Raw genomic sequence first — 1,153,433 nt, 5'->3', positions numbered from 1 at the left:
GAGCAGTGGGTGAAAAATAACAACTATAGTTAAATTGAGAATCTCTGAGTCCTTTTCTTGTTTATTATCTAAGTTTGGTGGAGGAACTCTTTAAGTCATCCTGCTTGGCCCCAGATACTTTTGACCCTGTCAGAAGCTTTAATTGTGTTTAACCATAAAATACCATTGAATGCTCTTGTGAATGGTTCTTACAGATATATTTTAGGAAATAGAATATTAGTCATTTTTCACAGAGAGCACACATTTCCAAAGATTCCATTGTAAGACCTCAATAAAGCATAGTATAAATAATTTGTTTAGAGTCTGTCATGTTTAGTGTTGCATTAAGTAGAAGATAGTTTTAAATAGTTTTAATGATTTATAAAGTGTTTCAATCAATGTAATCAAGTTGCTAAAAAATAGTTTTGAACTAAGGTTAAGGTATTGCAGCAAAAAAAAAAAGCAGAAAACAAAAAACCAACAACACAAAATCCATAAAGATAAGTAGATTGCATTAATGCTAAGCTTCACCACCTATGACATTTTTATAGCCTTATATTTTTCCCAATCATTAATAAACTTAAAAGCAAAATGAGTTAAAGTTTGTTCATCATAAGTTAAATAAGCCTGTATTTAATTGGAAATTCAAAACATTTAGCTAGAAATGTTAAGATTTTTATAAAAATATTAATAGAATGTCATATTTTACTCAGTGTTTTTGTCTGCCAGGATTTCAGGGTTGGATAATACAATATTTCAGACATACTTTAAAATTGTTGTTCACTTAGTCTTATTTCATTAATGAATATAATATGCTTTGAATACAAAAAGTGTTCTGGTTAAACAAATTTAACATTATGACCTTCAGTCTAATATTAAAATATGCAAGTTCTCAGGTAGAAATATTAATAGGTTCACTTTTATTTTTAACTAAATGAGGAGAAGCCTCCAGTTAAGATAAACAAAACCTCCTATCAGATGCATGTGGTATAGTTGGCAATAGTCTTGTCTGTTATCAACATCCCACAGATTTACTTTTCATTTACAAAAAATGTACTCAATGCCTCTGAGCATATCTAAAAAACAGCAAACAAAGACAAATAAATGTTTATTTTTAAAGAAATTTGTATCAAATTTTAGTTTCTTTGCAAATTTGGCTAAAAGATAATCATCTTAATTTAGGCTATTAAGAGAAGGAGAGGAAAGAGTTTCCTGTTGTACCAAAGGATGGAGTACAAAACTTCAACTCTGCGCCTGGAAAATAGTTATATATATTTAATATATATTAAAGACAACCAATTAATATTACTTTATACTAAAAGCCAGCTAATTTCCAATAACATATATTATATATAATATATATTTGACCCAATGAACCCAATGAACATTTTATCTTTGAAACTGTGGGGGCAGGAAGTAGAACTGACACCATCTGGACTTAATTATTGTTACTAGGAAGGAACCATTTAAGAGGTTGAAGTGGGAGGGGCGCCTGGGTGACTCAGTGATTGAACATCTGCCTTTGGCTCAGGTCATGATCCAGGTGTTCTCAGATTGAGTCCTACATCAGGCTCCCCATGGGGAGACTGCCTCTCCCTCTCCCTCTCCATATGTCACTGCTTCTATCTCTGTGTTTCTTATTAATAAATAAATAAAATCTTTTAAAAAAAGAAGTTGAAGTGGTTTGGACTCTAGAGAAAGTAACTGTGACTTCTTAGAATTAATAATAAGGAAAGAGTACTGAAATGTGACTGAAAAATTATTTTGACTGAAAAATTATTTTGGAGAGAAAGAAAAAGAGACAAATAAGTACATTGACAGAATTTATGAACAAATTCTTCTCAAAACAGCTGAAAGCTCAAGAAATACCATCTTGGAAAACAATACTGATGAAGTGGAGAGACATGCCCAGAAAACTATGTGAATGGTCAGGAAAATTTCTAGTGACTGGACAGCATGGGCATAGCACTGACTTTCACGCCTTTTGAATGCCCAGAGCCTAGTACAGCATGAACAGTATAGGTGCCCCGTAAATATGTTTGAGGAAAAATTAAGAAGAGGACAATGATTCTCACCATGTATCATGACTGACTTGTTTCTCATATGTCCTGACTGATTGTCTACTTGGACTTTGCCATTCTTTGATCATTTTGCAATTCAAATTCACTCCACTAGAGGGAAAAATAGAAAGAGGTACACAGTGAATCTTAAATCAGTCATTATGGCCGTAAATAAGCACTTATCAAATATGTAACTACAGAGAGGATTTCTGGATGAAGTAAATATCAGAATGTATAATACTGTACTAATTCTAATTTATCTGATTCACGCAATTCCTGTTTCTTATCACCATACAATGAGAAGGTTTATGTTCATTTTAATCACACAAATAAGAGGTACAATACTAGAGTGTCAAGGCAAAGCACTTGCAGTAAGAAAAGAAGAGGCACTTCCTTTTATTCCTGCTAATCAATTATCAGACTATTCTTTTAGTTAAAATTTTTATTTTTTTCTATATGTAGTATAATCCTGTTTACCTGCTTCTATCAAAGGCCAATGGGAATATGTGACTTAATATATAAATTAATGGGGATTGTTTCATTAAAAGAGTGTGTATTTATAGGAAAACTGAGCCCTTGTTGCTGCATGTTGGGAGATACCAAACAGTATGTGTTCTCTGCTTCTGTAGATATTACTATCTTAGAAAGCTAGGGCCTACATATATGATAAAAAAGAACTGTGAGACTGTAACAAAAAATTAAGCAGCCTAGGTGTATTAACTGAAAGTACTGAAAGAGGTAAAAAGAGAAGCATTTATTTGGGTGAATGTAAGAAATATTTAATTCATTGTAGAAGGTTTTATAAATTGATAGTCAATATCCTGGTAATTAATCAGACATCAATATATCTAAAAATACACTGAGAGTTTTGTACGGAATTTTGTGTGTCAAGAAAAAAATGGTTGCATGTCAGCTTTGCTGATAAAATTCTTACTCCTAAAAGGAGGAGGGAAGGAAGGAAGGAAGGAAGGAAGGAAGGAAGGAAGGAAGGAAGGAAGGAAGGGAGGGAGGGAGGGGAAGCAAAGGAAAGGAAAGTAAAAGAGAAGAAAAGAGTCTCAAGTAATACTTTGTAGAATCTTGGAAACCACTTGAACTATTTCCACCTTGAAAGAGAGAGCATGCATTAGTGCCTGGATTATACATCCTCCCAGATTAATTCCACTTTCTTCTTCAGAATGGGTGCTGCACATCGACAACTTTTATTTCCCTGGTTCCCACTTTAGTATTCTGTCTACTGCTTTAGTTTTCTGTTGCTGCTATAACAAATTATCACAAACCCTATGGTATAAAATATGTGTACTATTTTAAATTTCTGTAAATCAGCAGTCTGAAATGTGTCTTACTGGGCTAAAATCAAGGAATCTGCAAGGCAGATTTTGGAAATTCTAGGAGAAAATATATTTCCTTGTCTTTTCCAGCTTCTAGAGGCTACTGCATTCTTTGGCTCATGGCCTCATTCTTCCATCTTCAAGATCAGCAACAGCAGGTCAAATCCACCTCATATTGCATCACTCGATCTCTTCCACTTTTTTCAAGGACGATTGTGATTCCATTGGGCCAGTCAGATAATACAGGACAATATACCAATCATAAAGTCAGGTGATTAGCAACCTTAATTTTGTCTGCATCTTACTGCCCTTTTGTCACATAATGCAACATATTCATAAGTACCAGGGATTAGTACCTTAATGTTTTGTTTCGGAGGGGTCTATTATTCTCCTTAGCTCATTTACCTTCTGTGATATGTTCTATTTTGTTAATACTACTCACCAAGCTTCAGCCCTAGAAGCCCTTCCGATTGGCATTAGAGATATTTTGTTTCTCAAATTATGTGGCTTATTTAGTTAAATCCTGGTACGTCTCTATTTTCTATTAGAATTCACAGAAACAATTTCCAAATATCTAATACTATAATGGTAATCATAAATATCAATCTCTCATGAGAAGTAATTATTTCTATCTTATGTTTTTATGATATATAAACCATGTTGCACAATACTAATTTCTATTATAGAAGTTCAGATGTTTTGGTCCACCCAAGACTTAGTGAATCAGAATATCTGGAGACAGAAACTGGATAATTTTTTAAATGTTCAAAATGTAGTTCTATTACACAGCAAGGTCTAGATCTCTGTATTATTTATGCAGATATATCTTCAAATTAGAGTCTCTCCCTTCCTCATACTTGATTGAAATTTTACCAAAGATTACTGTGTCTAGAGACTTCTCACCCTCATAATATGTTCTACATATTTCCAAATAAGCTGTCTCATATTTAGACTTATCAGTAAACGAATCTTATTTTTATAAATATCACCAATACTCCTAACTCAAATATCCAAAAACATTTTTAAAAGGATGATTAATAAAATCCCAATAGACAAAACAATTTCAAAAGTCCACAAACAACTATACAATTTGGTATAGCATAAGGTTGATATATATTGACAGTAAAATATGGGATCAAGAGTGTTTTCATTATGTGTTTGCTGAATAGCTTTTCATTACCATGTGGCAGGTTTTGAATGTAACAGTTGGGATAACATCATAAATGGTCATTGTAGAAAGAACTTAATGTTCTCATGACCTAAATTAAACCTTTTGTTGGACTGAATTTAGGAGCACTATTCTTTAGGCTGCATTTGTAAGACAAGCATGGTTGTATTACATCAAACCTATATTTTCCAGGGAGTGCTGAGCTTCAAAGTTGGATTATTTCAAATGTACTTTTATTTGCAATTATAAAATAAATGATTTATAGAGTACATTTTATTTTTAAAAGGTCAGTCAAATAATATTTCAACTCAGATACAATTTGAATTGCTAAGGTTATCTTTTTAAGCTAATTTTAATAACCATAATTAATATCATATGATACAATAGGAAAAAAAGCAACAACAATTACATTCCCTACACATTCACATGCTGAGTAACCTATAATAAAGTGCCTACGTTTTCTTCTTTAATTTGTCAAGCTAAAGTATTGTAGATTTTTTTACTGTGATAACAGAAAAAATATCATTGATGAGTTACAAGATCTTTCTGAGGGCATAGTTATATCTGACAATGTCTAAGTAGAATGAGGAAGAAACCACAATTTATATTGATTTTGATGAAAGGGCAAGCATAGTAATTTTTCATATGAAATGTTATGCTTTTCCACTGGCTATTACAAAGAAAATTAGGAGAATTGAGAAAGCTCAAGGGATAGAATAGCAAACAGAGGAGAGATATACAAATAGTTTAGGTGTAGATTATAATATGTCAAGAGATCTAAAAAGATTATTCAGAAATATGGGGCACTTTGAGGGTTTCTTTTAAAAAGCAAGTAATAACAATTTGGATAGACCTGTTAACATTTGTTGGACAAATAAAGCACTTTTATATCTCAGAGTTTATTCTTAACAAGAGGTCCATACTGCTTTCAGAAATGTGAAAGACAAAAATTTACATTTATAGACAAATAGATTAAGTGAGAATACTTTGTATTACAGTAGAACTACTGCAAGGTTTTATAAATAGGTACTTCACAAGTCTGGTTAAGTGTTTATGTATAAATCAATATCTACTTGAATGAGAGTCTGATCCTGAGGGGAAGAAGAGTCTAAACCTGAAATATTTGAAATCCCCACTTACTGAAAATGATTTGAAATTAGAGGAATTAAAGTATTATAATATATTCAATGGGAAATATTTATTTCATATCCACTGACAAAATTCTGATGCCTCTGGATATGGACTTTGATTATTTTATGAATCTTACTGATAAAGTTGATATTGTGCATTAAGAACAATAAACAAAAAGAAAAGAGAACTTAAAACATACTGTCATAAAACTTGATAATTTCCTCTTGTCTTGAATGATATGTTCAGTTCAACCTGAAGATCTGTATAGATACTCAAGTATGCCATTGTAATTTGGAAAGTAAAAATAATTAAGAATTATACTTTATTTTTAAATATATATGGAAATATAAAACTGCCTTATATTAGTAAAGATTAAGTTGATCACCATATTTAATCTAGAATCACTTCCTCAGTATTAACAATTAGTGTTAAAATTATATTAAAAATAAGAAATCTGTTTTATTTTAGAAATAATTTGTGATCAGATAATTGATTTTGAGAAACTAAATAATCCATGAAAAAGATCCTCATCCTCACCTGGAACCCATATATACATATATACACTAAGGTATATATCTATCTTTTAATAGATATGAGTAAAGCCAACTCAAAGTGATACCCAAGTGAAAAATTTGACCATAACCTAATCAATATTCTAAATGTTCTAAAAAGCATTCTGCTTATTAGATTTGGACTTGCTAGAAACAGAAAATTAGAAATGGAGAATAACATACCTAACCAATTGTAATGTGCTCCAGGGTAGAGCTTCTTTGAATTATTGACATAATACCTAGGAGAATGGTATCAGAATACTTGGATTCAAATCCTGTCTCTTGCACAGAATTGCAGTGTTGTAGGCTTGCTTATAAGAGGGCTCTAACCATGTCCCTCTCCTGGTAGTCATGGTCTATGTAAGCCCTTTCTCTGGAGTTTGGATTGGATTTACTGACTTGCATCTAACCAATACAATACAGTGAAGGTGATGAGATGTCATTTCCATGATTAGATTACAAGAGATTATCATTTCAATTTTGCTAGCAGACCTTGTTTATTGCCTTCTCAACTTGCATGCTTTCATGAAGCAAGTTGCCATGTGGAAGAGGCCCACGTGGCAAGGAACTGAGGCTGGCTTTCAGCTGACTGCAGCCTGCAAGGAACTATATTGCCGTCAACAACTGAATAAATGTAAAAGCAGGTATTTCTCCATTTGAGCCTTCAAATGACATTACAGTCTTCAGGCCAACACCTTCATTGCAGCTTTTTGAGATACCCTGAAAAGAGGACCTAGCTAAGGTGTGGCTAGATTCCTGACCTGCAGAAACTGTGCATTGATAAATTGGTGTTGTGTTAAACCACTAAGTTTTAGAGTAATTTGTTACACAGCTATAGATATCTAATACATGTAATGTAACCATTAACAAAATTCTGTTTTTTAAAAGATTTTATTTATTTATTCATGAGAGATACAGAGAGAGAGGCAGAGACATAGACAGAAAGAGAAGCAGATTCCCTGGGAGAAACCTGGTGTGGGACTCGATCCCAGGACTCCAGGATCATGACCTGAGCCAAAGGCAGATGCTTTACCACTGACTACCCAGGTGCCCTGAAAAATTTCTTAGTTTCTCAAGACTTCAGTATTCACATCAATAAAATGATGACAATAAGAGTAATCATCTCTTCTATGAAAAGCACTTCAGCATTTAGTAGATATCCTATGAATGGTGCGCTGTCTCAAGGATTATAGCAGGGCCCAATAAATAATGCATTTCTTCTCTGACTTAATTCTGAAATGATTTAGAAATAAGGCAGGGAAAGGCAGATATGGGGGCGGGGAGTCTTACAATGGACAAAGCTGAATCTGAAGCATTATGGCTTATATATATATGTAAGTAGACTTAAAAATATTGACAGATTTAGACAGAATTTTGCAACCAGTAATAATAGCATCAGATCTAGTAAGTCTTCTTCATATGAGAGGCTTCCTTCTGTAAAAATTATTTCATGGAAAACAAAGCAGTATTTGTGTTGCCTACATATAGAGCTCCCAAGAAAGAGAAGAGAGGACAAGGTTGATCTGGGTGTGTTAGATTTTTCCTTCTAAACCCATTAATCAGATAGTCACTCCAGTACAGCAATAGAATACATGAGAAGACAGAAGACAAGGAGGGGCCTCAAGGATTATGTCAATGAACATCCTTTCATGGAAACATCAAGAATAGCTAGTAGAAGTAGTAACGTAGAGATGTAGTAGTGGTGGTGGTGGTAGTAGTAGTAGCAGTAGTAGTAGTAGTAGTAGTAGTAGTAGTAGTAGTGTTACCAGTATCTACTTGATGGGGTTTGTAGAACCTGCCAGTGGAAATACGCATTTCAGCATTTTTGTAGACAAAATGTACTAAAAGTGAACATTTCATCTTTTCCCTTAGAAAATTCCACATATATTAATAAACCATATGATTGTAATTTGAATTACTGCATAGATATGTCAATGAACAAAGTATAGGCAGTGACCATCAATCCAATAAACACTGGTTGTAAAATATTTATTAAGATAATAAATTGATATTATGATTTTTATGCATGTCTTGTAGCTATTGAGTTTGTTGCCTCAGGCTGCACTAAGGGAGTCCAATTTCTAAGATTAACAGATGCTCATTACAAAAGCAGATCATGCTGCATAGTGATAATACCTACATGCTGCCCTCTGTGGAGACCTGCCTAAGTAACCAACTGGATATCCCTCTGACATGCTTTCTTCAAACTTCAATAAATTTACTGTTAAAAATTAATATTAAAAATAAGAGGGCAGCCCAGGTGGCTTAGCAGTTTAGCACCGCCTTCAGTCCAGGGCCTGATCCTGGAGACCTGGGATTGAGTCCCACATCAGGCTCCCTGCATGGAGCCTGCTTCTCCCTCTGCCTGTGTCTCTGCCTCTCTCTCTCTATATATATATGTGTGTGTTTCTCACGAATAAATAAATAAAATATTAAAAATAAGAAATCTGTTTTATTTTAGAAATAATTTGTGATCAAATAATTAATTTTGAGAAACTAAATAATCCAGGAAAAAGATCTCCATCCTCATCTGGGAGCATGTATGTATCATATGTATACATAATATATACAGGATGCATATATAGTAATCCACATAAGTCACCTAGATTACACTGAGAGTATTTATAAGTAGTATTGTTGTCTTTAATTTATATATTTGCTTTGTTTCACTTAAACCATTCAACTATACTGAACTTACACTTAAACATTAGCTCTAGTGACAGAAGAACAGAAATTTCAGGACATTAGTATGAAATCAAGTAGCCCAGAGGATAGAATATCAAGGCAATCTAAATACTAGAAAATGATGGGAAGATTTTACTCAGACGATAGTGATTAACTAGAATCAGTAGGAGAGTAATATTGTTTCATAGAAGTCAATCTCATGTTGACAGATGCTTATGATATTTTCCATCCATTATAGATATGGTCATTGACCTTAAAGATTTATTTTAAACACCTTGAAAAAAGGTCTATGGGGGCACCTGGGTGGCTCAGTGGTTGAGCATCTGCCTTTGGCTCAGGTAATGATCCTGGGATGCTGGGATGGAGTCTTGCATCAGGTTCCCCACAGGGTGCCTGCTTCTCCCTCTGCCTATGTCTCTGCCTCTCTCTGTGTCTCTCATGAATAAATACATAAAATCTTTGAAAAAAAGAGATAAAAGAGAAAATGTCTATGAATTATCTTATATTTTTGTGGATTCTAAATGGAGGTTCATTAATAATAGTGATGATCCAGATGCAAACAAAATTTTCAGACTATAAGGTTTAAAAGATGCAGAAATTACCAAATCCACAGAAAAAAATATAGCAGTTTAAGTAAGATGCAATAATGTACAAGAAAAACTAGCGTTTTAGTATGCCATTTATTATATTTTTCCTGCAATACAATTAAAACAAAATCTCCAGTAAATGGAAGCATCTTGACTGTAGTAAGCCCTGTGTTTTCCCCTCTTGGTATCTCTCATCACCTGTAGAATTATATGGGTTAAAATGATAAGTGATAAATGATATGCTTTCTTAATATGACCTTAGCATAGAATGTTGTTTCATTTTTCTTTTCAGACATCTTTTGCCTAGCTAGTTGTGACACATATAACTCTAAAATACAAAAAAATATTTAATAAGGAAATTATTTATTTTTAAAATCTTCCCTTTAAAAATTGTATTAACTTCCAAAATAAGAAAATAATAAGGTTGATACAGCTGAAGTAGAAATAGAGAATTTGGGGCAGCCCCAGTGGCGCAACAGTTTAGCGCCACCTGCAGCCCAGGGTGTGATCCTGGAGTCCCAGGATCGAGTCCCACCTCAGGCTCCCTACATGGAGCCTGCTTCTCCCTCTGCCTGTGTCTCTGCCTCTCTCTCTCTCTGTCTCTCATGAATAAATAAATAAATAAAATCTTAAAAATAATAAATAGAAAATTCAGACACAGGATAAAAGGTATGAAAAACTTGAAAACGTTGGGCAGGAAGCTGCCACAGTGAATAACTTTTGGAAAACATAGCAAATGCAAAAAAGTTTTAAAAACTGACCATTTTAACCAACCTAAAACAAAGAAAGCACAGTTTTCCTCTCCAATTTCCTTTTCCAGTTACTTCACTAATTCCCATTCTCAAAGAATTTACTGAAGAAAAAAATTCACCCTGAGAGAATAAGAAGAAAATGTTTACGATGAAGAAAAAAGGACTTAAGTTTCCTGAACAGGAAAAATCAATCAATTATAGGGGAGAAGTAAAGTAAGGAGAAGATGAGTCTGACCTATGGTGAAACTAAGACTAGCTCCCTTTAGAAAGTAAGACCAGCTCCTTCGTACTCAGGTATGAGGCTTAACATTACCACTTCTAAAGGAGTCTTATGGACAGAAAGATCACTGACAAAACAATCAAACAAGTTTCAGTATCTGATAAAGCTTTGAGTGTCAGCTGTGTTGGTATTGATATAAGAGCCCAGCTTGTACATTGGTACAGATTGACACTAAGAGGAGAGAAAGGAGGGCTTTTCAGGTGCTTTCCAGGAGTTTAAATGGATAACTAAAGTTGAAGGATGAAGACAGTCTTAGGAACAGTCACATGCATTAGGAACCTGATTAAGATAAGGATGGGATAGATGGCTGCTATTCAAAGGGAGTGAAAGCCCACTCTTAGAGAATATCACATGCCCTACCTATTAGTAAAGGATTCCTAAATTTGTCTACACTGGGTTTCCGGTGATTAGGTGGACTTGACAAGGCTGCATACAAAGATAGTTCTTTAGCATCAGTAAGAGGAGGCAGAGTCTGACACAGACTCACATCAGGAAATTCATCTCAAACATCTTCCTCTGAAATTCTCTGAAATAACTGTATCTTAGTAATTTAGTGAAACATTAGACTAAGTCCTCATATCCACTTTTTATAGTCTAATATGAGGGCACTAGTGCTCAGAATCATGGTAACAACACTGAGGAAACAATGTCTTTTTATTTCCCTTTTGTTTAATATCCTTTTTTTTAAAGCAAGATAGGGAATCCCAAAGGATACATTCAAAAGTAGTTCCAAATTAATTATAGTTAACCCAAAACTAGCTACAACATTATTTTTAATTGGTGGAGTTTACAGTAAAGTCTATCATGTTACTTAATATTTAGAAGATAATTGTAGAATCTTACAGATAGACTTTAAAGTGGGATTTTTGTTTCAAGTACAGAAGAAAACAGATTATATCAAAATTTTCAGCCTTGTTTTTGTGATGTAATATGGATTATAATTCATTATAGTTTAAATAATGTAATTTATGCTAAGTAGATTAAAAAACATTGTTTTCCTCTTTATCAACTTCAAAAGGGATTTCCTTTTCATATATCCTATGCCAATTCTATTTATGGATAGAGGTGATAGATCCTATAGCTATCAATTTTCCTATAAAATAAATTGAAATTCTTTTTTCAACTGCAAATTCTCAAACATACAATTTATTCATTTAAATGGATGCACATACCTGAGATGAAAAATATCTGGAATGAAACATTCATTAAAATTCAGTGGACTAACTTGATTTAAGAACTAAAGAACAGACTGCACTTCATCCTGTTATAATGTTTACAAAGTGTTTCTTTAAAACTCAATAGCATCTGTTGAGTGATTATGAGGCTTTTCATATCTTTCCTAAGAATTATAGCAAAAAAAGCAATATATTTTATTTTTGTGGAAGTTTTTTGGCAGTATATATCGATAGATAAGTACATAGAAGGTACATTATAAGCTTCTGCAAAGATGAATTTGTCAGTGTTCTTGGGTTCAAACAACTGAAACTGATGTCGGTTACTGGGACCAGGAAAAAAAAATAATTGGAAAGCTACCAGAAGGAAGACAGAATCATCCAAAATACTGGAAAACTCTGCCTGTACTGAGACTTCTACTAGATTGTGGCTATAACTGTAATAAATTCTAACCTATTCCCTAATTCTTTGTGTCATTGAACCAGTTAAAATCCAGGCAGTGGAACTGAATTGCCATAGTTTGGTTAATTATCCAACACTCTAAGTACTACAGACTAGACAAAACCAGTAGATATTTTTTCCAGCCTGTAGTGGAAGCTAGAATCTTGCATGTCATGGGACTTACAGAATAGGCATGTTAGCTCAAAAATTCAGTTCTCAGTAGATTTCCACTCAGTAGTTTACTGCTCCAGCTTTGACAAGGGTCTCAGATACCGTATTGTCCCTCAAAAGAAATATGGCTACTGAAATATATAAGGTTGAAACTACGAATGAATGTGAATTACAAATGTATGTATATACACATATATGTATACACTACAACTTATAAAGAAATGAATGTTATTTTTCAACAGAATCTCCTAATAGGCTATCTTTACAAAAAATTTGCTTGCAACTTATACAGAGTTTTATAACATAGTGTATCGAAACATATGTGCATCTGTGTCTTCACATTTTATGTTTCACTGGCTGTAGATTAATTGGATACTTTCAGTTCCTAGATCATTTATTGAATAAATTTTAATGGTCTCTTTGGGCCCATTATTGTTTCTGTGTTTTATTTTAATAGTTATGTGATAGATAAGATGGAAAAATATACAACAATTTTTTTTAAATAGATTCTGTGCCTTGATGTTGGTTATTGGCAGTTTTAATGGTTAAAGTATTTAAACTTTAAAACTACCAAGGATTATCTAAAACGAGGTAAAATTTTCTTTGGAGCCTGATTTACTGTTAAAATTACCCTCAAAGTTATGTTCTTTCTGCAGAAGACCTATTTTCTGAGTGAGAAATGATATTCAGTGCTATAATAAAGAAATAATATTAGTCTTAAAACAATATGCACAATAAAGGAATTGTCGAAACTGGCATTGACATTGTTATTACTAGTATAGATAATGTTATATTGTACTAACAAATTGACCCCTAGAATTTCTCTGGCTTATCAGAACAGTTGTCTTTGCTTATGCTACAGGCTAATGTGGTGATTGTGTGGTTTTGCAGGGGGAGTCTGTGCTTTCTATAGTTTCACAGGAGCTCAGACTGACAGAAACTTCGTCATCTATGGCTGTATTTATTGCACTATGTTACCTCTTTAGTTGCCACAAAAGAGGTAAACAGGACTGTGGAATTGTGAATAAGTTTAGTACTGCTTCATCCTACAAATGACATTAAGTTTCATTGGTCAGCACAATCATGTGGCTCTGTAAGTAGGGATGGGAAATAGAGGAGTAGATGGCCATGTGGTGAATATTTTTGTCTCTGCCACACACAATTTTATATTGCCTTTATCATGTGATGTTATCTTTTTTGACTTTTAAATGGCAATAAATTTGATTTCCCCTAAACTGGATGCCTTTAAGGCATATGTTTAATGCCATTAGAGGGAAACATTTAGTAGCACAGATTTTAGCTCTCTAATAATTATTTCAACCTATATTTGGATAAGTGTTCTTTTCAACCCACTAGTATAGTTCAAAGGAATTGTGTACAAGATTTAAAAAAAGACTATAGAATACAAAGGGGGAACATTATCATCTGTTTTCAGATAATAATAATTCCATAAATTAAATATTTTTACTTTATAATTAATATTAATTACTGCATTCTCTTAATCATTTGTTTTAATTTCTCAGTTTATATAATTATATACGTCTATCTAAGATGCATATATTAGAAAAAATAGGCAATGAGAAAAGTAGCATAATAAATTCAGAATACATATACACAAAAAATCAAAAAAGCAATATTTTAAAACTGGAGACCTTTGCTTGATGGCTCTCTTTCCTTCCCCCTCATTTTCACACAGTCTGTTCTTTTCTAATTATATACACTATAAATCAAAACTTGGACATACAGAAAAAGCATAATTTTTCATGAAGAACATAAATGCCTGTTGAAAGTGATCATAATACATTAGAAAGTGGGAAAAGACACTCAAATAAATAAATAAATTAGATGTAAATAGATTGACTTCAGCTTAAAAAATACTCCCAAACTTGGATAGATATACACATGTATGTGGTGCATACCTGCACACTTGTGTATGGAGGGAGAGAGAGAAAGAGAGGTTGATTTTCGATGTTTCTGAAACATTTTTAAGCTTCTAAGTTCTTTAGAAAATACATAATATCCAAAAGAAGCAAAATTTAAAATGTAAGATCGCTAGTGTTTTTAAGACCACTACTATACATTGTGGTGTAACACACATACACACACATACATAAAAATATAAATATACACACACCATATTTTTTCAAATTATTTATGATCCAATATAATTAATAAATAAAGCTTATAAGATTTGTATGGAAAATAATTGACTTTGCCTCCTAAAAGAGCAAATAAAAGTGTACAAGTGAATAATTCTATTTTCTTCAATTCTATTTGACTTGTACACAGATTACTTCCGAGTGATTTGTTTCTGTTAAAAAAAAATGGGGCTCCATAAAAGAAGGAATTGCTTGCTACAATTAAGCAGAAACCTCATGGAAGTTCATATGGAGGAAGACAGGGAGATTTATGTGACATTCTCTATGAGACTCATAATGATCCTGCAATGAGCTATTGATGTAGCCTAGACAAAAACACTGAAGGTTTGATCAACTTTATAGCATTGCCAATGGAAACAAGATAATGGTAAGGAGAAATAGCCATCAATAGAATAAACAACAAGACAACTGAAGTGTGAGAGAATCAGGATGCTTTATTTTTCATGACTAAGTAGCTGGGAATGCTGAGCACAAAGGGCAGTAATAAGAAAGTGAAACTCTTGGGGGTAGGGATATGTGGATAGAAGGAGGAAATTGTAGGGGAGATAGTGCAATTGAGTTCAGATTTAAATCAGTCTATCTGGTAAAGGCAGTTGACATTATAAAAGATGATGTTTTCAGAGAATAGAACTTAATTAGGAGACAGAAGAGACTAAAATGAAATCATAGGAAATGCCATAACATGTAGAATATAAGAAAAAATAATCCTTAAAGAAGCAGTTAACTTGGGGAAGTGACATAGGTTCTATGAGCCTCATTTTCTTAAACTGTAATAGTGAATAATTTCTAACCTGAAAGACTGTCATTAGGACTAAATGTACTAAAGATGTAGAGATCCTAGCAGTCACTAGCACACAATATATTATGGCTATTATTTTCATAAGGAAAAATAAATTATGTGTAGCAGAAGTCAGAATATAATAATGTTTTAAGAAATTGGAGAGAATCATATAAATAAGTGTGACTGAATAAAAAGTATATTTAAATGTATAAATATGGAAGAATTAATGACCTTGCAAAGAACATTTTATAAAAGGAGTAGAAGTAGATGCCAGATAGCAAGGGATTAAAAAGAAAGTCGTTTCTGAGACAGTGAAAGCCATAAATATAAATTATTTTCAAGTAGGCAATGAAGGGAGGAAGGGATTAGATTGTGGTGAAAGTATAAAGTAGTTTTGAAGAAAGGTATTTTCTTGTTTTTTTAGGTTATTCATTATGCAAGACAAAAACATGTTTACCTTTAAAATAGTTGATTTTTCTGCCAGTACCATACTGTTTGGATCACCAAGCTCTCAAATATAACTTGAAGCCTAGAATTGTGATATCTTCAGTTATGTTTTTATTTTTCAGGATTGCTTTGATATTCAAGGTCTTTTGTGGTTCCATACAAATTTTAGAATTGTTTGTTTTAGTTCTGCAAAAACTGCTGTTGGTATTTGATAGGGATTGCATTAAATATGTAGATCATTTTGGGTAGTATAGACATTTTAACAATGTTTGTTCTTCTGATCCATGAGCATGGAATGTCTTCTCTTTCTTTGTGTCATCTCTAATTTCTTTCAATGTTTTATGGTTTCAGAGCACAGTTCTTTCCCCTCTTTGATTAAATTTATTCCTAAGTATCTTACTTTTGTGTAATTATAAATGGATTTTTCTTACTTTCTCTTTCTTCTGCTTCATTATTAGTGTACAGAAATACGATATATGGACTGTATCCTATGACTTTCTTGAATTCATTCATGAGTTCTAGTAGTTTTTTTGGTAGAGTCTTTAGGGTCTTCTATATATAGTACCATGTTATCTGCAGGCAGTGAAAGTTTACTTCTTCCGATTTGGACGCTTTTTATTCCTTTGTCTTGTCTGATTGCTATGGCTAGGCTTTCAGTACTATGCTGAATAAAATTGGTGAGAATGGATATCCTTCTTCCTGACCTTAGGGAAAGGCTCTCTATTTTTCCCTATTGAGTATGACATTCACTGTGGGGTTTTCATATAAGGCCTTTAATATGTTAATATGTTGAGGTATCTTTCCTCTAAACCTGCTTTGTTGAGGGTTTTTATCATGAATGGATGTTGTACTTTGTCAAATGCTTTCTCTGCGTCTATTGAAATTATATGGGCCAGCCTGGGCGGCTTAGCGGTTTAGCGCCTGTTTCAGCCCAGGGCGTGATCCTGGAGACCTGGGATCGAGTCCCATGTCGGGCTCTCTGCATGGAGCCTGCTTCTCCTTCTGCCTGTGTCTCTGCCTTTCTCTGTGTGTGTGTGTGTCTCTCATGAATAAATAAATAAAATCTTTTTAAAAAATTATCATATTTTTTATCCTTTCTCGTATTGATGTGATGTGCTATGTTGATCAATTTGTGAATATTGAACCATACTTGCATTCTAGGAATAAATTTCACTTGACAATGATAAGTAACTTTTTAAATGTATGGTTGGATTCAGTTTACTAGCATGTTTTTGGGATTTTTGCACACATGTTCATCAGGAATATTGACCTATAGTTCTCTTTTTTTACATTTTTAAAAACTATGCTATGTATGCATGCATGTATGTATTTATTTGAGAGAGAGAAAGTATGAGTGGGGAGGAGGCTGGTGGACAAGCAGACTCCCCACTGAGAATGGAGCCCAATGTGGAGCTCTACCTGGGGCTCTACATGGGGTTCCATCCCAGGATCCTGAGATCATGACCTGAGCTAAAGTCAGATGTTCAACTGACTGAGCCATCCAGATGCCCTGGTGATGTGCACTTTTTTTCTGGTAAATTTATTTCAGGATAATTCTTGCTTCATAGAATGAATTTGGAAGTTTTTTTCTTCTTTTCCATTTTTATTAATAGTTTGAGAAGAATAAGTTTTAACTTTTTAAATGTTTGGTAGAATTCACCTGTGAAGCCATCTGGTCCTGGACTTTTTTAGGGGGGTGGGCTTTTTGATTACTGATTCAATTCAATTGTGAGTAATCAATCTGTTCAAATTTTCTATTTCTTCCTGCCTTGGTTTTGATAGATTATATGTTTCTAGGACTTCATCCGTTTATTCTAGGTTGTCCAGTTTGTTGGCATACGATTTTTTCATAATATTCTCTTACAATCATTTGTATTTCTGTGGTGTCCATTGTTCTTTCTCCTCTTTTATTTGTGATTTTGTTTGTTTGAGCCCCCGCCTGCCCCTCCTTAATGATTCTGGCTAGAGGTTTATCATTTTGGTGGATCTTGTCAAAGAACCAGTACCTGGTTTCATTGATCTGTATTACTGTTTTTTTTTATTATTATTATTCTGTATCATTTGTTTCTGTTCTAATCTTTATTATTTCCTTCCTTCTACTGGTTTTGGGTTTTATTTCTTGTCCTTTTTCTAGCTCCTTTAGCTGTAAGTTTAGGTTGTATGTTTAAGATTTTTCTTACTTCTTGAGGTAGGCCTGTATTGTTATAAACTTCCCTCTTGAAACCAATTTTACTGCATCCCAAAGATTTTGGACCATTACATTTTCATTTTAATTTCTCTCCATGTAATTTTTAAACTTCTTCTTTGATTTCTTGGTTGACTTGTTCATTATTTAGTGCCATGTTATTTAATCTCCATGTTTTTGTGCTCTTTCTAAGTTTTTTCTTGTGGTTGATTTCTAGTTTCATGGTGTCATCATCAGAAAAGATGCATGGTATAAATTCAGTATTTTTAATTTGTTAAGACTTCTTTTGAGGCCTAATATATGATATGTTCTGGAGAAAGCACTATGTGCATTTGAAAAAAAAAAGTGTATTCTGTTTTAGAATGGAATGTTTTGAATATATCTGTTAAACACATATGGTGCAATATCTCATTCAAATCCACTGTTCCCTTATGGATTTTCTGTGTGGATGCTCTGGCCATTGATATAAATGGAATGGCAAAGTCTCCTACTATTATTGTAATGATATCAATTAGTTCTTTTATGATTGTTATTGTTTTATATATTTGAATGCTTCCATGTTGGTTGCCTAAATATTTACAATAGATCAATTGAACTTAATTGGAATCCCTGAAATAAACCCACCATTATATGGTCATTTGCAGAGGCAAAAAGGATATGCAGTAGGAAAAGACAATCTTTTCATCAAATAATTTTAGGAAAACTGGACAGCACATACAATAATGAAACTGGACCATTTTCTTTCACCATACACAAAAATAAATTCAAAATGGATTAAGGACCTAAATATGATACCTGAAACCACAAAAATCCTAGGAGAGAGTAAAAGCAGTAATGTCACTGACATTGGTTGTAACAATGTCTTTCTAGATATGTCTCCTGAAGCAAGAGAAATAAAGGTAAAAATAAGCTATCAGGACTACCTCAAAATGAAAAGTTTCTGCATAGCAAAGAAAACAACCTACAATACTAAAACAGCTGACTTAATGGGAGAAGAGATTTGCAAATGACATATCTGACAAAGAGTTAGTGTCCAAAATACATTAAGAACTTATAAAGCACAACACCCCCAAAACAAACAATTCAATAAAAATGCAGAAGACATAAATAGGTATTTCTTCATAGGAGATTTACAGATGGACAACAGACATGTGGAAAGAAGCTCAACATCACTCATCATCAGGGAAACACAATCAAAACAAAAATAAGATATCACCTCACACTTGTCAGAATGGCTAAAGTAAAAACTCAAGAAACAACAAGTGGTGGCAAGGATGTGAAGAAAAAAGGAACCCCCGTGTCTTATTGGTGGGAATGCAAACTGGTGCAGCCACTGTGGATGACAGTATGGAATTTCCTCAAAAAATTAAAAGTAGACCTGCCCCTATGATCCAGTAATTTTACTACTGGGTTTTGCCCAAAGAATACAAAAACACTAATTCAAAAATATATATCCACCCCTATGTTTATTGCAGCATTATTTACAATAGCCAAATTATGGAAGTAGCCCAAGTATCAATCAACAGAGGAATGGATAAAGAAGTGATATACAGAATATTATTTAGCTATAAAAAGAATGGGTCTTGCCATTTGCAACCACACGAATGGAACTAGAGGGAGTTATGCTATGCAAAATAACCCAGTCAGAGAAAGTCTAATACCATATGACTTCACTCATAGGTGAAGTTTAAGAAACAAAACAAATGAACAAAGGGAGGAAAAGAGAGAGAAAACAAAAAGCAGACTCAACTATAGAGAACAAATATGGTTATCAAAGGAGAGGTGGGTGGGGAAGGTGGGTGAAATATTTGAAGGGGATTAAAAGTGTACTTATCTTGATGATAACTCAGTAATATGAAACTGTTGCATCACTATATTGTACATTTGAAACTAATATAACACTGTACATTAACCACACTAGAATTAATTTTTTAATTAAAAAGTAGTTGAGGATGGGCTTTCAATGTAGTTAGGAAAAATTAAAACTTGAAAAAGTAGGTGCTTAAGAAGACAGAAACAGGTGTCAGCACACTGGCAGAAAGACACTTGGCCTTGGCAAAAATAAGCTGTGCTTCTTGGAAAGCAGCATGGATATTGGCATCAGACAGACCTAAGTTACAATCCATACTTTTTTATTAACTCAATATGAGAGATCTTCAGCAAGTCACTTGAATTCTCTTGGCCAAATATTCTCATCCATAAGATGGGAGAATGATGCTAATATTCATGAATCTTTGGAACACTGTGATAACAGTAGGCTTTCAACAAATCCATCTCTTCCTTCTCTAATCCTCCAGAGAAGCTGAGAAATAACCTACATCTCCTGGTAAAAGTAAATTTGGGTATATAAGGTAAGTGGAGAGGGCGCTGAACAACTTTCATGGAGAATGTGGTGGCAAAGCAAAAAAAAAAAAAAAATAGAGAGAGAGAGAGAGAGAGATGAATAAAAATAATGTGTCCAGATTTTGTGAGAGTGCAGTTGAAATTGGAAAACTTGTACATTCACTGAGACAATTGCTTACTAAAACCAAGCCTGGATACTGTCTTATTAATGTCACCTTTACTGCGATAAGTAGATACTTAGTTCCCTGTAGAGTTAAAAATGTGTAAAACTTAGGAGTAAGTAGCCTAGACCCTGGAATATTCCTGCTCACAGAGTGCATAACCAACAGTATACTGCTTTCTGTGAACTATTATAGATAGGCCCTCCAGTAACCCTTAGGGATCCAAGTTCTATTTCAGATCATGAATTTTAAATCATTCATCATTTCTCAAAGGAACAAGTGGCATCTCCCTGACCAGTGAGTCACTTACACACTTACAGCTGGTTGACAGCACTTTGTATCTGAGTGTAAGAAATAAATACCCTTCAGAAAGAAAATATGACTTCTATTTTCTCTCTTTAATGCTTAAAAATATTAGATTTCCAGGGAAAATATTATTTAGGTATCCATAATTGAATGTGAGAGGAATGTTCCCCATGTTTAATGAGGAGATGTAGTGCAGACCATGAAGACAAAGTTTGGGCTGCTTAGGCCCCAATTGTTTCATTAATATTAACCAAGGTTTGCAAACCTCCTCAGGCAAGCATGTGTTGTAACTTGGAGAAGAGAAGCACATAATAACTCAGAGTCTACAAACTTATCTTTAGAAGTTAGAGGAATAATGGGGGCAGAGAAGAAGTAGTTTGGCAGGTAAGGGAGAGGCTTTCTGCCACTGGGAAAATATTGCTACTCTTTAGAGGAAAAATGTGGCTGTATTTACAATTGTGTAGCATTGACACAGAGTTAAATTTGTGGCATACATTTCTTGTCCTAGGGGTTTATTTTATTTAAAGGTAAGCAATGCAACATATGGCATTAGAAATTAAGTGAATAAAAAATTTTATTTTAATTTTATATAATGTGTTCATCATTTTAAAACAAAGACCATGTTTAGCTATATGCTGCTAACAGGATGACATTGGACTAATAATTTGAATATCTAGCATGTATTCTGCTACTCATTTAATTTGTTATGTCATTTCATCCTTACAACAACCTATGGGATGGGTTGGTTTCTGTATTTTAAAGATGAAGGAAGTGAGGGCAATAAGGCAAGTAAATTAACTTCCTCATAATAAAAGTCAGTGGAGACTAGAGCCAAATTCAAAGGCCTGCTCTCAACATATATTATTTGGCATATATATATATATATATCAAGCACTTTTAATGTTTATGTCAAATAGAGTGAAACAAATGTATACCAACATTTTACAATATTATATGACCTACTTTCCATTTGCTAATCCCAAAATTTCATTTTCTCTACCATGATCATATGTTTTAAAGTTGGTGGAAATAAAATGAATACACTATCAAAAGGAATATCTTGTCCTTTTGGCAAGATAGGTATGGAAACTATTTTAAAGGACAGAATTAAAAATATTTGGAATGTACAGTTTTAACACTTTGGAAATGTTCCATTTAACTGGAAGCAAGTTAAAAGGTAAGCTTGTATTGACTTAAAATATGTTTATTTTTAAGGAATTAAATTTAGCTCTATTGTTGTCTCCTCTCTAAACAAAACTTGATCTCTCTTCAGAATTCTGCTTTCAATAAACCAGTAGATATTTCAGCTAGACTATGAAATTCTTCTATGGACAATCACAATTATTTCTTACCAAATTTGTACTGATTTTATTCATCTTGCATAGTGTATATCAATAACACCATTAATGATGATGAATTAAAAATGACTAGACTTGATTCACATTCACTAAAAGTACAGGAATTTGATACACTACCAAACACATTGTACTTTATGTTGATGCTTTTATCTAACTAAAGAATCAGGATGGTGGGATCCCTGGGTGGCGCAGCGGTTTAGCGCCTGCCTTTGGCCCAGGGCGCGATCCTGGAGACCGGGGATCGAATCCCACATCGGGCTCCTGGCGCATGGAGCCTGCTTCTCCCTCTGCCTGTCTCTGCCTCTCTCTCTCTCTCTGTGACTATCATACATAAATAAATTTAAAAAAAATTAAAAAAAAAAAAAAGAATCAGGATGTTTATGCCAACTTCTTAGTGCCTGTGCTTTGCATCTCTTAAAAGACTGCGTGGGGGAAAGGGCACCTGTATGGTGTGGTCAGTGAAGCATCTGCCTTTGGCGTTCTGGGATTGGAGCTCCATGGGCGGATCCCAGCTCAGTGCGGAGTCTGCTTCTCCCTCTCCCTCTGCCCCTGCCCGCTGCTCATGCTCTCTCTTGCTCACTTTCTCAAATAAATAAATAAAATCATTTTTTAAGACTACATGGGGAAATTAAACTACTAATAATTTCATTAAAAATTTATTAAATATTTTATCCATTCTAATATATGTGGCTTGAAAGGTTTAAATTTGAACAAATTAATGGAATTAGTTCGTGTCAGTTTGCAAACTTGGGGGTTTCACAGATGAAATCTAAAAGTGGCTTCCATTCAGGGTGGGCAAAAACAGACAGAAGAAAGAGGTAGACCGGGCAGCCTCGGTGACTTAGTGGTTTAGCGCCACCTTCAGCCCAGGGTGTGATCCTGGAGACCCCAGATCGAGTCCCATGTTGGGTTCCTTGCATGGAGCCTGCTTCTCCCTCTGCCTGTCTCTGTCTCTGTCTCTCTGTGTGTGTGTGTCTCTAATGAATAAATAAAATCTTTTAAAACTCTAAAAAATAAAAAAAATAAAAAAAAAAAAGAGGCAGACCACTCCAGACGGTGGGTGGCAGATTTAATAAACAAAGAGAACTTAGATATGAAGCTTCTCTAGGGTGGCTACCAGAAGAGAAGATCCTGCACCAGCCATCCAAGGTCTTAAAAGTTTATCTGGAGAACCTAACTGGGCTCATTTGTATATACCACTCCATTCTTTTCAACAACATGGCTTTTTCAAGGATTCGTCCTTGAAAATGGCTCCCACAATGCAAACAGTGAACAGAAGATACATTCCAAGGACAGGGAGAGGGTGAGAAGCATTGATTGTTCTAGGTCTAGCTTTCAGGTCAATCAGCAGTCATATCCTCTGAATGACCTTCTTCAACATTTCAATAGAGACTTATCTAACAACTTTATATAGAACTTCTATGTACTAAGAACTTATATTTCTGATATTTATTATCTCACTTCAGAGTATTGAATTCTTGGGGCACCTGGGTGGCTCAGTCAGTTAAGCATCTGAGCTTCAGCTCAGGTCATGATCTCAGGATCCTGGGATCAATCCCCATATCTAGCTCCTTGCTCAGCAGGGAGTCTGCTTCTCCCTCTCCCTCTGCCTGCTGCTGTGACTGCTTGTGTGCTCGCTCTCTCTCTCTCTGTCAAATAAATAGATAAAATCTTAAAGAAAAGAATCTTAAATTCTTTAGTTTTCTTTCATATTGCTTTACATTGTCATTATGTATTCCTAGGCACAGGTATTTACAAAACTCTAGACTTTATCTGGGAGATACCTCAAACTCAACCTCAACCTCATTAGCTACACACTTACAAGTTGTTATTTAAGGTAGTTATTTTATTTCCTGAACATGTTTGGTTTCATCTATTAAAAAGTTTTTTTTTTTTTTTTTAATTTTAACTGAATCTTAAGAGAACTTCCATTTCATTTCAGCCCCAGATTCTGGGTATATCTTTGTAAAACCAACATGTTTTGCTGTTTGTGAATGAATATGCCTATTTCTTTTTCTACAATTAAGAGTTTAAAATTACTCCACAATGAATGAGGCAAGTGTATCAAGATTTGAATGCAAAACAGGGATTTTTGAAGATAATCTGTGTTTTATATTGGTATATAGTATATAGTTTAGGCATCATGACACTTGAAAAAAATCTATTTATAGACTTAAGCCCCAGGAATTTGATATTTAGAAAGTATTTTTATTAAAAATAGAAGAATTATGAAGTCTCACTGTTGCTCTACATTTGGTGATCTTTTATATTAAAATATCATTTTCTTTAAGAGTATTGCCCTTTTTTTAGAAGTAGATGCCCTGCTAATTGATGGCAATTTTATTTTTCCTTTATACACAATAATTTGTTACTCATGGATATTATAAGGCAAATAATTTTGCTGGAAAATGTTCAACTAAAAGTTCAATTATGTCAAGGAGATGTATGAACTAGTTGGTTGGAATCATGCAGACATAAACTGCACCCTGATAAAGGTGACTTAAGTCCCTCCCTTTCCTGGCTCTATGCAAGGCTCTAGAGGTACAGCATAATTCAGTATAAATAGGTTACAATCTCCGGGGAAGGGGGGGGTCAGATAATAAATAAGTTTTAAAGTAAATTAATCTTAAATATGTCAGCACAATAAAAAAAGATAGAATATTATGAATAGAGAATTACTTAGCAGGTTTGAGAATAGCAGGGTTTAGTTTAAAAACATAAAGAGCAGCACACAGGTTCAGTATGCTGAGGAACAGAAAGCTAGGCAGTTTGCTGGTTAACAAGTTTTAATTCTCTATGTCACAGAACAAACTACCATAAACCTAACATACTAAAATATTATATAACTTATGGTTCCTGTGAATTGGGAGAAATGCTTATCTGAATCATCTGTGAGATTGCAATAATGGTTTTATCTATGGCTGAATTTTCATCTGAGGGCTCAAGTAGAGAAGAGCCTATGAACAAGCTCACTCAGATTGTTGGCAGAATTCATCTTCTTGCAGCTGTAAGATTTACTGCAGCTTCCTTCCTCAAAACCACCAAGCATAAAAAGACTTTAGAGTGAGTAGGCTAACACAATGGATCCTTATTTAGCATAACATTTTTGTCATATTCTATTGGCTGGAAGGAAGTCACCAATCTTGCCAACACTCAAGGACAGGTGGGGAGGTGGAGATCATGGAGCACAGACATCCAATGTCTGTCTGCCACACAGAAGTTGAAAAATATAATGGCTTTGAAGTAATGGTTTGAAGATGAATATATTGAGCTATGACAGCAATAGCAAAATGTTTTTTCTGTATTTTAATTAGACTTCGCAAGGTATTTGGCAGGATATTAGCACAATCTGATTGATCTTTTAAAAGATAACTTTATGATATGTAAAACTGGTAATTGAACAGTTCACTATATCTCCCCCTCGTGCATGATGAGAAAAAGCAATTCCTAGTTCGATTATTGGAGTATTTATACAAGGACAAGCAGGGAGGAATCTCGTGAGTAATGAATACTTAATAGGAGTCAGGCCCTATGTACACACTCTTTTATTTTGTACCCACAGTAAACCTATAAACTAAATACTATTATGTCTTATTATATGTAAGTTAATTGGAGCAGAAAAAAAATCATTTTACCTAGTATTATAAGGTTAGTGACTAGCCACGCCTAGATTTGAATATAAATTCATATTCCTCTCTCTGGTACCATGCTGTTTCCAGGGAATCAAATTTGTCTTTTTTAATAAACATTGTATATAGTTAAAATGTACAACGTGGTGATTTGATATACATATACACATAGTGAAATGATTACCACAGTCAAGCTAATCAACCTATCTTCTTCTCACATAGTTACCACTTCGTGTGTGTGATCAAAGTACATGAAATCTGCTCTCTAGCAAATTTCCAGTGTTCAACACAGAATTATTCATTATAGCTAACATACTGTACCTTATATCTCTAGGCTTATTTATCCTACATAACTGTAACTTTGTATCATTTGGCCAACATTTTCCAATTTCCTGCAGCTGCCTACCCAGGTAATCACCATTATTTCTGCTTTTATGTATTTGACTTTTTAGATTCCACATATGAGTGAGATACTATAGGGGCTTTTATCTGTTTGTTTTATTTTGTTTTGTCTTTTTTTTCTGTGTCTGGCTTATTTCACTAAAGATAACTTCTCCCAGGTTTATCTATGCTGTTGCAAATGGCAAAATCACCTTTTTTAATTAATTAATTTTGAGGGGGTCACTTTATGGAACTTTATTTTCTTCATCACTCGAGGCAAACCTCATACACAAACCCTTCCAGGTATAGAAAAAAAAAAAAAAAAAGGGAACACTACCCAACTCATTTGATAAAATGACAAAAGCAGCACAAGAAATTAGAAGTGAGAGGACTTCCCCAAAGCCACACATTTAGAAACAGCAAGTCAAGATCCAACTCCAAATTTTCTTTTTCTTTTTTTAATTTAAATTCAAGCTAGTTAACATATAGTGTAGTATTGGTTTTGGGAGTAGAATTTAGTGATTCATCACTTAAATATAACACCCAGTGCTCATCACAAGTATCCTCCTCATTGTCCATCACCCATTTAACCCAATCTCCTCCCCACTCACCTTCCCTCCAGCAATACTCAGTTTGTTCTCTATACTTAAGAGTCATTTATGGTTTGTCTCCCTCTTTGTTCTTTTTTATTTTTCCTTCCCTTCCCCTATGTTCATCTGTTTTGTTTCTTAAATTCCACATATGAGTGAAATCATGATATTTGTCTTTCTTGGATGGACTTATTTTGCTCAGCATAATATATTCTAGTTCCATAGTTCCATTCATGTCGTCGCAAATGGCAAGATTTCATTCTTTTTGAAGACTGAGTAATATTTCAGTGTGTATGAGTGTGTGTGTGTGTGTGTGTGTGTGTGTGTGTGTGTATGCCCCAGGTTCTTTACCCATTTATCAGCAGATGGCCATCTGGGTTCTTTCTAATTTGGCTATTGTTGGTAATGTTGCTATAAATATCAGGATGCATGTGCCCCTTCAAGTCAGCATTTTGTATCCTCTGGATAAATATCCAGTAGTGCAACTGCTGAGTCATAGGGTAGTTCTATTGAGGTATCTCCATACTATTTTCCAGAATGGCTATATCAGTTTTCATTCCCACTAACAGTGTAAGAGGGTTCACCTTTCTCCACATCCTTGCCAAAATCTGTTATTTCCTGAGTTGTTAACTTTAGCCATTCTGACAGGTGTGAGGTGGTATATCTTTGTGGCTTTAATTTGTATTTCTCTGATGATGAGTGATGCTGAGCATTTTTTCGTATGTCTGTTGGCCATTTGTAAGGATCATCTGTGTTTTTAAGGCTGAAATTATTCTGTTGTATGTATATACTATATTTTTTTATTCATTCATCCATCGCAGATTGTTTCCATATCTTGGTTATTGTGAATAATGCTGCAATGGACATGGAAGTGCAGATACCTCTTTGAGGTATTGATTTTATTTCCTTTGGGAATATATCCAGAAGAAGGATTTGGGGATCATGCAATGCTTTTTTTTTTTTTTTTTATGATAGTCACACAGAGAGAGAGAGAGAGGCAGAGACACAGGCAGAGGGAGAAGCAGGCTCCATGCACCAGGAGCCCGACGTGGGATTCAATCCCAGGTCTCCAGGATCGCGCCCTGGGCCAAAGGCAGGCGCCAAACCGCTGTGCCACCCAGGGATCCCATTCAATACTTCTATATTAGGTGTTTGATTAGTCTCTATACTGTTTTTCAAAATGGTTGTACCAATTTACAACAGGGTAACAATAGTGTACAAAGATTTCCTTTTTCTCTGCATCTTTGCCAACATATATCTTTTAAAAAGATGGAATAAAGCTTTTCATTTTTTTCCCTTTTTTTGAAAGATATTATTTATTTATTTATTTATTTATTTATTTATTTATTTATTTGAAAAGGAGAAAGAGAGAGCAAGAGTAAGAGGCAGAGGCAGAGAGCTCAATCTTAGGACTCTGAGATCATGACCTGAGCCAATGGCAGATGCTTAACTGACTGAGCCACCCAAGTGCCCTGAATAAAGCTTTTCATATCAATTAGCTCTCAGAGCTTTCATAATCAATGTTTTTACTTCCCCCCAAACAAAAAAAGTATATAGAGAAAGATTTTTTAAAATACTGTGCAGTCTGGAAGAAGAAGAGGTGAGACGACCCCCGGACCGGCCAAAGCCCATGAACCACTGCATTCCCGCCTCCAGTGCTTACGTCCCACCACCGTCACCACCATGCCCAAGAGAAAGGCGGAAAGGGATGCTAAAGGAGATAAAGCCAAGGTGAAGGATGAGCCACAGAGATCTGCAAGTTTATCTGCTAAACCTGCTCCTCCAAAGCCAGAGCCCAAGCTTAAAAAGGCCCCTGCAAAGAAGGGAGAGAAGGTACCCAAAGGGAAAAAAGGGAAAGCTGATGCTGGCAAGGATGGGAATAACCCTGCAGAAAATGGAGATGCCAAAACACACCAGGCACAGAAAGCTGAAGGTGCTGGAGATGCCAAGTGAAGTGTGTGCATTTTTTATAACTGTGTACTTCTGGTGACTGTACAGTTTTGAAATACTATTTTTTATCAAGTTTTATAAAAATGCAGAATTTTGTTTTACTTTTTTTTTAAGCTATGTTGTTAGCACACAGAACATTTCATTGTTTTGGGGGAAGGGCATATGTCACTAATAGAGTATCTCCGAAGGTAGATTGATAACAAGGGGAAAAAAAACCTTTCCCTTCTAGTTTTGAGAAACTTCCTCTTGAGCCACCTTGGTGGTGTGGAAAAAATAAACTTCATTTTTTATGTCCTCTTTTCCCTCTCTGCCTTCAACATAGACTTGACTCCCTTAAACCCAGAGACCTGTTGGAACCTGACCCCATGAAATGGTTCCCAGTATGTCAGGCAATCTGGACTTTACAGTGTCACCACTGAGATGGTGTCCCTCAAAAGAGTTCCTTTTTTAGTTTGTGGATCTTCAGATTGATCATTCTGCCATTTTCATTTCATTTCCTGAAAGTCAGGGTTGGCTTGTGAAAAGTTGTTAAACAGCATGCTAAATGTGAACTGTCAACCCTCACTCTAAACTTTCCCTGTGCAGAGCATCACATGAATACTTCATTGGGTTTTATAGGGGCTTTCTGATTTTGGCAGTCTATTGAAGAAGGGAGTTTGAAAGTTGTTGTATACTGTTAACAATCCTCTGTCCATGTCCTGCCTGAAATACCATGATTGTTTATGAAAATAAAGATGGATACAGTTTGGCTTGGAAAAAAAATACTGCACAGTCTTAAGTGCATAACTATATAACTGTGTCCATTTATTCAAAATATATTGAAATCTTTAAAAAGTTGATCATTTATAAACATCTATGATACTGTGCCTATTTCAGTCTCAGCATCTTGCTAATTGAAAATATACAATATATTTTGAATGATAGTGACTTATTGAAATTATACTTTTAATAATTTTAGCAATATTTAGGCACTTGTTAGGTCACCTATCAGAATGCACTATTTTTTAACAATAGAACATATGTAGAAATATTATTTATTCCCATTTAAAACACTGAATTTAATATAAATCATGAAAAAGACAATTTAGGAAATTTTTCTGACTTTTTTAGAGGTAATTACATTATACTAAATATTAATTTTTTAAACTTATGAAAATATATTTTCATTAACATATATAATGTTAATGGAAAGAATGATTATATATATATATATATAATGGTCAGTGCAATTATCTTCCACACACACATAAATTGTTGATGTATAATCAATATAGTGGAAATAATAATTACTAACATCCATTGAGGCTTTATTATGTGAGATAATATGTTAATCATGTTTCATGTATCTCATATTAAATTCTCATAACCACCATAGGAATAAGTTACTATAATGGCTAAATTGTTTAACTAAGTCAGCCTAAGGCACATTGCTGTTAAGGGATTGAATTAAAACATCATTCCTAGGTTTCTTAAGTATTACATATGCAGCATCTACATAGTCTTCAAGATGGATCATTAATAGTATGTCATTAATAGTATGATTATTTCTATAACCTTTTTTGATTTAGGGCTCTATACTATTTAAGAAAAATATGCTTAGGAGCTCCGAGCAGTCTAAATCCAAAAAAGCAAATATAGCCTGCTATGTACACTCCTGCTATCTCCTCCCACAGCTGACACCACTGATCCACTAAAACTTGTTCACACTGGATCAGAATGGAGTTTTAAACTCCTTCTAAATACAGTAACACAGAATTTCAATCTCTGAACTAGATCAGGGCTGGCAAATGCAAGAGAACTTACTGGCCATTCTTGGATCAAACTGCAACTAAGTATCTTTCTCCCCTATCAGTACAAAGTCATTGAAATCAGAGGAACTGTTAAAACTCACAGAAACATACAAAAACCTCTCTATGGGAAAGACAAATCTCAGTGGGGAAGGAAGGTCTTATCTTTTCCAAGCCTTATTCTAATTTTCTCTCATAGATTTGGAAATTATTGGATATTGAAGTTAACAACTGATGAAAGGCAATTTCATTTGTTTTCAGATACAGTGCAGTTACAAAGTGACTTAAACACTTTTGAAAAAGAATTAAAAACAACCTATAGCAATATAATACATATTTTTACCCTTGGAGAGAGTGACGTTTCAATTATCCAATTCATAATTAACATAGTTACAGCTTCTCCATATGCCTATATATTATCAAACATAGCATAGCGCACAGGAATCACTTGTATATATGTACATATTTTCACTGTCTTCATGATTTAAATATTTTTAATGTAAAAGCTACTAACAATTGTCCAACATGTTTTCAAAAATTTACATTTTATGACTTGGATATCTTCTGTTATTTGTGTTTTTAACAGTGAACTTGTATCTTTAAATTTAAAAAAATCAAGTGCCAAGTAATTTTATTCACGTTAATTTGATTTGTTTCTGATTCACCAATTATTAAACTTTTGTTGCATCCCAAATTTCTGACAGCTTGAAATAATAGAATTGAAGTTAAAATCTAAATTATGTTAATTCCTCTACTTTTAATGTGAACCCAACCACTGAATGCTGCTGTTTTCTTCTGTCCTTAATTAAACATGTAGGGAAGGAAAAAAAAAAAAAAAAAAACATGTAGGGAAGGCATAGAATTTCTGTCTAGTTCTAACCTACACAAATCAAAAAGTACACAAAATATGTATAGATGAGAGCTTTGAAAATGCTTTTCATCTATCCAATACAAGTGATGCTAAGTTCTAATAAATTTTAATCAACATAAAATAGATCCATTTAAATTTAATCTTCTTTTTTTTATATGATGGAATAATCCCTATTTCTAATATTTTTTTTTAGCCTTTAAACTCATGAAATCTTCCTAGTCAAAGAACTTGCTACAAAAGACTGCCATTGCTTAATGCCATGTGCCCTCATGTGCTTGGCTTATGAAATGCATGGCTTGAAGTCATCCAATCAAATACATATCATGAGGGGATCTCTGGGTGTCTCAGCGGTTTAGTGCCTGCCTTCAGCCCAGGGCGTGATTCTGGAGTCCGGGGATCGAGTCCCACGTCGGGCTCCCTGCATGGAGCCTGCTTCTCCCTCTGCCTGTGTCTCTGCCTCTCTCTCTCTCTGTGTCTCTCATGAATAAATAAATAAATCTTAAAACAAAACAAATACATATCATGAGGTCACATTCTAATACAAAACAAAAGTCAACATCCAAAAATAAATAAATAAATATGATTACAATCCAATTATATTTGAATAATATAGACATATAGACATACGAAGGAGAATATTTTATTTTTATATAAGCTTATATTTACATAATATACATACTTATGGATATATGCATATAAAATATACATACTACATAGTATATATTCATATAAAATAGTTTTATACATACATATATGTTTTACATATTATAGTATATATAAAAATATAGTTATGCACACACGTGCATTCTACTCACATCACTCCTTTCTGTGGTTTGTTTATTTATTTATTTATTTATTCATTTTATTTTATTTTTTTCTTTCTGTGGTTTAAATAACAAATCACAGTCAAAAATTAAAAATGATATTTCAATAATTTTGTAAGTTTTCATAATTGAGAACTATCAACTGGATGGAGATTGGCCACTGGTTTCTGTCTCTGTGGATATGTTGTATAATTGAGGTAGCAAACACAATACAGATGGCTATGGAAACTTTTCCTAAGAGCACTTTTTATTTTACTGATTCAGTTTTTATTTAACAGATCTAAACCAATACAATGAGCTTGATAAGGCGATGTAAAAAAATCACTATAAAATCATTCCAATTTGATCAATAAGGCTATAAATCCAAAAATATAACAGTATTCATTTTCCATCCTCCAAAAATAGGAAACTCCTTAGAAAAGTTTATTGTCGGGGATCCCTCGGTGGCTCAACGGTTTGGAGCCCACCTTCGCCCCCAGGGCATGATCCTGGAGACCCGGGATCGAGCCCCATGTTGGGCTCCTTGCATGGAGCCTGCTTCTCCCTCTGCCTGTGTCTCTGCCTCTCTCTCATGAATAAATAAAATCCTAAAAAAAAAAAAAGAAGAAAAGGTTTATTATCTGTTGGTGACTTTCATTATCTGTTTTGAATTCAAATTATACTTAAGAACTGAATAACTATTGAATTTATATTCTCCCTTTTGCTATTTATTTAGAATAAGAAAAATCTCTAAGTCACACTGTGCTTTCAAGCTAGCTTGGGAATGAGAAATCTACTAATAATTAGCTCACAATAGTAACAAAAATAAATAATAGCTATCTTCCTGAAAAGATGTGTTTATATAATTCTAAATGATGAAATTGATATGATGATGATGATGATGATAGAAAGAATGTAAAAATAATTACATTTTTTGAGGGTGTACTATGTACTGGTCACTTTATAAATCATTTCTCATGCATTGTCACTGAAGCTTCACAACAATGAGATATGTAGTGTTATTATCTGCATTTTACAGATGAAAAATAAACTTCAGAGAGGTTAATTTACTCAAGATCCCTGAGATAAAATCCTGCTGAAAGTATTTCAGGCCTAATTCCAGAAGTTTAAAATTACTGTTTCTTTCTTTCTCTTTCTTTCTTTCTTTCTTTCTTTCTTTCTTTCTTTCTTTCTTTCTTTCTTTCTTTCTTTCTTTCTTCTTTTTCTTTCTTTCTTCCTTTCTTTCTTTCTTTCTTTCTTTCTTTCTTTCTTTCTTTTTTTCTTTCTTTCTTTCTCTCTCTCTTTCTTCCTTTCTTTTCTTTCTTTCTTTCTTTCTTTCTTTCTTTCTTTCTTTCTTTCTCTTTCTTTCCTTCTTCTTTCTTCTTTCTTTGTTTCTTTCTTCTTTTCTTTCTTTCCGATTGTATTTATTTATTTGAGAGATGATCTAGAGAGAGAGAGAAAGTGAGAGCACAAGTGGGAGCAGGGGCTGAGGGAGAAGCAGACTCCTCATTACAGGGAGCTAGACATGGGGTTCCATCCCAGGACTCTGGGATTATGACCTGAGCCAAAGGCAGAGGCTCCGCCAACTGATTGAGCCACCCAGGTGCCCCCAAATTACTCTATATTTAAACTATTTTTTCATGGTTAGCTGCACCACATCTTGTGAAAGAGAACATAATCATTATCAGAGAATGCTTCTTTGTGACAAAAGTCTTGTAATGGAAATATAATTTTCAGGCTGGAGCTTGTGTTGAGGATAATGTGTTTTTGTTTTTTTCACTCTGGATTTCATAACAGAAAAGAATTATTGTGTTGTTTTTAAGAGTGTATCCTCAGCTGCATTCGCATCTTGCTTTTGTAACTTTTAAACTGAGGTCTTAGGTCAGTGACATATTCTGGTTCTTCACATCTTGGTATATGAATTACACAATTTGTAAAACCTGGTTTACAGAATGCCTTGATTATTAAGTGGAAAGTTCTTAGCATAGTACCAGAAATATAGTAAATGATCACGTTAGCTATTTTTGTTGTTACTTTTTAGTAATTTTCTCATCAATAAACTTTAGATTGAGATTTATTCGTATTCAGCTCTTGTCTGTTTTTATTTTTTCTTTCTACATCCTAAGACTTTGTTGATGCTAATCAATAGCTAGAGGCTGGAATTAGAATAATGAAATAAAGAAACAAATCAATATTACTTTATATCAAACAGAAAAAAGATCCAATTACCTGCCATCATTGGCACACAGAAGACAGCAATGATATAAGAAAGAGATTGATATCGGGATCAGTTGTGTTTTCTACTCCATGAATTCTTAATTGTGACATTTAATGATTTGAAGAAAATGATGGAAGAAGAGTTATTAGCTACACATACTATTTAGAAAATGTGGGTAATCAACCATTCCCATTTCAAAAATTAATGTAAAATAGCAAAAACTCAATCAAAGATTAATCATACCAGTTATTCTAAATTAAAACTAATTATACTTCACAATAGGCATCTATCCTTTCAGCAGTTAAATTGCAAAACTACAGTTTTTAATAATAATGAGAATCTTGATTTGTCTTAATGAACAAAACAGATTAAAAAATCTCCTCTCCCAAATTTAAGTGAGATCCTCAAATAGCCTTAGTACTTATGTCTTAGATTGGCAAAAAAATGTATATTCCCCTATGACAATAATGAGCCACATTCTAATACGACCATGTAACATCTCTCTAGAATACTCTCCTATTTCTCTATAAATTCTGTATTTCTTCAGCTCTTTTTTTTGTTTGTTTGTTTGTTTTTTTCTTCAGCTCTTTTTGTTGCTGTTGTTAACTTTGTTTCTTTTAATTTTTTGGATAAATAAAATTATCATATATTTAAAGTGTACAACATGATGATTTTATATATGTATACATTGTGGAATGGTTCCCATAATCAAGCTAATTAACATATCCATTGCCTTACATAATTTTTTTGTTTTGCTTTGTTTTGTTTTTGGTGAGAATGCTTATAATCTTTCTTAGCAAATTTCAAATATACAAACAGTGATATTAAGTATAGACACCATGCTGTACATTAGATCCCCAGAAATTATTCATATATAATTGAAAGTTTCTTCTATTTGATCAACCTCTTCCCATTTTACCTACCCCCAACTCTTGGAAACCACAATTCTACTCCTTTTTTATGAGTTCTACCTTTTTTTTAAGTTTCCACATATAAGTGGTACCATACAGTATTTGTCTTTCTCTGCCTAATTTATTCCATTTAGCATAATGCCCTATAAGTCCATCCATATTTTTGCAAATGGCAGGATTTCTTTCCTTTTAAAGGCTAAAAAATTTTACATGATATATCTACATTATATATATATATATATATATATATATACACAAAATTTTCTTTATTTATTATCTTTATTTATTCATCCATGATCACTTAGATTGTGTCCATACCTTGGATAATACAAATAATGCTACACTGAACATGAGAGTACTGATATCTCTTTAAGATAATGATTTTGCTTTCTTTGGATATATAGCCATAAGTGGGATTGTTGGATCATATGGGAGTTCTGTTTTTAATTTTTTTTTGAAAACTCCATGCTGTTTCCCATAATGACTGTACCAATTTACATTTCTACCAACACTGTTCATGGATTTCCTTTTCTCTACATCCTCACCTATACTATCTATCATTTGTCTTTTTGATAATAGGCATCCTTAAAGGTGTGAAGTGTATCCTACAGTTTTCATTTTCATATCCCTCCTTGATGATTAGTGAAGTTGAGCATCTTTTTATATACCTATTGGCTACTTGTTGGCTTCTTTTGTCTATTCAGGTCTGTTGACTATTTTTAATTGGGTAATTTATTTATTATTGCTATGGAGTTGTATGAATTCATTATAGAAACCCCTTATCATGGTTTGCAGAGATTTTCTCCCATTTCAATCTTGCATTTATGCTGTGTTCCTGCAGTGCTAAGTCACAAACCTTCTTTGTTGAAGACAAATACTTCTCACAATTTAATCGTGTTGTTTCTGATGGCTGAAATAATTATCCATCTCCATTTTATTTTTTTATCATGCATTTTTTGTGTAGCCACTGGACAATTATTGTGCACATCTCAGGGGAGGATATTTTTTTGTTTGTTACTATTGAGACACAAGCCATATCTTTTTTATTTGTATTCCCTGAAACCTATATGGCATACACAGTGTAGTACAAATCATCATTTCTGCTATTAAACGGATATCCCGGCTCTTTACCTTTCAGACACATGTGAAGTTTGCATTCCTTGGCCCTCTTTTATTTGGATGGGGACATGTTACCAGTTAAGGTCAATGAGTTGTGAACAAAAATACTTATGTTATATCTTGGGATGATCATAACTGAAGAGAGATTCTTCACAGCACTATTATCATTTCTATACTAACAATGCTCTAAATGGTGGCTGATCCTTTAGCTTGAATTCAGTATGAGAAAAACATGGATCAGAGACAGCAAGTCTCTGAGATGGATATGTAGCATGAGTGAAAAAAAACTCTGATGTTTTAAGCCACTAAAAGTTTGGGATAACTTTTTATGAAGTATTATCCAGCCTATCCTGACTAATATTAATTTAGATTCTCAGTAAATTTTAATTGAATATATAAATAAACTAATAGATATATTATAAATCTATTAATGTCATTTTAAAATATCTGAAAATACGATTCTGTTAAATAATAATACATTATGGTTCAATTCTTTTTTAGTTTACATGGCTACAGTCCATGTATGAATTGATATGCTCTAGGGACACTGTTTTAAATGGGGGGGGTGTCCCAAATAAGAACCACAAAACTACTCTGACATTTAAGTTTATTTGATTATATAGAAATCAATATGTTGTATGTTGAGTGTAATATATATTATTTGATTAATTAAAGGAATTTCATTTAAATTGATAATATTAAAATATATTTATTAATATATTAATTATTTTTGTGAGGTGAACATTAACTGAGTGTCATGGCATAAATTAAGGGTAATAAAATATATTTTGCCTATGATAGGAAAATAATATAGTTCTCTTTCGATTGTCTTGTGCTATGCTTAGCAGTTTACAAAAATTTTCACCATCATCAGTATATTTTATTTTTTCATTTAGTACAGAAATGAGTATTAGTATTTTCCTTATCTCTATATTGCAATGTGTAAATAGAGGCAAGGAGAAATTATCTTGCCTCAGGTCCCATACACAAGCTCCAGGAAATAATGTAAGTCTTAGAGTCCAAATGCTTGTTACTTTATAAAGACTGCTTTCCAAATATTTGATTTTAAGGTGCAGCTTATTGAAATTAGTGTTCACGCTAACCATAATGCTAAAAAATTTAACAAATAGGTCTATTTTAAATTTAAGAAATTTTTTTTATTAAAGTAAACCACTAAGAGAGAATAAAAAGGACTAAAGGGTGAAAAAAATATTTGCCACACATAAATTCAACAAAAGATAAAAAGAGCTTCTATAAATCTATGTGAAAAGGACATTGAAGATAATAAAAAATGGACAGAAAACCTGAACAGACTCTTCATAAGAAAGGATACCCAAATGGCCAGTCAACATATAAAAAAGCACTTTATTAAAACATCATTAATCATCAGAGAAATGCAACTTAGAATAACAATGTATCCCTGTTCCACTCTTCAAGATAGCTATTATTATTATATAATCATAATAAAATAATAATAATAAGAAGAAAATATGCAGAAGATCATAGGAGAAGGGAGGGTAAATTGAATGTGAAGAAATCAGAGAGGGAGACAAACCATGAGAGACTCTTAACTATAGGAAACAACCTGAGGGTTGCTGGAGGAGAGGGGATTGGAGTGATGAGCATTAAGGAGGGCACGTGATGTGAAGAGCATGAGTGTTTATGCAACTGATGAATTACTGAACTGTATATGTGAAACTAAAGAGGTACTATATATTGGCTAATTGAATTTTAAAATAATAATAATAATAATGTGGTAACAAGTGTTAGCAACAATGTGGAGAAATCATTGGTTTTTCATTTACTGCTTGTAGGTGAGTAAATTGGTCAAACATCTTTGGAAAATGTTTAATTGTAAATACTAAAATTAAATATATAAATAAATTATAACCCAGAAATTCCACTCTAGGGCAGACACCTACCAGAAATATGTATATGTTCATAATGGAATGATTTATAATAGCCAAAAATTAGAAATTTTGTATACAATGTCTATTGATAATAACATGGAAAAATGTTTTGTAGTATATGTAAATAATAGCATATTGTACAACAAAAAGAATCTACAACTACATGCAACAATATTGATGTCTCAACATAATATGGAGTAACAAAAACAAAAGAATACATGCTATATGATTTCATTTATATGAAATTCAAAACAAGCAAAAATAATCTATTGTGTTTAAAGTCATGATTATGGTTAATTTGGGGGGAGGTGAATAGTAACTGGGATGAGTCATGGAGAGATGGGTCTTATGTTTTGATCATAATATTCTATTTTGTAACCTTTATAATATTCTATTTGTAACCTTGATGCCTTTTACACAGTTATGTAAAGTCTGTGAAAAAATGTGAATATTAATTTCACTCATTTTATATGTGAATGTATATGTGTATTATATTTCAATAAAAACCTAAAAAATTAAGCTCAATCATCTAAAAGTGACTTATTTTCTAGTATTCCTATTCACTTTATATTTCCATTTTAAGGAAGATTGGTAAGGGCAATAATTGTCTTTATTCCACAACATGATTTTCCCATAAATAACGTAAAGAAAAGCAGATAACTTAGCATTGTGCATTTTGAGCAGCCACATTTAAGAATAAAGAGAATCCAATGCAGTAGTACATGAAATTAAAATGTGGCAAAAACATATACTCAATATGGGAAAATATAGAGGTTCTGTTCACAATTCTAAACTGTAAAGTCTATTTGGACAATATCATTTACTTAATAGCCAATTGATACTGTAATTGTCTTCTAAGCAAATGCATGACACCAATTATAAAAATTACATTATAATTATTATAGTCCATTTGTTCTTTCAGCAAATTACAAGAGGTCTTAGAATAAAAGAAACCTAGAGCTGACAAGTACAACTTTACTGGGGGGAAAATATTGCATTCATAAAAATTACTTAAAAATATTATTTGTTTGTAGAGGTTTTATAATTCTTGTGCTCCTAAAAATGAGTTAAGGAAAAAATGTTGGGTTGTATTACTAATTTGAAAACAATTATTATTTAGTGTCTTTATGTGCCAGTACTAAATGTATATTTGGCTAGCACATTTTAGTGAGCCTGACAGTTTTATGTTCTGAGACACACTGACAAGGTAATATAAGATAATCATAGTATCATCCAATCTCATGGTTGCAGGAAAGAAATAAAAGCACATGACTTAACATTTAGCATATTTACTATTGCATAGAAAGACAGAATATGTGAAGTTTAATTTTACTTCAACAAATGTTTACTGAATATTATACGAGCCAGTCACAGTGGGCTTTTTGTTGCTGTTTTTGTGGGGTTTTGTTTGCTTTTGTTTGGTCGTTTGTTTGATTTTTACAACACTAAGTAAGAAATACATGGTCTGTGTTCTTACAGAGCTTTCAGTTTGTTAAAGAAGACAGATAAACATTGCCACTATGATATATTCTAACAAGATCTAACATATGGAAAGTAGGGGAGCTCTTAGAACACAAAAAAGGGCACTTAATCAAGACTTCTGAGAAGGGGAAAATGAATGGCTTTTGAAAGAAGTGAATCCTAGGTAGGAACCTGAAACGTGTGGAGGTGCAGGCCCAGGTACAGCAGAAACAGAATGGGGAGAAATGAAAGTTTATCTTACATAAGAAGGACAGTTTTATGGGCTAGAGAGAGTAAGTCAAGTTGAAGAAAAATAAATGGTTGATATGTCAAGGATTTTTTTAATAAATTAATTTTTATTGGTGTTCAATTTACCAACATACAGAATAACACCCAGTGCTCATCCCGTCAAGTGCCCCCCTCAGTGCTTGTTACCCACTCACCCCCACCCCCCCCCCCCCCCCCCGCCCTCCTCCCCTTCCACCACCCCTAGTTCGTTTCCCAGAGTTAGGAGTCTTTACGTTCTGTCTCCCTTTCTGATATTTCCCACACATTTCTTCTCCCTTCCCTTATATTCCCTTTCACTATTATTTATATTCCCCAAATGAATGAGAACATACACTGTCCTTCTCCGATGGACTTACTTCACTCAGCATAATACCCTCCAGTTCCATCCACGTTGAAGCAAATGGTGGGTATTTGTCATTTCTAATGGCTGAGTAATATTCCATTGTATACATAAACCACATCTTCTTTATCCATTCATCTTTCGGTGGACACCGAGGCTCCTTCCACAGTTTGGCTATTGTGGCCATTGCTGCTAGAAACATCGGGGTGCAGGTGTCCCGGCGTTTCATTGCATCTGAATCTTTGGGGTAAATCCCCAACAGTGCAATTGCTGGGTCGTAGGATTTAAGAGTCTGAGGAGGGGAACAGCAAGGTATGAGGCTTCAGGGATAAGGAAGGTCAAAGTGAAAAGACTTTGGATTTCTTCCAAGGAGCAAGAAATCCCCCCAAATTTTTGGAGCAATAGAATACTATCATCAGATATGCATTACAGTGAAATAATATTGGCTTCAATGAGAAAAACAGACTGGAGACCAAGAAAGAAAAAAGGGGAATATGAGCATTTAGAATTTGTTGTGGTACATAAGGCCAGAGAGGGGCTATGGGGATGACAATGTGAATGAATTGGAAAGAAGTTTAAGAAATAAAATCAGTAAGACAAGACAAATAAATATTAGGCTCTAAGGGAAGAGGCAAAGATTAAAATAAGGTTTCTTTCTCCAGCACTAGGCAGGTGATAATGATTCGCACCAGCACTGTGAACATAGGAGGATGTGTACTTTGGCAGTGGTGTTGGTGTTGAGATCTTGGTTTTTGTGTTGGGTGAATTCAGTGATACACTAAAAGTTTTAGCGCTCCATATGGTCAAGCTTTTGTGTTAAATCATTTTCATAGATTCGCAGATGTGAAACCATGTGTAATTAAAAAGGACTTTCTATCTTTATTGATATCTCTGGAAGAATTTTAGAGATTATTTAATTCATTACCAGAAGTAACATTTTCAAAATCACTTTTCAATACCTCTCCAATTTCATTTACTTGATGAGGCTTCTGGAGATTTTCGTTAAAAACTCCCTTGTATCCAATCCGCAAAGATGTTCTCATTTTTCTTTATTGAAGCTGCCCTTTAGTTCTTTTTAAAATGATTTTATTTATTTATTCATGAGCCACAGAGAGAGAGAGATAGAGAGAGAGGCAGAGGCATAGGCAGAGGGAGAAATAGGCTCCATGCAGGGAGCCCAATGTGGGACTCGATATTGGGACTTCAGGATCATGACCTAAGCCGAAGGCAGACGTTTAACCACTCAGCCACCCAGGCATCCCCCTTTAGTTTTTTATTATCTAGATAATTTCTTTCCTCTCTTTCTTTTTTCAGTGTTTTTTTTTTTTCTTCTTTGTACTTTACATGGATTTTCCACAACAAGGAAAGCATGGAACTGACATTACTCTCTAAAACCTTTTCATGAATCTCATATCTCCCCAGGAGAGATCCATGACTACAGAGTACAGTTAGGAACAGAAGCCATAACAACAAACATTAAAATGAAACTACTTAGTTGAAGACTGTTCTATTGTTTTGTGGTAAATTTCTATTACCATATGAACCTTAGCAAAAAGAAATGAATCTAAATGAATTCCACATGCTGGAAATCCTGGTGACATCTTTGTAACATCCAAGTAAGGCCGTAATTTGGTTCATTGAACTTAAGTAATGTCAGTTTCCTGGTTCTGATCATTTACTGTAGTTAATGGAAGTTGTTTTCTTTAGGAAAAGCAAGATATCAAGTATAAGGACTGCTCAGTACTACCTTTTCAGCTTCTTGTTTGTCAAAAATAATTTCAAAATAAAATTAGGAAGAAGGAAGAGAATGCAAGCTAATATAATGACAGAAGCCATATGGGTTTTGTGTTTGAGTGAAATGGAGTAGAGGAGGGGAGGCAGGAAGTATAAATACTTACAAATATTTTATAAACATATAAATATATACATATTCATTGTCTTGACTGCATTGGTGGTTTCACAGATATATATCACATGTCAAAATATATCCAATTTTGTAATTTTAGTATGTACTATTTATTGTATGTCAAACTTACATAAAAATATTTTTAATAATTGCATTTAGGATCAATATTAGGAAGTGTACATATAAGATGGTTTGGAAGCATGACCTGAGGGAACTTAAACTAGCTGTGGAACAAAAAGTTTCCTTAAATGATTCCTATGGGTGGGGGGGGGGGGACAGGGAGGATGGAAGGGGAAGGGAAGAAGAGATTAGATTGATATCTACAAACTGCAGGGGTAACCCAGGTGAAGAAGAAAGGGAGGAAAGAATGTCAGAAGATCATGCAAGGCCAACAGCCAAAGAAGTAGAACAAGGCATAAAGGAGTATGTTTGTTTTGTTAATGAAATCGAAAGCTATTGAGTGGCTAGAAGACAGTACACTGAGAGATAAAATGGAAAACCCTGAGATTGAAGACATACTCACCAGGAATATCTTAGTAAATGTGGAGTCTATTCCAAAAGTAAATTAAAATCTACAAAATTAAGTTCTTGCATTCTCTGAAATTTCTAGGCTTCTTTTCTTTCAGTGAAATAAAAGACACCACTGTGTCAAATTTATAAAAATGTTGTATTTATTATACAGTCAGATTATGGGCAAATTGCTAAAGGAAGGAAGCATGATTCTCATCTATTTTTCTCCCTTCTCTCTCTCTCTGATGGCTTCTCATTCTCTCACTGTGGCTTCTTTATGAAATTAATGTTATCAACAAAGCCACAGCTATTCTGGGCTGTTTCATTTAGAGTGGGTGGGCCCTGGAAGTACACTTGAAGAGAGCTAGACAAGCAGAAGCTGAAGAGAGCTAGGAGGAAGAACTTAGAAGCATTCTTTCTGCAAATGTGCAAAATGTTTCAGAAAATAATTCAGGCTTCCTGTTCTCAGCTAATGTCATCAGTCCATGCTGTTCTTTTCCAGCAAGCCAAGCAGAGATAATCTCCAATTTGATATATTTTGTCCCTGTAGTGGATACCTCTTTGTTGTCTGTAACCCATTTCCTCTCCTTCATGGTAATAGCATTTTGTATTTCTTTTGGTGAATCACCCCACCTCCATTCCTAACCATGTAAATCGGACTTGGAGCTCACTCAGTACAGGAACAACTTATATATTTTTAGACAATCTGTAACAAAGTTTCCCTGGACCATCTGAATCAGTTCAAAATGGATTTGCCAAAGATACTCACAATAGGTGCACAGGAAATTCAGAGTGGTCAAAAATGATCCAGAGAAGCCCTTCCTTTACCTTTGTTATTAGGTAGGTGTAGAGGATGTTAGAAAGTAGATTTAAACCAGCCTGGCAAGGTAGTGGTAGCAGAAAGGTAAGGGACATGTAAAACTTACTGATAGGGAACTAAATTTATATTTTAGTGGATATTAAAGGGAAATGAGATTAAAAAGAAAAAAAGAACATAGCAAGAACCAAACTTCTTGCAAGTTTGTATTCTTCCCCATGGCAAGGAAAGAAACATTAAGCTTCATTGAAGATGAATGACAGAAACATTTAACAATCTATAGAGTTTCACATTTCAGTTACTTTGTGTTCCCACTTATATCTCTATATGAAGGAAACTGTCTGCAACTATTAAGAATCTGTGTCCTTCATATATCTACTCCATGGGCCAGTTACAGACTCTTAGACCAGAAATTAAGGAGCCAAATCACTTAAGGTCAGAGTTGCACTGTTACGAAAGGAAAAAAAAATAAATAAATAAAAATAAGGTAAATACTAGGTAATCAGCAGGGAGAAGAAAAGAAGCATGCAAGTTCCCTTCTGACTAGCAATACCATCCAAGATGACAATTAGTAAATAGTAAAGCTTAGAAAATTATATATGCATATATGTATACATGCATGTATGCAAATACATTTAATTTTTTTCATACAGTTGGAATATTCCGTATGTTTGAGCCAGAAAGGGAACCTACTGGTAATGCTGGGAAGCTAATGCCATCTTGAGAAATCTTTCTAGACAAGAGACTGAAGTCAAACTGACTTTATGAGAATATAGGGTTTACCAGAACTATTTTCCCCTGAGTTCAGAGACTGGACTAGGAAAAAAGTGGGAGGAAAAGTCAATGAAGTATATATGTTATTAATAAAGGGTATATATGCTGAGATATTTCAAAAAACAATCATCATTAGGTAAATTCAAGTCAGAGTAAGCACTATGGGGACATAAGAAGGACTGCCTGTAAGATACCACTTAGATGATTTCATGAGGATACAATGTTTAAGAAGCTGATATTTGAACTGAGATGTGAATGTTAAAAAAAAAAAAAAATCTAGTCAAGTGGAAATGTGGGGAAGAGCATTTCAGGCACAGAAGATAGTATAAATATAAAGTTCAGAGGTGAGAAATTAACGTGGCTTGTTGAATTGCACAAAAAAGGCCAGTATACATGGGGTATTTTGAATGAGTTAAGAGTAACACAAGATTTATTGAAAGACATAGGCAAAATAAGATCATGGAAGGCTTTCTAGGTCATTGTTCATGCATGCTCAGGTGTATAAATCTACATATATGCTTGTTATTGCTTTAGACTTCTTATCTAAAAACATCTCTTTAGATTTTCTGCTGTGTAGAAACACCTGTAAAGAGGAGTGGATTAGTTGCTAGGAGTCTATTCAAGTAAAATGGGACTAAAGTGTGAGAAGTGAAGATAATTTAATATAATCAGATATATGATGACCGTAAAACCAACTGGTTTTGCCAAGGGATTTGATGTGTGGGAAATAAGGGATGACTTCCATGTTTTAGATTAGTGACTTGGTAGGTTAGGTAGTGTTGTCATTACCTAAAATGGGGAAAATTGACTATTAAACATTATGCTCTGAATGTGCTCAGTTTGGGATCCTCAGATGAAGGTTAAGTAGCAACACACAAGTAAATCTGAAGCTTAAGAGATATGCTAGCACCAGACATGAGACTTCTCCTAAAGAGAAAATATTTCAGTAGAAAAAAAGAAAAAGACAGATAGAAATTGAACCTTGCAGGCTTCTACTGTTTAGAGGTCAGTCAAAAGAAGAGGGGCCAACAAAGAAAACTAAGAATTGACAACCAACAGAAAGATGAAAACAATAAAAAGACCATTCTTAACAATAAAGGATTTTCATAAAAGTGAAAATTGCTCCTGATAAAAATTGACTGCTGTGAAAAAAAAAAAAAAAAAAAAAAAAAAAACAAAAAACAGTTTATTAGAGCCAGGCAAGACATGCCAAAGGCACATAAAGGCTTGTATGTATTTACAATATTTGGACAGGAGTTGGTAAAACTTCTATTCCTAGAAATTACCATTGTGAAATTTTCCTGGCAAAACCTAGTCAGAAAGATGCTTTACAATTTTACAAAGAGCTTTAAATGTGTAAATACTGCTTAACCCTGGCTTATGTCCCTAAGAAAATAATCTGAAATATGACAAATTCTCTATACAAATGTCATCATTATGACATTATTTATAATAATGAAACACTGTAAATAATTTCAGTGTCAATCACGATGTGAAAAGGATAGGCAAAGTAGCACATCTACATAATAAAATATTAAAAAATATTATTGAAGAATTTATAATGTGAAAATATAAATATTTACAGTCAAATTAAAAACATGATTATGTACATAATGCTGCAACTTTATCAATGTTACTAATTCTTTCAAAGAACCAGCTTATTTTTGTTGATCTGTTCTACTGTTTTTTGTTTGTTTCTATATCATTTATTTCTGTTCTCCTTTTTATTTCCCTTCTTTGCTGGCTTTAGGCTTTATTTGCTGTTCTTTTCTAGTTCCCTTAGGTGTAAGGCTAGGTTATGTATTTGAGATTTTTTTTCTTCTTGAAGTAGGCCTGTATTTTAATGTACTCTTCTCTTAGGACACCTTTGTCACATCCCAAAGGATTGTCTGTTTTGGACTTTCGTGTTTTCATTTTCATTTGCTTCCATGTATTTTTTTTCTTTAGATGCAGAAAAAGCATTTGATAAAGTACAACAGCCATTCATGATAAAACCCTCAACCAAGTAGGTTGAGAGGGAACATACCTCAACATAATAAAGGCCTTGTATGAAAAACCCACAGCTATCATACTCAATGGGAAAAAACTGAGAGCTTTTCCCCTAAGATCAGGAACAAGAAAAAGATGCCCATCTCACCACTTTTATTCAACATACTACTGAAAATCTTAACCATACAATCAGACAAGACAAAGGAATAAAAGACACCCAAATTGGTAAGGAAGAAGGTAAACTTTCACTATTTGCAGATGACATGATACTATATATAGAAGACTTAATGACACCATCGAAATACTATTAGAACACATAAATTAATTCAGTAAGGTTGCAGGGTACAAAATCAATGTGCAGAAATCCATTGCATTTCTATACACTAATAATAAAACAGTAGAAAGAAAAATTAAGAAAACAATCACATTTACTACTATACCAAAAATCACAAATTACCTAGGAATAAAGTTAACCAAAGAAGTAAAAGAACTGTACTCTGAAAACTATAAAACTTTAAAAAGAAATTGAAGACAACACAAAGAAATGGAAACATATTCCATGCTCATGGATTAGAAGAACAAATATTATTAAAATGTCTATACTACCCAAAACAATCTACACACTAAATGTAATTGCTATCAAAATACGAACAACATTTTTTCATAGAACTAGAAAAAACAATCTTAAAATTTCTATGGAACCACAGAAGACTCCTAATAGCCAAATCAATCTTTAAGAAGAAAGGCAAAACTGTAAGTATCACAATTCCAGACTTCAGGTTATAATTACAAAGCTATAATAATCAAAACAGCATGGTATGTGCACAAAAATAGACACATAGATCAATGAATCAGAATAAGAAGCCTAGAAATAAACCCACAACTATGTAGTCAGTTAATCTTTGACAAAGGAGGAAAGACTATGTAATGGAAAAATAATATTTCTTCAACAAACACGTTGGGAAAACTGGACAGTTACACTCAAAATGAAACTGGACCACTTTCTTACACCACACACAAAAATAAATTCAAAATGGATTAAGAACCTAAGTATGAGACCTCAAATCGAAAAAATCCTAGAAGAGAGAAAAGATGGTGATTTCTCTGACAAACAAAACTAAAAGACAACCTACTGAATGGGTGAAGATATTTGCAAAAGACATATCTGATAACGGATTAGTATCCAAAATATATAGATAACTTATGCAACTCAAGACCAAAAAAATAAATAATTCAAATTAAAAAATGGGCAGAATGCATGAACAGAATGTTTTCCAAAGAAGACATATGAATGACCAACAGACAAATGAGAAGATGCTTAAAATTATTCATCATCAGAGAAATTCAAATCAAAACTACAATGAGGTATCACCTAACATTTGTCAGAATAGCTGAAATAAAAACCCAAGAAGCAACAAGTGTTGATGAGAATGGAGAGAAAAAGGAACTCTCAGGCATTGTTGGTATGAATGTAAACTGGTGCAGCCACTGTGGAAGAAAGTATGGAGGTTTCTCAAAAAATTAAAAATAGAGCTACCCTACAATCAGTAATCACACTAGTGGGTATTTGCCCAAAGAATGCAAAAACATTAATTTAAAGGGATGAATTCAATAAAGTTGCAGGATACAAATATCTCTATGTCTATTGCAGCTTTATTGACAATAGCCAAACTGTGAAAGCAGCCCAGCTATCTATTAATAGATGAATTGGAAAAGTAGTTGTATGGATAGAGAATGGAATATTATTCAATCATAAAAAGAATGAAGTCTTGCCATTTCCAACAGCATGGATGGATATAGTGAGCATAATGCTAAGAGAAATAAGCCAGAGTAAGAGTAAGGCAGAGTAAGACAGATATCATATGATTTCATTTGTATATGGAATTTAAGAAACAAAACAAGCTAAGAAAAAAAGACAGAAAGAGAGACCAAAAAACAGATTCTTAGTGACAGAGAATAAACAGATGGTTATTAGAGAAGAGGTGAGCTGGGGGTGGGGGGGGTGTGAAATAGGTGAAGGGAATTAAGAGTGCACTTATCTTGATGAAGACTCAGTAACATATGGAATTGTTGAAACACTATATTGTCTATCTGAAACTAATATAGCACTGCATGTTAACTACCTTGGAACTAAAATTAAAAAAAACTACCCACAGGACTTCATAAAATTAATATGATTTCAACAGGAATTGCAAGTGTCTGAATTACAAATCAATTCAAGAACTTAAAATGTGCCTATTCTTTCTACCTATACTTCCATTTTAAGAAATGTATATGAAAGAAATAATTACCGAAATTTGCAGAGGCATCTATACGAGGATTATTTTCAGAACTTTTTATAGTAGACTATTTAGAAATAAACTCAGTGTTCACAAAGGGGCTTGCAGTATAGAATGGAATGTGACATACCTCTTAAGCAAAAAGGAAAATCTGTATGTACATAAAAGCAGTAGTCCTTAATATATTGTAGAGTTGACTAATGGTAGATCACATGCACTTTTTTTTATTTTTTCATTTTATTTATTTTTTTTACTTTCTTCTTATTGAATATTAACTGATAAACATTTCCCAGCTAATTAACCTTAGAAAATATTTTAATGACAAATAATTAAATATTTTCTTTTGATCAATGCACTGCAATTTATCTAAGCATTCTCCAGTTATGGGTCAGTTAAAGGGAAATAAACACACAAAAAAGCCCCTATGTATAAATTCTTCATTAACTTTACTGTAGAGTTGCATGATTATAAGAGAACACATTATATAATCTCCCATTACTAAAATAAGCCCTTAGATTATTACAGGAAAAAAAAGCACATACTTATCACTGGAAATATGAAAGATTTGCAACATTATCGTTTAATGTAAGGTAAGACTTCTTAATTATGCAGCAGATTCTAAAATTTAAAATTCTTTCTTTAAGTAATTGTCTTGGATCACAACTTTTTACCATCTATTAGCAGAATATTATGATATTGATCAAATAAAGGAAAGTAGAATTACTATAAATACGCAAACTTTCGGTTACAAGATAAAGTTCTAGAGATGTAATGTACACCTTGATGACTATAGAAAGAAATATATATACACATTTATATATTATTTATGTATTATTCACCAAACATAGCATTCAAAAATTTTTGTGAATAGCCATACACTAAGTATGGAATAATTATATAATAACTATAATTATATTTAATTATGTAATTTGACATTAATGCAAATCCTTTTAATTCATGGTTATATAACATCAGAGATTTTAGAGTTTTAATTTATTAGCATAAAATATAATTTAAAAGTATATTTTATCACCACCAGATAGAAGCCAAAATCTGAAAATTGATATTTTTCTTAAACTAAGAATACTAAAAACACAACTTCTTCTTTTCTGATTAAATTATAAATGATAAAATGTTTTATTTGGTAAATAAAAAGTTTGTTACATATAAGAGACATTATTTATCTTATTTGTAATATTGTTTAGAAATAGGACCTTAAGATGGGGATAAAATTAAAATGTGATTAACATTTCAATAATTCAGGTTAGATTTTCTTATCACTTTTTCTGCCAATTTCTTAATCCATTATCAGCTTTAAGTATTAGTAAGATTCAAGATGTAAATGAATGAATTTGAATATTGAAGATACATCTAACAGCCTCAAATGCATGAAAAAAATTATAAACATGTGATTAAAATTACTGATGGAAAATATTCTAAACCCTTTTGGTTTTAAATATGCATCTGGACAAATGTTCTCTGATTCTGTCTCGTAGTTTGTACTTCATTACCCATCAATGTTTAATTTATTTCTTGAAATATAACAGAATCAAAGGTGAGGACATCAGTAAATAAAGAATGAAAATGCCAATTGCATATTTTCTGCCCTAAAAATCGACTAGAATATACTTATTGGATTACTTATATGTATCTCAAGAGTGTCCATTCCCTAATTGTATTCCACGAAGAATGTTGTAGCCTTATCAGGTATTTTGTTTTTTGTTTTTGTTTTTGTTTTTGTTTTAAGATTTCATCTACAAGGGCAGCCCCGGTGGCTCAGCAGTTTAGCGCCGCCTTCAGCCCAGGGCCTGATCCTGAAGACTCAGGATCGAGTCCCACGTCGGGCTCCCTGCATAGAGCCTGCTTCTCCCTCTGCCTGTGTCTCTGCCTCTCTCTCTCTCTCTCTCTCTGTCATGAATAAATGAATAAAGTCTTTAAAAAAAAGATTTTTCATCTATAAGATTTTATCTATTTATTCATAGGAGACACAGAGAGAGAGGCAGAGACACAAGCAGAGGGAGAAGCAGGCTCCCTGAGGGGAGCCTGACGCAAAACTCCATCCCAGGATCCCAGGATCACGACCTGAGCCAAAGCAGATGCTCAACCCCTGAGCCACCCAGGTGTTCAGCTTATCAGTTTCTATAGATTTATCTTAATGTGGGACACCAGTGACTACCAAGTAATCTTCAGATTTTTTTTTAAAGATTTTATTTATGTATTCATGAGAGAGAGAGACAGACGGAGGCAGAGCAGACTCCATGCAGGGAGCCCGATGTGGGATCAGGCCCTGGGCTGAAGGCGACGCCAAACCACGGAGCCACCCCGGCTGCCCGTAATCTTCACATTTTGAAACCCGACTTGGCAATGCCTCAATATACATTTGCTTTGCTTTGCTTGCAGTCGCTCAAGGCTTTCAGAAACTTAATTACAGATAAGTGATCAGGTCGGCTCCATGGTTGTTACAGAGAATCTAATGCTCATGCAGGCCTTGGCCCCTGGTAATCGAGAATCCACAACTAAAACAGAAGTATGTGTTAGGTACCATTTATAGTGCCTTCGTGTATGAAGATGTCCCATAGTACATGACATGTCTCCATGATGTGGCTACACAGCAGAAAGCTATTTATTAGCCCATCATAGTCTGAACTCAAAACATACCTGAAAATGCCATGCTAGAAATACAGGATAAATAATTTAGAGCTCAGAATATAGAAAATATAGAATGGAGGACATTGCAGGCCACAGGGTCTCCCGGGACTATTCCATGTATCAATCAAATAATTTAAACTAAAGCACAAATGGTTGTTCTTTTGCTGGACTTTTTTTCTCTGTAAATAAGAATGTTTTATTTCAGTATAAGATTATTGTAGAAATAAATGGATTTTGGTAAAGTGCTTTGAAGTTTGACGTTTATCACATAAAGCCATATATAGCTTGCAATGACAATTATTAAAATTAAAATTGGTTAAAATTCAGAATCACTAAAATACAAGTTTTGTTAAAAAATTGTCAAATTCATATACATTTTCAGAGTTGGGGCAAATCACCCAATACATGTGTATATGTATCTATGTAGACACTTGGGTGGGTAGAATTGTCATGGAATTGGAGTAAGATAAGCAGTACAGTAATTTAGTAAGATTTTCGAAGAGGCAATTTCACTAGTCAGAATTTGAAGCCTTTAAAAGTGCATATTTTAAGTTATATGATGGGATAAGCACTGGGTGTTATATGCAACTGATGATTTATAGAAAACTACATCTGCAACTAATGATGTGCTATATGTTGGCTAATTGAATTTAAATTTAAGAAAGGAAAAATAAATTATTCCTAAAAATAAAAGGTGCATGTTTTACCTGAGAGAAGTCTAAAGATATTAATTATTACTAATATCATGAGGTATCTGGCATTTTGGTTTTCCTTTCCTTACATTATATGTAATGTTCTTCATCACAGTGGAAGCAGCTGGTAGTCTGTGGAATTCAATATATTCAAGGCATGAGATTTTGTGGCATTTAGCCTCTCTGAATCTTGGTTTCCTAAACTGTAAAAAAGAAAATAACAGTAACTATTCTGTTTGATTGTCATGACAATTAACATAGTAGTGTTTCTCTACTGTGATATTCAGGTGTTATTTTTATGAAAATAGAAAATTAATGAAATTCTTAAATTAAGTCTTTTTGGGGTGCCTCAGTGGCAAAGTTGGTTAAGCTTCTGACTTTTGGTTTTGGCTCAGGTCATGATCTAGGGTTACGAGATGGAGCCTAGTGTTGGTCGTGCTCTATGTGCTCTGCACAGAGTTTGCAAAAGAGACTCTTTCCCTCCCCATGCCCAGGCCCTCCCTGCTATGCTCATTCTCTCTCTCTAAAATAAATAAGTAAATCTTTAAAAAATTAAATGCTTTAAACTAAATATATTGATTCACATTCCATACTCCACTCTCCTTTCAAAGAAAGTTATAATGTGATAACACTCTTCCTCTATTTTGAGACTATCTTCCAACATTCCCCTGTTTCTAGAAATACAGGTTGCCTTACAGAACTGAGGGTTGCCATTTAAAAGATGTATTTTAATATAATATTCTTTATTACATTATAATAATTGTGCTATATCTCATCACTTGTGAAATAACATGGGGCATTTTAATTCCAACCTTTGTCATTATAAAATAAATTTCTCATAATTTTCAGTATAAAAAGGAGCCAAGAACTAGCTAATATTCCAATGTTTACAATGGTTTTGTACACTCCTAGCTGCAGTCTCATTCTAAAGGTTAAAAACTAACGTACGAGGCATCAGTAAATTAAGGGGTAGGTACAAGGGAATATAATTTGCTTTGTCTTTATTTTTGTCTCCTAGACTTGAAGAAATTCAATCCTAGTTGATGTTTCCAAGCCCACGAGGGCTTAAGAATAAACTCAAGAAAATAAATGTGTATCAAAGAGATTGGAGTGCAGGGAGAGAGGTGTTGTTTAAATGTGACAGGATCTCCATTCCATCTGTGTGTATATGTACCAGAAGGTACTATATAGGACCAGAAGAAATAGTTTCTGTCATCTCCAGATGTAGAGAATGATTGCCCAGCAGGGCTTTTCATGTTCTCGAAGAGTCTAGTGCATCCATACTGCCTCCTCCATAAAACAGCCACATCATTTCATCTCTGTGAAAACCAGAGACATGATCTTTTTTTTTTTTTTTCTAAAACATCCTTTTCTAGCAGCAACCTTTCACAACCAAGGGAAAGAGAGCTGTATTTTCAATTCAGAGAGAATTAGAACACATGCTAGAAGCATCAAATAGAAGATGCTAGCTCTCATAAATTGATAATATATAAATTAGCCTCTAAGCTTTGTATATTTGATGATAATATACCAAGAAAAAAATCATATAATGAGCATTTACAACCTCGTTTATCCTTTATAAAATTCACAATAGGAATGTAGCCTTAAGGGAGCCCAAATATCAGGGAAAGTTAAAAATATATTTCAAAAAAGGTACTTCGATATAGCAACAATAATCTGTTGTTGCAATGAGATACTGAGATTCTTTGAATTATTCATAGTGAAACAATAATTTATTGAAAATTAAAATTCAAGAAAACTGTTCAATTCTTGTGTATAAATAAAAAACATTTCTTGATCTTTAGGAACTACTACTTACACTCAAAATATCATGTGGTTCTATCATCTTAGCCATATTAGATTATTATTTTTAACTACTATGTAGCTACTTCTCTATCTACCACCAGGTCAAATTATATTGGCATAACACTAGGGAAACCATAAGCAATGCTACTGGGACAAGTGTGTGCTAAAAAGTAATTTATAATACAGTATATGCTTTCAGTGTTCATGAGTAGAAAGACTCGATGTGAGGACTAGATCTTATATTCAGAAGTGTGAATTTGGGATCCCTGGGTGGCGCAGCGGTTTGGCGCCTGCCTTTGGCCCAGGGCGCGGTCCTGGAGACCTGGGATCGAATCCCACGTCGGGCTCCCGGTGCATGGAGCCTGCTTCTCCCTCTGCCTGTGTCTCTGCCTCTCTCTCTCTCACTGTGTGCCTATCATAAATAAATAAAAGCTTAAAAAAAATTTAAAAAAAAAAAAAAAAAAAAGAGGGATCCCTGGGTGGCGCAGCGGTTTAGCGCCTGCCTTTGGCCCAGGGCGCGATCCTGGAGACCCGGGATCGAATCCCACATCAGTCTCCTGGTGCATGGAGCCTGCTTCTCCCTCTGCCTGTGTCTCTGCCTCTCTCTCTCTGCGACTATCATAAAAAAATAAAAAAAAATTAAAAAAAAAAAAAAAAAAAGAAGTGTGAATTCAAAATCATAAATATAAGATTGTGTTGTGAATATATTTAGTTTCATAAAACCTTCAGATGACATGTTTAATTCTTTTTTCTTTATCTTGTTTTTTTTTTAGGATGATACAGTTTTGTTATTTTTTTTAAATCCCAGTTAGTTAACATACAGTGTAATATTAGTTTCAGGTATACACTATAATGATTCATACTTCCATACAACTCCTGGTGCTCACCACAACAAGTATACTCTTTAATCCCTATTTCATCCATCCCCCCACACACCTCCCCTCTGGCAACTATCAGTTTATTCTCTACAGTTAAGTATCTCTTTAAGAAACAAACAAAGAGGGACAGCTGGGTGGCTCAGCAGTTGGGCTTCTGCCTTTGGCTCAGGGCAGGATTCCAGAGTCCTGGAATCGAGTTCTGGGATCGAGTCCTGCATTGGGCTTCCTGCATGGAGCCTGCTTCTCCCTCTGCCTATGTCTCTGCTTTTCTCTCTCTCTCCCTATGTCTCTCATGAATAAATACATAAAATCTTTAAAAAGGGGGGGAGGAGGGAAGAGATATGGGGTCTTAATTCTTACAAAATGTAAAATCCCATCATTCTTTCATTGATAAAATATAAAACAGCAGAAATTGGACAAAGATTTCATCGCCAAGTAAGTCATCGTTTGTTACCACACATGAAAACCATCCCGTACCAGAACTTCAGAGGGATGATACATACGTAGAAAGGATAGTTATCCTGCTCTTAGAATATATGATAAGGAGCTTTATTTTCCAGCACAATGTTGCTTGCTACTGTCATATCGATCTCTACAATATTTTAATAAAACAAACATAAGATTGCTCATATGTATTATAACTCATTTCTCAAATATGAAGCTCTAAAGACCAAACAAGGATCAGAGACAGATCATTAGTGAGTGATTGATAACCTCAAAATGAGCTCTATGGCTTAGGAGTGTTCCAGCATGATTCTCTGTATCACTGTGCTTGCTGAGAAGGATGGGGATACCAAGTCTATGCTGTGCTTGCTGATTGACAGTGACCCTTCATAGAACTGTGTATGTCATGGTATTCACTCCATTAGACAAGAGGCTCCTCCACAGATCTTTCATAGATAAGCTCATCTCTATTTTTGGGTTTTCCTGGTGTGGCTGAAAGGATCTGAGACACACGCTTGAAGTTTTCAGTCTTTTGTGTGAAAGTAACATTCTAAACTTTTGCTCTTTTTTGAGGTATTAGCTAAAGGTTGCCCAGCCACACCCTTGACTTTTTTCTAGAGTCTACATTTCCAATAGTGAATCTCTTAATTTCAGCATCTTTTGCAATCTGAATGCTGAGATTTCCCCAAAGCAATCAGTAAGTTTCTTTTTTGTTTAATATTTCTTCCCTCAATTTATATCCTATCTTTCATTTTACTCTAAGCACCAAAAAGAAACTAAGAGGCCATTTCAACACTTGGAAATTTCTCAGTTAATGTTCAATTCCATCATTGACAAATTCTACAATCTACCTAGTAGCAGGACCAAATATGCTAAGGTTCTGCCACTATAGAATGCAGATCTCCTTTTTTCCAGGTTCCAATAACATGTTCCCATTTCCTTTAGAGACTTTGCCAGTAACACCTATAATATTATTTACTATCAGTCTATTAATGACAATTTAGAGATTCTCTAAGGTTATAAATGCTTTCTCTACCATACTATTCACTTCCTTCTGTTTTCCCTAACAGAGTTATTAACATCCACATTTTTACTAACAATCTGTTCCAAGAAATCAGGGCATTTTCTATCATGCTCCCCCAAGTTTTCCTAGCCTTTTCCTATTGCCTAATTAAAAAGCCACTTCCACATTTTTAGATATTACAACACCTCAGTTTCAGGAATTAAAATATATACAGTTTTACATTATTCTTATACTAAACAGTTACTTTGTGGCTTAACACAAATTTATGATTCTATAGTTCTGAAGGTCAGAATTCTTTTTTAAATTAAATTTAATTATTTAATTTAATTTTGCTTTATTTTATTTATCCATGAGAAATACATACAGAGGCAGAGACATAGGCAGAGAAGAAGCAGGACCCTGGGACCATGGGATCACGCCTGCGCCAAAGGCAGACGCTCAACCACTGAGCCACACAGGCATCCCTGAAGGTCAGAATTCTAACATAGGTCTCATCAGGCTAAAATAAAGTGTTAGTATGGCTATCTTTTCCATAGCCTCTGAGTAGGAACAGTTTCCTGGTCTTTTCTGGCTTCAAAAGGCCACCATTTTCTTAAGCTGGCTTGGGACACCGTTTTTTTTTTTATCTTCAAAAGCAGTAACATCAGGCCAAGTTGTTCCCATGCTACTATCTCTCTGGTTCTCTCTTCTAGTTCTCCTTTCTACTTTTAAATATACAGGTGATAATATTAGTTTCACCCAAATAAATCCAGGATAACTTCCCTATGTTAAGGTAAAACTGCTAGCAACTTTAATTTTTAACTGCAACCTGATTCCCATTTTGCCTTGTAACTAATATAATACCAAATTCCTTCTATTGGAATGTAGACATCTGTGTGGAATGCCACTATTCTGTTGTGTTACATGTAGTGCCATTAGTTTAAAAATCTCCAGACCACAAAGACCTATAGCATTCACTAATGTTTTCTCAAGCACATATAGATTGTATCTGGCCTGGGGCTCTATGAGAAATTGATAGGCAGCTGGGACATGGGGACTATGCCCAGATCTTATGTAACTCCTAGCAGCACTTCTATCTTGACCCTTCAGTAAGTTCAAGCATGACAGTTTGTCTGGAGGACAATCTTTTTTTTTTTTTTTGGCTGCGTAGTAGGTAGGGAATATTCAGCCCATTCTGGCCAAATTCCCACAATTTTAGAATGCAGTAGAATAAGATATGAATCAGATAATTTCAGATCTATAAATATTCTATAAAACATGAAATACTATGAGAAATACTTACCAGTGGTCTAATTGCCTTGTACTAGTGAATATAAATAAAACAGACCCAACTTAATTGAGACTTCCAGTTGCTTTATCCATCATAAGACCAAACATAGACAATAGTGACAGGCACACTTAGAAAATTTATCCGGGGCTATATCAGCACATTCTGTAGCACTATAATCCGCACAATCATTTATTATTGACTGATTTTATTTAAATGTGCCCACCAATACATTTTTTTCCCTTCCAGTATTTCTGGAAATACAGTTACTATCTAGCTATATTAAGATGTTTAATGACTGAAAAACACATCATCTTCATACAATGTTAGAGACACAGAACATAGAGACACAGAGAAACTCTGAGTGATTTTAGAATGCAAATCCTCTCCACATTTTTGGAAAACCTGCAGGAATAATGTAAGTATGGCTCAGGCTTTAGCTCCTCCACTTTTACACAATTCCACTAAATTCAAACTTCTATCCTCTTCACAACCCACTCACAAGCATCTTGTTTACTGCATGTTTCTCACCCCATTCCCTAGTAGAAGTATGAAGCAAGTCATGGAGCTGGGCATAAAAATATTTTTTTGTTTTTAAGATTTATTTCTTTATTTGAGAGAGAGAGTATGAGCAAGGGGAAGGGGCAGAGGGAGAGGAAGAGAAATATGAAGCAGCCTCCATGCTGAGTGTAGAGCCAATGTGGTGCTCAATCCCTTGACCCTGAGATCATGACCCAAGCAGAAATCAAGGGTCAGAAGCTTAACTGACTGAGCCATTCAGGCACCCCAAGGCATAAAACTTTTCTAAGAACTATACATGATAGTGACCAGTCCTTAAAAGTGCTTGCCTTGAAACATGCTGCAGTCTTCCCAGTTCTTGATGCTATAAACTATGGAAAGTTTTTACCTGTAACTCAACTGACTCTAAATTCAATTAATGGATAAGAAGATGTTCTACTGGTTATTTCATTTTCTGCTATTCTTTTGTTGAACTAAGCATAGAATGATTAAAATATCATAAATTTATAGTTTTCCAAAATCTCTCCTACAGATTTTCCCCAACTTGAAGTGAAAGTAATACACTTAAATCTTATAAACTGGGAAGCAGACAGGAAGAATGCATGGAAATAATCAAATGCTATTTGTATTTCATTAATGTCAATTATAACTGTCCATTTGACCATATTTAACTAAAGTTCTTAAGCATTATTATTAAATTAATAATAGCAATTTTGATTTTGACAGTCTAATTTCTCAGCATAAGGTAAATTAATCCATTTTTGTCAGTAAATACTGCTTTTATTCTTGGATAATAAGTTGGTAAGGGAAAACTGAGATATATATATATACATACATATATATATTTGACTTTATAATTGGGGATACATGAAATCTATTTATAAATGATAGTAATATTCATTTAGAGAAAAAAACGAGGTTCATGCTATTACTAAGGAATCTCTGAGAGTAGATGTACTTAGTAGTTTTTTGAACTCACAATATATAAAGTCTGAAATTATCTGCTATTTTCTGATATATTTATAAATAGTGAAAATCTCTAAGGTCAATATTAACTTCAGTTGGAATAGAAGCAAACTGACGATGTAATATCAAGTATTTTAGCAAAAATAAATGAATTGAAATCAGGATTTTGACTTCCTTCTTCAGTGCCAAATTTAAAGATTAAAGTTCTTTTAGATCAGCTTTACAAATGGTCTGAAAATTAGTTTAAAACTTTCAAGCATAAAGAGAGTCAAAATGAGAAGCAGATGGGCCTATACTTCTTTAGAGAACTGTCTGTTTCTCCTTATGATCAACAGAAACACAAGAAAGAGTTTGGGATAGAATACTCAAGATTTCACACACATTGCTACACATTGCCATATATTCATTAGATAGCCAAATATATTCATATTAGAACATTCATTCTTATTCAATATGTTCATAGCATCATGTTTGAGTGCTTAATTTTTTATATTCAATTAAAGTTGGGTATTTTACACTTAAATTATCTAGGATAGATATTAATCTAAATTTCACTTTCATCTAAGATTTACGATATTCTTCTAGAATTTGGAGATATTGGAAGTCTTGGTTTACTTTTCTTACATTATTTCAACTGTGATGTATACTCTTGCAGTCTGTATTGTGATAAACATAAAAGAGCTCAAATAAAGATACCTCAAAGGCATACTCACCTCATCTAAATGGTTAGTTTTACCTTATTCTAATCCTAATAAAAGTTATGAAACATTATGTTTATTATGATAATCACTAATGCCCCAAATTCTCAGCTCTTTAGTATTGTAGAAACATCAAATTATTGTCAAGATTGATGAAAACCTTTGGGTAATAACATCCAAATTGAGAGAATTTGATGTTAAGAAAAGTAAATAAATAAATAAGAGAATGACCAAGAACACAATTTTAGGTTTCTAAATTCTTTGTCCTTCAAATACTGCTAACATCCATGAAAGTGTTAAAAATAGAAAGAACCAATAAAGACTTGTTTCTTCACTCTCTGTTACACATGTTGCAGAAATACACTGCGCTATCATCTTCTAGTTCCCAGTGCATTGCCAGCACATTATTTCTCGGATCACATTTCTGCCACATCTTCCTTGTTCAGGCTGACAGTTTACATGATTTTCTCAATCTCATCCTGGTGTGCTACCCCACTGACAAAATACATATGTTCTCAAGACATTTATAAAACACATTTATGTCAAAAATTGAACTTTTAATACCAAATTATATTACGATCAAATGTTCTTATGAGGGAAATAATTTTATTTCAAGCTAAAATATTTGCTTTATATTATCACTATTTCATGTCAAGAGACTTTGAAAACTTAATAGGCATTTGTCTTTCTCCATTTCAAAATCAAGCATCTTTCACAAGGCTTTGATGATCTCATTTGGATAGGTAAGCACTCCCATATAATATCCCCTATTCTCTTTTGCAGTAATCTGGGCTTTATTACCTATATAAGAATAATTCTTTTCTATTATATTACCCATAAATTTTCTCATTCTAACTTTAAAATATATCTCAAATCCATTATTTTTTCTTTTGCTCCGCTAACATCAATTTGCTTAGAACTCATGATCTCCTTTTTGGACTGGAGAAATAGCCCGATAACTGGTTTCTGGCCTTTGGTCACTCCAAGTTCCCAATTTAATATAACTACTAAAATGAAATTTTGAAACATGAAAAGTACATTGATATGATTCCATATTTAAAGCTTTCTACGAAGTCCATAACATTGTCTTTCATATTGTGTTCCATGAATATGAATTGAAATCCAAAATAGGGCTGGGGTATAAAAACAAAAGTTATTTGGACAAATAAGCTTAGGAAATTGTGGTTGCAACTGTTTTTATTATTATAGGCTTCTCAGAGTATTTTGATGTTATAGACATTTTTAAAATATAAGAATATAGAATAGTATTCAGTATTTCCTGAATCTATTTATTCATCAGTTCTGAGGCCTAGAGAAGGAAAGACCATGAATGTTTATGAAGACAATTTGATAAATGCTGGTTTATAGAATAATTTCAGACTTGTGTGTGGCACTATTAGAGTGCTTTTAATCTTGCCTGCTTCTGATACCTGCTCATATCAACTCTGCTTTTGCTTGTGATTCCTGTCACACCTCCACTGGTGGTCAGACCCACTAGTATGTTTGCCTAATAAGCTCTCTTTTAGGAATATACTTGCCCCATTCTCAAAAATATCCTCAAGAATCTTTTTCTTTAATTCAATATTTTCCCCCAACTATCTTTTCTTTAGAATCATCTGAGAAGTCTCTGATTCTCTAGGATGTTCATTTACTTACATGTTTTGTCATTAAATCAGGTTAAATAAATAAATAAATCAGGTCTAGTAATATTGATGTTTGTATGTCTGCATATGATTACTACTCTGATACAGGATAAGTATTCAGGAAGTATGTACTACTAACTTTTTTTTTTTTAATTGGTCTAGAGGCAACTGGGTAGCTCAGTTAGTTGAGCATCTGTCTGACACTAGGTTTCAGCTCAGGTCATGATCTCCAAATCGTGGGTTCAAGTCCCCCCTCAGGCTCTGCACACAACACAGAGTCAGCTTGAGATTCTCTCTCTCTCCCTCTGCCCCTCCCTCTGAACTCTCTCTCTCTCTCTCTCTCTAAAATAAATAAATTCTAAAAAATCTTTTGTAAAGTTGGTTTAAAATTGGGTTTTAAAGGGTGCCTGGGTGGCTCAGTGGTTGAGTGTCTGCCTTTTGCTCAGGGCATCATCCTGGGGTCCTGAGATCAAGTCTTGCACAGCGCTCCCCACAGGGAGTCTGCTTCTCCCTCTGCCTATGTTTCTGCCTCTCTCTCTCTGTGTCTCTCGTGAATAAATAAATAAAATCTTTTTTAAAAACTAAATAAATAAATAAATAAAATTGGATTTTAAGATCCTGTAGATATGGGCATTTTTATAAATGTTTATTATTTAGCCTTAACATTAAGAAAGGTGAAAAAAACCCACATCTTCATAGAATTGTTATCATTATGAACATAAGATTATCTAACACAGGAAAATTAAAAAGAAAACATCATTTGGGGAATCATTTAAGTAGAAATGTTATCTTCTTATGTTTGAGGAATAGACTGTAAAGAAAAAAACCTGAGAGGTCTAAATTAATAATTATAATTATTGAAATATTATAAATCATTAGAGCTTTGGAAAGATGGATTATACAGAAACTCAACAAGCTTATAGTGGTATTCATCTTTAGCATAATGAGATGAAAACTATTATATGGAAGAGTACATGTGAAATAAAATATTTGTTTTGCAGAGTAAAGTATAAGTTTAAGGGGAAAGCTATTAACATAATTGGCCTGGAAAAATAATAGTCATTGCAATAAAGAAGAAAACTGACTCTATATGTAAAAAATGTGCATGAAGATCACCCATCAATATTTGGAGCAGCACTCTTAAAAATCTAGTTAAACATAGCAATAGCAGAAACCAATCAAGAACATTCAAGTAAAAATAAAATCTCAAGCATAACAATTCAAAATAAAATTAAGGCATTAATACATAGATCATCAGATTTTTTTAAAAACAGCCTTTTAGATGGAATGTCTGGGTGGCTTAGTCAGCTAAGTATCTGACTCTTGATTTTGGCTCAGGTCATGATCTCAGGGCTCTAAGATCAAGCCCCACATCCAACACACGTGCTGGGCATAGAGTCTGCTTAAAATTCCCTCTCTTCCTCTCCCTCCGCCCCTCTCTGTCTCTGAAAGAAAAATAAATAAACAAATAAAAAATCTTCCTAGAGGGTTTATAACCCAGTCCAACTGTGAAAAAAGTTTGTTGCCTATTTAAAACACATCATTTTCTTCTTCCTTGGTAACAAAATCATGGTTTTACTGGGGCGGCATTGAGTCCAGCTATAGAACGTTATGTTTCCAGTTTTTTTTTTTTTTTAGAAAGATCAATTTGTGGCCAGTGAGATATGAGTAGAAGTATTGCGTGAGGCTTTTGGGAAGCTGAATTCAATGGGCAGGATTCTAAAGCCCTTTTGCCTCGGAGACATGGAGGCTAGAGCTATAGTGACTACCAATGGAGGCTAGAGCTATAGTGACTACCAATGACAATGAGATCCTCAAGGATGAAAGTCACAAAGAACGAATGGTGCCAATGATAGCCTGTGGTGTTATGGCATCATGAAGTCACCACGTCTACCCCAGAATATGAACTTTCGGGCCTTTGTACTTGATATTACTAAGCTCGTTTTTCTTATGTCTGTTGCTGGTAACCATATACAATACCAAATTGGTAGACCATGCTATATCTTGAACAACTCCATTTAACAAGTGTTATTTAGTGCTTACCCTAGCGGCATATGGCTAAATATCTGCTGTAGATATGCGAAAGGGGAGCCCAAAGGGATGGAAATAATCAGTATTTGGCTTTTCTGAAGGTCCTGTCTGGTCTCCTGGATGAGTACGGATAGCCATACTTTTAAAGAACTCAACCACTACCCATGAGTAGCATATGATATATACATAAAGTTCCCTTCCACTGTAGTAAATGTTACTCTGTGATACATTAATTAGGGAGCTTCAAAATGTAGAATAAGCATTATCGTCACCACATTTGTCTAAATCATTTGATTTGAGACATTCTTTATGCACCTGTAATCTGATCAAAGTGACCTAAGAATGCTCTTAGGGAGGCTTGACTGCATTTGACTGTAACTAAGGTAACACATATTGAAATAATTATATTTAGCTGTGTTGAAAGAGCCTGAAAAAAATATGAAGAGAAGGGAGATAGACTTAAAAAAGTAAAGGACTAAAAGACAAAATGTGGTAATGTCTCTTGCATTAGTCAGAAGAGAATGTGCCTTATTTAAATAAATAAATTTGTATTCTCTGTGAGCTTCATTAGCATGAATCCAATTCTGACAGTTAAGCTGTAATGAATTCACCAAAATAGCGCCACCCTGTTGGGATGTGTTTGATTGGCCAGCTGCTATTCTTCAAGTGATTTCTCTCCCAGTCACGAGCATGCAGTGTCCTCAAACACAACACCCCTAAGGAGTGTGGCTTTGTCCAATACCCTCCATTAAACAGTTTTATTCAGACTATAACCTAGTTATTCCAAAACCCCTGTGAGGAATACCATATATAGAAAGAAGAGGAATGTTTGGGTGTTCTTATTTTTATTTCTATAAAATCTCTGCTCTGATTGCACTTTTTCTTTTATCTGGTTGCATTTTCTCTATCTCTTATAAAATGCAACCATTTCCCATTTCCCTAAGTTTCAATCTTTCTTCTCATGCTTCAATTTTTACTCAAGTGGATAATGTCTTTCAGCATACAAACATCTTCCATATACACATACATGTACACATACATACATATATATGTATATACACATAATATCCCCTAAGAGCCACAGCTTCATTTCACTACTCCCCTTTGCAGTAAAATTCCTCCAGAATTGCTGCACTTGTTTTCTTCAGTCCTTCTCTCATTTTCTGTTTAATCTACTCCAATCCAACTTTTGCACTGATAGCTCCATGAAACTGCTGAGTAAATGTCATCAATGCCCCTCATCTTACTAAATCCAAAAGTCAATGCTCTGTCTTCATTTTCCTTGATCTATCAGCAGAATTCCACACATTGATTTCTCCCTCTTCATCAGTACTCATTAGTCTCTCATTTTCCAGAACTCAAACTTCGGATGTCACTTATAAGTCACTGGTTGTTCCTTCTTAGGTCCTTCTCATTGGTGTGCTCAGGGCTAAATCTTACTTACCCTTTTTTATCCCAAATATCTGCATCTCTGTCTTCAAGTATTTACTCAAATGTCAGCTTTTAAAGCAAATCTAATTTCACTACTCTATGTAAATTGCAATGACCAACTCCTCAATGCTCTCAATTCTCAATACTCCCTTTTTTTCAACAAAGCACTTATCACTTTCTATGAAAATATAAAATTAACTATGTATTATCTTTTTTGTTGTTTCTCTTTGAGTATCTTCTCCCACTGGCCTGCAAAATCCATCAGTAGGAAGAATCTTTGTAATTCTATTCTTTTTTTTAATAAAGATGTTTATTCAGTTATTCATGAGAGACACATAGAGAGATAGATTGGCAGAGACACAGGCAGAGGGAGAAGCAGGCTCCACGCAGAGAGCCAGATGTGGGACTCGATCCCAGGTCTCCAGGATCACACCCTGGGCTTAAGGCAGTGCTAAACTACTGAGCCACCCGGACAGCCCTCATTCTATTCTTGACAGTAGACTAGTATCTCTAACTGATCATGGTAGACTGGCTGCTTAGTAAATATTTGCTGAATAAATTATGTTGACCATGCCTCTGTTTTTTTAAATAAATTTTTATTCATTTATTTAAGAGAGTGCATGAGTGAGGGGAGGGACAGAGAGAGAAGGAGAAGCATACTCCCTGCTGAGCAGAGAGCACAAAATGGGGATCCATCCAGGATCCTCAGATCATGACCTGAGCTGAGCAGACCTTTGACTGAGGCACCCAGGCACGCCTGGATGGTGAGAATTCTTGAAAAGAAGAGAACAATCATTGACTAAGACATGGACTAAGACATGGACATAGTGGCATAAGCAGGGATGATAATCGATATAATTAACAATACAAATAGCATAGGGGCTGATCATGAGAATATCTTGTCAGGTATGCAGGTGCATTCCTATTGAATACTATCCCTGAGTGTAGGACATTTTTAGAGAATCAAGAAAGATCAAGAGCTTCAGAGAGAAAGATGAAAGAAGAAATGAGAAATTAATATCAAGTCATTTTAAGAATAACTAGAAGTTTAAAACCAATAAGATCTGGAAGGGAGAAATACCAAATTCTCTGGCTTATTAGCCCTTTAAAAATATTTTGTGATTCACAGGCTGTCTTAGTCTATTCAGGCAGCTATGACAAAATACTACAGATTAAATAGCTTAGAAACAATGAAAATTTATTTCTCACACTTCTGATTGCTGGAAATCCAAGGTCAGGCTGCCAGCATGGTTAAGTGAGGGCCTTCCTCCAGGTCAAGGATTTCTCACTGTGTCCTCACATGTTGGAAGGGGCAAAGAATCTCTCTGGAGTCTTTTATAAGAAACGAGTCCTATTCATGATGAGTTTACTGTAATGACTTAAATACCTCCCAAAGGCCTCACCTACTAATACCATCACATTGGGCATTATAATTTCAACACATGAATTATGGGAACACAAATGATTGTTTATTCAGACCATAGCACAGCCCATCCTATATTCTGCTACTCTGATCACCAAGCTGGTGATCTAACTTCTTTAAAGATGACTATACCTTGAGACTATAACTAACAGGAAACTGAAGATACTTCAGTAGAAGGATTTGTTTTCATCACTCAGGATTAGAAAACCTATTTTGATCTCAGTAGAAATGAATTTACTCTTGGAACTTCATTAAATTCTGCAGATTTATTTTTCTGGTAATATAACTCTAGTGAGGCAGAGGCCTCTTAGATCTGCCTCCTGTCTCTCATTTCTACTCCCTTGCACTATAAAGTAGTAGCAGCTTGAGTACTCTGAGCCCCTCAACAGCTGATGCTCCCATACTCTCTCTGCCACTTGGCTACCGGCTGCTGGCAGCTCACACTGGCAAACATGGTCCCCACTGTTTCTAGGCTCAGAGGAGCAAATGCACATAGCACAGCAAATGCACAGTAGTTAAAAACACAGGCTTTAGTGCCAGGTTGCTAGGATTCAAATCTTTACTCAACACTCACTAGATGTATGACTTTGGGCAAGATACTTCGTGCCTCAAGTTTCCTTATCTGTAAAATCAGGATAATAATAGTATCTTAGTCATACAATTGCACACTGTGATTTATTATTAAGCTTCATTTAATTTATTAATGCTAAACTATTTCATTGAAATCTGAGTCTGCTTTTGAAGTCTTCTTGTTTATTCTAGAAACAAATCCTTTTTAAAAATCACCAATATACTATGAATAAAGATGAGACCAGTATTTAAAAAATACATATGGTATAATTTATAATTATTCAATATACTGTTCTTTTAACTAGCAGCCTCCACATTTTCAATGATTCTTATGATTTTGCAGGATTGTGGTTGCAACTGAACACATACACAATTGAAACCTTACCCTCAATATATTACCTTTAAAATTGTAAAACTGCTCAAAATACAATGATATTGTATTTTTCTATACACATTTTAGAAATAAACCTTTCAATGACTGGCATTAATAATATTCAGCTGCAACTGTCGTATTTAAGAAAAATGAGCTTTAAGAATGCATCAGTTACATGGAAGTATGCCAAGGTAACTAAACCGATTTTTCATGACACTAAGGTAATTTCTGACCCCTAAACCTACAATGGAATAAAAAAAAAAAAGAACAGGGACAACTAACTTTGACACTCTCTGGGACATTCATCATTTCAATGAGGGAGGAAAGACAAGGTGGTCACCCTAGAAGCTGATTATCTTCTTCTAGTCATTACACTTATAATCCCAGTGGCTGCCAATACAAAGCCAATTTTGTCAGTTTAAAGATATGGACAATATTTCTTAAAGTCTTGTGTTTTAAAAGGCATTCTTAGGAGCTGGGATAAAAAAGCAAAGCAGTGGGACATTTTCATGGTCAGAATATTGATAGATTTCCTCCTTGAAAATTTAAGTAAAGTTTAGGATCAGGCTGTGAATATATTTAGCTCCAAATGTATTATGAATCAAAGCTTTTTTTTATACTGGTCAGCAAAACCAAGAGGCCAGAGAAATGTCCTAATCTAATCTATTAGGTACGATTCTCTAAGTAAGTTAAAGTAGATACAGTTAAATCAGTGAATCAATATTAATTAACCTTGCCCCACCCCACACACTTTCTTTGGCAGAGGCTTTAGACAAGAGAGACCAATGAAGTCTAAGCTCTACTTTGCTACCACAGCCTTTGGAGAAAAAAATAGTAAATGTTGATCCTATTCTGATTGGTTGGAGCTGAGGGAATATTTTGAAATGACTGGGTCACAGACCAAGACTACTTGAATTAGATCATCCATGTAATAGGAACTAAGATCCATTTATAAGCCTCCAACTTATTACTGGGGTCCTGGGATCAAGCCCAGTGTCCCCCTCCTTGCTCAGTGTGGAGTCTGCTCCTCCCTATCTCTTTGCCTCACTCAAACCCATCCTGCTCATGCTCTCTCTCTCTGAAATGAATAAATAAATCTTTAATAAATAAATAAATACATGTTGTTAAAATGTGCTTACTTTAGTTGAACCTTTATGAATAGCTTAGGAAGATTTGAAACTCAGTATTATAAACTGAGACAGTCCGAAAAAGATTACCTTGGCCCAATTAACAGATCTTTTCCATTATATATATATATATATATATATATATATAAAATACATATACACACACATAATTTTACATATATGATTTTATATAATTACATATAATTTTACATACGTAAACATAATTTTATGTAATTATGTATACACATATATGTATATATATACATATAATTTTTGGTAAGCTATATTATACTTATTAAAATAACTGCAGGGATTTCCACTGCCAGTTTCTTGGGAAAGGTCTCATTACTTTTCAATAGGCTATTTCAATATTATTGCAACTGGCTTGTTTTCTTTGCTGTCTTTCTAGTCTTCACATGTGTTTCAGAGTGACTTCCATGATAATTCTTCTGTGTTATACTTAGAATCTGACACAGTGACTGGACTAGTGGAGAAACTAAGAAAACTGGTAATGAATTAATAAATAAACCCCCAAACAGAGCTCTGAAAATATTAATTCCCTGTTTAAAAATTCTATTGGATTCACATGACCTACGACAGAGTTTATACTTCTAAACTTAATATCTTTTACAACCTAGCCCCCAATTTTTGTTCCAAAAATACCTAATGCAATACCTAAAAAAGTGTATATTCCAGTTAGACTAGTCTCTCCATCCAGTTAAAATGGATCATTCTCAGAACACAGCTTGCATCTAGATGTCTTTGCACAATACTGTTACCTCAGCCTAGGAACCCTTTCCCTCTTTGTCCTTTCAAGTCATATCCATACTTAAAATACCAGTTGAGGGCAGCCCGTGTGGCTCAGCGCTTTAGCACCGCCTTCAGCCCAGGGCGTGATCCCGGAGACCAGGAATCAAGTCCCCCACGTCAGGCTCCCTGCATGGAGTCTGCTTCTCCCTCTGCCTGTGTCTCTGTGTCTGTCTGTCTGTCTGTCTGTCTGTCTCTGTGTGTGTCTCTATGAATAAATAAATAAGATCTTTAAAAAATAAAAATAATAAAATAATAAAATAAAACACCAGTTCAATTTTCACCTAACTTGTAAGTGATTCTCCAAGTGGAAAAAATTCCTCTGAGTTTACAAGCTCTTCAGCTACTTGTGTTTTCATCAAATAGTTTTTGCAAACTTCTTTGTATGAGGAAGCAAGCTAAGTGATGAGGATCTGTCAGTGAAACAGTATTTGCCCATGAGACATATAGGCTAGTAGGAAATCCAGACATCCAAGCAGATCGCAATGATGGTGGTCCTTTAGTAGTTATAAGTATGGGATCCTAGACAACCCATAAGGGAAGCATTCAACCCATGTTCTTGGGGTATCAGGAAAGAATGTCTGGAAAAAGTAAAATTTACTGTGCCTGAGCATCATGAATCATTTTTTTGAAATATTGAATGGATCTCAAATTAAAAGTCTGATTATGTGAATTCCCTTCTCAAAAATTTTCGAAGTCTCTTTATTGTCTACATAATAGAGATCATGCTGCTAGGCACTTATAGCTATGTAGGAGTTATTCAAAAGAATGGAAGCCCAAGAGAGGAGAGGAGAGGAAAAATAAAATATATTTTTATATATTTGCAGCATATAAAAAGATTTGAAGGAGAGAGAGCATAGCACACTGGGTAATTTCCATACTTTCTCATTCTCTGACCCCCATGTTTTTTCTTAATCAATGAACTGCAAAACAGGTCTCATGTGTTGTAGTGTAACAGCACTACAGTGTAGTGTAACTGGAGCTTTTTTTAAAAATCTTCACCCCAAGATCCTAAGTCCTTTATTTGAGAGAATTTGTCTTATATTCTCCAAAATGTCATTCACACAAACAGGGTCACTAATCAACTAAACATGTTGAATGCAGTTAAATATGATAATAACAGTCAAAGGAGAGAGGATCAGTGTGAAGGAAAACCAGGTGTTTTCTCTTTATATACTGTCAAATGCTTTTAATTATTAATTAATATTGATTAGCTTCTGTCTTTTCCAGAAATTGCTTTAACTTACTCTTCATTCTAATGCTTCGTGTTTATTCACAGCCAACTCAAATTGCATTTCCTCCTACTTGTCAGAGCTTTCCACTTAAGATGTCAAAAGTTGATGTAAAGTTTTATGCCTGAGGCATCAAAAATCTTTCATCTTTCTTGACTATACTGAGCTAGAGCTTTATTTCTCTTTTTTTTTTTCCTTAGGACTCTATTTTGTTTACCTGCCTAGATTTCTTTCACAGTTAGAGCAAGAAAGTGATTCACTTTTCCTATAGTTTGCAACATGAACTAAAACTAGAAAAACATGTAATGATCACAAAGCAAACATTGCCATGCTCTTATCCCTTTCCCTCACAATGACATTGATACATCTTCCATAATTCCACTCATAAGCTTCTTTTTCTTATTAGTTCTACTTTCTTTTTGAAAGAATAGCACAAATAACTTGTTTTGCCCTGAACCAAAGAGTAAGTTGAGGATTTGATATCCTCTCCCTTCTAAATTTCTTAGTGTATAAATCCTGAAAAGAACATTATTTAAAAAAAAAATAAAAAATAAAAAAAAAAAAAAAAAAAAAGAACATTATTTAACACAACCAAATAGGTCCACCAAAATCAGGAATTTAACACTGATTTGTTCACACCATCTGTTAAAGGCTCAATTTTATCCACTTAAAATTCATATGTTGAAGTCCCAAACCTTGATGCTTTAGAACATGACTGTATTTGGAGACAGGGCCTTTAAAGAGGTGATTAAAATGAGGCCAGTAGGATGGATTCCAGTCTAATCTGACTGGTGCCCTATAAGAAGAGATAATTTGAACACATGAAGAGATACCAGGGATATATATACATTGTGGTACCACCATGTGAAGAGGCAGCAAGGGGGCAACTGTCTACAAACTGAAGAGCGAGGTCTATAAAGAAATCAACCTGATAACACCTTTATCTCAGACTTTCGGCCTCCAGAACTATGAGAAAACAAACATCTATTGTTTATGACACCTAGTTTGTTTTACTTTGTTATAGTAGCCCTAGTAAACTAACACTATCTAATCCACAAATCCCATTCAAATTTTTTACAATTGTCTAACAATAAAATGTATTGTGAAATATCCAAACAAGAATAGTCAATTGCATGTAGTTATCATGTCTCTTTTTTCTCCTTACTCTGAATGGTTCCTCATTCTTCCATTGACTGTCATAGTCTTAATGCAAGGGCATATGTATCTGCAGAGTTATTTTTTATAATGACATTCAATTTGTCATATATTTTCTCATGATTAGACCCAGTCAGTACATGCTGTGCTTTATTTCATTGAATGTTATTTTGGACTTCATCCCAAAGCTGGTGATGTTAACTTGATCACTTGACTGGAGTCATGTCTGCTGTGATTTTCCATTTAAAACAGTCTTTTTTTTTTTCCTTTTAAAATTAAGTTTGTTGTTGTTTACTTGTTGTATGTAGAGATATTATAAGATTTTTAAAAAATATACTGATTATCATTAAAATTTCACCTAGTATTTTTAGCACCATAGATGATTCTAGGCTGTGTCAATTACTATGATATTTACCAAGTGGTGAATTTTTAATTCTTTCTTCATACATTACATAGATTTATACTATAAGGAAAGATTTGTCTTCTTTTCATTTGTTCATTTTTTATAGAATTTATATATTTAAGTTTTTATTTGAATTCTAGTTAGTTAACATACAGTGAAATATTAGTTTCAAGTGTAAAATATAGTGATTCAATGCTTCCATACAATACCCAATGCTCATCACAAGAGCTCTCTTTAATCTCCTTTAACTAATTCACGCATTTACCCATCCCTTTCCCTCTGGTAACCAGCAGTTTGTTCTCTATAGTTAAGAGTCTGTTTCTTGGTTGCCTCTCTCTTTCTTCCCTTGGCTCATTTGTTCTGTTTATTAAATTCCACATATGAGTGAAATCATATGGTATTTGTCTTTCTCTGACTGACCTATTTTACTTAGCATAACACTCTCTAGGTCTTCCCTCTTGGAGGCTGCGAAAAGTATTTACCATGAACGGGCATCTTTTGGATAACTCCAAGGATCTGTAAGACAACCACTTTTATGTTGCAGCAGGACTGGAGACCTTCAAGTATTTCACTTACTGGAAATCCTCAAAGGTGCCCAGTGAGGTCCAACAAAAGTATACAGACATGGAGAAGTGCTCACGAAGAAAGAAAATAGAGGATTCCCAAGGAAAAGAACCTCATAAGTACGACAACGCTTCCCATAAGGAACAGGATTCTGTGTTTTATGCCAAAGAGGGAAAGAATAAAATGCTGGTAGAATCTTTAATCCCAAACGGCGCAGACAGAGACGTGTACGAAGCCCAGACTCCTAGCATGGAAACCCAGGGATCGCGGGAAGTCAGAGAAGACAAGGACGTGCAGGTGGAGATGCCCATGGACCAGACACCAGCTGAGATAGTTAAGGAAGATTAAGACTTCCACGATAACCCCCTGATCTTGAAAGCAACAAGCATCTCTCAAGAACCTCAGCAAGAGGGATCCCTGGGTGGCGCAGCGGTTTGGCGCCTGCCTTTGGCCAAGGGCGCGATCCTGGAGACCCGGGATCGAATCCCACGTCGGGCTCCCGGTGCATGGAGCCTGCTTCTCCCTCTGCCTGCTTCTCCCTCTGCCTGTGTCTCTGCCTCTCTCTCTATGTGACTATCATAAAAAAAAAAAAAAAAAAAAATTAAAAGAACCTCAGCAAGAATAATAAAAGTGGTTCCTTTCCTGATGACCAGGGAGTGGAAACAAACAAACAAATCACCTTTATATCTACTTGATATCAGTTTTCCTTCAATCACCCTGCTTCCATCTCACATACGGACATTTTAGCAGCAAGAAAAATCGCATCTGGATTGAAATAAGCCCATACGCTCTGTCTTCTCAAAAGCTAAAAAGGAGAATTTTTGAACGGATTCCATACTGTTCTAATTCCTTTTCTTGATGGTATTTCTTTTTAGTAAACATTTAAAAGAATGTCATTGCAAATAGCAAGATTTCATTCTTTTATATGGCTGAGTAATATGCCATTGTATATGTATAAACACCACATCTTCTTTATCCATTGATCAGTCGATGGACACTTGGATTGTTTCCATAATTTGTTTGTGATAGATAATACTGCTATAAACATCATGGTGCATGCATCCCTTTGAAATAGTGTATTTGTGTTATTTTGATAAATAATGCAATTCTCAGATAATAGGGTAGTTCTATTTTTAACTTTTTGAGGAAATTTCATACGGTTTTCCAGAGTGGCTGTACCAGTTTGCAGTCCCACCAATAGTGTAAGAGGGTCCTTTTTTCTCCACATCATTGCTAACATTACTCTGATACTGAAACTATATAAAAATAACATATAAAAAAAGAAAAGTATAAGTCAATATCCCTAATGAATGCAGATACAAAAATTCTCAATTAAATACTAAAAAAAGAATAAGAATAAGAACCGTATGATCATTTCAATAAATAAAAAGCATTTGACAAAGTATATCATCTATTCATGATAAAAACACTCAGCAAAGTAGACTTAGAGGGAACATACTTCAACATAATAAAGGCCCTATATGAAAAACCCACTGCTAATATTATCCTTAATGAGCAAAAACTCTGAGCTTTTCCTCTACAGTAAGGAACAAGACAGGGATGTTCACTCTCACCAGTTTTTCGACATAGTACCAGAAGTCCTAACCACGGCAATCAGACAATAAAAAGGAAGAAGAAAGAAGGAAAGAAAGAGAGAGAGAGGGAGAAAGAAAGAAAGAAAGAAAGAAAGAAAGAAAGAAAGAAAGAAAGAAAGAAAAGGAAAAAGGAAAAAGAAAGGAAAGGAAAGGAAAGGAAAGGAAAGGAAAGGAAAGGAAAGGAAAGGAAAGGAAAGGAAAGGAAAGGAAAGGAAAGGAATCCATATCAGCAAGGAAGAATTCAAACTCCCTACTCGCAGGTGACATGTTATTCTATATAAAAAACCCAAAGACTCCACAAAAAAACCTTCTAGAACTAATAAATAAATTCGGTAAAGTCACAAATACAAAATATCTGTAACATTTCTATGCACAATAATGAAGCAATAGAAAGAGAAATTAGGATATCAATCTCATAATTGCACCAAAACCAGGAAGATACCTAGGAGTAACCTCACCAAAGAGGTGAAAGACCTGTACTCTGAAAGCTATAAAATTTTGATGAAAACAAATTTAGGATGAGAGAAAGAAATGAAAAACATTCCATGTCCATGGATTGGAAGAAAAAATATTGTTAAAATGTCTATATCACCCAAAGCAATCTGCACATTTAATGAAATCCTTATCAAAATACCAATAGCATTTTTCACAGAGCTAGAACAAACAATCCTAAAATTTTTATGGAACTAAAAAAGACCCTGAATAGACAAAGTAATCTTGAAAGAGAAAAGCAAAGCTAGATACATCACAATTCTGCATTAAGTTATATTACAGAGCTATAGTAATCAAAAGAGTATGGTACTGGCACAAGAATAGACATAAAGGGTGGCGCGGGTGGCTCAGTGGTTTAGCGCTGCCTTCAGTCCAGGGCCTGATCCTGCAGACCCAGGATCAAGTCCCACATCAGGCTCCCTGTAGGGAGCCTGCTTCTCCCTCTGCCTGTGTCTCTGTCTCTGTCTCTCTCTCCCTCTCGCTCTCTCCCTCCCTGTCCCCGTCTCTCATGAATAAATAAATAAGATCTTTAAAACAAACAAACAAACAAACAAAAAAGAATAGACATAAAGATCAATGGGACAGAATAGAAAACCTAGAAATGACCCACAACTCCGTAGTCAATTAATCTTTGACAAAGGAAGAAAGAATATTGGATAGGAAAAAGTCTCTTCATTTTTGCTTTTGTTTCTTTTGCCTTCGTGGATGTATCTTGCAAGAAGTTACTGTGGCTGAGTTCAGAAAGGGTGTTGCCTGTGTTCTCCTCTAGGATTTTGATGGAATCTTGTCTCACATTTAGATCTTTCATCCATTTTGAGTTTATCTTTGTGTATGGTGCAAGAGAGTGGTCTAGTTTCATTCTTCTGCATGTGGATGTCCAATTTTCCCAGCACCATTTATTGAAGAGACTGTCTTGCTTCCAATGGATAGTCTTTCCTCCTCACAGAGGAAGGCATAGACATGGCCAACATGCACATGAGAAAAAGCTCCGCATCACTTGCCATCAGGGAAATACAAATCAAAACCACAATGAGATACCACCTCACACCAGTGAGAATGGGGAAAATTAACAAGACAGGAAACCACAAATGTTGGAGAGGATGCGGAGAAAAGGGAACCCTCTGCACTGCTGGTGGGAATGTGAACTGGTGCAGCCACTCTGGAGGCTGTGGCTGTGTGGAGGTTCCTCAAACAGTTAAAAATAGACCTGCCCTTCGACCTAGCAATTGCACTGTTGGGGATTTACCCCAAAGATCAGATGCAATGAAACGCCGGGACACCTGCACCCCGATGTTTAGAGCAGCAATGGCCACAATAGCCAAACTGCGGAAGGAGCCTCGGTGTCAATCGAAAGATGAATGGATAAAGAAGATGTGGTTTATGTATACAATGGAATATTACTCAGCCAGTAGAAACGACAAATACCCACCATTTGCTTCAACGTGGATGGAACTGGAGGGTATTATGCTGAGTGAAGGAAGTCAGTCGGAGAAGGACAAACATTATATGTTCTCATTCATTTGGGGAATATAAATAATAGTGAAAGGGAATATAAGGGAAAGGAGAAGAAATGTGTGGGAAATATCAGAAAGGGAGACAGAACATAAAGACTCCTAACTCTGGGAAACGGACTAGGGGTGGTGGAAGGGGAGGAGCGTGGGGAGTGGGGGTGAATGGGTGACGGGCACTGAGGGGGGCACTTGACAGGATGAGCACTGGGTGTTATTCTGTATGTTGGCAAATTGAACACCAATAAAAAATAAATTTATTATAAAAAAAAGGAAAAAGTCTCTTCAACAAATGGAAAACTGGAGAGCAACATGCAAAGGAATAAAACTTGACCACTTTCTTACACCATACACAAACCTAAATTCAAATGGATTAAAGTCCCAAATATGAGGCCTGAAAACATAAAAATCCTAGAACAGAGGCAGTAACGTCTTTGATACTGGTCATAGCAACTTCTTTCTAGATATGTCTCCTGAGGTAAGGGGGTAAAAAAAAACAAAACTAAATTGTTGGGACTACATCACAATATTTATTTATTTATTTATTTATTTATTTATTTATTTATTTATGTTTATTTATTTATATTTATTTATGTGCTTAAATCATCCCTAATTTACAATGGGAGCCTCCTCCAGCTCAATTCTTGTTCTTTTGAGATGTTCCCAACATTCTCTGAGTACTTTCTTCATAAGATATTTCAGGCTCATTTTACATATTTACCCATCCTTTCCTGGAGTTAGCCACTTCTTCAAGAAGCCATTGTTCCTCTTCGTGACAATAGTATTTTGAAGCCAAGATATAGGGAATAAATTATCTCCTTAATATGGAGGTGTCACTGCTCCCAGGCTCTTCCAGTGAACAAAGTGGACACATAAACAGACACAGATATGAGTTCACATTGATAATCCAATTCTGATCCAACATCATAACAAGATTTATTGGGGTTTTCTTCATTTCTATATTTACACGTCCATTCTCTGACAGTGAAAAAAATGGCTCCTAAATAATATTTGCCAGTGTAAATGGGCTCAGTCCCCATTTAGGTAACCAATCTATTGTTATTACTCTCAAGTAGGCACCCTCCCCTCCTTTCTAAAACTTTGACATTGCATGCCTGGCCACTCTCATCACCCCCTGTTCAATCACCCTCTGCCTCCACCCCAGCATTGCATGACTAAATTGCTCTCATTCCATGTTGAATTTAGGAAGAAAGGAAGCAAGCAAACTATTTTTTTTTTAAAGATAAATGTTTCATCTAGCTGTAGAAGTAAAACTAGATGTTTCAGGTCTTATCAAAATGTGAGTAAAAATTATTCCCAAATTACAAAAGACCCTTCTCCTGCAGGTGTTCAGTTAGACAATCCTATGTATTTCAGGTCTTCCAATGAGAGTGAGCTACTGGGTAAGCACTTTAATTCTTTCTCGTTTTGGTTTTCTAGTATTGAAAGCAGTTGTGTCCACCTAACTGAACAAAGATCAAGGAACATTTAAAACCCACTGATGTATTTATCCTACTGATGCACAATTAAATCACAAACTCTGGTGTAAGGCCCAATCATGAGCATATTCTAAAATTCTCCATGTATTTTTCTTTTCCATTCACCATTGACTTAAAGTGTTTTTTTTCCTCCTTCCTAAAGATTTACTTGTCATTTTAAGAACATATGACTTAATCTTACTGTGAAAGGCAAATATTAACATGGAATCTATGGTCTACTTACTCAACCTTACATCCCCACCTATGTACTCTCTTCTCCTTGAGTGTGAGAGGAACATGCATGCATCTAACCAATACAATGTGGCAGAGGTGAAAGGATTTTGCAGATATAACCCAGGTTCCAAGCCAGTTGATTTGGAACTAATGAAAAAGGAGATCATCTCAGGTGGGCCTGATTTAATTAGTTGAAAATCTTTAAAAGAAGAGAGAGGGATAGGAAGGGGAGGTGCTGTCCCTGATGAGGTCTTCCCCTCCCCTCCCCTCCCCTCCCTTCCCCTCCCCTCCCCTCCCCTCCCCATCTCCATCTCCCCCTCTCCTCCTCTTCCTCTCCCCTCCTTCCCTACTCCCCCCTACTCCCCTACCCCCCTTGTAAAAAAATAAGCTGCTAGGTTGTGAAAATGGAGACGTTAATAAAGCGAGGGATGGAGCAGCTTCTAGGAGGTGAGGGTGGCTCCTGGGTGATGGCAGAGAAGAAAGGTGACCTCAGCCTCACAATGCAGGGAGGTAAACTTTTTCCACAACCAGAGGGATCCTGGAAGATGGTCTTTCCCTCAGTTGATCCTCTAGATGAGAATACATCTGACCAGTACCTAAATTGTAGCCTTGTGAAATCCTGAACAGAGAACCCAGGTATGTTCTGTCCCGATTCCTGACCCACAGAAATGTGAAATAGCTAATGTATGTTGTTGTAAGCTGCTATTGGTATGATCATTCGTTATGCAGTAATGCAAAATTAATAGAGTTATGAACATCTTTTTGGTTACCAGAGTTTCCATTTGTTACAGGTTAAGGATCTTATTTGGATCTGAAGATGGGCAAAAACAAAATAAAAACTAGAGCATTGAACAGAGAGTAGGTGACTAGTAAATAATTTTGACTCTATTTCAGTCTTCCAGAGAATATTTAAACTTTCAAGGAGTGCTTTTTTTGTATATGTTTTAATTGGAGTTCAATTTGCCAACATATAGTATAACATCCAGTGCTCATCCCGTCAAGTGCCCACCTCAGTGCCCATCACCCAGTCACCCCATCCCCCTGCCCACCTCCCCTTCCACTACCCTTTGTTTGTTTCCCAGAGTTAGGTCCTTAAGACAAGAATACTATGAGGTTTTCAGAATAAAGTCCTAAAAGGAATTTTCTTAACTCTATTTCAAGAAATATCTAGTAGATGTTAATTATCTGTGATTAAAAATGATTTTGGATCAAGTGATTTGGACAAATATGGACTTGAAGAAAATTAAACAACAAAAAGTTCTTAATATTAGGGCTTCTTAGAACTTCATTATAAAGCTACAAGAAGTAGGGTCATAGAATCTGCAGAATTCCCATAGCTTTTAAATTTTGAACTTTTTTTAACCTAAATTCTTAAATTCCTAAAGTGTGACTTACAGACCAAGAACTTCAGTGTCACCATCCTGGGTATTTGTTAAAATGCAAATTCTTAGACCCTACACCAGACCTACTAACTCAGAAATTGTGGGGAAGGAGAGCAGTAGTGTTTTAACATGCTTCCATGCCACTAAATACTCATACACTCTGCAGTTTGAGATATGTTACTTTATTCCACATACACTCATTCCACAGATCCCAACTCAACCATTTTCAGAGCAGGTATTTACTGTACAGATATTTTTAAAGAGTAAAAGTATTAACATTGGGAATTATGTAACCACTGACATTGGGAACACAATTTCTCCCTGTGGAGTTTTTAAGCACTTAGCGAGAGTAATTGAATAGACATGAACAATGTTTAACAGCTCTGAAAGTCTTCACTAAAGACATTGACTCTAAAATCAAAGGTGTTTAATTGATAGGAAAAATATAGATATTTTCCTTCTCTCCAGTCTGTCACTCTGATAATTTACAGCCTAAGACATTTTTTTTTCAAATGAACATCCAAGAAATAAATGTGTTAAACATTAACATCTGTTCTGAAATAATTCGTTAAGTATTGCCATACACAGATGAGGTGAAACTTTCTTAAATACCCATTTAAGCCATTTAAAATTGCATGTGTTAGTAATGAATATTAGGTATTCAACTTCTGAAATCCCAGTGAATATGGTAGTATATCACAACTTTATAGTTATTAATAAAAATAGTTATGTAATACCAAAAGGTGGTAAAATTGAAAAGAAGGGGATTGGTTTCTATTTGTACTGCATGGAAAGAAACAATAACAAAATTTGCGCTAGTGGATTGGATTGTACCTTGTTTAGACTATTTACTGTCACTTAAATTTTTAGGCTGACAAAATAGATCCTTTTGGATCTATCAGAGATTTAGGCCAGAGCTAAAATACAAGAGCAGTTATCCATTTCATTAGATTACCTAGTTACCCATTGATTCTAGGGTGCTTGCTGCTTCATCTCTATTAATCTTAATTAATTGTAGTGTGGGAGAAGATCCACTACAAAACATACTGGTATTATATTTATAATAGCCTTTTTTGCCAAAAATTGTTCACCACATATTTCAGTCAGATTATAACAGATAGATTAATGGGTTTGTGGAATCAGGTAGCATATAAGTAAAGGAAACTTTAAAAAATGCTGACAGTGTCAAAACTGTCAATTCTTTTTAATTACTCTCATCTTAATATGAAAAACATGCATAATGTGAGCTAAATTCTTACCAATTATTTACTTGAGTTATTTATTGCCATTTTATTTTTTTCAACATACATTACTCATTTCCATTCCTCAATTTCTGGGTAGCTATGTACAGAAATAATGTTAGCTTTTTTTTTTACTAATTGTTTGATTATGTACATAACAGGGCTTATATACACTGTGAGGTGACAGAGGTGATAAGGCATCTTTTAGCTCTCATAAGTGTCCAACATAATTGTTTATAGTGATGAGGCACTAATGCTCAGTGTACTATCCAAAATACCCTGTATATACTACCCAATGGAAACATAGGAATCTGAGAGTATTAATTAGCTCTACTAAAACTGGGGGAAATTCACTTAGTAGTTCATGTGTGATTAAAATATTTTCTTTGGTGATCTTTTTGCAGTGAGATTAAAAGAGAATTAAACTTTGAATTCAATTGTAATTCACCTCTAATAACTAAACATTATCACCATTTGATGTCTATCAATTCTAAATCATTTATCAATATTTTCATCTAATAGCCCAGTATACAACCTGTTAATAGAAATTGCAAACAAATACAGTATTAACCTTCTCTCTTAACTCTTTTTTAGCCTGTTTTCCTCCAAAAACAAATGAAGATACAGCTACATATTTGAATGAAGACTTTCTGAAAATTTAAATCAACTATGTAAAGTGTTCAATCTAGTCTCTGGTACATAATTAAAACTCAATTTATGATTTTTGTGAGAGCAATCATTATTTAGCTGATAGATTAAGTAGTGACTATTTGATTAAGTTATTATATATATGTATATACACACATATATGTAGAAAATGTATACATATATTTCAGGGTTGTCATTTTTAAAAATTTATTTTATCAGCATATAGGAATATACTAGAGATCAATTATCAAAGGGAATGTGAATGAACACTCATCTTGCAGAGAAAAGATGGTTTAATGGTTACATTCAGTAGTCACCTTGAAAAATGATTTCTTTCTCTTCAATGCAAAGGCAACATGAGCTTTCAGGTTTTCCCTATCCTCTCACTCTCCCTGAGAGATTTCATCTCTTCTGTAGCTTCACCACCCACCTATGCACTAATGAGACCCAAGTCTTTCTCTCTTTTTTTAAAGATTTTATTTATTTATTCATGAGAGAAATAGAGAAAGAGAGGCAGAGACATAGACAGAGGGAGAAGCAGGCTCCTCGCAGGAGCCCAATGTGGGACTCAGTCCCTGGACATGGGGATCACACCCTCACCCTGAGACAAAAGCGGAAGCTCAACTGCTGAGCCACCCAGGTGTCCCCGGAGTCTTTATTTCTAATCTAAATATCATTCCTGAGACCCAGGCTCACATATCTCTGTACTCTCTAGATGTCTTTTTATTCTTGTTACTCCACAGATACATCAAATTCAACATAACCAAACCAGACCCCCTCCCTCAATTAGAGAAAAATAGTACCTATTTCTCTTTCAGTGTAAAATACTTGAATAAATGACTAACACCCACGGAACCAGACTCCAACTTGAAAAATCATCCTTTACTCCTCCATTCACTAAAACCATCCAAAATGACTCATGAACAGACTCTGCCCTTAGCTCCTTTCCTGCCACTCCCACCCTCAGGCTCTACTGTTAAGCTTCCTTCTTTCTCTTTGTCTTTGTCTCAGAGGCTCTTTCCATGTTCTGCCTTCTGACTTGGTCAGATCATCACTATTCCCAAATCTTAGACCATTCATAAGGACTATGGTTTGCTCACTGGCTTTTGCTTAAGATGTGTCAGTTTTGAAACTTATGTAATATAATTTATACACACACACACACATAGACACACACAAATATCTTTTTTTTTTCCTCATGACTGAAAGCATTTTATCTTATGCTGTCTCATAGAATGTGTCTTAGTTTTTTTTTTTTCAGAGCCCCTTGCCTAGGGAATTAGATTAGGTGGAAATCTCAGAGGTGGAGCTCTGCCTTTGGTTCTGGGCACAATCCCAGAACTCAGGGATCTGATCCTACATTGGGCTCTCCGAGGGGATCCTGCTTCTCCCTCTGCCTGTGTCTTCTGCTTCTCTCTGTGTCTCTCATGAATAAATAAATAATTAAAAAAAAGATTAGTTGGAGATGGTGAGTAATACCAATTTAAGCTTTTTAAAAACTGTGTTGGCTGAAAAAAATTGTAGAAGTTATCTTCAAGACTATGGTTGGGCAATGAAAGCTTGAGTAGAGAAAAGCAGATGTGAGCCATTCTAGAAAGATTGAGATTCTTCAGGGTGGTGGTCTCTGGGATGTTCTCTGTGTGTGATGGAGACAAAGCCCCCATCTGGAAACAATGCCTCATTTTGGAGCTTCTGCGGAAATTAGTAGAGACTTGTATACTACAGATGGCAGACTAAGGAACAGATTGAAAGGTCATTGTGGGCAAGTTGTGGCGAGTGTAGTGTCACTTGCATCTATAATAGGCCTTAGTGCTGTTTACCAAATATATTTGTTTCTCTCTGTGTGCATGGTGAAATTTTATTTTGTTGACCTTTAGGATTTTGGGGTACCCTTGTAACTTTGCTTTGGCTAATGTTAAATATGAAAGAAAGTAGCATTTCAATTTCTGGTAGAAGCTTTAAGAGTCAATGAGGGACTCCTGATGGTTTTTCTTTCCCTCTGTCACAGTGCCTGGAAACATTTTGTTATCCTGGGTCCCAGAGTGTTCACAATGCACAGCAGAGCCCTCCAGCTAATGTGAAATGAACATGCAGCATGAGCAACAGAAAAGATTATAGAGTTTCTGGGGTTTGTTGCTATGACAGTGTAATTTGACCAATAAAATATTCTTGAATCTACTGTGAATATTGTCCTTGAATATGATTTGAAGACCATCTCTTGTCTTCATACTGGATAGCAGAGGAATGCAAGGAAATAATGTCATAATTTTGGATTAAGGGCCTGGCTTCTGCCTTAGATTTTTGGCTCCGGAGGAGGGTGAGCACGCCAGGTCCCACACAACCAAGTCTTTCCCTCAGGTTGCGGGGCCAGGATGCAAACAAACATACAGAGCCAAGGGCAGCCCCAAGAGTTTTGTGGCATCTTTCAGGGGAAGGAAGCCACAAGGGGGAAAGAGCCCCAGTGGTTCCTGAATCTGAAATCCTCACATGGGTAGAGGCCTTGATACAGTTTTAGTATGAAATATATCTGAAGTTTGTGCACTAAAATTGACACCAGTTATATATGCTTGTGTCTAGAAATTTCTATAGCCTCGTGTAAAAGTCCTGCTCCATCAACTACAAAGTTTAGTCCTGACTTCTGAAACCAAAACTTGAGCTAATGCTCCATGTCCTGCCTCCCAAGAAAGCTGTTAAGCATTGATTTTGCAAGTAAATATAACCATATCACTAACTTATCAAATACTTAAAAATGTGCTAAGCAAAATGTTAAATATTTTATATAGATTATCACATTTATTTCAAGAATTCTGTGAAGTTTTACCCTTATTTACCATTTTAAGAACTTGAAAGTTAGAGAGGTTAAAAACTAGCCCTAAGCCACACAGCTGGTGGATGGCTAGGTGGCAGAGCCAGAATGATAGTGCAGATCTGCTTGTTGCCAATGCCATTGCTCTGCAAAGCCCTCATTAATCACCTCTCACCTAGGTTGTTGGAACAATTGTCTAACTTATGTTTCTGGTTCTTGTCTGTCTTTCTTCTTTAACTCTCTCTCATTCTAGGTAGAGTTGTAAATAAGTAATATAAATCTGATCCTGGAGTTTTTTTAAAATAAAATTTTACTGGCTTCCAATGCTTTTTATATGTAATCTAAACTCCATATCGTGCCATATGAGGCCCTCAAGGACAAGGCCCCAGGCTACTTCTCAGCATAATCTTCAACCACTTCTATCTTTCTACCCTATGATCAAATACCAGATCACTTTTTCTGTATTGATGCTACTGACAGTCACTTTGCTATGTGTATAGTAAGTTACATGCAGTCTCTTGTATATACAGTGCCCTCCAGGAGAAGACCCATGTACTCTTTTCCCTAAATCCAGCTATACTTAGTAAGACAATATGGTATGACTTGCTTCACGAAACCTTCCAATATTCCAGTCTGGAATCAGGCATTGCCATTTTCTCATATTACTTTATACAGCCCATTATCATTTTAGAGACAATATACTTTTAGTACACGAACCTTGGAATCAGAGAGTCAGGTTCAAATATCAACTCTTCCACTCTCCGATTATATATATGCTTAACAAGTTATTTAGCCTCTCAAGACCTCAGTTTTTTAGTCAATAAAAATATAAGCATAGAATATCCTTGGACAGACTTTCATCATGCTTTTTTAAAGAATTAAATGATTTTAATACAATGCCTGGCTGTAGTCAGAGTTCAATACAATATTTGTTGATTTTCTTATTTCTCTCACCACATTACAGAATGATTATATAAATATAAGTTTGTGAACTCCTTAAAGTCAAAGCTCACTTTTTTTCCCTCTTTAAGTCCATTGTCTGATATAGTAGGTTCTGAGTAAATGTTTGCTGATTGAATGGATTATTTTTAAAAATTAGGAGAATGCCATTTAAAATGCTTAAATTTAAAGGCATTAAAATGTATTTAGGACTCCTCAGGCTAACAGAAAATGACATAAAAAATATAGTTGTTCATTTTAGACCATTCGATCCCATTCCATTCCAGAGATCATATGAAAGAATGAAGAAAAAAATGAGGAATGCTAAGATAATGAAAGGTATCCATAATTGTCCCAAAACACTCAGTGAAGTAAGAGTTGCTCTGAGATCAAGGAGGAAAAATTGGAAGCTTATGGGCTGGAGAGATTTGGAACATTTCTGAGAGCGATGAGCCAAGGAGTCAATGAGGGAGAAATATTAGGCGTGCTGAAAAGTGGTCAGGGCCAGGTTGCAGCTGGTTGGTATAAACATTGAGAAGGCCAGGTCTATTTGGCTATCCTTTCTCTAACACAGATAGGAGCATATAAAAGGTGGTCCTAATGATGGATCCCATGAAAAAGATCATCAAAGGCAACACAAAGATTAAGTAGGCGAATATAGAATTTTACTATAATCTTTGTGAACCAATTGAAGTTGGTACATATTAAATTTTTCATAAATATTGAAAAAAAACTTAGTGATATGAATGAACAGGAGAGTTATTTCTGGATCCTATATTTCATAGATATATCCTGAAAGAACTACCAGTATTACTTTCCAATAGTAATATTCCTCGTGAGGAGAAAGGATTTCGTGGTTTAGTTATCAAATTCCTGGATTTCACTTTCTAAAGTATACTTAGAACAAGATTAATAGAAATAAGTAAACTACTCCACAACTAATGTCAAACAGCCTTCTCTTGCTTGGTTATTCTTTTTTTTTTTAAGATTTTATTTATTTATTCATAGAGACATAGAGAAAGGCAGAGACACAGACAGAGGGAGAAGCAGGCCCCATGCAGGGAACCCAATGTGGGACTCGATCCCAGATCTCCAGGATCACACCCTGGGCTGCAGGCAGCGCTAAACCACTGCACCACCAGGGCTGCCCTTGCTTGGTTATTCTTAAAAAGGATTAAATTTAGAGGGTAGTGAGTGGTTCATAGTAAAATGAATCATCACTTGGATTTTACTTAGAGTCACAATAAACACAATAGAGATAATGAATTCAAATCAAGTTACAGAATTAACTTCTATAAACATGATATATTTTGATATGATTAAAATGGACAGACTCTACAATAACTTAATAGAGACAGAATTTTTTCCTGACTTCACTTTTCCTGATATATGGTTTTAATAGCATAATGATAAAGGATATGATGAAGGAAGAGGTGATGAAGAGGCATTAAGAGAGGGAAGCAGTAAGCAAAACTGAATTTCGGACATTTATGCTTAGAAATGGAAGAGGAAAATAAACTGTATCTTTTCAACTATTGGTTTTGACTCTCCTGAAATCATTAGTGCCTCTATTAATTATCTATAGTGGTACCATGAGACACTATGACAGAAATAGATCATAGGAAGAAGCAACAGGGTGCATGGATGGCCAGGCTTGGGGGAATTAAACACTTAAAAGCACTTAACTCTTCCTCTACTTACACTTTCACAGATTAAAAAAAAGTAAATTTAATTCCCATGTGACTCCAGAAACTTTGGACACATTAAAAAAAATTACAAAGCTCATTGGTTTCAATAACAGGTCTGTAAATATATATTAAAATATACAGTGCAAGGAGGTTTTTTGGTGCCCGTAAAATGCATCTCTTTTCATATCCTTGCAAATCCTACAAAAGTGAGATCTGATTTTTTCTCCTGATAAGTAAAGTTCCCCAAGGTAGAGCTGTTGCCCCCACACAGCTCTACCATGACCATGCCTCTCAAGTGGACCAAGACACAATGTACTTGTGTACAACCACTTTCCTAAGTAGCATTCTGCCTACTTACCCCAGAGAAGATAGGCACAAAACACACAGCTGGAAGTATCAGCACTTTTTTAAAACCAAAATGCCTCCTAGAGAAATAAAAAATAAGGAATCTGATGACCCCATCTAAGTCATGTATTTATCTCAAAGAAGGGAGAGATGGATCAAGTTTCTATATGAGTCCTGGAAGGATAATCTGTGGGAATCCTCTCTGCCTCGACCTCTTGTTACATCTCTTCTTCATTCTTCTCTATTATTTCCATAGTTTCTCTTGGTCTGCCCATCTGGTGTATTTTCATCAACCTGACTCAGAAACTGCACTCTACCATCAATGCAGAATTCATAGGATTCTTCATGGTTTGTGTTCTAGTACCTGTACACTCAGGCAGATGTTCATAGGGGCTTTCATTTTCTCAGGAAAAGGATTAGGCTAGGCTCTGGCATAAAAACTGTTTTAAAGATTCTGAAGGCAAAGGAGAAGTTATACTGAGAGCATACATGAGAAAGACTTCCTTATTTTGAGATGTCAGGGATACTTTTAGTGAAGACTTCTTGAGCTGAGATGTGAGGATACTACAACTGTGGCAGAGAATGGGGACAAGAAGGTGGCAAGAACGGAGAAAAGCACACATTAAATAGTGCTTTGCCTTCATGGTAACGTTTAAATATTATTTCTATTAAATATAGATATACAAGGGACAGTACCATTTTTATTTGCTGAATATTGTATATTGATGTAAAATATATGAGAATTTTCATATCACTTGTTTTTAAACAATATTCCATATATATCTTTAAATTAAAATTTGGATTTTCCTTTCTTCAAAACAAATCTGATAACATTTTAGGATAAGTAAACAGCTATTAAGGAATTATTGTATGTTCTAATACATAACAAAAAGTATTTCTTGCATATATTAAGGATGAGTTAAATAATGATAAATTGACCTTGAATTATATTTCCCCAAGTGGCATGATCATTACAGTGGATGTAATTATATTTTTATTTGCATTTGATAATATAAATTAAATTTCTTTTCACTGACAGAGAGTAAAACCATTTTTAAAATTCATGTAACCTGTTCTTAACGAGAGAATATGGTGATAAGGAAGATTCTTCATTTTAACTAAATTGGCCAGCTGGTTTGTGATACCCAATTATACTTCTCACATTTCAAATTCAATCTGGCCTGTGTCCATATGCTGGACCAGTAGGAAGTACCCAAAGGGAGGACTCACTGCTCCTTCACCTTAAATATCAGACAGATACACACATGCAGAAATGTACATAGTTATCCAGTAATCCTATTATCTTTTTCACTGGAAAGGAACAATTCATACTTCAATTACACATGGTAAGAAAGCTAGAAAATCTATTTAGATAACATACCTCTACTTTGAGCTTACATTGTTTTTGTTTTGGTGGCAAAGTATTATTTTTGATACTAGTCCCATATGCCCTGTTGGAAACTCCATCTATTTCTGTGAACCTACCCTTGATCATCCAGATTCCTAGCCAGACTGCATTGTCTGTTCATAGAAGGGCAGTCCCACTTTCCATTCTCCTACTATAATCACTGAGCTCTGCATAACATGGTATATTTCAAGCCATGAAAAAATTGCATATGTATTGCAGTGTTTTTATTTTATTATAGTATCTTGCAAGTGCCAGTAAGTGATAAACTAATGGGAAATACAGAATTCATGCAAAACCCACATGGTTTTGAATTATAGATAAACAAAGAAGTCAGGTGGAAATAGAAGAAAGCATGTAAGGGATACATGCGCTCAGTTTATCTGGAAATATTTTCTGTCTAGTTATTCTACATGTCTAATTTCTCAAGTGGTCCAATCCCTTTTTCCTCTGTTTCTTCACCCTGTCAATTGAAAAATATCAGTGTTGCCATTAAAAATTAGTGCTTTAGACTGTTTCAAAGTGATTTATAAGGAAAAAAACTGCTCAATTAGTACCACATTGCCAATAATGCTAGTGATTACAAGCATACTTCAGAGAGATTTAGATTTGCTTCCGGACCACCACAATAAAGCAAATATTGCAATAAAGCAGGCCAATTATTTTTTTGTTTCCTAGTGCACATAAAAATCATGTTTATATTACATTGTACTCTATTAAGTGTGCAATAGCATTACATCTTTTTAAAAAAGCATTGTCTTAAAAACAATGTACATAACTTATTAAAAAACACTTTATTGCTAAACAATACTAATCATCATCTGAGCTTTCAATGAGTTGAGTCATAATCTTTCTGCAGGTGAAAGTTTTGCCTCAATGTTGATGGCTGCTAACTGATCATGGTGGAGGTTGCTGAAGGTTGGGGTGACTGACAATTTCTTAAAATATGGCAATGAAGATTGCCACACTGACTGACCCTTCCTTTCACAATTTCCCTGTAGCATGTGATGCTGTTTGATAGTATTTTATCCATAATAGAACTTCTTTGAATACTGGAGTCAATCTTTTCAAATCCTGCCACTGGTTATCAACTAAGTTTATGTAATATTCTAAATCCTTTGTTGTCATTTCAACATCTTGAAAATCATCTTCACCAGTAGTAGATTCCATCTCAGGCAACCACCTTCTTTGCTCTTCCATAAGAGGCAATTCCTCATTCAAAGTTCAAGAAACTTTCCTTTACATTAACAACTTGGCTAATTGTTGGGCACAAGAAGACTAGATTTTGGCCTATCTTGGCTTTTAACATACCTTCCTCACTAAACATAATCACTTCTAGATTTAGAGGGAGAGATGTGTGACTCTTCTTATCACTTGAACACTTAAAGACCATTGTAGTATTATTAATGGGCCTAATTTTAATATTGTTGTCTCAGGGAATAGAATGGATTTGAGAAGAGAGAGACGGGAAGGATTGGTCAGTGGAGCAGTAAGAATACATAACACATATATTCATTACATTTTGCTATCTTATATGGGTGTAGTTTTTGACATCCACAAATAATTACAATAGAAATAAAGATCACTGATAGATCACTGTAGCAATATAATAATAATGGAAAAGTTTGAATCATTGTGAGAATTACCAAAATATGACAGAGATATGAAGTTAGCAAATGCTGCTGGAAAAATGGTGGTTAGATGGATAGACTTACCTGACACAGGGTTGCCATAAACTTCAACTTACAAAAAGTGCAGTACAGATATACATTTTATGAATCTATTGATGGATACTTAGGTTACATCGTGTCTTGGCTATTTAAATAATGCTGCAATAAACATAGGGTTACATATACTTTTTCAAATAAGTGTTTTCTGAATTTTCCTTGGGTATATACTCAGTAGTGGAATTGCTGGATCACATGGTAATTCTATTTTTTTTTTATTTTTTAAGGAATCCCCATATTATTTTCCACAGTGGCTGTACTAATTTACATTCCCAAAACAGTGCAGAAGGGTTCCTTTTTCTCTACCTCCAAACACTTATTTTTCATCTTTTTGATACTAGCCATCCTGTGTGTGTGTGTGCATGTGCCTGTGCATATATGTACATTGTATATTTTTGTCCTGTATATATTTTGGTATTAATCTTTATTGAATATGTTATTTGCAAATATATTCACTCACTCAATATATTACCTTTTGTTTTGTTGATGGTTTCCTTAACTGTGCAAAAGGTTTTTATTTTGATGTCTTAATAGTTTATTTTTCCATTTTTCTCCACTTGCCTGAGGAGATATATCTAGGAAACTACTGTTACAGCCAATGTCAAGTTACTGCCTGTGTTCTCTTCCAGCATTTTTATGGTTTCAGGTTTCACATTTAGGTATTTAATCCATTTATAGCTTATTTTTAAATATACTGTTAGAAAATGCTTCGGTTTCATTCCCCCCCCCCCGTAGCTGTCCAGTGTTCTTAACACCATTTATTGAAGAGAATTTCACTTCCCAATGCTATATTCTTGCCTCCTTTGTCCTAGATAAATTCACCATGTAAGTATGGGTTTATCTCTGGGTTTTCTATTTTGTCCCATTGATTTTTGTGTCTATTTTTGTGCCAGTGCCATATTGTTTTGATATGCAGCAACTTTGCAGCATATCTTGAAAACTGGAATGGTGTTATCTCCAGCTTTGTTTTTATCCCCAAGATGATTTTGGTTATTCAGAGTCTTTTGTGGTACATATAAATTTTGATATTTTTTCTAGTTCTGTGAAAAATGTTGTTGGTATTTGGCATGGATTGCATTGAATCTCTAGATTGCTTTGGGTAGTATGAACATTTTAACAATATTTGTTTTTGTAATCCAGGAATATAGAACATCTTTCCATTTGTTTATTTCATCCTCAATTTCTTTCCTCACTGCTTTGTAGTTTTCAGAATACAGGTCTTTTGCCTTTTTGGTTAAATTTATTCCTAGGTATTTTATTCTTTGGGATATAGTATAAATGAAATTGTTAATTTTTCATTCTGCTACTTTTTTTTATTAGTATTAGAAATGCTACCAGTTTCTGGGTATTAAGTTTGTATCCTGCAACTTTACTGAATTCTTGTTATTTATAATAGTTTTTGATGGATTCTTTAGAGTTTTCTATAAATATTATCATGTCACCTGTGAATAGTGACTTTAACTGCTTCCATACCAATAAGCATGCTTTTTATTTCTTGTCTGGTCATTGTGTCTAGGACTTTTAATAGTATGTTGAAAAAAGTGATGAGACTGGACATCCTTGTCTCAATCCTGATTTTAATAGAAAATCTTTCAGTTTATACTACTGACTATGATGTTAGCTGTGGATTTTTCATACATGGCCTTTATTTTGGTGAAGCATGTCAAGGACAAATAGAATCAAGATTGGCTGTTAGGTAATAAATTACCATAAACTTAGTGGCTGAAAACAATACACATTTATTATCTCACCTATCCTGTGGATCAGGAACCAGGGCATAATTTAATTGGAGTCTCTGCTAAACCTGCTTTGTTCAGAGCTTGTGTCATGAAAGACTATTGAATTTTGTCAAATGCATTTTCTGCATCTAGTGAGAAGATTATATGATATTATGCTCCATTTTTTGATATAATATACCTCCCTGTATTGTGAATATTGAACCATCCTTGCATACCTGGAATCAATCCCACTTGATCTTGGTAGATGATCCCTTTAATGTATTGTTGAGTGCAGTTTGGTAATATTTTGTTAAGGATTTTTGCATTTATCAGGAATATTGGCCCGTATTTTTCTTTTTCTATGATGTCTTTGTCTGATTTTGGTATTGGAGTAATGCTGACTTTGTACAATGTATTTCGAAGCTTCCTTTCCAGTCTTTGGGATAATTTCAGAAGAACAGGTATTCAGAAGAATACCTATTCTATAGGTATTTCAGAAGAATAGGTGTTAACTCTTCCTTAAATATTTCATAGATTTCACCTGTGAATCCATCTGGTCTTGGACTTTTATTTTTGGTAACTTTTTTATTATTAATGCCTGTATGCCTCTTTAAAATGAAGATAGTGTTAGAGTTGAAAATCAATTGAATGAAGGTATTCAGATTTTCTTCCTTTTCTCTTGGGAATGCTTCATTAGTTCTTCCATATATATTTCATGTTGTGGCTATTGAATCAGTCAACTTTATAGATTCTAAAGAAAAATATTAATATGATATAAAACTGTTTTTTAAAGATTTTATTCATCTATTCATGAGAGACACAGAGAGAGTGACAGAGACAAAGGCAGAGGGAGAAGCAGGCTCCATGCAGGGAGCCTGACATGAGACTCAAACGAGAATGCCAGAATCACACCCTGAGCCAAAGGCAGATGCTCAACCGCTGAGCCACCCAGGCATCCCGAGACCTGGTTTTTCAAAACACTAAATCTGGAAAGGCAGACAAGTATGTTAATCACATACAACTTTGTAGGTGCCTTAAAAAGGCAATGATAGAGTATCAAAGGAGCACAGGGACCAAAATAACTAACTCAGAAAATCTACTTGGTAACCTTCAGACAAAAGATACCATTTAATTTGTGCTTTGGATGATAATAGTAAAGAAGATAGGACCTGTACTATGGTGATAACTGAATCCAGAACATAGGAGATATATATATGTAGAAGCTATTTTTATAGTATAAATTAACAAAAATTGATCAAGTACATGGGAGGAATGTGAAAGAGAAACAAGTCAACTTGAGGTATACTTAGGAATGTCACATTGGATGTTTTGATATGTAATAAGGAATGTCTTTAAATCATTCATGTCCTAGTCTCTTTTTACTTTTGCCAATAACTGATCTTTGATCTATTCTATCATAGAATCCATAAGCATGAAATAGACTTAGATTTGTTGCTGAAGAAGTGCAACATGAATTACTGTTCAGATTATCCATGCTAGGCTATCTTATTAGAATCCCCAAATTTATTTTCATTTGTAACCAATCAAATAAAATAAATAGTTTACTTTAGGCAACATCTAATGTATTTTCATAGAAATCCAGCAGCAAACTAAATGTTTTATCATCTGATTAGTGTATGGCACAGGGTGAACACTTAATAATTACTTTTGTATGACTGAATAAAGAAAGGATATGACATTTAAAGGGAACGTCACCTCAAAGACTTTAATGGAGGGACCAATCCTGCTAAGAAAGCCAGTCTATCTACAGTAAAATTAGTTCTGGGAAAGTATAGAAGATGAGGTTAAGGAATTCATCAGAACTTGAAGGCTTTTGCAAGACAAGTTAAACAATTTGAAACATATCCTGAAAGGGATCTAATGCTTTTGAATTTTGCACTGAGAGGTTGGTGCATGGATGTATCACATAAAATGATTGTGTGTTTTTTTTAATTTCATTCTATCTATTGGGCAGCGATTATAAAATAAATGTGAATGAATATAAGAATTAGAAGGTATTTAAGTATTCTGTCCTGGTTGGAGGTAGTTATGGGACAGGTCATAAGCAGTGGTTACATTTTAAAGGTAAACAAAATAAGAATTGTGGACAAATTGTTTGTGGCATGTCAAGGACAAATAGAATCAAGATTGGATCTTAGGTAATAAATTACCATAAACTTAATGGCTGAAAACAACACACATTTATTATCTTACATATCCTGTGGATCAGAAACCAGGGCATAGTTTAATTGGGGCCTCTGCTTACAGTTTCCCAAGGCTGCAATTAAGGTGTTAGACTATGTCCTCATTCAGAGGCTCTGCTGGGAAAGAATGTGCTGCCACTCTCACTCAAGTTGTCAGTAGAATTCATTTCTTGTGGTTGTAGGATAGAGGACATGGCTCCCAGAGGTTACCCTCAGCTTCTTGACATGGGGGACTCCAAAACATGGAGTTAGCTTTTTTGAAAGCTAAGAGGGAGAGTTTCTAAAGTAAGTCAGCTATCAAGATTATATACCATAAAGAAGTAACATCTTGTCACCTTTGCCATATTCTACTGCTTAGAACCCAGTTACATGTCATGCCCACACCCCAGGGGAAAAGATTATACAAAGACATGAATACTGGAAGTCAGGGATCATGTGGGTTCATGCTATAATCTGTTCACTACAGATTGAAAGTGGCTAGGTCTATAATGATCTTGTGCAGCTGAACTAACCCTGAAATCATGTACTTCAGAGCTTTTTCATGAGGCCATAAAAGTCCCTATTATCTAAAACCACTTTTTGTAAGGGGTTACACTACTTCCAGGTAAAAATATCCTGTCTGGCATACAGAAATATTAAGAACTACTCAGAAATATTAAGACAAGAAATATTAAGAACTACTCAGCTGAGAGCCTCTATTTTTTCTTTGAATTAGATAGGGATGATAGATTTGGGGGATGATATTTATTTTTACAGTGAGTGAAGGTTGAACACAGCAACTGTAGCAAGTAGGAAAGCAGGCTGACTAGATCACACACAAGGAATTTCAAATAGTGTTTAGGAGCCAGATGAGATTAGAAAGTCTGATATTGAATCTCTACAATCTGCAACCTGAATTTTTCCTCACTCTGCTAAACAGTCTAGACCTAGGGGGATCCCTGGGTGGCTCAGCGTTAGTGCCTGCCTTCGGCCCAGGGTGTGATCCTGGGGTCCTGGGATCAAGTCCCACATCTGGCTCCTTGCATGGAGCCTGCTTCTCCCTCTGCCTGTGTCTCTGCCTCTCTCTCTGTGTCTCTCATGAATAAATAAATAAAAGTTAAAAAAACAGTCTAGATCTAAGAGTGGAGAAAGTAGAAAGTGAATTATCCAGATGAAAACTGGCTAAGAAAGGAAGTTTGGGAAATGAGAGAGCTGGCGAGAGAATGGGTGAATTTATGAGTAACATGATCTGACTAGATGGAATAAGACACAAAGAAAATTTTCCTGGTAAGCTGGAAAAAACAAGGTAGTCAAAGATAGGATCTCTAAATGTAGTCAGGAAACAGATGTAAAGGGATATAGGAGTGAACAACTTGATGAATAAATAGCTAGGGAGTGGTATATAAGATTCCAAAAGTAAAAAATATTGTCACAAATACCCATTCAAGAGTGTGAAAGATGTGGGAGTAACTGTGGAATGAGAAAGTCTAAGAAATTGAGGCAAAGAAATAGGAAGTCACAATGCTCTAACACTTGCCCATGTGGACTCCAGAATAATGGCAAGGCTTTAACACATAGGATAAAACTATAAACCAGGGTCCAAGACTCTAAGGAGGATTATGGGAGTGGGGTACTAACAAGTTGGTGGGTAGATGGTAGAGAATGAAAAAAAGATCAAGATGATAAAGCTAAATATCATGAGCATCAAAATAAAATAAATATTTCCATGGATTTGGGGTCATAATGGCTTAGAAAGAGCAGCAAGAACAAAAAATTGTTAAAGTACCCTTCACATTCTGCATTGCATGATCTTCGGGAAAATAAGAAAACTCCTCTTGAGAAACTGGAGATGAAACTATCCTCTTAGGAAAGAACCAGGTGTTAGAGAAAAGAGCATTCTATATCATGGTAAGGGGATTGTGTATATGAGATTGGTGTTCCTGCATGGAGTGCAAAGGTTGTGGGTGGAGTTGGTGGATGGGTCTGTTTGGAAGAATGCTGAGACATATGGGGATGACATTAATGAAGAGAACACATTAGCTACCACTACTGAATTTATCAGATTTGTTGCTTTTAGCAAAACAAGACTTCCAGCAGATGTCCAGACATTTGAAGTCCCACACTACTACTATATCCTGCTTCTGTGACAGTTTCATGGTCTGTATTAGGGAAGCATCTGCTGGGCTGAATGAGCTGTCATCTACTTCCACAGCAACATCAATTATGGTTTTCTTTACTTTTATCCTGTCCCAAATGTTCTTTAGTGTGATCCACCCTCAGATCCATGGATTCCCATTCAATTACACACCTCCTTGGCATACAGGAATACTCCTCCACCACTTCTGTTCTATCTTTTTTTTATTAACAAAACAATCCAGCTCTGGGCTCCTTCCTCAAAAAAAAAAAAAAAAAAAAAAGTTCCATGTTACATATAAAGTGATATTAAGTGACTATGCTAATGTATTTCTTCCATATTTTATATTACCTGTTCTCAGTATTTTATATCCATATCTAAGGCCCTTAGTGTGGTTACTGAAAGATTCATTTACTAAATATGACATACTAGAATTTAGCTCTTTTTTCATTGTTTTCTTTCTTGCCTTTTGTTTTCTGTAATATTCCACTTTTCAAATACTTTATTGAGTAGTAATCATTCAAATTTTTAAGATGACTTTTGTATAGATTTATTTAACTCCTGAAAAGTTTATTTTTCCTAGGTCTCAGAAGATGCTCTCTTTTTCATTTCCAACAGCACTTGCTGTTATTAAAGATGTTTTTATTTAAATCCCCCTTGGTATATTCTGGAGAAGAGTTTATATAGTGTATATATAATGCATATATACATATATATGTATAGCATATATATGCTATATATAGCATATGTATATACGTATCTCATATATATGCATATATAGATATGCTAAATATCTTTGATGATGAGAACTCCTCCTGCAGTCACCAAATATGCTGGGTCCTATGTACCCAACAAATCTTCCTGCTCTGGATACAGCTCCAGAACACCTGAACTTGCCCTGCATATGACTGTCAAACCGTTGCAGGTTAGACTCGGGCCAATCAGATTTACCCCCTGCTTAGAAATTGGTGTCTAAAGAGAGAGATACAGACAGGAATCTCAGAAGAGTTGAGGCAACCTGATGATAATTCTTTGGTTATTATATCTAGGAATCTCTTATTCCTGGAGCTGTTCTGGCACCTGTTCTTCCACAGGCTTTGCTTCTCTCCTATTTCATTGCCTTTTGACTATCATGCAACTTTATAATAATACTCCTTTGTATTTAAATAGACCAAGGTCCATTGTTTTCTATTGCATTTACCCCAAATAAACTTACCAGCTACAGCAAACTTGTTATTTTCTTTGTCCACAGACGTAACATTTATTTATTTTAATTCCAGTGTAGTTAATGTATAATGTTATATCAGTTTCAAGTATACTATATGGTGATTCTTTGGTTCTATATATTACTCAGTGCTCATCAAGTGAGTAAACTCTTAATCCCCTTCACTTATTTCACCCATCCTCCTACCCACCTTCCCCTCTCGTAACCATCAATTTGTTCTCTACAAACTGATTTTAAGAAAAAAAAAATAGATTCTTTTTTTCCCTCCTTTATTCATTTGTTTTGTTAAATTACACATATGAATGAAATCACATAGTATTTGTCTTTCTCTGACTTGCTTATTTCACTTAGCATTATATTTTCTAATTTCACTTAACATTATACACTCTAGATCCATCCATATTGTTGCAAATGACAAGATTTTGTTTTTTATGACTGGATAATATTCCATATTGTATATATACACACTCACACATGGGCTCCTTCCATAATTTATTTATTATAAATAATGCTGCTATAAATACTAGGGTGCATCTATTCTTTGTATTAGTGTTTTTATATTCTTTGGGTAAACTCCCAATAGTGTGATTATTGGATCATAGATAGAGTGGCTTTATTTTTATTTTTTTGAGGCATCTCCATACTGCTACAACATCACATTTAAAGGTAACTAGATAGTTCTTAAAAATCTGTACCATGAAAAAAGGGGCGGCAGTCCAGGTAGCTCAGTGGTTTAGCGCCGCCTTTGGCTCAGGGCCTGATCCTGGAGACCTGGGATCAAGTCCCACGTAGGGCTCCCTGCATGGAGCCTGCTTCTCCCTCTGCCTGTGTCTCTGCCTCTCTCTCTCTCTCTCTCTCTCTCTCTGTCTCTCATGAATAAATAAATAAAATCTTTAAAAAAAATTTTTACCATGAAATGAAATTGAATTTGGACCAAAAAATATATAGGTGAATCAGTGAAAGTGAATTATCTCTTCCAGAAAAGAAAAAAAAAAAAAAAAAAAGAATCATTCTAAAGGTGGATTATAACCTAAAAGCATACTTCAGGTATGTTATAAGTATGGATTTTAATTACAGAATTACAGAGGGTTATTACTCAATTCTTAAATGTGTCATAGAAATTAGTTCGTTGCTAGTTACATGTTTATCATTTATGAACAGAATTTTTATGTGCTGCACTTCTGTGGCAATTTCTTTTTGTGCAATTTACCAAGAAAGAAAATGAAGGGAGATAAGATTAATCCATCTCTTATATGTACTCCAGTTCACTCTATAAAATAAAGTGAAGGTGGTTGGAGAAGGCAATTATAAGATTTAGTTTTCTCTCTAAGAAGCTCAAAGTACTTATCTGTCGTTATTCAATTGATTTTGTAGGATCCCCTTGAGAGTTGTAGGAAACAGCTATTTTATAACCAGAGAAATTAATGCAGAAAGGCCACATGCTGTGTTAACTATAAGAACAGTATTAGGAATCACAACCCCTGAGTTTATGAAATGTTGTTAGGCCATTAAATTATGCTGGGCCCATCCCAGTGCTTATAGTTTCCTCCTCCTAACAGTGCTTCCAATACAGCAATGAAGTAAATGGCTAAACATTTTATGAACCTTCTGGTTTAAGGTGAAAGAAATCATTTAGTATCAATTAACTCCATTCATGGATCAACCTCTGTCTTTACAATTCTCTATGAAAGCATGTGAATCACTGTTAAAATGCTGTGTGCATAATGATTAGGCAAACCATTTTAGAAGTTACAGTCACTCTTTTTAGCCTTCTATTAAGTGTCTTAGCAGAGGTTTTCTGTGTATATCTATCATGCCTTTCAGTGTTGTCTGCTTTTGATTTACCATTCACTTTAGCCAAACTGTTTTATTCCCTATGAGGTGAACATTATTGTTCTTTCCTAATTCCTTTCCTTACATTTTTTTTATTATATATGCTTAAGTCACGCTGTCTCTCCCCACATAATGCCATGTCCTTCCCCTAACTTTACCTAAATCTACTTATCCTACCTTCTCTATAGAGTCTTTTCTAGAATTTCAAATTAAGCTATCATCTACTTTTAAATTCAGGTTGTATTTCTGTCTCTGTTATTAGGGATGTTAGTGCTGTTTATTTCACTACTTCCTCTTCTTTTGCATATTTAATTCTTATTTTGTAACTTCCTGTATTATGTCTCTTCTTTCCAAAGAAATAAAAATCTTCCAAAGACAAGAACAATTTACCTTATTCTAGCTCAGATGACATCTAGCACAGTGTTTTGCACTTATCAAGTGTTTTACAAATGGACACTGCAATGTTAATTTACTAGCATGTTTAAGTGAATGAGGGTACTCTGGAAAGCAGAGGGAATTTTTGCATGCTTAATTTATACCTATTAATAATCTAACATGGGAGAGTTAACTCCAAAATTTGTGAAATGAAGAATGGTTCACAAAAATATGATATTTGCTTATAATTTCCTTACACTGAATTATATGCCACTAGATAGTTTAGTTTACATATAGTCAGCTAAACAGCACAATTACTAGAAACCTCTTTAGGTCAGTATTAGTCTTGATAGTCTCATAGCCTAAAGTAAGATAACATTTTTGTTTATTGGGCATTTTATTCTGCTGTCTATTCAGGTACTCATTGACTTCTGTATAAAGATCTAAGGGCTATCCCCAAACCAACTTTGAAGAATTATTCTCTGCTTGCTGTTTTGATCACATCCATCCAAAATTGTTATAACCTATTGCCCCTTTATTGTGTAGTTGATAACTCAAAGAATTCATGGTTTTTAACCTTTGTATATAAGTACTTACTCCCAAGTATCCTAGACCACCTCTTTTCTCTCAGATCCTTTTACATTTCACTCTATTGCTCTACACAGAAACCCACTCATTCAATGAAACACATATCTCTTGAGTTCTTATTAGCAGCAGGATTCTGGGCTAGCTATTGCCAGTGAATGTACTGCTATGTCAAAATATTTAAGAATTATTAAGATGTTAATCACTTGTTCAAGCTATTCCTCTCTAGGATTATATCATGAGGAAACAATCAGAATTAGGCAATAATTGGGCAGCCCAGGTGGCTCAGCAGTTTAGCGCCACCTTCAGTCCAGGGCGTAATCCTGGAGACCCAGGATCAAGTTCCACGTCAGGCTTCCTGCATGAGGCCTGCTTCTCCTTCTGCCTGTGTCTCTGCCCCCCACCCCGCCCCGTCTCTATGAATAAATAAACAAAATTTTTAAAAAAAGAATTAGGCAATAACATTCATGTACAGAGTTGTTTATTATAACATTATTTGAAATGTCAAAATACTTTAAATCAAAGCAAGGAAAATATTGTACTTTCATAAACAGAAAACTATGTATAAATATTAAGGAATATTAGGAAAGGATATTCCATGACAAGAATAAATGGTCACCACATATTGTGATATGACATAATTTATTAAATCATCTATTCAAGTGTATTTATGATTTATGATTACATGTAATATGTCACACATAATTCAAGGCATTGGTTATGTGGCCATATACAAATAAACCCCTGCCCATATGAAGCTTATATTCTTGTGATGAAAATAAATAATAAAAAGGTAAGCAAATAACTACATAGTGTCAGGTATGTGTTTCTGTCTCTGTTGTCAGGGATGTTAGTGCTGTTTATTTCACTGCTTTTTTGAAAAGTTTTATTGAAATGTAATTGATGATATATATCATTATATAAGTTTAAGGGGTATACAGCATAATGGTTTATGACTGCTGCAGTAATTCTTGTTAGTATCCATCATCTCATATAGATATAATACAAAGAAAAATAAAAAAAGGAAAAATAATTTTTTCTTATAATGAGAACTCTTAGCGTTCACTCTTTTATCAACTTTCACATACATTCTATATTAGTGTTAACTATAGTTATCATGATGTACATTGCATCCATAGTATTTATATTTATAACTGAAAACTTGTATCTTTAGAGAACCTTTCTTAATTACCCCTCCATCTGCCCCCTGCCTCTGATCTTTCTGAGGAGTTTTGTTTTAGATTCCACATAAAAGTGATATCTTATAGTATTTGTCTTTTTCTAATTTCATTTATCATAATGCCCTCAAAGTCTATCCATGTGGCTGCAAATGGCAAAATTTCCTTGTATTTTATGGCTAAATAGCATCTCATTGTATATGAGATGAATAATATTCCATTACATTTATATTTCACAGCTTATTTATCCATTCATCAATCATTGTATGGGTAGGTTGTTTCCATGTCTTTGTTATTGTACATAATGCTGCTATGAACAAGAGTATATATATGATTTTGAATAATTATTTTTGTTTATTTTGGATATATTCCCAGAAATTGTTGAATCATATGGTAATTCTATTTTTATTTTTTGAGGATTCTCCATACTGTTTTTCAGTGATATATCAGTTTTCAATCCCAGCTACAGTGCACATGAGCTCCTCTTTCTTCATATCCTCATGAGCACTTCTTTATCTCTTGCCTTTTTCTTGAAAGACATTCAACAGGCATGAGGTAATATCTCACTAGTATCTCATGATATATCATGGTTTGATTTGCATTTCATTAATGACTAATGATATTGAGCAGCTTTTCATGTATCTGTTGGCCATTTATATATCTTCAAAAAATATTCAGATCTTTTGCTCATTTTTAAATTGGACTATTTGTGGATTTTTGCTACTAATTTGAAAGAATCATTTATATATTTTAGGTATTAACTCCTTATTGGACGAATGGTTTGCAAAGATTTTCTCCCATTCAGCCAGTTGTCTTTTCATTTTGTTGATTATTTCCTTTGCTGTGTGGGAGCTTTTAAATTTGATGTAGTTGCACTTGCTTATTTTTTTATTTTGTTGCTTGTGCTTTAGATGTTATATCCATAAACCATTTCCAAACCCTTTGTCAAGGAGCTTTTTTCCTATGCCTTCTAGGGTTTTTATGATTTCAGGTCTTACATTTAAGTATTTAATCTATATTGAGTTAAGTTTTGTTAGTAGTATAAGATAGTGGTCAAGTTTCATTTTTTTTCATGTAAACATCTTATTTTCCAGCACAATTTATTAAAGAGACCATCTTTTCTCCACTGAGTGTTCTTGCCTCCCTTGTCAAACATTAGTTGACTATATACACTTGGGTTCATATTTGGGCTCTCAATTCTGGTATGCTGCTTTATTTGTCTGTTTTAATTCTAGTACCACACTGTTTTTATTATGATAGCTTAATAGTATAGCTTGAAATCACTCAGTGTGATGTCTCCCACTTTTCTTCTTTCTCATGATTTCTTTGGCTTTTCTAGGTCTTTTGTGGTCCCATATATATTTTAGGGTTTTTTTCCTAATTGTGTAAAAAAAAAAAAAAGGCCATTGTAATCTTGACAAAGATTGCAATAATTTATAGATGTCTTTTGGTAGTATGGACATTTTAACAATATTGTAATCTGAACACAGTATACCTTTCCATTTATTTGAGTCTTTTTTATATTTCATCAGTGTCTTATAATTTTCAAAGTAAAGATCTTTCACTTCCTTGGTTAAGTGTATTCCTAAATATTTTATTTTTTATACTATTGCAAATCAAATCATTTTTTTTGGTGGGGAGGGTAATTCATTTTTGGTGTCTAGAAATACAAGAGTTTTTTTGGTGTATTAATTTTGTATCCTGCAACCTTACTATATTTTTTGACCAGATCCAAAAGCTTTTGGTGGAACTTCTATGTATAAGAACTTGCCATCTTCAAATAGAGATAAAAAAAATAGAGATAATTTTACTTCTTTCTTTTCAATTTGAATCTTTTGTTTCTTCTCCTTTTTTGATTGCTCTGGCAAGGATTTCTAGTACTATATTGAATGGCAGTGGGGAGAGTGGACATCCTTATCTTATTCCTGATCTCAGAGGAAAACTTTCAGTCTTTCACCATTGAGTAGGATGTTGTGGGCTTGAGTATTATCTATGGGATTATCACATCGACCTTTATTATACTGGGGTATGTTGCTTCTATATCTAATTTGTTAAGAGGTTTTTTTTTTATTATGAACAGATGTCAAATTTTGTCAAATGCTTTATTTGTTTTCGCATCTAAGATAACCATGACTTTTTTTCCTTCTCTTAAATTGGTGTATCACGTTGATTTGCATATGTTGAACTGTACTTGCTTCCAGGTATAAATCCCACTTGATCTCCGTGAATGATCCTGTCAATGTGCTGCAGAATTCAGTTTGTTAGCATTACATTGATACTATTTGCACCCATATTTATCAGAAATGTAATGGCCTCTAGTTTTTTTTTTTTTTTTTTTTTTTTCTGGTAGAGTCTTTTTCTGGTTTTAGTATGGACGATACTGACATTGCAAAATAAATTTGGAAGTTTTCTCTCTTTGATTTTTTTAAAACACTTGAGAAATATTGGTGTTAATTCTTCTGTAGATGTTCGGTAAGATTCACTGGTGAAGCCATCTGGACCTGGGCTTTTCTTGGAAATAATTTCAATTACTGATTCAAACTCCTTACTAGTAATTAATCTATTCAGACTATCCATTTCTTCCTGATTCAATGTTGGTTGTTTATATATTCTAAGAATTATTAGATTTATTCTAAGTTGTCCAGTTTGTTGGCATATAGTTGTTAATAGTAACCTCTTATGATCCTTTATATTTCTGTGGTATCCAGTGTAATATCTCCTTTTTCATTTATGATTTTGTTCATTTGGATCCCCTTTTTTCCTTGAATAGCCTAACTAAAAGTTTGTAAATTTTATTTATCATTTCAAAGAACCAACTCTTAGTTTGCTTAATCTTTCCTATTGTTTTTCGGTTCTCTATTTTATTTATTCCTGCTCTAATTTTGTTATTTCCTTCTTTCTGCTAACTTTGGGCTCAGTTTTTTCTTTTACTAATTACTTAAGGTATAGAATTAGGTTATTCCTGTAGGTTCCTTCTTCCTAATATAGGTGTTTATTTCTATGAACTCCCCTCTTAGAACTGCTTTTGCTGCATCCCATGTTCCATGTTTTGGTATGTTGTATTTTCATTTTTGTTTGTCTCAAGATAGTTATTATTTCCTTTTTTACTTCTTTGACCCATTTGTTCAGGAGAGTATAATTTTCCATATATTCATAATTGGTTTTAGTTTTCCTCTTGTTCTTGATTTCTAGTTTCTTAATATTGTGGTCAGAGAAAATAACTTGGTATGATTCAATCTTCTTGAATTTGCTAAGGCTAGTTTTGTGGCCCAGCATATGGTATATCCTAGAAAATATTCCATGTGCAATTGAAAAGAGAGTGTATTCTACTGTTATTGATAGAATGTTGTATGTATATCTGTTAAGCTCATTTCATCTATACTATTGTTCACATCTCCTCCTCCCCTTATTGATTCTGTCTGGATGGTCTAACCATTGTTGAGAATGGGATACTAAAGTCCCCAACTATTATTGTATTGGTATTTATTTCTCCTTTTTTGCTATGTTTTTGCTTTATTTAGGTGCTCCAATGCTGGACATATGAAGGTTTACAATTATTATATCTTCTTGATGAATTGATTCCTTTATCACTATATAATTATCTCCTTTGTTTCTTTTTACTTTAGTTGAAAGTCTATTTTGTCTGATGTAAATATAATTACCTCTGCTTTTCTGGGGTTACCATATGCTTGAAATATCTTTTTCTATCCTTCAGTTTTAGTCTATGTGTGTTTTTAAGGTTAACATGAATCTCTTGTAGGCAGCATGCCATTGGATCTTGTTTTTTCTTTTATACATTCAGCCATTTATGCCTTTTCATTGGGAAATTTAATGTTTATGTTTAAATAAATATTTATATTTCCATTTTTTTCTGTTTTTTTAAATAGATCTATTGTTCCTTATTTATTATCCTGCTGTCTTTTTGTGTGTTAATATCTTTTGGTATCAATATGCTTTGGCTGTGTTTGCAAAAAAAATATGCTTTGGCAATAATCTTAGTTACACAATCTAAAAATATATAAATTGGAAGATTAAACATCTAAGATATGAGGGGGAGGGAGAATTAGAAATGTATCTCAGGAATTCTTTTTAAATTGCTATTAGTTTAGAATAGGGTTTTTAAATTTTAACATATTTTATGTAAGCCTTATGGGAATCACAAGTGAAAAATCTGTAGGGATTACACAAAAAAACATATTGTTCAAGCATACTAACACTAAAAAAGCCAAAGCATACTGGCTTTGTCTATATATTTACAATTACCAATGAGTTTTATGTTACCTTTTTATATTTATTTGATATTGATATCCTTTTATTTCCACTCACAGGCCTCCTTTTAGCATTTCTTATTATGTAGGTCTAGTAGTGATGAATTGTCTCAGGTTTGTATGGAAAAGCATTCCTCCTTCATTTCTAAAGGACAGCTTTGCCAGGTATAGTACTCTTGGTTGAAATTTCTTTTCTCTCAATATTTTGAATATGTTCTAACATTCTCTCCTGAAACCTTAAAAGTTTCTGTTAAGAAATCTACCAATAAGGATACTTGGGTGACTCAGTCAGCTGAGTGTTTTTGGCTCAGGTCCTGATCCTGAGGTCATGGGATCGAGCCACACATGGGGTCCCCTGATCAGTCAGGAGCATGCTTCTCCCTCTCCCTATGTGCACATACTCTCTCTCAAACAAATATGAATAAAATCTTTTTTTAAAAAAAGATATCCACCAATAGTCTTGGGGAAGTGATTTTCCCTTGTATATAACTCCTCTTTGCTGTTAATTCTTTCATAATTTTTTATTTGTCTGACTTCTGAAAATTTACTCATAATGTGTTTTGTTCAGTTTCAAACTATTTGGGGTCCTTTGGGCCTCTTGGATATGGATGTTTCTCTCTAGGTTTGGGATATTTTCAGCTATTATAACTTTAAATACACTTTTTATTCCTTTCTCTTTCTCCTTTTTTTCTGGAATTCCCATAATGTAAATATTTTTTCTTTTCATTATATCTCGTAAACCCTGTAGGCTTTCTTCAATCTTTCTCAGTCTTTTTTTTCCTTTTTTTTCTTTTTATTCCTCTAACTGAATAATCTCAAATATCCTATCTTCTAGGTTGCTGATTCTTTATTCTGCATGTTTGAATCTGCTTTTGAAGTTTTCTGTTGAATTCTCTTTTTTTAAGATTTTATTTATTTATTTGAAGAGTGAGAGAAGGAGAGTGAGTGAGCAGGGGGGTAGGGGCAGAGGGAGAAGCAGGCTCTTCACTGAGCAGGGAGCCCAATGCAGGACTCAATCCCAGGACCCAGGGATCGTGACCTGAGCTGAAGGCAGACATTTAGCCAACTGAGCCACCCAAGCACCCCCATGAAGTTCCCTATTGAATTATTTGGTTCAGTTGTGTTTTTCAGTTATAGGATTTCTGAGTTGTGTGTTTCTGTTTCTGTGTTGAACTTCTCATTCTGTTCATGCATTGACTCAATTTGTTTAGTTGTCTATGTATTCTTTATTTCACTAGACTTCTTTAAGAATATTGTTCTGAATTTGTTGTCTGACAGTTTGAATCTCTGTTCTTTAGGGTCAGTCATTAAAGATTTATTAGTTTCATTTGGTGGTGTTATATTTACCCAATGTGTCTGTGTTGTGCATGCTTATACTTGTGCATTTGAATAAGCGTTCTCTTCTTCCAGGTTTTACAGGTTTCTTTTGGCAGACACTATTCTTCACCAGTCAGCTCAGTTTGGATTTCTGGATGTGTCTCCTGGTAATATCCTTGGGCAGGTGGGGCCTGCTATTAAGGTCTATTTTAGGTGAAACAATAGTTTGAGAGATTGAGGGTAAGGGGGAGTATGCTACTGTCTGATAACAGCTAGATAGAATTTCTGACTTGGTTCCATGCCTAAGTGAGTCTGTGATGGACTTCATGGTTGCTTGCATTCTCTCAGTCTTTATGATAATCATGACAGGGTACTATACTAAGTAGTACGTGGTTACAAATTAGCTTTTCTGACCTGATGTGGTAGTAGGACAGGCCCAAGAACCTGCATGGGTCACTGCTTAGTGAACTGAATCAGGCAAGAGCATGCACCTAATATCCTGCTCAAATGAAGCTACCAGTTTTTCTCTGTATACAGAAAAAGCCATGGGCTGTGCTTTCTATTCAAGTACCACTGTACATCGGGCTAGTTGGAAAGCTACTCAGCTTCCTATATGCTTTTTTAAGTTTCCCAGGTCAGATGGGCTGTAGGAAGTATTAAGCAATAAGTGAAGCTATTAATTATTTTCCTGCCTGGGCTCAGTAGGAGAAACAGCTCCAAGGCCAGAAAGAATTTTTGAGGTTTTAACTCAAGTCAACCTATGCCATAAGTTTTCTGGCCTAACAGAGCCACTGGCTTTGATCTGGTGGCAATTAGCTTTACCTATCTACTTTTCATCTCAAGCACTGCAAGGTTATATAGCAGTTTCAAAGTGTTCTTGCCAGCCCTCCCTGTCAGATAGGGTGGGAACCCTGTTCTTTAATAGGTGGGACCATAATTCAACTCCCCTTCCTGGGTAGTACAGGGATGACCCACTTTAGGAAGAGCCCAAATTTTCCTGAACAGCCTTTAAAAATTTTTCTATTTATTTATTCAGAGAGATACACAGAGAGAGAGAGACAGAGACAAAGAGAGGCAGAGACACAGGCAGAGGGAGAAGCAGGCTCCATGCAGAGAGCCTGACGTGGAACTCTATCCCGGGTCTCCAGGATCATGCCCTGGGCTGAAGGCAGCACTAAATCGCTGAGCCACCTGGGCTGCCCCTGAACAGCCTTTTTAGTTGTAAGAGGTCATGAGCCAATTTGCCACACAGTGAGTGGAGCTATGATTCAGCTCTTTGGCCTGGGTGCAAGCAGACTAGACTCCAGGGCCAGAAAAACTCCTCATTTAAGGACCCAAATCAAGCAGGCCTGCACCTTGCTGAGTTCCCTGGTCAGATAGCACCACTGAGTTGGTTCTACAGATGAGCAAAGCTGCTAGTGATGACTATTTTGGGCTCTTCACATAGGAATCTGGTCTGCCAACAACACAGTAGTGTTTGTCATAAAGCCTCCCCACACCTTTTCTGTCACAATGAATTTCCCAGTGGTTGAGCCCCAAATGTTCCCCTGCAATCCCAATGGGGCAAGACCAGAGTAGGGGCTCCCACAAAATACTCCACAACACTGTGAGTAGGATGGGATTTCACCCTGGGCTCTCTTCCCACTAGAACAACTTTAGGTTCAGAGGAAACCTCTTCATGATGTGCTGTGCCAGCCTGGGGGAGGGAAGTCAGCCTAGACCTGTTCCTCTTATTTACCTAATGAAGTCTATCTTGGTCTCTCTAGTTGCAGGGAGGTCTTTAACCTCACTCCTATGTTCAGGGATTCTCTCAGTGGTGCCTTTCCATAGATAATTGTTGCTCATTTTGTGAAGGGGAGTAAAGTCAAGAATGATCCATGTTTTTATCTTTTGGAGTTTGTGTATTTGTTTTGTATTCAACATCAAAAACTATAATGCATTTTTTATATCATGTAGTTTATTTTGCTAAGAAAGGAATTGAACCTGCATTCTACCTCTTAGAATTTCACTTGGTTCATTAGCATAGTAGAAGCTCTAGGATTATCTAAAAATAATTATGGTAATTATGGTACCTCTGTACCAAGCATTATACTAGACCCTGGGTTATAAGCATGCGCAACACAGACACAGCCATCATTTTCAGAAAGCTTATTATTCAGCTGGGAAGACAAATCACAATCAAATATATAAATATTTTAAACTTTGTTTTATGCAACAACTTTAAATATTATTTAACTGTATAACATTGTTATATCACTTTTAACAGCACTTGAAATATACTTTAAGAAATACTATCCTATTTAACTGAAATAACTGTCACTAAGAAAAATATAGAACAAAAGAAACAGAAGAAAATAGATTTATTTTATACTTAATACCTACTCCCTAAAAAATGAAGAAGCTTTAGCTCCAGATGACTTTTTCAACCCAGGACCCAGTTCTTCATTGATATTATATAGAATGAAGACTGAATGAGATTATTAAACATATGACTGAGTAAATAGCTAATAAATATGAGAGCTATTGTAATTTTTATTAACATATCTTTTTTAAAGATTTTATTTATTCATGATAGAAATAGAAAGAGAGAGAGAGAGAGAGAGAGAGAGGCAGAGACACAGGCAGAGGGAGAAGCAGGCTCCATGCCGGGAGCCTGATGCGGGACTCGATCCAGGGACTCCAGGATTGCGCCCTGGGCCAAAGGCAGGCGCTAAACCACTGAGCCACCCAGGGATCCCCCTATTATAAACATACCCTAAGTAAAAGATGCAGATAAATCTAAATGCATAGTATAAAACATGGTGTTTGATTCCAAGATGTATGTACCTCAGGGGAGAGTGCTACACATGCATACCAGTTACTGGTAAAAGGTAATAATAGATACTGTGATTGGATTAATCAACTTCTATTGAAATTATTTTTTCTGTAGTCACTATTTTTTAGTGAAATTGGTTGACAAGTGGCCACATAATCCAGTTTTGTCCAGGGCAGTAATAATAATTGGAAGCACTGGGTAGAGCTTTCAGAAAGCCTTTTCAAAAGAAAGAAGGTTGGCAGAAATGCCTCTTTTGCCCCTTACCATTTCTTCTTCCCTTTCTAGTATATATACATAAGCACAAGAGCAATCTTGAAACTTCAAGGAAAACCATATCTAATAAATGGCACACAGAACCCTGGTTCCTGATGGCATCATTGAGACAGTACACCAGCTCTAGTCTGCTTATCACCAGACATCCTATTAAGGGCGAAAAATAAATCCATATGTGTTAGTTGGTTTTCTGTTATTTGCAATAAAATACATTCCTGACAAGTAAGAGGGAAAATGAAGACTATAAGAAAAAAATTTTATACAGGCACATGTTACAGGAAAAGCCAGGCTAATATAAAAAGTAAAAATAAACATAGCCATAACCTAATCGATCATGATAAAAAATACAATCTTAACATAAAACATGTGAGCATAATACTCTTTATGCATAATATGTCAACCTTGGCTTAGGACGAAGGGTGATTTTTATTGAATTTCCCATAAAACAATGATAGTTCTGAAACATTGAGTGGCAGAAACAACATATAACTACCGATTTTTAATGGGTTAATACACTTAATTTATCCACATTCAATCTTAAGAGATAACCTAGCTACTTGGAATTTGGTTTAAAAAATGCCATTCACTTGTGTCAAGTTTTTTTTTTTTAATTGATCCCATGAACAGATCACCTAGATATTACATCCTTCCTACTGAAAGAATGCCAGGTGATTGCTCAGAGTATTATTCTCCTCCCCAAAACTGCAAGGTCCTGGGACACAAAACAACTGTGATTTATTGATTTAGAAAACAAGCACTTATTGAATAGCTATTCACTTTGTTGAATGCTGGGGAAAAAAAAAGAATACGGAGATGATTAATATATTGTAACCATATATATAATGCAGACCAGTCCATTACAGGAGCCAGATATTTTCATAAATTATATACAAACATGCTGTAAAGGAGGTCAGAGTACTGAATGAAGTGAAGGCTTAATAATCCAAGCACCATTTTCAAATTATTCTAGCTTTGGGGGTGATGGTAGAGTGCTATAGAAGGTCCATCCAGAATCAATGGTGCTGCTTCTCAATCCCAGAATCACTGGTGCCAAGAAAGGATATTTCAAAATACATCTCCTCCTCATATCCCATCCCTATACAATAGCTATAAAAACTTTTTTAAGGGGGAAGGGAAGTGAGGATTGGACTTGAAGGCCTTGGAAGTGTCTTCTAGTTCTCTTTACCTGCATCAGCCTTCTCTCAATTACAAGGGAGCCATTGTTGACTCCACAAAGTAGATGTCATAAGAGGAATAATTCTCTCTTTTTCCCACCTGCAGAATAGTCCTTTAAGACACGGAGTACTTTGATCTTACTTCTGCATACTTGCCTTTTAATCCTCTCTGTATTGATTCTTATCCTCAAAGTTTTTGTAGAATTCTTCAAACTAGTGGCTAGAATGAAACATTATCTTCCCTGTAGTTCTCTGTGTGGAAGGCAACTCTCTCATTCTCCATATACTTAAGGTTTTAGATATGGAACATTCATTTCTGTACCTATTTTAAATTTTTAGTTTTCCATCTGCAAGCAGTGCTTTCTACCACCACCTTTGATATTTATGCCTAGTCACTTTACCTACCTTTACTTCTTCTTTCTCAGTGGGACCATGGCATTGGACTTACAGTTCTCACTTCTACTGTCATGACAGCCTGAGAGCTTTGGTGGAAGGGAGATAAATGGTGCTTCAAAATCTATGTAAAGAATTACCTTATATCTTAGACAACAGTCACTTGTTGTGATTTTTCCTCCCACATTTTTAAAGATTTTTCTATATTTATTTGACAGACACAGAATGAGAGAGCACAAGCAGTAAGAGTAGCAGAGGAAGAGGGAGAAGCAGGCTCCGTATCAAGCAGGGATCCCGATAGAGGGCTCCATCCCAGGACTCTGGAATCATGCCCTGACCCAAAGGCAGCTCTTAACCCGTGGAGCCATCCATGTACCCCTCCTCCCACAGTTTTGACCTTTACTTAGCAATTCATTCTCCAGAGAGTGCCAAATCCCAGACTCCTCAACATCAAATATTTTGAAACCCAACATATATTTTTGGATTATGATCCTAAATAGCTATATGCTTTCATTCTATATTGCCTATAAAGATGTTCTTCAGTCTCATCAATCTCTATACTTTCTTGAATACTGTATTTTCTTTGTATTTATTAATCTTTAAATTTCACTAGTATTCCAATACAGCAGAGTTACCCAACCAACCAAAGACACATTAGGGAAATTAGTTTCTAGTTTTACCCAACAGTCTCAACATTCTTAGTGACTTATCTTTTTTCTAATCGTAGCTCACTATAACATAATTTCTGAATTTTCTATTTCTAAACCTGGGCTGTTCAAACTTACTGGGGGTAAACTGTATACTGCCTAGTACTAAGGTATCTTACTAGTTACCCACGCCCAACTCATTTATCAGTAGTTTCTCTGAATCTCTGAGTATTTACTTTATCATCTCCCATAGTTATTCCAAAAATAATTTTTAAAATTTCCTAATATTCCTATTCTGTGCTAACCCCAACTTCTATATCAGAAGAGTTTGCCTTCTACTCCTGGGAGAAAGTTGAAGTAATCAGTATTGACTTCTGTTTAACCACCTGCAAATTTATTATCTGCATGCACTGTATTTTCTTACCTTTAGTCTCAAGGGAAACAATCTCTCTGCTTATGTGACACTAAACCAAAGGTTATTAGAGCTCCTCAAAATTTAACATGCTAATGAAGCACCCAAATATCCTGCTTAATGCAGATTCTCATTCAGTAGGTCTGGAATAGAGACTGTAGTTCTAAAAATACCTGGCAATGTTCATGCTCCTGGACCACAAATTACAATATTAATAATATTCTCAACTACTATACCCTCTCTTCTCCTCTGAGACCTTGATCTATCAATTATATTTTCACTGTCTTCTGGAGTTTCAAGCTATTTCTCTATACCAGATGCTTAAACTATGCAAATATATATTTTTAAAATGAAAGTCATGGAAAACAATACAACTCTCAACCCTTGTGTTGTTCTCCTTATCACATAAGTCCTTGCCTTATCTTCATAGCCATGCTACATAGAAAATTCTAGTTGACAATACTGACACTACCTCTTCATGACATATGTATTCTTCAACATCTGCAATGTAATATCTGTGCCCTTTTTGTGAAATGTACTCTGTCAAAGATGACCAATGATGTATCTAATCCAAGAGTATATTGTGTATCCTTTATTTGACAAATGCAACATTTAACACTGTGACCTCTCTTCGTTTATGTACTCTTTAATCATTTCTTCCAGGTTTTTTTTATGTCCTCCGATCTCTTAATGTGACCATAATAGTCCCTTCTCTCTGGTTGTACCTTTTCTGTCTTGTCGTGCATCAATTAGCTCCTTAATGTTTGCATTTTATCAAGTTCATCCCGAGACCTAGTATTTTTCATCCTAAATATTATCCATGATAAGCTCATCTGAACCTACAGCTCTGGTTACCCTGCATATAGTACTTAGTTACAGTTTAAACATTACCCATAGACTTGGATTTATTGAATTTGTTCAACTCAACATCCACAAGACACTTCAAACCAATGATGTTCTGAACTTAGCTTACCATTTTCTCCTTTAAACCTGTTTTTTTTTCTCTCTCTTATATTCTTTATGATCCATGTCCACATCTATTCCAATTAGGGCTGACTTATCTAAAATGACAACAGACACAGTGCCTAAGGCCGATAATACTTAAAAATCTGAAAAAAAAAAACAATAACTTTTTAGGTCAAATAAAGTGCTTTAATAGATAATATTGGCATATTTTCTAAGCCAACATAGTCATAAAACAAATTTTTAACAACCCCCACCAGGGGAAGTGGCTCATGAAAGCAAAAGTATCTGGGGACCAGAAATGTCATAATGTAACTCCAAATCTAGCCTCCCAAGCAATCTGCTGGGCACCATTTTGCTTCATTTCTCACTTTCAATCAGTGACTGAGTGCTTATAATTATATCATTTTGGAGACATTGTCTTAATTCTGGTTCTTTTGTGGGCTGCTGGGTAATTCTGCTTCCTATCTTGTCCTCATGACACTACATTGCCTAGTGATTTCTCTAAAATGAAATGCTGATTATCATTCTGTTTAAAAATCCTGCCGTGCTTTGAGTATCCCATAGAGAAAAGATTGAATGCTCTCTCTTTCATGACCTATGCTTTGCAGATCTTACTAGTTTCATTTTCTCTTATTTATCCAGTGCTCCCTCTAGGCTAAATTACTGGCAGTTCTTTTTGCCTGATATCCTCTTTATATCTGCAGGTAGTTGCTTCTGACTGGGAAAACTTCTCCCTAGTTAGCAGAATAAATTCCTATTCACCTTAAATGCCTCCTCATCTACACACACACACACACACACACGTAAATACATGTAATTGCTTACATAATAATCATCCCCATAGTAAGTACACAATTCAGAAACACAAAACTCACCACATTTGTTTGTATATTTTTCTTTTTCCCTTTTGTGTCTTGCTTTAGACTATGAGCTCATCGAAAGTAGGAATTTTGTCTTATCAATCCATATGTCTTCTGTACCTGGAATAGAAAGATATTCAACAAATATATGTTGGGTGATTGAATAAATAAGTGAACTATTAAATGCATACTTTAGATATCCATTTCATTAAAACTGCAAATAGTAGCAACCGTACTTAAAAGTGACATGCTTTCAGCCTAAATCTCATATCTGTTTCTGATTATCTAGTTGCAATCTGTCTCTCTACCTCTGAATAATCAAAAGCAACATATAAATAATTTGATATTAGAACTCTTAATTTTTAAATATATTTATAGCATATTCCAATGCATGCAACACATGATTTTATATAATATTAATGCAAAAATATAAAGTAATAGAAAATGTTCATTTACTTAAAAATTGCATGGTTAATAGATCTCAAGAATTTCCTTAGCTCTGTCCTACTTTGGTAACCTATTTTTTTTAATACCCAAAGGCTCAGAGAGATTCAACTCAACATTTAAAAAATCTTCACATAGGTTCTCTGAAAACTGAAATGTTTTTAAATGAAGTGAAATGGGGGATAGAGAAAGCATTGTGACAATCTTTTTACTGCTTTTCTGTGACCACAATTGGACAGTCTAAGCTAATTAAGGTGTTCTTTAATCTGTCTAGTATCTGCTATAACATAAAAAAGCATACCATAAACATGTTTCAAATATATTCATCAATTTTCTTCACTATAATTTGATTGTATTTATTCATGAATTCAACAAATGCTTACTTAATACCTATTATATACCTGACACTTTACTAGGTGTGGGACATTTTGCAATTTATCAAACAAAATTAAATATTGATGAGTATTACAGATTGAATGTTCTTTTTCTCTTAAAATTTATGTTGAAGCCCAACTCCCCAGTGTGACTATTTTTTTAGAGATACACATAAGTAAGGTTAAATGAGGTCATAAGGATGTGACCCTGGTCCATTAAGATTAGTGTCCTTATAAGAAAAGACAAAAGACAGAAAATTCTGTATGTTAGTAAATTGAACACCAATAAAAAAAAAAAAAAAAAAAGGAATCTATAAAAAAAAAAAAAAAAAAAAAAGAAAATTCTCTCTTCTGTCATGTGAAGATACAGTGAGAAGGTGGCCATCTGCCAGCCAAGAAGAAAATTCTTACTAGAAAGTGACCCTGCTGGACATTGATCCAGCAGGATCAATGATTCTAGCCTCCAAAACTGTGAGAGAAAAAAAAAAACTTCCATTGTTAACCTACCAGAGATCTCTGCTCCTTTGTTTCAGTAGTCTGAAAAGACAAACAAAATAAGTTAAAGGATATGAAAAGAGAAGGATGCTTGGGTGGCTCAGTGGTTGAGCATCTGCCTTTAGTTCAGGTCGTGATCCCAGGGTCCTGGGATTGAGTCCCACATCAGGCTCCACACAGGGAGCCCACTTCTCCCTCTTGACTATGTCTCTGCCTCTTTATGTGTGTCTCTCATGAATAAATATAGTCTTTTTAAAAAAGGATATGAAAGAGAGGTCTGTGAAATAACTTTTAACAAAAGTACCAAGACAATTCGGTGGGAAAAAGTCTTCAACAAAGTAGTGCTGAGAAAATTGGATATCCACATGCAAAAAAATGAAAACTGGACCCTTAGCTCACATCATCTATAAAATTAACTCGAACTGAATCCAAGAACTAATATCAAAGACAAACTTTAAATGTTTTAGAATAAAACATAAATTTTATAAATAAATTTTATAACTCATTGTTACTTTGAGTTAGGCAATAGTTTCTTAGATATAGCATCTAAAGCAAAAGCAACAAAAGAAAAAAGGGTTAATTAGACTACATAAAATTTGGCACTGCCAAAATGTAGGTAAGAAAGCAGAGAAGATTGCACTAGGGAAATGGCACTGGTATTGGAAAAAATACTGCAGAAAGTATTAAGAACACAGTGTCTAAAGAATAAGGATTGCTAGAGAAAACTTCAATGTTTATGTCAGGTAGGAAAACTATGTATTCTATGTCCAGCCTTCAGAAATAATCACTATTCCAGAAAGATTCTTGTAATGGTCTCTAAATTTAACTTTGAATTATGAAAAAAATAATTTTATACACATGCTTCTTTCCCACCTCCTACAATCCGAGTCTTTAAAACTCCTGAGCTTCAGTTTTAAATGCTCACTAAGCAAGGAACAATAAGTAATTTTTATAACAAAATAAAGGAATACATACACATAAGTATATAATAACATACTTGTTAAATGTTAGAGAAATTTTATTCAAAACAATAATTTAAATCAACCTATATATATAAAAGGTTGCCTATTATATATATGATGCCTTTTCTAATGATAAAGTTTTAAGTATGTAAGATTGATCTCAAGGAGGAAATTTAATATCAATTGGCTATGAAATATTATTAATTAATTTTGAAAGCTTACCATATTATGAGCCATGTTGTTTTTTTTTTCCCCCCCACATTCAGATATTGAAGTCCTAACTTTTGGTACTTCAGAATGTGACTGTAAAGACAGATCATTAAAGAGGTAATTAAGTTAAAATGACATCATCAAGGTGGGTTCTATTCTAATACAGGTGTCCTTATAAGAAGAGGAAATTAAGACACAGACACGCATAGAGGGAAAACTATGTGAAAATAAGAAGAATATGGCTATCTACAGGCCAAAGAGAGAAGGCACAGAAGAAACCACCTCTGCCAACACTTTGATCTTGCACAACTAGTCCCCACGATTGTGAGTGAATTTTTGTTATTTAAACCATACAACCTATGATATTTTGTTATGGCAGTCCTAGAAAGCTAACAAAATGTATTTGCTTCTTCTGTTTCTCATTTTAAGTCCAAATAGTTTCACACACACACATTTAAAATGTACAGACAATCCCCATATTCCATTTATCCAGATCCCCCAGTTGTAATTGCTTTAATATATTTGCCTCATAATTAATTTGCATGACTGTACATATTTTTATTTTCCTAAGTCATTTGAGAGTACATTGTACACATGTTGCCTGTTTACTCCTAGATATTTCACTATGTATTTACTAAAACAGGCTTTTATTAATACAGTACAACTACCAAAATCAAAAAGTTATAGTTGATTAAAAACTATTAGTTATTCTACAGGTCTTAGTAACTTTTGCCTAAATAATCTTTAGAGCAAAAAAGTATTTCTTAAAATTCTATAAAGCATTACATACACACACACACACCCCACATATATGCATATGTAGTAGTAGGTCTGTCCATTATTGGTGATGTTAATTAACTTTTATAATTTGGTTAAGATGATATATACAATATTTTCACATTGTAAGGTTACTAGTTTTCCATTTTAATTGAGTATTTTGTGGGGGAGATACTTTAAGACTATGTAGATATCCTATAATTCATCAAATTTCGGCCACTAATTTTGTACATTGTTAATTCTGGTGGTGTTTTTTTTTTTTTTTAAGATTTTAATTATTCATAGAGACATGGAGACAGAAAGACAGAGAGAGAGAAAGAGAGAGAGAGGCAGAGACACAGGCAGAGGGAGAAGCAGGCTCCATGCAGGGAGCCAAGCGCGGGAGTCGATCTCAGGTCTCCAGGATCACAGCTCAGGCTGCAGGCAGCGCTAAACCGCTGCGCCACTAGGACTGCGCCCCCCTCCCCCCCACTCCCAGTGTTGTTGTTGTTGTTGTTTTTAAGATTTTATTTATTCATGAGAGACACACAGAGAGAGAGAGGCACAGACATAGGCAAAGGGAGGAGCAGGCTTCATGCAGGGAGCCCGATGTGGGACTCAATCCTGGGACTCCAGGATCACTACCTGAGCTGAAGGCAGGCACTTAACTGCTGAGCCACCCATTGTTAATTCTTACCTAATCATTTATTACTGTGGTGGTTGTCAAAGGGTGATTTTCTTAATTTCATCATTCTTTATTCAGTGTTTGGTAACCTACTTTAGAGCTTGCAGTTCTCCATGACTATAGAACTAACAGATACTTATTTAGTAGGAAAAATCCATTACTGTCTTTATGTATGTTGATACTCATATTGTCCCAGATTCAATTAGTAAGGGCTGCTTTAGTTTCATTCTGTGTCCTTTTTCCCCCCACATATCCTTCATTCTCTGCACACTTTTTAAGTTTCAGACCCAGTGAGATATCAGGCTCACCTTGTACATTTCCTGCCCTACACCTGGAAACAATGATTTCTCCAAAAACGGAATTCCTTATAGTGGAGAAAAGATAAGTCCTACACCTGAGTTATCCTCCTCTTCAGAGACTGGAGCCAAAAGACTCCATGGGAAGGGGATGGTCTTTTCTCTAATGACACAAATTCCAGGCTGAATAATGAAGATTCTAGTCCTGTTTACACCAGTGCTGCTAGATTCGAGTCACAAACTATGTCACTTATCAAAGACTTTGTTGGTACATTGGGGGATAAGGACATGTGGAATTTTTTAGTTTCAGAGAAAATGCTAAATTAGAGTAGAAGAAGCCTGTTATGACAAGTTATACCTTCTTTGAAAGGGTGAGAAATTCTCCATAGATTAGGCAACTCCAAACTAGGATGTCAGTTTGACATTTAACCTTCTATGCGGTAAAATGAGGAGTTTTAGTATTATTTTGTGTTGTTTTTAATCTTCTCATTAACCACTCAAGGAGAGACTTAGAGGAATATTTCACTAGGATCATTATTTTTTTCTTACAAGGGCCATAAAGGGGGGAAACTATATAATTTTGACACATGACCCCTCAATTGTGATTCTATGTTTGGAAAGATAAGGTATAGGGAGGCTATAAAAGTTCTTATGAACCATGATGAAATGTTGAGCTAGGATGGTTATTAATTAAACCTTAAAATCAGAGATGTAAAGAGTAATTCACAAATTGCTAGATGGGCAATAACATCCTGCAAGCACCATGACAGTATACTTAGAAAATTATCCCAATGGGATCTCCTTTCAATACAAATTAGACCTATAAAATGCCAGTATTGTTTGTCTCCTTCCCATCTGCTTGCACATTGATATACCATATTCTAATAATAGAAAGGAAGCCAGTAGTGTTATGAACAGCATAGCTTTGAACTCAGGCAGACCGTCATAAAAAATGGTGGTTCTATAACTCAAGACTTCTTCTCTGACTCTGGACAATAAATGGCAATCCCTTCCTTGTCCAGTCATCTGCTGTGTTATGAGATGCTGTCTGATGACATTCAAGGCTGAATGAGAATAAAAAAGAAGAAAAGGTTACCAGGATCAAAACTTCAAATAATACAATGTGCCAATAAGATGTACTGTCACAGTGGATCAAGCAGGCCAGATGCAGCCAATATAACATGGGCAGTGGATTAGAGTATGAGGCCCTGGGACCAATAAAGCAAAGCTGATAAGCCATTTATATTAGTCACAGTACCAATAAGAAACAGATGAAACTTTAAATTAGGATAATTTGAGGTCAATTTGACAGAGAAAATATGTGTGAAAGTGTGGATAGACTGTTAGGGATCTATAAAGAATGTAGCAGCACTCATAGTGAAGAATAGAGAACTATTAGCATTCCTAGACCTTAAGAGGTAAGGGAAGAAAAGTTTTCAAAACCTGGAAGCAGAGAATCTTGTGGAGAAGCCAGGAGTAACCTAGAGGAATGCAGTCCAAATGATCATGCAAGGTAGTAGCCAGGAGGATATATAACCTGACTTTAAACTCCTTTATCCCATAATCTTCTGGGCTCTCCATTAGTACAAATCAAATGGAAGCCTGAGGGCATGAGGTCTGTTGAGATAGTCTAAACAAAGTTAACAGCCCAGGCAGACAGAAGGCTACACAAGGGTAGAGAACAAATTTGAAAGGGAAAATGAGTGATAACCAGCAAAGCAGGTTTTACTACCCATAAACCACATTAACTAACCAGGGAAGCATCTGTCAGTAGGCTGATTGAGTCCCCAAAAGTCTAGGCTCCAGAATATTGCTTCAATGGATCAAGATTTCATCAATATAGTAACAGTGCTTTCCTGGATAGTAAGAATAAAAAGAACTTATCCTTGTTTCTTTTTTTCTCATAACCAAAATATATTCTAAAAAGTTCATGATTCCATAGCCCTCTTCACAAATAGATATAGATAACTCCTATGGTTTTATCTGTCATTTCAGCAAGACTGTTCCATAATATGAAGGGCAGAGATATATGTTCATAGTCATATATATTTATGCTAAGATGGTTCTCTTATTATGTGCATGTTAGCTATTTTTGTGCTTAGAAATAAGACAATGAGAATAAATCTGTATAAGTACTTTGAGATATTCATTAATATTCATAAGGATATACATTTATAAAATAATCCAATGTCCAGGTATGTGAAACAATTATGTTTCTTTTTTATATGCCTGAAATTACCCTTAATGATACATTCTTGTAGGCGGGAGGAAAAACATGTCTCCATATCTTTAATAAACAAAGCCAGAGTTCCTGCTGAGAATATTGCCAGGCTTTTGAGATTAATTCAACCTTATTTATTAAGAATGTATATGCTATATATTTTAAACAGAATGGAAGGAAACTTACAGTAAGATTGAATTTAATGCAAAATATGGCTGTTTGGAATATATAACAGAATAAAAATCATGTAAAGTAAACAGAGGCACCTGAGCTGTGCTTATTTTACTCTGAATTTAATCCTATACTTATAAAAATGTATGTTCAAATTTTAAGATATAAATGTGTAACTTACCATATATTTCAGAATACACACATAAACACAAACTAGCCTAAGGAGGAAACAATTTGTTTTTCATAGAATTTTACTAAAGTAGAAAATTTATCATATGTCTTATTTGTGTTGTAATGGTCGACACTATAGATGATGTCTCATTTTCTAAAAGACGCAAAATATTATTCACATAGGTTAGCTATGCAAAAGGTTTTTGTGAAGACTAAATTAATATATATAAAGATCTTTGATCTGCGCCTGGCACATACTAAATATAACTCAGTATATAATTATAATTATGAAAACTAAGGGAATAACCTTAATGAAAACATTATTTTAATGACGAGAAAATATATCTAGTTATTTGATTTCTGGTGATCTATCTTAGTACTGGAACTTACAGACATAAGAACAGATAGTTAATGCATCTGTTGAACTCTCTTTCTCTTTGAAATTTCACAAGTCTTGAGCCAACCCTTGGCAGTTTCTAGATTTTAGTCAATTAACTGAAATTTTTAAATAGAATTCTAATGTAAAATTTCTGTTGTTGGTTAAAGTGAGACCCATATGCTTTAAATACTAAATGTGAGAAGTAAAAAGTTATATCTCTATTTTGAAATTATAGGAGTTGTCCTTGATTCTCATTTATATGGAATGCTAATATGGCAGTAGAACTGCCTAAAAATATAATTCATATTCTTCTCAAAAATTTGATTTTAATGTAATGAGATTATTTTTATGTCATAATACACAGATAAACTGGCTCCCAACCAACTAGAATACCAAAATCTCCAAATTAAGAAAGACTTGATAAGATGATATCATTGAATAAAATGACTTGCAAATTAATTATTGGGAATTTGAACATTTATAATCTTCTTTCAGAACATGCAGGGTATTTTCTCTTTGTCCCTCTAGAAACACTCTCAATTTTCCTCAGAAGGCTGACTTGTTGAGAGTGTGTATCAAGAGATTCCTTTGCCCTTTGGCTTTCAGTTGGATTTAGTCAACATGAACACTGGGATAAAACGGAAGAAGATTAGTGAATTTCAGGTGTTTATTCCCTGCTTCCTCCTTCATTGTTTGGATAGGCTGCCTGCCTCACTCAACTGAAAATCAACTCTACTATTAAGCTGCCCTCTGCACATAGCTTTTTCTCATTGCAGGGTCTAGTACTGCTGTATTCTTTTGATATAATATCATTACCCTTGCTCAAATGACCATCAGAAATAGCCTGGGTTGGAGTACAAATAGAAGATGATATTAAAATATCTTGTAGATTTGGCACTTAGTCATTATGATGACAAGAGTGATCATAAGGTAACAGGGATAGCTTACTTGCTCTGATGATCCTAAAAAGCTTAGATACAGAGAAGGAGAAACTGAAAGCTATATATATCATATCCAAAGTGGGAGCAATCAGACAGCTCTGACAGCTTTAAAAGAGTTTCCATCTCCTGTAATTGCAATGCAGAGATCTATGCCTAGAGGACAAAAGAGTTACATAGTTGCAATGCCAAACAAATATTAAAACTATATGATCTTTTGCCAAAACAAGGGCACTGGAGGAAAGTATTGAGATCAGAATCATGCATAGGACATTTAGGAGATAGATACAAAACTGACAAATTTGAACTAAACCCCCTTGAATTTTCCTTGCCACAAGAAATAGACCTCCATCTTCACTTCCCCAACCATTAAGAGCTTTCTGCTTCACCATAAAACAATAGTAAAGGATTTCACTTGGAGAAGCTGCTTCACAAGTGATTGGTCCCACCAACACTAGATTTTTATTAGCCCTGAGTTCTTAATGAGAATTAGATTCCAATTCAACTTTTAAAAGTAATTTTTCCAGGCAGAAATGGGCTGTGCAATCTGAAGTCATATATATATATATATATATATATATATATATATATATATATATGGTTTCAGTCTGAGAATCCTGAATGGAAATATATTGTTAGACCAAAAATGATGGGATATAAATTTGATCATGTTAAATTTATAGACATGGGCGCATTCATTTATGATTAAAATTGAATGTGTTCAGTTAAGCATATATGGGTAGCAATAAAAGTCTGTTTAATAAAATTCAAGCTTCAAGTCAAAGATAGCTTACATATGTGTGGCTGAAATGTTTGAATTCCCTGATACACAGTAGAAGAAGGAGTCTGAAAACTCAAAGCTGGAAATATTGAAATGGCTATGTTTTTTACATCTTTCTTGGTCAACCCCCAATCATATTTCCAAAGACGGTCTTAAAGGCATTGAAGATTAAGAAATGTATTTGTAAGGAGACACTGGCATCCTTAAAATTTTCAATGGTGCCTGCCTTCTTTAGACCAGTGGTAGTGGTAGCAGGTGTTGCAATTCTTTGATATCAATGAGATGATGGGATCCAAGAATGTTAGATGCTAGAGTGATGATGCTTTCAGCAGCAGTTACCAGAGTAAACCACAAGAATGGAATAATAGAATGTTTTGACCTGTGATATGTGATGAGGACTTAGAATATCTAAATATCTAGATTTTTTTAAGTACCCTATAGGAGGGGTTAAAATGGTAGAGTAGGAGGAGGACTTTATGCTTGCCTCATCCCTTGAACATAGCTAGATAGTTATCAAATCATTGTGAATACCCAGGAAATTGATCTGAAGATTGAGAGAGAAAACACTGTACAACTAGAGGGAGAAAGAAGCCACATTGTGGAAGGTAGAAGGTACAGAGACATGATTTGAGGGAGAGAAGAATTATAGGTGCTGCAGAGAAGAGAGAGCCTTGATCATGGAGTGAAGGGATAGAGAAAGAAAGAAGGAAAGATAAAGCAGCACACAGGGATTGCACAAGAAAACACTTCCCCTAAACCATTGATGGGAAATCAAGAGAGGCTGATTATCACACAGTTTTACAAGCAGTGGAGCTGAAAGTCTGAGGTTTTAGAAGTCCACAACATTGCCAACATTGAGCCTGGCAGGCATAGTGGTGCTTCTGTGGAGAAGGAGGGCAGAGGCCCAGAAGTGGACAGCTTGTTCTGAGGATTCCATGGGTCACACTGGAAGAGACAGTTCCCCTCATAGAGTGCTTTTGAGAGAGGTGGCACTGCCTCCCAGGGCACAAAAAGCCTGTGGGCACTATCAAGCTGTCCCATTCATTAACATACCAGCAGATACACCCGCAGAAGGCAACTAACCTGGATACTGGCTTTTGCTATGCTTTACCATAAAATCCAAGCACCTATGCAGTTGTGCAACTTCTTTTATGGGACAAACTGGTAATAGCCACATAGTGGTGACATCCTCCGCTGGAGGAAAACCAATATCTGTTCCACCCTGGCCCCCTAAATTTTGGAACTTTTGAACCCAACCAAGTAACTGAAATAAAACACAGGAGCATTGCACAGCATGTAGGCAAACTCAAACATTGACAAGTTGAAGGTAATGATCTAACACAAGCCTGGGACAAAAGAAGGGATATTGTTCACTCTTCTATGAGGGCTTCCTAAACAGTGGTAGGTGCAAAGGCCATTCTCAGGGAGTAGAGGTGGTCCATCCCACTTTTCACCTCTCTCATCAGTACAGACAGACCTCAGGGAGAAGTTTAGTACATAGTGGAGGCTTGAGCCTCTTACACCAAACCTTCCCTGTGCTCCATACTCTGAAGGTGCCTTTTTAAACTTATTAGGTAAGTGTGAGTGAGAGCCAGAGCACCAGGAGGAACCACTCACAGAAGATGAACACAAACCCCCAACATGCACCAGGTCTACTGATCAGAGAGTGCTTCAAAACTTCAGCTCCAGTGTAAATAGGACCAGGCACAAACTTTCCTAACACACAATAGACAAAGTCATAGGCAAAATGCCAAGATGGAGGAATTCATCCCAAAAGAAAGAACAAGAATAGGTCATAGCCAGGGAGCTAATCAAAATAGATATAAGTAATATACATAAACCAGAATTTATTTTTTTATTTTTATTTTTATTATTTAATTTCAATTTGCCAACATATAGTATAATACCCAGTGCTCATCCCATCAAGTGCCCTCCTTAGTGCCTGTCCTCCAATAGATGAATGGACAAAGATGATGTGATATATATAGATAGATAGATAGATAGATAGATAGATATAGATGTGTGATGTGATATATATATAAATATATATATATATAAATTCTGAGATATATACCTGATATATATATATGACAAGAATAAAAGCATCCTGCAGAACAAATATGTCCAGTGTTCTGTTAGAGCCGAAGTTCGTCATCTCCGGAGGGTCCTATGTCACCGCTTAATGCTAAATCCCCAGCATGTACAGCTCCTTTTTGACAATAAAGTTCTCCCAGATCACATGACCATGAAGCAGATATGGCTCTCCCGCTGGTTCGGCAAGCCATCCCCTTTGCTTTTACAATACAGTGTGAAAGAGAAGAGGAGGTAGGGGCCAAGCCCCCACCATATCCCCGTCCCCTTCCCTCCCCAGATATTTATGTGAAATTAACTGTGCCTTTATTTTTTGAAATAAAAACTCTAAAAAAGCAAAAAAAAAAAAATATATATATATATATATATATCAGAATTTAAAAGAACAATCATAAGGATATGATCTGGGCTCCAGAAAAGCATAGAAGAAACAAGAGAGACCCTGCTACACAGATAGAAGACCTAGAAACTAGTCAGGTCAAAATAAAAAAATGCTATAACCAAGATGCAAATCTGAGTGGATGTAATGGCCACAAGCATAGAAGAAGCAGAGGAACAAATAAGTGATGTACAAGATGGAAATAATGAAGCTGAAAAGAAGGACAGAAAAGTATTGGATCATGAATGTAGATTTAGGGAACTTAGTGGCCATAAAGCATAATAACATTCACATCATAGGAGCCCCAGAGGAAGAAAAGAGGGGAAAGGGGCAGAAGGTTTGTGTGAACATTACCAACACCAAGACATCATAGTAAAATTTGCAAAATACAGAGATAAGGAAAAAATCCTGAAAGCAGCTAGAAAAAAGAAATCACTAAACTATAAGAGATGACAAAACAGGCTAGCAGCAGATCTTTGCACAGAAATGTGGCAGGCCAGAAGAGAGTGGCATAATATATTCAAAGTGCTGAGTGGGAAAAATATGCAGCCAAGAATATTCTGTCCAGAAAGACTGTCATTCAGATTAGGAAAGATTAAGAGTTTCCCAGACAAACAAAAACTAAATGATTCTGTCATCATTAAACCAGTCTTGCAAGAAATATTAAATGGGACTCTTCGGGAAAGAAAGACCAAAAGCAACAAAGACTAGAAAGGAACAGAGAAAATCTTCAGAAACAATGACTTTATAGAGAACACACTGGCACTAAATTCATATCTATCAATTATCACCCTGAATGTAAATGGACTAAATCCTCCGATTTGGTATCAGAATATATATAAAAAATAAACAAGACTCATCTAGATGCTGCCTAAAAGAGACTGACTGTAGGCCTAAAGACACCTGCAGATTGAAAGTGAGGACATGGAGAACCATCTATTATGCCAATGGACATTAAAAGAAAGCCAGAGCAGCTATGCTTATATCAAAGTACATTTTAAACCAAAGACAGTAAGTAATGAGAGATAAAGAAAAGCTCTCACTAATAACAAGGGGATCTATCCAGTAAGAAAATCTAACAATTGTAAATATTTATGTCCCAACTTGAGAGGACCCAAAAATATATAAATAAATTAATAACAAACATAAACTCATAATAATAATAATACAGTAATAATAGGGGACTTTAATACACCACTTACAGCAATGGACAGATAATCAAAGCAGAAAATCAAGAAGGAAACAATGAGTTGAATGACACACTGGACCAGATGGACTTAATATGTACATTCAGAACAGAATAGAAAATCCAGAATTAGACCCACTACTATATAGACAAATAATCTTTGATAAAGCAGAAGAGAATATCCAATGTAAAAAAAGTCTCTTTCAACAAATGCTGTTGAGCAACCTGTACAGCAACATGCAGACACATGAAACTGGACCACTTTATTACACCATACACAAAAATAAATTCAAAATTAATGAAATACCTGAATATGAGGCAGGGAACCATTAAAATCCTAGAGGAGAATATAGGCAGCAACCTCTTTGACCTCAACCATAGCAACTTCTTCTTTTTAAACATTTTTTTATATTTTATTTATTTATGATAGGCACACAGTGAGAGAGAGAGAGGCAGAGACACAGGCAGAGGGAGAAGCAGGCTCCATGCACCGGGAGCCTGACGTGGGATTTGATCCCGGATCTCCAGGATCGCGCCCTGGGCCAAAGGCAGGCACTAAACTGCTGTGCCACCCAGGGATCCCTTAAACATTTTATTTATTCATGAGAGACACACAGAGAGAGGCAGAGACACAGGCAGAGGGAAAAGCAGGCTCTATGCAGGGAGCCCGATGTGGGACTTGATCCCAGGACCCCAGAATCATGATCTGAGCCAAAGGCAGATGCTCAACCACTGAGCTGCCCAGGCACTCCAACCATAACAACTTCCTACTAAACATGTTTCCTTTTGCAAGAGAAACAAAAGCAAAAATGAACTATTAAGACCTCAGCAAGATAAAAGTTTCTTCACAGAAAAGGAAGCAATAAAACTAAAAGGGAGTCTAGAGAGTGGGGGAAGATATTTGTAGATGACATATCTGATAAGGGTTAGTATCCACAATCTATAAAGAATTTATCAAACAACACACCCCCCAAAAAACAAATAATCCAGTTAAGAAATGGGTAGAAGATATGAATAGACATTTTTCCAAGAAGACATCCAGATGGCTAATAGACACATGTTCAACATCATTCATGATCAGGGAAATACAAATCAAAACCACAATGAGATTTTATCTCACACCTGTCAGAATGGCTAAAATTAACAATTTGAGAAATAATAGATGTTGGTAAGGGTGTGGAGAAGGGAACCCTTTTACATTGCTGGTGGAAATGCAAACTGGAGAAACCACTCTGGAAAACAGTATGGAGGTTCTTCAACAAGTTAAAAACAGAACTACCCTCAACCCAGCAATTGTACTAGTAGGTATTTACCCAAAGGATAAAAAAAATACTGATTTGAGGGGCATGTGCACCCCAAAGTATATAGCAGCATCAACAATGTCAAATTATGGAAAGAGCCCAAATGTTCATCAACTGATGAATGGATAAAGAGGATATAATGTATACACACACACACATACACACACACATACACACACACACACACACTGGAATATTGCTCAGCCATCAAAATAGAATGAAATCTTGCCATTTGCAGGATGGAACTGGAGTGTGTTATGCTAGGTGAAATAAGTCCATCAGAGAAAGACCAATACCGTATGATTTCATACATGGAATTTAAGAAACAAAACAGATGACATAGGGGAAGGGAAAAGAAAGAGAGGGAAGCAAACCATAAGATAACTCTTTTAAAAAAATTATTTTAGAGAGAGAGAGAGCAGGAAGAGGAGCAGAGGGAGAGTGATAAGCAGACTCCACAGTGAACACTTGGGCCTGGATCTCACAACCCAAGATCATGACCTAAGCTGAAATCAAGAGTCAAATACTCAACTGACTGAGTCAGTCAGGCATCCCAACCATAAGATACTCTAACTATAGAGAAAAAATGAGGGTTGCTGGAGGGGAGTAGAGTTGGGAATTGGCTAAATGGGTAATGGGTATTAAGGAGGCGGATTATTAAGCACTGAGTGTTACGTGTAAATGATGAATCACTAAATTCCACTCCTGAAACAAATTTTAAAAATGTTTAAAAAGTACCCTGCCTAGGTGTTCAATTTGTTAAACTATTACACTGAGATAGAACTAGAGACAGATAAATATAAAATAAATGGGAATAGAAATACACACATTTTTCCTAGGCTTTGTGAGTAGAAACTTTACTTACCATTGTAAGGTTCATTGCCACCTACCTAAATATAAGCCTGCTTTTAGTCCTAGAGCCCTTTTTAGCTAAGTATGTGGTAGAAGGAAGGATTTTGAAGAAAAAAATTATATTCAATCGAAATGACACACAATTATCAGAGAGGTTAAAATACCCACTTTATATTTGATAGAGCTATATCAGAAAATATGGCCTGCACCTGAAATTAAATTGGACTTCCATAACCTTCTATATCCTATATTTGACTTACAAACCCAGTTGTAGGCTAAGCAGCTAGACAATTGTACACTTCCTATACAGAGACAGGGCCTACTTACAATAATTTCTCGAGATTGATGACGGTAGACCACATTCAAATTATTATGGATAATACAGCACCCCAAAAGAATCCAAACTTAGCTGAACTATACTTGGTTCATTCCCTCAGTATCACCAATCAAAAGTAAACCGCTTCTTCTATTGGAAAGAGTAAGAGGTTTAAACACTAGTGTCAATTTTTCAGGGTTTGTAGAAAGTATAATGACCTTTGTTACAGGATTAAATAAGAACAATAGAAAGAGGTTACAGTCATTATCCCTATAGTTATGTCTTCTTTTATACTTAAGATGCAATTGTGTGTTTTCTTTCTCCTTGATCATATTTTAAAATTTGTCTCTTTTAATTTTAACCATTTTTTTTTCATTTCTGATATTGATATTGGCCATGCGGTATTAAATTTAAGCGCTTGAAAACTACTTGTTTGAACTACCACATTTTCAACTTTTGTAAATGCTCCATGTTTGTTTGGAAAGAATGTATATTCTCTGTTTTCAGTTATGTGAATATATTTGTAAACAATCTAGACAGTTAATGTTTTCTATTCAGATTTTCTGTACCCGGTTATACTCTGTTACTGAATATGGTTCCCAACAGAGTTAACTTAAATTCTTACATTGTGATTATGGATATGTCAATTTCTCATTGTTCTATCAGTTTTGCTACATATGATTTGGAATGATGTAATTAGGAACATAAAGGATTTTAAATGTCATATCTTCTTCATGACCTTTTATTTTACTTTGTTTTAAATCATTATTATCCTCTTTTATTCATTTGAGTGTTTTTCACGTAATTAACTTTTAAAAACCTGTTCAAGGGGATCCCTGGGTGGCTCAGCGGTTTGGCACCTGCCTTTGGCCCAGGTTGTGATCCTGGAGTCCCGGGATCGAGTCCCTCATCGGGCTCCCTGCATGGAGCCTGCTTCTCCCTCTGCCTGTGTCTCTGCCTCTCTCTCTCTCTCTCTCTCTCTCTGTTTCTCTCATGAATAAATGAATAAAATCTTTAAAAAAACCTGTTCAAATTAGTCTAGGGTATTTTTTTTAATCTTAGCAATTGCTTTATTTTGTTATGATGGTATATTATATGAATCAATTTTTAATATAAAACCATTCTTGTATCCCTAGAATAAATCCAACTGAATCTTGATGAAAAAAAATTTTTTTTGAAAAAAATTTTAAACCAGAGTTAGTTGTTAATATTTACTTTAACTATAATCATGTTTTATATTTGCTATCAAATGGCCTATAATTCCCCTATCTCATAATACTCTTTTTCAATTATAATTATAAAATGCATTAAAAACACCTCTTCTTTTTCAGTTTTCTAATATAGTCTCTATTTGAAAATACTTCATCTTTAATGATTTTTAAACTTGGTTCTAAAACTATATGGATCTAGTGGCTTTCTGGTTGAAAGATGTTTGAGAAGTAATTCTATTATTAAAAAGTATAAACCTATTCACATATCTTGTTTTATCTTGATTCTGATTAGGTAAGTTACAACAAATTAGTCAATAGTTTATGTCTAAGTTCTTGTATTTAGTGGCACAAACTTTTTTTATTGTATCATTGCTTTTTAAGGTCCTTTATATTTATTTGTAGCTATGTCCACATTTGTGCTGGTTTTCCTAAAGTTTGCCTTTTATCATTTTGTTTTATTTTAACTAAGGTGTGTATATTTTGTTAGAATTTTTAAGGAAAAATTTTTTACTCTTAGTCCTCTAAACTCCTTAGTTTTAGTCTTAATCATTTCCTTCTTGCTACTTTTTTTTATCCTGCAGCTCTTTTTTTTCTAGATCTTGACCTTATTTTTACTTAATTATTAGTATTTTAAAAATATGATCATGTATGACTATAACATATATAAAGTCCTGCTTTAGCTATTATCTGTGCATGTGTGTCCATATTTGTATATTTATAAACTTCTATGTTCATTGTATTGCAGCAAAAAACTGAGGTTTCATGACATAAAGTTTCTAAAAGTTCTTGAGGTTTTCTATACAAATTATCTAATACCTGGGCAAATTTTGTAACTATTCCCTAAATGTTTATAAATGTTGTGTATTATCCATTCTTTCCATTATATCAAACATTAATTTTGTGGCAAATGTTCTCTGCCTTTGTTCTTCCATTTCAATTTCTAAGAGAAATGTGCTAAAAAATCCTTTTTGTGATAAAAATTTATCAAATACTCCTTGTAATTCTATTTATGAGACTATATTTTTGAGTATTTCAGGTTAGTATTCTCATGTTTTGTGTATATTAAAGAGAAAAGAAAATTCACAAATCGCATCATCAGTATAAAAGAAGGACATCACTATAAGGAAAAATTCCCCATCTCTTATTCATTGTTCTTATTTAATTCCATACAGACTATGTGTTTTTGTTCTTCATTGAATCGTCATATAAGGGTCACTTTTTTTTTTTTTAATGAATAAGAATGAGTACTGATTTACTAAAGGATTTCTAAATGTTAAGTGTTTTGTTGTTTTTTTTAATACATTTATTTTTTATTGGTGTTCAATTTACCAACATACAGAATAACACCCAGTGCTCACCCCGTCAAGTGCCGCCCTCAGTGCCTGTCACCCATTCACCCCCACCCCCTGCCCTCCTCCCCTTCCATCACCCCTACTTCGTTTCCCAGAGTTAGGAGTCTTTATTTTCTGTCTCCCTTTCTCATATTTCCCACAGATTTCTTCTCCCTTCCCTTATATTCCCTTTCACTATTATCTATATTCCCCAAATGAATGAGAACATATAAGGGTCACTTTTATCCCCAATATTGCCTTTTACCTTAATTACAATTTTGTTTAATAGCTCTATTGTTCTACATTGCTTTTAGGCATAATTGCCTCATTTTCTTTCAGTTTCAGTATTTCTGTGTATTTGTATTTTAGGATCCTTATAAGTTACATGTGTTGATTTTGTTTCTAAATGAAACCTGACAACCTTATATTCTACTAGTGATTTTGTGCACTTGCATACATACCATATACTTCCATATTCATTTTTTTTCCTACAATCTTTGAAATTAAAAACACCTTCCCAACTTTTTTACTCTGCTTTTGTGTTTTCTATTTTTTTCTGCCTTCTTTGGGGATAGTTAAGATTTTAAAAATTCAATTATTCCCCAACTATTACCCTGAAAACTATGTATTCTATTTCTGTTCTTTTAGTAGTAATTCTTATATTTTGAACAAATAATTGTTACAACAGAGAATAATAAAGTGTTATAATATCTCCATTTTGACTTAAATAATACAAGATTCTTTGAGTCAATTCTATTCAATCTATTCTATTCTATACTGTAATAACTGAATGTTACATGTCATTGTGGTTCTTGTGCTATATCCTCAAATGAGTAATTTTATTGTTTTATTTTTAATTTGTATAAAAATGTGGGGTTTTTTTACTTGCTTTTACTTTCTTACTTTTATTTATTCTTTTTGTCTGATTTCATTTTCTTCTTTTTGATTGGCATGCATTAGTACTTTGTTTTTATTTATTTTTAAAGGTTTATTTGTTTATTTTAGAGAGAATGTGTGCATGGGAGGGGAGGGGAGAAGGACACAGAGAGATAATCTCAAGCAGACTCTTTGCTGAGCACAGAGTCTGAGGCAAGGCTCCATCTCATAACTCTGAGATCTTGACCTGAGTTGAAATCAAGAGGCGTTTGCTTAACTGACAGAGCCATCCAGGTGCCTCATGGTTTAGTAATTTAGTAAAACATTCATCAGGGGCCTGTGAGTGGTAAGCTCTTCCAGTCTTTGCCAAAAGAAAAAGAAAATAAGGTCTTTATTTGTTTTGATATTTTAGATGATAATTTAACTGAGTATCATATTCAGTGTTGACAATTCTCTTAGGACTTTGCAGAGAGTATTTCTTGAATTCTAGCTTATATTGCTGCTGGTAATAACAATACAAGTATTTCTTCTTTGGAGATGATCTCTTGCTCATTTTTATGAACTTCACTTTGATTTTGGAGCTCTATGGTTGTCCTGTATCTCTATTTATGGATTTCTTGTGTGACTGTCTTCTTTCCCTCCTTCTTTCCTTCACTTGTATGTTGCTTGATATCTTCCATTTCTAGATATGAGGATTAACGTCTTTTTAAAATCCTAATAATTGTTGGGGTTTTTGAGTGGCTCAATCAGTTAAGTGTCTGACTTTTGGTTTTAGCTCAGGTCATGATCTCAGGGTTGTAAGATCAAGCCCAGCATCAGGATCTGTGCTCAAGGGGAGTCGGCTTGAGATTCTCTTACTCTCACTCCTTCTGCCCCTCCCCACCACATATGCCCACTCTCTCTCTTTTTCTAATGTGTATGAATAAATCTTTAAAAGCAAATAAAATAAAATTCTGGAAATTTCAAAATATTGATTCTTTTCTATTATCTCTACTCTTACCTTTCAATTTCATGCTTGTATTTTAAGATAACTTTTATTTCTTCTCCTGGGTTACATTTTCTTAATGTCTAAACATCTTCAACAAACATATTCAATAATCTCTAATAGTTTTGCTATATAAATTTCTTAAACTCAAATAATGCTATTTGTTATGTCTGGCTGTCAATTCGTGGTAACTTGTTTTCTAGTGTATTTTGTAATTACAAAATATAAATATCATTTTAGTAATACTTAGTGGTAAATCTTTTTTAGCTTGGATTGAACTCCTATCCCTCTCAAAAGATTTGACATTTCTTCATGCCAGGCACTTTAGTGGTATCTCTAAACCTAGGACAATGTTTATCACTGCTTTTGCTAATTTCTTAGACTAGAACTTCCTGGACTATGAAAGTAATGTAAATTTGTACCACAAACTCAGATGTGATATGCTTATTTGAAAAACCTTACATTTTTAAAAAACATTTTCGTGGTGAGATCAAGATAGAAAAACTTTGCTCACTTACTGTGATGATGAGTTTTATTTTTTCTACTGTGTACATTTGACTTAGAGTATAACATTTTAAGGGTTCTATATTTAGTCAAATCACTTCCAACTACCCATACTGCAAAGGTCCAAGGATTTCTTTCCCCACTGCTCACATGGTAAATGCTTACTGGGAACTCAGCAGCACCAGTGCATGTGCTTATGGCTCTGCTTTTCAGTCCCATCTCTATTTGAGATCCCAAGGTTTTTCCAAACTTTTTTGTGGGTATATCTATGTAGTATTTAAAGAGTGTGGGTTTTGTTTTTTCATTATTTCTAGGTATCTTGAAACAGGAAGTTATTTTGGTTGTCTAATCCACCCCACTGTTTTTTATTTGTTTGTTTTTCATAAGGCATTCTCTTTGATTTTATTAAAGTTACCCTTAAGGAATGATACTTGATGCCATGCCTGGAATTATCTTCCCATCTACTTACACCTCAGAACACAGACTTACTCCTCAGAACACAGATTTGTTTTATATAGTGAAAACTCCCCCTTCTAAAAAAAATGCAACCTTGTTTTTATATAGAAACCTAATAGTTCAATTATGAGAAAGATTAAGACCATGCTTTCTTTTTTTATTGAAGTATAATTGACATATAACATTAGTTTCAGTGTACACTATAATGATTTCATATTTATATACATTGTGAAATAAACACCATGATAAGTCTAGTTAACATTAATCACTGTAAATAGCTATTTTTTCATTCACTGAGAACGTTTAAGATCTACTCTCTTAGCAACTTTCAAATATGTACTACAGTATCATTAACTGTAGTCACTGACATGCTGTACTTCACATCCCCATGACTTCCTTATTTTATTACTAGAAGCATGTACCTTTTGATCCCCTTCATCCATTTCTTCTAACCACCCTGCTCTGCCTCTGGAAGTCATCAATATATTCTCTGTATCTATGAGCTTAGTATTTTTTTTTTACATTCCACATATAAGAGAACATATTATATTTATCTTTCTTTGACTTATGTAACTTAGATTATTGCTCAAGGCCCATCCATGTTGTCACTAATAGCAAGACTTGCTTCTTTTCTATAGCTGAATAATACTGTGTATGTGTGTGTGTGTGTGTGTGTGTGTGTACACATTCATCCATTCATGGACGTTTATATTGCATCCACATATTTGCTCTTTGGCAATGAAAATGAGGAATTTTTCTAGTGCTTTTATTTTCTTTGGATAAATACCCAGAAATTAATTAATGGATTGTATAACAGTTCTATTTTGAAATTTTAAAGGAACCTCCATACTGTTTTCCATAGTGACAGTGCCAATTTACATTCCTTCCAACAGTACACATGTGTTCTTTATTTCTCCACATCTTCACCACCACTTGCTAATTCTTACATTTTTGGTATTGGCCATCCTATCTGGTGTGAGATAAATAACTCAATATGGTTTTGATTTGTATTATCACATCTTCTTTATCCATTCACCTATTGATGGACACTTAGGCTGCTTCCATATCTTAGCTATTGTAAATAATATTGCAATAAACATGGATATGCATTTTTCTTCTCAAATTAGTGGGTGTTTTGTTTGTTTGTTTTCTTTGGGTTAATACTCAGTAGTGGGATTATTTGGCTATATCATAGTTCTATTTTTAATTTTTTGAGAAACCTTCATACTCTTTTCCACAGTGGAGGTACCAGTTTGCATTCTCACTAACAATTCGCAAAGGTTCCTTCTTCTCTACATCCTTAGCAACAATTACGGTTCTTGTGTCTTAGATTTTAGATATTCTGACTAGTGAAAAGGTGATATATCACCTTTGTTCTGACTTGCATTTCTCTGATGATTATTGGTATTGAGCATCTTTTTATGTGTCTGTTGGCCATCTTAATGTTTTCCTTGAGAAAATGTCTATTCATGTATTCTGCTCATTTTTAATTGGCTTATTCATTTTGGGGTGTTAATCTTTATAAGTTATTTCTATATATTGGACACTAACCTTTCATTAGATTTGTCATTTACAAATATCTTCTCCCATTCTATAGGTTGCATTTTAGTTTTGTTGATTGTATCTTTCAATCAGAAGCTTTTTTATTTTGTTGTAGTCCCGATAGTTTATTTTTGATTTGGTTTCCCTGGCCTCAGGAGGCATATCTAGAAAAAAAAAAAAGAAGTTGTTATGGCCAATGTCAAAGGATTTACTGCTTGTGTTCCCTTCTTGGATTTTTATCGTTTTAGGTCTCACATTTAGGTCTGTAATCCATTTTGAATTTATTTTGTCTATGGTGTAAGAAAGTGGTCCAGTTTCTTTCTTTTACATGCAGCTGTCTAGTTTTCTCAGCATTTGTTGAAGAGACATTTTTTCCCAATATAAATTTTAGTATTGTTTATACTCTAGTTCTGTGAAAAATACTGTTGGTATTTTGGTAGGAATTGGATTAAATGTGTAGATTGCTTTGGGTTGCATAGACATTTTAATATTTGTTCTTTCAATCAATGAACATGGGATATACTTCCATTTCTTTGTGTCATCTTCAATTTCTTTCATTGGTATTTTATTTTTAAAAGATTTATTTATTTTATTATATATATAGAGAGAGCACGAGCAGAGGGAGAGGCAGAGGGTGGGGGAAGAATCTCAAGCAGACTCCTCACAACACAGGGCTCTATCCTACAATCTTGAGATCATGACTTGAGCCAAAATCAAGAGTCAGATGCTCAACTGACTGCACTACCAAGAAGCCCCCTTTCATCAGTGTTTTATAGCTGGCAGAGTACAGGTAATTTACCTCTTTAGTTAGGTTTATTCCTAGGTATTTAATAATTTGGGGGACAATTGTAAATGAGATTGGCTTCTTAATTTCTTTCTGCTGCTACATTTTTGGTGTGTAAAAATGCAACAGATTTCTGTACATTGACTTGTATCCTGCAACCTCATTGAATTTGTTTTTTTTAAACATTTTATTTATTCATTCATGAGAGACACAGAGGCACAGGCAGAGGCAGAAGCAGGCTCCATGCAGGGAGCCCAATGCGGGACTTGATCCCAGATCCCAGGATCATGACCTGAGCCGAAGGCAGACGCTCAAACCGCTGAGCCACCCAGGTGTCTCACTTCATTGAATTTGTATATCACTTTGAGCAGCTTTTGAATGGAGTCTTTCAGGTTTTCTATGTATAATATTATGTCATCTGCAAATAGTGAAAGTTTGACATCATCCTTACCAACTTGGATGATTTTTGTTTCTTTTTGTTGTCTAATGACTGTGGCTAGGACTTCTAATACTGTGTTGAATAAAAGTGATGAGGGTAGACATCCTTGTCTTGTTCCTGACCTTAAGGGAAAAGCTCTAAGATTTCCCCATTAAGGATGAAGTTAGATGTGAGTTATTCATATACAGGCTTCATCATGTTGAGGTATGTTCCCTCTAAACCTACTTTGTTGAGGGCTTTTATTGTGAATGGACAGTATACTTAATTAAATTCTCTTTCTGCATCTACTGAAATTATCATCTGGCTTCTATCCTTTCTCTTGCTGATGTGATGCATCACATTGATTGATTTGCAAGTATTGAGCCACCCCTGCAACCCAGGAATAAATTCCACCTGATCATGGTGAATGACTTTTAATGTATTGTTTGATTTGGTTTCCAAGTACTTTGCTGAGGATTTTTGCATCCATATTCATCATGGATACTGGCCTGTAAGTCTTTTTATTGTGATGTCTTTATCTGGTTTTGGTATCAGAATAATTTTGGCCTCATAGAACAAATTTGGAAGTTTTCTTTCCCTTTCTATTTTTTGGAATAGTTTAAGAATACGTATTCTCAAACATTCTTTAAAGGTTTCATAGAATTTACTTGTGGTACTTGTTTGTTGGGAGGTTTTTTTTATTACTAAGTCTTTTTTTTTTTCTGGTAATTTGTATGTTCAAATGTTCTATTTCTCCCTGTTTCCATTTTAGTAAGTTATATATTACTAGGAACTTATCCATTTATTCTAGGTTGTCCAATTTTTCACATGTAGTTTTTCATAATATTCTCTTATAATTGTGTATATTTCTGTGGTGTTGATTGTTATTTCTCCTCTCTCATTTGTGATTTTATTATTTAAGTTCTTTTTTTTACTTGATTAGCATGTCTATGAGTTTATGACTCTTATTAATTTTTTTCCCCAAGGAACTAGTTCCTTTTTCATTGATCTATTCTATTATTTTAGTTTCTACATCATTTATTTCTTCTCTAATTTTTATTATTTCCTTCCTTCTGCTGGTTTTAGGTTTTGTTTGGTTTCTCCTAGGTCCATTTGGTGTACACAAGGTTATTTGAGATTTTTCTTGATTTTTGAGGTAGATTTGGATTTCTATAACTTCCCTTTTTGAACCACCTTCACTGCACCATAAATATTTTTGACTTGGTGTTGATTTTTGAGGGGTTCTCTATGCATCCCAGATCTGGTATCTGTTTTCTTCCTCAGATTAGGGTAGTTTTCTGCCACTGCCTATTCAAATAAATTTTCTTTTCCCTGTTTACTCTTCTTCTTTGGGGACTCCTGCAGTGTGAATGTTATTGTGTTTTATGGAGTTACTGAGCTCCTTAAATCTATTTTCATTTTGTATAATTCTTATTTCTCTTTTTTGTTCATCTTGATTATTACTTTCTATTACTCTGTCTTCTGGGTCTTTAATTCCTTCCTTTGATTATTCTAGTCTCCTGTTCATTGCATCAAGCATGTTTCTAGTTTCATTTATTTCAGTCTTCATCTCTGGTTTGTTCTTTTTAAACTCTGTGTTAAGGGTCTCACTGATATGTTCCATTTACTTCCCAAATTTAGGGAGTATCCTTATGATCATTACTTTATTTTTTTTTTTTTTGATCATTACTTTAAATACTCTATCAGGCATGTTACTATGTTTGTTTCACTTAGATTCCCTTGTCCTGATCTTTCATTTGGGATAAATTTCTCCGTCTTCTCATTTTGTCTAAGTTTCTGCGTCTGTTTGTGTAAGCTATGATATTCAGCTACATCCCCTGTTCTGAAGGGTAATGGCCTTACGAAGAGCAGATCCTGTAGTATCCTGCCATGTGGTATACCCTATTCTCTAGGGCCTGGTACTTCTGAGAGTGTCTCCAATGTGTATTGTGTGTGCCTTGCTGTTTTGTCCTGGCTGCTTTATTCTTCAGGCCAGTCATATGCAGAGGCTCTCTCTCTGCCTATTGAGGACAGTGTTTTGTCTTTGGCCTGCATGTGGCATATTTTAACTAGGTGCGCTTTGGTCTGCTTGTGAAATGATACCTGCCAACATTGCCACTGGAACTGAGTCCCTGACCAACTCCCAGGTCAGAAGATCTGGCAAGCTTGATAGGAAAGGGCCTCCAGTGTGGTAGACTCCTTTCCCCAGAACAGTGGCCCAAACAACTGTCAACACCATGGTTTCCTTTTTGGTTTTCTGTTTGTATATCTTATCTGCTAATGTAAGTGGAATGTTAAAATCCCTTACTATTATTGTATTACTATTGATTATTTCTTTATGTTTGTTGTTAGCTACTTTATATATTTGGATGCTTACATGGATACATATTTATAATTGTTATATCTTCCTGTTGAATTGCTCCCTTCATTTAGTATTCTTCTTTTCTCTTATTACAGTTTTTAAAGTTTATTTTGTCTGATATAAGTATTGCTACTCGGGCTTTTCTTTCAGTTTCATTTGTACAATAAGTGCATTTCATCCCTTTGCTTCCAACTTGCACGTGTCTTTTAAAGTTCTCAAATGAGTCTTTTGTAGGCAACACATAGATGGATCTTGCTTTTTTCATACATTCCAGTACCCTATGTCTTTTGATTGAAGTGTTTAATCCATTTACATTCAAAGTAGTTATTGATAAGTGTGTACTTATGCCCTTTCTTACTTAACTTTTTTTTTTTTTTTTTTGTAGTTCTTCACAGTTCCGTTCTTTTCTTGCTCTCTTCTCTCATGGTTTCCTAGTCTTTAGTGATAGTTTCTTCCTTTCTCTTTATTTGTGGCATGTCACTGTTTTGTTTTTATTTTTGGTTATTTTATGGCTATATTAAGTTTACAGTTACTTAAGGTCGAATCCCTTCTTTACCTCCCTCCATGTATTATGTATATGGTCATACCTCATTTTATTTTGTGAATCTCTTGACTGATTTTTATAAATATACATATTTTTACCATTATCATGCTTCCTACTTTTCTTATTTCTGCTTATGTTCTTTCCTTTCCATTCAAAGAGTCCCCTTTAACATTTATTGTCAGGCTGGGTTAGTGGTCATCAATTCCTTTACCTTGGGAAACTATCTCTTCTATTTTCAATGATAATCTTGCTGAATAGAATATTCTTGGCTACAGGTTTTCTTTCTATTGACATTTTGAACATGTTCTATCCTTTTATGGCCTTCAATATTTCTGCTTAAAAATCAGCTGATAGCCTTTGGGGGTTTCCCTTGTATATAACTGTTTTCTTTCTTCTTGTTTCTTTAAAATTCTCTTTTCCTAATACTTTTACCATTTTAATTATTATATGTCTTAGTGTGGACCTCCTTGAGTCAGCTTTGTTGGAACTCTCTGCCTCCTGCATCTAGATTTCTCTTTCTTTTCCCAGATTTGTGATGCTTTCATTATTTCTTTACATAAAATTCTGCCCCCATTTTTTCTCTTTTCCTTCCAAAATCTCAATAATGTTATTGTTCTTATACTTGATGGTGTTACTAAATTCTCTCACTCTATTTTCATTTTTTTAATTATTTTTTCTCTCTCCTGCTCAGCTTGACTGTTTTCTATTTCTCTGTTCTGCAGGTTACTAACCTATTCTTCTGCTTCTTCTAGTCTACTCTTTATTTAAGCTAATGTATTTTTCATTTCAGTTACTGAGTTATTCATGCCTGATTGTTGTTGTTTTTTAATTTCCTATCTCTTTGTTGAGGGTGTTATTGAGGTCTTCCACTCTTTTCTCAAGTACATTATCTTTATGACCATTACTTTAAATTATCTATCAGGGATATCACCTATCTCCATTCATTTAGCTCTGTTGCTGTGATTTTTATCCTGTTCTTTCATTTGGGATATATTTATCTGTGTCCTCATTCTGTCTAATTCTCTGTTACTATATGTTAGGAAAGTCAGCTAATTCTCCTGTTCTTGAAAAGAGTGGCCTTATGAAGATGAGGCCCTATAATGCCCTGCAGTGCAATGGCCCCTGTTCATCAGAACCTGGAGCTTTAGAGGTGTCTTCTATGTGTCTTGGTGGGGTGTGTAGCCATAGTGTTGTGGCTGAGCTTCATTGTCTTCTGTCCAATTATCTGCAAGAGCCGTCTTTATCTGTTGTACTTAGGTTTTGACTCTACATTATTAGTGAGCCGGTCTGTGGCCACCTTGGAGTTGAGTTGATTCAGACCAGTTGCTTACCAGAGATACAGTAGCACTGAACTTCAGAGCACTTTCCCTGTGTTGTCCTTTGAGAAACTTTAAATCTGGTAAAACCAGATTCTGCACACAGCCCACAGTTGGGGCCTTAGTTGGACTGGTGTGTGTGGTTATCCTCCTTTACTTCTATGGCAGGAGTCACTTTGGAAGTGGTGCTAGCCCCTATCAGCTGCTTCCACATTGCAGGGCTTGTGGAACCACTTTGAATGGGCTCTGGCCAAGGGAAAATGGGAGGGTGCAGGTCCATAGGAGAATTTGGACACAGAGTACTCATGAATGTTAGCAAAGATTTAGCAGGTCTGCTGTGGGACAGAACCTGGAGTTGTTTTAGAAAATTATTGCTGGTGGCCAACTTAGGAGGATAGCTAAGACTTGTGTGGCTAGAGGCCTGGGGCTCACTAAGGCAGTAAGTCAGCTTAGGCTATTGAACTCTGCTTCAGTCTGTGCTATCAAGATGGAGAGGGCACATAAACACTGGTACTTACCCTTCTGGCCCTCAAAAGAGGTGAGGACAGCACCTTTCTGGCCATTTACAGATGCTCCGGGGATTTTTTTTCCCCTAGTTGTAAACCTGTGGCTTGTTTTACATGCCATAGGGTAGTTAAATCCTCTCCCAATCCCTCAGTACAATCTTTTCTGCCTGTAGGACACAGTATGGGATTAGGATTTCTGTTATTATTGTATCTATCTCTTCTACCATTCTCTATGTGGTCTTTCAATTCTCTGCTAGGTAAAATCTGTCCAGTCAGCCCGTCAGTTCTTCTTTAGGAGAAGTTTAGGGTCTTCCTACATTGCCATCTTCTCACTAAGTCCTCTTTTTTTATCTTGGGGAGTCTAGCTAAAGTTTTGTAAACTTTGTCTTTTTAAAAGAACTGGATCTTAGTTTTGTTGATGTTTCTATTTTCTTTTCAGTGTCTATTTCATTTATTTCTAATCTGATCTTTGTTATTTTCTACCTTCTACTAACTTAGGCTTCATTTGTTCTTTCATTTTTCTATCTACTTGATGTATCAAATTAGGTGTTATTTTGAGATTTTTAAAATTTGTTCCTTGAAGTAGGCATTTATCACTATGAACTTCCCTCTTAGAACTGCTTTTGTTGCATTTCATAAGCTTTGGTGTGTCACATTTCCATTTGTCTCAAGGTATTTTTAAAAATTTATCTTTTGATTTCTTTTATCCTTTAGTTCAATAACATACTGTTAATTTTCACATTTTGTAAATTTCTAGTTTTCTACTTTTAATTGATTTCTGTTTTTATTACACTATGTTCAAAAATATATTAATATGATTTCAGTCTTCTTAAATTTCTTAAGGGTTATTTTGAGGCCTAACATATAATGTATCATGGAGAATATTCCATTCACAGTTGGGAAGAATGTATATTCTGTACTTTAGATGGAATGTTCTGCATATATTTGTTAAGTCCCTATGTATATATCTGTTAAATGTAATCTAAATCCAATATTTCTGGGATGCCTGGGTGGCTCAGCAGTTGAGCGTCTGCCTTCTGCTCAGGGCATGATCCTGGGGTCCCAGGATCAATTCCCACATCAGGCTCCCTACATGGAGTCTGCTTCTCCCTCTACCTATGTCTCTGCCTTCTCTCTGTGTCTCTCATGAATAAATGAATAAATATTTAAAAATAAAAATAAATAAAAAATAAATAAATCCAATATTTCCTTTTGATTTTCTGTTTGGATAATCAATTTATTAATGAAAGTGAGGTATTAAAGTCTACTACTATTATTTGTATTGCTCTTAATATTTCTCTTTAAGTCTATTATGTCTGCCTTATATATTTAGGTTCCTATGATAGGTGCATAAATATTTTATTTCTTTTTTTTTTTTTAATTTTATTTATTTATGATAGAGAGAGAGAGGCAGAGGGAGAAGCAGGCTCCATGCACCGGGAGCCCGACGTGGGATTCGATCCCGGGTCTCCAGGATCGCGCCCTGGGCCAAAGGCAGGTGCTAAACCGCTGCGCCACCCAGGGATCCCCGCATAAATATTTTAAAATGTTATTTCCTCTTTTTAACATCAATATTTAATTTTTAAATTTATTGTACAAATAAATAGAATAGGAAAACTATATTCATTGAGAGCATATTTTAGCATGAATGTTTCCTTAATTCTAAGAATCTGCAGCTCATCTGTAAGGATTTTATCTCCACCCAGAGACATAGACATGAAGACATATGTAAGTTTAGGAAAACATTTTATTGGGGATAATTTGTTCTAAGTAACAAGAACACAGTATTCCTTGTTTTCCAGGCTGTCTTTTTTGATTTAGTGACTCTATTTTCCACAATGTAGTAGAAGTAAAACAATAAAATTTTGTTGACTGATAGGGTTGTGGAAGTTTAAGCAAGTGATAACATTTTATCATCAGAGAATAAATCACAAAAATGGCAATGTTGGAGACCCCAGGGTGCATGCCTCCAAAAGATCAACAATTAAACAACTATCCACAAACAAAATCAGCTCCAAGAGAGTTCTTGAATCTACTTAAGAAACTTCAACATGATGAAACATACAACCTGAGAGTAACTGCATGAGTGGAAAAGAAAGTTTCATTTTGTCTGCATCATCTCATCCCCAAGCCAGTATTGCTCAATGCCAGCTAGAAGGAGTTCTCTTAGCCAGGAAAGGAAAATCTGAGTGAAAGGCTAGCTTTTCCAGTCTTTTATGGCAATACACAAAGGTCTTCCTTTGGTTTCAACTCACCCAAAACATCAAAACAAATGTACAGATGTAGCTAGGAACAAGTAAAAATATCAGGAGTTATTAATAGCATCCATGAAGCAGAAGGAATTGCATTGACCTACTCTGTAGATGAACCCAGAATTTGCCAGTGAATAGGCTAAAGTCCAGCACAGCTGCTACAGACCTCTGTATATTTCACCAACATTCTCCGCTACTGCATCTATATTCCTTGACAAAGCCACTTCAAGTCGGATCACTATATATATGAATGCATGTAAGACCTCAACCTAGATGCCTGTGGATAACCCCCACCACTGTGTATGCATTCAAAGCTAGCATCTCCAGCTGTACGTTTGCATGCTGCTAGCTTGACATAGTCACTGGCCTCCACTGAAGTGTACAAACTTGGGAGACAGTGAGCACTTTGTCAGCCAGGGCCACTATAGCTCTTGCAGGCCTGGGTCAGGCATTTTATACCTACAAGACCAAGGCCCAACACCTATCAACAGCCTTCACTGCAGCATCACCCCCTTAGGGAGGGTGGAGATCATGCAGTCACAAACAAGCACATCAATAGTCAGGGACCCCATAGCTAACCCAATAGTTAGCCCTAGCCCTTGCTGCTTATCCTCACCCAAACCATGAAATTTGTGTCTGCAATTGACCCCAAAACTAAAAGGAAGCTGCAGTTGACCCCAGGAACCAAGTCTGTACACACAACTGAACCCAGACACTACTGCTTCCTGTCCTGGTCCCATTCCACTGAACCTGGAATTATTGCTAAGAACACCAACAGCCTTTGAAGCCACTTCAGACACCTGTAGTACTCACCAGGAACGACAGAGTACTTGATACTATGACTGCAGTAGTCTGAGCCAGGGACATCGTGTTTTCCTGAACCTGTTGCTTCCATATGCCCCCACACTTGGTGCCTTGTACCACTAGAACCCTGTACCATATGACGTATGTTGCAGCAAGCTCCCACTTGCAAATTTAAGATTTCCCTTGCTAAAGATAAAGTCTGCAAGAGATGACTGCTTCTTGAAATGCACAAACATTGGTGTGAGGCTACAGAAATTATGAAGAATCAGGGAAAAATTACTCCAATGAAGGAATATTATCCCCATAGAAATGGAAATCCAGGAATTGCCTAACAAAATCTTCAAAATAATTGTGGTGCTGAGGATGCTCAGACGGCTGTAAGAGAATGTGAACAAGTGATTTAGCAATATGAGGAAAACAACACAAAAACAGAAGAAGCTCAACAAATAAATGGAGAATGTAAACAAACCAAACTTTGGAGCAGATGAACACGATGACTAAACTGAGGAATACAGTAGAGAACTTCAAAGGCAGACTTGCCCAAGCATAAGGAAATTAAATTAGGAAAAACATCAATTTCAATTAATCAGAGGAGCAAAAAGGAAAAAAAATGAAAAAAAAGATAAAGCCTACATGATTTATGAAACACCATTAAGAGAAACAATATATGTACTATTGGTGTCCCAGAAGGGTAAGAGAGGGAGAATGGAAATGCTTATTAAAAGGAATAATAGCTGAGAACTTTCGAGATAAGGGGAGAGATTTGGACATCCAACTTCATGAAGCTAATGCATAACAACAAAATTTTAATCTAAAGTAATTTATAACAATAAACATTATAATAAAAATATTTAAAATCAAAGGGAGAATTTTTAAAAGTAGTAAGAGAAAAGGTAAATCCTCCATTCAAGTGAACTCATAAGAAAATTAGCAGATTTTTCAGCAGAAATCTTGCAATATAATTGAGATGCTAAAAGAAAAGAACTGCCAACCCAAAATACTTTATCCAGGAAAGTTTTTCCTACAGAAATGAAGGAAGAGGTAAATACTTTCCCTAATAAACAAATCTGAGGAAATTAATCACCACTAAATCTGCCTTAAAAATGCATACCTCAGAGATATTGTGGATTTAGTTCCAGACCACTGTGGTAGAGCAGACATTTCCAAAAAAAAAAAAACAAAAACAAAAACAAAAACAAAAACAAAAAACAAAAACAAAAAAAAACAAACAAAAAAAACAAAAAAAAAAAGTCAATGATATTTTTTAGTATTTTAGTACATATAAAAGTTATGCTTACATATACAGTAGTCTATTCAGTGTTCAATAGCATTGTGACTTTTTAAAGATGTACATTCCTTAATTTAAAAATACTTTGCTCAAAATACTAACCATCATCTAAATTTTCAGTGGAAATGGAGAGTATTGCCTCAATGTTTATGACTGCTGATCCATCAGAAATGGTTGCTGAAGTTTGGAGTGGCTGTCACAATTTCTTCCAATAAGTCAACAATAAAGTTTGCCATACTGATTATTTCATGAAGGATTCCTTTGTAACATGCAATGCTGTTTGGTAGCATTTTACCCACAGTTGAATTTCTTTCAAAATTGAAGTCAATTCTCGAATCCTGCTGCTGCTTTATCAATTAAATTTATGTAATATTCTAAATTCTTTGTTGTTATTTCATCAACCTCCACAGCCTCTTCAAAAGTAATAGATTGTGTCCCAAGGAACTATTTCTTTGTCCATCCATAAGAAATAACTCCTCATCCTTTCAAATTTTATCATGAGATTATAGCAATTCAGTTTAACATCTTTAAATTAATTCCACTTAATTCCACTTCTATGTCTAGTTCTTTTTCTATTTTCACCTCATCTGAAACTACTTTCTGCACTAATGTCTTGAAACTTCAATTTATAAAAACTACAGTATCTCTGAAGCACAATAAAGTGAAGTGCAATAAAATGGAGGTGTAACTGTATATATCAAGTACAATTAAGCAGAGCAAGTACTACTACATTGAAAGGAGTTCTTTAAGCTGATATTAAAAGATGCTAATTAGTACCATGAAAATATAAAATTATACAACCCACTGATAAAGGTAATCATATTGTCATATTCAAAATGCTCTACTGCAATATGAGAAGATGTTAACTATTCTAGTATAGTGGTAAAGAACAAAAATATTAAAAATGGCCATAGCTGCAATAATTTGTTGATGGTTACACATTTGTATGTACTTTTTATTAAATTATTATCAGCATAAAATAGACTGTTATGTCAAATATTTTAAGTACTCCTCATGGTAATCACAGAGCTAAAATTTACAGTAGATACACAATTTTTAAAGACCAGGAAATCAAAATATACCATTATAGAAAATCATCAATTTACAAAGGAAGGGATATAGAGGAGCAAAGGAACTAAACACAACCAGAAAACACTATTAGAATGGCATTAGTATGTCCTCACCTGTTAAAAATTACATTAAACATGAATCAGTTGAATTCCCCAATCAAAACACATAAAATATTTGGATAGATTTTTAAAAAGCAATAATAACTAAGGAGATTTAATCAGTAATCAAAATCTCCCAACGCAGAAAACTCTAAGACCCAGATGGGTTCACTGGTGAATTCCATCAAATATTCAAAGAAGAATTAATGCCAATTCTTTTCAAATTTTCTCAAAAAATTGAAGTGTGAATACTTCCAAACTGATTTAATAATGCTAGTATCAGTCTGACACCAAAACTAGATAAAGACACTACAAGAAAATGAAATTATAGAGCAGTATTCTTATTTAATAAAAATATAAAAATTCTCTACCAAATATTAGCAAACAAAATTAACAATATAGCAAAAGAATTATTTACTACAATCAACTGGGATTTATTCCTGGTATGCAAGGATGATTCAACATATGCATATGAATAAATGTGATATACCACCTTAATATAATGCAATAAAAATTATATGATCATCTCAAGAGATGCAGAAAAAACAATTGATTGAATACACATTTCACGATTAAACACTCAGTAAACTGGGTATAGGGGAATATACCTCAACAAAATAAAGGCGATATATGAAACACCCACAGCTAACATTACAATAAATCATGAAAAATTGAAAGTTTTTTTTTTCTTAGAATAGGAATAAGACCAAGGTGTCCACTCTCATTACTCTTGTGTAATATAGTACTTCTAAGTCAGAGGTACAGCAGTTAGGAAAGACAAAGAAATAAAAGGTATCGAAATCAGAAAACAATTAAAATGTTTATTTGCGATGATATGATGATATGTAAAACCCTGAAATCAACTAAAAAGCTGTTTGAACTTATTAATGAAATTGGTAAAATTTCAGAATATAAACTCAACATAAAGAAGTCAGTTCTGTTTCTATGCAATAGCAATCAAACATCTAAAAAAAATCCCACTGTGAATAAAATAAAAAACAACCAAATACTTAGGAATAAGTTTAATCAAAGAAGTGAAAGATGTATACAATAAAAAGTATGGGACTTTGATGAGAGAAATTGAAGAAAACTCAAACGGAAGACTATCCTATGTTCATGAATATTTTTAAATATTCATACTACCTAAAACCACCCATAAATTCAATGTAATCACTGTCATAATTCTAATTGTATTTTTCACAGAAATAGCAAAAAAAAAGTCTACAATTTGTAAAGAATCACAAAAAAATTCTGAATTCTGAAAGCAAACATGAGAAAAGAAAAGCCAAAGGAATCATGGTTTCAGATTCCAAATTACTTTACAACCAATGGTAATTACAATGATATGGTACTACCATAAAAACAGACACATAGACAAATGGAGATTAGAAAGTCCAAAAATAAACCCCTACATTTATGGTCAAGTAATACTTGACAAAGGAGCCAAGACTTCTCAATAGGGAAAGGATAGTTTCTTCAACAAATGGTGTTGGGAGAACTGGATAACCATTCGATAAAAATGAAATTGAACCCCTATCTTGAATTACTTAAAGAAATTAACTCATGCAAAAAAAAAAAAAAACTCTCAGAATGGTTTAAAGGATTTCACATAAGATATGATATTATAGAATTCCTAGGGAAAAATAGGGAAAAAAAGTTTCTTGGCATTGGTTGGCAATGATGTTTTTAACATATGACACCAAAAGCAACAAGCAACAAAAGCAAAAATCAATAAATAGGACTACATCAAGCTAAACTTTTGCACTTAGCAAAAGAAGTGATTTATAAAACTGAAAATGAAAGCTACAAAATGGAGAAAATATTTGAAAAATCACATGTCAGATAATGGATTAATATCCAAAATGCATAAAGAACTCAATAGCTAATAATAATAAATACAATTAAAGAACTAGCAGAACTAAATAAATGTTTTTCCAAAGAAGATATTCATGTGGCCAAAGAGTACAAGAAAAGATAATTGAAAGCACTAATCAAGAAAATGCAAATAGAAACTGCAATGAGATATCACCTCACACCTGCCGAAATAAGTATCATCAAGAAGACAAAAGATAGTATACATTGGCAAGGAAGTGGAACAAATCGAGCCCTTCTGCATTATTGGTGGAAATAAAAATTGGTTCAATCACTATGGAAAGGAATATAGAGGTTTCTCAAAACAATTAAATATAAAACTACCGTATGATTCATCAATTCCAGTCCTGGGTGTATATATCCAAAGAAAATTAAAACATGATATCTAAGAAGATATATGGACTCCCATGTTTATTGCAGCATTATTCACAATACCCAAGATATGGAAACAAACTGTTAATCAAGGCATGGATGTGTAAAGACGACATTGTGTATATATACATAATGAATTGTTTTTCAGCCATGAGAAGGAAGAAAATCCTGCTAGTTATTACAATGTGGATGGATCTTGAAATCATTATGCTAAGTGAGAAAAGTCAAAGAAAGGCAAATGTGGTTTGATGCCACTTATATTTGAAATGTTAAGCCAAATTCTGAAAAAATGAGTAGAATGGTAATAACCAAGGGTGGGGATTTGGGAGAATTGGGGAGTTATTGTTTCAAAATATAAATTGCAAGTTTCAGAATATAAATTGCAACCAGTAAGTAAATAAGTTGTGGTGATATCATGCACAGCATAGCAATTATAGATATTGCATTATAAACTTCAAACTTGCTGAGCCTATATTTTTCCTTCATCATTGAAGTATAATTAACATACAGTATCATGTTAGTTTCAGGTGTACACTTGATCTGCTTTATCTACTTTACCCCTCCTCCCACCCACCTCTCTTCTGGCAACCACTAATTTTTCTATCTATTTGAGTCTGTTTTGTTGTGGTGGTTATTATTTTCTCTTTTTTACCTTTGTTCATTTTTGTTTGTTTCTCAAATTCCACATATGAGTAAAATTATGTGGTATGTGTCTTTCTCTGATTGACTTATTTCAATTAGCATTATAATGTTAGTTCTATCCGTATTGTTGCAAATGGTAAGATCTTACTTTTCTTTATGGATGAGTGGTATCCCATTGTATATACATACCATATCTTTATACATTTATTTATGGATGGACGTTTGGGTTGCTCCATATCTTGGCTATAGTAAATAATGCTGCATTGAATGCCAGGATGCATATATCTTTTCAAATTATTGTGTTCATTCTTCTTTCATAAATACCCAGTAGTGGAATTACTGGATCAAATACTCCTTAGGAAATTACTGGATTATTTTTTATTTTTTGAGGAAACTCCATACTGTTTCATTATCACTAACAGTGCACAAGCAAGCATTCCCTTAACTTCATATTCTCACCAACATATATTATCTGTGATCTTTATGATTTTGGTCATTCTGACACGTGAGAGATGATTTCTTATTGTGCTTTTGATTTACATTTTCCCGATGATTAGCAATGTTGAACATCTTTTCATGTGTCCATTGGCCATCTGTATGTTTTCTTTGGGGAAAAAATGTCTGTTCAGGTCCTCTGTCCATTTTTAATTGGATTAGTTGGGGGTTATTTTGGTGTGAGTTGTAGAAGATTATATATTTTGTAAAATAACACTTTATTGAATATATCACTTGCAAATACCTTCTCCCATTCAGTAGTTTGCCTTGTCATTTTGTTAATGTTTTCCTTCACTATGCAAAAGCTTTGTTTGGGGTGGGGGGTGTACTCCAAATAGTTTAGTTGTGGTTTTCCCCCTCTTCCTTGGGCAGACCTATCTAGAAAATGTTTCTGTGGCTGATGTTAAATACATTACAGCCTATGTTTTCTTCTCAGAGTTTTGCAGTTTCTAGGGGTTTTATGGCATCAGGACTCATCTTTAGGTTTTAAATCCATTTTTAGTTCATTTTTGTGTATAGTATTAGAAGGTAAGTGCTCCAATTTCATTATTTTCATGAAGCTGTATAGTTTTACCAGCACAATTTGTCTTTTGCTATTATAGATTTTGCCTCCTTTTTCATACATTAATTGACCATATAAGTGTTATGTTTATTTCTGAGCTCTCTATTCTGTTCCATTGATCTATGTGTCTATTTTTGTGTCAGCACCATACTGTCTTGATTACTATAGCTTGGTAGTGTATTTTGAAATGTGGAATCGTGATACCTCCTGCTTTGCTCTTTTTAAGATTGCTTTGGCTATTCAGAGGTTTTTTTGTTGTGTGTATGTGGTTTTGTGTGTGTGTGTGTGTGTGTGTGTGTGTGTATATATATATATATATATATATAGTCCCATTAAATATTAGTATTATTTGTTCTAGTTGTGTGAAAAAAAGTTAGCATTTTGATAAGGATTGCATGGAATATGTAGATTGCCCTGGGTAGTATGGACATTTGAACATTTGTTCTCCCAATCTATGAGCATGGAATATCTTTCCATTTACCTTTTTATTTTTAATTTACTTCCTTGATGTTTTATAGTTTTCAGAGTGTTTTTCACCTTTACTTCCTTGGTTGAGGGTTTTTTTATTATGTATTTATTTGGGGTGCATGGGTGGATGCACTCAGAATGTGATCCCGTGGTCCCAGGATCAAGTCCCACATTGGGCTCCCTGCATGGAGCCTACTTCCCCCCTCTTTCTCCGTCTCTGTGTCTCTCTATGTGTGTGTGTGTCTCTCATGTGCCTCTTATTTAGAGGGAGAGTGAGCACAAGTAGGAAGAAGGGTAGGAAAAAGGGAGAGAGAGACACTCTCAAGCAGACTCTACCCTGAGCATGGAACTGAGGCTTGATCTCACAACTCCAAGATGATGATCTGAGCTGAATCAAGTGTCAGACAGCTAACTGGCTGGGCTACCCAAGTACCATTTATTTTTTTTATTTTATTCTTTTTTTTGTATAATTATAAATGGGAATGCTTTCTTACATTCTGTTTCTGCTACTTCATTATTAGTGTACAGAAATGCAACAGATTTCTGTATATCAAATTTGTATCCTTAAACTTCACTGAATTCATTTATCATTTCTGGTAGTTTTTTATGGAGTCTTTAGGGTTTTCTATGTATAGTAGCATGTTTTCTGCAAATAGTGAAAGTTTTACTTCTTCCTTTACAATTTAGATGCCTTTTATTTATTTCTGTTTGATTGCTTTGGCTAGGACTTCTAGTACTATGTTGAATAAAAGTAGTGAGTGGACATCCTTGTCTGTTCCTGATCTTGAAGGAAAGATCTCAGTTTTTCCACCATTGAGTATGATGTTAGCTGTGGGATCTTCATATATGTCCTTTTTGAGGCTGAGGTATGTTCCCTCTAAACATAGTTTTTTGAGAGTTTTAATCACAAAAGGATGTTGTACTTTGTCAAATGATTTTTTTAAAAGGTCATATGACTTTCATCCTTTCTCTAGTCACTGTAATGTGTCATGTTGATTGATTTATGAATTTTAAATCATCCTTGCATCCCTGGAAAAAATCTTTCTTGATCATGGTGAATTATTTTTTAATGTATTCTGATTTGTTTTGTTAAAATTATATTAAGGATTTTTGCATGTGTTTTCACCAAAGTTATTAGGGGGGAAAATAATAATATTCAAAGTGACTCAGGATTTCTATAGTATAGTGTATTGAAAAACTATAAATATATATTGGGTAAAGCTACATACTCTTCAATTCCCTATTATAAAAAAATCAGTATTTAAAGATATTATCATTATTAATTTTAGAGGAATAAAGCCTTGGGAGAAACATGCACATAGTCTTCTATAAAACAGAAAAGAAAATGGAAGTATAAAAAAATTAAAAGTGTTTGTATATATAGTACAAATAAAACAGACACTCAGTTTATAATTAAAATTAAAACAGGAAATCAAAATAGTTTATTTTTTAGAAGTTATCTTAAGTCTTTCATTTAATGAGTGAGAATCACACTGAATTCTCACCATTAAGTAAAAGGTTATAGGTTGATTTTCAGTTGTTTAGAAAATTGTTAATTGCACAAGGTTATGTATCTAATTGTATGAAGCAATTAGCTTTGCATGAAAAAAAAATCAACATCAACAACAAAGCTGTTCTACCAACACAAATCGCTCCATTAAGTGCGGTCAGCCATCCCAGGAAAGCAAGGCAATGGTCCCAATGGGATGGGTGCAACATATTTTCTCTCCTGGAAGAACAATTAAATACACATTTCCAGCTGTTGGCAGTTCAGCAGTGGCATCTTAATTTAGGAAGACATCTTTGAAAGAGCAGTAGCTAAGGGGGGATAATCTGTGATGAAACAGCAGGCATGAAAGCCAAATTAAACAAGACAAAATGTATAGAGTCACAACCATCCACTACTTACAGACCTCAATAATGTGAAAGTTCTGGACTTCCAGTCAATCCCAGAGCTTTGTTGACTCGCAGCAGTCTTCTGGAATTCAGAAAGCATTGTATCAGTTCTGTCCTGCTACCTATAGCAAGCAAACCAAGTAAGCATACCAAGAAATGCCATTGTATTTATTTGTAACAGTAGGTATACCAAGTCTTAGCATCAGGACATTTCACTAGTTGTTCAATTCCCCTCCAGGATTATTTTTATTTGTACATCCAGATCTACTCTTTATATATGCTTTTATCTGAAAATCTGACCCCTTTGAACTATACTACTCACTGCTCCTTTCAAAGTAAGTTCCTACTGAGTATAGCAAATAAGTAACACAGATCAGAGAGGAGGAGAGTAAGGTTTTAGTGTTTCTGCTCTTTTCCCTGTGCTCTGAGGCACAAAATATGTGCAAATAATATGCAAGTTCCTATGCTCTGGAAGCACTGCCTTGCTTGTCCAGGTGGACCTCAGAGATAAGACTGAGAAGGTGAATAAAGTTGCTCAATTTCCTTTCTTCCATATGCATTGATCTAATGTCATTTTCATTCTTCTCCTGTTCTTGCCTCTTGTTTCGACATATATCCATTTATGTTCTTTTTTTCTTCCTGGTATACTTACAGAATTATAAATTTAAAAGTCTATTTCATTAAAATTTTCATTGAAGAAATTCACATATAGAAAATTGCACAAATTATCTAAGTATTCAATCAGATGAATGTTCACAAAATAAACACATGCATGTAACCATATTACCATAATCTGGAAATAGAACATTCCCTAGTGTCACAGAGGCCTCCTTGTGTCCCCACCATGTCACTACCTCCAAGGGTAAATAATATCCTGGTTTTTTAAGGCAAGAGGTTGGTTTATTATATTTGAATTTATAGAAAAGGAATCATATAGTATATATCATTTGTGTAAGGCTTCTTGCACTCAATATTATATTTCTGACATTCATCACCTTTCCTCATCCTATTTCATTGCCTCCCTCTCTCTTGTAAAATGAAAAATATCATTAAAAACCTAGAAGTTTTTTTCCATTCTCTTTCTGCTGAGTGGTCACAGCACAGAATATTCTTCATTGTTGTATTTTATTAAAGTAACTTTTCCAAAATTTGTAGCCAGTTATTTGCAGACACAGATATCCATTTTTCTTTCAGTATAAGCACTACCTCAAGATCACTTTCTCTAAATATGAATATTATCTGAGTGATTTCATTATTACGGACTTTCCACACAATATTCAAGCCAGAATTCAAAATTATCCTCTCTGGCACGTTTTGTATCTCTGTGCTTCACTTAACTCCATTAAAAAACATGACAATTTTTAAAAACTGAAGTAGAATTGACATACCACATTATAGTAGTTTTAGGTGTACAACACAGTGATTTGACATTTATATACATTATGAAATGATGACCACAATAAGTCTAGTCACCATCTGTCTCCATATAAAGTTATTACAATATCATTGACTATATCCCCTAGGCTGTACTTTATATCCATATGACACTTATTTTATAACTGGGAAGTTTATACATATTAATCCTCTTCATCTGTTTCACCTGTTCCTAACCCCGCCTTCTTCTGGTAACTACCAATTTTCTGTACTTATGACTCTTTTTCTGTTTTGTTTGCTTGTTTCATTTTTTTAGGTTCTACATAAAGTTAAATCATGGCACTTGTCTTTCTTTGTCTGATTTATTTCATTAAGCATAATACCCTGTACATTCATCCATATTTTGATAAATGGCAAGATTTCATCCTTTGTTATGGCTAATATTCCACTGTGTGTTTGTGTGTGCCAATTATATGGGATTCAAGTATCGTAAGGAATAAAATATTCCTCTCTGTGTGTGCATCTTTTTGAGGTATTCATCTAACAATGGACACTTAGGTTGCTTCCCTACCTTGGCTGTTGTAAATAATACTGTAATAAACATAGGGGTGCATATATCTTTTCAAATTAGTGTTTATGTTTTCTTCAGATAAGTGCCAAAAGTAAAATTGCTGGATCATATGGTATTTCTATTTTTAATTTTTTGAGGGACTTCCGTACTGTTTTCCACAGTGGCTAAGCCAATTTATTCTTACCAACAGTGCATGGGGGTTCCTTTTTTCCATATCTTTGCCAATATATGTTATTTCTTCTCTTTTTAGTGTTAGCCATTCTGACAGATGTGAAGGAAAATCTCATTGTGGTTTTGATTTGTACTTTCTTGATTATCAGTGATGTTGAGCATCTTTCATGTGTCTCTTGCTCACCTGTATGTCTTCTTTAGGAAAATGTCTATGGATCCCTCTGTATATTTTCAAATAATATTGTTTTTTGTTGTTGAGCTATGAATTATTTACATATTTTGGATATTAACACCATATCAGATACATCATGTGCAAAATATCTTCTCCCATACAGTAGGGTGCCCTTTCATTTTGTTGATGGTTTCCTTCACTGTGAAAAGATTATTTTGGTTTGATGTAGTCCCATTTGCATATTTGTTTTTGTTGTCCTTGCCTGAAGAAACAGATCCAAAACAATTATCGCTAGGGCCAATATCCAAGTTTACAACTTGTTTTCTTTTAGGAGTTTTATGGTTTTAGATGTTACATTTAGGTTTTATATCCATTTTCATATATGGTTTGAGAAAGTGGTCTAGTTTCAGACTTTTGCATGTGGCTGTCCAATTTTCCTAACACCATTTATTGAAGTGACTCTCTTTTCCCCATTGTATAATTTTACTTCATTTGTTATATGTTGATTATATAAGTATAGACTATTTCTGGGTACTTTATTCTGTTCCTTTGATTTATGTGTCTATTTCTGTGCCAATACCATACTGTTCTGTTTACTATAACTTTGTAGTATAGTTATCAATCAGGGAGCATGTTACCACCAGCTTTGTTCTTCTTTCTCAAGATTGCTTTGGCTACTTGGGATCATTTGTGGTTTTCAACAAGTTTTAGAATCATTTGTTCTAGTTCTGTGAACAATGCCGTTGGTATTTGATAGGGATTGCATTGAATCTGTATTTTCCTTGGGTAGTGTGGACATTTACCAATACTAATTCTTCCATTCCACTGGTATTATCAGAGGTAGAGGTCAGTGATTCATCAGTCTTATATAATACCCTGTGCTCATTACATCACATGCCCTTTTTTAAATTTTTTTTAAAATTTTATTTATTTATGATAGAGAGAGAGAGAGAGAGAGAGAGAGGCAGAGACATAGGCAGAGGGAGAAGCAGGCTCCATGCACCAGGAGCCAATGTGGGATTTGATCCCGGTTCTCCAGGATCACGCCCTGGGCCAAAGGCAGGCGCTAAACCGCTGCACCACCCAGGGATCCCCACATGCCCTTTTTTAATGTCCATCACCTAGGTACTCCATCCCCCTATGCCTAACCCTCTGGCAATCCTCAGTTTGTTTCCTATGATTAAGAGTATCTTAGGTTTGCCTCCCTCTCTGATTTCATCTTGTTTTATTTTTTCCTCTCTTCCCCTGTGATCCTGTTTTGTTTCTCTAAATTCCACATATATGTGATATCATAGGATAATTGTCTTTCTTTTATTGACTTATTTTGTTAGCATAATATGCTCTAGTTCCATCCATGGTTTTGTAAATGTCAAGATTTCATTTTTGATGGCTGAGTAGTATTCCTTTGTAGATATATATCACGTCTTTTTTATCCATTCATCTGTCAATGGACATCTGGGCTCTTTCCATAGTTTAGCTATTGTGGACATTGTTTCTATAAAAATTGGCGTGCAAGTGCCCTTCAGATCACTATATTTGTATCTTTGGGGTAAATGCTTACTAAGTACAATTGCGGGGTTGTAGGGTAGTTCTATTTTTAACTTCTTGAGGAACCTCTATACTGTTTTCCAGAGCAGCTTGCATTCCCACCAAAAGTGCAAGAAGATTCCCCTTTCTCTGCATCCTTGCCAAAATCTATCATTTCCTGAATTATTCATTTTAGCCATTCTGACTGGTATGGAGTGGTATCTCTTTGTGGATTTGATTTGTATTTCCTGATGCTGAGTGATGTTGAGCATTTTTTCATGTGTCTGTTGGCCATTTCTATGGGTCTTCTTTGAAGAAATATCTGTTCATGTCTTCTGCCTATTTCTTAATTGGATTATTTGTTTGGGGACATTGAGTTTGATAGTTCTTTACAGATTTTGGATACTAGCTCTTTATCTGAAATGTCATTTGCAAATACCTTATCTCATTCCATAGGTTGTGTTTTGGCTTTGTTGACTGTTTTCTTTGTTTGCAAAAGTTTTTATCTTGGTGAAGTCTCAATAGTTCATTTTTGTCTTTGTTTCCCTTGCCTTTGAAGAGTGTTTAGTAAGAAGTTGCTGTAGCCAAGGTCACAAAGATTGCTGCCTGTGTTCTCCTTTAGGGTTTTGATGAATTCCTGTCTCACATTAGGTCTTTCATCTATTTTGAGTCTATTTTTGTGTGTGGTACAATGAAATGATCCAGTTTTATTCTTCTGCAAGTGGCTATCCAATTTTCCCAACACCATTTGTTGAAGAGACTCTCTTTTTGCCATTGGATATTCTTTTCTGCTATGACAAGGATTAGTTGACCATAGAGTCGAAGTTCTGGGCTTCAAGCTCTGTTATAAAGCTGTAATCATCAAGACAGTGTGGTATTGGCACAAAACAGACACATAGATCAATGGTACAGAATACAGAACCCAGTCTTTCTTAGCGAGACTTGCCTCAAGGTTTAGCAATTTTATTTATATTTTCAAAGATTCAGCTATTGATTTTATTCTCTAATATTTTGTCATTCTCAAATTCACTTATTTGTACTCTGATGTTTATTATTTCCCTCTTTCTAATTTTTTTTTCAAATTTATTTAGGTGTAATATTAATTTTTAGTTTGATATTTCCTTTTTTGTGGAAGTAATTCTATATTTCTGTAACTTTCCCTCTTAGGACTGCTTTTGTTTGGTTCCATAAATTTTAGAACATTGTGTTTCCATTTTGGTCTCCATGTAATTTTTTATTTTCTTTTTAATGTGGTGTGTGTGTGTGTGTTTTATCCATCAGTTGTTTATTAGTATGTTATTTAGCTTTCTTTCATGTGTTCATGTATTTTTTAAATTTTTTCTCATAATTGATTTCTAATTTCATATTGTTATGGTCAGCAGAAATGCTTCATATGTTTCAATCTTTTTAAATTTATTGAGACATGTTTTTTGGCCTAATTTGTTGTGTCTTGGAGAATGTTCCATGTACATTGATAAGCTTGTGTATTCCTTCTTTTTTTGAATGGAATGATCTGTATTTATCTATTTATTCCATCTGGAATGTCATTTAACGTGTCATTTAACGCCCTGGTTTTCTTTATTCTCTGTCTGGGTGAACTATACATTGATAGAAATAGGGTGTTAAAGTCCCCTAGTATTTTTGTATTCATTTCAATTTCTCCTTTTATGTTTGTTAATATTTACTATACTAATTTAGATCTCCTTATATTGGTTGCACATATATTTACAATTGCTGTATCATCTTGTTGAGTTGCCCCTTTTATCATTATGTAATGCCCTTCTTTGTCTTTTGTTACTTTGTTTTAAAGTCTATTTATTTGATATAAGTACTACTAGTCTATTTCCTTCATTTCCATTTGCATAGAATATATTTTTCCATAATTTCACTTTCAATCTGTACTTGTCTTTGGTCTGAAGTGAGTCACTTGTAGGCAACATAATAGTAGGTCTTTTTTTTTTTAATTTTAATCCATTCAGCTACCCAGCTACCCTATGTCTTTTATTGGAGAATTTAGTCCATTTACATTTAAAATAATGATGGGCATGTACTTATTGACATTTCATTATTTTTTTTGGTTGTTTTGTAGTTCTTCTCTTGCTTTCTTCCTTCGTGTTATGATTACTTTTTTTGGTGTTATGTTTAGATTCTTTCTTTTATAACTATTTGTATCTATTATAGGTTTTGGTTCATGGTTCATGCAGTTCATATATAAAATTCTGTGTATGTAGCAGATTATTTTAAGTTGATGATTGCTTAAATTGAAACACATTCTGAGGGGGTGAGGCAAGATGGTGGAGGAGTAGGGTACCCAAGTCACCTGTCCCCACCAATTTACCTAGATAACTTTCAAAATCATCCTGAAAACCTATGAATTCCACCTGAGATTTAAAGAGAGAACAGCTGGAACACTACAGAGAAAAGAGTTTGTGCTTCTAACATGGTAGGAAGATGGAAAAAATAAAATAAAAAAGAATAAAGTGGGGGAGGGGTCCCTGCAAGGGGCCAGCTAAGGCCGAGTGGTGAGAGCCTCCAGGCAGGAAAGCCCAGCCCCAGTGAAGCAGGAACTTTAAAAATCCTTGCTGGATTCTTCCAAGATGGAAAAGTACTTAGCAGGGAAATAGGCAGAACCACAGGGGGGGACAGTGGAGCCTCCAGGTTCCCTGGGTCACTAACAGAGGAAGTGTGCCCAGGGGAGAGCACACCACACACTGCGGGCCGATATTGTTAAAGGGCTGGAGTGTGCCCGGCAGGGCCTTGGGAAGAAGCTCAGGCCGCGACTCCGGACAGAGAGGGCTACACCCTGCTGCCTTCAGGAGCCATGGCCCTGGGAGCCCGATTCCAGCAGCACAGGCCCCAGATCATAGGTACCAGGAAACAGCCCAGGATCCTGCAGCCCCCTACCCCCGACAGAAGGAGGCAGGGAGGGCACAGGATGGCAAGGATGCTTCTGCCGCGGGTGCCCCCAAGCAGTGCAGGACAGTGCCCTCTGCCCCAGGAACATCCAGGCCAGTGCAGACTGGGAGACTGCAGTAGTTACTGCGGGAGCTGACTCCAGGGCTACAGAACTGGCTGCAGCCACTTTTGTTGTCCCTCCTGGTGTCACTCTTGGCCTGGAACAGACTGGGGCTGCCAGGGAACAGAGGCTTCACAGGATAAACAGCTCCCACTGTGCCATGCACCTGGCAGGGGGCAGGGCTTCTCCCTAGGTGCACACACCTGAGAATCAGGATAGCAGGCCCCTCCCTCAGGAAACCAGCTGGAAGAACGGGAAGACCAAGTTCTTGATGGAGCAGCCCTGGAAAGATCCAGGGGAAGTCAAAGGATTTACAGTTTATAGAACCAGAGGATAACCCTCCTTGTTTTCTTTTCTTGTTTTGTTCTTTTCTTTCCTTTTTCTTTTTTTTTCTTCCTTTTTCCAGTACAACTAATTTTTAGCCACTCTGCACTAAGCAAAAAGACTAGAAAGAAGAAATCACCACAAAAGAAAGAATCAGAAACAATACTCTCTCCCACAGAGTTACAGAATTTGGATTACAATTCGACGTCAGAAAACCAATTCAAAAGCACAATTATAAAGTTACAAGTGGCTCTGGAAAAAAGCAAAAGAGGATTCAAGAGACTTCATGACTACAGAATTTAGATCTAATCAGGCTGAAATTAAAAATCAATTCAATGAGATGCAATCCAAACTGGAGGTTCTAATGACCAGTGTTAATGAGGTAGAAGAAAGAGTAAGTGACATAGAAGACAAGTTGATGGCAAGGAAGGAAGCTGAGGAAAAAAAAAAAAAAGGCCATGAGGAAAGGTTAAGGGAAATAAATGACAGCCTCAAAAGGAAAAAAAAAATCTATGTTTAATTGGGATTCCAGAGGGCGCCAAAAGGGTCAGAGGACCAGAAAGTGTATTTGAACAAATTATAGCTGAGAACTTCCCTAACTTGGAGAGGGAACCAGGCATTCAGATCCAGGAGATAGAGAGAGAGATCCCCCTTCTAAAATCAATAAAAACCATTCAACACCTCCACATTTAATAGTGAAACTTGCAAATTCCAAAGATAAAGATAAATTTCTTAAAGCAGCAAGAGACAAGAGATTCTTAACTTATATGGGGAGAAATATTAGATTAACAGCAGACCTCTCCACAGAGACCTGGCATGCCAGAAAGGGCTGACAAGGTGTATTCAGGGTCCTAAATGAGAAGAACGTGCATCCAAGAATACTTTATCCAGCAAAGCTCTCATTCAGAATAGAAGGAGAGATAAAGAGCTTCCAAGATAGGCAGAAACTGAAAGAATATGTAACTACCAAACCAACTCTGCAAGAAATATTAAGGGGGACTTTGTAAGAGAAAGAGGAAGCCCAAAGAAATAAGCCACAAAAGCAGGGACTAAATAGGTATTATGATGACACTAAATTCATGTCTTTCAATAGTAACTCTGAAGGTGAATGGGCTTCATGATCCCATCAAAAGACACAGGGTTTCAGACTGGATAAAAAAGCAAGACCCATTTATCTGCTATCTACAAGAGACTCATTTTAGACCTAAAAACACCTACAGCCTGAAAATGAAAGGTTGGAGAACCATTTACCATTCAAATAGTCCTCAAAAGAAAACAGGGGTAGCAATCCTCATGTCAGATAAATTAAAGTTTATCCCAAAGACTGTAGTGAGAGATGAAGAGGGACAATATATCATACTTAAAGGATCTATCCAACAAGAGGACCTAACAATCATGAATATTTATGCCCCTAATATGGGAGCTGCCAAGTATATCAATCAATTAATAACCAAAGTTAAGACATACTCAGATAATAATAAGCTAATACTGGGAGACTTCAACATGGCACTTACTGCAAATGACAGTTATTCTAAGAATAACATCTCCAAAGAAACAAGGGCTTTAAATGATACACTGTACCAGATGGATTTCACACATATTTACAGAACTTTACATCCAAACACAACTAAATACACGTTCTTCTCAAGTGCACATGGAACTTTCTCCAGCATAGACCACATACTGGGTCACAAATCAGGTCTTAACTGATACCAAAAGATTGGGATTGCCCCCTGCATATTTTCAGACCATAGTGCTTTGAAACTTGAACTCAATCACAAGAAGAAATTTGGAAGAAATTCAAACATGTGGAGGTTAAAGACCATCCTGCTAAAAGATGAAAGGTCAACCAGAAAATTAGAGAAGAATTCAAAAGATTCATGGAGACTGGTGAGAATGAAGATGCAACTGTTCAAAATCTTTAGGATACAGCAATAGCAGTCCTGAGAGGGAAATACATTCCAATACAAGTATCCCTCAAAAAAATTGGAAAAAAACTCAAATACACAAGCTAACCTTGCACCTAAAGGAACTGGAGAAAGAACAGAAAGAACAGCAAATAAAACCTACACCCAGCAGAAGAAGAGAGTTAATAAAGACTCAAGCAGAACTCAATGAAATAGAAACCAGAATTGTAGAACAGATCAACAAAATCAGGAGTTGGTTCTTTGAAAGAATTAATAAGATAGATAAACCATTAGCCAGCCTTATTAAAAACAAAAGAGAGAAAAACTCTAATAAAATCATGAATGCAAAAGGAGAGATCACTACTAATACCAAAGAAATACAAATTATTTTAAAAACATATTATGAGCAGCTATAAGCCAATAAATTAGGCAATCTAGAAGAAATGGATTCATTTCTGGAGCCACAAATTACCAAAACTGGGACAGGAAGAAATAGACAACCTGAACAGACCAATAACCAGAGAGGATATTGAAGCAGTCATCAAAAACCTCCCAAGACACAAAAGTCCAGGGCCAGATGGCTTCCCAGGGGAATTCTATCAAACATTTAAAGAAGAAACAATAACTATTCTACTAAAGCTGTTCTGAAAGATAGAAAGGGATGGAATACTTCCAAACTTGTTCTATGTGGCCAACATCACCTTAATTCTAAAACCAAAGACTCCATCAAAAAGGAGAATTATAGACCAATATCTCTGATGAATATAGATGCAAACATTCTCACCAAAATACTAGCCAATAGAATCCAACAGTACATTAAGATTATTCACCATGACCAAGTGGGATTTATCACTAGGATGCAAGGCTTGTTCAACACTAGTTAAGCAATCAACGTAATAGATCATACCAACAAGAGAAAAAACAAGAACCATAGGATCCTCTTAATAGCTGCAGATAAAGCATTTGACAAAATACAGCATCCATTCCTGATCAAAATTCTTCAGAGTGTAGGGTTAGAGGGAACACTCCTCAGCATCTTAAAAGACATCTACAAAAATCCCACAGCAAATATCACTATCAATGGGGAAACACTGGGATTTGTCTAAGATCAGGAACATGACAAGGATGTCCACCCTCACCACTGCTATTCAACATAGTACTAGAAGTCCTAGAAGCAATCAGGCAACAAAAAGAAATAAAAGGCATTCAACATGGCAAAGAAGAAATCAAATTCCCCCTCTTTGCAGATGACATGATACTGTACATAGAAAACCCAAAAGTCTCCACCCCAAGATTGCTAGAACTCATACAGCAATTCGGCAGTGTGGCAGGATACAAAATCAATGCCCAGAAATCAGTGGCATTTCTATACACTAAACATGAGACTGAGGAAAGAGAAATTAAGGAGTCAATCCCATTTATAATTGCACCCAAAAGCATAAGATACCTAGGAATAAACCTAACCAAAGAGATAAAGGATCTATACCCTAAAAACTAAAGAATACTATGAAAGAAATTGAGAAAGACTCAAAGAGATGGAAAAATATTCCATGCTCATGGATTAGAAGAATTAATATTGTGAAAATGTCAATGCTACCCAGGGCAATTTACACATTTAATTCAACCCCTATCAAAATACCATGGACTTTCTTCAGAGAGTTGGAACAAATCATCTTAAGATTTGTGTGGAATCAGAAAAGACCCCGAATAGCCAGGGGAATATTAAAAACGAAAACCAGAGCCAGGGGAATCAAAATGCCAGATTTCAGGTTGTACTACAAAGCTGTGGTCATCAAGACAGTATGGTACTAGCAAAAAAAGACACATAGATCACTGGAAGAGAATAAAGAATCCAGAAATGGCCCCTCAACTCTATGTTCAACCAATATTCGACAAAGCAGGAAAGACTACCCAGTGGAAAAAGGACAGTCTCTTCAATAAATGGTGCTGGGAAAATTGGATGGACATGTGCAGAAGAATGAAACTAGACCACTCTCTTACACCATACACAAAGATAAACTCAAAATGGATGAAAGATCTAAATGTGAGACAAGATTCCATCAAAATCCTATAGGAGAACACAGGCAACACCCTTTTTGAACTTGGCCACAGAAACTTCTTGCAAGATACATCTATGAAGGCAAAGGAAACAAAAGAAAAAATGAATTACTGGGGCTTAAGGTAAAGAGCTTCTGCACAGCAAAAGAAACAGTCAACGAAACTAAAAGTCAACCTACAGAATGGAAGAAAATATTTGCAAATAACCTATCAGATAAAAGGCTAGTATCCAAGATCTATGAAAAACTTATTAAACTCAGCACAAAGAAACAAACAATCCAATCATGAAATGGCCAAAAGACATGAATAGAAATCTCACAGAGGAAGACATAGACATGGCCAACAAGCCCATGAGAAAATGCTCTGCATCACTTGCCATCAGGGAAATACAAATCAAAACCACAATGAAATACCACCTCACACCAGTGAGAATGGTGAAAATTGATAAGACAGGAAACAACAAATGTTGGAGTGGATGTGGAGAAGGGGGAACCCTCTGCACTGTTGGTGGGAATGTGAACTGGTACAGCCACTCTGGAAAACTGTGTGGAGGTTCCTCAAAGAGTAAAAAATAGAGCTGCCTTACAACTCAGCAATTGCACTGCTGGGGATTTACCCCAAAGATACAGATGCAGTGAAACGCCGGGACACCTGCACCCCGATGTTTATAGCAGCAATGTCCACAGTAGCCAAACTGTGGAAGGAGCCACAGTGCCCACTGAAAGATGGATGGATAAAGAAGATGTGGTCTATGTATACAGTGGAATATTACTCAGCCATTAGAAACCACAAATACCCACCATTTGCTTTAACATGGATGGAACTGGAGGGTATTATGCTGAGTGTAGTAAGTCAATCGGAGAAGGACAAACATTTTATGGTCTCATTCATTTGGGGAATATAATACATAGTGAAAGGGAATAAAAGGGAAAGGAGAGAAAATGAGTGGGAAATATCAATGGGGTTGACAGAACATGAGAGACTCCTAACTGGGAAACAAACAAGGGGTGGTGGAATGGGAGGTGGGTGGGGAATGGGGTGACTGGGTGATGGGCACTGAGGGGGGCACTTGATAGGATGAGCATTGGGTGTTATGCTATATGTTGGCAAATTGTACTCCAATAAAAAATATACAAAAAATAAGAAACACATTTTGAAAGTGCTTATTTTTACCCTTCCCCAGTTATTCTGTTTTTGATGTTATATTTTTACATCTTTTAGGTTTTGTGTAATTCTTAATAATCATGGTAGAAATTGCTTTTATTACTTTTGTCTTTTAAACTCCATACTAGCTTTATCTACTACCTTTACTATATGTTTGCTTTTACCTGTGAGATTTTTTTCTTTCATAAGCTTCTAATTATGGCCTCTTTTCTATTTCTGTCTCTTCAACATCTTTTGTCAGGTAGATTTTATTTGTGTGGTAAACTTTCCTTCAATTCTGAGACATAAACTTGCTGGTAAAATAGTCTTGGTTGTAGCTTTCTCTTTTTCAACTCTTTGAATATATCTTGCAATTCCCTTCTGTCCTACAATTTTTGCTAAAAAATCATCTTCTAGCATTATGGGGTTTATCTCGTATGTATCTAGTTTTTTTTTTCACTAGTTTGTTATGGATATCTCTCTATCTTTAATTTTTGATTATTTAATTATTTTGTGTCTTGGTGTAGACCTCTTTGGGTACATTTTGGTTGTGACTCTGCTTCCTGGACACATATATCTGTTTCCTTCTCCAGCTTAAGGGATTTTTCAGCCTTTATTTCTTTAAGTAAGTTTTTTGCCACTTTTTAAAAATCTTTTTCTGAGACCCCTTCAATGCAAGTACTAGTACAATTGATATTGTCAAGAGGTCTCTTAATATAGCCTCATGTTTTAAAATGATTGTTTTTATTTTTGCTGTTCATTTTAGAGACTTATCCTGCCCTGTTTTCCAAATTGTTTATGTATTCTTCTGTGTAATAAGCTATCAATTCCCCCAGTCTATTATTCATTTCAGTCATTTTAATCTTCAGCTGTGATTGCTTCTTTTTTTGTTGTTTTCTCAATTTGTTTATCTTTTCATCAATACCTCTGTAAGGATCTTTATCAAGGTTACTTTCAGTTTTTGTCAGACAGCTTACCTCAATTTCATTTAATTGCTTTGTGAAACAGTGTTTTGTTTTGTTTTAATTTGGAACATAGTCCTCTATCTCCTTACTATGTCTAACTCTCTTTGTTTGCTTTTATGTGTTGGGAAGCTCAGCTATGTCTCCTGGTCTTAAGGGAACTGGCTTCATATAGAGTTTCCTGTCAGCTCCAGAACTGAAAACCTCCCTGGTAACTAGACCCAGATGCTCCAGTGGTATCCCCTGTGTAGGCTACATGCAATTTCATGAAATTGTAGCTAAACCACAACTACTATGCTTGTGCTGGTAGGTGGGGCTGGCCTTCAGTGCAGCTGGTTACGAGGCCAAGCCACAGTTGTTGGGGGAATGTTGGGTGGGTGGATCTTGCCCTTATGGGCAGGAACCACTTTGGTGGTTTGGTGTAGTGTTGACACTAAACCACTGAGCCACCAAGACATCCCACGATACAAACTTTTTAAAAAATCAAAAGATTTTTTCCAGTGACTCTATCAATCACTCTCCATCAATCCCTGTCTGGATAACTAATACATAAAGAAAACTGTTGTGGTGGTTAGCACAAAAATACCAACGGTATTAGAATATAGCTTTGGTTTCCTTATTGAACTATCCACTCTTGGACTTGTTTTTATTATTATTATTATCTTGGACCTTGTTATTATTATTATTATTATTATTATTATTATTATATGTACAAAATAAGTGAAAAGGAAGGAGAGAGGGTCAAATGTTTAAATTTAAATTTTAAGAGGCACTTGGGTAATACTGTTGGTTAGGTATCTGACTCTTGGTATTTTTTGTTGTTGTTTTGTTGTTTTGTTTTTTAATTTATTTTTTATTGGTGTTCAATTTACCAACATACAGAATAACCCCCAGTGCCCGTCACCCATTCACTCTCACCCCCCGCCCTCCTCCCCTTCTACCACCCCTAGTTCATTTCCCAGAGTTAGCAGTCTTTATGTTCTGTCTCCCTTTCTGATATTTCCCACACATTTCTTCTCCCTTTCCTTATATTCCCTTTCACTATTATTTATATTCCCCACATGAATGAGAACATATAATGTTTGTCTTTCTCCGACTGACTTACTTCACTCAGTATAATACCCTCCAGTTCCATCCACGTTGTAGCAAATGGTGGGTATTTGTCATTTCTAATAGCTGAGTAATATTCCATTGTATACATAAACCACATCTTCTTTATCCACTCATCTTTCGATGGACACCGAGGCTCCTTCCACAGTTTGGCTATTGTGGCTGTGGGATTGAGCGCTGCATCAGGCCCCATGCTCATTGCAGAGTCTGCTGGAGATTATCTCTCCCTCTCCCTCTGCCCCTCCTGGTCATGCTCTCTCTTTCTCTCCCCCGCACTCTCAAATAAATAAATCCTTACAAATAAATAAATTTGAATTTTAAACTCATTACAGTCAATGACAAGATACAGGGTATATCTAGAAAGTGAGTGTGTGACAAATGTAGGATGGAAGGAAAGGCTGATAATGCTCAGAGGATAAATAAACAAGAGACCAAGGTAGTCATCCATTTGGGTGGCCAAGACATAGGGGATATAAGTAGAAAGGAAGGCAGTGAACCAGAAACCAAGTTGCTCAGTGAATAATAAATGAGGGTGACTGGGAGGTTACTTGGTGGAAGCAACAATCAGAATTTTGGTTCAGGTCATGATCTTAGGGTTGTGAAATCAAACTCCCTATTGGTCTCTGCATTCAGTGGAGAGTCTTCTTGGGATTCTTTCCTTTTCCCTCTCCCTCTACCACTCCCCCTGCTCATGCTCTCTCTCTCTCTTTCTCAAATAAATGAATCTGAAAAAAGTTACATCACATAAAAAGTTAAAAACTTGGATTTAAATCACTGCATTTTCGTTATTTGATTGTTTAGTCTATGACAAATTATTTAACGTCTCTAATCCTCTCTCCATTTCTTTATTTGTAAAACTGGGAAGAATAACACTTATTTCATTAGGCTTTTAGGACAATTAAATGAAATAATGAATATGAAGTACCCGACACATACTAGATTCTTAAGGCATGTTAGCTACTTATTGATTATGTGATTAATGTATTGACATGAATTTTGGACTAGAAACACTTGCAACTAGCTTAGGCAGAAAAGGAAAAAATAATTGAAAGACTAAGTATTGGATATTTATTTTATCTATTGGCCTATGAACTTTTTATTATTGGGCATATGTCATTGTGTGACTTATGGTGAGAGATGGGATTTACCTCTGAGATCAAAAATTTGTTCTCCTCAAGTCTTGGTAACCAATATGCACATCTATGTCCTATATGGGCAGTCAGACAGTTTCATTTGGGATTTTAGTCTGGATAAGTAAGGAAAACAAACTGACAGTTGAGAGTTCTAGTGGGAACAGCAGGCCACAGTAGGTGATAGAGGTGTTTGAGATGACATCTAATGTCCAAGTGAATCTTTTATCAGACTCTTTATGGTTTGGTTAGGCTTCTCTTGACAGTCTTCACATTTTCAAGCCCAGGTTCCCAGAACAAGGATGCTACCAAGTCTCTCCCTTTTACATATTTACTTCAGTCTTTTGGCTTTATTTTCTCATACTGTCTTTATACAAATGGCAGAAAATATAACCAGATCATCTATTGATGATATGTCCATATTTGTCCATATTTGTCAGTGGAGAAGGTTTAGTATTTCCTTTCTTTGGTTATAAGTCCAAAACTGGGGAAAGATGGCAGTAGTCCCAGTTTGTGACAAGGTCTATTCTTTGATCAGTTAACCATGGCTATAGTGATGAATAAAAACAATTAACTTAGATTAGATCAGATATTAAATTCTAAACTAAATGACACAAAGTCAAGGATATAGAACGTCTCTTTTAAAAGACTGTGTGTGCTATAACAAACATGATTAGAATTGAGGGTAGGGGAAAAGACAAGGAAGAAAGAAAAAAGCATGTAAGGGATAAGAAAGTTAGAAACATCAACTACAATTTAAGGAGGCACTAAGCAGTAAGACATTAACATAACTGAGATTGTACTTTATAAATGGAGGAGGACCTTTAAATAATTAACACAACTTATATATTCCAGACAATGTTTGGAATATCATTTAATCACAGGGTATCAAAGAAATGGTAAGAGAGACTGAGGAAAGGATTCTGTTAGAAAGGAAAATATTTTGAAAGCTCTTTTGAGGACCTAAACTAAGGGAAAGTCAATAGAATATAAACATAGGGCTAAATTAAATACTATTTTGAAAAGAATATGTAAAACTTGATAGATAATTGATTCAATTTGGTAAAGGTGATCTCAAAGCTGATGCCAAATATATTTGTAATATTGATCAGCAACTTGTAACAGAAATAGGGAATTTGTTTATATATATATTTGGGGGTAGGGGGGTTCATCTCATGGGAATGGGAGAAGAAAATAAAAAAATATTTTCAATGAATTTCTCAAGAATGTCTACGATACTAATGCAAAGATTTTACTTTATTATCTCTTGTGTTCATTTCTACTTTTCCCAAAATTGTGTAAGTGGAAATCAGTACACAAATGAATATATAAATATATGGCAACATTTCTAGTTTCCTGAGAGACTTTCCTATGATACACAAGTAAGTTTAACCTATAATTTGGGAAATTATTGCCTAATGCAACAAAAATATATTTGAAATAAAAAACACTCATTTTTCCAGTGAGCAAGCTGCTACCTGCAGGCAAATTAGGTACTTTTAGACATTGCATCAAACAATAATTTAAGGCCATGGGAGTAAAGTAATGCTTCTGATACTAAATGTATTCTCATATTCTATAAGAATTGATTTGCCTTTCAAAAGCACCTGACACTTTGGAAGTAGTTTACTTACTGTAAAAATCAGGTACTGGGTATATCCTCATGCTTTTGACCTTCTTCAAGATGACTAGCTTCTTGATATTCGTTTAGCATTGGTAAGAAATCAGAAATATGTGGGGAAGTCTTTACCTTTTCCTATTGAAACACATAGATATAGTAGCTACTTAATGTGGTTATTCCTTTATAGGGAAATATATGTAAAATGACTGTACAGGGAGTTCAAATAGAAGATTTTTGTTTAATACATAAAGGCTTTGTAATTATGTTTTTAGAACCATTTGACAAAAATTTGTCATATTAGTTGAAGTATCTCCAGTGAGTTGGACTCAGTGACTTGCTTCTAAGTAACAGAGTATAGAAACGTAAAAATAGTACCAATACAGTGAAGAAACTTGAAAAACACACTCCTTAACCAAGTTAAACACCAGCGATAAGTTAATATTTTGTGTACTGGTAATATAATTTTCACCTCAGTGGCATTCTTCCTCAAAATCCATAATTCCAGTCTAATTATTAAAAAAAGGATACCCATATTGACGTATATTCTATAAAATACTTGATTAGTGTTCTTCAGAGGTGCAAAGGTCTTGAGAAAGCTCCTGCATGGAGCTTGCTTCTCCCTCTGCCTGTGTCTCTGCCTCTCTCTCTCTCTCTCAGTGTGTCTCTATGAGTAAATAAATAAAATCTTAAAAAAAAGAATATACAAGAACTCTTAACTATCTTTGCATTTTCTGTAAATCTAGACATATTTAAAGATTTCTTACAATATCAAAAATTATAAATTATTTTTCATATTCTAGTAAATCTAGACATATTTAAAGATTTCTTACAATATCAAAAATTATAAATTATTTTTCATATTCTAATTATTTCAGAAAGTAAATGAATAAATTATTATGTATAAACTCTTCCAAACCAATTTCTATTTTCAGAATCAATAATTACTTCCTTTTAGACAGAAATTAATATAATTAATTCACATGTGTGTCTTAACCACATGTAGTTTGTTATGAGCCGAAGTTTCTTTTACATTCTTGCTTATTTTAATATGTGATCTAAGACAATTTGCGAAGACTCAAAAAAGTTTTGTAATTGGAAGAGACCATGGAGATCAATGAATTCAAATTTGCATTTAGAGATGAAGAAGTTGTGGAAAAGACCCTGAGACCCTCTCAATATCATAGTTAACAGGAGATAGATCAGAACCGGAATTTCCTGACTCATGATATAGCATTCTTTCCTTTTATGCACTCCACTAACTGGGGGCACCTAGGTGGCTCAGTTGGTTAAGTATCCCACTCTTGATTTCAATTTGGGTCGTGATCTCAGGATTGTGAGATGAAGGCCACATCAGGCTCAGCACTGGGAATGGAGCCTGCTTAAAATTCTCTCTCTTTCTCTCCCTCTGCCCCTCCCCACCCCTACTTATGCCTGTGTTCTCTCTCTCTCAAAATAAAAATGTATTCGCTCTAATAAATGTTTAAATAGCTTAGTATTACTTTATGCTTCTGTGTTTGTTTGTACTTGTTTCAATTTTTGAAATCACATGCTTAAACTTGCCTTTGTGTATAGTGTTTCTCAAATGGTGGTACAAGAACCTCTAATATAGTCGAGTGCCATCTCAGTATTTGAGTTTGAAACACAATGTTGTAAGCTATATTTTATAAGGGAATTTATTAATTAAGCATTGTCATTATTAATTAGGTTTCTTTGTATTCCACTTGCCATTATGAATATTAACTTATCACTGGTGTTTAATTTGGTTACATTCTTACATTAGTTTTAGGTGTACAGTATACTGATTCAACAGTTCTATACTAAGTGCTAATCAGAAATGCATTCTTAATCTTGTATACCTATTTTACCCATCCTCCACCCAGCTCCCCTCTGGTAACCTTCAGTTTGTTCTCTACAATTAAGTCTTTTTGTGGTAGGTTTTTTGCAGATTTTTGTCTTCACGTGTTTATTTAAATTCCAGTTAGTTAACATAAAGTGTAATATTAGTTTCAGATGTACAAATTCAATACTTACATAAAACATATGGTGCTCATCACAAGTACATGCCTTAATCCCCATCACCTATTTAACCCATCTCCCTACCAACCTCCCCTCTAGTAACCATCAGTTAGTTCTTCATAGTTGAGTCTATTTCTTGGTTTGCCTCTCTCTCTCTTTTTTCCCCATGCTTCTTTGTTTTGTTTCTTAAATTCCACATAAGTTAAATTGTATTTGTCTTTCTCTGATTGATAAGTATTTTCATATCCTGTGGGTAAATAGACAATAGCAGAATTATTGGATCATATGGTAATCCTATTTTTTGAGGAAATTCCATACTGTTTTCCACAATAGCTGCACCAGTTTGCATTCTCACCAATAGTATGGAAGTGCTCCTTTTTTCTCCACATCCTTGCCAACACTTGTTTCTTGTGCTGTTGACTGTAGTCATTCTGACAGGTGTGAAGTGATATCTCATTGTGGTTTTGACTTGCTTTTCCCTCATGATCAGTGATATTGAGCTCTTTTTGTGTGTTTGTCAGCCATCTGTATATCTTCATCAGAGAAATGTCTGTTCATGTCTTTGCCCATTTTTTAAATTGACTTACTTGTTTTTTTTTTTTTTAGTGTTGACATATAAGTTCTAATATATTCTGAATGCTAACACACTCAGATATGTCATTTGCAAATCTTCTCCCGTTTAGTAGGTTGTCTTTTAGTTTTGTTGGTTGTTTTCTTTGCTGCACAGATTTTTATTTTGATATAGTCTCAATAGCTTATTTTTGCTTTTGTTTCTCTTGTCTCAGGAGACATATCCAAAATAAAATGTTGCTATGGCCACTGTCAGAGAAATTACTGCCTGTGCTCTCTTCTAAAGCTTTTCTGGTTTCAGGTCTCATGTTTAGGTACCTAATCTATTGGAGGTTATTTTTTTGTGTGTAAGAAGGGGGCCCATTTTCACTGTTTTGCAGGTAGCTTTCTATATTTCCCAGTACTATTTATTGGAAAGATTGTTTTTCCCATTGCATATTCTTTCTCCTTTTGTCAAAGATTAATTGAGCATATAATCATGGGTTTATTTCCAGGTTCTCTATTCTTTTCTGTTGATCAATGTGTCTATTTTTGTTCCAGTAGCATACTGTTTGGAACACTACAGCTTTGTAGGATATCTTGAAGTCTGTGATTGTGATACCTCTAGTTTTGTTCCTTTTCAAGTTTGCTCTAGCTATTTGGGATCCTTTATGGTTCCATACATATTTTAGCATTATTTGTTATAGTTCTGTGAAGAGTACTGCTGATATTTTGATAGAGATTGCTGAATCTGTAGATTTCTCTGGGAAGTATGGACATTTTGACATTAATTCTCCTAATCCATAAGCATGAAATATCTTTTCATTTGTATTGTTTTCTATTTCTTTCATCAATGTTTTATAGTTTTCAGAGTACATGTTCCTTAAATATCCTGTAACATTCCCTTAAATGTCATGTTCTCTACCTCATACATGCCCAATTATCTTTCAAGTTTGTATGTCCCAACATGCTGTTGTTCTGTAACCAGTATCTTTGCACATTAAATGAGCAATATGGCAATGTGAGTAATGCAGTTATTTCTTATTTTACTGTGTAGCAATTACTTTACCTCATAGAAACAGGCATAAGGAATCTGAGTATTTTAGTCTAGTCAATTGATATATCTAGGCAGTTGCCCAATAGCTTTTTATTTCCTTGAGTGACATTTAATTGCTGAGAAATTACAGTGTCAATTTATATCTAATGACTTCATATATATATAAGATTGTTTTCATAGCTAAAAGTTCTTCTATTTTTAAGTATTCACTTATAATGTTTTATTAAAATAATCATTTTGTTGACAATATAATACAATTATCCACTCCTGTTTGGCTTGGAGATGCATTTTATTGCTTAGAAGATTTCTTTTTAGAGTTATTTCTAATGGGTTACTGATAGGAAATGTAGATAGTTATTAAACTATTAAACTATTGAAAATGTCTAAATCTTCTATAAGTTTTTTTAAGTATCTCAGATATATTCCAGAATAAGCATAATTTTCTCTGATTCTACTTTATTATTTTCTTAATGGCATAAAAGTAGTCTACAAATTTGTATTCTTACACTTAACCTATTAATTCTATTTGTTGACTCTGTGTATTTGCTTTAGAGTATTTGTTTTTGTGCTTCAGATTTCTTTAAATCCCATTTGCCTTCATTGTTGTTGTGTATGCATAGAGAAAGTTCTTACATACAAATTGGAATTCATTTAGCAAGTTTCTACATAGATATTTCTTTTCAAATTAAATCTCAAAGGGGAAGTCTAAGGAGAATGTGAACATATTTATGTAAAATATAGGTTAGCCTTATCTTTTTCATCGAGATCATCTCCTTTTATATACAAATCATGTGAAAATTGAAAAGGAAACCTCATTTTATGCATATTTCTTAGTAAATGGATGCAAACTTTGCTATTGCCCTTTCTCAGTAGAAAATATTAGTATGTTTAGAATTTTTCAATTCTATATCTGTAGGTAAGAAAATTTATGTACAGGATGTTAGGCAGTAGTTTACTATTTTTGAAAGATATATTTTACGTTATATACTGAGCTAATTTATAAACTCTTGCAAAAGGCAGAACTAAAAGATTTGAATTTTGAAATAAAATGAAAATATCTCCTGAGGTCACTCAGGCTCTCTGATATCAATGTTCTTTTCATAGCATGAATTAGTTTGCCTTCATGGATTTTATATTAACCTAATAAACTATAATTATTAAAGTTGCCCTATTTTAAATTTTATAATATTTTGATTTGGTCAATAAATGCATTATAAATAGAGAGTCATAGGCTAAAAAAAAATGATCTATCCAAGGTAAGAAGAATGAAAAAAATCAGTAATAGTAACAACAACAATAAAAACTACAGACCAAAAGGCAATAAGATTTGAAATTTTAATTGGATATGTTTCTGTAGTTCGTAGATATATTTCAGAAAACTTTGCCTTAAAGAATACATTGCTCTAATCAACACTGATATGTCACATTAATAAAAGGCTAAAAATTATATCTCAATAGATGGAGAAGAAATATTTGATAAAGTACCACATTCATTCATAATAAAAACACTCAACCTAGTAGGCTGAGAGGGAACATACCTCAATATAATAAAGGCCTTATATGAAAACTCAGAGCTAACAACATACTAAATGATAAAAAACTAGAGCTTTTCCTCTAAGATCAAAGGCAAGACAAGCGTGTCCACTCTCACCCCTTCTATTCAACATATTACTGGAAGTCTTAGTCCCAGCAGCCAGACAAGTAAAAGAATTAATAGGTGTTTATATTGATAGGCAATAAGTAAAACTTTTACTATTTGCAGATGATATGATACCATATATAGAAAACCCTGAAGACTCCACACAAAATCTATCAGAACTGATAAATGAAAATGAATTCAATAAAGTCATAGGATACAAAAATCTGTTGTATTTCTTTACATTAATATTAAAGAGCAGAAAACAATTAAGAAAACAATCTAATTTACAATTGCACCAAAAAGAAAATATCTAAAAATAAACTTAACCAAGAAGGTGAAAGACCTATACTCTGAAAATTTTTTTAAAATTTTTTTTATTTATTTATGATAGTCACACAGAGAGAGAGAGAGGCAGAGACATAGGCAGAGGGAGAAGCAGGCTCCATGCACGGGAGCCCGACGTGGGATTCGATCCCGGGTCTCCAGGATCGCGCCCTGGGCCAAAGGCAGGCGCCAAACCGCTGCGCCACCCAGGGATCCCCCTATATTCTGAAAATTTTAAAACACTGATAAAATAAATTGAAGATGATACAAACAAATGGACAGATATTCCATTCTCATGAATTGGAAGAACTAGTATTGCTAAAATGTTCATACTATTCAGAGCAATCTATGGATTTAATGCAATCTCTATCAAAATACCAATAACACTTTTCACAGAACTAGAAAAAATAGAATAAAAATTGTACAGAAACACAAAAGACCCCAAATAGCCAAAGCAATCTTGAAAAAGAACAAAACTGGAGGTATCAAAATTCCACATTTCAAGATATCCTACAAAGCTATAGTGATCAAAACAGTATGATACTGGCACAAAATAGACACATAGATCAATAGAACAGAACAGAGAATGCAGAAATAAATCCCATTTTTATGGTCAATTAATATATGACAAAGGAGCAAGAACATACAGTGGGGAAAAGACAGTCTCCTTAACAAATGGTGCTGGAAAAACTGGACAGCTACATCCAAAAGAATGAACCACTTTTTTATACCATACTAAAGAAAGAAAAATGGATTAAAGACTTCAATGTGAGGCCTGAAATTATAAAGCTACAAGAAGAATACATGGGCTGTATTTTCTTTTGTATTAGCACTAGCAACATTTTTCTAGATCTGTGTTTGGAAACAAAACAAAATTAAATGATTTGAACTCCACAAAATATAATGCTTTTGCACAGAAACCATCAACAAAAGAACAAGGCAACTTACTAAATGGGAGATGATATTTGTAAGTGATATATCCAATAAGGGTTAATATGTAAATGTGTATAAATATTTGTACAGGGGATCCCTGGGTGGCTCAGCGGTTCAGCGCCTGCCTTCCACCCGGGGCATGATCCTGGAGTCCCGGGATCGAATTCCGCGTGGGCTCCCTGCGTGGAGCCTGCTTCTCCCTCTGCCTGTGTCTCTGCCTCTCTCTCTATCTCTCTATCATGAATAAATAAATAAAATATTTAGAAAAGACTTGTACAATTCAACATTAATAAAATCCCATTTAAAAATTGACAAAAGATCTAAATAGACATTTTTCCAAAGAATATATGCAGATGGCCAACAGATGCATGAAAAGATGCTCAACATCATTGATCATCAGAAAAATACAAATCAAAATCACAATGAAATATTACCTCACACCATCCAGAGTGGCTAGTATTAAAAAGTCCAGAAATAAATATTGACAAGTAGGTGGAGCAAAAGAAATCCTCATGCACTACTGGTATGGATGCAAAATGGTGCAGCCATTGTGAAAAACAGTATGGAGGTTACTCAGCATTTAAAAATAGAGTTACCATATAATCTAGTAATTCAACTACAAGTATTTACCTAAATAATACAAAGATACTAATTCAAAAAGATATATGCATCCCTATATTTATTTCAATATTATTTAAAACAGCCAAATTATGGAAGCAATCCAAGTGTCCACTGAAAGATGAATGGATAACTAATGTATCCCTACGACAGGATATTGCTCAGCCATAAAAAGAATGAAATCCTGCCAATTGCAACAACACAAATAGACCTAAAGGGTATGTATAATTCTAAGTGAAATAAGTTAGAGAAAGACAAATACCATACGATTTCACTTACGTGTAGAATTAAAGAAAAAGAGACGATAAAACAGACCTTTTTTTCAAAATTTTTATTTAAATTCTAGTTAACATATAGTATAATGTTGGTTTCAGGAGTAGAATTTAGTGATTCATCCCACCCAGTGCTCAACACAATTGCCCTCCTTCATACCCGTTACCCATTTAGCCTATCCCCACTCTCCTCCCTTCCATTAACCCTCAGTTTGTTCTCTCTTACAGTTTGCTTCCCTCTCTTTTTTCCCCTTCCCCTATGTTCATCTGTTTTGTTTCTTAAGCAAGTTCCACGCTCAAGATGGAGCCTGTTGTGGGGCTCAGTCCCACAACCCCAAGATCATGACCTGAGCTGAAATCAATAGTCAGACACTTAACTAATGAGCCACCTAGGTGCTTTTGGGTGTTTTACATAGAGTTACATGTTGTCTGCAAAGGGTGGAAGCTTGACTTCTTCCTTGCCAATTTTGTTTGCCTTTTAATTTTATTTATTTTTGTGTTGTTGTCTGATTGCTGAGGCTAAGACTTCTAGTACTATGTTAAATAGCAATAAGAGTGGACATCTCTGTCTTGTTCCTGACCATAGAGAATGATATTATCTGCACATCTTTTTTTATATGGCCTTTATGATGTTCTGGCATGTTCTCTCCATCCTTACTTTGCTGAGGGTTTTTATCAAAAATGCATGCTATATTTTGTCAAACGATTTTCTGTATCTATTGAGAGGATTATATGGTTCTTAGCCTTTCTTTTATTAATGTGGTATATCATGCTGATTGATTTGCAAATATTGAACCACACTTGTAGCCCCAGAATAAATCCCACTTGATCATGGGGAATGATTCTTTTAATAAACTTTTGGATTTACCTTGCTAGTATCTGTTGAGAATTTTTGCATCCATTTTCATCAGGGATATTCATCTGTAATTCTCCTATTTAGTGAAGTCTTTGGTTTGGGAATCAAGGTAATGCTTGTCTTATAGGAGGAGTTTGGAAGTGTTCCTTCCATTTCTATTTTTTGGAATAGTTTCAGAAGAATAGGTATTAATTATTCATGAAACTATTGTGCTACCCACTATGCTAAGAAGGTATACTCTTTTTTAAATGTCTTGTAGAACTCCTCTGGGAAGCCATGTGGCCCTGTACTTTTGTCTGTTGGGAGATTTTTACTGCTGATTCCATTTCTTTACTGGTTATGAGTCTGATCAAATTTTCTATTTCTTCCCATTTCAGTTTGGGCATTTGCATGTTTCTAGGAATTTATTCATTTATCCCAGATTGCCCAATTTGTTGGCATATAATTTTTCATAATATTTTCTTATAATTGTTTGTATTTCTGTTGTATTGGTTTTGACCTCTCCTCTTTCATTTGTGATTTTATTTTTTGGGGTTCTATCTCTTTTCTTTTTGATAAATCTGGCTCAGAGTTTATCATTTTTTAAATTCTTTCAAAGAAACAGTTTTTAGTTTTGTTGATCTGTATTTTTTGTTTCTGTATCATTTATTTCTTCTTTCATCTCATTATTTCCCTTCTTCTAGTTTTAGGTCTTAATTGCTATTTCTGTCTCCTTTAGGTGTAAGGTTAGACTGTGTATTTAAGACTTTTTTCTTCTTGAGGTAGGCCTATATTGCTATATACTTCCCTCTCATTACTACTTTTGCTATACAATACAAAGGTTCTAGACTATTTCATTTTCATTTTCATTTGCTTCCATGTATTATTTTTTATTTCTTCTTTAATTTCTTGGTTAACCCATTCATTCTTTGGTAGGATATTCTTAAACCTCCATGCATTTGTGGTCTTTCCATATTTTTTTCCTTGTGGTTGAATTCAAATATCATATTATTGTGATCAAAAAAGATGCATGGTACGATCCTAGTCTTTTTATACTGGTTGAGGCCTGATTTGTGACCTAGCATGTGATTGATTCTGGGGAATGTTCCACGTACACTCAAAAAGAATGTGTATTCTGTTGCTTTGGGTTGAAATGCTCTGAATATAATTATTAACTCCATCTGGTTCAGTGTGTCATTCAAACCCATTGTTTCCTTCTTGATTCTCTGCTTTGATGATATGTCCATTGCTGTAAATCCAGTGTCAAAGTCCCCTACTATTATTTTATTATTATCTATGAGTTTATTCATGTTTGATATTAATTGATTTATATATTTGGGAGCTCCCAAGTTTGGGGTATAAATACTGACACTTGTTGGACCTTCTTGTTGGATAGATGCCTTTATTATGATATAATAGCCTTCTTTGTCTTCTGTCTTTAGTTTAAAATCTAGTTTGTATGATATAAGTATGGCTACTCAGGATTCCTTTTGATATCTATTAGCATGATGGATGGTTTTCCATCCCTCACTTTCAATCTGTAGGTATCTTTAGGTCTAAAATGAGTCTCTTTAAGGCAATATATGGATGGGTCTTTTTTTTTTTTAATCCATTCTGATTCTGTATGTCTTTCGATTGGAGCACTTAATCCATTTTCATTCAGAGTGATTATTGATAGGTATGAATTTATTGCCATTGTATTCCCTATACAGTCATTATTTCTGGAGATTTTTCTCTGTTCCTTTCTAGTCTTTGTTGCTTTTGGTCTTCCCCACTTAAAGAGTCCCCTTTAATATTTCTTGCAAAGCTGGTTTAGTGGTCACAAATTCAATTAGTTTTTGTCTGGGAAACTCTTCACTTATCCTATTCTGAATGATAGACTTGCTGGATAAAGTATTCTTGGCTGCATATTTTTGCCACTCAGCACTTTGAATATATCATGCCACTCTCTTCTGGCCTGGCACATTTCTCTGGATAGATCTGCTGCTAGCCTGATTTGCCATCCTTTGTAGATTAGGGATTTCTTTTTTCCTAGCTGCTTTTAGGGCTCTTTATTTATCTCTGTATTTTACAAATTTTACTATAATATGTCTTGGTCAGTTTTGTTCGTTTTGATGGGAGTCCTCTGTGCCTCCTGGATTTAGATGTCTGTTTCTCTCCCTAGACTGGGGAAGTTTTCAGCTCTAATTTGTTCAAATAAACCTTCTCTCCCTTTCCCTTCTTTTCTTCCTCAGAGGCTCCTATGATGTAAATGTTATTATGCTTTATGAGCCACTAAGTTCCCTAAGTCTATATTCATGATACAATACTTTTATTTCCTTCTTCTTTTCAGCTTCATTATTTTCTGTAATTTTATCTTGTATGTCACTTATTTGTTCCTCTGCTTCTTCCATGCTTGTGGTCCTTATATCCACTCAGTTTTGCATCTCAGTTATAGCATTTTTAATTTCCAGTTATAGCATTTTTAATTTCAGCTTAACTAGTTTTTAGGTCTTTTGTCTTTGTAGTAAGAGTTTCTCTGGTTTCTTCTATATTTTTCTCAAGCCCAGATCATATCCTTATGATTGTTCTTTTAAATTCTGGTTCATGCACATTACTTACATCTATTTTGATTAGCTCTTTTGCTCTGACCTCTTCTTGTTCTTTCTTTTGGAATGAATTCCTCTATCTTGGCATTTTGTCTATGATTTTGTCTTTTGTGTGTTAGAAAAGTTTGCACCTGGTCCTTTTTCCACTAGAGCTGAAGCTTTGCAGTACTCTATGATCAGTAGATCTTGCGCATGTGGGAGGTTTGTGCTGGTCTTCTGGGGGCAGTGCCCACTGCTGCTACTGAGAGGTGCCACTCTAGATCACAATTACAATTACACTTGTAACAAAGGCACCTATAGAGCACATTGGGGCAGGACTTGAGGTAAATATTCAAGTCTCAGTTGTGTGTATTGTGCTGCTCCTTGAATTCTGTCTCTGCTGATGGGAGGGGTTTAAAATGGCATGAGTCAGGCCTCTTCCCTAGAGAGGGGAGTTTGTTTCTGCCACTGTTCATGAAACCCTCACAGAAGAGCCAACAATCTGCCCTCTTTTGTCCCAGGCTTCTGTTAGATCTCTGCCTTCACCCTATCTGTGCGAGTTGTCTGCCTGCCTAGTGCTCCTGTGTTTTACCTCAGGTATATGGCTGGGTTTCAAAACTGCAAATTTTGGCATGGATCAGTGCTGTCCTCTGGGGGAGGGTCTTGCTGTACTTTGGTTGGTACTGGTTTGTTCCAGAAAGGCAGTCACACAATAGTGTAGAGGTTTGGATTTTATGGTAAAGTATCCTAGGAAGTTGGAATCCAGGTTAGTTGCCCTCAGCAGGCATCTCTGCTCATATGCTAATGAATGGGACAGCTCAATGGCATCTGCCAGCTATTTTGTTCCCAAGAGGCTCTAAGAAGAGGAATTGTCTCTATGTTCCCAAATGCGCTCTATGAAGAGGAATTTTCTCTCCCAGTATGACCCAGGGGATCATCATAGCACTGTGTTCTGCTATGCCTCTGCCATTCTCCACAAGAAAATTTCTACATCTGCCAGCCTCCTACCTGTCGATGATGAGGATTTCTAAAACTTTAGTCTTTGAGCTCCATTGCTTATAAAAACTCATGAGAAGCAGAGCCTTTCATTTTCTCCATCAATGGTTTTAGGCAAATGCTTTTCTTGTGCAACACCCCTGCATGCAATTTTATCCTTCTCTTTCTTTCTCCATGATCAGAGATCCCTCCCTCTGTAGCACCTGTGATTCTTTTCTACCCCAAGTCACATCACTGTATCTCCTACTGGATGTGGCCTCCTTTCTCCCTCTAGTTTTGCAATTTGTTCTCTCTGTCCTCAGATAAATTTTCTGGGTGTTCAGATGATTTGATAATTATTTAGCTGTGTTCCAGGAATAAGGCAAGTATGAAGTCCTCATACTACTCCAGCATCTTAACTCCTTCACAGATTCTTAAATATAGAGAATGAACTGTTGGTTGCAGGAAAGGAGATATGTGGGAACCAGTGAAATAGATAAAGGGGATTAAGTGTACACTTAACATAATGAGCACTATGTGGTACATAAAATTGTTGAATCTTAATATTATACACCTGAAACTAACATAACACTTTATTTTAATTGTATAAAAAATTGCTCTAAACAGTAAAAGCATAATAAAGAAAATTCATTTCAGACTTGTCCCAACAGGTCTAGTTTAACAAGGGTGACCTGCTTTGGAAAATAATCTGTCAACACATAATAAATAAGACATTTAGGATAGAAACAGGCAGATTTAAACTAACTTGATTTTCAAAATAAAAATTTTATTGACCCTGTGAAATAAATTAAACATGCTTTATTATATTTATGTAAATTAACATATTATCATTTTTCTTTTTAAAACCAAATTATCAGTTTAAGTATATTTTTGTTTTATTATAAAAGTATAATTATGAATATGCCTTAGTTACTACTTTTACTAATATAGGAAATATTTATTTTCAAGAACTAATCAGACAGAAAATTATACAGAACTTTGGCAATAAAATAGATAGCCATTTTATTATGCAAGCACCTGTATTTTCTAATTCTTCTTATAATTTCATTAAAATAAAAAGTATACTAAAAAGACAAGAATAACCTTATAGCCATTCCATCCCCCCGAGTTATGAATCTTAAAATTGTGAAGAATTTTAGAAGATGTAATGTATATAGGATCATAGGAGGGTGAATTGAAATAGAACTAAAGAATTTACAAACCCATTTATCAAGAGAAATTTCAAAATCTATTTCTTAAAAACACTAAAACTATATTATTATGTTATAGGTATTACTGGATGGTAAAAGGAGAAAGTATAAAGCAGGTAGCTGAGTAATTAGAATATTTTTAAAGGGTTGTGGAAACTGGTATTTGCATCCAGGATAAAATAACAAATAAAGCTCTAAACCATAGTTACATAATATTACACTACACAGAACTGAATGCATAGGAAACTGATAAACCTAGACATTCATACACTTAACCTCTCCTTTCCTCCCACTCGCCCCCCTCCCCCATCAAATTATTGGTCCAGGCACCTGAAATTAGAATTGTTATCATCACAAGACATTTCAACAGTAGCTGCAGGAAGGTAAAATTAACCCCTAAAGGACAGGCAAATTGATGAACAAATAAGCATTACAATCATCATATAGATAAATTTTATGGGGGGAGAAACCATGAAATATAAACTATGATAAAAGAAATTAAATTTACCCTGGGATTTAAAAACAAGCTGCCGCCACCACCACTACCACTACCACCACCACCAACAATGAATGATTTGGAACCAGAGAGACTGAATTACATTTCCCTCCATATCTCTGCTTGGGATAAATGGAGAGGTGCTCTGTGGAGAGATAATGCCTGCTATTGAAAATAAAGACCTCCCCCTTTTTAAATGTCTTGCACATATGTAATAGTGGTTATTGTTGGTGCTCTGTTCACATCTATTTACCTAACTAGTACACAGATCTCCTTGATGCTCTGACTGCCAGCTGTGAATAGCCCATAGCTCAGCCTAGTCTCCTAATTCTTCACTCTACTTCTCCTGAGAACATTCCCTTAGTAAACCATATGGACATGTATCTCTCACGTAAATTCTGCTTCTAGGAAATCTGACCTAAGACAACATCTAAGTCTCTGTGTGTCAATTTTTCTCCTACATTTATATGTGGCCATGTTTTTAGATATTGGGGATCAAGTGATCCCTGTGAACTTGGTATGAAATTATGTATTTGAAGGCAATAAATTTTATGAGCAATAATTCTTTTCTTTTTCTTTTAAAGATTTTATTTATTTATTTATTTATTAGAGAGAGAGAGAGAGAGAGGCAGAGACACAGGCAGAGGGAGAAGCAGGCTCCATGCAGGGAGCCCGATGTGGGACTCTATCCTGGGACTCCAGGATCACGCCCTGGGCCAAAGACAGGCGCTAAACCGCTGAGCCACCCAGGGATCCCTATGAGCAATAATTCTAATACTCAATCACAGACCCTAAGTGTTAGAAGCTATTTTTTTTCTGGAACTTATTTATAGTGAACAGCCCAAAGAGTGTTTAGCTAGAGAATGAAATTATTCTAACTTTGCCTAATTGTCCAAATCTCTCTTATGAATCTCTAACATCAAACAAATGATGTCCCATATTGGGTAAGTTGATATTTTCTCAAAATGAAGAAAATGATAACTAAAATCAACGTGACAACCCTGTGGGGAATTCAGAGTAGATAAGGTAGTACCTGTCATGACAGCATTAGCTCCATTTCTTCCTATCCTAGTCCTAATAACATGCCCCATATGAAAACAACATTTCTATTAAAAATTTAGAATTATGTAAGTTTATTAGGAATAGAGTCTCTATTGTTTAGAGGGAAAAGGAATTACTTTTCATTTGCATTCAAGAAAAAATAATACTATGTCCCCTGCACTGTAGCCTATGGCAGAACATTTTGACATATGTCTGCTAAAATAGAATATGATTTTTTTGCTTGAATCCACCATGGCATACACCCTACAGACATGTGTCTTCCTGCTTCATGTTCACTTTAGGTGAACTCAAGTATCTATGTCTTTTAGGAGTCCATTAAGATAATCTAAGTCCATTAAGAAAAATAAAGCTGGGGATCCCTGGGTGGCTCAGTGGTTTAGCTCCTGCCTTTGGCCCAGGGCATGATCTTGGAGTCAGGGGATTGAGTCCCGCATCAGGCTCCCTCCATGGAGCCTGCGTCTCTCTCTCTGTCTCTCTCTCTGTCTCTGTCTATCTCTGTCTCTCTCTTTCTCTGTCTCTCATGAATAAATAAAATCTTTAAAAAAAAAGAAAAAGAAAGCTGCTTAAGTCATTCAAATATATGATAAAACACATAAAAGGAGATTAAATCTAAGGGTGGATTTTTAAAATTAAATTTGAAATGGGCATGAAAAAGCAAATATAAAGTTTTTAAATTTGGAAAACAATAAAAACAAAAGAACATACATTCTGGCTATAAGGAGACAATTGTTTAAAGGCACATGTGTAAACAATGGAAACAGATACAGCAAAAAGGCATATACTGAATATAAAAGACAAAACATACCTAAGCATCAAATAGAAAGTAATCAGAGAATATTAACAATAGCCAGTGAAAAATAGAAGATGTCTTTGGAAGATTAATATAAGAATTTCTAAGTTACACTACTTAAAAAAATCAGTAATTTTATACTGGGGAGAGAGGTTCAGTTTGTATTTTTAATTTTTTCACATTTTTGTTACCATGTCCTAATTTAAAATATAATTTGTAGTATCCTATTACACTTTGGTTTTTAAGAATGACTTGTGCCTTATGAAACACTGATTTGGAGATATACTACTTGAGTAATTATTTTAATCTGGCACTTTTCAACAAACGACAGTATTAACCCTGATATGCTACCGTTATATGATCTCAAAACTAGTGTGTATATATTTGTATACCAGTATTAACCCTTATTAACAATGCAATAACACTTGGAAACATGTTTTTTCCTCTCCTAAGCAGGAACATTAATTTTGTTAAAGAATAGCAGTGCTGTGCATGCACTCATTTGCCTAGTAATCTTAGAGAACAGGTTAGCAAAGTTACTATTAGTTGCATTGTTTGTGCAATCAAAGGTTGTATTTTAAGAGTCTGTATTTTTTTAATTGCTGAATATTTCAAAAGTCCAGTAAATGAACAACCATGAGAAAAAGAGAAAAATATGACTGGATAGGGAATTTTAAATGAGAATTTAAAGAAATCAGATTAGGTCAGTAAGTAGTTTGTTATTAACATTAGGAAGTGGAAAGGGAAAAGAAATAACGCTGAGTTGAAGGACAAAATACCATGCTCTTCCACTTGAAAAAAAAAATCTGAAATTAGAGTATGCAATCAGAGAAGGATAGAGTAAGTGTCTATTCAAACGCTCATTGCACCAGAGCTTTGAAGTGACTGGCTCTGTAAAGTAACACCAACAGCCAAAGTAAAAAGTAATTGTACCAGTATGACTTAAACAAACAAACACAAAACTTTAAGACCATCATTTTGAGAGTGAATAGGCGAATGAAATTATATGAAGTGTGGTAAATAGGACATTAGTAGAATAGAGGGACGCCTGGGTGGCTCAGAGGTTGGTCTGCCTTCAGCCCTGGAATGATCCTGAAGTCCCGGGATCAAGTCCCACATGGGGCTTGCTGCATAGAGCCTGCTTCTCTCTCTGCCTATGTCTCAGCGCCTCCCCCATGAGTAAATAGATAAAATATTTTTAAAAAGGACATTAGTAGAATAGAAATAAGAGCACAAATTAGAGTGCCTTTTAAAATGTGCAAGATAAAAATAATGACAAATATCTATACATTATTCTCAAAATAAAGCTATAGCATTTCTGCTAATAGTCCTTCTAGACTGGTCATTGAAGAGAAGACAGAAAGTATATTTTTCAATTAATATTCTTATCAGGAAACACTGAGATATTTTATCCAAACTGCATTTTTTCTTTGCATAGCGTAAGAGGAATATAATTTGACATGACTTTTCCACAACATTTACATTATTATAAAAAGATAGCTACTGGAGTTGACATTTTATTATGTTTTGTCTTCTAGGATAATTTTAATTTACTCTCTCAAGTAGAAGGAAATTAATTCTAAAATGTAATGAAATTAAATGATAGAAACCTACTTGTTTTTCATTTCTCAAAGTATATTCACTTTAATAAACCCAAGTATTTATGTAATTACCCACTTCCATTATGTTATTGATTATATACCCAGTCCCTGAATTGAAAAGTACGTGTATATGAATGAGAGATTGAGAGGCATAGCACCATACAAAGTTATAATATTTATTATCATACTTTTGATGCAGTACACTAGATCCCTATGACTTACTTTTTTGATAAGTGAAAGTTTGTACTTCTTAATCCTCTTTACCTGTTTCCCTGCCTCCAAACTCTGCCCCCTCAGGTAACCAGCAGTATGTTTCCTATATCTATGAGTCTATTTCTGTTTTGTTTGTTTGATTTTAATTTTTTAGATTCCACATATAAGTGAAATTATCTGGCATTTTCTTTATCTGACTTATTTCACTTGGTATGATAACTTCTGATCCCTTCATGTTGTCACAAATAGCAATATTTCAATTTCTATGGCTAAGTAATATTCCACTGTGTAGGTATACCCCTTTTCTTTATCTATTCATCTATTGACTCACACTTAGATTGCTTCTATATCTTGGGTATTGCAACTACTGCAATGAATGTAGAGTTGCATATATTTCTTCAGATTGGTGTTTTTGTTTACTTCAGATAAATAACAAGTAGAATTGCCAGATTTTGTGACATTTTTGTTTTTAATGTTTTGGGGAACCTAGTGTTTTTGGTAGTGGCTGTACCAATTTACATTCCCAACCTTTTCTTCACATACTACCCAATTCTTTTTATTTTTGATTTTGATAATCACCAGTGTGACAGATATGAAGTGATACCTCATTTTGATTTTGATTTGCATTTCCCTAATGAGTAGTGACACTGAACATCTTTTCATATGCCTGTTGGCCATCTGTATGTTTTTTTTGAAAAAAAATTATATTCAAGTCCTTTGCCCATTTTAAAAATGATTATTTGAAAAAAATTTTAAAAATAAAAGATTATTTGACTTTTTTATATTAAGCTGTGTAAATGTTTTACATATTTTGGATATTAATTCTTATTGGATGTATGATTTACAAATCTCTTCCCATTCAGTAGATGGACTCCATTTTGTTGATTATTTCTTTTTCTTACAAAGCATATTTGTATGATGTAATTCCATTTATTTATTTATATTTTTGTTTCCATTGCCTATGGAGAACAATCCAAAAACATATTGCTAAGATCAATTCAAAAGTGCACTACCTGGGGATCCCTGGGTGGCTCAGCTGTTTAGAGCCTGCCTTTGGCCCAGGGTGTGATCCTGGAGTCCGGGGATCCAGTGCCACATCCAGCTCCCTGTATGGAGTCTGCTGCTCCCTCTGCCTGTGTCTCTACCTCTGTGTGAGTGTGTGTGTGTGCGTGCCTCTCATGAATAAATGAGTAAAATCTTAAAAAAAAAAAAAGTGCACTTCCTGTGGTTTCTTTTAGTAGTTATGATTTCAGATCCTACAATTCAAGCCTTTAATTCATTTTGAATTTATTTTTGTATATGGCATAGAATAGTAGAACAGTTTCATTTTTTTGCAAATAGCTATCTAGTTTTCCAAACACCATCTATTGTAAAAAATAAATTTTCCATGTTGAATATTCTTGCTTATTTTGTCATAGACTATTGACCATATATGTATAGACTTTTTTTCTAGATCCTCTATTCCATTTCATTGATTTATATGCCAGTACATATTATACTTACTATAGCTTTATAGTATAGTTTGAAATCAGGGATCACAATACCATTGGCTTTATTCTTCTTTCTCTATTCTTCTTTATCAAGATTATTTAGCTATTAGTGGTCTTTTGTGCTTATGTACAAATTTTAAGATTATTTGCTCTAGTTTTATGAAAAATGACATTGGTATTTTGATAGAGATTGCATGGAATTTGTAGATTTCTCTGGGTATCACAGACATCTTAATAACGTTTCTTCTTCCAATCTATGAACATGGTATATGATTCCATTTGTTTGTGTCTACTTCAATTTATTTTATTAGTGTCTTATTGTTTTCAGAGTACAGGGATTTCACCTCCTCGGTTAAATATATTTCTAGGTATTTTTATGCAAATGTAAATGGAATTATTGTCTTAATTTCTCCTTCTGATAGCTCATTGTTAGTATAAAGAAACAATTTCTGTATGTTAATTTTATATCATGAGATTTTACTGAATTTATTTATTCTAAATAAATGTCTCTCTATATATATATCTATATATAAATATCTATATATCTGTATATCTATCTATATGTATGTATGTGTATATATATATATATATATATAGAGAGAGAGAGAGAGAGAGAGAGAATAGAGTCTAGAGAATAGAATAGAGTCAAATATATTTATATATAATCATATTACCTGCAAGTAATGACAGTCTTACTTCTTCCTTTCCAATTTGGATGACTTTTATTTCTTTCCCAATTGCTATGGATAGAACTTCCAATAATATGTTGAATGAAAGCAGCAAGAATGCATATCCCTGTTTTGTGTTTGATGTTACAGAAAAAGCTTTCAGCTTTTCACCACTGAGTACAATATTAGCTATGGGTTTGTCATATATGGCCTTTTTATGTAGAGGCACATTCCTTTAAACCCACTTTGTTGAGATGTTTATTAAAAATGAGTGTTGAATTTTGTCAAATGCTTTTTCTGCATCTATTGAGATAATTGTATGATTCTTATTTTTTATTTTGTTAATATAGTTTACTATTATTATTATATAGTTTATTATTATTATTATGTTGACTGATTTTCCTTTGAGCCATCCTTGAATCCCTGGAACAAATCCTACCTTCTCATGGTATATGATTCTTTTAATGTATTGTTGAATTTTGTTTGCCAATATTTTATTAAGGAGTTTTGAATCTATTTTTTTTTATTGGTGTTCAATTTACTAACATACAGAATAACCCCCAGTGCCCGTCACCCATTCACTCCCACCCCCCGGCCCTCCTCCCCTTCTACCACCCCTAGTTCATTTCCCAGAGTTAGCAGTCTTTACGTTCTGTCTCCCTTTCTGATATTTCCCACACATTTCTTCTCCCTTCCCTTATATTCATTCCCTTTCACTATTATTTATATTCCCCAAATGAATGAGAACATATAATGTTTGTCCTTCTCCGACTGACTTACTTCACTCAGCTATTATCAGGAATAGTGGCCTGTAAATTTCTTTTATGTATGGTGTGTGTGTGTGTGTGTGTGTGTGTGTTTTAATTTCAGGATCAGAATTTTGCTGTCTTAGTAAAATGGGTTTAAAGCCTTCTTTCCCCTTGAGTTTTTAGAGTAATTTGAGAAGGATAGGTACTAAATTTTCCCTAAATGTTTGGTAGAATTCGTGTATGAAGCCATCTGGTCCTGGACTTTATATGGGGGGAGTTTTGAAATCACTGTTTCTATTTCATTACTTATGATTGTTCTGTTCAGATTTCCTATTTTTTCATGATTCAGGCAAAGAAGATTGTATGTTTATGGGAATTTATCTTTTTCTTTCCTTTCTTGTCCAATTTGTTAGTATATCATTCTTTATAGTGATTTCTTATGACTCTATTTCTGTGGTGTCATGTTAGGTTGTTTATTTGGGATTTTTCTTGCTTCTTGTAGTAGGCCTGTATTACTACGTACTTCTCTCTTAAAACTGCTTTTTCTACATCACATAGATTTTGGACCACTGTGTTTCCATTTTTACTTGTCTCAAGGTATAACTTGGTTTCCTTTTTTTTATTTCTTTTTTGACCCACTGATTGTTTAGAAACATTTAGTTTCCACATTTGTGAGTTATTTTTAAAATTTTTCTTTTTAGAATAGTTTTCTAGTTTCCTATAATTGTGATTGGAAAGGTACCTGCTATGATTTTAACTATCTTGAATTTATTAAGACTTGTTTTGTTGCCTAGCATGTGATCCATCCTACAGAATGTTTTATGTACAATTGAAAAGAATTTGTGTTCTGTTGCTTTTTGATGCAATGTTCTGTATTTATCCATCTAATATGATATGTCATATAAGGCCAACATTTCCTTATTGATTTTCTGGAATGACCTCTTTATCATTATAATGTCCTTTTTTTTTTTTTTTACAGTCTTTGTCTTAAAGACTAATTTGTGTGATATAAATATTGCTACTCCATCTTTCTTCTGGTTCCCATATGCATGCAATATTTACCTGTCTGGATCTGAAGTGATCCAGGTGGGCACCCCTGGTAGCTTAGCAGTTTAGCACCGCCTTCAGCCTGAGGCCTGATCCTGGAGACCCGGGGTTGAGTCCCACGTTGGGCTCCCTGCTTGGAGCCTGCTTCTCCTTCTGCCTGTGTCTCTGCCTCTCTTTCTCTCTCTCTCTTTCTCTTTGTGTGTCTCTCATGAATAAATAAATAAAATCTTTTAAAACATGAAGTGATCCAGGCTGCATATATATGGGTCTTTTATTTAATCCATGCAGCCTTTCTATGTCTGTTAATTGGAACTTTTAGTCCATTTTAATTTAAAGTAATTTTTTTAAAGATTTTATTTATTTATTTGAGAGAGAGCACAAGAAAGGGAAACGGCGGTAGAGAGAAAGGGAGGAGCAGACTCCCCTGCTGAGTAGGGAGACTGATGCAGGGCTCAATCCCAGGAACCTGAGATTGCAACCTGAGCTGAAAGCAGCTGCTTAACCAACTGAGCCATCCAGGCACCCCTAAAGTAATTATTGATAAGTATGTAGTTATTTCTATTATGTTCAGTTTTCTGGTTGTTTTGTTCATCTCTCTTTTTCTCTTGGCTTATTTCCTTGTAATTTGATTATTTTATTTTGTATTATTCTTGGGTTCTTTCCTTTTTTAATGATCTATCTATTGTATGATTTTGCTATTTGGTTACACGTAGTTCACGTGTATTGATCTCTATATATACTCATCTTTTTTAAGCTTATAGTTGCTCAACTTGGAACACATTCTAAAAGAACTACAATTTTATTTCTCCACCCACATTTTAGGTTTTTGATGTCTTATTGGCACTTTTTAATTTTGCATATGCCTTAACTATGTATCATAGTTGTAGTTGATATTACTACTTTTGTCTTCTAATCTCATTCTAACTTTTTAAGTGTCTAAATTTACTGTCTTTCTTATATATTTTTATTTACTAGTGATATTTTTCTTTCATATATTTTCTTTTTTCTAGGTATAGTAATTTATTTTCCACTTGAAGAAGACTATTCAACATTTCTTGTAAGGCTAGTTCAGTGATAACAAACTCTTAGCTTTTACTTATCTGAGAAACGATCTCACTTTTAATTCTGAATTAAAACCTTGCTAGGTAGAGTATTCTTGCTTGCAAAGTTTTGGGTTGTTTGTTTGTTTGTTTTGGGGGGTATTTTTGTTTTTGTTCTTACCATTTTAAATATATTTTTCTATTCCCTCTGGCATGAAAAGTTTCTGCTGAAAAATTAGTTGAGAGTCTTATGAGGTTTCCCTTGTGTGCGATTCTATTTCTCTTGCTACCTTTCAGAGTTTCTCTTTGTCTTTAACTTGTACAATTTTAATTATATAATAGGCCTTAGAGTGGATATTATTGGATACTACTTGTTTGGGTCTGTTTGTGCTTCCTAGATCTGGAGGTCTATTTATTTTCCCCAGGAAAAATTTGCTAAAATTTTCAGCTATTTGCTAAAATAAAAATTTTCAGCTATTAAAAAAATAAGTTTTCTGCCCCTTTTGATCTGTCTTCTCTTTCTGGAATCCCTATAATGCAAATGTTAGTATGCTTGATGTTGTCCCAGAAGTCCTTTAATCTATTCTCATTTTTAAAATCCTTTCTTTTTGCTGTTCATCTTGGGTGCTTTCCAATATCTTGTCTTTTAGATTTATGATTCATCTGCATTGTCTAAAGTGCTGCTAATTCCCTCTAGTGTGTCTTCATTTCAGTTATTCTATTCTTCAGCTCTGACTGGTTCTTTTTAAAATATTTTCTATGTCTTTGTTGAAGTTCTTTCTGCGCTCATCCATCCTCATCTCAAGACCAGTGAGTATCTATGACCATTACTTTAAATCTTAATCAGGTAGATTGTTTATCTCTGTTTCATTAAGTTTTTTTTCCTGATATTTTTGTTATTCTTTTGTTTAAGACACTTTCTTATGTATCCTCATTTTGTTTGACTTTCTGCATTTTTTTCTATGAGTTAGTTGGAATAGCTAATTCTCCCACTGTTGAAGGAGTGGCTTAGTATAGGAAAATCATCTATGTTTATGGTATGGGCTTGGTTTCTTTGGCTGTTTGGAGCTTAAATGGGTTTGGACAAGGTGACCCAGGGCCTCTGCACAGGGGGCATCCTTGTGGGATAAGTAGAGTTGAAATGGGCATGGTTGGGGGTTCCCATTGTGCTTTGTGCTAGAGTTGCCCTGGTATGATGGCTGGAGCTGGAATAGACATATGCTGAAGAGTTCTGGGGTTACTTTTATTGGTACCACCTTGGCAGGATAGCTGGAGCTATAAAGCAAGCATAGTCCAGATCTTGGGGTATTCTTTACCAGCCCTGGTCTCACAGAACTGCTGGAAATGGAGTGGGCTCAGCCTAGGGGTTCTCAGGCACTCTATGCTGGTTACTCTGGGGCTAGATCTGGGGCAAGAGTAAGTGCATTCCAGGGCTCCTGGGCACTCCCTTTTGTAGCTACCTTGGTGGGATGGCTAGAGCTAGATGGGGTGCCAACAACATAGGTCACCTTGATAATAGCTTCAGTGGACATGGGCTAGGTACCAGGTCACACTGTGCTGGGACCACCTTGGTGGGGCAACTGGTAGGGCAGTCATGGAGAGTGGACTGCCTTAGGGGATGTCTGGAGGGGATGGGGGCTAGGGACCGAAGGCTTGCTGAAGTGGCCCTAGTAGGCTAACTAGAGAGCCTGGAGCCTGCCATCTGTGGAATCAAGGTGGAGGGAGGTCATAAACATTTGCTTGCCAATACCCTTGACTCCAGAGAGAGTTGCAGCAGTTCTCCCACAATTCGGCAGATGCTCTGGTGTTGTTAAAAAAATTTTCCTTTACTTATAATCTAGTTGCCCTTTAAACTGCTAGAACTTCTGTTTTGTTTTTGTTTTTTTTGGGGGGGGGGAGGAGTTGCCTTTTTTGCTGTGCCTCAGGCCTTCCTACACTTCATTGATATCCCTCCCTACTGCACGTCCTAGCATCAGAGGGTAGAGTTCCCATCCTTGCCATATCTCTATCTCTCCTACAATTCTGTTTGGTTTTTGTATTTTTTTTGATGTGTAGAAGCAATTTAATTAGCCCTCAGTTCTTCTTCATAAGGAATTGTTCTATATGTAAGTGTAGATTCAGTGTGCCCACAGGAGAAGGTGAGTTAGGGTCTTCTTACACCGCCATCTTGGACCACCTCCTCTGTCAAAGCAGAAGATTAATGTTAGCATAACAAAAGCTATTTGTATGTAATTTTGAGGTTTTGCCATAAATTTACCACAAAAATTATATTTTATATAAACTTCATATTTGTGCTTTAAATTTTGTAGGCATTTAAAAGGTTCAGAAATATGGGTCACAAGGGAAGTAAGAAATAAAAATCTGTTGTTCTACAAAGACCATATACATGTGAATAACTCTGTGTGGTCTACATTTCACTGAAGAAAAGTATCGTTGAAGTTTCCTTTATCACCTGCAAGTTTTAGCAGTTATTCTTTTTCTAATTTGAGAGTTCTAAACACGAAATGTAAAACAGGAATTATGTGTGGCTTATAAATAATTGAATATTAAAACCTGGATACTGGTATATAATAGGGATAAGCTAATAGTTATATGACAGATATCTTTGTACTTTTGCTCTCATTATTAAAGTTTCCCCATTCCATGCTTCTCTCCACCTTCTTTTGAGGTTCCCAAGGAACACTTTTTAAAAAATGTTAATTGGAGGGGGACACTGACTCTTAAGAGCTTAAACATTGACTTAAGATTTGATATTTGGCAGCCTGCAAGTTCCAGTCATTTATTACAGACTTGGAATAGTTTAGTCCTTTTACCTGCAACTTGACTTAGTAAATTAAGTCATTTAACAAAACACTTATTGACTACTTAATTTGATCCAAACTTTCTTATAGACATTAGAACTACTGTGGGGATGAAGACAAGATATCTACTGTTACAGAACCTAATACTCTAGGAGGAAGCATTAGATTTTCACAAATAATTCATCATATAACTTTAGAGAGTATTAAGTAGTGAAGGAAATTTTAAAAGAATAAGTTAAATGGAGAGAAATATATTAGAAGCTAATTTCAGTTGACTGGTGGGTAGTCCTTCCTGGTGAGATTTTTTTCTAAAACCAGTCCTGGAGAAATTAGCCATATGAAGCAACATGGTACTGAAAGCCAATATAGGGTCAAGGACAAAGGCCCAAATGCAAGAATGAAGTCAGTGTGTTCTTGTAATGAAAAAAGGCCAACATGTTTGCAATGTGGTGAGCTAATGACACAGAGGTGCCAAATAGAGAGAAGTCAATATGGGAACACGTTTTTTGTTTTGTTTTGTTTTTGCTTTCTCAAAATCATCTGTAAATGCTTCCTTTTTTTAATGGAATTTTTTAAAAATTTTATTTGTTTATGAGAGAGAGAGAGAGAAAGAGAGAGAGAGAGGCAGAGACACAAGCAGAGAGAGAAGCAGGCTTCATGCAGAGAGCCTGACCTGGGACTTGATCCCGGGTCTCCAGGATCACGCTCTGGGCTGAAGGCGGCGCTAAATCGCTGAGGCACCCGGGCTGCCCAATGCTTCCTAAACGTAGTAGATCCTATAAAAGAATTATCTTATAAGCATATACTTTATAATCTAAATCTCTGTGAACTTAAGAGTCATTACTTCCATTCTTGGTTCCATAAAACAAAAACATCATATTCTGTCAAGGGATTTTCAGTACTCCAGAAGTTCCCTGTGGCCTAAGAACATGATACCACAGTGTTAAGGCAGAGTAAAGCAGCATTGCTAAAATAGCACAGCATATGGATGATGAAATTATTAAGGTAAATAATTTTTTACAATCCTGATTATTTTTATCTTGATGAAGTCCCAATAGTTCATTTTTACTTTTTTTTCCCTTGCTTCTGGTAACATGTCTAGTAAAAAAGTTGCAATGGCTGAGGCCAGAGAAGTTGCTGGCTGTGTTTTCTAGGATTTTGATGGTTTCCTGTCTCATATTTAGGTTTTTCATTCATTTTGTTTTTTCTCTCATTCATTTTGAATTTATTTTTATGCATGGTGTAAGAAAGTGATCTAGTTTCCTTCTTCTGCATTTTGCTGTCCAGTTTTCCCAATACTGTTTGTTAAGGAGAATTTTTCCATTGAATATTCTTCCCTGCTTTGTCAAAGATTAGCTGACCTTAGAGTTGTGGTCCATTTCTAGATTTTCTATTCTTTCCATAAAATCATTATTTTTTAAAATAGTATTCAAGATTGTATTAGTCTATCTCATTTAGAATATGTAGAGTATGTGGTTTTCAGTGTAAACATAGTTTATATAGACTCAATAGATAAATATAGACACATTAAAATTATAGTGAATATACACATGTATTTCCCGCTTGTGTCATAAATTGATAACATTTTCTAAATGCTGGGGCGATATACTCAAATTCATAAATTTAATTCCAAGTGTTTTATCAAGCTATAAATTACAGAAGTCTGTAAATTTTTTAATACATTGAATAGTTGAAATTATTGTAAGTCCTACATTAAAGGCTTTAAATTTACTTTTGTTTATGCAAATGAAATAATGTAAAGTAACAAATACTACAAAGAGAGAATTGACACTAAGTGCTATGTTCTTAAACATAGACACAGTCTTTGTCATTGTGGAATTTCTAGTAGATTCTCACTAAATTATTCAACTGAGAAAAAAATTAAGAAAAAGAGGAAGTGAAACTACAAGGTCCATATGATATTGAGGCAAACCCTGGTGTCTTGCTGGGAGAACCTTAGTATTTTATATTCTTCTGGGAGAAAAGAATACAAAATAGTTTAAAACCATTGGAAATACTGCCTAGTGACCTAGCATCCCAGGAATTCACTGATATTGTTCTATTGATCTAGAGAAACCATAAAAAGAAATTCAAAATGCAAGTCCAGATCCAAGAGTTCACCACAAAGCCATTAAATATGAGCTATTAGAACACACAGACTACAGAATCAAATGTGCTTTGGGTAGGCCACTCCAAATATAGCATTTGTGGATATGTGAAGAAATTAAATTTTCAAATTTTTTTTAAATTTTCAAGTGGATAATAGATGGAATCTACAAATATGTATATTTAGTATAAATAGAAATATTAATCAAAAATAGAATTATTAGGAAACAGTATTTTATAAGCAGGTGAGAATAAATGCACTAGATGATGTGAATTTTAATACACAGACTTCTTTGTTCAAATTCTAGAGGGACCACTAAAAATGCCAATTGAGAGGCATTAGTGTGAAATGCAAAAGTAGATGAGGAAAACAAAACATCCCAGAAATATATGTTATAACATTCATTAATGGTTGCACTAATTTAATTTAGAACAAAAGCTATGGAGAACTTGTACACATAAGAAAGAGTAATTTGTTGCACAAACATGTTAGGGCAAAGGCTATCTATATGAGTATGAGTAAGTGTTCTTCCAATAGATGCCACATTTTCCAGAAAAGATACTAATTATATTTTATTTACTAACTTTTACAGCAATCCTGTCTTGTTTTCATAAGGCACTTTTTTCAAAATATTTTATATACTACTGTTCTTAAAAAATGAATAGAAAAGCAAACACTATTTTTTAAACTATATGCAAGTGGTTGAAATGGAATTCTAGAAAAAAAGGTTTGTCTGCATATTTTATAGATATATAATTTCATAAAACCACTCCACCTTTGAATGTAACTTATAACCTAATCTAACATGCATATTAAATTGCCAAGAGTATTTTGATCTTAGCATAATTAAAATAGGAAAATGAATGTTATAGTGGAAGAACCAATCTAATATTTTATGATAGTTCTGGTGGTGTAATGCTATTATGTTAAGATGAAATTCTGTAGATTTTAGGCCTTAATTCGTAAGGCCCAAGAATAAGGTAACACGATAAAACACAGTCTTTCAGGGGATCCCTGGGTAGTTCAGCGGTTTGGCGCCTGCCTTTGGTCCAGGGTGTGATCCTGGAGTCCCAGGATCAAGTCATGTGTCAGGCTCCTGGCATGGAGCCTGCTTGTGTCTCTGCCTCTCTCTCTGTCTATCATGAATGAATGAATAAATCTTAAAAAGAAAAAAAAAACCCACAGTCTTTCACCATCTTTTTACACTAAGTTCAAAGTCTCAGGTTCTAAAGGATTTAAAGTTATTTTAAGTTCATTATAATAAAAGCTCACCCATGGGTAGTATTCTCAAACACCTTAGATAAGAAGTAAGAAAACAGGAAGTTTTATCCAGCCTTGAAAATCATTCTTTTTGAATAAAAATATATAATAATTAATGTTTAACATCTGCACATATAATTTCTCTTCCAAGAAATTTATTGTTTTGTGACTAACCAATATGAAAAAAGCAGGTTCTTTTACCTTAAAAAAATTCATAGAATGGCTGGGCATGGCTTTCAGTGACTCTTTATTTCTAGAAGTCCTAGTGGAATATTTTTTTTCTTCCCATTTATTACTATAATTAATAATATTTGAAACCTTTATAAAGTATTTCTTCAGGGGAATATAAAATGTGTTAGTATTTTTCATTTCTACTCCTTGAAGCAGAAATATTTCATTAATACTTAAAAAAATTAATCACATACAACATATCCTTTATTCAAGGTTAGCAGGATGAATCAGTGTTTAAAAACCAGGATTAGAACCAAGATTTGCCATGACATGTCTCTTCATAATGCATACAACTGCATCACATTTTCTTCTCATTGAACTCTACAAAGGAATGCAGGAAATCTTATGAATGGAAGAACTGGCATTATAATATTGTGACCTTGAAAGCATTATTTTATTCTATTGGAAAAGGAAAGTAAAATCAAACTCTTGTCACATATTATAGGGTCATTACAAAATATAGAAGTAAAATGAACTGAAACCCCTGAGTATATTTATTGAAAATGTTTTAATTTAGCTTCTATACCTATTCCCAATGAGCAGTGAGGCTTTGAATTGGAATCAGAGTCTAGCAAGAGGGACTGGAAACAGACACAAAGCCCCACTTTCCTTCTATGTGTTCTATTTCCAGTTAAATCAGGCATTTCTGCTAACACCAAAAGAACAAGAACAATCAGTGCAGAGATCATTCTCTGTTATCTTTGTTATCTGTATTACTTGTATGAACTCTGAAGCCCAATTTGTGGGAAGAGAAAGGAAATACTAATTCTTACACTTAATCATCCCCAGATAAAAAGCAACTAGAGGCTAGATCTAACCTTTTAGTTGATGAATCTAGGCTGAGAAGCATGAGCAATTGTTCATAAATTGCCAATCATGATCATCAGCATAATACAGAAATGATATATTCAAATAACTGTATGTCTATTTTTGCTTTTAGTGATTTGTAAATGACCCCACAGAAATTTTTTCATTGAGGGGACGCCTGAGTGGCTCAGCAGTTGAGTGACTGCCTTCAGCTCAAGGAGTGATCCCGGGTCCAGGGATCAAGTCCCACATCCAGCTCCCTGCGAGAAGCCTGCTTCTCCCTCTAAGTCTCTGCCTCTCTCTCTGTCTCTCATGAATAAATAAATAAAATATTTTTTTAAAAAGAAAGTTTTCCATTGAGATTTCTCAGGTTACCTGATTATTCAACCTAAATTGTAAAAAAAAAAAAAAAAAAAATCAGACAAGTATGGGTAATTTATTATACTGTTAGCAGTATTAAAGGATTTAAAGGGCTAGTGACAGCTGAAATAGTTTTAATTAGAATGACTTTATAATAACTTACATAGAAACAACATATAAGTAACAGAATAAATTAAAAATGCAGAATTCTATTTATCAAAGCCGCTGCTTCTATTACAAGTGCCGGTAAAGGTATAGTGCTTAGAAGTAAATTCCACAATTAAAACTCAAGGGGAGGGGTGCTTGGGTGTCTCAGTCAGTTAAGGGACCCACTCTTGATTTCACCTCAGGTCATGATCTCGGGGTTTTGAGATCAGCCTGGTATCACTCCACACTGAGTGTGGAGCTTGCTTAAAATTCTCTCTCCCTCTCCTGCCCCTCCTCATCTCCTGATGGGTCTCTTGCACTCTCTCAACAACAAAAAAAAATCTAAAAAACAAAGCAAAACCTCAAGGGGACAATTATATTTTTATAACCATCCCATTCTGCAGGAGTGTAGACAAATAAGTCTAAAAAGGAAATAGCTTGAGAAATATTAAGTGCAATAGAATAGTGAAATACATTAGCCCAAACAATTTAGACAACAACAAAAAAGTAAATTTGAGTGCTCCTCTGGTGATCACAAAGTTTCAAAGAACCATTATTTTCAAAGTGCTTTGTCAGCTGAATAATATGCTTGTCTTTTCATTGTTGAATGAAAAATCCATGTTGCCCTTTGTCTCTTATCCCATTATTATGTTTTCAAAGATTAGAATCATGTGGATTTCAGATTGTAATATCAGAATGGAGTAAGTATTAGCATTTCTAAATTTGCACTCTCAAATTTTGAGCAGCTGATCACCATTTAACAAAACATGCACCATCCTTGATTGCTTCACCATAAATCCTAATGCCAGGCAAAAGATGTATGAGGCTGCTTTGTCACATAACCAGACATCCTCCCCCCTCCACAGGAAAAGTGTCCATACATTGTTATAACAGGTGACCTACATGCACAGTTTGGTTTATACATAAGACTTGCCCTAACAGCAGCATTTGCAAATTTTTCTGTGAACTAAAATCAACAAAATAAATAATTAAATTACTCATGGCATAGAAGTAGGAAAAGAGCTATTGACCTTATAGAATTCCAGTGTCTAGACAATGTCACATTTTTGATAATGAATTTACTATATTACAAATTTTACCTAATACTTAATGTTATCTTATATGTTGATCCAGTAATCAAAAATAGTTGTTTGAAATTTCTTCCTATAGCGTTTAAAATAATTGTCTGAGACAAATAACATATATATGTATAATATCTATATGCATATATGTATATAAAGCACAATACATTACTTAAATTCTTATGATATTTCAAAGCTTTTTAAAAATAAGACCACCTGTAAATACAATTTTAATATAATTTCTAAAAGTTGGTATACACACTATCTTTAGTATGTTTGTATATATATAGTATCTAAATTATATTTATTTCTATATCTTTTGTGTTTTAGTCTGTTTTCTTTAAGATTTTATTTATTTTAGAGAGAGAAAGAGAGAGTGCATGCATGCATGCACTGGAAAGGGGCAGAGGGGGAGAGAACCTCAAGCAGACTCCCCACTGAGTGCAAAGCCCATCCTGGGGCTAGATCCCACAACCCTGGGGCTAGATCTCACAATCCCAAGAGTTGGACACTTGACAGACTGAGCCCCCCATGTGTTCCTCAATCTCTGTTTTGTACCTCCATTTCTAGTTTCCAGCAAGACCTCTCAAGTTGGTCATGTACTTACTTATATTTAATGTAAGTAGTTAAAATTTATAAATTAAAATATACATATAGCCTCATGGTTATATGACAGATGGTTAGAGTACATGGTTAATAGAAAGTGGTTAATAGTACATGGTTAATAGTACATGGTTAATAGAAATAGAAAGCAAACATATATACTACATTGAAAAAATTACGTATTTTCCAATATAAATAAAAATCTATATACAGATATTCAGATAAAACTCATTATTTTAGGATGCTGAAGTAATGATACAAAAATCATTTGTGTATCCATTGCAAATTAAATATTATATATGTGTATACATGTTACACACACACATAGAATTGAATATACCTTATAATTGCTACAAACTAGGAGAATTTTATATTATTCACTGATAATATAGAATTGAGTAGACATACACAAAGAATTGAGTATACCTTATAATTCCTACAAACTAGGAGAATTTTATATTATTCACTGATGATTTATTACCTTCTGTGTTTTTGACAAAAACTTTGCCCATATTTGGCTTCCTCAATTGGGAATACACTTGAGTTATTTTGACTTTTAAGCTTCTTCTATAATAAGTCAAACAGAGAAATCATTATACTTTTGTGCTAATGGTTCTCTTTAGCACATTTCTGAAGCTTCATAACAGGAGAAAATCTATACCCTATGTCCCCCAAGAAATGCAACATTAATTAGTTAGGATTTTCTATTGTACAGGTTTATTATTTACATCTGTCACATTTTAGTATGTTTTAGTTCAGATGTTCAGCCTTAGTGGGCATTTTTAGAAGTCTTTATTCTTGCATCTTCTATTATTTTAATTTCATTTTTATTTGAAGTGATATCTTTTTTACGTCTCCTTTTTATTGGTTTAGTTTATTTGTTAATTTAGACAGATGAAAAAAAAAACAGAATATACTCATACTCTGATTATGCATGCTGGGCAATTTTCCTCCCTTTTTAGCTCCTCACAAAACCTTCCAACATGACTAAAAGCCCCACATCTGAACGCAAAGCATATGATTTTCTGCCTAATTTCAGATTTAAATTATTTCCTGTAAATACAGTACAACTTCCTCTAAAGTAAATTTAGGAGTGCTAAAGAAAATCTTTATTTTTTTCATATTCAGAGCTACCATTTTAGTATTAAAAAATAAAAATAATATTATCAATTTATACAATTATTTTACGCCACTCTTTCTACACTTTCACTTATAGTCCCCAGGACTTGAGGAGATAACAATATCTAGGGAAATCTAGCTAAATGCATGCATTTTCTCCAACTAAAGGTATCCTTAAACTGTTTTCCAATGACTAAACAAAGTTGGAAATGTCAGAGAATTCAAAAGCAAATTTAGAGCTATAAGTCATATACACTCTTTATGTGTAATATTCATTGTATAAAGAGACCTGACTTGCTATCTAAATATTTGTGAAACTAAGTTTTCAGTATTTTTAGGAGTAAGATGCCTATAAAGTGGAATTTTCTCTTGCTATATAGAATGTTAATGGATGTGACAAGTTTCAGAATAAAAGGGTGAGGAATTTTCTGTGTAACAACTTTTTAAATTGCTATTATTGTTTTTATCAAGTAACTACGTAGTGGTGGAATTACTGGATCATGCAGTATTTTTATATTAAAATGTTTGAGGCACTTTCATACTGTTTCTCACAGTGACTATAGGATTTTGCATTTCTACCAACAGTGTATGAGGGTTCCTTTTTCTCTATATCCTTGCCAACACTTGTTAATTTTTTTTTTATTTTAGCCATTTAGACAAGTGTAAGGTGATTCTCATTTTTGTTTTGATTTGTTTTTTTCCTAATGACTAGTGATGTTGAGCATCTTTTCATGTGTCTGTTGGCCATCTATATGCCTCCTTTGGAAAAATGTCTACTCAAGTCTTCAACCCATTTTTAAAAAATATTTTATTTATTTATTCGAGAAACAGAGAGAGAGAGAGAGAGAGAGAGGCAGAGACACAGGCAGAGGGAGAAGCAGGCTCCATGCAGGAAGCCCGACTGGGGTCTCGATTCCTGGGTCTCCAGGATCACACCCGGGCCGAAGTCCGCGCTAAACCGCTGAGCCACCTGGGCTGCCCTCTTCAGCCCATTCTTAAACCTGATTATTTATTTCTTCAGTGTTTAGTTGTATAAATTCTTTATATATTTTTGACACTTACCCTTTATTAAATACTTTGCAAATATTGTCTCCTTTTCAGTAGGTTGCCTTTTCATTTTGTTGTTAGTTTCCTTTTGCTATGAAAAAGTTTTTTTTTTTTTTTTTAAGATTGATTTATTTATTATAGAGCATGAGCAGGAGAGGAAGAGAGAATATCTGAAGCAGACTCAATGCTAAGCATGTAGTCTTCTGATTGGGGGCTTGATCACATGGCCCTGAGATCACAACCTGAACCAAAACCAAGATTTTGACCCGTAACCCACTATTCCACCCAGGCACTCCTGCTTTGAAAAAGTTTTATATGTTGGTGTAGTTCCAATACCTTAGTTTTGCTTTTGTTTCCCTTCCATAAAGAGATAGTTCTAGAAAAATTGTGATAATACCAATGTCTAGGAGTTTACCACCAATGTTTTCTTTTATAAGTTTTATTGTTTCAGATCTCACATTTAGGTCTCTAATCCATTGAGTTTTTTTGTGTGGTGTAAGAAAGTGATCCAGTTTCATTATTTTGCATATTTCTGTCCAATTTTCTCATTTATTTAAGAGATTGTTTTCCCCATTGTATATTTTTATCTCCTGTGTTGCAAATTAATTGACCATTTAAGCCTGGGTTTATTTCTGGGATCTCTACTCTATTCTATGTGTCCATTTTTGTACCACAACTATCCTGTTTTGATTACTATAGATTTGAAGCATGTATCTCAAATCTGGGGTTGTATCTCCAGCTTTATTCTTCTTTCTCAAGGTTATTTGGTTATTCAAGTCTTTTGTAGTTCTATACAGATTTTATGATTATTTGTTCTAGTTCTATGAAAAATGCTGTTGGGATTTTTATTGGGACTCTACTGAATAGTAGTATGGACATTTTAATTATATTAATTCTTCCAATCTGCGAGCATCATATATCTTTCTATTTTATTGTGTCATCTTTAATTTGTTTCATCTATAGTTTATAGTTTTCAGAGTGTAAGCCTTTCATTTTCTTGGTTAAGTTTATTCCTATGTATTTTATTATTTTTGGTACAATTATAAATAGGATTTTCTTAATTTATAAATTAATTTAATTTATAAATAGGATTTTCTTTCATTATAAATAGGATTTTTTCTTAATTTCTCTTTCTGCTACTTAATTATTAGTATATATAAACACATTAGATTTCTGTATATTAATCTTGTATCCTGCCAATTTAAAAAATTCATTTCTTGGGATCCCTGGGTGGCGCAGCGGTTTGGCGCCTGCCTTGGCCCAGGGCGCGATCCTGGAGACCCGGGATCGAATCCCACATCGGGCATCCCGGTGCATGGAGCCTGCTTATCCCTCTGCCTATGTCTCTGCCTCTCTCTCTCTCTCTATCATAAATAAGTGAAATTGAAAAAAAAAGACTAAAAAAAAAAAAAAAAAAAAAAAAATTCATTTCTTATTTCTAACAGTTTTTTGTGGAGTCTTTAGAGTTTTGACATATAATAATGAAAATATCTGAAAATAGTGACATTTTAACTTAATTCCCTATTTAGATGCCTTTTGTTGCTTCTCCTTATTTGATTGCTGAGACTAGACCTAGAGAGGTGGTAAAAGTGGACATTCCTATCTTATTCCTGATCTTAGAGAAAAAGCTCTCAGTTTTTCACCAGTTAGTATGACATTAGCTGTGGGCTTTTCAAGTGTGACCTTTAATATATTGAAGTATGTTTCCTCTAAACCCACTTCATTGAGAGTTTTTATCATGAAATGTCTTAGCTACATCTAATGAAATGATTGCATTATTTTTATCCATTGTTTCATTACTGTGATGTATCACATTGGTTGATTTGTGAATATTGAACTATCTTTGCATCCCAGAATAAAGCCCACTTGATCATAGTGAATGATCATCTTAATGTATTGTTGAGTATGATTTGCTATATTTTGTTGAAAATTTTTACATCTCTGTTCATCAGGGTTGTTGGCCTATAGTTTTCTTTTTTTTTTCTTTTTTAATGTTTTTGTCTGGTTTTGGTATCAAGGTAATTCTACCCTCATAGAATATTTTTGGAAGCTGCCCTTCTATTTTTCAATAGTTTAAGGAAAATAGGTATTAACTTTTGTTTAAATGTTTGGTAGAATTCACCTGTGAATCCATCTAGTCTTGGACTTCTGTTAGTTGGGAGTTTTCTGATTATCAGTTCAATTTTCTAATTGGTCCTTTCGGATTTTTTTCTTTCTTTCCGATTCAATTTGGGACATCATATGTTTCTAGATATTTGTTCATTTCTTCTAGGTTGTCTAATTTGTTGGCATATAATTATAATTCTCTATTTTGGTGCTGTCGGTTGTTACTTATTTTTTCTGTTTTTATTTATTTCTCTTTTTTTCTTGATGAGCCTGGCTAAAGGTTTATCCATTTTGTTTATTTTTTCAAAAAAAAAATAGCTCTTGGTTTCATTGATCTTCTCTGAGACTTTTTCATCTCTATTTTATTTATTTCCACTCTGATCTTTATTATTTCCTTGTTTTTACTAACTTTGGCCTTTGTTCTTCTTTTTCTCTGCCCTTAGATATAAGGTTAGATTGTTTATTTGAGATTTTTTCTTATTTTTTAAGGTAGTCCTGTATAACTATAGTTTTTCTTTTTAGAATTGCTTTTGGTGCATTCCAAAGATTTGTATTTTCTTTTCATTTGACTCCTAGTATTTTTTTTTTATTTCTCCTGAGATTTCTTCATAGACCCATTGGCTACTTAGTAGCATATATTTAGCCTCCACATGTCTGTTTTTTCCAGGTTTTGTGCATGTGATTGTTTTCTAGTTTTATACCATTGTGGTCAGAAAAAGATATATGATATGATTTCAATCTTTTTAAATACATTGAGACTTGCTTTGTGGACTAACATGGTATATTCTGGAAAATGTTGCATGTGCACATGTAAAGAATGTGTGTTCTGTTGTGTTTGGATGGGATGTTCTCTGTATAGCTGTTAAATCATCTATAGTCTAATGTGTCATTCAAAGACAATCTAATTTTCTGCCTGGATGATGTAAGTGGGGTGTTAATGTCTTTCACTGTATTACTTTCAATTTCTCCTCTTATTTCTGTTAATATTAACTTAATGTATTTAGGTGCATCAATGTCGGGTACATTGATATTTACAATTCTTGTTGGAATATTTTTATCATTATGTAATGCTCTTCTCTGTCTCTTTTTATAATCTTTTAAATTCTATATTGTCTAATAAAAGTACTGCTATCCCAGCTTTTTTTAATTTCCATTTTCATGGAATTTCTTTTTTCATCCATTCACTTTTAGTATTTGTCTTTAGTCTAAAGTAAGTCTCTTTTAGGTCACCCAAGGATGTGTCCTGTTTTTTTATCCAGTCCTCCACTCTATGTCTTTTGATTGAAATACATGAGCCATTGACATTTAAACTAATCATTAATAGGTATATACTTACTGTCATTTTAATTGTCTTCTGGTTATTTTGTAGTTCTCTGTTTCTTTCTTTTCCTCTTGCTCTCTTCCCTTGTGATGGATGACTTTTTGTAGTGTTATGCTTGTTTCTTTATCTTTTGGTGTATCTATTATAGATTTTTGGCCAGTGGTTACCATAAGATTTATATATAACATTCTAAGTATATAGCAGTCTATATTAAGTTGATGCTCACTTAAGTTCAAGTACATTCTAAAAGAACTTCATTTTCACTCATCTCTCCATGTTTTATGTATATGTTGTCATATTTTACATCATTTTATTATAATTTTGTTACTTATAATTATGGCCTTTACTTTTCCATTTAAAGAAGTCCTTTTAAACATTTCTTATTAGGCTACCTTAGTAGTGCTACATTCTTGAAACTTTTGTTTTTCTGGGAAACTCTTTATTTCTCCTCCAATTTTGAATGGTGATCTTGCTGGGTACAGTATAATTGGTTGTAGGTTTTTTCCTTTCAGTTCTTTGAATGTATCATGCCAATCCCCTCTGGCCTGCAATGTTGCTGCTGAAAAGTCAACCAATAGACTTATGGGGTTTCCCTTGTATGCAACTTGTTGCTTCTTGCTGCTTTTAAATTTTTCATTTTTTCCTCCAAGTTTTTATTGACATTCTAGTTAGTTAATATATAGTGTAATATTACTTTCAGTTGTAGAATTTAGTGATTCAACATTTACATACAACATACAGTTTGTATCACAAGTACACTCCTTAATCTCCATTGCCTATTTAATCCACCCCCCACCTAAGTCCCCTCTGGTAATAATCAGTTTGTTCTCTATAGTTAAGAGTCTGTTTCTTGGCTTGCTTCCCTCTCTCTTTTTTACATTTTATCTCTTCATTGAAGTACTCTCTGAGTTCTTCCACTTTTCTCTCCAGGCCAGTAAACATTTTTATGATCATCACTTTAAATTCTTTATCAATCATATTACTTATCTCCATTTCTTCATTTCATTTCATTATTTCATTCTTTTTCTAGATTTTTGTTTTGTTCTTAATCTTGTTCTTTCATTTGGAACATATTTCTCTGTCTCTTCATTTTACTTCTTCCTATATTTGTTTCTATGAATTATGTGGAATAGTTACTTCTCCTAAACTTGAAGAAATAATCTTATATATGGTCATTCCCTATATACTCTGTATGTGCCTGATGATCTGGGTGACTGCAATTGTGGCTGGTATGGGCTGGGGATCCTGAGGTACTCTGTGCTGGGCTGTACTGGTGTAATGGCCAGAGCTGAAGTACTCATGGCCTGAAGCAGTCTGGGATTTTTCACACAGAGAGTGCCCTAGCAAAACAAATGAAGTTGAAGTGGGTACAATCCATGGGGTGCCAAGGCTCTTTGCACAGTGGGTACTTTGGCAGAACAGCTAAAGCTGAAGTGGGCATGGGCTAGGGCAGTCTCTGGGCTCTCTGCACAGCAGATATCATTGGCAGAACAGCTGAAGCTAAAGAGGGGTTTCAAATAAGACTGTCCCTGGGCTATCTACTCAGATGGTGCCCTGGCAGGATTTCTGAAGCTGAAGTGGGTGCAGGCTTGTGTGTCCTGCAGTGCCTAGTATAGAGGGTGACATGGTGGAGTAGCTGGGGCTCAAGGCTGGTTGACAGCCAGGGTGTCATGGGGTGCTCTACACATGGTTTCCCTGGCAGGACAGTTGGAGCTAAGGCAGGCAAAGGCTGGGGTTCCTGGGGGTAATCTGTGCAGGGGCCACCCTGGTGAGATGGGAGGAGCTGAAGCAGGCATGAAACAGATGTTCCAGAGTGATCTGAGCTGGGACTGCCCTAGCTAGCCATCTGGAGCTAAAGTGGTGTGGGCCTGAAGTGTCCCAGGGTGCTTTGCAGCCTTGTCACTTTGATGTGATTGTTGGAGCTAAAGTGAGTGCTAACCAGGGGTTCCCCAATGTGCATCATGCTGGGAACACCGCAGTGGAAAAGCTGGCTTCAGCCCTGGGGTTCACTGAGGCAATAATGCAACTAGGGCACACAGACCCTCCTCTCATGTGTGCTGTCAAAGTGGATGGGGAATGTAAACCATGGCACTCACCAGCCCCTCAGGCCTGGAAAGAGTTCTAGCAGCTTCCTCGCTATTTGTCAGAATTCTAGAGCTTATTCTTTTTTATATATATTCCAGTGGTCTTTTAAACCACAGATTGTTTTTTTCTGTGCCCTAGGAAAGATGCATCTGCTCATGGTCCCTCAGTACTATTTTTCACCACCGCAGTTCACGGCATCAGGAGTGGGGGTTCCCTTTGTTATCATGTCTCCATCTTTCTTACCTTTCTTGATGTGGTCTATCTTTTGTTGCGTGGAAGCTGTTCAGTCAGCTCTCAGTTCTTACTCAGGAGGAATTGTTCTATAAATAGATGAGGATCGAAAGATGGTATGTGACCACCTTTATAAGAAACTGATAAATTGTTCCAAAGTGGTTGTACCATTTTGCCTTTCCATAAACAATGTATGAAAGCCCCAGATGCTGCATATCTTTACCCATATTTGGTGTTGTTGATCTTAATTTGAGCCATTCTAAAAAACCTATAATTTTATCTCATTGAAATTTTAATTTTTTAAAGATTATTTATTTATTTGACAGAGAGAGAGTGTGTGTGTGTGTGCACGCACGCATGCTCACAAGCAGGGGGACTAGGAGAGGGTGAAGCAGGCTTCCTGTTGAGCAGAGACCCCCCCCAAAATGTGGGGCTCAGTCCCAGGACCCCAGGATCATGACCTGAGCCAAAGGCGATGGTTAACTGACTAAGCCACCTAGGTGCCCTGAATTTGAATTTCCTTGATGATTAATAATGTCAAGCATATTTTCACATGCTATGGTTTATTTGAATATCTTCTCTTATGAAGAGTCTAATTGTTGTGCCCATCATAGATATGTAATATGTAATATTTATTTATACATTTAAGATACAAGTTATTTTGTTAGATACATATACTGGAAATATATAAAGAGCCTTTTAATTTTCTTAATCTCTTTCAAATTCTAAATATGTTTAACATGAGTATTGAATTTTACTTCAGTTTCATTCTTTACTCTGTAATGTGGTAAATTTGTTTTCAAATGTTACACAAACTATGCATTCCTGTGTTAAACACCACTTGATTAATATATCATTTGTGATAACTTTATTGATATGCCAAATTGGCTAGGTCAGAGTCTAATTTTTCAGTCAAACAATAATCTAGGTGTTGCTGTGAATGTATTTTACAAGTAAAATTCTGCTAATCAGTTGACATTAAAAGTGAGGGGGATTATGTTAAATATAATTTTCCCTTGGTGGTACTGACTGAATTCATTAGGCAGCCTTAAAATCTGAGTTTAGGTTTCCTGTGAAGAGAAAAGAAATTCTGTAGATGCTGCTTTAGCCTATGCCCAGGATATTCTATCCTGCTCATTATCTTCCCTGTCTTCCAGACCACTGCTGAATTTCTCATTTACTTAGCCGGCTCTGGCAAATCGTATAAGCCAATTAACAGTATCTATCTATCTACTATCTATCTATCTATCTATCTATCTATCTATCTAACTATTATCTATCATCCTACTAGTGTCCTACTGGTTCTTTTTCTCTGTTTGAACTCTGATTGATATAAATATGTACTTTATATGTTGGTAAATTGAATGTGCTGTTATCTTGTATAGAATTTTTACATTTATGTTTCTGAGTTGTTAGTCTTTAATTTTCTTGTGTTAACTTTGTCAAGGTTTAGTATAGGGTTTATGCTGCCCTCTTATAATTCTAAAAAGGTTTTGAATAATTGGTCTTATTTCTCATTTGAACATTTCATAGTATTCTTGAGTAAAAAACCATTTGGTTCTGGAATTTGCTTTGTAAAAAAAATGGTTATGACAAATTTAAAGGCTTTTTTAGATACAGGCAGAGCTTTCCAGATTTTCTATTTTCCCTTGTACAACTTTTGATAAGTTAAATGTTGCAATAAATTTGTCCTTTTTATCAAAGTTGTCATATTAGCATAAAATTGCTCACATATCTTTATTACTACTGTAATGCCTACAGAACCTAGAGTGATGTGTCTTTTTTTTTTCTTGATCAAACTCAGTAGGTGTTTGTCAAATTTTAATAATATTTTTAAAGAATAAAGTTTGGGCTTTAAGATTTTTCTCTATTGTTTTTCTTTTTGGTTGATTTTTAAAATCTATATTCCTTTATTTTTTCCCTCTTTTCTAGGTTCCTTAGATCAATGAAAGTAAAACTTTATTTCTTAAGCATTATTTCCTTCCACAAATGTTGGTATTTGTTTTCAATATAATTCAGTTCAAGACATTTTGTAATTTCTATCCATTATGTACAAGTATATTTAAAGAGTATACACAATTGTTAGATGGAGTGGTCTATAAATATTAAGTTGCTTGAGAGTATTGTGAAAACGTATTTTATTTTTACAGGCTTTTTTTACTCGTTTTTTGTTTTGTTAATTTCTCCGGGAGAGGATTGACAATTTCCCACTACATTGTACATTTCTAAATGCCTCACTTTATTTCTACCCATGTTTGCATTGTTAGGAAATGCTGTTATTAGTTTTGTACAACTTTATAATATTATGTCTTCATGATAAACTGCCTCTTTCATCATTCTTTATTATATTTGATAGTACTGCTTGTCTTGAAGGCTACTCTGGTTGATATTAATACAGCTATTCAGCTTTCTTATATTTACTTATATTTGTATAGCATATCCTGTTTACATTCTTTTGTTTTCAACCTATTTCCGTCTTTGTGTTTAATGGATTCCTGTGGATAGAACACAGTTTGGTCTTGTTTTTCTAACCTATCTGATAAAGCACCTTCCAATTAAAGTCTTTAGTTCATTTACTTTAACTAATTTATTGATGTGATTGGTACAAATATTTTATGATATACTTAATTTCCTCAATTTACTTTTTAATTATATTCCTTTATATTCTTTTTTCAGCTTAGTTCTTCACACAGAGATATGCATTCTCCTTTTTAATGCTGGGCATTAAACAAACTAATATTTTTGTTTTATTTATTAAATATCATTCAAACAATCAAAGCATTTACAATCTTTTTCAATTATCACTTTTCTTCAATTACTTTATGTCTGAAAATATAAGAACAAAGGGAACAAAAGAAAGAAAATATAAAACAAAGAGTAATAGGGCATCTCATATACAATTCAATATGAATAGCATCCAGTAAAAGACAAGAAATTCTACCAACTTATAAATGATTAAACAATAGTTAAATTAATCAAAGTTTTATGTTGTCCTTATTCAAAACAAAATAATTTCCTCCCATCTGTGTTCCATTTGGTTATTTTTGTGTTGTCTCAATGCTGCTAAATCTGGATCTTTATGGAGAGAGTGAACATCTTATTCTCCTTTGTCCCCACAATAGGACACACAGGGCATGTTGTTAAGGCTCAGCATATCATTTGTTGAATTAATAAAGTTTGAAATTCAATTTTTCCTGAGCATCACTTTCAGGCTGGGTCACAATGAAGATAAACACGGTTTTATTTTGCACCATCTCTCTGAAGAGTAGTAAAAAGATTTATACTTTAATGTTTTTTACATATAATGTCCCAGTTACCATCTTACTGTGAGACATCAATGTCTCTATTTTAGGAACTCAGAAAAAAAAAAATTATGGATAGATTAACTCTTACTTGTCTCCTTTATATCAAGCTCGCCTTTGAAATATTGGGTAATTATAGTAGTAACCTACAAAAACATCATTTTGCATTTTTATGAAATTTTAAGTTTTAAAACATTTCACATATTGTTTTATTCAACCTTCATTACAGCATTATAGCATCATTGCTATTAAGAAAATATGAAAAACTTGGAAATAAGAAAGAAGTGTGATTATATTTGTTTTCAATATTACTTTGGAGCATTGTTAATAGTCTTATCCAAGAATTACTGAAATCTTTAGTGTATAGAACCTTTTTTTGACATATTCCTTATTATATTCAGAGTCCAAACTTTCTTTAACAAATTTTTTTTATTATTTATTTATGATAGTCACAGAGAGAGAGAGAGAGAGGCAGAGACAGAAGCAGGCTCTTTGCACCGGGACCCCGACGTGGGACTCGATCCCGGGTCTCCAGGATTGCGCCCTGGGCCAAAGGCAGGCGCTAAACCGCTGTGCCACCTAGGGATCCCCCAGAGTCCAAACTTTCTAATGTTATATGTTACCTTGTAGATTTTTTCTGGTAGAGATACAAATACTTTCTGTTGGGTTTAAATTATAATCAAAGGGTATGGATTATTATCCTTTAGGGTGTTACTCGGGATTGTACATAGCCTAAAATTCTAACATTTTTTGTTAAGTGCACATCAGCGCTCAGTTCTTCAAATGCCCTTTGAATCGTTTACCACCTTGCTTCCTATATAATGAGTTAAATAAATCTCTGACATACACTTATTTTTTATTTGTATAATAGCCATTTTTAATTGTCCTTGGAAAACTATTCTTTAATATCATTATTCTTACTTTCAATTTGCTTCATTGGGTTGATCACAAAGAAAAAAACACAGAAGAGCTATTATATACAAAAATGAACCAGCACATAATGATCAATTGAATCAGTGTGTCCTAATAATTCTTGGAAGACAACTATTGACAGGGCACAGAGTTCTGAAAAAGCTAAAAATGAAACTACCCAGCATTTGCTTGTGGGAAAACGAATAAGTAGTGCCAGTCTCATACTGTGAAATGGAAAAAGGAGAGAAGGAAAAAGAGATGTCAACCACACATTTCATTCATTTCATCTTTCCTCTACAAGTTTAAAAATGCAACATATGTTATATGGACACCTTATGTAAAGACAAAGAAATTACAGCCCATTTATGAAACAGGGGCATCAACAATTTATTTAAATAGACAACAAATCAAAAGTAAAATTCACTTCTGGTGAGAATGGGTCACTTCACGTTGAAACTTGATTCTATTATATGTTGTCTTAAGTTTGTTTTTAAGGTATAATTGGCATATAACATTATGTCTAGATTCAGGTGTAAAACATAATGATTTAAGATTTATATATATTATGAAATGATCACCTCAATGGTCTTAATTAACATGCTTTGCCATAGTTACAAATTTTTTTTCTTGTAATGAGAACTTTTAAGATTGCTATCTTAGAAATTTTGAAATATTCAACAGAGTATTATTAAATATAGTCACCATGCTGTGTATTACATCCACATTATTTATTTTATAACTAGAAGTTTGTACCTTTTGACCTTCTTCACCTACTTCTGTCACTTACCACTCTCACCCCTGATCAATTGCCAAACTGCAGTCTGTATCTATGAACATGTTGTCGCTTTTGTTTTTGTTTTAGATTCTATATACAAGTTAAAACAAATAGTATTTGTTTTTCTCTGTCTCACCAAATTTACTTAGCATAATGACCTCAAGATCCATACATGTTGTCACAAATGGCAAGATTATCTTCTTTTACATGGCTGAACAGTATTCCACTGTATGTGTGTATACACACATACTCACATACATGCATACCATAGTGTGAGATTATTTCAACACATTTCTTCAACCATTTATCTATTGTGGACATTTAGGTTGTTTCCATGTCTTAGCAAGAGTAAACAATGTTGTAATAAACATGAGGGTGCATATATATTTTCAAATCAACGTTTTCAATTTCTTCAGATAAACACCCAAAAGTGGAATTTCTGGATCACATGATTGTTCTATATTGAATTCTCTGAGTAACTCCACACTATTTTCCACAGTGGCTGTACCAATCTACATTTCTACCAACAGAACACAGTGGTTCCCCCTTTCTCCACACCCTTACCAACATTTCTTATCTTTTTGATAATAGTTTCTTTCTTTCTTTCTTTCTTTCTTTCTTTCTTTCTTTCTTTCTTTCTTTCTTTCCTTTCTTTCTTCTTTCTTTCTTTCTTTCTTTCTCTTTCTTTGTCTCTTTCTCTTTCTTTCTTTCTCTCTCTCTCTCTCTCTCTGTCTCTCTCTCTGTGTGTGTGTGTGTCTCTCTATTTCTCTTTCTCTCTTTCTCCTGCCCTGTCTTTCTGTCTTTCTTTCTTTAGGTCAGGGAAGGGGAGAGGGAGAGGGAAACTTAAAAGACCCCATGCTGAGTGAGGAGCCTGATGAGGAGCTCAATCTAAAGACCCTTAGATCATGACCTGTGCTGAAACTGAGAGTTGGATGCTCAGCCTACTCTGCCATCCAGGCACCCTTAATAACAGCGTTTCTAACAGGTATGAGTTAATATCTCATTGTAGTTTGGAATTGCATTTCTCTGATTAGAGATGTTGCATACTTTTTCATGTATATATTGGACATCTATATTATTTGGTAAAATGTCTATAGAGATCCTCTGCTCATTTTTAATTGGATTTTTTTTTTTTGGCTGAGCTGCATTAGTTCTTTATATATTTTGGATGTTAACCTCTTACCAGATATATCATTTGCAAGTATTTTCTCCTATTCTCCTTTTCATTTTTTTTGTTTTCTTTGTTGTATAGAGCTTTTTAGTTTTTTGCAGTTCCATTTGTTTGTTTTTGCTCTTGTTGCCTTAGATTTTGGTGTCAAATCCAAAAAAAATTATTGCCAAGACTAAAGTCAAGGAGTTTATCATGAATGTTTCCTTCTAGGAGTTTTAGAGTTTCAGGTTTTACATTTAAACTGTTAATCCATTTGAAGTTAACTTTTGTGTATGGTGTTTGATAGTGATCCAATTTCATTCTTTTGCAAGTGGCTGTTCAGTTTTCTCAGCACTATTGAATAGACTGTCTTTTCCCCTGCTATATATTCTTGCCTACTTTGTTATACAATTAATTGATAAGGCATGCATATTTTTGTCTGGGCTCTCTATTTTATTTCACCAAACTGTGTGTCTGCTTTCCTGCAAGTACCATACTATTTTTATTACTATATTTTTGTGGTATAGTTTGAAATCAGGGAGCATGATAGTTTTCTTTTGTAATTGAGTTCTAGTTTCATATCATTGTGGTTGGAAAAGATGCCCAATATGATTTCAGAATTCTTAAATTTATTAACACTTTTTTTGTGGCCTAACAAATAGTTGATCCTGGAGATTTTCCATGTGCACTTAAATATATCTATTCTGTTGCTTTTGAATGGAATGATGTATATATATCTGTTAAGTCCATCTAGTCTAATGTGTCATTTAAGGTAATATTTCCTTATTGATTTTATGTCTGGATGATGTATCCATTGAAGAAAATGGGGTATTGAAGTCCCCTACTATTATTGTATTATTGTCCGTTTCTCCCTTTAGGTTTGTTAATATTTGTTTTATATATTTAGCTGTTCCTATGTTGGATGCATAAATACTTTTTAAAGATTATTTTAGAGTGTGTGTGTGTGTGTGTGTGTGTGTGTGTGTGAGCAATCGGAGGAGGAGAAACAAAGAGAGAAGGGAAGAGAGAATCTTCAAGCAGACTCCCTGCTGAGCATGGATCCCCATGTGGGGCTTAATCCCACCTGAGCTGAAACCAAGAATCAGATGCTTAACTAACTGAGCCACCCGGGGTCCCCTGGGTATATAAGTAATTATAAATACTATATTATCTTGTTGAATTGATCTCTTTATCATTATGTAATCCCCATTTTTGTGTCTTACTACATCTTTTTTTTTTTTTTTACATCTTATTTTAAAGTATATTTCACCTGATAAAAGAATAGGTAACCCTGGTTTTTTATTTGCTTTCTATTTTCATGGAGTGTTTTTCTGTTTCTCCACTTTCAGTCTGTGTGTGTTGTCCTTATCTGAAGTAAATCTCTAACGTGTATCATATAGATAGGTTATGGTTTTTATCCATTTTCTACTCTGTCTTTGATTGGAGAATTTAGGACATTATATTTAAAGCAATTATTGGTAGGTACATACTTGTTGCCATTTGCATATTGTTGTCTTGCTATTTTGTAGCTCCTGTGTTTCTTTTTCCTTCTCTTAGTCTCCTCTGTTATTTTATGATTTTCTGTAGTGGCATGCTTAGATTTCTTTCTCTCTATCCTTTGCATGTATACCATAGATTTCCAGGAAACTTACATATGACAACTTATAATAGTATGTTTTAAGTTACAATCTCAGTCTGAGTGCATCCTAAAGCTCTACATTTTTAGTTCTCCCCAATGTTTTATGTTTGTTGATGTCATATTTTACATTTTGATCTTGTATATCCCTTAACTTTTATACTTGTTTTTACTACTTTTGTCTTTTAACATTTATACCAGCTTTATAACATCTATACCATCACTTTTACATTAGATTATTCTAAATTTTACCATATATTTACCATTAACAATGAGATTTATGCTTTTATGTCTTCCTTGCAGTAAATAGCACCTTTTCTTTCATTTTGTAGAAATTCCCTTAACATTTCCTATAATGCTGGTTTTGTGGTGATGAACTCCTTTAGCTTTTGTTTGCTCTCCTTCAATTCTTAATGATGACTGCCAGAGCATATTTAATTGGAGTTATTGTGTTTGTTTTAGTACTTTAAATATGTCAATCCACTACCTTCTCACCCACAGTTTCTGTTGAAGCATTTGTAAGTAGTCTTACTTATGGAAGTTCCTCATACACATCAAGTGATTTTTCCTCTTGCTGCTTTTAAGATTATCTACTTTGATTTTGACATTTTAATTTTAATGTCTCACTGTGGGTTTCTTTGGTTTCATCTTATTTGGAACTCTGTATTCCTAGATATGGATCTTTTTTTCCTTCCCCAGACTAGAGAAGTTTTCAGCTATTACTTCTTCAAGTTTTCTACTCCTTTCTCTCTCTCCTACTTTGAGAACTCCTATAATGCAAGTGTTAATCCTTTTTAAAAAAATATATTTATTTACCTGAGAAAGAGAGAGCACATACACAAGTGGGGAAGGGAAATAAGCTCCTAAGGGATATAAAGGAGATAGAAGGAAAGGGAGAAGCAGACTACCCACTGAGCAGGGAGCCTGATGTGGGGCTCAATTCCAGGATCCTGGGATTATGACCTGAGCTGAAGGAAAATCCTTAGCCAACTAAGCCACCCAGGTGCCCCATGCAAGTGTTAATCTGCGTAATGTTTTTCTGTAAGTCCCTTAAGCTATACTTCATATTTTTGTTATTGTTGTTATCTTTTGATGCCCTGATTGGGTGAGTTATACTGTACTGTGTTCGAGTTTACTCATCCTTTCTTCTGCTTCATATAGTCTTCTTCTGAACACCTCTAGTGTATTTTTCAATTCAGTCATTTTTTTTTCAGATATGTTACTTCTCTTTGTCTCTTTTTTTATATTTTGTATTGCTTTGTTAAAATTCTCACTGTGTTTACCCATTTTTCTCCTTAGTTTAATAAGCACCATTATGACCATTATTTTGAAATATCTATCAGATAAATTACCTATCTCCATTCATTTAGGACTTTTTCTAGAATGTTATCTTGTTTTTCCATATGAAATATAGTTCTCTGTTTCTTCACTTTTGTTGAATCTATTTGATGCTTTCTGTGAATTAGTTGAAACAGCCACCCCTCCCAGTTTTGAGGGCGTGGACTCCTAACAGAAGATAAATGATATTGCTCTACACTGCCTTAGCTGTTAGGTCTCTTGCAAATCTTTGTGATTTTCCAAGCAGCCTATTGTATTTTTTAACACCTCCCAATAGTGGAGGGTGTGCCAAAACCTGTCAGTGTCCCAAAGGGGAGGATGTCAATCAATACTGAGATTCAGGCTGATTTGAAGCCAGATACTCAAACAGCAGCATCTTTTGAAGTGTATGTGTGTCGTATTCTTGTATGTGGGCACACACACACACAGTCCCATGGGGCTGCAAGCATAAATTTCACTGGCCACCAGAGCCAGTTGATCTAAAGGTGTCCACCAAAGCAATCACAAACACAAGGGTGTCAGATAAGTATACAAGTTTCTTTCCAGGAGATACTGGCAAGCTATAGTGAAGTGGAGAGGAAAAGCAAACTTAGTGCCCACTGACCAGAGTAAGGTCAAGGAAGACTACAAATGTAGTGGCTAAAACCTTCCATTCCTGAAAAGTATCCCAGCAGGTTGCTAGGTGTTTAAATTGGATGCCTACCCCTCAGGCCAATGCATTAATATAAGCAAATAAGCCTTCTTTATATAACAACTGGATGCCTTTTTCACATGAAGTCTGGACACCTCTCAACTGGCTGCCTTGATATTGGTCCTAGATATGAGTAAATTCAAATGTGTGAACCCTTTAAGAAGCACTTCTCAGTTTTCTGTAGCCCTGTGAGTCTTTTGGATGTGAATCCCATTGACTTTTAAAACTAGACATTTTAGAGGCTTTCTCTTAGGTGTAGATCTTAAAGTTGGGATACCCAATATGGTTTCAAACCCTATGTTCCTCAGGGAGAATCTCTGTGTTTTACTTCCCTCCCAGTTGTGAATTGTAGCTAGTTTTTGTATTGTCTTGTTTCACCCCACCCCACCCCGCCCCGAGGAAATTGTTGCATGTTTAGCTATAGATTCAATGTGTCCATGAGGAGGAAGTAAGTTTAGGATCTTTCTACATCACAGTATGAACCAGAATTTCTGTATTATTAACTGCTTGCTCCAAGGTTTACAATATAAACTATCAAATTATCACACTCCTCTTAGAATTGATATTATACCCCTTCAATTAATTTTTTTAAGATTTTATTTATTTATTCAGGAGAGACACACACAAAGATAGAGGCAGAGACATAGGCAGAGGGAGAAAGAAGCAGGCTCCACTCGGGGAGCCTGATATGGGACTCGATCCTGGGACTCCAGGATCACACCCTGGGCAGAAGGCAGGTGCTAAACCACTGAGCCATGCAGGCGTCCCCCTTCAATTAAATTGTAAACAAAATTGTATTTTATGTCTAAAACTTCATGAAAGTGCAAACAATTCTGTTTAAACCCCCCATTTTGTGTGATTAGTTTTCAAATATTATATATATATATGTATATATATATATATACATATATATATACATATATATATATATATATATCTGTCATTAACACCAAAATACAATTTTGTAATTTGTTCTCTTAAGTAGCCAATTGACATTAAGAAAAAACCATGGAAATAACAAGATAATATTTTGTATTTAACCACTCATTTTCCATTTCCAGTCTGTTTTATTCTTTCTTAAAGATCTAAGTTCCTTCTGATTTCATTTCCCTTCAACTAAAGAATTTCCTTTAGTGTTTGATATAGTACAAGTTTTCTGGTAGTTCAGCTTTAATTTTTCTAAAAAATTATTTCATTTTACCATTAAATTTGAAGAATATTTTTCTTGGATGTGGAAGTTAATATTGCCAGGTTTTGTTTTATTTCTTTCAACATGTTAATGTTTCATTGTCTTCCAGGTTTTATTGTTTCTTATATGTTCACCATCATCTGTATCATCATTCCTCTGTAAGCAATGCACCATTCTTATGTAGATAGTTTCAATACTTTTTTTTTTTTTGTCTTTGGGCTTCAGAAATTTGACTTTTTATGTATCTTGTTTTTAATTTTTTCATATTTATGGATTTTTAAATTGATATTTTTCACCAAACTTGTGAAATTTTAACCAGTATTTCTTCAATTACTATTTCTATTTCTCTTCTACTTTTTTGGATTCAAATTACATATATATTACACAGCCTAATATCATTATACTTGTCACAAAAACTCTGTTTTATCACTTCTCCTCTTCTTTAGGTTGGATAGTTTCTATTGGCTTTCCCCAATTTCATTGATTGTTATTATATTACCTCTAATCTGAGGTTAAACTCGTGCCACAAATTTTTAATTATCTATATTGCAATTTAGTTATAGAATTTCCATTTAGTTCTACTTTATAGTTTATGTTTTTTCACTGAAGTACTCATTTCTCAATAATTATGACTGTGTTTCTTTTTAAGTACTTAAGCTTATTTTAGCTGGTTATCTGTGCATCCTAACATTTATATTGTTCCATGTTCTATTTTACCTAACAGCTTTTTTTTTTTTTTTACAAGGTTTACATTGTGCTACTTTCATCTGTCTGGTAATTCTTTGTAATTAGACATTGGACATTGTAGATTATACATTTTACAAAGACCTTGACTTTGAAATGTATTGATTTCATTTTTAACAGGGAATTAAGTTACTCTGCTCTCTTTAAGGTTTTCATGTTATTATTAAAAGATTTTATTTATTTATTTATGAGAGAGACAGAGAGAGAGGCAGAGACATAGGCAGAATAAGAAGCAGGCTCCATGCAGGGAGCCCAATGTGGGACTTGATCCTGGCAGATGCTCAACTATTGAGCCACCCAGGTATCCCTCATGTTATTATTTTTTAAAGGTAGTTCCGTAGAAGGCATAAAATATTAATAAATCTATCTTACTTGGCAAGACTTTAATACCAAAGTCTGTTTTCATTATGATGGACAGTAAGTAGGAAAATCTCTCTCCTCAGATTTGACCCTTCCAGCTACTATTTTTCACAGGCTACCTTGAAATTTCTTTTTTTCTTTTCTCTTTTTTTTTTCTTTCTTTCTTTGTTTTATACATTTATTCTTTCAGTCAATATTTATTGATTGCCTTTCTTTCTTTCTTTCTTCTTTCTTTTCTTTCTTTCTTTCTTTCTTTCTTTCTTTCTTTCTTTCTTTCTTCCTTCCTTCCTTCCTTCCTTCCTTCCTTCCTTCCTTCCTTCCTTCTTTCTTTCTTTCTTTCTTTCTTTCTTTCTTTCTTTCTTTCTTTCTTTCAAAGGGGCCGAGGGAAAAGGAGAGAGAGTCTTAAGCAGGCTCCATGTCCAGTGCTGAGCCTGGCACAGGGCTTGTCTCACAACCGTGATCATGACCCGAGCTGAAATTAAAGTTGCATGATTATGTGAAGCTCAATGATCAAAGCTTGATTTAATTATAGCTTAGATGCAGATATTGAGATGCTTCAAGCTATCTATCTTTCCTTTCACTTCCTCCTCCCCTCTTAATGTGTAGCTACTCTGGCAGCCCTATACCCTGTCTCTGACATTTTGGTATAAGAATAATTTTGATTTATACTTGTGTTCTATTATTCTCTTCCCCTTTTAGTAGGCTGAAGGGATATGTCCTCTAATAAAAACCACTTAAAATAAGACCTCATATAGTGTTCAATCCTTCTTTCAGGAGCTGCATCTGTTTAACTTTCTACATACTTTTGTTTACTCATCAGTGCTTTCAAACAGAGATTTTGTATTTTCTCCAGTGTTTATATAGTAGTCTGCAGTATGGCTTCTCTATTTCAAGTAGCTCTGACCTTACTGTAATTGGAAACTTTGTCAGATTTATTTTCATTTTACTTTTCTGTTCAGTTTGTTTTATTTTAAATTAAATACATGTAATAATAGAAGAAAGTAAGTAAGAGAATGGATAGAGTGACAAAAGAGTTTTCAGGGCAAACTATTTTTGGCTGAGGCATGTAGGATATGACCACCCTTTAGGAACAATTTCTTTAGAACAATCCATTTAACTTAAATCATTGGAATATATTTGGATTTGCATAAATAATAAACATGGAGACTCAATGCAATTTTACCTAATACTACAGGGAAGAGTGTGTAAGATGACATTGTTATTATATATTTTGAAAAATACTGAGGCAGGCAGAAGGCCAGGCTATCCAAGTTAACAATTTTGGCTAGTTATGACATCATTGTAGATATAGAACTTGAGTGTCTTAAACAAACATAAGGCAAGCCATCAATACTACAGGAACAAACAAACTACAACTTGTATAATTGGGAAGAATGTATGTGCCAACATTTACACGATGATCACAAACTACCCAATCAAAAGGTTAATTTAGTAGATATTTTGCATTATTTTTTGCTGATAAATTATCCTAATGGTGTCTTGTGGATATAACTCTAAGATTTATAAATAACACAATATAAGCAATTATGTAATTGTTATAGACAAAAAATAAATTATCATTTGCCCTAAAAATTAAAGTGTCATAGTAGTCAACCTTTCTCTACTAATGCCAAAGAATTACAGAATCTAACCCAAGTACTTTAGAATTGCTTAATAAGACTCAAAGGTTATATATAATGGGGAATATAAGCTCCATGTAAAGATATTTCTACTAAAGCGGACTTTTTTCTTAAGTAAGAAAATGAGTACGGCCTCTGAAAATTTAAAACAAATTATCTTACTACTTCATGTCTAATAGTCTAAACATATGATTTTCTCTCACAGCAGTACAGTATGCAGCTCAGGGTAGTGATTAAAAGTATGAATTTTGGAGCCAAAATCTATCAGTTTGAATCCTGGCTCCACCATTTCCTAGCAGTCTAAGATTGGGCATATAAATTATCCTCTATGGGCCTTGGTTTCCCATATACAAAGGGGTGAGTACAATAGTATCTACATCATAAGGTTAATGTGATGAATAAATAATTTAATGAATATAATAATTTAGAATAATCACTGGTACATAAAAGACACTACACAAATATTACCATCATTATAATTTTGTGAAATATTTTAAATAGTAACTGATTCTACTTCACTCTCTTTCAAAGACTTAGAAAGTCATGAGACATGTCATGGCCATTTTAAGTATTTATCCATTTATAATATCCAAGGTCTATTTGATAGAAAATTAATAGTAAATATTTTCATAGCTCCTCAAAAAGTGTATCTTTGCTGAGGAAAAGAATGTTTTATACATTTATTCTTTCAGTCAATATTTATTGATTGCCTATTCATTGGCAGGAAAAAAAAAAGGACCCCGTATATCTACCTCATGGATTTTGCATTGTAATAGGAATCCAGAAAATAAATAAGATAAGCAAATTATACTGCAATGTGTGCTAAGAAATAAAAAAAAAAAAGAGGGAAAGGATAAAGGAAGTATTGGGAATAAGTAATTTCAATTTTAGATCACCAAGCTGATGAAGAAATATATCTATTTTACTAGTGCTTTTATGTCATTTGCCATCCATTCTACTTTGCTATATATGGGTTCATAAAGTAAATTATTTTGTGAGTAACAGTACATTCCTTAAATCAAATTTGGATAGTAATTAGTTACAAGGTCTGTAAACTATTAAGTATATCATTTCTATAATTACTTAATTTCTCTAGGTTCAGTTTCTCCATCTTCCAAAGAAGGAATAAATCTACCACATACAGCTATTGTAACAACCAAATCAAATAGAAATAGAAAAATTGCTTGGAGACCTCTAACAGCATGTATAGCAATCTGCCTTGGACAACCCCAACACTTTCCTCTTGACAACAGCCTCCTTATTTATTTAACAAACCCCTTATATTTCATTAACTCTTTGACAGAGAATATTCTAAGTACTCTAAAGATAATTCATTCAATCTTTATAATCACCCAATTAAGCATTTATTATTATTCTCATTTTAGAGATGAGGAAACTAAGGCACAGTAAAATTAACTGTCTTGTCCAAGGTAACAGGACTAGTAAGTAGGAAGAAAACTATTCCCTAATAAGTTATCTTAACTGTTCCACTATTCTGAACAATTAGGGAAAATACATACTTTTTCTTGGTTTTGGCAGACCAATTAAGAAAAGGCATCACACTTTTCCTGCTGACAATCCTGTGCCTGGGCATGTAATATATTGAATGGAGCTTAAATGGGATTTCAGTTCCTAGTCAAGTTTCTCTTGATTTACGTATTCTGTTGATCCTTAGGAAAATTTTACACAGTCCTAAATCACCACCCCTCATCACCTGTATGTAATGATTTTTTTCTTCTTGTGAGAGACATGAATAGCATCACACTTGATCCTAAACAAAGTATGCCAAATGTCAATGCATCCTGTAATTTTTGTCCTTTCTTATTTGGAACAAGAGCTATATTTGGACTTGAGGAAGAATGAATAACAGTTGCAAATTCTATGCTTAAAGTTCCTTGTGTTTAAGCATTTTGTTGGTTTATCCTTTTGAATCTATATCTCCTGTATTTAGGAAGAGACTTCCTCTTGCATGTAAGCTGAAATAAAGTCAACTGAGTGGGAAATTATATGTCTTTGCCTAAACAATATCTAGTAGGAATAAGCTTGGGGGAGAGTTGAACACCATATTCTCTCTTTGTCTTTTCTGCTGAAGAGAAAAATGTTTTAAAAGATCTTATTTCTCCTCCTCCTAAAACAGAGACCCTGAACTCTGCTTACATATTGCCATACTATGGAATACTTTTCTTTGTTATGATAAGCACCATAATATTTAAATGGAAATACTGGGGATGTGGCCCAAGTATGATTTTTTTTAAGTTTCCATATGATCCAGTAATACCACTATTGGATGTTTACCCAAAGAAAATGAAAACACTAATTTGAAAAGATAATGCACCCCTATGTTTATTGCAGTATTACTTACAGTAGTCAACATATGGAAGCAGCCCAAGTACCATCCACAGATGGATTAAAAAATAAGATATGGTATGTGTAAAAAATGAAATACTACTCAGCCATAAAAAAATAAAATCTTGCCATTTGCAGCAAGATGAATAGAACTAGAGAGTACAATGCTAAGTGAAATAAGATAAATATCATGGGATTTTGCTCATATGTGGAATTTAAGAAATAAAACAGAAAAAGACATAACAAATAGACTCAAAAATATAGAGAACAAACTGGTGGTTGCCAGAGGGGAAGTAGTTTGGGGGATAAATGAAATAAGTAGATTAAGAGAATGATGAACACTGAGTAATGTACAGAATTGCTGAATCATTATATTATACACCTGAAACTAGTATAATACTGTGTGTTAATTATACTTGAGTAAAAAAGTTACCCAGGTGACACTATACTTCAATCAAAGATATGAATTACTGATCCAGGATGTAAGAGCTGGAAATTTTGTTACAATTCTTCACTGCAGTCCTCTTAAACAGAAGCCTCAATGACAAAAGCATAGGCAGTTTAGGGAATATCAACATATTCATTGAGAATTGCTTATTAGGGAGTAAAACATTTGCTGAAATCCTTTGACCACTGTCCCCTAATGTCCTGAAATTCCAGCCCATAGTTATTAAAAGGATCAAAATACCATCTGGTCCAGTTAGGGGACCATCATTAATTTCTTCTCACAAAGTTCTCAGTGCAATACTTGGCGCATAGTATGCCTACAATAAACAGTGGTAGTTATTAACAGTTCTGCAGAAAATTTTTGTCAAATATATGTGCTTTCTATTAAACAATGATGACTATAAAACATCTATAACTCCTTTAGGGATGCCTGGGTGGTGCAGTTGAGTGGCTGACTCTTGGTTTAGACTCATGTCATGATGCCTCAGGTTATGATCTTAGTGTTGTGAGATCAAGCTCCATTGGGGTCTTCATTCAGTGTGGAGTCTGCTTTGGATTCCTACTCCCTCCCCCTCTGCCCCTCCAACTCATGCTTGCTTGTTTTCTCTCTCTCTCAAATATGTAAATAAATCTTTAAAAATTGTAAATCCTTTATGTCTTATTTGAAAAACTAAGAGAAAAATTTTAGGGGGCCAATTACATTTATCCTTTATGTCCATTGTAGGATGTCCTGTTTCTTTACATAGTTTATATGCTTATTCATATCATGGTTGATTTTAGCACAAATATCATACTGTCAAATATTTATTAAAGTTAAAATCATGTAGGGACAATGGTTAGAACTGGATGAAGTTTACAAAGTGGTTTCCTATGGGTATATTTTTGTGGAGGGGCAGTTTAATAGCCACTGGAAGAGGCTTTGTTGTTTTCTAATTTTTAAAAAATTTTATGAACCAAAGTTTCATTATCCAAGTCATAACAATTAATGATCATATCTGGTAGTTTGGAAGATAGCATTAATAGAGCTCAAAAGGCAAAAAAAAAAAAATCAGAACATATCACACTTTACGTCACATTTCAGACTACAGCCTAACATAAAAAAAAATGTTTTATGAATATTATCACCATTGCAACATTTGCTTACTGGAATTTAATTTAAAAATGTGGTGGGGGGTGCCTGAGTGGCTCAGTCATTTAAGCATCTGACTGTTGATTTCAGCTCAGGTCATGATCTCAAGGTTGTGAGATAGAGCCCTTAGGCAAGGAATCCACTTGAAATTTCTCTCCTTATATACTTCTGCCCCTTTCCTCTGTCTCTAATAAACAAATAAATCTTAAAAAAATAAAAATATGGATATTCCCCTAAATCAGAGTAATAATGAAAATAAACCTTACCATACTAAAAACGTTTTAAAGTATGTATATTAGGATTCTATTTCTAATTTATTTCGCTTATCATAATACCCTCTAAGTTAATCCACGTTGTCATAAATGGCAAGATTTAATGCCTTATATGGCTGAGTAGTCTATTGTTTATAGACTTTATATATTGTTTATAGACCCCATCTTCTTTAACCCTTCACCTATCAATGGACATTTAAGTTGCTACTATATCTTTGCTATTGTAAATAATGATACAATGAACATGTGCATATATATTTTTGAATTACTATTTTGTTTTATTTAAGTAAATAAATAATGCCACAGTGGAATTACTGGTATATATGGCATTTCTATTTTTAATTTTTTAAAGTAATTCCCATATTGTTTTCCACTGTGGCTGCATCAACCACCAACAGTGCACACATGTTCTCTTTTCTACACTTTCTCACTAACATTTTTTCTTTTTGGTACTATCTTTTTGGTATTTTTTATCATTTTGACTGGTATAGGTGATACATGATTATGGTTTTGATTTGCATTTCCTTGATAATTATTTGTGTTGGATATCTTTTCATATATCCATGGTTCACCTACATGTCTCCGTTAAAAAAAAATCTATTTAAGCCCTCCACCCATATTTTGATCAGTTTGTGTGGCCTTTGGTTTATATTGGTTTTTGGTGTTGAGGTTTAGGAATTCTTTATATATTTTGGATTATCCAATATATTATTTGCAAATATTTTCTCCCATTCAATAAGTTGTATTCATTTTGTTGATCATTTCCTTCATTGTCCAAAAGCTTTTTAAATTGATGTAGTCCCAATTGATTATTTTTTGCTTTTGTTTCCCTTGCATGAGAAGACATATCCTAAAATACTGGGCTAACACTGATATCTAAGAGTTTACTGCTTATGTTTTGCTTTAGGAGTTGTCTAGTTTCAGGTCTCACATATAGGTTTAATCCAATTTTAGTTATTTTTGTATGTGGTGTAAGAAAGCAGTCCAGTTTTCCAACACCATTTATTGAAGCGATTACATTTCCCCCATTGTATATTCATGCCTCCTTCATCATAGATTAATTGCCATATAAATGTGGGTTTATTTTTGGGCCCTCTCTTCTGTTTTACTGATCTGTGTCTATTTTTCTGCCAGTATCATACTGTCTTGATTACAACAAACTTGCAGGATATCTTGTAACCTAGGATTGTAGTAACTCCAGCTTTGTTTTTCTTTCTCAAATTATTTGGATATTCAGGATCTTATCTGGTTCCATACAAATTTTAGGATTATTTTGGCAGATAAATTACTGCCTTTGCTCTCTTCTAGAATTTTTATAGTTTCAGGTCTCACATTTATGATCTTAAATCATTTCGAATTTATCTTTTTGTATGGTATAAGACAATGGTCCAGTTTCATCCTTTTGCATGTAGCTGTTTTTCCCAACACAATTTGTTGAAGAGGCTTTTTCCCATTGCATATTCTTGCCTTCTTTGTCAAAGATCAACTGACCATATAAATATGGGTTTATTTCTAAGTTTCCTATTGTATTCTATTGATCTATGTGCCTAGTTTTGTGCCAGTACAATGATTTGATTACTACAGCTTTGTAGTATAACTTGAAATCTGGAATTGCTTTATCTGTTCCAAGATTGTCTTGGTTATTCAGGATTTTCCATTGTTCCATACAAATTTTAGTATTATCTGTTCTAGTTTTGTGAAAAGTGTGGTTGGCTTTTTGATAGGAATTGCAATCTGTAGATTGCTTTGGGTAGTGTGGATATTTTAACAATATTTGTTCTTCTAATCCATGAGCATGGGGTATCTTTCCATTCGTGTTATCATCAATGTTTTATAGTCTTCTTTTATTTCTGGAGTAGTTTGAGAAGAATAGGTATTAAGTCTTTAAGTATTTGGTAGGATTCCCCTGTGAAGCCATCCACCCTGGACTTTTGTTTGTTAGGAGATTTTTGATTACTCATTCAACTTTACTGCTAGTAATTAGTCTGTTTAAATTTTCTATTTGTTCCTGATTCAATTTGGGGAGGTTATATATTTCTAGGAATTCATCTATTTCTTCTAGTTTGTCCCAATTTGTTGGCATACAATTTTTAATAATCTCTTAAAAATCTGTATTTCTGTGGTGTTGGTTATTCTTCCCTTTTCATTTCTGATTTGAGTCCTCTCCTCTCTCTTTCTCTCTTTTATGAATCTAGCTAGAGACTTATCAATTTTGTTGATATTTTCAAAGAATCAGCTGCTGGTTTCATTGATCTATTTTTTTTAATTTCTATTTTGGGACAGCCCAGGTGGCTCAGCGGTTTAGCACCACCTTCAGCCCAGGGCATGATCCTGGAGACCCGTGATCCAGTCCCACATCCAGCTCCCCACATGGACCTCTGCCTGTGTCTCTGCCTCTCTCTGTGTGTGCCTCTCATGAATAAATAAATAAAATAAAAATAAGTTTAAAAAAATTTCTATTTTGTTTATTTCTGTTCTAATCTTTATTATTTCCTTCCTTCTACTGGTTTGGGTTTTGTTTATTGTTATTTTTCTAGTTCCTCTCTATGTAAAAGTATATTGTTTATTTAGAATTCTTCTTTAGGTAGGCTATATTCCTATACACTTCCCTCTTAGGACATCTTTTGCTGTATTCCCCAAATTTTGGACCATTGTATCTTCATTTTCATTTGTCTCCAGGAATTTTTTTTATTTTGTCTTTGATTTCTTGGTTGACTCATTCATTGTTTAGTAGCATGTTATTTAATGTTCTATGCATTTGTGTGCTCTCCAGGTTTTTTCTTTTTTTTCTTTTTTTTTTAATTTTTTAAATGTATTTATGATAGGCACACACAGTGAGAGAGAGAGGCAGAGACACAGGCAGAGGGAGAAGCAGGCTCCACGCACCGAGAGCCCGACGTGGGATTCGATCCCGGGTCTCCAGGATCGCGCCCTGGGCCAAAGACAGGCGCTAAACCGCTGCGCCACCCAGGGATCCCTCTCCAGGTTTTTTCTTGTGTTTGATGTCTTGTTTTATAGTGTTCTTGTCAGAAAAGGTGCATGGTATAACTTCAGTCTTTTTTTTAATTTGTTGAGAATTATGACCTAATATGTGATCTATCCTGAAGAATGATTCAAGTCACTTGAAAATAATGTGTATTCTGCTGTTTTAAGATGGAATGTTCTAAATGTATCTGTTAGATCCATCTGGTCCCATGTTACTCAAAGCCACTGTTTCCTTGTTTCCTTTGTTTTAAAGTTTATTTGTCCAATATAAGTATTGCCATTCCAGTTTTCTTTTCACTTCCATTTTCATGATAAATGTTTCTCCATCCTTTCACTTTTAATGTGCATGTACCTTAGGTGTGAAACAAGTCTCTTGTAGGCAGCATATAGGTGGGTCTTCTTTTTTAATCCTTCTGTAATCTTATGTTGTGATTGGAGAATTTAGTCCATTTACATTTGAAGTAATTACTGATATATGTGTATTTATTGCCATTTTGCTACTTGTTTAATGGTTGTTTTTGTAATTCTCTTTTCCTTTCTCTCTTCTCTCATTATTAGTTGGCTTTCTTTAGTGAAATACTTTGATTCTTACACTTTATTTTTGCATATCAATTACTGTTTTTGATTGGTAGTCACCATTCAGTTTATATATAACATCTTCTGCATTCAGCAGTCTATACTAAGCTGATGTTTGCTTAATTTTGAATTCTTTTTTTTAAAAGATTTTGTTTATTTAATCCTAAGAGACACAGAGGGAGAGGCAGAAACATAGGCAGAGAGAGAAGCAGGCTTCCTGTGGGGAACCCGATGCAGGACTCAGTTACAGGACCCCAGGATCATACCCCAAGCTGAAGGCAGATGTTCAACCACTGAAATACTCAGGCATCCCGTTTGTTGAATTAATTCTTATTCCTCTCCCTTCTACCTTTCAGACGTTTAGTGTTCTATTTTATAGCCTTTTGTGTTTTTCTTGATAGATTTTTACGGATATATCTATCCTTTTTCATTTTTGTGTTTTTTCCTCTTATTTATGGTTTTCATTTCTTTTTAAAGATTGATTGATTGATTGATTTTAGGGGGGAGGGGCATAGGGAGAGGGAAAGAGAATCTTAGGCAGGAGCCACATCTAGCACTGAGCCTAACAGCTTGATCTCACATCCCTGAGCTTATGACCTGAGCCAAAATCAAGAGTTGGGCACTTAACCAACTGAGCCACCCAGGTGCCCCAATTTTTTCTTTTCCACTCACAGAATCCCCCTTAACATTTATTGTAGGGCTGGTTTTGTGGCAATAAATTCTTCTAACCTTTTTTTTTTTTTTTTAAATCTAGGAAAACTCTTTGTCTCTTCTTCTATTCTGAATGATAGCCTTGCTGAATAGAGTATTCCTGGCTTCAGATTTTTCCTTTTCAACACTTTGAATATGTCATGCCACTCCCTTCTGGCCTGCCAAGTCTTTGCTGAAAAACTAGCTGATAGCCTTATGGGGTTTCCTTTTTGTATAACTGTTTTATTTTCTCTTGCAATCTTTAAAATTCTTTCTTTTTTTTTTTTTCTATTTTAGTTAGTACGTGTGCTGGTGTGGATTCCCTTTGGTTGAATTTGTTGGAGGGGGTCTCTGTGCCTCTTGAATATGGATCTCTCTTTCACCTCCAGATTTAGGAATTTTTCAACTATTATTCTTTCAAATATATTTTCTACCCCTTTCCTCTTTCTTCTCCTTGTGGAATCCCTATAATATGAATGGTATTATACATGATGGTATTACTGAGTTATCTAAGTCTATTATTATATGGTATTTGTCTCTCATCTGTTCAGCTTCATTGCTTTCCATTACTCTATCCTCAATATCACTGATATGTTCCTCTGCCTCCGGTATCCTATTTATTCCATCTATTGTATTTCTAATATCATTCATTGAGTTCTTCATCTGTGATGTGTTATCTTTGTCTTAGGTCTTGCTGATTTCATCTACCCCTTGCTGAAGTCCAGTGAGTATCTTTACGATCATTACTTTAAATTCTCTATTACACACATTACTTGTTTCACTTATATCTCTTGCTGTGATGTTTGTCCTTTTCTTTCATTTGAGACATTTTCTTCTATCTCCTCAATTTGTCTATCTCTCTGTATCTTTTTCTTTGTGTTAGGAAAGTCAGCTACATCTTCAGCTCTTAACGTAGTGACTTTACAAAGAAGTCCTATAGTGTTGCATTCCTAGGCCAGATGCCCTGAAATGTGATGGCTGACAGGGCATAATGATGCTGACTGCAGCTGCCCAGCATCTGTGTGTGTAGCAGCTAGCCATGGCACGTGATGTCTATGCATACAGTGGCTGGGTGGAGCATGTGAGGTGTTAACAAAATTTGTTTTGAGCCCAGGGCAATGAGGCTAGCAGACTTGCAATAGGCATTTCCTCAGGAGAATTTATGGATGGGGCACATGTATCTATGCAGCACTGCCTCCCATAGTTGCCTATGTGTTTATGATGGAGGGTGGGGGAGGAAATTGGGACCTGTCAGCCCAGCTCCTTTGTTCTCTGAGAAGTCACCCAACATGCTCTGAAATCCCTATGAAACAGATCTCCTTCCAATTGCCCCAGGCATTGTGGCAACTATTGCTTCTATGTTGCCTCTCAGAAGGCTATCCTCTCTCTAAGTGTAAGAACCCAGCTATCACTGGCTCTATTGACTCACACAGTGCTTAGTCACCTGACTTAAAGCTCGAGGCTCCAAGTTCTGTTGGTCATACAAACTCACAGAATTCAGCCCCTTTGGCTTTCAAAACTGGAGGTAATGGGAATTTGTACTCCCCGTGTGGCCTCTCTGGTGCTTAGAGACTACTTCTTTCCCCTCTTGACACCTGCAGCTCTTTTCTTCCTGTGAGCAGTTCCAGACTAACATTTTTCCTCTTCTAGAGACTCACAGATGTGGCTTTTTCTCTGCATTTTGTTGTGGAGTTTGTTCTGCCAGTTTTTAGATTGCTCTCCAGATTCTTTACTCAATGTAAGTGATATCTAGTTGTAAATGTGGGCTTAGAGTCCTTCTCCTCTGCCATCTATCAAGCTCCCTTCATTTATTGTTTTGTTTTTTTTCGTTGTTAATCCCTACTTCATTTATTTCTGCCCTGGTCTTTACCATCTACTAATCTTAGGACTTGTTTATTCTTTTTTAAGTCCCTTTAGATTGCTTCAGAGTTTTCTTGTTTCTTGATGTAGGTCTGTATCTCCATAAACTTCCCTCTTAGAACTATTTTGCTGCATCACAAAGATTTTGAACCATTCTATTTCCATTTTCATTGTTTTCCACTTTTTTTCCTCTCTCTGATTTCTTCATGACACACTGGTTATTTTATACCAGGTTGTTGAATCTCCATGTGTTTGTGTTTTTTCCATATTTGTTTGAAATTAATTTTTAGTGTCCTACCATTTTATTCAGAAGAGATGCTTGATATGATTTCAACCTTCTTAAATTTATTAAGACTTGTTTTGTGGCCTAATGTGATCTATCCTGGAGAATGTTCCATGTGTACTTGAAAAGATTGTATATTTTGCTTCTTTTGTGTGTATTCTGTATATATCTGTTAAGTCCATCTGGACCAATGTATCATTCAAAAACACTGGTTCCTTATTGATTTTCTGTCTAGATGATATAACCACTGACATAAATGGTGTGTTAAAGTTCCCTATTATTATGTCACTGTCAGTTTATCTCTTTATGTCTGATAATACTTGATTTATATATTTAGGTGCATCTATATTGAGTGCATAGATACTTATATTTTTTATATCCTCTTGCGGTGATCCTTTTTCATTATGCAATGCTCTTCTTTGTCTCCACAATATTTGTTTTAATATCTATATTTTTTATAGGAAATTTGCTACCCCATCTTTTTTTTACTTCTATTTGCATGGGATATCTTTTTCCATCCCTTCACTTTTAGTCTGTATGTGTCTTTTGCTCTGAAATGAGTCTCCTATAGGCAGCATATAGATAGATCTTGTTTTTTTATTCAGTCACCCAATGATTTTTTTCTATTAGAACATTAAATCCATTTTTGTTTAAAGCAATTATTGATAGGTATGTACTTACTGCCATTTTCTTAATTGTTCTCTGGTTATTTTTATAGTTCTCTGTTCCTCTCTTATCCTTTCCTTCTAATTGCTAACTTTTTAAACATTACGTCTAAATTTCTTTCTTTTTAGTTTATATCTATTATAGTTGTTTGGTTTCTGGTTACCTTAATTTCATCCATAATATCCTATGTTCATCATAGTGTATATTATGTTTATGATCACTTATGCTGAACACATTCTAAAAGCACTATATTTTTAGTCCTCTCATTCCAGTTTATGTATAGGATATCACATTTTATATCTGTTTATATTGTGTATCCTTTGCTAATTTTCATAGACATAATGAATTTTACTGCTTTTTCTCTTAAACTTCATACTAGTTTTAGAAGAGACTGATCTACCACCTTTACTGTATGTTTAGTTTTACTAGCAAAATTTTTTACTTTCAGAATTTTCTTCTAATCATGGCCTTAACTTTCCCACTTAAAGAAGTTCCTTTAAAATTTTTATAAGGTCTGTTTAGTGGTGATGAACTATTTTAGCTGTAGTTTGTCTAGGAAACTGTATATCTCTTCTTCAGTTCTGACTGATAAACTTGCCATGCAGAGTATTCTTTATTAAAAGGTTTGTTTGCTTGTTGTTTGTTTGTTTGTTTTGTTTTGTTTTGGCATTTAGAATGTACCATGTCAGTCTGTTCTATCCTGCAAAGTTTCTGTTGAAAATCCATCTGATAGCCTTATGGGGGCTCCCTTGTATGTAACTGTTTGCTTTTCTCTTTCTGCTCTTAGTTCTCTTCTGTTATCTTTAAATTTATCATTTTAATTATGTATCTTGGTGTAGACCACCTTGGGTTCTTCTTGTTTGGGGCTGTGTATCCTGAACCTAAATATCTGTTTCTTTTCCCCAGTTAGGAGAGTTTTCAACTATTATTTCTTCAAATGAGTTTTCTGCCCATTTTTCTTCTTCTGGTATCCTTCTAATATAATCTTACTAGGATTAATATTGTTGTTAGAGATCCCTTAACCTAATCTTCTTCTTCTTTTTTTCTTATTGTTGCTGTTCACCTTGGTTGCTTTCCACTACTGCGTTTTAAAATTGCTGATCCTTTCCTTTACATCTTCTAACCTGCTGTTGATTCTCCCAAGTGTATTTTTTTTTAATTCCAGTTATTGTATTCTTCAGCTATAAAAGGGTATTTTTATATTTTCTATCTCTTTGTTGAAGTTGTCAGTCCATCCCCTTTTCTCTCAAGTCCTATGAGTATCTTTATGACCATTACTTTGAACTCAAAGAGGTAGGTGATTTGTCTCCATTTCAGTTAGCTTTTTCTGGAGGTTAAATTTTGCTTTTAAAAAATGTATTTCTCGGTCTTTTCTTTTTGTCTGTCTCTGTATCTGTTTCTATGTATTCAGTAGAACAACTATGTCTCATTGTATTGAAAGTAGTGGCCTTATGCAGTAGGTATTCTGTGGTGCCCAGTAGTGCAACACCCCCCAACAAATGGTCACCGGGACCAGGTGCTTCAAGGGTGTCTCCTCTGTGAGCTGGATGTGCCCTCCTATTATGGATGGCCCACAATGCTATAAGTGCATTGGTAGACAGAGCATGCCCTCGGCCTTGTTTTCTGCAATGACTAGACATGAATTCTACTGATGTACTAGTTGTTCCCAGAGTGGGTGGCTGAGAGGTCTAGCTACAGCCACTGCAATATGCTGGTGTTAGGGTTATCTCCCCTTTCCTTGGGGTAGAAATCACTCTGGAGGTTCAGTAGTCCTGAAGAGTGGAAGCTGCTTTGGAAGGGCATCTGCTTGGGAAGGTGGATTGGGTGGGGCCAGTTTACAAGAGAATGCCAGAGCAAGGCAAACAGTGCTAGCAAAGTAGATAGAGGGTGTCAGAACTGGCTTCTGCAAGTGTATGGCCAGCCAGGCAGAAGGAGGTCAGAAAAATGGCTTCTGCCAGCACTTCCACTCCCAGAGAAAGTTTCTGCAGACCCCTTCCCTTCTGGCACACATCTTACAATTAGTCAATAAATCTTCACATACAACTCAGGTGCTTTTCAAATTGTTGTTTCCATGCTGAGTCTCAGATAGTAATATAGCATGCTTGCCCTTTAAGAGTAAAGATTTAGTTTCCTCTGGGTCCTCTGAAGTTAAGTATCACTGATTTTCAAAGCCAGTTGTTATGGGGGACCATCCATCTGGTGCAGGTTCTCAGGGCTAAAGGTGGCTGGGATCTAGCTTGTTCCCCTTGTTCCTCCATGCCTATCTCTTCTGTTGTGGGTCACTGCAAAGGTTTTTTGTTGCATGAGTGCATTTCTGCCCTTCTTACCCTTCTTGATGTTGGTTTCTCTTTACACCTTTAGCTTTGGAAGATTTGTTCTATTAGTCTTCATGTTTTTAGAGTGAGTTGCAATACATGTAGTTGTTGCCTCTGTGTCTGTGAGAAGAGGTGAGCTCAGGATCCTCTTACTCTGCCAGCTTTCTCTCTCACCTCAGTCTTTTTTTTTTATTTATTGAAGCTTTCAACTGATTCTTCTTTGTTCATTCTACCAATTTAAATACTAATCTCATCCAGAAACACCTTCATAGAAACATCCAGAATAAGATTTGAGCAAATATCTGGGCCTACCATGGCCCAGTTGAGTTTACACATAAAATCAGCCATTATAATATGTTTACATAATGTGCTATAAAATATTGAAAATATGAGACAATTGTTGTATTTGTAGACAAGAGTGTATGGAAGATTATTGGTGCGATCATAAATTCAGATGACTTTCTAACTCTGAGTCTACTTCCTCTCCTGTCAGTCCCTTCTTAATACAGACAATACCACCACCTCTAATTCTGTTGGGATTTTGTTTAGTCAGCATCCATATGATGTACTACTAATCCTTAAGTTACCTGCATGTTTGTAGAAATGCTGCCCAAATTTTCCATCCCAAATAGCTTCATTTGTAGGGAGATAATTAAATTCCATAACCCCCAAATCCTATGTTCTTTATAATCTCTAAAGGAAGATATAGGTGTCACCTTTTATTTACCATGAGAGCTATTATGGGTAGAAAAAACAACTAAAAGGATAATGGATTTTTACTCTACCCTTACTAGTTTATTGTTCATAAGAATATTACGTGGCCAAGTTACTTAATATCTATAATCTATTTTTCTTTGTGCACAAAGTAGAAAAAAACAGCCTACTTTACAAAGCATAGAAATTAATTAAAATAATATATAAAACATTCCTAGCATAGGGCCTAGCATGTAATAGAAGTATTGACTATGTAAATAAATTTTAATGGGAGACTATGAGGCCTGTCTTTTTAAAACTATACTCCAGATTTTTCTCATTTTAATATATATCTGAAAATATAGACCCCACAATAATATTAAATTATAATTTCTTCAACTCCTCAGAGTTAAATAATTTTATAGTTATGAAAACAAATGCTAAAAAATATTTTTTACTTCATTTTTGTGTTTTCATTCAATACAACCAATTGTCAAACTCAGAAGATAATGACTAAGATTTCAGGTTATAATAATATCTCAGGGAATAGTATAGGCTTTGCACATGTTTTAAATCTCTTGGTTTCTTGAGCAAACAGATATTAAATCTGTCACTAGACTCAAAATCAAGTCGTCAGCTATTGGCCCCAGTCCAGTATATAATGGAACAAGTTCCAAACCTCTCCCAGAGTAATTCTTATTTGCAGTCCAGAGACATAAAGCTGCTGTAGTTAGATGTTAATAAAAGATCTCAATGCAGTCAAGCAAAATACAGTAGAAGCAAGTCTTTTATAAAGCAAATGGGCCAGTGATCTGTCATCTGGCTACTGTAAGGAGAAACAGCAGAGAATACAATTATAAAGCATGGTTATACTTGCAGATTACAGATAAAATTTTGCACTTTTTCAGAGGATTTTAGGAAAACTGTAGTTAGAAACAATTATAATGTATAAATTATATAAAAATGAAAGAAATTGAATTCAAGAATATTGTGAAAATTCTGTTATCTCAAAACAATTATCCACGTTTTCTTTAATGAATTTATAACTTCTATCATTTATTATTTCCATTAAAAGAGGAGTCTGATCTGATTAGCTCAACATATAATTTAAGTCTCTAAATTGAATACTTATATTACATGGTTACTCAAGCCAAGTGTATGTTGAAGTGAGGAATAGCATATAGAAGATAATAGGCATCATTATTTGAACTAATTTCCCCAGAGTAATTGTATTGGTAACCACAGGGTTGAGGTAATGTTTATTGTTTGGAGTGGCCAACTAAATTAACTAAATGCAATTATTTTCTAATTTGAACAATTTCATTCAGGATTAATGTTAATTTTTTCTAGATTAAACTGTTGTATCAGGAAAATATGGATAAAATATCAAATTTTATTAAGTTAAAAAATAAACTAATGAGAAAACTCAAATCTCTGTGCATTAACTTTGAGAATATTTATATATTCATTTTCATAATTGGTTATGTAGGAATGCATAGTCCAAATTTTATATCTACCAAGACAGACTTTTGTTTAAATTTTAAAGGTAAATAAGAAAATGTTCTTGGAGAAATACTAATGGACACAAGATTGTATCACTGTCATTCTCCATAGTGCTTGAATATTTATAGATGACTAAAATTGGTATTTACCCATTCCAAAAGTGTAGATCATTGTGGAAATGGCTCATATCTAGGGGGTCTATACCAGCGTATTAAACCTAATATCAATGAAAAGAAGTAAAACAAGCAGTTAATTATGGAAAGTGTGAACAATATAAAGAAATTTTATGTCAAAAAGGTAAATGATATTTCATAAATGAAAAACACATTTATGCAAAAGAGAAATAGAAACAGAATTCAATTCCTATTTAAGATCTAGAGCTCAATATATGTTGGTAAACATTAACAATAAAGAAATGTGTGGATAAGAATATTTTCTACAGAAAAGACATTATAAAATATGGCAGAGTACTATTCAAGGAACCAATCTCTCCACTGAAACAATTTCAAAGTGACAAAGATTGACAGATTTAAAATCTTTGGAACTCTACAGTATAATCCAAAACTTTCATCAACCAAAGGATTGCTTAATGAAGAAAAAGGCTGCTGATTTTTAGTAAGAGATTGTTGTGGCATTTTTACTCAATGGTCTACCGTCTACCATTCAGTGGCATGATAGTGCCTGAGATGGAGGCAATGTTTCTTCCTGGTGCAGAATGCTGGTTCCAGAAGGCTAATATGGACCTTATTAAAATATTATAATTGTTCATTTTGATATGTCTTTAGTTCCCTCAGGAACTAGCACAGAGGCTGGCTTTGTTTTGCATACACTCATCCCACCCTACTCAGATGGGAGTGGAATTTCAGGGAGCCACATATGTTGAAACAGTTTAAGATATATACTATCCATGCCCACATGCCATAGAAGACAGCAAACACTGAAAGTGATAGAAAGCCCCTAAAGCTCTAGAAAAAAGAAGGTAGGGGAAAAAGTCTCTTGAGGAAATAAGAGTTCACAGAGCCTCCACATATATTGGGGTAAGAGGGAGTACAAAGCACACACACACTCAAAAAAAAATAATAAAGATATGGAAGCAACCTGTGCTTGCACCTTTGGTGGAGCTATGGGATCCATAAAAGAATAAGGGGAAGACAGAGCTGTAGGCTAATCATTGAAGAAGTGCCCAGCTCATGGATGAGTTGTAAAGACCAGGTAAAGTGGTCTCTTACTTGGCTCAAGACATTTAAGGAAATTCCTGTCAGGTCACTAGCTGACCCCTGAGATAAAACAACAGAGACTTCATGGCCACACATGACAAGAAATACAGCTTTAAAAAAAGCTTTAAGAAAAAAGATGTGAACAAAGAACTAAAGGAAAATAGAAAAACAATTTATGAACCAAAGAGGATTATCAATAAAAAATAGAAATTATAAAAAGGAGACAATAGATGCTCTGGAACTTAAAAGTATAATAACTGATTTTTTTTAAAAAATCAGAAAATTTCTACAGTAGATTTAAACAAAATAATCAATAAACTTAAAGATCAGAACTTGAGCAGAAAAAAAGAAAAAAGAAAAAAAAAAAAAAAACAGAGCCAAAGGACATATGGGAAGTGTTTCAGCATATATATTATAGGAGCCCCAGAAGAAGTGACATACAGATATATTTTACTTTATATAATTTTATGCTATGTGAACCTGTCAGGTAAAAAGAGTATTTTGCATAGATGCTATGTTCCAGAATAACTGGCCAATGGCATCTAATTTTGAAGAAAATACAAACCAAAATTGAAGGATTTTCTATAAAATACTTGACATGTAAACTTCAAAAATGCCAAGATCTTGAAAATTAAGGAAAAATGGAGGAATTCTTCCAACTGAAGGAGACTAAAGAGACATAACAAATAAATTTAATGTATCATTCTGGACTGAAACCTTTGTTATAAATGACATTATTAAAACAATTGGTTATTTTCAAATAAAGTTTGTGGATTAGGTGATTTTAGTCTATCAGTATTAATACCTTTATTTTGATTGTGGTACTCTGGTTATGTAGTTGTGTTCTTTTAAATGCATATTAAATTTTCTAAGGATAATGGAACAAAATGTCAGCCTGTAAGACACAGAGAGAAAGAATGTTGTAAAATGCTAACAAAAATGAAGCCTAGATGAAGAGAATAAAGGGTGTTATTTGTATTATCCTTCCCCTACCAACTTAGGATGTCTTATATTTCCCTGACCTAGCCAGGATATTCTATGTCCAATGAATTAGTTTATGTTCAGCCTGTGCTCCCTTAGCACATGTATTTGTATTTATTAATTTTTGCAAGTTTTATGCCTGGCATCATTCTAGACTTATTTGTAATTCATACTATTGTATACAACCTACTTCTATGATAATGCCACTCATACTTCTATTCTGATATCATAGTATTTAAAATATTATATTGAAATATTTGTTAAGTAGAGACATAGTATTATATTGAAAATGAGGTCCTAAGTCATTATCTAACATCTAATAGATGTTAAACATTTTTAAACATCTGAAACAACTGCCTTTTAAAATAAACAAAATACTATGTTGGTTATAAATGAATCATTAATATTAGATGATAATTTCTTGAAAGTTCAAAGGTTTGGGCTAGAAGTAATATTAAGCATCTTTTTTTTTTTAGTTTTATTTATTCATTAATGAAAGACATAGAGAGAGAGACAGAGACATAGGCAGAGGGAGAAGCAGCGTCCATGCAGGAAGCCTGATGTGGGATTCGATCCCTGAACCCGAGGATCACGCCCTGACCCAAAGGCAGATGCTCAACCGCTGAGCCACACAGGTGTACCAAACATTTTTTTTCCCCATCCAAACATTCTATCAACACAGCAGGCATGTACATCCTTAGAAATATTCAATAAAAATATCCTACACAATTTGCTACATGCATTACAGAATTAGTATGACTCTCTTTCACAACAACAGTTATTTCCGTTAGTAAAAGGGTACCCATTCTATAATGCCTGAAGTTCAGGTATAATAAGGATGTTAGCAATGAAGGTATTTCTAGCAAAATGATTTATTTGCAAGCAATATTAAGCATCTTTTGATATAACGATCTATCATTTAAAATCAGAGATATCATCCACTCTCAGATGGATAAAGGAAAAACTTAAATTACTGAGAATGTAAAAAGAAACAAGTGGGACTATATCACACTAAAAAGTTTTTTTTGTTTTTTTGCTTTTTTGTTTTTTTAAAGAATTGATTGATTGAGAGACACCTGGGTGGCTCAGTGGTTGGGCATCTGCCTTTGGCTCAGGGGTGATACTGGAATCTGGATCCAGATTGAAGTCCCACATTGAGTTCCCTGCAGGGAGCCTGCTTCTCCCTCTGACTATATCTATGCCTCTCTCTGTGTGTGTCTTTCATGAATAAATAAATCTTTTTGAAAAATTGATTGATTGATTGGGGGGGTGCAGAGGGAGAGAATCTCAAGCCGACTCCGCACTGAATGTGGAGCCCAATGTGGGATTGAATGCCATGACCCTGAGATCATGACCTAAGACAGAATCAAGTGTCAGATGCTGAACTACCTGAGCCACCCAGGCACCCCAGAAGCTTCTTTACAGCAAGGGAAACCATCCCTTGAAAGACAGCCTACTGAAAACAGAAAACACTTGCAAATCACATATCTAGTGAGGACTTAATATCCAAAATATATAAGGAATACCTACAACTCAATAACAAAACCCAGAAGTGGACCCTGAACTTTATGGTCAACTAATATTCGATAAAGGAGGAAAGATTATCCATTGGAAGAAAGACAGTCTCTTCAATAAATGGTGCTGGGAAAATTGGACATCCACATGCAGAAGAATGAAACTAGACCACTCTCTTGCACCATACACAAAGATAAACTCAAAATGGATGAAAGATCTAAATGTGAGACAAGATTCCATCAAAATCCTAGAGGAGAACACAGGCAACACCCTTTCTGAACTCGGCCACAGTAACTTCTTGCAAGATACATCCACGAAGGCAAAAGAAACAAAAGCAAAAATGAACTATTGGGACTTCATCAAGATAAGAAGCTTTTGCACAGCAAAGGATACAGTCAACAAAACTAAAAGACAACCTACAGAATGGGAGAAGATATTTGCAAATGGCATATCAGATAAAGGGCTAGTTTCCAAGATCTATAAAGAACTTATTAAACTCAACACCAAAGAAACAAACAATCCAATCATGAAATGGGCAAAAGACATGAAGAGAAATCTCACAGAGGAAGACATAGACATGGCCAACATGCACATGAGAAAATGCTCTGCATCACTTGCCATCAGGGAAATACAAATCAAAACCACAATGAGATACCACCTCACACCAGTGAGAATGGGGAAAATTAACAAGGCAGGAAACCACAAATGTTGGAGAAGATGGGAGAAAAGGGAACCCTCTTACACCGTTGGTGGGAATGTGAACTGGTGCAGCCACTCTGGAAAACTGTGTGGAGTTCCCTCAAAGAGTTAAAAATAGACCTGCCCTACGACCCAGCAATTGCACTGTTGGGGATTTACCCCAAAGATACAGATGCAATGAAACGCAGGGACACCTGCACCCCGATGTTTATAGCAGCAATGGCCACAATAGCCAAACTGTGGAAGGAGCCTTGGTGTCCATCGAAAGATGAGTGGATAAAGATGTGGTTTATGTATACAATGGAATATTACTCAGCTATTAGAAATGACAAATACCAACCATTTGCTTCAACGTGGATGGAACTGGAGGGTATTATGCTGAGTGAAGTAAGTCAGTCGGAGAAGGACAAACATTATATGTTCTCATTCATTTGGGGAATATAAATAATAGTGAAAGGGAATATAAGGGAAGGGAGAAGAAATGTGTGGGAAATATCAGAAAGGGAGACAGAAGGTAAAGACTGCTAACTCTGGGAAACGAACTAGGGGTGGTAGAAGGGGAGGAGGGTGGGGGGTGGGAGTGAATGGGTGACGGGCACTGGGTGTTATTCTGTATGTTGGTAAATTGAACACCAATAAAAAATAAATTAAAAAAATAATAAAACAATAAAAAATAACAAAACAAAAAACAACAACAAAACAATCTGTTTAAAAAGTGGGCAGAAGACCTGAATGGACATTTTTCAAAAAAGACAAATAACCAATATATAAAAGATATACGATATCTCTAGTCATCACAGAAATGGAAATCAAAACCACAAATGTATGTTACCCACAGGTGTTAGTATTGCTATTATCACAGAGACAAGAAATAGTAAGTAAGTAGAGGATGTGGAGAAAAGGACCACTTGTGCATTGTTTGTGGGAATGTAGTTAGTTGCAGACACTGTGGGAAACAGTATGGAGTTTCTCAGAGCATTGAAAATAGAACCACCATATAATTTAGCAATTCCACTTTTGGATGTTCATCCAAAGAAAACAAAAACACTAATTCAAAAAGACAAATACACCCCCAAGTTCATCACCTTTACAATAGCCAAGGCATAGAAAAACCTAAGTGTCTGCTGATGAATGAATGATAAAGGAATTGGGGGGGGGGGATGTGGAATGTTTTTCAGCCATGAAAAAGAATATAATCATGCAATTTGTCATAATATGGATGACCCTTGAGAATGTATACTAAGTGAAATAAGTTAGAGAAAAGACATATGATATCACTTATATGTGGAATCTTAAAAAGAAACCTGAACTTCTAAATAGAGAGAACAGAGTGATTATTCCCAGTGGTGGGGGGTGAGGAGAGATGAAATGTGTGAAGGCAGTTTAAATTCCAGTTATAAAATGAATAAGTCAAAATTCCAACTATAAAATGAGTAAGTCATGGGGATATGACATACAGCATAGTGATATAATTAATAATCTGTATTACATATTTGAAAGTTATAAAAGTTGCTAAGAAAATAAATCTTAAAAGTTCTTACCATGGGGATCCCTGGGTGGCCCAGCGGTTTAGTGCCTGCCTTCAGCCCAGGGTGTGATCCTGGAGTCCCGGGAATCGAGTCCCACACTGGGCTCCCTACATGGAGCCTGCTTCTCCCTCTGCCCATGTCTCTGACTCTCTCTCTCTCTCTCTCTCTCATAAATAAATAAATAAATAAAATTCTTTAAAAAAGTTCTTATCACAAGAAAAAATGTTTTATCTATGGTAATTGATGTTAACTAGACTTACTATGATCATTTTACAATATATAAAAATATTAAGTCATTATGTTATATGCCTAAAAATAATATAATGTATATTAATTATACTTCAATTTTAAAAAGTTCCCTAACCCAAAATTGTTTGTAAAAAAAAAAAGTCTATATATTTCTGAGTGAGTTACTAGGAAATCTGTCCAATACATTGCCAATAAAGCGTTATAATTTGAAAAATAAAACTATTTTTGGAGAGGTAGATAATAGTAACTATTAGAAAGCCTATTAAAGAAGTATATTTTTCTTCATGGAGTAATAAAAATAGAACTTCAAACAGAGAAAAATGGGAATTAAGCCAACCACATGTGACAATGCGAGGAATATACAATGAAGGAAAACATTTATTATCCACATTAGCAATATTTAATTCATCCATTCACCAAACATTTATAGACAGCCAATACTGTAGTGACAGACCATACTGTAGTGACACAATAATTAAGACAGTACTTCTCCATTGATATCTACTGGTGATTGCTACATATTACTAAGAGTAGAAATGAAGTTATTTTCCTAAAACTTGGAATGATAATCTAATTCTATTGTATAAAAAATACAATTTATATATATAGATTTATATTTACAAATATATATATATTTTTTTTTCATACATTCCACTCTGGAAAAATGGTCGGCATAGGCATTCATTTACGTATCCCAATATGTTGAAGGCACTGAGCATTTAGATACACAGTATGATCTAAATACAAGCAATCTGGTCAAAACAAAACAAAACAAAACAAAAAATAACAGAAACAAGGTATGACTCTTCCTCTCAGAATAAATTGTTGTTGGTATCCATGTTGATATGAATTTTTTTTCAACTGTAAAAGGTAAGGAACATCCATATTTTACACCATTTGGTTCTTTCTAATTCATCAGAAACAAAATGGTGGCATTACATAATATTGCTTTTATTTATATATGTACTCTCTTTTATTATATATGTACTCTCAAACAGATCTTTCAGATATAACTGAAAATGTACTCAAAACCCAAAGGCTTAAGTTTTGTAAAATATTGGATATAGAGATTTTAACAATTAATTTGATGATAAGACTGAGTTCCATTGCTCTAATATTTTTTAGTTATGTGAATTTAGGCAACTTATTAAGCCTCTCTAAGCTCAATTTATCCATTTTCTTATTATCTTTTTTAAAGATTTTATTTATTTATTTGACAGAGAGAGAAAGCAAACAGGGGGAGTGGTAGGCAGAGGGAGAAGGAGAAGCAGGCTCCCTGCTGAGCAGGCTGCCCAATGTGAGGCTCAGTCCCTAAACCCTGGGATCATGACCTGAGCCAAAGGCAGACACTTAACCAACTGAGTCACTCAGGAGCCCCTGAATTTATCCATTTTAGACAAGAGAAGTAATATTTCCTAACTTACAGGACTATGGTAAGATTCAGTATGATGATTTATGTACAATCCTTAGACTGAAGCATAATAACTAGCCTCAACAAATGCCAGCTATTATTATTAGTGTCTTCTTAGTCTGTTTTTAGCAGAAGGTATCTTTCTAATAGTAGGGGTAACACCTTAATTATGAAGTGGTAATTATGTATCATAATTAAAAACATACCTGCTTTCAAAAAACTTGCTCTCTAAAACATTATTGAAAGCAAAATAAATACTCCATGTAGCTAAAACCAAGGAAACATGGAGGCTTGAGGAAATTTTTCAAAAATTATTTTAAAGGGGAGATGTCACTAAGATGGTGAAGTAAGAGATTCATCCTCCATTTTCCCAAAAAGATCAAGAGTTAGACAACAATCCAAAAGCCAGAACAGCTATGTGTAACATCAGGAGTCTACTTTAAAATCTTCAACACAGTAGAATAAAAAAAATAAAAATAAAAATAAAAAACATAAGAATAACTGCACAAAAAGGGAAGAGAAAACTTCTTCATTTTGCCTAAATCATCCCACCCCTAAGTGGGCATGACTGAGTGCCAAGAGGGATTTCCTAAGCTTAAAAGAGTTTCTCTCATCAGGAAAGGGAGAATGGGGTTTCCCCAGCCTTTTAGGGCACCACATGAAAGACCTACTTTTTTTCCCCATTCAGAGATGAGTAAAGCTCAGATGCACAGATACAGGAACAAGAAAAAAGAACATAGGGCTACCAATATCAGCCATGCAGTAGGAATAACTACAGTTCCCAATGACCTATTATCAGAGAACCCCAAAGCTTTCAACACTGAAGGCACAAATGACTACCACAGCTGATTCAGAGCCCCATACAGATTTCATGGGTTTACCCCACAGACATTCACATTCCAGACATTAGCCACCTTCATCCCTTCCCCCCATCCCACCCAGCCAATTATCCACACCTATAGTCAGCCAAGGCCTCTGTAAATATATGAGTGCAAAACTCCAGCCCATATCCTCATAGCTGCCCCCATCCATATGGGTACATGCCTGGAGCTATCCCCTCTGTGTACTTGCATGCCACTAATTTCATTCTCATAATCAGCTACTACTGCTGTGTGCATGCTAGGAACAAGATGTTATAGCTATTGAAGTGCATGCTGACAGCCAAGGCCTCCACAGCTGCTTGTAAGCCTGGATTTGGCCCTAATCTCTAGCCTGTACCCTTAGGCTTACATATAACCAGCACCTCCAACTATGCACCTGCCCAACTTTGGCCCAAACTGTACCAGTAGCTTTCACTGTTATGTGCCCATGGCCAGACATTGCAGTTACAATAAGTAGATGCCAACAGTCAGAGCACCCACAGCTCTTTATTGGCCTGTACTTATCCTCTCTCTCATCCTAGAACTATTCCACTGGGCTTACCTGTAGCTAGCCCCTCCAGCTGTGCACATGCACACCCCTAGTCTTTCTCCTTTTATTAGCCTCCATTGATGGGCATACATCCATGGGGAGACCTTGCAGCAACAAGAGAGCATGCCAACAGCCAGCATCCCTTCAGCTATTTATGACTAGGCTCTGGCCCAGTCACCTGTCAGTTGCCTGTACTACTGGCCTATCTTACAACTAGTGCCTCTGAGCTGTGCATGTGCACCCCATTTGCCTTATACCCATCACTGGCTTCCACTGTCATGCATGTGGGTTGAGACCCTGCAGTCACAAGAATGCATACAACATCCTGGGCCCTTGCATCTGACAATTCATTCTCAGTTGGTTCTAGCCCTTGCTGTTGGCCCCAGCCCCCACTACTATGTGTGCATCAGCTACCAGCCCCTGCCACTATACAAATGCTGACCTTTGCAGTTGTGTGTGTGTACCCACTGCAGCACTACTGTTGCCTGTTCTGCTCAGTAACCACTAGACCTAGAAGTTGCCACCCAGGATCCCAATAGCACTAGCAGTCACGGAAGATCCCTCACAGTGCTCACCAAATACCATGCAGTTGTTGATGTTGTGGATTTCAATGGTCTGAACTAATGAGATATTAAGCTCCTCTGGACCTGGCTCCAGGTCCAGAGGAGCTTGTACTTGGCATCCTTGTCCCACTAGGCCTGGATTCAAATTATGCTCCAATGTGGCCCTCACTACAGGGGAAGGTATCTCCTTACCAAACTCAGTCCATAATGTCTGGAAGAGGTTGCCACTCCATATGTACAGAAATTTATGCAAGGATGCAGGGATCACAAAGAAGCAGAAAGACATGACACCATCAGAGCAATACACAACACTTCCAATAAATAATCCTAATGAAATGGAGATAGAGGAATTATCTGACATTGAATTCAAACTAATTATTCTAAAGATACTCAAGAAGCTAAAAGAGAGCATAAATAGTTTAATGAAATCAGGAAAACAATACAAAGAAAAAAAAGAAGTTCAACAAAGATAGTAAACATAAAAAGAACAAAATAAATTTTGGAGCTGGATAATACAGTAACTGAACTGAATAATTCAATAGAAACTTTCAACATCAAAACAAGACAAAATAAAACAAAAACCTCAATATCAGACAGGACCAAATAGAAGTATTTAACAGTGGGCTCAAACACAAATCATTTGACATTATCCAGCAGTAGAGCAAAAAGATAAATGAATGAAAAGAAATGAAGATAGTCTATGGGAATTATACCATTAAAAGAAGCAATCTATGTATCTTTGGAGTCCTAGAAAAAGAGAAGAACAAAGTAGCAAAAGTCATATTCAAAGAAATAATAAGTAAGAACTTCTCAAACTGCTGGAGAGATTTGGATACTCAAGTTCATGAAACTAATACGTAATTCCATAATTTCAATCCAAAATGATCCTCTCCATAAATATCATAACAGAAATCAAAGACCAAAAGAGAATTTTAAGAGCAGCAAGAGAAACGCTATCTCACTTAAGGAAGCCCCCATAGGGTTATCATATTTCTCAGCACTAATTTTAATGGCCAAGAGAGAATGATATAAAGTGCTAAAAGAGGGGCACCTGGGTGGCTCAGTCATCCAACTCTTGATTTTGGCTCAGGGCATGATCTCAGGGTCATAAGATTGGGTATGCATTGGCTTCTACACTGGGCATGAAGCCTGTTTATGATTTTTTCTCTCTCTGCCCCTACCCCTCCTCTGTCTAATAAAAAAGAAAGAAAGAAAGAAGGAAAGAAAGAAAGAAAGAAAGAAAGAAAGAAAGAAAGAAAGAAAGAAAGAAAAGAAAAGAAAAGAAAAGAAAAGAAAAGAAAAGAAAAGAAAAGAAAAGAAAAGAAAAGAAAAGAAAGAAAAAGAAAAATGTGCTGAAAGAAAAATACTGTCAACCAAGAAAACTTCACTTAGCAAAGATGTCCTTCAGCTGAAGGCAAAATAAAGACTTTCAAAGCAAAAGTTGAAGGAGTTCAGCACTAGATCTGCCTTACAAAAAATGCTGAAAGAATTCCCTCAAGCTGAAACAAAAGGACACAAATAGTAACATGAAAATATATGAAAATATACAACAAATAGGTAAAGATAACTATATATGGAGTCAGATGTCAAATACTCTAATATAATATGGTGGTGTGTTAACCACTTAAATATGGTATAAGGTTAAAGAACAAAAGTTTTAAAATAGAGATAGCTTACAAGTATTTGTTAATAGATACACAATATAAAAATATTGTGTATATCAAAAGCAGGTTTTATATGCAAAGTTAAGTAGATATTAGCTTAATATAGACTGTTATGTCAAGAAGAAATATCAAGTAAACTTCAGATTAACTTCAAAACAAAAACCTATATTAAATACAAACATGATAAAAAGAACAAAATACAACTACAGAAAATCATCAATTTACAAAGGTAGGTAGTAACAAATCAACTACAAAATAGCCAAAAAATAATAAGATGGCATTAGTAAGTTCTTATGTATCAATAATTACTTTAAATGTAAATGGTTTAATCTCTAATCAAAAGACATAAAATGGATAAATGGATTAAAAAACAAAGAACCACTTTATGCTGTTTAAAAGAGACTCATTTCATTTTTAATGACACACATGGGCTCCAAGTTAAGAAATGGAAAAGTATATTCCATGAAAATTGCTATCAAGAGAGTGCAGGGGATACTACATTTATATAAAAGAGACTATAATCTAAAATTTGTAATGAGATAAAGAGGCCCTTATATAATGACAAAGAGGTTAATCCATCAAGAAGACATAACAATTGTATATGCACCCTACATTGGAACACCTAAATGTATTAATCAAATACTAAAAGGGCTGAAGGAAGTAATAGACAAGAAAATGTCTTTCAACATTTCACTTTGTTCAACATTTCACTTTGAACAATGGTTAGATTGGACAGAAAATCAACAAGGAAACACTGGACTTGACCTATAATTTAGACCAAATGGACCTAACAGAAGTATACAACACATGCCATCCAACATCAGAGTATATGTTCTTATGTGAACACGGAACATTCTCTAGGATACATCATATGTTAGGTCACAAAACAAGTATTAGCAATTTTTCAAAGATTGAATCATATAGCAGATATTTTTTTTCTAACAACAATAATTCAAAAGCAAATATCAACAACAGGAGAAATCTGGGAATACCACAAAGATGTGAAATTAGACAATACACTTCTGAACAACCAAGTGTCAAAGATGATATCAAGAGATTTTTTTTTAAATCAAGAAAGATAAAAAAGTACAATCTACCAAAATTCAGTAAGCAGGACTCAGAGGGAAGGATAGAAAGGCCTTCACAAGGAAACATCTTAAATAATAACCAAAATTTATAACTCGAGGAATTGGAAAAACAAGACCAAACTAAGCCTAAAGTTAGCAGAAGACTTTTCTCTAAAGAAGACATTGAAAAAAAAAAAAAAAAAAAAGAAGACATTGTCAGTCGGTGAAGGACAAACATTATATGTTCTCATTCATTTGGGGAATATAAATAATAGTGAAAGGGAATATAAGGGAAGGGAGAAGAAATGTGTGGGAAATATCAGAAAGGGAGACAGAACGTAAAGACTGCTAACTCTGGGAAACGAACTAGGGGTGGTGGAAGGGGAGAAGGGTGGGGGGTGGGAGTGAATGGGTGACGGGCACTGGGGGTTATTCTGTATGTTAGTAAATTGAACACCAATAAAAAATAAATTAAAAAAAATAAAGAAGACATACAAATGGCCAACAAGTACACAAAAAATATTCAATATTGCTAATCATCTCACAACTGTTAGAATGGCCATTATTAAAAAGACAAGAGATAGCAAATGCTAATGTGGAGAAAAAGAAATCCTGGTGCAGTGTCAGCAGGAATGTAAATTGCTATAGCCACTATGAAATACTATATAGAGATTCTTTTAAAAAATTAAAAACAGAATTACCATGAGATAAAACAATCTTACTTTTAGTATATATCCAAATAAGTTGAAATCATAACTTGAAGCGAACTCTGTGTTCCTATACCATTGCCTCATTTATTCACAAATGCCAAGATGTGAAAACAACACATACACAGTAGAATATTTTTCAACGATAAAAAAGAAGGAGATCCTGCCATTTATGAGAGCAATGAATGGAACTTGAGGGCATTATGCTAAGTAAAATAAGTCAGACAATGACCAATACTGGATGACTTCATTTATATATGGAATCTAAAAACGTGGACTCAGAAATAGAGTAGAATATTAATTGTGAAATACCGAGGGGTGCAGGAGATGGGTAGATGTTTGTCAAAGAGCAGAAACTTTCAGTTTAAAAAAAGAATAGATTCTGGGGACCTAAGGTTAAAGTATGGGGACTACAGTCAACAACACTGTATTATATACTTGAAAGTTGCTTTGAGAGCAGAGCTTTAATGTTCTCAGCATAGCAACTAAAATAATAACAATGTGAAATGAAGGATGTTTTAACTAACCTTATTGTGGTAAATATTTCATAATATATTTGTGTATCAAATCAGCACATGTACACCTAAATTATATAATGTTATATGTCAACTATATCTCAATAAAGCTAGAAAAATCAAAAATTAATTTAGATTAACTGGATTTTTGTTTTATTTTACCTTGCTTTTCCTTCAGAAATCTATTAATCCAGCAATCTTATATTGTTTATTTGACATCTGTTTGCTTACATTTTTCTTCTAGAAGAAATATTTCTTTGTCTAAACCTGACAGTTGTATTCTCTTCTTCCTATATAGAGATATCCTTCAACAATTCAAATTTAGAAGGTAGATCACATGCCCAATGAATATTTGGAAAAATTTAACTTCCAATAATTAACATATGGTTTAGTCAGTAAAAAATGACCAAAGTATGAGTAGTAAAATGGAAATTTTTACTTTAAAAATGCGGCAAAAACATTATCAACTTGCATATTTATGTCCTGTAATCTCATGTATATTAAATGATGTAATATTAATGTAGAATACCTCTAATAGGCTAACAGGGGAAGAGTGACCAAAACAAACTTTGAGAGCTTTTTAATAAAAAATCCACAGTTGACATGAATTTTCCTTAACTCCATTTCCAACAAAAATATCACACAAGAGAGAAGAAGAGCAATGACTTATTTGAAAAGCTCTTAATTTAGGGCTATCTGTGGCAATAATCAATTTTAAAATATTTCTTTTTTATAATTCCTAATCTCTACCACTCAAAACTAAATTATGATTTCAATAAACATTATATATTTATAAATTGATTCTCATTTATGATCATCCTATATAACTATGTCTAATTTGAGACATATTAAACAGGATGCTTTCTGAAAATTAAAATAAGCTAAGCTACTAAAATAAAGTAAAAATCAAGAACAATCTGATTTAATTGACTCAGTTCAAACAACTTTAAAGACTTAAAGGAAAATAGAGATTGAATTCCCCCACTAAAACATATTATGTAATTTTAGAATAAGACATGCAAACACTGTCAGCACTATTATTTAAAATGTCTCGTATAATTCTCATAATACCCATACTCTAATATTATGCATGCCTTTATCTTAAGAGGGAAAAACTGAAATCTACCATCGATGGACGTCATCTACTTCAAATTATTCTTTTACAGTAGTTACAACAGAGGTTACAAAATCAATGTGACATGAATAACATAAACATTGGTTAGGTTGTAGGGATAAAAAGATTTTGCTATCTGTTTGTATTTTTAGCTCATCTTTTTTAACTTCTGTTTTTATTTGTTTTATATTATCAAACTTTTTGTAATATGGTGCATTGATATAATGTATAAATATGCATACATTTAGAAGATGTACACTAAAAATATAATTGATAGGAATGCATGCTTTGAAATTTTAGGAGGCCCCTGGACTGAATAATTATACATTCATTTCCAGAAGAAACTTTGTTTTTTTAAAAAAGGTGGAAGGTCATGTTTTGTTCCCTCTGTATCTCAGTTTAATCCCACTTTCCTCTAACTCCCAGCTGATGCTAATATTCTACATCTCAGAGGACTGAGCAATCTCTCTAGTAGAGAAACCAAGCATTACTTTATTGAGCTATGTTCTACAGTTCAAACTGACTTGTCAAACTTTTAACATTCCTATCTATATTTTAATACACTTTTTGTTTAGAGACTTCATCCATTTTAGATTAGTGATTAACCTCTGAAGCTATGTTTTAGTTCAATGACTTATTCTTTGTAGGAAGTAGAGATGTTTTAGACAAGAAGAGATGCCTTTATAATTGTTTTTCCAATTTATTAGTAGATATTCAGCAGGTAATTTAGGGAGATGGAAGAACAGTGGCAGGGAGGCACTTCTATTTCCTACTAACATTTTTAACCAAAGCTGATCCACTTTTATTCAATATTAAGAACATCAAGTAAGATTATGTTTTTAAAAATGATATCACAGTAAAAACCAATAATATTGTAGTTACCCTAGTTTTACAAAACAGAGCTTTACTCGAATAGGCAACTCTAACTTGGCTCTATATTTATTATATTTTTCTTTCTTTCTATTTCATAAAGTAATATATTTTCTAAATTTATATCACATATTATTCTTTCATTTTAACACTAAAATTGTCCTTATGCATTCTAAAAGTGTATTTTCTAATTTAAAAAATATGCTATTAATATGTGTAAATCTAGCCCACATTTTGGATGGTTTATATGGATCAAATATAGTCAAATGTTTTACCTGTCTACAGTTAACCTAACTTTCTTATATCTGTGACTGATAACCTTGGAAGTAGTAAAATGCACATGATGCATTTCTTCATGCAAAATAATAATTTTAGTATATAATTACCCAACAAAATTGGAGATGTGCATATCATACTAGCAATTTTTGAGTGCCATAAATAAGCTATTCTCAAAGTCCTCTAGAAAATGTGTGTTCTTTTTCTTATAATATGTTTAAAATTCAAGGCCAAAAAAAATAGGGTAAATTCTAGAAACAAAAAATCTTTTTCTGTGTTTTACATTATGAAAATATTAAAATAGAACTATTCTAATTATCACAGAAATGATCCATCTTCAGAAACCATGTTTTCAATATTTATATGTATTTTCTTGTTGCTAATGAACCTTGGCCACCTTTTCTAAGAGGAAAAACTATATAACCTTGTGGGACTGCTCTTGTTATCCCTGTTTTATAGATTAGCAAACTCAGGAACCAATAATGAGATGAAGTTCTGATATTCAAATCCAGGTTATCCGTTTAATAACAGAAATAACTTTCTACTATGACAAGCTGACCCATATATTTATAGTTCCAAAAAGTGTTTATATTCTTAATTACCTAGTATGTATTTTCCTACCATATACCTACAACTACATGATATTTTCAGATAACAATATTCAGTAAAAATGTTATTATATTTGAAAATATTAGTGAGAGATATGTGTAGCTCTGAAGTCTGAGTCCCTAGAAAATATGATAATATTTTATATAGTAAAGGTGTCAGATTTCTGAAAGACTATACTGGAAATTATGCAGGCTTATGGATGTGTTCTACATTTGTCTTCATTGTCTTTAAAAAGTAATATTATGAAATGTACCTACAAAGAGTATATACAAAATAAATATATAATTAAGAGTATCAAGCAAAGAAGACTCAAGACTGTATCATAGAAAGAATTAGAGTAAAAAAAAAAAGAATTAGAGTTCTGTCAATACCTTTGAAAACCTTTTTATATTTCATCCTATGAGATTTCTATTTCTCCCCACACAGTGGATTGTTATTCTAAGTTTCTTCTTTGTTTGAATTTCTTTTACATATACCAACTATGTACATAATCCTAAATAATGTTTTTATTTATGTATAAGTCGGTACTTATATAAATCGAATACTACTATATAACTTTTCTAATCACTTTATTCATTTGACAGATTTTTTTGAGAATAAGATCTGTTTGTGTGTATTGCTGTACTTCATATTGCATTCTTTTATACCTTATTTTATTTAATATTCCCTTCCTAGTAGTGATTTAAGTTGCTTTCATTATTTTTGTAATTTAAAACAATGCATTATGAATGTTTCTAAATATCTCCTGGTGTACAGGAAAGGGTCTCGATTACATATCTTGCAATAGAATTGCTAGTTTGTTGGTATGCACATTTCCAATTTTGTTAGGTAATGTCAAACTGTTTCCAAAGTAATTATGCCAGTTTATCCTCACATTAGCAGCAGTTGAGTATTCGTGTTGGTCCAATGTTCAATTAAATTTGGTAATATTAAGCTTTTTTATCTTTTGCTAATCTTGTAGGTTTATATATTACCTCATTATGACTTTAGGTTGCATTTTCCAACTATTAAGATGCTTAACAGCGTTTCTATTAACTGGCCATTAATGTTTTATCTACTATGAAATACCTACTTATATCTTTTATCATTTTCTTTTTAGCATCTTTATCCAATTCTTAATGATTGCTTTTTAAAGGAATTTTTACTTTTTAAAGGAATTTTTCCAATATTTTAGATAATAAACTCTTACCAGATATATGAGTTGAAAATATCTTCTCACACTTGTCTTATGGTATCCTTTGAAAGAAATTGAATTGAATTCAATTGAATTGAAGATTACACAGACAAATGGAAAGATATTCCATGCTCTGGAATGTTGTTAAAATGTCTGTACTACCCAAAGATATCTACATATTCAATGCAATCCTTATGAAAATATCGACAACATTTTTGAAGAATTATAACAAATAATCCTAAAATTTTAAAATAAATTTAGGATTAAGTCCACAAAAGACCCCAAGTAGCCAAAGCAATCCTGAGAAAGAAAAGATACAGATGCAGTCAAACGCCGGGACACCTGCACCCCAATGTTAATAACAGCAATGTCCACAATAGCCAAACTGTGGAAGGAGCCTCGGTGTCCATCGAAAGATGAATGGATAAAGATGTGGTCTCTGTATACAATGGATTATCACTCAGCCATTAGAAACAACTAATACCAACCATTTGCTTCAACATGGATGGAACTGGAGGGTATTATGCTGAGCTAAGTAAGTCAATCAGAGAAGGACAAACATTATATGTTTTCACTTATATGGGGAATATAAAAAATAGTGAAAGGGATCATAGGGGAAAGAAGAGAAAATGAGTGAGGAAAAATCAGAGAGGATGACAAAACATGAGAGACTCCTAACTCTGGGAAACGAACAAGGAGTAGTGGAAGGGGAGGTGGGTGGAGGAGTTGGGGTAAATGAGTGATGGGCACTGAGAGGAACATGTGATGGGATGAGCACTGGGTGTTATACTATATGTTGGCAAATCAAACTCGAATAAAAATTTTTTAAAAAAAGAAAAAGAAAAAGAAAAACAAAACTAGAGGTATCACAACATCGGATTTCAAGATTTACTACAAAGCTGTAGTGATCAAACCATATGGTACTGGCACAAAAATAAACACATAAATTAATAGAACAGGATAGAGGGACCAGAAATAAACCCACATTTATATAGTCAATCTATGACAAAGAAGGGAAGAATATACAATAGGGAAAAAGTCTTTCAATAAATGGTGCTGGAAAAACTGGACAGCTACATGCAAAATAAACCTGAAGCACTTTCTTACACCATATACAAATTTAAATTCTAAATGGATTAAAGACCGAAATATGAGGCCTGAAAACATAAAAATCCTTAAAACATAAACAATGATCTCTTAGACATCAGCCATAGAAACATTTTTCTAAATACATCACTTTGGGCAACAGAAATAAAAGCAAAAGTAAACCATTGGTATTGTGTCAAAATAAAAAGCTTTTTGCACAGTGAAGAAAACCATCAACAAAATGAGAAGACAAACTACTAAATAGGAGAAGAATAGATTCAAAAAGTACACCAAATTATTCTACTTATGGAAAATTCCAGGAAAGGAAAAATTAATTTATAATTACATAAAAGAGATCAGATATGCTCAATGCTGAGACTGAATTTAACCACAAAAGGACTGGAAAGAATTTTGGGGGAAGTGGAAATATTTTGTATCTTTATTGCAGTGATGTCTATCAAAACTCATTGAAAATACACACCTAAAATTGGTAGATTTATAATATGTAAGCTATACCTCAATAGAGTTGACTTCAGAGAAAAATTTGTACATTTGTGCTGATGTTCTTTGTAACTTTTCAGGTGGTGCTGTAAGTTGTTTCAATCTTAAAACCCTTGGCTGAAGGCTACAATTACTTCAATGTGTTCATATTTTCTCATCAAGTCTGAAGCTAGAGTTCAAGTCATGTGCTCAATATCTGAGTCAACCAAGTACTTTTTTATGGTTAGAAGTGGTAACTTTTCAGTTCAGCTAATTGGGGGACTCACTGCCTCCTCAAACCCTGCATCATTCAGATGCTTGCTCTCAAAAGCAAGTGACAGACTTAACTGAAACTAAAAGATAAAATATTTTAGGTTAAGAGACACTAAGAAATTTAAATAATGAAGTTGTATAAAGGATAGGGACACAACTGGCACTTAGGAATGCCTAGAAGTACAATTTCCAGAACTCTTTCATCATTGACTTGTGTGTGTGTGTGTGTGTGTGTGTGTGTGTGTGTGTGTGTGAGAGAGAGAGAGAGAGAGTGTGAGAGAGAGAGAGAGAGGGAGAGAAAGAGAGAGAGAGCTGTAGTATTTGTTTTTTTAGTTTTTTTTTTGCCAAAATAATATGGAAAAACTTCTAAAACTATGCTGAGAAAATTACAAGCATAATAATGAAATATTTGAATATATTTTACATATTTAACATAAAATTAATATTTCTAAGTAAAATTTTAAAATAAGAAAATCCAAATTTTAATATTAGTATTGAAAGAATGAGCAATTTAAAATAATATAAAAATAACATTCTGGGAGAGAGAGTTTTAGGGTAAGTAGAAGTAACTGAAGGAACTATTCCAGCATGAACACTGGATTAGAAAAAATTAAGAGAAGTAAGATCTAGTCTTAACTCAACAATTGGTTACTTGTTCTTCCATGCCTTTAATCTCTGGTTATGTTTCCTATTTTATAGACTAAAGAACTTGGAGTGGATGACATTCAGGATTCCTATTATTGAGATGCTTTGAGTTGTCCTTTTGCCATATTATCCTTCCCTCATATAAGTAAGGATACAAAATAGAATGTAGTTGGGGTTATTTCTGAAGACCCCTACTAATGTACTGAAACAGATTAAAACAGAATATTTTTATTAGATGTTCTCTGATAAACAGAAAGAGGCAATATCAAATTTCCATAATAAAATACTGTTTGATGCCTATATTACCATAACTCACTTTTCCTTAGCTTTTCTATATTCCCTACATCACTTATTGCTCTGAGTCATAGAATTGGTCTATCACTTTCATAGAGTACTATTCTGCACAACTAAAACAATCAGAAAATCTCTCATCAGTAAACCTTTATTATTTTTTAATATTTCAGTAATATTTTTGCATTGCTTAAGTTAAATGACTGGTATTTTATCACTTAACTAACTGCTCCATACCATTATTCTTTTAGTAAGTAGTGAATATGAGAAAAGTGCTTTTATTATAACTATAATAATAATTTGAGATGTTGGAAAATTTTTGCTAAATAATTGATAATGCTATTATTTTAAACTCTGTCCCTTTGGGCAAAAAAAATCCATTAGAGATATATTTCTGTAATTTTTGTTTTTTATTTGTTCCTTGAAGTAGCTCTATGAAAACATGATCCAAAGAAATTTAAGACAAGTGTATTCTTTTTAGCAGCAATGTATTTTTGGTATATTTACATATTCATATCCTTTCTGGAATGTGAGAGGATACAGTAAATATATGCTAACTATATACAAATCATATATTTTGGCATTTAAAGAGAAGTTACTTGTTTTCTAAATATATATGTAATTTCAAAATATTTTGATTCTAATTTAAAGAATGGAAACCCCATAGTTTTAAATAAATGCCATGTGAGTCTTTATTTTTGTCGTTCTTTTCAATCTTGATCTTACACCAGCTAAAATAAAGCTTTGAATCATATTTTTAAAACACATTAAAGTATAATGTTTTATGACTTTAAATCTTTCATCAAGTCCATGAATACAATTTTGATTTCATATATTTAATTCTACATAAGTTTGGATTAATCATAAAGAAGATTATCAATTTTTATTCTCCATTGCCTAGAATTAGTTTTTGTCATTCAATCAAATTTTACCAATTATTTCAAACAGCATTCACCTAAGTTAAGCATTTTTGCAAAGAATAGTAATTTTTAAAATAATCAATATTGAAAATATTAGTGTAGTTGGTGATCCTTAAATCATTATATTATATATGTTTGTTTAATTTACTTCCCCTTCATGTTTCCAGCATAACATAGTATTTTGAAAAAGACTGCAGTGAAAAATGAATTGGTCAGCAACTTTTGGTCATGAACAGCTCCCCAATAAGAAAGTTATAATCGGGGGTACCTGGGTGGCTCAGTAGATAAGGCATCTGACTTTGGGTCAGATCCTGATCTCAGGGTCCTGGAATCAAGCTTGGAGCCAGACTCCTCACTCAGTGGGGAGTCTGCTTGTGCCTCTGCCCTTACCCTACCTCTACTTAAACTCTCTCTCAAATAAATAAAATCCTTAAAAAAAAGAAAAGAAACTTATGCTCAGGAAAACACAACAACCTTTAAATAAATGGCTAAAAATAGAAAGCAGTGTTTCTACATTGTTACACTGCTCTTTGAGGGGCATATTCCTCCTATTGCCTTAAGTCAGGAAGTTTGCTCTTAGCTAATATGACTAATTATGTCCTCAGAGTTGGAAGGAAACCTTTTAAATCACATGGTAAATTTCTTTGGCAGCATCTTTCAGTATTTATGGATGGTACTTTAACATTAAATTTTAAATATCTGATTACCCAGAAATTACTACTACCTAGAATAAACAAAGCACATAACAATTCATGTAAAGATTTGGATGTTTAGATCAGTGTTCTATGATATAGGAGTTTAGAGTATAGCATCATAGTAATTAAGCATTAGTGCTGTAATCACAGAAAATCCAGGACTCTTTGATCTTCCAATAAGCAATAATTTGCATAGCAATTTACATAGCTAAATGGTGAAAATCTTTCTTTGAAGTTGGTAACTAAATACCTGGACAAAAGTTTGTTTCCTTATTTATTATACCCAGTTTTACCAGTTAGATTTGGTGATATATAGCAAATAAATAAAATAAAAGTATAGTAAATTAATGATAGTTTAATTTTCTCTTACACAAAGGAAAACTAGAAGGATGTAGCCCAAGAAAAACACTTCTGAGTAGTTATCTTTCTGCTTTATAGCCAAAAAGGCCTGAGTTTAATTCTAAAGATCACTACATATTCCAAGATGGATGCTAAAGATCCAGTCATTGAATGAAAAGTTTGCAAGTGGACAACTCCATTCTCAATGGGGAAGCACTGGGAGCCTTTCCCCTAACTTCAGGAACAAGACAGGGATGTCCACTCTCATCACTGCTATTCAACATAGTACTGGAAGTCCTAGCCTCAGCAATCAGACAACAAAAAGACATTAAAGCCATTCAAAATGGCAAAGAAATCAAATTCTCCCTCTTCACCCATGACATGATACTCTACATAGAAAACCCAAAAGCCTCCACCCCAAGATTGCTAGAACTCCTACAGCAATTTGGTAGCGTGGCAGGATACAAAATCAATGCCCAGAAATCAATGGCATTTCTATACACTAACAATGAGACTGAAGAAAGAGAAATTAAGGAGTCAATCCCATTTACAATTGCACCCAAAAGCATAAGATACCTAGGAATAAACCTAACCAAAGAGGTAAAGGATCTATACCCTAAAAACCATAGAACACTTCTGAAAGAAATTGAGGAAGACACAAAGAGATGGAAAAATATTCCATGCTCATGGATTGGCAGAATTAATATTGTGAAAATGTCAATGTTACCCAGGGCAATTTATACGTTTAATGCAATCCCTATCAAAATACCATGGACTTTCTTCAGAGAGTTAGAACAAATTATTTTAAGATTTGTGTGGAATCAGAAAAGACCCCGAATAGCCAGGGGAATTTTAAAAAAGAAAACCAGAGCTGGGGGCGTCACAATGCCGGATTTCAGGTTGTACTACAAAGCTGTGGTCATTAAGACAGTGTGGTACTGGCACAAAAGCAGACACATAGATCAATGGAACAGAATAGAGAACCCAGAAGTGGACCCTGAACTTTATGGTCAACTAATATTCAATAAAGGAGGAAAGACTATCCATTGGAAGAAAGACAGTCTCTTCAATAAATGGTGCTGGGAAAATTGGACATCCACATGCAGAAGAATGAAACTAGACCACTCTCTTTCACCATACACAAAGATAAACTCAAAATGGATGAAAGATCTAAATGTGAGACAAGATTCCATCAAAATCCTAGAGGAGAACACAGGCAACACCCTTTTTGAACTCAGCCACAGTAATTTCTTGCAAGATACATCTACGAAGGCAAAAGAAACAAAAGCAAAAATGAACTATTGGGACTTCATCAAGATAAGAAGCTTTTGCACAGCAAAGGATACAGTCAACAAAACTAAAAGACAACCTACAGGATGGGAGAAGATATTTGCAAATGGCGTTATCAGATAAAGGGCTAGTTTCCAAGATCTATAAAGAACTTATTAAACTCAACAGCAAAGAAACAAACAATCCGATCATGAAATGGGCAAAAGACATGAACAGAAATCTCACAGAGGAAGACATAGACATGGCCAACATGCACATGAGAAAATGCTCTGCATCACTTGCCATCAGGGAAATACAAATCAAAACCACAATGAGATACCACCTCACACCAGTGAGAATGGGGAAAATTAACAAGGCAGGAAACCACAAATGTTGGAGAGAATGCAGAGAAAAGGGAACCCTCTTACACCGTTGGTGGGAATGGGAACTGGTGCAGCCACTCTGGAAAACTGTGTGGAGTTTCCTCAAAGAGTTAAAAATAGACCTGCCCTACGACCCAGCAATTGCACTGTTGGGGATTTACCCCAAAGATTCAGATGCAATGAAACGCCGGGACACCTGCACCCCGATGTTTCTAGCAGCAATGGCCACGATAGCCAAACTGTGGAAGGAGCCTCGGTGTCCATCGAAAGATGAATGGATAAAGAAGATGTGGTTTATGTATACAATGGAATATTCCTCAGCCAGTGGAAACGACAAATACCCACCATTTGCTTCAACGTGGATGGAACTGGAGGGTATTATGCTGAGTGAAGTAAGTCCATCGGAGAAGGACAAACATTGTATGTTCTCATTCATTTGGGGAATATAAATAATAGTGAAAGGGAATATAAGGGAAGGGAGAAGAAATGTGTGGGAAATATCAGAAAGGAAGACAGAACATAGAGACTCCTAGCTCTGGGAAACGAACTAGGGGTGGTGAAAGGGGAGGAGGGCGGGGGGTGGGGGTGAATGTGTGATGGGCACTGAGGGGGGCACTTGACGGGATGAGCACTGGGTGTTATTCTGTATGTTGGCAAATTGAACACCAATAAAAAATAAATTTATTATTAAAAAAAAAACAAAACAAGTGGAGATCTCCAAGTTGAGCTGGCTCCCTAAAGCCCCTTTTCTGGGAACTTCCCATAATACTTCTTTAATTTTTTTCTTAAAATTACCTGTTCTAGATTAAATTTTTCTCTTGCAGGACTTGGTTGAAACCAGCAAAACACAGTCCATTTGTGATGATATAATGACCTACAAAAGCCTCTAGCACCACAGAATTGATGGCCATACATATGAAGATTGTTTTCTTCACAATGATATAAAAATAACAATTTTTCTGTATCAAATAATTACATCACAATTTGACTCATTATCTTCTAATATCCTGTATTAAAGACTAAACTCATCTTTATTTCCTTCATAGTAAATTTTTTTATTTTTATGCCTGGTGATTTAATAAGATGTTATTTTTACCATTATAAAACAAATGTCTGTGGAATGACCATATCTTGGCTGGCATGTCATGAGCCATTTTAATCTATAACTTCAAGCCTTACTTCATGAAAATTGTCATGTCTTTTATGAATTATAATATATAGTTTATATTTTGTTTTTTGTGTTCTCACTTGATCTTGGTGAACTGAGATTATTAGTTTGGAACTTTATCCAAGCAGTGAAATTCAGCTCAATTTCTGCGGCAGTGAATTTAGTTCAAATGAAAAGATTTTCATTGTCTACCTCTGTTTTTGTCACCTATAGTAACTTTATTGCTCCCCCTAAAATGAGTGATGAAATTCTGACAGTTGTTTTTCTATTTACCTAACATGATACCATCATTCTTGAAAGAGAATTTCTGAAATTGCCTACATTATTGTGCTTAAATTTTGCTCTATTTGCTCTCAATTTATCAGAAATACCTGGAAATTTGGTCTTTAGATTCATCATGGTTTCATTCATTTACAGTGAAAGTATAAGAATTCTATTTTTATATTTTTAAATAACCTTTTCAGGTGGGTTTTCAAAATGATGGTTAAACACTTGTGCTAAAGTTTTTATCTTGCTGGAAAAATCAAACCTGTATTTGGTATTTCATGTAAAACAAGAATGAAATTCTCTTAGTTTTATTATCCTGACATGTTTATTAGCAATCTCAGAATATGAAAAAGCTTATACTAATTTATTTTTAATTATTTTCTTATGATACATATGGTCTATTTCTGGCCTCAATATAGTTCAGTTGATCTATTTTTCTATTCTTAATCCAAAATCATACCTAAATTGACTATTGCAGCTTTACAATAAGTTTTGACAAGTAGTATACATAATTTAAATTTGTTTTTATTTTTTTCAAAATGGTTTTACTATTTTAGAACCTTTGCATTTTCATATAAATTTTAGAATCATCTTGTCAATTTATGTCAAAATATCTTGCTGGTATTTTTCTAAATTTTAAATCCAGTTTAGTTAACATAGACTGTTCTATAAATTTTAGGTATACAATACAGTGATTCAAAAATTCTAAACATCACTCAGTGATCATCATGATAAAAGTACTCTTAATTACCTTTATCTATTTCCCCCATCCACCCATGCCCCTCCCCTCTGGTAATTAGCAGTTTGTTCTTTAGAATCAAGTCTGGTTTTTTGCTTGTCTCTTCTCTTTGTTCTGTTTCTTAAATTCCATACATAAGTGAAATAATATGGTACTTATCTTTCTCCGATTAACTTATTTCACTTAGCATTATACTACCTAGATCATCTGTGTTATTGCAAATGACAAGATTTTATTTTTTTATGACCGAGTAATATTCCATTGTATATATATTTATATACCACAACTTGTTTATCCACTCATCAGTTGATAGACATTTGGGCTACTTCCACAATTTGGCTATTGTAAATAATGCTGCAATGAGCCTAAAGGTACATAAATCTTTTTGAATTAGTGTTTTCATATTCTTTAGATAAATATCCAGTAGAAGAATTGCTGGATCATATGGGTAATTTTGTTTTTAATTTTTTGAGGAATCTCCATACTATTTTCCACAGTAGCTGCACCAGTATACATTCCCACCAACAGTGCAAGATGGTTCTTTCTCCAAATCCTTGCCAACACTTGTTGTTTCTTATGTTTTGGGGTTAGGCATTATGGTAGGTGTCAAATGATGTCTCACTGTGGTTTTGATTTACATTTCCTTGATGATCAGTGATGCTGAGCATCTTTTCATGTGTCCATTGGCCATTTCCAAGGTCTTCCTTGGAAAAATGTATGTTGATATCTTCTGCACATTTTTAAATTGGATTATTTGAGGTTTTTTGGTGTTGCATTGTATAAATGCTTTATATATATTTTGGATGCCAACCCTTTACTAGATATGTCATTTGCAAATATATTCTCTCATTGAGTATGTAGTCTTTTAGTGTTGTCAATTGTATCATTTGCTGTCCAAAGCTTTTAATTTTGATCTCACCCCAATAGTTAATGTTTGCTTTTGTTTCTAGGCCTTAGAAGATTTGTATAGAAAAATCTTGGCCAGTGCCCAAGAAATTACTGCCTATGCTCTCTTCTAGGATCTTTATGGTTTCAGGTTTCACATTTAGGTCTTTACTCCATTTTAAGTTTATTTTTGTGAATGATATAAGGAAGTAGTCCTGTTTCATTCTTTTGCATGTATATGTCCAGTTTTCCCAACACCATTTGTTGAAGAGATGATCTTTTTCCCATTGGATATTCTTTCCTGCTTTGTTGAAGATTAATTGATGATATAATTATGGGCTTATGTCTGGGATTTCTATTTTGCTCCATTTATCTATGTGTCTATTTTTATTTTAGTATTATATTGTTTTGATTACTAAAGCTTTGTAGTATATTTTGATCACTGGTATTATGATACCTCCAGTTTTGTTATTTTTCAAGATTTCTTTGGTTATTAGGAGTCTTCCATAGTTCCATACAAATTTAAGGATTACTTTTGCCAGTTCTATGAAAAATATTTGGTGTTTTGATAGCAATTGCATTAAATCTATAGATGATTTGGGTGGTATGGCCATTTTAACAATATTTATTCTTCCAACCCTGAACATTGCACATCTTTCCATTTGTTTGTATCATCTTCAATGTCTTTCATCAATGTTTTATATTTTTTGTAGTATGCATTTTTTTACCTAAGTATTGTATTATTTTTGATTCAAGTGTATATGCGATTGTTTTCTTAATTTCTTTCTCTTGCTTCATTATTCATGGATAGAAATGTGATAGATTTCTATTCATTGATTTGTATTCTGTGACTTTCCTGAATTCACTTATCAGTAGTGTTTATTGAAGTCTTTTGGGTTTTGAGTATATGTATCATGTCATCTGCAAATAGTGAAAGTTTAACTTCTTCCTTATCAATTTGGAGGAGCTTCATTTATTTTTCTTGTCTGATTGCTGTAGCTGGGACTTATTCATTAATTCTGAATTAATTAAAACCCCTGTTTTCATCTTGATCTTAGAGGAAAAACCCTCAGTTTTTCCTCACTGACTATATTAGCTGTGGGTTTTTCATACATGGTCTTTATTACGTTAAATAATTTTCCCTCTAAACCTACCTTGCTGAGTGTTATTTTTTCATGACTGGATGTTGTACTTTGTCAAATGCTTTTTCTGCATCTATTTAAATGATCATATGGTTTTTATCCTTTCTCTTATTGATGTATTATAGCATGATTGAATTGCAAATATTGTACCTCCTTTATAACCCCAGAATAAATCCCACTTACTTATGATGAATTATTTTTTTAATGTTATTGGATTCAGTTTGCTAGTATTTTGTTGAGAATTTTGGCATCTATATTCATCAGAGATATTAGCCTATAGTTTTGTTTTGTTTTGTTTTTGTAGTATGTTTATCTGATTTGGGTATCAGGGTAATGTTGGCCTCATAGCATGAACTTTGAAACTTTCCTTCTATTTTTTGGAATAGTTTGAAAAAATATGTATTCTCTTCTTTAAATTTTATTTTTTTATTCATTTGTCTTCATGTATTGTTTTGATTTCTTCCTTGATTTATTGGTTGATCCTTTTATTGTTTAGTAGAATATTAATGAACTTCCATGTATTTGTGGCCTTGCCAAATTTTTTCTTGTGGGTGTTTTCATTGTGGTCAGAAAAGATGCATGGTATAACTTCCATTTTTTTAATTGTTGAGACTTGTTTTATGATATGATCATGTGATCTATTATAGAGAATATTCCATGTACACTTTAAAATGTGTATTCCATTGTTGTAGGATGGAATGTTCTGCATATTCCTGTTAGATACATCTGGCCCAGTGTGTCAATGAAAGCCTCTGCTACCTTTTTAATATTCTGTTTTTATGATCCCTTGATATAAGTGGAGTATATGTCAAGGGATATGTACCTCCTCTACTATTATCATATTACTATCAGTTACTTCCTTTATGTTATTAGCTGCTTTATGTATTTTGGATGGTCCCATATTGGGTACATAAATATTTATAATTATTATATCTTCTTATTGGATTGTCCCCTTTATGATTAATAGTGTACTTCATCTTTTACTACAATCTTTTTTTTAGTCTATTTTGTTTGATGTAGGTTCTGCTATCCCAGCTTTCTTTTCACTTCTGTTTTCATGATAAATGCTTTTCCATCCCTTCACTTTCAAACAGCATATTTCTTTAGGTCTAAAAACAGCCCCATGTAAGCAACATAGAGAAGTGTTTTGCTGTTTATCCATTCCATCACCCAATGTCTTGATCGGTGTGTTAGTCTATTTACATTCAGAACAGTTATTAATAGGTATGTCCTTTTGCCAGCTTGCTACTTTTTTGTGGGGGGTTTTGTATAGTTCTCTGTTCTCACAGTTTGCTGGCTTTCTTAGTAATATTCTTAGATTTCTTGCTCTTTATTTTCTGCATACCTATCACTGGTTATTGATTTATAGTTACCATTAGGTTTGTATATACTATCCTATTCATACATCAGCCTATATTAAGTTGATGGCCACTTATGTTTGAACCCACTTTTTATTAGTGTCCCCAGCATGTTTAGGTTTATAATGTCATATTTTACATCTTTTTATTTTGTGAATCCCTTGACTGGTTTCTATAGCTATACCTAATTGTACTGCTTTTGTACATCCTACATCCCTACTCCAGCTAATGATCTTTCCTCTCCACTCAGTCTCTTTCAACACTTTTTTGTAGAGCTTGTTTAGTGGTCACAAATGCCTTTAACTTGTATTTGTCTAGGAAACTATCTTTCCTTCTATTTTGAATGATAACCTTGCTGGCTAAGGTATTCATGGCTGATTTTTTTTTCTTTCTTCCATTTGTCTATGCCATTTTTCTCTGGCTTGCAAAGTTTCTGCTGAAAAATAAGCCAATAATCTGTTTTCTCTTTGGGGTGCCTAAGTGGTATAGTCAGTTAAGCATCTGACTCTTGGTTTCCTTTCAGGCCACAATCTCAGGGTCATAAGATCAAACCATGTGTGAGGCTTCACACCCAGCACAGAATATCCTTATGATTCTCTCTCCTTTCCCTCTGAACCTCCCTCCCTTCTCATATCAATCCTTAAAAAACAAAATAAACGTCTTTTAAAAATATATCTTTATTGTTACCTTTTGCCATTTAATTACTATGTGTTTTGGTGCAGGCTTCCTTGGATTGACTTTGTTGGCAGCTGTCTGTGCCTCCTGGATCTAGATTTCTGTTTCCTTTTCTAGATATGGGATATTTTCAGCTATTATTTCTTCACATAAATTTTCTGCTCCCTTCTCTCTCATCTCTTTCTGTTCCCTGAGAAGCTTTTGTTGGGGATGCCTACAATCAGACCAGATATCTGCCCTGAGCCCACTGCTGGAGCCATAGTCAGAATGGTATACGTGGTTAATCATCCCTTTTCCTCTAGGCAGAAGTCAGTTTGGAATGCTGGTGGCCCCTGTCAGGCTGCTTGCACACTGCCTGCCTTGTGAGCACTTTGCATGGGCTCCAACCCAGGGCATATTGGAGGGGCAGGGCTACAGGACAATATAGGGGCAAAGGCATGATATTAGCAAGATTTGTGAGGATCTGCTTTGACAGGGAACATGGAGTAGAGGCCTGGCTGAAGGCGGTGGGTTTTCAGGAAAATGCAGCATCAGAGTATGCTGTCTGCAAGTTAGGTAGAGAATGTTGGCACTGTGTTCTTGGAGAAGCCTCCAAGGATCTCTGCCCCTCTAGCACAAGCTCTGAGATTAGTAAACAACTCTCCTTCCAGTATACTATTTCCATGCTGCATCTCAGTGAGGCTGCTTGTTGTGCTCTCTCTTTAAGGGCAGGGATTCCACTCTCATGGCTCTTCCAGAGGTGATCCCACTAATTTTTTTTAATTCCAGGTGTTAAGCCCCACTGATTGTTGGGCCCATCTGGTTTTCAAAGCTAAATGTTACAGGGATTCACTCTCCTGTGTGGATTCCCTCTAGGCAGGATGCCTCGATGAAAGTCTGTTTCTTTCCCCTGTTTGCACCTTCATAATCCCTCCCTTCAGTGGATAGTCCCAAGGTTTGTTTAGCTTCGGACCATATCTCTGTCCTTCTTACCCTCTATGATGTGGCCTCTTCTCCACATTTAGCTGTGGAGAGTCTGTTCTGCCACTCTTTGGATCATTTTCTGGGTTATGTACACTGATGTGGGTGTTTTCTAGTTGTATCCATGGGATAAGGTGAGTTTAGGTTCTTTCTACTCTGCCATCTTCCCTGAAAGTCTCTTAATGGTATTTTAATTGTGATAAGTATCTTAAATCTATAGATCCTTTTATACATAACTACTATTATAAACATTATTGACCATTCCAAATTATGACTTAGGGTTTCTCCCTATTTATTTAGGTATTTAATTTCTATTTGCAGTATTTCATATATCTTGATGTAAGCACCTTACATATCTATGGCTAAATTTATTCTCACATGTTTTATATGTAATTGTTAAAATATTGTACTGTAATTTTATTCTCCATTTGTTTATTGCTAATGTAAGAAAATAAATTTAACATTTATATTGAATGTGTATTTTTAAATCATTAAGTTCATTTATGAATTATATTTTAAAAATTTTTATGCATCTTTGTACATATAAATCACATTTCTGTGAATAAAAATGTTAAAGCTTTCCTTTCCAAGATTTATTTCTTTTATTTTATTTTGCGTCTTTTTCTTGTTTTATTGAACTATTGAACTGACTAGGACCTGAACTATAGTTTTTAATAGAATATGTGGAAACAGGCATCTTTGCCATAGTCCCAGTCTTGTGGGAAAGCAATCATAGATCAGAACCAAGTATACTCTTAGCTGTGGGATTTTAGTACCCTCTATCAGATTATAATAATTATTTTCTATACTTTTTTGAGTATTTTTAATAAAAATGGGTGTTAAATTTTGTCACATATTTACTTCTTTGTCTATTGAGGTGGTAATATAGTTTTCCTCTTCATAATTTTAGGGATGTAAATTATATTGTTTGACTTTAAGATGTTAGAATAGCCACTCATTCTTGTGATTAACCATACTTGGTGATATATATATATATATATATATATAGAGAGAGAGAGAGAGAGAGAGAGAGAGAGAGAGAGATTATATAGATTATATAGATTGTTTAGATATATATAATTAATTTGCTTATTTTATAAGATACGTATTTTATAAAGATATATATTATGAAGGCTATTTGCTGTCATTAAAATTTCTTTATAAAATTATAATTTGAGTACCAAGGTTATAATTTCATCACAAAATAGTCATAAAGTTCCCCTCTTCTTCTATTTTTCAAAGAAGGATTGTTAAATATTATTATTTATTCTTTTGATGTTTGGCAGGATTTACCAATGAAGCAATCTGTTGCTGAAGTTTTCTTTATGAAAAGAGATTTTCTTTTCTTTTAATGTTGAAATAATTACAGATGCACAGAAAGTAGCAAAAATAGTAGGGAGGTCCCATATACTTTTTATATAATTTCCCCCATAGGATAAGGGTTACATAACTATAGTGCAATATAAAAGACAGAAAAATGACATTGGCATAATGTTTATATATGGTTCTATGCCATTTTATCACATCTTTGTATACATATACACAGAAAATGACCATTGCAATCCAGATACAAGCTTATTTCATTACCACAAAGATATCCCTTCTGCTACTTTATTAAAAAACCCACCCCCCCAAAAAAAACCCAACCACCCAATTACCCCACCACCAACATTCATAACCCCTATAAAACACCAATCATCTTTACAAGTCTAAAATTTTATTATTTTTTTACATTTTAAAAGTTTCTTTTTTTATAATAAATTTACTTTTTATTGGTGTTCAATTTGCCAACATACAGAATAACACCCAGTGCTCACCCCATCAAGTGCCCCACTCAGTGCCCGTCACACATTCACCCCCACCCCCCACACTCCTCCCCTTCCACCACCCCTAGTTCGTTTCCCAGAGCTAGGAGTCTCTATGTTCTGTCTTCCTTTCTGATATTTCCCACACATTTCTTCTCCCTTCCCTTATATTCCCTTTCACTATTATTTATATACCCCAAATGAATGAGAACATACAATGTTTGTCCTTCTCCGATGGACTTACTTCACTCAGCATAATACCCTCCAGTTCCATCCACATTGAAGCAAATGGTGGGTATTTGTCGTTTCCACTGGCTGAGGAATATTCCATTGTATACATAAACCACATCTTCTTCATCCACTCATCTTTTGATGGACACCGAGGTTCTTTCCACAGTTTGGCTATTGTGGCCATTGCTGCTATAATCATCGGGGTGCAGGTGTCCCGGCGTTTCATTGCATCTGAATCTTTGGGGTAAATCCCCAACAGTGCAATTGCTGGGTCGTAGGGCAGGTCTATTTTTAACTCTTTGAGGAACCTCCACACAGTTTTCCAGAGTGGCTGCACCACTTCACATTCCCACCAACAGTGCAAGAGGGTTCCCTTTTCTCTGCATCCTCTCCAACATTTGTGGTTTCCTGCCTTGTTAATTTTCCCCATCTCACTGGTGTGAGGTGGTATCTCATTGTGGTTTTGATTTGTATTTCCCTGATGGCAAGTGATGCGGAGCATTTCCTCATGTGCTGTTGGCCATGTCTATGTCTTCCTCTGTGAGATTTCTCTTCATGTCTTTTGCCCATTTCATGATCGGATTGATTGTTTCTTTGCTGTTGAGTTTAATAAGTTCTTTATAGATCTTGGAAACTAGCCCATTATCTGATAACGCCATTTGCAAATATCTTCTCCCATCCTGTAGGTTGTCTTTTAGTTTTGTTGACTGTATCCTTTGCTGTGCAAAAGCTTCTTATCTTGATGAAGTCCCAATAGTTCATTTTTGCTTTTGTTTCTTTTGCCTTCGTGGATGTATCTTGCAAGAAATTACTGTGGCTGAGTTCAAAAAGGGTGTTGCCTGTGTTCTCCTCTAGGATTTTGATGGAATCTTGTCTCACATTTAGATCTTTCATCCATTTTGAGTTTATCTTTGTGTATGGTGCAAGAGAGTGGTCTAGTTTCATTCTTCTGCATGGGGATGTCCAATTTTCCCAGCACCATCTATTGAAGAGACTGTCTTTCTTCCAGTGGATAGTCTTTCCTCCTTTATTGAATATTAGTTGACCATAAAGTTCAGGGTCCACCTCTGGGTTCTCTATTCTGTTCCACTGATCTATGTGTCTGTTTTTGTGCCAGTACCACACTGTCTTAATGACCACAGCTTTGTAGTACACCTGAAATCTGGCATTGTGATGCCCCCAGCTCTGGTTTTCTTTTTTAAAATTCTCCTGGCTATTCGGGGTCTTTTCTGATTCCACCCAAATCTTAAAATAATTTGTTCTAACTCTCTGAAGAAAGTCCATGGTATTTTGATAGGGATTACATTAAATGTGTAAATTGCTATGGAAACATTGACATTTTCACAATATTAATTCTGCCAATCCATGAGCATGGAATATTTTTCCATCTCTTTGTGTCTTCCTCAATTTCTTTCAGAAGTGTTCTATGGTTTTTAGGGTATAGATCCTTTACCTCTTTGGTTAGGTTTATTCCTAGGTATCTTATGCTTTTGGGTGCAATTGTAAATGGGATTGACTCCTTAATTTCTCTTTCTTCAGTCTCATTGTTAGTGTATAGAAATGCCACTGATTTCTGGGCATTGATTTTGTATCCTGCCACGCTACCAAATTGCTGTAGGAGTTCTAGCAATCTAGGGGTGGAGGCTTTTAGGTTTTCTATGTAGAGTATCATGTCATCGGCGAAGAGGGAGAGTTTGACTTCTTCTTTGCCAATTTGAATGCCTTTTATGTCTTTTTGTTGTCTGATTGCTGAGGCTAGGACTTCCAGTACTATGTTGAATACCAGTGGTGAGAGTGGACATCCCTGTCTTGTTCCTGATCTTAAGGGAAAGGCTCCCAGTGCTTCCGCATTGAGAATGATATTTGCTGTGGGCTTTTCGTAGATTGCTTTTAAGATATTGAGGAATGTTCCCTATCCCTACACTCTGAAGAGTTTTGATCAGGAATGGATGCTGTATTTTGTCAAATGCTTTCTCTGCATCTAATGAGAGGATCATATGGTTCTTGGTTTTTCTCTTGCTGATATGATGAATCACATTGATTGTTTTACGAGTGTTGAACCAGCCTTGTGGCCCCGGGGATAAATCCTACTTGGTCATGGTGAATAATTTTCTTAATGTACTGTTGGATCCTATTGGCTAGTATCTTGTTGAGAATTTTTGCATCCATGTTCATCAGGGATATTGGTCTGTAATTCTCCTTTTTGGTGGGGTATTTGTCTGGTTTTGGAATTAAGGTGATGCTGGCCTCATAGAACGAATTTGGAAGTACTCCATCTCTTTCTATCTTTCCAAACTTTCCAAGCTTTAGGAGAATAGGTATGGTTTCTTCTTTAAACGTTTCATAGAATTCCCCTGGGAAGCCATCTGGCCCTGAACTTTTGTGTCTTGGGAGGTTTTTGATGACTGCTTCAATTTCCTCCCTGGTTATTGGCCTGTTCACGTTTTCTATTTCATCCTGTTCCAGTTTTGGTAATTTGTGGCTTTCCAGGAATGTGTCCATTTCTTCTAGATTGCCTAATTTATTGGCGTATAGCTGTTCATAATATCTTTTTAAAATTGTTTGTATTTCCTTGGTGTTGGTAGTGATCTCTCCTTTCTCATTCATGATTTTATTAATTTGAGTCTTCTCTCTCTTCTTTTTAATAAGGCTGCCTAATGGTTTATCTATCTTATTAATTCTTTCAAAGAACCAACTCCTGGTGTTGTTGATCTGTTCCACAGTTTTTCTGGTCTCGATTTCGTTGAGTTCTGCTCGAATCTTTATTAACTCTCGTCTTCTGCTGGGTGTAGGACCTATTTGCTGTTTTTTCTCTAACTCCTTTATGTGTAAGGTTAGCTTTTGTATTTGAGTTCTTTCCAGTTTTTTGAATGGATGCTTGTATTGCGATGTATTTCCCCCTTAGGACTGCTTTTGCTGCATCCCAAAGATTTTGAATGGTTGTATCTTCATTCTCATTAGTTTCCATGATTTTTTTTAATTCTTCCTTAATTTCCTGGTTGACCCTTTCATCTTTTAGCAGGATGGTCCTTAACCTCCACGTGTTTGAGTTCCTTCCAAACTCTTGTTGTGATTTAGTTCTAATTTCAAGGCATTATGGTCTGAGAATATGCAGGGGACGATCCCAATCTTTTGGTATCGGTTCAGATCTGATTTGTGACCCAGTATGTGGTCTATTCTGGAGAAAGTTCCATGTGCACTTGAGAAGAATGTGTATTCAGTTGAGTTTGGATGTAAAGTTCTGTAGATATCTGTGAAATCCATCTGGTCTAGTGTAAAAAGCTCTCGTTTCTTTGGAGATGTTGTGCTTAGAAGACCTATCGAGTATAGAAAGCGCTAGATTGAAGTCACCAAGTATAAGTGTATTATTATCTAAGTATTTCTTCACTTTGGTTATTAATTGATTGATATATTTGTAAAAGATTTTAAATAATTAATTAATTTGAGAGAGAGGGCACTCATGCAAGTGGGAAGGAGGGCAGTAAGGGAGGGAGTGGTAGATGTAGAGAATCTCCAGCAGACTTTACCCTGAACATGGAACCTGACATGGGGCTTGATTCCACTATGCTGAGATCATGGCTTGAGCCAAAACCAGAGTCAGATGCTTAATTGTCTGAACCACCCAGGTGTCCCTATAATTTTGTTGTTTCAATAATGTTATGTAAATAGAATCATACAGTATGTGACATTTTCAGATTGACCTTTGTTTAATCAGCATAATGCCCTTGAGAGTCACAAATTACCACATGAATCAGAAGTTTGTTCTTTTTGTTGCTAAGGAGTATTTCATCAAAGGGAATCAAAGTGAGCCCTGTGATTCCCCCCAAATATTTTCCCAGAGTCAATTCAGGCTAAATTGTTAAGAGTAGAAATCCAAAGACAGAAGTCTCATGGAATAGAGAATAAGATATTGGAGTTTAGAGAGGCTGAGGTGTCCAGAATTTATAGTAGAGCACAAAATCAGCACAAGAGTCATGTCTAATCTTTTTTTTTTTTTTTTTTAAATTTTTTTTTTTTATTTATTTATGATAGGCACACAGAGAGAGAGAGAGAGGCAGAGACACAGGCAGAGGGAGAAGCAGGCTCCATGCACCGGGAGCCCGACGTGGGATTCGATCCCGGGTCTCCAGGATCGCGCCCTGGGCCAAAGGCAGGCGCCAAACCGCTGCGCCACCCAGGGATCCCCATGTCTAATCTTTGGATGAGTAATGAATGTGTATGCTTAATATTATCTATGTATAGAGAAATAGACTAAAAAATTCCCAGACTTTACATACTTTTAATAGTACTTTTGGTCCCATTAGATAGAAGGAGAAGGCTCATTATACAGGACATTGTGTAAAGTTTTAAAGGGGCTACAACTCAGTAGGTAAGAAGGCTAAATTAGAGCCTGAACAATAGTTAATATGAACCTAAATCAGCAAACAAAACTTCAACTCAAGCTTTAAAAAGAGATGAAATTTACTCCCAAAAAGTTAAATGATGGCCAGAACAAAATCCAAATATCTTTTTATTTTATTTTATTTTTTTAATAATACATTTATTTTTTGAGAGGGAGGAGCAAGATGGCGAAAGAGTAGGGTCTCCAAATCACCTGTCCCCACCAAATTACCTAGAAAACCTTCAAATTATACTGAAAATCTATGAATTCGGCCTGAGATTTAAAGAGAGAACACCTGGAATGCTACAGTGAGAAGAGTTTGCGCTTCTATCCAGGTAGGAAGACGGGGAAAAAGAAATAAAGGAACAAAGGCTTCCAAGGGGGAGAGGCCCCGTGAGGAGCCGGGCTGAGGCCAGGGCAAGTGTCCCCAGGACAGGAGAGCCCCGTCCCGGAGGAGCAGGAGCTGCACCAACCTTCCCGGGTGGAAAGGGGCTCACAGGGAGGTGGAGCAGGACCCAGGAGGGCGGGGATGCCCTCGGGCTCCGGGGACACTAACAGACACCTGCGCCCCGGGAGAGTGCGCCGAGCTCCCTAAGGGCTGCAGCGCGCACGGCGGGACCCGGAGCAGCTCGGGGGGCTCGGGGGCGGCTCCGCGGAGGGGGCTGCGGGGCGGGAGCAGCTCGGGGAGCTCGGGGGCGGCTCGCGGAGGGGGCTGCGGGGCAGGAGCAGCTCGGGGGGGCCTCGGGGGCGGCTCCGCGGAGGGGGCTGCGGGGCGGGAGCGCGAATCCAACAGCGCTGGCTCCGGAGCACAGGGCGCCCGACACAGCCCAGGATCCGGCCTCCCCCCCGGACAGGCAGAGGCCGGGAGGGCCCAGGACAGCGAGGACGCTCCTGCCCGGAGCTGAGCAGATCAGCGGCCTCGCCCCGGAGCCTCCAGGCCCTGCAGACGGAGAGCTCCGGAGTTCCTGTGTGAGCTGACTCCAGGGCTCCAGAGCTGGCCCCGCCACTGCGGTTGTTCCTCCTGGGGCCTCACGGGGTAAACAACCCCCACTGAGCCCTGCACCAGGCAGGGGCACAGCAGCTCCCCCAAGTGCTAACACCTGAAAATCAGCACAACAGGCCCCTCCCCCAGAAGACCAGCTGACGGACAAGTTCCAGGGGAAGTCAAGGGACTTAAAGTATACAGAATCAGAAGATAATCCCCTGTGGGGTTTTTTTTTTGTTTTTTTTTTTGTTTTTGTTTTGTTTTGCTTTTTGATTTGTTTGCTTCCCCCACCTTTTTTTCCCTTTCTTTCTCTTTTTCTTCTTTTTTTCTTTTTTTCTTCCTTTTTTTTCCTCTTTCTCTTTTATTTCCTTCTTTCTCTCCTCTCTTTTTCTCCTTTTCCCAATACAACTTGCTTTTTGGCCACTCTGCACTGAGCAAAATGACTAGAAGGAAAACCTCACCTCAAAAGAAAGAATCAGAAACAGTCCTCTCTCCCACAGAGTTACAAAATCTGGATTACAATTCAATGTCAGAAAGCCAATTCAGAAGCACTATTATACAGCTACTGGTGGCTCTAGAAAAAAGCATAAAGGACTCAAGAGACTTCATGACTGCAGAATTTAGAGCTAATCAGGCAGAAATTAAAAATCAATTAAATGAGATGCAATCCAAACTAGAAGTCCTAACGATGAGGGTTAACGAGGTGGACGAACGAGTGAGTGACATAGAAGACAAGTTGATGGCAAAGAGAGAAACCGAGGAAAAAAGAGACAAACAATTAAAAGACCATGAAGATAGATTAAGGGAAATAAACGACAGCCTGAGGAAGAAAAACCTACATTTAATTGGTGTTCCCGAGGGCGCCAAAAGGGCCAGAGGGCCAGAATATGTATTTGAACAAATCCTAGCTGAAAACTTTCCTAATCTGGGAAGGGAAACAGGCATTCAGATCCAGGAAATAGAGAGATCCCCCCTAAAATCAATAAAAACCGTTCAACACCTCGACATTTAATAGTGAAGCTTGCAAATTCCAAAGATAGGGAGAGGATCCTTAAAGCAGCAAGAGACAAGAAATCCCTGACTTTTATGGGGAGGAGTATTAGGGTAACAGCACACCTCTCCACAGAGACCTAGCAGGCCAGAAAGGGCTGGCAGGATATATTCAGGGTCCTAAATGAGAAGAACATGCAACCAAGAATACTATATCCAGCAAGGCTCTCATTCAAAATGGAAGGAGAGATAAAGAGCTTCCAAGACAGGCAGGAACTGAAAGAATATGTGACCTCCAAACCAGCTCTGCAAGAAATTTTAAGGGGGACTCTTAAAATTCCCCTTTAAGAAGAAGTTCAGTGGAACAATCCACAAAAACAAGGACTGAATAGATATCATGATGACACTAAACTCATATCTCTCAAAAGTAACTCTGAACGTGAACGGGCTTAATGACCCCATCAAAAGGTGCAGGGTTTCAGAATGGATAAAAAAGCAGGACCCATCTATTTGCTGTCTACAAGAGACTCATTTTAGACAGAAGGACACCTACAGCCTGAAAATAAAAGGTTGGAGAACCATTTACCATTCGAATGGTCCTCAAAAGAAAGCAGGGGTAGCCATCCTTATATCAGATAAACTAAAATTTACCCCGAAGACTGTAGTGAGAGATGAAGAGGGACACTATCTCATACTTAAAGGATCTATCCAACAAGAGGACTTAACAATCCTCAATATATATGCCCCAAATGTGGGAGCTCCCAAATATATAAATCAATTAATAACCAAAGTGAAGAAATACTTAGATAACAATGCACTTATACTTGGTGACTTCAATCTAGCTCTTTCTATACTCGATAGGTCTTCTAAGCACAACATCTCCAAAGAAACGAGAGCTTTAAATGATACACTGGACCAGATGGATTTCACAGATATCTACAGAACTTTACATCCAAACTAAACTGAATACACATTCTTCTCAAGTGCACATGGAACTTTCTCCAGAATAGACCACATACTGGGTCACAAATCGGGTCTGAACCGATACCAAAAGATTGGGATCGTCCCCTGCATATTCTCAGACCATAATGCCTTGAAATTAGAACTAAATCACAACAAGAAGTTTGGAAGGACCTCAAACACGTGGAGGTTAAGGACCATCCTGCTAAAAGATGAAAGGGTCAACCAGGAAATTAAGGAAGAATTAAAAAAATTCATGGAAACTAATGAGAATGAAGATACAACCATTCAAAATCTTTGGGATGCAGCAAAAGCAGTCCTAAGGGGGAAATACATCGCAATACAAGCATCCATTCAAAAAACTGGAAAGAACTCAAATACAAAAGCTAACCTTACACATAAAGGAGCTAGAGAAAAAAACAGCAAATAGATCCTACACCCAGCAGAAGACGAGAGTTAATAAAGATTCGAGAGAACTCAACGAAATCGAGACCAGAAAAACTGTGGAACAGATCAACAACACCAGGAGTTGGTTCTTTGAAAGAATTAATAAGATAGATAAACCATTAGGCAGCCTTATTAAAAAGAAGAGAGAGAAGACTCAAATTAATAAAATCATGAATGAGAAAGGAGAGATCACTACCAACACCAAGGAAATACAAACAATTTTAAAAAGATATTATGAACAGCTATACGCCAATAAATTAGGCAATCTAGAAGAAATGGACACATTCCTGGAAAGCCACAAATTACCAAAACTGGAACAGGATGAAATAGAAAACGTGAACAGGCCAATAACCAGGGAGGAAATTGAAGCAGTCATCAAAAACCTCCCAAGACACAAAAGTTCAGGGCCAGATGGCTTCCCAGGGGAATTCTATGAAACGTTTAAAGAAGAAACCATACCTATTCTCCTAAAGCTTGGAAAGTTTGGAAAGATAGAAAGAGATGGAGTACTTCCAAATTCGTTCTATGAGGCCAGCATCACCTTAATTCCAAAACCAGACAAAGACTCAACCAAAAAGGAGAATTACAGACCAATATCCCTGATGAACATGGATGCAAAAATTCTCAACAAGATACTGGCCAATAGGATCCAACAATAAATTAAGAAAATTATTCACCATGACCAAGTAGGATTTATCCCTGGGACAAAAGTCTGGTTCAACACCCGTAAAACAATCAATGTGATTCGTCATATCAGCAAGAGAAAAACCAAGAACCATATGATCCTCTCATTAGATGCAGAGAAAGCATTTGACAAAATACAGCATCCATTTCTGATCAAAACTCTTCAGAGTGTAGGGATAGAGGGAACATTCCTCAACATCTTAAAAGCCATCTACGAAAAACCCACAGCAAATATCATTCTCAATGGGGAAGCACTGGGAGCCTTTCCCCTAAGATCAGGAACAAGACAGGAATGTCCACTCTCACCACTGGTATTCAACATAGTACTGGAAGTCCTAGCCTCAGCAGTCAGACAACAAAAAGACATAAAAGGCATTCAAATTGGCAAAGAAGAAGTCAAACTCTCCCTCTTCGCCGATGACATGATACTCTACAGAGAAAACCCAAAGCCTCCATCCCAAGATTGCTAGAACTCATACAGCAATTTGGTAGCGTGATAGGATACAAAATCAATGCCCAGAAATCAATGGCATTTCTATACACTAACAATGAGACTGAAGAAAGAGGAATTAAGGAGTCAATCCCATTTACAATTGCACCCAAAAGCATAAGATACCTAGGAATAAACCTAACCAAAGAGGTAAAGGATCTATACCCTAAAAACTATAGAACACTTCTGAAAGAAATTGAGGAAGACACAAAGAGATGGAAAAATATTCCATGCTCATGGATTGGCAGAATTAATATTGTGAAAATGTCAATGTTTCCATAGCAATTTACACATTTAATGTAATCCCTATCAAAATACCATGGACTTTCTTCAGAGAGTTAGAACCAATTATTTTATGATTTGGGTGGAATCAGAAAAGACCCCGAATAGCCAGGAGAATTTTAAAAAAGAAAGCCATATCTGGGGGCATCACAATGCCAGATTTCAGGTTGTACTACAAAGCTGTGGTCATCAAGACAGTGTGGTTTTGGCACAAAAACAGATACATAGATCAATGGAACAGAATAGAGAACCCAGAAGTGGACCCTGAACTTTATGGTCAATATTCGATAAAGTAGGAAAGACTATCCATTGGAAGAAAGACAGTCTCTTCAATAGATGGTGCTGGGAAAATTGGACATCCACATGCAGAAGAATGAAACTAGACCACTCTCTTGCACCATACACAAAGATAAACTCAAAATGGATGAAAGATCTAAACGTGAGACAAGATTCCATCAAAATCCTAGAGAAGAACACAGGCAACACCCTTTTTGAACTTGGCCACAGTAACTTCTTGCAAGATACATCCACGAAGGCAAAAGAAACAAAAGCAAAAATGAACTATTGGGACTTCATCAAGATAAGAAGCTTTTGCACAGCAAAGGATACAGTCAACAAAACTAAAAGACAACCTACAGGATGGGAGAAGATATTTGCAAATGACGTATCAGATAAAGGGCTAGTTTCCAAGATCTATAAAGAACTTATTAAACTCAACAGCAAAGAAACAAACAATCTGATCATGAAATGGGCAAAAGACATGAAGAGAAATCTCACAGAGGAAGACATAGACATGGCCAACATGCACATGAGAAAATGCTCTGCATCACTTGCCATCAGGGAAGTACACATCAAAACCACAATGAGATACCACCTCACACCAGTGAGAATGGGGAAAATTAACAAGGCAGGAAACCACAAATGTTGGAGAGGATGCAGAGAAAAGGGAACCCTCTTACACTGTTGGTGGGAATGTGAACTGGGCAGCCACTCTGGAAAACTGTGTGGAGGTTCCTCAAAGAGTTAAAAATAGACCTGCCCTACGACCCAGCAATTGCACTGTTGGGGATTTACCCCAAAGATTCAGATGCAATGAAACACCAGGACACCTGCACCCTGATGTTTATAACAGCAATGGCCACAATAGCCAAGCTGTGGAAGGAGCCTCGGTGTCCATCGAAAGATGAATGGATAAAGAAGATGTAGTTTATGTATACAATGGAATATTACTCAGCTATTAGAAATGAGAAATACCTACCATTTGCTTCAACGTGGATGGAACTGAAGGGTATTATGCTGTGTGAAATAAGTCAGTCGGAGAAGGACAAACATTGTATGTTCTCATTCATTTGGGGAATATAAATAATAGTGAAAGGGAATATAAGGGAAGGGAGAAGAAATGTGTGGGAAATATCAGAAAGGGACACAGAACGTAAAGACTCCTAACTCTGGGAAACGAACTAGGGGTGGTAGAAGGGGAGGAGGGTGGGGGGTGGGAGTGAATGGGTGACAGGCACTGGGGGTTATTCTGTATGTTGGCAAATTGAACCCCAATAAAAAATAAATTAAAAAATAAATAAATACATTTATTTTTTATTGGTGTTCAATTTGCCAACATACAGAATAACACCCAGTGCTCATCCCGTCAAGTACCCCCCTCAGTGCCCGCCAACCAGTCACCCCCACCCCCTGCCCTCCTCCCCTTCCACCACCCCTAGTTCGTTTCCCAGAGTTAGGAGTCTTCCATGTTCTGTCTCCCTTTTTGATATCAAATATCTTTTTAAAAATATATTTTAAAAAAGAAAACCCAGTTTTCAGACATAAATATTTAACAGAGAAAGAACTCAAATCAGATATGAAAGAGACATTACAACTCATACCACAGGTACATAAAGGATTGTAAGAGACTATTATAAATAAATATACATGTCAAATTTGTAAACAAAGAATAAAAAATTTCCTAGAAGTATATAGCCTATAAAAACTGAATCATAAATTTAAAATTTCAATAAATGAATTATTAGAAAAGAGATAAATCATTATACAAAAATCTCCCTATAAACAAAAGTCCATGACTAGATAGATTTAACTGAATTATACTAGCCTCTCAGAAAAATTACTACCAATTCTCCTCAAACTGTTCTATAAAAGAAGAGGAAACCTACTTGAAGAATTCTTTTGGGATGCCTGGGTGGCTTAGCAGTTGAGCGTCTGCCTTTGGCTCAGGGTGTGATCTTGGGGTCCTGGGATCAAGTCCCCACTGGGGTTCCCTGCAGGGAGCCTGCTTCTCCCTCTGCCTATGTCTTTGCCTCTCTCTATGTCTCTCATGAATAAATAAATAAAATCTTTTAAAAAAGGAATTCTTTTAAGAGGCCAGCATTATCTTGATGCCAAAACCAGAGAAGGATATCACACACACACACAAAAAAAAGAAAACTACCAGCCAATGTCCTTAATAAACATAGATGTGAAACACTCAACAAAATGTTGGCAAACCATAATATCAAAAGCAATCTAAAAATTTAATGTAATCCCTATCAAAATATTGAAGGCTATTTTTTATAGCACTAGAACAATTAAACCTAAAATTTGTATGAAACAACAAAAGGCCCTAAACAGGAAAAGAGTGTTGAGAAGTACAAAGCTGGAGGTACCACAATCCCAGATTTCAAGATAGAGCACAAAGCTATACTAATCAAAACAGTATAATATTGGCGCATGAATAGATACATACATAGGTGGAAAAGAGAGACAAAAAATAAACTCATGCTTATATGACTAATTATGGCAAAGGACAAAAAAATATACAATGAGGCAAAGATAGTCTCTTCAACACATGGTGCTGGGAAAACTAGGCTGCTATCACTTTCTTATACCAGACACAAAAATAAATTCAAAATGGATTAGAGACCTAAATATGAGATACGAAACCATAAAACCCCAATAAGAAATGGTAGGCAGTGATTTCTTTGACATCATATATTTTTTATATATTACGTATGTCTTCTTTAGGAAGGGTGGAAAAGCAAACTTTAAATTATTGGGACTTCACCAAATGGTATATCTGATAATAAGTTAATTTTCAAAATATGTAAAGACTTCATACAACTTAATTACTAAAAATTAAAAAATAGTATAAAAAAGAACCAAACAGAATGAAGCACTCAATAACTGAAATTAAAATATACTAGATGGAACAAATAGTAGATTAGAGGAAGAAGAAGAGTGGATCACCAGGCTAGAAGACAGAATAGGAAAGCAACCAAGCTCAACAAAAAGAAGAAAAGGAATAATAAAAACTGAAAATAGGTTAAGGGAACTTAGTGACATCATTGAGCATAATAACAGATATCTATATCTAGGAGGCAAAGAGATTTCTCAACAGAATCAACACAAGAAGGTCCATTTCAAAATGCATAATAATTAAAATGGCAAAAGTAGTGACAAAGAGAGAATTTTTAAAGCAGCAAGAGGAAAGGAAACAGGTACATACAAGGTAAACCCAATAAAGCTATCAGCTGACTTTTCAGCAGAAATTTTGTAAGAAAGAGAGTGGCATGATATATTCAATGTGCTAAAGGAATATATCTGCAACAAATATTCTATCCAGAAACCCTATCATTCAGAATACAAGGACATAGTTTTCCAGATGAACAAAAATAAAAGGAACTCATCACCACTAAACCAGCCTTATGAGAAATGTGAAAGGAAATTATTTGAGTGGGAAGAAAAGGCCATAATAAAGACTAATAATACTAGGAAAGGAAAAAAATTCACAGGTACACAGAAACATAATAAAAGTAGTAGGTTAATTCCTTATAAAATCATTATGGAGCAAGCACAAAAGCAGTAAAATCAATTATACCTATAAAAGTCAGTCAAGGGATTCATAAAATAGAAGTATAACATCATATATAAAATAAGGGGGGGTAAATTTAGTGCTTTCAGAATGGGCACACTTGAGTGACCATTAACCTCATATAGATTTTTAATACATAGGATGATACATATAAATCTAAGGGTAACTTAAAATCAAAAACCTTCAAAAGATGTGCAAAAATAAAAAGAAAGAATTCCAAGTATATTATTAAAGAAAGCCATCAAACCAAAAGGGAAGAGGTCAAGAGAAGAAAGGAACAAGAGGTACAAAAATAATGATAAAACAGGTAAGAAAATGGCAATATGTCCATACTTATCAATAATTACTTTAAATGTAATGGATTAACTGTTCCAATCGAAAGATATAGGATGACTTAATGGATAAAAAAGCAAGACTCATTTATATGCTACCTACAAGAAACTCATTTCAGACCTAAAGATACATGCAGATTGATAGTGAAGGAATGAATAAACATTTATCATGTAAATGGAGGCAAAAAGAGAGCTAAGGTAGCAATATTTGTATTAGACAAAATAGACTTTATTATTTTTGACAAGATAGAGTTTAAAACAAAGACTATAACAAGAGACATAAAGGAATTCTACATGAGTATAAAGGTAACAATCCAGAAAGACAGAACATTCCAAATATTTATGCATACATTATGAGAGCACCCAAATACATAAACTATTAAAAGAAACTATTAAAAGACATTAAGAAGTCAACACTAATACTGTAATAGCAGAGCAATTGGACATCCCAGTTATGTTGAAGGATAAATCATAAAAGCAGAAAATTAAAAAGGTAAAAGAGGCCCAATGTTCTTTGAAAGACACATTGGACCAGATGGATTTAACAGATATATTCAGAACATTCTATCCTAAAACAATGGAATATGCATTTTCAAGTGCACACCGAATGTTCTTCAGGACATGTGAGCTGTTAAAAAATGTCTCAACAAATTCTAAAAGTTCAAATCACATCATAGATCTTATCCAACTACAACACTATGAAACTAGAAATCTCCACAAGAAAAAATCTTGCAAGAACACAAATACATGGAAATTCACAAACACCCTGGTAAACATTGAATAGATCAACCAGGAAAACAAAGAAGAAATCAAAGAAGTACATGGAGAAAAATTAAAATGAAAACAAAATAGTCCAAAATCTTTGAGATGCAGCAAAAGCTATTCTAAAAGAGAAGTTATAGCAATACAGGCCTACCTCAAGAATCAAGAAAAATCTAGAATAAACGACCTAACCTTACTACCAAAGGACCTAGAAAAAGGAAAACAAACAACATCCCAATTTCAGAAGGAAGGAAATAAATATCAGAGCAGAAATAAATAACAGAAATTTTTAAAAAGTAATAAACAGATCGGTGACATCAGGAGCTGGTTCTTTGAAAAGAACAAAATTGATAAGCATTTAGCCAGACTCAGAGAGAGAGAGAGAGAGAGAGAACTCAAGTAAATAAAATTAGAAACAAAAGAAGAGAGATGACAACTGACATCACAGAAATACAAAAGAGTATAAGAAAATATTATGAAAAGGTATATGACAGCAAACTGGACAACCTAGAAGAAACAGATAAATTACTAGAAACATATAATTTCCCAAAATTCAGTCAAGAAGAAATAGAAAATTTGAAAAGACCAAGTAGTAGCAATTAAATTGAACCGATAATCAAAAAGCTCCCAACAAATATAAGGGAAGGGAGAAAGAAGTGTGTAAAGGGAGACAGAACAGAAAGACTCCTAACTCTGGGAAACGAACTAGGGGTGGTAGAAGGGGAGGAGGGCGGGGGGTGGGGGTGAATGGGTGACGGGTACTGAGGGGGGCACTTGATGGGATGAGCACTGGTTGTTATTCTGTATGTTGGCAAATTGAACACCAATAAAAAATAAATTTATTATAAAAAAAAACTCCCAACAAACAAAGGCCCAGGATCAGATAGATTCATATGCAAATTCTACCAAATATTTAATGAAGAATTAATGCCTGTTTTTCTCAAACTATTCTAAAAAAAAAAAAAATAGAAGAGGAGGAGCACCTAGGTGGCTCAGTGGTTGAGCATCTGCTTTTGGCTCAGGTCATGATCCTGGGGTCCTAGCACTGAATTCCATATCAGGCTCCCCACAGGGAGTCTGCTTCTTCCTCTGCCCATATCTCTGCCTCTCTGTGTGTCTCTCATGAATAAATAAATAAAATCTTTACACAAAATTGAAGAAGAAGGAAAACTTCCAAATTCATTCTATGAGGCCAGCATTACCCTAATACTAAACCAGATAAAGAAACTACAAGGAAGAAGAAGGTGAAGGAGAAGGAGAAGGAAGAGGAAGAGGAAGAGAAAGAGGAAGAGGAAGAGGAAGGGAAAGAGAAAGAGAAAGAGGAGAAAGAGAAAGAAAGAGAAAGAGAAAAAAGAGAAGGAGGAGGAGGAGGAAGAGGAGGAGGAGAAGAAGAAGAAAGAAGAAGAAGAAGGAGGAGGAGGAGGAGGAGGAGATTTATTATTATTATTATTATTATTATTATTATTATTATTATTACAGGCTAATATCTGATTAACATAGATGGAAAACTCTTCAACAAAATATTAGCAAACTACCTCACACCAGTCAGAATGGGGAACATTAACAAGGCAGGAAACCACAAATGTTGGAGAGGATGAGGAGAAAGGGGAACCCTCTTCCACTGTTGGTGGGAATGTGAACTGGTGCAGCCACTCTGGAAAACTGTGGAGGTTCCTCAAAGAGTTAAAAATAGACCTGCCCTACGACCCCGCATTTGCACTGTTGGGGATTTACCCCAAAGATTCAGATGCAATGAAACGCTGGGACACCTGCACCCCAATGTTTATAGCAGCAATGTCCACAATAGCCAAACTGCGGAAGGAGCCTCGGTGTCCATCGAAAGATGAATGGATAAAGACGTGGTTTATGTATACAATGGAATATTACTCAGCCAGTAGAAACGACAAATACCCACCATTTGCTTCAACGTAGATGGAACTGGAGGGTATTATGCTGAGTGAAGTAAGTCAATTGGAGAAGGACAAACATTATATGTTCTCATTCATTTGGGGAATATAAATAATAGTGAAAGGGAATATAAGGGAAGGGAGAAGAAATGTGTGGGAAATATCAGAAAGGGAGACAGAACATAGTGACTCCTAACTCTGGGAAATGAACTAGGGGTGGTGGAAGGGGAGGAGGGCGGGGGTGGGGGTGAATGGGTGACGGGCACTGAGTGGGGCACTTGATGGGATGAGCACTGGGTGTTATTCTGTATGTTGGCAAATTGAACACCAATAAAAAATAAATTTATTATTAAAAAAACATTAAAAAATATTAGCAAACTGAATCCAAGTATACACTTAAAAAATCATTCACCACTGTCAAGTGGGATTTATTCCTGGTATACAAAGGTGGTTCAAATTTGCAACTCAACCATTGTGATAAATTATAATAACAAGAATAAAAATCCTATGATAATTTCAATAGGTGCAGAAAAAGCATTTGACAAAGTATAATATCCATTCATGTTAAAAACTCTCAACAAATTAGATTTAGAGTACTCATACATTAACATAATAAAGGCCATATATGAAAAACCCACAGCTAACATCATACTAAATGATGTAAAAGAGAGCTTTCCTCTAAGATTAGGATGAAGACAAAGATGTCCACTCTAACCACTTTCATTCAACACAGTACTGGAAGTCCTAGCCACAGCAACCAGATGAAAAAAAAAATGAAATAAAAGGACTGCAAGTCCTTTTATTCCTGCAATAAAAGGGAGAAGTAAAACTTTCATTATTTGCAAACGATTTGATAGTGTATATAGAAAACCCAAAAGATGCACAAAAAACTACTAGAACTGATAAATAAATTCAGTAAAGTTGCAGGATGCAAAATCACTATACAGAAATTTGTTGTGTTCCTATTCCTGAATAATGAAATAGCTGAAAGAAGAATTAAGAAAAAAATTCTATTTATATATACACCAAAAATAATAAAATTAAATACCTAGGAATAATTTCAACCAAGAAGATGAAAGATTTATATTCCAAAAACTAGAAAAATTTGTATGGAACCAAAAAAAGACCCTGAATAACCAAATAATCTTGTAAAAGAAGAACAAAACTAGAAGTATAACAATCCCAGATTCCAAGGTATACAACCAATCTGTAGTAATGAAAACAGTATGGTACTGGCACAAAATTAGACACATAGAACAAGCTCCCTACTCAACGAGGAATCTGCTTCTTCTTCTCCCTCCCGCCCCCTGCTCATGCTTTCTCTCTCTCAGATGAATAAGTAAAATATTTTTAAAAAGTCATGTGAAGATATAAAAGTACTTAAAAACTTTATCAACTGACTTGTCCTTAATGACATTTACATAATATGTTCCTTTCTAGAGCACATATATCATTAATCAAGATAGACAGTAATCTAAGCCACAAAATGAGTCTCAATATATGTATTTTGAGTCTCAATATACTTTAAAGGATTTAAATAATATAAAATAGATGCATACCTTAGGGATATTATGGGTGTGAATTTAGACCCCCACAATAAACCTCAACAAAGCAAGTCAAATAAATTTTTTTTGTTTCCCAATGAATTTAAAAGTTATACTTATGCTACACTGCAGTCTATTAAGTATGAAGCCTTGTTATGTCTAAAAACACAACATACAGGGTGCCTAGGTGGCTCAGTGATTGAACCACCTGCCTTTGGCTCAGGTCGTGATCCTGGGGTCCTAGGATTGAGTCCCACATCAGGCTCCCCGCAGGGAGCCTGCTTCTCTCTCTTCCTATGTCTCTGCCTCTCTCTGTCTCTCATGAATAAATAAAATCTTAAACACAGACACAGTGTACATACCTTAACTAAAAATTACTGCTAAAAAATGCTAGCCATCATCTGGGCTTTCAGTGAGTTATAGTCTTTCTATTGGTTTTGCCTCGATGGATACTGACTGATGAGAGTGGTAGTTGCTCAAATTGGGGAGGCTGTGGCAATTTCTTAAAGACAACAATGAATTTTTCTACATTAATTAACTCTTCTTTCATGAATGATTTTCTGTAGCATGCAATGTCATTTGATGAAATCTTACCCATAGAACTTCCTTAAATGTTGAAAGCAAGCCTCTCAAACTCTGACACTGCTTTATCTACTAAGTTTATATAATATCCTAAATCCTTTGTTATCATTTCAGTAATCTTCAGCATCTTCACCAGGAATAGTTTCTATCTCAAGAAACTGCTTTGTTTGCCATCCATAAAAAGCAACTCCTTGGGGTGCCTGGGTGGCTTAGTCAGTTGGGCTCAAACTTTTGTTTTTAGCTCAGGTCATGATCTCAGGGTTGAGAGACTGAGCCTCCTCAGTCACATTTTCAGGCTCCATGTCTAATTCTAGTTCATTTGCTATTTCCACTATATCTACAGTTACATTCTACACTGAAGTCTTGAATCTCTCACAGTCATTATAAGTGTTGGGATCAACTTCCTCCAAACTCTTGTTAATGTTGCAAATAGCAACCTCTTTCCATGAATCACACATGTTCGAAATGGCATCTTGAATGGTGATTCCTTTCCAGAAATTTTCCAATGTACTTTACCCTGATATATCAGAGGAATCATCTATGGAAGCTATAGCCTTACAAAATGTGTTTCTTAAATAATGATTTGAAAATTGAAATTACTTCTTGATCCATGGGTTACAGAATGAATGTTGTATTAACAGGCATGAAAACAACATTCATCTTTATATATCTCTATACACAAGATATATCTATCAGATATATCTCTATCAGAGCTTTTGGTGCACTGTCAATAAACAATAGTATTTTGAAATAAATCTTTCTCCTTTTTCTGAGTGATAGTTCTCAACCGTGGGCTTAAAATATTCAGTAAACCATGTTGTAAATGGATGTGCTGTCATCCGGACTTTATAGGTTCGTTTATAGAGCACAGGCAGAGTAGATTTAACATGACAATTTTCAGAATAGTAAATGAACATTATCTTCAACTTAAAGTAACCAGCTGCATTAGCCTCTAACAAGGAAATCAGCCTATCTTTTGAAGCTCTGAAACTAGGCAGTGAATTTCCCTCTTTAGATATGAAAGTTCTACGTGGCCTCTCCTTCCAATGAAAGCTGTTTCATCTACATTGAAAATCTGTTGGTTAGTGCAGCCATGTTTGTTAAATATCTTAGCTCGATCTGGATCACTTACTGCGGCTTCTACATCAGCACTTGCTGTTTCACCTTGAGCTTTTATGTTATACAGTGTCTTTCCTTAAACCTCATGAACCAACCTCTGCGAACTTCAAACATTTCTTCTGCACCTACCTCACCTCTTTCAACTTTCATAGAATTGAAAGAAAGTTAAGGCCTTGCTCTGAATTAGGCTTTGGCTGAAGGGAATGTTGTGGCTGCTTTGATCTTCTATCCAGATTTCTAAAACTTTCTTCATATCAGCAATAAGGCTATTTTGCTTCCTTGTCATTCATGTGTTCACTGGAGTAGCTCTTTTAATTTACTTCAAGAACTTTTCCTTTGCATTCACAATTTGGCTAACTGGAGCAAAAGGCCTGGCTTTTGGCCTATCTTGGCTTTTGGCATGCTTTCGGCATGCTTTCCTCTCTAAGCTTAATTATTGCTAGCTTTTGACTTTAAGAGAGAGACGTAAGACTCTTCCTTTCACTTGAACACTTAGAAGTCATTGTAGAGTTATTAATTAGCCTAATTTCAATACTGATGTATATCATGGAATATGGAAGGCCCATGCAGAGGAAGAGGAATGGGTGAAAGGCTAGTCAGTGGAGCAGTCAGAACCACATACAACATTTATCAACTAAGTTAACTGTCTTATACGAGTATGGTTTGTGGGGCTCTAAAACACAACAGTAACATTCAGGATCACTAATTAAAGGTCAACATAGCAAATACAATAGTAATGAAGAAGTTTGAAATATTGCATGATTTACCAAAATGTGACACAGAGACAAACAAAGTGGGCAACTGCTGTTGAAAAATGATGCTGATAGATTCACTGGACACACAGTTGCCACAAACCTTCAATTAAAAAAAAAAAAAAGCAGTATCTGCAAAATGCAATAAACTGAAATAGGATACAATGAGGTAACCCTGTATTGTTTCTCTGATTGCAATAGGATTAAAGTGAAAATCAATGCCAGGAATATATAAGAAAAATATATAAACAAGAATTTGGAATTTAAACAACACACCTCTAAATAACTCATTTCAAAAAAAATCACAAGAAAATTAGAAAATATTTTAAACTGAATTAACATAAAAATAGAACATATCAAAATGTGTGTGAATAAATGAAGTCATGCTTGGAAATTTATAGCAATCAATATTTGTCTTAAAAAATAGAGCTAAAAATCAATGATTTCAGCATCTACCTTGAGAAATAAGAAAAAGAAGAGCAATTATACAAAAAGCGAACAGATGGAAGGAAATAATAAAAACAGGAGCAGAAATTAGTAGAAAAGAGAAAATCAATGGAGAAAAATCAATGAAAACAAAAGCTATTTGTTTGAAAAGATTAATAAAATTGATAAGCTTCTAGATAGTCTTATCAAACATACAAAACAATTTTCCCAGTTGTGTGACCTGAATGTAGCTAATTGACTGAAGGTCATATATATTTGGTTTTACATAAATTGACTAGGTAATTTAATAAGCCTATCTTCCATCCAGTATACCATATTTTGTGAAATAAATGTAAGAACTGGTTTGGATAGGTATAAAATCATCAGCAACCAAATAGTTGCTGATATTGGTAGTTTTGCACACCATTTGATATTATTTTGTGGTATTCTTGCACTTACATTACAACTTTTATAAATACCATAACCCCAAGGGGAGAACAATTATTTATTTATATTTCCCACAGCATCCATACCTGACAAAGAATTACAGTTTGTGATAAAAGATTTATTAAGCAATGGATCACTATTGCTATTAGATGGAAAAGAAGGGAGAAAGGGGGAGAGAGAGGGAGGAAAGGAGGAAAGAGGAAAGGAAGGAATTAAAAAATACAATAATTTGACAGATACTCAGCTATCCTCAACAGAAAAGTCCAAGCAAAGCTGAATGACTTTCCTTTTGATTTGTCATTAAGGTTATAGGAGTCAACGGAATGTTATCAGTCTGTGTTCACAAACTGTATTGTGGAAAGCATTGCTACTTAAAATCTGATCCCTGCATGGTTGCCAGTCAACACCTGTGTGTTTTCAGAATCTGATGAGATGAAGTACAGAAAAGGAGAGTAAGCATGTAAGAGTACTTCTAGTAACTATGTAGGTTAATTGTATGACTTTTGGATCTAATTATAAATAATGGGACTTCATATTTTATATGTCTTTATTTTTATTGTATTTTACAAAAGTATAAGTCCATACAAAATAGTTTTTTTCTGCTATAGGACAAAATAGTCTCCCCAAAATATTTTGTCTCATAAGTATTCCGTGATAAAATGGGTTCAGGAAATGTTTCACTGTGTTTTTTTTTTTTACAGTCTGCAGGGCACTTTGAAATGTTAAAGCCTACAAAAGCTAAAGCTGCCTCTTTAATTTTGTTAAGCCATTATTTTTCAAGACTTTTTGAACTCAGAATTATTTTCATAATAGTACTGTTGAGATCCTGGGGAAAGAATATGCAGAGAAACACACTTAGAATTATAGGATATAAGAGTTATGAGGAAGTTTCCAAATTTGTGACATTTTAGTGATCATGTCAAAATGTTAACTCTCAAATTTCTAATTGTATTGAAAAGTTTTTCAGTTATTTATGAGAAATCAGTTGATGTGTAATTAGCTGGGGATTCTATCAATTTTCTATTGTCAGAAATCAACTGATTCTCCTTTCAAACAATAAAGTTGAATATCATATACACTTAAATTACTTGTCATACATTTTGAATGGCAAGTGTAAATTGAGATAATAGGTTTAAATAATAATCACTTTAAAAATTACAAATAGAAAATACAATTGACCCCTGAAGAACACCAGGGTTTGGAGTGTCTAACTCTAATTTAAGTATAAGTTTTGACTCCCCAAAAACTTAACCGCTAATAGCCTACTGTGGATAGGAATCCTTACCAATAATAATGTCATATAGCATATGTTTTGTGTTATTTGTATCAAATACTGTATTCTAACAATAAAGTAACCTAGAGAAAATAAATGTTATTAGGAAAATCCTAAGGGAAAGAAAATACATTTATAGTACTATACTGTATTTATTGAAAAAAAAATCCATTTATAAGTGGACCCGTGTAGTTCAAATCCCTGTTGTTCAAGGGTCAGCTGTAGTTTATTGCTTCTTAAATATATTTAACTAGATAATAAATTCAAAATAGAAACTTTGTAATAATTAGCTATATTTTATCATTTATAACTTTTAAATATAAATTCTTCATTTCTAAATATATTTTATTATACTTATATTTTTAAATTATTTTAAATTGTCATCATTCAGCTTTCATATGAAATAATTTTTCTAATTTCCTTTGATAAACCATTTTCTTAATATCTTTGCTAGCAAAAATTATAATGTCTCCCTGAGGAGAGCATTATAATTTATCTGGTGACTTTTATTCTATATGTTCTAGAAAACTTATGAATGTCTATTTTTCAATGTCAATTTCTTCCAAGATCATTTATGTATACAATTAGAGAAGAAGGTCAAAAGTATAACATATAGTCTTCCATAACTCCTGAAATATCCAAAATGTAAAACTATTAGAAAACTGCTTTATCTTCACAATTTTCTTTTCTTTCATGAGATAAACTTTAAAATAACAGCTATAAAGCCTATTGGAAAATTGCCACGTACAATTAATTAGTAGTGGTAGATGTTAGATAATTGAAAATAATACTTTAATTTGACCCAATAATCAAACAAAAAGTTTCTTAGTCTCATCTTTTATATTACATGTAAAATTATCCTTTGTACAGATATTTTATTTCCTGTTCGTATTTACTTGACCTGGTAAATGCATTAGGAAAGAGAAATTTTCAGCATAAAATGTGTAATGCTTATAAAATATTCTGTGGTCACTTATGAATTTTAAGATTCATTAAAATTGGGCTTGGCATTCTGTATATAATATTGCAATTTCAGAAGCAATGACTTATGCCAAATGGATCAAATAATCCTGGTCAAATTTTGATATTTGACCAAGGAAGGGAAATACTTCAGACCCTTGGAATTTAAAATAATTTTAACATTTTTAACTCAGTCTTTATTTTTTAAGAAGAGAAAAACAAAAATAAGAATTATTCTCATTCTTATTTTCTGTGAGCCACTTTTGAAAGGAGATATTGACAAATAGGTAGATATCTATGTAGTATCTGTGTTCAAGATAAAGAAAAAGGAGACACAATTGTTTTAGAATATTTGCAGTGTTAGATTTACTCTATAGAGTTATAAATCTAGAGCCAGTGAATATACACTAAAAAATAGATCCCATGATTTGGTTAAATATTGTCAAAGCTCTAGTAAATTCTTGAGAACTGGAGGTCATTTTCACATCATAATAGAAAATATAACATCTTGGTAAATTGATACCTACATTTCCATCTATTAACAAATAAATCAGATGTACATTTTATGTTCCTAACTTATTAAAACATTTTATTACTAAACTTAAAATGAAAAAAAATAGAGATTTTGTAATTACTACCAATTCTTAGGGAGCTATTTATTTAAATCATCCTTTGGTCACTGGATTTGATAGTAGAGGTGCTTATACAGTTATTCTGAATAATAAATTTAGTATGATATTTACATTATTGCTTCATAATTGAATAAAATGGTTTTTTTTCCTTCCCTGGAATCCAAAATACCAAAAGGAATATTTCCCCCCCCACCTCTGTAATAGAAACATAGTTTGTCCTGTGAGAAATACAAGATGTAGATACAATTTTTTTTTTCTTTTTCAAATCTTAGGAAATAAGTCACATTCTATAGAATTATGTCATTGGACCACAATTTGCATTAATCGGAAATGTTAAGAAACTGTAGGCCATAGTAGTTACCTGCACAGAATTTGGACTCAGACTTAAATTCTGGTTCTAGGAGCCATTGTAAAAAGTGTAAAAGTTGTAATAGTTAATTACAGAATTCATGAAGATAATACCAATTACAGATATTGGACATTCCTTACTGATAGTCTTAATATAAAGGTAAAATTAGATAATGTATATAAAACACTGTACAAATCATAATTTGTATGAAATTAACCTCATTGTACCATTATTTTAATATTGATATTCACCAATATTGTGCTAAAGGCCTTATGTGTGCTTATCGTTTAAGCACCCCATTATGCTACACAGCAAAATTTATTTCCATGTTATGTGTGCCTTGTATATAAATATATAAAATCTGGATATCTCTTATGTAAAAGAATGCATTTGAGTATTTGAGGGCCTGCTGCATTTTAATGTTAATTATTTTGCTTTATTTGCATTTCCCATAGTTGTATACTACTGGTTTTGAAATGGAGTTAACTCAATATTAGCTATTATTTCAATAAAATATTATTTTACATGATTTTTGGAAAGTGCACATGTGATGATCATCAAGTTAATTACCATACCCATCACCTTACATAGGTACCTTGTGTGTTTGTGTGTGTATGTGTGTGTGAAAGAGAAACTTAAGAACTACTTTTAGCAAGTTTCTAGTACACAATATTAACTATGATCACCATTCTGCTCCAATAGGTCCCCTGAAACTATTCAGCTTATAACTGAAAAACTGTATCCTTCAGCAACATCTCTTCACTTCCCCTTATTCCCAGCTCTGGGCAACTACTATTCTCCCTGATTCTATGAGTTTTATTTTTTTATTTTACCTATAAATGAGAATTTACAAATGAATATTTGTTTTTCTATGTCTGACATATTCCACTTGATATAATATCTTCTAGGTCCATGGAAATGGCAGGATTTCCTTCCAATTTACACTAATACTCCATCACATATGACGTTGTCTTATCCATTCATCATCTATCAATGGTTGTTTCTATATCTTGGCTATTGTGAGTACAGATCTCCTTTTGAGACATTGATTTCATTTCCTTTGGCTATATACCCAGAAATGGGATTGCTGGACCATCTGGGAGTTTCATTTTTAACTTTTTATGAATCCCCATACGTTTTCCATGATGGCTTTACCAATTTACATTTCCACCAATAGTGTACAAGGGTTTTATTTTGCAGTAGAGTAGCCTTCTAGTTTGATGCAATCCCACTTGTTTATTTTTGCTTTTGTTTCTTATGCTTTTGGTGTGAAATCCAATCATTGCCAAGCCTAAGGTCAAGGAGCTTTTCCCCTGTTTTCTTCTAGAAGTTTCATGGTTTCAGGTCTTGTATTTAAGTCTTTAATCCATTTTCAGTATGGTGTAATCCATTTTCTGTATGGCATAAGATAAGGTGTTTAATTTTGCTATTTGTATGTGGATATTCAATTTTCCTAACACTATTTTTTGAAAAGAATACCATTGCTTTGTTTATTCTTAGCATCCTTGCCAAATGTGAAATATGCATGGGTTTATTTCTAGGCTTTTAGTTCTGTTCCCTAGGTCTCTATGTGTCTGCTTTTATGCCAGTGCCATACTGTTTTGATTAGTATAGCTTTATAACACAGTTTGAAATCAGGAAGTATAATGCTTCCAGCTTTCTTATTCTTTCTCAAGATTGCTTTGGCTATTTGAGATTTTTTTGTGGTTCCATATTGATTTTAGGATTATTTTTTCTATTTACATGAAAAAGGCCACTGCGATTTTGATAGGGATTGCATTGAATGTGTAGGTTACTTTAGGTAGTGTGGATATTTTACTGATAATAGTTCTTTTAAACCATGAACACAGTATTTTTCCATTTGTGTCTTTTCAATCTCTTTTATCAACATTTTATAATTTTCAGTGTACAGAACTTTCTCCTTCTTGGTTAAATCTCTCCCTTAGTATTTTATTCTTTTCAATGTTATTGCAAATTTTCTTAATTTCTTTTTTGAATTGTTCAATATTTATAGAAATGCAACTGATCTTATATACTGATTTTATATCCTGAAAGTTTATTTCGGTTTTAACCACTCTTTGATGGTGTGTTTAGTGTTTTCTTATGTAAGATCATATCATCTGTAAAAAAGAGACAAATTTAACTTCTTCCTTTCCTGATTTAGATAAATTTATTTCTTTCCTTGCCAAATTTCTCTGGCTAGACTTCCAATATTATACTGAATAGAAATGGTGAGAATGGATACCCTTCTTTTATTCTTGATCTTAGAGGAAAAACTTTCAGCCTCCTACCATTGATTAGTAGGTTAGCTGTTGGCTGATCATACATAGGCTTTATTACGTTAAGGTGCATACCTTCTATACTAATTTGTTTAGTTTTTCTCATGAGTGGATGTTGAGTTTGTCAAGTTTCTTTCTCACATTTATTGAAATGGTTATATGGTTTTTAACCTTTATTCTGTTGATACGGTATATAATGTTTATTGATTTCCATATATTTAACCATCCTTGCATCCCACGGATAAATTCCACTTCACATTGTGTATGAGTTTTTTAATGTGCTGTTGAATTTGGTTTAATAGCATTTTGTTGAGAATTTTTGCATATTAGTCTGGAATGTTATTTTCTTAAAGGTCTCTTGACTAGCTTTGATATGAGGTAATACTGGCCTCATAAAATTAATTTGAAAGTATTTATACCTCTTTGATTTTTTTTTGGAACAGTTTGAAAAGTATAGACAAATCTTTAGGCAATAGAACTCACTCATGAAGGTATCTTGTTCTGGTTTTTCTTTCTTGGGAGCTTTTGATTACTGCTTCGATCTTCTTAATCATTTTTGGTCTGTTAATGTTTTCTATTTTTTCATGATTCAGTCTTGGAAACTTGTAGGCTTTCAGGAATTTATCAATTCCTTTTGGGTTTTCTAATTTATTGGCATATAACTGTTCATATAGTCTCTTATAATCTTTTGCATTTGTAGTATCAATTATAATATCTTCTCTTTCATTTATAATTCATTCCTTTTATTTCTGGCAGTCTTGCTAAAGATTTGTCAATATGTTTATCTTTTCAAGAAACCAACTATTAGTTTTGCTGTTCTTTTCTATTATCTTTCTAGTCTCAATTCATGTATTTCAGCTCTAACCTTTATTATTTCCTTCTTTCTGCTAAATTTGGGCTTAATATTTTGTTTTTTTTCTAGATCCTTGGAATAAGCTTGTTTGTAGCTTTTCTTTTTGTTAATGTAGGCATTTGTGACTATAATGCTCCCTTATAGATCTGCTCCTTTTGCATCCCATAAGATCTGGCATTTATATTTCATTTTTCTCTATCTCAAAACTTTTTTATTTCCCTTCTGACTTCTTCCTTGATTCATTAATTGTTTGGGAGTGTGAAGTTTAGTTTCCTCTTGTTCGTGAATTTTTTAATTTTGCTGTTACTGATTTATAGCTTTATACAATACTGGACAGAAAAAAATGCTTGATATTATTTCAAACTTAAATTTGTTAAGATTTGTTCTGTGGTCCAACATATAGTCTTTCTTGCAGGATGCTTGTGTGTACTTGAAAATAATGTGTATTCTGCTGTGTTGGATGAACTGTTCTATATATGTCTGATAGGTCTGTAAAGTTATTGAAGTCCAATGCTTTCTTATTGATTTTCTGTTGGGAAGATCCATTCATTTATGAAAGTGCAATACTGAACTTACCTATTATTGTATTGCTGTCTATTTCTCCCTTCAGTTCTGATAACATAGACAGGATATTGTTGTATACTTTTTTTTTTTCATCCATTAAGTCACTCTGTGGAGTTTAAAGCATGCATGTAACCAGGTTTGCCAGACAGGTGTAGCTTCCCCTGGGTCCCTAGAAGAGTTCCAAAGAGGTCATTGGGGGAAACCTGGAAAGGCAGTATTGGTCCCAGACTGTAGTTCAGAGTGGAACCAAGTCACAGGGTTGCTTTATTATCTGCACTCAGACCAAAGCCAGTAATCCTACCTCCAAAGGCTCAGATAAAATGTGTTTTCTTATGAATTTCTGAGCAGGCAGGACCACTTCCAGACTGTAGCTGGTAGAGGATGGAGTTGAATTATAGGGCCATTTCTGAATCTGCAATTTGATTGGACCAAGGCCAGAAGACGTACCTTAGAGCTCAGACAGGTATGTCTCCTACATGATTTTGGACTGGCAAACTAGAAGCTAAGAGGGGCTAGAACTGTGTTACAGATCACCTTAGGCCAAGAACCAGGTCTTGGCCTGTTACCCATGGCAGGACCAAAGCCAAATGGGGTTGTAGCCTAGTCCATAGAGTTACAGAGCTGGATGTCTTTATCTGGGTCTGTAGTCAGTGAATCTCTCACCTGGGCTGAGGTCTGCTTCCTCAAAAGAGACCTTCTTGGTCTGGCTCCCCCAGAATTTCACAATCTCCTACCTTGATCCTAAACTTGCCACAAAGACACTTTTGTCTGTGGATGGCTGCCAAATTATTGTTGCTAAGGGGATTTACAAGCAGAGATCTCTTACTCTGCCATTTTGTTGCTGTCACTGTCTCAAATGCTTTCTAAGTATTTGTTTTCAAGCTGATAATAGAAATTGGAAAAAGTTACAGTGTGATCCAAGTCAATACACAATAAGTTCCAAAATTCTGTAGTCACAATTAATGAGCTTTTAAGTAAGTAGAGTATTCATGGACAAAATGGAACTTTATTCTTATTGAAATATTTAGTTCATATAATGAAAATCCTTTTTTTATTTCTTCTCTCTTCTTACTCTTTTCTCTTTAGATAGCTAATAAAACTGTCAGCAACAGATGTAGCTTTTAGCCATAAAATCATGTATTTTTGCAAAAAGGTAGGTAGATATTTCAACTTTGTGGCTTTAGCAGCCAAACGAAGTGTCAAAAAAATCTGTTTTCACTAGATGTAAACAGATTTAATTAATTAAGCATATATGCTTCCCTGGATAGCCCAACCAAGGTATCTGGATCTTCTACTAAAATGGTATTGCCATTTGAAGCAGGTAGGTTCTGCTAATCAATGGAACAGAATAGAGATTCCAGAAATGGCCCCTCACTCAATGGTCAACTAATATTTGACAAAGCAGGAAAGACTATACACTGGAAAAAGGACAGTCTCTTCAATAAATGGTGCTGGGAAAATTGGACAGCCACATGCAGAAGAATGAAACTAGACCACTCTCTTGCACCATACACAAAGATAAAATCAAAATGGATGAAAGATCTAAATGTGAGACAAGAATCCATCAAAATCCTAGAGAAGAACACAGGCAACACCCTTTTTGAACTTGGCCACAGCAACTTCTTGCAAGATACATCTATGAAGGCAAGGGAAACAAACCAAAAATGAATTATTGGGACTTAATCAAGATAAAGAACTTCTGCACAGCAAAAGAAACAGTCAACAAAACTAAAAGACAACCTACAGAATGGAGAAGATATTTGCAAATGACACATCAGAAAAAGGGCTAGTATCCAAGATCTATAAAAAAACTTATTAAACTCAACATTAAATAAAGAAACAATACAATCATGAAATGGGCAAACAACATGAACAGAAATTTCACAAAGGAAGACAGACACAGCCAACAAACACATGAGAAAATGCTCTGCATCACTTGCCATCAGGGAAATACAAATCAAAACCACAATGAGATCCCACCTCACACCAGTGAGAATGGTGAAAATTAACAAGACAGGAAACAACAAATGTTGGAGAGGATGTGGAGAAAGGGGAACCCTCTTGCACTGTTTTGTGGGAATGTGAACTGGTACAGCCACTCTGGAAAAATGTGTGGAGGTTCCTCAAAGAGTTAAAAATACAACTGCCCTATGACCCAGCAATTGCACTGCTGGGGATTTACCCCAAAGATACAGATGCAGTGAAATGGCAGGACACCTGCATCCCAATGTTTATTGCAGCAATGTCCACAATAACCAAACTGTGGAAGGAGCCTTGGTGTCCATTGAAAGATGAATGGATAAAGAAGATGTGGTTTATGTATACAATGGAATATTACTCAGCCATTAGAAATGACAAATACCCACCATTTGCTTCAACGTGGATGGAACTGGAGGGTATTATGCTGAGTGAGGTAAGTCAATTGGAGAAGGACAAACATTATATGGTCTCATTCATTTGGGGAATATAAAAAATAGTGAAAGGGAATAAAGGGGAAAGGAGAGAAAATGAGTGGGAAATATCAGTGAGGGTGACAGAACATGAGAGACACTTAACTTTGGGAAATGAACAAAGGGTGGTAGAAAAGGAGGTGGGCGGGGAATGGGGTGTCTAGGTGATGGGCACTGAGTGGGGCACTTGATGGGATGAGCACTGGGTGTTATGTTGGCAAATTGAACTCCAATTTAAAAAAATTTAAAAAATAAAAATAAAATAAAATAAAATAAAGAATTTTTAAAATTAAAAAAAAAGTGAAGTGATAAAAAAAAATTCCAGCAAATAGAAATGGAAAATAAAAGGTGGCATAGAATATACATTAAGGAAACGATAATCTCTTTAACAAAAGTGCTGGAAAAACTGGACAGTTACATGCATGAGTATAAAACTGGACCACTTTCTTACACTATACACAAAAATAAGTTTAAAATGGATTAAAGAACAAAATTTGAAACCTGAAACTATAAAATTCCTAGAACGCATAAGCAGCAATCTCTTGGACAATAATTTGACCAGTATTTTTCTGGTATGTCTACTCAGGCCAGTTCAACAAAAATAAAAATAAACAATCTGAACCATATCAGACTGAAAAATCTTTGCACAATGAAGAAAACCATCAACAAAACAAAAAGGCAACCAAGTGGGAAAAGATATTTGCAAATGATATCAGATAAAAAAATTAATGTCCAAACTATAAAGAACTCATATAACTCAACACCAAAAATTAAATAAATAAACTAATTAAAAAATGAGCAGAGGACCTGAACAGATATTTTTCCAAAAAAAGACATATAGGATGGCCAACAGATGCCAATAAAATATGCTCAATTCACTTATCAGCAGGGAAATGCTAATTGATACTACAATGAAATGTCACCTCACATCGGTCATAATGGCTAATATCAAAATGGACAAGAAATATCAAGAATTAAAAAAAAAAAACAAAGAACAAGAATTGGCAATGATTTAGAGAAAAGGGAACTCTCATATGCTGTTGGTGAAATGTAAATTGGTGCAGAAACTATATGGAAATATAATATGGAAATTACTCACAAAATTAAAAGTAGAAATACCATACTAATTAGTAATTTTATGGCTGGGTTTTTATCCAAGGAAAATTTTAAAAAACTAATTCTAAACTAGATAAACTAGATATGCACCCCTATGATTAATGCAACATAATTGACAATAGCCAAGATACATTGGCAACCTATATGTCTATCAATAGATGAATGGATAATTAAGATATGTATACATAATAAATTTTATGCAGGGCAGCCCCCGTGGCGCAGCGGTTTAGCACCACCTGCAGCCCAGGGTATGATCCTGGGGACCCAGGATCAAGTCCCACATCAGGCTCCTTGCATGGAGCCTGCTTCTCCCTCTGCCTGTGTCTCAGCCTCTGTGTGTGTGTGTGAATAATGAATATTCACATGAATAAATAAGTAAATCTCATGAATAAATAAGTAAAATCTTAAAAACAAGACTTTAAAAATAAATCAATAAATCAATCAATAAATAAATTTTATGCAGCCACCAAAAAAAAAAAGAACTTTTGCCATTTGTGACAACATGGATGGGTCTACAGATTATTACACTAAGTGAAGAAAGTCAGAGAAATAAATATCATATGACTTTACTAAGCTTGAATTAAAGAAAAACAACCAAACAAGAAACAGACTAATAACTACAAAGACCAAAACTAGTAGTGGCCAGGGAAGTGGGGGTTCGTGGGGAGTAGTGGTTGGAATAGGTGAAATAAGTGAAGGATATTAAGAGGTACAAGCTTTCACTTATAAAATAACTAAATCATGCAGATAAAAATACAGCATCGGGGATATAGTTAATAATATATTAATAACAGCATAGAGTGACAGAGAGGAACTACCATGATGAGCTTATCATGATGAGCATACCTAATGTACTGAATTATCAAATCATTATCTTGTACTCCTGAAATTAACACTGTATATCAACTATACATCAGTAAAATAAAAACTAAAGATCATACCAACAATATTTTTAAAAGATAGTCACAGCTAAAATAAAAACTGAAATAGAACTCTGCACAGACAGAACACATTTTAAATATCTATGTTTATTTTTAGAACAAAATTGCTCATTTTTTCTCAAGAGAGATGTAGCAATGTAGATTACCAGCTAGATAAGTTATGGGTTTTGTGTAATATTTGTCAGTTGCCCCTTTAATGGTTACCGTACATTAATTTAGTCACATAGCTACAGATCACCACATTAACTTCAGGTGTAATATGCTGTATTGAAATTAAAAATTTCTGCACTCCAAATGCTAAGTGTATGAAAAATAAAAGTTAAAATACAAAATTGGAGAAATATTTTCAAAACATATCTGATAAAAGACTTATATCCAGAAAATAAACGTTTACAACTCAATTATAAAATGACAAGCTAATGTCAAAATGAAAAAAAAGATTTGAAAAAAATCAATACTTTTCCAAAGAATATCTATGGATAACAAATATGCACATGGAGAGAGGCTAATCATTTTTGTCATTAAGGAAATACAAATAAAATACTCTCATAGAGGAAATAAAATATATTATGATCACTTTGGAAACAGTTAAAGAGTTTCTTTAAAATTACCACATGAGAAAAATAGTAACTTACAATGGAGAAAACTGACAAACACTGCCTCAGCCATGTGACCAAAATTAACATTATCAGTGCTAAAGTATATTGAGAACATATATCATGGATATGAATGTGTTAAGAATGGCACTTTAGTTGTGTTGCATTTCACCCAAGACATAGTTCCTGTCTCATCATGAGCAAAGCACCAGAAAGACCCAAACTGAAAGACATTCTACAAAATACCTGACCAGTATGCCTAAAGACTGTGAAGGTCATCAAATCAAGAAGTCTAAAATATTGCCACAGACTAGACAAGCTTAAGGAGAGTGATAACTAAATGTAATGTGATATCCTTGATAGAATTATAGAAAAGAATATTAGATAAAAACCAAGGAAATTAAAATAAAGCATTTACTTTAGTAAATAACAGCATGTATTCTTCATTCTTTGTGACAAGAATACCATAGTTTATGTATTTCAAGAGCAATAAAGAAAAGTAAATGAAGCGTACATAGGAATCCTCTCTACTATCTCTTCGTATTTTCCATAACTCTAAAACTATTCTAAAATATTTTTTTAAATTTAAAAGTTAGCATAAGACCTAGCTTTCTCTCTTCTTGGTAGTTACCAAAAAGAAATAAAGCATATATCTAAAGAAGGCCATTAGATGAATATTCACCAAATACTAATCAAAAAGCAAAATATAAAAATATTGTATTATATTTATACAAAGGACTACTACTCAGTAATACAAAGGAATGAAACCAATGTTTTATGTAACATGAATCCAGACCAACCAGAAAAGAACACATATTGCATAATTCCATTTTTTTAATTCTAGAAAGTTCAAAATAATCTATGACATCAAGCAAATCATTTTTTAGTATGAGCAGGGGATGAGGGACAGAATACATAGGGTAACAACAAAACTTTTCAGGATGATGCAAACGTTTATCACCTCAATAGTGTTGTTTTCACTGATGTATATATGCCAAAATTCAACAAAGTACACAATATATGAGCAGTTTATTATACTTCAATTATACCTCCATAAAGCTATAAATAATAAAAAAGGCAATAAGTGTTCATTATTTTATCCTTATATGTCTACACTCATTCTTTTGCTGAGTGTAGTAGACTAAATAATGATTCCACCCCAATAAAGATAGTAAGTCCTGGGAATGTTACTTTATTTTAAAACGGTTTTGCAGATGTTATTAAATAAATATATTAAATAAATATCTTGAGATGGAAGTTATCTTATTTAACTCTTTTGAGCCCTAAATACAATCACATATAACCATCTATAAGGAAGGGAGATGTAGATTTCAGAGACAGAAGAGGACGATGCAATGTGAACATGAAGGCAGTCATCTAAATGATGGAGCTTCAAGCCTAAGCATGAGAAGCTGAAACACGATATGAAGCATCCATTAGCCTCCAGAGGGAAAGAACATGCTTTGATATAGATTCAGACACTGATTTTGAAGGGGGTGGGGAAAGGAAAGGAAAGGAAAGAAAAGGAGAAAATAAACTGATTTTGGAATTCTGGTATCCAGAATTGTGAGAATAATTTTCTGTTATTAAAGCTATGAAGTTTGTGACAATTTGTTACAGCAGCCAAAAGAAACTCATAGTTGCTCACTTTCAAAGATTTAAATACAATTTCCATTCAGAATTTTTTTTGTTTCTATTTTTGTTGTTGACTCTTTTTTACCTCAATTTTTAATTTAAATTCTAGTTAGTTAACATATACGGTAACATTGGTTTCAGGTATAGAGTTTAGTGATCCAGTATTTTCATATAGCACCCAGTGCATCACAACAAGTGCCCTCCTTAATACTCATATTCCATTTAGCCCATCCTCTGCAACTTTCCCAGCCTTCTTTTCAGAAGTTAAACTATGAAATTCAGTTGCCAATGACATTTTCCCTTGGAAAATTTCAGTATTTTTTTAAAAATATCTTATTTATTTATTTGAGAGAGAGTAAGAAAGAAACAGCATGAGCGGGCAGGAGGGGCAGAGGGAGAAGCAGACTTCCCAATGAGGGAGGAGCCCTAGGTGGGGTCTATCCAGGACTTCAAGATCATGACCTCAGCTGGAGCTAGATGCTTAACTGACTGAGTCACCCAGGTGCCCAAAAGAATTTCAGTATTTCCAAAGCTGGACATCTTCTGCCAAAACCCTGTCCCACCACACAGACTTTCCTAATTCATTTGATACCAAATCCATTGATCCTTTTACTTAAGCCAAAATTTTTACCAACATCCTAAACTCTTTTCCCCTGCTCACAAGCAACACTCAATGTGGAGGGGACTCTAGTTAGATCTACCTTCAAAGATCCAGAATGTGACCACATATTACTATATCTACCACTACTAATATTTTTGGTTCATCACCAATGTCTCTCACTAGGATTAGTAAAATATCCTACAGCTTTTTTGTGCTTCTAACCTTATTCCTCTCTAGTCACTCAGAAAACAGTAAACTTTAAAAATATGAATAAGATCAAGTCATTAATCTGCTTAAAATGTTTCTCAATTTCCCTAAAAGGAAAAACAAGGTCTTTACCATGGCTTCCCTAGCAGGTCCTACTTGATCTGGCCCTACAGCAATTTTTCTAACCTCCTCTTCACTGTTCTTCTCTCTTTTATTAAATCCCAGCCACTCTGACCTCTTAGCTGACTTCAAATACCTTGCCTTAGAACCTTTGCTCTATTTCATTTATTTGGAATGCTCTTTACCTTCATAGACTTCCAAGTCTGTGCTCAAATTTCAAATTCACAATGCAATCTTTCCAGACCCACTCTACTTTATAAAATAAACACCCCAGAGGTGCCATACCTAATTCCCCTTACCTTACTCTTATGGTTCTTTTCCCAAAACACTTCCCATAACACTTTTTTTTAAGACCTTATTTATTTATTCATGAGAGACACAGTCAGAGAGAATGAGGCAGAGACACAGGCAGAGGGAGAAGCAGGCTCCATGCAGGGAGCCCCATGCGGGACTCGATCCAGGGTCTCCAGGATCACTCCCTGGGCTGGAGGTGGCGCTAAACCGCTGAGCCACCCGGGCTGCCCTCCCATAACAGTTTTATAAACTTTCTAATTTTACTTATTTATTGCATTTATTGCTCAGTGTCTCCCTGATATTGGAAAGCAAGCTCCTTGAATATAGGATTTTTTGGTCTTTTTTTCCACTGATGTATCCCAAGTGAACAATGGATACAGCATACTAGGCACTCAAATACTTATTGAGTGAGTAACTTAATAAATAAGTGAATTAACATTAGAGTTAAATCTAGTTCTCTAGAATGTATTCTTCTTTGAATAACGTATTATGACAAATGCAGGATCTGACAATATTTCTTGCTTGATCTCTGAATTTGTATGAAATTAATTTTACTATAGTTCTAGTCTGTTTATATATAAAATGCACTAGCTTATTACTCAATACAGTGCTATTTGTATGGATGTCACCTCAAATTATGTTGAAAAAAGAAAAAAATATTATTCTGTTGTTTGAACATTTGGATCCAAATTCTCTTCAAACATTTCTAAAATATGTCACATTAGTAAAATTGTTCATTTTTTCAAGTCAAAAAACTGGAGCCGGAACTTGTCAAACAATAGTGTGAAGATGTGAAACAACCAGTAAAGTTCCAAAAAGTTTCTTTTCACTGAAAGAAGTACCCTAAAATATTAGAAACTCTGCTGACCTCACTTTCTTATACTATACACAAAAATAAACTCAAAATGGATTATGAACCTAAATGTGAGACCTGGAATAAAAAAAATTCTAGAAGAGAGCACAGGCAGTAATTTTTCTAATATTGGCCATTGTATGATTTTTCTAGATGTCTTCTGAAGCAAGGGAAACAAAAGCAAAAATAAACTATTAGGACTACATCAAAATCACTGAATGGAAGAAGATGTTTACAAATGACATATCCAATAAAGGGTTAGTATCAAAAATATATAAAGAACTTATACAACCCAATACCCTCCCAAAACAAATAATCCAATTAAAAAATTGGTAGATGATATCAACAGACATTTCTCTAAAGACATATAGATAACCAACAAATACATGACAAGATGCTCAACATCACTATTCACCAGGGAAAGCACATCAAAACTACAATGAGATAGTACCTCACAGCTGTCAGAATGGCTAAAATCAAAACCACAAGAAACAAGTGTTGATGAGGATGTGGAGAAAAAGGAACTCTCTTGCACTACTGGCGGAAATGCATACTGGTTGCAACCACTGTGGAAAAGAGTATGGAGTTTCCTAAAAAAAATTAAAAATAGAATCGCCATATGATATGGCAATTGCACTACTTTTTACCCTATTTACCCAAAGAATACAAAACACTAATTCGAAAAAATATACGCACACCCCTTTGGTTCAGAAACAAAACAAATGAACAAAGAAAAAAAGAAATGAAACCAATAACACACTCTTTTTATTTCTTTTATTTATTTATGATAGTCACACAGAGAGAAAGAGATAGGCAGAGAGAGAAGCAGGCTCCATGCACTGGGAGCCCGACATGGGATTTGATCCCAGGTCTTCAGGATCGCGCCCTGGGCCAAAGGCAGGTGCCAAATCGCTGCACCACTCAGGGATCCCCAATAACAGACTCTTAACTTTGAAGAACAAACTGATGGTTACCAAAGGGGAAGTGAGTAGGAGAATGGGTGAAATAGGTAAAGGGGCTTATGAGTACATTTATCATGATGAGCACTGAGTAATATACAGAATTGTTAAATCACTATATTGTACAGCTGAAACTAATATAACGATATATGTTAGTTACACTGTAATTAAAATAAAAAATTTAAATTTTAAAAAATTAAAATAAAGAAAATCTGCTGACCTCTTAAAAAATTATAAGACTACCTTGTCAATACAATTACACTACTAAAATTTAAATTCCCCCAAGGAGAACAATTGGAATTAAATAAGTGTGTTTCATGACAGGTAGAAATTGTTCTTAGTGTTCTGACAAGTACATTTGTAACAAAGACAGACAGCAGAATACAGTACAGCTCACTTTAAAATTCTATAGTAACTCAATATGAAATTATTAAACATTTATCAATATTGTCCTACTTGTGAAATAAGACATAATTAAAAGTTGTGGGATTGAATGACATGATACTTTCCATTGCCTTTTCATATCTTAGGTTTTCTTTATGTAATTCTTAAAAAATGTTTTTAAAATGTTTTAAAAAGGACAACAAAGACATTATAAACCTTTATAATTCAAGTTGCTATCACTGGAAATTCTAGGATACAAAAGTTTCCTCAAGGTTTTGGACTGAGAATATAAACCATATCTGTTCTTCTATCTGCATGGCATAGCACTGACATAGAGCTAATACGTGGTTGATATTTAATAAATATTTATTAAATAACAAATGAGCAATGATAGTTATTTTGACATATTCCTGAATTTCTTAACCTTAATAATACCTCACATGAATTCTTGAAACATGAGGTTTTTTCCAAATAGCTGCTTTTTAAGTGCCTATTGCTTTAGGGCAGTTCTACTGAAGCTACTATTCACATCAGCACACTGATTAATCCCATTAACACTCCATCTATCCTTTTGCCCAAATTGTATCTCTCTTTTATCAAACATATAAGGGCAATTACAGTAAATGGCTCTATCCATTTATATCAATGATTTTATACATTGTTCAACCCATATTAAATACGGTACCATCTCAATATTTAAGATTTCAATAAATTTTAGGACAAATAGACTTACTGTAACTTGAAAGTAGAAGTGAAATCTCTTGATATTTAATCATATAATCTTCAATTCAAGGTCTTTTTTCCTAAGATGAGATTTATAAAAAAGAGAGAGAGAGAGAGAGATAAGCCTCGCTTAATGCACTGAATTGAGCCATATCCACCAAAACTTCATGTTCTTCCTGGAATCTTAGAATAATAGCTTATTTGGAAATAAAACCATTGATTATGTAATTAATTCAGTTAACACAAGATTACCCTGGAGTAAGGTAGGCCTCTATCAATGTGACTACTGTCCAATGTCATTATAAGAAGGTGAAGAGAGACACTAAAATAGATGCACAAGGGAGAAAGCTATGTGAAGACAGAGGGATGCATCCACAAGCCAAAGAGCAAGAATTGCCTGCAAATACCAGAAGCTAGGATGAAACAAGAAAGCCTCCTCCCCTAAAGCCTCAGAAAATGACTGACTACACCTTTGTTTTTGGACTTCTAGACTCCAGAATCAAGAAAATAAATTTCTTTTGCTTTAAACAACCCAGTTTGTGGTGCCTTGTTATGGAAGCCTTAGGAGACTAATACATTTAGTTTTTGCTTAACCAATTTATGTGTAATATGAAAATTTATAATTTACATGATCACCTCATCCCCTCCTACAACCCTCAAGGCACTAAACTATTCAGTAAGAAACTAGACATTTTAATGCCTTCTATTTCAAGAAGCATGGCATACATTTGGATATGACTGTGACTACATTTCAGTGATTAGTCACTTCAAGCCTGAGGCACTGAGGAAATTTATTAAAAAAAATCTATAAATGTTTACATAGAAATGCTTTCATATATACATATTTATATATAAAACAATTGAAATTGAAATTAAAAAACAAGATGAAACAAAAAAATTAAAAAACAAAAATATTTGAAAATTAAACTTTTCTTTTTGAGGACTTATGAGTCACAGGAAAGGAGACCCTCTGATGGTAATCCATTGACAATAAGTGGCTTAAAAATTGATCTGGATCTAGGTTATAAGGCAATATTTTACACAACATATAGGTTCTCATACTAAGAAATGAACATGTAACTGTATGCTGTTTTCATATTTTTCAAATTTTATATGATCCATCCACTGCAAATGATGCAGTCTCCCCAGTGAAAGTCACTTTCCTCCCCAAAAAAACTATATCTTCAGCCTAGAAATTTAGCTTTAAAAAGGGTGGGCAAGATATGTTGCCAGACATTATTTTTGCCATGAAAATATCTTCTCTATATATTCACTCTATAAAAAATAGGGGAAAATGAATTATACTATAATAAGATAAACTATTTTTGAAAGAAACATTGAACAAAAAGTTTACTCTATTTAAAAAGACCAGAAATAATGATTTTACATTGCTCAACCCAGAAGATACACTACTACTGGAGAATTTAGAGGCCACAGAGGGGAAACTAGATGATTATAGCTCTACTACCATTTGCATTGTATTATTAATGGATAATTACTAATTTCTTACAAAGTTACCTCTAGTTATGCAGGAAATCATGTTTCTGTTGTCCTTCCTTATCCAATAACTAGGTATTTTGAATTGCTCTGTGATTCATACATTAAAAAAGCATTTGTGTAACCTTGTGGGGTTTTTTTGTCCTAAGAGTACACATCTCTGCTACTTCTCTGAAGTCTAGACAAAAAAAGTGATAGAATATGCTAAGAAGAAAAAAAAAAAAGAAAAAAAAAAAAAAAAAAGAATATGCTAAGAAGTATGGTGAAAGAGTGAGTTGGTGGAGACTAGCACTAGAACCCCTGGTGGGCTTAGAGAAGAAAGACATTCAGGTTCTTATCCTATAATCATTTTTCTTTGTTATATTTTACCCATGAATATATTCATCGAATATTCCGAAACATTTTTATAAGTTTTTTTTAAGATTTTATTTATTAATTCACAACAGACACAGAGAGAGAGAGGCAGAGACACAGGCAGAGAGAGAAGCAGGCTCCATGCAGGGAGCCCGACTTGGGACTCCATCCGGGGTCTCCAGGATCACACCCAGGGCTGAAGGCGGCGCTAAACCCTTGGGCCACAGGGTCTGCCCCGAAACATTTTTTTTAACTTTCAACACTAGAATTCTATAGTTTCAACACCACTATTTCTATGTGCAATCTTATATCCTGACCTTAAATCATTTTTAAGCAATTTTAAAGCAGGTTGAATATTGAGTTGTAGTCGACTATGTCTTTTGTTGTCCATATTGGCAAAATGTCTGTAGACATGTAATGAGTAACTCATGGTCACATCATTCATGCTTTTCTGGGTTGTCTGATTATGACTTGTTCCCTTTTCATAACTCTTCTAAAACAACCCTGAAATTAAACTAATGCTATATATAATACCCTTTTATAGGATACCTTCTACAGAAAAAAAATATTAAACTGAATTATGATTTTATTTTAGGTACAAATTTGAAATTAGAAATACATTAAGTGAACTAATATATGAGAAAGTGCTCTGTGTATTTTAAAGTGCTATTTTAAAAGCTGGTTGTAATAATGATTGCAAACACAAAGTATATTAAACCTAGAGTCTAAAAAAAATAGTCTTTGTGATGTGTTGGTTCATCAGTAATTTTAAATATCTGATTTTCATAACCATTAATTAATGAGTTTATGGACATATGTCATAATTTTCAAATAAATAAAAACTTGTCTGTTGAATATGTATGTGCTTTTTCTGAGCTTTGTTTTAGTTGAGGATAAGCATTTCATTGGATATCCTGTCTTTGTAAAGCCTACTATAAGTCTGCAGCAATACTTTCTACAGAAATGTTTTGTTGTTAATCTTGAACTGCCCCTACCTCTCTTGTCCAATGGAACTTAAGCCTTTACGTATTAAGAAAATTTTAGAGAGGATATTTGGTAAGTGCTGAATATAGTATTCTGTATCTTTAGATTCTGTTGCTATCAAACACAGATTCACTTTAAGGGTGCCTTTCTTTATGCTGGAAGCATAGAATAAATATTGTAAGTTGAAGATTTCACCTAGTGAAAAATTACACTTCTCATAATATAATTGTCTCTAGGGCAGCCCGGGTGGCTCAGCGGTTTAGCGCCGCCTTCAGCCCAGGGTGTGATCCGAAGTCCAGGGATCAAGTCCCACGCCAGGCTCCCTGCATGGAGCCTGCTTCTCCCTCTGCCTGTGTCTCTGCCTCTCTGCCTCTCTCTCTCTCTCTCTCTTCTCTCTCTCTCAGGAATAAATAAAAAAATCTTAAAATATATATATATATATATATAATTGTATATATACAATTTATATATACAAATTGAGGACTGGAATTTATATATACAATATATACAAATTGTATATATACAGTATATATATATATAAATTCAAGTCACTGATTTTTTACTAATCAGTCTAGGAATTGTAAAACTCAGCGACTTAATGACAATAAATGGCAAATATATATGGCAACTGTGCATCTAACCATTTCTGGCTCTTCATAACCTTAGAACACAAAGCGATAGCATATTATCAAAGAAATCTCCAACTATGCTATATTTGGAGGTCCCAAACATATTATTTACTTAGCCACGATTCTTTTTTTTTTTAAGATTTTATTTATTTATGAGAGAGACACAGAGAGAGAGGCAGAGACATAGGCAGAGGGAGAAGCAGGTTCCCTGAGGGGAGCTCAATGTGGGACTTGATCCTAGGACCCCGAGATCACACCCTGAGCCAAAGGCAGACACTCAACCACTGAGCCACTCAGGTGTCCCAAGCCACATGATTCTTAAAATATATTGTAAATATACCATAAGTGGCTGTGATCAGTACTTGAGTAGCCAGGAGAAATTTAATTATTCCATTTTAAGTAAGGAATCATTAATGGATATTTTAGGAGATAAAGTTTATGTGTTAAAATTTTAGTAATTGAAGGAGATGTTAGACTTAAAAAGGATAACGGTGTTTTGTAAAATGTGCAATAAAATCTCTCAATTTAACAGTTCTAACAGTTCTCTTTTTGCCTCAAACAGCCCATGAATGAATGCTTTTAGAATACTCATCATGTTTATTTAGATGGGATCAACCTCAACAGTTTCTTCTTTGGCAATGATAAACATAAAGCATCCAATTATCATAAAATGAAAAATTCCAGGAGATAGTTTTGTAATTTTGAGAAAAATATATTCATGTAAATTTGATTTCTAAAGAACATGTTTTAAGTATATATATATGTATATATATATATACTTAAAACATATATATGTAAATGTATATATACATATATATGTGTATATATATATATACATTTACTTCAAGACTATACAATTTAGGACTTAATCAGTACATGATTAAATTAAACTTTACATTGCAGGTTTACTTGATGGAAAACTTAGTGTTATAAAATTTTAGATTTCACAAACTAAAAGATTTGACTATTTTATAAGAAGTTGGGATTCCTCCAAAGAAAAAGTAGTGTCTAGAACAAGCCCATTTTTATACATCAGGCTCTAGCCATTAATCTCCTACAAAGCTGACTTTAGCAGTTCTCATTAGATTTCCTCCCTATCCCATGGACATGATAATTTGCAAAGGTTAAATTGAATCACAAGCCCTAGCCCACAGTTTCATCAAATCTGCTCCTTTACTGTCACAACAGCGTCTTTTCCAACTAATTAGGTCACTTCTCTGCTTCCTATTTTTAATTTGTGGATAGTATCCAGCCTTTCCTTGGCAAGTTATATATCTTTCCCAGTATTAATGCCTTCTCTCCCTATACGTGGAGATGTCTTACCTCCACTAGCTGACCCAGACTCCTATGGATTTCTAACCTGATATCAACTCTATGTTTAGATATGGAGTTACTATATACTTTTATACTTGCTCTTACTGTACATTTTAAATATCAGTGCTTATACATTTGAACTCTAAACTTGATTTCCACTGGGCCAATCAAATTTCCCTTCAAATCTGCTCCACCTCTAGAAATTCTTATCTGTGCAAATGCAGTAACATATACACATTATGCAAGCCAGGAACTGGGATTTATCATTATGGCATCTCTCTCACTTTTCTCTATATTCAACCCAATTTCCAGGCCCTGTCTATTCTATCTGTTTGCTATTTATTGAAGGCATGCTCTTCTCTTGATTCCTCTTAAGGGTAACTTTGAGTCATATAAAATTTCTCTGAATTACTACTGTAAGGGATATCTTATTTTCTAGGTTAGACCAATCTTTTTACCATACTACTTCTAGATGGATTTTTTGAAAAGTAAAATATTTGTAGTATTTTCCTATTTTTTGTCTTTTTTTTTAATTTATGATAGTCACACACACAGAGAGAGAGAGAGAAGAGAGAGAGAGAGAGAGGCAGAGACACAGGCAGAGGGAGAAGCAGGCTCCATGCACTGGGAGCCCGACGTGGGATTCGATCCCGGGTCTCCAGGATCGCGCCCTGGGCCAAAGGCAGGCGCCAAACCGCTGGGCCACCCAGGGATCCCTATTTTTATGTCTTAAATAGTTCCACATTGCTAGTAGAAAATTCTTCAAAATGGGGATAATATCCTTTGTAATCATATATAGATTCATCTCCCCTGGCACTTACACTTTACCTTATGTTATTCCTCCATCCATGGCAGAATTTTAAAGGTTTTAATGTATCACTTAAAATGCAATTCCTTCCAGTCCTCAAAAATACTGATCCTTCAAGCTTAGATAAATGCAACTGTTTCAAAAAGACTTTCGCATTCCCTGTAGAGTGAGTGAGAGATAATTCTAAAAGCTACCATCTTGTACTTATTTCCAACATAAAATTAATTGTATTAAAATTTAATTTCTTGTTTACTTAATCATCTCTTATTTAGAACATAGGCTCATTGAGGGAGGGGATATCTCTTGTTCATCATTAAAACTTCAGTACATAGCAATACATTGCTGAACAAAAAAATCTTGAAAAGTTTGATGATTGAATGAATTAAATAAAAAATATTCAAACTTAAGATGCAGATAGAATCAGTGCCTACTTTTTCTACCAACTTTTCATTAAAATACTCACAAAGGATTGATTCAGTATGGGGTCTAATTGAGATACCACTTAGATGCCCATTCACACAAAGGATGAGAAAAAACAAAAAAATATATGTACACTAAATATAGAAATATATATATTTATATTTGTAGATATATGTAGATATATATATGTAGTTATAGATGTAGATATATACATATATAAGGCATGGAAATAGAGAGTTATATAAATATACACATATATATAATAAAATTGATCAATTTATAGAAGATACATTATAAATGAGATTGCATTTTGCAAAAATTTTTAAAAAACCACCACCTGGGGTCAGTTCACAAAAGGTTATATACATGAAAATAAAAAAAAAATTACTATAACCCTAGAACATTACCTAGTCTGAGAGGGCACATGTTGGAGGGTGGGTCAAGTGTTTACATTAAAGACATCATGTTCTCTCTTAATTTTGGTTATTGTGTTTTTCAGTTATAGAATTTCTATCTGGTTTTTATTATATTCTCTAATTATCTGCTGAAAATCTCAACGTTGCTTGTATTTCATTGTGCATATTAAGCACAATTATTTTAATGTCTTTTTTCTGAAAACTTCATTATCTGGGTCTCCTGTGGTTCTGTTTCAATTATCTATTGTTTGTTACGGTTTAGAATCATATTGTCTTATTTCTTGATGTGTCTGGTTAGTTTTGATTGAGTGGTGGATATTGCATATAAAAATTACAGAAATAATTCCAGGCCTAGAATAATGTTATTTTATTACAATCCAATTCAGGGATTGAGATGATATAAAGCTAAACTATAGTTCCTGTTAGATTATTACTACTTCTGGTTCACACTTATTCCTAGGGTACAACCTCTGTCTCCATCCACAGAAAGTATGTTCATTAACATATTACTTGGCAGGTCCTTGACTTTAACATCTGACCCCTAGCAATATGAGATTGCCAAAATTGCTCCCCAGATGTTCAGATCAGGTCAGTATCTTTCAAAATGGACAAATGTCTCCAGAATAAAAGCAGACCCAAATGATGTGCTCAAGTCCCTACATCTCTAGCCTCTTCTAGATCCTGACCCAGTATTTCCTATATTGGTATTTCCCCATGCTTTAATGAAGCTATGGCCATAGCAATGTCTAGTTTAGGTCTAGATTTAGATCTATATTTATTCGACTTTTCCATTTGTTCTTAGCAAAGGATTAGTGTAATTAGCAAGTTCACCATTACTGGGATAAAAATCCTTGAGTTAATCTTAAATAAAAATTTCTCTATGGAAATCCTTTAATAAGTGAGTTGTCTCTGTTTTCCTGTAGAGCATCTTTACATTTTTTACCACATGCTTCTTGATTTGGGATATATTTTCATCTTAAGTTCTCAACCTGTTGCTTTCTGGTGCACACAGATAGTATAAATTTTCAATCCAAACAATTTGAGATTTAGGCTCTTGGTCACAAATTCATAGGTAAAAATGTTTTTCTAACCTAGAGTCTAAACAGAAATATAGAAAAGTCTTACTGTGCTACTGGTGGTAAATTCCTAGTGCTTTAAGGTTTTGATTCCCTCCCATTACCTTCTATACAATCAAACAAGGTCCTATTTTATCTCTCAAGGATGACATTAAAAACCAAACCCCTTAGTTATCAAACTGAAAATCCTCCAGAATGGCCTATGGTCAATTTAAGCATTCAACTGCTCTTATTTTGGTTTCATGGTTTTTCTTTTCTTAAGACTCAGAGTTTTGCTTGCTTTGGGGATGCTCAAATGATCACTTAAATTATAGGTGATGAATTTTATCTAAGATCTATCCATATTTTATAACAGCTTCTCAGATTAAGTTGTCTGATTCATTGCTAGGACTGAAGCCTATTAAAAATGTTTATGTATAATATAGTTTTATTATAAAACAGCAATTAAATGTTAATATGAATAGCTGCAAAAAGTTTTAAAAATCAAAATAGCACTGAAAGACCAGAACATTAGTTAACATACTTTCAACAAGAAATGTTATTGAAAAGTTAATATTGATCAATGGATGCTTTGACCAATCAACCAGATTTACAGAATCAAACATGAATCCTGTTAGGGTCAGATTGACCCCAACTGTCTAAGATTCACCACTACAAAATCTCAGAGATTGTCAATTCAGAAACTTCATATTCACTCTTTACTCTGTGGAAATTTCTGAGAGGAGTCCACTCTTTGCCACCCTAATCCCATGCTAATGATGCCACTTCTCACACTACCCAATTACCATAGATATATCTATCCCTTCATCAATTTAAAGAGATAACCTCTAGGGTTTTACTAACTCATCAACTAAGTAAGCCTATCAGACAAGGAATTCTCTTTTTTCTTTGGCTTCGGAATAAAAGATGGTATTAGAAGTGAAATCTGGGATCCCTGGGTGGCGCAGCGGTTTAGCGCCTGCCTTTGGCCCAGGGCGCGATCCTGGAGACCCGGGATCGAATCCCACGTCGGGCTCCCGGTGCATGGAGCCTGCTTCTCCCTCTGCCTGTGTCTCTGCCTCTCTCTCTCTCACTGTGTGCCTATCATAAATAAAAAATAAAAAAAAAAATTAAAAAAGATTTAAAAAAAAAAATAGAAGTGAAATCTGAGAGTGTCCTGGATACAGCTTCCATAAATTGTGTGTGTGTGTGTGTGTGTGTGTGTGTGTTATGTTTTAATGTATACCTCTTGGTCAAAAAAGAAGGACTAATTACATTTTATTATAGAGGAATACATTTTTTTCCCACAGAGATAACCAGTCAACGGGAGTAGGAAAAAGTTCTTTCTTAGCCACTAAAGTTGTTTTGTGCAAATGCTACAAGGTCATGGGAATTTGTGAGTGGGTGTACATCTAGACAGTACACTTGGAAACTGCAAAGGACCCTGCCAATGCTCAGCTAATCATTAATGTGCATTCAAAAGAATTCACATCTTCTCTGTTGGTAAACATCAATTTTATATAGAATTATTCTAGTTTAAGATGAATAAATCATCAGCAACAATAGAGAAAGGGATAGAATATTCTGCAATGTAAGAGATAGGAGAACTTCTCCAAAGATTGCCAGACAAATTACACATTTTTAAGTTTTTTTCTAGGAAACTAAGTATTTGGAAAGCATCTACTTTGTACAACTGTAATACAAATACAAGATGTACCTACTGTGAAACATGATATAAAGATTAGATTAAAAGACAATGGACTGAATGACTCAGGGTTCAGAAGTAAAAAGGGATTCCAATAAAAACAGAAAAACAAAATGAAAAGTATCTAAAATATCGGAATTGTTTCCTAGTAAGAGTCCCTAGAAAGGAGAATCAACACTCTAAAGAAAAGTGACAAAATGAAAAAAGCTTCCTAAGAACCCAGGGAAAATGAAATATAGATGGAAGTTAAATATATGATAAATGAGGAGGGCAGAGAATGGAGGCCCAATCCATGATTTACAGGTGCTGCTGAGGAAGAAAGGCAAACAAACAGAAGTAATGAGCATAAGTATAATCATAAAAAAAAAAAAAAACTTTCTGTGGAAGAAAATCTGTCTGCAGTTCTTTTTGTTCTGAATATTATGAGAAAGAAACAAATTTAACCCATGACTAAGTTTATACAGAACTAGAGATGCTTTAAAAATAAACTATTGGTAATTTTTTGAAATGGAAAAAGAAGCTATCACAGAAAATATAAATACTTAATTCATTGATAAGGAAAATTAAAGTGAAATAAAAACCTTAGCATGTATATGTCTCATTATTTTCTAAGCACTTTACATATCTCAGTTGTTAATAAGAATTTGTATAAAGTTGACCCTTGAACAATACAGGTTTGAACTGCACAGGTCCATTAAAATGAAGATCTCTTTTTATTTTAATCCAACATACTTAATATACAGTGTTATATTAGTTTCAGTTATACCATATAGTGATTCAATGATTCTATAAATCACTCAGTGCTCATCCTGATAAGTGTACTCTCTTATTCCCCTTACCTATTTCACCCATATACCTACTCACTTTTCCTCCGGTAACTATCAGTTTGTTCATCATTAAGAGTATGTTTTTTTGTTTATATCATTTTTGTTGTTCATTTGTTTTGTTTCTTAAATTCCACATATGAGTGAAATCATATGGTATTTGTCTTTCAATGAGTTCTTTCACTCAGCATTGTACTCACTCTCTCGATAAATCCTTATTGCTATACATGGTAAGATTTCCTTTTTATGGCTGGGTTATTCAACTATGCATAAAAAAAACATATATTCATATATCAATGGATACTTGAACTGCTTCCATAATTTGACTATTGCAAATGCTGCAATAAATGCAGGAATGCATATATCTTCTTTAACTATCATTTTTGTATGGTTTGTATAATAGCCAGTAGTGGAATTACTGGACTACATAGTAATTCTATTTTCAATTTTTGGAGGAACCCCATACTGTTTTCCACAGAGGCTGCACCGGTTTCCATTGCCCCAACAGTGCATAAGGGTTCCTTTTTCTCCACACCCTCATCACACTTGTTCTTTTTTTTTTTAATTTTAGTCATTCTGGCAGGTATGAGAGATATCTCATTATGATTTTGATTTACACTTCCCTAATGATGAGTGATATTGAATACCTCTTCATGTATCTGTTGGACATCTATGCTTTCTTTAGAGAAATGTCTGTTCATTTCTTCTCATTTTTAATTTGAATTGTTTTGGGGGTATTGAGTTGTGTAACTTCTTTATATATTTTGGATGCTAACCCTTTAACAGTATTGCACTATCAGATATATCATATGCAAATATCTTCTCCCATTCAGTAGGCTTTTAGTTCTGTTGATTCTTTCCTTTACTGTGCAGGAGCCTTTTATTTTGATTTAGTCCTAATAGCTTATTTTTGCTTTTGCCCTTGCCTCAGAAGACATATCTAGAAAGATGTTAGCATGGTCAATGTCAGAGAAATTACTACCTGTATTTTCTTCTAGGGTTTTTCTGGTTTCAGGTCTCACATTTAGATCCTTCACCCATTTTGAGTTTATTTTTGTGACTGGTATAAGAAAGTGATCTAGTATGCGTCTTTTGCAAGTAGCTGCCCAGTTTTCCAAACATCATTTGAAAATACTGGTTCTTTCCATTGCATATCCATACCTTCTTTGTCAAAGATTAATTGACCATATAACTGTGGGTTTATTTCTGGGTTTTCTATTCTGTGCCATTGATATATGGGTCTATCTTTGTGCTGCAACCATCCTGTTTTCACTACTACAGTTTCATAGTATATCTTAAAATCTGGGATTGTGATACTTCCAGTTTTATTCTTTTTCAAGATTGCTTTGTCTATTTGGCATCTTTTGTGGCTTCATATAACCTATAGGATTATTCTAATTTTGTGAAAAATGCTGTTGGTATTTTGATAGAGATTAAACTTGTAGATTGCTTTGGATAGTATGTATGTTTTAACAATATTTGTTCTTCCAATTCAGGAGCATGGGGTATCTTTCCATTTGTTAAATGTCATCTTCAATTTCTCTCATTGATGTTTTATAGTTTTCAGAGTAGAAGTCTTTCACCTGCTTGGTTAAGATTATTCCTAGGTATTTTATTATTTTTGGTACACTTATAAATAGAATTGCTTAATTTCTCCTTATGCTACTTCATTTTTAGTTGATAGAAGTGCAACCAATTTCTGTATGTTGATTTTGTATCCTGCAACTTTACTGAATTCATTTATCAGTTCTAGTCATTTCTTGGTAGAGTCTTTAGGGTTTTCTATATACACTATCATGTGATTTGCAAATAGTGAAAATTTTACTTCTTACCAGTTTGGATGGTAAGAAGTATTTTATTTTTATTTTTTTTCTTGTCAGATTGCCATGGCTAAGAGTTCCAGTATTATGGTGAATAAAAATGGTGAGAGTGGATACTTCTGCCTTATTCTTGATCTCAGGGGAAAAGCTCAGTTTTTCCCTGAATGTTAACTGTGGGTTTTTCATATATGGCCTTTATTGCATTGAGATATATTCCTTAAAAACATTAAATAGAGTAGGTTTACACCATGAACAAATATTGTCCTTTGTCAAATGCTTTTTCTGCATCTGTTAAAATGATGAAATGGTTTCATTCTTTCTCTTGTTGATGTGATATATCACACTGAGAAATTTATCAACAGTATTGCACTACCTGTGCATCCCAGGAATAAATCCCACTTGATTGTGGTAAATGTTCTTGTTTTTTTCAAGATAATCTCAGATTTTGATTTGCTAATATTTTGTTGAGGATTTTGCATCTCTGTTTAGAGATATTGACCTATAAGTTCTCTTTTTGTAATCTTTTTCTGGTTTTGGAATCAGGGTAACATTGGCTTGATGGAATGAATTTAGAAGCTTTCCTTCCTCTTCTATTTTTTGGAATAGTTTGAGAAGAAGAGTTTTTAAATGCTGGTTTTCAAAAATTAAAATATTGGAAAACTTTTGAAGATTTGTAACAATTTGAAAAAAACAGATATGAATAAGCTAGAAATATTGACAAAATTAAGAGAAAGGTAGGTATATCATGAATATATATTGTATGTAAATATTAGTCTATTTTATCATTTACTATCATGGAATATACACAAATACACCTTAAAAAAGTTAAAATATATCATAACTTATGCACACAAACCATACAAGGTACCATTTACAGTCAAGAGAAATGTAAAGAAACATGAAGTATTAAATAACTGCATAAAACTAACTGTAATACATACTATACTACCATAATAACTTCTTAGCTACCTCCTGTTGCTATTGCAGTGAGCTTAAGTGTCATAAGTTCCTGCTTAAAACACTGTGTGATGTTAATAATTTCCGTGTGAGCAGTTCATCTCCTCAGTAAATTCTGTATAACAGTAAAAAGTTGGGATCCCTGGGTGGTGCAGCGGTTTAGCGCCTGCCTTTGGCCCAGGGCACGATCCTGGAGACCCGGGATCGAATCCCACATCAGGCTCCCGGTGCATGGAGCCTGCTTCTCCCTCTGCCTGTGTCTCTGCCTCTCTCTCTCTCTCTGTGACTATCATAAAAAAATAAAATAAAAGTTAAAAAAAAAACAGTAAAAAGTTATTTCTCATGGCTCTTGTGTATTTTTCATCATGTTTAGTACAATACCTTAAAACTGGAAAAACATCATGAGACCCCATACAAAGTGTCCACTAGTGATGCTGGAAGTGCTCTCAGGAAGCAGAGAAAAGTCATGTCATTACAAGAAAAAGCTGAATTGCTTGACATATACGATAGGTTGAGGACTGTTGCTGTGGTTGCCCACCATTTCAAGATAAACTAATCCAGCATAAGGATGATTTCATAAAACAAAATTTATGAAGCTATCATTGCAGCTATACTAGCAGGCCTGAAAACCTTGCATTATCTCATATTAAAAACGCAGCTTTTATGTAAGTATAGGATTGCTCTAAGAAAGGCATACCTATAGATTTTAATATGATTCCAAAAGAAGCATGAAGAGGGAAAAAGATCTAATCTGGAGAACTGAATGCCAGCACAGGATGGTTTGATAATTTTGGAAAGAGAATTGGCTTTAAAAGAAAAAAGTCAAAATAACAGAAGAAGCAACTTCTGCCCACAAACAAGCAGATGTTAGTTCCCAGACACCACTAAGGAAATCATTGAGAAGAAAGGATATCTCTGACTAAACAATTTTTAATGCAAATAAAAGTGCCCTATTCGGGGTGGGGGGCAGCAGTAGGGAGGAAATGCCACAAAAGACACTTAATAAGAAAAAACAGCAAGCACTAAGATTTAAGTCAGTAAGGGATAGGCTAACTGCTGTTTTGTACAAGTAGAATCAGGTTTATGATAAGAACTACTCTTATCTATAAAGCTGCTAACCTCCCACCTTTGAAGGGAAATGATAGAAACCAGCCAGTTTTTTGTTGTACAACAAGAAGGTCTAAACAATACACACTTTTTTCTGAATTGGTTCCATAAATGTTTTGTCCCTGAAGTCAGGAAGTTTTGTAGAAGTTAAAAGTTCTATATGGATTATTTCCACTGCCCAGGATGTTTGCACCCCTATCCCTTGCATTTTTCAAGGGTTAGCTGTAATTTTATTTCTCACAAGAACCTTAGAATATAAGTATCATTTCCCTTACTGTATAGAAGTGAATTAACTTAGTGCCAATTTGCACAGAACCAGGAAGCCAGAATTGAAACTAAGCAAAATACTTCCAGAAACTGTGCACTTAAAACATTTAGATGCTATGCCACGGTGGTTAAGTATCTTGAGAGATATTGAAAACAAATTATAATTACAAAATATTAACAAATGTTTATTAAAAAGTAAACATAAAAAGGACTCAGATTGAGATTTAAATATATATATATATATATGTGTGTGTAACTGCATATTTCTATTTTAGTGAGGACTCTTGTCTTCTAGCAGCAGAAATCTAACTCAACATATAAAATTTATTGGCATATTAATAATGTATTTATCTTCACTTTGTTTTAACTTTGTTTTCAGGGGATCCTTGGGTGGCTGGGGATCCTTGGGTGGCTTAGCGGTTTGGCGCCTGCCTTCCGCCCAGGTAGAATCCTGGAGTCCTGGGATCGAATCCCACATTGGGCTCCCCGCATGGAGCCTGCTTCTCCCTCCCTCTCTCTCTCTCTCTCTCTGTCTCTCTCTCCCTCTCTCTGTCTCTCATGAATAAATAAATAAAATCTTAAAAAAAAAACAACTTTGCTTTCAAAGGATTATCTTTCCATACGGGATGTCTCTCATGTAATTGGAGAATCTGCATATCAGCCTATCATCAAAGGTAAGTGATTTTTTAATGTAACAATGTTACAGTTTTTAATGTAACAATTGGGAAGTACAGAGATGCAAGTCGTTTCAGATATGATAGAAATCAGTGTCTCAAAAGAGCCTTTTGAGGGCTCTAGGGCTCTCCATCTTTCACTTCATTTTCCTGTTCTGACTTGATTCACTGGAGAGTTTTCTCCATGTGGTGACCAAGATGTAAACAAGCCAAAACTATAAACTTAAGAAGTATTAGTGATGAGTGATTCACAGAAGAAGAAAGGACACTGATTGGCCCAATTGCAGCCACAAATTCTTTTCTGAGCCAATTACTGTGTGGGAATCACAGAGCCAGCCCTGTGGCAGCAAAAGTAGAGTATGTAATAGCCTCCAGGAGCAAAGCAGAAAGGTTTAACAAAGGGAAGGAAAGAATAGCAAATAAAAACAGTAAAAGATGTCCACCACAACAGCTCATAAGAGTACCAAAATGATATTTTTAAAGAATCTTAAAAATTATGAGCAAAACTCATAGAAAATAAAGTAAAATTGGAATATTAACATTAAACACAAATGTAGCCAACATTTATACTGATGAAGGTTAAATTCACAATGAAAATATAACATATACAGGACTCTGTTAAGTAATACATCAAGAAAAATATAGATTGGAAGACCAGTTGGGGGAAAAATGACAAATGAGAGAAATGCAATTGAAATGTAAAAACTAAAATCACAGTAATCATCCTATGACAGAACAGGTAGAAAGATAAAAGCCAGGATGATAGTACAATATACCCAGTAAGGAAACATGTTAATAGGCATTTTGAGCTTCTTTACCTAACATAGAAAGTAGGTCTTTAATTTTTCAGAAGACATTTTCAGAAATTGGTCATAAGCTGGAACACACAAATAAAAGCAATCTCCACATGTCCAAAACATAAATTTTACAGGCTAGAATTAGACATTCATGACAAATACATTTGAATAGTTTCAAATATTTGAAAGTTCAAAAAAAATCCTCCTAAATTAATTATTTGGCAAAATAAGATAAAGATTGCCTCTAACTCCAAGTGTCTAGGGCTTGATGATTTGAAAAATAGTAATAGAAGTATATTAAGTCAATGAGGCCCATTATTTTTAAGTTAAGTGAAATTGTTTGTTTATTCACATTTAAAATTAACAACCAACTCAATAGGTAAAAATGTTAAATGATTGCTTTGAACTTAATCTATTTTAATAAATTTAATTGTGTATTTTTAAAGACCCAACTCCTTTTATCCCTCATCATGACTTCCAATATGTAAAATAACCTATTTCTTCATATTTAACTCTTTCAAAAGAATTGATGTTCATTAGAAGGTATCACTCGTTCAAAAAGGGTGTTGCCTGTGTTGGTCTCTAGGATTTTGATGGAATCTTGTCTCACATTTAGATCTTTCATCCATTTTGAGTTTATCTTTGTGTATGGTGAAAGAGAGTGGTCTAGTTTCATTCTTCTGCATGTGGATGTCCAATTTTCCCAGCACCATTTATTGAAGAGACTGTCTTTCTTCCAATGGATAGTCTTTCCTTCTTTATCGAATATTAGTTGCCCATAAAGTTCAGGGTCCACTTCTGGATTCTCTATTCTGTTCCATTGATCTATGTGTCTGTTTTTGTGCCAGTACCACACTGTCTTGATGACCACAGCTTTGTAGTACAACCTGAAATCTGGCATTGTGATGCCCCCAGATATGGTTTTCTTTTTTAAAATTCCCCTGGCTATTCGGGGTCTTTTCTGATTCCACACAAATCTTAAAATAATTTGTTCTAACTCTCTGAAGAAAGTATTCATGGTATTTTGATAGGGATTGCATTAAACGTGTATATTGCCCTGGGTAACATTGACATTTTCACAATATTAATTCTGCCAATCCATGAGCATGGAATATTTTTCCATCTCTTTGTGTCTTCCTCAATTTCTTTCAGAAGTGTTCTATAGTTTTGAGGGTATAGATCCTTTACCTCTTTGGTTAGGTTTATTCCTAGGTATCTTATGCTTTTGGGTGCAATTGTAAATGGGATTGACTCCTTAATTTCTCTTTCTTCAGTCTCATTGTTAGTGTATAGAAAGGCCACTGACTTCTGGGCATTGATTTTGTATCCTGCCACGCTACCGAATTGCTGTATGAGTTCTAGCAATCTTGGGGTGGAGACTTTTGGGTTTTCTATGTAGAGTATCATGTCATCGGCGAAGAGGAGAGTTTTTGAACTCGGCCATAGTAACTTCTTGCAAGATACATCCACGAAGGCAAAAGAAACAAAAGCAAAAATGAACTATTGGGACTTCATCAAGATAAGAAGCTTTTGCACAGCAAAGGATACAGTCAACAAAACTCAAAGACAACCTACAGAATGGGAGAAGATATTTGCAAATGACATATCAGATAAAGGGCTAGTTTCCAAGATCTATAAAGAACTTACTAAACTCAACACCAAAGAAACAAACAATCCAATCATGAAATGGGCAAAAGACATGAAGAGAAATCTCACAGAGGAAGACATAGACATGGCCAACATGCACATGAGAAAATGCTCTGCATCACTTGCCATCAGGGAAATACAAATCAAAACCACAATGAGATACCACCTCACACCAGTGAGAATGGGGAAAATTAACAAGGCAGGAAACAACAAATGTTGGAGAGGATGCGGAGAAAAGGGAACTCTCATACACTGTTGGTGGGAATGTGAACTGGTGCAGCCACTCTGGAAAACTGTGTGGAGGTTCCTCAAACAGTTAAAAATAGACCTGCCCTATGACCCAGCAATTGCACTGTTGGGGATTTACCCCAAAGATACAAATGCAATGAAACGCCGGGACACCTGCACCCCGATGTTTATAGCAGCAATGGCCACGATAGCCAAACTGTGGAAGGAGCCTCGGTGTCCATCGAAAGATGAATGGATAAAGAAGATGTGGTCTATGTATACAATGGAATATTACTCAGCTATTAGAAATGACAAATACCCACCATTTGCTTCAACGTGGATGGAACTGGAAGGTATTATGCTGAGTGAAGTAAGTCAGTCGGAGAAGGACAAACATTATATGTTCTCATTCATTTGGGGAATATAAATAATAGTGAAAGGGAATATAAGGGAAGGGAGAAGAAATGTGTGGGAAATATCAGAAAGGGAGACAGAACATAAAGACTGCTAACTCTGGGAAACGAACTAGGGGTGGTAGAAGGGGAGGAGGGCGGGGGGTGGGAGTGAATGGGTGACAGGCACTGGGGGTTATTCTGTATGTTAGTAAATTGAACACCAATAAAAAATAAACTAAAAAAAAGAGAAGGTATCACTCGTGATGAAAAGGTCAATAAAGTTTGATTAAAAAGGATGCATCCTTTTTGTATTCTAATTGAATTTTATGGTAATAATAAGAAGATGGGAAATTTTTTTGTCGTATTTCTAGCTTTAACACTTTTAAGTTAATTTATTCTTAGATACTGATGCTGCTTTTTTCTCAGATAGCTCTAAATTCCTAAATCCAATTTATTTCCCAAATGAATTTGACAAACCCTGTAACTACTAGAGGGCAGTAAAGTCTTTTACATGCCCAGGAGATTACCAGTACAATTAATCTCTTGCAAAACCACATGGGGTAAGTGTATGATGCAATGCTCAGCTTTATTTATGCTTAGTAGTGAAGTCTATCTGAGAAATAAATTTGGTTCCAATATTTGCACTTTCAACAAAACCCAATCACTTGATCTATCCAATCAATAAATAATTAGCAAGCTAACCAATGTAATTAGGTTACAAATTGTTTAAAGTGGTATATTCCTTTCTAAGCATCAGATAGTAACACTCTTCCTGTAAAATTCTCTACTCAAATTGTTTTAGAACTTTCTTTAAAATGGTCATTGGGAAGTAAACAATTGCCTCATTTAAGATGTCATGACAAATATTTACTATAAAATTATGTATATAGCAAACTTTTCAACATTTAATTACTCATAGGAGAGAAAAGCCCAAAATAGAATTTTGGTGCTCTAAGGAATATATGTAAAAATGATTTAGTTGCCTAGCAACACCCAAAAAAATAGGAGAGGAGAAACTTTGTATACTGTTTAGTCATTTTTTTAAAAAATGTTATTCTTGTCGTGCAGTATATTACATCACCGTGCCTTGTGAACAGGATTTTAACAGTCAGGAGATGTGACTGTGTTTAAGATTCCTTTTTCCAGTCACTAGTTCATTGTCAGCGGCAGCTACAGAGCAGCTTTATGTGCATTCAGAGACCGCCAGGAAATTAGTTCTGCATGACTGAGTCAGCACTGTAGCTAAGAGAACAAGGATCACCCATTTCCTTAAGCAATTGTTTATTCCTTGTTGTGATAACAATATTAAATATTACAATTCCCATGTAAAAAAATCACATCATTATAATTCATGTAAAAACCAAGTCAACCCTAAAAAAGTGACCCACACTATAGACTTGAGGTTTAAATGTAATTTGCTGGGTTTTTCTTTGCTTTTTGTTGCATTCCAATGTGCTTGATAGCTTATTTTGTGTCTTCAAAACTTCTAAACTACATGAGGCAGTGAAGTAAAATGTCAGTGAAATGAATTCAGGGAAAATGCACATTTAGAACCAGAAGTACCTAAAATTAAACTGATCTTTAAAATTAAGACAAATGTTTTTGTTTCTATGGTTTTTAAGAAAAAAAATAGCATGGCATTAAGATTATCCTGCCTGTACTAATTAGTCAGGAGGCTATATTCCAAAGTAAGTTTACTTCTTCCATTGTGCTTCCCTACTGGCCCTTTTCTGTCCACATGTACCCTGCACATGTCCAATCATTTCTGCTCTTTCTGTAACAAGGCATTATAAAACATTCCTACACTCAGTCCTGTAGATGAGATAGTTTCCAAATTAAACTCCAGCTTGTTTACCAAAATAATGCTTTTATAAATTCTTTAAGATTGGGAAGTATTCTTTTATCCATTACCACACACTATACATACAAATGCAAGTCTTCAAATAGTTTGAGTTTTTTAAATACATTTCCTAATCCTACATAAAATAGGACATATATAATATCAAAATATACACACCTGCATGTGCACACACATGACTTTGAGTTTGGACAAAATATCCTTGCCTGAACCTAAAGGCATATCTCATTCAGAATTTAAGGCATAAGAGGTTTTTTTGGAAGAAATTTCTAGTTATTGTAGGGCAGGATTCCTATTTTAGGTTCCTCGGTGTAGACCAAATCTATATAAATTTTAAGGATTTCAACAAAATTAATAGCTGTCACTTTTTAGACCTAAGAAACTGGTCTGAAACTATAATCTATAAAATGGCTAAGAAATTCAATTCAACTTTTATTAAGCACTTACTCTATGGTTGGAACTTTTGCCGTGGTAAAAATACAGAAGTGCATGACACGTTTCTTATACTGGACCTTGTTCCTTTAACAATATGAAAGATACCACTTTACTCATCTGTCATAATTTTTAGTTGGAAAATATAAGAATATGTCAAGCAAAACCAATTTGTAAGATTTTGTAACAGCATGAAAAATAGAACAGAACTTCTGCATAACCATATTTTTCAAATTGATCAAATTCTATCTTTTTTGGGGTCAAATTCTATCTTATGATGGAATGACAGGCTTCCTAACTCAGGGGAATCAAGAGATGTAATATATTGATTATGCATAGTTACAAATACTAGCAAAAAATGAAGAATATGGTTTACTATGCACTGTTTGCACTGTTAGAAATGGAGCAGTCTTAGAAATAAATGTTAAATAATATATGAGCCCAAGGAAGACAGAAAATTCCTACTAAGGTCAGTTGCTTAATTTGAACTTGATAAATGACAAAGTAGCATGAAGCTATTGCATAGCAATCACAAGTTGCAGCCAACATCAAACTAAGGAACTAGGAGAGATTAGTGAGCAACAATCAAAATCAGACAAACCGATAAGGTTATATAATGAGTAAAAATCAGAGGCAATACAGCTTTGCAATTTGTGCCACTTTCTAAAGAGCTGAGTCCCAATTTTTGTATCATGCTCTGAGAGTATCTAAAAGACACTACCCAGAAATGAAGTTAAATTTTGAAAAACTAAATGGCATCAAAATTCACCTAGTGAAAAATAATGAACTGGTTTGAAAACTTTAGGGAAGTCCACAAAAGAATTCAAATTAAAAAAAAAAAAACCTGGTAAGTCAAATGAGCCAAGCTTGTGATAATAGTGTCAGTATATATAAAAAGGAATGATACCATCAAGATTATTCCACATTTAAAAAAAAAAAGATTATCCCACATTTTATCTAGAATATCTGCTTATAAATATAAAGCTAGAATGTGAAGCTAGGAAGGAAATACTTCTGATATTCTTTAACTCCTAACACATGCACAGCAATGATCTAAAAATATCATCATCAGGGATGTTCTTAATAGGTATATTGGCCATGTCCTGCATAAGGACACTTGTCGGAGTGGGTGATTGTGGACTGAAATTCATCTTTTATTCTGCTTTTGAATGTATGAATCCTGACATGGCACTGTATTGGCCTGGAAGGAAAGGATACTGTTTTTAAACATATTTTGTTCAATTCTCAGTTTGTTCTCAATTTAGACAGAAGCCTTTGTTCAATTTTTTTCTGCTCACTGTTGTTTTCTTGGCCCTTCCTTCCATTATGTAATAAAGAGATAAGTATTTTGTACTAAGGTACATTTTTTATGTGTTGCTGTCATTTATTATAAGAGAAGGCATTGATACATAATTTGTCCTTTTATAATTGTTCAATTTATTCTCTTTAACGTTGAAGTTTTTTTTTTCTTTTTAAAGCAAAATCTGTTTAATTAGCTCTAACACAATAATTTATACTTAAAGAATTGTATCTTTCTAACAATAAAAGTTTGGCTCTACTTTATATCTTTAATAAGCAAATAAATACTTTGATCTTTACCTTATTTTAAAGTTAATATTTTTACCTTTTTTTTAAAAAAAAAAACTAGTCAAATTATAAGAATAAAGATTTCCATATTAGCTACAACATCTTGTTTTCTGGGTAAGACTTACATAATTCTTGGAAAAGGGAAAGAAAAATATCAGTTAATGCATGCAATATAATGGAGTGTTATTTCATATCACCAGCCAGTTGATGTACTAAATAGAGGCATTATGCTAAGAACTGTTCACAATTTCAACTTTAAAATGGCTCTAAGCTCATTAGAAACTGACAATCTGTTGTCATAAGTAATCTCTACAAGGCAACTGTGTGACAAGACTTTCAAACATATTTACTTCCAAAAACATAATGCAAATTATAAGATTTTGGAGCCCTGCCTGAGAATGTAAAGATTCTAGGGATAGTAAGATGGGAATTTTATTGGGAGAAAGGTAAAGCAAATGGTTCCAGGAGTCTGCAACAAGTGGAGGTTGAAGATTATGAGTTGAATTCTTAAAGACAGATGAGACAGTAAAAGATGAAAAAAGAAGAGAAAAGCATCTTCACCTACACCAGTAGACAAAAAAAAAAAAAAAAAAAAAAAAAAAGTCCCCTTTTCTCACTTGAGTGCTATTTTAACTTAATTGTGTTTCATCTCTAGTTATTCTTCTCCACCAACATCTGTTACAGGAAGGCTCAGCAGATAATGACTTACAATTCTACCCTGACCCTTAACAATGCTTTGGTTGAGTCTCTCACACAAAGAGGACCCATACCTAGGGACTCACTCATGTACCTCTTGTCTTTCTAGGAGCAAGAACTGTTAATAGGGCCAGTCCTTATTAGGTGTCACTTCCTGATTCCTCCTACATCAATCTATCCTGCTCCTGACTTCTAGAGGATGGGGTCAAGAAGTCCACAAAAGATTGTTCATGAGAGCAATGAAAATTCACATGTGCTAGGATCTCCAGGAAGTTTACTATCTGTAGGAGACTTACGTTTTGGCCCACAACAACTACTGTGGCCATTTGACTTTGTTACAATATTGTATAATGCAACAGCTACTACACAGTAATAACATATATTTCTTTTTTTTTAAGGTTTTATTATTTATTCATGAGAGACACACACACAGAGAGAGAGAGAGAGAGAGAGAGAGGCGCAGAGACACAGGCAGAGAGAGAAGCAGGCTCCACGCAGGGAGCCCGACATGGGACTCGATCCCGGGTCTCCAGGATCAGGCCCTGGGCTGAAGGCGGCGCTAAACCGCTGAGCCACCTGGGCTACCCCATATATTTAATTTACAATAAGAACACATAATACCCTGAGAGAACATACACAAATACAGCATGTAGAAAATGCGCCTGATATTGAATTATGAAAAAAGGAAAGACTCCTTGATCTCTAACTATAAAATATAAAGAATATACTGATGTTACCATGCTTATTCATAAAAAGGAAAAACTAAATGGACAATTTCACTTAAGATAGCATGTTGGATGTATTTGGAAGTGTTGTTTGAATCTGGTCAAATAGAAATCAGTGGGTTTATTAGAATTTATGTATCTATAGGATTATGCTTTTGGTAGATTTGTTATAAAATGAGGTATTCCATGGATGGATATTTACTTGCTTGATTTATATTTGTAAAGATCTACTGTTATTCCAAATTGGAGATCTGGTTGTATAGATCTGTAACAGTAGAAGCCAATAAAATAATATTAAACAAATGAAGTGAGACTTTTAATAGATCTTCAAGTGTATAAAATCCTTAAAGGTTTTTAGTAACCATCTCAGTTTTGACAGACCGTATCTCATACAGTTTGTTCATATTGTTTTAGAAGTTGAGGGACTAACAAAATCCTATATTACCCAGTAATTTTGCTGTCTTTTAGGTTTCTAAATGTTCAAAATCAAAACTTTTTTTTTCCCCAGCATAATCTTGATATTCTATCTGGAAATTCTTGTGAGTTTTCATCCATTATCTGAATGAACTGTGGAAATAACTCCTTGTTTTGTCTTTGGTAGGTGCACTAATGGACATGTGATAGACTCATAACCCTTGAAGGTAATGGTGTGAAACTGCTCCACAACTGGCTAGAGAAATAGAGATCCCATTTCAGCTCTGATCTCTTGATGGTTGCAAATCATATGCTTTTCCTATGACAGTGAAACAGTCCTTAAAAGAATATTCCTTAGTTTTCACTCTAAAAAACTTTGAAATATCATATTTTTAGAAAAGTAACTTTCTAGCCAAATATTTTGTATGCATAACTGCTCAAATCTAATTATTGAGTTATCATGAGCCAGAATTTTTATCCCAATCATAAAACTTCCAGATAATTATAATAGCAATAGGTAACTTAACACACACACAGGATCTCACTAAGCACTATGCAATGTGTTTTACATATATTTCAATGCCCTCTCAAATAAGCAAGCAAATTTGGCGTTCTTATTGTATCTCTACTTTAGATACATATAAAATTACTACCTTGCTAATAGATTCAGTCAAAGTATATGCTCCATCTGTGGAAACCTTTATTGTTTGAATTGCATAGTGACTTCATATCATGTTTTTGCCTTCACTGTAGTTGTATTAAGCTTGAAGAAAGTCTAATTATTAGCATGGACTGATTCTTATGGAACAATAAGTTGCTGTTCTTTAATTACAAAATTCTTTGATTTATCATCATTTAAATTACTTCCTTTGTGAGAGGTTAGTTGAAGAAAACTTAAGTGGCAGATTCCACAGTGTGTGTTTTCTGCATATCCAGGGAAAATCTGATTTCTTTCTCACCCTAGCAATTACAACTTAATGGGCTTTTTTTACATTACTGTATCCAATAACTGTTATATTTGTTTTCAAAACAGCCACATTTTATTTTTAATTATTTGTTTTCTAAGGGCTATACAGGGATCTCACTACTGTATCTGTGATCTAACTACTATTTCACTCTCTCATGAGATGAATTGAAGGAACGTGTTGTATCCATCAAAAAACTGCCGACTAGCAAAAGAACACAAAGATAGTATTTCTCTATGAGCCTGAACGATTTCAAACGACTGGAGATATTATAGTACATCTCTATTTTCTTAGAGCCTCTCTCATTTATCCTCATAACACTAACCTTTACAGAGTTAAAAATATGAAGGCATTGAAAAATGATTAGAATAAATGATAAAAAGATGACTTTTTAAAGCCCTTTGGTGAAACAAAATATTATACCCTGGCCTAAGAAACAGAAAAATGAAGTTAAAATGAGAGGGGGCAGTGTTAAGTCTACAGAAGAATGGGTGCAAGAGAAAAGATAAAGACTCTGGAAAGTGGATAAATTATTAGCAGGAACTTTCATAGCACATCCCCAACTCTACAATAAGATTCAAAAAAAAAAAAAGTGGAATAAAAATCATAAGAGGTTGTTGAGGTACCTAAGGAACTTTTATATGAAGCCTATATTTTTCAGCTATTAATTCCAGCTATGTCAGAGAATGAGCAACTCAAATATTCAAATCAGAAATACTTATGGAGTTAATTATATAATAAATTGTTTCCAGGTATTACAATTAAAAAGGCCTATTTTGAGGGAGACAAATATGGGTTTGAATCTTAGTAACACGCTCAAACTACTTCAGCCTTCTGAACCCAGTTTTCTTATCTTAAAATGGAGGCAATAATATTTACCTTGTGAATGTCATCACAAATTGAATAATTAAATAGAAAATACCAAGTAAATTATAGTCCAAAGAAAAAACTAAGAGCAAAGCCAATATCCCTCACCATCTTACTCCCTGTGTGGTACAGTCATCCATCCTTTTATTCAATATTTTTCTCCCTTGTGAACATCTGCTATGATAAGACATCAACTCTGAGTCCTCTCATGAGGACTTCATGGGCAGCCAGTATTCATGAACCTGCTCACACTGTGTAAAAGTAAGTAGGGGGAGGTACTGAAGAGAATGAGTAGGTCTGATGGATAGGTCATCTGTGGCTATTGGGCATCCAGGGAGATCTACTGACATGACAAAGTATAACATGTGATGATGACATAAGGACATGACAAAGGAAAGTGCAAACAAGAAGTTTGAGATACAGCTGAGTACTGACTTGGTGAAAAGTCAAGGAACAATAGAAGTGAAGGTAGAACAGGGAGGATGGTCATAAATAGCCTGAGATTTTGGAAAGAAAGTCAGGAATGAATTTTGTTACTATTAAATATATAGCAACACTGCAATTATGAAACCATATAAACTACTCCCTCCAAAAATGGATACTGGGCAGCCCGGGTGACCCAGTGGTTTAGCGCCACCTTCAGTCCAGGGAGTGATCCTGGAGCCTTGGGATCCAGTCCCATGTCAGGCTCCCTGCATGGAGCCTGCTTCTCCCTCTGCCTGTGTCTCTGCCTCTCTCTCTCTCTCTCTCTGTGTGTGTGTATGTGTCTCTCATGAATAAATAAATAAAATCTCTTTTAAAAATGGATACTGTTTGCTGTGGGGACTTATTAGGAAATAACATGGTACTGGACAAACATCCATCTTTGCTCTCAGTCGAGAAAATATAATACATACATAAATGAACTATTTCTACATTGAGAACAAGGGCATCCATATCTATAGTTACCAGACATAAAGCATAAAGAAGACAAGAAAAGGCAGAAGTGAAAAAAATCTAATACAGGAGAGGTACTTTAAATGATCATTTTAAAAGGGAGAGAAGTGAACATATGACAATTCTGCTTTAAAATTAAAGTGATTATTGAGGAGTCTTGAGTGACCCATCATTTCTGTAATATTATAAAGACAATTTTCATCTCAGCAACACAACCTATGTACTCCTGTATTGGCCTATACAAAGTCATATGAAGTGAACAAACAGACTCAACTCAAATTTATTCTCCCCATTTTCATCTGAGTAATCTAGTGCTTTTTTATTTCCTACCAAAGTTTGGTCTTTTGATCCGTATTGAAAACCACGTAAAATGTCACTCCTTATGAGCTTTGAAATAAGAGGGATCAAAGCCTGGTTTGAGGTCAAGCTCCCTAGAAGAGCCTGAGACAGAGATTCTTACACCTGTGATGTATAGAGGACTTATTCTCAGGAACAGAGAGAGTGTGAATGGAGCTGCATCAATAGAGGGGAAGAGTGAAGGAAGGATGTAGTTTCAGGGGAAATCTAGCCTTAACCTGATCCCACTGCTGCTCTAGAACATAAGTTGTATTACAGAATCTGTTTCCCATGAGGTAAGGGCCCTTGTGGCCCAGTCAATTTCTGGCCTCCTAGTAAGTCAACAGCTCCAGAAGCCAAAGACAGTGCTCCAGGGAAGGCTGCAGAAAGTTAAACTCATAGGAAAGCTTTCAGCTGTATTAAAAAGGATCCCCACAAATCTGGATGAGAATCTAATCAGTGTCAGCTAGAGCCATTATCAAAATAATCTAAAAAATTATCAAAAGAGATTCTTAGAGACACTTTAAAATTAAAATGAAACAATCTTTGTGTGGCTTAGAAAGGGGGAAAATATGAGAAGAGGGAAAAGAAGCATTTTTCCAGTGTCTTGAAAGTCATTTTTCCAGGTTCTAATCTTGACTTCTCAATGACTTGACAGTGTTTGCTAAACATTTGGCCGTCGAAACAAAGAAAAGGGGGCTAGTCTTCCTATTTTCTGACTTATCTGGCCCTTTTCTATGTGGATTATTTTTCAAGTTTCTGCATAGAGACATAGATAATATGTTTTAAATAATAGATATTATTCTTGAATCCCTAACAATCCTGAGTGGCATAAATATTTATTATAAATATACAAACCAAGATCTAGAAAAGCCATAGTCTAATGCTATCCACACATTTCGAAGTGGAAATTTCAAAACCTGAACCTACATTCTTCTACATTTGTAATTAATTCAGTGTTCTTCCCATGTTGTTACAACCTCCATTTCAAAGATGTTTCAACTTTCCAAATCATGTATTTTTTTTAATGTTCTGTTCTGTTCTGTTGTCTAAACATGTCAAAAAATGATCCTTTTAAATAGTACCTTGAGATAACTCTAGTGAAATAAAGGGACAAAACACCTAGAATCAAATGAACAACATTCAAAATCTATATTTACTATTAAATGGCTATTAATTAATTCTCAGTTTTAGTTTTTTCCACTGAAAAATTACAGGTAGAAATAACATCTATGCCCAAGGTTGGTTGAGCTATAATTGCAAGAGATAAAATATTTGCATATTGTAAAATACTATAAGGTATTATCATCAACATTATATGGAAAAAAAAACAGATAATTTTGTCAGACATAGTTACTTCCAGATCACCACCATTATACCAAGCCTTTAGATCTTGTATTATTCAGAAGACTTTAAGATTCAAAGATAATAAGACTCCAGACCTTGGTTTACGATCAGATAATATCAGATAATATGGATAATATCCATCCTAATGGTAGCAAAAGAGGATTCTTTCATTATCTGGGGCTTAAGACTACATTGATGCTAGACAACACACTGAGGTCCAAAGTATGTGCTGAACTTTCTTGACGAATTTTCCTTTTTTTTTTTTTTTTTTTTTTGTGAGATAAGTGCATCATTTGCTGCCTAAATAGCATGGTTTGGTGGTGCCATTTAGCTCCATTTTTCTAAAGAAAATGTTCACATTCTGCTGCTTCACTTTCCCTGTGACCTCAATTAAAACTGAAAATAGAACTTATAACCATAGTTTTTGGTCATAAAATATGGATTCCTATCAGAGTTTTTCTTTAAAATAAAAAGAATAAATTCCGAGGCTTTTAAAATGCATAAAGCCATATTTACAATGCATGCCTAGTATAAATTATTTTTCCCCTATGATAGTGAGTTAGAGATTTTAAAAACTAGATTAGATAGTGTGACACTTCCCCCTTAATCTCTCCATCAGTAGCTCTAGAGATTAATGAATAGTTATTCCAGCATTCTGAGCTGTTTCTAATCATTATCACAAGCCATCATTGGCTCTAAAAATTCTTAAGTGTGTTAATACATTTAAAATACAGAAATATATTTTGACAGGTTGTCACATTCATAAAGTATTTGAATTCAAACACAGTATTCTATTTAAAAGTTATCTAAAGCAACCATATCTCATTTTATTTTAGTCAAAATAAAATGTATGTTTTGGCTTAAAGAAAGTAACAAAAATAGTCAAATATCAGATTATATAGTTGGTAGTGAAGGAAATATTTACCCCCACAAATATAAAAATAAGCACTTAAAATATGCATAATCTCTATTGTTTCCTTATTTGCCTGAAAGGGACCCAGCAGTGGGTGGCTGTGCAATAATGTAAATGACTAAAGATGGCTGAAGTGTCTACCATCTTATATTTTATGAATAATGATTCAAACTGCAATGTAATACATCACTCAGCTTTAATGAAAGAGAGGCAGAAACAGGCAGGGATGCACAAACAGTAGGGGAGAGAGATGCAGAGAGATGGAGAGAGAGAGACAGAGAGACAGAGAGAAACACAGAGACAGCAAGGCACAGACACACAGACTCCCGTGTGCATGTGTGCACACACCTGCTGGGAGAGAGACACCAGCACAGAGACAGACTCACAGAAAGCCAGAGACTTTCAAGCCAATCACATAATCATTTTGTCACAATATTTTAGTACTCAAATTCCTGATGGACTAATTCTAAATTTTGCAGCAAGGAGACTAATTCTGTGGAATTTTATAATGACTTTTAAATATTTAAAGATCAATGCCACTCTCTGATCTCTTCAAACAAATGGCTCTTATAAGTCAAGCATTTTGTTTTGACATTGGTATAATCTTCAAAATAAACAAATTTCATATATTTAAGTCAGAGTTAGTAAAACCAGTGCTTCCTAACTCTCAGAATTTAACCTTCATCCTCCTCATCCATACCTGAGGCAAGGATTTAAGAATGCAGTTATATTAGTTTGTTAAATCCCAAAGACAACACAAAGTTATCCTAGTGATCTTAGACTCTTCTTTTCTGCTCCTAGTTTTTCAGACCTCCTTGTTTATCCTAGCTTGAGGGGAAAATAATACTGTCCATACAGTCTAAACCAAGCCCTTTGTTCTAATGCACAGAACAAGAATTCTATATGAGATCAGGATTATATTGGCATAGTAGCATATTTTTTCTTTTTTTAAAAAAAAAATTTACCAACATACAGAATAACACCCAGTGCTCATCCTGTCAAGTCCCCCCCCCCAGTGCCCGTCACCCATTCACCCCGACCCCCCGCCCTCCTCCCCTTCCACCACCCCTAGTTCGTTTCCCAGTTAGGAGTCTTTATGTTCTGTCTCCCTTTCTGATATTTCCCACACATTTCTTCTCCCTTCCCTTATATTCCCTTTCACTGTCATTTATATTCCCCAAATGAATGAGAACATATAATGTTTGTCCTTCTCCAATTGACTTACTTCACTCAGCATAATACCCTCCAGTTCCATCCACGTTGAAGCAAAATGGATAAAGAAGATATGGTTTATGTATACAGTGGAATATTACTCAGCCATTAGAAATGGCAAATACCCACCAGTAGCATATTTTTTCAAGTATCATGTAAAACCATAGGATAAAAAATAGCACATTGGGTCAAGCAGAGAATTTTTATCTCTACCCAATTATTTGAGCACAGGCTCTTATCTCTCTGTAGTCATGGAATTGGATAATTATTCCTTTTGTTTTTCTAACATGCAATGATCACACAATCAGGTGTATTTTAGCCTTGCTAAGGTCCAAGTTGACTCTTAATAAGAACAGTATACTAGAGCAACTATTTAATGATGTAGTTGTTTCCATCATCAAGACATGCTTTAAACCTATAAAATCCCTAGTGGATATTGTTAATTGGTTTGCAGGTCTCATTATATATTTTGATTATTTCCATAAATCAGCAGTAAGACAAATTTCAAATGACATGACAACTATTAACTCCTCTAGTGGCCTTTAATAAAACAACAAAAATGTTAATTCTTCTAAATTAAAAGTTAAATGAATATAATAGCATCACAGGTGGAATACCTAGACAGGAAGAGAGAAAACGCTTGGTACTCAATTATTTTTTTTTCTGTGTCGAAGAAATTATTAGTAACATTCCCCCATCATATTCTCCTTCAATCAGCGTTCATCTAATAAAGGAAATTTTTCATATCTACTATATTAATTATAATTAGCATACTGTATATTCATGGAGGTAGTCCCCCCTTACCAGGTAATAATACTATTCATACAAATGGCACATAAAAGTTTTAAAAAAATATTTTAATTACAGTGTGTTCAACATGGAGGTACCATTCCACTTTGTTTTGACTTGTATTTGGGGAAATGCAGTTTCATACCAATTATAAATCCATACTTTATCTTCCTATGGGAGATTAATTCAAACTTCTCCCTCACACTATATCTCAATTGGCTTTTGGGCAACACATTTCCAGCATAAATTTTGGAGATTTATGTAACATATGTCAAATTTTTCATGTTTTTTAAGATAGATTATAAATATTTTGACAGATCATGGCTTAGTTTGCAATTCTACCAAGCAGAATAACTCTTAATCCCTTTTTTAAAATTAATTCCTCATACTTAAGGCTCTGTTCTGTTTTGTAAAAGCTATAAAATAATCACCTATCCACAGTCATTTGATTTAGGGATTGTGTTTATGCCATATTTTGTTATTGAAACATCAAAAAGGGTGCCTGGGTACTCAGTTGGTTTAAGCATCTGCCTTCAGCTCCGGTCATGATCCCTGGGGCTCTGAAATCAGGTCCCACATTGGGCTCCCCCCTCAGCAGGGAGTCTGCTTATCCCTCTCTCAAATAAATAAAATCTGGAACACCTGGGTGGCTCAGTGGTTGAGCGTCTCTGCCTTTGGCTTAAGGCATGATTCTGGGGCCCCAGGATCAAGTCCCACATCAGGCTCCCTGCATGGAACCTGCTTCTCCCTCTGCCTGTGTCTCTGCCTCTCTTTCTGTGTCTCTTATGAATAAATAAAATATAAAAAAATAAAATAAGCTAATTTTAAAAAACAAATAAAATATTTTTAAAAAGAAAATATTAAAGGAGCTCTTACTTGGTGGCTCTTAATTGATCATTAAGGTTCACTGTAAATCACACAGTTGTATAGGGATTATTTACCCTTAAAAAGTTATTTATTATCTGTACTCTTCAACTTCTCTGTATGGGCAAACATTTAATCTTTTGTCTGCATGTGTTTTTATAACATATGCTATTGTTTTGTAGGTTTGTATTTTTAATTTTTTAAAGATTTTTTTTCATTTATTCATGAGAGACACAGAGAGAGAGGGTAAAGACAGGCAGAGCGAGAAGCAGCCTCCCTGCTGGGGGGTGGGCGGGGAGCCTGATTCCAGACTCCATCCCCAGGATTCCAGGATTATGACCTGAGCCAAAGGCAGATGCTCAACTACTGAACCACCCAGATGCCCCTCTGTTTTTAATTTTTATGCAGACTAGTATGTTATATCTAATTCTTTCTCAGCTTTTTCATCAAGCACTATGTTTTTAAGATCTGCCTGTGTTGACATGTGGACTTCAAATCATTTGCTTCTAATGCAGTACAATATGGCATGTATCAGGCACATTTTACTTATTTATTCCCTTGTAATGGACATCCAAAATACTTTCAACTGCTAACTTCTACAAATAACTTGCTGCAAGTAACATACACATACATAATCCCCAATGGATCTGTATAAAAATTATTCTGAGACTTATATTCAGGAACGCAACTGATGAATAAGCAATCGCACACTTTTCTACAGAATGGCTACACCAATCTACAATTTCACCAGAGAGACCTGATCATTCCCAAAATGTATATAAATCATATTTCTTTCCACTTTTGGTTAGGCTAAGAGTGGTATAGTGAAATCACACTTTTTTTTTTAAGTTTTCATTTAAGTTCTAGTTAGTTAATATACAGTGTAATATTAATTTCAGATATGTAATATAATGGTTCAATACTTCCATACAACCCCTGTGCTCATCACAAGTGCCTCCTTAATCCCCATCACCTATTTAACCATCCCCCGACCCAAGTTTGTTTTAATTTGCATTTATATGATTATAATAACATTGAAATTTCCTCATACACTAATGAAATTTGGTGGTTACTTTATCGTTCATTGTTTTTTCATAATCATTTGCTCAGTTTCTATTTTGGATGCTTTCTTCATTTTAGAAAAGGAATGATTAGTATATTCAAGATATACAACATAATCTTAGTTATCAACAATGTTTTGTCCCATTCTAGCATCTATAGTCTCTTTCACTGCATAAAAATCATCAATTTTAAATAATCTCAATAGTCAGATTTTTCCCTTATGATGAGATGTGTGCTATCGAAGATTAATATTTCCTTCTACATTGGTCAGAAAGATATTCCATATATAGTTATTTAAGTCACCTAGAGTAATCTTTTATGTAAGCAATTTTGTTTATAACATATAGTGCATACAATTGTTCAAAAGAGTAGATAGATATAAAAGTGGAGATGCCTGGGTGATGAAAATTAAGGAAGGAACGTGACATAATGAGTACTGGATATTATATAAGACTGATGAATCACTGACCTCTACTTCAGAAACCAATACATTAATACATTAACAATAATACATAATACTTAATTGAATTTAAATAAGATTTTTAAAAAGAATACATTGAAGACTTAAAAAAAAAGAATAAATCATTAAAAGGGAACGACAGGAACCTGAATATTTACCTGTACCTAGTATCCTTCTGAAACATACCTGGGCTTGAACCTGGTGAGTTCCAAAGAGTGTGTGGTTAGGAGCATCCTCTCCTGCATATGACCAGTTTGTCAGTGACCCTCTTAAAATTTGCTTCAAAGACAATAAAATTCATTATACCCATAAAAAAGAAAAATGAAGATGCAACATTAAGAAAATACAGATGAAGAGGATTAAAGAGCATTCTTACCCTGATGAGCACTAAGTAATATACAGAATTGTTGAATCCCTATATTATACACCTGAAACAGATTTAACACTATGTTAACTATATTGGAAATTAAAAGAATATAAGAGAAATTTACAATAACTGACAGTATATAAATTTTAGAAGAAAACAAGTTGGTGAGAGAATTATTTTTAATAATTCCACTTTCTAAAGTAAGTTTATTTTCAGATTTTTGCAGATGTATTCTAAAACAATCACAACGATAAAGACATTTTGCAAAGTACTGTGCATGAATTCAAACATATTTCATCCAGTATTGTGGTGACAATATTATACAGAAAGCTGACTCATCATTAGAGCAATGTGTATATTTCTTAATATGAACAAGGAACTCAAATTCTTTTCTTTTTAAGATTTTATTTATTCATGAGAGAGAGAGAGGCAGAGACACAGGCAGAGGGAGAAGCAGGCTCCATGCAGGGAGCCGGATGTGGGACTCGATCCTGGGACCCCAGGATCACACCCTGGGCCAAGGCAGGCATTAAACCGCTGAGCCACCCAGGGATCCCCAAGGAACTCAAATTCTATGTTGCCCTTCTCCACTAAGGTTTTCCTCTACTCCTTCTTTTCCCTAAAAAATACACTTAATATGGATGAGAAATTAATATTAGCATAAAAGAATTATGTATAACTTGCTTTAATCATTGCTCTAATAGTGAAATAAAATAGATTTTTCAAAAAAATTGTAAGTATCATAGCCAAGTCATTATTTAAGCCTTGACATAATAAGTGAATAATAGTTTATCTTTGGAAAATAACAAGCTACATATTTCATCAGATCAAACTTTCAGCATTGGCACGTAATTAATAATGACATTTAAAATTCTATAGGAGCAATAAATAAGGATAAAATCCTAAATTGGCTGAATATACAAAAAATAATTAAAGGAATAGTATTGAATATAAGAAATATCATGATTATTAAATATTCCAAAGTAACTTTAATAACATTTTATTAAAAGCTAAAATGCTTTTATACACCCTCAAATTTTCAGTTTATTTTTTTAATTTATTCATTTTTTTTACATTTTTTTAATTGGAGTTCAATTTGCCAACATATAGCATAACACCCAGTGCTCATCCCGTCAAGTGCCCCGCTCAGTGGCCGTCACCCAGTCACCCCCACCCCCCGCCCATCTCCCTTTCCACTACCCCTTGTTCGTTTCCCAGAGTTAGGAGTCTCTCATGTTCTGTCTCCCTTTCTGATATTTCCCACTCATTTTCTCTCCTTTCCCCTTTATTCCCTTTCACTATTTTTTATATTCCCCAAATGAATGAGACCATATAATGTTTGTCCTTCTCCAATTGACTTATTTCACTCAGCATAATACCCTCCAGTTCCATCCACTTTGAAGCAAGTGGTGGGTGTTTGTCGTTTCTAATGGCTGAGTAATATTCCATTGTATACATAAACCACATCTTCTTTATCCATTCATCTTTTGATGGACATTGAGGCTCCTTCCACAGTTTGGCTATTGTGGACATTGCTGCTAAAAACACTGGGGTGCAGGTGTCCTGGCATTTCACTGCATCTGTATCTTTGGGGTAAATCCCCAGCAGTGCAATTGCTGGGTCATAGGGCAGGTCTATTTTTAACTCTTTGAGGAACCTCCACACATTTTTCCAGAGTGGCTGCACCAGTACACATTTCCACCAACAGTGCAAGAGGGAGTTTATTTCATTTCTATCTGTGCATGTAGGAAGGCAAATTGAAGATTGTCATGAGTGTTGAAAGTTGCAAAACCAGTTTAAGTTATTTTAGAAGAAACTATCCAAAAGTTAAATTAAGTTTAAAAATTTAAATAAATTTTATAATTGTGAAAAAGTATAAAGGCAATTTATAATAACTGGGCATATAATTTTCTCTTATTTTGTTTTCTATTCAGTTCAGAAGGAGGATTAAGACAGCTTTATAAACACAGGAAAAATAAAGGCTCTACTTTAAGAATGAAACATTTCTTTAAAACAGTTATTATTTCTTTTCATTCCTAATTCCAAGCTATGTTAATCACCAATCACAACCTTATTCTTATACCAGATATTTTGAAATGCTTTCTGTGATTTTATGCTTCTTTGTCTATACTTGAAAATTAGTTTTTATTAACCAAGAAAAAATCTAAGCAAGTAAATTGATAATTTCTAAGTTTTGCATGTATGTTTTTCAGGTTTCTGTAAGCTCAAGTTGTGTGTGTGTGGTGTTTTGTTGTCATTTGCTTTTGTAACCTTTGAATCATTTTTCTGGTTATATTTGAATTTAATGGAAAGATGCACTTTGTACTATCTCTGGCTTATTACAAGTCCAAGACACAGCAGCCAGCATAGAAGAAAAAGCTGTCATTTGAAACTCAGTGTGATGAAAATAGGACTCCCACTTGTTCGTGGGGTTAGTTAATTGAAGACACATATGAGAGTTACCTTCTTCTGCCATCACAACTGCATGCATGTATTGTTTTCTCTAACACTAACTATTTCATCAAGGATAGTGGCTTTTACAGGTAAAGGCAGACTTGCTTGTTGGTCAAGGGACGATCAGCAGTTGCAACTCCCTAATAGAATTTTTAAGCAAATTTAAGAAAACAGCCGGCACCAGCAATCAGATAAAATCAATTGAACCAAATAACCTACTATATTAGTTTCCCATTGCTGCTTTAACAAATTACCACAAACTTAGCAGACTGGATAGCACAAATTTATTACCTTATCTCTTAGGAGGTCAGAAATCTGACAGATGTCTCGCTGAGCTAAAATCAAGGCAACTTCAGCACTACATCAGGGCTTCATTTCTTTATAAAGGCTTTTGATATGTTTCTTTGCCTTTTCTAGCATTTAGAGGATGCCTGCATTCCTTGATTTGTGGGACCCTTCCTCCATCTTCAGAGCCAGCAAAGGTGAATGGAGTCCTTCTTACACACAATCACTCCTTACACACAATCACTCCAACCTCCTCCAGAGTCACATCTCCTCTGACTTGACTGCCTTCTTCTTCCACTCTTAAGTATCCTTCTGTTTCATTGGGCCCACATGATAACTCAAGCTAATCTTCCCATCTCAAGTTCAGCTGATAAGCATCCTTCATTCCACTGCAACCTTAATTCCATCTTGACATGTAACCTAACATATTCACAGAACCTGTGGACTAGGACATGGACATCTTTGGAATGTCACTATTCTGCCTCTCATACCTGTTATATATCTGAAGTTGCTATTTCACAGTCTGTAGCACCTGCTACAAAATATTGTTGATCCTCATCAATATTCATTAATTCAGCAAATTTTATTTTAGACTATTAAGTGGTGAGTACTTGATATGCAGCACAAAGCAAAATAAACATGCTCTTTTCCCAGCCTCTTGAATCTATCGCCTACAACAATTCTCTACCAAAACAAAACAAAACAAAATTGTATAAATGACTGATCATGGATTGATTATTCTCTCTGGTATATATCTTTGCATATAATTTCAAAGAATGCCTGATATTAAATTTATAATTGGTAAATACTACTTAAATAGTAAACTTCTTTTAATAAACTATATTTCTTCATTTATGAGACTACAGACTACAGATAATAGAGATTTTTCTCTATATTTCAACCAAGAAGATCTAAAGACACCTTATAGATTTTAAATGGATACTATATTTTGTTAGAAAAGCTGTATCTCCTTGAGCTTTCTAAAATCTGTTTTGAATTCTTAAGTTTTAGTACTTCTATTGGTAAATTGGAAATAAATTCTATAATTCAGTACTTGGAAACAACCTGTATTCTCGTTCTGAAATTTAAAGGTAGCATTTAATTTTATTCAACTATGATTTTTCCACAGAGATCCCTTTCCTTATTACAATACCAACACATGACAAACTCTTTCAGTGAAGCTTCTAAGAATTTCTTTTAGCATGCATAGCCCATTAGACTAGGTAGGGAGGGGAAGAAGATAAATATAACAAAAATAATTTAAATTGCTCCAAAATGAAAAGTTATATTATCAACCACAAAATCTCAATGACATACAGAAACAAGTATTTATTTCTCATACATCTGAAAATCCATTTTAAGCTATGATTTCAGATGGGTTGGCTGCTCGCAGCCTACTCATCTCTCCTTTACTTAATATGTTTCCTGCGGAGACCTGGGATGAAAGAGTGGCAACTACATAGGGGATACTCTTCTCATGAGAATGACAGAAAAACAAGATGCAACCCTCACTGGGCATCACATTCCAAATTTTGCTTGCATCACAACTGCAATAATCCTTTGGTCACAGCAAGTCACGTGGACAAACCCAGAGTCAAGGGGTACATTCAACCTATCATGGAGCCAAATAGACACGTGACCAAATCCAACACATGCTGAGACAGGAGCACATTCCACTCAAAGGGGGAGTAGGAGAAAAGTAAATATTCTCCAAACCATAATTCAAACTATTAAAGATTATGAGGGCAGTCCCAGTGGTGCAGCGGTTTCGTGCCGCCTGCAGCCCAGGGTGTGATCCTGGAGACGCGGGATCGAGTCCCACATCAGCCTCCTTGCATGGAGCCTGCTTCTCCCTCTGCCTCTCTCTCTCTCTCTCTCTCTCTCTCTCTCTGTCTCATGAATAAATAAGTAAAATCTTTAAAAAATATAAAGATTTTGAAACAAATACTCAGAAACATCATTCTTACATGCTTTACTAGGCACAGGAAAATGAAGGCATGTATTTATCACTGGAAATATAAAAGGTCTGTGACATAATTCTTTAATAAAAGATAATATTGATTATGCAGAAATATTTGTTTTAATTTGTTTGGTTGCCATAACAAAATATCATAAGCTGGAATTACTGGATCATATTGTAATTATATTTTTAATTATTTACGGAACTTCCATACTGTCTTCCACAATGGTTGCACCAATTTGAACTCCCTTCAACAGGGCATGAGGCTTTTTCCACATTGTCACCAAAACTTGTTATTTCTTATGTTTTTTTATTTCACCCAAAGAATAAAGCACTAATTTGAAAAGACATATGCACCTCTATATTTATTGCAGCATTATTTACAATAGCTAAGATATGGAAGTAATCCAAATTTCTATCCATAGGTGAAAACATAAAAAAGATTTGATATATAGGGGTACCTAGCTAGCTAAGTTAGTAGAGCATGCAACTCTTGATCTCAGAGTTGTAAGTCTGAGCTCCATATTGAATATAAAGATTACTTAAAATAAATATCTTTTAAAAAGGAAGAAGTGATACACAGATACAGATATATAATGGAATATTGCTTGATTATTAAAAAGAACAAGATTTTGCCATTTGCAACAACATGGATGGCCTTAAGTAAAGGGTATAATGCCAAGGGCAATAAATTAGAGAAAGACAAACACTATGTGATTCCACCCACATGTGGAACTTAAAAAACAAAATAAGTGGACAAAAAAGAAGAAAGACACACACACACACGCACACACACACAAGCAGATAAATACAGATAACTGATAGTTGTCAGAGGGTGGTAATTTAGAGGATGGGTGAAATAGATAAAGGAGAGTGAGAGTAGACCTGTCTTGATGAGCACTGAGTAATGTATAGAATTGCTGAATCATTATATTGTACATCTATAACACTGTGTGTTCATTATACTTCAATTTAAAAAAGAATGAAAAAAATAAATATCATTAGCTGGGTAGCTTAAACAACAGAAATTTATTTTCTCATTGTTCTGGAGGCAGGAGGTTGCAGAATAGAAGCAAGCATAGTCAGGTTCTGGTGAAGGGTCTCCTCCTGGCTTGCAGATGGCTTTTTACTTGCTCTGTCCTCCCATGAAGGAGCAAAAACAAGTTCTGATATGCTTCCCTTCTTATAAGGACACTAATTCCATTATGAGAGCCCCATGATCATGACCTCATCTAAACCTAATTATTCTCAAAGGCCTCACTGCAAATACCATCACATTCGGGTTAAGGATTCAATATATGAATCTGGTGGAGAGGACACATTTAGTCCATAGCAAGCTCTAAGGAGAGAACTCTAAAAAGACACGTATCCTCTGCTTTCCAAAAGTTCACATTAGGCCACTTCACTTTTAAGAAAGACTTACATTAGCTTTTGCTAGTCAAAAGAAATCTGAAGAGGATTTTTCGCTTCTATTTTTTAAAAAAGTTACTGTACTAATGTAAGTCTTTTGTAATACAAAATGCCCTAATGGAGAAAAATGTAGCTAAGAAAACTACATATGCATTTCTCCTTTGACCCAGCGATCCTACTTCTAAGTATTCATCCATGGAAATACATCTCCATCTTTGTTGTGAAAAGTCACAAAACAAGATTATTTGTTGTGGCATTATCTGTAATAGCAAATATTGGAAATAATCTCAATGCCAATTGATTAAATAAACAGTGATATTCATGCAATTAGGTACTGTGTAGATATTAAAAGAATGAGTAGTACTCCTTGTATATATATATATATATATATATACCATATCTTCTTTATATATATTCATAAAAGAAGAATGAAATCTTGCCATTTGCATTGACATGGGTAGAACTACAGAGTATTACCCTAAGTGATATAAGTCAGAGAAAGAAATATATCACATGATTTAATAAACATATGTGAAATTTAATAAACAAAACAAGAGTAAAAAGAAAGGGCAAACCAGAGAACAGTAACTATAGAGAACAAACTGAGGGTTATAGGAGGGAAGGTGAGTGGGAGATGGGTTAAATGGGCAATTGACATTAAGAAGGGCATTTGTTTTGATGATAACTGGGTGTTGTATGTAAAGGATGAAATACTAAATTCTCCACCTGAAACTAATATTACACTGTATGTTAACTAATTGAAATTTAAATTAAAACTTGGAAAAAAAGAATAAGGAAGAGCTCTATGAAGTAATATAGTGATATCCTAGATATCTGGAATCATTATTTAAAAAAAAAAAAAAAAGCCAAATTGAAAAGTGTTTATATAGTGTGTTGCCTTTTGTGTAACAAAGAAAGAGAAATGAGATTATATGTGCCCATTTGCTTAACTTTCAAAAAGAAATAGAGGAAGGATAAATCAGAAATCAGTGTAATTGGTTACAGCATAGGCAATTTGTGAGAATGAAATAGAAGGGACAGGAAAAAGAATGAAACAACTTTGAATTTGACTCATTATATAGTGACTTTTTAACCATGTCAAAATTTTATATGTTAAAAAAATAAAATCAGCAAAGATGGGGGTAAACATTTAAAATTCAAAGAATCAAAGCCAAATGAACACAACTGCATATAAATTTACAACATATGTAGAAGTAATTTTGTACAAGTACAGATTTTCTATGGGGTTACATCCTGATAAACCCATTGTAAATTGAAAATTCATTTAATATATCTAGCCTACTGTACATCATAGCTAAGCATAGCCTATCTTAAATGTATTCAGAACACTTAGGTTAGTGGGCAATTGGACAAGATAACACAAAACCTAACTTATAATAAAGTGTTGAGTATGTTATGTAATTTATTGAATGCTATAATAAAAGTGAAAAAACAGAAGAGTTGTATGGGTACAGAATGGTTCTAATTGTATTAGTTGTTTACACTTGTGGTCACATGGCTGACTGGGAGCTGTTGCTCACCGCCACTGACCAGCATCGTGAAAAGTATCTCCCTATATGCCACTGGTCTGGGAAAAGATCAAAATTCAAATTTCAACTTTAAGTTTCTATTGAATGCATAGTGCTTATGCAGTATTATTAGGTTGAAAAATTATAAGTTGAACTCTCATAAGTCTGAGACCATATGTAATGTGAACAAATAATTTTGGCCACAATTCTCTTACTAAACAGGTTAAAAAAAACTCATCTAAGGACAAAATGAACTATAGAAATATCTGAACCATACTGGGTGAGGGGGCTGTTGTGTTTTAATTCTAAAACCACTTTGTATGAAACTGGAATGAATGAATAAATATGTTAATATTGTTCAGAACAAAGGTTCTCAAAAAGAAGAAAGGTGTAAATACGAAGTGTGGGAAGGAGAGAAGAAACCCAGTAACTGGCTTTGGATTTGGAAATATCAACATGAGTAATCACTTTGCCAGTTCTAATCACTGAAAGGGTCTAGAAACAATCATCTCTCAATAGCAATAAACATATCCAGTGCCCATATTTTGCTTACTAAATGTCTTTCACCAAGAGAAAAAGAGAGAGAGAGACAGAGAGAGAGTGAGGGAGGGGAGAGGGAAGGATTACTGGAGCAATGGCAGATTCCAGGACTGGGTTGTGAAAAGTCCAAGTCCAGTAAGTCTGGGCTTTTTATGTTTTGTTTTTTGTTTTTTGCTATGTCGAGAGTAAGTAAGTACTCAAAACCTGAAGAGGATATATTAGAAGACAGAAGCTAGCTTGAAACTGTTTCTACTTAAAACACTTTGAGTATCAAAAATAATGACAGTAATGGAGTGTCACAGACCAAATATGTGTGTCTCCTCTGTGTTGAGTCATTGGAGATAGTCAAAAATACAATGGAGGGGGTAAAGAGAAACTGTTCTTTACAGAAAAATGATGAATAATAAAATTAGAAGGAATGGCAGATTAAAAATTCCTCTAGAAACCATTAAAATAGGGGATCCCTAGGTGGCTCAGCGGTTTGGAGGCTGCCTTTGACCCAGGGTGCGACCCTGGAGTCCCGGGATCAAGTCCCGTGTCGGTCTCCCAGCATGGAACCTGCTTCTCCTTCTGCCTGTGTCTCTGCCTCTCTCTCTCTCTCTCTCTCTCTCTCTATCTATAATGAATAAATTTAAAAAAAATCTTTAAAAAAAGAAACCATTAAAAAAATAAATGATACAGAAAGGAATCATCAGTTGATACTAAAACCATTAGGTGAATGATTGCTGGGAAATAGGATATTCACATCATCTCAAAGATTTCATATCAATATACAACTTATTAATTATAAGAGAAAAGGACACCTTAGCAATAAAAAAACTTATCAGACATCTCAATCAAGCTGTTGAAATTAAAACTTTCAATAATAGAACATACTGACATTGTGTGCCTCCTGCTGTGATATACTGAGAAGAACACATTACCTATTTAATGTTACTTCCAAAGAATATTTAATTTGAATATCATAAGGTACTCATCAGACAAATTCATATTGAGGAACATTCTATAAAACAACTGGTTTGATTTTTTAAAAAATACCAACATCGTGAAAGGCACAAAAGGAAGGGAATGACTCTTCTAGACAGAAAGAGGTTTTACAACTAAACTCAAACTACTTAAACTACTAAACTACTTTAAATTACATTGGATTCTAGATATTATTTTAAAGTTGTAAAAAATATTATCAGAAAATGTAAGTTTTTTAAAATAAAAGGTATGTTAGACTGCCATATCAATGTTAAATATTTTCTTCTGGTAAAGTGGTGATGTTATATGATAATTTCCCATCATTAATAAATATCACATATTACATATAATACAAAGGATATGAATTATTAAAGTCTTGGTAATGACTGAATGCAATCAATAAATAGCATTTTTAGGGTCTTTTATATATCAAGTAAATAATTGTCAAAAGAGAATACGGAGGTGTGTGAAAACCTCTATACTTTACAGTTAAGAAATTAACTAGTCAGGGAAACAATAGGCAATAATATTGATAATATTTTAAAAAGTCAAAGTCCATGGTACAAACCACTGGTTCTTAAAAATTTTATGTACCTATAAATCACCAAAAATCTTATTAAAAGACAACCTATAATTAAGTATTTCTAAAGTGGGGTCTAAGATCCTGTATCTCTAGTAAACCTTGCCTTTGGATCACAATTTAAATAGTACTATATACTATATACTATACTTTTGTCTTCTTCTTCTAAAGAAGACAAAAGTTATTAGGAATTAGAGAAAATTAAAGAGGATTCTTGGAGGAAATAAATCCTAATATCAACTCTTTTTCAAAAAATGAAGGGCAAAAGGAAAGATAGGATAGGGTATTTATAATGGTACTACTCATTTATTCTCTCCTTACCTTTGGTATTTTCTCAGCATCTGGTATGTAAAGGACACTGTATGCAGCAGTGAGGGCAGTATTTGGATCATTTTAGCATCTCTCCCAGTGTCTTATGTAGAGGAGCTCAGTGAATATATTTATTAAACTTAATTTAATTTATGGCTGAAAAAGACCCTGAAAAAAGAATTGGAGAGAGAAATTATGAGGAAATTTTGGGCTGGTAAAAGAAGTAGTTCTGACAAGAGAAGCATAACTGAACCTGTGTGGATAGTAAAGAAAGATTATGGATCATCTTAAAAGACTAGCAGAAAAGAGTACATTCGATATAGTTAAAATTTTCTGAATTGGAGAATGATATACTAAAAATAATGCTTTAGGACAATTAGTCTGGCAACAAAAGTAATCTTTTCTTCTTCTTCTTCTGAGATTTTATTTAAATTCAAGTTATTGGTTTAAGAAGTAGAATTTAGTGTTTCATCACTTACATGTAACACCCAGAGCTCATCACAAGTGCCCTCCTTAATACCCATCACCCACTCACCTCCCTCCATCAACCTTCAGTTTGTTCTCTATAGTTAAGAGTCTCTCATGGCTTGCCTCCATCTCTGTTTTTATCTTATTTTATTTTTGCTTCCCTTCCCCTATATTCATCTGTTTTGTTTTTTTAAATCCCACATGAGTGAAGCCATATGGTGTTTGTCGTTCTCTGACTGACATATCTCGCTTAGCAAAATACATACTAGTTCCATCCACATCATTGCAAACAGCAAGATTGCATTCTTTTTGCTGGCTGAGTAATATTCCATTACACACACACGCACACACACACATCTTCATTAGTCATTGTCAGTCAGTGGACATCATTTGGGCTCTTTCCATAATTTGGTTATTGTTGATACTGTTGCTATGAATACCGGGTTTCATATGACCTTTTGAATCAGTATTTTTTAGCCTTTGAATAAATAACTAGTATTGCAATTGCTGGGTCATAGGATAGTTCTATTTTTAACTTTTTGAAGAACCTCCACACTATTTTTCAGAGTGGCTACACTGGTCTGCATTCCCACCAACAGTATAAGAGAGTTCCCCCTTTCTTCACATCCTTACCAACATCTGTTTTTTCCCCGAGTTGTTAATTTTAGCCATTCTGACAGGTGTAAGATGGTATCTCATTGTTGTTTTGATTTGTATTTCCCTGATGTTGCATGATGCTGAGCATTTTTCGTGCATCCATTAGCCATTTTATATCTTCTCTGGAGAAATATCAATTCATGTCTTCTGCCCATTTCTTAAACACATTATTTATTTTTTAAGTGTTGAGTTTGATAAGTTCTTTATAGATTTTGGATACTAGCCCATTATCCCATATGTCATTTGCAAATATCTTATCCCATTCTGTAGTTTGTCTTTTGGTTTCGTTGACTGTTTCCTTCGCTGTGCAAAAGTTTTTTATCTTGAAGTCCCAGTAGTTCATTATTGCTCTTGTTTGCCTTGCGTTTGGAGACATGTCTAGCAAGTATTTGCTGTAGTAGAGGTCAAAGACTTACTGCTGGTATTCTTCTCTGGGATTTTGATGGATTGTTATCTCAATTTAGGTCTTTAATCCATTTTGAATTTATTTTTGTGTATGGTGTAAGAAAGTGGTCCAGTTTCATACTTCTGCAGGTGGCTGTTGAGTTTTCCCAACACTATTTGTTTTTTGTTTGTTTTTAAAGATTTACTTATTTATTTCAGAGAGAGAGAGTGAAGACAAGCAGTGGGGGGAGGGGGAGCACAGAGAAGGGGAAGGGCTGGGGGAAGGAGAAGCTGACTCTCTGCTGAACAGGAAGCCAGATGTGGAACTCCAACCCAAGACCCTGAGCCAAAGACAGACACTTAACCAACTGAGCCACATAGGTGTCCCCAAACACCATTTGTTGAAGACACTATCCTTTTTCCATTGGATAGTCTTTGACAATATAGTTGGAGGTCCATTTGTGGTTTCTCTATTCTGTTCCTTTGATCTATGTATCTGTTTTTGTGCCAGCATCATACTAGTTGATGATTACAGCTCTTTAATACAGCTTGAAGAATTGTGATGCCTATGGCTTTGGTTTTCTTTTTCGACATTTCTTTGGCTATTCAGGATCTTTTGTGGTACTATATAGATTTTAAAATTGTTTTTTCTAGCTCTGTGAAAAATACTGGTGTTATTTTGGTATAGATTGCATTAAATCTATAGATTGCTTTGAGTAGTATAATTATTTTAACAATGTTATTCTTCCAATTCATGAACATGGAATGTTTCACCATTTCTTTGTATCTTCTTTAATTTCTTTCATAGGCGTTCTATATTTCAGAGTACAGTAAAGCTCTTTGGTTAGATTTATTCATAAGGTATCTTATTTATTCATAAGGTATCTTATGATTGTTGGTGCAATTGTAATTGGGATCGATTCCTCGATTTCTCTTTCTGCTGCTTCATTATTGTATAAACATGCAACAGATTTCTGTATGTTGATTTTATATCCTGCAACTCTGCTGTTCTAGTAATTTTTTTTGGTGGAGTCTTTTGGGTTTTCTACTTAGAGTATCATATCATCTGTGAAGAGTGAAAGTTTGACTACTTCCTTGCTGATTTGGATGTCTTTTATTTCTTTGTCCAATTGATAAGACTAGGATCTACAGTACTATGTTGAACAACAGTGGTGAGAGTAGATATCCCTGTTGTGTTCCTGACATTAGAGGAAAAGCTCTCAGTTTATTCCCATTGACTATGATACTAACTGTGGGTCTTTCGTATATGACCTCTATAATGTTGAGCTATGTTCCTTCTATACCTACTTTGTTAAGGGTTTTTATCAAGAAAGGATGCTGTATATTATCAAATGCTTTTTCTACATCTCCTGAAAGGATCATATGGTTCTGATCCTTTCTTTTATTAATGTGGTGCTTCACTTTGATTTATTTGTGGATATTGAACCAACTCTGCAGCCCAGGAATAAATCCCACGTGACCATGTGTGTCATTCAAACCCGTTGTTTCCTTCTGCTTGGATGATATATCCACTGCTATGAGTGGAATGTTAAATTCTACCATTATTATATTATTATCAATGAGTTTCTTTAAGTTTGTTATTAATTGATTTATATATATTTGGCTGCTCCCAAGTTGGGGACATAAATATCTGAAATTATTAGATCTTCTTGTTGAATAGACACTTTTATTATGATAGAGTGCACTTCTTCATCTCATACTACAGTCTTTGATTTAAAATCTAGTTGTCTAAGGGACACCTGGGGGGCTTAGTTGGTTAAGCATCCAACTCTTGATTTTGGCTCAGGTCATGATCCCAGGGTTGTGAGATCCAGCCTTGCACTGGGCTCTATGATGGGTGTGGAGCTTGCTTAAGATTCTGTTCTTCACCCTTTGCCCCTCCCCATCTCTCTCTCTTCCTCTATTAAAAAAAAATCTAGTTTGTCTGATATAAGTATGGCTACTCCAGCTTTCTTTTGATATCTATTAGCATGATAGATGATCCTACACTCCCTGAATTTCAATCTGGAGGAGTCTTTGGGTCCAAAAAGAGTCTCATGTAAGTGACATATTTATGGGTTGTTGTTTTTATCTTATTCTGATACCATATGTCTTTTGATTGGAGCATTTTGTCCATTTATATTCAGAGTAATTATTGATAGATATAATTATAGTGCCATTGTATGACCAGTAAAGTCACTGTTCCTATTGATTTTCTCTGTTCTTTTTCTAGCCTTTGTTGCTTTTGGTCTCTTTCCCACTCAAAGTGTCCCCTTTAATATTTCTTGCAGAATTTGTCTAGTTTTCTTGAACTCCTTCAGTTTTTGCTTCTGTTGGAAACTCTTAAATCACCTACTATTCTGAATGAGACCTCTGCTGGATAAGGTATTCTTGGCTACATATTTTTACCATTTGGCATGTCGAATATATCATGCCACTTTCTTCTGGCCTGTGAGGTTTCTGTGGACAGATCTGCTAACTTTCTGTGTCTACTTTTGTAAATTAAAGACTTTTGGTCTCTAACTGCTTTCAGAATTCCTTTTTTTTTTTTTCAGAATTCTTTATTTATCTCTGCATTTCCAAGTTTCACTATATGTCTTGGTGTTGAACTATTTTGTTGGCTTTGATGGGAGTTCTCTATGCATCCTAGACTTGAATGCCTGTTTCCTTCCCCAGATTAGGGAAATTCTCAGCTATAATTTATTCAAATAAACCTTTGCCACCTTTTCCCACTCTTTTTTTTCTAGTACTGCTATGATATAGATATCATTGTGCTTTATGGAATCGCCGAGTTTCCTAGAGCTATATTTGTGATCTTGTAGTTTTCTTTCCATCTTCTTCTCAGCTTCATTATTTTCCATAATTTTAGCTTCTATATCACCTATTCATTCTTCTGATTCTTCCATCCAGTCCATTTGCATGTCAGTTATAACACTTTTTTATTTTGGCCTGAAAAGTTCTTAGATCTTTTATCTCTGTGCAAGAGTTTCCTTAGTGTTTTCTATGATTTTTCAAGCCCAGCTAGTATGCTTATGACTGATGTCCTAAATTCTTGTTCAGATATACTGTTTATATCTGTTTTTTTTTTTTTTTTTTTTTTTTTTTTTTTTTTTTAAATTTTTTTTTTTTTAATTTTTATTTATTTATGATAGTCACAGAGAGAGAGAGAGAGAGGCAGAGACACAGGCAGAGGGAGAAGCAGGCTCCATGCACCGGGAGCCTGACGTGGGATTCGATCCCGGGTCTCCAGGATCGCGCCCTGGGCCAAAGGCAGGCGCTAAACCACTGCGCCACCCAGGGATCCCTGTTTATATCTGTTTTGAGCAAATCCCTGCCTAGGATTTCTTTTTGATCTTTCTTTTGGGGAAAATACCTCTATCTTGTTATTTTGTCTAGGTTTCTGTCTTTTGCATATTATGAAAGCTTCTTATATTTCCTGCCCCTGAGAATAATGCTATATTAAGAATGCATCATACACTGTCCACAGCCTAGAGTTTCAGGAAGTGTTTCTGATATATTCTGTGTGCACTCTGATGTTGTGTTTTGGCTGTGTTTCCCACAGGTTAGTACCCTGCAGAGTTCCTCCTTGCTTGCAATGGTGAGTTTTGGACTTTTAACTAGGTGTGCTCTGATTTTTTTTGTTAAAATAAGCCTGATTTAAAAAGAAAACAAAAAGTTTGATCCAAAAAGAAAAAGAAGAAGAAGAAGAGGAGGAGGAAAGAAACAACAACAAGAAAAGCAAACAAAAAGATAAACAAAAAACTATAAGTCTGATTCCAAAGAAAAAGAAAGAAAGAAAAAAGAAAAAAAAAGAAAAAGAAAGAAATAAAAGGCGGGGGGGGGGGAAGCTGATCCAAAAAGCAAGGAAAGGTACCAAAAAAAAACAAATCAAGAAACCAACAAAAAACTGTAAGCCTAATTCCAAAGAAAAAAGGAAAAAAAAAAGAAAGAAGGAAAGAAAAAAAGAAAAGAAAGGAAAGGATAGGAAAAGAAAAAAAAAAGAAAAGAAAAGAAAAAAAGGAAAGGAAAGGGAGAGGGGAGGAGAGGAGAGGAGAGAGAGGAGAGGAGAGGAGAGGAGAGGAGAGGAGAGGAGAGGAGAGGAGAGGAGAGGAGAGGAGAGGAGAGGAGAGGAAGGAAAGGAAAGGAAAGGAAAGGAAAGGAAAGGAAAGGAAAGGAAAGGAAAGAAAGCCTGGTTCTATTTCTCTCAGAACTGAAGCTAAAGCTTTGGAACACTTTATGCTTGGTAGACTTGGTGAATGCAGTTGGTCCCTGGGGAGAGGTCCCCTGAGCTGGTTCAGTCAGATCTACCCTAGTAAAGATGCCCCTGCAGGGCACAGGGGGATGGAATTTGGTGTAAGTAGTTCTAGCCTCCACTGATGGTACTGTGTTGTTCACTGTAGTCTGACTCTGCTGGTGGGTAGGGTGAGGAATGGAAGATTGTATCACCCTACCCTCTTGTCCCCAGGGAGGGAAACTCACATCTGCTGCTGTTTAGGAAGCCCTCACAGAAAAGCAAAACAATCTCCCTTCCTGTACCAGGCTTCTGTCAGATGCCCTCTTTCTACCTGTCTGTGCCCCAGGCCACCAGCACATTGGGTGCCACAGTTTTCCTGTGTCACAGTTCTTAGGCACTTGGTTAGGAATCAAAACTCCAAATCCTAAAGGAGGCAACAAGGCACAGACTCTCTTCCCTCCCTCAGAGGAGATCCTCACAGTGCTATGCCCAGCAGTGTTCTGTCCCAGAAAAGCAGTCACATGGCCACACAGGTGCCTGACATCTATGGTGAAACTCAGCAAGCAAAAAGCTGCAACCAGGTTGTCTGCCCTCTGCATGCACCTTTGTCTCCTTCTACTGCTCAATGACACCTGCCATGTCCCTTGTCCTTGGAGAGGCAATTTAACCTCTTCCAAATGTACTGCAGGAAGGAGAATGTTCTCTCCCAGTGTGACTCAGGGGATGCCCACACCACACTGTTCACCACCTGCTCCTTAGCCTTCTCCCTCCCTCTCACCAAGAGCAGCACTGTCCACCCAACTTGATTCCAGTGAATGGTACAGACTTCTAAAACCTCAAAATTTGACCTCCACTGTTTGCAAAAAACTTGCCATAGTTAGTTCCTCTTGATTCCCCAGTCAATGGGCTTGAGGGATTGTTTATTGGCATAAACCAAATGCACTACTTTCTCTCTCCCTTTTTGCCTCTCTCCCTATCTTCTCTCTACTAACAAAAGGTAGTCTTGATTGGAGAAGGGCCAATCAAGTGGAGTGGAGGCCAGTTGGAAACTTGCATAATCCAGAGCAATCATTTCTCTTTCTAATTTATTATTCTTTTCCTGGCTTCAATCATTTCCCTTACCATTTTCTTTTTTTGTACATATCAGAGATTGGGGAAACAAAGTTATTCTAACTTCAGGACAATATGGTATTTGTGAAGGTGAGTACCTGATTATCACTTCATTTCCCATGTCAAAGTTCTTATATCACAAGTGAGTTTTTTTTAAAGATTTTATTTATTTATTAATGAGAGACACACACAGAGAGGCAGACACAGGCAGAGGGAGAAGCAGGCTCCACGCCGGAAGCCTGACGCGGGACTCGATCCCGGGACTCCAGGATCACGCCCTGGGCCAAAGGCAGGCGCTGAACCGCTGAGCCACCCAGGGATCCCCACAAGTGAGTTTTTTTTTTTTAATGTTTAAGACATTTCTTTTTAAGTTGACTTAAAAAAAAAAACTTTATGTCAAAGCTAAACCACCATGTTAATCATTTTAATCTGGTTCTTTCTTGAATCATTGATAAACTTTAATTAGCTATACAATTATTGACGTTTGCTTGATAGGTACAAACATTTAAAGGCCTCTGTATTACACTTAAACCTGTTAGTAAATATTCACATATATATCGTAAATAATTTATCTCCAACTATGTCTTTTATTTTCATTTTTTTTACTGCTATCTTTGGATAAATAAGTTTCTCAATCCTTAAGAATAATGCCCCACTTTTTCATCTATACTTAGTAAACTTGAAAATTGTCCAGGAAGTTCTGGAAAACAAATGAAAAGGTGAAATTTTAATTACCAGAGTAAAATCATATTATAAAGTCAAACTGTTTAAACATATTGGTTCTTCCAAGAGATTCAAGAGTATATAAATATTTAGAAATAGAAATGTGGCATTTTAGGTATCCAGAATCCATGCATAGTCCTGGAAATAAGTAATATTAGTTATGTTACTATATAACAAATTGTCACAAATTGGATGGCTTTAAAAAAACATGAATAAATTATTTCAGTTTCCATGAGTGAGGAGTCTGCTCACATCTGAGCACATTTATTGGGTTCTATGTTCAGGATCTCACAAACACAAACTCATGCTGCAGCCCAGACTACTATCTTTACTAATATTCACAGCCATCTTTCAAGTTCACTAGTTGTTGCAGAATTCAATGCCTTGCAGTTATTGGAAGGAGGTTGTTCAGTTGTTGTCCCTGAATTATATCCCTCTTCACAAGATAACAGATTGCCAACCAACAGGCAATAGAATAACTCCTCTTCTCTTTGAGTCTCTCTGGCTTTTCCCATTTCTGACCTCCAGACTATTTCAAAGGGCTCACGTGAGTCAGATTCACCTAGGATAATCTTGATTAACTTAATTGATAAGAATCCTAATTATGTCTGCAAAATACCTTTATCTTATCTATGACCTAATGGAGTGTTTTTCATCATATTCATAGAGGTTACCCACAATCAAGTGTTGGGATTGTGTAGAACATGCACATGAGGGAGGTGTGTGAGGAGATGGGGAAATCAAATCCTTAAAAAGTTAGAAGAAAATAATGAAGAACATTTCCTCCATTCTCTTGTGGAGAAAAACTTCTCCTGAACATAAAAATAAAGTGGGGAAGGATAATTTAATAAAGAAGATAATAGGGACTCCTGGGTGCCATGATCAGTTAAGCATCTGACTCTTGGTTTCAGCTCAGGTTATGATCTCAGAGTCGTGAGATTGAGCCCTGCCTTGGGGCACTCAGTGTGGAGTCTGCTTGAGATTCTGTCTCTCTTTCCCTCTGCCTCTGATATTCATACTCTCTCTCCCTTTCTTTAAAATAAATAATTTTTTTTTAAAAAAGAAGATAATAGATTTGTTTACAAAATTATTCTTAATTATGTGAATTAAAATAATAAAAATATGACAAAATTTGAAAAACTAGGAAAATATTTTTACATTTATAATCTAAATTGTTCATGTCCAAATATCTCTTACAAACAAAAAAATAATTTAAATAGAAAAATGGAATGATTATATGAACAAGAATCTTAAAACATGATTCTAGCTCCTATTCATATTGATTTAACTCTGTTACATTCTTTGCTAAGTACATGCGACCAATCTTCACAATGAGTTTATGATGAGATAATACTATTATACTAGGCATAAGTTGAATTGTGTCCCCTCCAAAAAGATGTGTTGGAGTTCTAACCCCCTATACTTAAGAATGTAAGCTTATTTGGAAATATGATCTTTATAAACTTAAGTTAAAATTAATTCATTAAGGCAGACCCTAATCAAATATGACTAGTGGACTTATAAAAAGGGAACATTGGCAAAGATAGACACACATAAAAGGGAAAAATGTGAATAAACACAGAGAAAACAGCCATCTATAAGTCAAAATGAGAGTCATCTATAAATCAAAGGGAGGCTTCAAATAGATTCTTCCCTTATGATTTCTTAAAATGACTAAATTCTTCTGACACTTTGACTTCAGAACTTTAGCCTTCAGAATGTAAGAAGATAAATTTCTGTTTGTAAGCTAACCATTTGTGGTACTTTGTTACAACAGTCTTAGCAAATAAGTACAATACCTTTTATGCATAAAGGAAAGAAAATGAGGAGACACAGAAATATGTCCCAAATGAAAAATAAGACAAAATTACAGCAAAGACATAAGTGAAATAGAGGTAAGCAATATGCCTGATGGAGAAATTAAAGGATTTATGATAAATATTCTCACTAGACTTGAGAAAAAAAGTAAAGGGCATCAGTGATATCCTTAACAATAAGATAAGAATAATAATCAGAGATGAAGAACATAATACATGCAATTAAAAATGAATTACATCGAATAAATAGTAGACTGAATGAGGCAGAAGAAAGAGTCCATGACCTGGAGGACAGAATAATGGAAAGTAATCAACCTGAGCAGGTGAAGGAAAAAAAAAAAACATGCAAAATGAGAATAGACTTAGGGAAATCAGCAACATCATCAAATGTAGTAATATTCACATTGTAAGGAATCCCAGGAGGAGAAGCAAGAGAAAAGTGGCAGAAAATTTATTTGAAGAAACAATGGCTGAAAACTTCCCTAATCTGGGGAAGGAAACATAAATCCAGAACCAGGATGCACAGAGACCGCCCCCCCAACAAAATAATGCAGAAGAGATCCACACAAGACACCTAACAATAAAGAAACTAAAAGTAGAAATAACAATAAAATGTTTAAAGCAGCAAGAGAAATGAAAGAAGTTAACATACAAGGGAAACCTCATAAGGATATCAGCAGATTTTTCAGCAGAAGTTTTCCATGCCATAAGAAAGTGACATGATATATTCAAAGTGCTGAAAGGAAAGAATTTACAGCCAAATATACTCTATCCAGCAAGGCTAACATTTGAAATAGAAGGAGAAATAAAGAGTTTCCCAGATAAACAAAAGTTAAAGTAGTTCATGGCCACTAAATTAGCCCTATAGAAATGTTAAAGGGGGCTATTTTAGGAGAGAGGAAAGACTTTAAGCAAGAGTAATGAAAGAAAGAGGCACAAAAGTAGTAAAAATAAATATATCTATAAAATCAGTCAATGGACTTACAAAATAAAGGAATGGAAACACCTATCATGCGGAAAGGAGAAGGGTAAAGAAAACTTAAGACACCATCAACTTAATATAGATGACTATACACAGAATATGTTATATACAAACCTGATGGTAGCCACAAATCAATAACCAATAACAAATACACAAATATAAAGAGAAAGGAGTCCAAGTATGTTACTATAGAAAGCCAAACATTCAGGAGAGAGGAGACCAAGAGACAACAAGATCAGAAGAAAACTACAAAAGCAACCATAAGATAAGGAATAAAATAGCAATAAATGCATAGCTATCAATAATTAGATTGCATGTAAACAGTCCAATAAAAAGATATAGGGTGGTTAAAGTTGGATTAAAAAAAAAATAAACAGGGATGCCTGGATGGCTCAGCAGTTCAGTGCCTGCCTTTGGCCCAGGGCATGATCCTGGAGCCCCAGTATCAAGTCCCACATTGGGCTCCCTGCATGGAGCCTGCTTCTCTCTCTGCCTATGTCTCTGCCTCTGTGTTTGTGTGTGTGTGTCGTGAATAAACAAATAAAATCTAAAAAAAAAATTTAAAAAAAAGCCCATCTATATGCTGCCAACAAAAGATACTTCAGAGCTAAAGCCAGGTTCAGATTGAAAGCAAAGAGATGGAGAAGCATTTATCATGCAGATAGATGTAAAAAGAAAGCTGTTGTAGCAACACTTACATTGGACAAAATGAACTTCAAAATAAAGACTATTAACAAGAGACAAGGAAGGACACTATTTAATCATAAGGAGAACAATCCAAAAGATGACATAAGAACTGTAAATACTTATACACTTACAATGGAAGCACCCAAATACTTCAAGTAGTTAATAACAAACATAAAGGAAGTAATAAATAGTAATATAATAATAGTAGGGGAATTTAACATCTCACTTACATCAACAGACAAATAATCCAAACAGAAAATCAATAAGGAAATAGTGGCTTGAATGACATACTGAACCAGATAGATTTATTCATAACATTTCACCCTAAAGTAGTAGAATACACATTCTTTTCAAGTGTACATGGAACATATATTCCACAATAGATCACATGTTAGGCCACACAACAAGTCTCAACAAAAAATCTGTTGCATTTCTATACACTATTAATGAAGCAGCAGAAGAAATTAAGAAAGCCAGCCTATTTATAACTGTACCAAAAATAATAAAATACCTAGGAAAAAACTTGACCAAGCATATGAAAGAAAGACCCATACTCTGAAAACCATCAAACACTGATTAGAAACATTAAATACAATACAAACAAATGGAAAGATATTCCATGTTCATTAACTGAAAGAACCAATATTGTTAAGATGTCCGTACTACTCAGAGCATTCTACAAATTTAATGCAATCTCTATCAAAATATCAGCAACAGTTTTTACAAAACCAGAACAAATAAAGTAAAACTTGTATGGAAACACAAAAGACCCTGGATAACCAAAGCAGTCTTGATAAAGAAGAACAAAGCTAGAGGTATCACAATTCCAAATTTCAAGACATACTACAGAGTTACAAACAATATGGTACTGGAACAATAGAGAGGACATTAAACAACACACTCTTAACCAATAGGTTAAAGATGAAATCAAAAGGAAATCAGAAAATGTCTTGAAAAGCCAAAATAGAAATACAACTTACCAACACTTAGGAAAGCAGTTTTAAAAGGGAAGTTTATAGTGACAAATATTTATATTAAAAATATATATGTATATCATACACCTAACTTTACACCTCAAGGAACTGTAAAATGAAGAACACACTAATCCCAAATTTAGCAAAAAGAAGGAATTAACAAATATCAGAGTAGAAGGAAATGGAATGGAAACTAGAAAAACAATAGAAAAGATCAACAAAACTCAGAGCTATTTTTTTGAAAAGGTAAATAAAATTGACAAAACTTTAGCTAGACTAAGAGAAAAAGAGAAAAGACTCAAACAAAATCACAAATAAAACTGGAAATACACAGAAATACAAAAGGTCATAAGAGACTACTTTCAACGATTATACACCAACAAATTGGATAACCTAGAAGAAATGGGTAAAATCCTAGAATATAGACCAAGACTGAAACATGATGAGTAGAAATTGTAAATAGACAATAAGGAGTAAAGAGATTGAATCTGTAAACAAAATTCTCCCAACAAAGGGAAACCCAGACCAAGTACCTTCACTGATGAGTTCTACCAAAAATTAACATCAATTCTTCTCAGACTCTTCCAAGAAATTGAAGAGTAGAGAATTCTTCTATACTCATTTTATGATGCCAATATTATCTTGGTATCAAAGCCAGACTAACACACTACAAAAAATTATAGCCAAATATCACTGATGAATATAAATGCAAAAGTCCTCAACAAAATACAAGCACACTGAATTCAGTAGCACATTAAAAGATCATACATCATAATCATGTGGTATTTATGCCTGAGATGTAGGGATGGCTTAGTATAATGCAGAACAATCAATCTGATACACATTAACAAAATGAAGGATATAAATCATATAATTATCTCGACTGATGCAGAGTAAGCATTTGACAAAATGCAACATTCTTTTATGATAAAATCTCTCAACAGATTGATATAAAGGAGTGTATCTCAATTTAATAAAGGCCAAATGTGACAAGTTCATGGCTAATGTACTCAACAGTGAAATGCTGAAAGCTTTTTAAGATCAACAATGAGACAAAGATGCCAATTCTTGTCACTTTTATTCCACATTGTATTCAAAGTCCGAGACAGAGCAATTAAGCAAGAAAATAAATAAATAAAAATTTTCCAAACTGGAAAGAGTGTAATTGTGTGTTTGCAGGTGATCTGATCTTATTTAGAGAAAAATTTAAAGGCTCTAACAAAGAACTATCAGAACTAAAAATTCAGTAAAGTTGCAGGATACAGAATCAATATATAAATTTTTATTACATTTCTACACACTGACGATGATGTAACAGAATGAGAAATTAAGAAAGCAATCTTATTTTCAATAGTATTAAAAATAAAAGGGGCACCTGGGTGGCTCAGTTGGTTAAGCGTCTGCCTTTGGCCTACGTCATGATCCCAGGGTCCTGGAATTAAGCCCCACATTGGGCTCTTTGCTCAACAGGGAGCCTGCTTCTCCCTTTCTCTCTGCCTACCACTTTCCTGCTTATGTTCTCTCTCTCTCTGTCAAATAAATAAATAAAATATTTTTAAAAATAATGAAATACTGACTAAAAAATTTAACCAATAAGTTGAAAGGCCTGTATGCTGAAAATTATAAAATATTAATGAAATAAATTGAAGAAGACATTAATAAATTGAAAGATGTCCCATATTTATGGATTGAAAGAACTAAAACTGCTAAAATGTCTATACTACCTAAAACGATCTGCAGATTTAATGCAATGTCTACAAAAAATCCTGATTTTTTTTTACAAAAATAGAAAAAGAAATCCTAAAATTCACATGCAACCAAAAAAAAAAAAATACTGCAAATAGCCAAAACAATATTGAGAAAGAAGTACAAAGCTGGAGACATTACACTTACTTATTTCAAACCAATCTACAAATCTATAGTAATTAAAACATTATGGTACTAGCATAAAAACAGAATGAGGACCGCTGTAGTGGCTCAGCGGTTTAGCGCCGCCTTCAGCCCAGGGCCTGATCCTGGAGACCCGGGATCGAGTCCCACGTCGGGCTCCCTGCATGGAGCCTGCTTCTCCCTCTGCCTGTGTCTCTGCCTCTCTCTCTCTCTCTCTCTCTCTCTGTGTGTGTGTCTCTCAGGAATAAATATTTTTTTAAAAAACAGAATGATATAGTCAAATTTAGTAATGTTAAGTTTTTGCAACCTATTTCACAGATTATTTTATAAAGAAATAAAACCTAACAGATGGTTTTAAAACACTTTTATTACTATCCTTTTTCTTTACTCCTTACCTAAGTTAACCCCTATTGTGAAATTTTTATGTTTTCTTATGTGCTGTTTACTTTTATTATTCTGTGCACCACATATTATGGGATTTAAAATGTCTCTAACTTTACATAAACGGTTTCATTTAGTAGCATGGGTTTTCCACTTCATTTCTTTGACATTTGAAAAGTAAAATGTATCCTTTAACACTATTCCCTTTATTATTTAAAAAATATATTTTTAATTTTAAAATATATTTTTAATTTTAAAAGGTACATTAAAAATGTTATATACAGGATGATACAATTGTGTATAAGTATTTAAATGGACTTATGCATAGGCAACAATGTGGATAAATATAAATACAAATCTTACTGTGTTAAGTTCTGAATATTTTTTTCTCGAACTTCACATTTTTAATAAAGGAAATGATATATATTATTTACATATGCAAATAATTTGTATATCCAATCTGCTAGTGACATTAGGTCTAAATTGAGTCTCTTGTAGGCAGCATATAGATGGGTCTAGATTTTATTCATTCTGACACTCTAGGTCTTTTGACTGGAGTGTTTAGTCCATTTAAATTCAAAGTAATTATTGACAGATATGTATTTATTGCCATTTTATTACTAGTTTTGTTGTTGTTTCTGGAGATTTTCTGATCCTTTCTTGTCTTTGTTATTTTGGGTCTCTCCTTGTGCTCAAAGAGTTCCTTTAATATCTCTTGTAGGGCTGGTTTAGTTGTTATAGCCTCCTTTAGTTTTTGTTTATTTGGAAAACTCTTTATCTCTCTTTTTATTCTGAATGGTGACCTTGCTTGATAGAGTATTCTTAGCTATAGATTTTTCCAAATCAGCACTTTGACTATATCTTGCCACTTTTCTTCTGGCTTGCCAAGTTTCTCTTGATAAATTTCCATGCTGGCCTTATGGATTTTCCTTTGTAAGTTAAGGACTTCTTTTGCCTTGTTGCTTTTAAGATTTATTCTTTATCACTATATTTTGCAAATTTAATTAAAATATGTCTTACTGTTGGCCTGATTTTATTGATTCTGTTGGGAGTAGTCTGTACCTCCTGGATCTGGATGTTATTTCCTTCCCCAGGTTACAGAAGTTTTCCGCATTTATTTCCTCAAATAAATTTTCTGCCCTCCTTTCTTTCTCTTCTTCTGAGATTTCCATAATAACAAATGTTACTACATTTGATGGAGTCCCTAAGTCTATTCTCATGTTGCATAATTCTTTCTACTTTTTTTCAGCTTCATTATTTTCCATTATTTTGTCTTCTAGGTCACTAATTTGTTCCTCTGCTTCTTCCAGCCTCCTAATTATTGTTAACAAGCCTGTTTCCAATCTTGTTTATTGCACATACGAAAAAAATAAAATATCCATAAATCAGTAAACATATGTAAACTGAGGGACTTATTTATTTATTAGTATAACATAGGTGAGATGGGATCTAAAACTTTTAACCTCTTATAAAGAGTTACAGGGAAAGAAAATATGTGCATAAATATAAAGAAGCAATGGGTGAACAAAAAATGTAACTTATGGACAAGAAAAAAATGACATTGAAATACCTGACCTTTATTGGTAAGGCAGTAAAATCCCTTGAAATTGTCAAGCCATGAACAGAGATTGGAAAAGGAAAGTAAAATGTGCTTAATTATCATGATATTTGTTAAAATGACATAGTGAGTGCTATGATAAAAATTCAGATACCTATTATTAGTACAATAAAACCCATAACCATGACCAGAGGACAGCTCCCAAGAGCTCAAAGAAGACTAGAAAGCAGCTTTTAGAGCAGAATGTGTAGTAGTGCCCTGAAGTACTGAATATTTGTATTTGTTTGTTTGGAACCTCAATGTTGGTTTGCACAGTTCTCTCTGACTTTATCTTTCCTCAACAAACCCTTTCACTTAAGCTTCCTTCTCTGTGGATGCTTCATCTATGAAGAATATATAGCATAAACACACTACTCCATTTTTATTTGATTAATATGAAAATGTGGGAATTTATTGTAAAGAGAAATAAGATTGATGATACAAAATTAAGAGTATATTATATGACACACTTTTTTACAGTGCTGCCTTAGAGAAATAGAATGTTCTGAAATGGAATTCCATCAAGAGTCCTAAGAGATGATGCTATCCATTTAAATAGATTTTAATTCATTCTAAATTATAATTGAAATACAAAGCACATGAGATGACCACATTAAAGAGTCATTGTTGAGCAAGACGGAGCTTGATGGCAGTTTTGCTGTCTGCTTGGGAATGCAGAGCAAAGACAATGGCACTTTTGCTAGGAAATTTGGAAGAGCACATTTTATGGACATCTCTGAGGAGCAATTAAATTAACTGAATTCAATTAAAAATTGGCTTGGAATCAAGAGGATATGAACTTAGCCAGGAGAACAGAGCTGTGTATTAAAATTTTTTCTTAAACCCTAGACTTTGAGGTAAGAGATCATTGCACTGATTCTTTCAGATGCTATCTAGAATAATATTGTGTTGTTGCTATAATTACAAATAATTTTAATAAGCAAGGACATTTAAGAACATTTCTAGGTCACTACCACAAAGGCCAAACTAAGTAACTGAGTATGAACCTAGCCAAAGTATTTGGTTAGAAATCTCTTGTATACCACTAATTTGTTCTGTTTATAATTTGTTTGATGCAGCTAGATATGCCTTAATCTACCTTTGTGATATATATGCTTTTCTAAGTTAATCATTTTGATCTAGTTTACTATCATGATTTTTGTATTTTTTCTACTTTACTGCTCTGTTAGCCTCATGGAAACACACACACATGTGTGCACACACACACACAAACACACATATACAGGAAATGGTAATCTATGAAGACTATACCAAGAAGATTGTCATTCTATTTTAAACATCTAAGTGAGTAGATAACAAGGATGACAGACTATCTTCTTTTCTTAATGTAAAATTTACTACTAAGTAATTATTTGGACACCAAGGACTATGAAATGTAGAGTGTCTCTTCCTAGGTATTTTTATATTTATCTATCAAATATACGCTAATGTTTGAGTTTGATTTATGGACCAAATAGAAAGGCTTGTTTATAGTGTAGATAATAATAAAATATCTGATTTAATATTGTGTGTAAAATATATTATTAAAATAATATAAATGAATAAATACAAGTGAGTAATTATAATTGTTGGATATATTAAATATATATTATGTATAGAAAAATGATACTGAGTTACCATTACTATTAGCATAGCAATAAAATATATTGCTCACCACCGTATGCCATGTGCTATTTACTGTACTAAGCATTTTTGTTGCATCTTTTTACTTTTACCTCACAATAACTTTATGAAACAGGTATCATTACTATCTCTACTTTATATTTGAGGAACTGGGGATAACTCAGTATTTAACTCTCCTGACCAGTAATCCTACAACAAATCTATTAGGTGAACATTATTCTCTCCATTTTTTACTGATAAGGAAACAGGTTCAGAAGTTAAGAAACTCAAATAAGTAGTAGTACCACAAATTAAATCCAGTATTCTGATTCCAGAATTCACCCTCTTAGCCAATACAATATGAAAAATATGATCAATCATATCAATATCAATGCTGACACTGATTTACCTAATAAGATTGAAATTATCTTTACAGCTGGTACTAAAACATTGCTTAGGGAGGAAGTATTTTTTTTTTTTTTTGAAAACTACATTGATGAGTTGCTTGGAGGTAGTATTTCAATACAGAGGTACATGATAAGACTGAAAACAAGAAAAACTTTTTTAAGATTTTATTTATTCATGAGAGACATAGAGAAAGGTCAAGACAAAGGCAGAGAGAGAAGCAGGCTCCCTGAAGGGAGCCCAATGTGAGACTCAATCCCGCTCCAGGATCACTCCCTGGGCCGAAGGCAGACACTGAACCGCTGAGCCACCCAAGCATCCCAAGAAAATTTTTCAATCATGTTTCTGGAGAGGAGGAGAAAAAGATAGAAGAGGAATATTACTATATAATTAAATGGAATTTTAATGTAAATATCTAATGTATGGTGTCAAATTATGTTTTGGGTGGCTGTTGGGTTTTTAAAGTATTTTTAAAAATATTTTATCTATTGATTTGTGAGAGAGAGGGATAGCATGAGCAGGGGGTAGGAGGGGTAGGGAGAGGCAGAGGGAATGGAAGAAGTAGACTCCATGCTGAGCAAGGAGGCAGCCAGGTTGGGGTGTGGGGCTCCAGGTGGGGCTCAATGAGGGGGAGGGCTTGATCCCAGGACCCTGGGATCATGACCTGAGCCAAAGGCTGACAATCAACTGGTCCACCTAGGCACCTCTAAAGCATTCTTATAAGACTTAAGAGACATAGAAGATTCCTAGTGACATCAGATCTATTGATCCATCCATCTATCCGTCTATCTATATGATAGAAGCTATTATAATAAAGACCCCCTAATTTTCTAAGCAAATGACCTAAATTGGTTGGCTCATTTTCATTACTAGGGGCATCATTCAAATATTTCCTTCTCCTGCACAGGTTTTGAATATTTTTAAAAATCTTATCTGATAACAGTATCTCTCATATAAATTTATAACTGAACAGATTGAGAAGAGATGGGAATGTGTTAAAAAGAAAGAATAAGGGACACCTAGGTGGCTCAGCGGTTGAGTGCCTGCCTTCAGCTCAAGGCCTGATCCTGGAGTTTCCTGATCGAATCCTACATTGGGCTCCCTGCATGGTGCCTGCTTCACCCTCTGCCTATGTCTCTGCCTATGTCTCTGCCTCTCTCTTTCTGTGTCTCTCACAAATAAATAAATAAAATCTTTAAAAAAAAGAAAGAGTAAATTAAAATACCAAAAATGTCAAACATATGATGTAGGAATTTGATCAAAATTTAGATTTGTTAAATTTAAAATCTGGCTCTATTCCACATTTGAATGGACATGAGAATATACAAAGAGGAATGAAACTTCTTTTGATATATTATTCTGGATCTGATACACTATACAGGTTTCAACATTAATTTTCTTTGCATAACAGAGGAGATAACTTGATTCTAAAAGTCTTATTGAATTTCAATGGAATTCTAAGATTTTATGAACTCCATGGGCATTGATATGAGGATTTGCTATCGTGGCTATATAGTGATTATTTCTAGAAGCTCAGAAGTATAAAAACTGTCTGACAATTTGTATAATGTCCTCTTCAAAAGTTTTCATGAGTCTTTTTCTCATTTTGCATTAATAAACTTAATAATTTTTTTTTAAATAGAAATATTAGTATTGTGTCAAAATAACTCTTATAGCCAGTAATTGTTTGGAAGGAGTGTTGCAATTTAGTAACACATAATAAAGGTCCCAAAACACTACTTAATCTTTTTAAATGTCAATAACTAATAACAGCCAGTATTTAATATTAAATGTAAACTCATATGAACTGTTTTCAATGATTATTACAATCTGCTTTTTACTGTAAACACATGGCAGAAATTTAACTTTCCAATTATTTGGGTTTTATTATGGAAGCATTCAATTATACTGTCAAAGTCATATTCTTTGAATGTTTTTCAGAAGATTATAAGTAATTTGACATTAGCTAGAAATATTTGTCTCAGAATAAAACTTTATATTCAAAGTCTCATCTAGCAAATTTTTTAATTACATGGGTTGAAAAAAACATGAAAATTATTAGCATAGGTCTTGGATTCATTCTTGTGCAACCCTTGAAAATAAGACAATTATTAAGTAATCAAAAATGGAAAATAAGTTTAAAGATTATAGTTCCATTGTCTTATTGTCTTATATGTAGGAAAATTTAAATAGATATCTTGATAGTTTACTATTTCTCCCATTGTCATTGCAATAAGACTATATTTGAGTTTAAAATGCTAACATTGTTCCTGAACTTATTATTAATTTAACCCACTTTGATTATATAAAACTATTCAACATAATTAGGAATATATCTGAATATATTGTGTGACATTATATGTCACTAATAAATATATGCTATAGTCACAAATGAGAACAAATTTATGTACAGATATTTACTACTTAAAAAACCCATATCCTGTCCTACAAGTAATATTTTTGAAAAGAATTTAAATATGTTCATAATTTACTAATAACCAGTAAGTCTCCAAAGTTTATTGCATAAATGTTACTATCTCTAGAAAACTGTATAATTCAAATATTTTTCTATAGTTGTTTTTTTCATTTCTTCTTTCTTTTTGTTTTTCGTGGGAAAAAAATCATATATAACCAAATAAGGTTAAATAATTACATTTTAACAGTTAAGCCATAACACAGAGTAGGTGTATGCATATTAGCCCTTTTGAACTTTTTTCTGCAGGGTGCTAGGAGTCTTTGATACAGCAAGTAGTGTCTAATCTAAATTAAGTACAAGTAAATGACCATTATGATGTTAGATGTGGAGTCCTTTTTTCTTCTCTCTGCTCAGTACTATTTCCACTCCTCCAAGTCAAACCATTTCTTTGCCTTGAGAGCTGAAAATTCCTGTATTTGTCCTTATATCACCAATGCTTGACTCAGAGTCATTATAAATATTCTTGTAGACAGTGCCAAGAATTACCAGTCATTGAGGTCCTTCTTACTCTCTCCATCAAATTTGGCACTTCTCACGTTATGCCTACTCTTCATGACAGTGATATGAAGTAAGTGGTATAGTCTTAATAAATAATTTTTTTAAATACTGAGACTCAAATGTGAAGTGACTTAGCCATGTCTACACAGTCATTAGAAGGCCAACGCAGAATTCAAATTTTAGTCTGTCTCAAAATCTATCCTGTAGCACTAACAAATTTTGGTTATCTTTGCACTGTGGGCCTTCTTTGAATTATTTAAAATAGGCACACATGCTTCTGGTACAAAGGCACAATAGACATTCTTCTTAAATGTTTGCATTAATAAAATTTTATTAGTTCTATGAATAGTCCTCCTGTACTTCCATGAATTTCATCCACAATTTTAGTTAATTAATTTCAAAGTGTACCCATCAAAACTTTCAGCAGTTAAGCATTTTTTTAGAGTAAACATTTTTAATTTATCAAGGTCCAGACAAAATGGGTCAACCAGCATAACTTCACATTGTGTGAAAGTTGCCAACTCTCAGCAGCTATAATGCAAGTCCCAGTGCAGAAAGATAAACAATGCCTAGGTTTTATCATCAAGTAAGAGAAGATAATGCTATGTATTTTTGTTGATGTAATCTGATCCAATAATAAAAACATGTACTTTGGAGAATTAGAAAAATAATTATCTCATTTAAAAATTAAGATAAAAATATCAAAATAGAAATCATTTTGAAAATGGTAAGCCTAGACCATAAAAACTTAGCATTTCATCTCAGCTCTGGCTAGGTAACATTGGACAATTCAACTGTTGATGCCTGTGTCTATTTCCTTATCTGTAAAATGAGGACCTTGAACTGTACCACTCCTTTCCAAACTTGTATGATTATAAGATTCACTTGGGGTCATAGTTACAAATATACCCTGGAAAGCCAAGAGAATCAGAATCTTTGAGGAATGAGCTTAGGGGTGTGTATTTTAATGAACACCCCTGTTGCCACTGATGATGGGACAAGTTTCAGAAACAAAGAAGTGAAGCATTTCTAGTGTTGCTTACAGTTAGGAAGATCCATAATTCAGTTTTATAAATCTGTGACAATGTTTTATGTGGAAAAATGGAGAGTAGATAAACCAAATGATTTACCATTACCAATATTTGTGCTTAATCTAGATTTTCTTCCAGTTTTTAAGTTACTTTCTTGAAGAAAATAAAATATAGTTTCATGTATATTCTGTTGTTCCTGGAGGCCCTAAATTAGAACAGCATGAAGAATGAAATTTTGTATAAAATAAAGTTGCATGTGTGAAGCATGAAATTCTTTCTATGTTTAATGTCTTCGGTTATTCAGAAGATAACATTTGTTCAATAAGGATGCTTCATTTTTAGCCTATAGGGAAACTGAATACGCTGATATGGATCTGCATTTTTATATCTTAATGGTAGATTAAAGTGAAGTTTTTACTAGTTCTCATTCAGTTTGATTCAAGAGAGGCACAGAGGGAAAAGATTAATAAAATCCATGCTGAATCCCCTTCTCTTTCCTATAAAGAAAATATCTTCTTTTTCTTAAAAAGAAAATATGAAGATGCATTTAGATAATTGATATCAAATTAACAGTTTGTTTTTCCTTTTAAGTCACTGAATAGTTTCTTTATAGTTAATGTTCTAAGGATAAGAATATTGTGCCTACAATCTGGACAGCATCAACTCCAGAGCAATACTGTGAAGACTCTGGGATATAGAGAAATTATTTCAGATGTTGACACTGAAAGAGTCAATTAAGGTGTTTAGGTGACTTTTTAAAAAATAACTTTATAAGAATTGTTTATCAATTTTTCCCTTCGTAGAGCAACTAAGATCATAGAAAGAGAGTGTTGATATGGAAATGGCAATTTTTCCTGAGATTTAACCTCCATAACAAAATCAAAAGATGACCTATTTTTAAAAATTCCTCTTCTATTAATTGAACCTGTCAAATTCTTCAAGGTATTAAAAATCAGAATACATAGAAGAATGTTTAGTAAGCAAATTTCCATCCAAAAATCTTTGAAATTCTTTACAGATCATTTTATCTTTAAGGAAAAATATTTTTAAATTATTAAAATGGATAATCTACATAACTCCTATTAATTAAGGCCTAAATTCTGGGAGACAGTTGCATCACTATAGACTCTCAAACATATATAAAATTTTTTAAGGATATTAAAAAGAGAGAAAAATGTCCACATAAAGAAAGGTAAAACAAAAAAGTTTAAATATGTAATAATAACAGGAAATCTGAAGAAGACTATGTTCGTGGCACAGAATGTTTAGGATAAAGAATACAGAGAGAAAGTCACTTTATTCAGTATCTATTTTTACTTCATCTTCTACCAGAAAAATGAATGATCTTTCACTTTAAAAGTATGGTTCAGTAATGTTTGAGAGAGATGATACTCAAGAAATCAAGAAAAGACTAAAAGTACCTTTAGACATTTTATATTGATTCAAATGTCCTCATCTAGAAAAATTACATCACAGTATATGTAAAAAAAAAAAGTATAAAAGTTCTTAGGAAAGCATTTTTGAAGAAATCTTGTTTTGAAAGATTTTCAAATAAAGTTTTGAAAAATCTTGCAAAGGACGTGGGCACAGGAAAAAGAAAGTTTTAGATAGTAGATATTGACTTTATTTTAAAAGGGAAAAAACTTATTTTTAGAAATTATAATTTAATGAATTCAATACTGATCCCTGGATAAATTATTTAATATGTGGTTTGTGAATATATAAAAACCAAAATGGTGATAAGTAGGAACCATCCTGGATATGCTAAGCTCTGCTGGGGACGTTACAAGAGAAGAATGTTGTAGGCAAAATGCAAGTGCTTCTTATTCCAAAATATTTGATATAATCTGGCATATTAAAGGGAGGATTAACATGGGTTCTTTAGTTAAACAGCACTCTGTAACAAGAATATCAATTAGTGTGCTATCCAATAAATATATATTGGTTGCTGTCCCAAAGGCTAATTTGTGGTATCATAAGACAATATTCCAGCCCTCTAAAAATGTATACTCTAATAAAGATTCTAGTGGTATGTTACTGGACACTGTATTTAAAATGGATTTATTTAACATTGTCCACTAGCTTGGATAAGCACACCAGATATGCAGATGTCATTGATTATAGAATAATACTTAACCTTTGAAGTGAAATAATCCACTAAGAAGATGTCCATAAACAGGATGTGCATCATGTATCACACATTCTTTAACATTCCTTTCGTTGACAGAGGTAATTGCATCATAGACTAGAGACTTTCTTTCTAAATGCTCCTCTTCTTCCACAAGCTCTTTGAATCTGGGCAAGCTTAGTGACTGCTTTGACTAATAGGATAATGTCAGATGTGATGCTATGCCAATTTCCAGACATAGGCCTTAATATACTGGCAGTTGTCTTTTCCTGAACACTGACTCATGGAAAGCAGTTGCAATGCCATGTGGAAGACCAAGTAGGCCTTTGGAGAGGCTGATGTGAAGTGGTACAACTCCTGCTGGGCCCTCAGCCAGCACAAAATGTCAGTCATGTGAATAAGCCTTCTTGGAAGTGGATTTTTCAGATACAGTTGAACTATCTATCCCAAACAATATTATAAGGCACAGAGACAAGCTTTCCCACCAGCGGAAAGTTGCATATTTATGACAAAAGCAAAGGGTTGTTATTATTTCAAGTTATTTTTAAGTTATCATGTTCTTGGAAAGTTCTCTCTCTCTCTTTTCTCTCTCTTTCTTTCTCTCACACACATGCATAGGATCAAAAATTCAATTGTATGTATATATGTATATATGAATAAATAAATAAAAACAATCCATAAATAAATAACTAACTCCAGCAAAGTATTATAACTGACTGTCACTTTGGTATGAGGCCGCAGTATGCAGATTCACTGCTAGATGTCCTTATCCAAATTCAGCCATCCTTCCTATATCAAACCATTGACAAATTCTATTGATTTTACCTCTAAATGTCTTTTGGATACTCTTCTCCATCTCCATTAATGCCATCATTGTCACTTACATAATTGCCACTCTCTTGTTTCTTCACATCCATTCTTACCTTCCTCAAGCCACTCCTCAGTCTAAAGTGAGAATGAATTGTCAAAAATGTAAATCTGAGTGATTGACTTCTCTGTTTGTAATCCTTCAATTGCTGTTGAGATAAAGACCCATTGATTTTATCCTAATCTTTATCAACAAATTCATCAATTGTCACTGACTCCTTTATTCTTTTTATTCCTCTCAGGTTTTCTTTTCTGTTCTAGAAAGTATTCTGTTCCCTCCTGCCTCAATAACTTTGTACTCTCTGTTTCCCTTGCCTGGAATGATTTGTAATCTATTATTGTCCTTTAGATCTCTGATCAAATGTCAGTTCTTCAAGCAAATGCTCTCTGTCCTCTCACACCAGGTCTCACATTTCCCTTCTTCACCACACACACTCCACACCTATCATAACATCATATCTTTATCCTCTGAGACATTTGACACATTTGCAAGTTATAATTAAGTAGTGGCTAGCTGTTAATTAGCTATCTCTACCAATAGAGGCAATCATCACAAAGGCAGGAATTATTCCTGTTGCCTCTCAAACATCTTGCAACATGACTTATGTGGAATATATGCTCAGTAATTATGTGTTAAATACATCAATGATTAATTCATTCCTGGGAGTTGAAAGCCCTTTGTCCTCACATGGAAGATCATCAGATATTCATCCTTATAACTACAGAGTCTGGCCAAGTAGATACTCAATGAATGTTTAACTGAACAAATAGAATTTTTTGTTTTTACACTTTCAACAATTATGGCATCAAAGAGCTATGACAAACTGAGACAAATTCAATGGAAAGGAGCCATAAAGATTAGAGACTCTAGAGACCATGTCACGTGAGAAATGTTTGAAGGAAATAAAGTGTTTGGTCCAGAAAAGAGAGAATTGTAGTTGTGATACAAATATCTGTTACATAGTTATTAAAATTACAAAGTTACATAAAATGACTCCAATGGGCAAAGTTATACCAATATGTGGAATTTACCATGTTGCAAATATCAACCAACTCCATCACTAAATATCTATTAAGAACTTAAAATGTGCCTTCATCTATGTTAGGCAAGAGTATATTGTAATGGAGTTACAGGCCAATGAGGAAAACAAAGAACAATTAAAAACTAAAAATTAGCAAGTACATAAAACAGACAAATAATTATCTTGAAAGAGAATAAAAGAGAAAAGGCCATACATTGGGTGGTTTAAAAAAAAATAAAAAGAAAGCTTCCTTAAAGAGAGAATTTTCATTGATGGGAATGCAAACTGGTGCAGCCATTTGGAAAACAGTATGGAGGTTCCTCAAAAAGTTAAGAATAGAATTACCAAATGACCCAGCTATTAGTCACACTATTAGTTAACTATCCAAAGGATATAAAATACTGATTTGAAAGGGCACATGTACCCCAATGTTTATAGAAGCACTATCAACAATAACGAAATTATGGAAAGGCCCAAATATCCATTGATTGATGAACGGATAAAGAAATATTACTCAGTGATCAAAAGAATGAAATCTTCCCTTTTGCAACAATGTGGATGGAACTAAAGTGTATTATGCTAAGTGAAATAAGTAAGTCAGAGAAAAATAAATACTATATGAGTTCACTCATATGTAGAATTTAAGAAACAAATCAAACCAAACCAACAAACAAAAAGAAACAAAACAGATGAACATAAGGGAAAGGAAAAACAAAAGAGAGGGATGCCATAAGAGACTCTTAACTATAGAGAACAAATTGAAGGTTGATGGAGAGAGGTGGACAGGAGATGAGCTAAATGGGTGATGAGTATTAAGGAGGCCACTTGTGTTGATCACTGGGTGTTATATGTAAGTGATGAATCACTAAATTGTAGTACTGAAACCATATTACATTTTATGTTAACTAACTTGAATCTAAATACAAAGTTTAAAAAGAAAAAATAATTTTCAAAATGAGATCTGAAGGATGAGAGAAGAGCAGCCAATGAATGTTATCCCAACAGCATGAGAAAGAAAGTTCATTCCTTGTGTAGGAAGGCTATAAGAAAGGGGGGAAAATGGTATGTTTAAGATACCGAAAAAAATTGTCACAGAGCATTATGAGTAAGCAGAAGGGTGGCTTAGGATGAAAGGGAAACAGGAATCACATGATGTAGCATACTATGGGACATGACTAAGGAGTTGGATTTATTTATTTATTTTAGAATATTTTATTTATTTATTTATGAGAGACACAGAGAGAGACAGAGACATAGGCAGAGGGAGAAGCAGGTTCCTTGCAAGAAGCCCAATGTGGGACTTGATTCCAGGATCCCAGTATCACACCCTGAGCCAAAGGTAGATGCTCAACCACTGAGCCACCTGGATACCCCAAGGTAGATACATTATATGCGCCACTGGTAATAGGGTCAAAAAAATGAAACAAAAATATTTTCAACTTTTTTTGAAAGGGCACATTTTTTGCCTTGAGCAAAATTGACTGGGAATAAATTAACAAAGAGTATTTAACACCAGTTAGGAGATTATTATATTGAGCTAGGCAAAAACCACATGCTTAGGAAAAGAAAGATGTCAGTGAAAAGGGATAGAATGTTAGAATTGAGATATATTATATTTGTGGTGTGTTATAGGTTTAGTTTTATCCCCTCTGAATTCATATGTTGACTCTCTACCTTTAGTATCCCAAAATGTGATCATCTTTGGATATAAGATCCTTAAAAAGGCAATTAAATTAAAATGAGGTCTGGGCCCCCATCCAACCTAGCTGATGCCCTTATTAAAAAAAAAAAAAAGTTCAGGACATACAGAGGCACCAGAGGTACAGCATACATACTGGGACCACCATAGGAAAAAATAGCAAGAGTGTGGTCCCTACAAGCCATGAAGAGATCTCAGAGAAAATCAACTATGCTGCACTTTGATCTTGGACTCATAGTCTCCAGAACTGTGAGAAAATAGATGTCTGTTGTTTAAGATATCCAGGCTGTGAAATTTTGTTAGGGAAGTTCTGGCAAACTAATACAAAGTGGAACAGACAGCACTTACAAGGGATTGAACATGAGACTGATAGAAAATTAGGCAGCAAACAATATTCCCATGCTTATAGGATAAATAATTGGGTGGATAGTGGTGCCACTTCCTGTGATGATAAAGCTGAGGAAGAATACATTTCTTTGGAGTAATCAGTTTTGTTTTGATTACCTTAAATCTAAGATGACTGTGAGATTGAGAGACTATGAAACTTTGAGACATCAATTAGGCAACTGACTACATAAAAATCTAGAGCTTAGAAGACAATTCCTAGCTAAAGAAATATATGTGTGTGATTATATGTTTGTATGTAAGAATGTATGCACATATACATTTTTGTCATTTTATTTATTTATTTATTTATTTATTTATTTATTTATATTTTACTTCTAGTATACTAAACATAGAACGTTATATTAGTTTCAGGTATATACTATAGTGATTCAACAATTCTATGTGTTACTCAGTGCCCATCATGATAACTTTACTCTTTAATCCCCTTTACCTATTTCACTCATCCCTCACCTACTTCCCTTCTGATAACCACCAGTTTGTTCTCTAGAGTAGCATTTGTTTTTTGGTTATTTCTTTTTTTTTCTTTGTTCATTTATTTTCTTAAATTTCACCTATGAGTGAAATTATGTGGTGTTTATCTTTCTCCAATTGACTCACTTCACTTAACTTTATACTCTCTAGAGTCATTCATGTTTTACAAATGGCAAGATTGCATTCCTTTTATGGCTGAGTAATATTCCATCTCCAAGAAGACATACAGATGTACAAGAGACACATGAAAAGGTGCTCAACATCATTCATCATCAGGGAAATGCAAATTAAAACTACAATAAGATATATCACCTCATATTTGTAAGACTGGCTAAAATAAAAAACAAGTATTGACAAGGATATGGACAAAAAGAAACCTTCATGCACTGTTTTACAAAGCAAATTGGTACATCCATTATGGAAAACATGATGGAGGATCCTCAGAAAATGAAAAGTAGAATTACTGTATGATCCAGTAATTCCATACTGGGTTTATTTACCCAAAGAATATGGAAACACTAATTCAAATAAGATATATTCACCTCTATGTTTAGTTTATTGCAGCCTTATTTACAATAGTCAAATTATGGAAGCAACCCAAGTATCTATGGGTAGATGGTTAAAGAAAAAATGGAATTTTACTCATATATATATATATATATATATATATATATATTCTTTTAGTGATATTTAGTATTAGAGGATGTATTAGATCACCAAGGAGATATGGTAGAGAAATGAGGGAATTAGATTTAACAGTTATCAATAAGGAACTGGAATTTCAAGTTTGTACAGGAAAAAAGGAAAAACAGCAAGTGACTGGGAAGTCAGTGAGGTCTAGGAAGGTATGATAAAATAAATCAAGATGGAAAGAAGTGGCTTTAAAAATGTATGGAATAGCAAGCAAAATGGTGCTAAAAGTCGGAGTAAAATGAAAAAATATATATCTATTAACTTGGCAACATGGAAGGCCCTTAGGGACCTTGGTCAGAACTTTTTCAGTGGAACAGTGAGGCTGGAAGCCAATTAAAATGAATCAACAAATGAGAAGAAGTGATGGAACAAAGGGAATGTGATAGACTACTTTTTAAAGATTAGTTATAAAGGGGAAATAAAAAATAGGGACCGTTAATTAAAAATTGTTTTAGGATGGCCATACTGCTTTAAAATATCTGCATACTGTTAGAAATGATCCCAGAATGGGGAGAGGTTTTTGGTGGGGTGAAGAAGGTCTGAGATACGTATGGAAGGGATAGCTTTTGAGATAAGAGCAGTATCTCCATAGACACTGGAAGAAAGGAGAAAATAGGTGAAGACTCACGTTTAATGAATTCATTATGTAAGATGAGGGTGTTCCCATACTATAATATCTGTTTTATCAATGAAGAATAAAGAAAGTTATCAGTTAGAATTGAAGAGTTGAAGATAAGTTTTAAGCTTTAATGATCAAGTAAAAGTTACAAAACATTCATAGGGTATAATAGGAGAGTGAGCTTATAAGTGAAAGTTATGAGCGACAGCCTTTGTGATGAGGCCATGTGAACTTGGTGATTATGAATGCATAGAGACTTCAGATTGCCTAAGGGTGTGAATTTCTTCACCAGTGTACTGCTTCACGGGTGCTGGCTCAGAGAGAGCAGTTGTACAATACAGTATGCATGGCGATTCAGCCATAAAAATGTAATAGAAAGTTGAAAGTTATAAGTAAACTATTATAATAATAGGCATAGAATCCTTGGGATGTGCATTAGTTACCTATTGTTGCATGATAGGTTATCCCCAAACTTAGCAATTGGAAACAAAAAACATTTGATATCATATAGTTTCCATAGATCAGGAAGCCAGGAGCAGCTTAGCTGATTGGTTCTCATTCAAGGTATCTCACAAGGCTACTACCAAGATGTTGGCCAGGAGGACGTCTCAGACCTGACTGGGAAAATGCCCACTTCTAAACTCATTCATGTAGCTGTTGACAGGCGTGGAAGATATGCTTCTAATCAAACTCACATGAGCCTCTCCATAGGACAGTGTCACAGCAGGACAAGTGGTTTACCTCAGAGTGAGTGCTATAAGGGAGAATGAAAGAGCTCCCAAGATGGAAGACAGTCATTTTATACCCGAAACTTGGAAGTGACATACTATCACTGCTGCCTACTCACTAGAAGCAAGTTTCTAAATCTAGCTCACACTCAAGAGGAGTTGATTACACCTTTGTGTAATGGCAGGAACGACAGGAAGTAGGGATCACTGAAGGACACGTTACAGGTCGTCTACCACAGGCTCTAATAAGGAAAGGAAAGATAGGAAAGGAATGGATTAAAGATCTGAATTTCGTGGGAGGAAAATACAGAAATGGGTCTGAGAAGACAGTGTGCCATCTAAGCCATCTACATGGATGTTGAAAACATGAGAAGACTGGAAACTGGATGGAGAGGAAAACTGAGCCAGCAGCGAAAGACTACATGAATGAAAAGTAAAATTTGGAAGGCAGTTAGAAGATAGCAAAGAGTAAGAAGTGAGGCTGCCAAAGGAAAAGTACATAACTTCCAAGAAAAAAAAGGATATAAGAGTGAAATGAGAAGTAAATATTCAAAACCAGCAATAGACAGCAAGGACATTGATCCTTTTTACCCATAAGCACTTATTAATCACAATATGGAAGAAAGACGCATGTTCCACTTGACACGGTTCCAAGAGATGCCATGTCTTCACAAAATAGCAGGTTTTAGTCAATGGAAGATAGAGAACATTCTGCATAAAAGTGTGTTGGAATAGAAGACCAAGGAGATCTAAAAGGCCAAGTGGGAGAATCTGGCTGAGAGAGAAATAATAGGAATGAGTAAGTCAGGATTAGTAAGGAGCAGACCTGGAGAGACACAAGCTTTCAGAAATAATAGGTAATCAATGGACCTCAATCTCTGATGTTAAGGTCAACAGATACACTGGTCCTCACAACTTTACTTCTAGTCATCATTATTGGTAGGGTTGGAATTCAATCCGAGAGAAAACAATTGATCACAGTGTGGGAAAAAAAAGGATGTAATGGGTTGTCTTTACATTAGCAGATGGTGGTCAGGAAGGAAGGGCAAAGCTGATAAAGCTAGCGAGGTCTTAAAAATTAAGATAGAGTAGAACATTTCCAACATTTGAGCAGAACAGTTTTGATTCTTCTTAGCCTAGGATTTTGTCGCATTTGTCTCTCACTGCTTCCCTGTATTGTGAGATACCTTGTTTTATTTAGAAGCTATCAAGAGAAACTATAGAAATTACTTAGTCAAGCCCTTTCCTGTAAGGAAACCAAAGTCCAGAGAGTGCACAACTTCTTATCCATAACCAGGTATATAATTAGTGTCAGGTTCAGGGGTAAAAATGAAGAATCTTCATTTCTAGTTCATTTGAAATCATAAGAATGAAAGATAGTGGCATATATATAGCAACTTTATATTTTAAAAAGTAGATATAAATAAATGACAAGGGAAGAATTTGGGAGTGAATTCACATTTAACTACAAACATATGCTTTTGAGCTTTTAAAGTCCATGTTTTCCAAGACACTTCTACAACACACAAATGTGACATTATGTGTTACCTTACCCATGGGGTTTCCTGAATCCCAAGTGAAACCTTGGGGATTAGTGGCCAAAAACTTTTTACCAATTTAAGTGTTTTACATGTGTCATTGTAGAGAGAAAGAATGGTAAAAATGGAAATTTGATGTGAATGCCTCTTTGGATAAAAACTACTCTGACCATGTCTAGATGAGGCAAGTTTGGACTAAATAGCCCAGGATAACCATCATTTCATATGCCCCTTTGTTGTGATATACCCTTCAACCATTTAATACTTTTGTCATGTACTGTCTGTTTTGGGGTGCCCAATTAGAAAATGGCCAATTTGTTTTTAGACAAAGAAACAAGAATCAGTTTAGTTCCTGAGAAACTTCATAATAAGAAGAAAGAAGGGGAGGAAGAGGAGTAAGGGGAGGGAGAGAAAGAGAAGAATAAAAAGGAGTTCTTTCTATTCATAGTAAATATGCTAATTTTAAGTGTAGGGTAAGTCCTCGCCAATTTAATCACGTAATCTTTTGATTATTTTATTAACACAAAATATTAATATATTAATTGATTATAGTAAATAATAGTTAAACTTCGTGTCTCTGAGGTTGTTACATTAATTTCCTTTTTTTGTGGAACTAGTGGTTTACAAAAGTTTTGTGTGTATGTGTACTGGAGACATTAAGTATTGAAAAATTAAAGCATATTGAAAAAGAATAGTCTACAAATTTATTTCTGCTTCTTTTTTTACACCTTTAAAATTTATTTTTTATTTATCTCACGACCCTGAGATCAAGACCTGAGCTGAGATCAAGAGTCAGATGCTTAACTGACTGAGCCGCCCAGGTGCCCCTGCTTGTGCTTCTTAAAGCCTTTAGTGAAGAAAGGTTCTAAAACTTGAAAGTGGTAATATAGTAAAACCACAAGGACTATGAGAGAAAGCAGTGGGGAGGAAGAAAACTAGGTAAGCATATTCAAAACATATTCTTACCATTTAAGTCTGAGAATTGTATAGGTGATACTGAATTTAGCAATGATCCTGGAGGATCTTTGGGTTCTTTTCGTTTTTTTTTTCTTCAAAGATTGAAGGACTAAACAGAAAAAAACTAAAAAGGCAATAGAGGGAAAAGATTATGTTTGGGAATCTCAATTTTCTGAAGTAATCTTTAAAAATGCATAAATAATAGAAGAGATACATTTGAAAGACTTCTTAGCTTTACATGTCTGGGCCAATTTAAAATACAAGTTTATATTCTGATATGTTAACACTGGTTTCTTAATAGTTCTTTCAAAAGCTGGCAAGGAAACTTAAATGAAAATTAGTTTATAAAATTAATCTGATAGTTTTGGTGTGAGAATACTTTATTACTAAAGAGAAATACAAAAGAGCTTAATGAAACCATGCTCCCAAATACGTGTAATAACTGAAATACATATAAGCATATGAACGTATGCATATATACACACATATATTATGTGTTAAATATAGATCTGTGTCTGTATACATACAGACATACATACACAGATACACGTGGGCACTTGTGAGAGGCAAATGAAGGCTGATAATTATAATCGGAAATGGTGATTTTTAAAACATATTAAAGCATTAAAACAGACCAGTCTCAATAGGGAGGAAAGGACACGGAGAGCCTACCGTGTGTAAACTGCTGCTCTTTTTATTGTTGGGTCAATATGTCAGCAGTGTTTTCACATGGAACATAGTGCAGACATGAATCAGGGTGGCTCTTCCTTGGTTTGCCTTTGGATTGTGCTGTTGTCAGGGTCCAGAGACCAGATTCTCCATATATGGTTCTTTTGTGATTCTTGATTATGACCCCCTGAGGAAGTCAGACCAGCCTGGGGTTACTGGAGATGGTGCCTTGCTTGGCATATTTATCATCCACAAATCATCTGCTATAAATATACCTCAGCAGGATCATCATCAGGCTGGCTCAGTAGCCTGCAATTTATGAAGGTTATGGGAAACAGTGTGAAGGGTGAAGTGCTTTATTAAGGGTGGCTTTCTCCCTGACCCAGCCCTGTGTTCTACTTGAATATAAATGACCCTGGGAATGAGTACTTCTTTCCATTTAGGATTAAGTCTTTTTAAATTGTCCCTTTCAGCTGTTATTCTTATGTCGCTATGTCATGACGTTGAGATTTTCTAAGAAACATCAAAATCACAGTGTTTGAAGATAACGTGAGAAATTACTAGATGCAAGATAGCTCTATATCTAAACCCCACATTGTTTCCTCTCCTTTTTTTTTTCCATTCTATAGCATCTGTCATTAATATCCATTTTTGCTTTTGGCAAAATAACAGAACTGACCAAATGTCTTACAAAAATCATAATTAAAATCTCTATGGAAGTTGAAATAAAGGAAATGTAACTCTCCTTTGTACTGCTGAATGTTGTTTGTGTTTAAAAGAGAACATGTTTGCTTAAGACACAGTGTTTTGGATTATGCCCTGGACAGAAACCTTATTTTCCTTTCGCATTCCCTTAAATGATTAAAAAACATTGTAATGAACCGAAAATGACAAGAAACCAACACGCCACACAGGCTGCTCTCTCAGCCCGTGAATGTTCCTGGAACATGGTTAAAGCTTGTTGGTTGGGGAATGATTAACTGTTTCCCTTACAGGATGTTATTCTGAACACTTGTCCTAGAAGAGAAAGCCTTGAAGAGGGTCACCCTATTAATATGTATTAAGAAGTAAAGGGCCAATTTTAATGTTTCAAACAACTCCAGGGAATAAAAGATCATTGGCATCTCTCTGTTTTCACCACAGTCCTCTTCTAAAACGGTGTTCTCGGCTCTCCATTTGCCCCAGGGGAGAGGAACAAAAAAGAGGAAGAAAAATGTCGAAAGTGTACGGAGAGAAAATGATGGAAATTTGTTTTATTCCACTTCACCTGCCCCTCAAGCCACTCACCCTTAGGAAGACTCCGACACTATATGAATCACCCACTGTGGTCTCCCCCACCACATCACCACACTATTTTGCCACTTGTTTTGCAAACCACCAACTGCGTTTACAAGTAGAGACATAATCAGTAGGCGAATGACCTTTTGCAGCATTGTATCTGAAGCCAGTTCATCAAATACTTGTCAGCCAACGTCCTGGGGGCTAAATAAATAAATACATAAATAAATAAAAAGTAAAGGTGGGGAGTGATAGAAATTCGTCTTTTTTTTTTTTTTTTTTTTTGCTGCTAAATCGAGAATCTGGTAGCTCTTCCTCCCCCTTTCTCTCGTTCTTTCCCCCCACCCCCCCCCACCCCTGGCCACAAACCTGTTACTAGGGAAACTTGAAAAAGAATCAGATACATTAAGAACACAAAAGTTTAGACCCCACGACCACGATCCCATTGCCATGCAGAGAGCAATGCAAGACGCCCAACCTCGGTCGCCGCACCGCGGTCCGGACAAAGCCTGTATCTAGCCCAGAACAAATAAGATGTTAATTGCAGCCTCGCTGAGAAAAACTAGTATTGTTCCAGCCAGAGAGGGACACGCAGCGTTTCGGGAGCTGAGATGTGCCCCCTTCGCGGAGGACTGGATCAATTCATCGGGATCCCGGTGATGAAATGACAGCTCCTGGGCTGCGACAGGGTCCGCGCTGAAAGAAAGAAAAGACGATCAAGTCCAGGGTGTACTTCCCACCCGCCAGAGTCGCCTTCCAGCCCTCCGCACCCCCCTAGCCTCGCCTCCCAGGGAGTCGCTCTTCCAGTTGGTCGCCGCCAGCCCCAGCGGTGGGAACTGAGGATGCAAAACCCTCCCAGACGCAGAAAATACTGCTTTCGGGACGTGCTTGGTTTTGAGTAGCCGTGACGTGCAGGCTCCCCGCGGCTCCGCGCCTCTTCCCTCGCGCACACCCGCCCGCGCCCTCGGGAGCAGAACTCCGGGAGGGCGCAGCAGCGGCGGTGGCGCGGCGCTCGTCGAGCTTCGGGGCCGGCCGCGCGGGCGGGGGGGGGGGGGCGCGGCGGGCGGGGGGGGGGGGGGGCGCACGCGCACGCGCGCGAGCACGCGCGCGAGCACGCGGGGGACGGGCGCGCGCGCGCACCCCGGGGACGCGCACCGCCCCCCTCCTTCGCGCGCGGCCCGGGGAGAGCCGGCGCGCACACCCGAGACAGAGCTTTACTATCTCGCTCCCTCTCGCGCCCCTCCTCGCTGGGCATTCAAACAGCTTTCCGACATCACCAGCCAAGGATTTTTTTTTTTTTCCTCCCCCCCCCCCCCCTTAGTCGCGGTCCGTCCATCAGTACCTGCGGGGGGAGGAGGAGGAGGGAGGAAAGCGGAAAGAGGAAAAAGCATGAGCTTGAGCCTTCCGATCCGACCACGACTACTCCCGTAATAAACCCACCGCCCCGACAAACCCGCCTGAGCAGCCGCTGCTGCCGCCGCTCACTTCTCGTCTCAGCGCTTTCTTTGCTTCTTGGCTAATCGGTTTGCTGGGGGCAGAATTGATAACCAACAAATCCTCGCTTTGAAGCCACTTGCATATTTTTTCGTTGTTGTTGGTTTCCTTAGAGTGTCTCCACGGGGGGCTTCTTTCCCCCACCCCCACCCCCACCCCCCACCTCGGCTGCAGGTTGGTATCAGTTGGATCCGGCGTCAGGCTCTGTCTGGGGTCTTGGGGGCTTCTTTTTTTTTTTTTTTTTTTTCCTCCTACCCCTCCCCTTTTGGATTTTTTTTTTCTTTTTTACTCCAATCTTTTGATTCTCTTAAGTGTGCATTTAAAAAAAAAAAATAAATAAATCCTGATTTTCGAAGCTGAGCCGGGGAAAATGGGCAACGGTGACTGGGACCGAAGGGGAGCCTCTCCGTCACTGTTGCTGGGACGCGTGCCTGTGCTGGTGTCTTAGAGCAGGAGCCTCCGTGAGCTGTCGGAGCGGAAGGTAAGCAAGGGGTCCAGGGGTCACCTTCCCTCGGCCTGGGGTCGCCACCGAGGAGCTCCCGCCCAGGTGTCGGCGGAGGGAGGGCAGGGAAAGGAAAGGCTGTTGGCGGCAGGTGGAGGGGCTGCGAGCAAACCCGACTGTCTGCGTTTACTTCAACGCCGCAGTTGAAAAGTTAGAGAAGTCTTTTTTTCTTTTTTTCTTTTTTTTTTTTCCAAGAGCTTGTGCTGGGTCGGAAGGAAGGAATGGGCAGGGAGACCTAGAAGACCTGACGGTTGTATGTGATTGGGGTGATTTTATGGGGCGAAATTTTTAGGTTAGAACGAAGTTAAGAGAAGGGGAGGCAGTGGGTCTTCTATTGGGGAAAAAATTTAGTGGAGTGATGGCGCCGTCTATGTTCGACTAAACTAAAGTGTCACCCAGAAAAATCAGTTTTGAGAATAGCTAAACTAAATGCCGGTTTGCTTCTCAGCAGGAGATAAATAAATAAATAAATAAATAAATAAATAAATAAATAAATAATAAATGCAACATCCTTGAGACCTTGGTAGCCATCCCTTAGTCACCCCCAGCCCCATTCTTTCTTTCTTAAAGAGGGAAATACAATTGTTTGAACTGGCCCTGCAGTCGGGGGCGGGGGTGGGGTGGGGGGGGGAGGCAGAGTTCAATGATTCATTTTCGATTCTTTAGAATAAAACAAGGATCCGCACACCATGGCTTAAGGATTAAAATAAAGAGCATTATATTGAGGGGGCTCTCTTGAGCAAGCTTGGAAGTGAAATCAGAGCTATTTCCTCACTCTTTCTAATCCTGATGAGCACAGCAATGCAGACATGTACTGTCATAAATGGAAGCAAAAGTACTGGATATCATTAGGAAAAGAAATACGACCTCTTTTTGAGGTACCTATTATAAAATGAAGCCCCCTTTCATGGATGGAATTCCTAATTTAGACACTTATTGTCACATTGGCTCTCAACGCCTACACTCTACCCTGAAGAACACTGCGCAGACCTGCATTGCCTGCAAAGTGCTACAGCAAAAAAAAAAAAAAAAAAAAGGAAATAATTTCCAGAATTTCCTGCAACTTTCCCAGTTTTTTAACCTTTAAATGCTCATTGGCTTTATTTTCTCCGAAGAAAATGCATTATTCATTGATCTGTATGCTTGAAACGGAGAACGCTGTTTTGATAGTCCCAGCAGTTCTGATGTTATTTTAAACTGCTGCTATATAGAGATTTAGAGTTGGGGCTGTTTTCTCCTATATCAAGACATAGAACTTGAATTATAATCTGGAAAATGCAGATCTATCTTCAGGGACTTCGGTCACTGGTATTTGTGTGCATGCGTTGGTGTGTGTTATGCAATGGGAAGGAAGAGCGTTTTGTTAAAACCTTTGGTTCAGAGAGGACCCAGGCAAAGACACGAAAACTCTTAACTGTCTATATGTCTGTATGTCTGTCTCTGTTTACAGAACAGTGGAAGAGACTGCAGCCTAAAGACTTTTATAATTAACTTGGCATCACTTTTCTCAGCTCAAAGGCTAAACAAAAAAGCAGTGTCATTTATTCTAAGAAATAACTTCTTAAAGGTTAAAGCTGAAAAAATTCAAGTTATTTTTGGATAACAACTTACAGAGGTAAATATACCCAAGGATTACTTTGTTATGCAAGACCAGGTTGAAAAACATAAAGAAAAGGAGCTTTGGAGCTCCTATTGGAAAGGGAGCAATTCAGTAATGAAATCTGCTAGAAAGAAGATGCTAATGTCTTTTATCTACCATGTGTAAATCTTAAATTACAGTAGATAACTCTAGATAAAATAGCCCTGATTAAAAAAAAATTAAAAGACTGAAGCCAGCTCAATTACTGTGGTTCTGGGATTTTTCACTGATATAGCCTTTGGATACAGATACAGTGATCCACTTTGTGTATCCCAAGAGGGCATGTCACATTGAAATGACTGCTTTAAATCCTAGTTCTCAGTGGTAATGTTGAACAACAAGTCTTTCCTATGTATCTACCCATCTATGCCCTTTCTCAGATGATGGTTTTAAAATTCTGTTGATCCACATGAATGCCGGTGTTTTTGCACAGGAATTCTCATCAGTTCACACGGTGGTCCCTGCAAAGACAAGTATGGGCATTTGGGAGATGATGTTTCATCTGCAACAAATTGTCATTCGTGTGTTTAAAATTGTGGCTATCCTTTATCGAGATTGCGTTTCATATTTAAGATAAAATAAGTAATGTGATGACAGCTGTTCCCAGATTATCAGATTAGAGTTTGTGTGATGATGTTTACTGCAGGCTGAGAGAAAAGGTATTGGTTGCTTAAAAATATTTCAAAAATTAAAATTTAGGTTATGATATTTTTTAAAAAATCTGTTTTCCTCTTCTTTCAATGGAATCATAGTGTACTTGGAGGAAATCCTGGTAGGTAAATTAGAGCATTCCTGTTAATCATCTATTAAATATTATTTTTAAATTGAATGTGGAGAATTTGGCCATTGTGAGTGACCACGTGAGGGCGCTGTTCACACAGCAACAGATAATTTCCTAGCGTTATAAAATAAAAAATTACCTGCCCTTCTTTTAAAAAGGGTTTTTTTTTTTTTTTTAACTGAAGTCTTGAAAACAGCTGGCTGTAATATTGGAAGGAGTTTCTTTTTTCAATGCGCATAGACTCCTACTTGCATTTTACTTTCATTGCCATTTTTACAGGCCAAATGACATAGGATGAAGGCTGTTCGTAACCTGCTGATTTATATATTTTCCACCTATCTCCTGGTTATGTTTGGATTTAATGCTGCCCAAGACTTCTGGTGTTCAACTTTGGTGAAGGGAGTCATTTATGGATCGTATTCTGTAAGTGAAATGTTTCCCAAAAACTTTACAAACTGCACTTGGACGCTGGAAAATCCAGATCCAACCAAATATAGCATTTACCTGAAATTTTCCAAAAAGGACCTTAGCTGCTCTAACTTTTCCCTCTTGGCTTATCAGTTTGATCATTTTTCCCATGAAAAAATAAAGGATCTTTTAAGAAAGAATCATTCTATAATGCAACTCTGCGATTCCAAGAATGCTTTCGTTTTTCTACAATATGATAAAAATTTTATTCAAATACGTCGGGTGTTTCCAACTGATTTCCCAGGATTACAGAAAAAAGGGGAAGAAGATCAGAAATCTTTTTTTGAGTTTTTGGTATTGAACAAGGTGAGCCCAAGCCAGTTTGGTTGCCATGTATTATGCACTTGGTTGGAGAGCTGCTTAAAATCAGAAAATGGGAGAACAGAATCATGTGGGATCATGTATACAAAATGCACCTGCCCTCAGCATTTGGGAGAGTGGGGGATCGACGACCAGTCGCTGGTTTTGTTAAATAACGTGGTGTTACCCCTGAATGAGCAGACCGAGGGCTGTCTGACCCAGGAGCTGCAAACCACCCAGGTCTGCAATCTTACCAGGGAGGCCAAGCGACCGCCCAAAGAAGGTAAGTGCCCAGTAGAGAGGGGGAGATGGGAAGGAGGGGTGTTGGGAGATGGCATTAAGATGTTCTGTTTCAACACAAGGGCTTAATCATTGCTCTTTAACTTTATCATCTTTGGAGTCATTTGATTTGTGATCTTCACTAATATAGGCCTCTTAAGCTAATTTTGGGTTTCAAGATTTTAGAGATGGGGCAGTGAGGATTGGGTAGCTCTCATCAACATGCTCTGTTAATATATGTGGAATATTCAGGAGAAAAGAGAGGCAAAAATGTGGAGCCAGTTTGCGATGGAGGTTGGGGAGGGGGGGTCTTTATTGGGCTGCAGCCCCTTGTGGAGACCTACCTCTACACATGTGCTCTCTTTCTCACACACACTCCTGTGAAGTGGATTTGTAGGATTTCTACTTTATGCTGTAGCCCTGTAAAAAGTACTCTTTACTTCCTCTCTCCTTTGCCCTCTCTATCTCAGTGTCTCAACCAAGAGACCCCTTTAGTTGTGCTGCCCCAAGTTGTGGAAGCAGGACAAAGAAGTGACACAAACTCAATAGCAAGCCTGTTTTGACCAAATGACTTTCTGACACCTGAAGACAAGGGTGTCTCCCCTCCCCCAGAGGCCGGATAATTTTTAAAAAATGCTTTGCACAATAAATCCTGCGTGCTTGCTCTTTTGTGGGTCAAGGAAACCCCACTGGAAGCGTAAACTCTGGGGTCTTCTGGCTGTGAAGCCACTTGGAGGCAGGGGTGAAGGGTAGAATTAAAACACAGGCTGATCCTGTAAAACCTGATAGCCCTCTTGTGGGATTTTTGCTCTTCTTGGTCCCCTGTTGATATACACGAGGAGAGTGAGAGCGTGTCAGAGACGAGCTAGATGGAAAAAATAGTGCAACGGAAATGCAGAGGAAAAAGGAGAAAGTACAGGAGTGATTTATAGCTTTCACCCAATCCCCAGTGGGGGAGCTACCAGAGGATTTCAGATTTTGGATTATGTTTAATAATGCAAGAAAGCTGACATATTTTGTGAAAATGACTTTCCTGTTTGGAAGGTTAACGGATGCGTTTCCATTCCTTTGAGGACACGGTTGATACGCATTCGTTCTCGCTCCCCAACCCTGAAACTAGAGAGGGTGTTGATTTTTTATGCAGGAAATGTTTTCTGATCGCCACAAAGATCCCTGTCTGTGGAAAGGGACAGCCAAGCTCCAGTCCCTCTTTCCTCCCCCTCCCCCAACAGAAGTTGTCTTTGTGGCCAATATAAAATTGACACGTTGTTGGAGAATTTTCTTTAAGAGTGGCCAAGGCTTTGTAAGGGGAGTGGGGAGGGAAAGAGAGAGGAGGGCTTAACTAGCTAAATGCGGTTTCTCCACTGAAAGCAATTTGGGGGATGGGGATTATGGAAGAGCAATGGTACATGGAGAGAAGATGTGTAAGAAAATAAATGCAGACTAATGGCAATGAGAGAGGGTTGAAAACCTTTCCGATTTCTACAGGTCAGTGTTTCGCTAACAGCTGTGGCTGAAGAAAACAAAGTGGTTTTAAATTACAGGAGTTCTTTTCTCTAGTAAAAATCCCAGAGAAGCACTTGCAACTGCAGGGATGGTATTTAACACCATTTAAAACTAATTAGTGTCCCCTAGAATAAGAAGCTACAGTACACACAGAAAATGTGATGCTACAAGCTGGCTAATAAGACAATTAACATCAGAACTAGTATTTGTCTGTTTTATTGTTGTTTTAATAAAATCTAGAGAATCTGTTTTTTCAATGGGTAAAATTCCATCATGAAATTGTCTGCGGATGAGGAGTGGGACTTGAAACTAGTTTTGGAAGCTTTTTTTTTTTTTTTCTTTTTTTGTGAATGGTAGCAAGTGACAAAAACAAAATTGTGTGCATATTAAGCATGATATTCAAAGGTTTTGCAGGTCACGATCATGAGATGTGGGTTGAGACAGTGCTAGGATTTATAGAAGTTGGACTAGATAGCCTTTTGTTTTGTAAATGAGTAAGAATATGAGTGATTTTAGGCATTCGATGTATATATCACAGTCACGTGGGATCACATCTTTTTCTTTTGGCTAGTTAGCCGGGAAAATGAGAGAGGAACAGTTCCACAGACAAATAAGTGATTATGTGAAAATTGTTACTATGAACTGAACTAGGAAAACTTTATATAATAGGGGAAGAATATATACTGTATCAGTAAAATTGCACAGCCTGTATTCTCCTTATTCTAAATTTGTGTTGATTAATTGTTTAGGTATTCTGAGTCAGAAATGTAAGGATAAGTAAGTCCTGATGACATAATTGTAGCTGATGCATTTATAAGTAATTCTTATAAAATATATACAGCATTCCTTACCTCATTCAAAGAAGACCTTTTTGGCTGTGTTGTGTTGTAGGAAAGGAATGTGCAAATCTGCAGACTCTTAGTACAATTTATGCAAAGTATATTAAATCTTAAATATTTTATATAAATGATACTTAAAATCTTATGAAAGAATTATTTAATACCATTTCAAATAAACTGCCATATAATGATATTCACGAGGTTAGAGGTTAATAATTACATATAGTTGTGCTACTCATATCTAATTTTATTTCAAAACGTCTTTACTTTATATGGTAACATGTAATCCCAAGTTTTAAAATAACGCTTTAAAAATTCTACTTCATTTTACATTAATATATGATTTCTATTTTCTATAGAAAAATAGACTATCCTGTAAGTTATCAAGAGAATAAATAACAAAATTATTCTCCACAGCTTTTTTTTTAATTTTTGTTTTATTTGTTGTAATAAGTACCGAAAACCTTGAGTGGAAATAGTTTCTATGTTCATTACATCGTAGAAGTGGCACAAATTGGATAGACGACTCTTTACATGCAATAAATACAGTTCTAGGTTGTTTTGTGCGGTGCTGATGGTGATGGCACGGGTGTACCAAATTCTGAATATTTTGAATGTATCCATTGAAATCATAAAATCATATTTAGTTAATATTTGAGGAAACTATAGGCTTCCATGACTGGGATGTTGGTTTTGTTGATTTAGGCCTTCTACTATAATGTTTGCTAATAATACATTCACATACCGAAGAATTTCATAGCCAGAAAACAGCAAAGAAGAAAACTATCACTGTTGGTAGTGATGACATCAACAATTATAAATGTTATCTTGAATACATTACAAAAGTACATAATTGGACTGATGCCTTATTAAAGTGTTAAGCGTTAGTACATTTAAGTATCTTTTTTTAAAAATCATGTTTGACATATTTGAAGGTGATACATCATTATAAAAACTTAGTTGCCATTCCCCAATTTTTATGTGAAAATTTGAAATCCAAGTAAATCAATATAATGAAGACTCTTAAAAATAACGATGTCTTATTTCAGGCAGTATTTTTTTAAAAACTGTCTACACTTAATGTATATAACCTGTTTTTAAAAAGGAACTCAAATGACATTGCTGTTTACTTGGTTTTCAGATGTAAGTCTGGGGAGGTACTGGCATGTATTCATGAGGTCTTTGCTACGTTTTATAGGACACTTTTTTTTCTACCATAGATGATTCTGGACTATATAGCTAAAAATGTAAGATGTGATTACATTTTATCTTATTAAGATAAGATCTTAATTATCAGTACTTCACCTAAAATAAGCAACTGAAACAGTTTGGGCAGAAAAATTCTACCAGGGTATCTAAATCACATAATAAGCCTTAATGGAACCTTTGTTTCCTACTTATATCAATGGTGCTACTTATGTGAAGGGAAATTGGGATCCCTGTATAGATTCCAGGAAATCTGAACACACATACTCATTTGTCTTTTCACTCTGCCTGTACTAATCCTTGATACTCTGTCACTCGAGGGAAGTCTCACTATGTGCCTGTGTAAAAGTGAGCCTGGGTTGTGTGTGTGTTTGTAGTTCTAGATACCTATTTTGTCATCTAGAGCAATTTGTGTCTCTCTCAGTGTTTTTATTTCTTTCTACTCTTGCTCTTTTTGCCCTCAGAACTGTTCAACAGCCTTTCACCTTGCTCTTTATGGTCATTGAGTCTTACTTCCTTTGTAAATAACTACCATGATCCTGCACTCTATCGAGATATAGAAAGGTTCGTGAGTCTGTTGTTCCTTGAAGATGCAAAGCCTGAGAGTTTGGTCTGCCCCTTGGCTGCATCCCATGGTGCTCTGCATGTACTGTACTTCTGTTCTAGCACTTATAAGATTGCTGTGTATTTCCCATTTATATTTCCATTTCCCTCCACTAGACCTGGGAATTCTTCATGCATGAAGACTGAGTCATCAGTTGTCTATGACAATAGAGTTTTAGTAAATATTGAATGTTAAATGAACAAAACAAAAAAGATCTCAGTAGGAAAGATAGTAATACCTTGGTTACAATCAAAAGAATAAAACTACGTCATTTGGGGAAAGGGGCCACCTTTTACTTTCTGGTTTATTTAGGGAAAGATAGCTATCATTTATATAATTTCCAATTCCATTAATGTATTACTTATGCCAGCTTCTGATCTCAACATATTAGTTAATAACACTTTTTAACAAGAAGAATAGAATCATTAAGAAATATTCTTAGTTTTATATACATGTTATATATATATATATGTATATATAAAGATTATGATCCATATAACTTTCTACATATGGCTACCCACCAAAACCTAGTAAGAAAATTTGCTAATTTCTGCTTAACTATCTTTTTAAACACTTTTAAAAAGATTTATTTATTTGTGATAGAGAGAGAGAGAGAATAAGTGGTGAGGGCAGAGGGAGAGGAAGGAAGAAGGGGGCTCCATCCCAGGACCCCAGAACCCGGTTCATGACCTGAGCTGAAGGCATATGCTTAACTAACTGAGCCACCCAAGCACCCCTGTTTAACTGTCTTCCTTTCTCTTTATGTTTCTCTCTTCTGGCTCTAGCATTACTTCGACAGTAATGACATTTCCCAAATCCTCTCTTGCATAGTTTGAAGACAAACATGCAAACTCTTTCCAAGAAAGAGGAAAATAATATCTGCATGTCAAGTTCAGCACCTCTGTTATTCACTCTTGTTTAATAATTTATAAGCGTAGTAATAGAATATTATTAAAATTGTAGGCCTGATCAAGTAAAGTGCAAAGTGCCATAATTTTTACTTTTGTCATTTTAGAATTTTGATAATTTAAGATGTCATATATATGTGTGTGTGTGTGTATTTATATATAATATTTAGTGAAACAAAATTCCGTTATGTGTCAACACATTTTTTGTGGGTGATAAAATATTAACATGAACATTTATGTGTGTACACCTATGTCCCATACATGCACACATTTGCCAAGATGTGTCAGTGGGTTTTTATGATAGCTGTAAATAAATGTACTGTAGGTAGTTTCCTTCCAAAATTGACAAGAAAGTTTTACTTGAGTTCAGCTTCGTGCATTACCTTATTGACTTCATTCTTAAAAGAAGCAATTTTATAGTTAAACTGAATAGTTTTATAAAACATAGTATTCTTTAGAATCACTCTGGTATATATTACCTAAAGTCACATGGCTCTTGGATCTCAAATCAGTGTTCATTTAAAAATAAACTTGTCTTACTTTTTCAAAAAATCATTGCTGGCTTTAAAATCCTGAACCAGAAAAATAAAAAAATAAAAATAAAAAATAAAAAAATAAAATCCTGAACCAGAAAGAGCTGAGTTTGAATCTTCTCTTCCACATCATAACTGTTACTCTGTATTACTACTTTCCCCTTCTCAGATTAGGTTGGTAATGCTTATGTCTCAGGGTACAGGAGAACAGGAAATGACATCATGTACTGAATTTTAAAAGCCTAATAAAATTAATGGCCTGGAATATTTTAGTTCCTGTCAGCCCTGTGGAGATTTTTTCCCAAATCAATTAACTAATAAAAATCAGAGAGGTATGCAATTTTTCTAAGTATATCACTTCATTGAAATGAAAGGTATTTTGTTGTAAGGTACACTTGAGTCCCCAGAGTGACTCAGCCTCCTAGTAGCATCTGACAAGTGACTGAGCTTGACTCATCAATCTTTGGTAGTAGAGTGTTGAATTAAATGAGATTGGACATGTAAAACACAAGTCCATTGCTGAAGTTACATTAGGCTCTCAATTCAGTTTTTGAATGTCTTTTTTATTCTTATCTTTTGGCTATAAATAATAGAGAATTGATAATAAATAATGAAGCAGATTGTCATTTAATTATTTGAACTTGCTTATGAACTTAGGGAATTTAACAAAGGATCATTAAGCATCTTAAATGTATGTCTATTTTGTAATAGATACAGAAAAGGTAGCATCTCAGAACCTATGTGTTGATGGAGGCATGACTAATATATCAAATAGATCAAGCTAGTGGTGTGTGAGTCACCCTGGGCCTGGAAAGATGTCCTTTGGATATCATTGTGGATAGCCTGCAAATCCATTTAAATTAAACAGTACCATGAGTATTTTACTCTTTTCTGCAGTACACAAAATTAAGCTCATGTTTTGAAATGTATTTTGAAAAGGAATTATCTTGAAATACTAGTCCATATTAAACCATTTGGAAAAAAATGTAGGACTATCTTGTATGTTTTTCACTGGATTGTAATCACATACCAGTAAGCCCCAGGATTCCCCAAAGGCTTATACATTCAGATATTGAAAACAAAATTTTTTTACTACTCATTTGAAGATTCTGATGTTTTCTTGAAGGAAAATTAACAAAATGTGATCTCTAAGACCCCATGAAAAGCTACATGTTCGGGATCCCTGGGTGGTGCAGCAGTTTGGCGCCTGCCTTTGGCCCAGGGCGTGATCCTGGAGACCCGGGATCGAATCCCACGTTGGGCTCCCGGTGCCTGGAGCCTGCTTCTCCCTCTGCCTATGTCTCTGCCTCTCTCTCTCTCTCTCTCTCTGTGACTATCATAAATAAATCAAAATCAAAAAAAAAAAAAAGCTACATGCTCTATGTTCATTATCTTTCAACTGTCATTCAGGAATCTTGCTCACTTGCAGAGAATGACCTAGCTATCTGTATGTTAAAGGTTAATAAGAAAAGTATTTCTACTATAAACAGAAAGACAATAAGTAACAAATTCATAATGAGTACATTAGTATGGAGTTGTTTCTCTCAAAATTAATTAAGTGAATAGGAGTCTTTTCTGAAATCTGAAATGTTTGCTGATACGCATTTTCACCATATCCACGCCCATCACCATCACATAATCATTAATGCTTGGAAAATATTATAAAATATGAAGGTAAAATGATTACTGTTTGGTTTCCACTGTGTTAAATGAAATAATTTACCTGCAAACCTAATCCTGGATATTATATTCTCTAATTATTTCTTCTGGATAATAAGTTTCTTTGGGGAATATTCTGTTGTTTGGGAAAACAGAAAAGAATATGTGCATGGAAAAGATATTAGAATACTGATACAACCAGATTTTAAAACAGTTGACCCTTGAACATCTGGGGAGCTATGGACACAGTTGGAAATCTGTATACTATTTTTGACACCCCCCAAATTTAATTTCTAATAGGCCACTAATGACAGGAAGCCTTATCAATTCTATAAATTGTGTGTGTGTGTATACACATATATACATATATATATTCTGTTCTTGTAGCAAGCTAGAGAAAAGAAATGTTATTAAGAAAATCATAAGAGAAAATACATTTATAATATTGTATTTATTTTTAAAAATGTATGTTTAAGTGGACTTGTGCAACTCAAGCCTATGTTGTTCAAGGACCACCTGATTTAGAATATGACTTAAATACACTTAAACAGAATAAAAAGCATTAAAACAGTTGGAGAATCAAAAAGAGAAGGCTACCTTGATGAAATTACTTTTTAGCAATAAATATGTTAAGTTGATAGAAATTTCACAGAAATATTATCTCTTCTAGGTAATTCATATCTCTCCCAGGTATTACACAGTATTTCTTTCATGACATTTCTACCAGTGTTTCTTCCTGGTAATTTTAAGTTTTGATAATTTTTAAAAAATTGATTTCTATGCTTGCATATCCAAACAATAATTTGTTCTCCAATAAATATATATTTTTTAAGATTTTATTTATTTATTCATGAGAGACATGGGGGGGTGGGGGCCGCAGAGACAGGCAGAGGGAGAAGCAGGCTCCATGCAGGGAGCCCGATGCGGGACTCAATCCCGGGTCTCCAGGATCACGCCCCAGGCCGAAGGTGGCGCTAAACCGTTGAGCCACCTGGGCTGCCCTCCAATAAATATTTTTAAGGAGAAGCTTCATCTAATATCGCTCCTGAAAGTATAAGGGAGTAAAGCATTATAATAAACATTTTATAAATTTAAAGAATATAATAAAACCTAACATTGAGAAAATGTTTTCCAGTTTGCCAGGCTCTGTTGCATATATTATTTTATTTGGGGAATAATTGTGTGAAACACATATTATTTGTCCCATTGACGTGTGCTGAATATATAGAATACCCTAAAGACTGTGGTTTTCCTTTCTCTAAAAATTTAATACAAATTGGTTCAAATGAAAAACTAGAGAATTTCAGAACTTGGGGTTTTCTCACTGATTTTGGAGTGCTTGAAGCTGAATCACAAATTCTCAGATACATGACGGATATTAGGTGTTACGTAGTCCAAATATTACCCGGTTAATGGATTCCCAATCTGCAAACATGATGGGAACATTATTTCAGCTGAATTTAAGTCTTTTGGGGATTTATATTAATACCATTTGTATAACATGAAAGAGGCACAGTCACTTAATATTGTTTGATAGTTCTTCTGTTTAATTAAAAAAAAATTTAGGGGCGCCTGAGTGGTTCGGTGGTTGAGCATCTGCCTTTGGCTCAGGTAGTGATCCTGGGGTCCTGGGATCGAGTTTTGCATCAGGCTCCTCAAGGGCAGCAGCCTGCTTCTCCCTCTGCCTATGTCTCTGCCTCTATCTCTGTTTCTCATGAATAATTAAATAAAAAATTTTTAAAAAAATCTGGTATCTAGCCAGGACAATAATCAGAGTATACTTCACTATACTACTTACAGTATCTTTACAAATTAAAGCTTTCATCTATTAGATTTTTGTTCTATTTAGTATATATTATTTAAACACTGTGATGTCAGTCTCAAAAAGCAATATTCAGTCTAAGCTCATTAAATTTAAAGAGCAGTGTATTTCAAATTCAGAGTCTGTGTAGACTAAGATGATTTAGCAACACCTATCTAGGATCTCCTTTCACTATCATTTTCTAGGGAAATCTGTGTTTCGAAGAAATAGGATGTCTTACATTGTTTATTCTATGGTACATTGAGAAATAGTGGGGACGGGGGGAGAGGTCTGGGTTCTCTCCTTCACTGACAGTCCCAGCTTCAAGCAGGTGGGCTTACCCTTTGAGCTCTGGCAGCCACTCTCTCCTCCCACCTGTGGGTAGTAGTGCTCTGCTGTTTCTTTAAAGATTTTATTTATTTATTAGAGACAGAGAGAGAGAGAGAGAGAGGCAGAGATACAGGCAGAGGGAAAAGCAGACTCCATGCAGGGAGCCGATGTGGAACTTGATCCCCGGTCTCCAGGATCACGCACTGGGTTGAAGGCAGGGCTCAACTGCCAAGCCACCCCAGCTGCCCCTCTCTGCTGTTTCTAACCCTGAGTGCTATGTGCTCTCTCCTTGGTTTCACCAAGCACTATCCATGCCTAGATTTTTTTCTCAAATTATCTTATTTGAGGACACCATCTGTTTCTTACTGGGACCCTGACTAGTAGAGGGGTGTATAATTTTGGTGGTGACATGATTTCTGATTTCTTATAAGACTGGCTTGAAACCCACATTTTAAATTTTGATCCTTTCCTTTAATGTGCTGAAGGTCTCATGTAAGTATTAGCCCTTTTGCAGATAGACCAGCCCAGAAATTTTTACTTGGGCTCAAAGAAATAAGAATTTAAAGAATTGAGTTAATGAAAATTAAAATCAGTTGGCCTATTTTTTTTTAGCTTAGTAGAAATGATATTTTTTTACACTTAATTCTCTCTCAGAATTGATGTGTTCATCTTTAAAATTCCATTGAATTTAATCCCTATAAGTATTTTTGTAGATTTACTTGTTGGTTTGTTGATTATTTAGCTAATTCTTAAATTATATATATATATATATATATATATATACACATTCATATACAGCATATATACATTTTCAGCATTGATGTGACCCCAGAACATTTAAACTGGCCTGGATATTCAAAAAAAAATTTGTGAATTGATCCTTAAAAACAAATGACTTCAAGGTTCCCATATAAGATTTAAAAAATACTGACTAGATTAAGATTTTGTTGTTATTTTATATCATTATAATGTAAATGGAAGTGGAAATGATGGAAAATGTAAAATGAAAATAGAATTTCAGTTTCATTTTGCTTATTGATTTCACTGTGTCTCTCAAAGCAAAACAAGAAGAAGACACACAAAAAGCATTTCTTCTTTCTTTGTTTCATTACAAAAACCAAATCGAGGCAGCTAAGTTTGCCTTTGAAGTTTCATCATAAAAATTACAGTTTTTAAATTTTTTCTCTGTGTTAGTCTGTTTGTTGCCTCTCACATCAAGGAAGGATCTCAAGAGGAAAAAAAAACAAGTAATTTCCAAAAATTATGTGCACACAATTATGTTGAAACAGAGCTTTATGATTTTTCTGAATCAGTAATACATAACAACTATTTATTGTATACTGGTTGCTTTCGGAAATGTTTCTTCTTATGTAGCTACTCATAACAATTGTAGTGTGGAAAAGAGGGCGCCTTGGGAAGATAAAAATCTGTTTACTTTATGTAATCTTTCTACATAAATCTGGCAAACTTTCAAAGATCTGCTTCTGCACTGTAGACTGAGAAATTTGAGTTTACTTTGGCTTCTCAGAGAGAGGTCAGCTTTCTTTATAGATATGTCAGGCTGTGGTCAGCTTTCTTTGGCTGGCCTTGGTTTTTGTCATTTGTAGGGCAAACAGTATGTATTTTTTAATACACGTGCCTGTGAAATTAATCAAGCACAACTGCTTTTTAAACAAAATTTTCAGTAGGTTGTTTTACTTTCAAGCATGATGAAGTAAATAACTGTGGAGCATCATTGTTCCATTTGCACAGCAGAGAGTATTTTAACCCCATCATTTGTAATATATTAAAATCTGCTGTCTTAAAAACCTATGGCTTTTATCTGTTTTAGTGATTTCTCATTGAAATTTTCTGATGGAATTTTCTCATGACCATGTTTTGGTGTTCAATTGGTGATAAGGGCACAATTGAGTTCCAGGCATAATAAATATTATGTGTGCTTGCCTCAGGCTTCTGCATCCGGAGACCACAGAAACCACAGAAATGGAACAGAGAGAGTTTGGAAGCAGAATAGAGGTTGAGCCATTAAGTAGTAAGAACTGATTAAGGTGAAAGAAATAAGTACATGTAGAATGTGAATTAATACGGCTTTTTTTTTTCTCAGCACTGGAACATTTTTTTCTAAATGAAAGCCAATATATAAACAAGATTTAAAAAAACGGAGCTGTTTCGGTTGAAGTGGGCAGGGGGCCTAGAACCCTGCCTAATCAGTCTCCTTTCTTCCTGTGTGGGCTCCAGAGGTAACTCTGGTTGCAAAACCACTGCAGAACTGTAAATCTTAGAAGCCTCCATATGAAGCCACATAGGAAAAATTAATGGCAAAAAATTTTTGCCATTTAGTTTTTCTTCCTCTGAGAAACTAAAATTTTTAGCATCTTGATCACCAAGAATGTATAAGAACTGCCATTTTGTTTTTGCTGCATTTTGCTTAGAACAAAATTCCTAATTTGTTTGGGATCCATGTCTATGGCCCATTTATCTGTGCTTAATTTTTCTCCATCCCCTGCTCCTTCCCATTCAACAGGCTAAAGTTTGCCTGGGTTTAACTCCCAAAGCTCAGGCAAGCCCTCAGCCTATTCCATCATGCCTTTCAGGCACCTCTGATGCCTTGTGGGGATGTCCGTAAGTTGACTCTGTTACTTTTCTGCCATGTCTCATCCAATTTGTTGGTCACTTGCTATCTTCTGCCTGCCATTAGTGTTTCTGCCTTTGCTCTACAGAGATCTAGTGTAATGAAGCCATGCTGTGTTTACGCTAAAGGTGCGATCCCCATGCCTTCTCTTTTTTCTGTCACACTCATTGTATAAGACATGTTTATGACCCATTTTCAGTGGCTGTCATGTAAACATTTCTTTCAGACTTTGTCCAGAATCAGCTCGTCCTGTGGCTGAATGTGGTTCCTCAGGATGAATGCCACAATACTTCATTTTTCCTTCCAGTCATCTGCATCCCAAACCTCTTCTTAGGTTTCCATCCCTCCTGCACATTTGCATATTCCAGTTATGCCTCTGGCTCACATTCTAGTTTGCCTAGGTAAAAATGAATATTATTTTAGAATTCTTTTATTTAGAAAAATGAATATTATATTTAAAATCCTTTAACTTTAGTTGATAAATACAAAAGCCCCAATTTTAAATCTTTATAAATGTAATATATTTGGTGCTGTCCATTTTGATACTCTTCTGTGTGGTTTTGTTAATCCCCAAATAGTTCAGTTGCAAACTGTCAAACTTCTTGGAATGAACTAAAGATGATAGGATAGTGAAAATTATTTTGAGTTCCTTTGATTATTCACATATAATGGATATCCATAACTGAAAACTTATTAAAACAACAACAAAAAGTTTATTAGCTTTGGTGTTCTGTAGGTATGAGTGGGTAATTGAGGTGTTATGAAGGCTCTTCATATTTCCAGCCTTCTACCATTCTGGGTATGTGGAGGAATTGTGTTCCTGGCCCACTAATGGTTGGGTGGACGAAAGCATTAAAGTTTCTTTACCTCTGGCATCGAGACCTGTACTTGAGGAGAAGGGGCACCTTGGTCATCCTGAGTCCTTGAATGTCTAAAATGAGAGAAGGCTCCTGTCTCATGCCTTTACTGACCCATGATAGTTGGGAAGCATGAGCAAGGAAGAACTTTTTTCTGTTTTGAGACCCTGGGAATTTTGGGTTTGCCTTTGTTACTATAGCCTAACCTAGCATATATAACTGATACAATGTCCAATTAGGGAGGTGGGGAGTAGTTGTGCTGATTGGTGTTGCTAAAAGGTGATTAGGTGCATTGGTAACATATGTTGTAATTCAAATATAATGACATGCTGGCCATGTCAGTCAATGATATTTTGGGAGGAAGAACTCACCCGCATAGTCCATAATGTCCTCTGGGCAGCTGTGTTTGAATTTATTGCTGGCAACACTATGGAACTTGTTTTAGGTATTATTTATCAATATGTTAGTAATTTATGTCTTAGCCTAATTAAAATTAATACTAAAATAGCTACAGTAATTGTACATTTATATTACAAGAGACCATTCTTTTCGTATTTATTCAAAAAGTTGTTAGGTTTTTCGGCATTCTCAACCTTACTCAGATTGGAGAGGGTATTGTGGTAGTCTTTTGCTGAGTCATAATTATCACAGAACTAAGTAGAAAAAATTCATTTTAGCATGGTAGTTCTTACTGAAAGGTAAAACTTGTCCTGCTGTTTCCCTTCTCTCTTCCTTCCCTCCCTGTTTTTCTTCCTTTTATGTTACTTTTTTTTTTCTTTGTAGATACATAGGTTTGATTTATATATGTTGATCTAGATTCCTCACTAAAATGATTTGTGCAAAATCTCTTATCAGTATATGTGTTGGTGTTTTTGGTAAAGAGATATTTCTGTGGTAGTTCATGGAGAGCTTGTAATCACTTAGTAAGCACTGCTTCATTAATCTTAACAATTTTCTTGCAAGTTTAATTATGGAGCAATAATTAACCTTCCCTTTGAGTAGGTGGGTTTTTGTCACGTTGAGAAGTATTCTTAACCTCCCATGAGAGACAGGCGGGAGGAAAAGTAGGCTGCTATGAACTATAAACAAGCCTGTGTGGGTTTCTGAGGGGGGAGTGAAGTATTCTTCCCAATGTTAGTGTACACTAGCAGGTTTTGCTCTACTGGGCTGTGCCTTCAATTATTGTTCTGGCTTTCTCATGCTCAAGAAGTTTGGATTATGGTATGCTCATTAATTATAAGAGACATACCTCAGGATTCAAAGAGGGGTACAGAACCATTAAGCAACTGAGAAATTAAAACAGAAACCAAAGCTTTTTTTCTTTTTCTTTTCAATTTTGTATTGTATTCTGAAGAAAATCCAAGGGTGGAGTGAACTGTCAATTCACTTCCCACATGTTTATATTGATATGTACCACATACACATACAAGTACTCATTTATATATGGATTTATGACATTAAATGATCACAGGTATTATATATGATTTGAAAAGATAGACATTTATCACTTTTAAGGATATATTCAGTGTTAAGCTGCGCTTATTAACTAAATATGCGCTAAATATAAATCTAACTAGCTAGAGTGACTTATAAGATGATCATAGGAATGATAAAGAATAAAAATACTTTTTGTAACAGTGAAGCTTGAAGTTAATCTATTCAAAAATTCACTTGGAGTGTTTTTAATAAAAAATTCAGAGCAGTATTCTGTGGATCTTGAATATCAGAAATTGAAGTTTTCCTTAGGATTTAAGAGTAAATCATTTGCCAAGCAGATTTCTAAAAGTTATAAACAAATATTAGTTTCAAAAGTAGGGTGGCCCTGTCAGTTAAGTATCTAACTCTTCTTGATCTCTGATCTTGATCACAGGATCTTGAGTTCAAGTCTCACGTTGGGCTCCACACTGGGTGTGGAACCTACTTAATTAAAAAAAAAAAAAAAGTAAGCAATTTGCTTTTAAGTTGCTGAAAAATTCATATATATCAAGTTACAACAAATTAAGACTCTTTTAAATTCTCTTTATTCATGGATTATTTTCGTTCTTTGGCACTTAGGTACTTACTAGGTCCCACCCATCACACAGCTGTTCACACAGCTTATAAATTCAGTTTCAGATTTTAGATATTTCCTCATAAAAGGTAATTTTATAGTAGTTGAGTCAGACTTCCTGAGTTCAGATCCCATTTTCTCTGTTTTTGACTTTATGGCCCTGGGAATTATTACACTTTTGTCACCCTTGGCTTCTTTGTCTGTGAAGAGATGATTATTATAGTGAGGTAACTAAGAGATTGAATGAAATAATTAATGTAAAATACTTAGCATGATTTTTGGACTGTATAGTAGAGACTCAGTTCATGTTAACTTGCATTAATTGGATAATTCTGGAACCCTTACTGCATTAGGGTTTTTTTTTTATTTTTTTTTAATATTTTTTATTTATTTATGACAGTCACACAGAGAGAGAGAGAGAGAGAGGCAGAGACATAGGCAGAGGGAGAAGCAGGCTCCATGCACCAGGAGCCCGACGTGGGATTCGATCCCGGGTCTCCAGGATCGCGCCCTGGGCCAAAGGCAGGCGCTTAAACCGCTGCGCCACCCAGGGATCCCGCATTAGGGTTTTTTAATACATCAAATAAAATTTTGATTCATGATAAAAAGTAATCAATTTATTTCATTGACCTCAGAAATTAAAATGCCTCTGGATCACCTAGTCTATAGAAATACACTGTATCTTTAATCCCCTTTTCCTTCTGAATGCTCATGTTTCTGAGAAAAACAGTCTGAGTTAAGCTACTGTGTCTATTCTCATTACTCCTCATTTCAAAAATGAACCACCATGTTCACAACATCATCACTTTTCCTCTTAAAATGGACAGGTCAGTGATATTTATGGATTGTTTGACAAAGGATGATTGCCCCAACTGACTTTTTCCTGAAGACCCGGATCCCCTTGAATCAACAAGTGGTGTTTATTTTTGTCCTCCTAAGCAACTTCATCTTCTGGGTATTTTCCAGAAAATTTTTATGTCCCTTTTGTCTAATCATTTCTCCATAATATTGTGGTTTAAATAAGTAAGCCAATATGAATTTATTGGTTAAATCAAATTAAAGTCTATATCCTGATTTTTTTCCTAAGGATTGATATACATGTTAAAATGAAACAAACTATAATGTATGTCTTGGCCTGCAGTGAATCCCTTTTTCGTTCGGAGCAGAGTCAGATCTCCTGGAAAAATGTCTTGCTTGCTGCCTGCTTTTTAATCATTTAAGACTCGATGTAAGAAAATGTCAATAAAATATAAATCCATATTATATTTTTCAAAAGATCATAAAAACATAAATCTATATTATATTTTTCAAAAGATCATACATTTTTTACTTTCAGTTTTATAAAGGTTTATTTATTTATTTAAGGGACAGATAGAACATTTGAGTGCAGTTTGGTGGGGAGAGAGAGCCAACTCTGTGTTAAGCGTGGAGCCCATTTGGGGCTCAGTCTCATGACCCTGAGATCATTACCTGAGCTGAAATCAAGAGTCAGAGATGCTTCACCACCTGAGCCACCCAGATGCCCCTTTGCTTTCAATTTTTATCAAACTTTTATTTTTGTCATCCTAAACAAGAGAATTGGCAATGTGACATTAGATTTTTAACTCTCTATAGTCCTTTGTATTTGAAGGGCACTTAGATTGGAAGACTGAATGACTGCCTTTTGGATGAAATTTGCCACTACTGTCTGAATAATGTCAGACAAGTCATGTCACCTCTGAGCTAGAGCTTCAGTTTGCTCAGATGTAAAAATAGTAATGGCTGTCTGAAACTCCTATGGTTGCATGGAGAATCAAACTGTACTATACATGTAGGCCATTTACAAAAGGGGAAGCAGCATCCAAAAATGTTCTTACTGTTGCCCACAGTAACTTGCAAATTTGATTAGTTTTATTAATTTAGTTCATTGGCATATATGCATGTGAAATAATGGTCTTGTCTTATGATGCTCAGTATCACAAATTGTTGGATGGATTGTTGGGCTTTATATTTTTAGGTAAGACTCTGATCATCTGTCCTTGGGAAAACAGTCTATTCCCTTCGTTTTTCTTGTTATTTTCTAAATCAGTAGAAGCGATAACAGTTTGAGCTTCACATTCAAACATTTCAGTTTGATTTTTCAGCTCTGCTTTCCACTAGCTTTGTGACCTTTGGCAGTTTGCTTCATGTTTGAGAATTACATTTTCTGTGTCTGTAAAAGAGACATCATCTCTATGCCATTTTTTAAAATGTAGTCTGTACAAAAAACAACATTAAGACTAACAAGGTGAATAAGGTGGAAGTGGTCAATTCTCTTAATTCGGCTTAAGTGATGGAAAACCTTAAATTTTAGGCTGCCCAAAATAAAGTATGACTTCAGTTGTATTCAGCTCTAGCTTTCCTCATCTGCAGAGGAAGATTGGAAATATGGTGAATCACTTCATTGTGAGATTATATTCTTAGGTCAATCAGAAAAAAAGAGTTTGAAAATAAACACATCTTTTCTTCCCTTTGTTTCTTTGGAAAATCAAGCGTTACCATTAGAGGAGAATGAGTACAGATAAATGCTGACCAAGAAGAAACTGGGAGAAGTTGTAATCTTACAGAACTACTTATTTTCCTCTAGGGGGCAAAGGCTACATGTAAATAAGCAAGGTTTTCTGTGTCATAGCAAGTAATGAAAACTAAGTGTATTTATCTTTAAGGAGTACAAAATAGGTAAATTTTGCATCATGTAAGTTTAAGTATTGAAACTGACTGAAATATAGAAACATGTTAATAGAGCTTCATAATTTCATGGAGTATTTTTGTATCCATTCTAAAAAGACTACAGATTGAAACCGGTCCCTTACAGGTCACAGGTGGGAATGTTTCAGAGGACAAATGTGTTGTAGCAGCTAGCCATGCAATTGTTTTAATGGGATTACTCATTGGTTTTAGTAGATAAAATGCTTGCAGATACTTTTTACTTAAAAATTCATCAACTTGTTGGTTTTGGCAAACCTAATACTTGGGGAACACTTTTTAGAAATACTCAGTTTTGTGCTTTTCATCAAGTATAGCAAACTTAATAGATGGAACTATATACAGATCTTTTAAACAAACCTTGTTTCATTTAGGTTGTATCAGCCTAAATATTTATTTCGACTTGTAGCTTTCTAAACTGGCATCAAACAACTTTGACCTCCAGTGTCATAAGCTTTTCTGTTAACTTGACATGGGTGGGGAATGGCTACTTTAGAAATCCGTTAATAGAAATTGACCACAGATAGTAGACATTGCTGTGAGCAATTGTATAAGCAAGTCCCTTAGGAAGGGAGGCCCAGTATCACACTGAAAAGGGGAGGAGCTGAATTTGATTCCTTTTCTTAATCCTTAACAATATACAGCCAAACCATAAAGATAAATACGATCTAATATTTTTCCGTAGTTCAAATGGTGCTTAACTCATGCAATACTTTGTAACTATAAGATGCCTTAAAATACTGTAAAGTTTTATCTTAAACTCTCCAAAATACATTTCCTTGTATGTATTTAGTAGTCTCCAGTGTGTTAATGCTCCTTCTGAATCTTAGTCTTTTCCAAACTGTAGCCTGTGTGTAGATCCTCACTAATAAAGATGATTTCTTCTTTTCTTTTCTTTTTTTTTTTTAAGATTTTATTTATTTATTCATGAAAGACACAGAAAGAGAGAGAGAGAGAAGCAGAACACAGGGAGAGGGAGAAGCAGGCTCCATTCCATTCAGAAAGCCTGATGTGGGACTTGATCCCGGGTCTCCAGGACCACACCCCGGGCTGAAGCCAGCACTGAACCGCTGAGCCACCTGGGCTGCCCCAGAAGCTTTCTTCTTTAGCAAAGTCCATTATTTAAGACTTCTTCAATATGATCTCTCCCAAGGAATTTCCAAGTGATTAAAATAGCAATATTGATTTTGAACTACTCGGAGACATACACAATGCTTATAAAAAACACTTTTTACTCATAAATACACATTTTTTAAAATTTTTACATCGGCAATTAATGTAAATATTCATTTAGATAAGTGTAGCTGTTTTCTTTTTCTCCTATAAAAATAGGAATTTCTAAGGTTTCAAGAGTATAGATGGTAAAGACTTTGGTTTAATTACCTTGAACTTCACTTAGCACCACATTAACACAATGAGGTGCTTAATCTTTCCTGTAATTACCATCATAGAAGATCAAAATAAAATTAGAATTACAATGATCTTTTCTTGTTTAAGTTAATGATTTTAGGTTGGTAAGATGCCATTTACATTAGATAAAAATAGTTTATAGTTAGATTAAGCATCTCTAATACTAGAAAATACAGCACACTTATAAAAAGAAACAGAGGTGAAAAGTTCATCCTCTACTTTAGGGAATATTTTATTTAATCTTTGTCTTTAAATTATTTTTGATAAGTTCTTTTTAAATTCTCAACTTTTATTTGCTTGGGCATTGAAAATGAATACTACCCAACTGGGAAAAAGAATAAATCCTGATCTGTTCTGACTAAAATCATTCTTTGGATTTTTTTTTACTTGTGATAACACTCAAAATACTGAAAATCAAGCTGATGCCAACTTTTCTTTTTGAATGTTAGAGATTCAATGTTTTGGAAATTTAAGGGTTTCTTGAGAGGAAGTAATCAAAACAAAATTACTTTTCTTCATAAAAAGAACAGCTATACCATTTATTCTAAGAAGGGGAATTTAGAGACTTTATGTAGGTCAATGTCAGTCATAAAACAAAAAGAGGAAAAGATAACTGAAAAATAGTTATCTGAAAAGTGCACATATATTAGAAGATATAGGACTTATTTCCATTTTCTCTTCATGTATTTTATATTTTCTTGAATTTCTTTCACATTTACATGTGCTAGGAAAACATATTCTTCAATAAATAGAATTTTAGTCTGTGTTTCTCATTTTTTATACATACTACATTTTTATTACAACACAAATATATCTCATATTCTGTCACCACATAATTATTTTTATACTTTATAATTTTAAAAAGTATTGTATTTGAATTATTCCAGAATTCTTATGTCCTACTAATTTTGTAGCAGAACTTTAGGTACATGATTAAAATATTCTAGCATTTGCATAATTTAACAGATTAAGAAGAAGAATTTAGAAAAACATTCCCAGGCAATTCATTTGCCTTGAACATCTGGTTAACAGCTGTAGTAATGAAAGTTAACCCAGCAGTAACCATCTTTACTCTGATCCCCCATGCACACACAAACACTAGGAAGGATTAACTACTATTAATTCTTGCTTTCATTTGCTATAAGGATTGGCTTAAGAAAAGAAGATTTGAGAGTCCTTAATTGTACAGTATCAACTGATATTTATATGCAAAATGTAAATAGCTGATTAAAATGAGATTTCAATGTCATTAATATAAATTGAGAAAAGAAAGCTAACTTTTGATAGTTGACACAGGTAGTTACGATAGAATTTCTTTGTAATTCACATAAACACATTTAAGGAAATAAACAGTATCATAGTAAAAGCCACTGTCATATTTAGTACAACCTTAGTGTTGAATTGATTAGTAGATAAGGACTGAGCACACACCTTTAAAGATGTTTAATGTATTTGTTAAATTACAAATTTTGTGTGTATAGTATGTAGGTATCTAAAGCATGTTTTAATACTATAAGTGTTTACTTTTTCAAATGGACCTATTTTTATGTATTCATTCTTTTCTTTTTTAGATTTTATTTATTTATTTGAAAGAGAGTGCTAGGAAGAGAGTGAAAGAGCATGAATGGGGGGAGGGGCAGAGGGAGAGGCAGAAGCAGACTTAAGGCTGAGCAGGGGCTTGGTGGGATCATGAGCTGATCTGAAGATCCCCAGGCACACTATGTATTAATTATTCTATTTCCATTTATTATGTTGATAACTTTAAAATGCTTTCAGTTAAAAATATGAAGAAGTGAGCTTGCATGCTCAGATCCCAGTGAAAAAATTAATTTTCTAATTTAAATTAAAAAAATAAATGATTATTATACTCTTATTTGAAAACATCAGAGTTGGTGAATTATCCTTTCAAGTTCCTCAAAATCACTCAAATTGATACCCTTCCGTTTAAAATTTTACTCCTGTATAATATCTAAATCTCTAGCTGTATGTAGAACATGGTTAATAGAGTGAAAATAATTAAAGTTAAAGTTGGAGTTTGTGTAAAATAAAGCATAATGGATTTCTTTTAAAATGTCTCATCTCTTGTCAAATTGAATTTAAATTTTAAAAATGTAAAAAAACAAAAACAAAAAATAAAGAAAATCTTCAAAAAATAAAAAATATAAAATAAAATGTCTCATCTCTAAATGCTTCGGTAGCATAGCAAGATATATTGTTTTCATAGTTACTCTTATGGCAATAGTAATTCTAGTTTTTAAACTTTTGTCAAGGAATAGGATTGAGTTTTGCCAGGTGCTGCTTCTCTTTAGCAAAAAGTTAATTTAGTTCATGCCATATAGTGGTTGTAGAGGCATATACATAATTTATATGAGATAGGTTGAATAATTGGCTGAAAGAAAATCATGATTCTTGGTGTTGTCCTTTTTCTTTGAGATCCTTTTGCAAATCATATGAAGATGAACTTTTATATAATAGTTCACAAATACATAACCACTAGAATACACATAGTGCCTCAGGGTTTTGTAGTATACTGAGTACAATTGTTTTACATACAAAAATGCTTGTTTTAGAACTTTGTTTTCCAAGAAGGGTCTCTAGGTATGCCGTGACATGAGCTAGAAATGGCAAGTCAGTTGCATATGTTATGTTCTTGACTTCGAAATTAGATTCATATAATAGAAATCAAGAATATATTTAACATATACCCAAGTGAGAAGAATATTTAAGATTTCTGCAATTATTGGAAGAAGTAAGCACTATAGGTAGTTAAAAATGAAAGGTCAATATGGTCCATGGCCATTAGGATTTAGATTGGGCTTTCAAAGTTTGGCAAGAATATAACTTAGATGAAGGAAATAGCTTTAACACATAGGAAATGGTTACGGACTATTCTTGAAAGATGTATAGGTTAATTATAAGAGGTATGGGTGCACTCAGACTTAGGTACAGATCAGAGGGTTCTTTATTTAGGCTAGATATCTTGGATTTTGATCTGAGTACAATGGGGAAGCTTTAGAAGGAATTTGATGATGGTGTGGTAGGAGGCAGGCAAGAAGTTGTTAGGAAGAAGGTAGAGGTTAAATGAAGTGTAAGCTAATGGAATTAGAGTATCTGGGAAAGGATCTAGGGTACCAGACATCTCGAAGGGACTGGTGATGGCACTTACGCAGTAATCCAAAGATAATATGACTAAAATAGTAGTAATTGGAAAACAATAATGAAAAGGATTTTGATCACTTTGAGATATTTAAAATGTCATGAGGTGATACATTTTTAAATGAAGCACCAGAAGGGAAAAAGAAAAGATATGAATTAGGATGATTGTGGTTTTGGCCCAAGATCGGAATTTGCAAAGAGGAGCTGGTTTAAATTGAATACAGTATGATTCAGAAATGATGAGTCTGAGGTTTTGGCAGATAATTAAATTGGCAATGTCCTGTGAAAAAGCAAATAGACTTCCATATTATAGTTTTGTCGCTTAATGGCTATGGGACTTGCCACATAAACAATTAAGTGTATGGAGTTTAGTATAGTCCTTTTCATGTAATGCATGTTTAATAATTTTGGAGAAAAATAGTAAATAATTGTAGAAAGTAGCCAAAGTTAATTTTCAGGGGAATAATTTGTTTCATATGATCAAAAATGCTAATTACCTGAGAGAGAGAGAGAATTGAGGTCTACAGGATATGGCAAGATCATTGGGAGCCCTCAAGAGTATTCAGTTGATAAGAGGTAAAAATGGGATCTTGAGGTTTTAGAATTTTTGGTGAGGACTTTAAAGCTGTCATCATAGGACATAAATTTTAGAAGTTGTATGTTTTCCAAAAGCATTATAAAATCTAATATTGGGAGTCAAAATAGTGCTATGTAGGCAAAAAAGAAAGCCAAGAAGAGTCAAAATATGAAGCTGTTATATATTATATCATATATGTGTTACATGTAATGTTAGAATATAAAATCTACTTGTTATAGAAAATTTTTACCACAATGTATAATTTATAAGAATACTGTTTTACTCCTGTTAAAAATCTATTATCTATGAGGCAACTGAGTGGCTCAGTTGGTTGAGTGTCGGACTCTTGGTTTGGCTTAGGTCATGATCTCAGGCTGGTGGGATTGAGCCCTACTCAGCAAGGAGTCTGCTTGAGATTCTCCCTCTACATCTCCCTGGGCCACTCTCTCTTTCTCTCTCTCTGTAAAATAAATAAATAGTTTTTTTAAAAATCTAGTATATATATATACATTAATGTATCACAAGGTAATCATGAAAATAGTGCTTGTTGTCTTTATTAACTCAGTTCCACAAATTAGCAATAAGATCCCTATCCTAGACCTATTCACTTATAGGAGAAAATGAAAAGAGAAAAAAAAATTAACACTTGACACTTTAAGAATTAATATTATTTATATTATGAAATAAAGTTGCATTTCTTTTCAGATATGGTATAATCTTGTCAGAGAGATGATATTCAATGTATCTAGTTCATCAATTTTTAGCAAGTTACACAAAATAAAAACTAAAATAGATAAAAAAATTTAAACAACTTATATTTTCTTTTAACTTATATCTGTTATTCTAATTCATTTTTCTAAAGTTTCATAAGTAAGAAGACCATTTAGAGTTTAAAGATAATTTTGATGGCTTTTTGTAAATAGCTTATAGTTTATGAATATCTACATAGAACTGTAACTATCATGTCCCCATCAGCTCTATTTTGAAAAGATGTTGGAAGTAGTGCTTGATTTTGGAATCAAAATTTTTTCTTCTAAGAATTTTAAAATGTATGCTTTACCAAAAATTTACATAATGAGTTTTGTAGAAACACAAATCACACTTTAGTATTTGAAGAAAAAAAAAACTTTATATTGATGAATCATTTTAGCAGTTTTTCAACTTGAGATTGATAGGATTAAATTATCATCCAAGACCATGCAACCATTTTTCTGCCTTTTAAATTGGCTGTGTTTGCAGAGATTTGCCATTAATATCCATATATGTTCTGCCCATAGAAGGAAGTGCATTGTAGGAATTCAAGGTTATGAAAGAAACATTTTGCCTTTAAATAAGATAGAATTCAGAATTGCTTGCTTGAAATTTTTGCTTTCATTTTCTGGAAGTCATTAATGGCTTTGAATAGCAATAATTTTAAAATAGAAATTCTGCAGCTATCAATGAGCAAATTGCCTTGATTTCAACATGAATTAAATATGAAGAGCTGAACAGGGTATCTGGCCTGCCACCATTTCTTCTTCATCTAGAAACTTCATTATTATATATGTAAAAGCCAAAGATGATTCAAATATTTTAGTATATTACAGATGTGATCTTTAGAGTTAACATTATCTATAAATTACAAGTAGCCTAACTAAAACATCTGCAGTGTGGCAGTTTCTGTGCAATTTAATTTTCACTAAAAGCATGAGAGTCAGTAGGAAAATCACCCAGTCAGCAGAATGAACATAGAAATACTATTCATGGGATAAAAGGGTTATTTTAAAATGGAGCAAAATATACTGAATGATATTTGTCCTTTTGTTAATTATCATTTGTCCTAATTTATTTTATTTCCCCTGTGCTCTACATTTGTAAAATAGAATAGATAATCACAGTTTTAAATATCTTATGATATTGTTACTACATAAAGCTGATGGGCCATCATTCTTAAAATCTGCGTCTTTTGAGCAATGTGAAAATCTTTGAGGTATGTTTGATATTTAGGAAATATCTTCTCCCATTGTCCTTATGCTGTTCTGGCCCAAATGAGGAAGCTGAGAGCAAGAATTTCTGTGAATTGTCAAGGACTTCGAGTAGCAGAATGGTGGTGATCTTCTCAGAGGCAGTCTACCTCCAGAACACATTGCCCTTCACTATTGCATTTGTCTGCCTCTACATATTTGTTAAAAAATTACATAGGAAGACGGCATGTGAGGAAGTATTTTAGGGGTGGAGAGAGTGTGGTTGCTAATGAATAAGTTGGAGCAGCTTCCATCAGAATTTATAGTTTTCCACACATACTTACTATATATATTTTTTTAAATTCCTTTCTGGTGGTTGCCTGAGGTCATGTCTCTTAGTTTTTGGTGTTTGCATGCCTAGTGTGCAGATCACATTGGATCCCTTAAGTCAAGGGATTGCTTCCCCTTTCACATTTACCAGGTAGGTATCACCTCTGCCCTCTCGACTGGCCAGGATACTTTAGGGAACTCTCTATCTTGTGTGTGAGGTGAGTATGAAGTACCCCCTCTGTACTAACACTTTTTCATTCCATGATGTTTATAAGTTCTCTATAGTTGGTGTTTAGAGGCTTATGGTGAAAATGTAGAGTATTTCCCTTTATGTGTGTTTTATTGTGCCCGTTGGGTTTCAGAGATTAAGAAGAGTTAAGAAAAATGGTTATCCTCTGTAGTCTTTAACTGTAGGCCAAAATATTTTTCTCAAAAGCATTTTATCTAGATTAATATTATAAGATCTTAGTATGACTTGTATATTTCTGAGGATAAAAACAAAAAAGTATCTGCTACACAGAATTGTGTTGAAGTTTAATGAAGCAGACAGACATGTATGTGCAAAGTGTTTAACCAAGTACCACATATCATCATAATTACCTGATAATGTTTAGCAGTCATGTATATCGTTATCATCACATAGTTCGGGGTTTTGATGAGGGGGAGCTGATAGTAGAAATCTATTTTTTGTTTGAGTTTCAACTTAAATTTTGAATGATTTCAAATTAAGAACTCAATAAATACTTTGTTCTGAATGTAATACTTGGTGAAATAATTTCAGCAATTTAATCTTTAAAGTGGAATTTACTATCAGTATATTCATGTAGTAAACTTTGACATTATTATAAGCTGTAGGCATATGGATATAAATTTATATCACAGAAGTATCAATATGCTACTGTCTAATTTCTGTATTTTCAAATATAGCAATGCAACAAGATCTCTTAAAAGTTTATCTAACACAGGGGCACCTAGTCAGTGGTTGAGCATCTGCCTTTGGTTCAGGTCATGATCCCAGGGTCCTGAGATCAAGTCCTGCATCAGGCTCCCTGCGGGGAGCTTGCCTCTCCCTCTGCCTATGTCTCTGCATCTCTCCCTGGGTCATGAATAAATAAATAAATAAATAATGAGTAAATAAAAGTTTACATCAACTGATGTAACACCAACTGATAACGCCAACTATGATAAATAGACATGTTCTTAGGTTTAATGTAGTGTCATTTGATTATTGATGGATGTATCCCAGACTAGCTGTAATATACTCATAGGTCTTTATGACCTTAGACACTTTCTGTGAGTCTCATGTTCTGCGTTAAAATCTTTTACAGGTGAGTTTTAAAACCATCAATGAGCAGACCTGAATCTGCCTGGAGAAGTGTTATGATGTATCAGTGTAGTGTTTAAAGCATTTCTTAATTGAAATGTTTTCAGTCAGGGCAAGGGACCAGCTCTCATCAGACTCTGCCCCTTAGTATGAGTTTATGCATAGCAACTTCATATATTTATGTGAAGTGTGTGAGTGCTAAAGGAATTTGGAGTTTTTACTCTTAGACATATATCTTCAATCTCTTCCAGCTTTAAGTTTCTGTATATCCATGAGATTGTTCCTCCGTAGTAGAGTTGAAGAACCACCTGCCCCACCATTATACTCTTTCATGGAACCTGTAACTGTCATATTTGTTTGGGGGTGAATGGTTTTTTCTATTTTGATACAAGTCTCAGAGGATAATGTATTATACTTTTTTAAAATGCTTGATATTTTGCAGTCTGTAAAGATATTTCAAGAAAAAAATAATGTATATTATTAATGCACTATTAAGAAAGTGGCAAATGTCAATTTTATCTTATATTTTCAATGTTATCATTTGCTAATTTCATTCTACTGTGTAGCATAAGCTCCTTTCATTTTCTCTTAGAATAATTTTGAACACTTGTGAATGTCAAAACTCTAAGTATTTTGAACTTCATAAGCATAATTGGATGATTAACCCCCCCCAAAAAATAATGCTGAATAAAAAAATCTTGGCACAAAAGTTATGGTATTTGGGTTATCCAATGATCAGGATAATTAGGTAATTTGAAGGGAAGTGGCCTATACTTTTCAAAAAAAAGTATATTAGGTCCAAATTAATATTATTACTTTTACTATTTTATAAATATAAAGTTGACCAGCTACTATCAGTAGGTCTGTTTGGAACCGATTAGAGTTGTGGTTCATAACCAATGACAGGCTTTTGTACATAAATCGTCCTTTGTTTTGTTTTGTTATGTTTTTTAATTAGGGAGAAAAAGTAATACAACTGATATATGAAGACTAAACTTGATCTCATTAGCTAGGATCATTTTATAGTCTTAGAATGACTAAGAATATACTTATTACTTGAAAGGGGGGGCTTTGATAAGGTTTAACTTGATCATCTGCTCATAGTACAATAATACTAAAAATTTACTATTGCAAATTTAAAGATTTTATTTATTTATTTGAAAGAGAGCAAAAGAGCGTGACCGGGGGAGAAGCAGATTACCTGCTGAGCAGTGAGCCTTATGCGGGGCTCCATCTCAGGACCCTGGGATCATGACCTGAGCCAAAGGCAGACACTTAACCAACTGAGCTACCCAGGCGCCCCTATTACAAATGAAAGTAAAGCACATCAAACTACTTGATGATTTCTGTGTCTACTAAAACAGGATTTGCATGTGAAAATACGAATTCATAGATCATTCTGTGCTTAGAGCCAGCAGTTCTGTGTCCTCTGTTTAAACCAAGGCAATAGGGGCACCAGGGTGGCTCAATGGTTGAGCATCTGCCTTTGGCTCAGGGCATGATCCCAGGGTCCTGGGATCCAGTCCCACATCAGGCTCCCCGCAGGGAACCTGCTTCTCCCTCCACCTATGTCTCTTCCTCTCTCTGTCTCTCATGAATAAATAAATAAAAAGTCAAAAATAAAAAATATAAACTAAGGCAATAGACTCAAAAATAAACTTTAGGAAACCTATCAATATGAATTTAGATTGTAGAACTTTAGAGAGTCAGCCAAACAATTCTTAGAATTAATATGTATTCCAGATATATATTTAAATCAATATGATAAAAATTCTTTTCACAATGGAACAATAGCAAAATTTTATAACTGTAGCTACAGACAACCTTAATAAAAGTGTATTAGCAATAATTGAAAAAAGGTACAACACTTTGGTAAAGAATGCAATTTTTTTAAGAATGCATTTTTTAATGGAGAAATATGGTATTTTTTGAGAGGATATGTCTAATAATTATAAAAATGTTAATTTTTTCAAAGTCAGTATTTCAGTGGATTTTTTTTTTTTTTTTTTTTTTTTTTTGCGAGGAAAGGGGCAAGAGAAAGAGAAAGAAGTGGGGAAGGGCAGAGAGAGAGAGAGAGAATCTTAAGCATGCTCCACGCCCAACAGTGAGCCCAATAAGGGGCTTGATCCTACAATCTTGAGATCATGACCTGAGCTGAAATCAACAGTTGGATACTTAGTAGACTGAGCCTTCCAGGCACCCAATCATTTCAGTGGATTATCTAAATAGAAAGTCTTGAAAATTTAATTCTAGTAATTTTTTTTCAGTAAGAGCTTTGAAGAGAACTCAATTATTAAGTGATTATAAAGCTATAAGTAAAAAGTATCAGTATTTATCCAAGAAAATGACACGACAGGGAAATTTAATATAAAGCCCAGTATAAATTGGAACTTAATATTTGGTAAGTATCACAAACAAATACAGTTGAAATTAACTATTCAACACATAAAATTAGAGGGCCATTTGGAAAACTTAACCCAAGTTTAAATTCTCCTCCCAAATCTTATGCTGAAAGGAAAAAAAAGTCTGGATGGGTAAAATGGATCATTGTGTTAAATGTGAATGTGTAATTATAAAATTTGGAAGAAAATATTGACATTTAAATAATTTCAGGATTTTAACCTTAAGGAAAAAAATAGATGAAATACAAAATAAATTCTTGATAAAATTAACTACCAAAAATGCAAAAAAGAAAAAACAATACATATTAGAAAATGTTATAAACAAACCTTAAAAGCCAAATTTCCAAGTGGAAAAAATATTTACAAAACAATTTCCAATAATAGATTGATATCATGGGTGCCTTTTGTTAGACTACTGTTGGTAAAAAAAAAAAAAAAAGAAAAGAAAAAAAACATAAAAATATATAGTAATTCTGCATTCTAAGAATACAACTGAATGTTCAGAGAAATCTTTATGTGCTCTTCTTTCATAATTTTTACATCTATCAGTATTTGGGAAAAATCCATGTGCCTGATAATAAGTAAATGATTAATTAATTAATGATATGTTTTTTATGAAATAATATGAATATTGAAATTCATAGTTTTGAATATTTGGTAACATAGAAAAAGACCATGATATAATGTTAAGTGAAAAAAAAGAAAAATTGTGAATGTATAAGCCAAAGTTTTGTTTTAATTTTAATTTTTTAAGAGGTTTTATTTATTTATTTCTTTTTAGAGAAAGTGAACAGAAGTGGAGGGAGTGGCAGGCAGAAGGAGAGAGAGAAGGAGGCTCCCTGCTCAACAGGGAGAGCTCGATCCCAGGACTCTGGGATCATGACTTGAGCAGAAGGCAGACGCTTAACCAACTGAGCCACCTAGGTGCCCCCAAAGTTTGGCTTTAAATTATGTATTTGTCTGTAGACTATGTGGAAATGCACCTAAATGTCAACAGCCTTACCTCTTGTAGGACTATGGATTGATTTCATTTGCTTCCCAATGTTGATTTCTAATATTTTTTACAGTGAGCGTAAAGAACATATAGGAAAGTACTATATAATCATATTATGATTTTCCAATCTCAGAAGATATTATATTTATTGCTGTAATACATTATAATAAATATTGCAATAAGTCAAAGTTCAGTTACGAATCACAGAAATCACTGTAGCTATTTAAGCACAAAAGGCTTGTTAGGAGTACATGTTCATACAGTTGAAGGACACTGCAGCACAGCAGCCCATGTTGCTCCTCTCCTTTGATACCCTGTTGGGGCTCAAGTCTCTAAGGTGGCTTTACTCACAACAGCTGGACATGATGGCTTTCCTCCATGTGTCCTCGATCTCTGGTAGGTTAGATTGGGTTTTTTTCACAGCATGGTTGTCTCAGAGTTCCAAAAAAGCAAGAGCAAAAACTGCAAGTCTTCTTCATGCCTAGAATTCTAAGCTGTGTTGTTATTTCTACCACATTTTATTTGTCAAAATAAATAACAAGGCTAGCTCAGATTCAAGAGGTGGGGAAACAGACACTTGATGGGGAGAGCTGCAAAATATTGTTGCCATGTTTTCAGTCAACTGTACTGTGTCTGAAAAACACAGTACAGTTGCTTTGGCTAATGGGAATTGAAAAATGCTTGCAATTAGAACTTGCCTCCTGGAAACTGAGAGACCACAGGAGAGATGACCCAGCAATTTTAGGTATCCCAGTTGTACCCAGTCATCCTCACCAACCCAGCCATGGCCCCACATATGTCATCACCTAGTCTGAGGCTAAGATCAGGAGAACCACCCAAACAATCCACATAATCAAGAGATTATAAATGTTTATGGTTTTAAGTTACTAAATACTATGTAATATAAACAAACTGATGATTCCTTTTGCTACACAATTCAGAGAACAGGAAATTACCAGGTCAATATTGGCTTGAAACTGTTCTGCTGTTGCTAAAGGCAAAAACTGAAGCCCTATCTTTCGACGACCATTTTTAAAAAAGATTTTATTTACTTATTTGAGAGAGAGAGAGAGCACAAGCAGGGGGAGGGGAAGAGGGATAGGGATAAGCAGACACCCCACTGAGCATGAAGCCAGACATTGGGCTCCATCCTAGGACCTGGAAATCAGGACCTGAGCTGAAGTTAGGTGCTTAATGGACTGAGCCACCCAGGTACCCTTGACAACCATCATTAATAAACCAATGCCCTCATAGACAAGATGCTTTAATGGGCATCCTTATGGCAGATATCATCTCTCTACCAAATCTTATAAGACCGTGTCTAATAAGCTGAAACAAAGTTACATCAAGAACCCTACTTATAAGGGATGCCTGGTTGGCTGAGCAGTTGAGTGCCTGCCTTCAGCCCAGGGCCTAATCCTGGAGTTCCGGGATTGAGTCCCACATTGGGCTCCCTGTATTGAGCCTGTTTCTCCCTCTGCCTGTGTCTCTGCCTCTCTTTCTGTGTCTCTCATGAATAAATAAATAAAATCTTTAAAAAAAAAAACCTACTTATAAGAAAGTCTGACAAATGTTGATTTTAGTAATCCAAAATCATTAGTACAGGAACTTATATTAGGAAGGTGCATATTGTGATTTATAAGAAATATATTTTTGGTCTTCTACACTGTCTTTTGTTATGTAGTCCTTAGGTAACATAAGGATGGAGGCTGCCTGCCAGGTGAACTGGTGATGTGATTAGAAGGTTGGAACTTTAAGTAACCGTGCACTCTCCTTTCCAACCTCAGGGGAGGAGAGATTTGTTCTATCCTGCCTGTATAATGAAGCCTTCCTAAAAGTCCAAAAGGAAGAGTTCAGAGAGCTTCCAAGTTGGTGAACATGTAGAGGTGCTGGTAGATTGGAGTGCCTAAAGGGGATCTAGAAACCCTCTTCCCCATACCTTGCCCTATGTGTTTCTTCAATCTCGCTGTTCCTGAGTTATATCCTTTCATAATAAACCAGTAATCTAGGGACGCCTGGGTGGCTCAGTGGTTGAACGCCTGCCTTCAGCTCAGGGAGTGATCCTGGAGTCCTAGGATCCAGTCCCACCTCAGGCTCCCCACAGGGAACCTGCTTCTCCCTCTGCCTATGTCTCTGCCTCTCTTTGTATGTCTCATGAATGAATAAATAGAATCTTTAAAAAAACTCAGAAACCTAGTAAGTGAAATGCTTCTGAGTTCTGTGAGCCACTCTAGCAAATTATCAAACCTGAGGAGGGGGTCTTGGGAACCTCTCATTTATAGCCAGTTTGTTAGAAGTACAGGTAACAACCTGGGCTTGTGATTGGCATCTCACATTTGTGTATCAGGGGCAATCTTGTGAGGCAGAACCTTTAACTTACGGGATCTGTTGCTGTCTCTGGGTAAATAGTGTCAGAATTGAGTCAAATTGTAGGACACCTAGCTGCTGTCCAGAGAATTGCTTGTTGGTGTGAGGAAACAGTGTCCCCCACTCCACCCTCACCACAGTTTTCTTAAATTTGAAACCGTAAGAAAGGCTCATTTTTACTCAGTCTTTATTCCCACCATCTGCCTAGGTGACTATTACTAAACTCCTTTATATATCTCAGGGTGCACATGTAAGCTCTTTCTTCTATTAGGATTTCTAGTTTCCCTTCTCCCTATGCTTAAAGTATAATTAATATATACTCATCCTTCAGTTCCCGGCCTAAATATCACTTTCCGAGGGAGGCTTTCCTTTACATCCTGAACTTTGGCAGGGTCCCTTGTTACAGTTTGCATGATAATCCCTTATGCTCTGGTGGGAAAAAAGGGCAGGTCCATTAATTTTAGACAAGAAGTATGTACCAAAGGGGCTAGCACTGAGAAAGTATTTAATAAAATTGAGCTGAATGAATGGATGAGGCCTGTTTGTATTCTGAGGAGCTGCAATTTTCCTACCTGCCTTTGTTGGTGAAGGACTCAGCTGTCTGGTACACAAGAACATGGGGTTTCTGAGTTGAGTTTGCCGTGAAATGGGGTTACTGCTTGTGCATTAGGGACTGTGATAATTAATAGTATGAGTCAACTTGGCTAGGCAGTGGTCCCCAGTTTTTGGTCAAACATCTGTCTCTGTGTTGCTAGAAAGGTGTTTTTTAGATGTGATTAATATTTAAATCACAAATTACTCTCCATGATGTGGCTGTCCCTGCTCCAAGCAGTTAGGGCAGAAGATTGAGGTCTCTGAGGAAGAAGGAATTCTGCCTCCAGATCATCCTCAGAATGGAGATGCAACATCACCTCTTCGTGGTGCTCCAGCTGCAGGCATGCCCTGCAGATTTCACACCTGCCAACTCCACAATCCTGTTAACTAATTCCTTAAACAGAATCTCTTAATCTCTTTTCCTCTCCTTCCGCACACACATGCACATCTTACTGTTCTGTTTCTCTGGAGAACCCCAACTAATACAGAAAGAGCAAATGGAGGGAAGCAAGGGAACTTTTGCTTGGGTTTCTACTTCCTATTAGCTATTTTAATTCCCATAGAAACCCTGGGAAGTGAGTTTAATTATTATTGCTATTTAGCAGAAGAAAAACTCGGTCCCATAGAAGGGAAGATATGCAGTAGTATGCAGCATAGAGACATCCTGAGAACCCAGCTGTATCAGTCTTCAGACACTGTATTCTCAGATTCTCTTGCTGCCTGCTCTCCCTGGGAGGAATTGACTGTGGGCCCTTGATTAGCCAGAGAGGGCAGTTGTCCTAAAATAAGAGAGGCTCTGGGAATAGAAGAGGGCAAAGGATAAACTCTTAAATGTTATTGGGAACCTAACATGATTGTCGCTTGGGTTTTACTAGCAGTCTTTTTTTCTGTTACTCCCCTGGGTTTCAGAGATGACAAAACAATTTCCTTGATTAAAAAAAAAAAAAAAAAGGTAGTATTTTTCTAGACTTTTTTTTAACCCATCGGTGAATTGGGAAAGGTTTTCTCTTCTTTCTTTCTTTCTTTCTTTCTTTCTTTCTTTCTTTTCTTTTCTTTTCTTTTCTTTTCTTTTCTTTTCTTTTCTTTTCTTTTCTTTTCTTTTCTTTTCTTTTCTTTTCTTTTCTTTTCTTTTCTTTTCTTTTCTTTTCTTTTCTTTTCTTTTTTCCCCTTGCTTTCAAATGTATTGTCTCATTCCCCAAGGCAGGTCCCACACTGATATTTCATGTAGGCTGGCCTACAACAAATCTTTACACTCCAAACTGAGGGTGTTTAGGAATTTTCTACTTCCTGTTCTACTCTGCCATTAGTAGTAACAACTGCTTGAAGGGTTGCCAAAGCCATAGTAGCCTTGGGGAAGGAAATGTAAAATAACTGGACTCTTTATACTCTAAAATAAGGGACAAAGTTCAAAGCCAAAGTTATTTCTGAATATCTCCATTATCTTGAAGTTTCCTGGAAAGCATCTTACATCTATTTTTAGGACCATTCAAAAATCATGACTGCAAGATACTGCACTAGAGGCCGAATCTCTTAGGATGTCTGGGGAGTTGACATCATATATATATATATATATATATATATATATATATATATATGAAGGGTTTTCTGATATTCATGTGCTTTCTTTCATTTTTGTGTGTGATTCTGTCAAATACTTTAGATGGAAATATGCACCAGGTGCAGTGTAATGTGATTATAAAAGCAAATAACTCTAGAAGATGTGAGACATAAAAGATTTGGTAGAAAGGACTGCATTTTTTTCCTCCTGAAATAGCTATAAACAAAAACAAGTAGCTATAAATTTAAAACCACCATTATACTAGATATGTACAAATCGATACTTGGTGTCACAAAAGGAATTCAAGTAAAAATCTTATTTTTGTGTTTTTGAAAAGTTTACCATCTATTAGGGATGAAAAAGCAAATACAAAGGACTAGCATTTAAATGCATCTTGAAAAAAAAAATAAATGCATCTTGAGAGAGCCATGATCATGATGCAGCTCTTGGTTTATCATACAAGGGGATAAATGACTTCACGTTTAGGTGATGTGTGAGCTAGAGCTTGACCAGTTAATCAAAAAAGGCAACATTAAAAGCCAAGTGTCTTTAGTTTCTAAAAACATGTTCTTCCAAAACCCTTTTGATCGAGCGGAGGAACATGCTCAAGGTTCATAGGATTAGGTTTTGTCTAGGACAGATAATATGGATCAAGAGTAAGAGATAAATTCAGTTTGAAGTTGAGGTTTAGGACTCTATCAGAGGATGTTCTCATTCTGGTTAATTTTGCAAATACTGAAATTTAATATATATCAGTCCTAACTTTAATGTTGTTTAGTTGTGAGTATTTGATATTGTCAGGTCAAACTTATGAACCCATGGTTAGAAGATACTAGGGTAGCTAGGAAAAAGATAATGCCCATCCTCCTTAGTCTGACACACTGACAGTCCCTCTTCCAAGCTAATATCTTAAAGCTAGTAGTCTCTTCAAAAGAGAAAATAATGGATGTAAATAATTGATTGATTATTGCTATAAAAATTTTTTCAAAGGATTTTATTTATTTATTCATGAGAAACACACAGACAGAGGCAGAGACATAGGCAGAGGGAGAAGCAGGTTTCCTGCAAGGGGCCCGATGCAGGACTTGATCTCACAACCCTAGGATCACAACCTGAGCCAAAGGCAGACACTCAACCACTGAGCCACCCAGGTGCCTCTATTGCTATGGAATTTGAGTTTAGGCTTAAGACCAGTAACCAAAATAAAATATAATAAAGGAAACAGGTCCACAAAAGATTTAAGACAAGAGATATAAAAGATCAAAAGTAAAGAGAAAAAGAAAAATGACAATTGGGATTAGAATCCAAGATACTGTATTTAAGGGTGCCTGGATGGTTCAGGCAGTAGAGCATGCTGATCTCGTTCAGGGTTGTGAGGTTAAGCCCGACGTTGGGCTGAGAGCTTACTTTAAAAAAAAATATAGTAGAGCTAAGAAATAAAGTTGAAAATAAAAATAAAAATAAAAATCAAAGTGAATTTAGAGGCTAAAACATGCATTTAAGGTAGAGAGTGGAAAACAACTCACAGAAAAAGCTGAAAACCTAGTGGAAGTGAGATTAGGATTAGGAACAGAAAGGAACCACAGGAGAAAAGGGATGGAGACAAAAGATTTGCAGATACCGAAACTGTGGGTTTTCCTCTGCCCCTCTGTCACCTCTTCTGCAGGTGCACCCAGAGACCATCCTTGTGGAAGAGCCCTTGATGACCTAGCCCCTTACCCTGAATCCATTTCTTCCTAAAGGAGGAGCTTTAGGCAAGGCTTTAGTCACTTTGTAATTTGGAAAATTTTCTAGTGACCCAAACCCAGAAAAAGAAGCAATTGAAGAACCTGTTGTTTTTTAAAAGTCAGTGCTGCTCTGGGATGATTTTCTTCTTTTCTAATTAGATTCATCCTGTCTTAAAAATTTTATAGAAATATGAAAAGGTCCGTTCTCTTTGCCAGTTCACCTTTTTGTTTTCCACTGACCAAAACATGTTTATTTCCTTTCTCCCACTATGAAAAGGTCCGTTCTCTTTGCCAGTTCACCTTTTTGTTTTCCACTGACCAAAACATGTTTATTTCCTTTCTCCCACTTTAGCATTTGTATAAAAATACTTTGTACATATTTATTCAAAATGTTTTGACCTAAAGAGTACCCCTCCTTTAAAATTATTTTCCAATATTTTGTTGTTTGTTCCCTCAATGAAACTGTACCATTTTTATGGACGGTGTTATCTTTCTATAATGCTAATGCTGTAATGAAAGTGTAATAAAACTAACTCATAGCCAAAGAACTGCTATTTAAGCACCTACCTATGTTGTGAATTTCTTTCAGGTACATTATTATTCACTTTTTTGTTTGTTTGCTTTCTATTTCTATGGTCTTTCATTCCTAGCTTGACTGTGAAATCCCCCAGGACAGGGATAGTATCTTACTACTTTTATGTCTTCCATAGCTCTTGGTATAGTGCTGAGTACAATGTGCTTTTTTATGTATGTATATTGAATTAATGGCATTGTGCTTATGAACATATAACTTCAGACATGTGACAGCTCTAAGTTATTAAGAATTCTGGGTTTAGTAAACCTGCACATAAATGGAAATAGCTTCCTCAAAAGGACAAGTTTTCTCTAAATTCTGATGATTTCTAATTCAATTTGAAAAAGTGATGCAGTTACTTGGGAGCCAACCATTTCAGGATATTGTTTATTCTGATTACATTTTTCTGTTTGATTCTAGAAATCTTAAATGAATCCTATTTAGTATGCTTTTCTTTTTTTGGCAAAGAGTACACAGAGTAAGTACTCCATACATTACATTTTGGCAAGAATGCTTACTTTATGTTGGCAAGGCTCTGTTGTTTCTTTTATTTAGATATTTGTATTTCTTAAAAGCCTCACAACAAACCAAAACAGTGTGTGTATTTTGTGAAACTGAAAGTTTATTTTTATGCTGTATATAGATTTCTTAAATAATAAAAGATATGCTGTCTTCAGTACATTTTTTCTGGCTTTGGTTCAGTACGAATCTTTGATAACTTAGTTTTCTTAAGAATTATTTTTTAAGTTATTTTCTTCTTGTCTACAGGTTTAGCTGAGAATTTCTTTCATGAGACATCACTACTCTTTACCCTTTATGTCTTTTTCCTCACCTGAATGTTTCAAGGGAACATTTAGAATTTATTAGTATAAATGGGCTACATAAAAAGAAGCATCCAAGGTTTTTTTTTTCCTTATACACTTAAATAAAAATTAAAAGAAAATGTGATGGCATCAGGTATAGTACTGGAAAAAATAATATTGATAATCTATCCATCATTAATAAAACAATAATAGAAAAAGGCATCTTGTCTCCTTACGTTGTGCTGAATCAAAAGGAGGGCCAAAGTATCCTTGCTTCTGAATGATTTTTGCTTTTTGTTTTCTTCACCAATTTAAAATACCCTCAGTTATTTTCATATAGGTAGAATCTTTAGCACACAGGGCAGGGCTGTGTCCACAGTATATTTTGTTTGCCTCCCAGTGTCTCAAAATTAAGTTAATTTCACATATAGCTCTGAGTTGTTAAGTTTTCTGGAAAAAAAAAATCGAAAGATTCAGAAACACTAGACCAACATTCCCACAAGGCTTTGCCTAGAGCCTGGAGAATGTGCTCCCTTTAGAGGGGCCATCCTCTCCCCCACTGCATAACAAGCCCACCACTCTCAGTAAATAGAACCCTAGGTGTGGCTACTCGGTGTCCCCTATGATCCCTGCTATAGAACATGTAAAAGTTAGTATGTAGAATAAAAAACTGTGGTTTAAATAAAGAAAGGTTGAATTCATTTGGAGTGTGGGCGTGCTCAGAGGAAGGTCAAGTGGAGTAAAAGAAAGGAGATTGGGGTATAAGTCCAGTGTTGGACCATTATTTTCAGGATTCCAGCCTGTTGCGATCTAACAAGTTTTGACTCTATCCTTTTTATGAATTTCTAATTTCATTAATTTTATGATTTTTAATATGCAAGGTTGTTAGTATTACAAGAATTTTAAAACTCCATTAATTCCAGGATTCAGTTAAAGTCTACAATTGGCAAATTAAAATAATAATGCTAGCAATTCTAATAACAAAATCAGGGGAACATTATAATAATCAAAATTTCAAAAGGGTATTATTCCAAGTTGTCCAGCGACTTACCCAGCAGGTGTTTTGGTGTTAGGCACACAAATGCAAGTAATAGCTTTTCCTATCTCCATTTCTTTTAAATTTAAATCCCAGGTTAATTCATTTCTTAGAGTTTTACGTTTTCCATGAACCTTCTTTAAATATTTATCCTAGGATTCTCTAACTTTCAAATCGTATAGGAGACACTTGTATAAAATCAAATATTTGTTAGATTACTATGAAAATATTCAAGTCTAGACAAAGAAATCCCTGAGATTGATCAGAGAATAGTTTGAGTAACATTTGTGTTGAAACAACTCCAAAGTTTTAGTGGCTGAACATACAGAATTCTATTTTTTGCTCATGTAACAGTTCAGTGAAGGGGTTCCTGGTTTGTGGGTGTCCTTCTTTCAGGAGGTGATACTAGGATTCAGATTCCCTCCTTTAAGGCCCTGCATCCCTTTGGAATATGGTGCCTTTTGCATCCAACCAGAGAAAGGGGAAAGCTTGCAGAGCAATCACACCTGCTTTGTATGGACTAGAATTGCCACTTCTGCTCTCATACTTATTGGCAAAAGTTAGTCAGTGCTATCTTCCAGTGCTAATGAATCCTTCCATTTGAGACCTAAGTCTGTACTGATCACATTGGCTCTGATAAGCAAGAAGTCAACATTATTTTCAATAGGGAAACTAGTAAAAACAACTTGAGAAATACATTCGAAAGAAAAGTATCATCAAAACACTTAAATACTATGACAAATAATGAAAAATATTCTTGATAGGTATATTGTCAGTTCAGTATAGGAGGAGGAAAACAGAATGCAACAAAAAGAAAAATCTGAGATGCCTCGGTGGCTCAGTGGTTGAGCATCTGCCTTCAGCTCAGGGCATGATCCCATGGTCCTGGGATCGAATTCAGCATCAGGCTCCCCACAGGGAACCTGCTTCTCCCTCTGCCTATGTCTCTGCCTCTCTCTCTGTGTCTCTCATGAATAAATAAATAAAATATTTAAAAAGAAGAAAAAAGAAAAATCCTTTCATGTACCTAGTAGCATTGGTATGTTTTCTTTGTATAAACCTCTATTCGGGTTCTTAGCCCATTTTTTAATTTAGTTATTGATTGATTGACTGATGTTGAGTTATTTGAGTTCCTTATGTATTTTGGAGATTGAGTCCTTATCAGATACATAGTTTGCAAATATTTTCTCCCATTTTGTTGGTTGCCTTTTCACTCCATTGATTGTTTCCTTTGGTGTGCTTATCAGTTTGATTCAGTCTCACTTATCTATTTTTGCTTTTGTTGCCTCTGCTTTGGGTGTCATATCTAAAAGAGTCATTGCCCAACCAACATCAAGAAGCTTTCCCTTCTTTTCTTGTATTGGTTTACGGTTTCAGATCTTGTATTTAAGTTTTTACTCCATTTTGAGTTGATTTTTATATATCGTGTGAGATAAGGGTCCAATTTCATTCTTTTGCATGTAGTTATTCAGTTTTCCCAACACTATTTATTGAAGGGTATATCCTTTCCCCATTATGTATTCTTGGTACCCTTGTCTAAGACCCATTGACTGTAGATGTGTATATTATTTTCTGGGCTTCCTATTCTGTCCATTTGGTCAATATATCTGCTTTTATGCCAGTGCCATACTTGTTTAATTACTGTGACTTTGTAATATATTTGGAAATGAGGAAGTGTGATGCTTCTAGCTCTGTTCTTCTTCAAGATTGCTTTGGCTCCTCTGGGTCTTTTGTGACTCCATATGAATTTTAAGTTTTTTTTTTATATATTTCTGTAAAGGATGCCATTGAGATTTTGATATGGCTTATATTGAATCTGTAGAGCACTGTATGTAGTATGGACATTTTAACAAATATTCTTTCAATTCATGAACATGAGATACATTTACATTTATCTATGTCTCCTTTAATTTCTTTTATTAATATTTTATAATTTTCAGTATATAAGTCATTCAACTCTTTGAGTTGCTGTTGTTGTTGTTTGTTGAGTTTATTGATCTTACTTAAGTGTGGGATCTGAAAAAGTGGAACTCCTAAAAGCAGAGGGTAGAATGGTGGTTGCCAGATGGGGGACATGGAGGGGAATGATGGGAGTTGTTAAAGAGTACAAAATTTCAGTTATTTAGGATGAATAGTTTCCATAATTCTAAAGGGAAAACTGGGTCATTCTAGAAGTAAGCAACTTCCTAAATTACACAGATGGATCTGAACTTAGAACCAAGGATTGTCTGCACCCAGAACCTAAACTCTTCTGATGATACTACTCTAATTCCTAGTCTCAGAACAATAGTCACATTGCAAATCAGTTCATTATTGGGTGAGCAAAATGATGACCCTAAGTAAGAAGGAAGTATCTATGATATATTTTACATGCAAAGTTCTAAAAACAAATATGTTCCCAAAGAACTTTTTGAAGAACATATTTTAAGTACAGTATACTCTATTGACACTTGAGTGAGAAAATTCCACTTTCTTGGAACATTTATATAGATGGAAAAACACGTTTCATGACTGCTACATTTATAACCACAGAATCAAGGACTCTGTCAGAAAAGAAAACAACGATGCATTTTCTCTAGGTTATTTTTTAATAAACTTTCAGGTTGAGTTATTATTCACTCTATTAGTCTGGGTTCTCCAGAGAAACAGAAGCAATAAAATATATAACCTAATATATATATATATATATATATATATATATATATATATATATATATAGAACCAGTAGAATATATATAATAAGGAATTGGCTCATGTAGTTCTGGAAGTTGAGAAGTCCCAGCATCTGCAGTCAGTAAGCAAAAGAGCAGATGGTGTAAGTACCAGTTGGAGTCTGAGTCCAAGAGCAGGAGGGGAAAATGTCCCAGTTTGGAGACAGTAAGGCAGAGAGAACAAATTGTGTTGTTGGTTTTTGTTTTTGTTTTTGTTTTTGTTTTTGTTTTTGTTTTTTCTATTTAGGTTTTCTATGGATTGGATGAAACCCATTAAGATTAGAGAGGACAATCTGCTTCACTTATTCTACTGATTCAAATGTTACTCTCATCTAGAAACACCTTCACAGACACACCCAGAACAGTGTTTAACTAAATATCTGGACACTCTGTGGCCCAGTCAAGTTGACACTTAAAGTTAACCATCAACATTTCTAGGAAAATTTGAATCAGGCCATGAGCCACAAAACAAAGATGGTTTCAAAAACTTTTATTGACATGGTAGATTTGTTTGCATCATCATTATTATTCAGTTTCAAAAAGCAGAATAACAAAAAGATATGTGCACTAAAAACCAGTGTGGTGATTACTTTCGATTGTGGAATTATGAATATATTTTTCTTTTAAATATTTTTTTTTATTTTTGAAGTTTTCCACAGTGACTTTCCATCACTTCATATGAAATACATGTTTATATTAAGACATGTTTACATTAAGATTATTGAGTGAGTCACTGGACTCGATTAATTTTGTGGCTTGGTGGCTGGGGTTGTATTGACATTGCAGGGCCTTCAATTTCCACTCAGAGTGAGATTTGGCACCAATGGAGGCTTGTGAGCAGAAGAGTGATATTACCTGACTTATAAACACTTGCTAACACTTCCCTGCATTTAACCTTTAAGGTGATGTCATCATTCTGTCTGTGAAAATACCTCATACCAGGCACAGAAAATGCAACAACCTGGACATACTGCAAGCACAACACTGGGTAGAAGGTGCCAGGTATAAGTGGGAGGGAGTGCCTACACTGTAGGAGCAGTGAGGACATCAGTAAAGTGTCTCGAGGGGACATCTGCTCCCTGTCTCCAAATGAGTGCTGTCGTTTGGAAATGGGGCAAGCCTTACTCGATCTCACACAGTATGAAGAAAAACTCAAAATCTAGATTTTCATATGAATTAACATTTCCACAACATGTGGCAATACAGACACAACATAAGTCCAGCTCTACAATGCTAGTTTTTCAGTCTTGGTCTTACTCTCATTCTTAGAATAATTTGAAATGTTAGAATAATCTGTGTCTTAAAATAATTTGTAATGTTCTTAGAATAATTTGTAATATTCCAGTTCTGTTTCTTATAGCCCTCATGTCTGCCCTCCAGTTTTCTCTGTCACTCTGGCTTTACTCTACATCATTGATCTACCTATCTTATTTATTTATATGGTTTGTTCCTGAGCCCTTATAAAACGCCTTTCCTGGCTCTTTGCTTCTTAATTTTAATTCTGCTGCATTGCTTGTTATAGTTCATGTTAAGTCGGTTACAAAAAAAGAGAAAGAAAAAGAAAGCTTAATTAGTATTTTTATAATCTTATTAGCTCAGAAGCAAAAGAAAAAGTTTAAAAAAAAGATGTATATTTTAGACTCTCAACAGCCTCAAATAAAGAGTATGCCTATTTCTTAAGATTTGATCTTCTATTTCATAATGGGGTCACTGAAATCTGAATTGAGATGTTTGGCCTACTTTTAATTAGGCCCTTTCTTTTAATAGAGCCTTTATTAAGAGGGACTTGATTTCCATTGGGAGAAAAATGAGAGCAATATGATGTAAATTGAAATATTAAGAAATTCTAGTGTGAATATGGGGGAATTTTCCAGAAAAAAAAATTGAGGATATGTTTACAGTAGATAAGAGACTAGTTATACATAAATAGATTATTTTTGGAGTAGAGCTGATGCCATATACTATATAGCCATATAGTTTAATTTTAAGTTTATATTTATCATTAAAATCACCATAAAATTCTCTTTAATAATCAGTCTTTTTAAATAGAAGCCTGTAGTTTAAAAAGTATACAGTACACTTAAAAAATATAGAAGCGTCGGACCAAGGAATGTTCGGACCTGGCTCCCACAGTGATAGGAGGCTGGGATGACATGTTGGATAAATAGGGGATGAAAATATGTGAAGAAAGAGACCATGCTTCACTCTTTTACTTCACTTGAACGCAAATATTGGTACCACTTACATGCTCCAGAGAAAGAATGAATAAAAACTGAACTCAGATCAAAGACCTTCTTCACATACTTGAATGTTGACTGTCTCCAGTCTAAAGTTGGATTTGTATTTCTGTGAATCCCATTAATTGGACACTCCCTGTATAAACAGGCAGTGTTGAGTCAATTTATTCAGTGCTTTACTTCATAAGTTAAGGAAAACCTCCAATATTAAGAACCCAAAGGAAATGAAGAATGTCAAGAACAAAAGAAAACACTTTTAAAAAGCTGTAAATTATTATTATGGAAGAAATAAAAGAATATATTGCATCTCTGAAACAAAATGAGAAATATAAAAAAATTCAACAAACGAGAAAGAACTCTTAGGAATTAAAAACTTGAGAAGCAAAATAAAATTTTGGTATTTGAAGTTGAAATATAAAATTAAAGGTGATAGAAATTGAAAAAGTACAAGTAGGGATACAGTGAAAAAAATTAAAAATATGTAGAAGCAATCTATAAGATGCAATGTCTGAGAGCAGTTCCAAAAATAGAAAAATATCATGGAAAAAAAGAGCAATTATTATTTTTTTTTAAGAAATTAGGAGTAAAGGACATGGTATCCAGATTTGGTTCTGGTTTCCCAGAACAATAAATTGGCGGGTCTGGATGACAGACACATCATTATTAATTTCTAAACTTTGTGAGCGAAGGAAGATCTTAAAAGTTTCCAGAAAAACAAAACGGAAAAATAGTATATACACAGTAGGGATATTAGGGACTTATAATGTCATTTCATGGAGATATTATGAGCTAGATATAAAATGAATTCCTTCAAATTCAGGTATAATGATTTTTTCATCAAGAATTCTATACCCAACTACACAATAATCTAATACAGGGGCACCTGGGTGGTTCAGTTGGTTAATCATTTCCCTTTGGCTTAGGTCATGATCCCAGGTTCCTGCATCTGGCTGCCTGTTCCACAGGGAGCCGGCTTCTCCATCTCCTCTGCAACTTAACTTGTATTGTATTCTCTGTTGCTATCTCTGTCTCTCTCAAGTAAATAAAATTTTTAAAAATAATCCAATATAAAGGTTGACTATTGATACATTAAGTCCAAAACACTGCAAAAGTTTGTCTCCCAGGGGCATTTGGATGGCTCAGTTTCCTAAATGTACGACTCTTGATTTCCGCTCAGGTCACGATCTCAGGGTTGTGAGATTGAGCCCCACATAGGCTCTATGCTGGGTGTGGAGCCTGGTTGGGAGTCTCTCTTGCTTCTCCCTATCTCTCTTTCTCAGTATTCTTTCCTACAAGGATTGAGGTGGTATAGAGTAAAATGGGGTGTAAACCAAGAAAGAGGAAGATAAGAGATTCAGAAAACAGAATTCAGGGATGGGTAAAGAGATTTTCCAGACTAATGATAAAGGGGAGTGCTATATAGTAATCTGTATCACAAGCCTAGCATTTCCATGCCCCTAATTGTAAGGATAAAGAATTTTTTGAAAAAGTGTTTTGATGAAATGGATTGTTGTGGAAGATTGTGGGATTTCTCACTCTGTATGTCTTTGAAATAACGTATTTTCAGCCATGTATGTTTGTGAGAAGTTGTGCCTAAGCAATGGATGTGAGCTAGCTAACTTCTTGTCAAAGAAAAAAATTATGCGGCGATGCTTGTTTCTATATTGTTAGTGAAATTCTGCACATTATTAACCAGCATTCGTTCATTGATTCATGAATAATCAACAAATGCATACTGTATTGTGTAATTAGTATATACTACGCCCCATGAATTGTGTATTTCAGAGAAGATTTGAGTATGTAACTTATAAGAATCAATATATAAGCAGCAATTTCGATAAATTCTGTGTGAGAGAGAGTGCTATGAGAATGCAGATGTGGGACACCTGGGTGCCTCAGCAGTTGAGCCTTTGGCTCAGGGTGTGATCCCAGTCTGGGGATTGAATCCCACATCCAGCTCCCTGTGAGGAGCCTGCTTCTCCCTCTGCCTATGTCTCTGCATCTCTCTCTCTGTGTCTCATGACTAAATAAATAAAATATATTTTTAAAAAAGAGAATGCAGATGGTCTTTCATTTGCTTGATTTTCACGTGTAGAATATCTGGAAGTTCCTAAGTTCATTTTCCCCCTGTACTAGCATTTATAAAGTGGCGTTTTTGAGGTACATTGTTCACTAAGGTACTCAAATTTTAGTGTAAGAACAATATAATTTTTCACCATTCCTGCCAAATACATGCAGAAAGAGAGAACTATATTGTTATCTCTATTTGTCCCTTGGGGAAGTTGAATCAAGGTCAGATTGAGTAACTTGTCAAAGAAAACTAAGTCGTGGAACACCTGAGTGGCACAGTGGTGGAGCATCTGCCTTCAGCTAAGGTCGTGATCCCAGGGTCTTGGGATGGAGTCCCATATCCGGCTCCCCACAGGGAGCCTGCTTCTCCCTCTGCCTATCTCTCTCTCTCTCTCTCTCTCTCTCTCTCTCTCTGTATGTCTCTCATGAATAAATAAATAAAATATTTTAAAAAATAAAGAAAACTAAATCATGAAAGCTGGAGCTCTTAACATTTGGGCACTACTCATAGAACCAAGTTATTAGGCTTGGCTTAGAGAAAGAATCTAAGAAATTCAACTCCAACCTCATCATTTTGCAGATGATAAAATGTAGATCAATGAACATGATCATTATCAGGAAACTGCAGGAGCTTAACTAGTATGCAGGGGATGACTCTAAACCTTATGTTGCCATTACTCCCTGACCTTATGCTCTGATCAATAAGGTTAACTATATATTTTTTATTTTTTTAAAGATTTTATTTATTTTTACTTTTTAAAGATTTGTTTATCTTTTTGAGGGAGGGGAGTGGCAGAGGGAGAAGGAGAAAGAGAATCTGAAGCAGACTGTCCCCTGAACACAGAGCCTGTACGTAGATGGGGCTCCATCTCAGAACCCTGAGATCATACCCTGAGCCAAAATCAAAAGACAGATGCTTTATTGACTGAGCCACCCAGGGACCCCTGAAGATTTTATTTTTAAGCAATCTCTACATCCAGTTTGGGGCTTGAATTTATAACCCAGAGATAAAGAGCCGCAGGCTCCACTGACTGAGCCAGCCATGCATTCCAATAAGGTTAAATTGGATTAAGTCTAATTTTTTTAAAGTTTTACTTTCTCTTTAAATTTAAAAATTTCATACTCTAAGATACTATGATTTTCTCTTCACTTACCTATGCTTAATTGGGTCGAATACTTGATATTCACCCAAACATGAAAGATCTCAAAAGGTCAAATCCCTAAGATATTTAGTTTGAGTCATGATTTTATCTTTTTCTTCATGCTGGGATTTCTATTAGAGAGAAAGAGCACACAGAACTCCACCTATTCCAATTTGTTCTTTCCAAAACGCCAAGATATTTCATACTCACTTAAGTTTATAGCTTATATTATCCATTCCACTGATTTTTATGCAATCACATGCTTCCCAGTATGATTATAATAGTACATCTTGTGTTTCTGTTTTGATTTTCTATGAAGGGCCTGTTCTAAATTTATGTCCCTAGTAATCCCAATAAAGTAAACTATACAGTGTGTGTTTACATAGAGAGGATGCTCTGAATGTAGTAAGCATTATGTGTTTAACTTCTTGAAAAACTTTCTCTCCCACGTATTATGTATTTAAAATTTTAGAAACATAATTGTTATTACTCATCTAAATTTTATATTATTTTATTAGCACATTGTTAGCTGTGGGTTAGACATGAGTACAAGGAAATATATACTACTTCATCGTAACAGAAATATATATTTTGTTAATACGAGGGCTAATGTTCTTCCAGTTAGTGATCTCTACTTGACCACTAGCAGGGAAACATAAGAAAAGAAAAAGAAAAACAAAACAAAAACAGGTTTTGTGGGATCTTAACAGGTCCTTTTTATAAAGAACGAGTATAGAAATATAAATATAAAGCAAACATTTAAGACAAGGAAACATTCATAAGAAGATGCAAATTTTAAAAACAAATGCTGTAAACATTATGAAACACAAAATAATACTTTAAAAATTTTAGTAAAGTGACTGAGATAACTCTTTAAAACATGTTTTTCCCTAAAGTTTGCATACTTTTTAATCACTTCTTCATAACATATCAACTTTACATTTTTTCCTCTTAAGGAAAATAGAAAATTAATTCAGTCTTCCCTCTAGCACATACTTTATTACTCATAGTTGAGATTAATACATACAACTTGCACAAAAACATATTTGCTGTTTGTGATACTTGTATAGTTTTTTTTTTTTTTTTACTGGAAAAACTCAAATGTTCTGATAGATTCTATTTCATACAATTCCCAACCATAAGAGAGTATGGTATTTTTATCAGGTAAGTGTATTGCCAGTAACAGAGAACTTCTGTTTTGACTAGGCATTGATGAGAACCAGATCTCCCCTTAGAGTTTAATATAGACCTGATGACTGGAATTCCCTAGTTCCCATAGAACTCACTTCATGCTCTGTACCTTTCCTAGCCTTTTTCTCCTCTACTACTCATGCTTCCACTGCTGGGCATGGTAGGAGATATTCTTATTGTGATAAAACCTTCATATCACGAAGCTGGAACTTAACCAGTAGGAGGGTTCCAGGAATCCATCCTTACTTTAGGAAGGATAGCAATAATGGATAACATACAGAAATGACTATGACTACATAAATTGATTCCATAAACCCAAACTAAGTGGATCCATCACCCATCTTTACCATTGCTGGATCTCAAATTGCCCATGGCCATTGACACTCAACAGAGGGGACAATATGATAGAGATAAAGTTGTCTTGGAAAGAGACAATGGTCTTAATTGATTGCAATCAAATATCTTATGTATGCAAATTTTACAAAATTAAATTACCATATAAACTTGTTGCTAGATTCCCTCACAGGGCCTTACTAGATCCCTGCAAATGAGCGGCCCTGAAGCTTAAGATTCTCTGAGTTCACTGCACTCATCTCTGGCCTCTGAAAGCTTAGAATCAAATTTGCCATCTACCTTTACCAGTAGAAGGACCTGATTCGAATATGTTTCTGAAATCTGGTCTTTTCTCTGGCATTATTTAATCCTTCCATTAATGATTTTCCATTGTCATGATTGTTGCTTATTTTGTCACAATTTATATATTTTTTCCAAAGAAGCTTTGTATTGGAGTTCTAGCAAAATACAATGCTTTCTGAGCGTTTCCTTGAGTAAAGTTTAAGGAAGGGCTATTCACAGAAACGTGGTCAAAAGTTCAGGGATACAAATGGTACTGGCAACGGTGGGAAGTTGTCAACTAGTCCACGCCTGACAGGGAAAATGGAGGAAGTTGAACTTTAAAGCCTGAAAGAGTTCAAGCCTTAGGTTTTCGGGAGGTGCTTTCCCAGCTGACTGCTGCAAACAGAAAGCTAAGAGGAAAGGGACTCTGGGTGTTGCAATTCATAGGGCACAAAGCAGAGCAGACAATGAATATAGTGGGGGGAATAAACCAAGATTAACCAACACAGGTCCTAAATACCTTTACAAGAAGATCTGGAATTATGTAGATTACTATTTGATTACCTGAAAGTATGTTTATATGAATTTCTAACATTATGAGAAATCTCTCTTACCACTAATGAAAACTACATGAAAAAGAAAGGAAAACTGCTTGAGGGTTTTGTTTGTTCCATTGGTTTTGTTGCTTGTTCTCTTGTTTGATAATTGGGGTTAAAAGAAATAGAACAAATAAAAAAGTTTATAAGGTGCTCTGAAATCATAGTCATGTGATACTTAGGGATTTATTGCTAAACATGTTTGTGAAAAGTGCATATTATCAAAGGGGGGGGTGAATTGTAATTTAAGCACAAAATCAATCATTCTGCAAACAAAAGTTCAGAGCAGTTTCCTTGCCTGCACTATCTCCAAGCCTGCTGATAACTTTCACCTGCCTCTTGTATGTATTTTACTATTCTTAATCGTTATCCTTACAATCCCTGTATCAGTGACTTCCTGCAATCACTACTTGGACTTCTTGGCGTAGTATACCTTGTCTGGCGTGTCCGTGGTGACAGTTTAAGAGGATGTGACAGGGAGGCCTTTCCTAGGAAGTGAGAGGCAGCCTGAGTTCAAGAATCCTGCAGTCTGAAATGAAGTGAGCAATTAACGAGGTTATAAATTATAGCATTTAGGAGTTAGTGAACTGACAGAAGCAACTGGTGGTGCAGCTGTTGCAACTCTGGTGTGCCGGAAAGGTCTGTACCTAAAGCTATGTGGAAATAGTACTGTGTCCCTTTGTTGATCTGTGTGTTTTGAGGCATGAAAGCCCAACCTAAATGTATATTTAGAGGCTACAAGTTTTCTCCTCTCAAAATTGAAATTGCAAAAGGAACAACTCCTTTTTTTTTTTCAAGTATTTTATTTATTTATTCATGAGAGACACAGTGAGAGAGGCAGAGACACAGGCAGAGGGAGAAGCAGGCTCCATGCAGGGAGCTCGATGTGGGACTCGATCCCAGGACTCCAGGATCACACCTTGGGCCGAAGGCAAACACTCAACCACTGAGCCACCCAGGCATCCCAGAATAACTCCTTTTTGTGTGATGTGATAGTAGGCTTGTTGCTGTCAGGATGAGCATTTCTGCCTACCGGTATGTTCTGCATAAATGGGATCAAATTCCTTTATATATTAAATATACAAAAAAATTAAGAAGAAAAATTTGCATTCATAATTCCTGAATGATTCTTTTCTTTAATTTTTAACATTTTTAAAATTTATTCATGAGAGACACAGAGAGAGGTAGAAACATAGGCAGAAGGAGAAGGTGGGACTCGATTCTGGGACCCTGGGATCATGACCTAAGCCAAAGGCAGATGCTCAACCTCTGAGGCACTTCAGGTGCTCCACTCCTGAATGATTCAAATTTATCTATTTTCATGAAGTTACAGATAGAAGGTAGATTCTTTATTTAGAAAAGCTTGGTTTGATTCACTTTACAAGTTTTGTGAAATTAAGTTTAACCTGGAAGTCTGTTTCCTCATTCATAATATGAGGCTGAATAAGGGCTGCCTAGTATAAGGGATAAAAACAATTTACAGAGGTTAAACTATTCTGATTTGGTATTCTAACATATGTTTGGCACTCCGAATATAATAACTCCCTTCTTTCATCTTTTTTCCGTGCTTTATTATTTTATTTTTATTTTCTTATTTACTTTATAGAGAACCCACTCTGAAAAAAAAAAAAAGAGAGAACCCACTCTGGGTTACATTTTTCTTAAAGAAGAATTATCCAAATAAATTTTAAAAATACCAATAATCATCTCTTAAGATGAATAGGATATTCCTTTCAAACAACTAGTTACTTTACTCAACAATGCCACATAATTTTACACATCTTAGGAACTTCATACATGTGTGCCAGAAATTCTTTTCACTGATTTTATCTCATTTGTTATTACTGCAGACTTTAGGATAAAGAAGATTAAAATACATACAGGTTTAGGTATCATCCCATGCTTATTTTAGTTCTAGGGGCATCAGTCAAGTATTTGGATCTTAACAAAACTGAATGCGTTTTATAGAGGACATGACTTTTTTCCTTAATTAACTGCCCGAATTGTGGTAGACATGGTGGTAGGTTTCTCATCATGTTTTCTTTCTTCTTTCTGAAAATAGCTGTTGGCTTTGTAAGAGTGCTAAGTCACAGCTGCATGAACATACCAAAGCCTTGCAACAAGGACCTGGCATTTGGTCGATTGATAGATGAATGTGCAGTGTCTGAGTTTTATCCCTCTCAGGGAAATTTTAAAATTGATGTGGCTATGGCTAACAGCAATTTACACACACTATTGGAAGCTTCTTTATTACCGAGTATCTGACTGAATTAGTGGACTCCCCAGATTGAAGACATTTACATTTATTTAAATTTATAATTTATCATACACCCACCTAAGTGTAAATTATTTTAAATGCATTGATTCTTTATTTTTTATTTTTTTGTATTGATTCTTTAATTGCCACTCTCTTATCAAATGATTTTAAGTACTATGGCAGTCATTGGAAAGACATTAATGTAGTCTTATTTAATTCATATTTTCACATCATTAAAATAAATGTATACACTGAAGTATACACTTCAGATTACAGATTATTTCAGTACATAGCTAGTTACAATAGGTGTTAATGTTGACACCCAATAATAATAGTAAGCACTTGAAGTGCCAACTTCTATTTCTATCCAGCTTGAGAGTACTATACTAAGCCTTAATTAAAATAACCATGATTTACAAATATCTAAATAAATTTAGCTTCCATTTAAAAAATTACACATGTAGTTTGCTTATAAATTTCAAATGTATTACCTTTTCCTAACAGATATGAATGAGTTCAATAAAAGAAGCTAAATCTTAATTTACAAACATATTATTAGAGTTTTGGATTGACAAAAGAATGACTATATTTACACAATTATGCAGCTATGTATATACACATTCATATACAGAAAATCTATGATGAACTAATTTCAATATATAGGACCATATTACATGTATGAAAGAAGGAATATTTAATATCTATTCCCCAAAATAATATCAGATTTATACTTAGGAAATTTAAAACATTATAAAATTTTCTAACATTTGAAGTAACTGCAAAATCTCTTGAAATCAGTTTTTAGAGTCCATTAACTTTGATGTCATTTAAAATGCTGTTTATATATGGAATAACTACTTTGATTATTCTCTAGGAAGTTCATATGGTGTTTAAAGCAATGAAATCTCTCTCTTCCAAATTTAAAATTACAGATGGAAAAAAAGAATAGCAATACAGCAAGCTAGGATACTGAAAATGTGTGGCTCAAAGTATGTGCTCCTTCCTTCCTTCCTTCCCTCCTTCCTTCATTTAAGAACTGAGGCAATACTTTTAAATACTACCTATATTATACTATTTCTGTACCTTGGTTTTAAAAAAAAAAAAGTAAAATATACCATGGGTTACTTAAACCTGTACTCTAGCTACCCAAAAACCCATGAAATACTCATTCACCAGCAATAGTCCTTAACTAATGCCAAAATCAAACTAGCAAAGGAAGCTTTAGGGATATTTTTGAAGTGGTTGTTTGAGACTGATATTGTCTGCTGGAGGTCACTGAACATTTCATTGCTGTGTTGTGTTAGTACAATTTTGAAATTGATAGAATTTTGAAATACGATATCACTGTTTTAAAAAGTTTGCCTTTTGACTCTTCTACTTTGAGCTGTGGGAAAGATTTTTCCTACTGCTTAGAGGGTTGTAAAGAGAAGTGAAAGTGGTAGGTATTAGTGCAGAGAGAATTGCCTCCTTAAAAATGTCAATAATGAAATAATGTTTTTAAAAGAGCTCTTAAAATCACACACTTAAAAACATACTGAAAAAAAAAGTCATTGGGATTTCTATGACTCCTCAGCTCTGTAGAATCAATTTAAGGAAACAGAGAAGCTGAAAACAGACGGCATGTTCAATTTTAAAGGTAGTGGGAATACCAATAGTGGGAAAATGCTTGAAGTAAAATTTTTCCTAATAGAAATCTCTATTCTGGTGAATTTAGTGAATGATACAGTTCAGTGACCACATTTTTCTCAATATGTCCCTATTATTCCAACTGCAAGTTTTAGGCTTATGAAAATTAATTGCACAACAAAGAGAGTGAATAAAATGAATTGTCAGACTTGGGATATGGCCATCTATTGAAACATACCCAAGTGTATCATGAGTCTAGTAAAGTGAACATTGTACTCCTATATATTTTAGACATGATCTTCCACATTGAAGAAATTTTAAATTATTAGAAAGATTTTGCTAGAAACCTCCATGTTATATAACATAAACCAGTTAACTGGAACATGGTATATCACTTTTCCCTGATTCCTTAGGAAGAATTTTAGAATTGCTTAGAAGTAAGTAATTCATGATATCTTATATTCTTAATGTTTCTTTTCTCTGATATGAATTGCTGTTTGATTTTCATGCATATTTATGCCTATGAATTACCAAAATATTTTTTTCATCTTGAACTTATGATATCAGCAGGACGGGATGTTCTATACTAATTGACAAATTAGATGGGTATTAATTACCAGGAACACATGGCATCTACCCCTAAATTTGGAAAGTACTCAAAAGTGTCATTTGCAAATTTAGGATGGTTGACAAAATGGACAGTTTTTCTCTGCACAAGGCAAGATGCCAGGGACCTAGTGAATTGACATACTGAACCCTATTTATAAAAAAGTATAAAGGACATGAATATCATTCCTAACTTGGGTGGTAAGACATATACATCCATTTGGAATCACCATCTAGTAGCATGGCAGAAACCTAATTTCAGTGAATCTTTGATACAATCTTTCTCTCTCAGTTGCTTGAGATTTATCCAAGTTTAGGGGCAACCAGTATCAAAGCACTGTCATGGATATAGGGAGGAGGAAAATGTATGTGGGAGAACTAATCCGTCTTGTTTTCAAGTTCTCTTTCTAGGCATGGATGTCTGCTGGGATGTCCATCATCCTCTGTGGCCCTCAATTATTTTTCCTATAGGTAACCTGAGAAACATGCTGTGTTCTTGTCAGATTGGTCTCTTAAGCTCTGGTGCCCTCGCTCTTTTCATGGTTGGCAATAATTTTGTTGTTTCCAGGCTACATCAGGGCAAAGGAAATGGGTACTTTGTGCTTTCCAAAATCCCAACAACTGCTCTTTTCTCCTATCTCTGGAGTCTATCCCTTAACGACTATCTCCTTGCTTCCCAGGCCAGAGTTCCGGTCTTTGAAGCTTCAGTCTATTAAACTCTATTCATCCAACCTGGGTTTATGCCCTTGATTCCTCTGTATATCTAAAAGCCAAGTTTAAACTTTTAGAAACCAAAGACAGTAATGCTCCTTCCTTTTCTGTGTTGGGCTATTTTATATCTCTTGTTATGAGGCAATAGAAACACTGAAGTCTATTGTCAGTGCAGTCCAATAAAACTCATGATGATGGAAATATTTTGTATCTCTGTTGTTCAACATGGTAGCTACTAGCCACATGTGGCTATGGAGCTCTTGGAATGCAGCTAGTGTGACTGAGAAACTGAAGTTTTAATTTTATTCAGTTTTAATGAATTTAAACTTAAATTGCTCCATGCGGCTAATGGCTACTGTATTGAATAGCACAAGTAGCTGCTTAAAAGTAGAGAAATGACAAAGGGGATAAATATGAGGCTTCTGAAAAATGGCTATAGTTGCAAATTGTCATGAAGTCCTAAAATCATATCTGGGAAGTACTGGATGGCATGTTGAACTTGAATTTTACTCATAGTAACTCAGATTGCCTACAAGAAAAAAAAGGAAAAAAAAAACTAAACTTTCAGGGAAAGATTTTTTCTGAATAAATTTTCAGTCTTTCATAGACGCTTTCACCTTCTCTTTCCAAGATGGCATCAGATTACAAAAGAAAGCCCATGGATGAATATGCCTTCTGGTGATAGGTAAGGGACCCCTTGATTGCATACCATTCTCTGAGTCTCTTTTGGTCTTCTAAAGACTGGGGTTGGGTGGGTATGATGTTTGGGCAATGGCTTCACCCCTGCTATTACAGTCCAGATAAGTAGGACTCATGGTCTGTTTTTAATGGCTCTTACTTTGGGTGTCCCCTCCTGGTTTGACCATAATGCTGACAGGATCAAACTGCTGGCTCTGACAAAGATCTCTGAGAGTCCAGATAGTTTCTGCATAATTTCTAAGTGGTTTGGATTCTAGAGATGCAAAATAGATACCAGTGCCGCATTAAATGTGGTGAGGAAAAGGAGCCAAATGCTTGCATGTTCTTGGATTCTCCATTTGCACATCTGGAATTTGCACATCTGGAATTTCTGGATTTTCTCAGTCCCTTGCTGTATTTATTTGGATGAGGCCCAAAGCAGTAGTCTCTTTTCAGGTTCTGTTTATCTGAATCTCCTCTACCTCCCCACTGAAGGCTTTCCATTCCTCTGCCTGCCTGGGCAAAACTACTCTTAAATCCTGTTATCCATGGTTCACAGTAAGCTTTTATGATCCAAATTAGCCAAGCTTGAATCTCAATATTTAGAAGGGAACTTAGAATTTATCATTTTCTCTTTAAGCAAAGCCTGGCTTTCATGATTATTGTGTCACTTTGGAATCAACTGCCTGTTTTTGAAATTAAAAAGTCAATATTGATTTTTTCCCCTGCATTAAAAATACGTGGATATATACAATAATGTTAATAATGCCATCTATGAGTTTGAGGTTTTAAATTTTTATATGTTGCTGTGTTTTTGAAAATTGACATTTGTCAGTTTTATATCCTAAAAAATCTAAAAAGGGAAATTAGGAAATTTTCCACAGTCTTGTTTAAAAGTAAAATACAAATCAAAACTGAATTAATGGATAAAGAAACTCTTGGGTATATTTTTGTTCTGACAGAACAAATACTCCCCTTGAACTTCTTTTAAAGACATTTAAATTTATAACAAGAGTATAATATTTCACATTATATGAAAAATTCTGATTATAAACACTTATGTAATATTTGTCTTAATGATAAGTAATTAAGGGGCAGTTTCCAATCTGATTCCAAATAGTTGAACATTAAATTGTTTTAGAGATTGTAAAGTGTATAGGTCCCTTAACTCTAGAAAATCAGCCATTATTTGTATATTATAGAAGATCAACACGAAGCAAATTTAGTCAAATTGAAGTTAACGTTGCTTATGCATTTGCTTTCAAGGAAGCCTAGAAAACCACAGATCCTTTTGATTAGTCAAAGAGATCTTTCATTCTCCTGTAAATTTATTCCATTGTGTAAATCTCTTGTAGTACAGTTCTTTTTACTCCTAGAGAATTATTACCTATTCACTTTAGTCAGATTAGTTAGTAGGAGGAAAATGAAGACCACAACTGACCACAAACAATTCTGTGAAGTTACTCTCTGAGGGCCTGAGTGAAGGATGGATCAAATCCTGAGATCAAATTGTTCAACCATGGGGCAGCCCGGGTGGCTCAGCAGTTTAGCACTGACTTCAGCCCAAGGCCTGATCCTGGAGACCCGGGATCCGAGTCCCATGTCAGGCTCCCTGCATGGAGCCTGCTGAAAATAAATTGTTCAACCATGATTTTAAGTTTAAAAAAAATACAGCTTTTAACATCTCAAAATTAACACCATTCTTTTTTGGTGGGACACCATTCTTGAGTTTATATTGACAAAGATAAATTTCATAAAATCGCTGTTCCGTTTTAATTAACCAGTTGCTTCATGGTTCATTTTAGAATGGACCTCTTAAAAAAAGGATTCAGATGTTTTTAAAGTTAGGAATTTTGACATATGGTCTGCTTTTGAGCATCTTTTATTGATACCCTTGTTTATCCTAATCTAAGTGACAGCTGACTGACTTTTTCTCTTTGAGCGTATAAACTGCCATTCATTCATTCACATTATTCTTTTAAAAATACATGAAATACCTTTCCATGCTGGTTTGCTTTTTTCTCTCATCTATTTTTGGTTTAGGAAGCTAAGTCGTTCATAATAACATTCTTTGGTGTTGATTATATATTTTTTTAATCAGTTTTTAAAATTTTTTTAGAGCAGCTTTAGGTTCGCAACAACATTGAGAGGGAGATATAAAGGTCTCTTATTAATCCACTTCCCCCAGACATGCAAAGCCTCCCCCAATGTCAACATCCCTGACAAGATTGATATATTTGCTACAGTTGCTGAACCTACATTGATACATCATAAATGTCCAAAGTCCATTGTTTACATTAGGATTCACTCTTGGTATTGTACCTTCTATGGGTTTTATCAAAGGTATGATGACATGTATCCATTATTATGGAATCATGGAGACTATTTTTACTGGGCTAAAAATCTCCTGTGTTCTTCTGCCTATTCATTTCAACCCTTGCCAACCCTGACAACCGCCAATCTTTCTACTGTTTCCATAGTTTTTCCTTTTCTAGACTGTCATATAGTTGGAGGAGTCATATGGGATGTAGCTTTGTCAGATTGTCTTCTTTCACTTAATGCATTTAAGTTTTATCCACGTCTTTTCATGGCATGATAGCTCATTTTTTTCAGTGCTGAATAATATTCCATTATCTGAATGAAACATGCTTCATTTATCTATTCATGCACTGGAGGATATCTTGGTTGCTTCCAACTTTTGGCAGTTATGAATAAAGCTGCTACAAATATCACGTACAGGTCTTTGTGGGGACTTAAGTTTTCAATCTCTTTGGGTAAATACCAAGGAGTACAATTTTTGAATTGTATGGTAAGAGTATGTTTAGTTTTATAAGAAACTTCCAAACTGTGTTCTGAAGTTGCTGAATCATTTTACGTTTCCTGTTTTTTTTTAAAGATTTTATTTATTTATTTATTCATGAGAGACACAGTGAGAGAGAGAGGCAGAGACACAGGCAGAGGAAGAAGCAGGCTCCATGCAGGAAGCCTGATGTGGGACTCGATCCTGGACTCCAGGGTCACGCCCTGGGCCAAAGGCAGGCACTAAACCACTGAGCCACCCAGGGATTCCCTCATTTTACATTTCCACTGGCAGTGAATGAGAGTTCTTGTTGCTCTGCGTCCTCATTGGTATTTGGTGTTGTGAGTGTTCTGGATTTTGGCCCTCCTAAAAGGTGCCTAATGGTTATTTTATTAATAATTTCAATCATTCTAATGCAGTGACTTAGCTATTTATTTCAGCATAATGGTGATCACTGTTCAGAAAGCAAGGATTCCATCATCCTTTGTGTTCCTTGTCTTCTGTTCAGTGAAAAATATTGTGTAGCATGGTTACTCATTCTTCTAATGGGCAGTGCCATTGTTTGCCACCTGTCATTTATTTTTTTAATATATTTTTAAAGATTTTATTTATTCATGAGACACAGAGAGAAAGAGAGAGAGAGCAGCAGAGACACAGGCAGAGGGAGAAGCAGGCTCCGTGCAGGGAGCCCAACATGAGACTCGATCTTGGGTCTCCAGGATCATGCCCTGGGCTGAAGGCGGCACTAATCCGTGAGCCATGGGGGCTGCCCAACCACCTGTCATTTAATCTTCAGCATTTGATAAGACAGACATCTTTCAGCATTTTCCATATTGTCCTGGTTCCTAGACACATGACTGGTTCTTTGCTATTGAATATTTTCAATGGCCATATGATTTGCAGATAGAGGAACTTGAGGTTGAATTCTGGCTCTACCAATCAATATTCAAATATTGTGCAGATTAGTTATAATATAAACTTAAATTTATTTTTCTTTATCTGTAAATTGGATTAATAGTATAATACCTACTATTTATAGTTGTCACAAAGATCAAATGGATATATAGTATACATAAATATGAATATAGATATGGATAGGTTGATATAAATTACTAAGCATAAAATATTATAGCTATTCTAAAACTTTATAATGCTTGTCATTTGTGTTGAATTTGTAACTAACAAATGGATTAATAGTTATATTTTAATTTTAGTGAATTGTTTTCCAATTTAGAACAGTTTTATTATTTATTTATTTATTTATTTTAGAACAGTTTTAAATTGAATGCTTATTTGGTTGATGGTGAGCAAAACTGGGAAAGCTCAGTAAATCAAAGAAAAGCAAGTCTTAGAGAAAGTTTAAATGAGGCAGTAATCATTTAAGAATGTGAAAGATTATAACACAAAGAATAGAAACCACTGAGAAAAGACCAGAAAGATCTTAAATTACACCATGAAGGATTGAAATGATTTTTTCACAATAAATAGAAAACTTCCATTCATAGATAAAATTGTCTATTAATTGCTCTATTTTGTTTATTTAATCATCTTAGCTCATTTGCTTCATTTATTTCATTCATTTTTAAATCTTCTTATTTCAGCTGACATCATTGTCTTACCATGTGACAGACATAAAGCATCATTTTTGCCTTTCTGAAGATTAGTGATGGGCACGGGGCATTAAGAAAAACCTGGTAATAAGAAGAAATGGGTTGAAAATATGTTCGAGAGAGGATGCTAGGAAAGAAAATAGGAGAGGTGTTTTGGGTTTAGGTAAGGTTCATTGAGGAGATGGTGATGTAATCTGCCTTTGTGATGTCCAGGTAAAACCAAGCAAGAGAGACACAGGTAACTGGCATAGGATCAAAGATGTTATTTCAGACTTGTTGAATCAGAATCTTGCATAGGTAGGTCTGTATTACTTGTGCAAAGCTTCCCAGGGGATTCTAATGTCCATCTGGTGTTCTTTTCACTTAAAGAAAAGTCTCTAACTTTCCTGTAGTTTTTTTCTCTAGAAAAATGAATATAAAAATATTGTTTTAAAAGAAGCATTTATTTATAATAAAAACATTTCTTTACACACTATGTATTTTGGACCACAAATCCTGAAAAGTTGAGTCCTATAACATGAAGAGACATAAGTTTTTCCATATTTAACAGTAACTGGGGAAACTTATTCTGTGAATGAAGAGTTTCCAATTTGTAGATACTTCAGGCTAATAAATCTTATCAGGTTGGTATATCTATTTGTATAAATTACTGCTTAGAGAGAAAAAGCCCAACCATGTAAACGAGATAATTCTTAGAGTAAATCCAACCAATTTGTTCCTAGAAATTTTCGGAGACCTGTATTTCAAAAATCTATATAAAGCCAAATAGATATTCTTGGGATGTAATGATTTATTTTGAATACTGGCATAAGGGAATGAATCTTCATAGTTTGGCTGATGAGAGTTTTATTATGTGAGATCATTTTAGAAGAAGCTGAAAATGTATTGTCTGTAATAGCTAGTGGTATTAGATCACATTTGCTTCTAATCAGAGAATCTCTTCTCTTAACATCCCATAAGTTCCTTTGAATTGAATGGGCATCTTTCATTTGGATACCTAAATCAGGCCTGCTGGCATGGACTCAATCACAAAATAATGCAAACTCCCATAGCTGTCCATTAGAGTGAAAAAATAAGAAAAGGAAAGAAAATGATTGCATATCACCAGCCAGAGCAGTTGAGCAAGACAGTATAGCCTCCTACCCGGTGCCCATCTTTAAGCTGTCTTCCCAGCTGTGGGGACATGGACAAATAAACAGAGGACACCAGAGTCCCCCTCTGCAGAGGGAAGTGGAGTTATTGTTTCCAGCACAGGTCAGTCTTAAGCATTTGCACATGTGGGTTGCCTCTTGTTTTCAAAGGCACTCTTAGCCTGTTACTTAAATTGTTCCTTCATTACTTATGGAGATGTCTACTAGCCATTATTAGGAAATCTGTAAAATGCACAACTGCACACATATATAAACAAACCAGGGGTCAGAGGAGATGAAGAGGTAAAACAGAAAATAAATGAACATGGTATGATCACTGTAATGCAGAGTCAGATATTTATATAAATAACACAAAGCCTATACAGGTGTGTGGGTCAGAGAGCAGGGACAGAGCATGGTCCTGAATGTAGGCTTTATTGTAGAGGCCCAGCAAAAGTTACAAGTTCAAAATAATTGTGCTGAGAGCAAATTTTCAAGTAGACATTTCATAAGTACACTACCAAATAGTTAATACTTCAAGGCAAATGATACATTTTTTTTTCCTCAGGTAAATCTATTTTCGAAACAGAAAATTCCTGTCTTTCTGCTTTTAACTGTAGTTAATATAAGAAGAGATTAAAAAGAAAATCTATGCTGAGTTGGATTCAATTTAGTGTTTCTAGTCATAGGAAAGTATAAAAGATCTAGTGTAATGTTTCTCCTTTAACTTCTTCCATTAAAACAAATACAGAATTAAGGTCAATGTTACTTTGGTTTTGTTTTGAATATGTTTGTTTTTTCCCCAACCACCAACATCCTAAGAGTTTCAGTAAAAGAAAAACAAATAAAAAACCCTTTTATAAACCAATTGTTGATTATCATGAAATTGGGAAGCCTTTGGATCTTTTCCTTCTTTGTAACTAAGATAAGTAGTTTTAACAGTTTTTAGATTTAGTCCAGGAATTCTGTAAATCAGATCACATGAAAGGAATAGGCACCCTAATTGATATCTTATATTATACTGAAGAAGCATGAAAAGCATTTTGAAATAATTGGAATAACCAATGGAACTTGCCATTATGAAACTGTCATTTATTGTTTTGTCAGCAAAAATATGGCCTCTGAAATAAATCTTACAGTCTTAAGAAGGATACAGTATTAAAGCCAAGAAATCATTTCTATCACTTTAATATTTCACAGCCAATGACTAAGAGGTAATTTCAGAGTAACGCATTGGTAAAGGATGACAAAGAAATATGAATCTCTGCTTATTCCTTGTAGCCTTTCTAACCGCCATTGATCTCTACTCAGGAGTTCCTCCCCACCTGGCCCAAATGAGGACCCGTGCTCATACTCAGTAGAGGGATCCAGGCTGAACTGGCACATCGGATGAAACCTATTCAGCCTCCTCATATTTTTATATGTATATAAATATTCTATATCCGTCTATATGTCTATAAAATACTATATATACATATATAGAGAGTAAAATAATTAGAGAAAAAAGCCTTTTGTATATGCAAGGTGTTCAGGACTATGATTATAACTCTGCATCATCTCAAATTAACAGAATATCTCCTTGAAACGTGTTTATTTTATTTAATGATCTCATTTTTTACCACATCTTGTTTCAGGACTCTTGATTGACAGCTTGCAAAATAACAATTTTTCTCCTGTGCTTTGAAAGCCATTTATATAGGCTATTCATTTTTGTTGTTCTGCCTCAAAAAAGGAAATCAGAAGTTTCCCAGATCAAATGCCACAGACACATGACAATAGGACACTCCTCTTTCACATTTCTTCATTGACCCAATTTCTCCTTAAAGATAGACATAATGTTCATAAACACTTGAGGTTTGTGTTATTTTTAGTTTGTGTTTGTGTTATTTTTTTCTGAATTTGCCGGAAGCAAAAAAACATTAGGGAAATTTGATTCTGCCTTCACAAATTGATAAATAGTCTTAGAGTCTCAAAATTTAATTTTAGATATAGTCCTTAAGTGAATTTATTCAATTTATCAAATTATATTTAAACTTCTTGATGATTTGAGTGTTGGTAAGGTAGTTTGCAGTCCCTCTGCCCCCCGGAATAGAGCAGGAGCAGCCTAGGAAGGGATCTGAGGCTAAGAAGCAAACCAATGAACTGCTTTTTGCCGAATGTTGTGCCTTCTTACTATTTTAATTTCATTAATAAGAATGCATATCAAACTGGGATAATTGTAATCAGCCAAGATAAAAGAACCAATACATATCTCATGGTAATATTTTGGTATTTTGGAACCTCTTAGAATGGTTTCTGTCTTCCTAATTTTACTCTGGTGGATGCCCTTGACTGAATTATAAAATATGTAGGATTTACTTCTATTTTCTGGATACATTTATATGGGATTAGAACATATTGCCATTTGTATCACTTTTGGCCGTTATTTCACAGAGTGTTTAATTAAGATAGACCTATGATTTTCAAATATTTTAAACTTGGGCTTTTAGCAGTATTATTGAAAATCTTTTTAAGTAACCATAAAGTTTTTAGAAATAATTCAAATAATTGAATAAATGAGGTAAACAGATTTATAAGTATTGTCAATATTTATTTATTTATTTATTTATTTGAAAGAGAGAGAGCATGGGGGAGGGGAGGAACAGAGGGGAAGGAGAAGTAATCTTAAGCAGACTCCACACTGAGTGCTCAAAGCCCTATGCAGGGTTCAATTTCATGATCCTGAAATCGTGACCTGATTGGAAACCAAGGGTTGGATGCTTAACTGACTGCATTACCCAAGCACCCCAATGTATTTTTGAATGCGTCAAATATAATACGGATTGATGATTGGTTAGAAAGATTAATAGTAGATAGATAATTAGAAAGTAATAGTAAAACATTAATACTAGAATCAAGGTAGTAGGTATGAAATTGTTTACTGTAGTATTCTTTCAACTTTGCTATAGGTTTGAAAATGTTCCAGATAAAATTTTGGAAAAATAGAAAATTTTGTGGATTTCAAAACAATTTTTGTGGCATCAGAATCAATGGTTTAGAGTTCTCAGTATTTTTGCTCTTACTAATTTGGTAAAAATTAACAAGAAGCATTAAATTAACAAGTAACATTTAAATAGTGTCACAAACTGTCATTATTTGTGGGTCATCAAGGACTATAACGGTGGGATTTTAGGAGCATCATCTTATAGTAAAGGGCCAAATTCAAACATGAAATGTAAAAAGATCATTATTATTAACTTCACTACTTTTCTAAAATAATTTAGGACTAAGTCAGGAACCTTTCCTGTTGCAAAGATTTAACTGATATTTCAACAAAATTCCTAAAATATTAAATACAGGGAGCCTCATTCATTAAGATTAGTATATTGCCCTTGAAATACTCCATTAAAGGAAGCCTTTGCATGCAGCTCACAAGTATTGTCATTATATAAGTCCCTAATACCTGTTAACAACCTATCTTACTATTGAATAATGTTTCATTATTTTAAGTGAAAATTATTATAAAGCAGTGTTTGCATTTACTTTTTTAAAATTGGTGTACAATTGACATATTGTGTAAGTTTAAGGTGCAGGACATACTGATATGATCCATTTATATTGCAATATGGTTGCCATTGTGGAGTTAGCTAATACTCTATAGTATCACATGATTATTAATTTTTCTAGTGGTGGGACACTTAAGATCTAGTCACTTAGCAAGTTTAATGTTTATAATGCATTATAAATGTAATGTATATAATGTACTGTGTAGTAGATCTCCAGGACTTATCAAATTTTAACCATTCATCCATTGATGATACTTAGGTTGTTTCCATGTGTTGACTATTGTGAATAGTGCTACAATGAACATGAGAGTACTGATACCTCTTTGATATCCTATTTTCATTTCCTTTGGATATATATATTCAGAAGTTGGATTACTGGATCATATGGTAGTTCTATTTTTTATTTTTTTGAGGAAGCTTCATACTGTTCTCTATATGTCTGCACTTAATTTAAAGGTATTCCAAATTTTTTTGTTTGTTTTAACAAAATGTAAGAAAGAGACTCCCTGAAATATTGAGGTAAGTATAGTATTAGTAAAGTATCAAGGCTATTAACCTCATATGTCTTTGTTGTAGAAGTTTTGCTCTGTTTTTAGATTTGGGGCATTTAGAGAATAATGCCAACCTGATTATCATTCTCAAGTGAGCTTTCAAGAGTTCATTAAAAGTTAAGAAGAGAACAGCATGCTCTAGGAAGCAGCTATTTTTAACAGCACCAAATTTGAATTCACCTACTTTAAAGCTTTTCACTGTTTTTAGAAAATATTTTCTATCAATAATTTTTAGATTACAAGTCTATTGAAGTCGTAATTTTTAGTCTCACATTGCAATGATCTGACATTTTTGTCTCCTGAAAGAATTCATGAGGAACAAATTATTTCATTTCAAGAGCAGCCTAAATAGAGAAGCTGAGTATACAGGTTTGCTCTAAACAAACAAGCAAAAAAATCAAAATGTTCAGTTTAGTTGGGAGTCCACAAGTATGTATACTTATGCATTGATTTGATAAATGTCTGCTAAGTATTTTTGCCACGTAAAAACATCACTTGATTAAAAGTGAGTGTATAGAGGCACCTGAGTGTCTCAGTTGGTTAAGTGTCCAACTAACTCTTGATCTCAGCTCAGGTCTTGGTCTCATGGCCATAAGTTTAATCCCTGCATTGAATTCCACACTGGGCATTGAGGCTACTTTAAAAAAAAAATAAATTAGTTAAAAAAGAGGTGAAATTTAAAATTCCATTAAAAAATGAAATCCTATAACATAAGGTGTAATCTGGTTTTAAATTTAAGTGAAAAAAAATTTAAAAAGGGTCTTAAAAGATATCACATCTTCTCAGTAATTAGCTGTATCATAAACTTAATATATTTTTAAATATATGTACAACTCTAATTACATTAGTATAAATTAGAGAAACACTGGAAAGATATTTTTATTATCACAAACGCATTTAAGAATAGTTACCAGACAGAATAATGCTACATTTTTTATATGTCTGGAACAGATCACAGATCTCTCAGCTATTGTTTACCTTTTCTAGAATATTCTTGCCTCTCTTACTTGCCTAGTTACTCTTCACTTCTTGGTACCAGCTTAGTTGAACCACTTCCCTGTACCTCAAGACTGGCTTAGCTATGTTCCTCCCACCCTAGGTATAGCAGAAAAATTGGTCTGTGGAAAGATAGACACAGCAGTCCGGAGGTTGAGGCCTAATAGAGCAGAGGATTCAGAGGTTCCTGACTATAGTTTGATAAAGGAGAGAGAACCTGTCATTAGCAACAGAGAAGCTGTTGCTATCCCTAGACCATGAGGGGCAAAAGGAAGGGAAATTGTAGGAGCTAGGGTTTACAAAATGCAGCCATTGCTAAAGTTGTGACCAAGTAAGGAGGGAGCTGGACATGAGGAGAATTGGGCAGTGAAGAATAAATACCCCAATTGGTCAACCCAATAGAAGGCCAGTAAGCAAGGGAGCCCAAGTAAAGGGATCAGTCCCCCAGCATAGAGCAAGACAGAGGAAGGGTAAGTGGAGACTGCAAGGGGTCAGTGGAGAATAATCAGTACAGGTTTTAACTAGCAGGTGTCTTTAGACAAGTTATTCATTTTCTCTTAACTTCTTTTCTCATCAATAAAATGTGAAAAACAAAACCTAATTCCTAAGTACAAGATTAAAGGGAAGAAAAGATATAAGTCACATTATATTATGTTAGTATGTTGGTCCCTGTAATTTCCTTGTTCCTGGTATTCTGGGTATGGACCCCCCCAAAAAACAAAACAAAACAAAAACAAAAACAAAACACTGTATCTCACGTTCCTAAACTCTGAACTTTCTTCTGATTTGAGAGTTAATATATAAATTGAATATATCAAGAATGAGCTGAAGAAGTAAAAGATATGGCAATGTAGTTAAAGCAGAAAAAATTTACTTTGGTATATATAAAATTTTGCTATACCTAGCCTATGAGGAAGAGAAGCTTGTTGTGAATAATGGAGGTGACCGTATGTGTACAGCATGTATGTTTATCTTTATGTTTGTGTGGCAGCAGTGTTTGAATATATGCTGTGAGGCTGGCAATGATCATATTTTGGCTCCGCCATTCACTGGCTTTATGACCGTGGGCAAGTTACTTAATATCTCTGTGTATTAATTTCCACATCTGTGTAATGGATAACGATATTGTTTGTTGTGGAATAATATCGAGATACATGAATTAAGTTCTGAGAACAAGTCTTGGGACATAATAAGCACTTACTAAAAGTTAATATTACAACAGGGATTTTTTTAATGCATATACAATGTTACATCCACTCATATTTTAGTTACAATTATAATTATGTTGAAGAAAGGTTGACAGTGACTGTTCTAGTGACAAAAAGCTCATCAGTTTTTATATAGCCTGTTTGATCTGGTCATTTGTTAGATTTTATTTTACTTGGTCTTGAAATAAAGCTGAAATAGATTTTAAGTCACATCTTGAATTGATTGTGTTCTGTAGATATTTTCCTTTCTAGTTCCATGTCTGTCTTCTATAGCCATATAATTTAAGAAACTACTTTAGTTAAATATCTTCTGTTAGAGTGAGGTGAAATCATTTGTGTATGTCTATCTGTATGTGTGTGTGTATTTGGAATAAAAAATATTTTAAATTTATATAATTTATTATTATAAAAAAATCATAGTGAAAAAACAAATGAGTTTACTTTTACCCATGTATCAGTTTCTTCCAATTTGAGTGTTCAATTAATATAGCCAATCAAATGGGCTAAAGATTAAAATATAATTTCATGTAAGTATGAGATAAATTGAGTAATTATACTTATAAATTATTGAGAAATAATCTTTGTTCTCATTCAAAATAAATTCATCAAGTCATTATAATTACATTAACTAGTACAGTAAATGGAAAAGTAAAATGGGGTGAGTTATTTTTAGGAAGAACCCCAGCAACGTAAAACTATGAGATTATTCTGATCCTCCCACCCCCAACCCCACCTCTGCCCTGTTAGAGAATAGGACTGCCCAGGGCCTCAAGAGGGGTGACCAAAGGATGGGGTTGACACCAGGTAGGTCAACCAGATTAAGTCAGTTATCTCTGGAGATCTGAATGGGAAGGTTAGGAAGCCTCAGGGGCAAAGAATCTGTGCAAGTGGAGGGTTGTGCGGAGATGCAGGAAAGTCAAGTCACAGAGAGAAGCAGAGATAAAGAGCCAAGGTAAATTTGGGGATTGAGAAAGGGCCAAAGAGACAGAGAATATCTGGAGATTTTCTAGTTAGTTTGAGACCAAGGTACCTTCTATACTTGAGATACATGAGATTTTTACATAAATCTCCAGGGCTGATTTATATCTTATATATTTATTTATTTATTTATTTATTTATTTATTTATTTATTTATTTATATCTTTTTTGTCCTGAGTCATATTTGACTACCCATCTCTCTTACTTTTTAATCCCATTAAAGGGTAAGGGAACTATCCTCTTACTTTCCTTCTTCCCCTGGAGAGATAGCTAGAGGAAAGAGATAGAGAACCTCATTTTTCTCCTTCTGATTATATAAGAAGTTAAAACATTTTCTTTGGCTTAGAAGCCATGTGCCTAACCTTTTGGCCAGTGGCAAAGTCCACCCTGACCTGAGCTTCTTCAGTATATTCCTGTCTCGTATCTTCCTATCCCTACCAAAGAAAATGACGTTCTCCAATGAGATTTCTAAAAGGCTCAGTTCATGGATACATACAATCTGTAAAATTAATAGAAGTTTGGATCATCTTACATTGTTAGGTCTTTAAAACACACAAACTAAAGATTCTTCTAATTAAACAGGTCTAGAATTTAAAAGATCCTAACCACTGACATCTGTGCTGAATATTAAAAAAAAAATATTTTGAATTATTTCAAGAATGGCTAATTAAGAGCAAGATAATGGCTTGCTGTTGATATAGATCAGATTTGAAGCTTCATTTGATTTCATTTTTTAAACAGTTTTGTCTTACAGAAAATTAAGTGAATATTTCATACTTGCAAATGGTATCTTATGAACTTCTGAAAGTGAGCTTTTTTTGGAGCTTGATTAATGTCAATGCCTATTATCAATCTGTACCTAATGTCATTTTCCTGCTTAATAGCATTGAAATCAGAAAAAAAAAATCATTATACCTCATTCGTTGGCACATACACTGGGGTTTTGGTGAAAGGAAATCCATTTCGCATGCACTGTTTTAGTAAGGATTTGTTTAAAATGTAGGTTGTTCTACTTTAAAGCTCAACGCTCTGGACATTTTGAACCCTTTGCTTCATTAACTACATTCATTCTAAAATACCTTTCCATTTAAAAGAGGAGATAATTGTAATACCTTGAAGCAAATGAGATGTTATTGCAATAATTAAATCCAAAATGAGATGCAGATACTTTAGACCTGCTGCTGTTTCAGCTAGTTAATAGCAAATAACATTTCCATTGGTCACACTGATTTCTTTCTTTTCCAGTTGAGGTGGAGTACTGCATACTAATCGTATTCTAATGCGTTTTACAAGAGGTAAAATGTGTATTAAGCTCTATCACACTATTTCAAATTAATTTAACTTGACAAAAATTATAATAATTATATGACATGATGCTTTCATCCCATACAAATATGCACCAGATCTAAGAAAATAATTTTACATAACAATAAGATTACTTGAATACTAAGTGCATGTTTTCCATTAATGAATCTGTTGGTCCAATCAGGGGGCTTTTTATTAGTCCTCTAAAGCTTCAGAAACTTCCAGTGTTTAAGATGTGTCCCGGCACTTCAGCTGGAGGTGTGGAGCCTGTGGACATGGTGGGATGTGTGGATGGGTGTGTGAAGAGGAGAGAGCAGCTCTTTTCTATGAATAGTGTGATTTGGGGAGGGCAGAGGCATATCCTTTCCATCAAGGACACAACTATGTTAAAATATTAAACTGGGATACATTATTTGTGTCAAACCACATATGCAATGGGAAGTTTCTGTTTATAGAAATGACCTAAATATACAATTTCTCTTAAAGAAATACTTCAGGTAGATGGATTTCTCTCTCGGTGAAGATTATTATGCTTTTTTGGTGTCTGAGAAATGAAAATCACTATGTTCTTCCTGCCTTTCATTTTGGTCCTTACTTATGCTATTCTTAATGTTTTCTCTATCTTTTGTCTAACTTTTACTTTAAAATAATCATAATCATAATAACTGACATGTTTAGCATGTATTGAACACTTAATGGGTGCTGGACACTGTGCTTAATGCTTTGAAAGATTACTGTACTCAATCCTCACAATAAACATATAAAATGGATGATCTTATCTGTAATTTTAAGCAAAAAAAAAAGTGTAAATAGTGTCTTTTAAAAAGTATTCTGAATCTACCTTTTAACCTACACTCTTATCAGAAAAACCAGGGAAACCTCATTTCCCGGAAGCCCCTTTCTTTACCTGATTCTCTGTGAATGCTATTATTTTTTTCAAGACTTTATTTATTCATGAGAGACATAACAGAGAGAGGTAGAGACACAGGCAAAGGGAGAAGCAGGCTCCCTGTGGGGCCCCTGCTGCGGAACTTGATTCCAGGACTCCAGGATCATGACCGGAGCCAAAGGCAGACGCTCAGCCACTGAACCACCCAGGCGTCCCTGCGAATGTTTTTAAGTGCTGCTGCTCCAAAGCTGGTGCTCTGAGCTTCCATTTTCTTGCCCTCTGGCTCACCATACTTGTACCTGTACTGCCACCTCTTTTATTCTGGGTGGTTCTTAGTATTTTGCTCTTTCTTTTATTACTAACTTTTCTACTGAGTTTGGCATTTTTTAGTGATGAGTTATTTGAGTTTATCTGATCCCTTTCCCCATTGCTAGTGTGCTGTTATTGGGTGTTTAAAGAAGAACCAGCTCCTGTTCCCATCTACAATATTTTTTATAATATTTCTGTTTTCATTTTTTTAATTTATTTTTTTATTGGTGTTCAATTTGCCAACATACAGAATAACACCCAGTGCTCATCCCATCAAGTGACCCCCTCAGTGCCCATCACCCAGTCACCCCCATCCCCTGCCCACCTCCCTTTCTACCACCCCTTGTTCATTTCCCAGAGTTAGGAGTCTCTCATGTTCTGTTTTAAGGCAGAACCTTCTCTCCTCCGGCCACAAGGAACTTGAGGGGATGCCTGGGAAACCATCCCAGTGCACCATCCAGACCCCTACAGTTTGCCTCTCCACTGACCTTCTTCAAGGCGATTCCTGTGCGGAAACCACTCCAGATTAAAGTGCTACCCTGGGGCACTGAGTGGTTCAGTGGTTGGGCGTCTGCTCAGGGCAGGATCCTGGAGATCAGAGTCCTGCATTGGGCTCCCCAGAGGGAGCCTGCTTCTCTCTCTGTCTGTTTCTCTAGCTCTCTCCGTGTGTTTTTCATGAATAAATAAATAAAATCTTGAAAAAAAAGGGTCTCCCTGGCTCCCCTAATTTCAGAGCCTTCGACTTGGGAGTGACTCTTCGTCCATTGTTTCTCCTCATTAGGTTAGGCTCAGCAGAGTGGTCTGTAGGGAAACTGAAACCCTGAAGGTTTGCACATTAGTTTTCTTTCTGAGGGTTTGCCTCCTACAGTAATTTTTTGGAAGTAGAGACCCCTTTCCTTCCTTCTCCCTTTCCATTTCTTGAACTAAATAAAATATTTTGGTGGGGAAAGGAAAACTATCCTAGTTTCCATTATCCCCGTCCATCCCTTAAACTGCTATGAATTGAACCCTAGTAAGTCCATATGTGGTTTATGTATACAATGGAATATTACTCAGCCATTAGAAATGACAAATACCCACCATTTGCTTCAACGTGGATGGAACTGGAGGGTATTATGCTGAGTGAAGTAAGTCAATCGGAGAAGGACAAACATTATATGTTCTCATTCATTTGGGGAATATAAATAATAGTGAAAGGGAATATAAGAGAAGGGAGAAGAAATGTGTGGGAAATATCAGAAAGGGAGACAGAACATAAAGACTCCTAACTCGGGAAACGAACTAGGGGTGGTGGAAGGAGAGGAGGGTGGGGTTGGGGGTGAATGGGTGATGGGCACTGAGGGGGGCACTTGATGGGATGAGCACTGGGTGTTATTCTGTATGTTGGCAAATTGAACACCAATAAAAAATAAATTTATTATAAAAAAAAAGTCTCCATATGTGTCTCTACATTCTTTGCTTTTCTACCCAGGTCAGTCTCTCCATCCTCATGCAATGAGGGCAAATGATGCTATCTTTATCTTTTTAGATCCCAGATCCATAACTCAAGACCTTATTTCTTTCCTGGTGCCAAGAGTGTGACCTACTTACATTTCCCTCTCTCTCTCTCTTCTTTCACCTTTTATGACATTGTGTTTGTCTTGAACTCTTATCCCCTTCAGAACTCTGGTAAACTGTAATTTCTAATCCATCTTTGACAATGCAGTTTTCAAAAATAGCACATAAAATAATGTCTTCTTTATATGAGTTTTTATGGTTAGTTCTTAGTAAGCAGAATGTACAAAATTAGCAAATAATGACAGTTATGGAAATGCTAGTCCTCTGAATGCTTAATTCAAAATGAAATGGGAGCTAAATGTGCTTTCTAATATCCCTGAGATTGCCTTTTGACTTTCTGCATGGGTGTTCCCCTGCCAGTGTTCGATTTTTATGGGGTCTCAGTCAGCCCAGCAAAACAATGAGATTTCGACTCCAGGAAAAGTGAAGTTGACTTGACTGCTGGGTCAGCTCTTAGCCCACCTGGTCCAGAGAATGCTTGCCGGCCCACCTTCCATTCTCTGTAGCCACTGTAATTGATTAATTCACATTCATGGCTTCAATCACCATGAACTTCTGTCCACATAGTTACTCATCACATGACCCAAAGAAGCATGTTTCTTGCCCCTTAGTAGGTTAAACCTCATTAGCGTGATTTATTTATTTATTTATTTATTATTATTATTATTATTATTTTTTATTTTTTATTTTTTTTAGCTAAAGTACCATGAAAATGCCTTTCCTACCTAGGATGAGATAGGTTTGGAAGGAGTGACTTTTAGGGGAACATAATTTGTTGGAAGGCATAGTTTTAATGTGACTGTATCTTAAAGGTTCCATCCTTGGCTTGAAATATGCTATGAAAACAAAGACAACTTGAGGGAGAATATTTTTAAAAAGTAAGAATCGAAATTCAAAAATAATGACTGAGGCCAAAAGTATTATTAATAAATGTATTGACTTCCAAAGTACACTGAAATTTTTATGAAACAGAAGTTAACCAATGGCTTAATTTATGTGGGGAACATCATTATTTTGCAACTTATCTGAGTTCAGCAGAGATAAAAATCCTTTAATAAATAAATAGGCAGCAATTTTTGGTAACTATGAATAAAAAGGCAAAGGGCATAGCTATATTAGCAATTTTGGTCTTGATCTACACCACAGGCATTTCAATAGCTACTATTTCAAATTCATTTTAAACTCTTTTTAAAAAGTTGTTTGCATTTTAATAGCTTTGCTTCTAACACTAGAATGCAAATGTGAATTTTTGCCTGTAGCATATTTTATTCTTACCTTGTCAAAATCACTAGGAATCTACATTCTGATAATAATACCCTGCACTTTTCAGAGATCAGAGGAAGAAGGAATGTAGGGGTAAAAGTGAGAGTTGGTAAGAAAAGGAATCTTGGGAAAATGAGGAGAGTTAGAAACAAAGAAATAGAAATACAGGAGGAAGGATTTGGAAATAAGGAGACCCTGGAGAGAGACAAGGAAAAACAGATTGAAAAGCATGAAAGAGAAATTCAGTAAATTATGACTTTTGGTGTTTAGACCAGTTGATTGGGTTTTACTTTTTTCCATTTACTTGGATAATAGACCTTTCTCAACTTCTATCATTACCATTTGGAATGCTCACTGCATAACAGTTAAGAGCACTCCCTTCTTCGGTGGAGGTGGCTTACCACCTTTAATTTTCAGAGTTCAAAATTTTGATGTTTTTAAAATACTCTTATTGAATACTGATGGTTTTGCTAATGGATGGAAGAATTTTTTTGTATAACTTTATTATGGAATTTTACAGATTTTGGTCTGTTACATGTGCTTAAATACCTTTTTGACATTCAAACACTGGCAGAAAATCTTTTTTTGTTTTGTTTTGGTTTTGATTTGGATTATTAAGGCTTTCTTATACTAAAGTAGTTGAAGGTTATACTTTGAATCAGCAGATATTTTGTACTTCTCAGCCTTTTTTTTCAATTCAAACTCAGGTTTATGGTCTAATTAGGGATGACATATGGTATGAACAACAACAAAATGACACCTTGGTGGAACAAAAAGGTAAATGGATTAGGCACTTTCCCACAGTTTTCAATTGTTGTGAGCAAATCATTCAAAGAATGTTCTGAGTCAAATAATCAGAGTGCTACCATTTTCTACCTGCTCCCATTGTAGACACTGTCAACCTCCTATTTGAAAGATTCCAATTTCCTTTTCACTGGTGTCCTGGAGTTCATGTTTTTCAATTCTTAGGCATATTTTATATGATAGCAAAATCATTCTGGAGCAGTTTTGTCCAGTAGGTCTTGACCTCTGCTCTGTGTCTGCCTTTTGGTTTCTCTAACTGTCCATTGCTTTCTGAATCAAATAGAAATTTTTAACTCTGCCTTAACATTTTTATTTGTTTTGCTAACTTCATTTCTACTTTCATTTCCCACTGTGATTCTTTCATATCTACCATTCTTGTTAACAGATTGCCTTCTTTTTACCTGTATGTTATAACTTCCTGTCTAGTATCTTTTCTTCAGCCTGAACACTCCAAGAGAAGCAAAAGGCAGTTCCTCTTGTAGTTACTCACATAGCTCTCTACCTTTTTTTTTTTTTTTTTTTTTTTTTTTGGTAATGTGAAAGAGATATGGGAAAAATAAAGTGCAGTCATGAAGTCCTTGAGGAGACAAGAGAGAATGGCGTTCAACAGGAAACGGGTTGGCCTCAGGGATATATCTCTTTTTTTTTTAAGATTTTATTTATTCATGAAAGATACACAAAGAGAGAGAGAGAAAGAGAGAGAGAGAGAGAGGCAGAGACACAGGCAGAGGGAGAAGCAAGCTCCATGCAGGGAGCCTGATGTGGGACTCGATCCCTGGTCTTGAAGATCAGGTCCTGGGGCTGAAGGCAGTGCTAAACCACTGAGCCACCCGGGATGTCCACATATCTCTATCTTAATGTTAAAATTTTATTTTTACTCCTAGAAAGTTGAAATAAATACTTTTTTCCCCAGATGATTTATCTATATGTCTATTATATATATATATATGTATAGATGATATATAAATATATATATAAATACATATATAGTTAATAATATATACTATCTAATTATTACATGGGCATTAATAGGTTTATTATAAAATTTGTATTATAATGATTTCTTTTTTTTTTTATATAATGATTTCTTAATTAAAAATGTATATATATTCTACAGTTAAAATATAAATAATATATTTTATATGGAAGGATCATTATGGAATAATTTTTATTAATTAAAAGGGTGATAAATACTTGCCAGCTGATGTTTTAAAATGTGGTTTTTTGGCAACATACAATCTAAACAATATATACATGTGTTCTTTTCTATAAAATATAAACAGTTGCCTGGGAATTTCCATGAAATACTTGCATGCCTTGGTTGTTTCAATTTGTACTTCAGACTCTAATTTCTGATATAGTCTTTTGAATTGAAAAAAATTATTAATTATATATTATTTTCAAAATTTATTAAGCACTCATCATTGTAGACCGTGGGTACCCTAGGCAATATTTTTCATTTCAAAAGATAAGAAAATGTAAGGGAAAGCATATCTAAACAATTAAGAAGTTATTCAATTATGCTGAGAGTTTTTTGTCAAAACATTATTGCACATATTATATTTTTCATTTCTTTCAAGTCATATGGTGCTATTGACAATGTTTACAAAAGTTTTGTCACCATATGGCTGGTAGTCAGATGGCTGATGCACAGGTGTGCACTAACCACACCGAGGTTCATTTGTTTATTTTACCTCATGGATAATATGGAAAAAAAATGATGACAAATATTGGCAAGGTAGGAAAACACAGCTTGATTGAATGTTCTGTGTACCACAGTACTATTGGCATGATGAAAAATTGTTTTGAAGGTGTTTCAATGTAAAATGTACATGTGGGGCACCTGAGTGGCTAAGTTATTAGTAAGCGCCCACTTTTGGCTCAGGTCATGATCCCAGGGTCCTGAGGTGGAGCGCCCCATAGGGCTCCCTGCTCAGCTGGAGCCTGCTTCTCTCTCTCCCTCTGCCTGCTGCCCCTCCCTCTACTTGTGTTCTTTCTATCAAATAAATAAATAAAATCTTTTTTTCTTTTAAATATACATGTTACCAGAATCAAGGGGAAAATACTGAAAAGTTTATAAAATGGCAGGCTTGTGAGAATATCAGTTTTATAGTTTATATGGTTTGCTTAGGAATAACAATGAAGGGCAGCCCGGTGGCTCAGCGGTTTAGCGCCGCCTTCAGCCCAGGGCATGATCCTGGGGTCCTGGGATCGAGTCCCACATTAGGCTCCCTGCATGGAGCCTGCTTCTCCCTCTGCCTGTGTCTCTGCCTCTCTCTTTCTCTCTCTCTCTCTCTCTCTCTCTGTGTGTGTCTCTCATGGGGAAAGAAATAAAATCTTTAAAAAAAAAAGAATAACAATGAATCATTTCAGGAAGATGGGGGAAATATGAAAACATTGGGGGTTGTTTTTGAGTCTTAAATATCTCCTGTTATGATGCAGTGACAGTTTGAAAATGTATAGACTTTGAAATTAGATCTGAATTTTCTTCTTCCTGACACTCCCAGCTTTGTAACCCTTGGAGAGTTAATTCTCAGAAATTGAGTTTTCTCATCTCTAAAACAAAGTTGATATGACCCATGTCACATTTGAGGATATGAGGAAAATCAAATGAATCAATGTATACAAAGTGTATTAGAAAGTGCACAATGCAATAGCTATCTTTGTCATCAATATAGTTTTGCAAAATAATTTGTTTTAAGGGGTGCCTGGGTGGCTCAGTTGATTACTGACTCTTGATTTCAGCTCAGGTCATGATCTCATGCATCTTGGGATTGAGCCCCTTGTTGGGATTGGTGCTGAGCGAGGAGTCTGCTTCAAGAATCTCTTCCTCTGCCCCTCCCCACACTTGTGTGGCTCTCTCTCTCTCTCTCTCTCTCAAATAAATAAATAAATAAATAAATAAATAAATAAATAAATATTAAAAAAATAATTCCCCTTTATTTATTACAAAATATAAAAGACCTTGAACTTTTTATTACATGGCAAAGAGTGAGCACTAGGATGAAACTGTAGTCTTTTAAAAAAATAATTGGGAAGTACTTTAATAACAATTATACCTCTGTACACTGAAATTTCTTTTTTTTTTTTTTTTTTTTTTTTTTTTTTTTTTTTTTTTTTTTTTTTTTTTTTTTTTTTTTTTTTTTTTTTTTTTTTAATTTTTATTTATTTATGATAGTCACAGAGAGAGAGAGAGAGGCAGAGACATAGGCAGAGGGAGAAGCAGGCTCCATGCACCGGGAGCCTGATGTGGGATTCGATCCTGGGTCTCCAGGATCGCGCCCTGGGCCAAAGGCAGGCGCCAAACCGCTGCGCCACCCAGGGATCCCTGTACACTGAAATTTCATGAGAGACTCCAATGGATTTCCGGAAAGTGTAATAGTGTATAGTTTTATAATCCTCTAGTTGATAGCTATGCAGATTCTTTAGGACATGTCTGTTTATTTTATCCTGGTTCTATATTCCTTCTATGTAGGGGCTTGTGAAGAAAACACATTTACTGATGTTTATCAAGCATCAATTGTCTGTGTAATCTTTTCACTTACTTTTTCTTGGTTACTTCTCACAATAATATTTTCCAGTTGGCAATATTAGGCCCTTTTAAATAAATGGACAACTGAGGGATTGGAGAAGGTTCAGAGTCCAAAGACTGGGGTTTACTCCAGTCATAGGACTAATGAATGGTGTATTTGTCCTGGAGCTCGTTCTCACTGCATAGCTCATTCTTCCATTAATCTTGCATGTTATTTCAAAAATTACTATTAATTTATCCTTCTAAATTTATAAAAGGAGGAGAAGAAATGACTTAGTAACTGTGTGGGCAGCTAGTGTACTTTGTATCAAGCATTCCACTTGGTGCTTTACATATATCATGTTAAATCTCACAGAGATTATGTCAGCCTTGTTATTTCCATTGGTATCCATTAGGACACTCTTGGCTACAATTAGCAGAAAGTAACTGAGCTAAAAATTGTATAAGTTATTCATAATAATATGTCCAAAAGTAAGAAGAGGAATGGGTCTTGGATTGACAACCTACAGGATCAACTGTTCTTTTATGGATAGTTTTTGTTGGGGGGATGTTGACAGAGTTTGGGATTTATTTATTTATTTATTTATTTATGTATTTATTTATTTATTTTAATTTTATTTATTTATTCAAGATAGACATAGAGATAGAAACAGGCAGAGGGAAAAGCAGGCTCTATGCAGGGAGCCCGACGCGGGACTCAATCCCGGGACTCCAGGATCACACCCCGGGCCAAAGGCAGGCGCCAAACCACTGAGCCACCCAGGGATCCCCGAGTTTGGAGTTTGGGATTTGAACCATTATGAGCTCCAACTAAGTGCCAAGCATTTTCCCATCAGGATTGGTATTATCTAGATTAATAAATAAACTGAGGTTCAGCCAAGCCAAAAGTAGTTAAAGGTTATATAAATTGTAATTGGTAATCTGGGCATCCAAATCAGGTTTTTGTTTTTGTTTTTGTTTTAATCTGTACTTTTTTTCTGGTGAATACACCACTGGAATATCTAGAGTTGATCTATTCATCTGTTTCCATTAATCTATAGAGTAGATTTTGACTTGCTGATGTACATATTATCTCATTTTATGTGATGATATGGCATTATGATATAGATATATTAAATACATTATGATAGGGATATCTCTATAGATATAGATATCAACATAGATATACTATAGTCTACTTGAGTAGATTTGAAATCTTATTATCCTACCTGATCCACTGCAACTCCTTAGTATGTCCGTGTTCATCATGAAAGAACCATGAAGACAATAAAAATCTAAAGATGTGGACCCAGTTACACTGGTCCTGTAAGTCAGATTGCTTTTTCATATTTATTTGTACATGGTAAAATCTGTATCACAGCTTAGTTTTAGTTTTTTTTTTTTTTTTTTTTTTTTCTGAAGGTATACTGGAGCCACTCCTACCAGCTCAGAGAGCTAGCATTTTTTCCCAAGTACACTTTCAGAGACATCGCATCAGTAGCTTGAAGTCACACATAGTAGGAGTATCTATACCACAAAATTGGCAAACACTACGTATTAGAGCTTCCACTTTTCTTTCTTACCCATCTCCCATCTTCTGCTGCCCTAGGAGAACCGGCTGTTAAGCATTTTCAAACTTGTCACTGCTTTTAACTCTTAAACTAGGAAGTCTGCTGAAGTATTTGAGAGATTTGTGAAGAGTCTGCTTCTAAGCAAAATATTTTACCCTCCTGTTCCCTAGAGATAAGCTCTGACTTTTGCAAGTTATTTACTTTCTCTGAGCCTGTAAACTTAAGATTTAAATATTTTTCTTTATTGTAGGATTTATTAATTTTCTCATGTTCTTTATTTCCGTGAAGAGACCTTGTGATAGAGTGGCTTTCTTCATTTCTCACTTAGGTGCTTATCTCTCTACATGGGATATTCAGCAGTCTTCAAGTTCTACCCAAGAATGTTTTGTTTGAAAAGGCCCTCTTTTTCAAGAACTGCCAATGTATTTTTTAACATATTTATAAATAAATTGCTTCAATTTGCCTTGAACAACATTTCAATAAAGGACAATCTTAAAGGGAAATTTTCATTTTTGCCATATCAACAATTTTAAATGTTAAGTATGCACAGCTCTTAAGGAAGTCCTTATAGCAATAGATCTATACATAATTCACAGCATTTTATAATAATTCCAAATTTAGAGCCCCTATTATATGTGCTATTATCAGCAATTTAAATTATACTCAATAAAAGCCTTCACATTAAAAAATGTAGTTTATAATACTTTTTCATAACAAATTCTGGTGTGCAAATATCTTAGATTTTCAAAGTGATGAAAATAAAGGTTATTTTATAGAAGGTCTGAATGGGTAAGAGAAATAATGAGTTTCAGAGTACATAAGTGAAACCCAAGGTAGTTTGGTTAGGAATGAGTGTTTCTACTGGTAACTCACTTAGGCCTAAGAGAGCTCTTGTAGTGGGAAAGGACTGGAGACATCCAGTTTTTTTGTTTTGTTTTTTGTCGTTTTTCTAAAAAATTTATTTAATTATTCATTTTTAAGTAGGTTCCATGCCCAAGGTGGAACCCAACGTAGGGCTTGAACTCATGACCCTGAGATCAAGACCTGAGCTTTGATCAAGACCTGAGCTGAGATCAAGAGTTGGACACTTGAGGCACCTGGGCAGCTCAGTCATTTAGGGTCTGCCTTTGTCTCAGGTCCTGGGATTGGGCCCCACATTGGGTTCCCTACTCATCAAGGAATCTGCTTGTCCCTCTTCATCTGCCCACCCCACCCCCACTTGAACTCTCCCTCAAGTAAATAAACAAAATATTAAAAAAAAAATTGGATGCTAAACTAACTGAGCCACCTGGTTTTTGACTTTTTAAAGTAATTGATACATTTCTTTTGATTAGAGAGGCCTTCATTCAAAGGTATTAAAAGTAGCCTCAATTTTTTCTTATGACTTTATAAATTATTAAAGCCAACGTGTCTGCCATGTTATGTAAACTTCATTGATGTCTCAAGAAGAAGTATGGAGAAATTCCATTGGACAGATGATTTGATCAAGAAAATGTGAAACGAGGAATGGATGTGAGTGAGAATAATTGTAAGGAGTTATATATTTCATTCCATTTCATTCCAGAGACCTGGAAAAGGGAATAACTGAGGTATAAAAATTCATCAATGAAATGATATGCTAAACCCAGATTTGTTCAATGAATTGAAATGAGTTAGAATGAGAAGGAACTTATTCAACCACTTGTAACAGTGAATAGTAAACTTTTGGAAACTTTTCCTTGAAGAGAAGATGAAGGCAGAAAACAGGCTCAATAAAAATTCTAAGACAATTCAGCTGTTTTAAGTGTTTAGCTTGTTTTAAATGTTAAAACTCTTCAGCGTGTCTAAAATGATTAAGGAAATGTGTTTAGAGATAGTTTAACTAACTACATATGTCAACAGTTCTCAGTGTTCATGTGCCTCAGAATCACAGCAGCACTTGCTCAGAATGGAGATTTCTAAGTAGTACCACAAATCAGAAGTGGAACTTCTGGTGATTGAGGCCTGGAAATCTAAATTTTAACAAACACCAGAGATGGTGCAGTTGTGTATGTGTATCTCAATTAGAGAAATTCTGCTTTCCGTTGATGTGTGGAAAGAATATGCTAGTACATTTTTCAAAAGAATCATGGCCTCCAACCAATATGTGTTCTGGTGCCTCTGTCAGCTCCAGTTACAATGATCTACCATTGACTCATTGAACAAGTCCTATGGTGTTAAGCCTTTTGTCTTTTCTTTCGTTGTTCCCTCTTGGAGAAGTTCTCTTCTCTCTGTATTTACTTACTGAGGTCAAATTACTGAGGTCAAATCTTTTAAGACCCACTTCAATTTTCCCTTCCTCTAGTAAATTTACCTCATTTCACTCAGTCAAAATCTATCTCTCAACCATGGGTTTCCATAAGACATTGAACATATAGAGCATTTATCACAGTTATCTTACATCTATATAAAGTTCTTTACCCATTATGTAGGTGCTTATCTATCAAGTAGAGCAGAGGTTGGCAAATTATGGTCTGCAGGCAAATTCTGGCCCATAGCCTGTTTTGTAAATAGTGTCTTAGGGGAACACAGTCATGTCTATTTGACTATACATTGTTTAAGACTGCTTTTGTGCTATAACAGCAGAGTTGAGTAGTGGTAGCAAGGATGATGGTTTTCAAAGGATGAATGATTTTCAAAGCCTAATATATTTACCTTCTTGTTCTTTAGAGTTTGCCAAACCCTGAACTAGAATGTGTGCTGTATTTTTAAAAATTTTTTTAAAAATTTTATTTATTTATTCATGAGAGACACAGAGAGAGAGGCAGAGATATAGGCAGAGGGAGAAGCAGACTCCCTGCAGGGAGCCTGGTATGGGACTCGATCCCAGGACCCGGGGATCACAACCTGAGCCAAAGGCAGATGCTCAACCACTGAACCACCCAGGTGCCCTGTGTGATATATTAATATACTAATTATATATTAGCATTTTAATGAATTATTTTGTAGAGATTTGGTACCTGTAAATTATATAAAACAATTGATGAAAGAATGGATAGTTGGTAAATATACAAATAAAGGAAAATAAAGGAAATATAAACTCTTCCCCCTTCTTGCCTTTGTTTTTAAGTCCCTGTTCTTGATATTATTCAGTGCTCCAATAGAACTTCATGAGATGATGGAAAGTGTTCTCTTTTTATGCTCAATTGCAGTAGCCACTAGACCACATCACTTTTGAGCACTTGACATGTAACTTGTGTGTCCAGACAACTGAATTTTAATTTAATTTTAATTAATATAAAATTAAAATATAATAGCTAGTGTATATCATATTGGAGAATTTAGTTAGAGGAAAAAATAGACATATTTATAAATTATTCCACTTAAACACAAATAGCACGAAATGAGAGTGAGAGGAAGAGAAAAAAATTGTTTAATAAAATCTGTAAGGGAGCTCTGATGCCTCTATTTGGTTAATAGTTATACATTGGAAAGATATGTAATCCTTCATATTTTGGCTAAGCATTCTGAGGCTTGAATGTAACAAATTAGAATCCAATTCCAAAAGTGTGAATAAAATTTTTACAGATACAAGCTCTCTAGCTTCCATTTTTTCTCATGGTTTTCCTGTATTTGCAGTGATTACTTAGCATTAATTGAAAGAGTAAATCATGGGGAGCCTGGGTAGCTTACTCAGTTGAGAGACCTACTCTTGATTTCGGCTCAGATCATGATCTCAGGGTCCTGGGATTGAGTCCTTTGATGGGCTCTGCAGTTGGCAGGGAATTTGCTTAGGATTCTCTGTCTTCCTATCCTTCTGCCCCTCCACCCACTTGCTGCGTTTGTGCGTTTTTTCTCTCTCTCTCTCTCTCTCTCTCTCACTCTCTGAAATAAATAAATCTTTAAAATAAGAAAAAGGAGTAAATGGTGCCAAAATACAAGTGAATGAAGAATGAGAAACATATCAATTCAACATGTGGGCTTGTTTGCTTAATGCTGAGGCTGGGCATGGAGTAGCTGTAAGGGACAGAGCAGATGTAAGGGACAAAGGGAGGGAGAGACTGGCTAGGGGCTTTGGATGCATTATCATTAGGAGTGAAGCAATAGAGGGCTTTGGTGTTTCCCCAACTTATTTGTGTAGTTACCACGGCTCCACTTGTGTTTACTGAACTTTAATTAAACTTCTTGTGTATATGCACATATTTGATAAGAATCCCACAGCTGTGGAAGAGTGCAAATTGAAGGAATTGTGAATTGATGTGTTTAAACCTATACACCTGCTTTGGGGTAGAGACAAGAGACGTATCCAGCATATGATGAAATGGAGTAGGGGGGTGGAAGGAAGTCATTTCTGTTGTTATCTTGCAGAGTCTGAGAGCAGTAAAACACTCATTGAATATTCTCTCCAAAATGGGTGATGCATCCACTTAAATTATCACCTCCATCTCAGTATATCTATGTATCAATATAGATATTATATGTATCATATACATAGATATCTATATCATTTGATATGTGTGTATACACACATATATACTTAAAAATATATATATATATTTAAATTTCTATTTATTTATTCATGAGACAGAGAGAGGCAGAGACATAGGCAGAGGGAGAAGCAGGCTCCGTGTAGGGAGCCTGATGCAGGACTCAATTAGGATCATGCCCTGAGCTGAAGGCAGAAGCTCAACCACTGAACCACCCAGACATCCCATATTTAAAATATATTTATGTATATATTTAAAATAAAGTGCTCTGCTCTCCTCTAAATTTCCTAGGCAGAACAGAGGAAGGGAAGACCATATTTTATTATTTTTTTTAAATGCTAAGATTATATTTTAAATGGATCTATGTACCTGAGGAGGTAGCAACCCCTAATATTAGGTGAATTCTCCTTTTCCAATGTGAAGATCTTTAAATTAGGGAGGAGAGAAAAAGACAACTGAATAAACTTTTAGAAACAGAGTAAGCTTCTCTTTAACTTATGATATTTACTTTATTAATATAATTACACAATAAAATTTTATCAGATATTTTTCTTTACTCTCATTTATGAAATCACTTTCTTCATTCTATTCATATGCATTTGTTCAGTTGTGATGATATAATCACCAGGGTTATTTTTTTTGAGTTATATAATGCAGATGTACAATATTATCACTTCCTACCGAATTATTTGAAATACAGCATTCTTTGAATCCATGTGTGATTTTTTTTCCCAAGCCACAAGTATTCATTTCCAGAAAGTAAAGATTTAAAATATTGATCATGAAATTCATAGATGCTACAAACTATTGATATTTAAAAGATGAGGTTATACTGCCTTGAATAATGAATGAAATTGTGTTATAAAATTTTTTTTCCCTTTTTTTTAGCAGACTCTTATCAGATTACTTCTGTATCCCAAACCATCATTGCCTGAGGCCATTTCAGGCTGATGTATATTTCCAAAGAGGACTTTATTTTGAAAAATAAAGTGACTAGTGATTGCCCTGTAATATGAGGCACTGTGTAAAGGCTCAAATATCAATCAACTCTTTTTTCCTAGAGGATTATTTTAGAGAGAGACCCTCCTCCCATCTTCTCTACATTTAGTTGTTACATATGGTGAGGTTCATTTAGAAATGAAGCCATGAAAACAAACAAAAATGACAAGGAAAAAAATCTAAGAAGTTCCACAGAGAAAACTGTATGCATCAAAAGGCTTCTGAAGGCGGGTGGTCTCTGGAAGGCTACTCTGAGGTCTTTCAAGACTCCCATATAGCAGCATTCTTTTGGTGAATTTTTGCCAATGGACACAGCTGTATTCACATGACAGTGCTTGGGGATATTAAACATTCTGCCATATAACCAACTTGCATTTTTCTGATTTTACGCTTAGCTAGCAAATTTCTGATAACTTGGCTTCCTGCATAGTTTGCTTATGAAAATATAATATGAAGATTTGACTTGTGAAAAGATAACATGTTACATGGTGTCAGTATTTTCAATGATTAGACCTGACATTTGCCTCCATGAATTTCCCTCTTGTCTGTCTTTCCCAGATTGAGCAGCTATCCATTAACTGGTTTACTATCTTCAGATGTTAATACATTTAGTGAAGTTACAACCAAGATCTGCTAAGCTCGGAGACATTTGACCCCTTCAGGATGACTTTTTATGGCTTCTGTCTTATATGTTAGGTGATAGATTCAGATAAAAAAACTTTAGCAGTTTAACACTCAGAAAGTAGTCTTATTTTCCACTTGGACTAGACATTTGTAATCCCTGAAGAGGTATGATTAGAAATTGTGTTTCCTTTCACATAAAAAATTGTGGAACTTGCCAATAAGGAAGTCAGACGATGTTGGTTTTCTACATTCATTCAGGAGCATCCTCCATCAGTACTTATGAACTGGAAATACCTTAGAATTAAGACATGAAATTGTAGGATTTCTGAGATAGACTACAACATGTACTCTTCAATATCAACACTAATTTTTCAGGAAACATATATTGAATATCTACTGTGTGCCAGATGAGGTGCTATGTGGTGAATATATAAAGAAATACAAACCAAGTTGCTCACCATCTGTAGCCGAGTGGTTCTCAACTGGAGGTTATTTAGAAATGAGACCAGGGCATCTGGGTGGCTCATTCAATTGGGCATGATTATTATCCAAAGGATTATTATCCAATCCTTTGCCTTGGATTGTGATCCCAGGGTTCTGGGATGGAGCCCTGCATTGGCTCCCTGCTCAGTGGGGAGCCTGCTTCTCCCTCTCCTCCCTGCTCATGTGCTCTCTCACTATCTGTCTCTCTCTCAGATAAATTAATAAAATATTTTTAAAAAATGTTTGGAGACATGTTTGGATGTCACATCTCAGGGGAGGTAGTGACCTCTAGTGTCATCTCATACCATTTAGGGATGTTGCTAAACATTCCACAATGCACAGGACAGCCCTCCATATCAAAGAAATACCCAGTCCAGTAGTGCCAACGTTGAGAAATTTTGACCTAGATGTTAAAATGAATGTAAGTAATTTTTTTGCATGACGTGTTAGTGTATCTAACAGAAGTACATGTGGCATATTAAGGGAGCAGCCTCAGCAGAAATGTTTTTATCCAATTGATATTTATTTTATATGTTGCTTATTACATACTACTCCAGGAAATGTTGAAGTCTCCGCAATAGTACTTTCACGATTCATATAGATATCATGTTATTACTTGATAAAACTTGATTAAAAGTCCAGTTTCCATACATTGATTCCTTTTAGCTTTTATTGCACAGATTCCAAATCCCTGACTAGAAACAGATTTTCACTGTCACATAGAGAATATGAAAGTAATTTAGAGGTTCAGTGAGCTTTTACTGACTTTTGGGAATAGGCAAAATGTAGATCAACTATAGGTCGGTTCTTTAAGTCTCAGTAGTTTATTGCCCAGGAAGTATGTAATTTAATAAAGTATTGCTTATGGTGAAAATAAGATTTTCTACCTTCTGGACACTAGCAACATCTTTTAAAATAAAATAAAATAATAATAATAATAATAATAATAATAATAATAATAATAAAAGAAATCCACATGCAAAAATTCCCACAAAACTGTATTAGATGTAAGCAAAAATAAATAACATTAAATTTTTAATCTGAAATTTAATTTTAATTTAATTTTACTGTGTCAAATAAGATAATTGATTACTGACTTTGTGTGTCCTTTTGTTTTCTGGATTTATGATCTTGGCATATCCAGCCTAATGCATATAACAAGCAGATATAAACAAGAGTGAATTGTCTGTAAAAATTCATGTCTCTTGATGAGTTGTTATGAAGAGGCTTTCTCATTCTTCTCTATTTCCTTAGCTTTTGTCATTAGAGAGAAAAATATCTTAGAACGATATACTTAATTCATCAAGAAAGTGCTTAAGCAGTTTGTCAGGAATGAGGAATACAGACAAGGGCAAGACATGATCTGTGCATGTGCATTTAATAGAAATACAATTATAAGTGGTATAACAAAGGCACCCATATAGCCACCATACATGCCAGAATTTCTTTTTTTTTTTTCATGCCAGAATTTCTAATGCTGTCTTAATGCTTAATGATCTGACCCATAGTGTCCACAAATGCATTTGTATTTGTCAGGCCTCGTGACTGTGCTACTGGGAGTCAGAGAATTGTGCTGTCAATCACCTTTAGGAGCAAAAGAAATCTTAATAGATTAGGCAGGGGTTGGGATATTCTAGGCGGAAGGGATGGGACGTTGAAGGGCATTGCAGTATGAACATACATCACAAGTTTATCAAGAGACAGTCTGTGCCCTGAGGCAAAAGTGGGGTTTCAATCTAGGATTTGAAATATGCTACAGGATGTATTGAGAATTTTAGGATTTATCCAATATGCAATTTAGATTCTTGAGTTTTTAAAGAAATGGGAATGATGTGATCATATTTGCTTTAGAAAAGATAATTCAGACAGAAGTTCATTTGATGGATTGGATAGAAGAAACATAGAATGATGGAAATTAATTAGGGGGCTAATCTGGTAGACTACATGCCAAAGATCCAAACTAAGCTGGAAGATGATTTTTACCCAGAAGGGTGTGTTTTCCAACAGTGTTTACACCACAAATTGGATGGAATTGATGATGGCCAATTCGATGTCAGAAGAAGAAAAAACAAGAACTTGAGAATGGTGCTGTGGTTCTAACCTGGGTGGCATGGAGAATGTAGACTGCAGAACTGTTTTGAGAGTAAGGATGGTTTTTAGTTGCCTATGTCACATTAAGAAAGCAGTTGAGAAAATTGATCTGACCTTAGGAGAAAAGATAAAGTGGGAGATTAGGATTTAAGATTCCTTAGCAAATGTGGTTCTGTTTCTGAGAGGGGAAGAGGCTGCACAGCACAGGGTGCAGTGAAAAAGGGGACAATTGACAGAAGTTAAAAGGGAGAGCTGAGGAAAGGAGCCAAGAGCTCAGAATTAATTCAATTAATTAAAGAAATATAGATTCTGGGAGAGTGTTTTCATAGTAGTTAAAAAGAAAACAGGAAAGCTGGAGAATTAACAAAGATGTTAAATTTTGCATCAAGTACAAGAAAGATAAAGACTATGAAGAGCGCCTATCAATTTGGCAACTATGAAACTGTTAATAATATTGGCTATAAATTTTTCCATAATATTTGTGGATAAGATCTAGAGTGTGGGGTTGCGGTAAGTGTTGTAGGGTTGGTGTTTATTTTGATTAGTCCTGGTGAAGATTATTTATCAAATATTATATGTGATCGAACATTATTTTTTCTTCCCTGACTTTTTTTAATCATCTTAGATAATTTTTCTCATCCAAAAGTATGTACAGACACATAAAAGAAAGAAGAGGGATATGGAAAAGGAATTTGTAGATTATTTTTATTGGCTTACTCAATTTAGAGAGAAGGAAATTAGAATCAAAAAGGTTAAGTGTCTTGCCCAATATGTGCACACAGTCAGTTGTAAAACAGTCTGGGATTGGTCTCCTGATTCCTGGTCTGGTATATTATCCATTACTGCATGAACAGAAAGATAGAGGTCATTTCTATGCAGAGAAAAACAAATGAGCTGTGTCATTGAAGAAATGTTCTGCATGGTTTGCAGCCATCTGTCTTAAAGCTCAATCTGTACTCCCAGGAATTGAAACTGCTGAGCTGCATTTAGATGGACCATGTGACAGGACATGGAAAATATTTTATTTGGAGGGTTTGGTTATTTCCATATATGGAACATGGGAGATATTCCCATATTCAGGACAAGATGAAGACCCTAGAACTATGGAATTCTTGAGAATTGACCTTGATTTCCTGTTATGTAAGATTTCTGGCCCTGTATGTCTTCTTGTTAGACCTGCTGCATTTTATGCATGTTCAAATGCTTTTGGAATAAAATAATAGACATTGCATTTAGAGGGAAAATGATAAAAGAGAGCAGGCACTAGGATGGAAGTCGGATAACCTAGACTTTACCCCAAGTGCAATACTTTGTGCCTCTGGATACTTCACACTTTCTGAGCCTCAGTTTCCTTATTGGGCTAGGTCAGGATTTGAAACTGGAGGTCTTTGAAGTTCCGTGAAGACTTATTTGGTCAAGCTCAGGCAACTTTTAAAGTTTTAATGTCCTCAATCGGAAATGCTTTCTCTAGGATACCTTAAGTTCTCTTGTACTATGCCATGACCTCCGTAAGCATTTGGCTCTGTGAACCCTGATGTCTACCTCTCTTTCAGTTTGGCCATTCAATGATTCTACAATAGAGGGATTCAGAATTAGCAACTTTGTGGAGCCAAGTTCTCAAAGTATTAATTTACTATATCGAAACTACCGAAACAAATGCACTGACACTATATCTATGCAACAACAACAAAATAAATTAATAAACCTATAATTGTTTCCAGGCTTCTTATTTGGTGCCCATAATGACATACTTGCAAACTCCTGGGGAAAAAATTAACCTTAGGTTAAAGAAATATATATAATTGAATGTAATCAAGGTTATTCAAAGATTATCAGAAGAGTAGCACCAAGATGTGATCAATAGGATGTTCTTTCTTAGTTGATTGTGTTTAAACAGCGTTTCCAAATTACTTTCAGTAGGATTAGGTAAACTTGGGAGAAAAAGCAGAAGTGGTATACATGGAAATCTGTGGTGGTGCATTGTTATTAGCTCACTTTTTCCATAAAGTTACCTTTTAGACTAAGACAGGATTTTCGTTATAAGGAGTTACTGCAATTATATGTTTTCTTTCACAGGGGCTTTCTCAATTTAATTTTAAAGGGCTCATAAGATTTGTCCTATATATGGAACATTGGAGCTTTATATTCTATACAGGCATTCCTTGAAAATCCAAATATCACATGAAAAATTAGAAATTTGGTGCTAGGTATAATTTACGTGAAGTTACTTAAGTGTACTGCATCCAGCCAGTTGCGCTGGGTCTTTCTGGATGATAAAGTGGTTGTCATCTCAGTCAGATGATAAAAAACAATTCTCCAGAGTCCATCTGAACTCCTTCACCAAAGAGGACTGTTGAACTTTTAATAGTTTTGGAAAATGAAATAATCAGGCATTTATTTGTCAGAAGCTTAATATAAATTTATTTCATTTGATTTTATCTGGGCATTTTTATTGAATCTTACTTGATTTGATTTTTCTGACTCTTCTATGAGAATGGCTTTTTGCTTGTAAGTTTCACTCAAATTGACATTTCGATGGTTTAACACATTAATGAAATTCCTAGAAGGTAGGCTACGTTCTTTGAAAAATAAAATATTGACAGAGAACACTAAAGGGACATTTTTAAAGTACATTTTTATTTCCTTTGCAGCTTGATAACATATTTGCTGCTGTTTGGTAGTTCCCTAAGCCATACTTTCCACTACATGTCCAGATGATATTTGACAATGTTGCAGTACATCTTTCTGTATCTAGATTTATGTATGCAGATTGAGTTCTTGGCAATCTGTGAATGCCACAAAACCCTCATCTCCCAGTCTAGCAATATGGGAACAAAAGAAAGTACTTTCTGAAACCATGAAGGATCTTTTCCATAACCACTGAATCTTCCAGACCACATAAAATATCTAATTAGCTTCACAAAATTGTTTATTTTATATATAAAAAACCCAAACCCCACAAATGCACATATTGATACTGTCAGAGTACTATGTGCCAGGCACTCTTCTAAATTATATATATATATATATATATATATATATATATATATATATATATATAATTCATTTCATTTGTTCTAGATAAGATCCCTATGATATAGGGTCTATTATTAGACCTGTTTTACAGATGAGGAAATTGAGGCACAAAGTCACACAGCCAGCAAGAGACAGAGCCAAGGTTCAAAAAAATGGCTTGCACTCAGGGTTGCTAAACCTAACCAATAAACAGTGCTGTACAGCTCTGACATAAATGGGAAAAATACTCTGTAGGAGTGTAGTTCTCAGGCAGACAGTAGACTTATCAGAAGTTCATACTCAAGCCAGAATTCTGCAACGTACTATTTTTTTTCCCATTAAGAAGACATACATAAGCTCTTTCCCTTTTCACGAGTGAGTAGCAGATTAAGCTAAGCCACTCTGAAATAGGCAAGAAATTTAGAGAATGCAAGGATAGGATAATTCAAACTTGAACTAGTAAGTAAATTGAGAAAAAAAATTTTGCATTGTAATCAGGTAAAACAAAACAAAACCAGTATTAACAGTGTGGTATTAAGTCTGCCCACAGGAGTTCTTGTCACTCTGCCTGGTTGCCCTGCTCTGAGCCATGCTCTTGGATGGCAGAGCTGCTGTGAAAGCTCTTCTTGTTAGCTTTGTTGGTGTCACTGATGCTAAATCTAGAGGTCAGTACCCAGAGGAAAACCTTTGAATAAGTAATCAGGAAAATATGGAGTCCCTTTGGAAAGTGTAATACTGAATTTAAAAAACCTTTCAAAATGCTCAAGTTGTCTTGAAAAGTATTATCTAAGTATCAAAAAGCTTCTGTTATTAATGTAAGACATTGTTTATATTTTTAATTACCTTGATTATAATAAGGAAATCATACGCCATGTGATCTCTCATCCAGATTACCAGACATTCAGAGGGCTGTCTAGAGTTGGAGAGCACGATGGACAACTGTGGATAAAAGGCCAGAGCAGGAAGATTCCAAATGACCAGTAGTACGCAGCAGATCCTGGAGGGATTTCTCTGGCTCTTACAGATCTATAGCCTGGATTTTGTATGGGGTTTTTGTGCTCTAGGACAGGCAGTTAAGGGCACTGAGCCAGGTTGGGGTCATGAAGAATCCCTGAGAATCTCTTTCCCATGCTAACTACTTACAGAATCAGAGCCAAAGTTTCAATTATTGTTGTGTGGTTGTTGCAATTACTGTTGCTATTATGGTGGCACTTTTCAGAACAGTTAACATCAGTGCTGTGCTGAGGGAAGCATAGTCGGATAATGGCTTTTCTCCTTGCTTTATTGATTCTGCATTTACAAATACACATTTTTCCCTATATTCTTACAGTATGGATCTACTTCTAGAAGCCAAATACCTATTGTGCCAAGTTATAAACTGGTAAAGCACTGTTCTCAGCTCTGGGAATACAAAGATGAATAAGAAACTGCCTTTGCCTTAGCGTTTAGAATCTGATAGCAAAAGAATGTTTGAAATACAAGGCAATTGGTATTTGAAAATAAGACTGCATTTTATTCCATTTGTTTGTCTGTCTCTATGATTAACTAGTGAAAAATGGGAAAATGGGGCTAATGTCCTATTCATCTTAATATGTCCAGGGCCTGGCACATTTACAAGCTTTTCCAAAACTGAATCAGATGAACATCTAAGTTCCTATGTTCAATTAAATGTGCGATAAATCAACATTTAAAATTTTAGTAAATTGTTAGCCACACACAATCATGTGACCTTACACAAGGCTTTTGGTTCTCTGAACTTCTTGAAACATCTATCAGGGGAGGTCAATGTACCATCATAAGACAGAGAATGAAATTAATCCCCTAAAAGAAGTAATCTTTTATTTATGTATAATAGCTTCAGTGCTTACACAGAATTTACATACCATCATGTCTCTTTCCTATAGAAATTTGCATTTTTAAAATATTTTATTTATTCATGATAGAGACAGAGAGAGAGAGAAACAGAGAGAGACAGAGAGAGAGAGAGAGAGGCAGAGACACAGGCAGAGGGAGAAGCAAGCTCCATGCAGGGAGCGCAATGGGGGACTCGATCCTGGAACCCCAGGATCACACCCTGGGCTGAAGGTGGCACAAACCGCTGAGCCACCCAGGCTGCCGAAATTTGCATTTTAAGATGGAATTATGACACACATCCAGCAAATATCCAATATAGATGATGACTCAGACACTGTGGACCTAGAAGGAAGAATTAGAAAATATGGAGACATGAATATTGAGATGATCTACATGGACGAAATTCACATGCAATCGACTCTTAGCTATTAAAGGATTGTGAATTATAGAGTTATCTTTTATTCTCCCCAGTTTACTTCTTGTTTTTGGCCATTGTTCAGCTTACCCTTCTAGTGGGTAATCAGGAAAGAAGGAGGTAAGCCTTTAACACAATCCAATAATTTCCAAAAACTCAGTTATAAAGAGAAGTAATATCAGAAATTGCTAAAACTAATGGTTTAAATGAACTTTTAAATTATATATAGCTTTATTGATGCATAAGTATTCTTGTTTTCAGTTAATCATAAGTCTATGGGTAGCTTTTATTCTAGATGTTAATCTATAGATTGACAGTACATTGCTCTCTAGCTCTACTGCTTGCTCTGATATCATTCACAGGCCTCCAGGTTATGTCAGAAGACAGAAAAAAATTTTAATTTTGCAGAAAAACAAGGAAAAACTTCTTTAGGGAGAAAACAAGAAGGAGTTAATGATTTATCTGAACTATAGGCTAAAGACTAGTAAGTCAGTGCATTGTTTCAGCAAGTTACTACAAGTCTATTACATGTTGCATTTTTCTTATAAAAAAGAAATTTAATTCCGTTGGGGTTTGATTTAAATTATTTATATTTGAGTTTTATGCAGGCATATAAATGATACTTTGATGTAATAACATAAACCATAATATAGTTATACTTCAATGCATACCTAAGCTCCATTTCAAGATGTCATGATGCATACAAACCAAATTACACAAAAAGAACTTCTGAAAAAACAAAAGCTTAAAATTTTAATCTACGACATTAGAATATGATCTAAAATGCGAGCACATATTAGAAAGCTTAAAATTTAGAACATAAATGTTTTTAAAGATTATATCCTTCAAATAAATATATTTTGTATATTTTAATATGTATCATTAATGTTCAAACTCATAATTTTACACACATTTTGGATTACTGAGATTTTAGATACATAATTTAAAATATACACTGACATATGCCTAAACCACATTATTTTTATTTGTAGTAGGACAATGAATCATATTATCTTACTTTTACAATCTAAAATCATATTTAATTTCAGGGATAAAAGAAATGAGATATATTTGTATATTACTAATATTTAGACATGTGGATTACATCATCACTATGTACCAAAATTGATCACTGTTTATAAACATAATGGGCTTGATTAAATTAAATAGTATTCCTTAACAATTTTAATATATGTGTATAACATATATATGTGTAGATAAGTAGATAGGTAAATGAGTACATACATATATCTATTCAGTGCCTTCAGATGGTTATTCTATAATTTTTGTTGTTTAATGAAGTGAAAAAACATGAATAGTACCCACATGGATATATTTAGCTTATCTACTCATGAACATACTGTATTTTTATAAGTCAGTTTAATTTTATTGTTACTCCTTGTAATAGTGAAATAATTGCTCATGAAATAATCTGTCATTTGAAAACATTTTCTAGTCTTACAGTTTTGTCCAATTCAATTACTTAAGACATTTTAGTAGTAACTATTTTTTTTTTTTTAGTAGTAACTATTTTTAAAAGAAAGTTGTTTCTAGGTATAAAAGCTGTAACAGGGCAGCCCGGTGGTGCAGCGGTTTAGCGCTGCCTTCAGTTCAGGACGTGATCTTGGGGACCTGGGATCGAGTCCCATGTCGGACTCCCTGCATGGAGCCTGCTTCTCCCTCTGCCTGTGTCTCTGCCTCTCTCTCATCTCATTCTCTTTCTCTCTCTCTCTCTCTCTCTCTCTCTCTCTCTCTCTCGTCTCTCTGTCATGAATAAATAAATAAAACCTTTTTAAAAATAAAAAATAAAAAATAAAAAATAAAAAATAAAAAATAAAATGTAACAACTTGAAATTTAGAAATGAGTAAAGAGGATAAAAACCCATGCTTTCCATCATATGCCCAATGATAAAATTGTGGTGTGGTGCTGGAGAGATGATGAGCAACCCGAGAACTGAGATGAGGTCTGAGGAATTGGAAAGTAAGAGGTTTGGAATGACTTTGCAGAGCATTCCACTGAGGGAGATCAGGAAGCAAATTTGAAGTGCAGGAGATCTGTGTGAGAGGTGAGGGAGACTGTGAGATTTTCCACTTTCACTTTGTATCAGATTTTTATAAACCAAGGGCTCCCACCAAGAGATTTTATTCACATGATAGGTGGTGGGGTCCTACATAGGCATTATTTAAAAGCCCCCAGATATTTTTTAATGTGCATCAGGATTAAGAAAAATTATTCATAGTTTTCAAACTTTGGAAGCATCAAAATCACTTGGAAAGCTGGCTAAAATTAGCTCAGCCAAAAATCAGCTAAAGCCAAAAACAGGTTACTGGACCCCACCCTAGAGTTTCTGATTCATTTAGGCTGATGCTGGACCAGGATTTTACATTTTCTGATACCATCTCAAGTTTTTGTGATGCTGTTGGTCTGGGAACCCCACTCTGAGAACCACTACTCACTATCCCTATTGGTTTTAAGATGTAAAAGAGTATTGTTCAGTAATTAGAAAGGGTATTTTCTCAAATCCTCCATCAAAGAAGTTGGTATCAGAAATAGATATATAAACACACACACACTTCAAAATGAAGTTTATGGAAATAGTTTTGTGCTAGAAAATAGTTAAGGGAAAGTAAGATATGCAAAAGTGTCTCATGGGATTTGAGGATGAAGAAACTATTAATGGTGCTGTGTATCAGAGGAATATAAAACATGGGTAGAAAGGAGCAAAGATATCTCCCATACCTTCCCCAGACAGCGGTTTGAAGCATTTCATTTTTGAATATTACTTTTCTAATTTCCCTTTTTGAGCACTGCCAACCCACAGATTATCTTCTGTCGGGTTTTTTTTTTTTAAGATTTTATTTATTTATTCATGATAGTCACACAGAGAGAGATGGAGAGGCAGAGAAACAGGCAGAGGGAGAAGCAGGCTCCATGCAGGGAGCCCGACGTGGGATTCGATCCTGGGTCTCCAGGATCACGCCCCGGGCCAAAGGCAGGCGCCAAACCGCTGCACCACCCAGGGATCCCTCTTATGTCGGGTTCTTACTCCCAATTCATAGGTAGGCATTCACATTCAAAAATTACATTTTGCCCCTTTATCTTGACTAGACTTAATCCATGCTGGGGATAGCCTTTGGCAAAGATAATAGGTGGTGATATTTTAACTTATCAAAAAGACCAAGGGAAAAAAAAAAAAAAGACCAAGGAAGTCAAGGATGTGTGGAGTTCTGTGGTTTTTGAAAACCCATGGGGTAAAGGATCAAAACACTGGGGTGAGTGACAGGAAATTATTCCTCCTACCATAACAATGTGGGTTAAGTCTTGGGCATGTGTGGAATGAGAAAATACAAGAAAACATTGAATTTGAGGTCATGAAGTTTTGAAAGGGCCATCCATATCGGATATTAAAAGTCTATCTAGATTGGATATTAAAAGTTTATCTAGGGTGATGCTAAATGTAGAAAAAAAACAGATTCTGTAAAAACATTGAGAAGTGGCCTGCATACCGGGGGATGGTAATGAAAATGGGTGGAGATGGATAAGAAGACAAGAACATTCAAGGCTTTAAAAGGGGGCTACTAGGCAATCTGTCTAGATAGTGTATATCTGTCTTGCAGAGACAACAGGAAGAATGAAGAGACTCCTGGACTGCTGTTTTAAAAAGATATTTGGAAGAATGCTCAATTCTTAGAGTTGAAAGAATATATTGTAATGTGGTATGGGAAAATCTGGGTTCAGGTTCAGAGTAGGTCTGTTTATAGAAAATTGGAGGTCAGTTTATCAGGCCACCTGCAAGTCCTCCTATTTCTATCGAATTGATAAAGTCTTCTGCTAGGAAATTCAGTCCTTGAATGAGTAGAATGAGTGATTAAAATGTAAAGATCACACATGGTCAATACTACTTATGAAAATGACCAATACTGATACAAAGATTTAAGAGAAATTTCAAAAATTGTGATAGATTATATCACTGACCATATCACTCTGAATTCAGTATCTTTAGTTTCTCGTTGAAAGGAAAAAAATAAAATTAAAGAAGTAAATCTTTGTATCTCCAACCTCATCTTGTTCAGCTCCTTCCTCATTCACCATCCTGTACCAAGCCTTCTGGGGCTCATTTTAGTAACTAAAAATTCACCTTGACTTTTCCTGCCTCATGATCTTTGTTCTGTCTGCTTTTAATACTCCCCCCGTGTCACCATTCTCCCAGACTCTCTTTAGCTAGGATCATTGGCTATTAACTCCATGACTATCTCCTTTACAAAACTTACACCTGACATTATTTGTCCAGTATTTTTTCCCCTTCTAGCCTGCTACCTCCAAGAGGCAGTTGAGTCTGTCTTATTCACTGCTCTTATGGCATGTCTAGTATATATATACCATGTGATAAAAATGTTAGTTGAATGAATGATCAAGTTCTAGAATCAAATTCTAGAATTAAGGTTATTAAATAAAATGTGGAATATAGATAGTAAAATCTCAGGCATGTCTGACATGAAAAAATAGGTTTATCCCAATTTCAGAAAGCTTATTCAGTGCTCAGAACTCAGCACTTTTCTGTGATAGAAGATAAAATGCTGGTCTGATGGGATCCAAGAAAAATTAGACTGTATTACATTTATAAGCTGTATAAATATATGTAATAGAGAAGAAAACAGGAAAACATAGTGTTACAGATTAGTGATAGAAAATACATATATTACTTTATTAAACAAATGTTTGTAAAGTACCAAGGAGGTTGTGATGATCCTGCAATACAATTATGCCTTTATCAAAATACTTTGGAAACTAAATATTTGTCTAATAAAATTGATTACAAATTTTGGATCTTTGTACCATGCTCAGTGTTGAGATTGTAACAAAATGAGGAGGGATAAATTTTACCTTCAAGCTTATTCTCTGAAAAAGGTTTGAACCTAGATACTAGAGATTACCCTGTTACCATGCCTTTCATGAAACTGTTATTCAGTGGTGGGTTAAGACATTAGACTGATTTAATTTATAGAGAAGAAGATTGCATAAGTCCATATTAGGGGCAAATTCTTAAAAAATACTTTTGTTTTTTTTTTTTTTCAAGTTTCTGTCTTAAAACAGAGATGAATGCTTCAGTTTTGGTGAAAGGTTTTGAGTGAAAGATTTTTAATCCACGTAACACAGCAACCACTGAATTCTCCTCTTCCCCTAAAAAGTATTTTATTATAATTGTTTTCCTTGAATTTTGTATTTTGGGTAGAGAATGATGGGTTTCAAAGAGCTTATCAGTGTTTTATAGTGGAATAGACCTATTTAAACTTGAAATCATTATTATGATAATAACAAGATTACTGGAATCATTATTGTCCTTCTTATCAGAGTCACAGGAAGTTGAAATAGAACTTCTTAAAAATTTACCATCTAAATAAATGTGAATATTTCCATGAAAATAAAAATATATTAAATTGTATTAATATGAGCCCCACTTATCTCTAATTGCTTATGTCCATTGATAGCAAGATTTGCTTCCCTGTAATTTGAGTGGCTGTGCTAGTTGAGCCTTATTAATTGCATATATATTACTGTTCTGTGTAAATACTGTTAAGATTAATTTAATACTGACCCTCAGGTAAGGACCTCTGGATGGATAAGTAACAGGGTGGGCCTGGAACAGGGAGACTTGACTATGATGCTTTGTAGAAGTTTTGGGCACTTACATGACTAAGGAAGAATAAAGCTTGAATTATGTGAAAATAAAAGACTGGATATCAAATAATTTTAGTTGCTTAATTAATATAGCATCTTTGAATTTATCTACATTCCTAAAGGGAGTAGGCAAATATTTAAAAACTACTATTAGTGTAATAATTTTTCGTAGTATTTTTAATAGCAATAGTAATTGTAATTTTCATAATGCTAATGTTAGAGTAGTCCCAACACCCAGAGGCACTCATTGGCAATAGTTGTTATATTTTGTCAGTCAATGTCTCTATTTTTAACACATTCTTAAGTTATTCATGTTTAGCATTTTAATACCCCATACCTTTAGATAAGAATATTTTAACTAGGGGCCCTGGATAGCTCAGCCAGTTAAGTATTTGCCTTCAGCTCGGGTCATGATTTCAGGGTCCTGGAATCGAGCCCCACATCAGACTCCCTGCTCAGTGGGGAGTCTGCTTCTCCCTCTGTGTGTTCTTGGGCGTTCTCTCTCTCTCTCAAATAAATCTTTGAAAAGAGAAAAAATATTTTCCATGATACAATATAATAAGCACTTTCCTACATAATAGGAAATACTACACATGACTATAATATACTCTAGCATCTGAACAAACCATATTTTGCTTAATATTTTAAAGAATGGTCATTTTTTAATGTTTCAGTATAACATGTGAATATGAGTACCTTCATGGTTAAATATTTATGTGCACCTCAGATTATTATTGCTCATAACTAGAATTACTGTATGAAGAGTTATTAATACTCTTATAGGAGTTGTATCAAATAATTTTCCCTTCACCAGTAACCAGCTCTCCAGAACCTTCATAGCACAGAGTATTTTGTAACATGTTATATAGTAGTGAAAAATTTATATCAATAGTGATTTGCATTTATTTTATTAGTGATGTAGCACACTTTTTAGATGTTTAAAAGTCATTTATTTTTCAATGGGATTTTGTTGTTACTTGTTTATAAATCTCCATTTGAAAAGTAAGGGTGCTGTTTCTTAATAATTCTTTAGCTCCTTAAGGCTAGCATCAGGATTTGAATTTGGGTATTCAGGTTTGAAAAATAGAAGTTCCTGGGGCAGCCCGGGTGGCCCAGCGATTTAGCACCGCCTTTGGCCCAGGGTGTGATCCTGGAGACCGGGGATCAAGTCCCATGTCAGGTTCCCAGCATGGAGCCTGCTTCTCCCTCTGCCTGTGTCTCTGCCTCTCTCTCTCTCTCTGTGCCTCTCATGAATAAATAAATAAAATCTTAAAAAAAAAAAAGTTCCTGCCACTTCCCCCCCCCCCCCATATGCAACATGGATGTTACTGTCAGGCATTAGATAAGAAGGCAGGAGTGGTGGGGGGTCCGTGGAGATCCATGCTAGGAAACTGAGGCCAGAGAAACTGAGGTTTCAAACAGAGACTATCTCTCCTCCCTTGATGATCTGGTAGTAAACTTAGTGGTCAAAAATAAGCTGAACTTCCCACCCATAAAAGATTCTTTCAAACTAAAGCTAAGAAATACCAAACTGGAAGTCTCCGACAATAAATATTTATTGAACACTTCCTATGGGCCACGCACCACTGTAGGGGTTAATGATACAATAGTACACAAGGTACACAAGAAATAATGGGAATCCATATTTTAGTGGGTAAGAGTATACAATAAACACATTCTCCGTTACTTATATAATCTGCCAGGTGGATGGAGAAAAATAAAAGAGAAAAGGAACAGTGTTGCTGTGGAGAATGGAATAAAGTTCTAATAGAGTGTTCAGTAGGGCCTCAGTAAGAAAATGACATGTGAGCAAGGATCAGAAGGGGTATAGGAGTGTACCATGCTGCTATTTTGAGGAATCAGTTAGCATCAGAAGAAATAGTAAATGGAAAGACATAAAACAAGAGGATTGCTGGCAGTTTAGAAGAAGAGCGTCAGGCCACTTTGGCTTGTACATACTGAAGAAGGGAGGGAATAGTACCAGATGAAGTCTGAGGGGAAAGGAGAGAGCCAGAGCTAATATTATCACACATACCATTATGAGAACTTTGGTTTCTCTGAGTTAGATGTGAAATCATCAGAGGATTCTGTGTAGAGGAGTGACATTTTCTGATAGTTGTTATAAACGGATCACCATAGTCCTCAGATAAGAATAGTTGGAGGACAACATTGGAAGCTGGGAGACCACTTAGGAGGGAGATAGTTAGGAGAGCATTCCTGAAAGACACGAGAGAAAACAATTGTACCTGTGCTGAATGAGGGTGGTAATTGTGGTAGTTGGGAGAAGGTAGTGGAGATGGTGACAAATTGTTAGAGTCTGGCCGTTTTCAGGGAAGAGCCAACAGGATTTCATGAATGCTTAGACATAAAATATGAAAATAAGAGGGTAATCAGCAGGGCCTATCAGAGGTTTTGGGCCATAGCAACTTATTTACTGAGATGAGGAAGACCATGGGAGAAGAAGGTTTTATAGGAAGGGTACTAGTTTAGTTTGGCTCATTATAAACCTGAGATGTGTATTTCACATCCACATAAATGCACTGTCCATGCTACTCTGGAGTTCAAGAGAGGTCCAAGGTGTGATAAAAGAGATAGAGGTTGTCAATGGATATTTAAAATTAATAAAAATTGTATTTCTTACCTAGAAAAGTGATTCTAGATAGAGAAGAGAGAGGTTTGAGGACTAGGACTTGAAGAGATCTGGTTACTTCAACATTAACCTTTGGAGACACGAAGAGGATTCAGCAGAGACTGGGATGGACTGATCAGTAAGATAGAAAACTAAGAGTGTGGTGTCCTGTACTCTAGTTCAAAAAAGCGGAATGGGCATAAGCAAATGTTTCAAATTATGCTGTCAGGCAAGTAAAGGAAGACAGACCACTGACTGATGACTTAGCAACATGGTGGTCACTGATGACCTTGCTGAAAGTTCTTCACTTCTGTGCAGTTTTAAAGGGCAAAAATCTGCATGACATAAATGGATTAAGATTGGGGCACCTGGGTGGCTCAGTCAGTGAAGCGTCCAACTCTTGATTTCCACACAAGTTATGATCTCAGAGTCTTGGGATCAACCCCCACGTCGGGCTCTACACTCAACTCAGAGTCTTCTTGTCCCTCTCCCTCTGCATCTCTCCTGCTCATGCTCTCTCTCTCTCTCTCTAATAAACAAATAAATAAAATCTTTAAAATATGTATTAAAATGGATTAGGTTTAAGAGTAAATGAGGAGAGAGTGATTGGAAGCGATAAATAAAGACATCTCTTCCAGCATTGGAGAGTCGAGCAGACAAATGAATTGAATATTGGGAAGTTATGTGTGGTCTGGCGGGAGTTTTGATTTGTTTTTAAGGTGGGGAAAAAGTTTAATGTGTTTTAGTATACTGACAATAATTATACTGAAGACAGGAAAAAATTGATGACATAAGGAGCCAAGAGGATAAAAACTTGCCCTTAAGTAGATGAGAGAGGGATGGTTTTTGATGCACAACTGGAGAAACTTTCTTCAGATAGGAGCATGGAGGGAGAGGAAGGAAACCAGAATCTACAGGTACAGATGCAGGTAAATGATACATATGTGAACTTGATAGTACTTGGAAACACTTTCCTGCTTGTTTCACTTTGTAACTATAAACTCAGCTGTGAGTGGGGATGGGTGGTGTTGAAAGTCAAGAAGGAAAGGAGCTACAGATTAGTTGACGAATCTGTAGGAAGATAGGAAAGTAAAGTAAGGAAAGTAAATTTTCCTTCCTTAACCCTGACTTAGTTTTTAAAAATCCATACTACTAAATACAATTTACATAATGTTCACATGCTAAATTGTAGGGTTGATTAATGGACATCAAGCCATCCCTTGTAGTTCATTGTATTTTAAGCTATCAGAAGTCATTCAGTTTCATTTTCTCACCTACTCAGTATAACTGAGTAACTTTCTTTGCTTTGGTTCAACTTTCTGTATTAGTGATCGTAAAAGATAGTAGCCTGTAAAGGAAGATGTTCAATAGGCATTTTCAAGTCAACAACAATATTCATCAACACAGGCAAAATCGTAGGAGATTAATGCCAATTACAGACAAATGTTTTATTATTGTCCTTCACTTTATTGCGCTTTGCAAATATTATGTATTTTACCAGTTGAGGTTTGTACATACCTCAATACATACTGGCAACCTAGTATGGAGCAAATCTATCAGTGTCATTTTTCCAACAACATTCACTCACTTTGTGTCACTGTATCACATTATGGTAATTCTCCCAATATTTCAAACCTTTTCATTAGTAGTATATTTGTTGTGGTGACCTGTGATTAAGGATCTTTAATGTTACTATTGTAATTGTTTTGCGGCACCATGAACTGCCCTCATATCATATGGTGAACTTACTTAGTAAGTATTCTCTGTTTTGTGCCTGCTCCACTGTCTGCCAGTTCCTTGTCTCTTTCCCTTTCTTCTGGCCTCCCTATTCTCTGACACAAAACAATATTGCAATTAGGCCAATAACCTGCAAAGGCCTCTCAGTGTTCCAGTCAAAGGAAGAGTGCATATCTTTCACTTTAAACCAAAAGCTGGAAATGATTAAGCTTAGTGAGGAAGGTATGTCAAAAGTTGAGATAGGCTGAAAGCTAAGCCTCTTGCAGCAGATACTAGCCAAATTGTGAAGGCAAAGGAAAAGTTCTCAAAGGAAACCAAAAATGGTACTCCAGTGAACATAAGAGTAATAAGAAAGTGAAATTGCCTTGTTGCTGATATGGAGAAAGTTTTAGTGGTCTAGATAGATCAAAGCAGCCACAACATTCCCTTAAGCCAAAGCCTAATTAAGAGCAAGGCCCTGCCTCTTCAATTTTTTGAAGTCTGAGAGAAGTGAGGAAAATTCAGAAGAAAAATTTGAAGCAAGTAGATAGATGTTGGATCATGAGGTTTAAGGAAAGAAGCCATCTCCAAAACATCAAAGTAGAAGATGATGCAATCAAATGTTGATGTAGAAGCTGCAGCCAGTTATCCAGAAGATCTAACTGAAATAATTAACAGAGGTGGCTACTCTAAACAACAGATTTTCAATGTAGACAAAACAGCCTTCTATTGAAAGAAGATGCCATCCAGGACTTCCATAGCTGGTGAGGAGAAGTCAATGTCTGGCTTCAAAGGACAGAGTGACTCTTTTGTTAGGGGTTAATTCAGCTGTGACTTTAAGTTGAAGGCAGTGTTCATTTGCCCTTCTGAAAACGTAGGGTCTGTAAGAGTTATACTAAATCTACTCTGCATGTGCTCTATAAATGAAATAACAATGCCTGAGTGATAGCATGCCTGTTTATAATACACTTTCACTAAATATTTTAAGCCCACTGTTGAGAACTACTGTTCAGAAAAAAGAATCCTGTCAAAATATGACTGCACATTGACAATGCGTGTGGTGTCCGAAGAGCTCTGATGGAGATATTCAGTGAAATTAATGTTTTCTTGCCTGTTAAAACAACATCCATTCTGCAGCCCATGGATCAAGGAGTGATTGGGACACAACTTTTTCTTTCATTTCTATCCTCATAAAAAGATTGAGTTTGTGGGAACTGAAACATAGAGGCCAAGTAAATCCTTTACATGACTCCACCTCTGCTCCTAATTGTCATGAAAATTATGATCTACGTTTTAGCTGAAGGAATCAGGAAGTTGATCTGGATTATTACAAAAAATAAGAAATATTTTGGTTTTCTAGGAAATACTGTTTTATCCACACCATACAGATTATGAAACTGAGGCAGAAGAGTCCAAGCCACCACCCCGGGGGTTCCACAGCTAGCAGGTGGTGGTGTTGGTATTTGAGCACAAGCAGCCTGGCTTTCTTTACTACTAGATCACACTGGCTTTTCCATCCAGATATGTGGAAAGGTAATCTAATAAAAAACTGGCTTATTGAGGGAGCATGTTGAATTCATGTTGTTAACTCCTTAGAGCCTAAAAAATTTTTAAATATGTATTTCTGAGGATGTGTTTTTTACATATTCTTTTCCGTCTTCCATTTTCTAAAAATTGTTTTCCTTATAATATTTTAGCTGTGTGTGAAAATTCTCTTATTCATCACTCAGAAGTGATAATGTTCCATTAGTAAGAGGGGAACATGAGAAAGTTCTTAAAAATTTTAAGCCCAAACTCCTTTGTCAGAAGTTCAATTAAAAACTGAATATGCATCTATCTAATATGAAGAATTTAGCCTAAAGTTGAAGAAAGCTACATAGCAACACTTTTTCTGAAATAAGAGTTGTAAGAAAAAAAAATAGTTGTAAGAGTAAGTGATGTCTTTCACAGACTACTATTGCCTTGCAACTTTTGGAGAAATCCTAGAAAATAAACTGCTTGTGTGTTATTTTTTTCAGTCTTAACATAAATCATTTCTAATGAGAAGCTTCTTCGTGTTATAAAATAGTTTAAATTCAGCATACATTGTAGATTTTCCAACTCCTATTTAAACATACTGTCTATATAGTGTATCACAACATAAATGTCTGAATGAAGAGTTGAGCCTTTCTGATAACAGGTGATATACGTTTAAATATAAATGACAGTTTTCCTACTTCCTCTGGTAAGAGGAGACAGAGAAAAATAAAAACACTATCTGTACCCTTCATTCTGAGAAATAAGGTTTTCTTTGAAAAATGAGTTGGTATAGTTGAAAGAGAACGGAGAAAAAGAGTAGTTATTGTTTAATGGCTATTGATTTTTCAGAATTCAAAGATGAAAATGTTCTAGAGATGTTTCACAACAGTATAAACATATTCAATACTACTCAACTATACACTTAAACAGTTAAGAAGGTAAATGTTATGCATGTCTTCACAACAATAAGAAAGTATTAAAAAAAATCCATATCCTTCTATGCTTTCACAGGAATTTTGTGCATCACATACATATACGTCACTTATATATTTATCTTGTATCATATATTTGTATCTATATATATTTAGAAATGAATTTAGAATATACCTAGTAATAATATAGTATAAACATATCTAGTTTTTGTTTTCCCCCAATGAGATCTTATTATTTATTGTGTGCCGCACCTGGCCTTTTGCACTTCACAATGTAACACATCTTTCCTTCTGTGTCTTTTTTTTATAGTTTGTAATAAAGGTGATGTTGATCATAATGTCCGTTATTGACAGCACAGCATTTGTCAGTCACTGTTTGCCATTCTTCTATTGATGACCATTTTTATTGCAAAAAATGCTGCAGTGAATGACTCTGTACAAATTTTCTTACAGAAGCACTCCTGTAATTGGAATTCTCAATCATAGATATGGATATTTATGTTTTCCCATTTTTAAAAAACTTAGTGCTGCAAATTAACCTTCATAATACTTAAGAATATCCTTTCTGATAACTGCCTTGCCAACACTGGGTAATATCAATTTAAATAATTTATCTAAAAAATTAACAATATTTGCTAATGTAATTTAATGATCATATTATTGTTTCAATTTACTTTCATTACTATGAGATAAGAAATTTTTAATGTTTATTAGTGATTTACATTTTTTCTAGGTATCTCTTCTTCATATCCCTAGACAACTTCTCCCTCTTTGTTATGATATTTGTATCTTCTTATTAATTTATAAAAACCATCCTGTAATTTGTTAAGGAAGAATCTCACTATAGAATTGGCTATAATTTTTATATAATCAGATAAATTAATGGAGCTCAGGCCGTAGTGCCCTCTGACATGAGTTCTCTCACTGGCCCTCTAGCATTCTCTTTCTTTGGTTGCAAAACTGTTCTGCTTTTTCATTCTTCTTTTCTCATAGAGCATTTTACTATTTATCCTTGGGTTTTCTGTCTTTTATTTATTTTTTCTTCTGTTGGTGTTCTAGACTCTTCAAAAGCATTCATTTAGTTTCTTTTGTAATTTTTTGGCTCTCTAATCCTTTTAAACTAACATTTAAATTTTATTTAATACTCTTTGAAGATAATTTGATTTTCATATACTCTAATATATTATATTTACTCTATTTTCTTAGTCCCAGAGTCCACTTGTTTTCCCTAGGGATTTTTGAACTTGCCATTATTGGGTTGTTGTGTCTTTTAGACAGAATATATCTGTCAAAAAAACAACAGGCTCAGAGCCATCGTCAGCTTCTATAAGTCACTGCCTTGTTAAGGCTGCATATACTAGTGATGGTTCATGCAAGGTTCAGGTAGGCATGACAAGAGGCAGTGAGCCCCTCAGGAAATAGGAAATTAAATTTTCTTCTGTGAATTAAATTATATAATTACATGTAATATGTAAGTTTATGTATGTATATGTTTATACATGTATATGAAAAACCGCTGCAGATATGAAAACAGTCTATCTGAAGACTCTGGTTGTGTGGACAGAAAAATAGGCTCATGTACATGTGATGCTCAGTATTGCTTCTCAGAGAGCAGTAAGTCATCTGTATATGCATGGTGTGCAGCACAAGTAGTGAAATCATTCAAAGGCAAACATTTATATAACATTCATATTCATGCCAGAGTTTGTGGTAATGGAGCAATTGATTAAGAACTCCTTGCTGCGGGAGATAAAATTTTTAACATGAAAGGTTATTAAAACTGCCAGATTCTATTGCAAAATAAACAAGATTATTGTCAATAGACCGGTGGAAGCTGAAATAGAGCACTTTAAACCTAGACCCTTTGTTGGTATCATGTTCTGAATCTCTACCCTGATGGGCTTTTGAAATAACAGTGGAACAGCACAGATTCTTTTGAATTCAAAACAAGGCTCAGGCCTCAGACATTTTGATTTTAGGTTCTAAAAGCACAACTAAAGGATCTGGCACAGGAACCCCAAAGACTTCACTTTCCTGAACTGCGTCTACAGAATCAGGATTTCTTGAGAGAAATCATTTTCGACAGAGACAGAGCATAAGAAAAAGCTTCAAACTGATAACAGAGTAATTGCTAGAAAACACCTTCTTTCCCTTAGCACTGAGGACGTGCTGGACAAAAAGTATTTTTAAAACAGAACATTTAGGGGCACCTGGGTGGCTCCGTGGTTGAGTGCTGCCTTTGGCTCAGGTTGTGATCCCAGGGTCTCAGGATTGAGTCTTGGATCGGACTCCCCTCAGAGAGCCTGCTTGTCCTTCTGCCTATGTCTCTCTCTCTTTCTCATGAATAAACAAATAAAATCTTTTAAATAATAAAATAAAACAATATTTAAATATAATCACTAATGAAATGTAAATTTTAAATAAGTGCCTGTCATACAATCATCACTATTCTCCATGCTTGTGAATTCATTCCTGCCCCTTATTTCTCTTCCAAATGCTCACTTTACTCTTTTTTTTTTTTTTTAAGGTGACTGTCTATCACTGAATTAAATTTAAACCTTTAGAGAATGGAAGCTGGTGCCATATATCTTTCTTTTCATACAACCTCTAGTGAATTAAATTTTTAAATCTTATTTGGCTTTCCAATCCAGTTAGAAGTAACTTTATTTTAAATAAAAGAGGAATTTACTTATCCTAAAAGAAAAAAAAAAAAAAGGACCTTCTTGTTGCGGTCTGCAGTCAAATGGCATGCTTTTTCATCAGTTATTCTTTTTATCGATTTGAATCTATAGAATCCTTTTTCAAGCAACAGAAGGAATCTTCTAGAATTGACTCAGAATCTAAATATACCATTTCCATATACTTCAACATAGACTTATGTTTCCGAACTGTGTATAAAATCATTTTAAAAATTTCATTTGCAAATTTAATATTATAAAGGAGTAGGGAAGAAGGTTGATATGAAAATGTGAAATGGCCCACCATTTGCTTCAACGTGGATGGAACTGGAGGGTATTATGCTGAGTGAAATGAGTCAATCAGAGAAGGACAAACATTATATGTTCTCATTCATTTGGGGAATATAAATAATAGTGAAAGGGAATAGAAGGGAAGGGAGAAGAAATGGGTGGGAGATATCAGAAAGGGAGACAGAATATAAAGACTCCTAACTCTGGGAAATGAACTAGGGGTGGTGGAAGGGGAGGAGAGCGGGGGTGGGAGTGAATGGGTGACGGGCACTGACGGGGGCACTTGACGGGATGAGCACTGGGTGTTATTCTGTATGTTGGCAAATTGAACACCAATAAAAAGTAAATTTATTATTTAAAAAAAAAACAAAAAATAACAAAAAAATAAAAATATAAATATAAAAAAGAAAATGTGAAATGGAAGAACCCTTGAATAATTTATAGGAGATTATGAAACCTAGAAATAGAATTATCTAATTGAAAGTTTTCTTGGCAACAAAATGCCCACAGGCTTCATATTCCCATTTGAGAAAAATTGTCATTAGCAGTATTACTGTTTCATGGGCAATATTGCATATAAATTAGTCCCATATTGTAATGTTGAATAGAAGTGGTTTCAAATAACTACACCACGGTGAAGTTTTATGTCAGTGTGAATCTGTCCAATGACACCGGTTGTCAGGAAAAAAAAAAGTGTTGTTACATTTCATAAATCATGGAATATTTTTCCATCTCTTTGTGTCTTCCTCAATTTCTTTCAGAAGTGTTCTATAGTTTTGAGGGTATAGATCCTTTACATCTTTGGTTAGGTTTATTCCTAGGTATCTTATGCTTTTGGGTGCAATTGTAAATGGGATTGACTCCTTAATTTCTCTTTCTTCAGTCTCATTGTTAGTGTATAGAAATGCCACTGATTTCTGGGCATTGATTTTGTATCCTGCCACGCTACCGAATTGCTGTATGAGTTCTAGCAATCTTGGGGTGGAGACTTTTGGGTTTTCTATGTAGAGTATCATGTCATCGGCGAAGAGGGAGAGTTTGACTTCTTCTTTGCCAATTTGAATGCCTTTAATGTCTTTTTGTTGTCTGATTGCTGAGGCTAGGACTTCCAGTACTATGCTGAATAGCAGTGGTGAGAGTGGACATCCCTGTCTTGTTCCTGATTTTAGGGGAAAGGCTCCCAGTGCTTCCCCATTGAGAATGATATTTGCTGTGGGCTTTTCATAGATGGCTTTTTAAGATGTCGAAGAATGTTCCCTCTATCCCTACACTCTGAAGAGTTTGATCAGGAATGGATGCTGTATTTTGTCAAATGCTTTCTCTGCATCTAATGAGAGGATCATATGGTTCTTGGTTTTCCATGCTCATGGATTGGCAGAATTAATATTGTGAAAATGTCAATGTTACCCAGGGCAATATACATGTTTAATGCAATCCCTATCAAAATACCATGGACTTTCTTCAGAGAGTTAGAACAAATTATTTTAAGATTTGTGTGGAATCAGAAAAGACCCCGAATAGCCAGGGGAATTTTAAAAAAGAAAACCATATCTGGGGGCATCACAATGCCAGATTTCAGGTTGTACTACAAAGCTGTGGTCATCAAGACAGTGTGGTACTGGCACAAAAACAGACACATAGATCAGTGGAACAGAATAGAGAACCCAGAAGTGGACCCTCAACTTTATGGTCAACTAATATTCAATAAAGGAGGAAAGACTATCCATTGGGAGAAAGACAGTCTCTTCAATAAATGGTGCTGGGAAAGTTGGACATCCACATGCAGAAGAATGAAACTAGACCACTCTCTTTCACCATACACAAAGATAAACTCAAAATGGATGAAAGATCTAAATGTGAGACAAGATTCCATCAAAATCCTAGAGAAGAACACAGGCAACACCCTTTTTGAACTCGGCCACAGTAACTTCTTGCAAGATACATCCACGAAGGCAAAAGAAACAAAAGCAAAAATGAACTATTGGGACTTCATCAAGATAAGAAGCTTTTGCACAGCAAAGGATACAGTCAACAAAACTCAAAGACAACCTACAGAATGGGAGAAGATATTTGCAAATGACGTATCAGATAAAGGGCTAGTTTCCAAGATCTATAAAGAACTTATTAAACTCAACACCAAAGAAACAAACAATCCAATCATGAAATGGGCAAAAGACATGAAGAGAAATCTCACAGAGGAAGACATAGACATGGCCAACATGCATATGAGAAAATGCTCTGCATCACTTGCCATCAGGGAAATACAAATCAAAACCACAATGAGATACCACCTCACACCAGTGAGAATGGGGCAAATTAACAAGGCAGGAAACAACAAATGTTGGAGAGGATGCGGAGAAAAGGGAACCCTCTTACACTGTTGGTGGGAATGTGAACTGGTGCAGCCACTCTGGAAAACTGTGTGGAGGTTCCTCAAAGAGTTAAAAATAGACCTGCCCTACGACCCAGCAATTGCACTATTGGGGATTTACCCCAAAGATACAGATGCAGTGAAACGCCGGGACACCTGCACCCCGATGTTTCTAGCAGCAATGGCCACAATAGCCAAACTGTGGAAGGAGCCTTGGTGTCCAACGAAAGATGAATGGATAAAGAAGATGTGGTTTATGTATACAATGGAATATTACTCAGCTATTAGAAATGACAAATACCCACCATTTGCTTCAACGTGGATGGAACTGGAGGGTATTATGCTGAGTGAAGTAAGTCAGTCGGAGAAGGACAAACATTATATGTTCTCATTCATTTGGGGAATATAAATAATAGTGAAAGGGAATATAAGGGAAGGGAGAAGAAATGTGTGGGAGATATCAGAAAGGGAGACAGAACGTAAAGACTGCTAACTCTGGGAAACGAACTAGGGGTGGTGGAAGGGGAGGAGGGCGGGGGGTGGGAGTGAATGGGTGACGGGCACTGGGGGTTATTCTGTATGTTAGTAAATTGAACACCAATAAAAAAATTAAAAAAAAAAAACATTTCATAAATCATCATGGTTTAATCCCTGTGGTTACCTATTCTAACATTTCTGCAGCAGCAGCCATGGAATAGTTGCAAGATACACATGCAAAAAAAGACTCTGGTATTCAGAATCAAGGATTATGACTACTGATGAATAAGTGATAATAGTCAAACATAGGTAACACCTTCTGACCTGGTGCACTAGGCAGCATGTTTACATAGCTGTAAGGATATTGGTGGACATGTATGATCCTATTATAGCACAAGCTCCTGAACACAATCTGAATCAATAAAAAATTAGATTGTTTATAACAAATGAGGAATTAACTATTTTAATGTACTCAAATTCTTGGATACTTGGTGACCCACATCATACAACATCTTTATGCAAACCAGGAAATTTGATTAATGAGCATCTATCTTGTGACCATTCTGGATAATTAAAACAAATTACATTAAAATTTCAGCAGCTATATTATAAAACTGGGTTTATTGAAAGTCATCAATTAACATTGCTGTCATAAACATCAGTATCCACATATTTTGTGGTTAGAGTAAAAAATATTGGTCTAAAGAGAAGTAACAATTTGTAGAATATTTTATATTTGAGTGAGCATTAAAGTCTTGCATGAAACATCGGGATTTCTTGTAATTGCTGAATTGTAAAAGCTTTTTTATGTTTCTGAACTATACAATATTGAGTACATGGTTTCAATCTATGTGACTTGAGGGGAGGATGGATTTGTGGGAGAGAGTAAGTAAAAATTGGGCATATGCGTTATTGACTACACAAGAACAGTGTTTTTGTATTCCTATTCTTTAAAGCCTGTGAATAAATTAATCCATAAATTAGAATGCATTAGCCCTTATTTTTCCATATTAACAAATGTACTTCTTCTATGTATTTGCACTGAAGCAAAATATTAACAAGAAACTGGTCAATTAATTTTTAATTTTATCTTGCTTACAGCTTTGTTCATAACACTTTTTTTTTCCTTTCGCATTTAACAACAGTTTCTTTATACTGCAAGACACCCATTCATTTCTGCTTTATTTTTATTTTATTTTTTAAAGATTTTATTTATTTATTCATGAGAGACACACACACACAGAGAGAGAGGCAGAGACACAGGCAGAGGGAGAAGCAGGCTCCATGCAGGGAGCCCCACGTGGGACTCGATCCCGGGTCTCCAGGATCACACCCTGGGCTGAAGGCGGTGGTAAACCGCTGAGCCACCTGGGCTGCCCTCTGCCTTATTTTTAACAATCTCTTTTGCTGTGTGTTTTAAAACCTACCATTGACCAGCAGATGGAATGGGGGTAGAGGCGCTGTTTGCGGAGGGGACGTATAGATTGATGGAAGATGTGTTTAATAGGGGTCAGATAAACAGCACAGTTTTAAAGCATTTAACTGAAATGTTACAGATATCAGACATCAGCTTTTAATGCCCAAAACAGCCATTTGTCTAGACTGCAGCATGCCCAACTGCAAGAAGTGTGTCCTTTTCCAGGCTCCTTTTTCCATGTATTTTTGGGAGTCCCAAGGAACTCTTACTTTTTCCACTCATCTGCCTTGGGTTACTGAGACTGCTGTCCTGCTTTTCTGGGGTTGTTTCTTGCCCCTCAAGGGCAGCTTCCATCTCCTAGGATGGCTTTTCTTCCACCTGGACAAACTGCCTGTCCCTCAGAGAGCATAGCTAAATCCAAGCTTGACTATCTCACAGTACTTATTGGAAATGCCACACACAGGCAAGAATGACCACAACTCAGTTCTACGTACAACTGCTCTCACGTTCCATAAGACAAGACGTCCCTCGTTGAGCAAGGGTCCTTTGCTTTGCCTTCAGCCACGTTTTATAGGTCAGTTTACCTCCCCCCCTCAATAAGACTGTCCTTAACTAGGTCACTCCCAAACAATTAGGACCACTTATCCGTCCACTGCATCCCACTGCCCTTAATATGCCCAAGCTTAGCAGAGGAAAGCAAGTTTCTACCTCATCTCCCTTTTGCCCAGTCAGACCAGCCTTCATATTCAAATAAAATAAAATAAAACAAAGTGGCAGAGTTATAAATTCAGGGAGACAGGAAGAAACCTATTTAAAAATATATCATTATGCAAAATAGTTGTCTCCTAGGTATTATAACACATTTACATAACCAAAAAGCGTATTAAATTTTCTCTCATATCGAGGAAGCATTTTGCAGGCAAATAATTCAAAATGCAACCTGTTAGAGAAATAAGAAAAACTGATGGTTTAAAAAGAACAACATAAATATATCCTATCCTCACTCCCCTGTTTGCAGCCATGGTCAAAATTGGAGTCCATTCACTGCTAGAAAATCCTATTTCATATGTAGAAAGACTAAATGCAGGAAGACATACCTCAATTACTTTAAGTATTAAGTATATATGATTATTTATAGAGCACAAACTTTGTGTGTGACACCACTGTAAATCCTCTGTCTACAATAACATAAAGTGCCCTGAGGATGTAATGTAGTAAGATGAATGACTGAGAACTAATTATATATTTCCTGTAATTCTGTGTTAATTCAATTCAATTATCATTAGCGGACTACCACATCAGCCCATGCCAGATACTGTCAAAAATACAGACATTTATAATAAAGGTTCTAGCTGTTCAGGAATCTGTGATCGAAATGGATAAAAATTTGTGCTTGAAAATTTGAAGTGATAAAATAAGTGATGTATAAATAAATCACAAGGTAATCCATTATAAGTATTATAAGAAATTTAAACTGGGATTTGGGATCAGCTTAGTAAGAGATTATAGGAACTGGTTTAGCCCCCCAAAAAGTAATGGCTTTTCAGTTATGGTAAATATTCCTGAACATGAAGGCATGAATTAGCAAGTATTAGAAATATAAAGACTAAATAAAGGAAATATGTGAAATGAGAAGACGGGTCCAGTTGATAGATAATTTTTTTAAAGATTTTATTTATTCATGAGAGGCAAAGAGAGAGAGGCAGAGACATAGGTAGAGGGAGAAGCAGGCTCCCTGTGGGGACCCTGATGCAGGACTCGATCCCAGGACCTGGGATCATGACCTGAGCCAAAGTCAGAGGCTCAACCACTGAGCCACCCAGATGTTCCTGACAGACACTTTTTAAGTGTCATACTGAACTGCTGGGTTTGAGATCAAGAGGCAACTTTGAAGTTCTTACTCCAGAGGGTGCAGACACATACATTCCATGTTTGATTCATTATTTTTGGTTGATCAAATCATATTTTAGTGAGTAAATCTGGTATAGATCTGTGAAATATTTTAATGATGGGAGAAACTAGAAGCAAAGTCACCTCAAAGATTTAGGTAGACCTTGGGCTATAAAAGTATGGAGCTGGCTTTGGAAATCTTTAAGTGGCTGCTAATGGAAAGTTAAAGAGTTGTATTCACTTTTAACAGAGGTAGCATTTGAGGTAGAACACAAGAAACAGAGGTACCTGTGACCTGTGAACGATGTTAACAGAGTAAGCCTGAATATATGACCACACATTATCAACATTTTCATCAAAACCAGGAAGAAAAAAAAAAAAAAAACAGGAAGAGTTACTATGGGAAAGGCACAACCCTAGATGATAGGATACAGTGTGGTATAATACACTATGCATGATTTACAGGGAGAACAGTTTGTGCACAAAAATACCAGTGACAGTGTAAGGGTAGGGTAGTGAAAATAAAGAAAAATCATTTTCCTAACCTGGTACATTTTTAAAATGGTATGTCATTGACAAAAATAATGTAGCCTGGTGCTGGTTGGAGGGGCTGGTGAATCCCTAAGTCAACATGACAAATTTGGTTTGAGGTCTTGGAAGGGTACCAATTTGGAAATTTTTGCTAGACTGTTAGAGATGCAATTTTTAAAAAGCACAAGGTCATTTTAAAGTGGGATTTAGAAATTAAATCACCTTAAATAGAAGGACTTTGGGAATCAGAGAGGCTATATCATTCTGAGGTAACAGCTAAAAATATGAAGTGAAAATAAATCCAGAGGAAATGTGAGTTCTATAAAAGAGCAGGTCCCTGGGGGGAAATCTTAATGTCACATTGTGGTTTGGGTCACTCATTCAGCTAGAAAGCAAGTTTAACTCTTCTCTGGAAGTCAAAGATTAAAGCTAAGGATAAAAAATGTATAAACTTCTTTCAAGTACAGTGTGTGTTTGATCCTCATTTTAATCATGAGACAGTGTTATCACCATAACACTGGAATTAGGAAAATTAGACTTTCGTTGGTCTGTGAACACTTTCCTTCTCTGCCAACCCTCTGGCCGGAGGAGAAGGATCTTGAAGACCAGGAAATGAGAAAGGCAGGGAATTTGGATAAAGGTGGTCGATCATTAAGTGTAATGGAGAATCCTGGAGGTGGAAGTGAAGCCTTTCTCTTTTGCGGTCCACTCCCATGGTATGCTGCGCTTCTACTGCTACACCATTCACAGCTCTGTGCCTATGCTGGCAGACTCTGAAAACAAGCACTGGGTTTTATTTGTATTCTTTACTTCTCAGCATTTAACATAGCACCTGATGGAAGATCAGTAAATTTTCATTGTATGCTCACTATCTGCAAATTATTGTTCCAGGGGAATTGAAAGATAAGAAGTGTATAAAATAGAAAATATGGTTCCTAAGCTCAAGTATCTCATAATCTAAATCTAGATGAGACTCTCTTCATCTGATATTAGGAATGCTTATATATGGGATGTTACTTGTGAGTAGAGAATAAGGAAGCAGAGGGAAATTTGAAAAAACAACATTTGAGAAGTTGTGGATATGAACATGGATGCTGTCACTGAGATGCAGAGCAGAAGTTTGAGGACTGAATCCTGAGCAGTATCCTTTTTTAATTTTTTTTAAGGTTTATTTATTCATGGGCAGCCCGGGTGGCTCAGCGGTTTAGCGCCACGTTTAGTCCAGGGTGTGATCCTGGGAACCCGGGATCAAGTCCCATGTCTGGCTCCCTGCATGGAGCCTGCTCCTCCCTCTGCCTGTGTCTCTGCCTCTCTCTCTCTGTGTCTCTCATGAATAAATGAATAAAATCTATGTCTCTCATGAATAAATAAAATCTTTTTTTTTTATTCATGAGAGACACAGAGAGAGAGAGGCAGAGAGACATAGGCAGAGGGAGAGAAGCAGGCTCCCTGTGGGGAGCCCAATTTGGGACTCGATCCCAAGACCCTGGGATCATGCCCTGAGCTGAAGGCAGACGCTCAACCGCTGAGACACCCAGGTGCTCCCCCTGAGCAGTATTCTTGACTTTGACCCAGTGCTCCCCTCTGAGCAGTATTCATACTTTGTATGGAAGGTGTTGGAAAAAAAACTAGGCAAGTTGAATATAACAATGTCAAGCAGAAAGAACCCTAAGACCATGGGATGTATGCATGCATGTCTGTCCATAAGAGTTTTTGTGTGTGAGTGTGGCTGCATATGTTGTGGCTGAATGGATCTATAAACATGTTTGTAGATGACACAAATGAGTGGAGCAGAAGCCAGTTTGAAGGCACTAAAGAGAGAAAAACTGAGTCTCAGAATGGCTACATGAATGAGCATTAAAGTCAAGTACATTTTGATGGTAGAAGATGATTCTTCATCCAGATTATTTGTAGATATGAGTATGTTTAAAGACATGAAGGAAGGAAACAGACAAATGAGACAATATATATGCTACCTTTGATGAGGATAAGTGAGAGGCCACCTCAGAAGGAGTAGATGTTGGTCAGGTGTCTGGGACGTTTGGCCTGACCGGGAAGGGTGGGATGTCTCCATTTTTTAACTTGGAAAGAAGGATAAGAGATAGAATAGGGTAAAGATAGGATGAGGAAAATTATTGGTGGAAGTAGAGGGCAGCTCTAGGACTAAGCTCATGATAGATTTGGTGGTCTCTCTGTATTTTTCTTGGAGAATTAGATGGTGAAGCCACCTGCCAAGGTTGAGGTTGATGTGAACCTAAAGGAAAGAAAGGACAGTTGAAAACAGCTGCGCTGTGAGAGGTGATCAATGAAAGATGAACAAAGAGAACAGGAGTTTGAAGGGAGCAGAGTTCTGCCCAGGGAAAATTGAACCTTCAGTATTTGAAGGAAGGAGGGAAGAAACCACAAGGTGAGAGAGAAATTCAAAATATTTATGATAGAAGACAGAAGAGAAGAAACTGAATGCTTTGTTTGTCAGGCAGTGGAAAGGTTGCAGGCAGGAGAAATATTTTTCTGAAGAATTCACTCAGGGCATTTGCTTTGTAACATTGCACCTAAGACTTTCCATTTTCTGATAAACAGTGTTTTGTTGCTTTGTGTCAGCCCTCTGATTTAGACATGGTCCATTTGTTTAGCTTTCCACTAGAATAAAATTCTTTTAAAAAATAAGCACTTTAAAGGAAAGATAATTCTCAGGTAGAGGAAAAACCCTCCTGCCTTTTTCCAGGCTCTTTCAAAAAGAGCTTTTAGAAAACATTGATATATGTGTTCTCTAAGTCTAGAGTTCCGATTAATGGGCATGTTGGCATGTTTCCGCTTCCTTCACCTGCTGACTAACTCAGCTCTGGGAAATCTCTTCAGGTCAAATTAAGGGTAGAGGACAGAGTACTAATGCCCCAGGAGATGGCTGTATATAACTTCCATTTAAATGCCACCAATGAAAAAATTGCTTTGGTATAATTTAAAACATTTGGTTAAGGAGAGAGTTACTTTATAATTAAATAACACTGCTTCCTTCCTATCTACCCCATGGGTATGAGAGTTAAGAACTAAAACAATTTAATAAGATAATATTTCAAGTGCATACAGTACTTCCCTTTCCCTATGCAGAGCACTTTAAATCCAAGGGGAATGATGTGTGCAGAGCAATATAGAAAGCTAGGCTTGTGGAAGAAAGCGATTGCCTAAATAAATATGGAAAGTAACAAATAAAAGCACAGTCTCCTTGTTTTCAAAATCTGTTTGATAAAATGGCCATGGCTTATTTTCCTGTAGTGCAGGTGCTCACTTTACTGCAGGCCATATTCGATATAAAAAAAAAAAAATCACTAAGGGTATACACAGGCTGCCCATGCTACACAGAGACCAGATGGGAGCTTGGGGTTGTTTTGTTTATCATATGGCCTCTAATGTTGGAGGAAGTTGCCTCAAGGAGCAGGGACTGTTTAATTCCAAAGCCCTTGGTATTCTAGTAGTTGCAGATACACTGCTTCTGCACAGAACACATTTTTACGTTTATGGAGTGATTAAAATTGTTTGGGTATATTTTTTTCACAGTGTGATAATGGACATTTAATCACATAACATGTGCCGTCACATAACATTGTGAAATATCCTGTAGCATTCAGCCAAGTTCATGGGATTGGTCCCAGCTCCATTTCTCATATCTGTAGCATGCCTTAATATCCCCAAAATGGCTGTTACATATCTTCTGATTCTTCTCACACCTTTATACTCTCTTCTCCACCCTGCCAGATTCCTACCAACTGAGAAGTTAGAAAACATTTGTTGAGGATTACTTCAACTTCCTTCTAGTTTGGTCATCTGTGTAGTTTTCACAATCATTCCTCCCTTTATTCTTTATCAAAGAAGTATGCAAACCCTTTCAGAGCATAATCTCTTTTGACCAGGACCCTGTCCTGGTCTTAAAGTCTTCTTTCTCCACCTGCCCAGATGTGTGAGTTTTATCTCTCCTGATTTCCCTGTTGCTGTTTTGTTCACCTCTCTCAACTTTATATGAACTCTTTATCTGTCTGCACTTTGAAAAATGATTTCATCCTTGGACACTGCCTTTTTCTAAGCAGAGCCTCTGAATTTAGTGCCTGAATCTTGGCAGTTCCCTTATTTCTACCCCACTACTGTAACTAATTCTTAGTCTAAGATTTATTCTCTACCTCATCATTTATTTGAAAATAAAATGCCTCTAGTTTCTAAATCTGTGACTTTGGCCAACTTAATTACCAGTGTTTTAATCACACACAGTTTCATTTCCCTAGTGCTATGCCCCTTCATTTTCCCATATACTCCTGAAATTTTTTTCTCACCTCTTACAGTTTTTTTTTTTTTTTTTTGTAAGCCCTGAAGATGCTTGAGACCTTCCTGTTGTAATAAGCACAAGGGAAAAAAAAAAAAAAAAAACATCTTTTAATATTGCCTTCTTCCTTCAAATAACACCGTGTCTCTCCTTATATCCCTAAAAACTCCTGGATACTTACCACCAGTGTTTCAGTTCCTTATAGTCCAGCTTCCATGGTTACTACATAGGGAAACTGTTCTCTGACATCACCAGTGACCTCTAAAATGACTGATTTTAGTATATGTTTATCATATTTGTATACTTGTTACTTGATTCTTTTTGAAGCTTTGACAGAAACTCCTCATTATATCCTCTGGTTTTTAAATTGTGTGCCCTTTCCTATCACAAATGGGAATCACCATGGTGACAGTCTAAATATATGGGCTATTGATTAGAAGGGTGTTTATGGCAGCATTATCAACAATAGCCAAAACTGAAGAATAAAGAAGATATGAGATAGATAGGTAGGTAGATAGATAATGGAATATTACTCAGTCATCAAAAAGAGCAAAATCTTGCCATTTGCAATGATGTGGGATGAAGCTAGAACATATTATGTTAAGCAAAATAAGTCTCTCAGAGAAAGACAAATACCATATGATTTCACTCATACATGGAGTTAAAGAAACAAAACAGGTGAATATAGGGGAAAGGGAAAAAAAGAGAGAGGCAAACCATAAGAAACTCTTAAATATGGAGAACAAACTGAGAGTTGATGGAGGGAGGTGGATGAGGGATGGGCTAAATGGGTGATGAGTATTAAGGAGGGCCCTTATAATGAGCACTGGGTGTTGTATTTAAGTGATAAATCACTAAATTCTACTTCTAAAACTAATATTGCACTGTATGTTAACTAACTAGAATTAAATAAAACTTTGAAACACGGAAAAAAAAATATGGACTGTGGAGCCTTACAGACCTACTTTCCATTCTGGCTGCTGATACTATGTGACCTTAGCAGAGCTATTTAATTCTTCTAAGGCTTATTAATCTCCTGGAGACAAACTGTTCTCAGAGATTTGCTATTAACATTAGAGGTAAAGGAGGCAAAAAAAAAAAAAAAATAACGATGATGGGTTTAACTTTTGGCAAATTCATGATCTGTGGGAAGAATTCAGTAAGCAGTCACTGCCACACTTGTTCCTGACATCACTAACTCCACCATCACCATCACTATCACCATCATACTCCACCATCACTGCTGTCACCATCACCATATAACCATTATCATCACTTTAGTTGTCAGACATCCAAGGTTCTCTGTAGTCATGTTTTCACTCAGTTATTCTTTTCTTGACACATCATCTGCTTCCACCAACAGTAGCACAACAAGTGTAACAAGCAGTGTTGAAAATAGCTTCACTGTATCACTTCCTTTGTTAAAACAAACTTACAGTTGAAACCCATTGGTCAGTAATATGTCATTTATGTCAGCTATTATTTTGTCCTACCTTCTAAAATACTATTCTGTACATCTCATGTTTCAGCCACAGGACATCACATACTTTCAGTTTTCTGCACCTTAGTTTTTATTGTCCTTTTGGTCCAAAATGTTATTAATCTCTGCTTCCTGCACATGCTGTCCAGCTGAATTATTATTCTCCTTCTTAAAGCAATTTTTACAGCCCCTCATTTGGGAATGAATGATTAAATATTCCTACTGTTATGTTTATTGAGAACTCTTTACAGCTTTATGGTATATATGTTGTCTGCTTTGTAGTATAAGTTATTTATATGTCTATTTGACCACTCTTAATTCCTGTTCTGAAAGCTGCTTAAGATATCTACATTGTTTCATTCATTTTTTAATTACAGCCAGCTTGACCCTCAAATAGGTCATTTCTGAGACTGACAGTTTTATATATACCTGCCTGCGTATAATTTATACACATAATTTCAAGAGTATTTAAGTATATACACACAATTTCAAGGGTATTTAAATATACTAAGTGTCCAGAATATGAAATTCTGGCCATGGACTCTTGTGGGCGTGAAGAATCTGAGAGAGCATTCCATTGGAAGAAGCACCCATGATAAAATATCATAAAACAAGTAGCCTACTTTGACATTTTCCTTACCTGCTGAGAAAATAATAGATACAGAATTATAGAAGATCTAGATAGTTTAAATACATGTTAATACTTAATGATTTGTGGTCTGCTGTTGTGATATTGAATACATAGCTATTCACAGCCAATAAAAAACCTTTATTTTTCTGTATATTTGAGGCAAAATGAAAATATAATTGATATAGTCTAAAATATTTAAATTAATTTACTATTTCTTTATGAGTAAAAAAATTATACATTACTGTGAATTTTTTTTGGTTTTAATTATTTTATTCAGTTCTTGAAAGATAATTCACATATCTCTACCTAATAATCCTTATTCTTACCTTATTTTTTATATCAAATGGTGCTCATGAAATCTTTACATCGAATTGATTCATTTGTTTCCAAGATATTTCCAAAAAAAGTATTTCCTTGATGTATATATTCTTTAAACACAATGCAATTTAAATATGGAATATTTCTTCTATTAATGAAAATCCTCTTAATATGTAAAAAATAACTTTTCCTTCCAGAAAAGTCCAGGAAACTAGGTCAATTGAGAGATGAAAATGAGGGCTGTGGCTGAAGAAAATGAATGTTAATAGCATAAATTATTTCATTACACTACCATATATTATAAAATTTAACCTAAGAAAATTTCACAAATTTTTATTCATTAAGTAAAAGAATTTCTTAATTGTCTGAAATTATTTATTTTACTTTAGTTTGGGTACTATACCTTTGATTTCATTCTAGTCAAAATGTTTTTACGTTGGAAAGTTACACTTAATGACAATTTGCTAGTTAGGGGTTTTTTTTTTTTTTTTTTACTAAATCTTGATTAAAAGTGCAAGATATAAGCAGAAACAAGCAATTTAGTACATTTGAGCATCATATAATGTATATGTATAGCATTTCATAATGAAGTCATTTATTGGTTGAAAATTATGCCATTTCCTTATGTGGTCAAGGTTGAAGGAAAAAAATAGGTATTTGAGTTGTTTCTGAGAATGGCAGTTACACACACATATCTCAAGGACATTTCTCCCCTAGAAGTGGTTGGCATATCCTTCAGTAATGGAGGAGATTAAATTCCTAGTAGTTAGTCGGATAGGTCTTTTTCTAACAGAGAAGCTAAAATATATTTAAAGCTAATTAGGAGTGTATAGAAGGTTAATTTTCCATGCTAATAAAATAAGTAATTTATAAAGTATCAAAAAATTGTTTTGGATAAAACTAAATATAATGATGCTACCAAGTATTGTTTCCTATAAATAAAATAGGAGCTAGAAAAAGCAAATGAAGGCAAAAATCTTAAGTCCAGCTCATCTTGCTTTTTGTCAGAAGGAAAACAACAAGCATAATGTCCACACAACTCTATTAAATAGTGGCTGCTGGCAAAGAATCTGTGAAGTAGCAGCTGTCCATGCAGGTGGACTGCATCCCTTTTAGAATTCTAGCTAGAAAAAATCATGCCATTTGCCAGGATAAATTTTCCCTCAGCAAAACGTAACTGGGTATGAATTCTAGCTAGATTCAGTGTCCAATTACTGAGCCTACCACAGGACACTATAATAGCAGTATGTCCAGTCCTCTGAATAAATTTGTCAGCTGCATTCAACATGCAATTTAGATATATGGCATATAGTAGAAACCAAGAGGAAATATTCAAATACTATAATTTTTCTTTTTGCCAAACTTATAATTTCTAAAATATCCTTTTTAATTTTGCTTCAAGCTAAATAATTTGGGTTATTTCTATGCTGGAAAAATAAAGTTGATTCCATTGACATCTTTTCCCACTACCTCCTACAGTGGGTGTTCTCACTCCTTGGTGGTCCCCAAGGACAGAGCAGCTGCGTCTGGCAGCAAACATCAGTGTAATTCCTGCAGTACCAGGCAGCAAACAGCAATGCAATTCCTGCAGTCCCAGTTCAGCTCACAGGCCCTGTCAGGCCAGTGAATTCCCCATCTCCCAGGCTCCAAGTGAGAGGCAGCAGGGAGAGAGGAAACAAGAGGCCAGCAGTGCCTCTTGAGTTTGAGAACATTTGGAAATGCTTTGTTTACATATTTATACAAATGTCCTAAACCCTTTTGTTTGTTTGTTTCCTTCTTTTGACTCGACCCACGTTCTCAGGTAGTAACTCCTCATGGACAGTTTCTGGCATGCTCATTCAGTCCCGCAGTGCTGGCTCCTTGGCTTCTTAATCAGACTTTTCTGTCTGCTGGTGTTTCTTACACGTGCCAGTGAAACACAGGTTGCACTTTGGCATCCTTGGTAGCCAAGTTCAGTCCCTGTGTGGGCTTTGCTTGGTGTTCTTCAGTGGTCCACATTATGTAGGAGCCGTTTATTTTCTCTTATCATATAGGCTATAATTGCTGTCATATTGGCCTGTTTCTCATCCCTCTTTTCTTTCGGTTTCTTTTCTTTTAAGATTTTATTTATTCACGAGAGACACATAGAGTGAGGCAGAGACATAGGCAGAGGGAGAAACAGGCTCCCCACAGGGAGCCTGATGCAGGACTCTATCCTAGGACTCCAGGATCACACCCTGAGCCGAAGGCAGATGGCTCAACCACTGAGCTACCCAGTGCCCCCTTCTTTAGATTCTGTTATGTTTTAGGGGATTGCAAACTTGTTTTTCCTTAGATTAAGATTTTAAAATATGAAAATGCTAATATATTTTACTGGCAGATTTTCTCCTCATCATTATATATATTCCTGTCTTCCAAATGATAGTTGAAAATGGAAAATGTTCTTGTGATGCTGATTAGATAATGCTTGTGTCAAGTTTGCATTTATTTGGGAGATACTGTAACGTTATATCACATATTTTTATATAAGAATGACAGATTTTCATTATCATTCATATAGTGACTTAAACTATGACACAACACTGAAAGGCTACTTTAATGTAAAATGTCCACCTAGTAAATATATAAAAACATATAAACATTGTAGAGATTTACCATATCCATGGGTGGTAAAACTGGGTAATGTAAATACACCACCGTTTTCCAAACTACTTTTTAGGTTGGATGTAGTCTTTTTAAGGTTGACTTTTTCCCCTCTCATCTCCTCTCTGCTTTAATCCCATCTCCTCTTCCCCTTTCCTTCTTCTCCTTTAGCTTCTCTTCTCTTTTTCCTCCTTCTTCTTTTCCTTTTCCTACCCACTTTCTAAGAGCTTTGAAAAATAATACAGGTGTATGTGGAAGGGCAAACGGGTGAGAAATAGCATATGCTTTTTTTAAAAAAAAGGTGAGTAATAATGAACAATTTGATCTACTATGTGCTAAACCTCATTGTGAACTCATAATTATTAGCATTGTACAGATAAAGCATTGAGATAAGGGAAAATTAATTACCCTTGCATAAACCCAAGTATGAATAAAATATAGAGTGATAAAAGTGACCAAATAAATTGATAAATCAAAGATTTGTTCCATAAATAGGACTAGTAAATTAATTATTTGAAAAGTAAAGGAAAAAAATGTAACAAAGGAAAGATTGCTTTCTCATCATTCACCAAAACATGAAAGCAATGAAATAAATCATAAACATATTTGCGTAAATTTTAAGTGCTATAGTATATATTTAAAGACATCCACATGCAGAAGAATGAAACTAGACCACTCTCTTTCACCATACACAAAGATAAACTCAAAATGGATGAAAGATCTAAATGTGAGACAAGATTCCATCAAAATCCTAGAGGAGAACACAGGCAACACCCTTTTTGAACTCGGCCACAGTAACTTTTTGCAAGATACATCCACGAAGGCAAAAGAAACAAAAGCAAAAATGAACTATTGGGACTTCATCAAGATAAGAAGCTTTTGCACAGCAAAGGATACAGTCAACAAAACTCAAAGACAACCTATAGAATGGGAGAAGATATTTGCAAATGACGTATCAGATAAAGGGCTAGTTTCCAAGATCTATAAAGAACTTATTAAACTCAACACCAAAGAAACAAACAATCCAATCATGAAATGGGCAAAAGACATGAAGAGAAATCTCACAGAGGAAGACATAGACATGGCCAACATGCATATGAGAAAATGCTCTGCATCACTTGCCATCAGGGAAATACAAATCAAAACCACAATGAGATACCACCTCACACCGGTGAGAATGGGGCAAATTAACAAGGCAGGAAACCACAAATGTTGGAGAGGATGCGGAGAAAAGGGAACCCTCTTACACTGTTGGTGGGAATGTGAACTGGTGCAGCCACTCTGGAAAACTGTGTGGAGGTTCCTCAAACAGTTAAAAATAGACCTGCCCTATGACCCAGCAATTGCACTGTTGGGGATTTACCCCAAAGATACAGATGCAATGAAACGCCGGGACACCTGCACCCCGATGTTTATAGCAGCAATGGCCACGATAGCCAAACTGTGGAAGGAGCCTCGGTGTCCAACGAAAGACGAATGGATAAAGAAGATGTGGTTTATGTATACAATGGAATATTACTCAGCTATTAGAAATGACAAATACCCACCATTTGCTTCAACGTGGTTGGAACTGGAGGGTATTATGCTGAGTGAAGTAAGTCAGTCAGTGAAGGACAAACATTATATGTTCTCATTCATGTGGGGAATATAAATAATAGTGAAGGGGAATATAAGGGAAGGGAGAAGAAATGTGTGGGAGATATCAGAAAGGGAGACAGAACGTAAAGGCTGCTAACTCTGGGAAACGAACTGGGGGTGGTGGAAGGGGAGAAGGGCGGGGGGTGGGAGTGAATGGGTGACAGGCACTGGGGGTTATTCTGTATGTTAGTAAATTGAACACCAATAAAAAAGAAATTAAAAAAATAAAAAAATAAAGTTAAATAATATTATCATTTGGTAACTGATAATTGGAACCCAGATAAAATTTTCAAAGAATTAGACTTATAAATAATAAAATGAGAATTATGGTAATAGTAATAATAATAAAATAGTACGAATATAATGTATTAATAGCATATACTTTTATAATAATATATTAATAAAATTATATATATAGTCCTATCATTTGCTGAGACCTTAAATTATGTCAAGAACTCTGATAAGTGTTTTACTTATATCACATTTAATCCTTTATGAATCATGCTTTATAATCTTTATAATCTTCATGAGAAGGGCATTGGGTTTAGACTTCAGGTACCTCAGTAAACTCTAAGTCATAATTTATTTTTATTTTATTTTTTTAAAGATTTTATTTATTCATAAGAGACAGAGAGAGAGAGAGAGGCAGAGATATAGGCAGAGGGAGGGGAAGCAGACTCCACACAGGTAGCCTGAAACTCCAGGATCATGCCCTGAGCCAAAGGCAGATGCTCAACCACTGAGCCACTCAGGCATTCCTGAGTCATAATTTAAACCTTAACCTGACTCCTTACATTTGTTGAAAACACTAAGTATGTAGTCACTTAGGTTGGTTTCACTTTAATGCAGTTATGTGAGCTTCATGATACACACATTTGCACACACATGTGCTTATTAAGAAATATCAATTTAAATATTGTGTTTTAACCATTCAAAAGAATAAAGTACTCTCATTTTATTCATGTAATGTCATATTGGTAGACATTTATATTGCTTGTTGATTCTTCCCTTTACAAATAAATTAGCATGATAATTTTCTTATTCCTCTCTTTTGAAACATATTGAAGGATTTCTTCCTTCTAGTAAAATTACTGGATGATATGGAGTGCACATTTTATTTTATTTTTAAAGATTTTATTTATTTATTCATGAGAGACACAGAGAGAGAAGCAGAGACACAGGCAGAGGGAGAAGTAGGCTCCCCACAGGTAACCCGATGTGGGACTCTATCCCGGGACCAGGATCACACCCTGAGTCAAAGGCAGATGCTCAACCACTGAGCCACCCAGGCATCCCTGGAATGTACATTTTAAATGTTAACTAGATGTTATTAGAAATATCAGGTACTCATATATTGTTCTTGATCTTAATACATTCTTTTTTACTTTAATGGAAGTACAACTGAACATTGACCATTAACCTCACTTTAGATTTTTTTGTTTTGAAGGAGGTTTTTTTTTTTTTAGTTAAGGAGATTGTTTTTATTCTTAAAAAAAAAAAAAACTAGCATTTTTAGGGGCACCTGGGTGGCTCAATTCATTAAGCCTCCAACTCCTGGTTTCAACTCAGGTTGTGATCTCAGGGTCATGGTGTCCAGCTCTTATACCCAGCTCAGAGTCTGCTTGAGAATCTCTCTCTCCCTCTGCCCCCCTCCTCTAATAAATAAATAAACCTTTTTAAAAAGTTAATGTTTTTGCATGCAAACAGGCATTGGCTCTATAAAATGTTTCACCCAATTGTTCTCTCATATAATTCTTACAATCAGTACTTAATGCTAATGCAAAACCTTTTTGACAAAAGATCTTCTAGTTCTGTTAAATGAAGTTCTGGAGCAAGTAAAAGAACATGTCAGAATTTTGGAGTAAATCAAGATTTAGTTAGAAAAATATATGAAGATTGTGGTAACTGAGCTGTAACATCTCAGGATACCACACATGTTATGACTATTATTCAAAATGAGGGTGAAAAGAATAAAGAAGTACATATAACTCCTGTCAGGTGTATAAAGGCAAAATCAACCAAGCAAAAGATTAACAGAAGACAAAGAAGAGTGATAGCTTCAGCAAGGGTTGACAGGATATCAGATTGCTGAGGCTCATTCTGAAAGTGATTATAAAATTCCAGGACCAGAATCAAATGAAGATGAGGTCACCAAGAAGAGTCAAAACAGCAGCATTAGAAAAAACTAAATGAATTTTGTACATGTTTCCAATGAAGAGTAAGAGCCAGGATGTTGGAGATGAACTCCTTTTAAAAATATCTTCTAATATACAGAAATCTGTTGCATCTGTACACTAATAATGAGACAGCAAAAGAAATTAAGAAAACAACCCCATTTACAATTGCAGCATAAAGAATAAAAGGTGTAGCAATAAATTTAACCAAGGAAGTAAAAGACCTATACTCTAAAACGTATAAGACATTGATAAAAAAAATGACATAAACTAATGGAAAGATATATATATATATATATAATGCTCATAGTATTTGTTTTTAAGATTGTATTTATTTATTCATGAGAGACGAGAGACTCTGGGAGAAAGGGAGAGACATAGGCATAGGGAGAAGCAGGCTCCCTCCAAGGAGCCTGACATGGGACTTGATCCTAGAACCCCGAGATCACGACCTGAGCCAAAGAGAGACACTCAGCCACTGAGTCACCAAGGTGCTGCTATGCTCATAGTATTGATGAGAATTAATATTGTTAAAATATCCATACTACCCAAAGCAATCTACAGATTCAAAATTTCAACAAAATTTTATAGGTAAAAATACCAGTAGTATTTTTTCACAGAACTAGAACTAAATAATACTAAAGTTTGTATGGAACCACAAAACCCCCAAATAGCTAAATCAATCTTGAGAAAGAACAAAGCTGATGGGGGTATCACAATTCCAGATATACTACAAATCTATAGTAATTAAAAATATATTTCTGGCATAAAAGTAGACCCATATATCAATGGAACAGGATAGCCCGGAAACAAACCCACACTTATATGGTCAATTAATTTGTAACAAAAGAGCAGTAATGTACAGTAGTGAAGAAAGTCTCTTCAATAAATGGTGCTGAGAATACTGGACAACTTACATGTAAAAGAATGAAACTGAGGGTGCTTGGATGGCTCAGCTGGTTAAGCATCTGCCTTTGGCTCAGGTCATGATCTCAGGTCATGATCAGGGTCATGGGATCAAACCCCTAGTGTCCCTGGAATCAAGCCCTCCCTTAAGTGGGGATCGTGCTTCTCCCTCTCCCTCTGCTTCTAACTGTCCGCTGCCACTTGCGCTCACTCTAATAAATAAATAAATAAATAAATAAATAAATAAATAAATAAATAAATACATCTTGTTAAAAAAAGAATAAAACTGGACCACTTTCTTACTCCATACACAAAAATAAAATTAAAATAGATTAAATACCTAAATGTAAGACCTGAAACCATAAAACTCCTTTAAAAAATTGTGTCTCCTCAGGCAAGGGAAACAAAATAGCACATAGGTTATTGGGGCTCTACCAAAATAAAAAGCTTTTGCACATTGAAGGAAGCCATCAAAAAAATGCAAAGGTAACCTACTGAATGGGAGAAGATATTTGTAAATGATACTGATAAGGGGGTAATATAATACCCCAAATATATAAAGAACTTACACAACTCAATACCAAAAAAAAAAAAGAAAGAAAGAAAAAACAAATGATTTAACTAAAAAAAATTTTTAAAAAGGCAGAAGACTTGAATAGACATTTTTTTTCCCAAAGAAGACATACAGATGGCCAACAGACACATGAAGAAATGCTCAGTATCACTAAACATTAGGGAAATGCAAATCAACAGCACAATGAGATAGCACCTCACACCAGTCAGAATGGCTAATATCAGAAAGACAAGCAATAACAAGTGGTGGTGAGGATGCGGAGGAAAGAGAACCCTCATGCACTGTTAGTTGGAATGTAAATTAGGGCAACCATTATGGAAAACAAAATGGAGGTTTCTCAAAAAAATAAAAAATAGAAATACCATTTGACCTAGTAATTCTCCTACTGGGTATTTCCCCAAAGAAAACAAAACATCATTCAAAAAGATATAAGCACCCTTTTGTTAATTTCAGCATTATTTACTATAGCAAGCTATAGCAGCAACCTTAGTGTCCATTGATAGATGAATAGATAAAAATGTGGTCTATTTTTAAAATGGAATAATTCTCAGCCATAAAAAAAGAATGAATTTTGTCATTTCTGACCCCAGAGATGAACCTAAAGGATATAAATGCTAAGTGAAATAAGTAAGACAGAGCAAGACAAATTTCACTTATATGTGCAATCTGAAGAACAAAACAAATGAATAAACAAAACAGAGTCCTAAGACAGGGAACAAACTGGTGGTTGTAGGGGGTTTTTGGGGTAGAGGATGAGGGATGGGGATAGGTGAAATAGTGAAGGGGATTAAGAGGTACAGACTTCTAATTATAAAGTCAGTCATAAAATGAAAAGTACATGTTAAAAAAAAGAAAAGTAAATGTTGCATGGTGACAGATGGTAACTACACTTATCATGGTGAGCGTTGTACCATGTATAGAATTGTCTAATCACTATGCTGTACATCTGAAACTAATATAATTTTGCATGTTAACTATACTTCAGTAATACAGATTTTTGAAAAATCTGTGCTTTAAAATTATGTTCCATTCTTTGCTTTAATAGCATTATCTTTATATCACAAAAATGCTCTTCCAATAATTCCTGATGAGATTTTGATTAAGATTGAATTCATTGATTAATATAGGGCAATTAACATCTTTAAATATTTTAACACATTACATTGCCTCATTTATTCATGTCTTTTTTTATGCCTTTTAATAAAAATGTATAATTTCATTTGCAAAATGTTTCACATTTTGGTAAGCTTTATTCCAGTATATTTTATAAAATTTTATTCCTCAACTTTACTAAAATTTATATTCAATTACTGCTGTTTTAATAGAATATCATTAAATTTAACATGCTGACCTTTTATCCAGCAACTTTTTGAACTCTCTCATTATTCTAATAGTATCTGTATAGATTCTCTGCATTCACATAATGATTATAAATGTCTATTTTCTGCAAATGTGTTAGTTTTGACTCAATTTTATGATTCTTATACACTTTCTTTACTTTTAAAACTATTTTTGCTCTGGTTAAACTTCTAGTATAATGTTGAAAAGCAGAAGTAAGAGCAGGTGTTTGTGCATTGATTCTTATGGAATGTTGTAAAGTTATCCCATTAAAATATCATATTTAAAAAAAAGATCATATTTATTTTAAATGTGTCTGTTTTGGGAATAGGGAAAACTATTTTTAATAGATTAAAGAAGTTACTTTCTACTCTGGTTTTTTATAATGCATTTAGTCATTTATATTTGTGATAAATTTACATTGGTAGGTTTTCTAAATGTGGACTGTCATTGAGAAAACCCTTCTTGTCTGTGATATATAAATATTTTAAATATACAACTGGAGCAGAAGGTTGGTTAATTATGCTCCATAGTTCACAGTGTGTTATCATTATTGATCCCTGCAAGATTCTTGTCTTATTTAATTCATCTTTATTTATAAGGTTGACAAGCTTATAATTTTATTTACACATGATGCCTTGTATAGTCCTAAGATCAAGGTTATACTAGTTTATACAAGTTTCATAAAATGGGATACTTTTGGATTTTTTTCTATATATGTATATAAGGATTATCTATTTATTTCAATTATGGGAAAAAAAGTTCTTGCCAAACCTTCTGGACCAGGCACCTGTTTCTATTCTTTAGTCAGTTTCTGGTGATTTGTATATTTCTTATATGCTTACAAATTTCTTGAAAAGTATTGTTTCTTTTAGGTTTTTAAAACTAGTGACATATTTTAATCACAGTTTTCAAATTTTAAAATCACAAATTTATATGTGATTATATCCACTTATATTTTTATATTATATGAGCTTTTATTTTATATTTGTTTAGTTTTGACAGGTATTTTGGGAATTCTTTAAAAAAAAACGGAAATTATTTTTATTGAACACATCAATCACGTTTTTTGTTGTTAGTTTCTATTCCATTTTTACACATTTTTCTCTTATTTTCTTTCCCGTACATTTCTTATGTTTAATATATTTTTCCTTTTTAGCTTATTCCATTGAATGCTCAGATTATTTATTTCCAGTTTTTTATGTTTCCTGTTAAATTATTCTTTGGTTAAACATTCTTTTTTTGGAGGTACTATTAGTATAGTAGCTGCTTCCTCCATAGTATGAGCTTTTTAAGGGAACATATGCATATTGATCATTATCTTACAGACATCCTGCCAATTTATATATACAACAGTTCCACCTATGAAAGCACATGGTTTTTGGTACCACATCATTTCTAGACTACACATAGTTATATTTCCTAATGCCAGGTGAAGTAGATTCTTTCTATATTATCTATTTTCTCTATAACTTTAGACTTTCTTTAAAATGTAAACTTGTTTAAAGGCTCAGTATTTTTAACTCCTTAATTGTATGTTTCTACATACAATCAATTATTGTATCAATTATTTGTTTTAGTATCTACACATCACTGACATCGAAATAATCAGAGTAGGTTGGCCTATTTTTCACACTTTATGAATTAGAATAAATAACATTACAGTACTGTTGTAGTTAAATTAGGAAATTACCACTTAAGATATTTAGGAGCAAAATTGTACATAATTAATTGCTCCCTTGAAAATAACAGTATAACTTTTTGTTGAAAAACAAGTTTTAAGTTTTAATTAAAAATTTTAAACTTAATTTTTATACTGTTAACATTTATAATCAGAATAAATGGCTGTTATGTTTTATATGTCAATATATCCTAGACGTTGACAATAAAGAGGATAAAATTGGAAAATATTAGTAAATCAGCAGATCCATCACGAAGCATATAACACTGAATAAAATAATAGGTATTAAAATATCGTGCTTGTTATATTTTAGAATTTCTACCTCACACTAAATTATTTTTCTAGAGGTAATGGTTGAATTTGTTCTAGAATTTTTCAAATCATTTTTTAGTTATTTTATGTAAATATCCTTTAGGTTAAAGAGGGTAAAAAAGAAAGATGTGTATTCATTGTCAACACTTAAAAAACTTCATCTAGGGGCACTTGGGTGGCTCAGTCGGTTAAGTGTCTGACTTTGGCTCAGGTCATGATCTCTGGGTCCTGGGATGGAGTTCTGAGTAGGGCTCCCTGGTCAGCGGGGAGTCTGCTTGTCCCTCTCCCTTTTCCTCTGCCCCCTCTTGCTTGTATTCTCTCTCTCTCTCTCAAATAGATAAAATGTTAAAAAAGAAAGTTTAATCTAATTAAACTAAAAACGAATATGTAAAACACACATGCCAGTTTTTTGTCCCTATTCTAATTGCAAGCATTTGTATGTAAATAAAGTAAATTAATTTAGTATGCTGCATAAATAAGCTTACTGAAGATATTCCAGCCTATATTAAGAACTTTAGAATAAAGGTTCATAAATCATTTCTATAAAATTGATGAGAATTTTGATCTAATCATAGCATTATTGTTTTTGAGAATATTAAGTATTAAAAATAATACTTATTTTTAATACTTAAAATAAGTTTCTTTAAGTTTCTTTTGCTGTATTAAGGAAAGGAAGCTCTGATTAAAAAATTTTAAATTGTATTCATAAAAAAACATTTAACAGAAGCAATGCTATCAGTCAGGTAAAACTTATTTCTAGACGTTTTCCCCTCTTACTCAAGATAGAAGAAACCGAGAATTCACCATTGAGAGAATGTCCTAAATTTTTCATAATTTCCTATTGAAATTAACTGAGGCTGAAACATTAAAAACATGGCATATCTTTAGGCTTTTGGTAGTTTGAATTACTCTGGCTCTTATTCATTTTCAACTGACAATCACTGTCTTTACCATCCTAATAGGATGAGAAAAAGAAATCTGCATACTTTGTTTTCTGCTGTTTTATACACAAACCTCAGTAATTGAATTCTGCGACTCCATGCTCATTTTTATCCCAGGGCTCTTATTGATTATTTGGCCAGTAAAACAGGCACTCTGGAAGGAATACATTAAAGGAACAACAGTGTCTGATAAGTGGTTGCCAAAATCACTGATGTTGTAATTTTGGTAATGAACATCCCTGCCTTGAGTTATAAAGTCAAGAAGATGTGGACCCTTTTTCTATCACTTTATGTCTTATCTGTTGCCTTTTTGCCTCGTATTAGCATCTGCAATGTATTGTGTACCTAAAAAGAATTAAAAATAACCGAAAAGAACTAAAAATTTTTGATAAAACTATTGGTAGACTTTTATATTTTTATACTTGATCCATACCTGATAACATCATACCCATAAGCAATGTAGATGAAATAATTAACTTTCTCTCCATGTGGGAACTTGTTAGTAAACTGGTCTGGTGGTTATTTGCAAGGAGGACTTATATTCTGTTCTTCCTATCATGCAGACTTACCTTCATTTTGTTTCTAAAAGAGTATATAAAGATTTGTTCTCAGTTTTAAGGATATAATGTAGCGTTATTCTTTAGATCTCATTATAATTAGAAGAGTATTTATCAAATGTTGCCAGCCTGTTAATTATAAATAAGAAGAAACTGAAGTTCCAAGAAGTTGAGGTTAGAGGTAAGGCTAGTGCTGGAACCCATATGTTGTGATCCCTGAGAGTGGGCATGGGGTAGTGGTTCCTTGGGGGAGAGCTGAGTCCTTCCTGCAGTCAGACACACCTGGCTTCATATCCTTGATTCATTGCTTTGTGACATTGGGGACTTTATTCCTTCAGCAAATATTTGTGCAAGAGTTCCTTATTAGGCATTAAAAAATTAGTTACTCCTTCTGAGCTCCCTATTAGCATTCATATAAATTTAGAGAGGGGTAGGTACAGTGTGACTAGCCTAGCATGGGTGGTCAGTAAATGCAATTTATTTCTCTTAGACCACAAACACTAAGTAAAGGTTCTTTTATATTGATCAAGTGAAGAGTACAGCCATTAGTAGATCACAGTAAATTATCTTGAATTTCTTTTACATTTTTGTTTTATAAACTTTTACTTTGATTATGGAAATATTTCAGTTTTCATGTGTCAGATTTTGGTGATTTCAGAAACAAAGTAACTGAGCACAGAAAGGTTTTTCTTTATCCCCCTAAGTAACTGAGAAGTGAGCAGTAATAAAAATCAAATACCCAATATATGCATATAATTTAATTTGATTCACCATTTTTGAACATCTCTAGAGAGTCAGAGATCATGCTGGAGTTCTAAAGGGGATATAAAAAAGACGTGTGACTATGCTCATATGTAGATTATATTCTAATTGAAGAGATTTAAATGTACATATCTGATTGTATTTTAAAGGCTAATATGATAACAATCCTATTCATCCATTTCCCCAATAAATACTATTTTGGTCCTTCATCTGAGTCTACGTTCTGACAATACAATAGTAAATGAAACAAAGTCCCTGTGCTCAATGAGCTTATATTCTAACAAGGAAACACAGACAATAAACAAGTAAGCAAGTTAATAACATCGCACAGTTTTAAGTGTCCCTAAAAAACCACAGCAGAATAAAGAGATTGAGAATGGCATTTCCTGGGTGTGCTAGGTTAGATAGGATAAGTAAGGAAGGAGCTCTCTGATCACCTTGACATCTAGCTAGCTAGGGGAAGGGGAGATTGTAGGACAGGAAAAAAAAAAAAAAAAAAAGTAGAACTTGAGGGAGAAGAGGTTATTTCCCAGCCACAGTTGATCAAACTGTATGGGGTTTTGAGTTGTTGATAAAGGAGTTTGGCCTTCAAAGGGAGTGGGAAGCCCTTAATGGCTCTGTTTATTGCTTGCTACTATTTATAAGCAGAGGACCACTGTGAGGAGAGTGGTACTTAGGAATGGAATATTGCTCCATGGGTGCTTTGCGGGAGGAATCAGAATAGCAAAGAACCCAGCTCAGGTAAACCAGTTAAGAAGCTTTAGCAACTCCCCAGGCAAATGAGTAGTGAAATTGTAATAGAGAAGACTGATGTGAATCATTGCAGAAGCAAAACTGAAAATGCTCACAACATAATGTTGTGCAAGAGGGGGTAGGTGATAGGGATAAAGGCTGAGAGGACTGCAGTTTCTTCTGAAGTTTTGAACCAGGGTAAGTAAAGCTATGGTTGGGACAGGCAATTTCAGATTTGGATTTTTGAGGAAATGGTAGGGCTCTTTATTTGAGATATCCAGGAATCTCATGCAACTAGGCCAAATTTTGGAAGAAAGCATGAAATTCAAGATGCAGATTTGGGAATGGAGATGTTCAGCATAAAAAAAAAAAAAAAGGCCTATCTGGAACATGTGATTTTAAAAAATGCCAGTAATTAATTATCATACTAGTAATCAGTTCTGAGAGATCTGTAATTCTGTCAGTTACTCTAATGAGAAAAGTCAAGATACTTCAAACAGAATAAAAATCAAAAATAAAAAGACAGCTTGGTAGTGTTGGCAAAAATAGCTCTAACAAGTTAACGATAGTAATTACACACCATGTAAGTAGTTCTTTATGAGTTGTTAAAAGAAAAAGTTTTGCAGAGGGTGCCAGGGTGGTTCAGTCGGTTAAGCATCTGCCTTTGGCTGGGGTCCTGATCCTGGGGTCTTGAGATACAGCCCTGCATCAGACTCCCCAGTAAGTGGGGAGCCTCCTTCTCCCTCTCCTCTGCTGTTCCTCCCACTTTGTTCTCTGGCTATCTCTGTGTCAAATAAATAAAATCTTTAATAAAAAAACCATTTTCATACCTTATCTCATTTTTTCCTCAACAACAGCCTGTAGGTTCAATATCACTATGATTCTCATTTAACAGAGAAGGAAGTTGAGGCTTAGAGAAACTAAGTAATTTTCCCAAAGTTGCCCAGTCGGTACATGGCAGACTCCAGTCTGGCTCCCCCTGCTACTATTCAACAGTTACAAAAATGCAGGTTCTATTTTCTACCCTGTGCTATGCTCTATTTTCTACCCTGTGCTATGCTCACAGAATTAATATTGTTCTAAACACTCCCAACCCTGAATCTAGAGACACTGATGAAACTGATAGCTAACTGTTTGTAGTGCTGTGCAGTTCATGAACCTTGACAGGACCCATTATTAGTGCACAGTGAGTTAAGTCATTTTTGTTCACTAATGCATCCATTCATTCAACAAATATTTACCTCTGCTGGATGCTGGGCACCGTACTAACTCTAGAGCTTAAAAATATGAGTGGGAAGTGAATCTTTCCCTCATTTGCTTGGTTTTCATGAAGGGTACAGAAAAGTAAGCAGGCAGTTATGAATATTGTGTGACAACTTATGCTCTGGGAAGTCCATGTGCTATGAGAACTCAGCAAGCACCTGTAGTCCAGATTGGAGGTTCAAGGGAGACTTTGTGTGGGAAGTGATGCTTAAAAGTAAAACCAGAGGTGTGACCTGGGATGAACTGGGTTCATTGAGACAGCAAGGCATGACGATCTAGATGTGAGAAAGGCAAAGAAAGGCTGATAGAAAGAGATATATAATGTTTTGGAACATAAATGGTAAGGTGGGTGGTTCATATGTAAACTCAAAGAGGTAAGGAGGGGAAGACAATTTATATCTAAACTACACACACACACACACAAAAAAAAACCCCATAAAATTACATGCAGTGGGTTATCTATAAAGAAGATAGAGTGATGCCAAATACATTTCAGGTTTCTATCATTTTTTTAAGTTTGTAAAGCTTATTGTTAAGTTTTTATTTTTATGGACTATTACTTTGTGTGATTTGTGTGAACTAAGGATTTCCTGAATAAGTGAGGGAACCCTGTGATTCTTTAAATGATGGTCTGTTAAGCAGAGAGATCAGGGTTAAGAGTTGAATTCCATAATTCTGATAATCTATTTTTGTGTAGCTTGGAGTCTTTTTTGGTATAATAAGGCTGAATTTCCACTTTGCCTCCTTTTCTTTTGGGGAGGACAAAATCACTGAGTTTTGAGTGAATTTATTTACTTTTTTTTCTAAGATTTTATTTTTAAGTAAACTCTACATCCAGGGTAAAAGTGGAGCTCACACTCACAACCCTGAGATCAAGCCTCCTATGCTCCACCAACTGAGCCAGCCAGGCACCCCTTGAGCAGATTTATTTTAGTATGAATCTCCTCAGAATAGTTTCCAGGAATAAATGAATTTAGTTTTAACAACCCCAAAATTAAAGTAGATTAATCACCCCCCCCAGTTTTGTTTTTAAAGTTATACACACTTTTAGATATTTTAATTGCAAGAGAAAGATCGTGGGCACTGGGCATGCAGTGGCATGCAGCCTAATGTTTATTGCTGTTTTATTTTTTACTGATACTTCTGTTCAGGAAAAGGTAGTGGTTCAGTAACCTTTGTTCCTGAGAAACATTTCTCAAGATTGGAAATACAATAGGAGGCCTAGAAATCCATCCCAGTTGGCCCCCAAAATATGTTATTTGGAAGCAAACAGAAATTACAATAGTAACATTTTATCAACAAGTCTATTTGTCACAGGAGCAAATACACTTTTAGCAAAAACCTGTTCAGGATTCAACAAATACATTCCAGACACTAAGCAAAATCTTGACCTATAAATGTGCCCTCATCCTATAAGGAGAAGAGTTCTAGAAGAGAGCATATTTTTAATAGGCAAGAGGCATTTCAGCTTTTTAAGAGAATAATTGAGCAAAAGACATGGAAGTCTAGGAGATGGGGAGAAGCTCATGACTACTGCCTCACCTGTAAAATGAGAATAAGAGAATTTACTTGTGAGGATTAATTAAGTCACATTAATCCTTACTTAGAAATCTGTCACAACAAATTGCTTTGGGGGGGGGGGGTGTGGAGAAAGTGTTGGTTTCCTTACCTGGACCCATTATCAACTCCACTCTACTTCTCAGTGGTTCCTGACAGGTGGTGGGACTGGGGATGATCAGCAGGTGAAATGAGTAAGGAACCAGACAGGGGGAGTTAGTGCCCTCTTGCATTTCTTAGACTTGAGAGAATGGAATGTGGCTGCCTCTGTTTCAGGTGCCATTTGTGGGCCTCTAACCTCTGCAGGTTGCTGGATATGGCCTTGGGGAGTGAAAGGCAAACTGCCTTTTTTTTAGGGAGAAGAGAGGAAGATTAAGGTAGGAACTTCAACTCCTTTGTGCTAAATTCCCATCAGACAGCATCTGGCCAGGGAAAACTTGATGCCATATTCTTTAACAGTAGCCCCCAAGTCTTAACACTTACCCTTGATGTGCAAGGTTGAATGAATTAATATTTATAAAACAGAACAATGATTGACATGCAGTAGGAACCATGTAACTGTTTCAAATAAAATAAAAATAAAGACTTCCAAGATTTCAACAATAACACATAAAAATAGCAATACTCTGTTTTGTGCCTTACATCTTCTTTTATATGGGCTGCCACAGATTTCTCTACTTTAGCCACTACCAATTATGACCTAACCATGAGAACCATCCTCTCTTCTGTTCCTCAGTTCATTTTGAATCCAGGCAGCCTCTCTGCCAAAAGAGTTTTTCATTTACTTTTCTTTTTTTTTTTTTAAAGAAATCCTGATTTATTAGAAAACCAGTGTATCCATACAGTATTTATTAAATAATAGATTGTTATTTTGTTGTGTTGAGTGGTATTACAAGTAAGAATTTGGAGGTCATGTAGAGTCGTGCTGTGTCACTCCAGCATTCATTAATGTGGCCAAGTATTTTTCTTACATGCATTAGTGCTTAGAGTACGTATTCAGTGATGATTCAGAAGTTGAGACAAACACAGACTCTCTATGACTGTGATAGCTTCTGTTTATCCCACTACCCCCTTTACTGGCTATCTCACTGCTTAAGAGTATCTCAATTTTAGTTGGATACAAAAAATAAGGGGCTGACACTTGCCATTTTATTTCTGGTCAGAAACTCTATGAAGAAGCTTAGTGCAAAAAGTCATGCAAAGAAAAAAATTGCTTGCAAAATTAAGTCAGTGATGCTCTTCTTAACCCTCAGCGATAGACAACTGAAGAGGGATTACATATAATGATTTTTAAAAGTAGGATATAGTTTCACCTGCCTGGAGTGGCTTCAAAATAGACTAGGAACTTGAAGGCTGGGCATGGATGGAGTAGTTGACCTCTCTGGCTTCCTTTCAAGTCCCTTGATTCCGTAATTTGAATGCATAATTTCACATGCATTTATTCAGAAATATGTGCACCCAGACTACTTTCTGCTAAATGCAGACTCCCACTCTTAAACATTGGAGAGAGAAGCCTGTTAACTGACATTTGCAATTTCAGGATGGCACCGTGTGGGAGAGAGAACTGCCAATCATTTCTGCCAACACCATTCTCAAGGGGAGTCTAAACGAAGCTAGCTTGGTCCAATTAAAAGAAGCAATTATGAATAATGGAAAGTAAACAAATCTAAGAAAAATGATAGTGCCAATTATAGTGGGTACTCACAATAAAAGGCTATGGTCTAAGTGTCAACATTTGTTTCTAAAGCTATTAATCTACTTTGATTTTTTTTAAAGATTTTTATATGAAATGATCAAAAAGAAATTTTTAATCTTCATTTTATAACTAAGTAAAATTCACAGTAGTGGAAAAGTTAAAAACCTCTTTGCAGAGCTTTAATTAGGTCAAATTTCTACATGGCCTTTGGGTTAGGAAAAATATATAAAGTGTTACATCGTGACCCATTTAGATGCTTGATTATAAAAAAATATTGCAAAACAGCCTAGAAGACCTACATACCTTTTTCTTTTTGCCAAGGTTAAATATAATATGTGAAATCTGCTTTTGTGCTGTAATGCAATCCAACTATCATAAAATGTAGATTTTGATAAGCTGCATCATTATGTTTTCCCCTATGTGCAGGGGAAATTGAACTTTCCATTGTAATGGCTTGTAACTGTGTCTTCTTATCTCTGAAAGCATAATGGTATTTTTACCATTGTCAACAAACTTTGTGTTAAATTCACTGACCTTAGTTCACTTGCACAATGATGCAATTAACAAATGTCTGCAGACATAGACATTTTGATTGTATTTCCTGAATAGAAAAATAAGCCTGCCCCTATGTTTTGGTAGGAATGCAAAAATATTTTTTTTCAAATTGTTTTCCTTCTGTGAATATCTTTATAGTTGGGTCATGCAAGATAAATTTATATTAGGGAGCCAAGTACAAATTCATCCTCCAGTGAAAACCGGAATGACCAGTGATAAAAGGCACAGGAACAAGAGGAAAATGTGTTTGGACGCATGGAGATGGTGGCAAGTGACTGAAAAAGAAGAAACTCAAGACTTTTTAATACTAGAAAATTGCTGATGGAACTGAAGGTAATAGGGAACAGAATAGAGAATAGGGAGCAGAATTGGGAATGGAGGTCAATTAATTGATCTCTCCGGGAACAAAAAAAATGACTAAAGGTAGGAATGATTTGCTAACATGTATATATGGAGAAGATTGTGAACTATCTCTTAAAGGTGTTTACAGCTGACTCCCAACGGAGAGGAGGTGAAGGTCCAGAAGATTTGTGCGCAGAAATGTACATTATCTGCTTCAAAAAATTCTAAATTGAAAGCTGAAGCTAAATTTTGATTTAGCTGATATCAGGAGCATGCTGAAAAGTGCTATGTTGATAAGCAATGTAAAGCAAAATCATCCTGATCTAGTTAGTATAAAGCTAACACATCCTTAAAGCAATAAAGCAACAAAGCCTGTTGATGCCAGTTTCAGTAGTTAAAAGGCTACAAGTGTAGGTCTACCCATTCTTGTCTATGGAACTGGCCATTTAGCCCGTCATGGCCGTCACATGAGGCATCCTGAAGTAGATGCTATTTCATTAGCTTGACTTACTGCCAGCAAATGACATAGTCTTGGAGCATAGCCAAGCTACTGTCATGAGAGTTGTGTGAGTGTTTCTGGACTGACCGAATTTCCCTAGGGAATGGGTGAAAGCTACCTAGTCTGGTATTTGGTGAGAGATGTTATGAGAGACAGATGAAAAAGCTTCACACACCCCATGTTTTTGGGCAAAACAAAGTGTTTCTGAGTCCCTTTATTACCACAGTAAGACAATTCCTTGAAGCTTGTTCATGTGTGTGCATGCTAACTTAATTCTAACAGCAATGCATTGTCATGCACACTTTCCAAATGAAAAAGTTGAGGCAATCTGTAACTTTGAAGCTGAGGTATATTTAGAATACATCCATGTGCAGATAGTGACTATAACCACAGACTTGCACACATTCTATGATTTGTGAGTTTGTTTTCAACTCTTGCAATGTCATGTAGCAGAGCTTAGGTAGTCATCCAAATATTTTTAATTCAGGCAGTTTCAATTGTTTGCTTTTTTATTTTTGCATAACAGTTGTGATGAGTTTGTACAAAACACCTACATTTCATTTCTTACTAACCAACCTGTGTATTTGTCAGTTTTTTCCATAGCATAGCAGAAAATATCAAAATTACATACTTCTATATCCAAAATACTACCACCACCACCCCCCCGCCCCCATCCCTTTTTTCTGTCCTGATGCGGGACTGCCATCTGGTGGAACAGGGAAGGCACTTCTGGTTGGGACCTAGCAAAATTGTATAATCATGGTTTCTCTATTAGGTTTCCAAAGGATCAGTATAGCAAATGGGAACCCTATTTCTGATCTCAAATGGAGATAAGCTTACAGTGAAGAAAGAAGACACTGATGATTATTATAGCAGCTGATAGTCTTGGAGCTGCACTGATTATAATGGGCAATGAATTGGCAAGAAGAGATCACTCAATTTTATTAGTCAAGAATTTTTTTAAAAACGTGTATATGGGGATGCCTGGGTGGCTCAGCGGTTGAGTGTCTGCCTTCAGCCCAGGGCCTGATCCCAGAGTCCCGGGATCAAGTCCCACATTGGGCTCTCTGCGAGGAGCCTGCTTCTCCCTCTGCCTGTCTCTGCCTCTCTCTAAAAAAAACAAAACAAAACAAAAAAAACAAACAAAAAGAAACGTGTATATGTATATTTATTCACAAAGAATGCATGCATTATATATATGTACATTATGGGCGCATATATATGTATATGTATGTGTGTGTATTAGACTAGGTAAAGAAGAATCACAGCAGAAAAAAAGTGGCCCTGAAAGTTAAAGCAGATATGATAGAACTACCTTTCTCCCTTTCCCCTTCCTCAGTCGTGTACATCTCATGCCCACCCCCTAGAATCCCTAAAAGGGTCACACACAGCCCATGAGATGCTGCCTGGGCAATGTTGGGTCTCTAGAGATTTAGAAGCTTCAATTCTTACTATGCTGCTGCCTTATCATCCTTAGCAATAATGTCTCCTTTGGAGAAGACTTACTCTGACAAACCATGAAGTACTACTGGAGGGAATATTTATCAATATTTGGCATACCTGCCTTTGAAATAAAAAGTCAGTGTGAATCATCAGTGGGAAGAAAGAGCCAATGCCCAGGTATTTTTCTGAATTATATGCCTACCTCTGGCTTTTTAGTTTTCAGGAAGCGGGCTTCTCATGTGCCAAAAACTGTGACAAATTCATGTAAGCTAATCACAGACATTAGACATAAGATACTTTATTTTTTATACGAGTAACAGAGAGGCTAAGAACTTTCTCAGACAGCATTCATTTATGCCACAGATGGTGCATTCCAGGTAACTTTTTACACAAGAAGGAAGAAATAAGAGGAACAGTCTATTGTCTTTTTACTTCCCTTACTTCTTATTCAAGCTGTGCTGGTGTGACAGAAGTGACATTTTAGAAAGAAATAATGTCCCAGGACAGACTATAGAGCAGTTTTCTTATGAGTTTGCTTCATTGAAAGGAATATCTTTGAAGGTAACAAATTTCATCGTCTCAGAGAAAAGTATGTATATATATTTTTCACCTGGAGGAAAGTCAAAATTGTGTGAAATTACATAGTCGTACTCACTATTAGAGCTGGGGTTCAGGGGTCTTCCTGAGTCTGTAGGAATCCCTAGACTCGGAATGGATATCCCTAAGATATCTACAAGCCCAGTCTCAAACATCTGCAGAGTAAGAATACAACTGTTCTATTTGTCCAGATGTTTCTTCTACTTCTAGTACTCAGACTGAGAGGTAAATATCACGAGGAACTGATCAGAGTCTCTTGTTTGACTGATAGTTATATGGCCTGTTTGTCATTTTGAAAAGTGAGCTGTGGAGAATTTGGTGACTTGTTGTCCTTGGGTGTTCATGGGGGATGACTAGAGCTCAAGCAGAGGAGCTTAAATTACTTGGAACCCATGGCCAAATGAAAGATGGATCAGAAAAAAAAAGAACATCACTTAAATGATAAAAGACATCAAGAGGAAAATGTGACAGCATATCCAGTGCATAATGGCTTGACAGTACATATTTGTGGAGTGATTTTTAAAATGCATCAGTATATTAGTTATGTAGCAGAGTAAGAACTGCATTTCTAATTTCATGCAAAAAGTCCTTTTAAGGCTTCAAAATTTGCACTTCAACTTTTTAATGGATTTTTTTCTGATATATTATACATCCTCTTGACATACTAAGCACAGTATTTTTTTAAATTATTTTGAAATAGTTTTGGATTCACACGAAGTTGCAAAAATAGTACAGAAGAGTTCCTAGCTTCCCCCAATGATAAAATCTTATATAACCAGAATACATTATCAAAACAAGGAAACTTACATTGGTTCACTAATAACTTGTAGACTTATTTGTATTTCACAATTATACAGTTTTTTAAAAAATATTATTTAACATGTCTTAGGTTTTAATTGTCATCTTAATTATCTCATTGTGATTAATAATCTAATTATTTTATTGATTTATTTCAGATAGCTGTTCTGTAATATGTCTTTATTCAGAACTCAAAAATTTACTTGAAAGTTGGAATTTCTTAAGCCAAGCAAAGCCTTACTATCTGCATTTGTGTTTTGCTTTTGTTTTTATTTGTGTTGTTTTCAACTAAATGGGTAATATAACTTGCCATTGTATGAATTCTTGTGGAGTTTAATGTGGTTGCTCATCTGAAAAATTAAGACTTGGAGGAAAGTCTAAGGTGGCTGTTGTCCAAGTAGTTACTTGTCTTCAGTAAAATCATAATTTTCACTGTTTCCATCAGTGTCTTCTGACTTATGAGCTCATAAATTTCTGCTATGCCGAAGTCAGTTATCTTTTGGACTTTGTCCTCCCCTTTATTCAACCGTGTAAGTTACAGGCATGGTGTCTTTGGAAGACATCAGGATCGCTTAGAACATCACTGCTATAGATCAGTGAAGCTAACTTGTCCCTTCTCAATCAAAAATATTAAGAGCAAAATGTTGTATTTGTACAACAATTTATATTTTCAAAGTACTTAAATGTCCAAAATTTTCTTTGATCCCATGCAACGGCTCTGTGAAATACAGCAATATATTATCTCCACTTAAACTTTGCTGGTCACTAAGACTAAAAGTCAGATCCAAAAAAAAAAAAAAAAAAAATTCCTGGTTCAGCTAGAAAGACATATTTCTGCCAGATAAATCAATAGAGGGAATTTAATGTGGAGAATTTAATATGGTAGTTAGAATGAGATAGAAGAGGTGAAGAACAAGTACAGGAATGCGAAGCCATCCTAAGATTAATGATCACCACATGCTGTCTCCATGCCTCACTCAGGAGGGACAGAGAAGAGGTACAGTTGCTGAATCCCTGCGAGCAGAGGCACCTTGTTAGACCAGCGCCACCCACTGGCCAAACCTACCTGGAAGCATACCAGCGAGGAAGCCAGGGAAACCGTTGCATACCCACAGGTGTCCCAAGCAGAAGAAGGGAAGTGTGAGGAATTGAGCTCAGAGCAAATATACCAAATAGTGTTGTGCTGGGCATACTCATTGTTAATAGAAATACGACGTGATGGCATGTTGCAGAGCACAAAGGGTAAAGAGGAAATGGGCATTCTCTCTGCTGTGAAGAAATTTTCACTTTTATAAGGGGAGATGATCATGTAAACAAAAACCACTCTCAATATTACTGCTGCTAACTCTTGTTGAGTACTATTTATATGTCAGGAACTCTAATGAATGATTTAAATACAGCTTCTTGTTTCACTCTTTGAATTCATTCCATTTTACAGATGATAAAATTGAGACTTTAAGAGGTCAAGAGTCACAAGACTGAATAGCCATGATTCTGATGCAGACTCTCTGACTCTAAAATCCATGCTCCTTGTCATGCTCTATATTGCATCCCTAGGTATAATAAGTTTTCAAAGTTCTAGGATAGGTACCAAAGAAGAAGTGACCAATTTGCCTGGGAGGCAAGCTTCAGAGGACACCAGACACTCAAGTTGAACTGGAATAGGAGTGAGGATTTCTCTAGGTGGACCAACAGGCAAGCACAGCAGCATTATCAATCATACTGCATCACATTTTCTAAGAGCCTGGCAAACACGGCTACTGGCGGATTAATACAGAACTGTTGAGGCACAGTTTAGCAGGAGGAATTTGGGAAAGATAAAAGGCAAGGGAAATAAGAATCATTCAGAAGCTGTATCATACTCTGGAGACACTACATTGACAAGGAAGAGGGAAATTGTTGATGGCTGTGTGCCAGTTTTGTTTTCGGACTACTATCCTGCCTGCAGAGTTAGGTGCCTATCATGAACTGCATGTATAGCACGTGGTCACTGTTTAGGCCACTGAGTGAATATTAGAAGGATGCCCTGAAAAAATGGATTTGAGTTTAAATGTTACCCATGCCACCAGCTCCATCCAACCATTCTTTCTCAATTTCTCAGTGCTTGAAAATCCATGTTCTAGATAAGAAGTTGGAGATATTTGGACAGGTTTCAGCTATAAAGGCTTGATTGGGCCCTTTATTAATTTAATTTAAAATTAAAACAATAGTATCAATAAATGGAGCTATAGAGCTTTATATTTTACCACAGAACTTTCACATGTAGTCCTCAGATAATTGAGTTTAGTATCATAGCTGTATTTGCTACAATTTGAAGATGAAAAATGTGAAGAGCAGCAAGGTGAAATTTTTGCCACAGACCTACTGAATAGCACAGCCAACACCATCAACTGGCATATTTGTTCAAGCCAGTGTTACTTTTTGTGTATTTTCACAGTTTTCTTGGTAATTCAAATTATCTCTCATTATTCTGAAATAATTATGCTATGTGTATGTTTAAAGGAATTAAACTACTATATAACTCCCCAATTTTTCTATATGGTGTGCTTTCCCTTCATATCTATATACCATTTATTGCTTCTCAGTAAGAGACTTTGTGATGGATTTAATTTTTTTTCCCCTGGCAATCGTCTACCTCTCAGAAATGTCACCTGTCAAGTATATCAATTTCTTCAGTAAATAGAAAGCTATTTAATACTTTTATATGAGCCTTAAACTTAGCTTCACCTGTTTTCCATTATGTTGCAAGGTGCTTTAGAGGTAGAAACGTGTTTTTGGTCTGCTCACTAACAGGTGAAAAATTATTTTCTTGCTTTCTTCGATCTTACTTTCTTGTAGGCACTCATTTGAGTTATACATCATCTGTATTAAATGGAGCTAACTTTGTATCAGCAGAGCAGAAGGAATTCTTAATACTGGAATAGTCCATGTCCTCTTCTTGTTTTCTTTTCCTTTGCAGCATTTAATAGTATTCTTTTTTTAAGATTTTATTTATTTATTCATGAGAGAGAGAGAGAGAATGAGAGAGAGAAGCAGGCTCCATGCAGGGAGCCTGCAGGGAGCCCCGATGTGGGACTCGACCCCGGGACTCCAGGATCACGCCCTAGGCTGAAGGCGGTGCTAAACCGCTGAGCCACCCAGGCTGCCTGTGTTCATTATTTTTACTTGAATGTCAAAATTCTCTAGATTATTGCCATGTTTTGTGATTAAAGCAGTTTAGATAAATGGAAAAGAGTAGAGAAGCGAATGAATTTAATTATGGCTAATAAGCACATGATGAAGGGATGGAGAACTCTCTGGTTCTCCTACAGCTTCATCACCACTACTTATTGAACAAAAAAATTTAATATTGATGAGCTTATATTGGAATTGACTTATGCTTGATGAAAGAAAAATAATCTGAGAGCCTTAAATGACAATGTAGTTTCCTTAGTAATATCTTCTAACTTGCCAATAGGCTTCATTCAGAGGAAAGAGTTAAAATTGTCAGTATCATGATTCTAAAATGAATATTCATTTATGTGTTTCCACACGATGGTCACATGTATATGTATTCCCAGAGTGATTCATGACTGTGCAGGTAATGATAAGAGTTTTTTCTCGGGATCCCTGGGTGGCCCAGCGGTTTAGTGCCTGCCTTTGGCCCAGGGCGCGATCCTGGAGACCCGGGATCGAATCCCACATCAGGCTCCCGGTGCATGGAGCCTGCTTCTCCCTCTGCCTATGTCTCTGCCTCTCTCTCTCTCTCTGTGACTATCATAAATAAATAAAAATTAAAAAAAAAAAGTTTTTTCTCTTAAAAGGAGTAAAAAGATTGTGTGCATATCTGTGTGTATGTGAAATACAAATCTATGCAATATTAGTGTGATGAAGATATACAATATAAAATGCTGAAGAAATAAGTTGATGATTTTTATTCCTTTTTTTTACTCCTTTGGCTGATATTGTTTCAATGGAAATTGACTATTTAGGAAAATTCAGTTTCCTACTGTGGAAAATTAAATGCTGGGCAGTGTACAGACACTGCAGATTCTTTAGTTAGAAGATTTGAGCTTCACTTCTAGCTGTGCCATTAGAGAGCTGCTGGCTTCGAATGACAAAACTATGACTCATTCTCCACATATATAAGAGTATGAGCATGTCTTCCCAATCTGAACTGGTTTCCTGAAAAAAAAAAAATTAAAATAGAGCCCGCAAGAGATTTTGATGAAAAAGGGAAAAGTATTATTCAAATTATAGGTTGGAAATGATTTTTTAAATGTTTAAATCAGTTAATGTAGAAGTCAGTTAAATTGTACAATATATCTGTTAGCCAAGCCACGGATATTAAAATAATGTTCATGAACAAATCTAAATGATAGTTTGGAAGATCCAGAAAGGCAAGTTCTAGGAGTGAAATCAGAGTCCAAAGTCTGAAGATCACTATAAGAATGGACAGATGGTCAACCAGAGCAGTGTTAATATAACCTAGAGCTTAGCCAGAGAAATAATCTTTGCTACGAAAAAAATTTGGTTAAAAGATGAATATTGCTTTCCTTCTTTTACCACCTGTAGGCTTAGAATCTTGACTAGAAGAGTTACATAAGGCATTCCTGAGCCAAGTATCTCTAAAAATAATTTTACAAAAATTATTTTAAAATTCTGTGTATTGGCGAGAGGGATTGACTGAATTCCACACTCAGTAATGATGCGGGAGTACAGCTTATTGATTGTGAATCTGTGTGTGCCTTCCTCCCTGAGGAGCTAGCATAAACAAACAGCAGACATGACTTCTGGTTCATTGAAGATCCTTACCAGTGATCAGCAGTGCTCCTGTCCCGAGAACTAGAATGTTCGGTCTTATTTCACAGCCCTTATTGCTAAGTTATAGGAGGTGCCTAGCTTTTTTAAGTGGTCTTTAAATTCTGAGTAAGGTCTTGCTTTTCTTTCCCTGTGATCTAAAGTGACTGTTGCCCTGTGGTTCTGCAGCCCTCCATCTCTCTGACCTGAATTCTTTCACGTCTGTGTCAATGCTGTCCTGGCAGCTTTATTTGCTCTGCACAATCAACATTTCCTCTCACTGTTAAGAGCCCTGGCATTTTATACCCCTTTTGGCAGAGGCAGTTTAAGCTTGGAGTCTGCACTGTAAATATATCTCTTGTTGGGCAGAAACAAGGATACTCTGATGCTTCTTTTCCATCAACAGTCAACAACCCCCCTCCATACAAACCCCGCCCCTGCCCCACCACACTCCCACTCTTCACCCTTGCAGTAGCTCAGATGGATCACAGTTGAAGTACTCTTGCTCTCTGCTCTCCTTTTATGCCTCCATGTCATTTAGGAGGACAAGTCAGATTTTCAAATGTTCCACATGAAGCTCCATGACGACTAGTGTGGGGAGGATTGAAATAAATACGAAAATACCTCACTGAATAGTCCATTGTAAGGATCCCTACATGCTCTTACCTAGGCCTATGCCTGCTATCCTGTTCTAGTGTACTTCTCATCTTCTCCCTCTGTTTAGACCCAGAACCTCCAAAAACCCTTTTCCTGGTATTAAAATGTTAGTACAGGAGAGCTGCACAGAATACTCTCTTATATTAATAACTAGGATACTTAGTACCCCAGCTAGAAGTGTTTGCATTCAGATACCTGAGAAAATGCCTAGACTTACCCCATGGACAATGTGTGATGCCTACATCACAGAGAAGACCCAGCAAAATAATCCTTGCACAAATATAATTCTCTACCTCCAGGAAGCATATTTCTAGATATTCTAGATAACAGCTTCTTCTCATGTTTATTTTTGTCCCCTTATTTCTTAGTATCAGCATTCAGAATTATTTCTGGTAATTTTTTTTGTTTTCTTTAAAATATTTGCTTTATGGTTCAATGGAGGACCCCTAATAAGCCTAAAGCAAGACTGCATGGGTACTTAGTTGTAACTAAGTAGAGGGAGATGGCACAAGTTCTTGTGTAGTAGGTCTTCTAGGCTGTTTGTATATTGCAGGGCTGTGCTGCTGAAGCATGCCACCCCTGTGGGGAGATAGCTGGATTTTGATCTTTAAAATTACTCTATCTTTTGAATTCTTTGTATGAGTGTATGTGCATTATATACACTATTTATAGCCATAGATTATCCATTTAACTACATAGTACAGTGTGAATTACTATCTTAGCTCTATGTGTGCATTTGTTCTTAGGACATCCATAATTTTCTTCAAGGTTATACTCTGTCTTTAAAATTTTTAATTGGATAAAATTATCACCCTATTTACAAATTAGTTTATATGAGTTACCATCGCATTCATCATTGAAATAATCCTTCATATTTTAAATCTGGAAACTAGGTACAGTTAGTATTATTTACTGCCCTTCCATCCACGACAGAGTAAGCCTTTCCACTACTGCTTTCTCAAGATGCATGTAAAGCTGTCTCATTAGAACTCTAAGTGTTAAAAATTGCCTGTGCTGTTTGGGACTTGTATGTGAGAAGCAGTATTTCAGCTTAAATATCTTGTTTCTTACTTTCTACAGTATAACCAAACCAACATCAGGACTCCTAGATGGTAAAACTGCTTATGTATACTAGCAAATTTTATGTGTCCTTTAAATTTGGAAATGATTCAAAGAGATAGCCAAAGCAAATGTGGATATCAAATTATAATCCCTTAAGGGAGAATCATGTGACATTAACCCATCTTAATATTTTGATAGTGTATGCTTATGCATGTGTGTCCTATTTCATACTAATCCATAAATATAGGTTAATAAAATATAAGAATTATTAAAGCTATGCAATCAGTGTGAAATGCAAGCCAACTCATTTTATTCTATAAAATGAGATGCAATGTGGAGTAGAAATTTATGCTGTGGTAATAGCTGCAGCATATTGAGCTCATATCATGTATCACTTTATACGCTCATCTACTTAGTATTCACAACAACCCTATAAAGCAAGCACTATTATTATTCCCACTTTACATATAAGGTGAGGCCTAAAGAAATGAAATAGTTTACCCAAGATGTGACAATTAGCACATCTACAACCTGGTGGTCTCTTTTAGTGGCTTTATTTCCTTTGTAGTTTTGAAGTAAATGAGAGCTACAGTGATGCACTATATGCCTGTTAGAAATACAATTCAGTAAGAGTCTGAATCAAGGATTGGAAGCTCTTCTTCATTAATCCTCCCTGAGAGATCTGTGTGCAGAAAGGATCACAAAGGTATTGGAGTTCTGTCGCTTAAATCCAGCTTGATCTTGTCCTCTATGTGACTGTTAACTGTACTCAGATAATTTGAAAGTTTTAATGCCAGGCATTATTGGAGTCCTAAGATAGTAGAATATCGTATTTCCTCCTTCAGTTGACATAGATCAACCAGAATGTTCTTGATTTCCTGGGGAAATTCTATGAAAATTTTCATAAATTGTTATTCTTAACCAAAATTATTTTTGCTAATTTTGAGATAACATAAAATACTGACGAAAGCCATAGGTAGACAGGTGGAGCCAAGTAATGGGGATTTTTGGTAACATGCTCATGAAAGTGAAAGTGAAGTTATGTATAGCCATTAAAACTTCAGGGCCCCTGGACTGTAAGGTGTGTTCGTTGTTACTGTTAGCCATTCTTTCATGAATATGCCATTGGAAACTCATGACTTTAACAATCACACATCTTTAGTTCTGCAACCAGCCAGACATTTCAAAAGAAGGCAGATAAAAATAGGAAGTTAAAATTATCTTTTATAAACTAATGGTAAATTAAATTATCCTGGAGGAAAAACATATAACTTGAAATAAAATATATAGTATAGAAAGGCACAGAGGTCCAAAACAAAGGAAATATATTCTTTCCAAAGATTGATAAGACATTCAAGAAACTAAAGGTTACTATGAAAAACAGGAGTAATTATATATTTCTTCTTAAAATAATCAGATGCAAGGATACAGTGATAAAAATGCAAATCATAAGATGCTCTTAGCTAGCTAGAGGTCAAATCAATGTTTTTCCTCAAATCAAAACATCAGAATTTTTCCTCAGTCAAGTTTTAATTTTTAAAGGTTGAATATGTATGGGGAATCTAAAAGCTAAAATTGTCACAAGTCCTTGGAAAAAGGTTAAGATTTAAGTATTAAGTAAACATGAAATGTTCATGAATGAGCTTGAAGGTGTCCATGAACACCTTGAATTAAAACGCAAAGCATTCTAAAGAAAAGTTTGTACCTTTCATCGAATTTCCAACAGTCCAAAATTTCTTAATAATTATTTTTCTAGAGCAGTATTTTTCTTTTTCTTTTCTTTTTTTAAAAGACCTATCGATGAACTAGACACACTTTCAGGCTTCATACTTAAAGTGTGTTAATGGCTTTATATAATGTTGTAGAATGTTTGATTCGTAGAATTTCAGTCTCCATCCTCGTGAATCTCTTCTGGTTTTGCTGCCAAGTAAATGATAAGCCTGTGCTTAAGAATCACGGGTGTGAAAAGTGTAAAAAAAGAAGCCTTGGAGCCAGGGAGATTTGAGTTCAAAGCTTCCTTTGCTACTTGGTCAGGTTTCATAAGCTTCTTGAATCCTACTGTTCTGCACCTGTAATAACGATAATTATAAATTATAGGGTTATAGTGAATTAAATGAAGAAGTATATATGTGTTTGTATATACCACTTGGCATCTACCTAGAACTCAGTATTAGTCCAAGATATTTCATTCTGTGTGTTACCACTTACTAGCTAATTCTTATGTATACAACATTATTGACTGGAATCTGCCTAGATGTAATTTTCCTTTAGTTCTTTGAAGGCCTGTATTCATACAAATCTAAATGCTACTCTGCCTGACAACTCCTCCATTCTTTGTATTCTCATTATCTTTGCCATTCTTTTGAGAATTATTCATATGTTTCATACCAGAGTAACTATAGTAATTCTGCTCCCAGACTTTCCAAGTGATTTCTGAGAAATTCCTATTTTGTCTGAAAGCTCCAGTTAAGCACTTTATGAATTCACATCTTCTGGGACTATGTTTGCCCCATCTTTGAGGTTCACTGCATAAGTCTCAGGTTGTCTTGGTGACAGTTCTACTATTATGACCCAAATTCAGAAAACTGTGAAATGAAATGTTTGCTTCTATAACTTCTGATACAATCAGTCCAGGTGATAGCTTTGCCCATTCATAACAATTTAGGCACAATTCTTTCTGTAAATCAAATAAAACAGAATGAATTGCCAGACATGAGGGTGAGATTTCTTAAGTGCCTATTTGTAGGTAGCCTCTGTGAGGAAAAAATAGTATAGAAGAAAAAGAGAAAAACTCATAACTTTTATGCATACTTACATCTGTGCTACATATGCTCCTTTGTAAAATTAAGAGAAAAGAATGTCACAGGTGATATAAAAGCTATTTGAAAAATATTTCCAGAGACCTAAAGTGTATCTGTTTCCCTAAGTTCCTAGGGGTTTTGGGGGGGGAAAACATTCTATGACTAGAATGTCTACTTCTCTTTATCTCAAGGCCTATCTAGGAGCTAAAGTAAGTCAGTATGCAAAAATGAATGAGCCATGATAATAATCCCTTATATTTGTCATTTCTGTATTTATTCCACAAGTATGCATTAAGTGTCTAGCATCAGTCAAACATCATAATAGAAGCATCTGGTACATAGGGGAGGAAAACATGACTCCTACTCTCTCACTGCCTAGTAAGAGGAGACAGACATATGAACAAATGAGTTGTGGAAAACAAACCATGTGCAGAAATGTTCAGTGCTTCCTGGAGCTGTAAAGGAAAGCTTTCTGAAAATATTTTTCATTTGAGTTTCAGCAGCTGAAGAACGGGCCAAGGTAGGGCATTTCAAGCAGAAAAAGCTGCCCTTGCGGAAGTGAAGAGAGATGCCTGCACACACTGAAACCCTAGAAGCATTCTGGACCCACTGATGGGCAGGGCCCTTGGTCCTTAGGAATCATTTTCCCATTTTACAGAAGTGAGAATGGAGACTCAGAGTACTTAAGGGCTTGGCATGGAGGCTCCAATTTATTAAATTAAATCACTGACTTGAACTGGAGGCTTCCAGCTCCCAGTCTACCAAATGCTTCTGCTTGGTTTGGCTATCTGGAGACAAGGCATCCTTCCTTTCCTCAAGTCCTACTCCTCAGATCGGGATTTGGATTTTTCTAATGTCCTTTATGCTTTCACCTCTGTTTGGACAGTAGACGTTAAATAGGGAAGCTGAAATCACATAATATTTTTGCTTTATTAGTAAACCATGTAAAAGCATTTCAGTTTGACTGATACATTCACCTGGGTGAATGTACCTAGGTGCCTTTTCTATTCTTATCATGCTTTCTGTCTTCCTACTTGTACTTTCTTATTGTGGTGTTCCCATTGTTCTGATTTCTAGTGTGAAGCAATTCTCTACAAGATGCACTTTGAAATTAAAGAACTTCTTCCTGCCCCCCTCTCCTTAGTGACAGACTTACTTTGCAAGCCGAGGGATGAGATGTTTAAATAAAATTTAAAATAAACTCATTAAAATGGATGATTTATTGAAAAACAACTAACACATACATAAGTTTATGGAAGTGTATATTCATAGAGTTCAGCAAATATTCATGTATTCAAAAGCCTTCTGTGCTTCAAGTCTGTTCTAGGTCTTCATCTAGACGTTAAGAAGATGAATAAAACATTGTTCTCACCTCTAAAGAGTTCTCAGGTTAGTAGGAGAGGCAAACATTTAAGGTAATGATTTGGAACACCAAATACAGAGTGCAACAGTAGAAGCACATTTAAAATACAGAAGTGGTACTGAAGAAAGAGATTCAGTCCAGAGACTAAGAAAACATTTCTTGGAGAAAGGAACTTCAAAATTGCATTTTTAAAACGGCAAGAGTTTTCTAGGAGGAGGAAGATAATGGGAGCAGGATATTCGAAGTAGAAAAAATATTTTGTACAAATATGTTGATGGTTGAAATGTCCTGTGTGGCTCAGGAATGCTAAGTCCATCAGCTTTCAAATTCTAGCGTGAGAGCACCGGAGGTGGTAAGGGGGGATTTAAAGAGAAATCCTGGTCAGGCTAGGAGTTAAAAGTTTTGGATATCCACTGATTCCTCAGACATCCTCCTCTGGTCTATCAGAAGACAGTGGAGGGTTTAGAGCAAGAAAGATAATTGAACACACTCACAACATAGAAAAAATAATTTTTCAGTTTAAAGAACGTAGTGATGGGTAAAAGGAGGAGAAAGGAGTGCAGATGTAGATTAGGGAGACCAGTGAGGAAATTGTTACAAAATCCAAATACAGGTAATAAAATATTAAAACAGAAACACAAACTCACAAGCCTAGTTGCCATTACACTAGGGCAGTGCCATAGAGAAGGGAAGAGATTATTTAGGAGGGAGAATCTTACCAGTAACTAGTGGCTCATTGGATTTCAGCAGTGAGGAAGACAAGCCAAACGTTCCTTCTAGGTTTCATACCCTGGAGGAAGAATAAGAAGTGGTACTACTCACAAGACAGGGAATGTACAATAAAGAGGTTTTGGGGAAAATAGTTATTCATTAATTTAAGAAATATAATTGAATAATTACTATATGTCAATAATGCTGTAGGTGCTCTATATATAAATAAAATATTGATTTTCTGTTCTTAGGTAGTTTACATTTACAGAGGAAACAGTGTGCAAAAAAAACCTATATAATTCTAGATAGTCATAAATTCTATAAAGAAGACTAAAGCAGGTAAGCAAATAGAGGGAGGATGTCCACTGGAAATTCTATTTGAGATAAGATGGTTAGAAAAAGGCCTCTCTGAGAAGGTGATATTTAATTGGAAAAATGAATGAAGCAGACACCTGTTTGAAGATCTGGAAAAAAAACATTTTAAGCAGAGTGACCAGTGACTACAAACATCATGAAACAGAAATAGTTTTGGCATGGGATGGAGAGAGTCAAAGTGGGGAGTAGGGAAAGAAATGAATTTTGGAAAGATAGGAAGTGACCTTGTAGTAGAGAAGAGTTTGGACTTTATGCCAGTTGAAAAGGAAATCCTGAAGGGTTTGACCATCACATTAATAAGCTTTGATTTGTGTCTTTAAAAGATCATGCTGGCTGCTGGGCATAGAAAATTGATTGCAAGAGGCAAGAGTAGGTGCAGAGAAACTAGTGAGAAAGCTCCCTCGGCACTTTAGGAGGGATATCATGGTGTCTTGGAGCAGGGAGATGGTGAGGAATTAAGGGGTGTTTAGATTCAGTGTGTATATCAATATATTGATATATGGACAGATTCAGTCATTGTGTGGGAAAAAAAGATCAAGAAGGAATACTAGATTTTGGCCTGAGCAGTTAAGATGTGGGAAGAACAAAGTTTGGGGGAAATATGGAGAGGGAAAATTAAGAGTTCTTTTTTGGGTATGTTTAGCTTGTGATGCATTTTGTACATTTACAAAGGGCAGTTAGGTGCGTGGTTGGTCATCTTCCTCAGGAGTTTGGAGAGAGATCCAACTGGAGATAAGGTAGGACTCATCAGCATATCTGCTATTGAGAACACTTAGACTAGAGGACCATGGGGGGCAGAAAAGGCAGACAGGTATTGAGCCTGGAGGCATGCTACACCAATCAGAATCAGGGCACTAGCAAGGAGAGTCAGAAGAAACAGGGAGAGATTTGGGGGATCCTAGATGTTAATTTCAGTCATAAACATTTTACTAGAAAGAGGGCATGGGCTAACTATGTCCATTGCTACTGATATGTCAGAGAAGTTAAACATTGTTAGTACAGAGTTGTAAAAATTAACAATTCTGCCTTTGAACTAGCTCAAAAATTACTAATTTTTGTATGAAATTATTGTACAGAAGGAAGAATATCATTATGGGTGCAAATAGCTATTGTGGGACCACAGAGACAGATGTGTGTCTAAATGGGAGAGGGAAGAGGGAAGAACAAGCGGCTGACTTCAGAGCCAGAAATGCCTTTGGCCAAGTAGGCTTGCTTACTTACTTACCCCACAAACCATGTAATATAAATACTTTATTCTGAGACAGAAGCAAAAAGGATTCTGTGCTGCTGATGAGATCATGACCAAATTTAATTTCAGTTTTCTCTAGCTCCACTGGTCCGTGTGTATAGGCTTAATTAATATGTATAGCATTAATTTAATTATTTTGCTTGTTTGTTGCCCATGTGTGTAATGGAAAAACTTAGTCTGGTCCTCTGCCCTGTGTTATTTCTCGGAGTTTCCAGGGCATGGGTTCATCAAACTTTCTGGTCTTAAAAGAAATGTTTCTCTTCCCTACTCAGTGTCATGCTTTTTTCTCAGAGGCTGTAAGCACCACTCTCCTTCAATTTGGGACTTCAAATAGATTTCAAACTCAGCAAAAAGAGAGTCACTATCCTTTCCATTTTTGATCTTCCCTATAATTATTAACCAAGAGCACAGTGCTCACCCTTTCTTTGTTAAGCCAAAGAAGGATACTCACATGGAATGCATAAATCCACTCCTCTTCAGTCTGTCCCATTAGTTTGACAAATGTGTCCAGACATGTCTGAATCACAGCAGAGGACACAGCCTACGATTAAGCTGACCGAACCTTTTGCCACATAGATTATGGGATTTGCAAGACATTGAAAACACACAATAATGAATTAGATTTTTAAAAAATGAGTAGTATTTTAGAGCCTCAGGCAAGGAAAGGAAATAATCCAGTTCCTTTATTTTTCACTTGAAGAAATTGAAATACAATAAATTTAACTGATACAATGAAGGACACAAAACTGAATTTTGTAGAACTCATACATGTACCCAAATCTCCAAATCTCAGACTATTTCTCTTTCCAGTTAAGCAACACACACACGCGCGCACACACACACACACACACACACACAAATGCCACAGTAACTGAATATTGAATACAGTCTAAATACATTGAGTAGATGGATTAATTTTACTATGCTCTTGGAAATGAGAGCACTATTTGAGATGGGAAGCAAACATGGCAGTATGTCAATGTGTCACATTATGGATGTGGAAAGAAAAGTGGATGCTTGGTTAACTTTTTGTGTTCCAAGCTTCACATTGTATTCAATTGTAACATGGAAGCAATAATTTTGACCAGTTCTGCTTAGAGAATGGAGAACTCAAAAAACGTTGATAAGGAATGTAAAATCTTAATATTTAATTTCTGAACGTTCATGAACTTGTGGAAAATAGCATAGTATAGCAAAAAGTTCATACTGATGTGTATTTACTGAAACAACTGGTCAGCTGAAATACAAATCTAATTGAACTAATTATTTGATTAATGAATCAACTCAATCAGTTAAGCTGAGTAAGTTTTTAGAATTTATTAGTGCAAATAGCTGGGAATTAGATTTTCTAGGTAGATGGTTCCATAAATACAGTCTCCATCAATCTAATCTGGGTTCCACATTCCTGCCAGAGTTACCTTTTTAAAATCCTCTGTTTAGTTCAATTCCCTTATTAATAACTTTTCCCCTATTTGCCGCAGAATGAGTTTCAGGTTTCTTTTTATGGCAGTCAGGGTCCTCTCCATTGACTTCAATTTATCTTTCTAGTGGTGTTCTTTTTTTTTTTAAGATTTTATTTATTTATTCATGAGAGACACACAGAGAGAGATAGAGGCAGAGACACAGGTAGAGGGAGAAGCAGGGTCCATGTAGGGAGCCCAACGTGGGACTTGATCCTGGGTCTCCAGGATCACACCCTGGGCTGAAGGCAGCGCTAAACTGCTGAGCCACCAGGGCTGCCCTAGTGGTGTTCTTATTCTCCTTTCTAGCCATAATCTTATTTACCTTCTTTTTAATATTCTACTCTATATCTTTTATTGGACAACTGCCCCCCAAATTATTTTGCCAAGAAACCTCACATACTTTGTCACCTCTGGGCCTGTATGTTTATCTCTCTTATGGAAATGCCCTTGTCATCTTTCTTTACTTATTGAAATCCTATCTCTTCTTCAAAGACTCAGATCAAATGTCAATTTATCTGAGAATCCAGTAACTACTTATTGACTCCAATACAACTCATAATCTCTGTCTTCATAGGACCTTTCCAGGATACTTTGCTGTCCCTTTTCCTATCCAGAATGACATACATTTTTCATTCCCCACAGCAGCCAATTCAAATCTCACTACTTTTTTCAACCCTTCAATCCTACTACTGTTACCATTGAGTTAACTCACTGAAAAACCCACTGTTAGGTGTGAACTCTACCAATTATATCCCTCAAGCTCCAAACATACTCATGTTCTCACTCCAGCTTCTCTCTCTCTCCCATGAATAGTGTCCCCTTCCAAATCTTACACCTGTGTTCTCAGTTGCTTTCTGGGATTTTGCCATATTTCTCTCTCATACCTTTGATATTTTCCTTTCCACTGTCTCCTTCCTGTCATCCTACAGTATACTTGTTTTTGCTCTTATTCATTTTAAACAACAGTGTCTTTCAGTATTTCTGCCTCTTTTTCAAACAACTGCCACATTGCTCATGGCTTGTTTTTTTATTTGATGAACAGATGTATGTAAATTTTAGTTGATTCAGATGACCTTGCTTTACTTCTGTTTATTCTTCAATTCCATGAACTCAGGTTTTCACTTCCACTGCACTGGTGGTGCTGGAGTACAGATCAGTGGTCTTCATCTGTGTTCTCATGTTTTTCACTGTTCTCCAGCATTTGATACCATCAAGCACCTGTTCTTTCATGAAATACTAACAACTTTTAGCTTTCAGAGTATGGATCTTCCAGTATCGCTCCTGTTTTTCTTTTTTTCTTTGTGTGTGTTAGAAGCTCAAGTTCTAGGACAGGCCTGATCATTCACACCCTTCATGAAATATCATCAGTGGCTCCCTATTGTCTTTGTAACAAACATCATACATAGCCTTTCCCAGTCCTAATACGATCTAACTTTCATGCATCCTTTTTAGCAGCCACACCAAAAGGCCTCCAAAATATCACACACCTTCAGGCCTTGGACTATGCTGTTGCTTTCTGTCTAGAATGCTGTTCACACTTTTCAACTTGAAAAAGTCATGCTTATCTTGCAAATTATCTCCCAAATATCTTTCCCATGGTGCCACTTGCTTCCTCTGATTATTACATGGAAAATTAGTAACTGCCTCTGTGTTGCCTTATACTATTTATGTATGTACATTACAATTTGGAAGTACTTAGGAAACTTTTTCTGTTTCCCATTATACTATTCCCTCAATTACGTTAGGGTTTATATTAATCTCTGAACTCACTGTGCTTAGCACAGTGTAAGTCATCACTAAGTATCGGTTTATTTGCCGATAGTCTTTCCTCCATCAAAGCTTTTGATGAGGGGAACTCTATAATATTCTTTCATATGACATATATCCATAAAAAAATTAGTGACAGAAATTGAATTTAAAAGTTTCTCTGCAATTGAAATGGTGAATTGGCTATAATTAGGGGAAATTATTTATCCTCATAATTACTACAACCAAATTAAATATTTTAAATCAATATTTTAAAGTATAATATTTCTCAGTGTTTATTTTGCATGTTAGTTCATCCCAGTTCAATTAATACTAGCTGTAGCTCTTGTTTTTTTCATCTTTAATGATTTGTCTTGTCTGACTTTTCTCTGATTTCTTATTCTATTTTAATATGTAGACCATGTTCTGAAAAACTGCCATCTTAAAATGAGTCGATACTCTGAACGCACACTCAACAAGGTAGAGTGTGAACATTTTACAAATTCTTAATCTCCCCAAAACATTGATCACTCATCTGATAGCTTACTTCTTTACTCAGTCTGATTTTACTTCATTTACTTTCTTGAACTCCATCCTGCTAATGAGTGTAATTAAATGTTTAAGAAAGCCTCATATGGGACAAATGCCATCTTATTTTACATTAACCCATGAAAGAACCTCCCATCCCACAAGGAGCAGTCTGAAATTCTCATCCACTGAGAAGCCAGAAATAAAAATTCCTGTTGCCTATGGCCATTGAACTGTGGGAGAACCAGATTATACTGTTCAATCAGCAGGAACTATGTCTCAGGTGACTGAATAAGGAACTTATGTGCCAGAGCCTAGTACAATGGTTGTGTATTATGGATGTTTGTAAATGAAATAATGATGGCTATGGTAATTATTTTCCACACTTAAACTCATTATGTGATAATTCCCGTGTATTTTTAGAATTTTAAGAGTTTTTGCATTTTCAATGTTTATGATCGATACAATTAAGGTATTAAGTGAAGATGGATTACTTTTCAACTCCTGGGATTTGCTTTTGTCCTTTTAAAAATATGCAGACATCATGCCATTACCTACAAGCAAATATAAATATCCATATTATTACACTTGTTAGCTTTTTAATCTAAATACTTAGACTCATGTAGTCACTACCTACATTCTAGTTTTATAGTCAGTAAGGACCTTACCAATTTACCAGATGTTCAGAAATAAATAACTACTGAATGTGTGAACTTCAAGATAGGATTTTAATATTTATAGATTATGATTTTGGATGTACATACCTGAGCTCAGACTTTTTTTTTCAAACAACTTTGTAATAGCATTAACATTTAAAATGTTAAGGAAAAAAAAAGCTCATAATTCCAGAACTTAGTACTAAATCATTGGCATCAGTGTCCTATGTTCCATTACAGATTAGTTTTATAATACGTTGGAATCTTAGCAGGATACAATTTTGTGTATTCATGTATTGCCAAACAGAATTGTTTATGTTTCTAAAATCTTTTAAATTTTTATTTTAATTGTGGTAGTATAGTCTAGAGATTTGATGTTCTAAAATTTACACAATCCTCACAAGATTGTTTATTTACAAATACTCATATTTATTGTAGAGATACATTTCAGCAAGCAGCCTGAAATAAGAAGACAAATTCCATTTCCCAGAGACAGTAACTGTTAATACATAGAATATGTCTTGAATATTTTAAATATCTGGCTATCTTCCTTTCCAACTATGTCTACAAATATGCATATAAAATATTATGTGTATTTTTTTAAATGTGAGCATCTAATAAATAATAAGAGTACACAAATTAGGGATCCCTGGGTGGCGCAGCGGTTTGGCACCTGCCTTTGGCCCAGGGCGCGATCCTGGAGACCCGGGATCGAATCCCACGTCGGGCTCCCGGTGCATGGAGCCTGCTTCTCCCTCTGCCTATGTCGCATGGAGTCTGCTTCTCCCTCTGCCTATGTCTCTGCCTCTCTCTCTCTCTCTCTCTGTGACTATCATAAATAAATAAAAAAATTAAAAAAAAGAGTACACAAATTATAATCAGAAATTTTATAACATTACATTTTGACCAATCTTCACATCTATAAATCAGACTTATCTGCATAGTGTTTCCTTTTTGGAATATATCATAGTTTTTTTTTTTTTTTAAGATTTTATTTATTTACTCATGAGAGACAGAGAGAGAGAGAGGCAGAGACACAGGCAGAGGAAGAAGCAGGCTCCATGCAGGGAGCCCAATGTGGGACTTGATCCTGGGTCTCCAGGATCACGCCCTGGGCTGAAGGTGGCGCTAAACCACTGAGCCAGCCAGGCTGCCCCTCAAGTGATAGTTTAGTGATTCAACACTTAAATACAACACCCATCACAAGTGCACTCCTTTATCCAGTTTAACTCATCCCCCACTCACCTCCCCTCTAGTAACCATCAGTTTGTTCTCTATAGTTAAGAGTCTGTTTCTTGGTTTGTCTCTCTCTTATCTTTCTCAATGATTGTTTGCTTTGTTTCTTAAGTTCCACATATAAGTGAAATCATATGGTATTTTCTTTGACTTATTTTGCTTAGCATAATACTCTCCAGCTCAATCACATCATTGCAAAGGGAAAGATTCAATTCTTTTTTATGACTGAATAATATTCCTTTTGTGTGTTTGTGTGTGTACCACATCTTCTTAATCCATTCATCAGTTGATGGACGCTTGGGCTATTTCCATAATTTGGCTGTTGTTGATAGTGCTGCTATAAATATTAGGGTGCATGTATCCCTTCGAATTAGTATTTTTGTATTCTTTGGGTAAATACCTACTAGTGCAGTCGCTGGATAGTAGGGTAGTTCTATTTTGAACTTTTTGAGGAACCTCCATACTGTTTTCCAGAGTGGCTGCTCCAGTTTGCACTCCCACCGTGGTTCCCCTTTATCCACATCTTCACCAACACCTGTTGTTTTCTGTGTTGTCGATTTTAGCCATTCTGACAGGTATGAGGTGGTATATCAGTAAAAACAGAAACCAAAAAACTCTTTAGCTCAAGTTGCTGAATTTGCTTAAACACATAAAATATCTCAAATAAAACCGTTTTAGTTATAAACATTTTGAGATAATGGTTATATTGAAAATATACCTTTCATATCACATTGAAATGGTTATAATTTATCTTAGCATGACAGTGACTAGTGATATATTTGTCACTTGATCATAAATTTCAAAATAAAAGTAGAAACAGTGTGATAATGATGCACAGGCAACAGCATCCTAAGTATCAGTAGCTTATAGACAAAATTCTTTCAGATTAAGGCATTTAAAAAGTGTTTATGTAGATTTCACATAAGTGAGGGTTCAGAAATCTGTGAAATGTTAAGAAAAGCAAAAAACCTAGAGTTTTTTTTTTTTCTAGGAGATTCTGTTCTACTTTATAAGTGGAACCACTGAGAATAGCTCAGTGAGTAAATTTATCATTAGTTAATAGTTGAGTTTCATGGACTGAGAGTTATGAAAACATTTATTAAGTATGCTACTTCCCATTTACTCTTCCTGACTTTAAAATCTAGTCACAATAACTTTGTTGTGCTTTTAAGAAAGCTGTAAAATATTTGTAAAATTAGTTCTGTAAGAATATTTCAAGGCCAGATGGATCTAATTTCCTTTTTATCCCTGGAAAAATAAAGCCAAGTAAAATTAAATCAGGCCCCATGTTTTCCAGTATGGTAGTTTCTGACCTGGCATTTAGTGGTGTCAAAAGTACAATCAAAGGCAGAAGTGCTTGTTTCGTTGATGTCCTTTATCACCTTGTCAGCTGGATACAAAGTAGAGATTTGGCTTCTAGTTCAGATAATGTTATTGGAATAGTTCTCAGGCTGACAGGCTTGTTACCCATATACTCTGGTAAGAGAAAAATGCATCACATTTCAAGACCTTTCATTTGCTACCCCTAACTCGCAAGTACATTTAAGACTTTTTCTAATTTAGTTCTTTTCTTTTCTTTTTTTTTAGTTCTTTTCAATACTATCCCGAGTGTATCTTTTTTTATCCTCCAAACAGTCTCAATTAAAAAAAAAAAGATTTTATTTATTTATTTGAGAGAGAGTGAGTGAGAGAGAGAGAGAGAGCACGAGAGTGGGGAGGGTCAGAGGGAGAAGCAGGCCCCCTGCTGAGCAGAGAGCCACTTGTCAGGCCTCCATCCCTGACTCCAGGACTCAGATCAAGACCTGAGCTGAAGGCAGACGCTTAACTGCCTGAGCAGTTTAGGCACCACTCTCAACAGTCTTTATTTTGCACATAGTACTGTATGCTATGAATGGATAAAATAGAATGTCTAGTTAAACTTCAGATGTAATAACTGTATATGTTATGATATCCCTCAGCATGCATTAACATCCAAGAGATACTATAAAAGATAACTTATGTAAAGGACATTTTGTATCTATTCAGTGGAGACTATCATCAGGGAGGAAGAAGGGGCTGGAAGGATGAAAAAGAAGAAATGGGAAGGAGACAAAGAGGAGGAGATACCATGAGTCCTTAGTGAAGAACAGAAAGTCCTTGCATAGGCTGTTAGCAGAGAATTAACTACAGCAGGATTTTTCCAAGGGTGTTCTGAAGACAACCTGGAAAGAATAACACTGTGTGCTTGTTAAAAGTTGAGCTTCCCCTATGCTACTCTGTGTTGCTAAGTTAGATTCCCTTGGGATGAGGCTCAAGGATCTGTATTTTTCATGAGCACTAGAAATGATCTTGTGGCCACTGAAATTTGAAATCTATCGAATTAAAATGTAAAGTTAATTGAAAATTCTGACCCATGGCCTGATCAAAAAAAAAAATTGTATTGGCTTAGAAAATCTATTAATAGATTATGACTTGTCCTTAAGCATTAAGAAGGGCATAGAACACTGAACGAACCTAAGAAAATAAAGTTTTTGTGGGGAACACACTGGAAAGCAGAAACTGCTGTGGACTTACTCACCCTGCTCTGTTCACTGCTCTTGGAGGGTGCATTCTTTAAACGCCAGCAGGAGAATTTTAGGACAAGATGACTTTTTACTTACAGAGTGATTTTATTTCAAGAGAATCTACATGATGAGTGTAATTAATGTTTAAGTAACACAATAATTAAGCCGCATAGCTACAGCCTCTCTCTGAATTTCTGAAACATAAAAATTATTTTAAGAATTTGGATACCAACACTGTTTGCATACCAACATATCTACTATAAGTCTATTGATGTTGAAACATATTTTGTTCAGGAAAATATTATAAATACAATCTGAATAATAGATAATGGCTGGAGTTTGATCTTTGTTAATAGTGATTTTCCTTAAATTAAAAAAAATACATTTGGGGGCATATTTTAATTATGACTTCTGAGAGTATAATCCTGTTTCTCTATATAATTAAATAAAATTTCTCATAGATTAGCATAAAAAAACAAGAGATGAATTCACAGTCCAAAAGGTCAAATGCTAATTTTGGACTTCCTTCATTTAAAAAAATATTACCAATATCAGTGTTGAAAATATTGATTATTAATGAAAAAACACATTTCCTATGGAACTCTTTTTGACAGGTACATTTTAATCTGTTAAAAACATATTAATCTCTGCCTCTTTTCCCTCTAATGTTTGAAGTTGAATTGCAACACAAGGATATTATGCAAATCAAGACAATTCTTTTCAAAGCTTTGAAAATTTAATGTCAAAAAATACATATTTTAGCATATATTATTTAGTGAAAAGTTCATTTTTATTTTTTCTGCAAAAGTGCTCTAAGCTTTGGAGTAAGAGAATTTTGTGGGTGCCTGGTTATACCATATGTTTTAGAAGTTTTAGCTTCCTCATGAGGATCCAAAGATTATTAATATTTGACTATTTTCTGGCATTTCACCAATTTCATTTTCATTCTGTCATTATTGTTGTCTCATGTAGAGGTGTAAGTGGAAAATCACTCAAGGGATCAGTGATCGACAACCATCTTACTGTGGTCAGTAACTTGGGCTGTATTGGGAAGACTGTGATTCCTATGAGGAGTAAGGCATGTCAGAACTGTTAGGATGGAAAAGAATAAGGTTGTCTGCAGCTGAAATGTCCTATAAAATGTAGTGTGCCAATTATATTTCAGTGAAAAAAAAGAGTCACATAAATGCTTTTGAAAAAATCACCACCACCATCACCAACCCCAGCCCATTGAGAATCATTGCCCTGAACACTACAGCAATGACAAGATCTTTAGTTACTTATGGACATGGCATGAAGTAGGTGCTTATCCAAAAATGCCTGAGTTGTTGATATTTGGGGCTGAGTGGGCACATGATGCAGTAAAAAGACCAGTAGTAGAAGTTAGGAGACTGATGTCCAGCTATCACTGTCACTAACAATTTGACTCAGAGAAAATCAACTTATCTTTCCAGGCTTCAGTTTTCTCCTTTGAAGAGAAGTGGTTTGGGGTAGGAGATTGTGAATGTTTTCTCTGGTTGCACAATACACACATGGTGATAAGAAAAACACAACATGTGGTGATGAGATAGATAATGATTAGATCACAATGAAGTTAAATGGAAGAATATTAAAAAAGGATAATTAGAAAAATTTTATGAAAAAAGCCTAAATATGAAACCTGTTTGGGACAGAAATAAAATAGAGTAAGAACAATTAAAAAAAGAATTATGAAAGTATTTTTAAAACAGGAAGGAGGGGCACCTGGGCTCAGTCAGTTAAGCATCTGTTTTTGGTTCAGGTCGTGATCCTGGGATGGAGACCCGCAAAAGGCTCCCTGCTAAACAGACGACAACCTGCTTCTCTGTCTGCCTCTCTCTTTCTCTCTCATAAATAAATAAATAAATAAAAATCTTAAATAAAAGTAGGAAGGAAATAGACAATGGTAAAAGGATCAGGTAAAAAAGAAAGAATAGCAGTATTTTTCTCTAAACTTGTGGGTAGTTAGAAAGCAAATTGATAAAATGGTATTTTAAAATGTGCTTTTCAGTACACCTGCTTTAGGAATTTTAACCATGTTTTTAAAATTATTTGAGAAAAATAACAACATGTATTCATTCTGTAGTTTCTCACCCTTTCCTTTTTATGAGGACTACTTTAAATATAAAAATATCTTCCAAAATTGATAAAAAGCAAAACTCCATTTAACCTCACATGGTCAATAGATTTTAATGCCTGAATATATTACTATACTGTACTTTTTTTTTAAGAGTTTATTTACTTATTCATGGGAGACACACAGAGAGAGAGGCAAAGACACAGGCAGAGGGAGAAGCAGGCTCCATGCAGGGTGCCTGACGTGGGATTCGATCCTGGGCCTCCAGGATCAGGTCCTGGGCTAAAGGTGGAAATGAACCACTGAGCCACTGGGGCTGCCCTACTATACTGTACTTTAATATAAAATTAGCACTTATGTCTGCTTCCATTCTTTGAACTACACTCTTTTATTTATATAATAATAATAATCTGGGATAATTTTAATTCCTAGGCTCTTGCATTTTCTGTGTATTGGAAACCTGTTGCGTTTTCTGTATCTATATATGAACAGACAAAATTACCTAAGTTCATATATGGCATAAACCTATATGATATGGATCTGACTAGGATTTGTATTTCATATTTATTAATACTGTTGGACTTTTCATCATGCCACATCATTTTTTAAACAGTTGCTTATGGAACATCAGAATGAATAAGGCACTTTTCTGTATACTATTGCATAAATGGGATATAACATAGATATAGAGATAGATAAATGATGGTAGAAAAATAGACAAATAGACATACAAAAAACATTGTAGTATTAAAAATCTAAATATTGTTTGAGTGATCAGGTCAGTGAATATGAATTTAGCTAGAAAGAGATCATTTTTAGCTGTAGTAGATAAGGAAAGATTATAATGGTAAAGTTAGAGTTGTTTGGCTCATACTTTTATGGCTTGTGGGGTTTCAGCAGATGCAAGAGGTGCAGAGGGAAAGGCATGAGTAAAAAGTGTCAGTTTGCAATGTATAAAGTGGTTTTGGGGACATTGAATAACTTATCAGACTAACCTATTTTTGATTTAACTTTTAAAAAAGAATATATATATATGTTGTAGATAAGTATATTTCAGAGAGTTTAAATATTTCTGTATATTAAATTATTTTATTAAGTGCCAATGGCAATAGAAGCATTTGAAGTACTTTAATAGTACTTTATAGATAATAGTATCACTGTCATAGTTACTTATCCTTCGTATCTTGCCTAATGTGACCAGGTCCTTTGGGAATGACTATACAAGACAGTGGCCTTATATATTACAATAAGGCTTATTCTCATCACAGTCCTTTAGTAGGTGCTGAATTATGAATGTTGCTCCCACCAGGCAGTATACCAGGCAGCTACATAGGGAATTTTTTTTTTTTTGTTTACAAATTGAGTCCAGGGAATCTAAATGTTTTTAGTATCCGCAATATAGCACACCACTTTTGTGCCATATAATTCACGAGGCTCAATTGTGTTTGATGTAGTATGAGCTAAATATGTTACATAGTCACAGGTACAAACAGGCTTCCAAACATAACAGATACTAGATCTGATAATACAATGTAGCAAGTATGTAAGCTCACATTAACTCAGTTCGTGCAGGAAACAAACAGTGAAAAGAATTTGATTTGCCATGAATAATGGAATGTTTTGTTTCACATCTGTTAGCCTATCCTTCAGGCCACTTTACTCAAATGCTCTGACTGTTCCATACAGAGTTTGAGTTAGAACTTAAATTTCAGTTCATCTTTTCCTTTGTTTATTATGTTCACAAACTAAATACTGAATCTCAACACATGGGCCTTAGTTGTAAATCCTTCTATCAGGTAATTAGAGCATTGATCTAATTAGCCAACAGGCTAAATTTATCAAAGTATACTGAACTTCCTAATATTTATGAAAGAAGCAAACAGCATTCTCTGTAATTTTATTGATTTAGGAGATCCTTCTTATCAATTTCCCAAAGAGAATATTTCATTTCTTAGTATTGTTTTTATTAATTCAGAAATACTTTTAGTACTGAAGAGTCATCTTTCAAAACACCTGCATATGACTGATTTGATTATCAAGAATACCTATATATGTGTGTGTATATATATATATGTGTGTGTGTGTGTGTGTGTGTGTGTGTATAGTCCCAGTTAGATAGAGTAGGTCCATGAAAACTCTTCCTGAATTATGAAATTCAGCCAAAGAAAAAAATTCATGGGCCTTAAACATAACATGAATGTATACTTGCAAAAAATAAACCTATGTTGAAGATATACAAATGGAAATCCTCCACAGAATTTTAATATTTGCATTGCTTTACATATTTCCTAAAACAATGTAATAATTTGGTTATGTTAAAGCTATATTCTGACACTTTAAAAAATATAATAATGACCATATATATCATACTCAAATTTATAGATAATATTCACCAGACTCTTAAAATAATTTTACATACTGTCTTTAGAGCGTTATTAAAGTTTTCAGCTGAAAAATGTTATCCTCCTCAAAATAAGGAACTTCCAAAGTGTTTTTGCAGTTTTCTCTAACATAATAATGTCCCACTATGTCATAATTTTAGACTATAAAAATACTTTGGAACAAAATATTTTTAAAAAAGAATATGGTAAAAGGAGAAAATTACCTTTTGAAATTGAAGTTTATCTGATAGAATTAAGGAGCCTTTAAAATAGGATCAATTTATGTTTTTCAGCTTTCTTTTCTATTTGTTGGAACATATGTGCTTTGGTTTTAATCTGATTATGATAAAACTGTATATCTTGAAAGAAAATCTTTGATAGTGTAGGCGGATATGGGGAGGAAGTCTTTCCGCATCCTTTCTTCTTTTTTTAGCTTTGAAAGGTCCCAGAGAAATCAATCAAGGATCCATCCCTGGAAGATGAATAAAATTTTTAAAAAGATCAAATAAAGTTAAATACAGTGGACAAAAGTTTCCATTTGAAAGTACAAAACATCAGTTGACATTATATGAGAGGAAAATAATGTTATTTCATTGATTTTAAAATGCAAACTAAATTAAATTGACTCTGAATAACTAATTTAGGTACTCTTTAATATACCAAGATGTATTAAATCTGAAATAAACCTAGAAATTTTAGTTTAGAACAAATAGCCAATGCTTATTAAAATAAAATTATGATTATTTATTATCATGGAAATGATTAAGAATCTGTGCTGAGTTATGACACCGTTGAATGGAGAGTTATTAGAAAACATAACAGAGTATTAATATCTAATTATAGAAAATTGATTTGTAATTAGCTCTACAGGAGTGCAAAAATAATTCTGCAGTATTAATGACAACCAGATTAAAGAGGAAAGCTCTTTCCTCCTCACTCTAATTAGTTTGGTTTACAAATTCTTATTTATGAAATAAATTTGTTACTTATTTTCCTCTGAATGTTTATGGCTCTCAAGCTACCTCTCCTACTACATGAAAGCAGGTCTGTTCTCCTTACTTTGCCTTAAAGTTATTAATTTAATCACACCAAAAGAATGACTAGTGAGAAGAAGAAAGGGCAAAAAACCAGGCCAAACCCTAAACCAATGTGTGAATTATTTCCAAATGTTGTTTGGTGCTTCCTTTATTTCCTTTAATTATGAATCCCAATCCCCTTCCAGTGTTGGGAGACTTCGGGGGCACCGTCAGCATCAGTACCACCTCTCCCACTGCACCCAGCCTACCCTCCTCAGCCGAGATCTGGGTTTTGCTTCTCCTGACTCCCGTGCTTCACTAAAACTCTGCTCTGTTGGATATTATTCCACTATGTCTTTCTAAATTTCATGTTGGCAATTCACTACTCTGATATGAAACTGCTAAATGCTGTTCTCTCAAATATTATTTGGGAAATATGTAGAGAAAATTTCCTAACCCAAAGAGACCTGTTAAGATATTCCTTGGCTTTGATCTTCACAACACCCAAGATCTTGTATATGTTTGTATTCCATGCCTTTCTTTCCTGCTAGATTATAATTTCTGAAGGTAGAACATCTGTTTTACTCACCTTTGTATTCTTTAGAGGCTAACCCAGTAGCAGTGCCATGTGCTTGGCCACTGTTGGCATTTTATAACTATGTGTTGAATAAATGAGGAAAAGAAAAACTCACTATCTAGTATCAGTATTTCAGTAACTTGAGATAATTGCCACTAGCAAGGGTTTATTCAATTATGAGGTAACTAATGGCACAAAGGGCTTATTATTTCTATTCGTCCTTATATGTATGAAATTTGTGACTCTGTATTCCTTCCCTTTAAGGCATTAGTTTTACTCCTCTAACTAGCTTCTCCTCTCCCACATCTGAAAACGTTTTCCAGCTGCTACCCCTGTACAGTATAAAAAGACTGTTTAATGTAGAGATGCTACCAGAATGGTAAAAGAGTACTTATCAGTGAAAGCATTACAAACACTGTATGTAAAAAATACGTAGGGAAACACCCAGCAACATCCAAAATGCTTCTTGTAAAGTAGGCCTTCTAATAATTCTTAAGATGGCTATAAATTTTAGTGAAAATGTTTATGTGGTATATGGGATAGTGCCTGGCTTCCATGGTAAGTCCTAAATAAATTGTAACTGATTGTATTTCATGCTGATTTTCAAGCCATATGCATTTGTGAGTAGCAGAGAGACAATTAAAAAGAATGGTTATGATACATGTAGGAAAGTTGTATGAGGGAACTTTGAGGGGGAAAATGATCTGGTTTCATAATTTTTGTTGTCATGTGCCTACTTTGGTAGTTTACATGTATAGTGTCATGACTGGTGTCTTTGGCTGGAGGTGAAAGGAAGGAGAAGAGATGAGTGACTGAATTACTCTTTCTCACTCTTTTTCTTTTCTAAAGCAGCCAAACTGAAGGAATAAAATAGCTTTTTGTAACTGGGACCAATTCCTTCTCCTTTGCTATGTTAGGTAAGAGGCTCACAGACCAGAGGATTTAGAGAAAAATAATTCAAATCACATGTGTGGCCCTCAGCCTTCTCCATCCAGACACTCTCCTTGCAGTCTGGGTGGATAAAAGCACAGACTTGGGAATTAGATACAGTTTGTTGGCTCACATCTTTAGTGTCACCACACCTTCATGTGGAACCGGAAACTCTGTGCCCACCTCCTTTACTGAGGATTGAAGGAGCCCGGGACTCATAAACATCCAGCAGCATGCCTGGACTGTGGCAGATCCTCAAATCCCTCCTCCCTTTTCTTTCCTTTGCTAATGCTGGGTCCAAGATGTTGTGATGTGTGAAAATGCTGTTGGAGAAATGAAACAACTTGCAACACTGAGAGAGGGAATTTTAACTTAAAGTCCGTGGCATAACTAGTGTGAAAGCTTTACTGGAAAGGAGTAAAAGGTTCAAGTCTTGGCTATGTCCCACCAGCTATGTAATCTTGGGCCCTCAAAACTTTTTTGGACCTAATTTTTCTCCCATAAAAATACAAGTTTAATTATTTATCACCTGCAGCTCTCATTATCTGCTGTTCCAGAATGAATTATCAAGTCTTCTTGTCCTCAGGCAGATGAACCCAAGAAACGTTATGATATTTTGCTAATGTAAAAATTTGAAATACAGAAAATTCAAGGACAGGAAAGCCACTTCATTCTTTAATCTTCCAGACTTTCTTTCTTTCAAATTCTTAAAGAAAACCAACTCCCTGAGGAGAGATAAATTCCAAGGAAATCTACAGTGTTTCTATAAAAGATTGATAAGTACATGTTTCAGTATATAAAACATTTGACTTAAAAGGAACAGTGCACATGGCAGATGCTTCTTTATCTAGAAATTTCACAGCTGTCGTCTGTTGTAGCAATGATGATTGAATGAGTGGGATATTGTTTATTCCATTATGGAAATTATCCAGTCTTCAGTATATATTTCATATTTCTCACCTTCATATCTGAAAGCAATGGAACACACCTATCTTCGTTTGTAACCGGCTGTGTATTTGCCAGTTAGATGTGCTCCCTGTGATACACACCCTTAAAAATCTAGCTTTGGGGGGACCTAGGTGGCTCAGTGGTTGAACATCTGCCTTTGGCTCAGGTCATGATCCTGGGGTCCTGGGGTCGAGTCCCACATTAGGCTACCCACAGGAAGGCTGCTTCTCCCTCTGCCTGTGTCTCCGCCTCTCTCTCTCTGTCTCTCATGAAATAAAATCTTTAAAAAAAAGTCTGGCTTTCACTCATTTCGCTCCATTAAAGCTGCTCATTACCATTGCAGTGACCATCTAACTGCCTGGCGATTTTCACTCTCCCCTCCTCAAAGTCTACGCTATTTGGTGCTTTCTCTGGCGTTCTTCCACTATATGTGCTCCTTTGAAGTCTTCTGCACCATCCTGCATGTATCCCCTATTCATTGTCTTCTTTATTAGCCTGCCTTCTTCTGTCTGCAACTACATGGCACCTTCAGAAGACTGCTCTTTGTGTAACTCTTTGGCATATCACTCACTCTCATAAATTGTGTTTGTTTAGTCAGCACCTCTAGGGCCATGACTCCCAAATCTCTGTGTGTCGTGCTGACATCTTCCATGTATGTGCAGCTCCTGATGGGTATTTCTGCCTGGAGGTAACATAGGGTCCTGCAAAGTCCGAAGTCCCAAGGCAAAACTCACTGCCCATGGCAAGTTATTTCTTCTTTATTTCTTTGTTAGTAAATATCAGCTTTGAAATTATAAAGCAAAACTTGACTCTCTGATTCCCTTTTGCTTCTTGTTTGTTTTGTGCTGTAGAATTTCCCTTCATGTCTTTTTGCAAAATCACTGTGTACTTTTTCCCCCACTATCACTCTCCAACTATTATTACCTCTATGGTTAGCCTGAGCTGTTTCAATCTCCGTATCATCTCTCTTCTTGCCCCAATCCATCTACATCTCTCTTGGGATAGGGTTATTGAATATTCTCACTGATTGTATAATTTTTCTTCAAAAGTTTCCATTGACATTTGCGTTGACCTGGCATGTAAGGCCTTACACAGAGGAGCTGATCTATCTTTATACCTAGTACTCTCCCTCCTGTTAATTTAATTGAACGCAATCAATTCTATTGCAACTGTATACATCTCTATACCTTGCTCATGTTTTTCTTTTTTATAAAACTCTTCTTTCTTCCCATTATAATAGGTTATTAAAATAATTATCTCCCTCTTTTCCTTCATTCCTCCCTCACTCTTTTCCTTCCTGTTTCTTCCTCTTCTCTTTTTCTTTATTCAGGTGCCTGTCCTTTTATTTACTCCTATGTCCACCTATTTGACAAAAACTTTTTGTGCATTTATTGTGTGGCTGGCACAGTTTAGGATTTTGGGAATAGAATGTTAGTGTTCTAACATTCTTTTTTTTTAAAGTTTTTAAATTGTTTTAAATGCTGCTTGGTTCCTCCACGAGCAACCACTCTTAAACCACAGGCACATTTTGTTAAAGTTGTTCTTTAAAACAGGTAGAAGTGTTTTGATTGCAGCTTTCATCTGAGAGGCAGCAGTTGGAGATCTGGGGTGGTGGGCACTGGGAAGAAGAAGAGTGAGCCAAGGCAACTGAATATGTCCAGAACACTACTTTCTGATAACTTGGGAACTACCAGCCTAAATGCTTTCTTGAAATCTTCCAAAATTAAATACCCATGATACTGCCTCTAAAAGCTATGAAAATGTGTCTTACTTCATTCCAATGAAGTTGGACTTCCTTCTTTTTTCTTACAATACTTAAAAACTCCTCAAGCAATATATCAGAAGTATTTGGATTTACTAAAGACATCACAGAATCAACAAAGACTGTACCCTATTGTCTCCTACATTTGAGACAAAGACACAGATGATGCCTAAATAGTCACCTACATTGTGTTCAGTACTGAGGATATGAAGGATAATAAAGAGTGTGGAGCTGTCCTTTAGCAGCCTGCTCTGTTGTTCCAGACTCCTTTTAAATATCATCTTTTTGAGGAATTTCTTCCTAATTACTTGACCAGGATATACATTTTTTTTATTTTTATTTATTTATGATAGTCACAGAGAGAGAGAGAGAGAGGCAGAGACACAGGCAGAGGGAGAAGCAGGCTCCATGTACCGGGAGCCCGATGTGGGATTTGATCCCGGGTCTCCAGGATCGCGCCCTGGGCCAAAGGCAGGCGCCAAACTGCTGCGCCACCCAGGGATCCCAGGATATACATTTTGTATACCTGTAAGAATACAGGCTTCATTAAGACAAGGATTTTTTCCCCCATTTTTAATTTAATTTTTATATTCTAAGCACCTTAAGAAGAAGTCATAGTGAATGTTCTATAAATATTAATCAAATGAATAAATGATTGAAGCTCCCAGTTCTTTGTTTTTACCTTGTCCTGGAACACTTGTATTATCATGCTTTATGCCATGTTTATTTGTACATTAACTTTACTTTCCTTTGTCTGTAAGCACCAAAAAGTCAGGGACTACATTTTACTTAGAAACTACATTTATTATCAGAAGGGGAGACAGAACATGGGAAACTCCTAACTCTGGGAAACGAACTAGGAGTGGTGGAAGGGGTGGTGGGCGGGGGATAGGGGTGACTGGGTGACAGGCACTGAGATGGGCACTTGACGGCATGAGCACTGCGTGTTATTCTATATGTTGGCAAATTGAACACCAATAAAAAATAAATTTACAAAAATAAAAAAAAAAACTACATTTACTTAGAAAACTAACCTTGCAGTGGCTGGCCCAATGTGCAATACTCTGAAATATTTACTGAGTTGAATAAACACTATTCATTCAAAACCATCTTAATTGATATATTACTTAAATACAAACGTTAGTCAAATACTCTTGCCATGTATTGACAGTGGTCTCATTTTGCCATTTGATAACATATTTTTCAATGGCATGACTTCACAGCCTCACCTATTTATTTATTTCTATAAAAATTTTAAATGTTGAGTAAAATGGTCCATATATATAATCTGCATTTTATTTTTCTAAAATATTTACAAAATTTAGCATAGCATCATATAAATTGAAAAGGCTAGGAAAAGAATTGCTAATGTTAATACATTCAAATGACAGCAAGATTGCATCATTGTATTTAAACTTTTGTTGCATGAGTGAAGTTATTTTTTTGTATATTTTTTAATTGGAGTTCGATTTGCCAACATATAGATAACATCCAGGGCCCATCCCGTCAGGTGTCCCCCTCAGTGCCTGTCACCCAGTCACCCCAACCCCCTGCCCACCTCCCCTTCCATTACCCCTTGTTTGTTTCCCAGAGTTAGGAGTCTCTCATGTTCTGTCACCCTCTCTGATATTTCCCACTTATTTTCTCTCCTTTCCCATTTAATCCCTTTCACTATTTTTTATATTCCCCAAGTGAATGAAACCATATAATGTTTGTCCTTCTCTGATCATGAATGAAGTTATTTATAAATTCTTGACATGTATCTTAATAAGAAACAAAAGAATTTAGTTCCATGATGCAACTGGATATTTGAAAAGCTGCAGATAATACTCATATTATGTATGCTCCTGATACTCTTCTTAAGATAGACATTAATCCATTTAATATTTTACAACAGTCATGGGAAAGGGCACTGTTATTATTTACATTTATAGATGGAGAAGCTGAAGCACCCAAGAGTTTATGTAAATTGTCCAACATCAGAGAGCTAGTGAATTCTGTGAGTCTGACTTCAGATTCTGTGCCCTGAAGGCTGTTGCTGCACTGGCTCTCCTAGATATGTATGTGCCTATGAGATGAGAAAAAGGAATGCTGAAGGCATTTAGAAAATAAAGAGAAGAGAGACTGATCTCAAATATGTTCCTAAATATGTTAAATGCAGCTTAACAGTTTCTTAAATAACCAATCCCATCATCCCCAAAATAATGAATATGAAAATTAAGGAGAAGATATAAAAAGAGGAAATTAAGGGAGAAATGGAATAATTATTTGTGATTAGATGCATACAATTTTATAATTTATCAGAACACAACGATCGAAAGCAGCCTGGTGAGATCATTATTTTTTTAATATTTCATTTATTTATTTGAGAGAGAGCATAAGCAGGGATAGGGGCACAGGGAGAGAGAGAGGAAGAAGCAGACTCCCCGTTGAGCCCAGAACCTGACACAGTTCAATACCAGGACTCTGAGATCATGACCTGAGCTGAAGTCAGACACTTAACTGACTGAGCCACCCAGACGTTCCAAGATCTTTTTGATATTGGAGAATATCATTCCTTTTTTTACTATTCTCATATTCTCCTATTTTTTACTTTTCTCGTATTTTGTTCCATTTATAATACCCATTATTTATTATATTTGAGTTGCATTATCTTAAGGAAATTTGTTTAAAAGCTTTCTTTAACTATTTTTATATTCCCCAAATGAATGAGATCATATAATGTTTGTCCTTCTCCAATTGACTTATTTCACTCAGCAGTGAAGGGAATAAAGGGGAAAGGAGAAAAAATGAGTGGGAAATATCAGAAAGGAAGACAGAACATGAGAGACTCTGGGAAACGAACAAGGGGTGGTGGAAAGGGAGGTGGGCGGGGGGTAGGGGGTGACTGGGTGACGGCCACTGAGGGGGGCACTTGATGGGATGAGCACTGGGTGTTATGCTATATGTTTTGCAAATTGAACTCCAATAACAAAAAGCTTTCTTCAAATAGAGTTATTGTGTCCTCTAAAGGTCAAAATTCCTATTGTTTTTCTTTTCCTTAAGATTTTTATTTGAGAGAGAGAGAGTGAGGGGGAGGGGGCACAAGCTGGAGGAGAGGCAAAGGGAGAGGAAAAAGCAGACTCCCCACTAAGCAGGGAGCCAGATGCGGGGCTCGATCCCAGGACCCTGGGATCATGACCTAAGCTGAAGGTAGACCTTAACTGACTGAGCCACCCAGGCCCTCTTTACACATTGTGTGTGTGTGTCTGTGTGTGTGTTTTAAGCTTTTATTTATTTATTCATGAGAGACAGAGAGAGGCAGAGACACAGGCAAAGGGAGAAGCAGACTCCATGCAGGGAGCCCAACGTGGACTCCATCCCGGGACTCCAGGATCACGCCCTGGGCCAAAGACAGGCACTAAATTGCTGAGCCACCCAGGGATCCCCACACATTGTTTTTTTTTTTTTTTAATACAAATTTAAAAACTGCCATTCAATATCCATCTGGTGTTTTTTTGAACTACCAGATCTCATCATGAAGGAATAGCTCATCACACAGATTTAAAATACATAATACATATATATATATGTGTGTGTATATATATATGTGTGTGTGTGTGTGTGTGTGTATATATATATATATATATGTCTATTTTATAATATTGCAGTTTAGATCCTTGGACTATACCTTGAGAAACTGTATAGTGATCTTCAGAAGTAAGAATTGTCATCCAAGCATTTTATGAGGCACTTCATTTTAGACTCTGGATTAAATGACTCTCTGGTGATTAAAGTTAGTGATAATTTGAAGAGGCTGCACTGCCACTAAGTTAAAAGTCTTTGGAAGCATCATTTCCTTTCATATCCTACAAGAAGGCCATATGGCTTCCCAAGCTAAAGAATATGCCATTCCACTTGTCAGAATCTGACTGGAAGATAGAAACATAAAGCATAAACAGTTTTAGGCACAAAGATGATGACCACTGTCAAGTAATTTACAGCAACTGAAGAGGCCATCTACAGGAGCAAAGGCAGAATTTGTTTATCCAGTGTGGAGCATTATGTGGCCAATAAAAGGTGCTTGGTAAGGGTGCTATTCATCTTAGTTGAGAGGATTAGAACACAAAATTCTAGAGTCAATATGATCATAATTCTGAAAAGTTGTGCATAGGGAAAAATAGAGCACGTCAAATATGGATATTTTTATATTTAATTTTTTACATTTTGAGTGAGAAATTATTGCTTTTGCAATAAAAAAAATGAAGTTACTACACAATGGTTTAGCAAGTTCTTCCATCTTACTGTTTAAGAGTTTACAGGCTAGATAGAGATAGAGAGGAAGATAAATAGATACTAATATTCTGAGATTTATTTAATAGTGGAAATGCTTATTACAGTAATGCAAAAGAAAGTATATTTTCCTTTGTATGCTCTTGTCTTTATTTTATTTGAGACCTTTATAATAAATAATGATGAGCATTGTTTTTCCTGTCATGGTTATTATTTCTAGTTGTACATGGGGTGATTTTTCTTAGAACTACTCATATTTTGGCTAATCTTGAAGCAAAACCTTTCAGGCTTGGTGTGGTCTGTAAGATGATGCAAGTAAAAGTTTGAAAAGATCTTTGGAATACAGGAGTCATATTATGAAACAGGAACTAGAATTTAGTTGCTTTATGAAACTAAGTAATTATTATTTCTTGCATAGCACTCTTTCTCACACTTAGAAGTTCCTTCAGCGAGTTTCTGTTAGTGATAAACTTTCTTAGATTTCATATAAAAATGTCATAGTAATTCCTTCATTCTGGTGTAATTATTTATGTAGGTATTCGATTCTATGTTATTTTCTCTGAAAACTAAAGATTTTACTACATAACCTTCTGATTTCTCTTGTTTCTGTCTTGTCTAATAGCTATTCCCTTATGGTGTTTTTTTTTTTTCTGACAGCTTTTAATATTCTTCTCATTGCCATGGCATGAAGTTTTACTGCTATATGCCTAGCTGTGGAATCTTTGTATTTGACTGCTATAGGTTATGCCTTCTACATCTGAGGTCTTTCATTAACTATGAGAAATTTTATCCATTTTCACTTTGGACATGTCCCATCCTGCATTGTATTAGTTTTCTCATTGTGCATCTCTGTTGGATGTAAGCGAGACCCACCTATTCTCCATGTCTCTTACTTTCTCTTTCCTATTTCCTTTCTTTATATTTCTATGAGGAATTTTGAGTCGTTCTTCAGCTTTATCTTCTAAGTCACTTTTTTTCGTATCATCATTAACCTACTGCTTACACCATCCTTTGCATCTTTCTTTTCATTTTTTAAAAAGATTTTATTTATTTATTCATGAGAGACAGAAAGAGAGAGGCAGAGACATAGACAGAGGGAGAAGCAGGCTCCCTGTGGGGAGCCCCATGGGGGACTCGATCCCAGGACCCAAGGATTGCAACCTGAGCCAAAGGCAGATGCTCAACCACTGAGCCACCCAGGTGCCCCTGCATCTTTATTTTCAATGATTATGTTTTTTCTTTCTATAACATCCTTTAAAATCACCTTTATTGATTATAATTTACATAAAATAAACTTTACTGATTCAAGTGTACAATTCATTAGGTTTAGATACATCTGTATTGTCATGCAACCACTACCATAATGAAAACATTTCTTTCAGTCCTTTTTGTTTTACTTCCTAATATTTCCCATCTTTTTTTGATAGTATATTATTGCTTTCACATGTTTTTGTTCATTATTTGTGTCTTTAGTCATTTAAATGTGCTTATCTTATGATATGCATTCAGTTAGTTTATAATCTGAACCTCTTGTGGTCTAATTATGGTTTTAATTTTTGGTTTGTTTTGTTTTTGGTAAACTGTGCTTATGGTAGCTTTGCTTCCTATATGTTTAATAAATATGCAGTGTGAGTGAATATTTTTGCACATTTTCATCTGATGATGAAATGACCTTTATTGTATATTCTTCAAGGGGAGATTTGCATTTGCTTTTTCTAGGTGCTCCGCAGGTATCCAAGATTACTTAAAATTTTTATTGTATAATATTTCACATTTAAGCCGAACTTTCATCCATATATACATATATATGTCATATGTAAATAAAACAAAATAATGAAATTAGTATAGTTTTTCACTCTCCATAGAATAAGAAACATAACTTCATAATACCACTTTTTATAATAATTTCTTGGGACCCTAATATTTGCCATGGTCAGTTTTCTTACTGTTTTTGTACCAGAAAATTTTCCTTAAGAGGGAACCATTCATTTATATTTTCAACAAATAGTTGATGTCCACTATGTACCAGATATAGTCTTCAGTGTTGGGAATGCATGAGTTGACAAAACAGACAAAATCCTCTCCCCTTAGAGAGTTCACATTCTAGTGTAAACATGACAATAATTAAAAAGAATAACACACATTATATATCTGATGGCAATAAATGCTATAGAGGAAAAAACTGTGAAAAGAGTTATAGAGAGTGTTAGTGGGGGCAGGACTTATACTTTGAAAAAGGAAGTCAGGGAGGGCCTCTCTGAGAAGAAAGACCTAAAGAAGCTGAGGAAATGAGTAGTGAAGTTATGTGAAAGAATGATGGAGGTAGAGGGAGCAGTAAAAAACAAAAGCCCTAATGGCAGGATATGCACAAGGAAAGGCAACAGAGTCAGTTTGGCTAGAGCAGAGCAGTTATGGAGATACAGATAAATTTGGAGCTGTAACAGGGGCCAGACTGTGTAGATATTAGAAGAAACTTGGCTTCAGTTCCAAGTGGAACTGGGAGCTTTTGGAGGATTTTGCGAAGAAAAATGATGTCCTTTGATTTGTTTTAGTGGGATCTGCCCCATTGCTGTGTTGAGATATATTGGAATTGCTCAAAGATAAAGCAGGAAGATCTTCCACGAGGCTGTTGTAGTAACCCAGATGACCAGTGGTGGTACTTTCGATCAGAGTGATGTATGTGGAGATGGTGATATGTGGTCAGATTCTAGAGGTATGTTTAAGATACAGCCTACAAGATTTGTTGATGGACTGGTTGTGGGGTATGAAAGAGAAGAGTCAAGAATGTTTTTTGGTCTGAACAATTGCAAGGATTACAATGGGGAAGCTGCAATGGGGAAGATAGAATTTGGAGGAGAAGGTCAGTTTGGGGGATGTTAGGTTGGAGATGCTTATTAGACATCCTAGTGGAAATTTCAAATGGAACAGTAGCTTAGAAGAGAGGTCAGAACTGGAGCGATACATTTGGGTGGCATCAATATATTGATTCTGTTTAAAGTCCTGACATTTGATGGACTCCTGGAGCTCCTTAATGTAGTAAGGGTAGGAAAAAGGTAAATTCTAGGGATTGAGTCTTGGGGAGCTCCATGTTGTGATTCTGGGAGATGAAGAGAAATGAGAAAAGTAGATTGAAATTGATCAGGCCATTTACTAGATGAGAAAGCAGGTGAGTGTAGTGTTTTAGAAATCAGTGAAGGAGTGATCAAATGTGCCAAGTGGTGTTGACAATATCACAGTGACGACTGTGATTTAACCATAAAACTTGGCACTTGAAGGGCAAGTTTGAGGCTGATTGGAGTGAGTTCAAGAGAGAATAAGAAGAAAGAGAAGTGATTTTTTTTTCAGGAAAGCAAGAAAATGGGGTCATAACTAGAAAGAAAAGAAAAGTTGGATAAAAGGGTATTTTTTAGCTTGTGAAAAAAACAGCATATTTGTAGAGGGGGAAATTGCTGATGTAGGAGAAAAACAGGCAACTCCTGGGGGTTTGCTCTGAAATAGATGAGAAGGCATGAATTTAATGCAGCATAATTGGAGTTGGCCTTTGCTAAGTGCCCAGAGAGCCTCTGGTTTAAAAGGATGTTTGTTTTAAGGTGTTTCATGGATAGTTTCTTTTTTTTCTTATAAGTCTCCAAGATTGTCAGAAATATCCATATATTGTTACAAATGCAGGGCATCATCTTTGTCAAGGTAGCATAAAATGCCCCACATGCTCTGGTCCCTTTCTTCATGGCCCAGCCACAATGGCCTTTCAGTTTCTGAAAGTGTCTTGCTTCCCTTTGCCACAGAGCCTTTGCACATGTTATTACACCTGCCTCTAGGTCACCCTATTCCTGGTTTCATTCAGTCCTTCAGAGCACTTTTCACAGCTATACTTTTAACATCAGCCTTTACCATTAGGATTTAATCAGTCTTCACCATTAAGCTTCAATGGCACCATTAAGCTTCACCATTAAGCTGGGATCACATCTCTTAAAATGTATAAAGATCATGTAGGATACTGAGTAGCAAACAATAACATTCATTATTTATGGACTGACAAACATGTTATAAAATAAATATTTTTATTCCAAAAATGCACTTATTTTACAATTATATGACACAAAGTAAGTAATACAGGTGCTTCTGTTATTCAGTTTAGGTGGTATAAAGACAAAGTAGATAATTTTCATCATTGTCATTAGTTCTGTGCTGTCTCAATAACATAATTTAGTGAGGAAAATAGAGCAACTATTGAGAGCATCATCTCAATAGAGCAAGAAGTAGTTTTACATTGAAAGATGATCTTCTAGCACTTTCTTCAAAAGAACAGGAAGATTCATAGAGAAAATGATATTTGGCCATCCAAAACTTTGCTTACATTTGAGAACCTTTAACTATGCTTATGCAACTTAGAGACAGCACTGCTTTCAACGTGTATAATATTTGCTCACTAAAATAAAAGGTTCATTGGTCTCTAAAAGTGAGTTTTTAGTGGGGTGTGTTGATGTTGAATTTGAAGTTTGAGTAGGACTATGGGAACAGAGGGTTGGCAATCAAAATCTACACAAAATAAGATTGAATCAGTGGCTCCATTGTAGATTCAAATGCATATACAATTGAGAAAACAAGGAGTAAAACTATGTAGCTAAAATATTTTATTGACACTCAACAATCAAAAGACTTGCGACAATATTTAAAGCCTAGTACTATAAACTATTGCATCAAACGAGGAATCAAATAAAGTAAGTGTTTGGTTCTGACTTTTACTACTTCTGTGATTAGCAGTGGAGTTTAGGGAATACAGACCTCAGTTCTGTAATCGAGCAAGGGAGACGGCTGCATTGCTCTACGTGTGTGTACTGGATGGTCAGTTTACAAGATAACAATGGAAATTACAAGTATGGAGTTCCACAGGAGATTGCCTACTATTACCCTGTAATTTTAAAAAGTTTCCATCAATAAATGGGCAGCTTCAAGGCCCATAGTATCTTTTTTGTTGATGTCCTAAGTATCTCATGCTTCAAGTAGAACGGACAAGTTTGATGTAACCTCTAAAATAAACTGTTAAAAGGTCACTGCTGCAGTACCGAAACAAAATTCAGCCCTGCAAGTTTCTGGCATAAAATGACTGGAGAATTTTATGCAAAGTCAAGGGAATGAAGAAATTAAGGTGGGATGAAGTACTATATAAAATTGCTTGCATCTTTAATGCAATACTCTGCATTATTTTAGCATTAATAGAGAGAGGGAAAGAAAAGATGGTATTCTTGTACTTGGAGCAATATAGAATTAATTTAATATTTTAGAAACAATTTTATCGGGCAGCCCGGGTGGCTCAGCGGTTTAGTGCCACCTTCAGCCAAGGGCCTGATACTGGAGTCCTGGGATCAAGTCCTACGTAGGGCTCCCTGCATGGAGCCTGCTTCTCCCTCTGCCTGTGTCTCTGCCTCTCTCTCTCTGTGTGTGTGTCTCTCATGAATAAATAAATAAAATCTTAGAAAAAAAAGAAATAATTTTATCTTTTTTCAAAGAGTTGTGAATTTTGGCAAGTTGAATGTTGAGGTGGGTTATGTGCCAGGTTTAATTCTTAGACTTGGATTGACTCAAAGTGAAGAGCACCAAAATTCCCAAGTCACCTTGCTTAGTTGGGACTTCTTGTTGGAAAAGAAGTTAATAAACCGTGAGGATGAGAAAATATAAATCATTTAGCATGCTTTTGATAGAGCTGTATTAATACCCAATATCCTATTTCTGATTAATATAAAATAGGAAAAAATTTTATTGACAAATACATTTAGTAATGTCAGGTATTTCTTTCTTAGGATCTGCTTTTGAATTGAAGGGTAATCAAAAGAGCTCACTTAAAAGTCAAATGATTCAGGTTAATTGTTATTAATTTTCCCACATTCATATTTAAATGACTATCACATAACAGAAGTCCTATTTTGCACATTGATTAAAATAGAAGATAATGTTCTGAATGGAATTTACTATTATTAGATGATGAAACGAGATCATCTCATATAAAATAGAACATAATGAGAAGAATGAATATTTGAAATAGAGAGCTACATCTGCTTTTCAGACTTACTGAGTTTATAAAATTATCAGTGAGTAGAATTATTATACATTGTTCAAGAGAAGCAAGAAACTAAGATCTTACTCTCAACAGAAGATGTAATAAGAGCTGTCTAAACTTCCACCTTCAAACAGAATAGTGGTAGATAAGGCTCATTTTAAAGCAAATCTTGATTTCTTGCATATCACAAGTATTTCCATAATCAGAGCCAGTTAACAGTCTCTACTAACAAGTATTATTTTTGACATTTTCAGATCTATGATGGTATAGGAACTGAAAATACCTTGCCCTTTACTGTTACATGGACCAAAAAAATGCTAGATAAAAAAAGAAAAAAGGAGAGAAATTCAAAGTAAGCAAAGGTTCAGATTCAGAATTGGAATTTGTAATGTGAACCAACTTTTCTTATAACCTAATGTTTCAGTTCCAACTGCAATTTCATTGTCTAAAGGAACGTCCATTCTACTTCTCTCAGGTATATGTTATTTGCTTTAAGAAATGTCTTAAAGCAATAATGTCTTTCAGTTTAAATTAAAACAACTGGCGTCTTAAATTTTAGAGGAGTAAGGTAAATCCTCTTACTGAATTTAATTTCTTTGACAATTTTTATGCCCAGGTGGCCAGAAATTGTATATGCAAAAATACCATACCAGCTCAAAATGTCAGGAATTGACAGGAAATGAGTATTAGAGAAGGAACACTTTTGTAAATGTTTATAGAGATATGATAGGAAAAATGTTAATGAACTAAATATCAGTGTAAAAAGGACAAAGATGCCCAAGATGATCACAAAGCTTCTTTCTCATTTACTCAACCAGCAAATGATGAATGTTACAGTAGAGAAGACGAAGGAAAGACTGGTTTTAAAGATTTTAAGTATGTTGTATTTGAAGCATTCTATATTTTTATGGAGTTTTTAGGTGCAAGGTCATTCAGCAGTTGAAAAAAAATGAGTATAATACAGTATAAAAATAGAGTATATTTATAAATGGGTGTATGTGGGCTAAGGCATGAAGACAATCAAGTGTGGAACACTGAGGAAACCATTAGCTAGAAAAGTCATCAGATTGCTAAGAAGAGAACACGGAGAAAAGGAAACATGGAAGTGAAGGGGGAAGTAAGTTTTAAGAATAGTCAAAAGAATCAGATTCTTCAGGAAGCCAAATGAAATGAAAAATAAATTGTGCCCTAAAGATTGGGGAAAGTAATTATCCTACTTATATCCTAAATTACATCTTCTTGCCTCATATGGAAAGTCCATCCATTCATCATTAGAGTGCCAGACTCTCTTTCAGACCACACATAAATTTTAACTTCCACCATATTTAACTCTTTGACTCACTCTACAGGATCTGAGCCCAAAGCGACTTAATGGACTTACAGAGCCAATGATGACATTGCTGACAGGATCATGGGCAATGATTAAGTATGAACTTAGCAGCTGCCTTTTTTTTTTTAAGTTCCAGTATTAAGAAATTCAAATCAGAATATTTCATTTTTAATTGTCTGAACATTAAAACATATATTCTAAATTGGACTTGGTATCCAAAGAATACAGAAATCAACTAGGATTAAACAAAATTAACATAAAATCCTTAAATGTATTTGGCATAAACATATTTGGTAAAAAAACCTGAAATATTCTGAAAGTATTTTTTTCAAGTATAATTAATATACAGTGTTATATTAGTTTCACATATATAATAATTCAATAATTTTGTACTTCTCTCAGTGCTCATCAATGTAAGTGTACTCTCAATACCATTTACCTATTTTGCTCATCCTCTCCACCACTCCTCTTACAACCATTAGTTCATTCTCTATATTTAAGAGTATGTTTTTTATCTTTTTTTCTTAGTTCATTTGTTTTGTCTCTTAAATTCCACATATGAGTGAAATGATATTTGTCTTTCTCTGACTGGCCTATTTCACTTGGCTTCATATTCCTTAGATCCATCCATGTTTTTTCAAATGGCCAGATTTCATTCTTTCTTCTGGCTAAGTAATATACCATTGTATAAATGTACTGTATCTTCTTTATCCACTGATCTACTAAGGGGCACTAGAGTTACTTTCATATTTTGGCCATTGTAAATGATGCTATAGTAAACATATATCATGCATATATCTTTTCAGGTTAGTGTTTTCATTTCCTTTGGCCAAATACTCAGTAGTGGAATTACTAGATCATAAAGTAATTCCATTTTTCATTTTTCGGAGAAACCTCTATAATGTTCTTCACAGTGGCTGCACCTATTTGTATTCCCACCTACAGTGAACAAAAATCCCCTTTTCTCCACATGGTCCCCAACATTTATTTCATGTGGTTTTGATTTTACCCATTTTGACAGATGTAAAGTGATATCTCATTGTGTACTTAATTTGCATTTCCCTGATTATTAATGATGTTGATCTTTTCATGTGTCTGTTGGCCATCTGGAGAAATGTCTGTACAGGTACTCTGCCATTTTTAATCAGATTACTTATTCTTATTATTTATTTTTTTCTTTTTTGGTGTTGAGTTGTATAAGTTCTTTATTTTGTATATTAACCTTTTATTGGATATATCATTTGCAGGTATCTTCTCCCATTTAGTAAGTTGTCTTTTCATTTTGTTGATGGTTTCTGTCACTGCGCAAAAGCTTTTTATTTGGTATAGTCTCAATAGGTTAATTTTGATTTTGTTTCCCTCGCCTGAGGAGACATATCTAAAAAAATGTTTCTAAGGCTATTGACAAAGAAATTACTATCTATGTTTTCTTCTAGGAATTTATGGCTTCAGGACTCACATTTAGGGCTTTAATCTATTTTGTTTCTGTGTATGGTGTAAGAAAGGGGTCCAATTTCATTCTTTTGGACACAGCCGTCCAGCTTCCGAACAAGCTAGTGGAGAGACTGTGTATTTTTGCCTCCTTTGTCATAGATGAATTGGCCATTAAAGTGTGGGTTTATTTCTGGACTCTGTTCTTTTGATGTCTGTGTCTGTTTTTATGTCAGTGCCATACTGTTTTGATTACTACAGCTTTTTAGTATATCTTAAAATGTGGGATTGTGATACCTTGGTTTTGTTCTTTTTTAAAGACTGGTTAGCTGTTTGGGGTATTTTATGGTTCCATGCAAATTTTAGGATTATTTTTTCTAGTTCTGTGAAAAATGCTGTTGGTATTTTGATAAGGATTGCTTTGGGTGGTATGGGCAGTTCAACAATATTTGTTCTTTCAAGCTATGAGGATGGAATATATTTCCATTTGTTTGTGCTGTCTTCAGTTTCTTTCATCAATGTTTTAGAATTTTCAAAATACATATCTTTCACTTTCTTGGTTAAGTTTATCAAAGGTATTTCATTCTTTTTGGGTGCAGTTGTAAGTGGGTTTTCTGGACTTCTCTTTCTGCTACTTCATTATTAGTGTATAAAAACCCAACTGATTTCTATATATTGATTTCCTATCCTGTGACCCTATTGAATTCATTTATCAGTTCTAGTAGTTTTTTGATGGAGTCCTTAGAGTTTTTTATAGTGTCAAGTCATCTGCAAATAATGAATATTTTACTTCTTCCTTGCCAGTTTGCATGCCTTTTGTCTAATGGCTGCAGCGAGGACTTGAGTCTGGTACTATGTTGAATAAAAGTGGTGAGAGTGGACATCCTTGTCTCGTTCCTGATCTTAGAGGAAAACCTCTGAGTTTTTTTGTTTTTGTTTCTCGTTGAGTGTGATATTATCTGTGGATTTTTCACATATGGCCTTTAGTATCTTGAGGTCTGTTCTCTTTAAACCTACTTTGAGAGTTTTTATTATGAATGGATATTGTACCTTGTCCAGTGATTTTTCTGCTTCTCTTGGTATGATCATATGGCTTTATCCTTTCTCTTATTAATGTGATTTATCACATTGATTGATCTGTAACTATTGAAGCACTCTTGTATCTCTAGAACAATCCCACCTGATTGTGGTAAATGATTATCTTTTATTTTTTTAATTATTAATTAATTAATTAATTGGGAGAGAGAGGGATGAGGAGGGGCAGAGGAAGAGGGAGAGAGAGAATCTTAACTAGGTTTCACACCCAGCATGGAGCCTGACATGGGGCTCAGTTTCACAACCCTGCGATCATGACCTGAGCCAAAATCAAGAGTCAGATGCTTTAACCAACTGAGCCACTCAGTCACCCTGTGACTGATTTTTAAAAAAAAAAAATATTGTTAGATTCAATTTACTAATATTTTGTTGAGGAATGTCGCATCTATGTTCATCAGAGATATTGGCCAGTAGTTTTCTTTTTTGTTCGTGTCTTTATCTGGTTTGGATATCAAGGTAATGCTGGCCTTACAGAATGAATTTGGAAGATTTCATTCTTGTTTTACTTTTTGGAATAGTTTGAGAAGAAGAGATATTAACTCTTTTTTAAATGTTTGGTAGAATTCACCTGAGAGGGCAACTGCTCCTGGACTTTTATTTCTTGGGGACTTTTTGATAAATGATTCAATTTCATTGGTAGTAATCAATCTGTTCAAATTTTCTATTTCTTCCTTTTTCCATTTGGAAGTGTATGTTTCTAGGAATTTATCCATTCCTTCTAGGTTGCCCAGTTTGTTGGCTTATAATTTATCAGAGTATTCTTTTTATAATCTTTTGTATTTCTGTGGTGTTTGTCATTATTTTCCACCTTCATTTCTGATTCTAATTACTTGAGTCCTCTCTTTTCTTTTTATAATGTGTCTGGCTAGAGGTTCCTCAGTTTTGTTGTTCTTTTCAAAGAATCAGTTCCTGGCTTCTTTGATATATTCTGTTTTTATTTTTTAGTCTCTATTTTGTTAATTTCTGCTCTAGTCTTTTTTTTTTTTTTTCTAGTCTTTATTATTTCCTTCCTTCTACCGGCTTTGGGCTTTGTTTATTCTCTTTCCAGCTCTTTTAGGTGTGAAGTTAGATTTTTTATTTCAGATATTTCTTGCTTCTTGAAGTAATCTTATACTGCTATAATCTTCCCTCTTAGAACAGCTTTTGCTACCTCCCAAACATTTTGGACTGATTTGTTTTCATTTCCATTTGTTTCCGTGAATTTTTTTTTATTTCCTCTTTGATTCTTGGTTGACCTATACATTGTTTAGTAGCACGTTCTCTAACATCCATGTATTTGTGTTTCTTTCAGATTTTTTCTTATGAATTATTTCTAGTTTTATACCATTATGGTTGAAAAATATGCATGATTTTATCTCAGTCTTTTTAAATTTATTGAGACTTGTTTTGTGACTTAATATGTAGTCAATTCTGGAGAATGTAACATGAGCACTTGAAACGAATGTATTTCACTGCTTTTGGATGGAATGTGCTGAATATATGTTAGGTCTTTTGATTAGAGCATTTAGTCCATTTACATTCAAAGTAATTATCAAAAGGTGTGTATTCATTGCCATTTTGTTACTTTTGTTTTTGTAGTTCTTCTCTGCCACTTTCTTCTCTTGCTCTCTTCCCTTATGGTTTGTTGGCTGTTTTTAGTGATATGCTTTTATTTTTTTTCTCTTTATTTTTTGTATATCTATTACAGATTTTTGATTTGTAGTTACCATTAGGCTTATATATAATATCTTACAAATATAGCAGTCTATATTAGGTTGATGATTGCTTAAATTTGAACCCAATCTAAAAGTGCTAAGTTTTTAGACTTAAAAACTTAAAACCCCTCACGTTTTATGTGCATGATGTCATACCTTAATTTATTTTGTGAATCCCTTGACTGATTTTTACAGATAAAATTGATTTTACTGCTTTTGTGCTTTAACTTCCATACTGGTTTAATAAGTGATTAATCTCCTACTTTTATTATGTTTCTATTTACCTGTGAAATGTTTTCATTTCTTAATTTCTCACTCTTGATTATGGTCTTACCTTTTCACTCAACGAATTCCCTTTAATGTTTCTTGTAAGGCTGGCTTAGTGAAGATGAACTCCATTAACTTTTGTCCAGGGAAACTCTGTATCTTCCCTTGTATTCTGAATGATAACCTTGCTGGATAGAGCATCTTGGTTGTAGGTTATTTTCCTTTCAGAGCTTTAACTATATCATACTGCTGTCTTCTGACCTGCAGTTTCTCCTGAAAAATCAGCTGATAGCTGATGGATTTCTCTTGTATGTAACTGTTTTCTTCCTCTTGCTGCTTTTAAAATTCTCTCTTTATCACTACTTTTTGCCTTTTTTAATATTATGTCTTGGTATGGCCTTTTTGGGTTGATTTTGTAGAAAGATTATATTTGAGTGGTGTTAGCAGTCAGACCAGATACCTGTTCACTGGGCTGCTGGGGCTGCAGTTAATTGATATGTGTGGTTATTTTCCCCTATTCCCAGGGCAAGCATCACTGTGGTGTAATCCTTGCAGGATAAGACTGGGCAGGAGAAGTTTAGAGGGACTCTGGCCAAGTGGAGCATGTTGAATGAGATGGATCCGCAGGAGAACACAGGGGTGAAGTTCACCAAGTTAGCAAGGTAGCTGGATAGTGTTTGTGCTCGTTCCCCCAAGGGCCTAGCTATCTAGATGGTGCAGAGGGGAGAGAAATGGCACCTGTCATCGCTTTTGTTCTTGGGAAGTCTCCTGAAGATCCCTGCCTCTGCAGCACATGCTCTGAGGTTAGTAAGTAATCTCCTTTGTGCACACACTAGGCACTTTTCAAACTGCTGCTTTTATATGTCAGGGAAGGGACTAGTTTCCTATGGCTCTCCCAGCTCCTCCAGAGCTAAGCCTGCTGATTTTTTTTTTAAAGTACTTGGAGTTAAGTCCCATTGGTTTTTAACAACTCATAAAGCAAAGCCCCCCCTGATTTTCAGGGCAAATGTCATGAGAACTTGTCCTTCCAGTCCAGGTCCCTCCATGTCTGGGATGCCTGGTATGATGTCTACTTTCTCTTCCTTCTCTGTGCTGGTGGTGTCCCTCCTATTTATAGTTAGTCTTGCTGGGATTTGGGTTCCTGACTGCATCTCTGCCCCTCCTACCCTTAACGATGTGTCCTCCTCTCTATGATTAATTCTGGAAAGTCTATTCTGCTAGTCTTTGAGTCATTTTCTGGATTGGTTGTGCTGATGTGGCTGTTATCTAGGTGTGTCCATGAAACAAGGGGAGCTTAGAATCCTCCTACTGTGTTATCTTCTCCAGCAATCCTAGGAAATATTTCAAAATAATAATGATGCATTTAAATCTAGCTTATTTATTAAAAGAACTATTTATGCTTCTATAAACATGAATAAAGTGTAGTACCAATTATGTTTGCATTTGTTTTAAAGTCTTTATCATTATAATCTCAGTAAAGACATTTGTTTACTTTGTTTTATAATTATTTGGTAGCTATTTCAACTCTTCAACTAATCTCTTAATATACCTGTTGAGAGGACTCCTCTCTGACTCATTGTTGAATTTCTCATATTGCTTTGCTTCCAGATCCAAAGTACAAAATTAGAGATCTAGTAAAATATTTTCTCAATATATCATATCAACAAAAATGATATACCGCATGTCTGGTTTGATGAGATTAATTTGGCGTACTACCTCAATTATAACAGCTCATGCTGTGTTTTACAGTTCTTCAAATTATCTTGTTTAATCTAATTTTCTCATTATGTCATTAACTAATTATTAGATTGGTTAGAGTATGATACCAACAGGATTTACTAAGGGCTCGAATTTTATCTCACACCTTTAGCTGCCTTTCTCAGAGCCACAAGTTCACTCTTAATCTTGGACACATTTACAGCTATGCAATATTGGTTAAAAATAAAGGGGCAGTAGGTGGACAGAAGTGGGGAAATCGTTACAAATCCATTTATATCCTTAGAAAATGAATTCGAAGAACGTTATCTATTCTGTCTAAATCAGTAATATGTTTGTTCTCAGGGACAGCACATTTCTTTGCCCTGCCCTAAGATCTGAATCTCCTGTATTGATGATCCTCTAATATTGACCTGTTAGGTTCTGGCCACAGTGTGTACCTTCCTATGTGTTGTTACCAGTGGAGTGCTCAGAAATACAATCAGCTCACACTTCAGGAAGGAAGATAAACCTGTCTCAGGAAGACTTTCAAAAGACATGTTTATTTCTATGGCGTATGATTTTAAACAAAATAGCCACCGACCACATACATAGGTAATTTAAAAATCCAAGATACCCTCCTGTTTTTTGTTTCCATTTTATACTTGTAACTGTTTATGCTGAATTATTTCAAGAAAACTGTTTTATAAATAAAAGAAATCACTAGATAGGATGCAAATTTTTTTCATTAAAAATTGGTTTTAATATAGTATCTTCAAAACAATCTAAAAATTAATGAGTATGGAAGAGGAGCTTGAAAATATTATAGTTATTCACTTTATACTATTACTGGTATACTATTACTATAAAGGCCTTTCAGTGTCAGGTCATTCAGTTTGTGGCTTTAGTCAATCTAAAAGTTGAAAATCTAATTGTTGAACTAAAATTTTTTTACATTGTATTTTCAAGTAGTTAAAATAAAAAAAAAATCTCTATTTTAACTTGGTAAGTATTCTTATCTTTTAAGATGAAAAAATATTTATATAATTTTTAAAATTAAAAAAAATTTTTTTTAGAGAGAGTGGAGCAGAGGGAGAGGGAGATAGAATCTTAAGCAGGCTCCATGCCCAGTATTTGAGCCCCATGTGGGGCTCAGTCTCCCAACCCTGAGATCATGACTTGAGCTGAAATCAAGAGTTGGACATTTAATAGACTGAGCACCTGGGCTCCCCAGGATAAAAAAGTATTTTTAAACTTGAATCCTTATTATCTTTCTATTTTCCTGAAATTAGTGAATAAATTAGCTAAATATTATTAAACTTACTAAAAGAATAGAAATTCATTAATATTTGTTCACATTTATTTTCAAAATAGATAACTTTTCTTAACATTTAGTCTTTAAAAAGCAATTTGGAAATCATAAATAATTGAACTCCAGTATTACTGGAAAAAATTCATATTCATTACCCCCCAAAATTTAAAGTAAGTATTTTTCTGGAATCAGAAAAGATAAAAAAATAAAAAGAAAATGTTAATTTGTTTGATAGGATAACCAAGTCAAGAGAAAAATATTTTCCTTTATATAAGACAGTAAGCTCTAGGCAGACAAGGATTTTTTTTCTGCCTGATCTCTTAGCACCAATAACAGTGCTTATTTATACACATATTTGACATGAATTGTTAAATGAAGAAAAAGTGAATGATAGTCTGGAAACCAATTCCTATTTACAAATCAACATAATTGTGCTATACAAAGGGGAAAAAAAATTAGTCAGTCTACAGAGTAAACTCTTTGGTACCATTTTGCACAACTCTGGTCAATATTCTAGTCTGTATAATACCCAAAGTCATATGCCTTTACAACAGTATCTTGAGGTCCTCAATGTCCTGCTTTCTTTAATTCTTAATATATAGACACCAAAGTTGTACCAAGTGAAGTATGTGTGGATGAGTACAAAATGAATAACAAATTCACATATATTTTGTATGTATAACGGCTAATAATATACATATACACATATGCTGAGTTCAGAATTATAGAGCAAAGCAACCTGAAAAAACAACTATGTAATGTGAAAAATCAGGAATTTGAAAGATTGCAGCCAAACTGAAATTCTTCAGGAGAACATTTGAACCTGATATTTCCACAGTCTTTTATATCCTGATTTAGGTTTGCTGAATTTATTCATGGATGATCCATCTGTTCAGTGTAGAGAGAGTCTAGAAGAATATGTCTATGGGTGGCCTCTCCTTCCAATCATTAAAGCAAGAAAGTACTATGATCATGCCCAAATTGAGTAGGGTATGTGAAATACTGTTTAAAAAATAAAGTTCAAGACTGTATTTTAAAGAAACTAGGTCAGACCTTGAGCCTTTAAGTTTTGGACAAATCAGGCATAAATATTTTTTCTTGAACTAAAAACTATTACTTAGTTAAATTGAAAATATATGAGTTGAGAAAACCAAAATCTAGATCATTTAAAAACTATCAAACTTATTTATTTCTGGAATCTGAACCCTTAAAATATTTGACATACCCTATTAGAGGAGATTGTAAGAGAAAGTGAAAAAATTACTGTCAACTCCTAAACAAAAATAGAGGTAGTAATCTCTTAGACATTGGCCTTAACAGTATTTTTCTGGATCTGTTTCCTCAGACAAGGGAAACAAAACCAAAGGTCAACTATTGGGATCACACCAAAATAAAACACTTTTGCACAGCAAAGGAAACTATCAACAGAATGAAAAGGGCACCAACTGAATTGAAGAAGATATTTGCAAATGATAAATAATTAATATACAAGTTATATAAGAACTTCTGCAACTCAATGCCAAAAAACCCCAAATAATCTGATTTAAAAATGAGCAGAGGACCTGAGTAGACATTTTTCCAAAGAAGACACACAGATGGCAGATGCATGAAAATATGCTCAATATCAGTAGTCATCAGGGAAATGCAAATCAAAACCACAATGAGATATCACCTCACACCTGTCAGAATGATTGGTATCATAAAGACAAGGAATGGGGCACCTGGGTGGCTCATTTGGTGGGGCTCTGATTTCAGCTCAGGTCAGATCTTGGGGTCCTAAGATGGAATGGTTGGGCTTCTGACCACCATGATCTTGGTGGTCTGGGGAATGATACCCCCACCCCCACCCCGTTTGGCTCTGTACTCAGCAGGAAATCTGGTTCCGCCTTCCCCACCCCCTCCCCTGCTGCTCTCTGTCTATTTCTATCTCAAATAAATAAAATCTTTTTAAAAAGGATAAGAATAACAAGTATTGGCAAGAATGTAGAGAAAAGGGAACCCTTGTACATAGTTACTGGGTATGTAAATTGGTGCAATCACTATGGAAAACAATATGGAAGTTCCTGAAAAATTTGAAGCAGAGGGACACCTGGGTGGCTCAGCTGTTGAGCTCCTCCCTTCTGCCCGGAGCATGGTCTGGAGTCCTGGGATAGAGTCCCACATTGGGCTCCTTGCATGGAGCCTGCTTCTCTCTCTGCCTATGTCTCTGCCTCTCTCTCTTGGTATCTCTCATGAATAAATAAATAAAATCTTTAAAAAAAATTTAAAGCAGAAATATTGTATGATCCAGCAATTTCACAAGTGGGTATTTAGCCAAAGAAAACAAAACACTAATTTGAAAAGATATGTGCACTCCTATGCTTATTGCAGCTTTATTTATTATGGCCAAGATATGGAAACAACTTGTTTCCATGAATAGGTGAATGGATAAAAAGGATGTGATATATAAATATATATATATATATATATATATATATATATATATATATATACACACACACACACACACACACACACACACAATGGAATCTTAGTGAGCCATAAAAGAATGGGATCTTGCTATTTGTGACAACATGAATGGACTAGAGGGTATTACACTAAGTGAAATAAATAAAGACAAATAACATATTTCATTTATATGTGGAATCTAAAAAACCAAAGTAAGCAAACAAAGAAAAGCAGAAACAAACTCATAAATGCAGAGAACAAACTGGTGGGTAGATGAAATAGATGAAGAGAATTAAGAAATACAAATGCCTAGTTATAAATTAAATAAGTTATGGGGACGAAAAGTTCAGCCCATACAGTCCACCATATTCTAATAACATATGGTGACAGATGGTAACTATACTTACCTTGGTGAGCATTGCATAATATATGGAATTGTCTAATCATTTTGCTCTATACCTGAAATGAATATAACATTTTATATCAACTATACTTCAATAATAAAATTTTTAAAAATTGCTAATATCAGAACACTAAACCCTGACCTTCTATAGTGGGACTTCAAGATAAGGTGTTTGGTGTCAGTCTGCTAAATAAGGAGATATTATCTTAAACTCTTTCCATGTATTCACATACTGCTTTCTGGTGCATAGACATTGCCAGACGGCACAGAGGGCCAGCAATTTGGTCATCATGGACTGACACAATTTTCCTGATTCAGCTTGAATTTATATCACTGGCACATTTGAAGAGTTTGATCTTCTGTGATTTGAGGTGACCAAATTTCTAGAGTTTATATTTAAACAAAATATTTGCAAATGATGTGTGGTGCTTCCTTATTCTTATTTTATATGGAAGTATGTGTTATGTTTCTTTTTCAGTTTTCTATCCTAAATGTAAGTGAAAATAGTCTAGATGAATTATTAAAGAACCAAACTGCATCCCAAATCTATATAAACATAAGCTATGATCCTATTATCTTTCTTTTTCCCTTTTTCATTTTTATTCTGGCTTTTCCAGCTCAAATTTCATCTATGGTACATGTATTAAAGAAGTCACAATTTTGGCAATTTCTTAGGTTTCAAGGACTTTTTATAGTTTCTTGTCTGTTTTACAACATAATTTTTCTGCTATAGACTTTTTATTTGCCATTATTTTTCATGTCATTTTCTCTACGTGTGGGGGTGCTTTTTTTTGGTTTGGTTTGGTTTTGATTAAAATTGGTTTTCTTCCTGAATACTGCTCATCATTCTTTTTACTGGCCCAGCACTTTTGTGAGTGTAACATGGATAGATGAGCTGGAGGGTAGTAATAGTTGATTGCTTCTGGGCCTGGACCTTCTTAGCCCTCCACCCTGCAAGGAGACTGCCTCTGTTCTTGGCTGGTGGGTTCACTGGGTTAACAGTGACTTATGCTTGCATTTCACCATCCTCAGGTATTGCATGCTCCTTTTCTCTCATACACCAAAAACACAGCTGCTTCAGTGACAAACCAAAAGCCCAAGCAGCATTGAAGATTCCATGAATGTATGTTTTCTCATTTGGCTTCACCCTCCCTGCAGACCTTTAAGGAGAGGCTCACCTGCCCACACCCCTAGATCTTGTCTTTCTAGATAAGGGACACTGACTGGCTTGGCACTGAAGGTTATAAACTGCCTGAGAGCTGCAGTGGAATGGGTTCATTTTTTTCTTCCCTGGAGTAGGTCCAATTTTCACGACTCTTGGCAACCTGCCTTCCTAGATAAGGATTCAGGTTTGTGGCATTTTCTAGTTTCACCCAAGATATGTTTTTCTTTCCCGTTTTTGTATTCTTATTGGTTAGCTTCAGAAAGAAGAATCAGCCTGGGACAGCCTCACTTCAGTATTGTAAACTGGAAATTTCAACATTTAAATATGGCCAGGTTCCTTTGACATTCTTATGAACTTCTTGCTGCAGGGGCCCATAGATGTTTAATCTCCCTGGAAAAAATGATTTTTCTCAGTTTGTTGTGAACAACACTGTGTAATTTCTTACCTTAGCTTCATGTACTGTATTTTAAGGGTCTAATGTCTGTGAAAGTGGATGTGTGAAATGAAGGTAAAAATCATACGTGGAAATATGGTGCACATGAGTTCAAACTTTATTTTCATTTGATAGTACATTCAGTTTATTAAAAGTCTTTCCTTCTTCAAAAAAAAAAAAAGTCACCTTCCTTTTGAGGATCCTAATTTAGAGAAATTGAAAAACTGTTTAGTTTTCCTCTTCTGCAACTCTCCATTCATCAATCCAGCTATCAACATTCCCCACCAGCTCTTTCATAGTCAGAGCCTTTGATGGAAAGAAATGCATGACTTTGTAGAGTCATATATCGTATACACTAAACCCAGGAATTGGATGAAAAATACTTTTCTCTCTATGTAACTAACTTGCTGACTATTTTTCTGGGGTACGGGAATTAATTAAGGATCTTGATTCATAAGGTTGATCTTTTTGACACTTGCAAACATCATGAGATGGGTAAGAATATAACATTAATCAAAGATATTGGTAATTCAAACTATGAAAATAAGTGCAAAAATGTGTAAAAGTCAGTAATAGTTGATACATTTTGCATTAAAATGAACTTTTGTATAATGAATTTGTTTTGCAATTAGCATTGACTAAAATATGTTATTTGCCCAACTATTCAAATAATCTTATAAAAATAGGGTAAAATTACTGTGTAATTTGTATGGCATGAGGTTGAGAAATGCAATAATTTCTGTAAAGTGCCTGTTCTTTAAAGAAGAAAGGCTTGTCAGTAAAAAGTGTTGTTTGCTCTTTTTGAAGACTTCAGAAATGATGGAAACATATCATTGAGGGATAGTTTATGGCCCTAGCCTGAGAAATAGATATGGGCTTAAAGGTAGCCTTTCCAAGATGGGATTATAGCTTCTCATTTGAAAAATTGGTTTGGTGACCTGGGCTCTATTGCATAGCTTGTGAAGGCCAAGTTTCCCTCTGAGTGGATTTATCATTTAGAAAGCTACCTGTGCACTTGGACTCCCACTCACTCTCTTCAAAGAGAATACTGCTGTCTGAGGATTTAACCAGATTTAAAATCTATTTGTAGTAGCAACTACAGAGCAGTCTCTCAAACTGAACTAGGAGAGCAAATCAAAATTAACTTCCATGGCTCTTCTGATAATCATTGCCTTGATTCTGGATCTTAAATTTTCAATATCTAAGTTTTGCTTTCATGTGAAAAATATAGTCAGAAGGAAAAAGCAGTGTTCAGAAAGAAAGAAAGAAAAAAAAAAAAAAAGCTGTGTCGGGAAATACCAGCCTGGAAAATGATGGATAAGAAATCCCAGGAACTCTACAGTTGTTAGCCTGGATACCAGAATCTGGCTTTAGAAACCAGTCAGTAGAAGCTTGCTGTAAAAGGACTTTACAGAACCTTCATGTATTATCAGGGCTCATCTCCCAAAGTCTCCTTAAAACCACAGCATTAGCATTGGCTCTGCCCATGACAGTTTCCTTTCAAAACAGATTAGAAGGACATTCTGAACTGATTAGATGTGCCTGCTCTAACCCTGGTCCCCTCTCCCCTTGTTGCTCATCTATTAACCACGACATTTGCAGAAATATAACTCTGAGGACATGTGCAGTAATTTGCCTCACATTCTTTTGTCCCTTGTAACCCAGTATTAAAGGAAACAAGCAATAGCAAAAACGGGCTTTTACTCCTGAGCTGAACTGACTTTACTTCATTTCTCTTTTTCTCTCCTGATTCCGTAATACCTTCTTTTCCAAATGTTACCAACTTAGTTCAGATGCAACAGCAAGTAATAATATATTTATTGTATTTGATAAAGTATTTTGTTAGCAAAATTAAAATCACTGCTGTATACTGCTAGTGTACTCTTGCATGCACTCACACTTGCTCTCTAATCAATAAATTAAAAAAAAAAAAAAAATGAGTGCAGAGATGCCTGAGTCCCGAGCCAGAGGCCTGGCTCTCAACCACTCAACCACTGAGCCACCCAGGTCCCCAAAAGCTAGATTTTTAAAGGGGTGCGTATTAAAGAGAACACATCTAACTGGCAAATACACAGCTCAGGTTGTGATCCTGGGGTCCTGGGATCGAGTCCTGCATCGGGGTCCCCACAGGAGCCTGCTTCTTCCTCTGACTGTGTCTCTACCTCTCTGTGTCACTCATGAATAAATAAAATCTTTAAAAGAAAAATTTGAGTACAGACACATTGAAGAAACAATATCCTAGCAGATGAGAGTCACATACAAACAAGATAATGGAAAGAACATTGGTTTAAGCAGGACTCAAGATTGTAAGTTTAGAATTCTAGAACTGTTACTTACATACCCATCTGATTTGTATGAGTAGCTTTCCTTCTCCATGCCTGGTATGCTTATTTGAAAAGTGGCTATGCTGTTTCAACTAATTCAAAGGTTTTTTTTGCCAATTATCTCATGTCTCTGTGTGTTTATTTGTTCACCCGATTTAGCCCAAAATGGGCATACAGAGGCATATAAAATATGAACAGATAATTAAAATTATGTTAAAGCAAAAACTAGACCTAATGTAAGACTGAATTGGCTTTTAGTTCCTAGAAGTCGAAACAAGAAGAAAAACTGAAATGGGTACATGATCTGAAATATTCTCTCCCCCCCTTGCTATAACTAGTCATGAACAGAATGGTTCAAATTTAAAACATGGCCTTTATTTGTGAGCTACTATAGAAAAACAAGTATGACTTCTATCATTTTTTCTTAGGAATTTCAACACCATCTAGCTTCTCACAAAGTCAGGTAAAGTGGTATTATCCTGCTGTCCTGCTCTAGTGTCACAGCATATTTTAGTCAAAGTTTATCTGAAACCATGAACTTCAGAACATACAGCTTCTTATATGATGACTTGATTACAGAGAATGTCAAAAGACAGCACTACTCTAAAAGGTCAGGTTTACCATTTCCATGTGAACAGCCCTTATTGTCCTGGGAATGTTTGCGCTGTCATTCTTTCATGGCATTCAGGAGTAAGACTTTCTGATGAACTAACTTTGGATAGATGCTACCTTCTATCGAGAGAGTTCCAGTCTCCTGTTGGTGGTTTGGAATTGGCTCTATTCATAGCCTTACACTCCTGCTCCCTACTGGCCACAGTTAAAGCATATGAAATCAAAAGATGTAATTAAATAAAAGCCATCCTAAAAGGAATTAGTAAAAAAAAAAAAAAAAAAAAAAGGAATTAGTAGAGAGTTACATTTGCAAAAGAAGAAAAAAAATGATGTAAAAATTTGGGAACTTGAATTATATATCTGAGAAATTAAGTCCAAAAAAGATATCAACATAAAATAGTATTTAACCATGTGAGAGATTTAAATGAGGAAAAGTTAAAATTTATTACCATATTGTAAAATTAAGTAACATGTCACTGAATAAAAATGAAAAAAAAGTTTATAAATTGGGAGGACTAGAACACTTAAAACAAAGAATTATGGAGTGATAAATATTAAAAACAACATTAAAAAGAGCAATAAAGGGAGGTGTTAAAAAACGAAATTCAACTGAATAAATTGAAAGGTCATAGTGGCTTTATTCAGTGATTCATGAACGAGGCAGCATTCCATCCGGCAGATAAAAAGGTGCTCTACAGAAAGCTGTACAAGATGGGAGATTTAACTGGCAAGGGGGTGCGGGGACCAGGAAAGAGCAGATGACCTCATCTTTCTTTAGGGCGGGTGGGAGAGTGCCGTGAGGGAGTCACAGCAGAGATCAGTGTCTGTTGGATGGCTTACCCCACCAGTGCTGACCAGGAAATTCCAGACTTAATGGTTTAAGATTACATTACTGGGAGGGGTTAAAACTGCATTTAGGTAAGGTATTATTATTGGTTTGTTAATAATGGGATTTAGCACAAAGTGACTGGGTTTAAGGCCTGTTGTCTCTCTTTTTTAACAGAGGTGAGAGCAAAAGTATAAATCTTCTATGCTAGATAATAAATACTCTCTTCACTTTACCTTGCACTTTGGTAAATACTATATAAATAAAAGACATTTTATTTATTGCTATTAATAATAACAACAATAAAAACTTTCTTCTAAAAAACAGAGGGGAAAATGCTGATCTTCACTCCTAAGAAATACTAAGAAGACAGGTGGAAACTTAAGTTTTAAATGTTTTCATTTAAAATTAGCTTTACCCAGTGAATATGTTGAGTCTTGGGAGTAAGATATTATTTTTTATAAACAGTACTATTTACATGAACAATATAGTGGCTATTCTTTTGCATTGATCTAAGATACTAGCTGCCAAATACTTATATATATATTTTTCCAAATACTTATATTTTTAAAGGGTCTTTTCTTTCTCAGGTTCATGAGATTTTTTTCTACCAAGATTTATATAGTTTTACTAAAATCTATTTAGGGTTTTAATGTGTCTTACTAAATCTCAACTTCAAAATCAATAGGTAAAGGAAAAATTCTGAATAAGGAACAAAAGCATGAAAGCCATGTTTTTGTTTGTTTTACCAAATTGGTTTCAACTTGAAAGTTATTATTCTCTCAATGATCAATCCTGTCAACATTTAATAAAACGTAACCATTTCAAGTGAACTAACATAAAAACTTTCTCCTCAGATAGGATTAGCATTCTATGAATTGTCCATTGACTTTGAACACTGACAGTTTAAAGACTAACCCACTTTTTGTTGTACCTTCCTAGTGAAGAGAAAGGCCACACTTGCACTTTGCTAGAGAAAGACAGATGCTCTCCCAGGTTGATTACTTTTTTAAAAAGTGTTAATGCTCATTCAGACTTGTGATAAGTGAAACGTTTGAGTTGTTTATCAGAAAGGTTTTGAAACAAATTAATACCTGCTTTGATCTTGAATCGTGATTCTTGAATCATGAAAAAAGGCTATTGGAAAATATCAATGTCCTTAAATTAAATCTTTCCCAGGGGGAATATTTTGATATATTTTTATTAACGTCATTTTTAAATCTGTATCTGGAGATTTTGTAGAAAAGTCTAAAGAATGACCAGAATGCAGAGACTGACATCTAAATTAAAAAGACTGAATGAGGGACACCTGAGCAGCTCAGTGGTTGAGCATCTTTCTTAGGCTCAGGGCATGATCTGGGTCAAGGATCCAGTCCCTCATCGGGCTCCCTGCATGGAGCCTGCTTCTCCCTCTGCCTATGTCTCTGCCTCTCTCTCTCTCTGCATCTCTCATGAATAAGTAAAATCTTTAAAACAACAACAAAAGATTAGCTGAACACCATCCCATACATGTCTCGATGCACCAGTTCCCTTCTGTCTGTGCAGAAACACACCCAGAGATATGAATGCATGGGTGGGTAGATGGATGGATAAATGCATGGAGATAATTTATAATATGGACATCATAGTATAGATGTGTTTCTAAATTAAAAATCAACTAGGGTTTTATTTGAATTTCGTAGAAGAAAAGTGACATGAAAATGAAGAAAATTTCTGTCAAGTAAATGATTCTTCAGTCAATATAGTACTTCTAAAAAGTTTGCATCTAAGGTTAAAGGGTAAGGGGAGTGTAAAAGAGGGGAGGAAAGAATATCAAAAGGCAACGGAGAAGAGGACAGGTTAGGATTGAGAAGAAATTATAAACTTCTTTTTAAGATTAGAGTCATTTTCAAAACTACCCATTTCAGTTTTAACTCCATTGATTCCCTGTTTGAAAGAATACATTAGCACTTTCACATCTTTTCATTTTGGTAAAGTATATTATTACTACATGATATGTAAGAATATGATAATGTCCATATTCTGTTCTGTAACCTCAGATACCCTGAAATTTCATTAACAGTTCTGTCTGTAACTCATTTCAGTGTGCCCCAACAGTTCCTTCTCCCATAGATTCTCAACTCTTCAGTGTTTATTTTCATTTATCTCTTAATTGGATGAATTGATCGTTTACTTTTTTTTGTTTTTTTGTTTTGTTTTGTTTTGTTTTGTTTGTTTTTTTTTTTGTCTTCGTGAAAACGGCTTCTGGGTATTGCAGTATCTTAATTTGCCCCTGTTTGAGAATACCTGCCAGGTGCCTTTACACATGAGTAACATCTTAAGTGGTTATGGAGCTCTTGGATTACACTACTGTTCTCCTAGACCATTGGAGGCATTGGTTTATTAATTATAAAGAGCTGAATGTTGGAAACATCTGCTGCTAGCCTAATGTTTTCCATCCTGTGAAGTAATATTTTTGAGGAGGATAGGGAATCTGGGGAGTGAGTAGGTTGACTAGATCACGTCCTGGCATGGACTGTTTTGTACTACATTTATTTGAAATACAGTATATTCTTCAATGTTTAGGTTCAGGTTTTGTTTTGTTTTTAATTTGAAGGAATTATAGATTTAAAATGCATCTTCTCTTGCATTTGTTGGGCTCTGTACTTCACAGACACAAATTTATGCTTGATTCCCTTTGTCTTGCTTCTATATTTGTTTTGTTCTAATCATTTTAATCTCTTACACTAAAAAAAATCAGCATTCACTATGTAAGCCTCAATGTTTCTTCAATGTCCTTATTTGATTTTTCATCAAATCAACTTTGTTTCTGCTGTTTCTTAATTATGTGTTGTTATATAATGGTGGAATTTTGATCTTCAGTTTGTTCCTCTCTCTTCTCTCCTTCCTTCCTCCTTCCCTCTTTCTTTGTTTCTTTGTGTCTTTCTTTTTTTTTCTTTCTCTTTCTCTCTCTCTTTCTGAGTATAGTTGACATGAAATGTTACATTTGTTTCAGATGTACAACATAGTGATTTGACAACTCTATACATTATGCTGTGCTTACCACTAGTGTAGCTCCCATCTGTGCCCTGTCCCCATACAACACAATTTCAGCATAATTGATTATATTCCCTATGTTGTACCTTTTATTTCTGTGAGTTATTCATTCCATAACTGGAAGTTTGTATCCCCTACTCTCCTTCACCTATTTTGTCCATCCCTTCCCCTCTGGCAGCCATCAGTTTGTTCTCTGTTTATGTCTGATCCTGCTTTCTGATAGTCTCTTTTCCATTTGTTTTTTTTTTAGGTTCCTCATATGAGTGAAATCATATAGTATTTGTCTTTCTCAATCTGGCTTATTTCATTTAGCATAATACCCTCTAGGACAACCAAGAATACCTGACAAGGTTATCATTCAGATTTGAAGAAGAGCTAAATAATTTCCCAGACAAACAAAAGTTAAAGGAGTTTATCCCCACTTACCCAGACTTACAAGAAATGTTAAAAAGACTTATTTAAGTGGGAAAAAAGTCATAATTAGATATAAGAAAATTACAAATTAAGAGATGTAAAACATGGCAGCATTGGGCCTGCCTGGGTGGTGCAGTTGGTTGAGCATCCACCTCTTGGTTTCAACTCAGGTTGTGATCTCAGGGTCCTGAGATTGAATTCTGTGCCCAATGTGGAGTCTACTTGAAAGACTCCCTCTCCCTCTGCTCCTTCACACCCCATGCTCTCTTTCTCTCCTTCTCTCTCTCTAAAATAAATAAATAGATGTTTGAGATGAAAAAACATGACAGCACATACATGAAACCTGGAGGGGGGCGCAAAAAACTTCGCTAGAATATAGTTGACATGTTTACTCTTCCCATTGTCTCTGAGACCACAGTTAGTTTTTCTTTCAAAGCTGTAGACTGAAGGCTGTGCATTTGCTTTTTTATCCATACTATCTATAGCAGGAGGTAACGGCAGATGAACATATGGGGAAGGCTAAACTGGGGTGGTACGTAGTCATTGTTAGATTTTTTTTTCTCCATCTGAAATTTTATCAAATGCTCAATTCTGGATTCATTCCCTCTAACTTTGGGGATAAGGGGTATATATGATTTCCAACCCTTGGACTTTGAGCCCACCCTCCAATTTATTTCCTATCTCCAGAGTCTTCACTTATGCTCTGTTTTACTAATATGGATACGTGCTTGGGTTACTTTTAAGCACTATTAGTGAGGACTGTCAAGATTTGTGATTCTGCAATGTGGACTGTGGAAGCAGAATTAGATGCCAGTTGTACTGCTGTCAGCAACACCACACCAGGGAGCATGTGTCTGGTCAATGGTTTGTCTGTCCATTTGTCTCTCCCCCTCCTCTTCTCCCTCTTACTTCTCTTCTTCTTTTTCCAAGTCTTCCTCCACGTCATTCCTTTCTCCCTGTCTTGCTTATTAGTTTTGGAAGATTATCGTATTATGTTAGCCTATTTTGCTTGTCTCAATACCCTGGGTAATTTTTTATACAACCATTTGTTGTTCATTTTATTAAGGATCAGTGGAGAAAATTTCCATAAAGATATTTTAGCCGTCTTAACTCAGAAGTCCCTATTTAATCTCTAAACTTCAACAAATACTTTGTGAAATGATTTTCCAAACACCAAATATAATCTTTGATGATCATTATATTTCTGAAGCAATTGTGCTACATGAACTGTGGCATTTTTAAAATATCTTGCATAAAAATATTTGTCGTTAATGACAGAAAGTTTATCATAATGTTTTGGAATGGTTCTTAAGTATATCCTGGCTTTATTCCCCTGATGATTTTAGGTAGGTAAAATGACTTTTGAAGAGTTTCAGCATGGTAAATAGAAGTTGCCTTAAACATACAATTTTCATGGAGATAGTTTTTTTTCTCTTTTGGTATGGTCAACTGATTCATAAACACATTAGCTATTAATTTACATTGAGCAATGAACCAAGCTTTCTTTTCTTATATGAGCAAGATACAAGCACATGTTCAAAATTTCTATGAATTATTAATCTCAACATTGACTATTACAATCTATTGTAGTAGATTTTTAAGTCTTTCCACTTTAATCCAGTGGTAACTTTGTCACTTCCTTAATAAATTGACAGTTTACATTTCTTCTATTTTAAAACCAAGAGCTTAGAAGTCATGTATCAAATGCCAGGTACTTACTTACAAATATGTTCTAATCATGAGTGTCCAGATTTATCTATTTATTTTGTAATAGCATTGAACTCTGTATTAAAAAATTATATTTGTACTTTGTCTTTTATTTTTAATTAGTAAGAGCTCCACAGATAAAAGCATTTTTGTAAAGAGGTTCAGGAGTCTTTAAGTAGCTAAATTAGTCACATTGAATATATTAAGTGAAACTAATATAGGGAAATAAAAGAAATGTGGTAATAGATCTCTGATTAAAATACTCAAATTATCTGTATAAGTAGTAGAAAACTGAATTAGTATGTACCTAATAACTTGTGTGTCTTTAGACTATAGATAAACACCTCAATTATTGTCAAAAAGTTAATAAAGGCCATAGATTTCTTCCAGAGGTAAATAAATGCATTTTGGCTTCATTAAACATTTGGTTATAAAAAGAGATCCACCTTTTGGATTTATACCACACTCAGTGGTACCTTTTTTAATAGTGTCCCCGGGAAGGGCGGGGGGGGGATCTACATAAGCAAGATCTACTGTGTTTTTTCAGTTTTAAGCATATATTTTTCATTGTATAAAACCATGTAGCTTTCAATGCTGTACACTGTAACAATGCAGCCTGTCAAAGTCTGGAGAACTAATTTAGCTAGAAATGAATTAATGCCATCCTCATCTCACATTAATTTTGTTAGAATTGTGTCTCAAGTAGAAAATGTTGGCTCTGAGTATGGAATAATGAGTTAGTTCTTTAGGCTCAATGGACTAAAATGCCAGGAATGGAAACCATGTCACCTTTGTGACTAGAATACTAAATGATGAGCTACGTGTATTGCTCAGCAGCAGAAATCTCCTTAATGCAGATTGGCCGGCCAAGTTTGATATTTAAATTAATTCCTGAAATAATATATAGTTTGCATTGTATACATTCTATAGCCCAGATATTTTTTTCTGATGGAACTCTTATTCATTAGTATATATAATTTATTTTTACCCATGGGTAAACTTTTAATCTTTTATGCAATCATGACAAGCCAAAGCAGAACCAATTATGATATATCATTGTACAATAGTATCTGACAGAAATTGCCCAGAGTAAATATGAAGAAAAATTTCATCTGGGAATAAAGCAATTAACTTATGTTATAATTGAGTGGAGATTTCATAATCTATATTGTTTTCAAAAGATTTTAAAGATTGATATTTAATAATCATATGTTTGAAGTAAATGAACATTTTCATTCATCTTTTGGCAAAACATTTTATAGTGTTTTCCATTCTGTAGTGATTCTTATCCTTCTAAGTAAAAAACAAAAATTCGGGATCCCTGGGTGGCGCAGCGGTTTAGCGCCTGCCTTTGGCCCAGGGCGTGATCCTGGAGACCCGGGATCGAATCCCATATCAGGCTCCCGGTGCATGGAGCCTGCTTCTCCCTCTGCCTGTGTCTCTGCCTCTCTCTCTCTCTCTCTCTGTGACTATCATACATAAATAAATAAATATTTAAAAAAAATAAAAAAAAATTCATTATTGGAGAAAATAGGAAATCTGAAATGTTATTAGATGGAGAAAAGACACATGGGCAATGGGGAAAACAACTAAAGTCTTAAATATCCCTGTTAATATTTTGGGCAAAAAATGTAATTATAAAGGACTTGCTTTGTTAAACATAGCTCTATAAGGAGTGCAGCACTCCTTATCTGCTCAGCCTGGGAATATTCTCAGCATTTGTCAGCTTGGGATCTATCTGTTCCAAATATCTTCATTTAACACTAACTGAAGAGGTTCTTCTAACGTGGACTTGCAGAATACAGCCTAAATGATGTGAGAATGGCTGAAATCACACATGGAATACAATATTTATGATTTATTAGACAGTTCACTGAAACATGAATAAGAATCAGATGGATAGCACATGATGTTTCCTTCCAGTCTCTCAGAACTGCGGAAGTACTGAAATCCTTAGCTACATGTGTGCAAAGAGAATTTTCTTCAACCGTGTGTTCTGCAGACCTTTTATTAATCATCCTAGTTCTTAATTCTGCACCACCTGCTCATTTCTGGCTGTGTTTGTTTTGTAGTGATCTATACAAGGATGGCTACTTCCTCCTATCAAGACATATTCTAAAGGTTTTCTGTCTTTGCTTAATCAAAGGTTCTGTGTGCACAGTCTGTCTACTGTCCCACTATAGCACTGATTATTTCCTTTTTTTGTGCAATCTTTGCAGATCTCAGGCTGTGGCTGCCAGTTTTCTGGAAATAGTTTTTCTCTATTTAGTTTACATCTTTGCAGGTTCAAGGGCTCAGCTTTTCGAGCTCTGCTGGGTGGTGCAGAGAGGTGATCAGCCTGGATGAGGCTATCCTCATCCCTACAAAGGGTTTGGCTGTGGAGAAAAAAAAATGACCTGCTGGTGCCAGCTTTTTCAGATTTAGAGACTGAACTGCCAGATCTTATCCACTGCATATTAAGCTTCTTTCTCTTCAACTCTGAAGCTCAGCCACACTCCTCTCTGTGTTTTTGTTGCTTTGCCCTTCTGATTTGAACTTGACCCAGTTTCTGCCCTCTTCTGCACCCCACCCCTCCCGCCATTGCTGCAGAGCTCAAGGTCTTTCTCAGCTTCTCAGCTTGCCGTCCTCACCTCTCCTTGGGGCAGGAACATTCATGGAGAATATCCAGCTCTTTCTGGACCCTGCTCCTGCATGGAGCTTCTCATCTCTCCTTGTCTCTGCCTAAGGAGCTAGACCCAGGCAAGACAGCTCTGGTCAAAAAGGAAACTGCTTCCAAACTTATTTTGACCTAAAAGAGCATCCCCCCCTGTGCCTCAGGTCTTTGGCTGTCCACTGTATTATTAAATATAACCTTAATGAAAGTTTGAGTTCTCTGTTTTACTGTTTTATGCCTTCCTCTTATTAGATATAAACTTTTAATATTTTTGAATATCTATAGCCAAGAGGATTGTGGATTAAACTTTTTTAAAGAGAACAGGAACTTTAATTTTAAATACAAATAGCAAGTTGAGCTTTAATTTATACTGTCTTCAAAGTTTTATGCCCATTGTTGATATGAAAATCTGCCACAATAGGAACTTCATGATCCATACAATTAATTAATTTCAATATTTTAGGGAAAACAAAACAAAATTAACAGCATTTGTAATTATTAGTTAAATAACTTGATATTATTAGTGATTTCTTAACAGTATCACACTAAAAGAATACCCTTTTTTCCTTGGATATTATATAGATTGCTCTTCCACTTGAGATGATCAGATACTTGTTTTTTTTTTTTTTTAAAGATTTTATTTATTTCTTTATTCATGAGAGACACAAAGAGAGACAGGAAGAGACACAGGCAGAGGGAGAAGCAGGCTCCATGCAGGGAGCCTGATGTGGGACTTGATCCAGGCACTCCAGGATCAAACCCTGAGCTGAAAGCAGACTTTCAACCACTGAGCCACCCAGGCATCAGGATCAGATACCTTTTTTATTTCCCAGTAGGTGCTATAATCAAACAAAACAATTTCTAAGAGTATGCTAGATTATTACAAACTCTACTGTGCAAAACACAATAGAAAATAACATTGTAACTCAGAGACTTCATTGTATTACCAAATATTAAGAGTGTACTGGATTAGTAACAATTCCACAGAGTTTATACAGTTAAGTAACATAGTCATTTAGAGCCCTTACATGTAGAATGACATACTTTTAAGTTGCAATTAAAAATAATTTTTTTTAAAGATTAAAAAGACAAAACAAAACCTTGTACCTGTTATTAACAAAATGAAGGGTGGAAGTACTGGTCTTTATTGAGAAGCTAATATGGGCCGATTTTTCCCAAACTTTTTGGACTCAGAACTACTTTTCATCCTTAAAAATTACTAAGGATCCCCTCAACTTTTTGTTTATGTTGGTTATATCCATTAATTGAAATAAAACTGAGGAGAATTAAAAATGCATTAATCCATTTAGAAACAAAGATACTACATTTGTGACATTTTAAAAGCAATAAAATCTTTTATGAAAAGTAACTGTATTTTCTAAAACAAAGCAAAAAGTAGTGAGAAGAGTGGCATTGTTTGTTTTGCAAATATCTTTAATGTCTAGGGATATAGAAGATAGTTGGATTTCCATATGTCTGCATTCAGTATGTATACAATTTTGACTGTGTATATGCTGTATGACTATGATGATATCACTATGTATGTAGCATATAACCTATGTGTAGTCATATATATGTCATAGTCTATATATATTAGACTGTGTGTGTATAGATATGCTGTTTTGACTATATATAAGAAGAAAATCAGTCCTCACGCAAGTAGTTAGAAAAAAGTCTCTAATATCCGTTTCAATAATTATAGGGAGTTTTTAGTAATACCCTAAAGTTCAACATTGCACATCACTTATACCAAAAACCATTCCTCTGTTTTGTGCTTCAAATGGATCTTTTACCTATGTATGATTTTTACCTCATGGACCCCTGAAAATGTTCTGGGTGTCCCATGGAATTCCTGGGCCATACTTTGAGAACCACTTTGCTAGTCTTTGCTTTTTCAAAGGAAAAACTCAATATTAAATAAATCCTGTTATCCTCTATTTGCACATTATGAATCTGAGTACAGTGAACTTTATATTTCAGTTGTCCTGGGTTTGCAGCCCAATTCCACTAATTACCAGTTCTCTGACTAAAATATTCCATGTACTTCTCAGTATACCACAGCCATAGAAATATACAAATACATAGTATTTCATTTTCAAAGAGATCATATGAAAATTAGCCCCCCTCGGTTTTCTTATTAGCAAGTTACTTTATTTTGATTGAACCCCATTGTAAGTGATAATTAACCCCATATAATTTTGAAACCCATGGGCTCTTGGAGACAAATTTTCTCATTTTAAACCCAAGTAATATCATTTTCTATCTGTGTAACTTTTGGATTCCTCGTGCACTTTATGAAGTTGTGAGAATTAAATAAGATAATATATATTAAGTGCTTAGAACAGTGTCTGGAATGTTGTAAAGGCTATATTAATGCATGTTAATTTTTTTTTAACTATTATTCCCATCATCATAATATCCTACAGCCTTTGGCCACTCTTGCTTCTTCAGAAGTGAATCAGCCACTGCCCTCCCAAACACAGATAATTTATTTCAAGCTCTCTAATGTATCCTGTTACACTCTGCACCCCCATCATTAGTTTTGAGGAGAAGGAGAAGAGACTCTCACTCTAGCAATACTTTTCTTTAGAATGGGGACTACTATGACACTTTCCAGATAAAGGTCTTCACAATCCCCTCTGCTTCACATCCTAAGCAGATATCCTTGATATCAAGCATCTTTGATATCCTTGATCTGTCCAAAAGTTAGGATATTGGTTTTCAACCGTTTCTTTATAAAATCTGTCTTGGGGATATTTATCTCACTCATTTCAGTGTCTGCTATCTATTCTATAGATGCCATGGATGAAATAGAAACAGAAAGTGGCCCATCCTAATATTCCATTACACAAATAATAATAATGCAGGAGAAAGCAGAAAGGGACTAAGATACTTTGTGCTTACCGTAAAGCAAACAGTGTTAACACTATACAAACGTTTTCATCGTGAATCTGTGAAAAAGATAGCCCATTTTACAAAGGTGCAGTTAGGACACCAAAGCTCAGAGAGACTGAGTAACTTGATGCAAGTCACAAAATGTATCAGAATGTGGGACACCTGAGTGACTCAGGTGAGATGCTTACCTGAGGCAGTGCCGGGTAAGCATCTGCCTTCAGCTCAGGTCATGATCTCAGGGTCCTGGGATAAAGTCCCTTATCTGGCTCCCTGTTCAGTGGGGAATCTGCTCTTCCCTCTCCCATTGCCCCTTCCCCTGCTTGTGGCCTCTCTCTCTCTTTCTCAAAAAACAGAATCTTAAAAAATAATAAAATGGCTATGAATCCTAGTTACTAATATTCAGTAAAATTTATAGTCCTCTTAAGTGAAATGCAATCAATTTATAGTCTCATACATTTAAAAAATCTGTATATACAAGGATATGGAAGTTGTTTATTGATGAACACACTTAGGAATATGAAATTAAACTCTCAACTATCTAGCTTATCTACAGAATGGGTTGTCTGGATAGCTGAGTTTTCCAAATGCCTGATGATTATTGCCTGTAAGCATAAAAATTAGCTCAGCTTATCCATGCCAAAACTGGATTACATTTAACCCTGCCTTCCTTAAAGGATCATAACCTTTTGAAAGTTTTCTTTATTATCTCTTCTACTCTTTCTTATATTGGTTACTTCTTTTTAACTGTGAGCTTTATACCCTGTAATCAAAATTGTTTAATCAGGGTAAAAACCGATAGGCAGATATGAAAGGTTCTTGTGTGAATAAAGTACACCAAACTTAGTGCGTGGAGTTATAATATTATTTGGACCACCCATAATACATGTATTCCCAAATTCCTAGCTATGACTGTATCTATGTAGAGTTCAGCTTGCCATAAAATGATGTATTAACAACTGCTAGTTGCTGATTGTTGTTAGTTGCTCTATATATTCTCTCCTACAATAATAGAACTTTCACTCTCATCTGGGGCCATAGGGGCCAAGAAGGAGCCACTTTGTGACTGAGTTCTGGGCAATGAGACAGAGAGAAAGTGCACCATCTCCAGGACGCGGCCTTAAAGGAAGCAGTGAGGCTTTTATGCCCCTCTCTCCATCTAGCTGCTTAGAGCTCAGAACTCCCTCCTGGACCAGAAGAGGGTAAGAGTCACACTCTAGAGATGGTGGAGAGAAAGTCAACAATGAGGCCACTGAAGTAAGAGCAAAATAAACTACTTATCTTTTGTTTAAGCTGCTGTTATTTGGAGTTGATGTTATGTTTCTGCTCATTAATCCTAATTAGTATTAGTGAATAGTTAATTGTGTGAAGACAGCATCTTCTCTGCTTAGGGTAGTGGAGGAACTGGCCAGTTCATTTGTTTTGGGAGCCCTTGGGTTCAGTTAAGACCTTGATACATTTTATTTAAATCCACCTACTCAGGCCCTGAAGTTTGAAATACTAGTTTTCTGAAGATAGTTGGTTGTCTTGAGGTTATTAATTTGTAAGGTAAATAAGAAAGCAAGTATGGCCTGAGTGAGGTGTTGATTAGACGCAGGACTCCTTTTTTTAAAGGTTTTATTTATTTATTCATGAGAGACACAGAGAGAGAGAGAAAGAGACATAGGCAGAGGGAGAAGCAGGCTTCTCATGGAGATGTGGGACTTATTCCGGAACTCTGGGATCACTCCCTGAGCTGAAGGCAGATGGTCAACCACTGAGCCACCCAGGCGTCCCTAGAACAGAACTCTTATTCTCAGTCTTCATAGGCTCTAACTCCAATGGAAAAATGAAACATAATATCCTAAATTCTCTTTATTTTGGCCTGTTGAAGGATTTGAAGGAATGATGAATTTGCCTGTCATCTATTCTGGTGGCTAAATCTTGGTCTGCATTAATCTTGCATTAATCTTGGTCTGGTTAATTGTACCACTGGTTTCAGCTACCTTTTCTTCAAATATACACTCAAAAAATCAAATAAACAGACCAATGCTAACCTGACTCTTGATGTAACCCATCTTTATTGGGGTTAACTCAGGAAGGTGTTTAAATATGAAACAGTATTTTGTCCCTTCAATCTTTCATTTGTCTTCAGACCCTTTCCTATCCCCTCACAGGATTTTGAATATATTGCTCAGTTTTCCTGTGAATATGGTTTTTAAAACCCTTGTTCAGGTAAACACTTTATTTCCAACCTAATTAAACTGTTATTTTCTCTTCTTTCCCAAGCCCAGACTTGACCGTGAGTGAGAGGAAAGTGGTAAGGGATGAGAAAGATCTGTCTGTTCAGGCCTCATCTTGTTCTTTAGGGCTTACTTTGTCTATGATGAGAGGATGGAGTGCTGGTTCTCTTGTGAGACACATAAGTACATGCTGTGGAGGATCCTGCAGGGCTTCCTGCTGCTCAGTTCCCTAGGTGCGAGGAAGAATCCTTCTGGAACATGACCCTTTAGCCCTCTTACCCTCACCATGGGTGGAACACTTACACCCTCTAAATGCAGAAGTCCCTTCATCTAGTGAGTAGATGGACTACTGGCAGAGTAAAACGTCCTCTGCCCTCTTCAGTATCCCTAAACTGACACATCTTTCCATACCAGATGCTGAGCATGAAGGTGGTCCAGGCCTGCCCTTTTGTGTACCCTCCTTGCTGTCACCCCTCCAATTCTCTGTTGCCCAGAGGCCTGAGTCAGATGAGCTCGATCTATTGTGTGAGCAGATACTCAGCCAGGCAACACCATGGTAGGCCTTCCTCCTTCTTTCCCCCACAGAGAGGAGAGGCAATTGCCTCTGACCCATAACATAAAATTGTTCAGAAGGACTCTTACTTTACCTCTGTTCTTTTTTTCATCTATTTATGAGATAGGAAAGGAGTGAGGAGGGTTCAATGCCTGTAATTCTTGATTCTTAGAGATCAAGGGGAGAGAGTTCTGGTACCAGTTGTAGGCACTTCTCTTCAGAAGGTGGGTTACCTAAAAAAAAAAATCTTTGTGTCCGACTTTGGCACTAGTGCTGGTCAGCATGCTGTTAGTTCTAGGAGGACATTCTTAGTGGGGACCACAGATCATTTCATACAGAATAAAACAGTTTTTTAACTGAAACACAAAACTGGCTTTAACAATAATATGAGAGTTTCCCAACACACATTTAAAACAAACATTTATTTTCCCTTGATCCCAAAATGCCTTTTTTAAGAGAATATAAAATGCTGCTATTTTTAGGTTTTATTTTGGAAAATCTAGCTAAGGGAATTGTCATAACCTTGATAACTATTATTATCTTTCTCTGAGATGTTTTGAATAAATATTATGATACACATTTGTGTGATTTCTGTGTAGGCATATGCCAGATGTGTGATGACGTGTAGCCTTGCAATACAATAATACAAACTCCTGGAAGAATACTGAGAAGTATTTTATATACTGAATATATAACCCTAGAGACAAGACTTGCAGATAGGTGTGTGCATGTGTTTGTGTGTGTGTGTGTGTGTGTGTGTGTGAGAGAGAGAGAGAGAGAGAGGGAACTTCATCTCAATATCCCATCCAGCTCTAAAATTCTGTGCTTTGGTTTGCTGATGTCCTCTTAACGCACAATGAATCCCTTCCAGAAGATCCCAAAGAAACTAATGAGTTTAACCTCAAAGATTTTATCCTTCTCAGCAGTCTGAAAGGTAAAGTACATCCAAGAGAAACTAATTACAAATTGCTTGCATTTCAATTATTCTGCATTTATCATTGCAATTACTAATTCCATCTATCTTTCACTTGCTAAATATGGGAAAATGAAAAACAAAGACTCCTAATCTCATAAGGCCTTCAGAAATGTAAATAGTTGATACACACAGTTCTTTATATATGTATCACTTTAGCTATGACTACAACTATCGTTAACACTATTTAGAGAAATTTTCTGCAGTAAAAAATTCAAGGATATCTGTAATGGTTTTGAGTGTGCCGAATGCATGGTTCAAATTTAGAGTGCATCTATGAAAGCTTACATTTTCTAGACTGGAAAACTGAGAGTGAAATCATGCAAGAAAATCAAAGATCAATTTGTGCATTTTTGATGCAAAGAATAAAAGCTAATAGTAAAATCTAATAAATAGTATTTGTAGAATCAAATCAGAACTTTCAATTCACAAATACGATGTAAAAGCAAATGTAACGTAAAGAATCTGAGAAAACAATTTATGTTTCAATCCTACTTTATGTAGGGGACACATACACACATAGCTTTGCATAAAAGGTAATATTCCTGTGCTGTAGAAGGCAAACTCATCCTTTTAATATGGTTAGCCACATGGTTTTCACTGGATGACCATGGTTCAAAACCAGTGGCATCATTTTCTTAGGTTTTCCTGAGAAATGGCATTAAATATATGGCCAGGTTGGTATTATGGATGAGTTTTAGGGCATTGGCTCTGGAAGAAATCATAGAACTCTGCTGGTTGAGAAACTACCAACTAGTGGCTCACAGGAAGCATTCAACCACAGTTGTTCTTGGCCTATTTAGTATTTTTAACATTTGGAACTTTCATAAGCTTGAGTCTCAGCTTGTTCTGAAAATACACTGGGCTTATCTAGCCATTAAGTGAATCTCAGTTAACTAGTTTCTTTAGAAGAAACACATGTCCTCCAGGTTTCTACAGTTCTCATCATCCCTAGTATCCTATCAACAGTATACTCCACTATTTAATGTCTGTATAACCTCCAAAGACATTTAAAATTTTGACCCCCGAGCTAACCCATCCTTCACAGGTGAAAACATTGACATCTCATTGATCTCCTGAGTTTTCTAAATAATGAATGCAATGGGTAGGTAAGATTAGCATCTCTGGAGTTAATGTGCATGGCCTCGAATCCCAGCTCAGCACTTTTATCAACTCTGTGACCTTGAGCATGTTACTGAACATTTCTGGGGCTTAGTTTCCTCATCTCTAAAGTAAGAGGGAAAATAATACCTGCCTCATTGTGTTTTGGGAGTCTAGATCAGTAAATATATGTGGTTTACTTGCAATAAAGCCTGGTGCATTTTATATTCTAGGTGTTTGATATTGTTATTAAATCACTCTATCAAAGTCAAGGCCAATATAGCCTGCTCAAAAGGATAAATCCAGGTGTCAAATTTAAGTACTGCTTATATAGTCCTATCCATTTTATTCTTACTTTTGGTCCGTAGTATTCCAGCTGAGTATTTAAGGGAAGGTTTATGCATCATTGGTGTTTATGATCTTCCACTACTCTTGGACAATGTGACTTTGAATATGAAAAAAGTACTACGTTTGGGAGAAAAGCCAGTTCAACATATAAAAGATAAGGGACAAAAGCGCTGAAGAAGAATTAAGTATTAATTAATTAATTAATTAAGACATTTATAAGTACTGCCTATTTTTAATTTCAAGGAAGAAAAAGAATTACCTTTTTTTTCCATTTTTATTTAATAAATGCATTATTTATATTAATGTTTTCAAAAGCTAGATACAGATCACTCATTGAAGAGGGAAAGGGGACTGGGCAGGAAGACTTACATTCCTTCTCTTGCAAAATGATCTTTAACTTGGTTAGATGAATTTAAATGATTTTTTTTTTTTTTTAGAATTGTATTGATTGTATTGAGGGGGAAAAGATCTTTTTTTTTCTGACTGCATACTATCAATTTTTTACTCAATAAAGAATAATGTTATTTTGAACAGATATTTATAGTGCATCATAAGTGTTTTTCTTGTTGAAAGAGTTGTTCGTGTCAGAGTATTAAAATATGTGCTCCCAAATGTCCTTTTCCTATATTGTGTATTTGGGGATGACTTCTGAACATCAATGTGGAGGTTCTGTTCTTCTAAAATGTTCTTCTTTAAGTAAATGATAAAAGGTTAAGTTTTTTGCATGCATTAGTGTATTCACTGATAAAAAATCCTTGATAGTCTTTCATATAAAATTTTGTGTGTTTTTATTTTTTATGTAAATTATAGTTAGTTAATATATAGTGTAATATTGGTATCAGGAGTAGAATTCAGTGATTCATCACTTAAATATAACACCCAGTGCTCATCACAACAAGTGCCCTCCTTAATGTTCAACACCCATCTAGCCCATCCCCTGCCCCCTCCCTTCCAGCAACCCTCAGTTTGTTCTCTGTAGTTGAGTCTCTTATGGTTTGCTTCCCTCTCTCTCTTTTTAATGTTTTTCTAAAGGGAAGTTTCTTGTATGCAACAGATATATATTGGACATACGTCATACTCCTCAACATGTGAGACCTCCATTACCCTCCAGTTCAATTAAATTTGTTTTATTATTCCAGAATCAAGAGAGAACCTTTTTATGGAGTAATATTTCACTAGAGTTAAGTCTGTTCTTCTTTACATTAGATCTGTTTCTTAGTAAGATCATTTATGCTGCTTAAACTTGTGCTAAGATTTTCTACAGCAGATTAAATTATTTTTCACTGATTACAAATGATTTTTATGATTTTAATTAAATTTTATGAATTAACTTTCTCTTGCTGTACTTTTCATATAAATAAAATATGTAGATACCCATATTTTAAGGCTCTGACATTTGAACAGTGTTTGGAAAGCATACTATAATTCAGTTAAGGAAATATTTACAATATTTGTAAGTTAAGGATTTTTGTTAAATTGCAGGAAATGAGAATCTCTTAGAAGATAAGACTGTGCCAGTCTTAGGTAGCATTTGTTTGCCTGTGGAAGTACTGTGTGATGACTTAGCCACCTGTTATTTCTTTTACACAATTCAATAGCTAGGTTGTTATTAATAGGAGAAAAAGAAAGTATGGGGAAAGCGAAAATAGCAATTGTTAGGAACATATGATTTGAACAGAAGAAATACGGATAAAAACTATTTTTAATAGGAAATGTATGGAAGAGAAAGTAAATAATAGAAGTAAATAATAGAAATAGAATAATAGAATAATAGAATTTGTCAGATAGAAAGTGTGTTGTGTTTTTTAAGCTTCATTTTTCTTTAATTGCCTTAAGTAATACCATTACCATATTCCTCAGATTCCCCAGATTATGCTTTTCTAGTGTTTAGTGTATGGTATGTAATATCCCAAAAAGATTGGTAAGAGGACTTTGGAAAGGAACACTTGAGTAATCCTGGGCTTTATTTTACCTTATCATTTGAATTAAGGATACAATTCTTAAAATACCATACCCATAAAAACTATAGTACAAGCTGATTTATGGTTATACTTACTCTTAAGTGTAACCCAAAGTATGACTTCAAATGGACTTTTTTAGTGCATAACTGCTCTGAACAGGAAAAACATGGTAGTTCTCCATTGGTGACCTATTTGGAGACACCTTGACAAATGCTAGGTATCATAGAATTTTAACATATTTTATGGTTGTTTGAGCAAGCTCAAACATTCTCGGATCATTTATATACGTGTATCTCTGTGTGTATATGTATGTATATATATATAGATATGTGTGGATGTATGTGTATATGTATACATAATACATACACACACACACACACACACACACACACACACATACACAGGTGTCCCCTGCTATTTGAAAGCAGATTGTTCCTATAAAATCTTCATAAGCCAAAATAAAGTGAAGAAGCAATTAACATTAATTTATATGGAAAAATATTTTAGCATTCTCAGACCCCAAAATAACCTCTCTTAGACTTTTCTGATACCTTAGGATACATGTTGCTAACGGATGCACACAGTAAGTGAAGATCAAGCACAGAGCTGCCTGATGCTGAGCTGCTGAGGAAGGAGTGTGGTGGGGCCACCCTTGCTGCTCAGGATGCCAGATGCCTCTGTAATGGTTCACTGCAAAACGAGCACTGAACACTATTTTTTATTTTCACCTTCTTTGGAAAAGTGAAAATTTTCTTTGGATCTCTTTCAGCTAGTGAAAACAGGTACTAATGTAGGTCTTCCTTAAAAGCAAAATGGTGCAACTTTCAAAAAGCAGAGTATAACTGTATGTATATGTATGTACACACACACACACACACACACACACACACACACACTCATACACACATCTCCAAAAGAAAGGTTTGGAAAGACATGTATTGAATATTTGGGTGTTTGTACTCAGAAATGGAGTTACCAAATGGCTATAGACTCTTTCCCTGGTTTCCACAAACTCAAGACCAAATGTGTTTCTCTCTGTCCTTAGCTACTAGAAGACATGCTGACTTTTGGAAAACATCACTACTGAAAATCAAAAGAACTGAGATACCTATTTTTAAATTAAAGATTGCAATTACTAAAATTGTGATAAATCCTCCAACATGTCTGAAAAAATATAGTATTAACATGTGGTATGATAAGCTTTGTATTTAAAAAAATGTTGAAAATCATTTCTTAACAGCAAGTGAATATATTATGATTTTAGGTTTGGCTACTTACTCTAAGATTATGGTTTGGATTACAACCAGGTTTCATGCATTTTTTTTCTCTGAAAGCTAATGAAAATCCCCTAGATGTAATGCCATTAATCCCTGGAGCAGAAATAACTGGGACAGCATTTAGTAGAACAGATGTGATTGCTAAGTGCCAGTGATAAGATAACCATCAGTTTATTCACAGTAAGGATCAAATAAGAAAAGTTGAGAAATGGTGAGTAAAGGTTCTTGACCCAAGGGAAATTCTATGACAAAGCAATGCCTTCAATTGTTATTTTCAATAATGTAAAAGTAATAATGCATAAGATTCAACCTTAAATTATTGACTATGAATTCCAACAGTGAAAAGTATAAGATGCCATTACAAGATCTAAGGTTCTTCACCAAAGAAGCAATATTAATAAAATATTCACTCTTAGGGAGGGAAATGAGAGGAAAGTAAAATTATGATAACTTCATTATACTAGGAACTTTATTAAATATTCAAAAACCCGATATTACTTTTCTCTAAAGGTAATTCAGTATGTTTCGAAGGACATTTTTATTTTATAAAAATTTAGCATATATTCTCTCTTTATACCAAATTACTTAACATAACTCAGAAAATTCTAAATATTAAATGAAAACTCTAAAAATTATATTGGTTGTTAAATAATAAAATTATAATGATTCATTACTTAACATTTCTGGACGTTAATATTCTGCTCATCACAATATGTGCCAACTCTGAAATTTGACTTTCAGCTTTGCTGGCTCTGTATATTTCGTGTGCCATGTGACATTGTTGATAGTGTTAGGATTTTCTAATATGATGGGATAATATTCCCTGTAAAAAATGCTATCATTTACAAGTGTGATTTTGGCAAGCATAAAAATGTATGATTTCACATAAATGCCACTGTCACTGTTTTCTTAAAACACGACTTTCTGGGAAATAACATGTTACACTCATGATTTATTATTACATTTCCAAGTAACACCTCAAGTTTCTATGCCTAACTCTTCTGACTATAAATTCTACAAATATATGTATTATGAATTATGAACTATACACTGTTCAATAATACTTTTAAAAATTGCTACCTCAAGGACCATTTAGTCTGGGTAACACCCTGCCTGTCCTCTTAGAAAGTTAATAGTAAATAAAACTTTCTGTTTCCTGAATTAGCTTTATAGGAATCAGTACATTAAACTTCATATTTAGGCAAACTTGAAAACACTATTTATATACTTTAAACAAAAACCATATAATTTTAGGAAGATTGAGAAGGCAAATATTAGTATTTTAGTAATTCAAATGGATAAAGCCATATCCTAGCATAATTCCATATATGAAATTCAAATAAAGCCTCTGTTAATTAATTATTAACATTGATGACTGTGTATTAAATAACTATTAGGGACTTCCGTGGAATTTACAACTAAATTGTTCAATTCATCAGTCTATATATGAATGTGTCCTCATAACTTTGTGATCATGATTCACGTAATACATTTGTTGATGTTGGCTCCTCAAAATTTTGAATTTAAAGAGTCATAATCAAAGTATGATTTTGACTGAACATTATACAGTGAGGAGCACAGGTATAAACTAAAAGCAGATTTGATCCTGCAATGCCTAATGTTACCAGCCAAAACTCATATGTGTTAGGGTAAGTGCTTCTGATGCAGATGGTAGGCACTTCCTGTTCCTTCAGAGCCCTGATGATGGCTCACTGCAAGAATCAGTGTGGGTAGACATGAAGTATTTTCTTTTATTCTTTTTTTTCTTTTTTCTCATAAGCAAAACAGTAAAGAGAACATTGGGTCTTAGCTTTCTTTCTTATCGATACTTGCTTGAATCTGCTGATAAATTTGCTGGGGATAAATGGGAAGCTTGAAAGTGAGCTATTGCACAGAAAATAATGGGCAGTCCTGGATGGCTCGGTGGTTTAGCGCCGCCTTCAGCCCAGGGAGTGATCCTGGAGACCTGGGTTCGAGTCCCATGTCGGGCTCCCTTCATGGAGCCTGCTTCTCCCTCTGCCTGTGTCTCTGCCTCTCTCTGTGTGTCTCTCATGAATAAATAAACAAAATCTTAAAAAAAAAAAAATAAACAGTTTCCCCAAGCTAATGACGTGGTCATAGGATCACATCTAGCAAAAAATGTACATAGAATTGTAAGAAATAGCTTGATTTAATTAACAAGCTTCTTCAAGAACTCTTCCTGACATATGTCTGTCATTTATTGAAATTTTGCTTCAATCACTGTTGTGCTGACATGATGTTCCTATGAGGGTGTGGGTATTATTATTGCTATTTTAAGGATTAAGAAAACTGTTTTACTTGAGATATACAAAAAGGTGGGATTGGAGTCCCAAGTGTTAAGAATATTTTAGACGTTAATGATGTTAATAGTTGATACTATTTTAATCACATTAAGAAATAAATATAAACAAATTACTTTATTTCAAGTAAATGGTTTTGGTTTTAAGAAGAGAACATTTTCCTGAAAATATTTTATTAGACAAGCAGTTTTGAGGTTTTCCTTTTAAATTTTTTTTTTTTTAATTTTTATTTATTTATGATAGTCACAGAGAGAGAGAGAGAGAGAGGCAGAGACACAGGCAGAGGGAGAAGCAGGCTCCATGCACCGGGAGCCTGATGTGGGATTCGATCCTGGGTCTCCAGGATCGCGCCCTGGGCCAAAGGCAGGCGCCAAACCGCTGCGCCACCCAGGGATCCCTCCTTTTAATTCAAATAGGAAGAATAAGAAAATGCAAACTTATTAGTATATACCAATTTACCCAATAAAATTACAAGTCTGTACATTGTGTGCTGAAATTAACTTGTTAATGTCTCCTAATCGATGCGAAAGCATAAACTAGAATGAAGTACAAGTTATGTTGGATGCAAATTTTAAAAATTTTATATTTGAAACATTTCTATTCATATCTAATTTCATAAGCAACTATATAATCTTAATTTTTAAGTATAAAAGATTCATTTATTCGTTCACTTGATCTTAGCCAAAAGGCTGAGAAGCGATCATTTATTCATTCAATAAATAAATATATATTGAGTATACCAGGCATTGAGCTTAGAAGTTAAATGAACCATGGAGCTTCCTGTCCAGTGATTGCTATATACAGCCACAAGATGAATTACAGCTAAAAAGATATCAAACCAACAAGTGACCTGCTATTTAGTGAAGGACTCCCTACATTAACTGTGGGCTCTGCAGAGTCTTCCTTGTGAGTTCTGAAACCGAACCTTATCAGTCTACCGAGAGATGTTCAGGTTTTGATAAACACATCCATCTTAACTAATCTCATAAGAAAAGGATATAAACATCAAAGCAATACGTTATTTATTTCTGCAAGATAATGACTTCATAGGAAGTGCTTGGGACTTGAACTTATTACTAGAAGGTTTTGGTAAATATATAGTCATTAGTGAAGGGATTGAGATAATGTCATCAGATGGATAACCACATTTTCTTCTAGGGTATTGGCTCTAGCCTCTTCCTAGAATACTTTTTACTTGGCCAAAATACTTATCTTTATAGACAGTGATGAATAGACACTGAAAATGCTTATTGTTCATTTTTGTTTTTGTGTATAATTTATTTAATTGTAAATTATATAATTTAATTTGTCCAGTTTATTGAGATATAAATTACATATGGCATTATGGCGTTGTGTGAATTTAAGAATATTGTATTGTGCATTCTTTTTATGGGTTACTAAAAGCACCATTACAAAAACATTAAGTTAGCTAATAGTTGCATTTAAGTATTGTCTTTCTGTGGATATACCCTAACCATCTGATTTAGACCTGGACATTTGCCTCTAGCAGAATATTTGCAGACTGAGTGTATTCAATATTTTTGTATATGGCTAAGTTTGCTTTTTATCGATAATTTTAACTAGTTTGAATTAATGACTTCTATTGACCTTTTCTCTAAATTGGAAATATCCTTTTGTATCTAGCCCATAATGCATTGACTAAATGGGTTCCATGTAACTGTATCTTAATCTGAAATGTTTGATCAGCAAATAAGTACTTCAAACCTTTTTTTTTTAATTTATTTTTTATTGGTGTTCAATTTACTAACATACAGAATAACACCCAGTGCCCGTCACCCATTCACTCCCACCCCCCGCCCTCCTCCCCTTCTACCACCCCTAGTTCGTTTCCCAGAGTTAGCAGTCTTTACGTTCTGTCTCCCTTTCTGATATTTCCCACACATTTCTTCCCCCTTCCCTTATATTCCCTTTCACTATTATTTATATTCCCCAAATGAATGAGAACATATAATGTTTGTCCTTCTCCGACTGACTTACTTCACTCAGCATAATACCCTCCAGTTCCATCCACGTTGAAGCAAATGGTGGGTATTTGTCATTTCTAATAGCTGAGTAATATTCCATTGTATACATAAACCACATCTTCTTTATCCATTCATCTTTCGTTGGACACCGAGGCTCCTTCCACAGTTTGGCTATCGTGGCCATTGCTGCTATAAACATCGGGGTGCAGGTGTCCCGGCGTTTCATTGCATCTGTATCTTTGGGGTAAATCCCCAACAGTGCAATTGCTGGGTCGTAGGGCAGGTATATTTTTAACTGTTTGAGGAACCTCCACACAGTTTTCCAGAGTGGCTGCACCAGTTCACATTCCCACCAACAGTGTAAGAGGGTTCCCTTTTCTCCGCATCCTCTCCAACATTTGTTGTTTCCTGCCTTGTTAATTTTCCCCATTCTCACTGGTGTGAGGTGGTATCTCATTGTAGTTTTGATTTGTATTTCCCTGATGGCAAGTGATGCAGAACATTTTCTCATATGCATGTTGGCCATGTCTATGTCTTCCTCTGTGAGATTTCTGTTCATGTCTTTTGCCCATTTCATGATTGGATTGTTTGTTTCTTTGGTGTTGAGTTTAATAAGTTCTTTATAGATCTTGGAAACTAGCCCTTTATCTGATACGTCATTTGCAAATATCTTCTCCCATTCTGTAGGTTGTCTTTGAGTTTTGTTGACTGTATCCTTTGCTGTGCAAAAGCTTCTTATCTTGATGAAGTCCCAATAGTTCATTTTTGCTTTTGTTTCTTTTGCCTTCGTGGATGTATCTTGCAAGAAGTTACTATGGCCGAGTTCAAAAAGGGTGTTGCCTGTGTTCTTCTCTAGGATTTTGATGGAATCTTGTCTCACATTTAGATCTTTCATCCATTTTGAGTTTATCTTTGTGTATGGTGAAAGAGAGTGGTCTAGTTTCATTCTTCTGCATGTGGATGTCCAATTTTCCCAGCACCATTTATTGAAGAGACTGTCTTTCTTCCAATGGATAGTCTTTCCTCCTTTATCGAATATTAGTTGCCCATAAAGTTCAGGGTCCACTTCTGGATTCTCTATTCTGTTCCACTGATCTATGTGTCTGTTTTTGTGCCAGTACCACACTGTCTTGATGACCACAGCTTTGTAGTACAACCTGAAATCTGGCATTGTGATGCCCCCAGATATGGTTTTCTTTTTTAAAAATTCTCAACAAGATACTGGCCAATAGGATCCAACAGTACATTAAGAAAATTATTCACCATGACCAAGTAGGATTTATCCCTGGGACACAAGGCTGGTTCAACACCCGTAAAACAATCAATGTGATTCATCATATCAGCAAGAGAAAAACCAAGAACCATATGATCCTCTCATTGGATGCAGAGAAAGCATTTGACAAAATACAGCATCCATTCCTGATCAAAACTCTTCAGAGTGTAGGGATAGAGGGAACATTCCTCGACATCTTAAAAGCCATCTATGAAAAGCCCACAGCAAATATCATTCTCAATGGGGAAGCACTAGGAGCCCTTCCCCTAAGATCAGGAACAAGACAGGGATGTCCACTCTCACCACTGCTGTTCAACATAGTACTGGAAGTCCTAGCCTCAGCAATCAGACAACAAAAAGACATTAAAGGCATTCAAATTGGCAAAGAAGAAGTCAAACTCTCCCTCTTCGCCGATGACATGATACTCTACATAGAAAACCCAAAAGTCTCCACCCCAAGATTGCTAGAACTCATACAGCAATTCGGTAGCGTGGCAGGATACAAAGTCAATGCCCAGAAGTCAGTGGCATTTCTATACACTAACAATGAGACTGAAGAAAGAGAAATTAAGGAGTCAATCCCATTTACAATTGCACCCAAAAGCATAAGATACCTAGGAATAAACCTAACCAAAGAGGTAAAGGATCTATACCCTCAAAACTATAGAACACTTCTGAAAGAAATTGAGGAAGACACAAAGAGATGGAAAAATATTCCATGCTCATGGATTGGCAGAATTAATATTGTGAAAATGTCAATGTTACCCAGGGCAATATACACGTTTAATGCAATCCCTATCAAAATACCATGGACTTTCTTCAGAGAGTTAGAACAAATTATTTTAAGATTTGTGTGGAATCAGAAAAGACCCCGAATAGCCAGGGGAATTTTAAAAAAGTACTTCAAACCTTTTAATCTGGGCAGTCTTGGTGGCTCAGCGGTTTAGCGCCGCCTTCAGCCCAGGGTGTGATCCTGGAGACTCAGGATCAAATCCCATGAGGGGCTCCCTGTGTGGAGCCTGCTTCTCCCTCTGCCAGTGTATCTGCCTCTCTCTCTGTCTCTCATGAATGAATGAATAAAATCTTAAAAAAAAAAAAACTTTTAATCTGTAAACTGATCTATATAACATCTTTTTAATTTTTATTAGTCATAGTATTATTAGTATTATTTCGATACATATTTAAGTCATTCTTGGTTTATTTACTTTTTTTGCTAAAGTCATTGATAAAATTTTATTAATAATTTAAAAGTTTAGATTTATCTTCAGAAAAATTCATATAAATGAATGTATATGTGAATTGATGTTTGGGTGTAATGAGATAACTGGATTTTTGTATATCTTCAGATATTGTACTTTTATTTCTAGACAATATTAGTCTGTACCCAACTTTAACCTTTAGGTGGCAGCATTTGAGAACAGTTATATATAGAAAGTTGGCACCATTTAGAAAAATATGATGAAAAATAATAGTACATATGTTCAAAAGAAGCAATTTAGGATTTATCATACTTTTTTATTTAGATCAAAGACAATCCCCTATCAAGAGATAGCTCAGGATCATAATTTGGTACATCAAAAAGTACTTGCCTATCCACATAAAAATACTTTATTCCCATAAAAAGCCCATCATGTTTTTCACTGATGTTTATTCACTGCTTATGCTTTATTGAAGGCAGAGGTACTTAGGCCTCAAAATATCTCCTATCTTAATGAATCTTGGCTAATTAAGCATATCTGAAAATTCCTTCTGAAGTTATCGAAGATAAAAAGAAATCTTCCTGCTTCTACTTCATCTGTTTAAAAAAATTTTACACTGATGTGTAATAGGAGATAAAAGGGGAAAATATGGTAGAAAATAATTTATATCAAGGATTTTGGTAAATAATACACCTTAGTTACTAACTAGAATAATCATCATAAAAGGTAAATTTTTTTGCATAATTGACGACTCAGTTGATCTGATCTGTAACTCAAATCTTTGTTTTCTTTTTCAAAAATTTGGGGCAAGTAATTTTATTTCACTATTCAAGTATCTAATCAAGATTAGGCCATTCATGACTAACTTCATTAAGAGACCAAATAGGGGCTTTTCGGTGGCTCAGTTGGTTAAGTGGCCAGCTCTTAATTTTAGCTCAAGTCATGATCTCAGAGTCCTAGAATCCAGCCCCCAAGTCTGGCTCCATGCTCAGCATGGAGTCTGCATGAGTTCCTGTCTCTCTCTCCCTCTGCCTCTCCTCCTGCTTGTGCTCTCTTTTTCTTTCTCTCTCTCTCAAATAAATAAATAAAAATATTTTTGAAAAAGAGATAAAATGACTAGAATCTACGATATTTAGTTGAATTTGTGTTTTTAATTTTTATAGGGGATCATGTCATTTTCCCACAGACTATAATTCTTGTTGCTGTAAGAATTTTCATTTAGCAATTGAGCCTGGGATTGAGCCTCACATTGGGCTCCCTGCTTAATGGGAGTCTGCTTGTCCCTCTGTCCCTCTCTCCATTCATGCTCTCTCTCCCTTCTCTCTCAAATAAGTAAATAAAAAATCTTAAAAAAAAAATAAAACCCAAAATTTATTTGATTTTATTGTATTTAGATTTTGATACATTCAAGAAAACCTTTTAGGATAACTTTTTATATAGTCATTCTTTTTCCTTTGATCCTTATGCTTTATTGGAAAATGTTCTAATGTTTTTGTTCTGGTTTAATTTCAGAAGATTTTATTAAAAGATTATTTCATTATTATAGAAAGACATAAAATTTCAAGTAACTTCATTAAAAGCCAAATTTATATAGCTGGTCCAGAAGGTTAAATAATGTACATCTTTTTATTTTGTTTGTCTAAAAAATTTAATAATTTTGCTGAGAGTACAGTGTTTGCAGTGATCTCCATTGATTTATGGCAATCACCCAGTAATTATCTAAAAAAAAATATAGACATAATCTAAACTATAAAAATGCTTCATGTTTTAGGTGTTCATTTCTGTGCTACTTGTATTAATGAAAATTTGGAGGGAACCTAATGATCTATGTGTGGGAGAATGGATAATCTGTTAATTTATATTATGAGATATATGCAGTCTTGATGAATATAGGATATAAAAGTGTATGCATTCTTTGACAACTTCAGCTCTTTTTGGGATTCTTTCCTTTGCGTAAGTTACTCAAAATGGCTCAAGCAAGAGAAAGGGTTTATTGACCCTATGGAATGAAATTTCCCTGGGGCTTGAAGGACAGGATCTAGGTGCTCAAACAATAATGTCAGAAATCTGACTCTTCATCTCTTCCCTTTGTTTTTCTTTTGGTTGGCTTCATTCTCAGTAAATATCTTCCAGCAAAGTTTTCCACCACTCTTGACTGGCATCCTTGGCAGAAAAAGCTTAGGTTTGTCTTCCCAGTGTGCTAATGAAAGTTCCAGAGAGGGTTTTCATTATTGCAACCTGAGTTATACTCTCATCCCTGAGATTATCATCATGAGTAGGTAAACTCTGATTGGATGGGCTAGGTCCCAAGTCTTCTTAAGAAGAGAACATGGTTAGCATTAGCCCCATCAAACTACATGGACTAAAGCAGGAGTAAATGTGGTTCTCCAGAGGAAAAATGAGAATCTTTACTAGAAGAATGAGTGTGTGTGTGTGTGTGTGTGTGTGTACATACATATGTATATGCCAGAGAACCAAAATAATAGATACCTACCACAGTACCGTAAAAATTAAGTAAGACTATTTTGTACCTTGAGAGAGAAAGAGAAAGGAAGAAAGAAGCAGGGAATGAGAGAGAGAGGAGAGTGACAGAAATAAAAATAAGGAAATAAAAATAAGATGGGTGGATTAAGTGTTCTTGAACCTATTTAGGATCACATAGTCAGTACATAATCAAATATTGATGACTAAAGTCAGTTACAGGAGCAAGCCAATTAACTGAAATCAAACAGAGTACAGTGCAGATTTTGCACATAACATTTTATTTCTAAAAATTCTGAAGTTGTTATTCTACCATCTTTAAACAGTTTTATAATAAAACCTTTGTAACAGTTGTCAGCTGTGTGTATTGGTATAATGAAAGGCATAGCTCGGATTTTTTTAAAAGATACGTCACATAGGAATTCTAAGCAAATTGCGATAAAGGGAAATGATGACAGAATCAATCTCAAAATTGGGGTAATTTGAGGTAGAATATTTACATTTACTCTGGATCTACTTTAATTGTAATTGCTATAGAGCTGCAATGTTTGGTATAAAACTGTTTCCTATTCAGCAAGATGAGGATATAATAATACATCACTTTTATAAAGATTGAATTGATTTCAGCACAGAAACTCACACATTGAGGATTTTCACCCAATGGTCATGATATAAATAAAACTTCTGTGATAAAAAGTATTAAAATTATTACCTACCTTCTAAGACTCAGTGACAGAAAAAGTAAAATTAGGATTCAATATATTCTTTTTTTTCTTCTCTTTTTTTCTAACTTTATTCCCCATGACTTACTTATTTTATACCTGGAAGTTTTAAAATAGTTTGTACCTCTTAATACCCTTCACCTATTTCACCATTTATCCCCCGGCAACCACCAATCTGTTCTTTGTATTTATAAGTCTGTTTTGTTTTGTTAGTTTATTTGTTTTGTTTTTTAGATTTTACACATAAGTGAAATCAGAAAGTATTTGTCTTTGACTTATTTTGCTTAGCATAATACACTGTAGGCACATCCTGTTGTTGCAAATAACAAGATTCCTATTTTTGTGTCTGAGTAACATTCCAAGGTGTGTATATATCTTATCTCCTTTATCCATTCATCTATCAATGTAACAAAGGTTATTCTTATATGTTGGCTACTGTAAATAAAGCTGCAATGAGCATAAGGATCCCTGTATCTTTTCAGATTGGTGATTTTAATTTTCTTTGGGAAGATATCCAGAAATAGAATTGCTAGATCATATGGTATTTTGGTTTTCTAATTCTTTGAGAAACCTACATCCTGTTTTCTATAGTGGCTGCACCAGTTCACATTCCCACCAACAGTGTGCAAGCATTCTCTTTTCTCTACATCCTCACTAATACTTGTTATTTCTGGTCTTTTTGATACTAGTCCTTCTGACTGGTATGAGGTGATACCTAATTGTGGTTTTGATTTGCATTTTCCTGATGATTAGTGATATGGAGCATCTTTTCATGTGTTTGTTGGCCATCTGTATGCTTTCTTTGGAAGGATATTTATTTAGGTATTCTGCCCATATTTTATCAGATTGTTTGTTTGGTTTTCAGTTATATAAGTTCTTTATATATTTTGGAAAGTAACCCCTTATTGGGTATGTCATTTGCAAATATCTTCTCCCATTCAGTAGTTTATCTTTTTGTTTTGTTGATGGTTTCCTTTGTTGTACAAAAGCTTTTTTAGTTTGAGGTAGTCACACTTTATTTATTTTTGCTTTTGTTGCCCTTACCTGTGAAGACAGAGACAAAAAATATATTGCTGAGGCTTATGTCCAAAAATTTGCTACCCATGCTCTCTTTTAGAAGTTTTACAGTTTGGGATCTTACATTTAGCTCTTCAGTCCACTTTGAATTTATTTATTTATTTATTTTAGTGAAGTAGTTCCCATTTCATTCTTTAATGTGTAGCTATCCAGTTTTTCTAACACCATTTATTGAAAAGACTATCTTTCCCCCATTGTATATGCTTATTTCCTTCATCATAGATTAATTATGTAAGCATAGGTTAATTTCTGGGCTCTCTATTTTGTTCCATTGATTTATGTGTCTGTTTTTGTGCTAGTACAATACCATTTTGATTACTATAGCTTTGTAGTATAGTTTTAAATCAGGGCGTGTGATACCTCCAACTTTGTTCTTTCTCAAGATTGCTGTGGCTATTTGAGGTCCCTTGTGGTTCCATACTAATTTTAGGATTCTTTGTTCTAGTCTGTGAAAAATGCCATTGACATTTTGATAGGGATTCCATTGAATCTGTAGAGTGCTTTTGGTAGTATGGATATTTTAACAATATTATTTTTTTCAATCCATGAGCATGGTACATCTTTCCATTTTTTGTGTGTTGTCTTCAATTTCTTTCATCAATGTCTTACATTTTCATGATACAGGTCTTTCACTTCCTTGGTTAAGTTTGTTCCTAGGTATTTTATTCTTTTTGGTATAGTTGTAAATGGAATTGTTCTCTGAATTTTGCTTTATGATGGTTTATTATTGATGTATAAAAACTGCAGATTTCTGTATATTAATTTTGTATACTGCACCTTTTATAAATTCATTTACTAGTTTTAAAAAGTATTTTTTGGGGGGGGGGTTGGTAGGATTTTCTTTATTTAGCATAATGTCATCTGCATATAGTGAGAGTTTTACTTCTTCCTTACCAGTTTGAATGTCTTTTATTTCTTTTTCTTTCCTGATTTGCTGTGGCTAGAACTTCTAGTATGTTAAATAAAAGCTATGAGAATAGGCATCCTTCTCTTGTTCCTGATCTTAGAGGCAAAGCTTTCAGCATTTCACTTTTGAGTATGATGTGAGCTGTGGGTTTGTCATATATGCTCTTTATTATATTGAAGTATATTCCCTTTATACCCACTTTGTTGAGAGTTTTTTTTTTATCAAAAATGGATGTTGAATTTTGTCAAATGATTTTTCTGTAATCTTTAAAAAATGATTTTATCTTTCTTTTTGTTAATGTAGTGTATCACATTGATTCAATATATTATTTAAAATATAAACCTATCAGAACTTTTTTATGCACAACTAAATTAAATCCCTTAGTTTTCATTTTCTAGTTGCCTTGTTTAGAATAAAGTCAACATTACAGTGTGTCAGGTAGGGTGGAGGAGTTGGGAGAAATAGAGGGAGGGAGAGAGAGAATGTGCATGGGAACACACCTAGGTGGATGTTACTCTTTCTCAATGATCTTGTCATTCAATTACTTGCTTCCCTGTGATTATATTTCCTATTCTGTATCTAAGAGTCTACTATCTCCAAATTTAAAATAGCCATATCTGAAAACATTTGGTTTTGTGTAGTATGTTATATATTTAAGTAGTGAAAAATATGAACAAAATGAGATAATTAATCAACAGTTTAATTATGCATGTTTCCTGAATTCACTCTGTGATTAGACTTTTACATAAATTTTAGATCATGCACTGCCCAAGTCATTTTGGGGCATCAGTTGATCTTTATGTTGAATAAAAGTTGAAACAAATGAGCCAAAGCAGATATTGAGTCTTTTCACATTCTTTCAACTGGCACTTTGCATTTAAAGCATGTCTACCTGACAGCTTAACAAATTGTTGATTACAAACCAGTTTCAATAAAATGGAATTGTGTGTGTTGTAACACTTTTATAATAGTAGCTAGGTATGATCAGACTGCTTGAATCTCTATAAAGCAGGGAGATTCCTAAATCAGGGGACATTGTTATATTACCAAAAGGTTTGGTATGCCAAAGATGCTGTTTTTTGACTTCCAAATTAGCACAGCCACTGCTTAGGGACACGGGGAGAATGTGATGGGGTACTGGCTCATAGCTCAACATCATGAAATGTTAAGTATAGGCTGCCCTATCTGATAATAACTTCTACAGTCAATGTGAAGCATGGCAATAAGTTTTAGTGTCAGAGATGGCTTGCATCATCTGTACCACATGAATAGTGTCCTGTTTTCCTATACAATTACATAATGTTATCACTTTAACAAAGGACATGTAAGTCAAAATGTTTCCTAAAGTGTAAAAATTCTTACACAGTCAAGGCTTCTGTTGCATTAAATTATCTTTTTTTCTGCCTCATCGTCCTAAGCATCTCTTTCCACTCCATCTAACAACACTTTTATTTCAAGCTTGCTAGATATTCTGTGAATACAGAGGACACCACAAAATTCTCCTAATTCATAGTACAGTATAAATAACTACGAAGTCAGTTCTCCTCCAAAGGGTTTGTATTTTCATAAGGAAGACTTTCAAAGGAGACACCAGAGAGGACTTTGCAATTAAAATTCAGGGTGAGACACTTTTAGTAGACCACCTACAGGAAAAAGAAAATCAAAAAAGCCATGATCAAATTAATATAGTTTATTCGTATTTTTATTCTACAAATATTTGGCTGCCTATAATATCTAGGCATGAGAGAGATATTTTTTACTTTCTTAATTGGATTTTTGGTGATTGGAAACTATGAGCAGAAATATATATATATATATATATATATATATATATTTTTTTTTTTTTTTTTTTTTTTTTTAACCAGGAAAATGCCATATACTAGGAGGGTTAATTGGATGGCACTCTATTGCAAGTTGAGTGGGTCTGGGGCAAGGAGTTTAATAATATGATAGTCCAATTTTTAAACTACCATTCTTCCTGAAGCTATTTAAAAGAAATACTAAAAAAGTATGTGTTGAATATTTTTATATATTTAGGGTCAACTCCACAATTTAGAGCCTGATAAATCACAAATCTTGCTTCCTTGCATCTTTCTGTATGTTGCAGGGTCATCTCTCTCAAAAGCTAACTTATTTATTATTGTGTGCCTTCTCTACTCTTCAACCTTCACTATCTGCCTCTTGTTCTTAGGACAGGTTCGCTTGTGTGTTCTACAAGTCTCTATCATTTTATCCAAGGCCATCCCTCCAGCCTCATCAGAGACTGTTTCCTCTTTATTCCTATATGTTGTTATTTTGGATACTTTTTAATTCAACTAACACAGCATGGTAACATTTTTATTAAGCACCCCACCTTTACCTGCCTACATCCTTCTCATTCATCAGGGCTCACTTTGTCTTAATGTCTTCCTTCAAAAGGCTTCCCTATGTAATAATTCACCATCCAGCATCCCATGGCATGCTCTTTTCATGTATCAGAGCACCTTGCACACATTATTGCAGTTGCTTTATTACTCACTGTCAAGCATTTAACTCCATGAGGGTAAGGGCTATATTTGTTTTGTTTAGTGCTTAACACAATGCTAGCCCATAGTAGATTCTCAATTAGTGTATGTTTAACAGGTGAACTATGTTCAGTTTACTATATACAGTTGATCCTTGAACAATACGGGTTTTGAACTGTGCAGGTCCACTTATAAATGGATTTTTTAAAAATAAATACAGTGCAGCACTATAAATGTACTCTTCCTTGTGATTTTCTAAATAACATTTTCTTTTCTCTACCTTATTATAAGATATAGTATATAATGTACATGTAGTTTACAAATATGTGTTAATCGACTATGTTATTAGTAAGGCTTCTAATCAACAGTAGGCTTCTAGTAGTTAACTTTTTGGAGAGTCAAAAGTTCCACATGGATTTTCAACTGTGTAGGAGGTGGGATGGTCAAATGCCTCTAACCCCTTGCATTGTTTGAGGGTCAACTGTATTTCCAGAGGGAGCATTGGTATGTAAGGCACTATTCTGTGCAACATAAAGGTGACTAAGACACATTCTTTCTCTTCATGTAGCATTCTGTTTAGTACCTTTGGGTGCTTGAGGATAAGTCATGACAGAAATCCTGTTAAAAGGGAGTATCACTAGGGCCAGAAAAAGTCATAAACAAATGGTTACAGGGATTTAGTCTCAGAGATCAGAGGTCATGGAATCTCTTGAAGATTAGACTTCATTGTGGAACAGTTTGGTTAGTGTTTTGCAAGGTAGCCCTTTCTTTGAAGAGCTAGCTTTTTTTTTTTTTTTAAGATTTTGTTTATTTATTCATGAGAGAGAGAGAGGCAGAAACACAGGGAGAGGGAGAAGCAGTCTGCATGCAGGGAGCCCAACACGGGACTCAATCCCGGGTCTCCAGGATCACGCCCTGGGCTGAAGGCAGTGGCAAACCGCTGAGCCACCGGGGCTGCCCGAAGAGCTAGCTTTTAATTAGCTTTTTTGATAAATGAGTAAAACATGGCTTTATTTCCTTTATATTTCAGTTTAAAAGAGTAAAAATTATTATGATATTCATCTGTTTCATACTGAGGTCAACAAAATATTTGATGCATATTTAAGTATTGTTGTAATTACAGTTTTTATTTTGTTAGGCAAGTTGTATCCAGATTTTGTGTACGCAGGTCTGTGATTATAATAATCCATTTCTAATTGCTTCTGTGAAATCTATGAATCCTTTTTTTGTACACTGTTGTATCCTCCTAGGTGCTGATAAACTAGGTCCATTAGCAATCATTAATGTTCTCTTAAGGTTATTTGACTTTGACTTAGAAATGTTACATTCCTATTCGTTTCATGAATATTCCTCTAATGCTTTTTCTAAACCTGGCACATAATATGGATCTTATTTCCACAGAAAATTATGGATATTATCAGTAATTGCTCTATTACCACAAGAAAAAAATATATTTAGATGTAGAGTCTCAAGGTATTTCAAAAGATCTTTTGAAGCAGTGATTCAATATTGGAAATATAGTAGTTTGCATACAAATAATAGTTATTATACTTTCATGTATAACATTTAAGCTACAGGATACTGAAGTTCTCATTTCCTGTTGGAAGTTTTCCATGTAAATGTAGGACTGTTCTTTTATCTGAAGAGCTACAAATTTCCATTTTATTGGAAGCATACAGTGGAATGATAATGTTTTGGTGTGATTTTTAAGAAAATTATTATTTTGAAGGTCTTAAAAGAAGGCTATGTTTCTTTCACATTGCATCATCTTACTCTATTCTGTATTAATACCCTTTATAATTGTCTCTCTAAATTGAATTTTGCTCTGTGGATGGGCTCACCCTCTTTCTTTTTAGTGGCCCATAGACTCCTCCTTTATCCCATTAGCTGCCACTTCTATTATGGGTTTTGTAGTCCAATGTGAGGAACCAGCCTGCAGATCAAGAAAATGTTCATGATGGCAAATTTGCTTTCTCAGGTGCTCTGTGAAACTGCTCGTACAGAAAGGCACATAAGAAGAATCAATTTTCTTATGTATCTCATTATCCTTACTTCTTAATTGACCATATTATAATTTTTAATCTTTCTGGGGCACCTAGCGACTTAGTCAGTTCTGGGCATCTGGCTTTGGCTCAGGTCATGATCCTGGGGTACCAGGATGGAGCCCCACATGGGGCTTCCTTCTCAGCAGAGAGTCTGATACTCCCTCTCTCTCTGCTCCCCACCCTACTCGTGTTCTCTTTCTCTCTATCTCTCTCTCAAATAAATAAAATCTTTAAAAAATATATTTATCTTTCTTTCTTTTAGGTAAATGATTAAAAGAAAGATCAAGACTCTTCAAAATACTAAAGTGAAAAAAATTAGCTATTTTGTAATGTGTTTTCTGATATACTCACTAAGCTGCTTTTCATGAACCATCATGTTTTATAGATGGAAATACTGAGGCTAGATAGCTTTAAACTATAGACATCTTATTTATTTAATTAAAATGAGATTTAGTGAGGCTTGAACTCAAACAAGAAGTTAGGCATATGCCTAGACTGACATTATGTCCATGGATATTTGTTTAATCATATATTATGATCAAGAATGGAAGAATTCAAAAAGACTTTGACAGGAATGCAAAGTGCATATTAGTGCCTGCTTTGTCTCTCATTTAATGTGGGACCCAAGCTCCCCCTCCATGTCTAACATGAGATCACTGCTTTGGTTTCCAGCATTTCCAAAATTCATCTAAGTTTTAAATAGATTTCATTTTTGGAATCAACACAGACCTTTATATATTCTCTTACTTTTTCAGCAGATAGTTTCTCAGTACTGTCTTTATGCCAGGCACCTTGCTAGGCACAGGGATGGAGTAGTTCCCATGCGGTGGGGTTCTGGGTCTGGGAGGAGACAAACATTGCATAATCACACAAATAAGGAGCCAAGTAGCAATTGTGATAAGTGCTGCAAAGATGTCATAGAGGGTGTCCAGGGAGGCAATACTAGAATAAACCTAAATTAAATTGTGAGTTGGGACTTGTTTCTGTAAGAGAGCAAGAGCTTAAAGCTGAAGCCCAAAGAGTGAGTGAGGAAGCCGTAGCCAGGTGAAGAGGGTAGCCAGTGTTCCAGGTGGAAGAGAGAGCTCATAGAAAAGCTCTGAGGTGTGAAATTGTCCACAGGTCCAGCACATGGTCTGAGATGAAGTTGGAGAGAGGGCAGAGTGTACATCATGGGAAGCCTGAGGCATGAGTAGGGCTTTCAACTTAAATACAATAAAGATCTGAGAGTGACAGATTGAGAGGGGAGGTAGGTGTGGAAGAAAGGTGTGTGCAATGCACTGAAGATAAGATTCTGGATGGGTGAGAGGTGTGTCTTCTTTCCCCTTTGTTTTAGAAATGATTTGCCTTTTTTCTAAAGGCTCAGTTTTCAAGGAGATAGTTTCAGGCAAGAGTACAATGGAATTTAGGAATCTTAAAATGTTACTGAAAAGACTTCCTGTGCCTCCTGAGAGTATTCATACCCAAACTTGAAGATTACTGATATAAAACACAATGTCTGCTCTCAGAGAGTTTGTAATCCAGTTTAATTGAAAAGATATGAACATATGGAAAGTTAATTAATCATAAAAGATTTAAATAACAGTACAGAACAATAATAGAGGAACAATAATAAGCAAGCCACGTACAATTACTTAGTTAGTTGTCAGAAGCCCATGATGCTCAGGGAGTTCTTTTCGGATCTTGAAAAATGGAAAGAATTTGAATGATTTGAGAAGAGGATTTATGACATCTCAGGACTAGCAGTAATGGAGATGATAGAAAAAAAAGTGGAAGATACTTTGAGGTGATTGAGATTTGGTGGAATAACCAGAAGTCAGGCAATCCGATTGTGAGAAATATGGAATGCTAGCCTTCAGATTTTGTACTTTATTGTATATGTCGAAGGACCATTGTAGGCTTTGGAGTGGGGGAATGCTAGAATCAAAATGATATATCCAAAGTATCTAGAGAGTCTTAACAAAGAGATTGGAAAGAATAAATGATCATTTAGAAATTTAGAAGCCTTGAGTCAAAATCCTGGCCTGAGTCAGTATAAGGCTGGAGTGGTAGAGTGATGGATATGAAAATAGGAAGGAAGAAGTATTTTTGAGAGATCAAATGAAAGCAAAAAACAAACAAACAAACAAAAAACAACTCAACAACAACAACAGCAACAAACAGAAAAGACAGGACTGGGTAATTGTTTGGATATGGAACTCAAGGAAAAAGTGAGGTGTACTAAAAGGCAGAAATTCGTATCTCATAAATTTGGGGAATGGTTTCTATGATCATTTAATCAACTGGGATGTTTGATAAACTATATAATTCATTAAGTTAACATTTTCCAATAAGCTATATATCTTACACACCAACTGAATATACTATTTGTAGCCTACATTTCACTTGCTTGTTATGATGGTAGATGAAAGCATCTGTATTTTCAAGGTTGTCAAACTCTGGTATTTTGGCCTCCTAATATAGCAAGCTGGTGTTTACCTTATTTGCCATTATTTACTCACCCCCTCCCTAACTAATGTTTCTTGTAAACCGGAAAGTACAACGATCATTACTTATTGGCCATATTTCATTAATGTGACTCCTCACATGGCTGTCTTCCAATAGCACAGTTCAGGCCATCATGACCATAAGTAACTGTTTCTGTAATTTTTCTCTGCCCAGAAAGTAAAAGTGTAACACTTGTCAGAAATAGAGATTGTCTCACATATATTCTCTCTTTGTCTTTGTTCAGTAATAGGCTTTCAAAAATCATAGTTTGACCTAACCATAGTTCATTTCCAAACAATGAGTTATGATTTAATATACTGCCTAAAACCAAAATATCTTATTTATTATTAGGAAATGGTTCAAAGTGCTTTTTAAAATAAATATTTTGATAAAATTATTCCTAATTAAGAAAATTAGAATTTAAATCAGCCATATTCATACCATCCAGAGATAACTACTGTTAATGTTAGCCTAAATTCACCTCAGTTTATTTCTTCTGCATATACTTAAAATATACTTCTGTTAAAGAAATGTGATTCATATTTTATATACAGAAGATGTGATCATTCTGTATGTACTGTTGTGTGACCTGCTTTTCTGAATTCATATTAGTTTGAATGTCTTTTCAGTGACTAGCTGTAATCAGTATCATTCCTATAGCCTCTTTGAAATTTTGTTTCATAAATTTCTTGTTTTGTATGCTTAAATGGTTCTCAATACTTTCTACTATAAATACAGTTGCAAAAATATGCAGTCACACATATAGATTTAGGAATATTTTATTACAACACTGTTTTAATATATATATGAATGTACATACACATACATACTTGTATATGTATGTGTGTGTGTGCATATTCACACACTTGTCTGATTATTTTTTAAAGTGACATCATTCCTAAAAGTGACACTGTTGGGGTCAAAGTTGTACAAATTTAAGACTTGTCATATGTAATTTCAAACTGTCTTATATCCCCAAGAGAATGTGTGAATAGCCATTTCCACAACAATAAATCAATGACCAGTCTATTAGCAAGAACATATATCTTAGTTTGCATTTGAGGGGTGACCTATATGTGAACATTATATTTTTCTGTTATTGCTCATTTGTGTTTTTCCTATTCAAACTGCCTATTGATATTCTTTGCCCATTTTTCCATGAGTATTCAAATCAAGTTCTTAAATATGCTTTATGATCATCAACCAACACAACCAGTTTTAAAAGAATATTAAAATAATTAGATTTTTTATGTATGTCCTTACATTGCAAAATAGTTTTCTGTGCCATAGCAAAAAAATACTGAATATGGCAAGACGCTAAACAACTGGTCTTGTTTAACATTAATAATTTAATGCTAATTGTAATAGTGATTTAGTGCTAATTTTGCTAAGCTCTTTATTCAAAATCAGTTTTAATTAAAATTAATAAGGGCAGCCCGGGTGGCTCAGTGGTTTAGCGCCAGCCTTCAGCCCAGGGCCAGATCCTGGAGACCTGGCTCCCTGCATGGAGCCTGCTTCTCCCTCTGCCTGTGACTCTACCTCTCTCTCTCTCTCTCTCTCTCTCTGTGTCTCTCATGAATAAATAAATACAATCTTTTTAAAAACTTAATAAAAGTAGTGGCATTTGCCAACATTACCTTATATAAGTTAATTTTATTCTTTTATGAGGACTCTCTTCATAAATGCACCCAAACATACCAAAGTGATATATCTTGTAAAAGTTAAAAAGTTAAGTAGTAGCCCCACACCACCACTTAGGATGAATCTTATTTTCACCAATAGAGGAGTAGGCAGCATAATGCAGAAAATTTCAAAGTTAGTTAACATGAATAGTCATAAGAATTAAAATCTTCACTCACACACCTGAGGGGCAAAAGGGAGTGAGTTCTTACTCTTCTCACATTAGTACTTCTTCCCAAGTGTTGTTTGCTGTTTGCCAAGATAATGCCTTTCAGTTTCTGACACAAAATATTAGTTAAATAAAGAGTAAGAGAATTTAGTCTTCACACAGCTAGAATTATAGGTGGAAATTTAGAGATATGGGAACAAGTTGAAATTGTGGGAGATCAGATTGCGATGGTGTTCATGGACCCATCAGGTGAGAGCAGAGCAGACAAGGGAGGGTAAGAAAAAAACACTGCAGTGTGTGCAACCACATTTCTCAAGTATTCACAGGAAATACAGTGACAGGTATGGCTTATTAATGCAGATTAATCATCTTTTGTGTATTAATAAGAAGAGATGTAATAGTATGAAGTTTATTCCATAATTAATTTATTTATGAATATAGATTTCCTATGTGATTAGGAAGAACCCCTATCATGGGTCTCTAAGCATTTGATCATGAAGTCTTGAATTGTCATATATAAATTATTTGGTCTCATTATTTATTCAATTGATGCTTATTTATCAGGTGTCAAACACATTTTAGAGCATTGGATACACAACAAAGAACAAAGCTCCTGCCCTCCCTTTACATTTTTAATTGAGAAATTGATAGCAAACACTTATGAAATGTAATGAGGGTAATGATATTTTTCTCTAAAGTAAAATAAAGCACAATAAGGGGATAGAAAGAAGTTGAGGCTCCTATTTTTATATGGATGGTCAGTAATGATTACTTTGAGGTAATGATGTTTGAGCATTTAGAGTAAAGAGCATTTAAGACTGAGGGAATAGCAAATGGGAAGGCCCTGGGACAGGCATATGATTGGTTCTTAGCATCTTCAATAATTATTTGGAAATTTTGTATTACTTCCTCATTTTCTTATTGAATTAATGTTTCTAGAATTATATTCTGAAATGGTAAATATAAATGATTTAATAATTAACATCAAATCCATTTATAGGTCCAAATAGATATAAAATAGGAAATATAAAATTGCTTTTAGGCACACTGATCTTTTAGTTTTATTTTTGATGTAAGAAGTGATTCACAGATAAAGGTTCATTGATGTCAATATCAGAGGAAAGATAGGATCAATTAGGATAGGTAGGATACTTGGACAAACATATAATTTGTTAGTGTATAAATTTTAGCAGAAATATTTTAGTGGTGTAACTAATGACCTGTAATCACTAAATGCATTAACACTGTTCTGCTTATCCAAATATTGAAACTGAGATCTTACTTCAGCTCAGCATCTTGATCTACATGATTTAAGTTATAACAACAGCAACAACAAAAAGTAGCATCTTAGAGCAGTAACCTTTCTAAAAATTATATCCACATTTGGTTCTGGGATTTTCACTGATGGCTAATCAGCCTGAGAATATAAGCATATACAGTGGGCACCTAATGAAACCGGTTATATATGATATCTATTTTCTAGACCTATGCTGTTTGTTGCTCCAGACTAACATCAAATAACTAACTATTCCTGATGTCTAAATGAAAGGCAATGGCCATGGAGCATGGAGGTTGGCAATAGCACTTGCAGATTAATCCAAAATTATGGAATACAGTTTCCATATTCCTTTGTATTTCCATACGTGTTTTGGATATATAGCTATATATAATCAGTATTAAATATATAGAGATATGAATAATGAGAAGTAATGTTGTGAAACTCTGTACGTGACCATCAAGTAATTATGAATTGATATATAGCTATATATAATCAGTATTAATATATAGAGATATGAATAATGAGAAGTAATGTGAAACTCTGTACGTGACCATCAAGTAATTATGAATTTCAAAATATTTCAAATGATTTCTACGAAAGTATATGCAAATAATAACACCTCAGTGATGTTTTCTGTACAATTTGTGATTTAAACAAAGGCACTTTTTAGTTGAAATCATTTCATTTAATAAACCCCTAAGGAAACAATAAGGGAATTAGTTAATCAAGATGTCAGCCTATCTATTTTTCATTGGGTGTACCGCCCATCAAGAGAACTGTGCTAAGAGTCCAAGAGCAAATCATGACTTTTACATTCTCAGGCATTCATCTTGGGCTAAATAATTTGGGAATTGAAATCTTGGCAAAGGTTGACTTACAGGTAAGTACAATCACTTGATAATTTCACATATGATTTTCAATTTATCCTTAGCAAACACTTTTGCCCTGACGAAACAGAACATTTTATGCTTCTTTTCACAGGTAAGAACAATCCATCTGAGTGACTACCAAAGTGACTGCAGCCTTCAGTTCTCACTCCCAAACTTTTTTAAAGGAACATTGTTACACTAGAAAAATCTTTATAAAGACATTTGACTTATTTTCATACTTTGATAAATCAAGGCAGAATATTTCTTTACAGCCACAGTAAAATCTGTAATGAACTTGAGGATGTTTGTATACTCTATTTAATTCAATCAAATAACAATAGTAGGTGCTGCCTGGGAGATAAATATGTATATGCTATTCTTACTGTCAGAGATTATAAGATATAGTACATTATTAAATTCTGTAATGCAAGATGGGAAACTTCAAGTCAAGAAAAAAAGACATTTAAAAATTGTACTGGGAATCAATCTGAGTAAAGATCAGGTTTTAAATCTAACAACAACTTCAGAGAGCAAACAGCATTTACAATGGGTATTAAATAAAGGAAAGTTTGGACAATCATAAATGGGAGTGGTGTCTCGCAGACAGGGTAACAGGAACAAAGTTTGAGGGTGAAATGCATAGGGCAGGTTTCTGAAACAGCAAACAAGCTATGGAAAAAAGTAGAAAACTATAAAGTTAGAAATCCAACATTTTTTATAGCAGTACTTGGAGAACATTATGTTTCTTTGAACAATATTTCTCTTTGAAGACCTTGGTTCAAACTTTACAAAGATTTAGCTGCAGATGCTGATTTGGAACTAATTTTATCAGAAATTTATAACTATAGCCTAGGCAAGAATTAATTAGGCAGTTTTGGAATTAAAAGCATGCAAGAGGCATTATGAAGGTAGATTATTTATGATTTAGAGACTGAGTGAATGCTTGCTTGAATGGGAAAGGAGGACAGATGATTTGAGACTGGTGGCACCCCAATAAAAAATACAGGAGGAAGGACGAGGTCATGGTCTTCCTAAAAAACAATATGTTTATGAACATGGAGAAATTAAGTTGCCAACGTAAGAGCCCTATGAAGCTGTACAACAGGCTGTGTCTGGAACAGAGGAAGAGAAAAGGCAGAAGCTGATGAGGAAAGAGGCATAGAGATAACCATAGAAATAGAAGAGACAGGAATATGAGAAATGAAGATGAGGAAGCTAAGTGTAACCTTACAGCTAGCAGATTCTGTAGAGAGGTGGATAAACTGAAGAATGGAGACCATGAAGATAAGGATAATATTCCTGAGCAGAAATGCCTGGAAAGATGTCCCTGTACTGATGGAAATGTGTCTATCTGTGCTGTCCAGTATGCTGGCCAGCAAGCACGTATGACTCCCAAGAAGCTGAATCTTGCTTAATTTTAATTAATTTAAATTTATATAGTCATATGTAGCTAGTGACCACTAAATTGATAAGCACCATTATAGAGACTTAAAACAACTTGTCTTAGTACACTCAATTTTCCACTCAGCCACCAGGTGACATCCCTGAAATATAAATTGGGACATATCCTTCCCCTGCTTAAATTGTCCAGTGGTTCTGGAGTCTGGGAATAACATTCAAACCACTGAATCACAGCTAAAGAAGAGGTCTCCAACTTCACTCTCCCAAACCAAAGCTCTAGTTACAACAGCCAAGTTCCCCAAATTGACTGATCCTTTTCCAGGTCAATGCCTTTGTCCTTGTTTCTCTAATGCTTCCTGCTATTTCCACTACTCACTTCTTTTAGTAGTTTATATCTCCATTCAAGTGTCAGTCCTCAGAGAGGTCTTCCTAGAGTCCCTTATCCAAATTAGCCAGATTGCCTCTATTATGCTCCCACTCAGCACTCAATTTACTTCCTTTATGCCACAGATTGTAATTTGTACGCATTTACTTCTTTATTCCCTCAGCCTCCCTGCTGGATTGTAAACCTCTTAAGGGCAGAGATCATGTGTGTCTTACATCTCTCATTGCCTATCAGAGTGCCTGGCCTATGGTATGTGAGCAGTAATTATTAGTGGAGTGTTGATCATGTATCAAAAAAAAGACTGCCTGATAATGAAAGAATAGGTGACTACTAAACACAAGTTTCCATCAATATTTTTTTGTTATTGTTGAATGAGTGCATTTCAGTAAATGAAAGCTCAGAGAAACTTACACAAGTTGGTAAAATATATATCTCAAAGTTTCTATTTAAACAGAAGAAACTAAAATGATACCAGATGAAAGATACAATTTGGATAGTACTTAGTAGATAAGGAATTTGCATAACTTTTATACTTTATAAAGCCTCAAGTCTAGAATTGTTAGCCTCTCTAGTTCTGCACAGTTTCTTCCTACCTTAGAGGAAGATTGTGTTTCTTAGCTACACACCTAATGCCTGCCTCTGATTTATTCTTTGAACTTCTGTGACCCTTGAAAACACTGGAAATTTTTTGCTCAGGGTATTTTCTGGAATTGTCAATGATAATGGAAGATAGATACTACTGTTACTACTATGTAAAAAAACAAAATAAAATAAAACCCATGGTTCTCAGATTGGCAGTTTATTAGAGAAAGAGAAAGGACCGTTATTGCTTGGAAATGTATGAGAAATAAGGACCAATTTATCACCCAGAAAAACAAGTTGTTTACTTTCATTGTATGAGTGAAATAAAGCAGCTGGCCTGTTGAACTGCTTCCATTACTTGAGTAATCAGGGAATAATACTTTCAATACAATTATATATCACTAGGAATGAAATTGATGGGGCAACATTTTAAAGTTTTTAAAATAAAAGACCTTTGTCTAAGATATATCCTTTAAAAGGTAAATATAAAAAGAATTATATATACAAAAATCAGTATTTTTACTTAGCATTGAAAATGAGGGTTTATAAAATTAAAAAATAATAATAAGTAAATAAAATAAGGGTTCATATCTACTAATAATGAAAAAAAGAAACTCTGTCTCCAGGGCAACCAGCTGATTTTTTTTTTCAGTATTATGTTTCCTGTTCCACTGCTATCAAGAGTTTAAAAATAAAAATGAAAAAAAAAAAAAAAAAGAAAAGAGAAAGAAAGAGAAAGAAAGTGAAAGAAGGAAAAAAGAAAGGAACAGTATAACCCAATAGTTAGAATGAAGTGGGCAAGTTTTCAACCCCAAAGTATGAGTCGAATAAATGCTTAATATATTTCCAAATCGAAGTTAAAATTTAAATCCCATGTATTTAATTTTTTATGCAATGTATAGTCTTTATGAATACTAAGGGTCTAGGAAATAAAGTTGGATTCTTTTTTTTTTTTAAAGTTCGGATTCTAAGAATAGATTCTAACTTTAAATTTATCCAAATACTTATAGATCTTCCTTCATTGAGGCTTAGTCCCATAACCAAATGGGTAACTACAGGAGTCAGTTGGAAAAACATAAAATTTCTTAAGTGAGCATAGATAATATAAGTATAGACAACATATGTGATTTACTTTTAAATGATATTTTAATAATATAAAATTAAGCTTCAATTATAAAAAGAGAAGGCCAGTTATAATTGTCCCCAAATTGTAGATAATCTTATGAATAATACTATAAAATATCTTTTCTTTTGAAATCTCTTTTCTAATTCTTTCATTTTTTTATTGAATTAAATATAGTCACCCTGTGACCCATTACTTAGCAGGCTGTGTCTGTTAAATTAGATAATCATAAAACTTCCACACATGGAAATAACTGCACTTCCCTGCTAATGTCCTACATTAAAAAATGAAAGGAAAATGGGCTTTTGTTTTAGCAATCTGATAACTTGGGACATAAAAATGGGACATATTGTTTGAGCTATGAAAGGTTTTTCTGATATAATTGTTGAACTTCCAAAATGTCTATTCTGGGAAAGGAGTCTTATATTATGTGAGTTAGAAAGTTTATGTCGTTAATTTGTTGCTTAAGTATGCCTCCTATGGTAAAGAATTTGAGAACATAAAAACAGATGACTCTCAAGTGGTGAAATTTACAGCATGAGTCCTCAAGAGACTATGTGCTTCCTTTATTTGCCTCCCTTGCCCAAAGGGGCATGTAAGAAAGTAGATAATTACCTTGTGAACTCATGTTGTATACACAGATGGATTGGTAAGAATGAAAAAAAAAATTGCATTAATGGCCTGTGAAATGCAAATGAAGTAATTATTTAGATAGCTACGTCAAAACACTAACTCATTCTGAACTCAAAAATTTAAATGAGTCTAAGGAACATGTGGTGTGCCCCAGTAATTTTGACATAAACATTTCACTTCAAATCATGAGTTAAGACACAAGCGTAATTTGTTACTTCAAATAACTATTAATCCACTTGCTATGTGAATTAACATATTTTTATATCAATGTTCAGTGTGTATAATCAGATGAAATTCCATTTATCATTTTGTAATCCCTAACCAACTGCATGCTTTAGCTTATCAAAAGCATCACTTTTGGAAAAACAAAAACAAAAACAAAAAAAACAACTCACTGTTGTCAAAATCAAGATCTCATAGGTAAAGGGAATTAGTGGAAAAAATATTTGGTGTGGTATTATATATATATATATATATATATATATATATATATATATATATATATATATCCACAGGAGACAAAAAGTCTGGATGACATCCTCTTCTGCAACAGATCATATTTATTAGCATAATCCTTCCCCAGAGGTTTCTCTACTTTGGCATCTTCTTTTCCGTAGTTCAGAAAATATTCCATTGGCTTCACAAGCTGCTGAATCTGATAACTCTGATTTTTTTTTTTCTTAGTTCAATGTTGTGCAGACTATGCTTCTGGAAGTGTCAAATTATTTGAAATAAGCCATACTGACTTGAAATATAATGTCCTTTACACATGCATTTTCCTTTGTTTTAATTTTGCAAGTCTTGTGGAATGGATACTTACTGTCTAGGATTTTGCAAATTTTTGTATTACTTAAGAAAACATCATTCTGAGTTTGGCATTCTACAATGCACCAACAAAGTAGAATTGAACAAATTGGTCCATACAATACTCTGTAGCTGTATTGTGCATTCTACAGGAAAGGAGGTATACACAGTGTATGCTCTTACTTAAGAAGAATAAGTTGAATCTCCCTCACATTAAAATATTTCACATCTTAAAACATGAGCATATAAAGTCTTGCTGTCTTGAAATTTGATACTGATAAAGGATTAATATACTACGTAGCATGTCAATTATTCAGATTAATGTCTCTAAGCATTTCCTGAGATTTAAAGTCAAGAAATTTGCCAAAAATAAAGAAATAAATACATATATATATGCATACATATATGTGTGTGTGTGTGTGTGTGTGTGTGTATATATATATATATATATATATATATATATATATATACACCAAGGTAATATTGGTGTGGTATTTTATATATATATATATATACCAATATTTATAAATAAATAAATATTTAATCTAATAAATTAGAATAAAAGTAATTCTCTTATCTGAGAACCAGTGTGTATATATAGATAGATAGATAGATAGATAGATAGATACACACACACACACACCAAGACCCACAGCAGATCAATGAAATCTAAATGCCTAAGGGTGGGGACCTGGGAATTTAAGTGATAACGTTTTTCTGTTGAATGGTTATCAACTTATATATTCTTGAAGAGACAGTTTATGTTATTAACAAATCTTATCTATACTAATACACAGAAAAAACAACAAAGAGTCAAGGTAATAATTTTTACAAATAAAATACATGATTATTTTTTATTAAAAGAAATTCTGGAACCATGGGCAAGAGGCAAAACAAATAACAATGTTATATCTTTGTGTGGGCAACAATTTCATGTGGATAACTTAAAGTTCTGATACAAAGACAGAGTCAAAAACAAGATTAGTACAGCCTTTTTTGTGGATTTAAGTGATTGGAACTGGAAGCTTCCTTTAAAAGGAACATGTACATTTAATGATGAACAAGAGTAAGATAGGAATTAGAGTGTAAGTAATCCTTGAAAGCTATTCTTCTCTTAGAACTTGTTGATCTGACAGCTAATAATCAGTTAGTTTTAAAAAAAAAAGTGTATAAAAGAATTGAAGAATTTATAATAGTTTCTGAATGTCCTCTGTGTCCTGGTACATGCTATATGGAGGGAATACCAGATGAAAAATCCAAATTACCTTGGGATCATGGTCGGAGATTGCCATGAAGGGATACAACAGTCTCTCTTTTCTGTGCTCATCCTATAATTGCTCTCAGCTAGTTTAAAAAAAAAAAAAAAGACACAGAGAGATATAAATAATTAACTTTTTTCCCCAAAATGACAATTTTAAAGTTAAATAGCAAGCAGAAATTCTGAGAAGAATTTTGCTTTAGTCAAGAACCAGTTTTTTTCTTTTTAATTGACTACAACTTCTCCAAACTATTGCCTTCCTGCCTTAATTAATCGTATTTGTAAAGGTAAAATTTCATAGGGGTATGAGTTTCACAATCAGAAATCTGTTCCTTCAATAGCAAACACAAAATATGTGGGTAAAGAGAGAATCATTTAAGAGGAATGAGAATGGATATGGGGATTTGAACATCTGATATCTCATTGAGAATTTTAAAGAGAAATAATACTCAAAATTCTCAACTGATCCAATGTTATCAGGGATAAAAATCCCTGTCTACTAGGTGCTTGGTTCTGTTGCCACCCTCACTAACATTCTTGCTAAGGAAAAGTGGTTTCTAACACTTGATTTGTGGAATCAGAACCTATTACTTTAAACAAAGCAAAAAACTAATTCTCTTGTTTGAAAATCAGTAAATCTCTTGGTCCCTGGCCACACCCCACAGCCACTTGAGGTAGCTCTTCTAGGTTACAAGATCAACCTTAGACTTTATTTTTCCCAGCATTTTTGAAGTATTAGACTTTAATATCAGTCCTGCTTTACCCAGGCTAAGACACATTTAGCCATAAGCCAACCAATTGATCTAAATTGGTGTGAGTAGCTGTGGGAGAGTGATTAGATAATGGAAAGAGGATTGCAGAAAGAAGAGCTGGAGGTAATTTTATTGTGAAATATCAACACTTCAGGTTTAATATGTCTACTACAAGAAATGTAAAGACACACTTTGGCAAAACTTCAGAGTATTTGCTTTGAGACAAGTTATTTCTGGCACTATTTTAAAATAGTGGAAATAGAGCATGACTCTCCACCTATCAGATGCAGACTACAGATAGTGAGTTCCTGTCAAAGAGTACACTATGGAAAGAGGGGAAAAATAACTTTACTGTGGAGAAACCAGTGAAGCACTACCTCAGACAGGTGATCAGGGTCAACAACAACAGTGATAAGTCAAGTTGATAGCATCTACCCTTGATATGATTTGATGAGAATGGCACTTTACCTCTGTGACCTTCCTCCGCAAATCCCATAACTTCAGTCAAATCATGAGGAAAAAAGCAGGCAAACTCCAATTGAGGGACATTCTACATAAGACCTAACCAATACTCTTCACAACTGTTAATGTCATCAAAAACAAGGACAGTCTTTGAAATTATCACAGCTGAAGAGGAGCCTTAGGAGTCATGATGACCAAATCTAATGTGGTGTCCTGGCTGGGATCTTGGAAGAGAAAAAGGACATTAAAATCTAAGGAAATCTAAAAAATATGGACTGTGGTAATAAATTGAAGATTTTTTTACAAGTTTTTAAATTTTCATTCCAGTGCAGTTTAATGTATAATATTATATTGTTTCGGATGTACAATCTGGTAAACAATGATTATAATCATTATTCAGTGCTTATTGTGATAAAGTGTACTTTTTAATCCCCATCACCAATTTCACCCATCCCCCTACCCACCTTCCCTATGATAACCATCAGTTTGTTCTCTATAGGTAAGATTCTGTTTCTGGTTTGTCTGTCTCTCTCTTTCTTTTTCTGTTTTGTTTCTTAAATTCCACATATGAGTGAAATGATACAGTATTGATTTTTTTTATTTATTTTGCTTAGCATTATACTCTCTAGATCAATCCATGTTGTTGCAAATGGCAAGATTTCATTCATTTTATGGCTGAATATATATAGTATACATATAGATGTATAATAGTATACATATACTATGTACATATATATAATGCAATACTATTATATATATAATTACATATATAAAGGAATACTATTATATGTATGTGTAATAGGTATATGTATATTATATATGTAATAATATATATTATTACATATACATTATATATTACACATATAATGTGTATGTTATATGTATATGTAATAATATGTATATATTATATATGTACATATATACATATATAATGCAGCCTTATCTGAAGAATCAACTGATGATGTAGTGGGGAGGGTGATTCTCCTTCCAGGCTTGCTCACGTGGTTATTTGCAGACTTTAGTTTATTACTACATGGGCCTTTCCATGACCCTCACAACACAGTGGATGGCTTCCTCCAGGACAAATGATCTAAGAGAATGTGAGTTCATACTCAATAGAAGAATCCACAACCTTTTTCTTTTTTTTTCACAATCTTTTTCTATCCCAGTTTAGGAAATGGCATCCCACTACATCTACTATTTGCCTTCCTTTCTTGCCTTCCTTTCATCTAATACTGAATGTCCAGTGTACTAGCAACAAAACCTAACACCGAGTCTGTGATGTGCCATGATTCTCTAAGAGGCTCAACCAGTCGGACTACTTCCATTATGCAAGGGGCAGTACTTATTCTTACTAAAATAGACACTTACTCTGGACATCTACTATACTCTCCTTGGGGGGACTACATAAGGGTGAAGGGTGTGAATGCTATGAGGTCGAGGTTATTGAGAACCATTTTAGACACACACTAAGTAAATAAAAATGTTTAAAATGTAGATATCATGTTAAATGTACTTACTACAATAAAATTTTAAAAAATGAAGATAATATTTTTAAAATGCCCTTTTTATCATGACTTATATATTACTGCTATGAAATTTTAACAACTTAAATGCCAAGCAATAGGACAACAAAATCATACATTAAAATGCAAGTTAAAAAAAAAAAAAACTTAGAATAATCATGTACGCCACACAGTGTGATGGAAAATTCTTGTAAAGTGATCTTAAACAGAAACACAGAAAACAAAATTATCCAAATATATATAAGGACAAAGCTTAGAAAGAAAGCTGCATAAAGCAAAACAAGGGGTACCTGGTTGGTTCCGTAGGTAGAGCATGTGACTTTTGGTTTCAGGATTGTAAATTCAAGCCCTGCACTGGGAATGGAGCCTACTTAAAATAAAAATTAAAAATTAAATAAAAAATTAAAAAGCAAAACAATGTACTGAGTTAGACTGGTAATATTTTTATGGTTAAGGGTTTTCTCTAAAAATGTTTAATATTGTTAAAAGTATTTTTACATATTTTTAAATGAGAGAAATGGTACTATATTGGTAATGTTTATGTTAATTTTTTACTTCGTATCTGTAAGAAACATATTCATAATACATAAATTAATCTTAGGAAGTATAAGAAAATGGGCATGACTAAGAGTATGGATGACTCACTGCAAACCTTTTATCACTCATGGCATTAGGTTTTTAGTAACATCATTCTAGTGTGAGTAGAATCCACAATTTTGTACCATGTGTTTTCTTATCTATATTCTGAAAGTGGTCTCCCCATAATTAGGCATTATTCATACTGCTACCTCGCATTCAAAATGGCAGGTATAGCCATACATATTTTATTATTTAAACCACTGAAGACTATGTCTACTATCCCACCAAAAGATGTACTAACAAAAAGTGGGTTTGTTCCCTGCAACCTTTTTAGGACACTAAATCAAACCATCTGTAGTAATGTTTGGGGTTTTTTTTTTTTTTTTCTGCTTGGGAAATGATTGCTAACATATGGCAGTGTCAAATGACTTTAATTTATCTTTCATTAAGCAAGAAACAGCATGTCATCTCTTCGGTAGCTTGGAGATTGTTTGCCTTTTTCATTATGAATCACTAATCAAAGAATATTGCCCACTACTCTTCCCCATATGATATCAGAACAATTCAGAAATTCAGACTTGAGATAAACATCTGCACCATTCTAAAAGCCAGGGCAGTGTTGTGGAGGTGTTCAGTGACTTTTCACTATAGTTTCCTATTGTGAGAATCCCTTTCTTGGTCACAGTTCCCTAATTCTCATCTTTTAAATAACCAATTCCCTATAGGTGCCAGCAAAACCAGAACCACCTCGTTTATAGCCGCCTGTAAGGTATACAATCTCCTCTTACATTTATGTAGACTTACAAGGGTTAGGACCTTTCTTAATTTTCCTCTACTTGACTGATTTTTTTTATAAGCCATAGACTTTTAACAAAAACTGTTCAGTGCCCATTTTTAAACTTTTATGACCCTAGCTGATACATGAATATATTTATGCTCATTGTAAAACCCCAAAGAGTACAAGAGTACTCTTGTACTATTTCTTCAACATCCCCCATCTGACTTTGCTACAGATAGCCAATACACTGTTCATGTGTCTTCTGAGGCATTTATGTGTGCACCCACGCAGACACACACACACACACACACACACACACACACACACACACACACACATTTTGGTGAAAATCTGAATAAATGGAATCAAGTGTAGTTAATCTGACACACAACAATGTGCCTTGGAGTTCCCTCCAAGCTAATACACATAGATCTGCTTACTTTATTGCTTGCAAAATATTCTATATTTTGGCTACATCCTAATTTATGTAATTCTTGCTTATTGATAGACATTTAAGATGTTTCTGTGGACATACTTTCAGCTATGGAGGTCCAGGAGCTCTCTGTTCTGACTTACATCCTTCCCGTGGTCCTGTTTATAATACTGAAACTAATTTCCAATGTGATTCCTTCCTCAAGCACCCAATCTAATGAAGTTTTATTGTGATTTCTATTACTGCAGCAATGTTAGGACTATTAAGAATGTCAGTCTTTCTAACCTCTTAATTTAAAATGAGGCATGTTTATAAAATTGATGATGTTACATGGGAATTGAATTTTACCCCATTTATAAAGATGGACATGACCACTGTTTATAGACCACAGATATGGGACTCAAATTGGATGACATCCAAATGAAGAAAATGAATGTTGAGGTTGTTGAGACTTTCTCCCATATTTTATATCATCTGGCCAATGTATAGCATCATTATACAAGAAACATATCTTTATTAATAGTCCCCAATAGGTCCAAGACTATGTTGTGGTTTTTGGAGCTCTATTCCTAAAGATGAACAACATATCATTTAGGATACACATAAGGGTTTTGTAATTCATCCTCAGGTCTACTTTGTTAATGCTGCTCTTATCCTTTCCCCAGTTGACATAAACTCCACAAAGCCTCTTCCTCAGCCTCTAGCTTTCAGAAAAATTAATAGTAAGTTAACCCTGTTCTCTATGACGTCTCTTACTTTCCTGTCCGTGAGAATTGAGCAAAAACTCTTTATTGTGGACCAAAACTATAAGGCTACTTGGGAATAGATGTATTTTGCAGCAATATATGCTGTGGTCTCTTGATCACAATAGCAATGACAACTCTAGCAGGCTTCCCTTTCTGCTTGATTGGCCAAGCAGACAGTTACAGGTGTCCCACTTGAGAGACTACCTGCTGCAGGCTGGTCCATGACCTCCATCTTCAGCCTCATCATTCCACAGCACTGAGCAGAAATGGTGATCACCCCCATGTCTGCTTCACAGCGGTTCTTTGATTGTCTTCAAATGAGTTTTGCAAATTAGGTTAAAAAGTTTCCCAAATATTCAAACTCTAGTCTTCCCTCTGGCTATTGTCCCAATTGACTCCTTTCTTTTCAGTTACAGAATGAATGAAATTGATCACCGTATTCATTTCCTCACTACCTACTCTCCTTAAATACACAAATTTAGTTCCCCCCCCAATTTAGAGAAACTGATAAACATCAACTTTTAAAAATGTTCCTTTAATGACTTTTTTAAATATTCTATAATCATTGTGGATAACCTACAAAGAACAATGAATTATAAAGATACAACTATAAAGATATGAAAATTTTTCTAATCTCACAAAAACAAATACTGTGGGCCTCTTTATTTTTTTCTTTTTAGATTTTATGTTTGATTTTGTTTCTGTTTTTACTGTTTATAAATGTAACAAGAACATTTTCCTTTGCCATTAAAATTTCTTAGAAAGTGGATTTCAAGTGCTGCATTAATTTCATTATTTACTAGTTCTTCCTTAGTTTTTAATTTTTTGATATTACGGGTGATTCTGCAATATACATTTGATCATGCATGTTTGACCACATCTCTATGATTTCCAATCAGATACATTTAAGAAACAATTTCTGAATCAAAGGATATTGACAATTTTAAAGTTCCTAGTAAAAACTGCCAAAATGCAAAAGACTAAGTTTTGAAATAGTTTGAATTCCAGTAGCATTCTTTGACCACTTATTTCATGATGCTCTGAAAAGTACTGTCTAACTTTTAATTTTTGCTAATCTCATAGATTAAAATAATTATTCTTGGGGCACCTGAATGGCTCAGTCAGTTTAATGTCCTACTCTTGATTTCAGCTCTTGTCATGATTGCAGGGTAGTGAGATCCAGCACTGCTTTGGGCTTTGGTCTGGGTTTGGGGCCTACTTGGGAGAATCTGTCTTAATGCCCCGAGCCCCCCGTCCCACCTCATGCTGTCTCTTTGTCAAAAAAATGTTGTTATTATTATTATTGTAGTTCATCTTATTTGGGTTACTAGTGGAGTGAGCATGTTTATTGTTATTATCGTTTTGGTTTTGGTCTGTTAATGATATGTGCAGGCAACATTGCCACAGATATCTTCCCTGTTTTGTTATTCAATCTTAGATTATGATGTTTCTGATAAAAATCTCTTATTATGTACAGTACATCTCTCACAGCAGAGTCTATCACATCGCTGAATATTTGCCTGTGCCATCACCACTTCCTCTCCCTCTTTCCTTCCTATTTTCCTTCCCTCATTCATCCTCCCTCAGCCACTTCGCTGTGAGACATCAGACAAGTTTTACGTCTTTCCATGCTTCAAAGGAACATGAAATGTAAACAAAAGATAATTGTAAGGAATAAATAAGATAATATGGTGAAGCACTAGGCAGCATCTGACACACTCAGTAATTCCGATTAAAATTTGTTTTGCTTCATATGGCTTCTGAATATTTAGTGTTAAATTAATTGCTTGTTTCACACTTTGTTTTTAGTATGTTTTTAGAAATTATTTGTAATTTACATTGATGTAACAAAGCTATTAATTTGAATATTTGTATCACATATTTAGGCATAATGAACTCTTATTAATTCCACCAATTTTAAAATTGGCCTTTCTAGCTAAGTAATTCTGTTGCCTGCAAATACAATTTGTTTCTTTTCCCATTGTTGCATGTTGTATAAATGCTTTGAGTCTAATTGTGGTGAATTGACTTCCAAACCAGTATGAAATCATTATTGTTGTTATGAGTATCCTTATTTTGTACTTATTACTTATGAGGATGTCTCCAGAGTTTCATTACTAGGTATGATAGGACTATTGATTTGAGGCTTGTTATATTTCCTAACCATATTAAGGATTTCTACTTTTAAATAATCCTAATTAGGAAAAGTTGGCAAATTTGAGGCTTCTCTAGACCTATTTAAATGTATTTTTCTCCAAGATTTCTTGATATTAGCATGTTTTCCTCAAATAGACCCTACTTAGTTGTGAGAGGTGTTTTTTCCCTTTCATGCACTATTAATTCCATTCTAGTATTTTATTTAGGATTTTCACATAAATCATTTTGCTTTATGGTTTTTAATTCTAACCATCTTTGTCATATTTTGCTATCCATGCTTTCCTAATTTTATAAAACAAATTAGGTAGCTTTTCATTATTTTCAAGTCCTATAATTTTTTGTATATATCAGAAAATAACTTTGTTATAAAAGTTTAAGAGTAAAGTCCACCCCAATGTATATGAGTCTGGTCCTTATTTACATTTAGTTCTTTAACCACATTTTCTGTCTCCTTGATTTATTGGACAACTAAATATTTCTCTTGCTTCTTAAATTGTTATTGCTAATTTTTCTGCAAATTATTAATTTCAAAGAAATCCTAATAAGAATATTTATAAATATGTTCTCTTTAATATTAAAATCAATACATTCTGTAGTTATTTATTGTCTGTTTAATTTTACTTGTATTTTTATTTCCTCATTGGATTTTTAGAGCCTCAAAAAGACACATATATTGAATTAATTGATCAATGATCAATTCTAAGGCTTTTGTGTTTCTAATCAACTTACTTCATTTTTATCTTTTTTGGAAATCATTTGATTCTTGTGGGTCAGCAATGACTACCTAATTTCCAAATCTCATAACCTGAATCCCCAAGAGTATCTCTTCTATTCACTCAATGTGTCTTGGCTGGAATTCTCCAATGAAACACTCCTAAGTTTTTGGTCCGCTTTCACTATTCCTCTTCATCTTACATCAAAGTTCTACTTTCCTCTCTCTCTCTTTCTTTTTTTTTTATAAGATTTTATTTATTTATTCATGAGACACACAAAGAGAGGCATAAACATAGGCAGAGGGAGAAGCAGGCTCCCTGCAAGGAGCATGATGTGGGACTCAATCCTAGGACCCCAGGATCACAACCTACTCCAAAGACAGACACTCAACCTAAGAGTGTAACATTTGTTACTTCTAAATCTTTTTGTCTTTAAATCCTGAAGTTTTCCAAAACCTCATCCCTTTTCCTCAGCTGCAGAAACTAATCCTCTCCTGTATTTGTAGTTGACATGGCCTCATAAAAACTCTTCCACTGGTGTTCTCTCTTCTTTATCTGACAGCACCTGAGATAGCAAGCAAGCCTGGTGATTTAAGTGCATGTCCAAGCAAGAAATGTTTTATTTTCCGTTATATTTACCAGTGATTCTCTAAGGACCTCCTCCTTTTCTTCTTTTTTGGGAAAAACAAAAACAAAAACGGAAACAAAAAATTGCCAGTAGTCTTACCTTGGGATGACTCTCAATGGTAAAGGCTGACCTTATGTCCCTGAGATACTTTGAATATTTTAATTCAGTAAATGTGTTCCTAACAGTGAAATCTTTGTGCTGTTAACTCCTGGCTTAAGTTCTCAGAAAAACATCATAACATCTTACTACATATGCAACCCTCCCCCGCAAAATGAATCTAGAACTTAAAAAATAATGGTAGTAAGAATTTTTGGTAGTGGAGTAGAGATACACATAATATATCTTTTTTTCTGATGTCTTTATTTTCTACAAGGAATTTGAATTACTTTTGTATGGGGAAAGGATACCCTGCCTTTGTGTATTTACATTTAGTATTGTAGAACAAAAAACTGGCCTCAAACACAGACACACCTAATTTTAAAATTCAGCTCTTCTATTTGTAGCCTAGTGATATTATTACATGTTACTTCATTTCTTCACTTCTACAGTGGGTGGTAAAGTAAGAATTCTTATTTTCACAGAAAAATAAATGAGGCAGCAAATCCCTTCTGTCAAACAGTAATGACACAGTAGGTGCTAATGAAATGTTTGTATCAAAAGAAGAAGAAAAGAAGGATAGAAGAAGAAGAAGAAGAAGAAGAAGAAGAAGAAGAAGAAGAAGAAGAAAAAGAAAAGAAAGAAATGTTTTTGTCCTCACGCACACAAAAAAAGGAAATACTGACACACGTTTATGTAGACTCTCAGCTTAATTTCATAGGACCACTTTATGTTACCTTGTTAGTGTTATTTGCTGAATATCACTTACTGATTGGTCCCAGGGTAGGATTTAAATGGTTCCGACCATGCTTTTTCAAATAATCTGCTGCTTAAAGCCAGGAGATTGTTTTCTTTATAGAATCAATATGATATTTGGAGGGCAAAAACTTGCGGTCAAGGGACAGCAAATCATGTCTTTAGGTGTCTAAGTCACTAAATTTAATGAAACACAGGATGCCAGGATAATCTCTCCATCCATAGAGGAGGCTGCAAGAGAAAAAGGTTTAGAAATTAAAAAGAAAACATACATTCAGTAGAGTTATAAAAACTGATTCAGCAGTATGGAAAAATGATGTGAGAATTGATGGAGGATTTTTTCTTAATCTGGACATTTAACTTCAGTAATTTCAATGGTGTTTGCAAAAAAGAAAAGCTTTATGGCTAGTAATTACTTCTTTAGCTGGTGATGTATTTTCATTTGCAAATTGTTTCTGGGAAAGTTTGAATGCTGGCTTTTTGGAAAATGACTTTATTTGCTACACAAAGGTCATTCTTAAATGTCAAATATCATTTGGTAGTTGTTCATGTTTCATTTTTTAATGTCTGGAAGGATATTTTTTCCAGACTTGTTTTGAGGTCAACCTAGTGTTTTGAGGTAGTGGGAAACTCTGGTTCTCTGAAACCATAGGGTTTGAGAAAAAACATAGAGTACTGTTACACAGAAAAATTAAATTCTTGTGTGATTCAGTTCTGACCTTTATGAGTAATTAACAGATTGCTTGTCTGGTAAAGGAGTTCAGTTCTTTCTCAGCCATTTACTAAGAAGAATTGAGTAGTGTTGTGAGAATTTTATTCTTTTATTAGAATTGGAATCAGAAAACCTTTACAATCTGTAGAGGACATAAAAATTAATGCCTTTTTAGTTTCAGCAAGTTAAGGATTGAATATATAAATTTATATGCATGTCCTCCAGAATGAATATAATATAGCCTGCTATTCACACTTTTAAATCCTTCATTGAAAATATAAATATACCTTCTTATTTAGGCTTAATAAAGAAAATTTTAATGGAGGCAAAATTAAAAAGACATCTGTTGCCAGGGGTGAAAACATTAAGGAAGAAACCATTTGATACATTACTCACCATTAACATATTTCCATTATATCCAACCTCATGTTAATGACGCTGTAAGATTTTGCTCTTTTTTTAAGGATTCTTAATATCAATTCACATTGTGAAGCTCTTAATTTAGCATATTTTTCTTCCCATAGAGTACCAAGGAAAACTTACAAAGCAGTTGGAAGGGACCTGCCACTGAGACTATAAAAACTCTGAGCATGTATTTACCTGATTCTATATCCCACTATGATTAATACCATTAAAACCACATATCCCAATTTAGGGACGTAAACCATGCAAAGTGCAAGGATAAAGATTAATTTTAATGTTGAAAAGGGTTCTAGTGGTCCTATTAGCTATATGGCCTTACACATGAGAACATGGCTTGGGCAACAATTAGATGTGATTTTTTGAGTCCCAGGACCAATACATCTTAGCTGCATAATGATTGATAAGTACCATAACCTCTTAAAACCTCGTATTTTCAGTATCGAAAATGGATTTAATAACAGAATCTAACTCATGAGGAAGATAGCACCTAATTATAGTGCCTAACTCATTGTAAAAAAAAAAATTAGCAACAGGGCAGGATGAGCTAATGTCGATGGATCCCAGATCTGCTAGAAACTCATAGAAAGGCTGGATAAAATGTCAAGACAGAAAAATAAGCCAAGCTGAAAAGGGAAATGTATATAGGTGCCCATAAGACATACAGCATCAATAAAAGATAAAAGATACAATATTAAGGGTAAGCTGGGGGCTTTTGCACAGTTATAAGTTCCAAATGGGTAAGAATAAGAATTTCAGTGCTACTTCCAAGAGAGGAGAGTGTCCTTGCTCTATGTAGGTTTAGGGAACTAAATCAATCAAACTACATATAGCCTGGAGCCTCAAAGACTATCCTTTGTTTCAAAGGAATTCTAGAGAAACATCACTCAATAGCCCTGGGACACAGTGGAAAGGAAGCTTGCTCCTCAAAAAAGAAACAAATCCTAGCACATACCATGTAGGGGTACCGTGTGAATTTATATTCTTTTGATGTAGCAACATAAAACCAAGAAATTTACTGCTGTAGAAGGACACCTTTATTTTTTATTTTTATTTTTTTTTTTTTTATTCATGAGACACACAGAGGGAGAGAGGCAGAGACACAGGCAGAGGGAGTAGCAGGCTCCTTGCAGGGAGCCCGATGTGGGACTCGATCCCAGGTCTCCATCCCAGGTCTCGATCCCAGGTCTCGATCCCAGGTCTTGATCCCAGGTCTCCAGGATCACACCCTGGCCTAAAGGCAGCACTAAACCGCTGAGCCACCCAGGCTGCCCTGGAAAGACACTTTTACACTGAGGCCATATAGTAGCTTCACAGGGGAAATACTGTGTAAGATGAACTTTCAATAGAAATAAAGTAAGATAGAAACAAGATGAACTACAGGAGAAAACAAAGACCAGGAAGGAGAATCTGCGGACACAATGCAAGGAGCACACTAAAAACTGGGAGGGGTGGGGGGAATCTTTAATGAAACTATAAAAAGAATAATAAAGAATACATATAGAACAACATAGAAGAAAATACATTTGGAAAAACTAGAATTACCGAAAGTAAAACAGAGTCACCAAAATTAAAAATTGATTAGATGACTTAAGCACTCCCTTGGATGTGCCAAGGGACGTGCTTGTGAATTGAAAGATAAATCTGAGGAATGCAATGAGTAAGATTAAGAACATGATGTCACTTAATAATAATAATGTCTCCCTTTTTTCTCTCTCTCTCTTTTCCCTCTCTTTCTCCATTCCAAAGCATTTTTTTAACCAGTTAGCAAGGTACAAGATACAGTGATGGTCAAGACACACAAGACTCTTACTCTTATAAAGATCACATTTAGTGGGTTGCTGGATACTATTATTAAACAAATAACTAAACAAAACCCTAAAACAAGTATTGATACAACCTGTGCAGAGAATTTCAATCAGGTCTTAGAAAATAACTATATAGGTACTTTGCATTTGGTGGTCAATGAGAGCCTCTTGAATTCAGAAAGTAAAATTTTAGCTTAGATAAAAATGACAAGAATGAATCAGCTATGCAAATGTCAACAGAGTTTCCCAGTTAAAGATATAAATTAGTGTAGAGAAGTGAGCTATGTGTATTTAAGAAGCTAAAAAGAAGGCCAGTGTGGCTAGAACATGGTGAGTAATGGGGAGAAGGATGAGATGATGCTGGAGAAGTCAAGTAGTAGGCTGTGGCTGGCTTTTCGTAAAAGCCAGGATAAGGAGTGTGAATTTTATTCTAAGAATTGGGAATATATAAGAGGACTTTAAGAAGAGGTCTTACATTATCTGTTTTGTTATTTATTTATTTATTTATTTATTTATTTATTTATTTAGATTTTATTTATTTTAGGGGGTTAAGGGAGAGGGAGAAGTAGAGAGAATCTGAAGCAGACTTTACACTGAGCTCAGAGCCTGACCTGGGGCTCAATACCACAACCATGAGATGGCGACCTGTGCTGAAACTAAGAGTCTAATGCTTGGTGTCAGCTCAGGCACCCCCTGTTCTACCTTTGAAAAGACCTATCTGTGTGCTATGTGGAGAAAGTATTTAAGCAGGGGAAATGATGATAGGGGTAAGCATCGGACACTTAGGAGATGACTGCAATGGTCCAAGTGCTGGGGGTAGCTGGGAGAGTGGTAGTGGTGGGGATGAAGAGACATTGACATATTTGGAACATGCTTTGGATGGAGATATGATAAGAGTTAAAAAAATTTGAGAGAATATGGGGTTCAAGGAAAGAGAAATGTCACAAACTCTAGGAATCAGGGATAGATCCATGCGGGAATGGTCTCTACAATATTCATTAGTCACACAATCACTGCTTAAGCACTCCCTGTGATCAAAAGCCTGATACTTCATATGGCCATCCATTCTTTTTATGCACCACAAATTGTTACAAAGTCCTTCCTATGGATTTGAGTTCTTAATAAACAGCGTAGCTACTTTATTTATAATCCATCTGCTACATGACAGGTTTCCAAGTAATCAAAGAAAATTACCACTTATTCTTTTATCCAAATTTAATATTTTTATTCTGATAAGAATTTATTTGTATGGCACTTAACACATTTATAAGTCTATACTAAAGTTTGATTCTTTAAGCTTTCGTCTATGGCCATACCACCCTGAACGTGCCCTATCTCATCTGATTATTTAAGCTTTCCCTAATTTTTCTACTAGATTTGATTCTCTAAAGTGTCTTATCATTGGGTCCTCAAAAATTTATTTCTGAAATAAGCCTGACAATAAACTATAATTTTTTAAGACCATCCTCACCAGTTGTCACACTTCCACACCTGAGCACTCTTCTTCCCACAGATTTTTCCTTTATCAATACTCTTCTTTTTAAAATAATGATAACCACAACCAAGTGTTAAGTATTCCATACTTTTCAAAATGCAACCAAAGTTTAGGTTGATATTTGGCACAACTATTTTACGATGTTGACTCATTAAACTTTAATCATCGAAAACCAGTATATCCATTTTAAAGTACCTTGTTAAGTTAGATATGTCCCAGCTGGGAACACACACTCTGACACAAACTTCTGGCAAAGAAATAATAATATACAGAATACAGAGATTTGAGGAGAGATTATAATTGACTGGAAACAACAGCTAAAACATTAAAAAAGTAAAAACTGCCACACAAAAGAGACATTATTTTCCTTCAGAGAAGCAAAATCTTGTTTCACCCACTTAAGTCTTGGTGGGAAAGTTCACTACAAGTGAGTAATCAGAGCTAGTGTTGCCTGTGAAAGTTAGGGTGGAGGAGGAAGAAAACTCCAAAACTGAAATAAGGAAGGATTTTAGCATGTAAGAAATGCCATTCTTAACTCCTTTTGCCTGTCTTTGGCCATTTGGCCACAGGCCCATAGAAACCTAACCTATGATAATGAGGAAACAACTTTAAACTCATTGCTAAATTATGTTAGCATTAACATATAATGCCAAAAGTATAAAAGCAGCAGAAGGACCATGTTTAATCTACGTTACCAATATGAGCTTCCCAGACACCAGTTTAAGAATGTCAACTCATGGGCAGCCCTGGTGGCCCAGCGGTTTAGCGCAGCTTTGGCCCGGGGTGTGATCCTGGAGACCCGGGATTGAGTCCCACGTCGGGCTCCCTGCATGAAGCCTACTTCTCCCTCTGCCTGTGTCTCTGCCTCTCTCTCTCCCTCTTTCTCTCTCTCTTTCTCTGTGTCTGTCATGAATAAATAAATAAATAAATCTTAAAAAAAAAGAATGTCAACTCATAATCCTAGAGTTGTTATCAGTGTGCTCCCAAATTCTCCAGCCTTCTGAAGGCTATCTTTATTATAATTTTCAAAGGAATGCTTGGTGTGATCTGCCACATAATTTAGAACTAGAAATTTAATATCTCCCTATTATTCCTAAAGATTCTTTGAGAGATGGGTCACATGTATTTCTTACATATTTTCCTATTCACTCTTACATATATATTTAGCTCTATTATCAACCATTGCTTTGTAGTTGTTTCTGGGGCCATCCTTTCTATTCTGCCCCTTATAAATCTTAATATGAAATTAATCTTCTTTTTCTTTTATCATTTTAACAATCTCTAATACTGGTTAGGTAAGCTTTTAATAAAAGTTGACTCTAGTGGAAAGGTGTTTCACCTTGTCATAGTATATACATTAAACCTTAATATCACTGCTATTAAATTTGCTTCTGATGGTCCTTCCTCAGGGAATTTCCAATTTCTCTTCTGGTCTTATCCTCCCACCACTTTTATGGATAACTCTCTGTTCATTCCTCTCCCAAGATCTGTTAACCTCACCTGTCCTTTTTCTGATGTCCCTAATAAGACTCACCTTCTGTCCCTGGCAGCCTCTGTAAATTTCAAACTATTACTTTGTTATGTTATGCACCTTTCAGATCAGGCCCTAGGGTCTATCTTCACATAAGCTAACTGGCCCATCAAGATATTTTGATGCATCTAAAACAATTTTCTGCATTATTTCTGGTTAGCTTTTAGTTTTATTTTGCTATTTATTCATTCGTGAACTGTTTATTTTGAGCACTGTGTATTTATTAAAGATACATTTGAAATGCATAGCTAGGAGCCGCTCTCATCAGGGAAGTGATTAACTTGTTTCCATAAATGCTAAGTTTGCCAGCAAAATATCTAGGGGGCATGGTAGTGCTAGTGCAAGTGGTCTGTAAGATGTAGATCAGCCCAGAAGATTAAGGGCTGCTGATAATTGTTGGCCAGAAAGTGATACCTTAGTCTAGGAATGGTTGGAACTTCTGAGAGAAAGAATGTTAAGGCAGGAGCTGTGGGAAAATTCACATTAGAGAATGAACAGTCACGAAGGCAAATAAAGGAGGCAGAAAAGCAGTCAGGAGGAGGAAGAGATTCAAAGTGTCAGCTTTGAAAGCCAAGGGAGGTGAGCATTTTAAGAAAAGTTATGGGATAGGGGAGGGTGGGAGGGTGTCAAATGCTGAAAGGATCAAGATGAATGTGACAGTTTTTAAGAGGCAGCTGACTTTCAAGAGAGCAGTTTCATTCAAGGAAGAAGTTGAAGTCAGATTGCCTGCCATAGTTGGGTGAGTGGGAAGTGAGGAACTAGAGGGACTCCTTGGAAAGGTTTCTGTAAGTAGGAAAAAGAAGTGTTAAGAGAACGAAATGGAAAAGTAATATGTTGTGCACTTAACTCTTTAAAAAATCAGAAATGGGGGGTTCAGTTTTCCCAGAGAAGTTCTTAGTGAATCTGTAGGGGATTGACATGAAAGCAGAGTGTAGCTTGCAGAAACTCCCAAACTCCCCAATGAACATGGAAGAAAATGAGCAAGAGGGAAAGTTGGCTCAGGAAAAACCACATTCATTCAGCGTACTCAGCTAGAATGTCCTCGTGTTGGAAGGGGCCATGGAGTACCAAGCAAACTGAATGGAAAAGACCAAGGTCTAGACACATACTGGTAAAATTTCAGAACTCCAAAGATAAAAAGAAAAATGCTGGAAAAGCTACCAGAAAGAAAAGAAGACTCCCTTACTAAAAGACATCTGAACGGATACCAGGATTCAGTGTGAAAGGTATCTTAAGAATTTAGTGAGGAAAAAAACCCTTTTTAACCTTAAATTTTTAGGCCTAACCAAATGAAAATTCAAGTGTGAGGGCAGGATGAATCAATTTTAGACCTTCTCTGTTTAAGAATATACCGTAGCAAAACTAAAAACAAGTCGAAGACAAAAAAAAAAAAAAAAACAAGTCGAAGAAAGAAGATCGACAAGGAAATTAACACAACTAATGGTTAAGTCTAAATTATTGAAGCAGTATGTAAATACAGCAAGTTGGGAAATAAATGACATATGAGTGTCAAAGCAAAGGACAAGTGACCGTACACCCAAATGCTTGTGTTGGTTTGGGAAAGAATATAGATACTGATTCACTAACGATATTGATAGATTTAGAACTACATTTCAGTATGTGTGACAAAATTAGTATATAATGTTTGAATAATTGAAGTAAGAGATCTAGAGGACAAAAAAATTCCTGTCAATCCAAAAATATTAAGAAAGGGGAAAAAGGAAGAAAAAACAAGATACTTGGTTAAGAGAAACCCTAGATTAAGATGCAATAAATAAGTTTTACATTTTAGTAAGTTTAATAAATGTCAGTGGGTTTAGTTTCCTAGTAAAAGGAAGAGGATGAGATGGGATTTTATATGTTACATATATAAGTAACTATATATGTTACATATATAAGACTCACACTTAAAAACCAACTGGAATGTAATGAATACCTCTTTAATGTTTGTTGAATGACCTGAATTCATTCATTTCCAAATACCTTTGGAAACATATATAATCTTCTTAAAAAAAAAAAAAATCCCCCTCCAGTGTAGATGCTAGCTACAGCATAGATGTATATGTTTAAATAAGTATTAGACCACTTGAGACCTCTCATTCAAAGTAAACCTCCATTTAGTGCTCAGACATGGGTCAAGTTAACTGTTCAACATTGCTTGAAGTAAGAAAATGTTTAGAAGCAAATACCGCTCTGTTTTACTTAGATTCTAGTGCATGTATGTCTGAGTACAGACCCATCAGTCAAGCTTGGTCAGGTCCTATAGGCCTCTTTGTTGCTGAGAGATAGTACATATGTTCCTGGACCAATTTCTGACCTGAGGGGAAAAAAGTGTATTGTAAAACTTAAAAGACTTTAGGAATCATGTTCCCAGAATTGCCTTTTGCAAGAAGAGCAAACTGGCCAAGAGAACTTAAGGCTTGATTCTCTGAAATAAGAGCTGTACCTGCTGGTTGCCCATTTATTTGTCCACCTTCTACATTCAACAGAATGTAGCCTACAGTTCAGTTAAAATAGTCTTTAGGTAATATGAAGCACTGCTGTGAAGAGGCCAAACATTTTTAGTTCTCTGTAGGATGCCATGTGTGCTTTAATACTAATAATGATAACTTATGGAAATAAGTTTGAATATATGTTCTTTGATTTTAAGGATAATTAATATCCAAGAAAAATACTGAAAATATTTTACATGTATCTTCATTTGTCCCTGATAAATAAGCTAAAATATTAAGGAAATAGGATGGAATTATAGTTATTTATAGAAATTATAAATGTTATATGTATGTTTTAGTAAGATCATGTTCATTAAGAAAGTCGGTTTTGATATTTCTTTCAGAAAATATGTAAGCAGTGATACTGCTTTAAGCTAAAAAAAATCTGCAATAACTATAAAAATATAGCAGTAAATGGTAAAACATGACCAGAAGCATTTACTTTAAAAAAAATGTTTTAATTCAATTTAGTTAACATATACTCTAATATTAATTTCAGGGATAGAATTTAGAGATTCATCAATTGCATACAATACCCAATGCTCATGACATCAAGTGCCCTCCTTAATACCCATCCTTAATACCCATCCTTAATACCCTCCTTAATACCCAGTTACCCCACCCTCCCACCTACCTCCCCTCCAACAACCCTTAGTTTGTTTCCTGTAGTTAAGAATCTCTTTAGAACATTTAATTTGATATTTATAAATTCTCTAAAGTAATTCTGCATGAACATAATGGATAAGTAAAAGTATAAAATAACGAGGTACTTCTCTCTTATCTCCAGGTAAACCTTTAGTAAACCTTGAGACCATGAGACTCAGTTGAATATAAATGCATATAAGGATTTGTCAGAATTATCTGGATGCCAGTGCCTTACATAAAGAGCAGGCATTTCATGAATTACCTATTGTTCATATATTGAAATGTTTTGGCCAAGCAACTTATCTAATCTTTTAACTTTCAACTGGAGTGTAGAATGTATGAATTATTTTTATGGACTATCTTATTAAATTATTTCTCTCAGTAAATATTGATACATGATATTGCTTTAAGTTAAATTTTTTCTGTACTATACTGTGATAGTAAATGAGAATGAACTTTGGCAAGTTGAAAAGTACCATATGAGTATGAGCTTTCATTTAAAAATTAGATGGGAGGGACTCCTGGGTGGCTCAGTGGTTGAGCACCTGCCTTCGGCCCAGGGTTTGATCCTGGAGACCGAGGATGAAGTCCCACATCAGGCTCCCTGCATGGAGCCTGCTTTTCTCTCTGCCTATGTCTCTGCCTCTCTCTCTCTCTCTCTGTCTCTCATGAATAAATAAAATCTTTAAAAAAAAACTAGATGGGAATAATTTTTCTTAAAAATTCTAAATAAATACATGATATATATAGAATATAATATGCATAATATATACAAAGGTAATATCTATCAAAGGTATACTTAAAAAATGTCACTTTTTTTAAGCAAAGACTTCCTTACAAAACACTTTTCCTGTAAACTTTTGGGGGCACTGAGAATTGCTCTAGTTGTCAACAATTTACCCAATGGTCCAAAGATGTACTCAGTCCGCAGGAAGTTCGGACTGCCCAGTGTTCTGTGTGTGGTTCTGATTCTTTATCTAGTGGGGGTACCCCCATCCACCTGCTAACGCAAGCTAAGAGCTGTTAGTAAGCTCTCCATCAAACCTTGTCCTCCACCCAATTACAAATAGTCTTACATGGGTGATTACAATACCTTCCACATAGTTTATTCTGCCCTAATTTTGTTTCCCCGTAGTCTGCTATCTGCTCCGCAATTACTCTATCTAAAATTCAAATTAAACCATGATTTCTTGCTCATTGCTTCTTAAACCCCTACAAAGGTTTCACATTTAATCAAATAGAGATACATTCCAAGGTTCTTAGTAAGGCATGAGAGAGCTTTCTGATTCCCTCCCCACCAATCCCTTCAGGAATATCTCTTGGCCGTATTCTTTACCCTTTATCTTCTATTAATAATAGCAACTTGTGGTACTAAACCCTGAATATCTTACTGCTTCAGTTCTCCATATCCTCTACCACACATTTCTTAAGTTCTTAGATCACTGTTAGGGCCTTTCTGTTTCCCTTCAAAAGAATTTGGCTTCCCATCCCTAGATGACTCATTCATTTTTGTCCTTCCACGGAAGCCTGAAAGACAAGTCTTTTCACTCCCAAAGCAGCAGCATTCCCCTCCATTTGGAAATCTCTAGAGTCTACTTGGCCCACAGAGGATCACTCTGCATGTCAGAAAGCTTGGCAGGAAATCAACCAAGCCCTGTTCTTATTAGGAATATATAGAATTATTTATCCAGAGACAATTTAGTGTACTTTCTTATATTTTTTTTTTTATTTCCTAGGGCCTTAGGGGACCACTTTAGCAATAAGATTATTCAAATCTTATGGTGTAAGAGTTTTAGTCCTCTGCCAGAAGGTGTTGAAGCTTATAGTAAAGCATCTTATTTTGCCACTGATATGCAAGTGTGCTAAATTAAATTCTAACACAGGTCAACAAGAAAAGACATTCAGCTACTAGTTTACTGTTAGAAGTAGAATTGCATTTATTATTTATGTGTTTCTGCATTTATTTTCCTTATTGCAAACAAATAAAATACTTTTCAAGCAAACCATTACTGGTAGTTTATAAAAATTCAATAGTTATCTCAAAAAGAGATGAGATCATAAAATGCAATTATCTAATGTATAAGAAATATTAACAAATAATTCCTACATGATTACACACATTGATGATTTCTTATATGGAATGGTGCATCCAATTTACTAACATTTCCCAGAAGGATGACAAGAATAAAAATGATGATTTAAGGGTTAAACCCTAAATTTCCTGGAATTATTCTAAATGAGTTGTTTTATTATATAATTTTCACATACATATTTGAGGATAACTAAAAATAAATCCATCATTATATGTAATTATTTCAAAGTTCCTATTTTGAATAAAGATAAATTAAAATATAACACCATTGTCAAAGAAAATATGTGTAAGTATATACTAAGTATATGTGATAATTACTTCTACAAAATATATTATGTTTCACAATTTAACAACTTAATTGAAAACTGAAAACTCCTCAACATTTAAAATTTTTCTGTAAACATATTAGCAGTGTGTCCTTTGACCATTCTCTGTTTTGTCCTTTTTTAGAAGTGGCATAAAATTGCCTATCTACTTAACAGAGTCATGGCCAATTACCTAAAAAAATAATTTCTGTAGGAATATTTTGAAAAGTGAGGTTCTACTTTGTTATTGTGAGAAATAGCATCTTGGTTCCTACAACCAGGTATCTAACTATGGCAATGGAACTGAGAAAGGAAAGAATATCCATTATCCTCTTAAATTTTATTTTTTATTTTTATTTATTTTATTTATTTTATTTTTTTTTTATTTTTTTATTTTTTTTTATTTTTTTATCCTCTTAAATTTTAATGATGGATTTCTCCGATTTATAATATTTCTTAATGTGTCTTAATTTTTACCTTATGTTAAATACTTCTTAATTATTAATTCCATTTTCCCCAAAATTATTTTAAATATTTACTAGAATTTCTTAATTTATTATCTAACTCTAATATTTGAATTCTTTGGAAATTCTCTTTTATCCAAATATTCTATTCCTGTTTGATTCTTGGGGAAAATGAAAATAATATATTTATAACCAATAGTATTTTTAACCAATGTCCTTCATGATTTCAGTTAATAATGAGGATTTCAGTTAATAATGTCTAATTTTAACATTCCTTGTTTCTAACATTCATGCCAGTTAGAAATGTCTTTGATAATACATACTGCAGTCTTTTCCCCAACATTTCTATCTTTTCAGAAAGCACCTAACTATGTAGGCACTAAAATAGTTGTTGAGTGAAAAATATAATTTCGAAGTCTGACCATTGTTAAAAAACATTTTTTAAAAACCTCAGAAAACAGATAGATATCATAATGACTAATAATTTGGACTGCTCTTCACTATCTAAATACCTCCCAGCTCTAATGTACACACAAAAAAAAATGTGCATGCAAAATAATTGTGACAAATTTATTTCCAAAAATTGTAAAAATGAACACATTTAGTAACTCGTGCTTCTGACAAAATACAAACTTAGAATGCATTAAATATAATAATCATATTTCAGAAAATGTCTGGTTGCATCTTTACAGAATTTGTCTATATCACCATAATCCAGCTAGATGTTAGAATCTTCTTCTGCTAGCAAGTTATACATTTAATATCCTTGTTAAATACTTGTTATGCTGTGACAAATGAAATGTCACTTCAGATGTCCAGTTGCATGGCTTAAAAAAATCTATTTTTCTCTTTAGAGACACACTAGCAAGTTATTCTAGTTAAGGGTGATATTCTATTTAGGAAATTAATATAGAAAGTGGGCTATGAATACAGCTTCATTTTTTGATTAAAATAAAAAAGTTTACGTATACCAAAGGTTCAGCTCATGTTTAGAGGACTTCTGTGGGCTAGGAGCTTCGGAATGTGAGAGCCTATTTTTCATTTATCTTTGTAACTTTAGTGTCTAACACATAAGTTATTAATAAATGTTTACTGACAGAAATTAAGCTTTGTTTTTAAGGCATTAAACTTTGTTTTACGTCCCTGACATTTAAGTTTTAAAAAAGTAATATTAAAAAAATTAAATTAAATTAAAAAGTAATATTGCAATTATTTAAATTATAACCTCAATATATTTATGGATAACTTACATTGTTGGCAGAAGAAATGTTGACCTTCATGATCATACATAACTAACTTTCAAGTACTTTCCTAAAAATTTTATTTCTTTCCCATCAAACAATTCACCAAGCAAGCTAACAAAAGGGTTCTAGACATCTAGAATCTGACATTTTGGAGAATCAACTCTTAACATGAAATGTATTTACAAAATAACTAAATAATGAACCCCAGCTATATGCAAAGTAGGAAGTGATTTTGAAACTCATAAACCATATTTCCTTCTCATAGAAGTTTATAATCTAGTATGCAGAATAAGACAATCTGAAAATTCAAATGAAAGTCAAATTATTGCTACAACATAAAATTGAAGTTTAGAAAGACAGAGTCTGATAGTGATTGGGTGATTAGGAAATAGTTCATGGGGGCACCTGAATGGCTCAGTCGGTTAAGCATCTGCCTTCAGCTCAGGTCATAATCCTAGGGTCCTGGGACTGAGCCTGGCATAGGGCTCCCTGCCTATCCAGGGGGTCTGCTTCTCCTTCTCATTCTACCCCTCCCCCAGCTTGCTCTTTCTGTCTGTCTGTCTGTCTCTCTCTCTCATGCATGCTTGGGCTTTCTCAGATGAATTAATTAATTTGTAAGAAAGAAACAGTTGATAGAGGTAGTGGCATTGGAGTTGGATAGTTTGATCATAAAATATAAGTAAGACATAACTTTGAGAGTTTGTTGAGAAACAACTGTGACCTGGCTGGGATGGTTTCTGTGGAAATGCAAAGGAAAGATAGTTAACAAATAACGTTCACATTTATACTGCAAAATAGATTGCAGTAATAACTTAGCAACTAATCTGATAGCTCCACTTGCCTACACATTGAAAATGTAAAGATTTGATAAAATAACAAATGGATGTGTGTGTGTTTACACTTAGTGATGACTGCAATTTCACATTATTTGAGCCTTTGATTTCGAGACAAAAAACTTCACAACTAACAATTGACCATCAAGGGTCAGTTTTCAGGTCTCTTTGTTTCTTCATGATCCTTGTATATATGAGGGAGGAGAAGACATAAAACTAATCTTAAGAACAATAAATTTTCGAAACCTTTCTTTCATGTAGCTTGGAGTATGTCTTCCAGAGACTACTGCTTTTTATCTAGAAGCATATTGAAAGATTGTGTGAGAAATGTGCCTAAATATGAAAGTCATCTCCAGTCATTTGAGTTTTATACATGCATAGTTATTTACCCACCACTTCATTGATACCATCAATATAAAGATGTAGGAAATAACCCTGTGTTTCCATAAGCCATGTACCGTATATACATACACAATATTCTGCATATTACTTCATTGGATTTCATAACTTGCTTTTCATCGCTTACACAAAGCAGATCATCTTTTTATTTGGTTATGCTATTTTTCCTTGTGTAACTAATGTAGTATATTATCTTTGCCAACTCAGAATCATATGAATATAATTCAACAATCCATGTAGAACTTTTATTATTCAGAGTGTAAATGTTAAAAGTTTACCTCAACTCACATTCACCACATAAGAAAATAATAGCAAAACTAATAGCTTATTTTTTTTTCTAAGTTTGGATGATTCAACTGGCCTTTATTTTCATTAGACGTGAAGAAGATCAAATCATCATTAAAAGGAACACACATTTTTTGAAAATATCCCATTGTGAGATATGGATAGAACCATTGACAACAACCCTCAAACAAAGATATATTTTTTTTCAAACATTTGGCATATAAACATTGGTAAAAGAAACTCACTTGGTTAGATAATTGTTTACACAATTCATTTACAAATTCAGATTGTTTTAGGTCTGAAAGAATAGGTCTGGAACATTAAAAAAAATACCACCATAGTGTTGTTTTTTCCACCTGAGAAAAAGAAATAAATTGTTAGTATGTCTTCCATTTTACAGGGAACTTAGTTATATCAAGCCATCCTATTCTCAGTTTTTAAAAGTGGTTTTTCAGATAAATTGTATTGACAGAAATAATCAAAATTTCCATTTGAAACCTTTAGTTATCAAAATATATATATATTCAAGTTCATAGATGATTAAAGAATTTCTTCTTCAATACTGTGCCCAGTACTAAATATCCCAGTGTTAGGTGTCAGCCCTAAGCTCACATAACATTGATGACTGAAGATAAGTAGAATTGAGTAGAAGTGATCGTAGTGAAGAAAATTGAAACTTAATTTGTGTTATATCTCTGTTTGAGAGATTTAAATCACATTCCAATTAAAAATATGAAATAGTTCCCACAGATGCTGTTTTTAAAGATAAGTACTTTATTCGTGTTTAAACTTCAGAAATCATTAAAAATTTAATATGACACTTTTAAAATTCTTTCAGCAATGTCCACCAACACACTCAGACCTATAAACTTCAAGATTCTAGTTCTTGTACAAATAATCCACTTAGAATATAGATTGTAAGCAATTCTCATGCTACCACTGAAGAATTGTTTTCTTCTAGAACAGGTAACAAAGTTACTTACTAAAAGAAGTTGTAAGGGGGCCGGGGGGGGGGGTGGCGGGGGGAAAGAAAAGAGGAAGCAGCAGAAGAAGAAAAAGTGGTAGGCATGGAAAAATTTCTTTTGGTATCCTTTTCCCTCCGAGTGCCAAAATGACCTTAATGTGACCATCAAAGCCTGCACCTTATTTATGCATACGTATATCCTGACTTAAATGTTCTCAGTGATACAGACACACATACACAATTTAAATGATCAGTTCAAGAGGACAGAAGGTAAAGTATAATGTTAGTAAAAATTACTATTGAACTTCTTTTGCTGTTTCAGACCCAGAAAATTTCCAATTACACATGATATTTAAAAATACTGGGTAGTACATAAAAGTCTAGATATAACTTCTTAAGTAGCCAGTTTCCAGAATCATTAAACAATAAGTGATTAGATACTTATTAGCATAATAAACATAGTTTAGACAGCACATACTGAATACATAAATGAATGGAATGAGAGGGTGTTGACAGCAGTGGAAAATAATGATGAATTTTACAAGATTAAGCCAACTGACATTTTATGAAGATTTCCATTTCCTGCCTTAGATTTTATCTAAACTGACAAAAACAAACACACATTTAGATTTCTCAGATTTCTCTTGGGATGTTCTCTGGGGTAGAATATCTGGAAAGAATTTCTGACAAATCAATCTGTCAAGTGTCAAACATTCATATTTATGTGGGAATTTGCCAGAATGTACAAAAATGTGTGCCAGTCTTTTCTCCTTACATAAAATAAAAATGTAGGTAAAATTAGTGCTTACAAAACGCAGTGCTCAATTGCACAAAGTAAGTTGTAATATTTTAGCAAAAGATTAAAGATTAATTGGAAAAAATAAAATTATACATTCTCAAATTTTGACATTGGTTCTGGCAATATATCTGCACTAACAGTAGAACATGTTTTACTCAATCATCTTTGTCCTGTATTAATTAAAGTCCTGGTCTTAAGGGCCCAACAATTGTCTCGATGTAACAGAAACACCATGAGAGCCAGCCCTTTAGGAATCCCCTTCTCCTACCCACCCTCTGCTGAGCCAGAATCAACAACTCTTCCATAAATTTGGCTTTTGTTTTATTAAAATTATTTGAAAGTAACAGTGCCAGAAGCATGGAACTCTTGCAGAATTCCAAACATATGAATTTTTCAAAAATATATTACATGAAGTCTGTCTTTTATTCAACTTATTTTTTTCTCTTCCCCATTATCACCGAGTTGGGCCCAGATTTTTTTTTGCCTTTCCTAGGAGGTACAACATTAAAAGATTAAATAAAATAACAGAAACATGGAGCATCTCTTTTATAAACGTAACTTTTAAAAGAGAAAACACTGCCTTACATATGGTTAGAAAAGGGATGAGCAACTATTTGGGGGCAGAGCAGGAGAGAATAAGAATTACTTCAACCACCATGTATTTAATTAGCTTTCAAAGGACGCTAAAGGCAACCCCATCTTTGGACAAATACTCCATTAAGTGAATGTTTACCTTAGGAAAGCCAGGTTACAGGAATATTGATTCCACAGGAAAAGTGCTGAAAAACTTGGGGGGTACTTACTACTCAGCAGAACAATGGCTGTCATACAGTCAGGATTTTCTCTCTGAAAAACAACAGTTAACACTGTGGTTGTATTTTTTCTGATGTATTGCTTGGAAACATTATCAGAAAAGCGTACACTATTTGTTCATTAAGCTAACTTAAAACCTGATGTGTCATTCTACCGACTGTTACTGTTTCTTGAAACCTTGCTCTTGTTTATAGATTTTTTTGACTATATGTTTAGAAATATTCCAAGTAGTTTAGAAATATTCCAAGTAGATTCAGCCTTGCAAATTTAGAATTGTAAATTTAATCAGTAACTTCTAGGTATACGCAGGAACATATTGCATGAGACAGTAATGTAATTTGTGAGAAATGTCTACACACAAGCTTTCATATACCTTTATTCTGTCTTTAGAATTTGGAATGATGGGAGATCATACAATTAAAAGTCAGCGACCTCGATCTGTTCATGAAAAAAGGGTCCCTCAGGAGCAAGCTGATGCTGCTAAATTTATGGCACAAACTGGTAATACGTTAGTTACATTTTTCTATTTATTGTTGTTAATTTAATGAAACCACTGCATGTTTTCATAATCTTTTGCTGCACATTTGTCAGTTTTTGGAGCTGATATTTTTTTGAGCCATTTTTTTTTTTCTGTCACCAGTTAAAGTCCATAAATGAAGTAGCTTTGAGTTGAAAAGTGCACAAAAAAATGTGTAAGATTTATTTTGCTTTCAGTATGGGACATTAAGGATTTACCTATTATTATTTACTCATATCAATTAACTGCTTGAACTGTATCATTAAACTTTTAAAGTTAACAGAGTTATTCCATCAATAATTGGCTATTATAGGACATTTTAGAATTAGAATTTTAAATAGGTCTTTAAATGATGAAAATTAACTTAGCAATAAGATGTCGAACATTTTTTTCAAATGTCATACATCATATAAATATTAAATGTTAAAATGTATGGAAATTAGAAACATTTTTCAGAATTTATTTTTTTTATTTGAAAAGAGAGTTCTGCTCAATAAGCTAAATAATAAAAAAAAATGGTCAGTGTTTATTAGTAAGCTATAATGCATTCCAAACAATTAAATATCAACAAAAATCACTTTCTGGTTTGCAAAATTTTTAATCCTAAACTAATTAGATTACTTTCAAATACCTCCCTCAAAAAATTTATTTGTTTATATACATATAGTACAATTAATTGCATTCATATGTTGGTTCATCATAATAAATGGGCTATAATTCCATCTGTTTACATTGCATGGAGTACATTTTAGATGAAAATGTATTTAAACTGTGTTATGAACATTTTCAGAAAATTGCAAACTAACAGTTTTATGTATGTCTTTATAAAGTTTGATATATTCCAGTCTGGATTATCTGTTTTACCATTAATAATGAAGTGTCAAGTACTTGATCAGCTTTTGACATGACATTGACTGATTTTGGTGAAATTCTCTTGAATGAATATTTCTTTTAGTTTATATTTTCTTAGGATATTTATTCTGAACCTTAGATTTGAATCTACAATTTAAAAATGCAAATATTCTTAATGGATTGTGCTCTTGGTAATGGGTGAGTAGTAGAGTTTAACACATTAGCTGTAAATAGGTCAAAGAATGCTTGCAAAAGGAAGGATGCTTACAATAAATTTTACATTAAGGACATATTTTTAGCTTTTTAAATGTATATGTTGCAACCAGACCCTAAAACTGAAGAAAACTTGCTTATCTGGGTTGCTTTTTGTGCAACTTCTTATTTAATAAAGGTGATATATTTTTACTATTTGCTTGAACAGGTCCAAAAGTGCATTGCCAGGGTCAAGTAAATTTTCAAATTGTTAAATGTATTTTTCTCCTTGCACAGAGCAAAAGGTCCCAACCACTGACCAGAAATTGGGAAATATTTGACTCTAAAGAGAGGCATAGGGCATGGGCTGATGACTCAGCCTCCTTTGGGTGTCATCTCACAGGGGCCTTTCTGCAAGATCAGAGATGTTCTTCCTTTTTGTAAAAGAGATGTCAGTCATTGGGTTACTGAAACTTCTTAAAAGTGGGGTCTCTGGGAGTGAAATGGTGAGCTATAGTTTTAAGTTCCCAATATTGTAGTAAAGTTAGTTGATGCATAAATATTATAAAAATTGGCCAAGAGACTTTATATAAATTCACTTTTTATATTTGCCTATGACATAAACTAAGAGAATTCAGTTTTAAGCCAAAACCTTTTTTACAAAGTCAAATCACAAGGAACATTATGTTTTCTTAGTGAGAAATTACTAATTTCTGTTTTCATTTACTGGTTCTTTTTCAAGCATTGTTTTGTATCTAAAATATGATACATGAGGGCAGCCCCGGTGGCACAGCGGTTTAGCGCTGCCTGCAGCCTGGGGTTTGATCCTGGGGACCCTGAATAGAGTCCCACGTCAGGCTCCCTCCATGGAGCCTGCTTCTCCCTTTGCCTGTTCCTCTGCCCCTCTCTCTCTCTCTCTGTGTCTCTATGAATAAATAAATAAAATCTCTAAAAAAAAAATAAAATAAAATATGATACATGATTTGGTAGAGTAGATTAAACACTTATTAAATAGATCCATGAGGAGCATTAAAACCATTTCCGTATATTGTTAACAATAATTCAGAGAAGGCAATGAAAACTTAAATTCTGAAAACATTGATTGGCTGCTTGAATTGATGCACAATAAATATTTATTATTTTATTTTAAAGCACAAACAGTATAGGTAAATGTATAATACTTATTTTTAATTTAAATCACTACAATACTGATAAAAGACTGGAAAACTGCATTATTTTAAATAGTTTTTAAAATGTCATTTGATATGTAGCAATTATAAAGTTAGAAAGAGAGAGGCTGTTTTTCCCTTCAATATTTTCTGAGATTATACTCTCTGTAGGTGTGAAGGTAGTTAGTCTGATTGAATACATCTAAGTGTCACACAACCAAATCTTACAAAAATTAGGGTTTACTTATAAAACTTTTCTATTGGTCTTTCAAACCAGGAAATTTGTGTTACATATAAACAGTGATAAACATTTGTTAACATAGTTTGAGAATGAAGAAAAATACAATAGAGGTAAAACTGAATGATAAAAGACATTATTATTATGTATTTTATATTAGTCATGGGGGAAAACAAAGTAAAAGCTATAAGCCTTTATAATTAAGAATTACTTCTCAAAATGATAACCTGGCTTCTTCAACCAATATGATCAGTAAACCCTGTATCTGAAAAGTAAGCTTCGATAGAGCAATAACATGAGTGGAAATTGTTTTTAAAAGAGTAACATTTGGTAAAGTAATATTACTTTATCAAAATAACTTGATCATTTTGGTCAGTCCAGTAATTGAGATAGACTAGTTTAAATATAAGTGATCAGTGCTCCAAAAGCACAATTTATATTTATGGTAAGGAGAAATAAAACGAAGTAATGAGATACAGATATTCAATATAGGCATCTAAATTAAATGCCAGAAGATGGCTTAAGACAATTTAATTGCACTTACTGGTGCTTTTTAACATCGTACTCATCAAAAGCTCTTACAAGCATGTTTTAAAAGTGGCCCTGTATTCCAGCAGAGAAAAGTGTCTCTATTAGTAATGTAGAGAATGTTATCTAAAACGGAAATACAAAAATAAAAGTATGTTTCTAATTTAATGATTTTAACATACTAGCAAAACATACTAGCATTTGATAATAATATTTTGTCTATAATTTAAAATCCACTTTTATCTATGATCTGCTTTGTTCCTCACACATACAGTTTCAGGTAGATGTATTACCCATTTTATTGAAAGCTTCAGAGAAATAAAGTGACTTTCTCAAGGTCACAGAACTAATTTTCAGGAGTTTCCTGTCAAACACAGGTCTTCTGACTTTGATTGCAGTGTTCTTTTCAGTCCCCTTTCATGGTTTGTGTCAGGATAAAGAGCCCTAATAGCGCCTTAGATACTGAAGCCATCTCCATGCTGTTTAATGTGCTTTTCTGTTACAAGTTAAGGAACCAGAGAAGTTTGTGCTATCTTCAAAGACACACATATTAAAAATAGTATATTTTGTATCAAACTTCACTATTTTAATGTCAGCAAGTTTTAAAAATATAGGTATGTATATATATATATATATACACATATATATATATATCTTTCTCATAAAGTATATGAGCTGTTTCTCACAGTCATCCAAAGTGGTTGACTAGAATAGTCTTTTCAGAATGAAGTGGCAGCATGGAAATCATAACTCTTTAGTGGAAATGTCACTGGAAACTATACCATTGGATATATAATGAGGTCATTTTGGTAGGTAGGCTGGTATTTGAGTGACAAAATTTGATTCGTAATTTGAAAGCCAATATATATTTTACTCATTTATTTATTTTGTTTCTGATCAACAAAATGAACCATAAATTTGAGTGAGTGAAGAAGGCAAATTCTGAGCACTAATTACCAATCTCTTATGATCTACGCATCACTGCTTAGTCTGTTCAACATCATTATGGCATACATTCAGGAGCAACCCAGATTTTTAAATATTTGTACAAAAATATATTTAAAAATAGATATTGATCCTGATGCATTGCTCAGTTTGATTAAAACATTTTTACTGCCGGCATAACAATGCAAGGGTAAGAGGGCTGCTTTTGTGGAAAAATGTAACTAATATTATTCATAATCTTTATCATTTTACTTTTGGAATTCATATTGTTCAAGGTTTTCTTGCTGTTAATTAATAAGATACAGCCATAATATTTCTACGTCACTTACTCTCATCACAACACAGGTTGAAATACCGAAAAAAAGCTTTGCATTATATTTTTCTGAATTTTACACTTAAATTTTTCATCCCTAAATATATATATTCATACATACATATATGTGTGGATATGTTTTAACCATTAACATATTATTGGGTTCTAGAATAATCATTTTTAATGTTTAGAGTATTCTTTACCATAATAGAAAAAATTATGAGGCTTGCTTTTAAATATTATTCAGATGATCATCCAATAACATTTTTATGAAGTAGTTAAATATAAATTGGTGAAGGGAAAAAAAAGACTTAAATAATCAAGGGTAATCTATAGAGTACTTTCAGGACAAACACTGATCCAACGCTGAAAAAAAGTCCTATTTAATGAAATGCATCATCCCAGTTACCACTGTCTGTGCCCTTATGATATATAGCTAGTCATAAATGCCTTTAATCTATGCCTCTGGGTACATAATGCAGACCAATTTAAGCACAAATCTTTACAATGGTGCTACCCAAATTGTGGTTGGTGGACCTATGCTTATCTGCAAACCAGTTTTTAATGGGCCCCTGAGGAGATAAGAAGCTTATACCAGAATGTAAATTCAACTACTTTATCAAGCACATGTTTTATTTCAGCTGACTTTTTTGTTTGTTTGTTTGGAAAAAAGAAATTCTCAGTGCAGAATTTCAATTCAGCAAGTTGAGTTACATTCTGGTTCATCCTTCTTCTGTCCTGGAGTACCAGTCTAAGGACCAGCTGCATTGAGTAGCACTGCAAGTAATTTCCAAGTCATTTACTAACCTTTCTAAAAAAAAAAAAAAACAAAACAAAAAAACAAAAAAACAAGATGGACAAATAGATTATCATATTCTTTTTTAAAAATTCTTTTCCAAAGGCAAATTCTAAACAGAACTTGTAAACTATACATTGTTCCTTGGTTTATATAATCGGTGATACAAAATATTCAGAATTACTTCACCTGCAAACCTTTCTCACAACTAAATAATTTAAATTCTTCCTGCTGGCAGGTAAATGCCCCAATTTTGTATTTGGGGAAAGCAACTGCAAGTTTTCAAATCAGTGTTAAAAATCTATCCTGAACATGATATCAGAATAGAATCAGAAGCCCATTGTGATGGTCTTAGAAATTCTTGACTTTAAGTCTTTTTGGGACATGACTTACATAATAATAGAAACTAGACATAATTTTAGTGGGATGCTTACTCTAAGAAAATTAATGAATACAGACATCCATTGGCTTTTTAGGGCCCTATTTTGAATAAATTAATAGAAATCATAGGAGAAATCTTCCTTTATTTTAATAAAACTCACTCCTCTACACTAGATCATGAGGAAAATTGTGAGCAGAAGGTTTTTAAACAAATTATCACAAAATAAATAGCTGTCATAGGATAGAAAAGTAAGAATTGCTCTAGGAATAAACTATAAATAAGAGTCAGTATTTAACACAATAAAAATTAGATATGCCCAAATTCCCAGGGCTCCACCTCATCCAGCATTAGAAAGGAGGCTACCCAAAAAGGATTAGGGGAAAATATATACATCAATATACCCCTGCTCACGAAAGCCAGAGTAAGTTTAGCAATACATTTTACTTCCTCTCCCATCCAAAGGACAAAGCCTTAGATTGGCTCTAAAAGAATCCCTTCAGCAATCATTGTTTTTGAAAAATGCTAACTGGTCCCTTCATAGTATCGGTAGCACAGTGTCTTTGTGAAGAGTAGTTTTGCTAACAAGGTTATAACAAACTTGGACCTTGCATCAGTGTAATATGTATCTCTCTTTACATGTATTTTCTCTGAAATGTTTCCTTGTACCTTTTGATGTAGTGTCACATTTTTACATTTAAATTATTCTTGCATGTCATAATGTCAGCTTGGTATGATGCTTAGTAGATAAATATTCAAAACAGTATTTCATGTTTATTTGTTGTCTTGCACACAGGTGAATCTGGTGTGGAAGAGTGGTCCCAGTGGAGCACATGCTCAGTTACTTGTGGTCAAGGGTCGCAGGTGCGAACCAGAACTTGTGTATCACCTTACGGGACACACTGCAGCGGCCCATTAAGAGAATCAAGGGTTTGCAATAACACTGCCCTCTGTCCAGGTAGTGTTAGCAGCAACTACAACTGTGGATGTTATTGAATTGTGTCATGCTACGCATTTGGAAAGATTTGTTATTTTCATATGAACTGGGTATAGACTTTTTAATTAGAGTGGATAAGTTTAATTCTTATTCAACTGCAAAATTTTGTTATATATGTAATTACTTCTGCTTTCAGAGCAGTCAGGAAACTACATAAGTGACTCCCTCTCCACTGTAACTATATGCTTAAAATTTCTGTATCTGTTTCTAATAATACTTGAGATTATAATAACTTTCCTTATTCCAGGTGGTAAAAGCGTCCAGTTGAATGTTTGAGGCATTGCAGGCATACTGGAAATGTCATTGTTTTAGGCAGTGGTTGATACAATCTTTAAAGCAGTCAGCTGTTTAGGAAAACATCACTTATTGGCTCTATCAGAGAAAGTAATTCCCTTGACCCAAAGGACATTCTGTTAATTTATTCCATTCTAGTGACTGTCCTCATCTGAGCCATCCACTGCATTGTAAACCTTTAGCCATAAAGGGGGGGGAGGGGATCCTCAATGTTAAATGGAGCACATCACAGTAACTTGTCCACATAGGGTGAGATTTTCCGTGTTACATCAACATTTTGTTCTCATTTGAGGCCTACGTGCATATGACAAGCATTCCTCCTTCTTAAATTACTGACTTTCATGTAAAAATAAGTACTAAAAGGAATTTGGGATTTCCTTCAATAATTCCAAAGCACATGATATTATGAATCCCCAGGTTTGTATTTTTATTCAACTATTTGGTGAATGGGTGATGCAAATTTATTGACCATTGCAGCTGACACAGAATTTGCATTCACAGCCTTTCCAGTAGCCTCCAAAAGGTGTGGGCATAAAGAGAGGGACCAGCACTGCAGCAGCTTTTCATCTGTTAAATTGTGTGTAAAAGTTTCTGATGAGTTCCATTTCCAGAAATGGCTGATTTTGCAGTTGCTAAAAGCAAAAGTAGAGAGTGGGTGGCATGGGGGAAAGACAGGGATAATCCCAATTTCCTAGCAGAATGAGCAAGGGCAACCCATTACAAGACAGTCTGGAGGAGTTGTTTTTTAATGGGTACAAGGTTTTGATTTGCAAAATGAGTAAGTTCTGGAGACTGTTTTACAACAATGGGAATATATTTAACACTGCTGAATTGTACACTTAAAAATAGTCTAGATGATAAATTTTCTGTTATGTATTTTTTTTGTCACAATAAAAGAAAAGACAATCTGGAAGAAACAAAAGAGAAAGGAAGTGGTGGGCAGAATGTGGAGGAGAGCTGATGCATGAGATGGGAAATCCCTTTATAATGGAATGAAGAGATTCAAAGCCACAGATGAAGGAAGAAGTAAAAGCTAAACAGGGCAGGAAACTATGAGGAAGGCAAGACAGAATAAGCAGGAAGCAGCAATAATTTCCACTGAAAGCAAGAAAAATCAATGAGAGTCAGTGGGAATTAAACTAGATGAGAAGGAACATCAAGTGAAAAAAAAAATCAGAGGGAAAAAGTGCTTATGGAGGTCATGGAAGGGGAGAACAATGAAAAGACACAAAACCAAAGGTCAGAGAACAAACAAATTCTAGGTCTGTTTGGCAAGAGAAGGAAAATGACCTGGGGGTTTCCAGAATTATCAAATTTCTAAATTTTATACCTTAAAGGACCCCATGAGTAAATGCTTATGGATTTTCAGCTGGGTGTGGGTAGAGTACGTTGCTGGCTCCTATTTACAGGGCTTATGTTAAAGGTTGCAGGATCAAGCTTCCTATCCTGGGCAATGACAAAAGTGTCAATAGAGAATTAAGCTGTGCTTGATATATACATTTATCTTGTCAGCATCCTTCTGAAAAGTCAAATTCCCTTCAACATACAAGGGGGTAGAGTCTAATGGCAAATGGGTCCCCAAGTGGAAATCTGAGAGGGTGTTAAAGTGTTCACAATTCTCCATACAGTGCTTACTTTCCAACCACTTGTCATGCACATTCATATGGTTGACATATGGAAACCTCCATCTTTCTGCCAGAGACTGCTGATTAATCCCTTCACTGGGCAAAGAGAGCATCTGTAGTGGGACCAGAGTGCTTTCCCTTTCACTCTGTGTCTGACGTTTAGAAAACTGAATTATATTCTGATTGTACATTTTTTCCCAATTTCTTAACCTCCTACCATTTACTGAAGAAATACATACTAATCATTAGTTACTCTTCACCTTCATATACTATAGACTTTTCTTTCTAAATCTGGTTAAATAGTACTGACAATAAGAAGAATGTATCTTTTAATCATTGTGATAGTTCAGATGTTGAATTTAAGAGAATGGAAAGTTTCATTGATTTCTTTAATTTTCTAAAACTGAGCACTAATTTAGCAACTTTGTTATTTTAAAAATATAGAATAAGTATTTCACTATAGGAAATTGGGATATCTTTTAGATGGTTATTATATTTGTTATGAAATATGTTGTGTTCAATATTTTGTTCAGTTACTTGCTATGCTGGTAAATATGCACTTTTTTTGATATAATATATCATGAAAACAAAAACCGAAAGTGAATTTAAAAACTTAAATAGTACCTAAACGATGGAAGTATCTTTCTAAAATAATACTTTAAATTCCCAAAAGAAAATTAGTTCAGGAATCAATAACCTAGTTGTTACACTGTGGATATTCAAGTGTTTGGCATTTAATTAATGAAAATGACACAAGGACAAAATGAATGTCAAAGCCACTTTCCATAAAATATGTGTAATAATAGAATTTGAGCTTGTATTTATTTGCATTGCTAAAGCCTAATCCATAGTGTTATAAATTAGTTCCCTTTCACCCATATTATTCTAATTTCAAAGAAGAGTTTTCTTAATTAAATTGCAGTATAATGTGTTACTTCTAATAGGATCCTAAGGCACCCAGCCTTTTGCACATTGTTACTTTGACATTATAGGCTCTTCAAAAATTCTTATTACTCAGCACAAAAATTTCTCTGGACGTTGCTAAATGTCCCCTGCGGGGCAAAATTACCCCTGGTTGAGAACCACTGGTCTACCCAATATGTCTTCTAATCCTTTAGAAGTTTATTTGGGCTGAGGAATGGTTTCAATGTTTTGTTTTTTTTTGTTTTTTTTTTTTTTTTTTTTGGTAAATGTCACAGTATCCACATCTATATATTTCTGAAGGAAAAAACTTTTCACTTAAAGGAATTATTTTATATGTATCAATGTAAATTATAAGTTAATTTGTATGCTTATTTCGAAATCTGGTAGTAATATAATTTATATATTGTATATTCCTCATTTCACCTCTAGATAGCACAGAGTAGGGATGTGATAATATAGCTAGTGTCTAAGTAAAGAAGAAAACTATAAATATGGATTAATCTAAGTTTCTTGATTTTATTAAGCATATTATCCAAATGAATAGATTATTTACAGATTTTCATACTTTACTGAAAGGTAAAAGAATTTATATAATAATTTGCCTCTAATATAAAAATATCTTTATTCCTTAACATAAATATTATGAATAGCATCTATAAAATTATGATATGTGTTATAATTTCTGACTAATTCAATAGTATCTAAAATAAAAAATATATTAATGATTTTTTTTCCTTTTCAAATAAAAAAAGTATTTTTTGATTTTTTAAAAATGTTGTGGAGGAGCCATGAAGTTTCACCATGGGACAATAAAGATTGTTAAACAGTAGGAAGTAACATACTTTTCAAAGGATTCCAGCTTCATGATTTAACTAAACCATCAAGATTAATCAACATTTCTTTGAGGTTAATAGAGAAAAATCTTCCAATTTAGCACTTTTTTTTTCAGGCTTTGTTCAAGGAATACAGGGCAGTGTGATTTGATTGAGGAGAAAATTAACAGGATCAGCAATATGAATACGATATGGTCTGTTAACATTTAAAACACTTCTATTATATAGATAATAGGGGTAGAAAGGATTGTTTATAAATTGAGAAATCTTGGTAATTAAAAGTAACAAACAATTAATTAAAGATATATGTTTTATATGACAAAATACATTCACATATAATATTTTTAAAATATTTTGCTATCGTTGATCATATATAACCTATATATAAATATATGTATATGTGCATTTTTTGCCTTAGAGTTAAATACAGATTCATTATTTATTCTTATGACAATGGATACAAAGTGCTTTGGTTTTCCAAACTTAAATGAGAAAAATGTAAATATATTAATTTCTTTTACTATCTTACTTTTTTCTATGTAATATTTAAAAAATATATTTTCCAGCAAATTTCTCAGAAACTTGAAGAATTTTTCACTATTACACAAATTTGGCTTTTTCAACATTGCAATATATTTTCATAACCAGTTGGGGCAACTCAATAGCATAAATAGAAGAATTAAGGTATTATGTATGTGTTTTTAAAGTAATAACTTTAAAACACGTATTATATATGTGTTTTTAAAGTAATAACTTGGTTAGTATATATATGTGAAATATTCTAGATATACTATATTTACTCGCATAACTCCTCTGACACTTTATATTGATTCTGCTTACCCCCACCGATGTTGAGAGAAGGTGATTTTTTTTTCATCACTCATTATAAATTTCTACTTCCCCTCCTAATTCTAGTTGGTGTCATATCAAACTTATGTTTATGAACTCCTAAGAGCATACTAAGACCAGAGGCTCAACATCAAGACAGGAGCTTTTGAACCAAAGAGCACATTTTCCCCAGCTTCTTTTTATTTGTATTACCCACAGAGTGCTATTCCTTACTATTCTAAATATTAAAAATTGGGATGAAATTGGTGATTTGATCATGACAAAGAAGGGTCTAAACTTAGAACTCTAATGGACTTCTTGCAAAAGATGTCAATATGTATTCACAGTGGCTATTATGGAGGAACACAAATTATGTTAATATTTCTTACTAATTTGAATTCATTGTAATGGCATAATTGAAGTATTGATGTATGTATACTTATGTTAGGAATAATCCTAATTAGATCATTTGCTTTCTCTAGAAATTTTTGTTTATTAGCAGGATTTCCAGCATATCAAATTATTGCAAAAAGGAAGAAATCTTCATATTTGCCAGTCAATTTAAAAGAGGGCAAAGACGAGAATCTTATGCGAGCAGATACAGTTTTTGAAATTTCCCTCTTATTCAAAGACAGTGACTTTAAATACTCACGTTTTTTTTAAATGGAAAAAATACATTTATTTTCTAAAATATGAAGCTAATAAGCTATTTAAAATATGTATCATTAACTGTCAGATTTTTTTTTCATTTTTGACACCATCAGTCATGAATCCTGAAATTTTGTAGTTGTTGGAAGAATTAAGTTGGCCCTTTTATACTTATATGCAAATATAACTCTGGAAGATCATATCTGTTATAAGAAATTTAGTTTTCTATACTACCTTATAAGTTTATATTACTCTTTTTTAAAAATAATTCATGACCACTCTACTATGAAAGAGAGAGGTGCATTTACATTAAAAAAGAAAATATTTAAATTTAAGACATAAATAACTGTTCAAGTACAGAAACAAAGTACATGCCATCTTGCATTATTTTAATGAATTTTCAAATTAACTTTTGCGGGGTTTTGGCATTAAGAATGTTAACTGAGCTTTTAGAATATCTTCATACTTATCTACTTGATGATTTTTTTTCTTTCATAATTAAGAAAAAAAATCTTGGACTTTATCTCTCTGCTTTTGTTGTTGAAGCTTCTTTGCTTTATTACAGTACATGGAGTATGGGAGGAGTGGTCACCATGGAGTTTATGTTCATTTACATGTGGTCGAGGCCAAAGAACAAGAACAAGGTCGTGCACACCTCCTCAGTATGGAGGAAGGCCGTGTGAAGGACCTGAAACACATCATAAGCCTTGTAATATTGCTCTGTGCCCAGGTGAGCATATTCTGTATTTGGCGCTTTGTATTTGTGTACTTTGTATGTAGCCCCTAGTGTACATAGAAAATATTACAACTTTTATTCCATCACATTGGAAAATGTGTCCTTTGGTTACTGTTTCTTGCCTGAAACTGAGTTCTTTCCTTGATTCTGTCATATGCAATGGCTTTTAATATTTCCTTGACTGAGTACCAAAGCTCACCTTTCTTCAATTTCTATAAATATGTATATTAATTCTATCCACTCAGATTTTATTTATACTCAGCTTTTCCCTCCTGGAAAAATTACAAGGAGTCCTAAAGGCTTAAGACTGACTGTTGCCGTGATACTATAACTGGAGAGACGGTTTTAAAGGCAGTTTTTCCCATGTCATTGTTTTGTATTCATTCAGTTAAGGAGTAGGGATTCATCACTGACCATGTGTGAAAATGATAGTATTTGTTAGGAAAGCAGACTTTATAGATTTACTGCTAGATGCATAACATGGTTAGTTTACAAATGACTCCATGTGATTATGAAGACTGTATAGTCTGTTCATAGAGTATATTTGTAATCCTAAATTTTAGTTCCTTTAAAATGTTTCAATGCTTTTTTACCTGTACTTAATAATTTCACCCATTTTTCAGAGAGAAGTCCTTATAATGCTGTTATTTAGTTTGTTGAAACATTCAAACAAAAAACAAATACCTAAAAAATGAAAAAGATTGATTGCAAAAGATTGCACTCAAGGGGCTTACAACTTATGAGAGAAAATACAGACATAGAAATGATAGAATCTCCCAGGAACTAGCCAATACATATTTTAGAAGAAGAGAGACATGAGTGGCAAATGGCAAAAGCTATAATGGCAAAGACCAATATAAATAACCATTTATCTACTCCTGGGAGACTTTTTCATTGGCCATTCTGCATGCAAGCAACATAGCTGAGATCCTGGGAATGTGCTCCAAACATATTATCCAGCTCACCTTCCATCCCATTTGTACTCTCAATTCCCCAAGGTAATATCTTGTATTGAGGATATCCTGTAATGAGGCAGTGATACAGTTCCTCTGGAAATTTTAACTATCTAAAACATCTTGAGACTGTGAAAGTCCCCCAAAATGTACATAAGCAACAGTCATCTCACAAGCTTGTTCCCTTTTACTTTAGAGAAAGACAACTAGGTTCCTGTATCAGGAATATCCATTTAAATATGTAGTAGTTATATTTACTCCTAGAACTTAATGAGTTCTATAAATTATGAATATAACTTGTACAATTCAATATTAATGTAATTATGAATATTAGGGAGTCAAAATTGTGATTCCTTATTTGCAAATCACTCCCAGAAAATCTATTTATGAAATCAGTTATGTTCTGTTATTTCTATCTCTCTATAAACATACAGACTAGTACATAGACATGCACACACACACACACACACACACAAACACACACACATAAATGCCCTGTCTTTTTTCCAAAGATTTGAGCAAGCTTATACAAATTTTAGATTTTTTTTTTTTACTGCTGAGCTGTGACACTTACAGAGAGTCAAATATAGTTCATTCTTATTTGTCCATCGAGTGTGAAAAAAATACATAATATGGGGAAACTAAAAGTGATAACTAACTATAGAATTTCTTTTAATATATTAGTTTTTATTACTTCTTTTACCTTGGTTAATCCCCATCAGTATAAAGATAAAAATGGCACTGATCAGCTAAAATGTTATCAACCATTTTTCTCATAGTCTACTTTTCATGAACTTTCAAGGAGTAAAGTGCTTGGAGGTCAAGAAATAGGAATGCTAAACTATTAGAATTCATATAAGAAAACTCATTTTTCTAATTTGACATAATTTTTTATCACTGAAATGGTAACCACATGTGTTTTAAAGCTAGTTTTGTTTTAAAGTATTATACTGTCACTGGAATCACTTTAAGACCATTAGAATTTTGTCTTTCTTTTGTGTAGGTCTTTAAATTTGGGAAATTATGTTTATATTATTTGTAGCTGGCCTAGCTCATATTCTCCCATGGATCTATATTGGGTACTTTATAAATTTATTATGTGTTGTTTCTATTATTTCCATTCTTGAATTTACTTATATCATAAAAAATGTAAAACTCTTACCATATTGTATCCCAATTTCTTTTCTATTTCAAAGGGAATTCGAATAGCTATGATTTTTTTAAAAAAATATTTTATATTTAACCAAACATATTGACATTATGCTTTTGAAATATATAAGATTTATTCAGTGTAAACATTTGGAATTCTTAAAACTAACTGTCTCATAGCTAAATTCAGGTGCCTTCACTTTATATAAAAGCATCATCATATGTCAGCAAGATGTAAGGCACTACTGAGAAGACTATAGAGTCCCTGATCTCAAGAAATTTGTGATCTCTTCAAAGGATTCAGACATAAGCACGTGAAAAGTTAAATGCAGCTCTGATAAACACATATAAAGATTCCACTTCAGTGGAGAGAGGGGATAATTTGATAACTCAGTGATTTCAGCCTACATTTCTTGTAGACATCCAACCTGAGATCCTGGAGACATCTTAAGGTATAAAACTGTGATAGACAGTATATCATTAATAAATAAAACAGGCCAAGACCTATACACTTGATTCCCTTTGGCTAGGGAATTGCCAAAGAACCAGAGAACAGAGGAAACAATTGAAACAGAACAATTGAAACAACAAATTGGGTACCAACTCACCAACTCTGCAAGACCTGACCATGTGGCTTGTGGTAAAGGGCAATGATATTTTAGTGTGGGATCACGTCAGAATGGCATTCCAGCATCATGCTTTTAAGAAATACATATTATTACCATAATGAAGTGGATGCTATGTAGGGCCGATGTGTATTGTCCATATCAAACAATGAAATATGTTTTATTTATACAAATTCTGACATCAACTTTAAGGTAGATGACATCCTGTTTTCATCAGGTACTTTCCTTAGTCAATGTCCAACTTTCTCCCACTTCTTTTGAGGTGAGGGAAACCTATCTGCCTGGGATCCAAATAAGGAGAGAGGAAAGAAAGGAAAGGGTTTCTATGGTATTTTCTAGTATGAATTATCAGTTATTAATGTGTACCATGTCCAAGAACAGATACCATTGTTGATGGAGGGAGGTGGGTGAGAGATAAAAGCGAACAACAAAAAGTATTTACTATGACTCATTCCTTGACTATAAACATAATGTTACCCCATGTTCCTCCCTTTCTTATCTATACTAATAGTTAAATGTGATATTATGGAAGGGTGTGTGTATGTATGTGTATGTCCAATGGTCTTTGTGGTCTGTTTTTATCTCACAAAATGTATAATTTCTGGCAGTCCATATTTTCTCTTTTCTCTGAATTTTCATTTCAATCCCTAATCAAACATCAAATTCATAGTTATATAAATTAGTATATATGAGGAAATTTTCTTTCATTGCCTGTTTATCTCTCTGTGCAACTTTGTACTGGTAGCATCGAATACATTACTATTGAATGGATTTTCTTGATGGGCATATCCAAATTTTTAGTTATCATCCCCTCCAAGAATTACAGAACATTTTCTGGGTATGTATTTAATAAAACATTGACGTAATGTGGCAGAACTTGGACTTTCACAAGAGAACACTTACTTAAATTTAAGTGTCATCTTTTAATATCTGTGTTAATCCTCTGATTCTTAATCTCTTCATCTATAAAATGGGGACGATAGCATACCCATTTTACAGAACTTGTAAGATGCTGTAAGAATCTGAACAGCAAATCGTATATAAGTTTCAGTATTATTATTGTGTCGGTACCCTATAGTCAAATACCATCTGGATGACACTTGTACTTAGGCAAGTTGGACTCACTATGCTTGGCATTGAGGGAAAATGAACATAGGCAATGGTGGAGCATCTCATTAAGAGAGTGTTAGAAAGATTTATTAAGAGTTTGCGCTTGCTTGGGGTGATTTTAAGGAGGGTTTTAGGAAGTGGGACTTTGTTCTGGATTTAAGAATGTCTGAAAAAAAAAAAGAATGTCTGGATGGGGGAAAAATCTGTTATTAGGTATCTTAATGAATTATCCAGGAGGAGGGAAAACTTGCTTTAATTCGTGAAGAAGTGGCAGTCACTCATATTAGCTGAGAGAAGATAATGTTTGGAACTCTGGGTTAAGCTGTGACCTTGTTTCATTTCATCTCACTTTATCAGGGTCTCAGAGTGACCTTGTTTGCTCTTAATGTTCTCTGTGATGGTTTTAGATCCAACAGGAGATAACACAGCCTTGCTATGAGCACCAAGCAAGCAGCTAACAACATTGAGTCTAGCTGTAAGTGTCAGACCAGTTCCTGGATGTCACTTTAATAGTGATTCCTCCTCTAGGGTGATTTAATCATGTTACCTGCTTTTGTTTTAATGTTTTTGATTTTTATTAATATTATTAAATGGAGAAAGAAAAGTGTTAGAGATAATGGAATGCTTACATTTTCCTAGGGAGACCCTCTTAAAATTATATAGATGTGTATCCCCAAAATAAAATTGATATAGCCTTTTACAAAATTAAATACTTTAGGGAAAATAAAATCTCAAAATCTTAGTTCAAGGCCTCAAGGTTTATAGTAATTTTCTTTGTAGTGTGTTACTTTTCTTCCCCCTATAGTTGAAAGATGGAAGGAACCAGTGATTCAAATTTGGTCCTCTTTGTTTCAGTTTTGACAGTTCTTATTTTGATATAATTTGTGTAGTAAAGTACAAATAATATAGAATATAGGGATCAGTAATAATTGAATAACAGATTGAAGGCTGAAAGAAATGAAAGAATTATTGACAAATTAGTTTTCATTTATAGGCTGAAAGAAGTAGAAATGAATTTAATTAAATGATTCAGTGGCAAACACAGTGGTCTGGAATTCACAAGACATGGATTAATGTTCAGTCTCAGTCTTTAATTATAAATATTTACTTAAGCAACATATTCATCTTCTCTGTACCTCAATTTTCTCATTTGCAAAATGGAGCCAGAATTCATTACCCTGCTATATCAGAGGATTGTCACATGATTAAAAATAGGTGACTGATTCTTGAAAAGTATAAAACCACATAAAGTGGAGGATGTTTATCTTGATTTTCATGATAATATTACTTGAACAGTAAAGGATTTGGAAAAAATAGGTAAAATTAATTCAGGATATTATGATAGATTTTGAGCTCTGTTTCTTATGGACAGCCTTAATCATAGACTCAAAGAGATTTGTAGAAGAGGGCTTTAAATTTTTCCCTTCTACCCTTCAAAGACTTCTATCTAGTTGAAGAATCAAAAACTCAAAGTTTTATTACAAGTGCACAGTGGTCCAATTGTGAAATTGAGACCTAAAGAAATAACCCAGGCAGGCAGTTTTGATACTTTTAGACAGACAATAAATCTGTAAGGAATTAGCAGAACATAGAAAACTTAATTTTAGGAGCTTCAATTAATAAGGAATTCTAAACAGAATTTGGGCCAAGGTAGTGAATTAGAAAAAGTAACAAAAGTTATTTACATAGTCTTCTAGGCTCTAAAGTTCCTATCCCTGGTGATAAGGAGGTCTCTTTACCCCCTAGCATAGGGAGCGTACCTTGCACATGGGAGATTTTGCTTCTCACTTTCTGGATACAAAGGACAGGGGCATTGGCTGTTTCTTAAGTAATCTTTATTTAAAATAATCAATAGATCAGAGTGGTACATTTGTGAGTGGCCTGACTTTGGCCCATACAGATTACTTCTACATCGTTTATACACTAGGGAGAAGTACATATATAAGGGCTTATGCCAGTCTGTGGGGCTGAGCTGTGCCACACTGTTGAGTCCTGCATTTGAGAAATGTGTTCCTGTGAATCCAGAACCTTGAGAGAGATCCTGTCAGGTTGTATTTTTTCAGGTATATTCATAGTCTCTTACAAAACCTAAGAAGAATGAAAGAATAACCCAAAGATGGGCCTCAGGAACACAGCTGGACCCAAACTCCTTGTTATCCAAAGTAAGAGGCTTCAGTCTCCTGTGGACCTAAAATTTGATTCCTCAGCAAGTAGGAGGGGGTGATGTCCCCACAGTCCCTCTGCGGGAACCCTTCCTGTGAGGACCATGAACAGGAAGATGCTAAACATTTGCCTGACCTTGGTTCAAAAGTCTCTGGTTGTCTCTGCATGAGAATGTTAGAATTTGAAACTCAAATACTGCCTCATTAACCTGTTCTTTAATTAATTTGCATTTTGTCTTCTTAACTTTCTGGTCTACTGTACTAATGGTCTAATGTCACTTTGTGTCATTTCAGATTTTTAGCATTGTTCTGGTGATCTTTCAGTGTTTAGTTTATATGATTTTTAAAAAATTGTATCTTTATTAATCCTGGCTTGCTTTCTTTTACTATTTGATATTTTTTTCTCTAGCAAATTTTGTCTTAACTTACTTTCCAACTATTTATTCTTCTTAGCCTTATCACAATGACTTGCCTCTATTTTAAATTCTAATTTTTTAAATGATATTTCATTTTGATTTTTCCCCTTTCGTGATTTATTTTAAAATGACAAATGCCCGTCTTGGCATATGCCCAAAGCCAAGAGGTTGACTTTTGACATTTCAGTGTTAATACCATCAAGAGATCTTTCCAGTTCCCTGAGTAACTCTCAACTCAGTAAAAATTTGAGCTTTCCAAATTTGCCATCACTAAATCAGATAGCCTCCATACCACAGGACAGAACTCTTCTCCTCAAACCCTCTACCCGCCACTGGTAGCCTTATCAGTCAGCAATAATCAACCCAAAAGAGTTGCCAAAATGATAGTTTTATTATCCAAAATATTCATGGCTTTATCTTGTGGCTATTGTTCTCCATCTGATTCTGTATTGTCATAGTTATTGCTAAAGATGTGAAAATTGACTGAAACACAGTATTTTCATTAAAACATATTTGAATTTAATTAGGCCTCTGTACATGGAAGACAGGTGAACACAATTGTAACTCTATATATGGCAGGAGAAAGTTCATATAACAAAGTAAACCCCAGGAATCTAGCAATTTAGCCTTTACAATTTTAATTATTCTGGATCCAGAAAATCTAGTAATGTGTCACATTGCTGAAGTGAAACTTTAACTGTCCCCAGGGTTACATTGTGGTATAAGGAAACACATTACGTGATGGTAAGACGGGCTAATCTCTCAGCATTCTCCTGGCTTCAAAACACAGCCTTATTATTCTCTATTCTTAGTCACCTTTGTAGGCTGGTTCATAAAGTAATAGACATTTGGAGTTTCTAGATTGAAAAATGACACTATAAAAAATCCAACTGGAAATTCTTATGATGGAAACGCAAAGAAATTGAAAAAGTCTAAGAAGGTGTTAACCTAGCTGCACATTATAGAAGAAATTATGTACTTTAATGCAATATTAACAAGCAGTGTTCCAGAAAAGGGGGTGAAAAAAGGAAAAGAGAAGAGGGATGATTGCATTTCAAATACATTTGGGAGGTATAGTTTCAAACGAAGTTAATTTAATGTAGGACTTCCAGCATTATGATCATGTCATCACAAATTCAATGTGTTCAAAATAGACATTTTGATTTCAGGGCTATAAAATCCCTGACCTATTTGAATCCAATTCTAGCCCAGTTCAGTAAAAGGGTCCACCATTTACCTGTTTTAGTAAGCCAGAAACCTAAAAGTTAACCTTGATTCTCTGGTTTTCTATACCTTTCTACCAACCTATCAGCTCTATGTTTGGAAAATAACGCAAATTCAACCACTTCTTTCTATGTCGATTGATGATACCATAATCTATCATACTATCACCTTTGTCTGGGCTACCATATAGTCCCCTAACAAGTCCTGGCCTTTTCTCTTTTTTGGAAGACTCAAAACTTTCTTGACCTGAGGACTGCTCTTGTGTGAAGATTTTCCAGATCTTCATACTTCTGGCTCCTGTTAGTGACTCGGGACTTGGCTCTCATGTGTTTTTTCCGGAGAGCCGTGGATGAGCATACCCTATCACATTGCTCTCTTTAATTACATTGTCTTTTTAACAGTTCTGGCAGAAACTCTCTTGTTCATTCATTTATTTACTTGTTTACCATCTGTCTCCACCACCCCCTCAGAGTATATGTTCCATGAGAACAGAGCTTGGCGAGTCTTTATCACCACAGTTGTCCCAGAGTCTAGTAGAGTCACAGTGTAGCTTCTTTGTCATTCTTTACCTACAAGTGCATTAGAAGAGGTTCGGAGTGTTTCCATTTTCCCAAATTATTGGTAATGCTTTTCTGACCAAATAACAAAAGGTTAATTATCTTCAATAGGAACACAGTTTTAGAAAGAAAGCTTTGAAGTATTTTCAAATTTTTTGATTTGCAATGATTCTGGGGTATATCTCTTACATATGATGGAAGTCTGTAGTATACAGGGATGGGTAGATGGTAGGGAGGAGGGTTGATTTTCTCTGTTGTCTCCATACCCAGCCAAGTGAAGAGCAAACCTGAATGCAAGGGCTGAAGGATTCCCAGTTAAGCATCCAATAAACAAACAAAAAAAGCAGTCTCTTTATTCCTCGTAGTACTTAGATAAGTGGTTATAAAAATGTATATTAAGCAGATCATGTGATGAATAGTTTTTATTTTTAAATATCTCAGCATTTATACCTGAAATATAATGCATATGTTCTTCTTGGAAATGCTTAATTTATAATATTCCATTGATTCACTAGCCTTCTCTTGTTTGTCTGGCAAATGGACTACACAGCCAATAAGAATTGTATCAAATACTTTTAATAAAGTGAAATGCTAAAATTACATGAATGGGATGATTAAATTGACATTTTGTGATTTTTTAATCTCACAAAGGGTTTATTAAGTAGATCTAGATACCTATTAAACAATCTTCTTTCTTAATAGCTACTTTCAAAGCCTGAAATTAGGCTGACAGCACTTACACATATTCTGCTAAGCTTTTTGGTTTGTTTGGATGGGTGGATAGGTTTTCACAGCAGTATCATCTTATGTTGGAACTTTGGATTTATGATGAATTCTTTTTCACTATAATGAAACTAAGAACCATGGAATGACATGGGGAAAAGTAGACAGTCATATATGAGTGCATTTATAACACTTATATTCTAGTTTATGCATTCTAAATTGGGTAAATATTTTTGCCTGATTCCTTTGCATACTTACATTTTGTGGCCTATGGGATTATGCCTTTGTGAATGCTGTCTCTGTTGTCTAAATTATCCAAATCTTACCATATTAATCTAACATAATTATCCCTAAGTAGTTATGATGTGCCATCTGAAAGGCTTTATGTACCATATTAAGATGTTACTGCTTTTAACCTTTTATTTACTTATTTGTCTGCATAATGTATTCTTCTACTAAATTACAAGATTTTTGAGGGTGGGATTCATAATCTTTTAATTTCTGTATTTCTCATAACATTTATTACATTATCCCTTATTATTCTTCAAGGCTTGTCTGAAAATTTGCTTTGTCAAGGAAGACTCCCCAGGCCCTCCAAGCTCTTAAAATGTCTTTAAATTATCCTTTGAAGCAGCACTATATAATTAATTTAACATGTTATTAAGTGCTTAACTCGTTATAGGGGTTTCTTCTTTAAAACATGAGCTCTATGAGTTATTGGTCAGTATTTATTTCATTCACTGCTCTGTGTACTTGCCTCCTAGCCCAAGGTCTTGCATTATTGACTAATCAATACGTATTTTGAAGCAATAAGTGGCTCAAAAGAGATATTGGATACATAAAAGGAAATAGAAGTGAGAAAATAAGGTAATAGTAGTTTGGGGGGTAGGGTAGTAAAAGAATCTAGTGCCAGTATGATTTTCCATTGTATTCACTGAGAGTCCCTTGGTTGGGACTCATCTCCAAGGTTAATTTTACTTGTACTTTCTCTACAGCCTTCTCTATTGGAATATCTCCTTACAGTGTCTCTCTATCTGCTTTGGCAGTTGATGGACAGTGGCAAGAGTGGAGTCCATGGAGTCAGTGCTCAGTGACATGCTCGAATGGGACCCAGCAGAGAAGCAGGCAGTGTACTGCAGCAGCTCATGGGGGCTCTGAATGCAGAGGGCCATGGGCAGAAAGCAGAGAGTGCTATAACCCTGAGTGTACAGGTGAGGCCTGATCACTACATTTAAAGAATGCCTGCCATTTATAAAATGTGACAGAACCATGTGAGGCAGTCATGGAATAATTAGATAATTATGTAATTCTGGTAAATGAAATCAATTGTACTAGAGCTCATTCTACTATATGTCACAGTAATAAAGCAACAAAATTCTGGAGATTCTTAGATTAAATCTAGATTAAGTTGATCCAGGTCAGCACTGAACTTGCACTTTTTACAAATAAGTTTCAGTGTCCATTTGAAGATTCTGACAAACTTATATAAACTTGTGACACTCACAGTGCTCTATCTTTGACTAGCAAGTCAAATGTTTGAATAGGGCTTATTCATCGTGGTAGACTAATAAAAACTAAACAAACAATAATGGTCCTCAGATTTTCAAATTCCTAAAACAGTTGCAGTAGGCTACTGCCATTGACCATGACACATTTCTTTCAGCAAATGGTCAGTGGAATCAGTGGGGTCATTGGAGCGGATGTTCCAAATCCTGTGATGGCGGCTGGGAAAGGCGAATGAGGACTTGTCAAGGTGCTGCAGTAACAGGGCAGCAATGTGAAGGCACAGGTGAAGAAGTGAGAAGATGCAGTGAGCAACGTTGTCCTGGTGAGAATGAACTGAGATGATCCTAATGGAAATATTCTGTTATTAAAAAAAAAAAAGGGAGTAAAATAAAACTATCATCATTAAGGGCAACATTTCCTCAGTTGGAGGACTGCTAACAATAAGTGGCAATTTATTTGTTTCCATAACCTATGAGGTTTCCTCTGTTTATGTGTCATAGACTATTTCTTCCATGGGTTTTTAAATTATTTGCTGCAAAATCACGTTGAAAAATGTAACAATACGAAGGAAGCCACATTGAACAATAACATACCTAGATAGGATTTAAATTGGTTTGGGGAACAATTTTTTTCACTATGTTCATGAAATATTTGTTTACTGAGAACACAAAACCAGTTGCCTTAGATTATTCATAGTAGAAATAGAAAGACGTGGTAGATAGCTAAGTGAGAAAATAAAGGGATGCTTTTGAAATTTAGAAACTTTTAAAATCTGCTGTTAATCCAGCTCCACGTAGGACTTTGGACATCCCTATTTCCTTGCCCTTGTGCCATTTTCTACTACAAGGCACACATTTTAAAATGAAAATCTAAGGTCTTAATTAGTAGTGAAAGAATGGAAATACTGCTACAATAAAGGATCTTACATATAAGCATAGAAAAAAAAAGGCAAGGTCAAAAACTGCCCAGATTATTGATCATCTATTATTTAAAAAATCATTAATGATAAATTCCTTCCAAATTGTGCATACATTCCATAAGTATTATTGATCTATTGAGAACTCAAATAAATGAAAATTAGGATTTTAGAATGATATCATAGGCAAAATTGTTATAAACATGCTAGAAAGATGATAGGGTGAAATTTCTAAGTTTCACTGCTGGGTATAAAGCAAGTGCTGAACTGAAAGCATTTGAAGACCCTGTTAGAGTCCATGTGCTGCAAGTAATGCTTTGTAGGCAGGCTAGCTTCTCTCCTCTGACTGTGTGGTTCCAGTAGGTATGGAAAGAACAGGTATTTGAGGTTCCTTTTCAGTTCAGAAAGCAGTGGATTTCTGTCTCTACCAAACGTGACTACATCAATTTAGAGAACAACAACAACAACAACAACAACAAAACAAGTCATTCTAAGTGATATCCCTGAGTCAAAACTTTGTATTTCTCCATAGTCAGAATTCAGTCAGTCCATACTGGACTCTAACAGTAACAATATGTCAAGAGGATTTTTTTAGAGCTTAGAAAAGATCTAAAATTAGCTTTGTTAATTCTTAAGGCCAAATCATTCAAAACTATAAGAAGGAACCAACAAATAGGATTTTGTTGAGGAGACCTACCAAAGGTAAGTACTGTGAAATTCCTCCTGGGGTGCATAAGAATTAAGTATTAAACAACAACATTATATGACCAGGAAGAAATTCCATTAGGACAGTAGTCATAATTAAATAAGACCCTTTTAATACTTGAAGGTATCTAAACTAGTGTAAGCATACCAATGTTCATAACTGGTCTTTTAAAACTGTCTTTCATCTGTGTACATAGAGTTAAAATGGTGTTGCTGCAGTCATATTTACAAAGATTGCCACCTGCTGTTTAAAAAACATTTTACGTATCTATTTACTAAAAGGATATTATACCTTATATGCTAGGTTTGTTTGCTGGCTTTCATGATTTAAGGCAGTTTGAAAAACCGTCATATAAAGCTATAATTATTTTATATTTTATGTATGTTATATATTGGTGGTGTATATTGTGGTATATATACATTTGGTATTAACCTTAACATTTTCATTTTACTCTTTTCAATAATATTTGAAATCTTTTAAAACTACCAAGTATATAAATAACATTTTCAAACTAAAATGAATTATTGAATCAGCTAAATAATTTACAAACTAGTGCTTATACAGGAATAGAGTGAATTAATATATTACCAAGCTTTTGAAAATATCCTAAACCGGTACCTGTATATGAATCAGCATTATCCATCAAAAATTATTCATTTCAAATATGTCCCTGCCTCTGTATAGAGTGTTTTTTACCAAGATAAAGATTTCTTTTCTGTTTATCCTCTATCTTTTCTACGTGCAGTCATCTCATTCCCACATTATTTTGTCAAGAGAGCAGGATTTATAAATAACTCCGTTTTCCATAGTGGATTTGATTTATATATTGGCATTCCAACTCTGCACAATCACTTCTCTGTGGTCAATATATATTATTTTTGTGTCCAGTGTACTGGACTCTGAGAGTAATGACATGTCAGTAGGATTTTTCAGACCTTAAAAAAGATCTAAAATTAGTTTTGTTAATTCTTAAGGCCATGTGAACTCAAAATGATAAGAAGCAATCCTAATTTCCACATTATATTGCTCCAAATTCTCATATTGACAATATAAATTGAGAAGACTTTTAAATTTTTTCAATAGTTACTAAGGCATTTTTCTATTTTTGTCACTGACAAAGCCTGAAAAAATGTTTCTTTTAAAACGATGTGTTTTTTTCCTAGTATTATTTTTCATACTGTTTATTCTTAATTTTTCTTCAGATTGCTGGAAACTACAGTATTTATTTTTATGCTTCACTTAATTTGGATGCAAAACAAATTAATCAAGTTTGCCAAGAGATCCTCTGTTGTCAGGAAGGAGAAATATAATATACGCACATCTTTGTCTGGATAATTAATGACAATAATGATTAATCATCTGGATTTAATCAAAAGCTGTTACGATGTGTACTAAAAATGGAAAATGAAAAATATTTTTCCCAAAATAAGATTTTTTTGCTGGTAAATAGATAAAGTATACTTATTAAAAAGAGCTTCATTACCAAAAATATGATGTTTTGTCTTCATAAGAAAAGAGAATTAGAGGAATGAAAAAGTTATATATGTATATTTTAAATAGTTTGTTGAAGAATAGAGTAGCTACAAGAGAGAAAAATGCCTAATTTTTTAATTGTCCAAATTCACCAAATAATGATTTCATTGATTTCAATCTCATTGTTCATCTAGACTTTGAAGGTTAAAATAGTAGAAAGGTAATAGCTTCTCAGAATTTGTGTTGCTAAAGTTTGAAAACATACTATTTTTAGGCTCTGTATTTTTTCCCAAATATTTCCCTGGTTAATATCCTTCAGAAGGCAAATGCTACTGATATGGATTGGCCTATGTAACCTTGCAGGCTTCCTGGGAACCTCCTTGCTCTGTTCCCAGGAGAGGGGCTGACTATTCATATAGCACCAATTCTTGGATCTACTATTCTTTAGTCATTAGGAGTAATGCTAGTTGGGATGTACCATTCATGGGTAGAATTTAATCTTAATTTATACATAAAATGTCCTTTTGGAGTTACAGTTGCTTTACTGCATGCAAATGGTGAATGAATATTTTCACAGGTTGAATGTGCTGAGAAATACTTGGGAAATAAGAGATCCATATCATAATATATACAGTAATAGCAACTTAGACAAGAGATGTAGCAATGATTGTGATATTTAACTCTTTAGTATTCATACCAAAGCTAGTCAACGGTAATGTTTGTAATCCCAAACTTGTCTTAAATATTGTACTGCATTCATATTGGAATTTGTGCCCTGTGATAGGGTGACTATAAGCCCCCTCCCCACTTAGGAGAAATGCCATTCTGAGACTGACTGTTCCTTATCTCTGTAAGGTTGCTGTCCAATGGGATTATGTCTTCTCTGAAGACCAAGAGAGATTTCATTTAGTTTCTGATTGATTTTCTTTTAATTTAGCTTTGGTAGGAAGAATCACAAAGCTTGCTTATTTTGAGCTCATGTCGTCTTTGAATGCCTCTACTCATTGTCTGAACTTGTGCTTTCAAATTTTAGCACACCTAAGAATCACCCAGAGAGCTTGTTAAAACACAGGTTCCTAAAACCAAACCCCCGAGATTCTGATTCAGTAGGTCCAGTATGGGCCTTCAAATTTGCATTTCTAACAAACTCACATGTGATGTTGATGATACTGCAGATTACCCTTTGCAGATTAACCTTTGGGTTGCAGTGGCCTATAGTAAAAACAAATAAGTAAATAAATAAATAAATAAGTAAAAATTAGGTGATAAAATTAACAAAAAGGTGGAAAACAGTCCTCCACCTCAGCTACACTGGTCAAAATTGAGATCTCTACTAAACAAGATTGTAGAATTTTATTTTGTCATACCATTTCACAAATAATGAGGGATTGTTCCTGTAGTAAATTAATACAGGCAATCTGTTTCAAGTATCCCTAACCAACTCATTCTTCAACCAAAGTAAGATCTCTTTATAGTTGTTACTTAAAAATAATAATAATAATAATAATAATAATAATAATAATAATAAATTCGGCTATTGATTAGTTGTTGTGGACCAAAAGAGATGATTTAGTCATTTTCAGATTTTCAGTTTCCAGTTCTTATTGCTCCTGTTCCGTGGAGAGCAGAAGAAACAACGTGGGTATCATTGGAACATGTTTGAAATAGAGCTGTACACTACCAGGACACTAGATATTCGTAGTCCTGCCATCTCTAGCAGCTCTCTTCCTCACTGCCTCTTATCCTCCAGGCTATTAGCTACTATATACTTACACAGGTTTATAATATTTGGAGGGGGGCAAGTGTCAGAGAGCAGAATGAGGTCTTAGCTCTGATTGGCTTATTCTTTCCTCAGTTCCCAGTTGGAGGAGTGGTGAATTAATCACCATCACTATGTTTGTCTTTGATAGAGATGAGTTTAACTAGTTAATAAGTCAGCATTATAAATCTTGTGGATTTAGCATTTTAAAGCTAAACGTAATCATTATTAGAAACCCCAATATGTGAGTGTAAAATTTACTTTTTTTAAGGGGAAAAAATGTATACTACTCTATATTGAAATATTCACATACAAATTGGCACCTGCTCTACCTCTTTCATTCCAAACCACAAGAGTAATCACTAATAGTGCTTTTAAGAAGCTCCTACTCCATTGGGATTTTTATTATTTTTCTATCAAACATTATGTGTTTACCCTCTAAGGAATTACATTATTACTTATTCAGTTTCTAAAGGTTAAGGCAGATGTTTTCACTGAAGATTTTTGAACATAGCAAACAATGTTGCACCCAAGTGTTCACACCAGTGATTTGCCTAAAACCAACTACTTAGTTCAGTGTTGAGAGTAGGTGGCACTTGGTATTGACTTCTTTCATCTAAATGTTCTATTTACTCATGCCAAGGCACCTCAGATACATTCTAAAAAATAGGAAAATAAATTAGAACTTGAAGATACTCCATAAGCAAGAGAGAGCACCTATTGTTTAATAAATATCTAAGAAAGTATCTGATCCTCCTCAAAAACATGGGTTTTATTACCTACTCCAGGCTGCAGTTCTGCAACAAATCAGCTTAATTTTATAGGCAGAATTAAGGAAGAACCACTGGAGTCTAAAATATTCCATGTGTATACCAGATAGTACTATATGTCCAGTATTCAAACCTGTTGCTATGGAGATAATTATTGTCATAATTTGTCTTATCAGGTTGCTCATCAGTTGAGACTTTGGGAAAAAGTCTCACAGCTTCTGTCACAGCAGAAACCTAAATAACAATTTATTTTAATCTTATATTACCCTACCTGGTCCAATTTAGAAATATTGGGCAATATGCTGATCATTCTCAATTCAAAACAGAAAATTTAAGCAGCACTTTTTACTATCCTTTATTTCTTCATTTCACCTGACATTGCTTTTATAACAAAAAGAAACCTATTTTAGGAACCACTTCATTATTTCTAAATTACTAAAATTAAAAATTAATGCAATTAGTGAAACTACTCTTTGGGTTTAAAGTTTACAAGACACTAAACTTTAGTATTAGTCCTTAATGTTTATCATCCTCACTTATATCCCACTCTTTGTATGTCCTGACTTGTGAACAAACCTAAGATCCTGCCCTGGTGCTCTTTGGTTGCTCTCTCTCCTCCTCTTTCTCTTCAACTATCACTTGTGAACAGTGCCCACAAATCTGCATCTTTATGCCTCATCCATTGCAAACATGTGATAAAGCTTTCCACCTGGGATAGCCCATCATCCTCAGTGTCAGCAGGAGAGCTTTTCTGTCTGACTGCCAAATCTGTCTTGTCAGCTAAAGTTATTTCTAATTCTTACCTTTCCTCATGATGGATTCCACCTCCATGAAATCTTTCTTTAGTGGGCCTGCTTTCTCTTCCTCTGGACACTGCCTGCTAGTGGGGAGGGGCAGTGCGACATAAAGAGCCTGGGATATGGAGTCAAAGTTCGGCTTTGGACCTCAGTGTCCTCATATGCAAAATGGGGATAATAATATGTGCTCGGGATCATTTCAAGTATGAAATTATAAAATGCTATAGGTAATTATAATTATTAAATAATTCCAGTCTAGGGCCTCTTTGTCCAATACCCATATTATTGCAAAAGCCACCTTTTCTAGTCTCTTCCAGATAAGTTTATCTGATTATCCTCCCCTTTTTGTGACCTTCATCATGGACTCTCTCGTTCAAAGAGAAAAAAAAAAAAAAAAAGTGCTGTGGCTCCTTATGACTCGCCCGATTCACTGCATACTGGAATACCTGGGATTCTAGTATCCCCATCTATCAGTTGATTTCCTTTCTAGGGTCATCACTCTCTTCTCATTTACAGATAAAACATATACATAGCATAATGGATCCCATCCCTGGTGACTGGGTATGGAAGCACATATTCTGTCCTTACTCTCTGTTGCTTGCACTGTTATTCACCTGGGCTCCCAAGTATCCCAGTCCTGCTTCCCTCTTCGCCTGGTAACATGGAAGCATCTTGGGAGGTCGGCCCATTAAAAGTGTCTCTTCCTTTAATCATTTTTATTTCTCCCACTATTTCATAGCTGCTTTCTTCTTTGAACCCCTATAGATTTTCTTTGTGCTTCCCATATTATATATTGCTATATTTTATTATTATATATCATTATATCTCTTAACTGGAATTCCAGCCCATTACAGATGAGTTATCTATTTTCAGATTCCCAAAACACCTCTGCATTGAACCTAGTTGAATGTAGGCCATTAGGCATATCATATGCTCTTTTGAATGTTTTTATTCCATATCATAAACATTGTGATTGGACCATTTGTATAAAGTACAATATACAATAGAAAATACAATGATTTGTGTAAAAGTATGTGAATACAAATTTCAAAATGACTATGATAGTAATGCCTTACATTTTATAATCATTTTACTCTTTCAAAATGCTATTAGTTTACCTAAGTAGAATTTGAATAGTCATTTTTAGCACAATATGCTATTTTTATTTTGTAGTTGCAATTTGTGTCATGAACCTTCCTTCTTTAGAAATAAGTCATTGAGATGTTGGAGGTAAGAAAAATATGTATTTTTATAGTAAGTTACTCAATTTCCCTAAATCTCAGCCCCATATTTAGATCAGAGCTCCTCAAGGCTGTCACATAGCCACCTGTCAGGCTAGGATTGGTCTCAGGTATACGCAAATAGAGATTTTGAAGACCTCAGGGCAGCTGGCAAGACAGGAGGCTGTGGCCTGCGGCCTCCAGCCTAGAGTAGTCTTGCCCGTTACCCTAGTGTGCCTCCAAATGTTACCATTTTCTACATGTTCCATGACCTGGAAAAGGTGATGATGCACAGTTATCCTCAACAGTTCCTACGCTAATATAAAAAGGCAAATAAATGCAATTCTCTAGCAGAAACACCAAGTGTACCCCAATATAAAACTGTCTCACATTAAGTTAGCAAATTGTTATTTAGAACTATTCCTCATATTAAAAAAAGAAAGAACTATTCCTCACAATTAGTGTTAGCTATCTTTAAAAAAAAAAATTAATCTTGTTGACAGGTTGGAACTACAGTGACCTTGTCTGCTTAAATTGCAATACAAGATTAAAACTAGGTTAATCAGATTTTTTCCACGGTGTGTATGTAAAAAACACTATCTAATCCTCAAACAGGCAATGCAACACACATTGTCTCCTAATGAATTTAAAGTTTATGGTTTGCTACCTTTGAGACTTAGAGACAAATTCTTGCAAAATATATAAATGCCTTGTTAACCACTACAACAAATCTTGCTGAGAGTGTAAGATTCTCAGAGAATGGACTGAGAGACTTGTTTGATTGACAAGGGTCTACGGACCACCTCCTCGTGGAGTGATTTCTCTATGCTTTAGTCTCTTCGTGTTTAAAAAGAGATTTAATAATTGTATCTACTTCATTCTTATGAGAATGAGATGAATTTAAAAATGTAATGCACTTGAAAGAGTGCCTAAGTCATAGTGATACATGCATATTGCTGTTATAATTGTACATTCTTTCAACCTGACACTGATAAAAACCATTTCTATGTGAGAAATGTTATTACAAAACACGTTCGATAAGCGCCCTTCTTTTCCCCTAAGACCTAAGCAGCACCATGAATTCTTTACATGAGTGTGTTCCCTGCTGAAATTAGAGCTGTAAGCTGTGTGAGCACATAGACTATCTCATTCACCTCTGTGTCCCTCAGCATAGGGAATTCCCAAAACATAAGAATTAATGAATTGCCAGCCAGTGAAATCTGAAATTGGGGTCATGGGTAGTGCATTTTTTTTTTATTTTTTCTTTCTCTTTTTCTTTCTTTTTTTCCCTTGCATGCCAACTCTACAGTGTAGAATCAATTTCTCTTTAATGCTGAAATTCTAGCATAGGGGTGAAAACTAATTTTCCACATCAAATTGATTTAAGCCCTGTATAATTTTTGCTATTTTTAAGAGACAGAAAATCAGTTTGAATAGACAGATTAACAGCTAATCACTAAGTAATTGCTACCTTGTTTTAAGACAGCATGCTAACTACATACTTGTGACTTCAAGTACCGTTGTATCTTACAAATGGGTTTTTATAATCTTCGCACTAGTGATAGCAAACAGTGGCATCTTTCAGCTGATGAACAGAGTTGCTGTTCCATTTTGCTAAGGCTTAAAAAATAAGCCCTTCATATTACCCTACAATAATATGCTTTTATTTTGAGCATAGGGATGTAAGCTAATTATGTATTTTCTAATTTACAAAATATACATAGTATTGAAGAAGAAACAACAGCACAAATCTGTCTCTTTAGCTTACGTTTTTGTCTTGAGCATTAGCTCTGTAACCAACTGCCTTTTCGATAATATCAAGAGTTGCTCATATACCTCAAACTCAAAACTATTTTCAGCATATTCCCTCCCAACTGGTATCTTCCTCACCCGCTCTAACTGAAGCTGGATGGAGCACAGCCAGCCCTTTTCCTGGAAACCCAACTTTCATCTTTTATTTCTCTCTCTTCTTCACCCTCTATGTGCAGCCATGGAGCTGAGCGCATTTTCTGTACTAGATATTTTTTAATTCACCCCCTTCCAGTTGCCACTTCCTGTGATACCATGCCCCTTCCCTAACTATCCCATTTAGGTTGTCATAGGACCCCCTGACTTTAGTCTCACTTTCTTTCAATCCATTCCCCAAACTGCATGTATAGCATTCAACACATTGTAACAAATTTTGCTTGCCCTTATATTCAAACTCCTAGTTTATCTTATCATTTATCACCCCTCCGACTCCCATAATTACCCACCTCTACTTATCCCCAAATTTGTCCTCTAGCCATTCTGAAGTTTTCCCAATTTTTTGGACATACCAGGTTCTCCTTGCTGCCTGGGTCTTCCCACATGTGGTTCCCAAGGCACACTTTTCCCTTCCTCACTGGCCAACTCCTACTTATCCTTTACACTTCAACTTGGAAATTTCTTTTGGAAATCTTCCAATGACATACTTTCCCCTAAAGTATTCCTAGAGCAGCCAGGACTTCTCAGATCACAGTGGGCATCCCACTGTATTATAATTTCTCCCCTTATTGTCTCCATCACCATCATGGAAGTTGAGAGACCTTGACTATTCTTGTTTGTTTTCTTCCCATGCAGTATCTTATAAAGTAATTGGCACATTATGGGTGCTTAGTAAATATCTGTGGAATGAATGAATTCCACAAGTGGCACTTTTGAGAGCCCAAAAAGTTTCCTCCTGGGGGCTTCACAAGCCTAAGATGGAAGAAAATAAAATTGTATTATAATATATGGGCTGTTTTGCTTTTGGTATGAGCACAAGTACACTTATTTTCTGGAGTAAACTTTTTATGAATATAATCTTCAATGGATGCCAAATCACCTTTGTCAAAATATTTAAAGCAGAAGTGGGATTTGACATTGCTACTAAAAAGCTGAAAATCCTGCAAATTTGCAAATTTGAATCTATGCTTCCCTGTCATCTTCCTTTCTTAGTATTTGTGTACTGTGTCTCTCCATCTACAATGGAGAGAAGCACAATGAATCCAAAGCTTTATGAATTGATGGTGGAGAAAAACAAAGTTTGTTGACCTCTTTAAGTTTAAAAAATTACTGTGATTTTGTTTGTTTGCTAGTTTTGTGTTTTGGTCTGGGTGAGGGAGACCATACTGACTGTCATTAGGTAAATAGGAATTAATAATTGAGTACTGTGGTTGGATATATACAGATCACACTAGAGAATTCTGGCCAAGATTCCATGGACTCTTGCCAAGTCAGTCATAGCCCTATGAAAGTCAACTTTTGTCAATACCTGGTACCCTGGAAAACCCATTTTTGCTAATTTTTTAAGAAAACTATAGTAGTTCAACTCCCTCTCTTACTTTTCCTAAGTGAACATTCCTACCTATGCTGCTACTTACACACACACATACACTTACACACACTGTCCACTGTTCCTTGCAGAATCATCCTCATTCTCTGTCATCTTAAGTACTGAGGTAATGGAAAAAGAGATTTTTTAGGAAATATTTGGTAATTGTTAGTTTAAAATATATGTCTATAGTTAATCCATCTATCATTTACTAGACTTGTAAGTACTATGTGCTCTAGGAGTGAAACAAAACAGAAAAACTATTGTCTTCATGGTGCACATTCTAGCAGGAGAAAGCAATAAACAAACACATAATAATTATGCAAAATAAGAAAATTAGAAAAAAAGGTGTATGAGTTATAAGGTTAACAGGCATTTTGGATGAAAATAAAACAGAAGGTATGTGAGTTTTTGAGAGAAGTCAGGAAATCCCTGAAAAGGCAAGATTTCACCAAAGATTAAAGGCAGTGCAGACACAAACCATGCAGACATTTGGGCAAGAGAGGGAGGGACATCCTGGAAAGAAAGAGCAAGTGTACAAGCTCTGAGGTTGAAGCCTTCCTGGAGTATCAGAGAAGCATCAAAGGGGTCAGTGTATGGGGGCAGGGGTGCTGAATGTGGAGAGGATGGAAGTTAAGATGTCTGATTGAAAGGCCTTGTAAGTGAGGCTGGTTTTGTCACTAAACGTCGTACTTACTGGAAAAGAAGAAATTTTCTTTTTTCCCAAGTACTGTACCTTTAAATATATATATTATATATTATAATTATAATATATATTTAATATATATTATAATATAAAAATATATATATATTAAAAAGGCGCTGACCCATATATTCCCCAGCTGACAATTACTACTTCTGCCCACCTTAATTTTGAACTTCATCAGTTTCAGCTGCGAGCCCGGTAAACATTTCACCCTGTTGGCCCACCTGTGCCATCTAGTGGTTAACGCTTGCAATTACCAGAGCTTCTGACCAGCCAGCCGACGGTGGGGGAAGGGCGCAGGGAAGGAGGCTGATTTTTGGCAGAATAACAATAGGTGTGAAGAGTTTTCTGAACCCACAACAGAGGAATGAGGAAGTTTAGGGTGCAAATAGTTTCTTCATTGGTTTGGGTCAAGATTAAATCAGAAAGAAAAATGAATGCTCTGGCAACTCTTTTTATGAAATGTTTTTCAAATTTCATCATGGAACTAAAGAAAATTGTAGTTTAAAAACATTGACAAACGGAATAAAATACAAGTGAAGTGAAAGTGAAGGATTACAAATAAAGTTTTAAGGAGAAAGATATTGAACAGAAGGTGGATGTGTAGATGGAACAAAAAAAAAGAATAATTAAGTGTAAAGTTTCTAATAGCTTAATTAATGGTGTACCTTTATTAAAAATAGACTAGCTGTTTTACATAGAATTCAATTATGTCATAAACTATGTATAATGTAGTTTGTGAGTTTTAACATTTATTATGATTTTCCTCTTTTTCGTATTCTAAAGTAGTTTTGGTTCACATTTATGGAAACACAGGAGAATGTGTGACCTGGTGTGGAATATTTGGAGGATGAGAATTAATTCTGTGCGGCTGATGTATAGGAGTATAAATATGAACCATAACCAGAATGCTAGCTTAGAGCTTGCTAGAAGGGCCTTTATTTATCACAGAGAGCATAGTTATCTTTATCCTGTCAGTATTGGAGAACCATGGAAAGGGTTTAAGCAGCAAGTTATGGGATTAAGCTTCATTTTGGAGATTACTTTGTTAATATGGCATGAAAATTGGATTAAAGGTAGAAGATACTAGAGAATAAATAGTTCCACTTTATGCCCAGTTCTCCAGCTCAGAAATCAGGCAATATTCTTCATTCCCCACATCATTTAGTCTACTACTTTCTAAATTTATCTGTGCCTACCCTTTCTTTTTTTTTTTTTTTTTAAGATTTTATTTATTTATTCATGAGAGAGAGATAGAGAGAGGCAGAGGGAGAAGCAGGCTCCATGCAGGGAGCCTGACATGGGACTCGATCCTGGGTCTCCAGGATCATCCCCTGGGCCAAAGGCAGGCACTTAACCACTGAGCCACCCAGGGATCCTCCCCTTTCTTCATCTGTAGTCTAAAGATCCTACCTAAAGCCACCATCGTCTCAGCACTGAAGGACTGCATTAACCTCTTCAATTGTCTTGCCCTACCTACTACTCTCCCATCCCTTTTGCCCAGAGAAAGCAAGCTGATCTTTTTTTTTTTTTTGCTTTAATTTTTTTAATTTAAATTTATTTTTTTATTTTTTTTAATTTTATCTATTTATTCATGAGACACACACACGCACACACACACACACATACACACACGCACAGAGGCAGAGACACAGGCAGAGGGACAAGCAGGCTCCCCACAGGGAGCCTGATGTGAGACTCGATCCAAGGTCTCCAGGAACAGGCCCTGGGCCGAAGGCGGCGCTAAACCGCTGACCCACTCAGGCTGCCCTAATTTATTTATTTATTTATTTATTTATTTATTTATTTATTTATTTATTTATTTAAGATTTTATTTATTTATTTATTCATGAAAGACTGAGAGACAGAGAGAGAGAGAGGCAGAGACACAGGCAGAGGGAGAAGCAGGCTCCATGCACCGAGAGCCCGATGTGGGATTCGATCCCAGGTCTCCAGGATCGCGCCCTGGGCCAAAGGCAGGCGCTAAACCGCTGCGCCACCCAGGGATCCCAGGCTGCCCTAATTTAAATTTAATAAATTAACATATGATGTACTATTGGTTTCAGTAGTAGAGGTCAGTGATTCATCAGACTTATATAACACCTAGTACTCATTACGTCACGTGCTCTCCTTAATGTCCATCACCCAAACCGATCTTCTTAAAATTAAAAATTGAATTATGTTGATATTTTGTTTAACCCTTAGTAGCTGCCTGTAGGTCCCTGCAGGCACTACTGTTAGCCTGTCCACCAGCCCATCACTCCATACTCCTAAAATTCTTCCCTCCAACTCCACTGCTCTGAGGCCCCAACCTCTTCTCTGCTCCAGGCCTTTGTACATACAGTTCACTCTGCCTACAGCACTTGCTGCACTCCAGGCAGCCAGCCAGTCACAGTAAAGTGTCACTTCCTCCAAGAAGCCTTTCTCCGTTCTTCAAATTTTAGATTGAAATAACATTCTGTAGTTCCTATTTGCAGAGCTTATCATAATTGTCCTCATGTAATGGTATGTTCAATTGCTTGACCTTCTGCCTCCTCCCTTTGACTGGAAGCTCCAAGAGGCTGAGAGTGCTGCTCTCATACACCACTGACTCTCCCTAGAACAGAGCATAGCACAGGTCAGGTAAATGCTGAGTGAACCAATGAGGTTCTCCCCCCTCACTAAGACCTCCTGCCCCCATCATAGCCTGGATAAGTTGAAGAGGTCAGAAGGGCACACTTGGCTCCTGAAGGGGGAGGGGTGGTGATGATGCCCCCCATCCCTCTCCTCCTCCATTCATCCACTCCTTTACTTAGTTTTTCCTCTAGAACCAACACATAATAAAAAGAATGTTTAGAATCTTAAATAATAATAATATCATGATTAATCTTAAATAATAATAGTTATATAACTATATATAATTATATTAATTATATAATAATAATTATTATTATTATTATTTATCTCTCTGTTGCCTATTTCCCCATGTGGTAAAGGAGACTACTAATCTCTACCTCATAAGATTATTGGGGAAGGTTAAATGAGTCCATGCATGTAAGACTTTTAATACTCACTATTATTACTATTACTATTACTATTATTAATACATTGACATTATCTAAGGAAAGCATTTAACAAAGGAAAAAATTGGGCATGGATGATTCTGCAAAGGACATAGGGGCCAAGGACCAAGAAAGAACTGTCCAAGTGTCTGGAGGAGCCCTGAGAGAGAATAATAGCTTTTTAGAACCCCAAAGAAAGTATTCTCAAGGAGGAGGGAGAAGTCAGAGTATAAAGCACTGTGGTGACAGTCCAGTGAGTGATGACTGAGATGAGTGCATTAGGTGTGGCCCTTAGGAGATCACTGGTGGGGTAAAGTGGAAATATATTGTGAAAATGGGGCTGGCAAAGGTTGAATTATCTGCTAAACCATCCACCAAACGAAGATTCCCTAAATTGGAAACTGTTCCTAAATATTTTAATGGGCACCTAGATGATATATATATATATATATATAAACTCAGCATGAGAACAATTACCTTGAATAATTGCAAGTAGCAAAGAAGATATGCAGGAAGTCAAAGCAAAGGCTACTGAGGAGTTAGGATTCTAGACTCTAGTCCTGTTGATTCCTCCACCAGCTCAGTCGCCTTGAACAAGCCTCTTTAGGGCCTTGGTGCCCTCATCTGTAAAGAAGGAAATGGAATAGGTGATTTTCAGTGTCACTTTCAGTTCTAAAATGCCCACATGTTTAAACCATTCATCTTATCTTGTCTTACGTGTCCAGGCTGTGACAGGGGACAGGAGAGCTCAGGCTGGCCTGGCCCTTTCCCAGGACCCAAGAGCATGATTTGCCATGGAGTCTGCTGGGCCTACAACTAGTGATGATTAATAGAGGTGGAGTTATCATAAATCAAAAATCAAAAATTATAAAATGTTTAAAAATCACACACAAAAATAACTCACATGAAGGTAGGGACAGCCCCTCCAATATGGCAAGAATAGAAATAGCAGAAGAATAAATGAAGGGTTGCATCAGCTACCACCAGCCAAACACCTGTAACCACCCCCTTCCACACTGACCATGGAGATTAGCAAGCTGAGAACCCCTCTGCCCATTTTGTCTGATCCCCACTCCCACGAAGAGCAAATGTTTCTGCCCCTGCTACCCCAGATTAAAAAAAATATTATTTCAAGATTATAATTTCTTAAATTGTATTCTTGCCCACTAATAATTATAATATATCCTAATGATCTCATAAATTTGGAAGTAGAATCAGTGCCTGTTGATTATGATCAGCATGGATTAAATCATATATTGTCCTCAAAGGAAGAAATCTCTCCCAGGAAGTCACACTCATGTATATACCTATGAGGTACTTATTTTTTTGGTCCTTATTTACTTATTAAAGGTTTTGATATATTCAAATATTGATTCATTTGTTTATTCAATTTTGAACAACTTCTATGTGCCAGACAAACCTTTAGGTGCAGGATACAAAGATGAGAAGACAAGATGCCAAGCAAGTAGGGAAAACAAATATGTGAACACATCCATGACTGTTCTGTGTGAAAAGCACAAGAGTAGGTGTCTAGAGAAAGGAGTATGTTCTATCCAGGAGCAAATTGTATTGACAGCAAGATGTTTAGACCCGGTATAGACAGACTTTACAAAGCCTTTGGCTTCCTATTAAAATATTTCTGGTAAACGTCTGTTATTCTTGAAATTCCCTTTAACTTTATCATCTCAGTAATTAAATTGAATTTTTGAAAATATGAAGGCCAAAAGATCAAATCAGTTTATTTTTATATGATGTAGTCTGATTGACATCATTGCTCTTGGAGGAAGAATAAAAAGTTACATATTTTTGCCCTTTATGTTTACTTGTCTTAACACTTAGAGTTAATAATTCTAATATGGCTTTCAGTTTATTGGAAATCATTTTATTGCACAATATTTCAAAACATTATGAATATTGGAAAGATTTTTGATTTATATGCTTGAATGTAATGTTCAATTTATAAGCAAATTCAAATGTCTTTTTAAAAAAGTCTCCACAGTATGCACTTTGAAAAGAAAAGAACATTTTTGTGAAGATTTTGAAGATAATGAAATGAAACCTGGTGGTTTTTTTGTTTATAAAGACATCACTAAGATTTCAGCAAATGATACACGTTAAGGAAAATAAAAGAGCTCTGCAGATAGAGAGATGCATTTGAGGACCGTTTATTGCCAATATTTACAAAAACAAACACTGCTGGCATTTGAATCCCTCTGTTTTAAATTGCAGCACCTTATGAAATATGCCCAGAGGATTATCTGATGTCGATGGTGTGGAAAAGGACCCCGGCAGGTGACTTGGCATTCAATCAGTGCCCGCTGAATGCCACAGGTAAAGTATGACGACCCACCCAAACCTACCCGATGATCACCATCCACGAACAGCATGCTATGGTTGCTTATGAAGTCATGCTTTTGTCCTCTATGCAAGATAAATCTGCCCAATAAGCAATTCATAAAGTAATTTTAGTAAAGTGCTTCATAGATGGAGCCAATGAAGAGACCTAGAAATTATTGCTAATGCAATGGTTTCTCTGTGTGATTCACATGGGCTATAAAAATCATCAGCGTAATATTTTCATATGCATGTTTTTTTAAGGCAACAGAATGTACAAACCCAATGCTTTTAGCCTGCCTCCCAATGATATGATGCCTTCTAGCATCTCTGTTATAAAGCTTCTCTCTGTTCTTTGTGACTCTCAGGCACCACTAGCAGACGCTGCTCTCTCAGCCTTCATGGAGTGGCCTTCTGGGAACAGCCGAGCTTTGCAAGATGCATATCAAATGAGTACAGACACTTGCAGCATTCAGTAGGTGCAAAGCCAGCTTTAGTACTTGCTCTGTTTCTCTTTTTTCTCATGATCGCTGTGTGAGAATTTAACCTTCTGCTTTCTAATCAAATCAGCCAAAATCTCTGAAAAAATGCCTGAAGGAAAAAGTGATGTGACAGAAAGCTGATTTTTAGAAGTCAGTGCTAAACTCTTTCATTCCTAGGATTTGGCTTTTTACGGATCCTGCTATTTAAATGAAAGAATTCCTTTTCGAGTGGGGACAAGGCCTGACCAAAATTTATTATTCAGTTTTATCTATAGGAGTTACACTGTATAACATGATCAGCGTAACTGTGTATGAAATAGCATATAAGAGTGACTTCAAAATACCATACATTTTTAAATTATGTTCCTTAACATTTTAGTACTTGGGAAATGATAAGCTGTGTCACTTAGGTATCAAATTTCTTCCTGCATTTTGACATTAAGACATTGAAAGAATGACAATGTGATTGCACCAATTAATTACTTGCAAAAGATTAAGTGGGCCAAATTTCTCAAAAATAGCCCCTCTGTTCCCACACATCATTGAATTATTCAAAAAATATAATGTATGAATATTTTGAGCACAGATAAATTTTGCTTGATTATTTATTGCAAGTCATTGTCATTATTGGAGACTATTGTCATTTCATCCTGACAATCAGGAGGAACTCCATCAATGTATAAAAACTGAATAAACATTGTGGGGTTTATAACAGATATGATCATGAACCCCTGGAAAGGTGAACATTGACAAGGATGATGTTTAATTTTAAAAACTTTAAGTTTTGTTGAGATTATGTTTTCTTTTAACTTTTTTACTGTCACCCACATATATACACAATTCTTTTTTTTTTTTTAGAAAAATCTAAAGAAGATTCTTCCTTGTAGATGGAGATTTAGCTCATACAATAATTACTCATACTGATGAAGTAAATATACTTGATTATTAAAAAAACAAAAAAATCACATTAAAAAATCCAAAAACAAAATGCTAATATGTTTACTTACCAAATCAGTAATAGTAATTGAATTGATAATTATGTAACTACTCAGAACCTTATTCCTATTATTAATACATATATAGATGTACACATACGTATACATATGGGTGTTACACAGAAATACTGACCTACTACATGTCAATATATGCTGGATACACACAAATACCTATATTTAATAATATATATTTATGTGTATATCAGTAATTGACATTTGGCTTCACTGAGCCTTATTTCTGTCAAAATTGAAATGTGTGTGTATATGTATGTATACACATACATACACATGTATACACATACACATACATATACACACATATATATACACATATATACACAGAGAATATAATATGTAGCTTTGTTTTATGATATAAAATGTAAGAATATGAAATGTAAAATTTCTTTTACTAATAACTGTCAATACTCAGACCAATATATTTAAGAATTAAGATTAACCAAAAATGTCCTTATGAATTTAATTTTTCTCTAATTATAGACATTCAACTTTGTCTATTTAATCCTAATAATATCCATATTCAACTCTTGTTAATCCAGTAATGAATGGAAATAATTGCATATATTAAGTAAATCATAAATCAATTCTTATAAATTTGTTAATAAGAAATATCGCTTGCAGAAAGTTTTTACTTTCTAAATTCAGTGCTTTATATAGTAATATTTATTTGCTTTTTTAACATTTTATTTATTTATTCATGAGAGACAGAGAGAGGGGGAGGCAGAGGTAGAGGGCAGAGGTAGAGGGAGGCAGAGCAGGGAGTCTGATGTAGGGCTCCATCCTAGGATCCCGGGATCATGACCTGAGCCGAAGGTAGATGCTCAACTGACTGAGCCACCCAGGCACCTCTAAATAGTAATATTTAAATGAGTTTGCAGTCTGTGAGTACAGATCAACTGATAATGAACAGAAACAGAAACACTCTGTGAAATAGAAGAATTGATCTCAAATTGTGAATTCCATAGAAATCATTCAATCAATAATTTGACAGCCAATGCATCTATGCCTTTGCTGACTGGCATACATAAATCAAATGCATGATATTGTAGAATAAAAAGTAGTGTGTGTATTCAGCTCCTACAAAGTACTAGACAGGCACCAGGGCACTTTGATGAACCAATTCCAATGCTCAAAATACACAAGGTGGATATCCCTGCATTGGCTTATTTACAAAGAATCTGAAAATCTACAGGAGAACAATCCAGTTTTGTGAGGCAAAGAATGAAAGTTGTGGAGGTACAATTGTTCCAAAGCTTAACATCTTTTCTAGAGGCCATGCTACCTCCTGAACTTTTGATTTGAAACCATCTGCCCTAAATTCTGGTAGTGGGGGCAGATTCAGGTTTTGTGTTTTTCAGAAAAGTCCTGTGATCTCAAGTCTTGGTTTATTTGCAAAATGAAGCTGGTAGCATCATCTTAACATCTCTGGAGATTTTAGAGAAAAGCAAATGATATACCATATATGTGAAATGCTTACAGATTCTAAAAGATCTTTGTAACCAGGAGGTATTAATATCTACATGTACGGAAAATACATCGAATTAAAATATTATCTCAAAAAGAGTAAAATTTTAGAACTGAACATATTATTAATGTGAACTGTACATGTGGAAAAATATAAATAGATACAGATGGAGGAGTAGATAGGAAGGCAGATAGATGAGTGGTTAGAAGATGGGTATATAAGATTGATGTTACACGTATTATCACAAATGAATTATGGTTATATACACATACAGAAATATACACACACTTTCATATGCATACATACACACATCTAGTACTTGCCTATGGGTCATGATTTTCTTTACATATTTAGGGAAGTATAGGACAAATCTGTGCCTTAAATGATACTTACCTGATACATCAACTTAATCATGTGTATTCTAATAAGTCAACTGGAGATGGAAATAAAGCCAACTTCGCTTCATACTCTTACTCCTGTTGCTTCTCATGCTTTGTCTGAGTAGCAAAGCTAGATAGTACTTGTGATAAAAAATAGTTCTGATGCCATAAAGTCTAAAATTACTTTGAAGTCTCTGTATCTTCTCCTTTAGTAGAATATTATTTCACAATTTAATTGTTCTATTTTCTTTAAGAGATTTCATTTTTGCCCCCTTTCTACTTATAAAACTCATTAAATGTTGTTACCTACTACAGAGAATTACTTTAAATAGGTAGATGTTTTCCAACTCTTTTACATGTGCATATGCACATGTACAATACATGTACATATCCACATAGATTACAATATTTTAAATACCCATTTTACAAAATTATATGTAATAAACTAAGTTTGAAAGGACATTTTTTCATCGGTGAAAACATTAGTTCAGTATGTTCTGTGAACTCTCATAATTATAACCCAATTGAGGTAAACAGATGAAGTTGTTAATCAGTTTAATATATAAAATCACTAATCCGTCACACTGAACATTTAGTTTGAATTCCTTGAGGACAGAAACCATGTTTTTTTTTTAATCTTTATTTCTCTACCAACGAACACAATGCTAAGCATATACTAGATATTCCGTAGATGCTTATAAAGAATGACTCTGCCACTTTTCTAATCAGTAGGAGCATAGTGGCAGCTGGAGGGTTCTCAGGTGATACACCAGACTTAATGTTCATGAATTTTAACCACATGAAATTAATAAGTATTATCCCTCATGTGGAATTTTCCTAGCCCAAAAGTATCTAGAAATGTGGAGTGATTGATGACATTATTTTATGAAATTATCTGGCCATTGCAGAGGAATTTCAATAAGCTAATAATCAGGAAGTTGTTGGAAACCTTATAAGATATAAAATTAAACATGATCCAACTGTTATTTATAAAAAAAAAACAAATCACAAATGAATGCACAAAATTTTGAAACATTGAGAGTAGAATAAACTGTAATAGGATTCTTGAAAGTCCTGTATTAGCATAATACTTCCTTTCAAATTCTGGGATATTTTCTGAATTTTATACCGTACAAAGTAGAAATAATTTTAGAATCCACTGAGAAACAGGTAGAGGAGTCGGACAAACTGAGAAAACTATTTTTTGTTACTCATAAAGCTCTTTGAAGAAGAATGAATATTGTGGGCGAAGCGGGGCAGGCAGTCTCTCCCTGGATTAAATAAACAGATCCCACTGTGTCTGGTATACCTGGGGAATCACAGACAACCTCTTCCTATCTCTCCTTTCTCTCTCTCTGAGAGAGAGTTTTTCTTGTTCTCTCTCTCCCTCCTCTCTTTTACACGCATACAAATACACATACATACATGCACACACACATGCACATACACATACACTCCCCTACACTTGAACTGACAGACTCCATAGAACTGGCAGGATATATATTTCTGCATGTAGAGAGTTCTAAAATAAAAGTTGAACCAAATGTACCAATGCCTTTTCCTAAATTCATTAGGCATATGCCATTCCTCTTTCCTTGGAAGTGAGTGATAGAAGATTGAGAAAGGTCAAAGACATTGCTCTAGTGGAAGCCTTCCATATGGAAATATGAAGAGTTAGGTATAAATGTTCCCTTTTAAGTCATTGTCCCTTAAAACTCTTACTTTTCAAACCTTCATTTAACAAACAAATAAATATGGAAGTAGGAGCAGTAGTCTATCATCAAAAGGTTGACTTTGTGGAAGGGGATGTCAAAGAGCTTGAGTCCTAGTTTGAGAACTTGTTTCTCCTGTGGGTGGTTTATTAGGATAGAGAGATAGAAATAGAGATATCTTCCCTTAGGGGAGGCTTGAAGGAAGAAGGAAATACAGAGAGGGAAAGAGACCTAAAGAGACAAAGACAAAGAGAGAGACAGAGAATAGATGTACTGCTTTTTTTTTTTTTTTTGTATATTTTCTACCTTCCAGGTGAATTTTGCTCCATTGTAATAAAACTCTTCACATATAACAATTTTTGTACAATACCTCATTGCATAAATACCTAGCACACTGTCTAAAAGGATAATACTTTTTTCTTTTTTTTTTTTACTTTACTTTATTTTTCTTTATTTTTTTTCTTTACTTTATTTTAATTCCAGTGTAGTTAACAGACAGTGTTATATTAGTCTTAAGAATACAATATAGAGGGCAGCCTGGGTTGCTCAGCGGTTTAGTGCCGCCTTCAGCCCAAGGCCTGATCCTGGAGACCCGGGATTGAGTCCCGCAATGGAGCCTGCTTCTCCCTCTGACTCTCTGTGTCTCTTGCGAGTAAATAAATAAAATCTTTAAAAAATATAAAAAATTAAAAAAGAGTACAATATAGTGATTCAATGAGGATAATAAATTTTATTACTGCAGCTTATTTAGAGGAAAGACAATAGCCACTACAGTTTTTGCTTACAACAGATATTTATTGAGTCAAAAAATATGTAAGTCTTGTTTTTTTTTAAAGAGCAATTAAGAAACAAAGATCCCAATACTATGTCCCAGCCAGCCAGGAGAACTAGCAGATGATTTTTGTGTTCAAATAGTCATTAATTAAGTGGAAGTAAGTGAACCTGAGATACAGGACTTACTTGATCTGACAGTTTTTTGTGATATAATATGGCTGGAACACAGCAGATGATGGTGAAAGCAGGGAGAAGAAGCTAAATCAGAGGTTTCTCAATCCTGGGTGAACATTATGATTGCATGGGAATTCTTTAAAAACATCAATAGTGGGGTCACCCAGGACCAATTAAATGGAACTGTTACCATAGTACACATTCAGTAAGTGTGAACTATTATTATTACTAGTTGCAACATTATTTGGGCATTCATATACACATACCTCTAATTACATGACCCCCTCCTGGAAGAGTGTAGACACCCTTGTTAAGTTCTCATGACAAGCACTGGATGCCTCTTTGTTCTTGTTGCCAAATTTCAAGTTTGTCAGAGCCCTCACTCCCAGAGCTCAGATAATTATTGAAAAACTCAACAATACCAAGGAAAAGTTGAAGAACGTTATTTTCTTTAAAATGGAGAGAAGCCTCTTATTTTCATTCAGGAGCACAAGTTAAAGTTTTAGGATCTGAGTTCAAGCTCACAATTCCAAACTATCTAACTATGTGGTCCCGAATAAAATTCTGAGTTCACAGAGTATTCAGCAAATAACAATAACTCACATTTATTGAATGCTATCTACCCTAAAGAAGTTGATGGGGGAAAAAAAAGAGGTAAGATGTTAACTAAATATTGGAGTTCTAAGCAATTCATATGTTAAAGTTCACAGTATATTTCAAGAAGAAGACAGTGCATATTTTAGACTTTATATCCTGTACAGTCTCCATTCTAACTATTCAACTCTGCTGTCATAGCACAAGAATAGCCATAAACAATAAGTAAACATGATAATGGTCCATTAAAACTTTTTTTTTTTTTCCATTAAAACTTTGTACAACAACAGGCAATGGGCTAGATTTGACCCACAGGCTAAAGTTCACTAACTTCTGTTCTAAAATATACATTTTAAATGGTTTTTGTTTGTTTTGTCTTGTTTTTTAAGATTTCAACTCTTGTAGAATTCTCCATCAAAGAATTGACAGAGACTATTTTGTCCTTTTTTCTTCTCTATTATCTTTAATAATTTAACCATAGTCATTTTAAATTACTTACCAATGAAATCTAATATCTGGATAACTTGTGAATGGGCTTATATTATTAATCACATCAACTGGCATATATACTCATTTTTATTAAGTGCCAGACATTGTGTAAAAGCACATGTAGGGTTTAGATAAGGTCAGTGTCCACTAAAAGCATTCCTCCTTTTCTTTGTTATTCATATACAGTGAGGAGCTGATACTTCAGTGCAATCAACTTTTGATCTGGGTTGAGGATGATTTGCAGTTTTAGTAAGACTATTTCTGTTTAGTCCTCCTTTCTCCACTGTGTATGTTAAAGGCTTTGGATGGAGAGCCTATGTTTGCCTATCCCATCAGCACTGAGAAATTGGATTCAGTTCTGCCCTTCAAAAGGTACCAGCTCAGTGCTTTCTGCCCAAGCAACTTCAAATTTGTTTCCAAATGCATACTTAACAAGGATGGAGAAAATTATACTCTGCATTTTAGAAGTTTTCATCTTAATTTCTCAGCTTCCTACACATTTCAAAAACTTACAAATGTCTCATGGAGAAAAATTCCAGTAAGATTTTTAGGGATCTTCAAATTTCTAATACATTTCCCTAACCCTGGGCAACTGAAAAACATTAATTTCTCTTTCTTCACTAGAGCTCCTCTTCCAGAGTTACACCTGTCCCTCATTTCTTATCCAGATTTAACAAACCCCCACACCCATGACTAAAATTGTTGGTTACCTTAGAAAGGATCTCCTTTTTCTGGAAATTTAATTTATTTCATCCATAGCTCTCTGATGGTCTAAGGAGTATGATTTCTGTAATTTATATAGAGTTTTTCTAGTTTTAGTGGCAAAAGCATCAGCCTTAAAGGAATTACTATACTAAACCAATAAATTTCAATTGTATTATAAAAAAGAAAAAAATTAAATACATATAATAATGTTTCCTAGGAAATTTTAAAGGAATCCATTTTATAGATATATAATGAAATACTTTTCAAGGTATATTTTACATCCTTTTTTAAAACTGAAAATGTATTACTAATTATATCTATAAAAACCTAGGAGAATTTTAAGATTCTCCTAAATTATGGATTTAGTGTGACTTGGAGAAGAAATATTAGGGTTAGTTTTAGCCATTGAAATTCATGGACTTGAAACTTATTCATAGGATGATTTAATAGAATATACTTTATAGAGAATTAGGCTAATGTCAAAGGAAAAAAATCTTTATAAAAGAAAATGTACCCTATTATTCAATCATTCATCTATCCATTCAATTACCAATTAACTTATTTTAAAAATATCCACTGACCTTTATGTGCAACAGAGTGCAGGGGCCTGAAGATGAAACTTGAATGTGACACATACAAATAAAGTAGACAGGAAAAGATATATAACTACACATTGTGATATGTTGAGGAAATTAACAAAGTATCAAGGTAGGAGATAAAGTTTGGGGACTGCTTTAGATAAGAAAGTCAGGGCAGCCCCGGTGGCGCAGTGGTTTGGTGCCACCTACAGCCTGGGGTGTGATCCTGGAGACCTGGGATCGAGTCCCATGTCGGGCTCCCTGCATGGAGCCTGCTTCTCCCTCTGCCTGTGTCTCTGCCTCTCAGTCTTTCTCTCTCTCTCTCTCTCTCTGAATAAAATAAATAAATCTTAAAAAAAAAAAAGATAAAGAAAGGTCTCTATGAGGAGATAACATTTAAAACTGTGCCCTGAAAAATGAGATGGATCTAGACATGCAAAGAGTGAAGAGAATGAGTGCATCAAAGAATAAGAATACATTCTATTTGAGGGACTAATATTTGGAAAAACTTTGAAGTCTTTGAGGAAGAGAAAGATGATCTAGTGGCCAGAGGTAGTGAGCAAGAAGAGAATGTCATGAGATGAAGTTGGAGAACTAAGTAGGGAAAAAATAATTCTATGCTTTGAAGACCTTTGCTAGGAGTTTGAATTTTATTCTAAATACAACAGGAAGCCTTTAATAGTAAGGAATGCTGTAATTCATTATAATTAAAGATCGTCATCTGATATTCTCTAAGAATAGACTACAGGATAGCAAGACTGGAACCTGTCAAGCCTACTGCAGTAATCCAGATGAGAGATGAAGTTATCCTTCATTAAGGTTGAGTGAGCACATTTGGCTGATGGTAATGTCATTTTCGGAAATGAGGAAGGCAGGACAATAAAGAATAGTTTGAGGCAGGTGTGCTTAGGGTTTGCCAAAAGTTGTATTGTACTGAGGTTTGAAATAAAGAACTTAGAGTGCAGCTAGTCAGTTTAGTTGTGATTTTTCTCTAGCACAGTTGAGCTACTTGGACGCAGGTGCAGAGAAGGCATTTGTTGGAGCCAAAATGTTTTCCAAAGACCAGAAATATCAGCAAGCAGCACCTGGGAACTTGTTAGAAATGTAGAATTTGAAACCATATCCCAGACCTTCTCAATCAGAATTTGCATTTTGAAAAGCTCCTCCTGTGATTCATATGTACAATAAAGTTTAAGAAGCACAGTGGTAGATTTTATCTAAGGTTGAAGTTTTGTCAGAAGAATGCAAAGAAGTAAAATGGTAAACAATGTAAAAAGAAAAGTAAAACGTAAAAAAGGTAAAATTTTGGTGGATGAATGCAAAGAAATTAAATGATTGCTGGCCAGTTCCATACCATCACAAGACATAACTGTGTTAAGGGATATCTAATTTTCCTCCATGTGGGAGGATTGTGTTACTTCATTCCTTGAAGTTAGGTATATACATGTGACTAGAATGGGCTGTGTATGAAAGTGGCCTTTGTCATGTTGCGCCTGGAAATGTTGCCAATGCAAAATCTTTCAACCTCAATCACCCTAAGCCCCTGATTGACTATGATGAACAAAGCCTTACTGAGGACCTCAGTTCATATGTAGTATGAGTGAGAAATAAATTTTTCTTTTTAGACATTGATATTTTAAAGTTGTTTATTATCACAGCATAACCTATCTCATTCTGACTGATACAATATCACAAGAACTAGGAAATTTAAGTAATGGAAATATAATTGAAAAAAACATAGAGAAATATTGGGTTACTTAATGCTCTGTCTCCCATTGAGGTGGTTCCTGGAAATTTGGGTCTCAGTCTATGATTACTATACTGCTTTGAACTCATAGCACATGCTCTAATTCTATTTCCCAGGTCAGAATATTAATAAGAGCTTCTAGACTAAAAAAAAAAAAAAAAAAAGACTGATTTGGTATTGAGAAAAGAAATCTGATCTACCCATGTTCTTTGCTCAGGAATTGTACTTTTGACTAATTCTAGCCAAAAATTAAGGCTAATGCTAGTGTGTGTGTGTGTGTGTGTGTGTGTGTGTGTGTGTGTGTTTCCTGTTAGGTAAATTTACTATGCTCTTATTCTTTAGAAATTTACAGGTTTTACAGGGAGTTATGCATAGTGTATCCCTAATACACTTTTCTTCATCAGTTTTCTTCATGATTCAATTTATTCTTATAACAATAAATTGGAAGCCTCATAATCATGGCATACTATCTCTCACTTCAGGAACTCCTGGGGCAAGAAATTGTGATACCAAATACCCACTGGCCAAAGGTTGTTTATCCTGGATTCTTTGCAACACATACATAATTTATGCAGAAGGATTCTAGACTAAATCTCTCCATCAAATTGTCTCCAGATAAGAATTGTCTTTTCAAATTTGAACTCCTAACCCTAAGACAACTCTAAGATGAATACAACAAGCTATTTGTATCAAATACAGGCAGAATTAAGAACCATTCGTAGAGTAGAACAAAAAGTACGCTTTCTTTTCCATGCAAGATGATCTCTCTTTCCTGGAGACACCAGATAGATCTGTAAATAATTTGATACCATCATCTAATGAATGACTTTGATCTTAGAAGAATGATAGCTATGAACCAAAGCAAAGGTGTATATTTAGATTATTGTTTTACGAAAAGTTTCATGTATAATTATCTTTTAATTGAAGCCACTTAGAGCTGTGAGAACCTTTAATATACCTTACAGATGGATTGTAGGAGTTGACGCTGAAAATAATATATAAATAAATGATGTTTAAAGTGTGTCATTTGCACAAAATGACTACGATAAACCTTTTTTTAGAATTCACACAATAGAGACAACTGTGGCTGGCAGTAGGAGGCATAGAGTGAAAAGAATAGGTTATTTCAGAAACACATCTACTCTTTAAACTATGAGCCTCACTGTATCTGTCTATATAAAGAACAAGGAGGCTTAATCCAGAACTATGAAAAGCAACTATTTTTAGACTTCAGGTTTTTTTTTCCTTTCCTTTCACTGTTGATCTTGTCAACAGTATTAAATGTGAATGACACAGAAACTTTTAAGACTTGCCCTTTAGAACAAAGATGCTCACAGAGTGCTACGGTGTGAGCAGACTAAATTACTGATAATTACAATTTTTAAAGGAAATATTAAAATTATAAACTTGAACTACTTCAATGACTAAAGTAAAAAGAAAATTAGAAAATACAACCTAAGGGAAAAAGAATCCTTGATATATCCATGGGAGAATTTTGTCTCCACTTGAATAACACTATTTACAAAGTCTTTTACAGATATTGGCAAATAGCTTTAGAACGTTTACACATTACATCCCAAAATAATGACCATTACTCAAATAATTGGCAGTACCTCAACAGCCTGGCAAGTTGCTTCAAGTCTCTTCCTTCTTGTATTCTTTTTTTCATATGAAAAAAACTATTTAGTGTCTCCTTGAAACAAACGTGATTGAGAATGATTATTTTTAAAGATTTTATTAATTTATTTATGAGAGATACACAGAGAGAGAGAGAGACAGACAGACAGACAGAGGTAGAGACACAGGCAGAGACGCAGGCAGAGGGAGAAGCAGGCTCCATGCAGGGAGCCTGAGGTGGGACTCGATCCTGGGTCTCTAGGATCAGGCCCTGGGCTGAAGGTGGAGCTAAACCACTGAGCCACCAGGGCTGCCTGAGAATGATTTTTAAATATTTAAACATTTGACTGTTTCTAACAGTTAAGCATGTAGTGGTTAAAAGTAGAAACTCCAGGGATCCCTGGGTGGCGCAGCGGTTTAGCGCCAGCCTTTGGCCCAGGGCGCGATCCTGGAGACCCGGGATCGAATCCCACGTCAGGCTCCCGGTGCATGGAGCCTGCTTCTCCCTCTGCCTCTCTCTCTCTCTCTCTCTGTGTGTGACTATCATAAAAAGAAAAAAAAAAAAAGTAGAAACTCTGAAATCCACTGCCTGAGCTTAAATCTTAGTACAATTCAAAAGCTAAATAATCCTGAGGAATGCAGTTCACAAACTAAGTCAATACTCTTTTCTGTAAAGTGTGAATAATCATGGAACCTGCAATAGTTTTTTTAAAAGTCAAATGAGGTAACTCATGTAAAACATTTTGCCTCATGCTTGTCATATTAGAGGTTCTCAGTAAGTGTTTTATCACTCTTGTAATTGTTATTCTGTTTCAAAAGGTAGCAGTTATATAACTATATCTGTAGATGTTTAAAATTTCTGAAAACATTTGCCTGTTTATATTAATTAGATATCTTTTAAAAGGTAATTGTGTCAGGGAATGTGAAAGTTCCCCATTATTGCATATTTCATTGTTTTGAATAATCTTGGACTGCTATGTTTTTATCTTGTCAACTAGTGAAGTTGATGGTTACAGAAGGGAAAATCCTTCTGTAGTTTCAGTTTCATTTAGCAAGCCCTTTGAGCAGATACCTTTGTGTGCAGACAATAAGCTAGAAATTACAGGGGACACATACATGAATAAGAAACTGTAAGCCCTTTAGGAATTTATGGTCTAGTACAATAGATAAGATAAGAACACAAACACTATAATAATATAAAATAGAGCAAGAGTACTTCTATGAGTTTTGAAAGCAGAGATCATATCGTGATTGCAGTTATCTGAGAATTCAGGAAAGAGAAAGATAACAATTTGACAAATGGATTTGGAGGGAACATTTAAAGTTATAGAAAAGCCTAAGTCAGGTAGCAAAGGCAGGATCCATGGACTTTCTTTGGGAAATGGTAACTAGGTCATTCTGGTTGTTATTAAGAACCTGTAGCACTAGTAGAACAGTGGGACAGACCAAGTTGACACTTTACAGATGATACTGACTTTTGTATAAACCTTAGCAAGAATATATTTGCAAATATTGCATTGTAGCTGGGCTCAAAAGAAAAATAGGGAGATCTTTAGATACCAGAAACTTAGAAGAAGGGAAAAAAGTCTAACTAGAGCTTTTAGGGAAAATTGATGATTCCGCAACCTATGAGAATTTCAGATAATGTATGAGTCCTAGGTGCTGGAGGCTAAGATTCTAAAGCCCTTTGGAGATAACTGACAAGACCCCCTCCCACACAAACAGTGATACTATACCTTATCCCTGCAGTGAGCTGGCACTATTTTCACTGCTCTGGCCTCCCATGAGGCCTAAAAAACCTATAGGTCTAGGATGTGTCTAAGAAATATGTAGTTTATATGAGGTTTTTAGAAGTAAGAGGAAACAAATCAGATCACTTTTCAAAAACTGAAACTTGGGATCCCTGGGTGGCTCAGCAGTTTAGCTCCTGCCTTCAACCCAGGGCATGATCCTGGGGTCCCGGGATCGGGTGCCACAACAGGCTCCCTGTATGGAGGTCTGCTTCTCCCTCTGCCTGTGTCTCTACCCCTCTCTCTCTCTGTGTGTCTTAAATAAATAAATAAATAAATAAATAAATAAATAAATAAAATCTTTAAAAAAACCCTGAAACTCCTAGTCTGACCTATAAACACAAGGAATTAATATGAAAATTAGCATAAGATGATTCATCATGATTGACTTGCCTCAGGGCCCCACACTAAGAGGAACACACTCAAAACTAGTTTGTAACAACTCTTTCACAAACCAGCAGCTTGGCCTCCCAAACAATAAATGCATCTCAATAAATATGAGTTGACAATAATGACAAATATCATTAGGGAGAATCAGCAAATCAAGATCATTAGCAATGTAAGAAGTAAAAATCATAGAAAATATGAAAGGAATGATAACATTTGTTTAAACTAATATAAGAGTTTTTAAAAAAGAACAGAAAGCACAGTTAAAGAATGGAAGAATATGAAAAAGATTAAATAGAACTTCTATAAATGGAAAACATTGTCATTACAGTTAATGAAGAGAATAAATAGCCAATTAGACACAATTGAAGAAAGAACTAATAATCTGGAATTTAAGCCAGAAAGAAATCACTCAGAAGCCAGAACAGATTTATAAAAGAAAAATATGAAAGATAACTTATAAAATCAAGACAAGAACAAGAAAGTTTAGTAAGCATTTAATAGAAATGTATTCCAAAAAGAGACCACAAAGAATTGTGGGAGAGGCAGCATTCTATGAGTGAGTATATAACAATTTGATTTTTAATTGAAGACTGATAAGATACTCAGATTGAAAAAGTCCTAAATTAATAAAAGCCAATTCAAATATATGTAATCTGCATTATACTAAAGACAAAAAGAAAAAAATTAAAGCTACCACAAAAAAGGAAGGGGGTTGGTAATTTACAAAAGATCAGCTATCTATATAAGAGACTTTGCACTTGCAACAAATAGGACACTAAAATCATATTATGAAAATGCTATGGAGAAAATAAAAGCATCGTTATCTAAAAGATCAATTGAAAGTGAGTATAACTTTTAAAAAAAGGTAAGACTAAGATTGAAAGAGTTACCATTTACAGAACCCTATCAAAATAATCACTTAAAGATTAGAAAAAAAAAGGAAAATACACTCTGAAAGAAGAAAATCCAAGAGGCAATTGTTAAGAAGCAACTGTGAATAAATAGACTGGTTAAAAAGTATTGCTAGTTTTTAAAAATCAATAAAAAACAATAATAATAATAAACATTAATCTGAAGAATTCAAAGCAGAGTGGATTAAGTTACTAAGTAACAATAAAAATGGAAGAGTAAGACTGAAATACTCACTGACTTACTAGAAATAATGGGTGAATAGGGTTGGGTGGATACAGTGAGATAGATAAAATATTAGAATTTTAGGTTAAGGTTATATTTGGATGGCCTTGTAAATCAAACAATTGAGAGTATATTTGACTTAATATGAAAAACGATGGATTTTGAGGGGGCAATTATTTTTGTGTTTTTTGAGCAGAGAAGTGACATGTTCAGAGATGCAAAAGTAGGATAGCTCAACATGGTAGACTCAGTGATACCATTAGGAGACTATTGTAATGAGGGTGATGTGGTACTGAAGACCTGGACTGGCATGCATCTCTTGCCTATACATAAAAAGGCTGGATGTAAGAAACTGTACATAGCTAATATTCAGAGGACTTAGAAATTGAAGATGGGAAGATAAGAAAGGGTAACAGTCACTGAGTATCTACTTTTATCCTCTATCTTTGTATTAATCTGTCATAACAACCATATAATGACATTGTTTCTTTTCACAGAAAAATCAAATAATACTAGGGAAACAATTTGTCCAGTTTCCCATGTAGTAAACAGTACAACCACAATTTAAATCCAGGTTTTGTGATTCCAGCTATTCTTGAAATGTAATATACTAGTAAGATGTCCAGAGACAATGCTTAATTAGCAGGTAATTGTTGAGTTTAATTTGTAACTTAAAGAATTCTAGGTTTCAAATAAGATTCCATACTTCTGATTTTGATTTTGAAGAGAAACAGAAAGAAGACAGTAGTTGAAAGGAAAGGTGCAGTATTTAAAATAAGATATTCTATGCAGGCTATATTTTTGTGAGAGGGAAAGATTGAGGAGGACTGGATGGGATTCAAAATCAGAGATAACCATAGTGTTCATTCATAAAATCATAGAGATAAAAGCAAAAGAAGAGAGGTGGAGTGCAAGTGAAGGACAATTTGAAATAGAGAATACGGAAGGTGAGCAAGCTCAATCTGAACTCTACTTCTTCATGATCCAGAAAAGAGAAAAACTGTCCAGCCGATAAACATGGATTGGTCATTCTGGAAGTGGGTAGCAAAAGAGTAGGCTTAAAGTAAGGAGAGAAACCTCCACAGTATACTTGTGTTGTGGAAGGAAGATTGAGAACTTGGAATTATTTTTCAACTAAATATGTTCTGGATGGAAATCTGCCTTATCTGAACACTCTTTATACCCTTTATAAATGCTGCCAACAGTCTACACTCATGTGGACAAATATTACAAGATATTTGTTCTGGGTGCTTTTCACAGACAATGCCAGGAAGGATACTAATTAGTGCCAATTGTGAGAGCTGGTGTTGTAATCGGGGCACCTGTCTGCAAAGAGCTGGACTGAGAACAACTCATTTCACATAAGCCTGCTAAGCAGCTGTCAGATGGCAAAGATGTTAATTTACTACTGACTTGGGCTGCATTTGATGCTGACCCAGACATGAAAGACTGCCTTTCCTAGCTCTGATTAGTTGAGCCATCCACTGCCTTCTGTACTATTTTTATTGCAAAAAGAATACATGTCTAAATGTTTTATTCCTGAAGATGTAAGTCAGTGTTATGATGTTTTTGTTTGAAGGGAAGGATGCATTAGATGGGTGTGAGTAAAATCCCTCACAGACAGCAATAGGGGCTGCCAAAATAATAGAGCTGATCTGAAGTAGTTAGATGATGTTTACCTTGGCAACTGTTGCTGCATTTTATTTCTAATGGAGAACATTCAAGTTATCTGCAGCTTTGAGTATCACAGCTGTAATTTGCACTGCTAGCACAAAACTGAAGTCTGAGTTTTATTAGGTAGACCCTAATGATTTCATGTCTCTTTGAAACTTTTCTCACACTGTATCTACTGAACATGACACTTTTCAGGCAGAAGCTGCATTGTCTCTTTAAGTCAGGAAGTTTATTTATTCCATGCTGTTTGATGTCACCGTTTCCTATGTTTTCAGTGTTTTCTGTGTTGATAAATAAGCTAGGACAGCTTTCAGGTGTGCCTAACTTAATCTTAATACCTAACATAAACATAGAAGGAAACTGACATATTCATTTGTTCATTTAATTCATTTGTTCAATATACTGAGCAAGTCCTCTAGGTGCAGGGAATATAACAGTAAAAAAAGACAAGACTTCTTTCTTCATTAGGCTTATATTTCCCATGGGAGATGCAGAAAAACAAATAATCCAAGAGACAGACACACAATGGTTGGTAAGTTTGAGCACAGTAAAGGGTAGTTGATTGAGAATGAGAAGGATACCATTTTATACTGGGAGTCAGGTAACACCTGAGGAATTGACAAAAAGCAAATGAACAAACAAAACACATGTGAATCTCTGTGGGAAGACTACTCCAAGCCAAAAGAAAAGCAAGTTCATGGGTCCTAAGGTGGGCATGTACTTAATGTTGTATAATGAATGAGGGGAAAAGTGCATCAACACAGGCTACGGTAAGGTATGAGGGTGAAATATTCAGTGTAAAAACATGAAGTTATGGCATACGTGACCTGAACAGAAAATTGCAAATAGTTATCAATAGCAGAACTGAAGTTCAACTTGGTAGTACATATCTTTTTGGCAAACCAGCTGCCTTTTACTCTGAGGATCAATTTCCTTTCTGATTGGCCAATGCTATGTCTGTATCACGGTTTAATATGTTAATTCACTCCAGAGCAAGGCCCGTTAAGATTTTATAGAGATGTAAGGGCTAGATCATTATGACATCCAATCCTTTGGGCTTTAGTCAGTAGCCAATAGCTGCCACTGAGGAGAGATGGGAAGAGTAATGAAAGAAGAAAATAGGAAGAAATACAACATCTAAATATGTTACATTTTTTAGCATAACACAATGGAAATAGAGTATGTCTCCGAAGATGTTTATTTTATCAAAATATTTTTATTTTATTTGTTTTAAGATTTTATTTATTTATTCATGAGAAACACAGAGAGAGAGAAAGAAAGGGAGGCAGAGACACAGACAGAGGGAGAAGCAGGCTCAACACAGGGAGCCTGATGTGGGACTTGATCCTGGGTCTCCAGGATCATGCCCTGGGCCGAAGGCGGCACTAAACCACTGAGCCACCGGGGCTGCCCAATCAAAATATTTTTAGACAGAGTTTTAGAGTCTGAAGAAAGTATCATCTGGAGTGTCAAGATAATTTGTAACATATGTTTTTTTCAGAAAATCATAACTTTTGGATTAGTTCAGATTGATTGCATACTTTAAAAGATTTGTTGGCACATTTCTTAATGGGAAATTGATAATTACAGTTATTATACATTAACCTTACTATTTCGATAATTTCTGGTGTGTTAGTTCTTTATTGTTACATACCCTTTTGAAAATTTAATTTTATCACAAATTTAGCCATAGGATGATCAAGATTGACCTTTTAGTAAACAAGTAAAAGTATAATGGACAATTGCTATCTTTTTACCTTTTCTTAATTTGCTCTTATACCACATTATAAGATGTTCTTCCCTTGACCTGTGAGATAAGCAAATATAAAAATTGGTGGCAGATTTCTCTGTCCATCAAACTAGTTTAAGTCTTGCATCCTAATTGTTTATTCTGCTGCTAAGTATCTTGTTGACATATCTTGTGCATTTTTTATTTCATTTACTGAATTCTTCATCTCTGATTGGTTCTTTTTTGTTTTCTATTTTTTTGATAAATGTCTGACTGAGGTTTTACACTCTTTTCTCAAGTCTCATGAGTATCTTTATGGCATTACTTTAAATTCTCTATAAGCATATTACTTATCTCTATTTCATTTGGGTTTCTTGCTTTGATTTTTGTCCTGTTGCTTTTTAGGGGGGATATATTCCTCTGTCTTGTCATTTTGTCTAATGCTTTGTGTCTGTTTCTGTGTGTTGGGAAAGTTAACTACTTCTACTCTTGAAAGTAGTGGCCTTATGTTGAAGAGGGCTTATAGTGCCCTGGAGTGCAATGTCCCCTGTTCACCAGAACCTGGAGCTTCAGAGGTATCTCCTATGTGTTGCATGTGCCCTACTGTTGTGGCTGAGCCACTTTTGCCTCAGTCCTGTCATCAGCAATAGCTCTCTTGCCTGTTGTGGGCAAGTTTGATCCCTGTGTTGTTAGTGGGCCAGTCTGGGGCTGCCTTGGACTTAAGTTGGTTCAGATCAAGCACTTACCAGAGATGAAGTAGCACTGAACTGCAGGAGAATGTGGGGGCAGGGCATGTGGTGCCAGCTGGTTTTGTGCTAGTGGGAGATAACTTAAACCTGTTGAGGACCAAGGCAGGCTGGGTTGGAGGTGGTGTATCTACAGAAGTGTGCTGACCGAATGCCTAGTGGCAAACCTGCAAGGTTTGTGGGGTTCTGCTATGGGAGGGAACCTGCAGTGGGGGCCTGGCTGGAGGGGGCGTGTCTGCAGGAGAATTGATGGCTGTGGTGTACCTTTAGCAAGTTGGGTAATGAGCGTTGGCCTGGAGCTGTTTCCTGAAGGTGAGTGTATGTTTAGGTTGGGCAGGGGAGGGAAATGGAGCCTGCCAGTTCCTTTGTTCCTGGAGAAGACTTCCAGTTATACCTACCCCTCAAGCACAAGATTAGTATACAAATGCTTTTCCCTCCCATATATCCCAGGCATTTTTCAAACTGCTGCTTCTGTGCTGTCTCCATGGGGCTGTTTGTCGAGTTATCTCCTTAAGGACAGGAACTCAGTTTCCTCTCACCCCCCTGGCTCTCCTGCCCATGTAAAAAACTCAGGAAATTTGGCCCTTCTGGCTTTCAAAGCCAAATATTATGGGGATTCGTCTTCTATTATGTGTGCTCCCTGGTGTGACAGTCTGTTTCTCCCTTCAACACCAGCTCCCTCCCCACTACCAATAGTCCCATTTCTCTATCCTTTCTATCCTCTTTGATGTCACCTCTTCTCTACAGTTAGCTGTGGAGTTTGTTCTGCCAGTCTTTGGGTCATTTTCTCAGCTATTTACACTGATGTGGGTGTTAGCTGGCTGTTTTTGAGTGACAAGGTGAGCTTAGGGTCCTCCTACTCCACCATCTTTCCTGGAAGTTAGAAAAATGGATACTTTTTTTTTTTTTTTTGAAAAATGGATACTTTGAAATGCTTATAATCTCCTGTCTCTGATCACACCTTGCTGAATTATCTCACTTGTTTATAATATACAAATGTATGTTTTTAAATTTTTACCTCAATTAAAAATCCAAATTAGTACAAACGTTTCCCAATGTGTTCAATTGTGTATTCTGAGTACTAGAAAAGGCAAGTCTGTCATGCCTGCCAAAGTGTATACACTCGTTAGTTTTTGCATGCTGGTTGCTTATCCATCTGAGTGTGGGATACACAAAATTTACAGTTTTGCAATGCTATTTTAAAGTTAATTCTGCAATTTTAAATAAATTTGTTTGATGGAAATATGTAGATTAATAGCAATGAAGATTCTGATGTTTGTTCTGTTCTTTTGACCATCACAGATCAAAGAACACCTTGCTAAGGGGCAACGAGTATTAGCAGGTGATGGAATGTCCCAGGTGACCAAGACACTGTTGGATTTAACTCAGAGGAAAAATTTCTATGCAGGTGATCTTCTGATGTCTGTGGAAATTCTCAGAAATGTAACAGACACATTTAAAAGGGCAAATTACACCCCTGCGTCTGATGGTGTCCAGGTAAGAGAGACAGTCCCCTGAAGGAAAAGACTCAGGTTTTGCCCTGAGAATCCAGTACTGCAGCCACTTTTGAGGTCTTCTGACCTGGAGGGACAGAGTGCTCACTCCTGCAGAGGACATATTCAGGTTGTGCTTAGTGTGAGCTCTGGAAATAACCTCAATTCCCTTAGTCATTGTACACCTCAGTGTCCTCAACTATAAAATGCACATAATACACCTCAAGGAGATGCTGAATGAGAACGTGTGTAAAGTGTTTTGAGCCCTCAGATAAAAGGCACTATAGCAAATTCAAGGTTGTATCATGGATATTTTATTTCCACATTTAATATCACCATCTTGCCATAAGAGACTATTAAAAGCGCATTAAGCATAATGAAAGCACATTAACTATAACATGCAAAGGAGACATAGTTTAAGTTTTGTTTGGGGTTTTGCTATCAGAAGCAGGAAGGCCATATTTAATTTTGTGTAATCATTGCCTGAAAATATTGGGCAAATAGAGAATTGTTCTGGATAGAAAAATAAGAAATTCAGTAACTCTTCACAGTATTTTTTTCTTGTCATGGAAGACTTCTAGAGCAACATTATTTCCATAATAAAGTTTAAGTACTCACCCAATTTCAGTATTGCCTTTGCCATTAAAACAAAGCTTGTTGAATGGCAAACAAAGCACATTTAATGCAACTCCTGTTTGCATTTCAAAATTAACTCCTTTTGTGCTATAGGCTAAAATGTACTGCTGCCAAGAATGCTGAGTTGATTTCTGCATTTCCAGCATAATGTTCTTCCTGTATCTCCCCATAAAGTTCATGAAAATAAGGGTTTGGCAAAACTCCCAGGTCAGGTAGTTTTCTTTCAGCAGACTCTTCATTTGGGAGTTTTATTTGCATTTCACTTGGAGAATGCAGAGGGTTTTTTCTTGTTTTGTTTGGTTTGGTTTGTTTTAATCAGCTATTGAGGAAAAGAGGAAAAGAAGATTTTTTGAAATCATGGAATCATTCATAAGTAATATTGATCCCCTGATTTATATAGAGGTACATATGACACTTAAATTATATTCATATGCTGCTGAAAGTAACTGAAATGAGAATTATTAGTGCTGAGTTTTATATTTTATCAGTGTCCAAGAATACAATTTTAATTGTAAAAATATGGGGGTTGGAAGGTTATTGTCATTTAAACATTTCCAGCATTTTTTTTACAAAGAATGGAAGTTTTCAAACTTGAAAAACACGATAAAGTAAGCCAAGTCAGTATTTTCCCTGTAGTACTGAAATAGTTCTATCCATTAGAATTTACATTAAAAACTAACATCTGACGTCCCTGATGCAAAATAAAGTTGTAATTTCAAAAAACATTAGATATAGTTGAAACATCAGGTAGAATGGTAAACTAAATAATCTGTAGTACCACCTTTAACCTTCAATAGTGTAAGGCTTTAAGATTTTTAGATGCTGAAACTGAAGAAATCAAGATTACCAGGTTATACTGGGAACATATTTTGATTGAGTTACTCATTAGAGTGCATTGGCTGAATGAACAATTAGTTTAACTAGTCATGAGGACATTAGCTGGTTTGACTTAGAGCAATTCTGCTTTTTATTTTGTTTTCATTTTGGCATAGTCAGAAATTTCCATCCCCCTCTCTTATTAATCCTCCACATTACCCAAAATTCTCAGCATGTTGGTGTCCTAACCATCTCTTCACAAACAGGAGCTGAATTTTTCTATTTCATTGTCTTTGCTGGTGTCTTTTCAGGCTTCTGGAATGCCCTCCTGTTCTAGAATTCCTTCTTCCATCCCTGTCTGTCAGAATCTTAGCCTAGATCTAACAAGTCTTTCTGAATGCCGGACCAGCAAGCCCCAAACTCCATCTGAAAATGATCCTTCAATTTTCTGAAGTCCCAGACAACTTTGGACCTCTTTTGTTCTACTTTCCACCATTTTATAGAAATATTATATATATTTATCATATTTGCTTGATTATAAACTCTCATTTATAGCCTTACTCAACATCGCTTGTACCTTAATTAAACTTCAGTCCCTCTGTTTCCAAGGGCTCTGGGCATTTCTGATTGGCTAGCACATCAGGATTAATATGCCATAAAGTAAGCTTATCTTGAATTGCAAGTTTTCTTGCATATTCTACTTCTCTTTGTAGAATTAGTGCTCTTTAGGCTGGAATTATAATTTTATGTTGACTTTTCCTACTTTTCCTTTTTTATAGGATATGCCTACACAGTATCTTTTCTATCCATTCTTTCCTCTCTTTTCCCACTGCTGCTTTCCTAATTTAGCCTTTAATTGCCTCAGCCTACATTATTTCCATGGTCTCTTTCCTTTAATCTTCCCTCAGATCTTTACCTACATCTCTATTCATCGTGTACATCATAGTCCTATTAGTTCTCCTAGGACAGCTCTGATTATGTCACTTCTTAGATCAGAAACCTTCACTGGAGCTCCAAGGCCCCCTGAATGACAACGCAAATCCTTTATGTCATCTTCTAGTACACTCCACAGGATGTAGGTTACCTATCTTTATAGCCAAATGCATGAGGTACTTTTCCTCTTCACAGACTTGTTGCCAAATGAACTACTTTGTGCTTCTTCTTCCTTTTTTTTATTAATTTATTTATTTTAGAGGGTGAGAAGGGGCAGAGGGAAAGAATCTTCCAAGCAGATTCTCTGCTGAGCATAGAGCCCAATATAGAGCTCAAGCCTATGACCCTGAGATCATGGCCTGAGCTGAAGCGAAGAGTTGGACGCTTAACTGACTGAGATACCCAGGTGGTCCATCACTTCCTGCTTCTTGATTGTACTATATGTTCTTAACTCTTGGTCTTTGCCTCCTCTGTGCCCTCAGGCTGACTTGGTCTGTCTTAGTCTTTTATTTTTTTTTAAGATTTTATTTATTTATTCATGATAGAGAGAAAGAGAGAGGCAGAGACACAGGCAGAGGGAGAAGCAGGCTCCATGCTGGAGCCGACGCGGGACTCGATCCCAGGACTCCAGGATCGCGCCCTGGGCCAAAGGCAAGCGCTAAACTGCTGAGCCACCCAGGTATCCCTGTCTTAGTCTTTTAAAGCAAATTTTTGGTATTCTGAGCCTCTGAATTCCAATAGCACTTTCTCTCCTGTATCTCTTTATATCTCACATTATTAGCAAATCTTGAAAAAGACATTTTTCTGATCCATATTTGTATCCCAGACAAGCTCCAGGATTCCTCTCTCCTCAAACAAGATATAGCATAGAATCTTAACAATAAAATTAGTAATTACATAAGTATCACTGAGTTTTTTTATTTTTTTAAAACTGTGAATAAAAAAAGATTAAGCAAAATTATTTAAAGAGAATGCATTATTTTCAATGTAGTTATGTGTAATGCATTTTAGTTAAAATGCCTAGTAATGCTGGATTTACTAAAAGATTGATTTGATGCATCAATAAAACTGAGCTAGGATGGCTACAACCTACTAAAGTTGGAGAAAAAATAAAGTGTGGTTGTATGTCTTAGAATGATAAAGCATAGTAATAGTTTCGTTTTTAGAAACTGGTAGAAAAGATATTCTAAAAGTCTTTTCCCTTCTGATAGTCTTTTCCAAACCCTGGGGCTTTGTCATATTTCTAAGTCTATTTTAGTTCTCTATGTAGTTTATCCTTCCTGTTTCCAATCTGATACAAGTTCCTTCCAGATCCAGCACAAAAATCCCTCCTACTCAAAAGTCTCTTCATCAAATCCCAAGCAGAATTCAAATTATTCTTAATTGTCTGGCCTTTTGAAACCATGTAAATATTTCTACTTCTAGCATTTTTCTTACATAACATTGTAACATCTCTGATAATAATCAAATTATTTGTTTCTAGGTCTGTTTTCAGCAGTAGATTTTAAGACTGTTGAGAAATGATTATGTCTTGAAGGATAGTAGATACTCCAATTATTTGTTGAAATAATTAATAAATGGATATGAACAACATGGTAATTTGGGGGAAATTTACATTGTTCACACACACTCACAAATAAAACTCTGAATATCCAATTTAGAGAGAAAGAGAGAAAAACATGTTCATTTACTTATTTTTTAGCCCCTGGGAAAATTTGTAGTGAAACTCATTCTATCAGTAGAGGATTGAGTTTGCAATACACACACTGGAACTTTAAATCAGATGTATGGAAGTTGAAATTCTAACTTGTCTAATAACTATCCTGGTATCTTCAAACACATTCCTTAATATTTCTCTACCTTATTTCTTCATATCTAAATAAGTAATAAAGGAGATATAGTAGTATGGTCCATTCTCGTTATACATGGTAGTTATATAAAGTTGCAGCAAACACTAAATTAATGAATACTGAACCATTTACTCCTAGGGAAAATACAGGATGAGTTTCCTTTGAGAATCTCTTCATACCATGTTCATCAACCAATTAATACAGGACCTTGTTTTATGTGTGTAACTGTTAAAAGACATCGTTTTCAAGGTATATTGTTAATCATTAACATTGAATTTACAGCCAAGACATTATAACTCATGCCAGAGAAGGTTTTCCTGATACATATGTTTTCTCTGTAATGCACATGACAGTCTTTTGAGTTTAAGAAAACTAGGTAGTCTTTCAGCACTGTGCTGAAATATGGGACATTTTAAACAGTGAAATCACCAATAAAAAGCACACACACAAAAAGAAACAAACAAACAAAAAACAACCTGGGCATTAAATTAGCCATGGAAAAAAATTTTAAAAAATGAATTAGCCATGGAAAGGAACTTCTTTACACTATGTAAGCTGAAACAAAATGTCAGAGCATTGCCATGTTTGGCCTCAGCTGGGTATATGTATGTGCATTGTGTGACTCAATTTTTTTCCACTCTGCACGTGTCCATGACTGATTGTAAAAGCACTGAGTTTTGATTTGGGGGTTACAAATAGATTTTTGCAAGTAGTCAGTTTGCAAATATGGAATCCACAAAAAACAAAGATTGACAGTAACTGTTTTTCAGGGCTGTTGTGAAGCTTAGCAATAATATAAGTTAAATACATAATCTATGCATAATAATATTTGTGAAGTTTCTGGCACCTAATTGGGTACTCCATAATTCCATTATTGCTAATATTGTAGTTCTTAACATAACAGTAAAAGATGGGCTTGTTCTCAAGCCACTTGCAATATAAAGAAAGAGGAAAAATCCAATTTATGGATGAGGGTAAACTGTGGTAATGAGGAAGAGAGATAAAGTATAGTACGCCTCACTTCTAGGAATTCTAGAAACACAGAAAGCTGAAGGGCACCAGTAAGAAAAGAATTCATGGGAGAGTTAGGACTTGAGACACAATCTGGAGAAATAAGCTGGGCACAGATACAGTAGTCAAACTGTGCAACCAAAGACATAGAAGTGATATGAGCATGGTACATTCAAGAGACTAAGGCTCATAGAAAATGGGATATATGTTGGAAGATGTAGATAGATCATAAAGACAGGAGAGTCAAGGCCGGAGAAGAGTTTGGACTTGATTCTCTATCAATGGGGTTACTGAAATGTAAATGGTATTTTTAGAAAGATGGTCTGGCAGAGGAAGATAATGAGGATTAGTGAGTAAAGGAAGATTGGGGGAAAGAACCCCATGGAGAGGCTATAGAAGTGGTCTAGAGGTGAAGAGAGAAGAAAGCATGCTTTCATGATAGTGGATCAGCAAAGGAGGAATAATCTTTTAATGGAATGAAAGAGAGACCCTTGAGATAGTTTATATTTGAGGAGTAAAGAAAGAAAACATTGGAAAGCATACACACATGGAGTATACACAAAGACTCATCATGTGTTGTACCCCTCAAACTCTCTGGAAGCAGAGACTGATCTCTGTTCAGGCATTTCTCTGTTTCCTGATAAAACTTCTGTTGATCTAACTCAATATTTTGCAAATGCTTTGGATGTGATCCACTGTAGGAGACAAAATTTACATCTGTATATAATTGAAAACTGGGGGCACCGGGTTGAGTGTTCTGCCTTTGGCTCAGGTTGTGATCCCGAGGTCTCAGAATCAAGTTTCACATCAGGCGTCTCGCAGAAAGCCTACCTCTGCCTATGTCTCTGCCTCTCTCTGTGTGTCTTTTATAAACAGATAAATAAAATCTTAAAAACTATAGTTGAAAACTTCAGTGTGTTTGATACACTCAGGTATTTTCTATTCCTTTCTATTTTGTTATGAAAAGTTGATCATGACCCTCTATCAGGTGACCACCTAACATTTGAAAGTCATTTGTTCATCTAAACATTCCCTAAGCGGGATCCCTGGGTGGTGCAGCGGTTTAGCGCCTGCCTTTGGCCCAGGGCGCGATCCTGGAGACCCGGGATTGAATCCCACGTCAGGCTCCCGGTGCATGGGGCCTGCTTCTCCCTCTGCCTATGTCTCTGTCTCTGTCTCTCTCTCTCTCTCACTGTGTGCCTATCATAAAAAAAAAAAAAAAAAAAAAAAAAAAACATTCCCTAAGCTTTAGTAATTTATTTCTCAACCATGGAGGTTCAACAGAAAGCTCAAACCTCAGCTTCCAGTCTCTTTTTAAAATGCAAACCATATTCTAAATAAAATTTTCAAAGTTAACTGACCAAGGAATTAAATCTAAAGTAGAGTTAGTGATTTCAGATAAGTCAAGTGTCTTTTCCCCTAAAACTCTTAATGAACAAACATACATGCTACACTGTGGACCTCCTTCATGCTGCTGCACATCGATTGTGGCAGGTCACCCAGGGAGAATATTGGGCGTTATTTTTCCTGTGGTTTTAGTATAAGACACTTTTACTTTTTGCATACAAAAGACTAGATTGATAAATGTGGAAGCAATTATTACTATGATAATATAATGCTATCATGTACTGATAAGCCTCATCTGTTCAAATAATCTAATTCTTTAGACTAAATAAGATCCAGTAAGGACTCTTGGGGTTGGAATTATGACACAGTGTTAGCATTCAAGACACAACCTGATACCTTGAAATCCTTTGCTTAAAGAACACTGTGCAACCAGGAAGATTAATAATTTCCTTGAACATAAGTAGAAGAGTTAGGGAAGGCAGTAGAGTGTGATGATTAAGAATGCCTGCTCTGAGCCTCAGGTCACATCTCTGACACTTACCAGCTATGGAATGCTAGACAAGTTACTTGACCTCTCTATGACTCAATTTTCTCTTCCATTATATGGGGTAATAGCACCTACCTCATAGTTAAATTATCTATGTAAAATTTACACAATACACGGAGCATAGTAAAAGCTCAAGAAATGTAGCTGTTCTGATTATCTGAGAAGCTGAAATTCTGATGGAGCAAAAACCTGAAGCATCTGGATCAGTCACCTGCTGCCAATGCACATATGTACTTTGGTATCTCTCCTTCAAGAAAGGAAGGTCAGATGTTCCTCATGGCACCGCCTAAGGTGGTATGGGCACTTTTTTTTCTTTTTTTAATTAATCACTTATTACAGAGGAGAAGGACAAAGAATGTGTCAAGGAAAATAGGAGTCAGAAAAGAAGCATTAGTCTTTAAGGTTGACACTGCAAGGCCATTTTAAAGATAGAAAGGAAGTGGATGTAGAGAATAGCTGACACCAATAACCAGGATTTCTAGCTCAGTGAGAACCAAGTTGTGAACAGGACCACAACTCCCAGCTGGCAATCACTCCCAGTCATAAGCGGCTACTATTTTCAATGCTTACCAGGCTGAGAGTATTTCCCACGGTTTCTCTGTGGCAGAGAGCCCTGCACAACTAACAGCTCTTTCTAGGTAGTATTTAAACCTCACCCTTATTATAAAGGTGAAAATAAGAAATTCGGCACCAAATAATGTCCTTAAATGGATGAGATATTAAGCAATGAATTTTGCTTCACAAATCAATATGATTAAGTCCTACCAAGAACAAACTTTAGAAGATGACTGCTAGCCGAGGGAAACTCACAGTCTCCAGAGGACATTGCAAAGTATGTGCAACAATCAGGTGGGAAGCGGAAGGGAGGCAAAAAAAAGTTTTTAGAATATGTGTAGTACCACTTATCAACTGGTAAATGCCATATAATGTAAATAACTTATTTAGGTTGGGTTTAAAAGAATACAATAAAAACAGTTTTGTCCTTTCAGAATTACTAGTTATTTCCTGTGTAGTCAAGGAAATACTGGGATTTGCATTAGCAAAATATACAGGTAGTTTTCTGTTGTGATCCCACTTATCATCTAAGATTTTTCTTTTTCTTTCTTTCTTTCTTTCTTTCTTTCTTTCTTTCTTTCTTTCTTTCTTTCTTCTTTCTTTCTTTCTTTCTTTCTTTCTTTCTTTCTTTCTTTCTTCTTTCTTTCTTTCTTTCTTTCTTCTTTCTTTCTTCTTTCTTTCTTCTTTTTAAAGATTTATTTATTTTAGAGAAAGAGAATGTATGAGCAGCAGAGAGGCAGAAGGAGAGGGAGAGAGAGAATCTCAAGCAGACTCCCTACTGAGCATAGTGTCTAACATGGGGCTCAATACCACGGCCCTGAGATCATGACCTTAGCCAAAATCAAGAGTGGGATGCTTAACCAACTGAGCCACCCAGGCTCCCCTCGAAGATTCTTCTTTTAAAAAATTATTAGGGAATGCATTATTTTGCTAGAGCTGCCATAACAAATACCCCAGAGTGGGTGGCTTAACCAGTGGAACTTTATTTTCTCACAATTCTGAAGGTAGCAGTCTAAGATTAAGAGGTCAGCAGGTTTGGCTTCTCCAGAACTATCTCCTTAGCTTGCATCTGGCTGCCTTCTCACCGTGTCCTCACAGAGCCTTTTTATCCATGTGTGCATGATCCTGGTATCTCTGTGTCCTGATTTCCTCTTCTTATAAGGACTCTTACCAGATTGAATTAGGCTCCACCCAAACAGCCTCATTATAACTTAATTACCTCTTGAAATGTTCTGTCTCTAAATATAGCCACATTCTGAGGCACTGGGGGGCTGGGGGTTAGGGCTTCAGCATTCATATCTGGAGTAGACACAATCAGCCCATGATGGCAAATCTTGAAGGACTATGAGAATTTCCTGTTAGCAAAGAGGCATGTGCAAGGCGTCTTACACCAGGACAGGACCTACTATGGCCACTGCCTTTAGTGTTGCCAGGTAAACTTGTGATGTGTGCATGCTTCTTGCAGATGCTGGCTCTTCGATGTATCAGCCAGGACTGCCCAAACTTTGGTAATAGATTGTTATATCATTCCTTGCTTAAGAAGCAGCCTCCCTGGGTGGCTCAGTTGGTTTAAGCATCTGCCTTCAGTGCAGGTCATGATCCCAGGATTCTGGGGTGTCTGCTTCTCCCTCTCCCTCTGCTCCTCCCTGCCTTGCTTGTGCAGATGAGCTCTCTCTCTCTCTCTCTCTCTTTCACTCAAATAAAGAAATAGAATGTAAAAAGAGAGAGAGAAGAAGAAAGAAGAAGAAGAAGAAGAAGAAGAAGAAGAAGAAGAAGAAGCAGCAGCAGCCGCCTCTGTCTGGATTTTTTTTTTCTCTGTCTGGATTTGAGGCTGATTTTGCCACACTGAGTTATGTTTGTATAATTTTGGCTGCTCTGCCAGGCTACCTCTGGTTAATAATCCTTAGTATATTTAATCATTTAAGTATCACTAACTTTTTCACCTTTCCTTTTTAAACAAGGGCTCTCGAATAGTGCCTATCTCATGCCTGAAAGCACTGAAGGTTGGATGGCTTTTTTTTTTTCCCCTTAGCCTCAAAGCACACCCTCTTTGCTACCTTCTGCTAGAGCCCTTGGTCCTGAACTTAGCCTGGCAGACTGGTAGCATTGAGTAAAAAATTGCCCATCTGAGCGATTCAGAAACTCTACAGGTCAAATTGTCTTACATCATGGCAGAGCAATGAGATTAGTGTGAAAGACAGCCAGTGTTCCCGGAACGATGTTCTGATGTAGTTCTCAAAATGAGTCAGAGTTTCTGTGAGATTTGTGATCAGATGAAGAAGAAAAAACCTTCCCTTTATATCTTTGTCCCAGAACCTGCCAGGGGGGAATCCTGGATTATAGTTTCCTGACCTCCTGAACCTTGATAGTTTCTCATTGCCAATGGCTAGTTCATGTGCTGTTTGGGTAGATATATTAGATAAAAGATTTAAACCACAGTATCATGATTCTATGTCTTAATTTGTTGTGAAGTATTTTGTCTGTTCACTTCTTATAAAAAAAATTAAGTTCAGGTATTCTTTAGGGGTGGTTAGTTTAAAAAAATACTTTAGGACAAACCCAAGATTATTTGTATGGTGATATTTCTCAATTTCACTTCTGTATGCTTCTTTGAATAGAAGACTAAGAAGTAGAGTCACAGTCAGATCAGAGGAGGTTGAACATATGTCATCTATGTCTTCATCTGTAATCTGGGTGTGTTCATGGTTTTGTATATTCCACATGCATATGTCGTTGGCCAAGTGCCTAGAGGCCGAAAAAATACATGAGATTTACTGTACTACACCTTGAACCCTCTTTGGGTTTTTACGTTTGTTAAATGCTTAGTCTACCTCCTCTTGATTAATCTCCCTAGTGGAGTGTCTTGTTTCTGAATTAATTTTATTCTGTCACCTTTTAATCCTGTTTCTCTTCCTACCTTCTTATCTCCCATCTCTCTTACTTATTCTTCTTCCTATCTAGTCTGTCACCAGTGCTTTAACTTTGACTTCATCCCATTCAGCTCTATTCCTGAATTATCTTTTTTTAACCCCCCCAAAGGCTCCAGTTTTCTTTTTCTTTTTTTTAAGATTTTATTTATTTATTCATGAGAGACACAGAGAGAGAGAGAGAGGCTGAGACACAGGCAGAGGGAGAAGCAGGCTCCATGCAAGGAGCCTGATGTGGGACTTGATCCTGGATCCCCAGGATCACACCCTGGGCTGCAGGCGGCGCTAAACCACTGCGCCACCGGGGCTGCCCTCCAGTTTTCAACTAGAACTAATGATTCACAAATGTTCACCTTTTAAGCTTCCAGCCTGTAGTTAAAATGGCCTGCTGGGCCTCTTCTCTTAGATATATTATGCACTCTTCATCCTCAGACTGAACAAAATGAAACTGTCTTCTTTTGCAACACTGCTATTTCCTCTTTGGTATTTAGCATAGCTAACTACATCATCATTCTAAATTGCCTGAGCTGGGAGCCAAAGACTGATCTTTGATGCTGTACTCTCTCTTCTGTGCAGTCTGTCACCATGTCATATTGTTTCCCTAAACCAAGCTACCATCATCTCCGGCTTCAATAAGCAAGACAGACTACTTTCTGACCTCCTTGTTTTCCCTCTCACTCTTCTGCACTTTGTTTTCCACTTAGCAGCCAGAGGCAGATCTTTTATTTCTAATGAAACTCATGCCATATAACTATAGCCTGGGATCAAGGCCCTTTATCTGAGCTCTTGCCTATCTTTTCTATCCTGTGTTCATATTCTCTCCTCCTCCTGCACATCCACTCCCTGTTTTAGACCACTACAGCTACCCTGGCTTTCTCTCAATTTTTTTTTTAAACTTATCTATACCATCCCCTTTACCCTGGGAAATTGTACTTTTTCTTCCCATTTTTCCTGGAACTCTCTTCCTTAGGTCTTTCCACAGATGCCTCTTTCTTTCCATTCTGTTCTCTGCTTAAATGTCACCTCATTAGAAAGATGTTTCCTGCTGAACATTCAACCCAGAGCAGTCTTGCATAAATGTGCACACACTCCTCCCAACCCATCAGTCTTTTCCCATAAACTGTTTTTTTTTTCTTTTGTATCATGACCTGAAATCATCTTATTTATTTGCTTATTTATTGCTTTCTACTTATCCACTACAGTGTAGGCTCCATGAGAGTAGGAACCCTCCTGTGTCTTCCTTATTCACTGTGGTATTCTCAGCACTTACAACACTACTAGGTACTTAACAGGTGTGCAATAGATAGATAGATACATTCATGCTTCTGTAGTATTTTCCATGTCTTCCCTCACCTTCACATTCTCATATCCACTGTTCTCCTTTGTGTCTTCATAATTGCTCTTTTGAGCTATTGAAAAACTTACCTACTGATGTTCCTTTCTCCAGTCTTCTTCCTTGCCAAAGCCCATGATGCTTTGCTGACTTGGTTATATTTTTATAACTTTCTTTATGCTGCTCTTTTGTTAAACAAAGTGTCCATTCTATGACCAAATTTATTCTGCCAGGGGTGGGACAGTGGTAATTATAGTAGTAGGGAGGGCTTGCTGTGTTTGCCAAAGAGTGAGCTGTGTTTTTGGAAGAGGAGGCCTTCTTTATTAGTTGTTGCTGGATTTAAACCTGAGGACCAGAGTCAAATATCCACAGCTGCTTACAATCCATTATTTAAGCCCTACAACTTCTATTCCAAGAAATATGTGTCTATGCTTAGGGTGGCCTCAAGACTTCAGTATGCCATTTTAAATAGGAAGGATTTGATCTCATATTCATTCAACATAGTCAATTTTCTTATCTGTAAAAGTAATCTCCTCTCCTGGACATAGTGAGGATCCTGCTGGCATTGATACATGGCTGAAGAGGGTATTGAATTTGAAAGGAGGCAGATAATTAAGTGGAGGCCATTTATTGATTTTTAAAAAATTCTTTCAGTGCCTAGCCCATTGTCTTCTGCACAGTAGGCATGTAGTTAATCACTTTGAAATATTTGAGTATTTACATTTTCCTTGCCTTATGCTATACTAGGGCATAAGGGTGAACAAAACCAGATTATAGGATGGTAGAGGGAAAACTGGCCCTAAACTGACCATCATACAAGTATATCATAATTTAAAAAATGATGATATAATTGAAAAGAAGCCTATACAATTCAACTATAAGTCAGCATGTTTGTCACCTTTTAAGTGGGTGCTATACAGCTGGGTGGCTGCCTGCATCACTATCTTTTCTTTTATGTTAGGGTAAAGTGCAATTGTTCATCCTTGAGTCACGGCATGGTAGTTTTGATGAGTTGCTTATGCAGGGATGTAGAGATGGAGTGGAGCCAGAGATGCATATTAATTCATCCTGTCTTGGGAGAAACCAACTATCAGGAGAGAGCACAAGATCCCCTTATATAACCACTTCCTTTACATCATATTTTTATGGTTGATTACTTCTGTGAACTGAAAGTTTCCTTTGTCCATGGATTTTTCTTTTTTGTCAATTTTAAATGATGAGATATTGGTAAATGAAAAATAACATTGTTCACTGATTATAATCAGGATATGCAGACCCTATAAACTTAGGATTGTTGTGGTAGTGATCTGATAAGGTTCTTCTGAGGGAGTTGCATGTAAATGTAGATGTGAAGAATAAGAAAGAGTTATTTGAGCAAAGAACAGGAAGTAAAACAGTCAAAGAAAGGTAACATCATTTTATAGGTCCAGAGGCTAAACAGAAGAGTGGGATGAATGGAGAAGTCTGATGAACCTGCAATATAGACTGGGGCAGGATAGCTTAAGATAGAATTGGAGCAATAAGAAGGGGCTAGATCATGCATGACCTTGCAGCTCTCAACTGCTGCAGACTGGGTAATCAATGGCCTGTCCTGGTCTGTGCAACCTTATCCTAATGGCTTGTCCCTGCCTCTTTGTTTAGCCTTAATGCCTTTTTATGGTCCTCCTGTGTTTCTAGTCAGGACCACCATGATTCCTTAAAGACTATCATGATCCCTTACAACTTTTAGTTCTACATTATTAAATCTATTCCTTAGGGCTTATCTTTGTCTCTCAGTGCCCAAACATCTTGCTGATGGGTTAAGAGGAAGAGCTCAGCTCTTTCCTGGAGCTCGGATATCTCAAATCACTAGCTTAATCTACAGCTCTGTTCCCACAAGGAATTCAGTAAAAGCTAAATGTTCAGATATTCTTTAGTATATTTATAGAAAATTTTATATAGTATGTGAGAAATTTATCAAGCAGAAGCCAGTAAGATGTAAAACAAATAATTAAAAAAAAAATTTAAAAAAAAATAAAAAATAAAACAAATAATTCGTTACCAGTTCGCATAAAATAGAGTGGCCTTTTAGTCTCATATGGCTAAATGTGGCAGAAACACTTATGGCTTTTCTTTATAACATTTACTACACGGAATCTCATAATACTTCCTACAAAGAATAAGTGAAGAGTCATACCCCTCTGACCTTTGTGTCCAACAAATGTTTTTGCAATGCCTCTCACCTAATGGGTATCCAATAATAACCACATTGAAAACCCTCCCGGCAGAGTACATTTCTTAGGAAGGACAATTGTCTCCTCAACAAATGACAGGTTCTGAAGTTAGTGGTGAATAAGCTCTGTGTTCTACATACTGCTTAGAGAGGAAGAGGCAATAAAAGAGGAAGGAGAGTGAACCCCTGGCTGTGAAAGTCTATAGCAGCATTATAGGCACATATTCACCATAATGTGACCATAAATACAAATCATGCCACCAGTCATAAAAAAGATAATATGAAGGGAATAAAATCATAAAGCCACCATATATTGAGCACTTACCACGTGTCAGATACTGTGCTAAGAATTAGCCCTAAGCTTCACAATGGCTCTGGTAGGCAGCCATTATCTATCATTTCTATCTTATGGGTTAGAGAAGGAAGGCATAGGTGAGTAACGTTAGCCTAGAACCACACAGTTAATGAATATTGGGGAAATTTTAAACCAGGTCTGCCCTGTTCCAGTGCTAAACTCAGACTTGACCAAGGATATAATTTTTCAGAACAGTCTAGATCACAGAAATCAGGACTGATAAAAACAAAAAACAAAAGCCTCTAGACAGTTGCAACTCAGGGGCTGACATAAGTGACCTGACCCATAAGTCATCAAAAGAGAGATACTACCAGAATTAGCAGAGTTCCTGAAGAACTCTAGGGAGCAGTGCATCTGCTGCCATGGAAGTTGGTTCATACTTTCCTCAAAAATTCAATCAAGTGGCCTAAAATGTTATATGTCCCCTTCTCAAAAAAATACTACTCTGTTTGATTCTACTCTGTTCTCAGTCTGATCTTTGAGCAAATGTCAAAGTGAATTGGTACAGGGATGAGAGCAGGGTCAGCTTAAAGAATGGGGTTTGAGTTTTATACGAGAGTCTGCTGTGTAGTGGCTGTGTGACTTCATTATTTCCTTTAAGTGAGAACTCTATTAAATACCTGCCAAGGACAAGGCATTGTGTGTACTGAGGATATGCTGATGAATAAGGAAGACAGTCTCCCCATAAGTGCTGCCCTCCCCCTCACTGGATTTTCAGCCTTAGCTCACTGTGGCCTGCATGGTCTTAGAGCAGATCATTCCCACTCCAATCCACAGGGACAAGGAAGAACTTTAATCTGTACTACTTCCCAACCCTGGTTTAGTAAAGTCTGACTTATTGCCTTGGAAGGTGATACAAGAACATTTCTTATACTCTCTGCTTAGTTGAATGTATATTTTAGTAATTTATGTTTTTTGTATATGCCCATTGGCAATTTAAGGAGAAAAATTGAACTCTGAATGTATCATTTTGATCAAGGAATTGTGTGTGCTCTCTGGCCGTCATGTATAGCGCAGAGTCACTGACCCACTATTGGTAAAACATGCTTTGTGAAATGTTTTCTCAGAAACAGAGATGCATTTGCACAAATTGCTTCTCATTCTCTTGGTGTCTCTCGTTAGTGGCGGCATGCATTTGTATGAAAGCTGGCAGGGGTTAGGATGCAGACCGCGGTCATGGACCTCAGCACAGCTAACTGGCATGTAGGAGGATGAAATCTGCAACTTTTGCCTCATTAACACCATGTCCCCTACTGAGTTAACCAGCCATAGGCAATTGGAGAACTCTGAAGGTTAATTCTTTCTGCCCATAGGTAGAATTACAGCTCAATGGACTAAGCCCTTAAAATGTTATCACTCCAACCAGGAAATTTTAAGTGGAAAAAATGGCTGGTAGTACGAAAAGGTTAAACCAACTGAAAACAGGTCTAAAAAGGACTTGCAGTTTTTTTCAAGAGTTGCAGAAAATATTCTGTGACTTTTGCAAAGGCTGTGACTTGAAACATGTTTCAACCATGTGATTACCAGGAATTATGAAAATAAATAGTACAAATAGGGCAATTAAATATAGATATTCACAGCTTCAAAACACAAGAGAAGAGAAAATGGAGGAGCTTTGTTTTTCTTCACCCAGGTGACTTTCTTTGGGATTTGAATAAAGATCCTTTTTCTTAATTATTAAAGATTTTATTTATTTATTCATGAGAGACACAGAGAGGCAGAGATATAGGCAGTGGGAGAAGTAGGCTCCCTGTGGGGAACCTGATGTGGGACTTAATCCCAGGATCATGACCTGAGCCAAAGGCAGACGCTCAACCACTGAGCCACCCAGATGCCCCAAATAAGACCTTTTTTTGAAAAGCTAGATAGGGAGGAAGGCTGATGAGTCTAAAAAAATTGTGATTATTTTTCCCTCAGGGAGCTCCTGTCCTGAGCTGATGTATCAGTAGGAGGCAGTGCTCCTGGTACATTACTTACAAACCAAGCAGAAGAGATGGGCTTTGAGGACACAACCAAAGGACCCCTGTCCATGTAGCTTAAGATAAATGTCATGGCTTCACTTTGCACTTCGCAGGTCACCTGTGACCCCCAGTCACTATTAGTTTTCAACAGGCACTCTGGTCTCTTCTCCTGGCTCCTGCGTTTTGAAGACACAGTATAGTATGGGAGGACAAGAAGGTCTCTGTCTGGTAAAGACCCCTCGTGTGTGAAATGGGAGGTTGCATGGATGAACAGAACTGAGTGTCTTCCCTGTGTAGGTGGGAAAGGAAACATGAGTGCCCAAACACACCTATTTGCACAGAAAGGGAAAACCAAACACTAAAGCCAATAGGTCTTGAGCAGTTAGGCCATAAGGATGAGGATGAGGATTTGGCACTTGAATAGGGACATGCTACTATGTCTATTCATCCCTCTCCATTTTGGCTGGCTGGCAAAAGACAGAATAAAGAATAATTATTTGAGGGGCACCTGGGTGGTTCAGTGGGTTAAGCATCTGTCTTCATCTCAGGTCATGACCCAGAGTACTGGGATCCAGCCCCACATTGGGCTCCCTCCCTCAGTGGGGAGTCTGCTTCCCCCTCTGCCCCTGATCCTGCTCATGCTCTCCTGCTCACCTTCTTTCTCATATAAATAAATAAAATATTAAAAAAAGAATAATTATTTGAAATAGCTAGGATTTATTGAGCGCTTACCATGTGCTTTATGTCAGGTACTTGGAAAAGCCCATGTCATCTTTGCAATAGGTAGTTGGAAAAGTTAAAGAAAAATAATAGCCAGGAAGTACAGACCCAGGATCCAACTGAGGAAGTCTGTCACATGCCGCATCCTTACCCACAGTCTATGTCTTCACTACAGTGTTCTTCAGAACAGCAGTGTAACTGGCAATCATGGTTCATAATTAACTGGATAACTTGTAATTAGACATATACAAGGGATTTTCAGTATTCAAGGAAGAAAACTTATTTGTAAGGAATAATTATAAGATAGTGTAACAGAACACAATATAGAGACTATAATGAAACCTATAATTGTAAGCAAACATAAGTATTTTACCTATTCTGATGTTTTCTGAGGTATATATGTGAAGGTATAGAGAAATCCCAGAAGTATGGTGCTGAGAGAGGGCCCTCAGATATCTTCTAGAGTAATATTTTAGGGTCAGAAAGCAATATGGCAAACTGTTTATACCATTACCACACAATCAGTTCAAATGAATGTTTTTGTAAAGTATATCCCCTCATGTAACATTAAGTCTTTTATCTAATTTAATTTGCAGAACTTCTTTCAAATAGTTAGCAACCTTCTAGATGAAGAAAACAAGGAAAAATGGGAGGATGCACAACAGGTAAGATTGGAGCTGCTTCAATACTTAAAATGAAATTGGCTAAGTAAGGCTTAAAAAATCTGTGAAAAATTAATGGCTTACTGTTTCAAGAACATAAAAGGAGACTTTGAAAAGTCATCCTAGATTATGTTATACTAATTTTAGAGAAAATAAGTGATCTCTTTTATCCTCACGATCAGTGGACTGAAAGATATTATAAATGTGAAAAAAACTAAACAGGTTTAAGTAATTCATAACTTTGAGGTATCAATGTATAGTAACTATATGCCTTACCAACCAGTTTTCTTTCCTGCCTACAGACTATGGGAGAAACAACAAATCCAAAAGCACATATTACAAACCTAACTGTGGGGTGATAACAAGTAAAATCATTTGCATTTACTACCACACTATGTATAATCTGGATCACATATGCAGATGTGCATTTGGATTCAAAGCCAAGAGTTGTAAAAATGAGTTCTCATAAGAAAATTTGAATTCTGCTTTTTTTTCTCTTTCTGGTCTACATGATCAGTATAGCAGGTGCCCTTGTTGATTTAATTATTGTTTTAAAATACCTTTCACTGCAATTTGTGCTATACTGACATAAGTATGGTTAATAACACTTTTTTTTTAATTACAGAAAAAGAGGGTTAACGTCTAAGAAAGGGAGAATAAGCATGCTTTTAAAAATCCTGTGGAAGTTTAATTTAACTGTGTATTAAAATTCTTTAAGTTTTCTACTTGACCATTGCTAATTCCAGGAGAACAATGCAATCTTGAAAATAAGAATATTTTCTGAGGTTTAAATGAACTATCTGTCCCTTTTCCCCTTATAATCATGTTCTCGGCCTTCAGGAGCAAAGCATGCCCTTTATTCCTGTTATGCTGGAGATCTAAAAATAGTCCAGTGTGGATCTACCTCATTATAAGGTACAAATTCTGTGCTTCTGGCCATAGCAAGAAAAAAAGATCACTCCTTAGTGTAAGACCCTAAATCTATCTTTTTCTGCTAGCTTGAATTATATATTTGTCCTTGGCTTTTTTCTAGAGGAGAGCCTCATTCATTCACTGTAAGGAAATTGTGTCTTTCCCTAGAATACAGCTGCAGAGGCTAAGTACATCTTTCCAGAATGCAGGAGACTATTAATTATGGATATATTTAGAACAAATGTATAATACTCTTTTTAAAACAAGACTGTAGTTCATCAGATGGTATTATTTACTGTGAGGTCCCAACTTGAATGAACAGTGAGTAGTGGTACAACTTATTGTCAATGGAAAATCCTGAATCCCTAATCCATCTATTTATTTGTGATTTTGATTTAGCTATATTCTTATCTTTTAAATATTTTTCAGTACTGATAGTCCTTAATAGCTTTTTAAAGATAACTACTTGGATATAAATAAAGATGACTACTCAAAGTTAAAAAAATAAACAACTATTTTGTAGCTTTTACTAAAAGATTTTGTTATAAATGCAGCCACATGGTAAATGAGTCTCCCAGTTTGTGGCAGAAAGGGTGAATTCCATTTGCCACACAGAGTTCATCTTAAATTCACCTGGCAATGGGGTGACCAGTTGTTAGTTAACTGGCTTTATTTAAAAAAAAAAGTGATTTCTATCTTCATGAAGGTAGTTCTGCGACTTAGAGCAAGGTGCCTGCTGAAGTTAGCACTCCTCCCATAGAAAATGAGAGATCAAGGCCCTGTTCCCCTTGTTATTACCTCTTTCTCTCTCTGAAAGGCATCCCTGGGTCTTTAAGCTGGGGAGAGTCTACTTAGCTTTTTAAAAAGATTTACATACATTGCGCAGAGACAGAGAAAGAACAATTACTAGCTTTCAAAAGTAAATGCTTTAAGAAAAAGGGTAAAGGATGTGGGGCTGGGAGAGGGAGTCTCTCATTTTCAGCAGAGAGAATTAAGCCTCTTATTTTTAATTTGTATTTACCCTTGCACGACACATACTCATATACACCTACACAAAAACAGTAGAAAAAAATACAGCAGTAGCAGAAAGCTTGGAGCTGTTGGAAATTTCATGCAGATTTTTGGAATGGTGATGATGAACTCTCAGAATTCATATCTAATGACTGGAAACTAGGTAAGAAATAACATCTCTCCCCAAATTTTCCTCAAATTAAAAAATTTACAGGTATCCATGCCACACATCTCTGAATATAATAGCCATTATTCATGTCTTCAAATTTATGTAACTATATTATGCATTCTCAGGGTCTTAATTTTAGCAGGGCACAGCCACAATCTCCTGTAAACTTGACACATTGCACCTGCTGTCTGCCCTGCCCAACATGTCTCCCTCTTATTCTGGTTCCCTTCCAGCTCTGATTGTGTACTTTTCTGCTGATGAGACTGTCTCTTCCCCTATGCACTAGCCTTTGTAAAGATAAAGCCACTACAATTGTAATCTACTTAATTTTTTAAATGGCTACAAGGGGCAGTAGGGCTGAATAGCTAAAAGAAATGAACCTAACTTCAAAAGACTTTCTGCTTTAATGTAGTTATATAATGCAGGCTGACTTTAGAAGCATTATAGGTTACACATAGCAACACTCATATGACCTTCTAAATGGCCCTCACTTCCCACACACTATGAACTATAGCCAATATCAGGTTGTCTTTAAGCAAAAACTCCTCCGTTTGCAGTGTATGAGGTGGCATGGTGTTGGATCTGCTGTGTATATGTACATGTGAAGCACCCACACCAGAGCTATTGTCATGATCCTGAAATTGTTGCTAAAAGTATTATTCATTCAATAGCTATTACAGTTATAAAAGTAAAAGTTTCTCCTAAGATACAAAAGTTACTTTGTGGTGAACTTAATAGTTTGTAAATATCTTCATGATGACAATTAATGTGGTTTTATTTTCCAGTGGCCATTATATAGGTAAGTAAAAATTATAAAAAGCCCCCAAATTTCAGTATTTGTACTGTTATTTAAGCGAGGGAAGGATCCTATAAAAAGTAAAGATGGGCAATTTCAAGTATACAATCTGTTAGATATTTTTAGTTTCCTTAAATTTATGGAGGATTAATCACTGCAGCATTTCACCTTCAGAGTTCTTGCTGTATGACACCTGGTATCATTCTCAACTGTTGGTTCAAAGATACAACTGCTGCCAGTTGCAGAAATGTCTTCACAGAAATCTGAGCTCATTTGTGACCTCATTATGTAGTTTTTGTTATTCCAGTTATATATTCTATCATATAGGCTTTTCATTCCTTCTAATTTTTGCTTGTTTTTGTAGATTTATCCTGGCTCAATAGAGTTAATGCAGGTGATTGAAGATTTTATACACATTGTTGGAATAGGGATGATGGACTTTCAGAATTCATACTTAATGACTGGAAATGTAGGTAAGAAATGGGATTTTTTTCCTCCAAATCATACTGAATTAAAAAAAAATTGCAAGTATTTTCGCCATACATTTCTAAGTGTAATAGTCATTGCTCGTCCTCAAGAATATGTAAGTAATGTATTATGAATAATTCGTGTCTGATTTTTAAATAGGCCCAATCACATATACATTACACACACACAAACACACACACACATACATGCATTTGTATGGATTCCTAGTGTTTATCTCCCCTATGTCTGCACATGTATATGTAAAGGAGAATATGCACTGCTTTTTCCATTTGCCAAATGTTCATTGCTATCTGACCTAATGTTGAAAATATGTAATATATATCTTTGTGTGTTTTTTTTTAAATGAGTCTTCATGTTCCATATATTATTCATGAGGATGCCAAGTTAGTTTCTGGGTAGGTGTCCCAAAGATGTGCTGAATCAGCATAGGTTGTAGAATGTTTCAGAATAGCTGTAAGGGTCATGGTCATGGTGCTATTGCTGCTGGTGCAGTTTTCCTGAGTAACTTCCAGGGCACAGTGGATTCCTCTGAGCCCTCTGTGGTGGATTCTGTATTGTCAGAGCACATAAAGTGAAGACTTTATGTCTATTATATTTCTTCCTTTAGTTGGCTTTAAAGCTCTCTCTAATATGGAGGAATTATACAGAGAAGCAAAACCTACACACACTTTAACGGTGCCACAATCACATTGAGCCAACAGCAGCAATGTTAACCAAATGGCAGATTACTCTTTGTAGTAAAAAAACATGGCAAGAGCAAAGAAATAGTCTCCTTAAATATTGATATATTGAGTTGATATAGATTTTTTTAATATTTAAAAAAATAAATTTATTCATTCATGAGAGACAGAGAGAAAGAGAGAGAGAGAGAGAGAGAGAGAGAGAGAGGCAGAAACATAGGCAGAGGGAGAAGCAGGCTCCATGCAGGGAGCCCGATGTGGGACTTGATCCTGGGACTCCAGGATCATGCCCTGGGCCCAAGGCAGGTGCTAAACTGATGAGCCTCTCAAGGATCCCCGTGAGTTGATATAGATTTACAGTTTCTCATTTCTTTAAAAGTTTCTTCTCAAATGTTGCTGTGATTCAAGTTTTCTGTCATTTGTCATGCCTGAGTAGTCTTCCCCTGAAGACCACTGAACTATAGAGAAACATGGCTTGCCTCAGTATGTTTAAGCTTTAATTTCTGGATCAGCAAGAAACCTAACTTGGTGGAGTGTTTGACTAGAGGCATTCAACTAGTACAGAACACACAAACATGGGATATATGGGATATACGACAGATATAGATAAATGATTAAGACTTCTGCTGGTTCACTTTATGCTTGACTTCTTCTGAAGGTATTGGAGTACTAAAGGAACTCATGTGATTGATCCTAAGATATCTTCCATCAGAATGACCTCAAATTGCAATGGGTAATACCTAATTGCTGATAATATTCTTTAGTTGAGGAAGATCTATGCAGTGCAGTTCTTAAATGGGGGCATTTCCATGCCACTCTACTATCTTCATGCATCATAAGGCCTTCCAGTTAGATTTATGTTTTAATCCACCTTCTGAGGAAGTTTGAAGGCCCAGACTTTCCCTTTGAGTGGGTGTTTAGCAGCTTGTGCTGGTTCAGAAATGGAGTGTACTGTCTCTTGCTCTAAGCAATGAGTGATGAGAAGAAAAGGTGACCAAAAATAGTATCTTTGTCAAAGAATAAACTCAGAAATCAGAGAAAATCCAAATTAAATGTCCATTCTAAAAAATGGCTAGGCAAAGAGAAGTAAGATCAACTCTGTAGAAAAAGGGATAGTATATTGGGCTATGCATTTTCCAGCTCAGGGAAGGAAGAACCTAGAGAGATCCTTGGGATGCTGGTTATTCAAGCTGGAACAACTCTCTGAAGGGCTTTATGACTTCTATGGTGAGGAGGACCCACGAAGGCTGCTGTGCCAGATTAGTCCATTCACAAAATAATTTACAAGGAAGACTAAGGGGAAAACACACAGAGGTATTGTTTCTTTGATTCTTTTTTGTAAATGTTAACATCTAATTCTAAAAGCCATTGCTAATCAAAAGTACCAGATTGAAGGGTGCCCAGGTGGCACAGTCAGTTGAATGTCCAACTCCTGATTTCTGCTCAGGTCTTGATCTCAGGGTTGTGAGATTGAGCCCCACGTCTGTCTCCATGTTCAGCACTGAGTCTGCTTAAGGCTCTCTCTCCCTCTCCCTCTGCCCTCCCCCTCCCCCCCCATTCTCTCTCTCTCTCATAAATAAATAATGAAAAAATCTTTTTAAAAAAGTATCATATTGATACATGGCATTTATTCAGTTTAGAAAAAAACTGTAAAAAAAGAAATGTCAATCTCAGAGTCTAGTAAACTTAAATTTAGATTTAAGTACATTGTTTGAATAACAGTAATAAAATCCTCTATAGTCTAGTATAATTTACTACGAAAATCCCATAAATTATGAACATTTATTACTCTTTATCTTTCTTTTGACTTACTAAAATTACGTATTTGAAAACTTCGTGCATTTTTTGCATTAAGATTCTGTTTTCTAGGTTTGCCTACTTCCTTTATCATCGCTAAACTTTAAAAAGTATATTAGATATAGTAACTCAAGGCAATTTAGTGCTGCAAATAAAGCCAGTATTGTCTATACTGTTTTCAGTCTTGTGTAAAGACAGTGTGATTTGGCCTTCTGATCACTTATTTATAAATAATTTTGTTTTTTAAAGAGGTTATATTCTGTGAATAAATATCCCAAACATTATTGTACAACCTAAAAGAGATTTTATTTATTGTTGATTTCCTTCTAATACTAGCCCAGAGACTGACTTACAGTTTAATGTCTAGAAGTAGATTAGGTTATTCTCGATAATATTTTGGACTTTTCCAAAGTATATCAATATATTAGGTTCTCTAGAGAAACAGAACCAATAAGACATAAGTAGATATATAGGAAGAGATTTATTTTGGAATATTGGCTCATGAAATTATGGAAGCTGAGAAGACCCACCATCTGTTGTATGTAAGCTAGCGTCCAGGAAAGCTGATCAAGTAGTTCCCAGTCTAAACCTGAAGGCCTGAGAACCAGAAGCACCAATGTCTGAGGGCAGGAGATGAATGCCCCAGCTCAAGGAGAGAGCAAATGTGCCCTTTGCCTTTGTGTTTTATTTGGCTCTCAGATCATGCCCACTTGCATCAGTGAGGGAGATCTTCTTTACTTAGTTTAACTGATTCATGGGCTAATGTCTTCCAGTAATATCCTCATAGATACACTCTGAAATAATGTTTTACCAGTTATCTGGGCAACCCTTAGCCTAGTCAAATTGACACATGTAATTAATCATCATAATCTACTGGTATCAAATTAGATAATATAAATAATAATTACTATTCATATTCTTCGTATTATACAATTTGGTGCTAGTGTATATAAAACATTATATTGTTTTAGCTGATATTTCCAAAGTTTTTGGACAAGGACACACACAGAATAGTTTATAGTAGCAAATTGTGAAATATGTGAGTTGTCATTCATTTGTCTTACATTCTTTGTCCAAATATTAATTAACCAACATTAAGCTCATTATACTAAGCATACACACACACACACAGACATATGCATGCATGTGCACATGTGTGCTCATGTATGCCCATGTAAACACACATATGCACACAGTTTATGAATAATAAGTAGAGACTAGGTAACTAAAGAAAGCTTGCTTATTCTTTATACTCATTTTCTTCAGGGAGTGTTGGATTAAGACTACTTAAAGAACCACAAGAGGTCATCATGTCTTTTAGTAGATTAATTTTTTTTTTTCCCACAAAGCCTGTATGCATTACCACCTCACTTTTCTGGGATACAGTTGATAGCCAAAAATAAATATTATAAAGACCATAAAGTGTAATAAGAATCTCAGAACCTTACTGATAGACTATTTTATTTCAACTTTAAATATGGTTTCAGGATTTCTGTTTTTTGGTTCCTGGTTTAGATAGAATGAGTTGGAAGCAGAGATAGTGCTGTAAAAAACACACATATAGCAAATATAATAGCTGAAATGCTGAAACAATAGGGACAAAGCTGTACTGAAAGAATATAGCAGAGTATGGAGCCCATTCTGTAGGAACAACCAACTCATGGCTAACCTTTGAGAACATTAATTCTAAGACTTAAGATCACAATTTATATCTAAAAATCATGGCCTTGGGATCCCTGGGTGGCGCAGCGGTTTAGCGCCTACCTTTGGCCCAGGGTGCGATCCTGGAGACCTGGGATCGAATCCCACGTCGGGCTCCCGGTGCATGGAGCCTGCTTCTCCCTCTGCCTATGTCTCTGCCTCTCTCTCTCTCTCTCTGTGACTATCATAAATAAATAATTTTTTAAAAAAATTTAAAAAATTAAAATAAAAAAATAAAAATCATGGCCTTTATTCCTCAAGATAAAAGTGCCTATAATTTGATTAAGATGACAAGAAAATAAGTGACATATCTTAGAAAGATTTTCTTCAAGTAAATTGAATGAAAAGTTTTGAAGTATCTTTTTTCTAAAAAATGCCCCTACCTGTATCAGCTTCTGATAAATGAAATGTTATTATATGCTAAAAAAATCTGTTCATGTTTTGGTATAATTGCATGCATGTTCATTTTTGGAGGGGGAGGGTCCATAGCTTTGATCAGTTTCTCAAAAGACTTATGGTCTTAAAAAGTTAATGCAAAGCTTGAAAAAAAATATTCTATGAACAAAGATGTTAAACAAGCTAATGCATTTATAAAATGATTGAACTTAAATAGAATACTTATTTTTCATATTCACATATAAATATGACATTCAAAATAGACACATGATAATTATAATAAATGAAAGTTAATGAGCACTTACTAAAAACTAAACACTAAGTAGCTTATATAATTACTGAATAAATGAATGAACATGAAAAATTGATATGGTACAGAGAGATTCCAATTTGCAGTATGTCTCAGTTTATTGCAAAATTGCATTCTAAATGTTCTAAATATAAAATAAATAAATAAATAAATGTTCTAAATATGCTGAGTAGGTTAAGTGGTTTTTGTCTTAGTACAATATGTGAATTTTTCAATGTATTTTTAAAAATATTATTTTTATCAATTAGGTCAGGGAGACTATAAATATTATTTAATATGAGTTAAAGTTGTTTTTCTTCAACAAGAATATTCTTTGAAGAGTTGTTTAAACTTACTTTCTGTTCTTTCTCTGTGAACATTTTCTCTTCAATCCCTTGCAGCCCAGTGTTTTCCTCATCACTTCTCTGAAACTCTTCCTAGAAAAGCTTTCTGGAACCTCCCGACTGTCAAATTAAATCTCCTCCCATATTTCAACCTTCATGTCCCTTGTGTCTTGCTAACCATTCTCTCTTTCTTGAAACTGTTCATTCTTTTACCATTTTAATATTTATTACAGTATAAAGTAGAATCAAAGGATAACAATTAGACTCATGATTCAAAAATATTTAGATTTTTTTGGAGGCAATAACATAAAGCAAGGAAAGTGAGACACTGAAAGGGAAAAAAAAAAAAAAACATTATTTGAGAACCAGTGATTTGCCATTCAAAGACAGACTAGAATGTATGAGATCTTACATGACGAGAGCCATGAGGCATGTGCATGGATTTCCATTGTTCTAAGGATTTGTCTAAACCTTTAACAGAATGTTTTATAGTTTTTATTATGGTTTTAGCCATCAATTTTCCACTGTAATTTCAAGTAGCATTTATATTTACTTTATTTATTGGTAAGAATAGACCTTTAGAATTTAAGTATTTTAGTTTCGGACTTATAACTTGAATTGTATTCATCAAACTGAATTCAAGGAAGATAATGATGTTTTATGTGTTGCTAGCCCACTGACTCTGTTCAGTTAAAATCAAAGAAAATTATCTCTTCCTATAAGCAAAACCTTTCCTGTTATTCAAGTCATTAAAATAAATGACTAATCTTCTCTACAAGAGGATATTGTGGACATAAAAGAATTATATAAGTAGGGGTGCCTGGGTGGCTCAGTGACTGAGTGTCTGACTTTGGCTCAAGTCATGATCCCGGGATCCTGAAATCGAGTACTGTATTGGGCTCCCCATAGGGAGCCTACTCCTCCCTCTGCCTGTGTCTCTCTGCCTCTCTCTCTGTGTCTCTCATAAAATAAATAAATAAATAAATAAATAAATAAATAAATAAATAAATAAATAAAATCTTATTTAAAAAAATAATTATATAAGTAAATAAAATACACTTTGGTGTGTATAATATAAACCAAATGCACAGAGATTCCTTACAAGAGATGTTGTTCTGTGGTTAGGATCTAGAAAACTTCTCAAAGAAGGAAACATTTAGTGTAAATTTCGAGGGATGACTGAATTGTTGACAGTTCAATATGAAGAGAATGAGTGGCAAGGAGATGGTTACACTCCAGAACAGTCTTTTAACAAAAACAGTATAGAGTTGTCAAAGTTGAGATTGTGTTTAGCAGATAAGTGGTTTATTTTGATAAAAACGTGTATGTGCAGAAGTAAAGAAAAATGAAATAAAATTGGAGAAGTATGCTGAGGCATGGTGTCGGATGGTTCTGAATTCTGAAGACAATAGGGAGTTACCAAATCTTGACCTGATGAGAGCTGTCCTTGGTAAGATTTTATATTAGAGCAGAAATAGAATTTTTTTTTAATTGAGAAAGATTTAAACATGGAAACTGGAAGGCCTTTTACAATCCATGGAAATAAGGAAGATTTGAATTAGTGGTAGTAAGAATAGAAACCAAATCATGGCTATGAATTTGAGATCTGAGGTAGAAATGATAATATTTTATAACTTAGGGTATCAGAAAGAAAGTATTAATTATGATTATATTTATTCAACAAACATTTAAGAGTGTTTCTCACATATTAATGTTTCGATGCAAGTGTAACCCTTAAGTGAAAAAATGAAGTGTAGTCTTGGGCTTTAGTAGAGAAGTCAAATTTATCATATATATTTGATAATCAACTGCGTAAAAGTGATATCTGAAGTCATAAAAGGTTTCTTTTTTTCAACTACCAGGACAGTAATAAGAAAGAAAAGATGTAAGATGATGTCCTTACTAAAAAGAAAAAAATTGTAAATACATGTGATAATGGATGTTAACTAGACTTATCATAGTGATCCTTTCATAATATACAAATATCAAATAATTATATTATATACCTGAAACTAATATAATGTTTTATGTCAATTATATATGAATTAAAATTCTGTATATATGTCTGTGGAGAGATCTCTAGGTACAGCAAAAAACTAGATTAATGTATTTTGTGTTTAAATAAAATTTAGATGTTATACTAGATGAAGGTTTATATGTTACAGAATAAAAATCAATGCTGAGGGGGAAAAACAAAACATAAAAACATGGCAGATGTCAGAGTCAGAATAGTTGGAGGTAGTAGGTATAAAGAATCCCAGAACAGGGCAGAATAAGATCAGTGATGTGTAATTAGTAGAAGAGAGAGAATATTTCAAAATGAATACTTTGGCTAATATCAATTGCTAATAAAGATTAGGTTACTAAGAATTAAGAAAAATTTTATGTGACTGCTGATGATATAACTTAAAAGTTCTCCAGGAAAAGTGCAGACACAATGAACAGGATCTAAATTTCTGAACTCTTTAGCTGCTTTCAATGGATTACATCCTTGGCTTTTTGATGCAATTATCTCCAAGGATTTAGTTGGCATAAATGAATGTTGATACACCCCTAACTACTGTCTCATAACTATTCCTTAGGAACTATTCAAAGTTGACAATATCAGATAAGAAGGTAATATTTTTAAACTAATAATATTTCGAAATACAGAATATTACAGTTATTAACTGTAAGGAATTTTTTTTTAATTTTTATTTATTTATGATAGTCACAGAGAGAGAGAGAGAGAGAGAGAGAGAGAGGCAGAGACACAGGCAGAGGGAGAAGCATGCTCCATGCACCGGGAGCCTGATGTGGGATTCGATCCCGGGTCTCCAGGATCGCGCCCTGGGCCAAAGGCAGGCGCTAAACCGCTGCGCCACCCAGAGATCCCTAACTGTAAGGAATTTTATTTTTTTTCTTTGAATGCCAAGTGTCTTCTGTACTTTCTTTTATTATCGTCATAGCCTTTGCATCAAGATACATAGCAATGATAGCAGGTTTCTTTTTAAAGCTTAGTATTAAATATTAAATATCTTTCCCCATTTTAATTTTACATTACTCTGCCAAGAAAAAAAAAATTAAAAATCAAGTTACTTGAAGCCTGGACACACTTCCATGATTAGCCGGGCTATGTAAAAGTTGGTGGCTTTGTTCTTCCTGCTGTAAAAGCAGATCCGGGCCCAAGAAAGATGGGACCAGGTTCTAATTGTTTTTGAAAAGTGTGCTACAAAAATGGATGGCCTGTTATAAGCCAGGTTACAAAGTAAGGATGGGGGTAAGGGAGGAATATTTTTCTCCAGAAACAGAATTTCTGAAGAGTCTCAGTTGTAAGGAATTTTAAAAGTTGTCCTTATGTATAAACCCTAAGAGATATGATTCTGGAAAGTATAGTTTCAGTTCTTCTCCAGTAATCCAGTAAGGCCAGTGTCTTGAAAACATTAAAGTTGAGATATTTTTCTTTGCCAAGCTAAATATCACTGTCTATTTTGGTTTAGAAATAGGAAACACTAGGCTTTTCAGAATGAACATTCATACTTGATATTTTTCTGAAATTGAATCCAAATTCAATCTGAAGAATGACATAATACAATTTTGACATCTCTTTTCTCTCCACAATGCTGTCTCATCAACATCACATCTATGTTATTTCTTACACCTACTGATAAATTTAATCATTTCTTTGGTAGAATATCTTGTTCTTCGATTGAGAAACCAACCTTCAATCTGATGATGTAATTATAAAATAAAGTGGCTTCTCTTTTCGAGGCTTATCTTCTTTCCATCATTGCTTACTTTTGTGGTTCATATATCCCATCTCTAGCTTTCTTTCTTTAAAAATCAGACACTTGTAGTCACTTGACACCAACCTTGAGGAATACACAATTTATCATCTTTTTTTGTTTATCTGTAGCACCTGACGTTGGTTCAGTCTGCTAGACTTGAGTCGGGAAGTGTCAGATTCTTCTTCCTCTTAATGGCTCACTACTGCTCTTTCTTGCTAGACACGTGAAGCAAGTGGTGTGTCCTTATGTAGATCACAAATGAAAAACTAAAAATACCTGTTTGTTCCTCGTTTTTGTTTTCTTTCCTTTTCTTTTTTTTTTCTTCTTTTCCTTTCTGTTCTTTTCTTTTTAAACAAGTACTATCTTGAGAAAATAAATAGTTTAAACGTAGTTTTAAACTATGAGTTGGGATGGTATGCAGCACTATGAGTTCTTTGATTACTTCTCATTGAATAGAAGGTATCTGATAGTATTTCCTAGGATCTGCTATTTCAAATGGCAGGGCACTGGAAGGAGGGAGAAGCCCTGGAGAGGTTATTGACAAAGGCTATCTTAGACCCCTCTAGTGGCAAGCAAGACATACTACTCAGGGGCTCTCTTCCACTCAACTGAGACCTCTATTTTAGGGGTTCCTTAGTGTCATTATAATAGATTGATAATGATATATGGATTTTTTTGCTTTAAAAGGATTTAGACATTTATTCAATAAATACGTGGCATTCTATAAATATGTGCTATTCTATGTTCTGAGAATTTCTCAGGGAACAAATCTGACAACACTCTTGCTCTCATGGAACTTATGTTTTGTAGCAGACAGACATCAAACAAGTACCATCTAACATGTCCAGGGGTTATAAGAGATATGAAAAGAAATAAAGCAATCCATCATGGTAAGGGGGTAGACAATGAAGAGGAAACTGTCATTTTAGGCTGGATAGTCATGGAAGACTTCTAATCAAAGTAGTGATACTTGAATATGGACCTGAAAGCCTTGAGAGCATGAGGCACAGTGATAAGTGGGGACAGAATAATTCAAGCAGAAAGAAAGATAAGTGCAAGAGTCATAAGGCATCCTTCTGCCTGATATAGTAGAGGCACTAAAGGAGGTGAAGATGGAGTAGTTGAGGGTGGTGTGGAGTTGAGGGGGTGGGAGAAGAAATGAAGTCAGAAAGGGAAGAGGGAGCCAGCCTGTGGAAGGCATATGACTATAGGTCTGAAGGAGATGCAAAACCATTGAAAGATGTAAGGGTAGAAACATGACTTAATCTGATTAAGTCCTAATCTAATAATTCTTGCTCTTTCTTTCTCAAATAAATAAATCTTAAAAAAATAAAAGTTACTAAGACAGAAGGTTTATTTATTTATTTATTTATTTATTTATTTATGATATAGAGAGAGAGCTCCAAAGTCAGGGCAGGGATGTGGAAACAGAGATAGACAAAGAGAGAATCACACGCAGGTTCCACACTCAGCTCAGAGGCTGATGCAGGGCTCAGTCCCACAATCCTGAGGTTATGACTGGAGCTGAAATGAAGAGTCCAACACTCAACCAACTGAGCAGGTGCCCCATAACAGATCATATCTTAAAATCTCTCATTGCAAGAAAAAAAATTGTAACTAAATGTAGTGATAAATATTAATGTTTTGTATCATCATTTCCTAATATATACAAATATCAAATCATTATGTTATACACCTAAAACTAATACAATGTTATATCTCAATGACATCTTAATAAAAATTTTAGAAAGAATAAGGAAAGAAAAAAAATAAATAAAATAAGACAGGCTTGCTTTGGAACCTAAACTTTAGAGACATTTAAATGTTTGCCAAAGTAGGTTTTTGACTTTTCTTTAGAGGATACAGATTTAGACATAAAACTGTCTTATTTTTGTAGTTGAGTTCTTGGAAATGTACTGGAGACATTTTCTTGAGTCCTCTATTCTTTTCACATCCTGTTTTAACCATTAGTAAACTCTGTAAGATCAAGCTTTAAAATGTCTCCAGGTCTGACCTCTTCTCACTCTTACCACTGGCATCTGGTCTAAACCAATGAGCTTTCACATCTGGACCAATAAGAATTATCATATCACTATATGCCTGTATCCCTCAGCCTACATCCTACATGGTTCCCCTTTTTTAAAGACTTTATTTGTTTATTTATTTGAAAGAGAGAGCACAGAGGTAGAGCAGGAGGGAGAAGCAGAGGGAGAGAGAAGCAGGCTCCCTGCTGAGCAGAGAGTCTGATGTGGGACCTGACCTCAGGACCCTGAGATCATGACCTGAGCTAAAAGCAGGCACTTAATTGACTGAGCCACCAAGGTGCCCCTCTCAGTAACTTTTAAATATATAATACAGTATTAGTAACTATAGTCACAGCAGTTTTTGTTTTATATATTCTTGTTTCTGAGTCCAGGAGACAGCATTGCTCCACAGTATAAGCAATTTTATACTGTGAAGCCATCAGCCTTCTGTCATCATTCCACCATCTGAATTCCTGGGCAAAAGCTAGAATGAAATCACTCCTTAAAATGACTTTTTAAAGCTCTAACTCAGATTGAGCTTCTAGTTATCAGATGAAATGAATTCTACTTTGCCTATCATTTTAATGTTCCTTCTTCTATTTATCAAGTCATGGAAGCTCAAGAATGGAAAAATGTTTAGGGGTCAACCAATTCCAGCCATAAACTGGTCAGCTCTATTCTACTTAAACTATTTTGTAGTTTCTTTTTAAACAGAAGTATGTTTTTAATAAAAAAATACATTAAAGTACCTAAGTTGGAAATGTCTCTGCAAAGCACCTTTATCTCTATAGCTTAAGATATGTTATCTGAAGTCGTACTAGTATCATGGTTATAACTTGGACCGTAAGCAGAAAATATATATCATATTACAGTGTTTCAAATAATCAGTGCCATGTTCCTTTAGAGGGTACTGAAGTGAAAATAGTTACATAATATTTTTAGGCTTATCTAATCTATTTTATACAGCCTATTCGAGACACAATTATTCATGTAGTCATTAAATAATGATTCTTGTCCTAAAAAACTCAAACGAGAAAGCATCATTAATAGCCATTATTTCCCATTTCAAGTAACCCAGATGCCTTAAACTTTTCCTCCATTATTCCTGTATTATGCCATTTCCTAGCTCTTATTCTAACTACTTCTCTGCTGTGAATTTCTCATTTGGTCTCCAGATCTTTAACAGCATTTGCTTCTTATCCCAGTTTAAATATAGTTAAGAATAGAGTCTACATTTTGCTGTGTTAGAAGGCCTTTTATCTTACTTCCTTACATATACATTATTTGAGTGTACATTGTAATGAAAATTCCCTAGTGTCGGACAGTGGCTATTATTCTAAGGAACTCTTTTCAGAAGTACCATTTGAGTACAACATATAGGAAAATGTCTTTGTTTTTTTTTTCTTTTACTTGTCATGCTTTCAAAAAAAAATAATTTGGTAAGGTATCCCTTATATTAATTATACAGCATTTCCCAAATTAACACTTTCCCAAATATTCAAGATACTACTTACTCCTAATAACCTTGCTTCCATGGTGTTAAGGTCACTCACACAATTTGTCCTACATCAGTGCTTCCCATTCAGAGTCAATGCATTTTTATCCCTTTGCATCTTAGTAATTGAAAGTTAAAGATTTGTTTCATTATCTTGTTCAGCCAACCACACTCTAACCTACTTCTATTATATAAAGAACTTCACTGTAGTTTTAATATGACTCTGGGGAAATCTTACTCATGTATTCTGTATTTTTACATCAAGGTAAAATGACCCCTGACCTTTATTTTCTTTTGTAGTGGTATTTTTCATATATATCTACTTTATTATGAGTTTTGAAATTGTTTCCTGGCCAATTACACATTTTTAAAGAATATTTGATTACCTTTAAGGAAACTTTTATAACATTTCTTAGCCAATGAAAATTTTGTGAACTTGTTACTCGTTCAGTCTCTGTTCCTTCAATAGCTGTCTAGTGGAGAATGGATAAAGACCAAATCTTCAGCTTTAAAGCCTATTATTTGTTTTGGATTTTATATTTACTGGGAAAATGAACGTGGTCTGAAGAAAACTAATGAGGTCACAGGACTTTCATTTAGAAATGTACAACATAGAATACACAGTAATGCTCAGCAACACTGGGACAGGAATGGGAAAATGCAGAGGAAACATTGACCCCTCCCTAGCTATGTATACCTATAAGAAAGAGTTCAAAGCCTAAAGGACAAAATGCATGTAACATAGATGGTGAAGATAGATGCTTTGGTGGTACATCTTGGTGTATTATTGGACATGGCTTGTGAAAGCTGTTCTGAATCAAGAAACACAATTTCAAAACTTCAAAATTTCTAATGAAAATATAGACAGAATTCATGTCTTTTTTTTCACATGTTGACACATAAATCTAATAACAAACATTTTGGGGTTGAGTTTTCTGTAATTATTCTCTATGAAGAACAGGGATTGTTTTTTGTTTGTTTTTTTAAGATTGTATTTATTTATTTTTAGAGAGAGAGAGCAGCTGGGAGGAGTAGAGGGAGAGGGAGAATCCCAAGCAGAGTCCATGCTGAGCTTGGAGCCTGATGGGGTGCTCAATCTCAACTGAGACACCCAGGTGCCCCAAAGAACACAAGCTTTTGCAAAAAAGTTGCTCATGCCTTCTGTGCCCTATTGAAGCTATGAAAAGAAGTTTTGCGTAAAGGGATCAGTGTTTTGCCTCCATTCAAGAGATCCTGAAGAGGAAGAGGATTCCAACTAGGAAAAGGCTTTTAGAGATGGGATTAGAATAAGGGCCAAGTGACTTCCTAGTTCTCTGGAGACGTTGTATCTAAAACATGTTGGAATGATAGATCTTCCCCAGTGTGCCTACATTCTTCTGTTAGAGGTTAATTCCTTCAGGATCTGGTAGACACTTACAGGCCAGAATAGAAACATAAAATCTAAAGCCAATTGAAAACAAAATTTGAATGTTATAAAATAATACCTCTGGTCTCTGTTGGTTTATACAATAAAGATGTGAAATTACTAAAATTAGCATTCTGTATGCCATCTTTCCAGTTTTGCTATAAAGTGAATTAGAAGGAGGTTGCTGTGAGTTTGTGTGAATATGAAAAACAATTCCATTTTAACTGTCTCTATAGCAATAATTGCTTTTCTCTATGGCAATGGTGGTCTGCCTCTGTAATAATAAGTGAAGAGAAAAGAGACACTGATTCCTTTTTAACAAATTTTAATTTTTTTCTCCTTTTATGGCTTCACCTTTTAAAAACTCTTAATTTATTTGGTTATACCAGAATTCAATGCTAAGTTATTCCTCTTTTCCATTGCTTCTTTTGCCAAATTCCAATTAAATAAGTTTTCCTCTGAATTTGACAACTGAAAAATATGACTCAGATTAAAGACTGGTGCTCTTATGTAAATGCTAACAGGGATGCCATTTTGCATCTAGGAAAGCATGTTGACTTTGGAGCTAGATTTAGCTGCAAACCTTGACTATACCACAACAAGCTGAGCTTCTACAGTTATTTCATTTCTAAATCTGTCAGTTGGCTCCTTTCTAAAGTATAGATAATAATGTCTTCCTTAAATTATAAATATATATAATTCTCCTTGTTGGTGGGTTTTTATCTGGTTTTGGAACTAAGGTGATGAAGGCCTCATAAAATAAGTTTGGAAGTATTCTGTCCCTTTCTATCTTTCAAAACTATTTTAGTAGAATAGGTATTGTTTCTTTTTTAAACGTTTGATAGAATTCCCCTGGGAAGCCATCTGGCCCTGGACTTTTGTGTCTTGGGAGGTTTTTGATGACTGCTTCAATTTCCTCCCTGGTTATTGGCCTGTTCAGGTTTTCTGTTTCTTCCTGTTCCAGTTTTGGTAGTTTGTGGTTTTCCAGAAATGCGTCCATTTCTTCTAGATTGCCTAATTTATTGGCGTATTGCTGCTCATAATATGTTTTTAAAATCTTTTGTATTTCCTTGGTATTGGTTGTGATCTCTCCTTTTTCATTCATGATTTTATTAATTTGAGTCTTTTCTCTTTTGTTTTTATTAAGACTGGCTAATGGTTTATCTAATTAATTATTTCAAAGAACCAACTCCTGGTTTTGTTGATCTGTTCTACAGTTCTTCTTGTCTCTATTTCATTCAGTTCTGCTTGAATCTTTATTAACTCTCTTCTACTGCTTGTTGTAGGTTTTATTTGCTGTTCTTTCTCCAGTTCCTTTTGGTGAGAGGTTAGCATGTGTATTTGATTTTTTTCCAAATTTTTGAGGGATGCTTGTGTTGCAATGTATTTCCCTCTTAGGACTCCTTCTGCTGTATTCCCAAAGATTTTGAATGGTTGTATCTTCCTTTTTATTAGTTTCCATGAATTTTTTAAATTCTTCTCTAATTTCCTGGTTGACCCATTCATTTTTTAGCAGTATCTCCAAGTGTTTGAGTTTCTTCCAAATTTCTTCTTGTGATTGAGTTCAAGTTTCAAACCATTATGGTCTGAAAATATGCAGGGGGCAATCCCAATATTTTGGTATCAGTTAAGACCTGATTTGTGACCCAGTATATGGTCTATTCTGGAGAAAGTTCCATGTGCACTTGAGAAGAATGTGTATTCAGTTGCATTTGGATGCAAAGTTCTGTAAATATCTGTGAAATCCATCTGGTCCAGTGTATCATTTAAAGCACTTGTTTCTTTCTTTCTTTTTTTTTTTTTTTAAGATTTTATTTATTTATTCATGAGAGACACAGAGAGAGAGAAGTGCAGAAACACAGGCAGAGAGAGAGCAGGCTCCATGCAGGGAGCCCGATGTGGACTTGATCCTGGGTCTCCAGGATCACACCCTGGGCCAAAAGTGGGGCTTAACCACTGAGCCACAGGGGCCACCCAAAGCTCTTGTTTCTTTGGAAATGTTGTGCTTAGAAAATCTGTCATTTGCAAAAAGTGCCATGTTGAAGTCTCCTACTATTAGTGTATTATTATCAAAGTATCTCTTTGGTTATTAACTGATTGATATACTTGGCAGCTCCCACATTAGGGGCATAAATATTCATGATTGTTAGGTCTTCTTGTTGGATAGACCCTTTAAGTATGATATAGTGTCCCTCTTCATCTCTTATTATGGTCTTTGGGATAAACTTTAATTTATCTGATATGATGATTGCTACCCCAGCTTTCTTTTGAGGACCATTTGAATGGTAAATGGTTCTTCAAACGTTCATCTTCAGACTGTAGGTGTCCTTAGGTCTAAAATGAGTCTCTTGTAGACAGCAAATAGATGGGTCTTGCTTTTTTATCCAGTCTGAAACCCTGCGTCTTTTGATGGGATCATTTAGCCCATTCACGTTCAGAGTTACTATTGAAAGATATGAATTTAGTGTCATCGTAATACCTATTCAGTCCTGGTTTTTGTGGATTGTTTCTTTGGGCATCCTCTTTCTTTTACAGGATCCCCCTTAATATTTCTTGCAGAGCTAGTTTGGTGGTCACATATTCTTTCAGTTTCTGCCTATCTTGGAAGCTTTTTATCTCTCCTTCTATTCTGAATGAGAGCCTTGCTGGATAAAGTATTCTTGGTTTCATGTTCTTCTCATTTAGGACCCTGAATATATCCTGAGAGCCCTTTCTGGCCTGCCCGGTGTCTGTAGAGAGGTCTACTGTTAATCTAATATTTCTCCTCATATAAGTTAGGGATCTCTTGTCTCTTGTTGCTTTAAGGATTTTCTCTTTATCTTTGGAATTTTCAAGTTTTACTATTAAACGTTGAGGTGTTGAATGGTTTTTATTGATTTTTGGGGGGTCCTCTCTATCTCCTGGATCTGAATGCCTGTTTCCCTCCCCAAATTAGGGAAGTTCTGAGCTATGATTTGTTCAAATATGCTTTCTGGCCCTCTGTCCCGCTCGACGCTCTCCAAACCCCAATTATATGTAGATTTTTCCTTCTGAGGCTATCATTTATTTCCCTTAACCTTTCCTCATGGTCTTTTAATTGTTTTTCTCTTTTTTCCTCAGCTTTCTTCCTTGTCATCAACTTGTCTTCTATGTTGCTCACTCTTTCTTCTACCTCATTAACCTTCATTGTTAGGACCTCCGGTTTGGATTGTATCTCGTTTGATTGATTTTTAATTTTGGCCTGATTAGATGTAAATTCTGCAGTCATGAAGTCTCTTGATTCCTTTATGCTTTTTTCCAGAGCTACCATTAGCTTTATAATTGTGCTTCTGAATTGGCTTTCTGACAATGAATTGTAATCCAAATTCTGTAACTCTGTGGCAGAGAGTACTATTTCTGATTCTTTTGTGGTGAGTTCTTTTTAGTCATTTTTCTCAGTGCAGAGTGGCTGTATGAACGGGCTGAGTCAAGAATATCAACCACGACCTAAGTAAATTTCACCCTACATGATTTGCTTAGGTCAGAGACCAAAAATTAAAAACAAAGATCAGAATGAAATGAAACAAAAGGACCACTAAGGTGAAAAATTTTAAAACAAAGTAGTAAAATATAAAAGGCCAAGGATCCCAAAGAAGAAGAGAAAAAAAAGAAAAAAGAAAAAGAGAAAAGAAAAAAAAAAGGAGGGGGGGGGACTGGGAGATGGTGATGGTGATGAAGTTGTAGTGGAGAGAGAATGTAGTCTACCTGAGTTAGAGGTAGAGGGTGATCCTCTTGTTTCTAAGTATATTAAGTTCTGCATGTTAGAAAATGCCTAGTCCCAAGTTTATATACACCAGAAATATTTGTAGAAAGCCCCAACATTGACCACCAAAACATAAATGAGATAAAAGAGTGGGGCAAAATGGGAATGAGGAATCTCACAGAATGAACCAGTACGGTATTCCACTTGGTTCTGGGTGCATGTTGGTCATGTTTTAGAAGGTATTAACTTCCATCATTGTAGAACAAAATAAGGCAGAGAAAACAAAAACACAAAACAAAAAAAAAAAACATATCTTGCATATCTCCCAAAATTAAGTTGAATACGTTGAAGGGAATCTAGAAGTGGAAAATATATCTAGGACCTGTAATTGTAGAAATATGAAAGTCAAAAAGGAAGAATCTTAAAAAGTGGAGGTGGTAAAATATTGTAGTTAAGGTGGGAAAAGAGAAAAAAATGGAAATTTACAGTCTGATATAAAAACGAGTTGTACTGGAAAAGGGAAGAAAAAAAAATAGGAGGGGTACCCTCTGGTTCTATATTCTGTAAATCCCTCGACTTCCCCTGGAGCTTTCCAGCACTGCTTGGTCAAGAACTTCCTCTTTCCCTGTACTTCCAGCTGGTCTTGTGGGGGAGGGGCTGCTGTGCTGACTCTCAGGTGTGTGCACCTGGGGGAGCTGCCCCCACCCCTGCTGGGTGCCGGGCTCAGTGGAAGCTACCCCATGAGGCCTCTGTTCCCTGGCGGCCCCGCCCCTCCAAGGCACAGGGTGACACCAGGAGGAACAACCCCACTGGCAGCAGCCAGCCCTGCAGCCCTGGAGTCAGCTCCCGCAGGAACCACCGCAGTCTCCCAGTCTGCGCTGGCCTGGATGCTCTGGGGCGGGGTGGGGGTGGGGGTGGGGGGGCCTGATCTGCACAGCTTGGGGTCGCCGGGCAGGAACACTCTCGCTGTCCTGTGCCCTCCCCGCCTCCATCAATCCCGGGGGGAGTGCAGGATCCTGGCTGTGTCCCCCGGCGCCCTGGGATTCAGGGCCTAAGCTGCTGGAATCGCGCTCCAGGGGCCGCAGCTCCCGAAGGCAGCAGGGCGCAGCCCCCTTGTCCTGAGCCACCCCCCTGACTCACTGGCTTCTCCCGAGGCCCCGTGGGGTGGGCCCGCTCCAGCCCTTTACTGATCCTGCCCACGGTGTGTGGCGTGCTTTCCCCCAGGGTACACTTACTCTGTTGGTGACCCCGGGAACCTGGAGGCTCCATTGCCCCTCCTGCGGTTCTGCCCAATTTCCCTGCGGAGTGCCTTTCCGTCTGGGAGGAATCTGGTGCAGATTTTTTAAAGTTCCCGCTTCTCCAGGGCTGGGCTTTCCTGTCCAGAGGCTCTCGTCATGGCCTTAGCCCAGCTCCTCGCGAGCGCCCTCCCTCACTTGATTCTTTTATAATTTTTTTCGCAGGCCCCTCCCCCGCTTGATTTTTTTAAATTTTTTTTCGCCTTCCTACCTTGTTAGAAGTGAAAACTCTTTTCTCTGTAGCGTTCAGGCTGTTCTCTCTTTAAATCTGAGGTCAAATTCGTAGGTTTTCAGGATGGTTAGAAAGTGTTCTAGGTAAGTTGGAGGGGCTGGGAGAGGTGAGAATCCTACTCCTCCGCCAGCTTGTCCCGCCCCCTCTGCTTTAATTTTATAATTTCTACTCCTTAACATGTAATACATCACCTGTATTCTTTAGAACTGTATCAATTTTCCCTCTAGATGCATCAAATAATTCTTTAGGGTAACTATATCCTTTGAATTCATAAGTGAATTAGACTCTTTTGTCTTTTTTTTTTAAAGATTTCATTTATTTATTCATGAGAGACAGAGAGAAAGAGAGAGAGAGAGAGAGAGGCAGAGAGAGAAGCAGAGAGAGAAGCAGGCTCCATGCAGATAGCCTGATGTGGGACTCGATCCCCGGTCTCCAGAATCAGGCCCTGGGCTGAAGGAAGCACTAAACCCCTGAGCCATCCAGGCTGCCCCTCTTTGTCTTTAAATAATGTCTTCTGAACAGGCAAAAATATTTTTTTGGCTTTTGTCACTCACATTTTTCACATGAAGACTTTTAACTTTAAAAATATTACTTGTGTGGCTGGTTTAATGTATTTCTTTAATTTGATCTTATGTTTTGGTTTGTGGCATATGAATATGAAAGAAAAGTGTAAGTGAGTATGGATGTGTGTGTATGTTCTAAAATATTTATCGGTGTTTGCATCTGAAATGCAGTTGTTTCAGATACTTTTAAAATTTATACTCTGGGTTTAGGGGAAAAGTAGTTTTTTTCTTTTTTTTTTCTTTTTAAGTTACATCACATATGAAGATGCTTTTTAATAAAAGTTAAACTGAATTGTGTATCCAATAATAATAAGCCTTAAAGCATATATAACTTTATATACTGGATAATATTTTATTTAAGTCTTAGTTGATAACTACAAAATAGAATGTTATAGTTGTAGGGACTAAATAGTCAATAAGTAATGTATTATATTGAATAATACATTATATATCCATCTGTATTCTGAAATCAAAGCCTCATATATTGAAATAAAGCTCTAAAATGCAGTAGGAATATAAACAGATATAATTGAGATTAAGTTACTGAAACATTTTATTTGCCACTACAAAATGTTTTAATAATTAACTTCAGTACCCGTTTGGGCTACTTTATTACTTTTTGAAATATAAACCTCCTCTTTTCAAAGAATCTGTCTTGTTATTTAGGAGCATTAATACTTGTGTCCCTTTGTTCTAGGTCGTCTCCTTTTACTTTCCCCAAACTCATTGCCAGATTAATTATCTTTAACTTTCCCCTACTCCTTAAAAAAATTTTTCCCTAAAGTATAATATTCTTACTAAAGAGGGTAACCCCTACCATCTTTAAAGTTTATTATGAAAATGTACAACATTTCAAAATTAGCGTATTAGAAATGTGGAATATTTACATTTTAAATAATAGTTTCTTAATAGAAAAGTAAGTATGAAAAAAAGAAAAGTAAGTATGTTAATATAATTTAGACAACATAAATGAAAGAAAACTGTAATTGATTTGCATGCTTTTAAACTACTTATAAATTATAATGAAACAGAACACTCAATTTAATCGCAGAATGTGTGTTTTTATGTGTTTGTGCATGCATGTGTATGGGGAGGAAGAGTAAATTATTGTTTAGTTGGAGATTTTTATTTTTTGTTTGCTTTTTGGTTTGAAGATTCAAAGAATAAAAATGTTTTCTGAACTTAATGGGAAAGAAATGAGGTTCACAAATGTAGACCTCATGTATTACTTTTCCCACCAGTCATTCTTTAGTTTGTTTATATTCTGACTGTAAACCCATAAATCTTTACTCTAATGCCATGAGGATTAAAGAGTGTTTTTGAGGCATAAGGATCCAAAACTAGTCTGCAAAATGGGATTGATTGTACTTGGTTGAGAGTGAAGGTGAGAGTGTGGAGCCAAATGAGATAAAACACTAGGGTTGGTATTTAACTGCTGAGTAGATGGTCTCTTGTTACTGCTATTTGTCTGCTATTTCTTCAAAAAACTGTGTTTGTTTTTTTCAGTTTTTCAGTTCTCCCTATTTTGAAAAAGGCATAAGGCCCATGGTTTCTTTTTGGTAAGGTGAAGTGGCCAAATTTCTCTCTCTCTCTCTCTTTAGATTTATTTATTTATTAGAGAGAGAGTGAGAGCGAGTGCACATGCACAAGTAGGAGGAGGGGCAGAAGGAAAAGGAGAGAATCTCAAGGAGACTCCCCATTGAGCACAGAGCCTCACAAAAGGCTCAATCTCATGACCCTGAGATCATGACCTGAGCCAAACCAAAGGTCTGACACTCAAGTAACTGAGCCCCCCAGGAGCTAAAGAAGTGGCTGAATTTTTATGAACAACTTGAAGTTATCTCTTTGTTCTTATTTACATTATCTTAGAGTTATGTGTTGAACGTTGCCAAGTTCCCCCTCCCAAGTGAAAATTAGTTCTTTGCTCTTCTTTTTTCATTATATTAAATCAATATTTATTAAGTGTCTGCCAAGTACTAATTATCCTCTGGACCCAAAAAGATGAGGCAAATATGCTTGATCTCTGTTGTTACAGAGATTACATTCTAGTGGGGAAGATTTTAAGTTTTCATTTTTATTTTTTTAAGTTTTCTCTCTCTCTTCTTTTTTTAAGATTTTATTTATTTATTCTTGAGAGACACAGAGAGAGAGAGGCAGAGACATAGGCAGAGGGAGAAGCAGGCTCCATGCAAGGAGCCCAATATGAGACTTGATCCCAGAACCCCAGAATCACACCCTGAGCCAAAGGCAGATGCTCAACTGCTGAGCCACCCAGGCATCCCAATTTTAAGTTTTTAAATATAAAACTTACTAGATGAATGAATGAGTATATAATTTGTATTATTGTATATGGGAAAATACAAGGAAAACCAATTTTTAAGATCAAAATGCATATACATAAATACATTCATAGACATATTTAAATCATGGTAAATAATATGAAGAGAGGCTAACTAACGTTTCTTACTTAGATATGCAGGCAGTGGTTGCTCTGTGCTAGAAAGTGGTTGGCATTCAAGCCAAGATCTGAGTTAAATAAGAATTAATCAAAGGACTGTTTTTTATTTTATTTTATTTTATTTTATTTTATTTTATTTTATTTTATTATTTTATTTATTCATGAGAGACACAGACAGAGAGGCAGAGACACAGGCAGAGGGAGAAGCAGGCTCCCCACAGGGAACATGATGTGGGATTAAATCCCAGGACCCTAGGATCAAGCCCTGAGCCAAAGGCAGACCTCAACCACTGAGCCACCCAGGTGTCCCAGAACTGTTTGTTATTAAATGAAAGAACAGAAGTATGATTGGGGAGTGCTTGTAAATGGGGAAAGTAATGAGGTAATGTTGAAGAGGAAGTCAAGGTTCAAGTCATGGAGACCCTGGAGAGAATTTTGTTATCTGATACAAGTGTAACAGGAAGTAACACGGTTCAACTCTGCTTAAAAAATACTCTCATTGCAGTGTGGAAAGTGCATAGGAAGAATGGAAGTAGTGAATATAGTGAGTTTTTAATTTAAAGATTTGATGAAATGTGTAGCAATCAAAACAGAGATAAAAAGACAACTTTAAGTTGTGTTTTGGAAAAAAATAGCAAGCACAGTGATGATGAGATTCTGGGAATGACAATATGGACATGTCAAGGATAACTTCCTGTTTTCTATCTTGGGGGAAGAGTAGATGGAGGTACCCTTTATGGATATGGGAAGGACTATATGCAAAAAGCATATTTAGATGAAGGGTGAGTAGAAATCAAGAGTAAATCTTCAGATGTGCTACATTTAAGATTCTTGAAGACTTCCAACTGAATAGTTCAATAGACAGATTTGGAGTTCAGAAGAAACATTCTTATTACCCATTCTGCCCATACTTAAGATATTAGTGTGAAGCAGATGTCTCACTAGATTGTAATATCTTTCTGTCTCAAGACTTTTTCTTTTTTTATTTTTCTACCATATTTTACACAAGGCAGAGAATGGTTAAGATAAAGGATAAAAGGCAAGTGACATATAATGTGTCTTACTTACTATGTGTAGGGAATGAACTAACTGCCTTCAGCTTAAACCTCATAAAAGGGTATTAATTTTTATAGATGGTTAAACTGAAGAGCAATTAAATCACTTGCCAAAGATCACAAAGTAGTTAGAAAACTAGATATTTTTGTCTTCAGGGGCCAAAGTTATCACATTAAACCCAGTTTCTTCTATTGTATCGTTGGTAGACTTCATTCATTAAAAAAAAAAATATATATATATATATATATATATATATTTATGAGTTGTGTTAGACCTACCGTATGTTAGGATCCAATCATACAGTGGTAAACAGAGAAAATATGTTTCCTTTTGGAGCTTATAGTCTAGCATAGGAAACCGCTAATAAACACATCTACATAAACTAGACTATGTTTAATTGTGAAGAGAGCCATAAAGAAAATAAACGGTGATATAATAGGAACGGTTGGAGGAGGGGATGAATTTCTGTAGCTAAGGCAGTTAAAACAGACCAAGTTAACAGAGACTCAAGGATAAGAATAGAAAATAATGTTCTAGTTAGAAAGGAAAAGTCCTGCGGTGGAAAATAAAAGACCTGTACAATTTGATCTGGGTCAGTAAACAAGCAGCCATGTATAATGTGACCATAGAGAGAGACAGAAGCCAAGCCATGCAAAGCCTTGTAGGCCATTGTATAAGATTTGGGTTTTATTCTAAGAGCCCTGGCAAAGCCATTGAATTATTTCAAGCAAGGGAACAATATGATCTGATTTATCTATTTTTTAAAGGTAACTCTAGTTTCTGAGAGAGTAAGCAATTCAGAGAAAAGAGTGGAATCAAGAAAACCAGTTAGGCAGCTCTTGAATTAGCTCAGGTTAGAGATTCTGGGAGTTTCTAGAGGGTAATGGGATGGAGATAAAAGTACAGTGGTCTAAGATATGTTCTAGAAATAATACTGAGAGAATGTGTTGATGGATGAGTCATAGGAGGCAAAGGAAAACCAGAAGTCAAGATGACTTTTAGGTTTTTGGTTTGAACATTTGAGTAGACTGTGGCACCGTCAATTAAGGTAGGTGACAGTGGGGAAGAAAGTGCTTTAGTGCTGGGAAATCAAAAGTTCTACCCAATAAACATTTGTTGGATTAAAACACACACATAGGGCAGCCCGGGTGGCTCAGCGGTTTAGCGCCTGCCTTCATCCCAGGGCGTGACCCTGGAGACCCCGGATTGAGTCCCACATCGGGCTCCCTGCATGGAGTCTGCTTCTCCCCTCCGCCTGTGCCTCTGCCTCTGTCTCCTTTCTGTGTATTCTCATGAATAAATAATAAAATTAAAAAAAAATAAAAAAATAAAACACACACATACACACGATACTAGCACACAAGACAGTTTTTATTACATAATTAAACACGTTTTCTTGCATGATCATTCATTTATGAGTTGTCTGTGGCTGTTTTCATATCACATTGGCAGAATTAGGTAATTGCCTAATGGCCCACAAAGCTGAAAATATTATTTTTCAGCCTTTTATAGAAAAAGTTGGCCAACCTCTGCAATAGAGCATGACCTGAAGCTAATCTTAAAGTATGGTTTCAAATCAAACCAATGGTTCTTCTCCATAATCTTTATAAAACCTCTGACTCCTTTTAAAGCCACTTTGTCCTTATTAAAAGGCTTCTCTCTGTTCCTTAGTTCACGATTGCAGTTTTCTTTTCTCTCTCCATTTATTTTTGGTATCTTTCTATGTGTATTTGTCTTTACCCCCTAAAAGTGAGCCTTTCCTAAACTACATTTCTTAGCTTTGTTTTCCCCCTGTCATCTTAATATCTGCACAACTCACCATCTCACTTCTTATAGATGTTTGCACAAATGCCAGGTAACCAAAGAAGCTTTCCTCACTTAGGAAAACTTCCCAACCCCACTCATTAATCTCTAATCATATCATTTACATTTCTATCCAGTTGTCTGTTTTCCTTGTCTGTCTCCCACCCCACCCCATAATATGCCAGTCCATTAGAAAGACTAACTTTTTTGTTCACTGGTATATTTTCAGTGCCCATGACTGTGCCAGGTATGTTATGGGTGATCAAATAATATTTTGAATAAAGTAATCTTTCCATTATATTCTTTCTTTAGGAGGATTTATCAATGCCCACATTATCAATTATCACTTCTAATTATAAGGGATCTCACATTTTCAAATTCTAAATTTGATCATGCTCTAGATCTCTTAGCCTATGATATCATACTTAGCTTTTTCTCCTACTATTTCTCTACCTAAACTTTTCTGCCCTATTAGAAGTGTTACTATTTCTCTAGGACATATTAAATTTCCTCATTTCATGCCTTTCAAAAACTCATGTCATTCCTCCCACCCAGATGCTACTATTCTGATAGTTCTGGAATATTACAGGCCTTTTTCCGGCTCTAGGTTTGCATGGGTAGTTTCCTCTTCCCTGTGCCATACTCAGCTGCCAAACCACAGCCCTGACAGCACCTCTTCATTTTTTTTTTTTAAGATTTACTTATTTATTCATGAGAGAGAGAGAGAGAGAGGCAGAGACACAGGCAGAGGGAGAAGCAGGCTCCATGCAGGGAGCCTTATGTGGGACTTGATCCTTGGTCTCCAGGATCACATCCTGGGCTGAAGGCAGGCACCAAACTGCTGAGCCACCCAGGGATCCTGTGACAGCACCTCTTCAGTGAGGCCTTCTTCAGCCACACAACCATGTTCTATCTCATCCTTTAGTTCTTTTATACTCTAACAATCTAGCCTCATCTGGATTGTTTGTTCCCTTACTAATTGTGTGTATTCCCCACTAGACTGTGAGCTCTTTCAAAGCCAAGACTTCATGTCTCGCTCAGTTGTTAAATCATCAGTAGTAAGATAGCACTTGAAACATTCTCAGGACTCAATAGAGATTTTTTCGGATGAATGAATTTCCAGAATGAGCTTCTGAGTCTGCAATGATCTCTTTTCCCTTGTCACCCCTTAGCATTGGTCATTGCTATTACTTTTCTGGGAATGGATGAGTCACTATCTTGGAAAGCCCTTGGATTATTGGCTTTAGTTTGCTGCCTGCACTGATGCCTAATTTCTAATAGGTCCTTGGCTTAATTCTTCTCTAGTAAGATTGAAAACAGCTCACATATCAAAACAGCATATTATACACATACATGCAGACATGTGCATGTAAAAAGAAAGAAGTCAGTAATGTTGCATGTACTCTCCCTCTCCTCTGTCTCTCTCTCTCTCTCTCCTCTTTCTTATTCAGTACTTGGTTAATTATCATCTGATGTTCCTTCATCTGCAGGAATTCTATTCTTAATTTCTCTGGTTGGGAGAATAAGGAAAACATTTCCTAAAGCATTTTCTTTTTTAAAAAATATTTATTTATTTTTTTAATTTGTTAGAGAGAGAGCACAAGCAGGGGGAGGGTCAGAGGGAGAGAGGGAATCTCAAGCAGACTCCCCACTGAGGGCAGAGCCCAACGTGGGGCTCAGTCTCATCACCCTAAGATCATGACCTGAGCTGAAATCAAAAGTCCAATGCTAAACCTACTGGGCTACCCAGGCACCCCACTAAAGCTTTTTCTATTTCATTTGTTTTTACTATCTGGATATACATACAAAAATGACTCTCCCATATAACATTGCATTTATGTTACATGTAAAATCATGAACTACTTGGGTAGAGAAGATGAACATTTATAAAAAAAAAAAAAAGTGTCTCTAAAAGACCACAAAACATACTATTTTTGAAAACTAAAAGAAAAATGATCTAATCAGCTAAAATTCCTCCACTAAGTGTAGCATTGAAAGAAAAGGTAGGGAGAACATGCAATAGGTAGCAGAATAAGTACAGAAACCCATGTTTTTTAGAATGGGTTTCTCTTTAAAGAAAAATTTTACTGTTTTAAAAAAGCTTCTCCATCATATGTCTAGAACAGAGGTAGGCATACTTTCTCTGCAAAGGGCCAAACAGTAAATATTTTAGGGTTTGTGGACTGCATAGTCTTCAGTGCAGCTGTTGAACTCTGCCACTGTTGCAAGAAAGCAATCTTAGATTGTATGTAAGTGACTGGATGTGGCTGTGTTCCAGTAAGACTTCATTTGTGGACACTGGAATTTAAATTTCATATAATTTTCACATGCTAAGAAATATTCTTTTGATTTTTTCAATCATTTAAAAATGTGAAAACCATTTTTAGCTTGCAGACCTTACAAAAAGAGCTGATAGGAAATATTTGGCCTGTGGGTTGTAGTTTGCCAATTTCTGGTTGAAACACTTCAGCTTTAGCCAGAGTCATGTGTGACTATGGACATACCATGTGCATAAGTATGATTAAATGTTAGGGATATAGGAGTGACCTGAGAAGAAGCTAAGGGACTCCTTCATGAAGAGCACTAAAGTCTGTCAAAAATACTGTAAGGGGAAAAAAAATACCGTGGGCAGAAAGAAGAATGAGCTGTGCTGTGCAGGGACTTTTAGGCTTATATTTAAATAAAACAAAAACAAAAACAAAACAGCCAATGGATAAAAACAGAATCTGAAGCTAATGATTCACAAGTAATTTACAAGTTTTTTTTTTCATGATGGAAAGGGATATGTAAAATGGTTAAATATAAAGTTTCAATATATATGTCATTAAAAGCTAACAAACTGAAAAAAAGTATCCTTGATATATCACATAGTTACATTTTGAGTACCTAGTTTGTCTATTTTTAAAAATCAGAGGATCCTAGGGGCCCCTGGGTAGCTCAGTCTGTTAAGTAGCTGATTCTTGATTTTTTGCTCAGGTCATGATCTCAGAACATGATCATAATCTCTCTCATGTTCTCATGCGATCCAGTCCCTTGCTGTGTCAGTGTCCATGCTCAGTGGGGAGTCTGTTTCAGGATTCTCTATCTGCTTTTACCCCCAAACCCCTGCTACTGTGCTTTCTCTCTCTAAAAAGTAAATAAATAAATATTTAAATAAAAATTAGAAAATTATAGTTAGAGGATCCTACACTTTCTCTGAAAAAGAAAAACCTGTAAATTCCTAATGGGAAGAATATTTCTCATCTAAATGTCTGTGTACTGATCCTGGGACTTGGGGATACTTCTCTGTAGCAGACACTCCTGCCTAGGGGCTCTGTTTCTTGGGAAGTGATGGTTTCAGACTGTTTCCTGGCAAGCTTGTCTTTCTCTTTGGCCCTCAGTGTTCCCAGCTTAGCTTTTCGGGGAAAGAGACCCAATAAATGGAGGAAACAGGGTGATTAAGAATAACCAAAATCTGTCTGACTGTCTGTTTCCTATAAACCATGCACTGCTGTAGAATCCTAAAATATGATTTTTTATAGAGATGTTAGAACATAAAGATTAGGGGCACCTGGGTGGTTCAGTGGTTGAGCATCTGCCTTTGGTTCAGGTCGTGATCCCAGGGTCCCGGGATCCAGTTCCGCATCAGGCTCCCTGCAGGGAACCTGCTTCTCTCTCTGCCTGTGTCTCTGCCTCTCTCTGTGTGTCTCTCATGAATACTGAATAAATACATAAAATCTTAAAAAAAAAAAGAACATAAAGGTTATGCTGGACAAATTAAAGTACATGTATATATCTCCTTTTGATAATCACCATTCTTCAGTGGTACCCAGTTTTGATCTCCTGTTGGGACAAGTGAGAATAGTTTTATTTCCTTTCATCGAATCATTATGTCTGTCTTTTATATTTAGTGCAAAGATCTTGCAGTAAAACAAAGTAAATTTACTGTTAATTTATATGGGTAAAATCAAACTGTACCACACAGTGCAAAATCATATACTTCTGAGTAGGCAAACTGAGAATTGAATCACAATGTTATCACTTAAACAGAATCTACTTCCTCACTTGTAAAATGAATATAGGGATAATAACAATGAGGATACTGATAATAATGATGCCTCCTAGGATTATCTTAAATATCAAGTAAGGATTGTTCTAAATATTAAATAAGATATCACATGTAAAGCAACTACCTAAATGCTGTGCTAAGAACAGTGCCTAGCACTGAGACATTTGATACATACTTACTGAATAAATTAAGGAATGGCTAACAAATGTTGAGGTCATGTCAAGTGTTCAATAAATGTCAGCTGTCCTTCCCTTCCCTCCCAAGGGCCCTCAGTATTTTATAAGGCACTCAGCACTGCTATATAAATATAGAAAACCACGGCCTTTTAAACTGCTAATTGCCAAGGGATCACACTATGTGCAGGCTTTGCTCGGTCTCTCTGTGCTTGCTGTAAGTATACAAACAAAACTAATAGTTGCTTTCTAACACACGGAAGCCATGCATAGTCCCTTCCTTGCCATATTTTTCTGACAAGATTTCAAAATTGTAGAGGTGACCATCTAGTAATTTTGAGTGATGTTTTCCACAAGCAAATCCATTTTGATAACCAGACAATTTTCTAATATTGGTGAGTCAAGACCTAATTTGTAAATTGTTCCCTCCGAATCAACATGAAAAATGATGTAAACTTTAAATATTTTGGAAACATCAATATCCCTTTTAAGGCATCCCTTAAACTTCTATTTCAGTATCTACCCACGCTTTTGTTTATGATTATAATATGTCCTTGCTTGGGAGTCTCCTCTACTCATTTATAGAAAATGAGTTGCTACCCTAAGCACTTAGGTCACCGCATAAGAGTAGTGCTTTTGAAGTTCTCTTTGCAGGCTGGCCTTGGCGGCAATGGTAACACTGCATTTGTCTTTGAGGTCGTGGTCATTTTTCTTTTCAATAGAGATTTTTAGCCTAGCTGACTTTGTGTGACCAAATAACCAGGGAAGTCAACTTCTTCCCTCTGGCAGGTTCTATTGGAAAAAGGAAAGGGAGAGAGAGAGATGGAAACAAAGATACACAGAGAGACAGAGGGATGGAGGGAGGAGAGAAAGAGGGGGAAGAAAAGAAAAAAGGCCGAGGAGAAGGGAGAGGAAGAGGAGAATGGGGGAGGTAAGGAAGGAAGGAAAAAGAATGAATAAAAAGGAATCTTCAGCTCCCTAGGTGGCATATTTAAGTTCTAAAGGGTAAGCTCTATTTAAGCACATTTCCTGCCTTTGGTTATGTGTATATATTCAATATAAAGTTTTAAACATGTAATCTCAATCCTAAAGTCCTTGAAGCACAATGAAAAAAAGGATGTTTAATGCAAAAGCCAATATTTGTAATACAGAATACACAGTGAGGTAGTTCCTTTGGACTTGATCATGGGAAAACATACTTTCATACTAGTAGCTAACACTAGTATGTTCTAGAAACTCTTCTAGGCATCAGTCTCTTGCCTCTTGACATATAGTAACCTATTTCATCTTCCAACATTCCAGTAAGGCAGATAATATTATTCCCATGTTACAGAAGAAGAAATTGAGGCACAGAGAAGTTAGGCAATTGGCCCAGTGTCACACAACTTCTAAGATGAATATGGAATTTATCTTCTAAAATGAAGGTTTGGGGAGTAATAGTGGATGCTTTTCATAATTATACAAAACAGGGGTAAACTGGGACTGACCTGGAAAAAACAAACAAACAGGACATTATAGTTACCCTAAAATATCAGGATTTGAAACTCAGGCCCAGATCCAGAGTCCATACTTGAATAATTGTAGTAAACTGTGATTTTCCTCTGTTGACTCTCTTTGCCCATTATGTTCATGGCATTCATGCACACACTTTGGCTCTCTCATCTCTTCCTGCTACCTGCCTTCCATTCTTGTCCATGAAGCAACTGATGCATCAAATTAATTAACTCCAACTTTAGTATGTGGACCATTCGCATTCCCTGGCATGACGTTACCTGACAGAGCTGCCATTCTCCAGGACCTCAATTAGGGCGAAGTGCTAAAATCTCATGTTTTTCCTCAGAAACAAGGTTAGAAGCTCCACCCTGCTTTGGTGAACCAAAGGCAAAACAAAAACAAACAAAAAGCAGCCCATATGCTTTAGATTCAACTGGAAAAATTCCTTATGTTTTCTGATGAGAAAGAATTTGATGCTGACTATCCAAATTCAAAATGAAGGTTTTAAAATTGCAAAATGAAAGTGCAGCTGGTTTTGCTCCAAGGTTTATCAGTGATGAGTCACCTATTTTTATTGCATAAGAAATCAAATCTAGTGTTGTAATGAAAACACGATACAGTAAATTTAGGATAATTCTTGGAGCATTTGAGATGTGCCTATTTGTTCAGGGACACTGTGTCCTTTGAGGTTTCTTCTAAGCACTTTAATCTTCTGTAAGAAAGGCATTTTCTCAGTTTTTGAGGAAAGATGCTCTATTATCTAACCACTCACAATGACTGGTTTTAATGCAGCAATTACTGCAGAAGCAGAGGATGGAGATTGTGCACTTATGCTTTGCATTTATGTTCCTTTGTCAGGACTGGACACATTTGTATAAAGTTGGCATACTTTAAGACATTCATTTTTCATCTTACCTCTTTGGTATTCACTTAACATCTGAGCTTCCAAGTTCCCTAAAGACTGCATCTAAGTTTTATTTAAGGGTTTTGGACAGTTAAACTGGGTGAAAGAGGGAAGGGATTGAGGATTGAGTTGGCCCGAGTGACTGGTACAGGTACTAAAAGAAGGAGAAAATAAAAGTCATCTTTAAATTATTTTTGCTATAGGGAAATAAGATTTCTTGTTAATCATGTCAGAGTCATGAAGAACCACAGTGTCATCTAAGGTATCTTCCTAGATACAATATTTTCAATAAACACATTATAAAAGGGATCTGACTTCATAGACTGATAAGATTCAAATGCTAGCCTTAGATATCGGTAGACATCATTTTTAAAACATGAAGTATTTAAAATTGTCATCTAATTGTACATTAGATGATCCTAATTGATTTTTATATTTGTTAATCTAGACTGTGTTCAAAAGTACAATCTAATCTATATAGTCATAACTTAATAGCTAACGTGCCTTGAACTGAAGAATGAATGCATTTCATCATGTGAGATACAAGCATGTATAGTTATATCATTTTTGTATATTTAAGAGTATGGCATTAGACTAGAATTTATTCAAGATAAAGTGATAGAGTTGGTACAGAATGTGCTTCCTCCATTTGTAATTTCTTCTTTTGGTTCATTTGATTTTTGTTTTCTATCCAAGGTGTATAGAAACAGAGGAATTATTAGACTTTGGGGTCCAGCAATCTATTTCTTGTTTATGTTCCTTTATGACAGAAACCAGTTGTGTGGCAGTCAGCAAAACCTTCATTTTTTTTCCATCAGTTTTTAGAGCAAAGAGGTGAAATAAATATCCTTTAAATATCAAGAAAACCAAAGTTAGAGTCAGGGGACTTGAAAGCATATGAACTTAGTTTTGCAGACTGAATAAAGCATATAAGGACCCTTAAGAAAGAATATGCTGTCAATCTGCTGACCTATCCATCTATTTGCAGTGGAGAATTTGGACCTTTCAGGACACGTGAACTGGATTATTTATGGACAACAAAGACTATATTGTTTGAAAAATTAAAGAAACTAAAATAATTACAGCTGCTATCCAAAAACAGCATTTAACATCCATAACAAATTTATGTGTTACTCAGCACCCTCTTTCCTTCAACATTTAGTAACAAAATCCTTTTTTAAGCTTATTATGTCAAATTACAAGCCAAATGAAATTCCATCCTATGCTGATAATGGATGTCTATAATAGCCTGAAAGAGCTTTAGTAAAGTACAATAATACATAACCATTTCAATTTGGAACTAAGCCAGTGGTGCAATATATTTATATAACTAATATTGTTAAATTCTTAATTTTCATTCTCTTGATTTAAATTACAAGTTTCTTCAGAATGAAATCCACTTATGAAGAGCTGAATGGTTTCTTACTTTAGCTTACTATTATAATAGCTTCTGTAGTTTTCTTTGGTATCTTTCTATTTAAAGTTTCATGACATACCTGAAACTTTAATGTAGAACAAGTATGTACCATTTTCTTAATTGGAAAAGTGTATAATCAACAAGCATTTAAGTATTCATTATTATAGTTTTATTACATATATGTGTGTACATAATTGTTACATAAAATAAATATTCAGGCATTACCAAACATATCATTCATGAATTTTTTCAATATATATTAAAATACTTATTGCAAGTAAAGACACAATTCTCCATTCAAAGTACATATTTATTACTTTCAATTGTGAGAGTATGTTTTAAAAGTTTGCTATTGATCTCCTTAATGGATATTTCTGCATATTGGCTCTGTGGTTATGGCATTACTTGTGCTTTATTATTTGGATTATCACAGCTCTGTCTCCAAGAGCAATATGACTTTGCTTTCCATGCCTCCATGGTCCCCCATTTAATCCATGAAAAATCTGTTCCAAAGATAACATTCAGATGTAAATGTGGAAAATTTGTTTGAAGACAAAGTTCAGATTTAAATGCAAATTTCAGCCTATGAATCAAGTGTGTTAATCAAAATATTTAGCAAAAAATACAGTATGGACTTCTGACTATTGGAATGGAGGTCAGCCATGAACAACTAATGGCAGTACATGTTGGTCTTCTTAGAATATTCTCCATGGGGGATCCCTGGGTGGCGCAGCGGTTTAGCGCCTGCCTTTGGCCCAGGGCGCGATCCTGGAGACCCGGGATCGAATCCCACATCGGGCTCTCGGTGCATGGAGCCTGCTTCTCCCTCTGCCTATGTCTCTGCCTCTCTCTCTCTCTCTCTCTCTCTCTCTGTGACTATCATAAATAAATAAAAATTAAAAAAAAAAGAATATTCTCCATGGACTGTCATTGTATGATTCTTGTAGAACGCAACTGAAATCTAGATTGATAGGCAAAAGCATTGGCAACCTTAATGAACATTGTCTAATAATAGGAAATAAGCTGTTCTGTGGCTCTGATAAATATAATTTTGGCTTAAAATTTTATTTTGAATATAGCAATATTTAATTTGGTCAATTTTTATTACACTGAAAGATCTTAGTTAACATTATTACTTCTTTTCTAATAGTGGCTAGCATTCAGAAGCTTCCTGCAGCCTCTGTTCTAACAGACATCAACTTCCCAATGAAAGGACGAAAGGGAATGGTTGACTGGGCAAGAAACTCAGAAGACAGGGTAGTCATTCCAAAAAGCATTTTTACTCCTGTGTCATCATCAAAAGGTAAATATGTGAAATAATTTGAGCTTTGAGCAAAACAGTTATAATATGGTCATTTAATAGTACAATAGATATAAATCTGCTTGTGTCAAACAACTTAGTAACAGTCTACAATCATGAATCTAAGCTAATTTTGTAAACATAGAAAACTTACATTTGGTCTTTAAATCTGAATTTAATGGAGGAAAGGACTCATTAAAATAGAAAAAAAGAAATACGAGTGCAAATTATAGACCTAAGCTTGGCATGGTTAGGTTTCAATATTGACAGTTTTATCCCAGAGTAGAGCACATGACATAATTTAATTTTAGGTATGGAAACATGTTGCATTTTCCACACAGTCATTTCTTATTTCTTCCTCACTTTTGCTTTGGTTTGTAGATATTATTTTGGTATATAAAAGCAAATTTAAGAAAAAAAATTAAGTTTTAAGAACATCTTCAGAAGCCTCTAAAGTTAATGGCTACTTTTGATAGTGACATTGTAGTCTTGTTTTTTACCTTGGAGATTTTGACCTTTAGCTTGGATCCAAAAGAATATTGTCTCTCTTTTCCCATATCATTGGGAATTGAAACTCAGCTGCAACTACAGTAGCCTCTTCAGCCTGATGAAGGAAGTTTACTTCATATGACAGAAAAGCACTGAAAACACATCCTTTTGAGCTACCATTAATATGTATGGTGTGTGGGCTAATCTGCCTAATGCATGGTTAGGAAGGCATTTCTTCTATTCAACTTTGCATCAGCAAGTACTGGAATCCCCTGGTAATGAGCAGATTACAAATTTTATAAGACAGTATTTTTCTTGTCACTTCACTAATATTTTTTATTTCATTTTTTCTAGAATTAGATGAATCATTGGTATTTGTTCTTGGAGCAGTCCTGTACAAAAACTTAGATCTAATTTTGCCCACTTTGAGGTAAGCTGCAAAGTAATAAGCTGTTACAATCTTTGTAAATTATTCCAAAAATGTGATTATAGCTCATTCTATGAAAATAGTCAAACAAGCTTTGTTAATACAAAGTGCTCTTTCTTAAATTAAATAGAAAATACCCATTTAATGAACAGCTTATTAGCATATTATGCACTTCAAAACAACTAGAAAAGACAATTTTGGTCTCTGATTATACCCCTGCAATTCTTTTGTAACTAATCATGACTTGCCTTAAGACTGAGAGAAAAAAAAAAAAGTAAGAAAAAGAAAAAACTCATCTCTGTAATAGAATGGGTTGTTTTAAAATTAATCTGTCTTCTCTCTTTATTTGCACTTAATGGTACTGTTCATCAACATTACATGAAATGAAAGGAGTGCCATGATGACTGGGAATGAATGCTTTGTTCTTCACTTGCATAAGATCTCAATTTGCCTCTAAATAAATATTCAATTATAGCTACATTAAGAAAAAATGCTGTTGTTAAATTGAGGACTATTTTTGGAAGAAATCCATTGATTTCTTTCCTCCCAGACATAAAAAGAAACAATTACACATAGTAATTCCACGAGCATTAATTTATTCGCTCTATTGTCTTAACTATTTTCCCTGATCTCACAGAAAATATCATTCCCACCTACTTGGGTAGTGATGCCATCACTCATGATGACCTATTTCCTCTACCCCATCTCCTTCTGGAGGACTGAGACCAAGTTGGTAGTTGTTGCTGTTGTTGTTTGTTTGTTGTTGTTGTTGTTGTTGTTGTTATTTTTCTCTTAAACACAGCCACATTTGCAGTGAGTTCTTACACCCTTCTGAATAAAGCTTCAAATTTTTAGAGGGGAAAGACTGTGAATGATGTGTACAGTTATACCAGAAGCATAACAAATAGTCTCATAAATAAACACAATGAGGGCAGTCCAGCAGAAAAAAATGGGCTTGCAAGGAAGAAACTAAGTTTTCTGCAACAGCAGTAACTAGTCTTGATTCTTTGTAGAAAATCTTCCCATGTACAACAAATTATTAATATGGTCAGTAAATCTCTAGCTGCAATGCAGTTTCTTCTTCAACCAAAGAGGCACAGAGGCAACTTATGGGAAGTTGAGTTTTCTTTAACTCCCTTCTCTGGATGGAATTTGGACTTTCTGAATTTGAATCAGATCTGTGCCTGTTTGCTTTTGTTCTATCAATAACAGATTTTCAAAACTAATGAGTTTACTCTCCACTTGGCCACTGGTTTTGTTAAAATGCATTGGAATGCACAATTACAGATAAATGGATTTATAGTTATACTCCCTCTAACATTGTGTATGGTATTCATTTGAAAAGAAATGTACTAAAGTTAAATTTACCCAGATACTCAAAGTTAGGCCCTTATTTCCATAGGGAATTCATTTGTATGAAGCTAATCTTTCAAGAACTCTAGATTAGGCACTAACTTAAAATCAGATGACTAGGATTTTCATTTTAATTTCACATAACAGGAAATTTATAAACTTATTCAGTAACTCAGAAAGTGTCTGCCTTCAGTTCAACTTTAAAATATAAGCACCTTAAAAAATAAACAAACTAACAAAACTAACTAAATAAATAAAACGTAAGTCCCTTGATGTGCAATATTCATCCTATTTGCTGCTGAGGGATAGAGTGAATGCAAATGAAATATTCAACATAAAATGCTTTAGATTGTGAATTAGTTTATCTCCTACATGTCTAACAAAGTTGCATTATGATTAATCTTGTTTTGCATAATACCACAGAAGTCACTCACACAACTGAAGTCAGATTATGTCATGTTTCATAACCTTATGGTCAAGGGAATTGAATATTTGGGGTAATCTAATGAGTATGTTATGAGTGATTTAATGGCTAAAGCAGGGAATAATCCAGAGCAGTGGTTCCCCCAATACCACCGGTGACAAAAACGGATTCAGATTAGTTTGGGGACAAGTTGTTGACTTCTTTATATGTAAATTGTGGGGTTGAACTTAAAAGTTCTTTCCAACTTAAAAAATTCCTTGTCTTTATTGCAGTAAAATAGAATTGTGCAGTTCTGACATATTCTTTAAAGTCCTAAACAACCTTTATATAAGAAATAGGCTAATGTGAGTATATATACCCACTTATGCTTTCCATGTATAAAATAATTAGGTAAATGACTATAGGAAAACAATATTCATATTTAGATTTATTGACCAGGAACAATAACAATGGAATGCTCTGAATGAAATGTTTAAGTACTACTTGAAAGGTGAAGTATTAGCATTTACTTCTCATTTTCTTTTATTTTATACAGTGAAATAAAATAAAGAAGCATTCTCAGGCTTGTTTTATTTTCTTCTCCTTTTCAAAAGGCTACTCAACTTTCCAGAAAGTTGAATTAGTAACCGTACCAATGACAGATCTGCTAAATAAGAGAAGTAAGCCTTTTAGAGGACAAGGGTAGTGTCTTTGTTTTAGTCACTGAACAAATATTTACTAAGCAGCAACTCGGCTAACCTTACTGTCTGAATTCTTTTAAATCTTCTCTACTATCGAAATTCCATGACAGTGTTTAATAAATAATAAAGGTCCAAGTAATATTTACTGGAATAATTAATTATCTTATCTGATAGAATATTCTACATAAGCCATTTTTAAAATAATAGGCATTTAGTGTACATACCATACAAATATCTTAGGAACAGAAAAATACATATATTTTGTTGTTTTACTTATAAATTGGACTATGTGAATTGAACTCAATAGGAAAGAATAATCTTCTAATTCGACATGAAAAAATACACAAATTTGCTCTTTATATTTACTTATTATTTACCAAATTTTCATGACACATTTTCCTGAGTGATTATTTTACTAATTATCTGTTCAAACTATTGGAGCCAAGTTTCCCATACACTGAATAATGTTAAGCTTGCTGTTAAGTTTCTAGAAATTTTATATTTTGATGTAATCATTTTCAAAACAATACTTTGCATAATTTCTCTCATGGGGACTAGGAAGGAGAACTTGATGTAATGTTTTGAATAGATATAATTTAGAAATTTTCCTTCATACATAGGCAGAAATAACTTTGCATGTTGACTCTTTTATTTAGAGTTGTCTTTTCTTTTCTTGCCCTACTATGCATTCAATTATTCTTCGAGCTGCAATTTTTATTTTGCTGTTTGATTATCTTCCCTTTTACAATTAAGTAGATTCAGATTGTCCCTTCAACTGAAGGAATATGCTCTACTTAAGTACAAACTAAATATGTGCTGTTCTCAGCCTTCCACTTTTATCCCTCTTAGAATAATTTTCTATAGCCAAAAAGTATAGAACCAGATTATTTAGTGCTGCAAGGTCCTTTAAAGGTTAGTACCATCTAGAATTCTAATTTTTCTCATGAGAAACTGACCTCCTTATTAGTTCAGTGACCTGTATCCAAGACTAAATGTACAGTAGGTGACTGAGTTCTAATCCAACTCAAGTCTTCTCTGCCAAAACCAGGACTCTTCCACTGCCTTGCTGCCTCTACAATGCCAGTATTGATTCTTTTGAGCAGTACAAACTATGCACTTTGATATTAATGTGAATACATATTATTCAGAACATCTTCTAAGGTTAAGGAGAAAGTGACCGTGTATGAGCAAACTCAAGGATACTTGGGGGTCAACTTGGTGGCCCCAACCCAGGCTACTGACATCAAGGTATGAGGCTATCATTCTTCCTAGCCCCTCATCACCATTTTGGGGGCTAATAGATGAGGGCTGGCCAACAAAGGCCAGAGGGTCTTTTGGGAGAGGCAAGGCCATCCACATGTAGCCCCCACTCAAGTCAAGAAATTAAGAACCACACACAACCTGGCAAGCTCCCGAACTTCTGGTGAGGATTTTTAACTGTAATAACCTTTTGGTAGGACAATTTGGCAATAGCAAGAGGCTTTAAAAATGCATTGTCATTGATACAGCCACTTCTAGGAATTTGTGTTATAGAAATTATCTCTAAAGTATTTTTTTTAATTTTTATTTATTTATGATAGTCACACAGAGAGAGAGAGAGAGAGAGAGAGAGGCAGAGACACAGGCAGAGGGAGAAGCAGGCTCCATGCACTGGGAGCCCGACATGGGATTCGATCCCGGGTCTCCAGGATCGCGCCCTGGGCCAAAGGCAGGCACTAAACCGCTGCGCCACCCAGGGATCCCTAGAAATTATCTCTAAGGAAAAAAAAAAGTGTATCCAATCATACCCTCAAGCTAGAGCTCGAGAAACAGTTTAAACATCCTGTTTTCTGATTCATTTAATAGTCAGATTCCAGTCTTATAGGAAATCACAATACTTTTGAGTATAGGAACAATGTATAGTTTTCCTGTAGGACATGTGCAAGGTATAGTCCTATCAAAAAAAAAAAAAAAAAGCATTTTAATGTAGCTATTAACATTCACAACACTGTAAAGGATCTAATTAAAATTATATGCAAATTTCACTATAGTATTAAAATGCCAGAAAAAATACAGATGGACAAAAAGCAACAATGTTCTCATAAGCCAGTAGTGGTCTGAATTATCTTTCAAAAAGGGAAAAAAAAAATTTGAGTAATGCAAAACCACATGAATTTTCTGTCAGGTGTACCAATCTAATAGAGATAAATGACATGGAATATATTTCATATTTAGCAAATGGAACTCATTTGAGTTAGTATATTATAGGAATTAAAAGCAAATGGGAAAACCAATTGAACTAAATCATATTAGAAATAATCAAAAAATGAAAACATAATTACTTTTAAACCAATACATTCTGAAGGCAATCAACCTCAAATTGTTGAGTTCTCTTAAGAGCACCTGTACTTCAGTTTCAGGACCTAAGCTTTGGATCTTACTTCTTCATTCTGAGTTTTCAATAACATATTGTAGTTTTATGATATCCTGTATCTTTTATAATATCCTAATGTGAGGACACCAGAAATTAAATTATCTGTGGGAATAACAAATTTGCATAACTAATATTATAAAATATTATTATGCATTCAGTATATTATTTACAAAAATCTGAGTTTAATTTGGCTATAACTTTTGAAAGAGAATTTAAATCTCTGATCACTTCTTTGTAGTTCTAGGTGTTACATCCCTTAGTAAGCCTACCTTGAAATTCTAATTAGTTTTAAAGCTCTAAATTAGTTCAATCCTACTTTTTAGCAACCATCAGCTGATTTTAGTTTTAAAAGCAAATATATTTAGATTAATGATTTTGATGAAGTCCCAGTTCCTAGAATATATGAAACCATCTATTTTGTTTTGGCTTTATTTAAACTGGGGGACTTGTTTGAAACAATTATGAAAACTCTCAATTTAGAAGCTACATAAAATATAATTCTAAAAATGGAAAGAGGCTATAGTAATTTTAATAATTTTTATTAAACCATTAACATATTTTACTGTACTTATCTGATTATACTTTATTTGTACAATATGTTCCATAATCCCCACTGATGTTTATTTATAAATGCACTGCACTCTCTATAATGTGGTAAAAAGCACATAACATGAAATTTACCCATCTTGACTATTTTTAAGATGCACAGAACAGCAGTTAGATGCAGTTAATAGTATTAACTATATGCACCTTATTGTGCAATGTATCTCTAAAACTTTTTCCTTTTGCAAAATTGAAACTGTATACTCTTTAAACAATAGCATCCTTTTTTTTTTTTTTTTTCACCTCCTCCCAGCCTCTGGAGACTTTCTGTTTCTAAAACTTTGACTACTTTAGATACCTCATTTAAGTGGAATCCTGCATTACTTGTTTTTCTGTGACTGACTTGTTTCTCTAACATAATGTTTTTAATGTTCATCTTTACTGGAACATATGACAGAATTTCCTCTTTTTTAAGGCTGGATAATATTTTACTGCCTGTATATACCATAGTTTCTTTATCTATGATCTATCAAGTAGATATTTAGGATGCTTCCACCTCTTGGCAATCATGAATATTGCTGCAATAAACAAGGGTGTGTGTGTATGTCTTTGAGATTCTGTTTTCATTTCTTTTGGATATATAATCGGAAGTGGAATTTATACATCATATGCTAATTATATTTTTGAGTTTTTGAAGAATCTTCATACTGTTTTCCATAGCAACTGCACCACTTTACATTCCCACTAACAGTGCACAAGGCTTCATTTCTCTACAACAATACCAACATTTGTTATTTTCTGTTTTTTTTATTGTTTTGTTTTGATTTATTTGTTTTTTTTAAAGATTTATTTATTTATTTATTTATTCATGATAAACATAGAGAGAGAGAAAGAGGCAGAGACACAGGAGGAGGGAGAAGCAGGCTCCATGCTGGGAGCCCGACGTGGGACTCGATCCCGGGACTCCAGGATCGCACCCTGGGCCAAAGGCAGGCGCTAAACCGCTGAACTACCCAGGGATCCCCTGTTTTGATTTATTTGTTTGGATAGTAGCCATCCTAACAGCTACAAAGTGGTATCTCACTGTGGTTTTGATATACATTTCCCTGGTGATTAGTGATATTGAGCATCTTTTCATATACTTGTTGACCATCTCTATATCCTATTTGGAGAAATGTCTATTTAAGTCTTCTGTCCATTTTTTAATCCTATTGTTTGTTTTGTTGTTGAGTTTTAGGATTTCCTTATATATTCTCAATACCAACCATTTGACAGATATATGGCTTGTGTTCTTTCTTATCCCACAGACTGCCTTTTCACTCAGTTGATTGTTTACTGCACAGAAGTTTTTAAGTTTGATATAGTACCATTTGTCTAGTTTAGCTTTTGTTGCCCGTACTTTTGATGTCATATCAAAGCAATCATTGTCAGATTCACTGTCATGAAGCTTTTCCCCTATATTTTCTTCTAGGAGTTTTATAGTTTCAAGTTTTATGTTTAGATCTTTAATCTATTTTGAGTTAATTTTGTTATATGGTGCAATGTAGGGGTCTAACTCCATTCTTTTACAGTTTTCCCAACATCATTTGTTGAAGAGATTATCTTTTCTGATTGTGTATTGTTGGCACCATTGTCAAAGATAATTTGAGCCTATATGAGAGGGTTTATTTCTGGGCTTTCTATTTCAGTTGGTTTATGTATCTGTCACTTGTTTTTATTCCAGTACCATACTGTTTTGGCTTACTGTAGCTTTGTAATATGTTTTGAAATCAAGGGGCCTTGATCAAAACTATGAGGTCTCTGGCTTTGTCTTACTTTGCAAAGATTGTTTTGATATTCAAAGTTTTTGAGAATCCATAAGAATTCCGTGGTTTTTTTTTTTTTTCTATTTGTGTAAAAAAAAAGTGTCATCAGGATTTTTGATAGGAATTGCAGTGATCTTTAGATTGCTTTGGGTAGTACAAACGTTTCAACAATATTAAGTCTTCAACTTCATGAATATGGGACATCTTTCCATTTATATGTGTCTTCTTTGATTTCTATTAGCAAGATTTTTTTTTTATTTTTTTGGTTTTCAGTATAAAAGTCTTTCACTTCCTTACATTCATTCCTAAGTATTTTATTCTTTTTGATTCTATTATAAATGGATTTGTTTTCTTAATTTACTTTTTTTTAAATAATAAATTTATTTTTTATTGGTGTTCAATTTACCAACATACAGAATAACACCCAGTGCTCATCCCGTCAAGTGCCCCCCTCAGTGCCTGTCACCCATTCACCCCCACCCCCCGCCCTCCTCCCCTTCCACCACCCCTAGTTCATTTCCCAGAGTTAGGAGTCTTTATGTTCTATCTTCCTTTCTGATATTTCCCACACATTTCTTCTCCCTTCCCTTATATTCCCTTTCACTATTATTTATATTCCCCAAATGAATGAGAACATACACTGTTTGTCCTTCTCCGATTGACTTACTTCACTCAGCATAATACCTTCCAGTTCCATCCACGTTGAAGCAAATGGTGGGTATTTGTCGTTTCTAATGGCTGAGTAATATTCCATTGTATACATATACCACATCTTCTATATCCATTCATCTTTCGATGGACACTGAGGCTCCTTCCACAGTTTGGCTATTGTGGACATTGCTGCTATAAACATCAGGGTGCAGGTGTCCCGGCGTTTCATTGCATCTGAATCTTTTGGATTATTTGTTAGTGTATGGAAATGCAACTGATTTTTTAGTGTAAATGTTGTATCCTGTAATTTTGCTAAATTTGTTAATTAGTTCTGTCAGGTATTTTTTTGTGGAATCTTAGGTTTTCTACATATAATTACACCTTGAACAGAGATAATTTCTCTTTCTTATCTAATTGCTTTGATTACCAATTCAATACTATGTTGAATAGAAGCAGTAGATGGCATCCTTGCCTTGTTCCTGGTCTAATAGTGAACACTTTCAGTTTTTCTTTTTAATATTTTATTTATTTACTCATGAGAGACACACACACACACAGAGAAAGGCAGAGACACAGAGGGAGAAGCAGGCTCCATGCAGGGAGCCCGACGTGGGACTCGATCCATGTTCTCCAGGATCACTCCCTGGACCAAAGGTGGTGCTAAACCACTGAGCCACCCAGGCTGCCCCACTTTCAGTTTTTCACCATGAGTATAATGTTAGCTATGATTTTTCATATATATTCTTTATGATGTTGAGATACTTCCTTCTATGCCTAATTTGTTAAGAGTTTTTAATCCTGAAAAAATGAATTTTTTTCAAATGTCATTTCTGCATCGAGACAAATCATGTTGTTTTAGTCCTCCATTCTGTTAATATGGTATATTACCTTGATTTTCATACGTTGAACTATCCTTGCATCCCAGAAATAATTATCACTTGATGATGTATGATATTTTTTAACAAGTGAATTTAATGTGAATTTGATTTACTAGTATTTTGTTTAGATACTTTTGGATCACTATTCATCAGGAATATTGGCCTGTAGTTTTCATTTCTTACATCTTTTTCTGATTTTGGTAAGAGGGTCTCATAAAATGAATTTGGAAGTATGTCCTCCTCTTCAAAGTTTTTGGCTCTATTTTGGTTACCACTTGCATGGTCATCATTTTCCATCTTTCACTTTCAGCCTGTGTATGTCCTTATACCTAAAGTGAGTCTCTTGTAAGCAGCTACATTCCATTTTATAGTCACTTTTTTTTTTTTACTTTCTTTAAGATATGGTTCATGTACATTAAATACCATAAGCCTTTGTAATAATTGTAAAGAATAACTTGGGTCTCCTTTGATTGAATACCTCTACACATTTTTAAATGTTTTAGCCCAACCAACTAGCACAAATCTCAAGAACAGAAAAGAACTTTGTTATTTCAGTCATGAAATCCATTTGGCTATAAGATCTGCTTTCCTAGCAGTGAATACAAATGTGTACCCCGCCAAGAAGCATTAGTAGATCACAAAGCTTGACAGGGCACATAAGGAGCCAGCTACTCACTTATGCAAATTAGAATAAATGATAGACTAAATTAAAGATAATTTCATACACTGTACACTTTTTAAAAAGGGACCCATGCATAATGTATATTTGCTTATTTTTCCTTCATTAAGCATTTTAATACCATGATAATGGCATTACACTTTAATCCAACTTTGTCAAAAGTTTGATATTTTTGTTTTGTTTTTATGTGTTTACTTAATATGACATTTCAACATGTGTTAGCACTAAAATGTGCAAAGCATAATGCAAATGAGGATATATAAATGCTAGATAAAATTCTTTCTCTCATTGAACTTATGATCATGTGGAAGGAGACACACATATCATAATGGATGTCGTGGTAGAGATAGTTACATATTAGTAACTATTAGTTAGTTAGTTATATTGGCATGCATCTTTTCCCAGGTGGATTCTAAGTAAGTTCTCACATACACACACACATACATACACATGCACAGAGCAAAAGTCATAGGGCAGACTCTGCCCTCTAGGGATCATCTCCATCAGGTCAGGTGAGAAGTTAACAAACCTAACACAGAGTAACATACTCTACAGAAGGCTACTTAGCTACTTTGCTTTCTATACCCCAGTTTCCCAGGGTCAAACTTCCTACATGCCCAAGCACACAAAGAGAGCTTCATAAATATCTTGAAAAAATTATAAATTCCTATTTGGAATACTCCTATTTGTATTTTCCAGTAAATGATCTATTTATGCAACTTTTAAAATAATACAAAATATCGATATACTATCAAATTAAGCAAAATTTATTAATTATAAGTAGCAGTTGAGTTAAATGACATTGGTTTTATTTATAGGAGAAAAATGGGATTATAAATAGAACCAGAATAAAAAGGCAAAATGAATTTAAGTGACATGTATATATTTTTGTTTCAAGGTAACCCACCCAGAACTCAAACATATTCAGGCTAATTTGGAAAAGGAACTCGCATCTCTGTGCTCAAGACTGTTTTCTGGGAGAAACCTCTATAATTTTTTAGGTGCTGACATTCTCCCCAGCCCCAAGCTATATACACCTTGTCATTCTCTGAGAGTCCTGTCATATCTACTAGTATAATTAATTGCCCAACTCACAGCTTTGTTAATTCCATCTATTCATATTTGATCCCTTGAACACTTTTATTCCCAGAGAAACAAGGAATAATAAATTTGCAAAGGGAACTTGGCATTTAGAATTTACCTTCATATCACTCTCAATGCAACTTACCTTCAACTATATTAAATGAAATAAATGACAACTAAGTAGTCCTCTCTGTTTGAAGCTACCTTCCCCTAAGAAGTAGAAAGTCAAATTTATATTTTGTTATTTTTTTACTTTTGACTGTTAGGTTAGATACCATGAAGCTTTCTGAGTGTTTAAGAATTTGTTATTTGACATTACTAAATTCATGAGAGATGAACTAAAATGGGTTAAAAAATCTTACCCAACTCAAAATATGTTTATAGTCCCTCTGTTACTAAATATAATAAATTCCTTATGGTGGCAGAGCCAGCATTCTTTTTGGTGAAATATCATGGCAAAAACCCCACCACATTAGAGAAAATGTTTCACAAAGAATGTGAGGTTCAACATTGTTCTGCAATACTAGAATTCTATGATTTTGATGGAACAGCCATTTTTGGAAATAGTGTAGCAGTGACTTATAAAATTAAACACATTTCTACCACAAGCAATTCCACTCCTAGGTTTTTATCCAAAACCTTTGAAAACACATGTCTATATAGAAAGTATCTATGCCAATTATTCATAATAACTAAATATGAATAGTAGTATTCATAAAAGCTAAAAATTAGACGTAACCCATAGGTTGCTTACTTAATTGATGAGTAGATCGCAAACTGTTACAGCTGTACATGGAATAGCTATAAAGAGAAATAAAATGGATGAATCTCAGAAACATTATGCTAAGTGAATTAAATCAAACATGAAAGTCTATGTATTTTATGATTCTATTTAAATGAAATTCTAGAAAAGGCATGATTATAGTGGCAACATGTTCATGGTTGCCTAGAACCTTGGAAATAGGAGGGGATCAGATACAGAGAGTTCAAAGAGACTGTTCAGGGTGAGGAACCTATTGTCTATCTTGATTTTGGTGGTGCTTACATGGTAGTATACAATTACTGAAAGCATTAAACTGCCCACTTAAAATTGGTGATTTTTGTTATCTGTAAATAATGCCTTAAACAACAAAAAAGAAGGAAAAAAGTAAAATGACTTCATCTTTGATACCTATTACGAATTCCCCAGAATAGTACATGTTCTATGGAAGAACATGCTCTGTGGTTTATTTCAAATAAAAAAGAAGGAATGGAAGAAATATATATAGTAAAAGTATAATAAAACTTTAAATCTCTAAATAACAGATGATGTGTGGCATTTTATATATGTTGGATAAAAACTCGTATGTATAAGAAAGAGTTGATTCAGTTTTATTAGTTTATGTTTATGGATAATGTTTTGTAGCTTGTAAATATATTTAAAACTTCTTTGTGAGTGAACTGTAATTGGTAAGATATTTCAAAAGGCAAATATATTTCTTATATTGAGCATATTGAGACAAAGAAGTGGCCTGTAAGTCTCTATTGCTGTAATGAATGATGGCCAATGATTAGCAACAGCATTTATTTATATTTGAACTCTACTTGCTTTCATGCTAACCCACATTCCAATCATTCATCTTAATGAATTTTGAGATAGTCTGAAAAACGCCAAGATAGCACTTTAGAAGAAGAATATTTGGTCTCCTGGAGAACAAAACTGTTAAGTCCACCTTGAGATAAATGGATTATATTCATTTAAAGATTGCCTGAAGGTTTGAATTCACAATCCATCTCTCTTGTAGGTGAATCAGATTTAAGTAATCGAAAGCTTGTCAGTGCTGCTGCTTTTTCATCTTCCCTGCATCTAAAATGGTAACAGTCAGCAATAGCTTTTTCCCCTCAGTTTTCTAGTTGTAGATAGGGTTTGTTTATAAGAAAAAAAGAACTGTAGCTTTCCATGAGTAGTACTTTAGTATCATGCTTTAAATCTGTTTGCCCAATGTTTTTCTGTTTTCCTTAAGATATATTAGGATGTATTTATTTATTTAACATGCATTCCATGTACTGACCAGTAGGAATTCATACTTGTCATCGATCCTTTCTCCTCTTAATCATAATTACTCTGTTTCAGAAATTACACTGTCGTTAATTCCAAAGTCATCGTGGTCACAATAAGGCCTGAACCCAAAACATCTGATTCGTTCCTGGAAATAGAACTAGCTCATTTGGCTAATGTAAGTATCATCCGTGTGGCATTGAATTTCTTATAGAATTTACCTTTGAAAAAAGGTTAACAGTCACTCATTTGATTAGATCAGAACACATTTTCTAGACACTTTTACAGTTGTAAATGGAGTCATTTTTTATGAAGATATATATCATGTAGAAACAAAATGCCAGGAGATGCCAAGTGACGTGCGTGCATTTTTGATAACTTGGTACTTCTGGTGACTGTATAGTTTGAAAAACTATTTTTATTATGTTTTATTAAAATGCTGAATTGCATTTTTTAAAAATGCCAGATTATCCTATGCTTTTGTCCATAATAAAACTCTCTTCAGTTTGTTCAGGTTAATAATCATGAAATTTCTTATCTATGTAAACATCTTTAATAGGCTCTAAGCCAAGCAATGGAGGAGATCAAGATGAAAAAGAACCTGTCTCACCATGTGGTGAGGAACACTGCCATGTACATACATAATTTTAAGATGCATACAGCAATAGAAGTCATAAACATAATACAAAGGGGAATGATTAACTTCAGGGTACCCCAGAGGAGGAAAATGGGTGGGATGGCATTCGAAAGTGCTAGGTCAAGGATCAGAGAAGTCTCCTTAAAACTACCTCGGTACTCTAGAAATCCAAATCTAAACCTCCCATTCCAGAATGACAAGAACGCTTTCTTAAATCCATCCAGCTGCAACTGAAATTCTCTAAATCTTGTTCAGTCCTTCTATAGAAATTTAAAATTTCTACCTATACTTTACATATTCACTTTAAATGCTTAAATCATTAATAAGTAGGGACAAGGAAGGTGATTCCTATTAAGGTCTCCTAATTATACTTTTTTACTCCCTGTGTTAATGTAAGCCACTCTCATGTGTTGCATGTGTACAGTTTTTTTTTTTAATTCTTTGCAAAGTTTCTTTGAGGTTGACCTTTTACATACAAATAACAGAAGCACAAAGTGTCATTTTCCCAAATCAATAAACTTCGTGAATGACATAACAGAATTTATATTCACATCCTTTTGTTTACAAAACCTATGAATTCTCTCCTATTTTATAATTTCTGTTTTCCAAAATTAATCTAGGTTTTATAAAAGAAAATCAATCTAAGTTTCATAAAAAATGACAATTTTCTTCCCTGTAAACCACTTTTTACTAACATGCTTCAGGCTTCCTAGATTATTTAATGAAAATCTCAAATCTCTTTGTAATGGCTTTTAAACATCACAACTCATACTTAAACTATTAGGTCTTTTTCTGCTTTTGCCAAAATGTGACCATACAGATTCTATTTAATTTCAATAATGTGTTTATTTTTATAAAATCTACCTCCTTTACACTAAGAATAATCTCATCTCTACCTAATCTTATCACTGCACTGAACACTGGGAATTCCTTTAACATTCTTTTGAGTAAAGAATTTATTTTTTCGTAGGTTCAAAATTTGTTTAAAAATATTTATTTACTTATGTGCTTGTTTTTATTGTTTATTATGACAATGTCTACCAGTTATAAGCATTGGTGAAAAATATTAGGAGATACTAGTTCCCCAAATTGTTTACTAAAAACAGCAATACAGTGTCAGAAAATATATCATGTTTCTTATGGAGAAAACACTTATGTAAGTGAACATTAACAAAACTTTCCTAAATAAAGTCACTATTGAGAATTTAAAGAACATATTAATTAAATGACATTTTTTTCATAAGTTGAAGAAAGAGTAATCTTAAAAATAGTGTTGACAAAACAGTCTCACTAGGTTAATTCAGTAAAACTATTTGAAATGTACAGATTTAAGCTCTGAGTAAACTTCTCTCCTAGGGGGATATTCCGTCTGCTGATTTACAAGGGAGATAAACTATGTACAGAAAATTACTTTTTACATATGAAAACCAGAATGTATCATCAATACATTTTATTAAGCACCAGCTAGACACTTGGAGTGACAGTGAAATTCAGAGTTTAAAAATGGTGAGATAATTATCACAAGTCACTTAGAACTAATTCTGTCTTTCACAATTTTGAGCGAATGTGTTGACCAGATTTTCAAAACAATACAGTCTCTGCTCTAGAAGACCTCTATTTAAAAGCATATGGACAGGGACACCTGAGTGGCTCAGCAGTTGAGCATCTGCCCCTGGCTCAGGGCGTGATCCTGGACCAGGATTGAGTCCCACGTCAGGCTCCCTGCATGGAACCCACTTCTCCCTCTGCCTATGTCTCTGCCTCTCTCTCTCTCTCTCTGTCTCTCATGAATAAATAAATAAAATCTTTAATAATAAAAAAAAGCATATAGACAAGTTGGCAAATTGAATTTAAATAAAATATTTTTTAAAAACTAAAAAAATAAACTAAAAAAATACAAGCATATAGACAAATCTATTGAAAGAGGCTCTGAGGGAAGAGAAGTGGAAGAAGAAAAGCTTATGCTAGAGAAGAAAATGCTGTCAAGGGTTCTCACTAGCTTTTACTATGCTCTTCCTTGCAGTGCCCAGCTGCCATCAGAGGCCACACCAATTAATAACTACACAATGGGGCCTCGTTGGTGGCTGGATCCCTCATTTCTTTTCTCTCCTTTATTTTATAAATACCTTTCACACTTCATCCATACAATACATACAGTCTTTCGTGCTCTCCTTTTTTGAATTTCTAATGCTTGTTGTATTTATACTTACCATCCCAATTAGAGTTTGTAAAATACGATACTACTCACTGAGGGAAAGGATGTATAACTCACTGGTTGAGTATCTTAGTATTTATTACCGGTTTTATAAAAATATTCAGTATATACTGGTTTTAGTTTATTTCTATTCAAGAGATAATAAAAAGCCTACACTGAAATATAATGGTATTTGCTAAAATGTGAAAAAAGATACATCTTAAACATGAAAATAGAAATTGATTAGAACAAACTGAAATTTTATTGTAACCGCTATTATTGCCTTCACAATGGAACTGTTTTAGATATGATATATTTCTAATATCAAGTCTACTTTCACCTATTTTCTTATATCAAAAGTATGTGCCACACTTTCCTGAACTCGGAAAACAGTAATGACTTGCAAATTATATTTGTTTCATATACCATGTAGAAAAAAAATGAAGAATAGGAATTAATGGTTATAGCAAGTCTAGAGAAAAGCCTGTTAACATTTCCTAAATGAAATGTATTCTTTTAAAAAGCTTTTTAACAAATAACGTTTAAAGTATGTTAAAGATAATAGGGCCCTTGGGAACTGATAGGGATAGGTAGTAGAATATGGAATCTTGAAATTCCAAATTGTATTTAGCAAAGCCAATTGCAGTTTTACCCAGCTCATAAATCATTAATGACTAAAATGTTATTCTTAGTTCAGGTCTGGGGGGCTTATGGCTTTATTGTGATGACCTATAGTGCTGGATTTGTAGTCCTTAGTATTCAGGCATAGCAATTGTTTGCATTGAAAAAAATATAAAATTTGCATTCCCAGAAAAATAATTTTATTTTTCATGTTACTTCCAGTTTCTTCAGTGTGACAATTATGCTTATCAATATTGTTAGATTATCTAATGCATAAGGAAAGTTATTATTTTTTTTGAAGATAATTATTGAGTCCTTTTTTAAAAAAATTATTTATGATAGTCACACACAGAGAGAGAGAGAGAGAGAGAGGAGAGAGAGGGGGGCAGAGACACAGGCAGAGGGAGAAGCAGGCTCCATGCACCGGGAGCCCAACGTGGGATTCGATCCCGGGTCTCCAGGATCACACCCTGGGCCAAAGGCAGGCGCTAAACCGCTGCACCACCCAGGGATCCCTAATTATTGAGTCCTAAATGAGTATAGTAGAATGACCATATATGCACACATGCGTGCACACACCCCCCCAACATTAGGATGCCTTGGATCTGACAGATCTGATAGATCTGAGACAGATATGACTTTCCAAGGTGTATAACATCTCCATCTTTAAAGATGAGTTAGAAGACTAAGAAAGTAAATTAATTTTGGTTATCTCATGCTCTATCAACTTTGTTAGCTTAAAAACGCATTCTTTTTCCAAATTTAAAAATATTTTTATGTACTTACATTTCTGTTGGAAGGATAGATTGGACTATGCTGGCCTGCAGTCTCTGCAGTCTTGCTTTTCTGTTTCTTCCTCTAAGAAATGACTCTAATGGTCTAGGTAGCATGATACTGCTGTCTTTCAGCATTTAGAAAAATCTGTGAGGTTTATTCGTAGTTCTCAAATTGGTCATAGTCACAAAAATTCTTATGGAAATTTGAGCTTGTACAAGGTTTTGTTTTCTTTGCCATATTTGCTTACATACTAATAAGATCAAGCTAACAAATGAAGGAGTCTGTTTTATGTGTATAAACTAAAATTAATTGTGAGCCTTGGCCTTTGTAAATCATAGCTGAAAACACAATGGAAGACTATAATGAATATGCTTGTTACTGTTAGATAAGCATGACAAACAATGAAAAGAGATTTCAGCACTCATCAGTGGGTATTTTGATGAATATCAAAGACTGATAACAACCTAAGGAATTAAAAATCACTTGGCAAAGCTTAAGGAAGACCAGTCTATGCATCTATAATCTCTACAAAGGGATGTTTGTATCCCTTTACTTTTTGAATTACTTTTCTACCCTAGCTTTTATCTATTTGAAAAAGATTTCTGACTTTTTTTTTTCCTGCCTAAAGCTGTTGGTAATTTTTATGAAAGAGTTTTGAAATGCTAACTAGACAAGCAGATTGATGGCTGTGCCACTGGCTGAAATTGAGATAGACATTCTCTAGCTACAGTTGGTTTTGTTTTTCTGGTTATATCCTAAATTCCCCAGTTTGAATAAACAATCTTCCCACTTACATTTCAAATTCAGTTTATTTTATTCGTAATACATAGTTAAAATTTTTCAAAAAGATTTTAGAATAATCACACTATTTTTGGAGCAGTGGTCAGCAAACTTTTTCAGTTAGGAGTCAGATAGCAAATACTTTAGACTTGTGAGCCATAATGGCCTCTGTCCCATCTACTCAGTTCTGCTGTTGGAGCATGAAAGCAGCCAGACAATATACAAATGGGTGTGGTTCTGTAATGAAATTTTATCTACAAAAATAGGTGGCAAGCCAGATTTGGCTTCTGGGCTATTGAGTTAGTCAACCTCTGTATGGCACACAACCCATACTCCTCCCCGCAAAATGCCCATTTCCTAATCTCCAGTACCTGTTGTGTTATATGTCAAAACGGACTTTGCAGATGTGATTAAGGGTAAGGACATTGAGATGGGGGAAAATATCATGTATTATCTGGGTAGGTCCAGTTTAATCACCTGAACCATTAAAAGTGAACAAGTTTTCCCTATGGCTGTAGTCAAAAATACAACATAATGAAGATTCAAGTACTATTGCTAATTTTGACAGTGGAGGAAGAAGGCCTCAAGCCAAGGGGTGTAGTATAGGCAGCCCCTAAAAGCTGAAAACAACCCATGCTTGCCAACCAGGAAGGAAATGTGGTCCTCAGTCCTGCAACTGCAAGGAACTGCTTTTTGCTGAAACTTGAATGAGCCTGAATATGGATTGATCCTTAGATTCTCCATAAAGCAGTGCAATCTTGCCGATACTTTGATTTCAGCCTTGTGAATCTCTTGAACAGAGGTCCAGCTGAGCTCACAAGACTTCTGACCTACAGAAACTGTGAGATAATAAATTTATGTTGTTCTTTGCTGCTATTTATGGTAATTTGTTACAGCAGCAGTAGAAAACTAATAACACTGCATTGGAACATTGCGAAATTAATTTTAGATTATGAAGATAATATATATGTAAACATTAATAGTGCCATTTTGAATCAGATATAATACAAAAATGATGCATTATTCAATAAGAATTAATTAGCAACTAGAGATTAAATTTTGTCCTGCTGATTATCATACCAGCACTTTAGGAACCTGATTAAAAGAGATACCAGACAGTGAGAATAGCGTTGTGAAGTGGTGGTGGGATGTGAGAGAAAATCAGAGGATGCTACAGGACAGCACCACCTAGGCGGCCACAGGAAGGGTCTTGTGCAGCCAGGTGCTGAACATCTGAGGCAACTCTGGCATTTGTACATATGTTGTGCTTTTGAAGCGATTTAGTAAAACTTCTCTGCTGGCAGATGATAGACTGGAACAGTGCAAAACAACACTGTCAGTCTTGCCTCTTCTACAATCCCATAAAAGTATTGGTAAGATACATTATAATATCCTCTTGGCTGTAAAAGGAAAAGACTTAAGCTTTATGTTTTATCTATATGAAATCTAGTTATTTAACTATTTTTAAATTAAAGTTATTTGCCACTCCAACTCAGGAAATATTTGGAGTAATTTATGCCCCTAGGAAATAACCCATGTGCTTATTGGGAGGTGCATCAGACTCCTGTGCAGATTGCATCATTGGAAATTATGTAATCATATAATCATATATGACCAAGACACTCTAAGACACTTGCATGCAGGCAATGATTTTCTCTGAAGAACACACATACAAACAATTCCTGATGGTGGTTCTACTTTTTATTGTTTCCCATATGTCAAATAGGCAGTATTCATTGGGAAATAATGTACATCCCGGTTAGTGATATATCTCAGAAATTAGAGCGGCAGGCTATTATCATATACACAAAAATCATATCATCTGGATAATGAGGGCTAGTAAGTAACCACATAGCAGAAGCTGAATTAAATATAAGCTGTTTCTTTATGTTCCAATTAAGTAGCTGCCAACTCCTCAAGAAAAGCTATGCAACATGGATGCAACTCATCCTGGTAAAACAATAGTCTGCATTTCTCGCTTCAGTGGTCTTTAGATTAGTCTGCCTTAGTTAAAGCCAGCTCATTCTTTTCCTTATTGACTGGTTCTCAATGTGATGCTTTCTGCAGAACCCTCATAAATCTATCCAAAAGTCCCTTTATCTCCATTCTCCTATTAAGTAAAAGCATAGTATTACAGTTTTAATGATGCTCTTTAGACTTCAGGATGTCAGCTACCCTTTCAAGAAGAAGAAGGAGAAGGAGGAGAAAGAGAGTGTTAGAATGAGATTTAGTTCTTTTAAATATCATTTAAAAATATGAAAATATGGCACAGTACTTATGATAACCTTGAAAAAGGATTTGGAGAACATTCAACAGACCATTTTCTGTTGTTGAGTTTTATACACCTTTTTCAACTGCATCATATGCTTGGGTGGTATATTACGCTTTCAGGAACTATGAAGCTGTTTATATGTTAAAAGAAGTACTTAAACTTACCAGCTTTTAGTGACCTTTCATAGATTTGACTATGGAAAAATTTACATCCATCAAGATCTTACCTCCCATAGCATGCATTCCTTAGACTTTTTTAAATGTGTCTTTTCTTAAGTAGTATTAAAATTACACACAAGATATAAAATAGTCTTATGGGTCAGGTCAATCATTTTGGAAATGTTCTCAAGGAATTCCCAAAATCTATTTGTGCAGCTATATAACAACTACAACTAAGCTTTGGTGGGGAAAGAAAAGGAACATATGCTTAGCAAAACCCAGGTACTTTTAACGCAATGCCTTTGTGTCTAAAATTTTGAAAATTAAAGAGAGACAGTGAAGTGTCTGTTGAACAATCATTCTTCCATCTACATTCAAGAAGTCAGTGTACAATGCACTAGAAGATGTGATAGAGAGAGTCATCCTGGAACATCTGAGTCAGAAAATTGGAAATGTTGATACGATTCTGATGAAGTCACTGCCCTTCTTCATGCCCTTAGATGCTTTGTCTATTTGCTTGCTTTGCCTCTATAGACAGGAGGATATATTGTTTTAAGAGGACTCTGAAAGGTACAAGAAAGTTAAGACGTTTCTAGATTTGGAAGTTACTGTGTCACATGAACACTAAGCATGTGAAAGTTTGAAGAAACACAGGGTAAATAAACCATATAATTTTTGTTGCATGTGTCTTGAGCAGTGCTTTTTCAAATTTGATGTGGCTAGAAATTATGTTGGGTGGAGGCAGTAATAATAAAATGCATGTTCCTAGGTATAGTCCCAATCTCAAAATTTGTGGAGCCAAGGACTCTACATTTTTAATAAGCACCCCAGTTGATTTTAGAGTAGGTCCAGAGAAAATACTTGGAAAACCATAAGATAGCAAGAGTGTTATGGCATGTGGATTGAATTCATTCAGAACTGAAAATCACCAAAGAAAAATTAGAGAAGTTTGATCTTTATTCATCTTTATTGTGACTTTACTCTTATTTTTTTCTGTGATGAACTTCCTTCAGATCTCTGCTCAAATATCATCTTACAGGTGAAGGCTTCCCAGTATATAAGATTGCAATTCATTCATTTCCCAGTCTTTCCTGTCATTGTCATTTACTTCTCATAGCACAGATTACCATCCAGCATATTATATATTTATGTGTTTATGTCTCTCTCCCTGCCCTCTTCACTAGAATTAAGTCTATGAAGCAAGAATTTTGTTTTGTTCAATGCTGCATCCTTGGTGATTCAAATGGTACCTGGAATGTAATAGGTGTTTACTAAGTGATTGTAATTTACTATAGGGAGATATAGACTTGTTGTTTGTTTGGTTTTTTGCTTGCTTGTTTTACCAAAAACGTGTTTTTCAAGAATAGAGTATCCTTTCCAAAAGTTTTCAAGTCGATGCTGTTTTAATATTTTAAGTGTCAACGATATTGACAGCTTTGTAAATGAATTTTCTTAAGCACACTTGTCCCATTTGGCTGAGAATTGTTTGTTTCCTTAGTTTAATGCATTTCTTAAATCTGCTGCTATAGGCTAGTGCACAGCTTGCCTATTTTCCTCTTGCTCATGTCATTATGGTTTGTTACTCTCTGTTGTGCTCACCATTTCCTGTTATTGATTTCCTGTAAATTCCTCATAACACGTCTTGTAGCACAGTGCGTTTGAGAAAAGTATCTAAAAATTATAACAAATATTTTACAAGTGGTTTTGCAGCAGAACCTTTTTTAGCCAGTTTTTTTTTCTTGTTTAGAGTTCATTCATCATTGATATTTGCTTCATGTTTCCCATTGCTCATTCTTTTTCCTTAAGCAACTAGTCTATCTAGATACTAAGATTCCTCTAATTTGTTTATTCTGTTTATTTTCCTAATCTTCAAATGTTTAAATAGTTGACCTCAGTTCACAGACCTATATGTTGGTAACTAGACATGAATGCTCGCAGAGGGGTGTCTGTCCTGTAGTTTCCAGAATGTAAAGTGAAACACAAGATTGAGTGGTGCATTTTGGAACCTATAATAATTGTCACATGGATGCTTCTTAAAATTTCACAAGGACAAGAAGAGAAGTATGGAATAAGATCCAAGTGATGAGGGATGAAGAAGGTAGAAGATAAAATTAAAGTTAACAATGGCATGGATTAAAAGTAGAATAAGCATTCCTCACCTCTATACTTTTATATAGTTCCTTTAAGGAATTAAAAAAGAAAGAGATACCCAAACAATTAAGGCCATGTTATATTTCTTTTCTAATGCTATTTTTTGTTGTAACCTGTTATGAACTCTAAATATGAAATATTGATCCTATATTGGTTTATAAAGAGATTTAACTTTAACTCATACATTACTAAAAGAGGTGAACTGGATTCAGAAAACTATTATCTCTGGTTCTTCACCCATAATTAGTTTCTATATTCATGAAATTTATATTCCCATACCCTTATTGTGAGATTTCAAAGAAAATTTATTTTCTATAAAGTGTTTTGAGCTCTTTTGAACAAGTACCCTGATAGAATATAGCATAGCTTTATGATACAACATTGTAGTTATACTAAGGCTTTCTTAGAAAGTCACAGATTGAAATGAAAATTTCAACAAAACCAGATAGAATCTCATAGGACAGAGGAAGAAAACTATTTTAAAAAGAAGGAAAAAAAAAAAAAAAAGGAAAAGAAAACAAGTTGAAGCACCATTCCCTTCTATGACCCTCTGCAGATCTATCCCTCCTATAGAACCACATTAAGACCTACTTAATTCATGAAACTTGATCTAACATGAGCCATAATGCTCCTTATTTCTCCATTAAACAGTATATTATGACTAGTGACACTTATAAAAATATGTCTCCTTATTGTTATATAAATATTCCACATGTGTGTTCCTCATCAACTTCTATAGGATTTTTACCTTTTTCAGGGAAAGGAGAGCTTTTATGCTCTAAGACCATAGTTTATAGGTATGAGCATTTGACAAGAAGTAACATACCTTGGATATGTGGTCTTTGAGGGATTTTTGGTAATGCAGTTAAAATCTTGGAATTAATCAAATGTCCTCATTAAAATTAAAATTAAAAATAAAATTGGGTTGGATTTCACAAATTTTAAAATCACTATTTTTAATCTTTATTTCTGGTGAAATTCTAGAATGGACCCAGCAAACAGCATTTAGAAAGACAACACTGCACAAAGAACCTGCCTAGCCTTTTAAAGAGGTTGTTTTGCCAGATATACCTCAGTGATTATCTACTTAAAGACAAGACTGAGGGTGGGTGCTGGAGGTCACAGAGGGAGCATGTCCACTTATGGAACAGAGCCAGTAGCTTGTTTCAGGATTATAACTTTTATCTGCCTTGGCCTATTCATCATTTTTATTAGTGACTTGATAGGATGAGAACATATTTACTATGTTTGTTTCTTAATCCTGTAATGATTTTAAAAGTTTTGAGTCAATAGTGAATGTATGGGTTGTCAAAATCAAAATTCAGCAAGTGGTCTCCTAGGACACTTCAATGTGTAAGTAATCAAGCTAAGGAAGATCTGATAGCTTGCATCATTAGGAATATGGCACTTAAAGGGGAGGAGCAATAGGACCACTTTGTTCTGCACAGGTAGGATACACATGGATGGTTTCCCTAAACATACTTTAGAAGTGTGTGCTCCGGGAAATAAGTGATGTGGAGAATGAGAGAACTTAAAACCAACAGAGTATGTTTAATAGAGAAGAGGACTCTTCAGGGGTAGAATAGTGTTTGTAGATATCTAAAGATATCATGTAAAGGAAGAGTTATGAGGCTAGTTTCAAAAGGGCCAAATAAGGCCCAATGAATGTGACAAACAGAAAGAAAACACTTTCAACAATTAGTATCTTTAAAACAGAAAGCACTTCCCAAGATAATGAAAACCTCATCGTATCATCCTGAGGGTCAGGATGGCCACTCATACATATGTAATTATTGAACTGAATAAAAATTTGGCACAATTTTTACATAGCTTCATTAGATGTGATTCCATATAAGAAAATCTGTTAAGAAGATATTGCAAGCCATGACATATAAACTTGTCAAATCCCTATGTTATGCACCTGAAACTAATGTAACATTGTGAACAATTGAAATAAACAACAAACAAACCAACAAACAAAAAAACACTTTGCTGTGGTGTAGATGTGGTCACATCTGCATTTTCTCTAGTTGATTTCAGAAGAATAATATGGTGTTCAAGAAATAACAACAGCTCTACTGGGATTTTCCCATTTTTACATTTTAAGCTTATAGGAATGAAATTATTAGACTTTGCATTTCTTTCCAAATTCAAAAGAATATCCCATTTTATGCTTCCATCTCCGTCTTCACTCAGTAGGTATAATTATTATCATTAAGAAGACATACAAAAGGGTTATGAAATAGTGGATCTGGTTTAATTAGTTCATGCTAATTGTGAAGTACACCCCAAGAAGGCAGCCATGAATGACTTGCTAGGGAGAGGGGCACATTGGGGCAGAGGAGCTTGCATATCAGGTACAAATTTGTACTTAAAATCCCTTTTGGGCAGCCCCGGTGGCTTAGAGGTTTAGTGATGCCTTCAGCCCAGGGCGTGATCCTGGAGACCCAGGATCAGTCCCATGTTGGGCTCCCTGCATGGAGCCTACCTTTCCCTCTGCCTGTCTCTCTCTTTCTGTCTCTCTCTCTCTCTCTAATAAATAAATAAAATCTTTAAAAAAAATCCCTTTCAATGACATTTATATTGTCCATACTTTAAGGGAAAACCAACTCAGAGAATGCTGTGAGGTGCATCGATTTTAATTTCATTCGTTGTCATTATTGAATAAAATATTCCTTTTTTAAAAAAAATACAACTATACATAATAAATCCATTTTTAGGGAAAAAAAGTGGCTATTTCAAGCCAACTCTCTGGAAATAGACAGTAAATGCAACTATCTCTTGCCCCCAGGAAGGTGACCAACTGAAGGTTGATGAGGGTGGCAGTGGTGATGTTTGTACCTGTGCATAATATAGAATGTTTATCTGTGATTTAAATTTTGTAGATATTTTGGTATTCTGAAAAGAAATAATCCAGCAATTAATGTTTTATAGATTAAAAACTGAAATAGAAATTATCAGATGTTGGACCTTGTGCTATAAAAAAGGTTCACTTTCACTTTTCAAAAAAAAAACCCTAAATATAGGTTGTAATGTTTATAATAAATGTATTGTCTTTATGACTAGAATTTCATAAAATGCATCACCAAATCTATGAAAAAGGACATACGAAATTTTTATGCAAAAAAATAGTATCACACTGCAAGATAAGAAATCTGCCATTCTGTTTGGATTTCGCATAAAACTTCCATTTTTGTTGTATGTATTCAAGAGACATTTATTCTTTCTCTGCTTATTTTTAGGGTACTTTGAATCCCTATTGTGTGTTATGGGATGACTCAAAAACGTAAGTGACAGATGTTTTCTTATATTACTTTGGGTTAAATATTCAAAGCACATTAAGTTATTTCAGCTGCCTGATAGTCAACAAGAATATGATAAGTTAGTGGGATGTGAGTTACACTTAGAAAACATTCTCCTTTTTGAATCTTCAGAACAGGATGATGAATGTGTTTGTGTGTGATGATGCCATCAGATTATGTCCCAAGATAGGATTGCATTACCTAATATGTAAGGCACATTGCAATGCAAATTCCATCAGGATTTTTTAAAAGCTCTAATATTTTAAAATCATAGAAGCTCAAATGCTATTTCAACATTTTGCCCTAGTCATTCAGCTCGGCATTGCAGAATAAAATAGCAATCTCCATGGTCATTTAGCCAATACATTACTTGCATGACCTTGAATCTATTATCAGAGTAATGCGCTATTCATATGGCCCTTCCAAATTGTTTTGTCATAAAAACATTAAGTAACATTTAATTTTCTTATTCATGTATTTTATGAATTCATGAAGACAATAGAAAACAATTGCAATAAATAAGGATTAATAATTCTTCAATGCATTCCTTTGTATAAGTAATTGCAATATATCTTCTCAAAACTACTCTCATTGGTAATACTATGAGATTTTAAGAAAGATCTCACAGAGCAGAAAAACCCTGATTAAGTGCTAGACTCTTATACTTTAAATACTCATGTACATTTATTTCCAGATTATACAGCCTTGTTTTGTGTGGAGGGGAGATAAATATTAATCATCCCAAAGGCTAATAGTGCCATGTGGATGCTGTAAGATAGAGTACCACGTTGTTGAGTTCTAGGTATTCTGTGATTCCCCAGTGTTCTTAACCCTAAATCTGATCTACAGCTGAGGTTTTATTGTGTCACTTACCTCTCACCAGTAGTTACTGGAGAGTCTAAACGAAGGACATAACTAGAATTCTAGGTAAAGAACAAACCTACTGTCAGTATGGTTTCCTAGGGTACTGATAGATTTTACATTACAGTATTTATTTGGATGATGAATCAGTGATATTGGGCATATTATTTGCTATAGATCCTGATATTCTAAGGATCCTTTTTTTCCAAGGAACTTTAGTGCCATAAGGAAAATCCTAACTTGCCCTCGTGATAACATGAGCTGGATGCCCTCACTGATGTCATTATTTTTTCTTTTTTAAATATAATACAGAAATCCAGAGTTGTAAAATTTCTGCAAGCTTTGTTCTTTACCAATAGCCAGAGAAGACTCTAGTAGTATATTCTGAGCCCCTGTTTAATATGTTGTATAGCCAAGGGAAGAATGCAATGCTACAAAAATCTAATTAAATATTTTCTATTTAAGAAAAATATACCATCTTAAATTCCTGATTATAGCTACTTGAATATCTTCATGAATAATAACCAACTTGTATTTAGTTTTATTATGTTTTTAGTGGTGGAATGTGCTTCAAACAGAGGAAGTCTTAGTTATTCCTAAGGACCTTTGGAACTGTTAAAGGAATACTATGAGAAGAAACAGCATTCCCCTATTGTGTTACTCTTGGTCACAATAGGTCCCCCTATTGTGTGACTCTTGGTTTCCTTTTACAGAATGTCTAAGGTTTTAAGTTCATAAAGATATGAGGTTTGAGGTCAGCACTAATTTGGGGAATCAATCATACTCTTTTCCAACATCTGCTAAAACATCATTCCCATCCATGACAAAAAAACAAACAAACAAAACCCCCATGTCTTGCCTTTATAAAATTCAACTTTTAAGTTGACCTTAAAGAAAACTATTCAGTCAGCGGTGTGGTTAGCTGCCTTTCAAAGTAGATTACCTGAAGAGATCAGTGTAGTTCATGTTTCCTTGATGTACCTGAAAAGTAATCAAAACTGACAGAACTTCTGTCCCATCACACCTTTTACCAGAGTGTTTTATCATTAAATTGTTTTCTGTGTGAGTTTTAAACAATGAAGGTTAAAACAACTTTGTTTTCCTCACATCAGTTTTATTTTGATCATGTTTATCTGATCATGCTTATCTGTATACATAATAGCTTTACCAATGCAATCATTTCAACTTTGAGATAAGTGCTCTAAGTATAGGTAGTAGTGGAGATATGGCTTCTACTTTTTATAAGGAAAAGAGTTGACTTAAATGATTTTTTCAAGATTGAAGTTATAGAGTTGAAATTAGAAGTTGTTTTAAAATTTTAGTTTATGTTATCAGATTGTCTTACCTTTTTCATTGAGGCATAAATGATATATAACATATTTGTCTTAGGTGTACAACACATTCATCTGATATTTGTATATATTGCAAAATGATCACCACAATAAGTCTAGTTAACATCCATCACCACACAGTTACATTTTCTTTCTTGCGATGAGAACTTCAATGATTTACTCTCTTAACAACATTCAAATATGCAACAGTGTTATTAACCATCGTTATCATGCTCTAAATTATACCGCCATGACTTGTTTATTGTATAACTGGAAGTTTCTAGCTTTTGACCTCCTTCACTCATCTTGCCCACTACTCCCTTCTGGCAATATTCAATTGCCTTTAATTTTTTAAATTAATTTTTAATAACAAAATGAATACCCAAGTATCTTTTACTTATAAAATTTTAAAACATAACTACTGAGGCAAAAGTCCCCATTAATCATCACCACCTTGATTATCTACAGCCACTCATCTCCCCAAGATCACTTCTAGCTATAATTTATTATGTATAATTTCAGGCATCCAGTTATGCATTGACATATGTATGCAGCCTTGCCTTAGAAATTAATACTATTTTTACATAGGTACTATGATACAGTATGTAACACTGGCATCTTCAGTTTTTAATTCTATAATATATTGTGGAAATTTTAAAACTTTACTACGTATGTTATGGTTTTTTGTATGAGCTTCATTTTATAGGTATATCATAATTGATTTAGTATTCTTAATATTGATGGTATTGAGGAAATTTTCAATTTATTTTATTAAATGAACTGTACTTCTGTGTACCTCTTTGTACATTCTGTCTTGAGGTTGTCTCTGACCATCTAGTTCAAAGTGGATGGTCTGTTGTTCCCTTTATACCAGCCTATTTTATATTCTTCACATTATTTATTTCTTATTTATTTTTGTTTGCTTTTATCTGTCTCCCCCACTAGGAAGTAAGTGCCATGAGAGTGATATTTTATCTTTCTTATTCGCCACTGCACTCTTAATGCCTAGAACATACACACATAGTATATATTCAACAAGTACTTCAACTGGTTAGTTTTGCACAAGCATAAATATTTGAATAGTTCTCAGGTACTGTTTCTCTTTAAGAATTATTTCCATTTATGTTTTATCTTATTAGTTCTAGCAACAATGAGACCTAACATTGGAAGTTTGAAGGGAGAATGCTTCAGCTTGGTACAATACTGAGGTCCATTATAAACAATCAATTTTATTTCTAATGATAATCTATTACTGTGATAATCCCAAACAAAGACATTTTTTATTTCACTCTGATTGGGTACAATAGTTTCAGAAAATTTCAAAATATATTTTTATCTCACTTTGGCTAGCTAATTAACAGGATGCAGAAGATGTTTCATTATGGATGACCCATGAAATAAATTGAAAGTACTTTCTCACTTCAGAAATAGGCTTTTTTGGCTAGGAGAAGTGTTTTTTTTCCTTTTTTTAATGTTTAAACATTTTCTGGGCAGCCCAGGTGGCTCAGCAGTTTAGAGCTGCCTTCAGCCCAGGGCATGATCCTGGAGACCCAGGATCGAATCCCACGTCAGGCTCTCTGCATGGAGCCTGCTTCTCCCTCTGCCTGTGTCTCTGCCTCTCTCTCTCTCTCTCTCTGTGTGTGTGTGCTCTCATGAATAAATAAATAAAATCTTAAATAAATAAATAAATAAATAAATAAATAAATAGATAAATAGATAAATAAATAACATTTTCTTTAATATAGCTTACAAAGTTATCATTTGGGTAATAATTTGTGCCTTCTTTGGGATACTTTAAATTTGTATTTTGAGTATCATGTGTGATGACTACATTCCCTAGAAAATCCATAATCCTTTGTTTTAATTAACCTGTGGTCTTTCTCCATGGGTCTTAGTAGCACCATCTGATGCTATCAGGTCTGTGAAAGATCATGTTTGTTTTCAGAAAATGTTTCAGAGTGTCAATCATGTGAATTTCAATTATGATTTCTTAACTATTGCTAAACAGTTTTACCAATCCATTTATAACTTATGTGCCTCCCTTGTGGTTGAAAACAAAAACTTCTAATGGGCTTTCCATTTTTCTACACTGCTAACTGATTTGTTGCAGTTGGGAGTAACAATTGTCACATTTTTTATTGAGACTGATACTGGCTTGTTTTATTTCAAAGTTAAGTAATTGAATTGATTTCTTTTCTTTTCTTCTATTATCCTTATTTTTTCATCAGCAGGACTTTTCCCTCTCTTTTGTCTTCTATATTGTAAGTCACCATTTCATTTACCTGACAATACGATTCCTAAAAATATAAAACTAACACTCTGGCTTCATGCCATCACTTTAGATGGGGTCGCCATCATTTTCTTTGCTCTTCAGGTGATTGACATACTCATGCCATTATGAAGACATGATGTCATAACTGTCAGACATACACTTAAAGAAAGATCTGTTAGCTTTTAGAAGTTCGACACAAGTATACATTGTTACCTAATGTTACACAAGCATTGTTATCATTAGGTAGCCAAACGTTCCCCTCCAAGTGATAACCAAATGGTAAAGCTCTTTCATAAGGCCCTATTCACAATGTATCAGACTTGGCAAACTGATATGGACAGAACTTAATATTCTTATGATTATTATAAAGAAGCAAAAGAACAAGGGAGAGATCTTATTGGAAACTTAATTTATACAGTAGTTGAGAAAGAAAACAGAAAAAGAACAGATATGCAAAATAGTAATACAATGGATGCCCCTATTGTTTTAGAGGAAGCATTCTTTCCAGACCTCTACCTAACTGAAATATTTTCTTGAACGACAATGAGTCTGTATTCATTATCTTCAACATACATATATCCACGATTCCAGTGGATGTGTTTCTAGAATTTCTTAGTGATTTAATTAACCAGACATAAGATTTGAAAACTATTTATCTTCTAGAAGTGTTATTACTTTTATTGCATAGATTACTCAGTATAAAATATGTTAGGGGCCCCTCAGTGGCTTAGTTGGTTAAGAGTCAGACTCTTGGTCTCAGCTCAGACTCATGATCTCAGGGTCCTTAGATTGAGCTGAGGTGGGGGGCTCAGCGCTCAGAATGGAGTCTGCTTGAGGTCCTCTCCCTCTGCCCCACCTCAGCTTGTGTGTGCGTGCATGTGCACATACTCTCTCTCTCTCTCTCTCTCTCTCAAGTAAATTAGTCTTTAAAATATGTTAAACTTTAACTGAGTACATCATGGTAGTCAATACGTTGGAAATAAACTACATGATTATATTACAAGAATGGTGTTCAGTCTTCTAAATTAACGTTATTATGGGTAACTTTTGATATGTTGAGTATATGTCCTAGGTATCAGCATGTTTATTTATTCTTGATAGTCTCTTAAGTAATGTTAGCCCTTCTGTAGTGAGAGTGGTAAGAAATAACCATTTCTGACTGGTATTTAATATAATTTTATCTTTGTTGGTATATTCAGAGCCCATATGGATCCAATTACAGATGCGATTAAGATGTCAGGTTTCTATGGAATTACTCATTATCCATTCAGGTTCAGTGATCAATTCTCAAATTGTATAAAACTATGCTATTATGCTTTATTTCCTTTCATTATACTCACACTAACAGAAATGAGAATATTCAACTTTTATGGTATCAAAATACTAGTCCTTGTAAAGTAAAATTTACCTAATCTCCAATAATTTAAATATTGTATCTTGGTCAGAAATAATCACACCCAAATTCATAACAGTTATTTGTTTTCAGATTTATCATTGATAAAATGTTGCTTTTGTTTGGAAAACAACCGTGTTCTTTTAAAAGTATTATAAAATCAATAAAAAAATAATAATTTGAGAAAATAGCAATATAATATAATAAATGGAGCTTTCTTTATTCTTGTTTTTTTGTCTTAGTACATTACCTTTGAAGTTTTGTGATATCCACAATTGTGTATTTCTTCATAAATCCATTGTAATTCAAAATGACTTGTTTCAGCTTCCTTCAGAAAAAAATTTTCTTTTTCATCCTTTAAATAGTTTTCAGTTTTCTTGCAGCACCTTGGTGGCTCAGTTGGTTGAGTGTCTGATTCTTGGTTTCAGCTCAGGTCATGATCTCAAGGTCCTGGGATTGAGGCCTGTGTTGGACTCCATGCTCAGCTGGGAGATGGCTTAAGATTCTCCTGTCCCATTCCCTCTTCTCTTCCTCCCTGAATACTCTGTCTCTTTCATCTCTCTCTCTCTCTCAAGTAAATAAGTCTTTCCAAAATAATAAAACAAAGAATTTAAATGCTCTTTAGAATGTTTTGATTTCATCATAGATTTTATGGTATTTAATTTAGTTTTCCTAAATGTATATTTTTGTCTTTGTTAGTGTATAAATTATCCTTTTTTAAAAAAGATTTTATTTGTTTATTTGAAAGAGAGACAAAGATAACAAGAGAGAGCTCAAGCAGAGAGGAGAGGGAGAAGCAGGCTCCCCACTGAGCAGGAAGCCCAATGCAGGGCTCATTCACAGGACTCTAGGAACATGACCTGAGCCAAAGGTAGATCTTTAACTGACTGAGCCACCCAGGGGCTCCTAAATTATCCCTTTTTAACTAATAAAGTCTATATATGTACCTCTAATATTGTTACCAACTCATTATGCCCATTAGTCTGAGCAGTAAAATTCAAGAAACATTGCATTATGCCTTCCACAAAGTATTCTGAGGGCTAATATTGGAGAAAATTGTCCTCACGTGTTTTTTTTATTGTAATCAATGCCTTGATCCTCTAAAGTAGAGGTTAGGAAACTAAAGCCTACAGACTGTGAGACAAATGCAGACTGATACCTGTTTTTATAGTAAAGTTTTATTGGAATATAGTAACATCTATTTGTTTACATAGTGTTTGTGGCTGCTTTTGTCCTACAATCATTGTATTGAGTCACTGCAACAAAAACCATATATGGCCCACATATTTTACAATATTTATTATGTGGTTTTTGTCTGAAAAATTGTTAATGCCTACCCAAAACAATGTTTTCCAGCATTTTGCTTGTCTTGGCATATGTAAAAAATAATTTAAAAGCACATTGGGGTAAATGAATGAAAATGTTCACAAGCAGAAAAAGGGTAGGTTGCCCCAAGGGTAGAGAAAACCATTATCTCTATTAATTATGAAAAATTCTCAGTAATTATTTTTACAAATATAGACTCACCTATAATCTGTCTTATCTTCATTTAGAACTCTAAAGAATGTTACTTCCTACTCTCCTGGTATCATAAACTCTCTTCCATATTTTCTGTTTTTTTTTTCTTCTCAGCTATATATTTTGGAAATTAATTTTTAACCTTCAGTATTTCTCTCCATTTTTTTTCTAATCTGTCATTTAATTATTTGTAGAATTTTTATTTTAAGTTGTCATTTTTTTCATTTCTAGAGTCCATTTGATACATATTTTTTAAATCTTTTAGATTACTTTTTGGAGTATCCTAGTTTATGCAGGTATTTTCAAAGTTCTGTTTTATTTATTTTAACTTAATAAACACCATTGTCTTATTACCTGTGGTTAATAATTCCTATATTTAAAATTTCTGTGGGTCTGTTTTTGCTCTTTGTTTCTTTTAATTCTCATTCAGGATATAGTATCTTATATCCTAGTATACTAGGTTAAGTCATGCTTATTGTCCTAAAAATATTATCTGTGAGGATTCTTTGGTGCCTTGGATAAAGGTATGTCCTTCCAAAGACAGTTTGTATTTGCCTCTTCTGACTCCTTGGTGATACTACTACCTCAGATCCCTGAAACTAAATTCAGTCTAGAGGTCACCCAGATTGATGATATATTTCAGCAATTCTAGCAGTATTCAAATGGGAGAACTAAACTGGAAAAAAAAAACCCAAAACTCTTATTGCTAAAAATAGGACATCTAAATCAATATCTTCTTACACCTATAATATCTGAACAGCTCACCGCTATAGCATATCTGTTGAGAAGCATTGCTGTACCATACTTTATGTCTCTGCCTTTGATAACCCTTATGTTTTCTGCCTTATGTTATAGCAATTTGATATTCCTTTCTAGTCCCAAATACCTGGGCAACTGGCAGTGTGTCACATTTATCTTTGTAAATTCTGCTGTGCTTACCAATGAGATTCGCAAATAGTTAGAACCCCATAAATTCATTGATTCACATAACAATTTTTTTCTAGAGAACCTATTATTTTCTCTTCTATTCAAGGTGCCTGGCACATATATTAGTGAACAGAGAAAAATACTTAAGTTATAGAGCTTAGATGGAGGAGGAGTGCAGGGAGGGTCCAAGAACATAAATAGACTAGGTAAGTAAATTATATGTGTGTTAGAAGGTAAAAATTTCATGGAGGGGCAGTTGATCAAAATAGAAGGGAAAATGCCATGCAATTCAATTGATTTATTTGTACTCCTTTGATTAACTTATCCAAAGACGCCACTACTCATTTATACGTTATTTGGTTAACAAGTGTCCAAAATGTGGAAGGTGTCACTTCAGTATTCATCTCTGTTTTTTCATGTTTGACCAGATGCTTTCTTTCAGTTCCTGCCTGTCTTGGAAGCTCTTTATCTCTCCTTCCATTTTGAATGAGAGCCTTGCTGGATAAAGTATTCTTGTTTGCATGTTCTTCTCATTTAGGACCCTGAATATATCCTGCCAGCCCTTTCTGGCCTGCCAGGTCTCTGTGGAGAGGTCTGCTGTTACCCTAATACTCCTCCCCATAAAAGTCAGGGATTTCTTGTCTCTTGCTGCTTTAAGGATCTTCTCTTTATCTTTGGAATTTGCAAGCTTAACTATTAGATGTCGAGGTGTTGAACGGTTTTTATTGATTTTAGGGAGGGATCTCTCTATTTCCTGGATCTGAATGCCTGTTTCCCTTCCCAGATTAGGAAAGTTTTCAGCTATGATTTGTTCAAATACATATTCTGGCCCTCTGTCCCTTTCGGCGCCCTCGGGAACCCCAATTAAACGTAAGTTTTTCTTCTCAAGAATGTCGTTTATTTCCCTTAATCTATCTTCATGGTTTTTTAATTGTCTGTCTCTTTTTTCCACAGTTTCCCTCTTTGCCATCAACTTGTCTTCTATGTCACTCACTCCTTCTTCCACCTCGTTAACCCTCATTGTTAGGACTTCTAGTTTGGATAGCATCTCATTCAATTGATTTTTAATTTCTACCTGATTGGATCTAACTAAATTCTGCAGTCATGAAGTCACTTGAGTCCTTTATGCTTTTTTCTAGAGCCACCAGTAGCTGTATAATAGTGCTTCTGAATTGGCTTTCTGACATTGAATTGTAATCCAGATTTTATAACTCTTGATAGAAGCGCGAACTCTTCTCACTGTAGCATTCCAGCTGTTCTCTCTTTAAATCTCAGGCCAAATTCGTAGATTTTCAGGATGTTTTGAAGGTTATCTAGGTAATTTGGTGGGGACAGGTGATTTGGGGACCCTACTCTTCTGCCATCTTGCCCCTCTCTCCGACCAGATGCTTTCTCGTGCTACCTAACTGTTATATTTGGTGGTAGAAGTCTCTTCCTATTCCAGTTAGTTTTCCAAGTGTTTGGCCTTCCACATTCATCTGATATATTCTGTTCTGTGTGTGGTCTAAAATGTCTGTCCCTTTGGCACCAAAGTAGTCATTATCTTAACTATCCAATTAGGTTGTATAATGCTCACAGAAATGCTAGACATGAACTTTGAAACTTAAATATTTTCTGAAACTGAAACAGCTAAAAATTCTAGCCTAAAGATGTTCATATTATATAAAGGGAAAAGGTTTTTTTTAAATCAAAAAGCCATGTCTGTTTATAAAACAAACAAACAAACAAACAACAACAACAAAACCCTAAAGGGGCAGTCCATTCTTTAATATTAATTTTCTACAAGCTCTTAGAATTCAGTAAGAAAAACTCCGTGGCCTTATTCATAGATATTTCTAAATCCAAAATTTTACCAATGATATTTAGGTTTATAATTTTCTACAGGTAATTATTTACCAGATAAATAATACTCTGGAAAGTCCACAGATTTTGGAGGGATATTATGTACAATATTCCTCTTCATAGTTCAATGAAAATACTATAAGAATTAAGGGCTTTCAATTTGTCAGCAAGGTTGCCTACTTATTTCAGGATATTAAACTGAAAATTAGCTTCGACTTTTTAATCAGTAGTACAAAAAAATGTGATAATAAAATTAACTCCAACATTTCTAATGAATCTAAAATTGACATTTCTTAAAAGACAAAATGGGCATGTGATGGTCATAAAGATCAACAAAAAAACCTGCTCCAATAAACTTGGCCCAGTGACTAAAATATGGCAGATATTTAAAAAAAAACATCAATAGGGGCGCCTGAGTGGCTCAGTCAGTTAAGTGACAGACTCTTGATTTTTGGCTCAGGTCATGATTTCAGGGTGGTAAGATGGAGCCCAGTGTTCAGCTCTGTGCTCAACCCAGATTCTGCTAGAGATTTTTCTCTCTCTCTTTTTCCCTCCACCCCTCCCCCCAAATAAATAAACTTTAAAGAAAATTTAAAACATCAATAAGTGCTTTGGAACATGGGTGGATTGTCTGATTAATTGGCTGATTAGTAGGAGATTCTTTTCTTTTTTTTAGAGAGAGAGTGTGAGGTAGCATGCACATGTGCAAGCTGGGGGAGGGGCAGAGGGAGAGGGAGAGAATTCTCAAGCAAATTTAAAGCTTGAGAGAGCTGGAAGCCAGAGAGCCCATCATGGGGCTCAATCCCAGGACCTTGAGGTTGTGACCTGAGCCAAAATCAAGAGTCAGATGCTTAACTGACTGAGCCATCCCGGTGCCCCTCTTTGTGGGAGATTCTAAGAGGGAAGGATAGCTATTCACATTCCCTTGCCTGAATAATGGCCTCATGTATCTGGAAAAGTAATTTTTTTTGTATTAAAAGGGGATTTAAATACATATAAATAATAATTCTTTGTGACAGTAAAGCATTATCATAAATTAATTAGCAAGAATTTTCCACTTAAACACATTAAATAATGGTGCTTCCTATAATCAATGGTATCTTAAGATTCTGTGATGTGCCAGGAGTATTATCCTGAATATCTGACAGTCTTTAATTTATTCTCATAGAAAACTTGGTGGAAGAGTAATTTTTCAAGGTGTCAAATACCTTGAGAAAGATTATTAGTATGAAAAGGGGAAAAAATTAACCTGGACAAAATAAGGCCAAAAGCTGCTGCTCAAATTGCCAAAGAAAGCTCTCATCAGAATTTATGCATAATCGGCACCTTGCCCTTTTTCTCCTCCTCATCCTCATAAAGGCATTGAGGTTAGTTTTCAAAGTATTTAGTTAAACTAAATGTTTTAAAAATCAATAAAAGCAAAACTGGGAATTCGTCCAATATTTCTCACCAATTTATACTGTTCTTAGGGGCTTGGGATGATTCCAAGAGACCTTTTTGACAGGATTTTTAAAATTATGTTGTTAAAATATTAATGGATATAGTATTAATAGGAGCAACCTGGAGCTGGCTGGTAAGGATAGGCCCTTGTTGAACCTCTCTTAATTTGCTAATGTCTGTGGTTCTATTTCAGAAAAGATCCAGGCTTTGAATGGCTGAGGATACATATTAAATAATTTTAGAACTATACTTTTCAGTTCTTTGAATGACTCAGACTAAAAATTTCCCCTACTTATAGATAGTATAAACAACAGACTGGAAATTTTCCTTAATATTTAATTTTTTATCTCCTTTTTTATGCCTCAGAAATGCCCACTTACACCATAGTTAATAACTATTTACAGCTTTGGTGTTAGAGATATTCAACAGTTAAAGATAACTAATGTTGTCTTTCCTTAGACGCTGTTAACCAAGCAACTCACTATATATGTATTTGTAAATACCTTTTAAACTCCTAAACCCTTAATATTATTCCATTACCAAGTATATAAAATATAGATTTGAGGGAATTAATAAACTTGAGGTCAATGTGAAGAGAATTATTTCAAGGTTCAATAATAAATATGTAGGCTGTAGATTTAACTATGGAAGTCATTGAAGAAAAGCTATAGGATAGAAAAGGATTTAGTAGGGGTAATGATTTTAATTTGAAAATTAAACCTACTGCTTAATCATTTTATTAGCTTGATATAATGGACATAAGTAATTATACTTGAGAAGTATAAATCAAGTAACAAGTATAACCACTATATCTTACAAATTATATTTGGAGTCAAATTGAGTTCTTATTGCAGATGACATTATTTTGCAAAGATTGAAAACAAGAGAAGTTACTTTAAAAAACATATAAATATGGTCTATAAAAAAATAAAAAAGTTGGACATCTGCACTAAAAATGATATCTTCAATATAAAACTAAAACTCTATATTACCAATACATAACATACAGAAGATTAGCTATCCTCTCTATTTCCTACAAGCAGTTACTTTAGTATGTACTGGTATTGTTCTGTGACTGCTTTTTAGTGCTATTTGTAGAGTTGGACTTTGGCAAGAATTGAGCAAGTTTCATTGCGCTGAATTTTCAGCAGGAGCATAAGCTGATGGAGAGAGGGAGGAGGAAAATGGGAATATCATTGAAGAAACTTCCTATAGAGTGTTTTTAAAATCATCCTGAGGATCACAGTGGCAGCTACCCAGGAGTGGCAATGTGTGGATGCCTAAGTGCTTAAAATATACATTTGACTAAGTAAATTCTAAAATTTTATTAACCCAGCAAGACCCCTCCTCCACCCAAAAAGACTGCTCTGTTCTGCAAGGAATACTTTGCTTAAAGTCTGAACTATTTTCTTAGAAACATAGTTGTAATAACGTGCCATGTCATCTCAGAATTCAATTCAATAAAAGTACTACTTACCAAAATCTATACCCTGTAAGCTTTTCTGGGAATCATACACATATGGATCCTTAACAGTTTATAACTTGAGCCTAGACTAAAATTGAAGCTAGAGAAAAGGCCTAGACTACTGTCATATGTGCTACTTACAAGAGGAATCTCATTTATTTTCTTAAATTTTTGTCAACTTAAGTCTCAGAACAAGATAGCTGCGATTTAGGGGGTAGAAAGTTTGCCATCCACCTCTCCTATGATAGAAACATGTGGAAGATAGAGTATCTGCTTATTCAAACAGCTTTGCCTACTGAACTGATGCTGGGAAGTTAGAAGAAATTATGCAAAAGGTATAGATAGAGGAAACTGGAAAATAACTTAGAGACAACTAGCTTGTGCTGTAGCTAAAAGAAATGTAACACTTCTGTTTGAAATGACCTCAGACCATCCATGAGTCTGTGTCACAGATGAGCAGCTATCCTATGAGTAATCACTGTGACTAAAAGACATTTATGACTCTCAGCTCAATGTAGGTCCTATGTTGATAGGTTTTCTCAACCTGATCTGAGTGATAGATCACAAGTTGCTGAAATGTAAGATCCTCTTCAAAAACTAAGGAAAGGAAAATATATATTCTGCAGTTTCAGGCAAAACTTAATAGATTGTATTAGATGTCATTGGTTTTCTCAGGGAGACTCTCCTCATCCCTGGATTTCTGTGAATCCCCTTGCTAGGCTGACTACCATTTCTGTTTTCCCAGCACCTAGAACAGTTTCTGGAGCAATGTAGGTATTTAATAAGTACTTATTGGATTAAAATTGACACAAGTGTTTCATTTTATAATAAATTTGCATAGGTTATTTCTTGTCTATATATATGTTTTATAAAAATGCTAAGTTTTATAGATATATAGAAAGGTAAATTGCTGTTTTAAAGTTGATAGGTCATTTAGCACAATATATATACCATACAACAAACTTGTGTGTTCCTGAAAGTTAAAAATGTTCTTATTCTTTTTTTTCCTTCGAAAGAGAAGTCAGTTCTTTTTGCCACAGAAAATATAAAATGATTCAGTATTCATGGGAGGAATTTATAATTCAAGCTCTTATTTTCACACTGCCTTTCAAAACACCTACGCCACCCAGAATAATAATGTGCTAAGCTGCAGTGGCTGCAAAGCATTTCAATAAAAGAAGGAAATTATTTTCGTAATTGCTGATAAGTTCTTAATATGTTCTACTAAAGAGTAAATCAACCACAGTTGGTGAAAGAAGTGATTCTTATATGTTGATATTACAGGTTTAGAAAAGGAGGCTTACAGTAGTTGTCTTGAAATGCTAGGGAGTGATAATTTCATTTTAAGGAGATAAAGGGTTAATTAGTGGGAATTCTTTGAAGCACTAAAGAGCAAGTATTATATTGCTTTCTGATATTGAAAATGCTCAGTAAAGTCATTTACATAGTTCTATTATTGAAAGTAGACAATAGTATTTTTTTATTAAATAGTGTTATAGGATGTCAACAGGACAGAAATCATTTCAAACTGTAATTAAACTTGTCAAAAACTATTAACACAAGTTATTTATTGAGAATTATCCTGACACAGGTATAATCATTAACTTTATAAAGGTATACTATTTCATGTTTTTTTCCTGATATATGTCAATTAGATAGTCAGTGATTATATATTAAAAGGAATATTTGCTGAATGAATAAACAAATGAATGAACATTTACATCATTTCTTTTCCTGAGCTAGTCTCCCTCTTGCAGTATACCTGTGAATATCAGGATCTCTTCTGAGCCTTTATTGTTAGGGCTAAGTAAATTAGTGATTAATGACATCACATTTATCCAGCATTATTGGAAAGTGAGTGTTCCTGGTAAAGGAATTTATAGTTGTGAAGAACCAGTTTCCAATCCTCCTCATTTAATCTAAATCTTCCTTAGAGGTACTTCATCCTCTTACTTCTGTTTCATGGGTATGTTCCAGGCTGAGATAGTGTTGCTTCTAAAGCACACTCTCCCCACCATGTGGCAGCGTCCCTCAACCTTGGCATTGTAGGATGTTTGGCAGGATCACTGGCCTCTGCCCACTGGATAGCAGTTGCACTCCACTCCGATTAGCTTTGGCAAACAAAGATATCTCCAGAGATCAGCAAGTGTCCCCAAAGATGGGGAAGGGCAAAATTATTCCTGAGTTAGAACCACTAATACAGGGAAACTTATCAAAAATGCATATTTTTGCTCCAACCTTGATCTACTGAATGACAACATCTGGGGGCTATGTAAGAACTGTGTGGAGTTTTTTTTGTTTGTTTGTTTTTGCTTTTGTTTTAGTTTTTAGCAGATTTAACTTCTGAAGTGGGTCTAACACACAGTAAATTTGAGAACCACTATTCAAGTGCCTTTACTACTTTCCATTATCTAGACTTCTGCTACCTAAGGCCAAAATCAAATAGCCAAGTTGAGTCTATTAAGTTAATTTTACATATACTTATAAACCCTTGTTAGATCTCTTCTCCAGTAAGTTCATGGACTATGAAATCCTGAACATCCTCAGTACCTCTGGATCCTCAGCTTTGTTGGGCGTGTTAGGAAGCCTGATCACAGTGACATTTGACTGTCATGTGATGTTTTATATATACTAAAGTGATAGGTAATGTCCCTAGACAGACCATTTTTTTGGCTAGAAGTACTCTGTGGCCATGTCTTCCAGTACTTGTGAATTTCCTTAAATTAAATAAATAGCAATCATGGTGGATGGGGCATAGCATCCATTCATTCACTTATTCTGTAAATTATTCCATTATTTATTTAATGCGTTCATGTATTTGAGAACTATTCATTGGGGACTTACAATATGTCAAGCACCTGTTAAGTTCTGGAGGATACAAATAGTGAGCATGATAGGGAACTTGCAGTCTCTAGGGAAAATGTTAGAGATGTAACCACGAAGTCAAATAAAGCTTGCTCAACCACTTGAAGATTAAGACTTTGCTCTTCATTAGCAAAATGCTATAACTGAGCTAACTAGCTATGGGAGGTTAATTAGCAACTTATCTATGCAGCAAAAGACATAGTACCCTAATTGTCTGGAAAAGATAATTTAGTACCTAATGTTTGCTCTGGTCACAACTAATACCATAGGGGAAATTAGCGTAGCAGTGTTATGAACATATTTCCTGTATTCTTACTACTAGGGAGAGGAAATTTTCCTGAACTTTAATTAATTTAGCACAATAGTTTAATTTGAGTCATAAAAGGATGTTAAAAAATAGCCTTCCATATCTTCCATTAATTTAAATAATCATCATTTTAAAAGTTTAGAGTAGTTTTGGACAGGATTAGAAAAATATGAAAAAAAATAAACTTTTACTTATGATTACATTTCTGTCTGTACTTGATTTCCTTTAAGCACTCTGTAGGCATGGCCCCACCTCCTGGGTCCTTCATTCCTCTTTGTCTAGCTTCTCTCAGGACTTCAAATTTCTAGCACTTACATCCTCTCTTATTTCTTCATTTATTTGGCCTCCCCACCGGGGGGGGGGCGCATTTTTTTTGCTAGTACCATTCACCTTAAAAATGAACTCCTATTAAATTCTGTAGCCATCCTTATATAAGCTTGAGCTTTATGTCCTATTCTATCTTTTTTCAAGATCAATAACTTGCCTTAATGAACTTTAGAAACATCCAGCACCTTTATATTGGTCCCAATGTTTCTTCTGGAAAGAGAAATAATAGACTGATCCCATATCTTATAGATTTATCAAGTTTTTACTTCAAGTAACATTTCTAATGAACTTTTCATGAGTTTACTTTTTTCACCAACTAGGTTATAAACCCTTAGGGATAGAGTCTCAATTTTATTTACCTCTGCACCCACCTTTAACCCCATCCCAAACTCACATCTGTCTTTGCATACAGTAAATGATCAAAAAAGTCTTTGGAGATTTGATTTGTTGATGATGCTTGCAACCAACATGTATGAAATATGTCTGGTGTACAAGTCACTATTCTGGGCACCAGAGAACTTACAAGTTAATAAACACAGACCCTGCTGTCAAGAAGTTACAATTAGTGGTGAAAACAGAAGTGAACATGTAGGTACAGTTGATAAGCAAAAGAGTGCATATAAAGCAGAACTTGTCAAGACTCGGGGATTCAAGGAAGATCCCTCAGAAGAGGTGGTGCCTGGAATGATTTCTGAAGGTATTAGCCTGTTAAATAGATAGGGGAGTGTCGATGGATTGTTGGGTTGCAGAGAGAGGAAGTTTCCAAAACAGAATAAGCAGCATATGTGACAGTTGAGGCAGTTAGAGTAACTACCTTTCATCCTAAGCTCAGGGTAGGGACCTCCAGAAATGAAAGTCAGTTAGGGCAAGAGAAGGAAGAGCTGTGTTTGCTTTGCTAGGGAGTTGGAACTTTTTCTTAAAAGATATGGAGAGCCACAAAAATGGTATAAGCTAGAGTCGTGTACAAGGAAACATTTTAAAAATGTAGGTAGTAATGGAGAAAGAAACTGAACCAGAGGGGTCATGACTACAGGCTGGAGGCCTCTTCAGAGACTCCTACAGGAATCCAGGCCAGACAATAAGATGTTTGAACAGTGGAAGTGGGATGAAGAGGTATAGACAGATCGGAGAGGTATCTGTGAGCTAAAACCAACAGAGTTTGGTGACCCCCTGGATGTAGGGCAGAGAGAACGAGAAGAGTCAAGAATAGCTGTGAGGTAGGCCAGGCAGAGAGTCTATGCAACACCCTATTTGTGTGAACTCTTCCTCTGTTTTAGAAGGAAATTTTGATGGTTCTTTCATGCTCTGACCTACTAATTGTTGAAATGATTAAAGATGGTAATTCTTTTCAAAACTATTCACTCATTAGTGGTTAACTGCTTACTAATAAAGGTGCTGGTAGTGATGTTTATTAAGCCAAACTCTACTTTCTGATTGAGCACAAACAGTAGACTAATTAATATTTAGCACTTTGATACATGCATGCAAATTATATTGGCAGCCAGAAAAGAAAAGACTGAATTATTCAGCTGATACTGAAATTTGTATGTCATTCTTTGTTTGTAACTGTGGTTATCAGATGTTTGCTTTCGTTATTCCATCAAATACACTTCCTTTCTTATGTATCATTCAAATGTTCAAGGATGACTATCTGTATAGAACATAACATTAAATTTTTTAAAATTGATTGGTTTATATAAGACAAAAAGTCTAAATCTCTAGTCAGATGGTGTGGCTTAAGGGCCATATTTGGATGCCTTCCCATTTGCTGAGAAACCACCAATGCCTAAATCAAGACTATGTAAGGTAGAAAGCTTATTTAGAACATTTTAATTAAAAATAAAGGACATTTTAAGACGCATGTATCAGCACACTTTTAAGAAGGCTTAAAATAATGCAGATCTCAAGCTTTCTCTGACTTAAGCAACATGAAGAAAACCAAAGCTATGGACCTATTAGTAGGCATTATCAGTGTGGTCTTTATAATTTAGGACTTTGTTGAGTACTAGCATGCTTCATAACTTACTCCCTCTTGGGCATGTTTCCTTTGTTCTAAATAGTCCAAGTCAGAATTAATAAACCTAGTGTTTTTGAATGGCCTTATGATTTTCTGCAGGCTCCTTTTCACATATGGCACTTGCTATGTCAGCATGCTGTTCTAGCATTCAAGAAGAATGTGGATTAAATGACAAAAATAAGTAGAAGAGAAGTAGATTTATTGAATCATTTTTGCAAATCATAATTGTTTCAAAATGACAATAAGAAAGCAAAAATTTATCACAAAAGGCTTTTAGCAAAGAAGAGTTAAGGATTTTGTGAAGGATCATGCACAGACAAGTAGACATGACCTCGGAGGCATTGTTGACAGCACATACACTGAGGGGGGTTAATAAATTAGTTCAAAGGCACAACCAACATAATAGTTAGTGAAAATAATGATAATTAAGATAGTAAGACAAGGAATATTGGTTAGTGAATAATTTTAAAGTCCAGGCTAAGAAAATTATGTTTAGCAATAAGATTCTTCAGTTTGCCTAGATGTTTTAATAAATTTGTCTAAAAAAAAGTGCAGTGCTTTGGTTTTTGGGGGGGTTGTTTTTGTTTTACTTTTTAGTCCATAAGTTCTGGGCATAAGAAAGACATTTATTTGCCTCACAAAGCAATCATAAAGTGGTCCTCAGAACTAGGCAAACAGAGATTCCTATTGCTTCAATAACATAGGAAGGTATAACACACACACACATATACGTACAGGTGTGCTTATTTGTACCATTATATTGCGTATGGTTTTTTTTTCTATATATATGTCCTATATCAGGCCAGTTTTGATTGTTTCTCTGTTAATATTGCATACACACACAGAGCAGATATAATGAACAATAATCTAATATAAAGATCAGGCATCTAGAAAACCTTTAATTAAAATCAGCATTGTATCCATTGTTCTGTTGCAGTTTTCTGTGACTCACATTGTATTTTTTAGTGGAGCTTTCCATTTCTTTCTGGAACATTTTAAAGACTCCAGTTAAATAGGTTCTAATATGACAAAGTCCAGAAGTCTGTTTAGGTCATTGTTGAATATTTTAGGTTTCCTAATTTTTCACTATGAACTGTTATAGTCAAAAGTTTAAAATTCAGTTTACCATTTTTATGTGATGATGCCTTACATCAGGTTGTAAAACCAACCCAAGTCTCAAAGTTATGAGAACTTCCTTTAACTGAAAACAATTGTATTCTGTTCAAGAAGGAGGATTTCTTACCTTTCCTTGCTTATCACCTATTAAATGTGTCATTTGTTGTAGGCATTTATTATGCACATCCAGATTTTCTTTGAAAGTAAGAGAAGCATTAAAATTATGTTAACTATTTTGATGCTGCTAGAATACTTAAAATAATTACGGATATCATTAGCTCTCCCACTCCTTATTGTAAAAAGTACCTAAGGTCTTAGTTTTTTTTTTTTTTAACTTAAAATGTCATGATTTTCCTAAGCCCAAGCTGTATAATTTTGCTTATAGTTTGTGCCTAACTTTCCTCTTTATAAAAATCTTAGCCCAGATCATTTCTACTCATGACCCTGCTCTCATAGCTGCTACTCAGTTTTAGAAGTCATTGATGCACCTGCTAGAATACATTAAATCTCAACTTCACAGTAGAAGACAGGCAATATCTTTCTGACCTCTGTAAGTGCCTCATTTAATCTCAGGGAACAGTTCAGGCACCCAGAGGTTTTGCTCTCCTGTGTTTTAACCATGCTACACAGTACATTTCAAATGAAATGTTTAGTGAATCTCAAGGTCTCTCAGGAGTCCAAATGGAATTTGCACTGAGTCTGAAAGAAAGTGAAATCACATTCTCTCTGTGAGTTAGCTATTTGAATTCTTGCTGTATATAAATACTAGAAGCTGACCCAGGTGTCCTCTAGTGTTAGAGTAAAAGAGGACACTAAGAAAGTGATTTCACTTTAAAAGCTATATCTGGCAATGAGAGTTAAGTAATACATTCAGTTTCATTTTATCTTTGGGAATGTTTAATAATTTTTAAGATCGGTCATGTTGATGCCACTTACTACATTATGAGATTAGAATATCTGGGATTCAGCTTAAGCTATACACGATGATCAGCTTAATAAGAATAATACAAATGGATATATAGATTTAAACATTCCAAATAAATGACAGTATTACTAAATGTACAGCTTTAAGCTGGATGACTTCACTTAAAGAAAGTGCTTTTTAAAAATAATTACCAGATCATGGATGAATTAATTAATCTTTTGCTGAAAGCACATTGTAGTTTTTGTGATCTCTGAAATTGTTAAATGAAAAGTATTTTTTGCATAGCTAAATGTATACTAACCAATCATGTCTGTGTGCTTAAGATAGTTTGCCTCAATAGATGCTACTTTTCTCTACACTAGCAAGAATATTTCTAAGTTCCAAAGCCATCTCTAACATCACCACATAATTTTCTTAAGGCTGTATGTTGGAGCCATTTCATTACAAAATTACATATATATATATATATATATATATATATACACATATATATACTGTAGGCTGCTGCAGATGTTGGAAAAATCTGGATGTACCATGCACTTTGGAAGTGTTTGCTAAAATTATTTTAATATACAAATATATTCACCATAGCTAAAAAAAATTATAGTCTTTCCTCAAAAGACCCTAGGAAACAGATAAAAATCTTTAATTTAAACATTTATGAGTTATTTTAAATGAAATAGTTGTAGTGATCCATATAAAAAGAAAAAGTAAAAATATAATTGTTAGCATTAAAACCAGATATTCAGTGGCCTCATTTACACAGCTGGATTTAAATCATTTAGGTAAAATAAATTATTTTCTTGAATTACTCAGTGAATGATTTTTGACCTGAATAAACTGCCCCAACTTTATCAATTATTTTCCAATCCTATATTTACTTTGCACACACACACACACAACACACACACACACACACACACACACACACACGGGTAAAACTTTTAAGTAGGAGTTCAGCCCACCTGAGTGTTGCTACTTTGATGACCAGCATCACAGCTGGAACCAACCACCTAGCGCAAGTTTTAACTTCGGATTCTATGGGGACAGCAAAAGAATTTTTTGAGAATGAATTAAGCCACACTAGGAGATATATACTCATAATTACTATGTATTAACTTGAGATGTTATGTATGGGCTGCCAACAAATGGCTATCAAGTTCTTACTTTTCTAGAAAAAAAAATCCAAATAAAAGGGAACATTATTACCATAAGGACATTATAGAAAGGACACTTTTCACATAAAATGGTAACTTTTAAAAATGTAATTAAAAATCATAAAGTACATTTTCTTAGGATGAAAAGTCACTATATCATCTTTATTTTTCTCATTTTATCACATTTCAGTGAAAACTTCATTGGTGCCAATGCTTGCTCTTAGAACTGGTATTTGGGACTCTTTTAATTAATTTAAATATCTATAAAAATATGGTGTGTGGAATTTTGATATCAACATCAAGTTCCTTCCAGTGGTTGATACCTGGGGGGTGACTGCTTTTCAGAGGACATGGGCAATTTCTGCCGACATTTTTGGTTGTCATGACAGGGCTGTGGGAGCATCTAGTGGGTAGAAGACAGGAATGCTGCTATTCAACCTATAAGTCACAGGACAGTCCTCCACAACAAGAATTATCCAATCTAAAAGGGTGACAAAGTTGTGAACCCTTTTTAAAGCTTAACTTAAGGAACTGGTGACCTATGGTGAAACCATATGGTCAGATTGCCTAAGAGGGTAACAGCTTCTGTTCTGATTGAGCACAACCCTCTCTGCTTTCAGAGTCTACTGAAACTTACACCTAATGCTAATTTCCTTATGTATGGCAATTATGTGTTATAAGGACTCCTCCTATGCTATTATTAGCAGAAAATGTCTTTTTTTCTTATGAATTAGTGCAGAGTTCCTTTGAAGGAAAACTTTAATTTCTAGCTATTCTAGGGAACCTTTGCTTCTTTTCAATATGCATCACAAAAAGATGGCCTTCCTATGCTAGACTTGCTACTTCTAGATCTTTATTCATTAATTCTGAGTCTTTACACTCAGAGCGTGCTACCAAATGGGCATTTGAGGTAAAAACACATTGCCTTCATCCCCAAGAGGCAGAAATGTGGTCTGTGTCACCAGTACAATGTCATTTCATACATGAGTGAGATGGTCCCAAGGCTGACGAGTAGCACATACACTGAGATAAGCTAATCGGTCTTAATCACATCACTCATAGGGATTTACATGTGGAAAATGCAATATTTTCAGTCTTTTGTTTCCTTATGTAAATGTTAGTGGCTTTTGTGTAAATATCCATAAATATCCACAAGTAGGAAACAGTGGAGTAATTTCAAATGTAAAAAATACTCTTAAAGTCAATTTTGTAAACCTTATTATTAGATTTAGCCATACAGTCATTTACATCTGAGCAAATTTAGTCATATTTCTCATGAGAAACAACTCCTACTAGTCTCCCTCTAGATATTATTTTAACTTTTATTAGAGATACCCATTTGCCCAGGACTATGTATAAATGTGTTTGCTTCTTTTGGGTGCAGAATCCCCTCTAAATCACTGTGTGTACATTTATAATTTTTAAATATATCTCATGTATTACCTTTTTCTTTTAATTTTCCTTACTTTTTGATTTTGATTGCTTTCGCCCCTTACATTCTGTGAAACACACATATTATTCATTATTTACCTGGAGGATTGTAACTGGGTGCAGAATAACTAAAAAATAGAAACCAAAAACACATTTGTACCAATCCATAACTGTTCAGTGAGACCATAATGCCTTCAAAATAACACCCCAAAAGTTATTTATGCATTGAAGGATGGATAATCTTCAACAAACACAGTGTATTTTATGTTTCTGTTTATTCTGTTGTACAACTGAGAGGTACATCCAATTTAGTGCAGTGTATATCAGGTTCTTTATACTCAGAGCATTAACCAGAGACACAGTGATACTCACAGCTACGAATTTCAGCATCTGGCATAAAAGATGAAAAATGCATGCTTCTCTAGACTAATTTTTTTTTCTGTGACTCAGATCCCTAAGAAAAGTTGCCTTTGTTCTAAGAGAGAGAAAAAGAAAGACAGGCACAATCTAAATTCTCCCCGTTTTTAATTAGTAACCAGGAAGTATTACTCAAATAAAATAGTTGACTGTCTTACGTATTAAATATTTTGAACCTGTATGGGCCAATGGGGATGTAAGCAGACCTATCATGGATCATACACTGGCTTCTAATTTCAAATAAGATAAGGCCTTGATGCATTCTAGTTGCTAGTACTTCTTCAAAGGTTACCTTAAAAATCTGTATAGTAATTCCAGAAAGATAGTAACTGTTAAATGTTCAGTCTTTAAGGTCAAGTTCTTTTTTTAAGATTATATTTATTTATTTGAGGGGGGAGGAAGCACATGGTGGGGGGAGAGGCAGAAGGAGAGGGAGAAGCAGACTGCCTTCTGAGCAGGGAGCCCCATGAAGGGCTCTATCCCAGGATCCTGTGATCATGACCTAAGCCAAAGGCAGATGCTTAACTGATTAAGCCACTGAGGTGCCCCAAGGTCAAGTTCCTTCTTAGAAAAAGTACATATTTAATGAAAGCAAGAAAAGGAAGAGAAGGAAGGATTGAAGGAAGGAAAGAAGGGAGGGAAGAAGGGAGAGAAAAAGAAGGAAGGAAGGAGGGAGAAGGAAAGAAGGAAGAAACAGGTTTGTTAAGTCACAGCTGCAGGGTTGGACAGGTGTCCCCAGACACAAGGAGACCACTGATAATATTGTTATGATCTGGGAAACAGGAGATAAAGCATTTCCTAAAATTTCAAAGTAAGTTTTCGTTTCTTACATGGTGTCCCAGATTAAGGGCAACGTGAAACTGAAACCATTTTTTAGTGGTTTCTGCGATGTCTAAAAAGTCCCCTCAAGTAAGCTAAAAATCCTTGTGGTGAATAACTGCTTAAATTAACAGTTTGGTTCACGGCAGGGTCATGCATACAGCATGTATGGATTGTTGGCCTTTAAATAAGCTGTATAATACATGAAATTTTGCCTAAATTTTTTCTTGGAACAATTTGATCTCTTTGTTTTGATTTAGAAGGATTTGATGCGAACTGAAGATCTTTAGGACTAGAAGTGTGAACGTCAGATATAGTCTTTAGCACGTATATATGCTACAGAACAGTGGGCAGAAAAGGAAAATACAAGACTGAATTAAATAGGCACTGAACTGTTGGGGTTTTCAGTTGCCATTTATACCTTTCTTATATAAATAGACTATGGGGGCACCTGGGTGGCTTACTCAGGTAAGCACCAACTCTTGGTTTCAGCTCAGGTCATGATCTCAGGGTCATGATATCGAGCGCTGCCTTAGGCTCCACACTTAGTGCAGTCTGCTTGAGATTCTTTCTCGTCCTTGCCCTTTGTCCCTTCCCTTGCTTGTAGCCCCTCTCTTTTCTCTCTCTAAATAAAATTAAATTAAAAATTAAAAATAGACCTTGAAGGAAATATATTTTAACTTCTATTTATCATACTATACAAAAAAACATTTACATGATACTTTATATGTGCAGGATACAAATAAGTATATAAACACATGTAATCTCATAAAACCCTGTAGGATAGTATCATCTCCATTCTACACAATAGAAAATGAAGCACAGAGACATTAAAAAAAAAAACCACAAAAAAACAAAAAAAACTTGTCCAATATCACTAAGCTAGCGAGGGTAGAATAGGATTTGATCCCTACAGTCTACCACAGTATGAATACTATATTGCCTCCTAGTATAATACATTAAGAATCTATTTTTTAAACATTTAAATACAAAATTTGCATAGTTATTGGGAGCCTTCTCATTAGAATAATTTTAATTTGCTATAGTGAACTAGGTAAAGTGCTACCAAATAACAGAGAAACACCTTTCCTGAAATTTTTATCGAGAGTTAAATAAGTCAGTATGGTGAGTACCTTAGAATAAGCCTGAAAAGATATTTCAAATATGTATATTTTTGTACACTTTTCATGTGCATAGGAAACTCCTTTCAAGATACACCAACTTGTTCTATAATATGTTTTAGCTTTTAAGAAGCAGCCATCTAAATACATAGTGTTAGGAACCAGAGGTGTCTGGCCTTGTGATTGAGGCCACAGTCCCTGGGCTAACAGGGAGCCGAAGCATTCATGTCACCATGAGTATACGGTGATGTTAAAGTGTGGATCAGTGAACAGCAGGGCCACAGAGGCACACTGGTGAAACCCAAATGGAAAATAGAGCTTCGGTAATTTTGTACTGATTACTTGGTAAAAAAGAGTCTACCTTGTGCCACATCTGATTTATGGAACAGATTGGACTTGTAATGAGAGTCCAGATATTACTGACCTCTTTCAAAGGAAGCCGTAACCTTTTTTTGATATACTTCATGTGTGGGCTCATGAATAAATTATCACTGAAGTTTTTCATTTTATTCTGGAGCTCATTCTTATGTTGAGATTTATTCAGATAGGTCCATAAGAGTAGATAGACAACCGTAGAATCCAAAGTGTAATTCATTTCATTCTTTTACTATTCTTTTCCTACTGAATTTTTTTGTTAAAAAGAAAAAAAAAGGCATTGTGTTATATTGTGTATTTGTTCTCATGACAACAGTATCAACAGGAAAAATATGCTTTGAATGAACTCATTTCCATGGTATTTTCAAAATGAAAATTTCACAGTGCTCAGATGTTGTCCTCAAAAAACAACAAATAAAAATGCTGCTGACCTCTGTAAGAAAGATGGCATAACCCATGTTGGGCCACATACATATAAAATTCAGCTATATTGAACTTCAGAGAGTCCAAAGGTTTCTGGTATACTGAAATTCTGTTTCATTCAGTGGAAAGAAATGGGTCATAACTATGAAATTGTTATATTATATACTGAAATGAAATTAGACCATACTAGTATATCGAGAGAAGCTAATTTTCGATGAGGTACTGAAAAAACTATTTTATGTAGCTCCACTTAGATGACTACATTAAACAAGTTATTTTTATAGATTTAATTATACACATCATAAGTAGAGTGTGCCAATTTTCAATCAAGTAAAATGTCCTTACCTTCTGTCTCCATAACTATATCTTCTTAATCTGTTGGTTAAGGGGATAAAAAAAAAGTTTCATTTAGCAGTGAACCTTTGGATATTTATTAATTATGACAAATTTATGGCTTTTACCCAATTTTTAAAAAAATATTTGAGCATCTCTTAAAATCTTAAAATTTTAAACCATCTTTCCTATAGCTGCCATCCTTAGTTTCATCCTGTAGCAAACTGTGTAAGTGGGGAGGAAGGGTGAGTACATGGCTTCTTTTTCATTTGCGTTCAGAAAAGCTCTCTCTGTCGTCTAGATATCCAAGCGAGTTTGTGCAGAATATTCTTATAATTATAAAGTGACATACATTAAGGCAGAAGCATTTGTGTTAAGGATTATTAGGTGGTGACAGTGGGGGAATTTATAACCAAACTAATTAACAATCTCAAGGCTTTCATGGGCACTGACATTAATATTTAAATTATAGATGAATATGCCAGGCACTGAATAATAATATGTTACGAAGTTGGAATTTTTGTTTGTATCCTAGATTCCCTGAAACATCATATTTTAATTTGTTGAAGGTCCAGGACAGAGCATAAATTCTGCTTGTAGTTAAATTTTAGTTTGGGATTTTTTTTGTTGTTGTTTATTTTATTAGATTTCTTGCAGCCTTTTGGGAAAAAAAAACACAAACATAATAAAATTATTATGTGAAGAATGTTCTGCCCTTTTCTTTAATATGATAAAGAAAGCATGTAGAAAATCCTAACCAACCACATTTGTGGTAAAGAACCAAAGAATAGCCTGAAAACATAATATTTGGTTTAGTAAAAAAAACCCAGTTGCTCGATAATCTAATATTTCATTGTTTAATCTTTCCATTTTTCTGGTAATTCACTTTTGTGGAAGTTTCCAGGAACAATTCATATTTAAACAAGTCATTTGTGGCCTGCTTCAAAGAAATTTAAATAAATATGTGCATTCTCTTTTACTATTTCATTATCTACTAATTTCATCTAAAAGATATTTTCTTTTGGAATGCCTTCTTTTTGGGAGATTCCAAATCATAATATATGAATTTTTTATAGTTCTGATATCATTTGGAAAATGAACTTGTCCTAACGTTGTGGTTCATATCAAATGACTTGAGAATGGATCCTCAAATAAATGAAGTAGAAAATCAATATGAATAGGCATAGTAAGTGATATAGGAATGGATACATGGTAGGTGTAGTTTGTGCACCACCAACTCTGGATTGCAAGAAATGTCCCATGACTTATTTTTCTCAAAATTAAATGTAACCTCATTTGAGATCCCTAACCTATTGAGTCCCCTGGAAATTCAGTCTACCATTATTATACTACTCTTCTCTTTCTCCCAGTCTGCTCTTCTGTTCATCCATCTCTAAAGGTCTTAGGGATCTGCTGAGGACATTTGGGGACTTTTATTGATCTTGACTTCACTTTCCATAGAGAGTAGCAGTGTTTCTGCTACTTCCTTTGCCTTTTGGGCATGGACATCCTTTCCAGTGCTTGATCTTGGCACACTGAGGGACCGTGGAGCTCTTCCCCTAACTTCCTGCACTCTTCTAGCAATGTTGTGTGTGGAGCTCTCCTTACACTTATGAAGTACTCTGCCTCCTTCTTATTCTGAGGAATCTCCTTTACTGTCTAGTCCAGACTCAGAGTTCATCACTTTCTCTTATCCTTACCCTCATTCCCATCCTCATTTTGTTACATCTACTATTCTTTCTCAGTGAGTTTAGACTTTTACAAAAGAAAAATTACTTAATACTCAAAATAATCCTTATAAATGAAATTTTTTTATGGATGAGAAGACTGAGGGCAGAAGGACAAGACAGATTGAGTAATTTGCCCAAGGTTACCCAGCTAGTTAGTGGAGTGGAAGTACCGAGATTTGGATGTAGTCTAGCACTACGGAGATTTGGTGACCTTGTTGAATGGAGGAAGAAGAAACACAAGAACAAGTAACAAAGCAACATCTCAACAAATTATTCTGTTGTGTCAGGATTTCTCAACCACAATGCTCCTGACATTTTAAGATTAGATAATTCTTTTTTGTTCAAGGCTCTTTTGAGGCACTATAGGATGTTTATCAGTATCAGTGGGCTATACCCACTAAATGCCAGTAACACCTTAATTATGATGATAAGTATCTCGAGTTATTGTTAAATGTTCCCTGGGAGACAAAATCACCCCCAATTGAGAACCACTGCTCTCTCTATATATGCATGTAAATTAATTGTGAAAGCAATATACACTTTTATTTGTTGTTAGGGGTCAATTTAGTATATCCTTTAATTTTTTAAAAAAACTTATTTATTTATTCTTGAGAGACACACACACAGATAGAGAGAGAGAGAGAGAGAGAGAGAGTGGCAGAGTACACAGGCAGAGACACAGGCAGGGGGAGAAACAGGCTCCATGCAGGGAGCCCGACATGTGACTTGATCCCGGGTCTCCAGGATCACACCCTGGGCTGAAGGCAGCACTAAACTGCTAAGCCACCCAGGCTGCCCCTAGTATAATATCCTTTTAATCTCTCATTGCAAGGCTGTCATAATAAGGCATTGTTAGGGTAAAACAGGTCACCTGGGATGCTAGTTTGTTGTAAGACTGTGAATTGTCATCTTCTATCTGAGATTTGTGTGTTTGTTCCATACCACGGCTGCCAAATAATCTGATGATGGCTTTACCATTCATCAGCCTCCTAACATGCACTGGTTTTCCTGACAACATTGCAGACTAGTTTACAGAAAATTATGTACCTCATCTCCTTTTTTTTTTCTTGACTAAAAAGTTGATTTTTCCCTAACTGCCAAATATACCATGAAATCAGTTAATAAATACAGAATGAAGGAGTCTTTATCTAGAAAGCATGGAAACAATCATATTAAAAAAAGAAACACAGACTACCATGATCCCATTAAGAAATAGACTTTCCCAAAAGCTTTATTCTTTTCTTAATCAAGCTACCAAAGATATCTGCAAAAGTTACATATTGTGTCAAAAAATAATAATGACCTAAGGATATTATTTTTAAATAATGATCACACTTGATAATTTGTTACTTTTTAAACATCTTTAAACTAGTTTTACATTTAAAATTTCTACATATTTTACATTATTATGCCAGTGTTACTATTATTTGAGATATGCCTGTCTAGCCATGCACTTCCAAGCATGTGCTTGTAAAGAGGTGTAAATTGCATTTAATGGATGGTGGTATGCAGAGCCTGACAGGACTAGGTTGAAGTCATACTTCTGCCACATACTACTTTTATTGGGCCTTATTTTTCCTGTCCCAACTGGCACTGAAAATGTGAGAAAATGTGTTTTTGTTTCCTACTCCCTCCCAAGAGAAAGTATATCACTTTTTGAAGAGTATCTAAGTAAGTAAAAGTTTTGGTTTCTCAACCAACTTAATTCAGTGATCATCACTGGTCAGAGACATTTGTTTGCCAGGAAAATTTAATGGATTCAGCAATTTTCCAAGGCTTTAATTATAGTCTGTATTATAAAGCTAGAAAAGGATCTTCTTCAAGGGACTTACGTTGTAAAGGCCTGTGCTTCTGAGAAAACATTCATTGTGAATTGTTTGTTCACGCCTGTACTATTTGGTACAGTGTAGAGATGCTCAGTGTGCTAGGGGCCATGTAAAAGACAAACTGAATGTCTCAATAACTGAAGAGAGATCACCTCAGGATTTAAATGTGCTTAAAGTCTTCCATTAGGGGAGTATTACAGTGTAACTATGGAGTCTGTACAAATTCAGTATGAAAATTTCATACCAGAAAAAAAACAAAATGGAAGTAATTTTGATCCAGTCACCTTAGTGCACTTGAACATAAGTCTGGCCCAATTCTCTAGTTTTTCAAAACTTATATTACTTCATGAGGATCTTCATGCCACTATTCTATATACATTTGTTCAATAATTATCTTCATCAAAGAATTTCTAAAAAAAAATCTCTGATGTTCTTTCTAAATAGCAAAACAATAGACTCTATGACTAATCTTTGTTAACCTTCTGTAAGAAAATTACATGGTGTGTGTAAGTGTGCTTTTCTTACTGATTTGGCTTTTTTAATAGGAAAGACCTTAAATATATTTCTGCCTTATGAGCCAGAGTTTCTAAAATTCAGGTTTCCTAAAATTGGTGTTTCTTTTTTGGTACAGTGAACGTATAAAGATCAGTTTCAAACATACATTATTTGATATGTCACATTAAACATACATTATAATGTAAGAAAATCATGTATTTAATAACTTTTTATTGTTTTTACTATGTGCCAATTATTATACAGGGTTCTAGGAATAAAAGATTTTTGCTTCTTATACCCCTTCTTAAGATTGCATCTTTGTCATTGTAGAAATCAACCAAGAGTGTGTGGATTATTAGCAGTCACAAAATACACTAATATTTATTTATTGTTTGTTTGTTTGTTTTTAAATATCACTGAGCTAAAAAGTGGCAGCCAAAGAGGAAGGAGCTGTCTCAATTACATGGATTGTGGAGTAAGTTGGAGAAAGATTATGAATTCTAGCTTCAGGCCGCATTTTCCCCCCACTTCTTTTAGTTGAATTAAATCATGAGAGAAACAATGATTATTGCACACATTATACTTGTCACACTATATCTGTTGAGTAGAGTTTCCATTCCAAGGGTTATTTTCATCTTCACCATAATCCTGAGTCCCCAATCTATATATCTTCCCCTCCTTTTTAGAGTCTCCCCCACCTCATTTCTGCAGCACTCTTTTCCTGACTGGGTCCCTTTTATCCGAGTTGCTAAAGGATGCAAGGTTTGAGGGTTCTGATGATGCTGTCCCCACAGAGGTCTATGCAGGAGGGTTACTAAGAAGTTGCTTATCAATCTCCAGATGGTAAGGAATGGATAAGGGACTATCCCCAACAATGTCTAAAAGTCTCCACTGGAAGAATGTACCATTAGTGCAGTCGGTCTTCCTGCTGGCAATGGTACCACTGAAGCACTTAGGGCAGATGCCAAATCCAATCATTTCTTTTTATAATCTTTGGTATATTGGTAAATATGGTAGCTAGTGAAAAATTACCTCCTTTGTGAAGGGACTGAAACTGCTAACCTTGGCCAAGAGACCTCTACTTAACATTGCAATCTCTCTACCCCTTGAGATTGAGTACAGCCAAATGGCTGAGTATTTACATAAACTATCAGATCAATGGTTGAGGCAAATGTATGGTATATAAAGTCAAGTAAACTTGTAACTGTAACTGGTTACGCTTCTTGTTTTCTTGAATTTTATCTCTGAAATTAGGATAAGAATGCCTATACAATGGCTTTGGGGGAGATAGAATTCCAGTATCATATGCAAAACAGCTAACCTCTTCAAATTTAGAGTGTGGAGGTGAGAAAGACAAACCCTGTGTGTGTGTGTGTGTGTGTGTGTGTGTGTTGTCAAATTGTGGTAAGGGTTAGATGGTAAATGATGAGATGTTAGGAGACAGAAGAGTAGAGTAGAGTAGAGGTCAGAATTTAGTTTGGGGGGATCCCTGGGTGGCCCAGCGGTTTGGCGCCTGCCTTTGCCCAGGGCATGATCCTGGAGACCCGGGATCGAGTCCCACATCGGGCTCCCGGTGCATGGAGCCTGCTTCTCCCTCTGCCTATGTCTCTGCCTCTCTCTCTCTCTCTGTGACTATCATAAATAAATAAAAATTTAAAAAAAAGAATTTAGTTTGGGGAAATCCAAGACAACATTTTTGAGGAAATAAAATCAAACTGAGGTCTGGATGACAGGTAAGAATTATCCTGAGAAAGATTTGGAGGGTTCTAGGGAAGGCTCTAGGAGGGTTCTGGGTAGAAGCCTTCAGGCAGGAAAGAGTTTGGTGCCCTCAGAGGCTTGAAATGGTGATGGTATGGAGCAGATAGGGGTGGGATGGGAAATAAATTGCTCCTCATGTGAAGAGTGATTACATAATTTATATTCTGAGCTGAGAAACCCAAAAAAGAGTAAGTGGTGGGGAAGGGGCCCTACTGATCATTATGGAAGAACAAGAAGACAAACAGGGTTTATCTTTGGCACAAAGGGCTACACGGGTACCCAACTGTTTGGCCATGTCAGAGAGCTTGGATTTTGATCTAAATGCAATGTAAAACCACTGGAGGGCATTCAGTTAGAGGGTGACATTATCTGATTTATGTTTTAATAAAAACTACCTACTGTCGTGGCCCCTAAGATTTTAAGATTGGAATGTTTCTTTCAGTATAAACAAAACAAAGTCAATTTGATGACATATTTTAGCCAAGACTGGATTTCTTTTGAAATTATATATCATTAATGAAATAAAAGGGGAAGAGGAAGTATCTCTTGTACTTTCAAGAAGGATGTAGAAGTGTTGTTTTGGGTTTTTTTGTTTTGTTTTGTTTTGTTTTGTTTTTGCTGTTGTTTAGTATTTGAATATTCTTCCAAAATCAGTGGCAGTGAGAGTAATAAAGTAAATATTCTCTGCCAGCTTGACCCATCCCAGCCCCTCATTTTCCATGTTCCCTTAAACCTCAATATGTGGTTCTACTAGACCCCATGAAACTCAATAAAAATAAAATATAAAAATTGTAATAATAATAAGTAATATTGATTACTAGAAAGCATGGCTATAGGTTTCATATTCAATGTCTTATTTAATTCTCAGATTGTGAGGTAGATATTATTAGCCCTATTTTATAGAGATGAGAAAATAGTGCTTTATAAAAGAGGTTAAGTGACTTGTCCAACTTTACATAAGTAGCAAGTGAAGAGTTGAAATTCATCCCAGGTTGTCTGATAGCAGAGCCTCTGTTCCCACTCAATACTGAGGATGGCAAGTCAGTGACTATTCAGAACTCTGTTTTGGTGACTTGGTGGGGGTGAAAAGGATAAGATTAACATATATTTGCTGGGCTTAGTGTAACAAGTTTGATTTCTAAGGCTAATTGATGTATAAACTGTTATAAGAGATATTTGCTGACTTAAGGTGTCATAGTCACTATTGTTAATGACCAATAGCCATGATATTTTCAAAATAGAAATGACTCAATAATAACATGATTGCCTTCTTTGTTTTTTTTTCTTTAATCAGATGAACTATTGCCACATTTTTTAGTGTGTAGTATTAAGTCTGATAGGTCCCCATGCTTAACATGAGATTAAAACATACCATGTATTGAGTTAAAGATGGAAGAAAGCCATATTTTGGAGTTAATATCCCTAACAGTAGTGGGCAATTATGATTGTCTAGTCACTCTAACTTTGTTGAAAAATACTTTTAAAAAGGTATCACTACTGAGATAGGAAATTGCTATAGAAAAACAGAACATCCTATAAAGTTTAAGTCTCTTGTGTAGATGAAATTTCATTGATTGTTGCAAAATATATTCTGATGGGTATGTAATCAAGTCCTTAACATTTCTCCTGAAAGCTATTTCATCCTTATCTATTCCCTTTTTCTGATTAAAATAGTAGGATATAAAAAATTATTTTTAAAATTAATAATTTTAAGAACCCATTTATTTTATATAATAACACAAAGCCCATCAAAAGTGATAAAATATAAATAATCGGTACATAATTTCTAGGCTGTTGATAGTACCAAGGGTATATAAAGGAAGCAGGAAAATTAACAACCTTCTAAATATTTGTTATCTTCATTTTACATATATGAACATTTTGAAATCTTGTTCTTCAGATTTTCAGTGGAATATCATGATTAGACTTTCCATTTGTGGAAATGTTTAACTGCACAAAAGTAGAACACATTTAGGAATTTAAAAAAATACATATATTTATCATTATTCAGAATATTGAGTGGATTTCTTTTCTTGATGACTTAGTTTTTAATGAAATAATATTGTGGTATAAAGATGTTCTCTTTTATCAACATATAGGATGCTCCTTGCATAGAAACATTATTAGAATCATAACTCATTTAAGCACATCAGAATCCCTTAGGGATCTTCCAAATAAACTGGGGTTAAAATATATTAAGTGTTGTTTTGCTACCCAGCATATATTCCCATTCCTCCTGGGAAGAATTACAGCTGTTCTTGAATCAATCAATCAATCAACTCATTCTTTCATATAAAGCCATGTGTTTTGTTTAAGTTCAACCTCATTCCTAACCAAAGTAATGGGATATGTTGACTGGCCTAAATCATGGCAACCCAATAGATTTGGGGTAGATATATGATCTAAAGCTGTCCAATAAAACTGTACCACATGGCTTTTTCTAGAACAACAAATTTCCATTTTTTTGTGGCTTGAATAAGATAGGATATAGCTCTGGTCTGCCTGCAGCCGTCTTGTGACCTTAGAGAGCCAGTATTATTATAAGAGTATCACATAGGAAAACAACATGGAAAAACAGGAAAATAAAAACATATCCTTGGTGCTGTGGAGCTTCTGACTCAAGTTACAGCTTAATTTAGCACTAACACTATATTCTTCCACTAAGTAACTCGACATGTTTGTTTAATTGTTCAGTTAGTTTGAGTAGAGTTTTCTATGACATGGAACCAAGATAATTGTAACTGATGCTATAAACTCTTTTTTTAATGAACACGTCATTTCAGTTCAGACTTGTGAAAAACAGAAGAAACAGAACAATTGAGTACATATAAACCATCAAGTTCAGAAATCTATGATAATATCAATAGAAATTATGAAAGAATTATTTTCCAGTTGGGTGGCATAGTGGGTATGTTGAGGTCTGGGTCATTTTCAGTTGACATGAAGTAATCACTTATAGTTCAATGATTTGGAATCCTTTCATGCACAGAAATTATCCAGTCATTTGCGGCCAGGGATTCCTTGATTGTAAATGGAATCTGTGACATTTAGGAAGTGGAGTAACCCACTGTAGCAAACAGACCTAAAAATCTTGAGGTTCAAACAAGAAAGGAGTTTCTTTTTTTCTTAATATTCTGTAGGTAGGTAGCCAGACAAGAAGGATGGGTAGTTCTGGTCCACATGGTCACCTGAAGACTTCTTCATTCTCCTTAGTTGATGGTACTACTTTGCAATCCTTTATGTGGCTTTCGTCTCTGGATCAAGAGCAGTTGCTCTGCTAAGTATCTCATTCCCAGCCATCAGAAATGGGAAAATATGTGGAGAGTAAATATTATAAAATGTGATTTGGTAGATGTTCATATTGCTTCTAGTTAAATCCCTTTGACCAAAACTTAGTCAAAATCATGTGTTCTGGGGCACCAGAGTGGCTCAGTTGGATGAGTGGTTAACTCTTGATTTTGGCTCAGGTCAGGATCTCAGGGTCCAGGGATCCAGCCCTGCCTGGGGCTCCATACTTAGCAGGGAGTCTGTTTGAGGATTTTCTCTTTCTCCCTCTGCTCCTCCCCTCAGTCTCACTTTCTCTCTCTCTCTTTCTAAAATCAATCAATCAATCAATCAATCAATCTTTAAACAAACATGTACCCTACCAGGTTTCAATAAAAGCTAGGGAAATGTAGTCTCAAACTCTCTAGGACCCTAATGCTATAAAGATAAGAGCACTAGGGAAAATTAAAGTATATACCACACACATATTTCTCCATGTTTTCATAAATATTCTTCTTATACATATACATATTTATATACTGATATCTATACATACATTATACTATGTACATTTTACACACAATATACACATACACACATTCATATTTACATTCCTCTCCAGTTACTTACTTCCCAGAGAAATATTTTTTCAAGTTCTTATGTGACTTTACAAATTAATGGAAATTAAAGTTCTAAATAAATCAATAAATAAAACGAAGTTATAATTAGTAACCACAATAGAATGCCTAATTCCAGTTTCTAATTCTAAATAAATTAAGTGAAAGAGCAAATTCTCATTTCAGTAGACTGTAAACATTTATACGAAATGACTAAATATATTAACATATTACCTAAGTTCAGAAATTTATATTATTTGTTACATTTCCTGGCATAAAAATATGAGAAGGATAAACTTACATGATTGAGGCTATTAGTCAGTTATTTTGCTTCTGGGAAGTGATTTATTCAAAAAGCCTTTTTGTGAGCAGCAGTAGGCATAATTTTTATCTTTATGACTTTTCCTAGTAATTTTTTGCAGTATCAAAAAATTGAATGACTATTACTTTAGGTCTGATTTAGACATTAATCACATCACCTAAATCAACCTGTGTGGTCAAATTTATACAGCCCAAGGGCTCTCTTTCAACTGCATATTAAAATATAAATTTGCATTACTTGATCTCCTCTGCTCCCCAGTGTAATATTAGTGTGCAAGCCCTACAATGTTTCTGGTGCTTACAACAGGAATGGGCATGACAATGACATTTTAGGAGGAAAGTTGAAGTATCCCAGTAGCACATGGATTTTGTTGTTTTTTTAAGCCACTTCTCCCTGAGTACTTACACTGTCTCAGGCACTGCCCTAAGTGCTTCACTCTTAATTCTTAAAACAGTGGTTAGATAAGTGCTATTATCATCATTTTACAGATAGGAAACCTGCAGTACAGAGAGAGACTTTTTTTTTTTTTTTCCCTATATGGGCAGAGTAAGTGCTGGTCCTGATGGAGGAACCAAGGGAGGATTGACTGGGGAGGCTCAGAAAAGGGCAGAACTGGGCCCCGGGCACTGCTATTGAGATGGCTTCTCCCAGTTCCCAGGAAGCCCGATCCCCTGGTATCTTGGGAATTCTAGGGGAGCATCAGGTGTGTCCTGGGATAAGAAACAGCTGGGTGCCCCAGGTGTAGAAGTTGCTCTGCCCACATTCTCCTCCTTCATAAGGAGTCTGCCTCATGCCACCTGGCTAGCAAACCCCAGTCCTCATGAATGAAGTTTGAGAATTCAGGGTATGAGTTGATGTGTGGGTCTATTTTTTTCTTGGCAACTTTCAAATGTGTATAATACAGTATAACTAACTGTTGTCACCATATTCTACATTACCTTCCCATGATTAATTTTACAATTGGAAGTTTGTACATTTTGACTTCCTTCGTCCATTTAGCCCACCTCACCCCTACCTCTAGCAACCACCAATCTGTTCTTTGTATCTATGAATTCGTTTTTGTTTGTTTTAGATTCCTAAGTGAGACCATTTGGTATTTGTCTGCCTCTGACTTATTTCACTTAAAATATTGCCCTCAAGGTCCATTCATATTTTTTTAAAGATTTTATTTATTTATTCATGAGAGACACAGAGGGAGACATAGACAGAGGGAGAAGCAGGCTCCCCACAGGGAGCCCAACGTGGGACTCGATCCTAGGATAGGGATCACGCCTGAGCCAAAGGCAGACGCTCAACCACTGAGCCACCCAGGCATCCCAAGGTCCATTCATATTTTTGCAGATGGCAAGATTTCATTTGTTTATGGCTGAAAAAATTATACAATTATATGGAATATACCACATTTTCCTTATCCATTCATCTATTAGTGGACACTTAGTTTGTTTCTATATCTTGGATGTTAAAAGTAATACTGAAGTGAATGTGAGGGCGCATATATCTTTTCAAGTTAGTTCTTTCATTTTCTTCAGATAAATACCAGAGAAGTGAAATTGCTGGATCACACAGTAGCTCTATTTTAATTTTGAGGGAACCTCCGCTTTTTTCAGTGGTGGTTGTACCAATTTACATTCTCACCAGCAGTGCACAGTGCATGAGGGTTACCTTTCCCCACATTCTTAGCAACACTATTTCTTGTCTTTTTTTTTTTAAGATTTATTTATTCACTTATTTATGAGAGAGAGAGAGAGAGAGAGGCAGAGACACAGGAGGAGGGAGAAGCAGGCTCCATGCCAGGAGCCCAATGCAGGACTCAATCCCGGGACTCCAGGATCATTGCGCCCTGGGCCAAAGGCAGGTGCTAAACCGCTGAGCCACCCAGGGATTCCCTATTTCTTGTGTGTGTGTGTATATATATATATATATATATATATATATATATATATATATATATATATATATATAATACTTATTCTAATAGGTGTGAAGTGATCTCTCATGATGGTTTTGACTTGTATTTCCCAGATGGCTAGTGGTTATGAGTATGTTTTCATGTATCCATTGGACATTTGTATATCTTCTTTGTAAAAATGCCTATTCAGAACCTCTGTGCATTTTTTAAATAAGGTTTTGTGTGTGTATGCTATTGAGTTATATGACTTCTTTATGTATTTTTCATATTAACTCATCAGATATTTGATTTGCAAATATTTTTCACCTATTCTATATATTGCCTGTTCATTTTGTTGATGGTTTCCTTTGCTGTGCTAAACTTTTTAGTTTGATACAGTCCCATTGTTTAGTTTGCTTTTGTATTATTTGCTTTTAGTGTCAGATCCAAAAATCAGTGCTAAGACCTATGGCAAGAAGCTTCATGTCTGTTTTCTAGTTTTATGGTTTTATGTTTTATATTCAAGTCTTTAATTCATTTTGAGTTTATTTTTATGTATAGTAAGGTAATGGTCCAGATTGATTCTTTTGCATGTGGTTGTCCAGTTTTCCCAACACCATTTATTGAACAGACTGTCTTTCCCACCCCTGCCCCCCGTGTATTCTTAGCTCCTTTGTCATAAATTAATTGACCATAAGTGCATGGATTGATTTATGACCTTTCTATTCTATTCCATCAAACTATACATCTATTTTTATGCCAACAGCATACTGTTTTGAATTTGGGTAAGGGGTAAGTTCTTGGAAGTCAGGTAAGAGTGGATTTGCAATCTTGAGTCCAGAATCCATAGAGCAGGCCATCAGCTTGGACTCCTAGCCAGGATCTCTGTTACAGTCTTGAGGGTAGAATTCCTTGTTCACCAAGAAACCTCAGTTTTCTTTCTTAAGACCTTTAACCTATTAAATAAGGACCACACCCACGTTATGGAGGAAAATCTGCTTAAAGACAACTGGTGGTAATATTCATCATATCTACAAAACACCTTCACAGCAACATCTAGACTAGTGTTTAACCAAACAACTGGGTACCAGAGCCTAGCTAAATATTGGCTAAACTAACACATAAAACTAACCATCATGGAGGGTTTTCACATAATACTCACACATCTACTTTCCCCCTTGAATCTCTTTTTATGCATTAAGGACACAAAACTAAAACTAAATTAGAGAAACTGCACTTAGCTTCTCATAGTTTTGATAGAGCTATGGGCCTGAAAGTTATTGAGCACAAAAGTTATTTTTCAATACACAGATGAGGATCAAAGTGGCAAGAAATAAAATTTTCTTTGACAATACCCATGTAAACTGTAGGAGGGATCAGGGAAATAAGGGATTGTGGGTGCTTATTTCCACTGATTACAGTGAAAAATGAAGGCAATTTCTTGCCCTAGGTGGTATTAAGAAGGTGGAATTTCTGAAAGCTGTAGTATTAAACAACAGTTGTGACTTTTTAAGGTTAACACTGGTAGAGTAAGATGCAGGTGTATGGTTTTCAGAAGAAAACTTTCATTAACAAAAGTATTGTCCTTGGGCAGGTGGCTTATTGCCTGGGGCAGAGCTTTGTGAAAGCACATTACAACAGTAGGCATGCTGAGCTTACTAATGTGCCTCCCTCCTATGCAAGCTTCATTAGTGCCTGTGAAGGGGGACTTAGCAAGGAGAAGGGAGAGTGGTCCTTGTGGCTGGTGGGCCATGTGCATCCTCTTCCGTGGCTACCCCTTTCCTCCAGCTGAGCCATGCTGACTTCAGATGTCAAAACGATGGGGATATTTTCAGCTATTTTCTTTCTCTACTCCTACTATCTTTTTCTTATTACAAAAACAATATGAATTTCCTGAATAAAATTTAGAAAAATATACAGACAAAAATTGCTTGTAATCCTGCCATTTATGTTTGTGCATATTATTAAAGCTTTTAATTTAGCATGGATGTTGATGGGGGACTGGCTATGGGTATAGGTAGAATAAAGTTACAAAAATAGGTTTTTGCTTTATATACTGTTTGATGCCCTGCTTTTTCACCTATTGTATCATTAATGTGATCAATAGACATTTCCACAAGTATTGGTAGGGCTGCACGGGATTCCATTAAATCTATATTTTCTACTAATGTTGAAGTATATAATCCACTGCTAATGTATAAAGTATGTTATTGCACTGGAACACACATTCCTGAGAGTTTTGTAGTTCTTTTTTTTATGTCTTTTTTTTTACTTTTTATTTATTTATGATAGTCACAGAGAGAGAGAGAGAGAGAGGCAGAGACACAAGCAGAGGGAGAAGCAGGCTCCATGCACCAGGAGCCCAACGTGGGATTTAATCCTGGGTCTCCAGGATCGCGCCCTGGGCCAAAGGCAGGCGCCAAACCGCTGCGCCACCCAAGGATCCCGAGTTTTGTAGTTCTCAGGCTACCAGGCACATATTAATTGTTTTCTGTCATTAAGCAAGAAGAAATAGAAAAAGATATAGTAGTACATTCTAAATCATCACTCTCTAATAAGTAATATCATAGCCATATTATAGTAAGCCAAACTCTTGTAGGCAATAGGTAATACTTCAGGGGTAAACATTAGTTTAAAATTTAGTTATCTCAACAAGTTCAGAACAAAGAGTGGTGAATCAAGGACAGCTTATTTAAAAATTTTTCATTATCTTGAGATTTAAGGCAGTAGGGTCCAAACCCAAGACAAATTTTCAGTGTCCTCTAACTATTGTCTTATCTTTTTGTGTCTGAGTATGATGTGTTTTATTGAATCAGACTGAAAATTAAGTTTGGGAGCTTATTATACAGTGGTCTCCAGGGAGCATACTTTCTCTTCACTACTGCCTGGTTTAGGCATTGCTGGTATCCATGGTGCAAAGTTGTATCATTCATTTCTACAATGACTAACTTAAAGTGTGTAGATACATACAACAATGTTGTCTGATGGCCACATTTTCCTTCCCTATCTTTCTTTTTTTTTTTTAAGATTTTATTTATTTATTCATGAGAGACAGAGAGAGAAAGAGAAAGAGAGAGAGAGAGAGACACACACACAGGCAGAGAGAGAAGCAGGCTCCATGCAGGGAGCCCAATGTGGGACTCGATCCCAGGACTCCAGGATCACGCCTTGGGCCAGAGGCAGGCACTAAACCGCTGAGCCACCCAGGGATCCCCATCTTTCTGACTCTTCAACCAATAAATGCATTTCACAAAGTTACCAAAGGAACAGTACAATATGATTAATATTTGTAGGCCCAGATCTATGTGAGATAGCAACAATTACTTTGACCAAGTAGGCAGGGGCCTCTGGAGTCTAGATATGGCTCTATCATCAATCAAATTGAGAAAGTAACTGGCTCCCACTTCATCACCTATAAGATGAGAAGGTTGAATGAAATAAGCATTGTGATCCTTCCCAATATGGTGTAATTCTGGTATAGTACACCCCCTGTAGAGATCAAAAACTTCTTTTAACTTGTACATTGATGACTAAGTACCAGTCTTGGGATTCTCTACTGGGCATATTCAAATTGCCAAGAAAGAATTCATTCTACCAAGGTTAACATACAGTATTAAGTGGCTTTACTGAACTGACAGCTGAGTTTCTAGAAGAGACCCCAAAGCCTCAACCCAGAATGTGGCCAGCACCTGGTTAAGTGCTGCTGCTGCCATAATCCAAAGCTGCACATGAGAGAGAAAGTTTCAGACTCCTCATCCACACGCAAAATGGACTCTTGGCCCCCTGCTGCTTTTCTTATTTACCTGTGTTGTAAAATCAGTCCTCAATCAAGTGCATGTAATTAGTGAAACCAAAATCACATTCAGAACCCTAGCTGCGGGCAGCCATGGTGGCTTAGTGGTTTAGCACCACCTTCAGCCCAAGGCCTGATCCTGGGGACCCAGGATGGAGTCCCGCGTCAGGCTCCCTGCATGGAGCCTGCTTCTCCCTCTGCCTGTGTCTCTGCCTCTCTCTCTCTCTCTCTCTCTCATGAGTAAATAAATAAAATCTTAAAAAAAAAAAAAAAACAGAACCCTAGCTGCAGGGGCCTCCGGGACATGTCATAGTTTTGATTTCCAGCTTCTGCAGTGGAAGGTATCACGTTACACTGAAGACTGGATTAGTTGTTGAAGGAGTTTGATCACAGCCCGAGGTGTTCAGTGTCTGAGTGCTACCAGTAACTCATAAATAGGCCACCATTTTTTATCCAAAGAGTATGCATTTATGTCTCAGTAACTAATATACTTATTTTAAGTGGGAACATATAAAGTTTTGAAAGTGATTATTTAATAATTAATCAAATTTATAATTGGCCTATCTATAATTAAATTGCTTTTTGGTAACAATATTCTAAATATTTTTTTCCTTGGAATTAAGAGTATATGATAGATATGCCCTAAATTTTTTTCCTTGAAATTAAGAGTATATGATAGATAAGCTATAATTTGGTTCATATTTTATTCTATTCAGAAAGAATTGGAGCTGCTATTGTAATGGACACATACTGGTACCTTGCATTGCAGATTTCTCAAAGCTGACATTTGTTATTAATAATAGTTTGAGTCCACATGTCTTTCTGCCAGTTAATCACTGTCACAGAAAATTTCTGATTTACATAGAAGTCAGCAATTATTGATAATTGTGTTTTCTGTATCTAGCTGAGCTAAAAAATTGTCACAGAGAGAATATTGATGAATGGCTGATGCTAAGATCAGATCGTTAGCATGGACTTATCAGACTATGATGAAATGCTAGGTGAGAAGGAATTCATTCATTCATTCAACAAATACTTATCTGTGCCTACTATGTGTGAGGCAATAGTAGGGATTTGGAATACATGAGTGAGCAAAACAGACAAAGATTCCCGTCCTCTTGGAGCATGTAATTCTAAAATGAGTAGACAGACAATGAATAAGAAACAGCAAATTACATTATAGAAGTTAATATGTGTTACGAAATAACCAAAAAGTAGAACAAGGTGATTTGGATGGAGATTGTGGTGAGATGTGGTCAGCATAGCTCTCATTGAGATGGAAGATGTGAGCAAAGAGGAGGAAAATGAGAAAGTTTATTTATATGGTAGTTCTGTGTTGAACAGCCCCAGGAGGCTGTGGGTAAGGAAGGGCATAAGTAGGGAGGTCAAATATAGGTCTATTGCAGTGATGTGGGTAAGAGACTCTGGTGTCTCCATGAAGATGGTACCAGTAGAGGTGGTAAGAAGTAGTAGACTCAGGACATTGTTTGAAAGATTAGATTTAGAGTTTGTGGGATATAGGGGATTCAAGAATGGCTTCAAAGACTTTGTTGATCTGAGCTACTAGAAGAATGGAGTTGCCATTAACAAAATGGAGAAATCTACACGTGAATTAGATCTGTGGGATAGGAGCTAGAGTCTGGAGCTCTGAATCATTTTGTTAAAGGTCGGACCATATATATTTGTATATTGCAATGCTTCCCAAAGTATGGTTCCTGGATCAGCAGTATCAGCATCATCTGGGAACATGTTAGAAATGCATCCCCATCCTAGACCTTACCAATCAGCAGTCTGTTCTTTAGGCAGTCTGCCAGCTGATCCTAATGCACACCCAAACTTTGGAAACATCGTATATTGTCTCCAAGAGGCAAGAACCAGGCAAGAACTACTATTTCAGAATGGGAACATTATGGGTTTTGACAATAGAAGACCAGGGATTCGTAACTGAGTTGGGCGAGATGGTCTTTCTACCTGAGCCTTAACTTGTATACCTTTAAAGGGTAGATAATGATGGTAACTGTGTTACCAAATTGATATACACAACCAGAAAAAACCATGTAGATTAACAACCTTGTGCATATAAAGCACCTTATGAGTACCAAGGATGAGAGACAAGAAGCTAGAGATGGGGAGGGGAGGGGTCCCAGAATTTGCCTCTATTTTCTCTGATATCTTCTTGCTTTCAAGAAGAAAAATTAGTGATTACAATTGGAAGGTATTCTAATGGAATATCAGAGTTTCTCTTGAAATTTTGGTAGACCTTTAAAACACAGGTAATAAAGATGACTGCTTGGCAAAGAGACTGCTGATGTTACTGGTGTAATTCAGTAGAAAGAAAGGCTGTTTGAATTTAATAATCTATTTACTTCACTTGGATACAGAAATAAGAGAAGTGTGTATTTTTTACTATAAGAGAGAAAACTTTTTCAATATCCATTTTCTTCTCTAAGTGTATGCATTTATCTTTTTACATCTGTTTACATTTGGTTTGCAATCTTTAGGCTCATTTTTCTACTTTTCCACAAAGTAGGGTATGAGGTTTATGAGTTTTATAGAAGTCTACAGATAATTTAAAAATAAAAGATGTACTGTTGGAACCACTTTTCCAGGAAAATTCATTGTTCTTTCATTTTGCATTTTGTTACAAGCAAATATATTTAAGCTATTTGCTAAGACCAGGTCTGTGTGGTGTCAAAGCAGTTTTAAGATTTAAAGGAGTTGTTACATGGCATGAGTTTTTACATTTGAGGTCACTAACATTTTGGTTTTTTGTTGGGTTTTGTGTAAAACATTTCAAATGTTTTTGACACCAGCTTGATTCTGCTATACTGATTTTCAGACAAAAGTGTGACCTATTAGTCATCCTAATCATTTTTCTAGGTTTCTGATTGGGGAGCAAGTATAGTCTACATAGAAATGAATAAATATTCAGAATATAGACTAATCTCACTGGTCTGAGAAGTTACAAGGTAACTACCATTATGTATTTTAATACACTGAATAGAGAGTGAAAGTAATATATGTAGGATTAAATAATAAAGTTTAAAAGGCTTGCTTAATATAAGTACAACTTAAGACAATCCTCATGTGACTGTTTTGGAAGCTTTTACTTCCTGTGTCTGAAGTTCTTTTATAATATTCATGCAGATTGTTCACATTCATTCAGCAAATATATGTTGAGCATCTACCTGGATGCATGTAATATAATGGTAAACTCAAAAACATCTACACCCTCTTGTAAATGATATTTCAGTGGATGGAGGCAGGCAATAAATAAGATCCACAAATTATTTTTAATATGCTATGCTACAGAAAACGATAAAATGGGATAAGGACATTAATAATGGAGAGGTAAGGGAAAGGCAATTTTACATAGAGTGCCTAGAGAAGGAATCACTAAGAAGGTAACATTTGAATCTAGACCTGATGGTTGTGAGAGAATGAGCCATGTAGATATTTGGGGAAGAGAGATTGGAAGAGATACTAGAGAGGCTTGGAATTGGAGCACATATAGGAGTAAAAAAAGGTGGCCACTGTGACCAGAGAGGGCTGACAGTGAGACTTAAGAAATGAGAATGAGATACAAAATGTAAAGAACCTTGTGGGCCTTTGTAAGGACTGAATTTCTTGGACTGAAATAGGAACCCACCGGAGAATTCTGGCACAGGGAGTACACGATTTGGCTTCCATCCAAAGTTCTCTTCCTGTTGCATTTTAATTGGATTGAGAAATTACTCAGAAATTAAACTTCTAGGATTTATTTCTCTATTAAGCTATAGAGCCACCAACCATGCAGCATTGCAGGTGACTAATTTTTTTTCTTTTGTAGATGATAATTTCAAACCTCTGAAACGTTTAGCATTTCTCATTATCTTTATGTTTGACATAGCGTTTGTATCTAGGTAGTTGTTTTATCTTCTTTTTCCAAAAGTTGTTCTCATGTAGCTAAAGATTCTGATCTCTCTGCAACCCAAGGAAAATTCCTTCTATTTCTTTATTTCCTCTTTTTCATTATTTCATCCTTTGTAATATTCTTATAAGATAGATGATGGATTTTCTGGATATCTCCATCTGTCTTAATTTTTCTTTCTATAATTTCTACATATTTGTCTTTTTCTATACTACACACTCCAGGTTAGAATTCTGCATTTACCACTTACCTGTTCTGGATCCTTGGGCTAGTTAGTCAATCTCCATATAGTCTGTGATTCTTCATCTATAAAATGAGCACAGTAGTAATAATAATACCTACATTAAAAAAAATAAATACATAAATAAATAAATAAATAAATAAATAAATAAATAAATAAATAAATAAAAATTAAAAAATAAAATAAATAAAATAAAATAAAATAAAAATACCTACATTATAAGAACATTATGTCATGTTAATGACTTCATCTGGGATGATAAGTTAATATTAGCTATTTATTTTCCAGGTCACTAATTTAGTGTTCAGTAACTTCATTTTATTATTGAGTACTTCCTCTGAATTTTTTTTTAAATTTAAGGTAATTATAACTTCAATTTCCAAGGATGTTTTCTTTTTGACTCATTCTTTCCACATAACAGCCTATTCTTTTTCTCATGTATGCAATATGCTATGAAATTTCCCTGAGGAAAACAATTAGAAAAAAATTGAAGTTATTGTCTTTGTCAGATTATATCATTTCCCCTAGAGTCTGTCATTCTATTTCTATTTCCTAGCATTTTTCTTCTTGCTATTGTTTTTTTTTCAAATGCCTTGAGAGGTTCACTTGCCAGTTCATAGTAATGGATAAAAGATGGTAGATTTTTGTTTTTGTTTTGTTTTGTTTTGTTTTGTTTTGTTTTTGTACATAGCTGATATGGAGGGATGCTCTTTTTCTCCTCCAACTCCACCCTTTGGGTGGGAAGGCTCACTGCAGGATCTATATCACCAGGTAGAGGTGGAGATAGGCAGACTTCTTTTTAAGATTCCTAGGCAGTGAACAAGCAGGCAGACCAGACAGTTGCCAACTTAATGTCCCTATTGGAAGATGTTATCTTTTCTGTGTGGGTGTTTCTTCCATATCTATGGAAGTCCAGAACTTCCTTTAGCCTCCAATCTGATGCTTTCTTTAACTCTAAAACCATACTAGAAACTCTCCCCAAACAGATTAGGCACATCTTTTGAGAACTTCTCAGACTTAACTCAAATTACCTTACAGAGGAAGAGGGGATCTGATTAGCCAGCAATTGTTTATTTCTGTTCCTTAATGACTCTGAAAGTTCTCATAATGTCCTTTGACACATGAATGGATAAAGACTCTCTAGTCTTTAGTACTCTCTAGTACTTCTTTAAAAACACAATTCTCATCTCTCTGTTGAAGGCAGTTTTGTATGCTCTGGCTTTTCTTTCAATCTAATTCTATCTGTATTCATACTCTCAAAATTTCTACTTGGCTCTTGGGTCTTATCTTAACAATACATTTTATGTCAGGACACCTGGGTAGCTCAGTCTGCTAAGCATTTGACCCTTGATTTTGGCTCAGGTCATGATCTCAGGGTTGTGAGATCGAGCCCCACATTGGGCTTCATGCTAAGCATGGAGCCTACTTAAGATTCTCTTTCCCCTTCTGCCCCTCTACCTGTTCATGCGCTCTCTCTCTGTCCCCCTCTAAAAAAAAAAAAAAAAAAAAAAAAAGAGAGAGAGAGAGAAAAGAAAAAATGCATTTACATAATTTCAGTGAATTGAGGAAGCAGAAAAGAGATGAAGAAGCTTGTGCTTGTCCCACATTTTGGGCCAGGTCAAGTCCATATCTTTTAATTTGTACTCCATATGCTATTCACTTCAGCAACTGAGTCTAAATATGGAGTAGAAGTCTAAGGCCTAACATAATAGTCTGCCATAGAAGGAGATGAGTATCACGAAGATTCCCTTCCTCCTTTTCCTCTAGAGTTTGACCCTTTCAACTGTAAGATGAGTTTGCTGGATTACTGGAGAGAAATCTCTAAGCAGAGAACAATGGAGATTAAACTCTTTAGCTCCTAATTAAACTATTCCCCTCAGTCCAGACTTTCTTCTTCCCCAGTTGAACATGAGGCAGAGCAGATATACTGGGGTTTGCTGCCAGGAAGATGTAAGAGTTTAGGGAAGTGAGATTGGGTTGGAGTCTGGAGAGAGGAAGAACAAAAGATACATTAGTCTTCCCTGTTCCTACCATGGGTATATGTATTGGACATGTCTCCCTAGCACATCTAAGGATTTTAACTATTAAGGGATTTAGCATCCAGTTCCCTGGCTAGAACTCACTTGGTTGTAGGACCTCTTAATCCACTCCTACATCATCATGAAAGGACTGAAGAGAGATTAGAGAGTGGAAAAATAAATTAGAAAACATCAAAAATTCCCCTTCCCCAGTATCCTGCAAAGTCAAAATGAACATGATGGGAATTCTGTTTTGTGTTGTTTTGTTTTCCTTGCTGTTTCTTCCTGTGTGGTAGGAGTTCTGTTTTTGTTTGTTTGTTTTTGTGGGCCTAGAGATAACCAAGGAAAGTAGCTTGGACTCCCATGTTCTACCCAGTGAGGTAAAGGACCCCATAAAGGCAAGTGAATATAAGCTGACCATTGGAAGTATCTTTTAGGAGGATGAATGAAGTTTAGAGACTATGTATGAGTACTTAGCTGAATTCCCCAAAACCATCAAACAGACCACCTGGTAGTCAGAAGCTGGATATGCTCACTGGACAGATGAAGTAACGATTGACCAGTAGAGAACTGGCCAAAACCAGACTCACAGTCTGTTACCAATTTGTCTGGGTAACTGGGCTCCCTTTGAAAAACTATTCTTTGGCCTATTCTGGCACAGATTTTAATCAGGTTCAAGAGTCAGAGAAAGGAGAATTTGGAAAGAATGTTGAATGGAAAAAGACAATGGAAATGTTTGAATATGACTGTATTCATCTAAAAGACACTATGTTTTAATTTAGAAGTGATCGAGAAAACTCTAGGATTAGAATACATTTATAAGATTAAGGTGAATTTAGTTTTCATGTTGAAAGTCACTATAGATTGAGATTCAGACCATGTCAAAGAAAACCAAGAACAATTCTAAAATAAATATGTAAAGGATTCCATGTTCACCTATAGTTGATTGCTAACCATATTATTTTGAACTTTTAATACCCAGCAAAGTATGTTACACTATGTTGCTTCACAAATGTTGTCTAATGAAAATAATTAATTTATCATTAATAGTGATTGTGTTTCAGTGTTAACGGATAAAATACTCAAATGTGTATTTTGAGACTGGGTTTAAGCACTGTCATGGCAGTTTGTTAATATTCTAGCAATCTCTAAGGCCCAAATATAGCTATCACCTGGACTGATCAGATCACCTATGGTATGCCCAAAACTATATTCCCAGTACTTTTAAAAACTGAAAGGAAAGTTAGAAACTGAGATTCCTCTTCTATTCTCAACCTTATAAATTGAAGTCTAGAGGTGACATTGAAACATTCAGTACAAGCCCACATGTTATTACTTTTATTTAGACTTTTATACCAGATTCTGTTTAACGTATTTTAGGAAATCAGTAAATATTAATATATTCAGCACTTGAGGGAAAAAGATAATACAGTATTTATGGGATCATTTCCCGCTTGACATCCTCATATTAATTATTATTTGCATATGGGTTGACTGATATGAATTTGAAATGAATTAAACTTTATGTTTTTTGCCTTTGTATTTGAATATTTGTCATTGAAGATGGTATTCCTAAATTTTCATTTCCAAACTGGGTCTTTTGCCATCTGTTGTATGAAAAGAAATATACAGCACCCTATGTAAATCTCTATTTGGTTCAAAATTACATGGTTCCTCTCTATCATGACAGTTCCTGAGCTGTGTTCTCTCTCATTATAAGTCTATTTCTGATCTCTGACTTCTGTTAAAATTGATCCTGTACAGGTCAGTCTGACCCATAAACTACACAAAATTATTTTTGAGGATTGAAGCCTTAATATCAGATAATGTCTAAATCTGCCGTAAAAAAAAATTGCCTTGTGCTTTTTGTTCCACATATAGTAATTACTGCCTTCATAATCATATTCAAGCCTTGATGTCTATGTTGCTTTAAAAATACTAAGAGAGAAACAAATTTAGCCACATAGTGTTTTATTTTTCTTTTGGAAGTTAAATACTGATACCTACTACTAAATGAAGACTTCCATAATTTTTATTTTCTCTTCTTATCCTGAAGAAATGACTGCTGCTGTAAATTTATGTTGCTTATGTGGTTCCCTGGTTTCTCATAGTTGAACATAAGTATGGCTAGAGTCAGCCATAATTAGAAAAATTTCCCCAATATCATAAAATACATGCAATCAATGTGACCGTTTCTTTAACCATCAAGTGAGGGTGTGATGGTCTGGTTATTTCTAGGTTTGAAACTACAAATTTAGCCTCTAATCCAGTTTCTACTCTATCTTTGAGTAACTTGGACCTACCATAGCTTTTCTGTGTCTGTCTTTCTTCTGTTATAAAAATGAGGTTATAATATCAACTACTCAAAAAATATTAAGTACAATGTACAAAAAACAACTACATCATAGTATTAAAAAACTTAAGCTTCCTTCGTTTGTATTGCAGAAATCCAGTTTTATTCCAGAATAGATCAACTTCTTATTTGGACCTTTTCCCTAAACCTCTTATTCAGACCTTTCTTTCAAAAACTCTTAACACTGAGAACACCTTAGAATCCGCTTTTCCCAACTTCTAAATGTTTTTTCTACCTGACAGCTTCAGAACCCAGGAATTTGTGTGAGGCAAGGGCCCACAGAGCAAATCTGCAGCCAAGATAATAGTGTTCCTTCTGGCATGGCATTTGGACACAGATGCCTTTGAATGCTTCCTTCATACCCAACCTCTAAAGAGATCCCAGAGCCGTCTCCCTATAGAGAAAGGAAATCAAATGCTAAGAGTCAGCATAATGTGTTCACATAAGGACAGATTCTCCATTAAAAAAAAAAAAAAAAAAATCTGTTAACTCTCTTTCTAGTGAGAAAATGTAGATAAGCTATACCCAGTCTGTGAAAGATGTAAGCTGATTGTGAACTCTCTATGCTTATTATCAGTATTTAAGACACTTCTACTTAAACTCACTATAACCTCTCTGTTTATATGAAAAAGTATCTAAGAGCTGTCCCTTTATTTGAAAGTCAAATGTATTTCTCTATCTTTGCCACATCAATTTTACTTAAAGACTTAATTCTTCAAAGCCAAAATGACAAAATCCACAGCTTAGAGTCATTTAGTAAAATCTGAAACCTCACTTTAAACAAAGAGAGCTATTAGGGGATTCTGTGGTGCATGATTTGAAGATAAGTATTTATTCTGCTACAATACTGATCATTTAAAAATTTCCTTCTTTGCCCTTAATATATAGTAACTGTAACCATAGAATTTCTTAAGTCTTTTTCTGCCATTTGGTGAATCACACAGTAGTTAAAAACCCACCCTGATCCCAAAGGAAAAGAAGGAGGAGGAGAAGCTCCAAGAATCATTGATCTAGGCTTGAGGCCAAGCAATCTATTTTTAGTACTTTCTCAACAAGCCACACAATAAAAATGTAAATGGAATGGTGCTACTTTCTTCTCACACCATTTTTCAATGTGTAAGTTTGACACTGTTTAAACTGTTGATTTTCAGACTATCTTCAAGGAACTTAGTTACTCCAGTTTGGGGGCCTTCCTATACTCATTTACAATTAATCATAAATTTTATTTCCTATAGCCTTACAACACCCGATCTTTATAAGAATCTAAGGATCAATTTGAAATGTCTTCCTTTTCCAGGTTGCTGAATTTGCACTGAATCAACTGGGTATCATCTAAATCTTTTATTATTGACCTATAACACTGTGCATGTTTAAGTTGCACACCTGCTGATTGGATACACTTATATAATGCGATACCATTACCACCTTAGCTTTCATTAACACCTCTATTGTGTCCCATAATTACCATTTCTTTTTTGTAATGACAACATTTAAGATCTAGTCCCTTAGCAACTTTCAAGTATGTAGTATTGTTATCTGTGATTATAGTATTGTGCATAGAGCCCCCAAGCTTATTTTTCATTGAACTAGAAGTTTGTACTCTTTGACCAACATTGTCCATTTCCCCCACCCTCAGCTCCTGGTAACCACAGTTCTACTCTCTGTTTTAAGAAATTTGGCTTTTTTAGATTCCACATATAAATGATAATATATTTGTTTTTCATTTTTTGATGTATTTCACTCAACAGTGTGCATTTAGGGACTACCCATGTTGTCACAAACAGTACGCTTTTGTTCCTTCTCATGATTGAATTATATTACAACATATAGACATGTCTCATTTTATTGCACTTCACAGATACTGGACTTTTTACAAATTTAAGGTTTGTAGCGACTGCATGGAATAAGTCTATCAGTGTTATTCTTCTGTATTTGCTTACTTCATGTCTCTGTGTCACATTTTTGGTAATCCTTGTGATATTTCAAATGTTATCATTATTACATCTGTTATGGTAATCTGTGATCAGTGATTGTGACTTGCTGAAAGTTCAAGTGATGGTTAGCATTTTTTAGCTATAGAGCATTTTTAAATGAACTACATTGGGGATTTTTAGACATTGTTATATGTTGGTTCTTTAGGCATAATGCCATTGCACAGTTAATAGACTATAGTATAAACATAAGCTTTATATGTACTGGGAAACCAAAAAATTAATTGAACTAGCTTTATTGTCACATTTGCTATATTGCAGTGCTCAGGGACTGAACCCACATTATCTCTGAGGTAATAATCTCAGAACATATCTTTTTTTTTTAAGGTTTTTATTTATTTATTCATGAGAGACACAGAGAGGCAGAGATATAGGCAGAGGGAGAAGTTGGCTCCATGCATGGAGCCTCATGTGGAACTCGATCCTGGGATTCCGGGATCACACCCTGTGCTGAAGGCAGGCGCTAGACCCCTGAGCCACCCAAGAGTCCCATCAGAGCATATCTTCTTTACTCATTCTTCCATTGATGGACTTTTGAGTTGTTTCCATATCTTGGCTATTGTGAATAATGCTGCAATAAGCTGGAGACCAGTTCTTTTCAGGTTGTGAATTCTTTTTACATGTGGCAATGATTTTAGTCAGCCTCTTCTTAGGTGGGGAATTTACCCTTCTGGAATGCCATTAGATAATGAATTCCCTATGAACATGTAGCCATATTTGAATTCTGTGTACTTAGGGACTAACACAGTGTCTTGAGCATATGATAATAGATAAAATGCTGACTTATATCAAGCTCTGTTCTATATTCTTTACATATATTAATTTCATCTTAACAACCTAATGGGTATTACTGTTACCTTCATTTTACAGTTGAGTTAATCTGAAGTTAGTCTGAAATGCAAAAGTGTTATGGCCAAACCCACACAACTAGTATGTGAGATTGCAAAAATCTGAACCCAGGTAATGCAAATCCTAACTTATACTGTCTACTACTGGAGGATAAGAATTTAGTGCATAAGTGCAGGATTTGATTAGCTCCTGTGGAACCTAATAGAACTTTTTTTTAATTTTTTTTAATTATTTATTTATTTATTTATGATAGTCACACAGAGAGAGAGAGGCAGAGACACAGGCAGAGGGAGAAGCAGGCTTCATGCACTGGGAGCCCGACGTGGGACTCGATCCCGGGTCCCCAGAATCGCGCCCTGGGCCAAAGGCAGGCGCCAAACCGCTGCGCCACCCATGGATCCCCTAATAGAACTTTTTAAAAAGTTTGTAGATGATGTAGATGAGGAGAGAACAGAAAAGTGAAAGACAATGGGGAGCCTAGGGGCTCAGTCCATTAAACATCGGACTCTTGATTTCAGCTTGGGTCTATGATATTGGGATCATGGGATGGAGCTCCATGTTGGGTTCCATGCTCAGTGGGGAATCTGCTTGGGATTCTCTCTCTCTCTTCCTCTGCCCCCCATCTTGCTCTCTCTCCTGAAATAAAGAAATAAATATTTATTTTTTTAAAAAAAGTAAAAGAGAAAATGGTAGAATAAAGAAGTTGGAGAGTAGTACCGAGGAAATAAGGAATAAGAAACAATGAAGAAAAAAAAGGATGAAGGAGGAAATTAGCTTAAGTGAAGGAATTCATGGTAAAAATCTGAGAAAAGAATTAAGTGTCGCTTGAAAGAATAAAAGAAAAGAAATAGGAACATTGGAAGAAGAAGGTGTAAAATAGTAAAAGCCTGAGAAAACATTATTGGTGGACTGGAAAGAGTATCACACATTGGAAATGTAGAATTTTTAAAAGTGAAATTCTTAAATAGTTACACACTTGCTGTTAGATTATTGCTTCCCAGATTATATTCACTGTAATCTCTTAGTCTTCCAATCTTAGTCCCATGTGAATCCATAGCAGACACCAGTTCAGGTAAGATGCTAGGAGAGTCCTTTCACTGAATTGGAACTGTCAATGGCTTTTTACTATTCACTGAATCTTTATATTCTAAAGAATCAGAATATGGGAGATTTATACTAAAATTTTTTGTTGGTACAAAAATATATGGTCAGTCCTCAACTTGAGTACCTTTCCTATGCTCTGTCTCATTACATTTTCCTTCCTAGTAAATAATCTATTCTAATTATTTGTAACCATTTTTTGTAGAGATTGGTTGGTAAGAAAGATGCTGGAAAAGCCTTAGTTATCATTCTTGTTATACATTAGTCTTGACCAACTAATATGCTTGGTTCACAAATCCTTTTTACCCAAAACCTATTTGCTCTCTTAGAGCCCCCATATCCCTCATTGACACTAATAGCCTTCCAACAGAGGAAAAGGTGCTATTATGAATTATGTAGATTTGCAAGTGTCTCACTCCAGGTTTCTTTTTCTCCCTTTCTGTCTGTCTTTTGGATACTTAAGTCTTTTTTATTTTCTTTTTTCCCCCTTCTATGGTTTCAGAAGATCTTTTAATAGTCACCCAATATTTTTAAATGATAAACTTGATTTAACAAAGTCTAATGTGGATCCGATTCTCATACCTTTATCTGAATACAAGGATTTGAGGTTCTTTAACTCCTGTCATCATGCACTCCTGCCTTATCCATTACTGTTTTCCATACATTTATATCTACCTTATGTTTTATACTTCCAAAATTAAGTCATTGTTATGTTTATTTCAAATGTCTGTGCTTGTTAACTTTTACCTGCATATGATTAGCAAATTCTTTTCCCATCCTTTCTTTCTGTGTTTCACTCCTTCCTACTTTATCACTTTTCTTCTGCTTGAGAATTTAATAGTTCTTCCACCTAACAAATCCTAAGTCTGTTTCTGAGCATGCTTTTCTTCTTTGTGAAATATTAAATCATATGGAACATAGAAGGTTTTTTTGTGTGTTGCTTTGTTTGTGGGTTTTTTTTTGCTGATTTCCTCCCAATTTTTAATTATATTTTTTTGTGAAAATAAACTTTCCGGAGGAGAATTAAGAATCATTAAATGGAATGATGTTCTGAAAAGAAGCCATGAATTTCAAGTGTTGAAAGATAGCCATTAATTATTTCAAGATTAAAACCTAACATAAATTAGCTGAAATTAGAAAAAAAAAAAAAGAATGTTTAACTCAAAAGCTTTTCAGTATAAGACATTCAATTAGAAATCATGGACTTGTCATGGAAGTCAAATAGTAGAGTTCTGAAAGCTAATATTGAAATTATCTTTAACTTAAGTAGAGTAGAGAGATGACACTAAAAATTCTCGTTATATCTAGCACCAAACAATGTTGAGGAGAGTATTTTTAAGTTTGAATACAAGTCCATGGTGTGTAATTACAACATGTACAGTTTCCATGTGTGTCTTTACAGTTGAAGCACCAGGATTTAAATGGGACTATTTGAGTTGTCACTCAATTCAAATTGTGCACTAAATACACACACTTCCCTGCAAACCATCCCCTACAGTGTCCTTTCTTTTGCTGTCACTATTCATGCTCTCCACTCTTCTCTACCAGTTCAACCCTTACCTTCAATGAGAGCTCAGGTCAAGTACCATTGTCTCATTAAAGCTTTTCCTCTTCAGCATAACTGAAGCATAACATTAGCCTTTAGAGCACTAATTATTTACTGTGGCCAGTCATACACTACATCATTGTCAGATAACTTTCTGTGTCTGTTTTACCAGTTGAATTGTAAGAACATACTTGAGACTAAGGAGTATGCCTTTTGCTTCTCCATAACCACATGGTACTTTGTGTGTCCTATTGCACATATGATTCTTCTTACATTCTTTTAGTATGGTAGTAAAATTAGCCAGTTCAGAAAAAAGAAGACAGGAGGATAATACTAGTAAATCAGAAGGACCATTTCTGTCCCCTGAGCCTAGTAAAGTGAGTTCTGTAATTGAGGGGACTTATGTATATATATAACTAAAATAATTGGAGACAGTTTGAATATCATGCATGAGCCTCTGGACAATAAGGAAATAAAAGCTAGGTTTGAAAATTTGAAGAGTAATATCTCCATAGAATACATTTAGTCAGAGAAGATTGACTACATAGGTTTTAATGTGTGTATTTTCTAAATGTAAACTTCACCTTTGCAAACAAGCGGTCCCTGATCAGATTGTTTTCTTTTTTTTTTCTTTTTTTTTTTTGGTTTTGGTTTTGGTTTTGTGGAAAGATCTTCTCTTTTCACAGTATTTTCTGGGGAGTGTAAATTTCAATACATTGAGAAATTCAAGAGGAACCCTGAGGTACTCCCTAAAGACATGAAGGACCATTTACTATATAGACATTGAAATAAGAAGCTTTTTGAATTCCAAATAAGTAACAGAGCTGCTTATGCTAAGTAATGACTTTTGTTGTCCATTATAGACTTCTTATCTTCTGTTTTCTTCCAGAACTAGCCAAACAGATGTGAATACTATTCAGTAAAAATCACAAGCATATTTTATTTGTTAAGGATTTTTAATGCATTACATCAGGACTCTTTAAATAGAGTTTTCAGATTTTCACCTGATAACATTGATTTCAATAAGGCCTATAAAAATGTACTCTATACACTAATGTCACCAAAAATATAGTTGTCTTTTTTAAAGAAGTTCTCTTAATTCAACAGAACAAATGTACTGTCATATTAAGCAAGGAAAAAGGCTATACTTGAATTAATTTTTACAAATAAACTTTGAGAGTATAGACAACATGGCATATATACTTTCGATGCCATTATTTAAAGAAAAAAAAATTTCTTGGCTCAAAAAATCCAGTAAGTCAAAGTATATAATTACTAGAAATTTGCAGTCTCTTGTGTCTCAATGATACCAAAAGACCAATTTCAACTCTGACTTGGAAAATTCAGCAACTCGTATTTTTGATTTATGATTATCAAAAATCTGCTGGAGGATAAAAAGATCCATAATAAACAGGAAAAGAGACTATAGGGACAATTAAGAGAAAAAGAAAAAATGCCAAATGTTGAATTTGGAAAAGCCAAAACAGGTTAGTCTGTGACTATAAACAGAACATAAAACAGAAAATGTTCTCTCTACAAGAGATTCCCTGTGTAATTGAAATGAAATACAAAGGAAAATACCAACTTTGATTTATTTTTTTTTTCTTTTTTATTTATTTATTTATTTATTTATTTTTTATTGGTGTTCAATTTACTAACATACAGAATAACCCCCAGTGCCCAGTGCCGTCACCCATTCACTCCCACCCCCCGCCCTCCTCCCCTTCCACCACCCCTAGTTCGTTTCCCAGAGTTAGCAGTCTTTACGTTCTGTCTCCCTTTAGGATATTTCCCACACATTTCTTCCCCCTTCCCTTATATTTCCTTTCACTATTATTTATATTCCCCAAATGAATGAGAACATATAATGTTTGTCCTTCTCCGACTGACTTACTTCACTCAGCATAATACCCTCCAGCCAACTTTGATTTAGTCTTACTGAGGAAGGAGAAAAAGTACAGGGACCAAAATTAAATAATAAATTGTGATATCTCCTCCTTAGCATATTCTTTAATGAAAGGAAATAGCTTCAGAAATATGTCCTTAGTTATCATGAATACATATATACAGGTATGTATAGATACATATTTAAATATGTGCATATAAATATATATGTGCACATGTATTTATATATGTGTATATATACAAATATACATAGATAGTTATAAAGTAATGACTTAGGCTATTAAAAATATTAGAACATAAGAAATGTCATCCTGAGTAAAATGTTTTTCTTACACATTCTGTAAGTAACATGGGTATCCTAAAATAATTTCTAGGTAAAAAAAGTCATAATATATGATAACCCCCTCCCAAACTTTGGCATATATAACTAACATCTATTTTTCTCTATGATTATATATCTTATAAATGCAAATAAGTCCTTTATATCTTGTTTAGCCCATACTAAATGCTACAAATGCTTTTTGCTACAGAAATATATATCTTACTATATTGAAAAGTAATTACTTTGATTTATTTAGTATTAAACTTCTTGTCGATTTCTATAGGTCTATAAATTTGGAATTCCACAAGAAAATGCATTTCCTTCTAAAAATTCCCCTCATGATTGTATTCCTTTTGGTTATTCTCTACCTACTATCTTTCCCCCCCATCTTCAAAATAAAGAATTTTTTTCTTCTGTCTTGAACCATTTCCTTTAATCATTTTAGTTCCTCTTTGACTGTCTTCATTTCCTTTAGCCAGACTGTATTTAGAACCCAGAACTTCAAATAATGTTTTCATGTACAGTTACAGGAAAATATTCATCTACTTTGAATAATGCTCTTTGTGGTACTTTCTGGTTGTATAAATACATTATCTAATATGAATAAATAATAATCTTCTATAGGCCATTGATTTCATTGAGTAAAAAGCAGGACTTAAATTCCTCAGTTAGTGTCCTTTTTTTTTTTTTTTTTTTTTTTAAGATTTTAGTTATTTATGCATGAGAGAGAGAGAGAGGCAGAGACATAGGCAGAGGGAGAAGCAGGCTCCACACAAAGAGCCCTATGTGGGACTGGATCCCTGGACTCCAGGATCACTCCCCGGGCCGAAGGCAGGTGCCAAACCACCGAGCCACCCAGGGATCCCTGTTAGTGTCCTTTTAAAAAAAATTTTTTTTCCAATAAAAAATGTTTCCTCTCCCTACAGCACCAATGTAGTAGTATTTTTTTCATAAGATCTCTCTGAGCCTCAAATGTGAAAGAAAACTGGATAGCCAGTGTACTCCCTTATACTCTGCATTCCATGAGTGCCAGGTATGGAATCTTAATGCAAAAGTTTACAAATGTCTGCACTCTCCCCTTGTCTCTAAACAGACTTGTTTTTTCTCTCAAACAACTATTCCTCTTTGGTTCTATTCAGTGATTTTTTTATCCTTTCCTAAAGAGATCACCAATTCATAAAATGTTAAAATTAATCTATGAAAATACATTTCCTGTGATCAATGGAATTCTAGATGGAGTAGCTTATCCTATGGTAAATGAAAAACAAATCTCAGTGGCTTAAAAGAACAATTTCTCAAATTGTAGTGTTCACTATATTGTAGTATACCAGTTTCTGTAAGAAAATGTTCCTTAATTTACAATAACTCAAACACAATAAATGTCTTTCCCTTCCTCATGCTGACAGAACAGGAAGTGGAGTAGGTGAAGAGGTTGGCAGGATGGCCTTCTCCAAGTTGTCATTCAGCAACCCACCTGATGGACATGTTTCCATCTTCAACATGTTTTCAGACATTGCTTTGGGGCCAAGTCCATTCCAGACAACAGAAAGTAGAGAATAATGTGGAAAAGCAATTATGGGAAGTTTTAATGACCCAGGCCTATTACTTCTATGTTCATTCTTTTGGGTATCAGCTAAAAGTGTGTCCTACCTAAATAAAAACAAGGGAGCACATAATTACCATACCTAACTACAAGGAAGAAGCCTGTAATAGATGGTATACTGTGTTCCCTGGAAGAAGAGGGAAAAAGATTTTTGGAGAATAGTTGGCAATCTCCGTCACATCTACTTTATTCATCAATGTTGTCCCAGAATCAGGACAACAGTTGTTGAAGATAGTAGCTACAAGTAGTTTGTAGTTAATTATTTCAGGAATCTTTGTGTGTGCCTGATGTATATTCAGCTGCCAATTTCCAGGGTCTTTTTGAGGCTCAAGCATAGCTATGTAATCGTTCTACATGATACCATCATCGTATTGTCACAGGTTATGGATAAACTTATTCAGTGGCAGCCAGTGTTCAAGTGTTCACAATATAAATGTGCCAAAGTTAGAGTGAAATTTAAAATGAAACTTAACAACCCCAAACCTCCACATACCCATTGACAAGTTATTTGATTCTTTGATAAGTTATTTTCTTGGGGAGAGGACACTGGCCCAGTAACATTATTTGGTGGTTAAAATGAGTTATCAGGTGCAATGATTTATTTTTGGAGGCTGCTATTTTTTTCTTCCTTGAATTCTAAATTAATGATATTTACAACATTAACGTTATAAAGTGCTAAGTTAATAAATTATAATGAATAATAAGAATATTCCATTGTAAAGCTGCCATTAAGACTACGAAGGGGAACTATATGATGAAATTCACATGAGAATTTAAATGGTTAAGGGAAAGCAAAGGTTATAAGAAGAAAAATGTTCATATGAGAAAAATTGCATTATGTCCATCAAAAGATGCTAGAGGAACAAATTATTTTACTTTAAAATTAACCAGTGCATGGCCCTATTCAGAATAAGCAGATTTGAGTTAACTCTAAGCCAAAGAATTTCTGTTTGAAAACTTACCACTACTGAGAAAAGTAGTTTAGCATGAGATAACTGGTTTGAGTTTACTCTAAGCCAAAAGATTTGAGTTTACTCTAAGCCAAAGAATTTCTGTTTGAAAACTGACCACTACTGAGAAAAGTAGCTTAGCATGAGATAACTGGTTCCCATGTCTGTCTGTGTGGTGGGTGGGGGGTGGCAGGAAAGCAGTGCTGAACCAAGTCCAGTCACTCAATATGTAGTGACCCAGGGATTTGGGAGCTGTTTAGCCCTCTTTTCATCTTTTTTACCTCACCTTTTCTCCACATCGGGTACCTGGTGATACCTGACAATACTGAGCTTCCTTAAGATAGCTCTTTACAAGACTCATCCTTCCAGCCTGGGCCTGTACAGCTCACTGCCACTCAACTGTTCACCTCCCCAATGGCAGTGCTCATCTAGCCTGGCAGTGGCCTTACAAGGACTGTCCCTACTGACAATCAAATGCCAACAAACACCTGTGGGACTGTACTTTTAGGATGGGTTCTCTAGTACTCCGTCAGTATAAAAAGTAACTGCCAATATAGGAATTTTAGGTATTTTGCACTCAGGTTTTGTTGTGAGTATATCTTCATTGTCCCTCAAATTATGACCTGTATCTGTTGGATAAGGTTGCATTTATGTGACAAACTTTTTACTTGTGCATTACTAATATAATAAAATTATTTATATACATAAACTATGTAGGAATATGTAGAGAAAGAGACAATAGCTAACATTTCTTACTATTACATGCCATTCACTTGTTACCCAAATTAATCCTCCCAAAAATTGCTTCTGGGTTTTAATTCTTGTTTTACAAATGAGGAGATACGTTTTTAAGTTATATTCATTATATAAGCTCACCAGAGACAACACAGGTCTCTCCAGTGCCAGTGATCATGGTGTTAGTAACAACTAATTTATCTTGACTTCAAATATATATTTTTCACGACTTTCAGTAGGAAGTGAACCCACTAGAAACATTATATGTCCTGAAGGAAATTTAGAGATCACTTTATCTGAAACAGTTATTATACTAAGATCCATTGAAATTAAATGCCCCTATTTCAAGTTTTCTTAATTGTTGAGTGCCACAGCACAGACTAGAACTGAAATCCATATCCATGCCTCTATCATGTGTTGCCTCCTGCACTATAGCCTACATGATTCATTGAATATGCCATTTTAGAAACTGATCTCTGTCAAAACTTGTCAAAAGCTTTTAGCAGTTTAGCATCTTAGATGCAAGCACAGCATCTTGGAAAATGTGTAAAGACTTTAAACTTAATAGCAACATACTAATTGGTAATATTATATCATTAAGTTTATGCTCTGAATTCAAGAGCCTTTAGTGCCTGATACATAAGATTAGAGTAGCACAATTCATGAAAACTGAATTTGGACTGAGCCTTTCAAGAAGAGCACAGAGGAAAAACAAAATGTAGTCTTATTTGATCACATCCCAGATTAGAACATGTACATACTCCCACACAGAGGGACCCACTGAGAGAGAAATGCTCAGCAGAGGCCCCCGCAGACGTGAGGAGACATTCACACCAAGAAACAAAATTGCTGCTCATCTGCCTTTGTTGTTATGAGTCAGGGAGGTAACCAGCTTTACTCCAACTCAAGACTAATCAGTCGGTTGCCTGTGAGTATTAAAAGGATGCTGCTGACCCACTATGAGCATGGCATATTCTCGAGCAATCTTTTTTCTATCCATAGTGATTGACTTTTATTTCTGTCCTTTTGACCAAGGGCATGCATTTTCAAGACAGCTGGTCAGGGTTTGGGATGCATTCTGCATCTGTGATGAGGCCAAGATAGAAGCCCACATAGGGAAGAACTCCTGCTCCAATTTAATTACCGTGAAGCCTTAACCAACTGAGCTAAGTGGCCATAGAGCATTTTCCTGTGAAGCACTGCTTATCTGTGCACATACACTCATATCCAACTATAGAACAGGACAGATACATTTTGCATATGCAAATCACATTTCCCCTAAACCAATTTTTGAGACCAACTTTAACCCGTAAAGAAAAAATATAGGCACAGATCAGTTTACTTGAAATCTTTGTGAAACATGCTCTGTGTTTTTTTTCCCTTGAGATTTAATTTATTTATTTGAGGTAGAGCAAAAGAGAGAGCACAAGCACAGAGGGAGAGGGAGAAGCAGACTCCCCACTGAGCAGTGAGCCCAATGCAGGCTCAATCCTAGGACCCCAGGATCATGACCTGAGCTGAAGACAGATGTTTCACCAGCTGAGCTACCCAGGTGCCCCATGAAACATGCTCTGTTTAAAGATATTCAATAAATGAAATACTTGCCAAAAGCAAGATCAAAGCATAATGTTGGAGAATTCCATTTTTCCCCAACACTTTGTAATTTGATTGTTCAGCTTAGGGTCACTGATTTTTAAACTCATCAATACCAATCTCTAGTCTCCTTGAAGCTAAGACATTTCTTCCTGAACCTGTGAAATGTTGAGACTGCATATGTGATAGAGTTAGAATTTAGCTTCAAGTTCCAACTCTGCCTCTTACTAGCTACATATGGGCAAATCCTAATTGCTCTGTGCTTTGATTTCTCATTTTAAAACGGAGTACTTAGGCTTGTTCATAACTCAGATACCCCGATTTCTCAACTTCAAAGATTTTACAACATACTTTTCCCTTCCCATTCCAACAGTTAACAAGTTCCCCCCAGACTATTCACCCAAAGTAAAAACCTACCTCTGTACTATTAACTTTAAGGTTCTACATGAATATCTTCCTCCCTGATCACCTCTCCTACCAGATTTCCTACTGCTCTCCCCTTCGTTCTCTATTTCACTCTGCTCCTTGCTTTTCTTCATACCAGCCACCCACAGAATAGTCTTTGTGCTACCTAGAATGCTATGAGATTTGCTTTATCATTTCTGTTAGCTGTTTACTCAAGTATCACCTTCTCGATGAAGCATTCTCTGTCCACTCTTCTGAAACATCAACCCTCTGCTCCCACACTGACTCTTCCTGTCTTCCTTCCCCCACTTCATTTATTCTCCTCAGCATTTACTGGCCAAATACTGTATTATTTTACCTATTTATTCTGCTTAGTACTTGCTCCTGCTCCTACAAGTTCCATTAAGGGAAAGATTTCTGTCTTTTATATTCACTGCTACATTTAAAATGTGCCTGGCATAGAGTAAATGCTCACTAACTGTTGGACTAAATGAATATGAATGAATGAGTGAAACTAACCTTTTTCTTAAAATCCTATCTAGGGTCTCCTGTCCCTATATTTTTAATGCAGTGAGTGGTTTGGTGAGTTGTTATATTATTTGAAAGGGCCCAAAAAAATATCACTAATGCATTTTAATTTTTTTTTAAAGCCAATGTTTTGGACTGAGAAAAGAATAATCTTATTTCTTTTCAAGCTCTAAATCTGATTTTTATGTGTCAAAAATACATTCATTATTCTATATTTATCCCTCCAAATGGATTTATCTTAAGTAGCCACTGTTTCTTGTAGCTTCCACAGCATCCAGAGAAAAATCTTGAAAAGATCATGTTTAAATTCAGGTCCCAAATGTGACTCTTCTTAATGCAAATTGAGTGTGAATTTATTAGAAACCATTAGTGGGATAAATGTTCTCCTATTATGTAAATCTGTATCTTTAATCTGAAATGTGGAACACGAATTGCTTTCCAGAATATCTAATCTGTGATTCTGTAATTAGAGGAGCAGGTGGTTAATTACAGGTGCTGTTAGTGACTTGCCCCTCATCACAAGAACACAAATAGCTAATTCTGTGTGTCCCAATTCATTCATAGGGGCAGTTATTTGGCTTCACAGTTTTTAAATCTACAAGTGTGTTAAGTGCCTGAATCCATAAGCAGAACGGGGCATGTGTTTTTGTTTTATAAATATCAAAGTTGACCCTTCAAAACTGATACGCATTCAAGAATCTTTTAGTGACATATTTATATTGATTTTATGTAGTATTTTACAACAGTATTTGGTTGTCTAAGAAGCTAGTGGAGCAGGTAGAGGAATTGTTTTTGCATTGTTTTATACTATACTGTAACAGTATATAGTCTAAATAAATTATAAAAGAGGTCATTTATATTGGTGGCTAAAGTAAGGGTCATGGCGCTTCATTGAGGCTCTCAATTTATGATCATATTTTCTACTAAATAAGTCAATGTTAAGGAAAAGATTATAAAACATTTTCAGGTGCTGAGCTTAGAGTCTCCTAACCAACAACACATATCCATAGAAGTGACTTCTGCATAAAGTGTCCTCCCAGATATTAAGAAGACTGCCTCTAAATGTAGGAATGTAGGAAGCTCAAGACACTCACATGAAGAGTTAGATTTTCAGTTCTAAAACTCTGTTAAAAGCAGAAAATGTTTATAGAAGACAGAGGAAGATAGCATAGACACAGATTGACTCATGGCAGGCGGGACATAAAGGAGAACATTTATAAAGTTATCCTAAAAGATTCACCCTTTCCCCATTTCTGAACATATAACTTTTGAGAGTCAGGGAATTGTATTGCAGTCATTTTTCAAGCTTGATAAATCTAAATACTTAAAGACTCATAGACAAATGAAATAAGTTGGGATGGGAAGAAGCAGGGAAGCCTGGGAAGCACTATAGAATAGGATGAAAAAGTAAATGGAAAGAACAACAAAGATGACAGGATTGACACTTTGACTCCCAAAATGCTGTAACTGGCTTTCATGGAAGTAGGAAGCTCTTTTTCAACAAAGTATAACACTACAGCCTGTCCTAAAGAAGAGTTGTCAACTTTAATGTCATGGCGATATAAAAATGTGGGAAATTTCAAATGAAATCTATCAGATAAAGATCATTGAGGTATCTCAGACTCTCCCTAAAAAGGTTAATATTAGGATTTTTTTTTTTAGGAATAATTTAAATTACATTAGAGACACAATAGTAAGTGTAGGTCTTGCCTAATTTTAATAAAACAGAATGAGCTATAATGATGTAATAATGAATCTAATTCCTGGAGCCACACATCAAAACTGATTGGTGATTTTATAGTCACCTTTTGTACATGCATTTCCTTTGCCCACAGTCCTTTGCTTACTCATTGTCTCTCCATAATGGATCAGTGTCAGGTTTTAAGGATAGCCCCTACTCTTCATGTGATGATGAGAGACCTGCATCTATAATTAAAAAAAAAAAAAAAAAACTGCAGTAAGAGACATGATTTGACCTTTGGTCTTTAGATCTGGAATCTATCTTCCATTTTTCCACTACAGTATTTTCTCTTTTGATGGCTCTCCAACACCTCATTAAATAAAGTGCAGGCTCTTCAGCATGATTGATGAAGGCCCTTCATGATCCAGCCCCATCTCCCATTGTTCTGTCTTCTCCAATACTTGTGCCTTGTCATGTCATGTAGTCATCCATTTGTACTTTCCCCCCACTCACTACACTATCCACACCTTGTTTCATTCTGCTCCATCTGCCTAGAGCTTTCTGCATACACTTCATGGCCAGTTCAGGTCATGTCAGATCCACTTTCTGTTTATCCAAAACACCCCTCACTGACCACTTACTTAACACATAGCACATGGTCCTGAGCTTCTGTTAGTGTCAGTCTCCACCCTAGAGAGCAGGTCTAAAGGTTGAAGACTTGCCCCTTCAGTTGGATGTCCTCAGTGCCTAGTATAGGCTCTAGCTCACACTTTATGCTCCTTACATGCTCAGCTTAACTGAACAGTATTTGTATCTGCCACAGTAGAGTCATCTGTCCCTCCACTCATTTATTCAAATCACAGGTATTGGATTTCCCTGTTTTTACCAAGACCGTTTGTATTTACTGAGATCATATATATTCTTTACACATAAAATGATCAGCTTTTAAAAGTCTTAAATTGCAGTAACTTTGATGAGTTAAAAGTAAAAAGAATAGAGAACATTGAAAATACATTTTCCCGGCACTTGGTTATTTAAATAACACTGAAACTCTAAATAGTCTTAGCAGCACTGAAACCCCTAATAGTCTTTACAAGTACAGGTTACCCCCTCTATCTGAAAGTTTGCCATACGACACTTTATTTTTACGAAAGACCTACATTAGTAATTGTTTTTGCTAACTGAAAGAAATTTAAAGAGGATTTTTGCTTTTACAAAATGGTGATTATTTCTTTGCTTACAAAAGGTTTCATAGGAATGCTCTACTTTCGGATAGTAAGGGTGGGATGGGGGAAACCTATATTCTAAAATCTGACTGATTTATAATCTGATTTATTAATTTGTATTTGAAACCTAATTTTCTTATAGCTTAATAATCTAAAGTGACAAATTGCCTCTTGTGAAAGAATACGTCCAATATAGCTAAGAAAAGGAGAGAAAGGAATAAAATGAGTATTTCACACCTTAGCATTGTTGCCTTTCCCAGCCATATCTCCTAAAATAGCACCTCCACTAATTTTTTTTTTTTTCTTTTTGCACCTCCATTAACTTTAAGCATCTACATTTTGGTATAGGCCACCAGGCAAGTTTTGTGTGCTTGTTTCCATCTGCCAAAATAGAAATGACAATTCACAGTGTTCTGTTTGCTTCTAAGAAAATAAAAGAAAACACAAAATTTAATATTATCCCATCATGTACATCAGTGAATATCTTTTGTTCTTTATTAAGGTACATTACAAATCCTACATTATTGCAAAATTTAAGCCAATAGTGTTTTTTAAAGAATTATTAGATGCAGGAAGTTGAAACATCACAGGGTAGGGAATTAAGAACAGCCAACTCTCACCAATCCCAGTCAGTTAATCTGCTGTCATCTAATATGGAATCTGTGTTCTAAAGCAGATGTTAAATACAGTAATCTCTATGACTTGAAAATTTTTCATAGACTGATATGTTTCCAAAAATACATAAATTTTCACTGCTTCTTAGAAGAGGAAGATACAGTTAAGTAAAATGGAGAGAGATTTGCTTCTTCATTTAGAAACTGTAAATGAGGGAAATCACATGACTAACTATTTAACTACTGATATTTAGATAACACCTCTCCACCACCAAAAAAAATTAGTCCTTTTCACTAATATGGTGATCTGACAGTGTCTGTATATGTCCTTATGTTTATAACAAATATTTAATACAAGTCAAAAACACAGAATGGAAGACCACTTATTTAGTTTTATATATGCCCATTCATTTCATTTGAAAATGTTTAATTATGAACCTGATCTCAATTAAGCCCCAAAGTATTTTGATTGTTTTACACAGAAATGAGAAGCTCCTTTTACCAAGTTATCATTATTTTAGGTATTAGTTTTAAAAATGGGCATGGTTTCTGCCCTCCAATTAATGAACAAGATGATTTCAGAAAATGAGAAAATGCTGGGAAAAGAATAAAACAGGACAGTGTGATGAAGAATTGGATTAGTCAAGGGGCTGAGGGGGCCTTAGGTAGATGGCAGGCCAGCAAAAGCCACTGTGAGAAGGTGATGTTTGAGTTGAAATCTGAGTGAGGAGAAGCCTGTAAAGAGCTGGGACAAGAGGATTTGCTGCTAAGAACACAAGGACAATGGCCTTACTAAGTATGGCAAGGAATAAAGTCCAGCTTGTGGGGGCATAGTTGGCAAGAAAATAGTCTGAAGACATCCTGTGGGGTCCTGAGGACATTATATGGGGCCCTTTAAGGGAACACCAGGACTGGTTTAATTTTTAAAAGATTTCCCAGGTTGCTGAGTTGATAATGGACTGTAAAAAGACAAAAATGGAAATAGGAAGACTAGTGTTGTTAAGGAAATAAGAGTCTGACTTTGAACTTTAGTCAATTCTACTTCAGTTAATTGTTAATTCTGTAATTGAATGTTTAAGATGAAAATTACTTTGGAGGTCATGTTTTGTTGGTTTTTGTATTTAATTTTGCCAATTAAGAAACTAAAGCCCAGGGATGCTAGGTAACTAGGTTACTATTCACCCAAGCTATGTCATAACAATGTCTATTAAAACTCTCAAAATAACCAGCTTCCTTCCAAGAGGTCTGAGTTTGCAAGTGAGAACAGATACCATGTTTCCTCAAGCCACTGAGGAATTAGCACAGCCAAGTGGTAAAGATGCCCAGTCTGGATCCAAATGGCTTGTTTTTCATATCCCACCTAGCACTTTATTAGTGTGTAACTATAGGCCAATTACTTAACTTCATTGAGCCTCTTTTCCTCATTTATAATCAGAATGATAACAACCCTACCCACTAGGGTTGTTGTGAGAATTGCATGAGTTAGTATTCATCAAGTCCTAAGAAAAACAGTTGATAAGTACTATAAAATGGTTATTAAAAATTTAAAAGAAAAAGAAAAAAAAGTAAAAATATAAAAGAGCCAGCCACTGAAGCATGGAGATGTCAAATTGTAAGCATCAGATGCCAAAGACCACGGGTGGGGTCATGGGCATAGATATATAGGGAGCTTTTGTATTCCAGTGGAGAAATTGTGAGGGCATTGCAGTCGGAGGATGATGGTAATGATGGTATTATATAGTACTCAAAGAAATTACCTAAGGGGATCATATTTCTGAGAGCATCCAATATTATTTTCCTACTTCACAGCAATTTCCTTTTTTTTTTTTTTTTCTTTTTTGGTAGAGCTCATGTCTCCCAACAAAAGCTCAAATGTCACACATTCTTTCCCAGACTTCATTTCTGGGCTTGGCCATCTAGCTAAGGAATATAGGGCAACATGTGGGCATAGTGGAGAATGAGGAAAGGCAAGCTTCTGATAACAAATTACCTCTTTAATTAAAAAAAAAAAAAAAAAAGATTCTTCTGAAAAGATTCCAGGTTCCTCTCTGTGATTCTGAGTATTTCTATATGAGGAATTGATGTTTGTAATGGTGGTGGTCAACTTGCGATGATAAGGAAAAGTCCAAGTGTATTACAAATTGACTAGAATCCTGTAATCACTGAGCTACAAAACTCTTGAACTATAGAACTACCTATATCTAGGGTTCTTTTTTAGTGCAATTTATTAATAAATTCTTTATATCTAGGCCTAGATATATTTGGACTGATGTTTTGTTACTTGGAATAGAATTATCCTGTCTGATGCATTTTACCAATTCATTCTTTTTTGTTTTTTTTCAACAAACAGTAACTAGATTTCTTTAATGTCATCACTTGCTTAATCTTAGCATTCAAATCTGAATCCTAATAGCATTTATGGTGCTTTTCTTATTCATTATTTCCTTCCATGATTCTTTCCTACCGTATTACAAATAATTTGAAGTCAGGGATTTTGTGTTGTCGCTGTAGTTGTTGTTTTTGCTTGTCCACTCATTCCTCTACAACAGTTGATGAAGTTCCCTGGGCACCAAATGAACCTGATTAATATTTATTGAATTATATTAAATAGCTTTGGATAATTGAATCTTCCTCCCCCCATCTCTTATAACTCTAATTTCATATAATCTAAGGTGATTAAACTTAGAATGAAAAATACATATTAAAAAATAAAAAAAGAAAAATACATATTATATTATTAATTTTCTCACCCTCAGCTAAAATTCAAAGAAAGTAATAAATAAATAAATAAATAAATAAGCTTAAGTAGTCTCAGAATTAATATGAATAGATGAATATTGCTCTAATTGAAAGATAATCTGGCTAAGGATTACACTTCATTCAAATTAAATATAGCTTCATAGAAATAGGAACAGAAAAATTAAATTTATTTTGAATACACATTATTGATAAACTTTTTTAATGACACTGCTCACTGGAGGATATTATGGGGGAAGAAATGTCCCTCTCTGATAAGTCTGTCAGCATTGCTAAAGTGTTGTGACAGCTTTCTCTGAAAACTGCTTGAAGACATTATTTTTTTCATTTGCTTCCATTCAGTTTTTTCTCACCTACTTCAAAGTGAACCTAAGAGCACTTTCCAGACTGAGCTAGTCGTCTCCCAATTCCAAAATATACAGTAATGTGGACTATAATTTCATTTGATTATCACAATTTTTCAATCTTTTTGATCTGAATAAGCCAGAATCGAACTTCCAATTCTAGTTTTCTTAGAGAGTTATTACATCTTCTCTTACTTCTCTTGGGTTCCAAAACCCCCCTCTCTGCTATGTCTTAGGAAATTATTCTCAGGTTTTACTCAGGTATAGAACACAGAGAAAGTATGGCTTTAGTCTAATGTCTGAAGTTTCAAGATGACCTTTGGATTCTTGTGTAGAATCTGAAATGCAGACACTCATAAGTAAACTGGACCTCAGCTCCCTCTAATGCATCTCCTTTCATTGTTTCTGAAGTTTCTTCCATATGCTGGCCTAACTTCCTTACCCGCTTTTAAGTTTTATGTCTTAATATGTCTTTAATAATAAAATAGAACTTAAAGATTCCAGACTAAACTGAATCCCTTATATTCCATCTGCATTTTAAACATGGTCATCATATTCTGTATGGACTATAATTAATTTATTTTGTCTTATTTTCCTATGTCAAGTCTTAATAGATTTGATTATAGTTAACAGACTATTCAAAAAACATGGATTATAAACTTACTACATGCCAGGTACCTGGAATGGAAACATGAATATAAATGGGTCCTGGCTCAATACACTCTGGCTTTAGTGGGGAGACAAATGAACAAGCAGACAAACTGGGTGTAAGGTTTAGCTGGTTGCCAAGCATATAATATATATTTACCAAAGATTTAAGAAGATAAGAAAAGAGTGAGAAAGGGCTATATTTGAGTATATGCATTTATTCAAGGAGTGATCAGGATTTCACTATATTCATTTTCTCAATTTCATCTAGTCTCATCATTTTAGATATTGTGTGTTAACAGATAACTTCCAGATTTACATCTCTGTTACCAAATACTCCTCTGTCTCCATATATCTGATTTCCCCTTGGATATCTCCATTTAGATAGCTAACATGCTTCACAAACTTAACATTCCAAACCCAAATTCCTGAGCTTTCCCCCCACATCTATATGTTACACATTCTTCCCTATTTCAGTAAAGGACAACTCCATCCTTTCAGTTGTTCAAACCAAAAAAAGTTGACTCCTTTTCTTCCACATTCCATATCAAATCCTTTAATAAATACTGTTAGCTCTGTCTTTAAGATGTATCCAGAATTTAATCACATCTTAGCATTCCCACTGTTATTACTATGGCCCAAGCTTCCATGATCACTGATATAGACCCTAGATTATTAAAATGGGTTTCTAACCACTCTAACTGGTCTATTTGCTTCCACTTTTGCCTATATAGTCTATTCTCAACACATCAGCCAAAGTGCTAAACAACAAAATAAGCCATGCCCTTCTATTCAACATCCTTTAGTGATTTCCCGTTCCACGCAGAGAAAACTCCAAAATTTTTACAATGGTTTGTAAGGCCCTTTTTTTTTTTTAATTTTTATTTATTTATGATAGTCACACAGAGAGAGAGAGAGGCAGAGACACAGGCAGAAGGAGAGGCAGAGACACAGGCAGAGGGAGAAGCAGGCTCCATGCACCGGGAGCCCGACGTGGGATTCGATCCCGGGTCTCCAGGATCGCGCCCTGGGCCAAAGGCAGGCGCTAAACCGCTGCGCCACCCAGGGATCCCTGTAAGGCCCTTTTTGATGTCCCTCTTCTATTCTTTCTCTGGCCTCATCGCCTGCTACCTGCTCTTTAACTCGTCTCACTCCAGCTGCATTTTGTTCCTTGATGTTTCCAAACATGGCAGACACTCTCCCACCTAAGGACCTTTACACTTGCTTTTATCTAGTCATAATTCCTACCCCAAACTCCCTTCTTGGTCTACATCAGAAATTTGTTCAAATGCTGTCCTTTAGCATGAGACTCTCTAACTATTGTATTTAATATCAGAACATACTTCTTCCACCACTACCAGATTTTCTACACATGTTCCTTGTGTTATTTATTATATGCTACTTCCTCATTATCTAGAATAATTATTAATTTTTTATATCTTTTTAGGTCGTCTCCCCAACCCCCAAATAGAATATAAGCTCCAATGTAATAATTTTTCTCTGTTGGTTTATTTTTTTCTTCTAGTGCTAAATCTATAATATCTGGAATGTTTTCAGGCATATAATAAGCTTTCACTAAGCATGAAGAATGGGCATTTATATTTGCCAGAAAGAGTCAGACAGTTTCCTAAAGGCAGTTCCCCCTGAACTTAGATGGAAGAGGCCTTGAGACTAGAGAGGACACAGGGAACTCAAAGAATTGCAGTCTACATATTCTAGGAAGTAGTGTGACCCATTGGCTCAATGTGCAAACTCTGCAGTCAGAATCATGCTAAATATTGACTCTAATAGTTCTCCATGTGATGTAAGGCAAGTGACTTTATCTCTGAAACTTGTTTTCCTTAGTTTTAAAATGGGGTGATAACACTATAGTTTTCACAGTGTCTGGCTAGTAAATTTTCATGTGACCATTATACAGAGGGATTTGTTATGGAGTCTGTACTCAACAAGTGGTATTTATCATTACTCTCCTAATTATTAATAGACTAGATACTATATGTAGTTAACATAGTTTTCAGTATCTAAGAGGCCAGCTGATGGCTAAGACATGTTCAGCTGCAACTGCTGCTGCTGAAATGGTTTGGTATGGAAAATTGTTAGGGATTAATGACACAAGATGAGGGAACAGGGTTTTTTGTTTTTGTTTTTGTTTTAAAGCCATAGAATGTATCTTGTAAGCTTAGCTAAGTGTTTTAGACTTTCTTCTGTAAGTTACTGGTTCACAAATTTGAATATGCATCAGCATCACCTGGAAGTCTTGTCAGAACACTGATTATTAGGCCCTACCCCAAGAATTTCTGGTTCACTAGGTCTGGAATAGATCCTCATAATTTGTATTTTTATCAAGTTCCCAGGGATATTCATTATCAATAGTTGCATAACAAATCATCACCAAATTAATTGGCTTAAAAGAACTAACATTTATTATCTCACAGTTTTTGTGGGTCAAGAATCCAGGTGAAGGCTGAAGTCATGTGTCAGTTAGGGCTTTGGTCTCGTTTGAGAGCTTGACTGAAGGAGGAACTGCTTCTAAGATCACTCATGAGGTTACTGCAAAGATTCCTACTCAAGCTATTGGCCTGAGGGCTTCATCAGTTCCTTGCTGCCTGTTAGCTGAAGACCTCCCTTAGTCCTTTGCTATGTAGACTCTCCACAGAGCAACTCACTATATGGCAGCTGGCTTCCCTCTGAGATAGCAAGCAAGAGAGAGGCCCCAAGATAAAAGCCACAGTTTTTTTGTTTGTTTGTTTGTTTGTTTGTTTTATGTAACCTAATTTTGGAAGTGACATCCCATTATCTGCCATATTCTGTCAGGGAGAAGTAAAAGTCACTAAATCCAGCCCATACTTACTGGGAAGGAACTACAGAAGGGTGTCAGTTCTAGGAAGCAAGAATTAGTGGTGGTCAAGGTGATGACGATGGTACTGATTTGGAGACCATAATCAGAGAACCATTGCTGTAAAGAAATTTAAACAAGTAAGTGCCATGAATGGATCCGGCTTGGAGAGCTGCTGAAAATGGAGATGAGACTACTTAGGAAGCTGTTTCAGTAATCTCTGTGACCTTTATATTAGGATAATTAATATTCTTATATGTTTTGAAAATCGATACTTACTTAGTCAATATATTTAGCAATCATACCTCCAAATTTTGCTCTGAACTTCCTCTATAAATAAAATATTTGAAAATAGCTTTCAACATTTATAAAAAGATTTGTGTGGAGTTACATTCCATTAAAGGTTTCAACAATTGAAGGCAAATAAAATTGTTCTTTTATTTACCTTTGAGCATATTTGAATCAAGAGTGGTTTCGGCCTGGACTATTAGAAAAGATACTTTGGGTTTGGCCACTAACATTACAAGATAAAGGCAATGGATCATTCTAAATAAAGAAGTACAGGCCTTCCCTTCAAACATAGATCTCTTTCTCTCATTCTTTCTCTCATTTTCTGTGTCTCTCTCTTGCTCTATCACTGTCTCTAAAGCTTAGACTAGACTGCAAATTAATAATATAATCAAGGGCACAACTGTTGAAATTACTAGGAAAATCAACATAAAAATGGAGCACCATTCCATAAAATGAAGAGAAAATTAAAAGTAGAAGTAAATGACTTTATTTATTTATTTATTTATTTATTTATTTATTTATTTATTTATAAATATGGAACGCTTCACGAATTTTTGTGTGTCACCCTTGCACAGGGGCCATGCTAATCTTCTCTGTATGATTCCAATTTTAGTATATGTGCTGCCAAAGCTAGCATGAAGTAAATGACTTTAAAAGTGTAGGAAATTGTGTAGCATGAGTAGACTTGAATGTTATTTTTACAATTATTTTTGCATAGAAATACATGATGTTGTAATTTTACTTTTTCCTGAAGCTTGACAGTCTGGTTGAGACTGTGCACTAAGAAGCTGTCTTGTTAGCTGAGGCAGGCAGCCTGCTTGACCCCATCAACCATTCCCATCCAACCTCTGGGGTGGGTTACATCCAGTTTCAATAGCAGGTTTCATATTCTTTTGTCATGGCCCCAGAGGGCAGTTTAGCCTCCCTGGCTGGGGATTCTATTCCCTTGGCCAGCTTTTATGTCCGAAGTCAATTCACTTGCTTCAGCCTGCTTTCACCTCCTGGTTATTGATTTTGGCTGACATTTAGTTCAACTTGTTATCAATTCTCTTAATCATTTCAAAAAGAGAGAAGGGAGCAAAGATGTCTTCACCATATCACATCAGCCCAAGACAGCTTGGAGTCATTCATTTCACAGAGAGGCCGATGTATGAATAAGTGTTTTCCTTAACATTACTTTAGCCATGGGAACCTGGGTGGCTCAGTGGTTGAGCGTCTACCTTTGGCTCAAGGCGTGAACCCAGACTCCCGGGATCGACTCCCACATCGGGCTCCCTGCGAGGAGCCTGCTTCTCCCTTTGCCTATGTCTCTACCTCTCTGTGTGTCTCTCATGAATAAATAAATAAATACAATCTAAAAAAAACATTACTTTAGCCATAGCAAAAGTAATAGAAAAGTTAGCTCATGAATCTATAAATATATCAAAGACCTGACTCTTTATTTTAACCAAACAGTTGTTTCTACCTCTACTGCAACCAGGTGCTTCCCACCCAACTCATATAACCTGAGATAAATAGTTAATGCTCAGTAAAGTACAAATGGACATAATTTTGAAAAGGCTAATTATTATTCGGAAAGTTAGTGAGTGAAACCCTGTAAACCATACAAAAAAAATTAAAATTGGCGGAGACAAGTTGCATTTTTAGTCTTACAAATGCTAATCCATTCAGTTAGGGAATCATAACTGAAGTGACCCAAAGTCCAGTTGCAAAAGGATGGACAGGCAGATGTCTGTCACCAAGATCACCTGAGGATAGATGAAGGAGCTCGTTGAATTGTAAATATTGCATAACCTTTTCACTAAGTTAGTAAGAGTATTGCATTATTTGAGAAAGTAAAGAAGTACATATGCAGAAAGGTATTACATTATTTGAGCCATTTCTAGTTTCAACAATGGCTTTCTCCTAATTTCTCCTAAATTCTAGATCAGTATTTCTAGATGCCTGTTGAGACAACTTTCAGGTATGAGCCTGTTCCTCTATCATTTATCCCCTGCCTTAAAAACCAAATTGTCCATGTTGTTATGAGATCTTTGAAGGCAGAAATAATGTCTACTTTAGCTTTGTATCTCTAGTATTTTTCCCCAAAGGAGAAGAGAGGCAAGCAGATATAATCCTATATCCAGGAATGATTGGATTCCTTGGATATGATTCCTTAAAGAAATGAATTTATTATGTTGTGACTTGTAAACTTTAGGTTAGCACAAGATTTGTCTCACAAAGCAGGATCTTGTTACTGAAGGATAAAACAGGCATTAGCACCATCCTGGAAACCTATATAGATATGTTTATTATCAGGACAGGTAATCCCTCAGAACAAGTCAGCAGACCAGGATAAAATGAAATATTTATTCTATTAGATAGATATTAATCGAGTATTTCTTGTCGACAAGTTACTGTTAGAAGATAGATGAGTAAAACATGGCTCCTGAACTCTGGAAATTTCTTTTGAAAGGGAGGCACAGCCCTAATCACAACTATAATTAGATAATTTTCCATTGTTTGTTTCCTCTATTCCTTTCAAAGTTCTGTAAGGGCTAGAATTTTCTATTCTGGCAGCTAGCACAGTGCTGGCACATATTAGACATTCCACAAATCCTTGTACAAGAAAGAACTAGTCATTTTAATGCCAAATGGAGAGTAGTCACCCTTTTCTCTCCATACCCTTCCTTTCCCTCTTCCTTCAGGCCCCTCTGCCAGACCATTAACAGGTTCCTCAGGCATGGATCCAAATCTCTCCCAGCCAGCTTTCTTCCACTAGAGGGACCTTTCTAAAACCAAGCCTGATCCTGCTTAAATCCTTTCTGTCCAACCAGTAAAAGTGGTTCTTCGCTTTAGGGTTAGAGATCCTTTTAAAACTCTGACAAAAGCCATGGAACATTTTCCCACTTAAAATGCATCTACAAGATCTTATATTTAATTTCTAGGTGTTTATAGTATTTCTGAGGCCCATTTCCTAAGCCAACAAAGGTCTAAGAACTCTAACCTATGAATCTCAAGATAAAATACAAACTCTTTAGTAGGACACAAGATCTGTGTCATCCCTGTGTCCTCTTCTGGCATTACCCTCTCCCCAGCAGCCATACCCCCAACCTGTCTTTACACCCCAGCTGTACCAGTTTAGTCTACTTCCCAAAATACACCCTGTTCTCTTGGACTCCATGTACCTTCCTGGAGTCAGTGTTCTCATCTCACAACCCCATCTTTTATCTGCTTAGTAAATCTTATCCTTCAAACACAAGTTCACATTCTACTACTTCCAGGAGGACTCCTCCAACAGTAATAAAAGGCATCTTTTAGTTCTTTGGGCCATCTTTGGTCTTTTCATATACCTATGGAGTTGCTTATCTAACAATAATTATCTTTATTCACAAGTCTCTACTCTAAGCTCTAAAAATATTACTACTACTGTTACTAATAGCTAGTATAATGAGCTTACAATGGCATGAGGCACAGTTCTAACTACTTACATGTATAACACAATATAAATTTCACAAGAATTCTGTGAAATAGGTGTTATTTTTTTAAAGATTTTATTTATTTATTTGAGAAAGAGAGAGAGAGAGAAGCAGACTTCCCCCTGAGCAGGGAGCCCTACTCAGGGCTCAATCTCAGGACCCTTGGATCATGACTCAAGCCAAAGGCAGACACTTATCCAAATGAGTCTGGGTGTTATTTTTGTCTATATTTTATAGTCAAAAAAGCCAAGGTACAAAGAGGCTACATTTAATTACTTAAGTCAAGAAAATAATCTGCAAACATGCTTATTAAAATGTATTGAATTGAGATGCAGTATTAGTATTAGAAATATCAATGAATTGCTGAAACAGTACTTAAAATAGCTGCCATTTGCTGAGAGCTGAGTACTCTCACCATGTATTTGGAATTTTACCTTATGCTATCACTAATAGTCACCACACTTCAGCAAGGCAGGCATTAGTTTTCATTTAACAATGGAGGAAAAAGGATGCCTGGGTGGCTCAGTGGTTGAGTGTCTGCCTTTGGCTCAATGCGTGATCCCTGAGTCCTGGGATCGAGTCCCACATCAGGCTCCCTACATGGAGCCTGTTTCTCCCTCTACCTATGTCTCTGCCACTCTCTCTGTGTGTCTTTCATGAATAAATAAAATCTTAAAAAAAAAAACAAAAAACAATGGAAGAACACCCTCTATTTAATCTCTTGACAGATTGCTTTATATGCAATCTGAATACAGAAGAGGGAAACCATGGGAAGACTTCTCATGGTTTGAGAAGGGCTGGTTTATGAGTGAAGATGATAAAAACCATAGTTTGGGCAAGTTCTGTAGCCTGGAGAAAGTATGTGCTGCATTTACAGGTGTGTCAAAAAAGGGAGATCACTTGATCTCTCAGAATAACCCTGACAATGAGGAGAACTGTAGTATGGTCAAATAGTCTCACCCTGTAGATCACATGGTCTCACTCTGGGCTTTATAGATTTACAAACTTGACTATTAGTGCTTCTAGGGATCATCAATTTTTAGAAGATTCAATTTATACATAGTCACTAGAAACCAATGAAAAAACTAAAATGTTTTATTAAATCATAATCCATTCACTAATAAGTACCTCCACTCTTTGTCCTATCTGTATGAGAAGTTACATCATAATTAAAAAGATTGCCAGGAACACAGAGATCAGAACTGTGGGAGTTGGTGAGACTTAATTTTTCAACAAAGTATGTCTATACGCCAGCCATGCACCGAAGGATATAACAGTGATCAAAAAAGACAAAAATCCTGTCCTCATAGATTTTTTTTTAAAGATTTTACTTATTTATTCATGACACACACACACACACACACACATACACACACACACACACGTACACACACACACAGAGGAGCCCCCCCTTCTCCCCATGAGGAGCCTGATGTGGAACTCAATCCTAGACCCCATGATCACAACCCGGGCCAAAGGCAGATGCTCAACCACTGAGCCACCCAGGTGTCCCAGATCCTGTGCTCACAGATATTAAATACTGGTGTTGCATCATTAGGTCCTGTAATCCTATCCTTCAATCTGCATTATAGGGACAACCCCATTGTGTGCTAACAGTGATTACAAGGAACTCTCTGAGTGATTACAGTCAACTCCCAATATTTGCTTCCAGACTGTCCCTTCCCTATTGATACCCTACCACTAATAATAAATCCATTTTAGATTTAAGAAATTCTTTTGACTGATGTTTGTTCTAACAATTAGATTATTTTCAAGTCTTTAATAACCTGCTATTCTTGTAAAAAGACTCTATCTTCTCTGTTCTGGTACATGTTGACTTAGTTTAACTCTCAGAGAGCTGGAGGCCTTATTTCTCTCATCTCGTTTTTGACACTTCATTGCTGGTTTTGTGCATCAACCTATGGAGATCAGTTTGAGTTGAAGTATGCTTCTGTACTTGTTTGCAAATTGGCAAATAGATCATTGTGTCTATAGCTTGTAGTATAGAGAGAAAATGGGTTGAAAATGTAGGTTGGAGCCAAATCAGGAGGATTTTGGGGAGTAGGAACTTTATTCTTTATTTGGTAGAAATTCATCACAGGTTTTAAAATAAGAAGTAACAGATACATGTTTTCAGAAGGTACAAACTTCAGGACAAAAATTCAGATAGAAAAGAAAAAAGCTTTCTTTTTCCAGAGCTGATCCTAATTTCAGTTTTATGCCTCTATTCTTCTAGTTCATACAATTTAATCCCAATTGGTTTAGGATCTTCCACTGTTTCTTCCTATATTTCCTTGCCAGACATCTAAATTGAGTGATTTGGCTTTTCCTGGGATTTTTTTTTTTCTCTCACACCAATTCTAAATAATGTTTTCCTGGCTCAGAAGATAATATGTTTTCCACCAATATGTTTGTGAATATAAGAACAGAAAGAACATGTGCCACATTCCTAAAGTGGACCCAAAACAAAAACCAGCCCCCAGAGTTTTCTGCTTTCAACAGGGTGCAGAAGCTGTACCATAGAAATGGCTGGCCAGCCTTTATTAGAGCTGGACAGAGGGCCAAGTCAGCCTCATGGAGTTCTCAGGTGCTACTGTTAGGGGCATGGGGTCCTAGGATTAAGATGGTTAATATTCTTATGTAACCTCAGTGAATTTCCCACAGCAATAGAATTTTTCCTATGTGCTCAGGAGGAATAGAGAAGCAGCTGAGAGGGAGTTAGATAAATCTAAATGGTGACTTTGCAGTCCAGAGTAAGAGATAATGCATGATCTGCTCATACTGAGAGATTATTTAAGTCCCTGGCTCCTGGATGAAGAATTAAGGCTCATATTAGAAATTAAGTTTTAGAAAATTAAATATATTTACACATCTTTCATGCTTAACTACTTGGTCTGAAATTCTTACCTGATACATAGTTTCAAATCCAAAAATTGAGTCCATGACTATCAAGGAAAGTTTCCTAATCAATAGAAAGTTAGAGTATACTATCAGTAGTGAGACAGGGAAAATGCTGAGTTCAATTTCATCAGTTAAAAAACAGTTTTAGGCTAATATGACTGTAGCTATCTGAATAATTAAACTTTGAATTAAAAGCAGAGTTCTAGCGTGGGAAAAAAAATCAATGGAGAAGGAACAAATAAAGTTAATTGACTAGTTAATGTTAGGGATATACTAATTACCTAAATATTCACCAAGTACCTAAGTTATGAAGTTGATAGAGAACCAAAGGTTAAAATAAGGAAAATATTCTCCAATTAAGTGATGTTCTATAAAACTAGTCACCTACCCAATTAAAACACCCTATGCAATCCACAGTAGCATTTTTCCACACGTCCAGTCAAAGCCTTTTAATAGTCCCTTACTGATTATAATTCATATATAATATCCAACTTAGGGGATCCCTGGGTGGCACAGCGGTTTAGCGCCTGCCTTTGGCCCAGGGCGCGATCCTGGAGACCCAGGATCGAATCCCACGTCAGGCTCCCTGCATGGAGCCTGCTTCTCCCTCTGCCTGTGTCTCTGCCTCTGTGTGTGTGTGTGTGTGACTATCATAAATAAATAAAAAAATTTAAAAAAAATATCCAACTTAGAATCAATTGCAAACTGAAATTTCAAATTTGACAAGATGTGATTTCCTGAAGTTTCTGTAAGTAATATTGAATTACCCATATCCTACCAAAATTATTGAAAGAATGCCATCTTGTCCTATCTTATATTTTGTTGCAAAAGTCAGAATTTAATTTAGTCTGCAATTGTTACGAGAATTGATACACAGTTGAACTACAAACTAAATTTATAAAGAACATCATAAACTTTTTTTTTACTTTAAGATAACATTTCAATTTGACGCATTATTATTTTATAACGTTGACCATAGAAATGTGGTATGTCTTAAAGGGAGAGAATGGGGAGGGTCTATGGGAGAGGAGAGAGAATCCCAAGCAGGCTCCATGTCCAGCATGGATCCTGATGCAGGGTTTGATCTTTTTTTTTTTTTTTTAAGATTTTTTAATTTATTTATTCATGAGAGACACACACACAGAGAGAGAGAGAGAGAGAGAGAGAGAGAGGCAGAGACACAGGCACAGGGAGAAGCAGGCTCCATGCAGGGAGCCCGACACAGGACTCGATCCCATGCACTGAAGGCAGAGCTAAACCGCTGAGCCACCGGGGCTGCCCAGGGTTTGATCTTATGACCCTGAGATCATGACCTGAGCCAGTCAAGAGCTGGAGGACCAACCAACTGAGCCAGTCAGGCATTCTTTCAGTACCTTTTTCTTATAATGCAATGAGTATCTGCTGTACTAAAAAAAGCATATGGTAGTGTGCAGAGGCAAAAGGATAGTTCCTCTGTAGTCATCCTGTTTAGAGGACAGATATACCTTAACAAGGATAGATAGTGATGGTAGAGGTCACTAGATCAGATTGGTGGATGGATTGAAAAAACAAATATCCACTTATAAATCTTCATTTATAATTTTACAACTGACTACTGAAAATGCAACTTATTTTAAAATATGTAGCCCACATTTAGCAATTATGAGCATAGTTTATTTACCTAGCCTTGTTTTCTTAGCCCATTTCTCTTATTATAAATTTATATTTTACAATGCTGTAGGTTATCTCAAGTAGTGTAATTACAAAGCTTGGTCTAAATAAATACAGCAGGTATGAGGATCTTGCAAGAAGTTTGCAAGTTGAATGTGCTGAAGATGATAGTTTTGACCAGAAATGGAAACAAGATCTTCTGGGGGGAAAAAAACTAAAGGTTAATATTCTGTAACTATTGGTTTCTAATTTAAGATCTTGGGAAGATTCAACCTTGCTTAATGCAGTGGCTCATGAACTTTTTCCTGGGAACTGTGGCCTGCTTAGATGATAGTTTAAAACTGACCTTGAATTAGATTATCATGCGTAGCCTTTGCACTATCATAGCAGCCTTGGGGTCTTTGGCTTGCTAAGTGCAGAAAAATTTAAAATTTGCTAGAAGGCTCTCTGGTGTGCTCTTGAAACCTAATAATTCTACCAGGAAGTCAACTGAAGACGATCATTTAGGCTTCAGGAAGCACTGCAATTTCTGAGTACCATTAATGAAGGAAGTTGACCCTAAGGAAAAACTTTGGATGGATTTTCTTTACCTCTGTTCTCAAGGGGCCCCAGAATGCTAAAATGTCATGAACATTTTACTACTGTTATAGACTGAATTGCTTTGAGACACTCAAAAGTAATTTTCCAAATTTTTATAGTAAGGCCAAGTCTAAAATGATTTCCCTCAAACCATTTTTAGTTCAAGTGTATGTGGGAGGGGAAAATTTTTTTGTTGTTGTTTAAAAAGCCCCTAGATCTATACTCTGAATGACGTGGATTCTAAACTGCATACTTTTAGCTTTCATAGGAAGTGTTCTTTTTCTTTATGCCATATAACTTGTATTTCATCACTTTCAAAAGCCTCTGAACCCTTGCTTTTTCTCTAGCACTCTAATTCCTCAGCCTCTCTTCAGAATAGGCCTGTCTGTCCCTTTGTCTCTCTCAGCAGCACTATTTATTCTCAATCCTCAGATATTTTGTTTAACTCCTATCATAGCCAAGGGATTAAGGGAAGATACAAAGATTCAGAAGCAAAACTTCTACCTAGAAAAGGATGAAGTCTATAGAAGTGCTAAAACATATAAACATTTCACTGTACTATAAAGCAAAGTGTGTTCTCCGCCATAAATCTGCACAGCAAGAGTTGTATGGTAGCCAGAGAAGGGGAAGATGTGACTTCCAGTCTGGAAGGAATCATGTTAAGGCTTTATGGAAGAGATGGCATGAAGGCAAGAGCTCCAAAAGTAAGTAGGAAGTAGGAGCTGGGTGTGCAGTTAGTGTGTGAGTTGTAGTTCAAGTTTGTTTAAAGATAGAAGTAGTCAAGGTGAAGAGCTCATGTAAGGTAGTCTCTTAGAAGGCAATAATTTTGTTTGTTTGTGTTGGCCAGCAGACATATTATAGGATCCATATATATGGTAATTTTTAGTAGCCACATTCAAAGGTAAAACAAAATTCTAATAATATCTTTCATTTAACCCAGTATATATAAAATGTTAACATTTAACATGTAATCAATATAAAATTATTTATGAAGAGAGATTTCTATTCTTTTTTTCATACTGTGGCTTTGAAATCCAGTGTTGCATTTTATACTTCTAACATATATCAGTTTATATTAGCCATCTTTGAAATGCTGAATAGTCACATAGTGATCCCCATATTGGACAGTGTTACTTCCTGAGTTGATTTTAGTTAGTGAGGATGAGAAATAAAAACAAATAGATTGAACAAAACTAGGAGATAACACTTGTTATGACACGTTGTTTGACTTGGGTTGAAAAATGTGCATAACCCCCCAAAATGACCCACTCAACTTCTCTTCCTGCTCTTGGTAATTATTTTGATTGTTAATGAGGTATCCCCAGGGCCTACCCACAGTGCCTTTGCTTAGGGATAAGGTAACTCCATTTCTTTTGCTCTAAAGGTGCAGGTGACTTAGACCCAAGCGAATTAGTTTAACCTCCCCCCTGGATATAGTTGTTGATTTAGTTATGACCAGTGAGATTGCAGGAGACATATTTTAGGGTATATAGGAAAGATACTCCCTCTCTCTATTGAGAAAACAACCTGAGATATGTCTGTCTGTCTGTCTGTCTCTCTGGATGTGAACAAAAAAGTTTTATATAGAGATCTTATATAACTACTCCAAGAGCAAACCTGAAGAAAGAGCAGAGAGACAAAAAGAGAGCCTTTGGTTATATCACTAAACCTTGGAACCTGTCTAACCTGATATCCTGTGGGAGAGACTGCTACCCAGTACACATCTTCTCCTTCTGCCGTGGTAATGGATCTCAATGTGTGATGCTGGCACATTGCCACACAGAGTAAATACCATATTTCCTGGTCCCCTTTGAAGTGAGTGATAGCAATATGACTAATTCTGGTCAGATGCAAGGTGAAGATGTTACGTATGACTTCCAGGAAGTCTTCTACTTCATGGTTTCAGCTATGGCAGCTTTCTTGACCATGGTATGATCTTGTAGTTGGAGATTGTGTGTTGACGGTGGTGGAGCAGAAAGATTAGATCCTGAGTTTCTAGTAAGATCATGAGAGACTCCTAATGCTGGGAAATGAACAAAGGGTAGTGGAAGGGAAGACAGACCGGGGGATGGGGTAACTAAATGACGGGAACTGAGGAGGGTACTTGATAGGATGAGCACTGGGTGTTATACTATATGTTGGCAAATTGAACTTCAATTAAAAAAAAAAAGATCATGGGGCCTCCATATCACTTTTAACTACCCAAACCTACATTTCTTTTATGTGAATGAGGGGATAAATATCTTTTTCTACAACCACTGATATTTTGTTCTATTATGGAAGGGCTAAAACTCTGTTTAACTATGTCCTTCTTTTGGTGGTGCAGCAGTGACCTAACATAGACAAGATTCCTGCTATCAGGGAATCTATCTCCTATTGGAGGAAAAGAAGGATTAAAACAAGTAAACAAGTGGAAGAGAGACTTTGCAGTAGAAATAGGAGTAATGAGAGGAACTGTCCTTTGCAGTCAGGGAGGCCTCTGTGAGGAGCAGACATTGGAGCTATAGACTATGGGGCAACAAGGAGCCTACCACAGGAGATCTGGTCCAAGCACTCCAAGCAGAAAGAATAGGCAGATGGAGTGGCCTAGGATGAAAACGAAAAGGATGCCAGTGTGCCTGGAATGAATGGACTGTTTCAGGCAGGATCCAGATCAGACACGACCCTCTAGACCAGGAGAACTATTTGAATTCTCTTCTAGGAGAACTAGGAAGCACTGGATAATTTTTTAAACATAATAAATCAATGGTCTGGGTCCTTAATTTTTTTTTAAATTTTCTTACTAATTTATATTCTTATGATCACTTACTGGATAAAACAGAACAATTATTTGCAGTAGAAAGTGAGGAATAATGGTAACTTGGACTAAGAAGGTAGCAGTATACATGAAAATAGACATGTATTTTTATTTGATTAATCATTAAGGAAATGAAAGGGATATTCCAACAGTTAATTTACCTTGTAGCATTATTTTTTGTTTTTTGTTTTTTTTTTTCTATCTGATTGTAGGTCATTGCTATTCTTTGTCCTTATCTATAGGACTGAGGAGGACCTAGAAAGAGGGAGAGAAATCCTGAAAAAATAATGTCAGGTGGATAGAAAAGGTCAGGGAATGGAAAAATGTGCTAGTCAGGAGAAAGCCTAAGGATGTAGAGCAAAGGAAACAATGTTGGGAGCACCCTGGAAGTTTTCATGACCCTCTAGATGAAAGAGGATAAAGCATAAAGTAAGGGGATACGTGGAGGAATGGGAATGTGCTCACTCCAAAGCTTCACCTAAGCTCGACTTGGAGAAAATACTTTAGCTGATAGGATAATGTTTTCAGAGAATGAGAGAATGGGATTTTTTTAATCACTTACTGGTAAATAATAAAGCTCTCATTTTAAATGAAATGGCTCATTTAATTTTGATGTTTTATTCTATATAATATATATCCTTCATGTTACTCTTCCTTTGTAATATTCTTATTTTGCAAAGGTAACACTACATTTGGTAGTCTTATAGATTGAGTTCCTAAACTCATTTTTTTGTTTAAATGATTTTCTAAAAACTTTTAAAGGTAGTAGGTATACATTATAAAAAATATCTAAGATGTAAAGATGTGCAGAGTTGAAATATCCATAATTCCATTAGCTAATAGGTAAATTTCCTTTAAATTTTTTGAAGATTTTTATAGAGTTGATATTGTACCATTTTTAAAAAATTGTTTCCTTTGTTTCATAGACATTATCAATGAATATAGTCCAATGTTTTAAAAATATTTTCGTTAAGGAACTTTTAAGGAAATGTATCTCATCAAATATTTTTAAATTTGAATATTTAACAAATATTTTAATTGCATGGTCACTGCATAGTTTTCTTATCACTGAATATTTAAATTATTTTCAATTTTTCCCTATAATAAATAATATTGTGATAATTATCTTTTCCCATAAATCTCTATCTTCATTTTAATACTATCTCCTTAAGTTTGATTCCCAAAAGAACTATTAAACATGTAGACATTTTAAGCCTCTATTGGAATCATTAACTCTGTGTTTTTCCTCCCTTTTTAAGTTTGGCTAATAGCTAATTCCTATAAATTCTGTTTCTGTTCTGGGCCTCAAAGCAAGCCTACCTCCCCATTCCTACTGCCGTGCTGTAGACAAGACTTGAATGACAGGTGTATCATAATGCCCGCAGTGGTCTCCACTCTGGACTGCCTAATTCTTCCTCTCCCCACTCAAATCAGTCCTATGTATACACTACTGTTAGAACAACCTTTCTCAAACATTGTCCCTGATACCACTTCTCTGCTCAGAAACCTTCATAGTGGCTCAGCACTGACTACTTAACTAAATAAAAACACCTCATCCTGACAATCAAAAACCAAGTGTAACCTGCTAGATTTTCCAGTATTCTTGCCAGGTCTCCTCTCTCCAGCCTGTATTTGAAACATGCACGGTCTGTTATGTCTCACTTCCCTCAAGAACTGTGAAGAATCTGAGATTTCCCCTACTTGCAGTCTATTAAGTTAGCCCAGTGGTTTCATGGATGCTGGTAGATAGCATGAGATGAGACTCCTGGAACAGAGACAAAAGATAGTTTGTTATTCAATGCAAAAACAGGAGCCAGAGTATCAGCGTTTTTTGTGCCAGTTCTTCAAGTTCCACTTCACACAGGTTGACAGAAAGGGAGTGGGACAATACCAGTACTCACGGTGGGTTGTAAATGAACACTAAGCTCAGAAAAGTGGAATCTTCTATAATTAACAGGGAGAATTTCCATCCCTTGCTCTAAAGGGGTATACTATCTGTATCTTGGCATAGATTCTAGAAAAAAATGTCAGTCAGTGACTTGCTCCAAAGATGTGGAAAAAATGTGATAGACCTATGAATAATGATTCCCAACAACTCCCAGATTCTTCTTTTCTGCCTAGAATGCCATCTTTTTCAGCTTTGTTTTATAAATAATCTATCAGCAAAGGCCATTTAAAACTATTTGCCTTGAAACTGCAGTCATGTAGCCAGAAACAGAGCTGCCCCCTCTTTTTTGAATGTCCATACCGCTGTTTTTGTACTTGTTTACCTTATTCTTTTTTTTTACTCTAGTACTTTAGTAAACTAGATTTTCTGTAGTCAAAACATTCATAATTTCTTATATTTAGAGACAATATCGCTTGACATTGTGTTTCCATTAATATCTGGAGGAGACATACAATAAACAAATTCTTCAATATCCAGTGATTCCAGTAGGAGGGCTTTCATGGAAGATGTCTATCACAGAAATTGGCTCATGAGATTTCCTAATCTCTGTGCTCTTGGCTTGAAAATATGGAAAGAATCAAGTATTTGGCAGCAAGCAAGGACTAACAATGAAAAGATACACACAGATGCACACATAAGGCAGGAGGGATCTTAAAACAACATGTGTCAGAGTCATGAGTAATTCAGCATCTCTAAGCTACGACAATAGAGAAAAGTTGCAGAGTAGAGTTTGAAGAAGCAGCTAATAGTGGGAAGATAAGCATAGAGTTGCATATGGAAGCAGAAATCTACCTAAGGAATCTCAAGCTAAGATACTACTGCTGAGGAACCTAGCTGCCTTGGATTCTGAAGCACTGACCTTCAAGTTGGTATTTCAGTGATGTTCTTGGTGCTTCGCTATTTGGTTCTTCCTACTTGACCTGGGACTCTTCTTGTTTGCAAGTTATTTTCCCCCTTAGTCTTTCAAAACCACCATTATCCTCCACATTATTTTAGGCAACCAGAGTGAATCACTGCCCCTTACAATTGGAAGAGTCTAGCAAAGAAATTAATTGGATAGCACAAACCCGTAAGTAGTAGTATGCTAGGAAATGTTTAACAACGGACTCTTAGGAGGAAAAAAGACCGTAATTGGTAGTATTTGCCAATTTTGATGGCATAAATACTCCTACCATGACTTATTTCAAGCTACCAACATGTTTAAGAATAGTACAGAATCAGGAAAGTACATATGACTGGTTCTCTTGAGACTAAAATGACTCCAGCAAACTAGATTGAAAAACTAAAGCATACAGATCTTGTTCTTTTTTAAATCTTTTCTTTTAAAAGTCAGTGAACATGTTCTGAGTTATTACTTTAAAAATCTGATATTAGATGGGGGGCAATGGCTGGCTCAGGCTGCAGAGCTTTCAACTTTTATGCGTTTTTTCAGAGAGGGAGCAGGGGAGGGGCAATAGAAGAGGGAGAGACTCTTAAGCAGGCCCCACCCCCAGCACATAGGGCTCCATCTCACAAATCCTGAGATCATGACCTGAGCTGAAATCGAGTCAAAGGCTTAACTAGCTGAACTATTCAGGTACCCTGAGCATGTGATTTGATCTCTGGGTTGTGAGTTCAAGCCCCATGTTGAGCAGAGCTAATTTAAAAAGAAAAAAATCTGATATTTCTATTACATGAATGTTTACCCTTTCCACCCCATCATTTTATACCACTTATAGGACATTTTAACTCCCCTGTAAAATATTATTATGTTTTTATTTTTCTCTCACCATATGTACCCTACTTTTGCCATAGTTTTGGTTAAATTTGAAATCACTTAGCACATTTTGAATTGTTACATTATAAAAACTGCTCGACTTTCAAATTGAAAGACTTCAAATGAAACAAGAAAACCCATAAGTACTTCAGAGCCTTAAAACTGTCCTACATTATACATGGTGATTTGAAATTATTGTGGTACTTTCCTTTTGGTTATAAGTACTTCTAAGTAGTGGGGAGTCTGAACTTACAAAGTAGAAAATAATTTAAAATTATTGGAGTGCTTCACATTTTTAGGAGACCTTCATTCTTTCAAATTGGAATTCCAATTTGCGAAGTGCTTCAGTAAGTTTAAATTGCTGAATGCAGTGGACTCAAGATTCTGGTACAGAGCTCTTTACCAAAGTACTTATTATACATTAAAATCATTCAGTAAATTCTAAGAGGACATGGCCAGATTATTAATTTATTTTTACCCTCAATCTGCAATTAAAAACTTAAAATGATATATGTGAAGAATAAAAGTAGATCCACATTTTAATCATAAATGTTAACTCATCTTTACATCTTGATTCCTCTATGATAAAGAAGTTCATATTAGACTTTCTGAAACACTATGTACTTGAAAAGATGTGCATGAAGATAAGTTTCATAGGTCTGAGTAAACTCATTTTTATGGAAAACATTCTAATATTATTTCTTGTGCCTTATGGAAAGGACAATACAAATAAATTATGACCTTAATCTTTTGTATATTATGGTAAGTTATTATGATATTAATTAGCACAGCAGGTTTATTCCAGTTGAAGTAAAAATAAATTTACAAAAGCTAATGTAGTAACTCTAGAAAATGTTAAAATATGTAGGCAAAAGAGTAAAGCTTTCTTTTTATCTTAATAAATCAAATAACAACGGAGGCTGGTGGCCATGACAGTTTATGTTTGCACATAAAGAAATGGATTCAACAATTTCAAAGCACTTCCACCTCCTTATAGCCTTAGCAAATCATGACTGAAGTCATGACTCTTTGTAGGTCCATCCATTACGAAGAAATGAGTGCCTGTCTGTTGGCTTCTAATGTCATTTCCATCACTTGGTACATATGTTTCCTAAATGCTATAAGAAACAAACAGATGAATCCCACAGTTTGCCTTTTATCCTATAACTTGGGGAGGGGGGTGTAGAAGTAAATTTCCTTCCCTCTAACCTAAATAAAACAAGTTATCACCATCATAGCTACTACCACTACCAACAAAATAAAGCGTAACAAACAAGAAACAAGAAAAAAGCAAGGTGGAATACATCACTAATCTGTATGTACATTAGTTGTACATAAAGTTTAGTAATTTTCTGTCATGGAATTTGCCATCCTAAAACATCCAAAATAAAATCCAAAAGCAGCATTATTTTTATTTTTAAAATTATAAACTAGTTTGACATTATCTCCCTGCTGGAGGAATTTGACCTTTTAAAATATTTTATCTTATTGGCTTCTTAAAAAAAAATGCATACACATCTGTGAAAAGAATAGAAGTTACTTTCATGTAAACTAGAAAAACAACTCCATAATGAAGGAAAAATGTTCTGAAAAAGTTCCTTGTTATCCTAAATACACAATTTTCATGGGGCATATTTGTTGGGGCAGAAAATAATATGCCCTAAAACTTACTTGATAATTACTTGATAATCATTTTTAAAATGTCTAATTTTAAAGTTTTAAATTACTATTCTTAATTTTTTTTTTTAAGTAGGCTTCACACCCAGTGTGGATCCCAACACAGGGCTCATACTCACAACCCTGAGAATGAAACCTGAGCTGAGATTGAGTCAGACCCTTAACTGACTGAGCCACCCAGGTTCCTCTTAAAGTTTTAAATTAGTTTTTTTTTTAATATTTTTATTTATTTATTCATGAGAGACACAGAGAGAGAGGCAGAGACACAGGCAGAGGGAGAAGCAGGCTCAATGCAGGGAGCCTGATGTGGGACTCAATCCCAGGTCTCCAGGACCAGGCACTGGACCGAAGGCAGCGCTAAACCGCTGAGCCACCCTAAATTAGTTTTTTTAAAGATTTTATTTATTTATTCATAAGAGACACACAGAAAGAGGCAGAGACACAGGCAGAGGGAGAAGCAGGCTCCATACAGGGAGCCTGATGTGGACTCAATCCCGGAACTCTGGGATCACGACCTGAGCCAAAGGCAGACGCTCAACTGCTGAGACACCCAGGTGTCCCTAAAGTTTTAAATTATTAAAATACAATGGACAGAAAAGTATGTTCTCTGTATGATGGGTTTTTTCTGGGGTTTGTTTTGTTTTGTTTTACTTTTTAATTAAGCACAGGAAGCCACCTACACATATACACACGTGGAATTAGACTTCACAAAGAATCTAATGTGTTACAGAGTTCACATCCTTACTTTATTTTACTTTTTAATATTACATAAATTATTTTATGATCTAAAATGGCATTAGCCAGTTTACAGGAAATGCTTCCTTAACATACAGAAAGTGACACATACAGAAGAACATAGGCAATAAGTGTGCCTTCACTTATAATGCCATTTTGAAAGCTAAATTTAATGAAAATACAAAAAGTTGTACTATACATATAGCCTCCCTCATCTAATATTGATAAAGTGCATAGGACCTGTCAAGAATAAAGACTGTAGCATGGGATCCCTGGGTGGCACAGCGTTTGGCGCCTGCCTTTGGCCCAGGGCGCGATCCTGGAGACCCAGGATCGAATCCCACATCGGGCTCCCAGTCCATGGAGCTTGCTTCTCCCTCTGCCTGTGTCTCTGCCTCTCTCTCTCTCTGTGACTATGATAAATAAATAAAAATTAAAAAAAAAAAAAGACTGTGGCATGAAAACTCATCTTACAGATTTACAGACTTTTATTCACTGATACATTAAAAGGTTTGATGGTAGCTCCTTTAGCCACAGGACTGCTAAGAGAGTATATAAGCCCTTCCACACCTTTCATGAACGAAAAACTACTATATAACCCAAGCACCAGATTAGACCAGATCCAGGAACATTTTCAGCACAGAACAGAACATGGCATATTGGTATAAGGAGCAGGGTTTTCTTTCTTAGAATTTCTGCTTTCCTTTTATCTGCCACTATTCACACTGTATGCTCTCTGAATAGCAAAATGCTTTCTGAACTTTTAAAGGACCTCACTCATTTTTATCACTTCTTTTACAAGGAGCATATGTTGATCTTATTTCAGGAGGCTCTATTTAGGTTTCTATTCATGTAATTGAAGGAAATAAAATATGTGTATGTGTCTTATCTCTCAAAAGCAGAACCTACTTATCATTGACTTTTAAGTTGCAAAGAATACAAGATGACTTCTGTATGCTCTGAGAAGCAATTAGCATATTGTGGATTCCCAAATGTTAAATGACAGCCTTATACAAGAATCTGGCATCTGATGCATTTTGAATTTATATTTCCAATAAAATGTCTCTGTGTTAAGGAGTCTGTTTTTTAGTAGCAAACATACCAACTCAGAGTTCAAAAGGACCAAAGTAATGAAACTGAGTAAAAGAAGGGAAGTCAGAATTCTAGTTTTTAAAATACACTTGCTAAGTGTGAGTGTGTGTGTACATTTTTTAAAAAACAAAGTGATGCTATTACCAATCGCTTTGGCCCCTAATCCTATGGATACTCACAGCAAAATGTTCTTTAAGCAGACATGAAGCTGAATTGATTTGTCAATGTCCAAGTTCAGCTGTGAGATAATAATAATTAGAATGGTAAAAGTAACATTTGAAATGTGATTTTTTTCCCCTGAAATTAGAAGGGAGGAGTCAAAAACAATACTTATTTCTTCATAGGATTTATACTGCTTTGTGTTTTTGCAATGTGTGTGGCCTGTATGATAAGCAGGGGAATGGGACAAGGGAGTGTCATTTTCTCAAGAGAAAATGAAATCATTTTTGCCTTTAATATCGTTCTAGGTAATTTAAATAACAATTTTAAAACTAAAAACTAAAAAATATATCATATTTATCCATAATGTTGGATCTGAAGCCTTATGGGTCAGAGAAGTTTTTCACCGGATATGAGGCTTCGGGCAATAATAGCTGCTGTAATTTCTCTGAGACTGACTGGTGATCTACTAAAAGTATAGGAGAGCATATGTATAATGATTGTTTCTGACGGAACTAATTAACAATAACCTGTATTAGATCAGGTCTTTATTGAATGATATTTTTATCTTGAAAGGGAAATTATGTGACTCGTGTAACATTCAAATTCAGACAGTGATGTACCATCAATAGTAACTTCTTGTAGCACCATTCACATTAAGACTTATCATCCTCTTTGAAGTTGTTACCTGATGAGTTTTGTTTCCTGTAGCTTAGCCAATTTAAAAGCAGAATGAAAATTAGTTACTTCAGTTTCAGCACAAATCAAAGAGAGACGTTGTCTAGGCAAATGTTCTATATACAGGAACTTTGAAATTCTACATACAGGAACTTTGAAAAGCCCACCTTTGTATGAAGCTTCCACTGCTTCTGACAAAGGTGGTTCTTGAAAGGAGATTGAAGGCACAGTGAATGTGAAAGGGAGTCACAGCTAGATATACTGAATGAGCCAGCATTGGCTGGTCACCAAGTTCTGCTTCGTCCAGAGAGTCCTGAAATCAGCAAAAGTAAAAGGACCCGGAGGCTGTCAAGTCCCTTTAGTTTGGGGTCATTCAAGGAATGAACGATTTTGTGGCTTGTCTGAGTGATGACTAAGTTGGTGATAAACTAAGGATACTGGTTCTTTGCAGAAATGATGTTGAGGCGTGGTTTCTTTTTAAGAGGATTCTTTCTAAAATATTTGTATTTTCAGATAGCTAATAATGTATTTATTATCACCTTGATCTAAATGTGGTGGGAGAATGGAGTGATATTGTCATTTTAATAAAACTATGAGGTTGTTTTCTAAGGTTCAAAAAAATAAATATGTAAAATAATAATTACACAGGAAAAGGAATACTCTCCATATAATGCCTTTTGCTCTGGGAACTATTACCCAAGAAATATTTGAAGGGCATTTTTACCACATCTCGCTCCTGGAGTCTCTTTTTACTAGGTTACAATTCATGACTTTTCACAACTAATACAATTTTTTGGCCATTATATGTTCAAGGCTTTAATATTTAAAAACATAAACTCATTTTAAAATATCTATGTGTCTGAGATTAATCATTTAAATTTATCTTAATTACAACAGACACATTTGGGATGTGTATATCTGGATAAATCATTTGTCTCCATTTATCCTTATTGGACTGAACAAGTAACTGAAATTGAATTATAAATGCCTCTTCAGGGGATCCCTAGGTGGCTCAGCGGTTTAGCACCTGCCTTGAGCCCAGGGCGTGATCCTGGAGTCCCAGGATTGAGTCCCACATTGGACTCCCTGCATGGAGCCTGCTTCTCCCTCTGCCTGTGTCTCTGCCTCTCTCTCTCTCTCTCTCTCTCTCTGTCTCTCTCTCTGTGTGTGTGTGTCTTTCATGAATAAATAAATAAAATCTTTAAAAAAAAATGAAGTAAAAGATTTTAAAACTGAATAGAACAGGAAGTAGTTTCATGTTCTTGCTGCACATAGTCATTCTATGAAATGATATCCATTAAAATTAGCATCATTTCTTCTGGAACAGTCTGTGTACTATACAGTTCTATAGTTTGAGAATAACATTTGAATGTCAGAAATTTACAAATAATATTATTTTCTGCAGTGGAGTCAGAATTGAGACATGAATGGTTCATCAGTATTTGACCCTATACTTGGGTGTTAATTCCTATGGGAACTAGTCACCTAAAAATGATTATCTGTTCAAGTATATGTTGATGTTTGCATATGCACCAGCCCTTTCTGTCCTTAGAATTCTTACCACTGTTTATCCAAAGTGGTGCTGTTTCATATTAAAGATTTTGTAGCAACAGTGAAAGATTTCAGGATTTACTATTGACTCAGCACAAGAAGAGGCATAAAGACCTTTTATTGCTTTATTAGGAATGTTATTAATGTGACTGCAACTGGAGTTAACACATATTAATATTCACATTCATTTTGTGAAAAAGAATTCTGTCTGGTAAAAGTATCATTTAGTTCAATATTATTCTCCTTAGAGAATCTCTCAGAATTAAAATAGACACATCTATTATAATTTAGGCCAATTTTTGCTAAAGTGACTCAGCATTGACCTTAGATTGCTCATCAATAAAAGCCTAGTCTCTTTACTTTGTAAGATACATACAGCACATTGAATCTTGTTTACTAATAGCATCTAATCTTATTTTAGGAAAGAGAGATCCTTTACAGAACGGAACTATGACAATGTTTTGTATTTGTACAATGCTATTGAGTTTACAAAACACTTTCATATACTTAATTCCATCTGATTCTCTCAACAAATATTGCTTCCCCCTTGGAAGTGAAATAGTAGTCTCTAGATATTAAGAATCTTATTTAAGATTATATGTAGTGGTGAATCTGAGACTGGAACCTGTGGCTTCTCACTCCTAGGTCAGTATTTTTTTCACTCCACCTTGCTGCATTGAAAGCAACAACATGCACTTACAGGACCACTGTGAGTGACTGTTCTTTATCTAAGTCTAGAAAAAGGAATTAGAAACTAGGTTGAGGGGAGTGAGGGAAGGACAGCTTGGTAGGCAAGATCCTGGTGATATAGCAGTCCTTAGCTTTAATCTTAGTCTTGTGGTTTTTGGCCTATCAGTTCTGTCATTTACAGTAGAAAATGATAAAATGGTTTTAAAACTTGGAGGCTTTCAGTGGTTTATCAACTGGTTTGTATGTGTAATGCTGACCTCTTTTTAGGAGATCTTACTTATAATTTGAAATACTTAACTTATATTTTACTTCATAGTCTTTTATTTATTAAACAAATTTTAGAGGGCCTATTATGTTCCACATTAAGGTAAGTAGGAGGGATACAACAGTGAACAATACAAAAACATTCCCTGCCCACTGAGAGCTTTTATTTACATGGATTTATCATACTTTTTCACTGCTGACTACAACATTTTGCTACAAATACAGTTATTTGGGGGAGGAAGCATATGCTTGGGTAAGTTACTATTTTCCTAGAATTTTTGGAGGAAACTGATATTGATGGTTATTCCTTTCCTTATATTTCAGTATCATGAGTTCAAATCATCAAGTTACCTTAAACCAGATTCTTTCTACTTTTAAATCAAGACTTCAATTTACTCTCTGAGATTCTTGTGTGAGATAGTCTGCCATATTTTCATCAAGCTCCCACCCCATCCACAGCCAATTATGCTCTCCAGGTCTTGTCATGTCTTCCTCTGACTCAGCATTCCATCTTCTGCTGGCTCCTCTCTTCTCAGAGCTAGGCAGGCAGGCCATGTGGTCACCTCACTAGATTGCAGGTACTTGCCACCATGAAAAAATACTTGAAATAAAAGCTATATTCTGTGATTTATTTAGTCCTCTGCATTTGTTGTCTCAATGAGAAAGGATTTTGTGAAGGGAAATAACATCCATTACTGAATACAGATGTGCTTCATTCAGTATCTATACATTTTCTCAGGCCTCTCTTCTCAGCTCAGTCTTATACAAAATCAGGGAAGGAAAAGAGAAAGAGAATGTGTGTGTGTGTGTGTGTGTGTGTGTGAACACTGGAGACATCAAGATGCTTAGGACTAAGAGAAATAGAGTTAGTTCACCTTTCCTGACACCATGACCCAATAGTAGAACACACTACAGAAGGAGCATCATGGCATAGAAAGAACATGGCATGTGTAGTCAGAGCATGAGCACCTGAGCTCTGCCACTGACTAGCTGTCTGATCTTTGCAAAACTATTTAACACTCTGAATCTTAATGTTCTTACCTACAGAGCAAAATACTAACCTACTTTGAATATGTCAGAGGATTGCCCTATGAATTACAGGACAAGAAGTGCCATGTGAACTCTGAAATATAGCATCTATTAAGATGACATTGTTTCAGGAGTTGACCCATGGGAAGCCCAAGTCCAGTCTCCTAGGGGGAAAAAAATAGAGCCAGGAAAATTGATGAAGCTCTTGTTCATTCCAGTACCTGATACATGGTACTCATTTTCCTTTTTCCAATTACCATTTTTCCTACATCCTTCTTCTCCATCCACTGTGTGCATTTTCATTTCCATAATGTTCCTTCTCCCTGTCTTTCTCATCCTTATTGCTTCTCTTTGTAAACTATTAAGTTCCATTTTGAAATTTCTCTTTCTTACTTTTCCATTTACCACAGGAGTTGCCATAAATTTCCAAGACAAAATAAGCTTGGATTCATTTTAATTTTTTAAAAAGGTAAGGTGTATGACAGATGGTGAAGGAAATGGGAAAGAAACTTACTCAAAATCAGAGAACTATGGGAGACAGCATCTCTGGATAGACTGGGATGGAAGTACATGGTGTTTTATTGAACTGGGCCTTAGACAGCAGTTAATACAGTGTTCCATGCTTCTCAGGGGGCTTATATATGTCAAGTGATGCTGATACTGACTGGGCTAGACCATTATGGAGAAGGCTTTTATCTCTGAGGCTGGATGCTATAACTAGCTCCTCTACAGGTTTTCCAGAAGCTTGGTAGAATTTTTTAATGTCTTTCTAATTCCTTCCTGACAAAGGCATAGTTTGGCAGCTTAAGGTAAATAGGTGAATTAGCCCTGAGTTCTATTCTCTGTTGCCCAAAAGATTTTTTTGTTGTATGAGAATGAATCTGAATGTTAGATGCATTGGCTTCTAGACCTGGTTGTGCTATTTATGAGTCATATGATTGTAATCAAATCACTTACTCTCTAAACATTGCTAGAGAGATTTTGATGCTCAGAAATAGAGTTTTATATTATTAGAACCTATAGTGCTTGTTGTTTGAGTGGAGTTTCTGGGTCTACACAGCCTGGCCTTGAGATCAAATCTATACTTGTTGGCTGTGTGGACTTGGGCACTTAGTATCTCTTACCTCATTTCAGCAAAGTATAATAGTAGATTATGAGATGTTAATATGCTAATACATTGTAAAGAGCTGAGAGCAATGCCTGGCATTTGGCAGGTACTCAGTAAATATTAGTTGCTAGTGTTTTTCATTTATTAAGTAGACAAATGGCTAGATTTCATGGTCAGATATGGGGGGGTGTTTTTAGATAAGTTAGAGTTGGCAGACACATTGGTCCCACTGTGTTTGAGTGGTAATGGATCTGGAGAGAAAGACAGAAAGATACCCCATATATCCTAGAAGTTAACAGACAAGCCTTCCCATGCGTACCTACTTTTTACTGGATCCTTGTTGGAAAAATTGGACTTGAATCCTTTCAGTATTCGGAGTTTCATTAATGGAAATATTTCCAAGCTGTACAAATTGCAGAAGGTACTCTAAAGTTTAAGAGATTGACTGGATCTTCATTGTGCATGAAGCAATTGGAAGCCCTAATTTTACTCATTATTCTGCTACTCTTCTATCCACACGTTCTCCTAACTTCCTGTCAGGGAGGTTAAGGTTTCATTTATTATTTTTACATTTGAATAAACCAATACACGAAGAGCCTTTATATATACAAGACCAGACAACACCAGACTGAGCAGAGTACTAGCTGTATTCGCAGTCCCTTTTTCTCTCCCTGGCTTATACTGTCTTTCTAAAACATCAATTTAAATAAACTTTTTTTTTTTCTTTATGCTTGACCAAAGCATAAATATGTCACAAGGTTTTATTTATCTTTTGATATTTGGAGTTTAGGAAACAACTATTGATTTCAAAGGAAAAATGAATATTACTAAAAGTCGTACTACCCAGAGAATCTCAAATTACTTTTAAACAGAGGTTTCCATTCATTGTATGATGTGTATGTTATAATACACAAGTGCATAACCTCATAAGCTTTTGTATAACAAAAATTTTTCCCTTGCCAATTGTATGTGAATTAAAGTCCTAACTAGAGTTCTATGTAATAATTGAGTCATCATACTGGTCTCCATAAAATGTTAAACAGGTCAACCTAATTGCATTAGTTCATTAGGGCTGTGGTAACAAAATACCACAGGCTAGTTGACTTAAACAACAGACAGTTATTTTTTCACAATTCTGGAGGCTGGAAGTTCAAGATCAGGGGTAAGCAGATTTGGTTTCTCCTGGGGCCTCTCTCCCTGGCTAGTAAACAGGGCCTTCTCACTGTGTCCTCACATAGTCTTTCCTGTGTGCATGCGTGCAAATACATACTGGTATACAAATATACCAGTCCTATTGGATTAGGACCCCAACCAAAGGGCCTCATTTTAACTTAATCATCTCTTTAAAGGCTTTATCATATTCTGAGATACTGGGGTTTGTGACTTTAACATATTAATTTGGAAGGTCAAGAATCAGTCCATAACATTTACATAATGGAAGAGCAAAGCAAATAAGGTGTCGTTAATTTCTTTTGTTTTTATTTAAAAAGAGAGACTTAATTTGGGGCACCTAGGTGGCTCATTAAGTTGAGCCTCTGACTCTTGGTATTAGCTTCTGTTGTGATCTTTGAGTTCTGGGATAGAGCTCTGCCTCCAGCTCACGTTGTCTGTCATGCTCCTTTCCTCCTCCCCACACTCACATGTGTGCTTGCTCTCTCTTAAAAAATAAAATAAAAAATAAATTAAAAAAAACAATAAAATACATAAATAAATAAAATCTTAAAAAAAAAAAGGGAGACTTAACTTTAAAATAAAACCTTGGGCAGCCCCGGTGGCACAGCGGTTTAGCGCCACCTGCAGCCCAGGGTGTGATCCTGGGGACCCAGGATCAAGTCCCATGTCTGGCTCCCTGCATGAAGCATGCTTCTCCCTCTGCCTGTGTCGCTGCCCCTCCCCCCCCGTGTCTATGAATAAATAGAATCTTTTTTAAAAAATTAATAAAAATGTAAAAATTAAATAAAAATAGATTTAATTAGACTTACTGTCCTGGTCATTTTGATACAGGAGAGCTTGGTTCTTGTCTCACAGAGTCGAAGAATGAATCTTGTGGATAATAGAGAGTGAGCAAAGTGATAGAAGTTTATTAAGCAGACATACAGAGAAAGCTCTCAGCAGTGAGAGGGGTTCAGACAGGGTTGCCACTGAGGGCTCTTATGGTCTGTCTTTTATAGGAAACTGACCAGGGAACTTGGTAAATTTCTTGTCAATTTATGGTATTCTGTATTCTTGTCAATATCAGAGTGGATATTTAGAACAAACATGGTGAACTTGTAACTATCATGATAACAAACAAGATGTTTTTGTAAATATCATGAACCCAAACAATGTGTTCCCTTCTCGCAGGTTAATATCTCCTCCATAATATTTTTCTACATCTGGGATTTCTGTGAGCCTAGTCAGGTAGCTCATGGCCTTGAGATTCTTGTGCCATCTTGGTTTGAGCAGGGACTATTGATGACACCTTAATGACATATTTCTTTGTGATCTGGTGAGTTTCTCTGATTACTTAGTAGCCATTAAAGGGGGATACTCCCTAACATTTTGGAGCTAGGGAGCCTGGTTTATTTTTTGTTTTTACTGTCTTATCTCTGTTTTCTTGGGATGGGTAGGAGCCGGACTCTGGGCCTTTCCCTTATCTTTCCCTACCTACCTCAACTCGTTCCTACATCAGTTTCACAATCTATACATACAAATAACAAATAGTTATGTTGTACATCTGAAACTAAAATGATTTTATGTCAATTATACCTCAATAAAAAATTAATTAGTTAATTAAAGTATGTGTTTACAGAAGGTCAACATGCTATTTTTTATATGTCTGGATGTATCCCTAGAGAAAAAAGAACGTAACATGCATTAGGATAAGAGAGCTTCTCTAGTGGATAGTTAAAATACCAAGGGCTTGATTGTTTAATTCTTGCACAACTCTTTATATACCAAGCTCTGTTCTAAGTACTTCAGAAAAATGGACACATAATCCCCAGTATAGCCATATGAGGAGCTGTTACTGATTGGTCTCTTGCCTTCAGACTTAATGTACCTCTATAATCCAGTCTCTGATCTTATCACTTTCTGGCTCAAAATTGTTCAATAACAACTTCCTGTATACAATAAAAACCAGTCCTGCTATTCTGGCATAGAAGACTCTTCTCTACATACCAATCATGAGGAATTCTTTGCCACAAGCAAAATTCTTTCATACATTTTTGCTCTTACAGAAGCTATCCCTCTGCCCTTTACTATTAAAAAGGGTGGGGGGGGAGACAATTCTTTGGTTTATCACAAAAGGGTTGTTTCACATCTAACAAAAAGCAGTGAGGCATAGTGGATGAGGCAAAGTCTTTTGGGTCAGACAGATCTGAATTTGGATGCATGATTGCAGGCAGGTTACTTTACCTCTCAGGGCTTCAATATCTCTTTTGCAACATGGAAATAATACCACCATCCTGCCGGGTCATTGTGAGAACTAGAAATAATTACATTTTGCACTCTGTCAACCATATGTGTACATGTATATGTGTGTGTCTAATAGAGTTTATCATTATGTTATTAATAGTAATACTATCTACAGTGATGTTCCTTGAGTGCAAGACAGAGATTAAAGATAAAAATCCTGCTAGCAGATGTTAGTTTGCATTGAACTTTCACCGTTCAACTTAATATTCTGTTTTCATATTCAGTCATGTTAATATTCAGGTAGTTTGTCGTTTTCTCAAATCAAAAATATTTTAGCATTTTTATTGTTTAATGTATTTTACATATGGTATTTGTTTATAATGTTGCCTACATGTACATTATTTTAAGTAAGTAGATTTATGTTTGGTCTGAATTTTGAAAGCAACACACTCTTTTTTAAAACTACTTTATTGAGGTGTCTGTCATACAACTTGATGCATTTGGAGGTTAGTATAAACCTATCATCATTATAATCTAGGCCATAAACATATCTGTCATCTGCAGAATTTTCCTCCCACCCTTATTTATTATATCTTTGTGTATGGAAAGAATACTTAACATAGATCTACGTTCTTATGGTCACTATTCTAAAGATTATTTTTCTACACTTCAGTTACCCACTTACATATTTAAATGAAAAACTCAAAATATTGACTCATTTCAAGACTTCAAAATAAGAAAATGTATGCAAATACATATATATCCTTGAGCATGCTATTTCATGAGAAATGAATAAATAAGGCATATCAGGTACTCAAGTTAAATCTCCACTGACTATTAAAACTTTATATTTCCACTCACCTGTTCTAAGTATGGAACTCCTGGCCCCCTCTGTCATCTAATTAATTTTTCACAACTAAGGCACAGAAAAAGCTTGGAGTCAGGTGTAAATTAAACCTTCATATTACATATCGTATCAAGTGTAACTGTTTTATTGATGTGAGTATAATGTCAACCAAAGGTAAGGGGCTAGACAGTTTAAAGGCTGGGAGGAAATAAGATAGTTTGAAATAAAAAATGGTTCATAAAGTACTTTGACAAAGATTTAATCTCAAGTGAATAAAGCTTTCTCCCCTTTTGTACACATCCATCCACCCCATCTTCCCTTATTCAATTCAAAACTTACCTCCTTTCGGGATACTTGGGTGGCTCAGCTTTTGAGTGTCTGCCTTTGGCTCATGGCGGGATCCTGAGGTCTGGGATGGAGTCCCGTATCGGGGTCCTTTTAGGGAGCCTGCTTCTCCCTCTGTGTGTCTCTCTCTCTCTCTCTCTCTCTCTCTCTCTCTCTCCCTTTCTCTGTCTCTCATGAATAAATAAATAAAATCTTAAAAAAAAATTACCTCCTTTGATTCCCTAGTACCCTTACACCTCTAATCATTGCTTTGGTTTTTCATGCCATTTAATTCTTTTGTATGTATATGAATAATTGTAAGTTCTTCAGGTAGGATAGTATTTTCTACTTCTGTGCTTCTGAACCTCTTAAAAGTGGTATGTACTATAGCTATTCAGTTTATTAACTCATTGCCATCTGCTATAATAAATAATTATTATTTTTATATCAGTCTTTCCCATCAGAATATGGACTTTGTGGGAGCCATAGTTTGTCAGTTTTATTTATAATTACATTCCCAACTCTTCCTCCCTGTAAGGCCTGCTAGAACTGCAGACTTCCCTAGCCTCATACTTGGGAGCAATTCCCGTGAGTCAGGCCCTGCCCTGCATACTCTCCTTCAGTTCAAAGGTTATGGCTTGTCCAAGTTCCCAGCAAAGGTCTATAGCCAGGATTCAAAATCTAGGTCTAGATTTCCTGGAAAAGACTAGGCACTCAAGCACCTGCAATTCAGGACACGAGAAATAGAGATGAATGAGTCTGACAGAGCCCCTGCTCTCATGAGTTTATATTCTAGAGTAGAAAAATGGGAATGAAAGTATACAAAGGCAGTTACCATAAGTGTTATAAAGGAAAAGCAGTATGAAAGGATGAAGAGTAGGAGAGTAGTGGAACGGCGTTTTGGATAAGGTGATGAGGAAGGATTTTGGACTCTTAGAAGAAGTGGGCTTTGAGGAGATAGCTGAATGAATTGAGCATCTGAGGATTGTACCTTCTGCAAAGGTAGCAGCAGCTACAAAGGCTCTGAAACAGGAATAAATTTGGCATATTCAACAGAAAAAATAGAAATAAGGGAGCACAGGAGAAAGGTGTAAGAGATAAGTCTGGGTGATTAACAAGGGCCAAATCCCATGAGGGCTTACAGTCATCTGGAAGGATTTTGAGTTTTATTTTAAGTATGTTGTGAATCCACTGAATTAATGAATGAATGAGTGAGTCAGTGATATCCAAATATCGTGTGTTGCAAGTACATTTACTTAGGACCAATTAATTGATTAAGTGCCAGGATATCATTTTATATATACTACTCACACCATCTAGCAAAATCAAAAAAAAAAAAAAAGTCTGATCACTTAATATGAATCTAGCTCAGGGGCTGGAGCAAATGATGAGAACCATAGAGCAACTGAATGTGTGACCAAATACAAATCATTACTTGGTGCCACCAAGGCAGGCCAAGGGTACAAGTGAAGGTCAAATGAAATGTGTTGAAAGATGATGCCCTTCCCAACAGCTATGGGTGTGGCAGTAAATATCTCTAAAGTGGATAGACTTATTCCTCTGAAAACTTTATTTCCCTCACTTTTCTTTTTCATTGCTCAGCACGTCTCTGCCAACACTTCTGTAGGTGCTACATTACTGTTCTAGGGGAAAAGCTTTCTCAAAAGATCAGTTGCATTCCAGATATTTTAGTTGAAAGGGAATATGCACAGAGGTTAACTACACAGGCTCTGGAATAAGACTGCTGCTTTAAGCCAGCTGGGTAAGTTAAATTGCTGTGGCCATAGTTTCCACATTGGTAAGATGGGGATAATAATAATAATCTTTATAATATTATTGTGAAAACTAAATGAGATAATTCACTTCAAGCACTTAATAGAGTTCCAAGTGTGTGATAATTATTCAAGAAACATTAACTTCTCTTATTGTACCCAAGGAAAGATAGAATTTTCCCTGACATTCAGCCATACCAAGATTACTTCTACAGGTTTCTAAAAGCTAAGTTTGGATTAGCCTCTAAGAGAAGAAAGACACATCCTGTTTTATCTTACAGTTGTTTAGTACAAAACATTACTATGATAGAAGCCATGAACATTCTCAAAAACAGTACACATGGCTTGGAGGTAATGTGGAATTATAGAGAGATCTTGAGGTCCAAATCCAAAATGCCTGGACCAGCTCCTTAGCTCAGCTACCTGATTTACAGATGATCTTATGGAGGTTATTTGAGCTCTGTATTCTTCATGGTCTTGGCTGCAAAATGAGGGTAATAATAACATCTCTCTTGCACTGCAAGATTTCTATATGAGTTAAAAGTGATCATGTATATACATGTCCTTTGAAACTGTTATAATCCTAATCAAATGGGGTTATTTTTTGGTATTAAAGTTTTTGAGCCTTCACTGATAAACAAAACAGAATTTCTTAAGATGAAAATGCACATAGTTCTGGCATTTGTTTTCCGAAGCAGAAGTAAAGTGTTTTTATATTTAGATTACTGGACCTTGGTGTCATCAGTTTTCTGGTTTATGTATACTTTTTAAAGCACAAATGAATTTTTAATTAGAAAAATACAAAAAGATTTTTGTGGTCTAGTATTCTCCTATTCAAGATGTTGGTTTACAATATGAAGTTTAAAGAAACTGAGAGGGAGAAACCAAAAGGTAAGGTAAATGCAATGTGCTTGCATTTCATAAAAACAGCAATTTTGATAATGATAACTTGAAGAAAATCTCTAGATACCCTATCCTTGACATTAGTTTGGCAAGCGTATAGCACAGATGTGGCAGAGAGAACATTATGGCTAATTTTATAACATCAATCTGTTGTCATCAGTATACAAGTGAAATTAAACCCACATTGACAGATCAAATTACTGAAGAGAGACATGTGAATTAGAAAGGAGCAAAGGTCTGAGCACAAACCCTGATGACACCTGAGACTAAATGTTGAGAATCAAGGTTTAGGCCACCAACAGGGTATTGTCTATATGTAGCATGCAATTTTCACTTGACTGAAGATTCTGACCACAGTTAGTATGTTTCTGTTCAAAACTGAAATCTAAGCATTGTTAGACAAGTAAGTGGCCATTATGACCTAAGGAAAGCAGCTGGGAGATGTGTGAGGCCTCTGCAGGTTTCTGTCGCTGCACTTCCTGTAGACCCACAGGGCTTTAGCAAGCTACACACCACCACTGTGCTGCAGACAAAAACAGAGATCTGCAAGCAGGTGGTTTTCAGAAAACTAGAAGAAGCCAACTCCTAGACCCGCAAAGTGGAATTTTAAAAGCAGTCAGAAATTAAAGAAATGAAAGAAGTTTTTTTCTAAGCCAAAGCTGAAATCTATTATGCAGTTTCAGAAGGAAACTTAGAGCATATTTTGCTATGGTTATTGGTTCACTAAAGAAATGCAAAAAAGATACATTTATTTAAATAATGTAAGATGACAAAAATGATTCACAGAACATACGACTTCATAGCTTTACCACAGAAATCACTACTCCTTTTCTATTCTGTCTTTGTCCTCCTAGGACCTTGTCCCACATATTACTTTGTTTTCTCTCTTTCTTCAAGCATTTCCAACCAGGTCCTTTCCCTCTGAAGAAGTAAACAGCAAATAATCACCATCATTATTTCTCCTTTATTTTACAGTATTTTTCTGGTTCTCTTGAACTAATACTTCATTTCTTGAAGTTCTTTACTAAAATATCTTCACAGTGGTTTACAGTTGCTGCGTCTTCATGCTTTCCGCTCTGGCTTGATGTAGCTTCTTCCTCTGGTTCCTTAGAGTTTCCAGGACCTTGTCTCAGATGTTTGTTTCTGGACCACCTCTCTCTGTAATATTTGGCACTATTGACTGCCTACTCTACCATTATTCCCACCCTCCTCCTTTTGTGTGTATTTTTCTTGCCTTGTACATTTTTTTCTCTGACTTCTCCATCCCTCTCATTTTATCTTATTCATCCAATTTTGTTTTGTTTGTTTGTTTCCTAACTTCTAAAAATGACCAACTCCTGAAATTCTGTTTTGGGCTACCTGCTCTTCTATAGTTATCATTTATTGATTTAAAGTATCGGGAGTAGGGGTGCCTGGGTGGCTCATTAGGATAAGCCTCTGACTCTTGATTTCAACTTGGGTCTTGATCTTTGGGTTGTGGGTTTGAGCCCTCCACTGCATGTGGAGCTTACCATAAAAAAAATCAGAAGCAGACACTTTCATCTATTTTATGATATGTCTCTCCTTCCACAGGAGCTTTTGTATACTGGAGTTCCTACTTGGATTCTACTCTTTCCCTGAATAGATTACTTCAATCACCTTCAGAATATTCCCACCCCTCTCCAGTCCAACCTGTCATTTCATCAAACACCAATGTCTTTTATTATTTACCCTTTGTGATTAAAAAATACACAAATAACAAAAAAATTACACAAATAAGGGTCTAGTATTATGGCATTACCATTACTCTCAAAAATCTTATCTGGGTCAAAAGCTGAGTTCTGCTATAGAGCTCTTTGTCTTTTGAATTATATTCAAAGTATTCCAGTGGCACATGATTCTTTCTTGTCAGCTTGGTCTGCCAGTGTGTTTTGTAGTCCTTTATGAGTGTTCTGTGTATAAGAAGTTGAACTTGGGTTTATCTTGGGGAGATACTGCTTCTGTTAATTCACAAGTGTTTAGTGAGGCTGTGTTTTAGTTATAAATATTGTTTTTTAAAGATTTACTTATTTAGTTTGGAGAGAGAGAAAAAGACTGCCAAGCAGGGGATGGGGCAGAGGTATAGGGATGGGGGGAAGCAGAATCCCTCCTGAGAGGAACCCTGTGCTGCTCCTTGAGGCTCAATCACAGGATGCTGAGATCACAACCTGAACCTAAACCAAGAGTAGGGCCCTTAACTGACTGAGCTACCCAGGTGCCCCTAGTTACAAATATTCTAATATTGATAGACAGATTGCCTCATTAAATTGATGTTTTAGGTTCCCATTTTGCTTTTTAATATTAAGAATAATTCTGAGATAGTACTAATGTCTAACTGAAGTTTTCTGAGAGATCTGTGATAAATTCCAAAAACTTCTATACTTTTTCACATGCTGAAATGGATCCTATTTTCTTTTGCATCTAAGATATGAATGCTTTATCAGTTACATTATCCCACTTATCATACATTCTGTAACATTCCAATCTATGCTTTCCATTCCACTTTATACTTAGATGGGTAGATAAACTCTCCTGCTTGTCTCAAAATCACCCTATAAGCCACAATTTATATCTGCAATATTAATAGACCTTCTCATAGGTGGAATTGAAGTATTCTTCTGTATACCTGAATAATACAATAAAGTTTACTACTTTGGATTTCAAGTAATAAGTCTCCAACTAATATTTGATGGTTGAGTATGCACATAGCTTAATTTTTATAAACACCATCTCTTTCAACTACCTAATTAAGAAAAGCTGAGTATGAGAACAGAGGGCATTTAAGCAATCAGATTCTTTATTGGCAGTCACCAGAAATAAGTACCTACTTGCTTCAGCTTCACTGGTTAAAAAAGTGATAAAGTCCACAGAAGTCTGAGGAGTTGCCAGAAGAAAGCCTTTCTCTGGCAGAACATGCAAAATGTGATCAAATGCTTTAACAGGATTTTGGAGTTACATGACCTTCAATGATAATAGCCAAGTAATAAATTAGTCTTCCCAGCTGCTAGTGCATAATTATAACAGCAAATATTATGTGAAAATTAACACTATGACAGATAGTAATCATAGTCACATAACATATTGATCACAACCACTAAAGGATATAGTACAGATGCCTGAAAAAGAGCTCCAGGAAATAATACAGATATTTAATAAAAAGCTACTTGTGAAATTAGGACAGTATTATGCAAAGAGGTTGTGAAAACAGTTTTAGAACACATCTTAATCCTGCAAAATACAAACCCATTGTCTAGTACATTAGATAATTATTGCCATATTTTATTGTCATTATCATTTGAGCCACTACATTTGTTATCTACGTCATTCATTAGCAAAAAAAAATCATTGTCAAGACCTTGGCTTTAGGGTTAAAAAAAAAAAGTGGCAGAACCCTTTCTCTTGTCTTTTTTAAATTTCTTCCTTTTACTTTATTCTCTTCATTCCTTTATGTTACTCACAGCTACACTGAGATTGCACCCCTGTTACCAATTATTGGAGTCAGTAGAAGTCAGATCATTGTCCTTTAAAACCTTTCAATATTGTCCTCATCTACAATATAAAGACCAGTCTTAAAAATGCAGCCTTTATATTCCTTTAGTAACTGGCCCCTGGCCATCTCTCCAGTAACAATGCTTTCTACTCTCCACCTCATATATTATTCTTTGCAACACCTATCCACTCTCAATTCTGAAGTTTTATATTTTCTGGCCCCTGTAAGTCCTAACATAGGAGTACAATTAATTTCCAGTATTGACATAGAGAATTTGCAAGAAATCAAATACAATTATAATCACACTTACAATAATAAAGTATCTGCAAAAGCATCAAAATTCATTCTACTTGTTGCTTATTGGGATCCCTGGGTGGCGCAGCGGTTTGGCGCCTGCCTTTGGCCCAGGGCGCGATCCTGGAGACCCGGGATCGAATCCCACATCAGGCTCCTGGTGCATGGAGCCTGCTTCTCCCTCTGCCTGTGTCTCTGCCTCTCTCTCTCTCTCTGTAACTATCATAAAAAAAAAAAAAAAAAAAAAAATACTTGTTGCTTATTTGCCTGGGAAATATGCTTGGTGATGGCCTTTTCCAATAATGTCTTTTAATTATCTTTGCTGAATTGATGAAAATATCACATGCAGCTACATTTAAAAAATTAAAGTGAGAGCAAGAGTTTATTTAGCCTGAAGTGGGAGAAGCCCAAGGCTTTACATTTAAGAGTAATTCAGACACACTATTTTGAGTTCCCATCTTATGTGGAATACTGAATTTTTCAAAAGGTGACCTAACAAGAGAGCTAATTTGCAACATTTCAAAATGAATTTTAAGGCTAGAGGTGACTATCTGTCGTATTTTTTCCATAAAAGTTTTATTTTAAAGGAAAAAAACACACTCCAGTAGAAACTGAAATATGCCCTTTTTTCTTTTATTCTTCCAGACTAATGAACATTCATAAAATTGTACTCCCTGACTGTACTGCTCCTTCCTTGATTTGGTGGGCAGAATATTTGAAATATTTAATTGGCTAAGTATTCCCCTTTCTAATCCCATTGCATACAATGAAACTACTGGTTTGATAAGAAAATTTAATGTGTTAGAAAAGAAGAATGGGTAATGTTTGATTAAAGGTCTTTGAGTGTAACCTTTATCAGCAAGTCTGAATCAGTTTTTCGTCCTGCTGATTTTAGAACTTTCTTGTTGATCTGTGGGCCTGAGCTGCCTCTTTGCAGAAGTAGATAGGTGATGGGAGGTAGCAGACATTATTTTAGTTTTAAATTAATAAAGCAGTGAGAGGAAAAATGATATTATCTTGTGTAATAAAGCTAATGCATAGCCTGACAAAAGTGTTTCTGTAATATGATCAAATAATGTTTCCGTTTGACCCACCAATTTAATGAGATCCTCAAGGGGGTAAAAGTGATAGATAAGGTCTTCATTTCACAGAGAAGTCACTTTGTATTTTTTGGTAGTGAATGTAAATACTTAGCACAAAATTAAAGTGTACGTACATGAACAAATTCAGCTATTCATGTCTCACTCTCTCATTCCCCCTCAAAAAAGCTTTCAAGTGGGCATAATTTTCTTCCCTGTATATTTATTAATTCTAGGAATGAGAAAAGTCCAACAGAGTTGCTTTACTCTTAACTTTCACACTGCATTTACCTTATGGGTAACATGCCCTGGTTTCCAAGGAACTTTGTTTCAAAATCATAAATGTGAGTGAGAGGTACATGTGCATTGCTTTAATAAACCTTGCCAGGCAATCACTAAATACTTTTTCATGAATTAGGGTTATTGCTGTGTTTGTTTTTAGGAATTAATATTTATCATATATTTGTTTTTAGGTAAAGGAATCATCATGCACAACATTTAGTGGCTACACAGCATGGTCCCTTGGTTTTAATGACAGTTTAGGAATTTTTTTTTCCATATTAATATAAGGCTTAATTTAGATCCCATCCCTAGCAAAAATGAAAGACATTATAACATGTACTTTGCTTGATACAATCCTGGCTCTTCCTTCCTGCCTCACTTTTTCTTTCTTTTTTTTTTAAAGATTTTATTTATTCATGTGACACAGAGAGAGGCAAAGGGAGAAGCAGGCTTCTTGCATGGAGCCTGATGCAGGACTTGATCCCATGACCCTTTGTCAAATGCAGATGCTTAAACACTGAGCCACCCAGGTGCCCCCTGCCTCATTTTTTCACATCTATTTTTGTTTAACATTTTATCTCTTATTATATATATTTAAATGTCACTTTAAATCTTTCTATACGGGATCCCTGGGTGGTACAGCGGTTTGGTGCCTGCCTTTGGCCCGGGGCGCGATCTTGGAGACCCGGGATCGAATCTCACGTCGGGCTCCCAGTGCATGGAGCCTGCTTCTCCCTCTGCCTGTGTCTCTGCCTCTCTCTCTCTGTGTGTGTGACTATCATAAATAAATAAAAATTTTTAAAAAATTAAAAAAAAAATAAATCTTTCTATAACGATAAAAGTAAAGCAAGATTGGATAGATAGATGGATCAATAAATAGATCAGTAGAATATAATACAGCCTTTACTGTTTTAATATTTTTGAAGTTTGTAGTTCATTTGCTCAACATTTACCAGTCTATATGTTCAAAGCTACATATGGTGGTTCCAAGTAGAATAATGTAGTCTTTGATGTTGAGGACCTGGAAACTGAGTAGGGGTGCAAGAACCCTGCCCCCCATAATCAACCACTGTATAGTATGCTATTTGCTCTAAGCAAGTATAAAGAATACTGTCAGAACACAGAGCTAGAACACCCAGCAACTCTAAGGTGTGATATCAAGGAAGGTTTCAATGAGGACATGGTAGTTGACCTGAGCTAGTGAAAGAAGAATATCCCATGCAGCAGGACAACAAAGCAGGAGGAACAACATTAACAAAGACACAGAGACATGAATATGTATGATGAATTTAAAAATCTTTCTCTTTTTTGTTCCAGTTGTCAATGGGAGTGATATTATACTGGCACATCAGCTTAATAATAAATGACCAGATATGGGACCTGATAGGGGTTGTCAAGAGCCCTATTAAATACTACAGTCAGTGCTACTTGACTAGGGTACTGAGTTAAAACATCCTCTCTTCCTGATGATTCAGATCCATTTTATTTTTCTGCTAAGCAAAAGAGATTGCCTTTATATTATTGGGCAAAGCATTATATCTAAGAGCTCAACTGTATTTGTGGAAGGAAATTCTGGCAAAGATCAACCTAAAAAGTAACTAAACCAGCGACCGTACTAGTGACATTAGCTATATGGACTTGACTCCTCAAATCTAAGTTTTGTTTTGTTTTGTTTTTTGTTTTTTGTTTTTCTGCTAACTTTTAAAATTAAGATGAGCACTCTCCAGAGGAGCCATCAGTAGGTGACTTTATTTTTTTTAAAGATTTTATTTATTTATTCATGAGAGACACAGAGAGAGAGAGGCAGATACATAGACAGAGGGAGAAGCAGGCTCCATGCAAGGAGCCCAATGTGGGACTTGATCTTGGGACTCCAGGATTCTACCCTGGGCCAAAGGCAGGCGCTACACCACTGAGCTACCCAGGGATCTCAGGAGGTGATTTTAAAGCATACTGGTGTCTAGAAGGAAATGAGATATTTTCTATCCCTAGAAGAGGGCACCCAAAATATCATCTAGGTCTTAATTTCTGAAAGAGTGCATATCTTAGAAGAAAATACATTTCCCCAAAACATATTTATTTACAAATGGAAGAATTGGGGAAATATAGCAGATGTCCCCTAACCAAGTGATCAGTCAAAATCATCAGGAATAAGTGTATCATGTATCTCCTGATATGATGTACCAAGAAGGGCAAAACATCACTTCTGTTACATTCCTGTCAAAAATACATAACCTCAATTTATACTTAAGAAAATGAGCACACACTTAAATTGAGGGCCATTTTACAAAATAAGTGGTCAGCATTTTTCACAGTAGCCAAGATCATGAAAAATAACAACTGTCCCAAATTGAAGACTGAGGGAACTTGACAACTAATTGCATTGCAGGATGCTGGATCACAAAAGGGAATTAGAGGTACAGTTGGTGAATTTCAAATATGGTTTATGGATTAGTTAATAGTTAATGCTAATGTTAATTTCATTATTTAGATTAATTATACTGTAGTTATGTCAGATTAACATATTGGGGACAGATGGGTAAAGGCATACAGGAATTCTGTGTACTATTTTGCAGCATTTTTATGTCTAAAATTATTTCAAAATGTTAAAAAATAAAGTACAAATAAAGTATGATTCTTCCCATTTTCCTTTTTGCTTAGTCCTAGCTTTAAAAAAGGGTAACAAAAGGAACATAAACATATATATAAACATATTTCATTCAAACTTTTCATCTTATGAAATGTTTACTGCTTTTAAAAGTTAGACATTTTCTTTTCAGGAATATATTAACTGAACTCAAGCTTTTTGCTTAAATAAGGTATTTGAAAGACCTACAAGAAAACTAATATAGCCTATTCCCATGATTCTTATTAGAAACATTTTAAAGACTGCAGTAGGGGGAAAATTGCCAGGGCTCATTAGTAGTGGTCTCATCTATTCTTTCATAGTAATATTCTTAGGGCTTATTTAAAGACCTCTCACCATTAAAACAAAATTCTCTCGTTTTTGTTCAAGGGGGAGAAGTATGAGTATCTTTCACACAATGAAATACATCTCTTAAATCCTGATAATCCTCAAGCAAAATGTTGTCAACTCTATAATTCTTTACATTCGACCTAGATTGTTACAATAAATTCAAATCTGAACTGATTTAGCTGCCTCGACTACTTTCTAGAACACAAAGGTTATTTTCAAAATTTCTATTGGCATAGGAGACTATAATCTAAATAAATGTGTGTTCCCCCGTTCATATTTGTAGGCTACTGCTAAATACTGACCCTAGTTTAAGTATTATAGTGGTTCAGCATCAGGGTATTTTTTTTTTTTTTTTTTTAGATTTATTTATTTGGGGAGGAGAGGGGTAGAGAGGGAAAAGGAGAGAGAATTTCCAGCAAGACTCCCCGCTGAGTGTAATGCTGTGAAGCCAGGTTCAATCTCACAACCATGAGATTGTGACCTGAGCCAAAATCAAGAGTTGGGCGCTTAACCAATTGAGCCACTCAAGCACCCCCAGAGTATCTTTTTCTTCTCCCTAAAAGTCTAGTAAATGCCTGACAATTGTAGGCACTTTATTAAGAGGATGGATGGAAGGCCCTAAGCTAAAGAATTTGCTTGATTGAGAGGCTCTAATGGGTCTAAACAGAACTGCTTTCCATCTCCAAAGACTGCTGCCTGGGGTCATTTGCATTTGAATACCTAGAGTTAGTGAGAAAATTTGCTTAAGACTGATTCAAGATCAGGGTTCCTATTGAGAAGCTAAGTAATTTGAAGGGCTTTTAACACCTTGTTAAAGGAAGGGTCACCCACAGGGCCTTGCTGAGATTATCTGTGGGTGTTCCTGATACTGTCCACCCAGACAAAGGAGAGTGCAAATATATGTAAGGCTGAGCCAACACTCAGTACAATTAATATGGTAAGACTAGGACTGAGTAATAATAGTCCATAATCATGGAATCTACTGTGAGAGACTAGAGAAAAGAGAACATTTGGATTTAGAGTCTCTGAGCAAGGCCATTCCAAGTGCACATGAAATGAGACCCTGTGGGTGTCAGTTCTGTAGAAACAGAAATGTAGCCTAGATAGACCTGGAAAAGTCCTATGGAGTCCCAGAACAAAGTATCTTCTTGAACAGAATAACTAGAAAGAGCCCACCCGTCACTTGTGGAGCAGCAGTGATGAGAATTGAGGGACAGGTGGGTGCCTGGGTGGCTCAGTTGGTTAAGCATTTGACACTTGATTTAGACTCAAGTCATGACCTCAGGATCATAAGATCAAGCTCTACATCAGGGGGTTCCACATTCAGCAGAGAGTCAGCTTGAGATTCTCTCTCTCCCTCTCCTTGTATCTCTCCCCCACCATGTGTGTGCACTCAGGCTCTCTTTCTGTCTCTTTCTCTCTCAAACAATAAATAAATCTTAAAAAAAAAAAAAAAAAAGAATTAAGGGACAAAAGATCCCACTGGCCTTGATGTTTAAATGATTCTCTTCAATGGGTGATATCAGCTCTTAATCAACAGAGGAACTGAATGCCTTTGGGTTTAGAGATGAAAGGGGGCACAGAGCTGCCAGCCTTACTTTCATTTGTAGCCTATCTTGTCCTGAAACCATGAAGGTGCAGTTAAAAAAACAAAATTCAACTGATTAAATTTAAAGATCAAGTTGGCTTTATTCAATGATCTATGAATCAAGCAGCATCCCATTTAGCAAATAGAAAGGAGCTCTGAGAAGCAATACAATCTAGAATACTTCTGTAGACAGAAAATATGGAGGGACAAGGAAAAGAGTAGACTCTATCAGGCAAAGTCACCATTCTTTAGGGAACAAGAAGGATCAGTCAATTGTACTACATTGCTAGTGCTGAACAGGAAATTCCAAACTGACTGGTTAAGATTACATTCCTAGAGGAGATTAAATTTGCAATTAAGTTAGGTATTAAGTCTCCTTTGGAGATGTTCTTAGCACTAATTATTCTGTTATGGGCCTGTTGTCTCTTTTTTAACAGGGTTTATTGGGGAAAAAAGGAAAAGACACTAAAGGGCATGATTCTATTTCCTGGAACAGTAAGGGTACTTGTAACCCCATGCCTCCTTTCAGCCACTATTTCTAGTCCAGCTTAATGACTATAAGAGTGTATCCTCAGATTCTCTGAGTCTTGAGTGGGTGGGGTAGATGCCTCATCCAGAAGGAGTTTCACTAAAGACTCCTCTGGCAATAGTGACCATGTGGTCCTATTAGAGTAAATGAGCCCTCTGGAGGCCTGGCAGTAGTCACAAAGAAGGGAGGAGGCTTATTAGTACTGCACTGAACACCAGGTCTAATATAAGGACTGGTCTTTAAAGCTCCTATGTATAGTGATTGCAATTAAACCTGTATAGGAGGAAAATGATTTTCATGAAGCAATAGGCAGCACACAGGAAAGTGACAAAACCCGGCCCTGAGCATCTGTTTTTCCTGTCTCTTATTTCTGAGTGTTGCAGCCATAAATTATCTATAGTTCAGTAACATGGCTGATAAGGAAGGCTGTGTGAGACAGCAGGAATGCAGTTTTGTTCAAGGTGGCTTGGCTACAAGAGAAAGAAGCAGTATGTCACCCACTGTCCCATGGGCTACAGCACATCTCAGCTCTGGTCCCACAGGGCCTTTGATTTGGCTGAAAGATGCCGCAGGAGATGGATGATTTGGTTCTAGCATATTTTCTCCTTTGTGCTGCTAAGATGATTAAAGACCCCGATTTGCTTCTCTTCACAGTCCCCTTGGCTGCCAGGTAGAAGAGTTCTCTGTCCTTGGATCATTCCTGAGGTGTATCTGAGAGTAAGATTTAGATCTCGTAAAATTAAGAGCAGTGTAGCTATAGCCTCCCCTACCTTCATTCCTTTGGAGCTAGATAGGTATTTAATAAAAAAATAAATAAAAAATAAAAAAGATGAGGAGCACCTGGGTGATTTAGTCAGTTAAGCATCCAACTCTTGTTTTCAGCTCAGGTCATGAAGTCAGGTCATGATCTCAGGGTTGTGAGATCAAACCCCTTGTTGGGCTTAGCACTGAGCATGGAGCCTGCTTAAGATTCTCTCTTTCCCTCTCCTTCTGTCTCTCCCCCCCCCAAAATAAATAAATAAATAAATAAGCAAACAAAAATAAATGAAAAGAATATAATGTAGGTGATGGGAAATTTGGTTCAGAGTATCTGACTCTTACAAAGAGACACAAAGATCCTCTAATATCCAGGAGATGGTCTTGAGTTACTTCTTTTTGCATTTAACATTAGTATATTTGGGTGGGCATATAAAAACCTTATCTCTGTGTGGTAAAAAGATCAAGGTCATTTAAGCTTTACATTACAAAACAAGGCAGTCATTGTTCTATTGATATGATAAGAACTTCTAGTTGAATATTTTGAATCCCTTAATGCCATGATTGAGTCTGGTACAAAAAAAGCTACTCATTTTAATAACAGTCCAATCTTAGAATCCATTAGTAGTATTTTCCCTATTCATGTCAGGATTCTATATAAACTTCAGCCCTAGACAGTTTATGTTCTGATGTAGACGTATAAACAGGAATCACTTCAATCTACTTTGGCTCTTGGGGAAGAGGGGGAAGAGAAAAGAGCAGCTGAGTAACAGTGAACAATAGTCTTTTCTGTCCTGTCATATAAGATTTGAAAAGAAACATAATTCATAAGGATATGGATAAATGAGTTACTGTAGGGATATCTGTACTCAGAACCTAAGGAAATCACACAGAACTGCTAGGATATAGACCGGAGACTCCAAAAGCAAGTTTGTTCTCTTTTTCCTATTCTTTTGTGCTTGACTTTGCCATAAAGACTTTGTTTGGCAAGCCTGGTAGAAAAAGGAGCCTAAGTAGGTGAAGAGAACTCAGAAAGGGGAAAGAGGTAGCACTCACTGGAAGTTGGAGCCAGTAAGGATTTGTGGGGTCATCCACGATGGATTTTCTGAACATCAACTGAGTTCTTCAATATTTTCCACAGCAGCACTTAGTTCATGAAATATCCTTACTTTCACTTGGAGATGCCATGGATTTCTATCAGCATTTGTCTCATGTATTAAAAGGTCCAGAAGTTGCCTTAGTAATATAAAACTACTGCTCCAGAATGTAGCTATTATTCTTTCTAGGGCTGTTGTTGAATCTGTTTGTCCCTGGGAATGGCCACAGTTAAACTCTAGAACACTAAAGATACATTCCATGGCCTGAATTAGAGAAGTATGAGCATAGGTAATTTGTTTCTCTGTGTTAAAATTGCAAAGTTGGGAATTGTGCAAAATAAATTTTATATACCGCTATGAGAATACCCAGTCTTTACACCAGTCTTCTCAAATTTATCCGTAATAGGAAAATTTCTTATTTCCTAGGGTCTTCTATGTATTCTAGTTAGTTGGCTACAAAACTAGGTTATTTATATTGTGTAACATTATGTTCGTGTCTGATTCTCTTTAAAGAACTTGGAGTCCTCTTCTTCAGAAGAAATTTACCACTGGCAGATAACGTGTAACAACTATTCTTTATAAAATTTATCAACTAACTATGGCAGACATATCTATATTTTAACTTTTTTATATACTTGACTATGGTTAAGAGAAAAACATGATAACTGAAGGATACAATGAACATAACTGCAGTATGCAACTTTGCTAAAAGATTATGTAACTCATAGGTAAATGTGCATGATGTCCTTGGTTTTTAGGACTGAATCAGTAAGCAAAATTTAAAGTAGTGGTTGAACTACCTCACTATCTGTGTGGATTATTAATGCTCACATCTTTAGAGATAACTTGAGCTATGCTTTCTCGTCACCAAGAAATAAATGTCAAAATTTCCTGAGATTCTGCAGCCTTTATGTAACAAGAATAATACTATAACATATATTGTGCTATACTATAATGTACATTATAGTAATGGGTTTGCAGCAGTCAGAAAGGAGATATAAAGATGGGAGAAGAAGCCCAGACTTTTATATTAGTGATGCTATATTAATTATGACAGAGAAGACTTTCCTATTATAAGCTTCATTTTTAAGATACTTGAAACTTTCCCATAGGAATTTTTCTCATGACAGGTTTTTTATTTTTTTTCCCTAGTAATGAAAATAAGGAGATTGGTTTTTAATATTTTGAGAGATTTTTATCTGAGAATAAAAGTGTTTCTTCTATCCATTAGAACATTTTTTAGGTACTTTACTTTCTGAAACCTCAAAACAAATAGCTTTTTAATGACCTTCAAACTTGTCACCAAAGAAGAAGTTTAGTGCCTTTGGTGTATTAGGCAGTTTGATTTGCAAATAATTAAATTACAAGCATTACCCAATGCTTCCTCTGCAAATTATTGTGTCCCCATGTAGCAGTTAGCCCACTGCACCTTACAAATAAGGGGAACTTGCAATTAGTCAGTCAGTTACTGAAAATTAGCCATTCTTGGAATGTAAGTGTTGTGGGTACATGTTTTATATGTACTAAAAAGGAAACTAGAGCTGAAAATTGGTTGCTGGACACTGACATGGCACATTCAAATATGAGTGAGTTTTCTCCTAACAAAAGAGAGGGCAATATCAAGCTGAAATAGTGGCCAATGTAATCTACTTTTATTTAAAATCTCACTAAGACAGAATCACCTCATCCTCTGAGCTCAACAGATTGAGATCCACTCAGGAGACACAAAGTTGAGATCCAAAACAGGAAAGGCCTTGACTGCTCATTAAAATGTTAATTATGCCATGGAGGGTTCATTGCTGTCCTTCAACCATGAATTTTCACTGCTTGCCTTATTAATGTAGAAAGTAACCATAGTTCCAGAGGAGCAGCAGCATGATAGGAAAATATAATGCGCATTTATTCAAATATATGGCAACACATATTTCTTTAGATGCCAGACTTTTGAGAAATGGGCTCACATAGTTCTCTCCCTTTGTCACCACAGCACTAGCCACACACCTACAGTTTCTAATTGTGTTCTAGGTTTTGGAATTTTCTTAATTGGGTGGGGATGGACAAGCTGTATATTTGTCTCCATTGTACTTGAGAGCAGAGGCTATGTTTGTCTTTCAGTCTTTGAAATCTCTATGCCTAGTACAAAAAAAGGCATGAAAGCATTTTATATAAATTTACAAACGTAGGAGGTTAAAGCAAAATTTCATACTCTCCAAATTATGAAAGCTGGTATTTCAGAGTATCTACATCAGCACATAAAAGCCCTAATTTCACCTATCCATAAATTCATAGAATACTGCCTTTTCAAATGTATTCATGAAAATTTAAAAATCAACTTAAGGGAGCACCTGAGTGGCTCTGTCAATTAAGTGTCAGACTCTTGGGTTGGGCTCAGGTCATTAACTCATGGGTCATGAAACCAAGCCTTTGTCTGCCCTCACACTCAATGGGGAGTTTGCTTGAGATTTTCTCCCTCTCGCCCTCCCCTGACTCTTGTGTGAGTGAGCACAGGGTCTCTCTCTCTTACTCTGTCTCTCTCTCTCTCCCTTTCTCTAAAATAAATAAATAAATAAATCTTTTAAAAAAATCAATTTGAGCATTGAACTTTAAAAAATCATGTTACATAATTCAGTTATACACACTCCTGCCTCTTCATTATCCTTTTCTGCATATCTTACCATTGAGGAATTAAAGCACAGGCTTCCCTTGACTTTCCATTGCTGCTCTCAGGTTAAGTTGCCATGTAGTCAGGAACGTATAGCTTGGCAAATAAGTGGTATGAGATGTTCTGGAGTCTTTGAACAATACTTTCTCTGTGAACCCTTTTCAGCTATAGCAGCCACTCTACCCTCACTTACCTAATATCTTTTTTGCTTTGTGTGTGGGGGGTGGGTAATTTATGGCATCCCACAAAAGAGATCTATCTTCAAGATCCCTCAAAGCCAGAAGTTTGCAGAAATCACTACATTTTTTATACTTTCATATATTATTATTCTCGACTATACTTAACAGAGCATTTATTTTTAATATTCCTAATATCCAAAGAAAGTACTTCGAAGGAAAGGTTTTCATTGATGATTTCATGGTAATGGCAGTATTTGGGAGATAGATTACATCCTTTGCATTTCATGTCAGAGTATGACATGTATTCCTTCCCTGGTAATATATACTTTACTTCATATTTCACTAGTCCACCTGTGATGTAAAATGTGATTTAGCTGTTGGCCGTGTGGTTATGTGACCCCAAAGGTTCAGTAATCTCGGATTCTGTTTTCAGTTCTTAAAATCTTTATAGTAACAACAAAAAAAAAATTCTTGGTGAAACTCAATTCATATCAATCTCTTTCTTCTTCATAGAAGACATTAGTTCCTTTATTTCTTTTAACTATGGGTCATCTAAACATGGACTTAGTCATTCCCCTCTGAAATCTAGAAATGTTATGGTGCCGCCATAAGAGATCATCTTTGATGAAAAATCTTTTTCATGTCACTTGACTCCTCTGACATGATTTCTTATCAATAAAACGGTATATATGATCATCACAATATATTGCATTTATTTAGGAATCTTAACTTTTAAAAATATGATTTTCATTCCCATTGATAATGCTTAGCTCATATATCCACTAAATAAATAATTGATGAATATATCCATTATCTTCAGTTTTATCAACACAACATTTCTATAAGTGAGGTAGAACATGCAACTATCTAATTTTATAAATGAGAACACTGAGTCCCTGAGTAGGCTAGGGACTTCCTCCAGATAATAGCACTCTGGTGCGATGCAGCTGAAACAAGAAGCCAAATTTCCCATTGCCATATCTATGGTTTAAAAAACAAACAAACAAAAAATCCACACAGACAACAAAAACTATACTCAGGATAAAGATATTTGTTTTCCTATAGGTGCTATAGATAATGTAAAAGGGGAGGAAAGCTGGCAAGCTCTTTTGAAACTTGTCACAAACACATTCAGAGTGTAATTTTAATTAGAAGGAAAAAACCTGATGAAAAGTTATTCTAATATTTACTGACACCATTATTATAGTTTGATTTGGTGCATGTACTTATCTCTCTCATCACATAGGTACAAATGTTTGCAGCCTGACTTTTATTGAATGAGCTTTTTGACTTTAAACACTGCAATGCTGCGATATTGATTAGTTTTTAAAGAATTCAATAGTTGCAAATGAGTGATATTGGAGCTAGGACAAAATTGCTTGAATAAATATGTGACTATGAACCACTTGGGTGTGAACAGATTATTTTCTTAGTTTATATTTTAATTGAATTTAGTTTTTCATATGCAGACCACTTTATTTCATTTCTATGTGTTTGTGTATGGTATACTTTCTTCTGCCACTCCAATCATTTCCATTTCCTTTCTATTAGTATACATGTTCCCAAATTGCACATAATATACTGAGGAAGTGAGCAGAGAAACATTACTCTAATATTCAGGTTTCCTTTTGTCAGAGTTCTAAGAATATCATGTCATCCAAGTAGTCATTTAAACTATATAAATGTCCAATGATTTTTGCATTTTCCATGTAGGAAATGAATCATATTTTTGAAGTATGATTAATTCAAGATTTAAAATTTCTATTTTTTGAAACTAAGAACTCTGATATCAAAATCACATATTCCCAGCTCTATCCCAGAAACAAAGCATCAGGATTTTGAGCGAATTAAACTTCAACCTCTAATTGATGTCTTAGTTTCACATCTCAACAGTAAATTGTTGAGATCTATCCTTCTCATTTGGGTTAACATTACAGACATATGCTCAAATTTTTAACTTAGAAAACAGCTAACCTGTGACCCAGTGCCAGAAGTATGACTAGATCAGTTTACAGCCAAGCCACATCATAATTATAATTTCAAATGGAATGGAGGGAAAAAAGTAGTGTAATACAAATAGCTGCCTAAGATGCTTACTCAGTGATTCTGTTGTTGAATATTTTTGTGTCAGAATTTTAGCCTATGGAAAACTATTGTGAATCATAAGTGTACCTCTTACACTGTTTTAGGAAATACTTTTGGCAAATAACATTTAATAGTATGGTGATTTGACTTAGAGGTTGTTAAAAACTATGAAAGAATTCACAAATCTTGTAATTTCTTCCCAAGGTATTGCTGGGGAGGAAAACTTTCCTCTGCCTTTCTAGTTCTTCTTAGCTGAACTAAGAATCAAATTGACATGAGACAGATTAACAAGAGAAAGTAAAATGTGATTTCTTCTATACAGGGAATCTATACAGACACGGAATTCCAAAGACAGGCAAAATGAAGTATATGTGTAATCCTGAACTAAGGAGAAGTGGATAGGGATCTGGGATTTCAAAGGGAAGAAACACACTTAAGAGGAAGATGAAAAAGAGTAAATATAAACAAATGTTTGCTGTGGTACTCAGAAACAATAGGGCAGAGGACTCGAAAATGCTGTCCCTTTCTGAGCGCTGACCCTGCATGTTCTTAACTCTGGTTGTGTGCTTTTGTTGTATCTACTCCTCACTGAAAGAACAAAGAAAAGAAGATCTACTTTAAAGTCTTTCAGATTTGGGTTCAATTCCTGTCACAGTCCTTTACCAGCTGGGAAGCCTTAGCATAGCCACAATCTCATGGGTCCATTTATTTCTTTTAAACATATAATAAAGCCAAAGGTAGGCAGTCCAAGGCTTGCATGGTTGTTATGCAGATTGAGATCTCTAGTCAACTTCCAACCCTAGGCTCTTATATCTCTAGGGTCCTCATGATTCTAGATGGAGGCATTAAATCCATTTGTTTCAATAATCCTATCTGGGATAATCACAACAATATCTACCTTAATTTTTTTATTTAGGTTTCAAAAATATATATTTAAAGTATCTACTATAGCACCTAACATTGAGTTAGATATTCTGTAAAAGTTAACTGTTATTTTCATTAGTGTGATTATTATTATTTGCCTATTGACTAATTAATGATGGCACCTAGCATATTTTAACCTTTAATTATTAATAAATTATGGTGAAGATATTTATACATATTTATAACCCAGTAGATTTGCTTCCTTAATGTTATTTCTTCCCATACTTTTTTCTACTCTTATGATTTCCAGTTTTAAAAACAACAAAAAAATATTTTTCCACTTTGTCAGTTTTGTTTTTGCTTTGCAATTGAGTTATAGGAATTCCTTATGTATTTTGAATTTTAGCCTCTTATCAGATCTATGGTTAGCAGGTATTTTCTCCCATTCTGGAGGTTGCCTTTTCACTCTGATATTTGTTTCCTTTGTTGTGCTGAAGCTTTTTAGTTTGATACAATCCACTTGCCTAGTTTTTCTTTTGTTGCCTATACTTTAGGAATGGTAATTGCTAGGGGCTTGGGGAGGAGGAAATGGAGAATTTCTATTTAACAGGTATTAAATTTAAGTTATGCAAGATGAATAAATTCTAGAAATCTGATGTACGACATTGTGTCTATAGTCAATACTGTATTGTGCATTTAAAATTTAGGAAGAGGGCAGCCCAGGTGGCTCAGCAGTTTAGCACTGCTTTCAGCCTAGGGTGTGATCCTGGGGACCCGGGATCGAGTCCCACATCGGGCTCCCTGCATGGAGCCTGCTTCTCTCTTTCCCTGTGTCTGTCTGTGCCTCTCTGTGTGTGTGTGTGTGTGTGTGTGTGTGTGTGTCTCATGAATGAATAAATAAAATCTTAAAAAAAAATAGGAAGATCTCATTTTAAATGTTCTTACCACGATTTTAAAAGTAAATAAATAAATAAATAAATACAAGCTATTACTGGCAATAAAACTGGTGCTACCATTCTTGTAAATGATGTTCAGTGACCCTTAAGGGCAATGTGTTCTTGGTTTTAATGTGTATTTTATGACAAAGAGGCAGTGACACTATACCTGCAAGATAATTTCCACTGAAGCTCTCAAGCTCCAAAAGATAATGTGCAAATCTTATATGTCCACAAAATAACCTAGCTCAGTGTCTGCATTGTATTAGATGCTGAAAAAATATTTGTTAAATAAACAAATGAATTAATAGTCTAGGAAAGTCCAACTTTTTATATCAGGTCAAAATCTGTACTGGGTATTTATTCAACAAACATTTATTCAGCACCTACCATGTTTCAGACACTCTTAGGATCTGGAAATACTAAAGTGAACATAACATTATTCCTGTTCTCAAGAAGCTTACATTTCAGTAAATAAAGACAGGCAAAAAAAAATGAATTTAAAAATACATACCTAATACATTAGATGGGATACGTGTCATGGGCAACAACAAATCAGGGCAAAGACAAAGGGCATATGAGAAATTATTGGATAGTGTACCAGTTATTATATAACAAACCTCCTCAAATCTTAATGGCTTAAAACAGCAACTACTTTATTTGCTCACAATTGTATGATTCAGCTGATTGAGTTCAGCTGGTTGGTTCTTCTGCTGGTTTCATCTGGTGTCATTCATGAGATTGCAGTTTCCTCTGGTAGTTCAACCTGGGGCTGGATGATCTAGTATTGTCTCATTCACATGTCTGGTAGTTGGTGCTGTCTCTTGTATTCAGTGAAGTGTACCTGGGCTACTTCACTTGATAGTGGAAAAGATGATAGGAATAAAAACTGCAAGGTCTCTTGAAATCTAGGCTCAGAAGTCATAAATAATTTCCACTGCATTCTTTTGATCAAATCAAATCATAAGGCTTACCAAGATTCAAAGGAAAAAGAAATAAATTGTACCTTTTGATGGGAAGAATTATATTCCCAATCGGATTACCAGCTTCTCTAAGAAAGAAAATATGTTATTTTTAAAATAAATGTGTCTTCTACTTTAGCATTTGAAAAGCACACACTATATACTTATTGACTGGTTAGTGAAAGTCTTGCTGCTGGATTGAACATAATCACTATAGCATGCTGACTCAGAATTCATCCTCAAATGATGTTTGAAGACCAAAAAACAAATAGATGACCCTGTTTAGTTCCATTGATACTCTTCAGATTACATTTCCACTATATGCTGAAGAACAACAAATGAATTAGAGCTAAGACAATTTGTCTGGATCCAGCAGTACTAACAGTCATTTCTTGAAATGTAAATAATCATTAAATTAACTAAACAAACATCATTTAGTCCCTACTAAGTGAAAAGCCACATGGCAGAGATTTAAAAGCAAAAAGATACAGTTTTCAAAAAATACTGAGATTCTAGTATGGCATGGAGAGTTTAATTTATAACTAAAGAAAGTGAGATGAATTTATCAACTAATATTCTAGTGTTGTATGGGAAGCATTAATAGACACAGAGGATTGTGAGGGAAGATCTAAATATAGAATATTATTGGAATTACTTCATTTCTCTATAACAAATTAGAAATCTAGTGTTTTGGTATAGAGGGGTCACTGTTAATTCTAGGCCCAGCACAGTGTATGATAACTGCTCTTTCTGGTGGTAGCAAAATAACTGCTCCTTAATTTTATCTCTTTGAATGAAATATATATACTTTATGTGGCATTACTCTTTATTTATTGTTACATGTATACATACACAATAGTATAATTGTGACTATATACAGTCATCATTATGATTGATATAAACATAATTTTGAATAACAAATCTTCCACTGAATCCCAGTAAAGAGAATATAATTTTTAAAAGGAAAAAATAATTTACAACTTTTACACCGTATTATGTGTTCAGAATTTGGAATTTAAGGTTTTGTATCACCCCAAACAGTAAATGAACTCACTACAGATACAGGATATGTTTTATGTCATGAAAAATTGGTATAAAAATCAATGTTTTTCTTTAATGTATCATAGAATATATTAATTAAATATAAGATATATGCCATAGAGTATGACAATCTACCTGCCTTCTGCTAACTTTATCCATTGATAACTCAGTTTGTTAAAACTCTGACACTAGAGCCACAATGGTTACAAGTGTAAATTATTTTGCAAGTGTATTTATATATAACTTATAACTTCATAGGACATGTTACATTCTGTTTTAAAAGAGATTGCAATTAAAATTTAGTCTTACAAACTTTTAGTATGGAAGTGAGGAACTCAATTTTGCTTCTCACTCTGACTTAAAACAAGTTTCCTAAATTCACCATAATTCACTTTTCTTATCTATAAAACTAAGTAGTTGGGATGGATCAGTGGTTCTTAACACTGACTGCACACTAGAATCATCTGGGGAGTGTTAGCAAAGTAATAATGCCCAGGACCCACCCTGGGGCTTAATTTTTAAAGGTGTCTAGGTAATCTTAATGTAATCAAGCGTAGAAAACTGATGGGCTAGGTACTCACTAAGGTTATATCTAGCAAAACTTTCTAATTTTTTATTCACTCTTTTGACATAGTAACAGTTGCTAGAACAATATTTTCAATATTTGCAATGTCTAAAGAGTAGAAATTACGCTCAAATACTATTTCAACTCAAAATTGAGAACATTTGCTCATTTGTACTCCAAAATTTACTGTGGGAATAATTTACACCAAGAGCCATATACACATCATTTACATGGATATAATCTAGACATTAAAAATAATATAGATTCACCTAATTTTTAGAAATTAATAACTATTATTATGGGAAGAAATTACTTTCTTTCAGGATATATACATCATAAGAATAGTGTACTCAGAAATTGTGTGTGAATTTTTGAATTGCCATTGTAGTTATTTTGATTTTGAATAAATGAACCATTAATATCTTAAGAGATAATAAACCCCCCTAAAGTGTATAACTTATTCTTAATAAATACTTTGCACATTGATTTATTATAAAGCAGGATAGACAGTTTTATAAAAGAATTATTCAAGTGAAAAGTCGAGTTATATTGATATTTCAAAAGATAAAGTTTGATTTCTTGGAACAGTTTTGAGATGCATAAGTTTATGCTATCAGGCTTTACCAAACAACTTTTTGTCAAAGAGAACAGATAATTTTTTCTGTAGTCTTAAATACTAGAGAATAAAGTCATATTCTATATTATTTATAGCTCCCATGAAATCAGGAATCCAATGATATACTCAGATCCAAAAGAAACTAGGTAGACTGTTAGGAAATTGGGGAAAGGCTTCAAATAAATATTAAACTATAATGTAATAGATTTTGTGTCTTATATTTTCACAAAATTCTGTGCTTGTGCGTATGTACTTTTGAATACTTGGGACAGGCAGATTCTTCTTCTTTTAGCCAGCCTAATAATAGGAAGAAGGAGAAGAGGTACAGATGACAGCTAACAGCTAACATGGGTGAATGTAGGTGTAACCCACAAAGAATGTGCTGGCTGTATGGAATTTCTGCAGGCCTAGTTATTTTTGAAAACTATTTGAAATAAATTTTAATGCCCAGGAAAGACATCGTGAAAAAGAAATATGTGATTTTCACTATAACATGTATGTCTGTATCATTATTTTGTGTTCTTTTCTGACATTGTCAGTCTATTATATCTTTAGTATTCATACATATTTCATTGTATATGTTTGCCTTATTGATGACAACCTAGACTTAATAATTAAAAGTAATTCATAGATATACCATTAATCATAGCATGAAAAAAACTATGACATTGAAAGAATAATATGACTGCTGGAATAATCCACATGTTTGAAAACTTTGTTCTTTGGGGACTGGGAAAGCTTTTTGCTTCACATTAGCTCTACCAAATATGAGTTTGCTTTACAAGATCTCCCTGAAATCAATCAGACATGTGTACCATGCTTTCAAAGAATTTTGTACAGTAGGAATAAGTTATGAAGTATTCGAAAATACAGATGACACATACTATAGGTCTTGTAATAATGACATGTATGCTTGTGATTTAGAAACTAACTTATTAGAGCTTATATGGTTTTAAAATATTAAGGGGTTTTATGAAACAAAATAAAATATAACATGAGAATGGCATCATGTTTATTGTTCAGCTCTTGGGAGTGACCAAATGCAGAAGTTGGTAGCTATCCTCTTACCATTCAAGATTTTACTCTACTACTCAAATGCTCCAAATTCTGATGTTCTCCTATCAGATGCATTATTTTTTGTTTTAGTTCTTGTTTTAAACTGAGAAGAGTACATCACACTATACTCAATCACTCATATTATTTATTAGTTTAATCAGATAAAATCAACAAAGAGATAATAATTCCAAAGAAAGGTAGGGACACAGGCTGTGTAGCCTAAGGAAGGTGCACATGAAAAGGGGCCCAGTAAGATTTGAAGTATTTCATACTTGGGCTGATGTAGACTGGTGTCATTTTCCAATTTTGCCTGAGCTGGGTCAGGTCAGAAATGCAATCTTGAACAAACAAAATAAATTGACCTACTTTTCTAAAGATGTCATGTCAAATCTACATGATCTTCAGAGTCCAGCATCATTATATTGAACATAGACTTAATATCTGACAGCCAAAGTTTAGTGATGCTAACATTTTCTTAATTAACTGGATACAAATATATAAATTTGTCTCATAGGAAGTCTTACAGTAAAGTATTTTTTTCCTTATTAAGACTTAGATTGTTTTATTGATCATAGCTACATAATGTGGAAAGTTTAAGCACTAGACTCCCCCTTGGAAACATACTGCATCAAAGGAGAGCTGCCATCCAGGATGAATAATGCAGACGTTATGCTTTAAAACATGTTAGGTTCTCTTAACTATATCTTTCTTTAAATTTTTATCAACTAAGTTAAATGTTTTTCATTTGGCCTTAACTGTTTGTCTCAAGAAGATAAGAGACAGACAGCTAATGAAATAAATTGAATGCTGCTATGGTTAGGTAGATTTGGAACTTAATACTGTTGCAGTTGGTTAAAGGTATAACTGATATATATTTTTAAATTTGATATGGCTGCATGACATTATGAGAAAGAAAAGGGACCTCCTAATTTTGATTTGGTAATACTTAAAAGTATTTGGGTGAACTTAGTTAAATTTTGTATGTTGTCCTTCTCAAATACAGTGTATTCCTTCTTAAAAGAATTTGTAATTAAGAGTACTGAGTGATGAATACTAATAATAAAAAGTCATATATATTAAGAAGATTGCTTCCAGATATCAAAAAGGATAGTGTGAATTATATTCTGTAGCTCAGCTTGGAAGTCCAACTGTCACAGAGAAGCCTCTCTCATTGAAATCTCTCAGAAATAGACTGCATGCATATTTAACCCAATAGCTTTAGGCATTCAAGGATGGAGTAGGTGAAATCAAAAGCACCACATTCAAAATTATGTGTTGTTTGCTCAAATTTTAGAGTAATTTTTAATGCAGATAATAATGTGGTCCAGAATTAAAACACACACATACATAGGTTTTGCTAGTTGGAGAGTTTCCATACTTGGGGGAGGGGAGGAGAAAATTGGTGCATTCAGTATATAACACGTGTAATGATAATAAAGTTGATTGGTCGAACTCTCTAGCTTTTTTTTTTTTTTTCTTTTCTTCCTCTTCCTGTAGAGTAGTTCAGCTGAGGGTGGAAGGGTTCTCCCCTCTCTTACCCCCCTACTGAGAAAGCGTAGGTTGATACCATTTTTATTGTTCTGCTGGGGTGGGAAATAAACCATATGCTTTAGAATTTTGAATGGCAATACCAAAGAGAAAATTGAAGCAGGCCCTTCTTTACCCCTTCGTACTGGACTTTGGGGTAGGATTATTCTTCCAAATGTTCTAGGAGACTTGATGTTAGCTTAAATGTTTCTACTCCAGGGCAGAGAGGCAGGTCAGGGGAAGAAATGTCAAGGGCTTCAGAGGCGTGTTGGGCTGAATGAAGTGTGGAGTGGGAAGCTTATGTCTGAAACCTACCCCTCCCCTGGATACCAGGCAAAAGCAATGAGAGTCGTAACCAGCTGATGCCGCTGCTGCTGCTTCCCGTTTCCAGGGTGAAATTTTCACAGCAGCTAATTCTAAAGGGAGGAAAAATCCCTAACCAGCAGCGGAAAAGATCCTATCACCCAACCCAAGCTATATAACCTTTTAGGCAGGCTTTTCAGAGAAATCCGCATTTTAAAAGCCAGCATTCACGATCCAAAAATACAGGACGAGAATCAGAGCTGGTATGAAAATCTGAAAAGCCTCTTTACACTCTGAGTGTTTGAAACGATCCGATGAGCATAGGAAGTGGCTGCCAACGCTCTGGCGGCTGCTCGTGCTGCCACCGCCGCTGCTGTTCCTCGCAGAGGGCTGGACAGAGCTAGTCCTGGTTTCAGCACCTCCGGCGCTGGACAGCTCTTTGCACGCTGCACCCGCCTGCTTGCTTTTTCCAAACACTCTCGCTTTGCATTACTGGAGATGCATCTAAATTACGTTCTGTTCAACAACAAGTAGATTTTTTTTTTTCCTGAACGGGAATTACAGTAGACGATTCTCTCAATTAAACTGCATTTTCTTCTTTACGGATTTGGCCGTCAGGCGTATTTATCCCGATCTCCCCCCCACCCCCCCCTTTGCAGGAACGAGTCTTTGGGAACGTGGTCCACCCAGGGATGTAAAACTGTGCTTACCGATGCATCCCATACGAAATGCTTATGTGATCGTCTCTCTACCTTCGCCATTTTGGCTCAGCAACCTAGAGAAATAGTAAGTAACAAAGGGAAAACAAGGCTTTAATGCAAAGGCAGGGACATTGTGGAGAGTGTTTCTCCAGGGAACTGCATTTTAAAAGGGGAAATGGAAAATGTTGCAGGGTGGCAAAATTGGGTTCGTCTCCTCCTTAGCTACAGTAGCTTGGTAAAATGAATTCTAGTTGGTGTGCTATAACTAAATTCTACTCAATTTTATGTCTTCTAACTTGAAATTTCTGCAGTATAGTTTTGAGGATGTACTCCATCATATTACTAATATGCTACAAACTTTCAAATAAAAATAATTGCAAAGTTAACCTTTATTTTAGAACTGAAAAGGTGGTCCGGGGAATTTGTGAGAATACTGTTGGTAGTAGAATGAAGACCCCAGACACTATAAGCCAAACATATTGCATATCTGCATTGGATATTTTCAGTACAGGTTTTCTGGGGGTGTCCTTGGATATTTATTAAAAAAAAAAAAACAAATGAAGTTTTCATGAAAGCACGGGCTGCCTGAAACTGTAAAATCATTCCTTAAAAGTGTCTAAGCTTGTAAAAAAAAAAAACTAGTTTCTGATATAAACAGCTGCATAAACTGTCTAAAAGAAAAATAATATCCTCATCAACTCTATTTTGAAAAATTATTTCCAAAAAAATTGAAATGCTGAAAAATAATTATTAAGATGAATGTGACTTTCTGTCTAAATTTGGCCTAAATATGCCTCACTCTTCTTACTTATTTTGTTGACAAAAATACATAATATAATTTAATGTGCTTACCTAAGGATTGGAATACACTTGATGTTAAAGTGTATTTCTTCAAACTTCCAATATTAAAAATAAGAAAAACAACAGATCTCATTAGTTAGTATCATGTTAGTGTCTAAAGAAAGAAACCTCTCAAATCAGTGACTGCTTATAATCTTTATATTTGTCTTAAAATATATAAGGCTTATTTGTCAAGGTCATGTATTTAGGGACTGATACTGGTATTGTGAAAATTATCTCTGCATATTTTGTTAATAGAAAAAAAACCCACAAAATATGTTGGAAGTTCTTGCATTTGAAATTTTATTTTCTTCTATAGCCTTACAGGCCAAGCAAGTAAAATTAAATAAGAGAATACTTGACTTAGAAAAAGTTGTCAAAAGTCAAAAAGTTTGAAAATTTTTCAGTATCTAGGTACCAGGTTGGGGTAACAATGAGTTATAAATGGAAAGATCGAAGTAAATTTTACCAAAAAGCATACTGTGACATAACTGGACTATAGTTGTTGAAAAAAAATGAATGCTGCTTCAAATTTAAGATAAAGAAAATTTAAGATGTGAATATTCACCAAGTTTTAGGTTCAGTTATTTATTGTAGAAAGCCATAGTGGGTAATATGCCATAATCAAGCATTTAAAACTCTAAGGCCTTTATTACTTCACAGTGGGAGAGAGGGGGGGAGCCAGAATTAGTCATTTTAGAGGTTGAGAATATATGAACAAAGTGGTTACTGGGTAATTATCTGGTAACTATAACAACTATATTGGCTGTTTTGAGTATTAGGTTAGTTTTGCTGAGTTTAGAAGTTATTTTCATTTATAAAAAATCATCTCTCCTTTTTGTGTTTCTTTTGCTTAATTTACAGATCATGGAATCCTCTGGTACACCTTCAGTTACCCTAATAGTAGGCAGTGGCCTTTCTTGCTTGGCCTTGATCACCCTCGCAGTTGTCTATGCAGCATTATGGAGGTATGTAATCAAATAATGCACTTCAAATGGGATACTCTTATTCAGATTAAATCTGGCAATATGATAATCATTGTATCTCTTTTCTTTTTAATTTACTAAAAGAAGTATTCTTAGAACAAAGTTATAATTGCTGTGATTGAACTAGAATAAATGAACTCAATAATATAATAGTAATAATAATAAAATTACCTAATTTTCTTGTATGATGAGAAAATAAACAAAACACACACACTTTTCTTCCCAATTCAAATGATGGTAGCTTTCAACAAGTTGCTTACTCTCAAACATGGTATTCTTATCTCCCCAAGTTCAGTCTGTTTTATTTATCCCAATTTCTATTGAGTTTGAGAGTTTAATTGGTACATAGTAATTTCTCTGTTATAGACATATGGTCTCCAAACTCTTAAGTTTTAAGCTTTAAATTTAAGAATTTAAACACATGCTTTCAGTATATCACAGACAATGAGTAAATCTTCATATTATTAATGCATTAACATAATACCACAATGCTATTGGAAAGACCTCTTGGTTGAATATTTCCAAAAACATCAGATTTGGACAAATTGGTTAAAGAAGTAAAAAATACATAAGCAAGGGGATATGATTGAAAAACTTTGTTCTACAATGTTTGAAATTGCATCTGCTTGAGTGGTATATGAAAATTTAGTATTTCTCTAAGATTCCTTCTATGAATAAAAATTAGACCTGTATATTTTAGACATTTTATAATATCTACTCACATATTGATAAACAGTACATAACCAAATGGCCAAACTTCCTGTTGGATTTAAAAAATATTAAGTGTGTGGGCAGCCTGGGCGGCTCAGCGGTTTAGCACTGCCTTTGGCCCAGGGCGTGATCCTGAAGACCTGGGATCAAGTCCTAGGAGTCCCATGTCGGGCTCCCTGCATGGAGCCTGCTTCTCCTTCTGCCTGTGTCTCTGCCTCTTTCTCTCTCTCTCTCTGTGTCTCTCATGAATAAATAAGTAAAATATTTTAAAATAATAAATACTATTAAGTATGAAACATTTTTATAGACATCTTGATTATTAAAAATGTTTCAAAATGGTTATATTAGTAAATGGACAATTATATATTATTTCCTGAATATTTGCAATATTAAAATTGTAAAAGTAGCTAGTCCTTGTGTTTTACTGTTACTTAAGTTAAAAAACAACTCAGTTGAAGAAGTAATTATAATTTAATAAGGAAAGGTCATTTTATTTAACATCCTTTCAAAAAAAAATGTTGTCTATTATATTGTTCACTCTTTTGAGGATAAGAATTAATTACCCAGATATTAAATTGTCAAGGATATTAAAATTTTCATGCTTCAAACAAAAATATGTACACATTCTTGTTCCACTGACACAGGAACATAATAAAGGTTCTCTGAAAATCTGAAAAAATATGACCAATCTCATGAAATGAAAGAAATGTTTGGTCTATGCATGGCATTATAAATAATGGAATCCAGGCTTACGGGGTCAGTCAAGTAGACATTGCCCTGGTATTGGAAGAGTAAAATGGACAAAGGCTAGGAAGAAGACAACTTTGTCTCCCACAACTGGCTAAACTGCACTTTTTGGGAAATGAGGCAGTGTTTAATGGCCAGGATATTAAATAATCTCAATAGTCATAATTCATACTCACTGAAGTAATTACAACTAAGTTCCATTTCTTAATACTTAGGATTCAGGTACCAATTTTACCTTTTTTTCATCCCTAAATACCTATAGCTATCAGTAGCACAAACACTGCCAGTATAAATGATATATAAGGAAGCACAAAATTAATTAGTTCATAATAAACTTTTCTTTAATCCAGAAAATCCAGGGAAATCACTTAATAGTCTTCTAAGAATTATCCAAACATCTGAAAGGCTCTGTTAGTATGTGAAACTGAGAGGTGTAGAAGAGAGTACCAAGAAACAGCATAAATTCTGATTCCTAGTATTTAGTGTCTAATTAACTCATTCCATATAAATAGAAGAATTGAAGTAATATTAATAATTTTATAGAGGTTCCAAGATTCCTAAATTATTAAGTGAATCATGTAGCATGATGAATTTAATAAATCTTATAAACATAAAATTTATCTTGTAACATTAGTGTATGGTATTACTCTATGGTAATACTCATGTTAGGATCCTACTGACTTTTTTCTAATTAAAAAGTTTAAATTTTCCACAAATGAGTGAAACCATATGAGAATTGTAATATATGTTGGCTGACTGAATTTTTAAAAATGAAAAAAAAAGTTTAAATTTTAAAATTTTCTGATTTATAAAATGTATGAACATCAGAATTATTTTATATATAATGTAGTATTTTGAAAATTGTTAATGTCTCTTATAGTTCATTAGAAATGTTCATCAAAAAGCTAATACACTAAGTTATGTCCTCTTCATCTACAAATATGTCTGTAGCGTTATATTATTACATAAAAGAGCAACTGAACATATCTTTTTAATCTATGTACTGAAATGATGCATTTACAAATTTTGTTTAAAACTTCAAATATGTTTATAAAAAGTTTTGGAAGTTGAGACATTTAATAGAAAATTTTAAGGCAATAATCTCACTCAATATAAATGAACAGTAGAAATATCTAAAGATTCTTCAGGGTGGTTAGTCTGGGTCTTTTATCACCAAGATTTTCCTATTTACAGAGCAAAATGATGTCACTGAAACCCTTTTAATAATGTTATTTGTGTGCTTGTGCTGTCATGAAACCACTAATATCATATAAAGGGTCAATTTTGTGCAGCCCTTCAACTTTTTGTTACATCTCCCACTCACAAAAGAAGAAACAACTTAATATTTGATGATGTCTTTAGCTTCCCAGTGTGTGGTTTATTATATTTTTAGATACTGATGATGCAGGGACAAGGTTAAGCAACTCTTGAGGGCATTTTGTATTGAGAATTGACCTAGGTTATTCCTATTTGGATCTGTTTTGTGAAGAAAGGAAAATTTTTTGTAATAAGAAATAGCTTTTTGTATTTTATTCTTACTCCTGTTTTTGTTTTGCTTTGTCTTCTCAAATATGTGATGGAATGTGGGACTTCTCTCTAAATATTCTTCAAAGGCAGATATAGAGAAAGAACTTTGATAGATTTTATTTTCCAAAGAATGCCTCCAGATCTCTGGCACCCCACCTAACACTGCACAGTAAACACACGCCTGCTGTGGAAAGTGATTCCATGTACTAATACAAATTGAACAGTCTCAAATACACAGCAAGTACAAGTATGTCTTTTTGTTACTGTCAGTCAGTGATTTACCACAGGGTACAGTAAAACAAAATCACTGTTACCCTTTCAGGGTAAACAACTGGTAGAACATTGGATTCTGAGCAGTTGTCTCAATAGCTTACATTCTTGATGCACTTAAAAATTATATAGCAGACTGTATATAAACACTTATTCATAAGGATAAAATATGGCAGACACCAAGTAATTTTCCAGCCTAATGAATTATCATTTGTGGGTTGGACTAATTTTTGGAAATGAGATTCATTTTTTTTTCTTTCCTTTTTTTTTTGGAGCAGTTTGTTAGGAAAATAATAATATAAAGAGTAATAAATTATTTAAAAATATTTGAGTGTTTGAAATGGTGGATGAGTGTTCATGGTTTCGTGGAAGTAATGGTTGCTTTCTAGTATACAAAGAGATACATGAGAATCTGTGTGGGATTTTTCCTTTTGGTTTCTATTGATTTTTATATGATAATAAACATATATATAATGGTAATTATAGTAATTGTATTTCCAAGAAATTTTATATTTTTAGTAAAAAGTATTATATTGATAGCAGATGTACAACCTTGACTCTTTCAGAAATGCCATGTTGTTCATACTAATGTTGAAAGAAAATAAAATTATCCTAAAGGACTCTAGAACATGCCATGTCACTATAAAATTGAGTCTCTAAGAATAATCTTTATTAAAAAAATTCATATATTTTCTTCTATAAAGGATATATTTTAGTGATTCCTTTTCTGGATGAATTTTACCAATTTGCATAATATGGAATTCTTCATCTTTCTGTTGAATTTTAAAGTTGGACACTCTCTCTCTCTCTCTTTCTGGCTAGGTACATACGCTCTGAAAGATCTATAATTCTAATTAACTTCTGCCTGTCTATCATCTCATCCAACATCCTCATACTGGTTGGACAGACTCAGACACATAATAAGGTATGACTGGTAGTTATTCTATTTGTGTGTTTATGTTTTGACATAAATTTATTATTGATAATCTAAACATTCTATATAAAATGAACTTCTGACAATTATTCTTTTAAATAAAATTATTTCATTAGTTTTTAAATAAAAGTATTGCCTAATCTAGACCAGAAATACATTCCCTTGGTTTAATTTCCTGGGGATTGAGAGGCTGTTTGTAAGAGTAAAAATATGTTTATTAACATTTTATCAAAGCTCTGTGAGTTCAAAGTTTTGGAACATCAAAAGCACACATTTTGATTCATTATCCTAATTGTAAATAGAATTGCCTGGGTTTTGGTCTACTTTATTAACACACTGATTCCTAAAAGTCAACTATAAATTGCTTAAGAGTATAACATAGATCGTGAAAATCTACCCCTAATTGAAGAGAGTGTTAGGTAAAAGCAACACTAGATTTAATGCTTTTCAAAAAGTTTTACTTCACCAAAAACCATTTTGATATTCAACCAGTACTGAGATTCTTGAATTGCATAGTCACTTTGAGCAGTATGTAGAAGTATAGGTCCCATTCATACAAATTGAATTGAGTTGAAGGACGATGTTTTTTTCAGAAATGACTATCAGCTTTCTTTATTAAACTACTCTGAATATAAGAAACCCATACTAGCAATCTTAAATAAATTTAATGCAATCTCAAAGGAATTCTGGTAAACATTGCCTTGATAACATTTGCTGATTAATCTGGGCCTGTTTTCTCAACTTTTTTATTGTCAACTACTAAAGCTAATAGTTGAACTTCCTTTCTTTCCCAGAAGCTGTCATTAAAAACAAACAAACCAATAAAAAAATGAATGTACTTTTCAGTAAGTTCTTTTGATAAATTAGATATATGTAGAACATATCAATGTCAAGAATTATGGATAGTCTATTTTGCTAACCTGTGTTCCTAAGACTGCTGATTACAGCCCAAAGAATCTGATTTTGGATCTGGGTAGTTAGGGCCTAGGAATCTGCTTAGGTGATTCTAAATGAAGATTTCTTCTTGAACCATATTGGTCTAGGCCAGAGGGAGAGCCCCAGTGAGAGTTAACTAACCCTGAAGGACCAAACAAAAACAATTAAAAACCCTACCCTGTAAAGGGCCCTGTGGAAGTAAAAAGAACTTTCATGTATTTGAATGTTTTGGTTTTTTTTTTTTTCCTTTTTATGACTATGTATCATAATTTAAAAAAAAAATTAAATGGGAAAAGGAAGAAAGGAGAAAGGAGAAAGGTTGAGCAAGATGCCAGCAGGAATTAGAAGAGGAGGAAGAAATGGACAAAATAACCAACAGCAGAGAAAGTGGGAGTCAACACTGGCTCAAGCTAGGAAGGAGAGGGGAAGTGATGGGAAGGAAGTAGAGAGGGAGAGAAGATGAGACTGTAAACCCTTAGGAATTACTAAATTACTTATCTCACTCACCCTTACTTTTTTGGCTGTTTACCTGGGCAGGGCTTCACATCTCTTAGAAAGGCCCATTTGCTTGTTAACATCTATTCACAATTCTTGAACTATTTGTTCTTGGAACTCCATGCAGAAAAGAAGAGCTTTTCCTCATGAGGTCAGATTATTTATTGGGTCTGGAAATCAGAAAAAAATCAAACTAGAGTTAGCTCAAGCCCATAGTTAGTTTTTGTTTTGTTGGTTGTTTTTTGTTTTCTTTTTTCCCACCAAAAGCCCCTTTTTTGTCATTGTTTACACTCCAAACACTCATTACAATATGGAAAACTACCTGATCTTCAGTAGGAAATATGCTTTTAAGATTGTTTCATAGTATATGGCAAAGTTTTTACAAATTCTAAGCCAGATGATCAAATGGTAGAATTTTTCTCAAGGTTTATTACATATTAAAGTGATTATTGTCTAAATCATTCCTGTCCAATAGAAATATAATGTAAGCCACAAAGGCAAGTTACATATGCAATTATAATATTTTATCAGCGACATTAAAAATGAAAAGAAACAGATGAAATTAATTTTAATAGTATATGTGACTCAGTATACCCAAGAGATGACCATTTCAACATATAATTAATATTTTTAAGTGTTATTGCAATATTTCATAATATCTTTATTAAGTCTTCAGAATTGATGTGTATTTTATACTTACAATACATCTCAAGATTTAGACTAGCTACATTTCAAGTGCTCACTGACTACATGCAGCCAGTGACTACCATATTATATAGGTCTAATTGGTAATAGTATTCAGAAACTGGTCTCAAAAAATTACATTCTTCTTGGCCATTTTGCCTTTCCTAGCCTTTCAATGTTGTTGTTTTCATGGAGATGTCTTTTTGATATTTGCAAATATTTTGAATGTCAAAGACAAGACAAGTCTAGTTTTACTTTTCTGATTAAAAGAAATAGCTGGTATGGGCTTAGAAAAAAAAAATAGTCTCCCCAGGTAATTAACTACACAATAGATTCCATGTGGTTTGGGGACCATAGTAGATCTGTTCCAGATAGCCTATGATAATTTTTGCTGCTACAGTTATTGATGCTTATAGGGAAGAGCTTTTGGGAGGGGGTAGCAATGATGAGAAACTGAGAAATTATTGATTTTCTCTTATGCTATGTTAATTTTGCTTTTCTGGCTCTGAATAGATGATTCTGCAAGCCTAGGACAATTCACTAGCATTGTGACTAGAAGGGAAAAATGTGAACGCTGGGATTTTATTTTTAGTCATGTTTAACGATATCAAATTTATGGGGAAAAGAATCATATATTTTATCACTAAATTCATCCTACTTCATTTTATATGTGAAATAGCAGTATATGAAAGCTATACCTGTCTGACTACATTTGGGATTAATGATTTAAAAGAAAGAGAAAATACAAAATGTGTCATCTGTATAAACGAATGATCAGTATAAACTCCAGGAAAGTATTTTAAAAAGGCAAAATATTGATCACTGGCTACAGTGTGTAGGACCCCATTGCTGCTGTGGGCATTTTATAATTGACCAGAATTCTATCTTTGACTTCCTTAGTAACTTTTGATTGATGCTTTAGTATTCCACATTTGGTAAAATAGAAACACATGAGAGTACTTCTTGATGAACAAGTTATTTGGTACTACCTCTGAGAGTTGTCATGGCTAGTTTGTGTGAAAACTGGAATTTGGTGCTGATATCCAGAGTAGTTTTGAAGTGTCATATTGGGGTCTTTCTCTGAACTGCTTGTTGGAATCTAATTGACTCAATTATCTCACTACTGAGTATTTCTTTTGAATTAGGATAGAAACAAGCTGAAATAATTTATTGTTTAATGTATGAGGTATTCAAATATTTAAGCTATTGAGTCAATCACTAATAGCAAAATAAGGAATCAAATGCGCTTTCTTAAATCTCTCAAAATACATTTAAAAATTTAATGATAAATTGCTTCATTATATTTGAAACTCTCTCATAAAGGGTCATTGCCCTTGGATATCTGTGTAACTTCAACCCTGGTTGAAATGTTCATATTATCACTGAAATGTGTTTGTGAAGACTTTGTGAAGAACTATGCAATTTTTTTTGAACCATATAAACTATTTTTGGTCCTACTGTTTTGCAGAAAACAAAGATTATTTTGGAAACATATTGAGAGTATGTTTTTCTAAATCACAAAATATATAGATGCTTCTTTCTAAAAGACTATGAAATGATTTATCATATTAAAAACTTCATAACATGCTTTTTAACTGATGGAAGCCAAATTTGGCAAATCTCTCTCTCTCTCTCTCTTTTTTTTTTTTTTTGTTAGACAATAGTAGCCACCCAAGAAGTTTGAAATGCTGAGATAGCTTCTTTCCCACAAAGAAGCTATCAGATTATAATGAAAGAACATCAAGTCCAGATTCTATCACACAGCTATATATTTTTTTAGATACTTATTAGCATATCAGGAAGAAACCTGTTTTATAAACTCAGTGAAAATCCTAAGTCTTTGACATTTTAGATACTTTGACCACACTTTGTGTGCAACATTCACTTGAGGTAGACATAGCAACATTTTTGAAGCAGTCTTCTGGGCCCTTTAGTGAGCATGATGCAATCAGAAATCCTCCTACTCTAATGTCTGGAGACAGAATAATGAGATAAAACTGTGGGTCCCATCTCTAAGACATGCTGGATATAGGCTTCAATGAAATCTTTCATAGAGTTACATCAAGAGTAAGAAGTGTTTAATTATATTAGCTAATCCACATATCCCTAAGCCTTTATTTTAATCAAAGGGAGCCCATTAAAACACCCACAATAGTGATTAACCAGACATGAGTTCATCAATAAAGACCAACTTTTTATAGTAATTTTGATAAGTAAGTGTTGAGTGTGGACAAATCTACCTAGATCAAAAGGACTTGGAGTTGCCATCTCTGGAGTATGGCCATTTTGAATATAGTGCCGGCTGACTACCCTGGTGTGTGCATTCCTGGACAGCTCCTAGATTTAAAGGTTACACTAACTGGCACATATATAGTATCATACTGAGAATTCCAAAGTGTTATGAAATAAATTATAAGCATCCTAAAAAGGCATCCTAAAAGTTAAGTATTTAAAAAATAATAGTCAACTGTGAGAAGGCAGTTAGACACTATCTTTGGTCTTAAGAAACCCAACACAGGTTCTCATTAACATATCAAAGGAAGCTTCTCAAATTATTTCAGATGGGTAAACATTTCCTTAGCACTATTTAGGAGGAATTTAACCCATGTTTCTTGGTGTATGGACCACTGAACTACATAATGAGCTATGTCTTTTAATTCATTCTTACTAAAAATATAAAAATTCTCTATGTTGGGACACTTTTTAAGAGTCAGCACTCTACAAAGTGTTTTTTTTTTCCTTCATCTCATGCTTATTTCCCTTTATAAAATATTGTTTTTGTTCTGTAGTTTGTGTAGAGATAATTAGTAAAGATAGGCCAAACTAAAAGGCAGTAGTCATTCTAATGGAGGATGTTTTTGTGTTGTCAGGATTATGAGTTTTTTTTAGAAGTAAAATCTTAAATTTGAATACCTTTAATTAAGTGAAGCACCCTGTAATGTACCTATTTCTTCCATGACTTTTTTTTGCTGGAGGCCCAAATTCTTCACCCATTTACCTACATGTCTGGCCTTTGAATGTGTATGTGTTCAATATCTGAGCAGAAATATTGAACATGTCTTTTCAGCTACCCATTCTTCCCCTCCTGGTACTCTCTGAAATGTTCTGCCCCTCCTCTTGAGATTCAGTGCTCTGCATACTTCCTTGGAGATAACCATCTCTTGGGTGGTGATGGTTGAACAGGCATTTTAAGCCAGATAGACCTAAGTCCCTACCCTAAGCTTGCCACTTCCTAATTATATGATCGTGAGTATGATACTCAGTCTCTCTGGACCTTAACTTCTTGTTAACGCTTACCTTATAGTGGTGTCGTCAAGGTAACATGAGATGGTACCTATCAGCACTTTAAAGCACTCCTTAAACAGTATCTGTGATTATGGTGATGATGATAATGATGATTCCCAGGTGTGTATCTGATTTCTACTTCTCTTCTGAGCTTCAGATTTCCTCTTGTCCAATTTTCTGCTCACTGCTAAATTCACCATTTGTATCCCTGCCTCACAATCTAACACATTATGTATAAATTGAACATGTTTCCTGTGGGCTCCAATCCAGTTACATAAGCTGAGATTGTGAGAGTTAACCTTAACGTCTCCTACCTCACGTATTAGATACAATAAGTCATCCCCCCTGTGCCAGTTACACCATCACTTGCTTCTCAAAGCCAGCTTTTTCCTCTGTCAGGTACTAATTATCTTCAGTGGTCTACCACTTCCAGCATCATTAAACATACTCTCTACCTTGTGGCCCAAGTCATGGAGTGAAAATTCAAATCTGACCACTTCACTTCCCTATGCATTTGTTGCTGCTTTCTCACCTCCTTATTGAAGTGATTCTCAAACTGCTCAGACACAAGTAGTGAAAAATGTTTTATTTATCTATAAAGGTTTCTATTCACTGATTTTCTTGCAATAATATATTGGGGCTCAGAAATAAATTTTACTGAGAAAGATTCTGTAGCTTATAAAACTTGAGAAACCTTAAACATGACCTATGCTGACCTCTCCATTCTCATTCTGTTTTACTGACTTTTGTCACACTAGCAACATCAAGCTGCTTATACTTTATCAAAATTATTTTATGGGTTATTCTTCCTTGCTACCCTTGCTGCCCTGAAACGCTATTACTCTCCTCCACCCCACTCTATTTCCCAAACATCTTTATCGGGCTTATGTTCATTCTCCTACACGGCTCGGTCCTTTCTTGTGTAGGAAACCCTTCTCTACCTTCCACTCTTAGGTACACCATCTTTGGTGCTCCATAATTTCCAGTGCATACTTACAATCTTTTATTATATTATTCGTTTCTAACCAGACTATACTTTTCTTAGGGTAGGGCTGGGTTACATGTATTCTTAAATTTATTGCCAAAATATAGTCTGAGTACATAAAGTATATAATATTTACCAGATGAATGAGTAAACACATTTGTTTGAGTCCATCATTTGGGCCTATACCTCCAAAGCTAGTAGTTGTAGTTAGTTGTATAAAGATTAGGATTTCCCACCATAGACAGGATCTAAGAAATATGTTGATAAAGACTATTTTCCTGGCGCCTGTTCTAAGCTCTAAATGATTGATGGCATATTTAAAGGTGATCTGGTTCCTGAGTTTTAGTTAAGAAGACTCTGAAACCTAACAAATGTGAAACTTCTCACTTGATAAGTCATGTAAAATAATGTTCATAATCTTCAAAAGAAATGTACTTATTCATAATTCCTCTCATAGAACTCATTTCCTGCCAATAATGTCCCAAATGTATGTTTATTATGTCTCAAATGTGTGTGTGATCCTAATGGCTGAAGCTAAAGCTTCCTATTTAGATTTATTAAAATCTAATTTATTGACTTGCTATGATGTTTGTAAAAGGATTTGAATGTAATAAGCTTATGTGTGATCCATTTGAGTCCATTTTGAGGTATCTTACTAACTCTGCCAAGGTTCTTCTAGATTTCTGAAAGCCTTTATCTAACCAGAGAACAGAATGGTTGGTTAGTTTCCTGATTTTCCCAGGATCCCAGCAATGAAGGATTATTTTGTTCACAAAGTGAGAGTGAGCTTTAACTTTCTTAGCCCCTGATTATACATTTCTAGTTTTGTGTGGTAGAAGTCAAAGATTACATTATCAAAGTCAATTTCAAAATAGAGCAAAAGATCAATATGAAGGATTGGTTTGAAACAAGCAAAGAAAATGAAAGTGGAATTATTTGACAATAAGGAGTTACTAAAATGGTTTGAGATATCAGGAGCCAGATAACCCTGAGTACCAGTTTACACACTCAGTGTGTGTTCTTAGGTCAAACTACAAAGCTGGGCAAAAGTCCCAGAGTGAGCATTCATTCATTCAGCAGGGCAGAAGTAGATCATAAGTCTCAGGCTTCAATGCTGGTAGTTGCTTTAGAGATGCCAGGCCTACTCTAATTACCTTTGTTCATTCATCCTCAGGCAGCAGAATGGTTCTCCAGGCAATATAAAGAAACTCCTTAATATGGCCAATTCCTAGTCTCCATCCTCACTACCCCAACTTTAGCACTGACGTTCATGATTTCTCAGCTGGACTACCATAACATTCTTTAAACTCTGGTCTGCTAATTTAGCTTTAGTTTGTGTTATCTCATCTTTCATATTACTGTGAAAAATATATTAATTTTTTTTTTATTTATGATAGTCACAGAGAGAGAGGGAGAGAGAGAGAGAGAGAGAGAGAGAGAGGCAGACACACAGGCAGAGGGAGAAGCAGGCTCCATGCACTGGGAGCCCGATGTGGGATTCGATCCCGGGACTCCAGGATCGCGCCCTGGGCCAAAGGCAGGCGCCAAACCGTTGCGCCACCCAGGGATCCCAAAAATATATTAAATTTAAATAAAAAGTAAATGTCTGATTATGCCATTCTTCAGCTTCAAACTCTACAGTGGGTCTGTAGGATTCAGGAGATTAACTGCAGTTTCTAATCATCACCCACATTCAAAGCTATCTCTAGTACATAAACTGACTTCATGGGAAATAAAGGACATTCCTTCTGGATAGATGAGTTATAAAAATACCCTTCTCTGGATGTCTGGGTGGCTCAGCGGTTGGGCGTCTGCCTTTGCCTCAAGGTGTGATCCCAGAGTCCCAGGATGGAGTCCCATATCGGGCTTCCTGAGTGGAGCCTGCTTTTCCCTTTGCCAATGTCTCTGTCTCTGTCTCTGTCTCTCTCTCTCTGTGCCTCTCATGAATAAATAAACAAAATCTTAAGGAAAAAAAAAAAAAAAACCTTTCTCTCTCCAGGATGGGACAGCCTCTAATAGGGCTTTTGGTCTTCCATTTCTACTCTCTGGTAGGGGAGAGGGGCAGTTTTTGTGCTTCCTAGGGTATCCCACATCCCCTGCAGCCACTCTTGCCCTGTGCCTTTGCAAAAAGGTTGAATATCTGTTTTTCTTCCCTAGAATTAAGCCAATAGAGAAATGACTTTTCACTCTCCTTCTTCTCAGTACATAATATGAACCAGTTAGAAGTTTGGCTAATGTCAACAAGGGAGCCATGTTGTATGATTAGAGCTGATTATGTTTTGAGAATTCTGAATACACGGTAAAGTAGTAAAGTGCTAAAAAAAAAAAAGCCCGCATAAAGTGAATTATTTTAAATCACATATTCTCACAAAAGTCAAAAGCCCTTGAGGTAAGATTATAATAGAGCTTTCCATGGCCCATTATACAAACTTTGGGTCTATACCTCTCTAGGGTGAATATGGGATGAAGAGAGGAGGATTGAGGTTATCATTAAAGATCATTGACCGAGGCAAAATTTGTCTCAGTGTAAGATGGGTGAAGAGTATAAGAGAGAACTCCTTTCACAAACACTTCAGAATCTAATTCAGGGGTTGGCAAACTTTTGAGGTAAAGGACCACATAATGAAGATTTTAGGTTTTGTGGGTCATACCATCTATCACAATGACTCAGTCTTGCTGTTGTAGCTCAAAAGCAACCCTAGACAGAAGTGGATGTGGTTGGACTTAGAGAGAACTATAATATAATTTAAGGTGAAGCTAGGCCATTTTTAGGCTGATGCTTTTATGTCAGAATGACCTTCAGTTCTGAAGTTGTCTACCCAAGGTTTACTCCGTGCTTCTAACCTGAAGAACTAAAACAGGAGACCTTCAGCAATTTCTGAAAAGACTTCCACAGAGATAAAAAGGAGTGAAAAACACTTTGAATTCCTTCCTTGGAAGCAAGAAATAAACAGAATTTCTTCACATATGGTAACTATTAGTTAACAGTATATAAAAATTAAAATAAAACAGGAATCAAATCACCCTCAACCAAGCAGGATATTTTATGAATTCAAGAAGCTAAAAGTGGGTAACAAATGACCACTGCATGAGACAACAAAGCTGGCTGTCTTTGTAGAAGACTTCTTAATGTTCAGCCATAATTTTTAAAGCTCCTATTAAAGAAAGTCTGTCATCTGACGATCTTGGGCAGAAAAGTAACATCTGACACAGAAAAGAGAAATGGCAGGGCTGAGCTATATCTTCACTAAAGTCATCCATACACAGAACAGAGTTCTGTTTTGTTTTGTTTTGTTTTGTTTTGTTTTTGAACCTCTCCACCTCTGGTCCTCACTCTATCCTAAAAGCTGGATTATTATTATTATGTATATTTTAAGCATTACTATGGTAAACTTTAGAACTAAAGCACAAACACCGATGCCTATTACCAGAAAAAAATAAGCATGTTTGAAGATTAAACTCTGGTTTTCACTCCTTTTGTGATGCTAGTCAGTTAATTTTAAACTTTAAGCCTTGAAGAAAGAAATAGGCGTGTGACTGAGTTCAGTCTAGGTCTTAACTCCAAAATTTAAGATGTATGAAATTCAAAGTGAGTGAATTAAAATATTTATAGTCATCCTAGGGTGCTACTGTACTGAATCAAAGATTAAGGTTTCAATTGTAACGTAGAGAAGAAATGATTAACAGGAGAAATACATCGATAAATTTTAATTCATGAATATTCACAATGAGGGCCTGTTTGTGGTTCTGTGGTAAACTACAATATACATAGTTTTTATATATCTCTATAGATAGACATGTCTTTGGTAGATGATACATCAATATATGCACAGCATCCAGACTATAAAGAATTTTAAATGAATTTCATCTTTGTGTATTTTATATTCTTATTAATTAAATTTTATTTGTATTTCAAAAGGGTATTTTCTAATGGATGGGAATGTGGTAGATGGCTTTTACAAAATATGAATTAATTCTGTTTTTCTGATTTCTTCCTCATTTACGTTTTTCTTTTTCTTAGAACCAATAGCATCTATTTCTATTCAGAAACTTCTGTTACATATTTTCCTGGCTTTCAAAATAAAGTTACAAAGTTAATCCTTTATACCTAAGAAAGAACACCCTTTATAGAAATGAAATAAATAATCTATATTTTCTATTACTGCATAACAAATTACCTCAAATTTAGTGGCTTAAAAGTAAATATAATCCTCACAGTTTCTATGAGTCAGGAATTTGGGAGCAATCTATTCAGGCAGTTCTCTTTCAAATCTCTCATGAGGCTGCATTCCAAATGTGAGAGCCATAGTCATCTGAAGGCTTGACTGGGGCTGGATGATCTGCTGTAAGGTGGCTAATCATCCCAGGTGTAATAGGATCATCACTTATTCTAAATGAGGGATTTTTAAGCTTTGCCATTTCCTGGCTATGTACCATTTGTCAAGTTATTTAACCATGCTCCACACACCAGCCTGGGGATCTTTTTAAATTGTAAATCAGATCATGACACTTGTTTGCTTAAAACACTTCAATTAAAATAAGTGAAATTTCTTTTACACCCAGAATTAAAACCAAAATAATCCAGCCCACAAGCTCCTAAATGACCTGGCCTCTAAATTCTTCTCCCACTTCAACACCTCATATTCACTACTTTTCCATTCACTGTATTCCTGGAATGTTGGCCTTCTGCTAGAATCACTGTAGAAGTAGCTAATAAGCCGTAAGTCAGGTGACCGTATGCCTGGTTTGTGCCTCTTGTCCTGGTGCAATTATTAGAAAGGCCACTAAAAAAGTGTCCCATCAATTATGTGCTTTGCCTAGCATACAACTATTTCCCCTGCCTTAGGGCTTTCTCATATATTCCTCCCTCTGCCAGAGTTCATCTGCTTTCATTCTTAGGCTAGCCTTGTTAACTTATATATATCCTTATCACAGAAGACTTCCCTGAAATCCCATTCCCCCCAAGTCAAAACACTGCAATAGTTTTCTCATTACTCCTTCTCATAAAACCCATTCTCTTCTTTATAACCATTGCTTTAATTTGCCATCTTAGTTTTATTTAAGTTCAGAAGGGAAGGGACATTCTCTACTTGATTTTTACTACATACCTAGTGCCTAGCACAGTGCCTGGCACATAGCAGCAAGCACCCACTAAATATCTTTCACTGAATGAAGGAAATATATAATTCTCCATTGTTAAACTATTCTTTCCTAATCTAGCAGTGGGGAGGGGATGTTATGAGAATCAAGTAAAATTACACCTAGGATACAACAAACTGGCACACAATAAACTTCTAATTGAGGTAAAATTTACATTCAGTGAATTACACAATGAGTCATATGTTGAGGTGTGACCAACAGGTACCTATATAACCAATACTATAGTCAAAATATGAAAAATTACTATCACCCTAGAAAGTTATCTCTGACCTGTCCCAGGCTACCGCGCCCCCTGTTGCAACCATTGTTCTGATTTCTGTCCTCATATGTCAGTTTTGTCTATTTAAGAATTTCATGTGGGTACCTTTTTGGTCTGGCTTTTTTCATTCAGTATATTTTTGAGATGCAACTATATTGTCGTGTGTATTCTTAGTTAATTCCATTACATTGCTGAATATGATTCCATTGTATGAATGTAACAGTTTGTTGATCCAACCTCCAAATAGCAGGACTTAAGATTGTTTTCAATTTTTTTGTTATTATGGATAAAGCTGCTTTAAACTATATGTATAAATTTTTGTATGATCATATATTCTTATTTCTCTTGGATAAATACTTAGGAGTAGAATTACTGGGTTAAAGGCAAGTTAGAGTATTTTTAACTTAAAAAAAAAAGAACTGAACAGATTTCCAAAATTATTGTACTGTCTTATACACTAACCAGCAATCTGTGATAGTTCAGTGTTCCATTCCATATCCTTGCCAATATTTTAATTTACATTTTCTTAATAGCTAACTAGGTTTAGTATCTTTTCATGTGCTTATAGGCCATTTATGTTTATTGCTGGGAAGTCTCTGTTCAAGCCCTTCCTCCATTAAAAAATAAGATTGTCTTTTTATTACTGCTTTGAAAGGGGTTGTGAAATGTATTTAGGATACAAGTCTTTTGTTATATATATATATTTTTTTTTCATTTATATAACATTATACCTTCATATTAATTTTCTCTGTCTGTGGCTTACCTTTGCATTTTATTAATGGCATCTTTTGCGGAGTATAAGTTTTTAATTTTGTGAAGTATATTTTATCATATTTCTTTTTTATTGTTTCTGTTTTGTGAGTTCTCTATAAAAAAAGATCTTTGCTTATTCTTTAAAAGATATTGAAGATATTCTTCAATATTATTTTCTGTAAGCCTTATAATTTTACCTCTTATGTAGATCTATTATATGTCAAATTATTTTTTTGTGTGTATGATATAATGTAGGGGTTAGGGTTCATTTCATTCCATATTGATATCTAATTAATTGACTTTTCCTCCCATTGAATTACTTTCGTACCTTTGAAAAAAATTTAGATTAAGTCTAGAAATCAGAAAATTTGAATTCTCTAACTTCATTCTTCTTTTTCAAGATTATTTTGTCTACTCTAGATCCTTTATCTAGATCCTTTGTCTATAACCGATATCTGCTTTCAATAACTATTAAGTTAGTGGCAGTGGGTATGGCTCTGCTTCATGAAATAGAATCATAAAGATTTTATGACCAATTAGATAAGGCTACTGAGAAAGAAGAGAGCATCACTAATTGTAGTGTTCCTTTGGGCTATGACATAATGCTCATGTTTTAAGTTGAAGAAAAAGTGGAAGAGAATCCGGAGTTCATATGGCCATCTATATTCTTCTCTAGGGAAAATATTCTGTTCCAAGCAATTTTTTCTTTCCTTTTTGTGATCCTTCAATCCTTCACTCTTTTGAGGCTTTTCATTTGATTGCTTCCTAAATATGTTTTCTTTAAAAACAGGGACTGTTTTTTAATGCTGTATATTTCAATCAAAACACATGCAATTACAGACTTAATTTATTTCCTTGAAACTTCTTGAGCTTGTAATTACCAGCTGAGAACAAAACTGTATCTAAGATCAAAAGTTCATGGACCATGTTCTCTTCAGGCATGTCAGCATGTCTCTTTATGTTCTTTGTGGCTAGGTATACACAAGAAAAGTATGTGTAGAGAGTTAGAAAGTAAGCAGCTGTGCTCCTCTCCAGGGAATCAGAAGCTGGTGGCACACTTCATATATGGGAGCAAAGTATTTCTCAAATTACGGGGAAAAAAGAGCACAAGACAGAATTTATGCCAAGCAAACCCCCTCTGACTTCACTTCTAGTGAATGAGAACAAGTTTAAAATACATCAGTGAATATTCTGTCTAGCAACCATTTATTTTTTACATTTCACTGATAAGGTTGTTTTTTGGGTTTTGTTTTTGTTTTTTTAATGTATACACTATTCTATCTCTGGCTTCCTTTAAATTTATCAACATCCAAATATCCAAAAATAGCCACTCTTTTGCCTATTAATGCAAATGTAACAAAAATTCAAAAGGCAAAATAAGCCACTTACCAATATGTCATTAATAGATCCTGGTCCTTTTTAATAATAAAGTAATGGCATGGGTGTGTGTGCGTGTTGTTGTTGTTGTTGTTTTTCCCCAAATACTGAAAACAATCTTACTGTATTAAATTGTGTTTTACTATTAGAAAGCTTTTCCAAACATCCCTGGAAGGCTGTATCAACAACATGAAAATATGAGTATGTAGCATAACTATTTCTATTACTATCTTTTTTTCTTTTAGTTTCTATCACGTCAAGAAAAAGTGGTGCAGTTTTGGTCATTAAATCCTAAAGCTATAAATCTTATAATCATTTCCCAGATTTTCTTTGTTAGTGTCTTTTTTATTCAAGAAGGACTGATTTTTTTTTTTTCTGAAATGTGTTTATATTCTATCCTGTATCCATTTGCATCCCTGCAAATCCTGTATCCGGCAGTCCTCTCATTTGGCTTCATTAGCTATTGGTTGTAAGTGAAAAGTGCCATCTGAAGTAAACAAAATACTGTTTACCTATTTCCACTGCTAGTAAGTGGTGATAAACTCAATTGAAAACAAATGGCAAAAACACAATAGACAGATGGGGGAAAAGTTAATTATTTCATTTTGTTTGCTGATCATGTTTAAGATTTAGTTGACTGGTCTGCATTAAGGCCTCAAAAGGAGATGGTGTGAATTTTGTGAGAGAAGTACATTTTCAGTGTACATTCTCCCCTGGATACCCACTTGTAATTTCTTTTGGTGATAATAGAGCTTAGCTATGCACATCAAGGGAAAACTAGATTTTTTAGGATATCCTGCAGGGTACCTCATCACAGTGTCTTTAATGCTTGTTGGCAGTCCTATCTATTTGTAGAGATGTGGTTGTACTTCTATCATGGAGAAGCTGGAATATATTTGTGCGGGTTCCCCGACCTCATGGCCAGCTAAGAGGATCCTTGTTAAACTTCCAGAGCTCATTTGCTAGAAAAGAGAGAGATTTGAATGAAATCTCTGTAGCTAGCAATATGAAGAATATGTTTAAGTTCTATTTTCAGAGATGGAATTGTATTCACAGGGAAGGATAAAAAAAAAAAAGACAATATTTCTACTTAGTAGGGATAATTCCAAGATCAGTAAAGGAATTCTTAGGGATGAGAGGAAAGCTAGCAGTTTTCAGAGTTAAGAATAATATTGATGGAAAGGAATTGATTTTTCTACTTTTAAAAATCCCACCCTGCCATAATTATGTCTTTTTCTTGGAACTTGAAGGAGGACATGAATAATATGCAATATCAATGTCCTTTTCCTAGATTACTGGTAAAAGGGATAACTTGGCAACATAAGAAATGTTTGCATATTGAATCCACATGTACATAGAAGTGAAAAATAGTTGGAAATTGTGCTGAGTATGAAAATATTAAAGTTAATGTATTTAGCAAAGGGAAAATTACAAAGTCATTAAAGAAATGAGGTACCTTTATATGTCAAAAATATTAGCTCTCACAACCATTTTCTGAAGACTAAATGGTGTATAGTCCAGGGTCCCAGAATGGAAATTATACATTTGTTATAATGGGATAAACATTTTTAAAAGGATGACTTATAAGGGAAATATATTTAAGAACATAAGTGCATGTACTGGGAAACTAAGACATTAGTGATTCTCAACCAGGGTAAAGGAGACAGGTATTTAGAACCACATAGAGAGTTTTCAATCTCCCTTCCCCACACGCCCTCCAAATCCTACTATGCCCTCAGGAATTGCACAACTAGGTTGAAAATACTCTTCAGGTGATTCTGATAAGCATCCTGGTTCTTGCAACAGAAAATGGAATGGTGGGTAGGGTAGGGGGGTAGGGTAGGGGGGTAGGGTAGGGTAAGAAATAAAAGGCTGAAGTTTGCCTGTCAGTACTTCTCCTGTGTTAGTCTATTCCTTGTAATCTTCTACTTATCTCAGCTTTACTGTATGTCAAATAAGGATAAGAATATACCAAAGCAATGTTATGAAGATTAATATTAAACTCTTTGACCTTCTTGGAGAAAAGCATAAGATATTAAGAGAAAGAAATCCAGCAAAGCCAAAAATATCATATCATTTCAAATTTGCTTAATAAGAAAATGAGTCAGTACAGTGTAAATTAATGCAAGTTCTTAGCTCTAAGCAGATGAAATTCAACAAGAGCTGGGCCTACATGGGGAATAATTTTAAGTAATAGATAGCTTACAAGTTTTCAATAACTAGCCTTGTTGCAGCCAATTTGTCAGCCCTCTGACTGCACAGCAATAATGGTTTCTCCTGTGCTCATGTTCAAGAACATATGGTTAGTTTTAACCTTGTAAAGTTTAAATGAGAACACATTAATTGTTTTTCCCCTGCTTCTCTATTTTCGATACTGCCATGGAGTATAATCCAGCAAATATTTTTTTCCAGCAAATATTATATATACCCATTATATTAATGTAATCAGATGTAAAGAAGGCATTGAATATATCTGAGAATAAAAATAAATAAATGGAATCCTCTTAGCCGGGCCACTGTTTTCCTTTTAGTTTATCACAAGCTATAGTACAAAATTAGCATTAGAGACTAGAAAAAAGTTAACTAGAAGCTTAGAAATATTGTTTAATTTAACTTTACATGACCAAACATCATCTCTTCTGTAGCACTGCCTTGTATAAAGTATTTTTTAATACATAAAATCATATGTGTGTATATGTGTGTGTATGTTTATGTGTGTGATGTGGTTTGAGCTCAGTTATAGATTTTTTGTTTTTATAACTCTCTTATGGGGATAGAAGATGCAAAGAAAGGATGTATTAAGAGTCAAACTAATTTTTTTTAATGTATCCTGTCTTTTTAGTGCACAGTAGACCAGATGAGATGAGTATAGCTTCTGGGAAAAATATTTTGTGTCTGTTTTTACACCGCGAAGCAGTATACTCTCATGCATATTACCAGGCTTTTGTGTCCTATTGTCCCCAAATCAGTAATTCATACACGCAAAAGTAATAGGCCCTATGCTACAAGTATATTTGCCTATCTTTAAGGAGTACAAGGAGAAGAGAGCAGCATTCCTCAGAACAGAAATACATCCATTTACTTTGTCTCAGTATTAGGACTTCATTCTGGAAGCTATTTCAGAGTCAACTTGGCATAGCACAAAGGTCCTTGTCTCAAATCTTAACTGTCACTAAACTAAAGATGATCTTAGGTAAGCCATTAAGTTTTCTCAGCAACAATTTTCTTAGCAGCAAAATTCAAATATATGTATATATGTTTGATGGAAGTTGGATGGCTGAGGTGGAGCAAGAGGAGTATTGGACTCTGCTTGCAGGGGTTAAAGGGAAACCATCTTTAATTTTCTTATAGCTTTGAGTCTAAGAGTCTGATCTAGAACCAAAAGAAAAGGGATATTCTCTCCTTGTCCAGTATTTTTATTGCAATTTCCATAAACTCCATCTTAGTCCAGCATTTCTTTTATTCATTCGTATATTCTAATTTTCCTGGGCCCTGTATTAAAATGTAGACATTAACAGTAGCTATTGTATTTTCTCCCAGTAATTTAGTGATGATACATCAGCATATCAAAGATGTGAATTATTTTGTTTATTATACATCTGAACCAATCTAAACTGTATTTAGGAACATTATCTTTCTGCAAATGGACCAAATCTGCCCTGAGTCTCTCACACAAAAATCCTTCCTAATGGTAATTGTCAGTAAATACAGCGAACAACAAAATTGTGTCTAAAGTCAAAGCAGTTCATTTGCTTTTTGGTGATTTTGCCATCATCTCCACATTCTTTTACAACAGGCTTTTGTATTTGAATAATTATATGCAGTTGCACTACTGAATAGAAAATTGTCACCAAAAAACACTTTATAAGGAAAATGGTAGCAGCAAGGCTAATCTATAGCTGTGGCCTCTCTTAATGAGTGTTGCTGGGAAACTTTTTAGAACCCTGCAGGGAAATGCATGTTTTTGTAAGAAAAAGGTCTCAAGCTGTTAAACTGATAGACTTTCAGAAATACCTTAAATTCAGCTTGCAGTAGATTTGTAGGTTTTAGAGCAGAATGAAAAAACTTCTTTAAGGTGTTCATTTGGAATCAAAGTTCATCTAGAATGAAGAACTATCAATGTAGAGAATTGAAAACAGATTTGACCCTAAAATATAGATTCAGTGGTTTCTGAATATAATAGAAATTGTTATATAAATAAGCTAATTTCTATATACTTATTACATCTATTAGAAAATTGTAGAGGTGGGACGCTTGGGTGGCTCAGCGGTTGAGAGTCTGCCTTTGGCTCAGGGCATGATCCCACGGTCCTGGGTTCGAGTCCCACATCAGGCTCCCTACGTGGAGCCTGCTTCTCCCTCTGCCTCTGTCTCTGCCTCTCTCTTTCGGTCTCTCATGAATAAGTAAATAAAATCTTTAAAAAAAGAAAAGAAAATTGTAGAGCTTAGAAAAAGCATTCAAGTGTTTTATTCAAGATCTTTTTTTGTTCTTTGATTCAAGTGCCACATAATAAGAAAGTCCTAAATGAATAAACATATGCATATATATGAATTCATGTTTTATAGTATGGAATTATCTTTCAAGCTGTTATATACAACATCTAATATTTAGTAATCCATGGCAAATCTTTGGTTTAGGTTAGGTAATTAGGTTATCTTTCTGCAAATGGACCTAGGTAATTAGGTTATCTTACTACGAATTTTCACTTTGGTTGGGAAGTGAAAATTACCAATGAACACCAAAGAAGTTTTACACTTTTTTTAAAAGATCTTTTTTTATTTTTGAAGGGGGCAGAGAGAGAGAATCTAAGCAGACTCTGCGCTGAGTCTGAAACCTGATGTAGTGCTTGATCTCACAACCCTGAGATCATGACCTGAGCTGAAACCAAGAGTCAGACATTTAACTGACTGCACCACCCAGGTTCCTCAGCATTTTTATACTTTTATGTAAAGGAGAATTCTATATTATATACCCAAATGTGACCAGCATTGAAAAAATCAGAGTTGAGAATTCCAAATGTACACTGGTATTTATTTTGTTAATACTAGAATAAATATAGCATTATCTCCTGTTTTATGAAACAATGTAGGTCAAAATAGAGGGTCCATCTTTTTAAAAAAATATATATATTTTATTTATTTGAGAGAGAGAGAGAAAGAGAAAGCATGAGTAGGGGGTAAGAGCAGAGGGAGAAGGAGAAGCAGACTCCCTGTTGAGCAGGGAGGTGATGCTTGGTCCCAGGATCCTAAGATCACCACCAGAGACACAGTGACAAAACCAAATGAACCACCCAGGGGCCCTGAGGGTCCATCTTTATTGACAGGTCATAAGCATTTATAATCAGTGTCAGCATTTCTCGCTTGTAATGCATTCTATATCTCTTATGAATACGTGGATAAGGCAAGAGTAACATTTTTAGGGGGAAAGAGTAGCAAAATATGCCACAAAAGACCAAGAATAGCCATCTCTCTTGTTAAGTCATTGTACTTTGGATGGGATCTGAGACATAGTGGCCTTATATCATCTTCTGGCTACTGCTATAGAAAATACTATTTATTTGAGTTATCACAGTGGTTCATAGAGATCCTACCTTAAAAAAACAAGGATAATTTCATTTACCTGCTTACTCCTGGCCCTTCATTTTATTTCATTTTTTCTCAATAAACATAGATAAATTTTTGGCACTTTAGACATGAGAAGTCCTTTAGTAGAAAACATGGAAGACTTGGAAGTAGTGAAAGACAAGCACTTTTGAGAAGGAGTTTTTATGTTTTATCCTTGTTCCCCTTGGTCTTATGAATATGAATACTTACACAAATGGTTTTGTCAGTGGGTGGTTAGAACCATGGGCATAATATGTTATTTTCAATTGCTTCTGTGTTTCAAAAAAAAAAAAAATCTACCATTTATTGGCAGTTCCTCAATTTTTCCTATCAACCCCCATGAAAACTCCAACAATTGAGTTTTAAATATAATAGTGTATCTGAGACTTTACACATAGCATTTTTCTAAATATAGATGTCAGATTTCTCTCCAAAAGGGAGTCATTTTGGATTTAGTCAACTGGAGAAGTTTCAGGAAGTATTATGAATCTATTTATTGGAAAATAAGGACTAAAGTTAGGGTTAATTGTAGGTATCATTTATCTTTAGTAGAAAATAGCTCTTGGGAGGTATTAAAGGAAGCCACAAACATCAGTCTGCTGACTCTCTTCAGTTTACTGCCTGTGAGGCAAAGGAATGAAGCAACTCTCTTTACATACTAACATGTACAGAACCATGGCTGACATCAGTGAATATTCTTATTCAAGTACTGATGCCCATGGGGGATACAAACCCTCATTCTCATTCATCTGCTTTATTTAAGACATATAATTGGCTATGCTTCAGAAAAATCTCTCTCAGGTTTTCCTTTGAAAGATCATGATGGTGAGAAGGAAGATTTTGCATGTGATGGCATCTAAATGACTATTGCATTTGACACAAAGAAGTTGGATGACTTATGAGTGGAGTCACTGTTTCTTTCAAGCAGCATTCACATTTTTTAACAGCAGCACAATGTAGGACAGTACCCTCTGGAAGCAGCAGCAATTCAGCAGAGATACACGTATCATATCTGCCTCATGTGTAAGTCCGTATGTTCACTCTGTGTTTAGAAATTGAAGCTAAACTTGAAAACTGCAATCTTCAAATTTTCAAGTCTGTTTTTAAAGTGCAAGTACATCATTAGTCTGCTTTTTTGATTAATTTGGGGAGGCTTCTAGGTAAGTGAAATTTCAGACAGATTAAATGCTAAGGGAGATGGATGTGATGTCCTGTAAGAATTCATATAATATCTTCATGATTTAATTTCAGTCAAGACCCTTACTTTACAAATGGAAAATACAGGAAACTGAGGCATATTTGATAAAAGGAAATAATTGGCAAAGAAACAGAACAGAAACTCTGCTTTGGCTGGCTATCTGATGCCTGGGTGAACCTCATTTAGGTGTCTTCTGTGTAAAGAAAATATTCCTCCCCCTCCATATATATCTTTACCTCTCATGGCAGGCAGTTCAGCTCCAGAGTCCAAGAGCAATATCCTTGGACACAGAAATCCACTCATCTATGGAGATGGGGACATATATTATAATCCTTATTCACTGCTTTTCCCCATTTTTTACCAAATCAAAGACAAACACTGAAAACTACATCCAATTAAGATTTCTTGAAAAAGCCAATTTACAAAGTGAGGAGGAATCTCTCTAGGGAAATTTATTTTACTTGAAGTACAAAAGTTAAATACAAATAGAGTATCTGTGATCTATAGACTAAGGAGATTTACACCTAGAAACCAAGCATAGCTATTTAAAGCCCAGTAGGGCTTTGCTTTCATGTGCTAAAAACTCTCAGTGTGATTAGTCTTAACTGGAACTGTCAGTCTTAGAAATCTATTTTTCTTCTGGCTTTATTACTGTATCTTCTTAAATATATCTTTTATCCTCTTTGTTTTCAATGTGTCTTTGTTCTAAGACCATCTTTCTCCCTAGACAAGTGTGTCTTCTTTCTCTCCCTTTTCTTTTGGATTGATATAATAACTTGAGTATCTTGCTCCAAGAATCATGTGAATGCTGACTGTACTGTCTCACTATCCTGCTTGAACTCCTATTTGTGTTGTCACTCTGGATCTTCTCAGAAATGTGCCTCTTGGTGGTAATCATCCAAACTCACTGTACATACTCACCAAGCTATCCTGTAGGATACAAAATAACAGCAATGAATTGTAATGACAGTTGTTTTCAAGATTAAAAGACATATTTTTACATAATTCCCAGAAAAGTATCTATTTGTTTCTAAACTAGCTGTCCTACAATATCTTCAGGGTCTTGTTCATTTTTTTTTTTTTTTGTATCTTATTGGTGCATTAAACTTCTGGAAAGTTTGGATCATTGTTCAAGAAACACAGTCCTATTGATTTCTCTCCTACTAAGATCACTATCCAAATATAATTAGTCGTCTTACTCTCTTTCTCCCTCTCTTTCTACCTCTTACTGAAGTCCAGATAATAGCCTTTCAGCAGGAACAAATAAGTGGAACATTGATTGCCTTATATAGTAGTTCTCATCCTGGCTGCTCATCAGAGTCACCCAGAAAGTTTTTTAAAGCTGGGAGTCCCAGAACTTAAACTGTAAAATTGACTGAATTAGAATCTCTGAGGGTTGAGCCCAGGAAACTAGACTTGTAAAAAGCATCACCAGTGGTACTGATATGCAGCTGGGATTGAGTCACATAGTTTATAATAGACAACATAAGGTGACAAAGGTGATTGATACAGGTGGAATAGTCAGTTGTCCATAGAGCAAAATATAAATATTTTCACAGAACTTCACTCACCCTCACCTCCACAAGAAAACTCGTCATTAATGTGGCTAAAATCTCACATTTGATTCTTACAACAACCTTGCGGATCCTGTCATAATCCTATTTTCCAGATGGAGAAACTGCCTAACATTATATGTTTTTCTTAAAAAGCACATCTCTGGGACACCTGGGTGGCTCAGCAGTTGAGCATCTGCCTTCGGCTCACGGCGTGATCCCAGGTCCAGGGATGGAATTCCCTTTGGGCTCTCTGGAAGGAGACTGCTTCTCCCTCTGTCTATGTCTCTGCTTGTCTCTCATGAATAAATACAATCTTTAAAAAAAAAAAAAAAAAGTTTAAAAAAGCCCATCTCTAAATTTGATTAAAATTTAACTTCATTATGAAAACATCTCTAAATTGAAACTAATTTAGATGAAAATTACCAAATTACATGTTCTAAAAATGAAATAATTTTGGCCCAACTTTTTTAAAAAATCAAAAATACCACTTCTCTACTTAAATACCTCAAAAGCTTGAGGTTATTGGTTAATTTTAAAAATAGAAATTGCTCCTGGACAGTTTCAATCTATTTTCCCCAAATGCTGGCTTCTGTGTGTCCTGAAGGACATTTCAATTAGCTTACCCCAAATCTATGATAGACTGAGGTAAGTGAATTGCCCTCTTTTTTGGAAAAATCAGCTCATCTACAAAAGACAAATGACTCCTTCAAGGCAAGTGTAGTTTGCTTGCCTTAGTCCTTGTTCCTCTCCATGGTCCATTATTTACATTATTAATAACTGAAAAGAATTACAGAAATATTTCAAATTATTTGAATCCTTTCTGAAAATATATTAAGATAAAGGGAGAGCTTTCAAAAGCTTTCTAATCTTTTTGGGAAAGAGCAGTGTTTTATGTCAGTAGGGGTTGTAAACAATTTTTCTGCTGGATAATTTAAAAAAAAAGAGGACACAGAAAAGGAAAATATGGTTTATGGCATGAAATGTTTACTGAATAATTAAAGGTAATAATTAGATATTTGTGTATGTATTTTCAAAGGGCTATGTAGGGTGTTAATTGTTTCTTGTTGACAGTAATGGCTAAAAAATAAAATCTGAATGTTTTTGTATGTTTGCTTGGCTTTTAATTCAAAGATAGCTATTTTAGTTTTTTAGTATTTTTGTGTACTTTGCAACAGCGAGGGGAGCAGCCCAAAGTCTCTGGAAGCATTAGTTAGATATAGATAGAAAGTTTTCCCTTGAGGCTCAATGCACATTACTTTCTCTAGAGATCTTGGCACAAAAGGCTAATCTCAGTCTACAAAAGCTTTATTATGACAGATAGAACATAGGAGTCATTTGTACTTGTTGGGGTATTAATCTGTTCACTAGTTTCAATGTTACATTTTGACAATAATCTTTTCCTATTAGATGACTTTGAAAAGCTACATTATATACATAAAATTTGATATATCAAATAAAATACTTTTATATAGAAGCTACTTAAAGCTTAAAAGTATTGATATAATGAAATAAATATTTAAAACTGAATTGAAAATTGATTTTGGTTCCATTTAATTTTCAATGAGATTTAAATTAATCAGTTTACAACTAGGTTTGGGACTCATATCATCCTGGCGTAAGTGTGTGATGTTGACTTTCTGGCCACTGGGCAGTAAATCCATTGGCAGTGTTGCCATCATTCACTTTGACAACTGTAAACTCTTAAGTGCAGTCCTGAAAGTCATGGCATGAGGGTAATAATGCTTTTGTATAATGGCTCATTCATCAATAAATAAATTCTGATTTGTTTAGAGTTGTGTTTCTGATTTATATTAAAATACTCATGGATGTGGAATATATGTATTTGCAAACCAGAAAGTATATTCAACTCAAAAATATTTTTTATTCACCATTTGTAAAATATGAAGTTTTGAAGATTCCTTTTTTTTATTAAACTCGAAAGCATTTAGAATGTTTTTTACAGCTATATGTGGTTATATTACTTTTTTCAACTTTATGATTTTATTAAAAATAATAATCAGACCAAAAAGTAATAATCAGACAATAAAGATTTGAATAGTAAGTGATAGTATTTGGATACGTAACTATAGAGATTTGTCATATAATTTTTCTAACATTTTTTACAACGTATGATTATAATTTAAAAAAATTTTTACATATGTGCAATTACAGACTTAAAGTCCAGGTTCATAATAAATTATTTAAAAGCTAAGGAATAAAAAAAAAAAAAAAAAAGCTAAGGAATTATTATATCTTAATTTCTCGAGCAATATTATTAAACTGAGTACTCTCAAAGAGGCTGCTTCTTTTTTGGATAGGTAAGAAGTCAGTTCCAATGTATTACATTAAACAGTTATGACATTATATCCAGTTGAATTTATTGCTGTTCCTATTAGACTTCTCTCTAAGCAATCACTGTTTTGACAAGATGACCCCACTAACATTTTAAGGTAGCTGGAAGGCTGATTTGCTTTCAGCCTTCCAAGGCATTGTGGGTATCCACACAGAAGTATTGACACATCCTGTCTTATGGACCCATGCCCTTTATTCCTCAGGCTTCCAGACCCCTTGTTCTCAGCTTGGAAGCATTTCTGTGGATAGAAACTTCATATTGATTTTCTGAGCAATCAATTCAGTGATTTAACTTTGCTTTTCTGTCATATGAGATTTCTCTGTTCATTAGAGAAAAGCCTCATTTCACCTCACCTTTAGCACTACTTTCCCTGTGTTACCCACTCCTAAAATGCGCTAGCAAGGGCTGGAGGCAAACTACTTAATATAACACTTAACAGGGAGTAAAAAGGCTGACGTGATGGGGATGTCACTGAAACTCTCTCGGCCTTGATGTTTTCCTCTCTAAAATAAGATGAACAAGTGTTCATGAAAATTCTTTTTGGTTCAGCTATTCACATGTGCAGTTTGGACTGTTAGTCTAATTACTTGAAATCATCATCATAAGTACTGTTATGATATCCAATGTTTACTGAGCATTTATTTTCTATAAAACATTATATCAAGCATGTTATATAAATCATCTTTATTCCTTAAACAATTCATTAAAATTGGGTTGTTTATTTTCCCCACTTTAGAAATGAGGAAGCTAAAACCTACAAATGTTAAACATCTTGTCCAAGACCACACAGTTAGTATAGACAGAACCAAATATTGAACTTAGGTTTGTCTAGTTCCAGAAATAGTATTCCCAGCCACACTAAAATAAAGAATAGAGAGGTGTTTATTAGAATATGAAGAAAAATGATGTATTAAGATTGTCTTTATTGAATAAAGATATTTCTTGAGCTTTCACTTGAAAAGGATAAAAATACTAAGAATCTCCATCATTTAAAAATGTTCTTAAGTGTAAAAAGATCATTTTGAAGTGATAGGCTTTCCTGTAATTTGAACTAAGCCGATACATATATTTTGACAAAATAGTTTATGCTTATAATTATGCATTCAAAATTATATTTCAAGTGGTTCTCTTAATCAGAATTTGAATTGCATGAATATGTATCTATCAAATTTTTGTGTTTCTTTAATTAGCGTTAGCCTTATATTTCTAAAAGAGTCAGTACTAGCACTAAGTTATTTATATTTCAATCCAAATCAGGGAATATCACTGACTGATGTGTCCACAGAAGTAATCATTTTGTAGTATCACATAACTTCAGAAGTAAGGACTCAGAAGTGGTCAAATAAGTAAAATTTTTATTACTATGTTTCATTTTTTAACATACCATATTCTTGGTACTTTATCAGATAGGATTGCCTATATTATAACTTTCTTTTGAAATTTAAAAACAAATATTCTAGAAGCTACATTATACTTCACTGTCCTACAGATTTCTTTTACCAAATATGATAAATATTTGTAGTACTAACACACTAGTAAAGACTGTAAAATTAAAGATTCGAGAACAAATTTGTTGATTAAGGAGCATTTTTGTAACACAAAAGTATAAAGTGGAATGTTTCTCTTCTTTATACCGTGGCTCATTAGAGCTGCATGCATGGCTATGGAAGTTTTTGGAGTTTGTCATGGGTTTGTTATACTTAATGAGCATGGTTGTTCCACTATGGCTGACATTTTGATGTTAGACTTCCAGCAGTGAATTCCTGTCAGAGATGGATTTTAGATCACTCGGCTTTCCATGATTAGAGCTTTTGGTACATAATGTTAAGTACATTCATCAGTTAAATCAATTAATTGTAAATGAGCACACTGTTGCAACAAGTAGGCTGTTACAGAGATAAACCTTGGGATTTGGAATACTTCCTCTGTTCTTTGCAAACATCAGCTCTTATTTGGCCAGTGTCTCTTGAGTGAACTTTACAGAGTTTGGTTTCAAGAGTAGGCTTATGGGCATACTTAGGGATGCTTTGGTGGCCCAGTCAGTTAAGCATCCAACTCTTGATTTCAGCTCAGGTCATGAATTCAGGGTCCTGGGATTGAGCTCTGTATTGGGCTCCACACTCAGGGAATCTGCTTGAGGTTCTCTCTCTTCCTCTCCCCCTCCTTCCCTTCCCCCCCCTCATCCCTTCCCCCACTCTCACACATTCTCACCCTAAATAAAGAAATAAAATCTTAATAATATATATAAAACAAAATGAAATTAAAAATATTTTTAACAATAAGATGAATCAATCTGTAAGACTTAAATATTGAGAAAAGAAAATAAGGTTATGTATTATTTTGAAAGAATCTTTAAGAATAATCAAATTATTCTTTTAGAACAGATTTTATATATATATATAATATAAAATATATATATTATTGAGGAGGAAATTAAAGCAGGTAGAGACTGAGTTGATCCAACTCAAAACCACTAGTTGACTTAATTGAATCAATCAAATTTTAGTAACAATTGAAACTATAAGCCATAATCATATTGCAAATCGCAGGGAGAAAAAGGTCTGAGTTCTCAAATTTTCCTCACTGCCTCATGGTTTAAGAATGGCACCTTCCCCACATTCATTTGATACAGTACACAGTGGTGTGAATTAATTTAAGTTGATTTTCTATATGTTTTTATTTTTGTTTTTATGCTGTTTTTACAGTATATATAACTAATAATATTTTAACATAGAAAAATTTACAAGAAACAGGCATTTTTTCAGGCAATTCAGTAAATTGGTAGTATGACAATTTTCTCTTCATTGGCCTTAGATTAGTTGACAATATTCTTCAAATCATCAGTTATCATAAAAGTATATTGTGTAATTTGCATTAAATCAGGGAAGCCACACCTTGTGTCATTAATGGATGAATTTTCCAGTGTTTTGTTCTAGTAAAAAACTAGAATGACATCCTTTACCCATAGGAGGGATTAAATGAGAGAATATGTAAATATGAAATAAACTAATAAGGAAAGTGGACGAGAGTTAAGAAATTAAGAGTCTAGGAAATTGGTGGATAGAGGACAAGATGGCTCTATATATTTCCAAGGTTCTATCTTTTGTGCTGGGTGGCTGAGGCATGGGTACTTTACATTATTAATACATCAATGAATAAATGGATCAATGAATGAAAATAGAGAACCATGGGGCACCTGGGTGGCTCAGTGGTTGAGTGTCTGCTTTTGGCTCAGGTTGTGACCCCAGTGTCCTGGGATTGAGTCCCACCTGAGGCTTCCCCCGGGGAGCCTGTTTCTCTTTCTGCCTATGTCTCTGTCTCTATGTGTCTCTCATGATAAGATAAAATAATAAAATAAAATAAAATAAAATAAAATAAAATAAAATAAAATAAAATAAAATAAAATAAAAAGAAAATAGAGAACCATGTATAGATAGATTAGTGATGAGAGTTTCACACATCAGAGATTAAGATTAATCCAGTATTTTGGACCTGAGGTCCAAAAACAAATTTTTTTAAAAAATGAACTCATCCAGATTCATTTTCTATTTACAAGTAACATTTTGAGTATTGTATAAATCAACAAGAAAACATCAAACTTCCCTTAATTATGTAGCATTTAATCCTGAATTTAAATTGTCTTTTTAAAGTCAAAATATCATGTGAAACATATCTAACTTGTTTCAGGTCAGCAATGCAAGTACCTCTCTCTGTCTCTTCTTCTCCCCTATCCCTCCCTCTCATCATGTGCTCTAGGGCTCTTCAGCTCTCACTTGTACTTGAAAGCTCATGCAAACACAAACACCATCCTTCCAATAACAGGATGAAATATTATAATTAAAATTCCAGATTAATTGGAAAGACTTTTTGTGTCAGCTTTGTTATTTGGCTTTGGCTTTCTTAAATATGAATTCATTCCTAACTTAGTAAGTATGGTACATTAAGAACATTTGAATATTTCCTAGCTTATTAATAAAAATCACAGTGCACAAAGACATCAGTTCTTTTTGTTGCATATACCACGTCTGTACTCATCTGAAAGGTAAGAAGTAGTTCACATACAAAAAAAAAATTCCAAGCAAATTAAGAATAAAAATAATTAAGACTAGGAAAGACATTTTTTAAATGATCTAAAACAAAAAAGGCAAATGTACACAGGTGCATATGTATACACACACATGTCCTGGCCAATGGGTAGGTATAGGAAAGTTTGTTCCAAATAGAAGAATTCCCATCTGGATTTGAAATACATTCTGAGATTTATTGTTACAGCTTTCCTTTCATTCAGGTGCTAGGGGCACAGAGACAAATGGGTTCCAGTGCCTGCCCTCGAAGCGACAGGCAGGTCAGCAGATAATTAGGACACAGTGTGGTTATTGTCTAGCTCAAGAGAGAAAACAGGAAATAATTCTGCATAGCAAAAGTAAGAATGGAAAGTAGAAATTAGGGAAAGCTCTATGGAGGACATGGAATTGGAAAGAGAGTTAAGGTATAAATAGGAAATCTATTTATATCCTTGCCAAGAAGAAACACAGAATGAGTGGACAGTAACTAGTGCTGCAGTGCAATTACAACACAAAGCATATCTGAAAAGAAAGGAGGAGAGCTGGAACTGGATTGAGATGGGCCTCAAATGGCATGGGAGTGATGTCAGAAGAGCACTGTACTTTACACAAAGTTGGCTATAATGTGCAGGATGAAGTAGAATGAGGAGAGACTAGAAGCAGAGAAGCAAAGTGAAAGTCTGTTACAGGCACGTAAGAGATGAGCTCAAACAGAGCAGCCATAAAGACATTGGTGACTTTAGGGGGCAGAGGAAGAGAAAAGATTTGACATCAGACCAGCAGTCTCACCTGTTTCCCTGCATCTAATAAGAAGAGCAGAGTGGTGGTGGTGAGGGAGAAGATCTGGGCCCACAATAAATAATTTTTAAGTCATTTCATATGTTTGAGGTTTTCCCCTCTATTCAAGATTCTTGATAATATTTGCTTTATTATCATTTTTAAAAGAATTATTTTCTGTTAAAATTTACTTCTGTGTTAATCTAGTTGGGCTCTGCTGATTGAAGTTCATGATTGTATATAGGAATGTACGCAGTTATCATTTCAGTTTTCTTGAGAAGAAGAAGAGGCTACTAAGAAGAGTAGTTTTATTGGCTACATACAGCATGATTTTAAAAAAATAAATGATACTATCTAGAAAAATGGAACATTTAGCTCCATGTGGTTTGTATTATAAACTTGGAAATCCTTTCTGTTGGCTGTCTATAGTACTCAAGAATTTGAAAACAGGACGAGTGTGTAGAAGATAGAATCAAATAGTGAATGGGGATTAGGAACTCTAAGAATTAAAAGAATCCTTCCTTTGGTTTTGATAGTTTGTCGATCCATTTGGGGAATGTTTACATGTAAAACATTTAAAACTAATGTGGCAGCTTTCGACTTTCTTTTGTGACTCTATAAATACACTAATGCTGAGGGAAAACAGCAAGATGACCTTGAGTAGTTGTGGAATGTTCACAAAGATTTCAGATGCAACATGTTTCTTCTAGTAATGGAGGAGAGGGCCTGTGGTCTACCGGACTTTATCTCTTTATCATATGAGCTATGATTATGGAAAATGAGGTATACTTGGGATAAATTCTCATCAGTCACCAGCCATCTAAAATATAGACAATGCATTGAATCAAAATAGAAAAGACAGCTTTGAAAACCAAGCTGTATATCTTGAAATTGGTGCCAGGGTGTGGTAGTGGCAGATATCTTCAGGAGGTGGGGTAAAAATGTGAATAGAGAAATCTTGGATCAATGAATCTTTGTTTAACCTAGAAGGAACTGAAATGGGCATTTTGAGCAAAACAAGTTCAAGGAGATGAAAAAGATTATCCATACACTGAAGTATTTGCAGTTCCAAGTTGCATTTTAAAATATCTGAGAAGGAAAAAACAAAAATCAATGTTTGCTATTATGGTACATAAACCTTTCACCTCTGGGTAAACTCTTAGGTTCTAAGCCAAACCAATTTTGTGAGTTTCACTCTTCAATTCCCAGGTCACACACAGCTAAACATTTTTACCTGACTTACAGTGTTCATGCCAACAAACAAAGAATTGTAGAGTTCATTATTGAAGCAGCGTGCAGCAGTGTGGGAAATAAACATGTGCTGAGAAAGAGATTGTCTTTCGTGTTGGTAGTTGTGTTTCTTTTCTTTCTTTCTTTCTTTTTTTTTTTTTTTATTCTAGCCAAAATAGAAAGTTAAATCCAGTTGGACAGATGAGGCTGTGCTCTGAAAGAAGTCCATCAGGCAACAGAAAGGTGCTTAAAATCCTTCTTATATCCTCTCTTTGCATCTTCTTCTTAGTGAAGGAGGCTCTGGGCAGGGCAGGAATAAAACATCAATGAGATCCTTGGGATGCTTGGGATGCTCCACATCCCATCTTATCCATTTAGCATTCTTCATTTGGTAGACTATATAATTAACCATTACCTAGTCCTCATCGGTTTAGAGAAGATTTGTTTTCCTTGACAGGAAAGATAGAGGAAATATGCTTAAAGTGAACAGTTGGACATATCATAGATTCACGAGAGGAACTCCCCAGTTGTGCAGTGTAGGCTTGGGATGTCAAAAGCGTTGAGATATAATGTTGCCTCTTACCAAAATCCCACACAGCACTACATTGAATAGAGTGAACTCCTTGTACAAAATCTAAAAGTGCTTCAGAGTTTGAACTGTCATTATAGTTTCCTCTTCCATCTTTATTTCAACTAGAATTCTTTAGGAAAAAGTGCTCATGAGTCTAGACTTTATGGTTTTTAAAAATTGAAAAGAAAACTAGAAAGAGAAGGAGCAAGGGAGGAAGAAATATTACTGCTTACTAATTATAATAACTTGTTGGCCTAGAATTCCCAACTATAGACTCTATGCAAAGGTTTTTGTCTTTTAACTTCACTTTTTTTGGCAGGAAGAGGGTGGGAAATAACTGAGATTATATTATATTGATCCAGCGACTACTGTGAAAAATATTAAGATCTTGTCCTATAAAACACATGAAATAATCCATTCTTGCTTTACTTTTTGATATATTTTGGTTAAAGAAGACCCTTAAATAAATATGATTATGAAGTAGATAATTTCTGTAGATATTTTCTCAGTGCATGTGATTATAAGAAAACACTTATTTTTTATAATGTCTAAATACTTTTTAAGGTTAAAGGAAAAATTTCTTCTGAGTTTCAAGGGATAGTACTTTCTGGGGGGAAAGGAGAATAATTCAAAAAATAAGAAAACAACATATTCAAATATATATGCTGTAAGGTATTTTTCAGTGTCATTTCACCAGATCCAAGTCAGTCCTAGCCATTTTTTTCTCTTCACTTTAATTGCAGCATCCCCATGGTAATTAAATATTAACTGTGGTTTTTTGCATGGTGTTAAATGATATTAGTAATAAAATCTTACTTCAATCAAATTTGGCATCAACAGTGGGCTTTCCCATAAGGTAAAAAATATGGACAGGATGTAGAAAACAATAATGTGAATTATTGACAAGACTCTCCTGGATTTCTGTAGCATCTAGTATTTACCCTATTTCTGTGAAATATCTTCATTTATGCTTAGGGAGAGGGACTGGACATCATCAGGAAGAGGAAAATTAGAACCATTTTAATTACAGTCACAAATGACACTAAATATCAAGATATTAACAAAGAGGCAATGGAAGAGAAAAAATTAACTTAAGCAGTCTTATGAATTAAGACTGTGGTCAGGAGACATTGAAATGAGTTTTGAAAAAGAAGCAAATAAACAACCACTCAAGTATAAGTCATTCTAAATCAGAATCAAGCTAAAATAAAAAACATCGCAAGGCAAATGGGGGAAAAGGAAGTTTCTGTATGAAAAAGATGGCCAAATAAATTCTTGTCAAAGTTTTGTTTTTTCAATAAATGTATATAATATTTGTGAAAGGCTTCTAGTTTTAACCCTTTTCTTCTGGGGCTCTGGAGGGACATCCCAAGATCTTTTCATCAGCCACCAGAGGAGAATCCAGAGAAAGAATTATCTTCTGAGAAGGAATAAATTGACAAGATGCAGATAGTGTGAATTAGCTTCTCTCACTGCTTTTTCCCTCATAGCTTATCAGCCTAAGGACCTTCCAGCCTCATGGAGACTACTTATTTATAGGGTGCTTTAAGAACACATAATCTGGGGATCCATGGGTGGCTCCACGGTTTGGCGCCTGCCTTTGGCCCAGGGCGCGATCCTGGAGACCCGGGATCGAGTCCCACCTCGGGCTCCCTGCACGGAACCTGCTTCTCCCTCTGCCTCTCTCTCTCTCTCTCTGTCTATCATAAATAAATAAATCTTAAAAAAAAAAAAAAAGAACACATAATCTTTGGGGAGCCTAAGTGGCTCAGTCAGTTAAGCAGCTGCCTTCGGCTCAGTCCTGGTCCCAGGGTCCTGGGATGGAGCCCTGCGTCAGGCTACCTGCTTAGTGGAGAGTCTGCCTCCTTCTCTGTGCCTCCCCTCCGCTCCTGCTCTCTCTCACTCACTCTCTCTCTCTCAAAACAAAACAAAAACATAAACAAACAAAACACAGAATCGTTACTATAGTCCCAAAACCCTGCTCCACCCACTCTCCTAAAAATGGACTTTTACAACTCTGTTCTATACCAGTCGCTGTTGTTCTCTACTGAATAGAGTGGCCCATTGTCTTGCATTTTATAAGATCCAGCATAAATATATTAGATACACTGGTAAAGACAAGACAAGATATTCTATGCATCAAGTAGTCAAGCCCAAGCAGGAGCTGTGGGTTTGTAGTGTAAAGCCTTGCTGAAGGACTTCAAAGGGGTTTGCAGCTGTCCTTGCATAAATTGCCACAATGTCAAGTTCAGGTCGCATCATTAGCATCATTTTAGATTAGTGATCTGCTACTAATGATTTCTAGGGAACTAAGGCTCCTCTTGCTCTTGATTACCAGTATCATCAATACCGCATCAGGAAATAGAAGAAATTATGGTTAAGATCATAAGCCCAGGAGTGTAGCTTCCTGGTGACACCACTTGCTCTGAGACCTTGGGAAAGTTATTTTTTTTTTTGATGTTATTTATTTATTCATGAGAGACAGAGAGAGGAAGAGAGAGAGAGAGAGAGAGAGAGAGAGAGGCAGAGGGAGAAGCAGGCTCCATGCAGGGAGCCCAACGTGGAACTGGATCCTGGATCTCAGGATCAGGCCCTGGGCTGAAGGCGGCACTAAACCGCTGAGCCACCGGGGCTGCCTGGGAAAGTTATTTTGTCACTCTGGCTTTAGTTTCAGAATCTGTAAAATGAAGGCGGTATTAGCAATCCTCTCATAGTGTTGATGTAAGGGATAGAGATAATACACGTGAAGTGCTGAGAACAGTATCTGCACAAAGCAAGGAATGGATGGATGTTAACTATTACTGTTATTGCTCCTTAATGATTGCATCACATACCAAGAATGATGGTCTATCCTTGGAAAGAATTGTGCTGCATTTTGCATACAAAGTATCAATTTTTTTTAATTTGTTAAAATTTTAGTATAGCTGACACCGAGGTGTATTTTTTCTTTTTTCCTTTTTTTTTAAAGATTTTATTTATTTATTCATGAGACACACAGAGAGAGACAGAGACATAGACAGAGAGAGAAGCAGGCTCCATGCAGGGAGCCCGATGTGGGACTTGATCCTGGGACTCCAGAATCACACTCTGGGCTGAAGGCAGACGCTTTACCACTGAGCCACCCAGGCGTCCCAAGGTATATTTTTTCTTAATGATGCTTTGTGAACATATCTTTCCAGGAAAAGTTGTCTTTTCAAAGAATAGGGTGTTGAGATACAACATTCATCACCACTTTCACAGAATCTAATGTCAATGAACTATTGAGACATAGTGGGGGGCGGAAAGTGGCTGGTCTATACAGTGTGGCATCCTAGAAAAACAGTTTTAATCTATTTTTATAGTAAAAGTGTTCGTACATTATAATCAGTTGCTTTTCTGAGAAAGCAAGAAACATTTTGCTATAATTTCATCCTCATTTTATCAAGGCATTTTTAAAAAAGGTTAATTATCACAAGTTTCAATTTAGTGAATTCTGATAAATTCTTGATGATGCACAGCAGTAGTATATTAGTGATGAATTAATTTGATATAACAATTGAGATATTAAAATTCGCCTATTATTTCATGAATGTGTTCTCCACCCATCTTTTGATACCTTTTATACCTATCTTCACTTTGCCCAATTTGATTTTTGCCAAATAACACTGACAGCTAATTAATTATAAGCATAAAATCAACAAATTCTGTATTAACCCTCCTGCATCTGTAGCTTATTTGAGCTTAAGACATAACAACCAGGTTTAAATAATTATTAAGCATTTATTCATTGTGTGCTATAGAGATGGATCAGTGTCCTGGTGAAAATATCAGGCTGAAGGTTCAAATTCTTATGTCTTTGTTTTTCTACTCTAATTTGACCTCAGTTTCCTTGTCTACAAAATGAGAGTAATAATATTGTTGGTCTTAGAAGTTATTTGAGTATTAAAGATAATACAAAAGATATATAAATATGTAGCAGGCCCTGGCATACAGAAATGTGCTCACTATATTTAAACTATCACTAATATCACATTTAGATATGATTCAGAAATAAGGAACTTCATGGAATTCTTGGAAAAGAAAAAGAAGGTTTTTAATGTTCTGGTCTTCAAAGTCCTAGAAGAAGAATTCTATTCCAAGAATTCATTTATTACTTCCCTTCCTGTTTTCCTCGATAACTCACTTGCCAGTTTAAAAAAAAAAAAAGAAAAAAGAAAAAAAACACACATACACACACATATGTAAAAATACATTCTATATATATATATATATATCCATCTATATGGAAATATATTCCATCTATACGGAAAATACATTCTATATATATATTGCATATATATATATATATATATATATAGAGAGAGAGAGAGAGAGAGAGAGAATGTATTTATCTAGCTGTTTCTTAAATGTTTTCTTGCCTACATTTAAAAATAAAAATTCTGATCTATCATGTATTTTTTGATCTATCATGTATTAATTCTCTCTATATTTTTGTATATCCCAGAAAGACTAATTTTGAAATTTTTGAGAAATATGCTTCATCCTGACATTACCAATTTCAAGGTTAATAATACCATGAGTGAGTCAATTAAAATATGGACCTCTTTTGGCCAAAGAGTAAAATCTTGATGTCTGTCTATAGAATCCAGCTCTCTTAAGAAGAGATAGTAAGTTTTTCCCATTGGTTCACAAGCTGGCCCCATAAACAAAAGGCAGGAAGGAACCAGAGAAAAAGGCAGACCACTCCAGATTGGCATGTGGCAGATTTAATAAGCAAGAGAGGTCACTTGCGAGGCTTGCTTTGTGGCCACAAGACAAGAAAAGTAGATCCTCGCACCCACCTGCCAGAATCTTAAAAGTTTATGTTGCAGTCTTAACTGAGTTCAGTCATGTATACGTTCCAGATGGTCTCAAAACCACATTTCTATTTCAAGGCTGTATTCTAGGGGCATCTTCTGGGAGCAGGGAAAGCAAGTGGAGCCCCTATTCCAGGGACAGGGGAAGGAGAGAAGAGATTCTGATTGCTGGAGTCCCGCTCACCTGTCAACCAACAGTCATGTCCTCTCAATAGCCTACCTCAACACTTTATGTTTCATAACCTGCTATTACAATCTTTTATGTCCCCTTTTTTGCAATGTACCTTGGACGGTCAGCAGCATATTTCACCAGCATGAAGATGGCTCCCTTGGTGGTGGCTTTCTGGCTACACTGAAGGCAGATGCCACAACGACAGTACAGGTACATGTGAGAGAAAACACAGATTAAACAATGATTTCCCGAATCAGTAACAGTTTTTTTTTTCCATTAAGAACTCCATGATCCAACCATTGGTTTACTAAGTTTACTAAGCTTAGCTAGATCACTTAGGTTATTTATTGTGTCCTCATGTGATTTAATAAAGATGATGCATTAATAGATTCATCAGGTATGAACATATAACATTCTTTTTGGATAATGACACAGGTGACTCCTTGGGAGACAGTGATAATGTCTAAGGCCATTTTATTTTTGAAGTCAGTTTTACTCATTAGAGATACTTCAGTGTTCAGTAAAGGCAGGCTTTGCTGGCTATTATTTAAAACTTGTTTAGTGGATTTAGTAAGGGTTTATATGTATGTTTTAACATCCTCCAGGGCATGGAGGGAACAAAGACAGTGTCCTAATGATCGTACCATGGAATATAGAATGTGGAAAATGTGGCAGCTTTAGGAATTTGGGCTGGGTGTGCGTACTATTCATGTTGACCAGGTGAGACAGCACTGTCAGGAGTAAGGAGATGTATTCATAGCAGGGTAGAGCAGACCAAAATTCCCACCTTTTCCCCTCTTTCAATGGTGTGTGTTCCATTCCAGTTAGAGTGTATTTTAGTAGATGTGACTTCCAGCAAGACAATGGGATCCCAGTGGAGATTGAGTAGATCCCCTTCACTCAAGGGTGCAAAGTACTCATCCATCCTGGTGGGACATCTCATTGCAAATTACAGTAGGTAATGCTCCTTCACAGGCGTGGAGACAATGGCTGTTTCTCTCCACTTCCATACCTTTATGGCACTGGATGCCTCAGCCAGGGTCCCCAGTGTAGCATACAGGGCAACAGGATTTAACTGGTTGATCATTCAAATGTGTGAAATCTTGGACCAGTACTTTAATCCACTCAGCGGAGGTGGTTTTACCTATTAGTTATTTAATCTGCTATTTTAATATTCGAGTTTTCTTCTTTACCAACCCTGACTGTAGGTTATAGGGGAGATTGGAACCTCCATTTAATGTCCTATGGGCCATTTTTTTTTTTTTTGCCCAGTCTTGCATATCGTAACTTTTGAAACATGACCTTTGATCACTGTCTAGTTGATAAGGGTATTTGTACATGGTACTCAACTTCTGTAATTTCCTTTTGGTGGCAGGTTGGTTTGTGTGGTGACAGCCTTGTGTGTGTGGTGACAGGGGAAATTCTAGATCAGGCTAGACAGTATTCACACAAACCAGAGCATATTTAGAACCCTCACTCAGAGGGAAGGGCCAATATAGTCCATTTACCAATCCTTCACCAGTTGAAAACTCTGGTGAATGGCCCCAGACTCCTTTGGCAGTTGCCTTGGGCATTGTTTGAAACATACAGGACATGCTGGTACTGCATTACCACATCACTAAATTTCAAGGATAATCTGACATAATTGGCAAAATGCCATCTCATCCAGGTGCAACAATGTCTGTTCTTCATATGCACCCAATCTGTTATTCAGACACACCTTAGAGATACTATATGTTTGGTTCCAGGCCACTGCAGTAAAGCTAGTCAAAGGGGATTTTTTGGTTTCCTAATGCATATAAAAGTTATGTTTATATTATACTGTAGTCTATTAAGTTTGCAGTAGCATTATGTCTAAAAAACAATGTACATACCTTAATTAAATACCTTTTTTCTAAAAAACTCCTAACCATCTTCTGAGCTTTCAGTGGGTTGGAATCTTTTTGCTGGTAGAGAGTCTTGAATCAGTGTTGATGGCTGCTGACTGACGGGGTGGTGGTTGCTGAAGGCTGGGGTGACTGTAGCAATTTCTTAAAAGAAGACAATGATAAAGTTTGCCGCATCGATTGACCCGTCTTTCATGAATGATTTCTCTGTAGCATGTGATGCTGTTTGATGGCATTTCATCCATCATGACTTCTTTTAAAATTGGAGTCAAGGCCTCTCAGACCCTGCCAAAACTTCGTCAATGAAGTTTATGCAATATTCTAAATCCCTTGTTGTCATTTCAACAATCTTCCCAGCATCTTCACCAGGAGTAGTTTCCATCTCAAGAAACCACTCTCTGCTCATCCATAAGAAGCAAGTGCTCATCTGTTCAAGTTTTATCTAGAGATTCAGCAATGCAGTCACATCTTCAGGCTTCACTTCTAATTCTAGTTCTCTTGCTGTTTCCACCACATCTGCAGTTATTTCCTCCCTGGAAATCTTGAACTTCCAATTTGTAAAAAACAAACCAAACAAACAAACAAAAAACCCAACACTATCTGTGAAGTGCAATAAAATGAGGTATGACTGCATCTGCTGAAGGGCCAGTCAGTTGCTAGGGCTAGTCTTGATTGCAAGGGGGCATCCTTGACTCATGAGCAGAGATGTGGAAAATCGTGAGGACTGCCTCAGGCTCTTGCAGGCAAACCCAAATATCCTCTATAGATCCTGACCCCACAAGGACCCACTCATGATCATCCATCCTTTGACTTTGTAAGGTCCAAGCCATAGTTTAATCCCTGTAAAGTAGCCCAACTGCCAGTGGAAAGGATTAATAATGGCCAGGGCTCTGAGCCATCACCTGCCCAACTGCTCTGAGTTCAGCCCACTGGTTGCTGCAGTTTGTTCCAGAACCTCTGGAGAAATGCTGTGTACACTGCTAGGAACTGTTGTTCTATGAGGGTATATAGATTTCTCTATGAGGGCTGTGAGGTTTCTGCCCCCTTCCAGAGGTGGGTCCAAAATCTTAGTGGTACTCTCTTCTTCTGTTGCCTTTATCATAGTGCTGAACTCATATTTTCTGGAGTTACAGACACATCTAACATAAATGGTGGCCCTCTTTGAGAGATGCCCAGAGCTTTAATATGCATCACCAGGGGATCCCTGGGTGGTTCAGCGGTCTGGCGCCTTCCTTTAGCCCAGGGTGCGATCCTGGAGTCCCAGGATCGAGTCCCACATCAGGCTCCCTGCATGGAGCCTGCTTCTTCCTCTGCCTGTGTCTCTGCCTATCTCTCACTCTGTGTCTATCATAAATAAATAAATCTTTAAAAAAAAAAATATGCATCACCAGTACTTCTGCCTTCTCAAAGGTGGCTTGCTACTCTGATTCCCTGTCCTATATGTGCTCTTTCTTTACCAGGCAGAGTAAGGGATGAAGGCACTGTGCCAGGTGGGAACTAAAAGTCCTCCCAAATCCCCAAATACCTACAAAGACTATTTCTCTTTGATATTCTTATATTCTTGTATTCTTATATACAAGCCTTGGTTAGGCTTGTATTTTCTCAATCATGGCATCGGGAATAACACATACCTTACCCGACCAATTGACTCCCTAGAACTTTATGGTGGTGCCTGAACCTTCAATTTTCTGTGGGTTCACTGCCCATATTTTCACTCATAGATAGTCCAATGAAGCCTGCAGAAGTGTCCAACAGCAGAGGCAAGTCTTCACCTGTTAAATGTTATATCATTGACCTGATGAGCCTATTTCACTGAAGGGGGAGGAGAATAGGGACAGCTCTTGGGTTATTATCTCGTATAATTCAGTCTTACCCAGTTCAGGGATATGATCTTAGTTATCAGACTGTTGTGCCCAGGATCGCGAATCCGAGAAACCACCAAGGAGCCGACACCAATGCAAGCGCACGAGGGTTTATTTACAAGCTCGAGCTTGGGTCCAAGTATACCCGACACAGTGGAGCCGGGACTTGGACCCCGAAGTGGGTTACAGCTGGGTTTTTTATGGGCTGGTCTATGGGATTTTCAGAAGGGGTGGAGGAGTTTCTGAAGTTCTGTTTACATTCTGATATGGGGCTTTCAAGGGCATTGAGCTCTGTTCTCATTCTAAAATGGGGCTTTCTGCCATGGGTGTGGGCTCTGTTGTCTTTCTGATATGGGATTCCCTGCCAAGGACATTCTGCAGTTTTTCCTGTCAAGTTCAGCTCTTATTCACAGGGGCCTAAGATGGCTGTACTCGTGCTAATGCTAAACTTGAGGTGGAATGGCCTTGATTTTTCTCGGCCTCCACACAGACACCTGTATTTGCCAGTATTTTCCATGAATCTCCTCAAAGATGAAGCACCTTTGTAGGAACACTTTTGCAAAAGCATCAGAGTAAAACAATAACTGTCCAATAAGAGGTCATTATAGTGCAGCTGACAAAGGAGTTTGGTTACTTCTGTGACATACATTTTATTTTTTTAAGTTACTTTCACGTTTTTTTAAAAAAAGATTTTTATGTATTTACTCATGAGAGACAGAGAGAGACGAGGCAGAGACACAAGAAGAGGGAGAAGCAGAGTCCTCACAGGGAGCCCGATGTGGGACTTGATCCTCAGACCCCGGGATCAAGCCCTGAGCCAAAGGCAGACACTCAACCACTGAGCCACGCAGGCATCCCTGTGACATATGTTTTAAAACTACAACATTATATCAGGACATACCAGATTTTTAGGAATTTCCTATAAATAGCCACTAAAAAGGTTGAGAGTCTCTTATTTAACAGTTTCCCACAAAATTTAACATATACACAAAACTACACAGGTGTAAAAAAACTACGGCTTTTAATAGAGAAAACTCAGTTTCCTTAAGTAATCAAAGACTTGATAAAGATAAAATGGAATTGTCGTTTTCTAGGCAGTTTACATTAAAGGTAAAGAAAAACTTTTGTTTACTTTTTTTTTTATTAAAAGCAGACCAATAATCTAAAAAACTTTGTCTTTTTCTACTGAAAGAAAACCAAATTCTAATTTTGTACTACTATACCTTTGATATTAAAATTTTTCTTTTCTTCTTTTTAACTTAAATCCATTTTAATCTTAGCTTGACTACATATAAAATTCCTCTCTCGTTATTTCTTTTTCACAAACCTACAATTGTATATATCCATTCAGCTTTTGTTCTCCCTCTCTCTCTCTTTTTTTAATCCCGGAACAATCATTTTATTTTAGAACAAAATTAGTTTCCTTATTTTTCTCTTTAAAACAAAACATGTCCTTCATGTCTTTCCTTACCACCCCCCACCAAAGAAAACATTCTGTTTTCCTGACCCACTCTGTGTATACAGTCCTTTTCTTTCATCTTTATTTCTAACAGTTTGGGGGGGGGGGGCGAGACACAAAACAAACAAACAAACAAAATCTTAACTCTTTTGCAAATTAATTTTCACCATACCCTCAGGAGGTAGGAGAACATCACACACACAAGAATACATCCATAGACATACATGAGCATGCTGACAGACACAAACGGGCCCATAGCTTTCATTCCCAAAGGGTAGCCCTGAATGAGTTACCTTACAGAGGCTAGGGACTAAATTTGGGAGCAAGGGAGCTTCTCTTGAAGTCTGTATTTAAAAAGCCTCTTGCCTCATTTTATTTTTTTAATTTTTTTTACTTCAGTCCCTGTGGGCAGTGTTTGGGTTATCTCCAACTGTGCTTACATTTTAAAGACATGATAAGATTTATAACTTCAAGAGATGGAGAAAGAATGCAAGTTTTCTCTCAGGGGTTTCAGGGTGTGTTTTTTCTATTATCCAAAGTCTAGGGTAATTGCTATTTCAAGTTTTCCTTTGTATTGGGGGTTGGATGGCATGGGGCACCCTGTCCATTTCCTCATCAGATCACCACAACACCCTCATGATTTTCATTATTTTTGGGGGGGGGGGATTTCACCTCATATCTTCCCAATCAGGTTGTCACAAGCATTTGGGCCATAATGCGAGACAATTTGTTCTTTCTTAGGCTTGCCAAGTAACACACTAAGGTCTTCAGTTGATTATCCTGCTCTCCCACATCTGCTAGCCTCAAAGCCAGCAGAGTAGTGGACACCTGCACATCCTTCTTTCATCTTAGCTCATCTTCCAACTTTCTGACTTGTGCCTCAGCCTATAGCTGAGCATCTGTGTCCAGTTGAACAGCACATAGTTGAGGACAGCCCCCTGCGGCAACCATGCGTTCCTCTTCTTTGCCTCAGTATATGATGCCTAGTTCCTCAAACAAGCGCATTAGACCAGTTTGCCTTTTCAGGGCATCCCCATATTTACATAGCAATCCACAAGCATCTGACATGGCTCCCTCCCCCGACATAGAGGTCCATGGCCAGTGTGGGATTTCCCTCTCAGATGCCTCTTTCCTAAAGTCCATTTCTTCCATCATCAGGCTGGCTCAACAATGGTTGGTTCCTGTACTGGCTCCATACACTGAGGGCAAAAGACAGACTAAAGAAAGAGGCAAACTGATCCAGGCTGGTGGGTGGCAAGTTTAATGAACAGGGGAACTGACTTATGAGGCTTGTCTTGGGTAGCTGCAATGTGGATCTCTGCATCTGCCTGCCACAATCTTAAATGTTTATAGTGATCTTACTGGGTTCAGTCTTGTATACTGTCCAGATGTCTCAATACCACATTTCTATCTCAAGGCTGTATCCGTGGGGCAGCCTCTGGGGGCAGGGAAGGCAAGTGGAGCACACAGTCCAAGGACAGGGGGGAGAGTGAGAAGCCCCTGAATGCCAGGTCCAGCTCACAGGTGAACTGGTGGTCATATTCTCTTGATGACCTCCTCTCCAACATTTCCTTTGCCTGGAAACAAAGGAGGGGGCAAATAGGAGGATGGGAAGGTCCTATTCATGTGCATTAGACTGAAACCACCTTCGCATTTCACCTTTTTACACTAGGCAGTCACTACTCCCTCTTTGTATCTTGTCTCTCCAACAAAACCTCCAAGAGAAGAAAACTATATTAGAGTAAAGCCTCTTATTGCTTTCAGCTGCTGTATTATCGGCTTCCCACAGTTGTGGGGCATCTGTGCTCCTGCTTCCTGGGTGGGCTCCCTAGCGATTGTCAGGAGATGCATTCCACAAAGAGCTGAGAGCCAGAGCCAGGAGGAAGGGCAAAGCATTGGGACTTTTAAAAATACATGTTCCTGTTTTTCACTTTTGCTCTTTAATCTGCTAATGCAGAAAAATATTCTTCGTTGTAACAGAAGCGTGAGGCCAGATCACCTGTGGCTTTCACTGGACAAAGCCACAAAACATTTCACCTTGTGGCTAAAGGATCTTAAAGCTTTTCCCTGATGGGGTAGCGTTGCCCCATCTCCCATTTGTAGCTCCACCCCTATTATGCAGCCACTATCAGTGTTGTGTATTTATCTCTAGTCTCTGTCTTCCTCTGAGGCAGTATCATGATTAAAATCAAGGACTTGGGCCTTAGCCTGCCAGCTTGGAATCCCAGCGCTGTTATTTCTTAGTTATGTGACCTTGAGCAAGTGTTTTAACCTCTCTGTGTCCCAGTTACCTTATATATATATAATGAGAAGAATAATACCTATCTCACATGAATGTTGTGAAGATTAAATGAGTCAATATATGTAAAGCACTTAGAAGAGTGCCTTGTATGCAGGAAGTGCCAACCAAGGTTTTGCTTCACTTTCTTGGGGGTAGAGAACAGGTTTTAACCCATATCTCTAATCCCAAGACCCAAGTTTAATGACTGGCACATGATATAAGTATCTGATCTAGTTCTCAAAGACAAAGGTATCCAGTGGCTCTGAATAGCCAATACCCCAGGTAGACTTCAGTGGCAGAAGAAAATTGTATGTTCCTGTATCTACAAAAAAACAAAATTTATAAGAAACATAATGGAAAAAGAGAGAGAGAGAGAGAGAGAGAGAGAAAAAAAAAAAACCCACCAAGTTTTCTGTAACAGGAAACAGAATCTCAGTGGGATCTCCTTTCTGTCAAACTAAGATGTCCTAGTAACCAGTCTTTCAGAATCCCCTCCTGAAAATACAGCAGCAGGCCAAATTAATTAGTAGGAAAGCTTAGTCAAAAGGACAATGCTACCTGGAGAACTAAGCAATTCAGTCAGCCTCGCAGCATTTAATTAAGCCACAGACCAAGGAACAACTTTGTTTGGTAATTTAGAGCATACATTTCCACTGGAGCATGTTTTCTGATTCAGATCCTCTATGTGGCTGCTTTTCTGCTGTTCCAATATTCTCTGAAAGAGAGGCAAAAACAGCATGCTCTGCCTACATAGAGGGTCCAACAGGGATATACGGCCAGGCTCTTACACGTATTTATTAGGGAATTTGAGCCTGTTTTCAGACACAAATCCTGATTCATGGAAGATTAGCACTTTTACTCACTTTCCAGGAAACATTCTATAGAATAAATGGGAAGCTAGAGGAAGGACCTCTTTGGTGGTGTGAGAGAGCCTTACACAACTTGGCAGCCAGTATGACTATTATGCTGCTTCTGGAAACCTAGTACAGGAGAGCTGCACCCCAAGGTAGAACAGTTGCTTCTCTCTTTGCCAACCCTAGAGGCCTGGTCCCAGTGGGTGGGGAGGGTCCATGCCACTGTAGAGGGCCTCCTGCCCTTCTGTGCCTGTGTACCTCCGGGCTCCCGGATACAAATCTCCCATGGTCCTGCCAAGGCTGCTGTGGGTCTCAGCGCAGCCTGTCTTGCCAAGGTCCAGAGGAATTAGATAAGTGAAGCCATTGAGAAGGGTTCATTTTGAAAGAATCTGCTCTAAGGCAAATACAGAAGCTTTACCCTATATTGGGAGCCAATTGAAAGTACACAATGGATAGCTATGATAAAGAATGAAATTTATTAAATTTGGTGCAGCATATCCAATCCCTGGAGGAAAAGGCTAATTCCCTGGTGGCAGACTAAACTAGCTTCCTTAAGAATTTATTGGCATCCTGATTCAGATGTATTCGCTAGAGGGGGAAAGAGTAAAGCCTCAGTAGGGAGATCTCCCATAGTTCACTGGCTAGCAGGCAAGGCTCACAAAGAGAAAAGTGTGGCTCACATTGCACTTCCGCCAGAAAGCCCTCCCTATACACCCAGGGGTTAGGCTGGAAATCAGTCCTTTCTCAGTCCCACAAAGAGTCTCACTTCTGCCTCCCACCCAGTTTTCTCAAGAGAAAGGGTGCCAAAGGAGAATCATTTGGCAAAGGGGATGAATCAGGATGGGAACATCTGATTTAAAAAGTAGCTTATGTGGAAACCCACCCACTGTTTTGAGAAGCCATAAGATGCTTGATATTTATTCCCAGAACCAAATGATAAGATGGGCTTTGTGAAACTAAAAGGATATTAGACACCAAAATAAAAGAGCAATAAAAAATACCCCAACCAATATATAGCCACAAGTTCACAAAATTAAATTTAAAGAGAGAGAGAAAGAGAGAGATTACTGAAGGCAACAAAAAGTCTAAATTATTTTTGTAAGAAGTGAGTGGAAATGCACTTAGGCCTCCATATAAGTAATATAGTTTTTCATAATTTGATTTTTTTTTAAATCTTAATTTCAAGAAGTACTTAAAGGGCTTAAGTCAGAGTTATAATAGTTTGTCATTTTGGGTTTTGCTTTGTTTTGTTTTCTCATAGAGGACAGATGAGAGGGTGGAAAATATATAAAAGCATTAATAATAGGATTGTTGTTGAGTTTAAACTGACTAATATTTCTTGGGTGACCATAAGCTGTGTAGAACTAAATCTGATTCTGTGGGATGGGAGCTTAGCAAGTAAGTTCATTGTATTAATACTCTCAATCACTAGGTTAGGTAGCATTGCCAAACCTAGTATTATAACAAAAACAAGCATAGCACAACCCCTGTCCTTAAGTAGTTTAAGATATAGTAGGGAAGTCATCTTAGCATTCAAAGCACTATAAGATAGATGAAGGCTAAGAGGTTCCCTGTAGAATTCTGTGAGAGCAAGGGAGGGATGTCACTGTAGATCAAATGCATTTGAGCTAGCAAGGGACACGTAGATAGAAAAATACATAGAGGGGCACCTAAGTGGCTTGGGTCTATTAAGTGTCTGCTTTCCACTCAGGTCATGATCTTAGCGTCCTGGGATCAAGCCCTCTGTAGAGCTGCCTGCTCAGCTGGGAGCCTGCTTCTCCCTCTCTCCCTCCTCCCTCTTGTATGCACTCTCGTGTTCACGTTCTCTCTCTGAAATAAATAAAATCCTAAAAAAAAAAAAAAATGAAAAAGAAATAGAGATGGAGTAATGAGGACACAAACATGTGAAGGAGAAAAATCAAGGCAAGAGCAGAGTGATTGTTAGCAGTCCAGTGGCTGCTCCAAAGACAGGATATCAGAACAGAGGGAGATGAGCCTGGGAAAATAATTGGAACTTTATTCTCTAGGAAATTGCCAGAGGTACTGAGAGATATACTAAAAGATATTTGTTTTTGCTTTTGTTTTGTCACAGGGTAGTGACACAATTAGAATATGCTTTGAGCAAGAGATTAGATTGTAATGAAAATCAAACAAGACTGATACACCAATGATACCCCAGAGAGCAGCCAAGCCCAGGGGCCTACAGACAATTTCATGCTTCACCCTTTTCTCAGGGATTGGGAGGGAGCACGCTGCCACCCAACTGATTGTATAACAGTTGTCATGTCTTTTGGAGAGGTCATCATATTCTTGGTCAAGTGGGAGGCTGGGCTGCTTCATTCCACTAAGGAAGACCTCCTGAAGAAGCTGGACATTGTTTTGAACCTCTATTTCAAATCATGGCTGTGTGAACTTGGGCAAGTTGCCTGACTTCTTAATACCTCAGTTATCTTCTCTTGTGAAAAAAGTTTAGCACATTGGTTGGCATATGATAAAAAAAGCACTAGCTAGTAGCTGTGATTACAAATAGGAATTATAAAACAGTAAATTCACTTTGGGCCTATGATTATTATTTTTCAGTAAATCAATATGTACTTCTTCATTTGATATACAGACATATTCACATATGTTCTAAGCAAGTCTCACCAGAAGTGGGGAAGGCATTCACATCTTAAACGTTGACTTAGACCAATCAAGCATGTTCAGGCAGGGTGGTGTCACCTATAAGACGGAGCTTTGTACATATTCCCCCATTAAAATGCTGTGCCATGAGATACTTACTATATAGTCTGTCCACCCTTCCCTGAAAAGACAAAAACAAAAACAAAAACAAACCACCAAACCAACCAACAAACAAAACCACGGCAATGACTCATGGGCTACTGGCTTATTATTCCACAAAAGGGGATCTGGAAGGATACTTCTTTTTTTTACCCAAAATTACTTTTGCTGCTGTTCTATGTAAGTGATGAAGAAGCTCTTATCCCCATTGTTCTTAAGATTTATATTTGGAGGCTTGTCAGAAGCAAAGTAGAACTGAACATCTATCACCGTACGTCTTACCTGGCATTGCTGGTCTGGAGCAGAATCCTGGGATCTACATTGTTTTTCCTTGTACTCTCGCCTACCTTTCATCTCTTCCTTCTGGCACACTGCCTTTGTGCGTATATTTTGCATGTAGTCATCCTATTTTTTCCACTACATTTGCAGTCCAGCTTTCCTCTGGACTGTATCAGGCAATGAAAATAATTGATCCCTGTTGTGTTCTTGGTAAAGGTCAGAGAATACAACCGTATCAGCTGACTTGATCTGCTTGACTATGAGCATCGTGATTCCCACACTGGCAACTTGAGAGAGGTGCAAACTGTCAGAATTAAGACTGTAAGCTTGGCCAGGCACTCAACTAAGACCTGATAGGCATCACGTAAAATTGGGCATGGAGCCCTGGTTATTGGTTTTCAACGTCTAGCCCCTTCCCTGAATCTTTCTAAAAGGAATATAAATGCAAACTGAAATAGGACTTTTTTGTAGACTGTGTAGATTGCTTGTGCTAGATAGCTTGACATTGTGTAGATTGCTCTCAACAGTAACCTGGGTTTGTTTAGATTTATATGAACATTGCCATTTAACCTGACAGTTAACTCAAGGAGTTTCCTGTGATGTCTAGTCACTGGTATATAGCCAGTTACTTACATGTTCTGACTTAATCTTCTTCACTAAAAATATGGAAAGAAGAAAAAAATGATCATTATAAGAGTTTATGGTAGGTGCAGAAAACCAGCAGGGAGGATTGAGGACTGTAAGAAGAATACTAAAGAAATAAAATGAAAGTTGGATTTAACAAATGAACTTGGCAAGAAATTGCAGATAAACAGTATTAAGGGTACAGTTATTCATCTGAAATGGAAAAAATGATTAAGGTTGACAATAAAAAAAAAAAACACTTAACACCTTTGGGGAGTAGTAAGATGCTCAAAGAAAGCTTTAGAATTTATGAGTTTTTACTTTGGGCTTGTTTGCCCAAGAGGCATAAATGTTTAAATAATCCATAGGACATGAGATGGTGGTACCAGTTCCCAGTATTAAGAAGTCTGTAGAAGAAATTCTGCCAGAGAAAACAGAAATGACTACTTCTATACAGAATGGTTCGGAAAGAGAACATAAACTAGCCTCTGAGCCTGACTCTTGATGAGTTCATTCGTAGTCTGGTCCCCTTACTGTCTTTACAAACCTGTCTTCCTGCAACAGCCTCATAGTTTCCTCTCCTTACAAGCAATCCTCCACCCCATTCACATATCTTCTTAAAATAGTACTCTCTTGTGACACTGCCCTCCTCAAGAATTCCTGTGTGTACTTTAAGATTCTGTATTATCTCTTCACACCCTACCCCTGTCCAGCCCTAGCTCAGACTCTTACTCATTCTGACCTATTTGAGTCTGGCCGCTCTTTCTTCCTACCCATTACCTCCAGGCCCACCAGCATAGGTCTACCTAGGTTTTAGGTAAAACAAGTTATTTAATTAAATGCTTCCTCAACTAAAGGAAGCAAAGGAATCCTGTCCCCGCCTCCTTAAATGGCTTTTGCCCAACGTGGGCAGTTTCACCTCTGAAATTTGGGCCTTCATGGTCCCTTGGCCCACTCTTGTTCCACTCTTGCTTCTAAAAAAATAGGCTGCAGAAAACAAGAAAACGAAATAAAGGTAAATAAACAAGAAATGATTTGTCTGGGGGAAGGCTAGCATTGGATAACTTTTCTTGACAGTTCATTCTTAATCATTCATTTTTTTTTCTTTTCTAGTTCTAGAAATTGTAATTTTCCCCTTCTCTTCTCACAATCTTTTTCTTTAATATCCTCCTCTGCTACTTATCTATCCTACTTCCTCCCACGTTAGTTCTGGGGCCTCTTGCTTCCTACTTGGAAGTGCTTATTCTGACGGCATTGCAGGAGCTTCAAGTTACAAAGGACATGCTATTTGCCTGTCCCTTTTTAATTGTCTTATCACCAAAAGCTGTGTGTGCCAGACATCCCAGGTGCAGTAAGACCAGACTGTTAAATGAGGGCTAGAGTGAGCAGCACATCCACAGATCCAGAGGAAGTCCTGCCAAGAAAATGACTCAAGATCCAAGTAAGAGAACATTGCCATCACAAATATTAGACCAGGAAGAAACCATATTGAAGTATTTTAAAAACTGGAAACCTGCATAAATACTATGTGTAAAAACCCCCCATGTTTAAATCCACAGTGAAACTCATCCAACTCTTGGTTAGGGAGCAGCTTATCATAAGGAAAGAGAATAAAAATTCTAACTCCTAAAAAAAAAAAAAAAAAAAAGGAGGTAGAATCAAGTTTTGTAAAAATCATCATATTCTTTTTAGGAATTAAATGACTATATAATACCTGTGCTATTAAATACACAGCATGTTTGTGACCCACCATGTTAACATCTCTGATAAGATTAATATTAGCATGACGATGCACTGATTTTCTTTAACCTAATATTTCCGAGTCCCTTCTCTGGCACAACATTCTAGAGTGTGTTAAACCACTTCACACTGAGCAGCCATTTTGAGATTTGTAGCCCTGGATACCCTATACTCACATGATACAATATTTTATTGTATGTTTGTGCTCAAAACATATGAACATAATTGCCCCCAAAGAAAATGTGAAGATGCCCAGAAGGCTGTAGTTTTTGAGTGTGTGTGTGTCTGTGTGTGTGTGCACGTGCACCAGCAATAACTATGATACCCATGCATGTGTATTTTACCTCTCCCCTTCAGAGGTAAGCTGCTTGCTTTTCAGTTTCTGATGGCACTTTGTGCCTGTATTTTTAACACTCACCTGCAGACCAGAGAAGGACAACTAAGTGAAAAGGGCTGGCAAAAACCCATCAGTCCCCAAATGAATTAAGGTTTCCTTTGGGTTGAGGGAAGAATGGGAAAACTTCTAACATGTGGATTCCGTTTTAAAAATGAAATTATGTCAACATTCCACATAATCTCTCATGGAAGAAACTATTGCAGTAAGGAAAGAGAAACAGAGCCTTTTATGTAGCAGACATCAAGCTGAGTACCTTCGCAAATGTTGATTTAGTGCAACTTCACAACAAACCAAAGACAGTGTAATTGCCCCCCCTCCTCCCTGTTTTTTTTTTTTTTTTACTTTTGAAAAAATGAGGCTTTACAAAGGCCCAGGTCACAGAGATATATGGTAGAGTCAAGATTTAAGCCCAGATGCCCTAGATACCAAATCCCATACTCTTTTTCATTATACACATCTCTTTGAATACAAACTCATGTCAATTTCTTCTCTAATAAACCAGATTGTTCTTGTAGATGAAAGTGATTTGTGTGATGACCTGATTTTCTATTTGAATCTCTTCTATAATTGAGAAATTCCAGTTAATATATGTTATCTCCAGGAGTCTCAATGCACTAATTCTTGTATTCTATTGTTTAGGGAAGGTACCTTTAAAGCGTAGAGGAACTTTCAGAAACTTGCTTTAAAAAAATAAAAGGTGGAGGTTTGAATTCTCAGTGTGTTCTGTGATTTGGGTAGCTGAAACTTGCAGTAGCCATTAAACTTAGTTTCTGACAGTACTTTTTATATTGCAGTTGAAACAGTTTTCTTTCCTTCAGGTTCATTGCTTACCATTCTCCAGCAACTGAGATGAATTTTCACTCAGATCTTTTTACATTGTTATATCTTGATAGATTGGTTTAAGGTTCAACAATCCAATGGCAATTCTTGCAGATGTGTCTCCCCCAAGGGAGTCATTAGCTTTAAACTAGTATACTTTCTGGATAAGTGTTTGGTTTTAGCTCTCCCAGTGTAGTTGTTTATTTATATGTTTTTAATTAAAGACCTTACCTTTGGGTCTGGTACACAATTTATGCTGATAATAATGGCACCTTTATATGTGGAATAGTAAAAAACAACAACAATGAATTATTTCTGTTGAGTTTTCTTTATATGTCCAAGTCGCATTATTGATAGAAGCAGAGTCAACTGTCATTCAAAGGAACAGAGTCCCTCTTTGTACTCCATACTTCCTTCTCCATCACAGTCCACATATACACACATCCCCTACGTGATGTGTGTATCACATCGCCCCACCCCTCAACGTGAAACATTTCCATCTTATGTTTATTCCCTTTTTTTGTGGTCTATTTGTATCTCCCATCCCCTCCAAAGAAACAAAAAAAGCAGTTAGCTAATGAAATGTTAAAATAAATGGAGAGGGGTGTCTGGTTGGCTCAGTCAGTAGGGCATTGGACTCCTGATCTCAGGGTTGTGAGTTTGAGGCCCATGTTGGGTGTAGAGTTTACTTTAAAAAAAAAAAAAAAAATTGGAGAGGCGGGCCCTGTCCCAAAGATAATTGAGTAACATGAAGATATTTCAGAGGTGATCACTCGAGAGAGAATCCAGTTTTCTACCCAAGAGAGTGGCACTAATTCTAGTCATTGAAACAAATCACAAAGGAGGGAGGCAGCATAGCATGGAAGAAAGAGATCACTTTGGAGTGGTAGAACCTGGAGCTGCCTTACACATCACACCTCTGACAAAACTACTTAAGTAAATCCTCCACACCAGAGGCCCTAACACAACTTTCACTCACTGGAAAAGATGTGGGCCTCAATAAAGGCCCAGTTTGTCAAAACAACCAAAATTTCATTTTAGCACTTTTAATAGAACTCTGACAAAAACAAACAACAAACCCCAAAGAACAACAACAAAGAAAAAAAAAAAATGAAGGGCAGGTATTGCTCATTGCCTCTCCTCCTTTGTAATCCAATAAGAATGGATTTTATTTCAGGCCTTAGAGACTCTTCTTTGCAGCTGCATCTCTTTCAAGCCCAGCCCACTCAGTTACCTGGCTCTGTTTTATGCACCGGCGACACCTGCCTTATATGTAGCAGGAGAGAGAACTTTGGCCAGGTTGCGTAGCAATGACAGACCAGGCCCTAGGGTGTTTGATTGGTGGCAAATGAAGGTGTGCTTTCCTGTCCCCATAAGCATCCTTGCCATGCATTCTCATCTCAACTACAAACAGGGGCGTGAGCAGCCTGAGCCTGGAGAGCAGTTTGTCTAGCTCACCTCTGTGCTTTTCCATGGTGTCTGACACTGGCTAGTTGCACTGTGTCCTGCTGTGTCTTGCTGGCCTGCATGTCACACCATGGGCAGCCACCGTGATGTGCAACTGTGCAGGGCACAGCCATTCTGAGAATCACCTTATCATCTTTCTAGTGCACGCAGCCTCTGAGATGTAAGGAAAGAAGTCTGTTTTATAAAAACCCTCAGAAACATTGCATTTTCTTAGTTTACCTTCACCAGTTGCTGATATGCACACACCTAAGGACCATAGTGGTGGCCAGTCAGCCCAGAGTAAAGATTTCAGTCTCACTTGCTAAACTCAGAGAATTATTTGTACTGAATATGATGAGAATGAAAGGGGAGTGGTGGGGAAGGGCTGATCATCCCCATTATCAATGTAAGTGAGTGATTGTAGACCCTTTCCCAGAAGAAAAATCAGTCAGTAACCGGCCATTGAAATATAAAATAGAATCCTGAAGAAGCCTGGCACAAGATCTGTGCTTTGTAGCTAAAAATAGCAAGGTTAATTACAGAAGGGAGTGACAGCAACAGGAAGCAGCAATCGCAGAAGTTGCTAGAGACAGAGTTCTGAGGTAATTAGTAACGAGGGCTGATGATGGTGTCACATCAAAACATTAACCCTTGTTGGCTGGAGGCACAGGAGGATGAGAGGGAAGAGAGAGAGAGACACCCATACACCTCCCCCCCAGCAAAGGTCACTTCTGATTTCGGTCAAGTTTTCCTAATACTGCAGTGATGAAGGCTAACTGCTTATTTACCTGAGTCGGATTCTAAGTACTTTAATTATATTTGTCGACATATGACTAAAGCTCCTTAAATTCAAAATGTGTTATGTTCAAACATACTTATGCAGTTCTATCTCATTGTTATTCTCTCGCAAGCCGTAAATGCTATAATAAAAGCAGAGTCTTTATTTCAAACAAATAAGTAAATGAATATTATAGTAAAAGTCTAAAACCCTAGAGAGTGAATTTTCTAGCTTCTGGAAGTGTCTACCACATAGAACAGTGCCCTGGGCAAAATCTTATGAAACACCTTAAGAAGTTAATAACTTTTTAAAGATATGTTAAAGTCTAAGTTACTATGAAAATACCTAAAACAAGAATATAAGATTGACCTTTACTCAAAAGAAGTTTTTAAACCTCTAGCATTTTTTTTGCTTATGATAATTCTAAGCCAAAGTTTATTATCTTTACCAGAAGAATATCTGATATTCCATTTGTGTTCAGCTTTCACTTTGAGTCATATCTGATTATATAGAAAGAAAAATATTGGTAAAAGCATTAAGATTAGCAGTGAGGAATAAAATATTTAACACTGGAAATGGGTTTCTAAGGGCAGCTTTGTCATCCTCTTCTTAATATTTCTTGCATTATTATTATTATTTTTTAAACGTCTTCATTTGCTTTTCTGGAAAATAGAAATGAGGGCTACTTCATTAGCCTTGTGGTTTTGTCCCCTCCCTCAGCTCAGCCTCAGTATTCCATCAATTGCTTACTCATTATTACTGTGATTATCATCATGGTTATTATTAAGCACTACTTGAGTATCTGCTAGATAACAGATATGTGCCAGGGTATTTATGCCTATGAATTATAACTTATAACTAAAAAGGTTGATACTATTATCCATATTTGAAAGAAGTGAGACCCAAGCTCCAGAAACTCTAGAATTTCACTGAAAGATATACAATAACCATTTATAAACAGAATTAAACAAAATTAAGATTCCAAGGTAGAAATTTGGTTTTCCCCAAATACTCTGCTGCTGCTTATTTACATTCTTCTTTATTATTTTTATGAATTCCAACTTAATACCATTAGCATTAAGTAACTGCAGTGTTTTTAAGATTCAGGAGTTACTCATAATAATATTTTCTATATTCCTTAACCTGAGGCTCAGTGTACAGAAGATATCCAACTTTACGTATGTTGTGGATTCTTCAATGAGTAAGCCTATAGCAGCCCCTAACCTCTTGGCAAACATTTTCTAGAGAGAGAGGGATGAATGATTATTATGAAGAAGTATAGTGAGGAGTTACATATTATCCTCCAGGTCACCCCAGTTCTTTGTCCTTATTTAGAAAGCAAATGACACATAAGATAAAGACAGGTACAGTATGCATTCTTTTCTCTTAGAGTTTCTGAACCAGGTCAAGTACAGCAGTCCCCCCTTATCCATGCGGGACACATTCCAAGACCCCCAGTGGATGACTGAAACTGAAAAGTGAAACCACAGTTAGGGGAGGACTACTGTAGTCTGGAACAGAATGCATTAGTTTATTTGTTTTGTGTGACATCCTTCATCTGTCTGCCCTTATTTCCATTCCCAGCCCCTTTCACTGCTCTGCTCTTCTCCAAATCCCAGGGAATTGTATTTGTCACACTCCACTGCCTTCAGGCTTCTGGGCTGGCTCTGCCAATGGGATACTGTGAAGGAGGACTGGGGAGAGGAGGTGGTGTGAAGTCAGGGTATTTCTTTCCTTACAGTGACTGCACCTCTCTGTGATTCTGGTTCCTGTTGAACTGTCCCATGACCCACTCAGCATCTCCCTATCATGAGTCCAGCCCCAACTAGAAGGTTCTAGCAGTTCCACTTTATCCAGCTAGTCCTATCTGTAGGATCCAGGGTAAGGATAGGAAAGGAGGCCCACATATCTATGTCCAATATTTAAAAGTTATACATCAAATACAGGTAGTTAAAGTACTTTCCATTTTTTTCAGTTTGAACAAATATACCTTCATAATGAAAAATTAAAAGAAAAAAGAAAAAATCACTTGTTTGGGAATCTGCAGAATAAATACCCATATTTGCTTATTCATTAGCTCTCATTTCCCACACCCAAGGCTTGGCTACTTATCTACCTGTCAATCTTTTCTCTTCCCACTATCTAGGAACTATAAGAATCCTAAATCTTCAGCCAAGAATTCTTTACCCAGAGTTTCCCTTATCTCCCAATCTAGTTTGTGTTGACCCTTTAAATGACTGCTTCCTTTTGGCATCCTCTGGGCTCTAAGGATCTGTACTGCCCCTTGGAAGGTAGACCCAGGGGAAGGTCCACTCACACCCTGGGATGGACTTCTTCTACTTGCGTAGGGAAATCCAAGGACTTGTATACCTAGACTTTAGTCTGAAAGGGGGCAGGGCATGGAACCTGGGTATGTATGTCCTCTTGCCTCAGAGGTTTCTTTTCCATGGTAGGGAAGTTCTTCCCAGCTAGGATGGAACATAGATGGGAAGTAACACAGTAGGGCCTTCTAAAGTGAAGAGCCCAGAGCAAGGTTTCATCTTTCCAGGTCTAGGGTTACCACCAAGTTTGAAGACCCTCTGAAGTTGGTGTGGTGCCATCTCCCTATGTTGCTAATCTCCAAGTTGCATCACTGTTCTTCCAGCAGTTTTCTCTCTTGTTTAACCAATTCTCTGTGTTAAATTTACTCTTCTTGAAACACCTAGAATGGTTTCTGTTTTCCTGACTGCACTTTGATTAACACAGCTTGTTTAAAAGCTTTTTTAAAAGCATTAAGATTGCAGTGCACAATTGGTCATTCTGTATATTCATCTGAGCTAAAGAAAATAGGCCTCATTTCAAAGATAGATTCAGAGGTATAAAATGTTTTCTGAAAATCTGAATCTTTTTCTAACACATGCACATTTCATAAGTCATATTTCAAAAGGCATTGTATATTTAGCTGTACCTAAATTTGCATGTGGAGTTACAAGGTAAATAGGACAGATGGAGAAAAATAGAAGTGGAATATTTCAACATGCCAAGCAGAGGGACAGGAAAGTGATAGTGATTTGACTAAATGCTGTCTCTTACCTAATATAGAGCCTTTGATGGCAAGCTGCAGCCTTTGGGTTCTCTACAATCCTCTCCGACACTTCCCACATTGAATATTTTTCACGTGTCATTCTACTAGGACAGTGCAGTGCTAGCTCTTAAAATAAGACTTACACATATGGTACTTATATAATGAAGATAAAACCTGTGCAGTGAGGCTGGAAATGTTCACATTTGGTCTCTTGATAATGCTTCAGGAGAGATATTGCCTAGGTTATATAATGATTCAGTTCCTAGGTTAGTTGTTTTTCTTGTCCTGGAAGACACAGGAATGACTTCTGATCTTTGCCCCCTGGCCCGCCCCCTTTTGTTTACTAACAAACAAGATTTTTTTTTACTAACAAAAAATTTTTTTGTAATTTTATTTTGGTGCTAAAACTTACATTCTGCATTCTATATTATCTTGTCCAATTTATCACTGAAAACATAATTACTGAGAACAATTGAAGATCTATTTGATGATATTGTGTCACTCCTGGCTTCTGTACCTTTGCTTGTAACTCTCTCACTGCAGCAAACCTGCTCTGACTGACCTGGCAGGCAGTGCCAAGATTTGGCAATAAAGGGAAAAAGGAAAGTAATCAACTTTACTGCCTGATGTTACTAAAAAACTGCAGCCAATTTTCAATTATCTATGTCAGTAGATGCAAGGATCTTTGAAATCAAGATCTAATCTATAAATAAAGCAACAGCAGAAACAAAACAGTGGAGCTTCATTTGATCAATGTTTGCCATCTCTCCCTGTGTTTTTCAGTCAGGGTTTCTGACTGTCATTGTACTTCCAATTGAGCAGATCAAGCCTTAGGTCAGGATTGCAGCTAGTGGGGCTAGATTAAAGAACTTCATCTTCGGGCAAATGGGCATCCTGCTCTCCTCCCCTCCAATCTCCAAACTGAACTTCCTTTCCCCGAACAATGCTGGAAGAGCAGCTGGAGAACCTGAGGCTTTTCCCTGGAGGACCACAGTGTAGTGCATTGAGAGGAGAGTGGGCAGGTGCTCCAAAGGCTGAGCAAAGTTCATACTCCCCGGAACAATAGTGTTTCACACTTTGAACTGTGCAATGGAGAGAGGCAGGAGTGAGAGTGACTGCGGGTTTCCCTGTGGTAATTCCTCCATCCTAGGAAAAGATGCTTTCTCATGCAAACACCCACACAGGGAACACAGCACCTGAAGGGTTAAAAGATGTGCAGTATTCCACCTTTATTTTTGACAGTAGCTAGCATTCTTAATGGAGTCAAAGAAAGAATAATCAATAATCTGCAAAGTATAATCAACCACAGTGCCATGAAAGGTCAATTGTTTATATTCATTGTCTTCACTTGTTTGTTCTATTCCAAATGTTGGCATAGTCTCCTCCTTCACGTGTCGGGGCCAGACTAAAATATACCTATGAATCAGAAAATTTCTTTGACATCTTGGGGGAAAGTTCAAGAAAATATTTCTTACTTAATAGACCAGTAGCATCATATGTACATATGTAAACTGTACATATAATATTTTACAACTATCCTGAGTAGTTGTGTTACCCTCATTGCTTCTGTTGGCATTTAGGCCCAACAGTAAATTGCATTTTGTTGGTGACTCTCACCAAACATGGAACATTTTGTCATAATTTCCATATGAACTCAGCTAACTGATGTCCAAAGTGAGATAGAGTTATTATTGTTAATAGCTGTAGTAAATACAATTGACAGAATTGCACTAAAAATTTCAAGCAATTAAATAGATGCATGAAGGTTAATCATGGTAAATAACCAGTATGGATGGTTATTTCCTGTAATACAAGTTACAAACAAGAGACTCAGCCATGTTTCCAGTCTCTTCATTACTTATTCACTTATATTATTCTTGCTTGCTTATCCTACTTTTCCCATCTCCCAAGTGCACATTCTGGATCATGGCTGTATTTATCAAAAGTTAATTGAATTGATGTCTTCCTTACAAATAATTAGTGCACTACACATGTCAGAGAATTTATGAGACAGAGTATCTTTCAGCTCAAGTAATGTTCCAGTACAGGAGGCAATGAAAACGTATTATCTGAAAATTACTCCATATAAAGCAAATAGTCATGTTCTCACTTGAGTTCTTCAGAAACAGATGGCCACTCTCTTAGTAATAAAAATAATTCTCCTAACTTACCAAGCTTTTATTTCAAAATATATTCACTTGAATTATGTCATATTATCTTCATACCATTCCTATGAGGGAGATAGCGACCAAGACACGTTGCTTTATGGAGCGCTCAGCAGAAAAGTAAGAACTCAGACTCTGAACTTATCATCACCTTCAAGGGATCCCATGGCTCATTAGACTCCATCCTAGGATTATGATGGATCCATTTATAGACATTGTTCTTTCTGAAAATCTGTAATTGCCTTTTTAAAAGATTGAGGATATCAACAGGGTAAAAGTTTGACTATCTCATAGGCTTCTACTTGTAGTCTTGTCACATTGAAGCAGCATTTAGCCTGACTCCTCTCTTTCTCAGACTTTCACTCAGGCCATGCGGCTGAAATGATGCACAACTACATCAATGACATCAGCAGTGGAAACATTAAGAGTTTGGTCAGCAATCCTTGGTGCTCTGAATTTTGTTGTGGTGTTGATAGTGGAGGTCATGGTTGTTTCCAATGGAGATTGTGTGTCAATGTATGATGTCCATAGAACAGACATGGCAACCCAGCAAATACTGGGAAATCTCACTCTGTCACTGCTTCCGCTTTTTGTTAATTCCATTCCAAACCACTTAGAAAAGTTTATGGAAACTTCTACCTCAAGAAAAGCCACCTAAAGTACTCTCATTTCCTATCATTAAGACAGAGGGAGGCAAAGCAGAGAGCTCTGAACTTTTCTCCCTCAGCAGTCAGCTTGCTAAGACTGGTATGAAGAGAAGGGGAATATTGGTTTTCAAAGGCCTTAAGTGAAAGGAGAATAAAACATTTCCAAAAGATGGCTCACAAATTATACAAGATGAACTTGGAAAGAAGGGCCGTGGTTGGTAATTAGGAGCACCTTACAAATGGGAGAAACAGCCAAGCACATGAACACCAAGAAAGTACTATTTTGAGTTGCACTCAAAATAGAAGTTTTAGTTTTGTTTTGATGCATGATTTTAGTAAGAAAAATATATTCAAAATCAAATTCTGTCAAATTTCTTTTTTTTACATGTGTCATTTGTGTCACTACTTTTTTCTTTCACATAGAAGGTGGAAAGAACTTGGCCTTACTGAGAAAGAGCTCATAGTTTGAACTCCTGTTCTTCCACTTACTAAGTATATTTACTTTATTGCTTGCCCTCTTGGAGTTTCTGTGTCCTCACACATTCAGAAGTTACTATGAGAGTCAGATAGGATTACTCATGTAGGGATTCAGTGGCACCAAGCTTCTCTTATAAAAGAAAAATCGCACTGAGACTTGTTAAAAATAGTTAAAAAAAAAAAAAAAGGCAAAGAACATTTTTATTGCAACAGAGAAAACAGACAATTGAAATAGGGTAAAGAGATTGAACTCAACTCTGCCAAAACAAAAAGAGGGAATATCATTAAATGCTGGGGCCACCTAATGGAAAGTACCAGAGGGTGATGGGGGAAGGTTGGTCAGTGTGATTAGGCCATCCATGTTTGCACATGGTAGCTTATCCACATTTGGCTCTTACCTTCTGGCAGAGACTAGGCGACAGGGACACCATCTTCTTGATGAATACATTTCGAAGACATGGTTTCTAGTTTTTAAGAAAGATGTTCCCAGGGCACCTGGGTGGCTCAGTTGTTGCGCATCTGCCTTCAGCTCAGATCGTGACCTCAGGGTCCTGGGATAGAGCCCTGTAGCCCTGCTTCTCCCTCTCCCTCTGCTGTCCCCTCTGCTGTTCCCACTGTAAAAGATTTACATCTCAAAGTAGCCAAGAAAAAGTTCATAATTCCAAGTTCTCTAAAGTAAATACTCTGAGGAAAGGGAGGTGACCTATAGTCAGGAAGACGCCTATCTGAAGTTTAGTCAGGTTACCCTCCTTACTAGTCTGTCCTGCAGTTCTTAACACTCAACACATTCCTTCTTACAAAGTTTGGGCCTTTATTTACTTCCTTTTCTATCACCTGATCCTTTTTGGAGGCCATTTCATCTCAAGTTTGCCTTTTATGCTCATTTTCACCCTAAATCTTCTCTCCTACAGGATAACAGAAACGATTTTTTTTTTTAATTTCACATAAAACTAACCTCTGTCTGAAGGACCATTTGTTTAATGAGAGGCCTGGAAAAAGTAGCTTTTATATTTCAAGAGTTTGGGGTTTGGTTTAGTCACAAAATAGAACCCCATCTTCAGCTTAATAACGGTCTTCTGTGAATTATGACTCTCTTCTCAAAGATACTCTCCTTGACCTCAGGGTGCTTTCCCTGCTCTGCGAATAATGTCAACTCTGCGTCTATTTGGGACTTACCTTACACATTTATCTGCTTTTAACTTTTCTTTCCGTTTTGTTCTTCTTTCAATAATATTCTAATCAAAAATGTCCACCAAATCATAAATTAAAAAAAAAATAAAACACAAGGTTGTGTACTTATTTTCTAATTTTCAGGTTGAACCAAAATTTTAACACTTGGTTTATAACTGAAGAGCAAAGCAATTTGAACATTTTAAACCTTGGGTTGTTGATGTTGTAGATTTTCTCCTTAAAGATTACATTTTGTGGATAATTAAATCATCATGGAAATCCCATTTATTTTCTTCAGACTTTGAATCAAAACAGAAATATAACATGCACATAACCCGAATATATTAAAGAAGTTTAAACCCCTGATCCTAGTACTTCAAAGACTTGCAAAAAATAAAAAGATTTTTAAAGAGAAAGTTAAAATGTTCTTTTCTCTCCTGGATAATATGTTTCTTAGACTCTTTTCCTACTAGCAGTGGGAATATGGTAAAAATAGCTACTGGATGTTAATAAAAATGAAACTAGTTATTTTAGATGCTGCAACTTTTTGTCATCTTTATGTTTTAACTCTATTGATTTGGAATCTTAGGTACCTTAAACTCAAGGAAAATCTATGATTTTGCTTCTTTCAGAGTTATCTTTCAGTGTTTGTATGTCAAAGCTACATGTCCCCATGTTTCTTCTTTTTCATTTTTGTCATACTGAATGCAGCAGTTAACTCTACAGTAGTTGGTAGTGAGTTATATTCTTGAATCCCACTTTGACTCCTCCTGTCTTCAGAGATATCCTATGTTTTTATTTTTCTCAGTTTGTCTCCCTATAGACAGGGCAGTTATTTCTATCAACAATTTTCAACTTTGAAGATATGTACTAGTCTTTCTATTTTTAAAAAATGGTTTGCACATGAAGGATCATAGCTAAGAGCATGTTTTAGTCTCCAAGTCTGTTGTGGATCATGTGTGAATCTGTAGTTTTCAAATATTTAAGAGGAAGTATGGAGTCATAGGAGCATGGGCTGAGTAGTTCAAGGAGTCTGGATTTGAATCCCAGCATACCTCATCACATTTTATGGGACCTTGATCTTGTTGCTTAATCTATTGGAGCCCCATTTTCCTTATCTGAATATGGTAATAGTAATAACAAACAGTAATACTTTCTGGAAGGATCTTTGTAAAGGTTAGAAGTAAATGCAGCTAATTACTTAGTGGAGTACCTGGCACATAGTAGCTACTCAAATCGAAACAAAACAAAGTAAAACAAAACAAAGGAATTTTAGTAGTCATTAAAAATACAATTTTCCTAAATTATATTTCTCCTAAATATATTTGATCCTAAGACAAAGGGACATTATTTAATCCTTCTCTGATTATTTATCACAAGATGTTCAAATCGTGGCAGTTCCACAAGCCATTATTACAGTGATTATTATTTTTTTTAAAGATTTTATTTATTTATTCATAGAGATGCAGGGAGAGAAAGAGAGGCAGAGACACAGGCAGAGGGAGAAGCAGGCTCCACGCAGAGAGCCTGACGTGGGACTCGATCCTGGGTCTCCAGGATCACGCCCTGGGCTGCAGGCGGGGCTAAACCACTGCGCCACTGGGGCTGCCCAGTGATTATTATTATTCTCACAGAGTTTACTTTTCTGGTTAATAGAGATTGGTAGAACATGAGTTACTTCCCGACTAGAACTGTGAAATTATCTTTCATTTATAGTAAGTTGATGCCCTTCTGCTCTGATCGAGATGCTCCTAACTCACTTTAATCCTTTTTTAAGAACTAAGAGTCAGATTTATGTCTTTCTGCATTTAAGTTCCTTCACAGTTACTCTGGGGCCAATTAGATGAATGTGCCAGAGTTTGTGATGGGAGGGATGGAAGGGAAGAAAAAAACAGAGTAAAACCAACTAGCTCACATAGGCACCAGACCCACGGTGTGATCACATTTGTCAAGATCTAGCTAAATAGGCCACCTGGCCTTAGACTCTTGTAAGTAATCATCATGGGGCTATTTCTTTGACCACAGAGCTTTCTCTTACTTTTCAAGGCCTTGTATAGTCTTTATCATTGATTATAAATATGTGTTCAAATTAGGGGGGGAGGGATGAGTAAATTAGTTTGAATTTTCTTTTATACCATAGAAATCCAGAGTATATTATACTATATTTTACCACAGAATTTGTCAGTGAATCCTCTAGAAACATCATAATATTATCTACATAAGCCCAATGATGTCTTGATATATTATCATCCAACACATAATTTCTTTTTAAAAGCAACATCATTAAGATTGATCTTTTGTTTTGCCTTTATCTAAAGTCTCTAGTCTTCATCATGTATAAAATATAACATGTTGCCTCTTTTTACTCTTGGAAAAAATAAGAACATCTTTTCATTTATGGATTCATTGATAACTCATATGCTAGGCAAAGTAACATATAGAGAGGTGAACTGAAAATAGAGATGCTTTAGGAAGCTTACATTCAGGGAGATAAGCTAGCCACATCAATAACCATAAATATAGAAGTGTAAAGACAGAAAGTATTCATTCATTCAGTATAATTCACTCATTCATTTATTCATTCGTTCAGCAGCTGTTTTTGTTTCTTAACACAGGTCAGGCTCAATACTCAATTTTGGGGACATAATGATGACAGCAACAAAATATAGCAAATGGAAGCTCCCTCCTGATACTTTAATCCTAATGTGTATGTGGGGGTGGGAGAAGAAGTGTAGAGACAGACAATTAAGCTGTGATAATGCAATGTGAAACAGACTTATCCAGGAGAATAGCAACCAGTGGAACATACGAGAGCATATCACAGACTTTGGAGGTCAAGCAAGATTTCCCCAGAGTATCCCATCATCATATTATTCACACTCACCTGGAAATCATAACTTCTTATAATAGCCCCTATTACATTGTACTGTAATTTGTAATTTACATGACTGAAACCTTTTCCTTCTCTTCACCCTTTGTTTCTTAAGACACTGTATTAGTTAAGTTTGTAAAAATAGCCTTTTTTGTCACCAACAACTTCCTTGCTTTTCCAATTAGGCTCATACCCTAGTTTCAAAGTAGAGTATGATGTACAGCTGCATCACATTCTCAGTAATGACTCCTTTTAATTGACTTTTATTTGATTCTAATAATTTATCTTAATGTCATTATCCTTTATAAAGTTATGATATTAAAGAATCAATCATATTGAAACTGATTACAAAATGTAGCTTAATTTCTTATGGATTTCAGAATCACACTTGTACCAAGTGCTACGTTTTAAACAAAGCTAAAAGATGTCTCCATGCTTGAATGATCCACATTAAAAATAAGTCAAGTTAAAAAAAAAGTGAGGTATCATAATCTTTTTTTAAAAATAATTTGTTTATTGGTATATTTTGAGTTCCATCAACATCCTATTTAAAATAGTTAAGTGAGCATTTTAACCATATCTCCTAGATTCTTTTAAACTTTTCTCACTTTTGGAAGTGCTGTACTTGACCTATTTCTGCATTATTTACTGAAACAGGTAGGAATATTTTTCCTTTTGAGCCCTCTCAATTTCAGAATCTATACTGAAAGATACTGGAAGGATCACATAGTTAGTAGTTATAATTCATTACAGGCCAACTAGACATCCCAGTGGAAGAACCAGGGAAAGTGGTCTTGCTGTTGGAGAAATAGTTGGAGTGTGTGGCTGGCCCACATGTTACTCTTTGCCACAGAACACCAAATCCCAAATAAGGTGTGAGGTGGTTCATTCCATGTTATGAATTAAATGTTAAACTCAAGTGTAAATTCTAGTGGTAATATCACACTTAGGGACAATATAAAGCCCAGGAATCTTGACTTCTGTATACTAGAAAGGCAGGGAGGAACAATGTAAAGTTTTTCTTGAGTGAGAAGTTTTAAATGTCTAAGATCTGCTCCAGTATAATTTTAGATGATATAGGTCATTCCTAGTTCAAATAGATCCACTAAGACCATTTGATGTGAAGGGAAGTAAATGAGACCTGAAATAAATCAGAAGACGTGACTTTGGGTCCTTACTGTGTGACTTTGGGAAGGTCACTCAGCTTCATTGGGCATGTTCATCATACATGCATGATTACTTAGCTCAGTTCATCCATAAAATAAAAATTACAGTGCTTGTACCTGCTTTTCTTGTTAGGTATAAGGATCAAATGATACAGAGAGTATTTTTAAAGAGATTTTGTTTATTTATTTGAGAGAGAGAGAGAGGGATCTTATAAGAAGGGGAGAAGGGGCAGAAGGAAAAGGAGAAGCAGACTCCCCACAGAAGAGAGAGCCAGATGTGGGGCTCCATCCCAGGATCCTGAGGTCATGACCTTAGCCAAAGGCAGATGCTTAACTGACTGAGCCACCCATGAGTCCCAAGGTAGAGTATTAAAGTTCTATTTAAAACTTACTGTACTTCACAGATATTATTGCTAAGTGACGGGGATTTAGTGGAGTTAGGAATATAAAGTTCAGAGACTATTAAATAAAATGTGAATATTTGGATTGACTTCAGAGCTTGGAAAATAAGTATAATTTATTCCAGTTGGCTCTTCAGTCACATTTAAGCACAATATATAATATTTTATCAAGAGAGAGCATGATAATACATGTTTGTCTTTTATGTACTGATACCAAATGTAATATTTAGGCTAAACTTTGGCTCTAAATTATAGGAAAAATCCAAAACGAGAGCGATATAAAAAAAGATAAAAGCTTATTTCATGTTTACATAAATGTAGGCAGCTCCCTGATCATATTTCCTTCTGAATTTTTCTGACTTGCAATCTCCACCTCAGTGTCCAAGATTGCTGTTCTAGCTCCAGCCGTCATGTAAACATTCCATCTGATAACAAAGGGGAAAAAAGAAAGAAGAAAAAGATACTTTCCAAGGTCTCCCATACTGTTCTCATTAATCTTCTCTTGGCAAGAATCTAATTATATGACCTTAAACGAAAGGATGGGAAATCCACTTTTTATTCTGGATTGCCCTACAGATACTACTTTTTTTAAGGTTCTGTTATGTGGGCAAGGAGTGAGCAAGGATTGGGGAAGCTGGTCTTCTCTACAACAATGATGAAAAATTCCTCACAATTATCTTTAAGCAAGAGCATATATATTTAGAACAAAAGCTTCCTTGAAATTATTCATAAGAGTTATTTTCTTAATTTTTTCATGCAATAATTATTTACTAGATAAAATTTATGTGCTAGATATTCCACTGGACTAAATAAAAAGAAAACAAACCTGACCCCAAGAAGCTATAACCAATGAAATAAGCAAAGAATAGGAGTTTCCAACAAATAATAGGATAATACAAGAGAAAGTGATTTTGAATTCTTGGAGGAAAAAAAGGTGTTGCATTGTTTTGAGACACAATCATTATGTGCTATAGTCATGCATTAAATGGGATCCTAGAAACCTGAAAGGATGTGTATTCCTCTCAAAGTACTTCATTTACTACAGGAGAATATTTCATGCACTGAGAAACTATAATTGAGAACTGAATATGAATCATAATCTGATTCCTTTTAGAAATATACACTTGGCATATTCATATTGAACTGAATAAGATAAATAAGTAGGTACTTAGAAAAGACAGACATTATTTATACAATATTAGCTTGATTTGAAATGATTCAGTTATTTATAAAGTACCCTATTTGGTTCATTTGAATCAAGTCGATTCTGCACAAAGCTCTCTTCCTTGTGGAATCCTGGCATTAAGACGTTGTGGTCAAAGTAGGAGGACAGGTTGTTAGATGTAATTGGATTCTCTTTCTTCTCTCTTTCCTGCTCCAATACTAACTTTGACTACTGCCACGCCTCTCCTCAGAAGTCAAAAATGTATAGAGAAGAATAGAGGGAGGCAAGGTTGGAGGTGGGGTGAGAGGAACAGTTTTCACCCTCTTAAAATGAGGAGAATGAAATTATAGCTCTTTGGGGAAGACTGGGAACACATTTCAACTCCTTCTCCACCCCTCCTCACCCTCTCCCTGTCACCCTTGGGCCCAGATCTCTTTTTCTCTCCCTATGCTACTGTTATACTTGCGAGTAAAAATGGAGGGAGTTTCTCAGCTCATCCACATTACTTTAAACTGTATAATTTAAAGTCATGATATAAGAATAGAAGACTATACTTAAAATATTTGGTAAAATCTATTTTTGACATAGTGGTCTTTGGGATTTTGCTTCTATTTTCCTCTTGACACTTTTTACTGCTTTGGTTATAATAAAAATTTTAAATATGATAAGAGGAAATGATACAAAGCAGGACATGTCCTGTTGAAACCAAAGGAGATTCATAATAAAGCTTGGGGTCAACCAAGAAACATTGTGATCCAGTTGTCACCATTCCTAAACAAAGTTCAGGGTTATTGTGTAATACACTACTAATTTTTTAACGTTGTAAAAATAAAGTAAAATAATGTACTTCCTGGGGTGCCTGGGTGGTTCAGTCAGTTGAGCATCCAGCCATTGATTTGGACTCAGGTTATGATCTAGGTGTTGTGAGATCAAGCTCCCCATCAGGCTCCCCACTCAGCAGAGAGTCTACTTAAGATTCTCTCCTCTCCTGCTCCCTTCCTCCCTCCCTCTCTCTCTCTCTCTCTCTTTCTCTCAGATAAAAATTTTTAAGAAATGTATTTCCTTCCTCCTTTCAATCAACTTTTTGCTAGTCTTGATTAGGGTCTGGATTTAAAAGTGAACCATACTAATAAAATTCAGTTATATTTTATATTTCTTTTTAGTTATATTTTATATTGATAAAAGAAATTAATTTTAGCAATCTATTTTATTAAAAAAGTAAATTCAGAATTTGAAGTATCCTTATTTTCTTTACTCATTACAGTAATCCATTTTAAACACACACATATGTCATGATTGCTTGCAAGCATGTTTTTATAAGTATGTAATTCTTTATATTTTTGTGTAAAATGTTTAAAACTTGCCTCATACAGGATTTTTCATATACTGGGTACTCAGTAAATATTTTCACCCTAAATTCCTCAATGATACAACCTTTTAAGACATGGTAAAGAAAAAGATCTGATTAGGGTTTGCCTACACTAAACTGTTCTTTTCCAATAAATGAATGTCTTCCAAAAAGGTATTTATAGCCATTGCTTATAAAAGTAATGGTACTGGAAATAGTTTGTTTTGCCATCTGTTATTTTTGCCAATAAGAATTATAGTACTCTGACCATAGTCATCTTTTCCACCTGCTGAGAAACTGAGACTCTAGCCTGGTAGGATTCTAAACTTTCAAAGGTAATTGTTTATTAAAAGATAAGAAGCAACTTGAGACCCTTCTTCAGTCTTGCTTCAGTACAAGGGATTTGTTACATTGTGATTTCAGCATTTCCCAACCAATGGACGAAAATCTTGATTTGTTCTTGGTAGAAGCTTCCATTATTTCCTATAGTGCTGGTTTATATCTTCTTAGGCCTAGTAGTAAAGGAATGTGTCATGAGTAGTCAAAGGGGGAAGAATATGGAACTATGTACCAGATGATCCATTAAAACAGGAACCCAGATAAAACCCCTCTAGAAAAATAGTAAAATCAGTATTTCTTTACTTTTGCAGGAGACTAAAATTCATGATTTCAGAGGTGGTTGGAGGGAGATCTGTGCTAAAGTCTTTGGTTTTGAGCTGATACATGCATGATTACTGAGCTCAAAGAGGCTTCAATGCTGCCTGGCATTTCCATGTTATCTGGTTTTCCAGTTATCAACAAAGAATTTCTGGTCTGTTCAAATGTATTTAAACCATTTATCTCATTTTTACAGCTTTAACTTTAACAATGGACTCCACTCCTATTCCAAAGAGAATTTGTTAGCCATCCTGTTACCTTCCCAGTACATTTATCTTATCTACATTTTCACCTAGACATTGTTCCTTTTTACATGTTTTAAGTCAAGAAAGGATTTTCTTTTTATCAAAGGCCAGTTCTTCTCATGCACTTTAAATTTCATTTTTATCAGATTTCTTCTGTAGTTGATGCAATCAGTTATATTTCCTGATTCAGTTCCTTTTTTTTATTGGAGTTTGATTTGTCAACATATAGTATAACACCCAGTGCTCATCCCGTCAAGTGTCCCCATTCAGTTTCCTTATTTGATTCTTCACTTAACATTTAACATATTTTAGTATTTCTTATTGTAAAAAATCTTCGATTCAGCTCCCCTTGTAATTATTATTAAAACACTGATGACTACAACACATATTTATTTAGGACTTAGTATATGCCAGGTATATTCTAAGACCTTTCTTTTTTTAATTTGTAGAGGAGAAAGAACAGGAACATCTTGTCATACTTAGCTCTGGAGCTTCACTTCCTTCTTTTCAAAGAAGGTAGATCCAGTAGAAGGGTGGTCTCTTCACAGAAATCTCCCTCTGTCACTAATAGTTTAGGAGAGAGTAATGATGGCCCCATCTAAGGTCATGGAAATAGAGAGGTCAGTGAAGTCATTACACAAAAGGAGAAACTAGCTTAATGGGGAAAGTGAAAAGTTAATTATTAGACATGTTGGGTTTGAAATATCTGGGGTTGGGTGGCTCAGAGATAAGCAACTAGGGATTTAAAAGGTAAACACGTATGGAACTATCCAATCTCAAGGTTGACATTGGTATTTTGGAGTAGGAGTTCTTTGAGATCTCCCTAAATCACCATTCCCAGAGTTCTATAACTGGCCCAATTATAGTATTTAGCATAATTCAACTATTGTGGTTGTTCAACATCAGGTGTTTCCCTTCAGATATCTGGAGAAATCCAGAGGACAAGATCAAATGATAATCTGCCTTTTTTCCAAAATACCATCAAGGCCAGCATTACTCTATTTTGTTCTTTTTCTCCCCACATCTTTCATTGTTAGCTATTTGATTCTGTTTTCAAAGCAGGTTATATAAGGAAGTCTATCAGTTCTAACATCATTCTAAATTAAAATATGAATGCATAGCAGAAGGCTCCATTTTCATTACTCTTTCCAGAACTTTAGGAACTAGTGAAGACTAGATAAGTTACTCAAATGGGTTAAGAATTTACATGAATGGTCATTATTGTTTAATGCTTTTTAGAACCCACTGAGAACTAAGCACTTTACATTTATTATGTCTAATTTTAAGGTAACCCAATGTAGTAGATACTTTACCTACCTCTCATCTTACAGATCAAAGACTTTGAGGCTGTCAGAAGTGAATAATTTGTGCAAGGTCACACATTTGGTAGCTTCCATTGCTAGGAGTCAGTCTGCGATTGTTCAAGTTGCTAATTGTGAACCCTGCCTGCACATTAGAATTACCTGGGGATCCTTACCAATGCTAATACAGAAGCTCCACCCTCAAATGATTAGATCATAATCTTAGGGAATAGTACTTATAGATCCACATTTTTAGAGCTCCCCAGGTGATAACACTGTGCAATCAAGGTTGAAAACTGCCTGCCTCTGACGGTTAGGACCTTTTCATACTATGCCACCTCTGTATCAAAAATTATTTTTTTAAGATTTTATTTATTTATTCATGAGAGACACGAGAGGCAGAAACACATGCAGAGGGAGAAGCAAGGTCCCTGCAGGGAGCCTAATGTGGGACTCAATCCTAGGACCTCAGGATCACTTCCTGAGCCAAAGGTGTCCCCAAAAACTCACTCAACCACTGAGCCACCCAGGTGTCCCCAAAAACTATTTTCATTCTATATTGAAATAATATTGTGACACCAAGTCTGACTGCTGATTAAACTTGATAAATAGAATAAACAAATGTCTTCTTGATATAAAAGTGTTACTTTCCTTTGCCTTCCAAATCCACAAGAAATATTTTGTCTAAAAATCTCAGAAACAGAGCTACAGAGTTTTGTTTGCTCTGCTTGATACAAGTTGAAGGCAACCTTGTATTTTCATTCCGACTATCCTTTTTTGAGTGACTAGATATGGTACTTAATTATACCAGAGGATATAAATCCACTGACTATTGATTTTCTCTTCAGTTATAGAACACAGTATAAATCAATTCCTAGAGATATCTTAGAGCTTATAATACATTTTAAAATTTCTGAATTATTAGTAAAACTTTAGTTGAACTCTTGGCCTTATTTAGCAAGTGACTTAATTATATTTCATTTTGAATAAAATTGTTATTTTCTAAGCTTGGAGATAACAGTGTATAATGCAGCATCTGCTGTGTATGATGTACAAATGTTTGGACTCCCAAAGGACGCATTTCAAAGACTCGGATTTTCCTGTTATGTGTGACAAACTTTCCAAGGTCTTCAAAATATGAACACGTTTTCTGCAAGATACATCTTTTTGACATCTGTGAAACAGATTTTTATCTCTATTGACATCTAACTAGCATTTCTTTTCTTTTTAATAATAATGTTTTATTTTAATATGAAATTATAAAAATCTAGCAATTAAAAATTGTTATTGTTTGAGGTACTCATCTATCAATTGCTTGTATTTCTTCATTAATTATTTCATATCACACATGGCTTTATATTAGCAATTTCTGGTTTTCCAAAGCTTTTTAATTTTTTTCAAAAAAGATGGATCAGAGAATGTTTCCTCATCATAGCTTTGTGCCATAGTTTTTAAGCAAGTGTTGCAAATTTTTAATGGTGAAACAAGAGTTTTCAAGAGAAAACTAAAGCCTTATCAAATCTCTTCTATTGATATTTTCCATTATATACAAGAGGAAGAATGAACAGATTCAGTATTTGGATCTATGAGAGACGTTTGTCAGTTGTCTACAAATGACATTGCTGTTGATATAGCAAGTGACAGGAGCTATGGAATGAGCCTTTAATTTAATTTTATGAAATGATGAAGATGATAGGCACAATGCCCCCCGGGCATCTTATTGGGATTAAGGTGCTCTATCCAGAAACCTCAAACTACATTTGCACCTATGTTGATGGAATCTTCATAACCAAAACTATACTTTTAAATGGTACATTCTTCTGTTGGTAGTGATTTTGGAAAAAAAAAAAAAAAAACTTAATCATTTAATGTCAGTTTTGTTTGTATATTATAACATCTTTTTATTTATTATCTACATACTGCTATTTCAAAACAATTTGTACTGGCTTGAAAGGATATAGTATAATCATAGTAATATAAATATCAGCAAAATCACAGGAAAGGGCAATATGTTGTAATGAAAAGAGCATATGCTCCGTCATTTGCTAATTGTGTAACTTCAGACGAGTTATTTAACCTCTCTGAGCTTCATCTCCTCATTTATAAAATATTTACCTTACAGCATTGTTGCAAAAAAATTGTTGTTTACAGACTTAAAATAAGTTACTGTGAGAGTGAAATAAGTAAGGTAATGGATAAAAAGGGCTTGCACAAAGATAACAGAAGACTGTCTTTGAAATCACTATAGTGATGAACCAGAATTTCTTCCCATAGCATCATTCACATGTAAGGAGTTACAGGTGCATCTCAAAATTATATTGTATATGTCTTGTACTTGTTTTTATTCCACATGAATATCAAGATATACATATTTATAATTTTTTCTAGTTTTATTAATAACTGACATACATCACTATAAGTTTAAGGCATTTGGTGTGATGGCTAGATTTGGCATATATTGTGAAGTGATTACAACGGATTCAGCCAAAATCACCTATCTTCTCATAGAAATACAATGAAAAGAAGAAAAAAAAAATGAAGAAAAAAATTCTCCTTGTGATGAGAACTCTTAGGATTTACTCTCAACTTTCCTATATGTCATATAGCAGTGTTAACTCTAGTCATCATGTTGTCTGTTTATTATAGACAAATTAGTGTGTGAGTGAAGGAAATTATCTAAATAATTCAAATGAGAATTGCTTCATATGGAGGAATGATTTCAGCTTGTCTAAGATTTTTAAATGTTGCAGTAACTTCAATAATTCTTGATTTCTCCATAAATACTGCAATTAAAGTATGCAGATATTGGTACTGTTTGAGAGTTCCTAAATATTCTACTGAAATGTTTCATCTCAAAATTCTGTTTTTTTTTTTTGTTTTTTTTTTTTTTTGCTTCTGCTCTTTGATTTATTTTTTACTGGTGTTCAATTTACTAACATACAGAATAACCCCCAGTGCCCGTCACCCATTCACTCCCACCCCCCGCCCTCCTCCCCTTCTACCACCCCTAGTTCGTTTCCCAGAGTTAGCAGTCTTTACGTTCTGTCTCCCTTTCTGATATTTCCCACACATTTCTTCTCTCTTCCCTTATATTCCCTTTCACTATTATTTATATTCCCCAAATGAATGAGAACATACAATGTTTGTCCTTCTCCGACTGGCTTACTTCACTCAGCATAATACCCTCCAGTTCCATCCACGTTGAAGCAAATGGTGGGTATTTGTCATTTCTAATAGCTGAGTAATATTCCATTGTATACATAAACCACATCTTCTTTATCCATTCATCTTTCGATGGACACCGAGGCTCCTTCCACAGTTTGGCTATCGTGGCCATTGCTGCTATAAACATCGGGGTGCAGGTGTCCCGGCGTTTCATTGCATTTGTATCTTTGGGGTAAATCCCCAACAGTGCAATTGCTGGGTCGTAGGGCAGGTATATTTTTAACTGTTTGAGGAACCTCCACACAGTTTTCCAGATTTCTAGCAAAAGCAAGCTTCTCTGAATTTTCTCTATTCCATAGAATTTTTTTTATATCCTATATCTTTCATCAAAAACATTTTCTTTTTTGCTTTTTGAAATATTTACATAATAGGTATCTATGATTGCTTATTTTAAAATGCTGACACCTTTTGATTTATTTGAATGTTGGGAATAAGGTAAACATAGCATTTTGTTCTTAGAAACCTTGAAAGTCTGCCAAATGAAAAGAATAAATAACTATATTTTACACTTTAAGAAATTCATCTCAGTACTAATGTAATATCTTTCTAGTTGGACTTAAGGAATCATTAAAATTTGAAATAAATTAGTAAAACAGACATCTTTGATAAAGAAATAGGAAACATAGATAAGCAACTTAAGAAGTAAAAAAAATAGTATTTCTTAAAATGTACAAGAACATTATATACAATGATATAGTAAGACATTGGAAAATATAAAATTTTCTGGGAAAACATATATTGCAAAAATTAATTCTAGAATTCAGTCAGACTTTTAATTAGACAGTATTCATGCTATTGTAGAATTTTAGACCCTACAGTAAAAATCTCATAATTTGTGAGAATGTTAAGGTCAAAGTCTTTTGGGGAAAGTAAAAAAATCTAAAAAATTCCATTTGTTAGATTTGGAAATTAGATAGTCATGAGTGATTCCTGTAAGAGGGAAATTCAAGGGAGATGCTAGATGGAAATAAAACCTATAAACAGGTAGTAAAGAAGCTGATGGTTATTCTAATCTTTCAAGAAATTTGATCACAATTGGAAAGAGAAAAAAACAACCCAATGAGAACTACTGTGAATAAACCAATAAAAAGAAGGTTGATTGATTAGTTGAAGATAGAGATTTCAATAGATTTGTAGGCTAAGAGATTATGTATAATCTCAGGATCTAACTAAAGGAGGAGAGTATATAGTTGACCAACTATAGGATCAAAGTGATTATGTATCAGATTTACATATATCATGCTGTTTAATCTTTACAACAGTCTCATGAGGTAGATGCTATAGTCATCATCATTTTTTTGTATGAGGAAAGAGAGGCACAGAAATTGTAAATAACAACCAGTAAATGCAGCAGTCATTGTGTGAACCCACATTGCAACTCCAGGAACCTATCTCTTAACTCTACTATGCCATACCCTGGAAAGAGAAGGGCCTGCTTCAGAAAGGAGGAAGTGGGTAGATGAAATTAAGGGAGAAATTAAGGGAGTGCAGGGAATATGAAGATAACAATAATATGAATAGTCTGCACCTCATCAGTAATGTTGAAGAATCTGTTTAAGAATAAGGAAGAAAGTTGAGAGGATAAAAAAAAAACGATTGTGAGGATTAGTCTATGGATATGCAAAAAATATTGTCAGAAAACAGTATGAGGTGGTTAAGGAAATGCACAAGCCCTGGGGCCAGAGACAATGTTTTAACTCCTCCTCCTCGCTCATTAACCATGAGGCCTTGGCCAAGTTTCTTAGTCTCTCCAAACCCTCATGTGCAAATAGGGATGATAATCATCTGACTACATATTATTCTGTTTTATATCATTGGAAAAACACTCTATGCTTCTCTCTTTTTTCTAGACTTTCTGGACTATTCTTTGGTTTTCTCTGTGATTTAGAATTAACTTGTCAAACTAAAGGAAAAAAATTAAGATTTGATTGGAATTGTTTTGAATATATTTATCAGTTTGGGAAAAATTGACATTTGTAGGACACTGATTCTCTAATACATACATGTACATAATAAATTTTTCTATTTAATGGTAGCTTGTTTTGTGTCCTTTAATTAAATGTTATGATTTTCTTTATTTTTTTTTAAGATTTTATTTATTTATTCATGAGAGACACATAGAGAGAGGGAGAGACAGAGACACAGAGGGAGAAGCAGTCTCCATGCAGGGAGCCCCACATGGGACTCGATCCTGGGTCTTCAGGATCAGGCCCTGGGCTGATGGTGGTGCTAAACCGCTGAGCCACCCAGGCTGCCCAATGTTATGATTTTCTGCATATATTTTTTAACCGTATTTGAGTTATTTTATGATTTCTGTTGGCATTATGAATAGGACCTTTTCTTTCATCTGATAATTTTTCCCCAGTGATTTTGTTTTGTAGGCGCAGTTTCTTTTCTGTTTCTGAAGAACTTAGACTGTTTTTTGAAGTTTTTATTTTTCTGTTACCTCTATAGTTTCTCTGCACTCCTCCACTTTTTCTTTTCTTGGCCTTTTTCTTTTTTTCCATGTTGGAAGATTTTTTTCAATTATCGGAATATCCTTGGCTGTGTATTCATATATAAAAACAAGGCCCTAAAAAGTGACTTGAAGTTCTATGGGTAGATGGACTTATTGAAAGGTAGATTTCATAGTGTTAGTGAAGGATGAGCCAGCATATGAAGATTTATCCCCCTCTGGGGGTGAATTCTAATCTCTGACCTGCTGACATTCTGGGAACAGAAGTAAGGAGAAAATGAGAGGAGGGTGCTTAGAGTTTAATATTATACTTGTATCTGGATTGTACACCTACCCATTAATGAAACTGATGCTTGGGTTCAGAACCCACTCAATTTTCCAGAGGCTCACCTCCTTATGACAGTGCAGGACTGTACTGAGTTTGGGAGGAAACAGAGTTTCAGCTTTTCTGTATATAGATTTTCATCCAGCCTCTATCTTTTTCAGCCCCATGCAGAGTCCTCCTTCTGTTTCTGGTCCCTATTGTTTCCAAGTATTAAAACCTTCTGAAGGCCTGCAGAGTGAATTTGGTCCATTGCCATCAATATTTCCATCGCTGACTCCCATACTCTATAAGCACTTACACTATCACATTTTCTGCTACTCTAAGTCAGTTAAGTCTTCTTCTCTCAACATCTGAATTTGCCAACATCTTGAGTTCACTGTTGTCTACTGCCTGTTCTTTTTACTGTGTCTTAATAACTTGGTAATTTTAACATGATTTGGAAGGGAGAGGAGAGATAAAGTTTTTGTGCATTTATCTTGTATCTAGCCAGTTTGTTGATTCTTCTTATTATTTCTAACAATTTAAAAATAGATCCTCTTGGGTTTCTTAATAAGGAGATATATTTCTTTTTTTTAAGTTTTTATTTAAATTCCCATTACACAAAGTGTAGTATTTGTTTCAAGTATACAATTTAGTGATTCAACACTTATGTACAATACCCAGTACTCATCACAACAAGTGCACTCCTTGACCCACATCACCTATTTAATTCATCTCACCACTCACTTCCCCTTTGGTAACCATCACTTTGTTTCCTATAATTTAGAATTTGTTTCTTGATTTGCCCCCTCTCTCTTTTTTCCCTATGATCATTTGTTTTGTTTCTTAAATTCCACATATGAGTGAAATCATATGGTATTTGTATTTTCTGACTTATTTCACTCAGTGTAATACTCATTAGGACCATCCATGTCTTTGCAAATGGCAAGATTTCATCCTTTTATGGCTGAGTAATATTCCACTATATACCACTTCTTTATCCATTTGTCAGTTGATGGACGTTTGGGATCTAGCAAATCTAGAGATTTGCACTTCTCTTTATTGACTCAAATGATACAGAAATGCTAATTCAGAGAGATACATGCACCCTCATGTTTAATAGCAGCATTGTCAACAATAGCCAAACTATGGAAAGAGCCCAAATTTCCCATGACTTTCTGAGAGATTCATAGTAAGTCTTTCATTATAAACATAGTTTGACAGTTTATTCCTATAGTTTTCTTCGTTTTTGTTTCACATATTTTGAAAAATTCTTAGAGGTGTGTTGTTTCGGAAACTTCTTTATGACTTCTTTCTTTTATCACTGTGAAAAGTCCTTCATCTTTTAATGCTTTTTTTCAGTATTAATGTTGTGACATCTGATTTTTGCATGTTAACATTTGCTTAATGTAGTCCTTTTCAATCTCTTTATTCCTAATCTTCCTGTGTCATTGGGTTTAGATATGTCTCTTTAAAATACATTACTAGATTTTGATTTTTTTATCTAATATAAAAGTCCTCAACTTTTATATAATGAGTTTAAAATATTCCCATTGCTATAATTTCTGATATCCTTGGAATTTTGTTATTTTTTTCATTTATCATATTTTCTAGCTTATTTTTGTTCCTGTGCCCACCCTTAATTAGGCTAATTTTTTTCTTTAGTTCTGTTTTTCTCTACTATATTATAAATATATTATTTGTTTCTATATTTTGTGGTTACCTTAACATTGCTAATATAAATGTTCAAACATTTTTCTAACTTTAGAGTTAATTAGTATCTCTCACATACCTAAGAACAACAACAAAAAGGCTTAGCGTACTTTTATTTTCTCCTGATCTTATCTCTCATATTTTAACCTTCATTAATATTATTTTAAATTTGATAGCTAAGTGGTTGTATTTTAAAAATTAAAACATGTTTAGTCAAGCTTTTAAATAAACATTTTAAGACTTTATTTTATTACTCTCTTTGCTACCCATTATGTCTTTTTTTTAAATTTTTATTTATTTATGATAGTCACACAGAGAGAGAGAGAGAGGCAGAGACACAGGCAGAGGGAGAAGCAGGCTCCGTGCACCAGGAGCCCGACGTGGGACTCGATCCCGGGTCTCCAGGATCGCGCCCTGGGCCAAAGGCAGGCGCCAAACCACTGCGCCACCCAGGGATCCCCCCATTATGTCTTTTGTTTCATTCACTCCTCCTGTAATTTCTTATTATTATTGGTTTATATCATCTAGCAGTTCTTTCAGAGAGAATCCTGATGTAGTAAACTTCAAAGTTCCTTTAAATCTAAAAATATCGTTATTTCTTCCTCTCACTTGAATAGTTTTGGTGGGTGTAGAATTGTATCTTCAAAGTTATTTTCCCTTAGAATGCTTAAGATATTATTCTACTGTCTTCTTGTATCCTGGGTTGCAAGGAATCTGATGTCAATTTGATTTTTAGTTCTTTGTGAGTAATCTTTCTTTTGACTCTGACAACTTTTAAGATTTTCTCTTTATTCTTGATATTCACAAATTTCATCACAACATATCGTGGTGTGTGCGTGTGTGTGTGTGTGTGTGTGTGCGTGCACGCGCCCGTGTGTGTTTTATCTTTAATTTATCCTTCAACCGAGATGATCTTTGAAGTTCTGAGAAGCTTTTCCATAATATTTCTTTAAATGCTGCTTTTCCTTAAATTTTATCTATTTTTTCCTTATGAAAGTACTTACAAACAGATGTTAGCACTGTGTGCCATCCATGTATCTTAATCCCCTACTTCCATGTCTTCATCTCTGCTTCTAATATCTTGCTTTGAGCTGGGGCATCCTTCTGTCTCCATTCATCTGCTTTGTTTTTCAGGCATTTCTCACTGTCTCCAATATATTACAGTTTATACTTCTTTACTTTCCAGTTATTTTATGAAATCTTCTCTGTTGTCCCTAAGGATTTGGAGTGAATGGTATACATGAGGGTGACAGATAATATGAACAGTGCTCAGTTTGCCAATTTCAATACCCTATTTCAATAACCCTTTCAAGTTTTGTAATATTTGTCAACAATGCTCATCAGTTGTAAAGGACCAAATTGAGGTTTGGCAAGGCAAGTATAAGCAGAAGAATTTAATGATGTGCTTGAGGTGCTAGTGAGTCTCAGGTTTAGAATGGCAAGCTGTCAAGACTCAGCTATTGTGGGAGTTGAAAGCAAACACATGGGTGAATAAGGAGAAGCTGTAAAACTGGAGGTCATGACGGTCCAATAGTAAGAAAACTGAACAAATGACAAGATATAAACCTGTTTATAGAAAAAATGAATCAGAGTTTGAGATTTATTGGTGTAAAAATCTCTCCAAGGGAGATTGATCTTTTTGGGTTGCTGTTGGGGATTTAGGTTATATGAGTGAAGAAACCAAAGAATCCTGAGCCCCAAACATTAGAATGGCCACCCTTGTGGAAACCGAGATGACAAATGTAGAAAATAAAAGAGTTTATTTGAAATGTGCTATAATAAAAGTTATATTTTTAAAAGACAGTTTAACAAATATATCAGAGGAAAAGTCATAAATATTTTCATTATGTAGAGTATTTGATTTTATACTGATTCTTCATATGATGATGAAGCAAAATGTATCTCCCTTTCTTTATTTTCCAGGAACATAAATGTTGTTATACTCTTTGTGTAAGATTAGCTTTGTGACTTCAGACCACGTTAGTCCATATATACACATTCTTTAGGTTGAGACAGCTTTTCTTCAAGTTAGAGCACTTTCTAGATATATATAAATATTCATCTCATCACAGTAGAATGCTATTGCTCATAGAAATGGCTCTTATTTCTCTAGTTACTATACTTTTTTTCCACATGTGGCAGTAATATTCTTGTCCAGAGAGACATGAATTATTGAAATAAATGTTAGTAGCCCCAAATTAGTTGTATTTCAATTTGTATTAGACTTTAAGTACATACCAAAAAGTCCCAAGGCAACAAACATAATACAGAAAGTGCAAATTAAAAGTCTCTGTATTGACACATTGAGCAGTTATCTCTTACAAAATTTCAGTGCATCCAGTATTTCACATTTAACATTTAAACATTTTTACATTGTTTTATATAATCTTATATTGATAGTTTAAAAATGGAGAAGGGATAATTTTGCTAGCACATACAATTGAGATGAGACAAACTGGTGGAAGGAAATGACAGGTGAATTAGAAAGTGTAACTAGTCTTCAGGTATTAAAGGGAAGAGTTAGCTTTGAAATTCAAATTGGGATCAGGAACTACAGATCAGGAATGAGCAAAGTAGTCAGCTGCAAATATTTAAGCCTTAACTTGTAAGAAAAGTCTCAGTGTCTCAAGTATAGAAGGAATCACAGTTGGTTAAAGCTACTACATTATGCCTGAAGCAGGTGTAAGGTGCTAGAAATCCATGACTTTATCATACTGAAAGTTGCCATCTTTGTGATAATAAATCTAAGTACCTGAGTATATTTAAGGGCTACATGGAATAAGGAGTCACATGCTGAAAACTAGTAGTGCTCTTTTTAGTACTATGTTTAAAATAATGATGATTATGGCCATGATCAGTTGAAGCACATGCCTAGCACAGTGTTACTCAGCTTCTGTACATTATCTCTGAGCATTTAAAAAAACCTGGTGATGGGATCCCTGGGTGGCGCAGTGGTTTGGCGCCTGCCTTTGGCCCAGGGCACGATCCTCGAGACCCAGGATCAAATCCAATGTCAGGCTCCGGGTGCATGGAGCCTGCTTCTCCCTCTGCCTATGTCTCTGCCTCTCTCTCTCTCTGTATGACTATCATAAGTAAATAAAATTAAACCCCCCCCAAAAAAAAAACCTGGTGAGATAAACATGGTAAAGTTATTTTTATAGGATTAAAAGAACTAAAAAGCTGAATTAACATCTGGTGAATTTCAATAGAATAAACAAATAATAGGAATAATTTGGGCCAAAATTTTACAAAGATATTCTGCGTTAGCAATATACTGGAGTGGAGGCGAGACCATGAAGGTTGTACTTTTATTTTTCTGTCAATGAGTTTTTTTATTATTTTTTTCTAGTTCTATGTTTTGCTCTTTTCAATTTTTGGAAATCACAAGTCCAAGACTGACAAAAGAAGAGAGTAGTTAGTTACTGGCTTTGATTTATGAAGACTTCATTTGAACAAGATTTATACAAAGACATTACAGCAGTAGGAAAATAAGTAGCAGTCCTTACCAAAATGAAGCTGCTCATCTTTACACATGAGTCACAAGTAACTAATGTTGGTGCATTCAGAATGATTAAGTTGCATAAAGTAAAATATCTGTGAAATCATGGCTGTGTACTGCCAGTGACTCAAAATTAACTTTTCAAAATGATTTGATTACAACACACATTGTAAGGTAATAATACAGAACAATGTATTAAGTACTTTAAAATACATATGGCTTTTTGTAGTAGGCTATTAGCCAAATCTCATTTTACAGTTTTATAGCTCTCACACTTGGAATATCTCACTTGTATAAAGGCAGTTCTTTGTTTTGGATGTCTGTTGGGATGTAATATTAACATCAATACAGATAAAACAATAAAGAATAATCACCCAAAATGGGAGAATAAAGAATATAGCCAAAGAATTATGCAAGATGTCAGTAACTTAAACACAGGACCACTCCCTGTAGTTATATTTCAAGAAAAAAAAATTCAAGTAAAGTAATAATTGTAATCTCCCCCAGGTTTTAATTTACATTTAGGCTTCTCATAAAAAATTGAACATGCAAATAGAATTAGGACTTTTTTTTAGGACTTTTTTTTTCTATCACAGATATTGAATACAGCATAAAGACTGCAGGGTTTCTAATTTCTGTAAATAATTACTCTGTCACACAGAAGAGGTAGATATTTGAAATAATACCAGTGAGTTGAAGATTAACTATCCTCTGGAGGACACATGATTTCCTGCCACCACCACCATATTCAGTGTGAGTCTTTTTTATTTCCACAGAGCATCTGTACAACCACAACTGCATTTTTGCACTTTTTCTTCCTGGCTTCATTCTGTTGGGTTTTGACTGAGGCGTGGCAGTCATATATGGCTGTAACTGGAAAAATTAGGACACGGCTTATAAGGAAACGTTTTTTGTGCCTTGGATGGGGTAAGCATATTAATATATCCTTTCATGTTCTTGTTAAAATGACTTTGAACACATAATGAAGCAATAGAGTGAGATTATCCCCAGGCTACTTTTCTTTGTGTCCAATTTGATATATGGAAGTAGAAATATATGAAGCAGGTCATTTTTGAACATCCTTTGAGCATTTGAAACTTTAAAAAGGAGTAAATATTGGATGGCCATGTAGCCAGCCAGTCAGTTAAGCAATGGTGATAGCTTGGATAGCTACGAGCAGAAAAGCAAAATGGTCTCTACTAATATGTTCTGAAAATGCAAAATGTTTTAAAATGTTCTAGGCTCAAACCAGGTACTAGTCATGTTTACCAGTCATGTGTACTCCTCACAAGAAAAATTTGAAAAGTCTGTTCTGAGAGAGCTCAAAGCAATTAAGGATTACAACTATCCATGTAACAGGAAGAAAGTCATTTAGAGAATGAATGAAATCTCATAGCTAGTCAGTGGAGTCCTGAGAGGAAAAATAGAATTGTTGACAGACTGAGAATTAATTAATTATTTGCTTATCTTTATTAGGAAAAGTTCTTCTCATATTACCTTATAAAATGGACACCTTGAAGATCTGTTTTTCATAAGGCCAATTCTAATGTTTAATTAGAATTAATTAGTTTAATTAATTTAAGAAACTAGTTTCAGAAAACCTCAGAGTTTTGTCATCTTTGCCTTTGAGTTTCAGAAGACTTGAACTAAAAAAAGGGGGGGGGGGCAGAATTTTGGGCCAAATATACAACAAATACCTGATATACCAGAAGACTAGAGAATAGGATGCTTGATGGAGTCTGAAAAATTCCAAATAAGTGCTCTTATTAAAATAATATAATAATTCATACTGGAAGAAGTAGGATCAAGATCACTTAAAGAGTATCCATCAGGTTTCAGCAAGATTCTGTCAGGTGTGATTAACATATTAGGGCTCTTTGCACAGGCAAATGGGAAAGCCATTAAGAAGAAATTGGAGAATGTATTCTATTTATACTTTCATAAAACTTTTGTCTGGATTTCATGTCAAAGACCTTCTAAAGTTAGATTGGTGTTGAATCAGGGCACACTTTTGTTAGGATTTAGTGTCATAAATCCAAGAAATATGGAATTCAGGTAAGTGACTTTCCTTAAGTATAAAGAGTGGCAATTTTCTGGATTGGTAACTAGCTTATTTAATAACATCATTACCAAAGATGGTATGAGGAGACATCTCACAGCTGATCTCTAAGTTTACAGATAATATGAAACTACTCTGGGTAGCAAAAAAGCTAAGCTGATGGTGCTAGACCATCGGGAAGTCTGAATTGGCAGATTAGTGGCATATGAATTTCATTACGGCAAAGTGAAACATAATAAATCTAGAAAAAAATTAATCTAAATTGTACAGAATGAAGTTTATTAATGCTTTAGCTATGACACAGGAGAGATTTTTTTTTCTAATGAACTTGGTCTAGTCAATAAAAAAGTCAACTCTATATATGTGTGTGTGTGTATACGGGGTGGGGGAGATGTATATCTATTTAAAAATATGATGTGTCCCCCTGAGGTGCTCTCATAGTTTTTGTCATTAAACCTCATGAAGGAATGTGATGTCACTTGAAAAGACTCACAGAGGAGAATAGCAAGAAGGAGGGGAAACGATAGGAGGAAAGAAAACGGGTGGAAGATACTCAAGAAGATAATTAGATGATGGATTTTTCAACCTGAAAAGTCAAACATCATCTTCCTGAAAAGAAGTGATGACCAAAATTAAAAAAAAAAAAAAAAAAAAAAAAAAGCATAGATTAGGTTGAGCTCTGTTCACCAAAACACAGGGATGGTCCACTGAACTAGAATAAGGAAAGTGTGATTCATATAAATATAAACTAAAACTGTTAGGTCAGTATTTGCACAGATATGTAGGCAGTTGAATTCCAAGAGGTACTGAGCAATGTGTGGAGTGATACCTACCTAGAAGTCCATGAACAGAAACTGTCATGTATTTTCTGACCTCCCTTCAGGATTGTTAAAAGGAGGATAATCAGGAGGCCCCAAAATTAATTCTGTAGGGCCTTTAACTGTGATCCATTCTTGTTATATAAGTTAATCATAAAGAAAGAATTATGTGATGTGATTTACTTTTTTCTGTCTTATTTAAGTACAACTTGATGTGGATCACTATGGGGCCAACTTGAATGTTCCACTTCTGTGATATTCCATCACAGCAGAATATCCATTTTTTGCCTTTCTGATTTTATAAGTATAAATTTCCTTTATAACAGTGTAAACCCCTAGGGAAAAAATAATTTAAAAGATATACTAAATCTCTGTTATTAGTTTCCTTTAAACCCATGTCAAATGTGGTGGTAACCTAGCAACATTAGAGAAATGCACTGAGTTAAAAAACCTAGCTGTCGCTCTCATTTTTTTGTACTTGAAAGAAATTTTGTGATGGAAACATACTTTATGAAAGAATTCATCCAAAGGTAGTTCCTCCGATGTAAGCATTTTGAGTCTATCCTAGCTTTTCTTGAGCCAGAGTGTACAGTGATTATGCTGAATGTGAAGTGTGACAATATTTTTCTTGCAGGTTTACCAGCATTAGTAGTGGCCACATCAGTAGGCTTCACAAGGACGAAAGGATATGGCACTGATCACTAGTAAGTCCATCCACAGTGATAAATCATGTTTATAATTAAGTAAATCATTGTATATGCTTCATTAGTCTCGGTTGGCACCGCTGATGGCTTGCATTTTGTCACTGAGTCATTAACTATGGTAGGAATTGCATTAGTACGGAATGCTGTAAGGTAGCTTCAATGCACAGAGGTTAAGAAATAAATGCTAAAGCCCTGTTCAGAGTCTTTGTTTCAGTTTCCCGTTGCTTCATGAGACCAGTGCATTTAAAAATGTTTCAATATTTACTCTGTATGTTTAATCACAAATACATTTTTTTAGAACTGAATAAGCCTTGGTGTTTACCTTTTAGAATATGATTCTGATCTGAGTTTCTGATTTCACTGCTGATAATATATATTGGTATCAACCAATATATTTGTGTCATGTTGGCTCAAGTTTTGCTGCTATGTTTGGGTAATACTAAAATTTACAGATCGGAGAATCAGTAGATTATATGTTAGAAAAAGCCTAGGCTTTGGGAGAAATTAGAGGGAAGAAAAGGGGTATGGATGGTATCAGCCCATCATAACACAGCTATAACACTGATAAATTCTATGAGAGAATTTATAAGTAAGGTTTATGTTTAATATTTAAATTGTAAAACAATACACTTTCATATTTTACTTCATCTGCTCTTTCAAGCTGCGGAGGCAGTTGAGAAGTGGAGAAAGAGATATGCACATCTTTTAGAAGCATAAATTTTTAAAGTGAGATTTTCTATTTGTCTTCAGGTTTGCAATAGGAATTACCACTAATTAGGCCTTCTGGTGGGTTCATCCAGATGGAGATTGTGCCAAGAGACATCATGTCATCTGCCTACCTGAAAGGAATTTCAAAGGAATTTTAAGAACTCATGTCATTAGAACACTTGTTTTCCCTCTGCAATCTATATTATAAACACACAAATAAGCAAATTCCCTGATAATCTCTGTTGTAGAGTCTTGCTTTCTACAGCACTATTACCTTTAAGCCATTACTTTTTACAACAGTATGATTCTTTGGTATAAATCTAGTATTTGAAAGGCACTGTGTTTGGGGTGTAGAAAGAGATAGGATTGTGGATGACATGGGTCTAACTTTTAAAGGAGTTTGTGATTAAGACTGAATATGATATAATGAGTACATATCAGTTTGAAGATTAACTTACAGAAAAATATAGTAGAAATGTAGTGGCAGTCTAAGAGACACTAGATTACAGTGTTCCATCATACTAAAGGCTTTTTCTCCAGGTATTTTATTTAAAAAATAGATATCAACCCCAAAGTGGGAAAGCAGAATTTTATCTGTCCACTCTTATGGCAAGAAGAAATAAGCTAAATGCAGACTTTGAATACACACATACACACACTTTTGCATTATGTATATACTGATATATGTATTGACATGTATGTGTAGGTAGATAGACATATATACATATATATAATTTACTGGATTAAAAATTCTTTTAAAGTATAATTTATGCAGAGTAACATTCATGCTGTTCAGTGTATAGTTCTGTGAGTTTTAACAAATGCCTAGGTCAAATAACCAGAACCATAACCAATACAGGAAAAATTATTCTTAAAACAGATATTATTAATTGTTGTTAATTGTTATTATTAATTGTCATTAATTTTGGAGCCAGCATGTTGATTCTGTGGACCTAGAAGAAATATTGACCAGGTCAAATGTCAAAAATAGGTGCATGAAGTAGTGAGCATGACTCATTGCATCAACGGAGATAAAACGTTTCCTGGTGTTTTCCTTATATTGACTCTCCTGGACCATACACATGCAGATAGGCCATCTTGTGAAGCCTCCAGTGCTGAGCCCCATGTCTTCTTCATGTCCCTCTGCTGTGAGAGAATAAACGTTCTCACTCAAATGGGTTACCATGTCTCTATCAATGTAAACCTGCATCTCTTGGTGAATTTAGTAATTGGAATAAACACAGCTGCACTTATTTTTATTCAAAAGCTTATCTTTAGTGAATTTTCTTAGTAGTCTAGGGCAAAAGTAAAATCAGAAGGGGAAAACAAACAAAATACAGATTATCCATTCCCTGCAACTTTTAAACAAATTTCTCCCAATATCTCAGTGGCCTCAAGGAAGAACCCATAAATGACATATGCAAGACTCTAAAAGCATGCTGTTCTTGCTTAAAAGATTATTTGAAAATTTTCATAATGGATATAAAGCAGCATTTTACAAAACTTGTGTAATAGTCACCTTTGTACTGAAAGTCAATATCAAAACCTTACTATAAGAGTAATTTGTCTAAAATGTTTTAACTGCCTTATGATAAAAGTTTCTCTTCTGTGAAAGGTATATAGTATTTCTCACACATGAAACACTCTAATTTTAGCTTTTTCCACATTTCCCTAATGCATTTTTGTTTAATTACAAACCTTTGAAATGTGCCAAAATTCAAATGCTAAGTACGTAATTCAAGTAATTTGTATCACACTTCAGTGGTTTAACACTTATCACTAATTTTTGTTAGTTTTTATCTGATGTTATTTTTAGCTGCTGGCTCTCTCTTGAAGGAGGACTACTCTACGCTTTTGTTGGACCTGCAGCCGCTGTTGTCCTGGTAAACATCAAAATCAACATCTGTTTTCTTATTCAAGAAAGACTACTTTGCTTCAATTAGAGTGATGGTTTTGTATTTGTTCTGTAGAAATTTTATTTTTTATTTTATTTTATTTTATTTTATTTTATTTTATTTTATTTTATTGTTCTGTAGAAATTTTAAAGTCCAAATGTATTACTCCTTATTAGTTAGTACTTTAATTTGAATATCAACTGCTATTTAGTCCTTTATTACTCTAAAATATTCTTATTTTGAAGACTGAAGACTATTAAACATGGGAGTGTGGGATTTCTCTTACAATAATTTCACATTTGTGAAGAAGTTTTAGTAAGTTTCAACGAATTCTTCCTTGTTAAATGTACAGAATTTCTTCATTTATTATCATTTCACCTTATACTGTTCTGTATGATCTGTCTTGTAAGATCTCTCAATCTTGATAACTGCTGCCTGCTACCAAATATCAATAAGCAAATACATGTCCAGATATCACAGTTTTTCGACTTTAGTGTCACAGAATTTTGGACAAGATATTTGTTTGTCATGGGGCTGTCCTCTTTATTTTAGGATGTTCAGCAGGATCCCTGGGCTCTACACTAGATAAGAGTAGGATTGTCAGTTGGTAAAAGTCAAAAACATCCCCAGACATTTCCCAATATTCCCTGTGTGTAAAAACTACTCCCAGTTGAGAGTCCCTGCCATATTTTGTGCATAAGGATTTTAAATGTTTCTTTTTGGGAACACAGTAATTCCTTTACATGTGTAATTAGGGAAACATGAAAATTTTCTACCAATTGCCTTTCTTTCTTTCATTCTAATATTATTGATTACAAATCTTGCTTGTCTTAATAAATCTTTAAAGGAAAATGTAAGGGGGAAAATGGTCTAAATTAAATACAAAGAGCTGCATTGCTGTGCAATTAGAATTCTAATTGGAACATTACCGTTTGGTTTCTTGAACAATTCATTCAATAAATTAGAAGCTAACCATATCTTTCTTAAGAACTCTATATGACTTTTTCATTCTTTAAGGTTTGCTCTCCCTCCTCTAAACTATAACAGGGAGCAGAAACTGTCCATGATTCACAAAAAAATAAAAGAAAAAAAAGAAAAAAATCTAGGCATGAGTGTTAAAGAAGAGTATAGGGAAATTGAAAGCTATTAGACACATTTTTGTTTGCTGCATTGAATTCTTATTTAATCTATTGAATCATTTCCCTAAACTACAAAGTTAATATACATATAACCCTAAAATGGAGAAACAGAGTATGTGTATAATTGAAAAACCAAAATACAGTCTTTGGAGTAGTGATGGATTCCCTCATGATTAAATTATAGATTAATAGAATCCTTGGAATATAATTTTTTCTTAGTTCATATAATGAGAAATTGAAGATGAGTAAGTTTTGCTTTTGATCAAATGGTATCTTGTTGGGAAGCTATGAAAAGTGATGACTCCTAATCCCTACCCAACAGTTGTTTTGGATCTTCCTTATACTATGAGTTAAATAGATTTCAGCTTTATATTTCATCGAGCCAATGTGCTGGGGAAATGGAATCTATCTTTTCTTTTTTTCTTTTCTTTTCTTTTTTCCTAGTCATCCTGTTTAATTTAAAACAGGTTTTTGTGAACTTCTAGTTTCAATGTAAAGGCTTCACTATTTGCATCGGGGGATGCACCGAGATTCTGTTGATCATGGAGGGTAAGGGGCAGGAAGGAAAAAAAGGAGAAAATATTTTTCCTTGATTATCTTGGTTTCAGCGTTGGACTGGATTTCTTTATCAGGAAGTACTGGTAGGTTAGAGAACTGTGGTTGCTTAACATAATAAGCTGCTACAAATAGACCACAGCTATCTCTACAGCTTTTTGCAATTTTACTTGAGAAAGAAAAATACGCGTGATTTCATTTCAGATGTATTATGCAAAGACCTTTTAAGTGAGAATAAGGGAGTCTTAGAAAAAGCTAAGAAGTGTTCAGTAGAGCACATTATAAAAATTGGTGTTAGTGTCCATCTCTTAAAGGATTCTGGTGAGTTGAATAGGCTTTCCCCTTCCTCTGGAAAAGCTTGGTACATCAAAATGTGCTCCACTCACAGGAGAAATAGCCACACTGCGTGAAGAATGTAGGCATTCTGATCTCAGTTGCTGGAGAAATTAGCAAATCTTTAGCACCTTTGGCTGCCAGGGCTCAACCTAGTCTCACACTGTGAGACTGAAAATCTTTTGACTCTCATAGGGTAAAACTCATTTGGCCAATTGATTTTAATCAGGGGTGACTTAGAATACCAGATTGGCAGAGTATGGCACCATTTAAAAGTTAGACAATTAAATGGTAATTTCCTCAGTGTTATCTGCAAAGTGTGGAAATTAAATGTGCTTAATGTACTTTAAAACTTAAAGGAGCACACCACTGTCAAATTGTTCTGTTCCTTTATGGACTTATGAAATATTTGAGAGGTGTTTTTATTGTCAATATAATTCAGAAATGGTTATAAATTAAAAAAAAAAGAAATGGTTATAAATTAATAAAAGAGGGTTTTCAGGAAAAAGGGGGACCTGATTCCCTTCAATATCATTGAAAGGTCAACCTTTGTTTCTGTTTGACAGGTCAACATGGTGATTGGCATTTTGGTATTTAATAAACTTGTTTCCAGAGATGGGATCCTAGATAAAAAGCTCAAACACAGAGCCGGGTAAGCTGCAATTGGTGGATTTTGAAGGTCCTTTAATCAGTGAATCCCATACTCCAATTCCAGTTCATCATTGACTGCATTTTAACTGTGCTTTGAATTTTGTTCCTGATGAAACAGTATGTCTGGTAGAGTGTGTCATTCAGGTTTCAATGTGCTATCCTTAAGTAATGTGATCAACATCTAAAAATAATTTAAAAGACCATTAAGAAAATCTGGGTTTGTTTGTGCAAATTGCCTGTTTGTAAAATACGATTACATGTTACAGTTGGACTTAAAATACTTGTTATTTTTAAGTTTTTATTTAAATTCTAGTTGGTTAACATAATAGTAGTTTCAGGAGTAGAATTGAGTGATTTATCACTTAACTTATAACACCCAGGGCTCATCACATCACATACCCTCCTTGATGCCCATACCCCACTTAGCCCATCCCCCACTGTCCCCTGCCAGCAACCCTCAGTTTGTTTTCTATAGTTAAGAGTGTCTTAGGGTTTGCCTCTCTCTCTCTTTTTTTCCCCTCCTTCCCCTATGTTCATCTGCTTTGTTTCTTGAATTTCACATATAAATGAAATATGGTATTTATCCTTCTCTGACTTAGTTTACTTAGGATAATATACTCTAGTTCCATCTACCTCATTGCAGATGGCAAGAGTGCATTCTTTTTATGGCTGAGTAATATTTTTTCCACTGTGTGTGTGAGATAGATATCTATAGACATAAGTAAAGATATATCACATCTTTTTTATCTGTTCATCAGTTGATGGATATTTAGGCTCTTTCCATAATTTGGCTATTGTTGATAATGCTGCTATAAACATTAGGTTCATGCGCCCCTTTGAATCAGTATTAAAATATTTAGGTGAGCAAAGCCCCCTAGTCTGGGTCAGGAGGGTCAGTTGAACATAATGTAAGTGTGACACAACTGAATCAAGACAAGCAAACCGTAGTTGGGCATAAATACTACATTTTCTTTAATTGTATGCATCAGAAAATTTCTTCACATGAAATAATCACTTATGAAACATGGTTCTTGTCATATATTTTCATTTTTATGATGTTTTGACTATAACTTGCTAGGAAGACTTATTCATAATTTTCACTTGTACATTTTAAGCACTTATAAAATTTAGAAAAGCATCTTCTTTAACTTTACTGTCTAAAAGTGTGATATCACCACACTTAATGGCTAATAACATTTCATAAGCAGGTTGATAGCAGCTTTGTAAGGTTACATGGTCACCACCTCACATAAATTTGTAGAAATTTGAACGAAATATTAATGCTTTTGAATTTCCCTTTGTATTTTTTCTTATAAAACTTTATATCTCTCTCCTTTCTGTTTAACAGTACTTTCATCCAAAACTTATCCTACAGTTGTTATTTCTTTAATAATTTATGCTATTATTTAACAGTCACAGGATTTGATCACTGACCAGTGAGAATTTTAAGTCCTTTATGTTTCTATAATCTATACAGTGATTTATATGGTAATCTAGGTTTTGTTCCACCTAGTAAAAGACTAGCTTTAATTCTTCAAATATTATAAATTGATATCATTCATATCAAGCTTTAGAACTGCAATGATGTAATAAAAATATCATTGGAGGTTCCTTCCAAAGGAGGGGTGTCACTTCCCACTTAAGAGACTTTTTTTTCCACTTCAGATAAATCTCCATTGCAACTTTAACTAGGTAAACTTGAACTTGCACAGACACTGAGCTTTCTATACCATTTGAACTTGAAGCTTTCACACTATTACTCTTGTAGTCTTCTGTGTATGGTTGGAATTGGAGCAATAGCTTCAGTATTTCTGTCTATATTAATCGTGTAGGAATAAATTTATCATAGTGAATACGAAGTATAGAAACTCAGTTCTACCACTAGTGGCATAAATTTGTGTGTCTGTGGGTCTGTATACATATATATATGGTATATATACCATATATATATGGTTAGGATAAAGCTTTGAGGTAAAAAATATTTTTAAACAAAGGCATACTCAATATCTAGCTCTACAATTTACTGGCTATGTGTGTCTTTGGGCATGTTACTTAGTTATTCTGGAATTCAGTCTTCTCACCTATAAGATGGGGATAATCATTTCTGACTCATGGTAGAGTATATGAAATATAATGTGTACAAAGAATATATTAGATAACAAATAACAAGAACTCAATCAGCAAATGGTGGCTACTGTTATGACTTAAATGAAGAAAACAGATTGTTTTCAAATGATCTTGACTTATGTCAGTCAAGGGATTCTGAGATTCCACCATTCATGACGTTGTGGTCAAAAAAAAAAAAAAAAGAGGGAGAGAGAGATGAGAACATCAGAATGAGTATAATGCTAATGATTTATTAAATTTGCCATCAATATTTTTCTCATTTAATTGCTTTATATATAATATCCAGTTTGATTTACATAGTTCTCTGTAAGAGATGACATACATTTAAGAGAAATAACAGCATTGTCACGTTATGAATTTAGAAATTATCCACTTTAATCCATGTATTAATTTTAAAACATCTCTTTATGAAAATATTATTAGAAGTTACATCCGCTTTACTGGAAAAATTGAATCTATGGTTTTCTAGTTCAAAGGCCATTGCTGGAGAAATAGAAATGATAATATGTGTTATAAAAGCGGAATGCTGGTTACTATTCAAAGTGGAAAAGAATTATTAACAAGTTAATGATTTGAGGGTTTTTTATGATTTTAGGTTTTAAGAACTTTTTCTATAATATAAAAATGCAATTTTTGCTTAAGTGTGTATCGATTGAAATTTACTATTTTGAAGTGTAATTGAAGGTATAAGTATTTAAAGTTAATTTTAGCCCACAGAGAATCAGTGAAGACAGTCATAAAGACTTTAGTGAACAATAAGTAATCAGAATTAACTAAAGAAACATTGAACATGAAGCTAATTAATTTAAAAATTTATGCTCCTAATTATAAATGTTGACCATTTCAAGTTGAAATATATAGATATCAAGTATTGTTTTTTGAAACATTGTTTATTATCTAGAATCAATATGTACCTCTTCCCATTTTTTTGTTTGCTTTCTCCTTTTTATAATTAATTATCAAAAACTGTCAAGCAATAGTTCATGTTTAATAAATATTTATAAAGAAAAGAATGAATGAATATTTAAGAAATAATACACTAGCTTGACAAGTTTTATAATATTCAATTATATTGTTATTCTAATACATGAAATATATTTACCAGAGGGATTGATTGCAATTAATACATCTTATACAAAATAACTGAAAAGAAAGAAAAGATAAAGTGGCATACATATTCAAATATGACTATTTTTCTTGTTAACAAATATCTCAAGCATAATATTTCAATTTTTTCTCTTTTTCTTTTTTCTTTTTCTTTTTCTTTCTTTCTTTTTTTTTTTTTTTTGCAATGGAACTTTCATATCTACTATTTTAAATTGCTTTACCTCATCTTCCTTAAGTTAAGGAAACTACCAGGGTCTTGTACAAATATGAACTTTTTCCAAAGGGAAAGGGAATATTTTCTTGTAAGGGAATTTTATGTAGTAGCAATAATGAACACATCAGGGAAGTTTGTTGTTGTTGTTGTTGTTGTTGTTGTTGTTGTTGTTTTCTAAGCAAAGAAAAATAAGGTTTGGAAAGGAAGCTAGTAGACTCCAAGACCCCACAGAAGCAGACAGAATAACCTAGGTGAAATGACCATGTTGGTGCCCTGGTAGTTAGGGTAACATTTGAACTTATGGGAAATTAAATTTTTTTTAACTATTAGCATTTTTTATTTTATAAATGTATACTTTTCCTGTAACAAAGAAATAATATTTTATTGCCCATTGCAGCAACCTTGTTTAGCACTTAGACGATGTGTTCTTCATACTATATTATTTCCGTAGCACTCATACAAACTAGGGAAAATATTCTATCTCCCTGGGTAACCTATCATTCCTCTGTTCCATATATATCTAAGAATAGAATTCCAAAAGTGTCCAACCAGTTAACATCAAGCATAGTTTTCGACAGTTAGCTCTAAGGGAAGTACATATAGGCATTTTAGTCCATCACAAATCAATCTCAAAGAGAAATAAGCATTTCGAATAATGGCTTAAAATTTGTTTTCGGGAAAGCCCATACTTAGGCCAAATTAGTTTTTCTTAGGGCTAAAACACTTGCTTATATTGTGTACTAAAATAAAATTAATTTTTAGTCATTTTTAGCTTTTCAATTTTATTTTAGAGCCTAGAGACAGTATTCCTAAATTGAGAAAGATAGCTACATTTGTGTTCAAAGCACAAATACCAAATAGCATATCTACTCTGAAAAAAGAAACAATAGATCAGTCATATTTTTAAAATATTAGTCTGATGGAGCTTAGCAAAATTGAAGATATCAAATATATAATAGTGCAATTGTGTGCATTCCTGCTTTTCTCATAATAATCTGTGGAGCTTTAAAAAACACAGATGCCCAGGGCACTGGGTGGCTTAGTCGGTTAAGCATCCAACTCTTGGTTTTGGCTCTAGTCATGATCTTAAGGTGGGAAGATGGAGCCCTACGGTGGGTTCTGCACTCGGGGTAGAGTCTGCTTGAGATTCTCTCTCCTTCTCCTTCCTTTTTTATCTCTCCTCCACCATTCATTCTCTCTCTCTCTCTCTCTCTCTCCCTCATTCACTCTAAATAAATAAATAAATAAATAAATAAATAAATAACTATCTTTAACAAAAAGGCACAGACACCTGAGCCCCATTGAATTGGAGCCTTTGGGGTATGAGATATATATATATATATACACACACACATCAGATGTGCATCAGATCTGCATATCTGATGTGCAGCCACTGTGGAGAATACTGCTGTCGGTAGGTATTCCTTTGGGAGTAGTTTCAAACACAATGGCTTGCCCATTGAGACACTCATGATCCAAGCTAGATAGAGTATTACTTATTTGTTATTGTGAAAAATTTGGTCACATGTGCTAGGACACATGTCATGGGTTGAATCAGTAAAATGAATGATTTAGTATCATATTTCTTTCCCTCATATCTAACTCTAAAAGCTTTGATTTTTCTCCGGGGGTCTACTGGTCAATAAATCTACTTACTTAATAGCTTACAGATTTATTGTCTCATCCAAGCACTATTTGAAAACATGTGCATTTCTTTAAAAGAAACCAGATATTCTGAATTATGATCATCTTATGATTTTTTTCTGTTTTGCCAATTTTGTTACATACATGTCCACTAAATATTGTTTTTAAAAAGACCTACTGGGAAAACGTATTTTAGACATTAGCACCACAAAAGAATGGACAAGAAAAGTGTACCACAGAAAATTATTTCAAATGTTTTGAACTTTGATTCAAGTAATTTCTTTTTGATTTTTCGTAAGAGAGTTATGTTCTAATAAACCAGTCATTTTCAAGGGACTCTTTTCTAAAGTAAAATGTACACAAAGTTTTTTGTGTAGCATGCCTTTGCTTCTATGATATAGTAGGTTGAATCTGAATTATTTGAATCCAAGTTTACCTGCGAAATCCTCCAGACTAGAATAGACCATTTAAATGCTGTTGGATTGAAATTTATGAAAAAATGTTCAGAAAGAATATTTTAAACTTAATGTTAAATGTGTTTTATTAAAGCATTAAAATATCACCCCTTTTATTATAAAGTAATATTTCATCAAATTTTATCAGCCCCTATATTCAGATCATCCTAAAATAATATAGTGTAGATAATATAGTGTAGATGATTCATTGATGCTGTGAGAAATTTCAAAATATGAATCCGTTGAGATAAAGACTATTTCTCCCACAAATGATTAAAGACCTAAAATATATATCTTCTTATATTGGACTTCTGAGATACATGTTTACATTTCAGAAGATTTTTCCTTCTGCAAATGATAATGAAAATCTTTGAAGTTAGGAGTTCTGGTGTGTTTGATAATCAGGGGTCTGAATAAAGGGTTTTCACTGTATGTCTACACAATCACATGCTTATGTTTAACTCAGTGTATTGGACAATTGTGAACCATAGACACAGGGCCATTTATGGTGTAATTGATGGAAATATGCTTTGCGTGCCACAAAGGCCCATCTAATTAAAAGGTAAATATTACAAAAATAATGTGTAGTGTAATTGCATCATTAAAACCACCTAGAGCATTCATCTTTGATAAATAAACTTTTCTGCATGAAATCGTTTTTAAAAGCTAACTTGCAGCGGCAACTTTTTTTGGTGAAAATTCAATATTTTGTTCTTTTTGTGGGTGTTCTGTTTGTTTGCAGTCAGATGAGTGAGCCTCATAGCGGTTTGACGCTCAAATGTGCCAAGTGTGGAGTAGTTTCAACAACAGCTTTGTCAGCCACCACCGCCAGTAACGCCATGTTAGTCCCAATCATTTACATCTTCTTGTTACAAATCTTTTACAGTGCATGTGAGAAAATGGTATTGTGGAAAAAAAATATCATGTTTGCTAATATTGGAGCTAAGAGCATACTTAAATACTTATAATTGGCAACTGCCTTTATAACTATTGTGGGATTGGCTATAAAAAAAATTAATAAAATTATCCAGTGTTCTCTGCTTTATGGTTTCCAAGTTAACGGTCTTGGTGCCACATACAAGAATGCTTTGTTGGACGGGGGTTTGGAGATTGCCTGGGGCGTGACATGCAGCTACGTAATGTTGCTCTCTGGGTCTCTCAACAGGGCGTCTCTGTGGAGTTCCTGTGTGGTGTTGCCCCTTCTGGCTCTGACGTGGATGTCTGCAGTTCTGGCCATGACAGACAAACGCTCCATATTGTTTCAAATACTTTTTGCTGTGTTTGATTCATTGCAAGGCTTTGTGATAGTCATGGTCCACTGCATTCTTCGGCGAGAGGTAAGAGGAAAGAGAATTACTCCGACAGAGAGAGGGATGATGGTTAGATGAATATTTTCCTTATTAACCAATAAGATCTTTTATGTTAATATCTTCAAATTAAAATCATCTCCCTAAAGACAACCATTGGAAAGTTAAAGCTAAAGGGGAATCTTTAAGGCAAAGTTCAAGAGGGCTCCTTGGTCCATGAAAGTGACAGTTAAAACGGACTGTGGAGAGAAGATGCTCCTGGGGGTGCCGGGAACCAGGGAAAGTATATTCAAGAGACATCATTAGGTGAGAGAAGTCCTTTAGAAACATTGGTGGATAAGAGGGTGGGGTGGCATATTTTTGAGAGGCATAGTTCATAATCATAATACAATGATATCTCTTAAACCCATTCCCAAACTCATGCTCTGCACACAGTGTATCCCATTCCTTCATCCTTAAACTAATTTCATTTTAGATAGAAAATGTTGAAGATTACTGAAGAGTTATTGTATCTCTATACTATATTAAGGTTGCTAAAGGTAAATGATTCTGAGATGGATGTTTATACTTAGAAAATACCAAAAAAATAATGTACACAATGAAACACAAAAGGCAGTGATTGTCCCCTGGAACTGTAGATCTATAATCACAGCATTTCCTCAGGTCATGGTTGAGATTTATTGTCAGCAGTGAGGAAAACAAATCCTCCTTCGTGAATTGAGACCCTAGCCTGCACCAAATCCACTGAGCAGCAATAGATGTCGGACGTGAGTTGTTTAGGGAGCAAATACTGTTTTTCAACCAGTGCAAAAATTATGCTGAGTGCTTGCAAGCACTGACACTGTATTTACAAGGTTTATGAGTCATTTTAGTGTTTACTCTGGGGATGTTGGTGACTAAAACACAATGACACAGTGCCATGCTGGTAATTTTGAGGAAATGGTCCACACTGTCACTTTGCATTAGCCAGCTTGTTTGAGAACTTCATTATGATGTGCACATTGCAGAAAGACTCGTGTGCATATGACTACACACCACACAGTTTTTACCGTGATATGTGAAAGTAACCAAAGGTTTTTACCTGATTTACCAGATGGAGAGAACAATATTTCTGAGCTACTTCAGTAAGGTACAGATGTCAGCAATAAACCCATATGTGTATTCCTAGAACATTATATGATGAAAAGAAGAGTGACTTCACATTGCAAAGGAGGCAATATTTCATCATTGAAAAACCTGATGCTGGGACGCCTGGGTGGCTCAGTGATTGTGCGTCTGCCTTTGGCTCAGGGTGTCATCCTGGGGTCCTGGGATCAAGTCCTGCATTGGGCTCCTTGCAGGGAACCTGCTTCTCCCTCTGCCTATGTCTCTGCCTCTCTGTCTCTCATGAGTAAATAAATAAAATCTTAAAAACAACAACAACAATGTAGCTTATAATTGCCAAGCCTTTTAATTCCCTCATCCTAAATTTCTATTTAGGATATCAGCATTAAAAATCTTGAAAGTATTCAATACTTTGTAGACCAAATTTAAGTAAAAGGGAAATTGAATAACTTAGGGCTTTGTTATTCTCCAACTATAGCTATCTTGTGGGTCTTCTGCATTAATATTATCTGTAATATGTTTATGTAACAAATTGTTCTAAGTGAATAGACACATGATGCATTTTTGATTGATAAATAAGAATGAACAGTTGCGGGTTTTAATCAAGATACATAATGTATTTATGTAATTTATTTAACACAGTGGGTCTTAAAGAGAAGAAAAGTGTCCCATCTCTAAACAAGCCTCCCTTTTTCTTCAGAAATAAGCTTTTTATATAGTCCTAGGCTATGATAAAAAGTATTTGGGTTTTTTAAGTGCCGGATATTTTGATGGATTATTATCAAAGTTTTGCAGTTTACATGAAAAAAAATATTTGGCACAAAAATTTATTTCCATCAGAACTTTTCCATACTTGCTAATTGGACTAATAACTCTAAAAAATATGATTTAAGGGTAATTAAATCAAATCACATAATAAATGCTTCTGCTAAAATAGATGTCTGTAAATATAAGTTTGCTGTTTTAGTAGGAAATAAAAATATGAATATTGGCCCTGTTATTATTGCATTTTCAATGATTAGTTTAAATTGAATAGTTTTATAGCTGATAAATTAATAGTAGTGTCATAATTCTCATTCCAACACCGAAATCGAAAAATCACACATCCATTATTTTTGCATTGACCTTAAAAATATCCTGTAACACTGCTATACGTACACAGAGCAGATTTCAGTTATAGGGCAAGTCCCTTTCAGACTTTCTCAAGGGAAGTTTTTACTGAAAAACCAAAAGAACCTTGTTTAAAAGGGTTTTGCAAATCCCGAGGACCACATCATAAGATGGCTTCACTGGGTTCAGAGGAATCTTTTTGATCTTTTACCTATATGTCACCTAACACACCAGCAATAGGTCTGTCTCATATTACCTGTGGTCACACTGCGCTAACATTAACCACAGTCCAAGAGATGAGGAGCATCTCCCCATATTCCCAGTGTCTCCTGTGAACAAAAGTTCCATAAAAATACACCAAAGAAAATTGTCTAGCTAGCTACCTATAAAATACTGGGTAATGACTCCTATCAAACTACCTGATAATCCCATAGGTGATTTTGGGAATACAATTTTCCCTTTACTGCTTTTTTCACTTTAAAACATTTTTCACAATAATCCAATATGATTTGTATGGGTTTTCTTTATTAAAAAATGTATAAGCAATGTAAGAAATATTTCCTTTGATTTAGAGAGAGACTGAATACAAATATACATATTTTTATTTATGTGTATTTTTGACACGCAGTAACATAATTTGGTCATTTGTAGTCTTTAATGATTCTTTCAATATGAATTCAAAAGCCTTTTCCTATATTTACTTTTGCAGTCTTCCTGTGAAGGAGGTGGGTGTACACAGGGGAGGAATATAGCCTTGCAGTTTAAGAAGGAGAAAAGAAACTAAATAGTATAACTGGCATTTTAAATGTGATATGTATGGGCTTGATTTATTCTAAATGTGCCTTTGCTTTTAGTGGATCCAATTTTAAAACCAAATCATTTCAAGTCAGAAGGGAAGGGAGAAATGATCACTTTGTTATTGTCAACTCAATTATATTCAACATTAAAAAAAAGAAGCAAATTGATTATTTGCATAACAATTTGTTGTGACCTCCAGATTGACATCTCAATATTTAAATATCATAAAATTTGTAATCTTGAAAATACAGCTTCTTCTTCTGGAGCAACTTTCTCTATTGAATTGCTTTAGTGGGTACCTCTGACAAAAGAGAAAACAAAAGGAGGAGGGAATAAGAAGAAAAAAATTAAACCAAACGATTCACCACACATTACTTTCAGCAACAAAACATAGATCTTGGAAGCTAATATGTATAATACCTTATAAGACAGAATGTAATAGAATAAATATAGATGCTTCCTTCTTTTATTCGTCATTTCTTGATTAGAATTCATTTGCATTAAGCCCATAACGACATCTACTATTTACTATTCCCCACATTGCTATGGAAATTCAAACTACACAAGTTATGAAACCTTTGAAATAGTTACTGTTGCTAGGAAACCGCTTTCTTGGTGCCTGCACATTCTTCTCATCTCTCCTGTCTCTGGCTGTGCTTGGCTCTAAGACAATCTTACAGCTTAATGTCAGAGGGGGAAAATAACAAGATTGTGATACAAAATAAGCTACAATAAAACCCTTTCACTAAATGGAAGGGAAAAGGCAAGTGCTTAAATAGATGACTTTGTTGTATCAGTAGGTGAGGGTCCTGTGGCTGCTGGGTAGTGGCAATAGAAGGGCCAAGATCCTCTTTTTTCTTCCCCCAGCACCGGCAGGAGGTTAGGCTGCACCAGATGAGGTCTCAGAATCTTCATCCAAACCCGTGAAGTGATTTTGTAACAAAGTGCTTGAAATAAACATGAACAGCTTTTTCTTTCTTTCCCTCCTCTCTTCCTCTCATTCCCCTCTGCCTTTTTTTCCCTTCCAATTTCCAATTTGGTCTTATTTCCATAAAGAATACAGATAAACAAAATGATTTACAAGTACATGACAATGAATACATAAAACAGACAAGCATCCTTACCGATCTCATCTAAAACCGATATTCTCCCCAAACCATTAGAAAAATAAATGTTAACTAGACAGCCATTTAAAAAGAGGTCATATTGCATATGCTATAGTTCTGGTGGAGAGTTGCATGAATCTCCAAGCCTTACCATTTACAGAGAAATTAGGTATGACTCATTAGTACGGCAGTGTGTGTCTGTGCACTTCCTTAATGAGGGAAGGCAGGAGTTCCAGTTAGTCTTTGGAGATGAGGGAGTGGGAGATAGGAGACCTCAGAAAGTAATGGGTCCTAGGGCAAAAATGGGGTCAAAGGATTAAGGAAGTAAAAGTTTCAAATAAAGGAAGATGGGGAGAGATTACTAGGCATGTGGTTTCTATGGAATGGAGCCTGTGGTGAATATAGAGTAGTCTTCTCTGGGACCATCTGGGGTACCTGGAGGCATAAAGCATATGATAGGATCCTAGACACTAGAATGTTTTTTTGAAAACGTGGTTATAACTGTAGCCTCAAGAGAAAGACAATACTGACAACATTTGAGTGCACAGCATTAAGGGATATTTAACAGCTTTCTCATTGAGGTGTCCAGTGATCATGGTAAAAGGCCACTGTGTATCACGTCATGAAGAAGTTCAATAAATTTCATAGAATTAGTGAGTGGTCCAGGGAGGGAGGGTTAGGGAATTGTTGATTCTAAGATTTTTCAGCTTACTCAAAAGGACAAACATTTAAGGGAGAAAGGTGAAAGTTGCTAAGAGCCTTGTCTTTATCAGGCCAAATTGAAAGTTCAAGAAGAAATACATTTAAAGATTTGTTTGTTTGTTTGTTTGTTTTCTGGAAATGGGAGAATGGCTCCAGGTCCTGCAAGGAAGCTGTATTTTATCGAACAGAAAATGGAAAGCACAAAACTGCCTTTAAATAGGAACATGGACTTGACATAAGCAAGGATCATATGCTTATATTCCTATATACTTATTCCCAGAAATCACCAACCTCCCTTATTCCATGTCTTATAAATCCTACCTCTCCCTCCAGATTAGGCTTTTCTGACTTGAGCATAATTATAATTATATTACGAATATGTATATCAGTCTTAATCTGTACCTGTGGCTCTCCAACCCCAGGCAGAGATCTAGGAGCTTTAACGAGAGCATGAAATCAGATGAATAAAGTGGCATCAGTGAACAAATTGAGACACAGAGTTTATGGCAAATATTGGCAAATTCAGGCGTGTTTTCCAGGTAGTAAAAAATCATGGCTTGTTTTACCTAAAATTATTCTGTGTATCTGGCCAAAAGAATGGGCAAATCCCACTTTCCACTCCTTCCAGCTCCCTGGGATCCCACCTTTCAACATTGTTAAACTGGTGGCAGAAGGTTGACTATGTCTAGAATAGAAATTTAAAATAAATATAAAATAGAAATCATGAATTAAGTTTTTATTTCCTGCCTTAAAGTGGATGTCATGAGGCTAAAGTGAAGTATCTTCTGTGAAGGCATAAGTGGTAGTAATGTCTGACATAGAATTTCCTTTCCTCCTTTTCTAATTTGCATGCTAAAGAAATGTTACATTTTTATTTCAGATCATATATGTGAAATACCCTCTAGGGAAGCGTTATGTTACCCCCAAAACTGATATTTAAAAAAGGAAAAGGCTATGATTTTGAGAGTAAGTGATAGATCCTTTGGTGTTAAAAGATTCCAGTAGAAAGTTGTTAGTTGTTAGGACTGAAGTCCATATTTTCCTTCCATGTAAAGCAAAAGATAACCCATTTTTTTTCCCTTGCTATCAGAGAAGTCATGTAATACTTTTGTAATGTGAAGTCATTTGTGTTATTTATGTCAACTGGCAATGATACACATGAAATTGAGAATAATCTTACTGGTTCATTTAATGATTAAATTATATGGAATTTAATATGATTAAAAAGAGCTGAATCACTTGTTTAATATGAATCCATAGAAACAATAGTAGACATTAGATCCAGGAAAAAAAAAATAGAATGCATAAGAAATTCCCTTCCCTGCCCCACCACCCCCAGCTAACACTCTCAAATAATTATAAGGATGTAACTTAATTTTCTTGCTTGTCTTAAAATGATCCTCTGGAATAGGAAATCAAGAATATCTAGAAGTAAAACTGTCTTCTTAAAAGGTAAAGATTTGGGGTCTGAGCTGCACGGTAGCTAAATACAGAGCCCATCTCACACTGTGCAGCTCTTTCCGTGAGGTTTCTCTAAATTGCAACACTGCCAAACATTGCTCGGTGCTCTTCCCCAGCAATCTCTAAATCTGGCACCAACTTTCACAGTGACACTCTGCCAGCTGCCTTCAGAGTCAGGACCAACCGAGAAACTCTGGGCTTGCTGCTCCTGAGAGGAACCAGATCGCTCTCCCGTGGAGGGAGACGGAAGCAAGACACACCCCTGCAAATTTCTTTGAATTCATGTCTCACCCAGGAAACCATCCACAATAAAAAGATGGATAGCTTTTGCAGGAGTTTTTGGAGCAGCCCCCAGCAGGAACTAGTCAGGATAACTTTGGTGGTGGCTCTGTTGGATACTTTCAGAAGATAGCCTTGATGGCTTATTCTGTTTTTTGTTGTTGTTGTTTGTTTGTTTGTTTAAGATGTTTCTTGACATTCTCTTTTCATTTCCCAACATGACATTAGATTTCCTTAAAGTGCCCTAAATATTCCAAGACTATTTACATACCTATTCTTTGCTACTCCCTCAATAATTTTAAATCTTTTGTCTGGCGTCAATTAAGGTTAAAGACCTCTTGATGGAGTATTGTAAAGAGAGGACATTTTGGAGGCTAGATTTTAATTGTGCCGTAATATGTCAAATATTTAATTATTCAAGACAAGTGTATTTTTAAAATGTGTGTACTGGTCTTTGTAAGTTTAAAATGATAATATTGCAAGAGCTTGGAGTTATATAAAAACTTATTTAATTAAATTGTTACCTAAAACAAGTGTCTTGTTCCCCACAAATAGTTAAGTCAAGTGAAGGAGTTTAAGATAAATATATAAATCTTCCAACAATTATTTTTCTTCAAATCTTAACCACAAGGCAAGAAACACCAAGACTATTATTGTCCTGCACTGTAAATATGACAATTGGCACAGAAGATTTTAGTATCAGTATGGAATAGCCAAATATAGGCTCTTTGTTTTTTATGCTTTCTTCTTGTCTAGAATTATGGTCCTTGTAGACTTGCTTTTTAAAAAATTCCAGTTGTTCTCCATTAACACAATTCACCGATTCACCAAAGATAAAAGTCTTTTTGTTTACTTGATAGAAAATCCAGTTAATTATCAAAATGTTGCCAAATAGCTGCAGATATATTTTCCAGGTACTGTATCTCCTGAAATCCTTTTTTTCTGTGCTGAGAAATACTCATTATGAAATCTAGCCTCATCATTCCTCCCTGAAAGTGTTGGACAAATAGTTAAACTAATTCATGTAGATTGCCTGAATACATTTTTAAGATTTTGTAAAAATCAAACAGAGTATTTGGAATCAAGTGGAATTTCTCCTGCAAAGCTTTCTGAATTAGAAGTAATAGTAGCACTAAATGTGTCAGAGAATCTAGCACTTATATTATGGCATTTATATGACCATTAAAATGACTTTGAATTTACTGAAGAATTTTTATGCTTTTCTGTTTTATGTTTCTTCCGAATTGCATTGACTGATTCATAAAGCTGACATCATTCTCTAGGGTAGAAATGCCCTTAATCCATTGTCATATTTGGGAATTTGGTAGTTTAAAGTACTGATTTTGTATGTGCATGTTATGAAAAAGAGTTAGATTTCTTTTATATCTCCTTCAAGCAATCAGATAGTGAATTTTGAAGAGAAATTTAACAGAAGTTGCTTTTCCATATTTCATTGTCAGACAAAAATATCCTTGACAGCTACACTCTGAAGGTCTGAAAATAGTGGTTAGCGTGGACCAGTTAAGTCAATGTTTAGTATTACCAAGTGCCACTTTCATATGTTATATATGCTAGTATTTAGAAATAGATTTGAAAAAAAAAAGTCTTCATGTGACAGGCAGGATCCTAGAAGGCAATATTTCTAACATACTATTTATCTACCTTTATAAATTGTGCTGCTTTAACAGTTGCCTTGGGGCACAAACAGAAAATTAGCACATACCTGTTTTCTGACGTTAGTTCTTTTGATTTTTTCATTTTTCTGCAAACAGATAACTTTTCTTAGTGTTTTTCCCCAGAGCAGATTTCTGTATAGCAAACAGTAATCATCTGGCAGACACTAGACTCATTACCAATTTTTGATTATTACTATGTCACTCTATGGCTTATAGCTATTCTTAACTGAAAAAAGGAGGAGCCTGGAAGCATTTTTATCTAAAGAATCTAACTTTTCCATGTTCTGTCTCCTTCAAGGAGAGATAAGCTAGATGATTTAGTTATAAATATTTATTCAGTTCTTTAAAAAAAGATGATAAGACTCAATTTCACTGAGTCTATGCTTGTATTGATGTGTTTGAAGGGAAAAAGAAGAAATTATCTTGCTCATTTAGATCAGGCAACTCCTCATTCTTTTTTTTCCCAGTAAATCTCAGATTTAGAAATATTTAGAATCAGAGGATAGAAAAGAGATAAGAGTTCATCCTCCACTCCCTAAATTCACAGCTCTAGTGGCTATATCATCAGGATTAGAACATGAATCCTGGAGAAAAAGAAGTTGACAAAGTTCTCCTTATTGTACAAGTTGGCCAGAACTCTGGGGTGGTGACTAAATCCTGTGTCACTTTCCAAATCTTTCAATAATGACTTATGACATGGGTGAGAGGAGCTGAAAACAATAAGCTCAGTTTTCTTCTGGCCAATATGTACACTATGCACATTTTACAGCAGAACTGTGACAGGATATATTATGTTGGTGCTTTTCAAAAGTAAAGATAGTTCATTAAGGTGTTTACTGTGGTTGTTCGCATGATGGCACTTCAGTAAAACCGGGGATATGCAACATCGTCTCTACTTTGTTTTTTAATCCAATAAAACAGATTATAATAAACTAGAAGGAGGGTATCAGTCCTGTGAAGTCAAAACAACAAAATACGAATAAAATGACCTTGCCATTGACTGGGATAAGAAGCTACTTGTGATAATATCTGTCAATAGCTTGTTAGGAGCCTAATGAGCCACAGGAAGTAGAAAGGACATGTTAATATGAAGGCATCATATGATCAGAATAGCTATCAGTTGATTTGTGTGTTATTCATTTATTCGTGTTTACTCACTTGTTTAATAAAGGATTTAATGTTCTTCAAATTTCCTTGTGATATGTGTTCTTTACTTAGAATCCAATTGTGACTGCCTATTAAGGAAATTTGGCTTTTCAAAGTGATCTTCGTCTTTTCTAAGACAACCAGAAAAAGCACTTTTATTACCTTTTTTTGTTTCATTGTGTGTTGTTTTTACACCAGGGCACATAGTACTTGAAGGGAGACAAGAAATATTTTCCCCAGTATGATCTCTTCCATGAGACATAAAGGGAAAATCCCAAATCCATTCCAGTCAAAAGATCATTGAGTAATCTCATTTCCACAATGTTTAAAGTTATTATGAAGATGATGCCATACCAAGTAATAAATCCCCCTTGAAAGACACACACACATAGTTTGTAGCAGTGAAAATAAATCTGCCCTCTGGCAAGAATTACTGATTTTCAGCCAGATGCAGCCCTGGTGAAAACTGAGGAGTTCCCAGCACTCTCCCCTATAGATTATGGCAAGTGGGGACACCTGGGTGGCTCAGCAGTTGAGCATTTGCCTTCAGCTTAGGGCGTGATCTGGGGTCTCAGGATCAAGTCCCACATTGAGCTCCCTGCATGGAGCCTGCTTCTCCCTTTGCCTGTGTTTCTGCCTCTCTCTCTCTCTCTCTCTCTGTGTGTGTGTGTGTGTGTGTGTGTGTCTCATGAATAAATAGATAAAATCTTTTAAAAAATGATTATGGCAAGTGATAAATGTCTGTGAAATCAAGTCTGGGGTCACCAGTATATGTATGAAGAAGTAAACAAAAGTAAATAAAATGGGTATTAAATTAAAACAATGAGAGTTACCATTTCAAAGTTGATTGCCTATATAGACAGTATCTGGTCATTACCAAGAGAGAAGAAAATTAATAGGTTTTTTTCCCCTCCTACAGGTTCAGGATGCATTTAGATGCCGATTGAGAAACTGTCAGGATCCCATCAATGCTGATTCTTCAAGTTCTTTTCCTAATGGGCATGCTCAAATAATGGTGAGCTTTTATTTTCCTTCTGATCGGTGATTTAAGTCATGATTTGTGACAGGAATAAACAAAATATTCTTACTACTAAAATAGTATCCAAGTCCCATTTTGAGTGACTTTGGCTTTAGTTCATTAACAGATTTATAGATACTGGATAACCATTCTGTCTCGATGGTTTAGGAGTCCTGGATCTGCTACTGGCCCCCTGATGTGTTGAGTGTGGGGTTTGTATGCAACACCAGAGCATATTTGCACCTCTGCACAGAATGAGGGATAATAATTTGTCCACAGGAAGCATGCTTGTTTACAGGGCAGAACACTATGGACCTGCACTTCTGGTCATAAAGCAATGGTTCTTAGCCTTGGTTGTGCATTAGAATCCACACTCCAGACAAGTGAAATCAGAATCTCTGGGGAGGTGGTGGGGACCCAGGTCTTGGTGATTCCAATATGCAGCCCGAGATTAGAACCACCGCCCTAAGGTAGAAGGGCATAGCCACAATTCCAATCAAAGGTCAGTCATTGTATACAAGCTCAATTGTTGAGATTCAGGGATACTTTAGGTATAAACACTTTGGTGTCTTTGAGAAATGAGCTAAAATTCAAACTATGATTTGTTAAAAGCAGGGCTTAAATGGAAATTTTTTACAATATGCTCAATTTACTATGAATGGTTTTGGATTAGGCAACATAAAATAGTTGAAATGATATACTAATAACAGGCTTGAGAAGGAATTATCAACTCTGTATTGAAATAAATAAATACTGAAATTTCTAACTTAAAATATAAAATAAATTTTAGAATTTCTAAATAATATCTTCCAGTATATGACTGAAAGAACTCGATTAAGATGGACTAATTTAATGTTGCCACTTAAAAAAATTAACTGATTTGTTTAAAAGTTTGTGGGAAATATGGGGATGATAGCAGGTTGTAGACCAGATTAGTATTGTTTTATCTTCAATTTTAATTCCTAATTCTAAAAGTCTTTTGTCAATTTGAATGAAAATGGATCATTAGAAGAGCCTAGTTTGACTATTAAGGGTTTGACAAAGCTGTATTATAAGATACTACATTATAAACAATATATTCAAAGTGAATATCTTATAAATACAAATTGCAAAGACATTTATTTAAATATGTTCATAATCATGCACATAGTTTTTTTTTTATTGTGGTTTAAAGAATTGCCTTGAAACTCTATCCTTTTATATATGGTGTCAGTCTCCTGACTGAAGATGACAATGGGTAATGTATTGCTTTATTAAAATTTTATACCATTTTTCCATTGTTTTAATTCAACATTTGGTCTCTAGGAAATATGCATGAAAACAATTCAGTTATTCCCTGAGAAACTTTTTTTACACAAAACAATAATCTGGTACTGCCTAGTCAGATATCTATAAACTTCAGTTAATCTAGTGCATAAAAGTCACTTGAGGTCTTCATTAAATGGTGATCCTATACCTTATTATTTGTTGTTACAGACAGACTTTGAAAAGGATGTAGACATTGCCTGTCGATCAGGTAAGAATATTTGGATTTCAAAAATATCATTAGGGGGATCCCTGGGTGGCGCAGCAGTTTGGCGCCTGCCTTTGGCCCAGGGCGCGATCCTGGAGACCCGGGATCGAGTCCCATGTCGGGCTCCCGGTGCATGGAGCCTGCTTCTCCCTCTGCCTGTGTCTCTGCCTCTCTCTCTCTCTGTGTGTGACTATCATAAATAAATAAAAATTAAAAAAAATATCATTAGGGATGTTAAATCATTTTATGATTTTGATTTTAAAGACAGTGCTAAAGTTTACACATCACGTATTCATGTAGATTAATAAATAGAACCTTTCAAAGGCAAGCATTGTAATAGCAAATTGTGGTGGAGGGGAGAGAGTAGGGGATGAAGGAAAAATGAGGATTGACAGAGAACTAAGAATGGTTAATAGAAAACACAGTGACAACAGAAAAGTGAGGACTTGGAAACATAAGACTTCTGTTCCACTGCTTACTGGTTGTCAGGTGTAAGGCCAGTCAGTTTGGCCTCTTTTTGCCTCACTTTCATCATTTGTGGAATATGGGTTGTTGCAAGGTTGAAATACATCCTGTGTGTTTGTGTGTATCATAGCTGCTGCCATTGCTACATTCTTAGTGGGGCCCAAGAAGAAACCATACAGCACTCTCTGCCTTAGAGGGCTGGGGTCCTGGGAACAATGTCTGTCCTCAGTCTGGGACTAAATTCTCACCAGGGGTAGATGACTCAAGAGTTTGAAAGGAATCTCTTCATTTTTGGATAATTCCAGCTGTTGCAAATGTTTCTTTCTGTTGGAATATATAATATACCTTATTTTTACCTTGTATTCATTGACTTTAGTGCTGCCTTCTAGAATAAGAGTGGCTGTCTATTTCATCTAAGTATCCAGATGTTTGGAGGCAAATGCTATTCAGTCTAATCCAAGCCCTTATTTTCCAGACCAAACAAACTGTGGTTCCTCATTTATTCCTCATAGCACCCTCCTGAGCAGCCATGGCGCCCACGTAGCCTCCAATTTGTCAATAATTTTTAGATTGTGCCCAAATGTCAGCAATTCTCACAGTTGGCTCTTTATTTATATTAATGTTATCGACATTTGCATCTCATTTCATAGCACCTGGTACATTACTACTTGCAATTTGTTGTCATCTGAAATCCCTAAGACTTTTTTTAGTAGTTGTCAGAATTTTACTGGTAGAGGATTGTCTAAAGGTTCTGGAATTTTTTCCTTGAAGAAAAATCTAGCCTTGCATTTATCTCTATTTGCTATTTTGCTAGTCTCAGGTTAGCATTCTGTCCATTTGAAATTTTTTGGGTATTGAAAGTTTGATAAGAATACCTTCTAAATATTTATTCAAACTGTCAATAAAGGAGTTGGATGGGAAGGCGGTGAGTATAGAACCCTGCTTTGGTTATAGGGCACCTCCCACCCACCCCACACTGATTCCCTTTAAGTATACTTTTCAGATTCAGCTCATAACTATAAAACATCTTTGCAGGCTCTGAGATTACAGAGTTGTCATAATCACAAGACTATGAGAGACTAAGTTCATATTCTCATTTCTGAATTCAGTGAAAATACTCTATGAAGAGTATGGTCATAGCAGAGCAGTAGAAAAACTGTCATAACTTGGCAACCCATAGTAGGCCTGGGGGTAGGGTATGAGGAATCACTCTTTCATGTTTAATATCTAGAAAAATATTGCTAAGAAACAATCTTTTTTTTTTTTTTTTTTTTTTTTGCTAAGAAACAATCTTGTGAGTGTTTGGTTTCCAAAGTCTACCATTTCTGTTTTTGGAAAACTGATGAAACATTTTCCTTTGCTCTATCTGCTCTCCATAATTTCTCAAAGATCACTAGCCATGGTGCCAGGTTCTACATCTGTATTCCAAGATGGATGTGACTTGTCTGGGGTCCAGAAGCCTGACTTTCTTTAAAATGATTAGGTATTCATTTAATTCCTATTTTCCTACATTTAATTAGTTTCCTTTCAGCCTTTTTTGGTGTACTCTTTATACAGTTCTTCTTGATAGAGAACCAAAAGAGGAAAAAAATGGTTCTGTCCAGACCTACAATGTTAGCATTACCTGGGAACTTGTTAGAAGTGCAGATTTTCAGGCCCTCCCCCAGACCTACTGTGGGGTGGGGTACAGTTATCAGTGTTCTCACAAGCCATCCAGGTAGTCTGATGCATGTGATGCTGGAGAACCATTGTATTAGACCATCCTCCCCAAGCCTGCTCTTTTGTTAAATATACTCCATCTCCCCAGACTTCATTTCATTCTGGGATTTAGTATTCCTAATACAGCCCAGGACCATTATCTTATTGGAAAATATTTTTGTGGTGTTTTCATTTTTTTTGTCTCTGCCCTTTTTAACTGAGTTCATCAGGAGCTTGCCTCTGAGTTTTTCTATAGGCCTCCTGTTCAGTTCAATTTTAAAGTTTCAATTCATGGACTCTGAGTTTTGTTGACTCCAAGTTTTGTTGAAATTCACTTTCCCAAAGGGTGGAATATATACTGATTATGCAAAATATATAGGCACTTTTTGTCTTGCTGTGTTGTGTTTGCATTTTGCGTTTTACAACTTAATTTCTCATAAAAGTCTCATCACTTCAACATCATGTTTGTATGTGTAAGTAATATGAATTTGTTTATGTTTCCATTCAAAATTTGGATATCCATTTTAAGCAAGTCCAAGAGGCAGACATATCTCTCATATGGAGTATACACTACTTCATAAGAAGAATTATATTTCCCCAAATACTTAAGATACACAATTTTTCAGTAAAGATAGCTGTGTCATGTGATAAAAATATGGTAACTCTAACTGCAAATCATATTAATGATGCAAAATAAACATATCTTGTACAAATACAGACAATAAAATCAATATTTAGTACCAAACTTGCCTTTATAGTTTCTAATATATTTATAAAAGTATAAAATTATGTATGTCCTTAAAGTAATGTGACTGGTTTCCATAACGGGCCTTTAAATTGTACTGCTTTAAATTTTGGATTAGTTTTTGCATGCAGTTAAAGATTTAAAATATTCTTCCCTGAATTTGGAGGTTTTTTTAAAGTATTTTATTTATAATGTCATTAAGTCTGTTAATTTAACATGCTTTGCCCTGTAATGTTTTTAGATAAATTTTTTCTGGCAATCGCAATTCATTACTGATCTGAGGTTGGGAAATGCTAAAGTACATTTTTTAATTGAATTATTCTGCTTTTTAAAATTATAAATACAAAAACTTACAACCAAATTATGGATTAATAAAAAAATATGTAGATACAGATTTAACAGGATTTTTAGTGTCTGAAATAAAGAGACCTAATACAGTAATGAAATACAGTATCTCTAAAGATAAAAGATACTCCATGAATGATGCATTTTTTTGAATGATGCATGTTTGAAATCATTTTGAAGCCTTCTTTGTAGTTGGGAAAGATATAATCTGTTTTTTAATCTCTGCTTTAATGAATAATCATGATGCTATTGGAAAATTGAATAAAAATGGGTAAAATTCAATGTATCTGAAACTTTTCATTAGGAAACAACAAACTAAATATTTTTTTTTCAAACTAAATATTTTATAGTCATCTGCCTAAAGAAATTTTCGGCAACAATTGCTCTGCTTTGTAGGTAGAGCAGAGAGTTAAGTGCACATGTTGAGCCACCTTGCACACAGTGCTTTTCTGTTTGCTTTCAGTACCAAAACTACCAAGAATACTTCTTCAGAATTTCATTCTTCCCTACCTCAAAACTGATATTTGTTTACAGCTAAGCATTCCTCAAGTCATTCTATTATTATCTATTAAATATGACTTTCTTCTCATATAGAGACAGAAGAAAAATGCTAAAGTACATTTTAATTAAAAATTCTGAATTCTTTTGTTAGTTTATTTTGGTTTGGTTTATGTTTTCATTTCCACCCCTCCCCCCCTTACTGCCAGTTATCATGCATTTTGAATTTTTCTAAGTCATTATTTTTCAAGCTTTCAATTGGATAGAGTTTTCAGAAGCTCATACAGTTTTTTCCTGCTTAAAATCAGTGGCAATTTTAATACCACCTCGAGGGCATTCGAGCATATGGATTGATCTTGTAAAGAAATTCTTTTTTTTTTCCCCACATGGAACTGAAGATGGTAAATACTTTTGAACCCTGTATCTACCTTGACCATATGGGCTTCACAGATAAATGCTCATTAATTTTCAACATGCATAATTTTGGAGGAATTTCTAATGCAGTATGATGAAATTCTCATTGATTACCTCTTTCAAGAAGTATTTTAATGAATAGAACTTGTAGAATTCTTTAGGGGAAAAGCCTTTGAGAGAAAGTCAAATTCATGTGAAATATGTCCATGATTTCATTAAACTCTTTGCAATAGCTTGATGGAGAAACTTCTCTGGTATCTGTCTTTCCTCTGGAAAACTATGCATATAGTATTGAAATTTTTGGAAGTCCATTAGTCATATATGTTTTAGCTATGAACTACCTGAGATTTATGAAGGCATGTCAGAATCAATAAAGAGTGATTGAGTAATCTGAGCCATATACAAACAATAGATATATAATGTTTTAAATATTATTTTTTATTTTTTTCAGGAAATTTTTTCATAGAAAGATGGCAAAATGCAGTAGTGAAAAAATAAAAACACATTAACTTTCTTTTATGAATTTGTATATCCTAATTTACAGTTCTTCATAAGGATATTGGTCCTTGCCGAGCAGCAACAATAACAGGAACACTCTCTAGGATTTCTCTAAATGATGATGAAGAAGAAAAGGGAACAAATCCTGAAGGGCTTAGCTATTCCACACTGCCTGGAAACGTCATTTCCAAAGTCATTATCCAGCAACCCACGGGTATGCATATGCCCATGAGTATGAATGAGCTGGGCAATCAGTGTTTGAAAAAAGAAAACAGTGAATTGCGAAGAACTGTGTACTTATGTACAGATGACAATTTGAGAGGAGCTGATATGGACATAGTCCATCCTCAAGAAAGAATGATGGAAAGTGACTATATCGTGATGCCCAGAAGTTCTGTAAATACCCAGCCATCAATGAAAGAGGAAAGCAAAATGAATATTGGTATGGAAACCTTGCCACATGAAAGGCTATTGCACTACAAAGTGAATCCGGAATTCAACATGAATCCACCTGTCATGGACCAGTTCAATATGAACTTAGATCAACACCTTGCACCCCAGGAACATATGCAGAATTTGCCCTTTGAGCCTCGCACAGCTGTGAAGAATTTCATGGCCTCTGAGTTGGATGATAATGCAGGACTATCAAGAAGTGAAACTGGGTCAACGATATCAATGAGTTCATTAGAGGTAAGCAATAGAATAAACCTTTTCTTGATATTTGAAATATTTGATATTTAAGAAATTGACTCATATGATACTGAGGAAGAAGAGTGACTCTTGCAGTTATGTATCATCCAAAAATTTTTGGCATGTTGGAATTAAGATTCAAGACATACTTTTTTTTTCCAGTGGTACATCAGAATGCTCTTTTTCAAGATCATGTTTTGAAAAAGGAGCCCTCTATATTTAAAAGGATATCAGTCATAATTCTTTCAAATGGGAACCAAGTAGAGCACTCATAAAGATGAAAAATAGAAGGTTCTCCTGATGTTTCTCAGGTACCAGAGATAATATTTTGGTGGCTAAAATAGCTCCTGGATGGTATTACAAGCTTAAGCCCAAAGCTGGATCTTCTGTGTGAAGGCATCCATTAAAAAAAAAAAAAAAATTGGAATGTTTCTGTGGAGTCTTCCATTACTCTGATTATAAACTCTATTTTTATGTTAGATCAATATCTTTCAGAGTAAATGTTTTGCTCTCAGCCCTTGCATAATGACGACCACTAAAATTTTTTATCTTAAATTGTGAACTCTTAGGAGAAATGAACATCGATTAAGAGTCAGGACTCTGAGGTCCGACCACATGACTTTTCTTTAAAAGCAAAGTTCCCTCAGTTTCTTTTCTACTCATAAAGTACACAGTAGTCAACAGTTGTCAATATCATTCATATTAAATTACAATCAATCAAGTAAGATCTAAGGAATGTGTCTTATTTTTTATTTCCACATATCATGTTACTGTTTTGTATGTGACTTTTATATCTTGTACCTTGAAATTTTGCTGTAAACCTACTGCTGATATATTACAATGTGTCTTTAGTATACAATGCAATACGTGCACTCTTTTGTGTGTATTATGAATTGTTTTCATATGATAGATTATTTCATAAGACACTATGTGAGAAAGACACTATAACTGGTTGCTTAACCTTTCCATCAGAAATATGCTGATCATTATATGTTCTAGTGTTCAAAAGTGCCCAGAGGCAGTTGTCCCTCCTTTCTCCCCACAAATCCTTTCCTTCTACTAGGTCAACATGAAGAGAGATCTGGTAAGGCTAGAGCAATTTGGTGAGTAGTGTGATTGTGACTTTTTTCCCAACTGGATCAAGAAACTTCTAGATGGGAAAAATGGGAAAGTAGATGGGATCTAGAATAAATCCCTAGATTCTAAATCAATCTTAAACAGAATAGGGTTTCTGAGATGAATCATCTCTGAGAACCAAAAGCATGAGACAGTGAGGCCAAGTTAATTCTAGAGTGGCAGGAACTCTCACTACCACTAGACAAAAGTGTCCTGTCCTTCTGAATTAGCAGAATAGCTACTATTTCTCTTTTTCTAAGTTGTGTATCCCAGAGACTAGGAGGTCTATTACAGTATGGCCACATAAGTACAAACTACATATTTATGCAAAATCACAAACGTTTCAAAAGGATTTTCACTGAGTTGTGAGTATAATAATATAACATCATAAGTAATCATAATTCTGATGTACTACTTGAAAATCATAATGACCATATGAGTCTTCTCTATAGAATGACTCTTTAAAATGTGCTAAAGGGGTTAGAATAAAATTGCATTAAAATATCTTACTTAATATAAAAATGCTTTACATCTAAAAGCCTAAAATCCTTTCTGGGTTTGATATTGTATAGGTTGTGTGTACTTGAACAATAGACTAAATTTCCAAGTGTTCCTCTGTTCAGTTTGCAATTTTCCAAATCTCTATATCCTTATTATTAAGTATAAGCATCATATATAACTGTGATTCAGCCAAAAGATCTGCATTTAAATAACTTAGAGATCATAAGGCTTACATCTTGAAAAGGAAGAAAATTCAGGATTCAGAATGAAAATTCGGTTCCTCATTTTCATTCTTTAAAAGAGTTCAATAGTAATTGCTTATGGTGACCATTTTAGGAGACAGCTGAAAGAAAATATGTAGATGTGGGAATTAATAATAAAAATTAGCATTTATATAGCATTTTTCATTAGCAGATCCTCAAATCACCTTAAAAACATGAATTAATTAATCTTCACAACACCTCTGTGCAATGGATAAGTTGTTATAATCCTTGAAGTAAAGTAATTTATTCAAGGTTACAGAGCAACTGCATAGTACATCCAGGAAAAGAATCTTTCTGTCCTGATCAATTTTATGCTGTCTAAAAGAGACAGTAATGTGTCTGGACATTAGCAGGAGAGCAACTTTAAAGTTAGTTTTAACCCTTGACAGACACATGGTCTTATGGTGAATAAAGACACAAAATGGATAAAACATAGGTATCACAACTAGCAGATTTTGGAGATAGAACTGTGACCCATGAAGATGAAGTTGATGGTGCAGCTTTCCTTATGAGCAGGGGGACGCATTGTCAAATGGAGTTATCAACTCTGCTAGACTGTATCTGCAGGGCCAGCCAGTGGGGAAGATGACATCCTGACATCAGAGAAAAAGCCAAAAGATGACTGGAGTGAGTATCTACATAAAGAGAGGATCAACAGTGGCCAGGAGGTGCCTGGAGTCTTAGAAGACAATGTGAAGAGACACAAGTGGGTGAATATGTATTTGACATGAGGCCCAAGCCATAGAATAATTTGAGTCATCTTCCACTCTGAGCAAGAAGAAAGTTCAAAACCACAGGAACATCCAGCCCGGGAAGCTGCAGCAGCAAAGGATGCCCAGGTGCATCTGGATCCTTTCAAGAATAGAATAAAAGCGATGTTCATGTTAATTCAGGAAGTTTCTTCCAGAGAAGTGGGTATTCACAAATTGCCATGGTGGGAGGTGGAGTTGGGGAGAGAAGGAAAAGAAGATAAAAGCTACCAGTTTGTAGCACAGAATGTGGTAGGCATAAGGAAGAGAGAAGGCAAGAAAAACCAAAGTTTGAGGGAGAGAAAACGAAAGCCAAAGAGTGGGTAAGCATGTAGTACTTATTCATATAAGTGGGAGGTAACGAAGAAGGAGGGAGGCTCCCCAATCCTGAAAGCAGTGCCAGAAGAAAAGGTTCTAGGCTCCAGGGGAGTTTGTTTAGCTAACCTCCAGTTATTGAGTATAAAAAAGTTTGATGAATGCACAAAGTTTCTTGGCATAACAGCTTATCCAGATTTTCTCCCTGCCTAATATTATCTTCTTTTTTTCTTCTTCTTCTTTTTCTTATAATGTGTTATCTTCCATCTTCCAAACTGTATCCATTCTCAGAATGGGCTTGATGAGCAATTCTGAAAATTTTAGTTTCTGAAAGATTCAGTTTCCACAACAATAGGATAATTGCGATTTTAATATGGTAGAAATCCTCACAATGGCTCCAGCCCTCAATATCCTCTAAGTGCTTTAAGGTTAAGAAGAATAGAACTGTCAGGAGTGACTGGGTGGCTTAGTCAGTTAAGTGTCTGACTCTTGATTTTGGCTCAGGTCATAATCTTGCAGGTCATGGGATCTAGCCCACATCGGGCTCCTTGCTCAGCATGGAGTCGGCTTGAGATTTTTTAAGATTTTTTCTCCTTTGCCCCCTCCAAAATAAATAAATAAATATTTTAAAAATATTTTAAAACTGAAGAATAAAACTGTCAGCACTTAAGTCATGCACCTTCAATTAATGAAAAAAAATGTGTTGATATTTGGTGTGTATATAAAGCAAGTAACCACGAGGTGCTATGGAGCAGGTAGGGAAAATAGAGGTATCATAGTTCTCAGGTCGTTTTGAGGACTATGAAACAGTTTCAATTTTGGATTGTGGTTCTATTTATTCTTTGAAAAATTCTAGATATTATAAGAAAATGGGTCAGTATTTGCTTTGAACCTTTGGAACAGTGGCATTTATTCCAAAGCCTATAGCTGTTATATTTAAATAATAAACATTTCCTCACTCAAAAATCTTCCCAGTTTGTATGCATGTCCTGGACCTGTTTGGCACATGGCCCATTCTGCACCTTTTCCCCCTGTGTCACTCAAGATTGATGCAGGTTCCTGTATTTCTGGGATATCCCAGAATATTCCTGGATATTTCTCCCCTGCACATTCTGCTTTGGATACCATTTTGTGTTTCTTTAGTGACAGTTCCTTAATGCTTCCAGCTTTGCCCAGGTGCCTCTGGGCTTAAGTCACAATGCCATGTTCCTTTGTCCAGCCTGGGGGGATAGTTACTTCTGCTAATCTCTAGGTTACCTTGGCAATCCTGTATGTGGCTTCTCAGCTTCACTATCACTAGAATTCTTATGAAACAATTTGCTTAGAGGTAAATACGTTAAGTGGTTCCTCTTATTCTCCTGAAAAATTGTGTCTTAATTTTACTTCTTTATGCAGAAACCCTTAATGACTAGTCAGAGTTAGATAGTAGATTACAAAATGGTTTTATCAAGAGCAGAAAGTTTTGCTACTCTAGCTTTTCTGACCCTCTCAGTATAAATTTAACTATATATCTGAAAACATTGTCAGATAAGTCTCCCTCAATTTGTAAATGGATAGAAAGGGACACCATTCTAGGCTCTATTTTTACACTCCAGTTTTCTATACATGAATTATAGAACTCTCACCATAATGGTTTTTAAAGGTAAAACATGTTAGCTATAATGTCACATCACAGTTACCTCCCATAAAGCTCTGGTGAGGATCAAATTAGATAATGTATGTGAAAACCCTTTGAGAATTATAAGAAGCACTTTAGGTGTAAGTTTGTGTTGTTATTATTTCATTACCATTATATCTTGAATTTCTGTAAAGAAGCTTGAATGCTGTACTGCTAAATCAGTATTTAGGGCTTTAGACAAAATATTATAGCCTCACTTGGGAGCTTGGAGACTCTAACAGGAACCATTATAGATCTGATCATTGTGCAGAAGTCACTTTTTCTTTTTTTACATTTTTTTCTCACATAGCTGTGGTGAAAGGAGGGCTTGCTCTTCTTTGGTGTTTTGTTTTTGCTCCTAGATTTGAGAATTTTGTCTTTTATGCAAGCATGCAAACAAAATTAGCTTCAATAAGTCATTTTTCAAAATTAATTATCCTCAGGTTTTATTTTCACAGATATTTTGAATGGATTTAGTATCAAAGCTTTCTCATTGAGTGTGTTCATTGTTCACTATGTAATAAAACTTTTAATGGCAGTCATATCATACTGCCATTTATTAGTCACTGCAATTTATTCCTTGCAGCAAATTTTCTAGTGTTTGGTCCAGTTTAATTTGAAGTGACACAAACAATGAATTATTCCCTTTGAGAAACTATTCATCATTCTAGAGGATTTAGATATGGAGAGATGCCTCAATGCATAAAGTTGCTAAGCATTCCTCTGTATAGCCTCATGCTCTTGTGCATTTCCTTACTCTTAAATTTCCCTGTTTTTTTTTTTTTTTAACTTCCATTAGTGATAAGCTTGCATTCCCCTCAATTGTCTTGATCCTTTTGGCTGTCAATTCATTCATAATGGTTTTATTTGTGTATTTAGTTTGCCTACTTATCCATATTCTCCCAAAGAATGAGAAAAACAACAAAAAACAAAAACAAGAAATAAGTCATTATTTTGGACTTGTTTAGCTTCTTCAATTATTCATCAATAATTTTGTGAATTATTGTGCCAGGCCCTTTGGTAGATGCTGAAGATACAAAAAGTGATCAAGACAGATGTGGATCCTATCCCTGTGGTGAATAAACCCTATGGAAAACATATAGAATTAATTGGTAACAAATGAGTAATCTAAGAGTGTATTAGACTGGATAAGGACCATGGAATGTGAGGGAGAGACTTGATAAGGTGGTAAATCACTGGTAACATTTCTAGTAACAATCAGCAAAAATATTGAAGTGCTGTATGGGGAAAAGTTAAGAAGGAACACGGCTTATGAGGACCTATCTGGAGGATGAGGGGATGTCTTAGGCAAAAGAAACTACAATACAGAGATAGAAAAGAGTTTGGAATATTTTCACAGGATTAGAAGTCCTGTGTAACAATTGGTGAGCCTCTTAAGAGATTGTCAGCCATAGGAAGAAGAAACCAGATTTTGGAGAGCCTTGTAAAACAACTGAAGTAAACAAGGACTATTAAGTGAAAGATTGTCAGGATCATTTCTCCACCCATCCATCCATCCATCTATACATCCATCCCTTTGATGGTTTGGGGGAAAGGATCAGAATCCAGTGGTACTAGGAGAGGGGATAGAGCAGAAAGTTGGAGGACAGTTAGGGAGCTACCAAAGTTATCCAGACAGAATAGGAGACTGTCTTTGATTGTAGAGGTGAAAGTGAAGATGGACAAGAATAGGTGGATCAAGAGAGATTTCAGAGGTGAACAGATACCAATTGCTGGTGGATTTGATATACAGGGTGAGAGATGGGGGGAACGAAATGTCTAAGTCTGACTTGACCAACTAGATATATGACATTTTCTGTAATGGGGAAGACTGTAATGAAGAAGAAAAGAGTGTTTGGAACTTAAAAGATGATATTTACCACCATGGAATGAATGCTATCATCCAGGAGACAAGAGGAAAAAAAGATAATTCAGGAACTCAACACTTAGAAGACAGTAAGATAAGGAAGAGCCACCAAAGGACACTTCAGAATGAGCTACAGCAAACAGGAGGGGGATAAAGAAAAGCTAAGATCATGTGCTTTCTTGAGGAAATGATTAAATTTCAAAAGCCTCTGACAGTCCAGCAAGATAAGGACAGAAAGTTGACCCTGGGAATTGACCAGATGGAGCTCATCAGAGACCTTGACAAGAATTTTAATAGAGTGTTGAGGATAGAATACAAGTTAGGGTGAATTCTAAATGGAAAATTAGGAAAAGGAAACCACATATAAGAACTGAAAAGATTTCTTTTTATCACCCACTATGACAAAAAGGTTTATTTTTATTTTTGTATCAAGTTATTTGAGAAGTTGGGGATGTATAGACAGAGGGATTCATATCTCCATGAAATATTTTATTACCACCCTGGCTTATTTTAAATTTATGTGTAGCAGTTATTCAGTTATCAACTTAATCAGAAAAATTGTTATGACTTATTTTTATTGATAGAATCTCATTTTTTAAACATATAACCGCTTTTTCTAACCAGTTTTATACCTTACAGTAACTTCCCAGAAAACTCAGAGGGACATTTGAATAAACACATAAGTCAGTCACAGTTTCCACAAACTTTAAGTGCTTTGAAAGACTTTCCAACATACTGCACTGTATACCAAGGATGATAAAATTGAACACTCTGGTTCTTGCATTACACCATGATTTCCCAGTGCCAGATATCTCTTTAAGAGAAACTAGATTTTGCAATGGAAGATACATCATGGAGGTACAGGTTGGCTCCTATTTGTTATTGTATCATTGCTCATAAAGTATCTCATGTTTGAATGGTTTTTAAGTTGTTGTAGTCAACACAAATTCTTTTATATTGCCATTAGATTTTTATCTCAAATAAGTATCATATTGATTTTTTTTTCTCTTTTAAAATATAATTGATGAATAAAAGTTAATCTGCCTGACCTTACTTTATGGCTAGAAGACATCTCTGTCCTCTTGGGTTGACTGGGTCCTCAAATATTATTCTTGCTAAATCACTGGTAACATTTCTAGTAACAATCAGCAAAAATACCACAGGCATCTTGGCTATAAAATATTGCCACTCTTACCCCTGAGCTAGTAGTGAGAGACAGTGGATAAAACACAAGGTTTGGAGTCAGAAGATCTGAGTGTGAATCCCAACTCATTTGCTTACTACCCAGGTGAAGTAAACAGGTTTATTTTAACTATTCTGGTCCTCATTGTTCCTAATTCATGGAATAGGTATAAAAAGTACTTTCCTGACCATCCCACAGGGCAGTTTGTACAAATGTTAAAGTACTTTATAAACTATGAAAGGTTGATACACTTGGTCAGTATTATGGGTCATACTTGGCCAGTATTATGGGTATACAAAATAATAGGACAAACTGCCATATTTTTCCCATTCTCTAATTTTTAAATCTTCACTGCTCATCCCCGCCACCATCATCTTTAAGCTCTTTTGACTGAAATCTTTCATTTATTTATTTCTTAGTCTAATCCTTCAATGCTATAGTTATGCTATAGCTTTATGTTAGAATTTAAATTTTATAGAACTTAGAAGGGAAGGAAATCTATTTGTAGGAGTATATCCATTTTTTTCATATTTTATATCAGTGTAGGTGCATAGGTGACATCAGCTGTCAGAAGCGGAATCTCTTTCTGCTGTTCTTCTAGGTTTCCATCTTTTTTCTTGTTCCTAAAATATGGAACCTTTAGTGACATGCGTCCATCAGCATTCCTAGTTCTTAGCTACACAGCTGTACATTCGGAAACAGAGCAACATACGGTTCTTATGACCTTTGGCATAGGACCCCTCAATGCATGCAGCAGAAGGGCCTCTTACTCTGCTGGCTAGCTGAAACTTTTTCATAAGATCTCACTAATTTTTAAATGGAATTCAAAGCTCATGATTAATCTTCTGTAATGATTGTTTAAAATTGTTCCCATTCTTGCATTTTTCTGTATTAAGAAAAGAATTTTGCTTAACATATACTTACAAAATATCCTGCTGAGTCACAGTGCCAAGAAGGCAAAGCATTCAAGAGCAGAATGGAAACACTGACATTCCGTATAGCATATCGCAGCAAAGAGTGATGCACTACATTGAAGCCTGATTTTTATACAATACAGTTAGATAAGAATAGTGGCGGGAGATGGCAAAGGAGGCCTGGGTGAAATGCCTTCCTATACACTGGTCTCCTTCCAGGATGTCACCAGGGCTAGGCTACCATGATACTAGAGACAAGATCAAAGTGATATCAATGGGCTATTTCCATTTAATAAAGCAATTTCCTCAATGCTCTCCTTGATCATACTTGAAGACTGGACTCTGTGATCCAGCTCCATCAAAATCAAATAATTTCAAAATTTATAGATTGTTTTTTAAACAAAATCTTTCTTTTAGAATATATCCCCTTCTGTCTAGTAAAGCATGCTTTGGGGAGTTGGTTGCATAGAGAGGCTCTGGTTCTACAGTGACATTGTAACTTTAGCTACAAAAATGTTGACATGTTTTTCAATAAATGGTATTTCTGCCTGTCTGTCTCTAGTATTTAGCAGTTACGAGAATCAACTATCATGGATAGGATTCCCTGTTAGGTTATTGAACTTAAGGTAGGTACTGGGATAGCAGAAGAGAAAGAAAAAAAAAGTTTGTCTTTACGATTACATATTCGACTGCCTAAATATTACTTGCTTCTAATGTTTATTTTTTGTTTTACCCCCACTTCCTCCAAAAAAATCCAAATTAAAACAAAACAAACCTCACATGGGAAACTTGCTTTTGTTCTCTAAAAATTTAGAGGACATTTTCTATATCTACCGGATATCTCCTTCAATACCAAATCCCTATTAGCACATGTTAAGTGTATCTTTCCTACACTAATATTTATAGAATCACACTAATTTCACATAAGTAATTTTTCCTTATTTTATCAGGCTTATTGTCTACATACTGATCTATAACTAGATCCAGGAGCTGATTAACAGAGAAGCCACAGACGAATATTGAGATATTGACATCTGCATTCATGTTTCACTAGGGTGTGGATTATTATTATTATTATTATTATTATTATTATTATTATTATTTACTAAATTAGAATAGATACTTCAGTTTCTAAGAACCAGAAATTAGGATTTTCCGATCATGGAAAATGATCAAATACCAAAAAATCCGTGGTTGAGAGATACAGAACTTTAGGACTCAAACAGAAGGCCAGAGAAATTTTGGTAGAAATGCAGACTGGAGATAGACTGGTGGGAAATTTTGAGATAACTAAATGATTTTTATCATAAAAATTTTGACATATTCTTATGTGAAGGAAATACTTGTAATACAATGATGCAGGTCATTTTATTGAAGATAATAATTTTCATTTTATTTGAATTACTTAACATAACTTTATATTGGTTTTTCTCCTTTTAAAAAATCTAACAGAGAAGAAAATCACGATATTCAGACCTTGACTTTGAGGTAAGTTTCTATGGATTTTTAAAATAATTTTAATTGCTTGAATTCAAAATTGACATATAATTACTTAAAAATATTATTCTGTAGTATGTAGGAGCTCTATATTTTATTTTTTTTTGAGCTCTACATTTTAAAAATTAAGTGAGAAGTGAAACATTTTTAATTAAAAGCCATACTATAAAACTAGGTGTAGAAAAATTTTTTTAACTTCTAATTGACTTAGATATATGCCAAACTGAGGTATTCTAGACAAGGAATTCATTTTATAAATATTAAGACAAATGAGCACTTTATGGTGAGAGTTGGATTTGATTAATTCAGTTTGTTGTGAGGTAAGAATGTTGGTTGCTTCATTTCTCACATTTATAACAATTATATTGGTTTTACTTGAGTGACTACCTGAAGAGAGTGAGAATAATGCTTTAGCTGATTAGCTAGGCTTTCTCTGGGACTTGCCTTATGTACTGATTCCTATTATTAAGTTCTCTGTGATACATTCTAGATTCTTTTTTCCAATAGTAAGTGTTGGTTCAGTGTGCTCCTGTGTTCAGTAAATGCCTTTTCACAGATATAAACAAGATGAAGATGTTCATTTTCCAATTTGCATTGAATTTATATTGATGTTGTAATATCGATGCTAGAAATTACTGAAATCATACCATTTGAGCAGCTTATGCTAAGCACAAAATTAATGATGTTTGAGCGTCACATAAAAGGCACTTATGCATCTTGATAATTGGATATGATTCATAGCCTGCTGACATAATTGGATATAATACATTATAAATTTCTCTAGCATATTTGTACTATTGTGATGCTTACATAGAACTTGGGAATCTTAGCTGATATTCCTAAAATTATGGAAGCCTTTCAGAATATGGAAACTCCTAAATCAATCATTTTGTGAATGTAGATGAATCTTGTAGCTCAGGAATATATATCAGGTACCAAAAGTGAGACTTAACTGTTTTTATTTACTACAATGGTGAACAAGCTCTAGCTTTACCCTGAAAAGGGTCCAAAGAGATTTGGTCATTTTTAGTAAGCTTTCAGACAAGAAACAAAATAATAATGATGAATCTGACCTCAATGATTATGTGGCAAAATTTCCTACTGATGCATCTCAGTTGTAGCAACCTGTGGCCTAGGATAAAAACTTCATTCTATCCTAAATTTTAGGGTACAAAGAAAAAAACATTCAGAAATCTTTTTTTCATTTTTTTATTGCCTTTTAGGGGACAAATAATTTTTTTTTCTACTCTTTAGGTAACCCAAAGTAGAGGATCATTGTGTATACATTTCTTTTTGTCCTGAAAGCAAGAAGTTATGTTAATACAAAGGAAAGAAGGTGGAAATTAATCCATGGGGCATCATTGACAAAATATAGTAAAAACCTAAATGTAAAATTAAGCCTCAAGGGAACCAATCAAAGCTATATAATCATAAGTTCTGAAAAGAAATCTAATCATATTGGATCACTTGGAGCATTAGAAAAACTATTCCTTTTTCATATATTCCCTATGGCAACTGGTACCATATTCCTTAATCGGATGCTTTTTTCCTGCTGCTTAGTATCCCAACATATAACCATGGTATTATCAAAACATTTTCTGGTAATGGAAAGATGTCAAAACTCAACAGCCCTGAGTAGTTAGCTCTTTAATTACTATGGTTATTGCATGATTGCTAGATGTGTAAAATTGGGAGGTGGGAGGACACTTTGAGATATTGCATTTTCTTGACAGACTTTTTAGTACCACTCTCCTTAGTCTGTGTGCAACTGTAGTTATGTGGCAGATATCTCATAGATGGTATTCAGAAAAATTACTGCAAGATGCAAATGCTGATAAATTTTAATATGATATATTTGTACTTTGTGGATGGTCCTTGACAAAGAGCCTGAGTTGCCTCCTTCCACTTTAATTCATGCTGGATAAATTTTGTTTATCTCAAACTACTTGCTAGTCCCCCAATTCCCACCCCATCAGCTTTACCACACAGTGGCCAACATAGGCATTTTGCCATTTACAAGCAGATTTCTATCCTGGGCTCCTGAAGATAGCTTCCCTTTAGACCATATACACTCCCCGAAATCTATACACAATAACAATATTCTCTCAACTTTGTATATACATAGAAAATGGGCTAGTAAATGTTATACCTGGGGAAAAGTTCTTTCATGTTGCCAATCTCCAAGAAAACATTGCATTTTTAGCAATAAATAGAGCAAAGTGTTGACTAGTCACAATGATATAACATCAATTCAGGAAAGTATACAGAAAATATTGATATTCCTTTATTCTGTGACCAAATTCCTTACTAGACTTGCATTCTCAGCTCCAAGCAGAGATCTAATATATAGTGTCAACCTTAAAAATTAAATTAAAAAACCAAGGTTATCATGTAGCAAATGACTTTATTTGGGAATTGCAATTCCAGATATGCAAGCCTGGAAGGAAAAGAGGAAGTTGTGAGGTACTATTTTAAACATTTCTTTAAAGCACTGCCAATCAAGAATCAGTTTTCTGTATTTAGTGATTTTGTCCCTTGGTGCCAGGAAGGACCTTTCCTGGTTATCATGTCCCACTGTGGAAGGAAAGAGCATGGTTATTGGAAACTGTTTAAGACCACATATGAGTAACAAGGAATAGAATAGAGAGCTCTCAAGCATTTCCCACTTAAGGACTACCTCTTATCAAAGCTATAAGCTTTAGAGATCATCTTGAAACATCAAACCAGCATCATCCTCTTGGATAGGTTATTTCTGCAAGGGTTTGACAGGCAACAAGCACAAAATGTTTAAAGTATTGTACAACACAAAAAGAGAAGCATAATAATAAATCTAGTTTGTGGAGGCACCTGGGTGGCTCAGTTGGTTAAGTGTCTGACTCTTTGATTTTGGCTTGGCTCAGATCATGATCTCAGGTCATGAGAACAAGCCCCACATCAGGCTCCATGCTCAATGGGGAGTCTGCTTGTCCCTCTCCTCTTCTTGCTTGTGTTCTCTCTCTCTCTCTCTTAAATAAATAAGATTTAAAAAAAAATAAATCTAGTTTGTATAAGATCCTACATGAAGAACCCAGACCTGAAAGTAACCAGCTAAATACATCAGAGGTCAGGAATCAGTCAAGTTTTCTCTTTGCCTGAAAAAATAATGTTCTAAATTCCAGAGTTTATCCCCCTTAGCAATGGTCTGAGAGATACAGGTGGTGACTTTATTTTTCCAGGAGAATGCCAAGATAAAGGCAATAAGGGGGAAAAGACAGACTTTAATATTTGAAATATAAAGTCTTGATGTGGTGTCTTGAGTGGAAGCAATCTGCCTTAATGTCAACTACTTCTCTTTCTTATCCATTTGATTAAAAACTCTCCAGGGTTTGGAAGACCAGATGTCAGGTGCAGCCATCTTTAGCTGTGGAATGTGTGTCCAAGATTCAAGCCCCCAAAGTCTGGCTATCATTTGGGTAATGAGGAGGACCTGGTATAGTTCCTTTCCAAGAAGTTCAAGGGCAGTCCTTGTTCCAAATCAGAAGCATGGGGGGAAAAATGGAAACATTAGTTGGGAGTATGGTAGGCAGATACTTGAGAAAACCAGAATAATTTGGGATCTATTACAGTTTATTAACAGGATTAGAATATAATGCAGACAAAGGTACAAACATAAATTTTCTCTCTATACTTACCCTGATTTTTTACTGAAGATAATCACAGTATATCTAATTTGTGTGCATTAAACTTGGCCTGCCTCAAGTGTAGCAAGAGTAGTAATTCACCATATAAGCACTTTTCAAAACTGCTTTTCTAGAACTTTGTAAGCAAGGTGCCAAGTTGATTTTTCTGAGGAGCTATATTGGCTCCATAAAGTAGCCTTAGTTCCTTAAAAACTGTCCTGTAAAATCTGAGTCTATGTACATCTCTCTGAAAATAATCCAATCAGAGCCTTGGTAAAGTAGCCAATATTTCTATTTATTATTACAAGGAAAACAGATTCTCATTGAATTTATGCAAATAACCAACTATATTGCCATGTGAAAAAGTACTCAAGAGTTTCCAAATTCTGGAGGGATCAGGTAGGGAGAAAAAGTAAATATTTCATCATTGTTTACAAAGTTATATTTTACCAAAGTGCTGTATTTCATAGATAGCTTTAAAGAGAGGAGAAAAGGGGGTCCTTTTAATGTAGCAAGCAAAACATTGAAGGACTAGTAATATTTGAAAACTAGGAGTCATAAAAATTATAATCATCTTACTCCATTCATTCAATGCCATGTTATTCTTGTTCTGCTTGAATCTAGTTTTTACATTAGTTCTGGAAATTTTTACCCAGTTTAATTTTATGGTCTCAAAGTTATCAGAAACCGGCACTTTTTTCTGAGTTCTTTCCATGAATCTCTTTGAAAACAAATCACTTCTGTAGGTACATTTTGTAAAAGTATCTGAATAAAAACGTTACTCCCTATAAATGAAAAGACTTAAAATGTCCATTATTAAAGATATGATGCAAGTTCATTATGATGGAGTTGACAAGAAAATTTGGTTTTCCATATATTTTAAGATAATAATTGGAATCATGGCCAATAACATTTTACCAAGACACCAGATTTCCAGGAACTTCACATAATTTCTAAAATATTTACGTTAATAACATTCACCTGCATAACAAAACCTTAGATGGTTTATTTTTCACTTATTTGAAAATGCTTCTCATGTAATTTAACATATTGAATAACCCTAAAGGGCTTAGTATCTCTCTTTTTATAAGGAGAAAGAACAAATCTATTGTGATGTTTTAGAAACTTTCTAGAAAACCCAAAGTTAGTTCAAGGTCAAAAGGACTATTCAGAATTGGATTTGGGGAAATTTGTCCAAAATATCAAAAGATTTTAGAACATTTGGTCAAATAGTATCATGGGTCAAATAGGATTATGAAATAATACTTAGCCATCCATTTAACCATGGTAACAATAGAAGTTGTTAAAAAGCAAATACAGAAAGATACATAGATCCGAGTTAAAACTTACATAATCAGAGACCTGTTAAAGACAGCAAATACAGAAAATTATTTTAAAAAAATATAGAATCCTTTTTTTTTTAAGCCAGATTAAAGTATAAAGGAAAACTTTTTACAATCGATTATCAAAAGCAGACCAATAGTCCAAGAAAAATTTGTTCTCTTAGCAGATAAAAGGAAAATTATGGTTCAATTTTACATAAATACACTATTAATATTAAAACTTATTGTTAAACCCCTATAACAAATTTATTTAGCTGGATCATATTAAAAGTTTTTCCAAGATTATTTTTTCACAGACCTTCTAAAACTTTTTATGTCCATCTTAGTCTATCCTTTCTATCTGCCTCAACAGAAATGTATCTCCATACTTCATACTTTTTTTTACCCTGGACCTTTTCTAAGCAAAAAACATACCCTACTTTCCTTGTATACAGAGCTATTTCCCTTATTATTTCTACCAGCTTTAATTATATATGTTAATTAGAATTGTTTACACTTATAAACCTTAATTAGAATTCTTAACCCTTAAAAACCTTAATTTTTAATGAAAACTAAGTATGCTATTATGAACTGTCTTTTACATTAGCATTTTTTTTAGGTTGGCAATTTCATGAGTACATTTCATAATTTCTAGAGACATATACTCTATCAAAGTATAATTTTTCAATGTGATGCAAAACATGTTCATTAATAGACCCAAGTATCTTTTGTTTCCCTGTAAAAAGAAGCCAGAAATGGATAAGCCTATGTCAATTAAGGTGTCCATTTTCTATCTTATTTAGAAATTATATATATATTCAGTGAATATCCATCATTTTTTTAACCTGGCAAAACTTTACCTAAAGACTCTTTATCCTACTTACATTTATTTTAACAATTATGTTTAGATTACCCACAAAAACTTGAGACATTAGACAACTAGCCACCAGCCTAAGCTATTTTCTTGCTCACAAATTTTGTAAAAGAAGTAACATGAAGTTACTGCACTTCTAATAAACCTAGCTAGAATGAAGGTTTTATGTTTAATGCTGAGAACTCTAAAGACATGCATTTTAATTGAAACAACAACCTTAAACTTGCTATTATTTTAAATATTTTCCCAAATCATGTGAACCTGAAAAATATTTGAGTTAGTATCTATTATATTTCTGATAATTTATAAATGCTTCATTTTCAAGCCAAATGAATAGGGCTTATTTCATAAATTAGCTTTGGTTATATCGCCCAGAAGTAGAAAAATACTGTATCTATAACATACATACATAGTCTTTCATAAATAGACAGAGAGATGCAAAAAGAGAAGACACTTAAAGATATTGTGTTGTTTTTTTAATTCACTAATTTCAGGAGGTAATCCATTTATAAAAACATTTGAGGTTCCTCCCTGGGTTTAATAAATTCTTTAATTATGGTCCATAGTTTGGTAGATGAGGGTATAGAAGGTATAGAGGAGGTGAGGGTGGTGCAGAAGGGAAAGAAGAAGCTGGTACTGGAGACCATTAGGACAGGGAAGGGAAAAAGTAGCCTCAGAGCCCCTTTTATCTACTTTTAATTATTTATGTGTCTTGGTTAATTTAGAAACCTTATTTTGCAAAGAGTGATTTTAGAGTCTTGGATACATTTGGAAGACTCCAGGTACCAATTAAAATAGCCATCCTATTTAGTCTATTTAATTTTAGAGCTGTAGTCTTCTAATTTGGTTCTGCAGGAAAAAAAAAAAGTTCTTCATAGTAGCCATAGGAGTTCAAATTATCTTGGGTTCAGTTGGTCCATTTGATTAAGAACACACATGAAGAAGGGCCATATTTTTTTTGTTGTTGTTTATTTGTTTGTTTGTTTTAGGGCCACAGTTTTGAATACAAAATTGGCCAGGGTCCCAGAAGGAAGATGCTTAGGGAAAATTTAGAGGATTGTGATCCCATACTTTAAAACCAAAGGTTTGGCAAACAAATAAGTAGTCACCAAAAGGCTGATTCCTTCAAGAATAAAGTCAGAGAGCTCACCCAAAAGGAGGAGGGGTGCCTCTGACAAGAGGCTCACCATGCCAAAAATAAAAAGATTACTTACTCATAATGCAAGAGGCTGAAGTGGCTACCATTCACAATGCCTGGAGTTGTTAGTTCATCGAGATTCATCACCTTCTTATCCCACTTCTGACATCATATAATGTCAACTTTAAAAATTAAACAAGAAATATTACTGAGCAGCAAATGAGTTTTTTGGGAATAGCAGAAGAATTGCAATTTGGTGCATGCAAACTATGGCAAACAGTAAGCAAGTCCAGATAACAAAGTGGGACAGCATCCTTTTATAGAGGAAAGGAGAAAGTTGCAAGGGTTGTTTTGAACAAAAGTTTATGGGAGGAAAAAGAGTTTGAAGTGGTGACAGCTTCTTATTAACTCATGTGCAGGCAGCTTGTTGTTGCCAGGTTGAGAGAAAATCTTTCTTTTTCCTACTGGTTATGTAGATTTTGATGAGTAGTAGGGCATGAGAGTTCTCCCTTCATGGATTGCCCCATTTTGAAAGAGGATTCCTTTATTAATTTTCACAATAGTAGGCATTCAATAAATTATTATGTAAAGAATAATTTAAAATTGAAATTAGACCAGTGTGCTTGAATAAAAAGTTATCAAAGAATATATCTGAGTTGGGGCAAAGACCACTATAATAAATGGATTAAGGAGCTAACACCTCAAAGACAGCCACACTGGACTTCAAAGATATTTGCATGATATGCAACTCAAGGCAATGAATGGCAGGTGGAAATTAAAGGAAGAGGAAATGATATGGAGGTTGACTTAAGTGTGGCATACTCAAGAAACTAGAAGCAAATTAAAATTCACTGAAATGTGAAGTCTATAGATAAAAGGAGGAAGTAATTTAGAAACCATATAGTGAAGAGCTTGCACTCCAAGGGAAGAAATTTTACGTAATTTGTTACCAAAAGCTGCTAAAACTTTCTGTTCTATTATGTTCTTTTTGTTTTTTAGTGGGAATGATTTGCTCTGATCTGGAATTTAGAAAGATGACTGTGGCAGTAATAGGTAGGAAAGATTGGAGTAGGGTGAATGAGGAAGTTGAAATACAAAATCGGAAATGACTAATCCAGAAAAGAAAAATGAAGTGGTAGCAAAAGAAAGGAATGAAGGGATGTGGCAGAGTCAAGATTTTTGGATTTGGTCCTTACCTGAACACAGACAGGGTTCTTAACTGAACATAGGGGAGCAGATGAAAGAGGATCCTGCAGGTCTGAACCTGGATTTCTAGTAAAATCACAGACAGAGATTTAGGAAAATCAAGCATACATCTTGTTAGGCCAAATTGCATTTTAATATCTTGGGGATTAAGGTGCCTAATCAGATGTTAAATGAGAAATATCAGGGAGATAGCTTAAATTGTAGTCTTGGATTGAGGGCAAATCTTAAGGAATTCCTAGGAATGCAGTTGCAAACATCTCAAATTACAATCAACAATGTTATCCATTCCATGTTAAAAATATATGCATAGAAGGGTATTTATTTTTATCGTCTCTTCAAAAAACATGGAGATGGGGTGCCTGAATGGCTCAGTTGGTTAAGCATCTGCCTTTGGCTCAGGTCATGATCCCAGGATCCTGTGATCAAGCCCCACATAAGGCTCCCTGCTTAATGGAGAGCCTGCTTCTCTCTCTCCCTCTGTTGCTCCCCCTGCTCTCTCTCTCTCTCTCTCTCTCTCTCCCTCTCCCTCTCCTTATCCATCTCCCTCTCCCTCTCCCAAATAAATAAAATCTTAAAAAAATGTATGAGGATATCCCTTGTCACATTCTTCCATGGAACCTCTTAAAAACACCATAGAATATTCCTTTGAAGTTCCTAATGAACACCACACATCCAGTAAACCATGCTTTTCAAACTTAGGAGAAGTAAGAGTGAGCAGAGAGCACAAGAAGGCATCTAACCAGGATAATTATGTCCATCTTTGTGGGGACTTGAATTTTTAGTAGATTTGAGGGAATATAAGTAAGATAAAATGTTTTATATTAATTTTATTTTGTTATGAATACAGCTAAGCTGTGGCATAGAAAATAAAATTTATATTACTTTCAAAATATAAAGCTTACAGTTCCAAAGAAATATCTTACTCATAATAAGCTCCTTTCTGCTTTGTCCCGAACTCCTACAATAAGTGCACTGTCAGGCAATCAGCACACTTTGAGAGGAAACATTTGAGCAATCTAGTCTTATGCTGCATCTGTCTTTTCTATAATGCTAAATTAAACTGTTGCAAATATTTGCAGCCAAGTATATCCTTGGCTGACAGTGAAATAATAAAAAATAATACCTACCTTATTCAGTTTTTTTAGATCCTTTGTCTAAGTCCTGGATATATATTTATTTAAATGGAAATATTTTTGAATCTTAACCAGACACTGGTAATGTCAGGTAGTCTATGGGGCTTCAGGTTCTATCTTAAGGATACTCTGGGACTCTGGCCAAGAAAGGTACATAAATCATTCCTTTTTCACAGTACAGCTTCAAAAATCAAGATTAATTCCTGCAGTGTGTGTTGCTCCTTAACATTAGTTTTCCATCAATTCAAACTAATGTTCAACAGCCCACTCTGGATTGAGGACTCCTATGCAATACAAAAAAAGAAAAATAACCATAGGTTTGTTTATACTAGTAAATATGAACAATGAGAGCATAGATGTCTATATTCCTAAGGCTAGAAAAGGTTATTTACCAAAGTGGTTTCTAAATTCTATCAGCACATGATTCCCAGGCCCCATAATCTAAAGTTTATAGTTGAGAGATTCTCCAACTTTTTCTAAAAATGTCCCTGTTTCTAAAACAGTTTCTAAAACAGTCAACAGGCATTGACATATAGTAATGCCTACCTTATCTGTAGTTCAGACTTAAATCCCAACTCTATGATTCATACTTCTGAATTTAGAAAACAAAACTTCCAAGTGGTTAGTTTCAAACCCACCTGCAGGCCCTTTATATGCTACTTATGTGGAAAATAAGAAAGCATAATAAAATTTGAAGAGAGACACAATAGAATTTGAAGAGTGTTTCTCTCTGGTGTCCCCTTAAATAGGAGAGAAGACAAGACTTAAGATAGCCTTCCTTGTTGCAGGCACCTTCCCTGACCTGTATACATATGCCGTCTAATTCATTTATTAATTGAGCACATTAATTGAGCACCTACTAAATATCAAACGCTGTGTGTCAGGGATACAAAGAGAAGTCACTGTCCACAAGGTGTTCAGAGACAAGACATGGAGACAGCCCTTCCAAAGATAGTTGCAGTACCATGGGATAATTTTAGGGTGATCAATATCCAGTTTATGGGCTTGGCTACAGAAGGCACCTGTAACAAGAAACAAGAGTGTTTCTTTCACTCACTTTTCCATCTAAATAAGTCATAAACTTGAATAATCTATAGGAGGGTGCTCCCTGAATATAGGATGTATCTAAGATAGCTGCATGCAAAGAGAATTGTCTTTGGATTCAGAGTGTATTCTAGCTGTCTCACCACTGATGGGAGCTTGGGACCTTTACTTAGCCTCCTGAGCTTCAGTTTCCTAATCAGCAAAGTGAGATGATGACTCCTACCTCCCTGGGTTATTGTGAGGATTGAGAAAGATAATAATGCCTACCATTTCTTAAGTGGCTCTTACGTATGTCCTCTAGTGACAGGTGATATGTATCCCTTTTAAATCTTCAGAACAACCCTGTAAGGCTATTCTGACTGCTAAAACTAGAGCTACAGGGAGATTACATTTTATGCTTCTGACTATACAATTTGAAAGTGATGGAACTAAAATCTAAATTCCAAGTTTGTCCAGATCTAGAACTGTTAGATTTGACATGTCCCAAGTATTTAAAAGAGTGCCTGAGATAGAGTAGGTGCTCAAAACATACAGGTTGTTCACATCCTAATTTTTTTTCTCAAATATCTGAAATTTCATGAAAGCACTACACAACCTATCACTTTTTCTTTCATATCAACAATTAAAAGACTGCAAACACAGCCTCTCTTGAGTTACAAAGCCTTAAAATGACAGATAAGAGTTTTATGAAATAAGCTATATCAGGAGATATTTTTGTGTAACTAGGTTGCTGGTCCTCTCAGGATAGGGTTCATATGCAGCTTCAAAGAATGATGTCATAATAACCTGAGTGAAAGGAACATTACTGAGCATTTCTCTTTATTGCAAAAGATGCCTATGTTACTTGACAAGAGTAATAACTCAAGCAACCTGAATTTTATATATAGTGGCAATTAGAATATATTTGCTTATTTAAGAAGAAAATCTACTTGAGTTATAGTTTTATCATCTTCACAAGGTTTTAGAAAATTGAATTTTTCACAGAAGTCAATTTGTTTCGGACACAAGATGTTTCAGCCACAAAAGAAAAAAGTAAACAGATGAAACCGTAAGGTGAGTAAAATCCAAAAAGAGCCATTTAAAAATGGACCAGTAATATTTAGAAGCACAAAAACTTTGAATTAGGTGGTTAAGACCATCAAAGGCATGAGTGCTACAAATAAAAATTAGAGAAGCAAATAGATAAGGGGAAGCTCTTATTATTTTTGAAAACTAAAACCCAGCCACATTTTTTATCCCAAAACTTTTCTGGGTTGGAAACTCTCCAGTATTCACTGTGATTCTGGCTGCCATGTCAATGGAATCTTCCCTGACTGAAAAAGCTGAAAGGTGTACTTAAGTCTGTGAACAGAAAGGAATCGTGCATGGAAAATCAAACTGAGCCCATGACAGATAGGCAAGCTATTGATTGGCAGCTCTAGTGTGGTACTTCTGTTGGAACCACCAGGCCATCATTGCTATGGTGATTTCTGGCTGTGCCAAGGTGATAATTTCAAATTAGAATGACTAGCTGGCATGTTTTTGCAAGTAATGTTTCTATGTAGGAAGGGCCCCAGATTTCAGCATCCAAATTTTAATTTCTTTCCATCTTCCTTACAGCATCCATGAGCTTTAGTATTCAGAGTAGCTTTCATGAACCTACATAGAACATTGCAAAATGTTTTTGGGCTATATAACATTTGTGTCCACCATATATTTTTCTGAGTATATTTTAATACTGTAGCTCCTCAAAATAAAATCCACTCAGTTCAGAATCAGCTGCTAACTATTCAATCAGAATATGATTGTAAAAACTATAATCATTTAACATATCCTCGTTGTGGGGTAGATTTAACACTTTGCTTCATTAAACATGCTTTATTTAATAGAAACATTTGGTTGCAAGAGACAGAGAGTGACTTTGAGTACCAACCAGAAGAGAACCTTGTTGGAAGGATATGGAAAAACTGACCTTTCCGCCAGTAGACAGTAGGGACCTCCATTGACATTTCCATCAAGTGGGAAGGCTAACTCCCCCAAGGCAAAATCAGGACCCTATCATAGGATGAAAGATAAATGGGACACTACACAGACAAAACCATCACATGCACACCTTAAAATGAGGAAGCTGTGCCAATAACATCAACTACTTTACAAGAGTATATGTGCTTCTTGTCTTTGGAAAGGAACAATCCCATTGAAGAAAGGGCACGTGACTAAAAATTCTATTAGATGGGGATCCCTGGGTGGCTCAGTGGTTTAGCACCTGCCTTCAGCCCAGGGCATGATCCTGGATTCCGGGGATCGAGTCCCACATTGGGTTGCCTGCATGGAGCCTGCTTCTCTCTCTGCCTGTGTCTCTGCCTCTCTCTCTCTGTTTCTCTCATGAATAAATAAATAAACTCTTTAAAAAAAATTTTAAAAATAAAAATAAATAAAAATTATACCAGATATTCTCTGAATTTTGGAAATGGAAAAGAGAATAAACAAGATGAGGAATAATTGATTTGAAAATTTTCAACTTCAAAATAAGTGTGTGAAAATTTGGGAATCTGCCCTATTTGCATTTATCTTAGTGAATTCTCGTATCACTTACTCTTATTAGCCATACCATTTCTTTTACTTATCTCAGTTCTAAAATAACATGTACTTGTGTTCTTAGGTGATTAATGCCTATACCCTCCATTCTACCTTGAGCTAGAAGAGGGGGGAAACTCTACTGGATTTTGCACCTGGATCCCTTTTACTTCAGTATCTAGTACAATATGTGATGCTCATGAATATGTATTAACTGACAGAATGAAGTATATTTAGAGAAATGTCAGTAGCATGACTTTAGTCCTACTACCCTAGCAAAAAATTAACTATATGGTAAGATTCATTATTATGAAAAACATTATCTGAAAGTTAGAGCCAGAGTTCATATTCTGATGACTATAGTTTTTTTAAAAAGGTATTTTTTACAGCACAAATTGGTATTTTAATCAGTGTCTTAGGCCCTGGTACTACATGGGAATATTTGCGTCCCCAGGGATAAAATGTATTTCGTTATGTTTGCCAGCTATGTGGTCCTCAAAATCCCTCCACTGAGTTGCTTATGCAAATCCTCCCTCTCATAAATCTCCATCAGCCATTGCTAGTCAAATTATGTTTGCCTGGTGTTTCTCTGTAAATCCTGCAAATCTATTTTCTGTACTCTCCCCAAAACTGATGGGAAGTTAATCGCTCTGTAATTGCTTGCTATGTTTCATGTCCTCATCATGAGTAATGTTGCCATGTTCTCATCCTCAAGCACCTGATTCGTTAACAGCCAACTAAGAGGAGCAAAAGAGCAAGATTTAAAATGTCAGAATTCTCTCATAAAAGTAGGCTAATGAAAATAGAAGAAACTAGCTAAACAAAGTATTGCCTAAACACAGATTCATTAAATATAGGAAATTAAATTTGGCATAACAGAGAATAAGACTTTTTAAAATATGTTTAAGATTTAATTTGCATTTCTCTCTTGCTTTTTTTTCCCCTCAAGATTGTGTTCTCTGTAAGTGTCTTTTTAGAAGAAAATTAGGCATTATAGATCTTCCCCCAAAGATATATTTCTTTTCCAAAACAAATCCTTACTTTTGAAAATACTTGGTAATTAAAACAATAGACCAAATGTTCAAATCATAGCTTAGGCATCAGTATAATATACCCATGAAGCCCACATGAGCAAATGCTGAGTTATGAAGCACATGCTTTAAAATACTATAGAATCTTGCACAAACATGGAGGCATAATCTTGAAAAATCACTGAAATACCGATTTTTAACTTTTAAAAAATCAAAATCGAGGAAGGTATTTTCTCCTTTAAAATAACACTTGTAAATACAGAGAATTTATCTTCTCTGTTAAATACTCTGTAATAGAAAAAGATTCAGTCCATGATATTTACCCTGAGGTCATTTTTATTTAGGACTCTATTTGTTGAATTATGATGAAGTTGGGAGAAAAGGATGTAACCAAGGATGAAGAGTATTAATATATTTAGAAAAGAAAGAGGATTAATATATTTGTATCAGTGATTTGAGAAGCTCATCAACCACACAATTTTTGCTCTGAGCCCTAATTTGTAAGATTCTGTATCATCTCGAAAATAAATAAATGAAACCTATGGGTCAGATTTTCCTTCTGCAAAGCTCCATCATTATTCATGGAAACTCTAAGATTTTAGAACTCACATATATTTCAGACACTTTAGTGCTTTGAGTCAGCCTTAAATGGCAGTGACTGGGATTTTGCTCCCCCTTTAGTACATTCAGCTAGGATTTTAGTGTTTATGGAAATAAAACATAAAAAAAGTAATATTTCCCATGACAAACATTGAGAGACTTGGGTGCTTTACAAGTCCAAATTTTTAAACATTTTTTTATATTACAACAATTTTTGTAAAACAGCTTTAACTTTGAATGATGAAAATCTTACACAGGAATGACTGCTACATTTTTAATGCACCCACAAGAGAAAACTATATTTTGGTAATCTTGTAAGTGGAAATAAAGCCAATTCTTCATGCTCAAGAAGTGCTGACTATGAAACAAAGATTAGATACAGCTTATTTGCATTTTTGGTGTCTTTGGGGACTTCCTGGTTCCTGCCAAACTTACATTCCTTATTAGTTAAAGCAAAAATATTAAGTCTCTTCTTAAAATGTGTAAATCAAATTAGAAATGAGAGACTTTCGGGATCCCTGGGTGGCGCAGGGGTTTGGCGCCTGCCTTTGGCCGAGGGCGCGATCCTGGAGACCCGGGATCGAATCCCACATCGGGCTTCCGGTGCATGGAGCCTGCTTCTCCCTCTGCCTGTGTCTCTGCCACTCTCTCTCTCTCTCTCTCTCTCTCTCTCTGACTATCATAAATAAATAAATAAAATTTTTAAAAAAAAAAAGAAATGAGAGACTTTCTATTTTCTTTTGCAGAAGGTCATGCATACAAGGAAGAGGCATATGGAACTGTTTCAGGAGCTGAATCAGAAGTTTCAAACTTTGGACAGATTTCGGGATATACCAAATACAAGTAGTATGGTGAGTATGTGTTACTTCCATCAGTACCTGGCACCACACTAATGATGTATCCTGTCAGCCATTATCCTTGCCCTCCGGGAGCTTTTCATTGTCTTGTGAACACAAAAGTGGCATACATAGAAAAAAATAATGCTCCACAATATATTTTGGAATATACTAAGAAACAAACTAGGAATGATAGACTCTTTAAGCAGTTTTATTCGTATTTAAATGTGTTATCAGTTATAAGCTTTAATTGGAATTAGTTATATATCAAAAATGTGTTAGGTTCATGTGGCCCTTTTATCATCATTAAAATGATCATTCAAACACCCAAATAGTTGACTAAATTTTTACATTTTAATTTGAATATCTGACATTTTAAGGTCATAAAATATAATTATATATTTCTTTATATTATGTGTATGTGTATATATGTATATACATACATTATTTCATATATATATGAAATATATATATATGAATATAATATATATTCATATATATTATATTCATATATATATGAATGTATACTTGGTTTCACTTTGTTACGTGAAACCAAAATGTTAAGTTTTGTCTCCAGGAAATTCAAGATTCACTTGTTCTATAACAAGAGTTTTGGGAAACACATCAACATTGAAAGCATTGATATTTGATTAGACTATTTTCTTCTCATTCATTCATACTACTACAGTCGTAGCATAGGAATTCATCAAATGGTATTTTGCAGTTACCGTGGACATGGCACAGTCATAGCTTCAGAGAAGGCTCCATGATTATTTGAGTACAAAGCTCAACCAAGAACTATCTGATCATGGACAAGTTACCCAGCTCAGGTTTCTAACCCTCAATTTATCCTACATTGAACAAAGAAAACAGAAAGTAGTAAATGTTTTCTTTATTCTCATAACACTTTTAACACTTTCCAAAGCAGGAAGGGCATGTGAGAGGTTAAGAAGCTGAGACTCAACTATGAGAGATAAAGCTGGAACTACCATCTGACTCCACTGTTCCTCACTCCAAATATGGTACTCCTGCTTTGCCTTACACCTTTGCAGTCCTTCTCCTCCTCCTAACATCTGATATTCTGGCATATATATATAACACTCTAAGAGACATGTGTTTGTGTTGGTGTTTGATCACCAACTCTAGTGAGCCTTGGGTATGTGTGTTGTGGGTCTAAGTCCTAGCTTCCTAATTAGTAACATCAGTTTATCATGAACAAGAATTTATGTACCTTTGTTTCTCCTGTATTCCTCTCAGTACTAGTACATGAACAAGAATTTATGTACCTTTGTTTCTCCTATATTCCTCTCAGTACTAGTACAAGGCTGGTCATGGTAATTTATCAGTACATACCTGTTCTTGGCTTATTGAATGTTTCTGATAGTTCAGTCTATGTTTGGCTTTTTGAAAACATTTTTAATATATTTATTTGAGTGAAACAGCACAAGTGGGGAGGGGGGAGAGGGACAGAGGGAGAGGGAGAAGCGGACTCCCCACAGGAAGCCCAACATGGGGCTCGATCCCAGGACCTCGAGATCATGACCTGAGCTGAAGACAGATGCTTAGCCTGCTGAGCCACTCAGGCATCCCTTAATCTGTGTTTGGTAAATGAAGATTATAAGAAATATAAGAGACCTTAACTCTTAAATGGTCCATAAATAATTCACATGTATATCAACCTATTTTCCTCCTTATAGCAAGAATCATGCATTACTTGGTATCATCAACACAATACTGGGCATATAGAAGACCCTTGAATGTAGTGAGTGGTTCTTTCTTATCTGCTCCTAATATTGAGCCATCAATTTTTAGTTTGCCAGGCAAATGAGAATTGCACCTTTGAGATTAGACCTAAACACATTAGCTACTCATTTTGGAATACTGAAAGCTAACATTGAAATAAATTGAAGAAACTTCATTTGCTAAAGAAAAGAGAGAGAGAGAGAGAGAGAGGGTTATGTTTACAAATCTGAAAGGCTTATGCAACAGATACAGCTGGCTGACTGCTATAATATGATTGTAATTTCCCCTTGTTGTATGGTCTGGGTATTAAATCATTAATGGCACAAATATCTGTATCTCAGTTTCCTGACAACCAAAATAGCCTACTAATTACTCCACATCTCTGCAGCAGCACGCCTATTCTAGAAAAGATTTATAAATATTTATCATTTGGGAGGTTAGGAGTGGGAAGGATAGAGCTGTCATTGCTGCTTGACTATTGTCCTAAATATCTGAGAACAGGAAAAAAAAAGAGTTCCTTATTCAGTTTTGATTAATAATGAACATGTGAGTGAGTTCATTATCCTTAATTCAGTCATAATTTGTGTGGCACATTGCTAATGAAAAATCGCATAATTGGATGGAGAAAGACATTTTCAAAACAAAAATCTCAAAGTCTTTTCCTTTTTTTCTGGCTACTAACTCACAACACCTGCCTAGCACTGCAAATGATGGTAATTATGTAGAATTTTGGGAATCAAAGGGAACCCAAAAGACCATTTAGTCCATTTCCCTGCTTCCAGGCAGGACAACATCTAAATCACACTACAAAGAAAAGGCAGTATTGAAAGAATTCTTTTACTTTGAGTGTGTCTCACAAACTATTCTCCATCAAGATTCCTTCCCTCCAAGGAGCTTCTCCAAATCTTCACTCTTTTAGAATATAGAATAAACAAATTCTCATTCCCTTGTCTCCAGTATTGTAGGTTAGAAGAAGGAAGGAAAGAAAGAAGAGAGGAAAGGAAGAAAAAAAAGGAAGGAGAAAAACAGAAAAGAATGGAGGGAGGGAGGAAGAAAGGGACTTACCCAGAAGTGACAGCTAGACTGTGCCTGGAACCCTGAGCTATGGGAAATGCCCAGGTGGCCTTCCTATGGTCCAGGTGGCCTTGAATTCTCATATTCAGCTAACATTCCATTTCTATGTATATAGCCTAAGGCCAAATTAGCATCTTTAGAAGCTTCATCCATGTTGACTTATATTGAAATTGTAATTCTTTTATTGTGATACAATTAACATAACAGTATTAGTTATGGTTTAATATTTGTATATACTGCAAAATGATCACTTAGTTAATCTAGTTTCCTCCTGCCAGCATATAAAATTATGTAATATACAATATTGTTAACTATAATCTCATTCTATATATTACATTCCCATGATTTATTTGTCTTTGAAGTGTGTATATTTTGACCTCCTTTTCCCATTTTACCTTCCTCCAAAACCCCCTCCCTGCTGGCAACCAGCAATGTATTCTTTACACTTATGAGTTTTGTTTTGTTTTTTCATTTGTTTTTTATATCCTACATTTAAGTGAAATCATATGGTGTTTGTCTGACTTATTTCATAATAAGCATAATAACCTCTAGTCTATACATGTTGTCACAAAAAGGGCAAAATTTCATTATTTTTTATGACTGAGTAGTATTCCATTGTATATCTATCTATAAACCACATCTTCTTTATCCATTTGATTATTTCCATATCTTGGCCACGTAAATAATGCTGCAATGAACATAAGGCTGCATATGCCTTTTCAAACCAGTATTTTCATTTTCTTTAAATACCCAGAAGTGGAATTGCTGGATCATATGATAGTTCCATTTTTAGTTTAGTAACCTCCTTACTGTTTTCCATAGTGGCTGCACCAGTACACAAGGGTTCCTTTTCGTCCACATCATTGTCAACACTTTTTATTTTTTGTCTTTTTGGTAATAGACATTTCCAAAGGTGTGAAATATCTCATTGTGGTTTTGATGTGCCTCCTTTGTTATAAATTTATCGATCACATATGCATAGGTTTATTTCTGGGCTCTTTATTCTGTTCCATTATTCTAAATATCTGTTTTTATGCCAATACTATACTACTTTGATTACTATAAGTCTGTGATAAGAGTTTGAAATCAGGGAGCATGATGGCTCCAGCTTTGTCCTTCTTATTCCAGATAGCTTGGTTATTTAGGATTTTTCATGGTTCCATGTTACATTTTAGAATTTTTCTATTTCTGTGAAAAATGCCATTGCTATTTTAACATGGATTATATCAAATCTATAGATAGCTTTGGGTAATATGACATTTGAGCAATATTCTTCAAGTCTGTGAACATAGCATGTCTTTCTATTTATTTGTGATTTCTTCATTATCACTCACTAATTTCGGTAGTTTTCTGTGTATAAGACTTACACCTCCTTGGTTAAATTTATTCCTGCTTTATTCTTTTTTGGTATAATCGGAACTGTTTCCTTGATTTCTCTGATAGTTTGTTGTTAGTGTATGAAAACATAAAGGATATTTGTATGTGTATCCTGCAACTTGACTGAATTTATTGGTTATAACAGTTTTTTTGGAGGAGTCTTTAGGGCTTTTTACCCATAAAATTATGTTCTTTACAAATAAGACAGTTTTACTTACTTCTTTCCAATTTGGATGTCATTTATTTCCTTTTCTTGCCTAATTGCTTCAGCTAGGACTACCAATACTGTACTGAAGAAAAGTGGCAAGAGTGGGCATCTTTGTCTTGTACTTGATCTTAGAGGAAAAGCTTTTACCTTTGCATCTCTGAGTATAGTGTTAGCTGTGGGCTTGACATATATGGCCTTTATTATCTTGAGGTACATTCCCTCTGTAACCACATTTTTAAGACTTTTTTATTATAAAGTCATGTTGAATTTTGTCAGATGTGTTAGTTGCATCTGTTGAAGTGCTTATATGATTTTTATCCTTCATTTTGTTAATGTGGTGTGTCACATTGATTGATTTTCAGATGTTGAACTATCCTTGCATACCTGGAATAAATCAGATGTGATCATGGGATATCTTTTTAGTATATTGTTGAAAATTGAGTTTGCTGTATTTTGTTGAGGATTTTTACATCTGTGTTCATCAGGGATATTGTAATTTCCTTTTTTTGTGTGGCATCCTTGTCTAGATTTGGTATCAGGGTAATATTGGCCTCAGGAGATTGAAAGCGTTTCTTCTTTTTCAATTTTTTGGAAGAGTTTGAGAAGGACTGGTAGTAAATCTTCTTTGATTGCTTGATAGAATTCACTAGTGAAGCCATCTGGTCCTGCCCGGACTTTTGTTTGTTGGGAGGTTTTTGATTACTGATTCAATTTCCTTGCTAGTAATCAGTCTATTCATTTTGTATTTCTTCATGATTCAGTCTTGGAAGATTGTATGTTTCTAGGAATGTACTCATTTATTCTAGGTTGTCCAATATATTGGCATAAATATTCATAGTATTTTCTTATGATCCTTTATTTTTTTGGTATTAGTTATAACATCTCTTTCATTTCTGATTTTATTTATTGGAACATTTTCTCTTTTTATTCTTAGTCTAGCTAAAGCTTATACACTTTGTTCAGTTTTTCAAAGAACCAGCTTTTTGTTTCACTGGTTTTACTATTGTCTTTTTAGTCTCTACTTCATTTATTTCCACTCTGATCTTTTATTTCCTCCCTTCTGCTAACTTTGGGCTTTGTTTCTGTTTTTCTAGTAAAGTTAGAATGTTTGAGATTTTTCTTATTTCCTGAGGTAGGCCTGTATCCCTGTGAACTGCATTTGCTGTATCATATAGATGTTAGTGTCCTTTATTTTCATTTTTATTTGTCTCAAGGTATTATATTCTTTGATTTCTTTGTTGACCCACTGATTATTGAGTAGCATATTGTTTATTATTATCATTGGTTTTCAGTTTCATGGGTTATGTTCTAAAAAGATGCTTGATATAATTTCAGTCATCTTAAACTTATTGAGACTTGTTTTGTAACTAACACATAACCTATCCTAGAGAATGTTCCATGTGCCCTTTAAAAGAATGCGTATTCTGCTTTAAGTGGAATGTTCTGTATATATCTATTAAATCCATCTGGTTTAATGAATTCTTTTAAGTCTAATGTTTGACTTTCTGTCTGCATGTGTAATAGTCCCCTAGTGTAATTGTACCATTATCAATTTCTCCTTTAGGTCTGTTAACATATGCTTTATTCATTTATGTGTTTCTAAGTTGGGTGCATGAGTACAAGGTTATATCGTCTTGCTGGATTGACTTCTTTATCATTATGTAATGCCCATTGTCTTTTATTAGTCTTTGTTTTAAAGTCTATTTTGTCTGACTTAAGTACAGCTACCTCAGCTTTCTCTTGGTTTCCATTTGCATTAAACATCTTTTCTCATACGTTCACTTTTAGTCTGTGTGTGTCCTTAAACCGAGGTGAGTCTCTTATAGGCAGCATGTAGATGTGTCTTGTTTTTTTTTTTTTTAATCCATTCAGCCACTCTGTATCTTCTGATGGAAGAATTTAGTGCATTTACATTTAAAATAATTATAGATAGGTATGTACTTATTGCCACTTTGTTTTCTATCTGTTTTTGTAGTTCTGTTTTCCTTTTGTCTTCTCTTGCTCTTTTCCCTTATGGTTTGATGCTTTTCTTTAATTTTATGTATTTACTACAGGTTTTAGCATTGTCGTTACCATGAGGCATGTATATGTATACATATATATGCCAATCTATATTAAGTTGTTAGCAAATTAAGTTTGTACACATTTTAAAACTCTAAATTTTAATACCCTGCCACATTTGATGTTTTTGATGTCACATTTCACATCTCTTATTTTGTGTTTCCCATAACTAATAGTTGTGGCCATTATTTTTACTACCTTGTATTCTTGGTTGGGATTTTTGCTTTCAGCATTGACTACATCATGCCATTTTCTTCTAGCCTGCAGTTTCTCCCAAAAAATCTGCTGATATACTTATGGAGGTTCCCTGTACATAACAAGTTTGAGTTTGTTTGTTTGTTTTATTTTTTTCCCACTGCCTTTAAGGTTTTTTCTTTAACTTTTGACATTTTAATTATAATGTGTCTTGGTGCAGATCTCTCTGGGTATATCTTATTTTGGAAAGATCTAGGCTTCCTTGACCCACAGGTCTATTCCCTTCATCAAGGTCAGGAATTTTCAACTATTATTTTTTCAAGTAAGTTTTCTGTCCCTTTCTCTCTCTTCTCTTGGACCCTTAAATATTATTTCACTCAATGTTGTTCTCTAGGTCCCTTAAGTTATCTTCACTGTTTGATTTTTTGTGTGTATGTGGTGCTCTGTTTGTATGAGTACTACTGCTGGTTACAGTAGTTCTTTACCATTAAAGAAGCATGGGTCTCAGACCGAAAGGATGTCCACACATTTGTGAACAATGCCAAGAACTACAGTACTACTGGGAATACCATGGGAGGCCAGAGGAGATGAACAAGAAATCCAACCTTATTAATTATATAACCTCAGAAATTCAGTCAGTCATACTGGCAATAATATTGTTGGACTCTAGACATTCAGACAAAGTTTAAAATTGACCATTTTAGTTTGTGGATCTGTGGTGCTTGATCTTCAAAATATAAATGGAAAATCACATCTATTCCAAACATAAAGAATTTTCAAAGCCAATGAACACATAATTTACATATCTTGAATCCTTTTAGGACTGAATTAATTGAACTTTGTCAAACTAAGGATTCCCAGAAAGTTCCTTTAAGACACAGCCTTTGTCTAAGATGAGTAAGTCCTCTCTGTGGCTTGATGCAGCAGAATTCACACTAGTGAACCATTCAGTCAGTGACTGATGATTCAGGTCACTGTAGTGCCCTGAAATGTTCAACTATTCCCTATTGCATACAGAATAAATTCCAAATTAAGTGGCCTGGCATACCGTGTCCCTTATGATCTGGTTTTCAATCCACCTTCTGCCTGTTTATTCTATTCTTTTTCACTCCAATTAAAATGAATTGGTTATTTTTCTCAGAGTTGTCCCATCCACATGTTCTCTGGATTTTTACTTCTCAGTATGCATGCCTATTCAGCCACCAAGCCTCCAATCACACATATCTTTATGACCAAGCTCATTCTTCTGTGACAATTCTGTTATATGCTTTCCACAAAAAGAAGCCTTATTTCCAACCTTGTCCATACCCCCTTATAGATGCAGATATATCTATATATTTATAGCTTCATTTAACTATAAACACCTTCATAATAAGTATAATTACTACCTAAAGGTCATTTATTTAATACTAGGTATTAGGCCAGGCTCCTTAACTTTTTTTTTTTTAATTTTGTAACCCTACAGTGTAGGTAATCTGCAGTTTGCCAATTCCTTTGGCCTCAAATATAAAACTTATCCATGTTTTGCAAATATTAAAGTTGAAGTTCATAGAAATTGAGTATATCGCTCAGAGTTACATTCATATGAAATGGAGCAACTGGAATTTGGACCTTAAATCACCCCTTAAATCTTATGCTTCCTAGTGAACCATGTTGGCTTTCCATCCTTGATTTATCACTTTATCCTCCCTAGTGCCTAATATGATGCCCAACACAGAGCAGCTAAAAAATATTAGTTGAAGGGAGCAAGGAAGGAGGGGAAGGGAAGAGTTACAAGACTAGATAGTTCATAAGACTTTAGAATATTGGACTAAATCAGAATTAATCCCTTCCACATATCCTAAAGGTTAAAACTTTATCACATCTTAACTATTAACTATTGTTTTCTTGTATCTCCTCATGATTAAGGTTTATATGTGTTAAAAAACATCTAATATATTGAGGATTTTAATAATTTAATTCCTAGATAGGTTGTCTCTTTTATCTATACTTGAGAGTGATTTTTTTTTGAGAGTGATTTTTAATATCCTCAGTAGAACCCAGACAATAATTGCAGTACCTGTTTTATGTTCCCCCTGCTAATTAATTATAAGCAGTTGTAGGCTAGAATTTAGGGTGGAGGGGGAGGAATAAAGGACACATTCAACAATTATAGTTGTTTAGGTGTTTTAATTTAATTTGTTCTAAAGAGAATTCAGTTATGATTTCCTTCTTGTTCTTTGATGTCACTCAGCTTGGTCTATTCCATTCAAATTCTCTCATTTAACACTTATTTAAAATAAATTAAGTTCACTGCTAAATCTTAACAAAAAATCAGGCTATAGAAACTTTGAATCATGTCTACTCATATTTATTGTGTCCCTACAACATAGAAGGTCTGGGTGGAGTCATAATTAGGCATATCTTAAATCTTAAGTAGTAAGAGGGTATATACTTTGGAACATAAGGAATTCTGGCCGGTAGACATTCCTTAACCCCTTATATTGCTAGATATATTTTCCAGAAAGCTGTGTTCTTTAAAGGGAAGAATGAGTTTTGCTGAATTAGTGTGCTGCCCAAATACATTAAAAAAAAAAAAACTGTGGGGGAATATACAGCAGTGAAAAAATAAATTACACAAAGGACATAGTAGCATTTTGATGTTCTAAAAAGGATAATTTCTTAAAAACTAAGCAAAGTTAATGAAATTCAGTTTTATGAAATATGGCCATTTGGGGGACTGTTTTTATTATTTATAATCTGCCCCATTACATATCTTCAAATTTTATCTCACCAAAGGTTCTGACAAAATACGTAAATTTTCTACATTTAGTCTTTGCAGTAACACCCCCTTCCTACCTGAGCATATAGCTATGCTGACTTTTCACAAGATACCCAAAACAAAACATCATCTACTTTGCCTTCCATAAATTATTCAATTCCTTTGATTGCTGGAAAATTTTAGGATAACATAAAGAAGGTGTTCATCAGTCTGTGCAATGAAAGAAAACTAAAAACCATTTCCTGCAGCTGGCCACAATTTCAAATCATCTCTGAATCATATCAACTGGATTAGGGTCACAAACATGCTCTCTTCCTGGGAACTTAAACAAGCAGTAATACTCATCATCAAATAATGACTCTTTCCCCTCTTTCCTCAACAGGAAAACCCAGCACCAAACAAGAATCCATGGGACACTTTCAAAAACCCCAGTGAATACCAACATTATACCACAATCAATGTCTTAGATACAGAGGCAAAGGATGCTTTGGAACTGAGGCCAGCAGAGTGGGAGAAGTGTCTGAATTTGCCTCTGGATGTGCAAGAGGGTGACTTTCAAACAGAAGTTTAACAAAATCAAAATGGACTGAGGTGGATATGAAACAATTTATTGCACTGACACTTAAGACTTGGGAAGCCTGACATTTCTATCTGGACAGTGTGACTATCCTATGTCAGGACCTTCATGTGCCAAATGTCAGTGATGTTTGCATATGGTAACTTCTCACTAGTAAGGCTAGTGGAGAGAGGACCAGGTGTACAGTTCTGACCATCCTGTGTTGTAAGTACCCGTGGAATGGATTTGTAAGGTAATCTTTATAGATAAACCTCAAGCAACGATTCATGTTGTAACCGCTTCATATGGTTTAGTTTTCAAAAAACTTCACCATGAAGCACAATGTATATATTTATGCAGTTTTTAAAGTTTATAACAGTCTGTTTGGCCATTACTACACTTTTTACTTTATAATATAAAAGCAAAGTTTTTGTCATTAAATGAATGTTTGTTGAGCTACATTCTTCATTGCTTTAAATGCAATAAAGTAATAATCTCACTTTTATATGAATAATATATTTCACATCTTTATTATTGCAGTTTTCTCTAGAAAGCTCTGAGTAGCTTTCTCTGCTGCAACTGTGTATAAAATATTTAAAATGTTGTATGGTGTAAATAAACTTTTGTCTACATATCAGTTTTTTAGTGCATTTTATTTTGGATTTGTTGAACAGAAATTTACATATTTATAATTTTTTTTCAATACAGATACTGAAAATGTATTCACAGTTTTAATAGCATACCGTTATTACTCCTTTGAGGCTAATGATTTCTCAAATGTAATAGTAGGTTTGTATAGTGCTTCTGTATTTTCTACTCAAACATCCTTTGGAACAATGTACCATGTAAATGGGGCTTGTCAGAAATCTGCCATCATAGTCTTACATAAATATTATGTTTTTTTCTATCTTGTGGCAAAAATACAACTACTAGTAGAAAACAATAAGTTGCCATACAAAAAATAATACAGGGAAAATGTTTATTATAAGTAATGAAGTCCATTGCATGTTTCACAAAAGAAACTACTTGTACTATAGTTCTTCATAGCATACAAAAAAACGAACTTATTCAGGATTTAAAAAAAAATCTTATCTGTATATTCTCTAGCAGAAGGAAAAGGGGAATGAATGTATTTAGTAGATGCTTTATGTCTGGTCTGAAAGTGGGAAATCTGAGGTGAGCTGGTCCCTGGTGTCCTCTGTAGTGGAAAGCCACACTGGTGATGTCTCCTGCTTTCTCAAAGCTTCATTAAAGGAAACATAGTGCAAAGCATGTCAGCAATTTTGTCATCCTTTTAATGGATGATGAGATTCTTTCTTTCAGTCTAAGGGAAGTATAGGGAGTGGAAAGGAGATTAAGGTCTTCAAAATTCCTAGAACGTTTCTTTAGATTAGTTTATTGTTAAACCTAAACTGCATGGTCTTGTGTGGTCTGTCAGAAAATAAAGTGAGCTGGCTCCGGCTACCCATGACCTGGGGGACCCAGCCCTGCAGGCCATGAGTCCAGCCAGAGACAAAGGTGCTTCAACACTCAAGTGCACCACTAAGCTAGAGCCTTAAAAACTGCCCAGCTCAGGCTGAACTCCTGTCAGATACTTCGAATGTTCTCAGTGTAAAGATGTTAAAAATATATTTTTAAGCAGATTTTAAAAATAAAAGCAACAGCAGAATATAACATAACTAAGGAGTGATTTTTCTATAGAATAAACTTCATGCTAATTATACTGTAATTGTAATATTAAATGTTTATTAAATTTATAAGATGACTTTCTGGTGATAGGAATATTTAGCAAATTTATCTCTCATTTCTTTCTATATCCATATATCTATAAATACATACATATGCATATATGTATATGTGTGTATATATACCTACATATGTGTGTATATATATTACATATACATATATATACACACATGCTTAGCTCCATCTCCGTAACCTACAGAGTGAATGAAAACCATATAGGCAGTTTCCCATTTCAAACTGGAAAATCTTGAGTGGAAAAAAAAAAACAAAACCTCAATAAGCATATATTTGAAAACGTAAATTCTATGTTTAGAAAACAAACTCAATATATTAGACTAATATTTCTTGTACAACTATAATAGTCACTGCCATAAAATGAAATCTATTTTTCTCACTTCTATTTTTCTCTAGTTCTAGTAATTCAATATCAGATCAATATATGAAAGCTAACCAGAGACTGCATACTTGAAAATGTTACAGTAACTTTTTTGTTACTCTAAGAGGGATGTCAAGTTGTAGGGGTGCTTTTTGTTTTGTTTTGTTTAATCTATAAGGAAAACAACACAGGCAGGTCAGTAAGTACCAAGGAATCATAAGTTTAAGGAAGCTCTCTTTTTAGTCCACTTCTTGCAAGTTTCCACTGCACGAGCATATATACATGTACCCTGCCAAAGCTGACTTGCAGCTGCCCCTTCGACAGTCCTGGGCAGTTCTCTCTGAGCCCATTGCATTCACAACCTGCTGAGAACTTTGTGCCCTTGGACTGGTAAGCCTTCCCCTTCCCCCACATCTAAATTTTATTTATGCTTCAAGGTCCACCTCATACTTCATCTTCACAAAGTTTTTCATGATTTTCCAAGCAAGAAATAATTTCTCCTGTGAACTCTTATGGCAATGATTCTGTACCTCTCTTAGGACTTTTTAAAAAACTTCTACCTTGTTATTTATACACATTTCTGATATCCTCTGGTGGACTGTAAGTGCCTGGAGGGCAGGATTCATGTCTGATCCATTTTTGTACCTCTTAAGGGACCTAGCACAATAATGTTCACACAATAAATGTTTGTTGAATTATTTGTGGAATTTATTTTAGTATTGCTTACAGCCATGCATTCATATCAAGTCACACATTCAAAAGTGTTTCTTGAATAACTATTATGTATTTACTTGTTTATTAGGAGAATATAGGGCCTCTGTTTTAGGTAGCTCACAATCTACTAAAGATGGAAAATTCAAATGTGAAAGAATAATATTATTTAAATATTATAAGCTATTATTACCCTATATTGTCTTTTTGCCCTTAAGATTACCACATGAGGCAATAATTAATTAACATTCCATGAAGTTTCTACTGTCCCTTCCAGATTATTAAGTCCCCAATTCAAATAACCACAAATCCCATGGAGATACTTTTCAGGCTAGTAGTAGAGGCATAAAACTGAAAATATGTATCATCAGCTGACTTAGAGGTAGTGAGGCCAGTAGCTAATTGTAGCAGAAAAGGATAGCTGATCAAAATAGCAAGTGATCTTAAATAGATTTGGTTCTATAGTCCATTATGCGATTCTATTTGCACCACTTTACCTTTCAAATCCTCTTCAAATGTAGCTGCTTTCTCACTAGTTGTGTGATTACTTGCATATATGCCGCAGGAGACAGAAAGGCCAACCCGAATTTTCAGATTGGCTTCAGACACTCTCTAAAAACATCGATCACAATTTTAAGAAGTTGCAGTCACTAAGTCACTGCTTCAGAAAATTTAGATTGCAGATTTGAAATCATTCACAGCTTCTTAGAAAATGTTTACTAGTTATTTCGAGTTCTCTATGTCGAAATAAAATGCCACACGTTTATATTACTTCATTGAAGAATATGAAAACAAATATGTCTCCAGCACGTCAATCTGCACAAAGGTTTCTACAATGACAAAATCATCTTCCCCTGACACACTTCTGTAGTTAAATTCATAACTGGGGTAGTAATAGCAGAACCAAGAATCATAGAATATACAGATAGAAGAAATTTTATCAGCCAATGAAAACGGCAATTATATTCAGGTGTCAAAAAACAAATCCAGACTTAGATAAGGAGAGACTTCATTTGAAAAAACTATTGCAATAGGGAAAACACTCCCAACTGTAAAACCTGTAAGAATCCCAGATGCCAGGCAGAAAGGGCTTTTCTTTCAGAGGGAAAAGCCAACAAGACTAGAAAGAATCAGATGTGGTAGAGTGAGGTGAGCAGACGGCCTGATTGGGTAGTTCAATTGGACGTGTCTTTCTTTGTGACCAGTCACTGGGAGAGACACCTAACTGAAGTTTGGCAAAGTTAAGTTAGCAAGTATTTTGTTCAGATTGGTCAGTGAGGACAAACCATTCACCTACCAATTTCTGAGACAAAGGATAGGAATTTCAAGGGTCTGTGTCTGACTTTGTCATAAGTATACAAGGGATTTGGATTCACCTGAGAGTCTTATTCAATGTCAGAAGGGTGGTTCTTTTGCAAAAGTTGCTTCCTAGAACACAAAAGGGTGTGGGGATTTCCTGACTATTGCTGTTTTCCAAGAGCATAGGGCTCAGGTAAAGTTCAACACTGTCATAGGGAAAGAAACCAAGCCCACTGGATTGAGAAGACTTTTTCAAAAATTAATGTTCAACCAGCAGTGATTAATAGGAAGAATTTTCTAATATTAGAAAATAGCTATGGTTCTTTTTTTTTTTAAAGATTTATCTAGTTGAAAGAGAGAATGTGAGTGGGGAGAGGGGCAGAGGGAGACAGTGAGAGAGAAAATCCTCAAGCAGACTCTCTGCTGAGCGCAGAGTCTGATGTGACCCTGAGATCATGACCTGAGCCAAAACTGATTCAAATACTCAACCAAATGAGCCACCCCAGTGCCCCAACAATAACTATAGCTCTTTAAACAAAAATAATTCCAGAGTGAAAATGGTAAATATTATAAGCTAGAACACTTAATTTTCCTTAATCTGAGTTTACCAATCCTCTCTTGGTTTGGACTATTACTTGTACATTTACATCATACAACTTGCTAGTCAGAGAGGCCAGGGACATAGAGAGAAGAAGCTACCTGTCTAAAGTTTAGTTAAACTGAGGGGAATAGTTAGACCTTCTTGGTCACAGGTAAACTAATAGATTGACACCTGAAAACTAGCTAAATATATAAGACTTATTTATAAGTTTAACTCACTAGAGTCACTGACAGGATACATCTAGCATTTCTTACATAAAAACAAACAATTCATGGTGAAAATGATTGTTCTGATAGCAAACACCTATGTACAAGACCTACAAGCCTTTTGAGGAGTGTCTCTGAATACAACTTCCTCCTCGCCAAAACCACAAAACTCCAGTTAGAGGGATCAGCTCCCTTTTAATAAGTAATTTTCAACCAAAGAAAAGAGTCATGAAGATTGGAATTGTTCTTTTAACCAATTTAGAGTTTTGCCAACTTTCCAGATGAATGCCTAGCATGATCTAATATCTCTTTTTCTCTCTCTCTCTCTCAGATCTAGAATTTCATTCCTAAAATTCAGAGAATATTTTATGTAGACACTTCAAGATGATCTTAGGTTGCAAGTATGTTGTGCTTTATTCTGATGTAGAGTCAAGGTGTTTAAAAACTATATACAGTATGCGACAAATATTTATTTGGAACCAGTTACCATATAGATACTGTATTAGGAGGTAGTGATTCAACAGTGAACAAAATTTGGTCTCTATTTTCAAGGGACTCGGTATCTTTAGGGACACACAGACCAACAAACAATTGCAATAACTTGATGGATCCATAAGGAAAAGAAATAAGAACATGTAATAGGAATATCTGGAAAAGGCACTGGATGCCTGGGTAGCTCAGTGGCTGAGCATCTGCCTTAGGCTCAGGGAATGATCCTGAGTTGGGGGATTGAGTCCCACATCAGACTCCCTGTGAGGAGCCTGCTTCTCCGTCTTTCTATGTCTCTGCCTCTCTCTTTGAGTCTCTCATGAATGAATGAATGAATAAATAAATAAATCTATCTTTTAAAAGTAAAAGGCACTGATTAATAATAAGTTACTTAAAATAAAATGAGCAAGGACAATCAAGATGACACAGATTAATTTAGTACCTAAATTGTATGCCTCAAGGTCCTAGACTCCTATCTAAATCTGTTCCAAATGATGGCTCTGATCTTCCCAAGAACTAATATATACATAGAAACTGCAGTTAGTTACATAGTTTACAGTGTGCCTAAGATAATGGCCAGCACTTCCTCTACAGAAACAGATCAACCAAGAAGTGCCTCTCATAAAACCTCATGCTGAATTACATGTTGAATTCTTTATCAACAATCTCCTTATAAATCCCCTGAGGGCTACAAAGGTAAATTTTGTGTCCTCTCTTGAAGAGTAATGTGATGGTTAATTTATATTTCAACTTGACTAGATCACAGTATCTAGATATTGATCAAACACCAATCTAGGTGACATGGTGAAGTATTTTTTGACAAGATTGACATTTAACTCAGAATTTCTGTAAAGCAGATTACCCTCCATAATGTGGGTAGTGAGCCTCACAAAATCAGCTGGTGGCCCTAAGAGAAAAAGGCTGAGGTCCCCCAAGGAAGAAGAATCTTCCTCCAGACTATCTTCAGATTAGAGATGCAACATCAACCTTTCCATGAATCTCCAGCTGCTAGTCTGCTCTTTGGATATCAGACTTGCCAGTCCCAAAATCACATGATTCAATTCCTTACAATAAATCTATGTACACACGCACACACACGCACACACACACACACACACACACACAGACACACCCTATTGGTTCTGTTTCTCTGGAAACACCTAAAACAAGTAAATACTTAATACCCAAATACAGTCACCAAAAACAGCTTTTCAAAAGTCAAAACACTGTGCTTCAAGTACAAACCTAGTACTTGATCCCATGATCAAGTACCTAGTACTTGATCCCATGATCTGGCTGAATGAAAAAAATAAAGAAAAGAAAAGAAGAACATTATACTTCAATAAACTACCCATGAACAGGATTTCTCAAAACAGTTTTAGTATAATTTTAAACTCTTCTAAGTGTTTATAAAACTTTATAAATATTTATAAATATTCATTTAATCCTCAAAACTAACCTATAAAGCAGGTTTTATCATTATTTCCATGTTACAAATAAAGAAACTGAGATCTATAACTTTGCCAATATCATATGAGGCAATAAATGGCAGAGCCAAGATTCATCCTCACAGTTTAGCCTAGAGTCTTAGCTCCAAATAATTCTGAATATTTTTTTGGCAGCAGAAAGTTTTAGGTTAAACTTGCTGGCAAATATTTGGGATGAAATCAGGGAGATCTGTAGGATGAAGGAGAAGAGGATGAGTATCCAAAGGATCACTTTCTCTCACACAGAATAATACTGGGAAAGAACCACCAAGAACTTCCTCAAAACACAGATTTAGGTTTAGTTCAACACAAGGGCATATGAGACACTGAGATCCCAAAGTTCTACATCATAGAACCTCAAAATGATGACTTTTGCTTGGAGAATATTATCAACAGGTTATTGAACCATATTATGTTCATTAAAGTATTTTTTAAGTTTGGTATGTATGGAAAATCTAACTTTGAAGTGGTTTAATTTTCCAGTGATTCATGTAGGATAAACTGGCTACAAAATGTAACACAAGGTAACAAATTAGCAATAATGAGTCAATTAGATATTTACTAAAAATTTCAATTAGGGCTTTGAAGTTGTTCATTTAAAGTCACACTTGCAGATTATGATCACATCAGAGGTTGAGATATCACTTATGGCCATATTATCTCATGATCATAAAGTCATGTTAGGAGGGGGTATACTACAGGAGATTAATTATATCTTTCTGTTCTATAATTTGTGGAGGAGGGATGGTAAAATATCCAGTTGATGAAGAAGTGGTATCAAGTCATTAAGGAAGATGGAAGAAGAAGGAGCTAGGACACAGCCTGGATTTGTCCCACTGTAAATTCTCTGACCTTTGAAGAGACAATTATCACAAATTTTGACTCTCAAGGTAAAATGAAGACACAAGTTATGTGTAAGCATCATCATTAGCCAGGGAATCATATAGGTAAATAAAAGTTACAGGTAGTCTTGGATTTATGTTTTTATCCTCTCATAGAATTTCCAAAGTAAAAAGGAGCATAATAACCATGAAAGGAAGATTAGCTCTGTGTCCAAAACTTCCTAGAATTCTCTTGAATATCAGTCCAACAACAGACTTGTGATTTTTTTACCCTGTAGTAAACTGTCATGAATTTTGGACAAAATGTCTAGCAACTAGTTCTAATTATGGGAGGAGTAGCGTGTTGTTCTTAAGAAATTATGACAATAACTTTCTTCAGCATTAACCCAGTGCAGGAGTAATAATTGTGATGATACAAATGTCAAATTGGCCAGGTATATTTACAGATATACTTTCATACCTTTACAGATTTATAATGCATAGTTGTTATTTGAATTAAATAACCAAACTAATTTGAATAGCTTTAGAAATATTTCAGTACAAACTCTGACCATCTGATGTCTTTAAATAAGAACATGCCCAGTGATTTTCATGTCTGGGCCTGGGTGGTAGGGGATGGTCCAGGGCTTTTGCATGATGGCTCTGTACCAATTTTCCCTTTCATGGGAACAGAGGGAAATTGAGCACTGGAAGCAAGTGGTGAGACTTTTTGCTCCCTAACCTTCCCAGTGACCCAAGGATCAGGAAAGCAGAATCAAGAATGGAGCGAGTTCATGGCAGAGCCTCCTCCTCCCTCAGAGTCCAGCCATCTCATCACTTAGAAGACAGTTTCAGCTGCCACCCTTTCCAAAAATCACTCTGAACAGACCCTCTCCACCACAAAAGCCATTCTACTTGGACTTTCTTTGCTTTGTTTTAGGATTTGGGAGTGTAAGTGTAGCCAGCTTTCTGGCAACTACCCATTTCCTTTTCACTTCTAAAGTTCCATGGACCCAACCTCCAGGCAGATAAGCCCTATCAAATGGTCCATTGGATGTGAGACTTGGGATAGAGCATTTTATTTGCACAATCTCTTTCTTGGTCATTCATCAGACAAGAGATAATTGGACCCACCCTTCCTCAAGGGGAGGTGCAAAACTAAAGCATGCCACTTAACCATGCCTTGCATTGAAGCTCTTCAGTTACAATCATGGTCCTGCACTTTTACTGCTCTGGGTCCTCATTTTCTGGGAAACTCATTTGCCAAACTACCTTAAAGAAGGAAACATGAAGGTGCATGTGAAACCGTCCTGAGGCTGATTGACTTAGGTGGAGTGGTGCTTGGGATGGCGCATTAGCCTCAGTGTGGGCCGAGTGCTTTTCTTTTGCCACAGAAAGGCGCAGAGTAGCAGTCCGAAACAACTTTTATCCCTGCCAAATTTGGCAGCAAATAGAGTCTTTCATAGAAATCCATTCTATGGCCTCCTGACCAGGGACCAGGCATCATCATCAGCACAATTTCTTTGTTTGAGCGGATTATTTATCTCATGAAAAACTTTATTAGGCTTTTAAAAATACTTGAATTATAATTACAGTTGTGGCCTTTCTTTAAATCTTTTTTATGAAGGTATCAGAAGAGATTCATACCCTAGAGATTGTTTTGTACATTTTGTACAAAAAATGATAATTCTATAAGTGCTTTTGTGGAATAGCCAAGAAATTGTTAATAATCACATTGCATTCAGATTTCTGAGGAACCCAAGCAGAGACCCTCTGCTTATATGTTTACCCGACATGTTTTCTGGGACATCTCAGAGCTGAGGTTGCACATCTTTTCTGTTGACATCGACATTATGACAACCATGTGTTTATATAGCCGGATGCTATCCCTTGTCCACAATTTCAAATGCTTCACTTCACCGCAGCTGTGCAGAGACCTTCCTGACCCTCTTTTAATTAGTATAATTAACTTCCAATGTTATAATTCTAGCATGGTAGATATTTTTTCAGAATCTATCACTTGACACTCAAAAAGAAAAATCTTTGAAAATTATTTTATTGTTAGAAGAAATCTTGCTTCTTTTATGCATCTAAGAAAAGCTAGTAGGCATTTACAGGCATCTGCCTAGTTCTACATCATACGCCTGCAAAATCGGGTATGTGCATATACTCTCTGGTCAAGCAAGGGCTGCCCCAGAAGTACTTGCTAAGTTGAGGGCTAAGGAGCGTGAGCAATCCATTCTACTTTGTACTCACAACCACATATGCAGAAATTGAAGTCATTTAGTAATGACTCTCTTTTTCTTAAGTTTCAAGTTATACTTATAAAGCCTAGATATTGCAAATTCCTGCACATCAAAGTTTTTCTGTTAAAAAAATTATAAAAAGTGGAAAAGAAGTGTTCAAAAATATAAATTAGATAATGTACATCAATTTATTACTCTGCATGGTTTATGGTTTTTCAACAATAAATGGATTAAAAACATAATCATTATTTTTAGCAGCTGGTGGATGGAGGAGTAGAGAAAAAGGCAGGGAGAGAGTAGAAGGAAGGGAGTAAGTATGAAAATGAAAATTGACATCTAAGTTGAGAGAAATACAAAAGGCATATGTAGAAAGAAATTTGAGGACAAGGAAACAAATATGTGTTTCTTTGCTACGCAAAAGCATATAATACTCATGGGGATTATGAGGCATTTAGTCCTGGGAGAAACTGCAAAAAAAAAAAAAAAAGGGCCAAGAAGCATTTTAAGTGAAGTATGTCAAAGCATGGCAGACATTGAAAGGGAAAGAAAAATAGATAAATAATGGAGATACAGATGAGATATAGAGAGACCAATAGGGTTATTCAGCTACAGGGTACTTTGTAAAGACTAGTTTCCAGGAGTATTCCAGCTGTGTTCCATTTGTTATTGTGAACAATTAAGCTTAACTTTTCTCTAATACAGATTTTTTTACCTATATGTCTAGAGAAAATTGGATCTCTAGTAAATGGTATAAAATCATAGGGGAAATATACTTATGGTACCACCAAAATATTGTATCTACAGAAACTAATGTTGTTTTTCAATCTGCTTAAAGTCCATTTTTATATTTTACCAAAGTACTCATAAAGATTCTTTATCTTCAGGAGTTCATTCTTCTTTGGCTATTGACTGGTGGTAAAAACAAAAGCTAACTATTCCCAAAGGCCTAAAGGAATAATTATTCTGATTACTTATGGTTAAGAGATGAAAATCTATCAAACCAGAAGATCAGAGAAAAACATAAGAAAGAAAAGAAGAAGAGGGAAAGCAGGAGCAGGTATTTGTTCATGGACATAATTATTTTTCTAGTTGTGCAGGAAGTGGGACAGCAAAGTAGTAGTTAATAACTTTACTACCTGATAGAGAGTGTGTTGAATTTTCTTGAGGTCTACTCAGTCTGTGATTCCAATAAAATATTTTGACCCAGAAAATGTAGACTACTGAGATTAGTCATATTAGCAAAATATATGAAGATAATATTGGGAAAATATACGTAGTAAAGAAGTCATGTGACTCTGTATTCAATGGCAGAAGTCTCTGAAACATGAATCCCTCTTCATGAATACCACCTTATTACTAGTCCATGGCTTGTAAGTGATATAAAAGTGTTTCATGCTTCTGTCTGAGGGGAGAAATTCATGCCTCATTTTACTATTTGATAAGGAAAGCTTTGAAAATTTAAATTTTTAGCAAATTGATTTTGTTCTACATTTATGTTACTGTAGTTCCATACAATGTTACATTAGTTTCAGATGTACAACTTAGTTATTTGACAGGTTTATACATTATGCTATGTTCACCACAAGTATAGCTACCATCTGTTCCATTATTTACACTACATCAACAAAACAAAGGACAAAAATCATATGATAATCTCAGTAAATGCAGAAAAAGCATTTGACAAGATTCAACATCCATTCATGACAACTCTTAAAGTGGGATTAGAAGAAACATACCTCAACATAATAAAGGCAATATATGAAAAATCAACAGATCACATCATACTCAATGGTGAAAAACTGAGAGCTTTTCTTCTAAGATGAGGAACAAGACAAGGATGTCCACTCTCACTACATTTATTCAACATAGTACTGGGAGTCCTAGTCATGGCGGCAATCAGACAAGAAAAAGAAAGATGTTTAACTGTTACTGTGTGCAGAAAACAAAATTCTATACATAGAACATCCTATACATAGAACACCAAAAAACTACTAGAAGTAATAAATGAATTATGTGAATTTGTAGGATACAAAATTAATACCCAGAAATCAGTAATGTTTCTATACGCTGATAATGAAGTATCAGAAACAGAAATTAAGAAAACATTACCATTTATAATTGTACCAAAAAGGAAGAAATACATAGAAATAAACTTAACCAAAGAGGTAAAAGATCTATATGCTGAAAACTATAAAACAGTGATGATAGAAACTGAAGGTGACACAAATGGAAAGACATTCCATGCTCATGGATTGAAAGAATATTGTTAAGATGTCCATATCACCCAAAGCAATCTACAGATTCAGTGCAATCTCTATCAAAATACCAGTAGCATTTTTCACAAGACCAGAACAAATAATACTAAAATTTGTAGGGAACCACAGAAAATCCTGAATAGCCAAGCAATCCTGAGAAAGAAGAACAAAGTTGGAGGTATCACAATACCAAATTTCAAGATATACTACAAAGCTGTAGTAATCATAACAGTATGGTACTAGTACTAAAATAGACAAATAGATCAACGGAATAGAATAGAGAGCCCAGAAATAAACCCACAATCATATAGTCAATATATGACAAAGAAGGAAAATTTGTTTCTAATTAAAGTGAAATCACAAATGCTCCCAAACTCTATCATAGGAAAAGAGAAGAAAGTTAGCATTTGCTGTCCATCATTGCATACCACATCACAGAAAATAGGATGGAGTCCATTGTTGTTTTGGTGACAAAATCTAGTTACATAATGTGATAGGAAATGTGATATGAAAATGGTTTCTTTCTCCAGAGAGTGTAAGAGGTATTGAAATATGCAGTAAGATTGACCTGACCCAATATAAAAACCCACCAGCAGCAATAATTTACTCCTTTTTCTGAGAATAAAGAAATCATTTTCTTTTCTCACTAGAATAACAAAAGCAATTAAGAACTAAGTTATTAAAAAGTAGATTACCAGCTTGGAGACTCATTTCCTGATGTAATCAGTAAAACTAAAAGGGGATTTTGGGATGTCAGTGAGAGGAAGAATTTGAAGTGAAATATATCACTAATATTGGTTGGTAAGAGGGTACACAAAACCTTGTGAGCTGTAGTCACTTATTTACTTCACCTTATCTATAAAAGGTCTTTTCTCCCTTTGATTCCAAACTGAATCTGGCTTCTAAAATCATTTTTTCTAACATAAAGTAAGTGTTCAGTAAATGATTATATTTTACCTAATGTCAGATCCTGGTGAATTGAGCCCTGCCTAACCTGACTTTCTCCTCTGCAGAGTTCTGACACTCAGCAGGATTATAGCAGCAATCTCCAAACCTTTCCCAACCTTGAGCCTGAGCCTCACTTTGCCTACCATACCAAGTCTGGGAATATTCTAGAAAAGCTTCTCCAGTGCAGTGGTTAACCCTAGGTTCTCCATACACAATATAATATTTGCAAACTACGCAGCAATATCCTGTTTTACTGACCTCAGAGTCTGATCTATTATTTCTAAAAGAAATACAGGGATCACTTATTCCTTAGAAAAAGAATACTGTACAAAAAGAAAAATGTGCTAATGTTTACTTGAAAATATGTCTATAAGATTTATTGGACCTTGAACTGCTAAAGTAATACAGAAAATTCCCTTCAGTTCTCTACTGTCCCACAATGAGAGCTAGCGAGGACATTTTAAAATGTTATCTAATTATATAATAATAATTATTGAGATAGATTCAGTCTCATGTAAAAAAAAATCCCACTTTATCTACAGTCTAGGCTTTTCTGGAATGGATTTTCAGGTAATAGATTTTTTTTTTTACCATAATTGAATGTTTTAAGTGTATAAAGAAGACAAATATTTGAATTATTTAAATTATTAAGGTGGTTAGAGCAGGGATTGTATTCAGATACTGTGCCTATAATGTCACTGTCAACAGCACTGAGTATGTGAGAATATATAATGATTATCACAAAATAATTTAATTCTCTAGCAAAAAATTAAGGAAGATTTGCCCCTTACAAAATGTGGTCTTCATTTGGCAAGTTGCTTTTCATCAAATGGTTGAAGTTAGAGTTTCATCAATAGTGTCTGACCATAATTTTATGATCAGTGTGGGCCCAAATTTAATTCTTCAATTTCCAAAAGAAAACAACTATACTAATTAAAAACTCAAAATGCTAGCTTCACTACTTATTCTAGAACAAAAACTTTCCATGGCATATACCCAAGTTCCCCTTATCATCACTCAAGTATTTGAAAAAATAAGAAGAAAAACATGCTGACAAGAAAATTGCTTCTGAATTATCATGTACTACAGAAAGATATTTTTAAAAAACAATTAAAGGATAATTAAAAGCTAAAACAAATTATGGCAAATTGGTTCAAATTCCTGGTTTGCTTCAGCCTCAGAGTCAACACCTACCTGTGTCCTGGTTGTTTGATCCATATGAAGCCAAATGGAATATCTGGAGCTGTGGCTGACAAGAGTGATAGGGACTTATGTCGTGATTTGCTCAATTCACAAACCCTTTTTAGGTTTCTTAACAACCAAAAAGTTCCTCTTATACCTAAAGAACCTTAGAGCCAACATTTCTTGCACTGAGTTCTTAGCAGATGGAGAAAAACGGCTGCAGGGCTGGGAAGAGGAGACAATAATCCCTAGTATCCTGAAGCACAGTGGGTCCCAAAAATTTCTTGTGTTCAAATGTAGAGTGCTAATTTTAAATTTTATTCATTTATTTTAAAATGGCAAGAATACACCCATAACCTATTTTTTTTAAGATTTTATTTATTTTTTCATGAGAGACACACAAATTGAGAGAGAGGCAGAGACACAGGCAGAGGGAGAAGCAGGCTCCATGCAGGGAGCCTGATGTGGGACTTGATCCCAGGACCCTGGAAACATACCCTGAGCCAAAGGCAGACGTTCAGCCACTGAGCCACCCAGGCATCCCTCAAGGGTTGAGATTTAATACAATTAGCAATTCCTACTGATCCATTAATGTCATTCTTATGTGAAACTGGCTTTGTGCTGTGCTTTCCTTTTTTTGTTGTTGTTTTGTACTGAGACTGATTTGCAGTGAAGAACAACACAGTAACTTTTAGTAAAGTTCAATGCCACTGCTTTATTTGTACTGAAGGCGTACCTGGGTGGCTCAGTTAATTAAACGTCCAAATCTCGGTTTCAGTTCAGGTTGTGATTTAACGGGTCATGGGATTTAACCCCATGTCAGGCTCTGCATTCAGCCCAGAGTCTGCTTGGGATTCTCTCTCTCTCCCTCTGCCCCTCCCTTCCTTGTGATTATGCTCTCTCTGTCTCTCTCTCTCTCTCTCTCAAATAAATGAATAAATATTTAGAAAAAAAGAAAGAAAAAGGCAAATAGTGTCTTGGTATTACTGTAAAACCAGTTTTGAATTTGTAGACCCCCTAAAAAGATGCTGGGGACCCTTAGAGCCCAAGCACCACACACTGATAACCACCAGGATAGCAGAACCTCCATAGAAATCAAATGATAAAGAGAAAGTATACTATACAGATCAACTGTGTGAATAGCATTTACATGGTTATAATAATGGAATCATTGATATTGATATAAATAAAATTATATAACTATATTGGGAAAAGGGGAGGGGTGAAATGTGTGTTGATGATGGGTAAGGTGAGGTGAAGGAGTTAAACCATGTCATTGAAAATGGAAGAAACAGTTGCTTAAAAACAAAAAAAAAAATCAAAATTAACAATATTACTATTTTATAAAATATACTTAATAACAGTAGAAATTGCTACAAAAGTTGTAAGCTATTGTCCTGATTTTCAATGTCCTGAATGGTTTACTCCTCCTTTACCCACCTATTCTCATCTCTTCCTCTATCTTTTGCTGCCTCTGTTTCAGCCGCATCAGCTTCCTACATTTTCTAGTCACAGCAGTCATTGCTGCCTGTTTCTTTGTTCTGTACAGTCTGGTCTGCCTGAATCAATATCTGCCCATATATCTGCACGCCTTTTAAAAAAAAAATAATCAGGAGTGCCTGGGTGGTTCAGTTGGTTAAGCATCTGCCTTCGGCTTGGGTCATGATCCCGGGAGCTTGGGATTGAGCCCTGCATTGGGCTTCCCATGGGAGCCTGCCACTTACCCTGCTTCTGCTCATTCTGTCTCTCTATCAAATAAATAAATAAAAATCCTTAAAAAAATAAATAAAAATTAAAATTAAAAAATGATTTTTATGTAAATTCAATTTTTTAACATATAATATACTAGAGGTAGAGGTAGAGGTCAGTGATTCATCAGTATTCTATAATACCCAGTGCTCATTACATCACGTGCCCTCAATGTCCATCACCCAGTTCCCCCATTCCCCCCACCCCCCTACCCTCTAGTAATCCTCAATTTGTTTTCTATGATTAAAAGTCTCTTATGGTTTCCTCCCTCTCTGATTTCATCTTGTTTTATTTTTCCTCCCTTCCCCCTTGATCCTCTGTTTTGTTTCTTAAATTCCATATATAAGAGAGATATCTGCACACCTTAACAATTCACTCCCTCAGGTCTTTTCATCTTAGAATTCTGTCTGAAATTCCTTCCCATGCTCAGGATTCCCCTTTCCCTACTCTGTTTTCTCCCCCATTGCTCCTACTACAATCAGACATATAATTTATTGTTTATTATATGTATTGTTTTTTGTCTATGGTCCTTCAGTCTGATAGAAGTCTATGTGGACAGGGATTTTTGTCTATTTTATTCATTCATGGATCTCAAGGACCCAGGTGTTTGAGTGTGTGGTATATACAAGTTCCTTAATACGTATGTGTTGAATATACACTTGAATGAAAAACAGGAAATGGTGAGGCATAACAGGCAAGTGTCTGTTATTTCTCCTAAGAAGCCTTATAGACACACTTGACTTTTCAACCTGTGCATGTGTTACTTAAATAAACATAAAAGACAGACCCTGAATAGCCAAAGCAGTCTTAAGAAAGAACAAAACTGAAAGCATCACATTTCCAGATTTCAAACCATACTACAAAGCTATAGTAATCAAAAAGTGTATGGTACTGGCACAAAAACAGACACATAGATCAATGGAACAGAATAGAAAGCCCAGAAATAAACCTATGCTTATATGGTCAATTTGTTACACAGGAGGTAATAATATACAATGGGGGAAAAGGAAGTCTCTTCAATAAATGGTGCTGGAAAAACAGGGCAGTTACATGCAAAAGAATAAAACTTGACCATTTTTTTCATACCATACACAAACTCAAAATGGATTAAAGTCCTAAATATGAAACCTGAAACCATAAAACTCTGAAAGGAAAACATAGGCAGTACACTCTTGGACATTGGCCTTAGCAATGTATCTATCTATCTATATCTATATCTGTATCTGTATCTATATCTATATCCATCTATCTATCCATATATATATGGATCTTTCTCCTCAGATAAGGGAAACAAAAATAAACAATTGGTATTATATCAAACTAAAATCCTTTGCACAGCAAACAAAACCATCAACAAAATAAAAAGGGAATCCACTGAATGGGAAAAAATATTTTTAACTTATGTCCAATAAAGGGTTAATATCAAAATGTATTAAAAACTCCTACATCTCAACACCAAACAAAACAATCTGACTTAAAAATGGACAGAGAACTCAAAATATTTTCCCAAAGACATATTGATGTCCAACAGACATATAAAAAGATGTTCAATGTCATTAATCATCAGGAAAATGCCAATCAAACCCACAATTAGACATCACCTCATACCAGTCAGAATGGCTAGCATCAAAAAGATAAGAAATAACAAGGGTTGGGCAGCCCTGGTGGTGAAAAATTGAATATTTTTCAATCAAAAAAAAAGAATTAAAGTTTGCCATTTGTGACAACATGAATGGATAAGCCAAGAGGATAAGCTAAGCAAAATAAGTCAGAGAAAGACAAATACTGTATGATTTCACTTAGATGCGGAATCTAAAAAGTAAAACAAAGAGAACAGAAACAAACCCATAAACATAGAAGATAACCACCTTCTGGTGGTTGCTAAAAGGAAGGGGGTGTGGGCATTGGGCAAAAAAGGTACAAAATCAAGAGGTACAAACTTGCAGTTATAAATAAAGTCTCAGGGATATAAAGTATAGCAGAAGAAATATATTCAATAATACTGTAATAATTTTGTATGGTGACAGATGGCAACTATATTTATCGTGGTGAGCATTTTGTAATGTACATAAATGTCAAATCACTATGTGGTATACCTGAAACTAACATAATATTTATATCAATTTTACTTCAATTAAGAAATAAAAGACACGGCAGCCTGGGAGGCTCAGCAGTTTAGCACCGCCTTCAGCCCAGGGCATGATCCTGGAGACCGGGGATTGAATCCCACATCGGGCTCCCTGCATGGAGCCTGCTTCTCCCTCTGCCTGTGTCTCTCTCTCTCTGTGTGTCTCTCATGAATGAATAAATAAAATCTTAAAAAAAAAGAAAGAAAAGACAAATTTATAGAAAGAAGTATATAATAAAATAATGTCAGAATTAGTGGAAAATATAAAACATGAATTTGGGAGTTATGAGAGAAAGGAGGACAGAACGGGAGCTGAAGGGAAGAATCAGGAGTGTAAGAAAGGGAGAGAGGACATGGCAAGAGCAGCTGGAAGTCATGGCAGGAGAAAGGTTGATTGAAAGCCCCATGGGGGAAACAAAAAAGAAAGAAAGCTCCATGGGAGAGCAGAACACAGTCTACAGCATTGCCTCTGACCCTTATGATAACTTTGCACAACTCAGAAGGAAAAGTGCCCTTTTCCTGGGTGGAGGCATACCCACACAGGGTGCATGCCTTGGCAAGCAAGGCCTGTACTAGATTTTAGTCACCTCCCACCTACTTGACCAACTGTCCTTGTGCAGGAAAAATACTGCACAAAGCATCATAAGCAGCTGTGATAGCTGAGTCCTAAGGGAAGTCCATGATAACAGGATCCATTCTTCTCAACTTCCTTAGGCCCTAAGAGTGTGTTTCCAGCAGCTCTGGCCCTGTAAGATCATAGCTTCCTCCCAGAATAAAGCTTAAAAAAATGAAGGGTGAGGAAAGGCAAAATGATCAGTATCAGACTCATATCTGTTTTAAAGAAGGAGACAGATACTAAAAATGAGAAGATTTGAAGGTGAGAAGGTAAAGGATCAATACCTAGGGGAAAAACAGGCACAGAAAGTAGAGACTTGTGATGAAAATAAGTGTAAATGTCTGGTGGCAGGTGCTTTCCTGTTTTAATAGAGGTGAAAGAGTTTGAGAGTAGGGAGCAGAAGGGGACAGAAATAGAGGCAGTCAAAGGACACAGACAGGGCACAAAAGAAGCTTCACAGTCTGGCTTGGAGTCAGCTCTGTTTACCAGTAAAAGCTGCAAAAGACATGCTGTTGCCTGCAGGTACACACAAAGCCCAGTCTAAACACATACTGCCATTGCAGCCTCACCCATGATATCCCAAAAAAGCATCAGTCCTAAAGGACTTATATAGCCATCCATTCAGTCAACAAATATTGTCTCCTGTGTGCCAGGAACTGCTCTGAGAGCTGAGAACACAATGGTGAAAACAAACATGATCCCAGACCTTGTGGAACTTGTAGTCTTGTGGTAGTGACCACTGTTAATCAGAAATTCCTAAAATAAAGTGTCTGAGGAAGAGAAGCGCTAGTACACAGTACCATGAGAGCACATAAGAGGAGGATCTGACCTGGTTGCAAACTTCATAAGTGCATCCATAAATAATAGTAATTGAGCATCAATCTGGTGAGGAGGTGTTACATGTTATGTGGGTGAAAAGCAGAAGGTGAGGAGATCAGCATATGCAAAGTCCTTGTGATGGAAGAGTAAGACAGAGAATGAAGTTCCAAATAAGGCATGTGCTGAAGAATACACAAGAGTTTGAGGCTTAGCCATTGCTACATTAAATGGAGCATTGTAGATTATCTTGTGGAACTCTTTAGCACAAGAAAAAATGAGGAACTGTGAAGTATTTTAAACAAGAGAATGATGTGTTCAGATGTGCCTTTTGAAAACATTACTCTGGACAGAACTAGAAACGAGCTGGGTGGAGATAGTTGGGAAAGACAAATCACAATGTGGCAAAGTAGGTGAATGAAAGGTGGCAGTCATCTGAGATAAGATGACGGCCGAAAAAAAGGGAGAGAAGTGATTGGATTTAAATGTTAGATGGTAAAGTCAGCAGAACGTAGATTGGGTTGGGTAGGTGGTGGGAGGAAAAGAAAGGTATCAAAAATAGCTATGGATGTCCAGATTCTGCAACCCGATGGATATTAGTGCCAATCTCTATCAGACAACACCTAAAGAAAGTCTTAGGGTAGGAGACGAAAGCAGGGGTGTAGAGCATGAATTTAATTTGGGGCTTGTTCAAGTTGAGATAGTTTTGGGATAGTCAACAGAAGATGTCATCTAGGGGAATGAGTAGTCAGTGTACAATTGAAAGGAAATATTTGTACTGAAGACATACATATGTGGACAATCTGCTCATAGGTATCAATTGAACCTATAGAGTAGATGTCCCTTTAAGAGAGTAGAGTCAGGAGATATGACCTAGTATCTATGACTTCTGACATAATAATAAAAGGGTTGAGGAATGAAAGCCCTAATAGTGTCAAAGGCAAAATAGCCAAGGAAGGAATAAATAGTGCGATGTAGGCCAGGGCCATCCCATATAGCAACCTTATTTGAAAAATATTTTTCCGGGATCCCTGGTGGCGCAGCGGTTTGGCGCCTGCCTTTGGCCCAGGGCGTGATCCTGGAGACCCGGGATCGAATCCCACGTCGGGCTCCCGGTGCATGGAGCCTGCTTGTCCCTCTGCCTGTGTCTCTGCCTCTCTCTCTCTCTCTCTCTGTAACTATCATAAATAAATAAAAAAAAAAAAGAAAAAGAAAAATATTTTTCCATGTAGGAATGGAAGTGTACAGGAGATACAACAGAACCTACGTGTGTGATTTTTAAAGTTGCTCTTCTCTATGACTTGTTCTCCAGTGTTTACAAAATCCAAATAGGAATTATTTCATCTCAGAGCTCAAAAATCATCAACAACTTAATATAAAGATCAAGAGATTCTCACTCACCTCCATTGTCCCTGACTCCTACAAAAGACTGATTGAACTGTGCTGAGGAGAGCTGAGACTGACCTATCTAAGAACATCCTGTGATGAGCTAAGAAGTAATTATGAAGCTGGGCAGATAATGGAAAGAAGTGTAAAATTGAAAAAAAAAATTACATTCAAGTTCAAGAAAACAAGGCTGTTTAAAATCAATCCTAAATAAATAGTATCTCTCATAAGTAGAATATGAATTCAGGAAAAATAATATAGCAAAGATAGCTGGTTGCTTGCCAGAAATCCATTCTTCTCTTTCTTAAACAAAGCTTAGATTTTTAATTGTTCACAATGTTATCCTGTCAGAGGACTACATTTCCCAGTCTCTCTCACAGCTGTGTGTGGCCATGGGTTGTATATAGAAGTACTGTATTGCATTGCATTTCCAAAAAAAATCTCTTTAAAAGGGAAGATTGCCCTTCTCACTCCATCCTGTTGGCTGTAATGCCAATGTGAAGGCTATTATTGATGGCTGTCATGGGCGATGAAAGCACAAAAGAGTAGCAAGAGAGAAGGTAGACGGGTCTCTGATGACTCTTGGACCATACTAAGAGTCCTGGCCTGCCACTAGACTCCTTTCATTTGTGTGAAATATAAATATCTCAATGGGTTAAGCATTGTTTTGATGGGCTTCTGGTATATGCAACTGGACCTGGTCCTTAACAGCTTTAAGTGATTACCTGAGAAAAGGTAAAATCCACATGAGACTTTAAGGGTGAGGGCAGGTAATAGAAATTAGTAGTTTAACAGAATAAAAATGTTCTAAAAGAACATTAAGTACATTCAAAGAAAGATTCCATTCTCTGTGAAATTAATCAGCTTTGGAGTATAGGTAGACCAGAGAATTTTTGTGTTACATATCCTTTCTAATTTGTTTTCCATAGGTTTTGAACTTATTTTCCTGTAACATTTCCTATTTCATAACTAGAGTTGAGATTGCTTCTAAGAGTAATAAAAAAATCAGAATTTAAATTTCAGAAAGGGCCAAGGAGATGGTGATAGAGCACCCACACCTTTAAATGGACATAAGCCTCAGGGAACAGATGAATAGTATGTGGAAATGCTGAAGAACAAGCAGTAGGGAACTCAGAGTCTCTCAGTGTATTCACGGAAGAATAACAGAGCCTGGGAAATATGCCAGGCGTGAGATGGGCAAATATCCCAGGAATTCCAAAAACTATAGATCAGTGAACTTAACATCCATCTCAGGCAGAAGTCTAGAATAGATTATTAAATGAATGGCCTATGAACATTTTAGGAAAAAAGAAGTAGAATTGATGATCCACGACTACCACAGTAAAATTTCCTTCTTATTCTCATCTGCCAGTTTTTCTCTTCCTTACATATTGTTGTTTATCAGGAGACCATCATCAAGTCTCTGCTGTCTCACTGGAGTAGCTCATTTACATTCATGGCTTTAACTACAACTGTTCATGGGGAGCCAACAAGACAGTGAAATCCAGAAGTAGAAGAGATTGCGAAGCGTGTTAATACAATTATACAAGAAGCATCATAGTGTGTAAATATCTGCCAGTGGGGGGAACTGTTTCTAATTTGGACACAACTGGGAAGTTAATCTGCCTGTGAAAAAAAAGGAGGGAATATTTTCTTAATTTCTTACTATTGAGTAGTAAAGAATTCTTTAGCTCCTCTTTCTTCCTCCCCTTGGAATGGGGTACAGGGCACATGAAGGCAAAACAAAGCAAAGGTAGTCAAGTTGAAGGTAAGGAGAGCAGACCAGTCATACAGCAGAAGAAGAAATTCCAGGATTGATAAGTGAGAACACATATTTAGGATAAAACATGAAATAAGGAACCTCTGAATACCATAATAATGGCTGTGTTCTAAAAGTAGAATGTGAGCACTTACAGATGAATTTATGGGCAGCACTTTCTGGAATGGGACAAAAGCAGCATGGAATATAGAATAAGACCAGGAGAACCTGGAAGAAAATAATCTTCTCCACCTCTGACTAAAGATTCTCACCAGTTTCACACTGTAAAAGGTCCAGAATTTGGATGAGACTGAGTGCCACTATTTATTAGAGATTGCCCATGACTAAATTTGAACTTAACTGTATTTACTTTGAATTAGTTTTTTAGTGTAGATTCTCTTATTTGTAACTTATTTTTCTATTATCTTCCTAAAATCCTGAAGAAAGGACTGCCCTCTCCCCTGTAGGTGTTGTTATAGATGAAGACATAAGTAGATCGCACCCAATAACTGCAATTCAGATTCTGCTGCAAGGGTGAGCAAGACACCAAACTCGTTTTATGAGGCCAGAATTACCTTGATTCCAAACCAAAGACCCCAGCAAAAAGGAGAATTATAGACCAATATCCCTGATGAACATGGATGCAAAAATTCTCACCAAGATACTAGCCAATAGGATCCAACAATACATTAAAAGGATTATTCACCATGACCAAGTGGGACTTATCTCCAGGATGCAAGGCTGGTTCAACACTCATAAAACAATCAATTTGATAGATCACATCAATTAAAGAAAAAACAAGAACAATATGATCCTCTCAGTAGATGCAGAGAAAGCATTTGACAAAATACATCATCCTTGCCTGATTAAAATGCTTCAAAGTGTAGGGATAGAGGGAACATTCTCAATATCTTAAAAGCCATTTATGAAAAGCCCACAGAAAATGTCACTCTCAATGGACAGCTACATGCAGAAGAATGAAACTAGACTATTCTCTTACATCAGACACAAAGATAAACTCAAAATGGATGAAAGATCTAAATGTGAGACCAGAATCCATCAAAATCCTAGAGGAGAACAGAGGCAACAACATTTTTGAACTTGGCCACTGTAACTTCTGAAGATATATCTATGAAGGCAAGGGAAACAAAAGCAAAAGTGAACTATTGGGACTTAAGATAAAAAGCTTCTGCACAGCAAAAGAAACAGTCAACAAAACTAAAAGACAACCTACAGAATGGGAGAAGATATTTGCAAATGACGTATCAGATAAAGGGCTAGTATCCAAGATCTATAAAGAACTTATTAAACTCAACAGCAAAGAAACAAACAATCCATCATGAAATGGGCAAAAGACATGAACAGAAATCTCACAGAGGAAGACATAGACATGGCCAACAAGCACATGAGAAAATGCTCCACATCACTTGCCATCAGGGAAATACAAATCAAAACCAAAATGAGATACCACCTCACACCAGTGGGAATGGCAAAAATTGACAAGGCAGGAAACAACAAATGTTGGAGAGGATGTGGAGAAGGGGGAACCCTCTTGCACTGTTGGTGGGAGTGCAAACTGGTACAGCCACTCTGGAAAACAGTGTTCAGGTTCCTCAAGAAGTTAAAAATAGAGCTACCCTATGACCCAGCAATTGCACTACTGGGTATTTACCCCAAAGTTACAGATGTAGTGAAATGCTGGGACACCTGCACCCTGATGTTCATAGCAGCAATGTCCGCAATAGCCAACCTGTGGAAGGAGCCATGATGTCATTTGACAGATGAATGGAGAACAAAGATGTGATATATAGATATATACAATGGAATATTACTCAGCCATTAGAAAGGACAAATACAAAAAAAAAAAAAAAAGAAAGAAAGAAAGGACAAATACCCACCATTTGCTTCAACATGGATGGAATTGAGGGTATTATATGAGTGAAGTAAGTCAATTGGAGAAGGACAATCATCATATGGTTTCATTCATATGTGAAATATAAGAAATAGTGAAAGAGACTATAAGGGAAAGAAGGGAAAATTAGTGGGAAAAATAAGAGAGGGAGACAAACCATGAGAGACTCCTAACTCTGGCAAACAAAGGGTTGCCAAAGGGGTGGTGGTGGGGGGATGGGGTAACTGGGTGATGGGCACTAAGGAGAGCACTTGATGGGATGACCACTGGGTGTTATACTATATGTTGGCAAATTGAACTTAAATAAAAACAAATGTAAAAAAATAAAGAATAACAATCATTATAAAACAAACAAACAAACTAGATTTAAAAAACAAAAAAGGAGTGAGCAAGCCAGGGAGACAGCACAGATTCCAAAACACTGCCTTTACAAGGTTTATTCATGTTTGTGTTGGTGATGATAGAATCCATTGACAGATTAGACCTTCCCCGTTCTGAACTCCTTACCTCATTTCTATCTGCTTATTACCCTTCAAGCTAACAAACTCCCAAGGATACAGGACTGAAGACATTGTCTTCCCTAGCACTGTTCTCTACCTTAGTCAGGGGTATCCCCACCATCATCCATCCCATCTAATCAAGCTACACACCTCAGAGTTACCAGCATCCCTCTCTGCCCATGCACCCTTCCTCCTTTCCATCAGCTACCAACTCCTATTGATAGCACTTCCAAAATTCTATCAGTCAATTCCATTATCTCCTTCCCCTCTGCCACTGCCTTAGTTCAGTCTCCTATCCATTCTTGTCTGCAGTTATCTTTCTAAAACAAAAATCTAATTATTTCACTGCCATACTTTAGAAAACCTTCTATGGTTCCAATCTGCTGACTGGATGAAGGCCAGCTCTTTAATAAAGCTTTCAAAGCCCTTAAGAATTGAGTTCTACTTTTCTAGCTCCTTATCTCCTCTTCTCTTACTTCCTCTTTCCCTTCCTCCCTCCCTCTTTTCACAAAGACACACACACACGCACACACACACACACGCACGCACATACACCCTATACTGGAATCACCAAAGGCTAAGTTTTCTAAATATAAACAACAAATATTTACCCCCTCAGAACCATATCACAAGGTTTTTCCTCTGGGCCTGGAATCACTGTATCATTGTTTTCATAAACACCACCAACACCAATTATTGCAATGCTGGCTTGGGTCTTTTTTGAGTGTCTGCAATGTACCAGGACTGTTCAGAGCCCAGAAGTTTCAGAACTGGAAGAAATAATATAGGTCTGAGGCCAGGTCATGTGATGAGGATATTAGTGGTTGGGCAGAGCACTCCAGAAGTATGACTCAGAAGAAGAGGAGTAGTGTGGGAGCAGGGATTATGGAGGGGAGCAGGTGAGAAGGAGAGAAAGGATTTCCATTGATTTGGTTCTTTGGCCTTTGTTCATCACATTCAATAATTTATCAGTGGCTTTAATAAGGACAGAGAAGCTACATCAAACAAACAACCCTGCAGATGACCGAATGCCTACAATATTAAAACACAGAAAATGAATAAAATATATAGCAGTAGATGGTTTCCAAGCTAACCCAATGGAATATACAGGGATAATCTGAAGGTATGCGCTTCATGTTCAAAATACTACACAAGAACACGTGTTACAGGAAGAAAGGGGGCTGATTTAATCGTGATTCATGTAAATTGGGTTTACTTGAAAACAATAGCTAATATTTACTGACTATAGATTTTGTTCAATACCTTATTTACAGTGTCCTTTTTTAACGCACAGTAATGCTATTATCCTCATTTTACAGATGAGAAAACTGAGGCACAGAGTGTTTAGTTTAAGGTCATAGAGGTAGAAATGATGGACCAAAATCTGAAACCTAGCCATCTGACTGAGGCTTCACAATGACTAGGCAAGACTATTTAGCATGAACAGTGCTAAGATAGTTTTAGGATATGACTAATTTAAATAGCAAATGCAATATTGGATTATGTTAATAGGAATATATTGTCCATACCAAAGGAGGTATTCTCAGCTGTAGCTTATTGCTTACTAACCAACTCAAGTACGGAATGCTGAATTTACTTTTGAAACTACATTTTAAAAAGAACATGGGCAAACCCGAAACCACTCAGAGGAAGATAGTTAGGAACATATAGGTCCTGACATTTAGGTAATTGACTTAAAAGATTGAAGTTCTGAAGATAGCCTAGAAGGAAAACTCATAAGACATATATTACATTCCTTCAACTATTTAAAAAGAACTAGTCATACAAAAAAGGGATTATATTTATTTTGCATTGCTATAATAGGGAAAATCAAGATCAAAGAAGAAGCATCTTTTGACTCAGTATTAATAAAATACAATTATAGTATTGAAAGTTGTGAGCAAATAGCTCTCTTCACAAACAAGTAGCTCCCTATGGTGGAAGTATCAAAGGGGAATATAGTTGGGCAAGGTAAAGTAGACAGTTTCTGTATTACGTGGGAAGTTAAATCAAATGACCCCTAAATTCCAGTCTACTCTACCTACTGTAAGGTTTGCTTTTCACAGATGTAATTTGAAAATACTATATTTAAGTAGAATGATGCACAGCAGGTTTTTTACAGGCTGGCAAAGAGCAGATGTTCAATAGTTGTACCTTTATGGTCTAGTTATGGATATTTATGTTCAAGACTTTCCATAGTCAACATGATGTATTGATGTATTTCTATAAATAAGAATGTGGTGATTTTAAAACATAGCCTCAAAATTCTTTGATATTCCTCTGATTGAGAGGTAGAGTCTATGTCCCTACTCCTGGACTTTCTGAAGGCTTGTGACTGCTTCAACCAATAGTATACAGTGGAAGTGACACTATGTGACATCTGAGGCAGGATCCTAAAAAGTAATATAAGTTTTAGCCTGCTTGCTAGGATACTTGTGCTTGAAGCCCTGGACCAGCCTGAGGTCATCATGCTGTGAGGAAGCCAAGTCACATAAATAGGACACTTTGCCAGCATACTGGTTGCTAGTTTTAGACTTTGAGTCATCCAGCCTGGACGTAGGAGTGAAGAAGCCTCCAGATGATGCAGTGGCCAGCCATTAAGCAATCTCCAACCTCTGAGTTCTCCCAGCTGAGGTTCCAGGCATCACTGCTGTGCCCTATCCAATTTCCTGACCTGCAGAATCTCTGACCATAATTAAATGATGGTGGTCTCACATCACAAAATTTTTATTTTTTTGTTACACAGCAATAATAACCAAGACAGAGTAACATTTCACATATAAATAAAATTTCTAATCTATGTGGGGGAAAAATCAGTTACTACAGTAGAGTGTGCCTGAAAGAAAGGACAAAGCTACTAGTAGTCAGGGGGTGCTGATAGTATAAGAGCAAACTCTCTACAATGACATTTGGCTTAATGTAGACTTTTTCATGCTCAAGAAAATCTACTTTAAGGTAGTCCCCAGTGGCAGGATTGTACTGGAACATTTCAACTATATTATTTATTTATTCATTTGACATTGATTGACCTTGTGATTTCACACACGGTGCCCTGGATATTGCAAAGAAATGAATGTGAGTTAGTCTGTTGTAGTAAGCCCCTATTCTATATAAAAACTGCCCAAAGCTATTCCTAAAACCAGGAACAGATGTTAGGTTATTCTTTTATTCTTTCTCAAAGAGTTTCAACTAGATAATAACGGTGACTGCTTTTGGAAAATTTACATTGTGCAATTCTTAAAAAGATATGTGAATAGTTTGTAATTTCTAATTAGCTTTTACTTTTTTATATTTAGGTAAATTATTTTTATACTCTTGTTAAATAAAATATGTGGAGCCACGGTCCAGGACTTGCTTTCTTTACATCAGCAAGTAAAAATGTGATCGTAGAGAAATAAAAAGCCAGGCCCCTCAATGCTGCTGGCTCTTGTGGGCCAAAGCATAAAGAATAATGTAATCAAAGATGAAAAGTCCCCATAGGTCTCTGGGCCTATGGAGACCAACAAGTAACCATCAATAACCTTCCATGCATACCCAGCAGCAGATGGTAGGAATTGATACCACACCAAAAACAAGTATCTATTGAACACCTACTGTGTGCCATCATTTGGGAGGTACTATGGTGGTTATGAAAGTCTAGCACTCAGGATCTTTCAGAGAGATGGGTTGGGCATATAATACAATTTGAGAATCTTGACAGACTAACTCATTTTTTCCCATTCTTACGAAGCACACTCTAATTTCCAAGACCCAGGGATAAAAAGAATAAGACAAAGCCCCTACCCATGAGAGGCCTGCGTTATAGTATAAATGTAGAGTATAGACAGTATAGATGTATAGTCAAAATGAAGCATCACATTATACTGAGGCAAGTGCTCCAGAAAAAAAATGAACTGCCATGGGACAGTGAGAACACAGGAGGAAAGCTTTGAGGGGAGACTGAAAAAAGCACCTACAGAGAAATCTTGAAGAATGAGTTTCTCAGGTACTACATAGAAGGGCCAAAGATACAGACTTATAAGCCAGGGGCCTGGTGATTTCGGGTCATGGTGATCTCTGTGTGGTAAAAGTGAAGCAGTTACACCAAGCAAACTCTAGCATTACTGTAGGATACAGACCTGAATGAAGAGGCAAAGTTCAGTCCTACTCTTTTCCTCTAGAGGAGTATAAGAAATGGAGAGGTCATTGTAAGCTGTAGGTAGAAGGCTTTACAGAATAGATGGAACCTAACCTACACCTTTTTAAAGTGAGTAAGTTTGATGGGTTGATTAAGAAAGAGAGAGAGAGAGAGAGAGAGTCATTCCAGGAAGGAAAATGCTATGAACAAAGCATATGAGAGAAGGAGGCAGCCCGTGCTCAGAGGAGTGGGAATCAGGATGCTTGCCTGGACTGGAGAAGAAGGCAAAAAAATGTACAAAAATGGGAGCAAAGTGGGCTGTTTAGAGAGCTGGTCACAGAGAGGCAACCTCATTGTCAATTATAAACTTGCAAAATAACCAACATCAATATTTCAAAGATGGTTAAGACAACACAAAATATCCTTGCTTCACTTGGTTTTCTTCCTTTTGGGGGGGAAAAGTTGCATTTTTTCTTCATGGAAGAGGAGAAAATACAGTTGCCTAACATCTACCAATCATTATGCTGAGACATATTACCAAGTATTTTCTCATTTAATTCTCAAAACAGTCCAACAATTTTGTTATTAGAATCCCCGTATTAACGATGTGGAACCTAAGAAACTCAGAGGTTAACCAATCAGTCACAAGCAGTCAAATCTGTCTGATTTCAAAACCTGAATTTTCAGGAAGAGGGTGAGACGAAGGCTGAGAATGACAGAGACAACACCAGAACCTAGCTGCCATAATTTAGTCGTTTCAGGCCAATGTACCTTAGATCACACCACGATCTTAAACACAGAAATGAAACAAACCATGTACATTTTATCTTCTTCCATCTCCTGATGCTGTCGTTAAGATGAGCTGCACTGCTCAGCCATACGGTGAGGGAAGGGAGGAAAAGACAAGCCCAGGATGAGTAAGGGCTTATCTGACTTGAGCTCTGAGCTCAATAAGCTTCCTGGCTTGAGACACTCAGTGTCATTTTGTGTCGGCAATGTGTCAAGAGGGTTTGCCTTAGGGTGAGGATATCTAAAAATATAAAATCTGAGATGGCTGAGGCAAAAAACCCAAACCTGAGCAAAACAGACCATTTGAATAGGAAACCAGATGGCTGAATGGAGTCCGTCTCAAGGGCGGCAGGCTTATTCAGCGCTGTTATTGTGCAAGTTCGTAAATAACTCACACATTCCTCTTTTAATCCTTTTACAGGGTGTGTACCATATTTACTTAGAGGTCCCCAGAGTTTAACCTTCCTTTCAGAAACTTTCAGTAACCAGAAGCGAGATCCACTTGCTGTAAACAAAAACCCAAATTGATTGTGTTTAAACTATCTCCTTTTCAACCAAGTTTAGGAAACCGTCATAAAATCTGTCTATTCCCTCAAACCATCAACTTCCTGGCAACTAAGTTAGTCATCACTTTTCTTTAACAAACATATAAGCTGTTTCCATGGGAGTGGTTACATGGCAGACATCATCATTCAAGGCAGAGACACACTTTTCCTCCCAAATAAAATATGTATTTTATGGATTCTTGCATAAATACTCTGCTTAAGAGATGATATAAGGCCACAGCTCCACTTGATTAATATTTGTTTCATTATTTTCCTGGAGGATGAAATAGACTTAATAGAAGATAATTATATTATTGGCTTTGGGGCTCCAAAGAGAGAAAGAAAGAACAGTATTACATTTGCTACTTCCTAATTCCCTAACTCTTCTCAGGACTTCAAAAGATAATTGCCTGTAATTCAGAAAGTTCATGAGTTAATTTAGTTAAGATCCTAGAAATACTCGTAAGACTCAAGGAAGACCTAGGGACACCATCTATAATCTTTTCCCTAACAGGATTATTAAAGACAAGATGATTCTGAAGATGCTGGGCTAAAATGACATGATTTTTTTTTTTTAGTTTGCATGTCTGCACAAAACAGAAATAATACATTTACTACTATTGGTACTAAGCAATATGTGTTTTAGCATTTTTTATTATAAGAGTAATATATATTTATCTTTTTGAAGACAAAGTAGTTTATGGTAAACAAGAAAATATCCCTCCTTACCCTACTTTCCAGTGCACTCTAAACATTTTCTCCAAAAGTAAAAGTTTATATCCGTATATAAATATGTATTTATTCCAGGGTTTTCTTTATATTTTCTTCTTTAAATTTTATCTATTTAACAATATAGCTTGGTTATATTTCCTACAAAAATTTGTTTATTATGGTTCCCCAGTATTCCATTTTATAGCTATACAATAGTTTTATCACTAGTATCCTATTAATGGACATTTAAGTTAACAGGTTTTTGCTCTTGTAAGTGATGTTGCATTAAAAGTCCTTAACCCTATACATTTCCATGTATCGGGAGCCTATTTGAAGATAAATTCCTACTAGAGGAATTGTTGGGTCAGAAGGTTTATGTATTTTTAAACTAGGCTAACTGGGTTACGTGCTTTAGAGCCACGAGGATAAAAGTATTAATATCTAGATGAAATTTACGGTACGATATGAATTTAATTTTATTTGAAATAAGATAGAGGTTAAAATTAATGATTTGTCTCCAGAATATGAAGGATCTGAAAATAAACTCTTCATTTTCCTTTAGAACAAAAGAGGTTTCAATTCCTGGCTTCAACATTTCACAAAAGAACTTCCACACACAAGAGGACCTTGAATTTATTTTAAAGAGATGCATTTTGAATGGTGTTTCATTTTTACGTATTTCACAAACTCCAATAAATAAATATTATCTGTGAACCAGCATAGAAAGGAGTACTTCATGGGAGTTAATTATTTGGACCATAACAACAACAACAAAAAATCACGTCCTCAGCGGATGAAAATTTGCACTGTTAAATCAGCCTGCTGGTACTGCTCAGCAATTTGAGCACAACACATAACAAGTATAAAACAATGTACGGAAACATGTACTTCCACCTGTTCAAATACTCAGAAGTCATTTCGTGGTTGTTAAAGTCTAAGATAAATTTTCTTGGACATGCCTAGTCATGCATGCATTAGACATGCCTCTCAGCCAAAATAAACCGCACTTCAATATAAAATGGAAAGCCAAAACCTGCAGTAGGTCCATTTTCTATCTTGGTCTTTTTCAAATACTCCTTTTTCTACTTCCTTCATTTTCTAGATTCTCTCAATTAATATAGGGATTTTTCTAAGAAAAGTTTCTAACTATATTATATGTAGTTTATTAGATATGTTACATACATATTCATTCTTTAAATGTTAATATGTAACCCCTCCCACCCCCCACCTGAGGGAGGCTTTGGTCTCACTGGAAGAACTGCTAAATAGAAAGGTACAGGCAGCCTGTGATGGCTCCCCTGTCAATCTCAGTGGGCAGGAGCAGTCGCTGGAGCTTGCAGTATCAGTTGCTAGGCAACCTGTTCCTCTGCTGAGCCTGATATTTCAATTCGGCAGAGGTAAACGTCTGCATGCTACAGCCTTTCAGAACTACCTTCATTACATATCTACCATTATAATAAAGGGGCTCCAAATGTTGAGGAGTGTGAGGGTAGCAATGAAAATCAGTGCAGCTGTGGCACTGAGATAATGTCAAACTAGCCTTTCTGCATATAAAAAGTATAAAATGATGACATATTTAATACTCAGTCCTTCCTGGCAGAGCACTGAAAAAGCATCATGCTGGGGCTATTTACTTGATGGTATCAAATCAAATCTTGTTATCATTGTAGAAAAGTTTCTAACTGCCATTATAATGAAGGTAAAGCAGTGATAACCCAGAGAAAGAAGAATATTAATGTTCTGGATATAATAAGTGAGCCTAGTACATGTAGCCAGGTAATTTTCCAAAGGACAATTCTTGGGAACACACTTTCATGGAACTATATTGAAGTCTGAGAAGCAGCAGCTATATAAATACATCAGGTTGCCAATCTTGCTAAAACATTTTCCTAAATAAATGTCTGAGTTTTTTAGTGTACTCATTGGAAATGATTTCAAATAGTCCACTCTTACCCTTGAGTTTATTTTAGAAGAAACAAATAATTATTGTAATAGGATAGCTCAAAGTACAGTTTTGTTCACTTATCCATGCTGTATTGAAGTCCTCCCTAATTATAAAACAGAAGTACACTAATTACAATATGGGTTTGGTAATGAAAAAACCCTTCAAGAAGACAGAAGCTTATTTTTCTCTCACAGAACAGTTTGGTCTAAAAGTCCGAAGCTGACACCCTTCCTTCTGCCATTGGTGATGCCACCATCAACTTGCAGTTTGGATCTCACGGTCTAAGACACATTCTAGGCAATCAGAAAGCTAAAAGGGAAGCACATAAACTCCTCTTCAAGAGAACAACTGACATTTGGACTTACTGCTTCTGCTTACATCCCAGTGGACAGAACCTGATCACACCTAACCGCAAAGGAAACGGGGAAATTTGGTTGTTGAGACAACACGTGTCTGTCCAGCTAAAACTCTGGGTAGCTATTATAAAGGAAGAGCAGAAGTATGGATATTCAGGGAAACTTGCTGTCCCTTCCATAAGAAAAAACATAAGCAACACCCAGCAGTGCCATATAGAAGAAGTAATAGAATTATTTTAAACTGTAAAAACAAAAAAATCATTTTTATAAGTTATAATAATACCCCAGGAATGGAAGGAGACAGAGAGAATAACTAAAAATAAAAACCAACTGAGTTTACTCCTTAACTTACTTCTTTCAGGGCCTGAAGAGAATGGGCCTGGAGATCAAAATACAATTCAGGAGTGACAAATAGGTCAATTCTCCTGGTTTTAGTGATGGTTTCACCTCCGAATACCAAGGCAGTTCAGAATGAGCCTCCCTAAAATGTGTCACTTTGGCATGTGGATTATTTTGAACTGAAGACAAGTCAGGCCCAAAACACTCAGGAAGAACTTTTTACTTCCCCCTTACTGCCTCCAAGAATTTAGACAGAGGGCCTGATCTAGGAAGAGAACTACCACCAGAGAAAACTTATAAAGAATATAGGCAGAGTCCGTTTGTTCAAATTCCTCTCTGTGTCTCATTGTCCCTCCTTGACATGACAAATATTTATTTACTAAATATCTGCTCTTTTCATCCTCCTGTGAATTGTCTTTCTTTGAAGCCCCTATTTCAACTCCTCCTTAGCTCAGGATGGCACATAAGCCTCGATTGTCTATCTTTGAGCTTCTCATGTCTTCACGTACATGCAATATCAAATTTGATTTTTTTCCTACTAATCTTATGTCAATTTAATTAATACATTGGCCAAAAAACACCTAGACGGGTAAGGAGAAGCTTTTCCTCTCCTGCAAAATATACTTCAAAACTTAACTAATTTTACACTTTAAGTATATATGGTTTATTGTATGCCAGTCATTCCACAATAAAGTTTTTTTTAAATAGAGCATAAAATATGAATAAAAACACTTTTAAATAAATACCAGGAGTTTCCTTAGGGAAAGAGTTGCCAACAGGTTAAACTTGAGGAATTTGAAGTGATACTTTCATCAGTAAAGCTCTCTAGAAGAAGCAGAAAAACCCAAAATGTGACCTTTTGCTAATATGGAGTACATGGAAAAAAATAAGAGAACTTTAGCTGGAAATGGATTACTGAGAACACTTGAGCAAAACATGATTTTTTTCAGAAATTTGATATATACATATGTTCAGGATCTCTCCTGAGTCATAAACATGAGAAGCTACCATATTCAGGTCAAGGTCAAGATAATTTGATGAAGTATAGGAAGAACAGTCCTTCTGGGGGGAAAACAAAACAAAACAAAACAAAACAAAACAGGAGAATATGCTTTCTTTTGGAACAGAAGTCTGGACCTCCAGGCAGCAGACAATTGGCAAAGCAAGAGTGAAGCTAATGTATTTTATGTTTCTATGAAAATAAAGAGTAGAAGGAAGAGAGCAAAGAGACAAACACCTTTATAGCAACTCACACTGAGAAGGCACGTGTGTAAAGGGTTACAAATTTACTGACCCCTCTGCCCATCATCGACACTTGACCTAGTCTCGATCATTCTTATTCTCATCTTTACATATTTCGCATTCATTCATTCATTCACTGAAAAATTTGAGTACTGACTTTATGTTCCAAACACTTTGCTAAGTGGTGGGGTTGGATGGTTAGGTAGATAAAGTCAACCCTAACAAAGAACTCACAATATGGAAAAGAGGCAGAAATAAAATCTCTCCAGCACAGCTTATCCATTTATATTTTTTTGAAGTTTTGCTATGCCATTGTAAAAAATATAAATACTGCCTATTTCAAGCAAGCCCAGAAGAAATAAGTGGTAGAAAAGTGGTAGGAGACTGCTTTCTGTCCTAGAACCAGAATTCCTTTCTTCTGCACATCATCAGGAATTATTTTTTATCTGTATTTCAGAATACCAAACTGGGTGGGCTTGGCCTCTGCATATCCTTGGCATCTTCTCTTTCCATGATATGATAAAATATAAATAGAAGAAGACAGATTGAAGAGTAGAGAGGCATGCATAAATTTCACAAGTGAAATAAAAGCTAAAACCTTTCTATTAGAGCCAGAAGAATAGTGAGATTTTTATATTAAGGAATGATCTGTAACATGTGTTTTATTTTACATTTCACATGATTGTTTTTCATATTGCTTTAGCTTTCATATATTAATAAACAGATGTGAAATATTATTTGCTATATTAGATGATTTATTCATAATAACACCATACCTTTTCAAATATAATTTTATCTTTTTTTCTAAAATTTTAAAGAAATTTGTCCTCAGAAAGAGATGAGCTCAGGGTTGACATTCTCTGTTTCTTAGTCGGGTAACACATTTGGATCCATTATGTTTGGATGGAAGATGAATGTGTGGGCTTATAAAATGTGGTAGAGCTTGCCTAGCTCTCAGGATACAAGGAGAATGTCTAAATGGCACTGGTGACAATGCTCTAGGTCAGAGTAGTCTTACATCATTCCAGTCAATCTATAACAAGCCCAAGATTTCATAATGTTAATTAGTTAAATTAATTTATGTAGAAAGGATGATTCATAATTTTAATTTTATATATCTCCTTACACACAGTACATTTTTCCATGTCATCTAAAATTTTCTAAACTCTTTATAAACCATCATCTATTTAGTGCTTTGAACATCTTTGTAACCTGTTGGTCGAACATTTCATTTTCATTTTAATGCTTTCATTGAATCAACAGTACATATTTAGAATAGTATGGCTTTGTAGAGCACTCACTAGAGGCTGGAGGAAATTTTTCCATCATAATGGCATTTTTCTGATTAAGTAAGGCAATTGAATTATAAAGTAGTAACAATGCTTCTGTAAGAAGACAGGAAAATCTGACATACAGAGATGCTACATTCTGTCCTTCATAGCCAAAAACATAACTGGAGCACTCCCAGCTTTCTCCAAATTACCAATGCTGCCTTGAAAGATTTGAGTGCTCAAGGAGTAAACACATTTTTCAAAGGCAAAACCAGTCTTCATTCCATCTATCAAAACCTCATCTTCACTACTGGTACCAAATTTTCAAAGAAGTTAAATATAAAGAAAAGCTAATAACACAAAACTTCAAGGCAGCATTAATACCTTCACGTATAAGTTTTCTAAAAACTGATGATGATTATCTTAATTTGAAATAAGAGGTAAATATTTTCCCACCTCTTGATCCATGGTTGTTATCCGCAAAGTAACAGCTGTAAATTCATAAAAGAAAAAACCATGCCTACAGTTGCTATTTTGCAAATTCTATAATCTTGAATATATTACATACTGGTTATTATGGAGTATTTTCCCACAAAGCTGTGGGTTTTCAAGTGTTGTGGAACCCATGTAAAAAACATTACTATGGGCCCTTGTGGGGCACACTGGAGGCAGACTGAACACTGCGGGTGACACCGTGTTCCTCTGGCTCATGTTCTATCACTTGGGAGCTAATATCAGCCTTGAGGATTATTAACAGTCAAGAGTTTATTTGCATTTCAATAGGGTACTCTTGAAGGAAGTCTTTCAAGTCAAAATAAATAAACTAAAATGATAGATTAGGGTTTATGTTTTAGAAATATTTGTTAGATATACCTCAATTAAATCACAGAGATGCTTGTTTAATCTCTAAAGTAGAAAAGAAAATACATTAACTGAAATTATATATATATCCATAAGAAAACAGTGTGGCCAAATAATTTTCAAGAGCATAGATCATATTTTGGCAACTTTTGTGTTTCAAAAGTTGCTAACATCCTGCACATTATCAACCCACATAAATTACTAAAATGTTTTTATTGCTTTATTCAATTTATAGCCTCTATGTCATGAGCTCTTCAAGGTATTGGGACCTCAATAGAGAGCAAGACTGATATGGTCTTCCAGGTCATTCTAGAAATGATCTAAAGACTAGTGGTGGGAAGGAGCACAGAATTTCTGAGGAAAAGTGCTAGCAAGAGGGCTGAACAAACGAAGTCAGAAGGAAATGTAGGTTAATTCATCAAATGAAATACAGTTGGTAATTACTGAATAATTACCCACCCTGATACCATAAGATTTTCCCTAAATCTCCCCTACTCTGTTTCTGATCCCAATTTTCACTTATATATGAGATTTAAATCTCACAACAGATGTTTATTAAAGCACACATAATGTGTCTTACTCAACAGCAATACTATTGGAGTACAATCAGGTTAAATAATGACAAATAACAACAATGCATCCAGAGCCATTAATCCACTGCATCAACATTTGTCAAGCAAAATGATTACATGGTTTACTACCTGGTCTAGTAAAAGTATCACTTTCATGAAGCATTACGTATTATATCATAAAGATAAGAAACTGAAAGGCCTTAATAAGTCATGTCATCTTGCCCTACTCATCTGGGGTGGCAGCCCTAAGAATTTCTCAGTTGCCAAATCACCAAGCAGGAGCACTGTAAAAAGCTCTCACAGAATGCAATCTTAGCTTATAGGGCCCCAAGAACCAAAAATTCAAACATGTCCTTTAGCCTTATTTTAAGCTGATAAAAATTGGTCATTCTGGGTAAGGAATATCTCCTTCCTTGTAGAACTGGGGTTGAAGTCATCAAAATATCAAGGGTTCCCTGCTGACGATTTTGAGAAGCTCTGCAAACTGGGGAAATTAAAATTGGAGTCTCCTTTGTGTCCTCAGAATCAACCAGGTTTTTTCTGAAGCTCGAGTCTTGCTAGGTGGCACAGGATGGCTGTTTTAGATCAGACCACCCCAGCAGAATGGCTCTGATCAGCAGATTGAGCCTACAGGAATAAGGGATCAGGAGAAGGCTGGTCAGGAAGTTAGTTCCTGAAGTCAGTCAGGAACAAAAGCTAACTTTATGCTTGTTGTCCTAGCATAATTATTACTAGTGCCTCCTCTCACTTTTAAAGGATTCCTACTTTAGAAAATAGATTACATAGTTCACTTACAAGTAGAAAAAAGAAGGCTGATGACTTTACCCATATGACCAGGCTCAATATATCTGCAAAGCAGGTATTCAGGTACAAGAGCATGTCCAAAGGGACTTGCTTTCCACAGTAACATTCATTAAGTGAAGCCTGCTTTCGTACTTCTATTGGGGTCAATACAAATTTCTTGTGCAATAGAGAGATGGTGGTCATTATAATTAGAACTATTTGCAAGCTTGAGCCATATCTCAGATTCTCACTATATTGCTGTCTACTAGAGAATGTAGGCTCCTTGAGGGCAGAGACTCTGTATATTCTGTTTGTCACTGTATCTGTAGAATCTAGAATAGCCCATGGCATAGGACAGGTGCTCAATAAATACTTCCTGAATGAATAATTCAAGAAATCAACAAGGGCTTTTGAGGACTCCTCAGCAGACCACATTACATGGGAATATCAAAAGAAACTACACTTCTTTGACAGGGTTATTACTCTTTCATTCTAACACCCAATTAACCATGTCATAATTTTAACTTCAAGAAATCAAACATCCTTTCTTCTGGTCCTTTTTTTTCTGGGTCTTTGGTAAGGCTTTGTCTAGGAATCATGAGACTTCCAAAGAACTAATTTACTGCAACAATAACATTATTTTTCATTACAAAGAGAAGTTGCCTAGAACCAAATATGAAAACCATGGCTGTCCCTTCTCTTATGTTTAGTTACTTGTTAGAACTAACGAGGATCTTTTTCCAGATAGGGAAGAAATATGGTAACAAAATAAAACATGTTAGTGATGCTCATTTATTTTTATTTACAAGATTCAGGTTTATTATCTCTGAAAATTGCAGAGCTGTACCTTTCAATACTAAATATAATTTTTAAAGAAAAAAATGGAAATTAAAATCAGAACATAGTTTATTTAGCTAGATGTTAGTCTCTTCTTTTCCTTTTCAAAGTTTATATACCATTCACTTTCCTGCTGTGTTCATCCCATACAAGTTCTCTAAGGATGTTGCTTTTCAAATGAAAAGACATTTTTCACTTAGAGTGTTTTCCAGAATTAAAAAATGTCTGGAGGATCACAGAAAGATCTAGCACAAGTCTTAACTACACGTAACAAGGGATGTTTACCAAACCTTTAGATCTTGGTCAAGGTCAGCAGAGTCTGTTTTTAAATATACCCTTTCTTTACAATTCTCCCACCAGAAACACAATTTATCGTCTTGTTTAGCATTCTGGCCCCAAAGTACCAGGATGGGCACCAGCAGAGGAAAGTGAATGAGGCTATCAGTTTAGAATATTTACTCTCCCTGTGACAGAAACCCAGATGGAACTAAGAAACTAAGATAAACTAATGAATTCTCAGAATCTAAGGAACATTTGAATGGCCAAATTCTGGCAAAGGCAGAGATACATGAGGCCTCAGGAACACTTAAGATGAGAATCATAATGGAGACCTCAGGACACTGTCTCCATTTCTAACCCTCTTTTGTAAAATTTGTGGGCTTAATTCTTCTTCCTCACTACCAAGGGGTTTTCTCTACATGGAAAGGAAATATGACGTTGTTGTCAGGGATGCGGAGTACTCTGACTGGATCCAGGTCATTTAAATACACATAGTCAGCCCTATGATTAAGTATTTCCACAAATCTTACCTGTAAAAACCTGCAGGCTGGAATGAGAATACAGCTACAGTTGGTAAAGAAGTAATAGTCACTCATATCAGAGAGGGTGGGATGTTTGGTATTTTGTAGGTTTGCCCAGTGACCTTTCTCATCCACCTTATCATGATCTTAGAGTAACTTTGTCTGAAATTGATATTCTTTGAGATGGTTTATGTCCAAAAAGAATACCATGGTCTAGTTGTGAGAGTCAGACCAGTGTGCAATAAGCAAGGCTGAGCTGTGCACGCTTCTAGATACATGGCTACTCTTTTTTGGTTTTTTGGTTTTTTTCCTTCTCAAGGTTTTGATAACCAATCAGTAGAGATGTTGAGTCACTAATGGTTAGGAAATAGCCACATCTCAGAGGACAGAGTTTGGCCTAACAGATGAGTAAACAGGCATATATAAACTTAGGAAAAATTGGCCTTGAAGGGAAAGATTGGCCTTGAAGCAAAAAGAGAAAATTAATGGCTTGAAAATATCCAGAGGCAGGTAGATAGGAGCCAGTGGAGTAGGATTTAATAAACACAGAAGGTGCCTGGGGGAGTGAGAGGGAATGAAATAAAGAATTCTCTCCTCATTCTGGGTTAGAAGTAAAGAATATAATGAATAAAAGCAGAAGTTTTGGAATGAAAAAGAGAATATTTTAAAATACCTTTTTTGGTGGATCTCAACATTATATGACCCTCTGCTTGATATGGTCATTTATCCATAGATTAAGATTAAAACATAATATTAGTATAATTATAATTTAATATTTAGACAAGATTAATTCCTTTTGCTGTTTCTTCTAAAACTGTACCTGAAGTATTACATTTTAGGAAACAATTCTATTTCTTCTTTGTTCCAAGGTGCCAAAAATCCTACTATGCTACTATTTCTATGTTTTAATCTATAGAATTTTCATGATTTTAAAGATTTAATGAGACTCAGAGAATTGTGGAAATATATAGGTACCCAAATTCCAAGTAATTTCATTTTAATCCTTTGTATCAGCTTTTAAGAAAGTATTGCCCAGTGTCCTCAAACGTGAGCTATGAACTAGAAAAAAAAAAAAACAGATGAAGATTATAATAACATGACTTGACATGGATCTACTTAATTCCAAATAAGTCAGATTTCCTATATTATCAAATTACCAGCATATTTATGCTAACATGAGACAGGAGACATATTAAATCAAGCAAATTTTCTGCTTTGCTAGTGGCTTTAGGTTTTACATTACAGGTGCTTTAAATTAATTTGACCAGATTATAGATGTTGTATAGTAATGGACATTGTTCAAATCTAAAAATCTAGGGTTTATTACTGATAATTCAGCCCAGTAGAGATTTTAAAACTTGCTTAACTCCATTAATTCTAAGCTCTAAGTCCTGTCTTGCTTTTTAAATCTCTGTCTGGTAAATGAACTCTTCCAGGTAGAAATGGAGCTTTTAAAATTTGAAAAGAATGTTGAGACTTTGAAAGGAAAGGTCTAAATTTTCTAAATCCAAAGAGTTTCATTAAGTGAAGCTTTGAAAACCTTGAACCTACCTAATATCAGAGAGCAAATTAGTCCTCTCATAATTTTAACTGTGGCATAATACTTAATTTTGTGTCTCATAATAGAGTTGATCATTAAATAAAGGAATAATGACCAATTACCATGAGGAAAAATTTTTGATTTTTGAAAATATATTAAAAATCAGTTATAAGTTCATACTGATCTCATCAGAAATCTAAAAAAATCCCAAATGAAAATGTAACATGACTAATATTTCCTAGAAGAGACTATAAGACTTCATTAGAAGACCATGGATTTGATAAGGTTTGTTTTATTTCATATAGATCACAGGGCACAACCAAATTAAAGGACTAGGATATCTCTTATTCTAACTTAGCCTCTAAATAAATCTAGTTTTAACACACTGCCAACACCTAGGGCAATCTCATAAATTTAAAACTGTTGTGACCTTTCCTTACCATTTTCGTCCTTAAAATTCTTACTTTAATTTTAGTCCAATGTTAATTTAAGCAAACCAGATTAAATTCATTGCAGTGTGAGAAGGGTAATTTTAATTAACTGCTCTAAGGAAAGGAACTATAGCTGTGTGGAGATTTCTGCATGGCTCACTTGGGTCATTGTCTCAGGACACAGCAGCCTGAGATATAGGAATAATTGTCCTGCTTTTGGAGGAATGATTAAAAAAAAATCACTCACATTAGTTGAAGAGAATATTGTCTTAAATGGCACAGATGGACCAGAAAACACCAAAACCAAAAAACGAAGATGAAAACTAAGTCCAAAATAAACCCATAAACTGGGACTTAGGTAAGGAGACACTTTTATTTGAAAGGATTATTTCAAGAGGGTTGAAAAGAGACTTCTCTAACTGTAAGATCTGAAGCCTCTCCAAGTTACACAGAAGGGGACTTCTCTTTTATAGAAGGAATAAACAGGACTAGATAGAGCCTGAGGTAGGGAAGAGGAGAAAAGGGATGGCACAGTGACAGGACAGTAGATCAGAGAACATTCTACCCTGAGGTGAGCCAATTAGGAGAAGCTGTATGCTGATTCAAGTTGAGGGTGGACCAAAGTTTAGGGGTCTGCGGGAAGGAGAGAAGTTTAGACTTTGATCAAATCAGATTAATGGGTGTTTTGTTTCTGTTGATTATTGGAGACCAAACAGATAAGCTAATCATTTATGAGGCAAAGATTAGGGAATTAGAGGGTCTTTATCTGGTCTTGTTATAGGTAAACAAAGAAGGTATTCCTGAGTCTTAACTAAGTCATGGAGGGAATGGTGGTTATTTCCATTAGCAGTTTTCCCAAATAAAAAAGAGTGGCAGCATTTCTTAACTGTAGCTATTTTCCATGATCCCAGGGGTTGGGTAAAATTCAAAACTATTGGTAGATAGACTAATTGGGGTGTTTTGTTTTGTTTTTATTTTTCTCTATTCTATGTAAGGCAATAAAAATTTCACTTCTCCTACTTGGCGTTGGGTAGAATTCTAAGCTGGCTTCCAAGATTCTTGCCTCTTGCTACACATGCTTTGTATAATCCATTCTTCTCTGCCATGGGATATCACACCCATGATAATGTTATGTTATATGCAAAAGAGATTCTACAGATGTAATTAAGGTTCATAATCAGCCTTTTCCCTTCAGGAAGAATGCAGAAAACCTTTCCATCAATCATATATTAACATAAATCTGCCTGCTAAGCAGACCCCTATCCATTTGCCCACTCTGCAGGGGCTAGGCAGCACAACACAAAAACTCATTTAGTACTGTAGGATATTAAATTACAACTAGAAAATTGAAAACAAAATAAATTCTTTGCTTCACCCAGAATTGAAGAGTTCCACCTGAATTGCCATTGAGCCACCTATATTGTTGAACTTCATTTACAAAATGAGTGAGATATGTTTTTTAAGTTCTTTAGCATGGAGTTACCAAAAATGGGACATAAAGGGAGTAGATGGGTAGGGCAGAGCTGGTTGAGTGTGGGTTCTTCAAAACTTTCTTCTCAGACTATGCGTCTCTAGGCAAGTTCTGATTTTCTCTGTGCCTCCCATTCTCCATTTGCAAAGTAGGAACAATGATATTATATTCTCAGGAGGTTATAAGAATCAATGAGATACACATTTCAAGGTGTACTACAGAGCTATAGTAATCAAAACAGTATAGTCCTGATATAAAAATAGACACGAGGATCAATAGAATAGGATAAAGAGCCCAGAAATAAACCCATGCTTCTATGGCCAATTAATCTATGACAAAGAAGACAAGAATATACAGTGAAGGAAAGACAATCCCTTAAAAAATGGTGCTGGGAAAACTGGACAGCTATATGCAAAAGAATGAAACTCAATCACTTTCTCACACTATGCACAAAGATAAACTTGAATTGGATTAAAGATTAGATATGAGACCCGAAAACATAAAACTCCTAGAAGAAGACATGGGCAGTAAATTTTTGGACACTAGGTTTAACAGTATTTTTTTAGATCTGTCCCCTCAGACAAGGGAAATAAAAACAAAATGTAACGATTGAGCTTATGCCAAAATAAAAAGCTTATGCACCGCAAAGAAAACTAACAATAAAACAAAAAGGCAACCTACTGAATGGGTGAAAATATTTGCAAATGATCTATCCATTGAGGGGCTAATATCTAAAATAAATGAAGAACTTCTACAACTCAACACCAAAAAATTCCTAATATTTCCATTAAAAAATGGATAGAGGACCTAAGACATTTTTGCAAAATCATGCAGATGGCCAACAGACACATGAAAAGGTGCTCAACATCACTCATCATTAGGGAAATGCAAATCAAAACCACAGTGAGATGTCCCCTCACTCCTTACAGCATGGCTAATATAAGAAAGACAAGAAATAACAAATGTTGGCGAGGATGTGGAGAAGATAGAACCCTCGTATGATAGTAGCAGAAATGTGAACTAGTATAGCACTATGGAAGATAGTATGCAGATTCTTCAAAAAGTTAAAAATAGGACTACGATACAATCCAGTAATTCCACTACTGGGTATTTACCCAAAGAAAACAAAAACATTAATTTGAAAAAATATATGCACCCCTATGTTCACAATAGCATCATTTACAATAGCCAAGATATAGAAGCAATGTTAGGTGTCCATCTCTGGATGAATGGATAAAGGAGATTTTATTTAGCCATAAAAAGGATGAGATCTTGCCACTTGCAACAACATGGAAGGACCTAGAGGCTTTATTCTAAATGAAGTTAGACAGAGAAAGACAAATAACATATGATTTCACTGATATGTGGAGTCTAAAAAAAATTTAAAAAACAAAGCAAAACCCAAACACCCCTAAAAAAGCACCACCAACAACAACAAATAGACAATGAAACCAGAAACAGATCATAAATACAAAGAACTGGTGGCTGCCAGAAGGGAGGCGTGTCAGAAGACACATAAAATGGGTAAAAGGAATTGAGAGGTATAAACTTCCAGTTATAAAATAAATAAGACACAGAAATGAAAAATATGTCACATGGAACACAGCCAGTAATACTGTATTAATGTTATATGGGGACATGGTAACTACATTTATTTGGTGACCACTGCACAATGGATAGCATTGTCTAATCACTATGTTGTCTACCTGCAACTAATATACTATTTTATATCAGCTATACTTTAATAAGAATTTTAACAAAAAAAGTTTTTAAAAGAATTAAGTGAGAAATTGTTTCCACATATAATGATTATATTGCTTAACTGGTAGAATAATTGCTAGTTAAATTTAAACAAAGAAGCATTATAAGGAAGTGATAAATGATTTTAGTTTTGTTTTTGCACTTTCTATTACATTTCCTGCCTTGTTTTGAACGTATCCTTAGTTGAAAATCTTTGATGCTCTGTTTTTGCTGGTGGTGGTCTTTGTTGTTTTGATTGGTTGCTTTCGGATTTTTGTTTTTTAATTCCAGTAGAGGTATAAAGAAAAAGATTTTAGAGAGTTAGAGGTTTACTTTTCAAACCATTTCACTTATAAAATGCTGCTTTATTCAGAAAAAAGGGTGCCCTTTGTTTAGAGGCAGTAACAAGACAACCAAAGAATCTGTCAGGTTGCTGAGGGGACTTGTATTCTGAGGAAAAAAATAGAACAAGTCTCAGCTAGAACAGACTGGATTTGAGTGGATTTGAATACCTTGGTTATTCAGGCAAAGTAGACATAATTGCTCTTTTCACTGCAATTTTACCTACAAGGTAAAACTTGAAGAAAAGTTTTTCCATAGAGACCAGAAAAATATTTGCCCTTAGCTTTTATTCTAGTTTGCTATTAATGCTGTTCTTTTTCCCTGAGTTAGGGGGTAGAGAGTAGCCAAGGAAAGCCTTTTCAAGTGAATTTGTTGGTTCTGATTTGGTTTTCATTGGCTATATTGGTTTTGTTGTTCAATTAAATTTAAAAAGTTATTTGCCCATTCAATTTTCCAAATGAACATAGGAGCAATAGGCTTTTTTAAGGATTATTATTTTGTTTTCATTTTTTTTTTTAAGTAGGCTCCCTGCTGGGCGTGGAACTCCGGACTCTGAGATCAAGACCTGAGCTGAGATCAGGAGTCAGATGCTTCAATGATTGAGCCAGCCTCGTGCTCCAAACAAAGGAGCAATTGTATAAATGTTAAATAATAGAAACATGTTTGGAATTTGGCTTTGGTATTAAATTATAGCTACCACCAGCTGGTTCTTGCTTGGCCATCAAAAGCCTCAGAAACCCTGCTTATTGAAAGTTAGATCTATTATCTTAAAATAAGCACTGAAGTCCATTTGTCATTGATGAGTTCTGCCTTAATAAATCAGAGAATAGCAAAATTTAATGCGCAAGCAAGTCTGGAGATTAAAAATGGCCGGCATCATGTATGTTCTTTAGATATCCAGATGTGTGAGGGGGGAAAAATCAAAGGAGGGACAAAAGAGGAGGAAGGAAAGAAGCAAGGACCTATTCCTTGGGAATTTTTGTTTTATATATACAGCATCCTTGCTCCTCCTAATGGGACCGTGTCTCAGGGCTTAACCTGAGCGTGTATTCATAACCTCACAGTCTCCATTTGTACTCAGGATGAATCTACGTTTATATACCATACCATGTTTGTGATTAGAAAAAGGGAGTCCAATGTTACTTCATAAGCAAAGGAAATATTTATGGGCTTTGTTGTCAAAGCCTATTTACATGTGTGTGTGTGTGTGACAATATGTATGATATTCTGGCCACAGAAGCTCCAATCCCAGGCATTTCATTCTGGTGTTTTTTTGTTCTGTTTTGCTTTGTTTTTTTATCATAGATGAGATATGGGTGTAGGCAGGGAGAATAATTACTGGGGATGACAAAACCCTGATCACAACTTATAATGCCCAGGTTTATTGTCTATGCAGGCAACTTTAGTTATTATTATGCAGTTTTGGAGTACTTTATAATTGAATTTCAGATTAAAATCCTTGTGGAAATGATTCATCATCTTACTGAACAAAATGTCCCTTTTGTTTTTCTTTTCTTTCTTATAGGTCTTCAGTTTCTACCTACCTATATTTTATTACATTACTCACTGCTATAAACTAATGCTCCCAGTTCATTTTTCAGCTGTTTCATTAGCTTGATATTTACTCCTTATTCAGATTCCCTAATAAAAATGCTAATTATGATCATATCTAATAGTGACTGCTGAGGCACCCCACCAGCTCCTTCCTACCTCCAACTGGACCTACTCACATTTATCATCAGGCTTTGATTTGTCAGCCAGATTGCAATATTCCCAACTGCTCTTCTTCAAGCCTGCTAAACCCAGTTTGGGAAATCAATCCAATTCACAAGGCACTCTATCAATTATTCTAGCAAACCTCAGTAGCAGAGCCACATTCTGTTTATTTACTAATGGAATACCATTGGGAATGAATAAAAACTGAAGATGAAATAGAATTTATTCCTACCTGTTCTCATAATCTCTTTACTTATTGCTCCTATATGTACGGGTTCTTCTATGATCATCTCTCCCAGTATTGAAGTTTCCATTTATCTACCTTTCATGAAGCTGCAAATAGCAATTCTATGCTGCACAGAATTCTTACCTTTTATAATCTCCAATCCTGATTCACAAAATGTATTAAAACACGGATCTGATCTCTTGACACTATTTTAATATTCTTGAGCATTCTTATTATTTTTCTAAAAGCTATTTTGACAAATCCTTTCATACTCTAAAGTAAAAAAAAAAGTTTTTGTTAATTGATTTAAGGAGTGCAACCCACTGCCTTTTAAAAAGTTTTCATGTTCACTACACAATCTTTGCCTTATTAGAAACTTTTCTTCTTTCAAATTTTATTTTAGTCATTCGGATATTATGTTATCCATTTCATTCTTTAAAAATATGTTCTATTTTGCATGATATTTAGACCTCGGAAAAAGAATTCACTGTGCCACAAAAAGAAAGAAAACAATGGAAATTTTTTTAATGTAATTAACTTAGATAATGAGGGGCCCTTGTGGAAAACCCCTCTCTTGTTGAAATTGGAGTGTCTCCACTTTTCTTATGAGGTTCAGAACCACTCCATCATTTTTTCCAACTTGCTTTATTTCCCTCTGATGCCCAGAGACAGACAATTCTATTTCTACAATTCTGCCAAACAGACTCACTCTGAGTGTCAGTTTTGGTCTACATCAGCTGTACTCCACACGTGTATTAGCTCTATTAATGCAACTAAGTCTTTTGGATTGTGCTGCCATCAAAATGACTTGTTGTTCAACCCACAGTTACATATAAAATAGTTCAGAAGAATTTTGCTGCCAGAAATTGAGAAGCAGCTCTGGTTTTTCCCACAGGATTTT

The 1,153,433-nt window shown here is 35.1% G+C and overlaps 1 protein-coding gene, 4 long non-coding RNA genes, 1 other non-coding gene and 1 pseudogene across 11 annotated transcripts; 2 read left to right on the top strand and 5 right to left on the bottom strand.

Annotated features, from left to right (window-relative positions):
* Positions 1-28,329: 28,329 nt before the first annotated feature.
* LOC140636288 (non-histone chromosomal protein HMG-17 pseudogene) lies at positions 28,330-28,726 on the top strand (annotated as a pseudogene).
* A 362,978-nt stretch (positions 28,727-391,704) lies between these two features.
* On the top strand, positions 391,705-1,107,485 carry ADGRB3 (adhesion G protein-coupled receptor B3). Of its 5 annotated transcripts, XM_072832454.1 has the most exons (32): positions 391,705-392,505; positions 393,977-394,141; positions 395,226-395,997; positions 674,567-674,677; positions 680,902-681,063; positions 686,820-686,984; positions 696,957-697,121; positions 697,574-697,738; positions 714,368-714,469; positions 714,841-714,947; positions 734,968-735,162; positions 752,958-753,026; positions 756,276-756,384; positions 790,613-790,765; positions 791,606-791,681; positions 804,301-804,403; positions 817,058-817,101; positions 948,818-948,944; positions 950,564-950,667; positions 954,763-954,865; positions 1,037,024-1,037,174; positions 1,039,759-1,039,828; positions 1,042,353-1,042,419; positions 1,045,025-1,045,110; positions 1,051,399-1,051,497; positions 1,051,822-1,051,993; positions 1,062,265-1,062,360; positions 1,063,840-1,063,879; positions 1,068,586-1,069,229; positions 1,079,247-1,079,282; positions 1,094,601-1,094,705; positions 1,104,492-1,107,485. In XM_072832454.1, the coding sequence occupies exons 3-32, from the start codon at positions 395,241-395,243 to the stop codon at positions 1,104,678-1,104,680; spliced, it is 4,572 nt and encodes a 1,523-aa protein (XP_072688555.1). In that variant the 5' UTR covers positions 391,705-392,505; positions 393,977-394,141; positions 395,226-395,240; the 3' UTR covers positions 1,104,681-1,107,485. The 5 variants fall into 5 exon arrangements, with proteins under 5 accessions (XP_072688555.1, XP_072688556.1, XP_072688561.1 ...); XM_072832455.1 differs by lacking the exon at positions 393,977-394,141; XM_072832460.1 differs by lacking the exon at positions 674,567-674,677.
* LOC140636798 (uncharacterized) lies at positions 547,725-549,727 on the bottom strand. 2 transcript variants are annotated; one of them, XR_012034013.1, is made up of 3 exons: positions 549,575-549,727; positions 548,892-549,255; positions 547,725-548,075 (listed from the first exon to the last, which is right to left on the bottom strand). It is a non-coding gene; the product is annotated as an uncharacterized lncRNA (long non-coding RNA). The 2 variants fall into 2 exon arrangements; XR_012034012.1 differs by having other exon boundaries at positions 547,725-549,255.
* LOC140636799 (uncharacterized) lies at positions 695,814-703,164 on the bottom strand. Its single transcript, XR_012034014.1, has 3 exons — positions 703,050-703,164; positions 701,664-701,723; positions 695,814-697,774 (listed from the first exon to the last, which is right to left on the bottom strand). It is a non-coding gene; the product is annotated as an uncharacterized lncRNA (long non-coding RNA).
* On the bottom strand, positions 887,241-898,390 carry LOC140636801 (uncharacterized). The gene is made up of 3 exons (XR_012034016.1): positions 898,305-898,390; positions 891,664-891,768; positions 887,241-887,625 (listed from the first exon to the last, which is right to left on the bottom strand). It is a non-coding gene; the product is annotated as an uncharacterized lncRNA (long non-coding RNA).
* LOC140637485 (U6 spliceosomal RNA) lies at positions 892,468-892,576 on the bottom strand. The gene has a single exon (XR_012034586.1). It is a non-coding gene; the product is annotated as a U6 spliceosomal RNA (small nuclear RNA).
* On the bottom strand, positions 1,081,691-1,089,709 carry LOC140636800 (uncharacterized). The gene is made up of 5 exons (XR_012034015.1): positions 1,089,484-1,089,709; positions 1,088,618-1,088,907; positions 1,087,481-1,087,556; positions 1,086,361-1,086,466; positions 1,081,691-1,081,865 (listed from the first exon to the last, which is right to left on the bottom strand). It is a non-coding gene; the product is annotated as an uncharacterized lncRNA (long non-coding RNA).
* Positions 1,107,486-1,153,433: the final 45,948 nt, after the last annotated feature.

This window comes from Canis lupus, chromosome 7, assembly GCF_048164855.1.
Source record: "Canis lupus baileyi chromosome 7, mCanLup2.hap1, whole genome shotgun sequence".
Taxonomy (NCBI): Eukaryota; Metazoa; Chordata; class Mammalia; order Carnivora; family Canidae; genus Canis; species Canis lupus.
This window is presented reverse-complemented; position numbering and strand designations above follow the sequence as displayed.

What these genes read in the sequence shown, in the direction of transcription:
- ADGRB3 (XM_072832455.1), top strand. Translation starts at nt 395,241, where the DNA reads ATGAAGGCTGTTCGTAACCTGCTGATTTATATATTTTCCACCTATCTC. An exon ending in AATGGGAGGATGCACAACAG is followed by an intron (nt 753,027 to 756,275) that starts GTAAGATTGGAG and finishes TTGTTTTTGTAG; the next exon opens with ATTTATCCTGGCTCAATAGA. An exon ending in GTCTATGCAGCATTATGGAG is followed by an intron (nt 950,668 to 954,762) that starts GTATGTAATCAA and finishes CTTTCTGGCTAG; the next exon opens with GTACATACGCTCTGAAAGAT.